Source organism: Schistocerca cancellata, chromosome 2 (assembly GCF_023864275.1).
Source record: "Schistocerca cancellata isolate TAMUIC-IGC-003103 chromosome 2, iqSchCanc2.1, whole genome shotgun sequence".
Classification (NCBI taxonomy): domain Eukaryota; kingdom Metazoa; phylum Arthropoda; class Insecta; order Orthoptera; family Acrididae; genus Schistocerca; species Schistocerca cancellata.
Window position 1 is genome coordinate 5,522,250 of NC_064627.1, and position 1,024,636 is coordinate 6,546,885.

A 1,024,636-nucleotide genomic window follows, 5' to 3' on the forward strand; every position below is an offset into this window, starting at 1 on the left:
GTGAGACCAGGTTTACATTCCGATGCTTCACTTCAGGTTTACTGTATCCCTTGGACCCGCACAGTGACGATGGAACACAGAAATTGAATCGGAATTAAATACAAATGGCACAACGCCGACTTAAGTACAAAAAGACTGAGTCTTATTACTGTCTATGTTCTGAGCCTTTCCTGTGAGACCTGGTTTACATTCCGATTCTTCACTTCAGGTTTACTGTATCCCTTATACCCGCGCAGAGACGATGAAACACAGAAATTGAATCGGAATTAAATACAAGTGGCAGAACGCCGCCTTAAGTACAAAAAGACTAAGTCTTATTACTGTCTATGTTTTGAGCCTTTCCTGTGAGACCAGGTTTACATTCCGATGCTTCACTTCAGGTTTGCTGTATCCCTAGGACCAGCACAGTGAAGATGAAACACAGAAATTGGATCAGAATTAAATACAAATAGCACAAAGCCGACTTAAGTACAAAAAGACTGAGTCTTATTACTGTCTATGTTTTGAGCCTTTCCTGTGTGACCAGGTTTACATTCCGATGCTTCACTTCAGGTTTACTGTATCGCTTGGACCCGCACAATGACGATGAAACACAGAAATTGAATCGGAATTAAATACAAATGGCTCAACGCTGACTTAAGTACAAAAAGACTGAGGCTTATTAGTGTCTATGTTTTGAGCATTTCCTGAGAGAGCAGGTTTACATTCCGATGCTTCACTTCATGTTTACTGTATCCCTTGGACCCGCACAGTGACGATGGAACACAGAAATTGAATCGGAATTAAATACAAATGGCACAAAGCCGACTTAGTACAAAAAGAATGAGTCTTATTACTGCCTATGTTTTTAGCCTTTCCTGTGAGACCAGGTTTACATTCCGATGCTTAACTTCAGGTTTACTGTATCCCTTGGACCCGCACAGTGACGATGAAACACAGAAATTGAATCGGAATTAAATACAAATGGCACAACGCCGACTTAAGTACAAAAAGACTGAGTCTTCTTAGTGTCTACGTTTTGAGCCTTTCCTGTGAGACCAGGTTTACATTCCGATGCTTCAATTCATTTTACTGTATCCTTTGGACCCGCACTGTGACGATGAAACTCAAAAAATGAATCGGAATTAAATACAAATGGCACAACCCCGACTTAAGTACAAAAAGGCTGAGTCTTATTAATGTCTATGTTTTGAGCCTTTCCTGTGAGACCAAGTTTACATTCAATGCTTGACTTCAGGTTTACTGTATCCCTTGGACCCGCACAGTGACGATGAAACACAGAAATTGAATCGGAATTAAATACAAATGGCACAACGCCGACTTAAGTACAAAAAGACTGAGTCTTATTACTGTCTACGTTTTTAAGCCTTTCCTGTGAGACCAAGTTTACATTCCGATGCTTCACTTCAGGTTTACTGTATCCCTTGGACCCGCACAGTGATGATGAAACACAGAAATTGAATCGGAATTAAATACAAATGGCACAACGCCGACATAAGTACAAAATGACTGAGTCTTATTACTGTCTATGTTTTGAGCCTTACCTGTGAGACCAGGTTTACATTCCGATGCTTCACTTCAGGTTTACTGTATCCCTTGGACCCGCACAGTGACGATGAAAGACAGAAAATGAATTAGAATTACATACAAATGGCACAACGCCGACTTAAGTACAAATAGACTGAGTCTTATTACTGTCTATGTTTTGAGACTTTCCTGTGAGACCAGGTTTAGATTCCAATGCTTCACTTCAGGTTTACTGCATCCCTTGGACCCGCACAGTGAGGACAAAACACAGAAATGGAATCGGAATTAAATACAAATGGCACAACGCCGACATAAGTACAAAATGACTCAGTCTTATTACTGTCTATGTTTTGAGCCTTTCCTGTGAGACCTGGTTTACATTCCGATGCTTCACTTCAGGTTTACTGTATCCCTTATACCCGCACAGAGACGATGATACACAGAAATTGAATCGGAATTAAATACGAATGGCAGAACGCCGACTTAAGTACAAAAAGACTGAGTCTTATTAATGTCTATGTTATGAGCCTTTCCTGTGAGACCAGGTTTACATTCCGATGCTTCACTTCAGGTTTACTGTATCCCATGGACCAGCACAGTGACGATGAATCACAGAAATTGAATCAGAATTAAATACAAATGGCACAACGCCGACTTAAGTACAAAAAGACTGAGTCTTATTACTGTCTTTGTTTGGGCCTTTCCTGTGAGACCAGGTTTTTATTCCGATGCTTCACTTCAGGTTTACTGTATCCCTTGGACCAGCACAGTGACGATGAAACACAGAAATTGAATCACAACTAAATACAAATGGCACAACGCTGACTTAAGTACAAAAAGACTGAGTCTTATTACTGTCTATGTTTTGAGCATTTCCTGTGAGTTCAGGTTTACATTCTGATGTTCCACTTCAGGTTTACTGTATCCCTTGGACCAGCACAGTGACGATGAAACACAGAAATTGAATCAGAATTAAATACAAATGGCACAACGCCGACTTAAGTACAAAAAGACTGAGTCTTATTACTGTCTATGTTTTGAGCCTTTCCTGTGAGACCAGGTTTACATTCCGATGCTTCACTTCAGGTTTACTGTATCCCTTGGACCCGCACAGTGACGATGGAACACAGAAATTGAATCGGAATTAAATACAAATGGCACAACGCCGACTTAGTAAAAAAAGAATGAGTCTTATTACTGTCTATGCTTTGAGCCTTTCCTGTGAGACCAGGTTTACATTCTGATGCTTCACTTTAGGTTTACTGTATCACTTGGACCCGCACAGTGACGATGAAACACAGAAATTGAATCGGAATTAAATACAAATGGCACAACGCCGACTTAAGTACAAAACGACTGAGTCTTATTACTGTCTATGTTTTGAGCCTTTCCTGTGAGACCAGGTTTACATTGCGATGCTTCACTTCAGGTTTACTGTATCCCTTAGACCCACACAGTGACGATGAAACACAGAAATTGAATCGGAATTAAATACAAATGGCTCAACGCTGACTTAAGTACAAAAGGACTGAGTCTTATTACTGTCTATGCTTTGAGCATTTCCTGTGAGACCAGGTTTACATTCTGATGCTCCACTTCAGGTTTACTGTATCCCTTGGACCCGCACAGTGACGATGAAACACAGAAATTGAATCGGAATTAAATACAAATCGCACAACGACGACTTAAGTAAAAAACGACTGAGTCTTATTACTGTCTATGTTTCGAGCCTTTCCTGTGAGACCAGGTTTACATTCCGATGCTTCACCTCAGGTTTACTGTATCCCTTAGACCCATACAGTGACGATGAAACACAGAAATTGAATCGGAATTAAATACAAATGGCACAACGACGACATAAGTACAAAATGACTGAGTCTTATTACTGTCTATGTTTTGAGCCTTTCCCTTGAGACCAGGTTTACATTCCGATGCTTCACTTCAGGTTTACTGTATCCCTTGGACCCGCACAGTGACCATGAAACACAGAAATTGAATCGGAATTAAATACAAATGGCACAACGCGGACTTAAGTACAAAAAGACTGAGTCTTATTTCTGTCTATGTTTTGAGCCTTTCCTGTGAGACCAGGTTTACATTCCGATGCTTCCCTTCAGGTTTGCTGTATCCCTAGGACCAGCACAGTGAAGATGAAACACAGAAATTGAATCGGAATTAAATACAAGTGGCAGAACGCCGCCTTAAGTACAAAAAGACTGAGTCTTATTACTGTCTATGTTTTGAGCCTTTCCTGTGAGACCAGGTTTACATTCCGATGCTTCACTTCAGGTTTACTGTATCCCTTAGACCCACACAGTGACGATGAAACACAGAAATTGAATCGGAATGAAATACAAATGGCACAACGCCGACTTAGTACAAAAAGAATGAGTCTTATTACTGCCTATGTTTTGAGCCTTTCCTGTGAGACCAGGTTTACATTCTGATGCTTAACATCAGGTTTACTGTATCACTTGGACCCGCACAGTGACGATGAAACACAGAAATTGAATCGGAATTAAATACAAATGGCACAACGACGACTTAAGTACAAAACGACTTAGTCATATTACTGTCTATGTTTTGAGCCTTTCCTGTGAGACCAGGTTTACATTCTGATGTTTCACTTCAGGTTTACTGTATCCCTTAGACCCACACAGTGACGATGAAACACAGAAATTGAATCGGAATCAAATACAAATGGCTCAACGCTGACTTAAGTACAAAAAGACTGAGTCTTATTACTGTCTATGTTTTGAGCATTGCCTGAGAGAGCAGGATTACATTCCGATGCTTCACTTCAGGTTTACTGTATCCCTTGGACCCGCACAGTGACGATGGAACACAGAAATTGAATCGGAATTAAATACAAATGGCACAACGCCGACTTAGTACAAAAAGAATGAGTCTTATTACTGCCTATGTTTTGAGCCATTCCTGTGAGACCAGGTTTACATTCTGATGCTTAACTTCAGGTTTACTGTATCACTTGGACCCGCACAGTGACGATGAAACACAGAAATTGAATCGGAATTAAATACAAATGGCACAACGCCGACTTAAGTACAAAACGACTGAGTCTTATTACTGTCTATGTTTTGAGCCTTTCCTGTGAGACCAGGTTTACATTCTGATGTTTCACTTCAGGTTTACTGTATCCCTTAGACCCACACAGTGACGATGAAACACAGAAATTGAATCGGAATTAAATACAAATGGCACAACGCCGACTTAAGTACAAAAAGACTGACTCTTATTACTGTCTATGTTTTGAGCCTTTCCTGTGAGACCAGGTTTACATTCCGATGCTTCACTTCAGGTTTACTGTATCCCTTGGACCCGCACAGTGACGATGAAACACAGAAATTGAATCGGAATTAAATACAAATGGCACAACGCCGACATAAGTACAAAATGACTGAGTCTTATTACTGTCTATGTTTTGAGCCTTTCCCTTGAGACCAGGTTTACATTCCGATGCTTCACTTCAGGTTTACTGTATCCCTTGGACCAGCACAGTGACCATGAAACACAGAAATTGAATCGGAATTAAATACAAATGGCACAACGCGGACTTAAGTACAAAAAGACTGAGTCTTATTACTGTCTATGTTTTGAGCCTTTCCTGTGAGACCTGGTTTACATTCCGATGCTTCACTTCAGGTTTACTGTATCCCTTATACCCGCACAGAGACGATGATACACAGAAATTGAATCAGAATTAAATACGAATGGCAGAACGCCGACTTAAGTACAAAAAGACTGAGTCTTATTAATGTCTATGTTATGAGCCTTTCCTGTGAGACCAGGTTTACATTCCGATGCTTCACTTCAGGTTTACTGTATCCCATGGACCAACACAGTGACGATGAAACACAGAAATTGAATCAGAATTAAATACAAATGGCACAACGCCGACTTAAGTACAAAAAGACTGAGTCTTATTACTGTCTTTGTTTGGGCCTTTCCTGTGAGACCAGGTCTTTATTCCGATGCTTCACTTCAGGTTTACTGTATCCCTTGGACCCGCACAGTGACGATGGAACACAGAAATTGAATCGGAATTAAATACAAATGGCACAACGCCGACTTAGTAAAAAAAGAATGAGTCTTATTACTGTCTATGTTTTGAGCCTTTCCTGTGAGACCAGGTTAACATTCTGATGCTTCACTTTAGGTTTACTGTATCACTTGGACCCGCACAGTGACGATGAAACACAGAAATTGAATCGGAATTAAATACAAATGGCACAACGCCGACTTAAGTACAAAACGACTGAGTCTTATTACTGTCTATGTTTTGAGCCTTTCCTGTGAGACCAGGTTTACATTGCGATGCTTCACTTCAGGTTTACTGTATCCCTTAGACCCACACAGTGACGATGAAACACAGAAATTGAATCGGAATTAAATACAAATGGCTCAACGCTGACTTAAGTACAAAAGGACTGAGTCTTATTACTGTCTATGCTTTGAGCATTTCCTGTGAGACCAGGTTTACATTCTGATGCTCCACTTCAGGTTTACTGTATCCCTTGGACCCGCACAGTGACGATGAAACACAGAAATTGAATCGGAATTAAATACAAATCGCACAACGACGACTTAAGTAAAAAACGACTGAGTCTTATTACTGTCTATGTTTTGAGCCTTTCCTGTGAGACCAGGTTTACATTCCGATGCTTCACCTCAGGTTTACTGTATCCCTTAGACCCACACAGTGACGATGAAACACAGAAATTGAATCGGAATTAAATAAAAATGGCACAACGCCGACTTATGTACAAAAAGACTGAGTCTTATTACTGTCTATGTTTTGAGCCTTTCATGAGAGACCACGTTTAGATTCCGATGCTTCACTTCAGGTTTAGTATATCCCTTGGACCCGCACAGTGACGATAAATTACAGAAATTGAATCGGAATTAAATACAAATGGCACAACGCCGACTTAAGTACAAAAAGACTGAGTCTTATTACTGTCTATGTTTTGAGCTTTTCCTGTGAGACCTGGTTTACATTCCGATGCTTCACTTCAGGTTTACTGTATCCCTTATACCCGCGCAGAGACGATGAAACACAGAAATTGAATCGGAATTAAATACAAGTGGCAGAACGCCGCCTTAAGTACAAAAAGACTGAGTCTTATTACTGTCTATGTTTTGAGCCTTTCCTGTGAGACCAGGTTTACATTCCGATGCTTCACTTCAGGTTTACTGTATCCCTTAGACCCACACAGTGACGATGAAACACAGAAATTGAATCGGAATGAAATACAAATGGCACAACGCCGACTTAGTACAAAAAGAATGAGTCTTATTACTGCCTATGTTTTGAGCCTTTCCTGTGAGACCAGGTTTACATTCTGATGCTTAACATCAGGTTTACTGTATCACTTGGACCCGCACAGTGACGATGAAACACAGAAATTGAATCGGAATCAAATACAAATGGCACAACGACGACTTAAGTACAAAACGACTTAGTCATATTACTGTCTATGTTTTGAGCCTTTCCTGTGAGACCAGGTTTACATTCCGATGCTTCACTTCAGGTTTACTGTATCCCTTATACCCGCACAGAGACGATGAAACACAGAAATTGAATCGCAATTAAATACAAGTGGCAGAACGCCGCCTTAAGTACAAAAAGACTGAGTCTTATTACTGTCTATGTTTTGAGCCTTTCCTGTGAGACCAGGTTTACATTCCGATGCTTCCCTTCAGGTTTGCTGTATCCCTAGGACCAGCACAGTGAAGATGAAACACAGAAATGGAATCTGAATTAAATACAATTGGCACAACGCCGACTTAAGCACAAAAAGACTGAGTCTTATTACTGTCTATGTTTTGAGCCTTTCCTGTGAGACTAGGTTTACATTCCGATGCTTCACTTCAGGTTTACTGTATCCCTTGGACCCGCACAATGACGATGGAACACAGAAATTGAATCGGAATTAAATACAAATGGCACAACGCCGACTTAGTACAAAAAGAATGAGTCTTATTACTGCCTATGTTTTGAGCCATTCCTGTGAGACCAGGTTTACATTCTGATGCTTAACTTCAGGTTTACTGTATCACTTGGACCCGCACAGTGACGATGAAACACAGAAATTGAATCGGAATTAAATACAAATGGCACAACGCCGACTTAAGTACAAAACGACTGAGTCTTATTACTGTCTATGTTTTGAGCCTTTCCTGTGAGACCAGGTTTACATTCTGATGTTTCACTTCAGGTTTACTGTATCCCTTAGACCCACACAGTGACGATGAAACACAGAAATTGAATCGGATTAAAATACAAATGGCACAACGCCGACTTAAGTACAAAAAGACTGACTCTTATTACTGTCTATGTTTTGAGCCTTTCCTGTGAGACCAGGTTTACATTCCGATGCTTCACTTCAGGTTTACTGTATCCCTAGGACCCGCACAGTGACGATGAAACACAGAAATTGAATCGGAATTAAATACAAATGGCACAACGCCGACTTAAGTACAAAAAGACTGAGTCTTATTACTGTCTATGTTTTGAGCCTTTCCTGTGAGACCTGGTTTACATTCCGATGCTTCACTTCAGGTTTACTGTATCCCTTATACCCGCACAGAGACGATGAAACACAGAAATTGAATCGGAATTAAATACAAATGGCACAACGCCGACTTAGTACAAAAAGAATGAGTCTTATTACTGTCTATGTTTTGAGCCTTTCCTGTGAGACCAGGTTTACATTCTGATGCTTAACTTCAGGTTTACTGTATCCCTTGGACCCGCACAGTGACGATGAATTACAGAAATTGAATCGGAATTAAATACAAATGGCACAACGCCGACTTAAGTACAAAAAGACTGAGTCTTATTACTGTCTATGTTTTGAGCCTTTTATGTGAGACCAGGTTTACATTCTGATGCTTCACTTCAGGTTTACTGTATCCCTTGGACCCGCACAGTGACGATGAATTACAGAAATTGAATCGGAATTAAATACAAATGGCACAACGCCGACTTAAGTACAAAAAGACTGAATCTTATTACTGTCTATGTTTTGAGCCTTTCCTGTGAGACCTGGTTTACATTCCGATGCTTCACTTCAGGTTTGCTGTATCCCTTATACCCGCACAGAGACGATGAAACACAGAAATTGAATCGGAATTAAATACAAGTGGCGGAACGCCGCCTTAAGTACAAAAAGACTGAGTCTTATTACTGTCTATGTTTTGAGCCTTTCCTGTGAGACCAGGTTTACATTCCGATGCTTCACTTCAGGTTTGCTGTATCCCTAGGACCAGCACAGTGAAGATGAAACACAGAAATTGAATCTGAATTAAATACAATTGGCACAACGCCGACTTAAGTACAAAAAGACTGAGTCTTATTACTGTCTATGTTTTGAGCCTTTCTTGTGAGACCAGGTTTACATTCCGATGCTTCACTTCAGGTTTACTGTATCCCTTGGACCCGCACAATGACGATGAAACACAGAAATTGAATCGGAATTAAATACAAATGGCTCAACGCTGACTTAAGTACAAAATGACTGAGTCTTATTACTGTCTATGTTTTGAGCATTTCCTGAGAGAGCAGGATTACATTCCGATGCTTCACTTCAGGTTTACTGTATCCCTTGGACCCGCACAGTGACGATGAAACACAGAAATTGAATCGCAATTAAATACAAATGGCACAACGCCGACTTAGTACAAAAAGAATGAGTCTTATTACTGCCTATGTTTTGAGCCTTTCCTGTGAGACCAGGTTTACATTCTGATGCTTAACTTCAGGTTTACTGTATCACTTGGACCCGCACAGTGACGATGAAACACAGAAATTGAATATGAATTAAATACAAATGGCACAACGCCGACTTAAGTACAAAACGACTGAGTCTTATTACTATCTATGTTTTGAGCCTTTCCTGTGAGACCAGGTTTACATTCCGATGCTTCACTTCAGGTTTACTGTATCCCTTGGACCCGCACAATGACGATGAAACACAGAAATTGAATCGGAATTAAATACAAATGGCTCAACGCTGACTTAAGTACAAAAAGACTGAGTCTTATTACTGTCTATGTTTGAGCATTTCCTGAGAGAGCAGGTTTACATTCCGATGCTTCACTTCAGGTTTACTGTATCCCTTGGACCCGCACAATGACGATGAATTACAGAAATTGCATCGGAATTAAATACAAATGGCACAACGCCGACTTAAGTACAAAAAGACTGAGTCTTATTACTGTCTATGTTTTGAGCCTTTCCTGTGAGACCTGGTTTACATTCCAATGCTTCACTTCAGGTTTACTGTATCCCTTATACCCGCACAGAGACGATGAAACACAGAAATTGAATCGGAATTAAATACAAGTGGCAGAACGCCGCCTTAAGTACAAAAAGACTGCGTCTTATTACTGTCTATGTTTTGAGCCTTTCCTGTGAGACCAGGTTTACATTCCGATGCTTCACTTCAGGTTTGCTGTATCCCTAGGACCAGCACAGTGAAGATGAAACACAGAAATTGAATCTGAATTAAATACAATTGGCACAACGCCGACTTAGTACAAAAAGAATGAGTCTTATTACTGCCTATGTTTTGAGCCTTTCCTGTGAGACCAGGTTTACATTCTGATGCTTAACTTCAGGTTTACTGTATCACTTGGACCCGCACAGTGACGATGAAACACAGAAATTGAATCGGAATTAAATACAAATGGCACAACGCCGACTTAAGTACAAAACGACTGAGTCTTATTACTGTCTATGTTTTGAGCCTTTCCTGTGAGACCAGGTTTACATTCTGATGCTTCACTTCAGGTTTACTGTATCCCTTAGACCCACACAGTGACGATGAAACACAGAAATTGAATCGGAATAAAATACAAATGGCACAACGCTGACTTAAGTACAAAAAGACTGACTCTTATTACTGTCTATGTTTTGAGCCTTTCCTGTGAGACCAGGTTTACATTCCGATGCTTCACTTCAGGTTTACTGTATCCCTTGGACCCGCACAGTGACGATGAAACACAGAAATTGAATCGGAATTAAATACAAATGGCACAACGCCGACTTAAGTACAAAAAGACTGAATCTTATTACTGTCTATGTTTTGAGCCTTTCCTGTGAGACCAGGTTTACATTCCGATGCTTCACTTCAGCTTTACTGTATCCCTTGGACCCGCACAGTGACGATGGAACACAGAAATTGAATCGGAATTAAATACAAATGGCACAACGCCGTCTTAGTACAAAAAGAATGAGTCTTATTACTGTCTATGTTTTGAGCCTTTCCTGCGAGACCAGGTTTACATTCTGATGCTTCACTTCAGGTTTACTGTATCACTTGGACCCGCACAGTGACGATGAAACACAGAAATTTAATCGGAATTAAATACAAATAGCACGACACCGACTTAAGTACAAAACGACTGAGTCTTATTACTGTCTATGTTTTGAGCTTTTCCTGTGAGACCAGGTTTACATTGCGATGCTTCACTTCAGGTTTACTGTATCCCTTAGACCCACACAGTAACGATGAAACACAGAAATTGAATCGGAATTAAATACAAATGGCACAACGCCGACATAGTACAAAAAGAATGAGTCTTATTACTGCCTATGTTTTGAGCCTTTCCTGTGAGACCAGGTTTACATTCTGATGCTTAACTTCAGGTTTACTGTATCACTTGGACCCGCACAGTGACGATGAAACACAGAAATTGAATCGGAATTAAATACAAATGGCACAACGCCGACTTAAGTACAAAACGACTGAGTCTTAATACTGTCTATGTTTTGAGCCTTTCCTGTGAGACCAGGTTAACATTCTGATGCTTCACTTCAGGTTTACTGTATCTCTTGGACCCGCACAGTGACGATGAAACACAGAAATTGTATCGGAATTAAATACAAATGGCACAACGCCGACTTAAGTACGAAAAGACTGAGTCTTATTACTGTCTATGTTTTGAGCCTTTCCTGTGAGACCAGGTTTACATTCCGATGCTTCACTTCAGGTTTACTGTATCCCTTATACCCGCACAGAGACGATGAAACACAGAAATTGAATAGGAATTAAATACATATGGCACAACGCCGACTTAAGTACAAAAAGACTGAGTCTTATTACTGTATATGTTTTGAGCCTTTCCTGTGAGACCAGGTTTACATTCCGATGCTTCACTTCAGGTTTACTGTATCCCTTGGACCAGCACAGTGACGATGAAACACAGAAATTGAATCAGAATTAAATACAAATGGCACATCGCCGACTTAAGTACGAAAAGACTGAGTCTTAATACTGTCTATGTTTTGAGCCTTTCCTGTGAGACCAGGTTTACATTCCGATGCTTCACTTCAGGTTTACTGTATCCCTTGGACCCCGACTGTAACGATGAAACACAGAAATTGAATCGGAATTAAATACAAATGGCTCAACGCTGACTTAAGTACAAAGATACTGAGTCTTATTACTGCCTATGTTTTGAGCATTTCCTGTGAGACCAGGTTTACATTCTGATGTTCCACTTCAGGTTTACTGTATCCCTTGGACCAGCACAGTGACGATGAAACACAGAAATTCAATCAGAATTAAATACAAATGGCACAACGCCGACTTAAGTACAAAAAGACTGAATCTTATTACTGTCTATGTTTTGAGCCTTTCCTGTGAGGCCAGGTTTACATTCCGATGCTTCACTTCAGCTTTACTGTATCTCTTGGACCCGCAATTTGACGATGGAACACAGAAATTGAATCGGAATTAAATACAAATGGCACAACGCCGTCTTAGTACAAAAAGAATGAGTCTTATTACTGTCTATGTTTTGAGCCATTCCTGTGAGACCAGGTTTACATTCTGATACTTCACTTCAGGTTTACTGTATCACTTGGACCCGCACAGTGACGATGAAACACAGAAATTTAATCGGAATTAAATACAAATAGCACAACACCGACTTAAGTACAAAACGACTGAGTCTTATTACTGTCTATGTTTTGAGCCTTTCCTGTGAGACCAGGTTTACATTGCGATGCTTCACTTCAGGTTTACTGTATCCCTTAGACCCACACAGTAACGATGAAACACAGAAATTGAATCGGAATTAAATACAAATGGCTCAACGCTGACTTAAGTACAAAAAGACTGAGTCTTATTACTGTCTATGTTTCGAGCCTTTCCTGTGAGACCTGGTTTTCATTCCGATGCTTCACTTCAGGTTTACTGTATCCCTTGGACCCGCACAGTGACGATGAAACACAGAAATTGAATCGGAATTAAATACAAATGGCACAACGCCGACTTAAGTACAAAAAGACTGAGTCTTATTACTGTCTATGTTTTGAACCTTTCCTGTGAGACCAGGTTTACATTCTGATGCTTCACTTCAGGTTTACTGTATCCCTTGGACCCGCACAGTGACGATGAAACACAGAAATTGAATCGGAATTAAATACAAATGGCACAACGACGACTTAAGTACAAAAAGACTGAGTCTTATTACTGTCTATGTTTTGAGCCTTTCCTGTGAGACCAGGTTTACATTGCGATGCTTCACTTCAGGTTTTCTGTATCCCTTAGACCCACACAGTAACGATGAAACACAGAATTTGAATCGGAATTAAATACAAATGGCTCAACGCTGACTTAAGTACAAAAAGACTGAGTCTTATTACTGTCTATGTTTTGAGCATTTCCTGTGAGACCAGGTTTACATTCTGATGCTCCACTTCAGGTTTACTGTATCCCTTGGACCCGCACAGTGACGATGAAACACAGAAATTGAATCGGAATTAAATACAAATGGCACAACGACGACTTAAGTACAAAACGACTGAGTCTTATTACTGTCTATGTTTTGAGCCTTTCCTGTGAGACCAGGTTTACATTCCGATGCTTCACCTCAGGTTTACTGTATCCCTTAGACCCACACAGTGACGATGAAACACAGAAATTGAATCGGAATTAAATACAAATGGCACAACGCCGACTTAAGTACAAAAAGACTGAGTCTTATTACTGTCTATGTTTTGAGCCTTTCATGTGAGACCACGTTTAGATTCCGATGCTTCACTTCAGGTTTACTGTATCCCTTGGACCCGCACAGTGACGATGAAACACAGAAATTGAATCGGAATTAAATACAAATGGCACAACGCCGACTTAAGTACAAAAAGACTGAGTCTTATTACTGTCTATGATTTGAGCCTTTCCTGTGAGACCTGGTTTACATTCCGATGCTTCACTTCAGGTTTACTGTATCCCTTGGACCCGCACAGTGACGATGAAACACAGAAATTGAATCGGAATTAAATACAAATAGCACAACGCCGACTTAAGTACAAAACGACTGAGTCTTAATACTGTCTATGTTTTGAGCCTTTCCTGTGAGACCAGGTTAACATTCTGATGCTTCACTTCAGGTTTACTGTATCACTTGGACCCGCACAGTGACGATGAAACACAGAAATTGAATCGGAATTAAATACAAATGGCTCAACGCTGACTTAAGTACAAAGATACTGAGTCTTATTACTGCCTATGTTTTGAACATTTCCTGTGAGACCAGGTTTACATTCTGATGTTCCACTTCAGGTTTACTGTATCCCTTGGACCAGCACAGTGACGATGAAACACAGAAATTCAATCAGAATTAAATACAAATGGCACAACGCCGACTTAAGTACAAAAAGACTGAATCTTATTACTGTCTATGTTTTGAGCCTTTCCTGTGAGGCCAGGTTTACATTCCGATGCTTCACTTCAGCTTTACTGTATCTCTTGGACCCGCACAGTGACGATGGAACACAGAAATTGAATCGGAATTAAATACAAATGGCACAACGCCGTCTTAGTACAAAAAGACTGAGTCTTATTACTGTCTATGTTTTGAGCCTTTCCTGTGAGACCAGGTTTACATTCCGATGCTTCACTTCAGGTTTACTGTATCCCTTGGATCCGCACTGTAACGATGAAACACAGAAATTGAATCGGAATTAAATACAAATGGCTCAACGCTGACTTAAGTACAAAAATACTGAGTCTTATTACTGTCTATGTTTTGAGCATTTCCTGTGAGACCAGGTCTACATTCTGATGTTCCACTTCAGGTTTACTGTATCCCTTGGACCCGCACAGTGACGATGGAACACAGAAATTGAATCGGAATTAAATACAAATGGCACAACGCCGACTTAGTACAAAAAGAATGAGTCTTATTACTGTCTATGATTTGAGCCTTTCCTGTGAGACCAGGTTTACATTCCGATGCTTCACTTCAGGTTTACTGTATCCCTTGGACCCGCACAGTGACGATGAAACACAGAAATTGAATCGGAATTAAATACAAATGGCACACCGCACACTTAAGTACAAAAACACTGAGTCTTATTACTGTCTATGTTTTGAGCCTTTCCTGTGAGACCAGGTTTACATTCTGATGCTTCACTTCCGGTTTACTGTATCCCTTGGACCCGCACAGTGACGATAAAACACAGAAATTGAATCGGAATTAAATACAAATGGAACAACGCCGCCATAAGTACAAAAAGACTGAGTCTTATTACTGTCTATGTTTTGAGCCTTTCCTGTGAGACCGGTTTAGATTCCGATGCTTCACTTCAGGTTTACTGTATCCCTTGTACCCGCACAGTGTCGATGAAACACAGAAATTGAATGGGAATTAAATACAAATGGCACAACGCCGACTTAAGTACAAAAAGACTGAGTCTTATTACTGTCTATGTTTGAGCGTTTTGTGTGAGACCAGGTTTACATTCCGATGCTTCACTTCAGGTTTACTGTATCCCTTGACCCGCACAGTGACGATGAAACACAGAAATTGAATCGGAATTAAATACAAATGGCACACCGCACACTTAAGTACAAACAGACTGAGTCTTATTACTGTCTAGGTATTGAGGCTTTTGTGTGAGACCAGGTTTACATTCCGATGCTTCACTTCAGGTTTACTGTATCCCTTAGACCCGCACAGTGACGATGAAACACAGAAATTGAATCGCAATTCAATACAAATGGCACAACGTCGACTTAAGTACAAAAAGACTGACTCTTATTACTGTCTATGTTTTGAGCCTTTCCTGTGAGACCAGGTTTACATTCCGATGCTTCACTTCAGGTTTACTGTATCCCTCGGACCAGCACAGTGACGATGAAACACAGAAATTCAATCAGAATTAAATACAAATGGCACAACGCCGACTTAAGTACAAATATACTGAATCTTATTACTGTCTATGTTTTGAGCCTTTCCTGTGAGACCAGGTTTACATTCCGATGCTTCACTTCAGGTTTACTGTATCCCTTGGACCCGCACTGTAACGATGAAACACAGAAATTGAATCGGAATTAAATACAAATGGCTCAACGCTGACTTAAGTACAAAAATACTGAGTCTCATTACTGTCTATGTTTTGAGCATTTCCTGTGAGACCAGGTTTACATTCTGATGTTCCACTTCAGGTTTACTGTATCCCTCGGACCAGCACAGTGACGATGAAACACAGAAATTCAATCAGAATTAAATACAAATGGCACAACGCCGACTTAAGTACAAATATACTGAATCTTATTACTGTCTATGTTTTGAGCCTTTCCTGTGAGACCAGGTTTACATTCCGATGCTTCACTTCAGGTTTACTGTATCCCTTGGACCCGCACAGTGACGATGGAACACAGAAATTGAATCGGAATTAAATACAAATGGCACAACGCCGACTTAGTACAAAAAGAATGAGTCTTATTACTGTCTATGTTTTGAACCTTTCCTGTGAGACCAGGTTTACATTCTGATGCTTCACTTCAGGTTTACTGTATCACTTGGACCCGCACAGTGACGATGAAACACAGAAATTTAATCGGAATTAAATACAAATAGCACAACGCCGACTTAAGTACAAAACAACTGAGTCTTATTACTGTTTATGTTTTGAGCCTTTCCTGTGAGACCAGGTTTACATTGCGATGCTTCACTTCAGGTTTACTGTATCCCTTAGACGCACACAGTAACGACGAAACACAGAATTTGAATCGGAATTATATACAAATGGCTCAACGCTGACTTAAGTACAAAAAGACTGAGTCTTATTACTGTCTATGTTTTGAGCATTTCCTGTGAGACCAGGTTTACATTCTGATGCTCCACTTCAGGTTTACTGTATCCCTTGGCCCCGCACAGTGACGATGAAACACAGAAAATGAATCGGAATTAAATACAAATGGCACAACGACGACTTAAGTACAAAACGACTGAGTCTTATTACTGTCTATGTTTTGAGCCTATCCTGTGAGACCAGGTTTACATTCCGATGCTTCACCTCAGGTTTACTGTATCCCTTAGACCCACACAGTGACGATTAAACACTGAAATTGAATCGGAATTAAATACAAATGGCACAACGCCGACTTAAGTACAAAAAGACTGAGTCTTATTACTGTCTATGTTTTGAGCCTTTCCTGTGAGACCTGGTTTACATTCTGATGCTTCACTTCAGGTTTACTGTATCCCTTGGACCCGCACAGTGACGATGAAACACAGAAATTGATTCGGAATTAAATACAAATGGCACAACGCCGACTTAAGTACAAAAAGACTGAGTCTTATTACTGTCTATGATTTGAGCCTTTCCTGTGAGACCAGGTTTACATTCCGATGCTTCACTTCAGGTTTACTGTATCCCTTGGACCCGCACAGTGACGATGAAACACAGAAATTGAATCGGAATTAAATACAAATGGCACACCGCACACTTAAGTACAAAAACACTGAGTCTTATTACTGTCTATGTTTTGAGCCTTTCCTGTGAGACCAGGTTTACATTCTGATGCTTCACTTCAGGTTTACTGTATCCCTTGGACCCGCACAGTGACGATGAATTACAGAAATTGAATCGGAATTAAATACAAATGGCACAACGTCGACTTAAGTACAAAAAGACTGACTCTTATTACTGTCTATGTTTTGAGCCTTTCCTGTGAGACCAGGTTTACATTCCGATGCTTCACTTCAGGTTTACTGTATCCCTTGGACCCGCACAGTGACGATGAATTACAGAAATTGAATCGGAATTAAATACAAATGGCACAACGCCGACTTAAGTACAAAAAGACTGGGTCTTATTACTGTCTATGTTTTGAGCATTTCCTGTGAGACCAGCTTTACATTCTGATGCATCACTTCTGGTTTACTGTATCCCTCGGACCCGCACATGGTCGATGAAACACAGAAATTGAATCGGAATAAAATACAAATGGCTCAACGCTGACTTCAGTACAAAAAGACTCAGTCTTATTACTGTCTATGTTTTGAGCCTTTCCTGTGAGACCAGGTTTACATTCCGATGCTTCACTTCAGGTTTACTGTATCCCTTGGACCCGCACAGTGGCGATGAAACACATCAATTGAATCGGAATTAAATACAAATGGCACAACGCAGACTTAAGTACAAAAAGACTGAGTCTTATTACTGTCTATGTTTTGAGCCTTTCCTGTGAGACCTGGTTTACATTCCGATGCTTCACTTCAGGTTTACTGTATCCCTTATACCCGCACAGAGACGATGAAACACAGTAATTGAATCGGAATTAAATACAAATGGCACAACGCCGACTTAGTACAAAAAGAATGAGTCTTATTACTGTCTATGTTTTGAGCCTTTCCTGTGAGACCAGGTTTACATTCTGATGCTTCACTTCAGGTTTACTGTATCCCTTGGACCCGCACAGTGACGATGAATTACAGAAATTGAATCGGAATTAAATACAAATGGCACAACGCCGACTTAAGTACAAAAAGACTGAGTCTTATTACTGTCTATATTTTGAGCCCTTCCTGTGAGACCAGGTTTACATTCTGATGCTTCACTTCAGGTTTACTGTATCCCTTGGACACGCACAGTGACGATGAAACACAGAAATTGAATCGGAATTAAATACAAATGGCACAACGCCGACATAAGTACAAAATGACTGAGTCTTATTACTGTCTATGTTTTGAGCCTCTCCTGTGAGACCAGGTTTAGATTCCGATGCTTCACTTCAGGTTTACTGTATCCCTTATACCCGCACAGAGACGATGAAACACAGAAATTGAATCGGAATTAAATACAAATGGCAGAACGCCGCCTTAAGTACAAAAAGACTGAGTCTTATTACTGTCTATGTTTTGAGCCTTTCCTGTGAGACCAGGTTTACATTCCGATGCTTCACTTCAGGTTTACTGTATCCCTTGGACCCGCATAGTGACGATAAAACACAGAAATTGAATCGGAATTAAATACAAATGGCACAACGCCGCCTTAAGTACAAAAAGACTGAGTCTTATTACTGTCTATGTTTTGAGCCTTTCCTGTGAGACCAGGTTTACATTCTGATGCTTCACTTCAGGTTTACTGTATCCCTTGGACCCGCACAGTGACGATGGAACACAGAAATTGAATCGGAATTAAATACAAATGGCACAACGCCGACTTAAGTACAAAAAGACTGAGTCTTATTACTGTCTATGATTTGAGCCTTTCCTGTGAGACCAGGTTTACATTCCGATGCTTCACTTCAGGTTTACTGTATCCCTTGGACCCGCACAGTGACGATGAAACACAGAAATTGAATCGGAATTAAATACAAATGGCACACCGCACACTTAAGTACAAAAACACTGAGTCTTATTACTGTCTATGTTTTGAGCCTTTCCTGTGAGACCAGGTTTACATTCTGATGCTTCACTTCAGGTTTACTGTATCCCTTGGACCCGCACAGTGACGATGAATTACAGAAATTGAATCGGAATTAAATACAAATGGCACAACGTCGACTTAAGTACAAAAAGACTGACTCTTATTACTGTCTATGTTTTGAGCCTTTCCTGTGAGACCAGGTTTACATTCCGATGCTTCACTTCAGGTTTACTGTATCCCTTGGACCCGCACAGTGACGATGAATTACAGAAATTGAATCGGAATTAAATACAAATGGCACAACGCCGACTTAAGTACAAAAAGACTGAGTCTTATTACTGTCTATGTTTTGAGCATTTCCTGTGAGACCAGCTTTACATTCTGATGCATCACTTCTGGTTTACTGTATCCCTCGGACCCGCACATGGTCGATGAAACACAGAAATTGAATCGGAATAAAATACAAATGGCACAACGCCGACTTAAGTACAAAAAGACTGAGTCTTATTACTGTCTATGTTTTGAGCCGTTCCTGTGAGACCAGGTTTACATTCCGATGCTTCACTTCACGTTTACTGTATCCCTTGGACCCGCACAGTGACGATGAAACACAGAAATTGAATCGGAATTAAATACAAATGGCACACCGCACACTTAAGTACAAACAGACTGAGTCTTATTACTGTCTAGGTATTGAGGCTTTTGTGTGAGACCAGGTTTACATTCCGATGCTTCACTTCAGGTTTACTGTATCCCTTAGACCCGCACAGTGACGATGAAACACAGAAATTGAATCGGAATTAAATACAAATGGCTCAACGCTGACTTCAGTACAAAAAGACTCAGTCTTATTACTGTCTATGTTTTGAGCCTTTCCTGTGAGACCAGGTTTACATTCCGATGCTTCACTTCAGGTTTACTGTATCCCTTGGACCCGCACAGTGGCGATGAAACACATAAATTGAATCGGAATTAAATACAAATGGCACAACGCAGACTTAAGTACAAAAAGACTGAGTCTTATTACTGTCTATGTTTTTAGCCTTTGCTGTGAGACCTGGTTTACATTCCGATGCTTCACTTCAGGTTTACTGTATCCCTTATACCCGCACAGAGACGATGAAACACAGAAATTGAATCGGAATTAAATACAAATGGCACAACGCCGACTTAGTACAAAAAGAATGAGTCTTATTACTGTCTATGTTTTGAGCCTTTCCTGTGAGAGCAGGTTTACATTCTGATGCTTCACTTCAGGTTTACTGTATCCCTTGGACCCGCACAGTGACGATGAATTACAGAAATTGAATCGGAATTAAATACAAATGGCACAACGCCGACTTAAGTACAAAAAGACTGAGTCTTATTACTGTCTATGATTTGAGCCCTTCCTGTGAGACCAGGTTTACATTCTGATGCTTCACTTCAGGTTTACTGTATCCCTTGGACACGCACAGTGACGATGAAACACAGAAATTGAATCGGAATTAAATACAAATGGCACAACGCCGACATAAGTACAAAATGACTGAGTCTTATTACTGTCTATGTTTTGAGCCTCTCCTGTGAGACCAGGTTTAGATTCCGATGCTTCACTTCAGGTTTACTGTATCCCTTATACCCGCACAGAGACGATGAAACACAGAAATTGAATCGGAATTAAATACAAATGGCAGAACGCCGCCTTAAGTACAAAAAGACTGAGTCTTATTACTGTCTATGTTTTGAGCCTTTCCTGTGAGACCAGGTTTACATTCCGATGCTTCACTTCAGGTTTACTGTATCCCTTGGACCCGCATAGTGACGATAAAACACAGAAATTGAATCGGAATTAAATGCAAATGGCACAACGCCGCCTTAAGTACAAAAAGACTGAGTCTTATTACTGTCTATGTTTTGAGCATTTCCTGTGAGACCAGCTTTACATTCTGATGCTTCACATCTGGTTTACTGTATCCCTCGGACCCGCACAGTGTCAATGAAACACAGAAATTGAATCGGAATAAAATACAAATGGCACAACGCCGACTTAAGTACAAAAAGACTGAGTCTTATTACTGTCTATGTTTTGAGCCTTTCCTGTGAGACCAGGTTTACATTCCGATGCTTCACTTCAGGTTTACTGTATCCCTTGGACCCGCACAGTGACGATGAAACACTGATATTGAATCGGAATTAAATACAAATGGCACACCGCACACTTAAGTACAAAGAGACAGAGTCTTATTACTGTCAATGTTTGGAGCCTTTTGTGTGAGACCAGGTTTACATTCCGATGCTTCACTTCAGGTATACTGTATCACTTAGACCCGCACAGTGACGATGAAACACAGATATTGAATCGCAATTAAATACAAATGGCACAACGTCGACTTAAGTACAAAAAGACTGAGTCTTATTACTGTCTATGTTTGAGCCTTTCCTGTGAGACCAGGTTTACATTCCGATGCTTCACTTCAGGTTTACTGTATCCCTTGGACCCGCACAGTGACGATGAAATACAGAAATTGAATCGGAATTAAATATGAATGGCTCAACGCTGACTTAAGTACAAAAAGACTGAGTCTTATTACTGTCTATGCTTTAAGCCTTTCTAGTGAGACCAGGATTACATTGCGATGCTTCACTTCAGGTTTACTGTATCCCTTGGACCCGCACAGTGACGATCAAGCACAGAAAATGAATCGGAATTAAATACAAATGGCACAACGCCGACTTAAGTACAAAAAGACTGCGTCTTATTACTGTCTATGTTTTGAGCCTTTCCTGTGAGACCAGTTTTACATTCCGATGCTTCACATCAGGTTTACTGTATCTCTTGGACCCGCACAGTGACGATGAAGCACAGAAATTGAATCGGAATTAAATACAAATGGCTCAACGCTGACTTAAGTACAAAAAGACTGAGTCTTATTACTGTCTATGTTTTGAGCCTTTCCTGTGAGACCAGGGTTACACTCCGATGCTTCACTTCAGGTTTACTGTGTCCCTTGGACCCGCACAGTGACGATGAAACACAGAAATTGAATCGGAATTAAACACAAATGGCAGAACGCCGACTTAAGTACAAAAAGACTGAGTCTTATTACTGTCTATGATTTGAGCCTTTCCTGTGAGACCAGGTTTACATTCCGATGCTTCACTTGAGGTTTACTGTATCCCTTGGACCCGTACAGTGACGATGAAACACAGAAATTGAATCGGAATTAAATACAAATGGCACACCGCACACTTAAGTACAAAAAGACTGAGTCTTATTACTGTCTATCTTTTGAGCCTTTCCTGTGGGACCAGGTTTACATTCCGATGCTTCACTTCAGGTTTACTGTATCCCTTGGACCCGCACAGTGACGATGAAACACTGATATTGAATCGGAATCAAATACAAATGGCACACCGCACACTTAAGTAAAAAAAGACTGAGTCTTATTACTGTCAATGTTTTGAGCCTTTTGTGTGAGACCAGGTTTACATTCCGATGCTTCACTTCAGGTTTACTGTATCCCTTAGACCCGCACAGTGACGATGAAACACAGAAATTGAATCGCAATTAAATACAAATGGCACAACGTCGACTTAAGAACAAAAAGACTGAGTCTTATTACTGTCTATGTTTTGAGCCTTTCCTGTGAGACCAGGTTTACAGGTACTTCAGGTTTATTGTATCCCTTGGACCCGCACAGTGACGATGAAACACAGAAATTGAATCGGAATTAAATATAAATGGCTCAACGCTGACTTAAGTACAAAAAGACTCAGTCTTATTACTGTCTATGTTCAAGCCATTCTTGTGAGACCAGGTTTACATTCCGATGCTTCACTTCAGGTTTACTGTATCCCTTTGACCCGCACAGTGACGATGAAACACAGAAATTGAATCGGAATTAAATACAAATGGCTCAACGCTGACTTAATTACAAAGAGACTGAGTCTTATTACTGTCTATGTTTTGAGCCTTTCCTGTGAGACCAGGTTTACATTCCGATGCTTCACTTCAGGTTTACTGTATCCCTTGGACCCGCACAGTGACGATCAAGCACAGAAAATGAATCGGAATTAAATACAAATGGCACAACGCCGACTTAAGTACAAAAAGACTGCGTCTTATTACTGTCTATGTTTTGAGCCTTTCCTGTGAGACCAGGTTTACATTCCGATGCTTCACTTCAGGTTTACTGTATCCCTTGGACCCGCACAGTGACGATGAAACACAGAAATTGAATCGGAATTAAATACAAATGGCTCAACGCTGACTTAAGTACAAAGAGACTGAGTCTTATTACTGTCTATGTTTTGAGCCTTTCCTGTGAGACCAGGTTTACATTCCGATGCTTCACTTCAGGTTTACTGTATCCCTTTGACCCGCACAGTGACGATGAAACACTGATATTGAATCGGAATTAAATACAAATGGCACACCGCACACTTAAGTACAAAAAGTCTAATTACTGTCAATGTTTTGAGCCTTTTGTGTGAGACCAGGTTTACATTCCGATTCTTCACTTCAGGTTTACTGTATCCCTTAGACCCGCACAGTGACGATGAAACACAGAAATTGAATCGCAATTAAATGCAAATGGCACAACGTCGACTTAAGTACAAAAAGACTGAGTCTTATTACTGTCTATGTTTCGAGCCTTTCCTGTGAGACCAGGTTTACATTCCGATGCTTCACTTCAGGTTTACTGTATCCCTTGGACCCGCACAGTGACGATGGAACACAGAAATTGAATCGGAATTAAATACAAATGACACAACGCCGACTTAAGTACAAAAAGACTGAGTCTTATTACTGTCTATGATTTGAGCATTTCCTGTGAGACCAGGTTTACATTCTGATGCTTCACTTCAGGTTTACTGTATCCCTTGGACCCGCACAGTGTCTATGAAACACAGAAATTGAATCGGAATAAAATACAAATGGCACAACGCCGACTTAAGTACATAAAGACTGAGTCTTATTACTGTCTATGTTTTGAGCCTTTTGTGTGAGACCAGGTTTACATTCCGATGCTTCACTTCAGGTTTACTGTATCCCTTGGACCCGCACAGTGACGATGAAACACTGATATTGAATCGGAATTAAATACAAATGGCACACCGCACACTTAAGTACAAAAAGACTGAGTCTTATTACTGTCAATGTTTTGAGCCTTTTGTGTGAGACCAGGTTTACATTCCGATGCTTCACTTCAGGTTTACTGTATCCCTTAGACCCGCACAGTGACGATGAAACACAGAAATTGAATCGCAATTAAATACAAATGGCACAACGTCGACTTCAGTACAAAAAGACTGAGTGTTATTACTGTCTATGTTTTAAGCCTTTCTTGTGAGACCAGGTTTACATTCCGATGCTTCACTTCAGGTTTACTGTATCCCTTTGACCCGCACAGTGACGATCAAGCACAGAAAATGAATCGGAATTAAATACAAATGGCACAACGCCGACTTAAGTACAAAAAGACTGCGTCTAATTACTGTCTATGTTTTGAGCCTTTCCTGTGAGACCAGGTTTACATTCCGATGCTTCACTTCAGGTTTACTGTATCCCTTGGACCCGCACAGTGACGATGGAACACAGAAATTGAATCGGAATTAAATACAAATGGCACAACGCCGACTTAAGTACAAAAAGACTGAATCTTATTACTGTCTATGTTTTGAGCATTTCCTGTGAGACCAGGTTTACATTCTGATGCTTCACTTCAGGTTTACTGTATCCCTTGGACCCGCACAGTGTCTATGAAACACAGAAATTGAATCGGAATAAAATACAAATGGCACAACGCCGACTTAAGTACAAAAAGACTGAGTCTTATTACTGTCTATGTTTTGTGCCTTTTGTGTGAGACCAGGTTTACATTCCGATGCTTCACTTCAGGTTTACTGTATCCCTTGGACCCGCACAGTGACGATGAAACACTGATATTGAATCGGAATTAAATACAAATGGCACACCGCACACTTAAGTACAAAAAGACTGAGTCTTATTACTGTCAATGTTTTGAGCCTTTTGTGTGAGACCAGGTTTACATTCCGATGCTTCACTTCAGGTTTACTGTGTCCCTTAGACCCGCACAGTGACGATGAAACACAGAAATTGAATCGCAATTAAATACAAATGGCACAACGTCGACTTAAGTACAAAAAGACTGAGTCTTATTACTGTCTATGCTTTAAGCCTTTCTTGTGAGACCAGGTTTACATTCCGATGCTTCACTTCAGGTTTACTGTATCCCTTGGACCCGCACAGTGACGATGAAACACAGAAATTGAATCGGAATTAAATATAAATGGCTCAACGCTGACTTAAGTACAAAAAGACTGAGTCTTATTACTGTCTATGTTTTAAGCCTTTCTTGTGAGACCAGGTTTACATTCCGATGCTTCACTTCAGGTTTACTGTATCCCTTTGACCCACACAGTGACGATCAAGCCTAGAAAATGAATCGGAATTAAATACAAATGGCACAACGCCGACTTAAGTACAAAAAGACTGCGTCTTATTACTGTCTATGTTTTGAGCCTTTCCTGTGAGACCAGGTTTACATTCCGATGCTTCACTTCTGGTTTACTGTATCCCTTGGACCCGCACAGTGACGATGAAACACAGAAATTGAATCGGAATTAAATACAAATGGCTCAACGCTGACTTAAGTACAAAGAGACTGAGTCTTATTACTGTCTATGTTTTGAGCCTTTCCTGTGAGACCAGGTTTACATTCCGATGCTTCACTTCAGGTTTATTGTATCCCTTGGACCCGCACAGTGAGGATGAAACACTGATATTGAATCGGAATTAAATACAAATGGCACACCGCACACTTAAGTACAAAAAGACTGAGTCTTATTACTGTCAATGTTTTGAGCCTTTTGTGTGAGACCAGGTTTACATTCCGATGCTTCACTTCAGGTTTACTGTATCCCTTGGACCCGCACAGTGACGATGAAACACTGATATTGAATCGGAATTAAATACAAATGGCACACCGCACACTTAAGTACAAAAAGACTGAGTCTTATTACTGTCAATGTTTTGAGCCTTTTGTGTGAGACCAGGTTTACATTCCGATGCTTCACTTCAGGTTTACTGTATCCCTTAGACCCGCACAGTGACGATGAAACACAGAAATTGAATCGCAATTAAATACAAATGGCACAACGTCGACTTAAGTACAAAAAGACTGAGTCTTATTACTGTCTATCTTTTAAGCCTTTCTTGTGAGACCAGGTTTACATTCCGATGCTTCACTTCAGGTTTACTGTATCCCTTGGACCCGCACAGTGACGATGAAACACAGAAATTGAATCGGAATTAAATATAAATGGCTCAACGCTGACTTAAGTACAAAAAGACTGAGTCTTATTACTGTCTATGTTTTAAGCCTTTCTTGTGAGACCAGGTTTACATTCCGATGCTTCACTTCAGGTTTACTGTATCCCTTTGACCCACACAGTGACGATCAAGCCTAGAAAATGAATCGGAATTAAATACAAATGGCACAACGCCGACTTAAGTACAAAAAGACTGTGTCTTATTACTGTCTATGTTTTGAGCCTTTCCTGTGAGACCAGGTTTACATTCCGATGCTTCACTTCAGGTTTACTGTATCCCTTGGACCCGCACAGTGACGATGAAACACAGAAATTGAATCGGAATTAAATACAAATGGCTCAACGCTGACTTAAGTACAAAACGACTGAGTCTTATTACTGTCTATGTTTTGAGCCTTTCCTGTGAGACCAGGTTTACATTCCGATGCTTCACTTCAGGTTTATTGTATCCCTTGGACCCGCACAGTGACGATCAAGCACAGCAAATGAATCGGAATTAAATACAAATGGCACAACGCCGACTTAAGTAGAAAAAGACTGCGTCTTATTACTGTCTATGTTTTGAGCCTTTTGTGTGAGACCAGGTTTACATTCCGATGCTTCGCTTCAGATTTACTATATCCCTTAGACCCGCACAGTGACGATGAAACACAGAAATTGAATCGGAATTAAATACAAATGGCTCAACGCTGACTTAAGTACAAAAAGACTGAGTCTTATTACTGTCTATGTTTTGAGCCTTTCCTGTGAGACCAGGTTTACATTCCGATGCTTCACTTGAGGTTTACTGTATCCCTTGGACACGCACAGTGACGATGGAACAAAGAAATTGAATCGGAATTAAATACAAATGGCACAACGCCGACTTAAGTACAAAAAGACTGAGTCTTATTACTATGTTTTGAGCCTTTCCTGTGAGACCAGGTTTACATTTTGATGCTTCACTTCAGGTTAACTGTATCCCTTGGACCCGCACAGTGACGATGAAACACAGAAATTGAATCGGAATTTAATACAAAGGGCACAACGCCGACTTAAGTACAAAACGACTGAGTCTTATTACTGTTTATCTTTTGAGCCTTTCCTCTGAGACCAAATTTACATTCCGATGCTTCACTTCAGGTTTACTGTATCCCTTAGACCAACACAGTGACGATGAAACACAGAAATTGAATCGGAATTAAATACAATGGCACAACGCCAACTTAAGTACAAAAAGACTGAGTCTTATTACTGTCTATGTTTTGAGCCTTTCATGTGAGACCACGTTTAGATTCCGATGCTTCACTTCAGGTTTACTGTATCCCTTGGACCCGAACAGTGACGTTGAAACACAGAAATTGAATCGGAATTAAATACAAATGGCACAACGCCGACTTAAGTACAAAAAGACTGAGTCTTATTACTGTCTATGTTTTGAGCCTTTTGTGTGAGACCAGGTTTACATTCCGATGCTTCACTTCAGGTTTACTGTATCCCTTAGGGCCGCACAGTGACGATGAAACACTGAAGTTGAATCGCAATTAAATACAAATGGCACAACGTCGACTTAAGTACAAAAAGACTGAGTCTTGTTACTGTCTATGTTTTGAGCCTTTCCTGTGAGACCAGGTTTACATTCCAATGTTTCACTTCAGGCTTACTGTATCCGTTGGACCAGCACAGTGACGATGAAACACAGAAATTGAATCGGAATTAAATACAAATGGCACAACGCCGACTTAAGTATAAAAAGACTGAGTCATATTACAGTCTATGTTTTGAGCCTTTTGTGTGAGACCACGTTTACATTCCGATGCTTCACTTCAGGTTTACTGTATCCCTTGGACCAGCACAGTGACGATGAAACACAGAAATTGAATCGGAATTAAATACAAATGGCACAACGCCGACTTAAGTATAAAAAAACTGAGTCATATTACTGTCTATGTTTTGAGCCTTTTGTGTGAGACCAGGTTTACATTCCGATGCTTCACTTCAGGTTTACTGTATCCCTTAGACCCGCACAGTGACGATGAAACACAGAGATTGAATGGCAATTAAATACAAATGGCACTACGCCGACTTAAGTTCAGAAAGACTGAGTCTTATTACTGTCTATGTTTTGAGCCTTTCCTGTGAGACCAGGTTTACATTCCGATGCTTCACTTCAGGTTTACTGTATCCCTTGGACCCGCACAGTGACGATGAAACACAGAAATTGAATCGGAATTAAATACAAGAGGCACAACGCCGATTTAAGTACAAAAAGACTGAGTCTTATTACTGTCTATGTTTTGAGCCTTTCCTGTGAGACCAGGTTTAGATTCCGATGCTTCAGTTCACGGTTACTGTATCCCTTGGACCAGCAGAGTGACGATGGAACACAGAAATTGAATCTGATTGAAACACAAATGGCACAACGCCGACTTAAGTATAAAAAGACTGAGTCTTATAACTGACTATGTTTTGAGCCTTTCCTGTGAGACCAGGTTTACATTCCGATGCTTCACTTCAGGTTTACTGTATCCCTTGGACCCGCACAGTGACGATGAAACACAGAAATTGTATCGGAATTAAACACAAATGGCACAACGCCGACTTAAGTACAAAAAGACTGAGTCTTATTACTGTCTATGTTTTGAGCCTTTCATGCGAGACCACGTTTAGATTCCGATGCTTCACTTCAGGTTTACTGTATCCCTTGGACCCGCACAGTGACGATGAAACACAGAAATTGTATCGGAATTAAACACAAATGGCACAACGCCGACTTAAGTACAAAAAGACTGAGTCTTATTACTGTCTATGTTTTGAGCCTTTCCTGTGAGACCAGGTTTACATTCCGATGCTTCACTTCAGGTTTACTGTATCCCTTGGACCCGCACAGTGACGATGAAACACAGATATTGCATCGGAATTAAATACAAATGGCACAACGCCGACTTAAGTACAAAAAGACTGAGTCTTATTACTGTCTATGTTTTTAGCTTTCCCTGTGAGACCAGGTTTACATTCCGATGCTTCACTTCAGGTTTACTGTATCCCGTGGACCCACATAGTGACGATGAAACACAGAAATTGAATCGGATTTAATCCCAAATGGAAGAACGCCGACTTAAGTACAAAAAGACTGAGTCTTATTACTGTCTATGTTTTGAGCCTTTCCTGTGAGACCAGGTTTACATTCCGATGCTTCACTTCAGGTTTACTGTATCCCTTAGACTCGCACAGTGACGATGAAACACAGAAATTGAATCGGAATTAAATACAATGGCACAACGCCGACTTAAGTACAAAAAGACTGAGTCTTATTACTGTCTATGTTTTGAGCCTTTCATGTGAGACCACGTTTAGATTCCGATGCTTCACTTCAGGTTTACTGTATCCCTTGGACCCGCACAGTGACGATGGAACAAAGAAATTGAATCGGAATTAAATACAAATGGCACAACGCCGACTTAAGTACAAAAAGACTGAGTCTTATTACTATGTTTTGAGCCTTTCCTGTGAGACCAGGTTTACATTTTGATGCTTCACTTCAGGTTTACTGTATCCCTTGGACCCGCACAGTGACGATGAAACACAGAAATTGAATCGGAATTTAATACAAATGGCACAACGCCGACTTAAGTACAAAACGACTGAGTCTTTTTACTGTTTATCTTTTGAGCCTTTCCTCTGAGACCAAATTTACATTCCGATGCTTCACTTCAGGTTTACTGTATCCCTTAGACCAACACAGTGACGATGAAACACAGAAATTGAATCGGAATTAAATACAATGGCACAACGCCGACTTAAGTACAAAAAGACTGAGTCTTATTACTGTCTATGTTTTGAGCCTTTCATGTGAGACCACGTTTAGATTCCGATGCTTCACTTCAGGTTTACTGTATCCCTTAGACCCGCACAGTGACGATGAAACACAGAAGTTGAATCGCAATTAAATACAAATGGCACAACGTCGACTTAAGTACAAAAAGACTGAGTCTTGTTACTGTCTATGTTTTGAGCCTTTCCTGTGAGACCAGGTTTACATTCCAATGTTTCACTTCAGGCTTACTGTATCCGTTGGACCAGCACAGTGACGATGAAACACAGAAATTGAATCGGAATTAAATACAAATGGCACAACGCCGACTTAAGTATAAAAAGACTGAGTCATATTACAGTCTATGTTTTGAGCCTTTTGTGTGAGACCAGGTTTACATTCCGATGCTTCACTTCAGGTTTACTGTATCCCTTGGACCAGCACAGTGACGATGAAACACAGAAATTGAATCGGAATTAAATACAAATGGCACAACGCCGACTTAAGTATAAAAAAACTGAGTCATATTACTGTCTATGTTTTGAGCCTTTTGTGTGAGACCAGGTTTACATTCCGATGCTTCACTTCAGGTTTACTGTATCCCTTAGACCCGCACAGTGACGATGAAACACAGAGATTGAATGGCAATTAAATACAAATGGCACCACGCCGACTTAAGTTCAAAAAGACTGAGTCTTATTACTGTCTATGTTTTGAGCCATTCCTGTGTGACCAGGTTTACATTCCGATGCTTCACTTCAGGTTTACTGTATCCCTTGGACCCGCACAGTGACGATGAAACACAGAAATTGAATCGGAATTAAATACAAATGGCACAACGCTGACTTAAGTACAAAAAGACTGAGTCTTATTACTGTCTATGTTTTGAGCCTTTCCTGTGAGACCAGGTTTACATTCCGATGCTTTACTTCAGGTTTACTGTATCCCTTGGACCCGCACGGTGACGATGAAACACAGAAATTGAATCGGAATTAAATACAAGAGGCACAACGCCGATTTAAGTACAAAAAGACTGAGTCTTATTACTGTCTATGTTTTGAGCCTTTCCTGTGAGACCAGGTTTAGATTCCGATGCTTCAGTTCACGGTTACTGTATCCCTTGGACCAGCAGAGTGACGATGGAACACAGAAATTGAATCTGATTGAAACACAAATGGCACAACGTCGACTTAAGTATAAAAAGACTGAGTCTTATAACTGACTACGTTTTGAGCCTTTCCTGTGAGACCAGGTTTACATTCCGATGCTTCACTTCAGGTTTACTGTATCCCTTGGACCCGCACAGTGACGATGAAGCACAGAAATTGTATCGGAATTAAACACAAATGGCACAACGCCGACTTAAGTACAAAAAGACTGAGTCTTATTACTGTCTATGTTTTGAGCCTTTCATGTGAGACCACGTTTAGATTCCGATGCTTCACTTCAGGTTTACTGTATCCCTTGGACCCGCACAGTGACGATGAAACACAGAAATTGTATCGGATTTAAACACAAATGGCACAACGCCGACTTAAGTACAAAAAGACTGAGTCTTATTACTGTCTATGTTTTGAGCCTTTCCTGTGAGACCAGGTTTACATTCCGATGCTTCACTTCAGGTTTACTGTATCCCTTGGACCCGCACAGTGACGATGAAACACAGATATTGCATCGGAATTAAATACAAATGGCACAACGCCGACTTAAGTACAAAAAGACTGAGTCTTATTACTGTCTATGTTTTTAGCTTTCCCTGTGAGACCAGGTTTACATTCCGATGCTTCACTTCAGGTTTACTGTATCCCTTAGACTCGCACAGTGACGATGAAACACAGAAATTGAATCGGAATTAAATACAATGGCACAACGCCGACTTAAGTACAAAAAGACTGAGTCTTATTACTGTCTATGTTTTGAGCCTTTCATGTGAGACCACGTTTGGATTCCGATGCTTCACTTCAGGTTTACTGTATCCCTTGGACCCGCACAGTGACGATTAAACACAGAAATTGAATCGTAATTAAATACAAATGGCACAGCGCCGACTTAAGTACAAAAAGACTGAGTCCTATTACTGTCTATGTTTTGAGCCTTTTCTGTGAGACCAGGTTTACATTCCGATGCTTCACTTCAGGTTTACTGTATCCCTTGGACCCGCACAGTGATGATGGAACACAAAAATTGAATCGGAATTAAATACAAATGGCACAACGCCGACTTAAGTACAAACAGACTGAGTCTTATTACTGTCTATGTTTTGAGCCTTTCCTGTGAGACCAGGTTTAGATTCCGATGCTTCAGTTCACGGTTACTGTATCCCTTGGACCAGCGGAGTGACGATGGAACACAGAAATTGAATCTGATTTAAATACAAATGGCACAACGCCGACTTAAGTACAAAAAGACTGAGTCTTATTACTGTCTATGTTTTGAGCCTTTCCTGTGAGACCAGGTTTACATTCCGATGCTTCACTTCAGGTTTACTGTATCCCTTGGACCCGCACAGTGACGATGAAACACAGAAATTGCATCGGAATTAAATGCAAATGGCACAACGCCGACTTAAGTATAAAAAGACTGAGTCTTATAACTGACTACGTTTTGAGCCTTTCCTGTGAGACCAGGTTTACATTCAGATGCTTCACTTCAGGTTTACTGTATCCCTTGGACCCGCACAGTGACGATGAAACACAGAAATTGTATCGGAATTAAACACAAATGGCACAACGCCGACTTAAGTACAAAAAGACTAAGTCTTATTACTGTCTATGTTTTGAGCCTTTCCTGTGAGACCAGGATTACATTCCGATGCTTCACTTCAGGTTTACTGTATCCCTTGGACCCGCACAGTGACGATGAAACACAGAAATTGCATCGGAATTAAATACAAATGGCACAACGCCGACTTAAGTACAAAAAGACTGAGTCTTATAACTGACTACGTTTTGAGCCTTCCCTGTGAGACCAGGTTTACATTCCGATGCTTCACTTCAGGTTTACTGTATCCCTTGGACCCACATAGTGACGATGCAACACAGAAATTGAATCGGAATTAATCACAAATGGCAGAACGCCGACTTAAGTACAAAAAGACTGAGTCTTATTACTGTCTATGTTTTGAGCCTTTCCTGTGAGACCAGGTTTACATTCCGATGCTTCACTTCAGGTTTACTGTATCCCTTAGACTCGCACAGTGACGATGAAACACAGAAATTGAATCGGATTAAATACAATGGCACAACGCCGACATAAGTACAAAAAGACTGAGTCTTATTACTGTCTATGTTTTGAGCCTTTCATGTGAGACCACGTTTAGATTCCGATGCTTCACTTCTGGTTTACTGTATCCCTTGGACCCGCACAGTGACGATGAAACACAGAAATTGAATCGGAATTAATTACAAATGGCACAACGCCGACTTAAGTGCAAAAAGGCTGTGTCTTATTACTGTCTATGTTTTGAGCCTTTCCTGTGAGACCAGGTTTACATTCCGATGCTTCACTTCAGGTTTACTGTATCCCTTGGACCCGCACAGTGGCGATGAAACACAGAAATTGAATCGGAATTGAATAGAAATGGCATAACGCCGCCTTAAGTACAAAAAGACTGAGTCTTAGAGCCTTTCCTGTGAGACCAGGTTTACATCAGATGCTGCACTTCAGGTTTACTGTTTCTCTTGGACCCGCACAGTGACGATGGAACACAGAAATTGAATCGGAATTAAATACAAATGCCACAACGCCGACTTAAGTACAAAAAGACTGAGTCTTATTACTGTCTATGTTTTGAGCCTTTCCTGTGAGACCAGGTTTACATTCCGATGCTTCACTTCAGGTTTACTGTATCCCTAGGACCCGCACAGTGACGATGGAACACAGAAATTGAATCGGAATTAAATACAAATGGCAAAACGCAGACTTAAGTACAAAAAGACTGAGTCTAATTACTGTCTATGTTTTGAGCCTTTCCTGTGAGACCAGGTTTACATTCCGATGCTTTACTTCAGGTTTACTGTATCCCTTGGACCCGCACAGTGACGATGAAACACTGAAATTAAATCGGAATTAAATACAAATGGCACAACGCCGAATTAAGTACAAAAAGAATGTGTCTTATTGCTGTCTATGTTTAGAGCCTTTCCTGTGAGACCAGGTTTTCATTCCGATGCTTCACTTCAGGTTTACTGTACCCCTTGGACACGCACAGTGACGATGGAACACAGAAATTGAATCGGAATTAAATAGAAATGCCACAACGCCGACTTAAGTACAAAAAGGCTGAGTCTTATTACTGTCTATGTTTTGAGCCTTTCCTGTGAGACCCGGTTTAGATTCACGGTTACTGTATCCCTTGGACCAGCAGAGTGACGATGGAACACAGAAATTGAATCTGATTTAAATACAAAAGGCACAACGCCGACTTAAGTACAAAAAGACTGAGTCTTCTTACTGTCTATGTTTTGAGCCTTTCCTGTGAGACCAGGTTTACATTCCGATGCTGCACTTCAGGTTTACTCTATACCTTGGACCCGCACAGTGACGATGGAACACAGAAATTGAATCGGAATTAAATACAAATGCCACAACGTCGACTTAAGTACAAAAAGACTGAGTCTTATTACTGTCTATGTTTTGAGCCTTTCCTGTGAGACCAGGTTTACATTCCGATGCTTCACTTCAGGTTTACTGTATCCCTTGGACCCGCTCAGTGATGATGGAACACAGAAATTGAATCGGAATTAAATACAAATGGCATTACGCCGACTTAAGTACATAAAGACTGAGTCTTATTACTGTCTATGTTTTGAGCCTTTCCTGTGAGACCAGGTTTACATTCCGATGCTTCACTTCTGGTTTACTGTATCCCTAGGACCCTCACAGTGACGATGAAACACAGAAATTGAATCGGAATTAAATACAAATGGCACAACGCCGACTTAAGTAGAAAAAGACTGAGTCTTATTACTGTCTATGTTTTGAGCCTGTCCTGTGAGACCAGGTTTACATTCCGATGCTTCACTTCAGGTTTACTCTATCCCTTGGACCCGCACAGTACGATGAAACACAGAAATTGAATCGGAATTAAATACAAATGGCACATCGCCGACATAAGTACAAAAGGACTGAGTCTTATTACTGTCTATGTTTTGAGCCTTTCCTGTGAGACCAGTTTACGTTCCGATGCTTCACTTCAGGTTTACTGTATCCCTTGGACCCGCACAGTGACGATGAAACACAGAAATTGAATCGGAATTAAATACAAATGGCAAAACGCCGACTTAAGTACAAAAAGTCTGAGTCTTATTACTGTCTATGTTTTGAGCTTTTCCTGTGAGACCAGGTTTACATTCCGATGCTTCACTTCAGGTTTACTGTATCCCTTGGACCCGCACAGTGATGATAAAACACAGAAATTGAATTGGAATTAATTACAAATGGCACAACGCCGACTTAAGTACAAAAAGACTGAGTCTTATTACTGTCTATGTTTTGAGCCATTCCAGTGAGACCAGGTTTACATTCCGATCCTTCACTTCAGGTTTACTGTATCCCTTGGACCCGCACAGTGATGATGAAACACAGAAATTGAATCGGAATTAATTACAAATGGAATAACGCCGACTTAAGTACAAAAAGACTGAGTCTTATTACTGTCTATGTTTTGAGCCTTTTCTGTGAGACCAGGTTTACATTCCGATGCTTCACTTCATGTTTACTGTATCCCTTGGACCCGCACAGTGATGATGGAACACAAAAATTGAATCGGAATTAAATACAAATGGCACAACGCCGACTTAAGTACAAAAAGACTTAGTCTTATTACTGTCTATGTTTTGAGCCTTTCCTGTGAGACCAGGTTTAGATTCCGATGCTTCAGTTCACGGTTACTGTATCCCTTGGACCAGCAGAGTGACGATGAAACACAGTAATTGCATCGGAATTAAATGCAAATGGCACAATGCCGACTTAAGAACAAAAAGGCTGAGTCTTATTACTGTCTATGATTTGAGCCTTTCCTGTGAGACCAGGTTTACATTCCGATGCTTCACTTCAGCTTTGCTGTATCCCTTGGACCCGCACAGTGACGATGAAACAAAGAAATTGAATCGGAATTAAATACAAATGGCACATCGCCGACTTAAGTACAAAAGGACTGAGTCTTATTACTGTCTATGTTATGAGCCTTTCCTGTGAGACCAGGTTTACATTCCGATGCTTCACTTCAGGTTTACTGTGTCCCTCAGACCCGCACAGTGACGATGAAACACAGAAATTAATCGGAATTAAATACAAATGGCACAACGCTGACTTAAGTACAAAAGACTGAGTCTTATTACTGTCTATGCTTTGAGCCTCTCCTGTGAGACCAGGTTTACATTCCGATGCTTTACTTCAGGTTCACTGTATCCCTTGGACCCGCACAGCGACGATGAAACACAGAAATTGAATCGGAATTAAATACAAATGGCACAACGCCGATTTAAGTACAAAAAGACTGAGTCTTATTACTGTCTATGTTTAGAGCCTTTCCTGTGAAACCAGGTTTACATTCCGATGCTTCACTTCAGTTTTACTGTATCCCTTGGACCCGCACAGTGACGATGAAACACAGAAATTGAATCGGAATTAAATACCAATGGCACAACGCCGACTTAAGTACAAAAAGGCTGAGTATTACTACTGTCTATGTTTTGAGCCTTTCCTGTGAGGCCAGGTTAACATTCCGATGCTTCACTTCAGGTTTACTGTATCCCTTGGACCCGCACAGTGACGATGGAACACAGAAATTGAATCGGAATTAAATACAAATTGCAAAACGCCGACTTAAGTACAAAAAGACTGAGTCTTATTACTGTCTATGTTTTGAGCCTTTCCTGTGGGACCAGTTTTACATTCCGATGCTTCACTTCAGGTTTACTGTATCCCTTGGACCCGCACAGTGATGATGAAACACAGAAATTGAATCGGAATTAATTACATATGGCACAACGCCGACTTAAGTGCAAAAAGGCTGAGTCTTATTACTGTCTATGTTTTGAGCCTTTCCTGTGAGACCAGGTTTACTTTCCGATGCTTCACTTCAGGTTTACTGTATCCCTTGGACACGCACAGTGACGATGGAACACAGAAATTGAATCGGAATTAAATACAAATGCCACAACGCCGACTTAAGTACAAAAAGACTGAGTCTTATTACTGTCTATGTTTTGAGCCTTTCCTGTGAGACCAGGTTAACATTCCGATGCTTCACTTCAGGTTTACTGTATCCCTTGGACCCGCTCAGTGACGATGAAACACAGAAATTGAATCTGAATTAAATACAAATGGCACAATGCCGACTTAAGAACAAAAAGGCTGAGTCTTATTACTGTCTATGTTTTGAGCCTTTCCTGTGAGACCAGATTTACATTCCGATGCTTCACTTCAGCTTTGCTGTATCCCTTGGACCCGCACAGTGACGATGAAACAAAGAAATTGAATCGGAATTAAATACAAATGGCACAACGCCGACTTAAGTACAAAAAGACTGAGTCTTATTACTGTCTATGTTTTGAGCCTTTCCTGTGAGACCAGGTTTAGATTCCGATACTTCAGTTCACGGTTACTGTATCCCTTGGACCAGCAGAGTGACGATGGAACACAGAAATTGAATCTGATTTAAATACAAATGGCACAACGCCGACTTAAGTACAAAAAGACTGAGTCTTATTACTGTCTATGTTTTGAGCCTTTCCTGTGAGACCAGGTTCACATTCCGATGCTGCACTTCAGGTTTACTGTTTCCCTTGCTCCCGCACAGTGACGATGGAACACAGAAATTGATTCGGAATTAAATACAAATGCCACAACGCCGACTTAAGTACAAAAAGACTGAGTCTTACTACTGTCTATGTTTTGAGCCTTTCCTGTGAGACCAGGTTTACATTCCCATGCTTCACTTCAGGTTTACTGTATCCCTTGGACCCGCACAGTGACGATGAAACACAGAAATTGCATCGGAATTAAATACAAATGGCACAACGCCGACTTAAGTATAAAAAGACTGAGTCTTATAACTGACTACGTTTTGAGCCTTTCCTGTGAGACCAGGCTTACATTCCGATGCTTCACTTCAGGTTTACTGTATCCCTTGGACCCGCACAGTGACGATGAAACACAGAGATTGAATCGGAATTAAACACAAATGGCACAACGCCGACTTAAGTACAAAAAGACTGAGTCCTATTACTGTCTATGTTTTGAGCCTTTCCTGTGAGACCAGGTTTACATTCCGATGCTTCACTTCAGCTTTGCTGTATCCCTTGGACCCGCACAGTGACGATGAAACAAAGAAATTGAATCGGAATTAAATACAAATGGCACATCGCCGACTTAAGTACAAAAGGACTGAGTCTTATTACTGTCTATGTTTTGAGCCTTTCCTGTGAGACCAGGTTTACATTCCGATGCTTCACTACAGGTTTACTGTGTCCCTCAGACCCGCACAGTGACGATGAAACACAGAAATTGAATCGGAATTAAATACAAATGGCACAACGCTGACTTAAGTACAAAAAGACTGAGTCTTATTACTGTCTATGCTTTGAGCCTTTCTTGTGAGACCAGGTTAACATTCCGATGCTTCACTTCAGGTTTACTGTATCCCTTGGACCCGCACAGTGACGATGGAACACAGAAATTGAATCGGAATTAAATACAAATGGCAAAACGCCGACTTAAGTACAAAAAGACTGAGTCTTATTACTGTCTATGTTTTGAGCCTTTCCTGTGAGACCAGGTTTACATTCCGATGCTTCACTTCAGGTTTACTGTATCCCTTGGACCCGCACAGTGATGATGAAACACAGAAATTGAATCGGAATTAATTACAAATGGCACAACGCCGACTTAAGTGCAAAAAGGCTGAGTCTTATTACTGCCTATGTTTTGAGCCTTTCCTGTGAGACCAGGTTTACATTCCGATGCTTCACTTCAGGTTTTCTGTATCCCTTGGTCACGCACAGTGACGATGGAACACAGAAATTGAATCGGAATTAAATATAAATGCCACAACGCCACTTAAGTACAAAAAGACTGAGTCTTACTACTGTCTATGTTTTGAGCCTTTCCTGTAAGACCAGGTTTAGATTCCGATGCTTCACTTCACGGTTACTGAATCCCTTGGACCAGCACAGTGACGATGGAACACAGAAATTGAATCAGATTTAAATACAAATTGCACAACGCCGACTTAAGTACAAAAAGACTGAGTCTTATTACTGTCTATGTTTTGAGCCTTTCCTGTGAGACCAGGTTTACATCCGATGCTGCACTTCAGGTTTACTGTTTCTCTTAAACCCGCACAGTGACGATGGAACACAGAAATTGAATCGGAATTAAATACAAATGCCACAACGCCGACTTAAGTACAAAAAGACTGAGTCTTATTACTGTCTATGTTTTGAGCCATTCCTGTGAGACCAGGTTTACATTCCGATGCTTCACTTCAGGTTTACTGTATCCCTTGGACCCGCACAGTGACGATTAAACACAGAAATTGAATCGTAATTAAATACAAATGGCACAACGCCGACTTAAGTACAAAAAGACTGACTCCTATTACTGTCTATGTTTTGAGCCTTTTCTGTGAGACCAGGTTTACATTCCGATGCTTCACTTCAGGTTTACTGTATCCCTTGGACCCGCACAGTGATGATGGAACACAAAAATTGAATCGGAATTAAATACAAATGGCACAACGCCGACTTAAGTACAAAAAGACTGAGTCTTATTACTGTCTATGTTTTGAGCCTTTCCTGTGAGACCAGGTTTAGATTCCGATGCTTCAGTTCACGGTTACTGTATCCCTTGGACCAGCGGAGTGACGATGGAACACAGAAATTGAATCTGATTTAAATACAAATGGCACAACGCCGACTTAAGTACAAAAAGACTGAGTCTTATTACTGTCTATGTTTTGAGCCTTTCCTGTGAGACCAGGTTTACATTCCGATGCTTCACTTCAGATTTACTGTATCCCTTGGACCCGCACAGTGACGATGAAACACAGAAATTGCATCGGAATTAAATACAAATGGCACAACGCCGACTTAAGTATAAAAAGACTGAGTCTTATAACTGACTACGTTTTGAGCCTTTCCTGTGAGACCAGGTTTACATTCAGATGCTTCACTTCAGGTTTACTGTATCCCTTGGACCCGTACAGTGACGATGAAACACAGAAATTGTATCGGAATTAAACACAAATGGCACAACGCCGACTTAAGTACAAAAAGACTGAGTCTTATTACTGTCTATGTTTTGAGCCTTTCCTGTGAGACCAGGTTTACATTCCGATGCTTCACTTCAGGTTTACTGTATCCCTTGGACCCGCTCAGTGACGATGAAACACAGAAATTAAATCGGAATTAAATACAAATGGCACAATGCCGACTTAAGAACAAAAGGCTGAGTCTTATTACTGTCTATGTTTTGAGCCTTTCATGTGAGACCAAGTTTACATTCCGATGCTTCACTTCTGCTTTGCTGTATCCCTTGGACCCGCACAGTGACGAAGAAACAAAGAAATTGAATCGGAATTAAATACAAATGGCACATCGCCGACTTAAGTACAAAAGGACTGAGTCTTATTACTGTCTATGTTTTGAGCCTTTCCTGTGAGACCAGGTTTACATTCCGATGCTTCACTTCAGGTTTACTGTGTCCCTCAGACCCGCACAGTGACGATGAAACACAGAAATTGAATCGGAATTAAATACAAATGGCACAACGCTGACTTAAGTACAAAAAGACTGAGTCTTATTACTGTCTATGGTTTGAGCCTTTCCTGTGAGGCCAGGTTTACATTCCGATGCTTTACTTCAGGTTCACTGTATCCCTTGGACCCGCACAGCGACGATGAAACACAGAAATTGAATCGGAATTAAATACAAATGGCACAACGCCGATTTAAGTACAAAAAGACTGAGTCTTATTACTGTCTATGTTTTAAGCCTTTCCTGTGAAACCAGGTTTACATTCCGATGCTTCACTTCAGTTTTACTGTATCCCTTGGACCCGCACAGTGACGATGAAACACAGAAATTGAATCGGAATTAAATACAAATGGCACAATGCCGACTTAAGTACAAAAATGCTGAGTATTATTACTGTCTATGTTTTGAGCCTTTCCTGTGAGGCCAGGTTAACATTCCGATGCTTCACTTCAGGTTTACTGTATCGCTTGGACCCGCACAGTGAGGATGGAACACAGAATTTGAATCGGAAATAAATACAAATGGCAAAACGCCGACTTAAGTACAAAAAGACTGAGTCTTATTACTGTCTATGTTTTGAGCCTTTCCTGTGAGACCAGGTTTACTTTCCGATGCTTCACTTCAGGTTTACTGTATCCCTTGGACACGCACAGTGACGATGGAACACAGAAATTGAATCGGAATTAAATACAAATGCCACAACGCCGACTTAAGTACAAAAAGACTGAGTCTTATTACTGTCTATGTTTTGAGCCTGTCCTGTAAGACCAGGTTTAGATTCCGATGCTTCACTTCACGGTTACTGTATCCCTTTGACCAGCAGAGTTACGATGGAACACAGAAATTGTATCGGAATTAAACACAAATGGCACAACGCCGACTTAAGTACAAAAAGACTGAGTCTTATTACTGTCTATGTTTTTAGCCTTTCCTGTGAGACCAGGTTTACATTCCGATGCTTCACTTCAGGTTTACTGTATCCCTTGGACCCGCTCAGTGACGATGAAACACAGAAATTAAATCGGAATTAAATACAAATGGCACAATGCCGACTTAAAAACAAAAGGCTGAGTCTTATTACTGTCTATGTTTTGAGCCTTTCATGTGAGACCAGGTTTACATTCCGATGCTTCACTTCTGCTTTGCTGTATCCCTTGGACCCGCACAGTGACGATGAAACAAAGAAATTGAATCGGAATTAAATACAAATGGCACATCGCCGACTTAAGTACAAAAGGACTGAGTCTTATTACTGTCTATGTTTTGAGCCTTTCCTGTGAGACCAGGTTTACATTCCGATGCTTCACTTCAGGTTTACTGTGTCCCTCAGACCCGCACAGTGACGATGAAACACAGAAATTGAATCGGAATTAAATACAAATGGCACAACGCTGACTTAAGTACAAAAAGACTGAGTCTTATTACCGTCTATGGTTTGAGCCTTTCCTGTGAGGCCAGGTTTACATTCCGATGCTTTACTTCAGGTTCACTGTATCCCTTGGACCCGCACAGCGACGATGAAACACAGAAATTGAATCGGAATTAAATACAAATGGCACAACGCCGACTTAAGTACAAAAAGACTGAGTCCTATTACTGCCTATGTTTTGAGCCTTTCCTGTGAGACCAGGTTTACATTCCGATGCTTCACTTCAGGTTTACTGTATCCCTTGGTCACGCACAGTGACGATGGAACACAGAAATTGAATCGGAATTAAATATAAATGCCACAACGCCACTTAAGTACAAAAAGACTGAGTCTTACAACTGTCTATGTTTTGAGCCTTTCCTGTAAGACCAGGTTTAGATTCCGATGCTTCACTTCACGGTTACTGAATCCCTTGGACCAGCACAGTGACGATGGAACACAGAAATTGAATCAGATTTAAATACAAATTGCACAACGCCGACTTAAGTACAAAAAGACTGAGTCTTATTACTGTCTATGTTTTGAGCCTTTCCTGTGAGACCAGGTTTACATCCGATGCTGCACTTCAGGTTTACTGTTTCTCTTAAACCCGCACAGTGACGATGGAACACAGAAATTGAATCGGAATTAAATACAAATGCCACAACGCCGACTTAAGTACAAAAAGACTGAGTCTTATTACTGTCTATGTTTTGAGCCATTCCTGTGAGACCAGGTTTACATTCCGATGCTTCACTTCAGGTTTACTGTATCCCTTGGACCCGCACAGTGACGATTAAACACAGAAATTGAATCGTAATTAAATACAAATGGCACAACGCCGACTTAAGTAGAAAAAGACTGAGTCCTATTACTGTCTATGATTTGAGCCTTTTCTGTGAGACCAGGTTTACATTCCGACGCTTCACTTCAGGTTTACTGTATCCCTTGGACCCGCACAGTGATGATGGAACACAAAAATTGAATCGGAATTAAATACAAATTGCACAACGCCGACTTAAGTACAAAAAGACTGAGTCTTATTACTGTCTATGTTTTGAGCCTTTCCTGTGAGACCAGGTTTAGATTCCGATGCTTCAGTTCACGGTTACTGTATCCCTTGGACCAGCGGAGTGACGATGGAACACAGAAATTGAATCTGATTTAAATACAAATGTCACAACGCCGACTTAAGTACAAAAAGACTGAGTCTTATTACTGTCTATGTTTTGAGCCTTTCCTGTGAGACCAGGTTTACATTCCGATGCTTCACTTCAGGTTTACTGTATCCCTTGGACCCGCACAGTGACGATGAAACACAGAAATTGCATCGGAATTAAATACAAATGGCACAACGCCGACTTAAGTATAAAAAGACTGAGTCTTATAACTGACTACGTTTTGAGCCTTTCCTGTGAGACCAGGATTACATTCACATGCTTCACTTCAGGTTTACTGTATCCCTTGGACCCGCACAGTGACGATGAAACACAGAAATTGTATCGGAATTAAACACAAATGGCACAACGCCGACTTAAGTACAAAAAGACTGAGTCTTATTACTGTCTATGTTTTGAGCCTTTCCTGTGAGACCAGGTTTTCATTCCGATGCTTCACTTCAGGTTTACTGTATCCCTTGGACCCACACAGTGACGATGAAACACAGAAATTGCATCGGAATTAAATACAAATGGCACAACGCCGACTTAAGTACAAAAAGACTGAGTCTTATTACTGTCTATGTTTTTAGCCTTTCCTGTGAGACCAGGTTTACATTCCGATGCTTCACTTCAGGTTTACTGTATCCCTTGGACCCGCTCAGTGACGATGAAACACAGAAATTAAATCGGAATTAAATACAAATGGCACAATGCCGACTTAAGAACAAAAGGCTGAGTCTTATTACTGTCTATGTTTTGAGCCTTTCATGTGAGACCAAGTTTACATTCCGATGCTTCACTTCTGCTTTGCTGTATCCCTTGGACCCGCACAGTGACGATGAAACAAAGAAATTGAATCGGAATTAAATACAAATGGCACATCGCCGACATAAGTACAAAAGGACTGAGTCTTATTACTGTCTATGTTTTGAGCCTTTGCTGTGAGACCAGGTTTACATTCCGATGCTTCACTTCAGGTTTACTGTGTCCCTCAGACCCGCACAGTGACGATGAAACACAGAAATTGAATCGGAATTAAATACAAATGGCACAACGCTGACTTAAGTACAAAAAGACTGAGTCTTATTACTGTCTATGGTTTGAGCCTTTCCTGTGAGGCCAGGTTTACATTCCGATGCTTTACTTCAGGTTCACTGTATCCCTTGGACCCGCACAGCGACGATGAAACACAGAAATTGAATCGGAATTAAATACAAATGGCACAACGCCGATTCAAGTACGAAAAGACTGAGTCTTATTACTGTCTATGTTTTGAGCCTTTCCCGTGAAACCAGGTTTACATTCCGATGCTTCACTTCAGTTTTACTGTATCCCTTGGACCCGCACAGTGACGATGAAACACAGAAATTGAATCGGAATTAAATACAAATGGCACAATGCCGACTTAAGTACAAAAAGGCTGAGTATTATTACTGTCTATGTTTTGAGCCTTTCCTGTGAGGCCAGGTTAACATTCCGATGCTTCACTTCAGGTTTACTGTATCCCTTGGACCCGCACAGTGAGGATGGAACACAGAATTTGAATCGGAATTAAATACAAATGGCAAAACGCCGACTTAAGTACAAAAAGACTGAGTCTTATTACTGTCTATGTTTTGAGCCTTTCCTGTGAGACCAGGTTTACTTTCCGATGCTTCACTTCAGGTTTACTGTATCCCTTGGACACGCACAGTGACGATGGAACACAGAAATTGAATCGGAATTAAATACAAATGCCACAACGCCGACTTAAGTACAAAAAGACTGAGTCTTATTACTGTCTATGTTTTGAGCCTGTCCTGTAAGACAAGGTTTAGATTCCGATGCTTCACTTCACGGTTACTGTATCCTTCGACCAGCAGAGTTACGATGGAACACAGAAATTGAATCTGATTTAAATACAAATGGCACAACGCCGACTTAAGTACAAAAAGACTGAGTCTTATTACTGTCTATGTTTTGAGCCTTTCCTGTGAGACCAGGTTTACATCCGATGCTGCACTTCAGGTTTACTGTTTCTCTTGGACCCGCACAGTGACGATGGAACACAGAAATTGAATCGGAATTAAATACAAATGCCACATCGCCGACTTAAGTACAAAAAGACTGAGTCTTATTACTGTCTATGTTTTGAGCATTTCCTGTGAGACCAGGTTTACATTCCCATGCTTCACTTCAGGTTTACTGTATCCCTTGGACCCGCACAGTGACGATGAAACACAGAAATTGAATCGTAATTAAATACAAATGGCACAACGCCGACTTAAGTACAAAAAGACTGAGACTTATAACTGACTACGTTTTGAGCATTTCCTGTGACACCAGGTTTACATTTCGATGCTTCACTTCAGGTTTACTGTATCCCTTGGACCCGCACAGTGACGATGAAACACAGAAATTGCATCGGAATTAAATACAAATGGCACAACGCCGACTTAAGTATAAAAAGACTGAGTCTTATAACTGACTACGTTTTGAGCCTTTCCTGTGAGACCAGGTTTACATTCCGTTGCTTCACTTCAGGTTTACTGTATCCCTTGGACCCGCACAGTGACGATGAAACACAGAAATTGTATCGGAATTAAACACAAATGGCACAACGCCGACTTAAGTACAAAAAGACTGAGTCTTATTACTGTCTATGTTTTGAGCCTTTCCTGTGAGACCAGGTTTACATTCCGATGCTTCACTTCAGGTTTACTGTATCCCTTGGACCCACACAGTGACGATGAAACACAGAAATTGCATCGGAATTAAATACAAATGGCACAACGCCGACTTAAGTACAAAAAGACTGAGTCTTATTACTGTCTATGTTTTTAGCCTTTCCTGTGAGACCAGGTTTACATTCCGATGCTTCACTTCAGGTTTACTGTATCCCTTGGACCCGCTCAGTGACGATGAAACACAGAAATTAAATCGGAATTAAATACAAATGGCACAATGCCGACTTAAGAACAAAAGGCTGAGTCTTATTACTGTCTATGTTTTGAGCCTTTCATGTGAGACCAAGTTTACATTCCGATGCTTCACTTCTGCTTTGCTGTATCCCTTGGACCCGCACAGTGACGATGAAACAAAGAAATTGAATCGGAATTAAATACAAATGGCACATCGCCGACATAAGTACAAAAGGACTGAGTCTTATTACTGTCTATGTTTTGAGCCTTTGCTGTGAGACCAGGTTTACATTCCGATGCTTCACTTCAGGTTTACTGTGTCCCTCAGACCCGCACAGTGACGATGAAACACAGAAATTGAATCGGAATTAAATACAAATGGCACAACGCTGACTTAAGTACAAAAAGACTGAGTCTTATTACTGTCTATGGTTTGAGCCTTTCCTGTGAGGCCAGGTTTACATTCCGATGCTTTACTTCAGGTTCACTGTATCCCTTGGACCCGCACAGCGACGATGAAACACAGAAATTGAATCGGAATTAAATACAAATGGCACAACGCCGATTCAAGTACAAAAAGACTGAGTCTTATTACTGTCTATGTTTTGAGCCTTTCCCGTGAAACCAGGTTTACATTCCGATGCTTCACTTCAGTTTTACTGTATCCCTTGGACCCGCACAGTGACGATGAAACACAGAAATTGAATCGGAATTAAATACAAATGGCACAATGCCGACTTAAGTACAAAAAGGCTGAGTATTATTACTGTCTATGTTTTGAGCCTTTCCTGTGAGGCCAGGTTAACATTCCGATGCTTCACTTCAGGTTTACTGTATCCCTTGGACCCGCACAGTGAGGATGGAACACAGAATTTGAATCGGAATTAAATACAAATGGCAAAACGCCGACTTAAGTACAAAAAGACTGAGTCTTATTACTGTCTATGTTTTGAGCCTTTCCTGTGAGACCAGGTTTACTTTCCGATGCTTCACTTCAGGTTTACTGTATCCCTTGGACACGCACAGTGACGATGGAACACAGAAATTGAATCGGAATTAAATACAAATGCCACAACGCCGACTTAAGTACAAAAAGACTGAGTCTTATTACTGTCTATGTTTTGAGCCTGTCCTGTAAGACAAGGTTTAGATTCCGATGCTTCACTTCACGGTTACTGTATCCTTCGACCAGCAGAGTTACGATGGAACACAGAAATTGAATCTGATTTAAATACAAATGGCACAACGCCGACTTAAGTACAAAAAGACTGAGTCTTATTACTGTCTATGTTTTGAGCCTTTCCTGTGAGACCAGGTTTACATCCGATGCTGCACTTCAGGTTTACTGTTTCTCTTGGACCCGCACAGTGACGATGGAACACAGAAATTGAATCGGAATTAAATACAAATGCCACATCGCCGACTTAAGTACAAAAAGACTGAGTCTTATTACTGTCTATGTTTTGAGCATTTCCTGTGAGACGAGGTTTACATTCCCATGCTTCACTTCAGGTTTACTGTATCCCTTGGACCCGCACAGTGACGATGAAACACAGAAATTGAATCGTAATTAAATACAAATGGCACAACGCCGACTTAAGTACAAAAAGACTGAGACTTATAACTGACTACGTTTTGAGCATTTCCTGTGACACCAGGTTTACATTTCGATGCTTCACTTCAGGTTTACTGTATCCCTTGGACCCGCACAGTGACGATGAAACACAGAAATTGCATCGGAATTAAATACAAATGGCACAACGCCGACTTAAGTATAAAAAGACTGAGTCTTATAACTGACTACGTTTTGAGCCTTTCCTGTGAGACCAGGTTTACATTCCGATGCTTCACTTCAGGTTTACTGTATCCCTTGGACCCGCACAGTGACGATGAAACACAGAAATTCTATCGGAATTAAACACAAATGGCACAACGCCGACTTAAGTACAAAAAGACTGAGTCTTATTACTGTCTATGTTTTGAGCCTTTCCTGTGAGACCAGGTTTACATTCCGATGCTTCACTTCAGGTTTACTGTATCCCTTGGACCCGCACAGTGACGATGAAACACAGAAATTGCATCGGAATTAAATACAAATGGCACAACGCCGACTTAAGTACAAAAAGACTGAGTCTTATTACTGTCTATGTTTTGAGCCTTTCCTGTGAGACCAGGTTTACATTCCGATGCTTCACTTCAGGTTTACTGTATCCCTTGGACCCGCTCAGTGACGATGAAACACAGAAATTAAATCGGAATTAAATACAAATGTCACAATGCCGACTTAAGAACAAAAGGCTGAGTCTTATTACTGTCTATGTTTTGAGCCTTTCATGTGAGACCAGGTTTACATTCCGATGCTTCACTTCTGCTTTGCTGTATCCCTTGGACCCGCACAGTGACGATGAAACATAGAAATTGAATCGGAATTAAATACAAATGGCACATCGCCGACTTAAGTACAAAAAGACTGAGTCTTATTACTGTCTATGGTTTGAGCCTTTCCTGTGAGGCCAGGTTTACATTCCGATGCTTTACTTCAGGTTCACTGTATCCCTTGGACCCGCACAGCGACGATGAAACACAGAAATTGAATCGGAATTAAATACAAATGGCACAACGCCGATTTAAGTACAAAAAGACTGAGTCTTATTACTGTCTATGTTTTGAGCCTTTCCTGTGAAACCAGGTTTACATTCCGATGCTTCACTTCAGTTTTACTGTATCCCTTGGACCCGCACAGTGACGATGAAACACAGAAATTGAATCGGAATTAAATACAAATGGCACAATGCCGACTTAAGTACAAAAAGGCTGAGTATTATTACTGTCTATGTTTTGAGCCTTTCCTGTGAGGCCAGGTTAACATTCCGATGCTTCACTTCAGGTTTACTGTATCCCTTGGACCCGCACAGTGAGGATGGAACACAGAATTTGAATCGGAATTAAATACAAATGGCAAAACGCCGACTTAAGTACAAAAAGACTGAGTCTTATTACTGTCTATGTTTTGAGCCTTTCCTGTGAGACCAGGTTTACATCCGATGTTGCACTTCAGGTTTACTGTTTCTCTTGGACCCGCACAGTGACGATGGAACACAGAAATTGAATCGGAATTAAATACAAATGCCACAACGCCGACTTAAGTACAAAAAGACTGAGTCTTATTACTGTCTATGTTTTCAGCCTTTCCTGTGAGACCAGGTTTACATTCCCATGCTTCACTTCAGGTTTACTGTATCCCTTGGACCCGCACAGTGACGATGAAACACAGAAATTGAATCGTAATTAAATACAAATGGCACAACGCCGACTTAAGTACAAAAAGACTGAGACTTATAACTGACTACGTTTTGAGCCTTTCCTGTGAGACCAGGTTTACATTTCGATGCTTCACTTCAGGTTTACTGTATCCCTTGGACCCGCACAATGACAATGGAACACAGAAATTGAATCGGAATTAAATACAAATGGCACAAGGCCGACTTAAGTACATAAAGACTGAGCCTTATTACTGTCTATGTTTTGAGCCTTTCCTGTGAGACCAAGTTTAAATTCCGATGCTTCACTTCAGGTTTACTGTATCCCTTGGACCCGCACAGTGACGATGAAACACAGAAATTGAATCGGAATTAAATACAAATAGCACAACGCCGACTTAAATACAAAAAGACTGAGTCTTATTACTGTCTATGCTTTGAGCGTTTCCTGTGACACCAGGTTTACATTCCGATGCTTCACTTCACGTTTACTGTTTCCCTCGGACCCGCACATTGACGATGAAACACAGAAATTGTATCGGAATTAAACACAAATGGCACAACGCCGACTTAAGTACAAAAAGACTGAGTCTTATTACTGTCTATGTTTTGAGCCTTTCCTGTGAGACCAGGTTTACATTCCGATGCTTCACTTCAGGTTTACTGTATCCCTTGGACCCGCACAGTGACGATGAAACACAGAAATTGCATCGGAATTAAATACAAATGGCACAACGCCGACTTAAGTACAAAAAGACTGAGTCTTATTACTGTCTATGTTTTTAGCCTTTCCTGTGAGACCAGGTTTACATTCCGATGCTTCACTTCAGGTTTACTGTATCCCTTGGACCCGCTCAGTGACGATGAAACACAGAAATTAAATCGGAATTAAATACAAATGGCACAATGCCGACTTAAGAACAAAAGGCTGAGTCTTATTACTGTCTATGTTTTGAGCCTTTCATGTGAGACCAGGTTTACATTCCGATGCTTCACTTCTGCTTTGCTGTATCCCTTGGACCCGCGCAGTGACGATGAAACAAAGAAATTGAATCGGAATTAAATACAAATGGCACATCGCCGACTTAAGTACAAAAGGACTGAGTCTTATTACTGTCTATGTTTTGAGCCTTTCCTGTGAGACCAGGTTTACATTCCGATGCTTCACTTCAGGTTTACTGTGTCCCTCAGACCCGCACAGTGACGATGAAACACAGAAATTGAATCGGAATTAAATACAAATGGCACAACGCTGACTTAAGTACAAAAAGACTGAGTCTTATTACCGTCTATGGTTTGAGCCTTTCCTGTGAGGCCAGGTTTACATTCCGATGCTTTACTTCAGGTTCACTGTATCCCTTGGACCCGCACAGCGACGATGAAACACAGAAATTGAATCGGAATTAAATACAAATGGCACAACGCCGACTTAAGTACAAAAAGACTGAGTCCTATTACTGCCTATGTTTTGAGCCTTTCCTGTGAGACCAGGTTTACATTCCGATGCTTCACTTCAGGTTTACTGTATCCCTTGGTCACGCACAGTGACGATGGAACACAGAAATTGAATCGGAATTAAATATAAATGCCACAACGCCACTTAAGTACAAAAAGACTGAGTCTTACTACTGTCTATGTTTTGAGCCTTTCCTGTAAGACCAGGTTTAGATTCCGATGCTTCACTTCACGGTTACTGAATCCCTTGGACCAGCACAGTGACGATGGAACACAGAAATTGAATCAGATTTAAATACAAATTGCACAACGCCGACTTAAGTACAAAAAGACTGAGTCTTATTACTGTCTATGTTTTGAGCCTTTCCTGTGAGACCAGGTTTACATCCGATGCTGCACTTCAGGTTTACTGTTTCTCTTAAACCCGCACAGTGACGATGGAACACAGAAATTGAATCGGAATTAAATACAAATGCCACAACGCCGACTTAAGTACAAAAAGACTGAGTCTTATTACTGTCTATGTTTTGAGCCTTTCCTGTGAGACCAGGTTTACATTCCGATGCTTCACTTCAGGTTTACTGTATCCCTTGGACCCACACAGTGACGATGAAACACAGAAATTGCATCGGAATTAAATACAAATGGCACAACGCCGACTTAAGTACAAAAAGACTGAGTCTTATTACTGTCTATGTTTTGAGCCTTTCCTGTGAGACCAGGTTTACATTCCGATGCTTCACTTCAGGTTTACTGTATCCCTTGGACCCGCTCAGTGACGATGAAACACAGAAATTAAATCGGAATTAAATACAAATGGCACAATGCCGACTTAAGAACAAAAGGCTGAGTCTTATTACTGTCTATGTTTTGAGCCTTTCATGTGAGACCAAGTTTACATTCCGATGCTTCACTTCTGCTTTGCTGTATCCCTTGGACCCGCACAGTGACGATGAAACAAAGAAATTGAATCGGAATTAAATACAAATGGCACATCGCCGACATAAGTACAAAAGGACTGAGTCTTATTACTGTCTATGTTTTGAGCCTTTGCTGTGAGACCAGGTTTACATTCCGATGCTTCACTTCAGGTTTACTGTGTCCCTCAGACCCGCACAGTGACGATGAAACACAGAAATTGAATCGGAATTAAATACAAATGGCACAACGCCGATTTAAGTACAAAAAGACTGAGTCTTATTACTGTCTATGTTTTGAGCCTGTCCTGTAAGACAAGGTTTAGATTCCGATGCTTCACTTCACGGTTACTGTATCCTTTGACCAGCAGAGTTACGATGGAACACAGAAATTGAATCTGATTTAAATACAAATGGCACAACGCCGACTTAAGTACAAAAAGACTGAGTCTTATTACTGTCTATGTTTTGAGCCTTTCCTGTGAGACCAGGTTTACATCCGATGCTGCACTTCAGGTTTACTGTTTCTCTTGGACCCGCACAGTGACGATGGAACACAGAAATTGAATCGGAATTAAATACAAATGCCACATCGCCGACTTAAGTACAAAAAGACTGAGTCTTATTACTGTCTATGTTTTGAGCCTTTCCTGTGAGACCAGGTTTACATTCCGATGCTTCACTTCAGGTTTACTGTATCCCTTGGACCCGCACAGTGACGATGAAACACAGAAATTGCATCGGAATTAAATACAAATGGCACAACGCCGACTTAAGTACAAAAAGACTGAGTCTTATTACTGTCTATGTTTTTAGCCTTTCCTGTGAGACCAGGTTTACATTCCGATGCTTCACTTCAGGTTTACTGTATCCCTTGGACCCGCTCAGTGACGATGAAACACAGAAATTAAATCGGAATTAAATACAAATGGCACAATGCCGACTTAAGAACAAAAGGCTGAGTCTTATTACTGTCTATGTTTTGAGCCTTTCATGTGAGACCAGGTTTACATTCCGATGCTTCACTTCTGCTTTGCTGTATCCCTTGGACCCGCACAGTGACGATGAAACATAGAAATTGAATCGGAATTAAATACAAATGGCACATCGCCGACTTAAGTACAAAAAGGCTGAGTCTTATTACTGTCTATGGTTTGAGCCTTTCCTGTGAGGCCAGGTTTACATTCCGATGCTTTACTTCAGGTTCACTGTATCCCTTGGACCCGCACAGCGACGATGAAACACAGTAATTGAATCGGAATTAAATACAAATGGCACAACGCCGATTTAAGTACAAAAAGACTGAGTCTTATTACTGTCTATGTTTTGAGCCTTTCCTGTGAAACCAGGTTTACATTCCGATGCTTCACTTCAGTTTTACTGTATCCCTTGGACCCGCACAGTGACGATGATACACAGAAATTGAATCGGAATTAAATACAAATGGCACAATGCCGACTTAAGTACAAAAAGGCTGAGTATTATTACTGTCTATGTTTTGAGCCTTTCCTGTGAGGCCAGGTTAACATTCCGATGCTTCACTTCAGGTTTACTGTATCCCTTGGACCCGCACAGTGAGGATGGAACACAGAATTTGAATCGGAATTAAATACAAATGGCAAAACGCCGACTTAAGTACAAAAAGACTGAGTCTTATTACTGTCTATGTTTTGAGCCTTTCCTGTGAGACTAGGTTTACATTCCGATGCTTCACTTCTGGTTTACTGTATCCCTTGGACCCGCACAGTGATGATGAAACACAGAAATTGAATCGGAATTAATTACATATGGCACAACGCCGACTTAAGTGCAAAAAGGCTGAGTCTTATTACTGTCTATGTTTTGAGCCTTTCCTGTGAGACCAGGTTTACTTTCCGATGCTTCACTTCAGGTTTACTGTATCCCTTGGACACGCACAGTGACGATGGAACACAGAAATTGAATCGGAATTAAATACAAATGCCACAACGCCGACTTAAGTACAAAAAGACTGAGTCTTATTACTGTCTATGTTTTGAGCCTGTCCTGTAAGACCAGGTTTAGATTCCGATGCTTCACTTCACGGTTACTGTATCCCTTTGACCAGCAGAGTTACGATGGAACACAGAAATTGAATCTGATTTAAATACAAATGGCACAACACTGACTTAAGTACAAAAAGACTGAGTCTTATTACTGTCTATGTTTTGAGCCTTTCCTGTGAGACCAGGTTTACATCCGATGTTGCACTTCAGGTTTACTGTTTCTCTTGGACCCGCACACTGACGATGGAACACAGAAATTGAATCGGAATTAAATACAAATGCCACAACGCCGACTTAAGTACAAAAAGACTGAGTCTTATTACTGTCTATGTTTTCAGCCTTTCCTGTGAGACCAGGTTTACATTCCCATGCTTCACTTCAGGTTTACTGTATCCCTTGGACCCGCACAGTGACGATGAAACACAGAAATTGAATCGTAATTAAATACAAATGGCACAACGCCGACTTAAGTACAAAAAGACTGAGACTTATAACTGACTACGTTTTGAGCCTTTCCTGTGAGACCAGGTTTACATTTCGATGCTTCACTTCAGGTTTACTGTATCCCTTGGACCCGCACAATGACAATGGAACACAGAAATTGAATCGGAATTAAATACAAATGGCACAAGGCCGACTTAAGTACATAAAGACTGAGCCTTATTACTGTCTATGTTTTGAGCCTTTCCTGTGAGACCAAGTTTAAATTCCGATGCTTCACTTCAGGTTTACTGTATCCCTTGGACCCGCACAGTGACGATGAAACACAGAAATTGAATCGGAATTAAGTACAAATGGCACAACGCCGACTTAAGTACAAAAAGACTGAGTCTTATTACTGTCTATGTTTTGAGCCTTTCCTGTGAGACCAGTTTTACATTCCGATGCTTCACTTCAGGTTTACTGTTTCCCTTGGACCCGCACAGTGACGATGGAACACAGAAATTGAATCGCAATTAAATACAAATGGCAAAACGCAGACTTAAGTACAAAAAGACTGTGTCTTATTGCTGTCAATGTTTAGAGCCTTTCCTGTGAGACCAGGTTTACATTCCGATGCTTCACTTCAGGTTTACTGTACCCCTTGGACACGCACAGTGACGATGGAACACAGAAATTGAATCGGAATTAAATACAAATGCCACAACGCCGACTTAAGTACAAAAAGACTGAGTCTTATTTCTGTCTATGTTTTGAGCCTTTCCTGTGAGACCCGGTTTAGATTCACGGTTACTGTATCCCTTGGACCAGCAGAGTGACGATGGAACACAGAAATTGAATCTGAATTAAATACAAAAGGCACAACGCCGACTTAAGTACAAAAAGTCTGAGTCTTATTACTGTCTATGTTTTGAGCCTTACCTGTGAGACCAGGTTTACATTCCGATGCTTCACTTCAGGTTTACTGTATCCCTTGGACCCGCACAGTGACGATGGAACACAGAAATTGAATCGGAATTAAATACAAATGCCACAACGCCGACTTAAGTACAAAAAGACTGTGTCTTATTACTGTCTATGTTTTTAGCCTTTCCTGTGAGACCAGGTTTACATTCCGATGCTTCACTTCAGGTTTACTGTATCCCTTGGACCCGCACAGAGATGATGGAACACAGAAATTGAATCGCAATTAATTACAAATGGCATTACGCCGACTTAAGTACATAAAGACTGAGTCTTATTACTGTCTATGTTTTGAGCCTTTCCTGTGAGACCAGGTTTACATTCCGATGCTTCACTTCAGGTTTACTGTATCCCTTGGACCCTTACAGTGACGATGAAACACAGAAATTGAATCGGAATTAAATACAAATGGCACAACGCCGACTTAAGTACAAAAAGACTGAGTCTTATTACAGTCTATGTTTTGAGCCTTTCCTGTGAGACCAGGTTTACATTCCGATGCTTTACTTCACGTTTACTGTATCCCTTGGACCCGCACATTGACGATGAAACACAGAAATTGAATCGGAATTAAATACAAATGGCAAAACGCAGACTTAAGTGCAAAAAGGCTGAGTCTTATTACTGTCTATGTTTTGAGCCTTTCCTGTGAGACCAGGTTTACTTTCCGATGCTTCACTTCAGGTTTACTGTATCCCTTGGACACGCACAGTGACGATGGAACACAGAAATTAAATCGGAATTAAATACAAATGGCACAACGCCGACTTAAGTACAAAAAGACTGAGTCTTATTACAGTCTATGTTTTGAGCCTTTCCTGTGAGACCAGGTTTACATCCGATGCTGCACTTCAGGTTCACTGTTTCTCTTGGACCCGCACAGTGACGATGGAACACAGAAATTGAATCGGAATTAAATACAAATGCCACAACGCCGACTTAAGTACAAAAAGACTGAGTCTTATTACTGTCTATGTTTTGAGCCTTTCCTGTGAGACCCGGTTTAGATTCATGGTTACTGTATCCCTTGGACCAGCAGAGTGACGATGGAACACAGAAATTGAATCTGATTTAAATACAAAAGGCACAACGTCGACTTAAGTACAAAAAGACTGAGTCTTCTTACTGTCTATGTTTTGAGCCTTTCCTGTGAGACCAGGTTTACATTCCGATGCTGCACTTCAGGTTTACTGTATACCTTGGACCCGCACAGTGACGATGGAACACAGAAATTGAATCGGAATTAAATACAAATGCCACAACGCCGACTTAAGTACAAAAAGACTGAGTCTTATTACTGTCTATGTTTTGAGCCTTTCCTGTGAGACCAGGTTTACATTCCGATGCTTCACTTCAGGTTTACTGTATCCCTTGGACCCGCACAGTGATGATCGAACACAGAAATTGAATCGGAATTAAATACAAATTGCATTACGCCGACTTAAGTACATAAAGACTGAGTCTTATTACTGTCTATGTTTTGAGCCTTTCCTGTGAGACCAGGTTTACATTCCGATGCTTCACTTCAGGTTTACTGTATCCCTAGGACCCTCACTGTGATGATGAAACACAGAAATTATATCGGAATTAAATACAAATGGCACAACGCCGACTTAAGTACAAAAAGACTGAGTCTTATTACTGTCTATGTTTTGAGCCTTTCCTGTGGGACCAGGTTTACATTCCGATGCTTCACTTCACGTTTACTGTATCCCTTGGACCCGCACATTGACGATGAAACACAGAAATTGAATCGGAATTAAATACAAATGGCACAACGCCGACTTAAGTACAGAAAGACTGAGTCTTATTACTGTCTATGATTTGAGCCTTTCCTGTGAGACCAGGTTTACATTACGATGCTTCACTTCAGGTTTACTGTATCCCTTGGACCCGCACAGTGACGATGAAACACAGAAATTGAATCGGTATTAAATACAAATGGCACAACGCCGACTTAAGTACAAAAATACTGAGTGTTATTACTGTCTATGTTTTGAGCCTTTCCTGTGAGACCAGGTTTACATTCCGATGCTTCACTTCAGGTTTACTGTTTCCCTTGGACCCGCACAGTGACGATGGAACACAGAAATTGAATCGGAATTAAATACAAATGGCACAACGCCGACTTAAGTACAAAAAGACTGAGTCTTATTACTGTCTATGTTTTGAGCCTTTCCTGTGAGACCAGGTTTACATACCCATGCTTCACTTCAGGTTTACTGTATCACTTGGACCCGCACAGTGACGATGAAACACAGCAATTGAATCGGAATTAAATACATATGGCACATCGCCGAATTAAGTACAAAAAGACTGTGTCTTATTACTGTCTATGTTTTGAGCCTTTCCTGTGAGACCAGGTTTACATTCTGATGCTTCACTTCAGGTTTACTGTATCCCTTGGACCCGCACAGTGACGATGAAACACAGAAATTGAATCGGAATTAAATACAAATGGCTAAACGCCGACTTAAGTACAAAAAGACTGAGTCTTATTACTGTCTACGGTTTGAGCCTTTCCTGTGAGACCAGGTTTACATTCCGTTCCATCACTTCAGGTTTTCTGTATCCCTTGGACCCGTACAGTGACGATGAAACACAGAAATTGAATCGGAATTGAATACAAATGGAACAACTCCGACTTAAGTACAAAAAGACTGAGTCTTATTACTGTCTATGTTTTGAGCCTTTCCTGTGAGACCAGGTTTAGATTCCGATGCTTCAGTTCACGGTTACTGTATCCCTTGGACCAGCAGAGTGTCGATGGAACACTGAAATTGAATCTGATTTAAATACAAATGGCACAACGCCGACTTAAGTACAAAAAGACTGAGTCTTATTACTGTCTATGTTTTGAGCCTTTCCTGTGAGACCACGTTCACATTCCGATGCTGCACTTCAGGTTTACTGTTTCCCTTGGACCTTCACATTGACGATGAAACACAGAAAATGTATCGGAATTAAATACAAAAGACATAATGCCGACTTAAGTACAAAAAGATTGATTCTTATTACTGTCTGTGTTTTGAGCCTTTCCTGTGAGACCAGGTATACATTCTGATGCTTCACTTCAGGTTTACTGTATCCCTTGGACCTTCACATTGACAATGAAACACAGAAAATGTATCGGAATTAAATGCAAAAGGCACAGCGCCGTCTTAAGTACAAAAAGACTGAGTCTTATTACTGTCTATCTTTGAGCCTTTCCTGTGACACAAGGTTTACATTCCGATGCTACACTTCAGGTTTACTGTATCCCATGGCCCCACACATTGACAATGAAACACAGAAATTGCATCGGAATTAAATACAAAAGGCACAAGGCCGACTTAACTACAAAAAGACTGAGTCTTATTACTGTCTATGTTTTGAGCCTTTCCTGTGAGACCAGGTTTACATTCCCATGATTCACTTCAGGTTTACTGTATCCCTTCGCCCCGCACATTGACGATGAAAAACAGAAATTGCTTCGGAATTAAACACAAAAGGCACAAAGTCGACTTAAGTACAAAAAGACTGAGTCTTATTACTGTCTATGTTTTGAGCCTTTCCTGTGAGACCCGGTTTAGATTCACGGTTACTGTATCCCTTGGACCAGCAGAGTGACGATGGAACACAGAAATTGAATCTGATTTAAATACAAAAGGCACAACGCCGACTTAAGTACAAAAAGACTGAGTCTTCTTACTGTCTATGTTTTGAGCCTTTCCTGTGAGACCAGGTTTACATTCCGATGCTGCACTTCAGGTTTACTGTATACCTTGGACCCGCACAGTGACGATGGAACACAGAAATTGAATCGGAATTAAATACAAATGCCACAACGCCGACTTAAGTACAAAAAGACTGAGTCTTATTACTGTCTATGTTTTGAGCCTTTCCTGTGAGACCAGGTTTACATTCCGATGCTTCACTTCAGGTTTACTGTATCCCTTGGACCCGCACAGTGATGATGGAACACAGAAATTGAATCGGAATTAAATACAAATTGCATTACGCCGACTTAAGTACATAAAGACTGAGTCTTATTACTGTCTATGTTTTGAGCCTTTCCTGTGAGACCAGGTTTACATTCCGATGCTTCACTTCAGATTTACTGTATCCCTAGGACCCTCACTGTGACGATGAAACACAGAATTTGAATCGGAATTAAATACAAATGGCACAACGCCGACTTAAGTACAAAAAGACTGAGTCTTATTACTGTCTATGTTTTGAGCCTTTCCTGTGGGACCAGGTTTACATTCCGATGCTTCACTTCACGTTTACTGTATCCCTTGGACCCGCACATTGACGATGAAACACAGAAATTGAATCGGAATTAAATACAAATGGCACAACGCCGACTTAAGTACAGAAAGACTGAGTCTTATTACTGTCTATGATTTGAGCCTTTCCTGTGAGACCAGGTTTACATTACGATGCTTCACTTCAGGTTTACTGTATCCCTTGGACCCGCACAGTGACGATGAAACACAGAAATTGAATCGGTATTAAATACAAATGGCACAACGCCGACTTAAGTACAAAAATACTGAGTGTTATTACTGTCTATGTTTTGAGCCTTTCCTGTGAGACCAGGTTTACATTCCGATGCTTCACTTCAGGTTTACTGTTTCCCTTGGACCCGCACAGTGACGATGGAACACAGAAATTGAATCGGAATTAAATACAAATGGCACAACGCCGACTTAAGTACAAAAAGACTGAGTCTTATTACTGTCTATGTTTTGAGCCTTTCCTGTGAGACCAGGTTTACATACCCATGCTTCACTTCAGGTTTACTGTATCACTTGGACCCGCACAGTGACGATGAAACACAGCAATTAAATCGGAATTAAATACATATGGCACACCGCCGAATTAGGTACAAAAAGACTGTGTCTTATTACTGTCTATGTTTTGAGCCTTTCCTGTGAGACCAGGTTTACATTCTGATGCTTCACTTCAGGTTTACTGTATCCCTTGGACCCGCACAGTGACGATGAAACACAGAAATTGAATCGGAATTAAATACAAATGGCTAAACGCCGACTTAAGTACAAAAAGACTGGGTCTTAATGCTGTCTATGGTTTGAGCCTTTCCTGTGAGACCAGGTTTACATTCCGTTCCTTCACTTCAGGTTTTCTGTATCCCTTGGACCCGTACAGTGACGATGAAACACAGAAATTGAATCGGAATTGAATACAAATGGAACAACTCCGACTTAAGTACAAAAAGACTGAGTCTTATTACTGTCTATGTTTTGAGCCTTTCCTGTGAGACCAGGTTTAGATTCCGATGCTTCAGTTCACGGTTACTGTATCCCTTGGACCAGCAGAGTGACGATGGAACACTGAAATTGAATCTGATTTAAATACAAATGGCACAACGCCGACTTAAGTACAAAAAGACTGAGTCTTATTACTGTCTATGTTTTGAGCCTTTCCTGTGACACCACGTTCACATTCCGATGCTGCACTTCAGGTTTACTGTTTCCCTTGGACCTTCACATTGACGATGAAACACAGAAAATGTATCGGAATTAAATACAAAAGACATAATGCCGACTTAAGTACAAAAAGATTGATTCTTGTTACTGTCTGTGTTTTGAGCCTTTCCTGTGAGACCAGGTATACATTCTGATGCTTCACTTCAGGTTTACTGTATCCCTTGGACCTTCACATTGACGATGAAACACAGAAAATGTATCGGAATTAAATGCAAAAGGCACAGCGCCGACTTAAGTACAAAAAGACTAAGTCTTATTACTGTCTATGTTTTGAGCCTTTCCTGTGAGACAAGGTTTACATTCCGATGCTACACTTCAGGTTTACTGTATCCCATGGCCCCACACATTGACAATGAAACACAGAAATTGCATCGGAATTAAATACAAAAGGCACAAGGCCGACTTAACTACAAAAAGACTGAGTCTTATTACTGTCTATGTTTTGAGCCTTTCCTGTGAGACCAGGTTTACATTCCGATGCTTCACTTCAGGTTTACTGTATCCCTTGGACCTTCACATTGACTATGAAACACAGAAAATGTAACGGAATTAAATACAAAAGGCACAGCGCCGACTTAAGTACAAAAAGACTGAGTCTTATTACTGTCTATGTTTTGAGGCTTTCCTGTGAGACCAGGTTTACATTCCGATGCTTCACTTCAGGTTTACTGTATCCCTTGGACCTTCACACTGACTATGAAACACAGAAAATGTACCGGAATTAAATACAAAAGGCACAGCGCCGACTTAAGTACAAAAAGACTGAGTCTTATTACTCTCTATGTTTTGAACCTTTCCTGTGAGACCAGGTTTACATTCCGATGCTTCACTTCAGGTTTACTGTATCCCTTGGACCTTCACACTGACTATGAAACACAGAAAATGTAACGGAATTAAATACAAAAGGCACAGCGCCGACTTAAGTACAAAAAGACTGAGTCTTATTACTGTCTATGTTTTGAACCTTTCCTGTGAGACCAGGTTTACATTCCGATGCTACACTTCAGGCTTACTGTATCCCTTGGTCTCGCACATTGACGATGAAACACAGAAATTGCCTCGGAATTAAATACAAAAGGCACAAGGCCGACTTAAGTACAAGAAGTCTGAGTCTTATTACTGTCTATGTTTTGAGCGTTTCCTCTGAGACCAGGTGTAGATTCCGATGCTTCACTTCAGGTTTACTGTATCACTTGGCACCGCACATTGACGATGAAACACAGAAATTGAATCGGAATTAAATACAAAAGGCACATGGCCAACTTAAGTACAAAAAGACTGAGTCTTATTACTGTGTATGTTTCTAGCCTTTCCTGTGAGACCAGGTTTACATTCCGATGCTTCACTTCAGGTTTACTGTACCCTTGGACCTTCACATTGACGATGAAACACAGAAAATGTATTGGAATTAAATACAAAAGGCACAGCGCCGACATAAGTACAAAAAGACTGAGTCTTATTACTGTCTATGTTTTGAGCCTTTCCTGTGAGACCAGGTTTACATTCCGATGCTACACTTCAGGTTTACTGTATCCCTTGGACACGCACATTGACGATGAAACACAGAAATTGCATCGGAATTAAATACAAAAGGCACAAGTCCGACTTAAGTACAAAAAGTCTAAGTCTTATTACTGTCTATGTTTTGAGCCTTTCCTGTGAGACCAGGTTTAGGTTCTGATGCTTCACTTCAGGTTTACTGTATCCCTTGGCCCCGCACATTGACGATGAAACACAGAAATTGCATCGGAATTAAATACAAAAGGCACAAGGCCGACTTAAGTACAAAAAGACTGAGTCTTACTACTGTCTATGTTTTGAGCCTTTCCTGTGAGACCAGGTTTACATTCCGATGATTAACTTCAGGTTTACTGTATCCCTTCGCCCCGCACATTGACGATGAAAAACAGAAATTGCTTCGGAATTAAACACAAAAGGCACAAAGTCGACTTAAGTACAAAAAGACTGAGTATTATAACTGTCTATGTTTTGAGCCTTCCCTGTGAGACCAGGTTTAGTTTCCGATGCTTCACTTCAGGTTTACTGTATCCCTTCGACACGCACATTGACGATGAAACACAGAAATTGCATCGGAATTAAATACAAATGGCACAACGCCGACTTAAGTACAAATAGACTGAGTCTTATTACTGTCTATGCTTTGAGCCTTTCCTGTGAGACCAGGTTTAGATTCCGATGCTTCACTTCAGGTTTACTGTTTCCCTTGGACCTGCACATTGACGATGAAACACAGAAAATGTATCGGAATTAAATACAAAAGGCACAAGAACGACTTAAGTACAAATAGACTGTGTCCTATTACTGTCTGTGTTTTGCGCCTTTCCTGTGAGACCAGGTTTACATTCCGATGCATCACTTCAGGTTTACTGTATCCCTTGGAGCTTCACATTGACGATGAAACACAGAAAATGTATCGGAATTAAATACAAAAGACACTGCGCCGACTTAATTACAAAAAGACTGAGTCTTATTACTGTCTATGTTATGAGCCTTTCCTGTGAGACAAGGTTTAGGTTCTGAAGCTTCACATCAGGTTTACTGTATCATTTGGCCCCGCACATCGACGATGAATCACAGAAATTGCATCGGAATTAAATACAAAAGGCACAATGCCGACTTAAGTACAAAAAGACTGAGTCTTATTACTGTCTTTGTTTTGAGCCTTTCCTGTGAGACCAGGTTTACATTACGATGCTTCACTTCAGGTTTACTGTATACCTTGGCCCCGCACATTGACGATGAAACACAGAAATTGTATCGGAATTAAATACAAAAGGCACAACGCCGACTTAAGTACAAAAAGACTGAGTCTTATTACTGTCTATGTTTTGAACCTTTCCTGTGAGACCAGGTTTAGATTCCGATGCTTCACTTCAGGTTTACTGTATCCCTTCGACACGCACATTGACGATGAAACACAGAAAATGCATCGGAATTAAATACTAAGGCACAACGCCGACTTAAGTACAAAAAGACTGAGTCTTATTACTGTCTATGTTTTGAGGCTTTCCTGTGAGACCAGGTTTACATTCTGATGCTTCACTTCAGGTTTACTGAATCCCTTGGGCCTTCACATTGACGATGAAACACAGAAAATGTATCGGAATTAAATACAAAAGGCACAGCGCCGACTTAAGTACAAAAAGACTAAGTCTTATTACTGTCTATGTTTTGAGCCTTTCCTGTGAGGCCAGGTTTACATTCCGATGCTACACTTCTGGTTTACTGTACCCTTGGCCCCGCACATTGACGATAAAACACAGAAATTGCATCGGAATTAAATACAAAAGGCACAATGCCGACTTTAGTACAAAAAGACTGAGTCTTACTACTGTCTATGTTTTGAGCCTTTCCTGTGAGACCAGGTTTACATTCCGATGAATCACTTCAGGTTTACTGTATCCCTTCGCCCCGCACATGGACGATGAAAAACAGAAATTGCATCGGAATTAAACAGAAAAGGCACAAAATCAACTTAAGTACAAAAAGACTGAGTCTTATAACTGTCTATGTTTTGAGCCTTCCCTGTGAGACCAGGTTTAGTTTCCGATGCTTCACTTCAGGTTTACTGCATCCCTTGGACACGCACATTGACGATGAAACACAGAAATTGCATCGGAATTAAATACAAAAGGCACAACGCCGACTTAAGTACAAAAAGACTGAGTCTTATTACTGTCTTTGTTTTGAGCCTTTCCTGTGAGACCAGGTTTACATTACGATGCTTCACTTCAGGTTTACTGTATCCCTTGGAACTTCACATTGACGATGAAACACAGAAAATGTATCGGAATTAAATACAAAAGGCACAGCGCCGACTTAAGTACAAAAAGACTGAGTCTTATTACTGTCTATGTTTTGAGCCTTTCCTCTGAGAACAGGTTTAGGTTCCGATGCTTCACTTCAGGTTTACTGTATCCCTTGGCCCTGCACATTGACGATGAAAAACAGAAATTGCATCGGAATTAAATACAAAAGGCACAACGTCGACTTAAGTACAAAAAGACTGAGTCTTATTACTGTCTATGTTGTGAGCCTTTCCTGTGAGACCAGGTTTACATTCCGATGCTTCACCTCGGGTTTACTGTATCCCTTGGACACGCACATCGACGATGAAACACAGAAATGGAATCGGAATTAAATACAAAAGGCACAACGCCGACTTAAGTACAAAAAGACTGAGTCTTATTACTGTCTATGTTTTGAGCCTTTCCTGTGAGACCAGGTTTACATTCCGTTCCTTCACTTCAGGTTTTCTGTATCCCTTGGACCCGTACAGTGACGATGAAACACAGAAATTGAATCGGAATTGAATACAAATGGAACAACTCCGACTTAAGTACAAAAAGACTGAGTCTTATTACTGTCTATGTTTTGAGCCTTTCCTGTGAGACCAGGTTTAGATTCCGATGCTTCAGTTCACGGTTACTGTATCCCTTGGACCAGCAGAGTGACGATGGAACACTGAAATTGAATCTGATTTAAATACAAATGGCACAACGCCGACTTAAGTACAAAAAGACTGAGTCTTATTACTGTCTATGTTTTGAGCCTTTCCTGTGACACCACGTTCACATTCCGATGCTGCACTTCAGGTTTACTGTTTCCCTTGGACCTTCACATTGACGATGAAACACAGAAAATGTATCGGAATTAAATACAAAAGACATAATGCCGACTTAAGTACAAAAAGATTGATTCTTGTTACTGTCTGTGTTTTGAGCCTTTCCTGTGAGACCAGGTATACATTCTGATGCTTCACTTCAGGTTTACTGTATCCCTTGGACCTTCACATTGACGATGAAACACAGAAAATGTATCGGAATTAAATGCAAAAGGCGCAGCGCCGACTTAAGTACAAAAAGACTAAGTCTTATTACTGTCTATGTTTTGAGCCTTTCCTGTGAGACAAGGTTTACATTCCGATGCTACACTTCAGGTTTACTGTATCCCATGGCCCCACACATTGACAATGAAACACAGAAATTGCATCGGAATTAAATACAAAAGGCACAAGGCCGACTTAACTACAAAAAGACTGAGTCTTATTACTGTCTATGTTTTGAGCCTTTCCTGTGAGACCAGGTTTACATTCCGATGCTTCACTTCAGGTTTACTGTATCCCTTGGACCTTCACATTGACTATGAAACACAGAAAATGTAACGGAATTAAATACAAAAGGCACAGCGCCGACTTAAGTACAAAAAGACTGAGTCTTATTACTGTCTATGTTTTGAGGCTTTCCTGTGAGACCAGGTTTACATTCCGATGCTTCACTTCAGGTTTACTGTATCCCTTGGACCTTCACACTGACTATGAAACACAGAAAATGTAACGGAATTAAATACAAAAGGCACAGCGCCGACTTAAGTACAAAAAGACTGAGTCTTATTACTCTCTATGTTTTGAACCTTTCCTGTGAGACCAGGTTTACATTCCGATGCTTCACTTCAGGTTTACTGTATCCCTTGGACCTTCACACTGACTATGAAACACAGAAAATGTAACGGAATTAAATACAAAAGGCACAGCGCCGACTTAAGTACAAAATGACTGAGTCTTATTACTGTCTATGTTTTGAACCTTTCCTGTGAGACCAGGTTTACATTCCGATGCTACACTTCAGGCTTACTGTATCCCTTGGTCTCGCACATTGACGATGAAACACAGAAATTGCCTCGGAATTAAATACAAAAGGCACAAGGCCGACTTAAGTACAAGAAGTCTGAGTCTTATTACTGTCTATGTTTTGAGCGTTTCCTCTGAGACCAGGTTTAGATTCCGATGCTTCACTTCAGGTTTACTGTATCACTTGGCACCGCACATTGACGATGAAACACAGAAATTGAATCGGAATTAAATACAAAAGGCACATGGCCAACTTAAGTACAAAAAGACTGAGTCTTATTACTGTGTATGTTTTTAGCCTTTCCTGTGAGACCAGGTTTACATTCCGATGCTTCACTTCAGGTTTACTGTACCCTTGGACCTTCACATTGACGATGAAACACAGAAAATGTATTGGAATTAAATACAAAAGGCACAGCGCCGACATAAGTACAAAAAGACTGAGTCTTATTACTGTCTATGTTTTGAGCCTTTCCTGTGAGACCAGGTTTACATTCCGATGCTACACTTCAGGTTTACTGTATCCCTTGGACACGCACATTGACGATGAAACACAGAAATTGCATCGGAATTAAATACAAAAGGCACAAGTCCGACTTAAGTACAAAAAGTCTAAGTCTTATTACTGTCTATGTTTTGAGCCTTTCCTGTGAGACTAGGTTTAGGTTCTGATGCTTCACTTCAGGTTTACTGTATCCCTTGGCCCCGCACATTGACGATGAAACACAGAAATTGCATCGGAATTAAATACAAAAGGCACAAGGCCGACTTAAGTACAAAAAGACTGAGTCTTACTACTGTCTATGTTTTGAGCCTTTCCTGTGAGACCAGGTTTACATTCCGATGATTCACTTCAGGTTTACTGTATCCCTTCGCCCCGCACATTGACGATGAAAAACAGAAATTGCTTCGGAATTAAACACAAAAGGCACAAAGTCGACTTAAGTACAAAAAGACTGAGTATTATAACTGTCTATGTTTTGAGCCTTCCCTGTGAGACCAGGTTTAGTTTCCGATGCTTCACTTCAGGTTTACTGTTTCCCTTCGACACGCACATTGACGATGAAACACAGAAATTGCATCGGAATTAAATACAAATGGCACAACGCCGACTTAAGTACAAAAAGACTGAGTCTTATTACTGTCTATGCTTTGAGCCTTTCCTGTGAGACCAGGTTTAGATTCCGATGCTTCACTTCAGGTTTACTGTTTCCCTTGGACCTGCACATTGACGATGAAACACAGAAAATGTATCGGAATTAAATACAAAAGGCACAAGAACGACTTAAGTACAAATAGACTGTGTCCTATTACTGTCTGTGTTTTGCGCCTTTCCTGTGAGACCAGGTTTACATTCCGATGCATCACTTCAGGTTTACTGTATCCCTTGGAGCTTCACATTGACGATGAAACACAGAAAATGTATCGGAATTAAATACAAAAGACACTGCGCCGACTTAATTACAAAAAGACTGAGTCTTATTACTGTCTATGTTATGAGCCTTTCCTGTGAGACAAGGTTTAGGTTCTGAAGCTTCACATCAGGTTTACTGTATCATTTGGCCCCGCACATCGACGATGAATCACAGAAATTGCATCGGAATTAAATACAAAAGGCACAATGCCGACTTAAGTACAAAAAGACTGAGTCTTATTACTGTCTTTGTTTTGAGCCTTTCCTGTGAGACCAGGTTTACATTACGATGCTTCACTTCAGGTTTACTGTATACCTTGGCCCCGCACATTGACGATGAAACACAGAAATTGTATCGGAATTAAATACAAAAGGCACAACGCCGACTTAAGTACAAAAAGACTGAGTCTTATTACTGTCTATGTTTTGAACCTTTCCTGTGAGACCAGGTTTAGATTCCGATGCTTCACTTCAGGTTTACTGTATCCCTTCGACACGCACATTGACGATGAAACACAGAAAATGCATCGGAATTAAATACTAAGGCACAACGCCGACTTAAGTACAAAAAGACTGAGTCTTATTACTGTCTATGTTTTGAGGCTTTCCTGTGAGACCAGGTTTACATTCTGATGCTTCACTTCAGGTTTACTGAATCCCTTGGGCCTTCACATTGACGATGAAACACAGAAAATGTATCGGAATTAAATACAAAAGGCACAGCGCCGACTTAAGTACAAAAAGACTAAGTCTTATTACTGTCTATGTTTTGAGCCTTTCCTGTGAGGCCAGGTTTACATTCCGATGCTACACTTCTGGTTTACTGTACCCTTGGCCCCGCACATTGACGATAAAACACAGAAATTGCATCGGAATTAAATACAAAAGGCACAATGTCGACTTTAGTACAAAAAGACTGAGTCTTACTACTGTCTATGTTTTGAGCCTTTCCTGTGAGACCAGGTTTACATTCCGATGAATCACTTCAGGTTTACTGTATCCCTTCGCCCCGCACATGGACGATGAAAAACAGAAATTGCATCGGAATTAAACAGAAAAGGCACAAAATCAACTTAAGTACAAAAAGACTGAGTCTTATAACTGTCTATGTTTTGAGCCTTCCCTGTGAGACCAGGTTTAGTTTCCGATGCTTCACTTCAGGTTTACTGCATCCCTTGGACACGCACATTGACGATGAAACACAGAAATTGCATCGGAATTAAATACAAAAGGCACAACGCCGACTTAAGTACAAAAAGACTGAGTCTTATTACTGTCTTTGTTTTGAGCCTTTCCTGTGAGACCAGGTTTACATTACGATGCTTCACTTCAGGTTTACTGTATCCCTTGGAACTTCACATTGACGATGAAACACAGAAAATGTATCGGAATTAAATACAAAAGGCACAGCGCCGACTTAAGTACAAAAAGACTGAGTCTTATTACTGTCTATGTTTTGAGCCTTTCCTCTGAGAACAGGTTTAGGTTCCGATGCTTCACTTCAGGTTTACTGTATCCCTTGGCCCTGCACATTGACGATGAAAAACAGAAATTGCATCGGAATTAAATACAAAAGGCACAACGTCGACTTAAGTACAAAAAGACTGAGTCTTATTACTGTCCATGTTGTGAGCCTTTCCTGTGAGACCAGGTTTACATTCCGATGCTTCACCTCGGGTTTACTGTATCCCTTGGACACGCACATCGACGATGAATCACAGAAATGGAATCGGAATTAAATACAAAAGGCACAACGCCGACTTAAGTACAAAAAGACTGAGTCTTATTACTGTCTATGTTTTGAGCCTTTCCTGTGAGACCAGGTTTACATTCCGATGCTTCACTTCAGGTTTACTGTATCCCTTGGACACGCACATCGACGATGAAACACAGAAATTGCATCGGAAATCAATACAAATGGCACAACACCGACTTAAGTACAAAAAGACTGAGTCTTATGACTGTCTATATTTTCAGCTTTTCCTGTGAGACCAGGTTTACATTCCGATGCTTCACCTCGGGTTTACTGTATCCCTTGGACACGCACATCGACGATGAAACACAAAAATGGAATCGGAATTAAATACAAAAGGCACAACGCCGACTTAAGTACAAAAAGACTGAGTCTTATTACTGTCTATGTTTTGAGCCTTTCCTGTGTGACCAGGTTTAGATTCCGATGCTTCACTTCAGGTTTACTGTATCCCTTCGACCTGCACAGTGACGATGAAACACACAATTTGCATCGGAATTAAATACAAATGGGACAAGGCCGACTTAAGTACAAAAATACTGACTCTTACTACCGTCTATGATTTGAGCCTTTCCTGTGGGACCAGGTATACATTCTGATGCTTCACTTCAGGTTTACTGTATCCCTTGGCCCCGCACATTGACGATGAAACACGTAAATTGCATCGGAATTAAATACAAATGGCACAACGCCGACTTAAGTACAAAAAGACTGAGTCTTACTACCGTCAATGTTTTGAGCCTTTCCTGTGAGACCAGGTATACATTCTGATGCTTCACTTCAGGTTTGCTGTATCCCTTGGAGCTTCACATTGACGATGAAACACAGAAAATGTATCGGAATTAAATACAAAAGGCACAAGAACGACTTAAGTACAAATAGACTGTGTCCTATTACTGTCTGTGTTTTGCGCCTTTCCTGTGAGACCAGGTTTACATTCCGATGCATCACTTCAGGTTTACTGTATCCCTTGGAGCTTCACATTGATGATGAAACACAGAAAATTTATCGGAATTAAATACAAAAGGCACAAGGCCGACTTAAGTACCAAAAGACCAAGTTTTATTACTGTCTATGTTTTGAGCCTTTCTGTGAGACCAGGTTTACATTCCGATGAATCACTTCAGGTTTACTGTATCCCTTCGCCCCGCACATGGACGATGAAAAACAGAAATTGCATCGGAATTAAACAGAAAAGGCACAAAATCAACTTAAGTACAAAAAGACTGAGTCTTATAACTGTCTATGTTTTGAGCCTTCCCTGTGAGACCAGGTTTAGTTTCCGATGCTTCACTTCAGGTTTACTGCATCCCTTGGACACGCACATTGACGATGAAACACAGAAATTGCATCGGAATTAAATACAAAAGGCACAACGCCGACTTAAGTACAAAAAGACTGAGTCTTATTACTGTCTTTGTTTTGAGCCTTTCCTGTGAGACCAGGTTTACATTACGATGCTTCACTTCAGGTTTACTGTATCCCTTGGAACTTCACATTGACGATGAAACACAGAAAATGAATCGGAATTAAATACAAAAGGCACAGCGCCGACTTAAGTACAAAAAGACTGAGTCTTATTACTGTCTATGTTTTGAGCCTTTCCTCTGAGAACAGGTTTAGGTTCCGATGCTTCACTTCAGGTTTACTGTATCCCTTGGCCCTGCACATTGACGATGAAACACAGAAATTGCCTCGGAATTAAATACAAAAGGCACAATGCTGACTTAAGTACAATGAGACTGAGTCTTATTACTGTCTATGTTTTGAGCCTTTCCTGTGAGACCAGGTTTACATTCCGATGCTTCACTTCAGGTTTCCTGTATCCCTTGGCCCTGCACATTGACGATGAAAAACAGAAATTGCATCGGAATTAAATACAAAAGGCACAACGTCGACTTAAGTACAAAAAGACTGAGTCTTATTACTGTCTATGTTGTGAGCCTTTCCTGTGAGACCAGGTTTACATTCCGATGCTTCACCTCGGGTTTACTGTATCCCTTGGACACGCACATCGACGATGAAACACAGAAATGGAATCGGAATTAAATACAAAAGGCACAACGCCGACTTAAGTACAAAAAGACTGAGTCTTATTACTGTCTAAGTTTTGAGCCTTTCCTGTGAGACCAGGTTTACATTCCGATGCTTCACTTCAGGTTTACTGTATCCCTTGGACACGCACATCGACGATGAAACACAGAAATTGCATCGGAAATCAATACAAATGGCACAACACCGACTTAAGTACAAAAAGACTGAGTCTTATGACTGTCTATATTTTCAGCTTTTCCTGTGAGACCAGGTTTACATTCCGATGCTTCACCTCGGGTTTACTGTATCCCTTGGACACGCACATCGACGATGAAACACAGAAATGGAATCGGAATTAAATACAAAAGTCACAACGCCGACTTAAGTACAAAAAGACTGAGTCTTATTACTGTCTATGTTTTGAGCCTTTCCTGTGTGACCAGGTTTAGATTCCGATGCTTCACTTCAGGTTTACTGTATCCCTTCGACCTGCACAGTGACGATGAAACACACAATTTGCATCGGAATTAAATACAAATGGGACAAGGCCGACTTAAGTACAAAAATACTGACTCTTACTACCGTCTATGATTTGAGCCTTTCCTGTGGGACCAGGTATACATTCTGATGCTTCACTTCAGGTTTACTGTATCCCTTGGCCCCGCACATTGACGATGAAACACGTAAATTGCATCGGAATTAAATACAAATGGCACAACGCCGACTTAAGTACAAAAAGACTGAGTCTTACTACCGTCAATGTTTTGAGCCTTTCCTGTGAGACCAGGTATACATTCTGATGCTTCACTTCAGGTTTACTGTATCCCTTGGAGCTTCACATTGACGATGAAACACAGAAAATGTATCGGAATTAAATACAAAAGGCACAAGAACGACTTAAGTACAAATAGACTGTGTCCTATTACTGTCTGTGTTTTGCGCCTTTCCTGTGAGACCAGGTTTACATTCCGATGCATCACTTCAGGTTTACTGTATCCCTTGGAGCTTCACATTGATGATGAAACACAGAAAATTTATCGGAATTAAATACAAAAGGCACAAGGCCGACTTAAGTACCAAAAGACCAAGTGTTATTACTGTCTATGTTTTGAGCCGTTCTGTGAGACCAGGTTTACATTCCGATGCTACACTTCAGGTTTACTGTATCCCTTGGCCCCGCACATTGACGATGAAACACAGAAATTGCATCGGAATTAAATACAAATGGCACAACGCCGACTCAAGTACAAAAAGACTGAGTCTTATTACTGTCTATGTTTTGAGCCTTTCCTGTGAGACCAGGTTTACATTCCGTTGCTTCACTTCAGGTTTACTGTTTCCCTTGGACCTGCACATTGACGATGAAACACAGAAATTGCATCGGAATTAAATACAAAAGGCACAAGACTGACGTAAGAAGAAAAAGAATGTGTCTTATTACTGTCTATGTTTTGCGCCTTTCCTGTGAGACCAGGTTTAGTTTCCGATGCTTCACTTCAGGTTTACTGTATCCCTTGGACCTTCACATTGACGATGAAACACGTAAATTGCATCGGAATTAAATACAAATGGCACAACGCCGACTTAAGTACAAAAAGACTGAGTCTTACTACCGTCTATGTTTTGAGCCTTTCCTGTGAGACCAGGTATACATTCTGATGCTTCACTTCAGGTTTACTGTATCCCTTGGCCCCGCACATTGACGATGAAACACGTAAATTGCATCGGAATTAAATACAAAAATCACAACGCCGACTTAAGTACAAAAAGTCTGAGTCTTCTTACTGTCTATGTTTTGAGTCTTTCCTGTGAGACCAGGTTTAGATTCCGATGCTTCACTTCAGGTTTCCTGTATCCCTTGGCCCCGCACATTGACGATGAAACACAGAAATTGCATCGGAATTAAATACAAAAGCCACAAGGCCGACTTAAGTACAAAAATACTGAGCCTTATTACTGTCTATGTTTTGAGCCTTTCCTGTGAGACCAGGTTTACATTCCGATGCTTCACTTCAGGTTTACTGTATCCCTTGGACCCGCACAGTGACGATGAAACACAGAAATTGCATCGGAATTAAATACAAAAGGCACAACGCCGACTTAAGTACAAAAAGACTGAGTCTTATTACTGTCTATGTTTTGAGCCTTTCCTGTGTGACCAGGTTTAGATTCCGATGCTTCACTTCAGGTTTACTGTATCCCTTCGACCTGCACAGTGACGATGAAACACACAATTTGCATCGGAATTAAATACAAATGGCACAACGCCGACTTAAGTTCCTAAAAGACTGAGTCTTACTACTGTCTATGTTTTGAGCCTTTCCTGTGAGACCAGGTTTACATTCCGATGCTTCACTTCAGGTTTACTGTTTCCCTTGGACCCGCACATTGACGATGAAACACAGAAATTGCATCGGAATTAAATACAAATGGCACAACACCGACTTAAGCACAAAAAGACTGTGTCTTATTACTGTCAACGCTTTGCGCCTTTCCTGTGAGACCAGGTTTACATACCGATGGTTCACTTCAGGTTTACTGTATCCCTTGGAGCTTCACATTGACGATGAAACACAGAAAATTTATCGGAATTAAATACAAAAGGCACAAGGCTCACTTAAGTACAAAAAGACTGAGCCTTATTACTGTCTATGTTTTGAGCCTTTCCTGTGAGACGAGGTTTACATTCCGATACTTTACTTCAGGTTTACTGTATCCCTTGGACCGTCACATTGACGATGAAACACAGAAAATGTATCGGAGAAAAATACAAAAGGCACAGCGCCGACTTAAGTACAAAAAGACTGAGTCTTATTACTGTCTATGTTTTGAGACTTTCCTGTGAGACCAGGTTTACATTCCGATGCTACACTTCAGGTTTACTGTATCCCTTGGCCCCCACATTGACGATGAAACACAGAAATTGCATCGGAATTAAATACAAAAGGCACAACGACGACTTAAGTACAAAAAGACTGTGTCTTATTACTGTCAACGCTTTGCGCCTTTCCTGTGAGACCAGGTTTACATACCGATGGTTCACTTCAGGTTTACTGTAGCCCTTGGAGCTTCACATTGACGATGAAACACAGAAAATATATCAGAATTAAATACAAAAGGCACAAGGCTCACTTAAGTACAAAAAGACTGAGCCTTATTACTGTCTATGTTTTGAGCCTTTCCTGTGAGACGAGGTTTACATTCCGATACTTTACTTCAGGTTTACTGTACCCCTTGGACCCGCACAGTGACGATGAAACACAGAAATTGCATTGGAATTAAATACAAATGGCACAACGCCGACTTAAGTACAAAAAGACTAAGTCTTATTCCTGTCTATGTTTTGAGCCTTTCCTGTGAGACCAGGTTCACATTCCGATGCTTCACTTCAGGTTTACTGTATCCCTTGGCCCCGCACATTGACGATGAAACACAGAAATTGCATCGGAAATAAATACAAATGGCACAACGCCGACTTAAGTACAAAAAGGCTGAGTCTTCTTACTGTCTATGTTTTGAGCCTTTCCTGTGAGACCAGGTTTACATTCCGATGCTTCACTATAGGTTTACTGTATCCCTTGGACCCGCAAAGTGACGATGAAACACAGAAATTGCATCGGAATTAATTACAAATCTCAGAATGCCGCTTTAAGTACAAAAAGACTGAGTCTTCTTACCGTCTATGCTTTGAGCCTTTCCTGTGAGACCAGTTTTAGATTCCGATGCTTCACTTCAGGTATACTGTATACCTTGGACCCGTACATTGACGATGAAACACAGAAATTCCATCGGATTTAAATACAAAGGCACAATGCCGACTTAAGTACAAGAAGACTGAGTCTTCTTACAGTCTATGTTTGGGCCTTTCCTGTGAGACCAGTTTTAGATTCCGATGCTTCACTTCAGGGATACTGTATCCCTTGGACCCGCACATTGACGATGAAACACAGAAATTCCATCGGATTTTAATACAAAAGGCACAATGCCGACTTATGTACAAGAAGACTGAGTCTTCTTCGTGTCTATGTGTGGGCGTCACCTGTGAGACCAGTTTTAGATTCCGATGCTTCACTTCAGGTATACTGTATCCCTTGGACCCGCACAATGACGATGAAACACAGAAATTGCATCGGAATTTAATACAAATGGCACAACGCCGACTTAAGTACAAAAAGACAGTCTTAGTACTGTCTATGTTTGGGCCTTTCCTGTGAGACCAGGTTTACATTCCGATGCTTCACTTCAGGTTTACTGTATCCCTTGGACCTTCACATTGTCGATAAAACACAGAAAATGCATCGGAATTAAATACAACAGGCACAAGGCCGACTTAAGTACAAGAAGACTGAGTCCTCGTACTGTCTATGTTTTGAGCCTTTCCTGTGAGACCAGTTTTAGATTCTGATGCTTCACTTCAGGTTTACTGTATCCCTTGGACCTTCACATTGACGATGAAACACAGAAATTGCATCGGAATTAAATATAAAAATCACAATGCCGACTTATGTACAAGAAGACTGAGTCTTCTTACTGTCTATGTTTTGATCAATTCCTGTGAGACCAGTTTTTAATAACGATGCTTCACTTCATGTTTGGTGTATCTCAGGGACCTTCTAGTTGACGATGAAACACAGAAACAGCATTGGAATTAAGTACAAAGGGCACAGTGCTGACTTAAGTACAACAAAAGCGAGTCTTCTTACTGTCTATGTTTTGAGCCATTCCTGTGAGACCAGTTTTAGCTTCCGATACTTCACTTCAGGTTTAATCCATCCCTTGGACCAGCACATTGACGATGAAACACAGACATTGCATCGGAATTAAATACAAAATGCACAATGCCGACTTAATTACTAGAAGACTGAGTCCTCTTACTGTCCATGTTTGGGCCTTTCCTGTGAGACCAGATTTATATTCCGATGGTTCAATTCAGGTTTACTGTAGCCCTTGTACCCGAACATTGACGATGAAACACAGAAATTGCATCGGAAAGGCACAATGCCGACTTATGTACAAGAAGACTGAGTCTTCTTACTGTCTATGATTTGCGCTTTTCCTGTGAGACTAGTTTTCAATTTCGATGCTTCACTTAAGGTTTTCTGTATCCCATGGACCTTGTCATTGACGATCAAACACCGATACAGCATCGGAATTAAATACAAAAGGCACAATGCAGACTTAATTACAGGAAGACTGAGTCTTCCTACTGTCTATGTTTGGGCCTTTCCTGTGAGCCCAGTTTTAGATTCCGATGCTTCAATTCAGATTTACTGTAGCCCTTGTACCCGCACATTGACGATGAAACACAGAAATTGCATCGGATTTAAATACAAAAGGCACAACGCCGACTTAAGTACAAGAAGACTGAGTCTTCTTACTGTCTATGTTTGGGAGTCCCCTGTGAGTCCAGTTTTAGATTCCGATGCTTCACTTCAGGTTTACTGTATCCCTTGGATCTTCACATTGGCGATGAAACACAGAAATTGCATCGGAATTAATTACAAAATGCTCAATGCTAATTTAAGTACAAAGAGACTGAGTCTTCTTACCGTCTATGATTTGATCTTTTCCTGTGAGACCAGTTTTAGATTCCGATGCTTCAGTTCAGATTTACTTTATCCCTTGGACCTTCACATTGACGATGAAACACAGAAATTGCAGCGGAATTAAATAAAAAAGGCACAATGCCGATTTAAGTACAAGAAGACTGAGTCTTCTTTCAGTCTATGTTTTGAGCCTTTCCTGTGAGCCCAGTTTTAGATTCCAATGCTTCACTTCAGGTTTGCTGTATCCCATGGACCTTCACATTGACGATGAAACACAGAAATTGCATAGGAATTAAGTACAAAAGGCACAATGTTTGGGAGTCCCCTGTGAGTCCAGTTTTAGATTCCGATGCTTCACTTCAGGTTTACTGTATCCCTTGGATCTTCACATTGGCGATGAAACACAGAAATTGCATCGGAATTAATTACAAAATGCACAATGCTGATTGAAGTACAAAAAGACTGAGTCTTCTTACCGTCTATGATTTGATCCTTTCCTGTGAGACCAGTTTTAGATTCCGATGCTTCAGTTCAGATTTACTTTATCCCTTGGACCTTCACATTGACGATGAAACACAGAAATTGGAGCGGAATTAAATAAAAAAGGCACAATGCCGATTTAAGTACAAGAAGACTGAGTCTTCTTACAGTCTATGTTTTGAGGCTTTCCTGTGAGACCAGTTTTAGATTTCGATGCTTCACTTCAGGTTTGCTGTATCCCATGGACCTTCACATTGACGATGAAACACAGAAATTGCATCGGAATTAAGTACAAAAGGCACAATGCCGACTTAAGTACAAGAAAACCGAGCCTTCTTACTCTCTATGTTTTGAGCCTTTAATGTGAGACCAGTTTTAGATTGCGATGCTTCACTTCAGGGTTACAATATCCCTTGGACCTTCACATTGACGATGAAACACAGAAATTGCATCGGAATTAAAAACAAAAGGCACAATTCCGACTTAAGTACATGAAGACTGAGACTTCTTACTGTCTATGATTTGAGGCTTTCCTGTGAGACCAGTTTTAGATTCCGATGCTTCACTTCGGATTTGCTGTATCCCATGGACCTTCTCAATGACGATGAAACTCAGAAACCGCACTGGAATTAAATACAAGGGGCACAATGCCCACTTACGTACAAGAAAACCGAGTCTTCTTACCCTCTACGTTTTGAGCCTTTAATGTGAGACCAGTATCTGTATACTGTATCCCTTGGACCAGCACATTGCCGATCAAACACACAAATTGCATCGGATTTAAATACAAAAGGCACTATGCCGACTTAAGTACAAGAAGTCTGAGTCTTCTTACTGTCTATGTTTTGAGCCTTTCCTGTGAGACCAGGTTTGGATTCAGGTACTTCACTTCAGGTGTACTGTATCCCTTGGACCTTCACATTGACAATGAAACACAGAAATTGCATCGGAATTAAATACAAAAGGCACAATGCCGACTTAAGTACACGAAGACTGAGTCTTCTTACTGTCTATGTTTTGAGGCTTTCCTGTGAGACCAGTTTTAGATTTCGATGCTTCACTTCAGGTTTACTGTATCCCTTGGACCTTCACATTGACGATGAAACACAGAAAATTGCATCAGGATTAAATACAAAAGGCACAATGCCGACTTAAGTACAAGAAGACTGAGTCTTCTTACCGTCTATGTTTTGAGCCTTTCCTGTGAGACCAGGTTTGGATTCCGATGCTTCACTTCAGGTTTACAGTATCCCTTGGACTTTCACATTGACAATGAAACACAGAAATTGCATCGGAATTAAATACAAAAGGCATAATGCCGACTTAAGTACACGAAGACTGAGTCTTCTTACAGTCTATGTTTTGAGGCTTTCCTGTGAGACCAGTTTAAGATTTCGATGCTTCACTTCAGGTTTGCTGTATCCCATGGACCTTCTCATTGACGATCAAACACCGAAACAGAATCGGAATTCAATACAAAGGGCACAATGCCGACTTAAGTACGAGAAAACTGAGACTTTTTACTCTGTATGTTTTGAGCCTTTAATGTGAGACCAGTTTTAGATTGCGATGCTTTACTTCAGCTTTACTGTAACCCTTATACCTTCAGATTGACGATGAAACACAGAAATTGCATCGGAATTAAATAAAAAAAGGCACAATGCCGATTTAAGTACAAGGAGACTGATTCTTCTTACCATCTACGTTTTGAGCCTTTCCTTTGAGACCAGTTTTAGATTTCGATGCTTCACTTCAGGTTTGCTGTATCCCATGGACCTTCTCATTGACGATCAAACACCGAAACAGCATCGGAATTAAATACAAAGGGCACAATGCCGACTTAAGTACAAGAAAACTGAGACTTTTTACTCTCTATGTCTTGAGCCTTTAATGTGAGACCAGTTTTAGATACCGATGCTTCACTTCAGGTGTACTGTATCCCTTGGACCTTCACATTGACAATGAAACACAGAAATTGCATCGAAATTAAATACAAAAGGCACAATGCCGACTTATGTACAAGAACACTGAGTCTTCTTACTGTCTATGATTTGCGCTTTTCCTCTGAGACTAGTTTTAAATTTCGATGCTTCACTTAAGGTTTGCTGTATCCCATGGACCTTCTCATTGACGATCAAACACCGAAACAGCATCGGAATTAAATACAAAAGGCACAACGCCGACTTAATTACAAGAAGACTGAGTCTTCTTACTGTCTATGTTTGAGAGTTTCCTGTGAGACCAGTTTTAGATACCGATGCTTCACTTCAGGTTTACTGTATCCCTTGGACCTTCACATTGACGATGAAACACAGAAAATGCATCGTAATTAAATACATCAGGCACAAGGCTGACTTAAGTACAAGAAGACTGAGTCTTCTTACTGTCTATATTTTGAGCCATTCCTGTGAGACCAGATATAGATTCCGATTTTTCACTTCAGGTTTACTGTATCCCTTGGACCTTCACATTGACGATGAAACACAGAAATTGCATCAGAATTAAATACAAAAGGCACAATGCCAACTTAAGTACAAGAAGACTGAGTCCTCGTACTGTCTATGTTTTGAGCCTTTCCTGTGAGACCAGTTTTAGATTCCGATGCTTCACTTCAGGTTTACTGTATCCCTTGGACCTTCACATTGACGATGAAACACAGAAATTGCATCGGAATTAAATACAAAAGGCACAATGCCGACTTATGTACAAGAAGACTGAGTCTTCTTACTGTCTATGATTTGCGCGCCTCCTGAGAGACCAGTTTTAAATTTCGATGCTTCACTTAAGGTTTGCTGTATCCCATGGACCTTCTCATTGACGATCAAACACCGAAACAGCATCGGAATTAAATACAAAGGGCACAATGCCGGCTTAAGTACAAGAAAACCGAGACTTTTTACTCTCTATGTTTTGAGCCTTTAATGTGAGACCAGTTTTAGATACCGATGCTTCACTTCAGGTTTACTGTATCCCTTGGACCCGCACATTGACGATGAAACACAGAAATTGCATCGGATTTAAATACAAAAGGCACAATGCCGACTTAAGTACAATAAGACTGAGTCTTCTTACTGTCTATGTTTGGGAGTTTACTGTGAGACCAGTTTTAGATTCCGATGCTTCACTTCAGGTTTACTGTATCCCTTGGACCTTCACATTGACGATGAAACACAGAAAATGCATCGTAATTAAATACAACAGGCACAAGGCTGACTTAAGTACAAGAAGACTGAGTCATCTATGTTTTGAGCCTTTTCTGTGAGACCTGTTTTAGACTCCGATGCTTCACTTCAGATTTACTATATCCGTTGGACTTTCACATTGACGATGAAACACAGAAATTGCAGCGGAATTAAATACAAAAGGCACAACACCACTCTTAAGTACAAGAAGACTGATTCTTCTTTCCATCTATGTTTTGAGCTTTTCCTTTGAGACCGGTTTTAGATTCCGATGGTTCACTTCAGGTATACTGTATCCCTTGGACCTTTACATTGACGATGGAACACAGAAATTGCATCGGAATTAAATAAATAAGGCACAATGCCGGTTTAAGTACAAGAAGACTGAGTCTTCTTACCATCTATGTTTTGAGCCTTTCCTTTGAGGCCAGTTTTTGATTCCGATGCTTCACTTCAGGGTTACAATATCCCTTGGACCTTCACATTGACGAGAAACACAGAAATTGCATCGGAATTAAGTACAAAAGGTACAATTCTGACTTAAGCACAAGTAAACCGAGTCTTCTTACCCTCTATGTTTTGAGCCTTTAATGTGAGACCAGTTTTAGTTTCCGATGCTTCACTTCATGTATATTGTATCCCTTGGACCCGCACATTGCCGATCAAACACACAAATTGCATCGGATTTAAATACAAAAAGCACTATGCCGACTTACGTACAAGAAGACTGAGTCTTCTTACTGTCTATGTTCGAGCCTTTCCTGTGAGACCAGTTTTAGATTCCGATGCTTCACTTCAGTTTTACTGTATCCCTTGGACCTTACATTGACGATGAAACACAGTAGATGCATCGGAATTAAATACAAAAGGCTCAAGGCCGACTTAAGTACTAGAAGACTGAGTCCTCTTACTGTCTATGTTTGGGCATTTCCTGTGAGCCCAGTTTTAGATTCCGATGCTTCACTTCAGATTTATTGTATCCCTTGGACCTTCACATTGACGATGAAACAGAGAAATTGCAGCGGAATTAAATACAAAAGGCACAATGCCACTCTTAAGTACAAGAAGACTGTGTCTTATTACCGTCTATGTTTTGAGCCTTTCCTTTGAGACCGGTTTTAGATTCCGATGGTTCACTTTAGGTCTACTGTATCCCTTGGACCTTTACATTGACGATGAAACACAGAAATTGCATCGGAATTAAATAAAAAAAGACACAATGCCGGTTTAAGTGAGTGTAGCCTGTGCGGGGAGTGGCAGTGTCGTGCTGGAGGGCGCCACTGCTAGAGATGTGAGCTTCTTTGCCTCATTTCTATCACCGTCTCGTCTCGGCCCTGTCTTCGATCGACTGTCACTCGCTGCCGCTCGGGTCGTGGTCCGTATTACAGCGCAAGCACGAGAAACATCTACGTGAGGAGACGAGAAGACGAAAGATAAAATTTACGATTACAAATCAAATTTTCAATTGTACACTGCTACAGAACAATAGGCGCTGTCGTATTTCAGAATATATCTGTCGGTTCGTACCGTTTCGTCGTTTTCAGAGACTTCCGGCAAACTTTGTTCGCACATTCTTCTCCAAACTGAGTTAATTACTGCAATTTCGTACCTTACGGTCATTATAGTAGTTTAAAATGCATAAGGTAACATCTTTGTCACAACAGAAATGTAGTATAAAAAGAGGGCTGGCAGGTGTAGTGACGTAAAAAGGAGAAAATGAAAGGGAGTCAACAGCACCCCAGCACCTGGTGTTCCCAGGCAGTTACCCGATGTTTCTTAACTTCGGTGACCAGACGAGAACCGTTGTATCTTTTATTTTTTTTTTTCTGGTGTATTTTTTCCTGATACTCTCCCTTTGGCTCGCAGTCGGGAGGACGACGGTTCAATCCCGTCTCCAGCCATCCTGATTTAGGTTTTCCGTGATTTCCCTAAATCGTTTCAGGAAAATGCCGGGATGGTTCCTTTGAAAGGGCACGGCCGTTTTCCTTCCCAATCCTTCCCTAACCCGAGCTTGCGCTCCGTCTCTAATGACCTCGTTGTCGACGGGACGTTAAACACTGACCACCACCACCACCACCACTCTCCATTTGGAACCGCATCCTGTTATTCAGTAGTCTCTTTCTGACTTTCCCTCTTTTTTTTAATATATATTATTTTTTAATTTTTTTGTCGATATATACACATACATGTGGCTGATTCCATTTCACCACCTGACGTTAACTATATGTCAAGGATTATATCTGCTGGAACAACATGTAGCACACAAGAATGAGATTACATTGCGAATCATCGAATCTCTATTGCGAGACTAAAAGGACAACTGCAGGAAACAAGAGGAGCTCGCACACATCTTCACAGGAAAACTTAACAGTTGAGTAGTTCCTCATAAGCATGATGCAATGCAGCTGATAAGAAATTTGCAAAATGTTCATGATGTTTCTCACTGTTTTTGGTCTTAAAATATTGTTCCCAAACGTAGGTCAGATAAAAGAGCCCATCATGAATTTGCTAATCGATGAGGGCGTAGACAGTATGGCCCAACAACCACCCAGCAATATTGTGTTTTGCACGTGGAAACTATTTAAAGTCTGATACAACGACACTGTCAAAAAAGAGGTGGGCCGGTGTAGTTTGAGTGACGAGAGCTGTCATCGACTGGCAAGTCCTCCACACGTCAGAAACAGCATGACATTTCAGGCGGTGTTCTCTGGTGTCAGGCACGCCACACCTGCACAGTTGGGGGAGGCGAGAAGATGGATATCGGCTAATCGCTGATTGGTGGGTAGTGTATTATTGACAACTTCGTACCACAGTGCAGACACATCGGACGAAAAAACACTGTTATTGATATTTGACTACATTTGCTTCCAGTTTACAGTAGGTAGGCGAACTTCCAATTTATTAATCGGAGGTTGTTCCATCAATTCCATATAGAGTTGCCGTGCTGTCCTGCGTGGATCCGTGGTTGTACGGAGGACATAACTTCTATTCAGCATATATTCTCGTACAAGGGATGTTCGCCACCGACACTGGGACGATAGGTTTCCAGCAGGGCTGCCGTCAGTCCATCCGGGAAGCCGTGTGGCAGTGCGGTTCGTGAGCAACGCTGCACATTTGCGGTTGAAATCTACTAGTCCAGGTCCTCCCCGTGAAGTGTCCAAGCCACAGACTGTTGCTTGCAGTTTAAAAATTTTCTGGCGCCAGAGTAGCCAGTAAACTGCTTGAGATATAACGCATCTCATTAGTTTCGGCACACTAAGGAACTGCGCCATATACCGTGCCTTACAGAGGATAAAGGAACTGATGAGCTTCCCTTTGTGGTGCAAGTTAAGCTGCTGGGTTGAACGGCTTCTGTAAATGCCCTTAATGGATTTCAGAAGTCTTCTCCAATTTCGTGCTTGCATATGCTGCGGACACGCAGTTACGTCTAGGCCCATCACCTTGTGGTCTCTCACGACTGTGTACCATGGACGGACAACATCGGTGGCTTGCAGACCCAGTGGAAGTAGCACAGATTTACGAGTACTGATCGCTGCTCCCAACGCACGTTCGTACTGGCGAAGGGAGGACCGAATCGAGTCCAAGTCGGTTGTTCGGTCAATGAAAGTACTTACATAGTCTGCGTATGCCACACATTTAATGGAAGCATTGTATATTTGTACAACTTTTGATGTCCGGCCTATTGTTCTGAGAAACGGGTCTGTGGCAATAACGAATAGGAACAGCGACAGCGGACATCCTTGTCTGACACAGCGGCAGATAGGGATCTGTTTAGTTTGCCATCAATTTATTGTGACTACTGATTTTCTTCTCGTGAGAATATTTTGAATAATTTTGATGAATCCTCCGTCTTTCCCTGTTTTTGCCATGACTTGTAGCAGGTACTTATGGCTTATGCGATCGAATACGTTCGCGAAGTCTACGGATAGAATGGCTGCTGTGTGCCCTACTATGTCTCGGTGTACAGACGCTGTGTGCAAAATATTGCGGTGTGTGACTCCACATGTCTGGTAGGAGCTGATAGCTTTGTTCCTAAGTGGCATCATCTTCGCTGCAATGCACTTTGCAGCGATTTTGTAATCCGTGTTGAGTAGCGTGATGGGTCGAAATTCTTGGAAACGGCATGTGTGTCGCGTTTTGGGGACGAGCACAGCTCGACCTTCCAGATAATTAGTGGGAATTTTGGTGCCACGAACTACTTCTTTAACTATATCGGTGAGTTTTTCTCCAAATATGTCCCAGAAGACCTTACAGAATTCGGTTGGGAGTCCATCGGATCCCAGAGAATTTCCTTTAGAGCATGATTGTATAACAGATTTTGTGTCTCGTATTGTCACCTCCGCTCTCAACTGTTCACAGTCCGCGTCTGAAACGTCAGACTGCACGTCATACTTTAATGCTACGTCATCTACCCAACGTCTCGAAATAAGACACTGTAGTGGGCTGTAATATGTTGGAGAATCTCTGCTTTCTGTGTAAGACGCTCGCCAGTCGCCGTTGTTACCGCTGTCACATGATTACATCTTGCCCGTGTTTTAACACGCGCCAGGTGATAGGACGACAGTTCTTCGTCGTCCAGAGCGCACAAGGCGCGACTACGGACCAAGATTCCTTTTGCGTTTTCAGTATGTATGCGGAGAATCTTTGGGTTGATACGGTTTAAGCGGAGGTGGAGATTGTCATTTGGTCCGACGGGGGAGTTTAAGGCATCTTTGAGACATTACTGGTTGGTCCGACGGGGGAGTTTAAGGCATCTTTGAGACATTACTGGTAAAATTCAGATGTGCGCTGCGTCCAGAAGGATATCTCCTAGCTACAACATTGTGAAACCATTCTAATTTGTGGATTTGCGTAGGAAGTCCACTACTCGAGTGTTGTGGCGGTGTCGTGCTGGAGGGCACTACTGCTAGCGAAATGAGCGCCTTCGCCTCAACCGGGATATTTGCGTAATTTGCGTGCGCCCCATTCCTAACCCCGTCCCGGCTTGTCCCGACTTTGCTCGTCTGTCGCTCGCTGGCATTCGGGTCGTGGTCCATATTACAGCGCAAGCACAAGAATCGTCTGCGGGAGGAGACGAGACAAGACGACTAATGAATCAGTTTATGATTACAAATCAAATTTGGAACTGTACACTGCTACAGAACAATAGGCGCTGACGTATTTTAAAACATATCTGTCGATTCGTACTGTTTTGTCGTTTTCAAAGACTTCCTGGCTAACTTTGTTCCGACATTCTTCCTCAAACTGAGTTAATTACTGCAATTTCGTATCTTACGGTCATTACAGTAGTTTAAAATGCTTAAGTAAGCATATATGTCACAACAGAAAGGTAGTGTGAAAAAAGGGCTGGCAGACATAGCGACATAAAAAGGAAAAAATGAAAGGGGGCAATCTGTATTTTATAATTTGTGCAAAATAGTCCGTAAATGTGCTAATTGTCTTCTCAATCAGAAAACACAGATTTATGTAATTAATTACGAACAGGCACCATCAAGAGGACATTAAACTCAAGTATTGTCTGTGATGTGCAAATATTTTGTTAATACGCACCAGCTATTGTAACTGTAATGTAAAAAGGTACGTAGCATTAAAAAACGTGTGTTATACATGAAGTGTGCTTATTTAGGCAAATTATACTTAAGTATCTCCGTCTCCTCATTACTTGAGTGTTAATCATTTTGTATCAGTTTATCTCCAGAAATTACGATCACGCTGATGGAACAAACGCAGCATTGAGGCAGAAGGAACAGTATCGTTTTCCTATCATTTCTGAAACAATCCTTTCCAGTTGTGTAGTGTTGATTTTTTTTAAAGTCAGTAAATATTTTGGTCCCTTAGTGTCGATCCGAGTATGACTGCATCGCGGTCATGAAAACGCGTGGAAATGATAATGTTGCTTCCTACTAAACTCAAATAAATTAATCTGCTGCTTCCTGTCCAAAGAATGCCAGGTATTTAGTGACTTGTTACTATAAGATAATTCAATCACTCTCTGATTCTGTCGTCAAGTTACACACAAAACATCATTGTATCTTGAATAACACAACACTTGGCGCCCGAACAGGGACATGATCAAAAATCATTTCGTGAATGTGTTTAAAAAATTTCAGTGCTTTTTCTAATTACTGTTTCATTTTTTCATGTGGATATGTGGTAGCCCACAACAAATTTTATGCTATTTTCCTATATTGACAGATCTATCCTCCTTCCTCAGAACATTTGCATCCTATTACAATTGGTTTGTGCATATAATTAGCACATATTCTACAACCAATGGATGTTTGTTGAGTAGTTAATTGTTTTTTAAGTCCTATATTTTAAAATGTGGATTTAAAACATTACTGATTCCACCTTACTACTTGGAACAAAGATAGTGTACACTAAGTTCTCAGATTGGCAACTGATTTACATCACTGATAGAAATAGTTCCTTTTACCATTTTACCAGCCTGAGTTTGAAATAATAAGTCTTTTGACTTTCATGGGTTGGATCACAAATACAAAAACATTAATTTTAATTTTTGGAGAACAATATTTCCACTCCCACAAGCAATACCAGCATGGTATTATTACAGTTTTCTTCTAAATTTACATGTATCAAATTAAGTGAAAATGAAAGACATGTCTCAAGGCAGTTTCCCTTTACTATTACTACTACTCATTTACTTTTAGTGCACTGCCTAATAGATATTAAACAAAATATTGTGCACAACAGGAAAGAAAACTAGCTCATTTTCTAAAATTATATCACCTAATTACTCATTAAGTACAAGCCAAAGTTAAAAAAACCTATTATTACAATACAGTGTGTCAGTTGCCAGAGATCATTGTATCATTGGAAAGCCACAGTTTTTCTCTGCATATGTTACGCCTGCACAGTGTATACACCGTCGCCACAGAAAAGAAAGCACCCAGAACCAAGAAGTAGCCTCCATAAACAAGGAACTGAAACAGAATAATCTCAAATGAATATCCTGCAATAGTTAAACTCATATTACACAACAAGTTTGTAATATTATAGCGATAACAATCAGAATAACAAGAGAGAAATAACAGTGTTTTTACTTATGTTTTTTCAATGTACACATTTTTGACAATAATTCACATTTGGTCAAAAGAGATCACCATTATGTTGTCTTTAACAGCTGCTTATTTGCCTTCACACATGATGTCAATAGTAAAAAATGTGGCATTAACATGGACATAACAGAAAAAAAGAAATACTGTGTTTCATTTAATTTCTACTGCCTCAATGAAAAACTTGTAATATAATAAGAATGAGCATAGAGACTGTAGAATGTAGTGTGATTAAATTAGGAGAATCTTGTTACAAAAGACTAAGTTTAAAAATAAAGCAGTTACTCTCTGTATGTAACAAAGGTTTTGTGAAAAATATAGTACTACATTAAAAAAATAAAAACACTGAAAATGTGATAAGGGAACTAAAATCAGTATACTGAACATGAGGGATCCCACTTTTTTTCTACACATTGTACAATGTATACTAAATATCAACTGCGCAACCAATTCCAAAAATGTTAACAATATCTAATATAGACCACAGAGTATTATGATGTGGTGTTTTTCAGAACTGAATATAATAAGAATACTGACTCTTATAATTGAAGATAGATCTACATAAGCTGACTAAAGAAAGAAAATATACACAAACCTCAAAGAAGTCTGCAAAAGTAAAATTAAATGAGATGAGTATGAAGTGAATGATAACTACATTTTAATCTGATCAGGTTAAATAAATAAATAAAGAAAACCCAAGAATAGTTGTGAAGCAGCTTGGAATCTCATAAAAAGAGAAACAAGCCAATGCATATTCATCCGCTCATTGTGTTACCACATATGCTACCCAGAAGGAAAACATTCCAGGGATGTGGAAAGAATCAAGATATATATTAACATGAGACAAAGGCATCATACAAATATAATCTGTACTGTGTTCATTATTAACTATCACTCCAACACTTAATGCTATTCAAGCTTAAGAGATCCAAGGTGTTACTTTGAAAAACACAGCTAATCCCTCACTTACCTGTTGCCCCACAGACTTGTTAAAGAAAACACAAATGCCGGACTTTTATATTCATTACAAAATCATTTCGTACCAAATCTAAATTGTGTGTCGATGAATGTATAAATTCAGCATTTGGGCCCTGAGCTATAATTATTGATGGCAGACGTGAGTATTTGACATTCATAGAAGCAGAACTTTCCAGGGATGGCTCTGGTACAGGTCAGCAAGTTTGCACTACCCACCAATAATTTAGTTCAACCGTGTTTGCTATTTGAACTTCCTAAACAAGTGGGGGCGTAAGTAGTGGGGCAATGTTCGTATGAGGGCACGTGTTGTTGCTAAATTTATTCAAGATGTCGACGATGACGTCATCCAAGATGGCGGCATGTAGACTTGGCAACAGCCCATGACGTCATCCAAGATGGCGGCTTTCGGCCAGAAAATAGGTCAAATGGGCTATGTCCACTAACCTAACCTCAGGAAAAAATGGCAGGAAGTTTGAATTTTGGCAGGAAAATACACCAAATGTGCTATGTCCACTAACACAAGCCTCCAGAAGAAAAAATGGCGGGAAGTTTGAATTCCAACAGGATAATGCATGCATAACCCTACTTATCTTTATTATTATTCATTATTATTGATTATAATTTATTAACATTATTGACCTGCGACCACTAGAAAATTCCCTTAAAATTCAAATTCCAACACGATAATAGCTGCAAACTGTACTTTTGTTTATTATTCATTATCATTTATTAATATTCATTATCATTGTCATTTATTATTATTTATTATTATTGACCTGCCTCCACTAGAAAATTCTCTTAAAATTCAAATTCCAACACGATAATGGCTGCAAAACCGTACTTTTGTTTATTATTCATTATCATTTATTAACATTCATTATGATTCAGCCGGCAGAAGTGGCCGTGCGGTTAAAGGCGCTGCAGTCTGGAACTGCAAGACCGCTACGGTCGCAGGTTAGAATCCTGCCTCGGGCATGGATGTTTGTGATGTCCTTAGGTTAGTTGGGTTTAACTAGTTCTAAGTTCTAGGGGACTAATGACCTCAGCAGTTGAGTCCCATAGTGCTCAGAGCCATTTGAACCATTATGATTCATTGTCATTTATTATCATTCATTATCATTTATTATTCTAGGCCTACCTCCACTACAGAACTGCGCCAAATTCCAACACGATAATGTCTCGAAAGCTGTGCTTCTATTTATTATTATCATTTATTATTTATTCAAGATGTCCGATTTTCTCGGCGAGAAAGCCATTTTCCTTACATCCATAACAAAAATCTATCACAAGTTCAAATCCCAACACCATAATCGATCACATGTACGAACTTTCTCCATCACTTATCTTTTTTCACTGGTAGCCTATCAGAATCGCGCCAAATAATAAACTGCTCTTATAGTAACGAAAGTCACATCCCTGAAGACTTTATTTCAAGCAGTACGGTCAACACTTGTTCTCCAACACAAGCAGCACACATCTTTGATATCGCAGTGCAGTCACCACGACGTCTGCACTCCCACTGAATTAGTTCAAATCCTCGCCAGCCCCTGGCCAGCGCGCGGAGACACTGCCGATGCCTGTCACGGGAGGCGGCCGGCCGCGTGCGCTGCACTGCCGGTACGCTGGGGGCGAGCCCAGCGATCGCTCCCACGTCGTAAACACGTTTTCGCTGGACAGGCTGGAACTTGCCGAGTTTGACGTCACAGCGGTCCCTTGTCCGCTCACCACATGTATTCGTCGCCTCCGCACGTTTCCTGCCCAAACTGTTTGCGTCGGAGGTGAATCACACAACGGTCGGCCGATCCCTGCCACACTTTTGGCGCCAAAGTTGTTTTCCTGGGCACGTTCAAACCTGTCGATGCCGACCACTCACCATCCACCACGTGTCCTTGTGCAAGCGAAAACGCAGTGCTACACTTTTGGCGGCAAAGTCTGCTCGATAGTGGAATCCGCCATGACTGTATAACAGCACGTTTGGTTGGCCCTAGAACGCTCGTTAATTTACTCTCTCTCGCATGCGCATTATAAGTGTACAATCGTTGCACTCCCGCCCCGCTTACGTCCCACACACTCCATACACGCGACTGACATAGTATTCTGTTCAAATGGTTCAAATGGCTCTGAGCACTATGGGACTTAACATCTATCGTCATCAGTCCCCTAGAACTTAGAACTACTTAAACCTAACTAACCTAAGGACATCACACAACACCCAGTCATCACGAGGCAGAGAAAATCCCTGACCCTGCCGGGAATCGAACCCGGGAACCCGGGCGTGGGAAGCGAGAACGCTACCGCACGACCACGAGCTGCGGACAAGTCTTCTGTAAATATGCTAACTCCCACATCGCTAATCTAACCTATCAATTACCTAATTACTTAATTCCATTTCAGTTTTAATCATATTAAATAATTCAATTTACAATTTCATATACACAGGTAAAGGTGTTCAACTACCTAATTTCAACTACTTTTCGAGGACCAGACAGCCACATCTTCCTAGGAACCAGCGCCGAGTTTGAATTCTGTCAGTAAAGGAAGGTCACTTCCTCTTTCTCTACCAACCTAACAAAATTGTTGGAAAGAAAGGGCACTTATACTAACCTCAGCCACCCGACCGCCACTTCCTGCTAGGAACCAGTGCCAAGTTTGAAATCTGCCATTAAACAAAGCTCACTGGCGCTTCCGCCACCAGCCCAAGAAAATTGTTGTAAACCAAGCTCATCACCACTAAACTAAGCCACCAGCACTCAACCTCTTCCTACACGTTTCGGGTAAAAGGACTCACCCTGCACTAGGCCCATGGATAGAGGAACCGATGTACTTTATTTAGGAATGGAGTATACGTATCACACCGAAATGTCCCACACCATACAAACCTGAAAAACACCCCTACATAACTCATTTATAATGCTCTAGACACACACTTGCTAATTGTAAACAGTTAAAAATAACGCATAGCACAGCCTTCAGACATGCGAACCGCTCGTAAATAATGCAAAATATTTACGTCCAAACAGCCAAACAACTGCTAATTTTCGGAAATATATTCAGTGCATAGGCTAATGGAAGGAGGAACGAGTGTCCTTTATTTATTTGGAACATTATCTTCTTGAAACTTTTGCTTCTCATAGGTTTCGATATGTAAGGCTGACCTAAGGCATGTTCTGAACTCCAGTAGTGCACTACACTTGGCAACACGACACCCATCAAGATATTCATTCCAATCCAGACCTGTAACTCCTCTACAGATAAATTTGTCCAGTTATTTGTCGACTCACTCACAGTCTGAGCGGATTGCTGTTATCGCGCAAAAACCGCTCGGACTGCGCCGTGCTGCCCAGGGAAGTAAGGAAGGACTGCACTGTATTTATTTCAAGCCCTTTTATTTAGTCGTGGAGTGTATTTGTCACAAAACACCTGCACTGATCCACCTGTGGTCATCTGACACAGGCCACAAACACGTAAACAAGTGCTAATTTCACCACACAATAGCAAACAGCTCTTAAATAATGCAGTACAAAATATCAGCAGACGAGCTCTGTACTCTTAAACTCTCCAAATAAAGCACAGCACAGTGCACAGACATGCTCGCAAAATAGTGCAACAGACGCGCACAAACACCCACAGCTGCCAAACCGACCAAAAGTCTCTGGTCGGCCACCCCCCAAACATGAAATTAAATCCACATCCAAATCATCTATTTCTTTCTCCAACGAGTAATTTGACAAATACAGAGAAGGTATATTCTCGAATTCTAATACATATCTAATTTTCTTCCTCTAAAATACTTGTTTTATGGCTTTAACTATTAGCTCTGTTCCTTCCTACAGCTTTTCTAGGCGAGAGCATTCGGGGATTTTAATTTTTCCTCGTTATCTCTACCTTGACGGTAGAGTTAAAGCGTTCCACGTCTTCCTGTGTGTATGTCGGCAACTCTTCTGCTCCACATTCTTGCGGGATTTCTGTGTACAACATTAAGTTTACAACTTTTGCAAACGAGTGTTCATTAAATGTAGTTATTCGATCAGTTTTAAACTCGGCAAATGGCTGTTCTGTTGCTAGGTGGACAACATCTAGTTCGCCACACTTAGATATAATATAACCATCCTTTTTAAGCCGATCCAAATGGGAACAGAGCTTAATAAACACATTTTTCGTCTATCCCTTGATATAGTAAACGTTCTCGACTCCACTGATTTCGGCCAGTACTCCAACAGGTGACCAGTTTCCATGGCTGTTTACTGTAAATGCCAATATTTTGTATTCCCCCTTCGTAGAGAGATTTTTCCATACACTGTGTTTACCTGGCCTGCACATCCGCAATAGCCCACTCCCTTTCCATTTGCAGCTTATATTCTTCCTTTATGGCAGCTGTCTTAACTGTATACTTTAGTTTTCTTTTCTTTAGCTCAATGTCATCCATATCCAGTTTCCTTTTTAGTGCACATAAAACATTAACTGCACTTGAAAGAGTTATTTCTTTAATGAGGAATGGTTTAAGTCTGTGTGATACATTTACTCTTTTTCTTAAGACTTGGGGTATAACCAGCCCCAATTCGGCGATACCTATATCGTACGGTATTGTGGAGAACAGGGTTCTAGATTGAGAAAAATAAGTTTCTCCTGTTTTAACATAACACTTCTGCGTAATACTAATATTGTCTTTGTTGGAGTCTGTGTTAAGAACCTCTACATAGTTTACAGGTAGGTAATTAAAACTGTTAGCAGACACAGCATATCTTATAAGCTTTTCTCGGTCCTGAGAGTCCGGCAGACTTACGTGCACACCAGTCAATTTTCGAGTGTTCTTATTACCCCAGTAGACAAATTGCAGAACGTTGTTAAACACCACACAGCAACTGTTCTGTAAATTATTAGTTAGCCGACACCACACAGACGCAATTGGCACAGAGTAAAGTGGAGCCCATTGTAAATACCGCTGTTAGTGCCTAATACACGTAAACAGCTCTGGGTCGAGCACACGATCCATTCTGTAGTTGTATATAGTAACCTCACCTGTCCCTAACCTGCATGCTACAGCAAAATTCCGACTTCGCTTTAGTCACACCCTACACATCGTTCAGCTAACCCCTTTTCCAGATCTTTGCGCATCTGATATCTGCAATTTATGTCCGAGAAAGACATATCCATTACCTTCTGCAGCCTTTTTAGAAACAAGACGACCTCATTTACTGCAACAGGGCCTTGTCTTGACCATTCGCCGGAAATGCGAGCGCCGTCGGCAACATTTCAAAGCCACGTATCTGTCCATCTAATCAGCCGTCCACTCAGCCCCAGGACCAGCATGACGAAATGGGCTCTCTCTACACCTGCTCTCCAGCTATTGTCTAACGACATACACTGCACAAATGGATTCCAGAATAGTGCAGATCTCTATCCTCCCCTGCATCACTGTCTCTCCTCTAGCCAGCGAACCTGACGTCAATAATGCTGCGCTGACAATTTCCTCTCACAACTCTTAAACACTCTCATATATAAAGGCCTATTCACTCCTGCCAAAACTCACTTGTAATAAAAAACATTCTCCCTTTCTAAGCATATATTATTATACATTTAGAACAAATAGACAAACATAATTCCAAGCAGAAGTCATACATACGATTAAACAGAAAAAAAGACCTTAATTTAGGTTGTTGTTGTTGTGGTCTTCAGTCCCGCGACTGGTTTCATGCAGGTCTCCACGCTACTCTATCCTGTGCAAGCTTCTTCATCTCCCAGTACGTAGTGCAGCCTACATCCCTCTGAATCTGCTTAGTGTATTCATCTCTTGGCTCCCTCTACGATTTTTACCCTCCACGCTGCCCTCCAATACTAAATTGGTGATCCCTTGATGCCTCAGAACATGTCCTACCAACCGGTCCCTTCTTCTAGTCAAGTTGTGCCACAAACTTTCCTCCCCAATCCTATTCACTACCTCCTCATTAGTTACGTGATCTACCCATCTAATCTTCAACAATCTTCTGTAGCACCACATTTCGAATGCTTCTATTCTCTTCTTGTCCAAACTATTTATTGTCCGTCTTTCACTTCCATACATGGCTACACTCCATACAAATACTTTCAGAAACGACTTCCTGACATTTAAATCTATACTCGATGTTAACAAACTTCTCTTCTCCAGAAACGCTTTCCCTGCCATTGCCAGTCTACATTTTATATCCTCTCTACTTCGACCATCATCAGTTATTTTGCTCCCAAAATAGCAAAACTCCTTTACTACTTTAAGTGTCTCATTTCCTAATCTAATTCCCTCAGTATCACTCGATTTAATTGGACTACAGTCCATTATCCTCGTTTCGCTTCTGTTGATGTTCACTTTATATCCTCCTTTCAACACACTGTCCATTCCGTTCAACTGCTCTTCCAAGTCATTTGCTGTCTCTGACAGAATTACAATGTCATTGGCGAACCTCAACGTTTTTATTTCTTCTCCATGGACTTTAATACCTACTCCGAATTTTTCTTTTGTCTATTGTCCTCAAGTACATCGTCCTTGTACAAACCCTCTATATACTCCTTCCACCTCACAATGATACTTGCAAAGTAGACGAAGTATGGTTTAGCTATGATACTGAAATTAGGAAAACATTCTGTCACATGATTGTCCATTGTTGGACTTACTGTAAAATTTTTTGCGATATCAGCTGTGATGGATAATATTAACGTAGATCGGTGGTATCTTATCCATACCATCCGTGCATTGGGTACCACATAATGATTCAGTGGCAATCCTTGTTTGAGTTGGGGAAGAAATTTTGGTTGATGAACCGCAACTTCTTGGGTTGCTAGCACTGAAAACGGTGATCTCGTACTTGAGCGCAAAATGAATCACTAGAGATGGAAGGCAGAGCTATCAACTATTGGGTCATTGCGACATATGTAGGGGCCGTCAGTCACTTTCGGGGGAGGGGGGGGGGTAGTTTGGAAAGTCGCCACAACGCCACCAGGCTCTTCTAGTTTCCTTGTGTTGTGGCTGTCCTTTATTTAAAATCGTTCAATGTTATGCGCTAACCTCGGTGGGAGGGTTGTGTATGCAGGTAAAAGTATTTGCTTATTTGACTACATGTATGCGTAATTTAGTACATTTAATTGTTCACTGATTAAGAATATCTGTGGAAAAAGTAATTATTATGTTCTATTGAGCTGGGTTGTATGTGGGGAGCGTAAATGCTTGTAAAAATTATTGTAACGGGATTGGGGGGGGGATATATAAGTAGAGCAAGTTCTGTGAGTGGATGACGCGACTCATCTACGACTGTATCATTAGGACATGTAAATAAATGTCGGATAACCTAAATTGCCCCCCCCCCCCCCACCCATGACCCATAGACCTTGCCGTTGGTGGGGAGGCTTGCGTGCCTCAGCGATACAGATTGCCGTACCATAGGTGCAACCACAACGGAGGGGTATCTGTTGAGAGGCCAGACAAACATGTGGTTCCTGAAGAGGGCAGCAGCCTTTTCAGTAGTTGCAGGGGCAACAGTCTGGATGATTGACTGATCTGGCCTTGTAACACTAATCAAAACGGCCTTGCTTTGCTGCTACTGAGAACGGCTGAAAGCAAGGGGAAACTACGGCCGTAATTTTTCCTGAGGACATGCAGCTTTACTCTATGGATAAATGATGATGGCGTCCTCTTGGGTAAAATATTCCGGAGGTAAAATAGTCCCCCAGTCGAACCTCCGGGCGGGGACTACTCACAAGGACGTCGTTATCAGGAGAAGGAAAACTGGCGTTCTACAGATCGGAGCGTGGAATGTCAGATCCCTTAATCGGGCAGGTAGGTTAGAAAATTTAAAAAGGGAAATGGATAGGAAAACTGGCGTTCTACAGATCGGAGCGTGGAATGTCAGATCCCTTAATCGGGCAGGTAGGTTAGAAAATTTAAAAAGGGAAATGGATAGGTTAAAGTTAGATATAGTGGGAATTAGTGATGTTCGATGGCAGGAGGAACAAGACATCTGGTCAGGTGACTACAGGGTTATAACACAAAATCAAATAGGGGTAATACAAGAGTAGCTTTAATAATGAATGAAACAATAGGAATGCGGGTAAGCTATTACAAACAGCACAGCGAACGCATTGTTGTGGCCAAGATAAGACACAAAGCCCACTCCTACTACAGTAGTACAAGTCTATATGCCAACTAGCTCTGCAGAGGATGAAAAAATTGAAGAAATGTATGATGAAATAAAAGAAATTATTCAGATAGTGAAGGGAGATGAAAATTTAATAGTCACGGGAGACTGGAATTCGGTAGTAGGAAAAGGGAGAGAAGGAAACGTAGTAGGTGACTATGGATTGGGGATAAAAAATGAAAGAGGAAGCCGCCTGGTGGAATTTTGCACAGAGCACAACTTAATCATAGCTAACACTAGTTCAAGAATGATAAAAGGAGGTTGTACACATGGAAGAAACCTGGAGATACTGACAGGTTTCAGATAGATTATATAATGGTAAGACAGAGATTTAGGAACCAGGTTTTAAATTGTAAGACATTTCCAGGGTCAGATGTGGACTCTGACCACAATCTATTGGTTATTAACTGTAGATTAAAACTGAAGAAACTGCAAAAAGGTGGGAATTTAAGGAGATGGGACCTGGATAAACTGAGTAAACCAGAAGTTGTACAGAGTTTCAGGGAGAGCATAAGGGAACAATTGACGGGAATGGGGGAAAGAAATACAGTAGAAGAAGAATGGGTAGCTCTGAGAGATGAATTAGTGAAGGCAGCAGAGGATCAAGTAGGTAAAAAGACGAGAGCTAGTAGAAATACTTGCGTGACAGAAGAAATATTGAATTTAATTGATTAAAGAAGAAAATATAAAAATGCAGTAAATGAACCAGGCAAGAAGGAATACAAACGTTTCAAAAATGAGATCAACAGGAAGTCGAAACAAGGCCCCGGTAGTAGACAACATTCCATTAAAACTACTGACAGCCTTGGGAGAGCCATTCCAGACAAAACTCTACCATAATGTGAGCAAAATGTATGAGACAGGCGAAATACCCCCAGACTTCAAGAAGAATATAAGAATTCCAATCCCAAAGAAAGCAGGCGTTTTACAGATGTGAAAATTACCGAACTATCAGTTTAATAAGTCACGGCTGCAAAATACTAACGCGAATTCTTTACAGACGAATGGAAAAACTGGTAGAAGCTGACCTCGGGGAAGATCAGTTTGGATTCCGTAGAAATATTGGAACACGTGAGGCAATACTGACCCTACGACTTATTTTAGAAGCTAGATTAAGAAAAGGCAAACCTACGTTTCTAGCATTTGTAAACATTTTTTTTTTTTTTTTTTTTTTTTTTTTTTTTTTTTTTTTTTTTTTTTTTTTTTTTGTCATGAGTCTACTGACTGGTTTGATGCGACCCGCCACGAATTCCTTTCCTGTGCTAACCTCTTCATCTCAGAGTAGCACTTGCAACCTACGTCCTCAATTATTTGCTTGACGTATTCCAATCTCTGTCTTCCTCTACAGTTTTTGCCCTCTACAGCTCCCTCTAGTACCATGGAAGTCATTCCCTCATGTCTTAGCAGATGTCTTATCATCTTCTCCCTTCTCCTTATCAGTGTTTTCCACATATTCCTTTCCTCTCCGATTCTGCGTAGAACCTCCTCATTCCTTACCTTATCAGTCCACCTAATTTTCAACATTCGTCTATAGCACCACATCTCAAATGCTTCGATTCTCTTATGTTCCGGTTTTCCCACCGTCCATGTTTCACTACCATACAATGCTGTACTCCAGACGTACATCCTCAGAAATTTCTTCCTTAAATTAAGGCCGGTATTTGATATCAGTAGACTTCTCTTGGCCAGAAATGCCTTTTTTGCCATAGCGAGTCTGCTTTTGATGTCCTCCTTGCTCCGTCCGTCATTGGTTATTTTACTGCCTAGGTAGCAGAATTCCGTAACTTCATTGACTTCGTGACCATCAATCCTGATGTTAAGTTTCTAGCTGTTCTCATTTCTACTACTTCTCATTACCTTCGTCTTTCTCCGATTTACTATCAAATCATACTGTGTACTCATTAGACTGTTCATTCCGTTCAGCAGATCATTTAATTCTTCTTCAGTTTCACTCAGGATAGCAATGTCATCAGCGAATCGTATCATTGATATCCTTTCACCTTGTATTTTAATTCCACTCCTGAACCTTTCTTTTATTTCCATCATTGCTTCCTCGATGTACAGATTGAAGAGTAGGGGCGGAAGGCTACAGCCTTGTCTTACACCCTTCTTAATACGAGCACTGCGTTCTTGATCGTCCACACTTATTATTCCCTCTTGGTTGTTGTACATATTGTATATGACCCGCCTCTCCCTATAGCTTACCCCTACTTTTTTCAGAATCTCGAACAGCTTGCACCATTTTATATTGTCGAACGCTTTTTTCAGGTCGACAAATCCTATGAAAGTGTCTTGATTTTTCTTTAGCCTTGCTTCCATTATTAGCCGTAACGTCAGAATTGCCTCTCTCGTCCCTTTACTTTTCCTAAAGCCAAACTGATCGTCACCTAGCGCATTCTCAATTTTCTTTTCCATTCTTTTGTATATTATTCTTGTAAGCAGCTTCGATGCATGAGCTGTTAAGCTGATTGTGCGATAATTCTCGCACTTGTCAGCCCTTGCCGTCTTCGGAATTGTGTGGATGATGCTTTTCCGAAAGTTAGATGGTATATCGCCAGACTAATATATTCTACACACCAACGCGAATAGTCGTTTTGTTGCCACTTCCCCCAATGATTTTAGAAATTCTGATGGAATGTTATCTATCCCTTCTGCCTTATTTGACCGTAAGTCCTCCAAAACTCTTTTAAATTCCGATTCTAATACTGGATCCCCTGTCTCTTCTAAATCGACTCCTGTTTCTTCTTCTATCACATCAGACAAATCTTCACCCTCATAGAGGCTTTCAATGTATTCTTTCCATCTATCTGCTCTCTCCTCTGCATTTAACAGTGGAATTCCCGTTGCACTCTTAATGTTACCACCGTTGCTTTCAATGTCACCAAAGGTTGTTTTGACTTTCCTGTATGCTGAGTCTGTCCTTCCGACAATCATATCTTTTTCGATATCTTCACATTTTTCCTGCAGCCATTTCGTCTTAGCTTCCCTGCACTTCCTATTTATTTCATTCCTCAGCGACTTGTATTTCTGTATTCCTGATTTTCCCGGAACATGTTTGTACTTCCTCCTTTCATCAATCCACTGAAGTATTTCTTCTGTTACCCATGGTTTCTTCGCAGCTACCTTCTTTGTACCTATGTTTTCCTTCCCAGCTTCTGTGATGGCCCTTTTTAGAGATGTCCATTCCTCTTCAACTGTACTGCCTACTGTGCTATTCCTTATTGCTGTATCTATAGCGTTAGAGAACTTCAAACGTATCTCGTCATTCCTTAGTACTTCCGTATCCCACTTCTTTTCGTATTGATTCTTCCTGACTAATGTCTTGAACTTCAGCCTACTCTTCATCACTACTATATTGTGATCTGAGTCTATATCTGCTCCTGGGTACGCCTTACAATCCAGTATCTGATTTCGGAATCTCTGTCTGACCATGATGTAATCTAATTGAAATCTTCCCGTATCTCCTGGCCTTTTCCAAGTATAGCTCCTCCTCTTGTGATTCTTGAACAGGGTATTCGCTATTACTAGCTGAAACTTGTTACAGAACTCAATTAGTCTTTCTTATCTTTCATTCCTTGTCCCAAGCCCTAATTCTCCTGTAACCTTTTCTTCTACTCCTTCCCGTACAACTGCATTCCAGTCGCCCATGACTATTAGATTTTCGTCCCCCTTTACATACTGCATTACCCTTTCAATATCTTCATACACTTTCCCTATCTGTTCATCTTCAGCTTGCGACGTCGGCATGTATACCTGAACTATCGTTGTCGGTGTTGGTCTGCTGTCGATTCTGATTAGAACAACCCGGTCACTGAACTGTTCACAGTAACACACCCTCTGCCCTACATTCCTATTCATAACGAATCCTACACCTGTTATACCATTTTCTGGTGCTGTTGATATTACCCGATACTCATCTGACCAGAAATCCTTGTCTTCCTTCCACTTCACTTCACTGACCCCTACTATATCTAGATTGCGCCTTTGCATTTCACTTTTCAGATTTTCTAGTTTCTCTACCACGTTCAAGCTTCTGACATTCCACGCCCCGACTCGTAGAACGTTATCCTTTCGTAGATTATTCAACCTTTTTCTCATGGTAACTTCCCCCTTGGCAGTCCCCTCCCGGAGACCCGAATGGGGGACTATTCCGGAATGTTTTGTCAATGGAGAGATCATCATGACACTTCTTCAATTACAGGCCACATGTCCTGTGGATGCACGTTACGTGTCTTTAATGCAGTGGTTTCCATTGCCTTCTGCATCCTCATGTCGTTGATCATTGCTGATTCTTCCGCCTTTAGGGGCAATTTCCCACCCGTAGGACAAGAGACTGCCCTGAACCTCTATCCGCTCCTTCGCCCTCTCTGACAAGGCCGTTGGTGGAATGAGGCTGACTTCTTATGCCGGACGTCTTCGGCCGCCAATGCTGATTATTTATCAAAATTTTAGGCAGTGGCGGGGATCGAACCCGGGACCGAAGACGTTTTTGATTATGAATCAAAGACGCTACCCCTAGACCACGGGGAACCGACTTAGAGAAAGATTTTGACAATGTTGACTGGAATACTCTCTTTCAAATTCTGAAGGTGGCAGAGGAAAAATACAGGGAGCGAAAGGCTATTTACAATTTGTACAGAAACCAGATGCCAATTATAAGAGTCGAGGGACATGAAAGGGAAGCAGTGGTTGGAAACTGAGTGAGAGAGGGTTGTAGTAGCCTCTCCCCGATGTTGTTCAGTCTGTATATTGAGCAAGCAGTAAAGGAAATAAAAGTAAAATTCGGAGTAGGTATTACAATCCATGGAGAAGAAATAAAAACTTTAAGGTTCGCCGATGACATTGTAATTCTGTCAGAGACAGCAAAGGACTTGGAGGAGCAGCTGAACGGCATGGACAAATGGTTCAAATGGCTCCGAGCACTATGGGACTTAACATCTGTGGTCATCGGTCCCCTAGAACTTAGAACTACTTAAACCTAACTAACCTAAGGACATTACACACATCCATGTCCGAGGCAGGATTCGAACCTGCGACCGTAGCGGCGCCGAGAACCGCACGGCCACACTGGCCGGCTGCATGGACAGTGTCTTGAAAGGAGGATATAAGATGAACATCAACTAAAGCAAAACGAGGATAATGGAATGTAGTCAAATTAAGTCGGGTGATGCTGCGGGAATTAGATTAGGAAATCAGACACTTAAAGTAGTAAAGGAGTTTTGCTGTTTGGGGAGCAAAATAACTGACGATGGTCGAAGTAGAGAGGATATAAAATGTAGACTAGCAATAGCAAGGAAAGCGTTTCTGAAGAAGAGAAATTTGTTAACATCGAGTACAGATTTAAGTGTCGGGAAGTCGTTTCTGAAAGTATACGTATCTTCATACGTAGCCATGTATGGAAGTGAAACATGGACAATAAATAGTTTCGACAAGAAGAGAATAGAAGTTTTCGAAATGTGGTGCTACGGAAGAATGCTGAAGATTAGATGGGTAGATCACATAACTAATGCAGAAGGTATTGGATATGTCTTTCTCGGACTTAAATTGCAGATATCAGATGCGCAAAGATCTGGAAAAGGGGTTAGCTGAACGATGTGTAGGGTGTGACTAAAGCGAAGTCGGAATTTTGCTGTAGCATGCAGGTTAGGGACAGGTGAGGTTACTATATACAACTACAGAATGGATCGTGTGCTCGACCCAGAGCTGTTTACGTGTATTAGGCACTAACAAGCGGTATTTACAATGGGCTCCACTTTACTCTGTGCCAATTGCGTCTGTGTGGTGTCGGCTAACTAATAATTTACAGAACAGTTGCTGTGTGGTGTTTAACAACGTTCTGCAATTTGTCTACTGGGGTAATAAGAACACTCGAAAATTGACTGGTGTGCACGTAAGTCTGCCGGACTCTCAGGACCGAGAAAAGCTTATAAGATATGCTGTGTCTGCTAACAGTTTTAATTACCTACCTGTAAACTATGTAGAGGTTCTTAACACAGACTCCAACAAAGACAATATTAGCATTACGCAGAAGTGTTATGTTAAAACAGGAGAAACTTATTTTTCTCAATCTAGAACCCTGTTCTCCACAATACCGTACGATATAGGTATCGCCGAATTGGGGCTGGTTATACCCCAAGTCTTAAGAAAAAGAGTAAATGTATCACACAGACTTAAACCATTCCTCATTAAAGAAATAACTCTTTCAAGTGCAGTTAATGTTTTATGTGCACTAAAAAGGAAACTGGATATGGATGACATTGAGCTAAAGAAAAGAAAACTAAAGTATACAGTTAAGACAGCTGCCATAAAGGAAGAATATAAGCTGCAAATGGAAAGGGAGTGGGCTATTGCGGATGTGCAGGCCAGGTAAACACAGTGTATGGAAAAATCTCTCTACGAAGGGGGAATACAAAATATTGGCATTTACAGTAAACAGCCATGGAAACTGGTCACCTGTTGGAGTACTGGCCGAAATCAGTGGAGTCGAGAACGTTTACTATATCAAGGGATAGACGAAAAATGTGTTTATTAAGCTCTGTTCCCATTTGGATCGGCTTAAAAAGGATGGTTATATTATATCTAAGTGTGGCGAACTAGATGTTGTCCACCTAGCAACAGAACAGCCATTTGCCGAGTTTAAAACTGATCGAATAACTACATTTAATGAACACTCGTTTGCAAAAGTTGTAAACTTAATGTTGTACACAGAAATCCCGCAAGAATGTGGAGCAGAAGAGTTGCCGACATACACACAGGAAGACGTGGAACGCTTTAACTCTACCGTCAAGGTAGAGATAACGAGGAAAAATTAAAATCCCCGAATGCTCTCGCCTAGAAAAGCTGTAGGAAGGAACAGAGCTAATAGTTAAAGCCATAAAACAAGTATTTTAGAGGAAGAAAATTAGATATGTATTAGAATTCGAGAATATACCTTCTCTGTATTTGTCAAATTACTCGTTGGAGAAAGAAATAGATGATTTGGATGTGGATTTAATTTCATGTTTGGGGGGTGGCCGACCAGAGACTTTTGGTCGGTTTGGCAGCTGTGGGTGTTTGTGCGCGTCTGTTGCACTATTTTGCGAGCATGTCTGTGCACTGTGCTGTGCTTTATTTGGAGAGTTTAAGAGTACAGAGCTCGTCTGCTGATATTTTGTACTGCATTATTTAAGAGCTGTTTGCTATTGTGTGGTGAAATTAGCACTTGTTTACGTGTTTGTGGCCTGTGTCAGATGACCACAGGTGGATCAGTGCAGGTGTTTTGTGACAAATACACTCCACGACTAAATAAAAGGGCTTGAAATAAATACAGTGCAGTCCTTCCTTACTTCCCTGGGCAGCACGGCGCAGTCCGAGCGGTTTTTGCGCGATAACAGCAATCCGCTCAGACTGTGAGTGAGTCGACAAATAACTGGACAAATTTATCTGTAGAGGAGTTACAGGTCTGGATTGGAATGAATATCTTGATGGGTGTCGTGTTGCCAAGTGTAGTGCACTACTGGAGTTCAGAACATGCCTTAGGTCAGCCTTACATATCGAAACCTATGAGAAGCAAAAGTTTCAAGAAGATAATGTTCCAAATAAATAAAGGACACTCGTTCCTCCTTCCATTAGCCTATGCACTGAATATATTTCCGAAAATTAGCAGTTGTTTGGCTGTTTGGACGTAAATATTTTGCATTATTTACGAGCGGTTCGCATGTCTGAAGGCTGTGCTATGCGTTATTTTTAACTGTTTACAATTAGCAAGTGTGTGTCTAGAGCATTATAAATGAGTTATGTAGGGGTGTTTTTCAGGTTTGTATGGTGTGGGACATTTCGGTGTGATACGTATACTCCATTCCTAAATAAAGTACATCGGTTCCTCTATCCATGGGCCTAGTGCAGGGTGAGTCCTTTTACCCGAAACGTGTAGGAAGAGGTTGAGTGCTGGTGGCTTAGTTTAGTGGTGATGAGCTTGGTTTACAACAATTTTCTTGGGCTGGTGGCGGAAGCGCCAGTGAGCTTTGTTTAATGGCAGATTTCAAACTTGGCACTGGTTCCTAGCAGGAAGTGGCGGTCGGGTGGCTGAGGTTAGTATAAGTGCCCTTTCTTTCCAACAATTTTGTTAGGTTGGTAGAGAAAGAGGAAGTGACCTTCCTTTACTGACAGAATTCAAACTCGGCGCTGGTTCCTAGGAAGATGTGGCTGTCTGGTCCTCGAAAAGTAGTTGAAATTAGGTAGTTGAACACCTTTACCTGTGTATATGAAGTTGTAAATTGAATTATTTAATATGATTAAAACTGAAATGGAATTAAGTAATTAGGTAATTGATAGGTTAGATTAGCGATGTGGGAGTTAGCATATTTACAGAAGACTTGTCCGCAGCTCGTGGTCGTGCGGTAGCGTTCTCGCTTCCCACGCCCGGGTTCCCGGGTTCGATTCCCGGCAGGGTCAGGGATTTTCTCTGCCTCGTAATGACTGGGTGTTGTGTGATGTCCTTAGGTTAGTTAGGTTTAAGTAGTTCTAAGTTCTAGGGGACTGATGACGATAGATGTTAAGTCCCATAGTGCTCAGAGCCATTTGAACCATTTGAACAGAATACTATGTCAGTCGCGTGTATGGAGTGTGTGGGACGTAAGCGGGGCGGGAGTGCAACGATTGTACACTTATAATGCGCATGCGAGAGAGAGTAAATTAACGAGCGTTCTAGGGCCAACCAAACGTGCTGTTATACAGTCATGGCGGACTCCACTATCGAGCAGACTTTGCCGCCAAAAGTGTAGCACTGCGTTTTCGCTTGCACAAGGACACGTGGTGGATGGTGAGTGGTCGGCATCGACAGGTTTGAACGTGCCCAGGAAAACAACTTTGGCGCCAAAAGTGTGGCAGGGATCGGCCGACCGTTGTGTGATTCACCTCCGACGCAAACAGTTTGGGCAGGAAACGTGCGGAGGCGACGAATACATGTGGTGAGCGGACAAGGGACCGCTGTGACGTCAAACTCGGCAAGTTCCAGCCTGTCCAGCGAAAACGTGTTTACGACGTGGGAGCGATCGCTGGGCTCGCCCCCAGCGTACCGGCAGTGCAGCGCACGCGGCCGGCCGCCTCCCGTGACAGGCATCGGCAGTGTCTCCGCGCGCTGGCCAGGGGCTGGCGAGGATTTGAACTAATTCAGTGGGAGTGCAGACGTCGTGGTGACTGCACTGCGATATCAAAGATGTGTGCTGCTTGTGTTGGAGAACAAGTGTTGACCGTACTGCTTGAAATAAAGTCTTCAGGGATGTGACTTTCGTTACTATAAGAGCAGTTTATTATTTGGCGCGATTCTGATAGGCTACCAGTGAAAAAAGATAAGTGATGGAGAAAGTTCGTACATGTGATCGATTATGGTGTTGGGATTTGAACTTGTGATAGATTTTTGTTATGGATGTAAGGAAAATGGCTTTCTCGCCGAGAAAATCGGACATCTTGAATAAATAATAAATGACAATAATAAATAGAAGCACAGCTTTCGAGACATTATCGTGTTGGAATTTGGCGCAGTTCTGTAGTGGAGGTAGGCCTAGAATAATAAATGATAATGAATGATAATAAATGACAATGAATCATAATGAATGTTAATAAATGATAATGAATAATAAACAAAAGTACGGTTTTGCAGCCATCATCGTGTTGGAATTTGAATTTTAAGGGAATTTTCTAGTGGAGGCAGGTCAATAATAATAAATAATAATAAATGACAATGATAATGAATATTAATAAATGATAATGAATAATAAACAAAAGTACAGTTTGCAGCTATTATCGTGTTGGAATTTGAATTTTAAGGGAATTTTCTAGTGGTGGCAGGTCAATAATAACAAATAATAATAAATGATAATAAATAATAATTAATGATAATGAATGTTAATAAATTATAATCAATAATAATGAATAATAATAAAGATAAGTAGGGTTATGCATGCATTATCCTGTTGGAATTCAAACTTCCCGCCATTTTTTCTTCTGGAGGCTTAGGTTAGTGGACATAGCACAATTGACCTATTTACCCGCCTAAAGCCGCCATCTTGGATGACGTCATGCGCTGTTGCCAAGTCTACATGCTGCCATCTCGGATGACGTTATCGCTGCCATCTTGAATAAATTTGGCAACAAAGCAGCGTGTCCTCCTACGAACCTTGCCCCACTAGTGACTTAGTGTGCTATTTATCTCATGAAATGCTTCGAATCTTCTTCAAGTGGCGAAAGCATCCAGGTGGTATGAAAATGTGCCGACGGTGACTTGGGGTTGCATTCTGCTTGCAAACGTGGACATGGGTGTCTCAGTGGGGTTTGGGGTGGAGGAGGGGGTATGGAAGCAACATTGTACTCATATATGGGCCTCAAGTGTATAAACATTGTATAAACATTTCACATGAGGCAACCCTGCCAGCTCCAGAAGCAGGGTCATGACACTCCAAAGCAAACTGGAACTCAGATCTTTGAACAAGGCGGGATTCTCCAATATCCTTACCAGTTTACATCTAGCTGCGAGCGAAATAACTATTTCCTGTGCGTTGCCTCCGTTATTTTAGTGTGTGCTGTAGTGAATTTTGAGGTTCAAGTAATAACAAGTGAATATGTGAAATAACATCTTTGCTCCCTGAACCCTTCAGTTTAACCAAGTCTGAAGAAAAAATCAGAACTCCTGAGGCTGAGTACACTGACTTTAACAATTTCGCAGACAGCTGAATGAAAAAGGTCTTTAGTTTGATAGAGAACTTAACTCTGAACTGTACAACAAACCTGAATAGCTGTGTGGTACTGATTTGAAAAACGCCTTTATTGCTACCCAACTAGCCAGCAGGTACAGGAGTTCCACAGCGTTAGACAATCCAAAAATTAGGGATAATAGCTATATACTAAAAAACGGCGACTCGTAAGTGTACATTCCGGGTGTTCACAAATTTTTAGATTCAGATAAATCTGAGAATCTGAAATTAATAGCAACTGCTGTATAACAGTTACGCTTTTCAGTAAGTTTATACAACTATAGCCACTGCCAAAAATAATAATAATAATAATAATAATAATATGCGTAGCTTATCTGACAAAAGAATGAATTGTTATTCTGTACATAATGAAGTACTGTTTAGATCAATAACGAAATAATGTGTAAAATTCCACAGGTCTCAACTTCGCATTTTTCTGTAAGTGGAAGTTTTAGTGCTTTCCCATTTTTCGTATAAATGTACATGATACCTAACAGATGCATTAGTTCACGAATTTACTACAACGCTGAACATCAGATATTCTTACGCTGCACCCACACAGCAACTTGTGTTAATTGTACACTTCCTTGTTAAATGTTCGCTTGCAGTCATGCTTATTTCATTTTGTCACCCTCTCAATCAAATGATCTGTTCTCGGAGGCCCTAGTTTCTTTGCGGTTAACTCTTCCTTGTAATTTACTTTTCCCTTACCAGAACGACATTTTCACTCTGCAGTGGAGTATGCACTGATATGAAATTTCCTGGCAGTTGAATGTTGTGTGCCGGACCGAGACTCGAACACGGCACCTTTGCCTTTCGCGGGCAGGTGTTCTACCGACTGAGCTACACAAGCACAACTCATGACCTGTCTTCACAGCTTTATTTTTGCGTTAGTATTTAAAATATATTCAGCATACTTCATGTTTACATTGCACACGAAAGCCGATACCCGCACAGTAAATAACCAACGCCAAACACAAAATGCCGTTGGCGGAAATGAGTAAATTCAAGTAGTGATGTCTATCAATATGGTCATTTGACTAGAGCATAAATGAGGCGCTGAGATCCATAAGGGCCTAAAGCACATTGCCATTGATCCCACTTTTAAGTGATACAGATTTTCGTGAATTTTCACACATACAATGTGGGCACAGATAAACCTCACTCACCATAACATCATCAGGTTTCAGAAGCACGTATAAATGCTACAATCTCACAATCGACGCTGATGTCCTTTAGGTGCTTATGATTTATGCCGACCGAACAGGCATAAAAATCTGCCGCAGTGTGCTACCACCTAGTGGCACTGATGTAAACTAGTTGAGTAGCACTGTGAACTGTGCACCTTATTTTATCAAATCCATATGCACTTGGCCCTTAAGGAAATTGCATCACGCAACGTGCGCATGCGCAAAAGCTCCGTAAAACGTGCACAACTGAAGGTGTGCTCGGGACCCTGTTGCCAAGTTTCATGGTGTCTGGAGGAGCAGCTGCGCTGTAGATTTAAGTCCTATACCTTTCAGGTTGCAGCATCTACTACATTTAACAACATTCAAAGAAAAATAACCAATAAATCCACAAGATGTCGAAAGTTAGGGTGTCCACAGCCACTTATGCTCTTACACAGGAGCCGCCACTGATACTAAAGCTAATTATTAACTGTATACATTTCTGTGGACGTAACGAGACTGAATCATCTCCGAAATCTTGTGTTTTTCGTTCTTGATTAATTTTGGTCCAGAATTAGACTCTGTTTTAAGATCTCATTTAGGTGAAGCAATAGTTTTCAAATGCATCTCTAAAACCAACCAGAATGATTCCTCAAATACACGCTTCAAGTCTGCTAAAATGAAATTAAGGATGTGGAGTTTTAGGCTGTAACAGCTGACAAGACCACTTATGTATCTTGGGTTATACGTATAGATGCTATATTATATAGATACATCATTAATGGATGAATAATTGACAGATTTTGGGACTTCACAGCACCAGAAAAGTATGTTGTTCAGTCTTTGGCAATGTGTATTATAGAGCAGACAAATTAGCATAGGAATGCTTCAAGCAACGCGAAACTGCAATTAAAGACTATTCACATTTCATAATGCAGTATTTTATTACAATGGTCAATCCATGATTCTTACGCCAATTGTGATTGATAAAACAGTAAACGAAATCTCAAATTCCAATTTTTCCTTTGAATAACAACATCACTTTTATTTTGTTACATCACAGCTTTCATGTCTTAAAATGCTGGGTGCAGTTCACCACGAGGGCATTAGGTTGTCGACAGGGGCCTATCGCACGAGTCTTGTTGTTAGTTTATGTGCGGCGGCTGGTGACCCTCCGCTGTCCATTCGACATCTTCTTCTCGTGGTACACCAAGCATATAGGGTATTGTCCGTTCCTACATCGCCAGCTTCCAGTTGCGTCGTTCAGCCGCCACTGGAACGGCTGTTCGATCACTGACCACACGCAACATGGCCATTTGGAATCCGTGCAGGGGAGAGCCTTGAGTTATTACAGGCGGGGGGCATTAAGGTCCTAAGCCAGGTGTGGAGTAGGGCCTCCCCCCCCCCCCCCCCACCCAGCTACTACCAAGGCCCAGATTGCTTTTAGAACTGACTACTTACAAGAAGCATTGTACTCTAGATTATATTTTTTAAAATTAAATTTAATGAAATTTTACATAGCCACCCAGATTTTATTACCGTCTACACGGATGGTTCTAAGCAGGGAGATGATTTCGGTTGTTCTGTCGTGTTCCCCGGCATTGTCCTCAAGGTAGGGCTCCTAGAGCAGTTTTCAGTTTATTACGCGGAACTTTTTCTATCTCGCCGGCCGAGGTGGCCGCGCGGTTAAAGGCGCTACAGTCTGGAACCGCAGGACCGCTGCGGTCGCAGGTTCGAATCCTGCCTCGGGCATGGATGTGTGTGACGTCCTTAGGTTAGTTAGGTTTAAGTAGTTCTAAGTTCTAGGGTACTTATGACCACAGCAGTTGAGTCCCATAGTACTCAGAGCCATTTGAACCATTTTTTCTATCTCGAGGGCAATGGAGCAGATGAGAAGGCGTCGTGACAAAAAATTTATCATCTTCTCTTAATCTCAAAGTGCCCTTCTCGTTGTTGGACAGATGTACCCAGCAGAACGGATGGTGCAAGAAGTACGAGATGCTCTCTTTCTCTTGCACAGGCGAAACAAGGAAATCATTTTTTGCTGGGTTCCAGGGCACACAGGCATCAGGGAGACGAGCTCGCTGCTTGTTAGGAGGCTTGCTCCCTTCCTCCTCGTGCCCGCTGTCAGTCCCTCTGCGGGCTGTCACTTCATTTGTGACCAGGAAGGCCACATGTTGGTTGGAATCCCAGTGGCTAGAAGTGAGAAACAATAAACTAAGTTCCATCAAAACTTGAGTGCGACCTCCTTCAGCCCGCGACAGTAGCCCTTACTCGGCTCCCACTCCATTGACACACGGCTTTCTCTTACGTCGGGAGAAGCCCTCAGCATGTCAGAGACGCGGAACACAGCTGTCAGTACGACATCTTGTAACTGAGGGTGTTTCATACGGCGATCTGAGGGTTGAACTGGGTCTCCCACAGGATTTTCCCTCTATTTTAACTGATAACGAGGCGAGTGTTGTTCGTGTCTTAAAATTTTGTGCGGTGTCTGGAATTCTTCCCAAAATACTTGGTGTGTAATCTTAATGTGTCACTGAGTGGCTGGGTCACATATTATTTCTAAGTCGTCATCCAGCCACTCTTATTTGTCCCTTTCTTAACAGCGTCATTACAGGTATTTTCTCCACGATTTCGTTTAGTTATCCCGCTGTGTTTCGCTGTGATTTTATTATGAGCTTTTCTGAACTTTACCTTCTCGGTGTTGCTTTACGTTTCCTGTGGTGGCATCAAACGTAGTTTTCCAGTTTATTGATCTCCTTCCATAGATTATGAAAATCTTCTTCGGTATGACATTAATGCAAGGGCGCTGATGACCTAGCTATTTAGTGCCCTCCACCATAAATCCTCATCATCATCTTCTTCCTTCTCAACTTCAGGATAATCCGCAAAATGCATCCTTTAGCACTGATAGGGGCTTATTCTAAGGTAATCTGAGTGAAGAGACTAATCAAAAAAATTAAAAATTGCAGGCCATGCCAGCCCTAGGGTCATTTCCATGTAGACAGTAAGACCAAAAGATAGTTTAGCTGTTATTATTATTACAATTATACTAACACAGATCAGAAGATTTTACTTTAAATGCGGTATATCGTGTGGCATGCAGATTATTTCGAAATGGAGAGAGTACATGGTGTGGTGGACAAATTAATAACTGGCATGGTCTAAACAAGAAAATAAAAGTACATGAAGTGTTCACTACATATTTAAATGTGTGTATTAAATATAGCATGTGGAAACATGGCAAAACCAGTGAAACGTTTTTCAATGAAAGGCATGACAACTTAACGCTATAATTTCTAGAACACCGGATGTAACACTGACACTAGCTCAATGTCAAACTGCTTTACACAGCCATCGTGGATCAGAAACAAGGTGAACACAGTGACAGTTTCGTAAATATGGTAGACTTCCTCTACATATACGACCCCTCTTCTGATGTCACATATTTAAAATGAAAAATCCAAAACTAAATTTTTAAGCCCACGAATTCAAAACGAGATGACACAACTGCTAAATCATTGTATTCTAGAGCACATCATTGGTGGAATTGAACGGGGGTCGTTCCTTTCTCCTATTGTAGACACACACCCCAACGTGGCAATAAAGACTAACTCATAGTTGTGAGATATTTGCACTTCGATTTAAGCATCTAGACAGATAGCAGTTTGAAATAAAGGAATCGTTTTTTAGTATTTCGTGAGGTAAGTGGCCATTGGTGCTGAGAGTTTCGAAAAAGAAATGAGAACTGATTTAGAGAAGATGAACATACAACAGGGTAGGTACAGAGGTCAAGAATACGATGGTGCCAGTGGCAGCTAGTAATCAAAAAGATGACGGTGCACTTTGCTCACCAAAAAATACATTAATAAAGAAGAGAAAGTCAGCGCACTGCTCGTGTTTTTGTAATGCATGATGTAAACAGATCTCTCGCTCGTGTCCCTGCAGAATCTACTCGTAATAACACAGAAATGTGTAGGCAGAATAAGGAATTAATTTACAGGGTAAAATAGTTGGGTCAAATTACAACTCTATGTTCGCAAAAAGTAGTAGGCCTGCCTTATTAAACCCTTTCAGAAGGACCGATGTTAACGTTATTTTACTGTATCTGTGCATTTTGATGTGGTGGTGGTGACTTGTGCCGGAAGTCCATTCTTCTTTCCTTCATATTTGAAAATTTTTCAGTCACTCTTTGATTGAAGTCAGAAATTCCTAAACCGAGGTCTCATTCAGTTGAGACCACTGCGAGTGCTGGTAGTCTTTCTTGGCCCACAGGTTTTCGTAAGCAGGTATTGAAAGGTATTGATGCGTTTCAGTGATGAAAAACAAAATGCTACTCTTGATGTGCTCATTGGAATTGAAATTACCAGTTTCAAGAGTTTCTAAGATTCGGTCAGTGTATCACAGAGGTTTTTATCAGGCTTGTAACCCACCTAACTCAAGCTCCACACACAATTTTCAACTCTTATCGTCAAAATTAACAGAGTTTCTTTGCTTCCAAAAAAAGAATAACCTTCAGTACCAGCTCCGAAAGAAGTTTCTCGAAAACTGGAAGAGTAAGTGGTGCATATCTTTTGTGGGAAAACAGAGGTTGAAACAAGATGTCCATTGAACTGGAATCTTTCTTTCGCCACGTAACGTATCGCATACTCTTTTGCCTCTCATGGTGGATTACATATTGCTCCTCCATATTGAGTTCTCCCTCTTTTATGACACTCGTGCAAATCTGTTCAAGTTATGTTCACTCATTCCCTAATTTTTGTAACTTCGCGCTCAAAAGCTGTCAGGTGATTTTCGGAGATGGGTCAATATTCATTTCTGTAGCCGATTCTGCACAAATCCAGACGGATCATAATTTTATGAAAGAACGAGAGCCATAAATTTAAAAAATGAGACCTATGAATTAACCATTCATCCTTTAAAATCGTTACTAAGCCATTGGTTTGTAGGATGGTGTTTTCATTACACAGTTTTACCCCGTTACTCGTATTATTGATGCACTTCCCTATATTTGGAAACACTATTGACACTCCTTGACAAGCAGTTACATCGAGTAGACACTAACTAAACTTGACAGTCCTTTTTCTACAACGCCGTCGAGGTCTGCTGCTGTGTATTGGGTTGCTGAAAAAAGCTGCAAAGCCCCTGAATATTAGCGCACATCTGTTGATCCAAGCAGCTCTAAGTATGAGATTCAACTAGTGGACATAACAGTGAATCTATGAGGCATTGGAAAACTTTTCCTTAACAATAGTCTGCACCCAACATGACGAGACACTCATGACTGCTGCATCATTGTATGTTTGTGCCGTCAGTTTGAGCTGACTGTTATCCAAGTGCTAATTTGTCTGCTCTATTGCCAAAGACTGAACAACATACTTTTCTGGTGCTGTGAAGTCCCAAAATCTGTCAATTATTCATCCATTAATGATGCATCTATATAATATAGCATCTATATAACCCAAGATACATAAGTGGTCTTGTCAGCTGTTACAGCCTAAAACTCCACATCCTTAATTTCATTTTAGCAGACTTGAAGCGTGTATTTGAGGAATCATTCTGGTTGGTTTTAGAGATGCATTTGAAAACTATTGCTTCACCTAAATGAGATCTTAAAACAGAGTCTAATTCTGGACCAAAATTAATCAAGAACGAAAAACACAAGATTTCGGAGATGATTCAGTCTCGTTACGTCCACAGAAATGTATACAGTTAATAATTAGCTTTAGTATCAGTGGCGGCTCCTGTGTAAGAGCATAAGTGGCTGTGGACACCCTAACTTTCGACATCTTGTGGATTTATTGGTTATTTTTCTTTGAATGTTGTTAAATGTAGTAGATGCTGCAACCTGAAAGGTATAGGACTTAAATCTACAGCGCAGCTGCTCCTCCAGACACCATGAAACTTGGCAACAGGGTCCCGAGCACACCTTCAGTTGTGCACGTTTTACGGAGCTTTTGCGCATGCGCACGTTGCGTGATGCAATTTCCTTAAGGGCCAAGTGCATATGGATTTGATAAAATAAGGTGCACAGTTCACAGTGCTACTCAACTAGTTTACATCAGTGCCACTAGGTGGTAGCACACTGCGGCAGATTTTTATGCCTGTTCGGTCGGCATAAATCATAAGCACCTAAAGGACATCAGCGTCGATTGTGAGATTGTAGCATTTATACGTGCTTCTGAAACCTGATGATGTTATGGTGAGTGAGGTTTATCTGTGCCCACATTGTATGTGTGAAAATTCACGAAAATCTGTATCACTTAAAAGTGGGATCAATGGCAATGTGCTTTAGGCCCTTATGGATCTCAGCGCCTCATTTATGCTCTAGTCAAATGACCATATTGATAGACATCACTACTTGAATTTACTCATTTCCGCCAACGGCATTTTGTGTTTGGCGTTGGTTATTTACTGTGCGGGTATCGGCTTTCGTGTGCAATGTAAACATGAAGTATGCTGAATATATTTTAAATACTAACACAAAAATAAAGCTGTGAAGACAGGTCATGAGTTGTGCTTGTGTAGCTCAGTCGGAAGAACACCTGCCCGCGAAAGGCAAAGGTGCTATTGATTAATAAATTGCATTATCGTCTTTTTAATTACTTAATGATCGTGGATATGATCATACCAGTTCGTGAAGTTATTGTTATGACTAAACAATTTCCTAAGGGACCAGAAAGTTCTTCATGGTGCAACTGTAACATGACAAAAAAGGGAAATTCAATATTAAAGCTGATGCAAGAAGACGATAAAACAGTTTTCTTTTTATCAATGTCACACGCACATTGGACTGCTGATCTTGGTGTCTGTAATATTAGCAAAATGCATAATTAAAATGAAAATAATACTGAGGAGATAATAGGAATGAGCACTGCTAAATGATTCAGTATTACCAGAACAAATATTTATTATAACTAAAACCTATATCGTACCTTAAGCTTAGTACTACAATGACGGTAGATTTTTATGTCCGTATCATGTCCATTGAGCGCTCTTTTATATAGCCATTGTCTTCTTTGAGTCGCTCGTGCGTCGTCACGGTAAGTTATAACAGTTCTTTACACTTCACTCAAACTTAGACATAACACGTTTTTATACATTTAGTAAAAATTAGATCAGACTGCCACAAACCTGCATCCGTCTTACTTGAGAAAAACAGTACAAGTCTTTAGCGCTCAAGGCTTCATTTGTTCTCCAGCGAACAAATTTGTGAAGGATCGCATATCTATCCGTATTTTTCTGTTTATATTGCCGCCCAAAGACGACGAATTACATTATTTAGAAAATTCCGCCGTCGCCATGCAACGCCTCATTATACATTAATCATTATTTATAAACAAGTATTTGCCTTCTGGCTGAAAGTATTAACTACTCGTATTTGCTGTTTTAATGAAGTCAAAAATAGCGAATATCACATTGCCTCCCACGAGGAGAGGCCATTAATACCGGCACTCCTGAACACTGCTAAAATTAATCAAAATCCTGTCCCTTGATGGACAAAGAAAATGAATGTGCACTATAGGAAGACAGAACTCCACACCAGTCCCGATCCTTAACCAATGTATCCAATAGATTGTAAGTTATACTAATAATTTTTCACTTCTTCTGTTTCATATTGTAAATAAAAAACCCGGGAAGCCACTTGAACTCCTGGCACCACAGTGGAAAGGACAGATGTACTGCATGATAAACGCCGTAGACAGCTAGCACAGAAAGTGAAAGCATCACGAAGTGTAGTGCTACGTTATTAAACTGTAATTGAACCACAGTCAGTCAACAGAAGCTCGAACATTGTCCACTCCAGTTTAGTGAAAATAAACGCTCACTGTACTCAGGTATTAGTTGTTAAGCTCAAGGGAATGAAAATTCTGAATTCTATTCCCTGAAGTGAGAAATGAACGTTCACTTATTGTTATAAGCAAATATGGACCAAACTTAAGTATGCACATAAATGTTAATCTTGGTATTATGGAATGAAGTGACCGATGAACAAAGAATGAAAAACTTTATTTTGAAAAATGATAAATATCTGATATATGTTTAAAAATGTAATTTCAATTTATGTACATAGTACGCCAGTAACATTATGTAAATGTCACACCAAAAATCACAAATATCTCATGAGGACATGAGGATCGAGGTAATCCTTCGGCATTCCCTCTCTCCTCATGGGAGGCAATGTGATATTCGCTATTTTTGACTTCATTAAAACAGCAAATACGAGTAGTTAATACTTTCAGCCAGAAAGCAAATACTTGTTTATACACTCCTGGAAATTGAAATAAGAACACCGTGAATTCATTGTCCCAAGAAGGGGAAACTTTATTGACACATTCCTGGGGTCAGATACATCACATGATCACACTGACAGAACCACAGGCACATATACACAGGCAACAGAGCATGCACAATGTCGGCACTAGTACAATGTATATCCACCTTTCGCACCAATGCAGGCTGCTATTCTCCCATGGAGACGATCGTAGAGATGCTGGATGTAGTCCTGTGGAACGGCTTGCCATGCCATTTCCACCTGGCGCCTCAGTTGGACCAGCGTTCGTGCTGGACATGCAGACCGCGTGAGACGACGCTTCATCCAGTCCCAAACATGCTCAATGGGGGACAGATCCGGAGATCTTGCTGGCCAGGGTAGGTGACTTACACCTTCTAGAGCACGTTGGGTGGCACGGGATACATGCGGACGTGCATTGTCCTGTTGGAACAGCAAGTTCCCTTGCCGGTCTAGGAATGGTAGAACGATGGGTTCGATGACGGTTTGGATGTACCGTGCACTATTCAGTGTCCCCTCGACGATCACCAGTAGTGTACGGCCAGTGTAGGAGATCGCTCCCCACACCATGATGCCGGATGTTGGCCCTGTGTGCCTCGGTCGTATGTAGTCCTGATTGTGGCGCTCACCTGCACGGCGCCAAACACGCATACGACCATCATTGGCACCAAGGCAGAAGCGACTATCATCGCTGAAGACGACACGTCTCCATTCGTCCCTCCATTCACGCCTGTCGCGACACCACTGGAGGCGGGCTGCACGATGTTGGGGCGTGAGCGGAAGACGGCCTAACGGTGTGCGGGACCGTAGCCCAGCTTCATGGAGACGGTTGCGAATGGTCCTCGCCGATACCCCAGGAGCAACAGTGTCCCTAATTTGCTGGGAAGTGGCGGTGCGGTCCCCTACGGCACTGCGTAGGATCCTACGGTCTTGGCGTGCATCCGTGCGTCGCTGCGGTCCGGTCCCAGGTCGACGGGCACGTGCACCTTCCGCCGACCACTGGCGACAACATCGATGTACTGTGGAGACCTCACGCCCCACGTGTTGAGCAATTCGGCGGTACGTCCACCCGGCCTCCCGCATGCCCACTATACGCCCTCGCTCAAAGTCCGTCAACTGCACATACGGTTCACGTCCACGCTGTCGCGGCATGCTACCAGTGTTAAAGACTGCGATGGAGCTCCGCAGCTAGCGCCATTCGACGGCCAACACCGCGGTTCCTGGTGTGTCCGCTGTGCCGTGCGTGTGATCATTGCTTGTACAGCCCTCTCGCAGTGTCCGGAGCAAGTATGGTGGGTCTGACACACCGGTGTCAATGTGTTCTTTTTTCCATTTCCAGGAGTGTAAATAATGATTAATGTATAATGAGGCGTTGCATGGCGACGGTGGAATTTTCTAAATAATGTAATTCGTCGTCTTTGGGCGGCAATATAAACAGAAAAATACGGATAGATATGCGATCCTTCACAAATTTGTTCGCTGGAGAACAAATGAAGCCTTGAGCGCTAAAGACTTGTACTGTTTTTCTCAAGTAAGACGGACGCAGATTTGTGGCAGTCTGATCTAATTTTTACTAAATGTATAAAAACGTGTTATGTCTAAGTTTGACTGAAGTGTAAGAGGAAGAACTGTTATAACTTATCGTGACGACGCACGAGCGACTCAAGAGGACAATGGCTATATAAAAGAGCGCTCAATGGACATGAAACGGACATGTAGTACTAAGCTTAAGGTACGATATATGTTTTAGTTATAATAAATATTTGTTCTGGAAATATTGAATCATTTAGCAGTGCTCATTCCTATCGTCTCCTCAGTATTATTTTCATTTTAATTATGCATTTTGCTAATATTACAGACACCAAGATCAGCAGTCCAATGTGCGTGTTACATTGACAAAAAGGAAACTATTTTATCGTCTTCTTACATCGGCTTTAATATTGAATTTCCCTTTTGTGTGATGTTACAGTTGTTTTTGCGCCCTTAAGAACTTTCTGGTCCCTTAGGAAATTGTTTTGTCATAACAATACCTTCACGACCGGGTATGGTCATATCTACGATCATGAAGTAATTAGAAAGACGATAATGCAATTTCTTAATCAATAGCACGCTAGGTGTGACTGCTTCAAGCAACGCGAAACTGCAAGTAAAGACTATTCACATTTCATAATGCAATATTTTATGACAATGGTCAATCTATAATTCCTACGCCAATTGTGATTGATAAAACAGTAAACGAAATCTCAATTTCCAACTTTTCCATTGAATAACAACATCACTTTTATTTTGTTACATCACAAGGCCTTGCTGACCCATAAATCTGGCATCCGTATTCAAGCTGTGATCACACAGAGGCCCTGTAAAGTCGAGGCAGACGCACTCTGTCGGCTCCCCAAGACCGCTGACTGACACATTTAAGCATGTTTAAGGCCTTAAGACATCTCAGTTTCAGTTCTTTAAAGTGTGGAAACCATGTTAACTTTTCGTCAAAGATAAGGTCCAGATACTTTACCTTTTCCTTAAAAGTGAGAACAGTGTCCCCCAGTTTTAAAACGGGCAAATTAAACAGATAGCGGAAATGATTAAAACCAACACAAGCTGTTTTCTCTAATGAGAATCTCAAACCTGTGGTGCAAGACCATTCCTCCAACCTCCTGATCGTCAGTTGCAATTGCCGAGTATCTGTGGTGAGGCTGGAGGATGCACAGAAGATGGAGAAGTCGTCCACAAACAAGGAACATAGTACTGAACGTCGCACTGAGGTTGTAATACTATTGATTGCAATGAGAAGGCCGTGACACTTATAACACTCCCTTGAGGGACACCATTCTCCTGCTTAAAACGGTCAGACAGAGCATTCCCAACCCTGTATCTAAAACATCTGTCCAAGAGAAAGGACCATATGAAGGTCGGAACACGTCCGCGGAATCCCCACTGCGACAAAATATTATGCCTGCAGGTAGTACCGTAGGCCTTTTCCAAATCAAAGAAACCACCGATAAGGTGTTGATTATGAAGGTTAGCTCGCTGAATTGCAGCTTCAAGCAGGATCAGGTTATCGAGAGTGGAGCGATACCTCCTGAACTCACACTGGGAGTGACTTGAGTAGGGACCTGGTTTCAAGAACCCACACTAGGCGTTGATTGACCATATGCTGCAGTGTCTTTCCCACGCAGCTTGTCAGGCAAATACTACGATCACTACCAGGGTCTGTCCGATCCTTTCCTGGTTTTAAAATTGGGATTAAAATAGATACCTTCTACGAGTTGGGAAAGTCGTCAATTATCCAAATTTTATTGAAGAGCTTAAGGAGGACTTCCTTTGACCGTCGATCCAACTGTTATCAGGTCGTTTCCAGGGGTCGTATCACAAGCAACAAGCAACTGACAATGCAGACTCCAGCTCCAACAGAGAAAAAGGCTGGTTGTATTCTTCCATGTTATTGGAAAGGAAAACAAGATCAGCCTTCTCCTGGACCTCCCGATTTCGATGGAATGTGGAATTCTGGCTGGAATAAGCTGTAATGGAATTATATGATTCAGCCATTGTCTGAGCTATATCCCTCATCTATGTTACAAGAGACCCCTGTATTCGTACAGCTGCTATTGGCGGTCGAGAGTTGTGCCTTGAGATTCTCATGATGGCTTCCCATACTTTACTTGTGGATGTGGACTTATTGATGGAGTGCAGGAACTCTTGCCAAGACCTCTGCTTACTCTCCCGAATTATTCTCCTCGCGTTTGTGCGCGCTACTCGAAAATTTGCAAGATTTACATCTGTAGGACATCGACTGAATCCGCGCATAGCTGCCCTCCTGTGCCTGATTGCATAACGACACTCACCGTTCCACCAAGGGACAGGTCACCTCCTAGGCACTTCCACAGACTTTGGGATGGATGCATCGGCAGCATGGTGTATCACAACTGTAATGTGATCCACCCAGTCCTGGACGCCATCACATTGCTCTAAAACAGGTAGCCTTCTTGAGTAACCACTTCAGTGGCTTTCTTTCAGGATCTGCTCCATGAGGCAGATGGATCCAGATTGGGAAATGGTCACTACCATGAAGGTCATTGTCCACTGCCCACTGAGCAGTGTCCCCAAGAGCAGGCGAGCAGAAGGAGAGGTCTATGACTGTAGACGAATCTGTAGCAGTGCTAAAATGTGTGGCTTGAACCATGTTCAACGGTATAAGAATGTTGTGTGTAGCATATCCTCGAGTACCCAACCATTGGGGCAAGTGGTGTTAGAGCCCCATAGTGCACTGTATGCACTGAAGTCCCCCAAAAGGATAAAGGGTTGGGGTAGTTCATCAAGAAGTTGAGTGAGGGCCCCACTGTTAAGAGGCTCATGGGGTGATAAGCACACAGAGCACACTGTGATGTCAACATGGGCCACTATCCGAACAGCAACCACTTGTAGTGTTGTTGTTAAGGAAATAGGTGAGGAGTGAAAAGTGTCATTTACGAACACTGCAACCCCGTCTTCTGTCCAGTCGCCAGTAAGGTGACAACCTCCAAGTACAGGTGTGTCAGTCTATTTAAAATGAGTCTCGTGAAGGCAGAGGCAAAAGGTTCTATCCTGTACAAGGAGTCTCAGTACCGCCAGATGAGTCCTGTATCTATTTATATTCCATTGAAGTACGGGAGTCATTTCGTCACTGTAGTCTTGATTTACCCCTGTCTTTGTGCCAAGCTGGTGAGGCGCTTGTAGAGTGAGGCGGGATTTTGGGGCTGACTGGGTCTGGTGATGAGGCATCCAAATCTATGATGTCCTCATCATCAATCAGACATGCCAGAATGACACCTGATGGCACCTGGGTCAGCTTTCAACCCGAATGTTGGGATCCTTTCCCTGCTCTGTTTCCAGCAAGGATGAGGGGGAAAGGGGGTGGTGAGAGCCACTTTTCTTCAAAGAAACTTGGCGTTGAGGGACACTCTGCTTTTGGGGTATCTTCAGGCTGTCACTGTGGAAGCATTACTGGTCCCTTCCATCGTATCTGTTTGAATCGCTATGTGTTTCAGTTTACTTTGGCACATACAGGTACAAGTATAGGCGCTAGAGGTGAATAATGGAACACTGGACATCGTCTGAGTCGAAGCGTCGACCTTAGTAACAGGTTTCTGCACCTACGAAGCATAAGAAGTGGCAAAGACAGGGGGTTTCATCGCCTGATAGTCCTTTTTGGCTTCTGCATACGGGATCTGTTACGTCACTTTGATTTCCTGAATTTTGTGTTCCTCTACAAAAACAGGGGAGGCTCGGCTCCAGACTGGGTGGCTTCCAGAGCAGTTAATACATACTGTTGAAGATGGACAGTCCATCCCAGTTTCACGGGCTACCTTTCCACACTTCCCACAAGTCGTTTCACCTCTACAACGCAGTGTTGTATGGCCAAAACGCTGGTATTTGAAGCATCACATAAGGTTAGGTACACGGCGCCAAACCCTAAGTCAGAGGAAACCTGTCATAATGTGTTCAGGTAGCATTCGAGAATTGAAGGTCACAATTAAAGTGGCAGTCTTCTCAGTCTCTCCATTGTTCTTTCATGTCCTTTGTTTGACATCTATGATCCCCTGTGGTGCCCATTCTTGTTTGAGTTCAGCAACGTCGATATCCATAATACCACGGTGGGTTACCAGACCTTTGCTGAAGATAAGGGAGTAATGTAACTCAACAATGATGTCGTACTCACCCAATTTCTATGACTTCTTAAGGAGTAAGGGTACCACCGGCTTTGCCCAGTCAGTTTCAACAACCAAGGACCCATTGTGCAACCACTTAATAGACTTTAGGGTATTAGCCAGCCCTTCTAAGCCTTTATAGATATAGAAGGGGGCACTTTTTCAAACGTCCCCTGCTTCCTCTTGATCACTACAAAGACAACGTGATTCATGACTCCTTGAGCCCCATTACTGACAAGAAGCTGCTTATAAGGACTATCCCCCTTCATTCTTTTTCATGAATGGGTGTGAGAACTCCCAGGTGTTACACCCTCCGCACTGGGAGGAGAAGAAGAATATTTCAAGAGTTCCATCTCGGTTCCACGAGCAGCTAGGGAAATAAGGGTCCACTCAGACAGAGCCTGAGTAACATGCATTATACAAATGAGGTGTGGCGAGGTTGCCCCCTAACAACTGTTTCACCTCAAAAACCATGCATCTCATCAGCGCGCAGTACACTTTGAGATTGAGGTTTTTTATAGAGGTTTATTCCATCCTTGCGATCCAGGTAGTCAAGCCAAGATCCTCATTCACTGTGACACACAACATTCCACCGTCGCCACGGTGGTCGCTGAAGCATGCCCAGGGGACTGGCGGCGGCGCTTACCAGCTCCCAGCTCAGGAACCCCACGGTCGCCAAGCCCGTCTCTAGCAAATGAATGCCGAGCCCCTGGGGGCAGTTGAGAAGGACTCTCTGTTGGTGGTGAATCAGTGTCAATTGCTGGTGATCGATTTTGAAACCATGCATCAATAGAATTTAACCCCAGTTCATTTTCACAGCTGATAGCATGCCTTCTATAAACTTACAAACTATCACAATCTTCCCACGTTTTATTTATGCATACATTACAATCAAGTGCCCACCAAAATGGTATAATAACACTAAAGCAATAATAGTATAGCACTGACTACAGCATGTAAGTTCAAATTTTCATATTTCTTAATAAGAGCCGCTTATAATGTTGCTGATGACATGCTGTATGCCAAAAAAGACAAAAATCACATAAAATACGCCAAAGAACGAGATTACTATTATGTAAGAACTAGAATCTTCTGTCTTAATCATGATGATAATTTGATGTTAATGGCAGTGATGGGATGAATAGCTGAAGTGGGGGGGGGGGGGGGGATGAATATTAAATCACAGAAAGTACAGCAATCCACGTGGTAACAGAGCTTTGCTGTAAGAAGAATCAACTGTCATGCAATCAAACAGATAATGCCAAATGATGGATAAAAAGAGGAGTAGGAACAATTTTTGCAATAAAATGTTTATGCAACACTAGTTGGGTTTTTGTTGTATAGATCAGTTATTTTTGCCATGATGCTTCCTTGACTCTCTCCCCTCCCCCACCCGTCCCACCCTCATGCCCCTCTCACTCTCTCCCTCTGCCCCTTCCCCCTCCCTCCACCCTCTCCCACTCTCTCTGTATGGCTGAAAACATACAGTACCAAATTACCTAACATTTGTCCGTATGACTAATCATTCTACTGCTATATAGTGCAATATACATTTTAATTCTCAAAATTATATATTTTGTAAACAGCAAATAACTTACCTGGTCTTTTACATTCAGTTCAAGGCCTCCATTCCCAACAACAACAGCAGTGAGTACGGATTGTAGAATGAGGGCAAAGAATGTGTTAATCCCAAATACGAGTCCATAGCTGTCTTCACTGATGTGCTTCGCTACCTCTGAGCTGTTAAAAGGCAAGCATAAGTTGATTTTAACAAAAGTTAATGAGTAAAAAGGTCATATGGACCAATTTTGTTCAAAGAGTTACAACGATGGCAATGAAAATTTGTGCCACACAGGGGCTTGAACTTGGATTTCTCACTTGACGTGAGCGGTCGCCTTAACCACTTCGGCTATCCAAGCACAAATCCTTGTGATACAATCTGCACTCGTACATTACGTATTTCCCCATCCAAGAAGGACAAATTTATTGAGAGTCGACGGTCTGGGATTTGCGAATAAATACGAAATAGTAGAGACTGTCCCATTAAGAAGAACGATGCAATGTGACTTCAGTTTATCGTTCAAATCTCGTCAGGAGATGCTCTGATTATGCCTTCAACTTTGGCCGCATAGTGGTGGTCGAGCTGACTGACCAATGGAGCAAACTTTACAGAATCTATGGTTATTCCTGCAAAATGAAAATTTGCTTCTACCTGCGCAAATCAAAGAGCTGATCTGTGAAGCCAAAATGACAGCAATCGCACCACAAGTGGTGACACTGTCAGACCTTCAGCGCTTACAGAGTCTTGCATTTTAGTAGTTAAAATACAGGGCTACTATAAATGATTAATTTATTTTCAGGGCTACTATAAATGATTAATTTATTTTCAAGTTCTATATTTTCCAAAGTATTACGTGAATAAGTATGACTGATGCTTGAATTGGACCATAAACTCACAGAGTTTGCATTGAGCCCACCAGTTAGCGTTTTGAGTGCAGTGGCTTGACAAAAAGGCAACAAAGCAGGCGAAGAGTTTTTGTGTGTTGGAATATGCGAGATGTTATCTATTACAACAGCGCAACGTGCATTCAGAAGAAAATATGGAAAATAACAACCGTGTGAAGAGAGGCTTCCGCGTTGGTATCAACGATTTAAAGACACTGGTTGTCTCTGTGAAAAGAAAAGTACCATTCGACCAACCATGCTAGATGTCACTGTGGGCTGTGTGAGGGAAAGTATTACATGCAGTCCGAAGAAATCAACAGCCCGCGCAAGTTAGGGACTTGGAATACCACAACAAACTGTGTGGAAGATTTTGCGTTGGCGATTACATTTCAAATTGTACAATTAACTGGTGCCATCAATTTTGCACCACAACGCAGGAAGCAACTACTTGAGAATGAACATTTTTGCCTCCAACTTGATATTTAGTGATAAAGTGATCTTTCATTCATCTGGCAAGCTTAATCGCCACATTGTGAGTGCGTAGGACACTTAAAATCCTCATGAAATTGTAGTTCATGAACGAGATTCACCATAGGTTAAAATTTTCTGTCTGAAGACACAGATGAAGGTGTCTGAGTTGTTATTCATCTATGAGAAAACTATGACAAGTACTACTAACCTTGATGTGTAGCAGTTGTGGTTGTTTCTATAACTGAGTGCTGATTCCAAGAATTTCGTCTTCGAATAAGACAGGGCACCACGCCACTCGTGCATTGATGTTTGTCGCTTCCTACATGATGATTTTTCCACATCGCTGGATTGAGTGTAGATGTGAAGCTGATGTGGTTCTGTTCCCTTGCTTTTGGTTGCAGAAGCGAAGCTGACGCGGTTCCGTTCCCTTGCTCCCTGTCCCCCATCCCCCCCACCCACCCATGTTGTCTGTATTTATTAATTTTGAGATGTGATTTTAAATCCCGCGAGTGCGCATTCCGACATAGAGTGCTCATGTTGTAGCACCATTACACATGCGCCTGTGCGTCATTAGGGCTCGTGTACTGGGCTGCTAAAGGCGAGTGTGGCGATCATGTTCAACGCATCTTTCACGCTACGTGCACGTAGTCTGAACAACAGACTTTGCCACACTGGCACACCTTGTGACCTTTTCCTCTGGGATACATTAAGGATCGTACTCCACCTGCCAAGAACACCAAGAACACATGAACAGCCCAGAGAACCCATCAATGCTGCTGTGGTGATGTTGCTATATAACGCAAGGAACAAACTTGACTACCACTTGGACGTGTCTCTTGTGAACAGAACAGCACTCACAAAACATTTGTAGAGTGCAAAATGCAAAGTTGGCGAGTTCGTGGCTGTATTCATACATCAACCATATTTGTACATGTAATACTTTGAACAGTATAGAGCTTATTAAGTGAATGAACATTTACAGAAACCTTGTACTGTGGTAAATCACGAAAAGTTGTACTTCTTTTTCTTGCGTGTAGGCTTATTATGTCGGTGTCGTTAGTGTCACTACAACAACGGTAATAACCATTCGAACTATTTATGTATGTGTTCAGGTAAATCAGCCTTGATAGCACACAAACTACTGGGTGATACATGTTGAGGATCAACAAGATCTTCAGACTTATAAACTGCAATAGATTAAAACAATGGACTACGCGTGATGTCTCCATTACCATTGCTAAAGAACTTCTCACAGTCTACTCCCATACAGCATGGATGAAACAAAACAACCGCCGATTCCAAAACACAAGTGCTTCCGGTGGCTGGCCCTTGACGGTTACGAAACACAGTAGTTGACATATACTTGCCGCAGACTTACCATTACAGGCATACAAATGACAATAAAATTACATAAGTCCTACCATTCCCTTTCATGGCAGAATGGGAATGGTTGCATACTGTGAAATAATGGGTCTGATCTGCCAGATAATTATAAACAGATAACCAGTTCTCAGTTTAGAAATTTTCCCGGTCTAAAGAGTATTCAATGAATTTTCGGGACAGCAGCCGCATATTCGCCACTATATTTCGGATGAGACACCCATTCATCCGCTTTTAGGTGAGTGTTCTGCACTGCAACTTTTATTACTGTTTCGTTTATTCTTGTTCATCTGGAGGGTTTGGATGCACGTGTCTGTATCCAGTGGAGATATTCATTCAGATTTGAGGGTAGATAATTTTCATTCTTTGTTGACCATAGTCATTGTACGAGTGTCCTAATACGAAGAGGGGGACTACCAGTGTTGTTCCAACTCTGGCTGTATTGCGAAGCATGAAGATGCCAGTTCCCAGTGCTAACTTTTTACCAAATATCCCCGTGAAGATGCATGCGCAAAGGCAGCCACTGCATGAGCGACCTCTGTCGAGTTTCGTGCCCTCTTTGAATACCGCTCCATCTAATGACACGCAGGCGCATGTGTAATGGTGCTACAACATGACTACTCTATGTCGGAATGCGCACTCGCGGGATTTAAAATCACATCTCAAAATTAATAAAGGTAACCGTCACTAGACGTGTCACTGGTCTGAAGAAATTAAAGAAATAGCCGGGTCCCCCGCCCATCACGATTAACAAGTATTCTGCTAGACGTATTTCCACTGATTCCATAGTAACAGAATCCCAGAAGGATCTCGCCAAGGCCAAGATTTCCATGGCAGAATAATCCACTGGATGTCCTGTGGAGCCGGCCGTAGTGGTCGAGCGGTTCTAGGCGCTTGTCTGGAACCGCGCGACTGCTACGGTCGCAGGTTCGAATCCTACCTCGGGCATGGACGTTTGTGATGTCCCTTGGTTACTTAGGTTTAAGTAGTTCTAAGTTCTAGGGGCTGATGACCTCAGATGTTAACCCCCATAGTGCTCAGAGCCATTTGAGCCATTTGTCCTGTGGAGATGCAGGACTCGTGTACTGGGCTGCTAAAGGCGAGTGTGTGGCGATCATGTTCAACGCATCTTTCACGCAATGTGCACGTAGTCTGAACACTGTAGACTTTGCCGCACTGGCAATGTATTCCGTAGATTACAGCTCTCCGCAATCGCAAATGCGACAAAATATTTCCGATATACGGGAGAGACTCCCTGGACTCGAATCACTCCTTCTCCTCTCGATATTATGGTGGTCACGTTCCTTTTTCCTCAAAGCTGCTCTGATTTGATGTGAGGAGTATCCATTACCTTTGAACCCTGATTGTAGGTGTTCGATCTCCTTTGCGAGGTTGTTTCCATCAGACACAACATGTACCCAGTGCACGAACATTCGAAGGACACTCATAGTTTGTGACGGGTGGTGGCAACTAGAGGCCAGAAAGTGGATCGACCATTGGAACATTCCGTTTACCGTAAGTCCACATATACAGACCTGTATTTGCAGGCGTCTATCCATCACAAATTATGAACTTCCTTCGAATGTTGGTGCATTGATTCGTTGTATCTGATGAAGACAGCCATGCAAAGGACCTGGAACACCTACAATCAGAGTTCAAAGATAATGGATATTTTCCACATCAGGTCAGCATAGCTTCAAGGAAGAGAAACTTGATCACCCACAATATCAGGAGGAGAGGGAGTGCTTCAAGTCCAGGGCGCTCCTCCTAAACTTGCAGTGAGATTTGGTCGAAATTAGGGCAATGCTAAGAAAACATTATGCCAAAGTAATGTTCCGTCCAGCTACAAAGTCTTGTGGTCTTCTCGGTTTGGCAAGGCCCGTCTGGAATCCACAGAATACGATGCCATTGTGCAAAGTCTACATTGGTCAGACAACGCGCACAGTGCGTGAAAGATGCGTTGAACATGATCGCCACATTCATCTTTAGCAGTCCAGTAAGTTAGCCACAGCCGAGCATTGCATCGCCACAGGACATTCCATGGATTATTCTGCCATGGAAATCTTGGCCTTGATTACATCCTTCTGGGATTCAGTAATAAGGAATCAATCGAAATACGTTTAGCGGAAGACCTTATTGATCGTGATGGCAGCTTTGAACTAGATAAGGCGTGGGACTTGGTGATTTGCGTAATTTCTTCAGAAAGATAGCATTTTCTGACCAATGACACATCTAACGACAGCTAATTTTATAATATACTTTGACATTTGAACTTTAAAATAACTCCATGACTGTGCATTACGAAAGAGAGCGAGTATCTACTATCACCATTATGAATGCCCCAGCGTGATGGAACAATATTCGACGAGGGCACGGAACTCAACACAGGTCGTTCATTGAGTGACTGCCTTTTCGCATGCATCTCCGCACCAATTTTTGGTATGAAGTTAGAGACAGCAGGGTAGAGGACGGGTACGAGCCCAAGGCGAGGAGGATAGGCAACCCGCATGTACGACCATACATCTACATCTACATCACTACCCTGCAATTCACATTTAAGTGCTTGGCAGAGGGTTCATCGAACCACAATCATACTATCTCTCTACAATTCCACGCCCGAACAGCGCGCGGGAAAAACGAACACCTAAACCTTTCTGTTTGAGCTCTGATTTCTCTTATTTTATATTGATGATCATTCCTACCTATGTATGTTGGGCTCAACAAAATATTTTCGCATTCGGAAGAGAAAGTTGGTGACTGAGATTTCGTAAACAGATCTCGCCGCGACGAAAAACGTCTTTGCTTTAATGACTTCCATCCCAAATCGCGTATCATATCTGCCACACTCTCTCCCCTATTACGTGATAATACAAAACGAGCGGCCCTTTTTTGCACCCTTTCGATGTCCTCCGTCAATCCCACCTGGTAAGGATCCCACACCGCGCAGCAATATTCTAACAGAGGACGAACGAGTGTAGTGTAAGCTGTCTCTTTAGTGGACTTGTTGCATCTTCTAAGTGTCCTGCCAATGGAACGCAACCTTTGGCTCGCCTTCCCCACAATATTATCTATGTGGTCTTTCCAACTGAAGTTGTTCGTAATTTTAACACCCAGGTACTTAGTTGAATTGACAGCCTTGAGAATTGTACTACTTATCGAGTAATCGAATTCCAACGGATTTCTTTTGGAACTCATCTGGATCACCTCACACTTTTCGTTATTTAGCGTCAACTGCCACCTGCCACACCATACATCAATCTTTTCTAAATCGCTTTGCAAGTGATACTGGTCTTCGGATGACCTTACTAGACGGTAAATTACAGCATCACCTGCGAACAACCTAAGAGAACTGCTCAGATTGTCACCCAGGTCATTTATACAGATCAGGGACAGCAGAGGTCCCAGGGCGCTTCCCTGGGGAACACCTGATATCACTTCAGTTTTACTCGATGATTTGCCGTCTATTATTACGAACTGCGACCATCCTGACAGGAAATCACGAATCCAGTCGCACAACTGAGACGATACCCCATAGGCCCGCAGCTTGATTAGAAGTCGCTTGTGAGGAACGGTGTCAAAAGCTTTCCGGAAATATAGAAATACGGAATCAATTTTGAGTCCCCTGTCGATAGCGGCCATTACTTCGCGCGAATAAAGAGCTACCTGCGTTGCACAAGAACGATGTTTTCTGAAACCATGCTGATTACGTATCAATAGATCGTTCCCTTCGAGGTGATTAATAATGCGCAATTTTCCAATCTGTAGGTACAGACCTATCGGTGAGCGTGCGGTTGTATATGATTGCTAAGTAGGGAGTTATTGTATCAGCGTAATCTGAAAGGAATCTAATCGGTATACAATCTGGACCTGAAGACTTGCCTGTATCAAGCGATTTGAGTTGCTTCGCAACCCCTAAGGTATCTACTTCTAAGAAACTCATGCTAGCAGCTGTTTGTGTTTCAAATTATGGAATATTCCATTCGTCTCCCCTGGTCAAGGAATTTCGGAAAACTGCGTTCAATAACTCCGCTTTAGCGGCACAGTTGTCGGTAACAGTACCATCGGCACTGCGCAGCGGAGGTATTGACAGCGTCTTGCCGCTTGTGTACTTTACGTATGACCAGAATTTCTTCGAGACAGTGTTTCGTTGTGGAACCTATTAAAGGCATCTCACATTGAAGTCCGTGCCAAATTTCGCGCATCTTTAAATTTTAGCCAATCTTCGGGATTTCGCGTTCTTCTGAACTTCGCTTTTTCCGTTGCCTCTGCAACAGCGTTCGGACTTGTTTTGTGTACCATGGGGATCAGTTCCATCTCTTACCAATTTATGAGGTATGAATCTCTCAATTGCTGTTGCTACTATATCTTTGAATTTGAGCCACATCTCGTCTACATTTGCATAGTCAGTTCGGAAGGAATGGAGATTGTCTCTTAGGAAGGCTTCTAGTGACACTTTATCCGTTTTTTTTTGTTTAAATAAAATTATTTTGCGTTTGTTTCTGGTGGATTTGGAAGAAACGGTATTGAGCCTAGCTACAACGACCTTGTGATTACTAATCCCTGTATCAGTCATGATGCTCTCTATTAGCTCTGGATTGTTTGTGGCTAAGAGGTCAAGTGTGTTTTCGCAACCATTTACAATTCGCGTGGGTACGTGGACTAACTGCTCGAAATAATTTTCGGAGAAAGCATTTAGGACAATCTCGGAAGATGTTTTCTGCCTACCACCGGTTTCGAACAAGTATTTTTGCCCACATATCGAGGGAAGGTTGAAGTCCCCACCAACTATAACCGTATGTGTGGGGTATTTATTTGTTACGAGACTCAAATTTTCTCTGAACTGTTCAGCAACTATATCATCGGAGTCTGGGGGTCGGTAGAAGGAGCCAATTATTAACTTAGTTCGGCTGTTAAGTATAACCTCCACCCATACCAATTCGTACGGAGTATCTACTTCGACTTCACTACAAGATAAACCACTACTGACAGACACAAACACTCTACCACCAATTCTGCCTAATCTATCTTCCCTGAACACCGTCTTAGACTTCGTAAAAATTTCTGCAGAACTTATTTCAGGCTTTAGCCAGCTTTCTGTACCTATAACGATTTAAGCTTCTGTGCTTTCTATTAGAGCTTGAAGCTCAGGGACTTTCCCAGCACAACTACAACAATTTACAACTACAATTCCGACTGTTCCTTGATCCAAGCACGTCCTGTATTTGCCATGCACCCTTTGAGATTGCAGCCCACCCCATACTTTCCCGAGGCCTTCTAACCTAAAAAACCGCCCAGTCCACGCCACACAGCCTCCGCTACCCGTGTAGCCGCCAGCTGAGTGTAGTGAACTCCTGACCTATTCAGCGGAACCCGAAACCCCACCACCCTATGGCGCAAGTCAAGGAATCTGCAGCCAACACGGTCGCAAAACCGTCTGAGCCTCTGATTCAGACCCTCCACCCGGCTCTGCACCAAAGGTCCGCAGTCGGTTCTGTCAACGATGCTGCAGATGGTAAGCTCTGCCTTCATCTCGTAAGCAAGACTGACAGCCTTCACCAAATCAGATAGCCGCTGGAATCCAGAGAGAATTTCCTCAGATCCAAAGCGACACACGTCATTAGTGCCGACATGTGCCACCACCTGCAGCTGGCTGCACCCTGTGCTCTTCATGGCATCCGGAAGGACCCTTTCCACATCAGGAATGAGTCCACCCGGAATGCACACGGAGTGCACAGTGTATTTCTTCCCCTCCTTAGCCGCCATATCCCTAAGGGGCCCCATTATGCGCCTAACATTGGAGCTCCCAACTACCAATAAGCCCACCCTCTGCGATTGCCCGGACCTTGAAGGCTGAGAATCATCCTCTGAAACAGGGCAGGCAGCTGCATCTGACTCAGCCAGAGACAGTACCTGAAACCTCTTTGTCAGACGCACCGGGGACGCTTTCTGATCAGCCTCCGGGGACGTCTTTCGCTGCCTGCTATGCCTTGGAACGACCTCCCAGTCAACCACAGGCGAGGGCTCAGCCCCGCTGCGGGCAGCAACCGGGGCAACCACAGCGGCAGACCGATCTGGGGACAGACGGGACGAGGTTGACATCGCCGTGATACCCAAGTCCGGCCCCCCACAGTGGTGCCCATTGGTAACAGCTTCAAGCTGCGCGACCGAAGTCAGCGCCGCTTGCGGCTGTGAGCGAAGGGATGCCAACTCAGCCCTCATCCGAACACAGCAATAACAGTCCCTGTCCATTCTAATCGATGTTGAACAACAGTTACTGAAACACGAGTCCGTGCCTAGATAACGCAAGGGAAACACGCAAATAATGTACGAACTAACCTGTACAAATGCCTAACGACTGCGCTACAATCTGCCTGAATTTACGATTACAGTAACTAAAACTCGAAATTACACCTCCTATACGAAACTCACACGCTATTTAAGTAATAATCTACGGAGTAAACACTAAATCGCGATGCTATAACTCTCAAATACTATAATACGCCCGAAATTTATGAGTTAAACAATGCAAGTACCCAAAAACACGCAAAGAAATTAAGAATTAAACTATGTAACAAATAAGTAAGCTAGGAGTATACCACTTGCTGCTGGCAGCTGCTTATCCAACGGCGGCAGGGAGCACGATACAATGCTGTGCGCTATGATAAGCAGTAGGATACCAGTGAGAGTTCTGCCCATACCTTAGGTGAGGTAAGAGAGCATCATGTCACACATCTGGTGTCAGGTTACCCACTTGGGCTTGTTGGTTCCCCACTTCCTCTCCCCTGGAAAACCACCGGGAATTGATCAAGATTACACAGGGGCATCACCCAGGCAGCAGTGCGACGTCATGACATAGCGCTATAGTCGTAATGTGTCATAAAAATGATGGCAATCCCGTCTTACCCTCCCTCCCCTCCCCTCCCCACCCCTGTGGACCAATTGGCATTAACAACACCCTCCACATCTTCATCTTTTATGGCCGGGACGCTTGAGTGGCAGGGGTTGCTATGCAGCTGGGCACCATAGGGAAGGGACGTATCTATTTGTTGTAACAAATTACGTGGCGCCAACAAACAACACGCAAGTAGACAAGCAACTACACTGATTTTTACATATTTTTCAACGTTTTTCTCAATTTTATGTATTTTCTCAAATTTTCTATTTTGTAAGTGGAGAAACACTGGATCACAGGGAGAGTTTGTAAGCTGTATCCAATTGTTAAGAACAAATTACATTAAGACGAGTCAGTTCGGTCATATGACAAGAATGGCAGGAAACCTAAGAGGACCAATGAGCAGCCCTTCTTTCTCCCCCTTATTATCCTTTATAACTAGCTCAACTGCATAGGTTTCTTAATTCAATGTCTGTGCATCATGAGAAAAGGTTCAGGTCTGTTATAAACAATAATACCATAAGGGCTTACTGTGGGAATAATAACAATGATAGGAAAACAGATTATGGTTTATTCGCAATTTTTTGTTAACAATTTGTTCTTTTATTTGGAATATTTTCTGATGACATATCAGACAGTGTTTTTTATGCAACACTATTTAAGCCTATAATTTGGTATGCTATTTTTTTTACAATTTTTGATGTGTTTACGCAGCTGTTTTTTCTTATTTGCAATAGTTTTACTTACAAATGTGTTTTCTCCTTCTTGTGACTATCAGAAACAAGAACTTAAATTCTACGTCTCCCATTTTTGTTTCTATATATGCTTTCATGCAACATTTACATTTGCCTTCTAATAGATTTTTTTCTATATTTTACACCGGTTTTCTCTCTGATCATTCTATTTACATTTCTTAATCAATTATTTCAGTATATCAAGTATCTAATCAATGATTTCTGTTTTATACAGATGCGAAGCAGAACTTAGCAGCAGAAAGTGAAGAAAAAAGAACGCACGCACACACACTCGCGCACGCACACACACACACAATTTTTTTTTTACAAGCACACAAACTGTGGCAACGCCTTCGTGAAGGCACCTCTTGTAATCATCAATCATTAGAGCCTTTGAGACCGCACGAAGCACACCTTCAGCTAGCCTCTAGGTGGCATTTGCACCTTTACAGTGGGTGTACATACACACCACAATTTGTGAAACCATTTGCCTCGTACTTTATCACAGCATGTGTTTTGAGGTGATATCCCAAAAGGACTATCAGCCGAATAATCATACGTGTCGAATTCTTTGTGACTGTACCTAATTACTTCACATGGATCTCAGCCTTTCACCCAGTAGATGAACGTATCGTACGCACACAAAGTCACTTGGCGTCATCACAGTCTGGCTTTGCGAACTTGTAGTAAAAACTGTATATGTTAAGTTTGGAGATGTAGAAAGGTTTCGCGAACTGCACTTTAATCTTATTCATCTCCACAGCAACTAGCACTTCACTGAACATGGTGACCCGTTTGAAAGTTGGTGTAACATGTCGCGCCAAAACGCCGTTTGCGGTACTAACATTCGCTATGGTTTTTTCGCAAACTGATTTATTCATTAATTTGTAAAAGTGCTTTTGGCAGTCCGCAGCTCGTGGTCGTGCGGTAGCGTTCTCGCTTCCCACGCCCGGGTTCCCGGGTTCGATTCCCGGCGGGGTCAGGGATTTTCTCTGCCTCGTGATGACTGGGTGTCGTGTGCTGTCCTTAGGTTAGTTAGGTTTAAGTAGTTCTAAGTTCTAGGGAACTGATGACCCTAGATGTTAAGTCCCATAGTGCTCAGAGCCATTTGAATCATTTGCTTTTGGCAATCACAAGTCACGAGAGCTCTCTGTTCGCTATTCAAATCAATGTACTCCTTCAACCAAGGATCCTGCTTGAAGGAGATTCGGTGGGTGATACTAACAATTTTCATTTCCAACCTAAGACATTTCTGGTGGTTTCTGTAGTGAATTATATAAATTTGTTTTTTTTTTCCCCAAAGTTGTCAACAGCTTCAGGACAGGACCATATCGCAGGGTTAGACGCTCCAGACATAAAGGCAAGTCACGGTGCTCATCGTGCAGAAGGGTTGGACATTCCAGCTCTACATCCAGAACATATGCATCATCTGCATCCGCAGCCACATGTTTGAACTTCTTCCTCAGTCTGTCGCTTTCTCCTTTGGAAATCCATCGGAACCTCCAAATGGCAGGCTTTGTTGCATGCCTTGCCTATAGAGGTAGTTTACATCCAGGTAAAGATACTAACTTAAATCATCAGATGGCCTGTACTCCCCCTCACTCATTCGCAGGTTATTCGCCTTGGCTCACCTGCGCACACACTGGCAAAGACCACAGCGGATCCCGCGTTCGAAGAATAGGAGCTATCAACATCGGTCAAAAGTTCAATGTTGACACATTTCTTCCTAAGCACTGCGTCCCAGAAAAGCCCAGGCACGGTTAAATAGAAGGCAGAATCCAGAGAGTATGTGCCCAGACATACATTTTGGAACTAACCAAAAATGTCTGTGCGCAGGTGAACGTCAGTGTCCATGTACATTTGGCACATTTGCCTAAATTAGTGACACAGTGACGTAAGTACTATATCAGAATGTCTGGCGAGAAGTATTGGATGCATTCTTAGAATAAGAGCACCAGGTGCCTCTGAATTAATAGAGAACTGCACTAAAGGTTGGTTATGTGTGTGTGAGAGGAGAGAGAGAGAGAGAGAGAGAGAGAGAGAGAGAGAGAGAGAGAGAGTGCTCATTGTAGACCGCTTGGGGAAAAAAATACAGATTTAGTTATTTATACAGAGGGATGGGTAGACATGATGTCGAAGGTACACTCAAGGAAACAAACTATACATGAGGCATTCGGTACAGTGAAGCTGAAGCGAGTACATACACTATGTGATCAACAGTATCCGGACACCTTGGTGAAAATTACTTACAAGTTCGTGGCGCCCTCCATCGGTAATGCTGGAATTCAATATGGTATCGGCTAACCCTTAGCCTTTACAACAGCTTCCACTCTCGCAAGCATACGTTCAGTCAGGTGCGGGAAGGTTTCTTGGGGAATGGCAGCCCATTCTTCACGGAGAGCTGCTCTGAGGAGAGGTAACGATGTCGGTCGGTGAGGCCTGGCAGGAAGTTGGCATTCAAAATCATCCCAAAGGTGCTCTATAGGATTCAGGTCAGGACTCTGTACAGGCCAGTCCATTACAGGGATGTTATTGTCATGTAACCACTCCGCCACAGACCGTTCATTATGAACAGATGTTCGATGCTGTTGAAAGATGCAATCGACACCCCCAAATTGCTCTTCTACAGTGGGAAGCAAGAAGGTGCTTAAAACATCAGTGTAAGTCTGATCAGTGATATTGCCACGCAAAACAACAAGGAGTTCAAGCCCCCTCCATGAAAAACACAACCACACCATAACACCACCGCTTTCGAATTTTACTGTTGGCACTACAAGCGCTGGCAGATCACGTTCACCGGGCCTTCCCAGTAACCACACACTGCCATCGGATCGCCACATTGTGTACCGTGATTCGTCACTCCACACAACGTTTTTCCTCTGTTCAATCGTTCAATGTTTACGCTCCTTACACCAAGCGAGGCGTCGTTTGTCATTTACTGGCGAGATGTGTGGCTTATGAGCAGCCGATCGACCGTGAAATCCAAGTTTTCTCGCCTCCCGCCTAAATGTCATAGTACTTGCATTGGATTCTGATGCAGTTTGGAAGTCCTGTGTGACAGCCTGGGTAGATGTATGCCTACTGTACACATTACGACCCTCTTCAAGTGTCAGTGGTCTCTGTCAGTCAACAGACGAGGTCGGCCTGTATGCTTTTGTGTTGTACGTGTCCCTTCACGTTTCCACTCCACTATCACATCAGAAACGGTGGACGTAGGGATGTTTAGGACTGTGGAGATCTCACGTACAGACATATGACACAAGTGACACCCAATTAACTGAGCACATTCGAAGTCCGTGAGTTCTGCGGAGCGCCCCATTCTGCTCTCTCACGATGTTTAATGACTACTGAAGTCGCTGATATGGAGTACCTGGCAGTAGGTGGCAGCACAATGCACCTAATATGAAAAACGTATGTTTTGGGGGTGACCGGATACTTTTGATCACATAGTGTATGAGAAGGATAGCAACAGCGCTTTTGCCTTCTGCAGAACAATGGTGCATTCTAGAGAGACAAGACGAATCTGTCGTACTCCTATTAGTTCTGTGTGTGTGTGTGTGTGTGTGTGTGTGTGTGTGTGTGTGCGTGTGTGCGTGTGTGCGTGCGTGCGTGCGCGCGCTCGATGAACCAATAAGGTTCTTTTATTCTGAATGCTGTGGCATTCTCCAAAGCAATAGTTACTAGCTGCATGTGATACGTATATGGACTCGTAAAAAATATTTTGATGAAGTGTAAATTTCAGAATCGAAAAATATTGAACACACACTAACGTTCCTGTAGATGTAATCATGCGAAGTTCCCTGACAAAGGATAAAAACTGGCTCTCTGGATAGCACGGACAGCACAATTTTTGATCTACATGACTTAGATTAGCTCCTAATACAGTTGCTTAGGGTTTGTCTATTTATTTAACCTCATCTTTGGCACATTTAACCATTTTTTCGACTGTTCTCTCCTGTTGTATCAATTATGGCAAATTTACTGTTTTTCACACATATACAATGGAGTTTTTTGGTGGAGAGAAAGCGTGTTGACGTAGGATGGTCTTAGGCACTGTCAGCATTGACACAGCTCCATGTGTCGCAGCTGCAGCGCTGTGCGCCAGACAGCTAGATCTGTCCGCTTGTGACCACCTGCACTTTGTCGCCATAGGTTATTATAATTTAAATAAACAATTACTGTCCTGCTGTAAAGCGGTCTGCGTGTCTTTAAAGTAAACTTCCTTCGTTAGTAGACGTTTCGTGTGATATCGTGCATACAGAAAAATCACATCCTGCTGGCCATGGAGCATTCACGTTGCAGCACACGCATAAATTAGTGTCATTACGACAACAGGTATAACGTATGACCGAAAAGTGTGATTATGAGCCTTTACATGGATGTTTTATACAAATCATCAACTAAACTGCGTTTGACGTGTGCAAAATATCAGCTGTCTGTCTACAGTTTTAGTTATTTAATGTGGAAATCGATTACGTAAACTAGTGATGGTAGAAATCCACGTCGCAGAGTGCTAAACACTACTCGGGCTGGTAGCGTTCCGATACATACTCGCTTCTGTATCACTCGATAACGGTAGCTGACTCACAGGTCATAGAGACCGCCCGGAACTGTTACATGGTGTTGTGTAGGGCCCTCGCTACGTTCCGTAATTATTGTTAATATTATTGCACAAGCGGTGTGTGGAGGACTCTGAACAACATCTGATGCTTACATCGATTGCTTCTGTGCTGGTGGATGTTGCAAAGGTGCGTTACTAAAAGAACATGCACAGTACTCTTTGACAGGGTATGTCTAATGCGTTGGATACTGAGCTGCAGATGTTGGCTGCAGTGCGCAAGGGCCAAGGGCCTCAGAGAGTCGATCGGGAAGGGGTGCAACGTGATGGAACAGTATGCCAACCTGATCAGCAGGCTGAGCGATATGAGCGCTTACGCAAGGCCGCAAGCAGTCTCCATCGTGACATCTTGGGTTGTCGGGTGTTCTGCCGGATATCAGCGTCGTACTTGCACGATATTTCGGTCACGTAGCTCGTGGCCTTCATCAGGTGCGACCTGAGACTACTCCTCGAGTGGATCTGGTCCAGTATTTATGCCTATGGCCTTCCCCCTCCACCAACGGCTGCAGGCGCTTCCTCTGTGGTCCGCGCCCATTCCCTGCGACCTGCTGGAGCGTTGCTGCTCCGTTTTCCGTCCGCTGCGGTTCCAGGTGTTCCCTCTGCGGTCCGCGCCCACCAAACCCGCTCCTGGGGGTTTCATCTACGGTCTGGGGTACCAAGCGTTCCCCCTGCGGTCCGCGCCCGCTCACCACAGCCTGTTGGAGCGTTGCCGCTCCGTTTTTCGTCCGCTGCGGCTCTGGATGTTCCCTCTGCGGTCCGCGCCCACCAGTCCCACTTCTGGGTGTTTCATCTTCGGTCTGGTGGGCCTGGCCATCCGTCAGGGGCTCGTTTTCCATCTCCATGTCTCTGGTTCTTCTGTTTGTGTAGTGTTGCAGCTGGCCCCGTTGCTCCTTTAACAATTCCAGAGCCGGATCCCAGGCTCTGCTTAGCTGGTACCCTGTGTCACGGTTCATAAGATCGTCAGCCATTTTAATTTCTATCGATTCTCTTATAACACTGTCCCAAAATCTGGGTGTTTGTGCTAGAATCTTGGTATCCTCATACTTCATGGCATGGTCTAGTTCTAGACAGTGTTCAGCAATGGCTGACTTAGTCACCTGTCTTAATCTAGTGTGCCTCTGATGTTCTTTGCACCTGATCTCCACAGTTCTTGTCGTCTGGCCAATGTAGGACATGCCACATTGACAAGGTATATGGTAAATCCCTGGTTTTCGTAACCCCAGGTCGTCTTTGACACTCCCCAGCAGTCCCCCAATCTTGTTGGATGGACAGAAAACACACTTGATATTGTGTTTACGGAGGATCCTACTGATTCTGGCAGAAATAGAGCCAGCATAGGGCAGATACGCCACCTTCTTTGCTTCATCTTGGTCTTCTTCAGGAACCTGTGGTATATTGGCTGGTTGGAGTGCCCTCCCAATTTGTCTGTCCGTGTATCCATTCTTGGAGAAAACTGTTTTGAGACGTTCTATCTCTATAGGTAGATTCTCTTGGTCTGACAGGGCACGTGCTCTGTGGACCAAAGTCTTCAGAACTCCATTCTTCTGTGCAGGGTGGTGACAGCTGCTGGCCTGCAGATATAAATCAGTGTGTGTTGGTTTTCGGTACACACTGTGGCCAATTGATCCATCTGCTTTCCTCTGGACTAGTACATCCAGAAATGGCAGCTGGCCATTCTTCTCCAGTTCCATGGTGAACTTGATATTAGGGTGGCATGAGTTAAGATGTTCAAGAAACTCATTGAGCCTGTCCATCCCATGTGGCCAGATCACAAAGGTGTCATCCACATACCTAAAGAAGCATGTTGGTTTAAATGTGGCTGTCTCCAATGCCCTCTCCTCAAAACTCTCCATAAACATGTTGGCAACCACAGGGGACAGTGGGCTGCCCATAGCTACACCTTCAGTTTGCTCGTAATATTGGTTTCTGTACAGGAAATACGTGGATGTCAGTGTATGACTGAACAGGTCCAACAGAGCACCGTCAAATTTCTCTGCAATCAGTTCTAGTGAGTCCTTCAGTGGGACCCTGGTGAACAGCGATACCACATCAAAACTAACCATGATGTCCGAATCTGTGATGTGCAGTTGCTTGAGGCGTTGCAGGAATTCTTCTGAGTTGCGGATGTGGTGAATACATTTCCCCACATATGGAGACAGAAGACCTTTCAAGTACTTGGCTGTTGTGTACGTAGGTGCCCCAATATTACTGACAATAGGCCGTAGGGGCACGCCCTCCTTGTGTATTTTAGGTAGACCATACAGTCTAGGTGGCACTGGCGCTTTTTCCCGTAGTTGTCTGATGATCTTATCGGGCATCCCTGTTTCCTTCAAGAGAGCACTAGTCTTCTTGGCCACCTTGTCCGTGGGGTCACACTCCAGAATTCTGTATGCAGGGACCTCCAGAAGTTTGCGTACTTTCTCATCATAATCCACCCGCTGCAAGATGACAGTGGAGTTCCCTTTGTCTGCTGGCAGTACCACAATGCTGTTGTCTTCCCGTAGTTTCTTGAGTGCATGCCTCTCCTCGGTTGTGATGTTCGATTTCGGCGGCCTGGCCTTGGTGAGGGCCCTGAAAGTCTCTCGGCGGACTTCCTCTGCCACATTAGGTGGAAGTGTGGCTGCAACTTGCTCTACTGCACTGACGAAACCTGAAATGGGTACGTTTCTAGGGGTCGTAGCAAAGTTGAGACCCTTCCTGAGTACCTTTAAGGTTGTATCATCAAACTGTATGCCACTCAGATTTGTCACAGTGCGTGTCTCTTCCATCTGCTGTGCTTTCTTACTCATGCGGTCAAACTTTGCAGATTGGCAAGATGAGGCATTCCTTCTAGCACACTCAGCTAAAGACCAGGAGGCACGGTCTACCCAATCCCAATCTTCTCTTGTTAAGGAGGCTGCCATGTACAGATGAATGTGTAACAGCTCCCTGGCCACAACATCTAACCTGTGGCGCATATCTCGAATCCTCTCTCTCACCAGTGCCATGCTGGCTCTGCGTTTTATCTTGTTCGCCGCTCTGGAGTTGAGGTGATGTTTAATTCTGGCAAATACTGGTACCACTTCTCCATCTCGACACCTCAGCAAAAAACTGAGAGAACTCAGCATCTTCCCTTTCTTCTGCCGTAGCTTGTCCAGCTTCTTGATATTCTGATACATCTCCTCCCCGTAGAGACTTTTGATGTAACTCTTCAGGCTTTCCCGGCGATCTAATGACAATGTCATTAGATCGCCGGGAAAGCCTGAAGAGCTACATCAAAAGTCTCCATCGTGCCTGAAATCACGTGACTAGAGATCAGGAGTGCGGCCGCACGGGGAGGCACATATGCGGGACAGAATCGCACTAGCAGCTTTTCCGCCCCTGTGGAACAGGGCGAGGGAGAACTCATTTCTTCCTTATTTTGTTTTCAGAGTATCGATTGTTGTGTTCATGTACCCGCTGAGTATGACTACTATTTTTGTCAATTGTTGTCTTTATTGTTAGAAGAACCACTGTAGCTACTGTTGCAGTCTTTACGACTTAAAATACAGAATTGATTTTGGCAGTTGGCCGAGGGAACCTGACTGATCAGATGCCCTTTTATTGCTTTCCCCGCGGAAAAAGTGGCACGTCGATATTTGTTGTAATCTGGGATTACATAATTTACACTTATGTAACAGGTGTTTTTCATGCATAGCATAATTGTTATTGTGCATGCACGTTTCTGATGAGTTAGACTTATTTTTGTTCGAGGCTGCAGAAAGGAAAATTTGTTTTCTTATGACACATTACTTGAAAAATTGGCAGGGCGGCAAATAAATCCTCTCCTCATCTCTGTGGATGCTACTACGAGTCGCATACTCTCCACTACGCGCTACATCGGAAACAGCAAGTTCAGAAGAAAGTGATGAAAATTTACGAAATAGAGCCATTGAGTCTTATTGAAGCATGAAGTCGGACCCTCTCAGTAGGCTGCGCTTCTCTGTAACGCTTCCTTCGCTGTTGTATGAAAAGTTAAACCCACAGGAACGGTTAGGGAAAGACTACATTTCAAAGAGTGGGCAGAAGCGCAACTATGTTAATCATAAGACTGAACCTGATATAAACAATACGCCATGTACTCTTCTGTGTTTGCTCGAATCTCACTGGATTTCGTTTCATGTGAGAGGAAGCCAAGTTGTGTCCTGTACAGTCAAGTTCGAAAGTAAGGATACGCGCACAGACTGAGTGACAATGCGGGACAACAGTTTTACCGGCGCACTGAACTTGGACTGCACTGGTCCAACTAACCTGCAATGATGTGAGCAGTTTCAGTTCAGACGCAAAAAGAGAAGAGCAAAGAAAGAATATAGCTTCGAATATCACTGAATTTTTAAAGTTAATGAAATAACATGCGGCAAAACTACAGCACAACCACACGCTGCTTAGGTGACCTGACGAAAAGCATAAAATGCTGTCGTTCTCACCTAACATAGTGTTCTAATTACGAACAAGAGTGATGAAATTTCAGCACAGGGCAATTTTTCTGAGCGAGCTATGTGTGATCAATAGCATACTGAGTCAGTCGTCTGGTAATATCTTAGCTCCTTCCTTATTCGAATCCGAGTCTGGCAATTTAATAGTCTTGTTATTTCTAGGGCCAAGTCTATTTAATTGATTCCAGATCAGTTCTGTTGTGTGCATATTGCAATGGTACAGTGGCAAATGTAAAAATGCACAGCTTGATGTGGTATCGATAGCTACGATGCCACAGCGTAGGTGCAAGTTCATAGGTTGGCACTACTACACCGACGACAGCGCCCTCTAGCAGGCGCTGCAGATGCTACCCATTTGATCGAGAGGAGGCGGCCGGGACACTTTGCTCAAGTTTCGCTGCGTATAGAGACTTCACACTACTTCAGACAGGTCTAAGGCTTCGCACCTACGTGCTCCTCAGTGCAAAGTTAAGTATTCACGTTATTATGTATTCAGCAATTATTGTGATATAGTAAAATCATTTCTAAGGGCAGTACCGAGAGATTTTCATCTTTTCCTGCTCCTACTCACTTCCTACATTCATCCTACCCTTCAGTTTACAGGAGCACACCCATGTGCCGCCTTCCAGGCGGGATACAAAACTTGATATTGTGAAAATGATTTTCATATTTCTGTGACACTTATCACCCTGATTCGTGTGTGACGACATCTGAAGTATAAAACAATGAACAATCCAAATAAAGACAATATGGTTCTTCATTTTTGCCCAAAAATGTTAACTCACGTTTTCTTAATTTAAGCAGCTTTTGTTACCAACCTTTCATAAAATATTGATAATTAAGAATTTCTATTTGAAATGAAACAGGAATTTCGCTTGCAGTATGTAATTAGAAATAAGGCGACGAGCGTTATTCATAAAAAGATGATGAATTTTACAATAACGATATATAAGTATTTCAAATTGAACGAAGAAAAGACCAACTCGAGACTGATTACAGCAACTCGTGAATTGCATTAGGTTGTCAATCTACTACGCTACTGACTCCGCTCTGCATCCAATGTGTACTTGTGTCGATCCTGTATCACAGTCCCTCGGAAAACTTCGAAGCTGATTTTTCTCTTAAATTTACGAAACACATTAGGACCAACCTATTTTCCAGGACTTTTTAACCGTGTTCCACATGTGTGTTTCACTACAGAACAGAAAAAGCCTCGGCCATTTTCATACTGCGTATTAACTGCGTGACAATCAGCACAAGAGTACCACGACCGTAACTGTACATGATTTTTAAATAAAATAAATTCACAACTAAAACGCCATCACGAAAAACTTGATAGTTGTTAGTACATTATAATAACTACGTTCCATTTAACGTAACTTAGTAATAAATAATAATATCTCTAATACATAAGTAGGACCTACTTCGAACGTAACATCACAGTGAACGTGTGCCGCGGCTTCTGACCAATCATCGTGTTTGTGTTTGTTTACATCAGGTTTATTCTTACACTGAACAGAGTATAGAGACAGGAATTTAAGACTATTTTGACATTATAATATTAGATACTTTGGTCTGCATAAAGCAAATTTTATTTCATGTACAGTCAATTAACCTTGAACTGTGGACTTCGCCAGTAGTGTGGAGGCTTGCGTGCCTCAGCGATACAGATGGCCGTACCGTATCTGCAACCACAACGGAGGGGTATCTGTTGAGAGGCCAGACAAACGTGTGGTTCCTGAAGAGGTTCCTTTCCAGTAGTTTCAGGGACGACAGTATGGAGGATTTACTGATCTGGCCTTGTAACATTAACCAAAACAGCCTTGCTGTGCTGGTACAGCGAACGGCTGAAAGCAAGGTGGGGACTACAGCCGCAATATTTCCTGAGGGCATGCAGCTTTACTGTACGGTAAACTGATGGCGTCCTCTTGGGGAAAATATTCCAGAGGTAAAACAGTCAGCCATTCGGATCTCCGGACGGGGACTCCGCAGGACGATGTTGTTACCAAGAGAAACAAAACTTGTGTTCTACAGTTCGGAGCGTGGAATGTCAGATCCCTCAATCGGAAAAAAAGGTTAGAAAATTTAAAAAAGGGAAATGGATAGGTTGAAGTTAGATACAGTGGGAATTAGTGAAGTTCAATGGCAGCAGGAACAAGACTTTTGGTCTGGTGAATACAGGGTTATAAATACAAAATCAAATAGGGGTAACGCAGGAGTAGACTTAATAATGAATAAAAAAATAGGAGCGCGGGTAAGCTACTACGAACAGCATAATGAACGCATTATGGTAGCCAAAACAGACACGAAGTTCACACCTACCACAGTAGCACACGTTTATATGCCACCTAGCCTCGCAGATGACGAAGATACTGAAGAAATGTATGATGAGATAAAAGAAATTATTCAGATAGTGAAGGGGGACGAAAATTTAATAGCCATGGGAGACTACAATTCGATAGTAGGAAAAGGAAGAGAAGGAAACGTAGTAGGGGAATATGGAAGGGGATAAGGAATGAAAGAGGAAGCCTCCTGTTAGAATTTTGCACAGAGCATAACTTAATCGTAGCTAACACTTGGTCTGAGAGTCATGAAAGAAGGTTGTGTACATGGAAGAAGCCTGGAGATAGTGAAAGGTTTCAGGTTTAAAATTGTAAGACATTTCCAGGGGCAGATGTCGATTCTGACCACAATTTATTGGTTATGAACTGTAGACTAAAACTGGAGACACTGCAAAAACGTAGGAATTTAAGGGGGTGGGACCTGGATAAACTGAAAGAACCAGAAGTTTTGGAGTGTTTCAGAGGGAGTATTAGGGAACGACTGACAAGAACAGGAGAAAGAAATCAGTAGAAGAAGAATGGGTAACTTTCAGAGATGAAATAGGGAAGGCAAGAGAGGATCAAGTAGGTAAGAAGCGAGGGCTAGTAGAAATCCTTGGGTAACAGAAGAGATATTGAATTTAATTGATGAAAGGAGAAAGTATAAAAATGCAGTAAATGAAGCAGGCAAAAAGGAATACAAACGTCTCTAAAAAGAGATCGGCAGGAAATGCAAAATGGCTAAGCAGTGTAGGCTAGACGACAAATGTAACAATGTAGAGGCAAATATCACTAGGGTTAAGATAGATACTGCCTACAAGAAAATTAAAGAGACATTCGGAGAAAAGAGAACCACTTGTATGAATGTCAAGAGCTCAGATGGAAAACCAGTTCCAAGCAAAGAAGGGAAAGCACAAAGGTGGAAGGAGTATATAGACAGTCTATACAAGGGCAATGTACTTCAGGAAAATATTACGGAAATGGAAAAGGACGTAGATGAAGATGATATGGGAGATATGATACTGCGTGACGAGTTCGACAGAGCGCTGAAAGACCTAAGTCGAAACAAGGGCCCCGGAGTAGACAATATTCCATTAGAACTACTGATAGCTGTGGGAGAGGCAGCCATGACAAATTTTTTCCATCCGGTGAGCAAGATGTATGAGACAGGCAAAATATCCTCAGACTTCAAGAAGAATATAATAATATCAATCCCAAAGAAAGCAAGTGGTGGCAGATGTGAAAATTACTGAACTATCGGTTTAATAAGTCACGGCTGCAAAATGCTAACATGAATTCTTTAGAGATTAATGGAAAAACTGGTAGAAACCGACCTTGGGGAAGATCAGTTTGGATTCTGTAGAAGTGTTGGAACACGTGATGTAATACTGACGCTACGACTTATAAGATAGATTAAGGAAAGGTAAACATATGTTTCTAGCGTTTGTAGACTTCGAAAAAGCTTTTGACAATGTTAACTGGAATACTCTCTTTCAAATTCTTAAGGTGGCATGGGTCAAATATAGGGAGCGAAAGGCTATTTACAATTTGTACAGAAACCAGATGACAGTTATAAGGGTTCAGGGGCATGAAAGGGAAGCAGTGGTTGGGAAGGGAGTGAAATAGGGTTGTAGCCTACCCCCGATGTTATTCAATTGTATACTGAGCAAGCAGTAAAGGAAACTAAAGGAAAATTTGGAGTAGGAATTAAAATCCACGGAAATGGAATAAACACTCTGAGGTTTGCAGATGACATGGTAATTTTGTCAGACAGCAAAGGTCCTGGAAGAGCAGCTGAACGGAACGGATAGTGTCTGCAAAGGAGGATGTAGGATGAACATAAACAAAAGCTAAACGAAGATAATGGAATGTAGTTGAATTAAATCAGGTTATGCTGAGGCAATTAGATTAAAAATGAGACTTAAGGTAGTAGATGGGTTTTGATATTTGGGGAGCAAAATAACTGATCATGGTCGAAGTAGAGAGGATATAAAATGTAGACAAGCAATGGCAAGAAAATTTGTTAACATCGAGAATAGATTTAAGTGTCCGGAAGTCTTTTCTGAAAGTATTTGTATGGAGTGTAGCCATGTGTGGAAGTGAAAAATGGACGATAAATAGTTTAGACAAGAAGAGAATAGAGGCTTTCGAAATATGGTGGTACAGAAGAATGCTGAATATTAGATGGATAGGTCACGTAACTAATGAGGAGGTCTTGAATAGAATTGGGGAGAAGATGAATTTGTAGCACAACTTGACTAGAAGAAGGGATCGGTTGGACATGTTCTGAGGCGTCAAGGGATCACCAGTTTAGTAATGGAGGGCAGCGAGGAGGGTAAAAGTCGTAGAGGGAGACCAAAAGAGGAATACACTACGCAGATTCAGAAGTATGTGGGTTGCAGTAGATACTTGGAGATGAAGAAGCATGCACAGGATAGGGTAGCATGTAGAGTTGTATCAAACCAGTCTCTGGACTGAAGACCACCACCAGCACCACCACCACCAACAACAACAACAACAAAAACAACAACTACCTTCGATCGGTTATTCCTCCAAATGTATTTGATTGAGGAACACGTAATTTTGTATATTTATAGAAATTACTTGTGAAAAAGGCAGTGCTTCGCAGTTGCTCAGTATTTAAGGAAACTTCATGTAGAAGGAGGAGATTAGTGTTTAACGCCCCGTCGACAACGAGGTCATTAGAGACGGTGCACAAGCTCGGGTTAGGGAAGGATTAGGAAGGAAATCGGCTGTGCCCTTTCAAAGGAACCATGCCGGCATTTGCCTGAAACGATTTAAGGAAATGATGAAAACCTAAATCAGGATGGCCGGAGATGGGTTTGAACCGTTGTCCTCCCGAATGCGAGTTCAGTGTGCTGACCACTGCGCCACCCGCCCGATGAACTTCATAAAGGTCCTAAATTCCTTGGCTCTCTCTCTCTGCCCTTCTTCTCATTTCCCCCCTCTCTCTGCCCATCTCCTCCTTCAGTAACTCCGTACATCCACTCCTCCCCCCTCCTCTTCCCTCATCTCTATGGCCATTTATGTCTGAATGTTCAGTGGCGTGTCGTTTAAAAATCTGAAGTAAATCCATCACGATTTCTCGATATTTTTGGTAACAACGTAGAGCTTTCATACACGTGGCAACTGATCTTTATTAATGTATATTATGATAAATTAGCGCGCTGTGAACGATGCTGAATGATCCAGCTGTTTTTGAGGAATGACGTTTAAAACCTTCTCAACAGTAAATTCTTTCTTAGGTTCGTATATGTCCAATCAACCAAGGGCGTTAATATTTTTCTTTTAAAGTGTTCGATTGAAGTACATGCATGTGCGTGTATTTTTTTTTTCAACAAAAATATGCTGAAGTTACACTGAACAACTTAGTTGCTTGACTAGAATTTTAAATTTTAACTGTTGTAACAACACGTTATTTATTTTGTTGACTGTACGTCACCTCGCTCCTTTTATAAATTTTAATTTGTTGCGTCATTAATAATTCACAATATAAAGTCTATAATATTCCGATGTGATATTTATTAATGTACGAGTTCAAGGAATTTTAATCCATAAAAATTAATTTCAAGAAAAATAACAAAAACCCAATCTACACAAGATTCCGAAGTCCTAACTAGTAACTCGGAAAAAAAATTCTATGGGTTCGGTGAAATGTGAAATAATCTCAGTAAATTGCAGAACAAGAAAAGGATTCCTCAGCTCCATGAAACCAGTGCCGGAATCACTCCTACAGTTCGACAGGGCCGCTTGCTCCCCCATATTTAGTTTGAGAAATGGGCAAAGCGAAGAAGAAGAAGCGCAATGAAGATGTTGCTGTTGTGGTCTTCAGTCCTGAGACTGGTTTGATGCAGCTCTCCATGCTACTCTATCCTGTGCAAGCTTCTTCATCTCCCAGTACCTACTGCAACCTACATCCTTCTGAATCTGCTTAGTGTATTCATCTCTTGGTCTCAATGAAGATAAATATATAAATAACAACGATATCAACAGTTAGTTCTTTACAGGCCGGATTGAGACATGTCCTAGGCGCTACGGTCTGGAACCGCGCGACCGCTACGGTCGCAGGTTCGAATCCTGCCTCGGGCATGGATGTGTGTGATGTCCCTAGGTTAGTTAGGGTTAAGTAGTTCTAAGTTCTAGGGGACTGATGACCTCATAAGTTATGTCCCATAGCTTCTCCTTCCCAACTGGCTCTCTCCGCATTCCCGTGGTACCAGACGTCAAGCTCGGCATTTCTGCCTTCCGACAAAAGGGAGAGCTGCGACCCAACCCGATGCGAAAGAGAAAGGGTGCGTGGCACAGGGGGAGCTGTGTCGAGGGACCGAACATCAGTCCCATTCTGTTCGCAGGGCACAGACCAGCAGGTGCTCTGCATGCCGCCGACTTCGTTTGTCGGCTTGGGATCGCGGCGCGAATAGGCAAGGGTGCTTCGCCGCGCCCCTGGGTAACCGGGGCATGTTCTGCCAAATGGCTCAAATGGCTCTGAGCACTATGGGACTTAACTTCTGAGGTCATCAGTCCCCTAGAGCTTAGAACTACTTAAACCTAACTAACCTAAGGACATCACACACATCCATGCCCGAGGCAGGATTCAAACCTGCTTTGTAGCGGTCGCGCGGTTCTGGACTGCAGCGCCTAGAACCTCTCGGCCACTGCGGCCGGCATGTTCTGCCAAACTAAGGAGGTGGTGACATCGCCTGGGCCAGGTTAGCTGGGTCCAGACCGCCGAACGTCTGGGGGACCGGCCCGCCACCTGAGTAGAAGTGGGTCCCTGGCCAAGAGGTGGAAGCTCGGGCAAGCAGGCGGGGAAGGACGAGAGGTGCATCCGCCTCTCCGGAGTGAGGGGTGCAGTTGCCGAGGAGCGTCGCGTGAAATCGTCGATGACAGAGTCACCGAAGGGGACCACTACACTGGCGACGGTGCGTTGAACCCAGCAGCTCGGGAGTGGTTTTGATCTAGGGGCGAGGTCGGTGGGTGAGCTGCAGAAGTCCCCCCCCCCCCCTCGCCGCCCCAGGAGTCGGTCCAGGGCAAGAGACAGGCTCCCACCTTTATATTTATATCACTCGTACTAAAAATGGCCACATCCGAAGCGAGTGATACGAGTGCGCCTTCACAGCTTCTTTGATGCCTGAACCCACTCCACAGGACGAGCTGGGACAGGCAGCTGATGAAAATGTCTTGCAGAGACATGCCAGAATCACGCTGCTCTTGGAGCAGAATATAAAGAATGGCAAGATCAGTCAAGCGGCACTAACAATTATCAAGAATGAGCCGGCAGCATAGGCCATCGCCAATGCCAAGCTCGAGGGCCACGTGGAAGAATTAGAGAAAGAAAATGAGAGGCTGAGAAAGCAACCGAGCAAGACCTGGGCGGGAGTGGACACACAAGCGCCACCCAAACCGCAAACTACAAAAGATACCATCGCACGTGTAGCGAAACGGCCAGACACAACGGTATTTCTAAGGACCCTGCCTGGCCAAGGCACTAGTGTTAGAAAGATTCAGGAATTGCTAACGACTACAATTAACCCAGTTAGGGACAAAATTTAAATAAATAAAGTAAAACCTAGTAGAAACCCAGTAATTGTTGAGGTTGCCTCGGAAGACGATAAAGAGAAACTACTAAACAATACCAAGTTAAACTCATTGGTCAAATGTGAGCCCCCAAGAAAAAGAAACCCCTTAGTGATCTTATATGATGTGCCAACTATTATGACCAATGAGGAATTATGCGAAACTATAAGGGCTCAGAACTTTGAGGACTTAAAAGATGATGAATTTAAAGACAGCTTCAAGTTGAGATTCAAAATGGAGCCTCGGGACCGTGATGTGGTCCATCACGTTCCCGAGGTCTCCGCTCACATGTGGAAAAAAATTACTTCAATTGGCAAACTATATATTGGATTCCACGCGGTCAACACAAGAGACTATCTTGTGGTATCATGTTGCCACAATTGTGGAGACCTTGACCACGTTCTCAGGCACTGTACCAGGGGGTCAGCCTGCTCAAAATGTGGTGAGGACAGTCATGTCAGAAGAGAATGCAAGGCTGCAGCAGTCTGCATCCCTTGCAAAAGACGGGGCTAGAGACCTTGTGGAGCCACTGGACACAACTGCCCTACTCACAGGCTGTTAGAACAGAGACTGATATCAAGAACGGATTATGGCTGACAGTGCTAAGGCTAACAGGATGCCTAAGAGAAAATCCCCAGGCAAAAGGAGGAGGGATGCCATGAGGGCAAGTGCTTTCAAGCAATTCTTGAGGTCGCTTTCAGGCGCCACCAAAATTGAAACCACTGATATGAGCACTCAGACTGACTTACTCACAATGGATAGGGGGACTCAAACTGAGCTCCCTTTCACAGCTGCAACTCCCTCCTCTCCAAGCCGGGAGACAAGGCCGACTAAAGATCAACGGCATCCTGTAGTGGAGGTTGCGCCGGTGGCAATCCCAAAGACAGAGAAGAACAAAGCTCAGCAGAAACCAGTCCAAGAAAACATAGTAACTAGCTCTAGTTAAAAACTCACCACACCAGGTACTCCTGTTGTCAGATCGCCACCAGATGACCCAGTTAGAGTATATCCCAATATTGAATTCACGATGCAATTAGCGAGATTAGAGCAGGCGACTACCCTGACCACTGCCTTAAGACACGTGGTCTGGGTGGGACACTAAAACGGTAGGAAAGTCACCTTCTCGGTAATGGAGGCTGTGGACAGGATACAGCTTAAGTCAGTGAATCTCCCCACCGACTTCGGAGCCCTGTGCGACCTACTTAAGAAAGCCTTTGAAAGACGAGGAGAAAAATTCGACCTTGACAACATCTATGAACAAGCAGTTTTGGCAAATGTGCGTATTACTTTCGACTAGTGCAAGACCTGGCCAAATGACAGAATTCATACGTACTTTCCATAAATGACTAAAATTACCATCAGCCAACTCAACACTCACAACAGCAGACTGGTGATGCAGGAGCTAAGTAAGGAGGTGGGGGAGAGGAGACTGGATGTGCTCTGCCTGCAGGAGCCGTACTCCCAAGCTGGGAAAATGGCTTTCGCAGCTGCGACTTGGCAAGTTGTAAGTAGAGGAGAGGACCCAAGAGCGACAATTGTAATAACCAACAAACTCCTGAGGGCTACAATACTGTCACAATTTACAACTAGCCACTGCAACGTCGTGGAGTTGCAATCTCCAACGGGAGTGATCATAATTATCAACATGTACTTCCAGTATGGGAACGACATCTGGGACATCTGACCACAGTGATCACGGTGTTGCAGTGGCGGAGAGTAATAACAACTGCCGATATTAATGCTAAATCCCGCCTATGGTACAGCAGCACCAGGGACCCAAATGGAGAGAAGGCAGAAGAGGTCATTATGGCTTCGCAACTAATGGTGGCCAACAAGCCAGGCAACCCTCCAACCTATGTGGTGGGAGGTGGTCAAGGAACAAACATTGATCTGACCTTCGTCACGCCCAATGCAGTCAACCACATTCGACAATGGAAGGTAGAAGAGAACGCCACCACTAGTGACCACAGTCTCATAACATTTACCATAGGAGAGCTGCTGCACTATGGAGTGGAGTGGGAGGTGCAATACAATTACAAAAGAGCCGGCTGGGAACGACTAGCAAGGAAGTGCGACATTCCTGCATTGCCAGAGGATGACATACACCAGGACATTGACGTTGACAAAAGAGCTGAGGAACTAGCGAGCGTGATAACTCGAGCGGTGAAAGCTGCTGTACCTACTAGGAGGAAGGCCATGGCGGCCTCTTCGTCACCATGGTCAGCCGAACTGGAGGATATGCGCCGGTCTGTCAGGAGGCTCAGGAGGCATTATCAGCGCAGTGTCGTCTGGGTGGAAAGACAAAGGTGGTTGCAGCTGTACCGGAAAGCTAAAGACAGATTCCAAAAAGAACTGTGTGAAGTGAGATCCAGGAGTTGGGAACACCTATGGGGTGTACCCTACAAGTTAGTCCGAGAAAAAATCTGCTCTCCCATGGAGCTATCGACCGTCAGGCACGGGGGCGGGACGATGGAGTCTTGGCAGGAGACTGCTGAGGTCCTTCTCCAGTCCCTGCTGCCTGATGGCGGCAACAATGAATATGACAATGCAACGGCAGTCTACCTCTTCTCTGAAGAGGAGGTGGCTGCCCATATAAGATCTCTAAAGAGAGGGAAAGCTCCCGGGCCGGACGGCATTGTGGCGGAGGTGGTGCAATTCCTGGCCCCCAGATAGTTGCGCCACTAACTCACCTCTTTAATGAATGCCTTAGGCAGAAAAAGTTCCCACGGATTTGGAAAAGTGGTGATTATCAAGAAGGGACACGATAAAGACCAAGCAGAAACGAAGTCTTACAGACCAATCTGCTTGCTCGACCTGCTGGGGAAGATCTTAGAAAGACTACTGGCTGACAGACGCTGCACACTGAGTGCTGTGCGGGATGAGCAGCAGGCAGTTCGACTTCAGGCCTTGGCGGGTGGCATCTGAAGCATTCGCCCTGGTGGCCGAGGTCTGCGCCTCTACCCCATACAAGTACGTTGTCGGCATCATGGTGGACATAAGTGGCGCCTTTAACAACCTGTGGTGGCCTTCGCTCTTCTCCTGTTTACGGGAGAAAGAGTATCCAGGGCCGTTATATGGGTGTCTGAGGAGCTATTGCAAGGATCAGGAGGTCTGGCTATCATCCCCTAGCGGAAGAGTGGGAAAATCTATTACTAAAGGATGTCCCCAGGGCTCTGTCCAAAGTCCCCTGTTTTGGGACATCCATATGGAGCCATTACTGGACAAATTGCAGCAAAGCGATGTAGTGCTAGAGGTGATAGCCTACGCAGATGACCTCCTCCTACTGGTCGGCAGCCATAGCCGAGAAGATATAGAGCCCAAGATAGAAAGAGCTATAGAGATACTGCAACTTTGGTGCCGAAGTACAAAGACGAAAATTTCACCAGGCAAGTCTACCTACCTTCTTCTGAAAGAACAGTTAATCCATAACCCGACAGTGAGGATTGAGGGCTCACCAGTTCTCCAGCAACGAGAGACTCGCTACCTCGGAATCATCACTGATGAAAGGTGGTCCTTTCGGGAATCACACTGGCACCGTAACCCAGAGAGCCCTTCAAGTACTGAATAACCTCATTTCCATTGGACATAAAAGATTTCATCTCCCACCATATCTCATTAAATTATATCACAATAGCATACTTACATCAATAGTGGGTTATGGCTCGGGAGTCTGGGCACACAGACTCACGAGGGAGGTGCCTGCCATGACAGTGAGAAGAGTCCAGAGGAACACGATAGTGAGATCAGTGGGGGCATACAGGACAACACCGGGAGGAGCCCTGTTAGTCATAATGGGGCTCTGCCCCCTGGACATCAAAATTCGTGAACAGGCTGCATGGTACTGGGCCAAGAAAGGGAACATAGAAAAAACAGAAGAGATTTTAGGCATCAGGGCTCAGGGCTGGGAACAGGGTTGAGATCAGACTAAGAGGAGACCAATTATGGCAAGAATCCTGGGAAGCTGAAGAAACCGGACGTAGAACTTTTGATCTTCTTCCGGATATTAGGGAACGGATGGGCATGAAATACTTCGAACCAATCCGGGGACTATTCCACTTTCTCACTGGTCATGGGCCCTACCCGACATATTTATGTCGATTCGGGAAGAAGGCTACACCCGCGAGTGACTGTGGCATTCCGGAGGGTACTCCTGACCATGTTGTTTACGAGTGCCCCCTTTTCAATGATGTAGCTTCAATGTTACGTGACCAACTGCCACACCATAACACATACAGCTTACTCAGACAACACGACACTTTTCAGACTATCAGCAAATTGGCAAACGTAGTATCACAAAAAGTTTTAAGGGAATATCTGAGAGACCTAAACTAGCAAGAACTTGAGAAATACTTAACACCTACTGAGTCCAGTACCCTATTTCCATACCGCCTAAGCGTGTACAGGCCGACTTCTACAGTCTGGAATCCGCCGCGTTCGGGACTAGGGGGAGTGGGGAGCAACACTACCGATCAAGGACAAGCACCAAACTTGACTTTAGGTTAGAATTACTTGTAGGACTTAGATTTTAGGTACTTCATTTCTAGAAACCTGCAGCGACTAACATCTTGGCCTGCCCAGTGCCAGGGGCACGCTCATTGGGTTTAGCTCAATGAGTAAGGCTCTACAAATAGGTTTATATTTTGACTGACACATATGTAACGCCGTAGGCAGTAGTAACTAGTTAATAGTTAGGTTTATTAAGTAATTCCTATCAAATTAAAATCAACTAGTTTTTGCCCATTGCAGCGTACTTTACTAATTAGTTACTTAAATATAACTTAGGATTTAGCTGCAATTGTAATCATTGTATCATTATCTGGACCCACTAATCATGTAAGGTAGTGGGTTAAAACTGTATAATTATTAAGATTTTGGAAATAAAGATTTAAAAAAAAAGTTCTAGGGGACTGATGACCTCAGAAGTTAAGTCCCATAGTCCTCAGAGCCATTTGATTTTTTTTTTTTTTTTTAGACATGTCCGACGGGAGAAAAAGACTGTCTGGCAGTGAATATAAGAAAAAATGGGCGCTCAAAGATGAAAAAGATAATATGCAAAGGATGCACTTCAACAACATATCAATCCAAAGAGAGAGCGACCTAGCAGCGTCTAGAGTGGAAAGGTGGATGCTGAGCCACAGACTGAAGAAACTAGTAGAACTACTGAAGCTCACTGAAGACAGTCGCAATGCTGATAGAAGATGTTCAACAGGACTCTATTCGCCTGAAGACCTGGTTTGTGAGGGAAGCTCCGAGAACGACACATCACGCAGAACTGAATCTAGGCGACCCGACTCGGAAAATACCGGAGAGAGATCACCTGCGGAAGCCACCATCGCAGATGGGGTTGAAGGTGAACCCAAACTTGACGACACAATTGACTCAGATATCGGATTATGGCAGGAAGTTATTGACGACTGCGTTCGAATGACAATGGTCACGTGAAGTTCTCTCGATAACGTTAAAGGAGCTGGAGAATATCCCAAAAAAGAGGATAACCGGCCCTCCAATCTTGTGCATTACAGCTGTTCTTCCAACAATCTAGAAAAAGCAGATAGACATTGGTTTAGTATGCTCAAAGAGCAAGGACGCAGTCTTCTGCTTTTCTTGCAAACGGTATAAGCGACTGGCGGCACTTTGTTTCTTATCTCGAAGGCCTTGAGAAGTCTACTAGACATTTGAATCCGGATAAAAAATGTATCGTGTTGTCTGAAGGACTGAAAAACTCACGAATTGTTCGCGGCCATCATCGAAGGGTACTGAATATTGAAAGCGAACATCGTACAACTTTTCTGCAACGTTTAACGGCGATAAATAATTTCCTGGGTCAGCAATTGCTTTGGGTCTGTGCAGGTGCTCCACCATCACAGTGGCCAACTTCTAGCGCAATTCAACGAGTTTCAAGAATTTTTCGTTGTTACGCTGAAAGAGTATATCTCACTTCCTCTCAAAGGCAGACATTGCTGAATCAGGAACTTTAATACCTTGGAAAAGACACATAGAAGCAAGAAATTCATTTTATTGGGTCATCTATAACTAACAACATTTTATTAATGACGAAATCTGCAAAGTATTACTGCATCGGTTTAGACTGCACTCCATACATTTCCAAAGTGGAGCAGGTAACAGTAGTGGTACTCTTCAACTAGAAGACACGACCCGAAGGGGTATACAATGTCAGAATTTGCAAGCATTTCCTGGTATTTCTTCCAATGCTCGATTCTTCAAGCTCCTCTTTCACGCAGGTCGAAGTTCTTGGAAGATTTAAATTTTAAAAAAAAGTTGTGTAATACGAGAGGTCAAGGGCACGACAATGGTATGAACAGGAATGGAAAGCATTTTGGTCTTCCGGAAAGAATTTTAGATTTGACCAAGAGAGCATTCTATGTACCATGTAGCAGTTACCCATTGAATCCTGTAAACAATTACACTATGTTTTCCTAACATTATGGTTCTATGTTTTCCACAGTGAAAATTTCTCGTCCTCCGTTCGCCGTTTGGATGTCTTGAAGATGTGTCTGCTTAACCTGATGCTGAAGCGCTGAGTGATACTATGTGGCAAAGCTGCATCGATGCACTTAGTAAGCTGAGGTTTCCAATTGGAGGAGTTTAGGGGGCGCTTGTGCACATATCAGAAGAATTTGGTGATATGACTGCTGACGAAACCACGACATTTGCGAATCAAATAAAATAATACACCTTTCTTACTTCTCCGCCAACATGGTAAGACGTACTGCTTCACATTACTGTAGCCAGTACGACCCTCCAAAGCACTGACGTAAATGTTCGAGGCCGTGGGAAAGTTCAAAATTCGTGAGAATGTTTCGAGAACTGCAGAACAGAAGAAGAGTTCGTCTTTCTTCACGGATTCCAAAGAACTGGCTACAGAATTAGAGTCAGAAGATCCATCGCTACCGTGGATAAGTGTTTCCCGACGACAACGTAAGAAGCCAAGACGCTTTACCTACGAATAAAGGAATGAGACAATAGAGGATACAATGAAACGTGAAACGTTACAAGAATGAATTCTACTATTATCTTTTAGACGAAGTCACCACATCTTTGGACAAGAGATTCATTCAGCTCATTGTGGTCATTTTGATGTTCTGAATGACATCGGCAAGCTGAAGAATACACCTTCTGCTAGTCTCGACGAAATGTGACGAAGCCTCGCAGGACTTGATGAAAGAACTTAAAAGTGCTTTCAGCGTTTATGAAACGCGGAATGGGTCCAACAGAGACTTTAAAGTTTACAGCGCGAAATAATTTTTGCCCCAATGTTTATATTGCTCTAAGACATCGTCTAACACTACCGGTGACGGTTGCGAGCGGAGAGAGAAGTTTCTCAACGCTAAAATTGATAAAAAACATATCTCAAATCATCGATGAGCCAAACTTATTTAAATTAACTTGCAACAATATCTATTCATGCAAAGAACAAAAATTATGCGGATCGAATGAAAGAGCTTGTGCAAGCAAAAGCCATGATTTCTCCAGTTTTTTTAAATGTTCGGATGCTTAGTTCTTTAGTGTGTTATTTTTTTATGTTGTTCAACGGAAAACAATTTGTTATTGTACACTTCATTGTTCAAAGCAAATTAACTTGTAATCATATTTTTTCCGCAAACACATTATCGGTACACGACCGTAAAAATGTTCATTTACAATGACCATAAACTTGCATGGTTTATTAAAATTATATTTAAGAGTTAGATTTGTTTAAATCATACGACTAACTTTTCAAGTCAAGTTTTCACACATATCAAAAAAGACGCAGATTTTAACATTACACAAACTTTTATAAAAAATGGGGGGGGGCAGCGATTTTGCAGCTCGCCTGGGTGGGAGTAGACATACGATTATTCTTTACTCATTGGTTAGAATAAGCAAAGGAATATGGTCGTCGACTACAAATTCTAGTTATTTTGGTGTGAGAGGGCATTTCAGTCTGACAGTTGCTAGCAGCAATATCCAGAGCGCCAACAGAATCAGCAGACATGAAATGTTATGATGGAAATGCTTGCTCGTCAGGGGCTAATAAACGACCACAGGTATGATGATTTTTTTTTCTCCACCACAAGTTAGCATGTGCTCATTATAGCACCATTATGATGATTAATTTCTTCTGTTTCCTCCTCTTCAGTTGCAGATGTGATGGGTGAGTGCAGGCACCCTGCAGCTACTCCACGACCTGACAAGATCAAGATGCATCCGTCGCCACAGCCCGACTCGTCTATGATGTGTTCACCATGTCTACAAATACCACCTTAGATTTGGACTGATGACACATGCTCAGTTGTCAACACAACTGTGCCCTGAACCGTCGGTTCTAAACGCAATGGATGCTAATATTGAGATGAATCGGCATGGTATGATATTACAAGACATCACAGTGAATAATGATGTTACGAGGAGCTTGTGGGATTATTTGGACGCCTCTAATTTAGAAGGTGAGTAAACTACTACAGACATCTATGTATGTTTCATTTCTTTAATTACACATTACTTAATATTTTTGCTCCTGCCAGTTTTGCAGGTGATATGGCTGAGATGGAGACCGTATGCAGATGGGGGATTACACCTGCAGCAGCTGACATTCCTATAGCATGTTCATCACCCCTGCCCTGTTCATCAACGTCTACAGACACCACCAGTGCCGGGTATGTCATTCGTCATCCTCATCGATGCACTACGAGCTGATGACACCAATCCGTGTGCACCTCGGACCATCTGACCGTCGTTGTCGTGGACCTGCACAATATTGGACATTGCTTTGACACCACTCTGGGCCTAGCAGCAGCAGTACCCCTGCCCAATCTTTTATGGATCATCAAATAAGTACTGCAGCCACAGTGGAACACTCAGTGGTTGCTGTATATTTTGTGGACAAGATATCACTTGCTGGAAACAATAATTCAAATGCAGGCTACTGAGTTCCTGCCACTTTTCTACATACCTGTCAAAGGTTTTGGACAGGATACTCCCTGAAATTGACAAAGGCCTCCGCTATCCTGTCATAAAGTGTAACACAGTTCTAAACTTTGAGCACATGCATCCCCAAAAGAGGGCGGTGATGCTTCCGAGGAGAACACCATCATCCAAATTTGGGCAAAAGCTGGCACGGTATCACGAAGATATTCAATCACAGTGTTTTGGAACTTCTTTCGAGAATACCGTACTCTGCCATTTTCCCAACATGCAGGAGAGATGACGAGGTGGGACACGCAGTCATGTACCCCACTTTGATGTTTACTCACATGCCTATGATCCACTTAATGGGGTGACCAGTTTCATCCCTCTTCCAAAAGATATTGCCACTAAACACACATGTGTTAATGTCCTGAGTCTAGATGAGTAGATGTATATTGCTTAGCTTGGTTGTTTCTGGCTAGTGTTAGAAATTACTCAAAATATGCTCAGTGCACAAGTAAATATGAAACATCTGATGTCCGTGAGCATCATAATTTCCAAAGCATCTCATTCCCCATAAAACTGTAGGATATTCCAAAATTTGAGAGGCAGATTATTAAGTTCATGTTTATATCCTCTATGTTGATAAGACAGAAGATGAAGAAGACAATGAGCACACTGTGCAGAACAAAGAATTAATGCATAAAATAGTTGGACCTCTCTTCTTTTCCAAATTAGCCAGTCAGAACCCCAGAGAAACAGACCTGTTGCTGATCTCCAAGGGTGAGGAGCAACACTACGTCTGGGTCAAAAGCACATCGTGCCTACTTTCCACTAGAGATGGGCAATCTGTTCCTGAATTGATTCAAAGAGACAGATCTTTCCAAAGACTAGATGATGGATGATTCAGAAAAAATGAATGGTAGCTCATTTGATTTCAAAATGGGTCACTGGTGGCTGTAATGAGTGGGATAGGCTAATGCAATGGTGTCCCACATTACATCATTAAGAAAACTTTTCCCAAGCTACAAAACATGTACACATCTGGATTTGCATACATTATTAGTACATGAAGCTTTCGCCATGCAGGTAAACAGAAAATACAGAAAGCTCCAGGTTTTTTCCAATTTATTGGCTGTCAGGCAATACCCATTCAGACCTCTCAATAGCCATGCTAATAATGATGATATGAAAGTAAACAGCAAAACTTCCAGTCTCCAAGTGGAAAAAGAAAAATCTTCAACCCAGCCAGGAATCGAACCTGGGACCCTTCTGTTTACAATCTGCAGCACTGACTATGCAGCTATCCAAACAAGCCATAAGTTATTCAGTGCGATGCATTAAGGTAGAAAACACTTCCAGCATCATATTTCTGCTCTTGATTTCAAAAGAATATCTCAAACTCCAGAAGCTCGATAAACATTTACATACTTTTCAGTGAGTTGTTACTTCTTATCCTTTGACTCAGCATCACACTCGGAATGTGTTGCCAACGATCACAAAAGCCACCACCTGGTCAGGGAGTATTGCAAAGCAATCCACACATCACTCCCCTCCCAACAGCTCAGAGCCCCCACCACTCTCATCAATCGGACTCTAGGCCATCTCACTAGCACACTGCTGCCCGCCATCCTCAGGAATCAGATTGCAAAGTAGCTCACCGCTCACTGCCAAAAATATGTGTGTGTGAAGTCTTACGGGACTTAACTGCTAAGGCCATCAGTCCCTAAGCTTACACACTACTTAACCTAAATTATCCTAAGGACAAACACACACACCCATGCCCGAGGGAGGATTCGAACCTCCGCCGGGACTAGCCACACAGTCCGTGACTGCAGCGCCTTAGATCGCTTGGCTAACCCCGCGTGGCGCGCTCACTGCCACACTTATGGATCGGACTGCCAGCTAGCTCACTACTCCCTGCCACTCTTGTGGATGACATCGCACGGAGAAGACTGCACAGTGACTTGAGGTGTCACTCTGTTCTCTGCACTCATGGAACAGTGATACAGCTTGCAGATTGTTTTTCTGACTGAGCACATCTCCATCCAAGTTCTGCTCTTTATTCTTTGTATACTTATTTGATTTGTTTTAGTCATCGTCTTCTTGTGTTGTTGCTATTCTATTTTCTTCTTGTGTGAATTTTTTGTTAGGTGTACTATTATGTTTTCTTATATTTCTGTTGCATTTGTAGTTGCTTTTGTTGGTGTGTTGGTAGCCTTTATGCAACTTGTAATTACTTTGGGTGGATAGGATACTAAATATAATGGTATGCATAATACATAATTATTTTAACATACATAGTAGTCCATGTATCAAGACTATCTCAGAAGGAATGGTCAATATGACAGGAATGCTCATTTGAAGCAAAAAATTAAATATGGACACACAACCTATTCCAGATCGTTTCTGAGATGGGACATATTTACAGTTACTTTTGTATGTTTTTGTTGAATTATGTGAAGTCTGTGGCCTCTAGTGAAAATTTATCACAGTGCAACATTAGACTACATTAAATTTCCATTAAAAAGATGCTATTCATTTTTTTCTCAAGGACTTATAGGTTATGTGGAGAGAGAGAGAGAGAGAGAGAGAGAGAGAGAGAATATGGAAAGCCTTGCACAACATGCATGTGTTGAGGAGTAGGTAAGCCAGTTTTTGGTAGTTACCCAACTTGACAGACCACACATCTTATTTCAGATTATTAGTCTCGACTTCATCTACACTGCTATGGTATACTATAAAAATGAGAATATACTTGTGAGAAAGCAAGATGGGATCTCTTTACTTTCTCCCTTGTTTTGCCATCTGCCTGCTTGAATTCATTTTTAACTAATTGCTATTAACATACATGAATATAATCTGCATTTTCATAAAAGAGAAACGATGGACCTTAGTTTTATAGAATATAGCACCAAATCAAATTTTGTGCTTATTTTTGTGTATGTAATTAACAATATTGTGGCGATGCTGAGTCACGATAGGCACAACAAAAAGATTCACACAATTATAGCTTTCGGCCATTAATGCCTTTTCCATCTCAATATTGTTACATTCCATCCTGGATTTTCCATTGTTAAATTAACTTCGTAATGTATTTTGACTATTCCTAGTTAATATCTTTTCTTGTAGGGTGAAATCAGTAATAGTTCCATGACTTACATTCTATTGTTGACTTATAAACAAATATAAATTCTGTACTAATTATAAACATTTGGAAGACAAATCACTAGCATTCTTTAAGTATTTATTTGGCTCTATTCGAAAACATGTTAGCAAAGCCAGCCCTTGATTCCAAAATAATTACCAGGTTTGTCAAAAGTATTGTTTGTATAACTATATCTTTTAATTTCATCATTTAAAGAATTAATTCAGCCTAATCGTTGTAGTAGAAGAAACTGTTAAAAAGGACTTTTTCTATATATTCAGTTAATTGAATGAGTTATGTTTTAATTGTAATTTCTGTAAATTAAACATCAAACAATGTATAGTTTCAGTACCTATTATTATTATTATGAGGATATATAAAGTCCTGATTTTTGGTTCTGAGACAGTCAGTCCACAGCCGATTTTCAGACAAGGAACCTGTATGGGTTATATCAACAACAATGCATCAACTTAACTGCCAAATATGTGTAACACAAATAGGCCTGGTATTAAAACAATGGTGTCCATTTAATAGTGCCACATGTACCCTATTATTCTGCAAGAACTGTGTGGTTAGGTTTTTACTGCTCATACATGTTGAATGGTAAACTATTGTAGCAGTATGCTGACATTCGCCTGGAAATTATTAATGAGGCTTATGAAATGTTAACCAACAGTTAACTGGCCGTATCAACTGTGTAATATCGGGGGGTTGTGAAAAGTGAAAGTAAAGAACTGTGAAATGCAACTATGGAGCTGTCAACTACCTCATTTCCTGTAGCCAGTGCTGAACTTCCAGCCCCCCACCCCCCCCCCCCCCACCACCACCACCACCAATTTTTCAGCCAGTATAACAATGCAGTACGTCAACACCGAGGACTATCAACAAAGAAATAAAGTAGGCGTACATCACATTTTGTGCCCTGGGTGGATGAGGACTGTTGTATTTCAGCACAATAAACTAGGACTCATGAACTCTGAACAGTGAACTCAATAATGTACAGTACAGTGGTTTAATGAAGGAGGTGCAACAGCCAATCAGCATATGGGTTTCATGGCCAAAGTGTGAGAGCAGCCATTCAGCGAGTGAGTTCTATTGAATGAGCCATTAAGTACAGGAGGAGCCAATCAGCATGCAGGTGGATGCAGCCAACCGGGATAAACAACTCGCCTCATCGAAAAAATTACAGCTTGCAGCAGCCGTGCAGATGACGAATTGAGATGACAGCAGCAGCAGCAGGATATGAGTGAATAAAGATAAGGTAATTCATACCAAAAGTCATTTTATATTAAGTGATACATAATGAGTGGCCTTAACGGACAAAACAGTGTGATGAGGGAAAATGGATAACAAGAGATGGATGTGATTGATAACAAAGCTGTACAGGTTAAGTTTTTAAATGAACAGAAAGACTTAATAGGGACTGGTTCTGTAGATACTAGTGACTACAAATCAGACATGAATGTAACTTTGAATGATGAGAATGAAAGCCCTATTGTAGATGAAATGATAAAAGCATCTTCTACACAGTGTGGTGATGTGAGTGAAATGGACAAAAACAGTACTGAAGTGGAGGAAATTGTTAAGGCTAAGGGGGAGGAACCCAGTAGCGAAAGTCAGAAAGGGCAAAAGTTTATGGCAGACAGAAAATTGTAATGATGTTAAGACAATATAAGAGTAGTTTGAGTAATATAAGTATGAAAGAAGACATTAGTAGGGTGGAAAATAGTATGAAAGAAGACAGTAGTATTAAAACTGACATGACTAGCTTAGAGGATTAACTGAAGAAAGAAATTAAAAAGAAAATTAAGTTAGTCAGCTCTAATCTTTCAAAATTAAATAAGAAGCTTGAGGCAATAGGGAAAGATTGTGATGAGAAGGTAAAGAAAGTACTACAAAATACTAATGAGAAATTAACATTCACGAGTAATAAATGTGCAGAAGAGAAAAAGAAACTTTGTGATGACTATAGTAGGAGGGTGGGGGGCTTCTGAGAAACAGTTTAAAGATGAAGTCAAAGCAGCCAGGAAATTTTGTGCTGGAAATGGGGTTAAACTTAAGAACCAAATTGATCAGATTAAATTTGATGTAGAAACAATGTATACAGTAGTGGTACAGGAAAAACTTGTAAAAGTAAATAAAAATGTAGATTCAAAATGGGCTGAAATGGAGGAAAAGATGGAAGAGATACAAAATCTAAAGAATAGAGTATTTAGTGCCCCAAACAGTCCTTCATTGTAAGAAATTTAATAATTTTGAACCATATGGGGAAGTGCATCCACTGGATTTCATTAGGGAATTTAATGATTTGCCTGAAAAATGGAATGACAAAAGAGAAAATATCATTTGTGAGAGGTTTTTTGAAAATGGATGCTTATGGACGGGCAGCTCAGGTAACTGATAGTTGCACTTCATGACACAGCTTTAAGAAAGCAATTTTTGATGAATATTGGTCCAAAAAGAAGCAGCAGAGAATTTTGAGTGAATTTTGGGGAGGAGAGAGCTTTGACTCTAGGAAGGGTACTGTGGAAACTTCTGTTTGTGTTCTGAGGAACTATGAGCTTGAAATGGTAATACTGGAAAGAAGAACAGTAATATTGCTGATTAATTGATAACTGTGGTGATAGAGTGATGTGAATCTGGCAGATCAACTATTTGGTAACATTTTGTGATTTTGTGAGGATTTAATTTTCTGGTTTAATGACAGTAGTCCTCAGAGTTGAGAGGAGAATTAGGGTAATGATATGGTACAACTTCCATACCCTTAATTTTTGAGTAGTGATTAAGTTATGTGATTGTGACTGTACTCTTTTTTCATAATGTAATGATTAATAAATCCATGCTACTGCACATCTTGAGTTCTTACTATTTTGCAAATAGAAAACAAACACACATCTTTCAAGTTTAACCCATTTCAGACAGAGTTATGACCTAGTGTAATGTTTTGCAGTGTGGTGTGTACTTGATTTTAAAATTTTATACTAGACCCCACCTATCGTACTATAGTCAATTTCTATGCTAATTATTGTGATGTTATGAGCACTATGTAATGTATTTATTTATGAAGTAATAACTATTATTTGCCATTGGTGTGAAACATTTTTCTCTCATACTTACTTAGAAGTAAAAGTGAGTGTACTAAAGTTAGGGTATTTTGTCTAACTTTTATCATGTACTGTGGTGGAGGAGAACCACCTCCAAGGGAAATGGTAGCAGTGAATTTCCTTACTAACTGCCACTTGGACCTGTTGAAGATGTGGACTACATGATGAGAAAATGTGTTTAAACTCATTAAAAGAGTGAAAGTGCTTGTGAAAAATACTAAATATTGAAAACGTGAAATTTTCTGTCTAAAAATGGACTACTATGCACGGTGTAATTTAACTTTTTGCAACCCATGAGATTTATTTTTTTAAGCAAGACAGGACTTGTATAAAGTGATATGTATGTTAGAATTTAATCTTTGTTTCTCCAAAAAGGACATCACTTATGATGAAGATGCCTAATCTGTATTAAAAATATAACTTGTAGATATTTTGTGGCACTGTACAATACACTGTATGTAAATATTTTGTATGGAAATTTTCATATGGCCAGTTCATATACCAGTAAGCACAAATTTTGAAAAACACACTGTACAATAGTTTTTGATAAGATTTCTTATGTAATATGCTTTTGTGTATAGAATGTTAAACCCATTTTCTGGGGTCACTTGTGGTTATTGAATTGCCCAGTTAGCTATTTGCAATATCTATGTGGTCAATCAAATGAAAGGGTGATGTGACAAAGCAAGCTGGGATCTCTTTACTTCCTCTCTTGTTTTACCATCTGCCTCCTTAAATTCATTTTTTTTTTCTCATTTTAGACTAATTACTATTAACATACATCAGTATAATCTGCATTTTCATAAAACTGAATATAGCACCAGATCTAATTTTGTACTTCCTTTTATATCTAAAAAGAAAGATGATGAGACTTACCAAACAAAAGTGCTGGCAGGTCGATAGACACACAAACAAACACAAACATACACACAAAATTCAAGCTTTCGCAACAAACGGTTGCTTCGTCAGGAAAGAGGGAAGGAGAGGGAAAGACGAAAGGATGTGGGTTTTCAGAGAGAGGGTAATGAGTCATTCCAATCCCGGGAGCGGAAAGACTTACCTTAGGGGGAAAAAAAGGACAGGTACACACTCGCACACACACGCATATCCATCCGCATATACTTGTGTCTGTGTATATGCGGATGGATATGTGTGTGTGTGCGAGTGTATACCTGTCCTTTTTTCCCCCTAAGGTAAGTCTTTCCACTCCCGGGATTGGTATGACTCCTTACCCTCTCCCTTAAAACCCACATCCTTTCGTCTTTCCCTCTCCTTCCCTCTTTCCTGACGAAGCAACCGTTTGTTGCGAAAGCTTCAATTTTGTGTGTATGTTTGTGTTTGTTTGTGTGTCTATCGACCTGTCAGCACTTTTGTTTGGTAAGTCTCATCATCTTTCTTTTTAGATATATTTGTGCTTACTTTTGTGTATGTAATTAACTTCCTAATTTATTTTGACTATTCCTAGTTAATATCTTTTGTTATGAGGTGAAATCAGTAATTGTTCTGTGATTTAGATTCTATTGTTGACTTATAAACAAATATAAATTCTGTACTAATTGTAAACATTTGGAAGATGAACCTCTAGCATTCTTTAAGTACTTATTTGGATCTATTTTGAAAACATGTTAACCATGAAATAAGTGTAACGCAAATAGGCCATGTGTTAAATAATGACTGTGTCTGTTCAATAGTATCACACATACCATATTAGTCTGCAAGAACTGTGTGGTTAGGTTTTTACTGCTCATACATGTTCACTGGTAAACTATTGTAGCATTATGCTGACATTTTCCTGTAAACTATTAATGAAGCTGAATGATATTTTCACTCTGCAGCGGAGTGTGCGCTGATATGAAACTTCCTGGCAGATTAAAACTGTGTACCCGACCGAGACTCGAACTCGGGACCTTTGCCTTTCGTGGGCAAGTGCTCTACCATCTGAGCTACCGAAGCACGACTCACGCCCAGTCCTCACAGCTTTACTTCTGCCAGTACCTCGTCTCCTACCTTCCAAACTTAACAGAAGCTCTCCTGCGAACCTTGCAGAACTAGCACTCCTGAAAGAAAGGATATTGCGGAGACATGGCTTAGCCACAGCCAAGGGGATGTTTCCAGAATGATATATATTAATGAGGCTTTTCAAAAGTTAACCAGTAGTGAACTGGCCATATCAATTGTGTAATATTAGGAGGTTGTGAAAACTGAAAGTAAAGAACTGTGAAATGCAATTAAGCAACTGTCGACTACCTCATTTACAGTAGTCAGTGTTGAACTTCCCCCCACCCCCCATTTTGCAGCCAGTATAACAAAACAGTACGTTGACACTGAGGGCTATCAGTCAAGAAATAAAGCAGGCAAAGGTCACATACTGAGGTATAAAAAAAAAAAAGGTAATAATGTGCATGAAATATGATCTATGTCAGAAGCCATTCAGAATAGTGCATACGTCCACATGAAGTTTTTTACTTCAGATGATTGTTCCTGTCATATCCCTGAATACTGACATTCACCCTGGGGCAACTTGTATATTATGTTTAATCTTTTATTTATTGATTTAATCTGAACAGATTAAGACCTTCAGGAGTCCTCTTACATCAGACCAGTGTTTTATATGTAATTGCAAAACTTATTAAAACCACATTTCATTAGAAATCATAACATATAATATTTTTAATGCATTATCTCTTCTTCTCTCTGGATGTATTAGGAGATACCTGTTATGACCTCTTCAACGAAATTGTTCATTTGCCTTGGTCTTCCTAAATATCTTTTCCCCACTGGGTAATAAATATCACCAATTTTGGTAATCTGTCATCTCCCGTTCTTGTGACATAATCCTTCCAGTTGCTACTTTATTCTTCAATCTTGTCATTTAAGTTTTTCACTCTCAATTCTTTTCTGACGTCTACATTCACTCTCCTGTCAGACAAAACATATACAGGTACTCTTCTTAGTAATCAGATCTCTACTGTTTGTATTCTGATGGGGGAACGAGTGTTCTGCTGTGCTTTCCAGACAAGAGCTTCAAGGTATAGGGAGCAATACTTATTATGGGCAGTATTGGATCAACAATAGGCTTATCATTTGGACTGCGATGCCATCTTGTACAGTAAATGCTGAGAAGAAAGGATTTTTCGACAGGTACGTCATCTCAAGAAAATTTTTGAGTATTACTGTCATTTATCTCGAAATAACCAATAAATCTATGTTTTGTTTATGGGTCAATAAAGGTTACCACTAAAGTCAAGTGCTGGTTTAATTCCTTGGTTGAGACAATGGGATCTGTTGCAGCTTCCACTTTGGTTCATGGTGCTGTAATTTATTCATCTTCCCTACATCACAGAAGCTTTTCCACAGAGCTCTTCATGTTTTAGATTAATATATTGACATGTCTTAGTTACAATTTCTCTCAGATTGATTGATTCTGTTTGCTCTCTGCTTGTAATCAATTTTATTTTCATGGGTAGGAGATCATTTGTGAGTCTGATGTGCAGTGTCTCCGAAATTCATGAAATGTTTTAGCTCTTCCGTTAGTCAAGGCGCAGATTTTCCCTTCAGGTTTCCAGTCTTTGGAGGAACATACTTATAGTGTAATAGAATTAGTTTGCGAGTAAATCTAAGGAGCTGGTCTTTCATGTCCATGACTGATATGGAAGTCATCTCCCAAATTATCTCTTGTGCCTCCGCTGCAAGTTCAGGTACACTGATACACTTAATTTACCTGTAGATGGTCACAGTTTATTCCTTGTATATTTTAGAGAGTAAGTCATGGTGTTGTGAACTGATTCTCTAGGTATGAATTTCTTTGCTTGTGGATTTTGTGGCAAATACATATATGGGGTCTGACTATAGGCTGCATTATGGTTAGGTGCAAGCTGAAATACTGTTACATTTGAAGTAGAAACTACACGCTGCAATTTCACAGTGAATAGGTAGTCTTCCTAGCTTTATTTATATGCTCCTAAGTTGAGTCTCCCCCCCCCCCCATGAACCATGGACCTTGCCATTGGTGGGGAGGCTTGCGTGCATCAACAATACAGATAGCCGTACTGTAGGTGCAGCCACAACGGAGGGGTATCTGTTGAGTGGCCAGACAAACATGTGGTTCCTGAAGAGGGGCAGCAGCCTTTTCAGTAGTTGCAGGGGCAACAGTCTGGATTATTGACTGATCTGGGCATGTAACACTAACCAAAACGGCCTTAACTTGTGGTACTGCGAACGGCTGAAAGCAAGAGGAAACTACAGCCATAATTTTTCCTGATGGAATGCAGCTTTACTGTATGGTTAAATGATGATGGCGTCCTCTTGGGTAAAATATTCCGGAGGTAAAATAGTCCCCCATTTGGATCTCCGGGCGGGGACTACTCAAGAGGACGTCGTTATCAGGAGAAAGAAAACTGGCGTTCTACGGATCAGAGTGTGGAATGTCATATCCCTAAATTGGGCAGGTAGGTTAGAAAATTTAAAAAGGGAAATAGATAGGTTAAAGTTAGATATAGTGGGAATTAGTGAAGCTTGGTGGCAGGAGGAACAAGACTTTTGGTCAGGTGAATACAGGGTTATAAATACAAAATCAAACAGGGGTAATGCAGGAGTAGGTTTAATCATGAACAAAAAAGTAGGAGTGCGGGTAAGCTACTACAAACAGCATAGTGAACGCATTATTGTGGCCAAGATAGACACGAAGCCCACGCCTACTACAGTAGTAAAAGTTTATATGCCAAGTAGCTCTGCAGGTGATGAAGAAATTGAAGAAACGTGTGATGAAATAAAAGAAATTATTCAGGTAGTGAAGGGAGACGAAAATTTAATAGTCACGGGTGACAGGAATTAGAACTACTGACAGCCTTGGGAGAGCCAGTCCTGACAAAACTCTAACATCTGATGAGCAAGATGTATGAGATAAGTGAAATTCCCTCAGACTTCAAGAACAATATAATAATTCCAATCCCAAAGAAATCAGGTGTTGACACATGTGAAAATTACTGAACTATTGGTTTAATAAGTCACAGCTGCAAAATACTAATGCAAATTCTTCACAGACGAATGGAAAAACTGGTAGAAGCTGACCTCGGGGAAGATCAGTTTCGATTCCATAGAAATGTTGGAACACGTGAGGCAATTCTGACCTTGCGACTTATCTTAGAAGAAAGATTAAGGAAAGGCAAACCTATGTTTCTAGTATAAAGAAAGCTTTTGACAATGTTGACTCAAATACTCTCTTTCAAATTCTGAAGGAGTCAGGAGTAAAATACAGGAAGCAAAAGGCTATTTACAATTTGTACAGAAAGCAGATGGCAGTTATAAGAGTCGAGGGACATGAAAGGGAAGCAGTGGTAAGCAAGGGAGTGAGACAGGGTTGTAGCCTCTCCCCGATGCTATTCAATCTGTATATTGAGCAAGCAGTAAAGGAAACAAAAGAAAAGTTCTGAGTAGGTATTAAAATCCATGGAGAAGAAATATAAACTTTGAGGTTCACCAATGACACTGTAATTCTGTCAGAGACAGCAAAGGACTTGGAAGAGCAGTTGAACGGAATGGACAGTGTCTTGAAAGAAGGATATAAGATAAACATCAACAAAAGCAAAACCAGGATAATGGAATGTAGTCGAATTAAGTCAGGTGATGCTGAGGGAATTAGATTAAAAAATGAGACACTTAAAGTAGTAGATGAGTTTTTCTATTTGGGGAGCAAAATAACTGATGATGGTTGAAGTAGAGAGGATATAAAATGTAGACTGGCAATGGCAAGGAAAGTGTTTCTGAAGAAGAGAAATTTGTTACCATCGAGTATAGATTTAAGTGTCAGGAAGTCATTTCTGAAAGTATTTGTATGGAGTGAAGCCATGTATGGAAGTGAAACATGGATGATAAATAGTTTAGACAAGAAGAGAATAGAAGCTTTCAAGATGTGGTGCTACAGAAGAATGCTGAAGATTAGATGGGTAGATCACGTAACTAATGAGGAGATATTGAATAGAATTGGGGAGAAGAGGAGTTTGTGGCACAACTTGACTAGAAGAAGGGATTGGTTGGTAGGACATGTTCTGAGGCATCAAGAGATCACCAATTTAGTACTGAAGGGCGGTGTGGAGGGTAAAAATCATAGAGGGAGACCAAGAGATGAATACACTAAGCAGATTCAGAAGGATGTAGGCTGCAGTAGGTACTGGGAGATGAAGAAGCTTGCACAGGATAGAGTAGCATGGAGAGCTGCATCAAATTTTCTGGACCTCACCATACCAAAAACAAGAGCCACCCAAGATTTCATAATATTCTGGAAACCGACAACCACAAGTACCACCATTGAAAATCTGTCAAAGCACCTAGTGACACACAAGCAAGCAACTTCAGATTCATGCTCTACAGATTGAACAGAACACCCATAAACAAACAGAATAACACACAGGAGCTAAACACCATAAAACAGATAGGAGAGGAAAGGAGAGGAAAATGGGAGAAGTCCCACATGAAAGAAAAATTAAACCAAAAAATTTGTAAACAGAAAAGGAACAAAAGCACAAAACACACACACACACAGAGAGAGAGAGAGCAAAGTAAACAAAATTTGAATTTGGCACCAAACTCTCTTAGGAACAAATGAACACCAACAAGATTAAGAAACGCTATATATATATATATATATATATATATATATATATATATATATATATATATATATATATATATATATATATATATATATATATAGAAGGAAACATTCCATGAAGGAAAAATATACCTAAAAACAAAGATGATGTGACTTACCAAATGAAAGTGCTGGCAGGTCGACAGACACACAAACGAACACAAACATACACACAAAATTCAAGCTTTCGCAACAAACTGTTGCCTCATCAGGAAAGAGGGAAGGAGAGGGAAAGACGAAAGGATGTGGGTTTTAAGGGAGAGGGTAAGGAGTCATTCCAGTCCCGGGAGCGGAAAGACTTACCTTATGGGGAAAAAAGGACGGGTATACACTCGCACACACACACACACATATCCCATATATATATATATATGCTGTGCCCAAATTATAATTAACCAAGTTGAAAAACATTGCCAAACTTTCTACAGCTCAGTTTGCCCCATGAGCTATTCAATAAAATCGAAAATGATTTCGCCACCACAAAGGGAGTCTACTTTACGTCTGATGCACGGGTGACTGTAAATAACATTAGCTTCTACTGCTATTTTACCTCCGGAATATTTTACCCAAGAGGACGCCATCATCATTTAACCATACAGTAAAGCTGCATTCCATCGGGAAAAATTATGGCTGTAGTTTCCTCTTGCTTTCAGCCGTTCGCAGTACCACAAGTTAAGGCCGTTTTGGTTAGTGTTACATGCACATTTTATAGAAGAAAAGAGTCAGCTAAACTAATATCTCTTAGAATTGCTCACAATTCGAAAATAGACACACTGCAGAAAATATCTCGAACTGGGTAGTCTGTTATCACAGATACAATATCACTTTTAAAATCACTTCCATAATAACAAAAGATGGTTCAAATATGAAATTAACTGCCATGCTTATCAAACTTCCACACATCCCATGCTTTGCATATATTTTTTAACCTCACTGTGTGACACACAATTCAGAAATCCATACAGAACCCATTGACGACATTAAACAAGTTGTTATGTTTCTCAAGGAGATATCCTTTGCCTTATGCAGACATGCTGACCTTTAAAAAAGACTGACTGAAACTGGAACAAGATGTCACAACCAAATGGAACCTACTTGCAAAATGTTGCAAAAATTTATTTTAAATAAAGGTCCCATAATTTCTTCCTTACTATTTTAGGTAGCAAATCAAGCACATTAAACATAAAAGATACAGACTGGAAGATAATGCAACAGGCTTTACACGTTTTGAAAGTTTTAGATGAGATAACCAAAGAGTTGTCCTTACAGAAAACAGTCTCACTTTCAAAAATTAAAATCTTTCCAGGATTAATAGAACAGCAACTAAAATCTTTAAAGACAAAAATAAAGAATGTCCTCACAAAACAGTCATTGGCTTATAATTTGCTTAAAGGGTTATCTCCAGTAACAAATTGATTAATCAGGCAATGTTACTGGACCCCCAATTTACAGCAAAGGATTTTCAGACAACAGAACATTTCAGGACTGCCACGTGAAGGCTATTGCAGAAGTGAAAGAATTGGCTGCTCAACAAGAAAAAACAGAGCTCATTTCTCAGCCTGTCACAACACTGACACATGAGACTTCTTCAGTCTGGGAGGATTTCAATGGAACTATCAATCTCTGAAGTGAAAAACTTTGCCCATCTCTACTTTCCACCAAACTGTACAAGAAAATGTGCAAAGTATTTTTGTTGCAGATCTTGTAACAACAACAATGCTGTACTATTGTACATATAAGTAATTTTTTTTCTTCTGATTTTTCGATAAATTAGTGTAATCTATGTTCTGATTTCATTTCTTTTTTGTTTCATGTCATTGGTTTAAGAAAACTGTAAACAAATTTCAATGTGAATATTAATGTCTATGTCAAATGTCAAACAACATTGTAACAGAATTGAAGTGTAAGAAACGTTGAAACTATTGTAAGATGGTTAAAATTGCAACTGTGTGTCTGGTCCATACGTAGGCAATGTGTTAGGATATGTAGAATGCAAAACCTCTGGTGAATACCCTGTCTGTAAGGGAGTGGTAAAAGGTGGATGGCAGGCGAGCGTGGGAAAATGCGCACGGGCACTGCACGGCATAACGGGCTCAGCAGTAGTAGTCGGAGTTGGGCATTGGTCTGAGCAACACGTTCTGGAGCGAGGAGGCTCTCCTGGAAGACGCAGTTTCATTGAGCCTCGGATATGCCGTTCCTACGCCAATACAGCGTGGCAAAATTCCATAGGCACTAAATGGAAATCATTGCGACGCTAAGAAGAATTAAAGTACTGATACATCAAGAGCCATAGCTGTGGTTGTATGTGTGCTCTGTGCCTCACCATCTCGCTGCCTACCAACCGCCGCATCAATACGAACAGGTTGAAACTTTTAGTACTGTATTCGTATGGACCAGTGTTACTTTTGTTCCATATTGTTCAATAACAACTTAAATTTTACCAGAACTGTCCTATCATTTAATTATCCTCACAACTAACCTAGACAGGGTCCTTTCCTACATGCAGACCTAGCTATGTTAGAATGAAGTTTAAAGAACTGTTTTGTTAATGACTTAGTTGATGAATAACGAAGGTCTGACAAAGTTGGAAGATAATTTTGAGATTGATTTAGTAATGAAGTTTAATTATTTCGAGATAGATATAATGGTATTTAAATGAGCAGGAAATAAGATAAAAAGAGTAGTAACTCATATATTGGAAATCTTGAGCACATAATGATTTCAGTAATCAAATTTTTTAATACAGTGATCATAACAGTTTCAGGGTCCCCCCCCTTTTTTATTCATTTGAATTCTGAAGTGTTCTAAACTGATTTGACCAGCAAAGTTAAAGTCAATATAAAGACCAAAATTTATCAGTGTTTTACCTTTATCAAAATTGACATTGTGTGTATGATTCGAAAGTGCTGTTTCTAGGGTAGCCTATGCCCGATTTTAATCAGATCAATAGACAGTATGAAGTTTTGTAGTAAACATTATAGTGTAGTGTTATGTATTTATGGTTTATCCATATCAGTACAGAAAGTGAAATTATCAGTTCAGTAGATTTTCTGGTTCTAAAATTTACGATATTATGCAGTGTTACTACGTGTTGTTTTGCATGAACATACATCAACTTGTACAGGGAAGAAACTCAGTTAATACCTAATTAGGCTGGCGACCGTATTATTAACAAATTGGTAGCATCTGCTGTGTTGTTTTTTGTCTGTACTGACGTGTAGTTGGATTTCGAACTTGCTTGACGTATAATTGTTATTACAGAGTGGGTGTAAGTCTGATTTGCCTCCATTCAGGTATATGTGGTCAATATCTACACAAAAATCCTTTCTCATAAGGTGAAGACCGTCAACTTACCATAGTACAGGCTTTAAATAGTATCGTGTGCCGCGCGCACGTTACAAGTGGCTCCCGGTGACAGGACATCCAGTTGTTGTCGGTCACAAATTAATGTGAATACCGAACAGTGGATGTTCAGTGGCACGAATTGCAATATTATTCAGTAAAATAAATAGCAGTGAACGTCAAGTACGGTAGTGTGGTGTAATTTGCATTCAGTATGGACAGGAACGTAGACATGGTAGATGTGCCGAGCGTAATGGAAAATGCGGTTGGCAATGACAGGAGTGTACACGGCCAGATAACAGATGGCGTTAGCGGTAGACAATTGGCGCACACACAATATCACGAACACGTTAACGAACAGATTGAAATGTCATGATTGCCTCGAACACAGCAAGTAATAAAACAGGAAGTAGAGGATGACTTTGTAGATGATAGTGTGTACGTGAACGAATCCACTGAGATGTTTGATTCACCACAGATAAAGAAAGAACCGAAAGAAAATTTGGATGTAGGGTCAGAACACTCCGATTTCGTAGAACAAAACAGCGTGAAAATTTTAAGCATGAACGACGAACAATTAACCAAACAAATTGCAGGACAGAATGATCAGCTTAAAACACATGTTGATCGGCAGCTCAAAACTCAAAGTAACCAGCTCAAAACTCAGAATGATCAGCTTAAAACACATGTTGATCAGCAGCTCAAAACTCAGAATGATCAGCTTAAAACACACGTTGACGAGCAGTTTAAAACACAAGTTGGTCAGCTTAAAGCACAGGTCGAAGAACAAGGAATTAAAATTAGTAAACAAATAGAACAGGTAGAACAAAAAGTGGGTAAATTAAGTTCTGTAGTAAATACCATGAAATTTGAAATTGACACAATTAATAAAAATATGAATACTATGCAGGGGGAAATTGACAACATTAACAGTAGGTTTGATGTTGAAATTCTCAACATCCAAGAGAAAGTAGAGCCTCTGGTTGAAACAAAAGTAGACGAAAAAGTTTTCGGTCTTAAAAGTGAGATCGTAAACGAATGTCAACACGGAATCTCACAGTTGAAAAAGGCAGTTTCAGACACTGAAAGAGATTTAGGCGAGAAAGTTACCGGATGTGTGCAAAAGTGTGAACAAAATTCATTGAAAATTCAAGGCAAAATTTTCAATCTCGAGAGTAAAATCAAAGATAGGCCTGGTGTTGTCTGTAATGGCACGCCACTTACGAAACTGTTGGAAGGTGAGGAGCGATTCGATCCCGCCAAGAAACATAATGGATGGCATTCGTTGGATTTCATCAAAAATTGCGAGACAACGTTTCCTGAACACTTGTCTGATCAGGAAAAGATAAATGTAGTAATTAGTGCCTTAGCAGGTGACACTAAGTGCTGGGGAATTAACTTGAATACCGAACTAATGACGTTCGAAGAATTTAAAGCAAAAGTTTACGGAAGAATATTGGTCCGAACAAAAACAGTATCATTTGTGGCGCGAGTTTATCATGGCCAAACTTCATGATAACAGGGGCAGGAATTCTTTGAAAGATTTCTGCGAATATTGGTACCGAAGGTTGACGCATTTAAGAGGAAGAAGATCCGATTCAGAAATCATATGAGAACTATATAAAAAGCTTCCAGAAGATTCAAGGAGATATGTGGGAAGCAATCATTGTAGCTTCCAAGCATTTATCGAAAGGGTCGAAGACGAAGGCCACTGGCGCGAAAGTCGTGCCAATTATCAAAATTTTGGTAACAGGAATAACCGTAATAATGATGAGAGAAATGACGGCGATGGGTTTCACGTCAACGTGATACAGAGAGGAAGAGGCAGAGGCAGAGGAAGAGGGAGTTATCTAGGTCGCGGTAGAGGGTACACGCGCAAAATAATAACAACGCGGGAAACTGATTTCCACGAACGTTGCGGGCCAAACAGAAGCGGACAGTACATACCGGCCCCGATTTAAGAAACATTGCCAGACTGACAGTAAAGTTATGAGACAGCTTAGAGACAGGCGTGGAACGACGCAACGTGTTGTTGCGAAACAAGCGTCAGGTGCGAGCACAGATGAGTCATCTTCGCCGCGCAGAACGATACATGTTAACAGGCAAGTGGAGCATCAGAAGGCAACGGCCCAGCCTAGCAGGACAGCTGTTCAGAGAGAAGCCGCTAGCAATGCAGCAGCATTAGGTACGAACATTGCCGTAAGAGCTGGTGAAGACATTACGAGTGGTAATTCCGTGGCGAAGGAAATAGTAGATGAAATAGTGGATAAACAGAGAGGTGCGGTTAGCAGTGTTAGCAATGAAGTAAATGGCGAGAATGAATTAGCAGAAGTAACTGATTGGCGTGTGCAGATCGACGATCTGTACAAGGGCCTCAAGCAATGTGAGTGGGAGGATTTTAAGAAGGAGTATGAGGCAAGGAGGTTAATTAGTGAAAAAGGAAATAGTAGGGACATCGATAAGCTGACGTGGCCTGAATTTAAAGAGGAGAGAGTAAATAGTGCCATGCAAAGTACGTGTGCTGCCGATAGGACGAAGGTTAAAGATAGGAAGGAATTGGAGGATAAAATTCTAAGCATTGACGAGGAAGTAACTTCTGTTAACGATCCGCCAACAGTACAAGCTGTTAACGAAAGGCACCATGGGGAAGGGGCAGGTAATTACCTAAGAGTAATTGAAGTCCACGAGGATTACACTAAATATGAAGTAACAGTGGATGTGAGTAAAGCTGATAATGAGGCCATTTTGCCGAAAGAGGATACTGAGTTAAAATCAAAGCCTGACGAAAATGCGGAGGAAGAACTTAGTGCCTGTCTCAGAAAAGCTTTTATGTTAGAACATGAAAGCGATCCAGAATGGTCAGATTCTGACGATGGTTCAGATGACGAGTATTTCGGTGCTAGTGAAAATAATGGGAATAGAGCTAATTGCGATATTGTACCTACTGATGATGAAGTTTCAAAACAAAACCCAGATGTTGAGACTGAACACAGAAAGAAAGAGCCACCTGACGACTCAGTGTTTATTTTGCAAAGAGTTCAAGTAAGCAAAGACTTTGAACTCTAGAAACCGAGAAAGCCACCAGATATAAATGGTTCACAGGTCAGGAACGTATCTTGGGACGATGTCACAGTCGACCAAGGTGCGTTGCGGAAAAAACAGGAAGGGGCATGAATTAGAGTCCGGGGCAAATTTATATTGGACTTTGAGAATGTCATGAACTACTGGGTTCCCACTGGAAGAAATTTTGTTAGGCAGCAGAAGTAAAAGTTTAATTGAGGAAAAACTAGAGTTTCCACCTTGTACAAGCTTGGGGTTGAGTCAAAAGAAAGAATTGGTCAGAAAAAGGGCAAAGCAAAAAGCTGAATCTAGATCTAAAAGACATGATAAAAACCTGAAAGTTTCAAAATTAAAATAGGGGATTATGTTCTTTTAAAAACCCAAGAAAAATCTAGTGAACTGAACCATGAATTTTCCAAATTTAAATACATTTATAATGGACCGTATATAATACAGAACATTCCACACGATAATGCTTACTACCTGATATACCCAAAATCCAAGAGACCTTTAGGTGTAAGAAACGTTGTGGGCCTGAAACTGTATGTTCCTAGGAGTGAGTGACCTAAGTACAATCAGAAAGCAATTTGCAGTAAATGTGCTGTATCTTATGCTGAAACTAATTTATTCCAAATGTAACAAATCTTTGTAAATATATGTATACCAATACCAGTGTGCTAATGTACTTATGTGAGTTTCAGATTACCAAATGTACTATAAATGTAAAGATGTATGGAGAAAAGGGCTGAAAAGAAAAAGCAAATGCTGTAAGCCAGATAAAAGATGGGACTGCCAAAAACCAAAGTGGGCAGTAAATGAGTCATAATATAAAGGACTGCCAAAAATCAAAGAGGGCAAATAAATAGTCAAAGGAGAATTGTACGTGTGGTACAGGTGATGTGGTAAAATGATGCGAAATGGACTGTCCACATCTGAATAATAGGCAGCAAATATATGTAGTGATTTTTCTAAATATTATTGTGTGTTTATTACTAAATAAGGAAATGGACTGCCATTCAATGCAAGCAGCAACAAATTGTCTTATAGTGTATATAGGTATTTGTATATGCTTTGTAGTTAAGTGTTTGTGTTTCAGCGTTTGAATTTATTTCTCTGAGAAATTTAATAATAATGAGTAATTTGCTACTCAAATCATGTTGTAATAGGAGGTTGGACTGTGCCAAAGGCACTTAAGTAAATGATAGGTAAATGTTCTCGATATATTAAAGAGTGTAGACCCATATGATGTGAGTGAAAGGACATTTTGTGATATAAAATTTTATGATGGCACATTCACGCAAAGATTCAGAACCCCTGTATAAATATAAAGTTTAGTGTTCCCATAAAATTTGCACTTAGTGAAATTTACTGGAAACAGGGGCATGTGTAACAACAACAACGCTGTACTATTGTACATATAAGTAATTTTTTTTCTTCTGATTTTTCGATAAATTAGTGTAATCGATGTTCTGATTTCATTTCTTTTTTGTTTCATGTCATTGTGTTAAGAAAACTGTAAACAAATTCCAATGTGAATATTAATGTTTATGTCAAATGTCAAACAACATTGTAACAGAATTGAAGTGTAAGAAACGTTGAAACTATTGTAAGATGGTTAAAATTGTAACTGTGTGTCTGGTCCATACGTAGGCAATGTGTTAGGATATGTAGAATGCAAAACCTCTGGTGAATACCCTATCTGTAACGGAGTGGTAACAGATGGATGGCAGGCGAGCGCGGGAAAATGCGCACGGGCGCTGCACGGCATAACGGGCTCAGCAGTAGTAGTATGAGTTGGGCATTAGTCTGAGCAACACGTTCTGGAGTGAGGAGGCTCTCCTGGAAGACGCAGTTTCATTGAGCCTCGGATATGCCGTTCCTATCCCAATACAGCATGGCAAAATTCCATAGGCACTAAATGGAAATCATTGCGATGCTAAGAAGAATTAAAGTGCTGATACATCAAGAGCCATAGCTGTGGTTGTATGTGTGCTCTGTGCCTCGCCATCTCGCTGCCTACCAACCGCCGCATCGATACGAGCAGGTTGAAACTTTTAGTACTGTATTCGTATGGACCAGTGTTACTTTTGTTCCATACTGTTCAATAACAACTTAAATTTTACCAGAACTGTCCTATCATTTAATTATCCTCACAACTAACCTAGACAGGGTCCTTTCCAAATGTTGTGCAATCCGAGTGTCCCGAAATGAAAAATTAAAATTTGTGTTAATAATAATTACCTGCAGACCTAGCTATGTTAGAATGAAGTTTAAAGAACTGTTCTGTTAATGACTTAGTTGATGAATAACGAAAGTCTGACAAAGTTGGAAGATAATTTTGAGATTGATTAAGTAATGAAGTTTAATTATTTCAAGATAGATATAATGGTATTTAAATGAGCAGGAAATAAGATGAAAAGAGTAGTAACTCATATATTGGAAATCTTGAGCACACAATGATTTCAGTAATCAAATTTTTTAATACAGTGATCATAACAGTTTCAGGGTCCCCCCCCCTTTTTTATTCATTTGAATTCTTAAGTGTTCTAAACTGATTTGACCAGCAAAGTTAAAGTCAATATAAAGACCAAAATTTATCAGTGTTTTACCTTTATCAAAATTGACATTGTGTGTGTGATTCGAATGTGCTATTTCTAGGGTAACCTATGCCCGATTTTAATCAGATCAATAGGCAGTATGAAGTTTTGTAGTAAACATTATAGTGTAGTGTTATGTATTTATGGTTTATCCATATCAGTACAGAAAGTGAAATTATCAGTTCAGTAGATTTTCTGGTTCTAAAATTTACGATATTATGCAGTGTTACTACGTGTTGTTTTGCATGAACATACATCAACTTGTACAGGGAAGAAACTCAGTTAATGCCTAATTAGGCTGGCAACCGTATTATTAACAAATTGGTAGCATCTGCTGTGTTGCTTTTTGTCCGTACTGATGTGTAGTTGCATTTCGAACTTGCTTGATGTATAATTGTTATTACAGAGTGGGTGTAAGTCTGATTTGCCTCCATTCAGGTACACGCGGTCAATATCTACACAAAAATCCTTACTCATAAGGTGAAGCCCATCAACTTACCATAGTACAGGCTTTAAAGAGTATCGTGTGCCGCGCGCACGTTACAATCTCTCAGTTCATTTACCACAAGTGATGCTCTAAATTTCTTGAACCAGGAACTGGTATATGTGGAAATGCCTACAGAGAATAAAAAGTTCTTAAATATTAAGAATGTTTGCAACCAAGAGTGATGTCCATTCATAATTTATGCCAATTTTGGGTGCCTGTGGCATGTTGTGCCTTCCATACCACCTTCAGTGAAAGGTATGCATTGTATGCATCATCATATCAAGTTGTATGCAATTATGACTCTACTCACAACCAATATGAATCTTACATCAGGGATAATCCTCCAAGGTGCTACTCACTGAGCTCAAAAAATGCTAAGGGAGACATTCTCCTGCGCCTGCATGAGACCTGTGGTAGTAATCAAAGACATGCTGACAGGCACAAACCGCCTGCATTCATTCATGCTCTATGGCTATGTCATATTTCAACAGTATAATTGTCTGCATCTCGGAGCCAGAATATGCTACAGTGGTCTAAGGAGAATTATAGTGAACTCATGTTGATGGCTTGGTGACCAAATTCGCCTGATGTAAATCCCGTGGAACCCATCTGGGTAGCTATCAGGTGCCATCATCGCATATGTAAATCAGCGGCCCATTATCTATGCAAATTAAATGATTTGTACAGAGACATCTAATGCCACAAACATCCACAAACCTGCCAGTGAACTGCTGGATCCCTGATATGCAGGCTCAGCGATGTGTTTTGCTCCAAAGACAGACAGACAAGCTATTAAGTAGGTAGTCATAATATTTTGACTCATCAGTGTATACAGTCACTCCATTTTATAATCCTTCAAATTCTTCACCCAGTTATTTGTATGTGATGACTGAGTCCTGTGACTCACTCATATTGTAGTCACAGAATCCCACTTTTTTTGTGTCATCTGAAGGACACAATTTTACATATCTGAACTTTTAAGTCACACAGACTATCTTTGCACCACTCTGCAATCTTATCAAGATTGAATGAATATTTGTGCAACTCTTTCCAGATAGTACTTATAGATAACTGTATCATCTCCAAAAGTCTGAGGCTACTATTAATATATTTCCCAGTTCACTAATATACAACATCGACATCTGCGGTGCCAACAACGTTACCTGGACCACATCTAAAGTTACTTTTAGTTCTGTAAATTACACTCCGTTGAAAATGTATCTTCCCTACCAGTAAATCCTAAATCTATTCATAAATTCTATTCAGTACCCCACATGATTGCAGTTTCATTAATAAATATGGAATCTACCTAATTACTTTGATCTGAAGCTTTCAGGATGTCATGTGACAAAAGAGCAGGTTGGATACCACATGACCGATGGGTTTGGAATCTTGCTGGTTGGCACAAATAAGGCATTGTGAATAGGATACTATGCTATCAACAGTGTATAATGACTGGAACATCAGGTGTCCCACAAGGATCAGTATTAAACCCATTACTTCCTCATTATATGTTAATGATGCATCAATTATTCTGTCTCACTGCAAATATCATTTACATGCTGATAACTTTCAGTTATAGTATGTGCAACTCCAACAGCCTGAGCACATCCATCCAGTATGTAAATGCTGGCTTACTCACTTATTGCTCACAAAAGACTGTTCCACTTTTAATCCTAAATGACACATAAAAAAGCTTTTCTTCTTATTCAAAGAACATGGGGATAATTCTGGACCACCACATAGACTGGACTGAGCACAAACCTGCAGTCCATGAAAAAGATATCAGCATCACTTCATTCACTACAGAAACATAAAAAAGGTATTTTCTCTCCAGCTTAAAAAGAAACTCATAGAGGCACTAATACTTCAAAATTCTTCATTGCAATGGTCCTATTCACCGAGGACTTTCATCACCATTCTATTATGGCAAACGTCAACTACAATCAGTTAAGGAAATGATGCCAATGGACAAGGAGCTTCTAAGGCATGATTTTACTGAAGATGCCCAAATTCTCCTTACCTTAATGCCTTTTCAATGAGAAAATTTCACTTCCTGCAGAAGATTTGTTGCAACCCATTTGGTAAAGCAGAACACACAACCAAGAAGACTTTAACACCAGTAACCATTGCAATGTCTGATAGGTTGACTACTGAAGTTTTTAAACCTGGTCAGAAAATTTGTACCAGATGTAAACTTGAAGTGGCCCAAAAAGTCAAGAAATAATAAATTTAGGAAGATCTGCCATGCTTTTAAGCGTGCAACTTTTGTGGATGCAAACTGCTCAGAGAGTAATCATTTCATGAGGCATGGACAGCACAGGAACTACTATGGAAAAAAGATGACGGGTGAAAAAATACTAGAAGAAATAAGCTGTATATCAATAGAAAAGTGCCCTAAAATCCCACTCGAAATGAGGGCAGGAGCAGAAGAAATGAAAGCACTAAAAACATCAACATCTGCTATAGTTAATATTAAAATGTCATCAGCTGCCACAGCTAGTATAAACAATCAATCAGCATCATCCACTTCAAGTAGGAAAAGAAACAGAAACAAGAAACCTGTGGTACAACAAGATTTTTGGTATTTAGCCTTAATGAAAACTCCAAGTTAACAATTTTAAATGAAAGGAGAAATGCCATCAGTGCTCACTGCCCTGTTCTAAAGATTATGACTCTAAATGTGCAGTGCTTCAAGAACAAATATTGTGAACTCGAAATAGCAGTAAATAACACCCAACCTGATGTTTTGTGTATTACTGAACACTGGAGTAAGGACCATGCATTTAGTAGTATCCATATTAATCCATTTAAACTGGCAAATCATTATAGTAGGAAAATTGCAAAAGGGGGTGGAGTCGGTATTTACCTAAGACAAGAGGTGGAATTTAAAAAGAGATGTGAAGCAGAGAACTTAAGGATTGAAAAGTTTTTTGAAGCAGGTGCTGTCCAGCTATATGGACTGATGAAAAAAGTCATAGTCACAACACTGTATAGATCAGCATGTGGAAACATAGAAGTCTTTTTTGATAAATTAGAATTGTTGCTTAATACTTTTTTACAAAAAATAAACTGATTATTCTTTGCACTGATTTCAATATTAATCTTCTAGCTGAAAGTCAACAAAAAAGGCAATTTTTGGACATATTAAAGAGTTTCAACATGTCACCATACATAAACAATTCAACTAGAATAACAAACACCTCCAATAGCCTCATAGATAACATTTTCTCTATTATATGTCAGCAACTGACATAGAGGTAACAAACATAGATTTAGGATTGTCTGACCACAATGCTCTCACTATTTAAATCCCTTTAAGGTCAAAGGAAGATAAAGGTGTAAATAATATTTACAAAAGAAACTTCTCTGTGGCCAGCTGTCATCATTTCATAAGTATCTTAGAAAATGAAAACTGGTTAGATGTTATGAACCAAACAAGTACAGATGAGGCACATAGTGCATTTGCATCGATTTATATGATGAACTTTGATATGTGTTTTCCAAAGAAACTGACCAGAATCAAGTCTACTGGACACATAAAGTCAAGTTCTTGGATGACTTTTTATTTATTTATTTAAGATACATATTCTTAAGATCCAGTATGGCGTGATTACGCTTGAGTGTGGAATGAGTCAAAGCAGATACAACATAGATATCATACAATACAAAACATACTGATATATTACACATGGTAGATGAATGATTCAGAATTGGTACAATACAATAATATAATCAAGATAATAAACAATACAATACAAAAATACAATAGTGATAAAATACAAATACAGATAACAATGACAAAGGAAATAATCTGAATTACTACTCAAATTACTGATCTCTATTGAAGAATTCATCTAAAGAGTAGAAACTTTTTCCAATAGTAATTCCTTTAGCTTTTTTTTGAATAGAATTTTATTTTCTTTAAGACACTTTATATAACTCGGGAGTGCGTTAAAGATTTTATTACTTGTGTACTTTACCCCTTTTTGCACCAGAGAGATGGCTCTGAGCACTATGGGACTTAACATCTATGGTCATCAGTCCCCTAGAACTTAGAACTACTTAAACCTAACTAACCTAAGGACATCACACACATCCATGCCCGAGGCAGGATTAGAACCTGCGACTGTAGCAATCGCGCGGCTCCGGACTGAGCGCCTAGAACCGCTAGACCACCGCGGCCGGCTGCACCAGAAAGAGATTTTTCCGTTCACAGTGCATATCACCTTTCCGACTTGTGTTATAATGATGGTATGCCTCATTTGTTTCATATTCAGAGGAATTGAGAAGAGTGAAAGCCATGAGTGAGAGGAGATATTGTGAGGTAGTGGTTAATATACCTAACTGTTTAAAGAGATTTCGACATGAGGTTCTTGGAGGGACACTACAAATAATTCGGACTACTTTTTTCTGGCTTACAAAAATTTTTTTTGAAAGTGGTGAGTTGCCCCAAAAGATTATTCCATAGCACATCACTGAATGAAAGTAGCCAAAATATGCAGACTTTGATACGTTGATGTCTCCAATTTTGGAGATTATTCGGATGGCAAATGTTGCTGAGCTAAGCTGTTTTAGTGTTTGCTGTATGTGGAATTCCCAATTGAGCTGGTTATCTATGTGAATGCCTAGGAACTTTGTGCACTGAACGCTCTGCAACTGTTGGCTCTCGTGTGCAATGTTAATCTCTTCTGAGCTTATGTAACTGGATTGGAACTGCATGTAATTTGTTTTGCTGAGGTTTATTGCTAGAAAATTTATCGTGAACCAGTTCAGAGCATTTGCAAGTGCTTAGTTGGCATTTAACTCTACGTCAGTGGAGGTTTTGCTGGCTGTCACTATACTTGCGTCATCGGCAAACATTGTGATGTTGCTAGCACTATTTGACGTCAGGGGTAGGTCATTAATATATATAATAAATAGGAGGGGACCAAGGACTGACCCTTGTGGAACTCCATGATGTACTGTTCCCCAGTCAGACTCTACCTCTCCTACTTGTAGATTGTTAACACCTAATACTATTTTCTGCTGTCTGTCTCCTAGATATGATCTGAGCCAGTTACCTATTTGTCTACGGATTCCATATTGGGCTGCTTTTCCTAAAAGTATTGTGTGATCGATGCAGTCGAAAGCCTTAGTCAGGTCACAGAATATGCCAACGGGTAATTTTTTTTTGTCAAGCCATTCTAAAACATTATTTGTAAGTGTGTAAATTGCTTCAGTTGTAGATATGCCTGATCTGAAACCAAATTGTTGTTTACTAATTAGTGCAAATTTTTCAAGGTATCTGACGATCCTGATGTATATTAATTTTTCAAAGACTTTAGAAAATGCTGTTACAAGAGAGATAGGATGATAGCTGGAAAAGTCTGTGGGATCACCTTTTTTGTAGAGGGGCTTCACAGTAACATACTTCATTCTGTCAGGGAAGATACCTTGATTTAGAGAGGAATTGAATATATGAGCTAGAACTTTAGAGAGTTGATTACAGCTGGCTTTTAGCAGTTTGCTGGAAATATTGTCTACACCCGACAAATTTTTACTTTTTAGAGACATTATGGTTTTTTTTTTACTTCTTGCACAGTTATGGGGGTCATACCTATCATGTCTATAGAGTTAGGGAAAAATTCTTTCAGAGTTTTTATTGTCTTTGCATGCTGTTTTCTTAGCAACAGTTAAAAAGTGCTCATTAAAGATTTTAGCTACAATATCTTGATTTTGAACTAGCTTACCTTCATTGTTAAGAGCAATATTTTGGGTCTTGTTGGGGTAATTTGCACCAGTCTCATTTTGTATCACTTCCCATATAGTTTTGGTTTTATTAGTGGAGTTATTAATTTTTGAGCACAGATACATACTTTTTGATTTCAGAATGACTTTGTTCAATATTTTACAGTATTTTTTATAGTTATTTAAAAGGTTAGGGTCATCTGATTTTTTTTAGGCAATGCACAACTCTCTCTTTCTTTTGCAAGAAATCCTAATTCCAGTGGTAATCCAAGGCTTGTTGGTGGATTTTTTAGTATGGGTTTTATATATTCTTTTTGGGGAGGTACTTTCAAATATTAGAGCCACTTCATTACTGAAAAGGTTGTATTTGGAATTGGCATTTTCTACATTATATACTGGACTCCAGTCTAAGTTTTGGAGACATGATTTAAAGATCTCAATCGTTTCATCAGTAGATTTCCTAGTCATTTTCCAGTTGGGACCACTATTTATCTCACAAATACTTGAATTGTTAATGGTGAGTCTTTGACTCATTAAGAAATCATGTGAAAACATGAAAAAACTTAATTCAGCGTTGAGGGAGTGTGCAGATACTGATTGTATAGAATATGTAAAAAGATATAGGAACATATATGCAGAGTAATTGCAAATGCAAAGTTACTAAGTAATGATATGGAAATAAACCAGTCCAGAAATAAAACTAAAATAGCATGGGAAATTGTGAGAAAAGAAACCAGGGTACCTATCAAAGATAAGGAAATTATTCTAAAAGATGACGAGAATAAAATGGTAGATAAATATGCCATGCCTAATTATGTAAATAATTACTTTTTAAATGTACCCCAGACATTAAGCAGGAATTTTGGGGAGCAGATTAAGATGGAAGCACCCAAGGCAGCCAGTTGTATGATGGTAGTCCCAACAAACAAAAAGGAAGTTTTAAAAATGATTAAAAGTCTCAAGTCCAAGATGTCAGCTGGAGTAGATGAGGTGCCAATAATACTAGTAAAGAAAACAGCTATTCAAATAGTGAAACCATTGGCACACATAGCAAACTTGTCAATGGCTGAGGGCGTGTTTCCACAGAAACTGAAAATTTCTAAAGTCGTTACCCCATTGAAAAAGGGTGATAAGCTTAAAACAGAAAACTACAGACCTGTCTCACTTCTCCCAACTTTCTCTAAGGTTTTAGAGATACTAATGAAATATAAAGTCACACATTATCTTAATATCCACAATCTGATAAACAGTAATCAGCATGGATTTCAAGCTGGGAGAAATATTGAAACAGCTGTACTGGAATACACAAAAGAAATAATCAGTAAATTGGAAGAGGGAAAAAGTGTAGTCAGGATAAATCTAGATTTGTCAAAAGCGTTTGACACTGTTGACCACAGCATACTTTTGGAAAAGCTTGAAGTTATAGGTATCAGAGGACCGGTAAAAAAGTGGTTTGAGTCATATCTGGAAAAGAGGATGCAGGTGGTTGAAATTACAGCACCAAATATTAACTAAAAAATTAAACTGAGATCAGACCCAACTGTTCCTCATTTACATTAATGATATTCAGGGGTCAGAGAGGAAATCTAGAATCATGTTATTTGCTGATGATACTAGTTTAATAGTTAGTGATATGAAGCAGTCATTGTACAGTACCGTGGCAAAAAAAAAAAAAAAAAAAAAAAAACCTAATTATGTGCAATATGGAAAAATAAGTGAACATGACGACCTAAATCCCACCATGGAGGGCAAACAACTTGAAAGAGTACAGTGTGCAAAAATCCTGGGTATGCACATCGATGAGAAGATAAACTGGAAGGACCATGTGGTGAGCTTAGCACTAAAACTAAATTCAGCATGTTTTGTACTTATAATAATTTCAAGAGTTTGTAGTAATGACTGTACCAGATTAGTATATTTTGGTTATTTTCAGTCCATTGCATCCTATGGGATAGTATTCTGGGAAAAACAAATTGTCATCTAAATGAGATTTTCGAATTACAAAAATGCACTATTCGGATAATGACCCAGAGCCCACCTCAAACACATTGTAGGCCCCTTTTTAAAGCATTGAAAATTTTAACAATTCCATCAGTATACATTCTGAAATGTCTATTGGTGATCAAAAGAAATCATGACAAAATGAAAACCAACACAGACTACCATAATTACGATACATGGCAATGTAAAGATCTCCACTTACAACCTGTAACAAGGACCTGAAGTCAGAAACATGTATGTAATCAAGGCATCCAACTTTTTAATGCACTACCAAAACATATCAATGAGCTGGAAAATGAGGCTAAATTTAAAACTGTTATAAAGAATCACATGCTTGACAAATGTTATTACAGTGTAACTGAATTTCTATGCTCAACTGTATTAGAATATAAAGAACCACATGCTTGACAAATGTCACTACAATATAAGTGAATAGCTCTGCTCAACTGTATAAGAATATATGATATCATAAATGTGACAAATGAAATCACAACATCAAGGAATAGGTCACATAAGAAATTATGTTATAAAAACACTTATTAGTTGTATATTGTATTAAACATAAGATAGATTCATATGAATTCAGTATAGAAAAAATTGTTGTAAATATATTATATAGTTGTTAAAATGTATTCTGACAAATCCTATATCACAAATGTGATCACTGGGATGATAATAAATAAATAAATAAATAAATAAATAAAGACTCATCCCACCAAGATGAGCAAGAATCACTATCCACTGAAGACATGGATGTTGTTGATGCTTCAACAGACCAGCAGAAGGGATTCAATGGAATAGATGAAGCACAAAGTTCTGAAAGCCCCAGGCAGCATCACTAAGGTAATTGCCACAGCTGCTGGTGTGACCCAAATAGATATTGCTCAAATACAAATGAAAGAATGCCAAACATGTAAAGATATGGACATCTTTAAAGAACTTAAGGTTAAGCTTCAAACTTCAAGAAATTGCACTTTAATTCAAATTTGGACACTGGCCCTGAACAGTTGGACTATTGAAAAAGTGGTTCAAGAATTTGCTCTTTCAGTTAAAATGGTGAAGGCGGCTAGGAAACTAAAGATGGATGACAGGGTTTTGGCAACACTTGCAAACCAAAAATGAAAAAAATCTCAATGATGAAGTAAAGAAGATGTCCTAATTTTTTTTTGAAGATGATGAGTTTTCTTGTTTTTAGGCAAAAAGGGTTGTGTTGCAATAAGAATAAATGGGGAAAAGATTCACAAGTAGAAATGCCTACTCCTCTGTGACCGGAAAGAAATGTTCATTGATTATTGTAAGCATATGGAAATCAACTGAGCTTCTCAAAATTTTGTGAACTCAAACTGAAATGGTGTACTGCAGTTGGTGCTTCTGGAATCACATTCAGTATGTGTATGTGCAGTTCAACAAAATGCCAAATTAATGTTGGCTTCAGCAATATCCATCCAAGCTGGCTATAAAGATTTGATGCAAAAAACAGTATGCAGTTCAGAATCAAAAGACTGTATGATGCAACATTGTGAGGAATGTCCAGGAAAAATGCAACTAGAGGCTTTTCTTTAAGATGCTTTTAAACACTTTTAAACATCACATTGTGCAAGGAGACTAGGAGCCTGTGCTAGTCTGCAGAGGCCCTTACATAACCAAATATTGTCTCCATATGATTTGTTCAAATGCTGTGATGATAGTATTCCAGGCATAAACTCTTTATGTACCAGAAGAAGAAATCGAAAAAATTCAGCCTGATCGAGAAACAAGATTTGCCATGCAACATAAAATATCTGGAACATGAGTAAACCATCAATTTAAGATAATTAATTGCAATCACCTCAGAGTACGCAGAGTTTTCAATGATGCTACAGCATTCACATTTAATGCCTTCAAAGCAGATGAAGAAATTCCAGCAATCTGAATTGCATGTTTACAATCAGGATAGTATGTTGCATGTATGTATGACAATTGCTGGTGGCTTGGAAACGAGTGTGAAGTTTCACATGAACAACAAGATGTCCTCATCAGCTTTATGCACCCACATGATTCTGTTCATTCCTTTCACTGGCCAACTGCTAAAGACACCTGCTGGATTTCTGATCAACATATTTTCATGACTTTAGATACACCATCAACATCATCACCAGGAAGACAATACAGTTATCCACAATCTGTCCTTGACAAAACTGTAGAACTGTTTAACCAGAAATGGAGCTGACTCTTTAGAATTTTTCTTTTACAAATTTGCTGTCTTGTGTACTACACTTAATTTTATGGCATGTGTTAAATTAATGTTAGAAACTAATTTACATATTTTAGTAGAAAATTAATCTCTTTTTTCATTCTTCTCCAAGTGCTAAAATAATAACTTTTGAAATATATTCTTACTCATCAAAATGCAAGATCCAGAAGTTAAATAATACAGTTTTCAAAGCCTAAAGCATGCTCTCTTCATCTGTGGCAAGAATAAAATGATTGATCAAGACACAGTTGAGATATATTGCCCACCAAAAATACCCTAAAATTTGCACATAAAAAATTTTGGCCAACTTTTCAGATGCATATCTTTTAATCCAGACATGCAATGTTAATTAAATTGGATCCATATGTAGACATGATAGGTAGGAATAACCCCCTGAAAGTTTGGTGTGAATGGTTCATATGAAAAGTAGCAATGGTCGGTCAAATTTTGGCTCTCCGAATGGCGCGACAAATTTTTTAGCCACTTAGAGGCTTATATCTACATTTAGGTGTGGCTAAATATGCAGTTTTTGCCAAGATACGATTCAGAATAAAAAGTTGTCTACGTATACTAAAGCAAATGACAAAATGCCTTCTAGAACTTTCAAAAAGCCTAGAAAACTTGGCACATTTGCACCTTCATATGTGATACAAAGATGAGCAGCGTCTCTTTAAAAGCCTCTAAAAATTCAGCCATTGAAGATACTAGTCTAAAATTTGGTATATAACCGTCAAAGACTACATAGAACCTTCACACAAAATTTCATTAGATTTGCAGGTGGTTGAGTGGTGACCCCTGGTACCCTTGATGTGGAATGACCCATTTCTGATGTTCACTATTTCAATCTTATTACTACAGCCTATAAACAGTTATCATGGCTATGTCCCAAAAAACATAGGGATTATTGTATCTCGTGTTTGCTCTATTGTCTTCTCAATCATTGCACTCATTTTCACTTATCTTCAAGCCTTATACTTCTAGCTGAACAGTACATCAGAAATATTTGTTCTCAACAAAGTAAAATCCTTTCTGTACCACTACATACCACTTACATGTTCTCTAAATCATTTTCTGTATCAGGAATCTGACTTTGGAACAAACTTTCTCAAACTATCAGAGAAATCTGAAATCTTTGGAGCTTCAAAAGGCATCTAATGTACACTTTTTATCACAATAGCTATCTCTTCCATATTCTTGTTTGCAGTGCTCACTATAGTCAATCCTTCCTCGATCACTACTTTTCCCTCCCCCTTGTCTACAATGTTCTCTATTTCTTAACAGCCACTCACTATTTCATTTCAGTCTTCTCCTCTTTCATTATCTATTCCACTTCTGATAATACAGAAATGTGCTAAACTAATCAATATCATTCCTAATGCCCTCTACTACTATTATTATTATTATTATTATTATTATTATTATTATTATTATTATTAATGCAGATTATTATTATTGTGATTGTTATGTCATTTTTAGGTATGTTTTGTTCTTACTCAAATGTAAGTCCCTAATCTGGTCAGTCTGCAACTCGTGGTCGTGCGGTAGCATTCTCGCTTCCCACGCCCGGGTCCAGGGTTCGATTCCCAGCGGGGTCAGGGATTTTCTCTGCCTCGTGATGACTGGGTGTTGTGTGCTGTCCTTAGGTTAGTTAGGTTTAAGTAGTTCTAAGTTCTAGGGGACTGATGACCAAAGATGTTAAGTCCCATAGTGCACAGAGCCATTTGAACCTAATCTGGTCAGACTAAATAAACAAATAAAATCTGAGCAATAAATTACATTTGAGTTATAAATATGTTCCAACAGCAACTTGACATCAGTGATACAGCAACTGTATAAAAAGTAATGAATCCAAATTCAGAGGGGAAAAAAGGGTATAGGGGGAAATCATTACACACAATTAAAATTCTTTAAAACAGGAACCACAGCTATCAGTACACTTCTGCAAACGAGTTTTTCATTGTTAGAAGGCACCCTGAAAGTTATTTTCTCAAATGTTAGATCAGTATACCAAAGCCACTTCAAACTTCCACACAATCTCATGGCTTTGAGAGTGGTCTTCACTCAATTGAACAGGAAAATGTCCATCAGAGCTACATGAGGGCTATAGGAAGGCTGGGGAAGAGTATCAGTACTATTTCAGGCCAGGTAATTATTTATCACAAATATGCCATGTGGTCTGGCACATTTTCATGATGCACGTTCCAGTTTAAAGCATTGATTGGCCCCATTCTGCTGACTGTTACCTTCAGTCTTCTCTGCTTTCGCAAGGAAAATACCCCTTACTGGCTGTCCCTCAGGTAAAAATCTGTGACAAACCACACAGTTATCACAAAAAAGAAGATTAGGAAGATTAGTATGGCTTTGACCTTTGACCTGCTCCTTTGTACCTTTTATTTTATTAGTGAGGAAATATCAGTACCATTTGGCACTTTGGCATTTTGTCTCAGGGTCATATGCAGAAACCTATGTTTTGTTGCCAGTTATCACACTGCCCAAAAACTTATGGTCTATTTGAATGTGGTGCAAAAGATCTTCACAAACAGTCTCACAGCTTTGCCTTTGATCTTTCGTCAAAACTTTTAGGATGAACTTGACAATGATTTTTCTCACCTGCAAGTCCTGAGTAATGATGATGTACACAGTCATTTCATTAGTTTCTATGTGGTCTCCAATCATTCAAAAACCTAGCTGCCAGTCTGACTTGTACATATCATGCATATGCTGTAGTTTATCCTTGTTTCAGTTCATGGACATGAATTCTGCACAGGGTTTGTCTCTCTCGACCATCAGTGAAGCACCTGTGCCATCTTGAAACAACAATTCTTCATAGGTTTTGACTTCTGCATATTTTCTGGATCATGACCAATATCCCATAGCCAATTGTCCAAGTTCCTGACAGATTTTGAGGTTGCAGCTACATAACAGTAAGCTTCGTTCAAGCCTACAACAGGGGTACATAAAAGTGGCAATATAAACCCCACAGAAGTTTGCAGGTGAACGAAGCCAGGTCCTTTTGAAGATGACTTCTCCCTATGTTGAACCTAGCTGAAATAATTTCACTTGATGTACAGTTGTGTAGGATGAAAATTGGACTAATTATTTGTACTTCAATGCCTGTATTGGATGATAGTTCTAGAGATAGGTGTGATGTGTGCTTCATAGCAATTACTGGGCACAGTATTTTGTCAGGGGTCATGATATATTCTGGCTAAAAAAGCAGCTAGCTCAGCTGCAAATTATGTGTAGAATCTGATAGGGACACCATTGGAGCCTACAACCTTGTTCAATTTTAGAGATTTAAGTTGTTTATCCACACCACTGTCACTAGTATCTATATCACTCATCTTTGCAGTGATGCTAGAATTAAACTGGGACATAGTCTTGGATAATTATTTCTGAAGTAACATTCGAAAATGGAATTACACTTTTGCAATGGTTCCCTCAATTTCAGTTTCTGTATCATCCATGAGTATCTGGACACTAACTTGTGTGTCACCCATGTTCTTTGCATATGAATATAATTTCTTTGCATTTTGTAAGAGATTTTTTGATAATAATCAGCTACAGTAGTGCACGAAGGCTTCCCCCACCGACTTTCTAATAGCCAAATTAGTTAAAATAAGCATCTCTCTATTTGTAGCCTTATGCTTTGTATTACACCTATTGTACAATAGCCACTGTATTTTTAGAAGTATTTTTTAGAGTGGGTGTATACCATGAAAGTCCTTCCCATCATAAACTCTTCTAAAAGGTACATACCTATCCAGTGCTTGGTCAGCTGCTCTGGTAAATTTGTACCACAGTTCATCTACACATCCACACTAAGAGACAAAGGTTTCAAGTCATTTCTTGAGATATGACACTACTGCCTCATAATTTACTTTGATGACTATTTTTCTACTTGTTTTAGTTGCTCTTTGTACTTTGTTAACCACTGGTGCTACAACTGCTTCATGATCACTGACATCGTTTTCAATGTGGAAATCCTTGTTGACGTCACGTTTATTTGTTGACATTATATTTAATAGATTTCCACCATGAATGTGGTTAGAAACTATACATTGTTAACTGTAAGCAGCCTTCGGAGCAAGCATTTAGAACTATTTTACAGAATGCCTTGTCTTGCCTGATCTTTGTAAACCTTAACAGTCTGAATCAATTTTTTGATAGTTTAAGTCTCATCCACTGATGACTGTACTATTGTGAAGCATATACTACACGATGTAAGGCTCCATGATTATCCTCTATGTGAATCTTGCCCAGACATGCTCACATGCAGCTTCAAGTTCTATCTCCTGTCTACTGCAATGAAAACATCATCTCTGTTTCCCATTGCCCTATCTTTATGATAAATAATTAGTTTTTCTCCAGAAATCTCAGTGCTTTCAATTTCATGTCTTAGCGCATTTTCTGTAACTACATTGCACTGGTACCTGATCACTAGAATTTTAATAGTCTCATCTGTAAGGTGCATTTCTTTGCATCTTACACTGATACTTCAGAGTTTTTTATAGCTATCATTATCTGGACTACATGAAGAGTTGTCTAACCAAAAAAAAAAAAAAAATCCACAAACAGCCTGTTTAGAGAAACCATGAAGTTTTCAGTTCTTTGGCACAAGTCAAAATAGTCACAGCCTTGCTTGGCATGGAAGCTTAAAAGTCTTTGGTTAGAGAGGCACGATAGGTTCTGGGGACAATGCTTCTGATTGTAAGCTTTGTGGAAATTCTGTTAGCAATGCTGCCCTTCTCAACTTTTCCTGCTATGTGCTGGAATGATCCAAGTATGACCCTCAAGACCAGATGATAGACATCATTCACTGGCAACGAGTGTGTGGCTGGTAATACCTTGCTCTCTAAGTGGCTGCCATCTTTTGCTCCCATTTCCACGAATGGTACAATTATTCACCATATGTCTGAATTGCCAACACTTACAGTCCCCTGCCCTTTTCCACACACTTCCTCATGATCTGACCTAGGATGTAGTACACTTCACTTCAGGTGAAGAGTGTCATCTGGCTTGGTTTCAATTTCAGTTGGAAACAGCACCTTGAACATTGGTTACAGTGACACATATGGATATAGTACCTTAAGATCACCCTTGCCCATGCCTACCCTGTATAGAGCTCCTAGATCTACCACCGTCATTTCACTCACAGTCTGGTAGGTAAATTATGATTGCTCTTGTATTTCCTGGAGAGGAGACCATATCCACAGGAAATGGCAGTTCTCTCAGTACCTTTAATATCTCTTGGTATGTGACTCTCAGTATTTCATACAGCATATCCACTCACAGCAGTCAGAGTGATTTCCGGCTGATTATGAAAGCTGACTAACTTGTCCCACTCCTGAGAACAAAATTCACAGTTTTGTTGCAGTCTGATTGATGGAATGTATTTTTCTAAAGAAAGACCTAACTTGAAATGAAACTCACTGTGATTCTTTTTTCCATAGGATCTGTTATAACGTTAACTGAAAAAGATTCTCTGGTTATATGTACGAGAGCATTTGAAGGCTAGGTTTAGTAAATGTGGAAATAAAAGTAATAAATATTAGCATATAAATAAATGATATTTACATACCTGGTGAATGAGACAGCCAACTGGTTGTAATAAATTCAGTTAACCTTTACCATAGTTTCAGCAGATTTAAACCCATCTTCTTTAGATGGACAAGAAACCTGCGTATAGTGCGATAACATAAATTACAATCAAAACATCATGGGCCAATAAATAATATGGGTCATACAGAGACTGCTAACTACAAAAAGTGTAGGCACATCACAAAGAACATGACATGTACCAACATAGGAAAGTAGTACTTACAAACTTTAGATTAGTGAACAGTCAGTCATTGAAGCAATCTAACATCTCTGCATGAAATGTGTCAGCCATGTTTTGTACATGCATGTGTAGAAGTTCAGGTCCCTAAAATCAAGAGCTTGTCACATCAGTAAAAGCAATCACATAAAATGCGAGACCATATTAAGAGCTACATGTCGACTGAGGGAGAGAGGAGATCATGGATACCATGGAAACAAATCGTACGGTGCATGCACCAATAAACATGTATTCTTGGTGGCATAAACAGGCAATAAGCATGGACACTTTGAAATTACTAACTAAATTACAGAAATATTCCCTGCGAATAAACAAGTATAGCATTAAAGGCTGAAAGAGACTAATGCAAAATAAAATATATACATTTGGACCCTAATGGGACCATCAGTAAATTATTGTTTCAAAATAATGATGTCTGTGTACCAGTACATTATTACAAGCATATTGTCAGTAAACAGACTAATATGACCTCCAGTGCATCATAATACAAAAAGTAATTATGAGAGTGCACACACACGCTATTAAACATAGTGAAAGTAAAGAGCAAATATTCATAGGTCCCTGTACAGTAAGCAAGTGTAACAAAAGTGCAACATAAACTAACAGATGAAACTGTATGTGCAAAAATTGTACAATAGAATTTTCAGGAAATTAACTGCTCGCAAAGGCTACCAGCAGTCGCATGAAGATTTTTTCATTAACAGAATGGGTTTGAAGCCATCAAAAAATTGTCTACAGGCAAGCTGCAGCTGGTCATTTAGTAAATTTCCATCTTTGCACTTCTACATTTTGACAGATCTCTAATTGTTCCTGAAGGTCCATCCTATAGCTTTTGACTTCTCTGTGGAGAATAGCTGTATCTTCCAAATTTACTGTCACTATGTTTAATAGCATGTGTGTGCACTGTCATTTTCACTTTTCATATGATGATGTACTGGTGGTCATATTAATATGTTTACTGTCATTATGTTTCTAATAATGTACTTATACCAAGCCAGCATTATTTTTGTATGATAATATACATATGGTCCTATAAGGGTCCTAATATATGGTAGCATATTTCATTTTGTATTAGTCTTTTTCAACATTTTATTGAATATTAGTTTATTCACATGGTGTATTTCAGTAATTTTGTTAGTAATTTCAATGTGCTCACTGTAGTAACACTGTTCACACACTGCACTTTCTGTGGATCGGGACTGTATCCTGGGCAGGCCCGATGATCACTGACTGGGCCGGCCCATGCTGCTCGATGGTTTGGTTTGTGGGGCGCTCAACAGCGTGGTTATCAGCGCATGCTGCTCGAGTTGTTGTTGTTGTTGTTGTTGTTGTTCAGCCGGCAGAGGTCGCGTCCGAATTCTTGCGTGCCCTCTGGTGGACGGGACTCTACTTGCGGCAACTACCGTCCGTGACGTGCCGTGCCATTGTGTGCCTCCCGCAATCTGTTTGGTGGCTACTGCACTCCTCCTCCTTCGGGGGGGGTGACGCCACTGTGAGCCACGGCGGCAGAAGGTGGAGCGGCGGGCAGGAGCGATGACCTCCACATCCATTGGATGGCCGGAGTCAAGGGGATCTGCCAACCCTCGAGCTGGAACCTTCGAATACGGCTGGAAGTGACCCACACGAAGAGGCCCCCGACATCCCACAACCGGAGCCCGGGACAGAACAGGCGACAGGTCGTCGAACCCCTGATCCTGTTCCACCTCGGAAGGGGCAAGACCCAGTGGCGGGGACGAAGGGGAAGGGACGACCACAGGGGAACCAGCCTCCTGAGAAACCGGGCCTGCTAGGGGGGCCGGCTCTCGCTGGGGCATCTCCAACGATGGCGATGCCAGTACTGGAGCCACTGGAGACCGCTAAGGTGGAGAACCAATGCAGTGCGGCCGAGTCACAGCGTGGAGAGGAGGTAACGTCCCCTGTGAATCCAACACAGGTGCCGGCAATGGGGAAGTCGGTGTCCAAGAGGTCGGAGGGTGGGTGCCTGAATGTGGACGGAGCTGATTTTGGTGACGACGTAACACCCGGTCCCCCGCCTGCAAGGTATAGAGCCGGCAGCCATTTCGGTGCAGGACCAACGCCAGTATCCAACGTGGATTGCGACCAAAACCACGGGCCCAGACCGACATACCCAGTGGAAAACAAGGGACGCCGTTTTGTGAAGACTGGCGAGGACCAGGCCGGAGGAGGTGCAGCAGAGTCCTAGGTTGACGCCCATGGAGGAGCTCCGCTGGGCTGCGTTCTCCCATTGGTGTGGTCCAGTATGCCGTCAAGAAAAACGTCAATGCTTCCTCCGCAGGAAATTCGTGCACATACTTCTTCATCTGTGTCTTAAATGTGCGCACCATGCACTCGGCTTCCCCACTTGATTGTGGATGGAAGGGGGGAGAGCAAACGTGCCGAATACCGAAGCGCATACAAAAATCCTGGAAGGTCTGCGAAATAAACTGCGGTCCATTGTCCAAGACCAGGGTGATTGGCAGACCTTCCACAGAAAAGATTTTTGCTAGTGCCTGGATTGCAACTTCTGAAGTGGTCGAGGAGCAGCGAACCACATGTGGGAATCAGGAATAAGCATCAATGACAATGAGCCAAAAGCCATTGAGAAACAGGCCCGCAAAATCGATGTGAACACGTTCCCATGCGTGGGTTGCCGGCGGCAATGAAGAGAACGCTGCCCTGGCAGAGGCTTGTTGGCTCGCACACTGGGAACAGGCTGCCACGAAGTGCTCAATTTCTCTGTCAATACCGGGCCAGTACACATGTCTGCGAGCCAAGGTTTTAGTATGGGAAACACCCCAGTGTCCCGCATGTAATAACGTGAGGACCTCCTTCCGTAAACTGGCAGGAACAACCACGCGAGGTGCAGCATCATCGGTAGCCAGAAGGAGAACTCCTTCCAAGACGGAGAGGCGGTCTCGTAGTAGAAAATAATTACCAACGGCTTATGGGGATCAAAAGTAGCCAAACAAGGGGCTGATGTGAAGAGGCCCTTCAACGAGGTGAACGCCCGCTCGCATGCAGGTGACCAATCAAAAGGAACACCCTTGTGCAGAAGGCAGTGCAGGGGGTGGGCGATAGTGGAAGCCCTGGGAATGATCCGGTGGTAATAGGCTATCTTGCCTAAAAAAGCTTGCAACTCTTTCAGTGAAGCGGGCCGAGGAAGGTTGACGATACCTTGGACCAAACTTCCTAGGGGCTGGATGCCGCGCCGAGAGATGGTGTAGCCCACATACTCAATGGATGGTTGGAAAAAGATTGACTTATGCAGGTTGCAACGCGGGCCCACAGACCTAAATTTGAGAAAGAGGGTGCGAAGGTTGTGCAAGTGTTCCTTCGCGCTGCGGCCTGTGACAATTATGTCATTCAGGTAATTAATACAATGAGGGATCGTCGACGTGACATGCTCAAGATAACGCTGGAATATCGCCGGGGCACTGGATATTCCAAAAGCCAACCGCTGGTATTGGTAAAGGCCGAAAGGGGTGTTGACGACTGCCAGCCTTTTGGAGTCCTCATCAAGTGGTATCTGATGATAAGCCTCCGACAGATCGATTTTCGAAAAATATTGGCCTCCCACCACGGCGGAGAACAATTCATCAGCCCGAGGCAAAGGATAGGTGTCCACCACCAATTGGGAATTAACGGTGGCCTTGAAATCGCCACAAAGACGTAATTTTCCCGAGGGCTTCCTGACAATAACGAGGGGCGAAGCCCACTCACTGGAAGAAATGGGAAGAACGACCCCTAGGGCTGTCAGCCGGTCTAGCTCTTCCTTTACCGGAGGGCGGAGAGCCAAGGTGATCTGCCTCGCGCGTAGAAAACGCGGGCGAGCCGACGCCTTCAACGTTAAGTGAGCTTCAAAATCGGAAAGACGCCCCAGACCCTCCTCAAAGATATCTGGAAAGTCTGAGATCAAAGATTCCAATGATTGATAGGGAACATCTTCGGAAACCAACTGTATTGTGTCAGTGATAGAAAAACCGAAAGCTTGAAAGGCGTCCAGGCCAAAAAGGTTAGCGGAGCCCGCATCACAGACAACAATAAAAGTAAGAGGCCGAGTGACTGATTTGTAAGTTACATCGGTAGTGAATTGACCCAGTAGGGGAATGAACTGTTTACCATAACCGCCAAGACGCCAGTAAACCGGCGCCAATGGGGGCGATCCAAGGTCGGAATAAGTTTGGGCATTCAACAACGAAACTGCCACGCCCGTATCGACTTGCAATTGTAATCGGCGCGACCGAACCGACACCTCGATGAAGAGTTTGCGTGCCGATTCGTCGGGAGCCTGGCCCGATGAAACTTCCTGAATGTCAACGTCCATGTCCCCAGAGCCTGCTTCCTTCGATTCGGTTGAGGCTGAGCAGCAAACTTCAGCAACGTGACCTTTCTTATTACATTTGCGACAAACGGCCCAACGCTGGGGGCACTCCGACCGATCATGACGTATATAGCACAATGCACAGGACGGCAACAGGGGCCGGCGGTCGGAGTTCTGTTTACGCGCCGTGCGGGATCGGCCGTAACGGCCGGATTGTACCACTCTCACGTCGTCCACCCCGGACACAGTCGACGCGGCCGCGCCGCCCTGAACCTCCCCGACGTCGCACCACGCTTCCAGCTGTTGACCCGCTGCGTGAGAGACTTCATATGATTGAGCAGTGGACAGGACTTCCTCGAGGGAAGGGTCTTCTAACTGCAGGGCCTGTTGCCGGACCTCCCTATCAGGGGCCGAACGAACAATGGCATCGCGTACCATAACGTGGGCATACGACTCTCGCGACTGCTCCGTGACAAAGTGACACTTGCGACTAAGACCGTGCAGGGTAGCGGCCCACGCCCGGAAAGACTGATGGGGCTGTTTCTTGCATTGATAGAACTCGACCCTAGCCTCACAACATGCGTGCGGCAGTGATAGTATGAAGACAGCAATGAACACAATGCGTCAAAAGACAAGGACGAGGGTTCCTGCAACGGCACGAGCTGGCGCAAAACGTGATACAGCGAGGGAGGTATCCAAGACAAGAAGAGAGCACGACATACCTCGGCATCGGCAACATGAAATGCCTGAAAATGCTGCCGAAGGCGATGTTCATACGCGTCCCAACCCGCCGCCGTCTCGTCATACGCGGGAAAGGGAGGAGGGAACTGTGCCGGAGCAGATGGCGTGGAGAGCAATGCCGGAAGCACTTGTTTCATGGTGGCCAAGAGCTCCGTCTGCTGCGCAACCAAAACTCGCACCAAATCCTCCATGCCGAGGAGAAGATGCGAAACCAGAACAACGACGCAACACACGAAAGAACGACCTTACTCGTCGCCAATTGTGTAGTAACACTGTTCACGCACTGCACTTTCTGTGGATCGGGACTGTATCCTGGGCAGGCCCGATGATCACTGACTGGGCCGGCCCGTGCTGCTCGAGTTGTTGTTGTTGTTGTTGTTGTTGTTGTTCAGCCGGCAGAGGTCGCGTCCAAATTCTCGCGTGCCCTCTGGTGGACGGGACTCTACTTGCGGCAACTACCGTCCGTGACGCACCGTGCCATTGTGTGCCTCCCGCAATCTGTTTGGTGGCTACTGCACTCACACTTATTGGCTGTTTATACCACCAAGCATACATGTCTATTGGTGCATGCACCTCAGGATTTGTTTCCCCAGTATCCACGCTCTTCACTCTTCCTCAGTCGGCATGTAGCTTTTAATATGGTCTGGAATTTTATGTGATTGAATTTTATTGATGTGACAAGCCCTTGATTTTAGGGGTCTTTACTTTTACACATGGATGTACAGATCATTGCTGACACATTTCATGTGGAGATCTTAGATCGCTTCACTAACTTAATGTTTGCTATGTGAAGTTTGTAAGTACTACTTCCTATGTTAGTATATATTTTGTTGTTTGTGACATGCCTACGCTTTTTGTAGTTAGCAGTTTCTGCATGACACATTATTGGCCCAAGATGTTTTGATTGTAATTTATGTTGTCACATTGTATGCCAGTTTCTTGTCCTTCTGAATAACTGAATACCACCATACTGTTTGTCTCTTTCATTCACTTGCTATTCTATAACTGCCACTAAAGTGCAGCCATGTTTAAAATATTTATATACCACTGCTTTAGTCACCAATGACAAAACTTTATTTGCAACAATGAAGGTCTATTTACAATGAATATAGCAGCTTATCATGTGGTTAACACCATATTTACTTCATTTTTAGCTGTAAGGAAAGCAAGGAAGTTTATGGTTTAATGTGCCATTGATGACATCATTTGAAACTGAGCACAAGCTCTGGAGAAGTATGTGGAGGGAAATTGGCCCCACATTTTTCAGAAAAACGGTCCAAATAACTGCCTTAAGTGGGTTAGAGACGACATGGTAAAAACCAACACTTTTTAAGTTATGATTTTGGCACTTATAACTTCAGCCATTTTGTGAATTACAGCAATTTTTGAATGAAAACACAAAAAACCTAAATTTAGATTTCCTGGTGAGGATTTGAACTTTCATCCTCCCATCTCACTCATCTAAAACTGTAAATCTTTTATAGTGTTTCAGTGAGCCAGTTCCAGGCTGTGAGTCTAAAGGTCTAGGATTCCAGCCTCAAACAGTTCCAGGATTTTTATCTGTCACTTATTTCATTTCTTTCAACACTGCTAGTATGTGTTAATGTGAAAACTGCCCACAATAAACTGTAAGTTCCCCTAAAACTGGTTGGGTAATTTAGTTCAAGGGTCAGCAGAAGACAACAGCGATGTCTAGTAAAGTACTGGGCTTTTCAGACTGATCTGCAGAGTAATAATGGCTTCACTCAGTGTCCATGTACATTAAAATGTTATATGTTTAACAAAATGAATCAGTCATGCTTAACTACTCATATTTGCAGAATACTTGTAAGCAGATATCACTTCTGATTCATACATGTTGCTTTAAATAATCTCAATAGCTTCTCATTGTATTGTTTGGTCTCTATTGTGTTTTCTAGACTGCAGTAATATTTCTAAGTTCATTCTGTTTTGTTTTACCCATTTTTGCAAAGTATATGGTATGACTAACTGTCAGGTGACAAACTCAGTGGCCCAGAGTTCATTTCCCACTCAATTGTAGGATTTTTCTCTGTTATTTGTCACTTCTTTCACTGCTCTCTGTGATTTTTATGGAAATAATGCCAAAGATGAACTGTTGTTCAGATTCTGAGTCTAGCTGTGGGTCCCTCCTTTGACTGGCACAGTTCTAAGGTCAGAGTGAGGCACAGTCTTTCCGTCTCCAACAGGTCTATGCTTAATAAACCAGCATGGTGTAAAAGGTAAAGGAAAATGAGATGCTACTCATTGTTTGAAGATGACTAGAGAAAGAATTGTGGAAAGGAACAAGGGAGAGCATATCGTTTTATTGACTGGAAGAAGGCATTTGATAGATTCAACTGAAGCATATTGCTGGCAGTTTTAAAATATAGACTGGACAGATGGAAGTTAAATAATGTAAATCTACAGAAAGCAAAAATTGACAGTAGGAGTGGGGGGGGGGGGGGGGGGGACAGGAAAGAGTTGAGAAGTGAAGGGTGTAAGTCATGGATGCTAACTGTCAACAAACCTGTTCAACACAATCAGACAAGAACTGATAGATAAGACCGTAGAGGGTTCAAGAGGCACTGTAATCAAATTGGGAAGGATGAAGACTATAAAATAAATAGATGAAAATGCAGTATTGGTGAAACCAGAAGAGGATTTGTTGGTTGGTCGATTTGGGGGAAGCGGACCAAACACTGAGGTTACTGGTCCTATCTGATCAGGAAAGGAAGTCAGCCATGCCTTTCCAAAGGAACCATCCCAGCATTTGCCTGAAATGGTTTAGGAAAATCACAGAAAACCTAAATGAGGATGGGAGGACATGGGTTTGAACCACAGTCCTCTCAAATATGAGTCCAGTATGCTAACCACTTGTAAGTTTTGTATGCTTACAACATCTAATTCTTAAATTCACTGTGTATTTTTGTGTTTGAGACGTATAGTTGCATGTTTTACTAAAAGTAATGTGTACATTCGCACAGTCTGTACCACAGTAATAATTTGTTTGTTAGATTCAGATGGACTGTACCTTCTCATCCCGTCTGGTAAGTCTCTCCTGATCAAGGGTTCTGGGTGACTTTTCCAAACACTACCCCTTTTCCTAAACCTCTCTAGTCCTTTTCCTTCACCCCTCTTCCTTTCTCTTGTATCTGTCTGCCAGAAGAAGGAGCTACTGGCTCCAAAAGCTTGAATAGCTTTTTCTATATGTGTTCTCCTGTTGCCACTTGTTCAGAAGATTTTTTTATCTAGCCAAGCAATGTTTTTAGCTTTATCTGTTTTTTGTCCCCTCACAGATTAATTCCCATGTTAGTAGTAGTTGCATCAACAATGTGTGAGCTTGCTGTGTGTGGACATAGGAGGAACTGGCCACTGTTTGGGAACAGCTGCTGACTCTTATGACCACAGTCAACTTTCCGCAGGATGCTCCATCAGGGTGTGAGGATAACAGACAAATCGGAATGTCACATGCAACACCTTAGGTGTCGCTCATTTCACCCACATGCATGCTGTCAAGATACCTTCCAGCATATCCAACGTGGTGGCTCCACACTCACTGCAGCATGAGTGGCAGGCTGTTATACAGTTGCATTGCTCAAAATGGAGAATCAGTGTGGGGTCAGAAGGCTGGCCATCATACCTTGACCATTTCTTTTGTGAGTGGACAGGTGGCCCTTAGGGAAATTGTGTCCAGGATTGGAAGCAACTGCAATGTGCACTTATGTGTCTGCAAGGGGACTCATCTGAGATGTGAAGGAGGCTCTGCCTCTGGCTGTTGAGCATGTAGGGTGCATCAATCTGCAAGTAGTTCTTCATGTTAGCACAAATGATGGTGACGCTTGGGCTCTGAGGACATCCTTAGTTCCTACAGGCAGCTGGCCGAAATGGTGAAGACTGCTGGCCTCGCTCATGGGGTGCAAGCATTGCTCACAATTTGCAGCATCACACCGAGAGTCAATCGAGGTCTTTTGGTTTGGAGCAGAGAGGAGGGTCTCAACCGGAAGTTCCGTCAGCTCTGTGATGGTCACGGCTGGAGATTTCTGGATCTGCATTATAGGGCAGAGCGTTATATGACTCCCGCTAATATGTCAGGGATGCACTATACAAATAAAGCAACTACTTGGGTAGTGGAGTACCTGTGGTGTGAGTTTAGGGGCTTTTTAGGCTAGGTGGCAGTCTGAGGTCCTCTGACAAATGTTCACCAGTCAATACACATAGAATGAAATCAGTTCGTGCACAAAGTAGAGATACCTTGACTGCCAAAACTGCAACAGTAAATTGTCAAAATATTCATAACAAAGTTCCTGAGATTACTGCCCTCCAAAAATGTTATCACACCCAAATTATTCTTGGCAACAAGTGCTGGCTGAAATGTGAAGTAGAAAGCTCTGAAATATCAAGTGAGGCCTGCAACATACATCAAAAAAAGATTAGGTGCCATTGCTGTAGACAAAAATATTGTGTCTAGTGTGGTCAAAATTGAGTCTTACTGTGAAGCTATCGTGAGAAGAGTAGCAAGTGTAGGTGAACTCAAATTGTGAGACCATAACTTTTCCTGGCATTCAAATAACTTATGGGTTTGCTGCCAAGTGATGTCATCAACCACTGCCAATATTTCGACAGGAGCACACCCTGCCATTCTCAAGGCACAACTGCAAGGAGGAAGCAATGTGTAAGGAAATTTAATACCTTGGTTCACAGAGGAGAAACAAGGAAGATACCACACACAGAACAAGTAACCGCAGAGTCAACACACAACCAAAGAAACCAACATCAGTAATATCGATGTGACTATTAACCAGCAGGTGAGGGAGCATTAATTCTGTCCCTCTGTTTTTGCTGAGAGACAGAGCCAGATTCCAAGCAGCATTTAAACAAAATCCACCATCTCTGTTTATAAGGTTGCTTAATAGTTTGGTTTCAACAGCTGTTGATACAACATTTTCAGTATGTCATGTGAAAAAAGTGTGAGTTAGGTTTCACATCAGCAATGGTTTTGGAATCCATGCTGGTTGGCACAGAGGAGGTCATTCTGTTCGAGGTACCTCACTGTGTTTGAGCTCAGAATATATTCAAAGCTTCTACAACAAATTGATTTCAAGGATATTGGATGGTAATTTTGTGGATCACTTCTAATACCCTTCTAGTAGATGGGTGTGACCAGCACTTTTTTCTAGGAACTGGGCATGGTTTTCTGTTCAAGTGATCTACAGTAGTTTATAGTAAGAAGAGGGGCTAACTCAGCTACAAATTCAGTACAGAATCTGGCAGGGAATCCATCAGGCCCTGGAGCTTTGTTCAATTTTAATGATTTTAAATGTTTCTTAACATAATGATTTCAAATGTTTCTCAACACCACTGATACTGATACTTATTTCACCCATCTCTTTTGCGGTGAGACAAATAAACTGAGGCAATTCTCCTGGGCTTTCTTTTCCAAATGGACATTTAAAAATGCAGTTAAGCACTTCAGCTTTTGTTTTACTACCCTCAATTTAAATTCCTGTCTTATTCACTATGGACTCGACACTAATGTTGGTGTCACAAACAGCCTTTACATATGACCACAATTTCTTTGGGTTCAAAAAATGGTTCAAATGGCTCTGAGCACTATGGGACTCAACTGCTGTGGTCATAAGTCCCCTAGAACTTAGAACTACTTAAACCTAACTAACCTAAGGACAGCACACAACACCCAGCCATCAGGAGGCAGAGAAAATCCCTGACCCCACCGGGAATCGAACCCGGGAACCCGGGCGTGGGAAGCGAGAACGCTACCGCACGACCACGAGATGCGGGCTCTTTGGGTTCTGTGAAAGATCATTTAACAATAGACTCCTATGGTAGTTGCTGAAGGCATCATATATCACTCTCTTGAAAGCCAAATGTGTTTCATTCGGCATCTCTTTATCTATAGCCTTATGCTTTGTTTTACGCCTACTATCCAGTAATCTCCATTTCCTTAGAAGTTTCTTTACAGTGACTCTATACCGTGGAGAGTGCCTCCCATTACGAACTGTTCTATTGGGTAAATATCAGTCCAGTGCATAGTCATCTATTCTTTTAGACTTGAGACATAGCTCCTCTACACACTCCTGCCCTATGCTGAAAGTTTCAAGTTCTCACTGGGGTATGACGCTAATAATTTTTTATCTAATTTACTGAACATATTTCTGCTGTTTTAGTCATGCTTTTCCCTTTGGTAATCACTGTTGCCGCAGTCATGTCATTGTCACTGATACCAGTTTCAATGTGGACATTTTCAAAGAGGTCAGTCTATTTGTTGCTGTTAGATCCGATATAGCTCTGTCATAAATGGAGTTCTCAACTAACTGTTCTAGGTAGTTTTAGGTAGTTTTCAGAGAAGGCACTCAGTAAGACTTCACAGGATGTCTCAAGCCCTCCACTAAAAATAATGTAATTTTCCCAACTTATTCTTGGACGATTAAAGTCTCCACCGATGACTGCGGTATGATTTGGGAATGTACATACAAATGAACCAATGTTTTTTTCTAAAGTGTTCATTTACATCAGGAGATGTATGTGGTGGGCAATAGAAGGATTCAATCATTATTTTATGCCTACCCCTGTTAATGAGTCATGTCCAAACAATCTCACATGCAGCTTCAATTTCTATGTTAGTGGATTTGAGTATCTTGTCTACTGTGACAAATACACCACCTCCATTTACTGTTTGCCTATCCTTTTGGTGTCCACTTGAATTTTCCCAAAAACCTCACTGCTGTCTTTTTCTGGTTTCACCAAGCTTTTTGTACCTAATATTATGTGAGCTTCACTGCTTTTCATGAGCCTTTCAAACTCTGGCACTTTGTTGCAAATGCTTTGGCAATTAACCATTAGGATTTTAATACTCTCACCTGTGGGAGGCATATCTTTCAATATTACACTGATACTTCTGGATTTCCTACAGATATTGTTATTTGGATTGGATGATGAGTCTCCTAATCTCAGGAACCCTTGTGTGCACCCCACACACAGTCAGTATCTGAGTAGTAGCCTCTGGTGTGTAAGAGCACACCTGACCCATTTAGGGGGACCCTGCAGTTGTCAATCCTACAGCGCAAGTCCAGGAAGTCAAAGCCTAGCTTGTCACAGGACCTTCAATGTCTCCGGTTCAGTCCTTCCACTCGACTCAGAACCGAAGGGCCACGATCAGGTCTGTGGATGATGCTGCACATTGTGAGCTTCATTTCAACTCCATGCACAAGGCTGGTTTTCTTAACAATCACTGCAGGTTGCTTGAATGATCCAAGTATGAATTCAGAGCCCAGATGACAAGCATAATTTGTTCCAGTATTCACCACATTCTGCACTTGGTTGTGCCCTGTTCCCTCAGTGGCTGCTGGAATGGCCTCTTTCAACACGGTGAAGGAGGCCACCAGGCATACCTACTGAGTGTACCTGGTGACCTACCTTATTCCTTGCTACCATTTCCCTACGGGGTACCACCATTTGCCATATGTTTGAACTGCCCGTGATTAATAGACCCATAATCTTTTGCATTTGCCTCTTCTTGACACCAGACAAAACAGGTTTCTCCAAACAGGTTAAGTGAGTCCCGCTGGCTCAGTTCCGATGAAACTTGCTGGTTAGGTGAATTTGTACAATACCTTGTGTCCTTCCTGGACCTTGTCCACCTTGTACAGGATGCCTAGATCAAACATTGACACACCACTCACAGTACAGTGGATGAGTAATTATGGATCCTGTACTTTCTGTAGAGAAGACAGGATCCACAAGAGGGATAGCACTTGGGCTACCTCTAGTACTGGTATCACAGGTACACTACTCTTGAGATCTCATCCAACACAGCAATTCAGAGCAGCTTCCTATCATTTGACAGTAGTTGGAGGGACTTCCAGCTGTTTATGAACATAAACCAGTTCCAGAACAGCATTCACAGTGGGGCTGCATTTTGGCTGTTGCAATGTATTATAAGACAGTGAGCAAATGACTTTAAATTTATGCCTGCTAATTAGCTTTTAATCTGTTGAGCTAAGAACTGAAGTGAATACATAAAACGAGATTTGTATTAAGGCAACACAAAAACCTGTGGGAAAAATTACTAGTTCTCAAAAATCTTTTGAGGTTAATTATAGTTGTGAGAAAACTCAAAAACAGAGTAATTTATGATAAATGTAAATAATACATAGGGGCACTCATCTTTAAGGGAAAACTAGATGTAACACAAGATATTTGTTGGAATATCTGCTACAGTATAAAAATCACAAATTCCGACTTACTACAAATTACTCAGATTATGCACAGGACAATGGTAGCTTTTGAAAATTTTCAAAAACACAATTTTATTTACACTGATATACAATGAAATTCAGAGATGATATATTCGTTGGCAGTAACTGAGAGTGACAAATGCTGATTTGCTATGCAATACGTCACATATCCAAAACACTCGTACTGGTAAGTTATGAAAATATATGTTTGTAAGCATCCAAAAATTCTCAAAAATAAGCTGTTTCTCATGTAATTATACAATGAAATCAGAAAATGACTCTTTTGAATGAGGATAGGCCTACTGTTCTCAAAAACATTAAAAGAGTACTGTAGTGCCCCCAGTATTTTACAAAAGTCTGGAGACACTTGTGTTCCAGCCATTTTGAACATGCATTATTTTAAAGTAGGGCATAAGGATGAGCATGGGATACTGCACCCATTTATTGTTTGTGCAGGGGAAAATAGGAGGGAGATAATTCGATAGCGCTGGCATGTGTTCAGCGTGACCCGCCAAGAATAAGCAAATACGCCCCAGAACCTCCATGGCTGGCTACAAAGAGTAATGTAGCATTGTATTGTTAAAAAACAAATGGAGAGATTCGAAATAGTGACTGTTTATTAGACACTGAACTGCTGTTAAGAGTACGTGGACTGGACGTGGATAGTCACCCACAATAAAAGCTTATGAATTAATTGTGTTCAAAAATGTGTAATTAACTGATTCTGGGTGCCCGGTAATGTGTGGGCTTATGTCATAAAGTTTCGTTGTTTTTTTGTACAAATTGGAAATAAATATGTTCTGGTGAATTGAATGATATTCCAATAGTAGTGTATTTTTTACATAAGATGAGAGAGAGCAAGAGAGTGAAAATTTCCCCTTCCTAGCAGTGAAATCTTTGGATAAACGTCCGGTGCTAGCAGAAGACATCGGCGCTGCAAGAAAGCAGAACCAGTATTCTTCAACAAGTAAATCAATGAAAATGCTTAAGCTGTATAGAGAGAGCTTCACATTACCCCTGGGCCACCGCAAGACCGTGGTGACCATAAAGAAAGGACCCTAGAAAGAAGGGGAAATATTAAAGGATATATATATATTAAAAAAGATGCTGTGACTTATCAAATGGGAAAGCACTGGTAGATAGACACAATAAAAAACACACAAACACACACACAAATATCAAGCCTTCGCAACCCATGGTTGCTTCATCAGGAAAGAGGGAAGGAGAGGGAAAGACAAAAGGCTGTGGGTTTTAAGGGAGAGGGTAAGGAGTCATTCCAATCCTGGGAGTGGAAAGACTTACCTTAGGGGGAAAAAGGAACAGGTATACACTCGCACGCGCACACACACACACACACACACACACACACACACACACACACACACACACATCCATCCACACATATACAGACACAAGCAGACATATGTGAAGGCCTTAAAATGGATTAACCAAGCCATACCTAAGAGTTGCGAGGATGCTAAGAAAATGGTGTTTACAATAGGTTATTTGGAGGGTGAAGCTTCAGAATGGGGCACAGTAAATATTGAAAACTTCACATCCTGGGAAGATTTCCAGAGATAGTTTAAGGAAAAATATTGGTCTTCAAGTGCACAAGAGAAGTTGATCTCAGATTTGTGGAATCCTAAATACTAGAGTAATGCCTGGGGTACAATGTGCAAGTATTTTGACTGGCATTTGACAAGGGCAAAATATTTAGATAGACCAATGGAAGAAGAGGCATTAGTTAGAATTTTAATAAGACGACTACCTACTTATGCTAGAAAAGATATTCTATGCAGTGGGTGTAGAGGAATTGTTATCCTTCGTAGATGCACTCGATGCAATCAATAAATACTGGAATGAGAACTTGCATGTGCAAGAAAATTTGAATTTTAGGAGGAATAATATGAATCATAATAATCAGTCAAAGCATTACGAATCCAATCTTGCCCGAGTCCACCGACCTAGCAGGAATGTAAATAGAGGGGGTTGCTCACGAGGACCATTAACGTCCAACCTCGGTCCGGTAACTACGCAGGAATTTGTGCCCAGCAACAGCTGTGGAACAGGGGGTAACACAGTAACAACGTTTCAAAATTGTCCCATAATTGCTACCCATGAGGAAAACGTGGAGCGATCTGGACCCAGGGCCAGGGCCCAGGACCTCGAAATATATTGAGAGGCCTAAATAAGAGGGTACAGGTTTCCTTTATGCATAAAGTACCTACCAAGGAGTGGCTACTGCTGGAGGAAACTAACAAAATAACTACGCCACCACCACCTATTATAACAAGAGAGATAGAAAACCACAAAGTAGACATATTCATCGATTCTGGTAGTGAAGTATCACTTATTTCTAAAGAATACTTTAATACACTAAAAACTAAAAGTAATTTACCTGTTTTACCAGTAACTGGGGTATACATAGTGAGTATAACTGGAAAGAAGAGTAGGGTTGTTAAATACGGAACATTGGCACACTGCCGTATAAGTGATATGACGTTTAGACAATCTTTGCTAGTAGTGGAAGACATAAGTAGAGACGTATTGTTTGTTTTAGACTGGTTAACCGATTTTAATGTTATACTAAATTTCGACGAGAACTGTATTTATGTGGGGGAACCAGAGAATAAACATTGCATTAAGTTTGTGATGGACAGCGATGTGTATAAACAAATATCTGAACACCAAAGTTTACAATTAACCGTGTCAGCTCAGTTGTCTCCAGAGATAGAGTTAACTAATACTGCATGTCCACAAGACGACTCTCACAAAAAGGTAAGTGTATCTGAAGTGTTAAATATTGAACAGCAAATGGATTTAGTGAAAATATTGTCTAAATACCATTCAGTATTTTCAGAGAATCCGGGTACCGTTAGCGATTATGTTTACAAATTTAAGATTAAGGATGAGACTCCGTTTTTTGCAAACCATACCCTATACCTATAAGTCTTAAAGAAGCAGTTAGGGAGGAGATTAATAAAATGATTGGTCAAGATATAACAGAAAGGAGTATGAGTGTCTATAATAATCCCTTAGTAGTAGTGAAAAAAGCTACAGGTGGAGTGAGATTGGTGCTAGATGCATGCACTCTCAACCATCATATTGAAACCGAAAGAGATCATCTGGTTAATATAGATGAATTAGTAACTAACTTTAAAGATGCCCAGTATTTTACCTCCGTTGATCTGATGGCTGGGTACTGGCAAATCCGGTTACATCCCGATTCAAAAAAGTATACTGATTTTTTGTTCAACGAAAATCTTACCACTTTAATGTACCACCTTTTGGACTAAATATATCAGTATCAGCACTTGATAAGGCCATTTGATGAGAGTTATTGAAAGAACTAGTTATTTACGTGGATGACATCTTGATCATTTCACCTACTTGGGAAGAACATCGTAGGACATTGAAAAAAACTTTGGAGCTATTTAAGGAAAAGGGTATCACCTTAAAGTTAAGCAAATCAACTTTGCAAGGTAGGAATTTAAAGTTTTTAGGACACATCGTGAGAGTAAAAGGCATTAAACCAGATCCCGAGAGAATCAAGGCTATTAAAAACTGTCCATCGCCTCAAAACGTTAAACAACTAAAAGGTTGAAACTTCCTGGCAGATTAAAACTGTGTGCCCGACCGAGACTCGAAATCGGGACCTTTGCCTTTCGCCGGCAAGTGCTCTACCATCTGAGCTACCGAAGCACTCCTCACGCCCGGTCTCACAGCTTTACTTCTGCCAGTATCTCATCTCCTACCTTCCAAACTTTACAGAAGCTCTCCTGGAAGGTAAAGGTCCCGAGTTCGAGTCTCGGTCGGGCACACAGTTTTAATCTGCCAGGAAGTTTCATATCAGCGCACACTCCACTGCAGAGTGAAAATCTCATTCTGGAAACATCCCCCAGACTGTGGCTAAGCCATGTCTCCGCAATATCCTTTCTTTCAGGAGTGCTAGTTCTGCTAGGTTCGCAGGAGAGCTTCTGTAAAGTTTGGAAGGTAGGAGACGAGATACTGGCGGAAGTAAAGCTGTGAGACCGGGCGTGAGTCGTGCTTCGGTAGCTCAGATGGTAGAGCGCTTGCCCGCGAAAGGCAAAGGTCCCGAGTTCGAGTCTCGGTCGGGCACACAGTTTTAATCTGCCAGGAAGTTTCATATCAGTGCACACTCTGCTGCAGAGTGAAAATCTCATTCTGGAAACATCCCCCAGGCTGTGGCTAAGCCATGTCTCCGCAATATCCATTCTTTCAGGAGTGCTAGTTCTGCTAGGTTCGCAGGAGAGCTTCTGTAAAGTTTGGAAGGTAGGAGACGAGATACTGGCGGAAGTAAAGCTGTGAGACCGGGCGTGAGTCGTGCTTCGGTAGCTCAGATGGTAGAGCGCTTGCCCGCGAAAGGCAAAGGTCCCGAGTTCGAGTCTCGGTCGGGCACACAGTTTTAATCTGCCAGGAAGTTTCATATCAGTGCACACTCCGCTGCAGAGTGAAATTCTCATTCTGGAAACTAAAAGGGTTTCTGGAAATGGCAGGTTATTATCGATGCTATGTGCAAAGCCAAGAAATGAATGTCCCTAGACTATTAAGATTATTATGTAAAGGTATATCGTGGAATTGGGACCACGAGGCAAGAAGCCTTTGACAAACTAAAACAAGCTTTAGTAAATGCGCCTATCTTACAACATCCCGTAATGAATGAACCTTTTAAGATAGCAACTGATGACTCAGATTATGGTATTGCAGCAGAATTATTCCAAGGGGAATGGGGGATAGTAACCTATGATCACAGATCTATTGCATTTATTAGTCGAAGCTTAAATAAGCATGAACAAAATTATACTGCTACAGAGAAAGAATTGCTAGCGATAGTGTGGAGCATAAAATCTACATTTATACTGACCACCAGGCTTTGTCATTCCTAATGAGTAGTAGAATATTACACAGTAGACTAATGAGGTGGATGTTGTTTTTACAAGAATATAATATTAAAATAGAATGTATAAAAGGATCAGAGAATATAGAACCCGATGCTTTGTCGCGACTACCTCAAAACATGAAAGATCTATAACGTACAGAAGGACCGGGGGTAGTTTTTGCGATCAATTTTATAACAACAGAATATCCAACAACGAAAGTACATGAGTTAGCCCAAACGATAACAAAAAATATTAAACATGACACTTATTTTACAGAGATCTATGCCACGTGTATAAGAGAGTCATTACCGGTAAAGAAAAGGGAACAGTCGAAGGTAACAAATCACAACTTGTTCTGGAGAAACAGCAAAGAGTCAAGCTATTGGCGGCTGTGTATACCACAAATAGCAGAGTCTAAATTAATACAGAACATTCATAATGGATATGGCCACTTTGGAGTGAAAAAGTGCATAGGTCACATGAATAAGTTTTATTATTTTAAGCGATTAGGACATAAGGTGAAACTTCCTGGCAGATTAAAACTGTGTGCCCGACCGAGACTCGAACTCGGGACCTTTGCCTTTCGCGGGCAAGTGCTCTACCATCTGAGCTACCGAAGCACGACTCACGCCCAGTCCTCACAGCCTTACTTCTGCCAGTACCTCGCCAGTGCCGCGAAAGGCAAAGGTCCCGAGTTCGAGTCTCGGTCGGGCACACAGTTTTAATCTGCCAGGAAGTGTCATATCAGCGCACACTCCGCTGCAGAGTGAAAATCTCATTCTGGAAACATCCCCCAGGCTGTGGCTAAGCCATGTCTCCGCAATATCCTTTCTTTCAGGAGTGCTAGTTCTGCAAGGTTCGCAGGAGAGCTTCTGTAAAGTTTGGAAGGTACGAGACGAGGTACTGGCAGAAGTAAGGCTGTGAGGACTGGGCGTGAGTCGTGCTTCGGTAGCTCAGATGGTAGAGCACTTGCCCGCGAAAGGCAAAGGTCCCGAGTTCGAGTCTCGGTCGGGCACACAGTTTTAATCGGCCAGGAAGTTTCATATCAGCGCACACTCCGCTGCAGAGTGAAAATCTCATTCAGGACATAAGGCAACTGCTTCTATTAAAACGTGTGACATCTGTCAGAAAGCTAAGGAGAATAATACCCATGTAAAGTATAAGATGTATCCGAATATTCCTAAAGCATTACATGACCTCACAGCTGCCGATTTTTTTTGGACCTGTACCCAAAGGGAATGGAGGTGTGGTTTATATATTAGTACTTATAGAATGTTGGTCGAAATATGTAAGACTGTATCCTATTAAGAAGGCTAATGTGCAAACCGTGATCAAGTGTTTGCAAGAATATTTTATAACTACAAGTAAACCGAGGCGTTTTCTTTCTGATAATGGACCTCAGTTTACCAGCAATGAAGTTAAGGAATTATTAGCCTGGGAAAATATACAACACATTTTAATATCCAACTATAATCCATCTTCGAACCCTTGTGAAAGAGTAATGAAAGAGATTGGTAGGTGGTGCCGCACATATTGCCACGACACTCATACCTCATGGGCGGAAATAATGAAAGATTTTGAGCTTATTCTAAACGAACTACTGCATTTGTCTACAGGAATGACGCCCGTAGAAGCCATTGGCAAGCCATTTATAGGAGAACCTCTAATTGAGTGTTTTACGTGGCCGGAGCAATTCAGGAAAGAAATGGTAGAAACTAACATAGGAGCGCCCAACGAAGGGTAGATAAATACAATGCAACTGCAACTGACCCAGAATACCACGTAATGAAACACCACCTTCATATTTCAGCACTGAAAAAAGAAACACACAAATTTTTTTCTGAAATACGTAGGACCGTATCATATTCAGTCAACATTACACCAAAAAACCCTATATTTAGTAGATCCTGTGACGGGAGAGGTAAAGGGAATGTATAATGTTAAGGATATGTACAAACCCCCCGGGACGTTGACGTTCTGTGTCAACGGGAGCTGTAGTAACACTGTTCACGTTTACGTCGCACTTCACTTAGCATAGACTGGGACTGTGTCCTATGCGTACCCGATGTTAACTGACTGGGCACGGCCTGTGCTGCTCGAGTTGTTGTTGTTGTTGTTGTTGTTGTTCAGCCGGCAGAGGTCGCGTCCGAATTCTCGCGTGCCCTCTGGTGGACGGGACTCTACTTGCGGCAACTACCGTTCGTGACGCGCCGTGCCATTGTGCGCCTCCCGCAATCTGTTTGGTGGCTACTGCACTCCTCCTCCTTCGGGGGGTGACGCCACTGTGAGCCACGGCGGCGGAAGGTGGAGCGGCGGGCAGGAGCGATGACCTTCACATCCATTGGATGGCCGGAGTCGAGGGGATCTGCCAACCCTCGAGCTGGAACCTTCGAATACGGCTGGAAGTGACCCACACGAAGAGGCCCCCGACATCCCACAACCAGAGCCCGGGACAGAACAGGCGACAGGTCGTCGAACCCCTGATCCTGTACCACCTCGGAAGGGGCAAGACCCAGTGGCGGGGACGAAGGGGAAGGGACGACCAAAGGTGAACCAGCCTCCTGAGAAACCGGGCCTGCGAGGGGGGCCGGCTCTCGCTCGGGCATCTCGCACGATGGCGATACCGGTGCTGGAGCTACTGGAGGCTGCCAAGTCTGAGAACCATCACAGTGCAGCAGAGTCACAGCGGGGAGAGGCAGTAACGTCCCCTAGGAAACCCACACAGGTGCCGGCAATGGGGAAGCCGGTGTCCGAGAGGTCGGAGGGTGGGTGCCCAAATGTGGACATAGCTGATTTTGGTAACGACGCACCACCCGGTCCCCCACCTGCAAGGTATAGAGCCGGCGGCCATTTCGGCGCAGGACCACCGCCGGTATCCAACGTGGATTGCGACCAAACCCACGTGCCCAGACCGACATATCCAGTGGAAAACCAGACACACAGTCTGTGTATGTGTGGATGGATATGTGTGTGTGTGCGAGAGTATACCTGTCCTTTTTTCCCCCTAAGGTAAGTCTTTCCGCTCCCGGGATTGGAATGACTCCTTACCCTCTCCCTTAAAACCCATATCCTTTTGTCTTTCCTTCTCCTTCCCTCTTTCCTGACGAGGCAACCGTTGGTTGTGAAAGCTAGAATTTTGTGTGTATATTTGTATGTTTGTGTTTGTTTGTGTGTCTATCGACCTGCCAGCGCTTTTGTTTGGTAAGTCTCATCATCTTTCTTTTTAGATAAATAACTATTTGATTATAGTGTATATAATTTCTATTTTTATAGAATGTTTTATATTTTTTGTAAAGTGTGATTTGATTGGGAAGGGTTTATATCAAATTTTGAAAGGGATGGGTAGCATAGGCACAGACATGACCTACACACCACGCCCTTCATACAACCCTCACAAACAAGTGTGACTGGTTCTTCATCATTTGCCATTCCATAGGAGTTGCTATAATCTTTTCTTCGGGGACTTCAAAGGTGACAGTGAGAATGTCCATTCTGCAGGAGACACTGAACATCATACCTCCTCCTGCTTCTCACTTAAGTACCGGCAAAGTGGGGATCCTGGGGAAGGGGGGTGCGAAGGGTTTCCTGTCTTTGGGGCTGTCTTCTTTCTTTCTTTGATCTTAGCAACCAATTCTTTTATTTCCTTTCTTACTTCTCTTAAAAGAGTACCAATCTATCTTTCCCTCTGTCCACATTCCTATACTTTTGGCGTTGAAGTCCTCCTCTTTTCCGTGATTTCTATAAATCTGCAACTAGGAACCTTAGTGGGCCGAAGAATCAGGACGCACGATCACACTTCCACACTCAAACAATTAAATTCAAAGACACAGACAAGTAATACACAGGGAGATGTAACAACTGTCACAGATAAGGGGAGAAGTAGTGCTCAGGAAGGGCTCGAGCACATGTGCTAAGTAATTATGGTTGCACATCTCAAGTGAAATGGTATAGTAAGCTTAAGCTAAAGGAACAAGAGGGGACGAAGTGTATATCCACCTGTGTTCATAACTATAGTAGTACAAAGTAATATGAATGGAGATAAAAAGAAAGATATTAAGCCAGAGGTATCGAGTCAAATAAGTTTCTGATGAATAATAGGATTGTCCAGACTGAATAGCCCGAAGAAAAGAAATAAATTTGCAACCATGGACGAAACATATTTAGTTATTAAGGCTATATAAGTGAGCTGTAAGCAGTGAACAACCAAAGAATTTAAGCAGGTAGGCTGAAGGACTCAGGAGGAGGAAAGGAGAGGTACATAGAAATTTTACCTGGAAATTTTAAATAAAATAGTGTGCAGAGGAGTACAAAAGAGACAAGACTAGGAATCATTGTTAGAGAAGATAGGGAGGGCGCATCCAATATAGATGAAATGAGAGAAGAGAGGCAGGAAGGCAGCCCCAGAGGAGGCTGACCTATACTGTGCGGGCAGGGGCACCAAAAAGGGGAATGACCTGTACCATAGCTTAGTATAAATGGAAGGGACGTACCTACCCAAGGATGAGGAAGAAGATGTTTTCATAGTATGAAACCTTACGTCAATTGGAACCCAAAGGGAAAGGGTGGTATAGTGACCTGAGATTGTAGTGGAAAGTTTCTCCTGGTAAATTTGAATTCTAAAATTTAAATTTTTTAAATGGAAAAGATGAGTACTGCGCGAGGAAATTGAAAAAGGAGAAAACCCCCAGTACAACTAATTTTTTTCAGACCCGGAAAACCAGTGGTTATCATTGCAACAGCTTCTAAAAAAAGACTCGACTCGGAATAACACCTGAACTTTGAAACTGGCTAAGGGGAGGGATTTATTTTGGCTCAATCCTGGAAGCAAGAGTAGATAAATCTATTGGAAATAGCTAATACTTGTTGTACTATTAATTTATCATACTACTATGTCTACGAAAGATATTACCAACAGCTTAATGAAATACCGAAGATGGAAGAGAGTTTTTGTACCTAATGTTTTTATGTAGTACAAAGTAACAAGGTAAGTGTTAAGGAAAAAAATTATTAAAATACATGTTGTGTGCAAAATAACGAGTGTTCAAGCTAAGGGGAGGGATATGTAGCATCCCCAGAATTTTACAAAAGTCTGGAGACACTTGTGTTCCAGCCATTTCAAATATACGTTATTTTAAAGCAGGGCATAAGGAAGAGCACGGAATACTGCACCCATTTGTGCAGGCGAAACTGGAAGGGAGATAATTCGTCGGCACTGGCAAGTGTTCAGCGTGACCTGCCAAGAATAAAATACGGCCCGGAAGCTCTGTGGCCAGCTGCAAAGAGTAATGTAGCTTTGTACTGTTGAAAAACAAATGGAGTGACTCGAGATAGTGACTGTTTAGTAGATGTCGAACTGTTTAGTAGATGTCGACCGTGGACTGGACGTGGATAATCAGCCATGATAAAAGCTTATGTATTAATTGTGTTCAAAAACGTGTAATTAACTGATCTTGTGTGGCCTGTAATGTGTGGGCTTATGTCATAAAGTTTCATTTTTTTTTTTTTTTTTTTGTACAAAGTGGAAATAAATATGTTCTGGTGCAGTGAATGATATTCCAAGAGTAGTGTATTATTTAAATAAGAAGAGAGAGAGCGAGAGAGTGAAAATTTCCCCTTCCTAGCAGTGAAATCTTTGGAGAAGCGTCCGGTGCTAGTAGAAGCCATCGGCGCTGCAAGAAAGCAGAACCGGCATTCTTCAACAAATAAGTCCACGAAAACGCTTAAGCTGTGTAGACAGAGCTTAATATTACACTGGGCCACCGCAGTACAAATAAGTTTAAGCCTACAACTGACGATTACTGCAGGTCTGTGCCAGTGTGGGACGAGAGTCCAGCCACGGTGCTCAATGATCAGCAACAATGGCCACTGTCACAGCCCCCATTACGATTTGCTAGTGGTTCAGAAGTCCGGGCTCAGGGTTTCGGCTGCCGACCGAAGTAGAGTCTACTGACGGTCGACAGCCGCCTGGGCCACTGTCGCTGTACAGTGTGCACCGCGACCTGCTACATCCTCGTGCCGTGGTGGCAGCTGCCAGTGAGCCACCAGCTCCAGCTCCTCCCTCCGTGCCTGTCCCAGGTTCGTGGAGCATCAGTGCTGTAGGACCAGACCTGCTCTCCTTGTGGTTATCACTGCGCCTCTCCTTCAGGGTCCCGCCCCCTGATTTCTGCTGCCGGATCTCCTCACTTTATTTGCTGCCACCGGCAATTCCACTGCCTTTGGGTCCTTCGACACTGGTGCCCCCAGTTCCTCAGACCGAGCAGTTGACACATTCACCATTAGCACAGTTCTATCGTGTTGAGATTCTACCGGTGCCCTTAACATTGCACCTGGGGGAGTGGCAGCCGTGTCTGTTCGTGACTACACCATTTGTCACCTACTCTCCGGTTCTGGCCGGGAATCTCTATCTGCTGCCACTGTCATTGCCTGCCATTACTACTGCAGAGGGCACGGATGTTTCACCAGTTGTCCTGATGCCGACATCAGTGGAGGACCCTTTCCCCAAAAGGGCAGGGGTACTATAACCGTTCGTGTGATGCTCGAATATGCACCGTGGCACCTTGCTGCTGGTGTGCTATATTTTGAATATCCCATCAATGACATTTGCATTGGCCGACCACCTGAGGCCACCTGTGGTAGGCCGTATGACTTGTGCCTGTAACACAGTATCCACTGTGCCATCTACTGGAAACCTCCTCCTCGTAAGTGCAGTGCAGCGGGCACTTACTCTCATATTAAGTTATACTTATTGTCAGAAACTACTTGCATTACTATATGGATCATTTATATGTTTGCGTCTATGTTGTCAACTGTTGTTTGCTTGTATGTGGAAGGAGAACAAACTTAGGTGCATTGTGGCTGCACTGTTGTTCATACGATAAACTGATTCTGCCATAACAGTTGTAGAATCATTCGTGGAAGCTCTGTGCCCAGTAGTGCGGATATGCCCAGAACATCGAGTGTCAGTTGGGGGGGGGGACTTTCATCTACTGAGCGTAGACTGGGACATCTATGGATTCACTGCAGGTGGTACGGATAAGCAGTCTCGTGACGATCGTACAATGTAGGCTTCCACGGCCAGTGTCATCTTCAGTTGAAACTTCCAGGCCGAGAGGCTGTGGTCGACGTTTAAAATTTCCACCTGACGTTTCGTCTCCATCTGCGGGAGACATCATCTGAGGTCGTCCGACTACTGGGCAGTAGCCGGACGACCTCAGAAGATGTCTCCCGTAGACGGAGACGAAACGTTAGGTGGAAATTTTATACGTCGACCACGGCCTCTCGGCCTGGAAGTTTCAACTGAAGAGTCTTGTGATGTCTGAACAAGGTTTTCAAAAACTGCCTTGAACAACTAGTTAGAAAACTCACATGCAATGGAAATATTTCAGATCTTGTAGTCACGGACAGGCTTGACCTTATCTACAGTGTCGTATAGAGACAGGCAGTAGTGGTTACTGAAGTTAATACACTTGTCCGAGAGGCTAGGAGAGAATTTGTCCTAGAAAAAGCAGATAAGCATTGTTAGCATCTCACCGTCCGCCCCAGTAGCTGAGTGGTCAGCGTGACGGATTGCCGTCCTCCGGGCCCGGGTTCGATTCCCGGCTGCGTCGGAGATTTTCTCCGCTCAGGGACTGGGTGTTGTGTTGTGTTCATCATCATTTCATCCCCATCCGGCGTGCAGGTCGCCCAATGTGGCGCCGAATGTAATAAGACCTGCGCCAAGGCGGCCGGACCTGCCCCGCGAGGGGCCTCCCGGCCAATGACGCCAAACGCTCATTTCCATTTCCAGCATCTCACTTAGGCAATAAATGGGCATCATTTAGCTCCAATATGATAGACATAGAGGAATTACAGGGATAGTTTAAAATGACTGTAAATTGCGCTCTCGTCATGTGTGTGCCAAGTAAGTCAATTAGGGATGGAAAGGATCCTCCGTGGTTTACTAGTCAAATTGGGTAAATATTGAGGAAATGGAGATTGTTGTACTCTCAGTTCAAAAACAAATGCACAAATGTTGACAGGTAATAGTTAGTAGAAATTTGTGTGTCCTTACAAAGGTCAGTGTATAAAGCACAAAACTTCCTCCATCATATCTTAGCACCACGTCTTGCCTAGAGCCTGAGAAAATCCTGGACATACGCTGAAGTGCCAAAGAAACTGGTACAGGCAGGCAAATTCAAATATAGAGATATGGGGGTGTAAAGCTAGTTCGCGTCCGTAGTGTAACACTACACGTGCACCCTGGGTAACGCTAAATGAACTAGCACATACTGGCAGTCAGATAATCTGAGGATCTCCTCACTATAAGACACTTTCAGTAAGAGTTATGTCACCAGACAGACCAAACAGCACTTCTCAGGTCCCTCTGACCAGAAAACTCGGACCCGTGGTTTGACTTTGTCACATAAACATAGAAGGCATAAGCTATGCTAAGTGCCAGTTTCTATCAAAACTATTAAAAAAAGACAACATTGACTTGGTTGCTATACAGGAAACTCATAGTGATACAGTGCAACAACTAAATAAAAGGGGCAAAATACCAGGCTAGGAACTGTTGAGAGTGACCTATCATGTCTTATGGAGTAGCCACATATGTCAAACAAGATATTGAAAACGCTTTCATAATTTCTGCATCCACCAACGAAGACATTCATAACGTTGTTACAAAAATCGGAAGCATTACCATCTCCAATATTTATAAGCCACCTGCTACACCTTGGCCAGCCCACGTTCTTCAAACTCAGCCACATCCTGCTGCATACGTTGGGGATTTCAATAGTCATCATGAACAGTGGAAGTATAAAGACAATGATGCAAATGGAGAAGCACTAGCAAAATGGGCAGAAGACGAATACTTATACCATGTACTCGATGCTAAGGATTGATTTACGTTTATATCAGCTGCCTGGAGACAGGAATAGAACCCTGACCTGTGTTTCATCTCGTCCAACAACAGAGACCAACCTCTCATGGCCTCGCGTAGAGTTCCGCCCGACTTTCCGCACAGTCAACACCGTCCAATCATAATAGAGGTAGGAACTCAAATTCCCCTAATTACCTCTATTCCTTGCCCATGATGGAATTTATAAAAAGCCAATTGGACAGGGTTCTCCACAGATCTGGACAAATGTTTGGGATGGATACCACCTACTAGCAAAAATTACCAAAGATTTGTTGGTGCCATGATAAGCATGGTCAAGAAGCACACACCAAGAGCGTATCGCAAAGAATACATCCCTGGATGGTCCCAAACCAGCGTAGAACTATACCAGAGCTTCCTTGAATCCAGAGATCAAGAAATAGCAGATGAACTGCTTCACAGCTTGGATGCTGCCAGAAGACAAAAGTGGACGGAAACTGTAGAAAGCCTCAATTTCCAAACATCTAGCAGGCAAGCATGGTCACTGCTGAGAAAACTAGGTAGCAGCCCACCAGCACAATGACAAAAAACAGCTGTAAGACCAAACGCCATAGCTGCACATCTAGTTAACACGTCTAGGACGCCAATGGATGAAATGCATACAATCCAAGTGAAGCGAAAACTCAAAATCTTAAAACATGAAGCCACAGAAACTGAACACTCTCGCCCTTTCTCTAGCGAAGACATAGAAAAAGCTCTGAAAGATGCAAACCAACAAAAGGACCAGGTTTCGACAACGTTCACCCTGAATTCAAAATAAACTGTGGCAAGTATACAAAAGTATGGCTGGCTCAACTTTTCACAAACATACTGCAAACTGGCAATATCCCACAAGAACTCAAACGATCTAAGGTAATAGCTATTCTAAAGCCTGGGAAGCCAGCTGACAACCCAAAACGCTACAGACCAATTGCCCTGCTGTCTGTAATTTACAAATTACTAGAGAGGCTTATATATAACAGAATTAGCCCAGAATTGTGCAGGGCGATCCAAGTTGAACAGGCAGGCTTTTGGCCAGGAAGAAGTTGTACTGACCAGGTGTTGTCACTCACTACTTACATTGAGGCTGGATTCCAGAGAAAATTGAAAACATCAGTCGCCTTTATTGACCTCTCAGCAGCTTACGACACTGTGTGGAGAGAAGGCACATGTACAAAATTCTTTGAGTAATTCCTTGCAAATCTATAGCACGCTTAATAGACAGCATGCTCAGTGATAAGGTGTTCCAAATAAATATGGACACTGACTACAGCTCCATCAAAAAACTAAAGAATGGCTTACCACAAGGATCAGTGCTTGCACCACTGCTGTTTAGCCTCTATATTGCAGACCTGCAGGAAACACAATCGAGAAAGTTCGGGTATGCTGACGATTGGGCCCTTGCTACAAGATGTAGCACAATTGAAGCATCTGAGGATATCCTAAGTGGACACTTCAACCAAATGCTTCCAAAACAGAGGTTAGTTGCTTCCATCTCAACAACAAACTCGCTGGAAAGGAACTCAACATTCGATTTCAAAACACCGTTCTCAGGCATAATAAAACTCTGAAGTACTTGGGCATGACGCAGGACAGAACACTATCTCTTAAAGAACACCTAACAAAGACTGCCGAAAAATTAAAGACAAGAAACAACATTATTCAAAAGCTCTGTGGTACTACCTGGGGAGCAACGGCCTCCACTCTCTGCACCTCTGCTTTAGCAATTGTATTCTCAGCTGCCAAATACTGTGCTCCGATTTGGCTAAACAGCCAACATATAAAAAATGTGGATGTCCAGTTGCATAACACTCTAAGGATGATTTCTGGAGTAATTAAACCCACTCCAACGCAATGGCTCCCAACATTAAGCCACATCCCACCGCCACATCTGTGACGTACTGACGCCATTGTACGTGAATACAAAAACATCATGGGAAATCGAAGCCTGCCAATCCACCAAGACATTGAGGCTGCAGACACTAATAGGCTTCGATCTAGGTACCCGCCAACAAGAACAGCAAGGAACTGTGTACAAGAAGGTTTCAGTATCACAAATGCATGGTCTGAAAAATGGAACGCATGGCAAAATCATAACATGCCTTTCATCACACAAAAGCCACCTGGTTTTGACCTACCATTCAAAACGTGGTCCACTCTAAATAGAATTAGAACTCGTCATGGCAGATGTGCTTACTCCATGTATAAATGGGGTAAAATACCATCCCCTCAGTGTGACTGCAGAGAAAGTCAGACCATCAGCCACATTGTTGAAGAGTGTTCCAGAAGAACATATAATGGGAGCCCCGATGACTTCCTGCTCGCAATTCAAGAGTCAATAGATTATATTAATAGACTTGATGTCCGTTTGTAATCCGTAAACTTTGTTATATTAGTAATGTTGGTTTGCAATTATTAACATTTGTTATATTAGTGATTTGTCTGTTTGTTTCTTATGTGTCTGTATTGCCATATGATAAATAAATAAAACAGAGATATGAAAACAGGCATAGTTGTTAGATCGATTACTGCTGCTGCAATGGCAGGTTATCAAGATTTAAGTAAGTTTGAACGTGGTGATATAGTCAGCGCACGAGAGATGGGACACAGCATCTCCGAGGTAGTGATGAAGTGGGGATTTTCCAATATGACCGTTTCATGAGTGTACCATGAATATCACAAATCTGGCAAAACATTAAATTTCCAACATTGCTGTGGCTGGAAAAGGATCCTGCAAGAATGGGAATGATGATAATTGAAGAGAATTGTTCAACGTGAGACAAGTGCAACCCTTACCCAAATTGCTGCAGATTTCAGTTCTGAGCAATCAATAAGTGTCAGTGAGTGAACCATTCACTGAAACATTATTAATATGGGCTTTTGGAGCTGAAGGCTAACTCGTGAACACTTGATGACTGCACAACACAAAGCTCTATGCCTCGCCTGGGCCTGTCAACACTGATATTGGACTGTTGATGACTGGAAACACGTTGTCTGGTCAGATGAGTCTCATTTCAAGTTGTATTGAGTGGATAGAGACAACCTCATGAATCCATGGACCCTGCTTGTCTCCAGGGGACTGTCAAGCTGGTGGAGGCTCTGTAATGGTGTGGGACATGTGCAATTGGATATGAGAACCCTGATATATCCAGATATGACCCTGACAGGTGACACATATGTAGGGATACTGTCTGTTCACCTGCATCCATTCATTTGCATTATGCATTCTGACAGACTTGGGAAATTCCATAAGGACATTGCTACACCCCACACATCCAGTATTGCAACAGAATGACTCCAGGAACACTCTTCTGAGTTTAAACACTTCTGTTGAGCACCAAATTCCTCAGACATGAACATTACTGAGTATATCTGGAATGCCTTGCACCCTGGAGTTCAGAAGAGATCTCCACCTCCTCGACCTTTAACGTATTTATGAACAGCCCTACAGGATTCATGGTCTCAGTTTCCTTTAAGAACCACTTGAGATATTTAGAATTATATTAATATCCTCAGCTGCTGATGGGCGTTGATATATATCAACAGGGACAGGTGAAATGTGTGCCCCGACCATGACTCGAACCCGGAATCTCCTGCTTACATGGCAGACGCCCTATCCATCTGAGCCAAAGAGAGCACAGAGGATAGTGTGACCGCAGGGACTATCTCGCACACACTTTTCACGAGAACCACATTCTCACCTTGTATGTCCACACACTACATTCATAGTGTCCCACCCCAGCACACTCATTACTCGTAGAAGACATTCTTAACAAGTCCCATAAGAGTTCGGGGAATATGTGTGCATCCACACAAAAGAAGAAGGTCATGGCCGGTATTTCCAGAACTATATACTTACATGTATATGGTGTCTGTTCTTTCAGACAAGTAGGAAAGAACAGACACCACTGATGACCTGCAGCCATCTAGAACGAAATCACTTACTGTGCTACTTGGCTCTCCAGCCCTTGAAGGGCCTTGGCCTGCATCACAATATTCTGCCATTCTATCCAATCCATGGCTTTCCATCTCCATCATCTGACACCCAGCTTTTTCATGTCTTCTTCAACTCCATCCACCCATCTCTTTCTGAGGCATCCACTCCACCGTCTGCCTCCAGCCTTGCCATCAAAAATCCTCTTACATGCTCTGTCTCCTTCCATTCTGACCACGTGCCCTGCCAACCACAGTTTTCTTATTTTAATGGTAGTAACAATGTCTGGCTCTTCAAAAAGGTGTTGTAGTTGTGCATTTGTACGAATGCGCCAATCTTCTTGCTCATATACTGGGACGTATATTTTATGTAGCACCTTTCTCTCCCATATGCTAAGGATCCGTTCCTCATTTACAGTCATGGTCCACATTTCGGCACCATACATAACAACTGGTCTTATAATTGTTTTGTAAATGAGGATTTTGGATTTTCGTGATAGAAGCGAACTCCTAAGCATGGGTAATGTGGCAAGGATTTCACCTCACTGCCAATGTCATTTATCTCAGTGATAGTTGACCAAAGGTACTTGAAGTCTCTCACCCTTCCAAACTCCCTGTCGGCTATCCTGAAATTTGGTAGGTTTTGTTGGTTGGTCATTGCCATATACTTGGTCTTTTTGATGTTAACTGTCAGGCCAAGTTCCCTTGCACCTTTCTCCAGTTGTTGATAGGCTTCACCTAGCACAGCAGTGTTTCGTGTGAGTAATGCCATATTGTCAGTGTAGGCTAGGTACTGTATTGAACGATTTAAGAAGGTTCCCCCTTTATTTAACTCTATCTGACTTATGATTTTTTTCTAGGCAAAGGTTGAATAGTAATGAGGAGATATTGTCTCCCTGTCTAAGTCCCTTCCACACTTCCACTTCTCTGGAGATTTCGCCCTGTATTTTTACTTTACAGTTGGTTTCGCTGAGGGTCATCATAGAAAGTTTAATGAGCTTCTTAGCAATGCCACTCTTGAGATGCTATCATAGGCTTGTTTAAAGTTGATATAAAATTGGTGTATGTTAATTTGAGGTTCGAAACATTTTTCAAGTAGTATGCGCAATGTGAATATCTGGTCAGTTGTTGACCTATTTCTTCTAAAGCCACTCTGATAGTCTCCAACTCTCTCTTCCACATATGTAGTAAGCCTGCTGGTTAGAATCTTGGAGAATACTTTATGTGTAATATTTATTAGGGAGATTCCTTGATAGTTCTGGGACTTTAATTTATCTCCTTTTTTATGTATGGGGCACATTATAACTTTTTTCCACTCCTTTGGCATGATCTCCTCTTGCCAGATATTCAGTATTATTTTATGAATTGTTTTCCACAGCGTTTCCCCACCATACTTGAGAAGTTCAGCCTGGATCTGATCTTCTCCAGGTGCCTTATTGTTTTTTAAGGTCTTAATGGCTTGCATCACTCCCCCCAGTGTAGGTTCTGGTGTTAAAACCTCTGGTCCATAGTAAGTTAGTTCCAGCTGTTCTTCTCATTCTAACCCTTCTACTTCTGGGTTCAGTAACTCTTTGAAGTGTTCTGCCCACCTGTCAAGTATTTTATTACTCTCCCCTATCAAATCCCCTTCTTTGTTCCTACACATATTTGTTCTGGCTTGGAACCCTGTCTTTCTTTCTTTAATCTTTTGGTACATTTCACGACTTTGCTTCTCTTCTCCTAGCTGTTCAATTTCTTCCAGTTTTTTCTTTTCTAGTGGTCTTTTTTTCTGCCTGCAGACCCTCTTCGCTATACAGCGCTTTTCATTATATTCGCTCAGATTTGCTCAAGTTTTTATCTGCAATAATTTCATTCATGCTATATTACGTTCCTCACTTCTTCTCATACATTCTTCATCAAACCAATCTTCCTTTCTTAGAGCCCGTTCATGTCCTAAAACCTCTCCAGCTGCCTCAAGGATTGCAGTCTTACATCGTTTCCACATTACTTCTATATGTTCATTTGATGTGTTGGTCTCATTCTTAATCCTCTCTTCTATTTTCATCTGATATGTTCTCTGTATTTCTTCTAACTTCAGTTTCTTAACGTCAGACCTCTTTTGTTTGGGGCCTTTTTGTTTACTCAATACTGAGATTGTTTGTCTATGTTTAATTCTCACTAGATGGTGGTCTGAATTGCAGTCAGCTCCACATTGGCTCCTGTAATTTCTCTTTATATTCTACTAATTATCTCTGCACAATTCTATGAGTGAATTACGTTTCCTACTTGACCATCTATATACTCGCAGAATCGATGTGCAAAGTAGTACAGCACTATTACTATTCTATAAGTGCATAATTACTCTTTGTAATATTATCTCTGGTGTGTTGAGAAGACTTCTAGGATCTTCTCCGTGCCAAATAGATGCATTGAATAACTGTAATTTTGTTATCAAGATTACCGGAAGAAACAGATTGAAAATATATTGCATGCTACTCAAGAAAATATATACTGAGCATTTACATCAAGGGTGTAAGGAATTTCATTATATATGTATTCTCTAATTGGAAATTTGGACGGAGGCTGTCGTTTCGTTGGTAATCAGAAGCAAACTTCCAATGAATTGGAAACGAACCTGCAATTATTAGATCCAAGAGCTCCATTATTTCATCGTATAATTAAACTCTATCAAAGCTAATTTTCTGCTTGATCTGTGGTTTTCTGACTGACTACACAATGCAAGAAAACCAAGACATTTTATTTACACAGGATTGCAGATCGCTTCAAATCATCGAGACTGCGGACAAGGAGAGTCATCATCCGATTCTGATTAAACAAGTAAAGCTTAATTATAACTTTCTTGAGTGACTGTGATGACTGTGATATGGCTGCTTATGAATGAGATAATTAATAAAATACTAATAACTAACTTTCCTCCTCAACAGGAACCAGTATAAACACAATATTAATTAAAATTATACTCCTAACATCCATTATGTCAGATCCGTGTCTCCGATCAAGCAATATACGGTCTATCTGATTTCTGGTTTGTCTATCTGGTGAAATCCATGTTTCTTGGTGTATTTTTTTTATGTGGGAAACATGTACTGCTGACAGTCATGCTTTTGCTTATAGCAAATCCAACAGCCCTAAATCCATTGTCATTTGATATTTCATGTAGGCTATGTCTTCTTCTGGTTGGCTGAAAGGCCTTTTCTTTTCCTATTTTTGCATTCAGGTCTCCTATTAATATCTTGACATCGTGTTTGGGAGCCTGATCATACAGTTGTTCTACCTTACTGTAAAACTCGTTCTTTTGTTGTTCATCTGCCTCCTCTGTGGGTGAATGTACATTTATCAATGTAATGTTGAAAAATTTTCCCCTTAATCTTATTATGGACATCCGTTCATTGATTGGTTGGAAGCACATCACCACATGTTTCAGTTCCTTAGCGACCACAAAACCTGTTCCAAAGGTATTCAGCCTCCCACCACTATAGAAGATAGTGAAATTTCCTGCATCGATTGTGTCACTCCCCTTCCACCTAATTTCCTGAAGAGCCGATATTTTTATACTGTAGTTGTTTACTTCTGTTAGCAGCTGACGTAGGGCTCCAGCTTGGTATAGGCTCTGCACATTCCATCTTCCTGTGTACATATCTCTTATCCTTTTTTTGTTTGCTGGGGTCGTCATCGAAATATCTGTCTGGCTTATTCCTTTGCTAGCATTCGCAACAATTGATATTTTACAGGGGGAGAGTGTTAATCTTCTGCCCAACCATTTGGGGGGTTGCCCCTTACAGCTCGCAGGGTAGCATCCTTGTGCATCCTTAGCCTTTGTAGATCTCTCTATCAACTGCAAGGCAGCAGGTGATTTGTATTGGGTGTACTCCCTTAGGGAGACTAGCTTCACCACACCTCTAGAGCCCTCCCTGCCCTATTAAAATTAGAATTATATTAATATCCTCAGCTGCTGAAGGGCATTGATATAGATCAATGGGGACAAGTGAAAATGTGTCCCAACCAAGACTCAAACCCAGGATCTCCTGCTCAGATGGCAGACGCTCTACTATGCATCTGAGCCACCGAGGGCAAAGAGGATAGTGCAACTGCAGGGACTATTTCGCGCACGCTTCCCGCGAGACCCACATTCTCACCTCGTACGTCCACACACTACATTCGTAGTGTTTGCGGAACCTGTGCATCTGCACAAAAGGGGAAGGTCGTGGCTGGTATATCCAGAACTATATACTTATATGGAACAGACACCATATCCATGTAAGTATATATTTCTGGCAATACCGACCACGACCTTCTTCTTCTGGCAGATACACACATATTACCTGAACTCTTACGGGACTTGGTAAGAATGTCTTCCACGAGTAATGAGTGTATTGGAGTGCAACACACAAGGTGAGACTGTGGGTCTCGCAGGAAGCGTGCATGAAATAGTCCCTGCAGTCGCACTATCCTCTGTGCCCTCGGTGGCTCAGATGGATAGAGCATCTGCCATGCAAGCGGGAGATCCTGGGTTCAAGTCCCAGTCAGGTCACACATTTTCACCTGTCCCCGTTGATATATATCAACACCCGTCAGCAGCTGAGGATATTCGTACACTACTGGCCATTAAAATTGCTACCCCAAGAAGAAATGCAGATGATAAACGGGTATTCACTGGACAAATATGTTATACTATAACTGACGTGTGATTACATTTTCATGCAATTTGGGTGCATAGATCCTGAGAAATCAGTACCCAGAACAACCACCTCTGGCCGTAATAACAGCCTTGATATGCCTGGGCATTGAGTCAAACAGAGCTTGGATGGCATGTACAGGTACAGCTGCCCATACAGCTTCAACAAGATACCACAGTTCATCAAGAGTAGTGACTGGCATATTGTGACGAGCCAGTTGCTCGGCCACCATTGTCCAGACGATTTCAATTGGTGAGAGATCTGGAGAATGTGCTGGCCAGGGCAGCAGTCGAACATTTTCTGTATCCAGAAAGGCCCGTACAGGACCTGCAACATGCCATCATGCATTATCGTGCAGAAATGTAGGGTTTCGCAGGGATTGAATGAAGGGTACAGCCACAAGTTGTAACACATCTTAAATGTAGCATCCACTGTTCAAAGTTCCGCCAATGCAAACGAGAGGTGACCGAGACGTATAACCAATGGCACCCCATACCATCACACCAGGCCGGGCAATACGCCAGTATGGCGATGACTAATATACGCTTCCACTGTGCGTTCACCGCAATGTCGCCAAACACAGATGCGACCATCACGATGCTGTAAACAGAACCTGGATTCATCCAAAGAAATGACGTTTTGCCATTCATCCACCCAGGTTCGTCATTGAGTACACTGTCACAGGGGATCCTGTCTGTGATGCAGCGTCAATGGTAACTGCAGCCACGGTCTCCGAGCTGATAGTCTGTGCTGCAGCAAACGCTGTCGAACTGTTTGTGCAGATGGTTGTTGTATTGCAAATGTCCCCATCTGTTGACTCAGGGATAGAGACGTGGCTGCAAGATCCATTACAGCCATGCGAATAAGATGCCTGTCATCTTGACTGCTAGTGATACGAGGCCATTGGGATCCAGCACGGCATTTCATATTACCCTCCTGAACCCACCGATTCCATATTCTGCTAACAGTCATTGGATCTCAACCAACGCGAGCAGCAATGTCATGATACGATAAACCACAACCGTGACAGGTTACAATCCGACCTTTATCAAAGTCAGAAACGTGATGGTACGCATTTCTCCCCCTTACATGAGGCATCACAACAACACTTCACCAGGCAACGCCGGTCAACTGCTGTTTGTGTATGAGTAATCGGTTGGAAACTTTCCTCATGTCAGCATGTTGTAGGTGTCACCACTGGCGCCAACCTTGTGTGAATGCTCTGAAAAGCTAATCATTTGCATATCACAGCATCTTCTTCCTGTTGGTTAAATTTCACGTCTGTAGCACATCATCTCCACGGTGTAGCAATTTTAACGGCCAGTAGTGTATAGTTCTAATTTTGTTCTAGACGGCTGCAGGTTATCAATGGTGTCTGTTCTTTTGGACATGTCTGAAAGAACAGACACCATATCCGTTTAAGTACTTAAGATATTAGTCGAGTCCATGTCATGTCATGCTGCAGCACTTCTGCATGCTAGTGGGGGCCCTACATGATATTAATCAGGTTTACCAGTTTCTTTCGCTCTTCAGTGCATGTGATATCATTGAGCAGAATGAAAGCTTCTATCCAGTCACTCACTGGCCAGTCTGAGCTGGCAACAGGAGACAGCAAAAGGAAATCTTAAGTTTGATAGTCAAAGTTTAAGAAATCATTCATGCTGGATGATCATACAAACATACCGTCGAATGACTATCATATGGACTCCCGTATGGATGACACAGAGAAGCAACTAAAAGAGGTGAAAGCAAATAAGCTGCCACGTCCAGACAGAATCTCGATTCGGTTTTACAAAGCGTACTCTGCAGTATTGGGCCCTTACTTAGCAGAGTGCTAAGTGACTGGAAGTAAGTGCTGGCGACTCTTGTACACAAAAATGGTAAAAGAATGGGCCACTCACAGATGAATATTTGTAACATCCGTATTCCACAAATTCTGAAGTGCATTCTGAGTTCAAATGTAATAAATTTTCTTGAGATAGAAAATCTTCTGTCCACAAATCAGCATGGACTTAGAAAGCATCACTTGCATGAAACTCAGCTTGCCCTTTCTCCCACGATATCCAACAAAACTTGGATCGAGTGAAAGAGGCAGGTTTCATATTCCTGCATCCCATATTCCTACATTTACAAACATTCAGCATTGTTCAGACATAGAGTTTATACTCAGATTAGTGCACGAATTTTCATGATTCCTGGATGATCCTCTACTGGAATTACTTGTTTTTATCACTGAAAGATTTTTCTTGTTGTGTTCCACGTATAATAGGTAGGACGTTGATATATAGTAATGTTTTTGCGAATGGATCAGTTTGGTACAGTTGGCAAAAAGCTGTTAATGTTCTGTTCTTGGAGGTCTTTTGTGAAGTAAACTCTCTCTCCATTCTCTAAATGTACTGCTAGATGTCGCACAATTGGTTCACATTTGCTCATCATTTCTGTTTTGTTGCTTGCTGTCTTTGGCTTTTTGAAATACTGTTATGTCACTGCCTTCATTCACATACTTACAGACATATTTGTTGGCTTTTGCTGGATTGCAAGATTCTACATTTATGTGTGCTTGGCACATTTTGGAAAGTAGTGTGTTATATGGTACTAGCACATATGTGGCATCTACAGTGACCCACTGCAGACTGTTGATGAAGGTATGAGCATATGGTTTAGGATCCCCGATATGTGAGTGGCTTGAAGACTAAGTAATAGAGCCCAGTACCCAGGACATTGTTCTTTAAAGTGAATATTCATCAGAGACAACGGTATTGTCAAGAGTTCCCCTGGGAAATGTGATAAGACTGCTCTTGGTCTCTATGTATATAAATGATCTAATGGGCAGAGTGGACAGCAGTTTATGGCTTTTGCTGATGATGCTGTTGTGTATGGGAAAGTGTTGTCCTTGAGTGACTGTGGGGTGGATACAAGGTGACATAGACAAATTTCAAGTTGGTGTAATGAATGGAAGAGTGCTCCAAATGTAGACAAATGTAAGTTAATGCAGATGAGTGCAAAACCCAATCTGTAATGTCCAAATACAAAATTAGTAGGCTGCTGCCTGACACAATCACATCAGTCAAATATAACCCATTACTGAGTATTGTTTGAGTGTTTGGAATTCCCACTACATCTAATTAAAGGAAGACATCGAAGCAATAGCAATTCAGAGGTGTGCTGCTAGATTTGTTACCAGTAGGTTTGATCAGTATGCATATAGTACAGAGATTCTTTGAAGCTCAAATGGGAATTCCTGGAGGCAAGTCAAAGCTCTTTTCATGAAGCACTATTGCAGAAATTTAGAGAATTGACATTTGATGTTGACTGCAAAATGATACTACTGCTGCCAATGCCCAATTCATGTAAGGACCACGAAAATCATCACCATAAACTAAAGGCTATGCCTTGTCGATTTAGCCGTGTCCCTCTCTCCACTGTCATCCTCTTCAATTCTTCATATGATTTTATCCCCATATCTCCTTTGATGTTATTAAAATACATTGCTCTTGGCCTGCCTCTTGGTTTTTTCCCGAAAACTTTTCCTTCAAATACATTCTTTAGGAATTGGTTGTGTCTCATTATGTGCCCAATCATTTTTGATTTTCATCTTCCTATATAATTTAGCAGCGTTCTGTTCTCATTCACTTCTATTAAGATCTGTTCATTACTTTTTCTATCTACCCAACTTGTTTTTGTCATTCTTCTCCATATCCACATTTCCATTGCTTCCAGTCTCTTTTTCTCTGCCTTTCTGAGAGTCCACACTTCACATCCGTATGTTAAGACACTCCAGACAAAAGTTTTGGCAAACTTTTTCTTACTTTCTAGGCTCATATGATTGTCTGTCAGTAAATTCCTTTTATTTTGGAAAGCTCACTTTGCCGCGAAAATAAGATGCAAAAAATTGTGGCTTTTAGACAGTCATTTTCCCGTCACTATATTTGGAAGTGGAACAGGAAAGGAAACAACCAGTACTAGTACACTTACCCTCCACTACGCATAATATGGTGGCTTGTGGTGTGTTTATGTATGGAGATGTAGAAGAATCCTAAAGGAGCTGAGAAAAGATTTACTGAATGTTGTGTATGGAGTGTACAGTTTTAAAGAAGTGAGTCAAGGATGAAATATGGCTATGGCTATTGAGGAAACACTTAAGTTTGAAGACAAACACACTTCTTATGCTGTGATCGCACAATCGCAGTGTAGACATTTTTATTGTTTCAAGATGACTGCTTTCAACAGTCTTAAGCTGCCATCATCTGATGTTATAAAACTTATCATAAAATGGTCTTGTTACATTTCATGAAACAAAGCATAAAAGTCATTTGCCATATACACATGCCTTGACTTTATGTAATGTTACATTACAATTGAGAGAAGTTGGGAAGCAGAATTAGGACAAATTACACGGGAAGAAATGGAAAAAGCTGTGAAGAAGATGAATGGGGGGAAGTCCCCAGGACCTGATGAAGTATCAGTATACATGATAAGAGCAGCAGGTCCAGTGGGAATGCAGTGGCTGTATAGAGTACTATCAAGCGTGTGGAGAAATAGTAAAATACCTGACGACTGGAGAACAGGAGACATTGTTCCCATCTTCAAGAAAGGCAATAAAAGACTTTGTAAAAACTACAGAGGAGTAACCCTCATGAGTCATACAGCTAAGATTTTTGAAAGAATTTTACTAAATCGAATAAGTGAAAAGATAGAAAAGGAGCTGAGTGAAGAACAGCATGGGTTTAGGAAAGGAAGGAGCATGATCGACCTGATATTTTCTATCCGTCAACTGATGGAAAAAAGTTGGGAGTATAACAAAAGGGTGATAATATATCTAAAAACAAAGATTTTGAGACTTACCAAACAAAAGCGCTGGCAGGTCGATAGACACATAAACAAACACAAACACACACAAAAAATTCTAGCTTTCGCAACCAACGGCTGCTTCGTCAGGAAATAGGGAAGGAGAGGGAAAGACGAAAGGATGTGGGTTTTAAGGGAGAGGGTAAGGAGTCATTCCAATCCCGGGAGCAAAAAGACTTACTTCAAGGGGAAAAAAGGACAGGTATACACTCGCACACACACACATATCCATCCACACATACACAGACACAAGCAGACATGGTTTTTATAGACACAGAAAAGGCATATGACTCAGTTGACAGGGAAAGACTCTGGGAAGAACTGAAAAAGATAGGTATAGAAGATGGATACATTAATGTTATAAAGACAATGTACAGAGGTCACAATTGTAGAATTAGAACACCACTGGGGAACTCTGAATACTTCGAAATAAGACAAGGACTTAAGCAAGGAAGTATTCTATCTCCTGCGCTTTTTAATGTTGTGATGGAGGGAATGAATAGGGCAGTTAAAGATATAGTAAAAGAAAAAGACTAAAAGATGATTTTTGCAGATGATATGGTAATATGGGGTGATAAAGAGGTAGATGTACAGTTACAGCTTGATGCATGGAAGGAAATAATGAAAAGGTATGGATTAAAAATAAATAAAGATAAGAGTGAAGTAATGGTATTTGGAAGGGAGAAAGGAATCAACGGAAATATTACCTTGAATGGAGAACCCCTCAAAGTGGTAGAAAGTTTCACTTATTTAGAGAGTGAAATATCTAGGGATGGAAGAATAACTAACGAAATTAATAGGAGGTTACAGAAGGGAGGCAATTTCTACCAAACAATAAAACATCTGATTTGGAACAATGAAGTTTCAGAAAGAGCAAAACTCCTTATGTATAAGAATTATTACATCCCTATTGTCACCTATGGTAGAGAAACATGGACAATGACAGAAAGGGACTGGAGCAGACTGCAAGCAGGGGAAATGAAATTTCTCAGAGCAGTTAAGGGAAAAACAAGAATGGACAGAGTAAGGAATGTAGAGATTAGAAAGGACCTCAAACAAAAAGTGTGAGAGAAGAAATTGAAAGAAAGAGATTAAGATGGTATGGGCATGTTAAGAGGATGCATGGGCAGAGACTCCCCAAAATTATGGAAGAACAACAGATGGATGGGAAAAGACCTAGAGGGTGCCCAAGAACATGGTGGAAAATGGGAGTGAGAATATCTGTTGAAAGGAGAGGTGTGACATGGCAGCAAGTGGAGGAAGAAAAGTGGTGGGAGGACCGAGCCAAATGGAGAGGACTCATCAGCACCCAGACCCGGCAGTAGCTGGAGCGGGATTCGGATATAGATAGATAGACAATTTTATAACAAGTTCCATAAGATCAGATGATGACTGCTGAAATCAGTTATCTTGGAACAATAAGGCTCTGCTCTGTGATCACAGTGCACAAAGTGTGTTCATTTTTGATCCTACCATTTGCCCCAAAGCACAGCATGTCTACCTTACAAAGTCCTTAAGTTGAAGTGGGCTGACAGACTTAACTCTTGAGTGGGCACACTGCTTTTTATAACATGAGTGGGCATGTGGTGTACTTTGTACACGTGTACAGAATAGGTGTCTTTATATTACCAAGGTAAACATGGATGAGCAAAATCACAATTTAATCTTAGTTTAAATAAATGACTGTAAAATAAACTTACATTACAAAAGCTAAATCTCTGTTTCATTATACAATAATAAAATAACATTCATTACAAACTCTGTGGTGGCCTACAAATGTTACCCTACAGTTGAAACTCACTCAAAGCATTAAACAATGCAGTTGCATCAGATCTGAGTCAATTTGTTCAATTGCTAATTATATTGGAGACAACTACCTCATTGTGGTATTGTGGTGCTAGCTTGGAATCTGGGTCATTTTCTTGCGTGGATCATAATTTTTTTTCTCAGCTAGCTTACTATTTATTTTATATTACTGCTACTGTCAAGAAGTGATGAAGAAAATAGAAGAGGAAGAAGATTATTGGGAGTGAACAGGAAGAAAAAATATCTCGATTGGGACACTGCTGCATATGAATTTTCTGCAACAGAGAACTGTACAAGAACTGGAAGCAATGAGACGAAAAGGCAGCAAGAGAATTTGAATGGAGGATGACATTAGAAGATGATGCACATTCAGATGGATGGGTGGGTGTGAGGGCATACATGCGGCAGGTGTGGGAAGGCAAGCTACCTTGAATTTGCCTATATGTAAGATGTTAGGTTAGTTAGGTTATATTGGTGCTAAACAAACAACACAAATTTCTGACACTTACTTTCACAACTGTGTTACATACGTTTTTTTAAGTCAAAGATTATGACAGGTAGGTGTCACATGTATGCTATACAAAATAACAAAATGAGAACAATGTACACAATATGTTTACTTACTTTGTGATTGTCATCACTGTATGATACAGTATTCCAAAAACAATGTAAAGTGTGTATGAAACCCATAATGAATTAGTCAGAGCCGAAATTAAAAGTGCACTTCCTTGCAGCAGTGAACAAATTGTAAGAAATAATTCTCCAATCAGTTGCCAATTGAACCTTAACCAGCCACAGGCAAGAGATGAAATTGCTCCTAAAAAGAAAATAAATGCTGCATTAGCTTCTTATTACACATGCATGTCAAAATTGTATTTAAATAACAGATAGTTAGTGTTTATAAGTATGAATAAAATATTTGAAAAGGTATTTATAATTTTTTAATATCAGTCTATTAACACAAATCTTAAAAGTCAGCCATAATGTGTAAACAATAATGATGGAAGTTCATAAGTTTCCTACTACTGTCATTATTTACAAAGTATGAAAAATTTCCCATTGGCCATTATAACTTCATTTTATCACAGTCACAAAAACTCATTTTTCCTATTTCTTATTTTACTTCCAAAATCAGCATTGACAAGTGTATCAGCCTTCACACTTCACTTTAACATACTTAGATAATTAAACATTTTCCAATTTCTTATTTCATTTCCAAAATTAGCATAGTTATTGTTCTTTGGGGAAAAATGCTAGACATGATTTATAATTCACTCACACATCATCATATGTTCCTTTTGTGCATGTCTCACAGAAACATATTCGTTTCATCATTAGTAATGTAGATTCACTTAGATGTGATTATAAATTTCTACAACCACTATTTTTGGTTTAACAGCAGTTCCCATCCATTATTCACATCATGTGATGAGCACCACTGTGAAATGTCTCAGTGTAACTGCTTGAGGGGACTTATGACCTAAGATGTTGAGTCCCATAGTGCTCAGAGCCATTTTTTTGTAACTGCTTGAGGTGGGTGTAATTGAACCTCATCTTTGCACAGAGACTATCAGGTGAACAGTGTTTCCACATGAAGGCCAAATGAATGTCTCACAATGAATGAAGACACTCTTCACAAAACCTACCAGCTTCTGAAAGTGTAACACAGACGTTTCATCCTAAGCAGAATTCTCATACACTTTTATGAATATGGGGTGAGTCCAAGGTGAATAACTTAATGGGAACAGGATACAAATAGCAGTATATGGAATAAACTGCCCCCACTAATATCTGCACATACATATATTTTGACAATTATCATACACGTGCACACAGTACAAGGTATCAGAACAGACTGAATTAACATGGCAGCTCAGATGAGTGACCTGAGTCCCAAAGATTAATGTTGTCTATGGTCCATATGACCTATCAACGCCACTACTTTTTTTTATCTATCATTAGTTTCCAATGACATACATTTCTGATTGTGTCTTGCACAACTACACTGCTCTTGCATGATTGTGACACAACTGTTTCCAAATCACAAGATTTGTATGAATTGTTGTTTCTCTTTATTGTGCCTGTGACTGTATAATAATTCTTCACAGCTATTGGAAAGAGAGTGCCTGTTGAGGTATTTCCTGACACACATTACACATTTTCCTAAAATCTGAATATTAATGAAAATGGTTATCATGTAGTGCTGTAGGTAAACTTCACTTGAACTTAAACATCTATGGTCAAGTTGTTTGGAGATAAACTGTTCCTCTATTAAGTCACCACAATGAAACATTTACAAATATGTATCTTAAAAAATAGCTACCTAATTTTGTTTTTGCAGCCAATTAATTCACTTCAAATAATGCTGTTGGAGGAACATCTGCAACTGAGCATTATACCAGAGCTTTGTGTTTGCTGTTAATACACTGCATTCTATGCTTGTCCATTGTGGTGCTCATGGTCACTGCACACCTGAAGATGTGTATAAGAGCCCAATACCAGTCTTGTTTTAAATAAAAGAATCTTACAACTGCAGCAGTATTTTCAACCTCTGGTAATTCACTTCAGTATCTCCTTCACAGATTACTATTATTTTTCTCCAATTTGAATTTCGTTATCGGAGACAGCTCACTGATACTGGATACAGTTATACTAGGAACTGGTATCCTGGTGACTGTACTGGTTATTTGTAACTATTTTAGGTATAATGGGAAGTATTTCATTTTCTCCATGAACAAAAACCTTGTGAGGTTACAAGTTTCAGAGCCAACATACAATGAAGAGGGATAGAAACCTTTGCAAAACAGTGCCAAAACTGAATCTTAAACATATCTCTGCTTCACTTCTGTTCACAAGCTTACTGAGCTTTGGAAAATGACAGGTCCAACATCTGGTGCACAGAGTCAGTTCCCAACTCCCAGGAGATCCCTCTCCTCTGTCAGCAGCACAACATAACATGGCCATCATCAGCCAAAAATTCTCAGAGGGATGTGGCTGAGACCATTTCCCAGTGCAATGTATTTTGTAATCTCACAAGGTTTCATCCATAAAGTGAATGAAGTAATGCACACTATAACTAAAGTAATTAGGAACAAGCAATATTGTCGTCTGGTTACCAGTTGCTAATATAACTAAATAAAATTTCTGTGAGCTGTCTCCAATTATAAATTCAAACTAAAGATAAATAATAATCTGTGAAGCAGATCACAATGCAAGACACAAAAATAACAGACCTTGCCCTACCTAGGGTTCAGAGGGGAGGTATGTAATCTGCTACAAATGTATTCAACAACTTCCCGTCTAATATAAGGCAAGAAGTAGATAATTCCAACTACTTCAAAAGAAATTTAAACACAATTCTCATTGTTCTACAAATTGACAAGTTCTCTTAGCTATGTGATAAGTGGCAGTGGTCGTTGTGGAGTTGTGTGACGAGTAGTAATGTATTGCATATCTGCAGATGCACATGAATTGAGTGATATAGTCTATCTTCCTATTTACTTTTCATGCAAGCTTTTCACTGGTATCATCAAATTTATTTAATTGTTTAAGGAATGGAAGTACAAACGGTAACATTACTCTAAGTGAAACATTGACACTGATGATATTCGTGGTACCTGAACAACCAACACATAGAATAAAATTGTAAACTTATGAAAATGTGCCATATTTTTCACTCCTACTTACCAATAATTGTGTAAATTGCTTCAACTGCAGCATTATAAAGGAGCTGTTGGTCTTCCTTTTTGTTCTCATTCAGAATAGAGTCCCACAAAAGTTGAATGTATGTCAATACCTGTAACAAGATGTATACTAGTCATCCTAATGGAGTAGTGGCACAGAATATTTTCAAGCTAATGCAACAAATGTTCAGAAATGATGATGATGATGATGATGATGATGATGATGATGATGATAATGAAGATGTCAGGTTTAATCTCACTTCCTATGTAGAATGCCTTCGTATGAGTATTTAGAGATCAAATTATAATGTTAATGAATGTATGGAGGAAAGTTATACTGAATAGGTGTCCATACTTGTTCCCCATTTCGAAAATTTTTTATATGGACGCAACACGATAAGGCTACTATAATGAAAGTTTTATGATCGCAGGAGCATCAGGAACCAATCCCTTTGAAAGAGAAATGTTTGATTCAGTGACTCAAAAGCTTCATGAATATCTGAACTAGTGACATGTGAAATCTCTCCTAGGTGCCAAACACAAAGCCATTTGGAGGAAATGTCTGGATCATATGTTCCACTTCAGGCTGTTGCAGGATGATGAAGCCCTCTGACTTGCTAGTGTAGGAATGTGATGGGTTACTATCCTGAAATCAAACACTTCCACTTTATATTTCAATATAGATGTATATTTAAGTAAAGGCATATACACGTGTATATACAACAAGTCACATAATCATCTCAAACTTTTCATCCAAAGAACTCGTGAGTGGAGAGAGAGTCCTCATTTGCAGGTCGATGTTTATACTGATGCCACACTGGTCTTGCACCTCATGTTTTATTCAGTCAACTTTTGTTTTAGTGCTAAATGACTGCCCTTTAGTTCCTTCATATATATGTTTTGCTAGTTAATCCCTTTACTAGTAATGGTATGCTTAATAGCCAGACTATACATTCATTAGCTTTTGAGAATAACTACATTACAACAGTGGACATCAAAACAATAAAATACGCCTTAGCTATAGAAGAAGGCACACAGTCATTGATTACTTATAAATACAAAGGCTACTGCTTTGATGCATCTTGTAATACTAAGATTACCATGTCTTTGGAGCCTTTTGGATAATATTTGGAGTTTGGTAAAGCTAGCACTGTGAATGGAGTATTGTTTTATTGTTCTGCAGTGACAAAAGTGGCCAGAGCATTAAGTAAGCGGAAGAAGAAAAGCAGGTGTATTTATTAATCATTTATCATCAGAAATAACTGTTCCTGTGAAACAAAAATTTTTGATCTAACTGTCATCTTTTAAAATTTTAATGGTTCAAATTTTTAAGGTAGTAATATATGAGATAGCACACAATGGCTCAGATTCTGCATCCCGGCATCAATATCTTAGAATCCATACCTCCATACCAAAATTACGGAGGAGGAGGAGATAAGTGTTTAACGTCTTATTGACAATGAGATCATTAAAGGTGGAGCACAAGCTCAGTTAGGAAAGGATGGGGAAGGAAAGTGACCATGCTGTTTTGTAGGAATCAGCCTAACATTTCCCTTAAGTGATTTGGTGAAATCATGGAAAACCTAAATGAGGATGGCCAGACAGAGGTTTGAAGCAATATCCTTCTGAATGTGAGTCCAGTGTGCTAACTACTTCAATACCCCACATGGTACCAAAATCACAGGCTCTCATTCATTTGTCATGTGGTACTTAATTTAATTTTCCTGAAAATTGATTAAGGGATACTTACTCTGTCAAAAGTCACACACTCCAGCTCACCATATTCCACTTTTTTAGGAGAATTCAAAAAATCATTGCTAGATTACAGTAGATAATAAATAAGACTTTATCATAATAATGTTAGATGCCTCAACCTTCGTTAGTCACTGTCCTCACCCATCCAGTCCCCCCCCCCCCCCTCCCCTGTTCCCATTCCAGCACTACACAGCTGTCATTTCACCGCCACACCCAGTCTTTTAATTTCTTTTTATTTCTCGCCTTTCAGCTACTTAACCCTTCCCCCCCCCCCCCCCTCCGCACCTTCACTCCTGCCCTCCGTCTAAACTGCAACACTTCACTGCCCACCACTCCCACCATACTATCCCTCCCCCTCCCCACCCCAGCCTCCTCCTTAGCCCCACCCAGTCGCCACTCCCATCATGCACTGGTGCTGCTGCTCACAGTGTAGTTTCAGCTCTCTGAGACTGCAGACATGTGTGCAAGTTGCTTTTGCTTGAGCGTGTGTGTGCGTGTGTGTATGTGTGTCTACTGCTGACAAAGGCCTTAATGGCCAAAAGCTACGATTGTGTGAATCTTTTTATTGTGCCTATGGTGACTCAGCATCTCTGCTATATGGTGAGTAGCAACTTTCCTTCTCTGATGTTGTTAGATGCATGTAGCATTTATACAAGGCTTCCTGAGATGCCTGACTGAGATATGTCAAAGTTTGATGTGATGTTTTTATGTCTTTATCAAATCCGAGAAAACTCAGCTTGAACAAGTCAGGTTGTTGCAAGTCAGATTGTTGCAAGTCAGGTTATAATATTTTCTTTTAAACTGTTTATTTATTTAAAATAAAATACATCAGCTCCTTCATAAATCCTGTTCACACACTAAATATCTACATGTTAGATTTCATCTTTTTTTCTTCTTCTCATCCCCAAAAATAAATAAAATATTCACAAAATTTCATTTTACATGCACACAGAATCAAACTGATGACACATGAGAGAATAATTTCTAAATTTCATGTTATTTTCACTAGTCTGCAGACATATAAAACTGTATGAAAATAAGCAAACTATTGAGATACTTCAACACAAAATTTCTATCAAGTATAACCATCTTACATAATAGTGAACTGTAATATTGTTTGGCTTACTCAAATTGCTCCAGTGTAGAATGGAAGTTCACACTAAATTTCAGCTCAATGTAACAAAAGCAGTTTTTTCCAGATTATTTACTTGAGAAATCTGGATCATTACAAGATGAGAGAATAACTAAACACTACTCCCCCTCAGTACAGCTGATACACATTAGAAACCATTGTTAACTTTTAAGACTTCAGTTCTCCTCATTTTTACAGTGATTATGGAGGGGGGGGATCTGGTCACCCATAATCTGGGGTCTGACTGACCTAGTTCGCTCCACAATCTTCTCAGACCTACCCCACTTTCCTTCTTGACAAAAGTAACTGACAGCTCCTAATGTGGATCTCTGTAGTCAGTTATGTAACTGAGATGCTATAGATCATGATCACAGTGATGTGATGGGTGGATACCAGATGGCTGTCATAAAAACAGCAATGTCAGATACTCATTTTGTGCCCAAACGCAATAGTCGTAGATGTACTAGACAGCAGCCAATGATGTGTGTGCGCACTGTGGTGGCCCTTCCTGATGGCTAACACAGTGTGTTCCCCTAGATGACAGGCAGCGTGTAAGTGTGGCTACATGGTCGGCAATACGGGCTGGTGTCAAATCGAGTATGGGAGAGGTCTGTTGAATTGCTGTTGGCAAAGGTAACCACACAGGCGAGCAGGAAAAAGTGGCCATGTGAGGGACACTCTAGAGTGTGGAGAACCTCACCGTGGACCCCGACACGCAGTCACTTATTACTCAAAAGGTGGTCCGCCATTTGGTAGCAGCATTCAGACTCAGAGCAGACAGCGAGTTCACTGCTAGTGAAGACAGAGTCGGGCAACAGAAGTTCACTGATCCATTTCGACTTGGGCATTGGTGTAGACTTCCCCTTGTAACTGGGTACTGGTGGCGACTGCACAATCCCTGTCTAAAATTGGCAATATATACACCGTCCTGGCCTGCTATCATTTCTGAGATGGCGGTGCTTTTGTCTCTAAGCCACAACAGCATTGAGGAGCAAGGTGTGACCAGTGGGTGACCACACTACTGTTGCCCCGACTTTCCTTCATGTTGGCAACTGTATAGTGATTTAGCCTTCAACAAGCAGTTTCCATAGTGTCAGCATAATCAGCTTTACACAAGATCACCTAACTGTCCCCATAATGTGGCTTCTTGTGTCACTTTAGTGTGGTGTCTCCTGTTTAGTCAGTTATAGGACTTTTCTGCTGTAACAGGCAGAGCTGTGGCACAACATGCCTCCCCTCTTCGGAATTTCTGGGCCACCGGATCAGGGACCACCTATATCTCTGGAAAAAGTCTTGGCAAAACATCTCATAATTTGCGATACATATGCAACACATGTTGATTTCTCTTATAAAATCTAGAATGAAGCACAACATTTAGTGACTACTTACGTACCATTCATTATTTCCTAAGGTTGACCCAATTCACTGGCAACTGATGCACTGGGACTTCACATGGGTGGGCAGTTTTCCATCTAAAATGGATACAGTCTACACAAACCAGAGTCAGAACCATGATGATGCTAGAAATTCAATTGCTCATCATTAAGACTTTCGGCATCAATCATTACAGTAATGTTGAACATGCTGGAGCATTTTTTCCACAGTAATGAATCCTTTTGTGGTTGCTATTGATCAAGTGAACTTCCCTAAATTTTCACACATACCCATTACTTCATTAAACCATAATGCAATAAATACAGAACAAACTAATTAAATAATATGCACAGTTCTTTCTTTTTAACAAATTCCCTTAACAAATCATCTTTTAAAAGCATAAATCTTACTAATTTGATATTTTTTCCTTCTTACCCCCTCCCCCCCCCCCCCTCCAATAACCATGGACCTTGCCATTGGCGGGGAGGCTTGCGTGCCTCAGCGATACAGATAGCCGTACCGTAGGTGCAACCACAATGGAGGGGTATCTATTGAGAGGCCAGACAAACGCATGGTTCCTGAAGAGGGGCAGCAGCCTTTTCAGTAGTTGCTGGGGCAACAGTCTGGAGGATTGACTGATCTGGCCTTGTAACACTAACCAAAACGGCCTTGCTGTGCTGGTACTGCTAACGGCTGAAAGTAAGGGGAAACTACAGCCGTAATTTTTCCCGAGGACATGCAGCTTCACTGGATGGTTAACTGATGATGGCGTCCTCTTGGGTAAAATATTCCAGAGGTAAAATAGTCCCCCATTCGGATCTCCGGGCAGGGACTACTCAGGAGGATGTCGTTACCAGGAGAAAGAAAACTGGTGTTCTAAGGATCAGAGCGTGGAATGTCAGATCCCTTAATCGAGCAGATAGGTTAGAAAATTTAAAAAGGAAAATAGATAGGTTAAAGTTAGATATAGTAGGAATTAGTGAAGTTCGGTGGCAGGAGGAACAAGACTTTTGGTCAGGCGAATACAGGGTTATAAATACAAAATCAAATAGGGGTAATGCAGGAGTCAGTTTAATAATGAATAAAAAAGTAGGAGTGCGGGTAAGCTACTACAAACAGCATAGTGAACAGATTATTGTGGCCAAGATAGACACGAAGCCCACGCCTACTACAGTAGTACTAGTTTATATGCCAAGTAGCTCTGCAGGTGATGAAGAAATTGAAGAAACGTGTGATGAAATAAAAGAAATTATTCACATAGTGAAGGGAGATGAAAATTTAATAGTCATGGGTGACTGGAATTCGGTAGTAGGAAAAGGGAGAGAAGGAAACGTAGTAGGTGAATATGGATTGGGGGTAAGAAATGAAAGAGGAAGCCGCCTGATAGAATTTTGCACAAAGCACAACTTAATCATAGCTAACACTTGGTTCAAGAATCATAAAAGAAGGTTGTATACGTGGGAGAACCCTGGAGATACCGACAGGTTTCAGATAGATTTTATAATGGTAAGACAGAGATTTAGGAACCAGATTTTAAATTGTAAGACATTTCCAGGGGCAGATGTGAACTCTCACCACAATCTATTGGTTATGAAGTGTAGATTAAAGCTGAAGAAACTGCAAAAAGGTGGGAATTTAAGGAGATGGTACCTGGATAAACTGAAAGAACCAGACGTTGTACAGAGTTTCAGGGAGAGCATAAGGGAACACTTGACAGGAATGGGGGAAATAAATATAGTAGAAGAAGAATGGGTAGCTTTGAGAGATGAAGTAGTGAAGGCAGCAGAGGATCAAGTAGGTAAAAAGACGAGGGCTAGTAGAAATCCTTGGGTAACAGAAGAAATATTGAATTTAATTGATGAAAGGAGAAAATATAAAAATGCAGTTAATGTAGCAGGCCAAAAGGAATACAAACATCTCAAAAATGAGATCAACAGGAAGTGCAAAATGGCTAAGCAGGGATGGCTAGAGGACAAATGTAAGGATGTAGAGGTAAGATAGATACTGCCTACAGGAAAATAAAAGAGACCTTTGGAGAAAAGAGAACCACTTGTATGAATATCAAGAGCTCAGATGGAAACCCAGTTCTAAGCAAAGAAGGGAAAGCAGAAAGGTGGAAGGAGTATATAGAGGGTCTATGCAAGGGCAGTGTACTTGAGGACAATATTATGGAAATGGAAGAGGATGTAAATGAAGATGAAATGGGAGATACGATACTGCGTGAAGAGTTTGACAGAGCAATGCAAGACCTGAGTCGAAACAAGGCCCTGGGAGTAGACAACATTCCATTAGAACTACTGACAGCCTTGGGAGAGCCAGTCCTAAGAAAACTCTACCATCTGGTGAGCAAGATGTATGAGACAGGGGAAATACCCTCAGACTTCAAGAAGAATATCATAATTGCAATCCCAAAGAAAGCAGGTGCTGACAGATGTGAAAATTACCGAGCAATCAATTTAATAAATAACGGATGCAAAATACTAATGTGAATTCTTTACAGATTAATGGCAAAACTGGTAGAAGCTGACCTCGGGAAAGATCAGTTTGGGTTCCGTAAAAATATTGGAACACGTGAGGCAATACTGACCCTACGACTTATCTTAGAAGCTAGATTAAGGAAAGGCAAACCTACGTATCTAGCATTTGTAGACTTAGAGAAAGCTTTTGACAATGTTGACTGGAACACTCTCTTTCAAATTCTGAAGTTGGCAGGGGTAAAATACAGGGAGCGAAAGGCTATTTACAATTTGTACAGAAACCAGATGGCAGTTATAAGAGCCGAGAGGCATGAAAGGGAAGCAGTGGTTGGGAAGGGAGTGAAACAGGCTTGTAGCCTATCCCCGATGTTATTCAATCTGTATATTGAGCAAGCAGTGAAGGAAACAAAAGAAAAATTCGGAGTAGGTATTAAAATCCACGGAGAAGAAATAAAAACTTTGAGGTTTGCCGATGACATTGTAATTCTGTCAGAGACAGCAAAGGACTTGGAAGAGCAGTTGAATGGAATGGACAGTGTCATGAAAGGAGGGTATAAGATGAACATCAATAAAAGCAAAACAAGGATAATGGAATGTAGTCGAATTAAGTTGGGTGATGCTGAGGGAATTAGATTAGGAAATGAAACACTTAAAGTAGTAAAGGAGTTTTGCTGTTTGGGGAGCAAAATAACTGATGATGGTCGAAGTAGAGAGGATATAAAATGTAGACTGGCAATGGCAAGGAAAGCGTTTCTGAAGAAGAGAAATTTGTTAACATCGAGTATAGATTTAATTGTCAGGAAGTCGTTTCTGAAAGTTTTTGTATGGAGTGTACCCATGTATGGAAGTGAAACATGGACAATAAATAGTTTGGACAAGAAGAGAATAGAAGCATTCGAAATGTGGTGTTACAGAAGGTTGTTGAAGATTAGATGGGTAGATCATGTAACTAATGAGTAGGTATTGAATAGGATTGGAGAGAAGAGGAGATTGTGGCACAACTTGACAAGAAGAAGGGACCGGTTGGTAGGACATGTTCTGAGGCATCAAAGGATCACAAATTTAGCATTGGAGGGCAGCGTGAAGGGTAAAAATCGTAGAGGGAGACCAAGAGATGAATACACTAAACAGATTCAGAAGGATGTAGGTTGCAGTAGGTACTGGGAGATGAAGAAGCTTGCACAGGATAGAGTAGCATGGAGAGCTGCATCAAACCAGTCTCAGGACTGAAGACCACAACAACAACAACAACAACACTTCTTTTCCTTTTAGTTTACCTGGTGTTTTCTTACTCCACTGTTTTGGTATGTCCTTTGGTACTTTCACTTTGGAATAAAAGTTTGCAATGATATATATCAAGAAATTTATCTCTAAAACTATTCTGACACATAACCCATATATTGTACTAGCATATCCACTACAGTAGTCTCATTTATTCCCCTTACTTCAATGTTAATTACAAGTTAACTCCATTTTGTAGTGCTACATTTGTTTGTTGCCTACAGTATCATATCATACAAATTCAGTCTTAATGATTTGCATGCAATTTATTCAGTCAAAAATTTTGTAGGCACTTGTCATAGCATAGCACAAGTTTTTGTATGCCTTCTTGATAGAAAGTTTCCACCTGTGTATTCAATCATGTGGTAACATGTTCTTTCAGGTCATATCATCACTGAAGTTTTGACCACCAAGAACAGATTTTAGGTGTAAGGAGAGATTAAAGTCGCTAGGAGTGAGGGCTGGGCAGTACGGAGGATGATCAAAGGTGTCACAGTGAAATTCCCGTAAGAGTTGTTTGGTCACATTCGCCGTGTGAGGTCGGGCATTATTGTGGAAAAAACACCACCTTTTGACAGTAATCCTTGGCGGTTGTTCTGTATTGGGTGGTGCAATTCCTTAATGGTCTAGCAGTAACCATGTGCATTGATTGTTTGGCCTCGTGGTAAGAAATCAATCAGCAAACTGTCTTTTCTCTCCCAAAAAATGGTGCACATGACTTTTTGAGATGTCAATATTTGCTTAGGCGTAACCTCCATTGGGCATAAAGCGTGCCTCCATTCCATTGATTGCCTTTTTTTTTTTTTTTTTTTTTTTTTTTTCCAGAAAAGTCATTATACCCAAACACAATACATGTTCCAAAATTCTACAACTGATCGACGTTAGAGATATAGGTCTATAGTTCTGCACATCTGTTCGACGTCACTTCTTGAAAACGGGGATGACCTGTGCCCTTTTCCAATCCTTTGGAATGCTACGCTCTTCTAGAGTGCTACAGTACACCACTCCAAGAAGGGGAGCAAGTTCCTTCATATACTATGTGTGAAATTGAACTGATATCCCATCAGGTCCAGCAGCGTTTCCTCTTTTGAGCAATTTTAATTGTTTCTCTATCTCTGTGTTGTCTATTTTGATATCTACCATTTTGTCATCTGTGCGACAATCTAGAGAAGGCACTACAGTGCAATCTTTCTCTGTGAAACAACTTTGGAAAAAGACATTTAGTATTTCGGCCTTTAGTCTGTCATCCTCTGTTTCAGTACCATTTTGGTCACAGAGTGTCTGGACATTTTGTTTTGATCCACCTACCGCTTTGACATAAGACCAAAATTTCTTAGGATTTTCTGCCAAGTCAGTACATAGAACTTTACTTTCGAATTCATCCAACGGAGAGCAGCGCACTTCATTACAGGATCATTTAGTAATCGCGAAAGCGTTACGGAGATGATAGATAAACTCCAGTGGAAGACTCTGCAGGAGAGATGCTCAGTAGCTCAGTATGGGCTTTTGTTGAAGTTTCGTGAACATACCTTCACCGAGGAGTCAAGCAGTATATTGCTCCCTTCTGCGTATATCTCACGAAGACACCATGAGGATAAAATCAGAGAGATTAGAGCCCACACAGAGGCATACTGACAATCTTTCTTTCCACGAACAGTATGAGACTGGAATAGAAGGGAGACCCAATAGAGGTACTCGAAGTACTCTCCGCCACACACAGTCAGGTGGCTTGTGGAGTATGGATGTAGATGTAGATATAGGCTTGTCGGTCGGATCAGTAGTATTAAAAGCACTTCCTTCCGTCACCCTCTCCCACTTCTGAAGGAACACTGCCACAACTGGTCGCTACAAACCTAGTGCACTAGTTATGACTAAATGCATCTGCATCACCTAATTATCCACAACATTTCCAACATAATTAATATATCAATAGCTTCCTGTGCATCCTTTGCAGTACCTACAGCAAAATTACCATCTCAGCTACACTCTATAAGACACAAAAATCATTAGCACTTGTATTGCCCAACACATGCCTATTCAGGATTACACCTGACCCAGATTCTGCAGCCAGTACACGACACCAATTAATCACCAATGGTGTAGACACCACTGCACTTAAATCACTACCAACCATGTTGCTATTCACTCACTCAGTCATCTTGGTGCAGCACACAGGCATTCACTTCATTTGGCACTACAATTCAATCACTTTCTCAAATTTCTCAAGATATTGTAGCTGGTAATTTCACTCTAGTTTTCTTAATTTCCACAATACCACCACCTTCTGTATCACTTAAACTGTCAATATTAACTTCTTTCTCCTAACTATCCATTTTCAAGCAAGTGCTACTCTTACACCATCTCTCCACCATATCCTTAAGCCTAACATATTTTACTCATTGATCAACAATCTCCTCCCTTTGTCTAGTCCACATTTCTTTCTGTCTTCTTTGTGTCTCCTACATAAAATTGTCCATATGTTTAGCTAGGCCATCCACGGTTAAATCTAATGCAGGAGCAGGTAAACTAGACACAGCCCTGATACCTCTCATAGCTTTCAATTGCTTAAGTACATAACTGCATTATTTGCTCTCACTTGAGCTATCTTGACTGCCAAAGCACACAGTATTTCCTTGAGGATAGCAGCAGCCCCCCCCCCCCCCCCCCGCCCCCCTCAGCAGATCACAACTCAGACATTGTGGAACCTCTATCCAACAAGTTACAAATTCAAGAGAAAACAAAACAGAAGAGACAAAAGGAGAAACAAAATCAAATGATGAGAAGGACACTTACATGTAACACCATCCTAACACTTCTTGCTCAAACTGAACCTTTCTACCTGAGTATTTAATTGTGATACTCAATTCAAAACAGTGAGCCCTCCCTGTTGGTTACAGTATGATGTATTGCATATAAGAACCAGATGCAAACTAATGTACATTTTTACTCATCCTCAGAACATTCTCTGAATTTATTTATCACAATTCACATATGAAAACAAAATTAAATACCTGGTAGAAGATCCAGTGTCACACCACGATACTGCAAGGGGAGTAAAAAAAATCTGCTCTCAGTCTACAGTGTTTTGATGGTGCATCGTGCAGCTGGAGATGTGGTCCCTGATGCAGCTTTCATGGCAGCAACAAACACTCTACCATGAACTTCACATTGGTTTGCTGAGTGTAGAAGAAGCTGTAGATTGCAGATGCAGACTCCTGACACTACTTGTAAAGTTGTCAGAAATCACTTCAGTTGCCACTTATAGATGTTAAATGTACTTCTAATGCCACTTGTAGAGGAAGGTGGTGTGTGGTTGCAGTGTCATGGTGGGTAAATACCAGGTGCCCATCCAAGGATGCGCCATAAAAAGGGCAATATTTCTTAATTATTTATTTCACATGCATGGGCAGTTTTCCACCTAAAAGTGATAGTGTCTACACAAAACAGAGTCAGAACCACAATGGTACCAGAAATTGAGATGCTCATCATTACGAATTTGCAACATCAATCATTACTGTAATGTTGCACAAGCTGGAGGATCTGCTCCACAGCAGCCAATGCCCCCAAGATGTGCAACGGACTTTTCCGGTGACATGCACTTAGCTCAGCAATGGCCTGTCATCATGGTTGGCATGTGGCATCTCTCTGGGGACTGGGCAGTGGTCATGTGAGGCGACGTGGTCAGCTCTGCTCGGCGGCACTGAGTCAGGCCTGAGCCAGGATGGGGATCAGCAGCCAGCGTAGCAGCTGTGCAAACTGGCCTGAAATAATAGCTACACTATGTGATCAAAAGTATCCGGACACTACCAAAAACTGACATTTTTCATATCAGGTCAATTGTGCTGCCACCTACTGCCAGGTACTCCATATCAGTGACCTAAGTAGTCATTAGACATGTGAGAGAGGAGAATGAGGTGCTCCACAAAACTCGTGGACTTCGAATATGGTCTGGTGATTAGGTGTCACTTGTGTCATACATTTATACACGACTTTCTACAATCCTAAACATCACTAGGTCCACTGTTTTCAATTTGATAGTGAAGTGGAAATGTGAAGGGACACATACAGCACAAAAGCGTACAGGACGACCTCGTCTGTTGACTGACAGAGACCGCCGACAGTTGAAGAGGGTCATAATGTGTAGTAGGCAGATGTCTCTCCACACCATCACACAGGAATTCCAAACTGCATAAGAATCCACTGCAAGTACTGTGACAGTTAGGCAGTAGGTAGGAAAACTTGGATTTCATGGTCGAGCGGCTGCTCATAAGCCACACATCACGCCAGTAAATGCCAAACGATGCCTCGCTTGGTGGAAAGGGCATAAACAGTGGATTATTGGACAGTGGAAAAACACTGTGTGGAGTGACGAAGTGTGGTACACAATGTGGTGATCCGATGACAGGGTGTGGATATGGCGAACGCCCGGCGAATGTCATCAGCCAGCACGTATAGTGACAACAGTAAAATTCAGATGCAGTGGTGTTATGGTGTGGTCCTGTTTTTCATGGAGAGCGATTACACCTCTTGTTGTTTTGTATGGCACTATTGCAGCACAGACCTAAATTGATGTTTCAACCACCTTTTTGCTTCCCACTATTGAAGAGTAATTTGGCGAAGGCGACTGCACCTTTCAACACAATCGAGCAACTGTTCATAATGGATGGCATGTGGCGGAGCGATTACACAACAATAACATCCCTGTAATGGACTGGCCTGCACAGAGTCCTGACCTGAATCCTATAGAATACTTTTGGGATGTTTCGGAATGCCAACTTCGTGCCAGGCCTTACCAACCGAAATCGATACCTTTCCTCAGTACGGCATTTCATGAAGAATGGGCTGCCATTCCCCAAGAAACCTTCCAGCATCTGACTGAACATATGCCTGCAAGAGTGGAAGTTGTCATCAAGGCTAAAGGTGGGCCAACACCGTACTGAATTCCTGCATTACCAATGGAGGGTGCCACTATTTGTCATGTTATGGTGTGGTTGTACGAGGTGGAATCCAAAATTTTCAGCGCTGCCATCTGGAAAGTAGAAGTAGCCGATCTTTGTACCACTAGGTGGCGAGAGCTGCATATCTGATGAGTCAGTGTGCGGTGTGGTATTGAGATGGGTGGACGTGTTGCGTGACCACAGTGATTTACATAATACTCTGTTTTTGGAGTGTGGTGATTTTACCATAGATCTGTGAACAGAACAGCACGTGTGTATCAAATTCTGTGTGAATCTTGGAAAAAATGCTACAGAGACCCTTGCAATGATTCAACAAGTGTTTGGGGGACAGAGAATGAGCCGTCCCAGTGGAATAGCCCGGGCTCTCCAAGACCCAAAAGAGCAAGACAGGTGAAGAGCAAAGTGAAGAGCAAGATCATCGTTTTCTTTGATACCGAGGGAATTGTGCACAAAGAATTTATCCCACCCAACCAAACAGTGAATTCCGTGTACTACTGTGGTGTTTTGCGATGCCCTCGTGAAAATGTGTGGTGATGACAGCCTGAACTTTGGCATCAAGGGAACTGGCTGCTGCATCACGACAACACACCCTGTCACACATCCTTGCTCACCAGGACCTTTTTGGCAAAAAACATGGCAATTGTACCCCACCCACCATACTCGCCAGATTTGGCATCTTACGGCTTTGCACTATGCCCAAAACTGAAACTCATGTTGAAAGGTCATCGGTTCGACACTCTAGAGATGATTCAGGAAGCATTGCTGGCAATGATAAATGCCCTCAAAGAACAGTACTTCCAGAAAATGTTTGATCAGTGGCAGAAGTGCTGGGACCGGTGTGTATATGCAGATGGGAACTACTTGGAGGGTGGTGGTGACCATTAGTCCAAAGTTAAGGTTTTCAACAGATGGCAGCATCAGACCCGAAAATTTTGGATAGCACCTCGTATTTTTCATGGAGAGGATTTGCATCCCTTGTTGTGTTGTGTGGCACTATCACATCACAGGCCTACATTGATGTGTTAAGTACCTTCTTGCTTCCCACTATTGAAGAGTAATTCAGGGATGGCGATAGCATCTTTCAGCACAATCGAGCACCTGTTCGTAATGCACAGCCTGTGGCAGAGTGGTTACACGACAACAACATCCCTGTAATGGACTGGCTTGCATAGATTCCTGACCTGAATCCTCTGAATCCTATAGAACATCTTTGGGATGTTTTGGAATGCCAACTTTGTGCCAAGCCTTACCGACCGACATTGATGCCTCTCCTCAGTGCAGCATTCTATGAATAATGGACTGTCATTCCCCAAGAAACCTTCCAGCACCTGACCTGCGAGAGTGCAAGCTGTCATCAAGGCTAAGGGTGGCCCAACACCATACTGAATTCCTGCATTACAGATGGAGGGCACCATGTACTTGTAAGTCATTTTCAGCTAGGTGTCAGGATGCTTTTGATCATATAGTGTAAGCGTGGGAAGCACTGGACCATGCAGAATCAAACTGTGAACCCTGGCATGGACAACTGCAGCTCACAATGGTGATGTGTGCCTGCACAAGTGATTGCAGATGGCAACAGAACCTGCCTGTGAAGGCAACAATGGCTGGGCAGCTAGATGGGCCAGGCTTGAACCATGGGACCCAAGAGCAGGCAGTCAGCAGTGATCAGAAGGTAGCTAGCAGGTGGCCCACAAGTTGGTAGCCACTGAGTCAGCAGACTTAGCACAGATGGATGGGCCCTCACACGAATCTTGGCCACCAAAGGCTGTGATGGGGAAGAAGAAGAATAAGAAGAAGAAGAAGAAGAAGAATCAGGACAAGGATACCCTGGTGACCCCAGAGATGCCAGATCCCCCTATGCCAGTGGATTTTGAACCAATGTTCATTCATGGGGTTGCACCCCTTTCAGTGACAGGTAGTGATCCTGGGGTGTGAACGGTCCTCCTCCGCACCTGGCCCAGACAACCAAGAGGGTAACTGATATTACTATCACCTGCTGAAACTACAACACCTTACTTATCTCCACTTCCTCTACAAGAAATGCACTTCACTGATGACCATTCCAGAATACTCCATTGTTTTTGTGCATATGTTCAAACCATGCTAGCCCTGAGAGGGCATCTGGAGGGATATGCACATTGTTTTACACAGATGTGGTCAGTTGGTGATTTCCTCTCTGTACAACATTGGAAGCAATAGCAGTGCAAGTATAAATTTGCCAATATTTACATACCTCCAGGTAAGCTACTTACTTACATTGAGTTGACCACATTAATCCAACACCATTCGGCCTTACCTTTTCTCCTACTTGGGGATTTCAATGCATACCATCCCTTGTGGGGGAGTAACACTTCGTCAGGTAGAGGCCATCCACTTCATATTGACCATGAGCTGTGTCTCACCAGTGATGCTACTGGTACCCATTTCATTGTCACCCATATCACCTTTCCAGCTATGATTCTAACAATCTCTTCCTCCAGTCTTGTAGATTCACTGTATTGGTCATTACATGGTGATCTTTGTGACAGTGGCCACTTTCTGATGTTACTTTTGCTCCCTCTCTGTCAGATTTCATTGACGAGGTTGTGCAAGATGCCTGACACGATTACCCATCTCGCAGGAACTACTGTTCCCCTCTCCACAGGTCCCCTCCACCACAAGCCAGTGTCACAGTGGACCTAAGAATTGCAATAGCCACTGAGGATCACTGAAGAGCCATGCAACATCCAAGCAATGCAGACCAAGCTTATCACTTTTAATTGACATTGTGTTAAGGCTCGCTGTCTATGTAAATGCATTAAGAAGGAATGCTGGGAGTGCTACATCTACTCCCTGGGAATATATCCCTCTTCATCCCATGTGTGGGCCACGGTCCACAGTCTTCTGGGCCACCAACAATCAACAACTGTTTCTCAGGTATTTTCCTACAGGGTTGTCTTTGTACAAAGGTGTCAGTTCTTGCTGAACACCTTGCGACCCACTTTGTGACAACATTGGCACCCTCTTCTTGTCTAGCTATCTGCTACTGCAGAAATGACAGGTTTAACAGTCCTCCTATGTCCCCTAGCCCCACCAAGCTGAATCATGTAATGAAACTTTCACAGACTGGGGATTCCTTCAGGCTCTTGCCTCATCTCTGCCATTCCTAAAGAAACCTTCCAGCACCTGACTGAACATACGCCTGTTAGTTTGTAAGCTGTCATCAAGGCTAAGGGTGGGCCAACACCATATTGAATTCCAGCATTACCGATGGAGGGTGCCACGAACTTGTAAGTCATTTTCAGCCAGGTGTCCAGATACTTTTGATCGCATAGTGTATCATGGTAAAAGATCTACATGCAGAACCAGTTCCATACATCCTCGCATTAGCACCTATTCCAGTCCTGTCACAGGCATTCCCTATCATGCTAAAGGCAGGGTCACGTGTGCAAGCAGCCATGTGATCTACCACTTTAGCTGAAACCCACGTGTGGTGTTCTATGTGAGCATGACCATAAAAACAAATTATGGTGGATAAGGACTGTGCCTACTGTATGTAGACAAATGAGGAGCTGGCCACAATTCGCAAACAGCTTAAGGTGCAGCTGTCCAAAGTCAGCCACGTGCAGGCTGCCGTCGAGGTGGAGGAACTGGTATGTCGCAGAGGGCACAGCAAGTGTTGCTTGTTTTATCCTTGGAGTGAGTTGTTGAGGCACCTTCCATGGCACCCAATGTGGAGGAACTGTAAGTGCATCACTTAAGATGGAAGGTGGATGTGCGTACTGGCCATCTGGCCACATCCATTCACCCAGTGATGGACATGTGGCTGCTTCATTAGCAGAGTCCCGGCAGGCACGGGGAGAGAGGTTTGTTACTTACCAGGAGCTACGGTATTAGGTACATTATGGAAGTCCTTAGGGAAATAGCGTCCAGAGTTGGAAAGAAATCAAGTGTGCGCTAAGAGCATCTACAAGGAGGCCTCATTCCAGATGTGATGGACACCTTGCTTGCAGCTATCAAGAGTGCAGAGTGCAGTTACCTTCAAGTTGCAGCTCATCTCATTACCAAAATGGTGAAAACTGCTGCCCTCATTCTTCACAGGGTGCACACAGAGCCTGCAATTTGTAGTACCATTCCCTGAGTTTACCAGGTGCTTTTTGGTTTGGAATAGACGGAGGGCCTCAAGCAGAGACTGTCTATTCTGTGATGGTCTTAACTGCAGATTTCTGGACCTGCACTATGGAGTGGAGAATTGTAGAATTTCCCTAGATCAGTCAGGAATGCACTGCACAAAATAAGCAGCTATCTGAGTACAGTACATGTAGTGTGCACACAGATGCTTTTAGGCTAGGTGTCAATTTGTGTTCCTCTGATGAACACTTACTAGTCAAAATGCAGAAAATAAGGCACTTTTGCATACAAGGTAGAGGCACTTCAAATGTCTGTTAGACTGTTAAAATCTAACAGTAAATTGCCAAAACATTTATAACAAAATGAGACTTTCACTCTGCAGTGAAGTGTGCGCTTCCTGACAGATTAAAGCTGTGTGCTGGGCTTAGACTCAAATTCGGGACCTTTGCCTTTCGCAGGCAAGTGCTCTACCATCTGCCAGGAAGTTTCATATCAGCACACACTCCATTGCAGAGTGAAAATCTCATTCTGGAAACATCCCCCAGGCTGTGGCTAAGCCATGTCTCCGCAATATCTTTTCTTTCAGGAGTGCTAGTTCTGCAAGGTTCACAGAAGAGCTTCTGCAAAGTTAGGAAGGTAGGAAATAAAGTACTGGCAGTAGTAAAGCTGTGAGGATGGGGTGTGAGTCATGCTTGGGTAGCTCAGGTGATAGAGCACTTACCCGCGAAAGGCAAAGGTCCCAAGTTCAAGTCTCGATCTAGCACACAGTTATAATCTGCCAGGAAGTTTCATTTATAACAAAGTCCTATAGTTAACCACCATCCAAGAAAGCTATCACACTCACATTATATTCTGAACTATGAGCTGTATCAAATCTGAAGTAATTAGAAATGTCGAAAGTATTTAATGAGGCACAGAATGTATACTGAAAAGACAAGTTAAGACATCATAGAAAGGGGAGCATTCACTGCATTTGGGAAAAATACTGTGTCCACTGAGATAGAAATTGTACCTGATTGGAATGTTATCTGGACACAGGCATTTGGCCTAGATAAACTCATATTAAGCACTGGATGTATTCACTGGCCATTCAATTCTGCTGTGATAGTTGTAGGATCATGAAAAAGAAAGTCTACATTCGGTTTCCTGATTGTGTCATATTAGTTAGAGATTACTTTAACCTACCAGGCAAAGATTGGGTCATCAATAGGATAACTGCAGGTCAGTCTTGTGATGTTCTCAATGATTTCATAAAAAATCTCTCAAATTACTAGTACAAGCAACGGAAATATTTTAGACCTCATAGCAATAAACGTGGCCTGACATTATCAACAGTGTCAGTATAGAGACAGGGATTAGCGATCATAATTTCATAAAAGTCACAATAGTTATCATTGTTAATAAGTTCAGTAAGACGAAAAGGAGAATTTTTATGCTGGAAAGAGCAGATAAGCAGATGTTAGCATCCTACTTAGATAATGAATGCAAATCAGTTCGAGTATGATGGATGTAGAGAAATTAAGCACAATGTTGAAACCAACTGTAAATCACTCTGGAGAAGTATGTGCCACATAAGTGGACTAATGACAGAAATGATTCACTGTTTTTTAAAAATAAAATTCAGAAAATCCTGGGAAACATAGATTATCACCCACTCAATTTTAAAAAAATGCAAATCTTGGTAGGCAAAAGTTGTTAGCAATTCGTGCATCTAAAATACCCATGAAAAGCTTAATAATAATTGTTGTCTAGTGAAAGAAGCAATTAGTAAAATAAATAAAACCAAAAACAGTTATTTGATGCATCTGAATGTAAGTGGATTAATGGAAGGAGGTACAAAAATTGAAGAATTTCAAATTATACTTGCAGAAGCCAAATATATTCAAGTTCTTTGCTTAAATGAACATTGGCTGTCAGATAATTTTATAAATATTTTAAATAAAATAGAGAAATTTCATGCAGCTAGCAGCTTTTTTAGAAAAAATAGAACTCATGGAGACTCATGCATACTTGTGAATGCTTGCTTGAGGTATGATCTAAAAAGAAATTATGAATATTTAAATGAGGAATGCACTTTTGAGAGCTGCTGCATAGAACTGACAGACCTAAATACATTAGTCATCTCTATTTATAGAATTCCAGGGTATCCAACAACAAAAATTTTCCTATCTAAAGTACACAGTCTTTTAGAAAAGATCAAGAGAGAAAATAAGAATAATGTTGTTACTGCAGGTGCTTTCAACTTAAATGTGCTAACTCAAGACAGTAACATTGCAAAATTTACAAACATAATCCAAAACTCTGGTTTTAAATTAATTTTTTTAGAATCCGCTAGAACACATGCCTGTTCAGCCACTTGTATAGATAATATACGAACAAAGTATGTGTTTGTCTGTGAATGGTAGTTTAGTTTTGACTTGGGAATCTCTGACCACACTGCTTTGTTTATCCAGCTACCTTCTCAAATAAATAAACAAAGTGATAGCATAATGTATATAAAAAGAAACTTCAACAAAAACAATATGGATATGTTTTATATTAATCTAAATGAAATAAATTGGTCCATAGATTATAACATTTCATGTAGGCCTACCTAAAACTTTAGAAGATTTCTAGAAACATTTTTAGAAATATTCAATGAGGTATTTCCACCTAGCATTGGGCATAAAAAAACTATAAATAAACTAAGATGGATTAATGTAAATATCTAGTATAAGAAAAAGAAACTTGCATAATGAACTGAAATTCAATATAAATCCAGACTGTGTTGAATATGTGAAATTATATAAAGCTGTGTTCCAAAAGGTTGCAAAGGCTGCCAAAAGAATGTCTAACAGTAAGTTCATCAGAGGTCATAAGAACAAGTCAAAATCTGTCTGGTCCATTATCAGTTCTGAATTAGGTACATCAACAAACAGCCAGGAAATTTCAAAAATCAAATACCAGGATTTTACCACTGTAAACCCTGTTCAAATATCTGATTGCTTCAATAATTTTCTTATAAATGTAGCTAAATCTAATGTAAATGTGTCTACTTATAATTCAGAATAGCTTCCTGCATTTACAAATGTTACACCGAAAGATGTATCCCTGAAAAACAAAAATTCTGCAATATGGGATGGTATACCAAATAAAGTAATTAAAATGGTGTTTAAAATAATGTCTCATCCTCTGACAGAAATAATTAACCAATCGTTTTGAGCACAGTTGCTTCCCAGAGTTAATAAGTATGCCAAAGTAAGACCAGTACACAAAAAAGTCCCAAAAGAAGAAATGGGAAATTACAGACATGTCTCTAACCTGTCAGTTTTCCGTAAGTTATTTGAAAAGATATTAAATTTTGTCTCAAAATTTAATATCATTGACAAAAATCATTTTTGGTTCCAAAAAGGAAAAAGTAGCTCAGATGCAATAAACACATTTGTTGAAAGAATTAGCTCCTCATTGGATAACAGCAGCAAAGTTGCAGGAATCTTCTGTAATCTAAGCAAAGCATTCAATTCAGTGAATCACTCCATGCTGCTCATTTGAGAGAGAAGTGGGATCAACAGGAGTGCCCTCCAATGGCTGACCTCATATTTGACAAACAGGAAGCGAAGAGTTATAATAACATCTAACTCTGCAAATTACTCATATAAATGGCAAACTATCTCACTAGGTGTTCCCCAGGGCTTGTTTTTGGGATCAATCCTCTTCCTGTTTTATATAAATGATTTACCCTTGAACATCATTGTAAAGTCTGTCCTATTTGCAGATGACACTTTAGTGATGATTGAAAACAATTGCTCTGCAGAAATCACTGACTATGTTGTAAACACTTTGGATTCTCTGGAAGCCTGGTTTCAATTAAATGGTCTGAAACTAAACATTACTAAAACATGACTCACACAGTTCAAAACAAAACAATCCAAACTGAGTGAGATCTATGTTCTACATAAAAATGAGAAGATAGAACCAGCAAGCACAGTGAAATTCTTACCACTACACTTGGACAAAAACTTAAGCTGGCAGGCATATTCAGAATATTTAGTTAACAAACTATGTAGCCTTTCTTTTGCAATGGGAATGTTACATGAAGTAATAGGCATGACAGCCAAAAAATTGTGTATCATAGTTACTTCGAATCTGTCAATAGATATGGCATAATTTTTTGGGGTAATTCAGGTTATCTGGTATGTATATTAAAAATTCGAAAAAGAATCATTAGGAAGATGTGTGCCACATGTCCAAGAACCCCATGTCGCCCATTGTTTGAAAAACTACATATTATCTGTCCCATCATTATACATTTTTAAAATTCTAATTTTCCTCTACAGTAAACCTGAACTTTTCAAAGAATTTCACATCAAACATACTTACACAACTAGGCAAAAACAAAATTTTATGCTTCTTCCACACCAATTAAAGCTATATTCTATGGTTCCTCAATACATTAACATGAAAATATACAATCAATTAAAGGGCTGTGATATTCTGAGCGTGGAAATTAGTCATCTAAAGAAAAAAATTACATGAACTCTTAGTGGAAAAATAGTATTATTCAGTGATGGAGTGTATAAACGATGAGGTGATAATTTAAACAGGGTAAGTAAGTGAAGGAGTTTATAGATGACGAATTGATAATTTAAACAGGGTAAGTAACATCTCTATAAAAAAAAGTATTGTACTGCTAAAAAATTGTGCATGCCTGAGGGTCTCATTCAACATGTTGAAGATGTTACATTTTCTTAAGGAATCACGTTCACCAGGACCTCTTAAAATCTTTTTACTGGTTTCAACAGATCTGTGCTGTCATCATTGAAACTTGTAACATATTAACACAAGTTCTTTACAAACTTGCTAGCTATCTAGATCTGTGTAAACTGGTTATCAATAACAAGATTTACAAGTGATGTTGGTGAACCTGATTCTTTAAGAACAATATAGGAATTGAGATTGTGCCCAATAGTTGACACAATGTCAAAGCTATGTAATGTTGAAGAGGCTATTCCTACAGCCCTTGTGGGAAGAGGACATAAGCAACTGTAGATTTTGCATTTTGAAACAAACAAAGCTTGTCATATGGTTTCTGAGGTCATACTTGGATCATTTCAGTAACTGTCAGAGAAAGTTCAGAAGAACACCCGTGCCCATGAAGTTTCAACCAAATACACAATGTGCAGTATTGTCTCCAGAACTGATCATGGCCTCCTGCTTCTGAGTAAGTGAGAGGACTGAACTACAGACTTTGTAGGTTCTACAAAAACTTAAGCTAAAACTTCCTGGCATTACACCACGAGGCTGAGAACTGTAGTGTTCGCCTACAAGGGTTGGTGCACACTACACATCATAGGCTGTTACCCAGGTAGGTGTGTGTATGGCGCACACATGGGTTATTAGATTCGGTGACTCTTTATCCAGTCTCTATGATGATAGATACAATGAGACCCAGAAGTTCTGTAAGGGGTGTGTGTTGCAAGATACCCTTGACACATTACTAAATGCCTATTCTGAAAACACTTAGTACACATAGTTTGGAAGCCTAATTATGATAAAAATATATTGGATCCCTTGACAACTAACAGACTTGAACTTTTTTTAGCTGTCCACAGTTAAAATGGTATCAGTGTGCATGTGACAGTTATACCAGTAATGATTACCAAAGTTTAAAGGCCAAATAAAACAAATAGAATTATTTATATGTTCAACAAACTACAGAAATATCTTATATGTTGTACCTCAATAACAAATTTGAAACATTTAGCTCTGAAAATGAGCAATGTAGAAAACTTGTTACTCAGGTTTAAAAGGAAAGTTGACCATGGAATGGATAGAAAGGTACATAGTTCAACAGTTCATGATGGAACAGATCATCTCCATAGTAGACAGCTACCACAAAGAAATTTTCTAAAGGGACAGAGACTAGTGCAAAACTGGTGTAAAACAATGCATCGTGTTATACATATGAAACTCATCTAGCTGTCAGGAGGGCAATGTATGAAGCCTTCAGTGACTACCACAGCTGAATATTATTGACAGATCTGTTGCAAAACTTGAAGAAATTCTGATCATGTGTAAAGGCTCTTAGTGGTACCAATGTTATTGTCCACACAATCATGGATGAGACTGGAACTGAAATTGAGGGTAGCAAAGCAAAAGCACAAAAACTCCATTATCAAATGTTCCATTACAAAACAAAATCAAAAATTATTGACCCAATTTAATCCTTGGCTCACTGCAAAGATGAGTGATGCAGGTATTACTGGCAGTGAGAAACAGAAGGTACTGCTTAAATTGAAGAAATTTCCACAAATTTGTGGAATCCTTGTCATCCTGTAGTGGATTTGAGTCTGAGTTACTCCCCTTTCAACAATAATTTATCATATATCCCTCAAACAAAAAACTGTGTCCAGTAATTGGAAGAACGCATGGATTGTAAGAAGTGTAGCAGAAGTGATCACAAAACTCGTGTCCAGTATCCTTCACATTCATTTATTGTAGGAACTTCAAACATATACTGAGCTCAAACACATGAGGTCTCCCAAACAAAATGACTTCACACACACCACCCAGCACAGACTCTGAAAGCAATGATCATGTTAAATTCAACTCAAACTCATTTCACATGAAATCCTGAAAGACAGATGCGATATCTCTTGATTTTCAAAACACATTTAACTCAGTATTACAACCACACTTATTACTGAAGTACAGTAGTATGGTACATCAAGTGAAATTAGTAACTGTGTAGAGTATTCCTTTGTAGGGAGGTCACAGCAAGTTGTCTTGGATTGAGAGTGTCCAACAGATGTATAAGGAACTTCAGGTGTGCCACAGGAAAATGTGTTGGACCCTTGCTGTCATGTTGTACATTAACGAACTAGTAGACAATACTAACAATATCCACAGACAGTCTGCAGATGATGCAGTTATCTACAATGAAGCAGTGTCTGGAAAAAGCTCACAAATATCAAATAGTCAGTGCAGTCTTGATAAGGTGTCAAAGTGCTGCAAAGATTGGCAACTGGCAACTTGCTTCAAATGTTCATAAACTTAAAACATTCCTCTTCACAAGACAAAAAACACAATACCTTATGACTACAATATCAGTGAGTTACAACTGGAGTCAGTCAACCCATACTAATACCTGAGTGTAATAATTTGTAAGTATATTAAATGGAACAGGAAGATGTTGTCATCAGGAAAAACAAACTGGCATTCTACAGGTCAGGGCATGGAATGTTAGATCCCTTAATTGAATAGCTAGGCTAGAGAATTTATAAAAGGAAATATAGAAGCTGAAGATAGATAAAGTGGCAATTAGTGAAGTGGAGTGGCAGGCAGAACAAGACTTTTGGTCATGTCAGTGCAACACAAAATCCAATAAGGGCAAAGCAGAAATATGCCTATGAACAGTACAGTGAATACACCATTATAGCCAAGATAGACATGAAGCTAACACCAACAACATACAACAACAAAAATAAACAATTTTTGACAATATAATGTCAGTGGACAGATAAAAATATCTACTCACCAAGCTGCAATATGATAATGACACACAAAAATGTTTAACTTATGCAAGCTTTCAGATCCAGTGGCTCCTTCCAGCAGCAGAGTTGAAGGGGAAGGAAAAGAACTGCAGAGGTTTAGGAAAATGGGTACAGTTCAGAAAAGTCACCCTGAACCCAGGGTCAGGGGGGACTTAATGGATGGGATGAGAAATACTGTCTCCCAATTAAATTTCACATGGTCCAAATCCCATTCCACTTTCCTCGATGTTGGCCTCCTCCTCACCAAAGTCCAGCTACATATTTCTGTCCACAGCAAAGCTACTAAAAAACAACAGTACTTACATTTTGACAGTTGCCATCCTTTCCAGCTCAAAAATTCCCTACCGTACAGCCTTGGCATTAGAGGCAAACGTATTTGTTCAGTTGCTGACTCTTTACAGCAACACATCACCATTGTCATCTCAGCCTTCACTGGATGTAATTACCCCACCAGCCTAGTCCAAAAACAGATATCCTCAGCCACCACATTTAATCCTGGTACTGCTGATCCCTCCAAACATTTACTTCAGAGCACACCACTTGTCAATAAGTATTATCCTGGCCTTGAATATATTAATTAGCTACTTTGAGAAGGCCATGACTTCCTGAAACTGTGCACTGCAATGAGATCCATTCTGTCTGAGATTTTGCCCATCACACCTAGAATACTTTTCATTAGCCTTTCAATCTCTGCAATATCCTCATCAGACCATAAGCTCCTTCTACACCCATCTCCCTACCCTATGGCTCCCTTATGCAACACCTGCCCTGTGCATCCTTCTACCACATGTAGCAGCCCTATAACTGGAAAAACAAATACTATCAAATGCACAGCCACCTGTTAAACAACATGTCATAAACCAGCTGTTATGTAAACATTGTTCAGCATTTTTACACTGAAAATGACTACCAACATGTTATCAGTTAGGGCGAATGGGCATGGGTGGAGGATGTATACCGGCAACACACAATATCCTGTTGCAGAGCATGTTCAATGACATGGCAGTCGTGACCTCGATGACTGTTTCACCACACATGCCATCTGGATTCTTTCGCCAGACACTAGTTTCTCCAAACTCGTGCAGCATTACAGCACGTCCTTGGCTCTTGCCACCCATGTGGGTCTAATTTACATTAATTCCTTCCATCTCAGGATTTCTTTACAGTAACTACTCCTTTCTTCACTCCATTTTAGTTTTATATATCTTTCATTTTCTGAAAAAAAGGGTCTTTCCTTCTCATCCCATCCATTAAGTCTCCCTTGGCTGGGTGACTTTTCCCAACTCTACCGCTTTTCCTAAAGTTCTCCAGTCCTTTTCCTTCACCCCTCTTCCTTCCCCTTCAACTCTTCTGCTGGAAGAAGGAGCCACTGGCTCCTGAAGCTTGCATAAGTGAAACCTGTGTGTGTGTGTGTGTGTGTGTGTGTGTGTTATCCTGCCGCTGCTTGGTGAGTAGATTTTTTTTTATCTATCCAATCTCATTATAACACCAAGAACAGTAGTATAAGTTCATATTCCACGTAGCTCTGCAAATAAAGATATAGAAATAATGTATGATGATATAAAAGAAATTGTTCAGATATTTAGACAAAAAAAAAGTCTAATTATTATGAGTGACTGGAATTCAACTGTGGGAAAAGGAAAAATAGAAGGAGAACATGGGCTGAAGGAAAGAAATCAAAGATACAGCTGTGTTGTAGAATTTTACACAGAATATAATTTAATAATTGCAAACACTTGGTTTTAGGGGTCATGGTAGATGATTGTATCTGTGGAGGAAACTAGGGAGTAGAGAAGGTTTCAGATTGTTCAAATAACTTACGGGTTTGCTGCTGGGTGACGTCATTGACCAGATTGATTATACTGTGGTACAAAAGAGATTTCAAAACCAGATTTTAATTTCTAAGACCTTTTCCAGGGACACATGTGAACTCTAACCATAATTTAATAGTTATGAATTGCAGATTAAGACTAGAGAAGGGTTTAGAAGGTACGAAATGAAGGTGTTAGGACCTGGCTAAATTGAAGAAACCAGAGATTGTTGAACATTTCAGAGGAAGTATTAGGCAATATTGGACTGAGAGAGGGAAAAAGAATACAATAAAAGACAAGCTGGTTGTTTTGAGAGAGAAAACTACAGAAGAAAGTAAGAGGATCAAAATGAAATAAAAGAAGACTCGAAGTGGGAATGTTTGAGTATTGTTAGTTACATATCTATTGTGCAGTGAGACAACCTTAATGTCACACCAACACATGCCAGTGGCTGCGGGACACGTGGGTCTTCACAGAGTCAAATTTGCTGGTGCAGCAATGGCACTGTAGGCTGCCATGACTGCACCATTGGGCACCATTGCCAGCGCGTCATGCAACCGATATGCCAAGCCCAAGACAGCATCCAGCTGCATATCTGTTTGCACAGCAGTGACCGCTTGCAGTTGCACTGGAAGGCTGTGCTTCCAGATGGCACGCAACAGTGAGTCAGGGACAATGTTGAACTGTGTGAGGATCCGCAGATGGCGTGGGAACTGAGATGGCCTCCAGTCACCATACTCCTCTTGGCACAACAACTTATGCACACGTTGCTCTTGTGATGATGAAATTAACCAGATTAACTCATCTCTTAGTTGCTTATATGAAGACAGGATTGGCAGGGCTGTGAGTATGTTCTGCACTTCAGTTACATAGTCTTGATATAGCTGGCTCACAACATGTCAGAATTTGGTGATATTGCATGTTATGTTGTTGCTCAGGAAAACCGCCTGCTCTTGGCTAATCCACACACTTGGGTCCAGAGGCCAAAAGGCCAGCAACTTACCCAAAAGTCCTGCACTTGCCACCACTCCCATAACAGTGGGAGGTGTAGGTATGACCTTCCCTTGCACATGGAAGTTTTCCTCAGCTGGCTCCAGGTGGGCAGGGAACACGCATGCGGAGAGTGCCTGTAGATCGATCTCCAGGCTCATGACATGTCAGAATTTGGTGATTTTGCATGTGAAGTTTTTGCTCAGGAAAACTGCCTCCACTTGGCTGATCCACACACTTGGGTCCAGAGGACAAAAGTGCAGCAATTTAACCAAAACACGTCCTGCACTTGCCGCCACTCCCATAACAGTGGGAGGTGTTGGTTTCGCCTATCCTTGCACATGGAAGTTTTCCTCAGCTGGTTCCAGGAGGGCAGAGAACATGCATGTGGAGAGTGCCTGTAGTTCGATCTCCAGTCTCTGCATACTAGCAGCCCATCTATTGTCTTTTGTCTACTGTCTACTGTCTATTGTCTCTTGCAGTTCTTCAAAAGTCGTCATCTTGCTTTAGCACCAAGTTCAGGATCGTTTGTTCACAAACTCATTCATTGTTTGTGGGGCGTAAACGATAGAGCACAAGCATTTTCACATCACTCACACTGATGAAAGTTCGTTACCATGTATTTAGCCTAGCCATCACATACGGGTCACCAATGAAGGGGGAACATGTGGGTATCACTGCTTACATGTCAGTCATGCAGTGGGCCAACATTACTGTCGCACCTACGCAGTTTGATCAGGATATTGGCTACGGTGATCGCGTGGTAACGAGAATTGATAAGTACACCTGAAAATGTACTGATTCTGCCAAATGGGTAAATGAACAGGTGACAAAAATGAAATCAGTTCACAATTTTTACTGCTGAGAAATTGTGATAATTGTGTTTGTGCAACAGTTCCATACGAAGACCATTCCTGGAGAGTGTACACTCCTCAGTGACGAGCGGCGCGTCATCCGATCGTGTGACCACGGGAGAACAGGGAATGCGTGTCTGTTACGAAACAAACCTTTTTCTCACAATCACAGTGTACCACGTATATCGTGGACATGATGAAGCAAATGCAGAAACAAATGGAGAGTGCCAAACAAACTTCCGTACATGTCTGTTGGGAACTCGTATTAAGCTGAACAGAATGAAGTTACAGACCCTCAAGATAGGCATCTGCACTGTACGGCAGCTCAGTTTGCACGGCTGATGTTCTTTACTGAACCACATCTGTGTGCACTGCACGTTTCCAAAATTTTGTCTGTCACAAGGTATTCGTGATGACGGATATCTGATGCAGCTGACTTGGGCCAGCTGTGAGTGGTTCTGGTCTGTTCGTGCATTTTTGCAGCATAGTTGCCACACAGATCCTCTCTTGGAGAGGAGAGCTCAGAAGCTGTGAGAAAGTGCAGGCATCAAGCTTGTGTGACAGATGTTTGGTTTCACGCACTTCATTGTTCATTAACATGAGCACAATGGAGGCAGCAAAGTCAGCTGTGATTCGGCGATGGTGCACGGTGTCAGGATGCAGTGCACAGTGTGTGTGGCCTCGTGCAGCTGGCTAGTGACAGTAGCGGCAAGCAGTGCAGGCTGTGAGTTACGTGAAAAGATGATGTCTCAAAACGAACACTGCTAACAATACGTTTATGAATTTAACTGTTAAGAGTTCACAGACATACTCTGTCATGGGAGCACAATGAGTGGTTCAGTCTGGACTTGACATTTCAGCACTGTGGAGGTGTGGAGATTGTGCCAAGCACCTACACTCACATGAGAACGGTGTTGCCACACGAACGTGGTTCCCCAAACTGCAACATATAAGCCTGGTGGGAGATGTCTGGAGCTCGACGGAATAGGACACAAAATCCCACCCTAAGTTAATCGGGCCTCAATGCCTGATACGATACAGGTGCAGGGGCATGAACACGACAGACGAGCAGCCAGTTACGTGGGTGTTAGTTTCTGAAGTTTGACTGGTAACAATGTGTTGATGACACAGCTCACTGGAGACAGGGTGTCTACAGTAGGTGCAAGCTGGGGCATTGTTATGATGCAGCACGGGCATTTGAATCAGACTTGGCGGCTGGACTGCACGACATAATTAGGTGGTGGCTGTGGTGGGGGTGGGCAGAGTGTTTTAATGAGCAGTAGCCAGCTGGCTCGGCAAGGTGAGGCACGGCTACAGCACACGTGGCAGCGCAATGACAGCTGGCTGAATGTGTGCATCGTTGGAAGTCGTGGGTGCAGGCTCTGTTTGACTGGTAGCGGAAGAAGTGTCATCCATCAACAGGTCTCTTACTGGGTTGAAGAAATGAATGGTGTCAGGAGCAGTCAGGACATAATCCAGCTCGAATCTGTCGACAGATGCTTTGGTCGGCTTTCTCTTGATGTGGGTGATGACACGGTGTGGACCCAAGTACAGTGGCCGAAATGATGGCTCTACTTTGTCAGTAGACAGCATGACATGTGTAAGGCACTGTAGGTCACTTTGCTAGTGCCGTGCTGCATTGGTGTTTGAAGCTGTAGGTGGGCCACGTGAGCACGCAGGCATTCTGCCAGTGGCAGGACTGATGCATCACACAGTATTGGTACCTCCTCCATAAAATCACCATGAAGCTGAGACTGTCCGCACACACGGTCAGCAGATGAAGTGCCCTCTTCTTTCAATGCTACTCTTAGGCCGTGCAGTACCAGGAGGAGTGCTTCCATCTAAGCCATGTCGTGCCAAGTTAGGACGGCTTTTAGTGTTCAAAGGAGCCACTCGACCGTGCCTTTGATGCTGGGTGGTACCTGGTAGTTGTGTGTGACTGCACACCACACAGTCAGGTGACTTTTGTGAACAGCTCACAGTTAAACTGGCAGCTGCAATCTGTCCTGAGGTGACTGGGGCAAATGAAGCACGATACCCAAGTGTCGACGAGGGCTGTTGTGATGATCACGGCAGTGATATCCACTATGGACGTTGCCTGCAGCAAGTGTGTGAAGCGATCTACCATCACCAGAAGATAATGCTTGGCTTAGGACAGATGGAGTGGACTCACAATATTAACATGAACATATACAACATTGCATGTTGCATCGGGAAAGGTGCTGATGGGTGCACGGGTATTCTTTCTGACTTTGGCATGCTGGCATGCCCATTGATGGCAGTCTTTCCATAATCCTGGCCATATGAAATGCTTGGCCATTACTAACACAATGGTGTTGATACTGTGGTGTGACAGTCCATGGATTAATTCAAAAGCACTGTGCTTGAATTTCTCTGGGAGAAACGAGTGATGTGCCCCTCTTGAAACATTCGACCACATTTTGTGGGCGGAGCCAGTAACTGGAATTAGCTTGAGCTGTAGGGCTTGGAGCATTGCAGAGGACCACATGTTGCATGATACCTGAACAATACCCTGTCACAACTCAGCCTTTGCTCTATAGTGATTTGCTAAGTGCAAGTCCATGTGGACAGCACAAGAAGGGCAGACTGTACATAGTCACTATATAGTGGAGTGTTGAATGGTGGACATCCCTCAGTGTAACGGGTGGGTGAGTGAATTCTCGAAATTTGTCCTGTACGTCTGCACACATTGTGAGGGAAGAAGGTGGCCAGCCACTGCTGTCCCACTATTTTCAAATTTGTTGTCAAATCAATTAGCATGTTGCTAAATATGTCAGCTAATAAGTTGTAGTGGTTGAGGAAATCTGCATCCAGGATTGGGTCATTGACATTAGCCACAGTAAATATCCATAGGAATGTACGACACTGTCCAAGGTCCCAATTTCAGTGACAAATGCCATGCAATTGTATTGTAAACTGTTGCCACTGTAAAAGACAGTGCCTTGGCCTTCTGGCAGTCTCTTAGCATAGATCGAGAGAAAACAAACAGATCTGTAACAGCAAATAAACAATGTTTTCAGCCTTCAGTTGCAAGGTAATTTTACTCGTTTACCTAGGTTTCGATTCCAGTAATGGAATCTTCTTCAGAACAACAATGAAATTATTTTGTGAGCCAAACACTGGCCATGTCACAGATTAAAAATTAAAACATTAAAGACGCATAATCATAAGATTATGTCAGTCAAAATTAAAACCATTAGGGCGAACGTAGACGGAGCTGCGCCAGCCATAAATCAGGACCACACGTAAGGCTTACGTGTGGTCCTGATTTATGGCTGGCGCAGCTCCGTCTACGTTCGCCCTAATGGTTTTAATTTTGACTGACATAATCTTATGATTATGCGTCTTTAATGTTTTAATTTTTAATCTGTGACATGGCCAGTGTTTGGCTCACAAAATAATTTCATTGTTGTTCTGAAGAAGATTCCATTACTGGAATCGAAACCTAGGTAAACGAGTAAAATTACCTTGCAACTGAAGGCTGAAAACATTGTTTATTTGCTGTACATTTCACAGTTGCTGACACGCTGCAATATGTTAAAGATTTGTAGATCTGTAACAGTGCCAACAATTTACTTCATACTACCAGCTCTTTCCATTAAAAAGAGACACCTGAATAATGGACCACAGCAAGGTGCATCTAGGCACAGTTGCAGCTGGCATTTGGGTGCAAGCAGAGAGGCCAACGCTTTGTCACTTCCTTGCAAAAGCTGGCATGATACCAGAAAAACCCACTCGGCAGCTGCTCTAATGCCATCGGAGTACCTGCAAAACTGCTGATACCACACTGCCGGTTGACCGCATGCACTTGTGTTGGAACACTGTGTTTCCGGATAGCATGAGGACCTGCAGATGGAGCAGAAACTGCAATGGCTTCCTGTCACCTTACTCTCCCACTGGATTAACTCCTCTCTTAGGCACTTACACTACTGGCCAATAAAATTGCTACGCCAGAAAGATGATGTGCTACAGACGCCAAATTTAACTGACAGGAAGAAGATGCAGTGATGTGCAAATGATTAGCTTTTCACAGCATTCACATAAGGTTGGCACCAGTGGCGACACCCACAACATCCTGACATGAGGAAAGTTTCCAACCGATTTCTCATACACAAACAGCAGTTGACCAGCATTGCCTGGTGAAACGTCGTTGTGATGCCTCGTGTAAGGAGGAGAAATGCATACCATCATGTTTCCGACTTTGATAAAGGTTGGATGTAGCCCAGCACGATAGTGTCATAAAGGTCGGATTGTAGCTCAGCACGAATGTGGTTTATTGTATCACGACATTGCTGCTCGCGTTGGTCGAGATCCAATGATTGTTAGCAGAATATGGAATCGGTGGGTTCAGGAGGGTAATACGGAACGCCGTGCTGGATCCCAATGGCCTCATATCACTAGCAGTCAAGATGACAGGTATCTTATCTGCATGGCTGTAACGGATCCTGCAGCCATGTCTCAATCCCTGAGTCAACAGATGGGGACATTTGCAAGACAACAACCATCTGCACGAACAGTTTGATGACGTTTGCAGCAGCATGGACTATCAGCTCAGAGACCATGGCTGCGAATACCCTTGACGCTCCATCACAGACAGGAGCCCCTGCGATGGTGTACTCAACGACAAACCTGGGTGCACGAATGGCAAAACGTCATTTTTTTTTTTTTTTCAGATGAATCCAGGTTCTGTTTACAGCATCATGATGGTCGCATCAATGTTGGCGACATGGTGGTGAACGCACATTGGAAGCATATATTAGTCATCACCATACTGGTGTATCACCCGGCGTGATGGTATTGGTTACACGTCTCAGTCACCTCTTGTTCACATTGACGGCAGTTTGAACTGTAGACGTTACATTTCAGATGTGTTATGAACCGTGGCTCTACCCTTCATTCGAGCCCTGCTAAACCCTACATTTCAGCAGGATAATGCACGACCGCATGTTGCAGGTCCTGTACGGGCCTTTCTGGATACAGAAAATGTTCAAATGCTGCCCTGGCCAGCACATTCTCCAGATCTCTCACCAATTGAAAATGTCTAGTCGATGGTGGCCAAGCAACTGGCTCGTCACAATACGCCAGCCACTACTCTTGATGAACTGTGGTATCGTGTTGAAGCTTCATGGGCAGCTGTACCTGTACACGCCACATAAGCTCTGTTTGACTCAACGCCCAGGCGTATCAAGGCCGTTATTACGGCCAGAGGTGCTTGTTCTGGGTACTGATTCCTCAGCACCTATGCAGCCAAATTGCGTGAAAATGTAATCACATGTCACTTCTAGTATGATGTATTTGTCCAATGAATACCCGTTCATCATCTGTATTTCTTCTTGGTGAAGCAATTTTGAACGCCAGTAGTGTATATGAAGACAGGATTGGCAGGGCGGTGACTATGTTCTGCATTTCAGTTGCATAGTCTTGATCTAGCTGGCTCACGACATGTCGGAATTTGGTGATTTTGCAAGTGATGTTGTCGCTCAGGAAAACTGTCTCAACTTGGCTGAACCACACACTTGGGTCCAGAGGAAAGAAGGACAGCAACTTATCCAAAACATATTCTGCACTGGCCGCCACTCCCATAACAGTGGAGAGTGCATACGGAGAGTGCCTGTAGCTCGATCTCCAGTCCCTGCATACTAGCAGCTCATTTATTGTCTTTTGTCTGCTATCTATTGTCTCTTGAAGTTCTTCCAAAGTCATCATTCTGCTTTAGCACCAAGTTCAGGATGGTTTGTTCACAAATGCACTCATGGTATGTGAGGGTGTAAGTGGTAGAGCACTTGCAGTTCCACATAACTCACACTGATCAAACTTCGTCACCATGTATTTGGCCTAGCCATCACATATGGGTCACAAATGAAGGGGGAACATGTGACCGCGTACATGTCAGTCACGCAGTGAGCCAACATTACTGTCGCACCCATGCACTTTGTTCGAGATGTAGGCTATGGTGATTGTGTGGTAACGAAAACTGATAAGAACACTTGCCAAAAATGTTTTTATTCTGTCAAATGGGTAAATGAATGAGTGATAAAAATCAGATCACACCACAATGTCCATTAAACGGTGATGACGATAAATGTGTTTGCACAAAAGTTCCAATCAAACACCAATGTTGGAGGGTATACACTCCTCGGTGATGAGCGCGTCATCTGATCTTGTGAGCATGGGAGAACAATGGCCCAAATACTGAATGAAATGAACCTTTTTCTCATGACCCAGGGGCACCATATGTTTTACAGATGGGATGACGACGGAAATGAATGGAGAGTACCAAACAACCCTCTGTACGCATCTGTGGGACGCTAGCATTAAGTTCAACTCATGTGGTCTGCAGATTGGAGTTATAGACTCTGGAAATATGCATATGTACTGTACAGCAGCTCAGTTTGCACTGCCATTGCTTTTTTCTTGGCTCACATTCATGTGCGACAAACGTTGCTGCAATTTTGTCTATCGGCTGATACGCACATTAACGGATGCAGGTGACTTGGGACGGTCATGAGCAATTCTGGGTCTATTCAAAAATATATCGGGCTTGCAGCCAGTTGTCGTGAACTTCATTGCACGATATTTTGGCTGGGAAACTGCCAGCCATCTTCATGTGAGCCGAACGGGGACAGACGAAGATGTTCTCTGCTCCAGCTTATATAGTGCGCTGATAGTACTGCCACGCATGCATTGCAATTGTGGGAACAGAGGGGCCACACCACCCAGCGGCAGTGCCCTCACTGGTGGAACTGCAGTACTCAGCTGCCGTCAGTACTGTCGCTGGCCGCAGCTGTCAAAGTCTTCGAGCAAATTTTGGAGATGACGGGATTCCATGCGTTATTCAATTGGTAACCATTGTCATGGTTCATCAGATTTCCCGCAATGCGTATTTCAACTGATTCTTTGATAATGGAGTCCCAAAAAGTTGTTGCAGTGGCCAAAATCGAAGTTTTGTCCTACTTCATTGAATGTCCGCTAGAAATACAATGTTCCGCAACTGTAGACTTACTGGGTTGCAGTAGGCAAGTGCAACGTTGATGTTCTGTACAACCCTCTACTGCAGAAGACAGGAATTTAGAAAATACCATGCCAATGTGGTATGGCCTATATAGGACAGACAACGCTTACAGCCTGAAATCTTTTTGAACAGCTGATTTGCCGTGAAAATTTCAAATTTTACAACTCTGGGTCTGTTCATACATTTTTGCAGTACAGCTGCCACAGACATAGCAAAAGTGCTCAAATAGCATAGGAGATGTTCAGTGTAGTTGAAGAAAGGATAAAATATAAATATGCTGAAAATGGAGCAGGCAAAAGGGAATACGTAACTCTAGAAAGACATACTGACAGAGAATGGAACATGGCTCAGCAGGAATGGTTAGAGGACAAGAACAAGGATGTAGAAAGAATAGATGCCACCTACAAGAAAATTAATGAGCCCTTTGGAGAAAAGAGAAGTAGCGCTATGAATATTAACACCTCACACCGTAGGCAAGTGCAGAACAAGGAACGGAAAATGAGAAGGTTGAGGGAGGGTCTGTAAAAGGAAAACAAACTTGACGACAATATTATAGAAAGCAAAGAGGAAGTAGGCTAAGATGAGATGGGAGATACGATGTTGTTGTTGTTGTTGTTGATGTGGTCTTCAGTCCTGAGACAGGTTTGATGCAGCTTTCCATGCTCCCCTATCCTGCGCAAGCTCCTTCATCTCCCAGTACCTACTGCAACCTACATCATTACGAATCTGCTTAGTGTATTCATCTCTTGGTCTCCTTCTACGATTTTTACCCTCCACGCTGCCCTCCAATATTAAATTGGTGATCCCTTGATGCCTCAGAAATTGTCCTACCAACCGATCCCTACTTCTAGTCAAGTTGAGCCACAAATTCCTCTTCTCCCCAATTGTATTCAATGCCTCCTCATTAGTTATGTGTTCTACCCATCTAATCTTCAGCATTCTTCTGTAGCACCACATCTTGAAAGCTTCTATTCTCTTCTTGTCTAAACTATTTATCGTCAATGTTTCACTTCCATACATGGCTACACTCCACACAAATACTTTCAGAAATGACTTCCCGACATTTAAATCTATACTCAATGTTAAAAAATTTTTCTTCTTCAGAAATGCTTTCCTTGCCATTGCCAGTCTACATTTTATATCCTCTCTACTTTGAACATCATCAGTTATTTTGCTCCCCAAATAGCAAAACTCCTTTCCTACTTTAAGTGTCTCATTTCGTAATCTAATTCCCTCAGCATCACCCGATTTAATTAGACTACATTCTATTATCCTGGTTTTGCTTTTGTTGATGTTCATCTTATACCCTTCTTTCAAGATACTGTCCATTCCGTTCAACTGCTCTTCCAAGTCCTTTGCTGTCTCTGACAGAATTACAATGTCATCGGCCAACCTCAAAGTTTTTATTTCTTCTCCATGGATTTTAATACCTATTCCGAACTTTTCTTTTGTTTCCTTTACTGCCTGCTCAATATACAGATTGAATAGCATCGGGGAGAGGCTACAACCCTGTCTCACTCCCTTCCCTACCACTGCTTCCCTTTCAAGTCCCTCGACTCTTATAACTGCCATCTGCTTTCTGTACAAATTGTAAATAGCCTTTCGCTCCCTGAATTTTACCCCTGCCACCTTCAGAATTTGAAATAGAGTATTCCAGTCAACATTGACAAAAGTTTTCTCTAAGTCTACAAATGCTGGAAATGTAGATTTGCCTTTCCTTAAATCTTTCGTCTAAGATAAGTCGTAGGGTCAGTTTTGCCTCACGTGTTCCAACATTTCTATGGAATCCAAACTGATCTTCCCCGAGGTTGGCTTCTACCAGTTTTTCCATTTGTCTGTAAAGGATTCGAGTTAGTATTTTGCAGCTGTGACTTATTAAACTGATAGTTCGGTAATTTTCACATCTGTCAACACCAGCTTTCTTTGGTATTGCAATTATTACATTTTTCTTGAAGTCTGAGGGAATTTCACCTGTCTCATACATCTTGCTCACCAGATGGTATAGTTTTGTTAGGACTGGCTCTCCCAAGGCTGTCAGTAGTTCTAATGGAATGTTGTCTACTCCTGGGGCCTTGTTTCGACTTAGGTCCTTCAGTGCTCTGTCAAACTCTTCACGCAGTATCATATCTCCCATTTCATCTTCATCTACCTCTTCTTCTATTTTCATAATATTGTCCTCAAGAACATCGCCCCTGTATAGACCCTCTACATACTCCTTCCACCTTTCTGCTTTCCCTTCTTTGCTTAGAACTGGGTTTCCATCTGAGTTCTTGATATTCATGCAAGTGGTTCTCTTTTCTCCAAACGTCTCTTTGATTTTCCTGTAGGCAGTATCTATAAGCCTCTACATCCTTACATTTGTCCTCTAGCCATCCCTGCTTAGCCATTTTGCACTTCCTGTCGATCTCATTTTTGAGACGTTTGTATTCCTTTTTTCCTGCTTCACTTACTGCATTTTTGTATTTTCTCCTTTCATCAATTAAATTCAGTATCTCTTCTGTTACCCAAGGATTTCTACTATCCCTCGTCTTTTTACCTACTTGATCCTCTGCTGCCTTCACCATTTCATTCCTCAAAGCTACCCATTCTTTTTCTACTGTATTTCTTTCCCCCATTCCTGTCAATTGTTTCCCTATGCTCTCCCTGAAACTCTCTACAACCTATGGTTTAGTCAGTTTATCAAGGTCCCATCTCCTTAAATTCCCACCTTTTTGCAGTTTCTTCAGTTTTAATCTACAGTTCATAACCAATAGATTGTGGTCAGAGTCCACATCTGCCCCTGGAAACGTCTTAAAATTGAAAATCTGGTTCCTAAATCTCTGTCTTACCATTATAAAATCTATCTGAAACCTTTTAGTCTCTCCAGGGTTCTTCCATATATACAACCTTCTTTCATGATTTTTGAATCAAGTGTTAGCTATAATTTAGTTATGCTCTGGGCAAAATTCTACCAGGCGGCTTCCTCTTTCATTTCTTAGCTCCAATCCATATTCACTGTCGAATTCCAGTCACCCATGACTATTAAATTTTCGTCTCCCTTCACTACCTGAATAATTTCTTTTATCTCATCATACATTTCATCAATTTCTTCATCATCTGCAGAGCTAGTTGGCATATAAACTTGTACTACTGTAGTAGGCATGGGCTCCGTGTCTATCTTGGCCACAATAATGCGTTCACTATGCTCTTTGTAGTAGCTTACCTGCACTCCTACTTTTTTATTGATTATTAAACATACTCCTGCATTACCCCTATTTGATTTTTTATTTATAACCCTGTATTCACCTGACCAAAAGTCTTGTTCCTCCTGCCACCGAACTTCACTAATTCCCACTATATCTAACTTTAACCTATCCATTTCCCTTTCTAAATTTTCTAACTTACCTGCCCAATTAAGGGATCTGACATTCCACACTCTGATCCGTAAAATGGCAGTTTTCTTCCTCCTGATAACGACGTGCTCTTGAGTAGTCCCCGCCCGGAGAACCGAATGGGGGACTATTTTACCTCCGGAATATTTTACCCAAGAGGACGCCATCATCATTTAATCATACAGTAAATCTGCATGCCCTCGGGAAAAATTATGGCTGTTGTTTCCCCTTGCTTTCAGCCGTTCGCAGTACCACAAATTAAGGCCATTTTGGTTAGTGTTAAAGGGCCTGATCAGTCAATCATCCAGACTGTTGCCCTTGCAACTACTGAAAAGGCTGCTGCCCCTCTTCAGGAACCACACGTTTGTCTGGCCTCTCAACAGATACCCCTCGGTTGTGGTTGCACCTACAGTACAGCTATCTGTATCATTGAGGCACGCAAGCCTCCCCACCAACGGCAAGGTCCATGGTTCATGGGGGGGGCGGGGTGGGGGGGGGGGGTGGGGGGGGGGAGATATGATACCGCCAGAAAAATTGACAGAGCATTAAAAGATCTATGTGGAAACAAAGCCCTGAAATATGTAACATTGCCTGAGATTTAGCAAGGCTGCCATGGCAAAACTACTGTGAAAGGAAAGAAGTACTATCAGACTTCATTATGAATGTAATAATTTCTGTTACAAATAATGCAAGCATTGACAGGTCTGACTACTACTGTACCATCAGCTTAATAAGGCATGGCTGCAAAATGCTGACACAAATTATTGACAGAAGAACTCAAAACTGGTAAAGGCTGACTTCAGTTTGGGTAGGTGAGAGATGTTTAAACATGCAAGCCAATATTGCCCCTATGGCTTATCTTAGAAGCTAGGTTAAAAAAAGACAAACTAGTATTCACAGGATCTATTCATTCAGAGAAAGCTTTCCACAATGTTGACTGGAACTCTCTATTTGAAATTGTGATGATAGTAGAGATAAAATACAAGGGGTAATTGGTCATTTACAACTTGTATAGCCACCATACAGTAGTTATAAGAATCAAAGAGCATGAAAAGGAAGCAGTGGTCGACGAAGTAGTGAAACAGGGATGCAGCATATTTCTGATGTTACTCAATCTATACATTCAGCAGACAGTGTTGCAAACCAAGGAGAAATCTGAAAACTGAATTAAAGTTGAGGGAGAAATAGAGCCATGAAAAGAGATTATGCGATGAATATCAACAAAACTAAAAGAATGGTAAAAGAATACAGCTGAAATGAATCAGGTGATGCTGAGGGAATCAGACAGTAAATGTAGTGCAGGATTTTTGCTATATGGGCACCAAAATAATTGATGACAGCCAAAGTTACAGGCTTACAAAATGCAGACTAGCAACAACTAGAAAAGCATTTCTGAAAATGAGGAATTTGTTAACATCTGCTATGAATTTAAATATTAGGAAGTCCTTTGTAGATGTATTTGTCTGGAGTGTACTAGTGTACAGAAGTGAAATGGTGAAGATGAGCAGTTGTGAGTAGAAGATAACAGAAACTTTTAAAATGTGATGCTATAAAATAATGATGAAGATTAGATGGGTACATCACATAACTAATGAAGTGAAAGAAGATATTTATGGCACAACTTGACTAAAAAAAGGGATCGGTTGTCAGGACATACCGTAAGACACCAGAGACTAGCCAGTTTGGGAATGGAGGGAGGGGTGGTGGTAGGGGAGGTAAAAATTGTAGAGTTAGGACTCGATATGAACACAATAAGCAAGTTCGAAGAGTATACATTGCAGTAATTATTCACAGATGAAAAAGCTTGCACAGGATAGACTAGTATGGTGAGCTGCTTCAAACCTGTCTTTCGACTGAAAACAACAACAACAACAGAGAAGGACTGCAAGGATGATCCCAAATTTGTTTGGACCACGAGACAGAGGCATGAAGATGCTGAAGAAACAGAACTGGGAGAGAGTCTACTTATTGAGTTACATTTTAAATTATAAATCTAGAAATAAACTGCAACCCTCCAACATATTACTGCCATACAGATTGTGAGGGCAAGATTAAACTAATTACAGCATGCACAGAGGTGTTTAAACAATCATTCTTGTCTCGCCCCATGCACGAATGGAATGTGAAGAAGTCTTTAATAACTGGTACAACAGGTAGTACTCTCTTTCATGTACTTCACAGTGGTTTGCAGAGTATGGATGTTCACTGAAGTGCATGGGAAAGTGTCTTCTTTAAGTGAGTGCAGGTAGACTTACTGACTTGGATAAAATTTTTATTTGCTGTGATGAATGGCAGTGTGTGCCAATTGTGGGAAAATGCAATGTAATCCAAGGCAGTATAAAATTTATCCTGTAATATAAGAATACTGTATTAGTAATGTGCTGTTTCACACAGTCATAGTGATTAACACCTATGAGTAATGCTGCAAAGTGATGGAGCAAGCAATAGGACCATCAACAGGTAATGTGAATGGTCAGCACTGCAATATTGTGAAAATTCTAGGACCATGTAGGTCATTTGTACAGAAGGCAGCTTAATGAACACTTGTACAACCCATTCTTGAGAATTGCACAGGCGTCTGGGATCACCACCATGGATATTAAAGGAAGACATCAAAGAAATTCTGGAGCATACTGCTACATTTGGTAGCAGCAGTTTCAATCAACATGTGTTACAGAGGCTTTATGAACTAAAATTGGAACTGCTGGAGGAAAGATTATGTTCTTTTCATGGAATGCTATTCAGAATGTTTAGAGAACTGGAATGATCCTATGGTCATCAACACACTTTTTGCACAGAGACCACAAAGGCAAGGTAATAGAAATAAGGGGCCTTACAAATGTATACAGTCAGTCAGTTTTCACTCCTTCTATCTGTGAGTAGAACAAGAAAATGAACAACCAGCAGTGGTGTCAGGTTCACTCTACCATGCAGTGAATGTTGGCTTGTGAAGCATGCAGCGTATGGTGGCTTCTGAAGCATGCATGAAATGCCACCACCAAAATTTGGCCAAGAGATAGCTGAACCAACCAGTTGGCTAGCATGTAGCACAACATAGTGTGCTCAACTTCAACAGGCTGTGCCATCTATTTTTTTTTTTCTCCGCAAACACCACTTTTTCTAAACTGCAGTGGTGGGAAGTCTCCCTGAAACAAACCTTCATGCCCATAATGTCCCCTGGCCTCAACTATCACTAGTCTCTGTCCTCTATCTGCCTCTATGCCCTTCCCTGCTCCGTGCTCCGAGCCTCACACACACCTTCCGTCCCCCCCCCCCCCCCCTTCCCCACCCCACCCAGTCCATCTACATAGTTCTTTCCTGTTCTCTGTTCTTTCTTTTTGCCCCAAAGCACAGCCTCCAGATGATACAGATCTTCCTCCATTCCTAACAGTGGCTCTGTGTGTGTGTGTGTGTGTGTGTGTGTGTGTGTGTGTGTGTGTTGGTTGGTGGGCATGTGGGTGGCTGGGCACATGCATGTGAATATACATCTGGTGAAGGACTTAATATGACACCTTAACTAACTGCCTATTTTTTAATGTGTCTGTCTGCTAGTCAACACCTCTTCTACGAGGTGAGTGGTAATCTACATTACCATATGGCTAACCCGGTTCATCATTTATGGTTCATGATTCACAATGCTGCATTTCTAATGGGTCCCAGCGGCAAAAAAATTTCAGTTCAGTATTTCATATAATTACCATCCAAAATTAAAAATTTTAAATACTGCCATTATTTATTAATTAAAATGTATAATATTATGTGTGTGTGTGTGTGTCCCCCCCCCCCCCAATGAAAAATGGACTTCGCCATTGGTGGGGAAACTTGCATCCCTCAGCGATACAGATAGCCATACCATAGGTGAAACCACAATGGAGAGGTATCTGTTGAGAGGCCAGACAAATGTGTGGTTCCTGAAGAGGGGCAGCTGTCTTACCAGTAGTTGCAGGGGCAACATCCTGGATGATTGACTGATCTGTTCTTGTAATATCGTCCAAAACAGCCTTGCTCTGCTGATACTGTGTATGAGTGGAAGCAAGGGAAACTACAGCCAAAATTTTTCCTAAGGGCATTCAGTTTTACTATATGGTTAAATGATGATGGCATCATCTTGGGTAAAGTATTCCAGCGGTAAAATAGTACCCCATTCAGATCTCCAGGTGGGAAATACTCAGGAGGACGTCATTATCAGGAGAAACGAAACCAGTGTTCTATGGATCAGAGCATGGAATGTCACACCTCTTAATTAGGCAGGTAGGTTAGAAAATTTAAAAATGGAAATGGATAGGATAAAGTTAGATATAGTGGCAATTAGTGAGGTTTGGTGGCAGGAGGAACAAGGCTTCTGGTTGGGTGAATACAGGGTTATAAATACAAAATCAAATAATGATAATGCAGGAGTGGGTTTAATAATGAATAAAAATAAAAAAGAGGAATGTGGATAAGCTACAGTGAACAGCATAGTGAATGCATTATTGTAGCCAAGACAGACACGAAGCCCACACCTACCACAGCAGTACAAATTTAAAAGCCAACGAGCTTCACAGACGATGAAGAGATTGAAAAAATGTATGATGCGACAGAAGAAGTTATTAAGATGGTTAAGGGAGATGAAAATTTAGTAGTCACAGGGGATTGGAATGTGACTGTAGGAAAAGGAAGGGAAAGAAAAGTAGTAGATTGAAAGGGGAAGCTGCCTGGTACGCTTTTGCACAAAGCATTACGTAATCATCACTGAAACATGGTTTAAGAATCATGAAAGGAGATTGTATACGTGGAAGACACCTGGAGGCACCAGAAGGTTTCAGTTTGGTTATATAATGGTCAGACAGAGGCTTCAGAGCCAGCTTTGAAATTGTAAGACATTTCCAGAAGCAGATGTGGACTCTCACTATAATTTATTGGTTGTGAACAGTAGACTAGAACTGAAGAAACTGCAAAAAGGTAGGAATTTAAGGAGCTGGGACCTGGATAAACTGAAAGAACCAGAAGTTGTAGAGAGTTTCAGAGAGGGAATTAGTGAACGACTGACAAGAACAGGGAAAAGAAATACAGTAGAAGAAGAATGAGTGGCTTTGAAAGATTAAATAGTGAAGGCAGCACAGGATCAATTAGGTAAAAAGATGAGGGCTAGTAGAAATCCTTGGATAACAGAAGAGATACTGAATTTAATTGACAAAAGGAAAAAATATAAAAGTGCAGCAAATGAAACAGGCAAAAAAGAATAGAAACGTCACAAAAATGAAATCGACAGGAAGTGCAAAATGGCTAAGCAGGGATGGCTAGAGGACAAATGTAAGGATGTAGAATCATGTATCACTAGGGGTAAGATAGATACTGCCTACAGGAAAATTAAAGAGATCTTTGGAGAAAAGAGAATCACATGCATGATTATCAAGAGTTCAGATGGAAAACCCATCCTTAGTAATGAAAGGAAAGCAGAAATGTGGAAGGAATATATAGAGGGTCTATACAAAGGCAAAGTACTTCAGGGCAATATTATGGAAATGGAAGAGGACGTAGATGAAGATGACATGGGAGATATGGTACAGCATGGAGAATTTGACAGAGAATTGAAAGACCTAAATCAAAACAAGGTCCTGGAGGTAGAAAACATTCCATTAGAACTACTGATATCTATGAGGGAGCCAGCCACAACAAAACTCTTCCATCTGGTGAGCAAGATGTATGACACAGGCAAAATACCCTCAGACTTCAAGAAGAATAAAATAATACCAATCGCAAGGAAAGCAGGTGTTAACAGGTGTGAAAATTATTGAACCAAGTCATGGCTGCAAAATACTAACATGAACTCTTCACAGACAAATTGAAAAACTGGCAGGAGCTGACCCTTGGGAAAGATCAGTTTGGATTCCATAGAAATGTTGGAACCCGCGAGGCAATACTGACCCTAACACTTACATTATAAGGTAGGTTAAGGAAAGGTAAACCTATGTTTATAGCATTGGTAGACTTACAGAAAGCTTTCGCAATGCTGACTGGAATACTCTGTTTCAAATTCTGAAGGTGGGAGGTGTAAAATACAGGAGCGAAATGCTATTTACAATTTCTACAGAAACCAGATGGCAGTTATAAGAGTAGGAATTAAAATCCATGGAGGAGAAATAAAAACTTTGAGGTATACCGACAACATTGTAGTTCTGTCAGAGACATCAAAGAACCTGGAAGAGCATTTGAATGGAATGGACAGTGTCCTGAAAGGAGAATATAATAAGTACATCAACAAAAGCAAAACAAGGATAATGGAATGTAGTCAAGTTAGATCAGGTGATGCTGGGGGTACTAGATTAGAAAATGAGACACTTAAAGTAGTAAATGAGATTTTTGCTGTTTGGGGAGTAAAATAACTGATGATGGTCAAAGTAGAGAGGATATAAAGTGTAGACTGGGTATGGCAAGGAAATGGTTTCTGAAGGAGAGGAATTGTTAAGCATGGAGTAGGGATTGAAGTGTCAGAAAGTCTTTTCAGAAAGTATTTGTATGGAGTGTAGCCATGTATGGAAGTGAAACATTCTAATATTGTGTCCTGCCCACAACGTAATAATGTACTATTTTCCTTTCCTATCGAAATATCAAAAGTTAAAGATATAATTTAATCTTTGTGCCAATTAACTGCGCTGCAAGTCAGTGTATACGTACACCCAGGATAAAGAGAATGGCGTAGCATTATCATCTGTATTTTGTCCAATATAAGAATGCGCGCTAGTCTTTTCTTTCTCTCTCTTTAGTCACGCGCCTTTCCAACAGCACCTTATGCTATCACACTCCTATATTCTTCCATTTTGTTTCAAATAAACTGAAATTGTATTCCTGTTAGGAATTTGTTTAGTTGTGTCATTATTATCGGCAACTGCAATTACCAAAATGACTTTACTATGAATATTTTTGTTTTGCTCCAGAATCAAGCTGAGATTTCTGTAATTTCGAGGTGTTTCACCAAAATATGGCACAATTCTTTATTTTGTTCAGAACTGTGTGATTAGTGTTTGAGATGTCAGATGTCCATATAAACAACTTACTTTGTGAAATAATAATTGATTAATTTGGCATTTCCACTTTCATTTCATAGTAATGGTTACCAATCCCCAATTTATACAATGTTACAGATTTTGCTCTACTACATTTTTTCTTATATTGTCAACGTTGAAATTAATTTAGAACTGATCTGAATTTTCTTGGGAGGCGAGAAGATAATTTTCCATTCTGCTGAGATTTTAAGATTGCAAACAAAATGTTTTTCCAGCATGTTAAGAGTCTAAAGATTTTCACTTCAAACAACAAAAAAGGTAAAAAAGATTAAGAAAGTGATTTGTGTGTGTTAATGAGATATTTAAATTCATTTTACTATTCAATTATTAGCTTTCCTCCTGACTAATCAATTATTGATTACACATTCCAAAAAAAAATAACTAACTTATTAATTATATATGATTATTATTATTATTATTATTATAACATAGACAATAAACAGCTTAGACAAGAAGAGAATAGAAGCTTTCAAAATGTTGTGCTACAGAAGAATATTGAATATTAGATGGGCAGATCACATAACTAATGAGGAGGTACTGTATAGATTTGGGGAGAAGAAGAATTCGTGGCACAACTTGACTAGAGGGGATTGGTTGGTAGGACATATTGTGTGGCATCAAGGGATCACCAATTTAGTACTGGAGGGAAGCGTGGAGGACAAAAATCATAGGGGGAGGTCCAGAGAAGAATACAGTGAACAGATTCAGAAGGGTGAAAGTTGCAGTAGTTATTCAGAGATGAAGAGGCTTTCACAGGATAGAGTAACATGGAGAGTTGCATCAAACAGTCTCTGGACTGAAGACCAGAACAATATTATGTTAAAGGTAAGATAAATATTACATTTAAATTTGTGTATATATCTTGAGGCAGCATAACTCATACTGAGCAAATATACAGATTATTCAACCAGCATTTGAGAATGGGAGCACTTAAAGACCTGCAACAAATTTTATGCATAATTTCAAACCTTTGCCAAACTTTTTCTTACTGACACCCTGCGCAAAATGATGGAAGGAAAAAAGTTTATCACTTACATTTTCACTGTTCCTGCAGACAAACTTCAACATCAGGCATAATGTTTCAATTTATTATTTAACTACTATTCTATTACAAGTTCTCTTCATGACACATTTTGCTGATAGTATCTACATATACCACTGAATGTACCTGTAAAATTATATCATTGCATGACACACAGTTCAGGAGATACAATCTCATGAACACTGAGATGAGGGGAAAATCTAATGTTTGCTTCAGATGGAGCACAAATTACCCTAACTGTACTCTTCCAGTGTTTGATAGTGATAGCACTTAGTGCCCTCCAACAAACATTAAAAACAGTTTCAAATCTTTCCTCAGGTTTCTCTCCCTTATATGCTTATCATCAAATATTCAACACAGTTACTCATTTGTAAAATGAAATTTGATGATGTTTTATACATGTGGGTTTGATTCTTTCTTGTCTATCCTAATTCACTTTGTTATTCTATCCCAGATTTTTCCATTGTTTAATTTACTCAATTAAATTTATATGGCATAAGCATGAATAGCATTAACAAGTAGAGTGTCAGATTATTGTTAAAATAATATAAAAATTAATCTTTTATAATTTACTGGTCTTTTGTTAGTATATAGTTTGACTTTTTCCAAATTCCCAAAGGTTCTTTTCCTCGACGATGTCGATGGAACTAGTAGAATGAATGAAGAAATTAAAATGTCATTAATATAGAGCCTGCAAGACAGAATTCCTTTCATATTTCCCTAATAAATACATGAAATTATCTTAGAGTCTGCTGACAACCTCCTAGTCTAGAAAATAAGCTGTATCACACAAGCGGAAGACTCTGACATTCGATGACAATACCACTGTAGCAATGGAATTTTGAAATTCATTTTACCCTTGTCGATCACTTTACCCTAACACGCATTAAGAACATGAGTATCATTTATGTCTACAGCTATAGTCGTACTTCACAAGCCACCTTACAGTGTTTGGCAGAAAGCACTTCACAAAGCAGTATCATATCAAATCCCCCTGTTCTGTTTGTAAAGTGTGTGGGGCACAAACAGCTTGGTAAACCTTTATATGAGATCAAAATTCCTCTTATTTTAAAACTGTGGTTCCTTTATAAGATACACAAAGGAGGGAGTAATATCTTGCTTCACTCTTCATAGCAATTTTTAGCCACTGCATAATCAATAATGTAATGAATATATAGATTGCTGATTACCCTAAAGGTGACACATTAAGTAGCAGACAGGCACAACTAGAAGACACTTACACATTGGCTTTTGGCCATAGCCTTCATCAGAAATGGGAACACACACATTCATTCACACAAGCTCGCACACCTCATCCACACACGACCGCAATCTCGGACAGCTCAGATCGTGCGCAATGACATTATCGTAGCAACTGCCGTGGGCGACGGATGAGGAATTGCACGACACTCCTACACTCACTAAACTAATTCGTAACAAAACACACTGTTTGTCTTTAAATATTCCTACCCATTTAGGTTCTGACACTGAAAAGCAGTACAAAGGAATCAGTCAAATGAGGGTTTATAAGCTATTCCTTTCATGGATGGATTACTTTTCAGAGGCTTATTCCAATGACTTTACATATTCTCTCACTCACAATTCCCACAAAAAGCAAACAATGAATGCAGTAGAATTGTTAAGCAGCCTTCCTCAAACATTGTTTTCCTAACATTACCCAACAGGGTTTTGTGAAACAATGTTGTCATTTTCCCACATATCACTACTTAAGTTGAAATATTGATCATAATCGATAAGCTTTTCTTGATCTCATATTTTATAGAATTTAAGACATAGCAGCTCACACTACACCAAGGCAGTCTACGGAAATATACACAACAGTAAAAAACCTCTGCCATACTTCAAAGCACCCGAAGGTCGCTTAAAGTCTGGCAATGATACTAATTAAACCTGTTACGGTAAAAATATACTCACCTGCAGAAAGCCACATGTTGCAACACACCACCAAAGTGACCACTTCAAAACATATATATTTGTGTAAGCAAGTTTAAAATCTTTCCAGAGATGTACGTATGCTCGTAGCAGCATATCCACAAATCTTTCTTTTTTTATTTCGTGTACTGGTGCATCGCCACTTACAGGAAGATCTGCTGTCGATACGGATTGACTCTCAACACTTTTCAAGTGCTGATTAAGATTGTTATTCATCTCCGGATGAAAATATATGCTTCGTGGCACAGTTGGCAGACAAAATGCAATCACTGTTGCTACAACCATTGCTGAAAAACATATTTCACAAAAAATAAATACAAATGATTATGAAGCATGTTTGACAAAAAAGATTATTGTAACATTTCTGCAATGTCTCATAAATGTTTTGTAGAAACGGTATACATGTAATTTAGTAATGCAAAAACAATGGGTTGAAATGCTGCATATAGTTTGATTTAATTTTGTGTAATGTAGTATTAATTACTAATAGTAATAACTGATCAAGAGGCAGGATGATGCACCATATAAAAATGTAGTGTGGAGTTGTTCTTGAGGCCTGTGGGTAATGGGTATTTGATTATTTTTATGACGGTTCACCTAAACCAAACCTGATTCAGATTCACATTCTATTATATGTGATAGACTAAAATCAAGGCCAAAGCAATTCCAACCAGGTTCAGGCTCAGCTTCAGTGCACCATCACTAATGACTGCCATGTGAGCCCCTCATTCTGTCTAACTAGTAGAAAAACAATTAAACCCCCACCAGCTAAAGAATATCAAGCAGCAGCACATCAAGAAGTGGCCAAAAAACATCACTGTTTTGTATGATGAAGAGGGAAAATAAAACTTCCAGGTCAAAACAGACAAGATATAAAAAAGTTACACACAGTGTAAAAAAACTGTAGCGTGTGAGCAAATGAGTAACCAGATGGAAAGAATAATAATTGAGAGAATGAAGAAACATCTATAAAGAGAGTACCAGCTGATGAACAGCAGGCAAACAAGGTAAGCAATAAGAGGCAGAAAAAAAATGGATATTAGTTTAAAAGTGCTCAAAGCACTGAGTTTCTTAAACTCAGAATCTCAGGAAGGACAACACACTCTTAAAGAAACAGGAGAAAGTGAAATATTATCAAAGCATGACACAAAATTAAAAAGTTCTACCAAAGTTGAATGAGTGAAGGATTTGTGTGTTGTTTGGAATTAATTTACAAATTTTGAGTTTATAGTTTCTCTCTCTCTCTCTCTCTCTCTCTCTCTCTGTGCGTGTGTGTGTGTGTGTGTGTGTGTGTGTGTGTGTGTGTGTCAGTGAGTGAGTGAGTGAGTGTGAGAGAGAGAGAGAGAGAGAGCAGCACTCAACAAGAAAAACACAAGTGACATTATGTAGGACTGTGTAAAATTCGAAGCTTCAAAATGTTAGTAGTATATTAGTGATCCCTGCAGCGACTTTTGCATTATAAATATAGTTGATAAAACTAACTGTACTATGAACAGAATACATGGTACTGAGATGAAAGATGAAAACTGTCTTAATTTTTGCAATTTACTATCAGAAAATCCCCATTCTGATGCTGACACATTAATTTTAAACCAAATATCAGAAAGCAAGTCCCAGCCAATGAGACACATACCCAACTCATAGAAAGTGAAGGTGATATGAAATCAAGAAGAGAGGAAATCAACTCTTTTGGATTCTACATTGGCTTGGATATTCTGTTCAGAATATGTGTTAAGGGGTTTGTCCATTTATGATGCTTAGCAACACTCACCTTAAATACAGATTGCATGACAGACATGAACAACACTTTCAGTGACTGGTTTAACATCCTAGTGAGAAAGGAACGGAATGAGGTTGCAAACAAACTGGTTTTGCATTTTGACAAAATTGTTTTCAAGAATTCTGTAGGTCTCAAATAAACAATGCAAGTCTCAAATAAACAATATTGACCCTCGATTACTTTTCTAGACTGTAGTTCTGTAATGACACTTGCGAATCACCCATTCAAACAAAAGGTGTAATCAAAAGGAAACATATTCCATTTTTAATAATGGAATATCCAGGATGGAATATTACAATATTATGAACAGGACAGTTACTACTCACATACACACATGTACACACTTGTACAGAAAATTGGAATAGAGATTAAGATAAAAATCATCTCCACCCTTTTTATTGCTCATGAAAACCACACATTGCATATTGTAGCACCATGCAGTGAGACCTTCAGAGATGGTGGTCCAGATTGTTGTACACTACGGTACCTCTAATACCCAGTAGCATGTCCTCTTGCATTGATGCATGCCTGTATTTGTCATGGCATATTATCCATAAGTTCATCAAGGTACTGTTGGTCCAGACTGACCCACTACTCAATGGCAATTTGGTGTACATCCCTCAGAGAGGTTGATGGGTTACACTGTCCATAAACAGCCCTTCTCAATCTATCCCAGGCAGGTTCGATAGGGTTCATGTCTGGCGAACATGCCGGCCACTCGAGCCGAGCGCTATCGTTGTCTTGAAGGAAGTCATTCACAAGATGTGCATGATGGGGGTGCAAATTGTCATCCATGAAGATCAATGCCTTGCTAATATGCTTCCGATGTCGTTGCACTACCAGGTGGAGGATACATTCACGTATCATACAGCTGTTACCGGCGCCTCCTGTGACCACCAGTGGTGTACGTCGGCCCCACATAATGTCACCCTAAAACAGCAGGGAACCTCCGCCTTGCTGCACTCGCTGGACAGTGTGTCTACTCTAAAGCATCCAGCCTGACCGGGTTGCCTCCAAACATCTCTCCAAAGATTGGTTGAAGGCATATGCGGCACTCAGCGGTGAAGAGAATGTGATGCCAATCCTGAGCGATCCATTCGGCATGTTGTTGGGCCCATCTACACCAAGCTGCAAGGTGTTGTGGTTGCAAAGATGGACCTTGCCATTGATGTTGGGAGTGAAGTTGCACATCATGCAACCTATTGCGCACAGTTTGAGTCATAACACTACGTCCTGTGGCTGCACAAAAAGCATTATCCAACATGGTGCCGTTGCTGTCAGGGTTCCTCTGAGCCATAATTTGTAGTTAGTGGTCATCCACTGCAGTAGTAGCCCTTGGGCAGCCTGAGCGAGGCATGTCATTGACAGTTCTTCTCTCTCTGTATCTCCTCCATGTCCGAACACCTCCTTGGTTCATTTCAAGATGCCTGGACACTTCCCTTGTTGGGAGCCCTTCCTAGCACAAAGTAACAATGCTGATGCCATCGAACCACAGTATTGACCATCTAGGCATGGCTGAACTAAAGACAATATGAGCCGCGTACTTCCTTCCTGGTGGAATGACTGGAACTGATAGGCCGTCGGACACCCTCCGTCTAATAGGCGCTGCTCATGCATGGTTGTTTACATCTTTGGGCAGGTTTAGTGGCATCTCTGAACAGTCAAAGGGAGTGTGTCTGTGTTGCAATATCCACAGTCATTGTCTATCTTCAGGAGTTCTAGGAATCGGGGTGATGCAAAACTTTTTTTGATGTGTGTATGACGGAGATGCTGAGTTGCAGAGAGGTACAACAATAAGACTGTCAGGAAATGAGCTTTTGGTCAACAAAGTCTCCAATGTACACAGGAAATGCACGCACACACTCATGCAAACGCAATTCATACACACATGAACACAGTCTCAGGCTGCTAGGGTCTCAGCAGCCTCTAAGACTGTGTGTGAGTTGCATTTGCATGAGTGTATGTGTGCATCTTCTATCTCCAAAGAAGGCCTTGTTGACCAAAAGCTCATTGCCTGACAGTCTTTTGGTTGTGCCTATCTGCAACTCACCTTCTATGCTATATGGTGAATAGCGACTATTCTTTTCATAATATTGTTAAGTTCCATTTTTAATTTGAAATGATTGTGTATTGATTCACCAAAGGAATTTAATAATTTTACCATACTATCAAAGGTAGGAAAGTAGGAAGGAAACAGACTGATATGATCTCTTTACTGATAACAAAGATAGGCATCACAGTGTAGGTAGATATAAATGTTTCCATAAAAATACAATAACACTGAAAAAGAGTACCTTCTTGGCAATCAACAAACATGAATAAGAAAATAACACTCAGCTTTCACCACCAACTACTCCTTTGTTAACGTGAGCTATGTAGATAGTAGGTATGGAAAGAAATATATCTATGGAAATAGCGGGACCGGAAATTAATTCAGAATCTAGGATGAGAAGGGTTCCATGGTGCATATGATAGGAATGTGAAATAATAATAGTACATAGCAACCAATACTTAGACCTAGATTACAAATGGGGTGGAGAAGGGGGAAGGGGCTCTGCAGGCCTACTGGCTCAGTACTTATATGTCACATCCTTTGATATATGAAGTTGAAGTCAAAGCTAATTGTTCATTACTGCATTTGCATCTGAGTGACTATAGAATTTGTTAATTAAAATTAATTTATTTGATTTATTGAAGAATCAAGGAATATTTTCTGAAAAACTGAAGTATGGAGTAGTAATGCCAGTATTCAAAACAGAAATAAGCAATTGACTTCTAGTTGTAGACCAATCTCACTCCTTCCAGTGTACTCAAATCTTTTTCAGAAAGTAACTTATGACAGAGTACTGAATCATGATTTTGAAAACAAGCTTTTAAAAGCAGGCCAGTTTGGTTTATGTAAAGGATTCTCTACTGAGAATGCAACATATGATCTCCAAAAATCAATTGTAATAGAACAAAATAATGAAAATTACCCTGTTGGCCTTTTCTGTGATTTTATTACAGCCTTTGACTGTGTAGATCATACAATTCTACCGGGTAAGAAATGGCATGGATTGAGTGATAACTTCTTCTTCTTCTGTTTCTTCTCCTCCTCTTCCTCCTCCTATCTCTCTCTCTCTCTCTCTCTCTCTCTCTCTCTCTCTCTCTCTCTATCTATCTATCTCTTTTTGAATGATCAATCAGTCTTCAGCTGTAATTTGCAATGTTTTTCTGTCACACAATATCTCAATTGCTTTGATTCTCTTCAGTTCCCGTTTTCCAACAAATTCCACTTCTCTCTTTATCTCACAGTATCTCTTGCACCCAGTGTCCTCAATTATTTTTTTGATGTATTCCAACCTCCTTTCTTCCTCTACAGTTTTTACCCTCTACAGCTCCCTCTAGTACCATAGATAATATTCACTGATGTCTTAACACAGAATGAGAATTCATTGTCTCATAACATACTTGTTAAATCACTGATTTAGCATACTGGAGACTTCTCACACTTATAACTATGACAGATTGTACATGGAACACAACATCTACTAGAACTATAAATTATTTGTATGTATATACTACTAATTTTTGTGCTGCTCAAATGGTCAGGCCATCATTAAAAAATTCATCAATAGAGTAACAGCATTTTTGCACCAGAGTGATACACAACTTCCATTCTACCAGATCAGTTTCAGTCTTTCCAGAATTTGTCTTTTTTAACTTCTTGTGTATTTTCATCCCCATACATTGTGGGGTCTGTGTGAAAAGATTGAATCTAGATTGAGTCTATGCGTAAGAAGCATGAAACTTCCTTTGTTTCTAGCTTCATATCCATGCCAGAAGTTATTTGGAGCAGATAATTCTGGATTATTATTTGTGAAAAGAATTATTTCATATAAATACAGTGAGGGAACACTTAGTAGGTGGCCAAAAAGATTCTCTTGGCTTTGCACTACACATGTTCCTTATAATTTTTTTCCTTAAAGTTAATATTCTTTATTCCTGTCAAATTGCTAGCATTTCCCCACAAGACAATGCCGTATTTCACTGTTGCCTCAAAGAAGCTATGATACACTTTTTTTTCGTGTCTAATGGCAGTGACATTGGCTAAGATTGACATAGCAAATGACCTACCATTCTGCCCCTTTTTCTTGGCAGTGTTTTCCATATATACCTTTCTTCGCCAATTCTGTGGAGAACGTCCTCATTCCATACCTTATTCCACCTAATTTGTAATGTTTTTCTGTCACACCATATCTCAATTGCTTTGATTCTCTTCTCTTCCGGTTTTCCAACAATACATAATTTGCTAACACACAATGCCATTCTCCAAACATTCATTCTCAGAAATTTCTTTCTCCAATTGAGTCCCATATTTCATATTAATAGAACTGTTTTGGCCAGGAACACGCTCTCTGCCTGTGATAGTCTGCTTTCTGTCTCCTCTTTGCTTCATCTTTCATGAGTTATTTTTCTTCCAAGAAAGCGGAAATCCTTAACCTACTTTGAGATCATCAGCTTAGATGTTAAGCTTCTTGCTGTTCTCATTTCTGCTACGTCTCATTACTTTCATCTTTCTTTGGTTTACTGTCAATCCACATTCTGTACACATAAGACCATTCATTCTGCTCAAAACATTCTGTAATTTTTCTTCACTTTCAGCAAGGATACCAAAGTCATCAGTGATCACTGACATACTTCACCCTGAATTTTAAACTCACTCTTGAAATTTTCATTTATTTTTGTCATTGATTCTTCTATGTACAGAGTGCACAGCAGGGGCAAAAGACTGCATCCCTGCCTTACACCAAGCACTTCATTCTTGGTTTCCCAATCTTATTGTCCCCTCTTGGTTCTTGTACATTTTTACTACTACATACAGACAAGTCATCATTTAAAGTTCCTGCCAAAAACCTCAAAAAGTTCTTGACCGATTTATTACAAATTTTTACATACTACTTTAATGAATGGTTGTAGAGACACAAGCTACATTTTATTACATATATTTACGCACACAGATATATACAGGGTGAAGAAAAATCAAATTTGCATACTGACTTCACAGCGAAATTCCTCACGCACTACCAATACAAAAATGTCAGTCATAAAATTTTGTTGTACTCTGAGTAGAACATGGACATTAAAGATTGGCACTCTAGCAACACTGTAATCACATGTATGATAACTTCCTTTGTCAGCAGCCAAAGCACTGCTGTGCAATTTGTGCAGTGGATTGCCTTCTGCATTAGCATGCTGGAGATCCTCCTGTTTTCTGTGTACCCTCCCACAATGGTCCCATCAAAATTATTTGTAATGCTTGTTGCTAGCACTACTGATGACAAAGGTCATAACTAAATGTAATGGGCCTGAACATAGCAAGAATAACAATTGGTATTAATCGATGGGACCATTGGGGGAGGGTACACACAAAACAAGTTGGAATCTAGTAGATGCAGTGGTGTGAAACAATTTGAGTCCATGACAAAAGGTTTCTTTAAAAGCTGACCAACGAAAGCGATTGTGTTCCATTTCTGTATTCATAGTACTAACTTTAAATGTTATATAGAAGACCCACTGTAATTGCTGTGTGGTGATTAAGACTCCAGATAGTGTACCACACAGACTACTTTAGCAAATAAAAACAAATAAGCCTTAATCAAGAATCGAACCCTCAACCTATGGCAAGTGCTCAAGTGTCTCCCACTTGAGTTGTAGTAACTCCTGCATTATGACATTTGCAATATGGGGATGTGCGTTATCATAAAGCAGCACTACTATCCCATAACAGTGGTTTTTGACAGACATGTTGCCCCATACACTTTTCATTCTCTGATGGATGTTTGCCAGTTTTTGCTCTTTGGCAGCCCACAAAAGAAAAACAACGCAGGGGTCCTGTTTGGATGGATTAGGTAATAATGTCATCCTAGTCCACATTTCTGCATTTACCACACACACATCAGAAAGACATGAATGCCACACTTAACTCCATGTCACAGTTGTGCAAAGTTGCATATACACTGCTGCAACAGCCCTCAAATAGTAGACACTGCAACAACAACCCTCAAATAGTAGTAACTTTATGATTGCACCTTATAGTTAGCAGAAATCTTAAAAAGACCTCAACCAATTTCTTTCCAATATTTACACAATGCTCTAATAAATATTTGGACAGTCATAAGCTACATATACTTTTAATACACACATCAAAAAAAGGTTTGCATCAGCCCGGTTCCCAGAACTCCTGTAGATAGATGTTGAATGTATCACAGGCACAGTCTCTTTGACTGTTCAGAGATGCCACTAAACCCACCCAAAGATGTATACAACTGTGCATGAGCAGTGCCTATTAGATGGAGTGGGTCTGATAGCCAATCAGATCCAGTCATTCCAACAGGAAGGATGTACACAGCTCATGTTGCCTGTAGTTCAATCATGCCTAGACGATCAATACCGTGGTTTGATCATGACCGCATTGTTACTTTGTGCCAGGAAGGGCTCTCAACAAGGGAAGTGTCCAGGCCTCTCGGAGTGAGGGTTGGGGGTTGGGTTGTTTTGGGGAGGTCATCGGTCTCATCAGATCAGAAAAGGATGAGGAAGGAAGTCAGCAATCCCCTTTTCAAAGGAACCATCCCAGCATTTGCTGAAGAGATTTAGGGAAATCATGGAAAACCTAAATCAGGATGGCCAGATGCGGAACTGAACCATCATCCTCCTGAATGCGAGTTGAGTGTGCTAATCACTGCGCCACCTCGCTTGGTCTCAGAGTGATTGATTTAATATGGTTAGGTAGATTATTGAAAATCTTTATCCCAGTATGTAGTGTGCCTTTTTGGCATAATGATGTTCTCACCTGTTTCATATGAAGGTCAGATTCTTTCCTTGTATTGTGTGCATGTATATCTTCATTTTTAATAAGATATCTGGGTGTCTATTGATATATTGTTTGATGAAAACTGATGTTTCATAGATAAAAATGCAAGGAACAAGAAGAACTGACAGTTTTTTGAATATGGGTCTGCATGATTTCGTATTGCTTACCCCTTCAATAATTCTTAGTATTCTCTTTTGCATCCTGAAAAGTTTAATATTTGTTGTTGTATTGCCCCAGAAGATTATGCCATATATAATTACAGAATGCACATAGGAGTAGTGTACATTTAACAGGCTGGCTTTGCTGCAACAACATTTTAAGATCCGTATCATGTAACAGGTTTTGCTTAGTTTTCTTTGGAAATATTCAATGTGTACCTCCCATTTTGTGTTGTTCTGGAGCCAGAGTCCCAGAAATTTAGTGCTGTCAACACTTTCAAGAACTCTGTCCCTAAGTTCTATTTCTAAGTTTGGGTGGTGTCCTCCTTTTACATTATAGAAGTTCAGTGCCACTGTCTTTTCTTTTTTTATAATTAGCTTGTAGCTGGACCACGGTTCTACACTGTTCATTGTTTGGATAGTGGAGTCTTTAAGTTTTTCTTCAGTTTTACCACTAATAAGGAAGCTTGTATCATCTGCAAATTGGAGGGTAGTTTGGCAATACTTGTTGTACATAAGATCATTGACATAGAGGAGAAACAGAATGGGTCCTAATACTGATCCTTGAGGGACACCATATTTCACATTTTCATATCCTGAAGAGTAGTAGCTGATTTTGTTATGGTCAGTATATTGTATTTCAACCACCTGTTTGCGACCACATAGGTATGTCTTGAGCCACACATTGGATATCTCTAATTCCTAATTGGTCAAGCTTCTGCAGTAGGGCATTATGGTCAATGACGTCAAAAGCTTTGGATAAATCAAGACATATGCCTGTCACAAACTCACTTGCATCCAGTTTAGTATAGATTTCATTAAGAAATTCAAATATTGCACTTTCAGTTGAATATCCTTTCCTGAAGCCATGCTGTGAAGGAGAGAGACTTTTATATTTATTTAGGAAATCAGACAATCTCTTATAAAAAACTTTTTCTAAAATTTTTGAAAATACAGGCAGTAGGGCAATTGGTCTATAATTTGAAACACATTCTGGATTTCCTTTTTTGAAGTAGTTTCAGTTTTGCTGTTTTTAAGCATGAAGGGAAGGTCCCTGATGCCAGTGAGCTGTTGCACAAGTGTGTCAAGGGTTCAGCTAAAGCAAGACAGCATTTTTTAATGATTGCATCTGGTATCCCATCAATTCCACATGAGTACCCTGTTTTCAAGGTTTTTATAACTGATAAAATTTCTTCAGTATTTGTGGGTGAAAGGAACAAAGATGTAGACACATTTGTCACACTATTGCATGATGGAGGTGATATTTTGTTGTGTTCTTCCAGTCCACTCACCAACTGTTCACTTATGTTTGCAAAATATTTGTTGAAGGTCCCCACAATTTCTTTTGGGCAAGAAATCATTTGTCCTTCATAACATAAGTTTATATTTTTATATTGTTTACTTTCACTTGTTTGATTTTTTGTAACTGCCCATATAGCTTTCGATTTCTTTTTTGAATTTTCAATGTATTTGTCATCTGCCACTGTTTTAGCTTTCCTTAAAACATTTTTGAGGATCCTCTTGTAATTCTTTAGGTACAAATGAAATTCAGGAGGCATGTTCGCTGTCTTTGCTATATCGTGTAATCTTCGTTTCTCTGCACAAGAGATTCTAATACCTGTTGTAATCCGTTTGTTCTTTTTGTAGTTAGGTTGACATTTTTGTTTTTTAATGGAAATGCAGCTTCAAAGTATGACATGAAGATTTCCATGAATTTTTCAAACTTTTTGTTAGAATTTTCACAAGTATACACTTCATACCAAATTTCTTCACTTAGTCTCTGTACAAAAAGGTTTATTTGTATGTATGTGAATTTCATTGCTTCTTTTACAAGTTCCTCTTTCTCAGTTGTTTCACTTGGGGGTGTGCAAAGCAATAAACTGTGCATAGTGATCACTGAAGCCAGTATTAAGATTTCCGGCACAGAAATTGTGATTTACATTTGTGTTTATTGGTATCTGATCAATTGTTGAGCTAGTTGTTGGAGAGTCTATGGTGGCTTTTATGTTATTTATTTCCAGTAGGGTCATCAAGCTTTGCTGGTCTTTTTAATATTGATTTTCAAGAAATCTCAAATCTCCACATAAGATCACTGTTTTGTTGAAGTTTTTTATAGTATTTAAAGCTGCTTCTAGTTGATGACAGAAATTATTTAAGCTCCCATCAGGGCTCCTATATACACAGATGATTATTAATTTTAATGCAGAGAGTTCAACTGTGGATACTTCAAAAACTCTCTCTTCAGCTAACAGTTCAATGGGTTTTATGTACAATAATCAATGCCACTTTTAACAAATGTACATGACCCTCCATGACTGGATGTAATTCTAGAAAATGATGATGAAAGATTGAAGTCTGCAAGTTTTGTGACTGACATTGCATCTTTAGGTAGCCAGTGTTCAGTTATACACATTAAAGAAGCGTTTTTTAGCTCATCAGTACATAAAATTTCAACATCACTTAATTTGTTTAGCAATGATTGGACATTTTGATGAATCAGCATGAAGTTAAAGGATTTGTTAGGCTTTGGCATATTGTTAGACTTTGGCATATGTAATTGATCACTTACCTTTACCTTGTCAATAAAAAATCATTCAGGTGTGCTGGAAGTACTGTTTTCTTTTCCCGACTGCACCTAATCTTCTATTATCATCTGCAGCAGAATTTTCTTCTGTGTCTGGCTCCCCTGGTAGTTGTTCAGCTGCTGATCCTACTGTTGATAATATTGCTGCTGGTATTAGAGCTGGGTCTGCAATTGGTAGAGCTGTTACTGCATTCATGGTTGTTGCTGTGCCTGAATACTGGAGGCACCTAGTTCCTTCTTTTGTTGTCGATGTTGGTGAGTGAGGTTTCCTTCGAATATTTAGGGGTCCAATCCAGGATGATTTTACTTTTGAGTGTTTGATGCCTCTCGATGATAATTTTTTCAATTTTTCCGACGAGCAGTTTTTTCACCATGTTGTTAACATACAATCCATGTAATGTGTGGAATCTGCACCCAATATTGTTAACATTTACGAGTTCTACATTTCTGAAATGTTTGCAAAGTAATGAAATTTGTTGGTTGGGATTGATTATTTCTTTATTTATGCATGACCAAGACGGTAAGTCATGCCGATGTGGGATGTTCAGCACTAAAACATTTGTGTGTGTCAACTGTCCTAAGCACCTTTTTAGTTCTTGTTTTGCTTTGTGTGTTTCATTTTTATATACATCATTTGACCCACCAATTAGCACAACAAAGTCTTCAGAGGATAAGTCAGCAACGTCTGTGGATCGTACATGATTGCAAACTTCCGACATAGACGCACCAGGCTTTATGTAAGTGATTGTTTGTACACTGGACTGACCGTTCAGAAGGCGAGCAAATCCACGACCATGACTGTCTGCCATCACAACTACTTTTCTTCATTTTGATTTCTCTGCATGTTTAGAAGGCCCACCGGCGTTATGACCAAACAATTTAGTATCAGCGCTGGACAAATACTTGATATTTAGGTCACGCAAGTGTTCAGGTCTTTCAGTTTCATTTCCTTTCTTAACAGTAGTTGAGTTGTTAGGCATTCTTTTGGATGTATCGCTCCGCGTATTTGTAGTTTTATATTCAGCTTGGAAGTTAGTTTTATCACATGCACAATGTTTCTTATCTTGCACAGTTGATTGCACACTGAACCTGCTTGTAAACATGATATTAGGCTCATACAATAAGCTTCGTTGAGAATGAGGCACTTCGTTTTTCTCTTTGCCTGGAATTTTGTGGTTACTGTGAGGCAAGTTTGATGTAGGTTCACACTTTCTGGTCGTAAGTTTTTTTAGTTTGCTCATCAGAGTATTAATGGTTAGTTGCAGACTACTTACACGATCATTTAACTTTCTGATTTCATTACTACAATAAGTGCACACGCTGTTTTTATCGGTGTAATTTTCACTTTTTTCGCATGAACACTATGCATATCAACACTAGCCGTGATCATTCCGAAATCAGCTTAGAATGTGTTCAAAAACCAAAAGGGATGCGTTTCAAAATCATATGAGTACCAAAGTGCGATGGATGCTAGGCGCTTTGTGAAACAAGGTTTTTTTCCTCCGGTGTGTACAACAATCTGGACCACCAACTCTGGATACATCACTGTATGGTGGTACAACATGCAATGTGTGGTTTTCATAAACAATAAAAATGGCGGAAAGAATGTTTATGTTGATCTCTATTCTAATTTTCTGTAGAGGTTCTGGACCTCTGAACCGAGGTGACGCAAAACTTTTTTTCATGTGTACACACACACACACACACACACACACACACACACACACACACACACACACACACGCGCGCGCGCATGCGGCAAACATTGCTAGCAAAAAAACTCAAGAATTATTGAGTGATTTACTTTACATATTTAGACAATTTTCTAATAAACACTTGGACAGACATAAGCTATACATTTCTTTAGTCTATCTTACATTCTCATCCCCTCCAGAAAGCTTCACTGACCCAGGGTCCTTGGCGATTTTTTCTGACTCACCCCACTTCCTAAACCCCAGCAGTCTTTTTCCTTCATCCCTCCTCCTTCACTATCAAGCCTTCGACCACAAGAAGGGAGCACTGGTTGGGAAAGTTTGCAAATTTTAATACCCTTATAGTGTGTCACCCTGCTGCCACTCGATGAAAAAAATTTTATCCCTCCAATTGCATTTTATTTCTTCAATACATGTAATGTATAAATATACATAACGCATAATAGGGAAACATTGTTAGCAAAAATCTGAAAAAGTTATTAACCAACTTATTTAAAATTTTTCACAGTACTCTAACAAGCATTCAGACAGACATAGGCAAAACTGTTTTAAACAACAATGTACAGGTTTTCTGTTAAAACAAATTGTAAGAAAGAAAGTACAAACTGCAAGAAAGACAAGAAAGAAAATACAAACTGCATGAAAGAAAGTACTGCCCTGTGCTGTGAAAATATGCTATTTCGATTTCTTTCTCGCAGTAACATTTAACTACTTTAGACAGGCGTTTAAACCATTAGACAAACTGTACCACCCATATGCATTATTTTTCCTTATATACAATTTTAAACAAAAATTGTATACACAAATATGTGCTGTTTTGTTTTCTTCCTCTCATTTGGTTTTGAGAGGTAACAGGAAAGTAGTATTTATGGCTTATCAGCTGATGGTTCAAATAATACTATGGAATGTGAATTGAACATTGTAATCCTATCCATTTGCTGATTAAAACTATGTGAAACATTGTCACTGAAGCTACTATCCTCATAGATCCAGCAGCCAGACAATCTCTCTCATATCATTTATACCAATTTTCCCAATTTACCCATTCATTTTGAGCAATTTCAATTCCCAGTCATGGTTTCATTGGCAATAACTATAAACAGGGATCAAGGTCACAGGGTACATATGAAAAACATTTTAAAAGGATAATACAATTGCATTATTAGAAATGTTCTGTGCTTGTATGAATTTTTAGGCTATCAGACTAATTCTCTTACATTTCAATTTTAGATGCAAGCAGCAGGCTCCAAGTACAACAGAGCATGTCATAATTATGAAATTCTGCCTTACTTGGTTTCCATTAAATTGAATATAAAAAAACTTAACACAGGTATCAATTTTTTTCTTATTTAGTAACATGTATAATACCAAACGCTTGTAGCCCGTCATATTTCCGAAACAGCATTTCTTAACAACTTCTACATACTAGAGAAAGTGATAAATAAAATCATGTACTGAAAATTGAATGATGGTTTTTTTTTTTTTTTTTTTTTCAATTGTCTGCATATTACCGCGCATTCATAGTTAATATCTTCGCCAACGCTTATAGTCAATCAGGGTTTCATTGTTTATTTTTAATAAATTTTAATGTTACAATATCCTGGGGATCTTTCATCATGTACCTACACAATTGCCCCCACACTGTACGTTGACATGGTATAGAGATGTACAGTGTTTTCTGCTTGTACATGTTTACATCTGCTGATAGGGGTCGATGCCCTTTATTTGTCGGCTTCTCTTTTATTTAATGGAATGGATATCTCACCTATTCCTATGTATGTTAGAGCTCTACAGGAATTTAAAAGATTATATACGTAGTATGATAACCCATTACATATTTTAATTTAGCACCCTAACAATACTGTTCAGTTTGCTTCATTCTTGCTGCCAGGTTACGCGCTTGCGCACCTGCCGATTTCGCGGCAACGAACTAGTCACCAACGGTCAACATGTCAGCTGCTACAATCACCTGTGCGTGCTCTCATATTCTTAGTATTGATTTCACATTGACTGTCACATACTGAAGAATTGCCGTGGTGTTTGTCATCATTCTGGGTGCAATGGGTGTGTGCTTATTGTTCAAAATTTGACACTGTGGCAGAAAAATCTCCATTTTTACAGCCTGGGCATCATTATTACCTGTCATACTCGCATTTGCAGTGGAGAGAACTCCAACCAACAGCATCCATCAATGAGGTAAGTACTGGCTCGACCAACTATAGTTCACTTGTAAATGTGTCAAGCATTGTGAGTCATGATACTCAGGAATTATTTTGTTGCACACGCATGTTCATGTCATCCCACTTGACCATCTAGTTGTTGAAAGACACATATATCTACCCAAAACATAGTATAAATTGCTTATTTTTAAAGTTCATTTCCTCATATGGAGTTTAGTTTCCAATGAAAACTCATACAAGTACTGATTTACAACAATACACATAACATGATAGCTTATACGTATGGCTGACATTCCATCCATAGCTTATACTATGAATATAAATTTCCTAAAATTTAAAATGTCATAAAATTTTCATTAACTGGGTTCTGTTACTACAGTTTGTATGTTAGCTTCAACTTACCTTTGTTCACATCACATATACAAATTAATTACATACTCATTATCATGATACAATATATGATACATTTATGCTTCATTTTATAGCCAGGCTTTTCTCACTTATGGGAGCTCATTTCTTCCTTAGGTAGAGGAGGAAGGTAAACATTGGGAAGAGGATTAAACATTACGCATTACTGGCCTAACTATGCTTGGTGCCACCTCCTTTGTTTGGGAGGGAAGAGAGGAAATACTCATCTACTGGTTCAAGGGCTTATGAGGAAATGCTACTCGTACAATCACGGACTAGTTGCCAAGGAACTTTTGTTTCATGAAAATGTGTACTGCCTAATCATTCATGCAGTGTCATGTTGTTTCTTCATGGGCTACTGCTATTTACTTCAATTCACATGTAGCGTGAAATATGAAGTTTTAACCATCATAGACTTATCTTTCTTGAATACCTGGAAATGTCATTATCCAAGCTTTCCTGTGACACGAGGCAAAATTAATTTCTTTGATAAAATTTCATACTTAAATATTTATGTGTACTCTGCAGGGAATGGGTGCTGATAACTGTAATGGAGATACACTGCAACAACACATATTCCATTTTTCATTTTCTTTGTGACCTTTGTATTAATATCCTTATAACTAAATTGTTTACTCAAGGTGCAGCCCATTTCTTCATTTGGTACCTGCTACTCTTTACTTAATTCTCTTCTTCTACACCATGATAATGCACTGGTCACTGAAATAAAAAAAAAAAAAAATAAAATAAAACTAACTTAAAGCAAATTGCAGACATGCCAACTTTCAAAAGCGAAAAATCAGGAAAATTTTATCCGTGTACTATTGTGAATTACAACACATCCCTGACGATTAAAGTTGCAATAGTTCAATAACTGTAACAATTCAATTCCATTTGCTTTATTATTTACATGTAAATACTAAATAATGGACATACCTGAGCCTTCGGACTGTATAATTTATCATTCAACATGCTGAACAATATGAATGATGAGCTCTGCAGGTTTCTTTGGGTTCACACACATTCAAATGAAGCACTCTCGAGAGAACTACATTTAGAAATTATGATCAGAGGAAACAAATTAACGTATATTAGATTTCTGTTTTGACATTAGCACAGTTTTTGTATGAAGAAGTCACTGTTAAATGATCACGCATTTTCATTTCATAATGCAACCCATATTTGCATGGCATCTTATATCCTTAAGACATCTTTCCCACATTTAAATTAATTTTATACAGGACGTACATAATTAGCAAATAATCTGAATAGTTTATCAGTCTGAATTTGTCCGATTACAATAGTTACTTATTCAGCACACCCATAGCTGACTTAGTCTTCTTCAAAAACTCTGAACTAAATTTCTGCTCAAAGCACTTGCCTTTTTGAACTGATTTTAAAATCAAAAATTTCTCCAAATGTATTTCTGAAAGCATGGACCTGAACTGAGTTTTGGTGCTATAAATTCTCTCACATTCTGCATTACTATGTGGAATTGACAAAATAGCCAGCATCACCTTTGTAAGTTTATCATATTGAAGAACCCCATCAGCCAATTTCTTCTGACCTACCAACGCCCACTGAACATCAATTCTCTCTGCTGCCAAGTTGGTTTCTTCCAGCTGAAAGTCACAGAACTGAGAGTGAAGAATATCAACTTCTGTATCTAAGTGTTCACTTTCGCTAGTCAGAATATTATGAAATCTGTTTATGAAAAATCTAAGTCTGGAAAACGATGCTTTGCCAATTATAGAAATATTTGCAACTTCTGCATGCATTAAAACTTCATCTTTGAATGGAAATTTGTGTCATGTAATCACATGATAAGAAACATTTTCTTACAGACTTAAAGAATATAGACTTTTCCTCAGGCTTCAAAGTAGTCACCAAAGCAAATGTAGAATTTCCTATCATCAGATCACAATCATCCTTTTGATTTGCTGAAGTGTGATAATCTACATCAATAAGAGAGCTGGAGGTTTTAATACTGAGTGGTCTCACAAATCTTGCCATCACATTCTTCAATAGTTCCTCCAAAATTGACCTCAATAAGTGGATATGTGGGGCACTTGACTGAAGAGCTACAATTGGGCTCACAAAGACAGGCATAAAACTTGAAAGCAAAAGGCATAAAGATTTATGTAAATTTGATGACAGAAACATGAACAGTTGTTCCTCACATGATAAAGCATGGTCCACAGTGTCAATGGTTTTCTGTAAAACTGATGATTGGGTTTATCTTTTAAGCGGGGAGTGTGGTGAAATCTTATCACAGTGCTTGGACTTGTGATATGAAGTAGACACATCTACATTTTGAGTATCTTTTGGAATTGTATAATTCTTCAAAGTTTCCACTTCAGAATCCTTACTTACAATTTCACTCTTGAACAAACTAACCAAAGGGTCCCACTGCTCCAAAATCCTATCCAAAATCCTATCCAAACATCTTTTCAACGATAACCATCGTGTAGGCACATATTTCAGAATTTTCCTCATTTCTGTGTCAATTAAAGTTTGAAACTTTCTACATTTTTCTTTCCTCTTTGCACTCCTTTCCAAATAATAAAATATGTCATTAATATTTTCTTCAACGTTTAAAGGCAAACATGCCGCCCCCTTCTCAGCAGCAAGATTAATTAGGTGACAAGAACAGCCTATAATGATAAAGTTAGCAATTTCTTGCTTCAAACATCCTGCCACACCCTTTTTAGCCATACAATTGCAGAAGCATTATCGGTGCCAAAAGCCAGACAGTTTTTTAATGGAATACGGAATTCCCGTAAAGTTGAAAGCAGAAGATAAGCAATATTAGCTCCAGTGGCATCCCCTTTTAAATTAGGCACAGAGAGTAGGCAATTTTGAATTTCACAGAGTTCAGGGCTGAAGAAAGATACAATAATAGGATATAACTTAAAGTCTTGTTTATTACTACCATCGGTAGCAAAAGCGAATGGATTTGACTGCAAGTGTGTAATAACTTTCGCTTTTTCTTCCATGCACATTTCCATAAGGATAGCAGTCATATTTGTTCTGGTGCACCCATAAAGTTTCGCAATTTCAGAATCGGGAAACATTTTGCGAAATGAAGGTCCAGCATGGTCGGCACAGTTTATAGGCAAGTTATTTTCTGCAATAAATGCGGTAAATAAAGCCTCGCTATTCATCACAGAATCTACATTTTAGGATTTACATGAGAAGTTAAATTTCTGGTTCCATTCTACAAAGTAGACACACTCCTGGTGTTTTTAGTTTGCACGTTTCAGAATGTCGCATTTCCTGCCATGAGCTACTGAAAAGTCACATCTACATACACTACAAAATGCATAAGTTTGTCTCTTCCTCGATTCACTTAAACATGGAAACTCTTCCTTATACACATTTCTGAACACTGCATCATATTTCTTCGCTATTCTGCATGAAAAATAATCAACACCTCCAAGAAATGCAGCCAACAACCACTACTGAGTACACAAGTCACGCAACAGAACTGAGAACACAATGATCCCACATTCCAGACAATGCTCTTGTAGCAGTGATGTCAACCCTCGTGCACCATTTCCCCCTATATTGCACTTCGAATTCCCCTAAATAATTTATCACACCGTCAGGTAAGCAAGTAGGGTAGTGGGGCAGTAAAAGGGAGTCAAGAATGAAATTGTCGAGTGGAGGGGCAGGGATGGGAGGGTAGTAACCCTAAATATTTTTCCCCTGAAACATTTATCTCTCTAGCTTCCCCCTAGGCAGCTTAATTCCCCCTAAATTTAGGAGGAAATCCCCAAACTTAGCAACACTGCCTTTTAGACACAACAATGCTAAACACTTCGCTTGGAACAACTATCGACTACTCCTTGTCCACGATAATTTTAAGATTGTACTGGTGCTACCAGAAGTGGAGGAAATTGGCACTGGTTGAAATATATTCATTTGTCTCCGAACGATGCCAACGATAAGTTCCTTACTTCCTTGTAGATACGAAGCATGAGCTACGCCTACTGCCGCTCCCGACAGCCACTGCACCAATCTACCAAGTTAACATAGACAAGTAGCAGCCACACCTTGTCATCCACCAATATATTGAAGGTGCAGGATTTTCAGATAGTAAGGAAAGTATTGAAACTGCCCTGAAAATCGGGAGATCGGTCTTCATTGTTGGGAATGTTTCCATTCTTTGTTTAAATTCATAGACATTCATTTACTTTGGTACCGTTTATGAACATTTACTCTGCAAAGAAAATTATTTGACATTTCTTAACAGTATTTTGTCATTTGTCCTTAGATAACACATCTCATACAATTTTTCATAATGCTTCCTTTTGCTCGTAAATATGTTTTATATAGATTAATATTTAATTTAATCTCTGTGTATATGTCAATATGTTCCTTAATTCTAAGACAACAGATGTAATTGTGTAGTATTTCTGTTTACTTTGTATTCAAGTTAAGTACTTGTCCATATTGCATTCCTATTTGGTTGCACCTTCTGCCAGTCTGCCGTGCATGTGCAATAGGTCAATGCCTCCTCTCCTACTACTGACATCAGCGTGTATTATTAAGCATGGGTAGCTAAGCCATAAGCTAATTTTGTTTACACCTTCACTTTGCATGAAACAGTGTAGTACTTGTTATTGCTATCAATTTTATGCCTATGTGTACAAATCAAGAGAATTACTTATGCCTATACACATTACATTATCTTATAATACACTCCAGAAGAAAAATCACACTTAAAGTTATGTATACTATGTACAATTATACTGTGATAGAAAGAAAAAATGTTACCTAGCTTCATCATTCTATATTAGCTTTTATATCTTTGTGAGGGTGGAGACCCTTGTCTCTCTCTGTTTTCTCATAGACTAATATGTACATCTCAGGGTATGGTATTTTGGAAAATATGGTCCTGAATAGAGGAATTGCCACTTTTAATTCAGTTTGCCAAATTTTGTTAATTTAGGGTGCGTACTTAAGAGGACTTGTTGCCCTTCAAAAAATGGTGTAACGCATTTCAGTTTCTTATTATAAACTTTCTTTCTATACTCGGCCCCATTTTCTAGTGTAACCATGGCTTGTTTGATTTTGTCTTGTAGTGTTATTTCTGTAGTGGGTACCTTTGTATGGGCGACTCCCACTCATTCGTTTGTTTTGTCTGGAACATCAATTTGTTAGGTTTGAAACCTGTTGAAGAATGTGGAAGGTTATTGACAACTTGCATGAAAGGAGTTGCGTATTCTACCCATTGACTATGTTTGTGAGGGGTGTATGCCCTAATAAACCAGTTAATTCTTTAAAGACTCGTTCAATTGGGCTTGCTTCTGGGTGAGGTCATAAATTGTTTTCACTTTTGCCCAATTAAATATGAAGCATTATCAGTTAGTAGTACCTTTGGTTTACCTACTCTTCCCAAATAGTCTCCCTGAATTCTTTTCCTGAAATTTGTGGCTGTTGCATTTTTAATGGCATACATTTTGATATGTTTCAAGAAAATATCATATAGTGATACTACATATCTTCCTCCTCCTCTACATCTTGGATATGGATCATCTATGTCCAGGGATACTAAATCCAGATGGGTTTTTGTGAGTATTGGGTGTAGCTCAGTATATTTTGAAACAGTGGACTGTTTTGATTTTTGACATATTGTACGTTTTCTTAAATTTGTAGGACTTGCATTCTAAAATTTGGAAAATAACCAAGTGTTGCAATTTTTTCAGTACATTTGCTTACTCCATAATGTCCCCATATTTCATGTGTGTGCCTTATAAATTCGCTGACATAATCTTCAGGAATACACACACATCATTAATCAGATGTTTCACGTTTTCTATGAAACAAACCATCCTTGTACTCCTGATACCATTTACTTACCTTTCCATCTTCATCCTCCTTAAGCTTTTGCATGACTTTACTCCAACTGCGATCTTGCTGTTGTATAATTTTCATTTGCTTACAAAACTTATGGTAATCAGACTGCTGTGTTGTACCTTGTATCAATAACATTCTGAGTTCTGTATCTTGCTCTGTTAACTCACCAAATTCCTCTAAACCCTGTAGTAACCTATACAAGGCATCTGCAGTAACATTCTTACTTCCTTTAATACAAATTATCTCAAAACTGAATTCTTTACCTTATTCTTCCCATATCTGGAACAAGCAAGTCCCCCAGCCTTTGAGAAGAGGTCAATAGCCTGGGGCCTAACTATGACCAGTTGGTGTTTTCCAACAGTGTAGTGTGACTTAATTCATTACCTGGAGTAATTTCAGTTAGTTGCACTGTGTGGGTACTTCACCATTTTGTGTCATCAGCTGCTGTGCCATTATTTTGCTGCCCAAAGGTTGACTGCAGTATAATGTAAGGCATGGCATTATTGCTGCGTGTTCGCCACTGTTACGGCTGACTGTTTCTGTTCATGTTCGGCACATGGCCTTGTGATGGTGGATCGTAATTCACTCGTGCATTGAAATTACAGCTGATGTTTTGAAAATGTCTTTTAAATATTTTGATTTCCCCGTTCCTGTTATCGTACTTGTTACCTCTGGGTATGTAACTTTGCTGTTGTGTGTACCATCATTGCTGTGTGTTTAGATCACGTTTTACTGACTGACTTACATAACTATGTTGTTGTTGTGTCTGTTTTTCTGTTGCTCAATTGGGTACAGGTGTTTCCTCACAGATTAAATGGACAGAATCAAGCAATGACAGAAAATATTCAGGGTCGTGCTCTGGCACTGTGACTAATTTTTCTGTGTGATGGCAAACAACTTTTCAAACATTTTAACACATCTACCTGTGATATTGAGTTTGTCCAGTAGTGTGTCTCGTTCATGTATTTTCCAAAGTATCCACATAGGCTACCGTATTTGCCATTGAGTGGTGCGGAGTTGAAAACCGTGCATCTGAGTCTATCTTGCACTGCCTCAGACCAGTATTTGTCAAGGAAAACTCATTCAAATTGGATATAAGTATTGCACGTTCGGCTACATCAGTTGCCCATAAAAGAACATAACCTTGCATATATCCCATGACAAATCTGATTTTCTGTGCTTCCGTCCTGTTGGGTGGAAATACATGATCAAAAGCACTAATAAATACTACCGGATTCATTCTTTTACCTTCGGTAGTTACAGTAGGAAACTGTCGATGTCTCAGCAAACCTTCATCCGCAAAAACAGTTGACAGACATGTGGCATATTCGGTCATATTTATGATGATATTGTAGTAACCTCTAATTCTGGTTGGTAATTGTTCAGGTATTGGAGTTGTGGGTATGTTTACATTTTACACTCTACAACTGTCACTGGTACCTGCTGTGGGTCTCATGACAATTTGTGGATAAATACCGACAGGTTGTGATTTGTTCACTGCAGCCTGTGTATTACTTACATGCATATTTCAAGTTCTGGTAATATTTTCTTCTAAAAGAGTGCGGATCCTATTTTCCATGGCTTGTAGGTTAATGTTTACCTTGTCCACTGTTTCATTTTCTTTTTTCTGAACAGCCATTTCTACTACATCCGTGTATAACTTACAATCAGTTACTAACTTCTTTGCAATGGTATTACCCTTATCTGACATACCTGCTGTAGTGATTCGAGAATTTTGGTGTAAATTCTAGAACCACTCGGCCTTCTACCGTCTCGAAAACACGATATTTTAGATGTGAGTGTGGGATGATAGAATCCTACCTACTGCACGTCGCATGTTTGTGTGTGCAGGTTTGAAATTCAGTTGCGAGAAGCATGTAGATGCAGCGGTCGAACGGCACCAACAAGTATCTGTCGGGGAATCCATGGAAGTTTTAGTGGAAGTGGGTACGAGAGGACCATGGATTCTTTATGTAATTCTGTGATAATAGTGTCAGTGGCTATTGTAGTGAAAAAAGAACAGTGGAGAGAGAATTCTCAAAAAAACTATTATTCCAGCCTTGCTAGAGGCAAGACATATTTTATGAATCCTGTGATAGAGTCATGGTTCTTAAGCCAACTCATTTGCAAATGTAATTAACTTTGTTTCTGATGTGAGATAATACGAGTGACTTACAAGAAGTCAGATGTTTACGTGAGAAGTGAGAATTCTGTTCTGTATGAAATTGTAATATAGCATTAGTTGATGAAAAGTAATCTTCGAGTATCTACTTATTTCACAATTAGAGGGAGAATTTTCGATATTCCTGTCATCACTCTTTGGAGAAGAAGTTTAAAGAGATTCCAGAAGCCAGTGAAGAAGATCAGCTGTGGATAACAAGTAAGTCATCTCGTAAAAGGAGTGGAAGTTTGCATACATACACTTTAAGTCATCCAAACTGTTAAAACATGGCAACCAGTGAGGAAGGACAGAAATAACAGGAAAAAATGAGGAAAGAAGCTGTTGTATGTTGCCATAGTAATTAAACCAAATACGACAGAGAATTTACTCTGAGACAATGGAACGTGCTAAAGTATTTAAAGGAGCATAATTTTGAATTGAGAAATAGAGAAGAAGATCCCAGTGTGTTTCTCTAAGAAGAAATATGACTATAACACTTCAATTAAGAAGAACCGGTGTGGGGAGTTGTAGTGCCTCAATAATTTCAGTGTATATTCTAGAAAAACTCGGCCTTCCACCATCTCGAACACCCAATATTTTAGGTATGAGCATGAGAGAGTGAGATCGCTTCTACCAATCCATTTGTTTCTATGTGCAGGTTGGCAGTTTGTTGTTAGAAGACTGTAAAAGGGGCGAGTCACTGACAATGATAAGTGTTTGCCACCAGCACCACAGAAGATGTAATGAAAACACAGGGAATAATTATGCAATATTCTTTGACATTTGACATTTAGTGTCTGTGGTGATTGCAAAAAAAAAAACTAATGAACAATTGAATACCAATTTCTATGCACATTCATGTACTGGACTCACTTGAGACTAGAGACTTTTATCTTAATTCATTTCTTGGACTTGGAGAAGTCAAGATGCATGTTCATATTTTCATATGGTTTTTAAACCAACTCTTATGTCTCAATGTACTTAATTATTTCTAAAGCTCAAGATACGAGTTAGATGACAAAGATATTTATATGTCTAAGAAGAGAATTATGTTCTGCATGGCAGTTCTAGTACATCATTAAACAACATGTATGTTGACACTAAAGTTCATATAAGTGATCAATAGATTACAGAAATAATAAGATATTATTGTCTGTTGTCTAAAAAACGATAGAACGTGGCAACCCAAGTGACAGGACTCAAACAAAACAGGAATTTCAAGGCAGAAATGGAAAGAAGATATTATGTGTTGCCATATCAACCAGGCCTAGCAAGTTACAAGAACTGTTTCCAGTAACCGTATTGAGTCCAACAAACCAATGGAAGAAAGTTGCAAGTGCAACGCCGTAAATGACGTGAGAAAATAATAGCGGAGAAAACTGGAGAGAAGACCTCAACTTTTTGACTAAGAAGATTGGGTGTGGAGAGTAAGCAGTCGTCACACACGTACCTCACGCTGACACTGACGCAGTAACCAGCCACTTCACTAGCCGACTGCAACAGATGCTGCTCACAGGTGTCGACTCTGCGTCTGCTTGCTGATGCGATGCTGAAACCAACATTCAACACTGCTGGAGCCAGTGCTGTCCACCGGTGCTGATTACACATTCGCTCACCAACACAGCTAGAATTCTATGCTGGGTGAGCAAAAAGCAGTAATTATTTGGTAAAAAGAGGGGAAGGTTGAATGATATATAACAGTTATTGTACTCAGGGGTGAATTTTCTCTTAGATGATTACTAGGTCTAAGATCAATAAAATTATGGATCAAGAACAGCAATAAACTTCAGAACCAACCATGGCCATTAAGGCGAATAGGGAAAGGCCATAATTGTCTGAAATAGTGAATTTAATCAAAGCCCAGCATGCAGATTCAGCAGCTGTAAACACTCAAATTGCTTCCTTAAGGACAGAAAATGTTCAAATGTGTGTGATATCTTATGGGACTTAACTGCTAACGTCACCAGTCCCTAAACTTACACACTAATTAACCTAAATTATCCTAAGGACAAACACACACACCCATGCCCGAGGGAGGACTCGAACCTCTGCCGGGACCTTAAGAACAGAGTCATATGCTCAAAATGCTTCCTTGAGAGATGAACTGAATGTGAATTAAAGTGAAAAACTAAAAGCACAATGTGTAACTTTAAGTGAAACATTAAATGCTTAGAATGAAGCTCTAAGGAGACAAATAGGTTTAGTACATTCTAGTTTAAATGGTCAGAATGAAACCTTGAACAATGAAGCGGCAAATATAGTTTTATTAAAGACTGCATTTGACTCTTTAAATGATAAGGTAGAAAATCTGAAGTTAGATTTAAAGAGTGAACTCAGTAGTTCTTTGAATACTCACATTAATCAACTATTTACTGAATTTAACCAGAGACAGGATGAGCAATTTCAAGATTTAACTAAAAAATTAGAATATGTCATTGAAGATAAATGTAACATTGTAGAAACGGAACTTGTCAAAAAATTAGGATCATTCCAAAGCATATGCAGTGTTACCTTCGATGTTGTAAATCAGAGGTTGCACACCCTGAAGGAGAGTATTGAAAACCAGGATAAGTTAATTCCTTTTGTCCAATCGCAAACTGTAGGTGCCAACAGTCGGGTTGATACTGTGGAAAGGGGTTTTAAAGGAAACTAGCAACATCAGATACCTTAAACATAAGCAATCTGGAGGAACAAGTAGAAGAAATAATAGACAAAAATTGGCTGAGAGTGTAACCCCTATCAATGTTTCCTCATATTAGCTTTGGAAGAAAGGCATAGGTAGTTTATGGAAAGTATTCAAACTTATCCAGGATAAGATAGACAAAAAAGTGACTTCTTCTAACATTGTGTTAACCAGTGAGGCGATAACTGACCTACAATGGGGAGCAAATTCTGGACTATCCAGGCAGTTTCCAAAATTTAAGCCAGATGGCGAAATACACCCAACTCATTTTCTGAATCGGTTTAACCAAGCCTTCCCGAAAAACTGGGATGACTCAAAAAAGATACAATTCATGGTAAGATTCCTTTTAGGAGAAGTTTCAGAATGGGGCATCGTGAACATTAAGAATTTTTCGTGTTGGGCTGACTTCCAGAAAAAGTTAAGGAGAAGTATATCGGTCAGCGAGTGCCCAACAAAAATTATTATCTGATTTGTGGGACCCAAAGTATTACAACAGTATGTGGGGAATGGTTAGAAGGTATTTTAACTGGCATCTGACATGGGAAAAGTACTTAGATAAACCTATGGAGGAAGAGGGGTAAGTTAGTAAGGATATGTAGTGGGTGGAAGACCATAGAAGAATTGTTATCATTTGTAGATGCACTTGATGCCCTAAACAAAGACAGGAATGAGAATATACATCAAAGTGAAAGTCAGAATTTCCGAAGAAGTAACAATAGTACTAATAGTAATTTTAAGAGACATGAGGCTAATCTAGCTACAGTACACTGGTGTAGTCTGAATAGCAGTAACGAAAAGTTATCAAAAGAAACATCCACCTTCGAAAATAAGCCCAGTAACGTCCCAGGAATTTGTACCTAGTAGCAATAGAGTACAAAGTGGAAATGTAATATCCTGTCATAGAAATACATTAGGAGGCCTAGCTTGTAATAAATATGTTAGCTTTATGCATAAAGTGCTGACCAAAGAATGATTGTTGCTAGAAGAAGCTAGTTTAACTACTGTTAATCCACAACCAATTATAGTTGGAAAGGTAGAAGATTTTGAAGTTAACATATTTATTGATTCTGGTAGTGAAGTGTCACTTATTTCATGTGGTTTTTTTAATACATTACGAACTAAACATAACTTACCGCTATTACTGGTAACAGGAGTGTACGTAGTAGGCATTACTGGAACCAAAAGTAATGTTGTTAAACACGAGACCCAGGTGAACTGAATCATGGGGAATGTCTCATTTCATCAGACACTTTTAGTAGTGGAAAATATCAATAGAGACGTATTATTTGGCATAGATTGGCTATCAAAATTTATCATCATATTCAATTTTGAGGAGTATTTTCTTTATTTTGGAATAGGTGGTGACAGATATTGTGTAAAGTTTGTGATGGATGACTATAATGGCAAACAAATAACTGAGAATCAGCATTTATGATTAACAGCGACAGAGCAATTGTCACCAGAGATTGACATTTTAAGTCATGCATCACACTGAGCTAACATACAAAACAAAGTAAATGAATCCCCAGTATTAACCAATGACCAAAAATTGGATTTATCTAAAATTCTATTGGAATATGAAATGGTATTTTCTGATAGTCTAGGTAGTATTAGTGACTATGTTGTAAATTTAAGATCAAAGATAATACTCCATTTTTTTGTAGACCCCATCCGATACCAGTAAGCCTGAAGAAAGTTGTTAATGAAGAAAGAGATGAGATGATCAACAATAAAATAGTAGAATGTAGTACAAGAGTTATGAATAACCCTTTAGTAGTGGCAAAAAAGGCTACAGGAGATGTGCGGTTAGTGCTGGATGCATGCACTTTGAATAAGCATATAGAGACGGAACAAGGCAGACCAATTAACATCAGTGAATTACTGTCCAAATTTGAGAAAGCACAGTATTTCAGAAGGATGGACCTGACTACCAGGTATTGGCAGATTCAGTTACATTCTGATTCAAAGAAGTATACAGCATTTCTATTTGATGGGAAATCATATCATTTTAATGTGTTACTGTTTGGACTAAATATCTCGGTATCCGTGTTTATACACACACTGGACAAGGTGTTAGGAAGGGAATTGTTAAGGGATTTAATAATATATATGGATGATATTCTTATAATCTCTGCTACATGGGAAGAACATTGTAAAACCTTAAGTAAAACCCAGAAAAAATTTAAAGAAAAGGAAACATTATCTAAATCACATTTTGTGAGGCAAGAGCTTAAGTTTTTATGGCACATTGTACGAGTAGCCCGATCCGGAACAGATAAAGACCAACAAGAAGTGTCTACCCCCTAGAAACATAAGACAATTGAAAGGATTTATTGGAATGGCCAGCTGAATGACCAAAGACTCTTACGTTTATAAAGGAAGGGAATACCATGGGTTTGGGACCAAGAGGCTAATGATGCATTTGAAAATGTGAAAAAAACACTGCTAGAATCCCCTATACTAAACCATCCAGTTATGGGTGAGCCATTAAAAATTTCTACAGATGCATCTGACTATGGTATAACAACGGTACTTTTTCAAGGAGAGTGGGGTCTAGAAAGTTCAAATCACAGATCTATAGCTTTTGCTTGCCGAAGTCTTAACAAACATGAATTAAACTATACAGGCACAGAGATAGAACTGTTACCAGTAGTATGGAGTATCCAAAAATTACAAAAGTTAGTATGGGGGTCAGAGATCCATGTATATGTGGATCATCAAGCTCTACCTTTTTTTAATGAGTAGTCGCTTATTCCATAGTAGATTAATGTGGTGGATGTTGTTCCTACAGGAATACAACATTAAAATACATTATGTAAAAGGTTCTGAAAATATTGTACCTGACACTTTGTCTAGATTACCTGTAGATATGAAAGACTTAAAACGTACAGAAGGACGTGGCGTAATTTTTGTGATTAATTTTATGACAATAGAATATCCGCACAACAGGGCACAAGAAATGGCTCACAGAGTAACTGACACTAACCATCATGATTCCTACTTTACTGAAATACATGCTACGTCTAATAAAAAATCTTTACCTCCTAATCAAGCAGAGAAATGGAAAAATATAAGGCAAAATTTATTTTGGAGAGACAGTATAAAATCTCAATGGTGGTGTTTATGCATCCCAAAGTTGATGGAGGACGAAATTGTGTGGTATGTCCATACAGGGTATGGACACTTTGTAATAAAAAAGCGCTTACCCCACATGAACAAGTTCTATTATTTTAAAAAGTTGGGACATAAGATAGCATCTTCAATTAGAACTTGTGAAACCTGTCAGAAAGTAAAAGGGAGTAACACTCATGTTAGATACAAAATGTATCCAATCATTCCTAAGCCATTACATGATCTTACAACAATGGATTTCTTCCAACCAGTTCCAAAAGGAAAGGGGGGAGTGTCATACATTTTTGTCCTCATAGAGTGTTGGTCTAAGTATGTTAAGTTGTATCCTATTAATAAAGCAAATACACCAACAGTGATACACTGTCTGCAACAATACTTTCTCGAGGTGGGCAAACCAAAATTATTCTTCTCCAATAATGGAGCACAATTTGTTAGCAATGACTTTAAAGAATTCTTAGCATTGGAAAGATATTAGTCAGGTATTAACCTCCAACTATAATCCGTCTTCTAACCCATGTGAAAGGCTTATGAAAGAAAGTGGGAAATTATGTCGTACATACTGAAATGAAAAACATACTTCATGGGCAATGAAAGTTAATGACTTTGACCTTATTTTAAATGAATTGCCACATTTATCAACTGGATTAAGACCTGTGGAAGTAATATGTATTAAATTGTTTACTTGGCCTGGACAACCTACTGTTGATTACTAACTTAATCAAACAATAGTTTCTAAGAACTTGATTGAAAAAGCACAACAACCAGTGAGTAAATATAACAAGAAGGCTGTTGAACCTAAGTATAAAGTTAATGACCTAGTCCTAGTAAAATAGCACCTTCAGAGCTCTGCCCTGAAGAAAGAAACACACAATTTTTTCCAAAAGTATGAGGGACCTTTCTGAGTGCAAACAGTGGTACATCCAAAAGCCTTAGTTGAAGTAGATCCTATAACAGGATCAGAAAAAGGAAAATGCAATGTAAAAGACAATCTCCCAGAGATGTTAATGGGTGGAGTGACGACCATTGGATCCCTAGTTCTTTTCGGTGTTTCTTCAAACTTAGTTTTCCTGCACCAAATTCCCTTCAATTCTTCAACTACTCTCACATCTGTTCTTGAATTCTTAAACTATCCTATAATGTTAGTAAGTAGGAAACTGGATATGACTACAAGATGGAGACCTCTTTACGAGAATCAAGGATAAACAGTGATCTCTAAACATGGAATGAAACAAATAGGATATAGTACTAGTATAAAGATAATATCATGATACTATTCAAGCAGAGTGACATCTAGAAGACATAAATTGAACAAAATATTTTGTGTGTGTATAAAATATAGTGTAAAGTGATTGGCTAAACAACTATTTGATTGTAGTGTATAATTTTATATTTTTATAGAATATTTTATACCTTCTGTGAGATGTAATGTAAATGGGTGGGTTTGTATCAGTTTTGGAAGGGGTGGGTAGTGTAAGTACAAGCATGACTAACACTAATCACACAACCCACCTTTCAGACAACCCTCGCAGACAAGTGTAACTGATTCTTCACCATTTGCCGTTCCATAGGTGCTAAGATTTTTCTTCAGGGGAGTCAAAGGTGATGGTGAGAATGTCCGTTCTGTAGGAGACGTTTAACATCATACCTCTTCCGGCGAAGTAGGGATCCTGGGGAAGGGAGGTGGGAAGGGTTTTCCTGTCTTTGGGGCTATCTTCTTTCACTTCTTCGCTCTTAGCAACCAGTTCTACTTTTTCCTTTCTTACTTCTCATTTGAGTACCGGTCTATCTTTCCCTCTTTCCATATGAATATACTTCTTCTATCGCTGAAGTCCTCCTTATTTTCCGTGGCTTCCAATAACCTTCAATTTATTTCACAGAAGTAGTCCAAAGAATGAGGATACACAAACACACATATACATACACACAAAGACACACTTAAACACAAACAGGAGAATTACGAATTAGAAAGCTGAAGTGATGTCAGAACTGCCAAGGGATGTAGGGGAATACAGATATATCCACATCTGAGTAGATGCACATATTATATTGTTGATATGTGAAGGTTCTGCATCGTTATTTTTTGTCACTCTCGTATATATATTTACATGTATATAAAGACAGGAGAATAACAATCAATGCACGTGCTGTGCTAGTTCCTTGAGAAAAGGCACAGTATCTTCTGGGAGTTGGTAAATACAGGTAGACATAGCATCTACCACATGTGGGCATGATATCTGTCTATATAGTAGAAGTGAGGAGTGAAAGAGGACTCTAGGGTATTAGATGGAGTATTGGAAAGTGGAGTTAAGGTGTAAAGTAGATTTGTAATTTTACCAGATAATATTTAAGAGTATTATTCATAAAGATGTATGCAGGGGAAATTAACCAGGAGGCCTGCTCAAGAAGGATACAGAGGGTGCACTCGACATCTATTGGATGAGAAAAAGGGCGGATAGGCAGACCTATGAAAGGCTGACCTATACTGCGTGGACAGGGGCGCCAAGAAGGGGATTGATCTGTACCATAGGAGGATAGGAATAAAAAAGGGGCGTACCTACCAAAACAGAAGGAGAAAGGGTACTCCTAGGATCAACCCATGTAAGATATAGGTACTTTTACTAAAAGGGAAAAGGGACAGTATCATAACAGAAGTCACATGTTTAAAGGAAATAGTCTGGTAAGCTTCAATTCTATGCATCAATAGCCTTATTATGTTTTAGATTTACAAGTGTCAGAAGAAGGGAACACTTTTATTCTATCCAGAGTTCCTCCATATTACAATAAGTAACAAATAAGTACATACTTAGGAAAAGTAGTACAAGAAGTAAGAACAAAGCAGCAGAGTATTCATGAGTTATGTATACCTGGAATTTACAACTGGAAGAGGCATAAAAAAAAAAAAAAAAAAAAAAAAAAAAAAAAAAAAAAAAAATTGGTACTCACAAATTTTTGGAGAGTGAACACAGCTAACTCCAACATAGATTGAAAGGTTCAAGTTTTATAATTGTGGTAAAATATGGGCAGTTATTAGTAGAAAGAGATGTACTGTTAAAAGATAAAGAATTATCTTGTGAGTGATTATTGTACATAATGAATATGTATAAAATATCGCGTGTTTGAGCTAACGGGAATTTCCGTGTAAATTCTAGACACACTCAGCCTCCCATCGGCTCGAATGCCCAATATTTTAGGTATGAGTGCGGGAGAGTGAGAACGTTTCTACCAATCCACCTGTTTCTATGTGCAGGTTGGAGGTTTGTTATTAGAAGACTGTAAGAGGGGTGAGTCACTGACAACAGCAAGTGTTTGCCGCCAGCACCACAGAAGATGTGATGAAAACTCAGGGAATAATTATGTAGTATTTTTTGACATGTTAGTGTCTGTGGTGATTGTAAAAAAGACTAATGAGCAATTGAATAGAGATTTCTATGCACATTCACACATTGGACACACTTGAAATTAGAGACTTTTAACTTACTTCACAGCTTAGCTCTGCATGAGACAGGACACATGTGATGTTCATAAATTATTGGATTGCTACAACATATGATATTGTACTAGTGTTTATTGAGTCTGATGTTTAAAGACAGCAGTTGACTTGTATGAGTTTACTTAATTATGTGAAAAGGAGTAAATGTTACTATGTGTTGACAGTTGAAAATATACCATGAATGATCTGAAAGTGTTCCACAAGTACACAAATTATTTCAAGAATAGAGAAGTAGCTTAATAAATTCCTGTAACCCGCTATAGTCTTTGGAGAAGAAGCTTTTGGAAGATTGACGTAGCTGATTACCCAAAGAAGAAGTTTGGCTGCACACAATATGTAAGTCAACTGCAAGAGACGTGTGAGTCTTGCACCTCAGTACCACACTGTCCCTTGTCACCCAAAAAACATTAGAGACTGTAGAACTCTCACACACATGGCGAGGATGCAGACACAGAAACCAACATGTGACCTGCCGGCACCAGTTGCTGTTCACCAGTGCTGACCTGCCTCCACATCTGCTCACGAATGCAGCACAAATTCTTTGCCAGGTGAGCATAAAACAGAACTTTATTCTTTTAGTACAAAGTGGTAAAAACTGTTCAGTGATCTTTTTAGTGTAGTTATCATACTTAAAGTTAGTTAAATGCTCACAAGATCTAAAGCTTGCAAGAAAATGAATAACATTCAACAAGTCGAGGAAACCCAAGAACCAGCCATGGCTATCAAAGTCGGCAAAGAAATGCCTGACTGGTCAGAGTTAGTAAATCTAATCAAAGCCCAAAGTGCACCTTCAGCCACTCACAATGAGACTCTCTGGAAAGAATTAGGCTAAATGAGTTCTCAGTTATATGCCCAGAGTGATGCATTAAGTACTCAATTAAATGCTCAATTGAAGGCTCAGAGTGAAACTTTAGGTTTGTTAAATGCCAAGTTCGATTCACAAAGTAAAGAATTTAGTAATCTATGCGAAGGAATGGGTGCTGTGAAGAATGAATTTGATGCCTTAAATAATAAAGTAGATAATTTTAAAAAAAGATTTAAAGAATGAATTGACTAGTTCCTTGACCAGTCATGCAAATCAAATGTTTACTGACCTTAGTCAGAAACAAAATGGCAATTTCCTAGATCTAACAAAAAAGTCAGAATTTAACATTGAAGACAGATGTAATACTGTAGAATCCAAAATCAATGAAAAGTTAGGATCCTTTGAAAATATATGTAATGTTAAGTTTAATGCTGTAAAGCAGGGATTAAATACTTTAAAAGAGAATGCAGGTAAGCTGAACAAATTAATGCCTGTCATTCAATTGCAAATTACAGGTGTAAGTACATGAGTAGACAATGTAGAAAGGAGCTAATTTGGGGTTATCCAGACAAGTCCCTAAATTCAAGTCCAATGGAGATGTACATCTGACACATTTCTTGAAAAGGTATAACTGAGCTTTACCAAAAAATTGGGAAGATTCTAAAAAGATAGAATTTGCTGTGGGTTACCTTTTAGGGGAAGCCACAGAATGGGGGACTGTAAATATTGAGAACTTTTCTTCTTGGGCAGATTTCCAAAAGAGAAGTATCGGTCTGCAAGTACCCAGGAAAAATTAATATCTGATCTGTAGGACCCAGAAAATTACAATAACACATAGGGTACTATGAGGAAGTATTTTGATTGGCATCTAACACAGTCAAAGTATTTAGATAAGCTGATGGAAGAGGAAGGATTAGTGGGAATTTTAATTAGACAATTACCGAGCTATGCGAGGAAAGATATTTTATGTAGTGGTTGGAAAACAGTAGAGAAGTTGTTATCTTTTGTTGATGCCCTTGGTGCATTAAATAAGGACCACAATGAAAACTTACACAAAAGTGAAAGTCCGAACTACAAAAGAAGTAGTGGGAATAATTTTAAGAAACATCAGACTAACTTAGCAAGAGACACCAATGCAATAAGAAAAAGTATGATGACAATTATCAGAAAACGCATCCACCTTCAAATTTAGGTCCACTGACTGCTCAGGAATTTGTACCAAGTAACAATAGAACACAAAATGGTGATGTGATATCTCATTTCAGTAACCAGACTGTAATTAGTAGTAATGAGGAAAATGTAGTTTGATTTGGATCCAGGGCCGGGGCCCAGGTCGTGGAGATACATTAGGAGGCCTTGTTCCATATAAGTATGTTAACTTTACCCACAAAATACCCACAAAGGAATGGTTGCTGCTTGAAGAATAAAGCTTAGCTACTTATAAACCACAAATTATAATAGCAGGAACCGTAGAAAATTCCGAGTAAACATATCTATAGATAAGGGAGTGCGGTATCACTCATCTCCAACGCATTCTTTAATTCATTAAAGACTAAGCAGCACTTACTGCTATTGCCAGTAACTGGAGTTTACATAGTCAGAATAACAAGAACAAAAAGTAAAATTGTGAAATACGAAACCCAAGTGAACTGTAGTATTGGAAATATGTTCTTCCGTCAAATGCTGTTTATAATAGAAAAATTTTTAATAGACACTTATTATTGGGATGAGATTGGTCATTAGAGTTTAAAGTTATCTTAAACATTGATGAAAATCTGCATTGTTTTGGTAAAGGGGACAGTAGATGTTGGATACCATTTGTGACAGATAACTACATTGGAAAAGAAACAACTGAGTGTCAGTGCTTGCGATTAAGGGCTAATGCACAATTGCCACCAAAGATCAATAACGTAATCATGTATCACACTGAACTGATAGACAAGACAAAGTTAACGAGTCCCTAACATTACCCAATCAACAATGACAAGATTTATATAAAATTCTAATGGAGTATGAAGTAGTATTTTCCAATCTTCCAGGTAACATCAGTGACTACATCTGTAAATTTAAAATCAAAGATGACACCCCATTCTTTTGCAAACCATATCCAATATCTGTAAGTTTGAAAGAAGCAGTTAGGAATGAAATCAATAAATGATTGATAGCAATATTATAGATTGAAGTTCCAGCATAATAAACAATCCTCTGGTCGTGGTTAAAAAAGCTACAGGTGGGGTATGATTAGTGTTAGACGTTCGTACATTGAATAGACATATAGAGACCAAGAGAGACCAACCGATTAATACTGATGAATTGTTATCCAGATTAGAAAAGGCAAGGTTCTTTATCATGATGGATTTGACTGTGGGATATTGGCAAATTAAGTTACATCCTGAATCCAAAAAGTATACAGCATTTTTGTCTTATGGTAAATCATACCATTTTAATGTATTGTCATTTGGACTTAATATCTCTGTGTCCATATTTATACATGTGTTATATGAGGCACTAAGGAGAGTTATTAAAGGACTTGCTAATATATGTAGTATATATCCTAATAATATCAGCTACTTTGGAAGAAAATTGTTTAATTTTGTGCAAGACTGAAAAAATTTAAAGAGAAAGGTATTACAATGAAATTGTCTAAATCATACTTTCAGCACCAAGAACTTAAGTTCTTAGGTCACATTGTAAGGGCAGAGGGAATTAGACCAGACCCGGAATGTGTAAAAGCTATCAAAGAATATCCACACCCCAAAAACGTAAGACAATTAAAAGGATTTATAGGTACGGCCGGATACTATAGATGGTACGTACAAGGGCAAGAACTAAATGACCCAAGAATTTTATGTTTACTAAGAAATGGAGTACCGTGGATTTGGCATCAAGGTGAAAATGATGTGTTTGAAAACATTAAAAGAGCGCTTGTTGGATCACCCATATTACATCATCCTGTGGTGGGCAAATTGTTTAAAATCTTGACAGATGTATCTGATTACAGTATTGCTGCCAAACTTTTCCAAGGAGAGTGGGATCCAAATAATGTAAAACACAGAACCATAGCTTTTGCAAGTCGTAGCCCTAAATAAGCATGAACTAAATTATACAGCTACTGAAAAAGAGCTATTGGCAATTGTATGGAGTATTCAATAATTTCAAACACTAGTAGGAGGAACAGAAGTCCACATTTATACACATCATCAAGACTTATCCTTTCTAAAACTAGTCAATTACTGCACAGTAGGTTAATGAGATGGATGCTCTTCTTACAGGAATATGATATTAGAATACAATACGTAAAAGGTTCTGAGAATATTGTAACCAATGCTTTATCAAGGTTACCCATAGGAATGGAAGAATTAAAATGTATGGAAGGAACTGGCATTTTTTTGCCATTAATTTTATGTCAGCAGAATATCCCAACATCAGAGTAAAGGAAATGGCGCAAAGAATAACAGAAAATATCCATCATGATCCCTATTTTACAAGAAATATTCTCTATGCGTATTTGGAACCCATTACCTCCTAATAAAGTAGGAAAATGGAAAATTATAGGTCATACCTTGTTTTGGAGAGACATTGTAACATCACGGCGTCGGCGTTTGTGTATTGCGAAGGTAATGGAAGATGCACTTGTGTGATATGTTCATAAAGGATATGGACACTTCCGAATCAAAAAGTGTATAGCCCATAAGAATAAATTTTATTATTTTATGAAGCTAGGGCATAGAATAGCATGTCTGATAAGAACTTGTGAAATTTGCCAGAAAGTGAAAGAGAATAATACTCATGTGAAATAGAAAATGTATCTTATTATTCCTAAGTCATTGCACAATCTCACAGCGACATTTTTTTTTTTTTTTGACCAATTCTAAAAGGAAAGGGAGGAGTATCATACATTTTGGTCATCATAGAATGCTCGTCAAAATAGGTTACAACTATATCTCATTAAAAAAGCAAATACCCAAACAGTTATACACTGTTTACAGCAATACTTTCTGGAAGTACGTAAACCAAAATGATTACTTACGGATAATGGACCACAATTCGTGAGTAATGAAATTAAGGAATTCCTAACATGGGAAGGTATTTGTCAGGTTACTGTCATGAGAAACATACTTTGTGGGCAACAAAAATTAATGACTTTGAACTCATACTAAATGAATTACCACACCTACTGATTGGGTTGACACCTTTAGAAGTTGTAGGTAAATCATTTATAGGAGAACCTCTAATTATATTTAAAAAGAAAGATGATGAGACTTACCAAACAAAAGCACTGGCAGGTCGATAAACACACAAACAAACACAAACATACACACAAAATTCTAGCTTTCGCAACCAACGGTTGCCTCGTCAGGAAAGAGGGAAGGAGAGGGAAAGACAAAAGGATATGGGTTTTAAGGGAGAGGGTAAGGAGTCATTCCAATCCCGGGAGTGGAAAGACTTACCTTAGGGGGAAAAAAGGACAGGTATACACTCGCACACACACACATATCCATCCGCATATACACAGACACAAGCAGACAGAGAAAAATGTCTGCTTGTGTCTGTGTATATGCGGATGGATATGTGTGTGTGTGCGAGTGTATACCTGTCCTTTTTTCCCCCTAAGGTAAGTCTTTCCGCTCCCGGGATTGGAATGACTCCTTACCCTCTCCCTTAAAACCCATATCCTTTTGTCTTTCCCTCTCCTTCCCTCTTTCCTGACGAGGCAACCGTTGGTTGCGAAAGCTAGAATTTTGTGTGTATGTTTGTGTTTGTTTGTGTGTCTATCGACCTGCCAGCGCTTTTGTTTGGTAAGTCTCATCATCTTTCTTTTTAAATATATTTTTCCCACGTGGAATGTTTCCCTCTATTATATTCAGAACCTCTAATTAAATTTTTTAACTGGCCTGAACAACCGAGTACTGATTATGAAATAAATCAAAAAATAGTTTCTAAAAAATTAATTGAAAAATCATAAGAAAGAGTAAGTAAGCATAATGAAAAGGCTATAGAACCTCAGTACCATGTCAATGACCTGGTCCTTATAAAACTACATCTTCAAAGCTCGACTCTGAAAAAAGAGACCCATAAGTTTTTTCCAAAAATATGAAGGACCATACCAAGTACAAACGGTGATCTGTACTAAGACTCTTTTTTTAGTAGATCCTACAACTCGATCAGAGAAAGGAAAGTACAATGTGAAAGACGTAAAGTTGTATATCCCCCAGGGATGTTAATGTTTGGGGTTAACGGGTGAAGTGACGACTGTCGGATCACGAGTTGTTTTTGGTGTTTCTTCCAAAATAGTTTTCCTGCACTGAATTCCCTTAAAATCTTTAACTATTCTGTCATCTATTCCTAACATCTTAAACTATCCTGTAATTTTAGTGCTTGAAAAACTGAATATGACTACAAGACACAGAAATCTTAAGAGAATCTCAGAATAAGAAAGAAAGTGATATTGACAAAAAAAAAAAAAAGAATAGATTATTATATTTATGGATAATATAATATTAGGTGACTAATTGAACAACTGTGATACCATAGTGTATAGATTTTCAATTTTGTATAGAGTATTTTATACCTTTCATGAGATGTGATACAGATGGGAGGGTTTGTATAAATTTTGAAAGGGAGTGGGTATCGTAGACAAGAGCATGATTTACACGAACAGAAAAATTATGACTAACACGAAACACACTTTTCAAACAACCCTCACAAACAAGTGTGCCTGATTCTTCATCATTTTCCTTTTCCATAGGGTTGCTAGGTTGCTAGGATTTCCTTTGGGGACCTTGACGGTGAAAGTGGGACAAGTCTGTGCCATAGCAGACGATTTACACCAAACCTACTGCATCCGGTATCTCACTCAAGTACCTGAGAAGTAGAGATCCGGAGGGGGGGAGGAGGGGGGCTGTGTGGGAAGGGTTTCCTGTATTTGAGGCTATCTTCTTTCTCTTCTTTGATTTTAGCAAGCACATCTATTTATTTTCTTCTTTCCATATTCATAAACTTCTATCGCTGAAGTCCTTCCTTATTTCTGTAGTTTCTAATAACCTACATCTTATCTTTAGATAAGCACGCTGAAGAATCAGACTACATGAACACACATCTGCATATACACAAATATACACTTAGACACAAACATACAATTACAGACTAGAAAGCCTGTCACGAAGTGAGAACTGCCAAGTGTTGTAGGGGAAAATATGGGTACATCTAGAAATATGCACATGTATATAGGAAGCTATGATGGTTCTACATTGAATATACATAAGAAAAGGTGTATATAAACTAAGAAAGAGACATGAGCAAGCAAGAGAGAATGTTAATCATGATGATCAATAAGAAATGTCAGTATAATAAATACTCTAATGAATTGAAGGGTAGTGGGACATGAATAGTGTATGTTGACATAGTATCTATTGAGAGTATAGAAGTTGATAAGTGGGAGGAGAACGCTAGGGAGTAAATGCTGCATTAAAGAATAAATGTGAAGCATAAGATATAAATCTATCTTTACCACAAAATACTTAATTATGTTTTACATAGAAATGTATACTAGGGTAATGAACCATGAGGCCTACTCAGATAGGATATGGGGGGCGTACCCAGCATTCACTAAGTATATAGAGCAGGCATACCTACGTGGAGATAGGACAACCTGTGGCCTAAAAAATAGGGATGTTTTATAAGGGACGTACCTACCAGAATGGAAAGAGGAAGTCCTCTCATAAGGTCAACCCACAAGCAAGGTATAGGTACTGATCCAAGGAGAAGGGGACAGTATCATGACAAAAGTCACAAATTTTATAGGAATTATTCTGGAAATTATAAATTCTATGAATGAATAGCATTATTGTGTTTTGTAGAAATAAATGAGTGTCAAAAGAACACTTTTATTTTGGCCAAAGTTCCTCCAAACTACAACTAATGAAAATAGTACATACTAGGGAAAAGGTAGTACAAAAACATAAGAATAGAAAATAGATTTGTAAATAATATATTTCAGCTACCAGTCGTCCTTTGGAATTTTTATTGACAGATCTAGATTTCAGCTAGCAACTAGCCATTCTCAATGCTAAGAATACAACAGGTACATATTTAAATGATGTCATAAAAAAGTTGCAATTAAGGGATTAACTCATATGGTTTGTATATTACATACCACTATCCTTTTTTTGGTCAATGCACGTAATACCAGTTGGTCTGGCTTTGTACACAGTTCACTGAATACTAATATTTGAGGAAGGCGGGCTGTGTGGAGAACACATTGGTTGGTTATATGGCTCCATCTATGTGAACTACATATAAACCTCAATGGAAGTAAACCACTTCAAATTTAATTACATGAAATGGAACATCAGTAAAATTCTTACATTGTCATCCGACTTATTTTGTCTTTATCATCAAGTAATAAAATTTCCATGTTCACTCCTTGTGAGTCCGTTATTATTATTAAAACATTTAAATTACGTCAGGTGGGTAAAACTTTTTTAATGTTTTAAATATATAAAACACTGGAGGACATGTGCTGTATACATCTATTGATTGATATGGCTTAGATACATTTATTTTTATATTATATCTCCCTGTATTAAAACCTAATAAATATATTGTTCGTCATATTTACTAAATAGTTCATATATGGTGTTGAACATCAGTCAGATGCATGGTTATTGCAATGTGGCTATTCCACTATACATATAGAGGGTGCTAACCTATCTCGTCCCTAAAGACAATTTTCGTTTTAAATTTAAAACAACCAATATATGGAATTGCTGTTAATAATACTGTTTATGCATGTGACCTAACATATCATGGAAGAAGTTCTATTGGTTCAGAATTATGCTCATCGTACTCATATAGTACACAGCAAATGGTTGCTACATATTGGTAAGATGGTAGGTGTTACCTCGTTTCCCCTGGGTCAAACCCTACACCGGTTCCCAGAAACAAGTCCTCAAACAACTCCCAGAACCATGCATTTTTCACAACAACCTGATCGTTAATGAGGTTCCTGCTGGTATCTTTGTGATGGTAGGAGATTTTGAGCTCTTCCAGAAGGTTGAGGAACCCGCCCTTCTCACACTTATGCAGCAACCTCACATTGGATGTCAAAGTCAGCACCTTATGTTTTGTCGTAAGCAAATGTGCCGTCATACTCGATTTTTCCATGGTATCTTTTCTTCCCAATACAATGTGTTACCCAAACCTGATTTCCAGCCTCCTTCCTGTTTGGCCAACATAACAGGCCTTACAGTCTGGGCAATCAATTTTATGAACTCCAGATGCATGAAATATTTTTTTTCTTTTTTTTTTTTTACATCTACAGAGTGTTGCAAAATACTTCCTGAGTTATTTTTGGTACCAAAAGACAGTCATATTGTATTTTATAAGGATAGTTGCAATCCTAAAGCTCATTTTTCCATAGTAAGGTAAGCTGACAAACATACTATGTTCTTTAGAAGCTGTATTATTATTGTAAGGCGTCATCCTATTTTTGCATTTATTAGTTATGTTCTTATACATAGCACAAAGTCCCATGGATAGTTATTTACTTTTGCAATGTGCCTTATTGCTGCCATTTCCTCATTGTGTTCGTTTTTTGAAAGAGGAATTTTAAACAAACGGTTGATAGCAAAATTGAAAAACGCCTTCTTATGTTGAACTGGGTGGTTTGAAGTAAAATCCACAATCCCATCGGTACAAGTCTCTTTACGAAATATACCAAATGTATGCCTACCATTTTCATTTCGAATTGATAGGTCTAGAAAAGTAATAGACTTATTTATTTCGGTCTCACAAGTAAATTTAATTGTCTGAAGCAAATTATTAAATAAGGTTACTATGGTATTGGCAGTACACTATACGAGTATGATGAGCATAATTCTGAACCAATAGAACTTCGTACATGATATGTTAGGTCAGATGCATAAACAGTATTATTAAGGGGAGTTGGAATGCCGGAAAATGGAAAAAATTCACATTTTCAGTTTTTAACCTTATAACTTAATTTGAAATTTTCTGCTTAAAATGGTGCAAAATTTGTTAAGAAATTCCAATTGGAAGTATTTTTATTTAATTTTTCAAAATTACATGTGCGCCCAGCAAAGTTACCCATCTTGTGATTTGTACACATTTAAATCTTCGCATTTCCGAAAACATTACATATAGAAGGCTGTGGATTTCACTCTTCAGTTGTAGAATCTTTGATCCTTCCATAGGTACCATTGTTTTTACGACTAGCTGTGTTTATTGTTCAGTTTTTGATCTGTGAGTGTTTGTTTTGAGCCTCGAGTTTAGTTTGTCGCTCATTTGGAGTTTGTTATCTGTCTTGTTTTGACTTTCAGTGGTGAGTGCGTAGTTTCTACGATGCCTAGGAGTGCATCATTATTTAAAAAGCGAAAGTTTCGCGGTAATAGATTTACAAATAACGTTTGTTCAAGTGATTCTGCTTCAGCACCTGTTGATGCTGGTGAAAGTTCTGACGTTTGTACAGCTGAGATGTGTGAAGGAGACACGCCCACCAGTGCATCAAAAAAGAAGTTATCAAACTGTGCAAGTGAAATTACAGATGAAGCTTCTAATGAACAATATGTTTTAGTCGACTTTCCTGTTTTTACTGAGTTTATGAAGAAATGTTTGTGTTGTAATCTTTGTGGAGGTTCTTTTGATATGAACATAACAAAATCTATAGGACTTTCCTGCAAAATTGCTATAGTTTGTGCCAGTTGTGAAAATGAGACCTGTTTTTGGAGCTCTAAAACATGCAGTAGCAATTTGTTTGAGAGTAATATCAGGCTAATGTATGCAATGAGAGCAATTGGTAAAGGACATACTGCTGCTCAAACATTTTGTGCCATAATGAATCTTCCACCTCCACCTGCTAAAATTGACAATTACACTGAAGTGATAGGAGATGCTGTTCAGTCTGTAGCAGATTTATCAATGAAAGCTGCTGCCAGTGAAGCAAAATATATAAATGAAGGAAACCCAGATATCCCTGTTGCTTTTGATGGAACCTGGCAGAAAAGGGGTCACACATCCAAAAATGCTGTTGCTACTGTTACTAGTGTGGACAGCGGTAAAGTTTTGGACTATGAAGTGCTCACTAAACATTGTTACCATTGTGCATCTGGTAAGATAGAAGCAGCTCACATATGTAGCAAGAATTATGAAGGTACGAGTGGAGGCATGGAGGCTGCCGCTGCTGTGAAAATGTTTAGCAGATCAGAAAAAGAACGGGGAGTATTTTACACAAAATTCCTTGGAGATGGGGACTCCAAGGCATACAAAAGTGTTACAGAATCCATGCCATATGTCAATAAGACAATAACTAAACTAGAATGTGTCGGTCATGTTCAGAAACGAATGGGCACTCGTCTAAGGAAACTGAAACAGAATCTGAAGGACAAAATTTTGTCAGATGGTAAAACCATTAGAGGTCGCCTGTCAGATAAAATTATAAATGAATTACAACAATACTATGGTATGGCAATAAGAAATAATGCAAATAATTTGCAGGAAATGAGACAAGCTGTATGGGCCACATATTTACATCGATCATCAACTGATGATAATCCTCAACATTTTGCTTGTCCAGATGGTCCTCAGTCATGGTGCAATTATAGAAAATCTCAAGCTACTGGGGATCCTTATCACCATAAAAATTATATTCCATTGGCTGTTATGGAAGTAATTAAACCAATATATAGAGACTTGGGGCATCCTGATCTTCTGCGAAAATGTCTTCATGGTTGTACCCAGAATCAAAACGAGTCGTTCAACAACCTCATTTGGACTCGTGTACCTAAGAATGTATTTGTTGGGATAAAAACATTGAAATGGGGAGTCAGTGATGCTGTTATTTCATTCAATGATGGTCATATGGGTAGGCTAAAGGTCATGGCAAGGCTCGGCATTGCTCCTGGTATCAACACCATCAGAGGTCTTCAGCTTCTGGACAGCGTGCGAGTAAGGAAGGCTCAGTATGCAGCTGAATTTAATACAAAAAAAGCAAGGGCAGCAAGGAGAAGAAAGCTTCTAGGTGAAGAAGAAGAACTAGAAGATGACCCTGATTACTCTGCTGGACACTTTTGATAATAGAATAAAAGGTATTTGTGAATTTTCATAATAAATTACTTTAATCGCATTTTCTGGCATTTGACATTTTTAGTGTTACATGTACCTTTATCTCATAAACCACTCAACCAACAACATTCAAATTTTCAGAAATGCTGCAAAACAGTTCAAAGAGGCCACTGAACTAGAATCATGACAAGAACTGGCTTATTCTCTGAACTAGGGAAGTTTATGTTATACTTTTTCCAATAAAAAATGGCTTAATGGTAAAAAATTCATAAATACTATACCAACAAAAAGAAAACATTGGTTCTAGTTCAGTGGGCTCACAATATATGCTGAAAACCTCTGCCAGAATTTCAAAGTTCTGAAGATAATAGTTCCAAAGAAAAAGGTACACAAAGTTAGCAAATTTAACATTGGCGAGATAGGGCATTCCAACTCCCCTTAACAGCAATTCCATATATTGGTTGTTTTACATTTAGAACGAAAATCGGCTTTAAGGAATATGTATAGTGGAATAGCCACATTGCAATAACCATGCATCTGACTGATGTTTGGCACCATCTATGAACTATTTAGTAAATATGATGAACAATATACTTATTAGGTTTTAATAAAGGGAGATATAATATATAAATAAATATATCTAAGCCATATCAACCAATAGATGTATACAGCATGTGTCCTCCAGTGTTTTTATAAATTTAAAAAGTGTTTTTTTTTAATTAAAAAAGTTTTACCCACCTGACATAATTTAAATGTTTTAATAATAATAATGGACTCACAAGGAGTGAACATGGAAATTTTATTACTTGACGATAAAGATGAAATAAGTCGGACGACAACTTAAGAATTTTACTTATGTTCCATTTCATGTAATTAAATTAAAAGTGTCCCGAGTTCGAGTCTTGGTCTGGCACACAGTTTTAATCTGCCAGGAAGTTTCAAATTAAAAGTGGTTTACTTCCATTGAGGTTTATATGTACTTCACAAAGATGGCACCATAAAACCAACCAGTGTGTTCTCCACACAGTCCGCCTTCCACAAACATTAGTATTCAATGAACTTTGTACAAAGCCAGACCAACAGGCATTACATGCATTGACCAAAAAAAGGATAGTGGTATGTAATATACAAACCATATGAGTTAAGCCACTAATTGCAACTTTTTTATGACATCATCTAACTATGTACCTGTTGTATTCTTAGCATTGAGAATGGCTAGTTGCTAGCTAAAATCTAGATCTGCCAATAAAAATTCCAAAGGACGACTGATAGCTGAACTCTATTAGTTACAAATCAAAATAATGGTAGCTGCATGCAACAGCCTCTGAATGGAGGGTAACCTGAAGAAAATAGATTACTCATGTGTCATAAACACGTGAAGTTTTCAATTTAAAAAGAAAATAAAGAAAAAAAAGTCCTCACAATTCCTAAATATTAGTAAAGCTGACTGAAATCTCAAGTATATGCTCATGTCGCACGAAAAATTGTTCAAGGAAGAACAAAGAATTGTTTCTGAAACAAGAGATATGTATATAAACTTATGTAAAAAAATGTATATTGTTAAGATATGAAATGTTATTATGAATGATATTACTTGCGTAATGATTATGTATAAAATATCGTGTGTTCAATCTGAGGGGGGGGAGTCAGATGTTTATGTGAGCAGTGAGAGTTATGTTCTGTATGAAGTTTTAATATAGCGTTAGTTGATGAAAAGTAACTTTCGAGTATCTACTTATTTCACAAGTAGAGGAAGAATTTTCAAAATATCTGTACCTACCATCACTCTTTGGAGAAGAAGTTTTAAGAGATTCCAGAAGCCACCGAAGAAGATCGGCTGCGTAAAAGGAGTGAAAGTTTGCATACATACTTCAATGCTTTAAGTGGTCTGACTCCTTCAGCTTGATTAATGATATCACTCAGATTTTCATTGATCTTCTCTCTCTCTCTCTCTCTCTCTCTCTCTCTCTCTCTCTCTCTCTCTCTCTATCCTTCTTAGCACATGCTCCAAGCCAGGAGTCAACTTCTAATGTTGCTACCCTTAAAGTAAGCTCTTTTACAGCTAAAGATACACCTTCATAGTCTTTATTTAGTTTGTTAATGACTGTGAGTGCCATTTTTACTGTCGAAACCAGCTGGTTTTGTGTGGCTTCAATGTTTGTATTTGCTGCTGTGATTTTCTTTATCTGTTGCTCTATTTGATCATGATGGTCATTGAAAGAATCTACCTTCTGTCTTAATTCCATCATATTACTGTTAAATTCATAAAGTACTTTATGCTTTAGTTGTTTTTTCCATATCATTCAATTTTTTATTGATTTCAGTGCGAAAATTTTTGTCTAAGTCATCAAACTTCTGTGAGACCATGTCTTGAAAATTCTTGAATACTTGTTCTTGTTCTTGTTCCATTTATTTAGATCTTGTGTAACAGCATTTTGTTGCTGTTTTACCATGTTCATATCTTGTTTCATATCACTGAAATTTGTATTGATACTATCTAATTTCGTGTTTATATTAGATATAACTGCCATAGCAGTGTATCAGTTCTACTACTGTGCTTGCTGTCACCTATACATGTCAAGTTAATGTTTGTGTTGTGACCAACTGGTGTTTGTAACGTGTTGTCAAAATTCTTATTAGAATCGCTCTCCAATGTTTCATTCATGAGTGGTATGTCACTCTGGGAGATGCGTGACATTGTCGCATCAATTTTAAACATAGTGTAGCCAAGGTTATTCTGCTGAGGAGCATCACTATCATTTGTCACACCTGTGACACTCATTTCTGATCTACTTAAACTTTCTGCAGTAGGCATGCATGGAGCCTGAACTTCAATTGTTTGATCACACAATTCTACGTCATCTTGGCTGATTGCATTTTTGCTACCCCTATCAAAAATGGCCATATACTTCTCATCCATGTTATGTGAATATGCAAAAAATAAAATTTTCACGAAAATGTTAATATTTAATATGCTAATTACTACACTTGATAATCGTAATTTCTCTGAAGTCAAAGCCTGCTTCACATCTAGTATGATGCGCAAACTATTGTATTGCAATTCCTCATGTTTTACTGACAATATGTATCACACTGAAAAATTCTTGTAAATTTTTCACAAATAAAGTTCAAGGAAAGGAATAATGATGGAAAGAGGCCTTACCAAGTGTAACCATCGAAGCAACTTGCGTAGCTGTCCTACCTTTGCTGCGCCAAATAAAACTGCTTACTATGGAAAATTTTATGTAACCTACTTCCAATTCTTATTACTTTCCAAAATTTCCCCTCAAATTTTGCCTTTTTGCTTTACTTGCTCCCTGTCATGATTCATAAAAATAGAAAATTCAGACGATTAGTTTCTATGATTCATAACAATGTCTTAGAAATTTCATACCATAATAATAGTTAACATACCCTACTCACAACTGGTGCCATGAAGTCCTGGCACACAAGTCAACAATTGTGTTGTAAATAAAAAAAACTAAAAATAAATATACATATGAAGAACATTTTAAAAGGATAATACAACTGCATTATTAGAAATGTTCTGTGCTTGTATGAATTTTTAGGTTATCGGACTACTACTCTTGCATTTCAGTTGCAGTTGCAGGCAGTGGACTCCATGTACACGAGTGCATGTCAAAATTAAGAAAATCCTCCTCACTTGGTTTCCCTTCATTTGAATAACAAATACTTAATACTGGTATCAAAGTTTTTCTTATTTTGAAACACGTAATATACAAAACACTTGTAGCCATTGATATTTCCAAAATGGCACTTCTTAAGCACTTCTACGTACTAGAGAGAGAGAGAGAGAGAGAGAGAGAGAGAGAGAGAGAGAATCATGAACCAAAAACTGAATGATGGTCTGCGCCTTACCATGCATTCATATTAACGTCTATGCCAACACTTATGGTCGATCAGTGTTTCACTTTTTGTTTTTAATAAATTTTAACTTTACGATATCCTTGGGGTCTTTCATCATGTACCTACACAATGGACATAGGGAGAGAGGAAGGGGAGATGGTACAGAGAGAGGGGGGAGAGGGGAGGAGAAGGTGGTCAGAGTAATGGGGGAGGAGGTAATGGACAGATGTAGGTGGAAGGAGTTGATGGTCAGAGAGAGGGAGAGGAGGAGATGGCAGAGAGAAGGGAAAGAAGAAGGTTAGTATGTCTATCTAATTCTCATATATATACTTAGCTAGTACAACACCCAACATTCCATACTTCTCAGGATTTTGAACATCTTCCACCATTTTAAATTGATGACAAATTCTATAAATGTGTCTTGAATTTTCTTTACCAAGTGCAAAAGGATCCACAATTTTCTTTTTTCTCGGATGGTCGATCTATTAAGCTAATTGTGGGATATTTCTCGTACTTATCTGCTCTTACTATCTTCGTACTTGTGTGGATGGCATTTTCCAAATTTCTGATGGTATGTCACCTGTCTATAGATTCTACACACCAACTTGAATAGTTGTTTGGTTGCCATTTTCTCCAGTGATTTTTGAAATTCCCATGAAGTGTCCCTTCTACTTACTTAGCTGTCAGGTCTTCCATTTATCTTTTAAATATTGACTCTAATACTGAAGCCCCTATCTCTTCCATATCAACTCCACAGTTCTGGATTTTAATACCTGTGTAATGCATATTTACATCATTTGTATTTCATTTGTACAGCCAGTTAACTTGTAGAACTCATTAGCTTGGCTGCAGCTCCCGCTTCTGAAGCAGTGATGTGTTTGTACACTTTCAATACATTTCAATAGCTGTTTATTCAATAGTTCCACCACCTTCAGTATGGATAGAGCAAATGATTGCTGCATTCAGATTCAATTCAATTCCATTCAATTTTTATTATCACATAACATGTCTTATACAATCAAAGATTGACATAGGTGACTTGTCAGTTTTACACTATATGTAACAATACTAAAAATAGACAATAAACTAATAATATATATGGTGTAACATCTTCAAAGAGGTATTTTAATTACAATTATAATGCATTGTTGCCATTCATGAAATCTTCTACACTATAGTAACATTTATCTTTCACATATTTTTCCAGGTCTCTTTTGGTACCTTTTACATTTGGGTCATCCATATCTTTCCACATTTTATTTACAAATTTCATGCCCATATAGTATGGGGTTTTTTCATATGATTTTAAACAGTGGGTAGGTAACATGTAGCAAGAAGAAGTTGCCCTCAAAAAGTTAAGGGTTTCTTTTCGTGAAAGTGAGAGTTTCATAGATGTATATGCTTGGAATGCACACTAGATCCAGTTCTACAAATAAAGGTTTGCAATGTTGCTTTGGTTTTGCTCCCACCATTGCTCGGATGATTCTTTTTTGTAGTCTAAAAGCTCTAAGTACATTTGTTTTCTCAGACCCCCAAAAAATTATACTATACCTAATGACTGAAACAAAATATGTATTTGAGCTCAGTTGGTGACCCTTCAGGCAAAAGACTTACGGGGGCCCGTTTGGAAGGCCTCCTCAGTTCACCCGATAAGTAAGTTTCAGATGCTGACTCTGGCTGATAAAGGTGCTGAATCAGATGTTACACAGGAGTCATTCCAGGCATTCACAGAGGGTGAGATTACAGGTAATTGGGAGCTCCAATGTTAGGCATATAGTGGGGACCCTTAGGGATGTGCCTGTCAAGGAAAGGAAGGAATCTAATTTGCATAGTGTGTGGACACTGGGTGGCAGTCATTCCAGGTGCTTCTTGATGCCATGATGAGAGCAGGGTGCAAGTGCAGCCAACTGCCAGTGTGGTTCTAGTCAGTACTAACGGTGTGTCACTTTGTCTCAGAAGAGAATCTCTCTGGATTTGTGTGGCTAGCTGAAGTGATGAAGATTCCCAGCCTTGCTTGCATCATGAAGGCAGAGCTCACCATCTGCAGAATCATTGAAAGTAGCAATTATGACCCTTTGGTACAAAGCTGATTGGATGGCTCAAGCAGTTATGCACCAGTGTAATTTGCAGATATTTCTCAAATTGCACCACAGGGTGGCTCGTGTTTCAGGTTTCACATAGGCCTGTAGTCCACTACAAACAGGAGGTGGCCACACAGGTAGCAGAGACTGTGTGGAATGAATTGGGCAGTTTTAAGGACAGGCCTTGTGGAAAGTAGAGAACATGCTTCAGTTTTAAAAAATACACATCAAACAGAAGAAGAGGGTAGACATAATCAATAATTAATATACCTTTGTTGAGAAACAACCAGAGCACCAAGTGCTAAATAGAAAGTACTGAAGCTCAAATTGTTATAAGCACCAAAAGTTGGATGAAGCCAAAGACAAGTACAGCTGAAATTTTTATAAAGTGTATAATGGTGTTCAGAAAGCATAGATTAAATACAGTTGGTGTCAATGTGTTTGTTGCTGTTAGAAATAGATCGTTTTGTGGTGACACTGAGATAGGTAATCAAATGGTTCAAATGGCTCTGAGCACTATGGGACTTAACATCTGAGGTCATCAGTCCCCTAGAACTTAGAACTACTTAAACCTAACTAACCTAAGGACAACACACACATCCATGCCCGAGGCAGGATTCAAGCCTGCGACCATAGCGGTCTCGCGGTTCCAGACTGCAGCGCCTAGAACTTCTCAGCCACTTCGGCAAGTAGGTAATCAGTTAATATGGGCAGAGGTTATACTTGACAACCAGATTAATTTGTAATTAGTTCTATACTATTTGCAGTGTCTGCATTTAATGGTCTACTGTGCAAAACCCTTAAGACATGCATGCATGGAAATCTGGGTTCAAGCCCCAGTCCAGCACAGTTTTCATACATCACTAATAAATTATGCAGCTTCAGGCTCATTACATTCACAACTACAAATACGTTTCTTGTATTTGATATGCTGTAGATGGCAGCAGCATCTTTTCCTTCAGATATGCATCCATGTCTGAAGGGCATTGCATAGGATTGTTAAAACACAGACACAGCAAATAGTACTTGCATGCCCAGGTAAATGCCACAACAGTGATAAGTAAGTCTCTTCCTGTGCAGGAACCACAGTGGTTGTGCAAGTGCATGACATGGATACATGGTGAGATGTGGACATTTTTGTCAGTCCTGAAAGCATGCTAGGACAACTGAAGTGGTTAAGGCAAATGCTTGCCTAAAGCAGGAAATCTGGGTTTGAGTCCTGATCTGGCATAAATTTTCACACGTCACCAATAAATTGCACAGATGATGTCTCATTGTATTTTCAATAGTGACTACACTTCTTGTAATTATTGGTTCCTTTTATTGACCCTCCAACTCGGATGAAACAGATGCTAAACAGTGCAAACAATACTCGAATCTCACATCCTATAGGTACCCCTGTCATGCAATAATAGTTGATGTTGATTTCAATCTACCTTCAATATGATGGCAAAAATACATGTTCAAAGTCAGTGGTAGGTATTAAACACTGTCAGAAATTGAATTCAATCCTTTCTCCCAAAGTTATTTTCAGCAATTAGTTCAGCAGCCTGTTCAAAGTGTAAGTGGTTGCAGAAACATACTTGAAATTTTAGCAAAAACTAAAACTAGTACATAGGGAGCATCATGATGCACCAAGGTGGTTGTAACAAAACTTATCACCACAACATCCAAATCCACCCAAATTTAATGCACACTATATGTATATAAGATGCAAATAAAAATCTGCATTACACCTTCCTAAGAGACAGTCTCCATTCCTTCCCAACTAAGTACCTAAGTGTACACCAGATGTGGCTTAAATTCAAATAAATGGTACCAGCAGCTGTTGTGAGATTTATACCAAATAAATTAATTAAAGATTGTACTGATCTCCTATGATACACAAAATAGGTCAGAACTGTTGCAGAAGCACCAAAAAAAGCATGATAAATTTAAAAGAAGATTGGATATGTTTTATCATGCTTGAAGCTTTGCATGAACTTCAATTCAAGATGCAAAACTCCATTTCAAACACTGTCAGGAAATCTAAAAAGACCCTGGTTGTATGTAAAGTACACCAGTGATCAGACACAATCAAAACCTTCACTGCATGATACTGACTGCAATATTGCTGATGACAGCACCACTTAAGTGGAGTTAACAAACACAAACAGTGGATAATCCAGGATGGAATGTAACAATATAATGAAAAAGAAAGTAGCCACTCACCATACAGCAGAGATGCTGAGTCACAGATAGGCACAACCAAAAGGTTGGCTGCAAGCTTTTTATTGTACCTATCTACAACTCAGCATCTCTGCCATATGGTGAGCTACTAAACACAGTTTTCTGAAATTACTTCACTAAAGACAATGAAGTGAATGTTCCAGAATTTGAATCAAGGACAGCTGCCAACATCAATAACTTGGAAGTAAATGTCCTTGGTGTATTGGCGCAGCTTAAATTGATTAATAAATGCAAGACTCCTGATGCAATTAGTATACCAATTAGGTTCCTTTCAGAGTAGTTCGCAGTTATACAGAACCCCTTGCATGATGGAAGATCCATACCAAAAGACTGGAAAGTTGAACAGGTTACACCAACACTCAAGAAAGAAAATAAAAGTAATCCAATGAATTGTGACCCTTATCACTGACATCTATTTGCATTAGGATTTTGGAACATATACTGTGTTCAAACATTTATCTCAATGATCTATTGACGCATAGTCAGCACAAATTCAGGAAATATCATTCTTGTGAAACACAACTAGCTCTTTATGAATGTGAAGAAATAAGTACTATTGACAGGGGATCTAAAACTGAATCCATATTTTTATATTTGAAGAAGGCTTTTGACACCGTTCTTCAAACGAGAATTCTAATCAAATTGCATGTCTATGGAATATCACTTCAGTTGTGTGACTGGATACATGATTTCCTGTCAGAAACATCACAGTACATAGAAACTGATGGAAAATCATTGAGCAAAACAAGTTATATCTGGTGTTCTCCAAGGAAGTGTTATAGGCCTTCTGCTGTTCCTAATGTCTATAAATGGTTTAGAAGACAATCTGAACAGCCATCTTCTACATTTACATCCATACTCCACCATCCGGCAGTGTGTGGAGGAGGGTACCTTGAGTATCTCCCTTCTATTCCAGTCTCGTTCGTGGAAAGAAAGATTGTCAGTATGCCTCTGTGTGGGCTCTAATCTGTCTGATCTTACCCTCATGGTCTCTTCACGAGATATACATAGGAGGGAGCAGCACACTGCTTGACTCCTCGGTGAAGGTATGTTCTCAAAACTTCAACAAAAGCCCGTACTGAGCTACTGAGCATCTCTCTTGCAGAGTCTTCCACTGGAGTGTATCTGTCATCTCCGTAATGCTTTCGTGATTACTAAATGATCCTGTAATGAAGCTCACTGCTCTCCATTGGATTTTCTCTCTCTCTTCTATCAACCCTATCTGGTACAGATCCCACACCGGTGAACAATATTCAAACAGTGGGTGAAAAAGTGTACTGTAACCTACTTCCTTTGTTTTTGGACTGCATTTCCTTAGGATTCTTCCAATGAATCTCAGTCTGGCATCTGCTTTACAGACAATTAATTTTATATGGTCATTCCATTTTAAATCACTCCTAATGCCTACTCCCAGATAATTTATGGAATTAACTGCTTCCAGTTGCTGACCTGCTATATTGTAGCTAAATGATAAAGGATCTTTCTTTCTATGTATTTGCAGCACATTACACTTGTTTGCAACTGATGCTGTCATTTACTGTCTAGTAAAGTCACTGGAAGAACAAAACCAACTGCAAAATGACTCAGACACGATATCCGTATAGTGCGAAAAGTGGCAGTTGTCATTGAATAAGAAAAAAGTGTGAGGTTATCAACTTGAGTATTAAAAGAAATCCATTACATATTGGTTTCACTATAAACCACAAGATCTAATGGTGGTCAAGTCAACTAAATGTCTAGGAACTACAGTTATAAAAAACTTAAATTGGAATGATCACACAGAAGACATTCTGGGTGAGGCAAATCAAAGACTGTGATTCCTTACCAGAATGCAGATGCAACTGGTCTACTAAATAAACTGCCTACAATATACTTGTTCACCTCTGCTATAGTATTGCTGTGTGGTATGGGATCCTTACTGGCAAAGTACCTCGAAGATGTCCATTTTGTATCATCGCAAAATATGAGAGAAAGTGTCACAGATATGATAAGCGAATAGAGTGGTAATAATTAAAACAGAAAGGTTTCCCATTGTGATGAGATCTTTTCATGAAATTTCAATCACTAACTTTTTCCTCTGAATGTGAAAATATGTATATTATTGTCACCAACCTACGTAGGGAGAAATGATCCTCATAATAAAATAAGAGAAATCAGAGATGAAACGAAAAGATTTAAGTGTTCATTTTTCCCATATACTGTACGAGAGTGGAAAGTTAGAGAAATAGTCTGAAGGTGGTTTGAAGAACCCTCTAGCAGGCACTTAAGTAATTGTGGAGTAGTCATGTAGATGTAGATTTTCTTCTCTTATCACTTATCAGACAATTCCTTCCCCTCATATAGCCTTCAATATACTCTTCCCACCTATCCTCTCTCACCTCTGTCTTTAACAGTTGGACTTCCATTGCACTCTTAATGTTGCCACTGCTGCTTTTTATTTCACTGATGATTGTTTTGATTTTTCTATATGGTGAATCAATCCTTCTAACAATCATTTCTTTTTCAGTTTCTTCACATTTCCTATTTATTTCATTCCAAAGTGTTTTGTATTTCTGTATTCCTGTCTTTTGCTGAAAATTTTTTAACCTCCCCCCTTTTTTAAATTGATTGCGTGATTTCTCCAGTTATCCAAGGTTTCGTTGCAGTTACCATTCTTTGTCTGTCCACCATCTGTGATTGCCCTCTTTAGAGATATCAACTCCTCTTCAATTGAACTGCTTATTGTGGTATTCCTTATCACAGTATCAACATCCTTAGAGAATTTTAAACTCGTCTGATCATTCCTCTGTACTTCAGTGTCACACTTGCTTCCACACTGTTCTACTGGATGATTCTCTCAAACTAAAATTTGCTCTTCATTATTAAATTGTGATGTGAGTCTATATCTTTTCTTGAGCATTCATCATAGATGTTGGAATTCTGTCTGATCATTGGGTAATCCAGCTGGAATCATCTAGTATCTCTGGAAGTTTTCCAAGCATAGCTCTTCCTCTTGTGATTACTGAACAGAGTATTCTCTACTACTAGTTGAAATTTATTGTAGAACTCAGTTAGTCTTCCTCCCTTCTCATTCCTACTACCAAGCCCTTATTCTCCCATTACTATTTCTTCTATTCCTTCTCCTACAACTTTGTTCCAATCCTCTATGATTACTAGATTTTCATCTGCCTTTACCACATGAATTACCTATTCAGTATCCTCATATACTTTCTCTATATCTCCATCCCCTGCCGGCACATTAGCATGTATACCAGAAATATTGTTTGCTGTCAAATCTGATGAGAACAATCCATTACTGTACTGTTAACAGTAACTTGCTCTCTGTCCTACTTTCCTACTGTATAGGTACACGGTGAAAGACCCCAGGATATCGTAATGTTAAAATTTATTTAAATCAAAAAGTGAAACACCAATCAACCATAAATCTTGGCAAATACACGGTAATGTGCAGTCAAATGAAGAAAAAAAAACATTATTCATTTTTCCTTGTACATAATATTGTTTCTGACTCTCTCATATGCAGAAGCTTCTGTTAAGAAGTGCGGCTCAGAGTATGACGGGCTACGTGTGTTTTGTATCATATATGTTGCGAAATAAGAGAATATTTGATATCGGTATTAAGTATTTTCTACTGAAGTGAGGTGGAACTAAGTAAGGAGGATTTTCTTATTTTTGACATGCACTGGCGTACCTGAAGTCTGCTGAATGCATCTACAATTGAAATGTTAGAGAGGAAGTCCGATTTGCCAAAAATCGTACAAGCACAGCATTTCTAATAATGCAATTGTAATATACTTTAAATTAATTTTTCTTTCCATTTATATACATATCAATATTAGTATTATAGTGTAAATTTTTATTATTATTATTACAACACAACTGCCAGGACTTCAGGGCACCACCAGTGAGTAGGGTTTGTTAACTATTGTTATAGTAAAAAATTTCCATGACATTGTTATTGATCATAAAAACTAATTGTCGGTATTTTCTGTTTGCATGAATCACACCACTGAGTAAGTAAAGCAAAAAAAGGCAAAAACTAGGAGAAAATTTTGGAAAGCAATAAGAATTGGACCCAAGTGACATAAAATTTTCCATAGTAAGCTGTTTTCTTCAGTGCAGCAAAGGTAGGACAGCTACGCAATTTGCTTGCTTGGTAGAACCTCTTTTGAAGTAGATAGAAACCTTTTCTCCATTATTCCCTTCCTTGAATTTTATTTTGAAAAATTTACAGGGATTTTTCAGTGGGATACACATTATTAGTAAAACATAAAGAATTGCAATACAATAGTTTGCACATCATACTAAATGCAAAACGGGCTTTCACATCACTTTAAATTACAATTATCAAGTGTAATAATTAGCATATGAAATTTTAACATTTTTGTGAAATTTTTATTTTTGCGTATTCATACGGCATGGCATGATTGATAGCAATAGCATAAACACAAGGTGGTGTAGAATTGCGATACCGAACAATTTAAGTTCAGGCGTCATGCATGCCTACTACAGAAGGTTTAAGTAAGTCAGAGATGAGTGTCGTAGGTGTGACAAATGATAGCGACGCTCCACAGCATAATAACCTTGATGACACAATGTATATAATTGATGAGACAATGTCACGCATCACCCAGACTGATATACTACTCATGAATGAAACATTGGAGAGCCATTCCAATATTAATTTTGACAACACATTACAAACACCACTTAGGCACAACACAAACATTAACTTGGAAAGTACAGCTGACAGCAACCACAGCAGAACAACTGACACAATGCTATGGCAGTTACTATCTAATATAACCATGAAATTAGATAGTATCAATACAAATTGCAGGAATATGAAACAAGATACGAACATGATAAAACCACAACAAAAAACTGTTACACAAGACCTAAATACAATACAACAAGAACAAAACCAAATATTCAAGGATTTGCAAGACGTGGTCTTACAGAATTTTTGCACTGAAAGTGATGAAGAGTTGAATAATATGAAAAAACAACTAAAGCATGAAGTACTTTCCGAACTTAAAAGTAATATTATGGAGTTAAGACAGAAGGTAGATTCTTTTAATGGTCAGCATGATCTAGTAGAGCAACAGATAAAGAAAATCACGCATTCAAACACAAATACTAAGGTAAACATTAATCTACAAGCCACAGATAATAGAATCCATACATTTTTAGAAGAAAATATTACTGGATCTCGAAATATGCATGTAAGTAATGCACAGGCCGCAGTGAACAAATAACAATCTATCGGCATTTATCCACAAATTGTCGCAAGTCCCACAGCAGGTATCAGTGACAGTTGTAGAGTGCAAAATGTAAACATACCCACAACACCAATATCTGAACAATTACCAGACAGAATTACAGGTAACAACATAAATACGACCAAAACAGCCATGTGTCTTATCAACTATTTTTGCAGATGAAGGTTTGCTGAGACATCGACAGTTTCCTACATTCAATACAGAAGGCAAAAGAATGAATCCGGTAGTATTTATCAGTGCTTTTAGTCATTTTTTTCCACATAACTGGATGCACACACAGAAAATCAGATTTGTCGTGGGATATGTGCAAGGTGACGTTCTCCTATGGGCAACTGATGTGGCTGAACATTGTAGCATTTATATCCAATTTGAATGAGTTTTCCTTGACAAATACTGGTCTGAGGCAGTGCAAGAAAGACTCAGATGCGAGGTTTTCAACCCCGCACTATTCAATGGCAAATATGGTAGTCTACGTAGATATTTTGAAAAATACCTGAACAAGACATGCTACTGGGTGAACCCAATATCACAGGTAGATGTGTTAAAAATTTTGAAAAGTCATTTACCATCGCACATTAGAGAAAAATTAGTCACAATGGCAGAGCACAACACTGAATGTTTTCTGACAGTGCTTGATTCTATGGACTTAATCTATGAGAAAAGGCCTGAACCCAATAGAGCAACAGAAAATCAGCCACAACAACAACATAGTTATGTAAATCAGACAGTAAAACATGATCAAACACACAGCAATAATGGTACACACAACAGCAAAGTTACATACTCAGAGGTAACAAGTAAAGTAACAGGAATGGAAAAAAAACAAACAATTTAAAAGAAATTTTCAAAACATCTGGAGTAATTTCAATGTATGAGTGAATTACAATCCACCATCACAAGGCCCTATACCAAATATGTACAGAAAAGTCAGCTGCATCAGTGCCCGATGTATGGCAACAATGCCACGCCTTACGTTATGCTGAGGCTGACCTTCAGGCAACAAAATAATGGCACAGCAGCTAACAACACAAATTGGCGATCACAAATTGGCGATCACAAACTGGCGAAATACCCACACAGTGCAACTAACTGAAATCACTCCAGGTAATGAATTCAGTCACACTATGCCATCAGAAAACACTAACTGCCCGTAGTTCAGTCCCAGGCTATTGATCTCTCAGGGAGTGGGGGCAAAGTAAAATTACAAACAAGTTTCATTAGGTTTCACAAACAAAGTGACATCAAGGATGATCTGTATCAGCTTGAGTTAGATACAACACAGGCAATCATTAAGTTGAACACATATAACATTGACACACAGTTAATTTTAGATACAGGTTCAAGCATCAACCTAATGTCAAATGCATTTTTCTATGAATTGAAGAAGTGAGGTAAATTCCAAATATTGTCTGTCCAAAATTGGAAGGTGCAAACTGCTACAAGCAGTAAGACTAAATTTGTTAAAAATCAGGCATTTATTCCATTACAAATTGAACATTCTACAGTGAAATGCAATTTTCTTATAATTGAAAAACTTATAGTTCATTGTCTCATTGGTATGGACACGTTTTGAACATACAAAACACAGATTGATGTAGGTAATGGTAAATGCCACTTTTATGTAAAGGTTCAGATTTTTTCTATTGATTTAGTCAAAACACCTAATGAAAGTAACAAAAACAAACAAGAGTCAAATGTAATACTACAATATTCCTTTCCAGCTGTATATTTCACAAACAAATTTGATACTGAACAAGAAGCAAACACTGAGGTTAGTTATGAAATGGTAGAGCAGAAACTATGTGAATCACAGATACTAAATGATATACAATGACAAGAACTTTCTAACTACTTATTTAAGTACGCAAATTTTTCAGAAAGGAGCCAGGAGTAATCAAAGACTATGAATATAAATTTGAAGTCTATCCATATGAAACATTTTGTGTAATGTCATATCCTATTCCATGGGCAAAACAAGAGGCAGTAAGGGAAGAGATCAACCATATGATTAAGGGGCATTATACAGCCTTCATTTTCATCCTATTGTAGTCCTACATTATAAGTAAGGAAAACGAACAGTTCTGTAAGATTATTTCTTGATGCTAGATGTATCAATAAAATTATAGTACCAGTATGCATAAGACAAGACAAATTGGATGAACAGCTTCTAGAGTTTTACAATATAAATTATTTCAGTATACTCGATCTCATGTCGTCCTACTGGCAAATTAAGCTCCACAAAGAAAGTTGAAAATATGTAGTGGTGGCAGAATTTATGAATTCCATGTCCTATCTTTTCGACTGAAATTAGTGCAAGCGTGTTTATATCTGCATTGGATATGGTTTTAGGACCAGAATTGCTTAGCAAAGTCCTGTTTCTGTAGACAACATGCTAATAGCCACACCCACATATCAGGCTCATTGAACAGGTGCTTCAACGATATGCAGATTATGGAGTAACAGCCAATTTGAAAAAATGTCTAGTTTTGGTAGGGAGCAAGTCAAATTTTTAGGACATGTTGTGTCAGAACACGGTATATTACCTGATCCAAAAAAACTTGATACCTTACACAATTGTCCAGCTCCAAGAAATAATAAACAACTAAAAGCCTTTTTAGGACTAGCATCTTTTTTTTCTTAAATTTGTACCACAGCAATTGATGAACAGTGATGCATTACTCAATTTGTTATGAAAAAATAAGCTTTGGTTATGGGATGATAAGTGTCAGGAGGACTTGAATAACATTAAGCAGCCATTAGTCAATGCAAATATTCTTAGCCACCCTGATATGTAGAAGGATTTTTGTCTATTCACAGATGCCTGATCTCAAAGGCTGGGGACATGCCTGTTTACGATGCAAGAAGGAGAAGGTAAAAAAAATACCCAAGGCCATCAGTTTTGCTAGTCGCATATTATCAGGAGAAGAAAACTCTTACTTTGTGTCAGAATTGGAAAATGTAGCTGTAATATGGGCATTCAAAAAGTTAGAAATTTTTTTGTGGTGCTAGAATACCAAAGTTTACTGTCACCATGAGACAATGTCATTTCTTTTAACCAGTAAACTATTGCATCCTAGATTAGCTAATTTGTGTCTATACTTACAAGAATTCAATTTTGAGATCTTTTATATCAAAGCAAGTAAGAAGGTTATTGCGGATGCCTTGTCTAGGTTACCACAAGGTTTAAAGGAATTTGGTGAATCAACAGAGAAAGATGCAGAAATCAAAACATTATTCATGCAAGGTACAATGCAACAGTCTGATTACATAAGTTTAATAAGAAAATTAAAATTATACAACAGCAAGATCACAGATGGAATAAAGTCATGCAAAACCTTAGGCAGGATGAAGGTGGAAGGGTAAGTAAATGGTATCAGGAGTACAATGACATTTTGTTTCATAGGAAACATGAAAAATCACATCAATGGTGTGTGTGTATTCCTGAAGATTATGTCGACAAATTTATAAGTCACACACATGAAGTATGGGGACATTATGGAGTAGGCAAATATATTGAAAAAATTGCAGCATTTTGTTATTTTCCAAATTTTAGGAGGTGAGTCCTACACATATTAATAAAGTGTGCAATATGTAAAAAATCAAAACAGTCCAATGTGTCAAAATATAATGAGCTTTACCCAATACCCACAAAAAACCATCTAAATATAGTATCCCTGGACATAGCTGGTACATATCCAAAATGTAAAGGAGGAGTAAGATACATAGTAGCACTATACAATATTTTCTCAAAACATATCAAAATGTATGCCACTAAAAATGCAACAGCCACAAATTACAGCAAAAGAATTGAGGGAGACTATTTGGGAAGAGTAGGTAAACCAAAGATACTGCTAACTGATAATGCTTCATATTCCATTGGGCAAAATAGGAAACAATTTATGACCACACAGGGCACAAAGCACATATTAGTAACATTTTTTCACCCAGAAGCAAGCCCAGTAGAACGAGTCTTTAAGGAACTTAACTGGTTTATTAGGACATACACCCATCACAAACACACCCCATCGATAGGATATGTAACGCCTTTCATGCAAGTTGTCAACAACTTTCCACATTCTTCAACAGGTTTCACACCTAACAAATTGATGTTTCGGACAAAACAAACAAATGAGTGGGAGTCGCCCATACCAAAGGTACCCACTATGAGACAAAATCAAACAAGCCATGGTTACACTAGAAAACAGGGATGAGTATAGAAAGAAAGTTTATAATAAGAAACTGAAATGTGTTACACAATTTTTTGAAGGGCAACAAGTCCTCTTAAGTACGCACCCTAAATTGACAAATTTTGGCAAACTGAATAAGAAGTGGCAATTTCTCTATTCAGGACCATATATAATTTGCAAAATACCATACCCTGGGATGTACAGATGTATGAGAAAACAGGGAGAGACAAGGGTCTCCACCCTCACAAAGATATAAAAGAATAGAATGACGAAGCTAGGTAACATTTTTTCTTTCTATCACAAGACAATTGTACATAGTGTACATAACTTTAAGTGTGATTTTTCTTATGGAGTGTATTTTAAGGTAAAGTAATATGTGAAGGCATAAGTAATTCTTTTGATTTGTACACATAGGCATAAAATTAACAGCAATAAGAAGTAATACACCGCTACATGCAAAGTGAAGATGTAAGCAAAATTAGCTTATGGATCAGCTGTCTGTGCTCAGCAATACGCACTGACGTCAGTAGTAGGAGAGGAGGCATTGACCTATTGCACATGTACAACAGACTGGCAGAAGGTGTAACCAAATAGGAATGCAATATGTACAAGTACTTAAATACAAAGTAAACAGAAAGAATACACAATTACATCTGTTGTCTAAGAACTAAGGAACATATTGATATATACACAGAGATTAAATTAAATACTAAGCTATATACCACATATTTACATGCTAAAGGAAGCAATATGAAAAATTATACAAGACGGTATCAAATAATTTTCTTTGCAAGGTAAGTAATCATAAAGGGTTACAGAATAAAGGAATATCTATGAATTTAAACAAAGTATGGAAATATCTGCACATGGATGTAATGACCAAATGTATCAGTGGCCACCGAACTACATAATGCAATTAGTTGTGAGTTAGTTTTAAGTTTTTTTCTTTCAGCAACCAGTGCATCATCACACCACAGAAGTAAAGAATTACATCAGGAGTAGCAGGTACCAAATGAAGAAATGGGCCACACCTTGAGTAAACAGTTTAGTTATAAGGATATTTATACAAAGGTCATAAGGCAATGGAAAATAAAATCATGCATCGTCACAGTATATCTCCGTGACATTTATCAGTACCTATTCATTGCAGAGTACACATAAACATTTAAGCATGTGATTTTGCAAAAACCAATTACTTTTTATTGTGTCACATGAAATCTTGACATTTCCAGGTATTCAAGAAAGATAAGTCTACAATGTTTAAAACTTCATATTTGACACTAAGTTACACCTGAATTGAAGTAAACAGCACTAGCACATGAAGAAACAATATGACACTATGTGAATGATTAGTCAGTACACATTATTTCCATGAAACAAAAGTTCCTTGGCAACTAATCCATGACTGTATGAGTAACATCTTCTCATATATCCTTGAACCAGTTGACGAGTATTTCCTTCTTTCCTCCCAAACAAAGGAGGTGGTGCCAAGCATAGTTAGGCTAGCAATGCGTAATGTTTTAGTCCTATTTCCAATGTTTATCTTCCTCCTCTACCTAAGGAAGAAATGAGCTCCCATATGTGACAAAAGCCTATTTATAAAATGAAGTATAAATGTATCATATAGTGGTATTGTATCATAATAATGTGTTATATAATTAATTACTATATGTGATATGAACAAGGCTAAGTTGAAACTAACAAACTGTAGTAACAGAACCCAGTTAATGAAAATTTTATTACGTTTTGAAACTTAAGGGGCTCCAGAAAGGCTCAAAATCATGAAAAGTTCAAATTTTACTTTTTTGCGTTTTCTGAATCTGCAGACTATTACCTTTTAATAGATATATAATTTATTCAATTCCGAAGACTACAACTATTTTTAAATTTTTTTTGAAATGTGTTCTACATGGGCGTGACCCACTGTAGCGCTGTTAAACTGCTGTCAAATGGTGTTATTATTAACGTCCGTGTTCATCAGGTACATTTTAGTGATGTGAGATAAAGTATGTGTTGTGGCTAACCTGTGATGGTTCAATATATATCGCTGGTGTGATTGTCGATTGTTTCATGTTTATTTACTCTGTCGTTATCTCGAAAATATTCGTAATTAATTCTGTTTCTTGAGTCTCTGTTTTGTTGAAGTATAATAATGAGTAAAAGTAAAGTTATCAGAAATCCTCTGAAGGCTTTTAAGAAGAGGAGAAATGTTGGAAAGCCAAAGGTATGTGTTATTACTGTAAACAATAAAGATGATAACCAAGTGAGTGAACCTAACCTCTCAAGTACACCTGCCCATAGCAGTCAAAGTGGGAAAGAAAATACTTCACAGAAGAAGCTTGGTTCAATGAGTGAAAACTATGAATGTTTTATGGACGAATCGGATGTGAATGAAATATTTGATATGTCGGTTCTCAAAGGAATTTTTTCAAACTCTGTAAGATGTATTCATTGTAGTGAAGTTGGTCTGGAACTCTCCATAATAAAGCACGTAGGACTTGCTAGTGAAATACAACTGAAATGTGATAAGTGTTCATACATGACCACCTTTTGGAACAGTGTTGCAGTAACTGCAACTGAAGAAAATGGTAGCAAAATCTACGAACACAACATTTGATTTGTTTATTCCTTGCGTTCAGTTGGTAAGGGTGCTACTGCAGGTGCAATTTTCTGTGGCATCATGAATCTTCCAAATCCCCCAACCAAATTTACGACCTATAATAAATTAATAGGGTCTAAAGTAGAAGATGTCTGTATAGAATCTATGAAGAACGCTGTGGAAGAGGCAGTAATGGAAAATAATGGTAACAGAGATTTGACTGCAGCGTTCGATGGTACCTGGCATAAACGGGGACACACACCTCTTCATGGTGTAGTATCTGCCACCAGTACGTATACAGGGAAAGTTTTAGATGTAGCAGTAATATCAAAGTATTGTAGATGTCCACAAAAATATAAAGGTACACATGAAAATAATTGCAAAGCTAACTATAGTGGCAGTAGTGGAGGAATGGACGTGGCTGGTGTTGCCAGTATATTCCAGCATTCTGAGGCATGTGATAAAGTGTGATATGTTAATTACCTTGGTGACGGTGATTCTAAAAGTTTCAAACATGTTCAAGGACTGAAGCCCTATGGTGATGATGTTGTAGTGCAGAAATTTGAGTGTATTGGACACGTACAGAAGTGAATGGGAACAAGACTTCGGCGACTGAAAGCTTCGTACAAAAAACAAAAACTCAGTGATGGTAAAGGGTTGGATGGGAAGGGAAGGTTAACTGACAGTGTAATTGACAAAATACAGAACTATTATGGAATGGCTATTAGGCAAAATACACAAAGTGTCGACGAAATGAAGAAGGCTGTTTGGGCTATTTTTTTTTCATACTTCTTCAACCGATGAAAATCCCCAACATAGCTTGTGTCCCAAAGAAGAAGACAGTTGGTGTAAATATAACAAAGGATTGCTAACTGGTGAAGTGTACACTCATAAGCATAGTCTGCCTCATGCAATAATGGAGGTGATAAAACCTATTTTCAGAGACTTAGCAGCACCTGAACTGTTGAAAAAGTGTATTCACGGAAAAACTCAAAACCCCAATGAAAGTGTAAATAGTGTTATATGGTCGAGAATCCCCAAGACTGTATTTGTTGGAATAGAAACACTTCACTTTGGTGTGTATGATGCTGTTGCGACTTTCAATGATGGCAACATTGTAAGGTGCAAGGTATTTAGAAATATGGGAGTGAAGATAGGTTCTAACATGGTACGAGCGATGCTTGCTTTAGACAAGGAATGCTTTCAGGCTGCAGACAGGGCTGTAAAGAGTCTAGAAATACAAGCAAGAGTAAACAGGAGGAGGAACAAGAGGAAGCTGGAGGAGGAGTTTGCAGAGGATGAAGATAATCCATCCTATGGACCTGGAATGCACTAAAAAGTTAATCCAATCTTTGTCGCTCGATTCCCAAAACTTTTATTTTCTCATACTAATTACATGTTTTCTAAGGATCTTCCAAACATATTTGTTTCAAACTTTCAGTAAATGTTACACAGTACCTTCTGCATAATTTAACACAGCCTTTTTCCAAAAAACTGTATATTTTTGAATATATAAATAAAAAATTGCAAAAAAATGTTGTGAATTTTCATTACAATTGAAAAAAAATCATCTTTAATAACTGAACTAAAATTTTGTAAAATCCCTGTGTTAAGTTGTAGCCCATATTCCAATAAATAATCTGTAAAAAGTTCAACTTCCTACCTCAAATACTTTGTGAGGAAAGATGTAATTTATAAGCGTTATTTTAACATTGCAAGTATAGGGCGTTCCGGAGCCCCTTAAGAAATTTATGTTTGTAGTATAAGCCATGGATGGAATGTCAGCCATAGGTATAAGCTATAAGCTATCATGTTATGTACATTGTTGTAACTCAGTACATGTACGAGTTTTCTTTGGGGGGGGGGGGGGGGGGGGGGGGGGGAAGAAAGAACACCTGTATATCTCCATACCATGTCAGTGTACAGTGTGGGGGCAATTGCGTAGGTACATGGTGAAAGACATCGTAAAGCTAAAATTTATTAAAAACAAAAAGTGAAAAACTGATCGATCACAAGCACTGGCAAAGATGTTAACTATGAATGTGCAGTAAGGTGCAGACAAATGAAGAAAAAAAATTATTCATTTTTCCTTGTACATAATTTTGTTTCTGACACTCTTGTATGTAGAAGCTTCTGTTAAGAAGTGCAGCTCAGAGTATGATGCGCTACAAGTGTTTTGTATCACATAAGTTGTGAAATAAGAGAAGATTTGATATCGCTATTAAGTATTTTTTATGGAAGTGAAGTGGAACTAAGTAAGGAGGATTTTCCTATTTTTGACACGCACTAAAGAAGCTGAAGTCCACTGCCTGCATCTACAGTTGACATGTAAGAGAGGAAATCCAATTTGCCAAAAATTGTAGAAGTACAACATTTCTAATAATGAAATTGTAATATACTTTAAATTAATTTTTCTTTCCATTCATATAAGTATAGTGTATTTTTTTATTATTACAACACACTATTAATAACAAAAATGTTCAAATGTGTGTGAAATCTTATGGGACTTAACTGCTGTGGTCATCAGTCACTAAGCTTACACACTACTTAACCTAAATTATCCTAAGGACAAACACACACACCCATGCCCGAGGGAGGACTCGAACCTCCGCCGGGACCAGCCGTATTCATAACAAATCCTAATCTTGTTAAACCATTTTCTGCTGCTGTTAATGTTACCCTTTATTCTTCTGACAAGAAATCCTTATCCTCTTTCCATTTTACTTAACTAATCCCAACTGTATGCGAATTTAGCCTCTGCATTTCCCTTTTCAAATTTTCTGGCATCCCTACCACATTCAAACTTGCGACATCCCTTGTACACTGTTATCCTTTTGTTGCTTAGTCCATCTTTTTCTCATGGTCATCTCCGCCTTGGTAATCCCCTCCCAGAGTTCTGTATGGGGCACTAATTCAGAGACTTTTGACAATGGAGAGTTCATTGTGATACTTTTCAATTACAGACCATATGTCCTGTGGATATACTGTATGTATCTTTAATCCAGTGGTTTCCATTACCTTTTGCATCTTCTCATGACACTGATTACTCCTGAGTCTTCTGTCTTTTGGGGGCAATTTCCCACTGTGATGAAGCAAGCTGAGATATTTTTACTTCTTGTTTTGCCATCTGCCTCCTTAAAATTCATTTTTTCATTTCTAACTAACTACCATTATACATGAGTATAATCTGCATTTCCGTAAAAGAGAAAAGTTGGCCCACGGTCTTAAAGAATATAACACTAGAACTAATTTTGTGCTTAGTTTTATGTATGTAATTGATTTTCTAATTTATTTTGACTATTTCTAGTTAATATCTTTCATTATAAGGGTGAAATCAGTAATTGTTCCACGACTTAGATTCTATTGTTGATTTCAAAAATGGCTCTGAGCACTATGGGACTTAACATCTATGGTCATCAGTCCCCTAGAACTTAGAACTACTTAAACCTAACTAACCTAAGGACATCACACAACACCCAGTCATCACGAGGCTATTGTTGATTTATAACAAATATAAATTCTATACTAAGTATAAACATTTAGAGGAATTACCTGGGTCTATTTGAAAACATGTTAGCAAAGCTAGGGCTTAATTAATTCCAAAGTAATTACCACTTTTGTCAGAAGTATTGTTTGTATAACTATATATGTTAATTTCATGTTTTAAACAAATAATACAGCTTAACCCATGTAGTAGAAGAAACTGTTAAAAAGATGGAATTTTTCTATTTATGCAGTTAATTGAATGAGTTAAGTTTCAATAGTAATTTCTGTAAATTAAACATCGAACAATGTATAGTTTCTGTGTTTCAGTACCTATTATTGTGAGGATATATAAGGACCCAATTTTTGGTCTCAAGACAGTCAGTCCATGACCAAGTTTCAGACAAGGAATCTGTATTGGTTAGATCAACAACAATGCGTCCACTTAGCTGTGAGATAAGTGAAGTAGGCCAAGTGCTAAAACAATGACACTGTCTGTTCAACAAGTACTGTATTACATGGCAAGAACTGTGTGGTTAGGTTTTTACTGCTCATAGACCTTCAACAGTAAACTATTGTAGCAATATGTTGATGTTCACTATCAATCTATTAATGAGACTTACCGAAAGTCAAACAATAGTGCACTGGTCTTATACCTGTGTATTATTGGGTGTTTGAGAACAGTGAAAGTAAAGAACTGTGAAATAGAAATGGGCACCTGTCGGCTGCATCATTTAAAGTAGTCAGTGTTGGACTTAAGCCCCAACCCCCATTTTTCAGCAAGTGTATCAATGCAGTATGTTGACACTTAGGTCAATCAATGAGGAAATAAAGCAAGCAAATGCCACACCACCCCGAGGGCAACAGAGTGCCCTTACCCTCTGTCCTCTCCTCTGTCCTCTTTGACAAGGCTGTTGGGAGACTGAGTGTGACTTATTATGCCAAGAGTCTTTGGCCACAGTTCCTGATGATTTCTATTCAGAATTAAAGCAGCAGGTGAGTTATTATTTAAAGAAACTACCCCTATACTTAGTCATTCCTTATCGATAGAAAACAGAGGTTCACATTAGCAAATTAAGCAACAGAAATGAGATTAAGTTCAGAGTGAAGTGACATTAAATATGGTGTATTGCAAGAATTGGTGATTGGATGGCTTCTGTTCTTGGTCTACATAAATGGTTTACTGCAGAAATCAGGGTACTCCACACAAATTGTTACATTTGTTGCTAACACAAGTATTTTGGTAAAGGACTCAAACACATCTGTACCATACAGAGTGAGGATAATAATGGAACAGGCTTACAATTGGTCCATAGCCAACAATGGAACCCTTAAGATTATGAATAAACCTTAGTTACAGGTACCACAAGGGCACACACTGGATGGGCACACACTGAATGATGATCTATATGTAAAGTTTCTCAGCATCCAGATAGACAATAAGATGAGGTGGCTCCAGAATGTGGATAACTCAACCAAAAAGCTCAGTTCTATCTCAGAAACCTCCCTCACTGTGTTGACCAGTAGACTAGATTGATGCAGCATATTTAAAGCCAATTCTGTCTTGTGGCATGACCTGTGGCATTGCAGCTAAGGTGAAAAAGTGTTTTTTGTGCAGAAGTATGCAACAAGAATAGTGTGTACAGCTGATATGTGAACATCTAGCAGAAGCCCCTTCAGGGATGCAGGGATTCTCACAAGCCAATACAAGTAATTCATAAGGGTACATGTAGTAATAAGAGTGGATTTAGGATGAACTCAGCAGATCACAACTGCAAAACATCTTCTTCTTCTTCCTTCTTTCACGCAGAGGGCCGCGCGCCACCACAGTTAGAGCTCTCCATCCGTCTCTGCCTTCTGCTATTTGTCTCCAGTTTTCCGTGACTCCCAGCTGCAACAGGTCTTCTCTCAGTCCGTCAATCCACCTCTTTCTAGGTCTTCCCACTGGTCTGCTGCCTGACGGGATCCAGTCCACTGTGATTTTGGGCCATCTTGTTGCCTCCATTCTAACAACATGTCCAGCCCATTGCAGTCTTTTGCTTCTCATCACTCCCAAGATGTTAGGCTCCTTGTACAGCTCTTCTAATTCAGTGTTATGGCCTCTTCTCCATTCTCCAGTAGTCTGATCTCTGACCGGTCCAAATATTTTCCCGAGGACTTTCCTTTCGAATGTTAGCAGTCGCTCAAGGTCTCGTTTTCGAGTGCTCCAGGTTTGAGAGCCGTAAAGTACTACTGGCATTATTAATGTCTTATACAACCGTAGCTTTAGTTGTTGCGAGACACTTCTACATTTTAATATAGGGCCTGCAACTGCAAAACTAGAAGTAGAAATAATTTCTATACAGATTATGTATCACTCCCTAGGGTTCAGAACTGTGTTTTATATTCACCTAATAGTAAGCTGTCTGTGTAAACTTAAAATGCTTTCTTTGAAGTGTTAGGTAAATAACTGTAGCACAGTTAGGAGTACATAGGAAGGAACAGTGGCTTCTTTCAAAATAGCTGTTTGTCTCTAACACATATAAAGTAATTTAGAGATAGTTACCATAATATCAGTTAGACTATATTAACCCTAGTCATAATTTTCTGCCAATACTCTTAATAGAAGCAGCTCTCAGTGGCTGCTCCCGTCTGTTTCTGTATAACTCAGCTCTTCCACATTCCTCGTGCCTCCACTTTCATGATGGAACTGACAGAACACAATGAACATGCTGTCTCAACTCCTAAATTTTAAGGACAATCTGGACAACAACTAGTACATCTGGGACATTTGAGAACTGAGGTGCTGCCACTCCCCCATCCATTTTTCAGACACGTCTGCAGGCCATATTTCAGCAGGAAAATGTTCTCTCACATATGGGGAGTTATTGCAGCCCTCTCTGAAGAACAATAAAAACTGTGGCTTCCATGGCCTGCATGTCTGCTCACTGAATGTGCATGTTATATGACTCATTTGTTACACTCTCCAGAAAACCAGTGTACTATAGATGCTTCATATGAACCGCATAGAGGAAGATTTCCTGGCACCACATCCAAGTCCACTTTTGTTCAATTCCACAATGTTTACAGACTCCAATTTAACCACACTATGTTTTCACATTGTACGGAATTCTCAAAGGTACAGCTAAAGTACAATTGTTTGACCAAATTCTCTATAATTGCCACATACCTAATCTGTGGTCAAAACCTCAACATCGTCCTTCTAAAACATTCTTAGTGAGCATAGTTTCATAGATGTTACCTTCAGAAGAAAGGTATGGGAAGAAAGTTAAGAAGAGGGAAGAGCAAAATAGTCTAGCTTAAAAGTTAGATACAAGAGAATGTGAAAGAAACACTTCTTGTACATTAAACAGAATCTCTCATAAACATATGTTTGCAGTTTCACAGTCTATCTCTGATCTCTACTCTTGATGATACTTAAGTGGAAATATCATAGCACAAAATTCTGACCTGAAATTGCATGTTAGCTGAGGCATAATATGAAGACTCTAGCAGTACTATGGGGCTCTCATTTGGCTACTACATAAAACTTTTACTTTCAATCACTTAACTTGTGCATCTGTCTTAGGTCACAGATTTATGTCTTTCTTGTCCGACACATGTCAGAATTTGATAGTTGTACGATTAAGATCAACAGAGACTGCCGTTTGTCATTCTACTCTTGGTGGATTTAAGAGGACTAAATTTGATGTCATGCAGGGTCTTGATGGCCCTATTGGAACAGCACCCGAGAGGACAGACGTATTGTTCGCTCGCTTGACTGGGATCATTTGGCCACATCATACCTTGAGCATGGAAATGGGTTTGTTTGCAACAAATGGAACACTGCAGACAGTCAGCACAGCTGACACAGGCACGACACAAGTGGTGCATGCGATTACAACAATGGACAAGGAGTGGCACCCTGAATCTTTGCACACGAGTCTTTGTTATTTGTACATCACAATGCTGAGGAAGCAGATGCTGTTCCAGGAACACACAAAAGATGAGAAGCAAAGGTTAGTAGAGAATCATGCATCTGTAAAAAGATCTGCAAGCAAACCATACCCCAACGGCCACTGTCAACATTAGCAGATGATCTGGCAGAGAAACCAAGAAAATTATTGTCTTACATAAAAAAGCTAAGCAGATCTAACTCCCAGGAGAACATCCATCCAGAGACCGTGACTGCGGTAGACCCTTGGAGACAAGCCGGCTGGAGACTGATGTATTGAATCACGACGCAATTTGTGTGTTCCATTCTCATTACGAGGGTGTGAGGGTTACAATTAAATGTCAGTTTTTCATCGGAAACAACAAACTTGACTCCCAGGAGAATGTCCATCAGCTGACCTTGGCAACGTTAGACAGTTGAAGTAAGCAAAACAAAAGCCAGAGTTATAAATTTCACATTCAAGAAATTGTTCACACAAGAGAACTGTACAAACATAACACCATTTTACCATTGGACAGACTTACATATGGACAACATAGTTATAAGCGTCTCTGGAATAGAGAAACAATTGTAAGATTTAAAAGCAAATAAATCACTAGGTCCAGGTGGAACACTAGTTCAATTTTACAAAGAGTACTCAACAGCAATGACCCCTTACCTGGCTTGCATTTATTGCGAATCCCTCACCCAGCACAAAGTTCCGAGCAAGTGGAAAAAAATGTAGGTGACTCCAGTATATAAGAAGGGTAAAAGAACAGACCCACAAAATTACAGACCAATACTCCTAACTTTGGTTTGCTGCAGAACCCTTGAAAATATTCTCGTTTCAAATATATTATATTATATTATATTATATTATATTATATTATATTATATTATATTGCCGTTCCTTTCTAGTTCATACCCGATCATTAATGTTTTAAAGAATCAGCTCCTGGTCGGAAATATAGTCGAACAATTGTACCAAGGCACAGGTTGCCGTTAAACCAACAGGGGTCTTGTCGTTAGATTTAGATGTTAACCACTTCAATTCCTTGATTGTAATTGTATTTGAGACAATCAGAACTACCTGTTGTACTAAGCTGTGCATTCCTGTCTTTGAAAGACCAAACCATTACTGATGTATTTTTAACTGGATCCTGTGGTTCTGCCGAGTGAGTTCTCTTGTAATAAGTGCTCATACATAATGTTTTAAAATATTCTTTCAGAGCGGCCTTTATAACCGATAAGCAATTTAACTTTTGACATATTAACAGCCAACTGTCACCAGGGCCTTAGTCAGAAAAGATTGTCAAAAGGGACAGGTTGGGATCCAGTCACACCTTGTTGCTGATTGAAATGAAAAGGTTGCTCGCTTTGAAGCATGCCTTATCATTCTCATAATTGTTTCCTAATTTGTTTAACCTCTAAGCATAGGTGTGCATCTTAACCCCGAACCTCTCAACATACAGTTTCCAAATAAAATAAAAATTTTACATCATTTGGTTGAATAACTGAAACACTCTTGTCATCAATATTACTTACATGTTTTCATGTGTCACAGAAGAGCATTTAATGAGAGAAACTGTGTTCAATGTGGTAGTAAACATCACTGTTTCACTTGATAATGGGCATGCTACAGGTCCAGGCCCTTGTAACTATTGTCATGTTGTTCTTGTTTTGATTTCTCTTGTAAAAGCTTACTCATTTCACAAATTTGTTAACTTGTAAAGAAAACAAATTTATGATTATATATTGTTAAATAAATAGGTTGTGTGAAAAGAAAGTTACATTGGTGGGGGCAGGTCCTCCCTTCCATGTTTTCCTTAATACCAGTAAATACCACCGGCTGGTGTGGCCGAGCGGTTGTAGGTGCTTCAGTCTGGAACTGCGTGACCGCTATGGTCACAGGTTCAAATCCTTCCTCGGGCATGGGTGTGTGTGATGTCCTTAGGTTAGTTCGGTTTAAGTAGTTCTAAGTTCTAGAGGACTGATGACCCCAGATGGTAGGTCCCATAGTGCTCAGAACCATTTGAACCAGTAAATACCATGTCTCACCAAGCTTGACATTAACCAGGCCTACAATCAGATATCACTGTCTGAAGGTTCCAAGTAAGAAACAACTTGTGTTACTGACTGGAAGTTATTCAAGTTTAATCAAATCTTGTTTGTTCTAGGAGCATGGGTGGTTGTACGTTCCAAATTAATGGATGTGGTATTTTCAGATATCAGAAACGAATACATCCAGATATGGACGTGAAGTATCTGAACAGATGGGAATGGCTGGGTTAATGGTCAGTCCTACAAAGGCAGTATTTGCTTGATTGTCTATGAAGTTCTTGGGACATAATGTAACAGGACAAGGTTTACGTATTGATCCTGAAAGGGTAAGAGCAATTGAGGAGTTCCCAGCACCACATTGTTTATCGGAAGTATCTCAAACCATTGGGACATTGATCATTTTTTAGGAAATTCATTGGTGGATTTGCTGAAAGCTACCCCATTGAATTAGCTTCATAAAAAGGGATGTAAATGTTACTGAGGGTACTCACAGCATGCAACATTTGCCAGTTTGTAGGAAGCCTTCAAAATGTCACCAATGCTTGATTTACACAGTTTTAACATCGACTTCATATTACAAACGGATGGATCAGCTTCCGGGCTTGAGAGAGTTTTGTTGCAAAAGTGTGAATGGGGTAAAAAGATGACTGCCTATGCCTCCCAAGCATTGAACAAACCGGAGAAGAGATATTCAGTCTACAACCTGGGGCACTGACTGTTCTATTTGGAATTGAAAGGTTTAAGTACTATCTTGAATACTGTAAATTTTCTCAGTTGGGTATTAGGCAGGCTACAGAAAAATGGACGCATTGCAAGGTGGGCCACTAGAATTCTGAGTTTTAAATTTGAGGGGCATAACATTAAGGGGTCAGCAAATACGATCACCGATGGCGTGAGCCCAGTGTCTGCAGAAGAAGAGGAACAACATGCGAATGAACACTGTTCAGTGGATGGGAATGATGAGCATATTCCAGCATCTATTTTGACTCGTACTCTGTCTCGTCTTCAGAGTATTTGAGTCTTTTATGATCAGGACCACCATCTGTGCATGACCAAAGAAAGGCTGAAATGGTATGAAATGGTAAAACCATACATGGTGAAGGACAGTGTCATATGTTGCAGAACACAGCTCAAAACAATTGGAGGTTGTCACACACCAGGGGGCTGTGCCCACTGTTGTTATGTTATTTTCATAACTCGCCTTTGTGGGTAGGGGTGGGGGTGGGGGGTGGGGGATTGGAATCTCGAAAACCAGGGAAAAGATCAGGCAGCTGTTCATTTGGAAAGGAACGGACAAGGAGATCTGTGCATTTATTCAGCCAGCATGGAGCAGTAAGGTGGGATTCTTGGTGTTGAAGGTAGGGGAGAAACCTTTTCAATGAACATATATTGACTTTGTCAGTTCTGTACCTCAATAAGTTAGTGGTAGTAAAGTTATTCTCATGTGTATAGACATGTTTGCGTGATTTGTTTAGTTGTTAACATCCCGAGCTTTTTAACATCCAGGTAGTTATTCAGAATTTACAAGGCATTTTCCTTTAAATCTTTTTCCTGCCCCAATGTTTGGTGATGGATAATGCTACCATGTTTACATCTATCAAGTTCAAATAATTTTCCATTGCTATAGGAATCCATCACCATACAACAGCATCCCATTATCCTAATCCTTCACATGTGGGGAGAATTAATCACAATTTGAAATCTGTATTAACAGCATAACGTAGTAGCCATCAAACTTGATGGGACTGTTAATTGCTACGGTTCATAATGGCCTTCAACATTGCTTTGCACGAGAGTGATAAGTGTGCCCTGGCCGATCTCATGTCGGGTTATACATAGGCCACCCTTGTTTGCAATTTGTGGTCCATTGAGGACTTGTTACCATAAAATATGGGTTCTTACCAGGTGATTGCAAAGAAGCTGTTGTCAAAACAAAATAGTGGTGAACCTACAAAAGAGAAAATAAATGCTATAATCAAGGGAGGCAGCTGAACACTTGCCAGATTGGGGACTGGGTGCTCATTAAGAACTACAAAGGAGTAGTTAAGGCATCAGACACAATCAATAAAAAGTTGCTGCCCTTGGAGGACACTGAAATTTTTATACTAGTTATGGTGAACTTAAGGGACCTTGGACTGGCAAACAAATTAGAGGTCACATCTTCCAGATAAAACTAGGTCCTCAAGGCAAGTATGTGTTTCCCCAATGGTCAAAATATAAGGGGAGTATGTGCCATGCTAGCAGTGATTAATAGTTAGTCTGTGAAGCTCCATTCTCTCTCTCATGCAGTGGTTGGCTAGAGAGGAAGGAGGTTGTTGACTGGAGTGGGGCAAGCTGGAAACATGGCAGATGAGGTGTAGTGGTGGGCTGAGGGAATTGGCCAGAAACAAGTGGTGTGTTTGGTGCCCTGCACAAGCAGTGTTGTTGTAGAAGTGTCAGGGCTTGATCAGAAAATGTGGTAACTGCTTATTGTGGTGATATAAGCACATACAAAGGCAATTTTTGTATTAAAGTACAACCGTACTGTGCCTCTGCTGAGAGTTTACTAAAAATGGCTCTAGGAACTTTTCACCACTGTTCATCATGGTCAATCTCTTGTGAAATACCAAGTACTATTTGTGAGTCAGAGGCAAGGTTAATGAAACCATTGCCAAAGTTATATGCATTTAAGGGCACAATCTGTGCCAATAAACTCCATGTAATGTTGTTTCTGTAACAGAATAACACATCATATACACTTTCTAGGCTCCATGAACCATGAACCTTGCCACTGGAGGGGTGGCTTGCATGCCTGATTGATACAGATAGCCATACTGCAGGTGCAACCACAAAGAGGGTTATCTGTTGAGAGGGCAGGAAAATGTATGGTTTCTGAAGAGAGGCAGCAGCCTTTTCAATCTGAAAGACAGACTGACCTAGCCTTGTAACATCAACTAAAATGGCCTTGCCATGCTGATAGTGGGAATAGGCTGAAAGCAGGGGAAACTACAGCTATAATTTTGCTTGAGGGCATCCAGCTCTACTGTTTGGTTACTGTTTGGGTGAAACATTCTGGAGGTAAATTAGTCTCCCATTTAGATCTCTGGGCAGGGACTTCTCTTCTCAAGCCTTCCGGTAAGTCTCCCCTGACCAGGGGAGTGTGACTTTTCTGAACTGTACCCTTTCCCTAAACCTCTCCAGTCCTTTTCCTTCACCACTCTCCCTTCAACTCTTCTGCCAGAAGAATGAGCCACTGGCTCCAAAAGCTTGTAAAAGTTACACAATTTTGTGTGTGTGTGTGTGTGTGTGTGTGTGTGTGTGTGTGTGTGTGTGTGTGTGTGTGTGTGTGTGTGTGTTCTCCTTCCACTTCTTATTTACTTTATATTATCAATAATTTATTATTTTCATTGTTATATTAACAGATATATCTCATCAGTCGAGAGCTGTTGGGTAGAGATATCAGACTGGAAACAAATATGCTTGGCCTGTCACCTGCTTGGCCTGTCACCTATAATCAGGAATCATCAGTTGTTGTTGTTGTTGTTGTATTATCAAGTTTCCACTTCCTTTGTACCCATTGTAGGTGTGGCATTAACCTTCAGCTTTGGCCAATTATGTAGTGAACATGCGACAGATGTCACAAACATGGCAGCTATACACATCAAATCATTGGTGTTATGTTGAAAGATAAAAAGTCTAGATAGTTTTAACTATGGGAATTTCCTACAACAGGAAAAAGTAGTTCAAACTGCAACTATTATGATCATTATGATGTATCATGCAGCGTAACTTGCTGTGACAGTGCGAGAGAGAGAGACAAAGATATTGTTTATTAATCTGTGGCGGTCAGCGCTCACATAATTATTCTTAGGATATAGTTTTTTGTTCTTCTTGTTAAGAGTAATTTTAGGAGATGAGAGACATTCTTGTGATGTAAAAAATCGACGCCATTGCGAGTTTTTTATTCACATTGTAAAATATAAGTGCATATGGAAGGAAATCAGTTAATAGAACAATAAAATATTGTTCATTTCAAGAAGGTACGTCTTATTATACACCCAGCGATATACTGCTATTGTGATCTACTAATAAACACCAGCTGAGAACAGTTCCGACGGGAGCGTTCAGTTCTAGTGAAATAGTTCAATGTTTTCTTCGGAAAAGAAGTCACTTCATGGATCATTCAAATCCACAATAGTAACTGGACATTTCTCAGAACTGAAAGCAATCTGATTGCTATGCAACAGAGCCCCGAAGAATATTTCTCTGTACTTTGGTTACCACTTTCAGTTCAACATGGTATCTGCAGCATCTGGAGCAGATTTCTACAACAGCGGAAGAGTGTAATCGCTATCAGTTTCACACAACGCCCTGTGTACGCTGTATGTATTCACCCACAACAGTGAACAAACAGTTACTCACACACATAGAAAGACAATACTAGGTGGTGTGGAGAACCATTTCAGTATAAAGGCCCTGTAGAGCTAAATAGTAAACAGCACTAGTAATAACAGGAGTCATTATAAATGTCTACCGTTAGACAGGACACGATCCTGATGCAACACTCATAGTAAACATGAAATATAATCATGTTGGTAATTCAGTAATTAATGTTTCATTGTGTGTATATATGTCTAGTTTTATAGAGTAACTACATTATGGTCCTTTGTATGTTTCATGCTAACTGAACGTGCGGGAGTATCCTGTCAAGAGAACGAGTACGCCATCCCAACAGCCGAGCAGAAACTTCAAAAAGGCCAGAACATTTGAATTACTAGCTTTCTTGAGCATTTATGTATTTTGTGACCTTTCATGTGTTAATTTTCTAAGTTTAAATAGTGTTGCTATATTACTTTTACTAGAATTCCTGTATTTCAGTAGATATAGTAAGACAATATTTTATGTGTTTCTATGTACTGTGTTTGTGTCACATTGTAAAGTGTACATTGACAGCATTAGGACATTAATGTTTTTTGCGTGTGTAAAAGTTCAATAGTCACTTTTGTAGGACTTATTTAGAGGAGAAACTGTCAATTGCTCATTTACATGGTGATAACTAGATCTATGTTCAAAGCCAATAAACAAGCACGCATCACAATGCCACAAAATGAATTAAATAGTGTGAATGCATCGTCAACTAGTGCCACAGAATTTAATACCGCCGTAGTTAGCGATATGTCGATTACGGCTGAGCAACCAGCAATAATTAATGCACTCACGCCGTCGACACAAACGGTTGCTAGTTCCGACATTCATTTGTCGAAAGAAGTCCAGAGAAATATGCAGCAACCAACAAACAACATGAATTTCATCTCTGACACAGACGCGTGCGAAAACGAAATGACTGTACCGAAAATTGTGTCGGTACAATCCTCATTAAGCCCAGTGCAATCGCCAATTGCTGAGAATACCGATTTGTTATCCCAGCTGATGTCAAGTTTGACTGTCATAACACAAGGGATTAAGGCATTGGAAACATCGCAATCTAATCTTGCAACGGCACAATCCACGTTTGCAAACGACATGAATCGTAGATTCCAAGTATTGGAGAGCGCGCAATTTAATTTGGCTCAGGAGCAATCTAATAAACTAAAAGAAATAAATGATAAGATTACTGAAAAATTCCAGAGTTTGGAAACAAAGCAGAGTCACTTGATTACCAGTCAGGCACAACTCATAGTTACACAAGAACAACAGTATCAGGAATTAACAAACAAATACAAAGACATCTTATGTCGTCAAGATGCACTAAATCGTCAAGTGCAGGAAGTTATTCATGTACAGAACACTATTGCGCAAGAGTGAATACAATTAAGCACGATAACGAGCAAGCTGTCATTGAGCTTACTCGGAGGATAGACACTCTCAGTCTCGAAGGCGAGAAACACATAGAGAAACTTTTCAATGAACATAAGATCGCATTCTCTAAGGACATTGAAGATTGGGCGAAAGAGCAAACCGAGACAGTGCGAAATTATGTTGACAAAACCTTGAAAGAAATGGTTTCTAATGTGCAAGTTAACAACGAAGCTGCACAAGAACAACTTAAGGCAGAAGTTAAGGAGATTAAGGAGAATATAGGAGATGAATTTCCTGCTTGGAAAGCAAAGATAGAAAATACATTAAAAGCATGCCAGCAAGGTCTAGTTAATACTAGAGGGGCACATACTACTTGCAGTTTATCAAAGGCAGACATTATTCCTGATGAAACCAGTGAAACCGAATCCATGCAACAATATCCATGTATTGGTGCATATTTACGTAATCAACCAGAAACAAATTATCGAGATTATCATTTGCCGCGAAGTAGCCACCAGAATACACCTGTGACCATGAATGAAGAAAAAATGCTTAAATATCGTCAATTCCAGATATTTATTCCCGAAAGGAAGTCAATCAATCCCGTGGTATTTATCAAGCAATTTAAAGGGATATTGCCGCGAATGTGGACTGAGCAACAAAAAATTATGTACGTTGCAGATTATGTACATGGAGATGGATCAATGTGGTCGTCAGAAGCATCCGATTGGTGTCAAGATTATGACCAATTTGAACGCGCTTTCTTGCACAAATACTGGAATAAGGGAGTACAAGAAAGACTACGTAAGGATGTTTTTGACCCACAACCTTTTTCTTTCAAAAATGGATCTTTAAGAAAGTATTTCGAGAAGTATATAAATAAAAGTAAATACTGGAATGAACCAATCCCGACGCAGGATATCATTCGAATATTAAAGAGCAAACTTCCACTTGAAGTTAAGGAAAAACTTCTACATGTGCCTGAACAACATGTGGAAGATTTTCTAGCCACATTGGATTCAATAGACATTCTGTTCGAAGAATCACGTGTGCGCTATAACCAGCCAAGTTACCAACCTAACAAATACAATAGTAACAACAAACAGTATGGAAACAAACCTTTTGCACACAATTCACCAAACCCACAGATGAATTATTTCCTGAAAAACGTGAAATTTGGTAACGAGAATCCCGACCAGTGTAATCATTACCAACAATGTGAACAAACATATAAACGGAAATGGAGGAAGAATAATAAGAAGAGGAAAGGATAGTATCAATAAGGGAATTATCAGCAAAAATGCCGATATCAGCAACCAACCCAAGAATATCACAACCAACCACAAACTTCAGGTTGGATACCAAATGATAATGCAAATGAATGGAGAAATCAACCACCAATAATAACCGACGTAATGGAGCAGACATCTACTAATAATGGACAATCGTCAAACTAAACTCGACTGTTAGAAGCCCCGACGGTGCAGTCGAGGAAGTTTTCAGGGGTGAAAATTCAAGCGTCAATTTCTTTCGGTACAATGATGGCAAATTATTAATAGAAGAACTTCAGCAGGATATGATGCCTTGTGAAGAGAAACATATCACTGAACTTGTTGTGAAAATTCAGGCGGCAATTGAAGGCATTACTGTGGAAGTTACTTTAGATACAGGAGCAGCAGTAAATGTCGTTTCTGAGAAGTTATTTCAAAGAATACTTCAGAAAGCAAATCCACCGATTTTTCCTGTTCAATGTTGTAGAATTGTAGGTCCTACTGGTCATAAGTCTTCTCAGGTTAAAGTGCAGACTCAACTCCAGTTAGATATAGGAGATTTAGCTATAAATTGCACGTTCCTTGTAATAGAAAAATTGGTTGAGGACTGTATCCTGGGTATAGATGAATTTAGAGAGAGAAATTGGCATATCGATTTTTCTCTAGGCCGTGCCAGTTTTACAATTATGGATCAGAAACATCAAGTGAATCTTCTCAGGGAATATAGTACCCATGGAAAGTATTGTCAGGGACGAAAGCTGCAAATAAAGTGGATGCATAGCAAACCTGTACGGTATTACCAAATTAATTACTTGCAACCAGTTTTAAACCCTGAAGATATGGTATATGAAAAGGTACAAGAACCTGAATATTTGCAACAACACCAAAGAAAGCAATTATATGATCTTCTACAGGAATATCATGAAGTCTTTCAAGAAAGACCTGGTGTAATCAAGGGATACACATGCCATTTAGATGTGATACCACACCAAGTTTTCTGCCGTATTTTTTATCCAGTACCGTGGCACCAATGAAAGGCAGTTGATGCGAAAATCCACCAGATGCTTGAATGGGATCTGATCGAACCTTCGACGCGTCCATACTGTAGTCCACTTCATGTTGTCTCGAAAAAGGGAGGAAAAGTTCGTCTCGTGCTAGACGCACGGCAGATAAATAAGATTATCGTGCCCGTGCGAACTCATCCGGAAAATATCGATGAGCTAATTCAAAAGTTCGAGGGGATGAAATACTTAACAAATATTGATTTGAGAAGTTCATTTTGGCAGGTGGCTCTAGACGAACCATCAAAAAAGTACACCGCATTTGTACATGCAGGTAGAAGCTATCAATTTAAGGTTTTACCTTTCGGGTTAAACGTGAGCTCAGGAGTTTTTATAAATGCTCTAGATTATGCATTGGGACCTGCACTTTGAAGCAATTTAACTTTGTTTGTGGACGACATGCTCATAGCTACGACCACATGGGAGGAGCACGTTGATTTATTGAGAAGAGTGTTAGAACGTTTCAAGGAAGCAGGCATAACCGCAAATCTGCAAAAGTCCCACTTTGCTCGAGATAAAATCAAATTTTTGGGTCATCTTATAAATGGAAAAGGCATCTTACCAGACTCCGAGAAACTAAAGGCAATCAAAAACTTTCCACTTCCAACAACAAAAAGGCAGTTAAAGGGCTTTCTCGGAGTTGTCTCTTTCTTCAGGAGTTTCATTCACGACCACTCTATTAATGCAGAACCGTTGTACAGTACAGCTTGTTGCGCAAAAATACTCCGTGGGTGTGGACGCAACAATGTCAGAATGCATTTGAAGCAATAAAACATGCCTTAGTCAATTCACAAATATTATATCATCCAGATATGAGCCAAGAATTCGGTTTAATGGCAGATGCTTTGGAAATTGGAATAGGTTCATGCCTCTTCCAAGTAAAGATGATAGACAGAAAATCAACTTTCTGTCCAATAGCCTTTGCTAGCCGACTCTTAACTGCTTGTGAAAGAACATATACGACTACCGAAAGGGAAGCATTGGCCGTAGTCTGGTCATTTAAGAAATTTTACTATTACTTATATGGAGCAAAGACAACAGTATACTGTGACCACAAAGCGTTAAGTTTTTTGCAAACATGTAAATTATTACATCCAAGATTGGCAAGATGGACGCTCTCACTCCAAGAGTTTCAATTTGAAATTAAATACCTAAGCAGACAGGATAATTTCATCGCTGATGCACTGTCTAGAATGCCAGATGGAGATTTGTCAACTATCAACATCACGGACAATCCGTCCGAATTCAATGTTCTTATAATGACTGATAGAATATATAGGAAACATTTTCTTGACATGTGTAAGAACATGGAAAAACTTCAGAATGAAGATCCTCGTTGGCATTCAATAAAGGAAACTTTAGCAAAGCCTGGAAACGATGATCTGAAGAGACTGTACAAAGTTGAGGACGACGTCTTATTTTTCAAAGGGCATCTTGATTCAGATAATTGGAAGGTGTGTATTCCCGAGAAGAATGAGAATGACTTAATTTTGCACACGCACATCACTTGGGGACATTTTGGAGTATTAAAGTGTGCTCAGAAGATTCAAGCATATTGCTACTTCCCAAACATTCGCAGGAAAGTGCACAGACAGTTAAGGAAATGTAAAATTTGTCAGCTAGCCAAACCAGGAAATTTTTGTGTGAAAGATTTCCTACATCCTATTATACCCACTAAACCGCTGTCAATCATTTCGGTCAACGTCTGTGGTCATCTACCATCATCAAAGGGAGGATGCAAATATATTGTAGCTTTTCTTGATATATTTACTAAGTATGTCAAACTTTATCCATTAAAATCAGCTACTGCTGCATCCATAGCCAAGAAGCTGGTCAAGGATTATATAGTCAAGGTTGGCAAACCAGAGGCGATTCTTTCTGACAATGGGTCAATGTTCACTGGATTTCGTTGGAGGCAAACATTAGCCAGTTGTGGTATAAAACAAATTCTAACATCAGTGTACCACCCTTTGGCGAATCCCGTGGAACGAATTTTTCGTGAATTAAACCGGTTCATGAGAACATATTGCCACAACCAGCAACCCAAATGGATCGATTATCTTCACGATTTTCAGGAAATTGTAAACAATATGCCACATACTACGACAGAATACACCCCATACGAACTGATGTTTGGAAAACAGGAACAGAATGACTGGATTCGACGAATTCCTAAAGTAGCTATTAACAAAATAGACCTACAAAATAAAGTACGACAATCCTTACTTAATATAATGGACAAGGCAAGAAAAAGGAAAATATATTTTGACAATCGACTTGGAAAAATAAAAACATATAAAGTGAAAGACCAAGTTTTAGTAAAAACTCATCCTAAGGCTTCACTTATACAGAGGAAGAACACAAAATGGCAATTATTGTATCAAGGACCATTTGTGATTACCAAAATACCCCATCCAGGAACTTATGTTTTGAAGGATGTGAAGAATGGAAAGGTGAAAGGAATGTATCCTCATCACTTGTTAAAGCAATTTCATGATGACTGAAGATTTTGAAGATTGAAAATACTATTCTTATCAAATAATATTGATTAGAAAATTTTCATTAAACCTATGAATCATACTTAGGATAGTTTCTTTCTTTTTGCAATTTAGTAGTTAGTTTTTCTTTTCAGGCATAATGTACGAGAGATATGCAGACATTATGTATTTGTTTTCCACTGTAAAGATAAGTTTTCTTTTCAGTATGCAGAGAATTTAGCTATAGTATGAATGATTTCTTTTAAAAATTTTTTATTTTAGTTGATAGTAACTTCAATCAGGTTTCACAATGCATAATGACCATGGGTTAGTGACTCAAATGAATCTGGTCTATGGCAAGATTTTTTTTTCTTATGTCAATTTAACAATCTCAATGTATGTTTGTATTTGCCTTTTTACTCGCTGAGCTGAAGTCATGCTGTTCGGAAGGGGTAACCCGTTCTCAGTTTTAAAAGGACGCATATCACTTTGTTTCAATCTTTTGTGATGAACATTGTCTTTAGAATTGTACTATTGTTGTATCATACCTGTGTATGTAAATTATGTTATATCAATTGTTGCTCGCGAAGTTACCAACTGAGCGAATGCCTTTCAGTTACAAGCACATCAACAAGTGTTAAAGTCCATCTGAAAGATGACGAGCATAAGTTGACACGGCAGCTCCAGTTGGATTTGTGTATAGTGCATTCTAGGGTTGTTGATAGAAATGAAGAACACCTTACAACTTCCGAATATTTCGAATTCAGGACAGAGAATTAGAAAGAACTTTAGATTAGCTCAGCATAGATCAAACACCTTTTCCACGAAACTTACACTGACTCTTATTTTCATGTTAACCATATGCGGAAAACCATAATACCCACGAGGAGATGGTGAAATGGGAATAGAATTCAATCAGTTACCCGGAGATGACTGATAGAAGGGAATCGTAGATGGACGTAAACCAACGCGTCGACGGTTCACCTCAAGACACAGAAGACTAACAGTGTTGTGTTTCTTTTGTGAACAGTGTTTAAATTCATTCAACAAAAAAATCCATATTGTAAATATTTTTTTTTTATTTTCCATTGTAATTCAATTAATTATCTTTGCAAATGAGAAATACGAGGATGGTAAATCTACCCCGAGGTTTTCCTTGGTTTTCCTTTGTGGGGCTTGGCCGAATGGCTAGATTATCCGTTTGAGACATCCCAAGGCGAGTGACAGAAGCTTTGAGTGATGATAAAAAAGGTTTCTGATCACATCTCATGCCATCCTCGACAAATGAATAAAAGCAAGCATGTAAGCTATGCATATATGCTGCATCAGGAATTCAGCACAGCCTGTGTCAGCAGTATATGCACCCAAATCTATAATTTACATTTAGATAGTCATTCACTAATACCAAAATATCATAAGAAATACAGTGGACATTAATACTCTAGTGGACTTTAATACAGTGTCATAAACAATCACCGATTGTGTGAACGCTCGTGTTTGTTTTTGCCCAAAAACGTCCGTCCACAAGAGGGGCATATATGATGTATCATGCAGCGTAACTTGCTGTGACAGTGCGAGAGAGAGACAAAGATATTGTTTATTAATCTGTGGCAGTCAGCGCTCACATAATTATTCTTAGGATATAGTTTTTTGTTCTTCTTGTTAAGAGTAATTTTAGGAGATGAGAGCCATTCTTGTGATGTAAAAAATCGACGCCATTGCGAGTTTTTTATTCACATTGTAAAATATAAGTGCATATGGAAAGAAATCAGTTAATAGAACAATAAAATATTGTTCATTTCAAGAAGGTACATCTTATTATACACCCAGCGATATACTGCTATTGTGATCTACTAATAAACACCAGCTGAGAACAGTTCCGACGGGAGCGTTCAGTTCTAGTGAAATAGTTCGATGTTTTCTTCAGAAAAGAAGTCACTTCATGGATCATTCAAATCCACAATAGTAACTGGACATTTCTCAGAACTGAAAGCAATCTGATTGCTATGCAACAAAGCCCCGAAGAATATTTCTCCGTACTTTGGTTACCACTTTCAGCTCAACACGGTATCTGCAGCATCTGGAGCAGATTTCTACAACAGCGGAAGAGTGTAATCGCTATCAGTTTCACACAACGCCCTGTGTACGGTGTATGTATTTACCCACAACAGTGAACAAACAGTTACTCACACACATAGAAAGACAATACTAGGTGGTGTGGAGAACCATTTCAGTATAAAGGCCCTGTAGAGCTAAATAGTAAATAGCACTAGTAATAACAGGAGTCATTATATCATTCATATAAAAAAGAAGAGAAACAAATAAAATTAATCTTGTAGCATAAAATATGTAACAGCTGTAATGGAAATCATGATACAGTATGACCTAAAAAATTACACAGACCAATGAAAAATTTTTTTTTTTAAACTTTTTTTACTTTGATAGCTGATGTTGCTGAAACCAAATCTAGCCTTAGTTTTTTGTATCACCCATAGTTTTTGAGCAATATGCTCTTTATTATATAGTATAAAAATCCTATGCTATGCGGTAAATGGGGAAATTAATGAAACGCATTGTTACAACATAAGCATGGTCTGTATTTACAGTAAGCTGCTTACAACTATGATATGAGTTAATAGAGGTTTCACTTGTCAGCTGGAATTGGTTTGTATTTTCTTTCTCTTTTTTCTCTGAAGTTCTTGTGTAGCTTTTTCTACGATGAGTCGCTTGCTGAACTTCTCAGTGAAGTGACCAACAAGTTGGTGTTCCAGCAGCCTTGGTAGCGTTTTTCCATCACATTAATGTCCTGGTGAAAATGCTCTCCTTGCTCCTCACTAACATCTCCCATATTTAAATATCTTCAACATTTTGCAGCCCTGTCAGCAACTATATAAATATTAATTTTAATAATGAACAGCCTCAGTTGCATCATTTACCTAGAATTTACCTAGGTTTCAGTCGGGATAACCCAACCTTCTTCAGGATAACAGTGACTACCATTTGTCCATAGTGGACAACTAAAACTACAAATCCATAAATTATCGTTGCACTATAAAAACTTATCTGAAACTGCCTCGGCCCCACTTCGCCACCGCAATGCGGCAGCCTCGAGTGCTATACTGGAACTAACCATAGTGTCATCAGACCCATCTAGGTGGACACAATACCTTGCGCTCGCACGTTAACTGTATGATAGTTACTTGTTGGGACAAGATGCGAACTTAAATCCTGAGCTTGAATTTACTAGTAAAGTGAAATAAAAGGTATAGCTGAGGAAAAGGGCATATATGTTATCCTGTGCAGAATGTACTTAGATCGACTGTCTTAACATTTATGAAGTATTCACTGGTCATGATATGAGGAAGACATCATGTGCTTACACCTATCTAGGAAAATTTTTGTGCTTAAGCACAAAGTTTGGTCACCTAAAAAGAACTTAGGAGTGGGAAAGATAATATAAAGCCAACATCATCATCATTATTATTATGACTAGGTCTAGAAATTTTTAAGACATAACTGTTAAGCACTTGCTTAGGTATGGCTACACATTGACCTATTGACCCATGTCAGTCAATTATTTTAAGTCTGTTGACCGGAGTGATGTTTGCCAAGTCACACTTGGGAGTAGTGCTGCTGAACAGAGTTGAGCATTTTTTGATGTATGAGGTACTGGATGTTCGGAAACATCCTCATATTGATGTGTGAAGAACAGCCCCGAGACCACACTGAGAGACATCCATAGCCAAAACTGGGTGATGGCCAGGCTGGAGAATAGCCAAACAAAGAGCACAATGTAATTTAGATTTCGAAAGCATGAATGCACTGTCACAGGCCAGCATCCACTGGAAAGGAATGTTCTTGTGGATCAACTCATGGTGTGAATTGGCCAATGTGGGCACACCAAAAATAAATTTGTGATAGTAAGCAATTCTACCTAAAGTGTTTGGAGTTCTCTGACAATTGTAGGGTGAGGCAGAGCTGTGTCTGTGATATGATGATGTAAGGACCCAACACTATCCTCAGAAACCTTGAACCTCAAATACACAACTGATGGTTGAAAAAAGTGTGACTTGATTTAAGTTCAGTTTCAACCCTGCAATATGTTAAGACTACGAACAACGTGCATAAGTTATGTAAATGATTTTCTGTAGATACACCCATAATAATAATGTCACTGAGATAGTTGATGCACGTTGCAATGGACATAGTCAGTTATTCGAAGAAATGCTGCAGAATTTCTGGGTGCTAGCCACACTGAGTGGGAGGTGCTAATATTGGTACAATCCAAGGGATTTGTTAATCATACGGAACCGTTTGGTGAGTTTAGCTAACAAATTGTCTGGAGGGGACATAGGGTAGGTTCAATGACAGACTAAGCATTAATTGAAACTTAAAAGTTGCTGTAGAGGTGAAACTGATTGTTCGAGATTTTGACAATCATGAGGGGGGTAGACTATTCTCTCAGTGTCACATGACACGATGTATGAATCCCAATGACATAAACCTGTCGAACACTGATTTCACTCGATCAAACAAAGCCAATGGAACAGGTTGCACACAGAAAAAGTGTGCCTGTGCGTAGGTTTCATGATAATGTGGACCACAAAATTAGTAGATTAATCTAACCCCTCCAAGAAAAGAGATCAGAACTCTGAACACCAAGAGTTTAACTCCTGGTAATGGTCATCATTGGTAAAAGAGGTGCCATGTGTTGAAAATGGAAAAACCAAAAGCATTGAAAGCATCCAAACTGAACAAACTTGGGGTGCCAGCATAATCCATAATCAAAAACTCAAGGAACAAACCACAGATTTATACGTAGCGAAAGCTGTAAAGTGCCCCAAAATTGGAGTATTCTGCTTGCTGTAACTCACCAAATGTCAAATAACCAGAGACAATGCTGGAGATCCCATATCTGCATATGTTTGAGTTATGGCTGCACTGCTGTCCTCTTGCCTGGGCACTTTGTCCATCACTCACACCTCAATAAACACTTTTTTAATGATTCGTGAACACTGCAGGCATACAATTAACATCCATATCCGTGTTCACAGGAAGAGACAAGAAATGACACCTGATTCTATTTGTCCTATTTTCCTATAGTAGTAGTAAATCACCCAGTGGTTAGGTCAGGTGGGCCTGTCATGTTGCACAAAACAGTATGGGTCAGCCAGGAGTGTAGACTGCTTCTGTTGTTGTTGTTGTTGTTGTTGTTGTTTGGCGCATTGCTTCCAGTGCAGTGTGGAGGCTGCGATTGTATGGCTGCCATGTTGTACTTTCCCCCGAGAACTAACTGACACCTAATGACCAAGAATGGAAGCCACTGCAGTGATGTCACACCAAGCCTCAAGCACAAGATGCCTCGAAAGATTGAGCAATATTTAACACTTCAGCCAATGACGAATTCTCACACTGTAGTGCACGGTGATGCCCCTCCTCGTCTGGAGTATCATGGACCACAGAATCAGCATAGGAGTCATCATGAGTACTGGTAACAAACTGACAATTGTGACTGAGGATGCGGAGTTTGGCTGCCTAAGTCTGGTAGGACTTGTGGGGCTGTTTATGACAACAATATAACTCTACATGCACTGTGAAGACTGCATATGTTTATGGTGATAATTTGACAACTTACACACTTCATTGATCAAAAGTGAAACAGGTTCCTGGAATGGGGCTGCCTGTCATAGCAACTGGCAGATCTGAGGAGAAATCCAAGAAAGTAAAAAACCCTTACACTTGTTTGCATCAGTGACACCAAAAGCAAGGAAGTATTGCCAAAGCTACTTCTCATAAGCCTCCCAGCCTTGGGGTACATTTTAATATAGGGCTAAGAGTGGTGGATACACTGATGGTGTGGAAGCCTGTGTAGTCAAGGTGGTCGACACATTCGTGACACCAACAGTAAGAGTCTGATGCTGCTCAAGGAGAGCCAGCACAGCCATAATGACTAAACGTTCATTCTTCTTCCGCATACAACTGAACAACAGTTGAGAACATAGAGTCAAACATAAAAATAATTCGTGTACTGATACAACCAGTTGCTGACAGTAAATATAAACTCAATACGAGTGTGAGTGCTGGCTGCACTGCATTTATAAAGAGGAAGGCTCCAGTAGATGATGCGGCAGATGCCATGCCGAGTGCACAAGTCATTTGGCCCTCCACAGGTGGCCGGCCTCTGGTGGCCGGCCTGCACAGAACCTTTGGAGGAATATTCAAAGTGTAGCACACCAGTGGCCTAGTGCCACAGCGCATATCCAAGTATTACTTGTAGGGTTCTAGAAGCAGCTGACAATTTCAATGCTTGCTACAAATATTGTCTGTGAACAGAATTTTATTTGTCTCGTCGTTTTTATTTCTTATCTAGTAAACCTGCACAGTTGTTGCTTACTGCGTGGGACATTTCATTGAATGTACACAGTTGATGTATTTTGCCTTTTCATAACAGTTAAGAGGAATTTACAATGCAGTTCTCAAGGTAAACAGAGCTCTCCTCCCATTTAGCAGCCTCAATGCCAATATCAATCCGGACTTTAAAGTAGACAAATTATGCGTGTCCAAACCAGCATTTTAGTATTCCATCAATCCAAAGCATTAGCAGAGAGTATAGTGGGTGCGACCTGCATTGAGCCAGTACATTCCACTGTCTGGCATAGAAGTGTAGTGCATCAGGTTTCTAGTAATATATGCTACTAGACCTGTCTCTTATTTGATACATGCTGTGGAGTTTCGGTCAGGTTCTATGAACTTCAGCTCATAATGACATGGGTTGTTTTTTGTTGGTTTTTTGTTTGTTTTTTGGTTTTTTGTTGGTCTGCCAATTCAGCCTGATACTGTCCTTGCTGGCTTGGTGCCCAATGTTGGTGGCTACAGCAATGTCATCACCTCAGCACTCCTACAGTTACACCATTTTCAAGAGATACTATGCTGTGTTCTGCTTGTACGTCTTCTTGAACTAATCTGACAGAGCTGTTTGCTATGATTGTGTTGAACAGTATGTTCCTATTATAATTTTGACTTAACTGATGAGCCAACTTCATTATTAATATTTTATCATCACAGGCCCCCACAAACCATAGACCTAGGTTATGTGGGGTAGACTGCATGCTTGGGGGCAATGACATTGAAGGGGTATGTGTGTAGAGGGCAGACAACATGTGGCTTTACAGGTTGCATTTGACTCCAACTTAAATTTTATGAATGAAAATGTGCAGCCACATTGAACTGCACACATGGAGCACCTCTTGGAATGAGAGGGCATTTGGTCCAACTTGAAGCACACTGGGATGCATTGGGGAGACATATTGCAGAATATCCAAATGCACCAGTAACCATGCAGCAGTTATCAAGCATGCTGTTGGAAGAATGGAATGCCTTACCACAAGAACGCCTTACCAACCTTGCAGTCAGCATGGGAGCACGGTGCAGAACATGCATTATTAACTGTCATGATCAGACATCATATTACAAGCCATGCCTTGCCTTTAGAAATGTCCTGGGGAGGAGAGAAAGGAACCTTTCTGAACCTAGGAGGGTGTATCACTACCATGGTAGCAGAAGAAAAGAAGGCATCTATGAGCACTTGAACCTGAGTATGGTAGACATGGGAGGGAAGGAGGGCAATTTCAGTGCATGTAAGATATTTAATGATCTTCCTTCACAAATAATTTATTTAGTGGATGAAAAAGTACGTAAGACAGTTCCTATTGTAAGTTCCATTTTACACAATAAGAGTTCCTGAAGCATGTATCGTATCTGCAACAATCAGATACATTCTCAGATCATTATTTGTGTACACGTCTGTATATAATTGTAAGCATATTTAAATACTTCTGAGTTTCTGAATTGTAGGTACTTTAATATACAATTTATTCGAACTATGTACAAAATAATATACAACATCACTACAAAAAACTTGTAAACTGACTCATTCCATATCATTTCATATATATTCACGATACAAATCACCAGAACACAAAATAAATAAATAATGAAATAAATACAGAAATGGATAATAAGAAGTTCAGACAAGAACAGAATAGAAACTTTTGAACTGTGGTGCTACAGAAGTGTGCTGAAAATTAGATGGGCAGATCGAATAGCTAATAAGGAGTACTCCATCAAATTGGGGAGAAGAAATATGCAGCACAAACTGACTAAAACTGATCAAACTCATTCTGAGCCATCAAACAATGGTCAATCTAGTACTGGAGGAAAGTGTGCAGAGTAAAACTTGCAGACAAAGACCAAGTCTTGCTTACTGCAATAAGATTCAAATGGATATATAGAGTAGAGTGGAGAGCTGCATCAAACCAGTTAATGGGCCGAAAACCACCAGCACCACAACAAGAACAAAGAGAGCAGCAGCAGCAGCAGCAGCAGCAGCAGAAACAACAAACATTAAATCATTGTAGTCAGTTGGGTCTAAGTTTATGCTGAGGACAGCAGTTGTTCTACACCCTTCAAATTGAAAAACTCTGAAAAGATTGACACCTATACAGCGTGTCTGATTACTATTATGAGTGGTCCAGACTATACATATAGGCAAAATTAAGGATAATACAGAATCAAAGAAAATGTTAAAACCCCCAAAATACAAGCAGAAACATATGTAATTGGAATATGTGATTTAAAATCATAATTATCTCCAATACATTGTATAACATTGGTACAAGTGAAGGAAATTAAGCCGGCCGGTGTGGCCGTGCGGTAAAAGGCGCTTCAGTCTGGAACCGCGTGACCGCTACGGTCGCAGGTTCGAATCCTGCCTCAGGCATGGATGTGTGTGATGTCCTTAGGTTAGTTAGGTTTAATTAGTTCTAAGTTCTAGGCGACTGATGACCTCAGAAGTTAAGTCGCATAGTGCTCAGAGCCATTTAAAGGAAATGAAATGTACAGTGCAATGTTTATACAATAATTTGTGGTAACAAATTTCAGCAGTACTCAAGGAATCATTGATGTATAATAACAATCCTATCAAGAACTTGAAATTGCTATCTGGGTACAACGTCATGCATTTTTGATAGTTCTGTTCTTTGTGCTTATTTAGGAAAAAGCAAAAATATATAAACATGATGAATTAAACCAAAAACTGTGACATGCAGTGACAGGCATCAGAATCTAACATGAGGTTGTGTGTTTTCCTTCGGTAGCCAATGCCATTGCAGCAAACTCAGGTGACACGAACACAGTGACCTCTAGTGTATTGCTTGTAAAATTTTCCTTGTTCATTGAGGTGAACAGTTGAATTGGAGCATTTTCCAGTATTGCCAACATGCACCATTTGCACTTCAAACTCATTGCTTGCTGTAGTGTAAACTGCACATTTCGTGAAAGCATGTACATACACACAAGTTTTCCTACTCACGTGGTACTTGCACTGAAGTGCCAAAGAAAGAGGTATAGGGATGTGTATTCAAATACAAAGATATGTAAATAGGCAGAAATGCCACTGCACTCGGTTATGCCAATATAAGACAACAAGTGTCCGGTGCAGTTGTTGAATCAATTATTGCTGCTACAATGGCAGGTTATCAAGATTTAAGTGAGTTTGAACGTGGTGTCATAGTCGGCGCATGAATGATGGGACACAACATCTCTCAGGTAGTGATGAAGTGGGTATTTTCCCATATGACCATTTCACAGGTGTACCGTGAATATCAGAACTCTGGTAAAATATCAATCGCCAACATCACCACAGGTGGAAAAATATCCTGCAAGAATGGGACCAATGATGACCGACGGGAATCATTCAACGTGACAGAATTGCAACTCTTCTGCAAATTGCTGAAGATTTCAATGCTGGGCCATCAAAAAGTGTCAGTGTGCAAACCATTCAATGAAACTTCATTGATATGGGCTTTCAGAACTGAAGTCCCATTCGTGTACCCTTGATGACTGCACGACACAAAGCTTTATGCCTTGCCTGGGCCTGTCGACACTGAGAATAGACTGTTGATGACTGGAAACATGAGGCCTGGTCGGATGAATCTCATTTCAAATTATATTGAGTGGATGGATGTGTACAGGTTTGGAGACAGCCCCACGAATCAATGGACCCTGCATGTAAGCAGGGGACTGTTCAATCTGGTGGAGGGTCTGTAACACTGTGGGGCATGTGTAGTTGGAATGATATGGGACCCCTGATACGTCTAGATAAGACACGTCACATGTACTTCGGCATCCTCTCTGATCACCTGCATCCATTCATGTCCACGTGCAATCCAATGTACTTCGGCAATTTCAGCAGGACAATGTGACACTCCACATGCCCAGAATTTCTACAGAATGGCTCCAGGAACACACTTCTGAGTTTAAACACTACTATCGCTAGCCACAAACTCCCCAGACATGAACATTATTCAGCATATATGGGATGCCTTGCAACGTGCTGTTCAGAAGAGATCTCCACCCATTCATGCTCTTATGGATTTATGGACAGCCCTGTACGATTCATGGTGTCAGTTCCCTCCATCACTACTTCAGACATTAGTTGAGTCCACACCATGTCATTTTGCTACATTTCTGCATGCTCCAAGGGTCTACACCATATTAGGCAAGTGTACTAGTTTCTTTGACTCTTCACTGTATTTATACCAATGAATATGAAATAAAGTTAAGCCTGCTGTGATTTGAGTGTTTCTCTGTTCCACCAATCTGTTACATTTATAACAATCTGTCTGCCAACACAGTGCATTACAGACCATTGAGAACTGCAACAAAGAGGAACAAGCCATTGAACAACTCTTCACCGACCATGTCCTGTTGAGCGTGGTGCTGAATATCGCAGACGGAGTACCCTACATTGGCTGCAGTTTGTAGAGGCAGGATATGTTCCGTATTCTGTTGACAGGCCCTGAGGAGAACTAATGAAAGTAAAATTAATGCATGGCAGTGAAGGGTGTAGGAGGTGTAACTATTAAAATTAAACCAAAGTGGAAGCCACAGTAACTCCATTTGTTATCTATGTCTACATCTATATGGATACTCTTAAAATCGCACACCTTCAAAATAATTCTATATTACTTTAAACTTGAACAGCTTGTGGAAAAAATGAACACCTATATTTTCCGTGCGCGTTCCGATTTCCCTTATTTCATTATAATGATCATTTCTCCCTATGTAGGTTGGGGTCAACAAAAGATTTTTGCAAACGGTTAAAAAAGCTTTTGATTGAAGTTTCACAACAAGATTCCCCCACTGCTATGAAAACCACCTTTGTTTTAATGATGCCCACCCCAAATTCTGTATCATATCAGTGACACTCTCTTCCCTGTTTTGCAATAATACAAATCATGCTGCTCTTCTTTGAACTTTCTCAATGTACTCTGTTAACCACATCTGGTAAGGATCCCAGACCATGCAGCAGTACTCCACAAGAGTATGGACAAGTGTAGAGTAGGGTGTCTCTTTTCTAGGTGACCTGCCAATAAAACACTGTCTTTGGTTTGCCTTCCCCACAACATTTTGTTTGCGTTCTTTGCAATTTCAGTTGTTCATAATCATAATTGCTAGGTATTCAGTTCAATTTATAGCCTTTGGATTTGACTGATTTATCATGTAACCGAAGCTCAATGAATTCATTTTGGCACTCATGTGGAAGACGTCACAAGTTTCATTATTTAGGGTCAAGTGTCAATTTTTGCACCACATAGATATCTTTTCTAAATCGTTTTGCAATATACAGTGATCACATCAGTCATATTTTTGAACAAGCCACCAATTAAGTTTCCTGCTATCACTCTATATGCTAGAAGCCATTGCATACGTGACATCATCATGCTAGACAGCTGGTGGCTGCTGGTAGAAAACAAACATCTAAGTGTTGCAAACATCTGAGACATTGTAATCCAGCAGTTTTCACCATATTTCATAGTTCTCAATTTATTTCCCCATGTAGCCTATAATTTTTTGCTACTTTTGAGATGAACGTAAAAGGAAAGAACCCTCAAAACTGTGTGTTGGGAAATGGCTCAATTAGCTCATACACCAGCAGCAAAAGTGATAGCATTTTCAATTATGTACCCCCCTCCCTCCCATGAACCATGGACCTTGCCGTTGGTGGGGAGGCTTGTGTGCCTCAGCAATAAAGATAGCCGTACCGTAGTTGCAACCACAACAGAGGGGTAACTGTTGAGAGGCCAAACATGTGGTTCCTGAAGAGGGGCAGCAGCCTTTTCAGTAGTTGCAGGGGCAACAATCTGGATGATTGACTGATCTGGCCTTGTAACATTAAACAAAACGGTCTTGCTGTGCTGGTACTGCGAACAGCTGAAAGCAAGGGGGAAACTACAGCCGTAATTTTTCCCAGGGGCAAGCAGCTTTACTGTATGGTTAAATTATGATGGCATCCTCATGGGTAAAATATTCCAGAGGTAAAATAGTCCCCCATTTGGATCTTCGGGCAGGGACTACTCAGGAGGACGTCGTTGTCAGGAGAAAGGAAACTGGCGTTCTATGGATTGGAGTGTGGCATGTCACATACCTTAATTGGGCAGGTACGTTAGAAATTTAAAAAGGGAAATGGATAGGTTAAAGTTGGATTAATGGGAATTAGTGAAGTTCGGTGGCAGGAGGAGCAAGACTTCTGGTCGGGTGAATACACAGTTATAAATACAAAATCAAATAGGGGTAATGCAGGAGTAGGTTTAATAATGAATAAAAAAATAGGAATGCGGGTAAGTTACTACAAACAGCATACTGAATGCATTATTGTAGCCAAGATAGATATGAAGCCCACGCCTACCACAGTAGTACAAGTTTATATGCCAACTAGCTGTGCAGATGACGAAGAGATTGATGAAATGTACGATGAGATAAACGAAATTATTCAGATAGTGAAGGGAGACAAAAATTTAATAGTCATTGGTGACTGGAATTTAGTAGTAGGAAAAGGAAGAGAAGGAAATGTAGTAGGTGAATATGGATTGGGGCTAAGGAATCAAAGAGAAAGCCGCCTGGTAGAATTTTGCACAGAGCATAACGTTAATCATAGCTAACACTTGGTTCAAGAATCATGAAAGAAGGTTGTATAATGGAAGAAGCCTTGAGATACTAGAAGGTTTCAAATAGATTATATAATGGTAAGACAGAGATTTAGGAACCAGGTTTTAAATTGTAAGACATTTCCAGGGGCAGATGTGGACTCTGATCACAATCTATTGGTTATGAACTGTAGATTAAAACTGAAGAAACTGCAAAAAGGTGGGAATTTAAGGAGATGGGACCTGGACAAACTGACTAAACCAGAGGTTGCACAGAGTTTCAGCGAGATCATAAGGGAACAATTGACAGGAATGGGGGAAAGAAATGCAGTGGAAGAAGAATGGGTAGCTTTGAGGGATGAAGTAGTGAAGGAAGCAGAGGATCAAGTAGGTAAAAAGACAAGGGCTAGTAGAAATCCTTGGGTAACAGAAGATATATTGAATTTAATTGGTGAAAGGAGAAAATATAAAAATGCAGTAAATGAAGCAGACAAATAGGAATACAAACGTCTCAAAAATGAGATCAACAGGAAGTACAAAATGACTAAGCAGGGATGGCTAGAGGACAAATTTAAGGATGTAGAGGCATATATCACTAAGGGTAAGATAGATACTGCCTACAGGAAAATTAAAGAGACCTTTGGAGAAAAAGAGAACCACTTGTATGAATATGAAGAGCGCAGATGGAAATCCAGTTCTAAGCAAAGAAGGGAAAGCAGAAAGGTGGAAGGTGTATATAGAGGATCTATACAAGGAAGATGTATTTCAGGACAATATTATGGAAAAATGGAAGAGAATTTAGACGATAATGAAATGGGAGATATGATACTGCGTGACGAGTTTGACAGAGCACTGAAAGATCTAAATCGTAACAAGGCCCCGGGAGTAGACAACATTCCATTAGAACTACTGATAGTCTCGGGAGAGCCAGCCCTGACGTAACTTTTCCATCTGGTGAGAAAGATATATGAGACCAGAGAAATACCCTCAGACTTCAAGAAGAATATAATAATTCCAATCCCAAAGAAAGCAGGTGTTGACAGATGTGAAAATTACTGAACTATCAGTTTAATAAGTCACAGCTGCAAAATACTAACACGAATTCTTTAGAGATGAATGGAAAAACTGGTAGAAGCCGACCTCAGAGAAGATCAGTTTCGATTCCGTAGATGTGTTGGAACAAGTGAGGCAATACTGATCCTACGATCTATCTTAGAAAATAGATTAATGAAAGGCAAACCTATGTTTCTAAAATTTGTAGACTTAGAGGAAGCTTTTGACAATGTTGACTTGATTACCCTCTTTCAAATTCTGAAGGTGGCAGGGGTAAAATACCGGGAGCGAAAGGCTATTTACAGTTTGTACAGAAACCAGATGGCAATTATAAGAGTCAACGGGCAAGAAGGGGAAGCAGTGGTAGGGAAGGGAGTGAGACAAGGTTGTAGCCTCTCTCCAATGTTATTCAATCTGTATATTAAGCAAGCAGTAAAGGAACCACAAGAAAAATTTGGAGTAGGAATTAAAATCCATGGAGAAGAAATAAAAACTTTGAGGTTCGCTGATGACATTCTAATTCTGTCAGAGACAGCAAAGGACCTGGAAGAGCACTTGCATGGAATGGACAGTGTCTTGAAAGGAGGGTATAAGATGAGCATCAACAAAAGCAAAACGAGGATAATGGAATGTAGTCGAATTAAGTCGGGTGATGCTGAGGGAATTAGATTAGGAAATGAGACACTTAAAGTAGTAAATGAGTTTTTCTATTTGGGGAGCAAAATACTAATGATGGTCGAAGTAGAGAGGGTGTTAAATGTAGACTGGCAATGGCAAGAAAAGCGTTTCTGAAGAAGAGAAATTTGTTAACATCGAGTATAGATTTAAGTGTCAGGAAGTCATTTCTGATAGTATTTGAATGGAGTGTAGCCTTGTATGGAAGTGAAACATGGATGATAAATAGTTTCGACAAGAAGAGAATAGAAGCTTTTGAAATGTGGTGCTACAGAAGAATGCTGAAGATTGGATGGGTAGATCACATTACTAATGAGGAGGTATGGAGTAGAATTGGGGAGAAGAGAAATTTGTGGCACAACTTGACTAGAAGAAGGGATTGGTTGGTAGGACATGTTCTGAGGCATCAAGGGATCACCAATTTAGAGTTGGAGGGCAGCGTGGAGGGTAAAAATTGTAGAGGGAGACCAAGAGATGAATACACTAAGCAGATTCAGAATTATGTATGTTGCAGTAGGTACTGGGAGATGACAAAGCTTGCACAGGATAGAGTAGCATGGAGAGCTGCATCAAACCAGTCTCAGGACTGAAGACCACAACCACAAGAAACATACAGTATTACTAGTTGCAAAAACCCATTTTTTAAATAGGTCTATTATTTGACATAAAATTTTGAAATTTCTTTGTTTGTCTATCAATTTGCAATTATGTTATGTCAGTTGACATTATGAGTGTTGGTAAAACTGCTACCTAGGAGGATAAGAAATAAATTCTCATTCTGACTTTGATTTATTACTACTGTGCCTGTTTATATTTTAAGATTTTCAAATGTTTTGTAGGGTAAGGTTGGTAAATTTATTGCATATGTTAGTCTGGTGTGATGGTTGCATTGGCTACTGGGTGATGTAACAAGACACCAACGAATAAGAGCTCACTAGTCAGAAATAGCTGATGTTTCCTCTGTTCTGACTGAGCATATAATTCGAGACTCAATGTTTGTATTTAAAAGGTTAATGATCATTACTGTTGCTGAACACAGTACATCAGAAATGCATGCAAAAAGACGAGACTGAGTTATAAGTGGCACAAGAAAAGATGGGGGCTGGGCCTCTTTGTCATGTATTGGCTTGGTCCGGAACACTTCACGTCAACTATCCTGTTTTTCCATTGCTGATGCCACCTACCAGTAGTTGCAACCATAATTGCATGGTGAAGCTAAACATTGTGAGATGCTGACCGTGGCTTACACCATCATTTCCTTCTCGCATCTCCCCTCTTTGCACTGGCCTAAAATATTCCCTTAACTCCTCCACCACCCGCAGTGGAAACCATTGGTTTGTGCCACTTATAACTCTTTCAGTCACATCAATGTCAGTAGGAAGAAAATGGGAGGAAGTGAAGAGAAACTCTGAACTCTGATAAGAATATAGAATCAAAGTGAACCATACTCTGAAGAAATGTAAAATCAGGAAACCTTTTGCTTTGGTCTTATGGGTTTTTCGCAGGGGCTACAAGATTATGGTATAAAATTGTGAAAAACATAAAATCAAAGAATCTAAAACTGAAGTGCTACTGTATCTACAATGAATCTTCACTAAATTTTGCATAATCTCATTACTACTCAATGTTTCTATTTGGCAAAACTGAAAATATTGGATGCCCTTTACACTATCGACATCACTAGTTCATGTGGTTACATATTGACCACAGAAACTGTATCACAGCACTTAAAGATCTGTTTAACACAATATTCCCTTTCCAATGTTTAGTTATGATATATATTTCACCTGCATTAATTAATCTGCATGTGTCTTCTGGAAAAATTTAATCTACACACAATACACACATAACCAGTTTCAGGGTAACTTTTGAGAGCACAAAGTGATCTGAAAGCCATGTTACACTTTTTCTTCTTAGCAAGACCACAAATAAATTAATAATGGACTGGGGAGAAATGAAAAAGGACTAGCCCGCATCTCGTGGTCGTGCGGTAGCATTCTCGCTTCCCACGCCCGGGTTCCCGGGTTCGATTCCAGGCGGGGTCAGGGATTTTCCCTGCCTTGTGATGGCTGGGTGTTGTGTGCTGTCCTTAGGTTAGTTAGGTTTAAGTAGTTCTAAGTTCTAGGGGACTGATGACCATAGATGTTAAATCCCATAGTGCTTAGAGCCATTTGAACCATTTTTGAAAAAGGACTGTCAACATTCAACATTCTGCTGTTACACAGTGATCAGATACCTGTCACCAATTGTGAAAGATGGTTTTCTCCTGACGACACTAATGTTTCCAAACTGGGAGTGAGAATTCATTTTTAGCCTTTACAATCTATTTGGTATTACACAAGAACCATTGTGTAAGAGTTGCACAATGAATTGGCTGCAAAAATTAACTTACCCAAAAGGATATGAACTTAAAGCTCCATTACACTATGGAGCAATTTATGCCCCTTCAGTTGCCATGAACAAGGCAAATGCGGAGGGGGAGAGAACAGATTGTGGTACAACCAGAAGTACCCTCCACCACACATGCACAGTCAGTTTGAGGGGAGATAAGCAGTTATACATAGATGTGAACTGCCAACTCAAAGTGCTTACAGGCAGCATACCACTTCTAATAGTATGAGTTAGTTAGTTACAAACATGTTCCATAGATCATTTGAAAATTATTTTATGACAACAATGTGGACAAGTCAGTTTACAGGAGATTATAAACATTTGGTTAGTATTAACATTAATAAAAATACTGAACATAAATCAAACAAAGGAAAATCCAGGATGAACTGTAACAATGAAAAGGAAAGTTGGTACTCGCCACATAGCAGAGATGCTGAGTTGCAGGTAGGTACAACAAAAAGACTGTCACAAATAAAGCTTTTGGTCAACAATAGACTACACGTACGCGCACACGCACACACAACTGAAACCACACTGTGAACAGCAGCACCAGTGCATGATGGGAGTGATGAATAGGTGGGGGTAAGGAGGAGGCTGGATGGGAAGGGGGTGGGACAGTAGAGTAGGGGTGACAGACAGTGAAGTGCTGCAGGTTAGACAGAGGGCAGGGGAGAGGTGAGGGAGACAGGGGTAGCAGAAAAGGAAAAAAGTAAAAAGACTGGGTGCAATTGTGGAATAAGGGCTGTGTAGTTCTGGAATGGGAACAGGGAGAGAGCAGGCTGGATGGGTGAGGGCAGTGACTAATGAAGGCTGAGGCCAGGAGGGTTATGGGAATGTAGGATTTATTGGAAGGAAAGTTCCTACCTGCATGGCCATTTATGGAGACAGACAGCTTGTTGGTTGTCATGCCCACATATAATGCAGCACAGTGGGTGCTTGTAGATCACATGACTGGTTTCACAGGTAGCCCTGCCTTTGATGGGATAGGTGATGTTAGTGACCGGACTGGAGTAGATGGTGGTGGGAGGATGTGTAGGACAGGTCTAAAACAGGGGCATGAGCCTTGAGGTAAGGGAGGTTGGGAGCATATGGATTGATGAGTATATTTTGAAGATTCGGTGGACAGTGGAATACCACTGTGGGAGAGGTGAGAAAGATAGTCACCAGGACATTTCTCATTTCAGGGCATGACAAGAGTTAGTCAAAACCCTGGTGGACAATGTAATTCAGTTGCTCCAGTCCTGGATAATACTGAGCTAAGAGAGGAATGCTCCTCTGTGGCCAGATGGTGGGACTTTGGAAGATGGTGGAAGACTGGAAAGATAAGGCACAGATCTGCTTTTGTACCAGGTTGGGACGATAATTAAATACTGTTAATTTGTGAAATGCACATGCAAGTTTACACTAAATTACACTAAATTAATTTGGATCTAGGCATTTACTGATTGTTACTTCAAAGCCTCTATGTTTTCACTCCCCATTCTTCAAGTAACTTTCCCATTTCATCTGCAGATTGCTCCCATATTTCAAACTAAATGATGGAATTTTAGAAAATTCTAAAAGCTCAAAATTTAGCCATATTTTTAAATTATTCTGTGTATCAGCCATACTTTGTGATGCATAATTGGTAAGTAGGTTTGTTCTTTAATTAGTAGTGCTGATTTCCATACTGGAACAACACATGGCATCCTGTAGGTGGATAATCTATGAACAGGGTAAGACATATTCACATTTTGACTTTGACACAAATGATGATATTCAATATGATAAGGTGGCTACATAAACCTCTTCATTTATCTAAAATGCAACTGCCGGTTGAAATATCAACAATTATGGAAAGGATAGATTGCTACTCACCCTAAAGATGACATGTTGAGTTGCAGACAGGCACAATGAAAAGACTGTTACACATTAAGCTTTTGGCCAAAGCCTTAATCAGGAAATGAATAGAAAAGCATGCATGCATTCATACAAGCAAGCACACCTCACACACATATGACTGCTGTCTCTGGCTACTGTAGCCTAAGCAGCACTTGACCACTATCTCTGAAAGTGGTCGTGTGTGTGTGTGTGTGTGTGTGTGTGTGTGTGTGTGTGTGTGTGTGTGTAACAGACTCTTCACTGCGCCTGCTGCAGCTCTACAAGTCACCTTTAGGGTGAGTAGCAATCTATCATTCCCATAATTATGTATTGAAAATTCATAAGATACTTGAGTTGCTGTTTGATTACTCATTCTTTATCATTGAATGCTGCATGTATTAAACAACAGATCATGATACTAGTAAACTTACTCATCTACAATGTTTTATTGTACATTAGAAACAATGTCTAATTTTGTGTTGAGAAGTGATATTCATCGCCATATTACTAGAAACAGAACATCTGTAGACGTGCCATATCATAGATTATCAAAATTGCAGAACTCCTACCTAGTTCTTGGACTAAGGATGTTTAATAGACTAAGTGCTGACTTTAAGGAACTGCCTTTAAATATTTCTAAAGCTAAATTATACAAGCTACTAGTGAACAATCCGTTTTACACCATTGATGAATTTTTTGAAGATGAAAATACTGTATTCTAATGTGTACCTATTTTATGTAAACCAATTTACAACAAAACAGTAGTTTATGTAGAAATATATGCTCTTGACTTTGTCTATTGCTGTAATCAGCTGAATGACAAACTTTTATTATTATTATTATTATTATTATTATTATTATGTGTGTTCAAAATAGAATGTCTATCTTACCACCAACAGTGAGATGATTGAGTTCAAAATAATTCATTGTGCCAGTAGAGACCAATATCTGGCTGACTACTGATGAAGTAAATCTCCCTGTGAGGTAGGCGCTTCTTGTGTGGCTAGTGACCTTCTGGTAATGGACACGATCAACCTTAGCATAAATGTATGTGTAATAAGCAACTTCAGATGCCATGAAAATACCGTAGAGTACCTCCACCAGCTGAAACAGAATGTGGATATACATTAAATAAAATATTCTGAAATATGATCTATTGTAATTGTGACGATATCAAATGTAATAACAATTACTCCATGCTGAAGGCCCAAATAATTAAGAAAAGTAGTAAGAAATGTTCTTAACCATTAAATTATCTAAAAGACAAGGATAATTTCCTCTACGTACCAAACAAAAACCTGTGAACATTTTCAAGATAAAGAGTTTCCAAGTGCAGAGTCACTTATTTAACTCTGCTGGAGTAATAGTGGCAGTAATGTTAACAATTACAAAGATTCAACTGGACAACTCTATTGTGGATTTTGCGCAAGTCACCCAAGGGGCATCCAATGAAATACTTGCACCAGGCTGCCATGCCATATGACATTTTTCATTTTGTTTATGCAAACAGTTTTCCAGATGGCCTCCTGTTAACCTATTGTACACTGCTCTCTGCTAAGCTATGTATATAGAGCTGGATGTGGCACTGATTACTGCTGACCAGGTACACTTAGCCCTGGTGCCTTGGGGACTATCAGGAGATGCGGCTATATGAGGCATGGTCTACATGTCAACATGACTGGAATGGGAGTGGTAATTAATGAGGCAGAACAGGTGTGTGTGGAGACACAAATGGTAAAATGCCTGTCATCATAGGTAGGAGAACTAGGTCTTTTTAGGATAAATCATGAGAATAGGTTCCACTCCATTAAAAAGTGTCTCAATCAGTATAGAAATTTCTTCAACATGTACACTGAACATAATGTCTAACACTGGGGCGCACACCCACCAGTTGCCAGAGGGGGAAAAATCATGAGAACCAACACTAAAGAAATTTGCTCAGAATTTTTTATGCTCCACCAAAATATGCAAATAAAGTGCATCAGCTTGAAGTTAAGTAACAGTCTTTGGATAGCGCAGTGGTACGCATCACAGATCACCAGAGCAGCGAGAGCGAAATCCAGCATATTGTGCTATCATATGAGTGTGCAAATTGCTACTGCAGAGCTACATTAAAAAAGTGTGGGGATTTACTACTTCTATCAGAAGTGGCATACAGATTAAACTTAGATAAGATCTACACACAATTATTGTAGATAAATATTTTGGATTGGCTGCCATTAAATGAACAAAGTTAGATATCCATGAAAAGTTAATTACTCTGTTTGTTTACCTATTGGTAATCTGAACTCTTTCTCCAACAAATTAACTGAAGTCCTAGAAAGAGTCACAGCCCCCAAATTAAATAACAACATCTGAAGGCTACAGGTCTTGATGGTGAAATCAGTATTAACTTCCTAAACATTCAGGTTTGGAATATCTGTATTCTGCACTGTCTGAATAGTGCTACACGATGTCCTTCAGACACTGCTGATGATCTACAGCCAATTAAATTGAAAAACTGTATTCACAAATTGTGAACATAATTATAGATGAGCTGTACAAATGGTTACCGACCCGAAAATTGTACAGTGAACAGCTCATTGGGGTCTGAAAATTACAGAATAGTTCTGGTAAGGAGCAAGCAAATGCTGTTTAAAATGCATTAACATACTGGGGTATTGACAAAAATGTACAGAATCTCTGCAGTGGCACAACTGTCTCAAACACTGTCTATCCTAATGGGGTATGCATCTTATGTCATCAAATATATAAACTTATTTCCAAAAGTGTATTTGAATGTAAAGTGCCAGGATGTAACAAGCAGTCCTGATGCACCAGTTTTTCTATATTTGAGAGAAAACTGGAAAAGTATCAATGTCGGTAATTTTCACACTGGGAAAAAGATTGTAGATTTGTTCTTAACGAGGCAAAAATTAAGGAGATGTTAGACTTTTTGGAAGTGAATTAGATTAACCGGCAGTGAGAGGTGATATCGTGAACTCATAGAGATCTGTGTAATGTTTTTCGGGAAGATACTCGGTGGAGAGGGTGGGGGGGGGGGGGGGGAACGTAAATTTCACCCTCCTGGAGCAACACATCGAACAAGACATGTTGCAAGGACACTTTATTGCTTAAAAAAGTTTCTTCTCAGAACACAAATTGAATATTTATTGAAAATCAGAATGTACTGAGAGATGTGTCTTGTTTCATTGTAATTGTTTATACCAATCTGTGGCTTCACTACAGTGGAGCTGTGAAAGCTACTCATCTGGATCTCTGCTTCATAAAAGATCTGAAATCATATGAAAAGGTAGATCCATGATTCAAAAGTCACCAATTGTAGTATTTATTTGAACAGTTCTCTCTGTTATTGCTCTTTGATGAGAAGTAGATTTACAGACCAGAGTCAAAATGGTAGCAAATTTGGACAAAGAGAATCTACAAATTTAAAGCAGATAATTCCTTTTTTGTGGAGAATTGGATGGTCCATTAAATGGTAAGTTTAACATTATTCTGATCATCATTAATTATTGATTTTTATTTGTTAATTTCCATCCCCTAACACAATTTCATATCAGAGAAAAGAGTCAACTTCATGCCAAGCAAGAGCAATGATCTGTTGGCTTGCCTGAAGATTATAGACACTGGTTTTATTCAAGAATGCCCTTTGATATGGACAACAAGCACTTCATATTTAGACACAAAAGGATAGTGAAGGAGTTAAAAGCTCTTAATGACTCTGTTGAAACGTGTGTTAAATTGACACAAGATTATCATGGCCTACTGGCTAGGTGAGGATCAAATGGAATTTATATTGTGTTGTGTTCAAGATCATCATAAACTGTACCATTATTGCAAGAAACTGAAAACATCCTTGAGAATATAAACAGCCGTCTAGAAATTGAATGCTATTTAATTTTGATTTTATACAGACCTCGATAACTTTTACAATGGCTAAAAACTAAAAAAAAAAAAATTCTCAAAATTAATTTTTTTCCTCTAGTTGGCAGGGGTTAATGTAATCCTACTGAGATGAAATTTTTTTCAAGAGTAAATCTAACCAAATAGCAAATGTTAAGATGGTGAACACAAAATTTTTGGAAAAAAAAATTTTAAGGCAAAATAAGCAACACTTCAGCTATTTAATTTCATTACATTTTATTGACAAGCCTTCTACCATTTTCAGACGACTCCTGAATGAATAAATAAATGAAACCAAAATAAATAAATCATTTCTGCTTAATAGAAATTAAACAACATGCTATATTCACAAATTGTAGTGTGTGAATGTGATTTGATCTTTGATTTGGAGATAATTTCACAATCATGTGGTTGTTTTTTTATCATATTAAATGCAGTAATACCTGAAACTATCAGAAAATTGCAAAAAAGTTAGCCTATGGTAGGATATATATATATATATATATATATATATATATATATATATATATATATATATTTAAAAACAAAGATGATGTGACTTACCAAATGAAAGTGCTGGCAGGTCGACAGACACACAAACAAACAAAAACATACACACAAAATCCAAGCTTTCGCAACCAACGGTTGCCTCGTCAGGAAAGAGGGAAGGAGAAGAAAAGACAAAAGGATATGGGTTTTAAGGGAGAGGGTAAGGAGTCATTCCAATCCCGGGAGCAGAAAGACTTACCTTAGGGGGAAAAAAGGACAGGTATACACTCGCACACACACACACATATCCATCCACACATACACAGACACAAGCAGACATATATATATATATATATATATATATATATATATATATATATATATATATACCTAAAAACAAAGATGATGTGACTTACCAAATGAAAGTGCTGGCAGGTCGACAGACACACAAACATACACACAAAATTCAAGCTTTCGCAACAAACTGTTGCCTCATCAGGAAAGAGGGAAGGAGAGGGAAAGACGAAAGGATGTGGGTTTTAAGGAAGAGGGTAAGGAGTCATTCCAGTCCCGGGAGCGGAAAGACTTACCTTAGGGGGAAAAAAGGACGCGTATACACTCGCACACACACACATATCCATCCACACATATAGAGACACAAGCAGACATATTTAAAGACAAAGACTTTGGGCAGAGATGTCAGTCGAGGCAGAAGTGCAGAGGCAAAGATGTTGTTGAATGACAGGTGAGGTATGAGTGGCGGCAACTTGAACTTAGCGGAGATTGAGGCCTGGTGGATAACGGGAAGAGAGGATATATTGAAGAGTAAGTTCCCATCTCCGGAGTTCGGATAGGTTGGTGTTAGTAGGAAGTATCCAGATAACCCGGACGGTGTAACACTGTGCCAAGATGTGCTGGTCGTGCACCAAGGCATGTTTGGCCACAGGGTGATCCTCATTACCAACAAACACTGTCTGCCTGTGTCCATTCATGCGAATGGACAGTTTGTTGCTGGTCATTCCCACATAGAATGCATCACAGTGTAGGCAGGTCAGTTGGTAGATCACGTGGGTGCTTTCACACGTGGCTCTGCCTTTGATTGTGTACACCTTCCGGGTTACAGGACTGGAGTAGGTGGTGGTGGGAGGGTGCATGGGACAGGTTTTACACCGGGGGCGGTTACAAGGGTAGGAGCCAGAGGGTAGGGAAGGTGGTTTGGGGATTTCATAGGGCTACCCTCTGGCTATTCAGAGCATCCTCCTACAGGCCAACCGCCAATTAGAACAGCATGCCACCCTTCACCTCAAAAAAATATCCAATCTCCTGGTTTCCCACCTCCGGAAAGGCAACTCACTCACCCTTCACAACCTTTCCAGCAAACCTCAACCACCTCTCATCGCACACAAACCCAGTCTCTCCCATCTACTCAATCTCCCACTTCCAGCTCCACTCCCTCCAAAACCTCAAAATTCCGATCAACACAATCTGGCACCACAACACCCTAATTCAGTAGTTAACCTTTCCTCCAAACCTCTCTCCCAATCCGAAACCTCTGTCCTATCCAAAGGCCTCACCTTCAGCCCCACTCCCAGATTCAACCAAACAGCCCTCGTCAAAGATTTACTGTCCTACACTCGTACTCTCTGCTGGAAGTATCACTTTGCCACGAAGAAAAATGATCCTAATCCTACCCCTAATGATCCAACTCCCCGAGACACTATCCAAATTGAACCCTGCCTGGAACAGTTCCGTCCTCCGTCACAGCGGGACCCACCTCCTCTTCCTCAAAATCACCCTCTCCAAACTTCCCGGAATTTCTGACTTCCAGCCTTGCCTCTCAATCCTTCTTAAAAAACCTTAATCCTACTCCCAACATCACCACTGCTGAAGCCCAGGCTATCCGTGATCTGAAGGCTGACCGGTCCATCGTCATTCTTCCGGCGGACAAGGGTTCCACGACCGTGGTACTTGATCGTCGGGAGTACGTGGCTGAGGGACTGCGTCAGCTTTCAGACAACACCACATACAAAGTTTGCCAAGGTAATCCCATTCCTGAGGTCCAGGCAGAGCTTCAAGGAATCCTCAGATCCTTAGGCCCCCTACAAAACCTTTCACCTGACTCCATCAACCTCCTGACCCCACCGACACCCCGCACCCCTTCCTTCTACCTTCTCCCTAAAATTCACAAACCCAATCATCCCGGCCGCCCCATTGTAGCTGGTTACCAAGCCCCCACAGAACGTATCTCTGCCTACGTGGATCAACACCTTCAACCCATTACATGCAGTCTCCCATCCTTCATCAAAGACACCAACCACTTTCTCGAACGCCTGGAATCCTTACCCAGTCCGTTACCCCCAGAAACCATCCTTGTAACCATTGATGCCACTTCCTTATACACAAATATCCCGCACGTCCAGGGCCTCGCTGCGATGGAGCACTTCCTTTCACGCCGATCGCCTGCCACCCTACCTAAAACCTCTTTCCTCATTACCTTAGCCAGCTTCATCCTGACCCACAACTTCTTCACTTTTGAAAACCAGACATACCAACAATTAAAGGGAACAGCCATGGGTACCAGGATGGCCCCCTCGTACGCCAACCTATTCATGGGTCGCTTAGAGGAAGCCTTCTGGGTTACCCAGGCCTGCCAACCCAAAGTTTGGTACAGATTTATTGATGACATCTTCATGATCTGGACTCACAGTGAAGAAGAACTCCAGAATTTCCTCTCCAACCTCAACTCCTTTGGTTCCATCAGATTCACCTGGTCCTACTCCAAATCCCATGCCACTTTCCTTGATGTTGACCTTCACCTGTCCAATGGGCAGCTTCACACGTCCGTCCACATCAAACCCACCAACAAGCAACAGTACCTCCATTACGACAGCTGCCACCCATTCCACATCAAACGGTCCCTTCCCTACAGCCTAGGTCTTCGTGGCAAACGAATCTGCTCCAGTCCGGAATCCCTGAGGCATTACACCAACAACCTGACAACAGCTTTCGCATCCCGCAACTACCCTCCCGACCTGGTACAGAAGCAAATAACCAGAGCCACTTCCTCATCCTCTCAAACCCAGAACCTCCCACAGAAGAACCACAAAAGTGCCCCACTTGTGACAGGATACTTTCCGGGACTGGATCAGATTCTGAATGTGGCTCTCCAGCAGGGATACAACTTCCTCAAATCCTGCCCTGAAATGAGATCCATCCTTCATGAAATCCTCCCCACTCCACCAAGAGTGTCTTTCCGCCGTCCACCTAACCTTCGTAACCTCTTGGTTCATCCCTATGAAATCCCCAAACCACCTTCCCTACCCTCTGGCTCCTACCCTTGTAACCGCCCCCGGTGTAAAACCTGTCCCATGCACCCTCCCACCACCACCTACTCCAGTCCTGTAACCCGGAAGGTGTACACAATCAAAGGCAGAGCCACGTGTGAAAGCACCCACGTGATCTACCAACTGACCTGCCTACACTGTGATGCATTCTATGTGGGAATGACCAGCAACAAACTGTCCATTCGCATGAATGGACACAGGCAGACAGTGTTTGTTGGTAATGAGGATCACCCTGTGGCTAAACATGCCTTGGTGCACGGCCAGCACATCTTGGCACAGTGTTACACCGTCCGGGTTATCTGGATACTTCCCACTAACACCAACCTGTCAGAACTCCGGAGATGGGAACTTGCCCTTCAGCATATCCTCTCTTCTCGCTATCCGCCAGGCCTCAATCTCCGCTAATTTCTAATTTCAATCTGCCGCCGCTCATACCTCACCTGTCTTTCAACATCATCTTTGCCTCTGTACTTCCGTCCCGACTGACCTCTCTGCCCAAACTCTTTGCCTTTACAAATGTCTGCTTGTGTCTGTGTATGTGTGGATGGATATGTGTGTGTGTGCGAGTGTATACCTGTCTTTTTTTCCCCCTAAGGTAAGTCTTTCCGCTCCCGGGATTGGAATGACTCCTTACCCTCTCCCTTAAAACCCATATCCTTTTGTCTTTCCTTCTCCTTCCCTCTTTCCTGACGAGGCAACCGTTGGTTGCGAAAGCTTGGATTTTGTGTGTATGTTTGTGTTTGTTTGTGTGTCTGTCGACCTGCCAGCACTTTCATTTGGTAAGTCACATCATCTTTGTTTTTAAATATATTTTTCCTTCGTGGAATGTTTCCTTCTATTATAACTATATATATATATATATATATATATATATATATAATAGAGGGAAACATTCCACGTGGGAAAAAAAAAAATATATATACAAATGTCTGCTTGTGTCTGTGTATATGCGGATGGATATGTGTGTGTGTGCGAGTGTATACCTGTTCTTTTTTCCCCCCTAAGGTAAGTCTTTCCGCTCCCGGGATTGGAATGACTCCTTACCCTCTCCCTTAAAACCCATATCCTTTTGTCTTTCCTTCTCCTTCCCTCTTTCCTGACGAGGCAACCGTTGGTTGCGAAAGCTAGAATTTTGTGTGTATGTTTGTGTTTAATTGTGTGTCTATCGACCTGCCAGCGCTTTTGTTTGGTAAGTCTCATCATCTTTCTTTTTAAATATATTTTTCCCACGTGGAATGTTTCCCTCTATTTTATATATATATATATATATATATATATATATATATATATATATATAGTTATAATAGAAGGAAACATTCATGAAGGAAAAATATTTTTCCTTCATGGAATGTTTCCTTCTGTTATAACCATATCATTAATTTGAACCCAACAATTACGTTTGTTATTGTCGCCTTTGCATTTCGAAATCTTTCCTGTCGTCTTATTTCTCTTTTTTCTCTTTATTTTCTCTTTCTGTTTTTACCAGTAGTTTCACTTTGTATTCACCTTCCCCTTTTACCGTAATCTACTATACAATTTTATCCCGCCTATATGTGCTCAACAATACGTAACCCACTTCTCAACCATAACCAAAAAAAATTTTATTTTCCGCTTTCAACACTACCGCTGCTATAAAATCCACCGTTTCTAGTTCAATAACAGCTGCTTTCACGTATTTAACAACCATTTCGGCTAGTTCTGATAACATTAACTTTATTTCCACTTCCGTTTTTCGCACATCACTGATCATTTTAGCCGCTCTCCACAGGTTTTAACGTCATTATTTCTACAATTGTTAGCCCCATTTTCGCAATCTTTCACCACAACACCACTCCTTTAATACGTTTTTTCGAAATTTTCTCGAAATTTTCCCGAATTTCTCCGTCCTTTAACGTGATTTAGCGGCAACACAACCACCTAACCTTTTTGCACATCGCTGTCTACCAACACAAGTTCACCACAGGATCAACTTAACCAACACTTTTTCGCCTTTTTCCATACCAGATCTCCAATTGCTTTCTAGTTCACCTTCATCTCCCCCCATATATTTCTATCTTTCTTTTTCATTCCAACCTCATGTTAAACTTTCCACCTTCTAATACCATGTCACCCTCACAACACCCCCACAACGACCCCATTAAGTTTTATTTACATTCCCTCCGCAAACATGCCTTCACCCTAGCCAGATTACGCTCACATATTTTATTTTCTCAGGCTTGTCTGACATTTGGCATAACCCCCAAAGGCCTCACACTTAAAGTTCCCATCTCTGGCTGCAACCCTTCTTTCCATCACTCCCTATACCAGTTTCCCTCTTTCCTGATGAGGCAACAGTTTGTTGCGAAAGCTTGAATTTTGTGTGTATGTTTGTGTTCGTTTGTGTGTCTATCGACCTGCCAGCACTTTCATTTGGTAAGTCACATCATCTTTGTTTTTAGGTGTGTATATATATATATATATATATATATATATATATATATAAAGCTTTTGACATTATCAACCACGCTTTTGAGAAAACGGCTGTTAGATATGGCGTACCACAAGGCTCAGTACTGGGATCCATACTGTTTCTGTTATTTTTGATGACATAAACATGAAGCTTACTTCAGGGCATACTACACGATTTGCAGGTGACTCAAGTATTCTGGTAACAGGCACAGACAAAGCTGACCATGATCAAAAGTTTAAACCACTTATGTCATCACTGAGCATATGGTTCAGTAAGAATAATCTCACAAAAAATGTGCAAAAACAATGTACATAAGTTTCAGCCTCTCATCTCAAAAGTGAGAAATCTCTGACTTGCTCCTAAAGAACCAAGTTATATACCAAGAGCTCACGATGAAATGGTGCATTGGTTTGGGGACCTAAGAATGCACACTTAGGGGAAGGAAACCTGCCTCACCATGCTCAGGATGTCTCGTACTGTTGAATGTCAGGAGAAAGGTGTCAGATTTTACAAGACCTCCAGCCACCCTCTTGATGATGTTTTGCACATCGACTATGCCTTCTGGAGCCCACTCACTTTCAATTCCTACTCACCAATATATGCCAGATGCCTGCATGTCACAACACCTTCGCTGTAATTCAAGATGGTATGTAGCTCAGTTTTGAGGCAGATTCTCCTAGGCTTTCAGCTTTCTGGAGGTTCTTAACTTGTTGGGGACTAGAAGTTTCTAACAATGGTGTCCCATTATGCAACTGCTTAACTGATTTTTAAGTGCCAGCAATCCCTCAAAGACTTCTTGATTATAGAAAGTTGAATCTTTCTTGAACTTTTCCTCTTTCCTTTTCACTACTAAAAACACATTCTGATTACTATCATGAGTTCTGTTACAAGACCCAAAACTTTTAAAATTAACTCCTGTGTCAGGAGAACAGGCTACTTGATCTTGTTTGGATTATTGTACATATTAGTGGCCTACCCTTACTGCTGGGAGGAGGAGGAGGAGATAATTTCAAGGATTTCATCATGGTCCCACGAGCAGCCAGGAAAATAAAAGTCTACCTAGACAGAGCCTGACATGTCCAGATAAGCCTTATACAACTGAGGTGCAGCAGGTTCCCCTGAGTTTGCCCAATAATGACTGTTCCACCTTAACAGCCATGTATCTCATTGGCACACAGCACATCTTGAGATTTAGGATTTTCTTTTACAGAGGCTTTTACCATCCTTGTGATCCAGGCAGTAAGCCAAGATCCCTGTTTCCTGTGACAGCATCGCACTGCTGCACTGCACAGTAGTTGCTGAAGCACATGAAGAGCTTACAGTGACAGAAGACTGTCAATACTTACTGGCCCCAGCTCAGGAACCATGGGGTTGCCAAACCTCTACCCAACAAATGAGTGTGTGTAGTTTTTAGACCAATGATGATAATGTATAATTAGTTTTTGATGGCACAATTCCTTTGATGAAATGTTCTAAATTTATAATTCCCTAAAACTGTGTACTTTTTAAAGTTCAAGCCTACTAGAAATTATTTGTTTTAGGATTAAAGTGTGTTATTTGAAAGGCCTCCTCCTCTTCTTCTGGATATGAAGTAGTATGTTCTGACCTAGCCAAATTTTAAAGTGTTATGTGGTGTTCAAAATAACAGTTTATTCATATGCGCCTCTTTATAAGGCCAACCATTACTGTGAAGGATGCATTCTACAGTGAGTCTGTAGTGGAGTAACACCTATGTCTGCCTATATGGAAAATTCATCACTGTCAGGCTGGTTGATACATTAAACCAAAATGTGTACAGTGTTCATGACATGTTTCATGTCCTGCTTCCTGCTGCTTATTAATCTGTGATTCAGTGAATAATAAATAATTAATTTGGGTGTGAACTTGTAGTTATTCTCATTGCCAGTGTTAATCTTCAATAATAAACTGTGGCAATAGTGTTAGTTCATGAATAATGTTGCTGATGAAAACTGATACTTACTGTGCACGTTGTGCTATATGTTCACTAGCACAGAAGGCTAGTGTATTGAGTGACCTATTAAGTGACTGTTTTGACTCATAATTTACCACAGGAAGACATTTATGATTAATTGTCAGTGGTAAGTTACTGCACTCTAGCTATTTTGTAGAATATCAGTCATGTGTAGTATTTAGCTATCTGTTTATCTGTTCTGAGCTGAACTGAAGTGTAAGAGACCCAAACTGGCCATAAGAAATAGCTTCGATCACACTGAAGTGTCATAAAAGAGTATGAAAAACAAGTTCTGTTGTGGACTACTTTATTGACAATACCCTACTTTCAATACCAATTTTCAGCCAGTTTTCAAAGGAGGCCCAGCTTGTTGTGACTCGCCGATCTTTCAAAGTGCCGCCGTGCAGTTACGCGCATCCTCTACATGCGGCGCTGTCTGCCAGCCGAGCAGCAGCACCACCTAAGCGGCCAGCCAGCGAGCGCCCGCTAGACTTGGACTCAGTTATGATTTGACTGTTAAAGTGTACACACGTCTTAATCTGTTTACTTGATCTGTGACTTTCATGTATTGCGTCTTCCTTGAAATATATTTGTTCAGATTGAAGTTATAACAATTGGCGATGAGGTAGTGATTTTTCTTTTCCATCGTTGACCCACGTGTTTCCATGGCTACTTTAGAGCAACTATTGCAAGGTCTCATAGAACAGCAAATGCCTCTCACAAATGTGATTCATGATTTCGTCACGGTGTCAAACACGGGGCATCTCTCATCGTTCTCTCTACCTCCTTTTCCTCCTTACGACAAGACGGTGAAACACTGGTCTGATTACGAAAAACGTCTTCGACAGCACTTCTTGGCATTTCATGTCGCGGACGAACAAACATGTAAGTCTCTGTTCCTTTCATGGATTTCACCTCAAATGTATCGGTTGTTGTCACAATTGGCTCCTTTGGAAGATCCTGCGTCTTTGTCCTTTGCTGAAATGTGCTCACTTCTGTCTGTCTATTTTCAAAAGCAAACGCATGTGGTAGCCTCTCGTGTTGCCTTTTATCATTGTAAAAAACAACCGAATCAATCCTATCATGCTTGGGCTGCTGAACTTCACGGCCTCAGTAGAAAGTGTCAGTTTGTTACTGAAGTTCACAAAGAATCCTATGCCGATTCCATGGTACAGGATGCTATTATCCGATCAGCGCCCAACAAAGAAGTTAGGCAATGTGCCCTTCAGTTGGCAAATTCAACTCTAGATGAAGTCCTATCCATCGCTCAGTCTTTTGAAATTTCTCGCGCCACTGGAGTGCAAATAGAGGCATGGGGCGACGTCGGGGAAATACAACCTCTGTGCGATGGTGACGAAGCGGGTGGCGTGTCCCCACCGGCCGATGTGGCCGCAGTAGACTCCCAAGCGCAGCCTCGGCCGAACCATAAACAAACCTCTAAGAAGCTGCAGCAAAACCCATGGCAACTTCCTTCATGTTCGCAGTGTTTTATGAAACATTCATAAGAAGATTGTCCACACCATTGGGCCGTGTGTCACAAATACAAAAAAAGGGTCATGTGTCATCCCTTTGCAAATTTGACCACATACATGATGTTCATGCACATGACGCAGATTCTGATTCTGTGTTGTCTGTCAATTGTACTTCTTACCTTTCAGGGAAGTTATTCGTTGTTGTTGTGGTCTTCAGTTCTGAGACTGGTTTGATGCAGCTCTCCATGCTAATCTATCCTGTGCAAGCTCCTTCATCTCCTAGTACCTATTGCAACCTACATCCTTCTGAATCTGCTTAGTGTATTCATCTCTTGGTCTCCCTCTACGATTTTTACCCTCCACACTGCCCTCCAATGCTAAATTTGTGATCCCTTGATGCCACAGGACATGTCCTACTAACCGATCCCTTCTTCTAGTCAAGTTGTCCCACAAATGTCTCTTCTCCCCAATCCTATTCAATACCTCCTCATTAGTTACGTGAACTACCCACCTAAGCTTCAACATACTTCTGTAGCACCACATTTCGAAAGCTTCTATTCTCTTCTTGTTCAAACTATTTACCGTCCAGGTTTCACTTCCATACATGGCTACACTCCATACAAATACTTTCAGAAATGACTTCCTGACACTTAAATCTATACTCGATGTCAACAAATTTCTCTTCTTCAGAAACGCTTTCCTTGCCATTGCCAGTCTACATTTGATATCCTCTCTACTTCGACCATCATCAGTTATTTTGCTCCCCAAATAGCAAAACTCCTTTACTACTTCAAGTGTTTCATTTCCTAATCTAATTCCCTCAGTATCACCCCGACTTAATTTGACTACATTCCACTATCCTCGTTTTGCTTTTGTTGATGTTCATCTTATATCCTCCTTTCAAGATACTGTCCATTCCATTCAACTGCTCTTCCAAGTCCTTTGCTGTCTCTGACAGAATTACAATGTCATCGGCGGACCTCAAAGTTTTTATGTCTTCTTCACGGATTTTAATACCTACTCCGAATTTTTCTTTTGTTTCCTTTACTGATTGCTCAATATGCAGATTGAATAACATTGGGGAGAGGCTACAACACTGTCTCACTCCCTTCCCAACCACTGCTTCCCTTTCATGCCCCTCGACTCTTATACTGCCATCTGGGTTCTGTGCAAATTGTAAATAGCCTTTCGAACCCTGCATTTTACCCCTGCCACCTTTAGAATTTGAAAGAGAGTATTCCAGTCAACATTGTCAAATGCTTTCTCTAAGTCTACAAATGCTAGAAACATAGATTTGCCTTTCCTTAACCTTCCTTCTAAGATAAGTCATGAGGTCAGTATTGCCGCACGTGTTCCAACATTTCTACGGAATCCAAACTTACCTTCCCCGAGGTCTGCTTCTAGCAGTTTTTCCATTCATCTGTAAATAATTTGCGTTAGTATTTTGCAGCTGTGACTTATTAAACTGATTGTTCAGTAATTTTCACATCTGTCAACACCTGCTTTTTTTTGGGATTGGAATTATTATATTCTTCTTGAAGTCTGAGGGCATATTGCCTGTCTCGTACATCTTGCTCACCAGATGGTAGACTTTTGTCAGGACTGGCTCTCCCAAGGCCATCAGTAGTTCTAATGGAATGTTGTCTACTCCCGGGGCCTTGTTTCGACTCCGGTCTTTCAGTGTTCTGTCAAACTCTTCACGCAGTATCCTATCTCCCATTTCATCTTCATCTACATCCTCTTCCATTTCCATAATATTGTCCTCAAGTACATCATCCATATATAGACCCTCTATGTACTCCTTCCACCTTTCTGCTTTCCCCTCTTTGCTTAGAACTGGATTTCCATCTGAGCTCTTGATATTCATATAAGTGGCTCTCTTTTCTCCAAAGGTATCTTTAATTTTCCTGTAGGCAGTATCTATCTTACCCCTAGTGAGATAAGCCTCTACATCCTTACATTTGTCCTCTAGCCATGCCTGCTTAGGATTTTGCACTTCCTGTCGATCTCATTTTTGAGACGTTTGTATTCCTTTTTGCCTGCTTCATTTACTGCATTTTTATATTTTCTCCTTTCATCAATTAAATTCAATATTTCTTCTGTTACCCAAGGATTTCTACTAGCCCTTGTCTTTTTACCTACTTGATCCTCTGCTGCCTTCACTACTTCATCCCTCAGAGCTACCAATTCTTCTTTTACTGTATTTCTTTCCCCCATTCCTGTCAATTGTTCCCTTATGCTCTCCCTGAAACTCTGCACAACCTCTGGTTTAGTCAGTTTATCCAGGTCCTATCTCCTTAAATTCCCACCTTTTCCCAGTTTCTTCAGTTTTAATCTACAGTTTATAACCAATAGATTATGGTCAGAGTCCACATCTGCCCCTGGAAATGCCCTACAATTTAAAACCTGGTTCCTAAATCTCTGTCTTACCATTATATAATCTATCTGATACCTTTTAGTATCTCCAGGATTCTTCCATTATACAAGCTTCTTTTATGATTCTTGAACCAAGTGTTAGCTATGATTAAGTTATGCTCTGTGCAAAATTCTCCCAGGTGGCCTCCTCTTTCATTTCTTATGCCCAATCCATATTCACCTACTACGTTTCCTTCTCTCCCTTTTCCTACTGTCGAATTCCAGTCACCCATGACTATTACATTTTTGTCTCCCTTCAGTACCTGAATAATTTCTTTTATCTCATCATAAATTTCTTCAATTTCTTCGTCATCTGCAGAGCTAGTTGGCATATAAACTTGTACTACTGTAGTAAGCATGGGCTTCATGTCTATCTTGGCCACTATAACACGTTCACTATGCTGTTTGTAGTAGCTTACCCACACTCCTATTTTTTTATTCATTATTAAACCTACTCCTGCATTACCCCTATTTGATTTTGTATTTATAACCCTGTATTCACCTGACCAGAAGTCTCGGTCCTCCTGCCACCAAACTTCACTAATTCCCACTATATCTAACTTTAACCTATCCATTTCCATTTTTAAATTTTATAACCTACCTGCCCGATTAAGGGATCTGACATTCCACACTCCGATCCATAGAATGCCAGTTTTCTTTCTCCTGAATACGACGTCCTCCTGAGTAGTCCCTGCCTGGAGATCCAAATGGGGGACTATTTTACCTCAGGAATATTTTACCCAAGAGGACGCCATCATCATTTAACCATACAGTAAAGCTGCTTGCCCTCGGGAAAAATTACAGCTGTAGTTTCCCCTTGCTTTCAGCCGTTCGCAGTACCACAACAGCAAGGCCGTTTTGGTTAGTGTTACAAGGCCAGATCAGTCAATCATCCAGACTGTTGCCCCTGCAACTACTGAAAAGGCTGCTGCCCCTCTTCAGGAACCACACGTTTGTCTGGCCTCTCAACAGATACCCCTCCGTTGTGGTTGCACCTACGGTAAACGCAAGCCTCCCCACCAATGGCAAGGTTCATGGTTCATGGGGGGTGGGGGGGTGGGTGGTGGGGGGGTGGGGTGGGGGGGCAGTAATTCCTCACTGACCAAATACATTACATGGTCAAGATGTTCACATGCAGGTGGATACTGGTTCTGCTGCCACTACCATCTATTCTCAGACGTATCTTGAGCTGGGTTCTCCAATCCTGTCACCTATCACTAGGCAATTACGGACTTACAATAAACAGAAGATTTCTCTCTTGGGACAATTCGATGCTGAGGTATCTTACAAATCTGTCATTCACACTGTTCCCATATTTCTGGTCGACCATAGTAACATGGAGAATCTTTTTGGTTTCGATATCTTTTGCATTTTTGGGTTCTCCATAGATGACTCTGTCAATATCGTCTCTGATGCTATTCCTTATGCTAAACTGGATTCCTTGTCGATGACATTTTCATCCCTTTTTTCACCTGGGTTAGGCCATGCACACGAGTTTGAAGCTCATATCATGCTCAAACCCACTGCTCGGCTTAAGTATTTTCGGGCTCGGCCCATTCCTGTGGCCCTTCGTGATCAAGTCAAATGGGAGCTGGATTGTCTCACTGCTTCAGGGGTCTTGCTTCCTGTCACTTCCAGTGAGTGGTCCTCTCTTATCATTGTCATTGCTAAGCCAAATGGTGATATTCATCTTTGTGGCAATTTCAAAGCCACTGTAAATGCTCAATGCCTTATCGACACTTACCCTATGCCTCGACCTGAAGAATTGTTCACTAAACTTGCTGGAGGCCAGTATTTTTCTAAACTTGACCTGTCAGAAGCTTATCATTAACTTCCTCTTGACGCTGCTTCCCGGCAGTTTCTGGTCCTTAACACACCTTTCGGCCTCTATCAATACCAAAGATTACCATTCGGGGTTGCCAGCGCCCACACTCTCTTTCAGTGATTCTTGAACAATTATTGTTCACTATCCCTGGGTGTATAAATTACCAGGATGACATTGTTGTCACTGGCTCCACCACTGACGAAAATCTTCAAAATGGCCCCACACTTTTTCATGTCTTACAGACTGCAGGTCTTCAGAGTAATCTTCAGAAATCCAAATTTCTTCAGGCATCTATCACATATAAGCAGCATAAACATTGAATGACTGAACAGTGGAAAAATGTTGTGTGGAGTGACAAATCATGATACCCAATGTGGCAATCTGGTGGCAGGGTGTAGGTATGGTGAATGCCCAGTGAACATCATCTGCCGGAGTGTGTAGTGCCAACAGTAAGATTTGGAGACAATAGTGCTATGATGTGGTCATAATTCGCATGGCACTACCACAGCACAGGCCTACACTGATGTTTCAAGCACCTTCTTGCTTCCCATTGTTGAAGAGCAATTCGGGGATGGTGATTGCATCTTTCAACAGCCTTGAGCACTTGTTCATAATGCACTGGCTGTAGAGGAGAAGTTACATGACAATAACATCCCTGTAATGGACTACCCTGTACAGATTCCTGGCCTGAATCCTACAGACACCTTTGGGATGATTTGGAATGCTGAATTTGTGCCAGGTCTCACCGACTGACGTTGATACCTCTACTCAGTGCAGCACTCTGTGAAGAATGGGCTGCCATCCCCTAGAAAACTTCCAGTGCCTGACTGAATGTATGCTTGCAACAAGAGTGGAAGCTGTCACCAAGGCTAAGTGTGGGCCAACACCATATTGAATTCCAGCATTACCTATCGAGGGCGCCACGAACTTTTAGGTTGTTTCTAGCCAGGTGCCCGGATAATTTTGATCACATAACTTTTGATCACATAGTGTATGTGCCTAGCAAGAGGATAGAGGGTGTAAAAGACCTACCATGGTTTAACAACAAAATTTGGTGAATGCTGAAGAAGCAGAGGCTGTTGCACTCTCTGTTCAAAAGAGAATGCATAAATGACAACAAGGGAAGGTTAGCAGCAATTTGTGCATCTGTGTAAGGATCTTTGCACAAAGCATACAACTACCACCATCACACCTTAGCAAAAGATCTGGCACAGAACCCAAGAAAATTCTGGTTATATGTAAAATCACCATGCAGGTCTAAGACTTCCATTCAGTCCCTTGTTGACCAGTCTGATGTGGCAGTTGAAGACAGCAAAACAAAAGCTGAAGATTTAAATTTCACATTCAAGAAATCTTACACACAGGAGAATTGTACAAACATACCATCATTTGACCATTGGACTGACTCCCATATGGATGACATACAGGCACAGAGAAACAGCTGAAAGATTTGAAAGCATACAAATCATCATGTCCAGATTGAATCCCAGTTCAATTGTATGACGAGTACTCTACAGCACTGGATGCCTACTTAGCTTGCATATATTATGAATCTCTTGCCCAGCACAAAGTCCCAAGCGACTGGAAAAAGGGGGCATGAACTCCAGTATATAAGAAAGGTAAATGAATAGACATACAAAATTACAGACAAATATCCCTAACTTCTGTTTGCTGCAGAATCCTTGAACATATTCTCAGTTCAGTCATAGTAAATATTTTTGAGACAGACAAACTTTTGTCCACGAATCAGCATTGTTTTAGAAAGCATCATTCATGTAAAACTCAACTTACCCTTTTCTCACAAAATATACTGAGAACAATTAAACAATGGAAAATCCAGGATGGAATGTAACAATATTATGAGAAAGAAAGTTGCTACTCACCATATAGCAGAGATGCTGAGTCGCAGATAGGCACAACGAAATTATAGCTTTCGGCCCTTAAGGCCTTCGTCAACAATTGACACACACACACACACACACACACATACGTGAGAGAGAGAGAGAGAGAGAGAGAGAGAGAGAGAGAGAGAGAGAGTGTGTGTGTCAATTGTTGACGAAGACCTTAAGGGCCGAAAGCTATAATTGTGAGTGTCATCATTGTGCCTATCTGCGACTCAGTATCTCTGCTATATGGTGAGTAGCAACTTTCCTTCTCATAAAAATATACTTAGAACTATGGATGAAGGGCAACAGGAAGATTCCATACTTCTAGATTTCTGGAAAGCATTTGACACAGTGCCCCATTGCAGGCAGTTAAAAAAGGTACAAGAAAATGGAATAAGTTCACAGATACGTGAGTGGCTCAAAAACTTCTTAAGTAATAGAACCCAGTATGTTGTCCTTGATGGCAATTGTTCATCTGAGACATGGCTATCATCAGGAGTGCCCCCAGGGAAGTGTGATAGGATCGCTGTTGTTCTCTTGGTACGTAAATGATTTGGGGGACAGCCAGGGCAGCAATCTGCAGTTGCTTGATGTTGATGCTGGGGTGTATGGTAAGAAACCAAAGTTGAGTGACTTTAGGAAGATAAAGATTACTTAGACAAAATTTCTTTGATGTATGGCAGCTAGCCCTAAATGTGGAAAAATGTAAGTTAATGTGGATGAGTAGGAAGATAAATCCTGTAATGTTCGGATACAGTATTACTACTGTCCTGCATGACACAGGCTAGTGGTTTAAATACCTGGGCACAATGTTGCAAAGCAATATGAGGTTGAACGAGCCTGTGAGAACTGTGGCAAGGAAAGTGAATGGCTGACTCCAGTTTATTGGGAGAATTTTAGGAAAGACTGATTCACCTTTAAAGGTGATTACATATAGGACACTGGTGTGACCAATACTCGAGTAGTGCTCGAGTGTTTGGGAACCGTACCAAGCTGCATTAAAGAAAGACGTCGAAGCCATTCAGAGGCTGGCTGCTAGATGTGTTACCAGAGGTTGGAACAACACTTAAGTGTTATGGAGATGCTTCAGGAACTCAGATGAGAATCCCTGGAGGGAAAGTGACATTCTTTTCAAGAAACACTGTTGAGAAAATTTAGAGAACTGGCACTTGAAGCTGACTGCCAAACGATTCTACTGCTGCCAATATACAATGCGTGTAAGGACCATAAAGATAAGATATGAGAAATTAGGACTCATATGGAAGAATATAGACTGTCGTTTTTTCCTGGCTATATTTATGAGTGGAACAGGAAAGGAAATTTCTAGTTGTTGTTGTTGTTGTTGTTGTTGTTGTTGTTGTTGTGGTCTTCAGTCCTGAGACTGGTTTGATGCAGCTCTCCATGCTACCCTATCCTGTGCAAGTTTCTTCATCTCCCAGTACATACTGCAACATACATCATTCTGAATCTGCTTAGTGTATTCATCTCTTGGTCTCCCTCTACAATTTTTACCCTCCACGCTGCCCTCCAATGCTAAATTTGTGGTCCCTTGATGCCTCAGAACATGTCCTACCAACCGGTCCCTTCTTCTCGTAAAGTTGTGCCACAAACTCCTCTTCTCCCCAATTCTATTCAATACCTCCTCATTATTTATGTGATCTACCCATCTAATCTTCAGCATTCTTCTGTAGCACCACATTTCGAAAGCTTCTATTCTCTTCCTGTCTACACTGTTTATCATCCATGTTACACTTCCATACATGGCTACACTCCATACAAATACTTTCAGAAATGACTTCCTGGGACTTAAATCTATACTCGATGTTAACAAATTTCTCTTCTTCAGAAACTCTTTCCTTGCCATTGCCAGTCTACATTTTATATCCTCTCTACTTCGACCGCCATCAGTTATTTTGCTCCCCAAATAGCAAAACTCCTTTACTACTTTAAGTGTCTCATTTCCTAACCTAATTCCCTCAGCATCACCCGACTTAATTTGACTACATTCCATTATCCTCGTTTTGCTTTTGTTGATGTTCATCTTATATCCTCCTTTCAAGATACTTCCCATTTCGTTCAACTGCCCTTCCAAGTCCTTTGCTGTCTCTGACAGAATTACAATGCCATCAGCGAACCTCAAAGTTTTTATTTCTTCTTCGCGGATTTTAATACCTACTCCAAATTTTTCCTTTGTTTCCTTTACTGCTTGCTCAATATGCAGATTGAATAACATTGGGGAGAGGCTACAAAACTGCCTCACTCCCTTCCCAACCACTGCTTCCCTATCGTGCCCCTCGACTCGTATAACTGCCATCTGGTTTCTGTACAAATTGTAAATAGCCTTTTGCTCCCTGTATTTTACCCCTGCCACCTTTAGAATTTGAAAGAGAGTATTCCAGTCAACATTGTCAAAAGCTTTCTCTAAGTCTACAAATGCTAGAAACATAGGTTTGCCTTTCCTTAATCTTTCTTCTAAGATAAGTCGTAAGGTCAGTATTGCCTCCCATGTTCCAGTATTTCTACGGAATCCAAACTGATCTTCCCCGAGGTCGGCTTCTACCAGTTTTTCCATTCGTCTGTAAAGAATTCTTGTTAGTATTTTGCAGCTGTGACTTATTAAGCTGATAAATTTCTAGTAGTGATACAGGATACCCTCTGCAATGCACCATACAGTGGCTTGTAGAGTATCTATCTGGATGTAGATCATGAAACATACCAAGTGTGATGCTCTGCTATCCCAGTGGAGTGATCCAGTTCCAGCAGGACCATTCCCTGGTTCACACGAGTTGAATTGTGGAGCAATAATTTTTGTAATGGACTAGCTTGGAACCGGTGGACTGCCCCATTTGAGAGCCAAATGTAAAACCCATTGAAAATTTGTGGGCCAAAATGAAGCATCACATGAACTTACAGTAGCCGACACTAGCACCACAGTCACCAACCGTGGATCTAGTGCTGGATACATGGGAGAGTTTTGCAATTGATGAGACATATTACCTTAGGATAACTGCTTCCATGGCTTGTCAGATGAGGCTGGTAATTGGTGCCAATTGTGGATGGACCTCAGACTAGCCTCATCCCTGATGTGAATCTTTCCTTGTCTCGCGTATCTCCTCTTTATATTAGAGTATTTGATATAATTGTATGTTTGTTATAGGAAATCTATGTGAAATGTTTGCACTTGAAATTTTTTATTGAATTTGTGCTACTTAACACTTAAAACATGTAAATTTTAAATAAGTCAATTTGAATTGAAATATAAATGATGTCCTATTATGAGGCAGCCAGAGGAAACACTTAATATCAAGCAATATAAGAACAGGAAAACTATAAAATAATAATATTCTCTTCCTTACTCTAACTTTTTCTGCATTTACTGTGGAAAAGAACTGCAGTAAAGCACATCAAACTCTTTTTCAAGTCAACATTCTTTGACAGCAGAAGAACAGCAATCCTTGCATTGTATTCATTTCTGTGTTAGTCTTCACAGAAATAACCACTGCAGAATATGCATCCTTTATCTTCAGAATTCACATCTAAAGCATTGTACTCAATTAAATTTTTATCCAGATCAAATGATTGGAAGACTTTTCTTTTTTTCTTCTTTTTTTTCCTTTTTCAAGATTGTAACTTTCAAATCCGTCTCCTTTGATTCCAAACAAGTTTTTTCTCTTGGAATTATACCAAATGGCCCCTGTATGAAGATGTTAGCTACCTAACAAATTGATTTTGCTATAATTGATGGCTCTTTATGTGGCTTGGCGATGTTGCGAGCTTTGCAGATATCATTTGTACTTACATTTACTCCATTTTATGCAACTTTTAAGTCAAACTTCTGGTAAATTGCAATGTCTATGCCTCTAAGTATAAGCCTGTTACACAGGAAGAGTCCCATTTTCCAGAAGCTGCTTATAGGATTTTCCAATGTTACTGCTCTCAAATAGGACTCTTCAAATGACTTCACCTGTATTATTTGCTCACCAGGTTTCTATTTCTTGGGAATAAAGTGATTTAAACAGTCCCATGAATTCTGAAAAAGAGGCTATATTTTATATGTGGAACATTGGGGTTAACACATGATGCTGAACGGTTTTATTTTGGGTCATCTACCACACAAAACTGATATGACGAGGTAAACACATGATGCTGACATGGTTTTATTTTGCTTCTTCTACCACACAAACCTGATATGACGACCATCTGGTATTAGCACACCAGGATCATCACCAGATGTCTTCACAAAGTTAACAAAATTGTCAAACCACTCACTAAAACTATGAGTCTACAGTGGCAAACTGAAGTTACCCTAATATGAGACGGCATATCCTAACATGCTATACTGTCACATTTTAGGACAGCCATGGTACTGCAGTTATAAACAATCCATCGATAACATGTTATTTAGACCCATTATGTTCAATAGTTGAACTTATTTTTCCCAGAATATTTGTAATTTTATTTCAAGACCAAAATTTATGAGCTCACTGTTAAATATTTACTTACTCAATTTCATTTCAATGATTTTGTCTACTGCATCTGCTATCCCATTCTGACTGCTACTTCTGTCTGTGAATAATTTTATGCATACAGATAAAACGTTCTCTGCAGAAACTTAATTTGGACCTGATTGGTTTCTAAATTGAAAGTAACAGTGAATTTAGTGTTCCCAAATGATGGGACAGAACAATTGCTGTTGAGCTTGTGCTTACATTTGAGTGCGTAGTTTGAAAAAAAAATTACCAGTTTCATTTCTGTGAAAGAATTGGATAATTATTTGATTAGTTACTATCTGCTGCATTTCAAATATGACTTTCATAAAAGGTAAGATTTTGTTAGAAGTCTGTCTGATCTAAAATCACTTACTCATCAAAGTAACAACACTCTCTCATCCTTATAGAATGAATGGCTTTGAAAAAACTTGAATGAACTTTGCTTAAAATTTTGTAATACTGTTTTTGATAGCTCATACTCTATTAACTCTCTTAAAGACTACATGCTGTAGGTATGAAGAAAAGAGAACCTACCAAGAAATGCTATTGGCACTTTCCACAATGTGGACATAGGAAAAAAGTCCAGATGGTGAAACCAGTATATGATTCAATGACCAGGTAGTTTGACTACAAGCTACTTGTGCAGAGATGCCAACACCTACTTCCGACTGCATCTAGCACTGTTTGAAAATTCCCATTACAGAGTTCTAGGACTTGTAGAGGGGTGGGGGTACATAATATTTTGAATAGGAACCCATATCCAGAAATGTAACATTTCCATTCTATGATGGTTTCAATTCAGCTGCGTAACGTGTTCGTGTCTGGTGAGAGCAAGAGAAAAGTCTCAGAACAGCTTGTCCTGGTATGTAATAGGGTTGACAGGATAACATGTATTATACCCATTCTTGGAAGCTGTGCCACTAAACGGCCATCAGGAAATGTGGTTTCAGCATGATGGTGCACAACACCTCATTTCTCATGTACAGTTTAGAGATATCTCCACACACAATGTGGTGAAAGATGGATAGGTCAAGGTGGTACAACCATGTTGCAGCCATGACTGCCACATTTACTTCCTGTAGGATTTTTCGCAAAGTTTAATTTATTAGACTACTGTAGAGATAGAGGAAGATTTGCTGGCATGTGTTCTGGCTGCTATGCTAGAAACTGAAGAGACACTAGGTTTGAGGGAGAATGTACACCAAATATGCCTCAAAGGTACAATGTTTATAGCAACGTTGGTGGTTTCCACATCATGTCAGTGGTATAACGCAGCAGAACTGTTCTGCACATACAGTACGCTGGGTTCTTTATTGTTTTAGAGTAATGTATGCACATAATGTTTAACTGACAATACAAATAAATGTGCTTCAATGATAAATGGATGTTTCATTACACTTCCTTTTGAATTTTTTCCTAATATTGTAGTTTGTAACAGCTAAATCAGTTCCTCAAGCAGAAGAGGACAATTTTAACATATGAATTGAAACTGTCATAGAATGGAAATTGTAATTTCTTGACATGGGTTCCTATTCAAAATATTATGTACTCTCATTCCCCTCTACAAGTCTACAAGTTAGTAATGGGAATTCCCGAACACACTGTATAGTATGTCTTGCTTATATGATAATACATTGCCGCTATAATCCAAAATGTGCATTAATGGGGAAAAAGTGTTGCCACAATTTGTAACTTCTACTTGTCATGACTGGTTTCTTTCAAATTTGCGGTATAAACGGGGCTTGGCCAGAAATTAAAGGGAAATAAATGTAAGCTCCAGGTGGCCAAGTGTTTAGGGAAAAAACAGGCAGCGCGAGACATGAGCCACTTATGTTAGAATAGTTTCTAAGCAGTGCTTGGTCCAGTGCAAAGGTTTCAGAGCAGTAATGCAAGGCTCATGAGGTTGAGATCCCATGCAGAAACTTTTTTTTAACTTTTATGCTACTTGTACTGCAAATAAACTGAAATAATGCTCAATATACTGCATTTACTGATATTTCCATTAAAGGTATGAAAAGAAGAGGCATAGGAAAATTTGGGATTGCTAAAAAATTTCCAGGAAGGGATTGTAACACATACACGAGAACTTCTTATATAGAATTAGATACTTTTCTTATTTTACAGTTGATGATTTACATGTACTGGGATGATATTGATCATAAAAAAGGGGGCGTTATCATTTGTGTGCATGTGCCAAGGGCTGCTCAAAGGTCAAAATGAGACTAACAGAATATGAAGTCCTGTATGCCACAATTACTACTCCTTCTCAAAAAATTTTTTGCATAGTTCTTGTGCATGATATAAGTGCAGTCCTTTCTGGGAAATTATTTGCAATTCCAAATTCTATTTTGCCTACACTAATAAATACAATATATTGAGCATTATTTCGATTTATTGCAGTGTAAGTAATGCAAAAATTAAAAAGGAAAAAAAAGTTTACCCAAAGGGTCTCAATCGTCCCCTCCCCCCGCTCTCCTGGTCCTTAGATTTTCATTCTATACACTTCCTGTTTGCTATCTGCTGCCTAAAACTATGCTAACTGAAATGGCCCATGTCTCACCTGACCTACGTTGAAAATGCTATTTTTCCTAAACTCTTGGTCCTCAGCAGCTCCTACTTCTGTCACCTTCATTTCTGAATAAGCCCTGCAAATACCAAAAATTAGGACAAAATCAGTGACGGTGAACAGGCACGCTCCTCTTGTTGGTTATTTTTTATGTGAACAGTTTTGTTTTGCCGACTGTACACATGTTCAGTTGTCTCTGTACAATTTAGTATCCCTGTCACGAAGCATTCTTAACTAGTAAAATTCATAAAGCTCAAAAGGATGAGATTAACCTTACGACATATTTCTTAAATGAAATGTGAAGCCAAGATTTTACATCAAAACTTTAGCATTTAAGTCTCCTCCAATATGTTCAGCAGCTGAATAAAGTACCTTCAGATTTACCATTTTGTTAAATTGTATTGAATTGCATACCCTCCTGTCTCTTCACACAACTGAAACATTCGCTGGTATTTGTGCTTATCAGTTAAATAAACTCCATACTATAAAATTTTAAAAAATATGTATGTTAACTCTTTTGTTAGCTTACTATTAAGGGAGATAAAGAAGACTATCTAAGTAAAATCATACACAACTTCCTAAAAATAATGAAAAATATTGTTAATGTTGATTAACCGAACATGGAGACAGTATTCAAGCAGACAAGTACCCGAGTGATCCAGGCGAAACTATACATGCTACGAGGTACGTCCACAAAGTAAGTCCTGTTTGGTTACATAAAACAAATGTGTACAGATACAGGAAAAATATTTATTGTACAAAAATCTACAACTGTTAAACTACTTTTCTACATAGCTTCCTAAATTTTGTAGGCGCTTGTCATAGTGTGGCACAAGTTTTTGTATGCCTTCTTCATTGAAGGTTGTCTCCTGTGTATTCAACCATGTGGTAACAAGTTCTTTCAGGTTGTCATCATTGTTGAAGTGTTGACCGCCAAGGACAGATTTTAAGTGTAAGAAGAGATGAAGGTCACTAGGAGCGAGGTCCGGGCTGTACGGAGGATGATCGAACACGTCCCAGTGAAATTCCCATAAGAGTTGGGCATTATTGTGGAAAAAAACAAAACATTTTGACAGTAATCCTTGGCCCTAGTTTTGTATTGCGCGATGCAATTTCTTAACAGTCTCGCAGTAACCGTGTGCATTGATTGATTGGCCTTGTGGTAAGAAATCAACCAGGTAAATGCCTTTTCTGTCCCAAAAAATGGTGCACATGACTTTTTGAGGTGTCAAGATTTGCTTAGGCTCAACATTCATTTGGGATGAAGTGTGCCTCTACTCCCCTGACTAAGATTTTGTTTCAGTGGTGTCATACAATACCTAAGTTTCATCCCCCGTGACTATCCGAAAAGAAAACCATCGCCTTCATCATTGCTGCGTGTCAAAAACTGAAGTGCACTGCCCATCTGTTGTTTTCTGTGTTGTTCAGTAAGAACTTTGTGTACCCAATGTGAGCAAAGTTCTCGAAATTTCAGTTTTTCAGTAACAATTTCACGAATTAGTGATCGTGAGATTTGCGGAACTTCCATAGCAAGGGCACTAAGTGTAAACTTATGGTTGTGCTTAATCTTCTCTTCAATTGTGTGAACCAGTTTATCAGTAACCACAGATGGGCGTCCACTTCATTCTTCATTGTGCACTTGATCACATCCTCCATTGAACAGTCTGACCCATCTTCTAACCATTGAATCACTCATAGCATTGTGTCTGTAAACCTCACAGATTTGTGAATGACTTTCCTTTGGTTTAACTTTCTTTGCATTTAGAAAACAAATCACATATCTGATTTCACACATGGCAACATTTTCAATTATGGCTGACATTATAAATAAGCACTACAAAGCATTAGTCAGCAGCAGTGATCTGAAACTTGTGTACATGTCTTCTCCTCGAGTCAGAGTAACTTCCGTGCATGCTCGGAACTGCAATCGTAGTGCTGCCGCAGATAGAAATAGAAATGGAACTTACTTTGTGGATGACCCTCATATTATCAACTGTTCCAGTGTTCATTTCAATACTGAGCAAGGTGGCATAGTGGTTAGCCAAACGCACTCACACTTCAGAGGACAATGGTTCAAGTTTGCATCTAGCCATGCAGATTCAGGTTTTCCATGCTTTCTGTAAATCTTTCAAGGCAAATGTCATGATGATTCCTTTGAAAATGGCACTGCCAATTTCCTTCCCCTTCCTTACCTAATCCAGGCTTGTACTGTGTCTCTATAACCTCGTCTAGGCTACATTAAACTCTAATCTTTGTTTCTCATTTTTGTCCATTGCATTAATCTGTATATGCACACAGAATGATCTGTAAGTTTAACGCTTATTACAGCATTAGAATTTTTTTTAAAAAAAGAAAAAAGTCCACAAAATCATGAGCCTTGATATAACTGACACACATCAAAGAATATTCACAGCTCTTATACATTATATATATATATATAAATGTAAACAGTGAGGTTAACCTGCATCAATGGGATGGTCTTTCCCCATGTCAGGACACTCCATGTGGCAATTCCCGTCAACCCAGTTAAAATTATCACTGGTTTGTATCTCAGTCCATCTGTCACAAGGAAGATCACAATTAAAACTGCCAAATAAGAATATGTGCCTACAGCATATATTTCTTGATTGACCTGGAAAAAAAAAAAAAAAGAAATCACTGATAATCGAATGTTAAGCTCATTTATATGCTACATGTTTTAAAATAGAAAAGAGATTAAGGAAATGAAAATGACGGAGAAGGCAGTGGTTGTGCAACTGTCACTCAGTCTACAACACTATTTACCATATTTAAACACATCAGCTTCATACTTTCATCTCAATAACAATATCTGGTAGGGTACCGACGTAAAAAAAAAAAAAAAAAAAAAATCTTGTTCATGAATTCTCAGATATAAACGCACAAAAACTGACATACAGAATGGTAATTATTATTAGTATTCTCATGTCAGAAACAAAAGTTTTGCAGTTAACAAACATCACATTACATAAAATTTGAACACAACTTTGCCACTTCTAGTGCATTCTCCAAGGCCCATCTATGCATGAACTTGGACACATATGACACCATTGAAGCAAATGTTCAACTGCCTAATCATCTCCACAGCTGCACTTGACATTATCTTCATTGTCATAGCCTTATCTTGCCATTATAACCCTGGATTCCTTGTCATAAACAGGTGGTAGAGTTTCAGATACTTACCAGAAAATGGGTCTCTTAGCTTTCCACAAATGGATATTACATCTGTGCCAAAGATTATGTCTGATGTGCTGAGAAAGCTCTTCCTGGATTTCAGTCTTTGCCCAAGCATTTCATATTCATGTAATGGATAAGTTACCTCCTGCTTCATTTTCTTCTTTTCCTTAATCAAAGCTATTTCTCTTCAAACATAAGATGGAGCTATTCCTGCCAGATGGTAAGGCTGCAAGGTTGGAGTAGATCATAAATTGCCTGTTATACAGTAAGTCTACTTGTGTCATTGAGGGCAACATCCACCTGCCTAGTGTGACTTTAGTTAAATAAAACAGGACAGGTGCTCAGTGCAATAGAATAACACAGTGTCACTGCAGAAATTCAAATTGTTTTGGCCTGATTACTCCATTGTGAGCCAGCCTGTTTTTTTAAAGAGATTGTTCCTGGTGGAAACTTTCAACTTAGTATTCATGCAATGCTTCTTGTAAGTAAGAGAGCCCTGACAATCAGTCCTAAGTACTTTGCGTACCACATTGTTACACTTCAACTCACACTCACACTACCTTTAATTTCTGACTGACTTCCGAGTTTCTTAAATGGAAAGTACATACTTATGTCTTACAGGATTTTGTATCAAGCTGGTTTGCACTGTAGTATCTTCAATGGATTCAAAGTGAGATAAGAGTGAGATGATCAGCACACAAGAAACTCCTGACATTGGGAGATATAGGTTGGTCACTGAAGAGGCCTGAGACCAATTCATTTCCCTGAGGAAGACAATTCTTCCCTAACCTTGCAGTGAGAAACCTGTTTAAGTTAAAGTGCAAATAAAAAACAAATGGATCAGAATAAAAAAGCTGCATTAGCTTGAATGATATCTACACAGTATGAATTTTTCACTGTTTAAACAACCCATCACTCAAGTTGTGTCCCTCAATGTACTGTTGAATTCAGCTTCAGAAGTTCTGTATCACTCTGATGAGTATTTCTTGGGGACTATGATCAGTTTCTTCCCATATGCCATTTTTTTAGACTAGCAAAGTCACAAGCTGGTATTGGAACACCTCAGCCTTAAGATGCGCCCAAAGAAAAAAAAAATCACAGGGTGTAAAGTCCAGTGATCTTACTGGCCAGGCAACGTTGCCACATAGAGAAATTAAGCATTTGGGAAACACCTATCCCAGCACTTGAAGGAAATTTGAGATGTATGAGTACTGAATCCATCCTGCTGCAACCATTCAATCTGCAGCACATTGAGTCTTGGTGCAAAAAAGTGTCGATCATGTGAATGTATTGTTGAGATTTTACTTTCAGAGTAGTACCATCAACTTCAAAACAGTAAGAAACAATTATCTCAATTTTTCCAATGACACTCAATACAACAGCATAGTTATAATATAGTGGTATTTATTTCTATGTGTAAATTGATGGTGGAGGAGGGGGGGGGGGGGGAGAGAGAAAAGGAAGGGGAAGGGGCTGTTGATGTCAGCTGTATTGATCAAGACTTGTGCAGAATCAGCAGAATCAGATAGCCTATGCATTTGTGGTAAACACTGTGTCTTGGTGCCACAAGGGGTTAATGCAACTGCCTAGTAAGCAGGAGACACCAGGTTCAAATTCCAGTTCAGTTCATATTTTCAATCATCACCGCTGACTCCAAGAAAGGACCCCAACACAGTTCACATCAATAATCCCCTTCCCCCACATCCACCTCCAATTTACAGGTAATGTATCACAGCTGCAGATTCTGCATGCTGTCTGTTCTTTTGAACATGTCAGAAAGAACAAATACCATGCATTCATATTTAATAGTAGTTTTGTAGTGCCCCCAGAATTTTACGAAAGTCTGAAGACACTTGTGTTCCAGCCGTTTCGAACACTTGTTATTTTAAAGCAGGGTGTAAGGATGAGCATGGGATACTGCACCCATTTATTGTTTGTGCAGGCCAAACTGGAAGGGAGATAATTCGTCGTCGCTGGCAAGTGTTCTGCACAACCAACTAAGAATAAAAAAATACGGCCCGGAAGTTCCGTGGCTGGCTGCAAAGAGTAATTTAGCATTGTGTTGTTAAAAAACAAATGGAGAGACTCGAAATAGGGACTGTTTATTAGATGCTGAACAGCTGTTGAGAGTATGTGGACTGGATGTGGATCTTCAGCCACGATAAAAGCTTATATATTAATTGTGTTCAAAAATGTGTAATTAAATGATTCTGGGTGCCCGGTAATGTGTGGGCTTACATCATAAAGTCTAGTTGTTTTTTTATACAAAGTGGAAATAAATATGTTCTGGTGCATTGAATGATATTCTGAGAGTAGCATATTTTTTAAATAAGGGGGGAGCGAGAGAGAGAGAGAGAGAGAGAGAGAGAGAGAGAGAGTGAAAATTTCCCCTTCCTTCGGAGAAGTGTCTGGTGCTAGCAGAAGACATCGGCGCTGCAAGAAAGCAGAACCAGCATTCTTCACCAAGTAAGTCCACGAAAACGCTTGAGCTGTATAGACAGAGCTTAATATTACACCGGGCCACCACAAGAATGGGGGTACCGTAAAGAAAGGACCTGAGAAAGAAGGGGAAATATTAAAGGAGTTATAAGAAAAAGAAAAAAAAAGCAGTTGGGAGTTGCCTTAGAAACCCATAACAGCGAGGCTGAAGAGCAATTCCATGAATCTTATCCAGAAATATCATGTTGATAAATGGTGAAATGGTAAAGGGAATTAAGAAAATCACATAACGCTGCAGTTAGTCTCAAAACGCCGACGTCGCGGCACACCCACGCCGACGCCGCGGCACACCGACGCCGACGCCGCGGCACACCCACGCCGACGCCGCGGCACACCCACGCCGACGCCGCGGCACACCCACCCCGACGCCGCGGCACACCCACCCCGACGCCGCGGCACACCAACACCCACGCCGCGGCACACCAACGCCAACGCCGCGGCACACCAAAAGCAGCGCAGACAAAAACCGCCGCCGCCGTCTACCTATGCTGACGCTGCCATCCAGCAATGCCGATGCTACCGTACACCAACGCTAAAGTCACATCACACCAACGCCGCCGTACACCAACGCAGACATTGCATCACACCAACACTGGCGCAGCCGTCCACAAAAGCTGCCACCGTCATCGACCTACGCTGGCGCCACCATCCACCTATGCCGACACCGCCGTCCATCGACGCTGACGCCGCCCTACACCGGTGCCGGTGCCACCTTCCATCGATGCCGGGTGAGCTACTACTGACCTTTGATTGTTTGTGAAGTGTGGGGGGGGTTGTGGAAATAAGTGAGTGTACTTTTAATGATAACTAGATTAAAGGCAGAACAAAACACAATAGAAAAGGAACATCAATCCGTAGAGTCTGTTGGGGCTATGGGAATAAAAAGACAGGGGCCAAATTTAGGCAAATTAATGAGGTTTATCAAAGCGCAGTTTGAATCACAGAACACAAAACAGGACGAACTGAAGGCAGAATTAAACTCTAAGTTAGATTTGCAAAACACAAAACTAGAGGCTCAAGTTAATATCGTAAGTAATCAGATGCGAGAATGGAAAAAAGAATTGATAAAAGAATTGTCCGATTCCCTGAGTGAACAGACAAATATTTTATTTAAGGATTTAGAACAAAGAAATGAAGCTAATCTAACAGGTTTAGTTCAAAAATTAGAATATGATGTAGAGTGTAAATGTAGTAATTTGGAAACACAATTTAATGAAAAATACGACTCTGAAAAATGTACGTAACATTACATTTGAGGTGGTCGAACAAGAATTAACTACACTAAAAACCAATGTCCAGAAACAATATAAGTTGCTCCCTCTAGGTATATCGAATTGGGACCAAGGGACCCAAGAAGCCTTCAACAAACTAAAACAAGCTTTAGTAAATGTGCCTATCTTACAACATCCCATAATGAATGAACCTTTTAAGATAGCAACTGATGCCTCAGATTACAGCATTGCAGCAGAATTATTCCAAGAAGAATGGGGGATAGAAACCTATGATCATAGATCTATAGCGTTTATTAGTCGAAGCTTAAATAAGCATGAACAAAATTATACTGCTACCGAGAAAGAACTGCTAGTGACAGTGTGGAGTATAGAAAAGTTCCAAACTTTGATATGGGGTTCGGAAATCTACATTTATACCGGCCACCAGGCTTTTTCATTCCTAATGAGTAGTAGATTATTATTCAGTAGACTAATAAGGTGGATGTTGTTTTTACAAGAATATGATATTAAAATACAATATATAAAAGGATCAGAGAATACAGAACCCGATGCTTTGTCGTGACTACCTCAAAACATGAAAGATCTACAACATACAGAAGGACTGGGGGTAGTTTTTGTGATCAATTTTATAACAACAGAATACCCAACAAGGAAAGTACAGGAGTTAGCCCAAACGATAACGGAAAATATTAAACATGACCCGTATTTTACAGATATCTATGCCATGTGTATAAGAGAGTCATTACCTGTAAACAAAAGGGAACAGTCGAAGGTAACAAATCACAACTTGTTCTGGAGAAACAGCAAAGAGTCAAGCTATTGGCGGCTGTGTATACCACAAATAGCAGAGTCTTAATTAATACAGAACATTCATAGTGGATATGGCCACTTTCGAGTGAAAAAGTGCATAGGTCACATGAATAAGTTTTATTATTTTAAGCGATTAGGACATAAGGTAACTACTACTATTAAAACATGTGACATCTGTCAGAGACCTAAGGCGAATAATACCCACTTAAAAAATAAGATGTATCCGATTATTCCTAAGACATTACATGACCTTACAGCTGCCGATTTTTTTGGACACATACCCAAAGGGAAGGGAGGCATGGCTTATATATTAGTACTTATAGAATGTTGGTCGAAATATGTAAGACTGTATCCTATTAAGAAGGCTAATAAGCAAACCGTGATCAAATGTTTGCAAGAATATTTTATAGCTACAAGTAAACTGAGGCATTTTCTTTCTGATAATGGACCTCAGTTTACCAGCCATGAAGTTAAGGAATTTTTAGCCTGGGGAAATATAAGACACATTTTAATATCCAACTATAATCAATCTTCGAACCCTTGTGAAAGAGTAATGAAAGAGATTGGTAGGTTGTGCCGCACATATTGCCACGACACTCATACCTCATGGGCAGAAAGAATGAAAGATTTTGAGCTTATTCTAAACGAACTACCGCATTTGTCTACAGGAATGATGCCTGTAGAAGCCACTGGCAAGCCATTTATAGGAGAACCTCTAATTAAGTGTTTCACGAGGCCGGAGCAAAAAGCTACTGATCACCAAGCAATTCAGGAAAGAGTTGGTAGAAACTTACACAGGAGCGCACAACAAAGGGTAGATAAATACAATGCAACCGCAACTGACCCAGAATACCATGTAGATGACTTAGTGTTAGTAAAACAACACCTTCGAAGTTCAGCACTGAAAAAAGAAACAAACAAATTTTTTTTCTGAAATATGTAGAATCTTATCATATTCAATCAATAGTACACCAAAAAACCCTATATTTAGTAGATCCTGTGACAGGAGAGGAAAAGGGAATGTATAATGTTAAGGATATGTACAAAATCCCCCAGGACGTTGACGTTCTGTGTCAACGGGCACAGTGACATCCACCGGTTCCTGAGTTGGGTTCAGTGTTACTTCCACATTAGTTTTCCTACACTGAACTCCCTTCAAATCTTCGACTATCCTGTAATCTATGTATAGCCCTTAAGCTATCCTTTCATATTAGTATTAAAAGAGACCAATTATGACTACACGACTGTGACTAATTTAAGGAGTCACAATAAACAGTAACCTCTAAGCATGAGGTAAAACGAACAGGGTAACATTCTAACAGGAAATATAATATGATGGTACTGTTTAGGAAGAATGATACCTAGATGACATAAACTGAACATGTGTATGAAATATAGATTGAAGTGACTAACTGAATAATTATTTGATTATAGTGTATATAATTTCTATTTTTATAGAATGTTTTATATTTTTTTGTAAAGTGTGAAGTGATTGGGGAGGGTTTATATCTAATTTTGAAAGGGGCGGGTAGCATAGGCACAGACACGACCTACACACCACGCCCTTCATACAACCCTCGCAAACAAATGTGACTGGTTCTTCATCATTTGCCGTTCCATATGAGTTGCTAAGATCATTTCTTCGGGGACTTCAAAGGTGACGGAGAGAATGTCCGTTCTGCAGGAGACGCCGAACATCATACCTCCTCTGGTTTTTCACTTAAGTACCGGTGAAGTGGGGATCCTGGGGAAGGGGGGTGGGAAGGGTTTTCTGTCTTTGGAGCTGTCCTCTTTCTTTCTTCGATCTTAGCAACCAATTCTTTTATTTCCTTTCTTACTTCTCTTAAGAGTACCAATCTATCTTTCCCTCTGTCCACATTCCTATACTTCTAGTGCTGAAGTCCTTCTCTTTTCCGTGATTTCTATAAATCTGCAACTAGGAACCTTAGTGGGCTGAAGAATCAGGACGCATGATCACACTTCCACACTCAAACAATTAAATACAAAGACACAGACAAGTAATACACAGGGAGATGTAACAACCATCACAGATAAGGCGGGAAGTAGTGCTCGGGAAGGGCTCCAGCACATGTGCTAAGTAATGATGGTTGCACATCTCAAGTGAAATGGTATAGTAAGCTTAAGCTAAAGGAACAAGGGGGGACAAAGTGTATATCCACATTTGTTCATAGCTATAGTAGTACAAGGTAATATGAATGGACATAAAAAGAAATAGATATTAAGCCAGAGGTATCAAGTCAAATAAGCTAAAGGAACAAGGGGGGATGAAGTGTATATCCACCTGTGATCATAGCTATAGTAGTACAAAATAATATGAATGGCAATAAAAAGAAACAGATATTAAGCCAGAGGTATCGAGTCAAATAAATTTCTGATGAATAATAGGATTGTGCAGACCGAATAGCCCGATGAAAAGAAATAAAGTTACAACCACAGATGAAACACATTTAGTTATTAGGGCTATATAAGTGATCTGTAAACAATGAACAAGCAAAGAATTTAAGCAGGTAGGCTGAAGGACTCAGGAGGAGGAAATGAGAGGTGGATAGAAATTTTACCAGGAAATTTTAAATAAAACAGTGTGCAGAGGAGTATGAAAGAGGCAAGACTAGGAATCATTGTTAGAGAAGATAGGGAGGGCACATCTGATATGGATGAAATGAGAGAAAGAGAGGCAAGTAGGCACACCCAGAGGAGGCTGACCTATACTGTGCGGGCAGGGGCACCAAAAAGGGGATTGACTTGTACCATAGTTTAGTATAAATGGATGGGGCATACCTACCCAAGGATGAGGAAGAAGATGTTTTCATAGTATCAACCATTAGGTAGATTGGAACCCAAAGGGAAAGGGTGGCATAGTGACCAGAGATTGTGGTGGAAAGTTTCTCCTGGTAAATATGAATTCTAAAATTTTTAAAAAAAGACTCGAGTCAGAATAACGACCGAACTTTGAAACTGGCTAAGGGGAGGGATTTATTTTTGCTCAATCCTGGAAGCAAGAGTAGATAAATCTATTGGAAATAGCTACTACTTGTTGTACTATTAGTTTATCATAGTACTATATCTATGAAAGATATTACCAACAGCTTAATGAAATACCGGAGATGGAAGAGAGTTTTTGTACCTAATGTTTTTATGTAGTACAAAGTAACAAGATAAGTGTTAAGAAAAAAAATTATTGAAATATATGTTGCGTGCAAAATAACGAGTGTTCGAGCTAAGGGGAGGGATATGTAGTGCCCCCAGAATTTTACGAAAGTCTGGAGACACTTGAGTTCCAGCCATTTCAAACATGCGTTATTTTAAAGCAGGGCGTAAGTATGAGCCTGGGATACAGCACTCATTTATTGTTTGCGCAGGCAAAACTGGAAGGGAGATAATTAGTCGGCACTGGCGAGTGTTCAGCGCGACCTGCCAAGAATAAACAAATACAGCCCGGAAGCTCCTTGGTCAGCTGTTAGTAATGTAGCATTGTATTGTTAAAAAACAAAGGGAGAGACTCGTAATAGGGACTGTTTATTAGACATTGAACTGCTGTTGAGAGTACGTGGACTGGACATTGATAGTCAGCCACGATAAAAGCTTATGTATTAATTGTGTTCAAAAATGTGTAATTAAATGATTCTGGGTGCCCGGTAATGTGTTGTGTTTCGTCATAAAATTTAGTTGTTTTTTGTACGAAGTGGCAATAAATATGTTCTGGTGCATTGAATGATATTCCAAGAGTAGCGTATTTTTTAAATAAGAAGAGAGAGGGAGAGTGAAAATTTCCTCTTCCTAGCAGCGAAATCTTTGGAGTAGCAACCGGTGCTAGCAGAAGACATCAACACTGCAAGAAAGCAGAACCATCATTCCTCAACAACTAAGTCAACGAAAACGCTTAAGCTGTATAGAGAGAGCTAAACATTACACCGGGCCACTGCAGTTTTCCATTAAGTTCACATGCATTCCATCAGTTCTAATATCAAGAGACAATTAACATATCCTGATGAGTGAAAATGTTAATCACTGCCAAGAACCACAGCATTGTCAAGCACATTTTCAAGGATGTTTGCACACAACTGTAGTCCTGTCTTCAAAAATCATTCAAATGGCTCTAAGCACTATGGGACTTATCTGAGGTCATCAGTCCCCTAGTCTTAGAACTACTTAATCCTAACTAACCTAAGGACATTACACACATCCATGCCCGAGGCAGTAGTGCGGTTCTGGACTGAAGCACCGAGAACTGCTCGACCAAGCAGCTGGCAGTCCTGTCTTCCTCAGTTACATACAATATTATAATATGTTGATAATTTTTACTTTTGGACCATCTAATTACACCTGAATGAAACACAACATTCATGCTATATGCATTTCCCTTTATTCTTTCCAAGAAATCTTCAATAGCCTGGAATATGTGCACAATTCTGTTTATGTTTTTTAGTTTACATTTTCGGATGATGTAAAACACATGCATTTTAAGTTGAGAAGTATGGAAGAGTTTATGAAATACAATGAAAAACTGCCTTAAAACCTCATAAAATCTGTAAGGTGTATTATCACATAAATTGAGCATTAAGTTGTACATTCAAATAACACATGTAATTCTTGCAGTGTTGTTCTGCTAATATTTGGCTTTCTGAGTTATATGTCATTCTATACTTAATTTTCTACGTTTTTCTTGGGCATCTATAAGGTTCTCATTTTTGTGATCTTGTATTATGAAACAGTTTACTAGTTATGTAACTCTCTCAGTGTTGTCATATTTGTATTTAGGTCTCTGGACGATAAGGCTACGTCTCGTGCAGTTTTCTATATTATACACAATCTAATCTTTACTTGTAAACATAGTTATAAGTACTTGTCATTGACACACTAAAAATTGGACACTCACTACATCCGTGTGCATGCAGACTGGCAGCTCTACATCCACGTAGAGCGGAGCACAATGTATGTGCTTAGCATGAAGATCACATAACTGGTTTCACATGTAGCCCTGCCTTTGACGGGATAGGTGATGTTTGTGACTGGACTGGACTGGACTGGAGTGGACTAGGATGTATGGGACAGGTCTATTACAGGGATATGAGAGATGAGGCACGGTGTTGGGAGCAGGGGTTGTGTAGGGATGGACGAGGATATGGTGTAGGTTCAGTGGGTGGTGGAAAACTGCTGTGGGAGGGCTGGCACATATAGTGGGTAGGACATTTCTCCTTTCAGGGAATGATGAGAGTTAGTCGAAACGCTGGCAGAGAATGTAACACAGTTGCTCCAGTTGAGGGCGGTACTGAGCCACGAGAGGAAGGTGGCTTATTGGATTGAGCAGGACCGGGTGAAACGAATGGGGGAGAAGGTGTTCAGGTTCTGGAGGAATGTGGATAGGGTGTCCTCATCATTAATCCAGAACACAAAGATGACATCTTCCTCATGTTGACCTCCACCTCAAAGGTGGCTACAACAGTGCCTCTGTCCACATCAGATCTACTGACCAACAGCAATACCTCCACTTTGACAGCTGACACCAATGCCATACCAAGAAGTCCCTTGCATACAGCCTAGCCACCCATGTTCGTCACATCTGCAGTAGTGAGCAGCCCCTCTCAAAATATGCTGAGGGTCTCACTGAGGCCTTCACAAACAATACTTACCCACCCAACCTTGAACAAAATGAGATCTCCTGAGCCTTATCTTTCTAATCACCCATCACCTCCTAAAGACCCACCATCTGGCCACTGAGGAGCCTAGTGATTCAGTACCACTCAGGACTGGAGCAATTGAATTACATTCTCAGCCAAGGTTTCAACTACCTCCCGCCCTGAAATGAGAAATTTCCCACCCACTATCCTTCCCAACCCTGCCACAGTGGTATTCTAACACCCACTGAACCTACACAATATCATCATCCATCCCTACACAACCCCTGCTCCCAAATCCTTGCCTCACGGCTCATATCCCTCTAACAGACCTAGATGCAAGATCTGTCCCACACATCCTCATGTCACCAGCTACTTCAGTCTAGTCACAAACATCACCTATACCATCAAAGGCAGGGCTACCCATAAAACCAGCCACATGATCTACAAACTAAGCTGCAACCACTGTGTTGCACTCTATGTGGGCACAACAAAAATCAAGCTGTCTGTCCGCATGAAGGGCCACAGACAAACTGTGGCCAAGAAAGAACTGGACAACCGCCCAATACTATGATTTTTGTTTCAATGACTGCTTCACAGCCTGTGCCATCAGGATCCTCCCCACCAACACAGCTTTTCTGAATTGCACAGGTGGGAACCCTCCCTGCAATATATCCTATGTTTCTGTAATCCTCCTGGCTTCAACCTTCATTAGTCATTGCCCTCACCCATCTAGCCCTTTACCTGTTCCCATTCCAGCACTACACATTCCACCAATGCACGCAGTCTTTTTACTTCTCTCCTAACTGCTACCCCCTCCCCCACCCTCTGACTAACCTCCTGACAGCATATAGCTGCCCTACCTTCTCTGCACCTCATTACTGCATGCTCCTACTAGCTGAGGATGGGCTATCCTGCTATCCGTCCACCTCCCCACCCCACCTCCTCCTTACCCCACCGACCAGTTGCCTCCACGATCATACTCTACTCCTCGCAGTCTAGCTTCAGCTGCCAGAGACTTGTGGTTGTGTGTGTGAGCTATGTTTGTTTGTGCGCACGTGTGAGTGTGTGTGTGTGTGTGTGTGTGTGTGTGTGTGTGTGTTATGACAAAGGCAAGTTGCCCAAAATCTCACTTTCTGACAGTCTTTTTGTTATGCCTATCTGTGACTCAGCTTCTATTCTGACTTGTGAGTAGCAAACCTTTTTTTTTCACAGTATTGTTAAATTCCATTCTGGATTTTCCACTGTTCAAGTAACTTTATAAATACAGATGATGGTTTTTGTTTAAATTCTGGATGAAATTCTGCTCACTCGCTTGTCAAAAAAACAGAGGCTCAGAGTTAGTGCTACTTCATCAATTGATTATTAAATTCACTATCGATAAATTCTGAGTTTGGGCATCTTTGGTTTGTGGTGTCGTCGGTGTTTACAGTGTGAGTCAGTGTTACAATTCCAGAGTTTTCTCTGAATACTGAGGTTTTACATTCCCTTGCTCAGTGATTACTTGCTGCAGTTATGCCTTGAAAACAGCAGGGCATGCTCGTGTCAAAAAATTGGTGGTTGTCAATGATGCCAACCAGATACATTCCTGCAAGTTATTTGAAAATTCATACACTGGAAGAAACTCGGGTCTCAACTGTTTACTTCTATGGGGGGAGATGTATCATTGCTTGCACTGGATAAACTTTGCCTCCAGTAGAGTAGGATTTCAGTGTGTGGTGTCATTTTTTCTTAGTACAAATGATCAAAATATTTTCCCAACATTTGCCAAAAGTGTGCTTCATATTAATTTTCCTGCCACCAACCACAACGAGCAATGTGCTGGCCGAGCTCTTGTTCGTTAATGGATCCATTACACTCATCGACAGTTGGATACTGTTTTCAAGGAATTGTTTTGGCTTCACTTAATGATTGTCTCAAAAATTTTGGCCTTTTCTTGGGATATGATAGATGGTGCTTCTTGATCACAGTCTGACGGGGAATTTCATTCTGTAACTGCCAAGCATTTGGTGAAGTTTGAATACTTCCATGACTCAGAGACTACTATTATATCTTGACGATCTATGATTAACCTCACAGAGATACTTTTGATGACACAGCTTGATCTGTGCTAGGGCAAGGTTCAAATAGCATTACTCAGAAACTGATTTAATTAGTTCTGTTGAATAAGCTGTTCTTAACTACCTCCTGATGCTGCAGAGGATGCTGGGAGGGAGGCATGTCATGTGCTGAGTGGGGCATGTCCACCCAAGACCATCCACGAGTAAAACCACACCAGATGAGAAGCTGCCTTACATTCAATTAAAGTTGATCCAGATGATGTTATTTTACCTGTGGACGAAGGCAGTGCAACCATTGTTTTGGGTAAGCAGGACTACTTTCAAGAGATGCAGAATTTACTGTCTGATTCAGCAGGTTGCAGGATCAGAGCTGAACCCGCAAAATGTGTTGAGAGAAAGACTAGCAGTGTCCTGAAGAAAAGTTCCTAATTGCAGAAGACTATCAAGAGTCTTCATTCTTATTGTATTGTTCCCATAGGTTATAGGGCTTTCCTAAGGTCCACAAGGAAGTGGTAATCTTCATCCAATTGTAACATTATGCTCTGACATATAGTGTAGCAAAACACCTTGCTACTCCATTGAGCCCTACAGTAGGTTGATGTGAGCACCATGCTAAGAACTCAGCAGATTACTTACAATGATCAGAGGGAATGCATTTGAATGACTTTGATGTGGTCTCTCTCTCCACTAGTGTTACTCTGTCTGATCTGTACAGTTGATTAAGGTTAGGTTTGGTGCTGAATTAACAAACATGTGTTGACTTCCAGTTACTTTTTACTCAACGACCAATACTAAGAGTAGACAGGTGGAGTTGTGATAGTACAGCTATTGCCACCTATTATTGCCAGTTTGTTTAAGGAAGAGTTTGAGGAACGGGCCTTAGAGTCAGTGGCTTTGAAACCTGCCTTCTTTTTTCTTTGTTTCCCCTGCTCATTGTTTGGCCTCATGGCAGTGTGAATTTGAACAATTTTTTAGGACACTTGAATTGAACCCACCCTAATATCTGTTGGCCAACGTCCTTGCCACAATGATAACAGTGGTTCCCATCAGATCACCGAAGTTAAGTGCTGTCCGGCTGGGCTAGCACTCAGATGGGTGGCCGTACAGTCTACCGAGCTCTGTTGGCAAGCTGAGTACACTCAGCCCTTGTGAGGCAAACTGAGGAGCTACTTTGACTGGGAAGTTGTGCCTTCAGTCACGAAAACTGACAATGGCTGGGAAAGCGGCATGCTGACCACGTGCTCCTCCATATCCACATCCAGTGACGCCCCTGGGCTGAGAGGATGACACGGCAGCTAATTGGTACCCCTGGGCCTTTCACAGTCTCTTCGGACAGAGTGTAGAATGTTTAGAGTGATGGTAGAGAGGAAGGTTGATGACACATTGGGACGTTCCATTTATAGGAAGCCTACTCACACTGACTTGATTCTGAAGGCTAACAGTTGCCACCATTCGGCTCAATCACATACTTTGGTTCACAGGGCCCATATCATCTCAGACTCAGAGTTTGTCAGCTGAGTTAGCCCATGTTGAAGTCACCTTTCATCAGACTGGTTATAGTGAAAGACAGATCAGAAATGCAGTGTGCTATAGACCAACTGTGCCATGAGTGAGTGATGATAATACTGAGTTGACATCAAAGTCTATGGCCTTTTTGCCTTATGCAGGGAGCATTTTAAATAACAAACAGGTTGCATTTTGCAGAAATATACTATAAAGTGTGTTTCTTCACTGCAACCTACAATCAGGGTCCTTTTAGGTTCTGTAAAGGATGATCTCAGTTTGCGTAAGATTGGTATCTAATATATTCCTTGCAGTTGTGGCATGTCATATACAGGACAGATTATCAAAACTGTGGAAGATCAGTGTATTGAGCATAAGTAACACACACAGTTACAACAGCCAAGCAAATCCACTGTTGCGGAATGTAGTCTTCACTCTGGTCATTCTATGGAATATGACACAGAGATTATGGTATGCACTTCCAGCTAGTGGGATACTGCTATTAAGGAAGCTGTTGAAATTACATTAGCAAGTCACATTAAAAAGAGAGATGGTGGTTTTTGTTTGAATTTTGCAAGGAATGCTGCTCTCTCCTTCGTCAAAAGACAGAGGGACAGAGTTAAAGCTACCTCACCTGTTGATTATTAACTTCATTGTCGATAACTTTGGTTTGTGACGGTGCTAGTGTTTACAGTGTGTGTGAGTTTCACCTTCCAGAGTTTCTCAGAAAACTTAATTCCCTTGCACAATAGTTACTTGCTGTAGTGATGCATTGAAAATGGGAGGGTGTGCTCCTGTTGAAATATCAGCAGTTGTTGATGACGTCACCCTGCTGTATTCTCTGAGTTATTTGAACATCTACAATATTGTGTGTAACAATTTTGTTTAGAATGAAAATCAGTCTATTCCTGATTTTTGTTCCTGCTCTGTTCCCCTGTAACAAAACATACACACTAATTTTAATTATTCTGCACTTCTTTTCTTTTTTTCCACTCTCCTGATCATCCTATTATACCACATTTGATCTAAGGGATAGCAGGGAATGGCTGGGGGGAGAGAGGAGTGCTGTCTGCTGGAGAAAGCAGGGACTGGATGGAAGGATGAAGACTACCAGGCACAGCATCATGTAGATGGGGGAGGGATGGAGGAAGTACAAAAAGAGAGGAGCAGGGAAGAGGAAAGACAGGTGGGTGAAATGGCAGAGGCGGCACACAATGAGGGACATGTACTGGAAGATGGTGGCACATAATATTGTGTGGAATGTGTGGGGACAGTAGGTTACTGCAGGTTGTGGCCAGGATAATTTTGGGAATGGAGAATGTGTTGTAATATAACTCCCACTTGTGCTGTTCAGAAAAGCTTGTGGTGGAGGGGAATCCAGATGGCACGGAATGTGAAGCACCCAATGAAATCAACCCAAGTCATCTGGATCCACTCCTGCAGCACCAGCTTTTCTGAACTGCTGAACTGTGAGTCCTTCCACATTCCTGAGACTGGAATTACCATTTTCATTCTAACCATGTGCCAGCAGGGATCTCAAGTCTCCAGGAAATATTTTCATTCCATAGAGAGGTAGCCTGTGTATCACCAGTAATACATTTATTATGGAACACAGCCAAACTGAATCACTGAGTTGTCTGCAGCACAGATTCTTGAGCAGAAAGTCCATATTTGAGGTAATATCCTATGATTAACTGTGAATGATTGATACTGTAGTCAATCAACTCAAACAAATACTGAAGTCTAACACTTCGTAAGAGTATGAAATTAAATGACACATTCTCAGTCACAGGTAAGGCCTGTGGCAGATTTAGATTCATTGGCAGGGTACAGGAAAACATAGTCAGACCACAGAGCAGACTGCTTACAAATCAATTTTGTGCCCCATCTTAAACTATTGCTCATATGTGTAGGACAGATACCAAATACAGCTCATAAGAGATACAGAATGTATACAAATAATGACAGAAGAAATTGTCACAGGATTGTTTTATTCACAGGAGTGTGTCAGATAAATGTTGAAAACACTAAACTGACAGCCTCTTGAAGATGAGGAAAACGATCCTGCAATAGGGTATTCACAAACTAATTACAGCACAGAGAAACATTTAATGAGTCATTCATCCCACATTCCATACTGACAAGTGGTACTGTGCTAGGTACAGGTGTGTGTGTGTGTGTGTGTGTGTGTGTGTGTGTGTGTGTGTCTGATGGGCATGCAACAGCAAGGTCATGAAAACAAATGATGTGGAGATAAACAAAAAGTGTTGTACACACATGCACTCTAAACGACACACAGTTACTCTGTATCACATGCACTAAAACCAATTAGGAGGGAAGAGAGCTAATCAAGAAATTAAAACACAAAGAAAACCAAACACAGAAGAACTAAAAGAAAAACTCAGGGACATGTGACTGGCTGACAACTTACAAAAAACTAAGGTGAGCCAGCCACCCTTTGACACATTAAGAACATCTCCCTAAAATCTTGTTAAAAACGTTGGACAATTCACAAAACTTTAAAACCATAACCATATTTGCTTGATCAGTACATAAAATAGACGGCAGATAAAATGCAGTCCATTAAAATGTGGATTACCTTGATCCACATGCCACAAGCACCACACATTGGAGGGTCCTTTTGCCAGAGTAAGAATCCATGTGTCACAGGGCTGTGACCTACGTGAAGCCGAGTAAGAATGACCTCAGCTCGTCGATGTGGCTGGAAGGAAGTACTCCACGGCCAAGTTGTGACAACACAGAGCTCGTTACCAGTCACTGTCAGCCACTCGTCTTCCCATCGACACGTGACTTTGTACCTCAACAGCGAGGTGATAGCGTGCAAGGGGATAGCACACCAAAATACCAGACAATCACGACACACCTCCTTGGCTGCTCGATCCACCCTTTCGTTCCCCACAATTCCATTGTGCCCAGGCATCCAGCAGAAAGACACCTCCTTCCCCAATCATAGTTGTAGGAGGGCATCCTGGATATTCTGGGTTACTGTATCGGCTGGGTACAAACGTTGGAGAGAGTAAAGGGCACTCAGAGAATCTGAGCAGATGAGAAATTAACACTGGGAGAATGACTCAGATGCTCCAGTGCTCACAAGATCACATATAACTCTGTGTCAAAGACAGTGAGTTTTGAAGGCAGCCTGAGCCTGAGTACATGATCCAGGAAAATGATAAAGCAACCAACAGAGTCCCCCTGCTTGGACCCATCTGTAAAGACAGCTACATGGTTGTCGTATTCAGATAAAATATCAGAAAATATGGCATTAAAAATGGAAGCAGGAGTGCTCTCTCTCCTGTACCGCACCAAACCTAAAATCACTCTGGGCCTCTCCAGTAACCAGGGCAGCAGACAGTTAAAACCCTGGATCTGGGGTCATACTGGCTCCACATCAAGTGACTCCAGCACACACTGCACACAGATCCCAAACGGCATCATGGCTGATGGAGAGTTGGAAAAAGGAGTTCCAGAGGTGGATGAGCAACAGTACAGTGTGCACCTGAAGTTGGAGCTGCACAGAATTTACACACCTGATGCACTATCAAAAGCTGGCACCAGATGGTAAGTGGTGGTTCCCCCATCTCACCACAGATGCTAGATATGGGACTGGTCCAATAAGCACCCATGGCCAGCCAAATCTCCTTATGATGGACAGCATCAATGATCCACAATTAAGAAGGCCTAACTGACCCATACATGTGCAACCATAGTCCAGCCACGAAGACACAAAAGCCTGATAAAACTGAAGGAGACACATCCTGTTTGCTCCCAAGACCTGTGGATAAGACAGTTGATGATGTTCAGTGCCTTCAGGGTTGAGGCCCAGAAAGTGCACTGTCTCTGAAACGTAGAATGGTGTCCGCTATATTCAAGGCAGGTAATTAAAAAGATGACAAGAAAGATTAAAGTGAACACACACACACACACACACACACACAATCACACACACACACACACACACACACACACACACACACACACTTCTGTAGAAAACTGGAAACCTATATTTGTAGCCCATTCCTCTAACCTCTGCACTGTAAGTTGCAACTGATGGCTCACCATTGCAACACTGGAGGAGGTACAGAAAAGGAGTAAAATCATCTTCAAATAAAGAGCATTGTACAGGACTCCTTACCACAGATGTGATACTGTTGATGGCTATGGCGAAGAGGGTTACACTTAAAACATTGCCGTGATGAACATCATTCTCCTGCTCAAATCAGTCATAGAGCCTGTCACCAACTCAGGTCCTAAAAAACTGTGGAGACAGGAAAGACTCTATAAAGATAAGGAGGTGGCCATGAAAGCCCCATCAATGCAGTTGTGTGAGTATACAGTGTCTCGAAGTAGTATCGTATGCCTTAATATCGAAGAATGTGCCAATACTGTGATGTTTACAGAAGGAAGCCTGTTGAATAACCACCTCTAGGAGCAACAGACTGTTGACAGTAACTGAAATCTTTGGAATCCATACTGAGAGCAGCGAAGGAGTTGCCTGGTCTCTAACAACCAGACCAGACAATGGTTTCCCACACAGCTTGTTAAGGCAATACTCTGATAACTACTGGGACATGCACAGTCCTTTCCTGGTTTGAGGAGAGGGATCAGAATTGCCTCCCTCCATGAGTTGGGGAAGTTGTGTGTCTGCCATATTAGATTAAAACAATTGAGGAGGATTTCTTTTGATGCCACTGGCAAATGTCTAAGCATGCAGTACCAGATTTGGTTGTGACCGGGTGCAGTGTCACAATTCTGGGTCAGTGCTGATTTGAGCTCCCACATGGAGAAAGGGGAGTTGTAGGCCTCAGAACTTTTGGACATGAAGTCCAACTTTTCCCTCTCTAGTCACACGATAGTGACAAAACACTGGATCTTGGCTCACATTGGCAGTAATTTGTGCAAAATGTTCGGCCAGCATCTGAGAAATATCTCTGGGTGGTGTCTGGAGACATCACTGTTTCAGTACTGCTGCTATCGGTAAATGGCTGTGTTTATAGCAAATCCTCTGGATGTCTTCCCATACTTTTATAGAAGAAGTGGAATGAATGATGGAGTCCAGGAATGCTTGCCATGACCTTTTCTTACTCTAACTAACGATGTGTCAAGCCTTGGCCCTTACGACTCTAAAGGCCCTAAGGTTGTCTGATGTTGGTCAACATTTAAAATGTCCGGATCGCAGAACAGCACTCGTCTGTCCACCAAGGTACTGGTCGCCGCCTGAGATGATGTGAGGACTGTGGGACGGAGAGGTGAGTGGCACGATGGATCACTCGTGTGATGTGCTTCACCCATCCTTGGATGCTGTCACAGTGTTCGAACACAACCAGCTGGTTGAAACGCATCCATTTGACCCTGCTGTCATCCATTTTGGGAGATTAACTTCAGGTGGTGAGCCATTTATTAGGTCATGGCGGATAGGGAAGTGGTCACTGGAATGAAAGTCATCAATGACCTCCCACTGAACAGAGTCAGTGAGGGTGGGAGAACTGAAGAAAGGTTTATGGCTGAGAATGAGCCAGTAGTAGTAGAGAAATGTGTGAGTACCTGTGTTGAGGATGCACAGCTCATGAGATGTCATGAGGCCCTCCATTATCTGACGCCTTTGGCAACTATTGGTCGATCCCCACAGGACATGATGGGCATTGAAGTCTCCCAGGAGGAGGAATGGTCATGGAAGTTGTATGATAATATCCGTGACAGCCTCAGAGTCTAGTGCGTCTTGCAGAGAGAAATACAGTCAGCAAACAATGATTCTTCAACACACATGAATTTGAACTGCAACTGCTTGCAGATCAGTAGCCAAGGAGAGAGCAGAGGATAGTGCGTGTTAGTGACAAACACTACGACACCTCCCTTGGCCCTTTCCCCCGACAGGTCATCCTTTTGGTATAGTGTATATCCCTGTATTTGTATAGGTATAGCGTGTATTTCTTGTAAATAATAGCACAAGGGACGTGCCTGTGCTGGGAGTTTCAGTTCCTCCATGTGAGTCCTGAACCCATTCATGTTCCACTGTAAAGTGGAAACCAAGTCATCGATGCAGTTTTAATTTACCCCTGTCTTTGCACCGGGGAGGTGAAGCACTTGAAGAGTGAGGGAGAGTGGAGGGGTTGCCTGGATCCAAGGCATCTAACTCCATGATATCCTCCTCATCAGTTAGATGGAAAAGAATGATGTCTGACGGCACTCACGACAGCTTGTCCCGGACGTCTTGAGTCTTTCACTGCACCCTGTCCCTTCAAGGATGAGGCACTCTTCTTTTCTTGTACCTTCTGGATGCTTGCCGTGGAGCCGTTGTCAGTCTTTCCTGGTGCAGTTGCCTGGATTGCTTTGTCCTTACTATTTTTTCATTGACATGTACCCATGGAAGTACAGGTGCTTGTGGTGGTTACAGGCACACTAGGTGTTGTCTGTGTCCAACAGTCCTCCTTGAGAATAGGTTTCTGCACCATGGAAGAATATGAGGTGGCAAACACAGGGGATTCCGTTGCCTTATATTCTTTTTTGGCTTTAGCATAGGGGATCTGCTAGGTCACTTATCTCCTGTATTTTGTGTTCTTCAGCAATAACAGGGCAGCCTCATCTCCAAACTGGATGATTCCCAGAACAGCTGATGCAGATCATCAGAGACAGGCAGTCAGTCAGTCCCAGCACCATGACTGCTTTTCCACGGTTCCCGCAGATTGCTTCACCCTCACAACTCATGGTTGTATGGCCAAAATGCTGGCATTTATAGCACGCATAGGGTTTGGAATGTAAGGCCAAAAATTAAGTCGAAGGAATCCCGCATTAGATGTTCAGACAGTGTCAGAGAATTGAATGTGACAATGAAAGTGGCAGTCTTTTTAGTTGCTCCATTATTCCTGTGCATTCATTGCTCCACGTCAACATTTCCCTTGGATGCCCATTGTTGCTTCAGTTCTGCTATGTCCATGTCCATGATATCTCGGCATGTGACCAAGCTCTTACTGGCGTTGAGAGAGGTGCATCTCAACAATGATATCATAGTCACCCAGTTTCTATGATTTCTTAAGAAGGTCTACCTGCTTTGATCTGTTAGTTTCAACAAACAATGAGCCATTACACAACCATTTTATAGATTTAATTGTTCCAGGAGGGCCTTCCAAATACTTATGGATATAAAGGGAGGACACTTTATCAATTGTCCCCTCCTTCCTCTTTATCACCAGAAACACATTATTATCCACAACTCCATGAGCACTGTTACTGCAAACTAGCCTCTCTCAATCTTTTGGATGAATGGATGTGAATACTCTCAGGCAGTATACACTTCCCTCTGGGAGGAGAAGAAGATGATTTCAAGGATTCCATCTCAGTCCCATGAGCAGCTAGGAAACTAAGGGTCCACTCATACAGCCCCATGTGCCTGAGTAAGCCTTATAAAACTGAAATGTGGCAGCATCAGTGCATGGCACACCTTGAGATTGAGGGATATATATATTATTGCCAGTTCTCTGAGACACACAACATTGTACTGCCATGCTGCGTGACGGTCGTTGAAGCACCCCAGGGTCACCAAACCCGTACTCGACAAATCAATGCTGAGCCCCTGATGGCATGCTAGGTGCCCTCTACCTCAAAGTTCACAGTGGCTTGCAGAGTGTGTATATTAAATGTTAAATGTAGATTGGCTCCCTTAGGGAGATGTCAACAAGGGATGGGATGGAGCACTTTGCACACTCAGTGAATGTGCCTGGGATCCTAATCTGAGACATCAAAGAACCTGTTACAGCACACATTGATGGAATACATTGTAACCTGTTGCAGCCTGTGGTGTGTGTTGGAAAAAGAATGCCCACATTCAAGATTAAGAAGTCATACTTCAATTATTCCAGTGACTAGCTGAGAAAGTGGAGAAGACTAGCCTTGTTCTACAAAGCTCAGAATCTGCAGTATGGTCTCTGCAGCATGACCTCAGAAATGATCATGGCAGTCTGACTCTGAATCAAGTAGAAGGATTGAACCATAGACATTGAGGGTTCTGTGACTTCCCATCCTTACATATTGTGTTGAGGGTGGTAGTGTCCACTTAAGTGGTTTAGGGGTACACTGTAAACTACACAACAGAGGCTGCTACCCAGATAGCTTACACTGACTTTGGTGTACACAAGAAGTCTCTCTCTCTCTCTCTCTCTCTCTCTCTCTCTCTCTCTCTCTCTCTCTTCCCCCCCCCCCCTCCTTCTCCCCCTTTTTTATATGAGGCAAATCCCTGCCCAGTCATGGTAATGTACGAGACCCCATAGTATTAAAATAATATTCAAAACCACCCAAAGATGAGACTATTAAAATCCAAATGGTCAACTACTGAAGTATTTGCAACAAGTCCAATTGTAACTTGGCTTACATCCAAAATTGACAGAGATGAAATTTTTTGGTGTATATCAAAAGGACAGGCTAATGAGAAGTGCAGGTGGTTTATTTGTCATTACAGACAAGAAACTCAAATCCAAAGTCATTGAAATTGCAGCAGCATAAGAGATTGTTTGGGCAAGACTCAGAACAAAGAGTGGGTAAAATTTACAACCAAATCCATTGTTGACCACCAATGTGTCCTTAGAGGTAACCAAAAGAATTAGAGAGACAGCTCACTAATACACATGATCATCAACTATACTGTATCACTTGAGGAAAGTTTAATCAATATGGATTATTACAGCTTTGTAAGTAGCAAGTGTGACAAGACAACCTGCAAAATAATATTAAATGCTTTCTCTGAAAAGTTCTGAATAGTATGCGTGTCCAGTCATTACAGAAAAATATTATATGTAATGGCAACTAGTAGACCTGACCTTTTTGAGAATGTCAACAGTGAGACTGCTATCAGTAACCATGAGAGTTATAGCAACAATTATTGCCAACCTACTGAGGGCAACTAAAATAAGAAAGAAGATTTATGTTTCCAGTAAACTAGTCACAGAGACAGCAGTGTCATATGCCATGGTGGAGGCCAAAATAATTAACACAGTGTATGAACCTGTCGAGGAACTATTTCTCAAGGTGAGATGAATAGTCGACCAAGATCTGAATATATATGTATGTGATGGACCTTCCACAGCATACATTACTATAAACACACTGCTAAACAAACAGTGATTACTGCATAATAGGCATAAAACAGAGCAAAAAATTATACACAGATAAATGTTGAGTGACTGCTTTTGGCTGTAAAAGGGCAGTGTGTGAAATCCTCAACAACTACCACTGCAGAATCATGTCCAAAGATCTCCCCCAAAAACCCAGAGAAATTCCAATAATATGAAAAGGCTCTCTGTCTCACTGGTTTGGAGACACTTATTGACGACATAAGAATCAAAATCCAGAGTACAAAAATAAAAGTAGATATGCTAAAGCCCTGTTTAAAATGTTCCTTTATAAAGAAGGATGCAGGAGCACTTCCCCAGTTTAATTTTTATACCACTGCAAAGATTGGTGACATATCCATTAGTGTGAGCAGAGTTGAGAAACACTCACTTTCAGATTATAAACAGAATTTGCAGTTGACTTAGCTCCATTTTTACTATATCACACCATGACTTCCTCAACCTAAAAACTGTGCCCAGTAGTTGGAAGGACACACAGATCATATTCAACAACAAGAAAGGTAGAAGAATTGATCTGCAAAACTGCTGTCCAGTATCACAGAGCAACACTTATTTTTTTATGACTTCAGTTCCCATTGGCTTCAGCTGTAAATTACGCCAAATTCTGTATGAATGTAATGTTAAATATATTGGTCAGACCATCTGAACTGTAGCTGTATATTGTGTGGAACCCAACTGTCACTTAAAACACAGAGAATTAGATATATTGGCAGTGGCAGAGCACAGCTTGGAAAACGGTTGCAAAATAAGGTTCCAAAAGACAATCATCCAGACTCAGACGAGAATGTATTAGGATTCAGTTATAAAGGAAGCATTGGAAGTTCACCTCAATGGCCCTGAGTTTCACAAAACCAGGTTACTTGCTGAGTTTAGGGTGGAAGTGTGTGCTGCACACAAAACAAGGAAGGAAGATTCGAGTTTAATGACCCACAGATGTTTAGGTCTTTGGAGTTGGGGCAAAAGTTCAGATTTTTTCAAGGTTGGGAAGGAAATTGGCTGTGCTCTCTAAAAGGCACCATTCTGCCATTTGCTGGAAATGGTTTAGGGAAATCACAGGAAACCTAGATCTGAGTGGCCAGACGAGAATCTAAACTATCGTACTCCCATATGCAAGACCTGCATGCTAACCATTACCCCACCTCTCTCGGTGCTGTACATGGAGAAGAGTAATAGTTTGAAATGGTTGTAAACAAACAGTGACAATAGATACATGTACGATGAAGGCCAGTACCCGTATCACTGTTGCTCCTGTTTGATTAGACTATTAATAAGTATGGCATTGTTTCCTGCCCATTGGTATCTACACTACTGGCCATTAAAATTGCTACACCAAGAAGAAATGCAGATGATAAACGGGTATTCATTGGACAAATATATTATACTAGAACTGACATCTGATTACATTGTCACGCAATTTGGGTGCATAGATCCTGAGAAATCAATACACAGAACAACCACCTCTGGCCGTAATAACGGCCTTGATACGCCTAGGCATTGAGTCAAACAGAGCTTGGAGGGCATGTACGGGGTACAGCTGCCCATGCAGCTTCAACATGATACCACAGTTCATCAAGAGTAGTGACTGGCGTATTATGATGAGCCAGTTGCTCGGCCACCACTGACCAGACGTTTTCAATTGGTGAGAGATCTGGAGAGTGTGCTGGCCAGGACAGCAGTCGAACATTTTCTGTATGCAGAAAGGCCCATACAGGATCTGCAACATGCGGTCGTGCATTATCCTGCCAAAATGTAGGGTTTCGCCGAAATCGAATGAAGGGTAGAGCCATGGGTCTTAACACATCTGAAATGTAACATCCACTGTTCAAAGTGCCGTCAACGCGAACAAGAGGTGACCATGACATGTATCCAATGGCACCCCATACCATCACACCAGGTGATTCGCCAGTATGGCGATGATGAACACACACTTCCAATGTGCGTTCACCGCAATGTCATAAACAGGGATGCGACCATTATGATGCTGTAAACAGAACCTGGATTCATCTGAAATAATGACGTTTTGCCATTCATGCACCCAAGTTCGTCGTTGAGTACACCATCGCAGGCGCTCCTCTCTGTTATGCAGCGTCAAGGGTAACGCATCCATGGTCTCTGAGCTGATAGTCCATGCTGCTGCAAACGTCATCGAACTGTTCGTGCAGATGGTTGTCGTCTTGCAAACGTCCCCATCTGTTGACTCAGGGATCGAGACATGGCTGCACGGTCCGTTACAGCCATGCGGATAAGATGCCTGTCATCTCAACTGCTAGTGATATGAGGCCATTGGGATCCAGCACAGCGTTCCATATTACCCTCCTGAACCCACCGATTCCATATTCTGCTAACAGTCATTGGATCTCAACCAACGCGAGCAGCAATGTTGCGATACAATAAACTGTAATCACGATAGGCTACAATCCAACGTTTATCAAAGTTGGAAACATGATGGTACGCATTTCTCCTCCTTACATGAGGCAGCACAACACCGTTTAACCAAGCAACACCGGTCAACTGCTGTTTGTGTATGAGAAATCAGTTGGGAACTTTCCTCATGTCAGCACGTTGTAGGTGTCACCACTGGCGTCAACTTGTGTAAATGCTCTGAAAAGCTAATGATTTGCATATCATAGCATCTTCCTGTTGGTTAAATTTCGCGTCTGTAGCACATCATCTTCGTGATGTAGCAATTTTATTGGCCAGTAGTGTACATTGGGAACAGTGACACATCTTGGTAATCAGCTTTTCTAGTCCTGATGTAGTGATCCATGTCATTCAGGGAAGCACATGTATCACATATGTCAAATATAGAACTCAAAGTAAAGATGTGTGTTATTGCAATTAGTTTGTAAACATTGAGCCACATACTGTGGGAAAGTATTAATCGATAGGTGCAGAGCTACCTGCTGGATAGTATTCATAATATCCATGGAGCAAAGAGGAATGAAGGAGCTCTGGTACCATAGAAGATCTCCAGCACCAAGGAAGATGAATACAATGTATGTAGGTGATTGTTGTTATATATTATCCAGAGAACGTTAACGAGAGATCTTTGAGACAGTAATATTGGTTGGTTCCCATGTAAGGTTAGGTTAGTGTTGTTTAACGTCCCGTCGACAACGAGGTCATTAGAGACGGAGCGCAAGCTCGGATTAGGGAAGGATGGGGAAGGAAATCGGCCGTGCCCTTTCAAAGGAACCATCCCGGCATTTGCCTGAAACGATTTAGGGAAATCACGGAAAACCTAAATCAGGATGGCTGGAGACGGGATTGAACCGTCGTCCTCCCGAATGCGAGTCCAGTGTGCTAACCACTGCGCTACCTCGCTCGGCGGTTCCCATGTAACTTAACAGTTTGTGACAATATACAGAGTTAATTAGAACCAGTTTGCACTTTATTTAAGTAGAGAAGCAGTGTCTACTTTTATAGCCAGTTTACATATATAAATCTGCACAGAAGAAAAAAGTCTGATGCCAAGAAAGAACAGGGCACAGAATAGCTGAACCCTGAGGTACATCACAAGAGTTTCAGTCTAATAAGATGGCAGTGTTAGGTGTAGCTGCATAGAGTAATAGTCTAGAACACATGTTGCTCAAACAGTCAAAACATCACCACACTAGCTAAATACAGCTGTAATCAGCCACTGAAATACACTCCACTGACCACAATTGGAATGTAAGTCACTGAAATTTTATAATCAACCCCCAACTGACACCTAATTAAGCAAGAAATTTTTACTAGAGACATCACCTGTAAACAATTACAAAGTTATGTCATGTTCCTATATTGGGAGAAAGCAACATGCAGAGTTCAATAGATAGAGTAACCACAGTTAGAATGACTGGATCCATCATGTTCATTAGCTGCTGGGACAAAGATTTTATGTCATTTTATGTGCACAATTAATATACATCATGAACAGTAAGGATCCCAATACAATTCCCTGGGGCAAGACTGGAACAATTTCTACTACTATTGATGACTGTCCATCAAAATAACATTCAGCATCCTCCCTACCAAGAAAACCTTAATTCAGTAACAAAGTTAATTTAATAGTTGATATGATCACACATTCGCTAGTAAACTATAGGGTAGTTATTCTTTTAGGAAGTCAAGAAACACTGCATCTACATAATCACCTCGATCCACGACTTTCAGAATGTCATGTAAGATAAGTGCAAGTTGGGTTTCAAATGATCAGTGTTTTTGGGATCCATGTTGGTAATTTTGCACACATTATGTTTGAGCTTAGAATATGTTCTAAGATTCTACAACAAACTGATGTCAGGAGTAATGGACAGTAGTTTTGTGGATTACTCCTACTAGCCTTCTCGTAAACAGGTCTGAGCTATGCTTATTTCAACTACTGGGCACAATTATTTTGTTCAAATGATCTACAATAGTTAAAAGAGGGGTAACTCAACCCAAATTCAATATAGAATCTGCCAGGAATTCAGGCAGGCCCTGGAGTCATGTTAATCAACACCACTGATACTAACACTTAATTTCACTCATCTTTTCAGTGGGATGAGGATTAAATTCGAACAACTCTCCTTAGTTTTCCTTTGTAATGGAACAGAGTTAAGCATTTCTTTTCTAGCTTTGCTACCCTGAATTTCAGCCCTGTCTCATTCACGAGTGACTGGACACTAGCTTAGATGCCACTAATAGCACATACATACGATCAGAATTTCTTTCTATTTTGGGAAGGATCATTTGACAATATTCTGTTAAAGCAGTCATTGCATCTTCACACTTTGCTCTCTTAACAGGTAAATTCATTTCATTCAGCATCTCTCTATCTATAGCCGCATGCTTTGCTTCTTACCTATTATGCAGTAGCTTATGTAGCTTTAAAAGTTTCTTTACAGTGACTGTATGCCAAGAAGGGTCCCTCCCATTATTATCTATTCTACTGGGTACATACCTATGCAGTGCATGGTCAACTGTTGTTGTAAACTTGAGCCATGATTTCTTTACATGCTCCTGTTCTGTGCTAAAGGATTCAAGCACCTCACTGAGATATGACATACTGCTTTTCCTCTAGTTTACACAAAATATCTATCTTTTTCCTTGTGTTAGCTGGCCTTTGTACTATGGTAATCATTCTTGCCACAACAGCATCATAGTCACTGACACTAATTTGATGGGAACATCCTCAAAAAGGTCCAGTCTAGTTGTTGCACTTCAATCTAACATACTTTCATCATTAGTAGGCTTCTGAACTACCTGTTCTATGAAATTTCCAGAGAAGGCATTTAATAATGTTTCCCAGGATGCCCACCATTAACGAAGCTGTAATTTTCCCAACTGATTGTTGGATTATTAAAGTCTTCATTGATAATTACAGAATGACTGTTCAAACTGTATTAAAAAAAAAAAAAAAAGTGTCAGTGATAATTTAAACACACACACACACACACACACACACACACACACACACACACACACACACACGAGTCCCAAACTTGTGTATTAATCTAGTGGGTGAAGGTGAAAGTAAACAAACTGTTCAGTGTAACAACAGTGAAATCTGTGAAAAAAAGGACAGTGAAATCCTTGAAAATGTATGCAAGGCGCTGTCACAAAACAACAGTAAGAAACGCCAAAAGAACAAGAAGGACCAGATTCTTACACACAGAGACAGTCATGGATGCAAAATAGCTCAAAACATCATGAGTATCCAAGACGACTTTATACCTGTGGCTCACATTCAGTCTGGTGCACCTCTTGCTGCTGTGGTGAAGCTGTGTATGCAAAATAGTACATCTTTCTCAGCAAATGATTGTGTCATTTGCATGGGGGGTACAGATTATGTGGAAAAAAATCAAGCAAATGCATATGAAAGTAAGAGTCGATAAGTTGACTGGCTCTAAAGTAATTGTCATTAACATTCCACAGAGACAAGATCTTATGGAACTATCTATTGTGAACATGGAAGTGCATAAAACAAATGATAGGCTTAAAGCAATATGTAATAAATTTCGCAATGTATCTTTGGTAAATGTTAGTAATCTAAAAAGAGACCTGCACACAGCTCATGGTATGCACATCAATAAGAGAGGTAAAAAGATTGAGAGTAAATTAATTATCATTTAAATTGGACGAAACATTACGCAGCACAGTGTAAATAAGTGCATTGCCATGGAATGGCACAGCCCACAGAAAAAGGACCTGCCCCACAAACAGCCACTGCTGACGAGCCGCAGAAAGTTGTAAACCCTGCTGGGCAGCCTGGCACCTCTAAATCACCCTATATGGTACAGCAGGAGAAACTCAGCCATAATATCATACAGTGCAACTTCTGTAGTCTTACAGACAATGCCCTGGTAGGGTGACACCTCGAACTAGCATTCAACAATCCAAACTCACATTCAAATCAATTTTGCAGGGCTTTGAAAGTCTTAGCAATAAGTACAATGAGGTGGATACCATTGCAGCAATTGATAACCCTGATGTTCTAGTTACATGTGAACATTGGTACACAGATGAGCTAATTAAGTGTATGTATGCTACTCTCCGTGATCTTTTGCTCTGCAGTGAGTGGTAGTAACTATAATGTAATAGATATAAGTGCTTCCAGCATTGAGGGTGCTATAGAATTAGCAGCAATGAATTACAAGTGGGGGAAAGAGAACTTAATTATTATAGCCCTTTTCTTAATGTTGTCCAATGACTCCAGCTCTAAAAAAACTAATGCTAGTATAGCACAATTTAACTTCAACATTTCAAAGAAACAAGCCCACTAGAGAGATAAATAGTATAAAATAATCCACTGACAACATTGTAACTAACATGTACTACTTTACATACAATGCATCAGTTCTGAAGCTTGCCGTTGCTATTTCTGATCACCGTGCTGTACAGGTACTGACAGAAGCAGCAAATCTTCATGTCAACAGCAAAAAGAAACAATATGTGGTAAAAGAACTACCCATGATGACAATGTTAAAGATCTCAACAGTTTGTTGAAAAGCTTACAATGGGATGAAAAAACACCATTACTTTCAGTGGATTTGCATCAGATTTGTATTATTGCTTCACTATCTCAGGCCCAGAAATTACCTTTCCAGTAAATGACTGCAAAAAAAAAAAACACCCTTGATAAATCATGAAGTAAAAACAGCAAGAAAAGAGCTTAGACTTTTCCAATATGCAATGATAAACAATAACAATAATAATAGACTAATAGACTACAGATAAAATTTAAGAGCTGTCATGATTATTATGAAGATCTGCTGCTATAAACTAAAAGGAAATTCGTAGCTGCAATGTTACGAACCTATACTAACACTGGCTTAGCCATCTGGAAAGTAAGAGGCTTTAGCAAGATGGCAACGAGTGTGGAAGTCGGAAATTTTAACACGAGAAATAGTTATAGTTGTGTAGTTAAAAAGAAAACCTATGAAAATTGTAAAACTGAAATTACAACCCTAAACAAACGAATTTCAAGCCTACAATTCATAGTCAATAATTTAAAAAGGGAAGTAGCTGCACTGAAGAAAGAAATTGGCGAAGTACGAACAGTGGAAAACTCGTGTGAAGTGAAACAAGATACACGTGATAAATCATCCGAGTGGATAGCAGTGTCGCAAAAAGTTCGGTCTCAAATCACGAAAACTCTTGAAAGTGTTACTGTCTTAGATAAAAACAAATATGATGTCTTGTGTCATAACGAGTGTACAACTGATCATGACATTGTAAAAACCTGTAATTCGGACACCAACAGTAAACTTGGAAACAGTGGTAAGGGCAAACACGTATCACTAAGGAAAAAGTGTGGTATTCTCTTGCTTGCCGACAGCCACGGCAGAAAGCTATCAAGCATGCCCCGAGAGAAAAATCGAGAAACGGCAGTGACTAGCATAGTGAAACCTGGAGCGGGAACACACCATGTCATAGACACTGATCTTCAGATGAACACAATACAGGATAATGACTTTATAGTATGTATAGCGAGTTCAAATAACATAGCTAAAAATGAAGCCGATGCTTGCATTAAAACGCTACAGAACTTTCTAGAAGTGAATAAATCTAGGAACACAATAGTAGCCACTGTGCCTCATAGACACGACCTAATTTACAGATCTTGTGTTAATAAAGAAATTAGGAAAACTAACATCAAAATTAAGAAACTGTGTGCAGAATATGCAAAGTGCGATGTACTGGGCGTAAGTAAACTACATCGAAACCTACACACCAAACACGGAATGCACCTTAATTACAACGGAAAAAGTGTTATGTGCAATCACATCAGTGAAATAATTAAAGAAAGACTATTACAAAATAGATCTATCTATCAGCTTCCTGAAAGACTTGCAGGCAAAAATGAGGAAAGCAAATTCGACAAGAACAAAGAAAGCAGGAAAGAGGAGACATCAGAAGATCCACAAAGGACTGCAGCAGCTACACCTGTAAGAGTTACATCTACATCTACATCTACATCTACATCCATACTCCGCAAGCCACCTGACGGTGTGTGGCGGAGGGTACCTTCAGTACCTCTATCGGTTCTCCCTTCTATTCCAGTCTCGTATTGTTCGTGGAAAGAAGGATTGTCGGTATGCCTCTGTGTGGGCTCTAATCTCTCTGATTTTATCCTCATGGTCTCTTCGCGAGATATACGTAGGAGGGAGCAATATACTGCTTGACTCTTCGGTGAAGGTATGTTCTCGAAACTTTGACAAAAGCCCGTACCGAGCTACTGAGCAAAGATCAAGGCGGAATATACCCAAGAAGGAGGATTTTTTCTATCCCCCTCTGAGAAAAGAAAAAACTTAGCATCACCAAACAAGTTAAAGATAGCATCATCAAACAAGTTAAAGATAGCATCATCAAACAAGTTAAAGATACACCATAAAACTTGCAAAGGACTCCATCAGCAAATTGTAGTAAATAAGGTAAAGTCTGAACCTCCTCACCAATGTATAAAAAAATTTAACAAAAAAATTCTTGATCTTAAAGTATACATCCATAATGTACAAGGGCTCCAAACCAAACTTAATGAATTAGAAATTTTGTTATCGAGTGCAAGTGAACTGTTAGATACACAGATATTATGTATTAATGAACATTTCATGAGGTCTTTTGAAATAGAAAGTGTTGTGATACCAAATTTTAAACTCGTAGCTCACTTCTCAAGAACATCTTACAAAGCTGGAGGTAGCTGCATATTTGTAAAAGACAACATTACTGCTACACTTCTTGACATTTGCAATTCGTATAGTACTGTCAGGTGCAGAGCTTACAGATCTAAATGTTTATATAATAGCACTTTACAGGTCACCCTCTGGTAACATAGGGACTTTCTACAAAAATGTAGCACCAGTAATAGAAAATCTAAGTAAAAGAAAATCATATAGTGTTCTAATATGTGGTGACTATAATATAGATTTTCTCTCAGAAAACTCTAGCCATCTAAGCATTAAAAATTTTATGAACAGCTACAACCTAGACCTAATGGTTAACACTCCAAACAGGATAACAAATCACAGTAGCACTGGTCTGAATCAAGTAGCAAGCAATATAAATTGTACTGTATCCTCCGTCAAACTAGGATTTTCAGACCACAATGCATTAATTATGCAGGTCTGGTTGCAAAATAACAGTCACGAACACAATAAAATCACTGTACAGAGGAGAAACTTCAATAAAACCCACATGCATACTTTCCTCTTTGATATACAAAATGAAAACTGGCAAAATGTATATGAGGCTCAAACAGTAGACAGCAAATATGAAGCATTCTTGGATATTTTCTGTTATTATTTTAATTGCCACTTTCCCTTACAAACAAAATGTATCAACAAAGATAGAAAACTCTCCAGCTGGATCACCCCAGGAATCATTAGATCATCACAAAGAAAAAGAGAACTTTTTAAAATTAGCAAATCCAAACTAGGCAGAAGTGAAGCATTTAAGTCATACTTTACTCTATATAAAAAGATATTAAGGAACATAGTAAATGCAGCCAAAAAGCTACAGAATGATAACTACCTCAAATTGTCATCAAATAAGAGCAAAAGCATGTGGCAACTTATTAATATGAATACCAATAGAGGAAAACAACTACAAAGTGATATTAGCTTAAAAATAAATGGAAAATTAGTCTCAAGTGGGAAAGAAACAGCAGAGGAATTCAATAACTACTTTACAGAAACAGTGGAAAACCTGGCTAACCATCTTAAAAATAGCTGTCCCTTACAACTAGAACCAAACTTATTCTTTGAGACTATTTTTAAGGCCTACATCTGAAATTGAAATAGAAAAGACACTTCATAGCAAAATTTAAAAAAAAAAATCATCTGCTGGACAAGATCAAATTCCATGCTTCCTCCTTCATAATTGCAGTAACTCCCACATAATAAACTTCTCATTCCTGAATGGTGAATTTCCTTGTATGCTCAAAATTGCAAAAATTATACCTGTCCACAAAAAAGGAAGCGAAGAGGATCCCAGTAATTATCGACCCATTGCACTGCTTTCAACTTTTAGTAAAGTATTTGAATATATAATGGCCACCAGAATCATGTCCTTTCTAGACAAAGAAAATATCCTGTCACCTGCTCAGTTCAGCTTCCAAAGTAAGAAAGCTACAACTGATGCAATACAAGAATTTCTAGATCATGCACTGGAGCTTGTGGACAAAAAACTCCCAGCCATAGGTATCTTCCTAGATCTAACAAAGGCCTTCGACATGGTTAATCATTGTATACTTTTGCAAAAGATGCATTCCTATGGAATAAGAGGAAATGCCTATGACTGGTTTAAAAGCTATCTGGAAGATCGACAGCAGTATGTCGAATTAAATGAAACTAAGCTCTCAGGTACAGCTAGCACTGTACGTTCCTCCATACATACCATAAAGCAAGGCGTTCCCCAAGGCTCCGTCCTGGGCCCGTTGCTGTTCTTACTTTACATAAGTGACCTTCCTCACAGCCTACCAGTCACAAAAACCCTTTTGTTTGCTGATGACACCTCTGTACTCATATCTGCGCCCGAACAAATTCTCCAATCTAATATAGATAGGACCATAGATCAATTAAGTCAATGGCTTCAAAGTAACAGGCTGCTTCTTAATGCAAGAAAGACAACTGGAATAACCTTCCACACTGCCCAAAACAAAAAACCATTACTACCAACTATATCACTGGAAATAAATAATGTTAAACTTGAAAATGAAATAAAATTCTTGGGGGTCACTATTACTGATACGCTCACATGGAAAAGGCACATTGACGTTACCAGCACAAAACTTAATAAAGTATGCTTCATGATTAGATCAATAAGGAACGTCACTAACACAAGTACCCTAACCACAATGTACCATGCACTCTTTCACTCTGTACTTAACTACGGAATCATCTTCTGGGGCCAAAATTCCGAATCAATTAAGATATTCAAACTGCAAAAGAAGATAGTCACAACAATGATGTTCAAAAAACAAAGAGACACTTGTAAACCATTATTTAAGAAACTAAATATTTTGCCCCTCCCATGCCAATACATACTAGAATTATAATTCTTTACCAAAAAAAGTATCGACAAAATTAGCAAAAATATGGATTACCGCGATTATGACAAGATCAAAAACCTCTCTAAGAATACTTCCCCACTCAACAAAACTGTACAGTGATGGTGTCAAGTGCATGGGAATAAAATTACATAACCATCTTCCAACTTTTATACAAGAAATCCAAGAAATAAATAAATTCAAACAAACAGTGAAATCTCTTTTAATAAAAGACTGCTTTTATACCATCCAGGAATATTTGGAATCAAAATTGTCTTAGTGCATGATAATGTATCAATGCTGAATGTTGTTAAGTCAATTTTGTCACATCATGTAACAATTCTCTGTAAACCTGTAACTTTAAGTAACATAATTTGTAGGTAATGTAAAATAATCATTCTTCTGTGTTCTTGTTTACTGTTTTAGACTCCTGTAAACTGTATATTTGTATTGACTTATCCCATATCAGTTGTACAAGCCATTGTACTGATTTGATCTACGGGACAAATAAATAATAAATAAATAAATAGCTTTAGGGATTGTAAGGTTATATGAACTAGTGATCTTACTATAAACCATAAAGGTTGTATCATGAAATGCCGATATCAGATCGCAAATGATTTTAATGAGTACTTTCATTCTGTTGGAAAATCCATCAATAACCATTTCATCAATCTTCAGTATAAGTATAAGAGCATTCCAATCAAACAAAGCATGTACTTGGACCCAACTAATAGCAAGGAAATGAGAAACATAGTAAGGTAATTAAAAAATACAAGCTCACCAGGCTATTATGGATTGTCTATCAACACACTGAAAAGATGGATAGACAACGTATCTCATGCCATGGCCACAGCAATAAATGATGTAATTGCATCAGGTTGTTCCCCAGATAGTCTAAGGATAGCACAAGTAACCACAGCTCACAAGAAAGATAATAAATGTAAAATTTTAAACTATTGCCCCACATCAATCTTACCTGCATTTTCTAAGGTAGTTGAGAAAGTTATTTATACTAGATTAATGACATTCTTGAGCCAACAGTACTTAATATTTGAAAATCAGAATGGCTTTATGAAAAAGAAGCCAAATTCTGTGGCCACAGCACAATTAATAGTAGAAATAATAACCACCATAGATAACAAGAAGCATGTTACTGGAGTGTGCCTTGAACTAGAAAAAGCTTTTGATTGTGTCAACATCACCATATTACTTGACAAGCTGTAGAACCTTGGTATTAGAGGAACTGGCTTTCAGTTAATAAAATAATATATCAGCAATATAAAACAATTTGTCCTCCTCAAAACAAAGAGTGGGTCTTTCAAATCCAAAATTACTCATATCTAGTATGGAGTGCCCCATGGTTCTGTCTTTTGACTCCTTCTTTTCTTGATTTATGTTAATGATATACAGTATTGTCCTACTGTAAAAAAATATTGTATGCAGACGATACATCAATTGTGCGCAAACACAAAGCCTATGACAGACTGGAGGTGCTGTGCAACAGTGTAACCAATAAAATAGTCAAGTGTTTCAATGTAAGCCTTCAAAATGTAAGGCTTCAATGACTGCAATTATGGAATTTAACACAGAAACAAACAGAATTTGGCATCAGATTATCCATGGGAAATGACATTGTAAGAAAAGGAAAAATAGATAACATTCTTGGGAATCACAACCTCAAATGGAACATGCACATAGATTCCTTAGCCTGTAAGCTGTCAAAGAATGTATTTGCCATAAACCTCATTACCAAATGTTGTAAGGATGTGTGTGTACTAAAAGCTGCTTATCACGCACTTTTCTCATCAAATTTACACTACGCTGTAGAAATATGGGACACAACAACTGAAGCCCACACAAGCACACTATTAATAGTACAGAAAAAAGTTTTCAGAATTATTTGTGGTGCCAAACATAGAGAATCATGTCGGAACCTTTCCCCAAAATTTGGTGTGCTTATCATTATAGGTGTATACATGTTGAAAAGTTACATTGCTTGTGAAAACAATATTCAGATTTCATCTGTGACCTGCACCACAATCATACAAGACAAAAATTAGATACTATGTAAATAACCACAGAACAGCTTTATATGAAAAAATACACTTCATATTAGGCTGAAGCTAGACAATGCCCCACCAAAAAGTTTTACAGCCCTTTCTACTAACAAAATAAAAGACCAGCTAAAAAGAATTCTAATTGAAAACACTTTTTATTCCCTAGACGAGTACATTATCTTTATGAAACATGCTTTGTAATTAAGTCAAGCTCAGTTCCAAGCAACCCACAGATTATCTAATGTTGCTAACAATAGTGTTTGTTATTTGTATATTACCAAATGTAAAATGCAGCAAAATGTAAAATTTATTAATACAAACAAACCTTTAGTTTGTAACTTATAAACTGATCTATTCAGAACAATAATCTGTATGATGTCCTGAAATCATATTATTTCTCAGGATTGTGTTTGATTATTCAATGTGGAATAAATATCATCATCATCATCATTATTATTATTTCTATTTTTCTCAGACCTTAGGTCTGGTTAAAAATGGAAAGTGACGTGGACCTTCATCAAGTGTGACTTCCTTTTAACTGTACGGTATATGTTACATTGTATTTAGGAACTTTCGGATTATTGAACACGTATCAATAATTACGGATTTCTGTAGTTATATATATACGTTTGGATGTAGCTGTATTGCATTGATGTACTGGTGGATATTGTGTGGTATGACTCCTGTAGTTGATAGTATAATCGGTATAATGTCAACTTTATCCTGATGCCACATGTCCTTGACTTCCTCAGCCAGTTGGATGTATTTTTCAATTTTTTCTCCTGTTTTCTTCTGTATATTTGTTGTATTGGGTATGGATATTTCAATTAATTGTGTTAATTTCTTCTTTTTATTGGTGAGTATGATGTCAGGTTTGTTATGTGGTGTTGTTTTATCTGTTATAATCGTTCTGTTCCAGTATAATTTGTATTCATCATTCTCCAGTACATTTTGTGGTGCATACTTGTATGTGGGAAGGTGGTGTTTTATTAGTTTATGTTGTATGGCAAGTTGTTGATGTATTATTTTTGCTACATTGTCATGTCTTCTGGGGTATTCTGTATTTGCTAGTATTGTACATCCATTTGTGATGTGATCTACTGTTTCTATTTGTTGTTTGCAAAGTATGCATTTATCTGTTGTGGTATTGGGATCTTTAATAATTTGCTTGCTGTAATATCTGGTGTTTATTGTTTGATCCTGTATTGCAATCATGAATCCTTCTGTCTCACTGTATATATTGCCCTTTCTTAGCCATGTGTCGGATGCATCTTGATCGATGTGTGGCTGTGTTAGATGATACGGGTGCTTACCATGTGGTGTTTTCTTTTTCCAATTTACTTTCTTCATATCTGTTGATGTTATGCGATCTAAAGGGTTGTAGAAGTGGTTATGCAATTGCAGTGGTGTAGCCGATGTACACTCCTGGAAATTGAAATAAGAACACCGTGAATTCATTGTCCCAGGAAGGGGAAACTTTATTGACACATTCCTGGGGTCAGATACATCACATGATCACACTGACAGAACCACAGGCACATAGACACAGGCAACAGAGCATGCACAATGTCGGCACTAGTACAGTGTATATCCACCTTTCGCAGCAATGCAGGCTGCTATTCTCCCATGGAGACAATCTTAGAGATGCTGGATGTAGTCCTGTGGAACAGCTTGCCATGCCATTTCCACCTGGCGCCTCAGTTGGACCAGCGTTCGTGCTGGATGTGCAGACCGCGTGAGACGACGCTTCATCCAGTCCCAAACATGCTCAATGGGGGACAGATCCGGAGATCTTGCTGGCCAGGGTAGTTGACTTACACCTTCTAGAGCACGTTGGGTGGCACGGGATACATGCGGACGTGCATTGTCCTGTTGGAACAGCAAGTTCCCTTGCCGGTCTAGGAATGGTAGAACGATGGGTTCGATGACGGTTTGGATGTACCGTACACTATTCAGTGTCCCCTCGACGATCACCAGTGGTGTACGGCCAGTGTAGGAGATCGCTCCCCACACCATGATGCCGGGTGTTGGCCCTGTGTGCCTCGGTCGTATGCAGTCCTGATTGTGGCGCTCACCTGCACGGCGCCAAACACGCATACGACCATCATTGGCACCAAGGCAGAAGCGACTCTCATCGCTGAAGACGACACGTCTCCATTCGTCCCTCCATTCACGCCTGTCGCGACACCACTGGAGGCGGGCTGCACGATGTTGGGGCGTGAGCAGAAGACGGCCTAACGGTGTGCGGGACCGTAGCCCAGCTTCATGGAGACGGTTGCGAAGGGTCCTCGCCGATACCCCAGGAGCAACAGTGTCCCTAATTTGCTGGGAAGTGGCGGTGCGGTCCCCTACGGCACTGCTACGGTCTTGGCGTGCATCTGTGCGTCACTGCGGTCCGGTCCCAGGTCGACGGGCACGTGCACCTTCCGCCGACCACTGGCGACAACATCGATGTACTGTGGAGACCTCACGCCCCACGTGTTGAGCAATTCGGCGGTACGTCCACCCGGCCTCCCGCATGCCCACTATACGCCCTCGCTCAAAGTCTGTCAACTGCACATACGGTTCACGTCCACGCTGTCGCGGCATGCTACCAGTGTTAAAGACTGCGATGGAGCTCCGTATGCCATGGCAAACTGGCTGACACTGACGGCGGCGGTGCACAAATGCTGCACAGCTAGCGCCATTCGACGGCCAACACCGCGGTTCCTGGTGTGTCCGCTGTGCCGTGCGTGTGATCATTGCTTGTACAGCCCTCTCGCAGTGTCCGGAGCAAGTATAGTGGGTCTGACACACCGGTGTCAATGTGTTCTTTTTTCCATTTCCAGGAGTGTATTTATATGAGTGATTGCTTTGTGTATTTTGCTAGTTTCTGCTCGTTCTAGAAAGAATTTTCTTAAATTGTCTACCTGTCCATAATGTAGGTTTTTTATGTCGATGAATCCCCTTCCTCCTTCCTTTCTGCTTAATGTGAATCTTTCTGTTGCTGAATGTATGTGATGAACATAAATGTTATTATTATTATTATTATTATTATTATTATTATTATTATTATTATTATTAACTTACATATAAGCGAACTGAGAGTTTTTTAAAACTTTCAGTTACATCATGAGGTGAGTCTGGTGGTTGACGCAAGGCCCCAATTACAATTTTAAGACTGATACAGAGTCTTTCCCAAACCATCTCGCATGCAGCTTCAATTTCTATCTCAATGGATTTGAGGGTTTTGTCCAGTGCAACAAATGTACCACCTTTATTTCCCATTAGGCTATCCTTTCAATGTACACTTAACTTTTTCCCCAAATATCTCACTGCTGTCAACTTCAAATATTAACCAATTCTCTGTACCTAGTATTATGTGAGTTTCACTACTTCTCAGGAGTGCTTCAAAATCTGGCACTTTGTTGTGAATGCATCTGCAGTTAACTACTAAGATTTTAATACTCTCGACTGTGGGGCACATTCTTTTGTATCTTGCATCTGCAGTTAACTACTAGGATTTTAATACTCTTGACTGTGGGTATATTCCTTTGTATCTTACACTAATACTCTAAAGTCTCCTAGAGCAGTCGTTATCTGAACTGGATGGTGAGTTTCCTAATCAAAAAATACCTTGTGTGGAGGTCACATTCAGCCAGCTGCCTGAGTAGCAGACTCTGATGTGTAGTGAACATCTGACCCATTTTTGGGGATCCTACATTTCTGGGTTCTATGGTGGAAGTCCAGGAAGTCGCAGCCTAGCTTGTCACTAGCTTGTTACTACCAACTCAGGGCCAGAGGGCCACAGTAAGTTCTGGAGACTTATTCCATATGCTCATACCTTTGTTAACAGCCTGCAAAGCGGCATCATGACAAATACATCCTGGACATCTAGAAATAGGGAATCTGGCTGCTGCCCTCATCCATAGTTCTCACATAGAGAGTAGAAGAAAAATGTGCCGTCTCTGCTAGTTACAGGTTCCGCTGTGAGATGTCAGTTGCTCCACTTGTGACCCACGAAAATACATGTTATTACGCCAAATGCTGCACACAAACTCACTTATTCATAAAATTTATGTAATCATATGAAAAGTAGATGGATTTAATTAACTTACCTCAGTAGACATCAGTTGTCAGCTAGTTTGGATGTAGGGCAAGATGGGGCCTAGTGTGGTTGTTCATGGAGGTCAAGCGAAAAGAAGTTACAGTTTTGCCATAAAAAAAGGAAATTGTGGGAAGTGTGACAGTGAAATAGCGAAATTAAACAAACAATTTCAAGTACAGTATACAAAAAAATCGTGGAAGTCCTAAGACGTGAAATTTCACAACTAAGAAATGAAAATACCAAGCTGCAGAAGGTGTGTCATGTTCCTAACGATAAAACTGTAAGTAAATTGCAAACTGGAGCTGTAGAGAATCTTGAGAAGCGGAAAGGCTGTGAAAAACATGTATCTAACTTTGTAAATGATACTGTGTTCGCTGAAAAATAAAAAAGACTAACAGTAGTGTCGACAAATAGTGATGAACACACTAAGGACAATGAGCTACATAAACAGCGAGTGAGTACCGAAACAAACCAGGTCACAAAAGAAAATTGCTACATAAATCGAAGCCCTGTAACTAAAGGTAGTGAAACAGTCCTGACAAGTGGAAAGAAGACAGTTAACAAGATAAACAAGCCCAATAAACTGCGTGATGACAACTGTAAATTCACTCCGAAATCCAATATTCTCTTGCTTGCTGACAGCCACGGAAGAAAGTTAGCGGAAACCCTGAAAAGTGTAAACAATAAAATCCAAGTAAGCAGTGTGGTGCAGCCAGGAGCAAGAACCAAAAACATTGTAGCAAATGTAGACTTAGAACGCAAAATGTTGCTGGGCAACGATTTTATCGTATGTATAGCAGGCGCAAATAACATGGCGTTTAATGAAGCTGAGACATGTGTCGAAGGCTTGTCCACGTTTCTAGAACAAAACAAATCTAAAAATACTGTTGTTGCTACCATTCCACATCGGCATGATTTACCATACCATTCGTGTGTTAACAAAGAGACCAGAAAAACAAATGCAAGGATTAAACTGCTTTGTTCAAGATATGAAAAATGTTTGATTTTGAATATAGGGACATGAGATAAATGCATGTTTACTGTACATGGATTACATTTGAACTATGAGGGGAAGAGATTTTTGTGTGAAAGATTAAACGAACTGATTACAAAAAAGATCGAACTAAGTACCCTAATTTACGAAAACAGTTCGTTCTCAACTGATTTGCCAACTCACTCAAATACAGTATCCTGTGCCAGCAACATACAGAGTGTTCAACACACCAGCCAGACAGAACCATTGGAATCTCCAGCAGCGACCATAAAAGTGGTGAAGCATCACGAAGAAAGATAACTTCCAGGCTCCAGGAGGATTTTTGGTATCCTTCAATGCAGTAGAAGAGGATATAGCATAAGTTCCGAAGCTCAAACCAACAGTATGCCTACATGTTCACAGTGAAAGTACCCTGATACCAAGTAAGTCTAATCGTAAAAATGGTGCTGATTTAATAAAGACTAAGCCACTCACAATTTTCTATCAGAACATTGGCCTAAGAGGACTTAAAAATTCACTAGACCAGCTACTAATAAACATAAATGATATTGAAAGAGAAAAGCAACCAGATATACTATGCTTCACTGAACATCATGTCACTTGTTATATTCAGATGTTGTGCTTAGACAGATTCAGTTCAGCATCTCAATATTGCAGATCCAACATGGAGAGGGGTGGAACAGTGCTTTATGTTAGAAATAATGTAGTATTTAGAACTCTTGATGTAAGCAAATTTTGTATTGAGCAGCACTTTGAAGTGTGTGGTATAGAACTGGTAACAAATAGTGTATCACTAGTCATAATATCAATTTATAGAGCACCTGCAGAGAATCTTGGAATCTTTCTCAAACAGACTGAAGCAATGTTTAAAAAAAAAAAAAACACACACACACATTTCAGTCATAATACTAGGCGAGTAAATTTCCTGAATGAAAGTAAGTCCTAAATGGGCTGTCAGACCATTATGATATAGTGTTTGTTGACAAGTCTAGGCACAGTAGCTTGACAGTCGGTCAAGTCCTAAATGGGCTGTCAGACCGCAAGTCCTAAATGGGCTGTCAGACCATTATGGTATACTTCTGACAATCCCCCATTTAAATCTTAACAGAAAACAAAAGCTATCTGGAAAAAATGTGACACCAATAAATAGACAAACAATGCAGAGATACAGGCAGAAGCTACAGTTATTAGACTGGTCGGAAGTATTGAACTCAGCAGATGTCAACACAAAATTTAATGTATTTATTAATTTAACATCAAATCTTTTTGAGGAGGTGTTTCCAAATAGAAGAGTCAGAGAAAATCAATGTAACCCTGCATTTAAGTCATGGATTACCCAGGGCATCAAAATTTCATGTAAAACAAAAAGATAATTCTATGCCTCAGCCAGACAGTCTAACAATCCTGAGGTGATGGGGCAATATAAAGTGTACTCTAAGATATTAAGGAAGGTGATCCAGTAATCTAAAAGTATGTATCTAAAAAACGAAATTGACAAATCAAATAACAAAATGAAAACCATATGGAAATATGTTAAAAGCGAGACGGGGAAAAGCCTATCTGCCAAAGAAGTGATTAGCTTAAGAAGTGGGATCCTTTCAGTGGATGCTCCCAAAATGGTGGCTAATATCTTTAACAATCATTTCCTAACAGTCACCAACCAAATGGGTTGCCAGGGTTCTGTAAAGAAAGCTACAGAATACTTGCATAACACCTTAACTAACAAAATAAATTAGATGCATCTTCGAAAAACTACAGTGATAGAATTAGAAAGAAATAATTATGTCTTTAAAATGTTAAAATTCTGCTGGAGTTGACAACATTTCCAGCAAGTTACTGAAATGCTATTGTAAAGAAATAAGTAATTAAATTAGTAATACGTCATTGGAAGAATGTGTTTTTCCCGACAGGCTAAAATATGGGCTTATATGACCAATTTATAAAAATTAAAAAAACAATCGACCAATTTCATTACTCTCAGTTTTATCCAAGGTACTAGAGAAATTGATGCACAGCAGAATGGTTGAGCATCTTAGTAAATATAACATCCTCAGCAGTAGCCAGTTTGGCTTTCGGAAAGGGGTATCAACTGTGGATGCAATACATGTCTTTGTTGACAATGTTATGGAAGCCATAAATAATAATATGATGACGGTTGGAATATTTTGTGACCTGTCAAAAGCTTTTGACAGTGTAAGTCACCATATTCTCTTGAGTAAAGCCAAGATGCTAGGAATGGGTGGAACCGTAGGCATGTGGCTTGAATTCTATCTGTGTGGTAGAAAGCAGAAAGTAATTGTGGAAAGACTGCATGGTGGCCAGGTATCTTCAGAATGGGGCTCCATTACTGCAGGAGTACCTCAAGGCTTAGTATTGGGCCCACTGCTCTTTCTAATATTTATAAATGACTTAGCACTATGAACAGAATATGGGCAAATACTCTTGTTTGCTGACGACACCACTTTATCAGTTAATAATCTCTCAGGGAATGTGTCAAATGAGGCTGCAAATCAAGCTTTTGCAGATTTGACAAACTGGTTTTTAACCAATGGCCTTAAAGTCAACATAAAAAAAGACTAATTACATTCATTTCTCTTCTAACACAAATGTTACTAATGAAATGAACCTAAAGATGGGTGAGCATGAGATTTTGAAGGTTGAGTCCTCCAAATTCTTGGGTCTGTATATAGATAGCAAAATGAAGTGGCACCACCATATTCAAGATCTGTGCAAAAGGCTAAGCTCTGCAACGTTAGCCTTAAGAATAATTTCAGACACTAGGGAAATAAGCACAATAAAAACTGCTTTGTAAACTGTACTGACACATCAATGAAAATTATGCAGAAGTGACACGAATAGCAAAATATTACTGTCTATAATTCTGAATAGATTTTTTTGTTCTGCAGCTTACTCCAATGAGAATAACTTTGTGGAACAGAATCAGATAGCTAGTAAGAAAGGTATGAGACAAGGTGACTGCACGTCTCCAGGACAGTTCAATATTCATTCATTCATTCATTCACCATGTTCCTCAGACCTCTTCAAGCAGGAGAATCTTCATGGATGTGGAATGAGTCAACATATTTATTAAGAAAAGACAAGCAAATCGTAGAATTAATCTGAATACTGTTTTGCAACAATTAGTTGTCATTATACTCCTTAATAGTATTCACAGTACCCACCTAAGTAAACTAAATGACAAAGAAACTGCTTCTTGAAGAAAGGCTGCTGCCTCAAACATAATATTAACTGACAACTATTTATTGCCTATCATAGCTTAAACTTTATTTCATAAGACTTATTTTTCGAAGAAAATAGTTACCGACATCTGTAAATGATGAGCTCTGTTTAAAATATATTTGTGGAACTCCGGTATATAGTGATAGCAAATGATTGACAACACAATGCTACAGAGTATACAACACACTTTACTTGATAGAAATTCAATATCTATAAGATTACACAACATAACACACTCGAGTCACAGAGCGAACTGAAGTGCCACTGTGATTGGTGGTTGGTTTGTGGGGGTTGAAGGTACCAGACTGCAGAGGTCATCGGTCCCTTTCTCCACAACCATGAAGCACCCACAAGGGAGTGGAGGGGAGGGGGGGGGCAAAAAACAAGCAACAGAGATGACAAGGGACAACATAGAACAAGAAAGACACAGGCAAAGATCAGACAAAAGGAATTAAAAGCACACATAGTGTGACAGTGGTTGGCCAATCATGGAAACAAAAAAGGAAAAGCCAACCACCAAGAGACACACTAAAAACCCCAATTTAAAACCATAGGCCAAAGGCCAGACTCAACACAAAAAAAAGACAAACGCTTAGATTGAGCGATAAAAGCCCCTTGCACAAATAAAACTTGAAACTAAGTCTCCCACTGCTGCGTCACCTATTAAAAGTGCAGGGAGCGTATCAGGCAGTGCAAATGTCTGCCTGAGCACAGTTAAAAGCAGACAGGCCAACAAGATGTGGACGACTGTCAACACTGATCCACAGCAACAGAGAGGTGGGTCCTTGCAGCACAAGAGATGACCTTGCATCAGCCAGGTGTGGCCAATGTGCAGATGGCAGAGAACAACGAATTCCTTGTGGGAGGCTCATAAGGAGGAGCGCCACACACCTGTAGTCCCCTTGACGACCCGAAGTTTGCTGGGTGAAGGCAGGGTGCGTCATTCATCACCCCAGGTGCCAAGGACCTTCTGCCACAAAACTGATTGGAGAACACAGTCCGAAAGGCCAGCGCACAGACAGCCTGTTTGGCCAGCGTGTCAACACATTCATTACCCGGGGTGCCGACGTGACACGGGGTCCACACAAAGACCATAGAACAGCTGCAAAGGGAAAGAGTATGGAGGGACTCCTGGATAGCCATCACCAGACGAGAGCGAGGGAAACACTGGTCGATAGCTCATAAATAGCTCTGGGAGTCACTAAAGATACCGAAGGACTCATATGAGCAGGAGCGGACATACTCTAGGGTGCGAGAGATGGTGACAAGCTCTGCAGTGAAAACACTGCAGCCAGTCGGCAATGAGTGTTGTTCAGAATTATACCCAAGAGTAACAGCACAACCAACGCTACCAGCAAACATCGAACAGTTGGTATAGACCACATCAAAGCTGTGAAATGCGGCAAGGACGGAAAGAAAGCGGCGGTGGAGGGCCAAAGGAGGGACCGAGTCCTTCGGGCCCTGTGCCAAATCCAGCCAAAGGCATGGGCAGGGCACACACCACGAGGGTATATGTATATGGGCCCGGAAAAGAGATGGGAGAGGGAAAAACTGGAGCCCAGAGAGAAGAGCCCGGATGCAAACTACGATCGTACACCCTGACCTGGCTCTGGAAGATGGACGACCAAGTTGGGGAACAGGAGACAGTAATTTGGATGCCCGGGCAACCTACAAACAAGTGCAGCATAAGCGGCCAGTAGAGGTAGGCGCCAGATCTGCAATGGTGCGACACCAGCCTCCAAGTATGCTCTCTACAGGGCTTGTGCCGAAAGCTCCAGTTGCAAGTCAGATCCCACAGTGAAGTATGGTGTCAAGCAACCACAACACGGAAGGTGATTCCAAACCATAAGCCAGGCTCCCATAATGGAGATGGGACTGAATCAACACCTGATACATCTACATCTACATCTACATCCATACTCCGCAAGCCACCTGACTGTGTGTGGCGGAGGGTACCTTGAGTACCTCTATCGGTTCTCCCTTCTATTCCAGTCTCGTATTGTTCGTGGAAAGAAGGATTGTCGGTATGCCTCTGTGTGGGCTCTAATCTCTCCGATTTTATCCTCATGGTCTCTTCGCGAGATATACGTAGGAGGGAGCAATATACTGCTTGACTCTTCGGTGAAGGTATGTTCTCGAAACTTTAACAAAAGCCCATACCGAGCTACTGAGTGTCTCTCCTGCAGAGTCTTCCACTGGAGTTTATCTATCATCTATCATACAGTCGTAGAAGGGTAGACCAATCGGCACCCCCGCTGGTGTGACTCAAGCAATGAAGAGTGTTAAGATGGCACCAGCACGTTTCTTTAAGCTGCCGAATATGAGAGAGCCAAGTCAAAAAACAGTTCATCTCCACCACAGCAAGAGGTTCACTGTCAAGATAAAGCCGTGGCTCAGGGTAAACTGTGTGACACCAGCAAAAAAGCATGACGCAGGTCTTGGCGACTGAGAACTGGAAGCAGTGCATGACTGCCCAAGACCGCGCCCTGCGGATAGCGCCCTGTAGCTGCAATGCTAGTGGAGCTATAGTACAGGCGAAAGTCATCAGCATATAAAGAAGCCAATATGGATGTTCCTACAGCTGCAGCTAGCCCATTGATAGCAACTAAAAAGAGCCAGACACTCAAGACAGAGCCTTGCAGGACCCCATTCTCCTGGGCTCGGGAGTAACTATGGGAGGAGCCAACTTGCACGCAGAAGGAACGAAGCTACAGAAAATTTTGAATAAAAACTGGGAGCGGGCCCCTAATTGACCCCACCCATGAAGCACGGTGAGGATGTGATGTCGCCACGTGACATCGTATGCTTTCCACATGTCAAAAAAGATGGCAACCAGATGCTGATGGCGGGCAAATGTCGTACGAATGGCAGACTCCAGGTAGACCAGATTCTCGGTGGCAGAGCGGCCCTTACAGAATCCACTCTGAGAGGGAGCCAGAAGGCACCGAGACTCAAGCAGCCAACTCAACCTCAGGCTCACCATGTGTTCGAGCGTCTTGCACAGAATGTTAGTGAGGCTAATGGGGTGGTAGCTGTCCACCTCCAGTGGGTTCTTGCCAGGCTTCAATACTGGGATGATATTGCTTTCCCACCATTGAGATGGCTACTCACCCTCAACCCAGATACGGTTGGAAAGGTCTAGGAGGCATTGCTGGCAGTTCACTGAGAAGTGTTTGAGCATCTGATAGTGGATGCGATCTGGCCTGGGAGCTGTATCAGGACAAACACTTTGGAATTCCCACTCACTGAATGGAGCATTGCACAATTCAGAGTGGCACGTGTGGAATGAAAGGCTCCAACATTCCAACCGCTCTTTCAGGGAGCGGAAGGCTAGCAGGTAACTCATAGAAGCGGAACTCTGAGCATAATGCTCTGCTAACAGTTTTGCTATTGTGTCAGGGTCAGTACAGACTGCCCCATTCAGGGAAAGCCCAGATACGCTGACGGGGGTCCGATAGCCATAGAGTCACTTAATCTTGGCTGAAACCTGTGATGGAGAGGTACTGAGGCCAATGACTCGGGCACGGAGCCACTTAAGGGAGATAAGGTGTTCCAATGATGGGTGCCACTTATGACGTTGGAGGGCCTGCCTGCGACTCTAATCACCTCAGTGATCTCAGGTGACCACCACGGCACAGTCCTCCACCAAGGGGACCTGGAAGAACAGAGAACTGTAGATTCCACGGCAGAAACGATGCTCGTGGTGATCGTATTAACCACCACATCAATGGTGTCATTAGAAAGAGGCTCAATAGTGGCAATGGAGGTGAAAAAGTCCCAGTCAGCCTTATTCATAGCCCATCCGGAGGGGTGCCCAGAAGAGTGACGCTGTGGCACTGACAGAAAGATCAGGAAGTGGTCACTACCACGCAAGTCATCATGCACACTGCATTGGACAAATGGTAGAAGGCCAGGGCTGCAGACCGAAATGTCGATGGCCGAGTATGTGCCATGTGCCACACTGAAATGTGTGGAGGCACCATTATTTAAGAGAGAAAGGTCAAGCTGTGCCAATACCTGCTCAACGACAGTGCCTCGGCCTGTTACCACCAAGCCACCCCACAAAGGGTTATGGGCGCTGAAGTCGCCAAGTAACAGAAAAGGGGGCGGCAGTTGGGCTATTAGCACAGCCAATACATGCTGTGGGACATCACCACCCAATGGAAGACGGATACTGCAGACAGTAACAGCCTGAGGTGTCCACACCCAAACAGCAACAGCCTTTGAAGGTGTTTGGAGAGGTACACACACACTCACTGTAAAGAGAGTTAAGGACATAGATGCAGATGCCACCAGATACCCTCTCATAAGATGCCCAATTCTTATAATATCCCCGATAGCCATGGAGGGCGGGGGTTCGCATCGCCGGAAACCAAGTTTCCTGGAGAGCAATGCACAAGAAGGGTGAAGGCTGAGAAGTTGTCAGAGCTCAGCGAGATGGTGGAAAAAACCGCTGCAATTCCACTGGAGAATGACTTTGCCCGTGGCCGAAAAAGGCGTGAAAGGACCGAGGAGGTAGATTACACCGCCGGATCACCTGCTGCCACCGACTGAGGACGTGGGTGATTGACATCCATTGTGTCTGAGAGTCTGGCAAGATCTAGGTCCTCAGTGGACACCAGAATCTCCACCCCATCCTCAGATGCAGAGCATGTTGGGAGAAGTGGGGTGGGTGCCACTGCAAGTTATTTGGTCTTAGAGGTCTTCTTCTTGGTCTTTTCTCGTGGGCACTTCAGCCACTGGCGGGCGTAATCTTTCCCACTGGTGGAAACCTAGGAAGGGAAGGACCCAAGGGCCCCTTGTGAGAGAGAGAAGCCAAAGAAGTTGGACGCTTCTCTGGCTTAGAAGTGGGGATGGATGTCCGGGATGGGTGGGGGGTGTTGCTCTCCTGAAGTAGGTGGTGCAGGAGGAACAGGGAGGGTAGTGCCCCCCCACAAGCAAGGGGGGCTCTGAGAGGTGAAAGTTGTAGGTGGAGCTGATGGGACTAGAACAATGGTAGCAGCAGCGTAAGAGGAGGCCATACGAACAGGATGGAGTCTCAGTGTAAATCAGTTAGTCCAGGGTCTTATATTCCATGATTTTCCACTCTTTCTGTAAAATCCTGCAGTCTGGTGAGCAAGGTGAATGATGTTCTCTGCAGTTGACACAGATGGGAGGTGGGGCACATGAGTATTGGGATGTGATGGGCATCCGCAATCTCGACAGGGCTTCCGCAATCTCGACATGGAAGTACAGCAAGAAGACATAGCCAAATTTCCAGCAATTAAAGCACCGGATCAGGGGGTGGATACAGGGCTTGGCATCACAGCGGTAGACCATCACCTTGACCTTCTCAGGCAATGTATCACCCTCGAAGGCCAAGATGAAGGCTCCAGTGGCAACCTGATTATCCCTTGGAACCCAATTAATGCGCCAGCAAAATGAACCCCTCGCCACTACAAATTGGCACGAAGCTCGTCATCAGACTGCAAAAGAAGGTCCCTGTGGAATATAATACCCTGTACCATATTTAAACTCTTATGGGGTGTGATGGTAACAGAACCATCTCCCATCTTGCTACAGGCGAGTAGTGCCTGTAACTTGGCAGGCGATGCTGTTTTTATTAAGACTGATCCAGAGCGCATTTTGGACAAGCGCTTCACCTACCCAAACCTCTCCTCTAAATGCTCGACAACGAACTCAGGCTTTATCGTCGTGAAAGATCCCTCCCTCCCCCCCCCCCCCCCCCCCCCCCCACCAACCCCCTGTCAGCCCTCATACATACTAGGTACCGGGACGAATAAGCTTCACTGCCAACCTTAGCTTTTTGTTCCTCCCATGGTGTGGGCAGGGAGGGAAATGATTTGGGGTCATATGTGTTTGCATTAAATTGAGCCCCCGAACACTTAAGAGACTGCTGGTTGCAAGAGATGATGTACCACGTTTCATTGCGTGTCATCCGTCCTGATGCCACCCACTCTGAACAAGGGCCCTCCCCACGGGCATCACCCAGCCGCAGCAAGGGCCACCTGGCAGGATGGCCATTGCCAGGAGTCCTGATACCCCAGGGAGATAGGCATCTACTCCTTGGCAGACATGGGGAGTTAACACCGCAGGCATCAGCAGAGCTATCCCTGTGTTGTCAGGGGGCTACAACCAAAAGGGTACATGGTGGCCCCACCACAATGGACTGGCTACCGTGCTGGATATCAGGCACAAAGAAGTCCCTGGTTGTCGTCAGCACAGAAAGCGACACTCCATAGTGGACGGCTTATCCTCGCCCAAGGGATGGAGAATGGGCGGGACTGCAATGTGACAACGAGAAACTGGTTAAAGATCTCAATGCACGATGGACTTAATTCCCCAAGTAAGGCACCCTTCCCCAATTGGCTCACTCTTCAGAATAATTTTTAAATATGAGGTCAAACCCAAGAGGTGACAATCACATAATGGCCGAGACATATGAGACTCCTTTTGCTCACCTCTTGTGACAGGCAGGAATACTGTGGGCCTACTCTAACCCTCAGACCTACTGGTGGTGGTGGTGGTGGTGGGGGGGGGGGGGGGGGGGGGGGGGAGATGTGCCACTGTCAACCATCAGAGACAGTGAGTTGTTCCCATGTATTATTACTTACTGGGCATCTATGATGCCAGGTTACAAGCTGAAGTCCTGAATAATGTAGGCAAAATAACAGTAGTAGGACAAAGAGTGGAAGTGCAGCTGATCATAGTCCTTACATAAATTGAAGATCTTCAGGAAATGAGGGAGGCATAAGAAAAACAAGGAAGAATTGTAATGAGTATCACCATACAAGAGTAAGTATCATCATACTCAAGACAAAATTAACAGCAATGAGACACTGGACAGTTAATTTGAAAATACAGGGAAGTTTGAACAAGTTACATACATTTGCCAATCATACAGTCATCAGCAGAGGAGACTTTAAATATACAATAATTGAGTAGTACAATTACAGTGTTGTATGTGATGGGCATAAAAAGTGCAACCAAAATAAGTAGGAAGATTTATGTGTTGTAATGAAACTGGTCAAGATAAACTCTCATTCTCTGCTGAAGAACATGATACAATGGATTAGTATACAACATGATGCACATATTTATCAATGCAAAATACACCTGTAAATAGTATTTATACTCAAATGATATTAATGCAAAACTTTATGTCCTTTTATAATTACCTCTTTTTGAGTTATTTGTTGTGGGCTGCAATCTCAAAGGGTGCATGGCAAATACAGGACGTGCTTGGATCAAGGAACAGTTCGAATTGTAGTTTTAAATTGTTGTAGTTGTGCTGGGAAAGTCCCTGAGCTTCAAGCGCTAATAGAAAGCACAGAAGCTGAAATCGTTATAGGTACAGAAAGCTGGCTAAAGCCTGAAATAAGTTCTGCAGAAATTTTTACGAAGTCTCAGACGGTGTTCAGGAAAGATAGATTAGGCAGATTTGGTGGTGGAGTGTGTGTGTCTGTCAGTAGTGGTTTATCTTGTAGTGAAGTTGAAGTAGATACTCTGTGCGAATTGGTATGGGTGGAGGTTATACTTAACAGCCGAACTAAGTTAATAATTGGCTCCTTCTACCGACCCCCAAACTCCGATGATACAGTTGCTGAACAGTTCAGAGAAAATTTGAGTCTCGTAACAAATAAATACCCCACTCATACGGTTATACAGGGTGTATACGGGGACAAGGAAAAAAAATTCCCGGATTATTCCCGGATTTCTCCCGGATATCCCGTTTAAAAAATATGCTTTTTCCCGGGCGAATATACATTTTTTCCGTGTTAAGTGACAGTAGGTTTTCAGTAGATTTTCCCTCGGAACTGCAAAACTTATCAGTCCTTTGAATGGTTAACGTTTTATACAATCGCGTAGAACTTCCGGGAAAAAAAGAAATGACGGGGGAGAGAAGTATGGAGAGACTTTTAATTAAAAAATGAGAGAAGTTCTGGAAGGACCTTTGATTTGCAGCAACATATACGCTGCATATTTTCGCATTACGAAAGTATAAATTCGAATTGCACCAAACACAGCGCGTTAGTTCCCAGAGCGTTGAAACCGAGGTTGCGATGTCCTTTTGTAAGCGAGTCATATCTCAAGCCACGAGGTCTCGCCAGCCGATGACAGCAGCTATTCAGAGCATAGGACACGTGTTATAGTCAGCCAATAGCAAGATCACTGGTTACATAGCGCGAACACACAAGAGGAAAAGTTAACGGTTTACATTAATGTACACAATACCGTATATCTACAAGAGAAGCTAAGCTTTCACATATTATATTGGTCTCTAAGATTAACACGCTACAACAGAAGTTAAGCTTTCACATGTAATATTGATCTCTTTTGCGTGTGTTATACTTTAAGATACATCACACAACTGTGCCAGTAAATTTAAAATTATGACATAAATGTCTCGGCTCGAAATTCTTGTAAGTGGCTGGTTCTCAAACTGTTCAGTTTCGAACGCTCTATGATTTAGATATCCATCCCACTTTCTCACACGTAACTTATTTCATCTTGCGTAAAAAGAAATTTACTTTGAAAGTAACGCTTTTCTAACCACCGTTCGCAGTACTATCCGGAGACTGTTAGAAATAGGTTCAATATACCCGTTGCCAGAGAGCGCCAGAAAACAGGCATTATTGTGCGTGTGCAACTGCAGTGGTGTAGGAAGCCCGCATGTTCGTGTGTATATAGCACTAAGAGAGCTTACATTACACCATAAAAGAAACAGGGCATCAGAGGATACTCCAAAGAGCATTGGAATTTCGTGAACCATACTAAAATGCATAGTTCGGCTTGAAGTGCAAATTGGCTTTTTTCCAGATTCACAATGAAGTAGGTCCCATCTGATATTAAGCTTTTCAGTGTGGTTTTTGGGATTTAAATTTTCTTGGAGTACCAGTACTCTACGATCTCATTTTTGGTTCTTTATTATGGCATAATGCCATACATGGCAGAAGATGATAACGTGCACTTGAAATTGCACTTGAAATTCAGCGAACAGTTAGCCAATACTGTAGAATGAAACACTTCGTTTCAAATAAAATGATTTCTTCAGCGGAAAGATTAATAAAGCCAAATTTGTTTAGTAAACTTGCAAAAATAACTTCATTCTTCTGCAAGGCGATTAATGCTTGACTGCTCCTAACTTGGAAATAAAATAAAATCAGAAAATTGAAATTAATAATATATTTTTGCCCTCCGTAATTATGTGAATGTATTTTAATGTTGATAGCTCCCGGCCACAGAAATCCGTTTTGTTTTCATTTGACGTGAGAGCTGTACACGAAGATAAGCAGCGAAATCACTTAACGTAAACACGGGTCACGTGGAGACTAACCCCTTCACCACTACAACTCTGTGAAAGCGCGAATCTGGCAGCTATGGCACGCGAGAAAAATTTTTCTCGTTTGCATCTGGCTGCTTGCTGCTACTACCGATACAGGTAACAGCCAAACTTCAAGTAGCGGGAGACGGGAGAAGGTACTGCTTATACGCGATCAAATGCGCATGCGCAACAGACTGGTCAAATGAACCTAATGTGAACAGTTGTGACGTCATGCTCATAGCAAGCAGTTTATTGTTACGAAGAATTACAGTCTGCGCTCTACGGCCTTTGACATATTTTTGCTATTTGCACACGCTTGTGCGTGCACGGTGTTTTGTTGTTGTAAATTGCACGTTTCCTTTGCCACTAAAGATTTATTTTTTTCCTTCTCGTTCATATTTTATTGCTGCAGTATCGTTCTCCAGCAGCAGGAAACAATAACATTCTTTGCTAGAGAATCAATTCTGCAGTCAAAATTACAAAAATTTAACTGAAAGCTAAAGCAATGAAAAATTCCCGGAATTCCGAAAAATTCCCGGGTTTTTCCCGGTTTTCTCCCGGATGAAAAAATTCCCGGGTTTTTCCCGGTTTTCCCGGTTGTCCCGGGTCGTATACACCCTGTTATAGTTGGTGGAGACTTCAACCTTCCCTCGATATGTTGGCAAAAATACTTGTTCAAAACCGGTGGTAGGCAGAAAACATCTTCCGAGGTTGTCCTAAATGCTTTCTCCGAAAATTATTTCGAGCAGTTAGTCCACGAACCCACGCAAATTGTAAACGGTTGCGAATACACACTTGACCTCTTAGCCACAAACAATCCAGAGCTAATAGAGAGCATCATGACTGATACAGGGATTAGTGATCACAAGGTCGTTGTAGCTAGGCTCAATACCATTTCCTCCAAATCCACCAGAAACAAACACAAAATAATTTTATTTAAAAAAGCGGATAAAGTGTCACTAGAAGTCTTCCTAAGAGACAATCTCCATTCCTTCCGAACTGACTGTGCAAATGTAGACAAGATGTGGCTCAAATTCAAAGATATAGTAGCAACAGCAATTGAGAGATTCATACCTCAAGTTGGTAAGAGATGGAACTAATCCCCCATGGTACACAAAACAGGTCCGAATGCTGTTGCAGAGGCAATGGAGAAAGCATGCGAAGTTCAGAAGATCGCAAAATCCCAAAGATTGGCTAAAATTTACAGACGCGCGAAATTTGGCACGGACTTCAATGCGAGATGCCTTTCATAGGTTCCACAACGAAACATTGTCTCGAAATTTGGTAGAAAATCCGAAGAAATTCTGGTCGTATGTAAAGTACACAAGCGGCAAGACACAGTCAATACCTTCGCTGCACAGTGCCAATGGTACTGTTACCGACGACTGTGCTGCTAAAGCAGAGTTATTGAACGCAGTTTTCCAGAATTTGAAACACGAACAGCTGCTAGCATTAGTTTCTTAGAAGTAGATACCTTACGGGTTGCGAAGCAACTCAAATCGTTTGATACGGGCAAGTCTTCAGGTCCAGATTGTATACCAATTAGGTTCCTTTCAGATTACGCTGATACAATAGCTCCCTACTTAGCAATCATATACAACTGCGCGCTCACTGATAGATCTGTATCTACAGATTGGAAAATTGCGCAGGTCGCACCAGTGATTAAGAAGGATAGTAGGAGTAATCCATTGAACTACAGACCTATATCATTGACGTCGGTTTGCAGTAGGTACTGTATTCAAACAGTGTGAATCACCTCGAAGGGAACGATCTATTGATACGTAATCAGCATGGTTTCAGAAAACATCATTCTTGTGCAATGCAGCTAGCTCTTTGCACGAAGTAATGGCCGCTATCGACAGGGGATCTCAAGCTGATTCCGTATTTCTAGATTTTCGGAAAGCTTTTGACATCGTTCCTCACAAGCGACTTCTAATCAAGCTGCGGGCTTATGGGGTATTGTCTCAGTTGTGCGACTGGATTCGTGATTTCCTGTGAGGAAGGTTGCAGTTCGTAGTAATAGACGGCAAATCAATGAGTAAAACTGAAGTGATATCAGGTGTTCCCCCGGGAAGCGTCTAGGGACCTCTGCTGCTCCTGATCTATATAAATGACCTGCGTGACAATCTGAGCAGTTGTCTTCGGTTGTTCGCAGATGATGCTGTAATTTGCCGTCTAGTAAGGTCAACCGAAGACCAGTATCAGTTGCAAAGCGATTTAGAAAAGATTGCTATATGGTGTGGCAGGTGGCAGTTGACGCTAAATAACGAAAAGTGTGAGGTGATCCACATGAGTTCCAAAAGAAACCCGATGGAATTTGATTACTCGATAAATAGTACAATTCTCAAGGCTGTCGATTCAACTAAGTACCTGGGTGTTAAAATTACGAACAACTTCAGTTGGAAAGACCACATAGATAATATTGTGGGGAAGGCGAGCCAAATGTTGTGTTTCATTGGCAGGACACTTAGAAGATGTAACAAGTCCACTAAAGAGACAGCTTACACTACACTCATTCGCCCTCTGTTAGAATATTGCTGCGCGGTGTGGGATCCTTACCAGGTGGGATTGATGGAGGACATCGAAAGGGTGCAAAAAAGGGCAGTTCATTTTGTATTATCACGTAATAGGGGAGAGAGTGTGTCAGATATGATAGGAGAGTTGGGATGGAAGTCATTAAAGCAAAGACGTTTTTCGTCGCGGCGAGATCTATTTACGAAATTTCAGTCACCAACTTTCTCTTCCGAACGTGAAAATATTTTATTGAGCCCAACCTACATAGGTAGGAATGATCATCAAAATAAAATAAGAGAAATCAGAGCTCGAACAGAAAGGTTTAGGCGTTCTTTTTTCCCTCGCGCTGTTCGGGAGTGGAATGGTAGGGAGATAGTAGGATTGTAGTTCGATGAACCCTCTGCCAAGCACTTAAATGTGAATTGCAGAGTAATCATGTAGATGTAGATGTAAAATTGCTTTTTCACTTACTATTAACATCATTGTAAAGAAATTCTAACTCATTTGGGAACTAGAAATATGTTTTTCAAGAATAAGTCATTCTCTTACTTCACACACACTTCCTGATAGTAAATAGGTATCCAAAATTATCAGATAATTAATTCATAAATGTAAAGAATCAGTTACTGAAAGTAAATGTTAATACTTGTCAGATCCACTGTAAAAACACATTATCCTGGCAGCAACTGATGCCCTATACAAAGTTTTAGAACCGTCAATGTAAATGGCAGTTGCACCCTGATACTGCTGAGGAACAGAGATACAGATGCTAGTAGGTCATGGAAGGGACTGAAGTATTAGGTTCTCAAAATAGATTGATCCTAAATTGTGGTCTGGATACTAACTGAGGGGCATGTGTGGAAAACCAAGGAGGGGGTGGGAAGGGGGCAGGCTGCACATTCTAAGGGGGTTACGTGGACAAACCGGCAGAGGGCATTGATATACTTTCCGAATGGTAATCACACATAAGGTATCAAGTGAACAATGCCCCTTGTATCCGAAAACAGAATTTGGTAAGTTGAATGAGTAGGAAATTGTCAGATTGCAGTTATATAAGAGAACAATAGTGGAGAGTGTTGGAACTGAATAGGGAAGTTTCCCATTTTGATAGGAATACTGTCTACAGGACTACTCCAGAAAGCAGCAGCAGGCAGTCTTAGTCCATGGGCATGGACTGGATCAAACAATTCCAAAGCTGACATTGCCACTGAGACATAAACCTGGCAATCATAGTCCAAGAAAGATGAGACCAGGGCCTGGTAAATAGGGAGAAGAGTAGTCCTATCCGCCCCCCTCCCCCCCCTCCAGAGAGATGTGGGTAAGAAAGCAGAACATGCAGCTAATTCTCAGTTGACAAATATGGGGCAGACATGTCAGATTTTCATTAAAGAGGAGTGCCAAAAATCACGATTTTGCTACAGCGTGCAAGTGCTGGATACCTAAGTAGAGTTACGGGTCACAGTGACAGAAATGCAAGACTCACATTTTCATGGGATAGAATTGGAAGTAATGCGAAAGAATAAAAATGGAGGTCCTTAGGTTGATATCTAGAGCTGGCATTCAACTGAGGCTACTGAGAGGGAGCTATACCACATGCAAAATTCTTGACATAAACACTCAGCACAGAGCCCTGTGGGGCAGAATTCTCTAAGACTGTGTGGGGACTGTGCAAACTCCAACTCGACACAACTGGTGGGATAAAAAGTAATGAATAAAAATTGGTAGGCAACCTCAAAAGCCCCAGTCATGAAGGGTGAGTAAAATGTGATGGCACCAAGCAGTTTATGTAGATCAAAAAATACAGTAATGATATGCTGGAGTTTAGAAAAACCCTTTCTGATTGCTGTTTCCAATCTAATCACTTGACCTGTCATGACTGCCCTCCCAGAAACCACAGTTATATGGGGACAAAATGCACCATGGCAACAATTTGACCAAGGCCACACAAATGTTGGTGATGCTGACTGGGAAGGAAGGCTGTTGACATCGACAACAGATGACAATGTCCAGGTAATCAACAAATTGATTTGCAGCAATCACAGCAGTCTCCAAATGATTCTGTGACCAAGGGGCAGATTTCTACTGTAGAGAAACTGAACAACTAATAAAATGTTCCAACCACTGCTTACAGAGACCTGGTGACCATGTTGAAAAATAGTGTCATTTATGTGTGTCACTTTGAAGTTTAGTGCAGCATATAATGAACTTGGCCTACCATAATAACAAATAACATACTTTCTAAACTCCGCTCAGAGGGTGAGTCTTTGAGTAACATTCAGATGTTGGATCATCTGATTGTGAATCAAATCAGGGCCTGGAGCCATATCATGAGACGAGTCAAGAATCTGAAGTAGCTCCCAGTCAGTGAATGGTTAATTACATAATTTGGAGCGATGTTGTGTGAAGGATAGGTACATATTTTCAGCTTGTCATTTATGCATTTTAAAGGTAGCTGGGTAACAAGAGGACACCAATGCTATTGTAAAGTGAGTTGCAAGGTGTTCAGCAAGACCAAGGCATCGGTAAAAATACCACACTAGGAAGAAATTTGGAACTGTTCTTGATCTTGGCAGCCCAGAAGATTACAGAAGCTGGCCCATACTTGAGGAGGCATATGTTCCCAAGGAGGAGACGCGGCACTTTAGATAGTGAGCAGCTGTACTTATGAAACTGCTTAAAAGTGTGGAAGTTTGTCTGTGAAGAGTCACTTTAGATGTTACAGGGTCCTGGGATAATCCACCAACACACTGGATGGTGGCAGAGGGGGCTTGCAGAAGGGGGAACAGCACTCCCAGTGGTGTGGCTCATCAAATCAGAGATGTCTCTCACAACCTCATTAATGCAGTCTGACAGAGAAAGGGCAAAGATGACAGTACAGTTATAAAACTGCAAATGGCTCTCCATAGAGCTAAAGTGTGACGGGAAACCAACACAATCATTTTAAACTGGTTACTAGCACAAATATCATCATGTAGCGACCACTGTTGTGAAGCCGTGAGATTGGGGGGAATAGATTATAAGCTCGGCAGCTAAAGAGGTGAGATGGGCAACACAAAAGTGACTAGGAGTATTTCATTGAGGACATACAGATCAAGAGCAGAAAAAAGCTGGTTAAAAAGAAGGCCCTTACCAGAGAAAGTGATACTTCTCCACAGAGGGTGGTAAATAAATGTTACAAATGGTGATTGCTGGGCTTGCTTGCACCCCCAAATGCTGTCACTTCAAACATGGTATGGAGGGTATCCAATCACTGAGACATCTGAGTGAACCAATGTACGAACTCACTTCAGATGCTCGTTCTGGACAAGTTCAGTTCGACCAAGATGCCTGGAAAAAAATTTTTTTTTCTTTTTCTTTTTTTGAGCCTTAAAATGTTGTTGTTGTTGTTGTTGTTGTGGTCTTCAGTCCTGAGACTGGTTTGATGCAGCTCTCCATGCTACTCTATCCTGTGCAAGCTTCTTCATCTCCCAGTATCTACTGCAACCTACATCCTTCTGAATCTGCTTAGTGTATTCATCTCTTGGTCTCCCTCTACGATTTTTACCCTCCACACTGCCCTCCAATGCTAAATTTGTGATCCCTTGATGCCTCAAAACATGTCCTACCAACCGATCCCTTCTTCTAGTCAAGTTGTGCCACAAACTTCTCTTCTCCCCAATCCTATTCAATACCTCCTCATTAGTTACGTGATCTACCCACCTTATCTTCAGCATTCTTCTGTAGCACCACATTTCAAAAGCTTCTATTCTCTTCTTGTCCAAACTAGTTATCGTCCATGTTTCACTTCCATACATGGCTACACTCCATACAAATACTTTCAGAAACGACTTCCTGACACTTAAATCTATACTCGATGTTAACAAATTCCTCTTCTTGAGAAACGCTTTCCTTGCCATTGCCAGTCTACATTTTATATCCTCTCTACTTCGACCATCATCGGTTATTTTACTCCCTAAATAGCAAAACTCCTTTACTACTTTAAGTGTCTCATTTCCTAATCTAATTCCCTCAGCATCACCCGACTTAATTTGACTACATTCCATTATCCTCGTTTTGCTTTTGTTGATGTTCATCTTATATCCTCCTTTCAAGACACTGTCCATTCCGTTCAACTGCTCCTCCATGTCCTTTCCTGTCTCTGACAGAATTACAATGTCATCGGCAAACCTCAAAGTTTTTATTTCTTCTCCGTGGATTTTAATACCTACTCCGAATTTTTCTTTTGTTTCCTTTACTGCTTGCTCAATATACAGATTGAATAACATCGGGGAGAGGCTACAACCCTGTCTCAGTCCCTTCCCAACCACTGCTTCCCTTTCATGCCCCTCGACTCTTATAACTGCCATCTGGTTTCTGTACAAATTGTAAATAGCCTTTCGCTCCCTGTATTTTACCCCTGCCACCTTCAGAATTTGAAAGAGAGTATTCCAGTTAACATTGTCAAAAGCTTTCTCTAAGTCTACAAATGCTAGAAACGTAGGTTTGCCTTTTCTTAATCTTTCTTCTAAGATAAGTCGTAAGGTCAGTATTGCCTCACGTGTTCCAACATTTCTACGGAATCCAAACTGATCTTCCCCGAGGTCGGCTTCTACCAGTTTTTCCATTTGTCTGTAAAGAATTCTCGTAAGTATTTTGCAGCTGTGACTTATTAAACTGATAGTGCGGTAATTTTCATATCTGTCAACACCTGCTTTCTTTGGGATTGGAATTATTATATTCTTCTTGAAGTCTGAGGGTATTTCACCTGTCTCATACATCTTGCTCACGAGATGGTAGAGTTTTGTCATGACTGGCTCTCCGGAGGCCATCAGTAGTTCAAATGGAATGTTGTCTACTCCCGGGGCCTTGTTTCGACTCAGGTCTTTCTGTGCTCTGTCAAAATCTTCACGCAGTATCTTATCTCCCATTTCGTCTTTATCTACATCCTCTTCCATTTCCATAATATTGTCCTCAAGTACATCGCCCTTGTATAAACCCTTTATATACTCCTTCCACCTTTCTGCCTTCCCTTCTTTGCTTAGAACTGGGTTGCCATCTGAGCTCTTGATATTCATACAAGTGGTTCTCTTCTCTCCAAAGGTCTCTAATTTTCCTGTAGGCAGTATCTATCTTACCCCTAGTGAGACAAGCCTCTACATCCTTACATTTGTCCTCTAGCCATCCCTGCTTAGCCATTTTGCACTTCCTGTCGATATCATTTTTGAGACGTTTGTATTCCTTTTTGCCTGCTTCATTAACTGCATTTTTATATTTTCTCCTTTCATCAATTAAATTCAGTATTTCTTCTGTTACCCAAGGATTTCTATTAGCCCTCATCTTTTTACCTACTTGATCCTCTGCTGCCTTCACTACTTCATCCCTCAGAGCTACCCATTCTTCTTCTACTGTATTTCTTTCCCCCATTCCTGTCAATTGTTCCCTTATGCTCTCCCTGAAACTCTCTACAACCTCTGGTTCTTTCAGTTTATCCAGGTCCCATCTCCTTAAATTCCCACCTTTTTGCAGTTTCTTCAGTTTCAATCTGCAGTTCATAACCAATAGATTGTGGTCAGAATCCACATCTGCCCCAGGAAATGTCTTACAATTTAAAACCTGGTTCCTAAATCTCTGTCTTACCATTATATAATCTATCTGATACCTTTTAGTATCTCCAGGATTCTTCCAGGTATACAACCTTCTTTTATGATTCTTGAACCAAGTGTTGGCTATGATTAAGTTATGCTCTGTGCAAAATTCTACAAGGCGGCTTCCTCTTTCATTCCTTCCCCCCAATCCATATTCACCTACTATGTTTCCTTCTCTCCCTTTTCCTACTGACGAATTCCAGTCACCCATGACTATTAAATTTTCGTCTCCCTTCACTACCTGAATAATTTCTTTTATCTCGTCATACATTTCATCTATTTCTTCATCATCTGCAGAGCTAGTTGGCATATAAACTTGTACTACTGTAGTAGGCATGGGCTTTGTGTCTATCTTGGCCACAATAATGCGTTCACTATGCTGTTTGTAGTAGCTAAACGGCACTCCTATTTTTTTATTCATTATTAAACCTACTCCTGCATTACCCCTATTTGATTTTGTATTTCTAACCCTGTAATCACCTGACCAAAAGTCTTGTTCCTCCTGCCACCGAACTTCACTAATTCCCACTATATCTAACTTTAACCTATCCATTTCCCTTTTTAAATTTTCTAACCTACCTGCCCGATTAAGGGATCTGACATTCCACGCTCCGATCCGTAGAACGCCAGTTTTCTTTCTCCTGATAACGACGTCCTCCTGAGTAGTCCCCGCCCGGAGATCCGAATGGGGGACTATTTTACCTCTGGAATATTTTACCTAAGAGGACGCCATCATCATTTAATCATACAGTAGAGCTGCACGTCCTCGGGAAAAATTACGGCTGTAGTTTCCCCTTGCTTTCAGCCGTTCGCAGTACCAGCACAGCACGGCCGTTTTGGTTAATGTTACAAGGCCAGATCAGTCAATCATCCAGACTGTTGCCCCTGCAACTACTGAAAAGGCTGCTGCCTCTCTTCAGCAACCACATGTTTGTCTGGCCTCTCAACAGATACCCCTCCGTTGTGGTTGCACCTACGGTACGGACATCTGTATCGCTGAGGCACGCAAGCCCCCCCACCAACGGCAAGGTCCATGGTTCATGGGGGGAGCCTTAAAATATGAGAGATAAATTGTGAAATTTAGTGCCTGGATTTTGCATTCTTCGTGTAGGTTAGCACAATTCAGGACTCAGGAACCATGGTTGTTCCTGCAGTTGATACAAAGATGTGGCAGTGTGTGGGTGCAGCCCTTGTTGCCAGGAAGCTGCAACCTCAGGGCAACGCACATGGAGGAGGCAGCCAACGGGATGTAGACACCTACGCAGCAGGTGATGATGGTCTCGAGGGGTGGGTGGCAGGGTGGGGCAGGGCGGGCTGCAGTGATGGGGGCCGCACCCATAAACCAGCAGCTTCTAACGGCGAGCAAGGGTGCAACTGATTATAGTGGCACACCACTAGCCCATCAGCTGTAATGAAGTCACAATGGTGGTGTCCCAAGCAGCGGACAACAATAGCTGATACCCAGTTGTGCCAGTGACCAAACCCTTATGCCTAACCCGGCAATCCTGGCACAAAGCAGATGGACAAATCCGACTGCAGCAGGTGCAGCGCAGGCCACAGAAGTTGGAGGAGCATATGTGACTATCAGCCATGGAACAATTCAACTTCATAGGTGTGAAGTGCTAGGTGCTCAGAAAACAGAGAAGGGCGTCATCTGGCAAAGAATCTACAACAAATTTTTTCATTTGGGACTCGAACCTACACCTAGTCATTCCATCTCCCCACTTGACTGAGGGTGGAGTGGTGGAGCCATAACATGAGGAATGTCGTGACTGGAATTGAAAGTTGTGACACATGAACTGGGGACCACTATTGGAAACTTAAGTACAAGGCAACATCTCAATAGAAAAATCCCTCAGAAGTGTGCAAATCGTGACCTCAGCCGATGTTGACACAGAAAATGTAAGGAAACTGGGAAAATGTATTCACATCCAAGAGCCAATAGGAATTCGAGAAGTGATCGGGAAAGTCCACATGAATGCATTCCTATGGAGTGGGCCAGTGGGACAGAGCTGTTCTGGGAGCTAACTGTTGTTGGATGCACTGCTCAGATCCTCTGACAAAATGGACAATTTTGCCATCAATCCCTGGCCAAGAAACATGTCTTCTAACTAATAGTTTAGTGCAGGAAACCCTCCAATGACCTGCTGGAGAATGCAGCCATAACACGGTGGGAACGACTACTCTGGGAGAGAGGTCTTCCGTGCACAACAACAAAATGACATGAAAAACAGAGAGGCCATACAGTAAGGAAAAATAGTTGCACAGGGGTCCAAAGCCCAACTCGGTGGTTTATCTGACCGGCCCTGTTGAAAATCTGAACCAGCTGGTGGGGAACTGGGTCAAAGGCAACATCAGCTGCTATTGCAAGCTCATAATTGGGAAACCCCTGACTTCAGCCTGCATTTCAGTATCAAGATGGAAACAATGCAATTCTTCATGATCAAAGTCAGGATCAGGATCCATGTGAAGATGTGACAAGGCATCCGCACTAGCATATTTAAACATAGGTCAAAAATGGATTTCACAATTATAGCGAGACAAGAACAGTGCCCAGTGCTGTAAGTGGTGTGCTGCATTGTCAGGCAAGAAGGAAACCAAGTTATGCAAAACAGTCTGTTTTCTTGCCACATCAATTCACGATAAAATCTTGAGCTTTTGACAATAGCCTCCATTGTCGTCATCAAGAGCAACTGACTGTTGTCACTGGTGCTGTGGTGACCTTATATATCTCACGGACTGCGTCTAATTGGTTGAAGATTACGTGCTGCTGTCGCAGACAGTGTCTATGTTTGCGTGCGTGGCACCACTGCTTCTGTTGGAACATAAACCCTGCAAGGAATCTCTCTTCTGCTTCTCTGCATCGAGTGCTTGTTTCCACGCACTGCTCAGATAATATCCACAATCACCATTAAAGTTCTTCTAGCTCATTTGTATTTCAACAGCCTCCTTAATAACAGAATCCAAGTATGTGGAGGCATGGAACAAAATTTTTGTTTCAACAAACAGTATTTTATGCTTGTTAGTGAGGCTGTGCTTCGCAATTGCCAGTTTCTCTAGATCTCTATTTTTAATATGCCACTGGTGTTCTGCACTGTAGTTGGAAACAGTAGAAATGGTCCGACCTATATAATTGCTTCCACACTCACAGGGGATATTATAAATTCCAGGAACCCTGTCCTTGACAGGGCACATCATCTCCTTAACTGCTAAGTTGTTCTGGCATGTGACAATGACCACCTACTTCTTGTAAGGCAGTAAATTTTATGCAATAACAGACGGTGCTGCGATGGGCTCTCCGTTGTCTCCATCATTGGCTAACTTTTTTACGGAGAGTTTGAGGAATGCGCTTTAAATTTGGCTCTCCTCTGCTCATCCTAATTTTATCATAATGTTAACAATATGTTTACAGTCTGGCCACAAAACACAGAAGCTCTCTAACAATTCGTGGAACACACGAACAGCATACATCCGAACATACGGCTCACTGTCGAGATGGAGAAGGAAGGAAGGTTGCCGTTCTTAGACGTTTTAGTACAACAACAGGCAGACGGGCGTCTCGGGCACTCTGTGTACCACCTACCGATTTATATCTTAATGCAAAGAGTTTCCATCATCCTGTTCAGAAGAGCCATTTTGAACAACATTGGTATATAAAGCAAAAACTGCTTCTAACAAGAACCACTTGAAGTCTGAAATTAACCATCTGGAGTATGTGTTCTGAAAGAATGGCTATGGTGCACACAATATAAAGGCAGTGTTCCCCAAGAATAGGAAATGTGAAAATGCTGCACATTCACTGAATGAACCACCAATTGCAGTTCTTCCTCTTTGTGGTGCTACATCCAGTAAAACATGAAGGGTTCTGGGTAGAAGGGGTATAAGACTGATTTTTTGTCGTCTTAGAAAAATTAAGGAGATGATGAGTCCTGTTTAGGACAGTCTCGGCCTCAGGGTCTCTGGAATTGATTTATATCCCCTGTAAGTGTGGAAGTAATTATATAGGTCAGATAATTTGTACCATTTCCCGACAGCTGTGCAGAACACTAATAGCATATTAAAAATATACAACTAAATAAATTGGCAATTGTGAAGCACAGCCTCACTAACAAACAAAATACTGTTTGATGAAACAAAAATTTTGCCCCTTGCTTCCCCTTACTGTGATTCTGTCATTAAGGAGGCTGTTGGAACAAGAATGAGCTAAAAGAACTTTAACCACGATAGCAGACGTTATCTGAGAAGTGCATGGAAACGAGCGCTTGATGCAGAGAACCAGCAGAGACATTCCTTCAAGTGTATAAGTTCCCACAGAAGCGGTGGTGCCACCCCTGCAGACACTGATACCATCTGCAACAGCAGTACGTAATCGCCAACCAATCACAAGCCAACAAATCAGAAGCCGTCCATGGACAACATAGGGCCACTGCAGCAGTAATGAAGACAGACAGTTGCTCCTGACAATGACGATGGAGGCTATAGTTGAATGCTCGAAATTTTATCCCAAACTGATGCGACAAGAAAACCAAGAACGTTGTACATTATCAGTTTTACATATCAGTGGCATCGCAAAAGACTTTGTTCTCATGTAAACCAAGTGTTTATGGTCAGCAATAATGGGAAACTTGGAGCCATACAAAAAAATTGAAATTTTCAGAGAGCATACACTATGGCAAGAGCTGCTTTTTCCACCTGAGAGTGACATTGCTGGACCAGAGTGAGAGCTTTAGAGGCAAAAACGACAAAGTTTGTTTTAGAGACATTTGCATAGCCGTACAGTACGACCATGCCAAAGCTGTACCGTGAGGTGTCAGTTGTGAAAACAATGTTCTGGTCTGGAGAGAATGTAGTTAAACAAGGAGTGGAGAGTAGTTTAGATTTCAAAATTTAAAAAGCACTTTCACAATTCAGTCTCCAGCAACAAGGTACATTCTCGCATAACAAGATACGCGATGGGTGGACCAATGTGACTGCCCCGACAGGAATTTATCGTAGTGGGCTATCTTCCCTAGGTCTGAAGTTCCTTCGTGGATGAGGGGCGAAGCATATACATAACAGTGGATATGTGGTCTAGCAGAAGGCAAACCCTATCCCACAAGACCTCAAACCTCAAACAAACAGTACAAGGTTGTGAAAACTGAAATTTTGTGAGGTTACAGCATAAGCCTGCAGACTGTAACACAGAAAATGAAGTGCGCAGATAGTTCAAGTGATCGGACATGGAGGAGCCTGTGACAACAATATCATCCAGATAATCAATGCAACCCAGTACAGGCACCGTCAATTACTCTAAAATATCATTGGAAAATAGCAGGAACACTAGCCACACAAAAAGGAAGGTGCAAATATTGATAGAGAATTGACACGGACTCTTCATCCCTAGGAATCTGCAGATACGCTTCAGAAAATCAATATTAGAAATGTAATGGCCACCCAATATTTTTGCCAACATTTTCCCTGAGTGCAGTAGAGAATATGTATCCACAATCAACTGTGTGTTGACAGTACTACTGATGTTGACTCAGAGAAAAAGTTTCCCCGACGGCTTCTGAACTACAACCAGCGGAGACTACCATTCACTAGCCATAAGAGGCTGCATCACCCCTAGAGATTGAAGTCTAGCCAATTAGCCAATTCTGCTTTCGCTTGATCTTTCAAGGTGACAGGAACAGGGCATCCACAACAAAAATGAGGCCGAAGAGTGGATTTCAAAAAAAATATGGGCAGAAAAATTCAAGCATACACTATACCTTCTCAAAAAAAGTCAAAAACTCCTCACACAGTTTTTCCTATTGAGAATACGGTACCTAATCAGTCACAAGGTGGACTGCGATGGTGATAGAAAGTCCAAATGAAATGTCTCCATTCCAAACAAGTTCTCACCACCAGCATCAGCAACCACCAAAAATTTAATGGAATGAACCACTGACCAGCTGTAAACTGTCCCAAAGGGCAATGTTCTGCTTGTTATAAGTGACCACCTTCCCCATGCATGGTATCAGTGGAGGCAAGCCTAAATAGCAGCCTTTGGCAAACAACATGCGGAGGTGATGTGGCCTTTCTTCTGGCAAGCATTGCAAGTGGCCCAGTGGTTAGGGCATGCCATATGTTCATGCTGGACAAAACAAAGGACAAGATGGAAACAGAGAACACTGATGCCAGTGCCATGGCAGTTATAGCTGCTTGCGGTGGCATGTGTCTGCTCAGCACTGGGCCTGCATGTTTACCACTGCCACTCCCACTTCCTCGTGTAAGCTACCTGTCATCTTAGATGGTACCTCTTGTGACACTGCTGCCATATCACACCACCCTTCAATTTGGTCACCCGCTGCCCGAGAAACTTCAAAAGACTGTGCTATTTGCAAAATTTTTGCCAATGGGGATTTTTCACAGAATAAATCATTCTGTCACGCTTCCTAAACAGAATAATTGCATCATGTGCCATAGAATCTGCATAAGAGTCATTACATTCATCAGTAACAAATTTACACTTACACCTAAGGCCACGAAGCTCGGCTGCCAAGGCCTTGCTGACTTTTTCGGTGTGTTGGGGCAGTGGAAGAATTCTACTCACCTCAATGCATTCATTTGCGATGGTAGTTGGACAATAAACAGCGCATGTTATCAAAAGTAAAAGTTGCCATTCTTGTAAAGGGACAAACTGACATAGCAATTGATTGATACACCATGGGTGGAATCCACAAGAGGACTAAGGCTTTGTACAAATTCAAGTCTGTCACACTGAAAGTAAAAAAAAAATGCTGTCTGGGTCTTTTTTCGTACGCTTTCAAATCCTCAGCTGAATCATCATCCAGAAGAAAAGTGGGTGGATAGACCGGTGGAATAGTAACGTGTCTGTTAATGGAAACCAATAAAGTGGTCACTATCAAAGTAGCACGACATCTACAATAACTAAACCTGGAAAAACTGCTCATGCGGAAACCATTTCAAACTCATTGCCAGTCGCAAAGTAACCAAGTAATACATGAAACTGATCCATGTAACAAAAACATAGCTTTATTCATAAACCTTTGAACAATAACAGAAATAAGCCTCTCCTGACTCCATACGTAACAAGACAAAAAGACTTGTACAGAAGGCTTAACATAAGTGATACATATAACAACTGATGTGCGTGGTACAAGCTAAAAAAACTTAGTGAGCTTGACTCAGTGCTGCTCTGCATGTATATAGGTGAGAGTAGATGGCAACAGTACAACAACGCATTTTCAGCTTAGAGTGACGTAAACACCTATAACAAAGAGAACAGCACTTATCAGATCAAAGAAAAATAAGCAATCGATTCAAAAAAGACGAAGCACGTGAAAAAGGAAGGGTACCCATATAAATATGGGCCTGATGCATAGCAATGGCTACCTGGTAAAGATTAACTGCTATGCTTATGACTCGAACCACCCTACTGTAGCTGTATTGTCATTCATTCGACCTAAATTGTGTCTCATATTACAATGGACCAACTTTGTTTCGATTTGGAGGTGCAGCCTAAAACTTTTCTCTCCCTTGAATTTCGAGTCTCAAATTTCAGGTGCGGCTTAGATTCGGGAAAAATTTTTTTCCTTGATTTTGAGTCTAATTTTTCATGTGTGGCTTAGATTCGAGTGCGGCTTAGATTCAAGTAAATACGGTACCTAGTCGTTTCATTCCCTCGGTATCCAGTCCACTGGGACTTGGGCTACCCTTGGTTCCCTCTTGGAATTAGCTCTCCGCCTGATCAGAAAGAAAAAAAAAAACCACGAAAAAGTTAAGGCCGCGATGACACTTGGCACAGAGGTGCCTTTCCCTATACTGAGCAACGTGTTGAACAAGCTGTTTGGCTGATATGTGCCCCTCTTGCCCTAAAATGAACTGGTTTACAGATCTCAACACACCTGGCTCCAGAGTTTGATTTAACATGGTCAGATTCTGCCTTGGCAAAAACTCGAAAGTGGTTTCTGGCCAGTACAGCTGTGGCTGTGTAACATTCAATTGCTTGACTCCTGAAATTAACGCTGGCAGGTGGGAGGTTGGTCCTATTATGTTACACTTAGTTCCACTGATTAAAATTCCGCTTCCTTCGAGCTCTACACATTTCGCTTCCGTAAACACTCCTTGCTCAAAACAACTTCCTACTACTACCAAATTCTCGTAGGTGGAGAAGATCCAATGAATTCCGACCCGTTGCAAGCTCAATTTTGGATCCATGATGTCACTTGGACAGTCTATTCCTTTCCCCCGGCTAAAAATAACTGCACTGTGCATGTGTTCCATATTTGTAGCTTCACAGATTTTCCTCCAACATTCATACTGTTTGATCCAAACTCAACACCAACTGTGTGACTACTTTCATCTTTAAATTTACATTATATGAACTGGTGCAATAAACACGACTTTCCTGACTCAGCACTGTCGACAACTAAAAATTTAAACAAGAAATCTTATGACTCTGACATCATTCAACACATATTTACTACAGCTTTGCCACAAAATTTACTCCAACACACTTATTTCTCCAGGACTGCGTTCGACTTCTCCTCCAACAACACTCCACATACGTCAGACGCTACACTTCCCTTTTCAGTGACCTGAGGAGAGGTATCACCATCACTCTTCCTCCCTCTTCAAAAAGGCTGCTGCCCCTAGCAGGCTAACAATACCCTAAAACACATATAAAATACAATGCCTAATTAATCTATACAAACCCAATGATACATGGCACAAAAAAAAAAAAATTACAAGTACTCTACTACTTTCTAGATCGCAAAGCATATGGTACTTCATGCTGTACTCGATCTTCCTGGTTTTCTCCGTGCTTAGCACCTCACTTCACTCTCTTTTACTTCCTCTTTACTTCCTGTGACATGCCTGGAATCACATCCGGGCAACCCTTTAATGGCCATAACTGCCCAATGTGTACTATCGTTATCCTCGTTGGCAGCTGAAGCTTAACATTAGCGGGGGATGTGGTTTCAACAGCTTGGTATGACCCTTGATACCTCGTGAGGAACTTCTTCGTTTTCCCTTTTTGCGTATAGGACCCGAACAGCATTACCCATTGCCCTACTTTATACTGCAGTAAACTTCATTTCTGCTTTATTGCATCTTCCTGCCTTTCCAGAGCCTTTGTATTCGCCTTTTGTACCCATTTCCAAACATCCCGAATTGTTCTCGCGAATTGACATACAGATTCAGCAGTCTTTCCTTTCTGTAGCTTCACTAAAACAAACGGTAATGGCATTTTCGCCCGTACACTATCTCATATGGAGACAAACCAGTATTTGTATGGACTTTTGCATTGTATGCGCATACAATATGCTTCAAATACTCGTCCCACTGATGGTGATGTGAATCCACATAAAAACTCACAATCTTCCCAATTGTTCTGTGTACCCATTCTGTCCTTCTGCAATGTGCTCGTCCTCAACTTCTTTACGTTCAACAATTTACATAGTTCCTTCATTAAATCCGACATGAAGTTGGTCCCTTGCTCAGTAATTATTGTCTCCAGTACACCAAACTTCAAAATCCAGTTATTTACTAACATTTGCGCAGCCATTGCTGCCTGTTGATTTGGCATAGCCACTATCTCCACATAACTCGAAAAATGGTCTATTATTGTCAGAACTAATCTGTTCCCCAATGGTGTTCGCCTAAAAGGTCCTAAGATATTGATCCCCAGCAAAGATAATGGACATGTTGCTTCTGGTAATCATTGTAGCTGTATCTGTTTCCGGCTCAAATCTGCTCTCTGCACACATGGTACACAATTTTTGACATACTGATGCACATCTCCTTTCCTACCTCTCCACCAATACCTCTCTGCCACTCTCCTATTTGTCGCTCTACATCCTCCATGTCCAGATAACACGTGATCATGTGCTTCCTTTAAAACCTCAGCCCTCAGCTTCACTGGCACTACTACCCTTGGCCCTTACTTCGTTTCCCTGCATAGAAGACTGTCGTACACATTAAACTGTGACTGTGTCTGATATAATTTACAATCATTGTCCACGTCCTGTAATTTTTGCCATACTGCTAGGTCATAACCTATGACTTTCGCCACCTTCCTACTTAGTGCATCCGCATTACCGTGCCTCTTCCCAGGCTTGTGCACCACCACGTAGTTGAATTCACTAAGCCTCACAGCCCAGCAAGCGAGTCTGGTGGACGGATCCTTCAACCCCAACAACCACTTCAACGCAGCATGATCTGTCACTACCCGAAATCTTCTCCCATATAAATAACATTTAAATATGTGATTCCATAGATTATGCTAAGCATCTCTCTCTCTCTGTTGTTGAGTAATTCTTCTCTGCTGCATTCAACTGCCTAGACGCATAGGCTACAGGATGTTCTTTCCCGTCAATTTCCTGACTAAGAACACACCCCAATGCTTGATTCAATGCATTGCCTGCCAGTATAAACTCCTTTTCAAAATCTGGAAACACAAGAACCAGACTTGAGGTTTACACTTCTTTCAGTTTGTCAAACGCTTTCTGACACTCTTCTGTCCACTCAAATTTCACACTGCTCCATAACAATCACATCAATGGCTGTGCTAAATCTGCAAAACCCTTTACGAACTTTCGATAGAAATTGCAGATTCCAATGAATGACTGCACTTCCTTAACTGTTTTCGGTTCCCGAAAATCCCTTACAGCCTGTGCCAACCTCAGATCTGTTCGCACTCCGTCCTTACTGATAATATGACCCAAATATTTTTCTTCTTCTAATGCGAAATGACACTTCTCCAGGCTCAATGTCAAATGGGCTGCTCTTAACCTCATAAAGACATCGCTTAACTGCCGTCTTTGTTGCTCCATACTACCTGAAAACACTATAATGTCATCCAAATAGACAAGACACTGTCATGGTTTCAAACGCCGCAAGACACTGTCTCGCAAACTCTGAAATGTTGCTGGAGCATTTTTCAAACCGAATGGCATTCTAATGTACTAGTAATGACCTCCAGGTACAGAAAAGCAGTTTTCGGATGATCCTCTGGAGCCATATGTTTGGAATGGGGTATGCATCCATTACTGTCTTATTATTGAAGTATCGGTAGTCACAACAGAACCTGTATTACTTAATTCCATCTGCAGATTTTTTAGGCACAACAACAATGCCCGCTCCCCAGCAACTATTACTACACTCTATAACACCATGCCCAAGATGCTGATCAATGAAATCCTCCACAATTGGCTTCAAATACCTTGGTATTCTGTATGGTTTATGGTACACAGGTGCTTCATTCCCTGTTGGTATCTTATGTTGAACTAATGAAGTTGCTGGCAATAGCCTTTGTGGAAAAAACAAATCCTTAAATTTCCACAATAATTCTTCCGTATGCTCTCTTTCTCCTCCTTTCAAACCATTAATTTTGTCACACAATGCAATTCTATTGGCAGTTAGTGGCTGATCGCTTTGCCTACCTCCCGAACACCAGTCTTCGTATCTGGCACATCTACAACTCCTTTCCTCAAATTCGCGTCTACAGCGCTAAAATTATCCACGTCCACAGGAATTACTCACCTGTCGTTCCTCTCCTGTATGCGTACAACACTAAGTTTCACAAAACAACCCAATGAATCCAAATCTTCATTGTCCTCCAATGATTCAATAACACATACTGTACCCACAGGTAGATTCGACTCAACACTTATCCAAAGTGACTTCCCAGTGCCACTCGACACACACTCATGTGAATTAAGCCTTAATGCTAATGTACGTGGTTCAATTGGCTTGTCCATTACGTTGACCGCCCCTCACGACAGAATGATTGACGAAAGTTTCCCCCAGTGGAAATAACATTCCTCCAAGTTCCACAGTTCATTGTCCAAGGTCAATTTTGGCATGGTGTTGATGCAATAAATCTACTCCTAGGATCATGTCACAGCCCTCACTCACCCATGGTACTACCTCCATGCATACATTAAATTGGACTTTCCCTATGCGAAAATCAACTGTCACCGACCCCAAGGGTGTGACCTCCTTATCCCCCACTCCATGCAACCTATAACATGGTGGGTGTAACTCCCTTCGTCCCATTATATTCTTAGTAGCCACTGACAATTGCCCCCCGTGTCCAACAAAATTTTTAACTTTTTAGTTTCTCTGGATCCTACCACTGAACATTCCACCTCTGCATATACATTCGTAGTACTGAAATTAAACGGGAGCTCCCTCTGCCATTTAACGATTGTCCATCTCTCCTATCTCCACTTCTTCATCCTACACACTGCTGATTTCCACCCCTTCCTCTATCCCTCGGTGACTGGGTAAATTGCCTCTCCACATGTCCCGTACGACCACACTTATAACATTTTATACCCGCTGCAAACACTGTTTGCCACTCACATGCCCCTGTAGCCATGTCTACTTCCTCACATTGAATTGCTAGCTGAATAGCTGAATACAAATCTTTCAGAGTGCCTTCACACACTTTCCATGACATATGCGCCGGTAACCCTCTCAAAAATACATCAGCTCAGCCTCCTGCAACAGAACACTATTCGCCTCATCGCTCCGACCCAACTCTTAAGTATACTCACTAATTTCCCTTATCCTGTCCGCAACTTTCTCCACCGTCTCCCCCTCTCTCTTTGTCATTGTACTTAACCTCTCCCTACAGTACCAAGCACTATTCTCTTTCTTGTACCTTTGTAAAAGCCCTTCCTTTAAATGCTTAAACAGTTCTGCCCTCCTTAAGGTCTCAGAACACCTTACATATGTTTTTGCTTCACCCATTAATCTAATCTTGGCTATATGTAACAAATGCTCATCACACCAACCATTCATCACCGCTGAAGTCTCCAAGTCCTCCACAAACAAACGCACTTCCTCAGATGCCTTGCCAGAAAATGGAATAATCAAACTTGTGGCAGCTGGATCAATCTCCTGCACCCTAGGCAACAACAACTGATCAGATGAGGTTTCCAGCTCACTTCTATGTGTTAATTCATTTCTCAACTGTGTATTGTCCACTATCAATTGTGATCTTTCCCATCAAAATCCGCACCACTTCTGGTTCCGACACACCTTGTGTCCTCGACTCTGGCATTGTGTTGCTTTCATTCCCAGCTGTGGCCTCTCTATGACTTCGCAATTGCTGGTACGTGTAACTTACAGCAATCTGGCCCACACCTGGCTGTAACTCATGTTCCGAATATCGCACAAAATTCCCTGTACCACACGGTGGTGCGACTACATAGCATCTTCAGCAAACAACTGCAGATTGCTGTCCACCCCATCCACCAGAACACTTTTGTATATAGAAAATAACAGTCCTATCATACTTCCTAGGGCACTCCTGATAATGAACTTTTCTTTATGAACACTTATCTTCAAAGCCGACACATCGAGTTCTATTACATAAGAAGTTTCTGACCCACTCACATATCTGGGAACCTTTTCCATATGCTCATACCTTCATTTACAGTCTGCAGTGGGGCACCAAGTCAAATACTTTTGGAAAAAGGTGTTTAGTATTTCAGCTTTATGCGTGTCATCCTCTGTTTCAATGCCATTATCATCCCAGAGTGTCTGGATATGCTGTTTCGGTCCACTTACTGATTTAACGTACGACAGAACTTCCTCGGATTTTCTGTCAGGTCGGTATATAGACTTTTACTTTCAAATTCACTGAACGCTTCACGTATAGCCCTCCTTACACTAGCTTTGGCATCGTTTAGCTTCTGTTTGTCTGAGAGGTTTTGGCCGGATTTAAATTTGCAGTGAAGCTCTCTTTGCTTTCACAGTAGTTTCCTAACTTTGTTGTTGGACCACAGTGGGTTTTTCCCGTCCCTCACAGATTTACTCGGCACGTATCTATCTAAAAAGGATTTTACAATTGCCTTGAAATTTTTTCCATAAACACTCAGCATAGTCAGTGTCAGAACAGAAATCTTCATTTCGATCTGTTAGGTAGTCTGAAATCTGCCTCCTATTACTCTTGCTAAACAAATAAACCTTCCTCCTTTTTTTTATATTCCTATTTACTTCCATTTTCAGGGATGCTGCAACGGCCTTATGATCACTGATACCCTGTTCTGCGCTTACAGAGTCGAAAAGTTCGGGTCTGTTTGTTATCAGTAGGTCCAAGATGCTATCTCCATGAGTCGGTTCTCTGTTCAATTGCTAGAGGTAATTTTCGGATAGTGCACTCAGTATAATGTCACTCGATGCAATCAATAAAAAGTAAAATACAACTATCAGAAGTTGAGCTACAATCTTTGAACTGCACAGTAGTTTGTATTACTCCGCACTGGTGCAGAGACACAGAAATCCAATATGTAGTATTATCATTGTATGAAAAGGCAAACTCTTACTGCAGAAATACTTCAAGGGAGTGTATAAATATCCCAGTGGTAGTGTTGACACTTTTTTCAAAGTTCTACATAAAGTCTCAAATACAAAGGTCAACATATTTCTGTGTGGGGACATTAACATCAACACTGTTTGTTGTTGTTGTTGTTGTTGTTGTTGTTGTTGTTGTCTTCAGTCCTGAGACTGGTTAAATGCAGCTCTCCATGCTACTCTACCCTGTGCAAGCTTCATCATCTCCCAGTACCTACCGCAACCAACATCCTTCTGAATCTGTTTAGTGTATTCATCTCTTGGTCTTCCTCTACGAGTTTTACCCTCCACGCAGCCCTCCAAAGCTAAATTTGTGATCCCTTGATGCCTCAGACTATGCTCTACCAACCGATCCCTTCTTCTGGTCAAGTTGTGCCACAAACTTTTCTTCTCACCAATTCTATTCAATACCTCCTCATTGCTAATCTTCAGCATTCTTTTGTAGCACCACATTTTGAAAGCTTCTATTCGATTCTTGTCAAAACTATTTATTGTCCATGTTTCAATTCCATACATGGCTACACTCCATACAAATACTTTCAGAAACGACTTCCAGACACTTAAATCTAAACTCGATGTTAACAAATTTCTCTTCTTCAGAAACGCTTTCCTCGCCATTGCCAGTCTATATTTTATATCCTCTCTACTTTGACCATCATCAGCTATTTTGCTCCCCAAATAGCTGAACTCATTTAATACTTTAAGTGCCTCATTTCCTAATCCAATTCCCTCAGCACCACTTGACTTAATTTGACTACATTCCATTATCCTCATGTTGCTTTTCTTGATGTTTGTCTTATATCCTGCTTTCAAGACACTGTCCATTCCATTCAACTGCTCTTCCAAGTCCTTTGCTGTCTCTGACAGAATTACAATGTCATCGGCGAACCTCAAATTTTTATTTCTTCTCCATACCTACTCCGAATTTTTCTTTTGTTTCCCAAACTGCTTGCTCAATATACAGATTGAATAACATCGAGGAGAGGCTACAATCCGTTCTCACTCCCTTCCCAACCACCGCTTCCCTTTCATGTCCCTCGACTCATAACTGCCATCTGGTGTCTGCACAAATTGTAAATAGTCTTTCACTCCCTGTATTTTACCCCTGCCACCTACAGAATTTGAAAGAGATTATTCGAGTCAACATTGTCAAAAGTTTTCTCTAAGTCTACAAACGCTAGAAACATAGGTTTGCCTTTCCTTAATCTATTTTCTAAGATAAGTCGTAGGGTCAGTATTGCCTCAAGTGTTCCAATATTTCTATGGAATCCAAACTGATCTTCCCAGAGGTCGGCTTCTACCAGCTTTTCCATTCATCTGTAAAGATTTAATGTTAGTATTTTGCGCCTGTGACTTATTAAACTGATAGTTCGGTCATTTTCACATCTGTCAACACCTGCTTTCTTTGGGATCGGAATTATTATATTCTTCTTGAAGTCTGAGGGTATTTCGCCTGTCTCATACATCTTGCTTACCAGATGGTAGCGTTTTGTCAGGACTGGCTCTCCCAAGGCTGTCTGTAGTTCTAATGGAATGTTGTCTACTCCCGGGGCCTTGTGTCAACTTAGGTCCTTCAGTGCTCTGTCAAACTCGTCATGCAGTATCATACCTCCCATTTCATCTTCATCTACATCCTCTTCCATTTCCATAATATTGTCCTCAAGTACATCATCCATATATAGACCCTCTATATACTCCTTTCACCTTTCTGCTTTCCCCTCTTTGCTTAGAACTGGATTTCCATCTGAGCTCTTGATATTCATGTAAGTGGCTCTCTTTTCTCCAAAGGTATCTTTAATTTTCCTGTAGGCAGTATCTATCTTACCCCCCAGTGAGATAAGCCTCTACATCCTTACATTTGTCCTCTATCCATGCCTGCTTAGCCATTTTGCACTTCCTGTCGATCTCATTTTTGAGACGTTTGTATTCCTTTTTGCCTGCTTCATTTACTGCATTTTTATATTTTCTCCTTTCATCAATTAAATTCAATATTTCTTCTGTTACCGAAGGATTTCTACTAGCCCTCGTCTTTTTACCTACTTGATCCTCTGCTTCCTTCACTACTTCATCCCTCAGAGCTACCCATTCTTTTTATACTGTATTTCTTTCCCCCATTCCTGTCAATTGTTTCCCTATGCTCTCCCTGAAACTCTCTACAACCTATGGTTTAGTCAGTTTATCAAGGTCCCATTTCCTTAAATTCCCACCTTTTTGCAGTTTCTTCAATTTTAATCTACAGTTCATAACCAATAGATTGCGGTCAGAGTCCACATCTGCCCCTGGAAATGTCTTACAATTTAAAACCTGGTTCCTAAATCTCTGTCTTACCATTATATAATCTATTTGATACCTTTTAGTATCTCCAGGGTTCTTCCTTGTATACAACCTTCTTTCAGCTGTTCACAGTACTGGCACAGCAAGGCCGTTTTGGTTAGTGTTACAAGGCCAGGTCGGTCTATCATCCAGACTGTTGCCACTGCAACCACTAAAAAGGCAACTATGATTAAGTTGTGCTCTGTGCAAAATTCTACCAGGCGGCCTCCTCTTTCATTTCTTATGCTCAATCCATATTCATCTACTACGTTTTCTTCTCTTCCTTTTCCTACTATCGAATTACAGTCACCCATAACTATTACATTTTCATCTCCCATCACTATCTGAATAATTTCTTTTGTCTCATCATACATTTCATCAATCTCTTCGTCATCTGCAAAGCTAGTTGTCATATAAACTTGTACTACTGTAGCAGGTGTGGGCTTCGTTTCTATCTTGGCCACAATAATGCGTTCACTATGCTGTTTGTAGTAGCTTACCTGCACTCATATATATATAAGCCTACTCCTGCATTACTCCTATTTGATTTTGTATTAATAACCCTGTATTCACGTGACCAAAAGTCTTGTTCCTCTTGCCACCGTACTTCACTAATTCACACTATATCTAACTTTAACCTATCCATTTCCCTTCTTAAATTTTCTAACCTACCTGCTTGATTAAGTGATCTGACATTCCATGCTCCGACCCATATAACACCAGTTTTCTTTCTCCTGATAACAATGTCCTCTTGAGTAGTCCTCGCCCGGAGATCCGAATGGGGGACTAGGGAAGAATTACGGCTGTAGTTTCCCCTTGCTTTCAGCTGTTCACAGTACTGGCACAGCAAGGCCGTTTTGGTTAGTGTTACAAGGCCAGGTTGGTCTATCATCCAGACTGTTGCCACTGCAACTACTAAAAAGGCAGCTGCTCCTCTTCAGGAACCATGTGTTTGTCTGGCCTCTCAACAGATACCCCCTGTTGTGGTTGCACCTACGGTACCGCTATTTGTATCGCTGAGGCACACAAGCCTCCCCACCAACGGCAAGGTTCATGGGGGGAGGACATCAACACTAACATCATAAATGAATCCAGCAGCACCTTCATAAATATCCTTCCAAGTTTTGGCATATCCCTATTGGTCAATAGTGCAGCAAGGGTTACCACAATGACTTCATCAGTAATTGACCACGTGGTCACAAATATGGACAGGGAAAAATGTGATGTAGCTGTAAAAGATCTCGGACTATTAGACCATCTCTGTCAAATAACAACAGTAAAGTCAGGCATCGAATCATTTCCTCAACTACAAGCCTACAAATGACAACTAACAGAAATCAAAATAAAAGATTTTTCAAAGGAACTAGAAAAACAAAGCTGGGATGAAGTGTATAAGGAAACCAATGTGAATATGAAATTCTCTCAATTCTCCATGTTGTTTAAATTGAACTTTGAAAAGGCATTTCCAAAAGTATGCATGTCTGTCTCAACATCCCACAAAAACAGATGGATAACAACATGTGATAAGAAGTCCTCCCAAACACTTCAACACCTCAGTTCCACAAAAAAGATTTGCAATGATCCAGAATTCTTAAATTTCTATCATAAATACAAAAAGATCTAAAGGAAGGTGCTGATGACTGCAAAAAAAGTCATTTAATGACAAAATAATACATAATGTAGAGAATAAAAGTCTGGTATGTTATAGAAAGGGAAACGAAGAGGGGCAAACAAACACAGAATAACATACTTCTAAAGGAGGGGGATAAAGTAATAAATGGTCCACAGCACTTAAACTATGTAACGAGCATTTTTGAAGTATTGCATAGAAGTTACAGCAAACATTCCCCCAAACAAATGTAACACTTGTAAATAATGTTGCACTAAATACAATGATGTTACTTCCAACCACAGACAATGAAGTCAGTAAAACAACTCAAAAACTAAAAAATAAAAAGTCAGTAGGCTTAGATGAAGTACCAATGTGTGTACTGAAACAATGCATAGGGCTTATACAAGGCCCCTTAACAAATATAATAAATGAATCCTTCACATCAGGGACATTTCCAGCACAGTTAAAACAGGCAAGATTGTACCTTTGCTTAAGAAAGGTAATGCAGAAGATCATTTCCCTGCTGACAGCATTCTCAAAAATAATAGAAGCAATAATGAAATACAGATTAATGAATTGCCTGAATAAATACAATCTTTTAAGCGAATCACAGTTTGGTTTCCGAAGTGGCAAAAATACGGAGTCAGCCATAGTAGGATTCACAAAATTTGTACTTGATGCTCTTGATAAAGATGAGTGTGTCACAGGCATATTTTTGGATCTTTCTAAGGCATTTTATACAGTCAACCACAAGACTCTATTAAACAAATTAGAAGCATTAGGAATAAGAGGGGTAGCTAATGACTGGTTTCTATCATTAACCTAACAGATAGGGTACGAAGAGTAGAGATAACACATACTTCAAATATATTTTAACATTTAGTAAAACACTTATCAGAACCAAAATACACTAATATAGGGGTTCCGCAAGGTAGCATATTAGGACCAATACTGTTCCTGATATACATCAATGACTTTCCCAGTAGTGTTACTCATGGTGAAAAAATCCTCTTCGCTGATGACAGCAATATTATAGTCACTGAGAAAACAAGAGAACTCCTTGCTGAGAAAGCAAATGAAACTCTCAAGGAAGTTTATGATTGGTCAATAAGTAAGAAAGTGACATTGAACATAAAGAAAACTAATGCCATGAATTTCAGTTTGAAGAGGAAAAATTACAACGTTAAATTAAATGTATATGGCTCCTCTATAGACTGTGTAACAAATGCAAAAGTTCTAGGAATGAATATTGATTCTCAGTTGAAGTGGTGTGAACACACTAAGGTACTTGTACACAGAATGTCATCGGCATGTTGTGCCCTTAGAATCCTCTCATAAGTGTATAACATGCAATGTCTTTTAGTTACATATTATTCATATGTACACTCAATTCTTAGCTATGGCATTATTTTTAGGGGAACAAATGCACAAAATATGAACACAATTTTCAAACTCCAGAAAAGAGTCATAAGTTGTTGTTGTTGTCTTCAGTCCTGAGACTGGTTTGATGCAGCTCTCCATGCTACTCTATCCTGTGCAAGCTTCTTCATCTCCCAGTACCTACTGCAACCTACATCCTTCTGAATCTGCTTAGTGTATTCATCTCTTGGTCTCCCCCTACGATTTTTACCCTCCACGCTGCCTTCCAATACTAAATTGGTGATCCCTTGATGCCTCAGAACATGTCCTACCAACCGATCCCTTCTTCTGGTCAAGTTGTGCCACAAACTTCTCTTCTCCCCAACCCTATTCAATACTTCCTCATTAGTTATGTGATCTACCCATCTAATCTTCAGCATTCTTCTGTAGCACCACATTTCAAAAGCTTCTATTCTCTTCTTGTCCAAACTATTTACCGTCCATGTTTCACTTCCATACATGGCTACACTCCATACAAATACTTTCAGAAATGACTTCCTGACACTTAAATCTATACTCTATGTTAACAAATTTCTCTTCTTCAGAAACGCTTTCCTTGCCATTGCCAGTCTACATTTTATATCCTCTCTACTTCGACCATCATCAGTTATTTTGCTCCCCAAATAGCAAAACTCCTTTACTACTTTAAGTGTCTCATTTCCTAATGTAATACCCTCAGCATCACCCGACTTAATTATACTACATTCCATTATCCTCGTTTTGCTTTTGTTGATGTTCATCTTATATCTTCCCTTCAGGACAGCATCTATTCCGTTCAACTGCTCTTCCAAGTCCTTTGCTGTCTCTGACAGAATTACAATGTCATCGGCGAACCTCAAAGTTTTTACTTCTTCTCCATGGATTTTAATACCTACTCCTAATTTTTCTTTTGTTTCCTTTACTGCTTGCTCAATATACAGATTGAATAACATTGGGGAGAGGCTACAACACTGTCTCACTCCCTTCCCCACCGCTGCTTCCCTCTCATGCCCCTCGACTCTTATAACTGCCATCTGGTTTCTGTACAAATTGTAAATAGCCTTTCGCTCCCTGTATTTTACCCCTGCCACCTTTAGAATTTGAAAGAGAGTATTCCAGTCAACATTGTCAAAGTCATAAGAAAAATAACTAAAGATAGTAGTCGAGCTCATTGTAAAGATCTGTTCAGAACACTCGGGATTTTAACTGCTCCATGTGAATACATCTGCCAGTCAGTTGTACTCATCAAAAATAACATTGGTCATTACTGCACAAACAGCTCTGTCCATGACCATGTAACAAGAGAGAGACTCAACCAAGAAAAAATAAACATAAAACTCAAAACAGCATTTTCTACCAAGGAATAAAACTGTACAATAAATTACCAAAAGAGATGAAAGAAATTGCAAAAATACACTTATTTAAAAAGGCAGCTAAAAAGTACCCGTTATGCAATACATTTTATACATTGAAGGATTACTTAGCTAAAACAGAGTAGGGGTTTGATAAAAAAATGTTATAGAAATAAATAGTAATAATAATCATTATAAAATATCCAACATTCCACATAATACCTTCACTTTATGTTTTTTTCCTTATTTTTTTTCCTTTATAGAAATACTTATCCACCCCAAAGCTATGCATGGCACAATACTAACACCCCTTCCTCTTTCTGAGCTCAACATCTCACTCATTATGGAGGGATGCTGACTCAGTTTTTCAGGAAGGAAAATGGGAAGTTGCGGTACAGAAAATGACCCAGAGATCACCAGTGTGTGTGTGTGTGTGTGTGTGTGTGTGTGTGTGTGTGTGTGTGTGTGTGTGGTGAGCCAAGTGTTATGAAACAATGTGTGTATAGTGTGTGCAGTAACTGATAGTGAGATATGACTGAACGATGTGGCATTACATTATTAAATAAGTTATTTGTAAAAAAACGTATTGGATATTAGGAGTAAACCTAATGACTGTGTCTAACTAGAAGCCTGTAAATATATGTGTATATGAATTAGCTTATTTTAAATTGAGCTAAATTTGTAAATACTTTGACATGTCCTATATCCTTGTAAAAAGAGATCTATGCCTTTCCCTCACTTTTTTCATCCAGCAATTTCCTTTATTGTTAAATAATGTGCGGAAAATGTAGATTGCTACTTACAATAAAAATGACACGTTAGGTTGGAGACAGGCACAATTGAAAGGCATTTACACATTAGCTTTCAGCCACAGACTTCGTCAGAAAAAGAAAGAGAGACATATACTACTCACTCACACAAGCAAGCACACCCTCATGCACACTGACCTCCAACTCTGGGAGCTCGAAACAGAATGCAACTGTAACATGGAATTAAAGCAGAAATCTGGAGGGTGTTGGGAAGGTGAAGAGATGGAAGAGTACAGCGGGGAGGGGGGGGGGGGGGGGGGGGAAGAACACTGCCTGGTATAGTGTGCAGGGTTAGAGTGCCAATAGATGCAGTGTTGGGAAGTTGTGGGGCACGGAGGTGGGGGAAAAAAAAGGAATAAAAAAGGAAAGAAGTGGGGAAAGGTGGATGGATGCACTGGCAGAGGTAGGCACACAAAGAGGCTGGGAAATGAAAATAGACAGGATGTGATCATACAGAGGGAATGGAAAATACTGGATGGAGGGTGTGGAGACAGTACGTTACTGTAGATTGAGACCAGGATAATTTCGAGAGCAGAGAATGTGCTGTGAGGATCATTCCGATCTGCATGGTTCAGAAAATCTGATGGTAAAGGGGAGGATTCAGAATAGTCTGGTAATGAAGCAGCCACTTAAGTCAAGCACGTTATGTTCAGCTGCTTGTTGTGCCACAGTGTGGTCGACATTGCTGTTGGCCACAGTTTGGCGGTGGCTGTTCACCAGGGTGGACAGCTTGTTGGTAGTAATATCAAGCTGTGGAATGATTGCAGCAGAGCTGGTATATGACATGGCTGCTTTCACAGACACCTGGCTTCCTGTGACAGGACTGGAAGAGAAAGTGCCGGGTGGATGGACAGGCCACATCTTGCACCTGGGTCTCCCACCGGGATATGATCCTTGTGGCAAGGGATTGGGAGTGGCATAGGGATGGACTAGGATGATGATGATGATGATGATGATGAGGTTGGGTGGACAACAGAAAACCACTTTAGAAGGGGTGTGAAGTATCTTGGGTAGGATGTCCCTCATCTCAAGAAATGATGATAGGTAATTAAAGCCATTGTGAAGGATGTTGTTCAGTTGTCCAAGTCCAGGGTGGTATTTGTTGATGAAGGGCATCCCTTATGGTTGATTCTTGGGGTGGTGGGATAATTGGGGGTGTGATAGGAAATGGCACAGGAGATCTGTTGGTGGACTAGGACTGAGAGACAGTGTCTGTCTGTGAAGGCCTTGGTGAGACCCTCAGCTTGCAGATATGCCATCCCTGGGTGGCCAGGCTGTACCAGAGGGATTTTTTTGTGTGAAAGAGATGACAGCTGTCATACTGCAGGTACTGTTTAAAGGATTGAAGATACAGTGACTTGGCCATGAGTACACATCATGATCATCAGTGAACCTGAACCAGACTGGGGTTTGAGATTTCAGGAGGCTATGAAAGTCTTCTCCAGATGGCCCCTAAACAGGTTGGCATAGGAGAGTGCCATGTGTTTGCAGATGGCTGTGCTGTGGATATGTCTGTATACCTTACCTTCACAGAAGTAGTAGTTGTGAGTTAGGATTAAGTTAGTAAGATGTCTGAGGTAGTGGAGTTGGAGTCTGAAAGATGTAGTGAAAGTCAGTGTGTAATAGTGGAAAGACCATGGGCATGAATGATGTTGATGCATGGAGAGGTGGCATCAACAGTGATGAGTATGAATCCAGGAGGCAAAGGGGATGCTGGAGGGTTAGTGAAGGAAGTGGTTGGTATCCTTGACGTGGCAGGCTAGATTACAGGCAATTGCTGCAAGTGTTGATCAATGAGGGCCGAAATTCTTTTAGAGGGGGCATAACAACCAGCCACAATGGAGAATCCAGGATTGTTGGGTTTGTGGATTTTGGGGAGCATGTAGAAGGTGGCTGTGCAGAGTGTCACAGGGGCGAGCAGGGAAATGGATTCAGGGGAGAGGTTCCGGGAAGGGGCTAAGACTTTTCAGCAAGGATACGAAGTTGTATAGGACTTCTGGGACGAGATCACTCTGCCATAGTTTACAGGTGCAGTCAGATAATTGGCAAAAGCCTTCTGCCAAGTAGTCACTGCCATTCATAACGACAGTGGTGGAAACTTTGTCTGCGGGTAGGATTATCAGGTCAGGATTTGTTTTGTAAGGCTATTCTTTCTTCTGCTGAAGGGTTGGTGTTCTGAGGAAGGGACCTGGGAAAGGATGGTGAGGCCAAGAGGTAAGGAATTCCTGCAAGTGAATAGCATGTGGTTAGGTGGGAGGATGGGAAGGATCATGACTGGATAGTGGTATGAACTGGAATAGGTTGGCTTTGGTTGAGCAGGCTCCTGAGAAGTCCAGCTCAGTTAAATTTGGGTGTAGGGCTCAAAAGTGAGGACATAGGATAGGACTGAAACTTCCATGGTGCTGAGGGTTCTGGTGGAAAGGTTAACAACAGTATTACGGGTATGTTTTGGCTCTTTATTTGGTGGAGAGGCCAGGGCTTCCTTTCCCTATTACCATGCCTTGAAATTGGGTACATCCAACTGAAGATGTTCCATTGCCCACCCAACCTTCACAACATTCTAGTCCATCCTTATACGACTCTCAATCTCAACCTCATGCAAGAGGATCACACTCCTATGGAAGATCCAGGTGCAAGACGTGGCCAATCCATCCACCCAGCACTTCCTATTCCAGTCTTGTGACAGGCTTACCCTACCCCATCAGAGGCCAGGGTACCTGTGAAAGCAGCCATGTCACATACCCACTCTACTGCAATCATTGCACAGCTTTTTATATTTGTATGACTACCAATCAGCAGTCCACCAGGATAAATGGCCACCGCCAAACTATGGCCACCGCCAAACTATGGCCACGAGCAAAGTAGACCACCCTGTGACACAACATGCAGCTGAACATAACATGCTCGATTTCAATGTCTGCTTCACTACCCAAGTTATCCAGATCATCCCCTCCACCACCAGCTTTTCTGAATTGCACAGATGGGAGTTATCCTTGCATCCTCCGCTCCGAAAATCATCCTGACCTCGAACATACTGTGCCAACACATTCCACCCAACAGTTTCCACCTCCCTCTGTCCTACCACTTCCTCCCTATTTTTGTTTCCCACCCTCTTTATGCTTCTCTCTGCCAACACCACTGCCCAACTTTCGCCACTCCTCTACTTTTTCCCACCTCATGATGCACAACCTCGTAATTCTGCACCTGTTGGCCCTACACACTTCAGCAGACAGCGCTCCCCTCTCGCCCCAACCATATAGTGCCATTCTTTCACCTTACCCAACTCCTCCACATTGCTGGTTCCATTCCATGTGAAAGCTGCATTTTAGTCCAAGCTGCGGGAGTTGGCAGTTGTGTGCATGATGTGTGCCTGCTTGAGTAAACGAATGGTGTGTGTTTCTCTTTCTCTTTCTTTTTCTTTTTCTGGTGAATATGTGCCCAAAAGCTAGGGTTTAAGTGTCTTTTAAATGTGCCTGTCTGCAACTTAATGCGTCATCTTTATGGTAAGTAGCAATCTATCCTTTTCCTTACATTATTGATATTCCAACCTGGAGATTCCATTGTTTCATTACTGTGAAAAATAGATCTTGCAAACATTATGGAAGTGTTGGACCTGCTAGAATTCACATTCTCACACAATTCTACTTAAATTCATCAATAAATTCTACAAGCAAAAACATGGCTTGGCTGAAATATTCATAAAGAACTTAGAAGATAAGAGCCTTAATTCTCACCACCAATTCCTCAAAAAACAGTATTTGCTTCTGTAATTATGCAGATGATGCTGTAATTTTAATGAATGGCACTAAAGGTGATGTTGTTGTTGTGGTCTTCAGTCCTGAGACTGGTTTGATGCAGCTCTCCATGCTACTCTATCCTGTGCAAGCTTCTTCATCTCCCAGTACCTACTGCAACCTACATCCTTCTGAATCTGCTTAGTGTATTCATCTCTTGGTCTCCCCCTACAATTTTTACCCTCCACGCTGCCCTCCAATACTAAATTGGTGATCCCTTGATGCCTCAGAACATGTCCTACCAACCGATCCCTTCTTCTGGTCAAGTTGTGCCACAAACTTCTCTTCTCCCCAACCCTATTCAATACTTCCTCATTAGTTATGTGATCTACCCATCTAATCTTCAGCATTCTTCTGTAGCACCACATTTCAAAAGCTTCTATTCTCTTCTTGTCCAAACTATTTACCGTCCATGTTTCACTTCCATACATGGCTACACTCCATACAAATACTTTCAGAAATGACTTCCTGACACTTAAATCTATACTCTATGTTAACAAATTTCTCTTCTTCAGAAATGCTTTCCTTGCCATTGCCAGTCTACATTTTATATCCTCTCTACTTCGACCATCATCAGTTATTTTGCTCCCCAAATAGCAAAACTCTTTTACTACTTTAAGTGTCTCATTTCCTAATGTAATACCCTCAACATCACCCGACTTAATTCGACTACATTCCATTATCCTGGTTTTGCTTTTGTTGATGTTCATCTTATATCCTCCCTTCAAGACAGCATCCATTCCGTTCAACTGCTCTTCCAAGTCCTTTGCTGTCACTGAAAGAATTACAATGTCATTGGTGAACCTCAAAGTTTTTATTTCTTCTCCATGGATTTTAATACCTACTCCCAATTTTTCTTTTGTTTCCTTTACTGCTTGCTCAATATGCAGATTGAATAACATTGGGGAGAGACTACAAAACTGCCTCACTCCCTTCCCAACCACTGCTTCCCTATCGTGCCCCTCGACTCTTATAACTGCCATCTGGTTTCTGTACAAATTGTAAATAGCCTTTCGCTCCCTGTATTTTACCCCTGCCACCTTTAGAATTTGAAAGAGAGTATTCGAGTCAACATTGTTAAAGCGTTCTCTAAGTCTACAAATGCTAGAAACGTAGGTTTGCCTTTCCTTAATCTTTCTTCTAAGATAAGTCGTAAGGTCAGTATTGCCTCACGTGTTCCAGTATTTCTACAGAATCCAAACTGATCTTCCCCGATGTCGGCTTCTACTAGTTTTTCCATTCGTCTGTAAAGAATTCGTGTTAGTATTTTGCAGCTGTGGCTTATTAAACTGATTGTTCGGTAATTTTCACATCTGTCAACACCTGCTTTCTTTGGGATTGGAATTATTATATTCTTCTTGAAGTCTGAGGGTATTTCGCCTGTTTCATACATCTTGCTCACCAGATGGTAGAGTTTTGTCAGGACTGGCTCTCCAAAGGCCGTCAGTAGTTCCAATGGAATGTTGTCTACTCCGGGGGCCTTGTTTCGACAGAGGTCTTTCAGCGCTCTGTCAAACTCTTCACGCAGTATCGTATCTCCCATTTCACCTCCATCTACATCTTCTTCCATTTCCATAATATTGTCCTCAAGTGCATCACCCTTGTATAGACCCTCTATATACCCCTTCCACCTTTCTGCTTTCCCTTCTGTGCTTAGAACTGGGTTTCCATCTGAACTCTTGATGTTCATACAAGTGGTTCTCTTTTCTCCAATGGTCTCTCTAATTTTCCTGTAGGCACTATCTATCTTACCACTAGTGAGATAAGCTTCTACATCCTTACATTTGTCCTCTAGCCATCCCTGCTTAGCCATTTTGCACGTCCTGTTGATCTCATTTTTGAGACATTTGTATTCCTTTTTGCCTGCTTCATTTACTGCATTTTTATATTTTCTCCTTTCATCAATTAAATTCAATATATCTTCTGTTAAAGGATTTCTACTAGGCCTCGTCTTTTTACCTACTTGATCCTCTGCTGCCTTCACAACTTCATCCCTCAAAGCTACCCATTCTTCTTCTACTGTATTTCTTTCCCCCATTCCTGTCAATTGTTCCCTTATGCTCTCCCTGAAACACTGTACAACCCCTGGTTCTTTCAGTTTATCCAGGTCCCATCTCCTTTTTGCAGTTTCTTCAGTTTTAATCTACAGGTCATCACCAATAGATTGTGGTCAGAGTCCACATCTGCCCCTGGAAATGTCTTACAATTTAAAACCTGGTTCCTAAATCTCTGTCTTACCATTATATAATCTATCTGATACCTTTTAGTATCTCCAGGGTTCTTCCATGTATACAACCTTCTATCATGATTCTTAAACCAAGTGTTAGCTATGATTAAGTTGTGCTCTGTGCAAAATTCTACCAGGCGGCTTCCTCTTTCATTTCTTAGCCCCAATCCATATTCACCTACTACGTTTCCTTCTATCCCTTTTCCTACACTCGAATTCCAGTCACCCATGACTATTAAATTTTCGTCTCCCTTCACTACCTGAATAATTTCTTTTATCTCGTCATACATTTCATCTATTTCTTCATCATCTGCAGAGCTAGTTGGCATATAAACTTGTACTACTGTAGCAGGTCTGGGCTTCGTATCTATCTTGGCCACAATAATACGTTCACTATGCTGTTTGTAGTAACTTACCGGCATTCCTATTTTTCTATTAATTATTAAACCTACTCCTGCATTACTCCTATTTGACTTTGTGTTTATAACCCTGTATTCACCTGACCAGAAGTCTTGTTCCTCCTGCCACCATCATCATCATCTTGGACAGTTTCCAGCCACTGGCTGGGTCTGTCGGGAACACAAGCCTCTCCATCGTGTTCTGTCTTTCCACCATTCCCCCTCTTCCACCTTCGTCCAGTTCTCTCCTCTTCTCGTCACACATTCCTTCACTCCCTTCACCCATCTATCTCTTGGTCTTCCTCTGGGCCTCTTCCCCTCCAGTTGCAGATCAAACATCCTCTTAGGAATTCTTCCCTCATCCATTCTCTTCATGTGTCCATACCACTGCAGTCTTGATTTTTCTATCCTGTCCTGTACTGGTTCCTCCTTTAGTCTTTCCCTCACATACTCATTTCGCAATCTGTCTCGTCTTGTTACACCCAACCTGCTCCTCTGGAACTTCATTTCGCTAGCCTGTATTCTACTTTTGTCGCTTTTGTGCATTACCCATGTCTCACTTCCGTATGCCAATATGGGGACAAAGTAGGTTCGGTATATAATTCCCTTGGATTTCTGTGGCACCTCCTTGCTCCAAATAAGCCCCCTAATGCATTTGTAGAACTGCCCTGCTTTTCTGCACCTTTCATTTATTTCCATTGCGTTTCCCCCCTTACTTTCAATCACGCTTCCCACGCTGCCACCGAACTTCACTAATTCCCACAATATCTAACTTTAACCTATCCATTTCCCATTCTAAATTTTCTAACCTACCTGCCCGATTAAGGGATCTGACATTCCACGCTCCGATCCGTAGAACGCCAGTTTTCTTTCTCCTGATAATGACATCCTCTTGAGTAGTCCCCGCCCGGAGATCCGAATGGGGGACTATTTTACCTCCGGAATATTTTACCCAAGAGAACGCCATCATCATTTAATCATACAGTAAAGCTGCATGCCCTCAGGAAAAATTACGGCCGTAGTTTCCCCTTGCTTTCAGCCGTTTGCAGTACCAGCACAGCAAGGCCGTGTTGGTTATTGTTACAAGGCCAGATCATTTTTTTTTTTTTTTATGGTTTTAGGGCGCAAAACTGCTATGGTCATTAGCGCCCAGCCCGTGACTTAAGACAGTAAAAAACCGAAATCGAAAACCAGCAGCAATGGGAACAAGGTCATAAAATTGGAGAAACTAAAAATAGAAAGAATGCTTAAAAATCCACTACAGAAAGGGGGTGGTTGTCCCCAAAAAAAAGCTTCAAATGACTGACGCCATTTCACTGTCAGTAACAAACTGGAGAACGCGGTCGGCTGAGCGCGAGTCATCTGCTAAAATCGACGATAGATCAGGCGATAGCTGTAGACGGGAGCGTAACGGATTAAAATAGGGGCATTCAATTAAAAGGTGTCTTACCGTCCACAGCTGAAAGCAGTGGGGACAGAGTGGGGGAGGATCGCCGCTTAAAAGATGTCAATGGCTAAAAAAAACAGTGCCCTATTCGGAGTCTAGCTAAAATTACCTCCTCCCAAAGACGCGTTCAGGAGGAAGAGGTCCAAACGCAAGGAAGGGCTTTCACTTCCCGCAATTTATTACGGGGAAGTGTTGACCAATGCGCATGCCATAAATGAGCAACTTTGCGACATAAACTGCTCCGTAGATCGGTGAAGGGAAGCGACTGAATAGCTGGCCGAGGAAGAGAGACTGCAGCCTTGGCCACTATATCGGCCGCCTCATTCCCACAGATACCAGCGTGTCCCGAGAGCCAGAGGAACGCCACCGAGACGCCCCCCAGGTGGAGCAAGCGCAGACAGTCCTGAATCCGGTGGACCAGAGGGTGCACAGGGTAAAGAGCTTGGAGACTGAGGAGAGAGCTGAGAGAATCGGAGCAGATAACGTACTGTATCCGCTGATGGTGGCGGATGTAGTGGACAGCCCGGAGAACAGCGTAAAGCTCCGCAGTATAGACCGAACACTGGTCGGGAAGCCGAAAGTGATTTCGGGTGTCGCCAACAACATACGCACTCCCTACACCTAACGATGTTTTCAAGCCGTCGGTGTAAATAAATGTGGCGTCCGTCATTTGTGCACACAGAGCAGCAAATGCCCGACGATAAACAAGTGAAGGGGTACCATCCTTGGGAAATCGACAAAGGTCACGGAGCAGGCAGATCCAGGGATGGAGCCAAGGCGGTGCTGTACCCCAAGTTGTCAAGAAAGTTTTAGGAAAGCGGAAGGAAAGAGAATGGAGCAGTTGACGGAAGCGGACTCCCGGGGGTAGGAGGGAGGAGGAGCGGCCTGCATACCCTATATCAAAGGAGGCGTCGAAAAAAAGGTCATGGGCTGGATTAGCAGGCATGGAAGACAGATGGCTAGGATAACGACTCAGGAGGACTGCTCGCCGATTGGACAGCGGAGGTTCAGCAGTCTCAGCATAAAGGCTTTCCACAGGGCTAGTGTAAAAATCTCCAGACACTAAACGTCCGCATTGGGCTGGTGTTAAAAAGACTGCGGGGTTCCAGCCACCAAGCTAAACGGTAATTCACCATACGCTCCAAAACCTTACAGACACTACTCGTGAGAGAAATGGGGCGATAGCTAGAGGGGAGATGTTTGTCCTTTCCAGGTTTCGGAACGGCAACGACAACAGCTTCCCGCCACCGTCTGGGAAAGGTACTGTCGGTCCAAATTCGATTATAAAGGCGAAGGAGGTAACGCAGAATATGGGTTGATAAATGCATCAACATTTGGACATGGATACCATCCAGTCCTGGAGCGGAGGAGCGAGAAGAAGAGAGGGCATGTTGGAGTTCCCGCATGGAGAAAACAGTATTGTAGCTTTCGTGATTTTGAGAGGAGAAAGCAAGATGTCGCACTTCTGCTGCACGTTTCTTCGGGAGAAACGCTGGCGGGTAATTTGAAGAGCTCGAAATCTCAGCAAAGTGCTGACCCAATGAGTTAGAAATTGCGACGGGGTCCACTAAGGTATCATGCGCGACAGTGAGCCCAGAGACCGGGGAGAAACTAGGCGCGCCTGAGAACCGTCGAAGCCGACTCCAAACTTCCGAGGAGGGAGTGAAGGTGTTAAAGGAGCTAATAAAGAATTTCCAGCTTGCCTTCTTGCTATCGCGGATGACGCGACGGCATCGCGCACGGAGCTGCTTATAGCGGATACAGTTGGCCAAAGTAGGATGGTGACGGAAAATGCAAAGAGCACGTCGCCGCTCACGTATTGCGTCATGGCATGCCTCGTTCCACCAAGGAACTGGGGGGCGCCGGGGCAATTCGGAGGTGCGTGGTATTGAATGTTCCGCAGCTGTAAGAATAGCGTTGGTAATATGTGTGACCTCATCGTCGACGCTGGGAAAGCGACGGTCATCGAATGTCGCTAGAGACGAAAAAAGTGTCCAATCGGCTTGGGCAAATTTCCAGCGTCACAAGCGCATATATGGCAGTGGAGGCTGCAGTCTAAGGACACATGGAAAGTGGTCACTTGAGTGTGTATCATCAAGGGCGAACCATTCGAAGCGCCGAGCTAGCGGAACAGTACCGACCGCAAGGTTCAAATGAGATAAATTTGTCGTGGAGGCAGACAAAAATGTGGGGACCCCAGTGTTGAGGCAAACTAGATCCGCTTGGTGGAAGACCTCTAGCAATAGAGAGCCACGTCGACAAGGATGTGGAGATCCCCAATCCCCAATGGTGGGCATTGAAGTCCCCAACCAGCAAATAGGGGGGTGGAAGCGGACCAAGAAGATGAAGGAGATCAGCTCGTGCCATTGGTGTGGACGATGGAATGTATACAGTACAAAGAGAGAACGTGTATCCAGAAAGGGAAAGACGGACGGCGACAGCTTGGAAGGAACTGTTTAAGGGGATTGGGTGATAATGGAGAGTATCATGGAGAAGAATCATGAGTCCTCCATGGGCTGGAGTGCCTTCAACAGAGGGGAGGTCATATCGGACGGACTGAAAATGAGGGAGAACAAAGCGGTCATGGGGACGCAGCTTTGTTTCCTGAAGACAGAAGATGACCGGCGAGTAGGATCGTAAGAGGACCGACAATTCATCCCGATTGGCTCGAATGCCGCAGATATTCCAGTGGATAATGGACATAGGGGGAACAGAAATTTGAGGAATGTGACTCAACGACTGCTCTGAGCTTGCGACCGACAGCAGGGAATGGCATTCAGCCGAAGGCAGAAGATACTGATCCATAGGTTGGTCAGGAGCAGCCCCTGCCACCAGCGATCGGCCGGTTGACCGGCCACCAGCAGTGCGCCTCGGCGACACAGAAGACAGCCGAGGGCGATTTCCGCCAGGTGGTGCTGTAGATGGGACACGCCTTGGCGGAGGAGGAGAGGAGCTGGGTTTCTTTGTAGCCTTCTTGGAAGTATGATGTTTAGATGAAGGAGGAACCGATGGTTGTGAAGTTGAGGTACGTAAAAACTCTTCACGAGTATGCTCTTTTTTCGAAGACTTGGCGTCTGACTTTTGGGCTCGAGATTTAGCAGAACCCGACGAAGGGTGAGCCATAGAGTGGGCAGGCGAAAGTGGTGAGGTTGAACGGGCGATCTTTGCGCTGGCCGATCTGACGACCGTGGCACTAAAGGTGAGGTCGCAAGTCTGTGTGGCCGCCCCCTTTGTTGGCCGAGGAGAAGCAAGGACAGTGCTGTATTTTCCTGCCTGAGGCACGGTGGGCTGTCGACTGGCGAATAATTTTCGAGCAGCAAAGGTCGACACCTTTTCCTTCACTCTTATTTCCTGGATGAGCTTTTCGTCCTTAAAAACGGGGCAATCTCGAGAGGAAGCAGCGTGGTCACCCATACAGTTGATGCAGCGAGGGGATGGAGGTGGACAAGCACCCTCATGGGCATCCTTGCTACACGTAACACATTTGGCTGGATTGGAACAGGACTGGCTGGTGTGATTGAACCGCTGACATCGATAGCAACGCGTAGGGTTTGAGACGTAAGGGCGAACGGAAATTATCTCATAGCCTGCTTTGGTTTTCGATGGGAGTTGAACTTTGTCAAATGTCAAGAAGACAGTGTGGGTTGGAATGATGTTCGTATCAACCCGTTTCATAACTCTATGAACAGCCGTTACGCCCTGGTCAGACAGATAGTGCTGAATTTCTTCGTCAGACAATCCATCGAGGGAGCGTGTATAAACGACTCCACGCGAGGAATTTAAGGTACGGTGCGTTTCCACCCGGACAGGGAAGGTGTGGAGCAGAGAAGTACGCAGCAATTTTTGTGCCTGGAGGGCACTGTGTGTTTCTAACAACAGGGTGCCATTCCGTAATCTGGAACAAGACTTTACAGGACCTGCAATTGCGTCGACACCTTTCTGAATAATGAAAGGGTTGACCGTGGAGAAGTCGTGACCTTCGTCAGACCGAGAAACAACAAGGAACTGTGGCAACGATGGAAGAATCGTCTGTGGCTGAGACTCAGTATACTTACGTTTGTGAGCAGACATAGTGGAAGGTGAGGAAACCATTGCGGAAGAATCCCCCATGATTACCGGCGTCTCCGATGGCGCGCTCCTCCCTTGTGGGGGCCCTCTCTGAGGGCACTCCCGCCTTAGGTGATTGTTCACACCTCAGGTCACACCTCCCGACAAACGGACGGAGGGACCAATCGGCACTTTCGGAAGGTATCAGCTCGGGTAATCACCCCTCCCTGGGCCTGGCCGTTACCAGGGGGTACGTACGTGTCTACCTGTCTACCCGGGGCGGGGAATTACGCGTTACCCCGTCACCGGCTACGCAAAAAAGGTGTGTGTCGGACTTCAGACACGCACAGGGAGGAAGAAAGAGAAAGGGAAAGGAAAGAAGAGAGGTCTCAAACGCCGCAGCGGAGAAAAGGGTAAAGAGAAGAGGTAAGGAAAAGAGAAGGACAAAGGAAGGAAGAAGACATAAAAGCAAGGAAGGCGAAGAATGCAGTACATTTACGAGCGTCCGTCTCCGGACATAGGCACAAACCATACTCCCAGATGGGGAGAAAGGGAAGAAAGGGAAGAAAAGAGCCAGTGGTGAGGGGAGGAGGGGCGAAGATAGGGATGGGGAAGGATGCCGAAAGGGAAGGTATGCAGCCCGGAAAGGAAGGAAGGCCCCATTAGCTCGGGGTCCCGTGCTCGCTACGCACGTATCCACAAAAGAGTTGTGGACCCCCTGGGGGGGAGGCCAGATCAGTCAATCATCCAGACTGTTGCCCTTGCAACTACTGAAAAGGCTGCTGCCCCTCTTCAGGAACCACACGTTTGTCTGGCCTCTCAACAGATACCCCTCCATTGTGGTTGTACCTACGGTACGGCTATCTGTATCGCTGAGGCACGCAAGCCTCCCCACCAACGGCAAGGTCCATGGTTCATGGGGGGACTAAAGGTGATATCAGTGAATAAACCAACTGTCAAACAATTTTCACTGTAGAGCTACAAATAGATGACTTGCTATATATTACCGTTAGAATAATGAATAATAAACAACAATTTGCAGTTATTAGGAAACCTACAACACACATTACCCACCAAAACTCTTCTTTAGGAAGAGCTGGCACTGCACGCAGGGGGAACTCCAGTTAAACCCAAGTTTTAAAACAGCCACAAGTCATGTCTTTTATTGAACAATTTTGCTCATCAAATGAACAAGAAAATCATCCAAGTATACAGTTTAAAGTTGGTTGACAGCTCTAATTATTACACTGGTTGTACTAAGGTACCTAGACTTACGTTTAAAGGACGTTTAAAGTACTTTAAATGTAAGTTTAGGTACTGTAGTACAGTAGCTTTAATCTTTAGAGCCATCAGCCAATTTTAAACACAACTTTTAATGCTCTCAGCCAACGTTAATCTGTATGTACTGGTGATGTTCTTGTTCATTTGAAGAGCAAAACTGGTCAATAAAAAATACAAAGCATGATTTGTGGCTGTTTTCAAAAACTTACAGCTCTTCTTGTCACCCCACAGCCCAAAGACGGCAGCATTCTAGTATATGGTAAAAAGTGCTGTGCAAATACCACTTCACAAACTTACGTTTACACAAGAAATAAAAAGGGAAACAAACAGCCAATGCAAATGGTTATAGTAGCTCTACAATACACACAATAAAACAATCAATAATGCTGAGGCATCCACACCACGAAAAACTCAATGAGAATAAAACCATCCACACAGCTCCTTTCCGGGTGATATTTCATATTAAATTGTCAGTGTCTTTAAACACAAAGGTGTTAACATATCTTTCATGACTGATAACAACATTGTGTGGACATTACTTCACACTAGCAATATATGAAAACCCGCACACTATACAGGTGCACACAAGATTAAAGTTTGAGCCACATCATGTTGTGATTCTACACAAGTTCGGCAGGATGATCAGTTGACACGAGATTCAAGGAAAACACTAAAACACTAACGTACATAAAATACCACACATCACATCAGCACAAGCCCTTGTCTGCTTGAAACATCACCTCATTTAAACAACAATAGCATCCAACTCAAAAGCAAAAACTACTCATTCTTGGAACACTCCAAATCTGAGTCCATCCTAAATGATACAAATTTGCAACATTATCATCTCTGTTTCTAACAGCAGCCTAAATTATTACATATAACAGTGCCACCACACACACACACACACACACACACACACACACACACACACACTCTCTCTCTCTCTCTCTCTCTCTCTCTCTCACTCTCTCACTCTCCACCTCAGTAGTGACTGGATGGTTGGTTGTCAGCATGTTCCTTCATGGTTTATACACGAAAGTTATCTGGTGTAGCTCAACAAACTCATTCACACACGACCAGTTCGTTTGCAGCTCATGACCCTGTAAGCTTGAGTGCATATTGCAATGCTCCTGCTTTTGTTGAATTTATACACAATTTATCTGTAACCAAAACAACAAGTTTGTTGCAACATATTTAAAATTATTCAAGAGCAGGAAGTGAAACATATTTTGTACTACTCGTATTGAATTGATGCTCTCAACAATTGTTGACTATAGTCATTATGTAAACAGCTTGGATTTTTATCGTTTTGCAAACGTGCGTGGCTCATGTTCAAGCCGTTTAATGTTGTCATCTTCTCTTTACAGTACTGCCACCTCATTTTCTTATTCGATTTACTGGCGTCACTGAGTTCCTGTCTTACCTGCCCCTGAGAGGCGGCAGCAGCAGCAGGGCTTATCAATAAGAGCACTGTTGCATTATCTTTGAAGCGAATGCTAGTATTTCCGGTTCGTTGTGTTTCGCAAGTTCAGTTGAGGACGGAGTGCCAGTGATGCACAGACAGCCAGTACTTGCCAACCACTGGCCACACACGTGAACTGTCCGACGGAAGGTGATTGGAGCGGGAACGACCGCCGGTTGGTCGTCTCATTGAGCGACGTGTATTCGGTCTTTTAACCGTTTCTGGGTCTCGTCAGTTGGTCATCTTGCCAGACGTGGGTCGGTTCCTTCCTCGTGCAGAGATGTCATCACCGATGGGCAAGTTTAGGTCCGAGCCAGTGTGCCCGGGTCGCCGTGTCTTCGAGTTCTGAATGAACATCAAGTTGAGTCGGGTTGGAGCTGCAGCGAGCTCCGGCCAGCCAAGACTCACCCGACCGTTGCCGACACTCATAATTTGAGTGGGGATGACCTCGGTTGGTCATTCGGTCGTCGTCTCACCAGATGATGGGTATTTGGTCACCGTCTGCGTAGGAAACACTCTGTATCTCTGCCCAAACTCTTTGTCTTTAAATATGTCTGCTTGTGTCTGTATATGTGTGGATGGATATGTGTGTGTGTGCGAGTGTGTACCCGTCCTTTTTTCCCCCTAAGGTAAGTCTTTCCGCTCCCGGGACTGGAATGACTCCTTACCCTCTCCCTTAAAACCCACATCCTTTCGTCTTTCCCTCTCCTTCCCTCTTTCCTGATGAGGCAACAGTTTGTTGCGAAAGCTTGAATTTTGTGTGTATGTTTGTGTGTCTGTCGACCTGCCAGCACTTTGATTTGGTAAGTCACATCATCTTTGTTTTTAGATATATTTTTCCTTCGTGGAATGTTTCCTTCTATTATATATATATATATATATATAAAGATGATGTGACTTACCAAATGAAAGTGCTGGCAGGTCGACAGACACACAAACGAACACAAACATACACACAAAATTCAAGCTTTCGCAACAAACTGTTGCCTCATCAGGAAAGAGGGAAGGAGAGGGAAAGACGAAAGGATGTGGGTTTTAAGGGAGAGGGTAAGGAGTCATTCCAGTCCCGGGAGTGGAAAGACTTACCTTAGGGGGAAAAAAGGACGGGTATACACTCGCGCACACACACACACACACACACACACATATCCATCCACACATATACAGACACAAGCAGACATATTTAATATTTATTTATATATTTATATATATATGAATATAATAGAGGGAAACATTCCACGTGGAAAAATATATCTAAAAAGAAAGATGTAGAGACTTACCAAACAAAAGCACTGGCAGGTTGATAGACACACAAACAAACACAAACATACACACAAAATTCAAGCTTTCGCAACAAACTGTTGCTTCGTCAGGAAAGAGGGAAGGAGAGGGAAAGACCAAAGGATGTGGGTTTTAAGGGAGAGGGTAAGGAGTCATTCCAATCCCGGGAGCGGAAAGACAGGTATACACTCGCACACACACATATATCCTATATATATGCGGATGGATATATGTGTGTGTGTGCGCGCGAGTGTATACCTGGTAAGGTAAGTCTTACTAAGGTACTAAGGTAAGTCTTTCCGCTGCTTGTGTCTGTATATGTGAGGATGGATATGTGTGTGTGTGTGTGTGTGTGTGTGTGTGTGTGTGTGTGTGTGTGTGTGTGTGCGCGCGAGTTTATACCCGTCCCTTTTTCCCCCCTAAGGTAAGTCTTTCCGCTCCCGGGACTGGAATGACTCCTTACCCTCTCCCTTTAAACCCACATCCTTTCGTCTTTCCCTCTCCTTCCCTCTTTCCTGATGAGGCAACAGTTTGTTGCGAAAGCTTGAATTTTGTGTATATGTTTGTGTTCGTTTGTGTGTCTGTCGACCTGCCAGCACCTTCATTTGGTAAGTCACATCATCTTTGTTTTTAGGTATATTTTTCCTACGTGGAATGTTTTCTTCTATTATAACCATATCATTAATTTGAACCCAACAGTTACGTTTGTTATTGTTGCTGTTGCATTTAGAAATATTTCCTGTCGTCTTATTTTCTCTTTCTGTTTTTACCAGTAGTCTCACTTCGTATTCACCTTCCCCTTTTACCGTAATCTACTATACAATTTTGTCCCGCCTATATATGCTCAATAATACGTAACCCACTTCCAAACCATAACCAAAAAATTTTTTATTTTCCGCTTTCAACACTACTGCTGCTACAAAATCCACCGTTTCTAGTTCAATTACAGCTGCTTTCACGTATTAAACAACCATTTCGGCCAGTTCTAATAACTTTCACTTTATTTCCACTTCCGTTTTTCGCAAATCACTGATCATTTTAGCCGCTCCCCACAGGTTTTAACGTCATTATTTCTTCGTCAGACAATTGTTAGCCCCATTTTCGTAATCTTTCACCACAACACCACTCCTTTTAATACGTTTTTTCGAAATTTTCCCGAATTTCTCCGTCCTCTAACGTGATTTAGCGGCAACACAACCACCTAACCTTTATGCACATCGCTGTCTACCAACCCAAGTTCACCACAGGATCAACTTAACCAACACTTTTTCGCCTTTTTTCATACCAGATCTCCAGTTGCTTTCTAGTTCACCTTTATCTCTCCCCGTATATTTCTATCTTTCATTTTCATTTCAACCTCATGTTAAACTTTCCACCTTCTAATGCCATGTCACCCTAACAACACCCCCACAACGACCCCATTAAGTTTTATTTACATTTCTTCCGCAAACATGCCTTCACCCTAGCCAGATTACGCTCGCATATTTTATTTTCTCAGGCTTGTCTGACATTTGGCATAACCCCCAAAGGCCTCACACTTAAAGTTTTCATCTCTGGCTGCAACCCTATACCAGTTCCAAACTAAACAATCCATTGCCCTCACCCACCTAATCCTTCACCTACACATCAACTCAGCCAATGAACACACCCGTCAACTCCTATCCTTAATAAAAGTCCTCAATCTTTCCTCTCCCACATCCACACCGGTTGCTCAGAGCATCCTCCTACAGGCCAACCGCAAATTAGAACACCATGCCACCCTTCACCTCAAAAAACTATCCAATCTCCTGGTTTCCCACCTCCGGAAAGGCAACTCACTCACCCTTCACAACCTTTCCAGCAAACCTCAACCACCTCTCATTGCAAACAAACCCAGTCTCTCCCATCTACTCAACCTCCCACTTCCAGCTCCACTCACTCCAAAACCTCAAAATTCCAATCAGCACAATCTGGTACCACAACACCCTAATTCAGTAGTTAACCTTTCCTCCAAACCCCAAACCTCTCTCCCAATCCGAAACCTCTGTCCTATCCAAAGGCCTCACCTTCAGCCCTACTCCCCGATTCAACCAAATAGCCCTCGTCAAAGATTTACTGTCCTACACTCGTACTCTCTGCTGGAAGTATCACTTTGCCACGAAGAAAAATGATCCTAATCCTACCCCTAATGATCCAACTCCCCAAGACACTATCCAAATTGAACCCTTCCTGGAACAGTTCCGTCCTCCGTCACAGCGGGACCCACCTCCTCTTCCTCAAAATCACCCTCTCCAAACCTTCCAGGAATTTCCGACTTCCAGCCTTGCCCCTCAATCCTTCTTAAAAAACCTTAATCCTACTCCCAACATCACCACTGCTGAAGCCCAGGCTATCCGTGATCTGAAGGCTGACCGGTCCATCGTCATTCTTCCGGCGGACAGGGGTTCCACGACCGTGGTACTTGATCGTCGGGAGTATGTGGCTGAGGGACTGCGTCAGCTTTCAGACAACACCACATACAAAGTTTGCCAGGGTAATCCCATTCCTGATGTCCAGGCAGAGCTTCAAGGAATCCTCAGAACCTTAGGCCCCCTACAAAACCTTTCACCTGACTCCATCAACCTCCTGACCCCACCGACACCCCGCACCCCTACCTTCTACCTTCTTCCTAAAATTCACAAACCCAATCATCCCGGCCGCCCCATTGTAGCTGGTTACCAAGCCCCCACAGAACGTATCTCTGCCTATGTAGAGCAACATCTTCAACCCATTACATGCAGTCTCCCATCCTTCATCAAAGACACCAACCACTTTCTCGAACGCCTGGAATCCTTACCCAATCCGTTACCCCCCGAAACCATCCTTGTAACCATTGATGCCACTTCCTTATACACAAATATCCCGCACGTCCAGGGCCTCGCTGCGATGGAGCACTTCCTTTCACGCCGATCACCTGCCACCCTACCTAAAACCTCTTTCCTCATTAACTTAGCCAGCTTCATCCTGACCCACAACTTCTTCACTTTTGAAGACCAGACATACCAACAATTAAAGGGAACAGCCATGGGTACCAGGATGGCCCCCTCGTACGCCAACCTATTCATGGGTCGCTTAGAGGAAGACTTCTTGGTTACCCAGGCCTGCCAACCCAAAGTTTGGTACAGATTTATTGATGACATCTTCATGAACTGGACTCACAGTGAAGAAGAACTCCAGAATTTCCTCTCCAACCTCAACTCCTTTGGTTCCATCAGATTCACCTGGTCCTACTCCAAATCCCATGCCACTTTCCTTGATGTTGACCTACACCTGTCAAATGACCAGCTTCACATGTCCGTCCACATCAAACCCACCAACAAGCAACAGTACCTCCATTACGACAGTTGCCACCCATTCCACATCAAACGGTCCCTTCCCTACAGCCTAGGTCTTCGTGGCAAACGAATCTGCTCCTGTCCGGAATCCCTGAAGCATTACACCAACAACCTGACAACAGCTTTCGCATCCCGCAACTACCCTCCCGACCTGGTACAGAAGCAAATACCCAGAGCCACTTCCTCAACCTCTCAAACCCAGAACCTCCCACAGAAGAACCACAAAAGTGCCCCACTTGTGACATGATACTTTCCGGGACTGGATCAGATTCTGAATGTGGCTCTCCAGCAGGGATACGACTTCCTCAAATCCTGCACTGAAATGAGATCCATCCTTCATGAAATCCTCCCCACTCCACCAAGAGTGGTTTTCCGCCGTCCACCTAACCTTCGTAACCTCTTAGTTCATCCCTATGAAATCCCCAAACCACCTTCCCTACCCTCTAGCTCCTACCCTTGTAACCGCCCCCGGTGTAAAACCTGTCCCATGCACCCTCCCACCACCACCTACTCCAGTCCTGTAACCCGGAAGGTGTACACAATCAAAGGCAGAGCCACGTGTGAAAGCACCCACGTGATCTACCAACTGACCTGCCTACACTGTGATGCATTCTATGTGGGAATGACCAGCAACAAACTGTCCATTCGCATGAATGGACACAGGCAGACAGTGTTTGTTGGTAATGAGGATCACCCTGTGGCTAAACATGCCTTGGTGCACGGCCAGCACATCTTGGCACAGTGTTACACCGTCCGGGTTATCTGGATACTTCCTACTAACACCAACCTATCCGAACTCCGGAGATGGGAACTTGCTCTTCAATATATCCTCTCTTCCCGTTATCCACCAGGCCTCAATCTCCGCTAATTTCAAGTTGCCGCCACTCATACCTCACCTGTCATTCAACAACATCTTTGCCTCTGCACTTCTGCCTCGACTGACAGCTCTGCCCAAACTCTTGTCTTTAAATATGTCTGCTTGTGTCTGTATATGTGTGGATGGATATGTGTGTGTGTGCGAGTGTATACCCGTCCTTTTTTCCCCCTAAGGTAAGTCTTTCCGCTCCCGGGACTGGAATGACTCCTTACCCTCTCCCTTAAAATCCACATCCTTTCGTCTTTCCCTCTCCTTCCCTCTTTCCTTATGAGGCAACAGTTTGTTGCGAAAGCTTGAATTTTGTGTGTATGTTTCGTGTTCGTTTGTGTGTCTGTCGACCTGCAAGCACTTTCATTTGGTAAGTCGCATCATCTTTGTTATATATATATATATTCCCACGTGGAATGTTTCCCTCTATTATATTCATACATATATATACACACACACACACACACACACACACACACACACACACACACACACACACACACACACAAAAGCTTGTAGTACCCGTGGACCTCCTGTGCAAGGTGTGTTAAATTTCATAAAGCAGAGAGTTTTAGTAAGATTATGAAGACTTCACAAGAGAATCACTGTTTGTGAAGACCTTCATGCTGAATTTCTAGTTAATGGCACCTGAAGTTCTTGATGTCTGGCTTTGGATTATTTGCCACAGTAAACAGTAAAATTCCATTCAGAGATTGAGGAGCACAGTGTAAAGCCTTGAAAATTTGTTTGTACACCCAACAATTTTCAACAATTCACTTATAAAAACAATAGTTGATGGTTTGTATTGTCATGATGGTCAAATGTTAATACAATGTACTGATTGGTTATGTACATATTCCAAGGGGGAAAAAATACTATACCAAAGAAGTAATACAATTACCATGTTAAGAGAGAAATTATGGGAAGATGGCTAAGCCCCAGAAAATAGCTCACGTGAAAATAGTGGCACATTCAAATCACTGGGCACAAAATTCAATGAATACTTCTTCACAGAGGCAGCATACAATACACCCTGTTATAACCAAATTCAGAAGTGATTCAATTACCATGTTAAGAGAGAAATTATGGGAAGATGGCTAAACCCCAGAAAATAGCTCATGTGAAAATAGTGCCACATTCAAATCACTGGGCACAAAATTCAATGAATACTTCTTCACAGAGGCAGCATACAATACACCCTGTTATAACCAAATTCAGATGCATTACATTTACTCGTACAGATATTGCACGGAACACCAGCAAACACTGTTTTCCAAAATTCTACCCCTAGCAGCAGATTATGAACAGAGGGTTTCTAGGATGGTTTGGTGTGGGCAGTGATTCTCTAGTGGAAGAGAAGAAGGCAGATTGCTGTTAGAAGACCCACTTTATTGTTGTTTATTTACATCCATTCAGTCTTTGATGCAACAAGCGTGAATCCTTGGTGAGTACAGCACATACATCAACATGGCTTCCCATGGTGCATCAACCTCCCAGTGTCAGCCTCATCAGCTGTAGCAGGCACCTACTGTGCTTGCCCCGACGTGTCAGTGTACGTCTAGAGTTTCCAGTGGTAACAGGATGGGACGGCTGCAGCAATGGTTGCTGTCACTCGGCATACAGCAGGCTGCAGTTTGTCACGTAGCACGGGGTGAAAAAAATCACCAGTTTGAGTCTCAGAACGTGTAAAGTTGGCCAGGCACTGGTATCATAAACCTGTGGAGTGGCAGAGAGCAGAGCTGTCCAAAGCCCAGGTGCTCAGGTGCCAGTCGGAGGTTTGAAGCCTCGTGGCAGCAGTTGAAGGTTATAGGCCAGTGGCAGTAGTAGCAGCTGCGTAATCAGTACGGCACACTCTAGCACAGACTGGACGTGATAGCGCAGCTGTTTGATAATGACAGACTGGCTTTGACAGATTTAAATATAAATATCTGGGACTAACCGTGCACAATAAATCACATTTCTGTCACGCAGAAGCATCTCTAACAGGAGCCAGTGACCTAGGCCCGGCTGTTGCCGGATAGCAGTAGGTCAAACCGGGAAGCTTCCCACTCCGACTGTGTGCCGTGTTGGCATATCGCCCACTGCAGCTGCTGGTGGAGCATGCTAAGGTTCTAGATACAACACTCTGCTGTTGCCACAGCCTCTGTCATTACAATTACAAAATTCACTAACTCACTGAAAAGTAGCAACTTTCCTGGTTGTGGTGTTGCTTCTAGAAGAATATTACCATTTTGAACCAAGTTGATGGAACTAGTATTAAATTATCTTTACAATCAGATGATAGCTGAAAAGGCTAACAACTGGTTTCCAGAAAACAGTTTAAGTCTTAATTTCATAAGAAATCATACTTCATGATTTAATGCAAACAAAAATGAGCTGCTAGTACCAGAGGTAGATTTTAATGGTAGATAAGTGAAACACACTGTATAAAATTCAATGGGGTGAAATCAAAGTACAGATAAACTAATAAGGAGCTCAATGCAGCATTTTTTGTCACTGGAAGCACCTCTCATTGTGTTGACATAAAGACAGAAGTATCAGCTTATTCTGCATCTTTTCACTCCTTGTTCTCTTATGCAATACTCTTCTGGAATAGTGCAGCTACAGTACCTGTAAATAAAGTATTTATTCTGCAGAATCAAGTAATAAGAATACTGTGTAAAGTAGATAATCACACATTGTGCAGAAGTCTTTATAAATGTGGTGGAATTCTCACAATAACTTCCCAATATATTCACTCCTTAATGATTTATGGTTTTGACAATTAAATTAGTTTTACTAAATTCAAAGTACAAAACACAAAGGTAATTATTATGTTGATTTTCCTCTTTGTGTAGGGTTTAGAATGGAGTTATGCACCATGATGCATAAGCTATTCAGCATAGTCCCTTGCAACATGAAGCAATCAATTGGGAATTTCCATCATTTTATGCAAATATTAAAAACATATCTCATTTATCACTCTTTCTGTAAATTATATGAATATCTAGATTCAAGGATTGAAATTTTCTGTTCTCCAATAAATACCAATGTAATGAGTTAATATGCTACTCAGTAGGCATTCATTGTAACTGAGGAGGCACCAGCTTTCTTTGTAATTTAGCTGATATGAACATTAACAGTATCATGCACTACAGTGACACTTTAATGTTACCAAAGTGTACAGACTAAGTTTTTATGATTTGGTTGCCTTTTGTTAATATATGAGTATACCTTGACTCATTCAACATAACTGAAGGTTCTCCTCCTTAATAGCACCTATGGAACAATATGAGTGGATGAATAATCGACTCATTTCCCCAAACTAATGGCACTGGGTAGAATTTTGTTGCTCATAGTCTCTTCCTTGCTACTCTGAGACTACTTTAGGAAGTAGACTGTCATCCTATGAAGCTCATTAAAAGCACCACGCAACACTATATTTGCTAGCATTAATTTCCCTAAGAGCTTATAGACACTATCATTAACAATATTACACATCACTATATTTGGTGCATCATTGGATTCAATGTATTTGCACCACTTTTGTTACAACTGATAATGGTTCCAGCAATTATAAGTGGTCCACTATTTTTTATTGCAAACATTGCTGCTTGTATGTTGCTTAGTTTATAATGCAAAAGCACAAAGATACTTTTCATTCAAATGCAAATTAACATCCAACAATATGACATAAAAGATGTATCTATGTCGTGTATGACAATTTTTGTGTCAGAGAGAAAAGTGCACCAACTTCCAATGCCTAACTTGTACATTTCATAATCATCACGAATTCACTGTCTTTCCAAGTTAAATTACAATCGCTTCATCCTTCAATGCTTGTCACGATCCTCTTTATGGAAAATGTATCTGCTGACGATAGGACAGGTTTCTGAAGGAAATCTCTGAAAGGGATCTTCCACACGAAATATCTCGCTATACGATCAACTTTAATTTTTCAGAGTCAACTGCAACACAATTGTGAAACTACCAATTTAAAAACTTAAACAAAAAATTAATGTTTGAAAATATAATAAGATTGGATAGATTAAAAAAAAACTATTCACCAAGAGCTGGCAGAAGGAACCACACATAAAAGATACGGAAATGGGCAAGCTTTCGGGTCAGTGGCTGCTCCTTTTGGCAGAAGGGTCGAAGGAGAAGGAAGAGGGATGACAGAAAAGAACTGGCAAGATTTAGAAAATGGGGAGTAATAGAGAATTTGCCCAAAATGCTGGGTCAGGGGAGACTCACCAGGTGTAATGGGAAGGAAAGACTGATTGCTGGAGTCTGCACCAGATACGATTCCAGAACCTAAGAACTTGAAAGTGGGAGATAGGATATTAATCAAGACAGAGATCCCAGGAAAAATATCATGCAAGAGTCAATAAGAGTGGAAAGCTCAGTGCATTATAAATGTCAGGCAGCTGCTGGTGATGGAGGAGGGGGGAAGAGGGGTAATAGACAGGTAGGAAAATAAAGGCTGTAGAAAAATAAAAAGGAATGAAGAAAAGGAATAATTACTGAAAAGAAATACTGATATGACAGAAGTTAACATAAATGTCAGTAAGAAGACGACGTGTGGTGAAACAGGCATCACGATCATGATTGTCATGCTACAGCATGTGCTCTGCAACAGGATACTGTGTGTTGCTGGTGTACACTCTCTGTCTATGTCCACTTATCCTAACTGATAAGTTGGTGGTAGTCATGCAAGAATTATTTTTTAGTAATTTCTGTTGTCATTAATAGCCTGTCTTCCATGTTTAAGTTCTCAGATTTCCATATGCTGTCCGGTGCAAGCACCAAACATCAGTCTTTCCTTCTCATCCCACTCAGTAAGTCTTCCCTGACCTCTGGGCAATTTTTCCATAACTCTCCCCATTTCCTAAGGCTCATCAGTCATTTATCTTCATCTGTTTTCCTTTCCCTTCAATCCTTCTGCCAGAAGAAGGAGCCACTGAATCCAAAAGCTTGCCTTTTTCCATATCTTTTATGTGTTTTCTCCTGTCACCACTCGATGAGTAGATATTTATCTTCCCAATCAAATTACAAAGTTCAGCAACACCATATTTTGCTTCATTTCTAACATAAATTAGTGCATTAGGAACAAGGCCCTGTTGTCAGTGTTGTTAGTGTTAGTGAAGTGTTATCCAATCCAGAAAGTCCATCTCATGGTGGTAACTTTTTTTTTTATCTCCAGTCACAAAGTTTCCCACTGCGATGTAACCACCTTGATGAGGATGAATGTTGTCAATAGAAACTAATTCAAAGTAAACATCTTTATGAAATATTAATTTTGTCAGTGGTAGCTGTGGTGGGTGTGATTCCATTTGTTCAAACTAATAAAAGTTGACCAGAACATATCTTCATTCCATTACTTCACCACAGTTGATGTTTCCTGTAAGTTTCTTTAGTGAAAACATGGCAGAAAACACCATGGTTCTCAAAACATGTGAAAAGTCTGTTATTGTTTCAGGTGCAGAATTTATTATGCACAGAGTGCTGCTCATGATATTATCATCATACTGGGCTTCCCCACATGATTTCGCATGGGTCTTATATACTCTTGCTAACAGCTGATGTATTGTTGCATATAGTAAAATCACTAATTACAAATACAGAAGTTGCTGTTAATTTTAAAAACGGTGTCATCGTCTGGTGGTTACATTTGAAATGCACGGAATATGATATAAAATTGGTGACATAGCTCTTGTTTTCAAGGAAAAATAAGTAACAACACTAATTACATTTTCGTTAATTATACTGAAACTACACTATCCCAAATATTCCTACAATGTTTCCTATTTCAAATATGAGTACATTACTTTTTAGTGTGAACAAAATTTCAATATACACACCTCAAAAAAAGATTTGCATCACCCCGGTTCCCAAAACTCCTGAAAATAGACACTGACTGTGGATATTATACCACGGACACAGACCCTTTGATTGTTCAGAGATATCACTAAAACCGCTCAAAGATGTAAACAACCATGCACGAGCAGCACCTATTGGATGGAGGGGGTCCAACAGTTGAACAGTTCCAATCATTCCACCAGGAAGGAGGTACACGGCTCGTGTTTTCTGTCATTCAACTGTGCCTAGATGGTCAATACCGCAGTTCGATCACGTCCGCATTGTTACTTTGCGCTAGGAAGGGCTCTCAACAAGGGAAATGTCCAGGCGTCTCTGAGTGAACCAAAACAATGTCGTTCAGATGTGGAGGAGATACAGAGAGACAGGAACTGTCAAAGACATGCCTTGCTCACACCATCAAAGGGCTACTACTGTAGTGAATGACCACTTCCTGCAGATTATGGCTCAGAGGAACCCCGACAGCAATGTCACCATGTCGATTAACGCTTTTCATAGAGCCACTGAACGTCGTGTTACAACTCAAACTGTGCGCAACTTCACTCCTGATGTCCACGGCGAGGTCCATCTTTGCAATCCTGACACCACGTACCGCGGTACAGATGGGCCCAACAACATGCGGAATGGACCGCCAGGATTGGCATCGTGCTCTCTTACTGGTGAGTGTCGCATATGCCTTCAACCACACATCCGCGGGAGGTGTGTTTGGTGGTAACCTTCAGGCTGAATGCCTTAGACACACCATCCAGCATGTGCAGAAAGGTGGAGATTCCCTGCTGTTTTGGGTTTTTTTTTTTTTTTTTTTTTTGTGGTTTTAGGGCGCACAACTTCAATGGTCATTAGCGCCCTGACTACTCTAAAAATGCACCGCGAGGCACAAGTTGACAACAACAACTAAAAGGGAAAACACAATAAAAGACAGACGGACAGGCAGAGGATTAAAAAACATCATCAAATGTCCTTAGCGAGGTTTGTCAAATTGATAAAACAAAGAACACGAGCAGCTGCTCGTGGGTCATCCGCTAAAATGGCATCGAAAGTATTAGGCAGGTTAAGATCGAGGCGCAGTGTGGTAAGATCTGGACAGGACATTAAAATGTGCCTAACCGTCAGCAAGTGCCCACATGGGCAGAACGGCGCCGGCGCAGCCGTCAGCAGATGGCGATGGCTGAACCGGCAGTGTCCAATTCTTAACCTTGCTAAAACGACCTCCTCCCGCCGAGAAGGGCGTGAGGAGGACGTCCAAGCCACGGGAAGAGGTTTTAAGGCCCGAAGCTTGTTGTCGGTAAGTGCAGCCCAATCGGCATGCCACAGCGACACGACGCGCCGACAAATGACCCTGCTAAAATCGGACGAAGGGACACAACAAGAAGCTGTCCGAGGCTGGAGGACCGCAGCCTTGGCCGCGGCATCTGCAGCTTCGTTCCCAGGGATACCGACATGGCCAGGAACCCACATAAAGCTAACCGGCGTACCGACGTCCACCAGCTGCTGGAGAGAGCGTTGGATCCGGTGTACGAAAGGGTGAACCGGGTACGGATCACTGAGGCTCTGGATGGCGCTCAGGGAATCTGAGCATATGACATAAGCAGAATGTCGGTGGCGGCAGATGTAAAGAACAGCCTGGTAGAGGGCAAAGAGCTCAGCTGTGAAGACCGAACAATGGCCATGGAGCCGGTATTGGAAACTTTGTGCCCCGACAATAAAGGAACACCCGACCCCGTCATTGGTCTTAGAGCCATCTGTATAAATGAAAGTCATGTTGATGAACTTCGAACGAAGTTCCAAAAAACGGGAGTGGTAGACCGAACCGGGGGTGACCTCTTTTGGGAGCGAGCTGAGGTCGAGGTGAACGCGGACCTGAGCCTGGAGCCAAGGTGGCGTGCGGCTCTCGCCCACTCGAAAGGTTGCAGGGAGTGAAAAATTAAGGTGTTGAAGGAGGCGACGAAAGCGAACTCCAGGGGGTAGCAAGGCAGAGACATACAACCCGTATTGAAGGTCAAGAGAGTCGTCAAAAAAGGAACGATAAGACGGATGGTCGGGCATTGACAGTAGCCGACAGGCATACCGAGAAAGCAGTATATCGCGCCGGTAGGTGAGTGGCAATTCGCCAGCGTCAGCATGAAGACTCTCTACGGGACTGGTATAAAATGCTCCGATCGCAAGTCGTAAACCCCGATGTTGTATGGAGTTGAGGCGGCGTAAGATGGATGGCCGTGCAGAGGAGTATACGAAGCTCCCATAATCCAGCTTGGAGCGGACGATCGACCGATATAGACGAAGTAGGACGGTTCGATCCGCTCCCCACGACATACCACTGAGAACACGGAGGACATTTAAAGAACGGGTACAACGGGCGGCCAAATATGACACATGTGGAGACCAGCTAAGTTTCCTGTCAAAGGTAAGGCCTAAAAATTTGGTTGTCTCCACGATTGGGAGAGCAACGGGACCGAGTCGTAAGGACGGTGGGAGAAACTCTTTGTAGCGCCAGAAGTTAATACAGACCGTCTTCTCGGCAGAAAATCGGAAGCCATTGGCGACACTCCAGGAGTAAAGACGGTCAAGAGAACGCTGAAGACAGCGCTCAAGGACACGTGGACACTGCGCGCTGCAATAGATGGTAAAATCGTCCACGAAAAGGGAGCCTGATACATCAGCTGGGAGGCAATCCATTATTGGATTGATCGCGATGGCGAAGAGAGCGACGCTCAAAACTGAGCCCTGTGGCACCCCATTCTCCTGGCGAAAGGTGTCGGACAGGACAGAACCCACACGTACCCTGAACTGTCGATCCAATAAAAAGGAACAAATAAAAAGAGGGAGGCGACCGCGAAAGCCCCATGTATGCATGGTGCGGAGAATGCCTGCCCTCCAACAGGTGTCGTAAGCCTTCTCTAAATCAAAGAACACAGCCGCGGTCGGGCGCTTCCGCAAGAAGTTATTCATAATGAAGGTCGACAAGGTAACCAGATGGTCAACAGCAGAGCGGCGCCTTCGAAATCCACATTGTACATTGGTAAGTAGGCGTCGAGACTCGAGCAGCCAAACCAATCGAGAGTTTACCATTCGCTCCATCACTTTACAGACACAGCTGGTAAGCGAGATAGGTCGATAACTGGAAGGCAAGTGCTTGTCCTTCCCCGGCTTAGGAATCGGGACAACAATAGACTCGCGCCAGCATGCGGGAACATGTCCCTCAATCCAGATGCGATTGTATGTACGAAGAAGAAAACCTTTACCCGCAGGAGAAAGGTTCTTCAGCATCTGAATATGAATAGAATCAGGCCCTGGAGCGGAGGACCGTGATCGGCCAAGTGCGGTTTCGAGTTCCCGCATGGTGAATGGTGCATTATAACTTTCACAATTCGAGGAGCGGAAGTCAGGTGGCCTAGCCTCCTCTGCCTGTTTGCGGGGGAGGAAGGCAGGGTGGTAATGAGCGGAGCTCGAAACCTCGGCGAAAAAGCGGCCGAAGGCATTGGAGACAGCCTCAGGGGCCACAAGGACTTCATTCGCGACCTTCAAGCCAGAAACTGGGGAGTGGACCTTAGTGCCAGATAGCCGGCGCAGGCTACCCCAGACAACAGAAGAAGGAGTAAAACTGTTGAAGGTGCTTGTGAAAGCAGCCCAGCTGGCTTTCTTGCTTTCTTTAATAATACGACGACACTGAGCACGTAATCGTTTATAATTAATACAATTCGCCACTGTAGGGTGGCGTTTAAAGGTGCGTAAAGCACGTCGACGAGCACGTAAAGCGTCTCTACATGCTGCGGTCCACCAGGGGACCGGTACGCGACGTGGAGAAGAAGTAGGGTGAGGGATGGAATATTCAGCAGCAGCGAGAATGACTTCCGTGAGGTGTGCGACCTGACGATCGCAGCTTGTGAAGGTTTGATCCTGAAAGGTCGCCCTGGAAGAGAAGAGCCCCCAGTCTGCCTTGGAGATGGTCCAACTAGAGGAGCACGGAGAGGGAGTATGCTGCAGGAGATGGATAACACACGGGAAGTGGTCGCTCGAATATGTATCAGCAAGTGCATACCACTCAAACCGGCGTGCAAGTTGGGGAGTACAGATAGAGAGGTCTAAATGGGAATAGGTATGAGATGTGTCCGAAAGAAAAGTAGGGGCGCCAGTATTGAGGCAGACAAGATTGAGCTGGTTGAAAAGGTCTGCTAACAAGGAGCCCCTCGGGCAGGATGCTGGAGAGCCCCAAAGGGGATGGTGGGCATTGAAGTCTCCAGTTAACAAAAATGGTGCAGGTAGCTGAGCAATAAGTTGCATCATGTCTGCCCTGGTAACGGCAGATGACGATGGAGTGTAAACGGTACAAAAGGAAAACGTAAAGGTGGGGAGAGTAATGCGGATGGCAACTGCCTGCAGGCCGGTGTGCAACGTGATGGGATCGTAGTAAATATCATCCCGGACCACCAACATAACCCCTCCATGAGCTGGGATACCTACCACAGGGGGTAGGTCAAAACGCACAGAGGTGTAGTGTGCCAAGGCAATTTGATCGCATGGGCGTAGCTTCGTTTCCTGGAGGGCTACAACGAGCGGACGATGCAAGTGGAGCAGCAACTTCAAGTCCTCTCGGTTGGAGCGAATGCTGCGAATATTCCAGTGAATAAGTGCCATCGTAAGAAAAGGAAGATGAGAGAAGGGGTCACCTCGAAGGCCGCTTAGGGCCTGGCTTCGAGCGAGCACTGCCGCCGCTATCAGTAGGCGGACAGTCATCGTCCATGGGGCCTATAGGGTCATCAGCCATCTCGGGAGGATGGCCGGGAGGGGGAGCTTCCTCCGCCGGTGAACGGCCAGATGTTCGGCTACCAGCGGTGCGGCCAGGCGAAACGGATGACGGCCTGGGACGACAACCGCTGGGTGGCGCGGGAGAAGAAAGGCGCCGTGGCGGAGAAGGAGAACTGTGCTTCCTATGCGCCTTTTTAGAAGGACGTTTGGTGGAAGTACCGGTCAAAGGCTGGGAGGTCGAGGGACGGAGGAAGTCTGCACGGGATGGTTCCTTCTTGAAGGCCCGTGCATCTGACTTCGGGGTCTGCGACTTAGCAGAAGCTGAGGAAGTGGCTGGTGTCTGTGGGGTGATGGGAGGAAGAGGAGACGTCGACCGCGCGATCTTAGCACTGGCCGAACGGACGACCGTGGTGCTGAAGGTCAGATCGCATGTCTGGGTTGCTACCTCCCGGGTAGTCCGAGGAGAGGCGAGGACAGTGCTGTATTTCCCCGCTGGGAGCAGCGTGGGCTTCCTACTAGCCAATAGCTTGCGAGCAGCCGAGGTGGACACTTTCTCTTTGACCCGAATTTCTTGGATACAGCGTTCTTCCTTATAGACAGGACAGTCGCTGGAGGATGCGGCATGGTCACCCTGACAGTTCACACAACGAGGAGACGGAGGTGGACAGTCACCCTCATGGGCATCCCTGCCACAAGTGACACATTTAGCCGCATTGGAGCAAGACTGTCGAGTGTGATTGAAACGCTGACACTGGTAGCAGCGCGTAGGTGTCGGGACATAGGGGCGAACAGAAATAACCTCGTAGCCCGCCTTGATGCGCGATGGCAGCTTAACACTATCGAAGGTCAAGAAAAGTGTCCGGGTCGGTACAAGGTTATTGTTGACCTTTTTCATGACCCTATGGACAGCCGTCACGCCCTGCTCAGCGAGGAAAGATTGAAGCTCCTCGTCAGTCAATCCGTCGAGGGAGCTACTATAGACTACACCACGAGACGAATTCAAAGTTCGGTGGGCCTCCACCCGGACAGGGAACGTGTACAAGAGTGTGGCCCGAAGCAGTTTTTGTGCCTGAAAGGCATTCTAAGTTTCTAGTAATAAGGTACCGTTACGCAACCTGGTACAAGATTTGACAGATCCGGCTATGGCATCTACGCCCTTCTGAATAACGAAAGGGTTGACAGAGGAAAAATCCTTTCCGTCCTCAGATCGAGAAACTACGAGGAACTGTGGGGCAGGCGGTAGTACTTTTGTCACTGTTGGCTGGTCACGTTTCCGTTTTTGGGTCGAAGTCGAAAGCGATGGAGTAGAATCCATTGCGGAGGAATCCCCCATGATTGCCAGCGTCTCCGATGGCGCGCTCCTTCCTTGTGGGGACCCTCTCAGAGGGCACTCCCGCCTTAGGTGAATGTTTACACCTCAGGTCACACCTCCCGAGAAACAGACGGAGGGACCAATCGGCATGGTCAGAAGGTATCAGCTCAGGCAATCACCCCTCCCCGGGCCTGGCCTTTACCAGGGGGTACGCACGTGCCTTACATGTCTACCCAGGGCGGGGACTTACGCGTTACCCCGTCACCGGCTACGCGTGCAAACGCGTGGGTCGGCCTTCAGACACGCACAGGGAGGAAGGAAGAAGAGGAAAAGGAAGAGAGAGAGGGAGAAAGAGGACAGACTGTCTCAAACGCCGAGGCGGAGACCAGAGAAGGCAAGGAGAAGAAGGCAATGAGGAAGCAAGGAGAAGAAGGCAATGAGAAGGCAAGGAGAAAAAGGCAATGAGAAGGCAAGGAGAAAAAGGCAATGAGAAGGCAAGGAGAAAAAGGCAATGAGAAGGCAAGGAGAAGAAGGCAAGGAGAAGTCAAGGGAAAGAGTAAGGAAGACAGTGAGGTGGAGAAGAGCAAAGAAAGGAACCAACAAAAGGAAGGAAGAAACGAGAAGTGAAAAAACCAAAAAGACCACGATTATAGGTCGTGAAACCGTCCGTCTCCGGACGCAGGCGCTAACTACCCCCGTGAGGGGGATGGACTCCTTTTAGTCGCCTCTTACGACAGGCAGGAATACCTCGGGCCTATTCTAATCCCCGGACCCGCAGGGGGATGTTTTGGGGTGGCACTATGTGGGGCCAACATAGGCCACTGATGGCCAGGGAAGGCGCCGTAACAGTTGTACGATTTTGTTTCATCAAAATCGGACGGAAGCTGCATACAGCTAAATATTTTCTCTGCATCTTATTCTACTGGTATATGCATGATAAACTTCAGTCCCTTAGGAAATTCAGGTTGAGCTATCTAAAAACAATTATATTTTCAATAGTCATTTACCCTCCTCTGCAAAGCAACTTCAGGCTGATCAGATGATTCAAAAAGAAACAGGTGCACACATTCGGTGTAAAATTCCTGACCAGTGAAGACATTCAATATATATATATATATATATATATATATATATATATATATATATATATATATATATATATATATATATAAAGATGATGTGACTTACCAAATGAAAGTGCTGGCAGGTCGACAGACACACAAACGAACACAAACATACACACAAAATTCAAGCTTTCGCAACAAACTGTTGCCTCATCAGGAAAGAGGGAAGGAGAGGGAAAGACGAAAGGATGTGGGTTTTAAGGGAGAGGGTAAGGAGTCATTCCAGTCCCGGGAGCGGAAAGACTTACCTTAGGGGGAAAAAAGGACGGGTATACACTCGCACACACACACACAAATCCCATATGTGTGTGTGTGCGCGCGAGTATATACCCGTCCTTTTTTCCCCCCTAAGGTAAGTCTTTCCGCTCCCGGGATTGGAATGACTCCTTACCCTCTCCCTTAAAACCCATATCCTTTTGTCTTTCCTTCTCCTTGCCCCTTTCCTGACGAGGCAACCGTTGGTTGCGAAAGCTAGAATTTTGTGTGTATGTTTGTGTGTCTATCGACCTGCCAGCGCTTTTGTTTGGTAAGTCTCATCATCTTTCTTTTTAAATATATTTTTCCCACGTGGAATGTTTCCCTCTATTATATATATATATATATATATATATATATATATATATATATATATATATATATATATATATATATATATATCTGTGTGTGTGTGTGTGTGTGTGTGTGTGTGTGTGCGCTTTTCTCTGCAAATACATTTCCACTGCCAATTATAGCTGTATGTTAATGCACAAAAGTAAACATATTGTTATAACTGGCACCTCTGAAGAGGGATACGAATTAAAAAACTTTTTGTTATAACTTCAAGTTGAACAAATATATTTCAAGGAAGACGCAATACATGAAAGTCACAGATCAAGTAAAACACAGTAAGACATGTGTACACTTTGACAGTCAAATCATAATCGAGTCTGCTTAGGTGGCGCTGCTGCTGCACGGCTGGCATACAGCGCCGCATGTAGAGGACACACGTAACTGTGCGGCGGCACTTTGAGAGATCGGCGAGTCACAACACTTTTCCCCCCTTTGACGTTTTTGCACAGGTCTTGATGGAGGTGGCCTGTAGATTGCTAACATCCATAGGTGCTGTTTGACTGGCTGTAAAGTCTCGAGGAGGAGGCTTCCCGTACGGACGGAAGTGTCCCCGATGATAACGGGTAGAGATGACAGGAGACGTGGGGGTCGAATCTGCTGGGGCCCCGTGCACCAATCTGCCCGTTGCGGCAAGTCCGGTTGTTATAACAGGAGACACGGACGATATGTCCGCGTCCGTAGGAGAAGGAGGCAAGTAGAGTTGCTCCGACAGATGATGGTCATCTGGTTTCTGCATGGGGACATCTCCTGGTGGCGTCAGTTCTTGTGCTGGCACCGATATGATAGTGAGAGGACTGCATTGTGAGTAATGAGAGATTCTAGTATCCCGAGCGTCAGGTAGAGCTGAAGGTGGTGTAGCGGCATCCGGAACAGGCGTTGCCAACACACGAGGCCGAAGCTGGTCCGAATGACGCACTGCAACACGGTGTCATCGTATGATGTGGCCAGACTCCATTTTGGCCGCCTGCCATATCCCTTTGCCCATACAAGATTGTTGGCGGTGAACCGGCCAAGCGAAGGCACCCGCGGCCGTGAGGTGGAAGGCCACAGAAGACGAAGTAGCGTGTGGGGTTGTCGGCCATGTAAGAGCTCAGCCAGACTGAGGTCGCCGATGGGGGTGAAACGGTAAGAAGCCAGAAATTGGAGAAGTGCATCACCAGCAGCAGAAGAAGTCAGGAGTTTCCTCATCTGAGCCTTAAATGGGCGGACCAGTCATTCAGCCTCACAGTTTGACTGTGGATGGAACGGAGGGGCCGTGACATGCAAGATGCCGTGACGGGCACAAAAATCTGCAAAATTGGAAGAGGCAAATTGCGGACCATTATCAGTAACAAGAGTAGAGGAAAGGCCTTCCAAAGAGAAAATGCGAGCCAGAGCATTGGTTGTTGCCGCGGTGGTAGGCGACGTGCAACGGACAATGAAAGGAAAGTTAGAGTAGCCGTCAATAACGAGAAACCAATAAGTACCTAAAAAAGGTCCCGCGAAGTCAGCATGAATATGCTCCCAGGGCTTCTCACGCAAAGGTCACAGTGACAACGATGACTTCAGGGCGGTGGCCTGTGATGCACGAGGGCCGCAGGCAGCGACCATGTGTGCGATTTCAGAGTCGATGCCGGGCCAGTACACATGACAGCACACTAGAGATTTTGTGCGAGAGACACCCCAGTGCCCTTGGTGAAGGAGGCGCAAGACCGAAGCACGCAAAGACGCAGGTACCACAACACGCGGCGAAGCAGTTTCGGTGGAAAGGAGGATAACACCATCCCTAGCCGTGAGGCGGTAACGCAAAGCGTAGTAGTTCCGCAACGGATCAGAAGTCTTAGTGGACGGACGATCTGGCCGCCCCTTCTGAATACAGTGTAAAACCCGGGAGAGGGTAGGGTCAGAACCCGTAGCAGCCGCCAGCCGGTCCCCAGTGATGGGGAACCCGTCCACAACCCGCTGCTTGGCAACATCCAGGTGGAAACACAAAAGTTTGTCCCTATCGAATGCCAGATCAGGAACCAAGGGAAGGCGAGACAGTGCATCAGCATTATCATGTTGAGCCGTCGGCCGGAAATGAATCTCATAATTGAAACGAGAGAAGTAAAGAGCCCAACACTGGAGGCGATGTGCAGCTTTGTTTGAAAGTGACATTGATGGATGAAACAAGGAAACAAGTGGTTTGTGATCCGTAACAAGACAAAATTTGGATCCACAGAGAAAAACACCAAACTTATGAAGAGCATAAATAATGGCAAAAGCTTCTTTTTCAAATTGAGAATACTTTCGTTGGGCGTCCATGAGCATTTTGGAGGCATAAGCAATGGGATTGTTCACAACCGTCAGAAAAACGGTGCCCAAGAACTGCACCGACCCCACATTGAGAGGCGCCCGTGGCAAGAACAAAATGTTGGCCAGGTCGATAAGTAGCCAGGCACGGGGCCTGTTTCAGCATAGTCTTCAATTTCTGTAAAGCCGCATCGCATGACGCGGACCAGTGAAAAGGCACGTTTCTATGCAACAGGCGATGCAACAGCTGAGCCACCGAAGCAGCAGACGGTAAAAACTTGTGATAGTATGCTATTTTCCCCAAGAAGGCCTGCAGTTTCTTAACAGATGTAGGGCGAGGAAGGGCATCAATCGCAGCGACAGTTTGTTGAAGCGGACAAATACCATCCCGAGAGAGTTGAAACCACAAGTATGTGATAGATGCCCGAAAAAATTTGGATTTCTGAAGATTACACTTATGACCGGCAGTCTGTAAGACATGAAAAAGTGTGCAGAGATTTTGAAGATGTTCATCAGTGGTGGAACCAGTGACAACAATGTCGTCCTGGTAATTTATACACCCAGGGACAGAGAGCAATAATTGTTCCAAGAACCGCTGAAAGAGAGCAGGGGCACTGGCAACCCTGAATGGCAATGGTTGGTATTGATAGAGGCCAAAAGGCGTGTTAAGGGCCAGAAACTGCCGGGAAGCAGCGTCAAGAAGAAGTTAATGATAAGCTTCTGACAGGTCAAGTTTAGAAAAATACTGGCCTCCAGCAAGTTTAGTGAACAATTCTTCAGGTCGAGGCATAGGGTAAGTGTTGATAAGGCATTGAGCATTTACAGTGGCTTTGAAATCGCCACAAAGATGAATATCACCATTTGGCTTAGCAACGACAATGACAGGACAGGACCACTCACTGCAAGTGACAGGAAGCAAGACCCCTCAAGCAGTGAGACGATCCAGCTCCCGTTTGACCTGATCACGAAGGGCCACAGGAATGGGCCGAGCCCGAAAAAACAGGCCGAGCAGTGGGTTTGAGCGTGATATGAGTTTCAAAGTCGTTTGCACGGCCTAACCCAGGAGAAAAAAGGGACAAAAATGTTGTCGACAAGGAATCCAATTGAGCATAAGGAATAGCATCAGAGACGATATTGACAGAGTCATCTATGGAGAACCCAAAAACGCAAAAGGCATCGAAACTAGAAAGATTCTCCGTGTTACTATGGTCGACCACAAATATGGGAACAGTGCGAACGACAGATTTGTAAGATACCTCAGCATCAAATTGTCCCAAGAGAGAAATCTTCTGTTTATTGTAAGTCTGTAATTGCCTAGTGACAGGTGACAGGATTGGAGAACCCAACTGAAGATACGTCTGGGAATTTATGATAGTGGCAGCAGAACCAGTATCCACCTGCATGCGAACATTTCGACCAAGTATTTGGACAGTGAGGAATAACTTCCCTGAAAGGGAGGAAGTACAATTGACAGACAACACAGAATCAGAATCAGCGTCATGTTCATGAACATCATGTATGTGGTCAGATTTGCAAATGGATGACACATGACCCCCCCTCCCTTTTTTTTTTTTTTTTTTTTTTTTTTTTTTTGCATTTGTGACACACGGGCCAACGTTGTGGACAATCTTCTCGTGAATGTTTCGTAAAACACCGCGGACATGAAGGAAGTTGCTGTGGGTTTTACTGCAGTTTCTTAGAGGTTTGTTTACGGTTAGGCCGAGGCTGCGCTTGGGAGCATACTGCGGCCACGTTGGCCGGTCGGGACACGCCACACGCCTCATCAACATCACACAGAAGTTTTATTTCCCCGACGTCGCCCCATGCCTCTATTTGCGCTCCAGCAGCATGAGAAATTTCAATAGACTGAGTGATGGATAGGATTTCATCTAGAGCCATATTTGCCAACTGAAGGGCACATTGCCTAACTTCTTTGTCGGGCGTCGATCGGATAATAGCATCCCGTACCGTGGAATCGGCGTAGGATTCTTTGTGAATTTCAGTAACAAATTGACACTTTCTACTGAGGCCGCGAAGTTCAGCAGCCCAAGTGCGATAGGATTGATTTGGTTCTTTTTGACAATGATAAAAGGCAACACGAGAGGCTACCACATGCGTTTGCTTTTGAAAATAGACGGACAGAAGTGAGCACATTTCAGCAAAGGACAAAGACGCAGGATCTTCCAAAGGAGCGAACTGAGACAACAACTGTACACTTGAGGTGAAATCCATGAAAGGAACAGAGACTTACATGTTTGTTCATCCACGACATGAAATGCCAAGAAGTGCTGTCGAAGACTTTTTTCGTAATCAGACCAATCTTCCACCGTCTTGTCGTAAGGAGGAAAAGGAGGTAGAGAGAACGACGAGAGACGCCCCGCATTTGATGCCGCGACGAAATCATGAATCACATTTGCGAGAGGTGTTTGCTGTTCTATGAGACCTTGCAATAGTTGCTCTAAAGTAGCCATGGAAACACGTGGGTCAACGATGGAAAAGAAAAATCAGTACCTCACCGCCAATTGTTATAACTTCAAGCTGAACAAATATATATCAAGGAAGTCGCAATACATGAAAGTCACAGATCAAGTAAACAGAGTAAGAAGTGTGTACACTTTAACAGTCAAATCATAACTGAGTCCAAGTCTAGCGGCCGCTGGCTGGCTGGCCGCTTAGGTGGCGCTGCTGCTGCATGGCTGGCAGACAGCGCAGCATGTAGAGGACGCGCGTAACTGTGCGGCGGCACTTTGAAAGATCGGCAAGTCACAACACTTGTGTACTGCTCAAAGGAATTAAAATTTTTTAGTAAGATACACATTGTGGAAATTTTCATAAAGAATTGTAGCTAATCTTGTGCTTTTGATTTGTTACATGCATCAAACACCATCCAATACAATTTACATCAAGCGAACAAACGAGATACGGCAATCAGAAAAAGTTATGGAAAAGACATTTTTTGGAACAGAATTTGTGCAAAAATCTTGTTGCATCACTGGAGGCAGCCATCAGCAATGCAAGTTAAAATTTTGTCAGCCGTAGCAAAGTTTCCTTAGTTTCAGCCATCATTAATCAATTTGTGATTATCTTTAGTAGTTGCAAAAGAAAATTTGCTTCAAATCAAGTAGGTTGCATTTAGTAGATTGGCCATTTCTTTAACTATTGCTTAAATTCCATTGTTTTGTATTGTATATCAACTGTTTTTAAACGTCCGCTGCCTGTTAGTGGAGCTGACCAGCATTAGTTTTCATTTATTTTGATCCGTGTGCAGCCATACTTTCTTTACGGTCCAGAATAGTCACTTGTTCTCGTGACGTGCAACTCCCAACATTCCGATCTTGTGACGTAGCAGGTGACAACTGACTCGCTACCAGTAAATTACATCTCTGTTGACAGCTGATGGCTGTAGCTCAAATGAACTTCTTTGACATCTCTAGATTCAAATGAACAGAATGAAATGAGTGAAGTGTCATGTCACTTACAGTCCCACAGGATAATTTAGTAGGGCTGAGACACCAATCACAACAACTGTAGAAAGTGAAGTAGGAAATATTATGAACTTCGGTACCTCACACTGTAATGTTACTAGGTCTCGCTGTATGGTAGTACAACATTCAATGTGTGGTTTTCATGAGCAATAAAAAGGGCAGAACTGATGTTTATGTTTATCTCCATTCCAATTTTCTGTACAGGTTCTGGAACTCTCAGAACCAAGGTGATGCACAACTTTTTTTATGTGTGTATAATACAGCAGACCAAATGAACTCCTTGTTTACATCATCAATCCAGTTTCATTTTGCGGATTAAAGTAATCACGGGGTAATTGCTTGTCATTATGTTAGCCATATGATGTCATTGAAAATTATGTTACCGGACTCAAAAGGCAAAATTACTTATATGGGACCAGCCTAAAGAGCAAACAGTTAATTTTGCAATCCACATTAGCTACAAAATCATATGAAAAATGAGCTGTTACAGTTCAGCACTCATGCACGACTTTTCTTCTCAAAAGCAAAGTAGTTGCATATTTTGCTGCATCTACCCCTTCACAGGCCTATTTGGCAACTGTGACACCTTTTTCATTCCCCTTTACTCCCCTGATTCCTTCAAATAGCCAGCCACCAAAAAGTGACTTTCTTACTGTCCATTGTAAGAGGAAAAGACCTTTCCGATGGCCACACAATTTTGCTGCAGAGAACATTTATTTAATAGTTTACACAGCATTCATTCATATAACTGAAGCAGATACAATTATTATTTATTTGGTCACAGCAATGAAAAATAATTGAAATCTAGAGATATCCCATTAACTTAGGTAGAACTCTGGTGATCATTATAAAAACAGTAAACATCTGTCTATTAGGGTAATATTATGAGTGCAATTCTTCTTGAACTCCATTAATTGTGCAGTCATCCAGAGCCTCACTGATAAATGTATTGGAAACTTTCTCAAACCTTGGGATAAAAGATTCAAATTAGCCACATCTAGACTGCTGAAGTGTTCCTCTGGTCAGACTGAAAATTGCTTGCTCATTTTTCTCTTAGTTACAATCCAAATGGCAATTGAGTAATTGCGCTGTACATAGTAGAGTGCAGCATTGACTCAGCTTTGAGCAAATTTTGCAGTATGATGAATTATCTTCTAATGGGAAGAGACAGGTCATTATTATCCACATGACTGCTGAAGAGGAAGCAACAAACAGTACCTATAGATTCACACGCCCTACCCTTGTGACATTTACTGAGAATGTTACAGGCCCTTCATATTTGTCAAGAGAGGCTATCAATTAAGTTTGTAATCACAGCAGACTCCAAGAAAAGTCACTAACATTGTTTTAAAGCCAAGAACAGCGCCATCTCTCACACCTAGGTGAACTGCTGCAAGGTAACAAGTTTCATGTACCATACTGACTTCTCCAATCCTCAAAGAATCAATTGCAACTGATGTTCTATAGTTATCAGGCTGGAGCATGGGAAAGTCATCTTTGAATAACTTCATTCTCTAGTCTGAATTTGTCTGGTTAAGAATTCCCAACTTTGTTTCAGAGGGTTTGAAAAGACAAGAAAGAAGTTAAAAATACTTAAAGCAACGTATGAGTAAAAAGAACATGAAGCTGTCACAGGATATTATAGGTCCAACCTGTATCATAAATTTTCTCAGTATCAAGAAAGTTGCCTACAACATGTTACTCCAATACAAAAGGCTTCTCTATTACTTCCTCTTGATGGGCCATGTTATCAAGAACCTATTTTGGAAGTAGACAAGTGTCTCCCTCTTCCAAAATCACACGATGGCACCCTATTCATTCTGAACTCAGCTTTCATAGCCCTTCATAGCAGGTCATAGATGTAAGACAGTTTCCAGTTTCAAGTGATGAATCATAATGCGAGCTCGTAAGAAGACTGCTTAACTTTCCTGTGGCCAAATTGTGTTAAACAGATCACAGAGGATAAGAGTCAAATATTTACATACTGCAACACACTACACACTTGTATCTCCATTTGTGTTTCAAAATCTACAACGCAGTGTGTGGCAGATGGTGCATAGTGTAGATGAGCCATTTGGGCCCTACTTTTACATTTGTATATGGTGTGAAAGAAGAAAGACTGTTAGTAACTCTCTGTATGGGAAAAAAATTTTCTCTTAATCTTCCTTGTGGTCATTACACAAGACAAAATTTGAAGGAAATTAAATGTGTCTTTAAATATGGACTTTTGAAATTTTAAGAATAAGTCTCTTCATGAAGCACATTGCCTTCATATTAGTAACTTTCACTGAAGATTGTTTCGTGTTTCTGTGAAGTGTAACTTCTGTTACATATGACAATACACAGAGATCGAGTTGCACCAAATTGATGGAACATAATAGGTGTTGTAAATTGCAGGGAATGGATTCAACCTTTGCACAGCACTGTTTAGAAAACAATGCCATCGAAGAAAAAATACTGCACTCACTGCATCAACTCTTCCTATATTCTTTAAATACATCATGGGTTTTTCTCTTCTACATAAAAGACTGAGATGTTTCTTGTTAATTGTTTCCATTTGAACCTTTGAAAACTTACCTGCCTATCGGTTATTGCAAAGTGGCATTCCTTGCTCCACCATGGACGGACTACATTTGCACTTGGATAACAAACAACAAATTGTTGTTTACTATTTAATAAACAACAGTTTTACCAGTTTTCTTCCTAACATCATTCCGTACAGCACTTAGGGGTATTTGAAGTAATGTGTAATTTATTTGTACACCTAGCAATAGATAATTTACTTTTACCTTTTACTTAGTTTCCTCTTACTATTTTTAAATCTTTATCAGTTCTCTGTTGAATATGTAATGACCAGTCCCATGACTATGTGGCTTAAAAACTCTTACGAACAAGAGAGAGAGAGAGAGAGAGAGAGAGAGAGAGAGAGAGAGAGAGAGAGAGAGAGAGAGAGAGAGTCATCTGATGAATATGCTGATAACTTCTGCAGATTAGTAAATCACACTGGTAATGAAATCTGTTACATACCAGAGCTACTGTAGCTCTGAAACACTAAGTTGTCTGTACAGCATCCAGTTTTCTCTGCTGAGAATCCATCTAGGATTTCCTTTCAGGTGCTGTGAATCTGGCTAAGTCAAACTGTATTTGGAAGTAGTCACTATATGGCAAATCATTACCAGCTTACCACCAAGTAGTATCTCCAATAGCAAGTGAACATAATGAGAGGCCAATATATGAGTAAAACACTACTGCAATGCTGACGAATGACAGTAGCCCTCTGTTCTAAAGATGAATGTACTTTGTGAGAATGAAGTTCTGTACAGTTCAACACTGGACTATAGCTCATTATATGTCAACGTCTGTAAAAGGAGCAATAGATGGGGAAATCTCCGATGTTTGTTATTAGAGTCATGCACAGACAACTATAAAAAGCAAATTGTTATCATCAGTGACCCCCACATTAATTTTTTTTTTTTTTTTTTTTTTTTTGTGGTTTTAGGGCGCACAACTTCAATGGTCATTAGCGCCCTGACTACTCTAAAAATGCACCGCGAGCCACAAGTGGACAACAACAACTAAAAGGAAAAACACAATAAAAGACAGACTGACAGGCATAGGATTAAAAAACTTCATCAAATGTCCTTAGCGAGGTGTGTCAAATTGATAAAACAAAGAACACGAGCAGCTGCTCGTGGGTCATCCGCTAAAATGTCATCGAAAGTATTAGGCAGGTTAAGATCGAGGCGCAGTTGGTTAAAATCGGGACAGGACATTAAAATGTGTCTAACCGTCAGCAAGTGCCCACATGGGCAGAACGGCGCCGGCGCAGCCGTCAGCAGATGGCGATGGCTGAACCGGCAGTGTCCAATCCTTAACCTTGCTAAAACGACCTCCTCCCGCCGAGAAGGGCGTGAGGAGGACGTCCAAGTCACGGGAAGAGGTTTTAAGGCCCGAAGCGTGTTGTCGGTAAGTGCAGCCCAATCGGCATGCCACAGCGACACAACGCGCCGACAAATGACCCTGCTAAAATCGGACGAAGGGACACAACAAGAAGCTGTCCGAGGCTGGAGGACCGCAGCCTTGGCCGCGGCATCTGCAGCTTCGTTCCCAGGGATACCGACATGGCCAGGAACCCACATAAAGCTAACTGGCGGACTGACGTCCACCAGCCTCTGAAGAGAGCGTTGGATCCGGTGTACGAAAGGGTGAACCGGGTACGGATCACTGAGGCTCTGGATGGCGCTCAGGGAGTCGGAGCAGATGACATAAGCAGAATGTCGGTGGCGGCAGATGTAAAGAACAGCCTGGTAGAGGGCAAAGAGCTCAGCTGTGAAGACCGAACAATGATCATGGAGCCGGTATTGGAAACTTTGTGCCCCGACTATAAAGGAACACCCGACCCCGTCATTGGTCTTAGAGCCATCTGTATAAATGAAAGTCATGTTGATGAACTTCGAACGAAGTTCCAAAAAACGGGAGTGGTAGACTGAACTGGGGGTGACCTCTTTTGGGAGCGAGCTGAGGTCAAGGTGAACGCGGACCTGAGCCTGTAGCCAAGGTGGCGTGTGGCTCTCGCCCACTCGAAAGGTTGCAGGGAGTGAAAAATGAAGGTGTTGAAGGAGGCGACGAAAGCGAACTCCAGGGGGTAGCAGGGCAGAGACATACAACCCGTATTGACGGTCGAGAGAGTCGTCAAAAAAGGAAGGATAAGACGGATGGTCGGGCATTGACAGTAGCCGACAGGCATACCGACAAAGCAGTATATCGCGCCGGTAAGTGAGCGGCAATTCGCCAGCGTCAGCATGAAGACTCTCTACGGGACTGGTATAAAATGCTCCGATCGCAAGTCGTAAACCCCGATGTTGTATGGAGTTGAGGCGGCGTAAGATGGATGGCCGTGCAGAGGAGTATACGAAGCTCCCATAATCCAGCTTGGAGCGGACGATCGACCGATATAGACGAAGTAGGACGGTTCGATCCGCTCCCCACGACATACCACTGAGAACACGGAGGACATTTAAAGAACGGGTACAACGGGCGGCCAAATATGACACATGTGGAGACCAGCTAAGTTTCCTGTCAAAGGTAAGGCCTAAAAATTTGGTTGTCTCCACGATTGGGAGAGCAACGGGCCCAAGTCGTAAGGACGGTGGGAGAAACTCTTTGTAGCGCCAGAAGTTAATACAGACCGTCTTCTCGGCAGAAAAACGGAAGCCATTGGCGACACTCCAGGAGTAAAGACGGTCAAGAGAACGCTGAAGACAGCGCTCCAGGACACGTGTACGCTGCGCGCTGCAATAGATGGTAAAATCGTCCACAAAAAGGGAGCCTGATACATCAGCTGGGAGGCAATCCATTATTGGATTGATCGCGATGGCGAACAGAGCGACGCTCAAAACTGAGCCCTGTGGCACCCCATTCTCCTGGCGAAAGGTGTCGGACAGGACAGAACCCACACGTACCCTGAACTGTCGATCCATCAAAAAGGAACGAATAAAAAGAGGGAGGCGACCGCGAAGGCCCCATGTATGCATGGTGCGGAGAATGCCCGCCCTCCAACAGGTGTCGTAAGCCTTCTCCAAATCAAAGAACACAGCCGCGGTCGGGCGCTTCCGCAAGAAGTTATTCATAATGAAGGTCGACAAGGTAACCAGATGGTCAACAGCAGAGCGGCGCCTACGAAATCCACATTGTACATTTGTAAGTAGGCGTCGAGACTCAAGCAGCCAAACCAATCGAGAGTTAACCATTCGCTCCATCACTTTACAGACACAGCTGGTAAGCGAGATAGGTCGATAACTGGAAGGCAAGTGCTTGTCCTTCCCCGGCTTAGGAATCGGGACAACAATAGACTCGCGCCAACATGCGGGAACATGTCCCTCAATCCAGATGCGATTGTATGTACGAAGAAGAAAACCTTTACCCGCAGGAGAAAGGTTCTTCAGCATCTGAATATGAATAGAATCAGGCCCTGGAGCGGAGGACCGTGATCGGCCAAGTGCGGTTTCGAGTTCCCGCATGGTGAATGGGGCATTATAACTTTCACAATTCGAGGAGCAAAAGTCGGGTGGCCTAGCCTCCTCTGCCTGTTTGCGGGGGAGGAAGGCAGGGTGGGAATGAGCGGAGCTCGAAACCTCGGCGAAAAAGCGGCCGAAGGCATTGGAGACAGCCTCAGGGGCCACAAGGACTTCATTCGCGACCTTCAAGCCAGAAACTGGGGAGTGGACCTTAGTGCCAGATAGCCGGCGCAGGCTACCCCAGACAACAGAAGAAGGAGTAAAACTGTTGAAGGTGCTTGTGAAAGCAGCCCAGCTGGCTTTCTTGCTTTCGTTAATAATACGACGACACTGAGCACGTAATCGTTTATAATTAATACAATTCGCCACTGTAGGGTGGCGTTTAAAGGTGCGTAAAGCACGTCGACGAGCACGTAAAGCGTCTCTACATGCTGCGGTCCACCAGGGGACCGGTACGCGACGTGGAGAAGAAGTAGGGTGAGGGATGGAATATTCAGCAGCAGCGAGAATGACTTCCGTGAGGTGTGCGACCTGACGATCGCAGCTTGTGAAGGTTTGATCCTGAAATGTCGCCCTGGAAGAAAAGAGCCCCCAGTCTGCCTTGGAGATGGTCCAACTAGAGGAGCACGGAGAGGGAGTATGCTGCAGGAGATGGATAACACACGGGAAGTGGTCGCTCGAATATGTATCAGCAAGTGCATACCACTCAAACCGGCGTGCAAGTTGGGGAGTACATATAGAGAGGTCTAAATGGGAATAGGTATGAGATGTGTCCGAAAGAAAAGTAGGGGCGCCAGTATTAAGGCAGACAAGATTGAGCTGGTTGAAAAGGTCTGCTAACAAGGAGCCCCTCGGGCAGGAGGCTGGAGAACCCCAAAGGGGATGGTGGGCATTGAAGTCTCCAGTTAACAAAAACGGTGCAGGTAGCTGAGCAATAAGTTGCATCATGTCTGCCCTGGTAACGGCAGATGACGAGGGAGTGTAAACGGTACAAAAGGAAAACGTAAAAGTGGGGAGAGTAATGCGGATGGCGACTGCCTGCAGGCCGGTGGTTAATGTGATGGGATCGTAGTAAATATCATCCCGGACCAGCAACATAACCCCTCCATGAGCTGGGATTCCTACCATAGGGGGTAGGTCAAAACGCACAGAGGTGTAGTGTGCCAAGGCAATGTGATCGCATGGGCGCAGCTTCGTTTCCTGGAGGGCTATGACGAGCGGACGATGCAAGCGGAGCAGCAACTTCAAGTCCTCTCGGTTGGAGCGAATGCTGCGAATATTCCAGTGAATAAGTGCCATCGTAAGAAAAGGAAGATGAGAGAAGGGGTCACCTCGAAGGCCGCTTAGGGCCTGGCTTCGAGCGAGCACTGCCGCCGCTATCAGTAGGCGGACAGTCATCGTCCATGGGGTCTATAGGGTCATCGGCCATCTCGGGAGGATGGCCGGGAGGGGGAGCTTCCTCCGCCGGTGAACGGCCAGATGTACGGCTACCGGCGGTGCGGCCAGGCGAAACGGATGACGGCCTGGGGCGGCAACCGCTGGGTGGCGCAGGAGAAGAGATGCGCCGTGGCGGAGAAGGAGAACTGTGCTTCCTATGCGCCTTTTTGGAAGGACGTTTGGTGGAAGTATCGGTCGAAGGCTGGGAGGTCGAGGGACGGAGGAAGTCTGCACGGGATGGTTCCTTCTTGAAGGACCGTGCATCTGACTTCGGTGTCTTCGACTTAGCAGAAGCTGAGGAAGTGGCTGGTGTCTGTGGTGTGATGGGAGGAAGAGGAGACGTCGACCGCGCGATCTTAGCACTGGCCGAACGGACGACCGTGGTGCTGAAGGTCAGATCGCATGTCTGGGTTGCGACCTCCCGGGTAGTCCGAGGAGAGGCGAGGACAGTACTATATTTCCCCGCTGGGAGCAGCGTGGGCTTCCTACTAGCCAATAGCTTGCGAGCAGCCGAGGTGGACACTTTCTCTTTGACACGAATTTCTTGGATGCAACGTTCGTCCTTATAGACAGGACAGTCGCGGGAGGATGCGGCATGGTCACCCTGACAGTTCACACAATGAGGAGACGGAGGTGGACAGTCACCCTCATGGGCATCCCTGCCACAAGTGACACATTTAGCCGCATTGGAACAAGACTGTCGAGTGTGATTGAAACGCTGACACTGGTAGCAGCGCGTAGGTGTCGGGACATAGGGGCGAACAGAAATAACCTCGTAGCCCGCCTTGATGCGCGATGGCAGCTTAACACTATCGAAGGTCAAGAAGAGAGTCCGGGTCGGTACAAGGTCGTTGTTGACCTTTTTCATGACCCGATGGACAGCCGTCACGCCCTGCTCAGCGAGGAAAGATTGAAGCTCCTCGTCAGTCAATCCGTCGAGGGAGCTAGTATACACTACACCACGAGACGAATTCAAAGTTCGGTGGGCCTCCACCCGGACAGGGAACGTGTACAGGAGGGTGGCCCGAAGTAGTTTTTGTGCCTGAAAGGCATTCTCAGTTTCTAGTAATAAGGTGCCGTTACGCAACCTGGTACACGATTTGACAGCTCCGGCTATGGCATCAACGCCCTTCTGAATAACAAAAGGGTTGACAGAGGAAAAATCCTTTCCGTCCTCAGTGCGAGAAACTACGAGGAACTGTGGGGCAGGCGGTAGTACTTTTGTCACTGTTGGCTGGTCACGTTTCCGTTTTTGGGTCGAAGTCGAAAGCGATGGAGTAGAATCCATTGCGGAGGAATCCCCCATGATTGCCAGCGTCTCCGATGGCGCGCTCCTTCCTTGTGGGGACCCTCTCAGAGGGCACTCCCGCCTTAGGTGAATGTTTACACCTCAGGTCACACCTCCCGAGAAACAGACGGAGGGACCAATCGGCATGGTCAGAAGGTATCAGCTCAGGCAATCACCCCTCCCCGGGCCTGGCCTTTACCAGGGGGTACGCGCGTGCCTTACATGTCTACCCAGGGCGGGGACTTACGCGTTACCCCGTCACCGGCTACGCGTGCGAACGCGTGGGTCGGCCTTCAGACACGCACAGGGAGGAAGGAAGAAGAGGAAAAAGAAGAGAGAGGGAGAAAGAGGACAGACTGTCTCAAACGCCGAGGCGGAGACCAGAGAAGGCAAGGAGAAGAAGGCAATGAGAAGGCAAGGAGAAAAAGGCAATGAGAAGGCAAGGAGAAAAAGGCAATGAGAAGGCAAGGAGAAAAAGGCAATGAGAAGGCAAGGAGAAAAAGGCAATGAGAAGGCAAGGAGAAAAAGGCAATGAGAAGGCAAGGAGAAGTCAAGGGAAAGAGTAAGGAAGACAGTGAGGTGGAGAAGAGCAAAGAAAGGGACCAACAAAAGGAAGGAAGAAACGAGAAGTTTAAAACCAAAAAGACCACGATTATAGGTCGTGAAACCGTCCGTCTCCGGACGCAGGCGCTAACTACCCCCGTGAGGGGGATGGACTCCTTTTAGTCGCCTCTTACGACAGGCAGGAATACCTCGGGCCTATTCTAATCCCCGGACCCGCAGGGGGGACCCCCACATTAAGACAGTAGCTGCTTGTAATTTGATGATAAGAAGTACTCATTAGGACTGTCAGATAGTATTAAGAAAAACAGTTATCCCAACTTTGGCCCCGTCACTATCTAGGTACCCTCATTTGTTTGCCACTGATTTTGGTTTCATTGTTGGCACTCTCCAAATTTATCACTGGTTCCTGCCTACATTACCTTGCAATCCCAAACTCCTGGATCCCATAACACACGTTGAAACTCTTGCCCTTCAGGAACATGCACAATGCCACCTCAAAAAGTCTCCACCTTGTTCACTTCCTACTACCAACATGTGAGTACCACCACCCCTACAACAACCTCCAAACCTCCCCCCATCCCCTGATAGCTGACAAACCCCATCTCACAGACCTACTACATTTACCCCACCCTCCAAAACTCACTCCCACCACCACACAGAATCCAAAACCTAAACAGGCCCGAAACACAGTCATGAACCTTTCCTCCAAAAGCTTTAGCCCTGCAGAAATATCAGACCTTTCCAAAAGCTTCACCATTTGCCTCAGTCCCAAATTCCACCACGCACAACTTGCTGAAGATCTTCTATCCTTTTTATAGTCCCTACAGTGGAACCACTTTTTCGCCATCAACCCTATCAATCAGATTCAACCAAAGGCCAATCTACTAATGTTCAGCTACACTATTGATGACAAACAAATAGAGACAGCGTCTGCCATAAAATATCTAAGCGTAACCATCCAAAACGATCTTAAGTGGAATGACCACATCAACAGATAGTGGGAAAAGCAGGTGCCAGACAGATTCATTGGAAGAATCTTAAGGAAATGTAACTCATCCACAAAAGAAGTGACTTACAAGGCACTTGTTCACCAGATTCTTGAGTACTGTTCATCTATCTGGGGTCAGGTAGGACTGATAGAGGAGATACAGAAAAACCAACAAAGAAAGGCGTGTTTTGTCACAGGATCGTTGAGCTGATGAGAGAGTGTTACGAAGATGCTGCACAAACTCTACTGTCAGATGTTACAAGAGGGCGTTGTGCATCTCAGAGAGATTTACCATTGAAGTTTTGGAACAGTACTTTTCAGGACAAGTCGGACAACATATTACTTCCCCTGACATACATCTCACATTTGAGCACGAGGAGAAAATTCGAGAAATTAGAGCCAATACAGAGGCCTACCGACAATCATTCATTCCATGCACTATTCATGAGTGGAACAGGGTTGGAGGGATTAGATAGTGGTACCCCGGAGTAGACAACATTCCATTAGAACTACTGACAGCCTTGGGAGAGCCAGTCCTGACAAAACTCTACCACCTGGTGAGCAAGATGTATGAGACAGGCGAAATACCCTCAGACTTCAAGAAGAATATAATAATTCCAATCCCAAAGAAGCAGGTGTCGACAGATGTTAAAATTACCGAACTATCAGTTTAATAAGCCACAGTTGCAAAATACTAACGCGAATTCTTTACAGGCGAATGGAAAAACTAGTAGAAGCCGACCTCGGGGAAGATCAGTTTGGATTCTGTAGAAATGTTGGAACACGTGAGGCAATACTGACCTTACGACTTATCTTGGAAGAAAGACTAAGGAAAGGCAAACCTATGTTTCTAGCATTTGTAGACTTAGAGAAAGCTTTTGACAATGTTGATTGGAATACTCTCTTTCAAATTCTGAAGGTGGCAGGGGTAAAATACAGGGAGCAAAAGGCTATTTACTATTTGTACAGAAACCAGATGGCAGTCATACGAGTCGAGGGGTATGAAAGGGAAGTAGTGGTTGGGAAGGGAGTGAGACAGGGTTGTAGCCTATCCCCAATGTTATTCAATCTGTATATTGAGCAAGCAATATAGGAAACAAAGGAAAAGTTTGGAGTACGTATTAAAATCCATGGAGAAGAAATAAAAACTTTGAGGTTCGCCGATGACATTGTAATTCTGCCAGAGACAGCAAAGGAGCAGTTGAACGGAATGGACAGTGTCTTGAAAGGAGGGTATAAGAAGAACATCAACAAGAGCAAAACGAGGATAATCGAATGTAGTCGAATTAAGTTGGGTGATGCTGAGGGAATTAGATTAGGAAATGAGACACTTAAAGTAGTAAAGGAGTTTTGCTATTTGGGGAGCAAAATAACTGATAATGGTCGAAGTAGAGAGGATATAAAATGTAGACTGACAATGGCAAGGAAATCGTTTCTGAAGAAGAGAAATTTGTTAACATCGAGTATAGATTTAAGTGTCAGGAAGTCGTTTCTGAAAGTATTTGTATGGAGTGTAGCCATGTATGGAAGCGAAATGTGGACGATAAATAGTTTAGACAAGAAGAGAATAAAAGCTTTCGAAATGTGGTGCTACAGAAGAATGTTGAAGATTAGATGGGTAGATCACATAACTAATGAAGAGGTATTGAATAGAATTGGGGAGAAGAGGAGCTTGTGGCACAACTTGACTAGAAGAAGGGGTCGGTTGGTAGGACATGTTCCGAGACATCAAGGGATCACCAATTTAGTATTGGAGGGCAGCGTGGAGGGTAAAAATCGTAGAGGGAGACCAAGACATGAATACATTAAGCAGATTCAGAAGGATGTAGGCTGCAGTAGGTACTGGGAGATGAAGGAGCTTGCACAGGATAGAGTAGCATGGAGAGCTGCATCAAACCAGTCTCAGGACTGAAGACCACAACAACAACAACAACAACAACAACAACCACCCTGTTAACCCCCCTTGTTCAAATTTCCAGAATTTCTTAACCTCAAACCCTGCCTCACCATCATTCCCGAAATCCCTCAACATGCAAACTTGTTTTGAACCACAAGGATTATCTGGCAGAAGGACTCTGCCAGCTGTCAGATACATCTAACTACAAACCTTGCCACAGTCACCCCATTCCAGAAATCCAGCAGGCTCTCCAGTCTCTCCTCAAATCCTTAGGCCCATCCAGAACCTCTCCCCAGAATCCATCTCTCTCCTCACCCCTACCACTTCCCACACTCCTACCATCTACATGCTTCCTAAAGTCCATAAACCCAACCACACAGGACACACCATTGTGGCCAGTTACTGCGCTCCCACAGGGAGAATTTCTGCTCTTGTAGACCAAGACCTTCAGCATATTACATGTAACCTACTCTCCCATATAAAAGATACCAACCATTTCCTCCACCGACTCTCCACAGTTCCTGTCCCTTTCCCACACAGTGCTCTGATCATCACTATTGATGCCACATCCCTTTACACTAACATCCCTAATTCCCATGGCTGTACTGTTATTGAACACTACCTTTCCCAATGCCCAACAGATACCAAATGAACAACCTCCTTCCTGGTCACCATGACCAAGTATATCCTCAACCACAATTACTTCTCCTTTGAAGACATTACTTACAAACAAATCTGGGGTAAGGCTATGCGCAACCACATGGCACCATCCTATGCCAATCTATTCGTGGGCCATCTAGAGAACTCCTACCCAAACATTCTAAATCCTAAACCCTTCACTTGGTTTAGATTCATTAATGACATCATTGGGATCTGAATCGAGGATGAGGACACCCTATCCACATTCCTCCAGAACCTCAACAGGTTCTCACCCATTTACTTCACCTGGTCCTACTCAACCCAACAACCCACCTTCCTAGATATTGACCTCCACCTCAAAGATGGCTACCTATGTCCATATTGAACTTACCTCCACTTTGACAGCTGCCAACCATTCCATACAAAGAAGTCCCTTCCATACAGCCTACCCACCCGTGGTCATCACATCTACATCTACATTTATACTCCGCAAGCCAACCAACGGTGTGTGGCGGAGGGCACTTTACGTGCCACTGTCATTACCTCCCTTTCCTGTTCCCGTCGCGTATGGTTCGCGGGAGGAACGACAGTCTGAAAGCCTCCGTGCGCGCTCTAATCTCTCTAATTTTACATTCGTGATCTCCTCGGGAGGTATAAGTAAGGGGAAGCAATATATTCGCTACCTCATCCAGAAACGCACCATTTCGAAACCTGGCGAGCAAGCTACACCGCGATGCAGAGTGCCTCTCTTGCAGAGTCTGCCACTTGAGTTTGTTAAACATCTCCGTAACGCTATCACGGTTACCAAATAACCCTGTGACGAAACGCACCACTCTTCTTTGGATCTTCTCTATCTCCTCCGTCAACCCGATCTGGTACAGATCCCACACTGATGCACAATACTCAAGTATAGGTCGAACGAGTGTTTTATAAGCCACCTCCTTTGTTGATGGACTACATTTTCTAAGGACTCTCCCAATGAATCTCAACCTGGTACCCGCTTTACCAACAATTAATTTTATATGATCATTCCACTTCAAATCGCTCCGCACACATACTCCCAGATATTTTACAGAAGTAACTGCTACCAGTGTTTGTTCTGCTATCATATACTCATACAACAAAGGATCCTTCTTTCTATGTATTCGCAATACATTACATTTGTCTATGTTAAGGGTCAGTTGCCACTCCCTGCACCAAGTGCCTATCTGCTGCAGATCTTCCTGCATTTTGCTACAATTTTCTAATGCTGCAACTTCTCTGTATATTACAGCATCATCCGCGAAAAGTCGCGTGGAACTTCCGACACTATCTACTAGGTCATTTATATATATTGTGAAAAGCAATGGTCCCATAACACTCCCCTGTGGCACGCCAAAGGTTACTTTAACGTCTGTAGATGTCTCTCCATTGATAACAACATGCTGTGTTCTGTTTGCTAAAAACTCTTCAATCCAGCCACACAGCTGGTCTGATATTCCGTAGGCTCTTACTTTGTTTATCAGGCGACAGTGCGGAACTGTATCGAACGCCTTCTGGAAGTCAAGGAAAATAGCATCTACCTGGGAGCCTGTATCTAATATTTTCTGGGTCTCATGAACAAATAAAGCGAGTTGGGTCTCAAACGATCGCTGTTTCGGGAATGCATGTTGATTCCTACAGAGTAGATTCTGGGTTTCCAAAAACGACATGATACTCGAGCAAAAAACATGTTCTAAAATTCTACAACAGAATTCTACAACAGATTGACGTCAGAGATATAGGTCTATAGTTTTGCACATCTGCTCGACGACCCTTCTTGAAGACTGGGACTACCTGTGCTCTTTTCCAATCATTTGGAACCTTCCGTTCCTCTAGAGACTTGCAGTACACAGCTGTTAGAAGGGGGACAAGTTCTTTCACGTACTCTGTGTAGAATCGAATTGGTATCCCGTCAGGTCCAGTGGACTTTCCTCTGTCGAGTGATTCCAGTTGCTTCTCTATTCCATGGACACTTATTTCGATGTCAGCCATTTTTTCGTTTGTGCGAGGATTTAGAGAAGGAACTGCAGTGCGGTCTTCCTCTGTGAAACAGCTTTGGAAAAAGGTGTTTAGTATTTCAGCTTTACGGGTGTCATCCTCTGTTTCAATGCCTTCATCATCCCAGAGTGTTTGGATATGCTGTTTCGATTCACTTACTGATGTAACGTAAGACCAGAACATCTGCAATGAAAAACAGTCCCTCTCTGAACATACCAAGGGTCTCACTGAGGCCTTTACAGGCCGTAATTATCCTCCCATTGGGGTACAAAAACAAATCTTCCACACTTTAACTTTCCAGTCACCCACCACCTCCCAAAGTCTCACTGTCCAGCCACAGAGGAGCATTCCCCTCGTAACTCAGTACCACCCAGGACTGTTGTTGTTGTGGTCTTCAGTCCTGAGACTGGTTTGATACAGCTCTCCATGCTACTCTATCCTGTGAAAGCTTCTTCATCTCCCAGTACCTACTGCAACGTACATCCTTCTGAATCTGCTTAGTGTATTCATCTCTTGGTCTCCCTCTACGATTTTTACCCTCCACGCTGCCCTCCAATGCTAAATTTGTGATCCCTTGATGCCTCAAAACATGTCCTACCAACCGATCCCTTCTTCTAGTCAAGTTGTGGCACAAACTTCTCTTCTCCCCAATCCTATTCAATACCTCCTCATTAGTTACATGATCTACCCACCTTATCTTCAGCATTCTTCTGTAGCACCACATTTCGAAAGCTCCTATTCTCTTCTTGTCCATACTAGTTATCGTACATGTTTCACTTCCATACATGGCTACACTCCATACAAATACTTTCAGAAACGACTTCTATACATCTATACTCGATGTTAACAAATTTCTCTTCTTCAGAAACGATTTCTTTGCCATTGCCAGTCTACATTTTATATCCTCTCTACTTCGACCATCATCAGTTATTTTACTCCCCAAATAGCAAAACTCCTTTACTACTTTAAATGTCTCATTTCCTAATCTAATTCCCTCAGCATCACCCGACTTAATTCGACTACATTCCATTATCCTTGTTTTACTTTTGTTGATGTTCATCTTATATCCTCCTTTCAAGACACTGTCCATTCCATTCAACTGTTCTACCAAGTCCTTTGCTGTCTCTGACAGAATTACAATGTCATCGGCGAACCTCAAAGTTTTTACTTCTTCTCCATGAATTTTAATACCTACTCCGAATTTTTCTTTTGTTTCCTTTACTGCTTGCTCAATATACAGATTGAATAACATCGGGGATAGGCTACAACCCTGTCTCACTCCCTTCCCAACCACTGCTTCCCTTTCATGCCCCTCGACTCTTATAACTGACATCTGTTTTCTGTACAAATTGTAAATAGCCTTTCGCTCCCTGTGTTTTACCCTTGCCACCTTTAGAATGTGGAAGAGAGTATTCCAGTCAACATTGTCAAAAGCTTTCTCTAAGTCTACAAATGCTAAAAACGTAGGTTTGCCTTTTCTTAATCTTTCTTCTAAGATAAGTCGTAAGGTTAGTATTGCCTCACGTGTTCCAACATTTCTACGGAATCCAAACTGATCTTCCCCGAAGTCCGCTTCTACTAGTTTTTCCATTTGTCTGTAAAGAATTCGCGTTAGTATTTTGCAGCTGTGACTTATTAAACTGATAGTTCAGTAATTTTCACATCTGTCAACACCTGCTATCTTTGGGATTGGAATTATTATATTCTTCTTGAAGTCTGAGGGTATTTCACCTGTCTCATACATCTTGCTCACGAGATGGTAGAGTTTTGTCAGGACTGGCTCTCCCAAGGCCGTCAGTAGTTCTAATGGAATGTTGTCTACTCCCGGGGCCTTGTTTCGACTCAGGTCTTTCAGTGCTCTGTCAAACTCTTCACGCAGTATCGTATCTCCCATTTCATCTTCATCTACATCCTCTTCCATTTCCATAATATTGTCCTTAAGTACATCGCCCTTGTATAAACCCTCTATATACTCCTTCCACCTTTCTGCCTTCCCTTCTTTGCTTAGAACTGGGATGCCATCTGAGCTCTTGATATTCATACAAGTGGTTCTCTTCTCTCCAAAGGTCTCTTTAATTTTCCTGTAGGCACTATCTATCTTACCCCTAGTGAGATAAGCCTCTACATCCTTACATTTGTCCTCTAGCCATCCCTGCTCAGCCATTTTGCACTTCCTGTCGATCTCATTTTTGAGACGTTTTTATTCCTTTTTGCCTGCTTCATTTACTGCATTTTTATATTTTCTCCTTTCATCAATTAAATTCATTATTTCTTCTGTTACCCAAGGATTTCTATTAGCCCTCGTCTTTTTACCTACTTGATCGTCTGCTGCTTTCACTACTTCATCCCTCAGAGCTACCCATTCTTCTTCTACTGTATTTCTTTCCCCCATTCCTGTAAATTGTTCCCTTATGCTCTCCCTGAAACTCTCTACAACCTCTCGTTCTTTCAGTTTATCCAGGTCCCATCTCCTTAAATTCCCACCTTTTTGCAGTTTCTTCAGTTTCAATCTGCAGTTCATAACCAAGAGATTGTGGTCAGCGTCCACATCTGCCCCTGGAAATGTCTTACAATTTAAAACCTGGTTCCTAAATCTCTGTCTTACCATTATATAATCTATCTGATACCTTTTAGTATCTCCAGGATTCTTCCAGGTATACAACCTTCTTTTATGATTCTTGAACCAAGTGTTAGCTATGATTAAGTTATGCTCTGTGCAAAATTCTACAAGGCGGCTTCCTCTTTCTTTTCTTCCCCCCAATCCATATTCACCTACTATGTTTCCTTCTCTCCCTTTTCCTACTGACGAATTCCAGTCACCCATGACTATTAAATTTTTGTCTCCCTTCACTACCTGAATAATTTCTTTTATCTCATCATACATTTCATCACAACTTAATTATAGCTAACACTTGGTTTAAGAATCATGATAGAAGGTTGTATACATGGAAGAACCCTGGAGATACTAAAAGGTATCGGATAGATTATATAATGGTAAGACAGAGATTTAGGAACCAGGTTTTAAATTGTAAGACATTTCCAGGGGCAGATGTGGACTCTGACCACAATCTATTGGTTATGACCTGTAGACTAAAACTGAAGAAACTGCAAAAAGGTGGGAATTTAAGGAGATGGGACCTGGATAAACTGAAAGAACGAGAGGTTGTAGAGAGTTTCAGGGAGAGCATAAGGGAACAACTGACAGGAATGGGGGAAAGAAATACAGTAGAAGAAGAATGGGTAGCTTTGAGGGATGAAGTAGTGAAGGCAGCAGAGGATCAAGTAGGTAAAAAGACCAGAGCTCTTAGAAATCCTTGGGTAACAGAAGAAATATTGAATTTAATTGATGAAAGGAGAAAATATAAAAATGCAGTTAATGAAGCAGGCAAAAAGGAATACAAACGTCTCAAAAATGAGATCGACAGGAAGTGCAAAATGGCTAAGCAGTGATGGCTAGAGGACAAATGTAAGGATGTAGAGGCTTATCTCACTAGGGGTAAGATAGATACTGCCTACAGGAAAATTAAAGAGACCTTTGGAGATAAGAGAACCACTTGTATGAACATCAAGAGCTCAGATGGAAACCCAGTTCTAAGCAAAGAAGGGAAAGCAGAAAGGTGGAAGGAGTATATAGAGGGTCTAACAAGGGCGATGTACTTAAGGACAATATTATGGAAATGGAAGAGGATGTAGATGAAGATGAAATGGGAGATACGATACTGCATGAAGAGTTTGACATAGCACTGAAAGACCTCAGTCGAAACAAGGCCCCCGGAGTAGACAACATTCCATTGGAACTACTGACGGCCTTGGCAGAGCCAGTCCTGACAAAACTCTACCATCTGGTGAGCAAGATGTATGAAACAGGCGAAATACCCTCAGACTTCAAGAAGAATATAATAATTCCAATCCCAAAGAAAGCAGGTGTTGACAGATGTGAAAATTACCGAACAATCAGTTTAATAAGCCACAGCTGCAAAATACTAACTCGAATTCTTTACAGACGAATGGAAAAACTAGTAGAAGCCGACCTCGGGGAAGATCAGTTTGGATTCCGTAGAATGTTGGAACACGTGAGGCAATACTGACCTTACGACTTATCTTAGAAGAAAGATTAAGGAAAGGCAAACCTACGTTTCTAGCATTTGTAGACTTAGAGAACGCTTTAACAATGTTGACTCGAATACTCTCTTTCAAATTCTAAAGGTGGCAGGGGTAAAATACAGGGAGCGAAAGGCTATTTACAATTTGTACAGAAACCAGATGGCAGTTATAAGAGTCGAGGGACATGAAAGGGAAGCAGTGGTTGGGAAAGGAGTAAGACAGGGTTGTAGCCTCTCCCCGATATTATTCAATCTGTATATTGAGCAAGCAGTAAAGGACACAAAAGAAAAATTCGGAGTAGGTATTAAAATCCATGGAGAAGAAATAAAAACCTTGAGGTTTGCCGATGACATTGTAATTCTGTCAGAGACAGCAAAGGACCTGGAAGAGCAGTTGAACGGAATGGACAGTGTCTTGAAAGGAGGATATAAGATGAACATCAACAAAAGCAAAACGAGGATAATGGAATGTAGTCGAATTAAGTTGGGTGATGCTGAGGGAATTAGATTAGGAAATGAGACACTTAAAGTAGTAAAGGAGTTTTGCTATTTGGGGAGCAAAATAACTGATGATGGTCGAAGTAGAGAGGATATAAAATGTAGACTGGCAATAGCAAGGAAATCGTTTCTGAAGAAGAGAAATTTGTTAACATCGAGTATAGATTTAAGTGTCAGGAAGTCATTTCTGAAAGTATTTGTATGGAGTGTAGCCATGTATGGAAGTGAAACATGGACGGTAAATAGTTTGGACAAGAAGAGAATAGAAGCTTTCGAAATGTGGTGCTACAGAAGAATGCTGAAGATTAGATGGGTAGATCACATAACTAATGAGGAAGTATTGAATAGGATTGGGGAGAAGAGAAGTTTGTGGCACAACTTGACCAGAAGAAGGGATCAGTTGGTAGGACATGTTCTGAGGCATCAAGGGATCACCAATTTAATATTGGAGGGCAGCATGGAGGGTAAAAATCGTAGGGGGAGACCAAGAGATGAATACACTAAGCAGATTCAGAAGGATGTAGGTTGCAGTAGGTACTGGGAGATGAAGAAGCTTGCACAGGATAGAGTAGCATGGAGAGCTGCATCAAACCAGTCTCAGGACTGAAGACCACAACAACAACAACAACATTTCATCAATTTCTTCATCATCTGCAGAGCTAGTTGGCATATAAACTTTTACTACTGTAGTAGGCATGGGTTTTGTGTCTATCTTGGCCACAATAATGCGTTCACTATGCTGTTTGTAGTAGCTTACCCGCACTCCTATTTTTTTATTCATTATTAAACTTACTCCTGCATTACCTCTATTTGATTTTGTATTCATAACCCTGTAATCACCTGACCAAAATTCTTGTTCCTCCAGCCACCAAACTTCATTAATTCCCATTATATCTAACTTTAACCTATCCATTTCCCTTTTTAAATTTTCTAACCTACCTGCTCGATTAAGGGATCTGACATTCCACGCTCCGATCCGTAGAACGCCAGTTTTCTTTCTCCTGATAGCGACGTCCTCTTGAGTAGTCCCCACCCGGAGATCCGAATGGGGGACTATTTTACCTCCGGAATATTTTACCTAAGAGGACGCCATCATCATTTATAATCATACAGGACTGGAGCAACTGAATTACATTCTCCACCAGGGTTTTGACTACCTATTGTCATGCCCTGAAATGAGAAATTTCCTGCCCACTATCCTTCCCACCCCTCCCACAGTGGTATTCCACCATGCACCAAACCTACATACTATACTTATCCATTCCTACACAACCCATCCTCCCACCCACTTACCTCATGGCTCAAATCGCTGTAATGGACCTAGATCCAAGACTTATACCATACATCCTCCCACCACCACCTACTCCAGTCCAGTCACAGACACCACCTATCCCATCAAAGGCAGAGCTACCCATGAAAGCAGCCATTTGATCTACAAGCTAAGTTGCAACCACAGTCCTACAATCTATGTGGGCATGACAACCACCAAGTTGTCTTTCCGTATGAATGGTCAATGACAAACTGTGGCCAAGAAACAACTGGACCACCCAGTTGCTGAGCACGCCACCCAACACAACATTCTTCATTTCAATGACTGCTTCACTGCCTGTATCATATGGTCATATGGCTCCCTTCCACCAACACCAGCTTTTCTGAATTGCGCAGGTGGGAACTCTCCCTGCAATGTATCCTATGTTAATGTATCCTATGTTCATGTATCCCTCCTGGCCTCAACCTTCGTCAGTCGTCGTTCTCACCCATAGCCCCCTCCCTTTTCCCATTCCAGCACTACACAGCTCTCTATTCCACCCATGCACTTTTTACTTCTCTCCTTTTGCACTAACCTCCCCCCCCCCCCACACCCCCCCATCCACAACCCTCCATCCACTCTCCATCTAAGCTCTCAACTGCCCTAACTGCCCTACCCTCTCTCCACATCATCCCTGCACACTCCCTATTCCCCACTCCTACCCTGCTATCCCTTTCCCTCCCCACCCTAACCACCTCCTTATCCCCACCCAGCTGCCTCTCCCATCATGCACTGCTGCTGCTCATAGTGTGGCTTAAGCTGCAACAGACTGTGGTCATGTGTGTGTGAGATGCACTTGCATCACTTTGTGTGTGTGTGTGTGGGGGGGGGGGGGGGGGCTATTTTTGACAAAGGCCTTGTTGGCTGATACCTTATTTTGTACCTTGCAAATAGATTTTCATACGTAAGTGTTATCTGCTATTGCATCACCATGTATCTGTGTGGAACTATATTCCTTAATGATTTTTTTTTCAGGGTTATCAAAAATTTAACAGCAAACAGTGGTACATTATTGATTAACTGCCTTGCTTGGCTCACCACACAATGTTTGTTTTGTAACTAAATGCTGAGCTTTTATGCACTTTGGCAAACACAGAGCAACTCTTACTCAAAGATTGGCAGTTGGAGCAAGTGAGGGACACTGGAATGGAGAAGCATGGGGTCTCCAATTAAATTCAAGTACATCTGATGCATGCTTTCTGCTTCTTTCTTTGCCTCTAAACAAATCCAAACTTCTGACATTCATAATAATAAATGAGATCCAGAACATAGGGCTGTATCTTGTGATGTGTAAATCTTGCTTTAGTGTGTTCAGACAACTTTAAAGTCTCAAAGACCAGAATGAAACTCATTGTTTCTTCCCGATCTCCATTTACTATCTTGATGATGTTACATACACTTAAACTCCCTTATTCTTTGCATTCCTCCTACTATTCTGATAGTGGGATCTTTGCATATTACAACATCCTTGCAGTTATTCTACAATGGGGTGTTCTCCTGACAAATTTTTAAGGAAAGTAACCAGCTGAGATACAGATGATTCATTTAAGAGTCTAGTCAAGAAGTTGAGGTTTCAGCAAGTCACTCTAGACATTTCTAGATATAAAAGTTAACCTTTTTTCCAAATTACTTGTATCTCTCTATAAAGAGAAATAATTTCTAAGACACTTGTAGTGCACTGTTATAATTGGCATGAATTTGTAAACATGATCACCATACATAACAGTTTCCCAAACATGGTTGTGTGTTAGTTTTTACCAACAGTGCATCTTCTTCACTAGGACTACCAGGAACAGCAAGGAAGGATGCAATGAAGGGTAAACAATTAGGGCTATATTCCTTTAATGATTAGGTCATTAGTTACAGAAGACATGCTTTGATTGGTAAGGTTGAGGAAGGGATGTGACCACAAACATTTCAAAGGAATTGGCCCAGCATTTGCCTTAAGGAATTTAAAGAAACCAGATGGCCAGACATGGAATTCAACCGCAGTCTTCCTGAATACAAGTGCAGCACTTTAATGACTGCACTGCCTCATGTGAGGAGCAATGGAAACACATGTTAACACAAACAGAACCTGACATGTCCCCATTCGACACTTTACAATTACACTCTCCTGGCGGAAACCACTTAACATCTAAGCACTAGCAAATTAGTCCATTATACAGAGAAACACACTAGTAGAATTAATTCAAGTTACTTGTCAATGCACACATTAGCATTTACAGCACTATATACATTTATTGAACCTCAAATGGCAATAAATGGACACAATCAGACAAGGTACTAAAAGTATACAGTACACTTCGACACACAAACTCCTGCAGTAGGAAGAGTAAACTTCATCTGTACCTCACTCCAATCCTCCTCTCAGTACCACATGACAAGCTTTCAGCAAATGACGTGCTGCCCAGCATGTACTGGACTCTTATTCCCTTCTTTCTATTTTTGTACATTCTTCTCCTCCTCAACCAACTCCTCAGAGAACAACCTTTTGTCTCCCCCTCCTTTCTGTTTCTCCCCGTTACTTCCTGCCCTTTGTCCTTCTCATTCTAACCCCAACTCATTTTCCTTTATTCCTTTTTATTTCCCTTTTCTCCTCCCCAATCAATGGTCAGTGTGTGTACAACTGCCCCAAAATCTCTCTTCTCTATTTATTCCTGCATGTAGGTTCTTCTACACAACATTTTTTTCTCAAAATTTCAGTCCCACTGCAGCTATAAATTTCTGTTTAACCTCAATCTACCTCAAATTGTGACAAAAATTAAAGATTTAATCCACTGTTTGTCCCTTATGCATGTTTCCCTTTGTCCCTTCTAGCACTCATAATCTGGTATTAAAAGCTCATATTTCACTAACATATCCTCCTGTCGTACCCAGAAATCCTAAGACAATTAATTAGTTTTATTTGTTCTCTTCCTTACATTATTTATGGATTTTTTTTTCAGAAGCAAATTGATTGACTTAACACATTGTATTTATTCCACTATCATCACATATAATACACTCCTGGAAATTGAAATAAGAACACCGTGAATTCATTGTCCCAGGAAGGGGAAACTTTATTGACACATTCCTGGGGTCAGATACATCACATGATCACACTGACAGAACCACAGGCACATAGACACAGGCAACAGAGCATGCACAATGTCGGCACTAGTACAGTGTATATCCACCTTTCACAGCAATGCAGGCTGCTATTCTCCCATGGAGACGATCGTAGAGATGCTGGATGTAGTCCTGTGGAACGGCTTGCCATGCCATTTCCACCTGGCGCCTCAGTTGGACCAGCGTTCGTGCTGGATGTGCAGACCGCGTGAGACGACGCTTCATCCAGTCCCAAGCATGCTCAATGGGGGACAGATCCGGAGATCTTGCTGGCCAGGGTAGTTGACTTACACCTTCTAGAGCACGTTGGGTGGCACGGGATACATGCGGACGTGCATTGTCCTGTTGGAACAGCAAGTTCCCTTGCCGGTCTAGGAATGGTAGAACGATGGGTTTGATGACGGTTTGGATGTACCGTGCACTATTCAGTGTCCCCTCGACGATCACCAGTGGTGTACGGCCAGTGTAGGAGATCGCTCCCCACACCATGATGCCGGGTGTTGGCCCTGTGTGCCTCGGTCGTATGCAGTCCTGATTGTGGCGCTCACCTGCACGGCGCCAAACACGCATACGACCATCATTGGCACCGAGGCAGAAGCGACTCTCATCGCTGAAGACGACACGTCTCCATTCGTCCCTCCATTCACGCCTGTCGCGACACCACTGGAGGCGGGCTGCACAATGTTGGGGCGTGAGCAGAAGACGGCCTAACGGTGTGCGGGACCGTAGCCCAGCTTCATGGAGACGGTTGCGAATGGTTCTCGCCAATACCCCAGGAGCAACAGTGCCCCTAATTTGCTGGGAAGTGGCGGTGCGGTCCCCTACGGCACTGTGTAGGATCCTACGGTCTTGGCGTGCATCCGTGCGTCGCTGCGGTCCGGTCCCAGGTCGACGGGCACGTGCACCTTCCGCCGACCACTGGCGACAACATCGATGTACTGTGGAGACCTCACGCCCCACGTGTTGAGCAATTCGGCGGTACGTCCACCCGGCCTCCCGCATGCCCACTATACGCCCTCGCTCAAAATCCGTCAACTGCACATACGGTTCACGTCCACGCTGTCGCGGCATGCTACCAGTGTTAAAGACTGCGATGGAGCTCCGTATGCCACGGCAAACTGGCTGACACTGACGGCGGCGGTGCACAAATGCTGCGCAGCTAGCGCCATTCGACGGCCAACACCGCGGTTCCTGGTGTGTCCGCTGTGCCGTGCGTGTGATCATTGCTTGTACAGCCCTCTCGCAGTGTCCGGAGCAAGTATGGTGGGTCTGACACACCGGTGTCAATGTGTTCTTTTTTCCATTTCCAGGAGTGTATTACACGCCTCATTCAAAAAGTCTTAAGAAATGTACATATGCAGACTGAAGCAACAAATGATAATTTGTACCAAGGCTGGAATTTGAACCTGGGGCTCGTGCTCATTAGGCTGATACACTAGCGACTATGCTACCCTGGCATAATGGGTTTGCACAACTGCACAGACTACCTTAGCATGCTTCTTTCCTCAATCCGAATTCCCATTCACACCTCAGCCCACCTGGTACCCCCCCCCCCCCTAAACTTGAACACCATTGCAGAAAATCTCCAACTGTACTGAAATAGAACCTCAACATTGAAGAAAATGAGGAATCCTATCTGAAACCCAGACATACACTCTTTTAATCAAATGAAACTATGTACAATTCCAAAGACCTTTTCAAATCTCAAATGTCTATGATGTGTATATGCAGACAAACGCCAAACGAAAATTTGTACCAAGGCCGGAATTCAAACTCAGGTCACCTGCTCACTTGGCAAATGCACTAACCATTACACCACCCTGGAACAGAGCCTTTGCATAACTGCGTGGACTACCCTAGCATGCCTCCTTCCTCAATACAAATTCTGATCTACACCTAAGCTGAGGTGTTCTTCCAATGTAGTTGACGAGCCCTTGCAATGCTGTTTGAGTTTAGGGGGAATACCAAATGGGGCGAGGCATGAACAGGAATTTGGACTGAGGAGGGAGTCATGCCAGGGTACTCCATACAGCTGTGCAAAGACACTGTGCCAGGGTGGCATAGTGGTTAGCAAATCTGGCTAGTGAGGAGGAGACTCGGGTTTGAATCCCGGCTTTGCCACAAATTTTCCATTCACTGCTTCAGTCACCGTATACAAACTGTAGATGTTGGAGACTGGAAAAGCTCTCTGGAACCATATAAAGTTTCATTTATTTTACAACGGTAATGCAAAGCTCATTAAAAAAAAAAAACACACACATAGTCTCAAAATACCAATCATGCACTGTACATGCACTAAAGGTATTCAGTGAAAATTGCACACTGTGAACCCCAAGTAATATCCATGAATAGGTGATTTTGCTCCTGTGAATAAGATGAAATCATAGAAAGTTGGTCAAAATAAAATTGGCACAGAAAGTATTTTTAGGATTTCTTGACAATATCTTTAGGAAACTGTCTGAAATGAATCCAACAACTAGAAAGCGCTGTCCACGCAAAGGACAGTCTGCAGAAAGGTCAGGCAAAATTACAATGCTGATTAGGGGTGTGTGTGTGTGTGTGTGTGTGTGTGTGTGTGTGCGACAGAGAGAGAGAGAGAGAGAGAGAGTTAAAAGATTGCTGTAATAGAATGTTCTCATATGGGATTTGCTGCTTTATCTTTACACATTTTCTGCTGAGCATGAGTCGTAACTGCCGTCTGCTTCACGTCTGCTGTGCAGCGAGCTACCTTAATTTAAGTATTAACTGTATTTTTCTTACTTGTCACTTCTTCTTCCGTGTGTATTTGCTTTTAGGAAGCTTTAATTGTCAAGTGCTATTAATAGTTCCATAGATTTCATGTTTGTTTTGAATACAGTCAGAGAGAGTCCCTTTACTCAACCATAGTGCCAGTAGTGCTAGTGTTTGTTTTCAGTACAGTCCAGAGACAGGTAGTGATATTTTCATTGTTTTCTACAAGAAGTGGCTAGCAACCACAGTTTAGTGAATAAACAGCCGCCTTTAGTAAATTAGCAGTCTAGTTAAAGGTTGATTAACTCTCTTCAGTAAATTGATTCCTTAGGATGGATAGGATGTGTGACTGCTGTGTACGGACGCAGGAGGAGCTGGCCACTGTTCGCGAACAGCTGAGCGTGTTGATGGCCGCGGTCAGCCGCCTCCAGGCTGCTGCCTCGGAGTGTAGCGGCAGTGGGGAGTCTGGTGCGTCGCAAGGTACACCCCAGGTGTTACATGCTTCACCCACTGTCCCTGCTGTCGAGACATCTTAGCGTGTACTGGGCGTGGTCGGGCCACCCTCTCCCCAAGGGGAGTGGCGGGTTCAGCGGCGTTTGCGGCACACGAGGCGGAGGGTCAATGTGGAGGCTGGCCGTGTGGCATCGCCCGCACTGCCTGCGAGTGGACATGTGGCTGCTCCTTCAGCAAGGTCCGAGCACGCACATGGGGGGAGGGGTTTATTAGTTATTGGGAGCTCCAATGTTAGGCGGGTGATGGAGCCCCTTAGGGAAATAGCGGGAAGGTCGGGGAAGAAGGCCAGTGTTCACTCTGTCTGCTTGCCAGGGGGGTCTCATCCGAGATGTGGAGGAGGCCCTACCAGCGGCGATAGAGAGCACTGGGTGCACCCGACTGCAAATTGTTGCTCATGTTGGCACCAATGACTCCTGCCGTCTGGGTTCAGAGGTCATCCTCAGTTCGTACAGGCGGTTGGCGAAATTGGTGAACGCGGAAAGCCTCGCTCGCGGGGTGAAATCAGAGCTAACTATTTGTAATATCGTTCCCAGAACCGATCGCAGTCCTCTGGTTTGGAGCCGAGTGGAAGGCTTAAACCAGAGGATCAGACGATTCTGCGGAGATCTGGGGTGCAAATTTCTCGACCTCCACTATCGGGTGGAGAAATGTAGGGTCACCCTGAATAGGTCAGGCGTGCACTACACACCGGAAGCGGCTACAAGGGTAGCGGAGTACGTGTGGAGTGCACATGGGGGTTTTTTAGGTTAGAGAATCCCCTCCCTAGGCCCGACAAGACGCCTCCTGAGACGCGGCAAGGTAGGAGTAGGCAAAATGCAACAGGGAATAACAATATTAATGTGCTAATAGTAAACTGCAGGAGCGTCTACAGAAAGGTCCCAGAACCACTCTCATTAATAAACGGTCACAACGCTCATATAGTACTAGGGACAGAAAGTTAGCTGAAACCAGACGTAAACAGTAATGAAATCCTAAACTCAGATTGGAATGTATAGCGCAGAGACAGGCTGGACAGTGAAGGGGGAGGCGTGTTTATAGCGATAAGAAGTGCAATAGTATCGAAGGAAATTGACGGAGATCCGAAATGTGAAATGATTTGGGTGAAGGTCACGGTTAAAGCAGGCTCAGCAGCTGTTGTGGCTGAGCACCTGAAGGATAATTTGGAAAATATTTCGAGTAGTTATAGTTCTGGGTGGAGATTTTAATTTGCCGGATATAGACTGGGAGACTCAGACGTTCATAACGGGTGGCAGGGACAAAGAATCCAGTGAAATTTTTTTAAGTGCTTTATCTGAAAACTACCTTGAGCAGTTAAACAGAGAACCGACTCGTGGCGATAACATATTAGACCTTCTGGTGACAAACAGACACGAACTATTTGAAAAAGTTAACGCAGAACAGGGAATCAGTGATCATAAAGCGGTTACGGCATCGATGATTTCAGCCGTAAATAGGAATATTAAAAAGGGTAGGAAGATTTTTCTGTTTAGAAAAAGTGACAAAAAGCAGATTTCAGAGTACCTGTTGGCTCAACACAACAGTTTTGTCTCAAGTACAGATAGTGTTGAGGATCAGCGGACAAAGTTCAAAACCGTCGTACATAATGCATTAGATGAGTATGTGCCAAGCAAGATCGTAAGAGATGGAAAAGAGCCACCGTGGTACAACAACCGAGTTAGAAAACTGCTGCGGAAGCAAAGGGAACTTCACAGCAAACATAAACATAGCCAAAGCCTTGCAGACAAACAAAAATTACGCGAAGCGAAATGTAGTGTGAGGAGGGCTATGCGAGAGGCGTTCAATGAATTCGAAAGTAAAGTTCTATGTACTGACTTGGCAGAAAATCCTAAGAAATTTTGGTCTTATGTCAAAGCGGTAGGTGGATCAAAACAAAATGTCCAGACACTCTGTGACCAAAATGGTACTGAAACAGAGTTTGACAGACTAAAGTCCGAAATACTAAATGTCTTTTTCCAAAGCTGTTTCACAGAGGAAGACTGCACTGTAGTTCCTACTCTAGATTGTCGCACAGATGACAAAATGGTAGATATCGAAATAGACGATAGAGGGATAGAGAAACAATTAAAATCGCTCAAACGAGGAAAGGCCTCTGGACCTGATGGGATACCAGTTCAATTTTACACAGAGTACGCGAAGGAACTTGCCCCCCTTCTTGCAGCGGTGTACCGTAGGTCTCTAGAAGAGCGTAGCGTTCCAAAGGATTGGAAAAGGGCACAGGTCATCCCCGTTTTCAAGAAGAGACGTCGAACAGATGTGCAGAACTATAGACCTATATCTCTAACGTTGATCAGTTGTAGAATTTTGGAACACGTATTGTGTTCAAGTATAATAACTTTTCTGGAGACTAGAAATCTACTCTGTAGGAATCAGCATGGGTTTCGTAAAAGACGGTCATGTGAAACCCAGCTCGCGCTATTCGTCCACGAGACCCATAGGGCCATAGACACGGGTTCACAGGTAGATGCCGTGTTTCTTGACTTCCGCAAGGCATTCGATACAGTTCCCCACAGTCGTTTAATGAACAAAGTAAGAGCATATGGACTATCAGACCTATTGTGTGGTTGGATTGAGGAGTTCCTAGATAACAGGACACAGCATGTCATTCTCAATGGAGAGAACTCTTCCGAAGTAAGAGTGATTTCAGGTGTGCCGCAGGGGAGTGTCATAGGACCGTTGCTATTCACAATATACATAAATGACCTTGTGGATGACATCGGAAGTTCACTAAGGCTTTTTGCAGATGATGCTGTGGTGTATTGAGAGGTTGTAACAATGGAAAATTGGACTGAGATGCAGGAGGATCTGCAGCGAATTGACGCATGGTGCAGGGAATGGCAATTGAATCTCAATGTAGACAAGTGTAATGTGCTGCGAATACACAGAAAGATAGATCCTTTATCATTTAGCACAAAATAGCAGGTCAGCAACTGGAAGCAGTTAATTCCATAAATTATCTGGGAGTACGCATTAGGAGTGATTTAAAATGGAATGATCATATAATGTTGATCATCGGTAAAGCAGATGCCAGACTGAGATTCATTGGAAGAATCCAAAGGAAATGCAATCCGAAAACAAAGGAAGTAGGTTACAGTACGCTTGTTCGCCCACTGCTTGAATACTGCTCAGCAGTGTGGGATCCGTACCAGATAGGGTTGATAGAAGATATAGAGAAGATCCAATGGAGAGCAGCGCGCTTCGTTACAGGATCATTTAGTAATCGCGAAAGCGTTACGGAGATGATAGATAAACTCCAGTGGAAGACTCTGCAGGAGAGACGCTCGGTACGGGCTTTTGTCAAAGTTTCGAGAACATACCTTCACCGAAGAGTCAAGCAGTATATTGCTCCCTCCTACGTATATCTCGCGAAGAGACCATGAGGATAAAATCAGAGAGATTAGAGCCCACACAGAGGCATACCGACAATTCTTCTTTCCACGAACAATACGAGACTGGAATAGAAGGGAGAACCGATACAGGTACTCAAGGTACCCTCCGCCACACACCGTCAGGTGGCTTGTGGAGTATGGATGTAGATGTAGATGTAGATGTTACAGCTTTCACACCAATCTCTTCATATCCAAGTCTGCTGGTAGTTTCTGGATGGAATGGACTCAAGACATCTGGATACTCTACTTTTCACTTATTCAGATTCAGCCTGTCTATATGCCATTATCAAGAAAATTCTGACTTGTATGCTGAAAAGGCACTGCATAATGAAAAGATTGGTATCTGGTGTGCAAATGCCTAGACCACTTCTATTTTGGCCAACCCGTAGATGCACAAAATTCTGGGTTAGGAACTCATCAAGAAAAAGAGAGTTCTGTGAATAGGTGCACAGCCATGGCTAAACTGGATTCCATGTAGATCCACTTGTGGCCACATGGATCTCAGATATAAAGAAGACAATTATAATGAGTCCAGATCTATCTGGTAAAACATACTAATAAAGGAATTAGAGATTTTTTTTAGGGTGCAAAAACAACTAGGGTCACATACATCCAGGTCAAAACTGTAGAAGACTAATACAAAGAGAGGAGTTGAAAACAACTACACGTCAATCCCAAACAATGGAAGAGAAGGCAGCTCAAAACAGGGACGAGGGGAAAAGTCTATAAAATACACCACAGACAAATTGAGGTCCAGAAATAAAAACTAAATGGCCTTTGTCATATTGCTACGACGTGTAAAAAGTAAAACGCAGTCAAAAGCCCACACTTCGTTTGCTAAAACAGCTGATAACTCATACGGCAAATACAAACAAGAACATTAATGGTTGAAAAAAGGGCATTCCGTCAGGAAATGGTGAGCCGTAAAAACTTGAGTGCAATGTGCACAAAGTGGTGGGGGAGCACCACTTAACAAATGGATAAAAAGACAGTGCTCAACACAAAACCTAATTAAAATTGTCTCCTCGTGGCAAGAAGGGCAAGAGAGCCAAGAGGAGGTTGTCCGAGCCGCTGGGAGAGGCTCAATAACCCACAGCACATTCCGACGAAGGGAGGACCAGCAGTGACGGCAAAGTGACACCACTCGCTGACAGATGGCAACACAGACATCATCGGACGGAATGTAAGCACTAGTGGGCTACGGTACGAGGGCTGCAGCGTCGGCAGCAACATCGACAGCCTCTTTTTCTACCAGACCGAAGCGGCCAGGATCCCCACAAAGATCACAGTGGCTCCATTAAGAGTGAGCAGGTGACAGCTTTACTAGACCTGTCACATTAAGGGACGGACGGTGTACAGCACACGGAGCCTCCGAAGGGCACTACAAGAGTCTGAGCATATTACGCAACCAAAAAGTCTACGTCGCCGCACGTGCCGTGTGGTTCGATATAGGGCGAAGAGATCTGCTGTAAATACTGAGCACTATTCCGGAAGCCGATACCGAAAAATGTCGGTGACAACGAGGAAGGCACACCCTACGGTCAGTCCGAGAGCCGTCAGTGCACACAAAGGTACTATCACAAAGTTGCGTGCAAAGTTTGTGAAACTGAAGACGATAGAGCGAGGCTGCAGTAGTGTCCTTAGGAAGCAAATGAAGGGCAAGGTTAACACGGGCTGCCACACGAAGCCAAGGTGGTGAAGGGTTCACACCCACCGGGAAAGTTGCAGCTAGCTGTTGGAGCAGGAGCTGAAAGTGAACTCCAGGAGATAACAGGAGAGGGACGTGTCCCATACTGGTGATCAAAGTAGTCATCAAAGGAGGAGGCATAGGATGGGTGGCTGTGCATAGCAGACAAATAGCACGTGTATCTGTTGAGAAGAAAGTCGTGGCAGTAGGACAGCAGTAGTTGGCAGCTTCTGCATACAGTGCCAGTGCCAGTGACCAAACAGATGCCACGACGGTGGAGGATAGTACTAAGATGGTATAAGAGGTGTGGAAATGCAGATGCATAAGCAAAACACCCACAGTCTAGATCTGAATAGACAAAGGACCAGTACAAATGGAGGAGTGAGGGTGGTTCGACCTGTTCCCCAGAAAGTACCGTCGAGGACACACAGGACATTGAGGGACCGCATAAGGTGGGCTGCCACGTAAGACGAGGGACAGCCCGGGAAGTTTTCTATCGAGCAGGAGCCCCGGGAACTTCGTAGTTCCGATGAACTGAGGAGCGACTGGCCAAAGATGTAAATATAGTGGAAGAAAACAATTGCACCATCAGAAATTCAAATAAATGGTTTTGTCAGCAGAAAAACGAAAGCCACTGTCGATGCTCCACGAGTAAAGACGATCGAGACATCGCTGAAGACGCTGCTCGGTGAGACGAGTCGACACGAAGAGAGTGAAGATGCCCGGCAGGAGACAGGCCATTATAGGATTAATAGCAATACTAAAAAGGACCACGCTCGTGACTGAACCCTGAGGCCCACCGTCTTCCTGGGTAAAGGTGTCCGACGATGCAGAATCCACGTGTACCTCGAAAACTGGGTCTTTTAAAAATTTCTGAAAGAAACGAGGCACGCAGCCTGGAAAGCCCCACATATAGCGAGTACGGAAGGTACCAGTCCTCTTGTAGGTGTCTTAAGCTCTCTCCGAATCAAAAAAACACAGACACAGTCTGCGATTTCTGCAGAAAACCATTCGTGGCAAGGGGGGGCAAAGTGACGAGGCGATCAACCGTATAATGGCATGCTCGAAAGCCACACAGTTCGATGCTTAATAAATTGCATAAATAAGATGCAAACACAGCTGAAGAGAGAAATCGGGCAGTAGCTAGAAGGAAGTTTTTTGTCCTTACCAAGTTTAGGTGTAGTTATGACAGTGGCTTTTTTGACAGTGGCTTCACACCAGCGTGCACTCTGCACAGACGCAGTTGTATGTATGAAGCAGAAAGTGTTTGCACGCAGGAGAAAGGTGCTGTAATACCTGAATGTGAATGCTGTCTGGCCCTTTCACAATTGATCGGGATGAAGTGAGAAGACGATATAGCTCTCACATAGTAAAGGTGGCATTGCAGCACTACCGATTCTCAGAAGAGAAGGGAATCACACAAGCTTTCTTTGTTCATTTCTGATGAAGGAAGGCTGGGTGTCTGCGAAATGATGGCCCAAGGTGTTGGAGATAGCAATAGGTTCCACTATGACATTGTTGGCTACTGTCAGTCTGGAAATTGAGGAACGGATCTTGGGCCCAGAGAGCTGTCAGAGGTTAGCTCACATGATGGAAGACGAAGTGTAACTGTTAAAAGAACCAGTGAATGAAATCCAGCTAGTTTTTTCACTATCCCAAAGAACACTACAACACTGTGCATGCAACTGTTCAAAATGAATGCAGTTTTCCATTGTAGGATGATGGATAAAAATACAGAGAGCATGTCTCCGTGCACAAGTTGCGTTGCAGCACACTTCGGTCCATCAAGGGATTGGGACACAGCGTGGTAAAGAGGAAGTGCGAGGAATGGAATGTTCTGTGGTGGTAAGGATAACGTTCCTAAAATATTCTATCTGGTCATCAAAACCAGGAAAATGTTGTTTGTCAAAGGTCACCAGGGAGGAATAAAGCCTCCAGTCAGCCTTAGTAAGCTGTCATTTGAGTGTGCACGCAGGTGGGGTATGTGTCAGCAAACGGACAGCACATGGGAAATGGTTGCTCACGTATGTATCAGAGAGACCTGAGCACTCGAGACAATGGGCAAGCTGGGCAGTGCAAAAGGATAGGTTCAGATGAGAATGAGTGAGTGAGTGTGGAGTCTGAAAGGAATGTGGGTGCTCCTGTGTTAAGGCAGAGAGAATTAAGTTAATTGAGAATGTGTCAGCCAAGAGGGCACCTCTCTGACAGGTTCTGGGAGAACCCCAAAGGGAATGGTGTGCTTTAAAGTCACTGAGCAACAGAAAGTAGTGAGGTAGAAGCCCAATAAGCTGGGGGAAGTCTGCCCTGGTGACTTCAAATGACAGAGGCATGTAAATGGTACAAAGGGTAAAGGTCACATGAGGAAGGAAAAGGTGAACTGCAACAGCTTAAGGTAAGTAGTCAGGGAAATGGGTTTACTACGAATGTCATCCCGTACGAGTAGCATGGCTCCCCCATGAGATGGAATGCCATCCACGAGGGGAAGGTCAAAATGGACCAGAAAGCAATGCAAGAGCTCAAAGTGGTCGCGGTCAATTTTGTTTCCTGGAGGCAGAGAACAAGCAAACGTTGTGATTCTAAGAGCAACCATAGATCCTCTTTGTTTGATCGAAGTCCACAAATGTTCCATTGAAGGAGAGTCATAACAAAGAAAGGGGACGAGGAGAAAAAATGAAGGGGTGTCACCTCGGTGGCTGCAGAGTGCCAGCCTTCAAAGACTCGCTGTTACAGGGTGCAGAGGCTGGAGGATCCTGCTCCATCCAATCCACAGAAGCATTGGCATTCTCCCTCTACCGATCTGCAGAAAAAGAATCGTGGTGTGCACAGGTAACACTAGATTGGCCACGTAAAGTTATCATGTGGTGACACCATCGAAGAGGACCTCCAAGTGGATGAAGAAGAAGACGATCTGCCTTCGATTCTTGGAGCCTTTCCAGTTGCCATAGAAAGACTCAGATGTTTGTTGGCTGGAGGCATGTAGGAAGTCTTCGTAGGAGTATTCCTTCTGTCCTTTCCGGCCTGCCAGTTGTGTAGCACGTAACTTTGCCATGGCAGGTGACTGTCTGGTGGCTTGTTGCACAGCTAGATGAGGAGACAGAGATGCTACCACGACACTGGGCAATTTTGCAGCCTCAGAGCTGCATTTGAGGTTGCATGTCTGCTTGGCCATGTCCTTCATGGAGCAAGATGTAGCAAGAGCAGTACGTTAAGTGCCAGACGGTAGAACGCAGGATTTGCGACTAGCCAGTAACTCGTGAGTGACTGGATAAGCACTTTTTCCTTCACCCAGATCTCCTGGACAGCCCGCTCGTGAGATACATAAGACAATTTTGAGAGGAGGCAGTATTGTCGCCATTCCAGCTGATACGTGGGAGACGAGGAGGTGGACAATCGTTCTCATGTGCATCCCTACCACAGGTTACACATTTGGCCGGGTGTCAAGACATTCGAGTGTGGTCGAAATGATGGCACTGGTGGCAGCGCATTGGGTTCAGAATGTACAGTGGTAACTTCATAGCCTGCTTTGATCTTGAATGGAAGCACCCATCTATCAAAGGTGAGAAAAAGTGTGTGTGTGGGCATTAAGGATGTATCTACCTTTTTCGTAAACCGATCGACGGCAATGACACCCTGATCAGAGAGGTATGTTTGGATTTCTGCCTCGGTCAAACCATCAAGCAGCCTAGTGTAAATAACACCACAGGAAGAATTCAGAGTTCTATGGGCCTCAACACAAACAGGATAGTCACGGAGAAGCAAAGTGGCAAGCAATTGTAGTGCTTGAGAATCAGAAATAGTCTCCAAAAGTTAAGTACCTTTGCATAAACGAGAGCAGAATTTCATAGGGCTGGCAACTGCATAAACACCTTTCCAAATAAGAAACAGATTTACTGTTACAAAGGACTGACTGTCTTCAGAACGTCAAACGACGAGGAACCATGGTGCACCTGGGAGAGTCTGAATCGTCAGCCTCAGTACGTTTATGTTTCATAGCCATTGGCTGTGAGAACGATTGGCTAGAAAATCCCCCACGACTGCTAGCTTCTCTGACGGTGCACTCCTTCCAACCCCCCCCCCCCCCCCGCCTTCCTCAGAGGGGTGGGGATGGGGAGTGGGCGGGGGGGGGGGGGTCTAAACACCTGGCAGAGGGACCAATCAGCAATTTGGGAAGGTAACAGCTCAGGCAATCTCCCCTCCTTTGGCCTGGCCTGTACCAGGGGATGTGTGTGGACCCTACCAGTCAACCCAGGGCTCTGAATTACGCGTTACGCTGTCAGTCACCTGTTACACGTCAGATGCATGGGCCAGCTTCAGGAGCACATAAGGAGGAGGAGGAGGAGGAAGAAGAAGAGAAGCTCAAGCACTGAAGTGGAGGGGAAAAGAGGACAGACATACAGCGCACAAGTGAAAGATGATGCAAAGGCTGGGGCCCCGTGGTAACCGAGCACTTCAGCACCAAAGAGCCGCGAGATCTCTGGGGGGAGAAGTTGAACTCCTATATCTACATCTACATCAACTCTCTGTGCACCACCGTATGGCACATGGCAGAGGGTGTCCTGTACCACTACTAGTCATTTCCTTTCCTGTTCTCCTTGCAAATGGAGCAAGAGGAAAGGGGCTCTCTGTAGACAAGTTGACTAGTAAAATCAAAAAAAGGATACTGTCTAACTGTCTTGTTTGGACATGAATTAATATCGAGAGAAATAGCACCAGTGCAGTTAATAGTAGACATTTGAATCGATACCACAAAACAATTGAGCATAGCAATCAGCTGAACTGCAATGAAAGGAACAATAATTTACAGTGAAGAAAAAGATCCAAAAATCTGTAAACAGGTAACTCTCTAAAATCAGGCACAACCTTTGAACATATTATAAGTGCAGTATCAAAGCCAAACCATACAAAGGAGTGAGGAAGACCAAGAAAGCAACAAATTAAGGAAGTGGGGAAAATCCCATACGGTAGCAGAATATCTATGTCTGTGAGATGGATCGATCTGAGGTTCGGTTACCCACCAATTTGTTTCTTATAACGTTTTGAGTGACACTTGAAAGTATTCATTACACTGCCACTGGGGCTGCAACAGAGTATAATAAAGGTACCACAGATGCTCCAGAGCTCATCAAGTGACTAATACTGTAGATAAACTGAACAGTTCTCTTCCACACAATTTAATCATGCAAATGATATATTTTACAAGTCCCTACTTTCTCAAGTGCATATAAAAATAACACTGAAGCACGAAGATAAACATTGCTTAAACTTTAAATCAAAGAATAAAATAGGATTAGCAGTGACCTGACACTAGAAGATACCTCGAAACAACAAATAACCACACAAGTGATAAAAAAACTGGCAGTATATATCAGAAAGAGAAAAAAAGTGCAAACTGCACATACCATGATTTGTTGAATATTTATATACCACAAAACACAATAAATTTGATAAACTCTGTATCAGAAATACAACTATGTACTCATTAGTTAGAATTCTCTTTCCATTTATCTCATAAACTTTATCTACACTAACACATTCAAAACATTAATCTTTGTTGTAAATGATATCCCACCATCCAAAAAGCTTCAAACCTGGATTAACAAAAAATATCGAAAAGTTAAGATGGCGGTTTAAATGCTTCAGGTGTTCTACATAGTCTTCACCCACTTGAGTATATGGCACCGAATGTTCACACAACCATGTAAAATTGTCACTCTTCAACTTGCACATCATGTTGATTAGAATGTCAGTTACTTTGTCTGAACATTGACCCTTTATGTGGATTTCTACACTTTGTCATTTTGTGGTAGGTTTGTATTGATAACACCAAATCTCACCACCAGTGATAATTGTTCCTAAAAACAATTGTCTGCAGTTCATGTTTCACTCAAGTGACAGGAGTTGTTCATGCATCGTGTTTGTTTGGGAGTCAAGGTGTACAGGACAAACTATACACACACTTTTCTCTTCTTTAAAACATTGTGGAGAATATCTTTCAACACTTGATTTAGAAATGTTGCTCGACAGCAATTTGTGACACGGCCATGCTGACACATTACAGCTGCATACCCACTACCTAACATTGCCTGGTCAAAAACACATCTATTGTTTACTGTTGTCAGTTAAAGCTGCCAAATAGTTAGTTCACTGATGTCACTTCATGCCAAGAATAAAACCAGTTTCGGAACTTTTTGGACTGATGGTGTATATCTTATATCTACACAGATATTTACCTGTTCTTCAGTAAAATTTTTCCATGGCCCTAATAAGAAGCTGGTTATGAAAGGTTCAGATGGCCTGAACTCTTTCAGGAATCCAAAGGAACACAGCAAAAGTGATGTCTTTGCCCACAGTTCCATATCTCCATACACAGGATAACAGCTGTTAAAAATTACAGTGAAATTAGTTAACAAGAAGAGATTAGAAGTTTTTGCTTCCATGACAAAAAACTACAGAATAAGTTCCTTCAATGATACAACAGGCAAAGGCAACAGTGGCAGACTACTTCTATAAAGTACATTAAAAACCAATTATGGCTACTGCTAATCTAATCAATCACATTGATAATTATTTGAATTACTTCTACATTGTGGCTACAAAGCCTTTGGTGACTGAATCCTCCAATAAAAAGTTATTAGCCAATTTACTGTGTCAAGTTAACCGAGAATGTTTTACCCATCTCTAGATTACATTTAATACAAATATCATTGTCAACCATAATTTATATCCTTTAGTCCAATTACTTCGACAAATTACAGGAGTGGCTAGTAAGGTACTTCTGAGAAAAGTAGAAAATTACAGATAGAATAAAGTACCACGACCAAAATCCCAGAAATGTGGCCTTGTCCTCATCATTCTCATCCTGACCTCTAAATCCATGCCCATCCTTTCCCACCTCACCTTCTTTGTCCTTGATGAAGGAACTAATAGTTCTAAAAGCTAGAAACAGTTTCTTTTCCACTTTTAAATTACAAAGGTTGCAAAAAAACAGAAGTTCATGCTTGAACATAAATGTAGATGATAGCCAAGCCTGCAGGTTGCACTTTTGTATTTGTCTGTGAATGACACTCGTATAGTGTCCTCCATACATTGCTAGTGTCAGTCATCATTGGAACACTGTTCTGGGTAGCTGTCAGTGCATTATGTCACAGTCATGTGAATCTCAATGTGGGTCATTTGTTGGAGACCGTATGGTGGGTGCTTCCATAACCAAGGTAGCTGAAGTGTTTGGTGTTTTTACATAGATTTTTCTCGCGTTGTAAATTTTTATGCTCTTCAAGGGTATACAGTGAGATTTCATCATCCTGACAACACGATATTACTGTGGTCCAACTGGCCACCACGTTCAGGTGAATTGCACTATCACTTGAAGATGGCGGCCTGTTGGACCATAGAAATATCATGTTGTCAGGATGGTGAAATCTGGCTGCTTACCCATGAAGAACACGAAGTGTTTGGCGTGTCAAGAGACATTGTATTGAAGATTTATACTGCATAAATGGTCATCATCTGGACAAAAATGTGTGTTAAGTGATTGTGAAATATGGTCACTGAAGAGGACTGTGATGAAAAGTACGACGACAACTGCAAAATTCACTGCGGAACTGAATGTTGCAACAGAAACCATCTCAGTTCTGAAACAAAACAAAGGGAGCGCATATGCAGGGAATCGGAGAGCAAGCTGGAATCCCAGAACCTCATCAATGGTGCATATGCCCATAAAAGGAAAATGTTGTGCCACATTTGTACAAAATTAGAGGTCATTGATGAAGATGATAAACTGTAAAAATCCCTAAATGGAGCCTTATGGCACTGCACATTTTAATGTGTCCCAGTCAGATAGCCACTATGCTTTATCAAAGAGTCAAAATAGATTATAAGCGGCCAAAAGGGATCAAAAACATAAAAGAACCATACAAACTTAAAACATATATTAAAGAGTAGGCTAATCACAAAAATATAGTTTTTATTCCATTAAAGAGTTCATGCAACATGAAATTATTACAAATAAATAAGCAGGTTGCCCGATTACAAAGGAGACAAAGACGATGGATAAGCTTGTAAGCAACAAAATACATTGCAGTTTGTAATTTACTCCATGCAATAGAAAACCAAGGTGTTTTATCGGAGACATCTTATGATTCATTCCTCTAGTTTGTAGCAGGCTCTTCTGTTTTATGTAATGCAGTGATAAATTGTGCATATAAATATTTGTAAAATGAATTTATTTTGCATAACCTGTTTTCATCATCATCTTATGTACCTCTATTATAAATGATGCATACAGGTGTGTGAAATGATGACAGCCATACAAAGAAATTTATCTATGAATGAATGAATAAAAATAACGAAACAAATAAACAAACGAGACCTTCAAAACAAACCCACACTTTCTGTCACATGTTTATCCAGCGCTCGGAAAAAGTTATTTTAGAAAAATCATAACTTTTCTTTGCGTGATTGAAAAATTCTGTAACTTGTGATTTTCCACTACCAATATATGTGCCTGTAATGTATTAAAATTTCATTAATATCGGACATCTACATTCCAAGCTATATAGTTTCAAAGTGAGCAGTTCACAGTGAAGATGCCGAAAATCAGACAATCCTTACTACAATCTACAATAAAAAATATATATTGAACTTTAAAACCAAGACTGCTCCATATAGCTTAATCCAGAATAACCCAAGAAAAATACTGGTGCAACTCACTTTGCGATAGGTCTATTGGTTTGCTTCTAATTAAAGCTTACACTTGAGTCTCCATAATAATAATAATAATAATAATAATAATAATAATAATAAATTTTTAAAAAATCTGATAGTTGTTCAACAATCGCCACACATCCCAAGTCATGATGTCCTTGGAGCTAAGAACACACTCCAGGCAGCTGTTAATGTTTCATCCACAATCACTGAGGGATATAATCTGCATGTATCTTCAAAGAAAAAAGACATTATGGCTTTCAGGGAGCTAGGAGCCAATCCCTGTCAAAGTAATAACAAAGCATCTCATTCATGATAGAAATGGATGCACAAAAGAAAGCAGAAAGATTATTGATTGGCGACTCCATGTTGTCTTGTGCACTACGACCAGGTAACAGGTATACTTGAAAAAAGAGACAGCATTGGTCATATATTTTTCTATTGCAAAATCGATTTTCTGTCACTGAGTGACCATCTTCAGTGCTATATTGTATAACAAATTGGGATGCACTGTTGTTACTAGGCTTACGGCAATCACATAGACTGAGCTCAGTCTATGTGATTGCCGTAAGCCTAGTAACAACAGTGCATCCCAATTTGTTATACAATATAGCACTGAAGATGGTCACTCAGTGACAGAAAATCGATTTTGCAATAGAAAAATATACGACCAATGCTGTCTCTTTTTTCAAGCAGAAAGATTTCATTATGTTACAGAACAGTATATAGAACCTCAGGAACTAAAGTAAGAAAGGTTGTTGATATACTTTCCGGGATGTGAGATCATGGTCCAAGAACTTTTCTGCTCCTTACATTTCGTCCAGAACTGCGCTGGACTTCCTCAGAGGCACTGCTCCGCTGAGTCTTGCAGACTGACTGGCCGGGCGACTGAGAGTGACTTATATATTGTGAGAAAGGGGGGTGTGGTTCAGGTGACACGTGATGAGCAGTGATAATCCATAGCAAAGATAAGGTTGACTATCGATTACCACCTTGTCAAAGATAAAAATTGTTAGTAATTTTGTAGAGCCACTGTCCATATATCGTTAAGTTTCATAGCCTCCTCTTTCCTATTAAAATTATCGTGATGTTTATAAATTTCGATAGCTTCTCTATATAGTCGTGGATAGTAATTTAATGTTGTAGATAAAACTTTGGTATCCGAAAACTTCACTTGGTGGTTGCCTGGTTGAAGAGCATGTTCCGCTACAGCTGACTTTTCTATTTTTCCAAGTCGACAAAGACTTTTATGCTCTTTCAGTCACGTGTTTACGCTTCTTTTGGTAGTACCAAAGTAAACTTTACCACAGGTACATGGAATTTTATACACACCACATGTCGACAGGGGAGGGCGTTTATCCTTCACAGATCGTAGTACTTGACTTATTTTCTTTGTTGGTTTAAAGATCGGTTTTATGTCATGTTTTCGTAAAATCTTACCGATCCGATCTGTTACTTTTTTAATAAAAGGGAGAACTACTGTATTTTTCTGTCGTCGTGGTTCATTCTTATCTTTTGGGTTTCTGTTCCTTGGACGCAAAATTCTATTTACCTCTTTTCTTGAGTAGCCGTTTTTTTCAAAAGCCTGCTTCAGATGTTTCACTTCAGCATCCAAATGTTCAGGTGTACATATCCGTTCCGCTCGATCGACAAGACTTTTTATGACCTCTTTTTTGTTGAGGATGATGATTAGAATTTTTATGTAAATATCTGTCCGTATGTGTTGCCTTCCGAAAAACTTTATATTCCAAGCTCCTATCGGACCGTCTCATAACTAAGACATCCAAGAAAGATATTCTGTTAGCCTTTTCTATTTCCATGGTAAACTGTATTTTTGGGTGAATTTTATTTAGATAATCAAAGAAATCGTCCAAGGCCTTTCTGCCATGGGACCAAACCACAAATGTGTCATCTACATATCGATACCAACGAGATGGTTTGTTATTAGCTTTGTCTAGGGCTGATTGTTCAAATTTCTCCATATAAAGATTGGTAATCGCAGGGCCTAATGGATTACCCATTGCTACTCCATCAAGTTGTTCGTAAAATTCATTATCCCACTGGAACTGACTTGATGTAAGAATGTCTGAAAAGAACAGTCAAATCTTCTGGAAAAATATCCGCTATGAAAATCATAACTTCGTTAACAGGAATCATTGTGAATAAGGACACAATGTCAAAACTTACAAGAATATCTTCAGGGGCCAGAGTTAGTCCCTTTAGTTTTTCAATAAAATGACGCGAGTCTTTTATATATGAGTCTGTTTTTCCAATGAATGGTTGTACACAAGTTGTTAAATATCTTGCTATTTCGTGAGTGGGAGAATTGATGGCACTGACTATGGGTCTTAAAGGAAAATCTATTTTATGAATTTTAGGTGCACCATACAATCGAGGACACATAGCTTTACTTTTCAATAAAGTTCTTTTATCTTCTTTTTGGATAGAGGTAGATGACTTAATCAAATTATTTGTTTTCCTAAGTACACTGGCTGTAGGACCCCTCGCAAGTTTTTTATACTGTCCTGACGTTAAAATGTCCAAAATTTTCCTTCGGTAATCTTCTGTATTCATAACAACAGTAGCGTTCCCTTTATCTGCGGGAAGAACCACTATTTCTTCATCTGCATTCAAATCCTTAAGAGCCTTCCTCTCACCTTTTGTTAAATTACTTTCTAGAGGTCTGCTGTGGCTTAAAACTCTAGTGGCTTCAATTCGAATTGCATTCGCGGTTGCCTTAGGGATATTTCGTATACCTGCTTCTATATTCGCGATAATATCTTCAAGTGGTACTTTTACAGGTGTTATAGCGTAATTTCCTCCTTTTGCAAGGACAGAAATCTTGTCTTGAGATAACACTTTCTTTGACTTGTTTATAACAGTATCAGTCATCATCGTATTACTTGTAGTTGTTACATTATCCTAAAAAAAAAAAAGGTGTCATAAAAAGTCTTGTCAATCGAGCGGAACGGATATGTACACCTGAACATTTGGATGCTGAAGTGAAACATCTGAAGCAGGCTTTTGAAACAAAAACTGCTGCTCAAGAAAAGAGGTAAAAAAAAGAGGTAAATAGAATTTTGCGTCCAAGGAACAGAAACCCAAAAGATAAGAATGAACCACAACGACAGAAAAATACAGTAGTTCTCTCTTTTATTAAAAAAGTAACAGATCGGATCGGTAAGATTTTACGAAAACATGACATAAAACTGATCTTTAAACCAACAAAGAAAATAAGTCAAGTACTACGATCTGTGAAGGATAAACGCCCTCCCCTGTCGACATGTGGTGTGTATAAAAATCCATGTACCTGTGGTAAAGTTTACATTGGTACTACCAAAAGAAGCGTAAACACGCGACTGAAAGAGCATAAAAGTCTTTGTCGACTTGGAAAAATAGAAAAGTCAGCTGTAGCGGAACATGCTCTTCAACCAGGCAACCACCAAGTGAAGTTTTCGGATACCAAAGTTTTATCTACAACGTTAAATTACTATCCACGACTATATAGAGAAGCTATCGAAATTTATAAACATCACGATAATTTTAATAGGAAAGAGGAGGCTATGAAACTTAACGATATATGGACAGTGGCTCTACAAAATTGCTAACAATTTTTATCTTTGACAAGGTGGTAATCGATAGTCAACCTTATCTTTGCTATGGATTATCACTGCTCATCACGTGTCACCTGAACCACACCCCCCTTTCTCACAATATACACTCCGTGAAATTAAAATAAGAACACCGTGAATTCATTGGCCCAGGAAGGGGAAACTTTATTGACACATTCCTGGGGTCAGATACATCACATGATCACACTGACAGAACCACAGGCACATAGACACAGGCAACAGAGCATGCACAATGTCGGCACTAGTACAGTGTATATCCACCTTTCGCAGCAATGCAGGCTGCTATTCTCCCATGGAGATGATCGTAGAGATGCTGGATGTAGTCCTGTGGAACGGCTTGCCATGCCATTTCCACCTGGCGCCTCAGTTGGACCAGCGTTCGTGCTGGACGTGCAGACCGCGTGAGACGACGCTTCATCCAGTCCCAAACATGCTCAATGGGGGACAGATCCGGAGATCTTGCTGGCCAGGGTAGTTGACTTACACCTTCTAGAGCACGTTGGGTGGCACGGGATACATGCGGACGTGCATTGTCCTGTTGGAACAGCAAGTTCCCTTGCCGGTCTAGGAATGGTAGAACGATGGGTTCGATGACGGTTTGGATGTACCGTGCACTATTCAGTGTCCCCTCGACGATCACCAGTGGTGTACGGCCAGTGTAGGAGATCGCTCCCCACACCATGATGCCGGGTGTTGGCCCTGTGTGCCTCGGTCGTATGCAGTCCTGATTGTGGCGCTCACCTGCACGGCACCAAACACGCATACGACCATCATTGGCACCAAGGCAGAAGCGACTCTCATCGCTGAAGACGACACGTCTCCATTCGTCCCTCCATTCATGCCTGTCGCGACACCACTGGAGACAGGCTGCACGATGTTGGGGCGTGAGCGTAAGACGGCCTAACGGTGTGCGGGACCGTAGCCCAGCTTCATGGAGACGGTTGCGAATGGTCCTCGCCGATACCCCAGGAGCAACAGTGTCCCTAATTTGCTGGGAAGTGGCGGTGCGGTCCCCTACGGCACTGCGTAGGATCCTACGGTCTTGGCGTGCATCCGTACGTCGCTGCGGTCCGGTCCCAGGTCGACGGGCAAGTGCACCTTCCGCCGACCACTGGCGACAACATCGATGTACTGTGGAGACCTCACGCCCCACGTGTTGAGCAATTCGGCGGTACGTCCACCCGGCCTCCCGCATGCCCACTATATGCCCTCGCTCAAAGTCCGTCAACTGCACATACGGTTCACGTCCACGCTGTCGCGGAATGCTACCAGTGTTAAAGACTGCGATGGAGCTCCGTATGCCATGGCAAACTGGCTGACACTGACGGCGGCGGTGCACAAATGCTGCGCAGCTAGCGCCATTCGACGGCCAACACCGCAGTTCCTGGTGTGTCCGCTGTGCCGTGCGTGTGATCATTGCTTGTACAGCCCTCTCGCAGTGTCTGGAGCAAGTATGGTGGGTCTGACACACCGGTGTCAATGTGTTCTTTTTTCCATTTCCAGGAGTGTATAAGTCACTCTCAGACGCCCGGCCAGTCAGTCGGCAAGACTCAGCGGAGCAGTGCCTCTGAGGAAGTCCAGCGCAGTTCTGGACGAAACGTAAGGAGCAGAAAAGTTCTTGGACCACGACCTCACATCCCGGAAAGTATATCAACAGCAATGCCACCCGGTCGTGAAAGCCTTCATTCTACAATAAAATAAGAAAGAAAATTCTGTCTAAGTTCTACAAAACATTTGGAAGTCAATAATTGCTTGTAACAAAAAGAAATGAATAAAAAATACAAGCATTGGAGATGTTATTTCTAAGAAGTGTAGCTTGGTACACACTAACAGGAGGACGACTGCTGACATCAAAGAAGACAGGGAATGAAAAGCTTAAATGAGTAGATTAAGGAATGCAGGAACAACTGAATGGACAATGTCACAAGAATGGAAGATGACAGAATACATGAAATAATGATGAATTATTACCCAGTGGGCATAATGCCTTTAAGAAGACCGAGGAAAAGGTGTAAAGATCAATAATTTCAATCAAGAGAATGTAACGCGCAAATACCTGATACATCCAGGCAAAAGATATGATTTTTTTTAAGTTACTGTGATGTAATAAGTTTTGAAGTTACATATAAAACCTGCAGATTTCTGAGCCTTCCATTTGGGGTGGAGAATTTAGGACTTCCCTTGATGGATCAGGGGTGCACTACACAAGTGAAGTAACTGAAGCGGGTACTAGGTAGCTGAGAACCTGTGGAGTGCACATGGGTCTGTTTTAGGCTAGATGATAGTTTGAGATCCTCTGATGGATGCTCGCCAGTCAGTATGCAAAGAGCAAAATCAGACTGTGCAATAAGCAAAGACAAACTGATTGCCAAAATTTTAACTGTATGTTGTCAAAGTATTCATAATAAACTTGTTGTCCTCCAAGAAAGTTGTCATGCTAAAATTATTCTTGAAACCAAGAGTTGACTCACACCCAAAGTAGGGACCTCCAAAATATGTAATGTACATAGAAAAGACAGGCTACACACTGTATGAGGGAACAGTGTTCATTGCAATTGACAAAACTGTTGCCTCTATCGAGGTTATCATTGAGTCTAACTGTGAAGCTATCTGGATGTAATTGGACTAGCCGAACCCACATCAATTATCGGATGCGCGAAACTGCAGTGGGAGAAGACAGTAGCCACGTGTGTACGAGTCGTGCTTGAGCAAAAGTGTGTGTGCTTTTTCTGTCTCAAAGCTTGAATGTTGGCAGTCTTTTCATTGTGCCTGTCTGACCCAATGTCTCCTCTGTATAGTGACTCATGACCCTTTGATACCATTCCACATAAAAGGCAACAAAGCAATACAAATAACTACAGAGGTTCATATCTCTAGGACTGGATGTACAAGATGTTCTCCAGAATATTAAATGGTAGGTTTAAACAGTCACTACAGTTAGAAGTTGGTGAGAGTATAGATCCTGGGGTAGCTGCACAGAACAAACCATCACTTTAAAATTAGTTGTGGCATATAGCAGGAAACAAGCTTCTCACAATGATCTTTGCAATTTTAACACTGCATATGACTATGTCCATGAAACTTCACTGTTGAAAATCCTAAGAAATTTCAGACTACACCCAAAATTATTCAAAATGATGGAACTCACATTAACCACCAAAAAGAGTACATTTTAGAAAATAATTTTCAGATCTATTTTCCATAAAAACAGGTTTAAGACATGGAGACTACTTGTAACCACCACTCTTCAACTGTGCACTGGAATATACTCTGCCATGCTGAAAAGTAATGCCACCATATATTTAGATGAAACTCGGAAAGCTTTTCAAATATGGTCAACATTATTAACATTCTACATCTTCTCATATTTGCAGCTCTCTACTGCCAAAGGGTTCCAAATTTTAGCATGCAATATGGTGGTGTGTAATGTAACTATGTTGGTGCATGAGAAACATCATGCTGTAATTGATGTTTCTTACCACATAAAACGTTCATCCACACATGGAGCATCCTCTCCTTTAGCTTGACAATGTCGGACACAAATGAGTGCTCTGACATCTGCAACAATCTGATACCTTGAGTTCACTGACATCTATCATCCTCCATACAGTACTGATTTGGCTCCATCCAGTCTTCATCTGTTTCCAAAACTTCAAGAACACCCTTGAGGACTTCACTTTGATAGTGATGAAGCAGTGCAAGCAGAGATGAGGTTGTGGCTCAGTATACATAGTCAAACATTCTATAGCGACAGTATCAACAAACAGGTCACTCGGTGGGAGCTATGCGTTCATCTGGCTGACTGTGTTGAGAAATTAGTATGCGGACATGAAGAACAAAGATGTAGAATGTTAAGAACTCTTGCTTTACTGAAAATGCTTTATGAGCTTCCACATAAAAAATTCAGAGGCATTAATTTTCAGCATGTCCTCGGACAATGAGAGAGAGAGAATGGTGCAAGGTTAACCAAAAGCACATCAAAATTTGTAGACCATATGAGGACACAAATTTTAAACTGCTCACGATTCGCGAAGTGTCTGTGTCATTAAGAAGAATCGTGCAATATTTCTTCAGACATACAGGCACGTCTCAAGGAACAGGCACTGAAGTGAATACAGCCGTTATGAAATATACGAAAGGTATTTGCAGTTGCAAATACTAACAACAATTAGAAGTACGAGGAAAAGATGATATGGAAAATCTGTGTCAGTCCAGGACTTAAAACAGATTTCCTGCTTTACACACTTTCGCCATCCACGCACGACTCAATGCGAGACCCGAACTTCCGTATGTCATTGTTCCTGCAGGACTGTTTGAACTCTTAGACGCATTATGTAATTCCCGTACAGAGGAGGACATTTTAATTGGAAGTCACTGCCCAGTATCAGTGGATAGATACAATATTGTATTGTCTGTATTGTTAAGAACAATGCAATATTCCTGCGGACATGTATGCATGTCTGAAGGAAAAAGCATTGCGGCGACTACAGCTGTTATGAAATACGTGAACTGTATTTCAGCAGCATCCACAACAGTCAACCGCTTATTTGTTTTGTTTTAAGGCGCAAAAACAACTAGGGTCAAACAAGCCCAAGTCAAAACTATAGAACATGAAGACAGAGAGGAGTTAAAAAACAACTATATGCCGATCCCAACTGACATAAGAGAGGAGACAGCTAAAAACAGGGATGTGGAGAAAGGGCTACAAAACACACCATACAGAAACAGAGATCCAATACTAAAAATTAAATGGCCTTCGCCATACTGCTTTGATGGATAAAACACAAAACGCGGTCGACAGCCCGTGCGTCATTTGCCAAAACAGCCAATAACTCAGACGGCAAACCCATGCAAGAATGCAAAAGGTTAAAAAAAATGGGCAATCCGTCAGGAAGTGGTGGACCAGGACAGTTAAGACTTTGGCACAATGTGTACAAAGTGGTGGGGGGGCACCACTTATCAAATTATGATGGGCAAAAAGGCAGAGCCCAATTCGCAACCTAGTTAAAATGACCTCCTCCCTGCGGGAGGGCCGAGAGGATGTCATCCAAGCCACTGGGAGAGGCTTAATAATCCAGAGCTTATTCCCATGAAGGGAGGACAAATGGTGATGCCAGAGAGACACCACCTCCTGACAGATGGCAACACGGAGCAGGAAATACAGGAAACTAGTGGGCTGCGGTATGAAGACTGAAGCCTTGGCAGCAGTATCACCAGCCTCATTTCCTGGTTCCTGGCAGACCCACATGACCAGGAACCCACAAACATCACAGTGGCTCCACGAAGAGTGAGCAAGTGACAGTTTTCTGGAACCTTTGCACTAAGGGATGGGTGGGGTACAGTGCACATAGGCTTTGAAGGGCATTGAGAAAGTCTGAGCGGAGGACACAACTGAAAAGTCTATGTCGCCAGATGTACTCTGTGGCCTGATACCGGGCGAACAGCACAGCTTTAAATAGTGAGCAGTGCGCTGGAAGCTGATATCAAAAGACACGGGCGCCAATGACGAAGGCACACCCGACAACACGGTCATTCAGAGACATCAGTGTACACAAAGGTACTACCGTGAAGTTCAGTGTGATGTTCGTGAAACTAAAGGCGATACAGTGAGACTGGAGTAGTGTCCTTAGGAAGCAAATGAAGGCCAAGGTTAACACAGGCTGTTTCACGAAGCCAAAATGGTGAAGGGTTCACACTCTCTGGGAAAGTTGCAGGTAGTGTGAAGTTAAGCCACCGGAGCAAATGCTTTTTTTTTTGTTATGATTTTAGGGTACAAAACTGCTACGGTCATTAGTGCCCGGTCTGTGACTTAGGAAAAGCTAAAAAACGAAACTGGAAACCAGCAGCAATGGGAGCAAAACTCAAAAAAGTGGGGAAACCAAAAACAGAAGGAAAGCTTAAAAAACCACTACAGAAAGGGGGTTGTTTGTCCCCAAAAAGAGCTTCAAATGACTGACATCATCTCACTGGCACTAATGAACTCGAGAACACGATCGGCTCATCGCATGTCATCTGCTAAAATGAAAGATATATCAGGCAACAGCTGTAGACGGGCGTGTAATGGAGTATAATAGGGACATTCAAGTAAAAGGTGTCTCACCATCCACAGTTGAGAACAGTGGGGACAGAGAGAGGGAGGATCGCCGCTTAAAAGATGTCGATGGCTAAAAAGACAGTGCCCTATCCGGGGTCTAGTTAAAATTACCTCCTCCCGATGACGAGTTCGGGAGGAAGAGGCCCAAGCACAGGGAAGCTTTCACATCCCGCAATTTATTACTGGGAAGTGTCGACCAATGTGCGTGCCATAAAAGAGCAACACGACAACATAAAACACTCCGTAGATCGGCGAAGGGAATCGTGCGAATAGCTGGCCGAAGAAGAGAGACTGCAGCCTTGGCCGCTATATCCGTCGCCTCATTTCCACAGATACCAACATGTCCTGGGATCAAGAGGAACGCCACAGAGACGCCCCCCAAGTGGAGCAAGTGGAGGCAATCCTGAATCCTGTGAACCAGAGGGTGGACAGGGTAGAGAGCTTGGAGACTGAGGAGAGAGCTGAGAGAGTCTGAGCAGATAACATACTGTATCCGCTGATAGCGACGGATGTATTAGACAGCCTGGAGAACAGCGTAAAGCTCCGCAGTATAAACTGAACACTGGTCGGGAAGCCGAAATCGATTTGGGGTGTCGCCAACAATGTAGGCACTCCCAACACCAAACGATGTTTTTGAGCCATCAGTGTAAATAAATGTGGCATCCTTCATTTGTGCACAGAGAGCAGCAAATGCCCGATGATAAACAAGAGAAGGGGTACCATCCTTGGGAAACTGACAAAGGTCATGGAGCAGGCAGGTCCGGGGCCAGAGCTAAGGCGGTGCTGTACCCCCCAAGTTGTCAAGAAAGTTTTAGGAAAGTGGAAGGAAAGAGAATGGAGCAGTTGACGGAAGCGGAGTCCCGGTGGTATTAGGGAGGAATGGCGGCCAGCATACCCTAAATCCAAGGAGGCGTCAAAAAAAATGTCATGGGCCAGATTTGCAGGCATGGAAGACAGATGGCTAGCATAATGACTAAGAAGGACAGCTCACCGATTGGACAGTGGAGGTTCAGCACTCTCAGCATAAAGGCTTTCCACAGGGCTGGTGTAAAAAGCTCCAGACACTAAACGTAATCCACGGTGGTGGATAGAGTCGAGACGCCGAAGAATAGACGGTCGAGCAGAGGAGTAAACTATGCTACCATAGTCCAATTTCGAGTGCACTAAGGCGCGATAGAGGCAGAGAAGGACCACACTGTCCACTCCCCAGGACACGGAGGGTGTTAAGGGATCACAGACTGCGAGCCAAAAGCTAGGAAACGTAGGAGGACCAGCACAGTTTTCTGTCAAACATAAGACCCAAGAATTTAGCGACATCCATGAACGGAAGGTTGATAGGGCCTAGATGTAAGGAAGGCGGAAGAAACTCTGTACGATGCCAAAAATTAACACAAACGGTCTTACAGGGAGAAAAGCCGGTTTCGATGCTCCAAGAGTGGAGGCGATCGAAACATCCTTGAAGATGACGTTCAAGAAGGCTGGTCCGTTGAGAGCTGTAGCAGATCATAAAATCGTCCAGAAAGTGGGAGCCCGAGACATTAGGAAGGAGACACTCCATAATTGGATTTATGGCAATGGCAAACAGTACAACACTTAGCACGGAGCCCTCGGGTATGCCGTTTTCTTGGGAGAAGGTACGGGAGAGAGTAGTGTTCACCCGCACTTTAAATGTGCGCTCTGCCATAAATTCACGAAGAAAAAGGGGCAGCCGACCTTGAAAGCCCCAAGAGAACAGTGTACGGAGGATGCCTGTCCTCCAACAGGTATCGTATGCTCTCTCCAGATCAAAAAATATCGCTAATGTTTGGCGTTTCTGGAGAAAATTGTTCATGATATAAGTGGAGAGGGCAACTGCAGAACGATGCTTTCAGAAACCGCATTGGGCAGGTGTTAAAAGACTGCGGGACTCCAGCCTCCAGGCTAAACGGCAATTCACAATACGCTCCAAAACCTTATACACACTACTCGTGAGAGAAATGGGGCGATAGCTAGAGGGGAGATGTTTGTCCTCTCCAGGTTTTGGAACAGGAACAACGATAGCTTCCCACCATCGTCTGGGAAAACTGTTGGTTCAAATTCGATTATAAAGGCGAAGGAGGTAACGCAGACTATGGTATGATAAATGCAGCAACATTTGTATGTGGATACCATCCGGTCCTGGGGTGGAATAGCGAGAAGAAGAGAGTGCATGTTGGAGTTCCCGCATGGAGAAAACAGTATTGTGGCTTTCGCAATTTTGAGAGAAGGCAAGAGGTTGCACTTCTGCTGCACGTTTCTTCGGGAGAAACGCTGGCTGGTAATTTGAAGAGCTTGAAATCTCAGCAAAGTGTTGACCCAATGAGTTAGAAATTGCGACAGGGTCCACTAATTTATCATGCGTGACAGTGAGCCCCGAGACCAGGAAGAAACTAGGCGCTCCAGATAACTGCCGAATCCGACTCCAAACTTCTGAGGAGGGAGTGAAAGTGTTAAATGAGCTAGTAAAGAATTCCCAGCTTGCCTTCTTGCTATCGCAGATGACGCAACGGCATCGCGCATGGAACTGCTTATAGCAGATACAGTTGGCCAAACTAGGATGGTGTCTGAAAACGCGAAGAACACATCGCCGCTCACGTATTGCGTCACGGCATGCCTCGTTCCACCAAGGAACTGGGGGGCACCGGGGCAATTCAGAGGTGCGAGGTATTGAACGTTTCGCGGCTGTAAGAATAACTTCTGTAATATGAGTGACCTCATCGTCGATGCTAAGAAAGTGACAGTCATCGAATGTCGCTAGAGACGAGAAAAGTGTCCAATTGGCTTGGGCAAACTTCCAGCGTCTCGGGCGCATATATGGCAGTTGTGGCTGCAATTGAAGGACACATGGAAAGTGGTCACTCGAGTGTGTATCAGCAAGAGCAAACCATTCGAAGTGCCGAGCTAGCGGAACAGTACTGACCGAAAGGTCCAAATGAGAGAAATTTGTCATGGAAGCAGACAAAAACGTAGGGTCCCCAGTGTTGAGGCAAACAAGATCCGCTTGGTGGAAGACGTCTATCAATAGTGAGCCACGCGAACAAGGATGCGGAGATCCACAAAGCGGGTGGTGGGCATTGAAGTCCCCAACCAGCAAATAGGGGGGCGGAAGCTGACCAAGAAGATGAAGATCAGCTCGTGCCATTGGTGTGGACGATGGAATGTATACAGTACAAAGAGAGAACGTGTATCCGGAAAGGAAAAAACAGACAGCGACAGCTTGGAAGGAAGTGTTTAAGGGGATTGGGTGATAATGGAGCAAGTGCTGAAAGCGGACTCCAGGAAGTAACAGACAAGAGGGATGCAACCAACACTGGTGATCCAAAGAATCGTCAAAGCAGGAAGCATGAGATGGGTAGCCATGCATACCTGCTAAGGAAAAAGTCACAGCGGTAGGACAGTGGTAGTTCAGCAGGTTCAGCATACAGACTCTCAAATGAGCTAGCGTAAAAGGTGCCAGTGGCCAAATGGGTGCCACTATGGTGGATGGGGTTGAGACAGCGTAAGAGGGATGGACGTGCAGAGGCATAAAGAAAGCACCCATAGTCTAGTTGTGAAAGAACAAGGTTGGTTAGTTGGTTTAAAAGAGAGGGAAAGGGACCAAACTACAAGGTCATCGGTCCCTTGTTCCTCATAAAACCATGCCACAAGTGTGAGGATGAAACATACCAGACATATAACACAAAACGGAAAGAAAGGAAAAGCCACAAGAACGAAGGAAAGGCAACAAACACTAAAAGGAACAAAAGAGGACAAGAAAACAACAGAGAGATGCTAGAAACAGAAGAGAGTAAAACAAGAAAGCAGATTACAGTGGCTGGCGGACCACAAGAATAAAAAGGAAAAGCCAGCCACTCTGCAACACATTAAAACCTCCACCCTAAAAGCATTAGGGTGGAGGGCACAGAGGGACGAAGGATATGCGCTAAAACCTACGTAGAAGTACACAACCCACTCTCACAGATAAAACGTAAAACTAAAGCTGCTGCTGAGGCATTGTCTCCCAACACTGAAGGTAGGGTGCTGAGAAAGTTTAAGTCTGCAGCAGAGCGGCTAAAAGTGGACGGTCCAGCAAGAGATGGACGATTGTCATTTGGGAGCCAGGCGACAATGAGGTGGGTCCTCAGGATGGAGTACGTAACCATGCATTAGCCATGTATGGCCACTGCGGAGCTGACAGAGGACAATTGATTCCCTACGAGAGGACCGCATGGAAGACTTCCACACAATCATAGTCTCCTTAATGGCACACAGTTTGTTGTGCGTACTGTTATGCCATTCCGTCTCCAAAAGCCTGAAAACCCTGCAGCATAAGACATTACACAGGTCAGCTTCAGAGATGCCCATCTCCTGAAACGGTTTCCACGTCACCTGTTTGGCCAGCCTGTCGGCAAGTTCGTTGCCAGGGATTCCGACTTGTCCTAGGGTCACACAAACATCACTGAACAGCAGGACCATTCCAAGGCATAGATGGCGGGGGTAGTACTGGTCGATAACTTGCAGGCTGCTCAATGAGTCAGTGCACAGGAGAAATGACGTGCCAGGGCATGAGCGGATGTGCTCAAGAGCATGAGATATGGCCACCAGCTCTGCAATGAAAACACTGCAACCATCTGACAAGGTTGGTTGGTTTTGGGGTTTGATGGGGGCTAAACATCGAGGTCATCAGTCCCCAGTTCCAAACAGACATAATAGTAAAAGGCCTATACAATAAAAGCGTAACCTCTGCATCCAGAGGGAGGGAACACCAAGGGGTACAGAGATAAAATGAACACCGCAGTAACACAAAATAGAGGACACTTAAAAGGAGCAGAGCAAATAGTTGACTAGAGTAAAACAGACTACAGTGGTTGATGGATCAGGTAAAAGGTCAACCTCTCAACTACAAATGAAGAACCTCCAGCTGGAAAGCGTTGATAGAGGTACCAACACAACTTGTTACCATAAAAGACACTATTTTGATATCCACATCACAATTAAAAGTCGCTGGAGTGGGTGTAGCCTGAGAAATCATGCGAGAGTGCCCACACTAGAGTGAGTGATAAAACCCAGCTGCACGGATGAAACGTAAAACTGAGTCAGCTGTAGAGGCATCGTCACCTAGAATTAAAGGAAGTGCAGCTGGTAAATTAAAGGACTGCTGCAAGGGGGCTAAAAGGGGGCAGTCCATCAGAAGATGGACTACTGTCAGTCCTGCATCACAGCGACACTTGGGCAGGTTCTCACGACGAAGGAGATAGCTGTGGGTAAACCGCGTGTGTCCAATTCGGAGACGGCAGGGAACAACTGAGTCCATACACGTGCCCCTCAAGGATGAGTTCCATATGGCTGTGGATGACTTGACCATGCGGAGCTTATTTGGCGTGTTCAAGACAGACCATTCAGAGCTTCAGAGCTTCAGAGCTCCAGACATCGCAGACCTTGCAATGTAGGGCTGACCAGAGGTCTCTTTCCATGAGACCAAGCTCCAGGGATGGCGAAGTGGTGGCCTGCTTGGCCAACCAATCGACACGTTCGTTTCCTGGAATGCCGATGTGGCCCGGGGTCCACACAAACGTCGCTGAACGCCCACACTCAGCGAGAGCAAAAACAGCATCTTGAATACTGTCCACCAAAGGGTCCCGAGAAAAACACTGGTCGAGTGCTTGCAATCCACTCAGGGAGTCACTGCATATGACAAATGACTCCCCAGGGCAGAAGGAAAGGTGAGCGAGTGCACGACAAAGAGCAACCAGCTCTGCAGTGAAAACACTGCTCCCACAAGGCAGGGAATGCTGCTCAACATAGTCGCTGTGGATGAAAGCAAACTCAGTGCGTCCATCGACCACAGAACCATCAGGGTAGACTACATCTGCATCGCAAAACAAGGCAAGAGGAGCCAGGAATTGTTGACGAAGACTGGCAGGTGGAACGGAGGACTTTTAGTCGCAAGACAAACCCAAGCAAAACCGCAAGTGAGGGAGGGACCAAGGAGGGGTAGAAGAAGGGGGCCAGAAGGATGGAGGAAGGGGAAAGGACTCAAGTGATGAGAGAAGGGAATGAACACGGACCGCAATCGGGAGACCCGACCTAGGCCGCCGTAATGGGGAGGGGAGTGCAGAAGATGGAAAAAGGAGCCTGCGGTTTGGGTGGTCGGGCAAGGCATAGACGCGGGCGATGTATGACACAAGCAGCTGTTGTCGGCGGAATCGTAGGGGAGGGATTCCAGCTTCTACAAGAAGGCTAGTCACCGGACTAGTGCGGAAGGCACCTGTCGCCAGTCTGACGCCACAATGGAGAATCGGGTCGAGGATCTGCAACGTTGAAGGAGTTGCTGAGTCGTACACCATGCTCCCGTAGTCGAGACGGGACTGGACTAAGGCCTTATAGAGCTGTAGGAGGGTTTTTCGTGCAGCCCCCAAAACGGTGTGACTGAGGCAGTGAAGGATGTTGAGGTGCCGCCGGCACCGTTGTTTAAGCTCGCGAAGATGAGGTGTCCAAGTGAGCTGAGCATTAAACAGCATGCCAAGGAAGCAATGCGTCTCCTCAATACGAAGGAGTTCATTGGCAAGGTAGAGGTCCGGATGGAGATGGACCGTGCCACGACGACAGAAATGCATCACTCATGTCTTGGAGGCTGTGAACTGAAAACCATGGTTGGATGCACAAAAATGTGCCTTACGGATAGCTCCCTGCAGCCGCCGTTCAGTGACACTGATGCTTGGGGAACTGTAATAAAGACAAAAGTCATTGGCATAAAGAGAGGAACAGACCGATAGGCCCACCGCAGTTGCAAGACCATTAATCGCCACCAAAAAGAGGGGAACACTGAGAACCGAGCCCTGTGGGACACCGTTCTCCTGAATATGAGCAGAGCTAAAATATGTGCCAACTCGAACCCGAAAGGAGCGATTGGAGAGGAAATTCCATAGAAAAATTGGAAGTGGACCCCGTAAGCCCCATTCATACAGCGTAGCAAGAATACAATGGCGCCAGGTGGTATCGTAAGCCTTCCAAAGATCAAAGAAAACAGCAACTAGATGTTCTCGCCGAGTAAAAGCAGTATGAATAGCCAACTCTAGCAAGACTAAATTGTCGATCGCTGAGCGGCCCTGACGGAAGCCCCCCTGTTGCTGGGCTAGGAGGGCCCGAGCTTCGAGGATCCACATGGGCTGCCGACTCGCCATCCGTTCCAGGAGTTTGCACATAACGTTGGTAAGGCTGATAGGGCGATAGCTATCAACCACCAGCAGATCTGCACCAGGTTTCAGCACTGGGATGGTAATGCTATCCTGCCAATGAGTTGGGAAAACGCCCTCCGTCCAGATGCGGTTAAACAGGGCGAGTAATTCACCCTGACAGTCCCGCCGAGAGATGGCGAAGAAACTGGTTGTGAATTCAGTCTGGACCTGGAGAGGTATCGGGGCAAGCTGTAAGGGCACTTTGGAACTCCCATTCACTAAACGGGGTGTTGTATCATTCCCAACGGTGCGTGCGAAACGACAACTGTGTACGCTCAGCCTGCTATTTAATGGTGCAGAATTCTGCTTTGTCGCAGAAATACGAGCGAAGTACTCTGCCAGATGTTCGGCGATGGCGATTGGGTCAGTACCAAGTGTACCACGAAGAGAAAGGCAAGGGACACAGGTTTGAGGGCGAAGGGCAAAAATGCGCCAAACCCGCGACCACACCTGAGATGGGGAGATGCAAGAACCTATGGTGGCAACATATCGTTCACAGCAGTCTTGTTTATTCCGCCGGATTAACCGCCGAGCCCGTGCCCGCAACCAGATTCTCTAGGGAAGGATGACGCCGGTGCTGCTGGGCTCGCCGGCGGTCCTGGATAGTTTCTGCAATCTCTGGTGTCCACCAAGGGAATTGAAGCGAGGGGACAGTTGCCTCAGCAGCAGAAACAATGGCCACTGCCAAATCAGTGTCACCACGAAGCGGAGCAATAGCCACAGTAGCTGAGGTGTAGGCTGCCCAATCAGCTCCACGAAGAGACCATCGTGGCAGCTGGTCAGGGGGTTGGGATTGAAGAAGAGAAACCAGGATAGGAAATTGGTCGCTACCACAGAGGTCGTCATCGACCCTCCAACTGAGGTATGGAAGATTACCTGGGCTACTAAGAGAGAGGTCAATGGCTGAGTATGTGCCATGAGTCAAGTTAAAAAATGTGGGAGCACCAGTGTTATGAAGTCGAATGTCCTGTTGTGTCAAGAGAGCCTCAACATTCCTACCCTGGCCCGAGATCTGGGCCCTACCCCATAAAGGGTGGTGGGCATTAAAGTCCCCCAAAAGGAGGAAGGGCGGGGGGAGCTGGGCAAACAAGGCAACTAGGGCAGCAAGAGGGACAACCTCGTCTGGGGGAAGGTAGAGGGAACAGATGGTAACTTCCATTCCTGCCTGGATTCTAACAGCCACAGCCTCGAGAGCCGTATGAAGTGGCACTGGGGCACTAGGAACAGTGGCAAGAACATCAACACAGACACCGCCAGACACCCTGTCGTATTCTACACGGTTCTTATAGTAATCCCGGTAGCCACAGAGGGAGGGGGTCCGCCGAACAGGAAACCAGGTTTCCTGTAGGGCCAGACAAGTCAGACAAGTGGCAGGGAAGCGGCACAAAAGCTGTTTCAACTCACCAAGGTGGTGGAAAAAACCATGGCAATTCCATTGAAGGATAATGGTATCTGACTTTAAAGACATGAAAGAACCTGGTGGGGGGAGGGGGGGCATAGGTTACGCCTTAGAAATGCTCGCCGCCACCGAATGTGAAGTAGCCTGATCCACTTCCATAGGAGCTACGGGTCGAGCAACATCTAGCTCCTGAGGGGACGCTAGATGCTGCACATCATCTTCAGGTGCAGTGGTGAACTCCTTTTCTGTCTATGTCCTTCTTTTGCTTTTTCTTCTTTTGGTAGGGTCCCGTTTGTCCTTCGGTTTATCAGGCTGGGTGGGCTTTTCCGACCCAGTCTCATGGAGCGAGGAAGACCTGGAAGCCCTACGGCCCTCAGGTGGTGGCTTTTTCAGCCACTGGCTGACATCTGGAGGGGCACTGGAGGGGCAGTAACCGCGGAAGGGAGGGCACCAAGCGATCCATTCCACACGAGGGAAGCCGGAGGAGGTGGGCACTTCTCCGGTGCAGAGGTGGGGACTTAAGTCCCCAAAGAAGGAGGGGTTGTTACTCCCGATGTTGATAACAGGGGAGCAACGGAAGAGGTTCCCCCAACTACCTGGGGGGCAGGAATAGATGGCCGGGCTGGAGAGCCCACAAAAAGCGGCCGAGCTGGGGGGCTCGTCGCCAGGGACGGCGACATTGAAGCTGCTGCAGCAAACGTCGATGAAATGCGCACAGGGAGAAGTCAGTCGTACTTGCGTTTAGCCTCTGTGTAAGTGAGGCCATCCTAGGTCTTATACTCCATAATCTTCCATTCTTTTTGATAAACCGCGCAGTCTGACGAGCAAGGTGAATGTTTCTGTCCGCAGTTGACACAAACATGGGGCAGCGAACACTGAACATTGGGGTGGGAGGCACGTCCACAATCCCAAGAGGTAGGGTTGGCGTCACATCTCGATGACATATGCCCAAACCTCCAGCACTTAAAGCAGCACATGGGATGGACGTAAGGCTTAACATCACATCGATATATCATCACATTGACCTTCTCAGGCAGGGTGTCTCCCTCGAAAGCCAAGACCAAGATTAAGGTGCCTACTATCTTTAGGTCCCCTGAAGACATGTCGTACAAAGTGGACACCATGGCATTCCAGATTTGCACGAAGCTCGTTGTCAGACTGCAACAACAGGTCACGATGAAAAATAAGTTCCCGAACCATATTGAGGCTCTTATGAGGCATAATGGAGACTGCAACATCACCTAGCTTGTCACAAGCAAGCAATCCCCGTGACTGTGCTGGGGATGCTGTCTGTATGAGGACTGCTCCAGACCTCATTTTAGACAGGTCCTCAACTTCTCTGAACTTGTCCTCTAAATTTTCCACAAAAAATTGAGGCTTTGTGGTCAGAAATGAGTCCCCATGTGTTCAGCTGCAAACCAGAAATCAAGGAGAATACGTCTCACCAGTTTAATTTAGACCGCCGTTCCTCCCCTGGTGTGGACAGGGAAGGGAACGATTTGGGGTCAAGATATGACATTTCTGTCTCTTTATATACTGTAATTGTTTTACTGTTTGTATATATATGCATTTATGTTGGTTTATTTTGTGAATATTACTTGTATTTATACGCTGGGTCTGGCCTAGGGAAAACTATGCTATCAAATGAATACATCGATAGGTCGTGTCGAGAACCAAAGTGTGTAGGATCTTTGGTAGTGTGAACTCTGTCGCGTGGAGTGCGGGCAGAGGGGAGTCTGGCTGGGGTAGTGCAGTGGAGCAGGTGTGTTGTGTGAAGCTCCCGCGAGTTGCCGTGCTTTCGGGGTTTGGCAGCATGTAATTGCGCTCGACTTGCGATGATAGTTTCTGACATGGTGTCGCGGACGGGAAGCATTAGCTGGCGCACATCAAGAGCCAGTTTCGTCTGGTGACCGTGTCGAGAAGAAGGCGCGCCAACATCCAGCTTCTGCAACAGCGACGGCCGACAATGAGCGACTGTCGCCACCTCTTCGAACGACAGCTTCAAACCTTCAATCAACCAACAAGGAAGACTGGAAGCATGTAAAGTTTTAGAACTGTATGGCAGACCCCAGATTGTCAAACTTTTAAAATTGTTGCATCACAAAATTTAAGCAACTTAGCATGAACCTTTATTGCTCATTGTCCCAATTGCATTACCAAGCAGGGTCCCTTCCTTTTCCGGAATGAACCCGAGTGTCGTTGAAATTCAAATGCCAGCATCATTCGATTTCACTGCTTTAATTTCAAAGTTCAGTTAAGGTATTCATAGCTGGCTACAATATTTAGATTACACAAGCACAAATTGAGAGTGCGAGTTTTGTTACCGTATTTTAGCTTACCTGTGACTGCAGCTCAGCTTGGTACGTACTAAATTTTACTATTGTTAATTGTTCAGAATCATTTAATTCAAGTTCAAAGTCAAATCTCTTATTTCTAAATTGCGTAGATTCAAGTAGCTTTTGAAATTATTGTTGAGGTAGTCCAAGACTAACCGTATTTTACTGAATTTCGATGTGCTTCAGAAAGAAAGCTCACTATTAACTTCAGTCACTAAATTAACTTTCGATTTTCCGGTTTTATTAATTCTTTTGCTAAATTAAGTCAGAGTGTAGCGAAATTGATTACTTCTGACAGACTTTCAGTTTTCACACTACACGTGTCAACCTTCAGTTGCCACGCTTCTAGTGCTAATTATATGTGTAATAGCCTTTCTTTTCCAGTTACTATAGTAATTGTCCTTAGGACTGGCGACCGTAATTTCCCCCAAATCTCAAATATCTAATTGCCGCTAGTTAATTGTTAACGTAACGGCCGCACATTTACTTTCTTTATTAACTTTACCCCTTTTCAAAATTAATTTCCACCAGTTTCATTAGCATTTTTCCTTTCATTTAGATGTAACCCTTTCCTCCCTGTTTACCGACAGATTAACTTCGGTGACGATTGCTTTTCCCAAATTTCCATTAGGTACACGCAGTTTAATTTTTCACTGTCATTAAGGTCGATAAGTGAGGGGGAGGTTACAGTCTCACCAGGTAATTTAGACCGCCGTTCCTCCCCTGGTGTGGATAGGGAAGGGAACGATTGGGGGTCATACTGTAAATCATTGAACTTTCCTTTCTTAGACACTTGTGCTTGCGCACTATTCATATTTTGTTTCATGGTGGTCCCACGAGCAGCTAGGGGAAGGAATGTCCACCCAGACAGAGCCCCACTTGCCTGGGTAAGCCTAATACAACCGGGTGGGTGGCAGGTTCCCCAGAGGTCACTCGCTAGTAACTGTTCTACCTCAACAGCCATACGTTTCTTCGGTGCACAGCACACCTTGAGATTGAGGTTTTTTTAATAGAGGTTTATACCATCCTCGCAACCCAGGCAGTTAAGCCAAGTTCCCTGGGCTCTGTACCATACAACGTTCCACTGTCGCGCCTTATTGAGGTCGTTGAAGCATGCTCAGAGCTTTCAGTATTGAGGACTGGTGGCGCTTCCCAGTCCCCAGCTCAGGGACCCCAGGGTCGCCAAGCCTGTACCCAGCAACTAAATGCTGAGCCCCTTGAGGGGCATCTGACAAGGAGTGCTGTTCAATGAACAGTTCCATGAACAAACACAAAGCCTACGTGACCATCAGCCATCGAGCCATTGGTGTAAACCACATCAGAGCCCCAGAACACGTCAAGAATCAAGAGGAAGTGACAGTGGAGAGTTGTGGGGTTAACAAAGTCTTTAGGGCCATGCAGAAGGTCCAGACAAAGTTGCAGCCGAGGCGTACACCATGAAGGCGTACATGAACAGACCGCAAGTAGAGGTGGTAAAGGGAAGGACTCCAGTTTGGAGAGAACCTGGGCTGCTGGTGTGGGAGATGGACTGCCGCAGGTGGGAAAAGGAGACGGTAATTCGGATGTTCAAGAGAGCTATGAATGTGTGCAACGTAACTACGAACAGTTGTGCACGCCTGATCTTCAGTGGAGGGACTTCAGCTCCAAGCAGTACACTTGCCACCGGACTCGTTCTAAAAGCTCCTGTCGCTAGCCGAACTCCGCAATGGTGCAATGGGTCGAGCAAACACAGCTCTGAGGGCGCCGCCGCACCATCAATCACACTCCCATAGTTGTGATGGGATCGAACAATGGCTCTTTACAGCTGCAGCAGCATGGAGCAATCTGCACCCCAGTTGATGTTGCTCAGGCAGCGGAGGGCACTGAGGTGCTGCCAACACTTCTGTTTAAGCTGACTAAGATGAGAAAACCAAGTCGAACAAGAATCGAAAACCAGACCTAAGAATCGATATGTCTCCACTACAGTGAGTGGATCGTCATTAAGGTAAAGTGCTGCCAACAGAAATGCATGACACACGTCTTCATGGTGAAAAACTGGAAGCCATGGGCTACAGCCCATGACTGCACCTTGTGGATGGCTCCCTGTAAGCAACGCTCAGCAACACCATTACTGGATCTGCAGTACGAAATGCAGAAGTCGCCTGCATACATAAAAGGTGAGATGGAGGGCCTGACAGCTGCTGCTAGATCGTTAATGGCCACTAAAAATAGAGAGACAATACAGAGGCCTGCGGGACTCCATTCTATATATATACTAAGATGGTATCTGTTCTTTCAGACATGTCCGAAAGAACAGATACCATCGGTGACCATGCAGCTCACTAGAATGAAATTACAATGAAACGAACACCCTTAGCTGCTTACGGGCGTTGACATACATCAACGGGGACATATGAAACTTTGTGCCCTCACCGGGACTAGAACCCAGGATCTCCTGCTTACACGACAGACGCTCTATCCATCTGAGCCACCGAGGACACAGAGGATAGTGCGACTGCAGGGCTGTATCTCTGGCACACCTCCCGCAAAATGCACATTCTCAACGTACTGTCCCGCCCATTATACTCATTACTCTCAGCGCTTTGCCGATTCCCGTAAGAGTTCAGGCACTGATTGTGCATTCGCACGTGTGTGTGTGTGTGTGTATATATATATATATATATATATATATACCTAAAAACAAAGATGATGTGACTTACCAAATGAAAGTGCTGGCAGGTCGACAGACACACAAACGAACACAAACATACACACAAAATTCAAGCTTTCGCAACAAACTGTTGCCTCATCAGGAAAGAGGGAAGGAGAGGGAAAGATGAAAGGATGTGGGTTTTAAGGGAGAGGGTAAGGAGTCATTCCAGTCCCGGGAGCGGAAAGACTTGCCTTATGGGGAAAAAAGGACGGGTATACACTCGCACACACACACATATCCATCCACACATATACAGACACAAGTCTTTAAATATGTCTGCTTGTGTCTGTATATGTGTGGATGGATATGTGTGTGTGTGCGAGTGTATACCCGTCCTTTTTTCCCCATAAGGCAAGTCTTTCCGCTCCCGGGACTGGAATGACTCCTTACCCTCTCCCTTAAAACCCACATCCTTTCGTCTTTCCCTCTCCTTCCCTCTTTCCTGATGAGGCAACAGTTTGTTGCGAAAGCTTGAATTTTGTGTGTATGTTTGTGTTCGTTTGTGTGTCTGTCGACCTGCCAGCACTTTCATTTGGTAAGTCACATCATCTTTGTTTTTAGGTATATTTTTCCTTCATGGAATGTTTCCTTCTATTATATATATATATATATATATATATATATATATATATATATATATATATATATATATATATATATATATATATATATATATATATATATACACACACACATGCGAATGCACAATAAGTGCCTGATATAGACACACACACACACACTGTTCTTTCGGACATGTAAGCAGCTAAGGGTGTTCATTTCATTGTAATTTCAGTCTAACAAGCTGCAAGGTCACCAATGGTATCTGTTCTTTCGGACATGTCTGAAAGAACAGATACATCTTAGTATATACATAGTTAAGGCTCACCGGCCACTTGACCATGTTTTTCTTCTGTGCGAATGCACAAACAGTGCCTGAACTCTTATAGGAATCGGCAATGCGCCATGAGTAATGAGTATAATGGGTGGGGCACTACGAATGTAGTGCGGGACAGTACGTTGAGAATGTGGGTTTCGCGGGAGGCGTGCCAGAGATACATCCCTGCAGTCGCACTATCCTCTGTGTCCTCTGTGGCTCAGATGGATAGAGTGTCCACCATGTAAACAGGAGATCCCAGGATCGAGTCCCGGTCGGGGCACACATTTTCATCTGTCCCCGTTGACATATGTCAACGCCTGTAAGCAGCTAAGGGTGTTCATTTCACTGTAATTGGACACTATTCTCACAGGAAGTTTTGGATAAAAATCGGGAGTGGGCCCCGGAGACCCCATTCATACAATGTGGCAAGGATATGATGTCGCCAGGTCGTGTCGTATGCTTTACGTAATTCAAAAAAGATGGCAACCGGGTGTTGGCGTCTGGAAAAGTCTGTTCGGATGGCAGACTCAAGGAACACGAGATTATCAGTGGTAGAGTTAGCCTGGTGGAAGCCGCCCTGACATGGAACCAGTAGGCCACGTAACTCCAGGACCCAACCCAACTGCCGACACACCATATGTTCTAGCAGTTTACAAAGAATGTTGGTGAGGCTGATGGGCCGATAGCTATCCACATCAAGCGAGTTTTTACAGGGTTTGAACACTGGAATGATGGTGTTCTCCCGCCATTGTGATGGAAGGACACCATCACACCAGATCCGGTTGAAGATGACGAGGATACGTCGCTTGTAATCAGATGAGAGATGTTTTATCATCTGGCTGTGGATCCAATCAAGCCCAGAAGCTGTATCGGGGCAATGCGCAAGGGCACTGAGGAGCTCCGACTCTGTAAATGGAGCGTTATAGGATTCACTGTGGCGTGTATTGAATAAGAGGACTTTCCCTTCCAGCCACCGTTTGAGAGTGCGAAAGGCTGGGGGGTAAATCTCTGATGCAGAGGCTCGAGCATAGTGGTCCGCAAAGTGCTTGGCAATCAGGTTTGTGTCGGTAGATAACACACCATTTATGGTAACACTGGGAACACCTGTTGGGGTCTGGTAACCAGAAACACATTTTATCTTTGCCCAGACTTGGGAAGGTGATGTATGGCACCCAATGGTCGAGACATATCTCTCCCAACACTCCTGTTTCTGTCGTCTGGTAAGTTGGCAAACGCGGGCACATAGCCATTTAAAGTGTATGAGGAGCTCCAGTGAAGGGTGCCACTTATGCGTCTGCAGAGCTCGCCGACGCTCCTTAATTGCTTCAGCGACATGCGGCGACTACCAAGGGACTTCCTTACGCTGGAGGCACCCTAAAGAGCGAGGGATCGCATTTTCTGCCACAGAAACAATTGTTTTTGTCACCTCCTCAACCATCGTATGGATGTTACCATGTAGGGGAGATTCAACGGGACAGAAGAGGTGAAAGTTTCCCAGTCTGTCTTGTTTAGAACCCACCTGGGCAGGTGTCCGTGGGCCTGAGGCCGGGGCAGTGACAGGAAGATGGTGAAGTGATCACTACCTCACAGGTCGTCATGTGCTCTCCACTGGATAGATGGGAGAAGTCCTGGGCTGCAAATTGATAAATCAATGGCCGAGTAACTACCATGAGCCACACTGAAATGTGTGGTGGCCTCAGTATTTAAGAGGAAGAGGTTGAACCGAGACAGTAAAGATTCGACATCTCTGTCTCTGCCAGTAAGCACGGTGCCATCCCACAAGGGGTTATGGGCATTAAAGTCTCCCAAAGGTAAGAAAGGTTTAGGGAGTTGATCAATCAGTGCAGCTAATACATCCAGGGGTACTGCACCATTGGAGGAAGATATACATTGCAGACAGTTATTTCCTGTGTCATACTTATTCTGACAGCCACAACTTCAAGAGGGGTTTGAAGGGCCACAGTGACACTACAGACCGAGTCTAGGACATAAACACAAACTCCACCTGACACTCGATTATAGTCACTATTGTTCCTGTAATATCCCTTATAGCCGCAGAGGGCAGGGGTCCACATTGCCGGGAACCAGGATTCCTGGAGGGCAATGCAGGAAGCATGCGTAAAGCTTAACAATTGCCGTAGCTCAGCCAGTTGGTGGAAAAAATCACCGAAATTCCACTGGATGATGACATTGTGAGACTGGGAATGCATGGAACATTCCATGAGGCAGTTTACACCTCAGAGTCACCTGCTACCACCAACTCATTGCCTGAGCAGTCTATATCCACTGTGTCTGAGGGTCTGGCGAGATCTAGGTCCTCAGCGGATGCCAGAATCTCCAACCCATCCTTGGACACAGAGCTTGTAGGTACTGGTGGTGTGGGTGCCACCGCAATTTCCTTGGTCTTAGGGGTCTTCTTTCTGGATTTCTCTCACTGCTCCTTGGGTTTCCCTGATGGGAGGACATCACTGACTCAGTCTCCGGGACTGAGGACGAGTGTGAAGCCCTGCAACCGGATGCTTTTGAGCTCTTCAGCCACTGGCAGGTGTCATCTTTTCCACTAGCAGAAACCTGGGAACGGAGTGATCCAAGGGACCCCTTCCTAATGAGAGGAGCCAAAGGCTGACACTTGTCCAGCTCCCGGCTTAGAAGTGGGGACAGAGGTCCCTGATGGTTGGGGGGGGGGGGGGGGGGGGCGGTGTTGCTCCCGAAATAGGTGGTGCAGGAGCAACAGGGAGAACGGGGTGGGAAATGTCCCCCACCATCAAGGGGGCAGGTGTATTCTTCCTGTTGTGAGAGGTGATGACAGGGGCCGGTGGAGCTGATGGTATCAGAACTGTTGTAGCGGCGGCGTAAGACAATGTCATAAGTACAGGGTGCAGGCGTTCAAATTTTCTCTTAGCCTCAGCATTGGCATTTACTCCATGATTTTCCTTTCTTTCCGGAGAATCATGCAGTCTGGCGAGCAAGGCAAATGGCACTCTCCACAGTTGACACAAATGGGAGGTGGGGCACATGGAGTATCGGGATGTAATGGGCGTCCACAATCTTGACATGTGACACTGGAAGTACAGCGGGTAGGCATATGGCTGAACTTCCAGCACTTAAAGCACCGCACTGGGGGAGATCTAGGCTTTACATCACAGCAGTAGACTATCACCTTGACCTTCCCAGGCAATGTATCACCCTTGAAGGTCAAGATGAAGGCACCGGTGGCAATCTGATTATCCCTCGGATCCCGGTGGACATGCTGGACGAAATGTACACCTCGCCTCTCTAAATTGACGCACAGCTCATCCTCAGACTGCAAAACAAAGTTCCTGTGAAATATGATACCCTGGACCATATTTAAGCTCTTGTGGGGTGTTATGGTTACAGAAACATCCCCCAGCTTGCCACAAGCAAGTAACTCCCATGACTGGGCAGAGGATGCCGTTTTGATCAAGACTGACCGAGATCTCATTTTGGACAATCCCTCCACCTCCCCAAACTTGTCCTCTAAATGCTCAACAAAAAAACTGAGGCTTCATCGCCATTTAAAGATTCCCCCATCAGCTCTCTAACATACAAGGTACCGAGGTGAATAAGATCTGCTGCCATCCTTAGCCTGACGTTCCTCCCATGGTGTGGCCAGGGAGGGTAACAATTTGAGGTCATACTTCTGTGCACTGAATTGAGCTTGTGAATGCTTAGAGACTGCTGGTGTTTCACCACCAGCAAGAGACGATGGACTACGCTTCATCACGTGTCATCTGTCGTGATGCCACCCACTCCGACCAGGGGTCCTCCCCACAGACGCCACCCAGCCACAGCAAAAGCCACCTGGCAGGATGGCCATTGCTGGGAGTCCCGAATCCCCAGGGGATGGGCATCAACCCCTTGGCATACGTGGGGAGTTAAGAGTGCAGGCATTATCAGAGCGATCCCTGTCTGGTCAGGGGGCAACAACCAACAAGGTACATGGAGGCCCCACCACAACGGACTGGCTAACGTGTTGGTTATCAGGTGCAACCAAGCTAAAAAGCCGAGAATCAGCATCAGTGTAGAAAACAATACTGCAAAGTTGATTGAAAAATACGCACCCAGGAGGGTGACCCACCCACCACCTGGAGAATGAGGAGAAGTGCAGATCCTCATCGACAACGGATGCGATAGGTCTCGGCACATGATAGTCACGATGCACTATGTAAACGTCCTTCCCCAATCGATTCGCTCATTGGGAAAATTTTGGAATATGGAGGTCAAACCCTACAGGTGACCATCACAAAGGCTGAAACATGTGAGACTCCTTTTAGTTGCCTCTTATGACAGGCAGGAATACCTCAGACTTATTCTAACCCCTGGGCCCACAGGGAAGAAAGGACAAGAGACCGATAGAAATGGAGAAGGGTGGTTTGGTCTGCACCCCAGGAAGTACCATTGAGAACACACATGACATTAAGGCACAGCGTACAGCAGGCTGTCAGGTAAGACACATGGGAGGACCAAGACAGTTTCCTATCGAGCGTGAGGCACAGGATTTTCGTAGTTTCAAAGAGCGGAGAGCAAAAGGCCCAAGATGTAAATATGGTGGGAAAAACCAACTGCACTACCAGAAATTCATACAGATGGTTTTGTCAGTTGGAAAACAAAAGCCACTGCCGATGCTCCAGGAGTAAAGATAATCAAGATATTGCTGAAGATGCTGCTCAGTGAGACAGATCCATGGAGACCTGCAATAGATGGCAAAATCGTCAACAAGAAGAGACAGGCCATTATAGGGTTAATGGTGATATCAAAGAAGACAATGCTCAGACGGAACCCTGAGGCACGCTGTTTTCCTGTATAAAGGTGTCCAACAAGGCAGAACCCACGCGTACCTTGAAAACTCAGTCTTTTAAAAAATCCTGAAGGAAACATGGCAGGCGGCCACGGAATCTCTATGTGTAAAGAGTACAGAGGATACAAGCTCTCCAGCAGTGTCATAGGCCTTCTCCAAATCAAAAAAACATGTCCACAGTCTGGGGTTGCCACAGAAAACCATTCATGACATGGGTGGACAAACTAACGAGATGGTCAACTGCAGAACAGCATGCTCAAAATCCACACTGTGCAGTCGTTAGTAAACTGCAAGACTCGGGCCACCATACCTGCTGGGCATGAATCATATGTTCCATTGCCTTGCAGCTGGTGAGAGAGATGGGGCAGTAGCTAGAAGGAAGGTTTTTGTCCTTACCGGGCTGAAATATGAGTGTGATGGTGGCTTCATGCCAACGTATCGGAAATGTGCCTGCTGCTCAGATCAGTTGTACATATTAAGCAGAAAGTGCTTGCCTGCAAGAGAAAGGTGCTGCAACATCTGAATTTGGACATTGTCTGGCCCTAAGGCGGAGGATTGGGATGAACTGAGAGCACGATCTAGCTCCCTCATAGTAGAGGCAGCATTGTACCACTCTCAATTTTGAGAAGAACAGGGTATCGCCTGAGCCGCCTCTGCTTGTTTCCAATGGAGGGAGGCAGGGTGATAGTGAGAAGAGCTCGAAATTTCCACAGAATGGTGACCCAAGGTGTTGGCTATATCAATAGGGTCCACAATGACATTGCCTGCTACTGTCAGGCTGGAAACTGGGGAATGGATCTTGGTCCCAGAAAGCCATCAGAGGTTGGTCCACATGACAGAGGAAGGGATGGAACTGTTAAAAGAACTAGTTAATGAAATCCAGCTAGCTTTTTTGCTATCCCGAAGAAGGCAACAACACTTTTCATGCATCTGTTTATAATGAATGCAGTCTGCCATCATAGGATGACGATTAAAAACACAGAGCATGTCTCCGCGCGTGAATTGTGTCACAGCATGCCTCAGTCCACCAAGGGACTGGGACAAGGCACGGTAAAGAGAAAGTGCGAGGAATGGAACATTCTGCAGCAGTAAGGATAATGTTTGGAAGGTATTCCACCTGATCATCACAACTGGGGTAATCTATTTCCTTGAAGGTCGCCAGGGAGGAGTAAAGCCACCACTCAGCCTTAGCAAGCTGCCATTTGGGTGTACACACAGGTGGGGTAGGAGTCAGCAAATGGATAGTACATGCAAAATGGTCATTCAAGTAGGTGTCTGAAAGAGTGGACCACCCAAGACAATGGGCAAGATGGACAGTGTAGAAGCACAGGTTGAAACCTGAATAGGTGTGCGAGGAGTCTGAAAGGAATGTGGGTGCTCCAGTGTTAAGGCAGAAAACATTGAGTTGATTAACATCAGCCATGAGGATACCTCTCTGGCACGTTCTGGAAGAACCCCAAAGGGAATGATGCACATTAAAGTCACCAAGTAGCAAAAATGGGCGTGGGGGGCCCAATAAGCTGAAGGAAATCTGCCCTGGTGACATGGAATGACAGAGGGACACAAATGGTACATAGGAAAAAGTCAGACGAGGAAGGAAAAGACAAACTGCTACAGCTTCAAGACAAGTAGTCAGGGAGATGGCTTGACTATGAACGTCAGCCCATATGGGCAGCATGACGCCCCCATGAGATGGTATGCCGACCTCAGGGGGAAGGTCAAAACGAACCGGGGAGAAACGCGGAAGTTCAAAGCGGTTGTGAAGATGCAATTTTGTTTCCTGAAGGCAGAGTACAGGAGGATGCTGCAATGCTAAAAGCAGCCATAAATACTCTTTGTGGGACCGAAGACCACAAATGTTCCACTGGAGGAGAGTCGTGATCAGGAACAAATGAAATGCCTAGTGGCAGTCTGCAAAGTCTCGCTGCTTCAAGGCACAGAAGGAGGATGATCCTGCTCCACAAGGTCCACAGAAGCATCGGCCTGCTTGTGCTGTTGGTCTGTGGAGTCCAACGCAGAAAAACCGTCTAAGAGGATCTTTGAGTCAGCGAAGCAAAGGAGAAGACCATTTGCCTTTGTTGGATTTCTTCAAGCCTTTCCGGTTAGCAGAGGAAGACTCAGGTGTTGTTTGGCTGGAGGGACATAGGAAGTCTTCACAGGAGTACTCCTGTCCTTTCATCCTACCAGTAGTGTAGCTGATGGCTTCGCCTCCTGAGGCGAGAGTTTGATGGCTAGTTGTACAGCTGGACAGGGAAGGTGATGCTATCTCGACACTGGGCGATTTCACAGCCTCAGAGCTGAATTTGAGGTCATATGTCTGCAGGGCCACGTCCTTCATGGAGCAAGAGGTAACAAGAACAGAACTATAAGTGCCAGATGGGAGAACGCAGCTTGTGGCTAGCCAATAACTTGTGAGGGCTCAGTGAGGTACTTTTTCCTTGAACCCGGATCTCCTGGACAGCCTGCTCATCAAGATACACAGAACAATCCCGAGAGGAGGCAGTACGTACACCATTGCAGTTGATACAGCAGAGAGGAGGAGGCGAACAATTGCCCTCATGTGCATCCCTACCACAGGTTATACATTTGGCTGGGTGTTGACAGAACAATCTAGTGTGGTTGAAACAATGACACTGATAGCAACATACCAGGTTCAGAATGCACGGTCAGACTGATAATTTCATAGCCTGCTTTGATCTTGAACAGAAGCACCACTCTATCAAAGGTGAGAAAAAGAGTGTGGGTGGGCACTAAGGATGCATCTACCTTTTTCATCACCCGATGGACAGCAACCCTTCTCAGAGAGGTAAGATCGGATTTTGGCCTCGGTCAGACCATTGAGCAGCCTAGTGTTCATAACAAAATGGGAAGAATTCAGAGTTCTACAGGCATCAACACCAACAGGACAGCCATGGAGAAGCAAGGTGGCAAGCAGTTGTTGTGTTTGAGAATCAGAAGTAGTCTCCAAAAGCAAAGCGCCATCCTGTAAACAAGAGCACGATTTCACAAGACTGGCAATAGCATCAACACCTTTCTGAATAATAACTGGTTTTACCACTACAAAGGACTGACCGTCTTCAATATGTGAAACCATGAGAAATAGTGGTGCAGTTGGAAGGGTCTTTGAATTGTTAGCCTCATTTTACATTTCATGTATTTTGATGTGTAGATGATTGGCTCATTGTGAGAAAAACTCCCACGATTGCCAGCATCTCTGATGTCCCCCTCCTTCCAACTCGGGTCCCCCTTCACAAAAGCGTGTATACCCGCCTTAGTTGTTTATTCACACCTCCTGAACACCTGACAGAGGGACCAATCGGAAATCTGGGAAGGTAGCAGCTCAGGCAATCACACCTCCCTAGGCCAGGCCTGTACCAGCGGGCACATGCGAACCCTACCTGTCGACCCGGGGCAGGGAATTACATGTTACCTAGTAAACTGTTACGCGTCAGATGCATGGGCCGGCCATTGCGAGCGCACAGGTGGGAGAGGAAAAAGAAGAACCTCAAATGCTGATGCAGAGGAACAAGAGGAGAAGGGAAACAAAGAAAGGAATGGGAACAAAAAACTGTGGTGAGACTTCTTATGTCAGCCAGAGACAATGGGGAACATTCCCAATAACCCCCCGAGACATGTGCCCCATAGGAGGGGGAAAAGAAGTTGAAGGTGGTGTACAGGGTGGTATTGCAGTTTTAGTTTGATGACACGGAGGCCTTTCCTAAGTTGCCAGGTACACGTGTGTACGAGTACCTGTGTTACATGGGAACGACGACTTATGGAAGATTGGTTCTGCCCATGAGTTGTTCATGGATACCGAGAATGGGTAAGGCAACTGCTCATGTAAAGTGGGAAATCCAGCAAGAGGATAGACATGCAGCATGCAAGAGATGCTGCAAAGGGCTGAGGCCCAATAGTAACCAAGGACAAACCCACTGAAGAGTGGTGAGGCCCCTGGGGGACAGTGAACCAGTTGACAGTGGCAGACGAGATCTCTGGCGAAAGCTCATGGGCAGTTAACTACTTGACGTGCTTGAAACCCAAGAATATTTTATTACTGGATATGACTGTGAAAGCATGAATTCGTACATAATATAGCTCTATAGAGAAGAGACGTGGTACAACATCACACGCCTGGGGAAGCTGCATGTTAAGAAGGCCAATTTATAAAGCTAGCCTTCCTACTATGCCATAGTGATGAGAAAATGATGAGAAAATGTTCCCACAATTTTCCAGCATTAATTATCCCACCAACTCTACAGTAACCACAAAAATATTTTGCCATCCCAGTTTCACCTAGCTGCAGGAGAGGATACACTTCACCAGAAAACAGCTGGACACAAGCGACTTTGAGCTTTTGCTTGTTCAGCTCCTACTGACAGTCATTTTCAGCTTTAGACTGGGGATGGATCGACGCAGCAATGGTGACAAGTATCATCATCAAGGCAGAGAGCCATGGAGAAGGAAAGGGAAATTCAGTCAGCTTTCACAACAGCATGCGGCAGAATAAAAAACTGCAGGTGTACTGCGATCGACATGACAGCAAGTAACCTTGATGTGGGTCCCATCTCAGCACATGTTAAGGGACTTAACTTTGTCCCTTCACCACCATGTACCCAGCACTGACATAGCAAGTGGTGTTGAACAAGCAGTTCATACGTTTCCCAGTGACATGGAACAAGAAATTAGCAAAGAAACAAGCTGCATTATTTTAAAATCCAAACCGCCAGCATGAAACACGACTAGAGCTGAACACGATGGCCTCTGTGCTCTCTGCAACAGTCGTCCTGCCACATGCAAGTTTTGAATACGAACAACCATCAGTCATATAAGGGGAAGATGACAGTGAAAATCTGTTCCAGACCCGGATTTCCCACTTTACGTAATTGGTTGCCTTAACCGCCTTGGCTATTTGTACATGACTCTTGACCAGACCCAAAACTCCATTTGTCATTGTTCCTCCATCACAACCTGTACTTGCATACATATTATGTAAATCCCGTACAGGGCAGACATTTTAATTGACAGTCAATGGTCGGTTTCAGCAGTTAATTATGATATTGCAGCACCTCTGTTACGAAGAATGATGCAATATTCCTGCAGATATGCATACATGTCTGAAGGAACGTCCACTGTGGTGGGTATAGCCTTTACAAAATACATGAACTTTATTGGAAGTTGTGAATACATACAACTATTAGTCGTATAAGAGAAATATAACAGTAAAAATCTGTACCGGACTGGGCCTTGAAGCTGGATTTCCCACTTTACATGAGCAGTTGCCTTACCCATTCTGGGTATCCATGAACAACTCATGGGCAGAACCAATCTTCCATAAGTCGTCCTTCCCATGTAACACAGGTACTCGAACACACGTGTACCTGGCAACTTAGGAAAGGCCTCCGTGTCATCAAACTAAAACTGCAATACCACCCTGTACACCACCTTCAACTAAAAGGTACACATTTTTTCTTACTGTACACTAATATGTAAATTAGAATGAATCTTGCATTTATTCTGAATATTTGTATTTTTCCTTTCTTGTTGCGAAGGACCAACCTCCTGTGCATTTGTACCTTCACAACTACACATAGAAAATATTATGTGCAATATTTACGACTGCTTGTTTGTGAGTGAGTATGAGGGATGTTTTATCCCTTGACAATCCTACCTTCATCGTAATATTTCACATTCGTGTACACATATTTCAAGCTGTATAACTGCCTTATTGGGGCAATAACATATACATGTTTACCTGCATAACGTGTGACCAGCAACATTACTGTATTTTTGTCATGTGTAATTTCACTCATAATTAATTCCCACTAAAGAAGGTGCTTATGTTAAATGTACTGCTTTCGCTTCTGCATGTGTCAAGAACTCAGTTTAGAAAATATTGTTTCAGTTCATTTTGTGTTCATCCCACATACAAATTGTATATTATATTTTCATTTATATTCACCTTATGGTTGCTCAATCTGTAACAGTAGCTAAGGAAATAGTTTCCACACTAAGTTCTTTTTCATTCTGATGTATGTGTAGGAAATTCCTGTACTGTGGTGCACGTTAAATGTACCATGTACATTTGTGCTACTGACTTCACTGCCTCTTCTTTACTCTTCACTGCTGCTTGAAGATGTTCGTTTTCACAATCATTTACCATACATGTATCATCATACTTCGTTTTCCACTTCCCTACGATCATTCAGTCTAAGACTTAAAAGTATATAATCTATTCTTTCTTACGTCACTTTCATGGCACTTTCCTAGGTACCACTGTAATATTCATCTTCATATTCATCACCAATTAAAAATCTTCTGCACATAAATCTCCATTCATATCCTGTGGGGTCTTCACACTGGCACCACCACTCTATTTATTTCTTCCCACAAATACAGGGTGTACATAAAGTCCGGGAACACTTTCAATTATTTATTGTGCACGAACCAAACATTGTACAGATATCATACACATGTCATTTTGAAGAGAAACCCTGAAAGTTTTTTTTTTTCCATGTATACTGCCACAGCGTAGTTTGGAAATTTGCCGATATTCAGTGCTAGTCACAAACATAGCGAGTTCAGCTGCTTGTCTTTGTCGTCATCATTGAGCTTCTGTACTAGCTCCAATTTGAATGGTTTCATAGACAGCTTCTGTTGTAGGACTTTCCACACTGTCATTGGAGCCATTTCGAGTTCACGGGATACACGACACACCGATTTCTTAGGACTCCTTATGAATGTTTCTCTTAAATGCTACATATTCACTTCACCCACACTGGGACGTCTGCTTCTCTTTGCCAGGAACAAGCAACCCGTCATTATGAATTTGTTGTGCCAATGGTAAATGGCCTTCCTTGTTGGTGGCTTCTTACCATACTTGGTTCTAAACATTCATTGAACAACTCTATCACACTTGTTTGTGCCAAGCTCCAACACACAGAAAGCTCACTCTGCACCTGATCTCACCATGTTTGCAACTAGTGCTGACTATCAGCAAATTACTAAACTATGCTGTAGCGGCATACATGGAGAAAAAAAAAAAAAAAAAAAAAAACCTTTCAAGGTTTCTCTTCAAAATGACATATGTATGATATCTGTACAATGTTTAGTTCTTGTGCAATAAAAAACTGAAAGTGTTCCTGGACTTTATGTACACCCCTGTATAAATAAACTTCTATTACTTTAATACACTTTCATTCTCTTCTTACTTTCACTCCTTGTATGGTATGTCACCACAAAAACAGATTAACTAATTAATACCTCCAGTTGAATCTAAAACCTTTTACATTCTCTCTGCTTCCAAGTATTATTCAGCAGTGAAATTTCATTTACTTCTCCATATTGCTTTTAAAACATACAGTACTGTATACTGCCGGTAATAAGTCTCTTCATTTAGGGAGACAGTATGGTAACTCGTTCACATTAGTGCTAGAATTCCCCCACATGCAAAGCTTTAAAAACAATTCTCTTCCCTTCATTAAAAAAAAGAAAGTTCCTCTGTGTTAGCTCTTGTGCCATGCCAGTATTTTCCATACCTGTAAGTTGTCTCTGTTTCCTCCTCTCCGTCAAACCTTGCAAAATAAATATTGCTATTTAGTTATCATTTTTGCTACACTTCTTAACTCGTTGTTAAACCATAACAATGTCTGATGTTGCACACACTAATTATATACAATGTTTATGAAATCAGGTTACAAGACAGAGAACCATGTCTCCTATCGCCGACATGTTAATCATTCCAGAATGAGATTTTCACTCTGCAGCGGAGTGTGCACTGATATGAAACTTCCTGACAGATTAAAACTGTGTGCCCGACCGAGACTCAAACTCGGGACCTTTGCCTTTCACGGGAAACTGCTCTACCATCTGAGCTACCGAAGCACGACTCACGGCCGGTACTCACAGCTTTACTTCTGCCAGTATCTCGTCTCCTACCTTCCAAACTTTACAGAAGCTCTCCTGCGAACCTTGCAGAACTAGCACTCCTGAAAGAAAGGATTTTTTTTTTTTTTTTGTGGTTTTAGGGCGCAAAACTGCTACGGTCATTAGCGCCAAGCCCGTGACTTAAGACAGTAAAAAACCAAAATTTAAAACCAGCAGCAATGGGAACAAAGTCATAAAATTGGAGAAACTAAAAATAAAAGGAATGCTTAAAAATCCACTACAGAAAGGGGGTGGTTGTCCCCAAAAAAGCTTCAAATGACTGACGTCATTTCACTGTCACTAATAAACTGGAGAACGCGGTCGGCTGAGCGCGTTTCATCTGCTAAAATCGACGATAGATCAGGCGAGAGCTGTAGACGGGAGTGTAACGGATTAAAATAGGGGCACTCAATTAAAAGGTGTCTAACCGTCCACAGCTGAGAGCAGTGGGGACAGAGTGGGGGAGGATCGCCGCTTAAAAGATGTCGATGGCTAAAAAGACAGTGCCCTATCCGGAGTCTAGCTAAAATTACCTCCTCCCGACGACGCGTTCGGGAGGAAGAGGTCCAAGCGCAAGGAAGGGCTTTCACTTCCCGCAATTTATTACGGGGAAGTGCCGACCAATGCGCATGCCATAAATGAGCAACTTTGCGACATAAACCGCTCCGTAGATCGGTGAAGGGAAGCGACTGAATAACTGGCCGAGGAAGAGAGACTGCAGCCTTGGCCGCTATATCGGCCGCCTCATTCCCACAGATACCAGCGTGTCCCGGGAGCCAGAGGAACGCCACCGAGACGCCCCCCAGGTGGAGCAAGCGCAGACAGTCCTGAATCCGGTGGACCAGAGGGTGCACAGGGTAAAGAGCTTGGAGACTGAGGAGAGAGCTGAGAGAATCTGAGCAGATAACGTACTGTATCCGCTGATGGCGGCGGATGTAGTGGACAGCCTGGAGAACAGCGTAAAGCTCCACAGTATAAACTGAACACTGGTCGGGAAGCCGGAAGCGATTTGGGGTGTCGCCAACAATATAGGCTCTCCCTACACCTAACGATGTTTTCGAGCCGTCGCTGTAAATAAATGTGGCGTCCGTCATTTGTGCACATAGAGCAGCAAATGCCAGACGATAAACAAGTGTAGGGGTACCATCCTTGGGAAATTGACAAAGGTCACGGAGCAGGCAGATCCGGGGACGGAGCCAAGGCGGTGCTGTACCCCAAGTTGTCAAAAAGGTTTTAGGAAAGCGGAAGGAAAGAGAATGGAGCAGTTGACGGAAGCGGACTCCAGGGGGTAGTAGGGAGGAGGAGCGGCCTGCATACCCTACATCAAAGGAGGCGTCGAAAAATATGTCATGGGCTGGATTAGCAGGCATGGAAGACAGATGGCTAGCATAATGACTCAGGAGGACTGCTCGCCGATTGGACAGCGGAGGTTCAGCAGTCTCAGCATAAAGGCTTTCCACAGGGCTAGTGTAAAAAGCTCCAGACACTAAACGTAATTCAAGGTGGTGGATAGAGTCGAGACGCCGAAGAATAGACGGCCGAGCAGAGGAGTAGACTATGCTTCCATAATCCAATTTCGAGCGCACTAAGGCGCGATAGAGGCGGAGAAGGACAACTTGGTCCGCTCCCCAGGAGGTACCATTCAGGACACGGAGGGTGTTAAGCGATCGCAGACAGCGAGCCGAAAGATAGGAAACGTGGGAGGACCAGCACAGTTTTCTGTCAAACATAAGACCTAAGAATTTAGCGACGTCTGAAAACGGAAGGTTGACAGGACCTAGATGTAAGGAGGGTGGAAGAAACTCCTTACGTCGCCAAAAATTAACACAAACGGTCTTACTGGGTGAGAAACGGAAGCCGGTTTCGATGTTCCACGAGTGGAGGCGATCGAGACATCCTTGAAGACACCGTTCAAGAAGGCTGGTCCGTTGAGAGCTGTAGTAGATCGCAAAATCGTCCACAAAGAGGGAGCCCGAGACATCAGGAAGGAGACAATCCATAATTGGATTGATGGCGATGGCAAACAGTACAACACTCAGCAAGGATCCCTGGGGTACCCCGTTTTCTTGGGAGAAAGTACGGGAGAGAGTAGTGTTCACCCGCAACCTAAAAGTGCGCTCTGCCATAAATTCGCGAAGAAAAAGGGGCAGCCGGCCGCGAAAGCCCCAAGAGAACAGTGTGCGGAGGATGCCTGTCCTCCAACACGTATCGTATGCTCGCTCCAGATCGAAAAATATTGCTACCGTTTGGTGTTTCCGGAGAAAATTGTTCATGATATAAGTGGAGAGAGCAACAAGATGGTCAACTGCGGAACGATGCTTCCGAAATCCGCATTGGGCTGGTGTTAAAAAAGACTGCGGGATTCCAGCCACCAAGCTAAACGGTAATTCACCATACGCTCCAAAACCTTACAGACACTACTCGTGAGAGAAATGGGGTGATAGCTAGAGGGGAGATGTTTGTCCTTTCCAGGTTTCGGAACGGCAACGACAACAGCTTCCCGCCACCGTCTGGGAAAGGTACTGTCGGTCCAAATTCGATTATAAAGGCGAAGGAGGTAACACAGACTATGGGTTGATAAATGCAGCAACATTTGGACATGGATACCATCCGGTCCTGGGGCGGAGGAGCGAGAAGAAGAGAGGGCATGTTGGAGTTCCCGCATGGAGAAAACAGTATTGTAGCTTTCGTGATTTTGAGAGGAGAAAGCAAGATGTCGCTCTTCCGCTGCACGTTTCTTCGGGAGAAACGCTGGCGGGTAATTTGAAGGGCTCAAAATCTCAGCAAAGTGCTGACCCAACGAGTTAGAAATTGCGACAGGGTCCACTAAGGTATCATGCGCGACAGTAAGCCCAGAGACCGGGGAGAAACTTGGCGCGCCTGAGAACCGTCGAAGCTGACTCCAAACTTCCGAGGAGGGAGTGAAGGTGTTAAATGAGCTAATAAAGAATTTCCAGCTTGCCTTCTTGCTATCGCGGATGAAGCGACGGCATCGCGCACGGAGCTGCTTATAGCGGATACAGTTGGCCAAAGTAGGATGGTGACGGAAAATGCGAAGAGCACGTCGCCGCTCACGTATTGCGTCACGGCATGCCTCGTTCCACCAAGGAACTGGAGGGCGCCGAGGCAATTCAGAGGTACGTGGTATTGAACGTTCCGCAGCTGTAAGAATAACGTCGGTAATATGTGTAACCTCAGCGTCGACGCTGGGAAAGCGACGGTCATCGAATGTCGCTAGAGACGAAAAAAGTGTCCAATCGGCTTGGGCAAACTTCCAGCGTCGCGGGCACATATATGGCAGTTGAGGCTGCAGTCTGAGGACACATGGAAAGTGGTCACTCGAGTGTGTATCATCAAGGGCGAACCATTCGAAGCGCCGAGCTAGCGGAACAGTACCGACCGCAAGGTCCAAATGAGATAAATGTGTCGTGGAGGCAGACAAAAATGTGGGGACCCCAGTGTTGAGGCAAACTAGATCCGCTTGGTGGAAGACGTCTAGCAATAGAGAGCCACGTGGACAAGGATGTGGAGATCCCCAATCCCCAATGGTGGGCATAGAAGTCCCCAACCAGCAAATAGGGGGGTGGAAGCTGACCAAGAAGATGAAGGAGATCAGCTCGTGCCATTGGTGTGGACGATGGAATGTATACAGTACAAAGAGAGAATGTGTAACCGGAAAGGGAAAGACGGACGGCGACAGCTTGGAAGGAAGTGTGTAAGGGGATTGGGTGATAATGGAGAGTATCATGGAGAAGAATCACGAGTCCTCCATGGGCTGGAGAGCCTTCAACAGAGGGGAGATCATATCGGACCGACTGAAAATGAGGGAGAACAAAGCGGTCATGGGGACGCAGCTTTGTTTCCTGAAGACAGAAGATGACTGGCGAGTAGGATCGTAAGAGGATCGACAATTCATCCCGATTGGCTCAAATGCCGCGGATATTCCAGTGGATAATGGACATGGGGTGAACAGAAAATGGAGGAATGTGACAAAAGTTGCTGTCAACTCAAAGACTGCTCAGAGCTAGCGACCGACAGCATGGAATGGCATTCAGTCGAAGGCAGAAGATCCTGATCCATAGGTTGGTCAGGAGCAGCTCCTGCCACCAGCGATCGGCCGGTTGACCGGCCACCAGCAGTGCGCCTCGGCGACACAGAAGACGGCCGAGGGCGATTTCCGCCAGGTGGTGCTGTAGATGGGACACGTCTTGGCGGAGAAGGAGAGGAACTGGGTTTCTTTGTAGCCTTCTTGGAAGTATGATGTTTAGATGAAGGAGGAACCGATGGTTGTGAAGTTACGGTACGTAAAAACTCTTCACGAGTATGCTCTTTTTTCGAAGACTTGGCGTCTGACTTTTGGGCTCGATATTTAGCAGAACCCGACGAAGGGTGAGCCATAGAGTGGGCAGGCGAAAGTGGTGAGGTTGAACGGGCGATCTTGGCGCTGGCCGATCGGACGACCGTGGTACTGAAGGTGAGGTCGCAAGTCTGTGTGACCGCCTCCTTTGTTGGCCGAGGAGAAGCCAGGACAGTGGTGTATTTTCCTGTCTGAGGCACGGTGGGCTGTCGACTGGCGAATAATTTTCGAGCAGCAAAGGTCGACACCTGTTCCTTCACTCTTATTTCCTGGATGAGCTTTTCGTCCTTAAAAACGGGGCAATCTCGAGAGGAAGCAGCGTGGTCACCCATACAGTTGATGCAGCGAGGGGATGTAGGTGGACAAGCACCCTCGTGGGCATCCTTGCTACACGTAACACATTTGGCCGGATTGGAACAGGACTGGCTGGTGTGATTGAACCGCTGACATCGATAGCAACGCGTAGGGTTGGGGACGTAAGGGCGAACGGAAATTATCTCATAGCCCGCTTTGATTTTCGATGGGAGTTGAACTTTGTCAAATGTCAAGAAGACAGTGCGGGTTGGAATGGTGTTCGTGTCAACCCGTTTCATAACTCTATGAACAGCTGTTACGCCCTGGTCAGACAGGTAGTGCTGAATTTCTTCGTCAGACAATCCATCGAGGGAGCGTGTATAAACGACTCCACGCGAGGAATTTAAGGTACGGTGCGGTTCCACCCGGACAGGGAAGGTGTGGAGCAGAGAAGTACGAAGCAATTTTTGTGCCTGGAGGGCACTGTGTGTTTCTAACAACAGGGTGCCATTCCGTAATCTGGAACAAGACTTTACAGGACCTGCAATTGCGTCGACACCTTTCTGAATAATGAAAGGGTTGGCCGTGGAGAAGTCGTGACCTTCGTCAGACCGAGACACAACAAGGAACTGTGGCAACGGTGGAAGAACCGTCTGTGGCTGAGACTCAGTATACTTACGTTTGTGAGCAGACATAGTGGGAGGTGAGGAAACCATTGCGGAAGAATCCCCCATGATTACCGGCGTCTCCGATGGCGCGCTCCTCCCTTGTGGGGGCCCTCATTGAGGGCACTCCCGCCTTAGGTGATTGTTCACTCCTCAGGTCACACCTCCCGACAAACGGACGAAGGGACCAATCGGCACTTTCGGAAGGTATCAGCTCGGGTAATCACCCCTCCCTGGGCCTGGCCGTTACCAGGGGGTACGTACGTGTCCTACCTGTCTACCCGGGGCGGGGAATTACGCGTTACCCCGTCACCGGCTACGCACAAAGGGCGTGGGTCGGCCTTCAGACACGCACAGGGAGGAAGAAAGAGAAAGGGAAAGGAAATAAGAGAGGTCTCAAACGCCGCAGCAGAGAAAAGGGTAAAGAGAAGAGGTAAGGAAAGGAGAAGGACAAAGGAAGGAAGAAGACAGAAAAGCAAGGAAGGAAGAAGAATGCAGTACATTTACGAGCTTCCGTCTCCGGACGTAGGCACAAACCATACTCCCAGATGGGGAGAAAGGGAAGGAAAGAGCCAGAGGTGAGGGGAGGAGGGGCGAAGAGAGGGATGGGGAAGGATGCGGAAAGGGAAGGTATGCAGCCCGGAAAGGAAGGAAGGCTACATTAGCTCGGGGTCCCGTGCTCGCTACGCACGTATCCACAAAAGAGTTGTGGACCCCCTGGGGGGAGAAAGGATATTGCGGAGACATGGCTTAGCCACAGCGTGGGGGAGGTTTCCAGAATGAGATTTTCACTCTGCAGCGGAGTGTGCGCTGATATGAAACTTCCTGACAGATTAAAACTGTGTGCCCGACCGAGACTCGAACTCGGGACCTTTGCCTTTCAAGGGCAACTGCTCTACCATCTGAGCTACCGAAGCACAACTCACGGTAGGAGACGAGATACTGGCAGAAGTAAAGCTGTGAGTACCGGCCGTGAGTCGTGCTTCGGTAGCTCAGATGGTAGAGCAGTTGCCCGCGAAAGGCAAAGGTCCCGAGTTCGAGTCTCGGTCGGGCACACAGTTTTAATCTGTCAGGAAGTTTCATATCAGCGCACACTCCGCTGCAGAGTGAAAATCTCATTCTGGAAACCTCCCCCACGCTGTGGCTAAGCCATGTCTCCGCAATATCCTTTCTTTCAGGAGTGCTAGTACTGCAAGGTTCGCAGGAGAGCTTCTGTAAAGTTTGGAAGGTAGGAGACGAGAGACGAGATACTGGCAGAAGTAAAGCTGTGAGTACCGGGCGTGAGTCGTGCTTCGGTAGCTCAGATGGTAGAGCAGTTGCCCGCAAAAGGCAAAGGTCCCGAGTTTGAGCCTTGGTCAAGCACACAGTTTTTTTTTTTTTTTTTTTTTTTTTTCTGTTTTAGGGCGCGCAACTTCAATGGTCATTAGCGCCCTGACAACGTTAAGAATGCACCACGAGGCACAAGTTTAAAACAACAACTAAAAGGGAAAACACGATAAAAGACAGACTGACAGGAATAGGATTAAAAAACAGCATCATCAAATGCCCTTAGAGAGGTTGGTCAAATTGATAAAACGAAGAACACGAGCAACTGCTCGTGGGTCATCCGCTAAAAGGGCATCGAAAGTACTTGGCAGGTTAAGATCTAGACGCAGTGTGTTAAAATCTGGACAGGACATTAAAATGTGTCGAACCGTCAGCAAGTGCCCACATGGGCAGAACGGCGCCGGCGCAGCCGTCAGCAGATGGCGATGGCTGAACCGGCAGTGTCCAATTCTTAACCGGGCCAAAACTACCTCCTCCCGCCGAGAAGGGCGTGAGGAGGAAGTTTTAATCTGCCAGGAAGTTTCATGTTAATCATTGTTCTCACACCCTCACTTCCTTCCTATGGTAGTCTGGCTGTCTGTAATAGTTAATCTGGTCATTTTGCTGCTTTCTAACATAAAGCTTGCCTATTTGTATTTTGTAGTAAAGTATCTAACCTAGTGTACAACATAATTTTTCACTTACAATCTACCAGTCACTTATGATGGTATCTAAGCATAATCAACTTTCTTTCTTTATTTGTAACAGTCCTTTGCTAATTCAGTCACTGTTCTTCATGAGGAACACTGCATCCACAATGATTTTATGTGCCCTCCATATGAATTAACACATCCACTGCCTGGGTTTGGGAAACAGATGCACCTTAAGAAATGTATGTAATGGACATCCCCTTCAGGTTTATACTTTGGAAAATGTTTAGATAAATTAATACTATTTCCTATATTCAGTTCTTCAATAGTTTGTGGCGAGAGGCAATTACTTTCACAGAATTTGCTCTTAGCTCATCTTTGGTTTTCACTATGTTATCCCAGAGGATGCTTAAGCTTGTGACAATAAGGAGGAGAATGTGGAGGTCTCATTTGCCTCAATCCCAGGAAGTGGAAAGACTGTTCAGTTAACGTAACGGGTGTTAATGTTTATCGGCAGAAGTGTAATACGAGAAGGGTTTCCTGCTATCTTATTCAGTTAGAATGTAACATTTCTTATTTTGTGGATTAGACAGATAGTTTGGACTTAACATTTTCAGCTTCAAGATTTCAGACGATGGAAATGAAATCAGTGAAAAGTATAAGCTCAGTACACAAGCACAACAAAGAAAAAGGCTATCTCAAGTGATCGTACTATTGTTCCTGTACCCTTTCAGTCTTCATTTTTTAGGAATAAGGGGAATACAAAAAGAAATGAGCCGCAGTGTGGAATATGCAAACCTGTGACATGCGCAAACCGGTGACAGGAGGGTAAGATCATGGCATGTGTAACGAGATGTGGTTCTGACCAGAGCGTGGAAGTTCACAGCCCATTGGGCATGCATGCATGTCATGTGACTATATAGAGCTACCAGCAGCATGCATCAATCACCCAACACTCCAGTCACATTGCAAACAGTGACATGGAGGTAGGGTGACCAGACGTCTGGATTAATCCAGACATGTCCTCCTTTTTAGCCCTTGGTCCAGGCGGATTTTTACAGTGTCCGACTGTACCAATTTAATTTTTTGAAGAAGCTTGCATAACCATTGGTGATAAAAATCAAGTCAACAACTGTCACATACCCTGTGAACTTTGTACATCCTTCACTGTATTTTGGGTGTAGCAGAAACAAGAGCAAAAATCGTAGAACAATTTAAACATGCAAAACTTGCCCCAACTGTGACAAAAAAAAAGACGCCTTATGAAACTTCCTGATAAATTAAAACTGTGTGCCAGACCGAGATTCGAACTCGGGACCTTTGCCTTTCACGGGCAAATGCTCTATCACTTGAGCTACCCAAGCACGACTCACGCCCCCATCCTCACAGCTTTACTTCTGCCAGTACCTCTTCACCAAATTTCCAAACTAAACAGAAGCTCTCCTGCGAACCTTGCAGAACTAGCACTCCTGAAAGAAAGGATATTGCGGAGACATGGCTTAGCCACAGACTGCGGGATGTTTCCAGAATGAGATTTTCACTCTGCTGATATGAATCAGCACACACTCTGCTGCAGAGTGAAAATCTCATTCTGAAGAGACTTTATATTTGCCATTGTTGCAAGAAGCCAATCTAACTTGAATTCTCTACAAACATTTCCAGTGAGTGCAAAGAAAGCCTCTGAGAAGGAAACAAAAACTTTACAAAGTAATAGCGTAATTTTCATTTTTAAAACTTTTTATAGGAGTTTTAATGTTTTCACCATTACAAGTACATTAAACAATACAACATAAAAAAAGTAAACTTTAGACTGCAGGGTATTTGAGTTTTCATAGCGTTGATATTATCATGTATTATTATGTTCATTTTGTGCAGCTTTCTGTTGAAATGCATTTTTTTATGTAAAAATAAACTTTAAAATTTATTTCAATATATATTTTTCAGGTGGTTTTAATGTAACCTTTTTGGCTATTTAAATCTAACAGTCTGTCAGACCTGGGACAGTATGTGACAAAAAATGACGTGGAAGCTAAGGGTTACCTACAGAGTTACATATACATGTAATACAACAATGTGATTTGGTTCAGAATGAAGTTAAGGAGAAATTCCAAGAAACCAGTGAAACAAATTAAGGGTTTTACTGAAACTGAATTCAGTGAAATAAGCGAACAAATCTCAGATACACAACCAAGAACAAATATTTTAGAGATTTGTCAAATAAACTGGTATGTACCGATAACTGCTTTTACTGATTCGAATTTGACAACATTCGACGAACAAGTTAATTGATGGAACAGAAGTTTCATAAGCTGGTCAGTTTATCCGCCAGTACATTTCAAATCCTCAGTAGGTTTAGAAAGAACTGAAGTGGGCACATCTCCACGGAGCAACTTTCACCCAAGCAAATGATGAATGGCGGTAATCTTGTCTTGTCTTGTAGAAATGCAGCGTACAAACTCCCAATTTCATGCACATACAAACAAATTTGTGGACAATATGCACATTCACATTTATTATACACTTAACTGTTAGCGCAATTTCTATGTGCAAATGATGTTAATCATTCATCGGTAAGAGATACAGGTACCAGGAGTAACTTATCACATTCATGAAGTGATACTTTATACTTCAATACAACAAAAAGTTTTCTCAATAGCCACAAAAATAATTCACTGGAAAATATGTACACAACCAGAAACAGTATATGCAAGTGGAACCATTTTCAGAATAACTAATGCTACACAAATAGTCTATATACAATGAAGAATAATAAGAATGTATATAAACAAAAAAATACCCAAAAATGGACAATGGAGACTAGTTTACAGTGAAAAAGTCTACAAGGAAATGGAAGTGGTGATGAGCACGAACAGGAAGAAATGCATTTTGCTCTTTGGACTTCTAATCAGTTAACCAGAAAACAAAATCATAAAATGAACAACAGAGAAATTGTGGAACAGTATGAGCAATGTCAGATGGTTATTGAAGTTAAAGAAGATATGAGGAAACTTCAAATTACAACAGAATATTTAAAAACAAAATGGACAAAACCACAAAGAGAAACACACCAGTCTGCAAACCAAAAACAACAAACGAACAATGGGACAAAGGTAGAAAGCCGAGATCCAAGATAAAGAATAACTATTGGGGCACAAGGAAACTGAAAAATGATTTTTATAAAACTGCCCCTCTACAATTAGCAGAATCTAGCTAACTTTGTGGAGCCAGCTATGGAATGTTTTCGGTTGCTGCCAAAATTAGCTATTTAACAGTATCGTGTGCAATAACAATAATCAGCATCTGTGTATATAGTTTTGATTCCTATGCAGTGTTGAGCGTATTGATTGTTAATACCATTTACAAAAATGTGCGAAGAGGCTGTACCGGTCCTTGTAGCAACTCCCCATAAACTTTCACGTTACATCCGTAATGCATTAACCTGCAACATGTTTGTTTCTTATACAATCTATAAACCGGCCGCTCTGGGAGGAGCTGGGGCTTGTCTCAGCAACAAATGTGCCATGAACCAATCGCAATCTTCCACTCCCAGTATACTCAGCTTAAGGGTCAAGTATAAGTACCCAGTCAATTTGTTTAGCAGCCTACTTCTCAGTGAGATGAGAAAACCTCAGTTACCGTTTGAATGGTTCTTGCAGCTAAAGTCCATACCTCACTGTCATAAGTCAACCTTGTGATATGTACTGATTGTAAATTTTCTACTCCAGACACACTGGAACCTTAGATTTGGAACCCTATTTCGCTAACCAAAAGTTCACCTGACCATTTTTCCTCTTCTGTTTACTTATTCAGCACCTTCTAGTGAATTCCTTCAACTGCCCTAACACAAAAACTCATTAATTGGTTCTGTCACTCCATTGTTTTCTACTATTATTTTTTTCTCAATGTGTTGGTAATACTTTATACCTGTCTCATTGTATGGGACAGTGTTGATTATCGGAACTGGGGGACATGGTTATTCAGATAATCTAACTGTACACCTTTATTCACCAATAAAAACTATACCAGTATACATTTATAACAGCATTATATATTATGTCTAAGCAAGCCTAGCCACATATGAATAGTCATGCATTCCCCCCTCCAGGAAAGATACCTGGTCACTTAATTTTGAGCTTGAAACCTTTACAAGGCATTATCAAAACCTGTAAATGCTTCAGAAGCAGACAATATATTTTCATCTCAATTTTCTGGACCGCTAGTTGACAAGGTGCTGGCAGCGTCAGCTTTATCAGTTCGAGGTTTACAATCGCACTATCCTGCATTTGGTCCTGTGGAGCTACATCGTTGAGACACATTCCTTTTAGAACATTTTCTTCATCACATTTGGGTCAACCAAGTTCTTTAAGCATATTGAGCATTTTGGACACACTGTTTGGATTAGAATTTTTGCCATTCTTTGCTTTTCTCAAAACCTTTACTATTACACTAGCCCACACTGCTTCGATCATGTAGGACACATCTTTAAAATCAATATTTTTATGATTTCTTAACACACATTTTTCTCCCTCCTCTTCTCTTTCTAACAATAACTTTAACAACTGTTTTCTATAATACCATTTGACAGTTTCATTAACGCCTTGACCTATGGGCTGTAACAAGATTACATCAGGTGGAAGAAACAGCATTTTTATGAATTTGTCCTTTTCGTTTAAGATACTAACTGATGGAAGAGTTGGTGCCTTGCCAAGCAGCAGTAATGTTTTCTCCCTTTTGTCATTCTTTAACAGATAGTTTATACAGAGTGTACAAAAACTCTCTTAAACCATTCCATGAAAATTGTACTATCCTTCCCAGCACTCTTGTCATGTGTAAACAATACCTCACAGCAGGCACATCATTATATCTGAAACAACATGGTTTCTCACTTTCACCAATGACTTACCATAGCAGTTGGTGGACTACAGTAGCAGTGACACAAACTAAAACAGCAATAAGAGCATTGTTTATCTTGGAAGCAGGCGAATAATTCACAACATGAAACAACAGATTTTTCCAATTGAACCCAGTTTCATCCGCATTGTAAACATTTTTGAAACTATAATCTTCTTTCCTTAATATGATCCTTAGTTTGATTTTGCAAGAATCAACAAGCAGTTTTTTCCCATATATTTGAAGTCACAAATGCAGTGTCTTGACTTTAAGCATTTTAACCAGCACATACTTGTTTTCAAATTCACTGGTCCTCCAAGAGTTTCATTTAATTGATTTGCCGCTTTACACAGAATGGGGTCAGAGACAGGTTCTCCCTCTGATTATTTTTTTTAACAGCACCATCTACATTCATGTTTGCAGTGAACTTCATAGTTTTATGGTTTATCCATCAATCAATAGAACCAAGCTTTGATATAAAATTTGTGATACTTGTCTTTTGTTTTTTGATATCCTTGGTCATCAACTTATCAACCTTGTACTCATTAGATAGCTTGGTTGCATATTCACCTTCCTCTAGCTATCTATTACTCTTGTATTTACCTCTCACAGAAAGGGCAGCACATTTATGTTTAGACATTTTATATCGCAAGTTTACATTATGCAGAAAGTTGACATAAGAGATCATTACAGAACGCAAATGGTTAAAATTGTCAGTTACTCGGCATTGGTGTGGGGTGTTAAACGGGGCCAGAGAAGATTGTACTTGGGAGAGTGCAGCACACATAACAAATCAGTTGACCGAAATTTAGATACGCGATGCTCTACTGTAGTTGATTTTCAGGCTGCCTCCTAAACTTGCAGCATTATGTTGTTCTGTTTGTCATCGAATTTCATCTTTAGTAGAAATAAACAAAGCAATGTTGTCATAATAGCAAAGGTGGTTTGAAAATGTTCCATTAACACGTTCCTTTAATTTTCCTGTTTCCTAATGATCTGAAAAGATCTTGTAAAGCTGTTGAGAAGAGTATTCGTTGTATGGATACTCATTTCTTTACTCCTCTTTAAATTCCTAATTTCTCATTACCAGATGACATCTAAATTGAAGCCTTAGCATCACTGATCAATGACTTGTTTCCAGATGACATCTAAATTGAAGCTTTAGCATCAATGATCAATGACTTGTTGAATCTGTTAATTAATACAGGCTGATTCCATTGTATCCGAGTGAACAGCATTCTGAAAACCATAGATAATGGCATAATTCATACTTATTTTTATGTTTTGGCTGTCTCCTTTGATATGAAGTGGAATCATTACACCACTACTACAGTTTTGGGGGATTTTTGTCCCACACCACATTCTATAACAATAGCTTCAACCATTTTTATTAAAACACCATCATATCCAAATGACATTGTTCTCATTATACTTCGAATTACTGTGTGCACCCCATTTGGCCGTTATGAATAAAATGTTAATATTTTTGTTATAACCCATCTTCTTTTTTAAAAAATTCATCTCTTGACCTATATGAACATTTACACAAAACTTGGAATACTTATAAAATTTTCTTTGTTATTAAAGTGATATCCGGCAACGTAACCGATGAAACATAGTGCCCACCCAACATGTTTCCATTTAGTCTCCCTCATACTTTCATTGTTTTCAATTGTTGATACTTTCATGGCACTTTCTCACATTGTCTTGAAAGCATTTGAAGATAGTTGTTTAATATATCATACGGCATCATGTTCCTATTTTTGTCTGCCTGAAATTCTTACCTTATGTTACCTTATCTTGCTTTGTCCTATACACGATTTCCTTCTCTTTTGCTTTCATCACACTGAACCTTCAACATCTTTTCCTGTCTGCGTTACTACTTTTCTTAAATAACTGTTCTTTTGTTTGTTTTTATAACCTTCATTTTCTAAGATTATTTACTTGTTGCTTACATATTCTAATATACATTCCTATTTTGGAATAAGTTATCAATCTATATTTCTGACTTTTACTTGATGAGTCTTTTTCTTTCTAGCTTTGATATACTTTTACTCACTATCTCACGAGTCTATCACCACTTGTAATTGAAAAGGGATTTAGGATTGCCCGACCGGTACAATTTTTTTGTCGTATGTTAAAGTATAGTCAGATGTGTGTGCGAGTTGCATTTGCGTGAGTGTGTTTGTGTGTGCATCACCTATTTTTGACAAAGGTCTTGCTGGCTGAAAGCTTCATTTGTGAAAATCTTTTTGTCGTGCCTATCTGTGAACAGCATCTCCACAATATGGTAATTAGCAGCTTTGCTTTTCATAATATTGTTACATTCCATCTCGGATTTTCCATTGTTTGAAAATATAATCAGTTTCATTTTTCTCATTCCGAGCCAATTTTATATTTGTTTTGTTCTGGAAGAACACATCAAGCTAAATTTGAATAATACATAGAGCATATCTTGTAATCCAAGCTGTTCTCTGATCAGTTGACCCCAAGATGTCACTGCACACGGCCAGCATACTCTTACAGACCTAGAAAATACGATAAGACAATGCTGTACAAGAAACGGTGTCATGTAAAATTTTTTATTATTATTTTTCATAACTGTATGGCTAACATTTTTAATCCAACTGAAATCGAGTTTAATTTTACTGAACCCTACAAGCTTTTTTTCATCATTGTCACCTTTAAGGCAACAAAGATTCCATTATCAACACCTTACTGATTTGAACAAGGTCACATAATAGGGCTACGAGAAGCCGAACGTTCCTTCCGTGATCTTACAGAGAAGATACTTGGCAGCAATGTGGCCACTGTACACGACTGCTGGCAGCTGTCGTCACGAGTACGTACGGTCGCAAGAAGACCGGGCCCCAGATGGCCACACGGCACCAGTTGGCATCATAGTGACACGACAAACTGTTACAAATCGGTTACTTCGAGAACAGCTCCGAGCCAGATACCCTGTAATGAGCATTCCACTTACCCCATACCACCCCCATTTGACTTCGAGGGTGTCAAGTGAGAGCTTATTGGAGGGCAGAGTGGACGTCTGTTCTGATTTCTGATGAAAGTTGGTTCTGCCTCGGTGCCAGTGGTGGCTGCATGTTGGTTAGGAGAAGGCCAGCTGATGGCCTGCAACCAACCTGTTCTGCATTCTGGACACTCTGGACCTATACCTAGACTCATGGTCTGGAGTGTAATATCATATGACAGCACTCTCGTGGTTATACCATATGTGCTGACTGCAAATTTGTACATCAATCTTGTGATTTGACATGCTGTGATGCCATTTTTTTTTAATTTTTTTTATTTATTTTTTTCCCCCCCAACAGGATCATGTTCGTCAATGTACCGTTGTTGTAACCCGAAAACTCTACAGAGTGTCGACATTGTGCCTTCACCTGCTCAATCACCAGATCAGATCGAGCACATGTGGGACATCATTGGACGACAACTCTAGTGTCTCCACAAGCGACATAAACTATCTCTACATTTACCGTACAAGTGCAACAGCGTGGAACTCCATCCCACAAACTGGCGTCTGGCACCTGTGCTATACAATGCATGCACATTAGTATGCTTGCATTCAACATGCTGGTGGTTACAACAGTTATTAATATACCACTATTTTACATTTGCAATGGCTTATATCACACATACACCAGCCTGTGATCTTTCAATGTTAAATCACTTAAATATATTACACAGACAAATGTATTACCGAAATTTAATTATTCTACATTAATTACTTCAGGGTGTTGTGATTTTTTCCACCAGTGTATTTTATGGGCATAACTTAGACAATTATCTGACTCACATTTCATCTTCCAATGCTGGAGACATCATCAGAGGCCTCAATGACTCAGAAAGCTGTTACAGTCCGAAACAAGCTCAGCAAGCCGAATTGTATATGTATTCCCACAACGGTCATTAAAATCTCATATAAATGTCCCCAGCATTGGAAGACTAAATGTTAGGCAGAGAATTATGCCTTGAACCACTGAGTTATGCCCATAAAATAAATATAGACAATAACACTACTATCAGCTGGGAAAGCCTACAGTCATTGCTTACATATTATAATCAATTCTGAAGGTTCTTTGTTCATCATAAACTAATTTTTTTGTATAATAAAAATTGGTTCTGGTATAACAGAAACTTTTGGCTACAGCGTTCATCTTTATGGTCTGGATTCAGAGTGAAGGAGGACATTTCGACTTCCTGCAACAGCTTACCGCTTTCCCAACCAAAATTCACTTGATTGTTTTCATGTCTTTGATGATGAGCTCCATCTCACTAAGCCTACATCCAAACCTCAGTCCATATATCAACCACTAACAAGGGAACCTCCCCATCGCATCCCCCCCCCCCCTCAGATTTAGTTATAAGTTGGCACAGTGGATAGGCCTTGAAAAACTGAACACAGATCAATCGAGAAAACAGGAAGAAGTTGTGTGGAACTATAAACAAAATAAGCAAAATGTACAAACTGAGTAGTCGATTGCAAGATAGGCAACCTCAAGATCAGGAGCGTCGTGGTTCCGTGGTTAGTGTGAGCAGCTGCGGAATGAGAGGTCCTCGGTTGAAGTCTTCCCTCGAGTGGAAAGTTTACTTTCTTCATTTTCACAAAGTTATGATCTGTCCGTTCGTTCACTGACGTCTCTGTAATAAGTTTAGTGTCTGTGTTTTGCGACTGCACCGCAAAACAGTGCGATTAGTAGACAAAAGGACGTGCTTCTAAAATGGGAACTGAAAGAACATTTGATCGCAAGGTCAGTGGTCAACCGATTCCTCCACAGGAAAACACATCTGATATATTCTATACGACACCGGTGACGGCATGTGCGTCACATGACAGGAATATGTTGTCGACCCACCTAACTTGTACACTTGCTGGGTAAAAAGATTCTTCTACCTTGCCCGATTTAGGTTTTCTTGTGGATGTGATAATCACTCCCATAAAAGTGATGAAAACATAAGAGTTTGTCACATAAATTGCAACAAATGAATGTAACAGTTTCACAGTTGCACAGTTTTCCCTTTGTCAAAGCAAATGTTTTTAACGTTTTCAACACATCTAACGGTTGCACAAGAGGTGTACAACTCCATAACCTATATTTGCGTCTTTTAATTGGTTTGGACAGTAACCTGTATTGGAGCATTTCCTTCATGTAACCCAAAGAAATACCATCAGATTGAAGTCGCAGTATTTCCTCTTCATGTTCTTCATACGGATCATCAACAATCTCATCATCTAGTACATACAGCTCTGTACCAATCAGCAAGGTATCGTCATCACCAAACATACTGTTTATCAACAAATGTAGGAAATAATCATACAAATGTTCGACGATCGTTCGATCCTTTAAGGAACTTTCCGATTCCTCACAGTTCGGAAAATATTCATTGACCTTGTTATTGAAGTCGCGAGCTATATTTGCTGGATTCATATTGCCCACGGAACACATCTCACGTATTTAATGCACTCTCATCCATAGTAGCGAACAGTCAACTGCCAGCCAGGGAACCTCGTTAGCAGGAATACTCTCTTTTCCCTGCGCTTTAGTCAACTGACGTCGTGTGTTTCGATGTTTGTTTAGGTGTAGCGTCCCCATACTACAGCGCAGTTACTTCGCATCAGACGGACAGATAATAATTGCCTGAAAATAAAAAATTAAACTTTTCAGCCGAGGGAAGACTTGAACCAAGGACCTCTCGTTCCGCAGTTGCTCACGCTAACCATGGGACCACAGCGCTCCTGAGCTCACATTATCCATGACGTTGCCTATCTTGCACATGGACTACTCAGTTTGTATATTTTGCTTATTTTTTTCATAGTTCCACACAACTTCTTCCTGTTTTCTCGATTGATCTGTGTTCAGTTTTTCAAGGCCTATCCACTGTGCCAACTTATAACGAAATCTGAGGGGGGTGCAATGGGGAGGTTCCCTTGTAAGCAAACAATACCTACACTTTGACAGCTTCAACCTCTCCACATAGAATATTCTCCTCCCTACAGCAAAGCCATTCACAACACAAGTGTGTGTGCACCACAAATGTATCCCCAAACATCTATGCCCACATCGTTTCCCAGGCTTTCTTGTCCCATAACTATTCCACAGGTGTTATTCACAAATAAATCTCCTGGGCACTATCCTCCTCAACTTCTAATACAGCTCAAATTTTCAAAAACTAAGCAGCAGTCCCCTTGTCACTCTGTACCACCCTGGGCCCAATACAGCATTCCACTGAGACTATGACTTTCTCATGACAAGCCCTGAAATGAGACCCTCCACACACCAAGCTGGTCAAGCTCCTAACTTCCATTACATTTTTGTCAAACTGTATGACATTCCCAAACCATTATTGCTACCCAACCAGGGTTCCTGCCCCTGCAATATTTTCAGCTGTAAAACCTATGCTAAGCACTCAACCACTGGTAAATCCAACAATATCAAAGATAAAGTAACTTTTGGTACAGTGCATACTGCATATCATTCCCTGCGTAACTTTTGTCCGCCGATGTCCAGGACCAAATTGAAGAACATGATCTACAACATGATCTGGGTGCCAGATGATGTTTGATAATAATAATAATAATAATAATAATAATAATATTTTCGGTGAGGGGTGCTCAACATCATAATCATCAGCAGCCTGACAAAAAGTCAGCATGTCAATCTCATGGGTGGGGACAAAGGCTGTCCCATATATGGAGCAGATTAAATGCATTAAAGCCTGCCTGCCTCCCTCCGCCACCAATTCAGGGATGTGCGTGTCAGCTAAACCACACATTCTATTTGAATAATTCATCCAGTTTCTTTGTACTCTAGAGACTGAAATGAGTCTTCCAACGTATCCTCACATCCCACATCCTTCTGAACTTAAACCTCCATTACTACAAAATCCTTCCTCCTCTCTTTTCATTATTATTATTATTATTATTATTATTATTATTATTTCATTTCAACAAGTAGATATGTTTATTATTTATTTACTCTACTTTCGTCATTCATTTTTACCTTTTCATCTCCATTCTCCTTCCCTGATCCCCTACCCCACTTTGATATTTTCCTCCTCTATTATCATCATAATCTCTGGACAGAAGCTGGCACAGTGTAGCATTTTTTACATTCTTCTCTCACTAATACTTTCCCTTTCATCTTTGTCCTTACTACAGATTTGTTTCTCTGATCCTGGGGTCTGAGGGACAAGCCCTTCTGTTTAACGTTTCACACGTTACTGCTATCTCCTCGAAAGGATGGCACCAATATTTCCAAAAGCAGCCTATCAGCTGTGCTAGGTTGATTGACTGATTAATTGAGAGGGCTTATGGGACCAAACAGCGAGGTCATCAGTCCCGCGATTCCAAGAAGAAAGAGGATCTGCTAAAAGTGGATGGATCCAGTAAGGGAAGTCAAATTATAAAATAATAAACATTAAACACACACAGTAAAGGCATAAAAGGTGATACCAAATCTAGTGGGGAAAAAAGGGGGTGGCAGTCATCTGGTCACAGACCGAGAAGACTGTAAAAGAAGTCCCAACCACAACCAACCTGGCCCTGCTCCAAGACTAAAGGAAAACCTTATATCTGGAAATAAAAACCACTTTCACAGAGGAAACTGAGGACCAGTTCAACCATCTGTGGATGGTCTGCTAATATTAAATTTAAGGAATCGGGAAGAGTATACATACCACGAAGGGCCAAAAAATGGGGACATTCCACAAATATGTGAGAGATCGTCAGTCTGGCACCATAACCACATTGTGGGGGTGGGTCATTATGGGGGAGGAAACAATTGATGGGCCAGGTATGACCAATGTGTAAACGGCATAAAACAGTGGACTCCTTATGTGAGGAGCGGAAGGACGAGCGCTAAACTGCAGTAAACTCCTTGATTGTGCGGAGTTTATTACTATGAGCAGTAGTGCTCCAGATGGCATTCCACTTTTAGGCAAAGAGAGATTCGATGCAGATCCGCATAGCTGCAGCTGGAATCATGAAAGGAAAGGGGGTAAGTATCCTGCTTCTCCACCCAAATGGTCAACCAGTTCATTCCCTGAGATGCCCACATGACTTTGGACCCAGAGCAGACACCAAAGGGTGACAAGAGTAGCACTGGTAGATAGCCTGCAGGCTGCTCGTGGATTCTGAACAAATTAAAACACTGTGGAGGGAGGCCAGAGAAACATAAAAGGAGGGCCCTGTGAATGGCTACAAGCTCTGCTGTGAACACACTACATGATCTTTGTAATAAATGGTGTTCATAGCCAGGTGTGAGAGCATATCCCATCTTATTGATTGTCTTAGAACCATCAGTGTAAAAGATGGTGGCACCCTGGAACTCTGCAAGGATGACACATACAAGACACCGGAAAACCATAGGAGCGACAGAGACCTTAGGACCCTGGGATGGATTGGTCCTAATCCATGGTCTAGGAACCATCCAAGGAGGAGGGGGAGGCAGGAGGGTTAGGGAGGAAAGACACGGGGTGCAGTCCAGTGAGTGGACATAGAGATCCCAACGGGGGAGTGAAACGCATGCCAACCAGCAATCCTACCAGTGGGCAGGTGTTAGGAGGGAGACATGAGACACCCCTCATTGGCAAAGAGCACAGGGTACATAGGATGGTCAGGGAATTGGTGAATGATGATTGCATAAGAAACAAGAAGTTGGCTCTGTTGGATGTGTAGAGGGGGAATTCCCACTTCTGTGAGGAGACCATCAACAGGACTATTGCGAAAGGCACCAATAGCCAAACGCACCCCACAATGATGGGCAGGGTCAAAGAGCTGCTGAGCCATAAACCAGACCACCATAATCCAGTCTGGACAAGACCAGAGCACAGTAAAGATGGAGAAGAGTGGAATGGTCTGCACCCCAAGATGTGTTGGCCAAGAGGCGGAGATATTAAGCTTCTGCATACATGTAGTATTTAGGTGGAGAATGTGGGGCAGCCATTAAAAAATTAGGCCCAAGATACGCGACTGTGCTACAACATCAAGGAGCTGGTTTTCTAAATAAAGTTCTGGATTGGGAGTGTAATGTGGGTTGACAACAAAAATGCACAATCCACGTTTTGGAGGGAGAAAACTGGGAGCCATGGGCAGTGGCCCACGCAGAGTACTGTCGGATGGCACCTTGGAGCTGGCACTCCGCAGATGCTACCAAGTGGGAGCTGCATCAGATGCAAAAATCGTCAATGTACAACGCGATGGTAACCAGAGGTCCAACAGAGGTCACAATCCCATTGACAGCAATTAGGAACAGTGTGACAATTAACACAGAACCATTCTCTTGAATCTGAGGGGCACTGAGTAGAGATGGGTAGTTCGCAAACTAACGGGTGCAAAGGAACGGTTCACCAAGATCAACAAAAGGACCGAGGAACGAATTCCAAGGAACGATCAGTTCATAGTTCACTTCAGTCATGGCAGTCTACTTACAGTTCCCGGGAACGAGGAACGATCGGTTCATAGTTCACTATTTTACTTCGTTCGCGGCGGTCACTTCGGCAGTTCTCGTTCCAGCCTCAGTCGCGTGCTCGTCTCAGTCTCGGCCTTCCTCAGCCGTACTCGTCATTCTTCACATGACCACCTGTCGCAGTTCCACTGCCGACTGCTCCTAGTTAGTTCAGTATCCAGTTGTTCGTTTCGTTCACTGCGCTCGCCTATTTTTCGTGTGTTCCAAACTGTTCTTGCACTTGGTTCTGGCTATTCAGCGTCCACGACCGGTAATCAAAAAGTATTTTATAGTTACGTAAATTACATTGTATGTAATAGGTACGTCTTTTCAGGTAATAAAAGGGCATATCAGTTCATTATATCGATGAACAGCAGAAGACATACTTATAATAAGGCAAGTCTCTTTTTGTTATTCATAAATTTTTTGGTTTCATCGACTTGATTTAGCAGCTAACTTTCAATAATTTGCTTAATTTTTAGAGTAAGAAAACTCATATAAAATGATTTTCGTGTATCTTTCATATACAAAACATTCCATTTAGGAAGGCTCTAATTATTTTTAAGTTTGGGTGTTTCCAATTTGCATTACCTGCTAATTTGATATTTTTGAAAAAAATTTAAAAAAATGGTTTGTGGGCCATTTTGGCTCAGTAGGAAAAGCGGTGCCTCTGCATTTGAACAGACATAGATTGCCATAAAATCGTACTTACTTATTATCACAAAAACATTTGTTCAGAAGGAGCTTTCAAACCAAAAACTTTATTACTGCGAATTTAATTATTATTATTATTATTGCTGCATTAACTTTAATAATGCAACATAAAAACCTAATTTTTACTAAGAGTGTGACGCAAGCATGAGAAAACCACATTTTATTTTATGCTTCCATAAAGTCTCTACTTCGCCTACGAACTCGAGAGACAACGTGAAGTATATATAGGGTGTAAATGATTATTGTTTACAATGTAGCATAGCTATGTAGTGGAAGCCGAAACGAAGAATTTTATACAAGACACTTGTTTTCTATTAAGTTGGGAAACAGCCACCAACAGGTTTACAAGACTACATGAGCTATAGCCCATGCGCGTTGCGTGAGATTTTCATGTTCTCTTCTCCAGCTCTCTACACATCGTCATCGATTGTTTCACAATTGTTGCTGGCATCAGCTTGTTATTTCTTCACTGCCTAATTATTACATGTTTGTCTGTTTGTTTTATCTGCTCGTAATGGGCAACACATCGTCCGTAATTGGCAAGCAGTCTGTACTCGGGGCAGGTTTTCCGTGCGCCACCCTATATTATTTCCCTGCGATCAGCCACACTACGGTTGGTTAAACGAGAGGTTCTGCACAATCACAGAAATTACATCTAAAAGTGTATAAGAATTCTGTAATGAATATAAACTCTATACTCCAGGGGGGGGAGGCAAATGCCCCCTGTTGGTGCCCTCCATCCTTCAGTCACTTACACTACTAGTTTTCAGTTTTTCATAAGAACCATATACCAAGCAAAAATGAACGGTGAACGAGTAAAAATGAACGGTTCCCAAAAAAGAACGATCAGCAGTGAACTAGTTCCCAAGGATGAACGAGTTTGCCATCTCTAGCACTGAGTGAAGTGCCAACTCGAACCTGGAATAGCTGGTGAGATAAAAACTCACGGATAAAAATTTGAAGGGGACCACGGAAGCCCCAGTCATGGAGGGTAACTAAAATGTGATGGCACCAAGCCATGTCATACACCTTATGGAAGTCAAAGAAGATTGCAACAAGGTGCCGGCAGTTAGTAAAAGCCTGTCGCATGGCTGATTCCAATCGGAGTAAATGGTGAGTCGGAGTTCGCCCTACCTAGAAGCCACACTGATACAGGGAAAAAAGGCCCCGAGAGTCGAATACCCAAAATAATCTTAAGCTGACCATCCTTTCCAGCAGTTTACAAAATACATTCTCATCAGGCTAATTGGGCATCTAGAGACATTGGGTTTTTCCCGGGTTCAATGATGGGGATGACTATACTGTCTCACCATTGTGACGGAAAAGCACCCATGAGCCAAATGCGGTTGAAGACTCTGAGGAGCTGCTGCCTCTGGGGAACGTCCAAGTGTTGGATCATCTGGTTGTGGATGGAATCTTGGCCTGGAGCCATGTTTCTTGAAGACTTGAGAGCCTGCACCAACTCCCATTCAGTGAAGGGTGCATCATAGGGCTCAATGTCGTGCGGGATGAAACAGAGGGTTTCTGCTGGAAAAAGGTAGGAGGATAGGAAGAGGATAACAATGCTATCGCAAAGTGTGTTGCAATGTGTTCTGGAAGGACCAATGGATCAGTGCACAGAGCACCATGGATGTTCAAACCCTGGACAGTTGACTGTCACTGGTGGCCCAGAAAGCTACAAAGCTTGGACAAAACCTGCAATGGAGAGGCATACATCCCCAGGGAGAAAACAGAGTGCTCACAGTATTCCTTTTTACTCCGCTTAATATGTTAACGAGCCTTAGCATGGAGACGCTCAAAGGTGAGGAGGTTGGTCTGTGCAGGGTGTCGCTTAAATCGCTGTCGGTGGTCCTGGACGGCAACTGCGACATCCTCGGTCCACCACGGTAGGGGGACAGCAGTGTCAGCGGCATGAAGAATAGTAGCAGAGGTGCCTTGCAAGACTACGTCAATGGAATATGAGAGGGAGATGTCGAAGTGCACAGCAGACGTATATAAAGGCCAACTGGCCCTGCGGAATGCCTAAAGTGTGGGCCTGTCTGCCTGGTAGTAGCAGGGAAACAATACAATCACCAGAAAATAGTCACTGTCACAAAGGTCAAATGGGATTACCAGTGTAGTTGGTCAATTGAATACCCTACCCAACCACAGTGGATGGTGGGCATTGAAGTCAGTGGCAGGAGTTGCTAGATTAAAATAGGCAGTGCAACGTAAGGTAGTGACCTACCTGGAGGGAGGTAGACTTGCAAATGGTGATTGCCAAAATCGTTTGCTCGTTTTAGGGCGCACAACTTCAATGGTCATTAGCGCCCTGACTACTCTAAGAATGCACCGCGAGGCACAAGTTGGCAACAACAACTAAAAGGGAAAACACGATAAAAGACAGACTGACAGGCATAGGATTAAAAAACAGCACCATCAAATGTCTTTAGAGAGGTTTGTCAAATTGATAAAACGAAGAACACGAGCAGCTGCTCGTGGGTCATCCGCTAAAATGGCATCGAAAGTACTTGGCAGGTTAAGATCTAGACGCAGTGTGTTAAAATCTGGACAGGACAGTAAAATGTGTCGAACCGTCAGCAAGTGCCCACATGGGCAGAACGGCGCTGGCGCAGCCGTCAGCAGATGGCGATGGCTGAACTGGCAGTGTCCAATTCTTAACCGGGCCAAAACTACCTCCTCCCGCCGAGAAGGGCGTGAGGAGGACGTCCAAGCCACGGGAAGAGGTTTTAAGGCACGAAGCTTGTTGTCTGTAAGTGCAGCCCAATCGGCATGCCACAGCGATAAAATGCGCCGACAAATGACCCTGCTAAAATTGGACGAAGGGACACAACAAGAAGCTGTCCGAGGCTGGAGGACCACAGCCTTGGCCGCGGCATCTGCAGCTTCGTTCCCAGGGATACCGACATGGCCAGGAACCCACATAAAGCTAACCGGAGAACCGACGTCCACCAGCTGCTGAAGAGAGCGTTGGATCCGGTGTACGAAAGGGTGAACCGGGTACGGATCACTGAGGCTCTGGATGGCGCTCAGGGAGTCGGAGCAGATGACATAAGCAGAATGTCGGTGCCGGCAGATGTAAAGAACAGACTGGTAGAGGGCAAAGAGCTCAGCTGTGAAGACCGAACAATGGCCATGGAGCCGGTATTGGAAACTTTGTGCCCCGACAATAAAGGAACACCCGACCCCGTCATTGGTCTTAGAGCCATCTGTATAAATGAAAGTCATGTTGATGAACTTCGAACGAAGTTCCAAAAAACGGGAGTGGTAGACCGAAGCGGGGGTAACCTCTTTTGGGAGCGAGCTGAGGTCAAGGTGAACGCGGACCTGAGCCTGGAGCCAAGGTGGCGTGAGGCTCTCGCCCACTCGAAAGGTTGCAGGGAGTGAAAAATTAAGGTGTTGAAGGAGGCGACAAAAGCGAACTCCAGGGGGTAGCAGGGCAGAGACATACAACCCGTATTGACGGTCGAGAGAGTCGTCAAAAAAGGAACGATAAGACGGATGGTCGGGCATTGACAGTAGCCGACAGGCATACCGACAAAGCAGTATATCGCGCCGGTAGGTGAGTGGCAATTCGCCAGCGTCAGCATGAAGACTCTCTACGGGACTAGTATAAAATGCTCTGATCGCAAGTCGTAAACCCCGATGTTGTATGGAGTTGAGGCGGCGTAAGATGGATGGCCGTGCAGAGGAGTATACAAAGCTCCCATAATCCAGCTTGGAGCGGACGATCGACTGATATAGACGAAGTAGGACAGTTCGATCCGCTCCCCACGACATACCACTGAGAACACGGAGGACATTTAAAGAACGGGTACAACGGGCGGCCAAATATGACACATGTGGAGACCAGCTAAGTTTCCTGTCAAATGTAAGGCCTAAAAATTTGGTTGTCTCCACGATTGGGAGAGCAACGGGACCGAGTCGTAAGGACGGTGGGAGAAACTCTTTGTAGCGCCAGAAGTTAATACAGACCGTCTTCTCGGCAGAAAAACGGAAGCCATTGGCGACACTCGAGGAGGAAAGACGGTCAAGAGAACGCTGAAGACAGCGCTCCAGGACACGTGTACACTGCGCGCTGCAATAGATGGTAAAATCGTTCACGAAAAGGGAGCCTGATACATCAGCTGGGAGGCAATCCATTATTGGATTGATCGCGATGGCGAAGAGAGCGACGCTCAAAACTGAGCCCTGTGGCACCCCATTCTCCTGGCGAAAGGTGTCGGACAGGACAGAACCCACAGGTACCCTGAACTGTCGATCCATTAAAAAGGAACGAATAAAAAGAGGGAGGTGACCGCGAAGGCCCCATGTATGCATGGTGCGGAGAATGCCCGCCCTCCAACAGGTGTCGTAAGCCTTCTCCAAATCAAAGAACACAGCCGCGGTCGGGCGCTTCCGCAAGAAGTTATTCATAATGAAGGTCGACAAGGTAACCAGATGGTCAACAGCAGAGCGGCGCCTACGAAATCCACATTGTACATTGGTAAGTAGGCGTCGAGACTCGAGCAGCCAAACCAATCGAGAGTTAACCATTCGCTCCATCACTTTACAGACACAGCTGGTAAGCGAGATAGGTCGATAACTGGAAGGCAAGTGCTTGTCCTTCCCCAGCTTAGGAATCGGGACAACAATAGACTCGCGCCAGCATGCGGGAACATGTCCCTCAATCCAGATGCGATTGTATGTACGAAGAAGAAAACCTTTACCCGCAGGAGAAAGGTTCTTCAGCATCTGAACATGAATAGAATCAGGCCCTGGAGCGGAGGACCGTGATCGGCCAAGTGCGTTTTCGAGTTCCCGCATGGTGAATGGGGCATTATAACTTTCACAATTCGAGGAGCGGAAGTTAGGTGGCCTAGCCTCCTCTGCCTGTTTGCGGTGGAGGAAGGCAGAGTGGTAATGAGCGGAGCTCGAAACCTCTGCGAAAAAGCGGCCGAAGGCATTGGAGACAGCCTCAGAGGCCACAAGGACGTCATTCGCGTCCTTCAAGCCAGAAACTGGTGAGTGGACCTTAGTGCCAGATAGCCGGCGCAGGCTACCCCAGACAACAGAAGAAGGAGTAAAACTGGTGAAGGTGCTTGTGAAAGCAGCCCAGCTGGCTTTCTTGCTTTCTTTGATAATACGACGACACTGAGCACGTAATCGTTTATAATTGATACAATTCGCCACTGTAGGGTGGCGTTTAAATGTGCGTAAAGCACGTCGACGAGCACGTAAAGCGTCTCTACATGCTGCGGTCCACCAGGGGACCGGTACGCGACGTGGAGAAGAAGTAGGGTGAGGGATGGAATATTCAGCAGCAGCGAGAATGACTTCCGTGAGGTGTGCGACCTGACGATCGCAGCTTGTGAAGGTTTGATCCTGAAAGGTCGCCCTGGAAGAGAAGAGCCCCCAGTCTGCTTTGGAGATGGTCCAACTAGATGAGCACAGAGAGGGGGTATGTTGCAGGAGATGGATAACACACGGGAAGTGGTCGCTCGAATATGTATCAGAAAGTGCATACCACTCAAACCAGCGTGCAAGTTGGGGAGTACATATAGAGAGGTCTAAATGGGAATAGGTGTGAGATGTGTCCGAAAGAAAAGTAGGGGCGCCAGTATTGAGGCAGACAAGATTGAGCTGGTTGAAAAGGTCTGCTAACAAGGAGCCCCTCGGGCAGGATGCTGGAGAGCCCCAAAGAGGATGGTGGGCATTGAAGTCTCCAGTTAACAAAAGTGGTGCAGGTAGCTGAGCAATAAGTTCCAACATGTCTGCCCTGGTAACGGCAGATGACGATGGAGTGTAAACGGTACAAAAGGAAAACGTAAAAGTGGGGAGAGTAATGAGGATGGCAACTGCCTGTAGGCCGGTGTGCAACGTGATGGGATCGTAGTAAATATCATCCCGGACCAGCAACATAACCCCTCCATGAGCTGGGATACCTACCACAGGGGGTAGGTGAAAACGCACAGAGGTGTAGTGTGCCAAGGCAATTTGATCGCATGGGCGTAGCTTCGTTTCCTGGAGGGCTACGACGAGCGGACGGTGCAAGAGGAGCAGCAACTTCAAGGCCTCTCGATTGGAGCGAATGCTGCGAATATTCCAGTGAATAAGTGCCATCGTAAGAAAAGGAAGATGAAAGAAGGGGTCACCTCGAAGGCCGCTGAGGGCCTGGCTTCGAGCGAGCACTGCCGCCGCTATCAGTAGGCAGACAGTCATCGTCCATTGGGTCTATAGGTTCATCGGCCATCTCGGGAGGATGGCCGGGAGGGGGAGCTTCCTCCGCCGGTGAACGGCCAGATGTACGGCTACCAGCGGTGCGGCCAGGCGAAACGGATGACGGCCTGGGGCGGCAACCGCTGGGTGGCGCAGGAGAAGAAATGCGCCGAGGCGGAGAAGGAGAACTGTGCTTCCTATGAGCTTTTTTGGAAGGACGTTTGGTGGAAGTACCGGTCGAAGGCTGGGAGGTCGAGGTACGTAGGAAGTCTGCATGGGATGGTTCCTTCTTGAAGGCCCGTGCATCTGACTTCGGGGTCTTCATCTTAGCAGAAGCTGATGAAGGGGCTGGTGTCTGTGGGGTGATGGGAGGAAGAGGAGACGTCGACCGCGCGATCTTAGCACTGGCCGAACGGACGACCGTGGTGCTGAAGGTCAGATCGCATGTCTGCGTTGCTACCTCCCTGGTAGTCCGAGAAGAGGCGAGGACAGTACTGTATTTCCCCGCTGGGAGCAGTGCGGGCTTCCGACTAGCCAATAGCTTGCGAGCAGCCGAGGTGGACACTTTCTCTTTGACCCGAATTTCTTGGATACAGCGTTCTTCCTTATAGACAGGACAGTCGCGGGAGGATGCGGCATGGTCACCCTGACAGTTCACACAACGAGGGGACGGAGGTGGACAGTCACCCTCATGGGCATCCCTGCCACAAGTGACACATTTAGCCGCATTGGAACAAGACTGTCGAGTGTGATTGAAACGCTGACACTGGTAGCAGCGCGTAGGTGTCGGGACATAGGGGCGAACAGAAATAACCTCGTAGCCCGCCTTGATGCACGATGGCAGCTTAACACTATCGAAGGTCAAGAAAAGTGTCCGGATCGGTACAAGGTCATTGTTGACCTTTTTCATGACCCTATGGACAGCCGTCACGCCCTGCTCAGCGAGGAAAGATTGAATCTCCTCGTCAGTCAATCCGTCGAGGGAGCTAGTATAGACTACACCACGAGACGAATTCAAAGTTCGGTGGGCCTCCACCCGGACAGGGAACGTGTACAGGAGTGTGGCCCGAAGCAGTTTTTGTGCCTGAAAGGCACTCTCAGTTTCTAGTAATAAGGTACCGTTACGCAACCTGGTACAAGATTTGACAGATCCGCGATGGCATCTACGCCCTTCTGGATAACGAAAGGGTTGACAGAGGAAAAATCCTTTCCGTCCTCAGATCGAGAAACGACGAGGAACTGTGGGGGCAGGCGGTAGTACTTTTGTCACTGGTGGCTGGTCACGTTTCCATTTTTGGGCAGAAGTCGAGAGAGATGGAGTAGAATCCATTGCGGAGAAATCCCCCATGATTGCCAGCGTCTCCGATGGTGCGCTCCTTCCTTGTGGGGACCCTCTCACAGGGCACTCCCGCCTTAGGTGAATGTTTACACCTCAGGTCACACCTTCCGAGAAACAGACGGAGGGACCAATCGGCATGGTCAGAAGGTATCAGCTCAGGCAATCACCCCTCCCGGGGCCTGGCCTTTACCAGGGGGTAAGCGCGTGCCTTACATGTCTACCCAGGGCGGGGAATTACGCGTTACCCCGTCACCGGCTACGCGTGCGAACGCGTGGGTCAGCCTTCAGGCACGCACAGGGAGGAAGGAAGAAGAGGAAAAAGAAGAGAGAGAGGGAGAAAGAGGACAGACTGTCTCAAACGCCGAGGCGGATACCAGAGAAGGCAAGGAGAAGAAGGCAATGAGAAGGCAAGGAGAAGAAGGCAATGAGAAGGCAAGGAGAAGAAGGCAAGGAGAAGTCAAGGGAAAGAGTAAGGAAGACAGTGAGGTGGAGAAGAGCAAAGAAAGGAACCAACAAAAGGAAGGAAGAAACGAGAAGTGAAAAACCAAAAAGACCACAATTATAGGTCGTGGAACCGTCCGTCTCCGGACGCAGGCGCTAACTACCCCCGTGAGGGGGATGGACTCCTTTTAGTCGCCTCTTATGACAGGCAGGAATACCTCAGGCCTATTCTAATTCCCGGACCCGCAGGGGGGATTCCACTGGGTGATCGTGTGGTGAGAGTCCAAGGTAGATACGAAGAAGCCGAGGAGGAGGTCAGGTCACTTGGTCAGTAGTCGTCACCGACAAGGATACGGTGACATCAATAAATAAGATATCAGACTCCAGCTGCGATGGGTAAGATGGCACCTCTGGGGCTCCCTTGTCTTGGGATTTACGTTTCTTCTTCTTCTTCTTCTCTTTCTGAGGTGGAGGAGGACAGGGCACAGGTGGAGTAAAGGCTTCTGGAAGATCTTGAACCAAAAGAGAGCAGGCGACCTTGTGGCACACAGATGGTGCGCCTCATGACCAAGTGGTGGTAAGAGTCTCCTGGCCTGATGGATGCCAGGGAGATGGGTCCCGGGAGGTAACGCAATCAGCACCAGATGTCGAAGAAAGGGGGGCACTTCTTTATCTGTGGAGGGGGTGCGGCTCCCTGACAGGAGGTCGTGGGAACTGCAGGGCAGGGGGAGGGGAGATTTATTTATTTATTTATTTACTTAGTGGGGTTTTAGGGCACAAAACAATAGGGTCATAAGTGCCCAGTATAGGGACCGCAAGGGTAAAAAACCATTGAGAGGTCCAATACAAAAAGGAAGAAAATACAAATCTAAAACATCAAGACATCACAGAAGAGTATCTAAAAGACATCGACAAGACACAAGTCACCAGGCAGAAATCAAATCTCTTTTGTCATATTACTGTTTTTTTAAAAAACTTAAAACACAAGCCACAGCTTGCACGTTATCCACTAAAATGTCTGGCAAAGCAGATGGCAGTCCGACCCTCAGTGGCTAAAATGGGGGCAAAGGATCAGGAAATGCCTGACTATTAATGGCTGGCTACAGAAAGGACAACTGGGTGCACAATCGCCACTCAGCAAGTGGCGGTGACTAAAGCAGCAGTGCCCTATTTGCAACCGAGCTAACATTACTTCCTGATGGCGAGATAGCTGGAGGAAGTCGACCAGGTTGTTGGGAGAGGTTTGACTTCTCTGAGTTTGTTCCCATGAAGGGAGCACCAATGGTCATGCCAAAGTGATGTGATACGCTTTTTCTTTTTCCCTCTCTCTCTCTCTCTCTCTCTCTCTCTCTCTCTCTCTCTCTCTTTGTGGTTTTAGGGCGCACAACTACAGTGGTCATTAGCACCCAGACTAAATTATGAATGCACTGCGAGTCACAATGTTAAAACAGCAACTAAAAAGTACAACACTATAAAAGGCACATTAACAGGCAAGGGATTAAAAGAAAACAGCATAATCAAATGTCCTTAGACAGGTTTATGAAGTGGATAAAACGAAGTACATGAGCAGCTGCTCCTGAGTCATCCACTAAAATTTCATCCAGAGTACACGGCAGGCCAAGATCAGTGTGCAGTGTATTAAAATTCGGACAGGACATTAAAATGTGGCGTACCGTCAGCACTTGCCCACATGGGCAGAACGGCGCCGGCGCAGCCGTCAGCAGATGGCGGTGGCTGAACCGGCAGTGTCCAATCCGTAACCAGGCCAAAACGACCTCCTCCCACCGAGAAGGGCGTGAAGAGGTCGTCCAAGCTGTAGGGAGAGATTTCAAGGCCTGAAGCTTGTTTTCAGTAAGTGTAGACCAATCGGCATGCCACAGTGATAAAATGCGCTGACAAATGACCCTGCTAAAATCAGATGAAGGCATACAACAAGAAGCCGTCCGAGGCTGGAGGACCGCAGCCTTGGCTGCAGCATCTGCAGCTTCATTCCCAGGAATACCGACATGGCCAGGAACCCACATAAAGGTAACCGGAGCGGAGAACCGTCGTCTACCAGCTGCTGAAGAAAGCGTTGGATCTAGTGCACGAACAGGTGAACTGGATACAGATCACTGAGGCTCTGGATGGCACTCAGGGAATCAGAGCAGATGACATAACCAGAATGTCAGTGGCGGCGGATGTAAAGAACAGCCTGATAGAGGGCAAACAGCTCAGCTGTGAAGACCGAACAATGGCCATGGAGCCGGTATTTGAAACTGTGTGCCCTGACAATAAAAGAACACCCGACACCGTCATTGGTCTTAGAGCCATCTGTATCCCAAAGCTGGGGTAACCTCGTTTGGGAGCGAGCTGAGGTCAAGGTGAACGCGAACCTGAGCCTGGAGTGAAGTTGGCTTTTGGCTCTCGCCCACTTTAAAGGATGCAGGGAGTGGAAAATCAAGTTGCTGAAGGAGGCAACGAAAGCCAACTCCAGGGGATAGCAGGGCAGATACATACAACCCATATTGACGGTCGAGAGAGTTGTCAAAAAAGGAACGATAAGACGGGTAGTCGGGCATTGGTAATAGCCGACAGGCATACAGACAAAGCAGTATATCGTGCCGGTAGGTTAGCGGCAATTCACTGGCTTCAGCATGAAGACTCTCGACGGAACTAGTATAGAACGCTCTGATCACAAGAAGTAACCCCTGATGTTGTATAGAGTTGAGGCGGCGTAAGATGAACGGCCGTGCAGAGGAGTATACAAAGCTCCCATAATCTAGTTTTGAGCAGACAATCGAGCGATATAGGCGAAGTAGGACGGTTCGACCTGCTCCCCACGAGGTACTGCTGCGCTGAGAAAACGGAGGACATTTAGGGAACGGGTACAATGGGCAGCGAAATATGACACATGTGGAGACCAGTTAAGTTTCCTGTCAAATGTAAGACCTAAAAATTTTGTTATCTCCGCGAATTGGAGAGCAATGGGACCGAGATGTAAGGACAGTGGAAGAAACTCTTTGTAGCGCCAGACCATCTTCTTGGCAGAAAAATGGAAGCCACTGGCGACACTCCAGGAGTAAAGACGGTCAAGACAACACTGAAGACAGCGCTCCAGGGAACATGTACACTGCATGCTGCTTGGGAGGCAATCCATTATTGGATTGATCACTATGGCAAAGAGAGCAATGCTCAAAACTGAGCCCTGTGGCACCCTATTCTCCTGGCGAATGGTATCTGACAGGACAGAACCCACACGTACCCTGAACTTACGATCCATTAAAAATGCACGAATAAAAAGAAGGAGGTGACCGCAAAGGCCCCCATGTATGCATGGTGCGGAGAATGCCTGCCCTCCAACAGGTGTCTTAAGCCTTCTCCAAATCAAAGAACACAGCCACTGCCTGATGCTTCCGCAAGAAATTATTCATAATGAAGGTCGACAAAGTAACCAGATGGTCAACAGCAGAGCGGCGCCCACAAAATCCACATTGGGCATTGGTAAGTAGGCGTTGAGATTCAAGCAGCCAAACCAAACGAGAGTTAACCATTCGTTCCATCACCTCACAGACACAGCTGGTAAGGGAAATGGGTCGATAACTGGAAGGCAAGTGCTTGTCCTTCCCCGGCTTAGAAATCGGGACAGCAATAGATTTGTGCCAGCATGTGGGAACATGACCCTCAATCCAGATGTGATTATAAGTACGAAGAAGAAAACCTTTACCGGCAGGAGAGAGGTTCTTCAGCATCTGAATATGAATAAAATCAGGCCCCAGAGCAGAGGGCTGTGACCGGGCAAGTGCACTTTCGAGTTCCCGCATGGTGAATGAGGCATTATAACTTTCATGATTCGAGGAGCGGAAGTTAGGAGGCCTTGCCTCCTCTGCCTGTTTTCGGGGGAGAAGGCAGGGTGGTAATGAGCAGAGCTCGAAGCCTCTTCGAAAAGTCGGCCGAAGGCATTGGAGACACAAGGAAGTCATTCGCGACCGTCAAGCCAGAAACTGGTGAGAGGACCTTAGTGCCAGATAGCCGGCGCAGGCTACCCCAGACAACAGAAGAAGGAGTAAAACTGTTGAAGGAGCTTGTGAAAGCAGCCCCGCTGGTTTCTTGCTTTCTTTAATAACACGACGACATTGCGCACGTAATCATTTATAACTAATACAATTCGCCATCATAGTGTGGCGTTTAAAGGTGTGTAAAGCATGTCGACGAGCACGCTGCGGTCCACCAGGGGACCGGTACGCGACGTGGAGAAGAAGTAGTATGAGGGATGGAATATTCAGCAGCAGGGAGAATGACTTCCGTGAGGTGTGCGACCTGACTATCGCAGCTTGCGAAGTTTTGATCCTGAAATGTCGCCCTGGAAGAGAAGAGCCCCCAGTCTGCTTGGGAGATGTTCCAACTAGTTGAGCATGGAGTATGATGCAGGAGATGGATAACACGAGGGAAGTGGTCGCTCGAATACATATCAGAAAGAGCGTACCACTCAAACCGACGTGCAAGTTGGGTAGTACATATAGAGAGGTCTAAATGGAAATAGGTGTGAGTTGTGTCCAAAAGAAAAGTAGGGGCGCCAGTATTGAGGCAGACAAGATTGAGGTGGTTGAAAAAGTCTGCTAACAGGGAGCCTCTCGGGCAGGATGCTGGAGAGCCCCAAAGGGGATGGTGGGCATTGCAGTCTCCAGTCAACAAAAATGGTGCAGGTAGCTGAGCAATAATTTGCATCATGTCTGCCCTAGTAATGGCAGACGACGATGGAGTGTAAACAGAGCAAATGGAAACTGTGAAAGTGGGGAGAGTAATTTGGACAGCAACTGCCTGCAGATCGGTGTGTAATGTGATGGGATCATAGTAGATATCATCCCGGACCAGCAACATAACCCCTCCATGAGCCGGAATACCTGCTACAGGGGGTAGGTCAAAACGCACAGAGTTATAGTGTGCCAAGTCAATACGGTCGCATAGGCATAGCTTAGTTTCCTGGAGAGCTACTATGAGCTGACAGTGCAAGCATAGCAGCAACTTTAAGTCCTCTCGGTTGGAGCGAATACCGTGAATATTCCAATGAAGAAGTGGCATCGTGAGAAGAAAAGGAAGATGAAAGAAGGGGTCACCTCGAAGGCCGCTGAGGGCCTGGCTTCGAGCGAGCACTGCCGCCGCTATCAGTAGGCGGACAGTCATCATCCATTGGTTCTATAGGTTCATCGGCCATCTTGTTAAGATGGCCAGCAGGGGGAGCTTCCTCTGCAGGTGAATGGCCAGATGTTCGGCTACCAGCGGTGCGGCCAGGCGAAACGGATGACGGCCTGGAGCGGCAACCGCTGGGTGGCGCAGGAGAAGAAATGCGCCGAGGCGGAGAAGGAGAACTGTGCTTCCTATGAGCCTTCTTGGAAGGTCGTTTAGTGGAAGTATTGGTAGACGGCTGGGAGTTCGAGGTACGTAGGAAGTCTGCACGGGACGGTTCCTTCTTGAAGACCCGTGCATCTGACTTCTGGGTCTTCGTCTTGGCAGAAGCTGATGAAGGTGCTTGCGTCTGAGGTGTGACGGGAGGAAGAGGAGACGTCGACCGCGCGATCTTAGCACTGGCCGAACGGACGACCGTGGTGCTGAAGGTCAGATCGCATTTCTGTGTCGCCACCTCCCTGGTAGTCTGAGGAGAGACGAGGACAGTACTGTATTTTCCCGCTGGGAGCAGCGTGGGCTTCCTACTAGCAAATAGCTTGCAAGCAGCCGAGGTGGACACTTTCTCTTTGACCCGAATTTCTTGGATACAGCGTTCTTCCTTGTAGATGGGACAGTTGCAGGAGGACACTGCATGGTCACCCTGACAGTTCACACAACGAGGAGACGGAGGTGGACAGTCACCCTCATGGGTATCCCTGCCACAAGTGACACATTTAGCCGCATTGGAACAAGACTGTCGAGTGTGATTAAAATGCTGACAATGGTCGCAGCACGTAGGTGTCGGGACATAGGGGCGAACAGAAATAACCTCGTAGCCCGCTTTGATACGCGACGGCAGCTGAACACTATCAAAGGTCAAGAAAAGTGTCCGGGTCGGTACAAGGTCATTGTTGACCTTTTTCGTGACCCTATGGACAGCCGTCACGCCCCGCTCAGCGAGGAAAGACTGAATCTCCTCGTCAGTCAATCCGTCGAGTGATCGAGTATAGCCGGCCGAAGTGGCCGCGCGGTTCTGGCGCTGCAGTCTGGAACCGCGAGACTGGTACGGTCGCAGGTTCGAATCCTGCCTCGGACATGGATGTGTGTGAAGTCCTTAGGTTAGTTAGGTTTAACTAGTTCTAAGTTCTAGGGGACTGATGACCTCAGCAGTTGAGTCCCATAGTGCTCAGAGCCATTTGAACCATTTTTTTGATCGAGTATATACCACACCACGAGATGAATTCAAAGTGCGGTGAGCCTCCACTCGGACAGGGAATGTATACAGGAGTGTGGCCCGAAGCAGTTTTTGTGCCTGAAAGGCGCTCTCAGTTTCTAGTAACAAGGTACCATTACGCAACCTGGTACACAACTTGACAGATCCGGCTATGGCATCTACGCCCTTCCGGATAACTAAAGAGTTGACAGAGAAATTACGAGGAACTGTGGCGCAGGCGGTAGTACTTTTGTCACTGGTGGCTGGTCAAGTTTCGTTTATGGGCAGAAGTCGAGAGAGAAGAAGAAGAGAAATCCATTGCGGAGGAATTCCCCATGATTGCCAGCGTCTCCGATGGTGCGCTCCTTCCTTGTGGGGACCCTCTCAGAGGGCACTCCCGCCTTAGGTGAATGTTTACACCTCAGGTCACACCTCCCGAGAAACAGATGGAGGGATCAATCGGCATGGTCAGAAGGTATGAGCTCAGGAAATCATCCCTCCCTGGGCCTGGCCTTTACCAGGGGGTACGTGCGTGCCTTACTTGTCTACCCAGGGCGGGGAATTACGTGTTACCCCATCACTGGCTACGCATGCGAACGCGTGGGTCGGCATTCAGGTGCACACAGGGAGGAAGGAAGAAGAGGAAAAAGAAGAGAGAGAGGGAGAGAGAGAGGACAGACTGTCTCAAACACCAAGGCGGAGGCCAGAGAAGGCAAGGAGAAGAAGGCAAGGAGAAGGCAAGGGAAAGAGTAAGGAAGACAGTGAGATGGAGAAGAACAAAGAAAGGAACCAACCAAAGGAAGGAAGAAAAGAGATGAAGTGAAAAACCAAAATGACCGCAAATATAGGTCGTGGAACCGTCCGTCTCCGGACGCAGGCGCTAACTACCCCCTTGAGGGGGAGGGACTCCTTTTAGTCGCCTCTTACGACAGGCAGGAATACCTCGGGCCTATTCTAATCCCCGGACCTGCAGGGGGGTCCCCACATGTAGGTGGCAGCAGATGATTTTCCGTTCCAACAGAGGACGTGAAGGCATACCCCACATGAGCAGCAGATTTAGAGCCATCAGTGTAAAACACAACAGCATCCCGAAACTCCCATAAAATTTGGCGGAAAAAGGAACGGAACACCACCGGGGGGATGGAATCTTTCGGACCTAGGCGGAGATCCATCCGAAGTCGAGGCCGAGAAACTAACCAAGAGGGGGTGGAGGGGAGGGAGCGAGGAAGACAGGAGAAAGAAGGAAGCTGAAAATCACGGCAAAGAGATGCAAGGGGGAGCCCAACCGGTAAACACGCCCGTGGGCGGGAGTCGGGTGGTCGATGTCCATGGACTGGGAACAGGATAGAATAAGAAGGATGAGTGGGAAAGGAACGGATAGCGAGTGCATAAGACACCAGTAGCTGGGACCGCCGAACAGAAAGGGGGGGGGATCCCAGCTTCAGCTTCAACCAGCAGACTATCAACAGGACTAGTAGGAAAGGCACTGGTGGCCAAACGGATGCCACGATGGTGGACTGGATCCAGCACGTGCAGTGTGGAAGGAGCAGCTGAACCATAAACTTGACAACCATAGTCCAAGCGAGACACAACTAGAGCACGATAAAGACGGAGAATGAGGGAATGGTCCGCACCCCAAGAGGAGTGGGCAAGGAAGCGAAGGACATTGAGTTTACGGAAACATCCTACCTTCAGGAGTCTGATATGGGGCACCCAAGTGAGCTTGTTGTCAAGAAGAAGGCCCAGGAAACGAAACTGTGGGACCACAGGCAATCGTAGTGCATCGAGATAGAGCTCTGGATCAGGGTGGATCGTAGTACGGCGACAGAAGTGGACCACCCGCGATTTTGAAGGAGAGAATTGAAACCCGTGTGAGAGGGTCCATGCAGAGGCACGCCGTATAGCTCCCTGGGGCTGCCGTTCTGCAGATGCCATCGAGGAGGAACTTACCCAAATGCAGAAATCATCCACATACAGGGCAGGGGCAACCAAGGGACTGACAGAGGCCACAAGTCCATAGATAGCAATGAGGAAAAGAAGGACACTCAAGACAGAACCTTGTGGGATGCCCGTCTCCTGGGTTCGTGGAGAACTAAAAACAGTACCAACTTGAGCTCTGAATGACCGATGGAACAGGAACTGGAGGATAAAAATCGGGAGTGGGCCCCAAAGACCCCACTGATGAAGGGTAAGAAAGATATGACGGCGCCAGGCCGTGTCATAGGCCTTGCGAAGGTCAAAAAAACACTGCAACCAAATGGTGGTGCTGGGAAAAAGCCTGCCAAACTGCGGATTCCAAGTGAAGTAAATAATCGATTGGAGACCGTCCCTCTCGAAAGCCACACTGGTAAGGGGACAATAGATCACGAGATTCGAGGACCCAATTGAGCCGACAGGCTACCATCCGTTCAAGTAACTTACAAACAACATTTGTCAAACTAATTGGCCGATAGCTCTCAACAGATAGGGGGTTCTTACCAGGCTTAAGGACAGGAACCACGATGCTATCCCTCCACTGAGAAGGGAAGTCACCCTGAAGCCAGATACGGTTAAACACCCGAAGGAGGTGTTGCCGTTGTGGAGCACTGAGATGTTGAAGCAGTTGGTTATGAATGTAATCTGGGCCAGGGGCCATATCATGAGAAGAAGATAGAGCAGAAAGAAATTCTTATTCAGTAAAAGGTTCGTTGTAAGAATCTGACTCACAAGGGGTGAAACATAAGGTGGAAGCTTCAGCCCGCTGTTTTTGGTGAAGGAAAGCAGCTGGATAGGAGGCTGATGCTGATGCCATTGCAAAATGGGTCGCAAGATGTTCTGCAAGAACTTATGGGTCCGTACAAAGGCCATCTGGGAGGTGAAGGCCTGGGAGGGAGGACTGCCGATGGCAACCTTGGAGAGTGCGAAGTGTAGCCCATACCCGTGACAGAGGGACAGTAGAACCAAGGAACAAACGAATCGTTCCCAACATATCCGCTTGCTCTGTTTGATTAAATAACGGGCTTTAGCGCGGAGGCGTTTAAAGGTAGTAAGGCTGGCTACGGATGGGTGCCTCTTAAAGTGTTGCAAAGCTCGACGGCGATCACGGATGGCAATGGCAATGGCCGTACTCCACCATGGGACTTGCCGGTGACGAAATGGCCCAGATGAGCGCGGTACAGCAAGGCTAGCAGTGCGAACAATTGCGTCAGACACATCACATAGGACGTCATCAATCCAACCCGACAAAGAGGGAGAAAACACGACCTGTGCAGTGTATAGAGGCCAATCGGCATGTTGGAAAGACCAACGAGGTAACCTGTCCATCGGGGAGCGGGAAGGGAGCGATAATCAACGGGAAATGGTCACTATCACAAAGGTCATCGTGTGGCGACCAGTGTAATTAAGGGAGGAGAGAGGGAGAAGAAAGAGAAAGGCCAGGATAAAGGCACCAGTATCAATGCGACTGTCTTTAGGACCCTTCTGAACACGCCGAACAAAGTGAACACCCCGCCGTCCGAGATTGTCCCGAAGTTCCTCATCAGTTTGAAGGATGAGGTCCCTGTGAAAAATCCCACCTTGTACCATATTTAGAGAATGGTGGGGGTAATGGACACAGGAATTGTGCCAAGATGGGTACAGGCACGAAGGGCCGCAGATTGGGCAGGCAAAGCAGTTTTGATCAGCAACGAACCCGACCGCATCTTGCTCAGGGAGTACACTTCGCCAAACTTGTCTTCAATATGTTCCACAAAGAATAAAGGTTTGGTATTGGTGAAAGTATCTCCATCAGTCCTGGTGCAAACTAGACAACGGGGGAAAGGTTTCGCCCCTAGCCGACGGGCCTGACCCTCTTCCCAGGGGGTAGCCATGGAAGGGAAGGCCGATGGGGCAAGAGAAGCAGCACTTGAGGAATCAGTTCCACGCAGAGAGACGGCCGCAGAAGTACGGCCAGAGTTCTGGACTCGTATGCGTTTCATTTGCATAGTGTCCGCCCTGATACCACCCACTCCGATCAGGGGCTCTCCTCATGGGCGCCACCCAGCCACAGCAAGGGCCGTCTGGCACGGCGGCTATTGCCGGGAGTTTCGATGCTCCAGGATGACGAGCAACCACTCCAAGGCATGCATGAGGAGGTCACAGCTCAGGTATCAGAAGTGTGATCCCTATGTGTGTTCAGGGGGCTCAACGAAAAGGGTACATAGCGACCCCACCACACGGGCTGGCTACCGTGCTGGCTACGCACCCTAGCATCAGACAACGACGTGAAAGAAAAGGTGAAATGTACTAGGAGGGCGCACATCGGAGACACTAGGTAAGGTGCTCTTCCCCAAATGGCTCACACTACGGAGGAGAAATTCTGTAATGGAGGTCAAACCCCAGAGTGGGATTAAGGAATGCCAAAAGGAGGAGATGATTACGCAACAAAGCCGAATTGTAAAACCAACAGAAGCAGGAGGATAGCGGGGGCCAACATAAGCAAGGAGACCAAGAGAGGGAGAGGAGAGGGCGACGGGAAAGGAGCAAGGAGGGGAAGGGGAAGGAAATGCAGCCCTGGAGAGAAAGAAGGCTGCAATAGCTCGGGGCCCCGTGCTCGCCACGCACATATCCACAAAAGAGTTGTGGACCCCCTGGGGGGGAGAAGGCAAGGAGAAGAAGGCAAGGTAAAAAGTAAGGAAGACAGTGAGAGAGGGAGAAGGACAAATAAAGGAAACAAACAAAGGAAGGAATAAATCAGAATAAGGGAAAAACCAAAATGACCACAAATGTAAGTCGGTGAACCGTCCGTCTTCGGACGCAGGCGCAAACTACCCCCTTGAGAGGGAGGGACTCCTTTTAGTCGTCTCTTACGACGCCTTGGCTGCAGCATCAGCGGCATCATTCCCAGGCACACCAACATGGCCAGAAACCCACATGAACATCACTTGGGCCCCACCATCTGGAAACAAATGGAGGCAGTCCTGGATCCGTCGAACGATGGGTGGACTGGACCGGGATCGTGTAGACTCTGAAGGGCACTAAGGGAGTCAGAGCAGATCACACAGGAAGTTAGCTGGTGCCTCCGGACATAGTGAACAGCCTGATAGAGGGCAAAATGCTCTGCTATAAAAATTGTGCACTGGTCGAGAAGCCGGTATTGAAACTTATCAGCCCCGACGACAAAAGCACAGCCAACACCTTGGGCGGACATGGAAACATCAGTGTACAAAAATATGCTATCAGCAAGTTGTGAGCAAAGTTCGAGAAATTTGCAGTGATAGGTCAGCTTGAGAGTCGAATCCTTTGGGAACAAGCTGAGGTCTAAACAAACAGAAGGTGGTGAAGTGCTCTCTCCCATTCAGAAAGTGGCAGAAAGTGTGAACTGCAGCTGCTGAAGCAGGTGACGAAAGCGGACACCGGGAGGCCGCAGAGACGAAACGTACATCTCGTACTGAGGGTAAAAAAAAAAAAAAAAAAAAAAAAAAAAAAAAAAAAAAAAAGGGTCAATGGTTGGGTGGGATGGCATGGAAGACAGCCTACTCACATACCTATTGAGTACAATGTCACACCAGTATGAGAGTGGTAGTTCACCGGCTTCTGCGTAGAGACTCTCAACAGGGCTAGTACGGAAGGCACCAGTGGCAAAACGCATCCCCAAATGATGTACTGAATTGACGGCGTAAGAGAAACGGCCATGAAGAGGAGTAGACAATGCATCCATAATCCAACTTGGAGTGGACAAGAGAGCGATAGAGGCAGAGGAGGACAATCTGGTCAGCTCCCCAAGAGGTACCACTCGATACACGAAGGACATTTAGGGACCGGGTGCAGCGTGCAGCCAAGTAGGACATGTGGGGAGACCAACTGAGTTTCCTATCAAACGTAAGCCCTAAGAACTTCGTTGCATCCACGAATAGGAGTGTATTTTGGCCCAGTTGCAAAAACGGTGGAAGAAACGCCTTGTACCGCCAGAAGTTGACGCTTACACATTTGGTAGCAGAAAAACGGAAATCATTTGTGACACTCCACGAACAGAGACAGTCCAGACAATGCTGTAGACAGCATTGCAGGAGACACGTATGCTGGAAGCTGCAATAAATAGCAGTCGTCAACAAAAAGAGAACCGGAAATGCCAGCTGGAAGGCAGTCCATAATGGACTGGTTGTTTTGGGGAAGGAGACCAGACAGCGAGGTCATCGGTCTCATCGGATTAGGGAAGGACAGGGAAGGAAGTCAGCCCTGCCCTTTGAAAGGAACCATCTCGGCATTTGCCAGGAGCGATTTAGGAAAATCACGGAAAACCTAAATCAGGATGGCCAGACGCGGGATTGAACCGTCGTCCTCCCGAATGCGAGTCCAGTCCATAATGGGGTTGATGGCTATGACGAAGAGGACGTCACTCGGTACAGAGCTCTGAGACACCCTGCTCTCCTGTGAAAAGGTGTGGGATAAAGAGGAACCCACATGTACCCGGAAAACTCGGTCTGTTAAAAATTCCCAGATGAAAGTGGGAAGACAACTGCAAAGACTCCATGTATGCATAGTACGCTGAATGCCTTGTCGCCAACAGGTATCAGACATTCTCCACATCAAAGAAAATGGCCACTGTTTGTCACTTCTGCAGAAAATTATTCATGATGAATCTCAACTGGGTGACGAGATGATCAACTGCCGAGCGGCGCTTTTAGAACCCACACTGAGCATTAGTGAGAAGATGGTGCGACTCCAGCCACCACACCAATCGACCATTGATCATGTGTTCCATCACCTTACAAACACTGCTGGTAACAGAAATTGGACTGGAAGGAAGAGATTTATCTTTACCAGGACTGGGTTGTTGTTGTTGTGGTCTTCAGTCCTGAGACTGGTTAGATGCAGCTCTCCATGCTACTCTATCCTGCACAAGCTTCTTCATCTCCCAGTATCTACTGCAACCTACATCCTTCTGAATCTGCTTCGTGTATTCATCTCTTGGTCTCCCTCTACGATTTTTACCCTCCACGCTGTCCTCCAATACTAAACTGGTGATTCCTTGATGCCTCAGAACATGTCCTACCAACCGATCCCTTCTTCTAGTCAAGTTGTGCCACAAACTTCTCTTCTCCCCAATCCTATTCAACACCTCCTCATTAGTTATGTCATCTACCCATCTAATTTTCAGCATTCTTCTGTAGCCCCACATTTCGAAAGCTTCTATTCTCTTCTTGTCCAAACTATTTATCATCCATGTTTCACTTCCATACATGGCTACACTCCATACAAATCCTTTCAGAAATGACTTCCTGACACTTAAATCTGTACTCGATGTTAACAAATTTCTCTTCTTGAGAAACGCTTTCCTTGCCATTGCCAGTCTACCTTTTATATCCTCTCTACTTCAACCATCATCAGTTATTTTGCTCCCCAAATAGCAAAACTCCTTTACTTCTTTAAGTGTCTCATTTCCTAATCTAATACCCTCAACATCACCCGACTTAATTCGACTACATTCCATTATCCTCGTTTTGCTTTTGTTGATGTTCATCTTATATCCTCCCTTCAAGACACTATCCATTCCGTTCAACTGCTCTTCCAAGTCCTTTGCTGTCTCTGACAGAATTACAATGTCATCAGCGAACCTAAAAGTTTTTATTTCTTCTTCATGGATTTTAATACCTACTCCAAATTTTACTTTTGTTTCCTTCACTGCTTTCTCAATATACAGATTGAATAACATCAGGGAGAGGCTACAACCCTGTCTCACTCCCTTCCCAACCACTGCTTCCCTTTCATGCCCCTCAACTCTTATAGCTGCCATTTGGTTTCTATACAAATTGTAAATAGCCTTTCGCTCCCTATATTTTCCCCTGCCACCTTCAGAATTTGAAAGAGAGTATTCCAGTCAAAAGCTTTCTCTAAGTCTACAAATGCTAGAAACGTAGGTTTGCCTTTCCTTAATCTTTCTTCTAAGATAAGTCGTAGGGTCAGTATTGCCTCAAGTGTTCCAACATTTCTACAGAATCCAAACTGATCTTCCCCGAGGTCGGCATCTACCAGTTTTTCCATTTGTCTGTCAAGAATTCGTGTTAGTATTTTGCAGCCGTGACTTATTAAACTGATAGTTCGGTAATTTTCACATCTGTCAACACTTGCTTTCTTTGGGATTGGAATTATTATATTCTTCTTGAAGTCTGAGGGTATTTCGCCTGTCTCATACATCTTGCTCACCAGATGGTATGAGTTTTGTCAGGACTGGCTCTCTCAAGGCCGTCAGTAGTTCCAATGGAATGTTGTCTACTCCTGGGGCCTTGTTTCGACTCAGGTCTTTCAGTGCTCTGTCAAACTCTTCACGCAGTATCATATCTCCCATTTCATCTTCGTCTACATCCTCTTCCATTTCCATAATATTGTCCTTAAGTACATCGCCCTTGTATAGACCCTCTATATACTCCTTCCACCTTTCTGCCTTCCCTTCTTTGCTTAGAACTGGGTTTCCATCTGAGCTCTTGATATTCATGCAAGTGGTTCTCTTTTCTCCAAACGTCTCTTTGATTTTCCTGTAGGCAGTATCTATCTTACCTCTAGTGAGATAAGCCTCTACATCCTTACATTTGTCCTCTAGCCATCCCTGCTTAGCCATTTCGCATTTCCTGTTGATCTCATTTTTGAGACGTTTGTATTCCTTTTTGTCTGCTTTATTTACTGCATTTTTATATTTTCTCCTTTCATCAATTAAATTCAATATTTCTTCTGTTACCCAAGGATTTCTACTAGCCCTCGTCTTTTTACCTACTTGATCCTCTGCTGCCTTCACTGCTTCATCCCTCAAAGCTACCCATTCTTCTTCCACTGTATTTCTTTCTCCCATTCCTGCCATTTGTTCCCTTACGCTGTCCCTGAAACTCTGTACAACCTCTGGATTAGTCAGTTTATCCAGGTCCCATCTCCTTAAATTCCTACGTTTTTCCAGTTTCTTCAGTTTTAATCTACAGTTCGTAACCAATAGATTGTGGTCAGAGTCCACATCTGCTCCTGGAAATGTCTTACAATTTAAAACCTGGTTCCTAAATCTCTGTCTTACCATTATATAATCTATCTGAAATCTGTCAGTATCTCCAGGCTTCTTCCATGTATACAACCTCCTTTTATGATTCTTGAACCAAGTGTTAACTATGATTAAGTTGTGCTCTGTGCAAAATTCTACCAGGCAGCTTCCTCTTTCATTTCTTAGCCCCAATCCATATTCACCTACTACGTTTCCCTCTCTCCCTTTTCCTACTACCGAATTCCAGTCACCCACGACTATTAAATTTTCGTCTCCCTTCACTATCTGAATAATTTCTTTTATTTCATCATAAATTTCTTAAATTTCTTCGTCATCTGCAGAGCTAGTTGGCATATAAACTTGTACTACTGTAGTAGGTGTGGGCTTCGTATCTATCTTGGCCACAATAATGCATTCACTATGCTGTTTGTAGTAGCTTACCCGCACTCCTATTTTTTTTTTATTCATTATTAAACCTACTCCTGCATTACCCCTATTTGACTTTGTATTTATAACCCTGTATTCGCCTGACCAAAAGTCTTGTTCCTCCTGCCACCGAACTTCACTAATTCCCACTATATCTAACTTTAACCTATCCATTTCCCTATTTAAATTTTCTAAGGATTGGGTAGGGGAACAATAATAGCTTCACGCCAAAGTGTGGGAAATACACTGTCAGTCCAAATACAGTTGTAGGTATTGAAGAGAAAGCGTTTTCCTGCAGGAGGAAGACTCTGCAGCCTGAGGATGTGGATTGTATTGGGCCCAGGAGCAGAAGACCTGGATGAGAAAAGAACACATTCGAGCTGCCTCATAGTAAAAGGAGTATTGTAGTATTCTCAATTCAAAGAGAGAGAAAAGAGATTGCACGAGCCTCCTCCGCCTGTTTCTGAGGAAGGAAGGCAGGATGGTAGTGGGTGGAGCTTGAAACCTCCACAAAGTACTGGCCCAAAGCATTGGAAACATCTACATGCTTCACTATGACGTTTCCTGCCACAGTCAGACCATGGATCGGGGAGTGGGCGATAGTCCCAGAAAGCCAGCGCATGCCACCTCAAACAAGAGAGGACAGAGTAAAACTGTTGAACAAGCTGGTGAAAGAAACCCAGTACGCTTTCTTGCTTTCCTTAATAGTGCGGCAGCACTGCACACATAGTTGCTTTTAGCGGATGCAGTTCGTTAACATAGGATGACGGTGAAAGACACGAAGTGCACATCGTTGGGCACGAATTGCATTGCCACACTCCACAGTCCACCAAGGGACCGGGACCCAACAGGGAGAAGTAGTAGTACAAGGGATAGAGGATTCGGCAGCCAAGAGAATAACATCCACAAAGTGCTCGACTTGATCATCACAGCTGGGAAATGGCCGTTCGTCAAAGACTGCCAAGGAGAAATATAGCCTCCAGTCAGCAAGAGAGAATTTCCAATGAGCAGGCCACTGTGGTGGGGAATGAATGTACAGGCGAGTCACACAAGGGAAGTGGTCACTCGAGTAAGTATTGGAAAGAGCACACTACTCGAGACGTCGAGCGAGCTGGGCAGAGCAGATCGAGAGGTCTAAGTGGGAGTAAGTGTGTGTGGAATCAGAGAGAAACATGGCTTCGCCGGTGTTAATGCATACAAGATTAAGACGATTAAGAAGATCTGCCAAAAGAGAACCTCTCGGGCTGGCAACAGGTGAGCACCAAAGAGGATGATGGGCATTGGTGTCACCGAGGAGTAGAAATGGTGGAGGAAGCTGAGCAACAAGCTGCATCAAGTCTGCCCAAGTGACAGCAGAAGATGAAGGGATATAAATGGTGCAAAGCGAAAATGTAAATTCGGGAAGGAAAACACGGGCAGCAACGGCTTGCAGGTGGGTGTGCAAGGGGACAGGACTATGACAAACATGATCTCGTAGAAGCAGCACGACCCCACCACGAGCAGGAATCTCCGCCGTAAGGGGAAGCTCCATCCGGAGTGAAGTAAAATGGAAGAGAGCCAAATGGTCTTGAGGACACAGCTCGGTTTCTTGGAGACAAACGACAAGCGGACATTGCGATTGCAGGAACAGCTGGAGGTCCACCCCGTTAGACCGAAGGCCACAGATATTCCATTGTAAAGGGCCATAAAATTTATGAACACCGGAGAATGAAGAAGAAACTCACCTCGACGGCCGCTTAGGGTGAGCTGTCAAGGGAGGACAGACGGTCAGTTGAAAAGGACCGAAGAGTTGAAGAGGGCCGACGAGTCGGAGAGGGGGAAGACTGTTTGCCTTTGGATGATTGTTTTGGATTTTGGCGATTGGCTACAAACCCGAGGCACACAAGAAATCTTCCCAGGAATAAACCTTTTTGAATCGACGGTTCGCTGGCTAAGTAGCAACCACCTTCACCGGTGAGGGCGAAGAACGGGTAGCGGATTCTACTGCCCAGGAAGAGGGAGACAAAGTGTCAGCTTGAAGGAGAAGCGGCGAGGGGGAGAGGGACAGGGCTTGAGTAAGGACGAGGGAGGAGGAGAAAATTAAATAACAGAGGCAAAAGTTGAAAATAGTGACACTGGATGGAGAGTCTCATACTCTCAGCATAAGACAGGTGATCCAGGGACTTGTATTCTCGGGTCTTCTTTTTTCTCTTGTAAGTTGAGCAATCCTGCGAGCGAGGGGAGTGGCGGTCAGCATAATTGACATACACAGGTAGCGGAACACAGGGGATTCCCTCATGGAGTGGGTGGCCACAGTCACCGCATAAAGGGCCTGCTGTACAGCGGGAAGACATATGCACAAAACGCAAGCACCAAAAGCACTGTGAAGGTGGAAGGTTGCATGGCTTCACATCACATCTGTAGCACCTAACCTTGACCTTCTCTGGGAGGGTAACCCCTTGAAAGCCAGAATGAAGACACCAGTATCGATGCGGTTGTCTTTGTGACCCTTCTGTGCATGTCAAACAAAATGAACTCCGTGCCACTCCAGATTAGCCCCGAGTTCCTCATCAGTTTGCAGGATGAGGTCCCTATGAAAAATTACTCTCTGGACCATATTCAGAGATTGGCGAGGAGTAATAGACACCGGGACATTGCCAAGATGATCACAGGCATGAAGAGCTGCGGATTGTGTGGCAGAAGCAGCTTTGATCAACAAGGAGCCTGACCACATCTTACTTCACCAAATGTGTCCTCAATATTTTCCAAGAAAAACAATGGTTTTGTGGTGGTGAATGTGTCCCCATGCATCCTAATACAGGTGAGGTGTAGCCAGGACAGGGAAAGTTGCCAGGTCATACGAAGCAGCATTCAATGATCCTTCGTCATTTGAAGAGACGGCTGTTTGAGAACAGCCAGATTTATGCAGCTTGATACGCTTCACGTGCCAAGCATCTGCCCCAATACGACCCACTCCGACCAGGGGCTCTCCCCACGGGCACCACCCAGCCACAGCAAGGGCCGTCTGGCACGGCGGCCATTGCAGGGAATTCCAATGCTCCAAGAAGATAAGCAACCACTCCTTGGCATACCTGGGGAGGGAACACCTCAGGTACCATTAGTGTGATTCCTGTGGTGTCAGAGGGCTCAGCCATGTGGGTACATAACAGCCCGATCACATGGACTGACTACACGTGCTGGTGACCTAGCAGGGTGATGATGATGATGAGCGTTTGGCGTCATTGGCCGGGAGGCCCCTCGCGGGGCAGGTCCGGCCGCCTCGGCGCAGGTCTTATTACATTCGGCGCCACAGTGGGCGACCTGCACGCCGGATGGGGATGAAATGATGATGAACACAACACAACACCCAGTCCCTGAGCGGAGAAAATCTCCGACCCAGCCGGGAATCGAACCCGGGCCCGGAGGACGGCAATCCGTCACGCTGACCACTCAGCTACTGGGGCGGACACCTAGCAGGGTGGAAGGGGGCTACAGGTGAGCAGGGTGAGAGGAAGGAAGGGGGGAGAGGAATCCACACTGCAGACACTAGGGAGGGAGTTCTTTCCCAAATGTCTCAAACTAAAAAACTGGAATTTTTCAAGTGGAGGTCAAACCTCAAGTGGGGACCAAAATGCCAAAAAGGATAAAAGAACAGGCAAAAGGACCGAGGATAGGGAGGGAGGGCAGGGTGAAGGAAATGCAGCCAGGAAAGGAAGAATTGGCTGCAATAGCTCAGGGGCCCATGTGTGCCACACACGAAAGAACTGTGAGCCCCCCTGGGCAGAGCTGTGCTAGGTATTTTAACTTCTGAAGGTAAATTTTGGTGAGTAGTTTTCTTTGGTATAATGTAACAGTTTACTCAACTGAATTTTCCTTTCATACAAAGGTCCTTATTATACAGTCTCAGGTACACAAAAGAGCTGCATGCACCAGAAGCAAATGTCAATGGTCATACACTAAATGAAACGCAGTATGCACAATTCCTTGAGATCCTGTTGAATAACAAAATAAAATGGATCCAACACATAAATAAACCAAACAAAACACTCAGTTCAGCAGTTTGGTCCTCGGAAGCATCTCCGATTGTGTTGACCTAAGGACAAGTGCACTGGCTTATTTTGCATTCACTAATTGTCGTCTTACGAAATTATCTGCTGTGGTGGTGCACCTGAGGTAAACAAAGTATTTATTCAGCAAATCCAAACACTGAGAACACTGTGTAAAGTAGATAACTGTACATTTTGCAGAAGCCTTTTAAAGAATTTGGAATTCTTATATTTAGTTCCAATACATTTAGTCCTCAATGAAGATGTTGACAGTGGAAATCAGTATCAGCTGAAATGTGATAAACACAAAAAGTACATGAGACACGAAAGTGATTTCCATGTGTACTTTTGTGTCTTATTTTGGGCTCGCAGAGGAGTTACAGAACCTCTAACAAAGCAGAAAAATGGGAATCCTAATTTAAGAAATAGCTCATAAGATACTATCTACAAAATATCTGAAAATGTTTTTTCAACAATTACACAGTTCTGTCAGCTACAATGCACATCAGAGTTCTTGTGAAGATGCACAACAAATAGTAATGTACAGTAGACATGACTTTGTGTTTGCAGATATAGGTAACTGATTTCTTTGAAAAATACTCATGTAATCAAGCAATTGACTAGATATAAATGACAGTTATTTATTATAACTGAGAAGACAGTAGTTTCTTTCAAGCACAGCTATCTTTCTAATTTGCTTGATTAAATGTATCTGGCATAAGCATTAATAACATTAACCAGTATAGTGATACTCTGTTTTGTTAATAGATATTTTGGGTCACTCCATATGCCTATAGGTTCTTCTTTTTCAAGGAATCTACAGAACATGGTGGATGAATGGATGGATGAAACAATCACAAAGGTGGTGGCTCTTGATGGGATCGTGGAACACATCCAACATACACAATGTGTTTAAAGAAGTGTGTCCAGTGTTCTTACAGGATACACTGCTGGTCAAATCAAGTAGTAGTCCTATAACATGTCTACCTGTTGAGATGTGGGCCACATTACTTGTCTCAAGAACGATTAGTTGACATGTATTGCTCACTTCTTACTGTTCTCTGATCTTACTGCTCTGGGTGTTATGCTGTTGTTAGATGTAGCATTTACAACTAACTCCAACAAAAGCAGCCACTATTGTGATAATATCATTATGAGGTTGTGGTGGATTAAAGTAAGATAAGTTGTTAAATGCAGTGTGAACAACACAAGCAGTGGAATGGAAACCTATTATTTTGTGTAGGGAATGGGTGACATGGCATTCTGCTATAGTCTAGCCAATAGCACAAGATACGTGTACCTAAAACATAATGATTGGCATAGTGGTCGAGAATGTCTAATAAGGTGGTCACCCTGTCCACTTCACATTAGCCCCTTAGATTTTTGGATCCCACACACACACATTCACACATTAACAGAGTGTGGCCCCCAAGGGATGAGACCAAATCTGTGGGTAGTCAGGTGTGTTTGTACCAGTTCACCATTCTTTGAGGAATAGGGCTGAAGAATGTGCAAGAATGAATATAAACCACACTGAGCACCTTTAGTAGTGCCAGCATACAGATGGCCATCATATCGCAGAATGACATGCATCTCAACAAGTACCTGTTTCCAGGCATATGTTTATAGGACTTATCTTTAACACTACCATAAGCAGCAAGGGTATGGGACACTTCAAAAAGTACCCTGTATTGAGCCAATAGTCATTGAAAACAAAAAGGATGCCAGCAAAGCTAAATTTCATAGGCTGTGCAAGTTATTTAACAAGCTCACATCCAACACAAGAAATACACTTTTCAGCAAAATTACTATACAGTCTCCACTGCACATTTAGAATGCTCTGGCAAAAGTATGATCTAGTAAGGATAAGAACTATGTAAATTGACCATCTGTTGTTATTTCTTTTGGTTTTTCTACCACAGGTTAAAACTATTTGACATGCAGAAATGGGTTGTGAAGACATCGTGAAAATGCCACCATATACAGCAACTGACACAGTTTTCAAATATAAGATTCTGCATCTATCTGAAGTTAATAACATTGTGCACAAGCACTCCACCTGTCCTAAAGACACTATTCATCTGAGAAACCAACAGCTGAGTACATGCCATGACTGTGTGAGGAATAAAGCCAGCACATTAAGTAGTAAATTCCCATGATCATCAGTATACTTAACTGGCATTATTCATCAATCCTCAATGTGCCTTGGATACCTTCGAGAACTTCAAGGATGTGGAGCAAGTCACGGTATACCTTTACAAAAGACAACCAACACCTAGCAACTTATTTTTTTTTTTTTTTTAGGGCGCAAAACTGCTACGGTCATTAGCGCCCAGCCCGTGACTTAGGAAACAGTAAAAAACCGAAATTTAAAACCAGCAGCAATGGGAACAAAGTCATAAAATTGGAGAAACTAAAAGCAGAAGGACTGCTTAAAAATCCACTACAGAATGGGGTTGGTTGTCCCAAAAAAAAGCTTCAAATGACTGACGTCATTTCACTGTCACTAATAAACTGGAGAACGCGGTCGGCTGAGCGCGTGTCATCTGCTAAAATCGACGATAGATCAGGCGATAGCTGTAGACGGGAGCGTAACGGATTAAAATAGGGGCATTCAATTAAAAGGTGTCTTACCGTCCACAGCTGAGAGCAGTGGGGACAGAGTGGGGGAGGATCGCCGCTTAAAAGATGTCTATGGCTAAAAAGACAGTGCCCTATCCGGAGTCTAGCTAAAATTACCTCCTCCCGACGACGCGTTCGGGAGGAAGAGGTCCAAGCGCAAGGAAGGGCTTCCACTTCCCACAATTTATTATGGGGAAGTGTTGACCAATGCGCATGCCATAATTGAGCAACTTTGCGACATAAACCGCTCCGTAGATCGGTGAAGGGAAGCGACTGAATAGCTGGCCGAGGAAGAGAGACTGCAGCCTTGGCCGCTATATCGGCCGCCTCATTCCCACAGATACCAGCGTGTCCCGGGAGCCAGAGGAACGCCACCGAGACGCCCCCCAGGTGGAGCAAGCGCAGACAGTCCTGAATCCGGTGGACCAGAGGGTGCACAGGGTAAAGAGCTTGGAGACTGAGGAGAGAGCTGAGAGAATCGGAGCAGATAACGTACTGTATCCGCTGATGGCGGCGGATGTAGTGGACAGCCCAGAGAACAGCGTAAAGCTCCGCAGTATAGACCGAACACTGGTCGGGAAGCCGAAAGTGATTTGTGGTGTCACCAACAACATAGGCACTCCCTACACCTAACGATGTTTTCGAGCCATCGGTGTAAATAAATGTGGCTTCCGTCATTTGTGCACATAGAGCAGCAAATGCCCGACGATAAACAAGTGAAGGGGTACCATCCTTGGGAAATCGACAAAGGTCACGGAGCAGGCAGATCCGGGGACGGAGCCAAGGCAGTGCTGTACCCCAAGTTGTCAAGAAGGTTTTAGGAAAGCGGAAGGAAAGAGAATGGAGCAGTTGACGGAAGAGGACTCCCGGTGGTACTAGGGAGGAGGGGCGGCCTGCATACCCTACATCAAAGGAGGCGTCGGAAAATATGTCATGGGCTGGATTAGCAGGCATGGAAGACAGAAGGCTGGCATAACGGCTCAGAAGGACTGCTCGCCGATTGGACAGCGGAGGTTCGGCAGTCTCAGCATAAAGGCTTTCCACAGGGCTGGTGTAAAAAGCTCCAGACACTAAACGTAATCCACGGTGGTGGATAGAGTCGAGACACCGAAGAATAGACGGCCAAGCAGAGGAGTAGACTATGCTTCCATAGTCCAATTTCGAGCGCACTAAGGCACGATAGAGGCGGAGAAGGACCACTCGGTCCGCTCCCCAGGAGGTACCATTCAGGACACGGAGGGTGTTGAGGGATCGCAGACAGCGAACCGAAAGATACGAAACGTGGGAGGACCAGCATAGTTTTCTGTCAAACATAAGACCCAAGAATTTAGTGACCTCTGAAAACGGAAGGTTGACAGGTCCTAGATGTAAGGAGGGTGGAAGAAACTCCTTACGTCGCCAAAAATTAACACAAACGGTCTTACTGGGAGAAAAACGGAAGCCGGTTTCGATGCTCCAAGAGTGGAGGCGATCGAGACATCCTTGAAGACGTTGTTCAAGAAGGCTGGTCCGTTGAGAACTGTAGTAGATCGCAAAATCATCCACAAAGAGGGAGCCCGAGACATCAGGAAGGAGACAATCCATAATTGGATTGATGGCAATGGCAAACAGTACAACACTCAGCACGGAGCCCTGGGGTACCCCGTTTTCTTGGGAGAAAGTAAGGGAGAGAGTAGTGTTCACCCGCACCCAAAATGTGCGCTCTGCCATGAATTTGCGAAGAAAAAGGGGCAGCCGACCTCGAAAGCCCCAAGAGAACAGTGTGCGGTGGATACCTGTCCTCCAACAGGTATCGTATGCTCTCTCTAGATCAAAAAATATTGCTACTGTTTGGCGTTTCCGGAGAAAATTATTCATGATATAAGTGGAGAGAGCAACTAGATGGTCAACTGCAGAACGATGCTTTCGGAATCCGCATTGGGCAGGTGTTAAAAGACTGCGGGATTCCAGCCACCAAGCTAAATGGTAATTCACCATACGCTCCAAAACCTTACAAACACTACTCGTGAGAGAAATGGGGCGATAGCTAGAGGGGAGATGTTTGTCCTTTCCAGGTTTCGGAACAGGAACGACGACAGCTTCCCGCCATCGTCGGGGAAAAGTACTGTCGGTCCAAATTCGATTATAAAGACAAAGGAGGTAACGCAGACTATGGGTTGATAAATGCAGCAACATTTGGACGTGGATACCATCCGGTCCTGGGGCGGAGGAGCGAGAAGAAGAGAGTGCATGTTGGAGTTCCCGCATGGAGATTTTGAGAGGAGAAAGCAAGAGGTCGCACTTCCGCTGCATGTTTCTTCGGGAGAAACGGTGGCGGGTAATTGGAAGAGCTCGAAATCTCAGCAAAGTGCTGGCCCAACGAGTTAGAAATTGCGACGGGGTCCACTAATGTATCATGCGCAACAGTGAGCCCAGAGACCGGGGAGAAACTAGGCGCGCCTGAGAACCGTCGAAGCCGACTCTAAACTGCCGAGGAGGGAGTGAAGGTGTTAAATGAGCTAATAAAGAATTTCCAGCTTGCCTTCTTGCTATCGCGGATGACGCGACGGCATCGCGCACGGAGCTGCTTATAGCGGATACAGTTGGCCAAAGTAGGAAGGTGACGGAAAATGGGAAGAGCACGTCGCCGCTCACGTATTGCGTCACCAAGGAACTGGGGGGTGCCGAGGCAATTCGGAGGTGCGTGGTATTGAACGTTCCGCAGCTGTAAGAATAACGTCGGTAATATGTGTGACCTCATCGTCGACGCTGGGAAAGCGACGGTCATCGAATGTCGCTAGAGACGAAAAAAGTGTCCAATCGGCTTGGGCAAACTTCCAGCGTCGTGGGCACATATATGGCAGTTGAGGCTGCAGTCTGAGGACATATGGAAAGTGGTCACTCGAGTGTGTATCATCAAGGGCGAACCATTCGAAGCGCCGAGCTAGCGGAACAGTACCGACCGCAAGGTCCAAACGAGATAAAGTTGTCGTGGAGGCAGACAAAAATGTGGGGACCCCAGTGTTGAGGCAAACTAGATCCGCTTGGTGGAAGACGTCTAGCAATATGGAGCCACGTGGACAAGGATGTGGAGATCCCCAAAGCGGGTGGTGGGCATTGAAGTCTCCAACCAGCAAATAGGGGGGTGGAAGCTGACCAAGAAGATGAAGGAGATCAGCTCGTGCCATTGGTGTGGACGATGGAATGTATACAGTACAAAGAGAGAACGTGTATCCGGAAAGGTAAAGACGGACGGCGACAGCTTGGAAGGAACTGTTTAAGGGGATTGGGTGATAATGGAGAGTATCATGGAGAAGAATCACGAGTCCTCCATGGGCTGGAGAGCCTTCAACAGAGGGGAGATCATATCGGACCGACTGAAAATGAGGGAGAACAAAGCGGTCATGGGGACGCAGCTTTGTTTCCTGAAGACAGAAGATGACCGGCGAGTACGATCGTAAGAGGATCGACAATTCATCCCTATTGGCTCGAATGCCGCGGATATTCTAGTGGATAATGGACATGGGGTGAACAGAAAATGGAGGAATATGACCAAAGTTGCTGTCAACTCAAAGACTGCTCGGAGCTGGCGACCGACAGCATGGAATGGCAGTCAGCCGAAGGCAGAAGATCCTGATCCATAGGTTGGTCAGGAGCAGCTCCTGCCACCAGCGATCGGCCGGTTGACCGGCCACCAGCAGTGCGCCTCGGCGACACAGAAGACGGCCGAGGGCGATTTCCGCCAGGTGGTGCTGTAGATGGGACACGCCTTGGCGGAGAAGGAGAGGAACTGGGTTTCTTTGTAGCCTTCTTAGAAGTATGATGTTTAGATGAAGGAGGAACCGATGGTTGGGAAGTTGCAGTACGTAAAAACTCTTCACGAGTATGCTCTTTTTTGGAAGGCTTGGTGTCCGACTTTTGGGCTCGAGATTTAGCAGAACCCGATGAAGGGTGAGCCATAGAGTGGGTAGGCAAAAGTGGTGAGGTTGAACGGGCGATCTTTGCGCTGGCCGATCTGACGACCGTGGCACTAAAGGTGAGGTCGCAAGTCTGCGTGGCCGCCTCCTTTGTTGGCCGAGGAGAAGCAAGGACAGTACTGTATTTTCCTGTCTGAGGCACGGTGGGCTGTCGACTGGCGAATAATTTTCGAGCAGCAAAGGTCGACACCTTTTCCTTCACTCTTATTTCCTGGATGAGCTTTTTGTCCTTAAAAACAGGGCAATCTCGAGAGGAAGCAGCGTGGTCACCCATACAGTTGATGCAGCGAGGGGATGGAGGTGGACAAGCACCCTCATGGGCATCCTTGCTACACGTAACACATTTGGCCGGATTGGAACAGGACTGGCTGGTGTGATTGAACCGCTGACAGCGATAGCAACGCGTAGGGTTTGGGACGTAAGGGCGAACGGAAATTATCTCATAGCCCGCTTTGATTTTCGATGGGAGTTGAACTTTGTCAAACGTCAGACAGGTAGTGCTGAATTTCTTCGTCAGACAATCCATCGAGGGATCGTGTATAAACGACTCCACGCGAGGAATTTAAGGTACGGTGTGGTTCCACCCGGACAGGGAAGGTGTGGAGCAGAGAAGTACGCAGCAATTTTTGTGCCTGGAGGGCACTGTGTGTTTCTAACAACAGGGTGCCATTCCGTAATCTGGAACAAGACTTTACAGGACCTGCAATTGCGTCGACACCTTTCTGAATAATGAAAGGGTTGACCGTGGAGAAGTCGTGACCTTCGTCAGACCGAGAAACAACAAGGAACTGTGGCAATGATGGAAGAACCGTCTGTGGCTCAGACTCAGTATACTTACGTTTGTGAGCAGACATAGTGGAAGGTGAGGAAACCATTGCGGAAGAATCCCCCATGATTACCGGCGTCTCCGATGGCGCGCTCCTCCCTTGTGGGGGCCCTCACTGAGGGCACTCCCGCCTTAGGTGATTGTTCACACCTCAGGTCACACCTCCCGACAAACGGACGGAGGGACCAATCGGCACTTTCGGAAGGTATCAGCTCGGGTAATCACCCCTCCCTGGGACTGGCCGTTACCAGGGGGTACGTACGTGTCCTACCTGTCTACCCGGGGCGGGGAATTACGCGTTACCCCGTCACCGGCTACGCATGGAGGTGCGTGGGTCGGCCTTCAGACACGCACAGGGAGGAAAAAAGAGAAGAGGAAAGGAAAGAAGAGGGGTCTCAAACGCCGCAGCGGAGAAAAGGGCAAAGGGAAGAGGAAAGGAAAAGAAAGGGACAGAGGAAGGACAAAGACTTGCAAGTGAGGAAAGCAAGGAAGTTGGAACAGTTACGAGGGTCCGTCTCCGGACGTAGGCACAAACCATACTCCCAGATGGGGAGAAAGGGAAGCAAAGAGCCAGAGGTGAAGGGAGGAGGGGCGAAGATGCGGGATGGGGAAGGATGCGGAAAGGGAAGGTATGCAGCCCGGAAAGGAAGGAAGGCCACATTAGCTCGGGGTCCTGTGCTCGCTACGCACGTATCCACAAAAGAGTTGTGGACCCCCTGGGGGGGGGGGCGCAACTTAATCTCTACACTGTATTGTGTAAACAGTTAACCATTTCTACAATGCTTAATACTATTTGTATTTGAGTCAGGTAAGTCACTACGTAATTTAAGAGGAAAGCAAAAAAACCACTACTTTGGGGGAAAGAGAGAGCTTGTTGCGTTATATTAAATAGCTGCTGTTTACCTTCTACTGATAGCTTTATATTTACTTGATCAAATCAGTGTTTTTCAAAGAAAAATGATATCTACATCTCTAACTACAGATGGCTGTTTACAGCATAAGGCTGCTCATCATGCAGCTTTGCAGTCAACACTGCTGTTTGTTATGTAGCTAAAAGCAGTGTTTAGTCCATTACTTTAGACCATCAGATAATATTTACAAGAAATGGCTAATAGCATATTTTTTTAAAATTTCTTTGCACTGACAATGTGCAAATCACACTCACCTACGACCGGTCTTTACTATCAGCAACAAAAAACATAATGTACCAATTTATTCATATGGGGATCATTTCACAATGCCATAGGATTTGTCAGCTTAATACAAGGAAAAGGTAATACATTCTGACATATAAGGCTACAGAAAGAACAAAACACCTAAATAGAGATGGGTGGACAGAACATTAGCCTCCCTCCTCCCAAATATGACGCCAGGACCTTAAAAGCACCAATCCACACAATTTACACTCTGATATTTATAAACACTCACAAGAATTTAGTCCGATAAGAATGGAAAATAGATATAGGCCTACACAGTTCATGTCCCTCAAAATGTATTTATAGTTACATTACGCTCCCTAACTCCTTGGCTGGGCTTCCACGCCTGTTACATCTTCGTGCCTTCCCATCTTCCCAATAGATAAACTGAGGCAGAATTCCGTGGGAAGTGAGAGTAAGATTTTCAGAGCCATCTATCCAACACATACTTGAGAAGATATTGTTGAATAAATATTTTAATTTTTATAGGTGTACTTTCCCAAAAGATAATCTGAAAAATAAGCCGACAGCCTCACCTTTAGGTCAGTGCGACTCAAAATTTGTCAAACTGAGCTTCTCAATCACTCAGTCAATGTGTTGACCCCATCTTAACTCATTACCCAGCCAGATAATGGAATTTTACACTCAGTGTTTCATTTAGTGAGTGGCTATTAGCGTCTGCTTGTGGTGTTGGCAGACTACTTTTGCTTGCTTAAAACTGCACAATGCTTGTGTTTGTCAGATTGAAATATTTGGTGTGCACCATTATACTCATTAAGCTTTCATTTGGATTCTGTCCGGTCAGCTTTGTTTCCAACAAGAGCGCAAAGTTTGGATAACAAAATATAGCATACGTCACATTAATAATCTGGTTGCAAACTTTCTTACGAAATTGATTTTCATATCCATAATTATGCTCATAATATGCAATTTTTACTGTTATAGTACACATATATGTAAAAACTCTTAAGATAAATCCTTTTGATCACTTTTACAATAACATGTACATCATAAAAATGAAACAATGGACAATTTAAAAAAGTGGAACAACTTGTGTTAATTGCGTCAAAAGGAAAATCCACTCGAGAAAACTAAGAAACTATCACACACTTGCTGGCCAATACTTTTTTTTTTCAGGAGACAAAATTTCAGTACCATAGATACATCTATATCCACATACGTACTCCGTGAGCCACTATACAGTGCATGGTGGAGTGTACCTTGTACCACTACGAGTCATTGACACACAAAAGTACACGATACTACCCTAGTGTTAGGAGCTAATAGTTCCTCCCTCAGGAAGGGGAGAGGGGTAGCAGGAGGAGGTTACAGAAGAAGGGCAGGTCACCAGGATCCAAGTGTCACGTGCCCTTGTCCTCAATGCAAGTGTGTGTCTCCTTTGGGTGAGCGGCCCTTCCCCTGTAACCTCTCCCTCCCTATCCCTCTCTCTTTCCAAAGGCACGAACTATTAGCTTCTAATACCAGGATAGTGCCATGTAGTTTTGTGTGTGCAAAACTGAAATTTTGCTCCTGAAGTGAAGTATTGCCGAGTAATGAAGTCTGATAATTTTAAAACTTGTGATTGTGACGATATTCTCCCTCTCACTGTCTGCTCACAATTTCAAATAATGAAAATATTAAAAGAATAACGATTTGGATGGGTTGGTGAATGTTGTAGTACAAAATAGGCACACAATTGTTTTCAATCTTCTCCTTTTTCCTACCTGAAACATTTCTGCTTGTGCAGGTCACTCGCCTTCTTTTTCCCATTATTTTAACGTGACTGAATCATTTTGGCCTTTTTCTGTTTGCACGTTTACGGGATCACTCTAAAGCACGTTTCGTTTCTATCCTTGTGCTTTATTGTTCCACCCAGAATCCCTCATAGAAAGCACATCTCTGTCACTCGTATTGTACTCTGATCCTTCTCCGACCCCAACATTCTGATCCCAACATAATACATTTTATATATCATTCTCTTTACTTTCACTACTATCTTCCAGTTCCTAATTGTGTCCGATAGCCTACTTTCTTGAGATGTGCAAATCGTTCAGTGCTGAATAAACAGATCTCTCTCCTGATGACAGAAATATACTGATAAAAGACACCAGACAAGCTAAAGACGATAACTATACAACAGCATAAGGTTCCATTTCAAAGCTTACCAAAAGGCACAAAGTGTAATTTCAAACAAATATTAATGATCCATCCGTGCAAAAAATAGTAAATAATAATTGGTTGCTAAATGTAAACTAGTATGCAAATGTTTTGTGTCCACTGTAAGCTAATTAAAAAATTTAACTTTATGAGTTTTGGCATCTGTAAGTGTCACCTGTTAAATAATTTGCTAGTGTCATTCAGTTTGTTTCCATTTTTTGTATGGGTAACAGGAACTGTGATACTGTAGTAATGACTAATAGAAAATTTTGACTTTAAATAATGAAGTCAGAATGCAGTATAGCATACTAACTGGCACATCATGCAGAGACCTGATTCACATTCTTCCATTGTATCCCTGCACTTTTTGTCTTTAATTTGCATTTCCTGCTCAGAATAAATTCAGTTACAGAGAGGATACGATGCACATAACAGCAAGAGATATGGAAATAAATTACACACATTCTTTGTATCAATATCTGACATTTTGAATGCAATGCTGTAGCCAGTTAAAAGAGCACACAGAAATAAGGCAAATAAGTTCAAATACCAAGACCTCAAAACACGTTATTGGATAGTACAATAAATTACACGTCTTTTCTTGGACCTGGATATGCATTATTATTATTGCAAAAAGTAAAGTTTGGAGCAAATTGAACAGGAGAAAGATTACTTTTGATGATCCCAAAGTTCAGATTGGGAAGGAAATTTTTAGGTTGTCTTTCATGGGCCCATCCTAGCATCCACTTTAAGAAAAATCGGAGAACTATGGAAATTCCAACTTCAGATGGCCATGATAGGATCTGAATTCCAGTCCTCTTCAATGAGAGTCTCTTGAGTTAACAAGCACACAATCTTAGTGTGTAGCAAGCTGAGGCTTCTACCTTCACTACATAAATTTTTTGTTGACATTCATCCAACCAAGGAAGAGAACTTCCAAGAATGTGGAACCAACCAAAGTGAACATTAACAATAGAAACGCAAATCATGAGGGCTTAATCTGTCGACTGCATTAAGAATAAACCATCAATACACTGTTCAACTTTTTCAGATTACACCAGCTAAACATTACCTAAGAAAATGGTGGGAAAGCTGCTATTCGCAAATAGCTACTGGTTTCTCAAACAGTATAAACGCTAGCGGTTTCTCTCTTATTATTTGCTTAACATTTATACATGTATTTTCGAGGAAAATAGACACGTGCACTTTTAACAAGACAGGTCTGTTTACAAAACACTGCTGTTTGTCATGCAAATTTACAATGAACAACGCTACTTGCTATGTAGCTAAGACGAATTTTTAAACTCTTAATCTAGAATATCGAATTGCATGTAATTCTAGAAAAGTAAGCTTGTGCGACTTTTCGTCACCTAACTATAAAGAAAGTGATAGTAATTGTACAGCACCTCAATGATGAAACACGACGGTCTTTTTTCCTCAACCCCAGAATGATGTACTTCCCTTGTTAAACTTTTTAAGTAGAAAGGGTTCAAATAAGTCGCAAACATGTAACTGGTGGTCAATATAGCACAGATAATAGCTGGATGTGGGTTCCGATGTATCCCACACAAAGTACGACTGAATGTTAAAAACGAAACTATGTATCAAGTCTTACACTGCATAAAATGCGTATATCTTGGTAGGTCTTAGAATAATAACGCAATCGTAACGAAGTATTAGAACACACTCCGGTTAAAGCAGATTCATGAAATGCGATCGTACATAGTGTACTTTATGGATATATCGCTCAAATCTGCAGAGATTACAACAAAAGATCATTCTGATAGACTGGCACTGCACTTACTACATCAAGAAATACGAAAGTACTCACTAGCGTTTTGTATACGATCCAGAAGCCACCGACACATAACCTTGTACTTATGCAGTGTTCTTCGATAAAAGAATAGTTCTCCTTTGGCACAAACAGTTCACTTTAAAACACTGCATTACATTATCTATAAAGGCGCAAGTGAATTAACCTATTTGGCATACTAGTTACTAAGATAAGTCACTGGACTGTACAAGCAGTCGACGCACAGCTTCCAACTAAACTACATAAGATAAAGTAAAACCTGAATAAATACTTCATTTATAGAACTGAAATAATGTATATATTATTTAACTACGGTACGAGTGGAAAAACGATCCATTTTATCACATCCAGGATGGTATTCTTTAAAACTTCATACGACGGTTGAATCATGAATTATTATGTGGCTAAGGTTTCTGATCTCAAAGTTTGACTTCTTGTGATATTCTTTGATATTTAATTTAACACGAAATAAACTCTAGTGTTATGGTTACCGACAAAGAGATACATAATTTTTAAGTTATTTTATTTGGCATTTGGGTTACAATACAGCCATAGGGTCTACAGTACATTGCAAACAGTTATAACAAATACGAATATGATTTTAAACATTGATTTCCGGAGCATCTAAGATTCCGACATTCAAATATTTGCTGTGAAGGCGTAACCAACGATGTGTCTGCGCACATATCACTGCGAACTAAGTAATCGTCGTTGGTGCTCTTCGACATTTCAATATGGATTTGCTGTGAAGGCGTAACCAACGATGTGTCTGCGCACATATCACCGTGAACAGATCGTCGCTTGTGCTCAGGATATTTGCGCAGATTTCAGTTGTGCAGAAAGTCAGATGCTGGAGATAATTTTCTAACTCTTTGGTGGAAATATGGAAGTTGGAGTTGCAGGTTTGAGTAACATTGCTCGAATCTGTGTGCCAAGTCGCATCTATGTTGAAAAGTTGTAACGTGTGGACAGGAGATTGCCAAAAAAATGGTACGCGTGAAAGTTACCAGCTCTGTTCAGGCTAGTGTTTCTCGTCTGTGTGTACATAGTGAATTTTAAAATAGCAGGCACACGTTAGTGTTGTAGAGAGTTAATTGATGAATTTATATAAATGAGTAGGAAAATTTAAGAGCAATGAATACAGCAACCGAGATCAGAGGGCAGCAGCTTATAGTTATTAAACAGAAAAATCACGAGCAGTTCACCCTACGACAAACAGTGAAACGGTAATGTATAAAAATAAAAAATCTCTGTAGACAGTTTACCGGAAAGAGCTAAGCAAATAACGAAATCTGTTCGATCTGGCGCCAGGGATGACGAAATACAGGGTGAACTCTTAAAAACAGACAAAATGTAGGAAAAAAGGTCTTATGAACATGGTCAAGAAACCCATCGTTGCCACCGTAGACGGCGCCGACAAACGACAGTTCATCTGACCATGTGTTCCTTGTGTTCCAGACTGTGTGATAGAGACACCGTGGTGTAAGGAGCAAATGATCCGGTATTCATCTCGGGAACAAGTCGAGATGGTGTTTTTGTATGGCCAAAGAGAGGAGACAGTCGAGAGGCAGCACGGCTACACTAAAACAAATGCCCTCACCTACACCAACCACGTCACACAACTTTTCAAGCCCGTTTTGTGATCATGAGTCCTTTTAGACAGACGAACATGCATGGAGGTAGTGGATTGTGTGTAGACTAGATTTGGAGGACCGAGTTCTATAGGGTATTGAGACGACCCCTAATACAAGCTCCAGGCAAGTGGCCCGCCAACATTGTGTTAACCAAAGTACGATTATGTGTATCCTGCATGATAACAGCTGCCATGGAGGCCACTTTGAACATTTGTTGTGATGTGGATGCGAAGCAGCTCTGTGCTGTGTTCCAGGACGATTTGTTGTCGTTGCATGTACACTGTCCATTTCTGAACACATGTTCATAGACCTGTTTTCCTCCATTTCCAGTTAGGAATCTGTCCCTGCAGAGTGTCGGATTTATTAAGGTTAGCCCTGTATACAAAGAAGGATTCTTGTATTTTATGAGCAACCAATAAATATGAGGCTCAGCATGATTACAATTGAGGATAAAATTGGAGAGACAATGCCAGAGGAGATGGACTACAAGATACTTTAAACGAATACACCGTAAAGTGGGATTACTTTGCTCCCTTTTAAAAACGAAGTTAGACTGTTCTAAGGCAATGTAAAAGCCATTTAGTAACATACACAGATATTAAAGATTTATTTCTGGAATTTTATAATGTTTTAAAAATTGGAGCAAAGTTGCCCCTGGAGCAGGCTCCATGTGATGTAAATACAGGTTAATAGCTAGCAGCAAAGTTACCTTCTTTAATATTAATTGTGTTACCTTATAGTAAACCAACATTTAACACTTTTTTGTATCAAAAGGACAAAAATAATGAAAGTTCAGGACAGTGTTAATCTCTTTATTCAAAATGTAAAAAAAGTAACAAATGTGAATAAAATTTATCATCAAAGAAAAGTACAATGTTTGATTAGGCATGCTGGTGTGTCAAAATGTCAGTGACTATACTAGGAAAATATTTTGCACAAATTCATCACCTTCGACCAACTCTGTCACTGAGAAAATGCTGTTTTCATTTGACTAGTTTATTTCTGAGAAAGTACATCTTTATTTACAGGCCATTTCCAGTTGTGAAGAAATGGCAGATGGTGTTTATTGTTGCACAATTTTCGATAAATCTTTCAATAACATCAAAGTAATGGTTATTTTCATGCTGTGTAGCCACTAACACACTATCTGTTCGCTGGTTGGTTTCAGTTTTTCCTGTGGTTTTTATAGGCTCTCTTCATCCTCTGTTGATGCTGCTAACACTTTCATTTGATTTCTTCAGTAAGATTCCCAACCTTCGTTTGAACATTGAATTTGTTGTTCTAATAGGCCTTCATCACTAGAATAATCAAGCACTGACAGGATTTTTCTGTCCTTAACCTCTTTACTAGTACCTAGCAGTGGTTTAGACATGCTCTTTAACAGTCCCAAGCAAGTGTTCCTTTTATCGTAGGTTCCAGGCATTCTTTAATATTATCAGTGCTGTAAACTGTATAATGGCGAACTTATAGCACATGTTTGCACTAGTACCATACTACAACACATTAATCTCGTAGCAGCAATCACTTTTAACATAATATTTCTCCCAAGCTGAATCAGGTCTAAAACAAATTAATGAAAATACTGTGGACCTATTCTGTTTCTTTTTCGTCAGTGGTGCAAAGTTTCCCTCTGTTTTCCCAGAAAACAACCTTTATGGCTGCTTTCGACTGTACAGTGGTGAATAAAGTGTTGATTACTATTTTGTGGGTATGATTTAGGCAATAACTAATTTCTTCAGATAAAAGAATGTCATTCGCCCACTTGCTAAGTGGTTTTCTGGTAGCAAAAAGTTTTCTTGACAAAAATTACCTCAAAAATACAGTAGTACAGATTTTATTAGCATAAAAAATCTAAGATAGCGAGTGGCAGAGTAGCTCACACATATGAGCTAGTAAAAACTGTCATCTGTTGGACAGAATCAAAACTGTTCCGAAATGTTTATTAGAATGTGTGCTAGGCAGAAATGAATCTCTTTTCAGAGTTGGATCAAAGTTTAGTGTATTTCATATACGTTTATCAGAAGTTTAATTATAGTCATGTATTTGTGTGCACACATGATTTGATAAGCTGAAAGTAACTGTATGAATTTAATTACTGTGACAAAAAGAACCTAACGAGATTTGTTCACGTTTTACAGTTATTGGTCCAATGTTTGAGTGTCATGAAAACATGACTTGCTATAAATTACGCAATGGATTTTTTGCCGAATTTTCGTTGCTGAACAAAGAGTGGCTAATGTAGAAGCGGTGTATCACAGTGACTAGCATGAGATTTAGTTCTGTGCACTGCTACAATGAATTAATCACACCCCTGAGGAGCGAGTGTAACAGGGTATCTATGATGAGGAACTAACCGAAGTATCTCCTTCCCAATTATGGCACAGTTTACTTTCACTAATGGATTGCATGTCAATACTGGACCTGACCCTTTGGACATTGTGGACTGTAAAACTTCTGCCTCCGCTACAATTCACAATGACTGCACATGAACCATTAGATAAAAAAAAACTTGACCTAGTGGACAAATTACATTTGGTTGTAAAGCACAGGCAGTACATCAACTTAGGCACCTCTGTCACCACTATCCAACTGTCCAGCACGCAATCTGAACAGCCTCGACTCTGTCCAGCCTTGCACGAAGTGGACGTCACGCTCCCTTCTACAAGTGCCGACTGTGAACAGTACCCAATCACATCACCTCCCCCCCCCCCCCCCCCCCCAGCAACTTTTGGCAACTTTGCTTGTACCCAAACACCTATTACAGGCAGTGATAGGTGTATCGGTTTGTGTCAAAACACCAAGTCAGCTCTCTTCTACCACAGGGACTTTTCGCAAAGGATGTCTGTATAGCCGAGACCATTCCACAGACATGCACTTACTGATATTCACAGGGTCAGACGTGTGCACACTATTTTGTCTAGTGTTTGAAGTGCATGCTGCAAGCCAAGGACTGCAATGACACATGGCTAAAGATGACAGAATCTGCATGCATGGCACTGTGGAGCCAGCTGTACAACTTATGGATGAGCTATGTTGCACTCGGACCTTTTACACAGTTGTCATCACCAAACCTGTGATAGACGTCGACTTCCTTTGAAAATTCGGTCTCTCACATGATCTCTATTATGGCGCTTTGTTCCATCATGCCATACAACAATCCATCTGAGGTCTTTTTGCCCTAACCTCACTGTGGGAAGTGAAACAATGTTCACACCCATCTGCAACCTACGTCTCGACCTTGGCCAACAGCTACCCTGTTTTGTATGAGTGTGTTATGACCATACAAAACATCAACACAAATCAAGAATGACTCCAAGAGACCTACGTTGATTCACAATGGCTACATAGTGCCATGAAGACCTGTGTCAGCAGATACATGAGACATCCTCACACCCACACATGCACGTGACCAGCTTTAACAAATGTCACACATTGCAGCAGCACCAACACATGTGGCCATGCCCCCACTGAATGGCCACATACCACAGCTACAGCTGGTCCACACGTGTTGTGCTGAAAACTAAACAGGTCACTACAGCACTATCTGCCTTGCTATCTTCACTTCGACAATTGTGTTCTGACCCCTCACTTGACATACCATGTGCTATACTTTATTAATGGGCTGTTAGAAATGTCACATCAACATGAGCCCAGATCCACTCATTCTCCACAAGGCACAGTGCCTTGCACCAGCTCTTCTTCTGGAAGCTAAGACAGCAATCGTTGCCAGGGGGATCGTCCACCCCTAGAACAGTACTTGTTTGTTGCCTGTAAAATTAGTACAAAAAAAGATGGTTCCTTGAGACCATGCATGGACTACAGGTCTCTAAATTCTCAAACAATTCGTGACATTTACTCTTCCAAAATTTCAACATTTCACAAATTCGCTCATGGGAGCTATGATCTTTTGTGTGATTGACTGCTGCAGAGCTTATTATCAAATCTGCATCTACCTCTACATAGATACTGCGCAAGCCACCATACAGTCCGTGGTGGGGGGTACCGTGTACCATGCATCCAGATGACATGGTTGGTAAAACAGGCTTTATTATGCCCTTTAGCCAATTTGAGTTCTTGGTAATGCCATATTGTCTGAAAAACGCTGCACAGACATGACCGATTCTATTTAAGGAGTGCTTCTCAAGATGAATTACTGTTTCGTGTAGCATGACAACAATTTAATTTTTTCTAGCGACTCCCACAGTCATGAAAAACACCTAAAATTCTTTCTCACTGCCCTTCATGATACAGGCGTGACAATCAACAAAGACAAATTGTAATTGCGGAAAAATGAAGCTGTATTCCAAATTTCTTGTGCTGGCGATTCCTCGAATACACTCTGAACACAGAGCGAATCAGATCAATTTCATTCTGAGTTGGTTTCATCCAACAACTGCCATCACCACCATCTTACAATGGTCTCCGCCGGTTTCTGGGTATCCTAAACTTCTACCGACAACACTTACCTCATGCAGCAGAAATTCAGGCCTCTGACTGAAACCCTGATGGGCTCTCCTACACAAGGGAAACGAAAACATGCATGGTTCAAAATGGTTCAAACGGCTCTGAGCACTATAGGACTTAACATCTGAGGTCATCAGTCCCCTAGAACTTAGAACTACTTAAACCTAAATAACCTAAGGACATCACACACATCCATGCCCAAGGCAGGGGATCGAACGTGCGACAGTAGCAGTCGTGCGGTTCCAGACTGAAGCGCCTAGAACCACTCGGTCACTACGGCCAGCAAAAACGTACATGGATTGCAGGCATGCAAACAGCCCTTAACTGTTCTAAGTAATACCTTGTGACAGCAGTCTCACTGGAACTACCTACACCAGCTGCTCAAAAATAACTGTCACAACTGACGCTAGCTTCTTCACTGTCAGAGTGGTCCTCCAGCAAGAAAGGCCAGGCGATTCAAGGTCATTCAGATTCTTCTCCAGGCAACTAACAGAAGCCTAAACAAAAGGATCAGTGTTCGACTGTGAATTACTGTTGATATACAAGGCTGTATGATACTTTTGGAATATATCAGGGACCTCATTTTATTTACATTGACCACAAACCTCTAGTAGATGCTGTCTGACACCTAACAGCAATGGTCAACTCAGGCCGTTCCATGATCTTGACTTAAAGGGAGCTGGAATGCTCTATTCCGACAATGTTAAATTTAGTGACTTGGCTTCCCTGTATTTCAGGAACCACGGTAGCCATTGACATGAAACTTTTACAGGACATTAAACTGTATGTTCTGAGTCTACTGAACTACAATGGCATTTCAGCCACTGCTTTCAGAAATACAATTTTCCACATGGTTAAAATTTTGTGTACTTTTTTTGTACGTTATCCTAAATAATTTTCATTGTACATAACATTATGTTCTTCTTTTACTTCAGTAGACTCAGGATTGGTATGTTATTACTCCCTGAAAATTTGAATACTCTCCTCGAAGTGGTTTCTCAGATTTAGGGAAAAATGCAAAAGAAAATGTAAATTTTCAGGAACGGCTTCTAAAGTTTGAAACGACTGTAACTCAATTAATATAACCTTATTTTTTTATTTTTAGTCACTCAGAAGCACCCTGCACCATATTGTATATCATCCTCTTGATCTTATTCTAGTTTTTTTCTTCTTTCTGGGTTCCCTAGTGGCCAACTGTGCTACATACTCTGGTTTATCAATGCAAACCTTGTCCATCCACTCAAGTTCTCTGATGCAGTTTGTTCCAGAATTAATTCACATATGCTGTAGCACTTTCACTCTACCAATTTTGCCACCATTAAAAGCAATAAATCACTGACCCTTCCCACCCCCCCACCCCCCACTTTAGTATCTTCATTCCAACAATAGCATATTTTTGTGAGTCCATATAAGATTATTGAATGACTCTGAGATTTTGAGTCTGATCATGCAGACACTTCTTCAGTAATTCAGGATTTGCCAGGTATCTGTAAATAGGCGTTATGATATCGATGACTGGCGCTGGGATGGAATGTTTATGACTGTATGAACTGTTTGAGCACTGGTCATTGCGGTAATATCACCATGAATCAGGTCCAGGAGGGCAAATGTGGTGTACTGGCTTTTCATCAGTTGACAGTCTGTGGAAGAATGTAGCCCATTACTACCTGCTGCATTATCATCAAATCCTCAGTATTATTTCTAATGGCCATCCCATAATACTGCTGTAGTTCATCAATCATTTTGTGTGTCAACCTGCCTCTTATGGTTTTATGATCAGAAAGTTTCTTGTCACTCAAACTTTGTTTCAACTTCCTCAACCTGGTGCCCATCCTCTTCTCGACATGATGAACACATTCCAGCTTTGTGATAATCTTCTCATCATAAGACTTAGAGGCTATTAAACTATTATATGCTTTTGAGTCTCGATTACTTAAGAACTTAGTGCAACACACTCCCCTTTCATTCCCAGATCGACTAAAAATTTCAATAGCTGCAGAGGTCTCCATACCACCACTTGTTCCTTCATAATTTCTGTTACAGATATGCCCTGCTCATTCCCTGATTTACACTTACAACAATGATTGGTTAAAATCTGGAAATCTATTACCTTAAATTTCAGCATTTCGGTTCCAGGTCAGCCACATACGTGAAGTTGATAACCAGATCGTGGACGCTCTCATCCGTGTGTTTAATCAAATTGAAAATTTTATAATGAGATAAAAATCTGAAAATGTGAAAAAAATATTTCCATTCTAATTCCTCTGAACTGTACAATATTCAACTGGCGCCTGGCACATGTGTAGGGCATCATGGCTGGCTACCTTTCTCGAGTGCAGATGATCTCTGCCATTTTGGATTAAACCAGGGGACCCAAGAGTTCAAGCTTTACTCATGGACAATTCTTCCAACCTCAAAATCGAACGACATTCGGCCACTGTGTTTGGAGGTCATTGTCCTATGCTATGTTTCACAACTCAAGATCTGACAGATCCTACCGAAATCTATGCAGTTAGCAATCTTCAATTGCTACACAATCTTGTGCACCCAGTTGTTTGACTTTGTTTGGCCGGATGTCAGATGTGACTGCCATATTTTGATGTGCATGTGCCTTGTTGTCAGTGAAATAAAGTGGAACAACACGCCCAGACGCTCCTTAGAAGTTTCGAAATACCATGCAGGCATTTCCATCATTTACATTTAGACCTTGTAGAACCTCTTCGAGAGTCAGAAGATTACAAATACCTTCTCTGTGTGGTTGACTGTAGGGCAGAAGGGATTCCCCTGACTGATGTCAACATGGAATCCATGGCCAAGACTTTCATAACAGCTTGGATATCGTGCATTAGTGACGTACTCTTTCTACGGGGTCAAACTACTCTCCCAACTAATCTTTTCATTTCCAACACAAGACTATTCATATTCAACACAAAAACTTTACTACCCCGTACGCTTCCACGCCAAAAGTCACAAACCTGCCTCAGACATAACAATAAGTACAAAGATATTCACACTAGATATTATATCGATTTCAACATCTCAAAATTTCGACATATATACTTATAAAAAAAGAAACCAAATTTGAATAGTGTGAAAAATATGAGACATTACGTAGAAAAATATTCTTTAACCTACGGTATCGAAAAATAGGGTTGGCGGGTGGTAATGGTTTCGCAAATAAAGTACCATTACAGATGTACATTAAATGTTACATCATTAAGGATGATCACTCATTAAGAATTATAAGCACAAATTAAAGAAGATTCATTTAAAGCAATTAAAATAATAGCAAAAAATTAAGTCATGTCTCAGCAAATTTATCAAAACCAAATCTTTCACTTCTACAACAATGTTGGATCGTGTAATACGCCGGATTACCGACACAGAAGGCTAAAGTTTACCAAACAGCAATTTCTCCAAGCCTAGAACTATCTTAATAGTGTACAATAATTAGATTATCCAGAACTGCTCTAATTCGCCTTTCTTGGGCATAACTGTGGAATAGATAATTAACCTCTTATTTCATTCTCCTGGAACACTGAGCAGCAATAGACACTCGGCCAATTCTTACCCCAGTGTGGCTCGGGAAAGAGGATGGCTCCACCAGGAGGAGGAAACATTTACCCGAACTGGAAAGGGAACTCGTCTAACACGAGCCACTAGGTTGGACGAAGACCAGTTGGCGATTTTTAATCATTAAGCGAAGCTTGCTGGCCAGCGGACGAAAATTACAGAGGCAAGGGTAGCTTTATTTGTGCTCACAAGAATTGATAACTTCTGCAAATGAGATTCCAGCAGAACTACCGACGTAGTATCAATACGGGACTTCGGAGCTGAGGAGAGCAAGTCAAGAATGGTCTCTACCCAATAGGCCCAACATTTCAGACAGACCGAGCAACTGACATCAGTCATGGCTAGGCGGATTACCAAATAGAAACTCTAGCACTACCTTAAATATAATTAAATAGAGCACTGAAATGCCATGGAACTAAACTCCTTAACACAAGAATATATACACAATAACGGCTAAAGTTAAATATGCCTACTTACTAAACACAACAGATATTGGCGAACATTAACATAATCTCGCATATCAGACATCCATAAAATTAATTGGCTAAATCTCTCCGCCAGACAGTACAAGGCTATTTAACATTTTACAACATGCCTATCCAAACAGTGACCTACGCCGTCCATGGGAAAACAATGGTTTGCAGAAGGTCCACGGCCAAAAAATGTTTCTTTTTTGTTTCTTTACAATGCGCGCCTTAAGTCAGTATGGTGGTCAAATGCATGATCGTTTAAGGGGGCAGTAACACACATGCAAGGCAATTTCCGATCACAAACTCAAAGCAGAGAAATGTTGCCACACAGTTATTAACAGCTCCCACAACACAGGGAGATTAGCCCCGCCAGACGACGGCCATTGCACTAACTGGATGAAAAATCTTACTTTCAGTGACGACACCACCTTCCAGAGGTTACTGGCAGCTGCAGACGGACTTCATATCTTCCTCCTCCCACGAACAGAAACCAAACGTTGTCCAAAGATTTACGGCCTCTTGTGTCCTCACGCCCCAGGTTTTTGGGCCCATCCACACTTAGTATAGAGGGGCCGGGCGTCCCGCTGCAGAACGGTCGTCGAGGGCCAAACACTCGTCTGCCCCGGGCGCGGCACACAGCTCCTCCTCCCAGCGGGCGCGCTAGCAGCGCTTTGCAGAGGTTCCACAACGCCCTCTAGGAAAGTGCGGAAACTCCAAACAGGAATAAACCGAGGGAAAAACAGAAACCGTGGTAAATGACACGGTTCAGTTAGTAGCCCAGATACCACCACCATTGATCAGGAGCATCAGTTCGAATTGGTACTTTTCACTGTACTCTGCAACTTTGGTTGCATCTCCTACTATCATTTGATGGCGTACTGTTCCAGAGTAACGATCTCACCGAACAATGACACTGCACGACGAACAACTCTCACGTGCCAGAAAGATGCGTGGAACGCGGCCATTCTGCGGGTGCTTCTCGGCGTCTGCATAAATTAGAACTTCCCAGGTTGGTGCATTGGATCAAAAACCACATTCGCAATTCACTGATTCCTCTCCGTCAGCATTCTTGGCTACAAAACCATCCACACATAAAAGACTTGTGTGATGCACATATTTGATTTTCTGTGGTGGCACTGTGTGGCCAACATTATAGCCTGCCTACAGCTGATCATTCTGAGTGATAGGACACGGCAGTCACACAATCGTTAGCGATGTGAACGGAAACCCTATAACATTATCCAATAGCTGACTAAAACCAGTGTGAACCCTCATAATTGAAGAAGATATGAACAATTTACAGGACGACAGTAATCCAGACGCTCCTCATATGCCAGATCGTGATCCTCTGAACTAGCAATGCTCACAGTCGATATAGGCGACTTTCAACCAGATGAAGTTGCGGCCACACTGATCGACAACGACCTTTGAATGGAAGCAACACATACAGACTCGGATGTTACGACCAAGACGATTGTCACTAGCTGTATTAGGACCTTCTGCCTACCGACATCAACGGAGTTGGTGGTGGTTTCTTCACAACTCCCCCTGGCAGGTCAACTGACGATCACTCTGCCTGTTGCCGTTATGACGAGAGAAGGAACAGGAGTTTGTATTCAAACATCTGCATACAGACCCATCTAATATATCTAACCAGGCCTGCTATGGTGTGTGACTGTGTTTCTCTTGGTTTGTACACAACAGCACTTGCAGACCAGGAGGAGGGACAGGGGAAGGTTAACACACGAGGAAATCAGTCACCTCAGCAAGTTGTTGACGTATTTAATATACATGTGTTAGTACTGTCATATATATACAGCAAAAATGAACGAAACCATTTATGTTTGGAACGTTTTAAATATCGTTGTATCCAAATGAAGAAGGCATTATCCAACGAGGGACGGTGTTAAGACAGAAGGATGACACTTTCGCAGTGTTTTTGTTGGACCTCATTAATCAGCGACATGAGTATTCGTTTGACTGAAGTTACACTGGATAGGATAGCGTATGAAGAAACGGTTTCGTAGACAACAACGTGATCAGTTGTGTTCAATATTGCAGTGCTATTGGCAGTGGCGGAAATAGTAATCCTCAAAGAGAAGCTAAAATTCTGGTGAATGTGAAACCTCACTAGAAAAGAAATCGAACAATATTTTGTTTTACAAAACGTTTTTGTTTTACGAAATTTTCGGAAGAACGTCTTGAACCTATTTATGATGATTATCATATACCTCCATGTAAAGTTGCGACCTGCAGTTAATGACTGAAAAGACATTCATGTAAAAAGCCCATCGAACATCAAAATAATAGTTGAACAGGCGGAGAAAAAAACGTAATGAACATCCATTTAGGTCAAACAAGGCAGTCAAAGAACTGGAGATAAAACAACACATTCTATCCCAGTTTGACACAGCAATTAATCAAGGAAAATGTGCCCATTACTTGCACTGTAAATTCTGGGCAATGCAGAAAGTAAGAGAAATTGGGCACACATAGTTTAAATGTTCTATGGCTTTCGTAGCACGTTTCAAGCAGGAATGCAGAACATGTCATAAACATATCACTGCTATCATGTCAGCCACAGAGGTCCAGTAACACCCAAATTTTTGCCAATCTGGGGCCTGGTTTGTCGAAGTAGTCCAGCAAACTGCAAGTTCACAGACACAGCCACACTGCATTAGGAATATTAATGAAAGTGGATTTAAGTAACTTCTTATGCGACAATATTTAAAAAAGGGGTGAAAATCAAGAGTTGACTTTGTCCAGTCTGCAAACAATACAACTCATAATTCTACAATAGATGTTGGACTTTCAGTGAGCGGACACAAAATAAAAATCGGTATGTTTGTCTTAAGGAAAAAGCTTTCTGCACAAAAGTTAAAAAAAATATTTTGAAGGCAATCTTCCATCAAATATACATTTGCATGCTATCACTGGTGAGAAAATGTCAAAGGACCATTTAAAATACTTTTTCGTGACTGTTGTTAATGCGAGTGTCGCAAAAAACCAGAATTGCATACTACTTTGTATTTCTTGGAGTGTTCACAAGGACACAACAATAGTAAATGATTCAATTGTGAGTAAAGACAGTGAATGCATGATCATTCTGCCAAAAACATCAAAATACATACAGCCTATGGGTGTGTATTTCTTCTGGTAATATAAAATATATGCCAAAAGTATAACAGACTCTGTAAGGACCCTCTGAAATGACTTTGACTCTACATCAGGAAATAAAAGTTTCATACTGAAAATGCATTCTATTATTCATAAATAGCTGTCTGCTCCAGTGTATCAGCCTATGCTTCAATATACCTGGCTTTCAGATGGGTACTATAGTCCAACACTTGTTGCTGAACACAAGAATGGGGTTGAAGTGACATTTAATTTTATAGCTCAAGGCTGTGGTTCTGAGGATTCTCTAGATATTGATCATCTGTCCACTGGTATGCTGATGACTAACACCACTCGTTTGAGATGGAGAGTCTCGGTGGGACGGTCAGCATGGGCACAATACGAGGAATCAATGCGCGTGGTTCTTCGAAACTGAACACCTAGACATTTGCTACCGTGTCACTTTGAAAGATAAGATTAAATGTAAAGGCAGCTGTTTGGAAATCCTTCACAACATTGAAAACTCTTCTACATATGTTGCGATGTCTTCCACGTTTTTTTCAGTAAGAAATACTGCCTCTGTCTTTTATCTCAAACATCCTGTGTGCTCTGGGAGCAGCACAGTTTAATGTGCAATGTCCACCTTTCTGTGAGAGCCAATGGATTGAAACACATTAATGTCAGTTTAGCACCTGACACAGGCCTCAAAGTCATGGCAGAAAAACAAAATGTACGGAGGTGTACAAAGCTGCAGTCGTACACTGCTTGGATGTGTTACAGTAGAAAAACAATATATCAAATTGCTTATGAAAGACTAATATAGGGGACCTTCTCTTGAGGATGATGGTCTGTGGGATACGGACTCCCTACAGTACAGGCGAAGAAACTTTGTGTTGGTCAGTGCAAGTGACCTCGACCACTGCCTGCCTACTCCAGTAGACCAGTACTGTACCTGCATATTTAATAGTATTCGCTACGTATGCTCATTGTCAGCATGCAGACGGTATTTGTTTTCGATATATCAGAAGTGAGGGACGCGGTGATGTCTTATTGAGTTCTCTACCAGGTGACGTTAGTGAAGCTTTTATAATTCGTAGTTTCTCTTCGTTGGATGTGCACAAAATAACGAGGATAGAGAAAATTTTTATGTGACAGACATGAACGCGCCCTGAGGGATGCAGATCTCCTTCAGACTCCTGTACATGTATATAGTTCGGAAACGCACTGCAATACATAAGCAAAATCCTCGCCCTTGTTCCAGTTCCTGTATGATGTGGGGTCTTCTTATAAGAAACACTACCATAACTGGCTGCACTGTGTTTCCTACTAACTCATGTTGCACGAGAAAGCTTCGTTCGGCACTAGTCCTACATACTGTACACGGTTGGCATAGCTGTGATAACATGTTGCCATTCCCACCAAGTGATTAAAACACAGTCCTATCACGTTAGCTCAGCTCACCCTGTTTCTCCGAGAGATGCACAAGATGGCAGACATAGCACTATCCGACTTCTGGTCAGTTCCGACTTACATTGGAAGGATTACATGGACAAAACTGCAGGGAGAGCAGGGCAGAGACTGAGGAACTTGCAGAGGGACTCTCTAACACGACGTTGGAGTTCTGCCATATGGGGTTCTTAGCAGATAGGTTCGAAGAGGCGATTCATTTTGCGATATGAGAGTGCCACGAATATTATTAGCCAGTGGCTGTATTCATTTAAAGATATCTGCAAAGCCAGTTTCGGTCTGTTAACACACACTCTGTGACCACCCTTTTATATTCGATGTCGTGGGTATTTGTGTGGAAGAGCACTTCATTCAGAAGCAATACCATACCTTGATTTATAAAGCATGTATAGTTTTTAACATGACTTGTGTGTGCCTGTGGAACCGAGAATACTTGTATGCAGCATGATGCTAACATGGTCGTTGTGATCGCGTTTTTAATAGCTGCTCGCTTATAACACGATTACGTCTCTCTTCCTAAGAGACACTGGTACCACTAGCAAGAAAACAAATGGAGAATGTCCATCAATCGCTGATTTTCTCTCGGTATTGTTTCATGTCAGCGGCATTCAGTTATTGGCAGAGTATTATACTTAGTAGGGGACATTTGATACATTCACTGTGATCAGCAGGCTTATAAAGTATGTCTTGGGATGTAAAGATTCTGTTGTCCGTGTTCCAACATTTGCACAGAAATGACTATAATTGGCCGTACGGGAGGTATGGATTTGATGTGGCAAATTGCGATTTCATTGCATGGATAGCAGTAAGGGGGATGAAAGATTTTATGTACAAAATTATGTTGAGTCATAAGGAGGACACAGATATTTATATTTCAATGTGAGATTCGTCCCAGAGCCACACTGTCAGGAGGATGTATTTCCGATACTTTGCCCAGTGTCGAATGTCACCAGATTGGGCCTGCAATCGTAATGCTTATTTTTAATTATAAGTGGCTGGTTTCTTAGGACAACTCTTCCGGCTGTTCAGGTGAATGGCACGGGGTAGCCAGTCACCGGAAGTCACGGATTAGCTTAGCCTGTGATGAGCAGTTAGATTCAAAGAAAAGTTCTGGCCAGCCAGCTAGTTAGCTCTCGTCCATTGCAGTGTAATGCTCTCGGGATAGCTGAATAGTAAATTAATACTCAGTATGTGTTGGGATGTCTCTCCAATCAATTGTGTCGCATGTATTCTCCGTTGAAAACTGAGCAATTCACTTTCGATCACTGCCAAGTGTTGGCATTGGACATATTGATAACATCTAAATTCCTACCACCACTCATACCTGGATGCCCTCCATGGCCAGAGTGTTGCACTCCAGCATGCATCATGTGCGTCTGTGACTATGGCTGTAGTCATGGTGGTAGGTTTCTCCAACCTCCCTCTGAGCATTGGCACTGGTGGTTTTTGAGGGCGTGGCCGCCCTGTGTGTTGACATTTGGGTGGGGTGAGGGGGGGGGGGTTCAGGGCGCCGTATGGATGAGTGTTTTAAGTGATCTCAGGCATCTAGCTGCGACAATTGCTAGGATTGTGGTTTAGTGATTCTCAATACGTTGCAGTGCACTCTGTCTTGTAGCGGTATTTGTTGTTGTTACTAGACCCTTTCCTCCTCCTTTTTCGACTTGGTGTGGTTGAGAGAACAAACTTAGGAATTCTAAAGTGCTCTATAAAATGAATTTAGCAGACTTAATGGTCGGGAAATCCATCACCATGACGACATAAATTTATGCCAAAATGTGAAATTCCAACGAGTATTTTACACAGCACCGCTTCCAACTAAGACATGAAATGCCTGATTGGTCAGCTTATTGTTCCCAGTAGTGGTACTGAGATTTCCGAGGTATCGATAACAAAGAGTTGCTGCCTCCTGTATTAAAGAGCTGCCATAACCTGACACTTTGTCTCAGTGTTGGTAAGGGGAGGGGCGAGGGGGAGGAGAGGAGGGAGTTGGAGGGATTATAAGGGTTTTGTTGCTTCTTCTAGCGTCCTCTGCCAGTGGTATTGTGGACCAGCTCAGTCAGTATCTGCTCAGCAGGGTAAGTACATACAACAGCTGCTTCCACTGACCTGGTATGGAAGGTGGGAGCAGATTGTCCAGGTGATGCAGTGAGAAGTAGCCTCTTTAGATGGTAAAGGAAACAGCCACAACCCACGGTTGTGGGGGTGACCTGCTTCCGGATGGTCAGAAAAAAATGAGTGCGGTATTCTGAGACACTATTGTCTGCTGTTTTGGACAGGTTGGTTGGAATTCTCCCAAGCAGTGGTACATGACAGGATGGGGCCACCTGAGAGAGCTAGGGAGAGGGAGACCATGTGTTTTGTTAGGAATTTCTCAGGTATCAAATATGAAAGGGTTGCTCCCACCTGACACTTTGTTGTGGGATTAGTGCAACTTACAGTCCGCGCGCCACACAGCACTGTGTGGAGGGCTGTCTCCCAGCATGCAAGAATATGAGAGGCAGCTGTGTACGGCGAAGCCCAGAAGATGGCGGACGGCGCTTGCATCACAATCGAAAGATTTTTAGCAGTGTATTTACATGCAGTGGTACTCCTTGTGCGATCGGAAAAAAGGCGATCGATTTAGTTACTTCTTTCGACGTATTTTACATCCTCCAAAAACAGTAGAGAATGATGAGCAAGAGATTTCCAACCCCTGCAAATGGAATTTTATACATAAATATATCCTCTGCTAGGCAATTGAATCTTGTATCGTGAGATTCTTCCTTTGCAGCGCAGACTCGCCAATTTCCAGGAGGGGAGTGGAGGGAAGGGCTCACAGATTTACCAGAGGAGGGAAGATTTAATTAATTTACCGATTTAATTAACTAATCAATCAAACTTACAGAGCGAGAGGACAGATTATCCACAGGGACTTATAAATCAACCTCCAGGAGGTCGTAAACCACTCAGCGGAACAGTAGGTTAGGAGGATAGGGAGTGGGTCATAAATCAATCAAGTTTGCTCTCAAATGTATGTAACCTCCATTAACAAAACGCCAGTACCCCTGTTACCCAATACTGGCGTGTACAAGTGCAATACACACACCCCCATCACTCACTGCATCGGCATCGCGATAAGTCAGAGCCGGGACCACTGCGATTGGTGAACCACCAGTGCGGCAGCCGGCCAGAACGATGTGTGCAGTGTCCTCTACCGTCAGTGGGCTGAAGGCTGCTTACAATGCGATTCCTCAGTGAGACGATGCCAACTATATGCCTGAATTTTCATGGAAATTAACTAATTCAGAATCTTCTTTCGCTGAGCCTATCAGCGACCACAGGTCGCTACCATCCTTCTGAGGAAAACTGGCAAGGAGCGAACTGGGAGAGTGCCTCCTGACACAGAAACAGCTCTACTTACGCTGTGCCAGTAGTCGCCTCTTACTAAATTTGTGTCAGGAAATGGTTGTACTTCTGACACTGGCAACATCTACATCAGAAGACTGTATGACGCTTTTCGTACAGAGCTACACCAGCAGTTACAACAATTGTGGGGCGAGTTACTGGAAAGCTTTGTTTCTCACACAAGTATGTTTTGGTGGTGACCATGTCCAGAATAAGGTGAAGTGAGTTTAGAGTTATTTCTTGCAAAGCCTGGTGTCTGAATTTAAGGGGAATAATAGTAATTTTGTACCGGTAGATTGTAAAATTTGTAATTTGTGTAGGCACAGAGCGCTTTGTGATAGGTTTATTCCTGTAATATATTCCCCGTGCGATACGCAAACGAGAGCTTTGTTAAGTGTCACTGGGTGTTGGTGAGACGAAGTAATAATTAAAGTTTGATATTCATTATAATGTATATATCAGCAAAAGCCACTCGACTGCTGCTCTGAGACGTCAGTAGGATACTGCTGACTTGGCTCACGCAACCAGCAGTGCACTACCAGGAATTCCGGCAATATCGTGCCAACGTCAGAGCAGCAGAAGAGAAAAGCGGCTTTTCCTGGTATCATTCCCGCTTCAGCAACAAAGTGATGGAGTGTCAGTAACAGGACAAAGTTCGTACCACCTCACGTTGCATTGTTGCCAAATTTATTCAAGATGGCATATCCAAGATGGCGGCGATAGATGTGGCAACATCGCAATGACGTCATGGCATGATATTCAAATTTTGGTGGGAGAATAGGTCAATTGGGTTAGCTCCACTAACCTAACCCCTCCCACTCCACTGACCTCTCGCATGCCCCAGAAAATGGCGGGAAGTTCAAATTTTTTTTTGGGGGGGGGGGGGGGGGGAAGGGCACTTGGGCTACCTCCACTATCCTCACTATCCTAAGAGAATGGTGGGAAAATATTTCACTTGGGCTACCTCCACTAACCTGTCATCCAGCCACCATGTCTTCCTTGGAATTAGCGGGAAAAGGACTCAGCCTGTGTTGGGGTGCTGGATAGTATGGACGTAAATCTTTATTTTGCAGGCGGTCTTTATTCAAACAATTTGAGTTGTTATAGGCAGTAGCTCCACATAGTACGTTCACCGTGAGGTTCGCAGTCCAACTGACCTAGTACACAGTACTGAAACCAGAGAGCGCTGTCGTTCCCATGGCGGTCTGGGGCAAAAATGCCGGGAAAGGGACTCAGTCTGTCTCCACCTGCTGGGAAGAGGAAGGAGTTTACTTTATTTATTTTGAAACAATTTATTTAGGGATGGATTTCACATAGTTCATTTATTACACTGGTAAAAACACTCACTCTGTCGTGCTTGGGGTCAGACTACATAGCCTACAGACATGCAAACTGCTCGTAAATCACCGAAATAATGCAGTACAGACATGCAAACAACTCGCAGATTGTCTAAATAAAGCATATTTAACACTCTGTCAACACGCTCACTAATTGTAAACTATCGAAATAATGCATTGCACAGCCTACAGACCTGTTCACAAAATAATGCAACCATCCACTACTTGTAAAATTGTCAAAAATAATGCATATTTAACGCTCTGCCAACATGCTCACAACGTTTAAACAGCTGAAAATAATGCACTGCACAAACACTCATTGCACGTAAAAAACACTTTCGAACTATCAATATGAAACCCGACTGCGGCGTGTCAGCGAAGTGTTCCAGTGCGGGCCAGCTGGACGCGGGCTGGCGCCGGACACTGCACAGGTGGACGCCAGGCTGCGAGCCGTCGCTCCGGCGCTGCTGCCGCCTGCTGTCAGCGAGTGACAAGTTGCGTCTGTTTTCGGGTATACAGTTACAATTCTTTGAGTGTTGTACTGAAGTCATGTGTCTATATAAATAACAGCCAAGTCTTTCTCTGAATGCACTATAGAAATCTGTTGCAATGCGTCCCAGAATAGTGAGCCTAATTGAACAACCTGTCCCATGTGTGAGACATGCCTAACCGCGTATATGTGCTTACCTGCCCAGTGTGACTGACACATCGCCACAAAATGTTCCCGTAGCGGCTCACCATCGCAGGTGCAGCTAGAAGGTTCTCAATGTAATACTGATATCACACGGCTATGTAAATAAGAGCCAAGTCTACCTCTCGGAAATAGTAAAGTGCCGCAGAAATAGTAAACGGTCGGTTTTATAGGAGCTTTTGTGATGTCTCGACGTGTCTGCGTGGAAATTCTTCCTCTAACAGGACCCATTTACGAAAATCGCTCGGAATAACACCGAATGCATTCTTCCTGATGGTGCTAACGGAACACCCCGTCCATCAGTGTTACCCTTCCTGGAAATCGTGAAGTCCTGCTTTCGACAAACATCTCTGAAACGGCAAACGTTCTCACCACTATGTGGAGCCTCCTATGTCCCATCACAGATGATGTCTTGTGAATGGATGGAGCATTGTGATTGGCTCTTACTGAATTTACCTGCCAAATTACTGATGCTGCCAGTGTGGAAGCAGTGTCCGCTTTTTTTTCTTTCAGCGGCAAAACTATTTTGTACAGATCCCCATATTGCATGGACAGTTAAACACTGCACAAGTGGTCTACAGATCGTCAAATATGGAAATACACTTTCTCAATTACACTGCTTTGCCACTGAGGATGGAAGTTTGAATATCAAAGCGTGAAACCGATCTCCAACTCGGCAATATATCATCACGTACCATGTCGATGTAGTAAACATACGACTCGTATCCTGTGCCATACAAAATCACCTCTTTTGCATCATGCATATAGCTGTCGACTGCCAGACACTCGTACATATACTGTGAAGAACATGCACCATACATCTACATCTGCATGTTTACTCTGCAATTCACACTTAAGTACCTGGCAAGGGGTTCATCGAACCATTTTCATATTACTTCTCTACCATTCCACTCTCGAATGGCACATGGGAAAAAGGAACACCTAAATCCTTCTGTTCGAGCTCTGATTTTCTTATTTTATTATGATGATCATTTCTCCCTTTCATAGGTGGGTGTAAACAAAATATTTTCGCATTCGGAAGAGAAAGTTGGCGATTGAAATTTCGTAAATAGATCTCGCTGCAAAGAAAACCGCCTTTGTTTCAGTGACTGCCACCCCAACTTGCATATGATATCAGTGACACTATAAAACCTATTGCACGATAACATGAAATGAGCTGCCCTTCTCTGCACTTTTTCTATGTCCTCCGTCAATCCTACAATATTCCACCAGAGGACAGACAAGTGTAATGAAGGTTGTCTCTTTAGTGGGTTTGTCGCATCTTCTAAGTGTTCTGCCAACAAAGCGCAGTCTTTCTTTCACCTTCTCCACTATATTATCTATGTGGTCTTTCCAATTTAAGTTGCTCGTAATTGTAATTCCTAGCCATGTAGTCGAATTGACAGCCCTTCGATTTGTGCGATTTATTGTATACCCTAAATTTATCGGATTTCTTTTAGTACCCATGTGGATGGCCTCGCACTTTTCTTTGTTTAGTGCCAATGGCCACTTTTCGCACCATACAGAAATTCTCTCTAAATCATTTTGTAATTGGAGTTGATTGTCTGATGATTTTACTAGTTGGTAAATTACAGTGTCATCTGCAAACAGGCTAAGGGGGCTGCTGAGATTATCACCTAGATCATTTATGTAAATCAGGAACAGCAGAGGGCCTACGACACTACCTTGTGGAATGCCAGATATCATTCCTGTTCTACTAAATGATTTACTGTCTACCACTACAAAATGTGACCTCTCTGAGAGGAAATGATGAATCCAGTCACACAACTGAGACGATACTCCATTTGCACACAATGTGATTAATAGTTGCTTGTGAGGAACGGTATCAAAAGCCTTCTGCAAATCTAGCAATATGTAATCGATCTGAGATCCCTTGTCGACAGCAATCATTACTTCACGGGAATAAAGAGCTAGTTGTGTTGCACAAGAACGATATTTTCTGAATCTGTGTTGGTTATGTATCAATAATTCATTTTTCTGAAGGTGATTCTCACAGCACTAGATACTTCCCGCGAGGTCGGCGGTCATCCACTGTAGCCGATGGTCACAAGTAATCTGCCCCCGATGCGTGACCAGAGTGCCCACAATGGACCAAAGTCACTCTCTGAACTGTTGTACAAAGTCAGGTTCGGTTCCCCTCGGCACAAAGGTGTTTTTGTTTCTGGCTCCGACCTGTTTCCTTGCTTGCCTTCTACACTTATCTCCAGACTCTGGGATTACAAGAACACATGTAATTTCACATGGTTTGTCAGAATATAATACCATTTTCACGATACTTCTCGATATCAAGCACATAGCAATATCGTTTGCTTAGCAGTATCGCTTGCGCAGTATAATTTCGAATATATACACTCCTGGAAATGGAAAAAAGAACACATTGACACCGGTGTGTCAGACCCACCATACTTGCTCCGGACACTGCGAGAGGGCTGTACAAGCAATGATCACACGCACGGCACAGCGGACTCACCAGGAACCGCGGTGTTGGCCGTCGAATGGCGCTAGCTGCGCAGCATTTGTGCACCGCCGCCATCAGTGTCAGCCAGTTTGCCGTGGCATACGGAGCTCCATCGCAGTCTTTAACACTGGTAGCATGCCGCGACAGCGTGGACGTGAACCGTATGTGCAGTTGACGGACTTTGAGCGAGGGCGTATAGTGGGCATGCGGGAGGCCGGGTGGACGTACCGCCGAATTGCTCAACACGTGGGGCGTGAGGTCTCCACAGTACATCGATGTTGTCGCCAGTGGTCGGCGGAAGGTACACGTGCCCGGCGACCTGGGACCGGACCGCAGCGACGCACAGATGCACGCCAAGACCGTAGGATCCTACGCAGTGCCGTAGGGGACCGCACCGCCACTTGCCAGCAAATTAGGGACACTGTTGCTTCTGGGGTATCGGCGAGGACCCTTCGCAACCGTCTCCATGAAGCTGGGCTACGGTCCCGCACACCGTTAGGCCGTCTTCCGCTCACGCCCCAACATCGTGCAGCCCGCCTCCAGTGGTGTCGCGACAGGCGTGAATGGAGGGACGAATGGAGACGTGTCGTCTTCAGCGATGAGAGTCGCTTCTGCCTTGGTGCCAATGATGGTCGTATGCGTGTTTGGCGCCGTGCAGGTGAGCGCCACAATCAGGACTGCATACGACCGAGGCACACAGGGCCAACACCCGGCATCATGGTGTGGGGAGCGATCTCCTACACTGGCCGTACACCACTGGTGATCGTCGAGGGGACACTGAATAGTGCACAGTACATCCAAACCGTCATCGAACCCATCGTTCTACCATTCCTAGACCGGCAAGGGAACTTGCTGTTCCAACAGGACAATGCACGTCCGCATGTATCCCGTGCCACCCAACGTGCTCTAGAAGGTGTAAGTCAACTACCCTGGCCAGCAAGATCTCCGGATCTGTCCCCCATTGAGCATGTTTGGGACTGGATGAAGCGTCGTCTCACGCGGTCTGCACGTCCAGCACGACCGCTGGTCCAACTGAGGCGCCAGGTGGAAATGGCATGGCAAGCCGTTCCACAGGACTACATCCAGCATCTCTACGATCGTCTCCATGGGAGAATAGCAGCCTGCATTGCTGCGAAAGGTGGATATACACTGTACTAGTGCCGACATTGTGCCTGCTCTGTTGCCTGTGTCTATGTGCCTGTGGTTCTGTCAGTGTGATCATGTGATGTATCTGACCCCAGGAATGTGTCAATAAAGTTTCCCTTCCTGGGACAATGAATTCACGGTGTTCTTATTTCAATTTCCAGGAGTGTATATCGGAAATTATTTTTCTAGAAACTCGAAACTTTAACAAGGTGGAGCGTGCTGTAAACCACTGAGTAACTAGAAACTGATCTCACCTGCGAAGATGTTTACGTGAAACCTCGAAAAATAGAGGAAACTGATATTTCCACTCGCTAATATCAATGGCAGTAATATAAAAGATTCCAAATCATCCTTATAATTCACAAAGTAAGCTAATTTGTTTCTCATATCTAGAGAACCAGCAAACGTGTCTTCCACCCGTCTATCACCTGCTGGATGCGCACGCCGCAATCGATGTTCTCTCAACCAAATAAAGATGGGAATGTGGAAAAGCAGTCAACTGGACAATTGATATTGGAGAGAATAATGGTCTAGCGATTTGCAAATAGAAATATCTGCACCATTCTTATGACTTGACATACTTTTCCCTTTGGCATCACAGCATTCCACGTCAAATCCATACCTTCATTATGACTGGACATAGTCATTTCCATTGCACATTTCAGAAAACACACACACATTCTTTATAAGCCTGATGCTCAAGGTGAATCTGTCACATCCCTTACCACTAAGTATAATACTCCACCAATAACTGATTACTGGCGATATGAAATAATTCTGACCGCAAATCAGCGATGGGTGGACATGGGTGGTAAGTTTTTCTTGTGAGTGTCTTAGTAAGCACTGTGTCTTACAAAGAGAGGTGTAAACATCTTACAAACTGCCAGATGCTAAAAAAACACGATTGTAACAACAACTGCATGTTATTGTCACAAGCAGTCTTGGTTCTACAGGTGCACACAAGTATCCATATTAAAAGATATATTGGCTTTATAAATCGAGGTATGGCATTATCTCCAAGTGAGTGATTTTTCCAAGCAAATACCGCGACACTGGATATAGACAGTGATCGCCGGAGTTTATATTATCAGACCAGCAGTGTAGTTACACGTGGGGAATGATGCAATCTCACAACAAAATTACCGAATTTAGAAAGTGATTCAGCTAAGGAACGTGGTATGAAACCGATATTTGACTCCCTCATGCCGCCGCTAGATATTTCTCCAGTATTTGTAACGCATTCTGTCTCGATGCCACATCAGAGGTTCGACGATATATCCACTGAGTTGTAGGTAATGGTTGACTGAGAAGGATCACAAACAGTAGATGGCGTGCCAATTGAGGTTATAAGAAATGTACACTAGCTGTTCAGATCTCTAGTGCTACGCTTTCCAGTAGAAACTGTGTCTATGATTTGGAATCAAGTCTTTCCACTCAACCACATACCTGCATTGTATCGTATTGAGAAGTCTTTTAATGATTACAGCCACTAGTGAATCATATTTCTTGCACTCTCGTATCTGGAAACGAGTCACCTTTTTCGAACCTGTCTTCCACAGTAAAATTCCAACGTGGCTTTTTAGGCAGTCCCTATGCCTCTTGCAACTGCTGCCATTTTTTGCAGCTTTGTGCATGTGATCGTTCCAATTTAAGTCGGAACTGAGCAGAAGTCGGAGTAACCTGTGAAGAAACAGAGGGACCTGTGTTAGACTGACAGGACCATGTTTTGACCATTCGGTGGGAGTGGGAACATGCTGTTGTAGCTCCCCTAACAATGTATGATGTGGAAGACCAGCGCCAAACAAAGACTGCTCCTGCAACACAAGGTAGTATAATAGGCAGTCTGGGAACTGGGAGAAGGGCGAAACTATTGCTAGTGCATTGTGGTGCGTCCCCAAACTACATACAGGTACTGCAGTCTGAAGCACATCCACGTCCCTCAGTGCCTATTCATGTCTGTCACCCCAACATGCTATCATCGTTGTTCTGTACCATCGAACAGAGAAAATTAGGAACTATTAAAGTTCCAATAACTTCATCCGATAGAGAACTCGATAAGATTTTTACCAAGTCTCTTTCCTCCTATTTATCAAAAAGAAATACCTTCTGCGTGCCGGCATCAAGCACATATGATGATCATATTAAATATACAGGTATTGATCCATTGCAGAGACCAGTGTAAAGTTGCATTGCCTGTACTGTAGGAGGATGACCGTATCCCATAAACTACACTGTAAGTGTAACATTGTTTTTTTTTCTGCTGTAACACGCTTTGTACACTGCCATATATTTTGTTTTTTTCTGCCACGACTTTGAGGTCTCAATCAGGTTTCTCACAGAAAACTAAACATCGCACAGTGTAAATCATGTTGTCACTGCTGCCACCATAACACACCACACACTGGATGTTTTGACATAAAAGACAGGTACAACATAAGGAAACTGGAAGAGTTTGGTGTCGTTGTGGTGCGTTTCAAAACTGCTGTCCGCAGGTGATTGACGACCTCTGCATTTAAACTCATCTAGCACAGTGACGGAATAGCTGATGGCTCTGCAATCCGTATCGACTGATTCCCCATATTGCAGTCATGTACACGATCACTGTATCGGTGCTAGCCATGTCCAGAAGGTGTTGCCCCTGCACCAGAACACTGTACCAGTGGACAGATTGGATGGAAAAGACACCGTCGATGTACTGTAATAATAAGCATCGCAGGTGACACTGTGAACAATTTTAGAAATTTTACATTAATTTCAGCACCGACTACTGATGCAGCAGCATACAAAAACATATAGAAAACAGAGAAAATGCACTGCAAATGTGGAATATGTGGATGGAGGAGACTGGATGCAACCATGTACAGCACTTTACTAAGCGATCCGATCAGAAGAAAATAATGCGTTCGTGCTAGGTGTTGGCAGCTGAACTACAGTTACAATCAATTTTCGAACACGGAACGAGAGGTTATGTCATGTTCTCATGGGTAGAAGTGACATAAAAAATTCGATTGAATTGCGAAAGATGACGGTAAATACGTAAAAATTGAGGGAAAAATACATTGAAATGCGGGGAATTTGAGGAAGTGTCTTCTGGTTCCATTCTACTGTATGTCTATTGAGGTAACAGTGATACATGCGAGTTGACTACCGTATTTGACACTTTTCAGGAAAACAGTGAACTATCTGCCTCTAAACTTATATGTACATGCGTTAAAGGATAACAGAGAGTGGACGGGGTGATCAGTTTAGATGGACCTGTAGCGAGGTACGATTTAATGGCAGACTGATGGTGCGTTCTAGGGAGGGAGGGAGCTGGTGCTACACGCCAGACCGTTTTTCTGCTTCCTGTTAGGATGCGTCACTCGCGTGACGTAGCCTGCATTCAACCCGTATACAACCAAGTGTTCTGTCTGTGACTTAGAGCACTGTCACCTTGCGATCTATAACAGCGAACCTCTAAACGAATGAACGAATGAAGATTTATGCATCGCATACTCCATTCCTGTGTCGCATCTTGGGTATAAAATCGAGACTTCAGGTTCATAACTAAGACGATTCTAAGTTAGCGATAGGTGTTTGTGAGACACTGCAATCCCCCTGCATACATCTGCTTGACAGATGTGTTGTTTACAGAGTTAGTCGCGGCATGATGTATAATTTCACGTGTCGGATGCCGATGCTGCGCATTTATCTGCTTTCTTGTAAGAGGTATTCTATGTTACTAACGATCATTTTATATAGGACTGATGCAGGCATAGTATAATTTCTGAACTGTGATCTGATGTGAACGGTGGAAGCTATACATCTCTAGAAAACTATATTGCGCCTATATCATGCAGAGCCGATGTTTTAAGGAAGTAGTTTTTTCATTTTACAGTTTTTCACCATAGTTTATCGTAGAGAAATCTGCAAGAAGGATGTATGTCATGCCTTGGAAATATATTTCTTACATTGGAATATTGACAGCTCTGCGTTCCACATGACTGATAGGTCAGAAGCTGAAGCGATATAACTTTATAGCCTGCTTTAAGTGCAGAACCCTCTAGCCTTAGGAGTGCGTGTGTTTATGTTCTCTTTTACCAGTACCCTCCTGGTACTGATCCCAGAAACTAGAACAATATCTTAAAATTGATAGCTTAGTTGATTTACGTAAATTGTTTGGAACTCCATCCATCTGGAGCTCCACCATGCTCAAAAATCACAATTTTCTTGTTCTTATTAACCGTCTCCTATTACAACACTTTCAAATCTGTTACTATACACGAATAAGGGGTGCTAACCTCCCCGACATGGGTGCATCTGGAAAAATCTTGATCACTTGGATGGGCGAGTACTCGACAAGCTCCATTCATTCACGAGACATGGAATGTAGCGGTCTACTTCTCGACAGCTGCAGATTAAATCGGTAAGGTGCTGCAGGATGGGTTGGTCAAAGACAATTCGAGGGGGCTCTTCCAGTCTCTGATTTTATCCTAAGACTGGGAGAATGCTCTGTGAATCCCATCCACATAGAGGCGGATCGTAAATTATGCACTATGCTTAAGGTGTTAGAAATATGTAGAGGACAATCTTGTGTACGTTTATGATGTATATGTTCGAGAATTAACAATGGATGGATGTACAGCACAGTTGTCTATCTACATTTGTAACGATACTCGCGAAATAGAGAACGGGTGGTTTAGCGATGACACTGAAATTCGGAAACATGCTGTCACATCAGTGGTCGGTGCAGAAATTACTGTAAAATTTCTAAAATTGTTCACAGTATCACCTGCGATGCTTATTATTACAGTACATCGATAAATGGGAGGAAAGAGACTTGGTAAAAATCTTATCGAGTTCTCTATCGGATGAAGTTATTGGAACTTTAATAGTTCCTAATTTTCTCTGTTCGATGGTACAGAACAACGATGATAGCATGTTGGGGTGACAGACATGAATAGGCACTGAGGGACGTGGATGTGCTTCAGACTGCAGTACCTGTATGTAGTTTGGGGACGCACCACAATGCACTAGCAATAGTTTCGCCCTTCTCCCAGTTCCCAGACTGCCTATTATACTACCTTGTGTTGCAGGAGCAGTCTTTGTTTGGCGCTGGTCTTCCACATCATACATTGTTAGGGGAGCTACAACAGCATGTTCCCACTCCCACCGAATGGTCAAAACATGGTCCTGTCAGTCTAACACAGGTCCCTCTGTTTCTTCACAGGTTACTCCGACTTCTGCTCAGTTCCGACTTAAATTGGAACGATCACATGCACAAAGCTGCAAAAAATGGCAGCAGTTGCAAGAGGCATAGGGACTGCCTAAAAAGCCACGTTGGAATTTTACTGTGGAAGACAGGTTCGAAAAAGGTGACTCGTTTCCAGATACGAGAGTGCAAGAAATATGATTCACTAGTGGCTGTAATCATTAAAAGACTTCTCAATACGATACAATGCAGGTATGTGGTTGAGTGGAAAGACTTGATTCCAAATCATAGACACAGTTTCTACTGGAAAGCGTAGCACTAGAGATCTGAACAGCTAGTGTACATTTCTTATAACCTCAATTGGCACGCCATCTACTGTTTGTGATCCTTCTCAGTCAACCATTACCTACAACTCAGTGGATATATCGTCGAACCTCTGATGTGGCATCGAGACAGAATGCGTTACAAATACTGGAGAAATATCTAGCGGCGGCATGAGGGAGTCAAATATCGGTTTCATACCACGTTCCTTAGCTGAATCACTTTCTAAATTCGGTAATTTTGTTGTGAGATTGCATCATTCCCCACGTGTAACTACACTGCTGGTCTGATAATATAAACTCCGGCGATCACTGTCTATATCCAGTGTCGCGGTATTTGCTTGGAAAAATCACTCACTTGGAGATAATGCCATACCTCGATTTATAAAGCCAATATATCTTTTAATATGGATACTTGTGTGCACCTGTAGAACTAAGACCGCTTGTGATAGTAACATACAGTTGTTGTTGCGATCGTGTTTTTTAACATCTGGCAGTTTGTAAGATGTTTACACCTCTCTTTGTAAGACACAGTGCTTACTACGACACTCACAAGAAAAACGTACGACACATTTCCACCCATCGCTGATTTGCGGTCAGAATTAAATGGTTCAAATGGCTCTGAGCACTATGCGACTTAACTTCTGAGGTCATCAGTCGCCTAGAACTTACAACTAATTAAACCTAGCTAACCTAAGGACATCACACACATCCATGCCCGAGGCAGGATTCGAACCTACGACCGTAGCGGTCTCTCGGTTCCAGACTGTAGCGCCTAGAACCGCACAGCCACTTCGGCCGGCGGTCAGAATTATTTCATATCGCCAGTAATCAGTTATTGGCGGAGTATTATACTTAGTAGTAGGGGATGTGATAGATTCACCTTGAGCATCAGGCTTATAAAGAATGTGTGCGTGTGTTCTGAAATGTGCAAAGGAAATGACTATGTCCAGTCATAATGAAGGTATGGATTTGACGTGGAATGCTGTGATACCAAAGGAAAAAGTATGTCAAGTCATAAGAATGGTACAGATATTTCTATTTCCAGTGCCAACTCTCTAAAGTACTGGAGGGGACTAGGAAATGCCGTTAACGTTCTAGACCTGATGAATGTAAGCTCCTGATCTACACCTCCAAGCGGTAGAAAGTAGGCAACATCACTTCATGTGATGGTTAACGTCGACAGGGACCGAGGGATGACCGGGATAAGTCATCACCCCAACATTTGCTGGACTGGGCACCCTCTTGCCCTGCAAATGAGAAATCATTTCCAAAGGCAGAAGAACCAGCTGATGGTCAACGGCATAGGATGTGCAAGGCAATGGGAAGCCACCACATTAAAGAACTACGGTTATCGCATGCTTCAGCAGTAAACCGTGTCAGTATCTTCTGTAAAATTTTCCGGAGATAAAATAGTCCCCCAATCGTATCTCCAGGTGCGGACTGCAAAAGATACAGACAACGTGAAGGAAAAGAATCCCAGTTTTAACATAGCCACTTGGAATGTGAGAACAGTGCTTCAGTGTAGCAAGCTAGAAAATGTAAAACTTGAAATGGAACGACTGGAAGTCGATATCTTAGGCATATCGGAGATGAGATGGCCCCAACCAGGTGATTTCTGGTCTGGAGAATACAGAGTTATTCACACCGGAACTGACCAAGGTAGACCAGGAATGGAAGGAGTTGGAATAATTTTGAGGAAAAACCATGGCTCACGTGTCAAGGGGTATGTGCAATATAGCTCTCGAATAATACAAGTCAAACTTGAAACTAAACCAAAGGACACTGTGATAATACAAATATACGTGCCAACATCCAAAGAAGAAGATGTAGTCATTGACGAAATATACGAAGAAATAAGTAATGCGACGAGAAATGTTAAGGGAGATGAAAACCAGATTGCCATGGGGGACTGGAACGCAATTGTGGGTGAAGAACCGGAGGAAGGAATTGTTGGCAAATATGGATTGGAAGAAGAAATGAATGAGGAAATCCACTTATCGAGTTCTGCTCGAGGAACCAATTAGTTGTTGTAAACACATTTTACCAACATCACAAAAGAAGAAGATACACTTGGAAGGCCCCTGGAGACCTGAGGAGACATCATATTGATTACATTCTAGTGAAAGCACGTTTTAGGAACCAGATAAAAGATTGCAGGAGCTATCCATCTGCAGGCATAGACAGTGATCATAACCTCGTCCTGATGAAAAGTGCACTGAGATTCAAACGTTTGAAGAAGAAGCCAGTAAAACTTAAATGGGAACTAGAAAAACTGAAAACCGAGGGACTGGCAAAGCGCTATGCTCATGAGACAGACAACCTAGTTAATAACTTTTAACATGGTGGAGTAAATGAAGACTGGGAACAAATTAAATCTCTTATATACAAAGCAGCAGAAAAGGTATTTGGAAGAACTCAACCCAAAAACAAGAGGAAATGGATTACAGCAGATATTATTGAGCTTATAGAAAACAGGAGATTATACAAAAACGCAACTGATGAACAAGGAAAAGCTGAATACAGAAGACTAAGGAATTGAGTTAATTGAGAAGCTAGGAAAGCAAAAGAAAATTTTCTTGAAGAAATGTGCAGAGAAGTGGAAGAAAGTATGCAAAACGGAAGAACTGATTTAGCCTACAGAACAGCAAATCAGTTTTTAACAAACGTAAAACAACACTCTCAGGCACAATAGAAAATAAAGAGGGGAAAATGCTATTTGGTGAAGACATGATGAAGAGATGGAAAGAATACATAGAGGAGTTGTATGCCGGAACACCTCTTACGGAGGAAGTAATAGGAGGAGAAGTAGACGAAGATGACAAGGGAGATGACATTCTGCAAGAAGAATTTGACAGAGCACTGAAAGAACTACGGGACAACAAAGCAACAGGTATTGATGACATCCCTGCAGAACCAATATAGAATGCTGGTGACAGCATGAAAATGGTGCTGCTTAAACTTATTAGGTCCATCTATAACACAGAAGAGATACCGACAGACTTCCAGAAATGTATCATTGTTCCTATACCAAAGAAGGGAACAGCTACAAAATGCGAACAGTACCGAACTCTAAGCCTAATATCACATGGATCAAAAATTCTCATAAAAATAGTTCTGAAGAGAATTGAAGAGAAGGTGGAGGATATGCCGAGTGAAGATCAGTTTGGTTTGAGAAGGGGACTGGGAACAAGAGAGACGATTCTGGCACTGAGACTCGTTATCGAAAAGCAATTACAGAAAAATAAACCAACTTATGCCTTTGTAGACATGGAAAAGGCATTTGATAATGTTATCTGGCAAGAGATGTTCAGAGTGCTGAGGAAAAGTGTGATAAAGTACAAAGACATCCGTGTGATACTCAGTTTCTATAAGAATGAGGTGGCAGTGATTAGGAGCTGTCACCAGGAACAAGAAGCAAATATTAGAAAAGGGGTAAGGCAAGGATGTGCTCTCTCTCTCCTCTTATATTCAGTGCTTACATCCAGGAAGCTGTAGACCAAGCTCGAGAAACTACTGAGGTGGGGATGGAAAAAATTCTATGAAATCAGTATGGAATGAGAATAAACAAGAAAAAGACTAAAGTAATGGTATGCAGTACACAAGCAGAATATGAACCTCTGAGAATGAGAATTGGAAGAGAGGAGCTGGAAGTGATAGAGGAATTTACTTACCTGGGAAGCAAAATCACAAGAGATGGTAGAAGCCAGAAAGAAATTGCGACCAGAATACAAAAGGCCAAAATTGCATTTAATCGGAGAAGGAACTTACTCACCAGCAACAACATCAGTCTGAAAATAAGGAAACGTATCACGAAAGGTTTCATTTGGAGTGTGGCCCTATACGGATGTGAAACTTGGACAATTGGAAGAGAAGAGAGAAGACGGCTAGAGGCCGTGGAGATGTGGTGCTATAGAAAGATGATGAAGATCAGCTGGAGAGACAAAGTAACAAATGAAGAGGTGCTTAGAAGAGTACAGGAAACCGGATCTCTGTGGAGGCACATCCAAACAAGAAGAGACAAACTTGTAGGGCACATATTACGACACAACAACATCATTGGAACAATAGCAGAAGGAGCTGTTGAGGGAAGGAATCGGAGGGGGCGACCAAGGATATCATACATGCAACAGTTCATGAGTGACGCTGGATGTAACACATACGTGGAAATGAAGAAGAAGGCACACAGGAGAGAGGAATGGCGCTCTGCTGCAAACCGACCTCAGGGTTGAACACTAGAAGAAAGAAGAAATGCCACATGCGTCAGTAGGGTGCATTTCAAACACTTCGCTCATTGTCGAATGTCATCCAATTTAGACCGCGATCGTAATATTCAATGGTAAGTGCAGTGTCAGGCAGTTTCCTAGGACGATTCTGCCTGCGAGTGCGTGGCGCGCGGCGGAGGTGGCCTGTGGCGGGAAAGATGCATGTTTCTGGCTAGCAGAAGGAGTCTTATAGCACTGCTGCGGACTAAACCTGCACAGTACAGGGAGGAATTTTGAATTTGAGCGTGTGTTACCAAACAGAAAGACGGTATCGAACATGTGATTCGTAAGGGGCAATTGGCAGACAACAGAAACACTAAAATTTGGTAAGAAATTACAGAAACAGATTTAACATATATGAAATAATAAATGGTCGCCAGCCTAACTAGGCATAATACTGAGAAACATTATTTTCTATGGATTTGTATATACTCTTGCAAAAGTGACTTTCATAGATTCTTTCTCATAAAAGTGCAATGAACACCTAAAATAACCAGACGTAACGACACAGTGGGTAGCAGTAATACTCAATTTCATAGACTCGCATTCCCAGAAAGAAAATATAGACTTTATCCCTGCTCACTACAATCAGTACTTCAGTCTCTAAATAATTCAGCTAACTCGAGACTAAATAGCATCTGACCAGACTTAAATTTAGGTTAACACAGATATCACAAATGCAATAAAATTCACAATACTCACAATTCATATGCATTCCACTTTGTCAATGTTTTAGGTTCATTACCAGAAACTTACTTTCAGTATGACTTTTTGTGTTATTAAATATCATAGTGGAAGTCTACAAACTGACCACTCCTTTATCCACAAATAAGCACACTTTACAGAAAATCCCTGCATTATAATGAATGCCGAACTACAAGATCATTTAGCCCTCAAAGCTTGAAAACAATATACACTAGCAATATTTTTATATAGGTTGGTAAGAAAGTTCAAAGTGAAGCGGATATTCAAAAGGTTTCAAAATTTTCTGTCTCTTTCATCACTTGTGAAACAAGTGATTTTAATCAGTCACATTAAAATTCATTAATACTAACCATTTGGCACTTTCCTATTTAAGTATTTCACAGCAAATTAAAAACTTTTCATCAGATAAATATTATGTGCCTGCTATATTACTCGTGAAGTAAGTAGGTTTCACTGACGATCTTAACGTTCCTACACATTAAGCACTGAGACTGATAAATTAGAAGCTATTCAAAGTAAGTTGGAGCTTCTCATAAATTCAACGTAAAATAAAATAGATTAATTTCAGTCTTTACTGAAATACTCAGTAAAAAAAATACTTTACAGGATACTCAGACTTACGTATTATGAGGAAAAGACCCTGCTTGGTTGATTGGAAAGAAAAATGTCATGGTACAAATACCAATTTTTGCATCACTTGGATTATTATTGCAAAATTAAACTCACACACTGGTTCATACTGACATACAGTTCTAACCTCCTGAAGTTGATGGAGCAGTGGTGCAATAGCGGTGGCGAGCACGTGGTCGTTACCTGGTCTCTCATCTGGCTGATAATTGCTCTATTTCATTTTCTCTTCTACATCTACATCTACATCATTACTCTGCAATTCATATTTAAGTGCTTGTCAGAGTGTTCATCGAACCACAATCATATTGTCTGTCTACCATTTCACTCCCAAACAGCGCGCGGGAAAAACGAACACCTAAACCTTTCTGTTCGAGCTCTTATTTTATTTTGATGATCATTCCTTTCTATGTAGGGTGGGCTCAACAAAATATTTTCGCATTCGGAAGAGAAAGTTGGTGATTGAAATTTCGTAAATAAATCTCGCCGCGACGAAAAACGTCTTTGCTTTAATGACTTCCATCCCAACTCGCGTATCATATCTACCACACTCTCTCCCCTATTACGTGATAATGCAAAACGAGCTGCCTTTTTTTTTGCACCCTTTCGATGTCCTCCGTCAATCCCACCTGGTAAGGATCCCACACCGCGCAGCAATGTTCTAACAGAGGACGAACGAGTGTAGTTTAAGCTGTCTCTTTAGTGGACTTGTTGCATCTTCTAAGTGTCCTGCCAATGAAACGCAACCTTTGGCTCGCCTTCCCCACAATATTATCTATGTGGTCTTTCCAACTGAAGTTGTTCGTAATTTTAACATCCAGGTACTTAGTTGAATTGACAGCCTTGAGAATTGTACTATTTATCGAGTAATCGAATTCCAACGGATTTCTTTTAGAACTCGTGTGGATCACCTCACTGCCACACCATACAGCAATCTTTTCTAAATCGCTTTGCAACTGATACTGGTCTTCGGATGACCTTACTACACGGTAAATTACAGCATCATCTGCGAACACTCTAAGAGATTGTCACCCAGGTCATTTATAACTATCAGGAACAGCAGAGATCCCAGGACGCTTCCCTGGGGAACACCTGATATCACTTCAGTTTTACTCGATGATTTGCCGTCTATTACTACGAACTGCGACCTTCCTGACAGGAATTCACGAATCCAGTCGCACAACTGAGACGATACCCCATAGGCTCGCAGCTTGATTAGAAGTCGCTTGTGAGGAACGGTGTCAAAAGCTTTCCGGAAATCTAGAAATACGGAATCAACTTGAGATCCCCTGTCGATAGCGGCCATTACTTCGTGCGAATAAAGAGCTAGCTGCGTTGCACAAGAACGATGTTTTCTGAAACCATGCTGATTACGTATCAATAGATCGTTCCCTTCGAGGTGATTCATAATGTTTGAATACAGTGTATGCTCCAAAACGCTACTGCAAACCGACGACAATGATATAAGTCTGTAGTTAGATGGATTACTCCTACTACCCTTCTTAAACACTGGTGCGACCTGCGCAATTTTCCAATCTGTAGGTACAGATCTATCGGTGAGCGAGCGGTTGTATATGATTGCTAAGTAGGGAGCTATTGTATCAGCGTAATCTGAAAGGAACCTAATCGGTATACAATCTGGACCTGAAGACTTGCCCGTATCAAGCGATTTGAGTTGCTTCGCAACCCCTGAGGTATCTACTTCTAATAAACTCATGCTAGCAGCTTTTCGTGTCTCAAATTCTGGAATATTCCATTCGTCTTCCCTGGTGAAGGAATTTCGGAAAACTGCGTTTAATAGCTCCGCTTTAGCGGCACAGTCGTCGGTAACAGTACCATCGGCACTGCGCAGCGAAGGTATTGACTGCGTCTTGCCGCTTGTGTACTTTACATACGACCATAATTTTTTCGGATTTTCTACCAAATTTCGAGACAATGTTTCGTTGTAGAACCTATTAAAGGCATCTCGCATTGAAATCCGTGCCAAATTTCGCGCGTCTGTAAATTTTAGCCTATCTTCGGGATTTCGCGTTCTTCTGAACTTCGCATGATTTTTCCGTTGCCTCTGCAACAGCGTTCGGACCTGTTTTGTGTACCATGGGGGATCAGTTCCATCTCTTACCATTTTATGAGGTATGAGTCTCTCAATTACTGTTGCTACTATATCTTTGAATTGGAGCCACATCTCTTCTACATTTGCATAGTCAGTTCGGAAGGAATTGAGATTGTCCCTTAGGAAGGCTTCTAGTGACACTTTATCCGCTTTTTTAAATAAAATTATTTTGCGTTTGAAACTCCCTGGCAGATTAAAACTTTGTGCCGGACCGAGACTCGAACTCGGGACCTTTGCCTTTCGCGGGCAAGCGCTCTACCAACTTTCTTTTTTTTTTTTAATATTATAACCTGCGACCGTAGCAGTCCCGCATTTCCAGACTGAAGCGCCTTATTTTTTTTTTATTTACTGTTCTTAATTTGGTTTTACTTTATACCACAACAAAAATAAATGTATCTAGCACCGCATCGTGCTCTGAGTAAAGAAAACAATATCTCAGCACGTTCCTACACCGAGGGAATGTATATGGGGAAACGAAAAAAAAAAGTGCTGCATACATGATGCAGAAGGGTGTGTCGCTACTCTCCTTACGCTTCATCATCCAGGTACGTCTTCACGTATGTCATGTTATTCCACCGAGAATCGAACTTGGTCTTGTCAGCTTACTCAATGGGTGCCTTTTCCTACCTGTTGATGATCCAGCTGCGTGGAGAGTCGCGTAGGGCACTCCCTAAGTAATTAGAAAAATACTGTCTGTATTTTGGGTTCCGTACGATCTTGCAGTGACGTTCTCGTAGGTAGTTCCAAAAGTTGAATACATCTTTAGGTCCATCGTGAAATAAGTAGTGTACCGCATGCGCACGGATCCAAGTGACAGCGTTGGTCTTGGCGCGCGGGAAATACTGTTGATCCGGAAATAGTAGAAACCGAGGTGTAATGTGTTCAGGAGTCACTCGTAGAAAATACGACAAAATTTGTCGCACCACGCACCATACGTCTTCTGCTGCGCCACATGTGAGACGGTGTTCGTCCGTGTCTGGTATCCCGCAGTCTACGCATAGAGGCGATTCCGCCATGTTTATCTTGTGGAGGCGTGATGGGGTGATCTGTTTACCATTGACTGTGATGTACCATGTGGATCGGACGGCTGTGTCCAGTGTAACCGCGTGAATCGTCTTCCACACCACCTTCCAATTAACCTGAGGGCTTTTGGTCTCCACGATGTTCGGTGGGCGCCTCTGCTGTAGGATATGGTATATACCCCGCGCCGACGCCTGTTTCGTTGGTGGTACGGACATAACTGTGTTCAATGCAAAAGTTGCCGAAGTAGTAGAAGGGTCTTGCGTCGTCAGTGGGGGCATAAGGGAGGGTGGAGCTAAGGACTCCAACAGCAAACCTGTCAAACTTTCCGGGTGGTGGTGCCACAGCTTGATGTGTGAGCTGACATACAGGGCCACAGCTCTGTCGTGGACATGGACTAGACCAAGACCTCCCCTGTCTGGGGGAAGGGCCAGTGACTCATAACTGACTTTGAAGAGCATACCTGTGCTGACGTAGGCTCCGAATGCCGCTAATAGACGTCGAGCCATCAGTAACGGTATTGGAAGAACACGCGCTATGTGTGGGAGGCGCGATGCTAGGTAAACATTGACAAAGTGTGTCCTTTGGAGAATGTCGAGGGTCCGCAGACGAAGGTTGAAGATCTGGACCCGAATTTGTTGTAATAAGCGGCGGTAGTTAAGAGCCGCGGTGCGCCGTATGTCGTCGTGAAACTCTATTCCGAGACATTTGATAGTGCCACGAAGCTGTAGGGGTTCGACACACGCTGGGGTCAACCCGTCTCCTATGGCCATGGCGACCGATTTGGCGACGTTGAGACAGCTGCCGGAAGCCACACCGTACGTGATAATCCATTCTAGTGCTCTGATGACATCGTCGCGATTGCGGAACACGAGAACCAGGTCGTCTGCATATGCTGTACAGCGAAATGTGACGTCACGTAGGGTAAGACCGGTGAGGCGTTGACGGAGGCCACAGAGGAGCGGTTCCAGTGCCAGAGCATATAGTAACGTCGACAAGGGGCAGCCTTGACGCACGGAGCGGAAAATCGGGAGGGACTGCGAGAGACGCCCGTTAACGAGCACTTTGGAAGTCACCCCTCGGAGGAGGCGCATCACGACGTCTATGAATTGCTGTGGGTACTGCATGTGCTGGAGAACGGACGTTAGGTACGCGTGATCCACTCGATCAAAAGCTTGGCTAAAATCTAGTGATGCCAGCGCTCCCGGGATGCGGCGTGCCCTGGCTAGGGCTATTAAGTCACGGTATCGACACAGTGCTGTGTGGATGTTGTTGATACCCCTAGGGAAGTCTGATCTGGTGAGATGACGTAAATAGAAATATTAGGAAGATTTTTCTGTTTAGCAAAAGTGACAAAAAGCAGATTACAGAGTACCTGACGGCTCAACACAAAAGTTTTGTCTCAAGTACAGATAGTGTTGAGGATCAGTGGACAAAGTTCAAAACCATCGTACAATATGCGTTAGATGAGTATGTGCCAAGCAAGATCGTAAGAGACGGAAAAGAGCCACCGTGGTACAACAACCGAGTTAGAAAACTGCTGCGGAAGCAAAGGGAACTTCACAACAAACATAAACATAGCCAAAGCCCTGCAGACAAACAAAAACTACGCGAAGCGAAATGTAGTGTGAGGAGGGCTATGCGAGATGCCTTCAATGAATTCGAAAGTAAAGTTCTATGTACTGACTTGGCAGAAAATCCTAAGAAATTTTGGTCTTATGTCAAAACAGTACGTGGATCAAAACAAAATGTCCAGACACTCTGTGACCAAAATGGTACTGAAACAGAGGATGACAGACTAAAGGCCGAAATACTAAATGTTTTCTTCCAAAGCTGTTTCACTGAGGAAGACTGCACTGTAGTTCCTTCTCTAGATTGTCGTACAGATGACAAAATGGTAGATATCGAAATAGACGACAGAGGGCAGAGATACAATTAAAATCGCTCAAAAGAGGAAAGGCCGCTGGACCTGATGGGATACCAGTTGAATTTTACCCAGAGTACGCGAAGGAACTTGCCCCCCTTCTTGCAGCGGTGTACCGTAGGTCTCTAGAAGAGCGTAGCGTTCCAAAGGATTGGAAAAGGGCACAGGTCATCCCCGTTTTCAAGAAGGGACGTCGAACAGATGTGCAGATCTATAGACCTATATCTCTAACGTCGATCAGTTGTAGAATCCTGGAACACGTGTTATGTTCGAATATAATGACTTTTCTGGAGACTAGAAATCTACTCTGTAGGAATCAGCATGGGTTTCGAAAAAGACGGTCGTGTGAAACCCAGCTCGCGCTATTCGTCCACGAGACCCATAGGACCATAGACACGGGTTCCCAGGTAGATGCCGTGTTTCTTGACTTCCGCAAGGCGTTCGATACAGTTCCCCACAGTCGTTTAATGAACAAAGTAAGAGCATATGGACTATTAGACCAATTGTGTGATTGGTTTGAAGAGTTCCTAGATAACAGAACGCAGCATGTCATTCTCAATGGAGAGAAGTCATCCGAAGTAAGAGTAATTTCAGGTGTGCAGCAGGGGAGTGTCATAAGACCGTTGCTATTCACAATATACATAAATAACCTTGTGGATGACATCGGAAGTTCACTGAGGCTTTTTGCAGATGATGCTGTGGTGTATCGAGAGGTTGTAACAATGGAAAATTGGACTGAAATGCAGGAGGATCTGCAGCGAATTGACGCATGGTGCAGGGATTGGCAATTCAATCTCAATGTAGACAAGTGTAATGTGCTGCGAATACATAGAAAGATAGATCACTTATCATTTAGCTACAAAATAGCAGGTCAGCAACTGGAAGCAGTTAATTCCATAAGTTATCTGGGAGTACGCATTAGGAGTGATTTAAAATGGAATGATCATATAAAGTTGACCGTCGGTAAAGCAGATGCCAGACTGAGATTCATTGGAAGAATCCTAAGGAAATGCAATCCAAAAACAAAGGAAGTAGGTTACACTACGCTTGTTCGCCCACTGCTTGAATACTGCTCAGCAGTGTGGGATCCGTACCAGATAGGGTTGATAGAAGAGATAGAGAAGATCCAACGGAGAGCAGCGCACTTCGTTACAGGATCATTTAGTAATCGCGAAAGCGTTACGGAGATGATAGATAAACTCCAGTGGAAGACTGCAGGAGAGACGCTCAGTAGCTCGGTACGGGCTTTTGTTAAAGTTTCGAGAACATACCTTCACCGAAGAGCCAAGCAGTATATTGCTCCCTCCTACGTATATCTCGCGAAGAGACCATGAGGATAAAATCAGAGAGATTAGAGCCCACACAGAAGCATACGAACAATCCTTCTTTCCACGAACAATACGAGACTGGAATAAAAGGGAGAACCGATAGAGGTACTCAAGGTACCCTCCGCCACACACCGTCAGGTGGCTTGCGGAGTATGGTTGTAGATGTAGATGTAGATAGGGTCGGTCGCAGATGGTTTGTTAATAGTCTGGTGAATATCTTCATGTCGCAGTTGACGAGTGTTAGCGGGCGGAAATCTTGTATTCGAGCCCCACCTTTAAGTTTGTGAACCGGTACAATTATTCCTTCCACGAAGGTCTCAGGGAGCGGTACCGTGGGGGACATAAGCTCCCGACAGATGTCTGTCAACTTGGGAATCAGTAAATACTGGAAAGTTCTATGAAACTCCACAAGGAGCCCGTCGGGGCCAGGAGACTTATTCGCCGCTTCTTTACCGATTGCGTCGACAACTTCGTCTTCTGTAACGTCGTTCAATAATTCAGTTTGTAAATCGTGTGGGACAATGCCGTAAACCAGTTGTGAGACTGCTGTCACCGTCGTCGGGTCGGAACATTGAGCAGAATAAAGTCGTGCGTAATGGTCGAAGAAGGCTGCAGCAATATCGCGTTGTGTGGTGTGATGACGGCCGTCCTCAGTGGTGATGGCATGTATCAGCGCCCGTCTTCGCAGTGTACGTTCTCGGATGACGTACATGGTGGGTCATTCCGTTGCAAGTCTGTCTTGTGTTCGCGCTCGGACGATCGTCCCTTCGAGGTGTCGGCGCATATGGGCTACGATCTCTGCTTTCGCACGCTAAACTGTCAACTGTCGTTCCGGTGTGGGTGGCAAGGAGGCGCATTCGCGAAGGACGGTGAAATAAAAATCGAGGGTCTGCCGCCTCCAAGCAGCAGTCTCACGACCATATGTAATAAAGGTTCTCCGTAGGGCCGGCTTGTCGCAGGTTAACCACCAACTAATCGACGTTGGATACGTTGGGAGGCGGCGGACGCACAAACTCCACGTGTCTTCGATGGCGCGTCGACAATCCGGAGAAGCGAGATGAGCAAGGTTTAATTTCCAGGGATGTCGGCTGCGCCACACCCGTTGGCGACGAAGGGTGACGGCACATATATAGGCCTCGTGATCAGAAGAGGCTACTGGCCACACCTCCGCGTCGTTCACCGTTGCCGCGAGAGAACGGGAGACGTAAATCCTGTCGATGCGACTAGACGAGTGACTCGTGAAATGGGTGTGTCCCGGTCTATTTCCTCGGACATGTTCCCATGTATCTACCAGCTGGAGATCGCCGATGAGGGTCCCAAGTTCGGAGCACGGTGAATGGCGTGGCAGCTGATCTATAGGTGCTTGGGTGCAATTGAAATAGCCCCCTAATATCAAGTCATCGTGCCTGCCCTAAAAAGCGGTGCTATCCCTTCTGTGAAGAAGAGCGATCGGTCACGACGGCGATTCGTTCCGGAAGAGGCGTACACATTGATCAACCGGACGCCTTGTACCGTTACGGCCATTCTTCTAGCGTCGCGGAGATATCGGACTTCGTCCGCCTCGAGGCCTTCTCTGAGGAGAACTGCGACTCCACTGTTAGTTGGCGAGGCTTGGGACACATGAGCCGTATAACCATACATACCCGGGAAATCGGCGACGAAGACTTCTCGGAGAAAGACAATGTCAACGTCTGCTGCATTGAGCATGTCTTGGAGCAGCGACAACTTCGAACGTGACCGAATGGTGTTAATGTTGATGGTCGTTAAGCGATATGTCTGTAGATCGTCTCCTGCGGTGGGGGCCGCCGTCAGTGTCGCCGTAAAAGGTGGGGCCTGTGATCTGCTGGCCGCGTCCGCGCCGTCATCTGTTGCTACTCGGGAGGGGCCGAGGTGTGGGAGGAGAAACCCCTCTCCTCATCCACCACAGCGGCCGTAGAATCGTCTTCAATGTCATCCGCCCAAGGTCCGTAAGTTAACGGTGGCTGCGGTAGAACACTTGTGGGCTGAGTGACTAAGGGTGAATCCGCAGTTGTTTCCGGTTGTGTACCAACGGCGGGCGCTGTGCTGGCCATCTGTTTGCCCGAGAGAGCGGAATCGGGTTTGTCAAAATCAGACAAAGTGACAGGTGAGGGCGATCTCGTTTCATCCATTTTCCTCGTCTTTTCGTCGGCCGTCCGGTCGTCAACTGGAGAAGACGTCCGCTGCAGGCAATCGTCTGAGGGTGTGCGACGTCGCTTTTTATGTTTTCTCGGTGACCTTTGTTTGCAGACGGGGGTTTCTGTGTCCGAAAGAGTTTGAGGTTCCCGTATCGCATCCCCCTCAGGGAGAAAGGCAGAGGTCGGTACAACCCTAGCGTCGAGTTCCATTCTCTCGTCCGAATCTTCATGTGGAGTCGATGGGCGGTGTTCTTCAATCTCTGCAGACACCGTAATGGTGTTGGTCAATCCAGGACTGGCGACAGGTGTGCATTCTAACGCTTCCTGTCTTCCAAGGGGTTTGTCGTCTGTCATGACGGTCGATCGTGTCACCTCTGAGTAATTGAGGGGGAGGGCCGTGAGCGTAGGAGATGTTGTCGTGTCATGTAATGGAAGTTGTGTAACCTGACGTTGAATACACGCCGAGCGCACATGACCCGCCTGGCCACAAGCAGAACAAGTACGAGGTTGCTCGACAGCCACCTATGGCTAAGTAGGATGGCACATGTTTCTTTAATTCAATTTTCACTTGTCGGACGCCGTTGAGGATCTGGTACGTCTCGAAGGTGTTCCATTGTTCGGCCACGTGGCTAATTACCGTCCCATAAGGGCGGAAAGCTGAGGTAACGACGTCCGGTGGTACTTCGAAAGGGAGTTCGAAGACTCTTAGTGCGCGTAATCCTAGTCCAGCATGGTCAACAGTAACCTCTCCGATGTGACCATCGGAGTGTTTGAACTTGAGAGGGTTCGCGCATCTGTTCACAACTGCGTGACATAACTCTTCATCGACCATCTTGACGTAAACGACGGTACTTGTGATGGATAGGTGGATACCGATGATGTGCTGCGGTGGTATTTGAACTTCGTCACGGATGAATCGTTCGACTTCAAAGGCTCGTGGTCGCGCGAAGTCGGGCTGGAAGCTGATCTTGATGCTAGCTTTTCTGTATGAATGAGCCATGGCGACTCACTGTTAAACGGACGCGAGTATCAGCTGCGGCGAGGAAGTAAACAAACTACGCGCGCTCGCGACTCTGCGGACGGGACGTAAACAAGACGTCCTCGCCGCTCACCGGCCGAAAGCAGACTGAGGCCTTTGCCTTACACGGGCAAGTGCTCTACCAACTGAGCTACCCAAGCACGACTCCTTTCTTTCACGAGTGCTAGTTCTGCAAGGTTCGCAGAAGAGCTTCTGTTAAATTTGGAACGTAGGAGACGTGATACTGGCAGAAGTAAAGCTGTGAGGACGGGGTGTGAGTCGTACTTGGGTAGCTCAGTTGGTGCCGGCTGTTGTGGCCGAGCGGTTCTAGGCGCTTCAGTTCGGAACCACGCTGCTGCTACGGTCGCAGGTTCGAATCCAGCCTCGGGCATGGATGTGTGTGATGTCCTTAGATTAGTTAGGGTTAAGTAGTTCTAAGTCTAGGGGATTGATGACTCAGATGTTGAGTCCCATAGTGCTCAAAGCCATTAAAACCATTTACGCCGGCACAGTAGCTCAGCGTGTTCGGTCAGAGAGTTTAGCTACCCTCTGTAATAAAAAAAACTGAGTGAAACGATCAACGAACAACCTGAACCGGTGTCATCGGACGTCCGCCACGAACAAATTCAACGAACAATGTGGAATAAAATGAGATTTAAAAAAATTGGTAGAGCACTTGCCCGCGAAAGGCAAAGGTCCCGAGTTCGAGTCTCGGTCCGGCCCACAGTTTTAATCTGCCAGGAAGTTTCATATCAGCGCACACTACACTGCAGAGTGAAAATCTCATTCTGTATTTTGCGTTTGTTTCTGGTGGATTTGGAAGAAACGGTATTGAGCCTAGCTACAACGATCTTGTGATCACTAATCCCTGTATCAGTCATGATGCTCTCTATTAGCTCTGGATTGTTTGTGGCTAAGAGGTAAAGTGTATTTTCGCAACCACTTACAATTGGCGTGGGTTCGTGGACTAACTGCTCGAAATAATTTTCGGAGAAAGCATTTAGGACAATCCTCGAAGATGTTTTCTGCCTACCACCGGTTTTGAACAAATGTTTTTGCCAACATATCGAGGGAAGGTTGAAGTCCCCTCCGACTATAACCGTATGAGTGGGGTATTTATATGTTACGAGACTCAAATTTTCTTTGAAATGTCCAGAAACTATATCATCGGAGTCTGGGGGTCGGTAGAAGGTGCCAATTATTAACTTAGTTTGGCTGTTAAGTATAACCTCCACCCATACCAATTCGCACGAAGTATCTACTTCGACTTCACTACAAGATAAACCACTGCTGACAGACACAAACACTCCACCACCAATTCTGCCTAATCTATCTTTCCTGAACACCGTCCGGTACTTCGTAAAAATTTCTGCAGAACTTATTTCAGGCTTTAGCCAGCTTTCTGTACCTATAACGATTTCAGCTCCTGTGCTTTCTATTAGAGCTTGAAGCTCAGGGACTTTCCCAGCACAACTACAACAATTTACAACTACAATTCCGACTGTTCCTTGATCCAAGCACGTCCTGTATTTGCCATGCACCCTTTGAGATTGCAGCCCATCCCGTAATTTCCCGAGGCCCTCTAACGTAAAAAACCGCCCAGTCCACGCCATACAGCCTCCGCTACCAGTGTAGCCGCCAGTTGATTGTAGTGAACTCCTGACCTATTCAGCGGAACCCGAAACCCCACCACCCTATGGCGCAAGTCAAGGAATCTGCAACCAACACGGTCGCAAAACCGTCTGAGCCTTTGATTCAGACCCTCCACTCAGCTCTGCACCAAGGGTCCGCAGTCGGTTCTGTCAATGATGCTGCAGATGGTGAGCTCTGCCTTCATCTCGTAAGCAAGTACGGCAGCCTTCACCAAATCAGATAGCCGCTGGAATCCAGAGAGAATTTCCTCAGAACCAAAGCGACACATGTCATTAGTCCCGACATGTGCCACCACCTGCAGCTGGCTGCACCCTGTGCTCTTCATGGCATCCGGAAGGACCCTTTCCACATCAGGAATGACTCCACCCGGAATGCACACGGAGTGCACACTGGATATCTTCCCCTCCTTAGCCGCCATATCCCTAAGGGGCCCCATTATGCGCCTAACATTGGAGCTCCCAACTACCGATAAGCCCACCCTCTGCGATTGCCCGGACCTTGAAGGCTGAGAATCACCCTCTGAAACAGGGCAGGCAGCTGCATCTGGCTCAGCCAGAGACAGTACCTGAAACCTGTTTGTCAGACGCACGGGGGAGGCTTTCTGATCAGCCTCCGGGGACGTCTTTCGCTGCCTGCTATGCCTTGGAACGACCTCCCAGTCAACCACAGGCGAGGGCTCAGCCCCGCTGCGGGCAGCAACTGGGGCAACCACAGCGGCAGACCGATCTGGGGACAGTTTGACATCCCCGTGATACCCAAGTCCGGCTCCCCACAGTGGTGCCCATTGGCAACAGCTTCAAGCTGCGCGACCGAAGTCAGCGCCGCTTGCGGCTGTGAGCGAAGGGATGCCAACTCAGCCCTCATCCGAACACAGCAATCACAGTCCCTGTCCATTCTAATCGATGTTGAACAACAATTACTGAAACACGAGTCCGTTCCTAGATAACGCAAGGGAAACACGCAAAGAATGTACGAACTAACCTGTACAAATGCCTAACGACTGCGCTACAATCTGCCTGAATTTACGATTACAGTAACTAAAACTCGAAATTATACCTCTTATGCGAAACTCACACGCAATTTAAGTAAGAATCTACGAAGTAAACACAGAAAAGAAGCTATATACGTATCTTTCTGTGCTGTCGATGTGTACCAGCTGGGAGCTCAGGCCACACACGGCGTAAATATTAATTTTAGATCCATTCACAATGCGAGAGAATCTTTTTTTTAGCAGTAACCACATCCGAGGCCATTCCATCATAGATGAGGATACCGAATGCCTCACTCGGCACTTGCAGTGTTTAGTCCACAACTGCTGCCCACTGACTTGTGCTCTCTGGCATCCCGCTCAGCCTGACCGCCACTTCCACCTTTTCTTTGCTTGCCAAACCACTTCCGTAGTGGAGGGGAATCACTATGTCTTTTATATTATACAATACAAAATCCCTAAGTATGAACCAATTTTTTACATTTCAGTTTCTCGTATATAAAAAACATATTTAATAAAGTTTCATTATTTAAACACACAGTTATAATTCTGCACCACATATTTCGCTATACTCCACTTCCTTACATTAATGCAAAGACATTAAACAGATAAGAGTAAACATAATAAGCTACTCATTATCGATTATAGTGTTACACAAGACCCATCTTTCATTGAGGTTTCCCATCAGGGATACATCTATGAAACATCAATAACACCTATGCAGTTGATCAATCCAACTAAAGTTGGGCATAAAAAATTATCACAACATACAATAAACGCCCTAAGAAACAATGCATTTTATCCACATCATTTTCAAAATAAGACATATACAGTAAAATTCAATAAGTCCATTGTTAAACAATACATCATCAAACATACTCATTTCATGCATGTGTACCACAATTCATTCTTATTCTATAAAACAATAAGCAAACAGTACACAGTATGTTCTACATAACTTGAGAAAATGGTTTAGCATCCAAGAGAAAAATAAGTATGCATGCAAAGAACATACATAACAAAAGCACAAAACATTTTACACTGTACACTTCAAATTCCAAAACACATTTTCAAATTTATCAAAAAAGGGATTTTTCAATACTTTGGCAGTCCAGGCTAATATATGCATTTTTGCCCCATATTGGCAAGTCATTTTCACTGCCCTCAAAGTATTCCAGACAGTCCCCTTTCATTTTTGACATTCTTACTTAGCTGCCCAGTGTTACATTTTTACCATACTGCAGTATTTTATTATTCCAGTCTTCATTTTGTCACATCCAGGAACACATATACACAAAGTACATTTGGATTTTTACATAGAATCTGAAACTTACAGACAGGTATTAAAAATTTGATAACAATATTCTTTTCACAGGATAACACTTGGTAAAAAAATGTCAAGGTAATTGCATGAATAATAACATACAAATTCGGAAACCAAAATGAAGCCTCCATCAGTCAATAAAGGTACATTTGGTATTAGAACAATTATATTGACCAATTACTTTACACTTGGGATTCACTGATTAGGGATTTGCCAATGTCCTGTAGTGAGGTCAAGGCTAGTTAAATACTTAACATTATGGAATTTTTGTAGTAGATCGTCTAAGTTTTCTGGTTGGTCTACTTTTTTCCTGACAATCTTGTTCAGAGTTCAGAGTTTGTACGTCAATTACAATTCGCACACCTCTGTCCTTCTTGTTTACAATAATAAGTGGGCTGTTGTATTTGCTGTTACTTCTTTTGATCACTCCCCATTCGATCATTTTGTCAATTTCAGCTTGCACTGCTTCTTTCTTTGCTATCAGTACTGGATTAGGTCTTACAAAAAACGGTTCATGTTCTATTGCCTCAATATGGTATTCAAAGTTTTTAACCATACCTGGTTTATCAGAGAACACTTCCTGGTTAACAGTTAAAAAGCTCAACAATTAAGTTTTTTGTTCATATGTAAGTTCTTGAATCTCATCAACATTTGGTCTAAAAGTTTCAGTTTTCGCTTCACTATTCATTAAGTTCTCTACATGACAAATTTAACGAAGGTTGGACAAACTGTCATTTCCTGGATCCAATTCTAACACTAGTGATTCAACATTCGCCTCACATAAAACTTCATTTTCTGCAAATTTAATTTCCAAAATACTTGATTCAATATTAATTTTAATAATTCCGTTCCCAAAATCTAAAAATACCTTTTCTTTGTCCAGCCAATCAATACCCAGGATCATTTCGACACTTAACTCAGGTACGACTAAGAAGTCATGTTCAAACTTTTGCCCTTTTATCTCAAAATCAATCAGTACATGTTTACAAATAGGCTTACTCGACTTGCCAGTCGCTCCTGTAATCTTTACCCCATTCACAGATATCACAACCGATCTTGGTTTATTCGAAATATGCTCGAAAAACGATTCTGAAATGTCACTGATTTGGGAACCTGTATCCAAAAGTACTTGTAATTCAGTACCATAAATTTTAATTGGGACAATGGTTTGTTTAATTATCCTGTGTCCTGTATCTTCCTGTTCTCCCCATAACAAATCTTGTTTGACCATTAGATTGTTCTGAGAGTGTTATCAACTGACCGTTCCTGTATATCTGGGGGTTTTTTCGGTTTTTTTTCCTCCACTTCTTTAGCGATCCTCTACTGTCCCGCTATCATCTCATCTGCTGGCTCTTCTAGTTTTGGAATTTCAAATTCTTTCATGACTGTGATCAAGGCTTGCCCCAGTATCATATCATCTGGAGGCTCCCTCAATTCGTGCCCTAGCATCGAATTATCTGATGGCTCTTTATTTTTCGGATCAGTTTCAATTTACGGGTTTTGTTCTGAAAAAAAATCGTATATTCTTTCATATCGATTTTCGGTAAAAATGTATTCATTCTAGTCTACTTCTTTATATTCCCCCTCGTCTGAACTATCACTGAGTTCTTCTTCACTATCTGATTCACGTAAGGATGCAACTTTTATGCAATGAGTTAATCCATTAGTTGATGTTTCATCGACTTTGGTGTTTTTATTATGTTCTCCATAATGCACTTTTTCGATATCACTTTGAATAACATAGTGTCTACTTCAAAATTCAGATCCCTGATTGCATTACTTATAATGCCTACTTTTGCGTCTAGCTTTTCGATCTGATTACTGATCTTAATCCCGTGTTTTTCAATTTGATAGTTTATACTGCTATTTTGTGCTTTAATTTGCTGACCCTGTACTGCAAGTTGATTACTAATTGGTTTACCTTGTGCTACAATCTGTGCGGCCAACATTTTAAACAGTTTTGTCATATCTAGTGATTTTTCGCTTTCTCGTCCTGATGCGTTTACATATGCGTTTACATATTCAAATACATATTCAAATCCTACTTCTCGTGACTCACTTACTTCACTTTTAACCTTTGGCAAATCAAACATATCCCTTGATTCGTTGATATATCGCCTGTCTTTGCTCACTTCCTCTTCCTAGCCTTGTTTCATTTGTGATACGTTCATCGTACGAATCTGATCATTTACATGTGTGTGATATTCTATGTAAGCCTGCTGTCGTCTTGTAGCGTCATCTACTGCCACCTAATACATTCTCTACTCTCCCATCCTGTCCATCTTGGTCTACTTTCGTTCTTATGTCCATTTCTTATATTCTGTTACTATTTTGTATCTTTAGCTTTCTACTCCAGGAAAAGATCTACCAACAATTTTGCCTAATATGTTACAGGTTTGCGCCGCTGGACGTCTATTGGTCGTTGTACTTTTGTTTTTCACTAGATTTTTCTGTTCTGAATTATTTCTGACAGAAAAACTGAATTGCATCCTGTCACGCGGCGCCACGTATAACACTACTGCGGATTAATAATTACCAAAAATGGTTTAAACCTGCACAGTATGGTGTTGCCCTCTGGGAGGAATTTTGAATTTGTCCGTGTGTTACCAAACAGAAAGAGGGTATCGAACATAAGATGCATAAGGGGCAGTTGGTAGACAACAGAAACACTAAAATTTGGTAAGAAATTACAGAAACAGATTTAACATAAATGAAATAATAAATGGTCGCTAGCCTAACTAGGCATAATACTGAGAAACATTATGTTCTATGGATTTGTATATACTCCTGCAAAAGTGACTTTCATACATTCTTTCTCACAAAAGTGCAATGAACCAGACCTAACTACACAGTGGGTAGCAGTAATACTCGCATTCCCAGAAACAAAATATAGACTTTATCCCTGCTCACTACAATCAGTACTTCAGTCTCTAAATAATTCAGCTATATATATATATATATATATATATATATATATACTCAAAGACTAACTCGAGACTAAATAGCATCTGACAGAGTTAAATTTAGGTTAACACAGATATCACAAATGCAATAAAATTCACAATACTCACAATTCATATGCATTCCACTTTGTCAATGTTTTAGGTTCATTACCAGAAACTTGCTTTCAGTATGACTTTTTGTGTTATTAAATATCATAGTGGAAGTCTACAAACTGACCACTCCTTTATCCACAAATAAGCACACTTTACAGAAAATCCTTGCATTATAATGAATGCCAAACTACAAGATCATTTAGTCCTCAAAGCTTGAAAACAATATACACTAGCAATATTTTTATATAGGTTGGTAAGAAAGTTCAAAGTGAAGCGGATATTCAAAAGGTTTTAAAATTTTCTGTCTCTTTCATCACTTGTGAAACAAGTGATTTTAATCAATCACATTAAAATTCATTAATACTAACCATTTGGCACTTTCCTATTTAAGTATTTCACAGCAAATTAAAAACTTTTCATCAGATAAATATTATGTGCCCGCTATATTACTCGTGAAGTAAGTAGGTTTCACTGACGATCTTAACGTTCCTACACATTAAGCACTGAGACTGATAAATTAGAAGCTATTCAAAGTAAGTTGGAGCTTCTCATAAATTCAACGTAAAATAAAATAGATTAATTTCAGTCTTTCACATACAGGATACCCGGATTTAAGTATTTTGAGGAAAGAACCTTGCTTGGTTGATTGAAGGGGAAAATTTCACGGTTCAAATACCAGTTTTTGCAACACTTGGAATATTATTGCTAAATTTGTGGTAACGATAGCAACGATGCCACGGCGTAAATACAAGTTCTAAAGTTGGCACTGCAACAGACATCGACGACAGCGCGCTCTAGCCGGAGCGGGAGAGATCTACGAGCTCCGCTCCTGGTTATGTCCGTTTGATCGAGAGCAGACGGCTGGGACAGTGCTGATGCTTTGTCTCGTCTGCCTATCGCTCCTAACAAAGGCTTTGATTCTTCCGAACTGTCCCGCATGTTTATTGATTCGCAAGATAAGGAATTAGCTGACGGTTTTCCGGTGGATTTTCGTCGCATAGCCTCCGCGACAGCCGCCAACGTTGCTTTGCAGATTTTTTGCAGTACATTCTTACTCAATGGCCTCCATCTGTTACCCAGATTAGTGATCTCCTTGTACAGCGTTACTCTGCGCAACGTCACAACTCGTCTGTACACGGCGGTGTTATCTCGTTACAAGCTGACAATGATCAGTCTCGTGTGGTTGTACCTCGTTCGTTGCAGTCCAATTACTGCACACTGGTCATTGGGGTATATTGCGGACGAAGCAATTAGCGCACCGTCACTGCACTCGGGTCAGCATTGATAAACATATTGAGAATTTGCTTGCTAACTGTAGCTCTCTTGCGGAGCACCAGTCTGCTCCCCGCCAGCGCTTCTTTGCGTGGCCGACTCCTACTGCGCCTCGGCAGCGCGTTCGTATCGATTTTCCAGATCCGTTCTGCGACACCCGCCGGTTGATAGTTATTGATGCGTACAGCAACTTTCCTTATGTTGTACTTATGTCTTCTACATCTGCCAGTACTATTCGGGCTTTGACGTATATTTTTTGCATCGAGGGTGTTTCTGAAGTTATCGTCTCCAACAATGGCCGCCAATCCGTGTCCTCAGAGTTTGAAGCGTTCTGTGCCGCTAATGGCATTCGCCATCTGACCTCAGCCCCGTTCCACCCCCAGTCGAAGGGCGAGGCCGAACGCTTTGTGCGTACGTTCACAGACGAGCGAGTTACGCACCACGCACTCTCGAGAGCGTGCGCTCTGGACTTTCCTCGCTCCGTATCGCTCTCAGCTGCGCAGCACCCGTTCCCCAGCGGAGTTGCTACGCGGCCGCGCCCGTCGGTCGCTCCTGCAGCATTTGCACCCGCCGCCGCTCGCTCCCGCTGCTTCGCCTCGTTCTGGCTCGCCACCGCACGGTTTGGTGTCCTATCGCGTTTTCTCCGGCAGGCAGCGCTGGGGGCAGGCGCCCATTCTTCGCCAGCTCGCCCACACCTTATTTCTGGTCCCTCCGTCACTGTCGAGCGACACCGGAACCGGACCCGTTTATGCTGTCCACTGGTTGTTTTCAGGCAGAACTGGAGGCTCCGCGGCCTCCGCGGGCGCTCCTGCCGTCGCCGCCGCTGCCGGCCTGGTCAGCTGCACCGGCCGCCGCCGAGGCATCACCTCCGGCCCCCGCCCCCGCCGCCGCCGCCGTGTTCCTCCGCGGTGGCAGAACCGACGGACGCTGAGGCTGACGTCACTCCACCGCCGCCACCGCCGCCGCCGCCTCCTTATCCGAGCATTCCCAGTGGCGGTGCGCGGCTTACCACGAGGCGTTTTCCTGGCTGCCTCGCGAGCAATTCGGGGTCGCAGGTGGACAGCGCGCTCCGGCAGTTCCTTTCAGGGGGGAGGGCTGTGGTATCGATAGCTACGATGCCACGGCCTAAATACGAGTTCTACAGTGGGCGCTACGACAGACAGCGCACTCTAGCCGGAGCGGGAGAGATCTACGAGCTCCGCTCCTGGTTATGTCCGTTTGATCGAGAGCAGACGGCTGGGACACTTTGCTTCGGCTTCGCACCTCAGGGCAAAGTTACGGATTACTCTTGCTGCTAAAGTAAAGGTGATTTTAATTCACACGGCGGTACTGAGAAATTTTCACCTTTTCCTGCGCCACCATCCAGGCGGGACACAAAAAAGTTAAACACACACACTGCTTGATATACAGTTCTAACCTCCTGAAGGTGTCGGAGCAGTGGCGCAATAGCGGTGGAGAGCACGTGGCGGTTACTTAGTCTCTCATCTGGCCGATTATTGCTCTTTCATATTCTCTTGGCGACGTAAATATTATTTTTAGACCCATTCACAATGCGAGAGAACCTTTTTTTTTTCAGCAGTAACCACATCGGAGGCCATTCCATCGTAGATGAGGATACCGAATGCCTCACTCGGCACTAGCGGTGTCGACTCCACAACTGCTGGCCATTGACTGACACTTGTGCTCTCTCATATCCCACTCAGTCTGACCGCCACTTCCACCTTTTCTTTGCATGCCAAACCACTTTCGTAGTGGATGGGAATCACTATGTCTTTTATATTATACAATACAAAATCCGTAAATATGAACCAGTTTTTACATTGCAGTTTCTAGTACATAAACGAACAGATTCAATGAAGTTTCACACAGTTATAATTCCACAAAACATATTTCGCTAAACTCCACTTCCTTACACTAATGCAAAGACATTAAGCAGAAAAGATTAAACACTTTATACTTCACATAATAAACTACTCACTATCGATTGTGCTGTTACAAGCCGTCTGAATAGAAAGGGCTCTTGGGATGCAGGAATTTAACTGACTTAACCGTGTCGTCCTCTAATGGCTGAATAGCGAACTAATTCTCACTGTGTTGGACAGTTTTTGTGATCATGTGGAAAGTTCAGAACACAGTATCGATGTGTGTTTGCGCTGAACTATTATTCCCTTCAATATAAATTGTCCGGTTGACTGCATTTGCATATTTCCCATCTTTATTTGTTTGTGAGAATATCGATGTGGCGTGCGCATCCAGCAGGTGAAAGACGGGTGGAAGACACGAATGTTGGTTCTCTAGACATGAGAAACACCTTAGTTGACTTTGTAAATTATAAGAATCATTTGGAATCTTTTATATCACCGACATCGGTTTTTGCAACTGGAAATATGTTTCCTTTATTTTTCCGAGGTTTCACGTTAAAGGTCTTTGCAGACGAGATCCTTGTGTAGTCACTCAGTGGCTTACAGCATGCTCGATCTCTCTAAATTTTCGAGTTTCTAAACATACTGCGCAAGCGGTACTGCTAAGCAAACGATATTGCTGTGTTCTTGATATCGAGAGGTATCGCGAAAATGGTATGATATCCTGGCAACCATGTGAAATAACTTGTTGTTGTTGTTGTTGTTGTTGTCGTGGACTTCAGTCCTGAGACTGGTTTGATGCAGCTCTCCATGCTACTCTATCCTGTGGAAGCTTCTTCATCTCCCAGTACCTACTGCAGCCTACATCTTTCTGTATCTGTTTAGTGTATTCATTTCTTGGTCTCCCTCTACGATTTTTATCCTCCACGCCGCCCTCCAATAATAAATTAGTGATCCCTTGATGCCTCAGAACATGTCCTACTACCCGAGCCCTTCTTCTAGTCTAGTTGTGCCACAAACTCCTCTTCTCCCCAAATCTATTCAACACCTCCTCATTAGTTATGTCATCTACCCATCTAATCTTCAGCATTCTTCTGTAGCACCACATTTCGAAAGCTTCTATTCTCTTCTCGTCTAAACTATTTATCGTCCATGTTTCACTTCCATACATGGCTACACTCCATACAAATACTTTCAGCAACGACATCCTGACATTTAAATCTATACTCGATGTTAACAAATTTTTCTTCTTCAGAAACGCTTTCCTTGCCACTTTCAGTCTACATTTTATATCATCTCTACTTCGACCATCATCAATTATTTTGCTCCCCAAATAGCAAAACTCCTTTACTACTTTAAGTGTATTATCTCATAATCTAATTCCCTCAGCATCACCCGACTTAATTCGACTGCATTTCATTATCCTTGTTTTGCTTTTGTTGATGTTCATCTTATAACCTCCTTTCAAGACACTGCCCATTCGGTTCAACTGCTCTTCCAAGTCCTTTGCTGTCTCTGGCAGAATTACAATGTCATCGGCGAACCTCAAAGTTTTTATTTCTTCTCCATGGATTTTAATACCTACTCCGAATTTTTCTTTCGTTTCCTTTACTGCTTGGTCAATATAGAGATTGAATAACATCAGGGAGAGGCTACAACCCTATCTCAGTCCCTTCCCAACCACTGCTTCCCTTTCAAGCCCCTTAACTCTTATAACTGCCATCTGGTTCCTGTACTAATTGTAAATAGCCTTTCGCTCCCTGTATTTTACCCCTACCACTTTTAGAATTTGAAAGAGAGTATGCCAGCTAACATTGCCAAAAGCTTTCTGTAAGTCTAAAATGCTAGAAACGTAGGTTTGCCTTTCCTTAATCTTTCTTCTAGGATAAGTCGTAAGGTCAGTATTGCCTCACGTGTCCCAACATTGAAAAGGCATGTGTTCTTGTAATCCCAGAGTCTGGAGATAAGTGCAGAAGGCAAGCAAGGAAACAGGTCGGAGCCAGAAACAAAAACACCTTTGTGCCGAGGGGAACCGAACCTGACTTTGTACAACAGTTCAGAGAGTGACTTTGGTCCATTGTGGGCACTCTGGTCACGCATCGGGGGCAGATTACTTGTGACCATCGGCTACAGTGGATGACCGCCGACCTCGCGGGAAGTATCTAGTGCTGTGAGAATCACCTTCAGAAAAATGAATTATTGATACATAACCAACACAGATTCAGAAAATATCGTTCTTGTGCAACACAACTAGCTCTTTATTCCCATGAAGTAATGATTGCTGTCGACAAGGGATCTCAGATCGATTACATATTGCTAGATTTGCAGAAGGCTTTTGATACCGTTCCTCGCAAGCAACTATTAATCACATTGTGTGCAAATGGAGTATCGTCTCAGTTGTGTGACTGGATTCATGATTTCCCCTCAGAGAGGTCACGGTTTGTAGTGATAAACAGAAATCATTTGGTAGAACAGGAATGATATCTGGCATTCCACAAGGTAGTGTTGTAGGCCCTCTGCTGTTCCTGATTTACATAATTGATCTAGGTGATAATCTCAGCAGCCCCCTTAGACTGTTTGCAGATGACACTGTAATTTACCAACTAGTAAAATCATCAGACAATCAACTCCAATTACAAAATGATTTAGAGAGAATTTCTGTATGGTGCGAAAAGTGGCCATTGGCACTAAACAAAGAAAAGTGCGAGGCCATCCACATGGGTGCTAAAAGAAATCCGATAAATTTAGGGTATACAATAAATCGCACAAATCGAAGGGCTGTCAATTCGACTACATGGCTAGGAATTACAATTACGAGCAACTTAAATTGGAAAGACCACATAGATAATATAGTGGAGAAGGTGAAAGAAAGACTGCGCTTTGTTGGCAGAACACTTAGAAGATACGACAAACCCACTAAAGAGACAACCTTCATTACACTTGTCTGTCCTCTGGTGGAATATTGCTGTGCAGTATGGGATCCTTACCAGGTAGGATTGACGGAGGACATAGAAAAAGTGCAGAAAAGGGCAGCTCATTTCATGTTATCGTGCAATAGGGTTTATAGTGTCACTGATATCATACGCAAGTTGGGGTGGCAGTCACTGAAACAAAGGCGGTTTTCTTTGCAGCGAGATCTGTTTACGAAATTTCAATCGCCAACTTTCTCTTCCGAATGCGAAAATATTTTGTTTACACCCACCCATGTAAGGGAGAAATGATCATCATAATAAAATAAGAAAATCAGAGCTCGAACGGAAAGATTTAGGTGTTCCTTTTTCCCATGTGCCATTCGAGAGTGGAATGGTAGAGAAGTAATATGAAAATGGTTCAATGAACCCCCTGCCAGGTACTTAAGTGTGAATTGCAGAGTAAACATGTAGATGTAGATGTATGGTGCATGTTCTTCGCAGTATATGTACGAGTGTCTGGCAGTCGACAGCTATATGCATGATGCAAAAGAGGTGATTTTGTATGGCACAGGATACGAGTCGTATGTCTACTACATTGACATGGTACGTGGTGATATATTGCCGAGTTGGAGATCGGTTTCACGCTTTGATATTCAAACTTCCGTCCTCAGTGGCAGAGTAGTGTATTTGAGAAAGTGTCTTTCCATATTTGACGATCTGTAGACCACTTTTGCAGGGTTTAACTTCGAGTAGTTCATTTATTACACTGATAAAAACACTCGCCCTGAACAGAAGTTTTGCCACTGAAAGAAAAACTTCTGCAGAAAAAAAGCAGACAGTGCTTCCACACTGGCAGCATCAGTAATTTGGCAGGTAAATTCAGTAAGAGCCAATCAGAATGCTCCATTCGTTTACAAGAGATCCTTTGTGATGCTACATAGGAGCCACTACATAGAGGTGAGAAAGTTTGCCGTTTCAGAGATATTTGTTGAAAGCAGGACTTCACGATTTCCAGGAAGGGTAACACTGATGGATGGGGTGCCTCGTTAGCACCATCAGGAAGAATGCATTCGGTGTTATTCCGAGCTATTTTCGTAAACAGGTCCTGTTAAAACAAGAATTTTTATGCAGACAAGCTGAGAGATCACGAAAGAGCCTACAAAAGTGACCGTTTACTATTTCTGCGGCACTTTTCTATTTCCGATAGGTAGACTTCGACTCTTATTTACATAGCCATGTGATATCAGTATAACATTGAGAACCTTCTAGCTGCACCTGTGACAGTGAGTTGCTATGTGAACATTTTGCGGCAATGCGTCTGTCACACTGGGCAGGTAAGCAGATACACACAGTTAGACACGTCTCGCATGTGGGACGGGTTGTGCCATTATGATCGCTTGGGAGAATGCACCCTGTGCTATTCTGGGAAGCAGTGCAACAGATTTCTGTAGCGCATTCAGAGAAAGACTTGGCTGATATTAACTCATGACGTCAGTATAAGACTCAAAGAATTGTAGCTGTATACCCTGAAAAAGACGCGTCAGGGTGACGGCTGCCGCCCCGGCGTTCACCTCTCCGGCGCTGGCCTGCATCCGGCTGGCGTCGGCGTGCGCGCGCGTTGGAACAGTTTCATGGTAAGCCACAGTCGAATTTCATAACGATATCCGAAAGCTTTTTTTACATGCAATAAGTGTTTTCGGCTGTTCAAGCTTTGTGAACATGTCAGCAGGGTGTCAAATATGCATTATTTTTGACAATTTCTCAAGTAGTGGATGGTTGCATATGTGAATAGGTCTGTAGGCTGTGCAATGAACTACTTCGACAGTTTACAATTAGTAAGCATGTTGTCAGAGCGTTAAATATGTTTTATTTTGACAATTTGCGAGTTGTTTGCATGTCTCTACTGCGTTAGTTTGGTGTTTTATGAGTAGTTTGCAGGTCTATAGGCTATGTTGTGTGACCCCAAACACGACAGAGCGAGTGCTTTTATCAGTGTAATAAATGAACTACGGGAAATCCACCCCTAAATAAATTGTTCCAACATAAATAAAGTACACTCCTTCCTCTCCCAGCAGCTAGACACAGACTGAGTCCTTTTCCTGCCATTTTTGCCCCAGACTGCCATCGGATGACAGTGCCCTCTGGTCAGCGACGACTGTGAACTAGGTCAGTTGGACAGTGGACCTCATGGTGAAGACACTGAATGGAGCTACTGCCTATGACAACTCAGATTGTTTGAATAAAGACTGCTTGCAAAATAAAGACTTACATCCATTCTATTCAGCAGCCGAGCACAGGCTGAGTCCTTGTTCCACCAATTCCAAGGATGGCATGGTGGTTGGATGACTAAGGAAGTAGTCCAAGTGACCTATTTTCCCCCCTTTTTCTTAGGTTGTTGGAGGTAGCTCAAGTGCCCTTATCTCTCTGCCAAAATTTGAACATCCCACCATGACATCATTGCGAGGTTGCCATATCTATTGCCGCCTTCTTGGATCTGCTGTCTTCTCTTCCAAATTTAAAGCTGTCAAAAGAAAGACACTAAATGCTGTTCATTATATTTTTGAAAACAAACTCCAAAAACAGATGAATATGCATATGAAAACTAAAGCAAAATAAATAATGCAATAAAATCACTCCTTTACAGTGAATGCACACATGCTAAATACTTGACTGCAGCTTCTTAATTCAGGTAAATTCGTGCGTTTTCATCAGTGTGACTCACATTTCAGATCCTGCTTCCACCAGCGTCGATGCACATTTCACTACTAACGTCTCCTCTTGCCCCTCCCTGATGAGGGAACACCCATAGACATACTCACAGGCATTCAGAAGAGAAACTGAACGTGCCTGGGCAATGCTTTGGCATTTCGCACATTCCCAACACACACTAATTTTTCACTGCCTTGAATAAATTTGGCAACAATGCAGTGTGGGGTGGTATGAACTTTGTCCCATTGTTAGTGTCAGCCTCCTATTTCTAATCGTTCGAGGTGATCTGTTTTTTTCTGAACGTGAGTGTACTATGAAAACGCACATAAAATCATTTAATATGAGAAAGAAGCAGCTAATGATTGTTTAAATATATGCACAATTTACAAAGGTGTATACTGAACCACTGAACACACAGGATGGCTGTAACTGTGACTGAGTGACCAGGGCCCCAAGTCAAAGAAGAGATGATTCCTTTGTGCCGCCATGTGAAAATTTCTTTTGTATATATGTTCATATTGAAGTTTCATTTTGGACTTTCAGTAGACTGAATAACACTTTTGGAATCTGGTATAACTGCTGTGTTGTGATGTCCTGTTTGCCTGTAATATACTTGGGCCTCTTTTATGACTATGCTTGTGTCATTATGAAACAGGAGTGCGGTGGGAGAATATATTGTTTGAATTGTAAAAGTTGTGGGCATAATAAAGAACAGCAAAGTGATCCCTTAGGTCCTATTTTTGAACCATCTACGAATATTAATAATAGAGTAGACGAATAATCAAAATTATGTCCGCCCCAGTAGCTGAGTGGTCAGCGTGACGGATTGCCGTCCTCCGGGCCCGGGTTCGATTCCCGGCTGGGTCGGAGATTTTCTCCGCTCAGGGACTGGGTGTTGTGTTGTGTTCATCATCATTTCATCCCCATCCGGCGTGCGGGTCGCCCAATGTGGCGCCGAATGTAATAAGACCTGCGCCAAGGCGGCCGGACCTGCCCCGCGAGGGGCCTCCCGGCCAATGACGCCAAACGCTCATTTCCATTTCCATCAAAATTATAAATCGTTGGTCATGGCGTTTTACTACTGCCAGGAACTGCATATTCAGCTGGTCATTTAGTGTCCATTAATTATTTAATACTGTAGTTGATACCGCAGATCAATTCAATCTCTTAATGTTTAAATCGAACTATCAGTTTAATAAGTCACAGCTGCAAAATACTAACGCGAATTCTTTACAGACAAATGGAAAAAACTGATAGATGCCGACCTCAGGGAAGATCAATCTGGATTCCATAGAAACGTTAGAACACGTGAGGCAGTACTGACCTTACGACTTGTCTTAGAAGAAAGATTAAGGAAAGGCAAACCTACATTTCTAGCATTTGTAGACTTAGAGAAAGCTTTTGACAATGTTGACTGGAATACTCTCTTTCAAATTCTAAAGGTGGCAGGGGTAAAATACAGGGAGCGAAAGGCTATTTACAATTTGTACAGAAACCAGATGGTAGTTATAAGAGTCGATGGATATGAAAGGGAAGCAGTGGTTGGGAAGGGAGTGAGACAGGGTTGTAGCCTCTCCCCAATGTTATTCAATCTGTATATTGAGCAAGCAATAAAGGAAACAAAAGAAAAGTTTGGAGTAGGTATTAAAATCCATGGAGAAGAAATAAAAACTTTGAGGTTCGCTGATGACATTGTAATTCTGTCAGAGACAGCAAAGGACTTGGAAGAGCAGTTGAACGGAATGGATAGTGTCTTGAAGGAAGGATATAAGATGAACATCAACAAAAGCAATATGAGGATAATGGAATGTAGTCGCATTAAGTTGGGTGATGCTGAGGGAATTAGATTATGAAATAATACACTTAAAGTAGTAAAAGAGTTTTGCTATTTAGGGAGCAAAATAACTGATGATGGTGGAAGTAGAGAGGATATAAAATGTAGACTGGCAGTGGCAAGGAAAGCGTTTCTGAAGAAGAGAAATTTGTTAACCTCGAGTATAGATTTAAATGTCAGGAAGTCGTTTCTGAAAGTATTTGTATGGAGTGTAGGCATGTATGGATATGATAGGTGGACAATAAATAGCTTAGACAAGAAGAGAATAGAAGCGCTCGAAATGTGGTGCTACAGAAGAATGCTGAAGATTAGATGGGTAGATCACATAACTAATGAGGAGGTATTGAACAGAATTGGGGAGAAGAGGAGCTTGTGGCACAACTTGACTAGAAGAAGGGATCGGTTGGTAGGACATGTTCTGAGACATCGAGGGATCGCCAATTTAGTATTGGAGGGCAGTGTGGAGGGTAAAAATCGTAGAGGGAGACCAAGAGATGAATACACTAAGCAGATTCAGAAGGATGTAGGCTGCAGTAGGTACTGGGAGATGAAGAAGCTTGCACAGTATAGAGTAGCATGGAGAGCTGCATCAAACCAGTCTCAGGACTGTTTAAATATTTCATACTGCTTAACTAAAAAACCATGTTTCTTGTGGAAACAATGTAATAAAAATGTAGGCTGCAGTAGGTACTGGGAGATGAAGAAGCTTGCACAGTATAGAGTAGCATGGAGAGCTGCATCAAACCAGTCTCAGGACTGTTTAAATATTTCATACTGCTTAACTAAAAAACCATGTTTCTTGTGGAAACAATGTAATAAAAATGACACATCTATGCCACATAAGACCAACTCACACTAAGCTTTAACGAAATACAATAACAGGCAACATTGCAGTCATATGGTTCACACAAATCAGAACATCAGCACAACATCACTTTGCGTAGCTCAGTACCAAATGGTGATGGTGAGATTATGACATACCATCTGCGATTAAAAAAGTCAGAATATAGTATACAAATTATAGAACCAGGTCTGATAAAGTTTATTAATGATCAAAGTAAACTTAATAATGGATATTCTTGATAAATTTGGTATGATAAACAGCCCAGAAGTAGAATGGCAGGGAAATTGTCTTCCAAACATTTCAAAGTATCAATATTTACTCACTAGTCGAAATACAGACACAAAGAAACATATTAGCCAATATTTATGGGGCAACCCATAGAACCTGATTACCTTATTCATTGTGTTTATCTCCTTATGAGTGCAAAAAGTTGTCCAAAACAACCATTTTTGTCCTTCAGTTTGGTTGACTTTTTCACTTCAAGAAAAGTGACAGTTGCTTCATGAACTAACGATCTTATCTGTATGCAATGTAGGCTTTTCTCTCTGTCCAGGAATGTTAAAAACTAATTTTTTTTTCTTTGAGATATCTGATATCTTATGTCTAAGAACACTAAAGGGAAAAAATCCAAATTGCCACAAATCATTTGCAATGTGTCACAAAAACAAACGAAAAAGAAAATATCTTCATCTGCAGTGACTTCACTACAGAAATATCAAACTCTGACAAGCATGAATCAAGATCTTTTTTCAGTCTCTTTATGCCATTAAATTTAGTCTGTACAAACAGAAGTGCTACTCATAAATAAACCTACTTAATAATACTATTGTTAACTTCTCTAATGAGACTTTTACTGTTATCCACACAGACAGATGTTTCTCTGATGATGAACCAGTAATCTATAGCAAACTGTCATGTCACACCAGTAACACCTATCACGAATAAAATGTAGTGACATGGGTCAGAGTTCTATAATATGAGTTTTTGAATGTACTTGTTCGTAGACTACATTACATAAAATGGGATTTTTTGTATGAAACACAGATTGGGCAAACTAATGTTGAAAATATGTTTGATAGATTCCTTGACAAATATATTGATGTATGTTACCCTTATTCACCTCAAAGGAAGACTAATTTCAATAGTAAGCCTAAAACAAACTTGCCAAGCTGGTATACTATAGAACTTGAAAAATATATATTGATGTATGTTACCCTTATTCACCTCAAAGGAAGACTAATTTCAATAGTAAGCCTAAAACAAACTTGCCAAGCTGGTATACTATAGAACTTGAAAGTATGTTGATACTGTGAAGTGTATATAGATATAATTGTAAGAGAGACACTTAACATGCTGCTATAGATTATACAACATATCTGAAATATATTTTTTATAGAACTCAGCTTCTTCATACGAAAAAATTAACCTATGAAAGGTTTACAGAAATGGCTCCAAATAAGTGCAAAGTGGCATGGCAAATTATCACACAAGTATACACTCCTAATCACAAACAAGAAGTGTCAATTGAACATCACCAACTGAAGGAGTTCTTCGAGTCTTCAGTGAAAGACATTCGAAACAGAATCAATTTGATTGACATGTCTGCAAGTTAACCACTTGGCTAGCAGCTGGCAGTAATACAGTCTTTTAAATAGAAAATTATCACATCCACTGATGTCATAACAGCAGTAAAAAAATTCTTTAACTCTAAAACCATAGTTTAGTATGGGCCATCCAAGAACACTATTCATCTGATCTACAGTTTTGTAGTTTCCTTAACCATAAAAATATTCGAAATTTACAGCTGTTCTTTTTTAAGAGGCAAAAGTCTTTTCGAAGCTTATAGACCTGTCTCAGTACCTCCTATAATTTCCAAAATATTTGACTCTTATATACAATCACCTCAGTGATTATTTTGAATAAAAAAAAAACTGCTTCCGACAATCGGTTTGGCTGCAGACAGGGACAAAATACCACTTCAGCAGTTCTAACATTGTAAACTAGATTAAAATAAGAATACTGCCTCACTTGTTTTCTGTTATGTAAGTAAAGTATTTGATTGTATTCCTTATGAAATATTGCTTGAGTAGCTTTACTTTGTGGAGTACAGAATACGTTATTAAAAAAAGTAGCTTCATACTGAAATAGCAGAAAACTATGTCTCAATGAGACATTCTCTGAAGAAAACCGTTGAGACAGATGTATCACAGGTACGAGTTCTTGGACCATTCTACTCCTTAATTTCAGTCAATGATTAGCCACATCATGTTCACCAACGTGTGATCTGCTTTGCTGAAGACACAACAATAATTGCAACTCATGAAGACAGCTCAGTAATACATATGTGTCAATGGAATCATTGGGTGTAGAAGGGAAATGGTTCTCTGCTAACAAACTTCTGTGCAGCATTAACAACAGCCCTTGTCTTCTGTTAGGACTATCTAACGATATAGAAAATGCAATGGTCGAAAGTTTAGGATTCCATATTGACTCCAAGTTGACCTGGGGGAAACACATCCATATATCTGTAAAAAAAAAAAATGTCAACAATAACATACCCGATATAGAAACTGAGAGATTTGTTTACTTCAGAATATTTAAGATTTGCTCATTTTGGACTGTTCCAGTCTCACATTTCTTATGGACTGCTGGTATGGGGACACTCTACACATATAACGTAGATACTGAAGATACAAAAAAAGTCATAAATGAAAGCATATGGCTATACCAAGATATCACTGTCGATCTCTGTTTAGTAAATTTAATATACTTAATTTTTTCATTGTATATCTTCGCCTACATGTCTCATTACTATATATTTAACAAAATGCAAAAGAGTTTCAAATAAGAGGAGATACGCACCTGCACAGTATGAGGGGAGAAATTAAAATGGGTATTCCAAGCCTAGGACTGGTAAAGGCATCCAGTTCTACCAGTGTCAACTGACTAAAAATCTTTAACAAACTACGGCCCTTAGCGTGGTCCATGCCGTGTAAATTATTTAACTGAAAGTTGTATAAGTGGTTAATTGAAGTTCCATTTTATATGGAAAAGAAATTTTTTATGTACAGGTTGTGAAGAAATGTTACAATTTAAAATTTGAGATAAATGTCTGTAAATATGTAGATAAGTAATCACACTGATAATATGTATGAGAGATTAAGCCTCTTCCGTGATGTAATAGTCAATACCGAATAAAATTGAAAGTATAATAATGTCTAAGAAGACGATAAGGCACAATGTCCACTAATGTAATAGGTATGAGTGTGGCGAAAAAAGGTTTACACAAATGTGAACCTCAAAATTCTTTTCTCGAGAAACTTTCGCCTTGACGCCTCATTCCACACTGTTCACTGCCATTATTTGAATTGCGTTGTGGGATGTTTTAATGATCTGTTCCGTCCTGTCAAGTATGAATAGATATTTACATAGAGAAAAATAATATATAAAATCTTTTGCTTTGCACCAAAGGACTTGTTGATCATATACCTTTTTGTTTTCGACAAAGAAGTACAGAATGCATATTATTCAGCACTCCCTGCAGAGCCATGCCATACAACTGTATTAATAACGATGCTTTGTGTAAGCATTCTCCATATGTTCTGAAAGCAAAGTGTAAGGTTTTGTTAAGTTACACAATTGCTGAATTTCTTTTTGGAATAGTGAATCACGGTATAAATGCATGTACATATCACAGAAAAAGATGAGTGATGGTATACATTTTTACTTATGTTCTGCAACTATGCTGTGTTTTGTGTACATTGATGTATTTGCTTATTTATTTAATCCTTGTTTCAATCATGTTCTCCTTGGCATATAGCTTAACGCATATGATATTCCAAGAATCTTGTGGTAATGGACAATCCTCACAAAGGCTTGCATCATACTCTGTAACACTTCTGAAAAAACAAGAGCATATGATCACAATTTTTTGTTGTGACTGAAAACTTAGTTGCTGCATGGGAGGTATGGTGAATTACGTCTTTTTTATAAGAGTATTACAAAGTAAGTTGTCCAGCTTTCGACAGCTGCAATACTCTATTGTTTTAGTTCCTTTCTGGAAATGTTATGTGGAATATGGTTTCACTTTAGACAATGCGTATTACAGACAAAAAGGCCTGTAATTTCCTGTACCAGATAGTTACTTTTAAGTTATAACTTCAAACTATGTTAGGTCCAATTTGTATTTGAAGTACGAAGTATAAAGGCCTCTGTGAAACCATGTTGATATCCTTCTGTAAGTGGGTAGTCATTCTGCAAAGACTGGATCTGTCTAATAAGCTGATGATAAACTAATTCAGGAGAAAGCTATTTTAGCAATATCATGCCTTGAGTATTAATTTTATAAATGTACAATTATCAAGTGACTTAATGATATGCAATATTCAATCCAATTGATCCATGTAACCCACAGATTATTTCACTTATCTGAAATCCAGATTTAGCCATACAACCATATAAAAGCAAAGTTATACTGGAATGTTTTTCTATTAACTATGTTCTGCAAAACTTCAGGATTACATATATTTCCAACCGATCTGGGACTTTTCTGTGTTGGATGTATCTTACAAGGGTATATTAAATCACATAGTTTTCCTTAAGAAAGCTTTTTATATGCCAAGACTGCAAGGAAGGATATCGATTATTAGTCTTTTCATAACAACATGGGAATTTTCAGATCTGAAAGTATGCTATCTAATAGTTTTGACGACACGAGAAGCAGCACGAAACTGGATTGTATTCGCAACTCACACCTCACTCTTATCAGTTGACTTACGTGATGTGACTAGCCGATTCTCTTCTCTGAATATTCAGCTATGTCGATCTCCCAAAAGCTTCTTCTCTGAAGATTTTCGCTGGTTATAGGAATTAATTAGAGTCTTTCTCTATTCTTGAAATAATTGGGTACTCATAGAATACTTTAAGTTCAATCATAATATATTTTCAACTTTCACAGACAACAACTTCTGCAAGTCGACTTAGTCATGAAACATCAGACTCTATTAAACATATTTATAATAAGATTGGTCTAACAACCAGATGATTTATGGATATCACATTTGTCTTGCCTCATACAGGGCTAAGACATGAAATAAGATAAAAGTCTGTAATCAATTGTTAGTTTGTCTTTTTACAATAATCACATTTACTCACACAGTAAAGAATAGCCTATAATTACTCCATGTTCGTTCAGACAGTGCTAGCGGCAAACACGTGTCGTCGTCAGTGGACCGCCACTCTTCCAGTCTTTTCATAACAAACTTCCAAGGTGCACACAGAAACAGGTGGCGCAGTAGATATGCTTCCACCCTCCCACTTATATTTAAGACATCGTGTGTTCGAGACAGTAGATGGACGAGTGGTTCTAGAATTTATGCAGAAATTCTCAAAGCATTACATATCCCTACCCTTGGCTCGAACACGTTATATTTTATACATAATCACCATGTACATTAATGTCACATAGGATAACACTTTATTTTTCAACAATACTTCTTTTTCTATTAATAACCGTAAATACTCTTGTTCTTATTACCTAGTCATACCTCTTTTCCATTTTACTGCAATTATAAAATGTGAACTTTTCAATCCATGTTGGAGTTAGTTCTTTCAATATCTAAAAATCGAGAGGACCAAAATTTTTCTATTTTCTGCTTTTTCTCCAATCGTAAATTCCAGATGTGCATGACCCATCTACAGTTTTTTTCCAACTTTCCATTCTACCTTTCCTAAGTATGTACATATTCATTACTTATTGTTGTTTGGAAGAACTCTATGTAAAATAAAAGTGTGCCTTTTTTTGTCACTTGTAAACATAAAACGTAATAACGCTGGTGATGCATAGAATTCAAACTTACCAGACTAATTCCTATAAAACGTGTGATTTCTGTCAAGATACTGTACTTTTCCCCTCTAGCAACAGTGCCTATACCTAAGAGTTGACCCTATGAGTGCACTCCCTCCTCCGTTTCGGTAGGTACGCCCCTCTTGATTCCAATTCTCCTATGGTACAGATCAATCCCCTTCTTGGTGCCACTGTCCGTGCAGTACAAGTCAGCCTTTCTTAGGTCTGCCTATCTGCCTTTTATATTCAATAAATGCCGGGTGTGCCCTCCTTATCCTTTCTGGGTAGGCGTCATGGTTCATTGCCCTAGTATACATATTTATGTACACTATATATAAATATTCTCTGGTAAAGCTACACATCTATTTTACAGCTCAACTCCTCTTTCTAATACTCCATCTAATAACCTAGAGTCCTGTTCTGCTCCTCACTTCTATCATATAAACAGATAGTATGCCTATACATATTGTTCACCTCATAGTAGACGCTATGTCTACCTGTATTTACCAGCTCTTAGTAGATATGCAACTCATCATATATACTATGTCTCCACATACTGATCAAGCCCCACTACTCTATAACTCACCAGAATATTAGCTACCCTGATTTTTCTCAAACGGTTATCATGATTAACTCCAATTAGGCTTATCACTGTTTTATAATTACTACACCAGGTCTCCTTCTCCTGTCTCTTTAGATGCATGGGTTGATTGCCACCCTTCTTTCTTTATATACCTGTATGTATATATAAGAAGAGACAAAGAAAAAAGAAATGATGTAGAACCGTGACTTATAAAAACAGTGTAATGTGTGCATCTACCCATATGTGCATATATTCCTATTCCCCTACATCCTTTGGCGGTTGTGAAATCGCTTCAGGTTTCTAATTTGTAATTGTCGTGTTTGTGTTTAAGTGTATCTTTGTGTGTTTGTTGATGTGAGTTTGTGCAGCCTGATTCTTTGGCCTACTTATATGAAATAAGTTGTAGGTTATTGGAAACCACAGTAAATAAGGACATCTGCGATAGAAGTAGTTGAATATGGAAAGAGGGAAAGATAGATAGGAACTCAAATGAGAAGTAAGAAAGGAAAAAGTAGAAATGGTTGCCAAGATCGAATAAGTGAAACAAGATAGCCCCAAAGTCAGGAAACCCTTCCCATCCCCCTTCCGTAGCATCCCTACCTCGCTAGTACTTGAGTGAGAAGCCGGAGGAGGTAAGGTGTTAAATCATCTCCTCATCAGAACAGATATTCTCACCTTCACCCATGAGGTCCCTGAAGAAAACCTTAGCAACCCGTATGGAATGGCAAATGGTGAAGAATCAGTGGCACTTGTTTGCGAGGGTCGTTTGAAAGGTGTGGTGTGTGTTCTGAGTCAGCACTGATTTATTTATTGGTGTAAATCATGCTGTAATCTACAATACCCACCCCTTACAATACTAATACAAACCCTCCCCTTTACATCACATCTCATAAAAGGTATAAAATATTCTATAAAAATAGAAAATTATACACTATGATCAAATAGTTGTTTAGTTATTCAGTTTATACTACACTAAGCAGGGATGGCTAGAGGACAAATGTAAGGATGTAGAGGCTTGTCTCACTAGGGGTAAGATTGATACTGCCTACAGGAAAATTAAAGAGACCTTTGGAGAGAAGAGAACCACTTGTATGAATATCAAGAGCTCAGATGGCAACCCAGTTCTAAGCAAAGAAGGGAAGGCAGAAAGGTGGAAGGAGTATATAGAGGGTTTATACAAGGGCGATGTACTTGAGGACAATATTATGGAAATGGAAGAGGATGTAGATGAAGACGAAATGGGAGATAAGATACTGCGTGAAGAGTTTGACAGAGCACTGAAAGACCTGAGTCGAAACAAGGCCCCGGGAGTAGACAACATTCCATTTGAACTACTGATGGCCTCGGGAGAGCCAGTCATGAAAAAACTCTACCATCTGGTGAGCACGATGTATGAGACAGGCGAAATACCCTCAGACTTCAAGAAGAATATAATAATTCCAATCCAAAAGAAAACAGGTGTTGACAGATGTGAAAATTACCGAATTATCAGTTTAATAAGTCACAGCTGCAAAATACTAACGCGAATTCTTTACAGACGAATGGAAAAACTGGTAGAAGCCGACCTCGGGGAAGATCAGTTTGGATTCCGTAGAAATGTTGGAACACGTGAGGCAATACTGACCTTACGACTTATTTTAGAAGAAAGATTAAGAAAAGGCAAACCTACGTTTCTAGCATTTGTAGACTTAGAGAAAGCTTTTGACAATGTTAACTGGAATACTCTCTTTCAAATTCTTAAGGTGGCAGGGGTAAAATACAGGGAGCGAAAGGCTATTTACAGTTTGTACAGGAACCAGATGGCAGTTATAAGAGTCGAGGGGCATGAAAGGGAAGCAGTGGTTGGGAAAGGAGTAAGACAGGGTTGCAGCCAATCCCCGATGTTATTCAATCTGTATATTGAGCAAGCAGTAAAGGAAACGAAAGAAAAATTCGGAGTAGGTATTAAAATTCATGGAGAAGAAATAAAAACTTTGAGGTTCGCCGATGACATTGTAATTCTGTCAGAGACAGCAAAGGACTTGGAAGAGCAGTTGAACGGAATGGACAGTGTCTTGAAAGGAGGATATAATATGAACATCAACAAAAGCAAAACGAGGATAATGGAATGTAGTCAAATTAAGTCGGGCGATGCTGAGGGAATTAGATTAGGAAATGAGACACTTAAAGTAGTAAAGGATTTTGCTATTTAGGGAGTAAAATAACCGATGATGGTCGAAGTAGAGAGGATATAAAATGTAGACTGGCAATGGCAAGGAAAGCGTTTCTCAAGAAGAGGAATTTGTTAACATCGAGTATAGATTTAAGTGTCAGGAAGTCGTTTCTGAAAGTATTTGTATGGAGTGTAGCCATGTATGGAAGTAAAACATGGACGATAACTAGTTTGGACAAGAAGAGAATAGAAGCTTTCGAAATGTGGTGCTACAGAAGAATGATGAAGATAAGGTGGGTAGATCACGTAACTAATGAGGAGGTATTGAATAGGATTGGGGAGAAGAGAAGTTTGTGGCACAACTTGACTAGAAGAAGGGATCGGTTGGTAGGACATGTTTTGAGGCATCAAGGGATCACGAATTTAGCATTGGAGGGCAGTGTGGAGGGTAAAAATCGTAGAGGGAGACCAAGAGATGAATACACTAAGCAGATTCAGAAGGATGTAGGTTGCAGTAGATACTGGGAGATGAAGAAGCTTGCACAGGATAGAGTGGCATGGAGAGCTGCATCAGACCAGTCTCAGGACTGAAGACGACAACAACAACAACTACACTTTTATACACACATAAAAGATTCTGTTCAGTTCATGTCGTCTAGATATCACACTGTTTGAATAGTACCATTACATTATTTTTTCCACTAATAGAATATTCTATTCATTTCATTTCATGTTTAGGGATCACTGTTTATCCGTGATTCTCTTAAGTATATTATTTTTCTGTCATATCCGGTTTTCTATACGCTAAAATTGTAGGATAGTTTAAGAATTCAAGAATAGATTAAAGAATAGTTTAAGATTTGATGGGAATTCAGTGTAGGAAAAATAGTATAGAAGAAACACCGAAAACAACTTGGGATCTGATGGTCGTCACTCCTCCCATTAACTCAGAACATTAACGTCCCTGGGAGGATCTACAAAAAATAAGGCTTTGGGATGTATTAGCGCATGTACTCGGTAAGGTCCTCCATACCTTTGGAAAAATTTATATGTCTCCTTCTTCAGGGCAGAGCTCTGAAGATGCTGTTTTATGAGAACTACGTCATCGACCTTGTACTGAGGTTCGATAGCCTTCTCATTATGTCTACTCACTCGTTGTTGTGCCTTGTCAATTAGATTTTTAGAGACTATTGCCTGTTTAAGTTGGCAATCGTCAGTAGGTTGTTCAGTCCAAATGAAATATTTAATAAGAGGTTCTCTTATAAAAGGTTTGCCTGTTACTTCTAAAGGTGTTAATCCGATTGATAAATGTGGTAGATCATTTAAAATAAGTTCAAAGTCTTTCATCTTCGTTGCCTATAACGTATGTTTTTCATGGCAGAAGGTGCGGCATAATTTCTCCTTCATTACTCATTCACATGGATTTGAAGATGGGTTATAGTTGGATATTAATACTTGACGAATATCTTCCCACGCTAAAAATTCTTTAACTTTGTGACTGGCAAAATGTGGCCCATTGTCTGTAAGAAATCGTTTTGGTTTGCCTACCTCGAGAAAGTATTGTTTAGACAGTGAATCACGGTTTGTGTATTTGCTTTCTTTATAGGATACAACTTAACATACTTCGACCAACACTCTATGAGGACAAAAATGTACGATACTCCTCCGTTTCCTTTCGGAATTGGTCAAAAGAAATCCGCTGCTGTAAGATAGTGTAATACATTAGGAAGGATTGGATACATTTTGCATTTAACATGAGTGCAACTCTGTTTTACCTTCTGACAAATTTCACAAGTCCTAATTAAAGATGCTACCGTGTGTCCTAGCTTCTTAAAACAAAAGAACTTATTCATATGAGCTATACATTTGTTTCTTCTAAAGTGTCCATATCCAGTATGAACATACCACACAATCTCGTCCTCCATTAACTTTGGGATGCATAAACGCCAACGTTGCGATGTTATACTGTCTCTCCAAAACAAATTATTCCCTATAACCTTCCATTTCCCTGCTTGATTAGGAGGTAAAGAGTTCCTAATACACACAGCAAATATTTCCATAAACTAGGAATCATGATGGATGTTTTCGGTTATTCTTTGAGCCATCTCTTGTACCCTAGTGTGCGGATATTCTACTGTCATAAAATTAATTGCAAAAATTACGCCAGGTCCTTCCATACGTTTTAATTCGTCCATGCCCACAGGTAACCTAGACAAAGCGTCAGGTACAATATTCTCAGAACCTTTCACATACTGTATCGTAATATCATATTCCTGTAGGAATAACATCCATCACATTAATCTACTATGCACAACCGACTACTCATTAAAAAGGATAGTGCTTGATGATCCGTATATACATGGATTTCTAACCCCAGTACTAGTGTTTGGAACTTTTGGATATTTCATACTATTGCCAATAGCTCCTTTTCAGTGGCTGTGTAGTTTAATTAGTGTTTATTAAGACTACGGCTAGCAAAAGCTATATATCTGTGATTTACATTATCTATACACCACTCTCCTTGGTATAGTTCTGACACGATACCAAATTAGATGCGTCGATTGCAATCTTAAATGGTTGGCCCATACTCGGATGATGCAATATGGGTGCTTCTACTAGTGCTCTTTTTACGTTTTCAAATGCCTCATTTGCCTCTTGGTCCCAAATCCACGGCACTCCCTTTCTTAACAAACGCAAAATTATTGGGTCGTTCAGTTCTTCACTTCGTATATATCGTCTACAGTATCCGGCCACCCCAATAAATCCGGTGTGGCCGAGCGGTTCTAGGCGCTACAGTCTGGAACCGCGCGACCACTACGGCCGCAAGTTCGAATTCTGCCTCGGGCGTGGATGTGTGTGCTGTCCTTAGGTTAGTTAGGTTTAAGTAGTTCTAAGTTGTAGGTGACTGATAACCTCAGAAGTTAACTCCCATAGTGCTCAGAGACATTTGAACCATCTTATGTTTTTAGGTGTTGGACACACCTTAATAGCTTTTATGCATTCTGGATCTGGTCTAATCCCTTGCACTCCTACAATATGCCCCAAAAACTTAAGCTCTTCCCTCGCAAAGTGCGGTCTAGACAACTTCACTGTAATGCCCTTTTCTTTAAATTTTTCAGTGTTTTACTCAGAGTTATACAATTTTTTTCCAGGTAGTGGAGATTATAAGGATATCATCCACATATATTATTAAATCCTTCAATAATTCTCTTCCTAATGCCTCGTCCAGCGCATGTATAAACACGGATGCCAAAATATTTAGTCCAGACGGTAACACATTGAAATGATACGAATTTCCATCAAACAGAAACGCTGTATACTTCTTTGAATCAGGATGTAACCTAATTTGCCAATATCCAGCAGTCATGTCCTTCGTGGTAAAAAACTTTGCTTTCTCAAATTTGGACAACAATTCATCGATGTTAATTGGCCTGTCTCGTTCTGTCTCTATATGCTTATTCAAAGTGCGCGCATCTAGTGCTAATCGCACACCTCCTGTAACATTTTTTACTACCACTAAAGGGTTTGTCATGACACTCGTACTGCGTTCTATTATTTTGTTGTCAATCATTTCATCTATTTCCTCTTTAATTGCTTCTATCAAGCTTGACGGTATTGGATATGGCTTACAGAAAAATGGAGTATTATCTATGATTTTAAATTTACATGTATAGTCACTAATACTACCCGGACGATCGGAAAATACCATTTCACATTCCAATAGAATTTTAGATAAATCTAATTTTTGGTCATTGGTTAGTATTGGATATTCGTTTACAGTGCAGTGTGATACGTGACTTATGTTGTCGGTCGCGGGTAACAATCTAGCTGTAGCAGTTAATCTAGACATCGACTCTCAGTTGTTTGTTTACCAGAACAGTTATGTGTCACAAAAGAAATCCAATATCTACTATCCCCCTTTTCAAAAAATAGAAGAGTTTCCTGAAAGTTTAAAATGACTTTATATTCTAACAGCCAATCTGTTAATATTTTCTACTACTAAAAGTGTCTGACGAAATGAGTTATCCCCAATGTTACAGTTTACTTGGGTTTCGTATTTGACCACTTTACTTTTCGTTCCAGTTATACCGACTATGTACACTAGTTATTGGCCACAGCGGTAAGTGTTGTTTAGTCTGTAATGTTTTAAAGAACGCTCTAGAAATCAGTGACATCTCACTCCCGGAGTCCATAAATATGTTAACTTCAACATTCTCCACTTTTCCTACAATTATTGGTTGTGGATTACTGGTAGTCAAGCTTGAGTCTTCTAGTAACAAGCATTCTTTTGTTGGTATTTTATGCATGAAATTAACACACCTATTATAAACCAGGCATCCCACTGTATTTCTATGGCCTGGGTTCTGGCCCTGGATCCAGTTCGCACTATGTTTTCCTCATTATTGGTAATCACTGGTTGGTTACCAAATCGGAGTATTATGTTACCATTTTGTACTCTATTACTCCTTGGTACAAATTTTTACGAAATTACTGCACCTAAATTCGAAGGTGGATGCTTCTTCTGGTAATTTTCGTTACCATTATTCCAGTTACACCAGTGTCCTCTAGCTGAGTTTGCCCCATGTCTTTTAAAATTACTATTATCACTAACTCTTCTGTAACTCTGATTTTTCCTTTGATGCACGTTATCGTTGCGGTCTTTGTTTAAGGCATCAAGTGCGTCTACAAAGGATCATAATTCTTCTATGGTTTTCCACCCACTACATAATATATTTTTCCTAGCGTAGACGGCTAAGCGTCTTATTAAAATTCGGACCAACCCTTCTTCCTCCATCGGTTTATGTAAGTACTTCGCTCTCGTTAAATGCCAGTCGAAATACTTTTCGCATCGTACCCCATGTACTGTTGTAATACTTCGGGTCCCGCATATCGGACATTAGTTTTTCCTGGGCGCTCGCTGAACAATACTTCTACTGAAACTTCTTCTGGAAGTCTGCCAAGACGAAAAATTTTCGATGTTTACTGTACCCCACTCTGAGGCTTCTCCTAAAAGATACCCCACCGCAAATTCAGTCTTTTTTTGAAAGTTCCCAAGTCTTGGGCAAGGCTTGATGGAAGCTTTTCAAAAAATGAGTAGGCTGTACTTCCCCATCAAGCTTAAACTTAGGGAACTGCCTAGATAACCCTGAATTTTCTCCCCATTGTAAATCTGTTATTACTTCACTAGTTAGCACTACGTTAGGAGAAGTCACCCTATTTTCTAGTTTGTCCTGCATAAGTTTGAATTCTTTCCATAGTTCATCTACATTTCTCTTAGTATTACTAAGTTCAGAAGATAAAATTGGAGACACGTTGTCGGATGTTACTCTCACAGCAACCTTTCTGTCTATCCGCTCTTCTACCTGTTCCTCCAGACTGCTTATTTCTATTGTGTCTGACGTTGCCAGTTTCTCTTTAAAACTCCTTTCCACATTATCAACCCGAGTGTTAACGTCTGCAATTTGCGATTGGACTATAGGAATTAGCTTGTCCTGCTTCTCAACACTTTCCTTTAAAGTGTGTAATCTTTGCTCTACAGCATCAAATGTAATATTACATACACTCTGAAATGATCCTAATTTTTCACTTAATTCAGATTCTACATTTTTTTTTTTTTTTTTTTTTTTTTTTTTTTTTTTTTTTTTTTTGTCATCTGTCTACTGACTGGTTTGATGCGGCCCGCCACGAATTCCTTTCCTGTGCTAACCTCTTCATCTCAGACTAGCACTTGCAACCTACGTTCTCAATTATTTTTATTTGCTTGACGTATTCCAATCTCTGTCTTCCTCTACAGTTTTTGCCCTCTACAGCTCCCTCTAGTACCATGGAAGTCATTCCCTCATGTCTTAGCAGATGTCCTATCATCCTGTCCCTTCTCCTTATCAGTGTTTTCCACATATTCCTTTCCTCTCCGATTCTGCGTAGAACCTCCTCATTCCTTACCTTATCAGTCCACCTAATTTTCAACATTCGTCTATAGCACCACATCTCAAATGCTTCGATTCTCTTCTGTTCCAGTTTTCCCACAGTCCATGTTTCACTGCCATACAATGCTGTACTCCAGACGTACATCCTCAGAAATTTCTTCCTCAAATTAAGGCCGGTATTTGATATTAGTAGACTTCTCTTGGCCAGAAGCGCCTTTTTTGCCATAGCGAGTCTGCTTTTGATGTCCTCCTTGCTCCGTCCGTCATTGGTTATTTTACTGCCTAGGTAGCAGAATTCCTTAACTTCATTGACTTCGTGACCATCAATCCTGATGTTAAGTTTCTCGCTGTTCTCATTTCTACTACTTCTCATTACCTTCGTCTTTCTCCGATTTACTCTCAAACCATACTGTGTACTCATTAGACTGTTCATTCCGTTCAGCAGATCATTTAATTCTTCTTCACTTTCACTCAGGATAGCAATGTCATCAGCGAATCGTATCATTGATATCCTTTCACCTTGTATTTTAATTCCACTCCTGAACCTTTCTTTTATTTCCATCATTGCTTCCTCGATGTACAGATTGAAGAGTAGGGGCGAAAGGCTACAGCCTTGTCTTACACCCTTCTTAATACGAGCACTGCGTTCTTGATCGTCCACTCTTATTATTCCCTCTTGGTTGTTGTACATATTGTATATGACCCGTCTCTCCCTATAGCTTACCCGTACTTTTTTCAGAATCTCGAACAGCTTGCACCATTTTATATTGTCGAACGCTTTTTCCAGGTCGACAAATCCTATGAAAGTGTCTTGATTTTTCTTTAGCCTTGCTTCCATTATTAGCCGTAACGTCAGAATTGCCTCTCTCGTCCCTTTACTTTTCCTAAAGCCAAACTGATCGTCACCTAGCGCATTCTCAATTTTCTTTTCCATTCTTCTGTATATTATTCTTGTAAGCAGGTTCGATGCATGAGCTGTTAAGCTGATTGTGCGATAATTCTCGCACTTGTCAGCCAATGCCGTCTTCGGAATTGTGTGGATGATGCTTTTCCGAAAGTCAGGTAGTATATCGCCAGACTCATATATTCTACACACCAACGCGAATAGTCGTTTTGTTGCCACTTCCCACAATGATTTTAGAAATTCTGATGGAATGTTATCTATCCCTTCTGCCTTATTTGACCGTAAGTCCTCCAAAGCTCTTTTAAATTCCGATTCTAATACTGGATCCCCTATCTCTTCTAAATCGACTCCTGTTTCTTCTTCTATCACATCAGACAAATCTTCACCCTCATAGAGGCTTTCAATGTATTCTTTCCACCTATCTGCTCTCTCCTCTGCATTTAACAGCGGAATTCCCGTTGCACTCTTAATGTTACCACCGTTGCTTTTAATGTCACCAAAGGTTGTTTTGACTTTCCTGTATGCTGAGTCTGTCCTCCCGACAATCATATCTTCTTCGATATCGTCACATTTTTCCTGCAGCCATTTCGTCTTAGCTTCCCTGCACTTCCTATTTATTTCATTCCTCAGCGACTTGTATTTCTGTATTCCTGATTTTCCCGGAAAATGTTTGTACTTCCTCCTTTCATCAATCCACTGAAGTATTTCTTCTGTTACCCATGGTTTCTTCGCAGCTACCTTCTTTGTACCTATGTTTTCCTTCCCAACTTCTGTGATGGCCATTTTTAGAGATGTCCATTCCTCTTCAACTGTATTGCCTACTGTGCTATTCCTTATTGCTGTATCTATAGCGTTAGAGAACTTCAAACGTATCTCGTCATTCCTTAGTACTTCCGTATCCCACTTCTTTTCGTATTGATTCTTCCTGACTAATGTCTTGAACTTCAGCCTACTCTTCATCACTACTATATTGTGATCTGAGTCTATATCTGCTCCTGGGTACGCCTTACAATCCAGTATCTGATTTCGGAATCTCTGTCTGACCATGATGTAATCTAATTGAAATCTTCCTGTATCTCCCGGCCTTTTCCAAGTATAGCTCCTCGTCTTGTGATTCTTGAACAGGGTATTCGCTATTACTAGGAAACTTGTTACAGAACTCAATTAGTCTTTCTCCTCTTTCATTCCTTGTCCCAAGCCCTAATTCTCCTGTAACCTTTTCTTCTACTCCTTCCCCCACAACTGCATTCCAGTCGCCCATGGCTATTAGATTTTCGTCCCCCTTTACATACTGCATTACCCTTTCAATATCCTCATACACTTTCTCTATCTGTTTATCTTCAGTTTGCGACGTCGGCATGTATACCTGAACTATCGTTGTCGGTGTTGGTCTGCTGTCGATTCTGATTAGAACAACCCGGTCACTGAACTGTTCACAGTAACACACCCTCTGCCCTACCTTCCTATTCATAACGAATCCTACACCTGTTATACCATTTTCTGCTGCTGTTGATATTACCCGATACTCATCTGACCAGAAATCCTTGTCTTCCTTCCACTTCACTTCACTGACCCCTACTATATCTAGATTGCGCCTTTGCATTCCCCTTTTCAGATTTTCTAGTTTCCCTACCACGTTCAAGCTTCTGACATTCCACGCCCCGACTCGTAGAACGTTATCCTTTCGTAGATTATTCAATCTTTTTCTCATGGTAACCTCCCCCTTGGCAGTCCCCTCCCGGAGATCCGAATGGGGGACTATTCCGGAATCTTTTGCCAATGGAGAGATCATCATGACACTTCTTCGATTACAGGCCACATGTCCTGTGGATACACGTTACGTGTCTTTAATGCAGTGGTTTCCATTGCCTTCTGCATCCTCATGTCGTTGATCATTACTGATTTGTCTTCAATATCAAATTCTAGCTTCAATTCTGAAATTGCTCATTCTGTCTCTGGTCAAAGTCAGTAAACAGCTGATTTACGTGAGTATTTGAAGAACTAGTTAGGTCTAACTTCATATTTTCGAGTTTCTTATTTAAAGTGTCAAATTCAGTCTTGAATAAAACTATATTTGTTTCTTGATTGTTCAAGGTTTCACTCTGGTTACTTAAAACCTCACTCTGAGCATCTAATTTAATATTTAATTGGATATTCACTGTGTCTATTTCTCTACTTAAATTAGCACTCTGTGTATCGAGCTTTCCACTTAAAGTAAAATCTACCTTCTGTTCATCCAACTTAGCATTCAACTGAGTATTTACTAAATCTAATCTAGAATGTACTGAGCCTATCTCAATTCTTAAAGCTGCACTTTTGGCTTTAATTAAATTTTCTAACAGTCTAGTCTGACATTTCCCTACTCACTTTGATAGCCACGATTGGTTCTGAAGCTAGTTGCTGTTCTTGATCGTAGTCTGCTTTATACTCAAACAATTATTGTATTATGCTCACCTGGCGTAGAGTTGTAGCTGCGACGGTGAGCAGTTGTGTACTGTGCACCGGTGAACAGCACTCTGGTACCGGCGGCGTCGAACGTTGGTGTCAGCGTCGACGTCAGCGAGTGGATGTGGGGTCAGCACTGGTGAACAGCAGCTGGCACCGTCGGGAGTCGGTTGCCATGTGTAAGACAGCTGTGTACTCTCCACTTTCAATCTTCTTAGTCGAAGTATTCTCAGCGTAACTCTTCTTAATCTAAAATGTTGAGGTTTACTCTCCATTCCTTTGATGTTATTACTTTCTTAAGTCTTTTATTGTGTTGCACTCTCCACATTCTTCCATTTGGTTCCTTGGACTCAATCCAATTACTCGAAACAGTTCTATTATCTTGTTATGCCTGGTTGCTATGGCAACTCAAAATATCTTTTACCCGTTTCCGTCTTAAAATTCCCACTTTCTTTGAGTCCTGTCACGGTCGCCACGATCTACTAGTTTTGACGACACGAGAAGCGGCGCGAAACTGGATTGCATTCACAATTCACACCTCACTCTCATCAGCTGACTTACGTGATGTGACTAGCCGATCCTCTTCTCTGAACATTCAGCTACGTCGGTCTCCCAAAAGCTTCTTCTCTGAAGATTTTCGCTGGTTATAGGAATTAATTAGAGTCTTTCTCTATTCTTGAAATAATTGGGTACTCATAGAATACTTTCAGTTCATTCTTAATGTATTTTGAACTTTCACAGACAACAACTTCTGCAAATCGACCTAGTCATGAAACATCAGACTCTATTAAACGTATTTATAATAAGATGGTCTAACAACTAGATGATTTATGGACATCACATACGTCTTGCGTCATACAGGGCTAAGACAAGAAGTAAGATAAAAGTCTGTAATCAATTGTTCGTTTGTCTTTTTACAATAATCACATTCACTAACACAGCAAAGAATAGCCTATAACTACTCCACGTTCTTTCCTGATGGCGCTAGCGGCAAACACGTGTCGTCGTCAGCGGACCGCCACTCTTCCACTCTTTTCGCAACAAACTTCCAAGGTGCACACGGAAACAGGTGGCGCAGTAGATACGCTTCCACTCTCCCACTTATATTTAAAATATCGTGTGTACGAGACGGTAGAAGGGCGAGTGGTTCTACTCGTAGAATTTACACGGAAATTCTCGAAGTACTACAGCTACAGGCCATTATTTATAACACAAAGATTAGGTGAAATTAATGGTGTAATAGTTGTAAGAGTACGTCTACATCTACATCTATGCTTTGCAAACCACTATAGAGTGTCTGGCAGAGGCGATGCCCGACTGTACCAGTTATAAGGATTTTTTTACCATTCCATTCACGTATTTAATGCGGAATGAATGATTTTTTAAATGGCTCTGTGCATGCTGTAAACAATCTGATCTTGTCCTCAAGATCTCCATGGAAGTGGTACATAGGGGAGTGTAGCATACTCCTAGACATAATGTAAAACAGTTCTTGAAGGTCTTTGAGTAAGCATTCCTAGATTAGTTTACTCCGTTTTCAAGAGTCTGGCAGTTCAGTGCTTCAGCATCTTTGTGACACTCTTCCATGGATGCTGCCCTTCTTTGTATACTTGTATGTTCAATATATCCTGTTAGTACTACGCGTTACAGGTCCAACACATAAAGCAGTATTCCAGACTGGGTGACATAAATGAATTGTGGACAATCTGCTTTCTAGACTGATTGTATTTACCCAGTCTTCTACCAATAAACTGAAGTCTATGACCTGCTTTGCCCAAGACTGAGCCTACATGATCATTCAACTTCGTACCCCTACAAAGTGTTACACCCAAGTATTTGCATGGGTTGAATGAGTTCAATTGCGACTCATTGATATTATCGTCATAGTAAACTACGTTTCTTCATTTTGTGAAGTATACAGTTTTACATTTTTGAACATTTACTGCAAGTTACCAACCTTTGCACCACTTTGAAATCTTATCGAGATCGGATTGAATATGTATGAAGCTTTTTCGAGATAGTATCCGCATCTAATCACAGATAATTGCGTCATCTACAAAAGGAATGAAGCTGCTATTAATATTATCTGCATTAATGTACAACAAGAACAGCAAAGTTCCAACACAAGTGCCTGGAGCACACCCAAAGATATTTTTACATTAGTCAATAACTCTATCCAAGACAATTTTGCTGCATTGTACCTGCCAAAACATCCTCAATCTAGTCGAAAATTTCGTTTGATGCCTCATCCCATGGTATTTGATGAGTCAAATGCTTTTCGGAAATTAAGAAATACTGCGTGTGTCATGTGTGTCTTGATCCGAAGCTTTTGTACATTAGAGAAGTGTGAGTTTGGTTTCACAAGATCGATGTTTTTGGAATCTCTTCTGGCTGGCGCCGAGTAAGTCGTCCTGTTTGTCATATCTCACTACGTTTAAACTCGGAATATGTTCTAAGATTCTGTGACAAACACATGTCAAGGATATCAGCTGGTAGTTTTGCGGATCACTTCCACCACCCATCTTGTAAAGGCATATAACCTGTGCTTTCTTCCAATTATTGGGCATGGTTTTTGTTCAAGAGATCTACAATATATTATAGTTAAAAGAGGGGCTAATTCAGCCGCAAATTAAGTAAAGCATCTGATAGAGTTTCTATGAGGCCCTAGAGATGTGTTCAATTTTAACGATTCAACTGTTTCTCATCATCACTGACACTACTATTTAGTTCACTCATCTTTTGGGCGTCACTAGGATTAAGTTGGGGTCATTTGCCTGGGTTTTCCTGTCTAAAGGTGCATTTTAAAACAGCGCTGAGCATTTCTACTTTTGCTTTGCTACCCTCAGTTTCATTTCCTGTCCCACCCACGAGTAAATGGACATAAACTTCGGTGCCACTACCAGCCTTTACATACGACCAGAATTTCTTTGGGGCTTGTGAAAGATCATCTTACAAATTCTGCAACAGTAGTCATTGAAGACTTCGTGCATTAGACTCTTGACAGTCAAAGGGTTAAATTCAGTATCTCTTCATCTGGAGCGCTATGCTTTATTTTACACACGTGAGGGGGTGCTGAAAACTAAGTTATCCGAAATTTACAAACTGCAAATGTACAGACTCTTAAAGCTTTTTAAATGAAACAGACGTTATTGGCAGTCTACATCTTCAGTCTTCATGTCTATATATTTTTTCTCAGCATAGTAACAATGGCGATGAACCCATTTCTCCCTATGAGAGACAAGTTTCTTAATAGTCACTGTGGAATGTTTTACTGGTGGTGGAGAAACAACCTCACTTCTGCTTGAAACGCTTCATTACTATCAAAGTCGTCGAAGGAATGAATGAATATATTCAATTTTAATAACATTTGTTTTATTCGAAAAACCTTGAAGAGCGAAAATTTCGGAGAAATTACTTTTCAGCATGCCCTCATATTTACTTCAGATACAATATTCCTCAATTCTGAGATCTTTGTCTCAGTTTGTGCGCATATTTTTTTTTTCTAATGGACAACAGACTTTCCTGTATTCTAGTGACAGAAGACATGACGGATGAATATGTAGACTGTTAATAACATTTGTTTTATTCGAAAAGCTTGAAGAGTTTTCACATAAAAAACTCGGAGATAATACTTTTCATCACGCTCTCATATTTACTTTAGATGCAAGATTCCTCAATTCTGAGATCTTCGTCTTAGTTCGTGCTTATACTTTTTTCCTAATAGACAATATACATTCCTACACTCTGGCTTTTATCAGAGGCTTGACACTGTTTTCTATTCTGCTAATTTCGGAAGAAAATTTTCCATTGATGTCATCTATTTGGTGATGAACAGTTAGTTTTCCACTGACTGAGCTTACATGAACATTAAGTTCTTTAATCAGTTCACTTTTTTTTCCTATTATCTCACCAAGATTACATTTCAAAGCAACCATGTCATTTTTTAATTCAGTAATACCACCAAGAAGATCACATTTCATTCAGGATTTTTTTTCTAATTTATTTCAGAGACAAGGTAAGTTTGCACATCTTTTATATTACCTGTAAATTACTATTTTGTTTCTTTTATAGCAATAGCTCGTGTATTCAACAAGTTGACTGGATCCAGTCTTTACAACACTGTAGTCCTTCAGAATAGTATTTTTCACCCAATACCTATAAAGATTGACGTGAGATGTATCAAAGGAAAAGAACTGTTCATTAAGGAAATAACATCCACTATTGCAGTACTGGAAACAAACAACATGTACGAAATTACTCGGAATGCACCTGCAAAGCCTGGAATAACTTGCAAGACTGCACTTCAAAAATGTTTAGAGAAAGAAAGGACAATCCCTCAAGCATCTGCCACGGCTTCAGTACCCAGAAAAAATCTGATAATAGGCTCTGGGGACGAGCGAGGAGTGCTACGTGGAGAAGAAAACGGCATGGTTCCATTTAGGAAAAGTCAGAAGTGATGCAACAACTAAAAATGCAAACAGGTTTCTAGACAAAATCTGTCTGGGTTATAGCAAATTTCAAGTAGAGAAACTAGGAACTAAGGGTGCAAACAATAGTTTCTGTATTGGTGTCATGTCGCATGAGCCATAAATTTTTCGTTCTAGAAGTATTTATATTTCATGAGCAAAATATGGGTAACTTTTTACTAATTAATGGTACATGTTTTTCCTTCTATTGTTAGTAGGTTACTGTCTACAGCTTACTTTTCTTCAAATAGTATTCTGAGACATCCCAAAACATTTTAGCTGTGACGCAACTCTTTTGCCCGTAATGCATTCCAGTTGCATGTTCGTCTTGTTATATATTTTTCATCTTCTCCCTTTCTTTTCTAGTTTCTCCTTGTTGTTCTGGCGTCCTTATTTGCCTCGAGAATGCACTTGTCAGCTCGGGCTGCTCTCAAGGACTCAAAGTGATTGTTTCGTATCAGATCCAGGAAATATTCCTAGAATTCGGAAACTTCGTAGTGACATGCTGCCCTGTCATTAAAACACAATACACATTTAATCTCAATGTGCTGAAACCGACAAACACTGTTTTTGGCACGCGTTCTCATATCAGTTGGCTGAAACATTTGTTCATGTTTTGTGTGTGTCCATTTAAGCACCGTGACATTATTTTTTTGCTGATTATCCTCCTGTAGATGGGCTTAAATGGTTCCACTTTAAAGTGGCAGAGAGTGCAAGTGCTTTTCTGCATCCCCAACACGAGTTTACACCACTGTCACAAAGATCGTGTGGATTGTCGTCAACAGAAGCTTTATGGAAGAAAGTAGCTCAAACTTCTTTCCTCACGGCTTCTATAGTATATTATCAGGATTCCTTCTTATTTCTAAACCACAGTAAAGCTGCAGCTCGTCTACTGTTTCCTCAGTGAGACTACCACGACCACCTATAGGTTCGTATCACTAATCACTTTACATAAACACGTGTCTGACAAAAAGTCACAAAAAGTCGCACATTCCCAACACACACTAATTTCTCACTGTCTTGTAATACATTTTGTAGCCCTATTGAGTCTCACTCTCAGAGGTAGTTCACATATCATACGTCATAACTCTCTTCTGATAACATTTGACATGTGATACAAACAGAGAAATGGGGACAGTGCCAGAGGCCCTTTAAACTGGTGTTTAAAAAACTTTCGATGCAAAATTCAATTTTAGATTGTATTTAGAAAACTCATAATGTTGATTAATGATGGGAAACAAAAAAAAATGATTTTTTAATGTAGGTTCACAAGCAAACACCCTCAGTCACGGAACAAAATCCAATCGGCTGAGGACTGAATCCACGGTCCCTCGCTCACGGCGCGGCCAGCGGCCGCTCCCAGACACGCCGGGGTTTCGTGTGAGGGCAGGGCGGCCGGCGCAGCACCCTGGCCAGTGCCAGCTGCTGTTGCCTCAACACGAGACCTGCTTGAGGCACACACACCACTGTAGGCTGGCTGTTTGTAGACAGAGGTTGGCCACAATTTGTTACTGGAAGCTACCACTAGTTGCTGACACCTGAACTCGGCCTGCTGAGTCCAGATCCACTCCAAGTTTTACCCGGATAAATGTCTCCTCACATCTACTCCACGTGGAATGTGGAATCCTCCCAACTGCATCGTGATGTTCCCAAGCCATTGTGTGAATTTTACCATTTTCTGTTTTTGTTTTGCAAAACCCTCCATTAAGAAAAGCGTGCTCCGAGGGTCGCCAGAATGATTCACTCACACGGCACGCGCTCCAGTATTTCTTCAGTATTCCTCTCCTCACGCACAGTCAGCACTGACATCGGTCGTCAGGGAAAGTTGACTTTTGGTGAGTTACATACGATTCGTGCAGAAAACGCTAATGGTTCAAATGGCTCTGAGCACTATGGGACTTAATATCGATGGTCATCAGTCCCCTAGAACTTAGTACTACTTAAACCTAACTAACCTAAGGACATCACACAACACCCAGTCATCACGAGGCAGAGAAAATCCCTGACCCCGCCGGGAATCGAACCCGGGAACCCGCGCGCGGGAAGCGAGAACGCTACCGCACGACCACGAGCTGCGGACAAAACGCTAATCCAGAACATTTAAAATTTTGGTAATCTCTGAACAAAGACAGAAGAATCTTTCTCGAGCGTTTCTGTTTGTAATTTATAGGCGTATAACATCGACCATTCTATTTCAGGTAGCATTCACATTTCACAGGCGACGTCCATTACTGACTTCCAGTCTTGTGCATAGGCAACTGCTAATAAGCTTTTACATCTGCAGGCACTAAATTTGCCATTCGTGTTGCCGCTTGTAGATTTTTATTGACTCACACAGAAATAACTTCACATACAATGGCTGGATACTCCACGATTAAAAGAAATTATCCCGGCCGTTATATCAACACAGATTGCGCACTGCCGTGCAGTCCTCGCCACGGCTCGTCTTTTTGTGTGAGATACGAGACTGACAATGGAAGTGTCTCACACTCCAGCTCGAGAGGAACTTTGAAACTGTGATAACAAAACCGTTGTGCTATGAAAGATACACAAAAAGAGATTAGACAACTCTTTCGTAATTGGAGTCCCAAGATTACGGCGCGAAAAGCAAATAATTTAATTGCCCTGCCAGAAAGCGTCTTGCACTACTGAAGCATTAAAGCATATGCAAAGTTGCACGACTCTTCCACCTCGTGGCAGCTGCACGTATTACTTTAGTCAAAACAGTCGCCTACGAAGAGGAGTCTGGCCTTGCATTTTTCGGTCAGCTCGTTTACTGTTTATATGTTTCTGAAGAAACAAATGAACAGTTTACAAACTTTTACATTTATTCCACATTAAAAATAGAAGGAGTATAGATAGATACGTACATCTACACAGGTACTCCACAAGGCATCGTACCGTGCGTGACGGAGGGCACCATCTACCACTACTGGTCATTCCCTTACCTGTTCCACCCGCAAATAGAGCGAAGGAAAAATAATTTGCTATATCCCTCCACATGAGGCCTAATTTCCCGTATCTTATCTTCGTGGTCCTTACGTGCAGTGGTTTTAGAGGCAACAGAATCGTTGCCGGTTCTCCAAATTTTCTCAATAGTATTCACCGAAAAAACGTCGCCTTCTGTCCAGCGATTCTCATTTGAGTTACCAAAGCATCTCCGTAACACTTATGTGATGTTCGAACCTACCAGTGACAAATCATTCGTTGTCTTGTTTTAATCAGGCCCGGTAGGATCCCAAACATTTGAGCAGTACTTAGATTCTCCCAATAAACCGAGACCGACCATTCGCCTTTTCTATCACAACCCTCTCACGCTCGTTTCATTTCACATCACTTTGCAACATTACACCCAGATATTTAAACGACGTGACTGTGTCAAGCAGGACATTACTAATGCTGTATCCGAACATTTCGGGCTCGTTTTCCCTACTCATCCAGATTAAATCATATTTTTGTACATTTTTCTGCCCACCCTGTCCGATAAATCATTTATGTATGTAGAGAACAAAGAGCAGTGGCAGCGCTGTCACACTCCTCGAGATGCACTTGTCTGTGATGAACACTCGCCGTCCAGGACAACGACTGGCTTCTACAACTTGACAGGCCACTGACATACCTGTGAACCCGCTCCACGCGCTCGTACCTCGATTACAGCCTGCAATAGGGCACCTTGTCGAACGCTTTCCGGAAATCAAGAAATACAGAATCTGCCTGTATCCGTAGTTCAAACCGATGCTAGGGAAATTGATCTCCAAGTCTCCGAGACAATTCTTATGCCTTCTTATACAGAGAAGTCACCTTCGTTTTTCCCCAGTATTTGTGCCGGACTAGAGAGTCACAATAAATGCAAACTAAGTAGGGGCTTACGGCGTAGAGTACTCTTTGGAAAACGGGATAGGGATTCCATCCGGACCTGGTGACTTATTTTTCTTCAACTCTTTCAATTGCTTCTGTACGCCGAGGATGCTTATTGCTATGTCATCCATATGAGAGTCTGTTCGATCGTCAAACGACGGTACGTTTGCACGATTCTTCTGCGTGAACGATTTCTTGAACATCAAATTTAAAACTTGGGCTTAGCAATTTTACATAAGACCAGAATTTTCTCGGGTTCTCTACCACGTGTTTTGCTACGGTATGTCGGTGGTACCGGTATTAGATTTATGTTTCGTACATAGAACATTTCACAGGCGCACGAATCTCTACTAAGTTTTCCTCGTCATTTGTGCGTTCTCTTTTGAACCGAGACTGCAACAGCCTCTGCTTCCTCAGCATTTTCCGAATCTCGTTATTAAACCGTGGTGGATCTTTTCCGTTCTTAATTCTCTTACTATGCGCATAATTCTCCGGACCACGGTTTACAATCTGCTCAAACTTTGCCCACAATTCCTCTACGTCCATTTACTGGAACTACTCTTACTATGCGCATCATTCTCCGGACCACGGTTTACAATCTGCTCCAACTTTGCCCACAATTCCTCTATGTCCATTTACTGGAACTACTGCCAGATCACTGTCTAAGTGAGATGCTAACAACTGCTTATCTATTCTTTCTAGCGGGAACACTCTCCTAGCCTTCTTAACTGATTTATTAACTTTCGTAACCATAGTTGCTATAATGTTATTATGAATGCTAATCTCCATTTCTATAATGACGGTTTCGATAAGGACCGGTCTATTTGCAGCTATTTGCAGGTCTGAGATATTTCCACTGCGGGTGGCCTACTAAACGAGCTGCTCGGGGCAGTTTTCAGAAAACGTTACAAAAGTACTTTGCATGACTGTCTGTCTGTAGCTCCTGCAATAATCCATAGATATCCCACTCTATACTCCAGTTAGTATTTACGCGCTACTGAGTATAGACATTCTCTGAATGACTCTAGAACTGTGACAGCAGAATCGGGTAGCAGTAAAAACACCCAGTATTAAACCAGTTACATGCAATCAGGTAAATTCACTGTCAAGCTCAACTTCGACCTCAATAGAGACAATTTTTTTGACAAATGAAATGAACACTCCCTCTCCTATGGCCTCTGTCTTTCCTACATACGTTCCACTACTCGCTAAACATCTCAGGACTTCCCACTTCCAGTTTCAGCCAGCTGTCGGTCCCAAGAATAATTTGAGCGCGAGAGCTTTTCTGGAAGGCAGTAAATTCGCGAACTTCGTTGGGACTTCTTCGACAGTTTACTGATAAATTCTGACAGTGGAAGTGTTTATACTCAAACTGCCACTTAGCCTAAGAAAGCCTCATGTGCACTCCACAAGTACTCTGCTATGTACTGAGTGTGCAGGTTGGTAGATGGAGGCCACCCCTCCAGAACAGTGGTTTGGACTCGGGACGAGAACGAGTTTCTGTTCACAGGTCACCTTATTTTGTGGGAGCTCTAACAACTGTCCCTTGTAGTTACACATTACTCACAAGTACATTCAGTTCTTTGTGGGAAACAAATGCACATGCAGTAAATACGAGTAAAGTTTTCAGAGGAGGTTCATAAGAATAATAACCAAAAAGTAGTAACTGCACTAACTATAAATATAAAGATCAGTTGAAAACATAGGGGATTTTAACTGCACCGTGTGTATACTCTACATTTATCAATTACAGATGGACAACTAATGCTGATAATTAATGGACAATCAGCTCTGTCCAAAACCATAGAATACGTATAGAATGAAGTTATTTTTACCAAGGAAGAGTAAACATAAAATAAAAATAGCGTTCTTTACAGACGGAAAAAATGTACAATTAATTGACCAATGTGGATAAATAGACTACTAAAATGAAATTTGAAAAGGTAGTTAAAAATAACTCAAAATAGTATTACCTATGAAGGAATTAAACTGTTCAACATATCACCTCACGCGACAAAAACAAATACTGAAGAAGCCAATTAAAGAAAACTGTTTAGTAATAGATATCCTGCTATAGAGGATACTTAGATAAAGTCGATTTTGGGTTTGGTGAAAGATGTAACACAAGTAAATTATAATAAAAGGTGCGAAAAGCCAAGTGAGCCCTCATTGCATTTCTCTCTAAAATATATTGGATCTGCTTCAGCTTGGCTTCTCAGTGGCCGTTTGCACTCTTATAAATTCAGCACCACTAAATTAATAACTGTTGCGCAATGGGTTTATCGATATGAAAAGGCTGGGCCTGGTAGGTGAGTCATGAGTGTTGCAATTCACAAAATCATTGAAGTGTACTGTGTGGATAAGTGATTTACTAACTACTAAATTAAAATTTTGGCACAAATACATCCAAAATTTCTTCCAATCATATTCCATGTGCGCAGGACAATCAGTGACATAACGTAAGATTTAATTCAACACATGATGAAAGAAACATATATGAATAACATGTTACTGAGATCCACTGGAATCAATTAACTTGGCAAAGATCTAAAAAATGGAGATGAGGATAGAGAGCAATCAACATCCTACATTATTAATTGTGTGAAGCGTAGCTGCGGTAGACATGCAGTGATAATAAGATTGTGCTCGGTCTTTGATGAGCCTTTATCAATTCAACTAAGTATCAGAATATGCCTGACTTCACGTCTTCCTAACCAGTCAATTCGCTCGATACTCTCGCCATAACTCGAGATGGTGTAGGTGGCTGCTATTGGAACGTGTAAGACAAAACTCAGGCCGTCTTACAAAGTTGGAATTCTGCTTGCTGCTGCATTGAGTCCTTCTGTGTCTCCTCTCCAAGAGAAAACTGTGCTCTAAGTCTAGAATCGAAGTGTACTGCTCTAAACTGAGAAAGGCGTCCACTGCACCAAGCCTGAGAAAGAAGTGATAAGCTGCTGGTCGCCATATTCCTAGCTATGGATCTCAGATCCTATGATATGCAAAAAAGACAAGAAAACTTGCTTACAAAAACTTATATTTCAGTGCATTCCTTGCTCCCTAACACAAATATAAAAAATGTCCCCAAGTATCTATAACATAGGCCCTAGACCTGTCGATGAACATCGCTAATTTTCTCAATTCCACTATCCTCTCTACACACTATGGTCCAGAAGCTCATTTAGCATAGACATAAATAACTCTTCCTCCTATTCTTTGCTCTCAACATGGTACATATGGTTGCTCATCTGGCGAGCACATTAATACCTATCGCCTAACCACACAACTCTTTCCTCAAACCAAGGATAATTTAACACAAAAAAATTCCGGTACCCGACACCACGTTAGACTCAGAAAAAATCTTTTCGTGTTTCCAATGACTGCAAAGTACATTTTGACTCCCCATTTAATTCCCTCATGGAACTTAATCTCTCTTGTGAAATCCATCAAATATCTCATATTGCCATCAAAACAAGGCACACGTCTGGTACCGGATATTTCTGATGTCTGCTTTACAACTTTGTCGACTTTGCGGACTCCAGTTGCATCTAAAATCTTTCGAATTTCGAGTGGCCCGTTGTATACTGAGAAGAATTTATGAAATAGTGTTTTTTTTTTCTTTATTCAAGAGCCTGTGGGTTTTCATTAAGACCTTCTGACCAACATGGGACTTGTTTTCCTATCGGCAAGCCCGTGCCTTTTCCTAGTGGACAATTTGACATTTTGCAGGGCCAGATTTACTGCCATAATCTCGTCTGTGGTGGAAATCTTTTAATTCTCTGATACTATCCCGTGGTTGTCAGTCCCTCGGTATGTAATTAACTCTTGTGCAGACAAACTATATCTTCCCGCAGCAGAGATGCCGAGCATTGAACCTACACTGCTTGTTGTCCGACACATCAGCTGTTTGATTTCACTCTTTCTGCGAAAATCTCGTCTAAGTTTAACTGCGCAGTGTGATCTTTCCTTTCGCTTCTTTGTCTTGGCATGTTTATGTGACCATTTGCGGTTCGATCCTCTCCTTGCTTAATCAACAAGTCTGCCCCACACACAGAATTCATTTTGCGACATTAGGAAACCAAACATTCTCGGAATTTGCGTATGAACAAGCCGCTTTGGATTGGCATACTCACCTGAATCGCGCAAATCGCTAGCACGAATTACTGTCGTGCCTGGAGTTTTACAATCTCCACAGGAAAGACTTCAACTACTTCTGTTACCATACTTGCAGCTGCTTTACATTGTCCCATATTACTCGTGCCATGCCCCACGGTCACGTCAGAACGTACGTCATGTTCAACATTTATCTTGAATGAATCGACACGAACGAAAAAATGGCTGACATCGAAATAAGTGTCCAAGGAATAGAAAAGCAACTGGAATCACTCAACAGAGGAAAGTCCACTGGACCTGACGGGATACCAATTCGATTCTACACAGAGTACGCGAAAGGACTTTCCCCCCCTTCTAACAGCCGTATACCGCAAGTCTCTAGAGGAACGGAAGGTTCCAAATGATTGGAAAAGAGCACAGGTAGTCCCAGTTTTCAAGAAGGGTCGCCGAACAGATGCGCAAAACTATATGACATTGTTGTAGAATTTTAGAACATGTTTTTTGCTCGCGTATCATGTCTTTTCTGGAAACCCAGAATCTACTCTGTAGGAATCAACATGGATTCCGGAAACAGCGATCGTTTGAGACCCAACTCGCTTTATTTGTTCATGATACCCAGAAAATATTAGATACAGGCTCCCAGGTATATGCCATTTTCCTTGACTTCCGGAAGGCGTTCGATACAGTTCCGCACTGTCGCCTGATAAACAAAGTAAGAGCCTACGGAATATCAGACCAGCTGTGTGGCTGGATTGAAGAGTTTTTAGCAAACAGGACACAGCATGTTGTTCTCAATGGAGAGACGTCTACAGACGTTAAAGTAACCTCTGGCGCGCCACAGGGGAGTGTTATGGGATCATTGCTTTTCACAATATATATAAATGACCTAGTAGATAGTGTCGGAAGTTCCATGCGGCTTTTCGCGGATGACGCTGTAGTATACAGAGAAGTTGCAGCATTAGAAAATTGCAGCGAAATGCAGGAAGATCTGCAGCGGATAGGCACTTGGTGCAAGGAGTGGCAACTTACCCTTAACATAGACAAATGTAATGTATTGCGAATACATATAAGAAGTATCCTTTATTGTATGATTATATGATAGCGAAACAAACACTGGTAGCAGTTACTTCTGTAAAATATCTGGGAGTATGCTTGTGGAACGATTTGAAGTGGAATGATCATATAAAATTAATTGTTGGTAAGGCGGGTGCCAGGTTGAGATTCATTGGGAGAGTCCTTAGAAAATGTAGTCCATCAACAAAGGAGGTGGCTTACAAAACACTCGTTCGACCTATACTTGAGTATTGCTCATCAGTGTGGGATCCGTACCAGATCGGGTTGACGGAGGAGATAGAAAAGATCCAAAGAAGAGCGGCGCATTTCGTCACAGGGTTATTTGGTAACCGTGATAGCGTTACGGAGATGTTTAACAAACTCAAGTGGCAGACTCTGCAAGAGAGGCGCTCTGCATCGCGGTGTAGCTTGCTGTCCAGGTTTCGAGAGGGTAGGTTTCTGGATGAGGTATCGAATATATTGCTTCCCCCTACTTATACCTCCCGAGGAGACCACGACTGTAAAATTAGAGACATTCGACGCGCACGGAGGCTTTCCGGCAGTCGTTCTTCCCGCGAACCATACGCGACTGGAACAGGAAAGGGAGGCAGTGACAGTGGCACGTAAAGTGCCCTCCGCCACGCACCGATGGGTGGCTTGCGGAGTATAAATGTAGATGTAGATGTAGAAACTTGAGTAATGAATCGACATTTGATCCAACATCCAAATCTGTTTCAACACGCAAGATTTGGTCAGTAGATACAAACGTGATCTTCCCTCGAACAGCGGTAACACCACTCGACTCACGCACACTAACTGGTAATGTACAGCCCGACATATCCTCACTTATAAGCGCCAGACAGGTTGTAGTTACATCAAGTTAAAGTTCCATTCCAGCTTCCTGTACAAGCGGCTTCAGTGACTCTTTTCCCTGTATACCTCATCCTCTATTGTTATCCTAACATTCTCACTTTTAACTGTACAGGCTGGCAACAAATTTTCTGTTGTTACATGACAGCTGTGACTAGTGCTTTGAGAATTGATTTGTTCGGTTAGCACCGTTTCTTTGCTTTCTAGACTTTCCTCATTATGCACGCTCTCGTCAACACGCCCTTTCCACCGCTCTACATCGCTCATCTCTCGGTTCGGGATCGGAATCTGCTTCAACTTGTCATCAAAGTAGCTCAAGCGGCCCTCGTTTCACCTCTCCACTCATCTTTCTTACAGCCTCGAGTTGTGAGATCTCATTCATTTCACAGCAGGTTTTACTGACGATGTACTGGGCTGGCTCTACTGTGCATTACCGAGTGTGGCGCAGACTTACTGCAACTAACTCGGACTACAGTTCTTTGCTAGTTGTTTTATTCTACCCTACTCGCTTTTCCACCTTATTTCGACCACTTTCACGCTCAGCAACTCATATATGCAATGTTTTCTTCATTACTTGATAACATCTATATGCAATGGTTCCCAAAACTCAATGGATAACGAGGTTCCTCTGTCCAGTACCCTCACTGGTAAACATCTCGATGGAAGCAGATGTGCTGGCGCGGGCAGCACCGCGGAATAGTGCGGAAACCTGGCACGTAGGGTGCGCGTCGAGCCTCCTGCTGCTGGAGGTGTTCCGCTGCTGGCTGCTGTGAGCCTGGCGGAGGCGGAGCAGTGCTTGCGCTGAACGCAGATACCTCGGCTCGGACTTCGCCTCGGGCATCGTGCTGAATGGTTTCGCCAAGTGCTCAGTCGACAGCTGTCTGCGCCACGTATGTCTGGAGGAAGAGACACTACTGACGATCGACAGCTGTGTTAACTTATGAACTGTATTCGCAAACTGCAAATACAGTCATACATCAGCTATACGATTTATTAGTAACGTACTCGTATGAAAATGTGTGCCGGACCGGGACACGAACCCGGCTTTGCCGCTTCTCGCAGGCGGTCACTTTAACCACTTTGGCTCTCTGAGCATACTACACGTGCACGTTTGAATCACTATTGCATCGAGCTGTACATACACTTTAAATACAATCACCGTACTATTGTATTTCGTGCCAAAGCGAGAGAAGCTGAGGAGAAAAACGATGTCTCTCCCTATGTAGGAATCACAGTATCTCTGTGTGGCCATTATGGGACGTAGACACCAGGTTTGAGTCGGTCCTGGAGGAGTGTTCAGATAAGGTGGCTGCGCGTGACAAACAGGAAATCCAGGTTCGATTGCCAGTCCGGCACAAACTTTCGTGTGTGGCGTGTAAATCGTGTAGCTGATGTAGATATTTGCAATTTGCGAACACATTTCATAAGTGAATGATGTCATCGATGATATAGGCTGAGGTGGTCAGGAAAATCTGAGGTGGACAGGAAAATCTGGCAACGATGCAGCCTGTGCCAATATCCAGTCAGCTGTACTGCTAGCTATGTGCCACGAATTTCTTGGTTCTGCAGGTATTTCAGAAATTACTACTAGCACGAGAGTGGCAATCAAAAGAGTTAGTATGTTCTATCCAGTTATAAATGCTGAGGGAGGAATTTTTGTTCAGCATTGGTAGGCCTATTTTGCATTGTTTTTGTGAAATAATACGACGAACTGTGAGAAAACAGCTACAATCGTAAAACAGGGACACCAAAATTTTCAGCAGCAGATATATTTGATTCTCTTTCAGTGTAAATAGATGACGCTCAGTTTATCTGCTAAATAAAGCTTTCTCAGTTCTCAAAAAAAGTAATGAGATGAAATTTTGTATTACCTGTTAAGAAAAACATATGGCCATTTAACACCACATGTTGCAGATACAGTTAACAATGGTCAGAAAAAACTGCAGATTCACTTTCATTGTCAGACATGTTTTCCAGTTTCTCATTTCGAGACCGAACAGACTGACGACAGACGAAATCTAGTTAAAAGCTCTGGGTCGAAGGATTCTTCTAAACAATTGGGCCACCGTCCCACCCCCGTGTCTGCTTTCGTCCTGACAGGGGCCGCGCCAGCACAAACCGCGCCGGGCCGGGCCGCACTTCCTAGGGCCGGGCGCGGTGGTTTTTCACCGTAAACGTGGATGGCGAAAAACTGCCAGTTCGACTGTTTCAACATCTACTTGACACACCTCCACGGGTCAAACTAACCTGTGACCATTTGTGCTGTTCATCTTTGTACATTTTTATTAGTCCTATTCGATACGAGTCCCACACAGTTCACAAATATTCTAGAATTGGTTGCACGAGTGTTTTGTAACCGAGCTCCTTTTTAGACTGACTGCGATTTCCCAGAATCCTACTAATGAACCGAAATCTACTTTAACTACCATTGACCCTATGCGGTCATTGTGTTTCCTTTCATTTCCCCAAAATTGTTATAACTCGGTGTTAATGTTGTAGTCATAGGATATGACAGTTCTGTATGAAATGAATAATTATACATTCTGAACATTTGCAGAGAGTTGCTAATCTTTGTCACACTTTGCAATCTTATCAGTATCTTACTGAGATACAACTTCGTTATAGATAACTGCACACCTGCGATCCGTGTGAGGTTGCCGCTAATACAGTCTGCGAGGTCGTTAACGTTAACAGCAAGTGTCGCAACACATTTCCCTACGAAATAAAATGCGTGTGAATTCCTAAGGGACCAAACTGCTGAGGTCATCTATTCCTAGACTTACACGCTACTTAAACTAAATTACGCAAAGGACAACACACATACCCGTGCCCGAGGGAGGACTCGAACTCCCGACGGTAGGGGCCGCGCAATCCGTGACATGGCGCCTCATACCGCGTGGCCCCTGAGGGGAATACCTGAACGTACTCATACATCTCTCGATGATTCTCGATCCGAGGTAACTTTCTGCGTTCTCGTTACCAAAGATCCTCAATCCCGTCACAAGTTTTATTTGAAACTCCATATGATAGCACTTGCGTTAATAAGTGTTGGTCGTGTGACTAGGGCCTCCCGTCGGGTAGACCGCTCGCCGGGTGCAAGTCTTTCGATTTCACGCCACTTCGGCGACTTGCGCGTCGAAATAAATGTCGGTGTAATACCGAGTCAAATGCTTCTCGGATATGAAGAAATACTCCATCTATCTGACTACCTCAGTGCATGCCCTGGATGTCATGAGAAAAAAGTGCTAGGCTAGCTGACTGACGTTTCCGGAATCCTTGCTGGTGGGCACGGAGACTGTCATTACCTCATCATGTTAGGACTGAGATTACGTTCTTAGATTCTACAACCGATGCATGTCGATGACGTGTGACGGCGGTTTTATGAATCACTTTTTCTACCGTGTATGTCGGTGGATGTGACCTGTGCTTTCTTCCAACTTGTGGACATAGTTCGATAGATGTAACGTTCGGCACATTACGGTTATACGATGATTAATGAGTCGGTACAAAGGAAATGGAAGGAAACTCTGGAAAGGATGGATCTGACCCACAGCAGCAAAGTGGCCTGGAACCTAGAAAATAAACTTAACGGTGACCCTAGGATAGTTAAACAACTTTCTATAGTAACATGCAATCAAATTGCCCACCAACTCCTACTAAATAGAAAAATTCAACAAGAAAAGTCAGGAAATAAAAATTATCGGAAGTCAGAGCCAAGAACCAAATGTACTCTGCGTAACTGACCGAAGGTGGAAAACAGGCTTGTGTCAGCTAATGTAAGAAAATGCTGCGAGACTGGGGTCGAGCAGATGAAAAATCCTTTAACGGCATTGTGAAAGGCGTTGAAATGTGGATACATTCGTAAGAGCCGGAAACTAAGCAGCAGTCAGCAAACTTTTGGTTGTTCTGAGAGGGACCGAAACCAGCCAAAGCGCTTCGTTCACCAAAGATTTCCAGCAGTAGCTCGTTACTTTGGTTACTGTTAACATGTAGTGGCCGTTCCCTAACAGGAACGAAGAACAGTCATGTCCGAATGGTCGCTAACATTTTGTTTGCACGTGTCATCGGTGAAATCAGAGAAACCAATCGAAAATCGTGGCTCACAGCACATCAAACAGTTGATTAGCTGACTGAAAAAGACATGGAATTATACAGGGTGAGGCAGCTAAGACACGCTACCCCGAATTTATCCAGAATGACTAAATACAGGGTGGGCGGGAAGTAACTAGGGATCACTAAATGGCTGTTAAGGTTGTAATATTCGTGGAATAATATTTGAAATAACGCAAACATTAAATACGGTAACGATTTCTCGTGTCGCGTATTACCGACGGTGGCCACGAGAGGCAGTACACTCAGCAGCAATAAAAATGGTCGATCGAGCACAGATGTCTTCACGCTACGTGGTGTGGAATTCGATCGTTCTTGTGCAGAGAAGGTGGCTTAGGATGAAGGGAAGTAATGCCACAATTTGTCCGGAGGCAACAGAGAATTGTCACACGAAGCTACTGACCACAGGTTCGGTAAAGGATGAAACAAAAGCAGGTCGTCCATCCACGTCTCGGTGACTTGAGAATGTGGCGGTTGTAAAGAACTGTTCAATCGTAGCCCAGGGAAATCGACACGCCAGGCAGCTCGTGAGAGCGGCCTCACAAGGCACGCTGTGCGTCAGGTGCTGCACAAAGAAGGATGGAAACCCCATCACACGTTGTTCCACAACATCCTCTAGGGTGACGAGGCCATATTCCGTGTCAGAGGTTTCGTCAGTCGGCACACTTGCCGTTACTGGGCCGAGCAGTATCCTGGAGTTAGGGGTGGACAAGATGCACTCTCATCGAAAAGTGACAATGTGCTGCGGAATAACCGCTACAAATGTCATCGGCCAATATCTCCTGCGTGACACAATGCAGGGGGCAGCTACCTTCAGATGCTTCAGGATTACGTTTGACCCCTGGTATCTGTATGGGAAAATACTGACAAGCTGACACACGCCTCAATTCGCAAGCGTCGTACGGAACTGGTTGGATAAGAAATTTCTGTGACATTGACTGGGTAGACGTGGACCTCACGAATGGCCTGCAAGAAGTCCAGACCCGACACCCTGCATCTGGTCAAAAGAGGAGGTGTACTGGACGAAACATGGAGCACTGGCTGAATTGGAAGCACGGAGTTGGGATGTTCTCACCGACATCCCACACGACATCAATATTGGGGCAAAGTTCGTTCTGAGCCACTCTGCATTGTTGCCACACGTATCCGAGATTGTGGCGATGATGTTATCCGAGATGGCGGGATGTAGACGTAACAAAAATGCATGACATCATCCAAGATGGCGGCCGTGACATCATCCGAGATGGCTGATTTTGGCGGGGAGATAGGCCAATTGGGCAGCCTCCACTAACCTAACACCCCTCCCCTCCCTCAGAAAAATGGCATTGAGTTCCAATTCCAACAGGATAATCCATCACACCACGATTATCTTACTAACCTAAGAAAATCGCAAGAATATAGGTCACTTGGGCTACCTCCACTAACCTAAGTCATCTGACCGCCACCTCCTCCTAGGAACTGGCGCCAAGTTTGAATTTTGGTGGTAAAGGAAGGTCAATTGGGCTATTTCTACTAACCAAAGAAAATGGCAGGAATGAAAGGTCACCTCTACTAACTTAACTCACCTGACCGCTACCTCTTCCTAGGGATTGGTGGCGAGAGGAATCGACCTGTGCTTGACAGAAGTCTTTATTAATTTGCGCGCATTATTTTATTTAAACAATTAGAGGCACTGTCACTATCCAGTAAGGTCGCCAAGGGGTCCAGACTCCAACTGACCTAGTACACAGTACCTTCACCAGAGGGTGTTTTCATCCATTGTGTGACGTAATCCAAGATGGCCGCCATGATGTCAGCTCATGACGCAAGTATTGTTATCCAAGATGGCGGGAAACAGTGTGTAAGCCACGAGGTCTGGGTCTAAAACATAGTACCACCATCAGAGAGCGCTGTCATCCATCCTGTGATGTAATCCAAGATGGTGGTGTGGTGTGGGGGAAAAGGGCGGGAAAAGGAATCTGCTTGTGCTGCAAGTAAGTCTTTATTTTGCAGGCAGTGTCTCCACCATGAGATCTAGAGTCCAACTGACCTAATACACAGTACTGCCATCAGAGGGTGCTGTCATCCATTCTGTGACATAATCCAAGATGGTAGTCTGGAGGGGGAAATGGCGCGAAAATGACTCAGCCTGTGCTGGGCGGCTGGAGAGAGTAAGGAAGAAGTGTACTTTATTTATTTTGGAACAATTTATTTAGGGGTGGTGAATATTTATCACATTGATACAGAACTCTCGCTCTGACATGCTTCAGGTCACACCACACAGACCACAGACCTGTAAGGTACTCCTAAATAACACTCTGCAGACACGCAAACAACTCCTAAATACCGACATAATTTCAGTACAGACATGCAATCTCCTCCGAAATAATGCAGTACACAGATGTGTAGACACAAAATCAACTAGTAAACTGTCCAAATAGCGCATACCACAGCCTACAGACCTACTTGCAAAATAACGCAACAGACACGCAATCAATGCGCGCAAGCACCGCCTGCCACCCCCTGTCCACTGGACCTCACAGGAGGCTAATAGAAGACCCTGCAAAGTGAAGCAGTCGTCAGCTGTCAATCCACGCAAAGGTGCCCGGTTGGGTCCCGCAAGCATGAGGCGGCGACATCCCTTTCACACTTGGTACCTGAGAAACTCGTCTCGAAATACGTGTTCACCTAGGCACTGTTGCTGACCCGACCTGATTGGAACGACCGTCGGATGCAAGCCAGTGCAAGCCATCACTCTCACACCACTGCTACCTACAGCGACTGGGTGAAAGTTGCTTCTCAACTGTTATACTAATGTCACAGAACTCCAATGTGTGCTCAGGCCAGTCCCATATGCGAGACACCTCTGGGCAGCACGTCTGTTTTACCATTGCTGATGCAATACCTAGGGAAACTGTCATCACTGAATAGCACAGGGTGCATTGTTCCTAGTGCAACATGCGTGACACCTGTAACCTTGCTTAACTGCCCAGTGTGACAGACACAATGCCTCGAATTGCATGCACGTAGCTACAAACCATCGCAACTGCATCAAACGAGGTTCTCAATCTTATATTGATGTCACGTGGCTATGAAAAATCTGAACCGAGGAGACCTCTCAGTAATTGAATAGTGTGCCAGAAATAGTTAACGCTCGCTTTCATGACGTCTCAGCTTGTATAAACGGAAATCCTTGCCCTAACTGAACCTATTTACGAAAATAGCGCAGAATAACATCCTAGCGGTCCTAACGTGGCATCCCGACCACCACGTCTTATCCTCCTGCTTTCAACACATACACAAACGTTCCCACCACTGTGTAGAGACTCCTATATCCCAGCACAAAAGAATGTCTTGTGAATAAATCGAGCATTATGATTCGCTCTTATCGACTTTACCCGCCGAATTACTGATGCCACCAGTTTTGAAACGCCATCCGCCTTTTTCTCCTTCAGACGAGACTTTCAGCAGCAAAAAACTATTTTACACTGGTCGTTATATTACACCGACAACCAAACCCTGCAAAATGCCCTACATAGTGTCAAATATGGAAAGACTCATACTCAAATACACTGCTCTCCCACCGAGTACAGGAGCTCGAATATTAGAACGTGAAACCGATCTCTGACCCATCACTATATCACCGTGTACTATGTCGATGTAGTAAGCATACAGTTTGTATCCTGCGCCATACGAAGTCAGCCCTTTTACATCATTCGTACATATACTGCCAAGACAGACAGCACGGTATATATAATCGCAGCACTAGATATTTACCGCAAGGTCGGGAGAGCATCCACCCCTAACACGTGACCAGAGCACCCTCAGCAGTTCGATGTCATGCTCAGAACTGTTCTGCAAATTCGGTTTCGCTTCCCATCGGTCCAAATGTGTTACTGTATATGGTCCGGACCTGCTTGCTTGCTTACTTTTCTACATCCATTTCCAGACTCTGGGATTACAAGCACACATGTATTTTCGCACGGTTTGCAGACACTAATAGCCTACTGATCGCTCGCACAACATAATGCCGAAGATATACACTGGAAATTATTTCTCTACATACCTGAAACTTTAGCGCTTAGCCCATCTGCGAAGACACAAGCAAACTCTAAAAAAGTTAAAGAAAACTCATATTTCCACTCGCGAATACTGATGTCAGTGATGTAGCAGATTCCAAATCACCCCTATAATTTACAAGCTCAACTAAGATGTTTCTCATGCCTAGAGAACCGGCAAACTTGTTTTCCACACGCTAGATGCCCTCACTACAATCGAGCTTCTCTCAACTAAATAAAGGCGCGAAACGTGCGAAAGTAGTCATCTGAACAATTTACATGGGAGGGGATAACGGTCCAGCGCAAAGGCACCTCCATATTCAATCTCATCAGGTTTCCACGTGATCACGAAAGCTTTCCAACACGTACTAGGTATTAGTACGCTGTTTGGTCGTTTAGAGGACAACACAGTTATTTCATCTACATTCCTACACTCCAACAGGCCTCTTCATTCTGACAGCTCCTACAGTTAATGGGAAATGTGAATCATTCCCGTCATCTGCGCTGCATACCGAGCACACACAGGTAGAATCATCATCCTAAGAAATCGGTCACACACGCACACACACACACTCCTCGGTGGCCGTTTAGAGAAAATTGCAGTGTACAGGTCTCCGCAGCAGGCGCCCGGTTCGTGCACCCGCGAAGGCCGGAGTTTCCACGCCAGTACCAAAGCTGGAGACAGGTGGTCGTTTCAGACGAATCGAGTCTTACGTTACATCAGACAGACGGACGCCGGGGAGTTGTGCGTGAAGCACACTGCGTGCTCCACGGTCTGGGGAACGATTTCGTGGCACTGCCCGGGTGACGTCGTCAATCTGGGACCGTGTCTACTCCCCGACGCCACTCGTTTTTGCTCGACACGTGTCACACAGATCGCTGTGCACGTTCGTGGTTCGAAGGGGAGCAGGACGAGTTTACCGTGCCCCCCTGACCGCCAAACTCCCCCGATATAAACACAGTCGAGGGTCTGTGGGACGAGCACAATCGGACTCTCGGTGGCAGTGGAGTGGGCAGGGTCGCACGTCCCTGTCGCTGCTTTCCGGAACCTGCACGCCTCACAGCAGTCCGCGGTTGCTCGGGCTTCTTACACGTGCTCACGTCACTGTGAGTGGAAGCCTATTTGATGAAGTTCCGTACATGTTATGTCGTCGAAACTCCCTCAGAAGCTTCTTTCAAATGCCACAGAAAAAGTATATAATTCTGCTAAAAAATAAAAAAAGGGGGAGAAATGAAGTCGGCGTCGTATTTCGGCGACTACGAACGATAAAAATTACTTGCGAATGCCAGGAAATTCGCTTATACTGTCCGCTTTATTCATTCCGGATACGTGTCGGGTAGCGAGTCAGCCCGTGTAGTGTGTCTGTCTGACAGCGCTGCCTGCACGATTGGCCTCACTCACCACCTGACGACTTCTCGTTCCTTCTTTCTGTCAAACCGAAGAACGCTTCAATAGCGAGTTTCGTGAGGAGCTTCGGAGTCCTTCTGTAATAACTTTTCTCGTGTAACAGCTAGGTCTACCAGCGCCACAGTGAAGAAAATATGTCACGGATTGGTTCCGACGCGTGTAAAAGTGTCGATGTTTTCCAGGGGAATATTTCTAACAACAATAAACGAGTAGTACGAAAAATCCGATAGGTACGCCTCGTAAAGACGTAACAGTCGCACTTACTGGATGTGGCGCGCTCGTAGCGTCGACGTCGGCGTGGAGGCGGAGCGAGGTGCGTGTGGCGGCGTGCGCGGCGCGGCCGGGACTCGTGGCCGAGGCCGGAGGCCGGAGGCCGGCGCGGGCGCGGCGTACAGCGACGTCGACGTGTGAAGGGGGTGGGGGGGGGGGGGGGAGGCGCCCGCAGCGGCGGCCCCCCGTTGCGTCAGCAGCCAGCCAGCCAGCCAGCCAGCCAGCCGCGCCGTGCCTTCCGACGCCGACGTAGAGCGCGCCGAGTTTCTGACGTCGTGCCGAGGAAAGAAAACGAAGGGCAGTCATTCCGATCGTGCACAGCGACACCGAGCACCGTACGAGTTCGGAACGTGCGTCGGAACGTAGACCGATGAAACAGAAGAAAGCCACTTTTAAGTACAAAGTCGGGAGACGCCGCAGCCGTATTGGCACTTACGTGGGACCCATATTTGCTGCGTTTTATATTCTAACTTACTTCCTACGAATATATACCGTTTCAGGGCGCCAACAAATAGATCTCTCGAAAACTTGTCATTTATTGGTACGATTTGTTGTGATGAAATGTCATATTCGTGAACAAGGAATTTTTGATTAGTAGCTCGCTGTTCTCAAAGTATACCGTTTCGAGTCAAAGACGTATTGAAGATCTGTCAAAAAACACTTTTCTTAGTACGATTTGTTGCAGTTAAATGTCATACGACAACATAACTGCGATTAAAGCGTCCAGAAGATAGTAACGTACGAGACGAGGTCACCTGCTTCACAAGTTCGGCGTCGCAAAATCGTGGGTGATGTCGAGGAAGTATCCAGGATTGAGTGAAAGGGAGGGTCCAATTGGTTAAAGAGGACACTAAAGTGGCTCACGTTTCTCATTTATTCTGAAAATGCATTTATTTCGTTTCTAATTTTTGGTTTTGAGAGGCCTCCTTACAAGTAGTACTCGTATTTTGTCTAACAGTAGGCAAGGAAGCTTTTCTCGAAAAAGTATAGCATTTATTCTTAAGAATATGTGCAGTATCCAAATGCAAAATCAAATATTTCGTTATTCGACAGTATTATAACTTCACTTTATTGCCAAACGAATTAAAACTCTAATCTAACGTATTGCATCTTTGTTAACAAAACACAGCTCAGAGTTGTAGCATTAGGTTCACAATCGCAGAGCAGGAAAACTTAATGTCGGGTCGAATAACTTATAAAGTTAAACAGGTTCAAACCTCTTTTGACAACACCTAACTTTCTCCTACTACAATCTTTTATCTAAATTTACAATTTACCCGAAACCGAGTCACGATTTCTTCAGCTCGACTAAGTTCCTCACTTCAGCCTAAAAATTTATTAAACTATTTTTCATTTCATTAAAATTCTTCAATTTCCTTACGTGATCGACAACTTCTTTTTAAACTATCAGTTCGACAACCGTTCTCAGAGGTCGCAGACGCGAGCTTGTGCGTTGACGCTGGGCACGTGGGTACGTCGGTACGATTCCTTTGGCGTAAAAAGTTTTCACTGCCAGTATTTGGCCGGCGAGGTGTCGGTGTGAATTTCCCGATCACCAGATTCTGCGCCGATATCGCGGGTTAAACAGCAAACCTGTCCGCAGTGTGTGTGACGGTGTGAAGGCTCGTGAGAGCGCCGGCTGGGCGGCTGGGCGGCAGGGCCTACACGGCGGCGCCGGCTGGCGGCACCCGTCGCTCGGAACGGCTCGCTCGTAAGCGGTCTCTAGAACCGCCGCCACCGGCGTACACTTCACTTCCGTCGTTTGTGACTCCAATACATTCTTGTCTAAACTCTTTGGCAGCTCCGCGAGTTATGGAGTAGTTGATGCTTCTTTGTGTGAAATCGCTGCATAAGGAAGAAAAAAAATTAAGAAACGTGATTGGGTTCGTAAGTGGATTAAGATCGGTTGCCCAGTGATCTTGCCGAAAGAAATTGTAGTGAAAGCTTGTGGTATTCGCTATTTTTGACTTCATTAAAACAGCAAATACGAGTAGTTAATACTTTCAGCCAGAAGGCAAATACTTGTTTATAAATAATGATTAATGTATAATGAGGCGTTGAATGGCGACGGTGGAATTTTCTAAATAATGTAATTCGTCGTCTTTGGGCGGCAATATAAACAGAAAAATACCGATAGATATGCGATCCTTCACAAATTTGTTCGCTGGAGAACAAATGAAGCCTTGAGCGCTAAAGACTTGTACTGTTTTTCTCAAGTAAGACGGACGCAGATTTGTGGCAGTCTGATCTAATTTTTACTAAATGTATAAAAACGTGTTATGTCTAAGTTTGAGTGAAGTGTAAAGAACTGTTATAACTTACCGTGACGACGCACGAGCGACTCAAAGAAGACAATGGCTATATAAAAGAGCGCTCAATGGACATGATACGGACATAAAAATCTACCGTCATTGTAGTACTAAGCTTAAGGTACGATATAGGTTTTAGTTATAATAAATATTTGTTCTGGGAATACTGAATCATTTAGCAGTGCTCATTCCTACTATCTCCTCAGTATTATTTTCATTTTAATTATGCATTTTGCTAATATTACAGACACCAAGATCAGCAGTCCAATGTGCGTGTTACATTGATAAAAAGAAAACTGTTTTATCGTCTTCTTGCATCAGCTTTAATATTGAATTTCCCTTTTGTGTGATGTTACAGTTGTTTTTGCGCTCTTAAGAACTTTCTGGTCCTTTAGGAAATTGTTTTGTCATAACAATAACTTCACAACCGGGTATGATCGTATCTACGATCATGAAGTGATTAGAAAGACGATAACGCAATTTCTTAATCAATAGCACGCTAGTTGTGACTGCCTCAAGCCACGCGAAACTGCAAGTAAAAACTATTCACATCTCATAATGCAATATTTTATGACAATGGTCAATCCATGATTCTTACGCCAATTGTGATTGATAAAACAGTAAGCTAAATCTCAATTTCCAACTTTCCATTGAATAACAACATCACTTTTATTTTGTAACATCACACTTGGCGCCCGAACAGGGACTTGACCAAAAATTAGTTCAAATTCTTGGAAAATTTTCTATGGGCTTGTGTTAATAAATGTTCTGTCGTCTCATGTACACATTATCTCTCTGAGAATGACGGAAAATATGCTGGTCAATAACGCAGTTTAATTGTCGAGAGAAAGGAAAAGAAAAGAGACGCGAATTTGCTGAGACAACATAGTGCTAACCAAGCCATCAAAAATTAAGTCAGAATTTTGCATACGCAGTGTAGTGCTTCAGTAGCAACGTTGCTTTTCCAAGTCGATCCACATCCTTTCTATCTCCTTCCCGCTATAGAAAATCTGCTTTATTTTATCTTTCAAAGTAAAATTCTTCGTAGTCTGATAATAGGAATTATTTCTCTCCATTGTTAGTATAGCTGTATTACATTTTCAACATGGTGGATAGTGTGTGCAATTTGCAGTCAAGAGCATCTTCATTCATTTGTCTGAAACGTTTAGGTTCCATCTTGCCTTCTCGCCAGATAGAATTTCATTTGTTGCTCACGCGAGAGCGGTGCTCTTAGCGAACTCACCATGTCACTGACAAACGACGAAAGCCTTGCGTAGCACGTGATTTACTGACGAAAATGGCAGATAGTAAACAGAGACAGGTGACAATAGGAGACGGGAGTGAAGACGTTAATAGTATTCCATACCCTTTACGATCGCGAACGGTAGGTTCCCGTGTGGAAACTGAACTAACCATGTCTGTAACAGGGGAAAGTGACCCTAAAGTCCAAACTCTTCCCGCTGCAGCTACAAATGACCTCGGTGCGTTAATGGAAATGCTGAAACAACAGTTAGACGCAGTAAATGAGACTATAAAAACACAAAATGAGACTGTTAACGCCCGATTAGATGCTGTAAGCGAATCAGTAAAAACACAAAATGAGACTGTTAACGCCCGACTCGATGCTGTAAGCGAATCAGTAAAAACACAAATTGAGGCTGTTAACGTCCGATTAAATGCTGTAAGCGAATCATTAAAACACAGCTAGGCACAATCAAAACAGATCTGCATAAAGAAATTACGGCTGAATTAAATACCCATTTGGGTGAGGTGCAAACTAAGATCAGTGATCAAATTCAGAAAATGCAGCAACAGGTGAAAAGTGAAATAGCTGAAGTATCTGGAACATTAAACACAAAAATTCAGGCAGCTACCAAAGAAATAAACTCAGTTAGAAATGCAGTATCTGACATTGAAGGTGTAGTGGAGGATCTGTCGAGGCAGATAGACTCAATCAATATTGAAGAACAGGTTAAGAGCACCGTGAAAGCACACGCGGAGGCATTGTCGGAACACTACGGTGAATGGATAAAGGGTAAAGATATTTTTATCGAAAAGAAGGTCAGGGAAGAGCTTAGGGAGACTGTCAAGGATGTAACTTATGAAATCTTAGCTGCTCCTGGTAAGTCGGGAGACAGTGGTTTCTGAATTGGGACAGATTCGGAGGACACTTACACGGGATCTTCCCGAGTGGAAGCAGCAAGTAGTGGACGAAGTCAGAATGCTGAGAAACTGGGTAGAAAATCTGCACACGCATACGCAAACTATAGGGAACAACTCTTTAGACGGTGACGAATGTCAGTCAACTCCTTATCGTTCACCACCTGATTACATGCAAAACAACAGTCCTGTTGAGTCCCGAGTAGGGAAAATAAATGATCCGCCCACAATTGTGAGTTTAATGCAAGAGGAAAGTGTGATTAGGCATCGCACTTTTCCTGTTTTTCATCCGCAAAAGCGAGAAATACACCCCATCGTGTTCCTAAAGAATTTTTCCGGCATATTTCCCAGGAGCTGGACAGACAGACAGCGTATTCAGTTCGTCACTGGCTTTATTTCTGGTGATGCAGCATTATGGGGAACGGAAATGGTAGACACGTGTAGGAATTATGAAGAGTTTGAGAAAATGTTCTTGGCAAAATTTTGGAGTAATGGGGTACAGCAAAGATTAAGGAAGGAGGTGTATGGTGCGGAAATTTTCAATGAGAAGCATGGAAGTCTCCGGCGATACTTCGAGAAGTATCTAGCAAAAATTAAATTCTGGGATTCTCCGATTTCTCCAAGGACGTAATTATGATTCTCAAAAGCAAACTCCCTGTGTCTATTAGAGAGAAACTAGTAAATGTGTCCGAAGAAGACACGGATGTATTCCTTTCTGTGCTGGATTCCTTAGATTTAATTAGCGAGGATGTGCGCTCCAAGGTTGGCAGCGGCAAATTCTTCCCTGGCAGCCAGCAGAATGCATCGCACGCGGACAACAATGCGCCGAAGGAGAGAATGCGCTACTGTGATCGCGGGTACCAACCTGCCAGCCGTTACGAAAACGCAAACGGCAATAACTTTAAACGGAAGCAGAAAACCAATTACAGTAATCAGCAGAGATACCACCCAATTTACAACCACCAGGTACAACATCAGTACGGAAACCCACCCTTTAATTCTGCGCCTGAGCAGTATGGAAATTCTCCACAAACGATTGGTAATTTTTCAAATGGGCCAGTGTACAATCAAAGTTATAGGTCGAAAAATAGCAAGTGGCATGGGCAAGGCGGAGGCCACCCAGCACAACATCACTTTTATTTTGTAACATCACACTTGGCGCCCGAACAGGGACATCGATTGCTGAGTACATGAAGCGAAGAGGGAGACCTATTGTTATCCAGTCTGTCCTCAAACATAAAAAAAAAAAAAAAATTGGCAAGCACAAAGGAAAGCACAAAAAAAAAGTTAAATGCGTACTCGTTAAGTAGTAGATATGCTGCGTGGCAGTAGAAAATTATCTTAGGTGCACTAAAGAATAAATGCAACGAGTGTTGCGAAACCTGTAGTTTTCATAATGAGGAGATGAGCCCTTAAAAGAAAGTTTGAAAGAATATTTTTAGGTTCACTAGTGAAAGTAAACCTTGAGATATAAAGAGTCCATTCATAAAGCAGTTGTTCACTGGACTTAACAAAAGGAGTGACCTTTAATTGTAAATATTAGCTCGTAAGTGATCTTTTGTAAATAGTAGTCTTTCTGTACCAATGGAGGAAACCTGCAAAATTGATTGTTTTGTAAATGAACTCTATTGGCGAAGGAACTAAGCACGAATGCTGTGTGAAGATGCACACTAAAGTGCGACGTGCATAATAAAAATAACTGTTCACTGTATATTAGTGGTAGTGTTGTACTGCAAGTGTAAAAAGAAGTCAAGGCTACGACAACAGGTGCAACGCAAAGTTGAGTGTTGTTCTAAGTGCAGCGACAGCTAAAACATTCGTCGTCACTAGAGATGGGCAAACTGAAACACGTAATTGTTTCGAAACAAATGAAACAGTACAATGCAGTGTTCCGATACGTTGTTTCGAAACAGTGAAACAGTTTGTGTTTTGTATTCTAATAAACCTACACATTTTATCATCTTGAATGTCTACTCGTATTACCTGCAGCAAATGCGCTGCTTTCGTGTCGCGTGACTTTCATACTTTTCAATTGGCTGAGGACAGCCATATCTGAAGACAGAAGAACCACCATGAACGGAACTGGAGGTGGGAGCAAACTGCAGAAACACACATTCCGTTAGTATGTATAATATACCCATCTTGCTAATTTCCATCTACACAAAGGGAATCATTGTGGATAATAGGCACAGTGACTATAGACTCACAAATAACGCCAAATAATTCGAATAAATAACAAAATATAACAGAATTTTTTTTTGTATTTCAAGGTGTTTCGAACCGTTACTATAAATTCACCATGCTTCCCAGCCCTTCCCGTAGACCATTACACTATCAGTGATTTGTCAAACAAATTGCTTGCAATTATACCTACATCAAATTCATGTATATGTCTAATAACTGTCACTCTACGCCTTTTTTATTCAAAATGTTGTAGGCTTACTTGCGTTTCTTAATATGATTACTGTACATGAACAGAGAAGCGTATGTTATAAAAAAAGTGTAATTTAACTGAATGATTTTCATATATTTATTATTTTGAATGTGTTTTATTGTTTGGTTAGTGTTTATAAAGCAGATGTTACGCCATTTCGAAACAGGACAGTCAGCTAGAAACGAAGCTTTATTTTCGGATATCTTAAGCTTCATGCTATTGCTTGTCAAAAAGATTTCGACACTCTTGAAAGAGTTTCATGAAGTGGTATGTTGTGTTTCAGTACTTGTGCCGAGCCCGAATCTCGTCCGACACAGAGTGGAATGAAACATCACTGTTTCGATACAATTAGTCCGTTCCAGGCACAGGTGGACTGAACAGCCTTATTTTGAAACAACGATACAGTTTCTGTGTCTGGCTCGAGATCGAATCTGGTCCGAGACAGGGGCGGAATGAAACACCACTGCTTCGAAACAGTGAACCACAACCGTTCCGAAACACTGAAACAGTTCCACGTATCGATACACTGTATCGAAACAGAAACAGTGGCCAAGTCTAGTCGTCACTTACCTGTGAGCCTCATGGGAGGCAGTTGACAGAGAAGTATGGAGGTAGCTTCAGTGTCCGGCTCCTCCGATGGAAAACGCGCGCGAGGTGTTTGTATCGATGCACTCGTGTGATACGAAGTTCACAAAAAAAAAGGAGCAATCGACGACCAGCAGCTCTGTTACAGCCTGAGCGCGAACGGATACTGAGTATTGGAGCTCACGCAACACTGTGCAGCCGCTGAGAGTGGCTGACGTGTGGGTGACGAAACAATCCAAACTTTAAACTGCTAACCGCCATGACTTCCATCGTACATACTGGAGGAAAGACATTTGTACACTTGTGTGACTACATTTTCATACGTAAATTAAGCAATTTTCTTGAGTTGAAGTTAAGATGAGTGAGAAGTAGATTGTTAGATTACTCAGGCCTTAAAGCCATTAATACCGGCACTCCTGAACACTGCTAAAATGAATTATAATCCTGTCTCTTGATGGACAAAGAAAATGAATGTGCACTATAGGAAGACCCTAAACTCCAGACCAGTCCCGATCCTTAACAAATGTATCCAATAGGTTGTAAGTTACACTAATAATTTTCCACTTCTTCTGTTTCATATTGTAAATAAAAACCCGGGAAGCCACTTGAATTCCTGGCAGCACAGTGGAAAGGACAGATGTACCGCATGATGAACGCCGTAGACAGCTAACACAGAAAGTGAAAGCATCACGCTGTAGTGCTACGTTATTAAACTGTAATTGAACCATAATGAGTCAACAGATGCCCGAACATTGTACACTCTAGTTTAGTGAAAATAAGCACTCACTGTACTCATGTATTAGTTGTTAAGCTCAAGAGAAAGTAATTTCTGAATTCTATCCCCTGAAGTGCGAAATGAACGTTCATTTATTGTTATAAGCAAATATGGACCAAACTTAAATATGCACATAAATGTTAATCTTGGTATTATGGAATAAAGTGACTGATGAACAAAGAATGAAAAACTTTATTTTGAAAAATGATAAATATCTGATGTATGTTTATAAATGTAATTTCAATTTATGTACATAGTACGCCAGTAACATTATGTAAATGTCACACCAAAAATCACGAATATCTCATGAGGACATGAGGATCGAGGTAATCCTTCGGCATTCCCTCTCTCCTCGTGGGAGGCAATGTGATATTCGCTATTTTTGACTTCATTAAAACAGCAAATACGAGTAGTTAATACTTTCAGCCAGAAGGCAAATACTTGTTTATAAATAATGATTAATGTATAATGAGGCGTTGAATGGCGACGGTGGAATTTTCTAAATAATGTAATTCGTCGTCTTTGGGCGACAATATAAACAGAAAAATACCGATAGATATGCGATCCTTCACAAATTTGTTCGCTGGAGAATAAATGAAGCCTGAGCGCTAAAGACTTGTACTGTTTTTCTCAAGTAAGACGGACGCAGATTTGTGGCAGTCTGATCTAATTTTTACTAAATGTATAAAAACGTGTTATGTCTAAGTTTGAGTGAAGTGTAAAGAACTGTTATAACTTACCGTGACGACGCACGAGCGACTCAAAGAAGACAATGGCTATATAAAAGAGCGCTCAATGGACATGATACGGACATAAAAATCTACCGTCATTGTAGTACTAAGCTTAAGGTACGATATAGGTTTTAGTTATAATAAATATTTGTTCTGGGAATACTGAATCATTTAGCAGTGCTCATTCCTACTATCTCCTCAGTATTATTTTCATTTTAATTATGCATTTTGCTAATATTACAGACACCAAGATCAGCAGTCCAATGTGCGTGTTACATTGATAAAAAGAAAACTGTTTTATCGTCTTCTTGCATCAGCTTTAATATTGAATTTCCCTTTTGTGTGATGTTACAGTTGTTTTTGCGCTCTTAAGAACTTTCTGGTCCTTTAGGAAATTGTTTTGTCATAACAATAACTTCACAACCGGGTATGATCGTATCTACGATCATGAAGTGATTAGAAAGACGATAACGCAATTTCTTAATCAATAGCACGCTAGTTGTGACTGCCTCAAGCCACGCGAAACTGCAAGTAAAAACTATTCACATCTCATAATGCAATATTTTATGACAATGGTCAATCCATGATTCTTACGCCAATTGTGATTGATAAAACAGTAAGCTAAATCTCAATTTCCAACTTTCCATTGAATAACAACATCACTCTTATTTTGTAACATCACAAGCTCCAAAACCTTATTTCAATTACTTTCGAATGTCACCAAACCAGTACAAGTATCTTTTAAATACAGTGAAGAATGCAAGAAGAAAAAAAGACACTGTAATGCGTGAAGCGTCGTCACCAAAGCTAAAATTACAAATCACATTACGTTTCTTGGCAAGTGACGATTCATATTCTTCAGTACAGTACCTGTGTCGGGTTCCTTAATCAACAGTTGCCAAATTTGTGTCAGTTGTTTGTGATGCCGTCTACGTGAGACTTTCAGAATACACGAAGGTAAAGCATAACACTGTTTCATTAGTTTTGTAATATTATTATTAAAAATAAAAAAATACATTTGCAGTAAGACCGCACCATTACAATTTTACTTAATTCATTGTCGCATCACAGTATAAGGTAGTTTCTGACTGTGACGGCCTCGCCCTTCCACGTCAACCCTGTATTTCCTCGGCAGCAACTGACTATTCTGAGTGGACCTGAGTAGGGGACCGAGGCCAGCATCACACAATTTCGTCAGTGTGTGTGCTTATATCAGGGGCAAGTATGCACTCAGAGGCAAACCTATTGTTCACTTTTGATTCACAGGTTATGAGCCACTGGGGACAATCCGTCCTTTTGATTGACAGGTCCTAAGCCTATTGTTCCCCCACCTCTCACCCTCCTCCACCCGAGCCCTCAGGAGACCTCCCCCTCCCCCTCGCTGATACAGGCACACTTTCAGATCTGAATTATTCGAATAGCCCCCTTTCACTCTTATCAATTTGATTGACTACTTAATTAAATTGATAAACTAATTAGCCCCTCCCCCTGTTGTAAACATCCCCTCCCTCCCCTTCTGCTCCTCCCCTCCCCCCCCCCCCCCATACCTGGAAAATGGCGGCTCTGTGGTGGAGAGGAAGGATCTCGTGACAGGGAATTCAATGGTATATTGTTTATTTATAAAAAATTCTGTTTGCAGATGTTGGATTTCTCTTGCTCATCATTCCCCACTATTTGGGAAGACGCAGGCCTTGTAAGAAGTAATTACATAGATAGCTTTTTTTTAAATTCCAGACGCACAAGGAGTACTGCCACGAAACACCCGTCGTACGAAATGAAGCTGTTGAAAATCGTTCGATCGCAATGCACGTGCCGTCCAGCGCCGACCCCAGGGCTCCCTGCCGGCCAGCAAGCGCGCCGCGCCGCGCCGCCTCACGCCACCTGAAGGTTAAGCCCTCCCTTCTCATCCCCTGCGCACGGACGGTCTTTACCGTTGAACACGAACTGCCTCAGGAATTATTACATATGGGGTTGCGGAATATTGTTACATACGTAACTTGAAGATATCACACGATCTGAATGTACCACTGCCCAAACAGAGAGAGAGAGTTTTGCAGATGACGTGAAAATATTTAAACAATTACATGTTTCATTCCAATGAATACCGCCACCGTCACGCTTTTGTGGGAAGCACCAACTGCTTCGGGAATTATCGGGAATTACTGAATCCAACTGAATAAGTCTGTAAATACACTTCCAAAAAGGTCGATGCACAGTAGCTTGCTTCAGTTTTGTGGTGTCTACCGCTACACTCGAATATGGACTCTAAAAAGATCGCAGCACACTTGTGAGACCTCTCTGAGACGCGTCGCACGCTTTTGTGGGAAACACATCCCGAAATCGGCTTCAGCTGCAACATCTGACTCTACACATGAATACGACGCTATCGGGAACTCGAAATAAGTATCCCTCTAACTCTAAAAACAGGACGCTCACCACTTTTAGATTTTTAGCTGCTCGTTTGAAGGCACTGCCAGAGTCCTACAGCTGCTGAGATGTTCATCACTTTACTGAAATGCTGAGTGGGTTTAGTTCATATTTGCTAATGCTGGAGTCAGGAACATTATTTTTTCCTCACTTCTCGAAGCACTGTCTAAACACAGACTGGAAAATCAGAACAATAACGCAAACAAAATTCGAAGCACTGTCCTACAGGCGAGGAAAATGACTGGAATTTTCCGCGAATTTTCGGTGTCCTACAGCTGCTGGTCTGAAATGCTCTAAAGCCGCAATGGCGCATAAGGGACAGCACTCCACCAGTGGACGATGGTCTGCCTGAACTTGTCCTCGAACACTCGAACAAAGAAGACATCACGTTACTCTCTGAACTTTTCCTAGATACCTTGCCCCATCTGGTTCTAACCTGTCTCTAGAGGCTCCTATATCCTGCACAAAGAATGTCTTGTGAATGAATAGAGCATTCTAATTGGCTCCTACTGAATTTAGCTGCAAAACTACTGCCACTACCGATGTGGGAGCACTGTCTGTCATTTTCTGCAGACGAGACTTTCAGCAGCAAAACTATTTTGTACAGAAGGCCATATTGCAATGACAGTAAAGCCCTGCAGAAGTGGCCTACAGATAATTAAATACAGAAAGACACTTCCTCAATTACATGTGAAACCCACTAAACTACTGCTACTGCCTACTGCTATGGGAGCACTGTCCACCATTTTTTCTCCAGACGAGACTTTTAGTGGTTGGTTGGTTGGTTTGGGGAAGGAGACCAGACAGCGTGGTCATCGGTCTCATCGGACTAGGGAAGGATTGGGAAGGAAGTCGGCCGTGCCCTGTCAGAGGAACCATCCTGGCATTTGCCTGGAGTGATTTAGGGAAATCACGGAAAACCTAAATCAGGATGGCCGGGCGCGGGATTGAACCGTCGTCCTTCCGAACGCGAGTCCAGTGTCTAACCACTGCGCCACCTCGCTCGGTACTTTTAGTGGCAAAAGTACTTTGTACAGATCGAAAAAGAAATATGCATCAATCATATTGCACTGACAGTTAAACTCTGCAAAAGTGATCTACAGATCATCAAATATGGAAAGACTGTTCCTCAGATACACTGCTCTGCTACTGACGAAGCATGCTTGAATTTTTCACTGTGAAACTGGTCTCGAACCGGGCTATATCACATACCATATTGATGTAGTAAACATACAATTCACATACGTCACTATACAAAAAGCACTTGTGCATTCTGCGTATAGCTATCGACCACCAGACACTAATATATATACCGCGAAGACACACAGATCCCCCCCCCCCCCAAAAAAAAGAAACATAATCACGTGCACCACATATAGCCCTCGCAGCATTAGATATTTTCCGCGAGGTCAGTCATCCACCACAGCCACAAGACATCTGCCCCCCCCCCCCCCCACACACACACACTGGCCCGACGTGTGATCAGAGCGCCCTCAGCAGATCGCGGTCACTCTCTGAACTGTTGGACAAAGGCTAGGCTGGCTTCTGTCTGGAAACAAAGACGTTACTGTTTCCGGCTCTGACCTGTTTGCTTGCTTGTTTGCTTGCTTGCTGCCACGCATTTTACATTATATCTCTAGAAACCCGAAACTTTAGCAAGGTGCAGCGAGGTGGAGTGTGAAGCAAACCACTGAGTAACTAGAAACTTATCTCATCTGCGAAGAACTTCGCGTGAAAAATCGAAAAAATATAGGAAAGTGATAGCTCCACTTGCAAATACCAATGTCAATTATATAACACGCTACGGTCGCAGGTTCGAATCCTGCCTCGGGCATGGATGTGTGTGATGTCCTTAGGTTAGTTAGGCTTAAGTAGTTCTAAGTTCTAGGGGACTAATGACCTCAGATGTTGAGTCCCATAGTGCTCAGAGCCATTTGAACCATTTTGATATAACAGATTCCAAATCACCCTTGTACTTTGCAAAGTTAACTAAGGTGTTCCCCATGTCTAGACAATCAGCAAACCTGTCTTCCACCCGTCTTTCACCATCTAGATGCACACAACGTACACCACAACCGATGTTCTCTCAACCAAATAAAGACAGGAAATGCGCAGAAGCAGTCAACTGGACAATTTACACGGGAGAGAGTACTGTTCCAGTGCAAACATACGTCCATATTGAATTTTCTCAGATTTTCACGGAAAACACACGTGATCACGAAGGCTGCCCAACACACACTGAGTACACTCCTGGAAATTGAAATAAGAACACCGTGAATTCATTGTCCCAGGAAGGGGAAACTTTATTGACACATTCCTGGGGTCAGATACATCACATGATCACACTGACAGAACCACAGGCACATAGACACAGGCAACAGAGCATGCACAATGTCGGCACTAGTACAGTGTATATCCACCTTTCGCAGCAATGCAGGCTGCTATTCTCCCATGGAGACGATCGTAGAGATGCTGGATGTAGTCCTGTGGAACGACTTGCCATGCCATTTCCACCTGGCGCCTCAGTTGGACCAGCGTTCGTGCTGGACGTGCAGACCGCGTGAGACGACGCTTCATCCAGTCCCAAACATGCTCAATGGGGGACAGATCCGGAGATCTTGCTGGCCAGGGTAGTTGACTTACACCTTCTAGAGCACGTTGGGTGGCACGGGATACATGCGGACGTGCATTGTCCTGTTGGAACTGCAAGTTCCCTTGCCGGTCTAGGAATGGTAGAACGATGGGTTCGATGACGGTTTGGATGTACCGTGCACTATTCAGTGTCCCCTCGACGATCACCAGTGGTGTACGGCCAGTGTAGGAGATCGCTCCCCACACCATGATGCCGGGTGTTGGCCCTGTGTGCCTCGGTCGTATGCAGTCCTGATTGTGGCGCTCACCTGCACGGCGCCAAACACGCATACGACCATCATTGGCACCAAGGCAGAAGCGACTCTCATCTCTGAAGATGACACGTCTCCATTCGTCCCTCCATTCACGCCTGTCGCGACACCACTGGAGGCGGGCTGCACGATGTTGGGGCGTGAGCGGAAGACGGCCTAACGGTGTGCGGGACCGTAGCCCAGCTTCATGGAGACGGTTGCGAATGGTCCTCGCCGATACCCCAGGAGCAACAGTGTCCCTAATTTGCTGGGAAGTGGCGGTGCGGTCCCCTACGGCACTGCGTAGGATCCTACGGTCTTGGCGTGCATCCGTGCGTCGCTGCGGTCCGGTCCCAGGTCGACGGGCACGTGCACCTTCCGCCGACCACTGGCGACAACATCGATGTACTGTGGAGACCTCACGCCCCACGTGTTGAGCAATTCGGCGGTACGTCCACCCGGCCTCCCGCATGCCCACTATACGCCCTCGCTCAAAGTCCGTCAACTGCACATACGGTTCACGTCCACGCTGTCGCGGCATGCTAGCAGTGTTAAAGACTGCGATGGAGCTCCGTATGCCACGGCAAACTGGCTGACACTGACGGCGGCGGTGCACAAATGCTGCGCAGCTAGCGCCATTCGACGGCCAACACCGCGGTTCCTGGTGTGTCCGCTGTGCCGTGCGTGTGATCATTGCTTGTACAGCCCTCTCGCAGTGTCCGGAGCAAGTATGGTGGGTCTGACACACCGGTGTCAATGTGTTCTTTTTTCCATTTCCAGGAGTGTATTACTTCACTATTCAGCCGACTAGGGCGACACGGTCAGGTCAGCTACATTCCTGTTCCCCAGCCGGCCTCTCCATTCGGACGGCTGCTGCCGTCAGCTGGGAACTTCAACCATTCCCGCCACAGGCCACTGCCACCACCTACTCCCTACACACCACACAGAATCGTCCTAGGAAACCAGCCACATATATTTTATCACTGTATTTAAATATTTCGACTGCAGCCCAATTGGAAGACATTCGACAGTGAGCAAAGTATCAGAAATACCCCGTCCTGACAACTGTGGCTCTGGAAATAGTAATGTCTATACCATTCTTATGACCAGACATAATTCTCCAACTAAAAAGAAATATTTCATTCCATTTGCGGATATCGCAGTTTTCCATATCAGATCCATACCTTCCTTACGACAGGATATAGTCATTTTCTTTTCACATGTCGAATCACATACATAACGTGTAAGTCTGCTGCTCATGGAGAATCTGTCAAGCATCCCCTCCACTAAGTAAAATACTTCACCAGTAACTGAATGCTGGCGATATGAAACAATACTGAGCGAAAATCTGCGATGGATAGAAATGTCTCATTTTCTTTTCTTGTGAGTGGTACCAGTGTGTGTTAGAAAGAGCCATGTAATCGCTGTACAAGGCACCAGATGTTAAAAACACGATCGCAACTACTACATTACTGTCTCAAGTGGATCTTGGTTCTACAGGCGCACATAGGTATCGCTAACGATACCCATCTTAAAAACTACACAAGCTTTATAACTCGAGGTACGGTATTGCATCCAAATGAAGTGGTTTCCCACACAAATACCGCGCCATTGAATATATACTGTGGTCACAGGGTGTCTATTAACAGACCGACAGGGCAGGTACACACCGCCTGCTGTGTAAGCTCGTAATAAAATCACCGAATTTAAAAAGTGATGCAGCTGAGAAACATGGTTTGAAACCAGTATTTGCAACTCCTTCACTTCGCTGCTAGATATTTCTCCAGTATTTGTAATGCATTCTATCCTGATGCCATGTCGCAAGTTGTGCGATATATCCTCCGGTTTAAGGCGACGGTTGATTGAGAATGACCATATAGAGTAGATAGTGTGCTATCACTTTCAAAATATGCAACACTAAATTGAGATCGTAAGAAATGCACACTAGCTTTACAGATATATACCGTTACGCTTTCTGGTAGAAATGCTGTCTGCGATTTGGAATCAAGTTTTTCCATTCAGCCACATACCTACGTTGGATTCTATGGTGATGTCTTTTAATGATTACAGCCACTGGTCAATCATATTCATGGCATTCTCATATCTTGAAACGATTCACCCTCTGCGACCCTATCTGTTACAGTAAAATTCCAACGTTGTTTTAGACAGTCCCTATGCATCTTTTAACTGTTCCTCAGACTCTTCCCCGCCATCCCTGCAGCTTTGTGTATCTGATTGTTCCAATTTGAATCGGAACTGAAGTCAGAGAGCGCTATATTCACTACTTCTGCAACCCGTGCAGAAACAGACTGAGCTAACACATCAGCACCGTGTTTTGACCACTCGCTCGAAATGGGAACATGTTGTCGTAGCTCTGCCAACTGTGAACGATGTGTGTAGCCTGCGCCAAACGAAACCTGCTCCTGCAACACAAGGGCCGGCCGCAGTGGACCAGCGGTTCTAGGCGCTTTAGTCCGGAACCGCGCGACTGCTACGGTCGCAGGTTCGAATCCTGCCTCGAGCATAGATGTGTGTGATGTCCTTAGGTTATGAAACTTCTGGTCCTTAGGTTAGTTAGGTTTAAGTAGTTCTAAGTTCTAGGGGACTGATGACCTCATATGTTAAGTCCCATAGTGTTCAGAGCCATGTTTTTGCAACACAAGTCAGTATAAAAGATAGTGCAAGCAGTTATTGGAACTGGGAGCAGGACGAGGATTTTGCTACTGCATTGCGATGTGTCTCCAACTACATACAGGTCAGGTACTGCAGTCCGAAGGAGATCTGTCTGTCAGGGTGGATCCACATCTGTCACCGAAACATTCTACCATGTACCACCCAACAGAGAATAAAAAACAAGGAACTATAAAAGTTTCGCCAACTTCACCTGACAGAGAAATATATATATATATATATATATATATATATATATATATATATATATATATATATGTGTGTGTGTGTGTGTGTGTGTGTGTGTGTGTGTGTGTGTGTGTGTGTGTGTGTCAGTAGGAACCAAAATCCAAAATTACTAATGTTGTGTAGGTCGACAACAAACAATCTTTAAACTACGGAAACTTGGCGACACGTGCTCCGATTGGCTGCAAGATTGCCCTGTTTCCGGATGCTCTGGACAATACATGAATGCGAATGCTTTGCCTGCCAGAGATCGCAATGTATCCAAAGTGGTAGCGAACCAGTCTTCCACTCTGGGGGTCTGCGGGCGAATCCTCCAGGGTCCCGACATTGTAGTTTCATGATAAGATACACCGGGAACAAACCCATCAACAGCTGTTAGTTCGCATAGAGAAAGTCTTTTACAAATTGTGTCGGCCCTGAAAAGGGCCTTTTCTGTGGCTAGGACATCGTTTACTTAAAACAGGTGCTTGAACTGGCGATCCTCTGATACGACACAAGCTTGGTAACATCGAATGGTGTTTTGGCGAAGTCTTTCAAAGAATTCTGGCAATGCCCTGATGTGATTGACGGCATGTTGAATGCGATCCATTAATTCCTCTTCGTTTCTAGATGGTTCGCGTGCGTGACATAGAACCTTGAGCAATCCCCATAGAAATAAGTCCAGTGGCGTAAGGTGTGGCGATTGCGGGTCCGTGTCCCACGAGCACCTCTGCCAATTACCCGGCCGTCGAAGAGTTCATTTAAATATCTGTGTACAGCACGACTGTTATGTGGGGGTGCCTCATCATGCTGCAACACGTGCGTAGCCGTATGTCCAGGGGAACATCTTCCAGCGGGCTGGGTAGAGTTTCTTGCAAAAAATTAAGGTAATTTTCCCCGGTAAGTCAAGGAGGTAGACGGACTGGCCCAATCATATGGTCACCCATAATGCCTGCCGAAATTTTGAGCGAAAATCGTTTCTGGTGTCCGTGGACGTACGTGACGTGAGGATTTACCCTTGCCAAGTAATGAGAATTTCGAGAGTTGTAAAGGCCATCCTGATGGAAGGTGCATTCGTTGGTAAACATCACCATGTTGGGATCTCATGCAACATTTCGCAGAAACCACAGGCAAAACCCTAGCCTGTGTTCATAGTCTGCCTCAGGATTTAGGTCTTGGACGGGGTGGAAACTAAATGGATGCTGGCCATCATCGCTCAAAACCTCCCAGACTAACCGATGAGTGACACCCCCCCCCCCCCCCCGTGTTGTGTCCAACCACTTCAGTACTTGTTGTAGGTGCTTCCTCGAAGCACTCGAGAACGGTCTCTTCAAAAGCGGTGTACCATCATGTTCGAGGTCTTCCAGCATCGCCACGATATCCCGCTAACAAGCCTGTTTCGGCAAACCATGGTGAATTGCTCTAAACGTTTGCGGGTGTGGGTGGCGTCTTGCTGGGTACGGTTCCTCATACAACCATCGACATTCATGTGCATTACCATTGGCTAATCCATTAACAAAAGCCATATCTCGTTGTTCTTCAAACAAATACTGTGTGACTACACTTACTGTATGACAAAATCTCTGGTGACGTGTGCATGCTCCGAAGCGAAGCTTACGTGTGATGCATCTAATGTAAAGTAGAGACTAACAGGAAGACCTATTCGATATTTGTGCATATCACATAATGGCAGTGACGGGGCGAGGGACGTTTGTATGTGTGACCCGACAGCCATAGCTCTGCCCATCAACCGACGAACGGCAAATGGCAATCCCGCGGCCAATCGGAGCTCGTGGCGCCAAGTCTCTGTGGTTTAAAAATGGTGCGTTGTCGACCTACACAACATCAGTAATCTGGGTTCCTACTGGCGCCAGCTACCCAGGTGACACAATTTTTCTCCACTCCAAATATAAGGAGAACAAATACCGTCTATGGGCTGGCATCGAGCGTATGCACCGACTCCCATTAAATATACTGGTACCGATCCACTCAGTCGCCTATACAGTGTCAACCTGTACTGCAGTGGGAGGGTCGTATCCCAGAGACCATACTATCAGTCGCAAGAGAGGCTCACTGTTTTGTTGCCTGATACATTGTTCTTTTCTGCTGTAACACGCTTTGGACACCGGCATACATTTTCTTTCTTTCTTTCTTTCTTTTTTTTTCCCCACCACGACTTTGAGGTCTGTGTGAGGTTCTAAACTGACATTAACGCGTAATGAGCCACTGGTTCTCACAAAAAACTAGACATTGCACGGTGTAAATTATGTTGTTGCTGATGCTTTCACAACACACACAGTGCTGTCCGAAAGTGACTGACGTCCTCTACGTTCATATCCATGCCACTAGAGGACGCTGTAGTGACGCAAGTACCATAATCTGAGATGGCGCCACCTAGTGTGTTCACCACGAGCTCCAGACCCCAACTGTCTTAGTAGATTTCCTCGCCGTCGGAGGACGCCACAGTGACACCAGCTAATGACGGAAGTACAGTTATCCACGGTGGCAGTAAACAGTGTGTCCTGCACAAGGTCTACGACACTGTCGACCACTTCGTGACGTAAATCGAGATCGTGAAGGAAGACGACTCAGCCTGCTCTGGGCTGCTGGGGGGCGTAAAGCACGAGTTCACTCTATTTAGTTTCAAACATTCTCTTTAGAGATCGAATATATCCATCACACTGATAGAACATATGCACCCTAATGTGCTTGGCGTTACAATACGCAGTCTGCAGACACGCACACGACTCCTAATTTCAGTACACAATAGCAAACTGCTCCTAAATAATGCAGTACACGTATCTGCAAACACACTCAGTACTCGTAAACTGTCCAAATAACGCATGGCACAGACTACAGGGCCGCTCGGAAAATGACGCAACAGACGCGCACAAGCACCCACCAGCACACCCTCTCCGTCGCGAAGTCACTCGCCTGACAGCCCTCGAGCGGCACACGGGTCCCTGCTCGGCTTCCGCAAACATCACGTGGCGACAACAGTATTCATACTCCACGGCCGTGAAGTCCCTATCCAGATACGTGTCCACCTAGACACGACAGGCCAGGGGCGCGAGCTCCACTGCACCCGCCAGCCGCCGCCACCGAACGTCACGTGAAAGTTGCATTCCTCTATACACTCAACGTTATACTGCCATAGCACACCAAAGCGCGTTCATGCTCGTCTCATATTCGAGGCATCTCTAGGCGCCGCTTTTCTCTGCTGTTGAATGCAAGGCGTATTGACACACGAGCTCAACCGCACGTACCGCCCCCTCTCCCCCCCCCCCCTCCAAGTATGACCGACGCAACACTGCCAAGTGCACGCGCATAAATACAAACTCATCTAACAACGTTCCCAATCTTATTCTTACGTCACATCTCTTTGTAAAAAATAAGAGCCGAGTCGACCTCTCGGGAATTGTGTAGCGTCCCAGAAATAGTTAACGCCCGCTTTCTGCTATTAAATGTATGTGTAGGAATGTATGATAGTTAACTTTACCATGTTCTAGACGACAGAATAGCGAACTAAGTATGTCCTGGGCTGTTTTCGTGATGAAGTGTAACTTTGAGAAGATGGCGCGTTCGCGGTGTAGCGTTATTCAAATTCAAATGGCTCTGAGCACTATGGGACTTAACTTCTAAGGTGATCAGTCCCCTAGAACTTAGAACTACTTAAACCTAACTAACCTAAGGACATCACACACATCCATGCCCCAGGCAGGGTTCGAAAGAGCGACCGTCGCGGTCGCGCGGTTCCAAACTGTAGCGCCATGTAAATTGTTCGGTCGACTGCTTCTGCACATTTGATGACTTTATTTAGTTGAGGGAATATGGATTGTGGTGTGTTGGACACACGTTTGCCTGTTCTCTAGACGTGGGAACGACCATACTTCGTTTGTAGAGAACAACGATCATCTCGGATCTGTTAGATGACCGACTTCGGTATTCGAGAGTGCGATTATCAGTTTACTCTACTTGTTTCTAGTTAGTCAATAGTTTACAGCACGCTGCAATTTGTTTTTTGTGGAGAAATAATTTACAGTGTATGTGTTATGCATTATGTCACGTTAGTGATCGGGAGGCTAGTGCGGTGTTCTTGATATCGAGAAGTACAGCGAAAATTGACAGTACTCGGTGATATATTCCCTGGTTGGAGATCGGTTTGACGGTCCAATATTCTTGAGGGTATCGTTTGTATTTGATGACCTGTATACAACTTTGCGATGTTTAGTTGTCTGTGAAAAATGGTGATCAGTGTAAAATTACGAATGAGTGTAGCGTCTCTACAAAGAAAGAACAGGTTGGTGGTGTATAGATTGAGGGAACTGTGTGTGCAATTTAGCAATCTTTGCAAAATAACGAGAGAGAGCCCCTGAAAGAAAAGGTGGATGGTGCTTCGATAGCGACGGCGCTAGTAATTCGACTGGTAAATTCGATAACAGCTAATGAGAATGCTCGATTGATTGTGATGTGATATAGGAGCAGTGAGAACATTTGCTGTGAGCAGGATAGCTATCACGTTATGTCCGGGAGGAAGACTGGATTAGGCGATAATTTGGTAAACGGATTCTGTTAGGGTGAGAATTTCCGTGCATACAAGCTGAGGCATGAAGAAAGCTTAAGCCGGCCGTAGTGGCCGAGCGGTTCTAGGCGCTACAGTTTGGAACCGCGCGACCGCGACGGTCGCTCGTTCGAATCCTGCCTCGGGCATGGATGTGTGTGATGTCCTTAGGTTAGTTAGGTTTAAGTAGTTCTAAGTTCTAGGGGACTGATCACCTTAGAAGTTAAGTCGTGTATGCACGATCCGTTACAGCTATGCGGATAAGATGCCTGTCATCTCGACTGCTAGTGATACGAGGCCATTGGGATCCAGTATGGCGTTCCATATTACCCTCCTGAACCCACAGGTTCCATATTCTGCTAACAGTCATTGGATCTCGACCAACGAGAGCAGCAATGTCGCGATACGATAAACCGCAATCGCGATAGGCTACGATCTCGACCAACGAGAGCAGCAAGTCCCATAGTGCTCAGAGCCATTTGAATTTGAATAACGCTACACCGCGAACGCGCCATCTTCTCAAAGTTACACTTCATCACGAAAACAGCCCAGAACATACTTAGTTCGCTATTCTGTCGTCTAGAACATGGTAAAGTTAACTATCATACATTCCTACACATACATTTAATAGCAGCAAGCGGGCGTTAACTATTTCTGGGACACTACACAATTCCCGAGAGGTCGACTCGGCTCTTATTTTTTACAAAGAGATGTGACGTAAGGATAAGATTGGGAACGTTGTTAGATGAGTTTGTAATTATGCGCGTGCACTTGGCAGTGTTGCGTCGGTCATACTTGGAGGGGGGGGGGGGGGGAGAGGGGGCGGTACGTGCGGTTGAGCTCGTATGTCAATACGCCTTGCATTCAACAGCAGAGAAAAGCGGCGCCTAGAGATGCCTCGAATATGAGACGAGCATGAACGCGCTTTGGTGTGCTATGGCAGTATAACGTTGAGTGTATAGAGGAATGCAACTTTCACGTGACGTTCGGTGGCGGCGGCTGGCGGATGCAGTGGAGCTCGCGCCCCTGGCCTGTCGTGTCTAGGTGGACACGTATCTGGATAGGGACTTCACGGCCGTGGAGTATGAATACTGTTGTCGCCACGTGATGTTTGCGGAAGCCGAGCAGGGACCCGTGTGCCGCTCGAGGGCTGTCAGGCGAGTGACTTCGCGACGGAGAGGGTGTGCTGGTGGGTGCTTGTGCGCGTCTGTTGCGTCATTTTCCGAGCGGCCCTGTAGTCTGTGCCATGCGTTATTTGGACAGTTTACGAGTACTGAGTGTGTTTGCAGATACGTGTACTGCATTATTTAGGAGCAGTTTGCTATTGTGTACTGAAATTAGGAGTCGTGTGCGTGTCTGCAGACTGCGTATTGTAACGCCAAGCACATTAGGGTGCATATGTTCTATCAGTGTGATGGATATATTCGATCTCTAAAGAGAATGTTTGAAACTAAATAGAGTGAACTCGTGCTTTACGCCCCCCAGCAGCCCAGAGCAGGCTGAATCGTCTTCCTTCACGATCTCGATTTACGTCACGAAGTGGTCGACAGTGTCGTAGACCTTGTGCAGGACACACTGTTTACTGCCACCGTGGATAACTGTACTTCCGTCATTAGCTGGTGTCACTGTGGCGTCCTCCGACGGCGAGGAAATCTACTAAGACAGTTGGGGTCTGGAGCTCGTGGTGAACACACTAGGTGGCGCCATCTCAGATTATGGTACTTGCGTCACTACAGCGTCCTCTAGTGGCATCGATGTGAACTAAGTCAGCTGGGCTATGGACTGAGTGGCGAATACACTTGGTGGTGGTGTTGCCTCTAAATCTTTAAATAAAGGCTGGTGTATGATTTCGACAGTTGACGATTAGCAAGCAGAGTGTATTACATGGATTATTATTTTGACAATTTAGCAGTTGTTTGGCTATATGGACGTAAATGCTGTGCATTGTTTGTGAGTGGTTCACCTGTTTGTAGGCTGTGCAACATGTTATTTTTGACGGTTTACAATTAGGAAGAGTGTGTGTAGAGCATTATACATGAGTTATGTAGGAGTGGTTTGCAGGTCTGTAAGCTGTGGAGCATGTCAGAGCGTGTGTTCTGTGATAGATATACTCCATCCCTAAGTAAATTGCTCCCTAATAAATAAAGTCCACTCCTTCCTTCCTCCATCAGCCTAGTGCGGGCTGAGTCCTTTTACCACCTGCCCCCTGGGAAGTGGTGGTAGTGCTACGCTTCATTTGCAGCAATTTTCTTACGTTGGTAGCGAAAACGCAAGCGAGCTTTGTTTACTGGCAGATTTCACACTTGCCGCCTGATCCTAGGAGGAAGTGGCGTTCGGGTGGCTGAGATAAGTACAAGTGTCCTTTCTTTACGCGCAATTTCCTTAGGATGGTTGCGATAGTGCAAGTGACCTGCCAGAGTTGAAACTTGGCGCCTGATCCTAGGAGGAAGTGGCCGAGGTCAGTACAAAAGCTGTTTCTTTAGGCGCAATTTCTTAGGTCGGTAGCGAAAGCACGAGTGACCTCTCTTTACTGACAGAATTCAAACTCGGCGAGGGTTCTTAGGAAGAGGTGGCGGCCTGGTCCTTGAAAAGTAGTTGCAAGCAGGTAGTTGAGCACCTTTGCATATGTATATGAAATTGTAAATTGAATTATTTAATACGATTAAAATTGAAATGCAGTTAAGTACTTAGATAATTGATTGGTTAGATGCGCGATGTGGGTGTTAGCATATTTACAGAAGACTGTGTCAATCGCGTGTATGGAGGGGGCGATCGAGGGTGTGTGACGTAAGCGGTCGGACGTCCGCGATTCGGCGGCACTGCGCGTGTCCGGTTATAACGCGCGCGCGCGCGCGCGAGAGAGAGAGAGAGAGAGAGAGAGAGAGAGAGCAGACCATTTTCAATCAATTAACAAAGCGAGGGGTCTCGTGGCCACCAAACATGCTGTTGTACAGTTACGGAGAATTCCAGTCTCGAGCAAACTATGGCGCCAAATGTGTAGTAGGGTGTTCTCGGTCGCACAAAGACACGTGGTGGATGGCGAACGGTCGGCATCGACAGGTACGAACGTGTCCAGGAAAACAACTTTCGCGCCAAAAGTGTGGCAGGGCGTTCTTTGCCCATCACGTGCTGGGCCAAACCGCCGACCGTTGTGCGATGTGGGGGAATATTCCACTCCCAGGCAAACAATTTTGGCAGGAAACGATGGAGGCGACGAATACGTGTGGTGAACAGACAACGGGCCGTCGTGACGTCAACATCGGCAACTTCCAGGGTGTCGGGCGAAGACACGTTTACGGCGTGGGAGCGATCAGTGGTCCGGCGGCTGGAGCAGGCCAGGGCCGGCGCCGAGCGCGCGACTGGCCGCCTCACGTGACAGGCGACGGCAGCAGTCCGCGCTCTGGCCACGCGGTGGCGGTGGCGACCGTCTCAACTAGCTCAGCTGGAGCACGGGCGTCGTGGCGACGGCACTGCGTGTTGCTGCCATCTCCAAGACGTGTACCGATTGTGTTGGAGAACAAGTGACGACCGTACTGCTCGAAATAAAGACTTCAGTCCCTTTCCCCCTGCAAAATCAAAGGATGTGACCATCCGACTGGCTGAGGAAGTCGAGGACATGTGGCATCAGGATAAAGTTAACATTATACCGATTATACTATCAACTACAGGAGTCATACCACACAATATACACCAGTACATCAATGCAATACAGCTACATCCAAACTTATACATACAACTACTGCAATCTGTAATGATTGATAGATGTTCAATTACCCGAAAGTTCCTAAATGCAATGTAACATATACCGTACAGTTAAAAGGAAGTCACGCTTGATCGAGGTCCTCGTCACTGTCCATTTTTGACCAGAAATAACGTCTGAGAAAAGAAATAATGATAATAATGATAATAAATGATAATGAATGATAATAAAGACAAGTACATTTTTGCAGCCATTATCGTGTTGGAATTTGAATTTGGACGAATTTTCTAGTGGAGGTGGGCCAGTAATAATAATAAATAATAATAATAATAAATGATGATAAATGATAAAGAATAATAATGAATGGATGCAAGTATGTTTAGAGGCAAATGGTTCTCTTTTTTCCAGGAAAGCGTCATAGGCAGGTCAACTCACGTGTATCACCATTACCCCAATAGACATAGAGCAGATTACTGCTTTGACGAACAAAAAAGACTGTTCCTCTGGTTCCGGCGCTTCCACGTCAACGTTTCCTCGGGTTCCTCTTCCTGTCGCATACTCGTTCCCATGCACAAGATTTGTTCTGCACCAACCAGAAGACATGCAAGTACGCCCTCAATTTCGCCGCATTTCGGTGTATTTTCCCTCAATTTATACGTATTATCGGTCATTTTTCGTAATTTTACCGATTTTATGTCACTTCTACCCACGAAATCATGACATCACCTCTCGTTCCGTATTCTAAAATGCTTGTAAACGTTGTAGACCTGCCAACACCTTAGCGCAAATGCATTACTTTTTTTGGTCGGGAGGCGTAGTATAGCACTGTCCTCTAATGCATCCAGTCACCTCCAACCACATATTCTACAGTTGCAGTGCGTTTACTCCGATTTCTGTATGTCTGTCTCTGTGCATGTGTCGTGGATGGCGCCCATGACCCAGACTAGACTCGAGTTAGTGTTCGAGTGTGGATCTGCAGAGCGTTACAAATGGTTCAAATGGCTCTGAGCACAATGGGACTTAACATCTGAGGTCATCAGTACCCTAGACTTAGAACTACTTAAACTTAACTAACCTAAGGACATCACACACATCCATGCCCGAGGCAGGATTCGAGCCTGCGACCGCAGCAGCAGCGCGGTTCCGGACTGTAACGCCTAGAACCACTCGGCCACAGCGGCCGGCCGTGCATTACATGCAGAGCGATTTTGGCAAGCGAATTCACAATATGCCACATCCGGGTAGTCTATGAGTGTGAATCTGTCGGGCATGATACCCAGAGCGATGTTCAGAGTCGGTTTCACCAAACGCCACATCAGGAGATAGGGCTCGAGGTTGTAATGCGTTACACCGGGAGATGTCTTCTATGTCTAAAGTTGGGTCCACCAGTGGGAAGACCTGACGATGATGAATGCAGCTACATAATAGGGTGTACCACAGGAACATGACATGCACTATAGGAGACACATTATATGATACAGTTGTCTTCTCAACAAACTTCCGCTTAATTGTACATTCCGAGGTTTAACTACTGCAGACCTGATACAAAGCTTGAAAAACGATTGGCTCATAGTGATAATCGGATTAAAGTTCATGTTCTTCATTGCTGGTGTCTTCTTCCTCTTCTTCAGTGCATAACGTGCGACGTTCGTAACCTGCTTGAAATTCTTACCCCAGCCCAACTTAATTTTATCACACATGGTTTTATCCACTACAAATGCTGCAATGCGCATCTCTATAGCAATATCCTTCCTCACGAGTATTGCCTTGGGTTTATAAGCTAAAATTCGATCTGCAGCGTGACGTCCTGAGAAATCTTTATGTTTTGCATATGCAATGTTGTGTCGCAAACATGCCTTGTCAAGGAGATTAATTCCCTTATTACTCCCCTTATCATCACGAACCAAACCTTCCTGAAGCTTTGTACCAGCTCTGCAGTAATTATACCGAGGAGTGTGCAACTGAACTGGAAGTTTGTCTCCTGTGGCGCATGCAACGCCATTGTAGTGGTTGTGATCTGTGCACCCCATTATACGTACAACCAATCGTCAGCATCAGTCCAACTGTTTTGTGTTGCAGGAAAACTGATCCATTTAACTAGTGCTCTATTCTTTCGAGTCTTATGACGAGCTCTATAAGAAACACATGTGGTTCTGAGCTCTTCTGCAATGCCACTGATATTCCAGTGCCACAGCTGTCCTTTAAGATCCTTTCTGGTATTTGTTCTCTGCACTCTGAATATCTCAGTCGAGTCGTTTGGAAGGGATGAATTCCGAAATGCTGTTTTGTGATTTGAGATACGTTCCAAAGCACCTACACTCAATTTTTGTTTTCCTGAATCCAGCATTTTAATACGGTAGTATACTATATCACGAGTCCATTGTCACGAACGTCGACTGCTCAAATTTTTATTGTGCGAAGTGTAGTTTCATTATACTTTGCAATTATTTCTGGGGGGATTCCGTTCATTTGTATGAACCACATAGGTTAAAATGCATTCTCATTTGACTATGTTCAGACGTTACACGTAGACACCTTCAGGTGGGCGAATGTTGAAATTGATGCATTCCATACCACCGCATTACAGGCTTGAAATATCTGTTGTAAAACTCTCCACCATGATCGGTTTGCAGCTGTCTGGGCATCGATTCGTCCCTGTCTACAATAAACGCTCAAACACCCCTGTGACGTCTCCTAGGTTTTTGTTTTAACAGGTAATACTCAACTGCAAACGTTGATGGAATTGAAAAGAGAGTGCATGACTTAACTATAAAGACTGATAGAATTGGACGAAATCTATGCAAGGTGCAACTTGTGACGCAGCCCGCTTAGTATATAAGAAGAAGTTGAATAAGCATTACATCATCTCTGCACAGAATGCCGTTCGAGTATCTTATGGCTCTTAAGGCTAGGATATTTGGACGGAGAGTAGACACTGAGACAAACATTTAAACCAGTGTCTGAATTTTACGATGAACTCTCAGTGACATCACACAATCGTGACGAACTTACTGATTTCATTAAGCACCATACTGGTAACTGCGCAGATAAAATATTCGGTGCCAATGGTGAAAAAGCATACATGTTAGGTATGATGTCTATAAGTTTAAAAGAAAAAACAATAGAGGTAGGTGAGAGGGATTTTCAAAGAACAAGTGGTCTAAAGAACCTAATTGTTCTAAACCCTCAAAAGTTGTACATTATTCTCCCAAAGATATGGAGATGTGTGGTGAAATACTGCAGCTGACCAGTATACATAGGAAAGCAGGAAACTGCCAAAGTGTGAAATACAAAATCATTATAAAACGTATATCAGATGCTCGATATAGCATTGGTGATGACATTGACATCCAGTATAAAAAAGTCGGCAGTCAGCCCCTCAAGTATATACACTGCCACGATCCCACTCAGCTAATAGATAGACTATGATTGATGGTAATACTGCTTATTCGAATGAGGTTGTTTCAATAATTTCCGAACTTAGAGAATAAGGTATAATCGAAGAAGTATAGAGACAGCAGTTCCAGAACTGCACAAACCAGCACGCAAAATGTACCCCTGTAGGCATATTATGATTAAAGATATGGATCATTTATGGCAGGCTGATCTTGTAAATACACTCCTGGAAATTGAAATAAGAACACCATGAATTCATTGTCCCAGGAAGGGGAAACTTTATTGACACATTCCTGGGGTCAGATACATCACATGATCACACTGACAGAACCACAGGCACATAGACACAGGCAACAGAGCATGCACAATGTCGGCACTAGTACAGTGTATATCCACCTTTCGCAGCAATGCAGGCTGCTATTCTCCCATGGAGACGATCGTAGAGATGCTGCTTGTAGTCCTGTGGAACGGCTTGCCATGCCATTTCCACCTGGCGCCTCAGTTGGACCAGCGTTCGTGCTGGACGTGCAGACCGCGTGAGACGACGCTTCATCCAGTCCCAAACATGCTCAATGGGGGACAGATCCGGAGATCTTGCTGGCCAGGGTAGTTGACTTACACCTTCTAGAGCACGTTGGGTGGCACGGGATACATGAGGACGTGCATTGTCCTGTTGGAACAGCAAGTTCCCTTGCCGGTCTAGGAATGGTAGAACGATGGGTTCGATGACGGTTTGGATGTACCGTGCACTATTCAGTGTCCCCTCGACGATCACCAGTGGTGTACGGCCAGTGTAGGAGATCGCCCCCCACACCATGATGCCGGGTGTTGGCCCTGTGTGCCTCGGTCGTATGCAGTCCTGATTGTGGCGCTCACCTGCACGGCGCCAAACACGCATACGACCATCATTGGCACCAAGGCAGAAGCGACTCTCATCGCTGAAGACGACACGTCTCCATTCGTCCCTCCATTCACGCCTGTCGCGACACCACTGGAGGCGGGCTGCACGATGTTGGGGCGTGAGCGGAAGACGGCCTAACGGTGCGCGGGACCGTAGCCCAGCTTCATGGAGACGGTTGCGAATGGTCCTCGCCGATACCCCAGGAGCAACAGTGTCCCTAATTTGCTGGGAAGTGGCGGTGCGGTCCCCTACGGCACTGCGTAGGATCCTACGGTCTTGGCGTGCATCCGTGCGTCGCTGCGGTCCGGTCCCAGGTCGACGGGCACGTGCACCTTCCGCCGACCACTGGCGACAACATCGATGTACTGTGGAGACCTCACGCCCCACGTGTTGAGCAATTCGGCGGTACGTCCACCCGGCCTCCCGCATGCCCACTATACGCCCTCGCTCAAAGTCCGTCAACTGCACATACGGTTCACGTCCACGCTGTCGCGGCATGCTACCAGTGTTAAAGACTGCGTTGGAGCTCCGTATGCCACGGCAAACTGGCTGACACTGACGGCGGCGGTGCACAAATGCTGCGCAGCTAGCGCCATTCGACGGCCAACACCGCGGTTCCTGGTGTGTCCACTGTGCCGTGCGTGTGATCATTGCTTGTACAGCCCTCTCGCAGTGTCCGGAGGAAGTATGGTGGGTCTGACACACCGGTGTCAATGTGTTCTTTTTTCCATTTCCAGGAGTGTATGAGGGTGCATACACATGCGAATAATGGATTAAATTATATTTTAATGGCTACTGATATATACTACAAATTCGAATGGGTATTACCTGTTAGGGTCCGCAGCTCGTGGTCGTGCGGTAGCGTTCTCGCTTCCCACGTCCGGGTTCCCGGGTTCGATTCCCGGCGGGGTCAGGGATTTTCTCTGCCTCCTGATGACTGGGTATTGTGTGCTGTCCTTAGGTTAGTTAGGTTTAAGTAGTTCTGAGTTCTAGGGGACTGATGACCATAGATGTTAAGTCCCATAGTGCTCAGAGCCATTTGAACCATTACCTGTTAAAACAAAAACAGGGAAAGATGCTGCAGGGGTGTTTGAGCGTTTGTTACAGACAGGGAAAAATTGATGTCCACACAACTTCAAGACAGCTAGTGGGTTTCACAAAAGAACAGGTTTTGAAGATTGACCCTATAAATTTTTACTCCTGTCAGTAGGGTCTGTGTCGAGTGTAACATCGCAGTGAGCTCTTATCTCAGCAATACATTGCTTCATATAGTTTACAGGTTCTTTTCATCAGATGGAACAGGGCGCTGAGGTCCCTAACAACGCTACTTACCTCCCAGTAACAGTTGAGGTATTGGACTATCTGGAGCAACGTATTGTGGATCAAAATAATCCACTTGGCGACTTTCGTGGTGAGGAAATCATTGTAGGACTATATCTAAAATGACCTGAAATGTTTAGAGACGACTCAGTGGGGCCAGCGGCCTCCAGTCAGTCAGGACCGGAAGTGGCGGTGACCTTCGAGCTGGACTGGAAGCGGCGGTGACCTTCAGTCAGCTGGAGTCTGATGGGACCTGAAGCGGCCGTGATCTTCAGCCTCCAACTTCTCAGCAACTGCGTGCTGTCAGCAGGAACAGGGTTGGGCGTAAGGTATAAAACTAACACACACAACTCACAGAATGACACTTCACAGCAGAACACGTGAACTACGAGTTTCTTAAATCAGTAGGCCTATGTCCATTTCTCGCAATGACGTTGCTTGATAATATGAACCCAGTAGAATATCACGAGCCTGTTATACATCAGGAATACTTCTCACATTAACCTTATGCATCAACCACACTTAACAAGAACGATGAAACTAGGATTGTTATCCAACACCAAGGCGCATTAACCCTCCCATGCAGTAGTTATATGTATCTTGATGGATGATTAAAAAGGGATGGTACAGCCACAGTGGCTTCAAACTTACACATAATGCTTTAGCATTCCTGTTTAATGAGGTACGGTATGAACCTAACAGGGTCGCCACTGACTGTGCACGCAAGGTAGGCATATCAGCAACTCTTAAAACATATGTCCTCTGCTTCCCCTCAGATCTGTACGATTCAGAAAATGCTGGAAGGTTCATAGACTATCAGTGGGTATAACAGTGGAAGAATACAGGAGATTTATTGCTTGCGTACCTCTAAAACTGCTTATGGGACACTTTGAAGACATGCAGCGGATTACTATGAAAGAGGAACTTATTCTGGTGTGGAGTGTAACAGCTAACAATTTACACATTCATGGAATTCAAGAGGAAAACAATTCGCCATCGATAAAATAATATGGAAAACGGCACATGTCACTGTTTTACATCAGCAGCATTTGAAGCTGTTAAAAGTTCTAAATGCCAGTGTATTTCTGCCATTAACTTTCTGTTCATGGGAGATTTTATAGTCCCAGTGCTGCCACTGCAAGGATAAAAGCATGGTCTATTAAAACCTCTGTTGGACTGGAGACACTCGGATTCATCATATTTGCTTTTCAGACCAATAGAAGAGGCAGTATAGCAAATGATTCCACCATATCTGACAGTTGCTGGTTAACTAATGCCAGAGTCCAGTTGAACTCCGAATTCTATGCGTATTAAAATTTGCACCTGCAGTTGAATGAAAATGTATAGAGCCTAGTATTTGACATGTATGTCAGGTTCCATGCTTCTTACTATGAAGAGGAAGAATTCTACTAACCCCACGGAAATTCAAGGAGCTAACAGCAATCATCGTAATAGACTGCTTAAAACAGAACGAGGTAATTAAATCTGGACCTATAGCTGAATGAATTGAATTTGAATCTTCGGTAATTTTCCCAGAACGCACTGCAACATATGCTCTAGTTTTACATGACTGTGTGTTTAACTGTTACTTCGTCACTGGTGTTGTGCAACGGGTTATATAAATGAGCAAGTGCTGAGCCATACGTAGAGCATTTCAGAATGGTATAGCAAGGTGTGAACGTCGTTGCAGACGCTCGGGGTTTCTATGATGATGGCCATAGACAGTTCATATCTAAAGACGTTGCATTCATAGCATTCACAGAAGATGCCAGTGTAAATGAGACATTCCAGCAAGCATTGCATTCCTGAGGTCTTTCAACGATGTGAAGTGTGCTACAACACGGAGGAGTGCAAAGTGGTTAACACGTTTCTAGTGTGGAATTCACTGGGATGATCCTGGTATACGCTATAAAGAAATGGTGATTTCGCTTTGATTATTCAGTAGCACAGGTACCATCATCTAAGTCGGAAGCAAGGAGAAGACCACATGGATACGTCGAATCTTCATGTTTACTTCTATTCAAGACTTGAATTCTACTAGTATCCTGCTCTCCATCGACTCAACAAGAAGAAGATGTGTGAAAGTAGTGTTGTGTCTGTTTATGAAAATGTAATCTCTGAAAGCGGACGCGATCCTGTGTTTCCTTCTCCCATAACAAAACACGAGCTGCACGATAAGACATAATCCCATGCAATCATTACATACGTTTTGTCGTTCTCCATCTTAAAGTGCACCTTCTTAATAACAGTCATGTTTAAAACTATGGTCATTTGTGTCTTGCACATCCTTTATATACATACAGCTGGGATGGGTTTTCTGTAAATAACAAGAAAGACATATGGGAACGAGTTTTTCGTTTATTCAAATTCTCGCAGGTATCAAGTGATTCTTCAGGTATACTTTGCTTCTAGAGATATAGCTTAGTTCATGAGGTACAATTTAGTTATAGTGATACAATTTTGTTTTAATACTTTTGTGCAGAGACACTAACAACTATGACTCAATGAAATTTGTTCTAACATTTTCAGTTACTGTTCCTAATACGACTAGAAAAGAAGCCTTTTGCAGTCCACCTCACAATAGCAGTAGTAAATAAATTCTCAATATCACTGGTTGAGAATATTTTTTACTGTTTTCTGGGGCACAGTAGCACTGGTTGAGAACATTTTTACAATTTTGCAGAGAGTAGTAGCACAGTTTTTGAATTTTTTTTCTACATGGACTGGAATCTGTCTACACTAACAGCTACTCCACATGATGTAGAAAATGTGCAAATATTTACAGATGCATATTCACAAAATCGACACATGGTGTGGGTGTATATTTTATTTACACAAACACACATGTACACCAAAAACTGTGACCAATGAGTCATACAAGGCCCCATACATATATACACACTCTCACATTTACATCAAAAACATTTAAACTGTGACCAATGAGCCATACTAGGCCCCATACATATGTACACACTCTTACTCTCTCTCTTTCACGCACCACTCTCATCAAGTAAGTAGTGCGATTATGGGCAAAGCTTATCCACCTCCAATGAAAGTTTCTCGAGTACAGTGAGCAACCAAATCATGGGATTATCTCTGACATATGATTTGGGATGGATAAGACTCGAATCATACATAAATATGACCTGGTATGGTGCCGCACATGGTACAAGTTTTTTTGTGAACGTTGTATGTGAGGCTGAAGGGTCGCTTTCACAGCGTGTCACAGGAGTGAGGAGGTATTCTAAATCAGCATAAACTAAAAAGGGGCATCGATCTTGGTGGTGGGCCTTCTTCGGTAGGCATCATAACACATACCAGTTCCCTTGCAGAGTGATCAAGTTGATGTTCTGTGGAGAAGGCATTCAGACACCTTACGCAAATATGCCGTCTATGTCAGTGTTTACTCAATTAGGAGAGGAAGTTGAACATGTCCTTGATCCAACAGTAATGACAATTATCTTTCTTCTTATTTTCCTTCCATGAGGATTACAGCATGTTTACATGAAGCTTTTGCTGAACTGCAAATTCTGAAAAATGAATGGGACCAACGACTCTGTTCGAAACTTTACCGTCATCTGACTTGCATTCACCCAGGCTATAAAAATGAATCGATTCTGTGCCTTATATTGAGATATGTCCTGCAGTTTAAGGGGGAAGTTGATACTGTCAAAGTTATAAAACCCACGAATGTCAATACCTCTACCATATTCAGGAGTACACTGTGGATCTTCCTTGCAATTTCTTTCGCAAACAGGGACTGCAATACTGATCGTCATTTTTTATATTATACTCTTGTTAGCTATACCGTCAGGAAGCTTGAACTACGTAGATCCCTGATTGATTGGATCATGGACATGTGTATGGATGTCAGGGTGTATTACTCAGCTGAGTCTCTAACACGCACCTCAGAAAACTTGGCCTTTGAAATCTTCAGACACGTAGTGATTGACATGCTCTGTGCCACCACTCAATTTGTCCCCCAGATGTACATGATGCTGGTCTCCTATGTAGCGCCGCCTTGTTTGGCCTTCAGGGCGAGGCATGCTGGATGATAACGCGATTTTGACAGTGTTACTGCTTGCCTTTGCATCTACGCCACAGCGTACTGTGAAGGTGTAGCTGTGAAGAGAGAACCAATACGTAAGGATACCCACATGCTGCTACTAATGCCGACACTACTGCAAAAAACGCTTATTATATATATAGTATACATATATAGTATAATATAGCATACATAATAATAATTAGCATCTTTTAATGCAAATTCACCTTTGAAAGTGGGGAAACTTAAGACTCTAACGGACACATTAAATGAACATAGAATGATCATTATGGCTGTGCAAGACACTAGGTTCTTGGATGAGGACAGCTCTGAATTGGGAGGATTCAGGATACTTAAGGGGAAGACGGGGACAAGAATTATGAAACATGTTCCCCACCCTGGGACAGGTTTCGTAATTGACAAGAAAGTATTAGGCTCCATTATAAGCTTTGCCTCTGAAAAGCTATCCGTACTCACGTTTAAGTCGAAAAACATAACGTCATCCTTCTATGGGATTTTAACGCCCAAGTGGGGAGAGAGAAAAGGTTCAGGCATATAGTGGGGAGATACCTGGCACATAACAGGACGAATCAAAATTGTATCAGGCTCATCGAATTATGACAGGCGCACAGTTTGGTCCTGAAGCCAACTAGCTTTAAGAAATTACCAAGAAAGCAGAAGACGTGGATTTCACCTAACCCTCTTCTGGGAGAGTTCCAGTTAGATCATGTTGCGATAAAGCGGAAATTTCATAAGGAAATCCAAAATGTTAGGGTTGTCAGAGGGGCCAATCTCGACTCTGACCACTACTTATCTAAAGTGAAAGGTCATCCCCAAGAGTAACTTTCATAGGAAAAACCTTACACGAAGGAGATATGATCTAGGGAAAATAAAGGAGAAGAAGGAGGAATGGGGCAAGTTAACCAGCGACCTAGAAGATCAGGACTGGAAACAGATGGAGAAGAGACTTATAACCAAGGCAGAGCAGCTTGGTCCTGTTACCAGGATGAAGAAGCACAGGTGGTGGAACAATGAGTGTGATAGACTGCTTGATCTGAGGAAGAAGGCGTGGCATATCTGGCAAACCAAAAAGGACGAGACTGCATGGCAGCACTTTGTGAAAACTAGAAAGATGATGTCCAAGTAGATCAAGAAAGTTAGGAAGGTGCAAGAAGACCAACTGCTCAGGAAGATAAATGACGACTTTACTAAGAACAACATAAAAACACAATTACTGGATCTTCAGGGAGAAGCTAAACAGATATGACCCGCCAACTCACCAAGTTCAGGACACAAAAGGGAACATGACCTATAGTAATAGGGGCACCTGTAAGATAGTCACACAATACTTCAAGGAACTTCTAAACTGCAAGAAACCATACCAAAAGATGACGTTCAATGGTGGACCGAAATCATTCCCCAACCCAGACTCTAAACCCCCATATGTATGTGAGATCCAGGCAATACTAAATCATATGGAAAATTTTAAGGCATTAGTGGAAAACCAGATAACCGCCGATTTATGGAAGTATGCTAGCAAAAATGCAATTATCTTACTCCAGAAACTTTTTAAGGAGATATGGAAGAAAGGAATCATTTCAGAGGAATAGAAAGTGGCCCTGATACACCCTCTTCACAAAAAAGGTCCTAAATCTGATTCCAATAACTATAGAGGGATTTCCCTGGTGGATCTGACCTACAAGATATTGTCCAGAGCTTTACTAAAAAGAGCAGAATCCCAGTTCGATTGCCAGGTTGTGGAGTATCAAGCAGGGTTTAGGAAAGAAAGATCCTGCCCTGAACAGATCTTAAACCTCAGAAACATTTTAGCGTATTAGAAGCAGAGGGCGAAATCGTATATAGTGACTTTTGTAGACTTCTAAAAAGCTTACGATTGCATAGGCAGAGAGTCGTTGTTCTATATTTTGGAGGAGTTCAGCTTGGATGGGAAAACTCTGAACATCACCAAGAAGACGCTACCGAATACATTCTCTAAAGTCAGATTCATGGGTGAACTATCAGAACCTTTTGAGATCAGAACAGGGGTCCAACAAGAGGATGGTGTCTCACCCCTGCTGTTTGACTGTGCAGTCGAAAAGGTTGTGAGGGAATGGATTGCAGGAACGAGAGGGGCAATAAGACTTGGAACAAAAAACAAAGAAATCATGATGAAGTGTTTGGCATTTGCTGACGACATGGCACTGCTCGCGGAAACGTGGGAATAGGCTAAACAACAAATCATCGAGTTAGAAGAGCAGACAGGGAAGATAGGACTTAAGATTTCTTACGGAAAAACGAAGATTATGACGAATATACAAGATAATCCTAAGAGAATTAAAGTAGGAGCTCCAAAAATAGAGGTGGTTAGTAGTTTCAAGTACCTAGGGGAATGGATTGAATAGAACAACCTTGAAGGGGAAGCAATGGAAGCAAGAAGGAGCAAAATGGAACTAGCTTTCCAGAAAACTAAAAACACATACAATAAGAAAGCCCTCTCTTGGAACACCAAAAATAAGGCATTACAACATAGTAACTAAGCCGGAAGCACTTTATGCAGCAGAGACACTAGTCATGGGGAGGAAAGGGCAAATGGAGAAATTGGACTGTGCGGCTGGTCCCGGCGGAGATCCGAGTCCTCCCTCGGGCATAGGTGTGTGTGTTTGTCCTTAGGATAATTTAGGTTAAGTAGTGTGTAAGCTTAGGGACTGATGACCTCAACAGACAAGTCCCACATTTGAGCATTAGAGAAATTGGAAATCAAGGAGGGGAAAATTTTGAGGAAGATCATGAGGCCCAAATTTCAAAATATCAAACAAGTTTTCTATAGAAACGAAGTCCTCTATGCAAAGTCGGAGAGACTCTCGGAAACCACGAGGAAAAGGAGGATTGATTTCTATGGACACATACTCTGAATAAATCCGACAGACTAACTAAACAAATCTTTGACTTCTTTTACAAAAGAAAGACTAAACCCAATTAGTTTAAGGAAGTGGAAAAGGATTTGAGAGAACTCCAGATTTCTGAAGTCATGTTAAAGAATGGTACAGCCAAGACCGCGACCAAAGGTCAAACTAAGAGGTTCCAAGTTAAGATCAACACAAGGAAACCAATTCAGATATCAGAGGAGGAAAGAAAGAAGAGATCACGTAGAATGAAGAACTATTGGGAGAAAAAGAGAGCACAAGCATCTAAGAAGTGATTGATCTGATGTACCCCAAAGATGCGTGATTCGAAGTGAAAGAAAAAAAAATCACCTAATTCCTAGTCTCCCCAAGATAATATCTCGTCCCAGATGCCTGTATTGTTTGGGACTTGGTGCGCGCAGTCAGGCATTGGAGGGGACTGCAGTTCTCAATATTCCTGCTTATGCACCATTTCAACCACGCAATTTTGCATGGGAAGCTGGGGTGCTGTTCATACAGGTACCTCTCGACTAGTCTGTCAGTCTCATTGATATCATGTACTGCAACAAGAAAAAAGAATTGTAAACTTCCAAACTAAAGATATACTACAAAATTTGAACACTAAGTTACGTGCTTATGCGGCTATTGTGCTGGTGAAATTGCAGCTGGAGGATACTCTATGATATAAGTAGGCTGCATTGCCACCAGGACTCTGGCTGCATAATTAGCTCATCCAATTTTTCATTAGTGAATTCTGTAACAACAAAGAAACTTCTTTTAACGAAAATATACTACGAGATCTGAACATACACCTGGTATGAACGGATAGGACAGGAAACTATCACTGAAGTGTAGGAAGAGTTGCCTCGTACTAGCCCACAAAACAAATAGCTGCTGAGAAACTTTTACACAGACACACAGATACATGGTATGAACGGATAGGACAGCAAACTATCAGTGAAGCGTAGGAAGAGTTGTATCCTACCGATCTACAAGTGTATAGCTGCTGAGGATCTTGTACATAGATAGATGATAAGAACGGATAGGTCAGTAAATTGTCACTGAAGTGTAGGAAGAGTTCCGTCCTACCGATCTACAAGTGTACAGCTGCTGAGTAACTTGTATACAAACATACAGGTACATAGATGCACGGTTCTAACGAAATCTGAATTGTTGAAAACGAAAATATGTACTTACAAGACAATTATTCTTCTTCCAGTCTCAGGCGTTTGTTGTAACTGGCGCTGCTGCTGCTTGATGTTGCTGAACGTTTCACAATGAGTTTTCAGAGAAAAACTGACGAGGACGACGACACTGCCACAATGAAGTGACCATGGACGATAGTAGAATGAGAATGGAGTGGAGGGGTAGGGTTCATATAACGTCAAACTCCTTCCTCTGTTTCCTCTATTTTGGTGGCAGCCAATAGGATTGATGGAACTCTGACCAGCAAGTTGGAGCACGTCTGTACGTGTCAGCACATTAGGCCAAGAGCCTTTGCCCTGTAGGTAGGAACCTGCCGACATGTGGGTGTTCCTATTGTCTTTGATAGGCAAAGCCCTGCTGGCTTCTACTGAGTGGTCTGCTTTTTAAAAGAAGCCAGTTCATGACCAGCCAGATAAATTGCCACATTTCAGACCCAACTGGAAAATTACCACAGAGGAAGTAACTGCCTATTTCTTCTCCTGGGGTGAGAGGAAAAATATGCATGGTCATTCCTGGAAGGACTCGGTAGCGCCTTTGACAGTGAAATACATTATTCTGTGTCTGACAAAGTTATGGACCTCAGTTTTCCTGGTATACTCGAAAACATGCCTGGAAGGAACGCCATTGGCGAGTCATGTATTGTTAAGGTTCCCCAGTCGTTCTGGGAGGGAAGCTTGTTTACAACTAGAACAGATAGAGTCCACACAGGTCATTAAGAGACACGAGGCATTTGCTGGACAATTTCTAACAGGCAGTCGGCTATGGCAGTGGTGGCAAGGGATGCATACAGACAAACACTTCCGAACCACGAGCAAGTAGTAGCGCACCCGTGAGCAGGGAGTGGTGTGCCGACGTGCAGGTATCTTGTTGCAGACTGCTAGTTCAGGTCGCGGCCGTGAGAGCCCGCCACAGGCGGCACGCCACCCACCTCGCCTCAGCTGTCGGTTGAATGACAGACACGATGGCGGCAGGACTGCGGGGACACCAGCAGCAATGCATGGTTTTTTTTTTTTTTGGCTTCTTTGTGTATTGCATCAGAGAGATCTCGCCAACGTTATTTATCTATTGTTTTTTCACAGTGCAACAAACAATTTACGAACAGTGAACTTTTTTTTCCACAACATACTCTTTTATGTGTAGACCAGTTTAAAGCACTGTGTCATTTACAATAGGTGTTTTTTCATCTAATTTTTTCTCGTGTTTTTTTATATGTAGTTGATCAATGTTTTTCTCATGATATCTGATTTTGCTGTGAGGCCATTTAATCGATATGTGTGGTTTTATACCAGTACAGACAAAGTTCTTATTACTGTAACAAGCAGTGTGTTATTAAAACAAGCGTTTTCTCATCGAAGTTTTTCTGATGTTTTTCTATGCGTAGTTCGAAGTTTTTCGCAATAAGCAGTGAATTACAAAGAGTTTTTAGATATGTAGGTGAGATTATTGTTTTGTTTCAGCTATCGATCTTTGAACGTTTTTCTTTGTATGGACGATTGTTTTTTCATGGGAGTGTTTTGCTGCCGTCCTGCCAATTGAATTTCCAGTACAAAGGCTATAGGGTAATTGTCGGCTCAGTTTCCCCTCCAAAATTTAGGGAATTATTTCAGCAAGATAATACACATACAAAAAATTGCAGATAGTACCCTCCATCCTTCCTTTCCAATAGCTCAGTGCAGACAGTCTTTTTCCCACAAATTCACAAGTAAGGTGGGGAGGGGACAGGTATGCAGGGGAGATGAGGGGGAGGAGTGAGGATGGTGACATCATCAGGGGGACATAGCCTCCCATTAACAGGAGGTGGGGGACACCAAGGGAGAGGCAGCATCTTGACTAAGCAACCTGCACCAGCTGCAGCTTTATCCTGTAAAATACACTATTGACATTCTGATTTACCCTACTTTTAGTCTGTTAATGCCAATAGAATTTGTTCCATTTAAAAAGTGTGTGTTTGCACAAAAAAATACACTTTCTAAGTATTATTGCAATCTATTTACTGGCTAACAAAACGAGCCTGTGACTACCAATCCGTACTTTGAAAACCACATATCAATATCACTTTCCATTTCCGCAATATTTGCAGCGCAGGTTGTAGGTGATTCACCTAGTATAATCCAGAGGTACTGTGTCGAATCTTTTATGTTTCTCCTGTGCCGCTGTCATCTGATAAAGCAGTTCAATAATATTCCTGTATTTATTACTTTTCAAGTTTTCTACTCATTCCTTTGATGTGTTGTTTTTCCATGTGCATTAGTTATAAATAATATTTCACAATATGATTGTATGTCTGTCAGTGAATACATGTAATTTTTGAGAATATTAGCTCTAACATACCTGAAGTTCTCTTAAATTTCGTATCCCTGACCTGCATGTCCTCCTTGGTTAAATGTATAATGTGTTTGCCATGCCCACATAATTTATTCCAACTGACCCCATATGTGGTGTCTAACTCACCATCACTGTGAAGCTTAATCCAGTGAGTAATGCCATATCCTTCTTCCCCTCCTCCTCTTACTCCTCCTGCTCATTTTTTTCTTATTCTACTTCTTCTCTTTTGTCTCCATCCATAGTTTGCTAGAGCCTTTTCAAATTTTCTGTTACTGGTTTAAACGTTTCTGTGAGAGATAGCAGCCTAATTTTAGCAATTGTAATTTCTGTCCGATAGCTATCGGTGTGTCAATAACTTGACACTTTGCTTGTCGACATGCTGTTGTGTACTACACCAGTCGTGTGATGGCATAGACACTGAAACTACTTCGTATCTCTTACCTGATAAAACTAAGCATGTCCATTAGTATTGCGTTGACTTCTGCAGTTCTGTCATTCAGTATCTCACCTTTTCTAGCTACTGCCTCAGTGAGAAATTTCAGTTCCATTAAGTTTGCAATGATTGTCTCACTACTTCTGTCAACATATAAACATGTATGCTCCATGCTCTCAGAACAAGTAAATGGCACACATGCAAATTTGTCCACAGTCTACAGTATACTGATATAGTTGCATAATGATACACTTTTAAGCAAAAAATCTTGCATTTCACCTATAATGACCATATTGAAGTTCCTCATTGTATCATTCACTAGAAATCCATATTGCATATGAAGCAATCAGCATATATATGAAACAAAATTTGTCATCTCAGCTCCTACATATGTTGGTAATTATTTTTCCAATTTATGTTTCCCTGTTTCAGTGTGACAATAAGATCAACATTATCATTTACTCTGGAATCCTACAACATGTCTGGCTCAAATCGGACATAAGCTTCAATATGATGGCTAAAGCAAAAATATTTGCGTATCAGACTGTGTTTTTCCACTATGACATCATCAAGAATGATTACTCTGTTTTGTTTTACATTCTCAGGTGATTTTGAAAATATGTATACTTGAAACTTCCTGGCAGATTAAAGCTGTGTGCTGAACGAAGACACAAACTTGCCTTTCTACATCTACATCTACATCCATACTCCGCAAGCCACCTGACGGTGCGTGGCGGAGGGTACCTTCAGTACCTCTATCGGTTCTCCCTTCTATTCCAGTCTCGTATTGTTCGTGGAAAGAAGGATTGTCGGTATGCCTCTGTGTGGGCTCTAATCTCTCTGATTTTATACTCATGGTCTCTTCGCGAGATATACGTAGGAGGGAGCAATATACTGCTTGACTCTTCGGTGAAGGTATGTTCTCGAAACTTTGACAAAAGCCCGTACCGAGCTACTGAGCGTCTCTCCTGCAGAGTCTTCCACTGGAGTTTATCTATCATCTCCATAACGCTTTCGCGATTACTAAATGATCCTGTAACGAAGCGCGCTGCTCTCCGTTGGATCTTCTCTATGTCTTGTATCAACCCTATCTGGTACGGATCCCACACTGCTGAGCAGTATTCAAGCAGTGGGCGAACAAGCGTACTGTAACCTACTTCCTTTGTTTTCGGATTGCATTTCCTTAGGATTCTTCCAATGAATCTCAGTCTGGCATCTGCTTTACCGACAATCAACATTATATGATCATTCCATTTTAAATCACTCCTAATGTGTACTCCCAGATAATTTATGGTATTAACTGCTTCCAGTTGCTGACCTGCTATTTTGTAGCTAAATGATAAAGGATCTATCTTTCTGTGTATTCGCAGCACATTACACTTGTCTACATTGAGATTCAATTGCCATTCCCTGCACCATGCGTCAATTCGCTGCAGATCCTCCTGCATTTCAGTACAATTTTCCATTGTTACAACCTCTCGATACACCACAGCATCATCTGCAAAAAGCCTCAGTGAACTTCCGATGTCATCCACCAGGTCATTTATGTATATTGTGAATAGCAACGGTCCTATGACACTCCCCTGCGGCACACCTGAAATCACTCTTACTTCGGAAGACTTCTCTCCATTGAGAATAACATGCTGCGTCCTGTTATCTAGGAACTCTTCAATCCAATCACACAATTGGTCTGATAGTCCATATGCTCTTACTTTGTTCATTAAACGACTGTGGGGAACTGTATCGAACGCCTTGCGGAAGTCAAGAAACACGGCATCTACCTGGGAACCCGTGTCTATGGCCCTCTGAGTCTCGTGGACGAATAGCGCGAGCTGGGTTTCACATGACCGTCTTTTTCGAAACCCATGCTGATTCCTACAGAGTAGATTTCTCGTCTCCAGAAAAGTCATTATACTCGAACACAATACGTGTTCCAAAATTCTACAACTGATCGACGTTAGAGATATAGGTCTATAGTTCTGCACATCTGTTCGACGTCCCTTCTTGAAAACGGGGATGACCTGTGCCCTTTTCCAATCTTTTGGAACGCTACGCTCTTCTAGAGACCTACGGTACACCGCTGCAAGAAGGGGGGCAAGTTCCTTCGCGTACTCCGTGTAAAATTGAACTGGTATCCCATCAGGTCCAGAGGCCTTTCCTCTTTTGAGCGATTTTAATTGTTTCTCTATCCATCTGTCGTCTATTTCGATATCTACCATTTTGTCATTTGTGCGACAATCTAGAGAAGGAACTACAGTGCAATCTTCCTCTGTGAAACAACTTTGGAAAAAGACATTTAGTATTTCGGCCTTTAGTCTGTTTCAGTACCATTTTGGTCACAGAGTGTCTGGACATTTTGTTTTGCTCCACCTACCGCTTTGACATAAGACCAAAATTTCTTAGGATTTTCTGCCAAGTCAGTACATAGAACTTTACTTTCGAATTCATTGAACGCCTCTCGCATAGCCCTCCTCACACTACATTTCGCTTCGCGTAATTTTTGTTTGTCTGCAAGGCTTTGGCTATGTTTATGTTTGCTGTGAAGTTCCCTTTGCTTCCGCAGCAGTTTTCTAACTCGGTTGTTGTACCACGGTGGCTCTTTTCCATCTCTTACGATCTTGCTTGGCACTTACTCATCTAATGCATTATGTACGACGGTTTTGAACTTTGTCCACTGATCCTCAACACTATCTGTACTTGAGACAAAACTTTTGTGTTGAGCCAACAGGTACTCTGAAATCTGCTTTTTGTCACTTTTTCTAGACAGAAAAATCTTCCTACCCTTTTTAATATTCCTATTTACGGCTGAAATCATCGATGCCGTAACCGCTTTATGATCGCTGATTCCCTGTTCTGCGTTAACTTTTTCAAATAGTTCGGGTCTGTTTGTCACCAGAAGGTCTAATATGTTATCGCCACGAGGCGGTTCTCTGTTTAACTGCTCAAGGTAGTTTTCAGATAAAGCACTTAAAAAAATTTCAATGGATTCTTTGTCCCTGCCACCCGTTATGAACGTTTGTGTCTCCCAGTCTATATCCGGCAAATTAAAATCTCCACCCAGAACTATAACATGGTGGGGAAATATACTCGAAATATTTTCCAAATTATCCTTCAGGTGCTCAGCCACAACAGCTGCTGAGCCAGGGGGCCTATAGAGACATCCAATTACCATGTCTGAGCCTGCTTTAACCGCGACCTTCACCCAAATCATTTCACATTTCGGATCTCCGTCAATTTCCTTTCGTGGGCAAGAGCTCTTAGATCTGAGTCACCCAAGCTTATAACGAATCTCATCAGTTCTTCTTAACAGCGACAGAATAAGATTAGTGTTCCAATAGTGATTGTCCAATAATCGAAGTATGCACATTATTAGGAAGTAGCGAATCATACCTCTCCTTCTGCTGGTTTCCAGTATCACTGCAGAACCACTCGTTTACTACAAGACCCCTGTGACGATGTTGTTTCATCCACTCGGTTATACACTCCTGGAAATGGAAAAAAGAACACATTGACACCGGTGTGTCAGACCCACCATACTTGCTCCGGACACTGCGAGAGGGCTGTACAAGCAATGATCACACGCACGGCACAGCGGACACACCAGGAACCGCGGTGTTGGCCGTCGAATGGCGCTAGCTGCGCAGCATTTGTGCACCGCCGCCGTCAGTGTCAGCCAGTTTGCCGTGGCATACGGAGCTCCATCGCAGTCTTTAACACTGCTAGCATGCCGCGACAGCGTGGACGTGAACCGTATGTGCAGTTGACGGACTTTGAGCGAGGGCGTATAGTGGGCATGCGGGAGGCCGGGTGGACGTACCGCCGAATTGCTCAACACGTGGGGCGTGAGGTCTCCACAGTACATCGATGTTGTCGCCAGTGGTCGGCGGAAGGTGCACGTGCCCGTCGACCTGGGACCGGACCGCAGCGACGCACGGATGCACGCCAAGACCGTAGGATCCTACGCAGTGCCGTAGGGGACCGCACCGCCACTTCCCAGCAAATTAGGGACACTGTTGCTCCTGGGGTATCGGCGAGGACCATTCGCAACCGTCTCCATGAAGCTGGGCTACGGTCCCGCGCACCGTTAGGCCGTCTTCCGCTCACGCCCCAACATCGTGCAGCCCGCCTCCAGTGGTGTCGCGACAGGCGTGAATGGAGGGACGAATGGAGACGTGTCGTCTTCAGCGATGAGAGTCGCTTCTGCCTTGGTGCCAATGATGGTCGTATGCGTGTTTGGCGCCGTGCAGGTGAGCGCCACAATCAGGACTGCATACGACCGAGGCACACAGGGCCAACACCTGGCATCATGGTGTGGGGGGCGATCTCCTACACTGGCCGTACACCACTGGTGATCGTCGAGGGGACACTGAATAGTGCACGGTACATCCAAACCGTCATCGAACCCATCGTTCTACCATTCCTAGACCGGCAAGGGAACTTGCTGTTCCAACAGGACAATGCACGTCCTCATGTATCCCGTGCCACCCAACGTGCTCTAGAAGGTGTAAGTCAACTACCCTGGCCAGCAAGATCTCCGGATCTGTCCCCCATTGAGCATGTTTGGGACTGGATGAAGCGTCGTCTCACGCGGTCTGCACGTCCAGCACGAACGCTGGTCCAACTGAGGCGCCAGGTGGAAATGGCATGGCAAGCCGTTCCACAGGACTACAAGCAGCATCTCTACGATCGTCTCCATGGGAGAATAGCAGCCTGCATTGCTGCGAAAGGTGGATATACACTGTACTAGTGCCGACATTGTGCATGCTCTGTTGCCTGTGTCTATGTGCCTGTGGTTCTGTCAGTGTGATCATGTGATGTATCTGACCCCAGGAATGTGTCAATGAAGTTTCCCCTTCCTGGGACAATGAATTCACGGTGTTCTTATTTCAATTTCCAGGAGTGTATATTGAATTTAATTGATGAAAGGAGAAAATACAAAAATGCAGTAAACGAAGCAGGCAAAAAGGAATACAAACGTCTCAAAAATGAGATCAACAGGAAGTGCAAAATAGCTAAGCAGGGATGCCTAGAGGACACATGTAAGAATGTAGAGGCTTGTCTCACTAGGGGTAAGATAGATACTGCCTACAGGAAAATTAAAGAGACCTTTGGAGAAAAGAGAACCACTTGTATGAATATCAAGAGCTCAGATGGAAACCCAGTTCTAAGCAAAGAAGGGAAAGCAGAAAGATGGAAGGAGTATATACAGGGTCTATACAAGGGCGATGTACTTGAGAACAATATTATGGAAATGGAAGAGGATGTAGATGAAGATGAAATTGGAGATACGATACTGCATGAAGAGTTTGACAGAGCACTGAAAGACCTAAGTCGAAACAAGGCCCTGGGAGTAGACAACATTCCATTAGAACTACTGACAACCTTGGGAGAGCCAGTCCTGACAAAACTATACCATCTGATGAGCAGGCGAAATACCCTCAGACTTGAAGAAGAATATAATAATTCCTATCCCAAAGAAAGCAGGTGTTGACAGATGTGAAAATTACCAAACTATCAGTTTAATAAGTCACAGCTGCAAAATACTAACGCGATTTCTTTGCAGACAAATGGAAAAACTGGTAGAAGCCGACCTCGGGGAGGATCAGTTTGGATTCCGTAGAAATGTTGGAACACGTGAGGCAATACTGATCCAGCAGCTTATCTTAGAACCCAGATTAATAAAAGGCAAACATACGTTTTTAGCATTTGTAGACTTAGAGAAAGCTTTCGACAATGTTGAATGGAATACTCTCTTTCAAATTATGATGGTGGCAGGTGTAAAATACAATGAGCGAAAGGCTATTTACAATTTGTTGGGAAGGGAGTGAGACAGGGTTATTCAATCTGTATATTGAGCAAGCAGTAAAGGAAAAAAAAGAAAAATTCGGAGTAGGTATTCAAATCCATGGAGAAGAAATAGAAGCTTTAAGATTCGCCGATGACATTATAATTCTGTCAGAGACAGCAAAGGACTTGGAAGAGCAGTTGAACAGAATGGACAGTCTTGAAAGGAGGACGTAAGATGAACATTAACAAAAGCAAAACGAGGATAATGGAATGTAGTTGAGTTGACTCAGGTGATGCTTAGGGAATTAGATTAGGAAATGGGACACTTAAAGTAGTAACGGAGTTTTGCTATTTGGGGAGCAAAATAACTGATGATGGTCGAAGTAGAGAGGATATAAAATGTAGACTGGCAATGGCACGGGAAGTGTTTCTGAAGAAGAGAAATTTGTTAACATCGAGTATAGATTTAAGTGTCAGGAAGTCGTTTCTGATAGTATTTGTATGGAGTGTAGCCATGTATGGAAGTGAAACATGAATGGTAAATAGTTTGGACAGGAAGAGAATAGAAGCTTTCGAAATGTGGTGCTACAGAAGAATGCTGAGGATTAGACGGGTAGATCACATAACTAATGAGGAGGTATTGAACAGAATTCGGGAGAAGAGGAGTTTGTGGCACAACTTGACTAGAAGAAGGGATCCGTTGGTAGGACATGTTCTGAGGCATCAAGGGATCACCAATTTAGAGTTGGAGGGCAGCGTGGAGGGTAAAAATTACAAAGGGAGACCCAGAGATGAATACACTAAACACATTCAGAAGGATGTAGGCTGGAGTACGTACTGGGAGATGAAGCAGCTTGCACAGGATAGAGTAGCATGGAGAGCTGCATCGAACCAGTCTCAGGACTGAAGACCACAACAACAACAACAACAATTGTTATTTTATAAAATACTCTTAATAAAGACTATTTAAATCAAAAAATTACAGATTTATTAATAACCATTTGTAAAATATCATAATTAAGAATTCGTATCTACAATGAAAACTGGAATTTTGTGTGCAGTATACAAGGATTCTCAAATTGAAGCAGACGATGGCTGCTCTACAACCGATTATATTGAGGCAGGGAACCAATCGTCGGAAATATATATTTACTGAGTTACTGACATACGCAGTGTACACTGCATATGAATGATGTACCTTACAGTAAATGTTCAAAGCGACGACCGCAAGTCTCACAGCATGGATTGCAATTTCACATGCAGTTCTGCCACACTCTCATAAAGAACCGTGGTGTCTGTTGTACACTAGAACAAGCAGCAGATACCAAACTGTGTACAACCCTGGCCACTGAACACTACTGGCCACCAAGCAGAAAATTCCGCTGGTGCACTTGAATTTCAAATCGAAAAATACAGTTAATTCCATCACATGGCGGCTAAATCTTCACCAACTCGAACACTCACTGTTGCTCGCAAGAATGCCACTAACAGCGAGCTGCCAACCAACGGGACATTGTGAACACACGTGGCTTCGGTAATTACACTACTGGCCATGAAAATTGCTACACAAAGAAGAAATGCAGACGATGAATGGGTATTCATTGGACAAATATATTATACTAGAACTGACATCTGATTACTTTTTCACGCAATTTGGGTGCATAGATCCTGAGAAATCAATACCCAGAACAACCACCATTGGCCGTAATAATGACTTTGATACGCCTGGGCATTGAGTCAAACAGAGCTTGGATGGCGTGTACGGGTACAGCTGCCCATGCAGCTTCAACACGATACCACAGTTCATCAAGAGTAGTGACTGGCGTATTGTGACGAGCGAGTTGCTCGGTCACCATTGACCAGACGTTTTCAATTGGTGAGAGATGTGGAGAATGTGCTGGCCAGGGCAGCAGTCGAACATTTTCTGTGTCCAGAAAGTCCCGTACAGGACCTGCAACATGCGGTCGTGCATTATCGTACTGAAATGTAGGGTTTGGCAAGGATCGAATGAAGGGTAGAGCCAAGGGTCGTAGTATATCTGAAATGTAACGTCCACTGTTCGAAGTGCCGTCAATGCGAACAAGAGGTGACCGAGACGTGTAGCCAATGGCATTCCATACCATTACGCCGGGTGTTACGCCAGTATGGCGATGACGAACACACGCTTCCAATGTGCGCTCACCGCGATGACGCCAAACACGGATGTGACCATCATGATGCTGTAAACAGAACCTGGATTCATCCGAAAAAATTACGTTTTGCCATTCGTGCACCCAGGTTCGCCGTTGAGTACACCATCGGAGGCAATCCTGTCTGCGATGCAGCGTCAACTGTAACTGCAGCCACGGTCTCCGAGCTGATAGTCCATGCTACACGACAAAGCGATGGAGACGTGGCTGCACGATCCGTTACAGCCATGCGGATAAAATGCCTGTCATCTCCACTTCTAATGATAAGAGGCTGTTGGGATCCAGCACGGCGTTCCGTATTACCCTCCTGAGCCCGCCGATTCCATATTCTGCTAACAGTCATTGCATCTCGACAACGCGAGCAGCAGTGTCGCTATACAATAAACCGCAATGGCGATAGGCTACAATCCGACCTTTATCAAAGTCGTAAACGTGATGGTACGCATCTCTCCTCCTTACACGAGGCATCACAACGACGTTTCACCAGGCAACGCTGGTCAACTGCTGTTTGTGTATGAGAAATCGCTTGGAAACCTACCTCATGTCCGCATGTTGTAGGTGTCGCCACCGGCGCCAACCTTGTGTGAATGCTCTGAGAAGCTGATCATTTGCATGTCACAGCGTCTTCTTCCTGTCGGTTAAATTTTGCGTCTGTAGCACGTCATCTTTGTCGTGTAGCAATTTTAATGGCCAGTAGTGTAAATCGCCGCTCAACTTTCACGTCCTGGGTCGGTGAGCCACGGCCGACAGACCGACTGGCTGCACACTGCCAAGTCGGAACAATAAGCACCAGATCAAAGATGGTATACGGTGCGATTATCGATACACACTACTGCTGCCACAGGTAGAAAGAGGAGGAACCACGGCATAATCGCAATAACCGTAGGAAGCCAGGCAAGTTTTAAAGCAACACATAAGCCGGGGTCAGCAGGGTTCAACCTACCCCTCTCAAACTTAATCCAGGGATGGGGTAATCCAAACCCTGAACTACTTGAACTTAACCTGACTAAGGTGAATGCGTTATTTGCTTACCTGAGCTGTTCTCCTTATCCAAAAGATTTACTGGGCCTAATATACGCCTGGTAGTGCAAGGCCCCAAAAGACGTGGAGTAAATTTACTAAGCTTCCCACTGCACACCTGCCTCGCTTGGAAACTGCAGACATAAACCTGGTCCCACGGCCTGCCCTTAAAGGTTTCTCAATAACGATTATAACGCTCCGCTTGCTTATTATGAGCTCTGAGTATATTACCAGTACTGGCCGAGTTCCAGTTTTCCTTGATAACACGCGGATTAACGTGGGCTGGAATAAGATCTTGAATTCCCCACAAGTTCGAAAGAGGGGAATTAACTGGGTAGGAAAAGACCAAGGATGCAGGCGTAGCTCTCAAGGCTTCATGACTGGCGGTATTAAAGGCAAAACTAAGCCAAGGAGGACTGGAGTCTTATTTACTGGAGGTTTTCTGATAATAAATAATCAGAGCGGGCTTAATATTCCGATTAACTCTCTCCACAAAGGACCCCTGGAGATAATACGGGGTGGTGGTGACATGCCTGACACCGCTCTGAAAACGAGGCCTCGAAAGGGTCCAAAAGAAAGGCATGAGCGTTATCGCTAACTAACTGCTTGGGTGGCCTGAAAACACTGAGGATACTAGTTAAATGATTAATGGTGATGGTAGCAGTAAGGTTACGGCTCGTAAGTCGCCAAGTAAATCTAGAGATCGCATCGATTACAACTAGTACATATCAATGCCCTCTTTTAGTACCAGGCAAAGGCCCCAAATAATCAATACAGAGCTTGTGCATGGGAGAGGACTCTCGTTCAGAACTCAACCGACCTTGTTGAAGAGCATTGCTGGTTTTGGCTACATTACACAAGCAGCATTGGGATACCATTTTTCTCACATCCTGGTCCATGGAGGGCCAAGTTAAATGCTTCTTGATTTTTTGGAGAGTTATAAGTCCCTAAATGGCCACCTACCAAAGAATCATGAAAATAACGAAAGACCGTACACACTGAGGTTACAGGCAAACAGATCTTAGACTGCTTAGCATTGCCGACCTTCCTGCAAAGAATACCCATCTTGACCGACAGCTCTCCTGCCAACACACGTTGCTTAATACCGGCCCAAACATTGTCCTGATCCCGATGCTGAGCAACGTCTTCGAAGAGAAGGAGAATTTCACCCAACACCACGCAGTTAAGACTGTCGCGTTCCACCTGCGCCCTTCTCCCACTAACCGTAGCTTTGCTAACACCCGGCTGAGAACATCCGCGAGGACATTTCCAGAGCCCTTCACATGTTTGACTTCAAACTGAAATGGTGAAATATGCACTGCCCACCTACCAATACAGCCAGTTTTACCCGGCCTAGCCAATACCCAGCTCAACACATGATTGTCGGTTTCCAATTAGAAAACCCGATGTTCGAGGCAGAAGCGGTACTTCTCTAAGACGATTACAATGGTCGAGGCCTCACACTCGTAGACAGAGGACTTAAGCTCGGCATCAGTTAACCGACGTGACACGTAAGCTAATAATGGCTGTCTCTGCCCCTCAAACTCCTAGATGAGAACAGCTGAAATCCCTGCATTAGAAGCGCCAGTCTGCACAATAAACTCTTTATTAAAATCGGGTACCCCAAGAACCAGCGAGTTAGCCGTCACTGTCTTAATGTGCTCAAAGGCAGCCTACTGGGCAGGTGCCCATTCAAAACTGATTCGAGGGTGCCGGCAACTGAGCAAAATTAGGAACAAAGCGCCTAAAGTAATTTGCGATGCCTATAAATTTAGCAATTCCCCACTTATCAGTAGGAGGAGGCAATTCTCGCTCTTGGTCAATGCAAATACTCTGACCCAACACTATATCGCCTAAGAAAGACACTTCCTGCTTAGCTACCGCGATTTTACTAGGCTTAACAGTTAGACCGGCTCCCTGTAACCTCAAGATAACTTGCCAGATATGCTCCAAATGATCCTCAAACGAACGACTATAGATAACCGAGTCGTCCGAATAATTATAGACACAGACTAACCTCAAGTCACCAAGGATATTATCCAACAAACGAATAACCACCGCCCCTCCAGTAGCTAGTCCAAAAGGAACTCTGTTAAACTCGAACAAGTTCCAGTCAGTACAAAAGGCAGTAACATGTTTACATTCCTCAGCCAAAGAAATTTGATAATAGGCCTGATTCAAATCGAGGACCATAAACCAGTTAGCGCCGGAAAACCAAGTAAAAGAATTATGCAGATCTGGCAGGGGTAGTGATTCAAGTACAACCTTAGCGTTCAAACGTCGGTAGTCAACCACAGGTCTGTAATCGCGCCCCTGATCTTTAGGTACCAAAAATACTGGAGACGCAAAAGCCGAAGTAGAAGGCCTAAACACTCATTGTTGGAGCATCTAAGAGATCTCAGCCCTGAGTATCTTCACCTTCGGGGATGAGAGGCGATATGGAGATTGCCTAAGCAGAATATCATCGGAGAGCGGGCTTGATATTCGAGAACCCTAGTGACGCCGAGGAGTTGGAGAAAACTATGCAACAGCTCGCGCAACTGAGAGGCCTCACTGGGCAAGAGATGGGCCAAATCAAATTCATTAGCTGCAGCCTCCACGGCGAAGGCCCCGGCAGTCTGTTGTACACTAGGTTTAGCGCACTCGCAAAGACCAAACTTCTCGCTAGGAGAAAACTTAAAGGAAAAGGTGCGTCTGGAATAATCCAGGATCAATCCAGTTCTTATGGATGAAATCGCACCCCAATATTAGATTAACAGGCAGTTCTTTAACCAGGGCTAAAGATATAGGCCAGGAAAAATCGGCGACCGATGTACTCCCCTGACTGCCATGTTAACACGCACCTCAAACAAGTCACACGAAGAGCAATACGGTACCCCCAAATACAAACATAGACGAGAGGAAAACTGACAGCAACTTGAACGACAAGCACAAGCGCGACCGTGCTCTGCCAGCAGTGAGACGCCCTGCTAAACCCACACGACAGGACAGGACAAGTAGCAGGAATTGTGGAAGGGGGCCTGAATGAGCGGCTGTCAGTTGCACTCCAAACAAACACTTTATTTAGTTGTCCAAACATTACAGCGCAACTTCGAAGCTTGACTATCGACAGAAAACGCCTTTAATTCTAAAACTGCTGAAGGCCCATGAATTAAATACAACTGCTATATTTTTTTATTATTATTTTTTTGAGACAGAAGTCTCTAGGCTGTAACCTTAAATAGTATTTAAGGCCAAGCGATGTAATGCTTAACTAGTCAGATACATTAAGTTTTTTGAAAGCGACTGAATGCTGATAAATTTAAAACAACATAACTACAATAACCTTTCAATAGGCAGAAGGCCCAAGCTATATGACCAATGAGAAACCTTACTCCAAAACGACTGAAGGCCTTTGTTTTAAAAAAACTGCAACCAAATTTCCGAGGCAGAAGCCCCAAAGCTTTTAACCTTAAATGGTATTTAAGCCCAAGTGATGTAAGACTTGATAAGTAAGAATCCAAAATTTTAAAGCCGTTTAAGGCCCATCATTTTAAGATGATAAATTTTCAACAGGCAGAAGGCCCACAGCTTTATCTCGAAAGAATGTAATACTTGATAAGTAAGAACCTTAAAACTTAAAGCGGCTGAGAGACCATGCTTTTAAAAAACAATACCACTACAATAAATTTTTAACAGGTAGAAAGCCCACAACTTTATCTTCCAAAAGGTAATACTTGAAAAGTAAGACCCTTAAAACTTAAAGCGGCTGGAGCCCAATGCTTTTAAAAACAATACACTACAATAAATTTCCAACAGGCAGAAAGCCCACAGCTTTATCTTCCAAAAGGTAATACATGATAAGTAAGATCCTTAAAACTTAAAGTGGCTGAAGCCCAATGCTTTAAAACAATACAACAAATTTTCAACAGGTAGAAGGTCCAAGATTTGTCTTCAGAGCATGTAAGACTTGCCCAACTTAGAAAAACTTACTTTTAAAACGGCTGAAGGCGTTTGATTTTAAAAACACAATTACAAGCACACAAATTCCAACCATCGGCTATGAGCCATTAAAAATACACAATTAAACGCCAACAAGAAAGATACTATAGGCAACGGCGCTCAGAAGTTTCCTGGGGGCTCGGTCTGCCCTTGAAATCTTAACGTTCCCTTAGCTGAGACAAGAAGTCGGCCCAACTATACTCGATCAGCCGGCAACACAACCCAGAGACAGTCAGGGACCCACCGACAAGACGACCATTATACGAGAATTCCAAAGCCAAAACATTACAGACATAGCCGCCCACAACCAAAAATACATTAAGCTGTCAAAAACTACACACCATGTTGGACAACGACCACAGGTGAGGAAACGACACTACCTGAATTTACGTCAGCGACCAGGGCAGGTAACCGGAACACTAATGGCCACAAGGCAGAAAATTCCGCTGGTGCAATTGAATTTGAAATCGACAAATATACTCGTAGTTAATACCATCACACGGCGGCTAAATCTTCACCAACTCGAGCACTTGCTATTGCTCCCAGGAATACCACCAACAGCGAACCGTCAACCGACGGGACAACGTGAACAGACACGGCTTCGGTAATTAAATCACCACTCAACTTTCGTGTCGTGGGTGGGTGCGCGGCTCTCGGAACAGCCCAGCCCCCACACGCTGTGACTGCCAGCGGGCCTGGCCTACCGCGCCGTGCGGCCACTGGCTTGCTGATCCGCTCCAGCGGGCCTGCTGGCTACACACCGCCGAGCCGAAACTATAAGCTCCAGACCAAATATGTATACGGTGCAAATATCGATACACACCGCTGCTGCCACAGGTAGAAGGACGAGCAACCACGGCATAACCGCGGGAAACCAAACCCAGAGTAACAGCCAAGTGTTAAAGCAACACATCAGCACGGCTCACACCGCATACGAGCGATGTACCTCACAGTAACTGTTCAAAGCGACAACCGCCAGTCTCACTGCACGTACTGCAATTTCACATGCAGTTCTGCCACACTCTAGCAAAGAACCCTGGTGTCTGTTGTACACTGAAACAGGCAGCAGATAGCAAACAGTATACAACCCTGGCCACTGTACACAACTTGGCTGCCTTGCGACAACCGCATGCACCACACTGACACTTCATCCTGTGCCGCAAGCACATCACTATCCTGGGTATCAGTTGTCAATTGCATCAGACAACTTGTGAAGTGACTATGGTGGGGCATGTTACGTGTACAGTGGGTGGCATATAGTCGAAAATGGAACCTTACACGTCACGAGAGTTGGCAGGTATGCATTTAACGTATGGTGCAGCAAGATATACAGCTCGTAAATCGGCACGAATGTACAGAGAATGCTTTTTCAACAGGTGTCATCCGAAATGGAAGAAGTTTATCTCAGTGGATTCCATCTTGCGAGAGACGGAGTCGTTCACGACATGGAGAGTTGGTCAACGTTCCCTCCAAAGACACCTCCGAGCACCAGACTCTGAGGAAATGACCACGCAGCAAGAATCACCCACCGACATTCCCTCTAAATGCACAGTTCGAAGGACACAGTGTCGAGAGTACTAGTGGCATAGGTATTACGCACTGCCAATCATAAAGAAGCATTGGGGCCAACGGAGTTTGAGCCTAGCGTTTATTTCTATCAATGGATTATCCACCGCAGTGCTGTAGTGTCAAACTTCATACAGTTTGTATGTTCACGGATGAGGTCTCACTCACTTGTGATATGAGGTGAGCTCTTTCAGGCTACATCAGCTGGACACCTAACGATATTACACGTTGAATAGTTTCGCTGACACGTGTCAGGTTTCTGAAAGTGAGTGAACTGTACGGTGTTCTCGTTGTTGATGTACATTTTTCACTGTTCGTGTGTGGTTCTTACATGCTGTCAGCGCCTGAGAGTTGTAACACTGCAGTTATTTCTGCTGAATCCTAATATAATTGAGATCAATCATAATCTGACAGCACTATGTTCGTGTCAGGTAATCATGAATTTTCGTGAACTACCACTATTGAGGACATTAGATATATTTTTTTATTTCACCTGTCTCAGTTGCATTGATATAAAATTCAGCTGTGATGGTTACTGGTTTTAGGCTGACACACCCATTCTCAAACCACACACCTCGCTATTAACCCTAATTACTCGTGCAATATGGTGCCGAAAGGCATGAATAGCTTCTGTATACCAAGTATAGGGTGCGCAACAAGTACCCTCATTAAACTTAGCCTGTGTGTCTGTTACAGCTGACTGTCACAACCAGACTCAGTCAGTTAAAAGAGACTGACACAAACAAATTCAGTCAGATTCAACAGACTGCCACAACCAAACTCAGTCATTTGCAACACATACATAGGCTGAGAACAATGACGGTACTTATTTCCACTGTATAATTTACTGTCCAGAAGCTGTTAGTGCCTTTTGGCACCACATTGTATGAATAATTACAGTTATTAGCAAGATGTGGGTTTGAGAATGAGCGTGTCAGCCTGAAGTCAGTAACCACAACAGCTTAATTCTTTTATCAGTGCAACTGAGACGAACAAAATAAAAAATTATCCAATTTCCTTGGTACTGAATAGTTGCAGACCTACCATTTCGTGGCAGCATGCCTCAAATAAGTAGATTACGCTGATTTCTCGATCTGATGACAATTCTATAACAACACATTCAGATTTGCAGAGAGTAGCATCATATTCATTGGTGCACTATACGGTGCTAGTTTTGGAGATGTTGGAGATAGTGGAAAAGCTGCCTGGAATCAGTTGTGTGTATCATGGATCTTGTCAGGAAACTGTTCAGCATGCTCCTCTAATATATTCTTAATGACTGGTAAGTATGAACACTACATGTGAATGGTGGGTGAAAATCTGGTGGAAATGTTAGATATCCTATATACAACGAAAATACTTATAATTTGTGTGAGGGATCACTTAAAAATGCAGTGTAAGCCCAGACATTAAATCACTTTCTGTTTATATTAAGGATGGTTGGAGTTTAACATTTCGTCTAGATCAGTATCAAATTTCCGTCACACCAAGGCATACCTACAGCGAACATTGGAGTTCGTTAAAAAATAATACTGTCACCCATGAAAATAGCTTGTGGGTGACTGAGAATCCTTAGTTCCGAATCTACTGCTACATTACTAAATTCGCCATGGGAGCTATCGTCATATCTGTTGAATCTGCTGCTACTGCTATTACTACTACAACCAGTAGTACTCTACCAACTCAGCCACAGCAATCACACATCTGTATGAACGTTTTCCTGTACCAGCACAACTAATCTGCACGTCTCGCACGCTGACCAGCGGCTTTGGAAAAGTAAAGGGTCCAACGACTATGTATCAACACCGTCATCTCATGTACATTCCCCTAGGTCATATACATGAATAGATATATGGAGGCTCTGCACCCAAAATTTACAGATATTCTGAGAATTCATAAGGGAATGTGATACCATCGTGCTTATAACTCCCACTTAGTATTTTCTGGACCGTATCTGCGCTTTTTAAATTTCTTTCGCAAGCAGAAGTGACTATGAAAAGTAGTACTAGTCTTTATTTTGCAAATTGATAGCAGCCTTTTTATCAGCTATATCCCTTAACTGCATTGGTTTCAAAATTATTTTTTTTTTGCTACGTAGTGGTTAACTTCTACATCTACATCTACATTTATACTCCGCAAGCCACCCAACGGTGTGTGGCGGAAGGCACTTTACGTGCCACTGTCATTACCTCCCTTTCCTGTTCCAGTCGCGTATGGTTCGCGGGAAGAACGACTGTCTGAAAGCCTCCGTGCGCGCTCTAATCTCTCTAATTTTACATTCGTGATCTCCTCGGGAGGTATAAGTAGGGGGAAGCAATATATTCGATACCTCATCCAGAAACGCACCCTCTCGAAACCTGACGAGCGAGCTACACCGCGATGCAGAGCGCCTCTCTTGCAGAGTCTGCCACTTGAGTTTGTTAAACATCTCCGTAACGCTATCACGGTTACCAAATAACCCTGTGACGAAACGCGCCGCTCTTCTTTGGATCTTCTCTATCGCCTCCGTCAACCCGATCTGGTACGGATCCCACACTGATGAGCAATACTCAAGTATAGGTCGAACGGGGTGTAAGCCACCTCCTTTGTTGATGGACTACATTTTCTAAGGACTCTCCCAATGAATCTCAACCTGGTACCCGCCTTACCAACAATTAATTTTATATGATCATTCCACTTCAAATCGTTCCGCACTTCCGACACTATCTACTAGGTCATTTATATATATTGTGAAAAGCAATGATCCCATAACACTCCCCTGTGGCACGCCAGAGGTTACTTTAACGTCTGTAGACGTCTCTCCATTGATAACAACATGCTGTGTTCTGTTTGCTAAAAACTCTTCAATCCATCCACACAGCTGGTCTGATATTCCGCAGGCTCTTATTTTGTTTATCAGGTGACAGTGCGGAACTGTATCGAATGCCTTCCGGAAGTCAAGAAAAATAGCATCTACCTGGGAGCCTGTATCTAATGTTTTCTGGGTCTCATGAACAAATAAAGCGAGTTGGGTCTCACACGATCGCTGTTTCCGGAATCCATGTTGATTCCTACATAGTAGATTCTGGGTTTCCAAAAACGACATGATACTCGAGCAAAAAACATGTTCTAAAATTCTACAACAGATTGACGTCAGAGATATAGGTCTATAGTTTTGCGCATCTGCTCGACGACCCTTCTTGAAGACTGGGACTACCTGTGCTCTTTTCCAATCATTTGGAACCTTCCGTTCCTCTAGAGACTTGCGGTACACGGCTGTTAGAAGGGGGGCAAGTTCTTTCACGTACTCTGTGTAGAATCGAACTGATATCCCGTCAGATCCAGTGGACTTTCCTCTGTTGAGTGATTCCAGTTGCTTTTCTATTCCTTGGACACTTATTTCGATGTCAGCCATTTTTTCGTTTGTGCGAGGATTTAGAGAAGGAACTGCAGTGCAGTCTTCCTCTGTGAAACAGCTTTGGAAAAAGGTGTTTAGTATTTCAGCTTTACGCGTGTCATCCTCTGTTTTAATGCCTTCATCATCCCGGAGTGTCTGGATATGCTGTTTCGAGCCACTTACTAATTTAACGTAAGACCAGAACTTCCTAGGATTTTCTGTCAAGTCGGTACATAGAATTTTACTTTCGAAGTCACTGAACGCTTCACGCATAGCCCTCCTTACGCTAACTTTGACATCGTTTAGCTTCTGTTTGTCTGAGAGGTTTTGGCTGCGTTTAAACTTGGAGTGAAGCTCTCTTTGCTTTCGCAGTAGTTTCCTAACTTTGTTGTTGTACCACGGTGGGTTTTTCCCGTCCCTCAGAGTTTTACTCGGCACGTACCTGTCTAAAACGCATTTTACGATTGCCTTGAACTTTTTCCATAAACACTCAACATTGTCAGTGTCGGAACAGAAATTTTCGCTTTGATCTGTTAGGTAGTCTGAAATCTGCCTTCTATTACTCTTGCTAAACAGATAAACCTTTCTCCCTTTTTTTATATTCCTATTAACTTCCATATTCAGGGATGCTGCAACGGCCTTATGATCACTGATTCCCTGTTCTCCACATACAGAGTCGAAAAGTTCGGGTCTGTTTGTTATCAGTAGGTCCAAGATGTTATCTCCACGAGTCGGTTCTCTGTTTAATTGCTCGAGGTAATTTTCGGATAGTGCACTCAGTATAATGTCACTCGATGCTCTGTCCCTACCACCCGTCCTAAACATCTGAGTGTCCCAGTCTATATCTGGGAAATTGAAATCTCCATCTAAGACTATAACATGCTGAGAAAATTTATGTGAAATGTATTCCAAATTTTCTCTCAGTTGTTCTGCCACTAATGCTGCTGAGTCGGGAGGTCGGTAAAAGGAGCCAATTATTAACCTAGCTCGGTTGTTGAGTGTAACCTCCACACATAATAATTCACAGGAACTATCCACTTCTACTTCACTACAGGATAAACTACTACTAACAGCGACGAACACTCCACCACCGGTTGCATGCAATCTATCCTTTCTAAACACCGTCTGTACCTTTGTAAAAATTTCGGCAGAATTTATCTCTGGCTTCAGCCAGCTTTCTGTACCTATAACGATTTCGGCTTCGGTGCTTTCTATCAGCGCTTGAAGTTCCGGTACTTTACCAACGCAGCTTCGACAGTTTACAATTACAATACCGATTGCTGCTTGGTCCCTGCATGTCCTGACTTTGCCCCGCACCCGTTGAGGCTGTTGCCCTTTCTGTACTTGCCCAAGGCCATCTAACCTAAAAAACCGCCCAGCCCACGCCACACCCCTGCTACCCGTGTAGCCGCTTGTTGCGTGTAGTGGACTCCTGACCTATCCAGCGGAACCCGAAACCCCACCACCCGATGGCGCAAGTCGAGGAATCTTCAGCCCACACCGTCGCAGAACCGTCTCAACCTCTGATTCAGACCCTCCACTCGGCTCTGTACCAAAGGTCCGCAGTCAGTCCTGTCGACGATGCTGCAGATGGTGAGCTCTGCTTTCATCCCGCTAGCGAGACTGGCAGTCTTCACCAAATCAGATAGCCGCGGGAAGCCAGAGAGGATTTCCTCCGATCCATAGCGACACACATCATTGGTGCCGACATGAGCGACCACCTGCAGATGGGTGAATTGTTCTTTGACTTTGAAAAGTATAGGACAAGTGGGTGAAAACTTTGATTTTCTGCAAGGGTTCTGAAACGTAGTGTAAGGGAAAAATGGCATAGAGGACATCTGTTCGATCAATCCCAGAGCGCTTGCCAACAGATAACGAACGAAATCAGAGACACTGTGCTAGAGTCGTCAAGGCACTGGAACTAAACCACATCATCCCACACGTTTGTATGAACTATTACAGCACATTTTCCTGTAGAAGGTCCATTACAATCACCAGAAATCATAGAAATATCTTGGAAACCTTTTATGCATATGTCACTCGATTTCGTATATTGAGATGCAGGACATTGTTTTGCAAGACTTGTAAGCACATAACTTTCAACGCTAATTCTGCAGAGCTGGAAAGTGACAGATGACTGAAGTTTTGTGCATCCTACAGAAAAATGCAGTACTGCTGTAATGAGTTTACCTTAACACATAGACCTCAAGATTGTTGCGAGGCGTTAAATCATCAGTAACACGTTTGCACTCAGAAGACAGTACCATATGAATATTTTGAATGTCCTATGCCCAATGTAAAACACTTACAGTTTTGTGAAGTTCTGTATGATCTATGCATGTGTTTCAATAGTCATTTACTTGGCCATTATTTCGCTACGTTATTCGTTGATTTCACCATAAAATTGACTTGAAAATTCCATGATGGGCTGGTAGGTGTGTCGCCTGTCGCCATTTAGAAATCCTATGGAGACATCTAATATTAACTATGCACAGTAAAAGATAATTTCTGTGACACGTCAGAAAATTCACTTACGATCACGTTTCATGCGTGGTGTGGGTCGGTAAATGGCTGCACAGTGTCTTCACAGCGCGATCATCGCATAACTGCAATATATCTGTGCACGCTGCATTCTCCGCAGCTGATAGCGCAAAGGTCTCCATTACATTGTTGGTGCTGTGGGCGATAGACAGCACCTCACATCCAACAAATGATGATAGGTTCTGCTGCTGATGTCAATTCAGTTTTTTCGTCTTGAAATGTGGCGTCCAAGTAGTGTGTTGGCCACTACTCTCCCATCGTATGTATTTCGCAGGTTCCTGATGGCTATGATTCGACTTGTAAATAAGTATAAATGTGTTTCATTCTCAAATATTTTTGCTACACACCTGGTAAGTTCACTGTTTGACGGTTCTGTGGTGGCTGGCTATGTCACAGCTGATAAAATGGCCTCTGTCTATTCCACACACCAATTTTCTGGTGCATTTTACAAACAGTACATGAGCCTTTTTTCTTCTTTTTTTGCGCCTCAGAGCTGCCACACAAAATCCACCTCAGGGGGAGGAATGTGCATTTCTTGATTTTTCATGTTTTCTGTCATTTTTACCCAGGTCATGTGGGCTGTGGCTTCAGCACTATCATAAACAGCAGGTCAGAACTACTACTCTCCTCCATAGGCAGCTGAATCGATAGTATAGGTCTGGAACATGTGTTGCAGAGTTGTCACCGGCAGCTGGTGGTCTTTCTCAGGGCTGCTGGTCTCGTATGTCTTACGCATAGTGGCAGATACACACGGGGAGCGCCCCTCCGCCTCCCCCCCCCCCCCGTGCGGAGCCGCAGGCATTGCCACCAGCGCCGCCCCCACCAGTCAGCCTGCACGCTATTCGTTCGTTTCTTTCGTCAGTCGAATTGACTGAATCGAGTTATCGAGTAGCTGTACTTTCTTATGTAGCATCCTCGTCCGCGTCATTGCATTTTATACGTTTCTGTCTGGCACATACGAGAAAAGTTACGGCCATTCTAGCGATCTCAATACGTTATTCTGTCTGGCATTTGTTCGAGAAAAGTCACTGATATTCTACTGTTTTCTTGTACAGAGAACCTTTGATACGTAGCGTTATAAATACGGACTACTCACCGAATAGGAAGCTAGTTTACATTCAGAAGCAGAAATATTAAGACTGAAGAATGAATAAGTAAAAAGTCCTAATTGTAGCAAGTGCAAGTGTGCAGATTAGTCACGAGTGAGAGTGATTAATTGAATGTGAAGTATTAATAATAGTAATTCATAGAAATTTCTCAGTAAAAATATTGGTGAGGCTCGAAACAATATTTTTACTACTAACATAACAATAGTTTCCCATACTTAACTCGTATTACAAGTTATGTATGGGAAACTATTGATGCATAATAGTGACATGGCCTCTCCCCCCCCCCCCCCCCCCATGAACCATTGACCTTGCCGTTGGTGGGGAGGCCGGCGTGCCTCAGCGATACATATAGCCGTACCGTAGGTGCAAACACAACGGAGGAGTATCTGTTGAGAGGCCAGACAAACGTGTGGTTCCTGAAGAGGGGCAGCAGCCTTTTCAGTAGTTGCAAGGGCAACAGTCTGGATGATTGACTGATATGGCCTTGTAACAATAACCAAAACGGCCTTGCTGTGCTGGTACTGCGAACGGCTGAAAGCAAGGGGAAACTACGGCCGTAATGTTTCCCGAGGGCATGCAGCTTTACTGTATGATTAAATGATGATGGTGTCCTCTTGGGTAAAATATCCCGGAGGTAAAATAGTCCCCCATTCGGATCTCCGGCGGGCACTACTCGAGAGGATGTCAATATCAGGAGAAAGAAAACTGTCGTTCTACGGATCGGAGCATGGAATGTCAGATCCCTTAATCGGGCAGGTAAGTTAGAAAATTTAAAAAGGGAAATGGATAGGTTAAAGTTAGATATAGTTGGAATTAGTGAAGTTCGGTGGCAGGAGGAACAAAACTTCTGGTCAGGTGACTACAGGGTTATAAACAAAATCAAATAGGGGTAATGCAGGAGTAACTTTAGTATGAATAGGAAAATAGGAATGCGGGTAAGCTACTAAAAACAGCATAGTGAATGCATTATTGTGGCCAATATAGATACGAAGCCCACGCCTACCACAGTAGTATAAATTTCTATGCCGACTAGCTCTGCAGATGACGAAGAAATTGATGAAATGTATGATGAGATAAAAGAAATTATTCAGATAGTGAAGGGAGACGAAAATTTAATAGTCATGGGTGTTTGGAATTCGTCAAAGAAGGAAACGTAGTAGGTGAATACGGATTCGGGCTAAGAAATGAAAGAGGAAACCGTCTGCTAGAATTTGCACAGAGCAGAACTTAATCATAGCTAACACTTGGTTCAAGAATCATAAAAGAATGTTGTATACATGGAAGAAGCCTGAAGATACTGACATGTTTCACATAGATTATAAAATGGTAAGACAGAGATTTAGGAACCAGGTTTTAAATTGTAAGACATTTCCAGGGGCAGATGTGGATTCTGACCACAATCTATTGGTTATGAACTGTAGATTAAAACTGAAGAAACTACGAAAAGGTGGTAATTTAAGGAGATGGGACCTGGATAAACTGACTAAACCAGAGGTTGTACAGAGTTTCAGGGAGAGCATAAGGGAACAATTGACAAAGAGGGGGAAAATAAATACAGTAGTAGAAGAATGGGTAGCTTTGAAAGATGAAATAGTGAAGGCAGCAGAGGATCAAGTAAGTAAAAAGACGAGGGCTAGTAGAAATCCTTGGGTAACAGAAGAAATATTGAATTTAATTGATGAAAGGAGATAATATAAAAATGCAGTAAATGAAGCGGGCAAAAAGGAATACAAACGCCTCAAAAATGAGATGAACAGTAAGTGCAAAATGGCTAAGCAAGGATGCCTAGAGGACAAATGTAAGGATGTAGAGGCTTATCTCACTAGGGGTAAGATAGATACTGCCTACAGGAAAATTAAAGAGACCTTTGGAGAAAAGAGAACCACTTGTATGAATATCAAGAGCTCAGATGGAAACTCAGTTCTAAGCAAAGAAGAGAAAGCAGAAAGGGCGATGTACTTGAGGACAATATTATGGAAATGGAAGAGGATGTAGATGAAGATGAATTGGGAGATATGATACTGCGTGAAGAGTTTGACAGAGCACTGAAAGACCTGAGTCGAGACAAGGCCCCGGGAGTAGACAACATTCCATTAGAACTACTGACTGCCTTGGGAGAGCCAGTCCTGACAAAACTCTACCATCTGGTGAGGAAGATGTATCAGACAGGCGAAATACCCTCAGACTTCAAGAAGAATATAATAATTACAATCCAAAAGAAAGCAGGTGTTGACAGATGTGAAAATTACTGAACTATCAGTTTAATCAGTCACGGCTGCAAAATACTAACGCGAATTCTTTACAGACAAATGGAAAAACTAGTAAAAGCCGACCTCGGGGAAGATCAGTTTGGATTCCGCAGAAATGTTGGAATACGTGAGGCAGTACTGACCCTACGACTTATCTTAGAAGGTAGATTAAGGAAAGGCAAACCTACGTTTCTAGCATTTGTAGACTTAGAGAAAGCTTTTGACAATGTTGACGGGAATACTCTCTTTCAAATTCTGAAGGTGGCAGGGGTAAAATACAGGGAGCGAAAAGCTATTTACAATTTGTACAGAAACCAGATGGCAGTTATAAGAGTCGAGGGACATGAAAGGGAAGCAGTGGTTGGGAAGGGAGTGAGACAGGGTTGTAGCCTCTCCCCGATGTTATTCAATCTGTATATTGAGCAAGCAGTAAAGGAAACAAAAGAAAAATTCGGAGTAGGTATTAAAATCTATGCAGAAGAAATAAAAACTTTAAGGTTCGCCGATGACATTGTAATTCTGTCAGAGACAGCAAAGGACTTGGAAGAGCAGTTGAACGTAATGGACAGTGTCTTGAAAGGTGGATATAAGATGAACATCAACAAAAGCAAAACGAGGATAATGGAATGTAGTCGAATTAAGTCGGGTGATGCTGAGGGAATTAGATTAGGAAATGAGACACTTAAAGTAGTGAAGGAGTATTGCTATTTGTGGAGCAAAATAACTGATGATGGTCGAAGTAGAGAGGATATAAAATGTAGACTGGCAATGGCAACGAAAGCGTTTCTGAAAAAGAGAAATTTGTTAACATCGAGTATAGATTTAAGTGTCAGGAAGTCGTTTCTGAAAGTATTTGTATGGAGTGTATGGAAGTGAAACATGGACGATAAATAGGTTGGACAAGAAGAGAATAGAAGCTTTTGAAATGTGATGCTACAGAAGAATGCTTAAGATTAGATGGGTAGATCGCATAATTAATGAGGAAGTACTGAAGAGGATTGGGGAGCAGAGAAGTTTGTGGCACAACTTGACTAGAAGAAGGGATCGGTTGGTAGGACATGTTCTGAGGCATCAAGGGATCACCAATTTAGTATTGGAGGGCTGCGTGGAAGGTAAAAATTGTAGAGGGAGACCAAGAGATGAATACACTAAGCAGATTCAGAAGGTTGTAGGTTGCAGTAGGTACTGGGAGATGATGAAGCTTGCACAGGATAGAGTAGCATGGAGGGCTGCATCAAACCAGTCTCAGGACTGAAGACCACAACAACAACAGAGACATGGCTGAGGTAGACATTGAAGGAGGATCGACTTAATGGCTTAGCTCTGTTGAACACTCACCCTGACACTGATTGTCTTATTGACGATCTAATTAACCAATTTGCCAGGAAGAATAGGCACATAGAATTCATCATTCAAGGAACAGAACCACAATTGTAATTTTATTATATCATAAGATGGCATTGTCATAAATCTTTCTTAAATTTTGCATTTGACTTGATTATTTTTCATTACGGTAAAAGTAAAGGTAGCTCAAGATATCTTTAGCGGCCACTCCTTGAGGTTTTTCTGTATCGGCCACTGCTTATGCAGCACAGCGTACCGAGTGTCCCTGCCAAACCTTCCTGTGGCGGCAGTGGTGTGCGGTCACTCGTCTTTGTGCAGATTATCGCAGAAGGTGTGATAGCTGACTTCTCACCTCGTCTGATGATCATCAACTTTGTGGGTTTGTTGTAGTGTGGTATTTGTTTAAACAAAGATGCAGTTGTTCCTATCCTATTCCCAGCTGTTGTTTAAGCATGCACAGGTGGACATATACTTAGAACAAGTCAGATCCAAACACCGGACGACAACTGTTCGAGCTGCAATCTCAGAGGAACGGGGGGAGGGGCAGCTGGACTTCAACTTTGAGCAGGCATTAAGTGATGGTAGGAGAGAACCTGGTAGCCATCTTGAATTCTATACCTATAATAAATGAACGAGCGAATAATCATCATCATCTTCCGTGTTCAGTTCTAGGGCAGGTCTTCACATGAAGCTCTCTATGCAGTCCTGTCGTTTGCTACGCTCTTCGTTTTCTCATAATTGATTCCTTTCCTTATAATATCCACTGTCTTGTATCTTCCGCACCTTCTTCTTCTTTGCTTCACTGTTCCTTCCATAGCATCCAACAGTAAATCATCTCTTTCCATCCAGTGCCAAGTCAATTATGTTTCCTCTTCCTGATTATCTTTAAAATTTCTCTGTCTCCCCCCCCCCCCCCTTTTCAACATCTCCTCATTTCTCACTTAGTCTATTTTATTCCTTCCATCCTCCTCCAAATCCCCATCTCAAATGCTTCTCTTCTTCTTCCTTCCTCTTTCCTTGTTGTCCATGTCTCAGCTCCTTACAGTGCCATGCACCAGATAAAGCACTTCGCCAGTCTCTCCCTCAGGTCACTTTCCATGCACCCACACAGATGCCTTCTTGGTAACTGCTATACATGTCTCACCTCCTTATTGTATCTCATGTCTTCTGTAATTATGCGTACCAGATATTTGAAAGCACTAAATTGTTCTATATCTCCCTACCGTAACTTTGTAATTGTTGTTTCTCGTCTTGCACTTATCACTATACATTTTGTCCTTTTCTTAATAATTAATATTCCATTTTCCTCGCAGGTTTTATTTAATTCTATTAACATTCCAAATATAGTTCTTTCACTCTCTGTCAATAACACTATAGATTCCACAAATCGAACATGTTCTATCCTTCTACCACCAACACTCACTCCTCATTTTCGTTTCAAACATTTCTGAACAATATGCTTCAAATATACGTTAAACTCTTGCCTCACTCCCCCACCGGATGTAGTTTTCCATGTCATTTATTACCAATCTGTATTCAAATTTTCTGTTGTAGGTATAGAGTTTTAGTCAGCCTTCTGACCATCCAGTCTACTTCATTCTTCCTTAGAATCACAGTTAATTGTACTCTATCAATGGCTTTTCTCACACATAATTCTCAAGATGTCAGTTGCATCTCTTGGACCTTTCCATCTTCTAACTCCATACAATTCCTTTGCAATACTGTTTTTCTAGACTTCCATGAAGTCTTCTGTTCATCACCCCTACTAGAACTTTTGCTGCAATAGAAGTGAATATTATGGTTCTATAGTCCTCACGTTTCTTGGCATTGTTTTCCTTCTCGGCTGGTATCATCACTGCTGAGAGGAAGTCATCCACACAGCCACCTTTTTTGTATATCTTATTATATAGATAACTCTTTCACATTACTATTCTCAAGGTTCTTAAACAACTCTATTGATAATCCATAAGTTGCAGTTGCTTTATGATTCTTCATTCCCTTAAAGCCCTTTCTACTTCTGATTCCATGATGCACCATCCCTTGTCCTCATTCTATTCTAATTCAATTTCATTTAGTTTTTGATTAGCCTCATATAGGATCTCTGCATATTGTTGGCACATTCCGAATGCTTCCTCCAGTTTATGAACCATTGTATCATTACTTCCATCCATTCCCATACTTGTCTTTCTTTCCTTTGCCTCAGAAAAACTAGATCAGTAGCTAATCTATACATCATTTCATACTTTCCTTCATTTCCTATTTTCTCTATTTCTAAACATTTCTTTTTCATCCATGTCTTCTTTGCCTGTTCTGTTCCTCTCCTTAATTCATTATTCAGATTTCTGTATATGCTTTTAACTTTCTCAGTTTCTACCGTTTTCCATTTCCTTCTTTCTTCCATGTTAGCCATCATTGTCTTTGTTACCCATTTTTCGTTACTCTTTCGAACTTCCTCACCCCTACGACTTCTCTCAATTCCTTCAGGGATTGGCTCATCCTCTGCCATTTTGCGTTTCCATTCTTTTCATTGGGCTTTTTATCCCATTTTCACATAAATGTGTTTTTCAGCTGAGCATCCTTGCCTTCTACCTTTAGTCTTTCTAGCTCAAATTTCTCTCCTGGTTTTCTTCCTCTCATCCTGCCACCAGCAGGTTGTGGTCCAAATCTGTGTCTGCTCCAGGGTATGTGCTGGAAATTTTTAGGTAGTTTTTGTACCTGTTCTGATTTTTATGATGCAATCAATTTGGTATCTGTCGTCATTCAACTTACATATCGGTGTATATGTTCGTCTTTTTGTGGTGTTCAAAAACCATGTTAGTAGTGGGCTAATAGGGGTATCAGCACATTTTGTTAGTGCATGTTACATATTCAGGGGAAGGATTTACAACCTCCTCCCCTTATACTACTAAGTGTTTTATGATCCCCTGGGAATAATCTGTCCTTCCAAGAAACACCTCATTCCTCCCCCTCCCACTCCTCTTCTCCCTCCCCCTCATCATCCCTACCTCTCATCCCCTTGTAACACCAGAAAAGCATATCCTCCTATTTCCATCTATTGTACTATAATTCTTTTTCCTTGTTTTGTTACCTCAAGATATGACATTTCTGTGTCTTTATATATTGTAATTGTTTTACTATTTGTATATACATATTTATGCATTTATGTCGATGTATAATTGGTTGTTTTGTAAATATTATTTGTATTTTTACGCTGGGTCTTGCCTAGGGAAAACTATGCTATCGAACGAATACGTCGATAGGTCGTGTGGAGAACCAAAGTGTTTAGGATCTTTGGAAGTGTTAACTCTGTTGCGTAGAGCGCGGGCTGAGCAGGGAGAGTCTGGCTGGGGTGGTGCAGTGGAGCAGGTGTGTTGTGTGAAGCTCCCACGAGTTGCCGCACTTTCGGGGTTTGGCAGATTGTAATTGCGCTCGACTTGCGATGATAGTTTCTGACATAGTGTCGCAGACGGGAAGCATTAGCTGGCGCACATCAAGAGCCCGTTTCGTCTGGTGACCGTGTCGAGAAGAAGGCGTGCCATCATCCAGCTTCTGCAACAGCGACGGCCGACAATGAGTTACTGTCGCCACCTGCTCGATCGACGGCTTCAAACCTTCAATCAACCAACAAGGAAGACTGGAAGCACGTAAAGTTTTAGACCTGTATGGCAGACCTCAGCTTTTCAAACTTTTAAAATTGTTGCATCACAAAATTACAGCAACTTAGCTTGAACCTTTGTTACTCATTGTCCCAATTGCATTACCAAGCAGGGTCCCTTCCTTTTCCAGAATGAACCCGAGTGTCATTGAAATTCAAACGCCAGCATCATTGATTTCACTGCTTTAATTTCAAAGTTCAGTTAAGGTATTCATGGCTGGCTACAATATTTAGATTACACAAGCACAAATTAAGAGTGCGAGTTTTGTTACCATATTTTAGCTTACCTGTGACTGCAGCTCAGCTTGGTATGTACTAAATTTTACTATTGTTAATTGTTCAGAATCATTTAATTCAAGTTCAAAGTTAAATCTCTTATTTCTAAATTGCGTAGATTCAAGTAGCTTTTGAAATTATTGTTGAGGTAGTCCAAGACTAACCGTATTTTACTGAATTTCGATGTGCTTCAGAAAGAAAGCTCACTATTAACTTCAGTCACTAAATTAACTTTCGATTTTCCGGTTTTATTAATTCTTTTGCTAAATTAAGTCAGAGTGTAGCGAAATTTATTACTTCTGACAAACTTTCAGTTTTCACACTGCATGTGTCAACCTTCAGTTTCCACACTTCTAGTGCTAATTATATGTGTAATAACCTTTCTTTTTCAGTTACTATAGTAATTGTCCTTAGGACTGGCGACCGAAATTTCCCCCAAATCTCAAATATCTAATTACCGCTAGTTAATTGTTAACGTAACGGCCGCACATTTACTTTCTTTATTAACTTTACCCCTTTTCAAAATTAATTTCCACCTGTTTCATTAGCATTTTTCCTTTCATTTAGATGTAACCCTTTCCTCCCTCTTTACCGACAGATTAACTTCGGTGACGATTGTTTTTCCCAAATTTCCACTAGGTACACACGGTTTAATTTTTCGCTGTCATTATGGTCGATAAGTGAGGGGGAGGTTACAACCTCAACCTCGATGATACAACCACACTTTCAGACCTGAGTTATTGGAATGGTTCCCTCACACTCTATCAGTTTGGTTAACTAATTAATTGAGTCGATAAATTAATTAACTCCACTCCCTTTTAGAAATTCCCCACCTCTCCAACTGGAAACTGGCTGGTCTGTGCTGTACAGGAAGTATCTCAACAAACGAAATTCAGTTACACAGCGGAGGGTATATTGTTTATTTACAAAATTTAATTCACAGAAGTTGGATTTCTCTGTCTCATCATTCTCCACTATATTGGACGATGCAGGTCTTATAAACTACATAGAAAATAAGTAATTAATTCGATCCCTTTTGTTGTAATGGCGACCAGAACAGTCACGGAGTTCAAGTGACGGAAACACGACGGGATCCACGGAGCGGCCCGCGAACAACAACACAACGGGAGGGGATGACATGTGACTGTCGGCTGCAGGAAAATATCTAGTGCTGCGAGGAGTTTATACGGTGCTGTCTGCCTTTGCAGTTTATGTACGAGTGTCTGATGATAGATAGCTATGGGAATGATGTAAAAGGGGCGATTTTTGTATGGTGCAGGATACGTATTGTGTGTTTACTACATCGACATGGTATGTGATGGAATGTTGCTGGGCTGGAGATCTGTTTCACGCTCTAATAATCAAGCTCCTGTCCTCAGTGGCAGAGCAGTGTAATTGACGTATTTGACGATCTGTGGGCCACTTTGCAACATTTAATTGTCAGTGCAATATGGTGATCTGTACAAAATAGTTCTTCGCTGCTGAAAGTCTCGTCTGCAGAAAGAAAAAAAAAGGAAGGCAGATGGTGCTTCCACACCCACAACACCAGTAGTTCGGCGGGTAAATTCGATAAGAGCAATTCATAATGCTCCATTCATTTCGCAAGACATCCTTTGTGCTGGGATGTAGGAGCCTCCACACAGTGGTGAGAACGTTTGCGTTTCAGAGATGTTTGTTGAAGGTGGGACTTAATGATTTGCAAGAAGGGTAACACATGATGGGTGGGGTGCCACGTTAGGACCATCAGGAGGAATGCATTCGACCTTATTCTGGACTACTTTCGTAAACAGGTTCTGTTAAGACAAAAATTTCCATGCAGACAAGCTGAGACATCGTAAAAGCTCCTAGAAAAGCGACTGTTAACTATTTCTGGGACACTATACAATTTCCTAGAGGTCGAGTTGGCTCTTATTTCACATAACCATGTGATGTCAGTATAGCATTGAGAACCTTGTAGATGGTGAGCCGCCACACGGACATTTGCAGCAATGCATCAGCCATGCTGGGAGAGGTAGGCATGTGTGCATGGCTAGACACAGCTTTATGTCCCATTAGGATCGCTAGGGAGAAAGCAGCCTGTTCTATTCTGGAACAGATTTCTATAGCGTGATCTGTGATGTCAGTATCCAGAGGTATCATGCCAACAACAGTAAATAGATGTGCCCAGAGGCGTTTCGCGTATGGGACCGGCATGAGTGCGCCTTGGAGTTCTGTGACATCAGTATAACACTGGAAAAACTGTAACTGCATACCCAAAAATAGACGCAACTGTACCTGCTTGCTGTAGGCGGCAGTGGCTTGAGAGCGCTGGCTCGCGCTGGCTTGCCTCTGGCGGTGGCTCGCGGCGGCGTCGACGCATGTGTCCTTGGAGCTTCTGATACATTGACAATAGTTTGAAAGTGTTTTTACGTGCAATGAGTGTTTGTACACTACTTTATTACTGGCTGTTTAAGCATCGTGAGCGTGTTGGCAGAGCGTTATATATGCATTATTTAAGTGGTCTATGAGCAGTTTGCAGGTCTACACATCAGTGTACCACATTATTTCGGTGATTTAAGAGTAGTTTGCAGGTCTGTATGCTGTGTGCTGCATTATTTTGACAATTTACGATTTGATTTTGTGTCTGCACATCAATGTACTGCATTATTTACGAATAGTTTTCTTGTCTGTGTGCTGTGTAATGCATTATTTCGGTAATTTACGAGTAGTTTGCAGATCTGTAGATTGTGTGGCGTGACCCCCAAGCATTTCAGAATGTGTGTTTTGTATCAGTGTAATAAATAAACTAAGTGAAATCCGTCCCTAAATAAATTGCTCGAAAATAAATAAAGTACACTCCTTCCTCTCTCCAGCATTTTCCCCCCTCGAAACCGCCATCTTGGATTACATCACAGGAGTGGCAACAGCGCCCTCTAAAAAAAATGGCTCTGAGCACTATGGGACTTAACATCTATGGTCATCAGTCCCCTAGAACTTAGAACCACTTAAACCCAACTAACCTAAGGACATCACACAACACCCAGTCATCACGAACAGCACCCTCTGGTGGCACTACTGTGTACTAGATCAGTTGGACTCTGGACCTTGGGGTGAACACACTTGATATCAGCACTGCCTCTAGTTGTTTAAATAAAGACTGAAAATAAAGACTTATGTCCATCCTATCCAACACAGGCTGAGTCCTTTTCCAGCCAATTCCTAGCAAGATGTGGCGTTAGGATGACAGGTTAGTGGAGGTAGCCAAAGTGCCCCTTCTTTCCTGCCATTTTCTTAGGTTAGTGGAGGTAGACATGGTGTGTTGCAATGTCCTGATGGAATTTGAACCTCCCGCCATTTTCTGGGGAGGAGAGGGTGGGTGAGAGGTTAATTAATTGATAAATTTAATTAAGTAGTCAGTCAACTTGATAAGAGTGAGAGGGGCCAATCCAACAGGTTAAGTGCCTGTCAATCAAAAGGAAGGATCCTTTTAGCAGAACAATAGGTTAAGTACCTGACAATCAAAGGAGAACAATAGGTTAAGGACCTGCCAATCAAAGAGGAACAATAGGTTTGCCCCTGAGTGCATACCTGCCCCTGATGTATGCAAACCACACTACCAAAACAGACTGGTGCCCGCCTTGTCCCCCTACTACTCCCCCTCTCACACCTACATTATTGGCAGATTTTTCAAACTTTGGTGGGAATGTCATTGTCTCAGGTTTGTGCTGACGTCCAGCACCAACACCCACGTGGGAACTGAGGGAAAATAATAATGGTGGTGCCCTTTCTGAGACTCGAACCTGGTCCTTAGCACAGAAAGCCCAAGCACATGGAAGCTGTCTAGATGCAGGAGAGGAAGGTTAAATTAGTGTACTTTGTTTATTTTGGTTGTGAAAGTGCAGTAAAGCTAGGTGATAATTACGTAATTAATCATATATATATATATATATATATATCTGTCCTAATTACACCATTATACGTATAGCGCTACACATGGAGTGCCTAAAATCGCAATACAGCTCAAGAATTGACGATACACTAGTGTTATCCAGACGGTAAAAAATTCCACAGTACTACTCGAAAATAGTGGCAGATGTACTCAAATTCTACTCTTCATCTACAAGCAGGTGGAAAAAAAGCTGGAGTAGAAGGTGCTATCTTTTTTTTGTGGGAATTCTGTTGAACAAACGAGATGCTGGTGCTGGACAGAGGGAAGTTTGATAAGTGTATTACATGCAAGCATACAGCCTTGGACCGCATCTGCCACTGTTTGGCTTCAGAGTTCGCTACAGATGGCTTCTGGTGTATTGATCGACAATCACCCTCCAGCCTAGGTAATCAAATCCAATACAAGCTACAGTAACTAATGGAAATGCTTCACTGTTCTAATGACACATCAAAATTGTCGTGAAAAAAAAAGAGCACTTGCAATCAACAGGTTATAATGCAACGCATGTACTAGGGAAAATCGTTGGCCCAAATGATTACATCAAGAGAGAGATGGTAATGTTCTAGAAGGGCGACCACGAACCAACTGTCTTAGAGGCAGTCTTACCCTCCCCACTATTACCACTCTACCACTACTACCACTCTTCTCACCGTATGTAGGGATAGAAACTTGTTTTACCTTGCCAATGATGGTCCACGAAGAAATCCTTCTTGTAGCATTGATACACTGCCTCCAGTCTGCGGATATCAGTCATAGATAGAAAAAAAAAGACAAGAACAGGGCGCTTAATGCAATCTGTTGAACGTATTTCTCAGAATGACTGGACTTCCCTGGAACAACAACGAAATTCCGGAGAACTCTCCAGATCGCTTTTTATAAAGTCTGCTGCTTGGAGAACAGGCAGCTGCTACTGTGTGCAGCGCGGCTTCCCTGTAGCATACCGCCCTTCCACTGCAGACGAGCGGGTGGAGCAAGTGCGGCAGTGGTCCAGGCACCAGGCCTTCGCCAACAGAGAAAGGACGTAAAGACAACTACAACAATATGACATTAATAACGGACACCCCAAGTGCAGCTTTCTTGTTCTTCTAAAATGTAGTGGCGGCGCACCAGCCCCCCACACGCAGCCCCCTTGTCTGACCGCAGCGCAGAAGGCGCGGCCCAACGCCTCCAGGAGGTCTACCGTTCTGTGAGGAAGACACTTCACTGTAACAATCGTATTTAACGTCAATGCACCTCTTTAATAAGTCACGACTGCAAAATACTAACATGAACTTTGCAGAAGAACGGAAAAACTGGTAGAAGCCGACCTTGTGGGAGATAAGTGTGGATTCTACAGAAATGTAGGAACACGCGAGGCAATACTGACCATACGACTTCTCATAGAAGACAGGTTATACAATAGCATTCGTAGACTTAGAGAAAGCTTTTGACAGTGTTGACTGGAATACTCTCTAGCAAATTCTAAAGGTGTCAGGGGCAAAAGGCTATTTACAATTTGTACAGAAACCAGATGGCAGTTATAAGAGTCGAGAGCATGATGGGGAAGCTATGCTTGAGAAGGGAGTACAACAGGGTTATTCAATCTGTATACTGAGCAAGCAGTAAACGAAACAAATGAAAAATTTGGAGTAGGGATTAAAGTCCAGGGAGGAGAAATAAAAACTTTCAGGTTTGCCAGTAAGACTGGAATTCTGGAAGAGCAGATAAATCGAATGGACAGGATCTTGAAAGCAGGATATAAGATGAACATCAACAAAAGCAAAATAAGGTCAATGGAATGTAGTCGAATTAAATCAGGTGATGCTGAGGGGATTAAATTAGGAAATGAGACACTTAAAGTAGTAAATGAGTTTTGTGATTTGGAAAGCAAAATAAATGGTGATGTTTGAAGTAGGGAGGATATAAAATGTAGACTTACAATGGTAAGAAAAGCGTTTCTGGAAATAGAAACTTGTTAACATCGAGTGTAGATTAAGTGTCACGAAGTCCTTTCTGAAAGTATTTATATGGGGTGTAACCACGTATGGAAGTGAAACATGTACGATAAATAGTGTAGACAAGAAGAGAATAAAAGCTTTTGAAATTTAGTACTACAGAAGAACGATAAAAATTGAATGGATAGATCACATAACTAATGAGGAAGTTCTGAATAGAAATCTGTGGTACAATCTGACTAGAAAGGAGGCATCGGTAGGTATGACACGCTCTGAGGCATCAAGGGATCACCAATTTGGTACTGGCGGGAATCATGGAAGGGGGGGGGGGGGAACCGAAGAGGGAGACCAATAGATGAATACACTAAGTAGATTCAGAAGGATGTGGGTTGCAGTAGGTACTCGGAGATGAAAAGGCTTGCGCAGGATAGCGTAGCATGAAGAGCTGCATCACACCAGTCATTGGACTGAAGACCACAACAACAACATCTCTTATAAGTGAGCATCTATTAAAAAGCAATACACAATCGCGACGATAACAAAAGTCCACTTTACACGAAAATAGGTGCAGTCCATTTTCTTATAGTTTTATGAGCAAGATTGGTATAGTTTTTACGTTCGATCCCAGGATACTATTTGCATCTCATTACTTTGCGACATCCAACGAAGTGAAAAAACGAAGTGAAAAGACCTCCGCCGATAACAGATGACTGGACTGCAGATGTTGGGCTATACACTCCCTATACATGTCCACCCTGTGTAAAATTGGGAAAAGAAACTTCCACTATTTTACTCCAAAAACTGCTGATCACTGCAAAATGTTCTGGTTATTTTGAAACCGTCATCGAAGTAAAAAAAAAGGCGAGAACTTCAACTCCGAAGAAAAAACTTTTAAGTTAAACAATTTGTTTAGCTGTACATTGTCATGCACATGTGTATTACAGGCATATCAGACACATGAAATACCGTACAGCGGGGTGGCAGAACGGCGAGGCGACTTTGAACAGCAATTTAGCGATTTTTAAAATAAATGCTGAACTCTAGTGTGTAAATATGGAAATAAGGTCAGAGTCGTTAAATATTGTAAATAATCAATACTTTCAGATGATATGACAGTCGATATGAAATAACATTGTATATCAACGCCAGAAAATAAAATAATTTTCTGGAAATGTAAGTTCCTTCACAGCTGCAAAAATATTTGCCTATTATTAGAAGCATTTTTGAGGTTGTAATTTGAACCGAGTTTTTATGGGCAACGTTTACACGTGAATGAACATTTACAGAAAGCATAAATTGTTAATTTTATTATTTGGTGATCTAAAAAAGTAAAATATGAAGGCTTGTCTTTCAAGGAGTGACTTTGAACAGTGCCTTCCCTATTCTTTGACACATCAGCTCCACAAAGAAAAGTGTAAAATAGTGTTACATGTTATCACTGATGATGAAATTACACTTCTGAGGGAGTAGCATTCCACAGTGGAATCAGATGAAGTATTTTTGTGTGGCCTAATGTTCCCAATGTGTCAGATTTTTAGAAAGATGACATTTGTAGGATTCTACCTGATTCTACGGTAGATAGAAGGGGAAGGCTTCATTTTGAGCTTAAATCTTATATCTATGACATCTGCTAGAGTGGACACTGTTTCGTGGTAACTTCCTTTCCTGTAGAGTGTTTACAAATGTAATTCGTTAAAATGTGATAACTTTTTTTTTCACTCCCTTTATTAAAGTCATACAGACTAATTTGAAAAGATCTGCTTTTAAATAATTTTCTTATTTCATAACTAGCTCAGTACCCATTTCCATTATTACCAAAATTAAGCCGTAATCATATGAACAGTTTCAGGTGATTAAAGAAAACTCATAAAAAATACTCAAATATTTCTAAATAAGTTACTTTCAAAACTATATTTATATACATAATATCATGCTGTTTATATGGTAGGAGTGTCTTTTGTAATTGACATGACTCCCACAGAATAGGCAAATGTTTCCATGTTCAAAGTGATCCCGACCCATGGGGTGAATATGAACAGTGAAAAATTAAAAAAAAATGAACTAGGCGTGGGGGATAAAAATGTATAATCTGCTTTATCGTATTCAGCAACACCTCTTGGAACTTCCCAAAAAGTTTCATGTCAATATCTTCAGAAGTTTCTGTTTTATTTAAAAAAAGGAATTTAAAATGTTCAAAGTCACCCCGCTTTACGGTAACATTACAGAGTACAGCCTTTCGCGCCATTTGCTCACATGTCAGAAAAAAATACACCCACTTGCCATTAAACAACAATAACCTATAATTCAATGGGACGTTGATATTTGTACACTATGTCAGGTCGCGTTTTACCAATGTGATGCGTGTACAAAACAAATCGTGAGACCCTGCCTTGTAAATGATCATCCTATAAGATTTTACCATATCTCTCTCTCTTCCGATATATCGAGAACAAATACTGACCGTGTCCCTACATTTTACATTTTTGCTTCATAACTCTCCTCAAACAAACTGTCTGTAAAGTATACATCATACAGCAGACAAGCCTTCGCAATAGCAGCAAATTCTTACATTCTAGTTTTCTAAGCAATTTGATTATCACTCGCCCTCCTTTTCCTTCTTCTACTAGTACACTCAAATACCACATTCAGATGACATAGGCATTTCTTTCTTCTTTGTCTTTAATATCTTCAATTTTTTTCGTAATACTGCTCTATTTCCTCATCAGTCCACTGACTTGCTGGCACGTACATTTGTATTAAAAAGACATACTTGTTGTCACATTATCATCAGTCTTTCATCTACATATTCCACTTTCAATATATTTTTCATTAGCCATTTTCAGTATTTAATTACTACGCCATAGCTACCATTCTTCTCCCTGTCTGAGTACAACAATTTGTACTCTCTACTATCTAATTGTCTCACTTCATGCATGCCTAATACATCCAGTCTTCTCATCATCATTTCTTGTTTAGAACTTGTCAGCTTCCAACATTCTGTAGTTGATCTCAGTGTAATCCCTCCCAGAGATCCAATCAAGGGGAAGTTTTGTTACTGCACTTTTTTTTTTTTGCACTGGAAGCCATAAAATGTGCTTTCTGGGAAAAATAATTGGTAGTATTCTGTTCCTTTCCACATAGGCAGATATTTGCCCAGCCGAATTCAGCTACTCAACATGTGTCAGTTTCTATTTGTAGCTACCTAATATAATAGCGAATGGTAAACATGTTAAGTAGGTCAGCAGACAGCTGTCTAACAAACAGGTCTGGGTCTGCAGGGAAACGATTACCTGTTGCCTAGAATTGTTCAGGGGAGAGGGAGGGGGGCGGCCTTGCCCTTTGACTATTGCGATCCAATATGCTCACAAGCGGTCAAAGATATTTTTCAAGCCCGACCGCGGTGAAACAAAATATGAGATACAATGTGAAAACAAAATTTGTACTAAATCCTATGCCACTTATGTTTTGTCTATCTGTATGTGTAGACGCGCCTTACTACAGTTAATTGTAATTTGTAATTAAAAATACGTAATGTGAATAGTTTCGATGTGAAACATCTCAATATATCAAGAAGTACGACATAGAAAACAGCAATGGATATTTTCCGGTTCCTGAGGAATTGTAATTATTAGCACAAAAGCTGGTTTATGTGGCATTATCAGCCACGATAATGTGTGAAAAAATGTTCCAAGTAAGTTTCTCTTATGCTGTTATTTGACTTATTATTTAAATAGCAATCACCAGTCAATTTCTCATGCCCTATGTTCATAAATGTTTAATTGTCATTTTAGTACAAATGTTCACAGAAATCATCGACGGTTCCAAAGGACGAAGGAACGTGAAAGAAGTTGTCGCAATCATCAAACTGAATGGTAATTCGCTGTACTTTATTTCCAAATGTAGGTCCCTTCGGTAATCTTGTTTAGATCCAGGCTCAGAAGCTATCCGGCGAAAATTTGATTACAATTCCCGTTTTTGTTTCCCAGAAAAGTGTATCAAAATTATTGATCGCTCCTTTCAAGTATCCGACACGTCATCGCACGGAACAAGATGCGCTTATGTCGAAGTCCGGCGTACTCGCCCGAGACTAAAAAACGACATCTTCTAAAACATGAGGTGCCATGGTTAACAGCAAAATACTCTCTCCACCCCCCCCCACCCCCCAATTCATAATATTTATAATAGTATGAGTTACAAGTACTGCGCAGTCACATTCGTTCTCGAACTACAGAAAGAGTGGTTGACATAATAAAATCCGTGTGCATTCTGCATAATTTCATACGAAAATATGAAGGTATATAGCACGGTTGCGGTGAGGAAGAATGCAACAACACGGAAACGCCAACAGTCAGAATACAGGCAGGGAGAGACATTGAACACCATCCTCACTCTCCTGCTTTTGAAATAAGGAATTATTTAGCCAACTGCTTTCTAACACTTGCTGCTTCCCTCCCATAGCAGTGCAAGTACTGCACCTACAATAATCAAGATCTACTATAATTATCTTCGTTTAAATTTTTTTTTATTTGTAGTGTTTATTTCTGTAAGACTTATAAATGAATTTCTGTACATTTTATGTACAAATTATTACATGGTTAGAAACGTTTCAGTTACATGTTTGTCACACGTTTTGTATAGTAGTGCTTACAAATCTTTGATTAATTTTTTAATAAAATGGATTTAATAGCATTGTGAGCCTGGCACATTTATTTTATGTTAAAATTTTAGTTACTGATAATGAAATTACCTGATAGATTAACATCCTTAGGAAATCTGTGCCACGCTCTCTCTGTCACCTCATTCCTTGAATACCCCTTCAATTGGTAGTTGTAAAGTTCCAGATATTTCTCCGCTTTGCCACTAATTCCAAATTAAACATTCGTCCTCACTTTGCGCAACCCAATGTTACGAATGCAGCGGAGAGACGCCGCTACTCAAGTATCCCTGTCTGAATGACCCCACCTAATTACACACGCCGGGTGTCCCGGTTGCAGAGTGTGTCATTCGCTCGGAGACTTCAGTATCCCCTTGCGAATAGGGCCTCAGGATTTGCGCGGCAGGCCGAGCCCTCGCAGACAGGGCAGCAGCTAATGGGCGATTTTTCCCAAGAAACAGGAATCGACTGTCCGAGAGCGACCCTGGTCTAATGTGTGTGACTTGTACAATGGCAGAATTCGCAACATTTCTTAATACTGTAATAATTCGTTGTTCAATCGTAGCGCAAATCCAATCATATAAATGTACCCACCGCACAGGTGTTCACTTATTAAGACTTCAATATTAAAATTCTGACAGAAACTACAGAATTTGGTTAGCACAGTAAATGAACAAACTAAGTGTCGGATGATAGCGTAGCACTACAGCTATCATCACAGTTGTACATACTTTATTTATTCCATAATTATGTGTTTTAAATATTTTTAATTCTGTAAATATGTCAGATTATCACATTCTCCACTGTCACACAACAAATGAACGACAGTTCTCTTATCTCTCTATACGTAACCGTATTACATTTCACTAGGTCATTAATTGTTCTCTGATTTATTTAACTATAATTCGGCCAGTACTAACAACAGGTCACGTCATATCACGCGACTTTTACAATTTCACTCGATCTTTTATTCTCTGGAGAACTTATTCAGTTAAATTCGGTCGATGGACACACATGATGTTACATCGCCCCCCAATGCAAATCGTCAGGTCGAGAGATCTGTCAAGAGGCATTTCCATTCGTAACATTATGTGTTCCACCATTTACAGATTCTTACATAGAAGAACATTTACATTGGACAGGGATATCAACTGAAATCAATTATTGGAATAAACAAATAAAATTTTGCAAGTTTGACAAAATTTGACGCTTATAGCAAAGAGTATTCAAGTGAAAAGTATTAACATATGTTCACAGTACATACACGAATACATCAATTTACATGCATAAAATACTTATAGCTAAGAATGAGGAAATATTCACTCAAGTCCTCACTGCACTGACACAGATGGGTGGCATTAGTAGGACATAAGTCTTCTTTTAAGCAGCTCGTCGATTGATGACTGAGCGCTCGTGATAAAAAGCTGGGTCAGGAATGATGGCATTTAATCCAGGAAGTCAATGGCATCACATGGTTTACATGTAACAAAAAATATATACACTTATATTAGAATAAATCTGCTACTTAATTTTAATATTTACAGGTTTTGTGGAGAAAGATCATAGGATCTGTGATGTATGATCACTACCGTGCTTTTCTTTACATTCGTGGTGTCTTTCTTATTTTAATAATTAGTTCACATCAGGTGGCCACTGTGCATCACACTTGGTATACTTTGCATTTTTGATGCCGTCATTCGTTGCGTCAAAATGTTGTGCTACAATAGCGTCTGTATATTGTCGTTTCTCCCGATTGTTGCGGGGCAGGCAAGCGTTCCACGTGACCCGGGCGCGCTGCAGAGTGCGAGCGCACGTGCTCCAACGGTTGGGCGCTCAACACTGTGCCGAATAACGTTGTTTAATGTGTGGAGCCGAGTCGGCGATGGCGACGTGATGACTCGATAGGAATCACATCACTTCCTACACATCTGGCCGTGGGTGCATCACAGCCGTAAATTGGCTGCTTCAACAACATGCCACTTTGTGCTCGGAGAATTTCACCTTTGGTGTTGTTGTTGTGGTCTTCAGTCCTGAGACTGGTTTGATGCAGCTCTCCATGCTACTCTATCCTCTGCAAGCTTCTTCATCTCCCAGTATATACTGCAACCTACATCCTTCTGAATCTGCTTAGTGTATTCATCTCTTGGTCTCCCTCTACTATTTTTACCCTCCACACTGCCCTCCAATGCTAAATTTGTGATCCCTTGATGCCTCAAAACATGTCCTACCAACCGATCCCTTCTTCTAGTCAAGTTGTGCCACAAACTTCTCTTCTCCCCAATCCTATTCAATACCTCCTCATTAGTTACGTGATCTACCCACCTTATCTTCAGCATTCTTCTGTAGCACCACATTTCGAAAGCTTCTATTCTCTTCTTGTCCAAACTAGTTATCGTCCATGTTTCACTTCCATACATGGCTACACTCCATACAAATACTTTCAGAAACGACTTCCTGACACTTAAATCTATACTCGATGTTAACAAATTCCTCTTCTTGAGAAACGCTTTCCTTGCCATTGCCAGTCTACATTTTATATCCTCTCTACTTCGACCATCATCGGTTATTTTACTCCCTAAATAGCAAAACTCCTTTACTACTTTAAGTGTCTCATTTCCTAATCTAATTCCCTCAGCATCACCCGACTTAATTTGACTACATTCCATTATCCTCGTTTTGCTTTTGTTGATGTTCATCTTATATCCTCCTTTCAAGACACTGTCCATTCCGTTCAACTGCTCTTCCAAGTCCTTTGCTGTCTCTGACAGAATTACAATATCATCGGCGAACCTCAAAGTTTTTACTTCTTCTCCATGAATTTTAATACCAACTCCGAATTTTTCTTTTGTTTCCTTTACTGCTTGCTCAATATACAGATTGAATAACATCGGGGAGAGGCTACAACCCTGTCTTACTCCTTTCCCAACCACTGCTTCCCTTTCATGCCCCTCGACTCTTATAACTGCCATCTGGTTTCTGTACAAACTGTAAATAGCCTTTCGCTCCCTGCATTTTACCCCTGCCACCTTCAGAATTTGAAAGAGAGTATTCCAGTTAACATTGTCAAAAGCTTTCTCTAAGTCTACAAATGCTAGAAACGTAGGTTTGCCTTTTCTTAATCTTTCTTCTAAAATAAGTCGTAAGGTCAGTATTGCCTCACGTGTTCCAACATTTCTACGGAATCCAAACTGATCTTCCCCGAGGTCGGCTTCTACCAGTTTTTCCATTCGTCTGTAAAGAATTCGCGTTAGTATTTTGCAGCTGTGACTTATTAAACTGATAGTTTGGTAATTTTCACATCTGTCAACACCTGCTTTCTTTGGGATTGGAATTAGTATATTCTTCTTGAACTCTGAGGGTATTTCGCCTGTCTCATACATCGTGCTCACCAGATGTTAGAGTTTTGTCATGACTGGCTCTCCCGAGGCCATCAGTAGTTCAAATGGAATGTTGTCAACTCCCGGGGCCTTGTTTCGACTCAGGTCTTTCAGTGCTCTGTCAAACTCTTCACGCAGTATGTTATCTCCCATTTCGTCTTCATCTACATCCTCTTCCATTTCCATAATATTGTCCTCAAGTACATCGCCCTTGAATAAACCCTCTATATACTCCTTCCACCTTTCTGCCTTCCCTTCTTTGCTTAGAACTGGGTTGCCATCTGAGCTCTTGATATTCATACAAGTGGTTCTCTTCTCTCCAAAGGTCTCTTTAATTTTCCTGTAGGCCGTATCTATCTTACCCCTAGTGAGACAAGCCTCTACATCCTTACATTTGTCCTCTAGCTATCCCTGCTTAGGATTTTGCACTTCCTGTCGATATCATTTTTGAGACGTTTGTATTCCTTTTTGCCTGCTTCATTTACTGCATTTTTATATTTTCTCCTTTCATCAATTAAATTCAATATTTCTTCTGTTACCAATGGATTTCTATTAGCCCTGGTCTTTTTACCTACTTGATCCTCTGCTGCCTTCACTACTTCATCCCTCAGAGCTACCCATTCTTCTTCTACTGTATTTCTTTCCCCCATTCCTGTCAATTGTTCCCTTATGCTCTCCCTGAAACTCTCTACAACCTCTGGTTCTTTCAGTTTATCCAGGTCCCATCTCCTTAAATTCCCACCTTTTTGCAATTTCTTCAGTTTCAATCTGCGGTTCATAACCAATAGATTGTGGTCAGAATCCACATCTGCCCCAGGAAATGTCTTACAATTTAAAACCTGGTTCCTAAATCTCTGTCTTACCATTATATAATCTATCTGATACCTTTTAGTACCTCCAGGATTCTTCCAGGTATATAACCTTCTTTCATGATTCTTGAACCAAGTGTTGGCTATGATTAAGTTATGCTCTGTGCAAAATTCTACAAGGCGGCTTCCTCTTTCATTCCTTCCCCCCAATCCATATTCACCTACTATGTTTCCTTCTCTCCCTTTTCCTACTGACGAATTCCAGTCACCCATGACTATTAAATTTTCGTCTCCTTTCGCTACCTGAATAATTTCTTTTATCTCGTCATACATTTCATCTATTTCTTCAACATCTGCAGAGGTAGTTGGCATATACACTTGTACTACTGTAGTAGGCATGGGCTTTGTGTCTATCTTGGCCACAATAATGCGTTCACTATGCTGTTTGTAGTAGCTAACCCGCACTCCTATTTTTTTATTCATTATTAAACCTACTCCTGCATTACCCCTATTTGATTTTGTATTTGTAACCCTGTAATCACCTGACCAAAAGTCTTGTTCCTCCTGCCACCGAACTTCACTAATTCCCACTATATCTAACTTTAACCTATCCATTTCCCTTTTTAAATTTTCTAACCTACCTGCCCGATTAAGGGATCTGACATTCCATGCTCCGATCTGTTGAACGCCAGTTTTCTTTCTCCTGATAACGACGTCCTCCTGAGTAGTCCCCGCCCGGAGATCCGAATGGGGGACTATTTTACCTCCGGAATATTTTATCCAAGAGGACGCCATCATCATTTAATCATACAGTAGAGCTGCATGTCCTCGGGAAAAATTACGGCTGTAGTTTCCCCTTGCTTTCAGCCGTTCGCAGTACCAGCACAGCAAGGCCATTTTGGTTAATGTTACAAGGCCAGATCAGTCAATCATCCAGACTGTTGCCCCTGCAACTACTGAAAAGGCTGCTGCCCCTCTTCAGGAACCACATGTTTGTCTGGCCTCTCAACAGATACCCCTCCGTTGTGGTTGCACCTACGGTACGGCCATCTGTATCGCTGAGGCACGCAAGCCTCCCCATCAGCGGCAAGGTCCATGGTTCATGGGGGGGGTCACCTTTGGTAGCACAATGAAAACGAAGCACAAGTACATTTTCCTCTAAACACACGAGGTCATGGACGATTTCTATGTGCACTTATGCAATTACAGATCGATTATCGTCAGCTTTCTTGAAGACTAACATTTTATTAAAGTGATACAGGCACTTTGCATCCACAAGATGCTATTCATAGCATTACACACGTTGTAAGAACAATTATTGTTGGTAGTCACTGACTGTTCAGCGTGACAGAATGTCAATCCTAAGTGCCTGAGTTCGATTCCCAGGTGGGTCGGAGATTTTCTCCGCACAGGGCCTGGGTGTTGTGTTGTCCTAATCATCATCATTTCATCCCCATCGACGCGCAAGTCGCCGAAGTGGCGTCAAATCGAAAGACTTGCACCCGGCGAACGATCTACCCGACGGGAGGCCCTAGTCACACAACATTTACATTTTACCATACTTTCAGAGCATCGGCATTGTAATAGCTTTGCGCTACGCCCTACACTTGCTCAAGCTTCGTTCATTTCCATCTTTTCAATCTTGTTGTTGTGGTCTACAGTCCTGAGACTGGTTTGATGCAGCTCTCCATGCTACTCTATCCTATGCAAGCTTCTTCATCTCCTAGAACCTACTACAACCTACATCCTTCTGAATCTGTTTAGTGTATTCATCTTTTGGTCTCCCTCTGACCCTCCACGCTGCCCTACAATACTAAATTAGTGATCCCTTGATGCCTCAGAACATGTCCTACCAACCGATCCCTTCTTCTAGTCAAGTTGTGCCACAAACTTCTCTTCTCCCCAATCCTATTCAATACCTCCTCATTAGTTACGTGATCTACCCACCTAATCTTCAACATTCTTCTGTAGCACCACATTTCAAAAGCTTCTATTCTCTTCTTGTCCAAACTATTTATTGTCCATGTTTCACTTCCATACATGGCTACACTCTATACAAATACTTTCAGAAACGACTTCCTGACACTTAAATCTATACTTGATGTTAACAAATTTCTCTTCTTCAGAAACGCTTTCGTTGCCATTGCCAGTCTACATTTTATATCCTCTCTACTTCGACCATCATCAGTTATTTTGCTCCACAAATAGCAATACTCCTTCACTACTTTAAGTGTCTCATTTCCTAATCTAATTCCCTCAGCATCACCCGACTTAATTCGACTACATTCCATTATCCTCGTTTTGCTTTTGTTGATGTTCATCTTATATCCACCTTTCAAGACACTGTCCATTCCGTTCAACTGCTCTTCCAAGTCCTTTGCTGTCTCTGACAGAATTACAATGTCATCAGCGAACCTCAAAGTTTTTATTTCTTCACCCTGGATTTTAATACCTACTCCGAATTTTTCTTTTGTTTCCTTTACTGCTTGCTCAATATACAGGTTGAATAACATCGGGGAGAGGCTACAACCCTGTCTCACTCCCTTCCCAATCACTGCTTTCCTTTCATGCCCCTCGACTCTTATAACTGCCATCTGGTTTCTGTACAAATTGTAAATAGCCTTTCGCTCCCCGTATTTTACCCCTGCCACCTTCAGAATTTGAAAGGGAGTATTCCAGTCAACATTGTCAAAAGCTTTCTCTAAGTCTACAAATGCTAGAAACGTAGGTTTGCCTTTCCTTAATCTTCCTTCTAAGATACGTTGTAGGGTCAGTATTGCCTCACGTGTTCCAACATTTCTACGGAATCCAAACCGATCTTCTCCGAGGTCGGCTTCTGTCAATTTTTCCATTCGTCTGTAAAGAATTCGTGTTAGTATTTTGCAGCTGAGACTTATTAAACTGATAGTTCGGTAATTTTCACATCTGTCAACACCTGCTTTCTTTGGGATTGGAATTATTATATTCTTCTTGAAGTCTGATGGTATTTCGCCTGTCTCGTACATCTTGCTCACCAGGTGGCAGAGTTTTGTCAGGACTGGCTCTCCCAAGGCCGTCAGTAGTTCTAATGGAATGTTGTCTACTCCCAGGGCCTTGTTTCGACTCAGGTCTTTCAGTGCTCTGTCAAACTCTTCACGCAGTATCGTATCTCCCATTTCACCTCCATCTACATCCTCTTCCATTTCCATAATATTGTCCTCAAGTACATCGCCCTTGTATAGACCCTCTATATACTCCTTCCACCTTTCTGCTTTCCCTTCTTTGCTTAGAACCGGGTTTCCATCTGAGCTCTTGATATTCATACAAGTGGTTCTCTTTTCTCCAAAGGTCTCTTTAATTTTTCTGTAGACAGTATCTATCTTACCCCTAGTGAGATAAGTCTCTGCCTCCTTACATTTGTCCTCTAGGCATCCCTACTTAGCCATTTTGCACTTCCTGTCGATCTCATTTTTGAGGCGTTTGTTTTCCTTTTTGCCCGCTTCATTTACTGCCTTTTTATATTTTCTCCTTTCATCAATTAAATTCAATATTTCTTCTGTTACCCAAGGATTTCTACTAGCCCTCGTATTTTTACTTACTAGATCCTCTGCTTCCTTCACTACTTCATCTCTCAAACCTACCCATTCTTCTTCTACTGTATTTCTTTCCCCCATTCCTGTCAATTGTTCCCTTATGCTCTTCCTGAAACTTTGTACAACCTCTGGTTTAGTCAGTTTATCCAGGTCCCATCTCCTTAAATTCCCACCTTTTTGCAGTTTCTTCAGTTTTAATCTACAGTTCATAACCAATAGATTGTGGTCAGAGTCCACATCTGCCCCTAGAAATGTCTTACAATTTAAAACCTGGTTCCTAAATCTCTGTCTTACCATTTTATAATCTATCTGAAACCTGTCAGTATCTCCAGGCTTCTTCCATGCATACAACCTTCTTTTATGGTTCTTGAACCAAGTGTTAGCTATGATTAAGTTATGCTCTGTGCAAAATTCTATCATGCGGCCATCTCTTTCATTTCTTAGCCCCAATCCATATTCACCTACTATGTTTCCTTCTCTCCCTTTACCTACTACCGAATTCCAGTCACCCATGACTATGAAATTTTCGTCTCTCTTCACTATCTGAATAATTTCTTTTATTTCATCATACATTTCTTCAATTCCTTCGTCATCTGCAGAGCTAGTTGGCACATAAGCTTGTACTACTGTATTAGCCGTGGGCTTCGTGTCTATCTTGGCCACAATAATGCGTTCACTATGCTGTTTGTAGTAGCTTACCATCACTCCTATTTTTTTATTCGTTATTAAACCAACTCCAGCGTTACCCCTATTTGATTTTGTATTTATAACCCTGTATTCGCCTGACCAAAAGTCTTGTTCCTCCTGCCAGCAAACTTCACTAATTCCTACTATATCTAACTTTAACCTATCCATTTCCCTTTTTAAATTTTCTAACCTACCTGCTCGATTAAAGGATTTGACATTCCACGGTCCGATCCGTAGAACGGCAGTTTTCTTTATCCTGATAACGACGTCCTCCTGAGTAGTCCCCGCCCAGAGATCTGAATAGGGGACTATTTTACCTCCGGAATATTTTACCCAAGAGGACGCCATTATCATTTAACCATATAGTGAAGCTGCATGCCCTCGGGAAAAATTACAACTTTGAGCCGTCCGCAGTACCAGCACAGCAAGGCCGTTTTGGTTAGTGTTACAAGGCCAGATCAGTCAATCATCCAGACTGTTGCCCCTGCAACTACTGAAAAGGCTGCTGCCCCTCTTCAGGAACCACACGTTTTTCTGGCCTCTCAACAGATACCCCTCCGTTGTGGTTGTACCTACGGTTCGGCTATCTGTATCGCTGAGCACGCAAGCCTCCCCACCAACGGCAAGGTCCATGGTTCCTGGGGGGGGGGGGGGGGAGGGGATCTTTTCATTATTACACATTAAATAGCAAGTTTTGGTCAATTTCTCTTTTTAGCAAATTTTATATTCTGTTCACAGGCGCCTAAAGTTCTGAATCTGTCTTTTAAGTTATCAAGTTTTTCTGACAAATGGTCTCGTTATTGGCAACATTGTCTCTTTTTAATGATCCGTATTTCTCATACGCTGATAATAGATTTTAGACAGGGGATCTATCCTCGGAAAATCATTAGACTTCAATACTGCATAAGTCGTCTACAGACTTCATCAAAAATTTAAATAGCTTCGCGATTTATTATTAACAAATTTATTAAAAACATGTGGCAAAAACGAAATCATCGTGACAACTTTCTTCAAATCTGCGTCTCAAAAGACATTAGCATCGCAATAAGACGCACGATCTGTGATCAAATTTGGGAATGGAATCACAGGTATAGATAGGTAACACATTAGGGTTATACACAGTCATTCAGTTCCGCCTATAAATAAATTTGTCAGTTAGTATAAGCAAACAAAGTCATTGTGTACTTGTACTGTACGCTAAACAAACTATTAGCCATTCCTTTCAGAGTTGTGGACGCACTTCTCTTAGGAATGCATACATACTGTATTTCACTGTAGCTTAAAAGGTATACTTCCACTGTGTGAAATATTTTATATATATAGATTTATAGAAATTATAGATAATAACAAAGATCTTCTTTGTGCTGTCGCTCTCGTAGGACTTGTAATCTATTTATAAATCGTTATCATCACCCGCGTTTTTATATATCTTTCTGCTTTTATAGCGACTAGCCCTACTTTGCTGTAACCGTGACAACTACCACCTCTTATAATTAACGACTTGGCTGCTAATCAAGTTTTGCGATGTATACGGAGATTGTCTATCCGTACCGTTTATAAAAAAAAAATCTTTTAGCAGCTCACTCAGGTGTGTGACATATTTCTTCGTCTCGCTGAAACAGTGTTAGTGACGTGTAATGGTGACGTCGTGTTTTTGTTCTTTTTGCCGAAGAATCTTGACTGGGAGTTCTACATTACATAACCTTCTTTATCTGAATAGCTTCGCTTATTTGTGACATAACAACCTTAAAACTAAAAGTAAATGCTTATTCACTTCTTCTTAATTACTTCATTTCATCAGAGGAAGTCGGCGTTTACAGCTCGTCCTTCGCTTATTTGCCATAAATTATACTTAAATCTAAAACTTAAAACTACGTGGTTGTATGGCGCGAGCTTCTCTTCACGATTCGATGATCTCTATTCTTTTCATCATTACATTATCCATTACTACTGTGAGTTGAGATTGATGTTTTCATTCATCAAGAGATGTCATGTTTATGTCACAAGTTCATGTTTTAGGTTGTTCTTAGATAACAGATTGGACTTTAGTGATTATATGTGAGCGCTGTTGTTGACATACATAAATCGTGTCGTTGTTGTTACACTAGTTAGCTACTTCTCCGTCATAAGCAATGTTGTTAACTTTGCCGTTGGTAATTGGTGGTGCGTTTGATTACTCACTTCTTGCAATAATGCCTTCTTCAAATCAGCGTGGTAATACAAGCCTTTAATTCTGCCACTTACCAGGCCTGCTATTAAGTAGCATCCGACGTGGGGCTTCCTTAATACTATATACGGTCTCTGAATAAGCGACTGCCATTTGCGGTTCTTCTTAAGATTAAGTGATAAAGAGTACCTTCTCACCTTGTTTATATTCCAAAAATTCATGTACGTTGGCGTCCAAAGCTTTCTTGCGGATTTGAGCGTGGGTAGTGAGTGAAATTAACGCTTGTCGGATTTTTGCATCAAGATTTGGGCTAGCATTTTGTGAATTAGGAATGGGGTTAATCCATTCACTTTCTTCTCTTCGCTGAGAAATCAACACGTCTGGAGTAAAACAAGTGGAGAAGTGTGGCAAGTTATTTACGATTTCCTCAAAAGGTGTTACATATTCAACCCATTTTGTCCGTTGATTTGGTATGTACGTCCTAATGAAGCGATTGAATTCTTTAAACACACGTTCAATCGGATTGCTCTGTGGTCTAAATTTTGATATAAGAATCTGTTTGATGTGGTTATTGCCGAAAAAGTGTCTCCATTGCCTGGAAACGAAATTATAGCCATTATCGGAAAGTATCGATTCGGGAATTACGAATCGGGGGAAGTAGTCTTGTTCAAGTCGCCTGATTATTGGTTTAGTGTTGGCGGATCACATCGCACACATTGTAACATGTTTTGTAAATTGGTCAGTGTGGCAAACAATGTATTTCTGGCCTCCATGTTCATGTGGATATGGACCTGTGAGGTCAATTCCTATTATCTGGTTAGGTTTTGCTCGTAAGATGGGGTTTAGAGGAAGAGCGTTTGATAGATTGAAGGGCTTTGCTTTTCGACATATCAGACAACTTTGGAGAGTTTGTGAATTTTCGTGTGTAAGTTTGGAACGTAATAGAAGGTAGCTATCCTTCGCTTACATTTTTTCGGAGCCAAAATGTCCCCAAGAGATATGAGTGTGCCATAAGAGATCTTCTTCAAATTCCTCAGGAATACAGACAAGCCAGTTGTCGCTTGTAAGAGATGCCCGATGAAATAAAACATTGTTGTGCGTCTTGAATCGTTTGCATAGAGGATAGTCAGTGTTGTTGGTGATCAGATGCTTGATTTTGTTCCACCTTGGATCCGAGATTTGTAACTGTTCAATATGATTGCACAATTGAAGAAAATATCTTGGATGTAAAGGGTCTTTAATTAATAGTATTTGATAGTTGGACATTTGTTCCAGAAAATCATTGGAATCTAAAGATCCTTCCGGCATTCGGGACAATGCGTCAGCCAAAACGTTATATTTACCTTTTATATAAATAATTTCAAAATAATATTCTTTAAAGAATAAGCACCATCGGGTCAAACGAGAGTGTAGCAATTTGCAGGAGAGGAGAAAGCTTAGTGCTTGGTGGTCGGAAAATACTTCTACTTTATGGCTTGAGATGTAATAGTTGAAGCGTTTAAATGTCCAAACCACTGCGAGTGCTTCAAGCTCGGTTACTGAACAGGACCTTTCTGCTTCAGAAAACACTCGACTTGGGAAACTGATAATCTTAATTTCCTGAGCATTGCTGGTTTTGACTATTTGGAAGAGAATGGCGCCAAGCCCTTGAAACGAAGCATCAGATGAGATGCAAAACTCTTGTGTCATGTCGGGATGGTGCAAGATACGGATATTGACAAGAACTTGTTTTATAGAATCGAAAGCTTGTTGGTATTCTGGAGTCCAATTCCAATGTTTGCTTTTCTTGAACAACTTTGACAATGAAAACTGTTTAATTACCTGGTTGGAAGAAATTTTCTGAAGAAAGTGCAAGGCCAAGAAAGCTTTTCAATTGGCACTTAGTGGTTGGTGTAGGAAAAGTTTTGACTGTACTGATTTTCCCCCAGTCGGGTTTGATTCCATCTGGGGAAATGATATGACCCATGAATTTGATTTGAGAACCGGCAAATTTTGACTTGGTAACGTTAGCTGCGACACCATATTCAAGAGATTTCTGTAATACCTTTTGGATGAGTTCAATATGCTTTTCCCAAGTGTTAGTAGTGATCAATAGACCGTCTATATAAACGGTAACTTCATCTAATAAACTCTCTCCAAGTATATGGTCGAGGGCAGAAATAAATACGCCTGAGCTAACATTCAGACCGAAAGGCATCATTCTGAATTGGTAGGAACGTCCACTAAAAATAAAGGCTGTGTACTTTCGTGTTTCTTCGTGAAGTTTCACTTGCCAGTATGACATTTTGGATCGATACTAGACAAATAGCGTACACCATGAAATCCTTATAAATGTTCATCGAGAGCTTCAGGACGAGTTCTGACAGGGAGAATAATTTTATTTATGTTCTGGGTATCGAGTACCAGACGTACTGTATTATCAGATTTGAGAATGGTTAGCAAGGGACTGCTATATGGTGAATCTGAGGTCTCAATCACTTTCCATTTTAACATCTTTTTCATTTCTTCTCGTACTGCTTCTTGGTGAGAAAAGGGAATTGGGTATGTTGTTCTGCAAAAGGTGGAGTGGGGAATTACTTCTATTTGATATTAAAAGCCCTTTATTGTTCCAGGTCTAGTAGAAAAAATGTGGATAAAAGCGTTTAGAATTCGGTGAAGCTCTTGCGGCTGCTGGTCATTTAAGTCGGTGGATTCCTGAGTTTTAGCATCAATTTCAGTTCTGTCTGGAAGATATCTTTCGTCATTGCTATCATAATGTTTGTTGACAGGTACATCCCAAGAGTGTGCATACCACAACACAGAACTCAGTTCAAAAAGGAAAGCAAACTAAGGGTGCAGCAATGAAAATGTAAACCTTTGCTCCTGAGAGGGATTCAGTGAGTAGGAGACCCAAAATATTCGTTGCCTCTGATAGCCATGGCAGAGACTGTACAAGAAACATTTTAAACTTAGCTTCAAATAAATATGATGTTTAAGGGAAGGTGATACCAGTTGTCCCTACTAGTGTAATATTTAAGAAATGCAATGACCTGCATAAGCTGACAAATGAAGATTTTGCAGTTATTTGGGCAAGGACTAATGACGCAGCAAAGAATGAAGTCAACTCGGCAATTCTTTCACTACATAAAGCCTTGTCAGCATTACAAAATACAAATGTAATTGTAGCTGGTGTACCACACAGGCATGACCTGCTTGAATGGTCTTGTGTAAACCAAGAAATTCAACCCGCAAACCGAAAACTAAAAAAAAAACTAGTGAAAGGCTTCCATAACACTTGTTTTGTTAATACTCCTAGTAGCAAGGAGCACATGGACAGCACCTAAATGCACCTGGTAAAGAACTAATTGCCACAACGATTTACGAATCAGTGGAAACAAACAGGGAAGTATACAAAACAGCAATAGAACTCAAATCGAAGTAGAATGCAATCTCTAATAAGGAATCAGTGAGAATTGTTACTGACACAACTGCAGCACAAATAACAGCAGAATCCTTAAAAGTGAATTCTGTATGTGTGGAGAGGACAATTACTCAAGAAATAAATATACTCAAGAGATCAGTGCAAAAGTTAGAAGAAACAGAAAATAATGTGGCAGGAAAGAAGACACCATATAAGAAGAGAGAACTACTTGCAAAAAGAAGAATAGCAACTCAAACTCAAGGAATGAGAATACCAACAGGTGGTATACAGCAGTCAACCCGAAGAAAGAAACCAGAACCAAGGGACCAGGATGTTTGGTGGGATCAGCAGTAGTTTCACAGATGAAAGCAGTTAACGAAGTGAGACATCAAGTGGATGAACAGGTGTGTGACTATCATAAGACAGATGATCACAGTGCATCAACATTAAAGACATTAACTGAATCTACAACTTCAAATATAGAGTCAAATTTCTCTCAGAGGAATACAGACAGAGACAAACTACTTACTTTTCTACAATTTAACATACATTGTATTAGAAATAAGATTTTAGAATTAGAACGTTTATGTAACACTGAGCATGTAGATGTTGTACGTGTATCTGAGCACTGGTTAACCCAAGAACAAGTAAATATGTTTGTTCCCTAAGGGTTTGTCGTAGGAGATGTGATATGTAGAAAACAGAGAAAGAATGGTGGTGCTGGAATTTTTGTCAAAGAAGGAATAAAGTTTTCCAGAATTGATGTATCTATGTACTCCTCATAACCAGATGGGGAGTTTAGTTGTGTAAAACTAATGAATGAAAATATAGTGGTAGTTAGTCTATATAGGTTGCCAGATGGTGATCTAAATTTATTTATTGAAAAATGTGAATTAATAGTTAAAAAGATATTGAAGAGTAAAACAAGAAGTGCTACATGCGATAATTTCAACATAGAAATAGTAAACACACACAGGGCAGTCGCTAGGACATTTTTGAATATGCTAATATGATAAGACTTCTATTGTACAAATAAATGAGCCACATACAAGAATGCCTGCATAGACAATATTGTTGTGAATTTCCATAGGGAAGATTTTACTATCAGACTTGCACGAAGTGGACTTGCAGATCATGGGCCACTACTCCTTACACTCTGTAAGCGTCAGCCAGTTAAAACTGAAGAACCTAAAGTAGTAATGTTACGAGGACAAAAGGAATAATACGTAAGTATGTTTGTTAATGGATTAGGAAGTGCAGATTGGAACTTTATATATAATTGTCAATTCTCTGAAATTAAGGAATTCTTTGAGATGTCTGAGGAGGATCTTAGTAATCAAAAGTTATCCTTAGTTAAACATATTATTGTGTACTGTGGTTAATCATGTGTAATTTCTTAGTGTATACAATAAACAATGCAATAGTATATTATATTAGATTATAGTATAGCTTATTGCATTAACTTTTAGAAGCTATCCTGATGTAATTTGGTACACTGCCATGCTTGAAATGTATTCTATAATGTACTGACACTTGTTTATTTTATTATTCTGGATGTACTAGTACTTCGTGTATGAAGAAGCCAATATCATTGTAAAATGATCTATGGTGAATAAAATCCTTGATTCTTGATTCTTGATGTAATTTCAATCGCTGACCTAAAGGATAATACCGAACTTTCTCTTTAATTAATTGCAAAACAATTTCTTCGTCGTTAACATTCAAAGTATTGGAGGGCACCGTGGAGGGTAAAAATCGCAGGGGAGACCGAGAGATGAATACACTAAACAGATTCAGAAGGATGTAGGTTGCAGTAGGTACTGCAAGATGAAGAACCTTGCACAGGATAGAGTAGCATGGAGAGCTGCATCAAACCAGTCTCTGGACTGAAGATCACATCAACAACAACAACAACAACAACAACATTCAAAGTAGAGATCCCATGATTAATGTCGATTTTAGCTTTCGTTTGGCGCAGGAATTACATGTCAAGCAAACATGAGACAGATAAATTTTTTACTACAAAGAAAATGCTTTGTACAACAGCGGACTGAAACTGAATTGTTATTAAAGTTTCCATGTTAACTTTCTGGACCTGCGAGCTTATAGCTCCGGTTATAGTGCAATTTTGAACAGGGAGAGTGGGTATCTTTACAGTATTTGACGATTGTTTAAACAAACAGAGGGAAACGGCATTTTCATTTGCTCCTGTGTCAATAATAGCGGTCGTCCTAGTTTCTTCTAAACATACATATGTTACTGCCTGTACTTGATCGTCGTACGAGTCGTCTGTTTCAGTAATTACGTTTTCATGTAGCAGTTCGTCTCATATATCCTGTTTGTCATTATACCGTAAAACAAGTATGTTATTAGTACGTCGGTGGATTAATTACCCCCTTGCTGCATGTCAGCATCGCTGAAGCAGTCGTCAGATGCTGAAACTAGTTTTCCGTTATCTCCTGGCTATTTGAAGTACTGATGTTGTTTGTCAAATTCAGGGCTTGTTCATCTCCATTATTTGTCGGCGAATAGAATTGGCTGTTATGAACGAAACGAGATTCAAGTTGAGGCTCATTACGGTACATTATCATCTTGGGTGAAAAGGACAGGAGGATTGTAGGTTTTACCTAGTACTTAGTTATTGCTGTTCTTATTCGGTTGATTGAATGATGGCTGAAAATTATTATTAGGCTGTGTACCATAGTTCTGCTGAGAGGTGTGGTAATTTTGACGAATAAATTTCAATTTTCTTTGTGTCTTATTGTTTTGAATGTGTTGGTAATAGACTTGGCCACCGTGTCTATGTTTCGATACAGGGTATCGATACGTGGAACTGTTTCAGTGTTTCGAAACGGCTATGTTTCACTGTTTCGAGACAGCGGTGTTTCATTCCGCTCTGTGTCGGATAACGGGACCAGATTCGATCTCGAGCCAGGCACACAAACGGTACCGTCGTTTCAAAACAACGCTGTTTCAGTCCACTTGTGCTTGGAAGGGACTAATTGTTACGAAACAGTGATGTTTCATTTCGCTTTGTCTCGCACGAGATTCGGGCACGGCACAGATACTGAAATACGTTTAATATACTACTTCATAAAACACTTTCAAGAGTCTTTTTTTTTTGACACACAACAGCATGAAGCTTAAGATTTTCGAAAATAAAGCTTCGTTTCTAACTGACTGCTCTATTCCGAAATAGCGCAATATATGCTTTACAAACATTAAAACACAATAAAATAAAGCACACTATTCGCATTCATAATAATAAAAGTGTGAAAAACGTTCAGTTAAAGTACACATCTCCTGTAACATACGCTTCTCTATTCATGTACAGTAATCATATTAAAAAAACGCAAGTAAAGCTACTACATTCTGAATTTAAAAAAGGCGTAGAGTGGCAGTTTTTAGACATACACGTAAATTGGATGTACTTTCAAGCAATGTGATTGACGGATCATTGATGATGTAATGGTGAACGGGAAGGGCTGGGAAGTATTTTGGATTTATAGTAATGGTTCGAAACACCTTGGGGGCCAAAATTTTTTTTCTCTTATATTTTGTTATTTATTAAACTAACCTAACCTAACCTAACCTAACTATTATGTGGCTTTATTTGTGAGTCTATTTTCCGTATTGATTTATTTTGTGTGGATGGAAATTAGCAGGACGAGTATATATATATTACCCATACTAACGAAATGTGGGAATCGCAGTAGCGTATTCGTTGTTTCTGCAGTTTGCTCCGGCCTCCAGTTCCGTTCGTGTCGGTTCTTCTGTCTTCAGCTATGGCGTTACGAAGCCCGGTGTGGGATTATTTTATGAAGATAAATCCTGAGAAAATTAAATGTAACTTGTGCTCGGCAGTGTTGTCGTTTAAAAGAAGTTCAACTTCTTGCTTGAACAGACATTTCCGACAAAGCATTAGTTTTAATGAATCTGGGCAGTGGCGAAGCCAATTCAGTTTCCACAGCAACTGTTCAGGAACCTGCCATTTCAGTGCCTGTGCGTCAAGATGAACAACCTGTGTAAGAAATACCCAGCACTTCCACCGGTTCAGTTCTGGGTAGGTGTGGCAGACAAACAAAGATTACTGGATTTGCATCATGACCAGTGCTTTCATCCGAACGAGCTAAAATAGGCGAACAACTTTTAAGATTTGTTGTTAAAGAATACTTTCCATTTAATGTGGTTGAGAGCGTAGAGCTTAGAAAAATGACTTATTTATTAAATGAAAGCTATGTACCTCCCAGTAGAAAAACACTCTCCCGCAGATTACTCTCTCAAGTGTTCGACAGCACACTAGTGCGAGCAAGATCTGCAGTGCAGGCTGCATCCTACATCTGCATTAAGATTGATGGATGGACATCAGTTAATAGTAAGAATCATACTGCAGTGACTGCTCACTTCATTGATGAAGTCATATTTGTTATCTAGTTTTAAATTCCATGACAAGCATACAGCAGAAAAACATTTCCAGTGAATTACAGTACATGACTTCAGCTTGGGATATTACCAATAAAATTGTAGCTTGCACTACAGATAATGCACCTAATATGGTGAAGGCAGTGATGATGTGCAAATGGTGGCGTGTATCTTGTTTTGCACATTCACTGAATTTAATTGTGAAAGCAAGCCTTGAACCAATTACAGACACAAGGGAAAAAGTGAAGTCAATAGCGGAATTTTTCAAAAGAACTCCTCAAGCACTTGAGAAATTACACGATATTCAGAAGCAAATGGGCTTCCGTATTTTAACACTGAAACAAGATTGCCCTACGAGATGGAATTCTGCGTATGAAATGTTTGACAGGCTGATGAAAATCAAAGAGCCTTTGCAAAGCACCCTCACCATCCTCAGAGTAGATTCACAAACAAAGCTGTCCCATGAAGACTGGTCAGTTACTGAAAAATGTTGTGACATACTATCTTATTTTGAGCAAGTCACGACAGAAATTAGCAGTGAAAGAAACGTAACGTTGTTAAAAGTTGTCTTATTAAGAAAGGTTTACAAAGTCAGTGTCTGAGATTGGAAAACTCAGATCACAGCAATGAAGCCAGAAATACAATAATTGCTAAACTTGAGGACGGAATCTGTACACGCCTCGTTCAAAAGTTTGCAGATAAAGCAATTGCTTGTGAAGCAACTTTATTGGATCCTCGCTTCAGGGAGCATGTATTTCCAAAAACTGGACATCGATTAAAACAAACAAAAGATGCCATAATTAACAAATGTTGTACAATACGACAGAAACACACTCGGTGTTCTACAGAAAATCCACCACCAGCCAAACCAGTTGTGGTGAGCACATTCACTTCCAGTAGTGGCAACATTTGGCAAGATTTTGACCAAGCTGTAGGTGGATTGATCCAAAATGTAGACAATCCACATGTTGCAAGTATAGTCGAGCTTGATAAATATATGAAGATGCCGCTGATACACAGATCACATGATTCATTGCTGTGGTGGAAAGAAAATCATGTGCTGTTTCCTACACTGTTTGAAATAATGAAACGACGTCTTTGTATTGTGTCCACCTCTGTTCCATGTGAGCGCATATTTTCAAAGCAGGGGCAAACAATAACAGACGGACGATCCTGTCTTTCAAGAGAAAAAGTACCGAAAATGATATTTCTAAACTACAACTTAGAATAGGTACAGCAGATCTACTCAGAAATGAAACAGTAAAATTTCAATTGATTTTGTTCTTCTCTGGACAGTGTGCACTGAATTTATATTTGATTGTATTTTGTTTAGTCCACTAGTGCATGTAGCTACCTTACAAGAACATTTTTCTCAAATTTGTTGCACGCAGAAGACACTTTTTTGCTCACCATTCAGTGAGTTTAATTTTTTGAGTATGTTATTTATTAATCTATGTGTTTGAGAACAATTATCTGATTAGTGTATTTATTTTTGTAAGTGTGCTATGTTTGGTTATTACACTATAGGCATCTTGATACTTGTGTATCATAAATAATTCTGAGGCAAATCAACAATGGCACTTCGATACTTTTGTTTTTGGCGTTCAGATACTGTGATAAAAATTGCATATCAACTCTGATTTTCCGGGGAAGTGTATTATAAAATGGTGATACATCCGCTTGCTGTGAGTACTTGAGGGAACTCCATGTACCTATACCTCAAACAAACTTCTTTAGCAAGAACTATAAGTGGTGTAGAGGCAGATCTGCCATCATATTGGTATCACAAAGGCATTACACTGTATGAATTGTTTTAAAGTTTAGTCTGGATTTTATGCTTCAAAGAAATATACCTCTCTCTGCATTTCAGTTACCTTGAAATGTTTTCTAGTTCTATCAAGTGTACTTATTATGAGATGTATCCAGCTAACTTGTGAATGTTTGATGAAACACTGCCATACTTGACCATTGTGCTATATGCTCCAGTCTGTTACGGTAATTTTTTGATCTGTGCGCTTCACGCACTTTGCATCCTGCTCTGTGTGACAAACAATTGAAAATTTAACTGAGTAGTAAAAGTGTGAGTGGCACACTCATAAATGTTAATTCAGTGCCTCGCTTCCCAGAATGTTATCTCAATAAATTATATCTCATGATAAGCCTTTTCAAGAGCACATACAGATTATCACTCATAAAACCTATCAAAATTATGCTCTAGAATACAGGGAAACGAGTTGGCAAACTCTGTTATTTCAAACATATTTAGTCTGACTTCGGCCAATTGGAAAGTATGAAAGTCACATGACACGAAAGCAGCGTATTTGCTACAGGAAATGCGGAACTGCAAAGACGCCTACGTGAAAGTTTCATACTTTCTGCGATATGATTGGTGCTCTCGCACTTCATTTGTCTTTTTATGACAATATTTACACAGTAAACACTCAAGATGATATATTGTGAAGGCCTATACTATTACAAAACACAAACTGTTTCGAAACATTACATTGCACTATTTCATTTGTTTCGAAACAGTTATGTGTTTCAGTTTGCCCATCTCTAGTTAGTAATACAACGGGCGATTGTTGTTGACTTGAATTCAACGGCTGCACTGTTTGTTGATAGCCGCGCTGCCAACTACAGTTATTTGGATTATTGCCATACGAATGGTACGGAGCCCGATTTCCGTACTGCCTTTGATTAGTGGCATTCATAGGGTTATAACGATTCCGATTATTTTTCTGGTTTCCCTTGCAGGGGTAGTTATTGTCTGTTTTCCACTGAGAATTACCGCTATAGCTATGTAACATTACGAGTCAAGATAGCTGTAACGGAACTTGAATAGCGTAAAGTTATCGTTAAAGACGCATGCCGCGCGATTTGGTCGGTCATAATTATAGTAACATGCTTTTGAATACCATTAAAATATAACGGCGATACCTGTTTAGTGTTATTGGAAATAATATGTAGTAAATTAATGAGTAAGGTAGCCGATCCTATAAGAAGATGTAAAATTGGGCATATTAAGGTGTTTTGCTTTATATCGACTAAGCCGATGATACGGCGTCTTTTTTTCCGTTTACTCTTAGAAAAAAAGAAGTAAAGAAGTGCTAGTTGTGCGTTGTGAAAAATATAGGGGCGAATTGTAAATAGCTACAGTGTATAATCAGACTAACAAATGGACATTCAGTTACGCGAAATAGCGGATAGCGAAGTGTGGTCATTAAACTGAGTACACCTACAGGGCGGTCAATTCCGGGATAAGTCTATTCGCATCTCACGAGGGACGCGGTATCGAGACCGTTTTTTTTTTTTTTTTTTTTTTTAATTATATCGCGGAGAGCGGGCTTCAATTTATAAACAGGACAAAAGCTGTATCATTATCATTGACTGTTGGTGTCAAGCAACCAAAACTGTTCATCAAAGGGTTTCGGTGAATGAGTGGTGAATGCGAAATGAAACTGTGAACGAAGTTATGTTAAATAAAGCAGAAGAGACAAGACAGTTTGGTCGTATCTGTTATTATTCCATAAACTGTAACATTTCTTCCCGTTGTACGAAGCCTTTATAGACGATCGTTATGATAATTTGCTTTGAAGGGATCTCGTTACGAGTTAAGTTTTGGGGACCTGGTCAAGAGGGGATAAGCCATTGACAACACACAACGGTCACAGTAGCACCTGATTCCAGAATAGCTGCAGTAGTTAGGATCTATGCTCGAAGATCGACGCGCCTTTCCTCTTGGTATAACGCTGTCTCACTGTAACAACGACAACGCCGACGGCGAAGGACGATACGGTAGAGGTACCGTTGTTGACGCTGTTGTGGTGCTTGCGTTTTCTGTTGTCCGACTGAGAAGAATTACTTTTATTGTAATTCGAGGATTGCAAACTGTCGTTTTTCGAACTGTATTTCTTATTGGCAAGAGTCTCCTCACGAATAAGATCTAATGAGGCTAATATAGACAGGAAACCCTCCTGATCATCTCCGATACGTTAACTAATTTCTCTTGTATGGATGCTGTTAACTTCGACTTCAATATCAGTATGACATCTTTGCTCGAAACCGGGGTATCCCAATACCTTATCTTACTTAGATACTTCCTTAGACCTTCATTCTTTGGATTGAAGGGTTCAGCGTGATAAAACTTCTTTCCTTAGACGCTTCTGTACTCCCTCGCTCCAAAAGTTGGCTAAAAATGCTTGTTCGATGTCCCTATAAGTAAAGCATCGATCGTGCATCTCGATGCCCATATTGCGGATTCACCGGTAATAAGTCCTATGACACACTGTCCGTCCAGCTATTCTGAAAAATACCAGAGAAAGATTTGAGAAATACAATAGGGTGAAGACTCCTTTGTCTGGATTAAAGGATTGGAAGTTTATGTACTTAAGAAGACTCTCTTCTTTCATTAGTTGGACAAATGATGCAGATTCATTTATTGGTTGAGGCTGTGTGTTTTCATACGTTAACTAATTTCTCTTGTATGGATGCTGTTAACTTCGACTTCAATATCAGTATGACATCTTTGCTCGAAACCGGGGTATCCCAATACCTTATCTTACTTAGATACTTCCTTAGACCTTCATTCTTTGGATTGAAGGGTTCAGCGTGATAAACTTCTTTCCTTAGACGCTTCTGTACTCCCTCGCTCCAAAAGTTGGCTAAAAATGCTTGTTCGATGTCCCTATAAGTAAAGCATCGATCGTGCATCTCGATGCCCATATTGCGGATTCACCGGTAATAAGTCCTATGACACACTGTCCGTCCAGCTATTCTGAAAAATACCAGAGAAAGATTTGAGAAATACAATAGGGTGAAGACTCCTTTGTCTGGATTAAAGGATTGGAAGTTTATGTACTTAAGAAGACTCTCTTCTTTCATTAGTTGGACAAATGATGCAGATTCATTTATTGGTTGAGGCTGTGTGTTTTCATTTGTGTTTACATGATCGTGTCTATTATCTGTGGGGTGCTGGTGGTATTCTGATGCCTCATCTATGTCGCTTACTGACAGTAAAGAGTGTGGATAGCGCTGAGATTGTTCTCTGTCTTTCGATCGAGTTTGCTGTTCTAGGTTTTGCAATCGTTGCGTTATTTCGTCCTTCCATGTTGGCAGTTCGTTAGTCACGTTCGTTAATTAGCTCACAATGGTGTCTCCTGACGATCCAGGTGTATTTAAGACATTCAGTGTGGCTGTTTGGACTGATTCCGGTAAATCAGTTCGTAATTTATTTGCGATATCTTCATCCTTAGATGACAACCAATTTTGGTATTTTTCATCTATACTTTTTACTTTCTCACAGATTTGTTCGGCTATTTTTTCGGTATGCAATAATAACTGTTTAATTTCATCTGTCAGGGGGTCTACTTGTTCCTTGACAGTACCAACGTCGTTGTTGATTCTGTGTAAGTGTCGGTCAAGTATTTGGACACGCGAGTTTGTGTCAGTAATATCGCGGTTTATTTTACTAAAATTGTCGGAAGTTCGTTTGCCTAATTCCGTACAAGCTGTCTGAAGCAGAGTATCTATTTTAGCTTCACTTTGCTGATGTATTTGGTCGAGTTTACGCTCGATGATTACTGATAGTTCTTGTTTTAATGTTTTAACTTATCGATCAAATTTAGCATCTAACTCGGTTTTAAATGAGTCAAGACTAGTCTGAATTTCTTGACGTGTTGCTAAATTACTAATTTCATCTTTTGTTACAAGATTAAATAGGTCTGCCTTTGTCACTCGATTTTCAGCTAATTTAGCCATCTCTGATTTGGTTTCATTTGCCTTTGCGTTCAAATCAGTGGCTAATTTAGCTAATTTGTGGGGGGCTATGGAATTTACTGGAGTTTGACTCGGTTATAATTTTAGATAGCAATGTGACTTGAGTATAAAATTGATAACATTGCTAGATGCTTTTGCGACGGTATGTAGCTACGCGCTGTGAAGCATCAGTCAAACGTTACGTACGGTCCGTTAGAATCGCTAAGGAGAAAGCAGGTTCTGCTATTGTGGAATGGAACTTTGCAGCGTCTGTGCCGGACTGCAGTTAGTGTGTGAGTAGCGAGCAACGCCCCACTGTTCGGAGGGCGCGGCGCGCTCTGTAAACAGTCTCCGGTCGCTGCAGCTGGCACCTGTGTGTAGGTGAACACTTACCTGGGTAGGAAGTACGTATGAGATGTGGCCGCTTGCAGGACCCTGCCTGGGGCCCTGTGTGTGGTCTGACAGCTGACCGCCTTGGGGTCGCCTGTGTGCTGTACTGGACAGGGGTTGGTGGAGGGTGCTTGCGGGCGTCCACTGAATTATCTTGCAAGCAGGTGTGTATGCTGTGCTATGAGTTACTCGGACAGTTTACGACTACTAGGTTCTGTGAAGTCGAATCACATGACTAATGCAGTAGCCAATAGAAGTGCAGCTTTCTATGGGTGGAGTGTGCTAGGTCACGAATGAACACTGCGCTGATAGTGGGAAAATGTGGAACTTTTCATTTGATCATTGAATATTGAACTTGTAAATTGACTTACTGAATATGATTAAAATTGAAATGGAATTAAGCACTTAGGTAATTGATAGGTTAGATAAGCGATGTTGGTGTCACTTGTGTGCAGTTAAATTGGTTAGCATATTTACAGAAGATTATGTCCGGCGCAAGATTAAAGGTGCAGCCTCGAGGCTGTGATGTAAGCGGTCGCTCGCGAACCGCTGAAGCCGCTCGTGTCCGGTTATAACACGCACGCGAGAAAGAGCAGGTGGTCTTGTGTGTCATCACCCGACTTCACGATAGCGCCCTCTGGTGGCGACGATATGAACTAATCCAGTTGGAGTCCAGATCCAGTGGAGAACACATCTGCTTGAAATTGGTTAAATAATAAAGACAAGTCCTTGTTTCCCGCCGTTTTCTTTGCATAACAAAGGTAAGCGTGGTGTGATGCATTACCGTGCTGGAGTTTCAGCTTTCTACATCTACATCTACATATATACTCCGCTAGCCACCAAGCGGTGTGTGGCAGATGGCACAATTCGCGCCAAAGTCATATTTGCCCCCCTCTGTTCCACTCGCAGATCACGCGAAGGAAAAACGGACGTCTGAATGCCTCAGTACGAGCTCTTATTTCCCTTATCTTTGAATGGTGATCATTGCGCGATTTGAAAGTTGGTGGTAATAATATGTTCTACATCCTCGGTGAAGATCTGATTTCGCAATTTAGTAAGCAGCCCCTTCTGTTTAGTGCGCCATCTATCTGCAAGTGTGTCCCACTTCAAATTTTCTATGAGATTGTAATGCTCTCACGATGGCTAAATGTACCAGTCACGAATCTCGCCACTCTTCTTTGGACCTTCTCAATCTTGAATCACACTCAACTGGTAAGGGTCCCATACAGACGAACAGTACTCCAAGAATTGACGAACTAACGTATTTTAAGCTATTTCTTTTGTTCGAGGACTGCATCGCTTCAGGATTCCACCAATAAACTGCAATGTAGAGTTCACCTTACCCGTTACTTGTGTAATCTGCACATTCCATTTGAGATCATTTCGAATAGTCACACCCAGATACTTGACAGACATTACCGCTTCCAAAAACTGGGCATTTATTTTGTACTCGTACATTAATGGGGATTTTCGCCTTATTATCCACAGTAGGTTACACTTACTAATATTTAGAGATAGCTGCCAGTCGTTACACCAAGCATTTATTTTCTGCAAATTCTCACTGATTCATTCACAACTTTCGTGTGATACTACTTTCCTGTAGACTACAGCATCATCGACAAACAGTCTCAGGCCATTGTCGATACCATCAAACAAATCGTTTATGTAAATCATAAAAAGCAGAGGACCTATTATGCTGCCCTAGGGCACACCCAAAGTTACACTTGCTTCTGTTGCAGTCACCCAGTTCAGGACAACATACTGCTCCCTGTCTGTTAGAAAACTTTCTATCCAACCGCATATGTCATCAGATAAACCGTAAGCGCGCACTTTTTGTAGCAAGCGACAGTGCGGAACCGAGTCGAATGCCTTTCGAAAGTCGAAAAAAAGTTATCAACTGGGGAACCACTATCTAGAGCCTGTTGTATATCATGCACAAAGTGGGCCAGCTGTGTGTCGCACGACCACTGTTGTGCCAGTTTTCTGGGCGAGTGGGGCATGTCACTTTCCTGCCAAAATTCAAACTTTCCGCCAAAATCCGCCATCTTGATTGACGTCATCGGCGCCATCTTGGACGTCGTCATCGCCACCATCTTGGATAACGGTACTTTGGACTTGTGCCGTATAACGATATGTTTACGTAATGAGTATACATAAACATACAGTTATAAACGTCCCCGTTCGTAGTCGCTAATTATAACAATATGTTTACTTTTGTGCTGTAACATATAGCTATAATCAGCGGTGGAAACATATTTGCGAACGCCGACCGTGTGCGGCTGATTCTTCTTTGATCGTCTGATCAGTCGGAAGTTGCATTGCAGAGGAGAGTAAATGCCTATTCAAAATATAATTATTTTGGATAGCTCAACATGAATTTCCTAAGGGACCGTAGTTTATCATGCATTTATCAGTAGAGTATGGCGCGGAGAAAATATTTCGCCGCATGCAACTTCCGTCCGAACTCGACGAAAGAATTCGTGACTGTGAACTCTCTATTTGGCAGAAACATAAAGAAAATTAAATAACTTCATGAAGGAGTGAGACATAGATTCTATATTAAATAAATAGTCCATACACCAGTTCCATGAAACTCTGAATTTATGGCAATTAATAGACGAACTTACACTGCAATGAAGGATTTAACATGGATGACGTTTTGACTGGCACTTCTCTTAATGAAAACAACTCCTTCGACGTTTTCACATACACGTCGCACAATAAATCTACTGCTAGGCACTTTTAGTATTACACATTTACACTAGAACAATATTAATTTCAACAATAATAATACGGCGGCAAGACATGCGCGTCCGACACAAGTTACAGGAGACAAGAGAATATCTCGTACCTCAAAAAAAAAATGTGTAAAAGTGTTCTTCTTCTGTCTGTTTTTCGCGCCGCGGTTTTCAAAGTCAATAACTCACTGCATCTCTGACGGCGCTTCGACAATAAACAAGTTACGTCACAGGTCGTTCACCTTTTACATTCTCGCAACATTATTTGCTAACTGTAGCTGTTGCCGAGCGACTGCTCGATTAGTGAATGATTTAAAATGATAAGACAATCACATAATGTTACATTGCCTTCCATGGGAATCTTGGAAATCAAGGAGATTACCAAGATTCACATGTCGCCGTTAACATTATGGGATTGAGTACTTTACAGATTTACTTTGATCAAACACAGTATTCCTGTCATTTGATTATTAGGATTACACAAATATGGTGATCTCTCATTCATAGACAAAGACAGTTCTTAAGGTAAAGATACACAAAAAAATTAAAAAACTAAGACAGTAAATCTACGAAGTTTACAATGGACATTATACATTATACTCATTACAGTCTTGTTTTTTTTTTTTACAGAGTTCATACCGACCATCTTTGTGGCCTCAAGTTATTGTCCAGAGCTCGTAGGCTCTTTGCTCCTGAAAGAAAACACATAGGATTCATCTTTTTATGCACATAATTCTCACACATGGAATTTCTCACACGTGTCCATTTTTATACACATATAATTCTCACACATGGAATTTCTCACACGTGTCCATTTTCCATTGCTCACTAGTTGTCATGATTTTTACGCTTTCACTGTTTGTGTATTGACAGGTAAGTTAAAATTTGATTCTTCTCCAGGTGAAGCCTTGCCTTGCCTTGCCTTGCCTTGCCTTGAGAAGTTGGATCGCTACTTTGCGGTCTCCGAGTAGAAAACTTTTCATCAGCTCTGGCGGGCGAGTCTCACTCGCACGTTACGTACACACGTTACATGTAACAAAAGAAATATAAATACCCATTAGTCTAAAAACTAAGCTTAAATCTATTTTAGGACTTGGGATTCATAGGAATTTGACTTTGTCACTATTCGCGTGTGGTTTGGCTGTTCACATTTCATCCACGGGATATAACATTAGCATTGTATGTGATATGTTGTGAACTCATATAAAAGTCTTTTATTTTGGGAGCGGCTTTCATGGAAAGTCCGTTTCGTCGAACTGCAGCGGGAGTGCTGTGCTAGTACATCACTTTAAATTTAACGCGTTTGTTGCGTCGATGTACGTTGACACAGGCTGATTGTTAGAGCTGAATCGCAACTCGAGGCGCTCACTAGCCTCCACGCGGTACTTCAGCTTTTACGCGCACGGTTCAGTGAACACGTTGCGTCGATGGTGTTGTGGTATTTTGTGGTTTGCTGAGGCTGGTGAGGAGGGACGAGGATTACCAGGGACAGAGGCTCCATTGAAACCATCCCTGTCTCCACATTTTCCAGCCGATTTTGAAGATTTTAAGGTAGGCTAGCGCTCGCACTTTGCAAAGCAGCTAACACACTTGGTTTCCGATGCACTGCACGTAATCACATCACCGCCTTCGGTTACACAACCGGACTATCATTGTCCGTCGGCCTATCTGCACGTTTAACACTTTTTTCTCTTCACCGTGAATGAAATTATCACTTACTTATAACAACGATGCATTGCTTTGTGTCTGTGGCAGACTTCCACACCATTTTAAGCCTTCACTTATACACTACTACGTACACAATTTTTTTTTACAGTTTATAATCAAATAGTTTGTCTCACTTTGAAGCTTGTTAATTCAGAGCTTTGATCATCATGTCCATTTCAATTTCTGTTGCTTTGTTGCTAACTACCTTAACATTTCGCTTTACATTGTTCCTCATCTTTCTCTAAGACTAAGTATGCTTTTAGTTCACAGTCACAATACATTAGTTTCTCCGATCTGTTAGCAATTATTATTATTATTATTTTAATTCATTTGAATCGTTCTTTCTGTTTATTAGATTCATTAAGGTTATCAATGTCATTTCAACAAAAATTCTCTTTTTACTAGATGTGAGGATCAATCAGTCACATTTGATTGCCCTCTCACATGAGAACAGAACACCATTCAAGAAAATTTCAAATTCCTTATCGCGATCTCGGTTTGCGTCTCGGATTGACTTTAAAAGGAAAAATAAAGACATTTCAAAACTAGCTTTTCTCGATTTCGTTCACGCGCTTCCTTTTGAAAATCGTATGCCAAACCAGCCTTCCACGTCAACCGCATTTCTCAATCTGTGACGTCAAGTCTACGGGACGGGTTTAGGCGGGTTAGGATATTTACACAAATTCAGAAGAAAGACATAGATATAATAGTACATAGAAGAAGAAATCTAGCAAACAACTCCTTGTTCCTTATGACTCAGAAATTAATTTTCCTTTGCGCCGTACGTCTGCGTACACGCTCCAATTACAAACTAGCTACTTTGTTTTGCCGGCGGTTTCATTGTCATTTTATTCTCGCCTTGACGCCTGCTTGCACTACACTGCATTGGCCTCTATATATGACCTTAAGTCATAATTGCTTTGTCCTTGCCACTTACACTCTTATACTTGGTATTTATTTCACTTATGGCTTTGAATGTATCTGTCCTGCGTATTGCAATTACAATTAATGCTACTTTGTTTATCTAGCTGAAGGATAGCGCTTTCGTGGTCATGTTGGTACTTACAAGTAACTCACATGCTTCGTAAACATTACGTTATTTTAATGCAGAGATGAACCTGTTCCAGATTTCTATGTACATTGGAACTTAATCTAGACATAGCTGACTTAGAAACTAGTTACTTGTTTTCCTTTTTAGTGGGATCAGGAACCAATAATTGTCAAGCGACCCTTGTCCTTGACGAAAATAAATTTCGTTTCTGTATCATTGCTCCTTGAACTTAAAAAAAAATTCTTACATACTATGTTTTATTTTCACTTCTTTAGCATTTCATATCGCAGAAGCCGGCTTGTTAGGCACATCCTTCGCTTTATATTTCATTTCTCTCTCTTAAATATTATCTCCTTAAAACTAAATCTTAAAACTAGAGTTCTTGGAGTTGATCACTTTCTTTGTTAAACAAGATTTTTTTTTATCAGCTTGTCTGTAATTAAATTATGGCTCAAGATAACATATTTTATAAATTCTCTGCTGTATAGCAAGATAGACTCACTGTCGTGTAATATATTCTAAGCATTTTTTTTTAACGAAGTCAAATCAGTTGTCACTAAGTCACTAGCGGCTAACCTTCTCTTGTCATTATAAAGCTTTCCTTTTGACTTATTCTGTAGCATGATATTTTTTAAGATCAGAGTGATGGTATAATCCTTTTATTTTTCCATTTGCGGGATCAGAAATCAGATAACAACCTGTATGCGGTATACGAAGGATCTCGTAAGGTCCCTCAAAAAGACTTTGCCATTTTCGATTTTTGTGTAAGAGCAACGATGGTTTAAAGTGTGTTTTTAGCAAGACCTTTTCGCCTACTTTATAAGTTAACACCTTATCTCAGTACAAGTACGTCATGGTTAGTCTCTCCGTCGAAGTGGTAGCCCCCATTCTGTCTCACAGCATCACTTAGGGAGCTTTCAGATGCTGGACTTAGTTTTCCTGCTTGTGTGGTTTTGATTGGCCTTCATCATTAGAAAGTTCGACCAATCTGACATTGTGAGAACACTGAGGAACAAAATTACTGTTATGCACAAACCTCGTGTCAAAATGTTGCTGGGTTTGTTCTGGTGTCCAATACGTGTTACTGTCTTCCGCGTTTGCGAAAAATACAGGGGGATTGTAATGCCTTCGCGGGGTCTGATGATTTTTATTACTATTATGATTTCCGGAATTGTTACTGTGAAATCCACCTTCACACTGTGGGTTGCCGTTAAACTGTGTGTTTCTGTACATTCCCTGCGCTTGATTTTTACTAGGCGCGGAGTTGTATTGGTATGAGTGGGCGTTATCAGCTGTTTGTTGCTGCCCGTAATTTGAGTGTTGGCTGCGCGAGTACGGTGCATTCCATTGCGATCCGCTCTGCTGTTGCCAACCTTTTTGACTGAAACCGTTTCCAAACTTCTGCTTGCACGATTGATTGCCGTACTGGTTACCAGTCGTGTTATACACGGGATTGAATCGGTTGTGTTGATTATGTCTATTCCTTTTGTGCGGATACCCACTGCCTTTATTTCCGTTTTGCCAATCGTTACTATTTTTGGAACCGTTCCCTGGCTTTTCATAGCCGTTACTGTCGTAATGTTGTGGCCAAGAATTGTGCGGAGTATTCCGCGGTTTGTTAGCTCTCATGTCCTCATAGATCAGGTCTAGGGAATCTAATACCGACAGAAAGGTATCTGGATCATCATCTGGTATGGCTATCAGCTTTTCACGAATCGAAATGGGTAATTTAGACTTGAGAATCATAATTACATCTTTACTATTGATAGGGTTATCCCAATACCTAATTTTGCCAAGATATTTTTCGAAGTACATTCTCAGGTTACTATTCCTGGGGTCAAATTGATCTACATTATAGACTTCTTTACGAAGGCGCTTCTGAACACCTTCGCTCCAAAATTTGCTGAGGAAACAGTGCTCAAACTCCTCATATGTTCGACACTTATCAACCATTTCTGTTCCCCATATTGCCGATTCGCCACCTATATATCCGGTAACAAATTGGATACGCTGTCTATCAGTCCACGAATTTGGAAAAATGCCGGAGAATCCACGAAGAAGGACAATTGGGTGGATATTTCGTTTTCCTGGGTTAAAGGTTTGAAAAACTCGATGCTTTATCATGCTTTCTTCCTTCATCATTTTTACTACTGAGTCAGATTCTTGATTTCGGTGACTAACTGGAATATGTGGTGGTGAAGTGTGTTCATTAGATACAACAGGTATTCGGAATTGCCGAAATAATTCATCTTCTTCCTCTGAGGCTAAAGAGTTAGGATAATTCGGTCTCTGTATTCGGGAACTACTACTCACTTGTGCCTTCAGGTTATTTAGCTGTTCCGTTACCTCTTGCTTCCAATTTGGTAATTCTTGCTGAAGGGTACGCCTAATGCTACCGAGTTCAGACATTATGGTATCTCCGGAGCTTCCAGGAGCTGACAAGATACCAAGAGTGGTTGCTTTCACAGTCTCTACTAGGTCTTTGTTAATTTTATCTTCGACAAATTTGTCCTTTCCAGCAATCCAGTTCTCATACTTTTCTCTAAATTCTCTCTCATGACTATCTAGCCTCTCCTTTACTTTCGTTTCCGTTTCCAGAGTCAAATTTGACATTCCCTCAGTTAGTTTTTCTACCTGCGTAGTTACTCTGTCTAATCTGTGATTAACCGTGGTTACGGTGGAGTCAAGATTCTTGGTTGCGTTTCGGATGTCAGCTGTCTCGCTTTGCATGGTAGCTAAAGTGTCATTCAGTTCGAAAATTATTCCACTTCGCATTTGAGAAACAGCATCCTTAACTTGCTTTGCTACTTCTTTGGCTACGTTTTCTCTAACAGTTTTTATTTCTTTGCTTACTGTAGAAAGTTTATCTTCAATTGAGGCTAACATTTGTCTGTTTTCGTCTTTCAAATCATTTTTAATGGAATTCACCATTTGGCGATTTTCCTCTTTCAATTGGCGATTTCCGTCCTGCATCATTTGACTTATTTGACTCAGTAGCTGTTTGAATACATCGTCTGTCACTACCCCTGAATTGCTTTCACCTGCCTCCCTTGCAACCGGTATATGGCTATGACTACTAGTGGCAGAAACTATGCTGGCATTGTCTAGTTCAGTACCAGTAACATTATGGTGTGAGGCACTAAAGTCCGTAAGATTTCCCACTTCACTTTCTACAATTGTTTCAATTGGTGTCTCAGCCCTACTAATTACCGTGCGGGACCGTAAGCGACGCGACACTTCACTCGTTTCATTCCGTTCATTTGAATCTAGTGATGACATTTTATCGTCTGCCATAGCTCACTTATTTACAAACAGTAAGTCAATGAAGTTCGTTTGAGCTACGGCCGTCAGCTGTCGACAGAGATGTAATTTATCGGTTGCGAGTCGGTTGTCACTACTACGTCACAAGATCGGAATGTCGGGAGATGCACGTCAGGAGAACAAGAGACTATTCTGGACCGTAAAGAAAGTATGGCTGCACACTGTTCAAAATAAATGAAAACTAAGGCTGGTCAGCTCCGTGAACAGGCAGCGGACATTTAAAAACAAATGATATGCAATACACAACAATGGAATTTAAACAATACTTGAAGAAATTACTAATCTACTAAATGCAATCTACTGAATTCAAAGCAAATTTTACTGCAACTAATAAATATCGTCACAAATTGATTAATGTCGGCTGAAATTAAGGAAGCTTGGCTACGGCTAACGAAATTTTAACTTACGTTACTGATGACTGCCTTGGGCGTTGCAACTAGATTTTCGCACAAATTCTGTTCCAAAAAAAAAATCTCTCTTCCGTAATTTTCTCTGAATATCTCGTTTCTTTCGCTCAATGGAAATTTTATTGGATGGCGGTTGATGTCATGTAACAAATAAAAAGCACAAGATTAGCTACAATTATTTATGAATATTCCCACAATGCCTATCTTACATAAATTTTTATTCCTTTAAGTTTTTTTTTTTTTTTTTTTTATTCGGGTCCCTGTTCGGGCGCCAATTATAACGATATGTTTACGTAATGAGTATACATAAACATACAGTTATAAACGTCCCCGTTCGTAGTCACTAATTATAACAATATGTTTACTTTTGTGCTGTAACATATAGCTATAATCAGCGGTGGAAACATATTTGCGAACGCCGACCGTGTGCGGCTGATTCTTCTTTGATCGTCTGATCATTCGGAAGTTGCATTGCAGAGGAGAGTAAATGCCTATTCAAAATATAATTATTTTGGATAGCTCAACATGAATTTCCTAAGGGACCGTAGTTTATCATGCATTTATCAGTAGAGTATGGCGCGGAGAAAATATTTCGCCGCATGCAACTTCCGTCCGAACTCGACGAAAGAATTCGTGACTGTGAACTCTCTATTTGGCAGAAACATAAAGAAAATTAAATAACTTCATGAAGGAGTGAGACATAGATTCTATATTAAATAAATAGTCCATACACCAGTTCCATGAAACTCTGAATTTATGGCAATTAATAGACGAACTTACACTGCAATGAAGGATTTAACATGGATGACGTTTTGACTGGCACTTCTCTTAATGAAAACAACTCCTTCGACGTTTTCACATACACGTCGCACAATAAATCTACTGCTAGGCACTTTTAGTATTACACATTTACACTAGAACAATATTAATTTTAACAATAATAATACGGCGGCAAGACATGCGCGTCCGACACAAGTTACAGGAGACAAGAGAATATCTCGTACCTCAAAAAAAAAAAAAAAATGTGTAAAAGTGTTCTTCTTCTGTCTGTTTTTCGCGCCGCGGTTTTCAAAGTCAATAACTCACTGCATCTCTGACGGCGCTTCGACAATAAACAAGTTACGTCACAGGTCGTTCACCTTTTACATTCTCGCAACATTATTTGCTAACTGTAGCTGTTGCCGAGCGACTGCTCGATTAGTGAATGATTTAAAATGATAAGACAATCACATAATGTTACAGCCGCCCTTGTTCCAATACTCATGCATGCGCCAGAAATAAAACAAAGAAATTCCAACGTCGTTTAGAACTGCGTGAACAAATATGGATGATTACAATTGAACATGAAAATTTTACAAATATTATCGCAATGCAGCCAATGCTTCTACAATGACAATTTCTACTGAAAGCAGATTTTAGGCAGGAAACTACGTGAAAGAGGATGGGATTTGATGGGATTCACAGATGTTATTGGATAACAATGAGGTTCGACTGCAAGAATTGAAAATAGTACTCACCGCTGCAGTTTTCTTTGTCGATCGGCTAACTTGGTTAACATTTTTCCCCGTTTTCATCCGTCTTATTTGGTTTCTGCTTTTATGACACCGTGCAGTATTGTCATCGGTGTTGATGTTATGCATGAAATAAAAAGACAAAACTAGAGCCACAGAACTTGGAAATTTTTCATTAGTCACTATTAGAATAAATTATATATGTGGCATTTCAGAACAAGTTCGCAAGCTAAAATTTCGATTGCGTTCCCGTTCGGGCGCCAGTATATTATTATAAATATTATGAATGGGGATAATGGAGAGAGTATTTTGCTGTTAACTATGCTACCTGATGTTTTAGAAGATGTCGTTTTTTAGCCTCATGCGAGTACGCCGGATTTCAACATAAGCGCACCTTGTTCCATGCAATGACGTGTCGGATACTTGAAAGAAGCGATCAGTAACTTTGATACACGTTTTTGAGAAACAAAAACGGGGATTGTAAACAAATCTTCGCCTGATAGGTTCTGAGCCTGGATCTCAACAAGATTACCGAAGGGACCTACATTTGGAAATTTATTTACTCGTTCGGCATCACAGAGGCATAATTTGCAATCTTCTTATCACTATATACTAAAAAGAAAACAATATAATTCTACACTATATTAGATATGTTTTTGAGCCACTCTATGGCTGAGTCACTGAGTCTATGTATGTCCACGAGTTCACCACCATAGCCATACACTTTGCACACGAGTAGATGGTCCATTGTATTTTACCGCGCTCACATACAGCGCTGTCTGCCAGGCCCCACTTGTTCATCAGGTGTTTACATCTCCCAACACTCGTTCTGACCCGGTTTAGAGCTGTCCACACTCTTCTTGGCAGGTTGAAGCCATCAGTCTTCTTGTTCGGATCGTGTACTAAGTTTTTGTTCTTAAATTCACTTGCCGACCATACTTCGTTCCAGGCCGTTCTCGGCTCAAAGGCTTGTAGTTCTTCACCGATTTTCCAAAAAGGTGATCTGCATGTAAGCCTGTTTGTCGGTATCAGATCTTGGTGGATAGGGAGGTCCGGGTTGTCTATAATTTTCCTGTAGGTTTTTAGGGCTAGCTGTGATCGCCTGATTTCTGGAGGCTCTATGTTCGCTAGTACAGGAAGCCATGCACAGGGGGTGGCCCTGACTGTTCCCGAGATTATTCGCATTGTCTCCCTCAGCTAGACATCCACTTTAGATACGTGTGCACTTCTCCTCCAGACTGGTGAACAGTATTGCGCTACACTGTAGACAATTGCTGAAGATCTCAAAGTGCTCGCTCCACATCCCCATGTTGATCCAGCCAGGATAGCATTGCGGGATTTTAGTTTTTGCTTTGTGTCTTCGAGGTGTGAGCTGTACGTTAGGGTCCAGTCTAGTTTCACTCCCAAATATTTAGGCTTATCCTCATGTCTTATGCTTTGGCCATTCGAAAAGATCTGTAATTTTCTGTGTGTCTCTCTGTTGTTGAGATGCATTATAGTGCTGGTTGTTTTGTTGGGGTTGGGAAGTAGGTGCCACTTGGAGTAATAGGTGTTCAGGACTTCAAAGTCTGCATTCAGTGTTTCGTCGAGATCGTTGTAGTTTTTACTCTGATATGCGATGGCCAGGTCATCTGCATATGCAAATTTGCGTGATTTAGTTTCTGGCAAGTCAGCTATATATAGATTGAAGAGAGCGGGTGCTAGTGCCGAACCCTGTGGCAGACCATTATTCAGAACCATGCTCTTACTGTTCGTACCATGGAGTGAGACCTTGATTTTCCTGTTCGTTAGTATGTTCTTGAGTAGTTTGTAAGTCTGCTTGCAATTTATGATTCTGGTTAGCTTAAGCAGTAACCCTTCAATCCATACTGTGTCGTAAGCTGATGTGAGGTCTATGAGGACCAGGCCAGTTTTCATCTTGTTCCGGAAGCCTTTCTCAATATAGGTTGTGAGGGACAGCACTTGATCGCAGCAGTTTCTACCTGCTCGGAAACCCACTTGGTATGTTGGGAGGTTGGCTTCGATGTATGGAGTTAATCTAGTCAGCAATGTTCTCTCGAATAATTTATAGGAGGTACATAGCAGGGATATTGGTCTGTAATTCCTAGGATTATCTCCAGTCTTTCCGGGTTTCAGCACTGCGTTGACTTTTGCTTCTTTCCATTCCTTAGGCACAACCCCCTTGCTTATGCATTCCGTACAAAGTTTGGCCAGCCACCTTCTTCCTAAAGTTCCCAATTCCTTTAAGAATTCTGGTAGGATGTTGTCGGGTCTGGCTGCTAGATTTTCCATCGCCTCCTTCCATCTACTCCTACGTTCCTCATTCATGGCGTTGATCAGTTGGTCTGCAGTCTCCTCGTCCCCAGTCTTCTCATATTCCTCCAGTAGTGTTTCACACTCTTTCGTCCAGCAGGGGGTGTATTCCTTTCGCGATCCTCGTGGAATTGCATTTAGGGCCGCTTTTTGTACTAAGTTTACGAATCTTTTGTAGTTCTCAGGTTTTGGTGGTATCCGATTTATCGTTTTCTCAACATAGGATCGGTATTTATTCCAGTCAGCTTTCCTCAGGTTCCACCGGGGGATTGGGGGGCTTTTTATGACTGGGATTGATAGTCCGATCTCCACTATTACTGGATTGTGCTGGCTCCGGGGGAACGCCTCGAGGACCCTTCTTATAGCTCGCACGGGTGTACCTGTTGCTCCACGTGTGACGAAGGTCAGGTCAGGTGTTTACGTTGTGCCCCACGCCTTTGATTTGAAGGTCGCTGTGTCCTTGGGGTCGAAAAGGAGGTGTAGGTCCCGGTTGTCTGCCCATTCACTTAGTCCAGTCCCTTCAGCTGTGGATCTCGGGTATCCCCACCTGGTGTGCTGAGAGTTAAAATCGCCAGCGTAAACTGCTGGGTGGTTAGCCTCGGGTAGGATACCTGTGGGCCATTTCTGTGATGGAGGTTTGTAGACATTATACAGTGTCATCTCTCCCAGTTTTATGCCTATCGCATGCTCTGCTGGTACCACTTTGGTGTCCAAATTCCTTAGGAGTTCGTTCTTCACTAGGGTGGCTGTGGCATGTTTGTCGTGTCCAGTGTAGCTCACAGCTGTAAATCCTGGTATTTTGAGTCGGTTGATGGTTTCATCTGTGAGGTGGGTCTCTTGTAGGAGTACGACACTTACTCGTTCTCTCGTTAAGATCTTTCCGAGGATTTCTCCCTTGGTCCTCGTGTAGCCTTCTATGTTGAATTGGCATACGTTCAGCTTCTTCATGCTAAGACTCTGCTCTATTTGCCTCTGTGTGGGCCGGAGGCATTGTCGCGTCCGGCCGCCGTGGATGTGTAGACTTTTCGCCGCTGTACCATGTTACAGCGTTGCCCGGGGTACACCATCTAGGAGGTTGTCTACACTTCGTACCCCATTTGGAAATAAAGTACAGCGAATTACCATTCAGTGACGAATAGTAGTTAGCTGATTGCGACAACTTCTTTCAAGTTCCTTCGTCCTGTGGAACTGTCGATGATTAATTAAATAATTATGAATTTAGGGCATGAGAAATTGACTGGTGATTGCTATTTAAATAACAAGTCAAATAACGGCATTCAGTTTAGAATTAATTTTTAATAAGCTAAAGAGAAACTTTGTTGAAACATTTTTTCGCTCATTATCGTGGTTGACAATGCCACATAAACCAGCTTTAGTGCTAATAATTACAGTTCCTCAGAAACAGGCAAATATCCATTGCTTTTTTTATATGTCGTACTTCTTGATATATTGAGTCGTTTCACATCGAAACTATTCACATTACATATTTTAAATTATACATTACAATGAACTGTAATAAGGTGCGTCTACACATACAGACAGACATATAAAACATAAGTGGTACAGGATTCACATTGTATCTCATAATTTGTTTCACCGCAGACGGGTTCGAAAAATGTCTTTGACCGCTTATGAGTATATTAGATCGCAATAGTAATCTTTGGCGCACTGCGACAGAACAGGTCACGTCATATCACGCGACTTTTACAATTTCACCCAGTCTTTTGTTCTCTGGAGAACTTATTCAGTTAAATTCGGTCGATGGACACACATAATGTTACAAACTTCCAAATGCACATTCCACAGATTTTCCTCCTCTTCTTAATCTGTAATTATAAATTCTCATCACATTATCGAGTGTCCTTTGTGTGTACGGTCACATCAGGTAGCTCGATAATGGAAATACTTCGTCTCTTACAAAGTAATAAGGGAACTCAGATTCATTTTCATCATCTGGTAATCTGATAGTCAATGGCAAGTTTAATCTTCCACATCTAATCCCGTGTTTGGTTACTGAAGCGCGAAATTTCCCTCCATCACTGTTTCTACCTGAATAACCAGTTTCAATGATAATGAAGAAACCATCAGCATTACTGCATCCCAACAATACTATGGAGTGGTACTGTTTATGATTGAAATTAGTTGATCCCAGGTAATAGTTCAATGCAGTTATACTTCCTGTGCAATGCACACAAGCAGTTAGGCAAATTCCATAGCGAACTATCATTTTCCATTGCCTTTCGTTTGAAATAGGCATGTAGATTTGATTCGACGCTTCCCAAATGATTCAGGTAGTTTCACAGACGCTGCATGTAACTGCACCATGTCCCCCAGCAAAGCACAGTGGCAGCAGTTGGAGAGTTCATCCCATCGCTGCTGCTGCTGTTGCAGCATGACGTGCTCCGGCCCGCAATTGCTCAAAGAAAGCAATGACGCACGCACAGATGAGACTTTTTTTTTAGAACCACCAGCAATTTTTTTTGTTTTCTTTAATATGAATATACAACTGCATTGTTATTTTGTGTAAACACATCTGGAAAAAATAAAATTCAAAATATTGGTACAATGTAATTTGAGACTTACCTCAGTGTTACTAGACAGGGCTCACACATTCTCTCATGTTTGTGTCAGTATAATGAAAGTATGGAGTAATCTTCCACGTTAGTTCTAGGGAAGTCTCCTTTCTCACGAGGCATTATACGTAGCTATTTCAACCGGCACCGATATCTCATTGGTTGGCGGTAAGAGCCAATGAGACGTAACTACTTGTAGGTAGATCTTTGAACGCTTTGTATGATTTTCCCGGGACCTGTCTTGGTGTGTGTATGTGTTGTGCTTTTCTTAATTCGTCATCGTACGGTACACCGTGGCTGATGTTGAACGGACTAGTGGTGTGGCAGGCTTGTGTGACGTGTGTGGAACAAATTTTAATACAAGAAAAAGCTTGTACCGACATATGAAGGTGACACATCGCAAGAATATATACGTACAGCCTAGGAAAGAAATATGTAATATTTGCGACAAGTTGGTAACCGACGTAAAGAAACACATGAAAAGACACAGTTTCGCTTCTGGAAAGGTAGGAGACAACTTGGTTACCTGTCTGTCACCATATAAATGCTGCGTGAATCTTAATGTAACACAATTTGCCGTAATCAGACGGCTGGTTTATAGTCAAGTGTGCTATATTGACGAAAATGTTGTAGAGATATCACCAGTGTGATATCCTCAGTTTGAACATTTGTAGTAGCCTCTGTGCACAGCAGATTGAGCAGAAACGTTCAGGTAACACAAAAAGCACACGAACAGGTGCATGGTAAGGCTATAAAGGAAACGGTTCAGGAGGTTAATTACTAGGTAACAGTCAGAACTGGTATAAAACTCTTTGAATGACGATTAACGGGTAACTAGTATATTTAAGCAAAGTACAGTGTCAATTGTGATGTAGCCACTCTGGATAGACAGTTTACGAATAGTCGGGGGTAGTTTCATGAAGCACAAATAACTTATTTTAGATATTTAAGTAATGCAAGCGCTAGTTTCTCACTGCGGCTTCACTGTGTTGTTCCACATCCCTGAGGATTCTCCTTCATAATTGGCAGTATGAAACATGATGAATGAATAAGTGCATTAATTCCGCATGCACGTTCTTTTTCCGTTGCAGTACGCTATTAAGATATTAAGCAAAAACCTGTTTTCTTTGTTATTTAGATGACATGTACCGAGTGCAATACATTTAGATGCTCTCGGAGGCAAGAACCGATACACCATTTGGAGTGTCTTCATCAACAGAAAACTGAGTGCAAAGAAATGACATTTAATTCTGTGGAAGGTGAAGAAACAAAAGTATAGTGTATTGTTTGTATTTGCCAGATAACTGATGTTGTACATTGTTTGTATATGTAGGACTTTCCAATGAGTTAATGATATGATGTAGTAATTATTAGTGATCATGTTGAGTATCATTAATGTAAATATAGATAAGAAAGTTAAACAACTGTACCCTGTTGGACTTATTAAGTTGTTAATCTGGATTTGCCCCAGCATGCTACGTGTTTCTAAATCTTGGTGGTGGTGATAGGCTGATCTGTAGTGTAGCCTTAGGCTTTGGTTAGGTTGGCATGTTGGCCTAAAGCATTCTGACTTTGATTGTATATACATACCACAACCATTTTCAGAGTCTATGACACATGAGTATTTATTTCTCAGGCACCTTCCTTATAATAATTATTAGAGAGCTGCTAATATGTTACGACCTTAGTCATTGTTATCTTGTGTATTTCAACTAAATTATTTTCTCAGAATAACACATAAATGCTAACTTAAGTTTGTATTTCTTATGCATTGAAATTTTATTTTCACAGTTCTTTCTGTAGAAGGAACAGATGGATGCTGAAGAGAAGGTTTCCTTCATAAGACCAAGGGGAAAACACAAATGTGATTATTTTGTTTACCACCGTTCTTGATGTGTTGACAAAACAGCTTCAGGCAGAAGATTAAGGGTACCTTCAATCAAAACTGGCGGCACTTGCCCTGCCTGTTTGGTAGTAAAAAATGTGTCATATAACGTGGTTAATGTCAAGTTCTGCATGTCACACGTAGAACAAAGTCTCTCTGTGGGTAGCCTACATCTGACCACAGCTGACAGGGTAATGGTTGCTGAATTAATTGCACAAGGTGTGACTGATACCACAATTTTGAAGAAAGTGAGAGAGAACATTCGAGTTGGACTGTTCAGAAGAGTTCATCTTTTAAGCAAACAAGATATTAGAAATATTAGGAATGAATGCAAGCTGGACGATAGTAGTGCACATCGAGACGATGCAACCAGTGTTGAGCTGTGGGTGAGACAACAAGGGCGCCTAGGGAAAGATTCCCTGGTGATTTATTACAAAGCCCTAGGCACTGAGGATAATGGAAACAAATTATCAGAAAGTGACTTTGCGATAGTGCTTATGACAGTATCAGCGGAAAATGGCAACAAAATTCTGTGCAGAAAAAGCTTCGATAGACACCACACATGGCACTAACAGATATAAATTTTATCTGACCACACTGTTGACCGTGGATGAATTTGGTGCCGAATGCCCAGTTGCTTATTCCCTCAGTACACATATTGACAGAAGATCCGTGCAAGTTTTCTTTGAGCAGATTAAAAAATGTACAGGAAACATCAAAACAAAGGTAAGAAGACAGTTTCATTAGAAAATGTTTGATCCACTGCTTGCTGAAAGTAACTATAGCATTTGCATATTTGTTTTATTTTTATTTTTATAGGTATTCGTGTCTGACGACTGTGACAGCTACTACAGTGCCCGGAGTGTAGTTGTGGGCCACAGTGAACGTAGGGTATCGCGTCCCTGGCACGTCGATCGGGCACGGAGAGGGAATATATGTGCAAAAGTAAATGGGAATGCTATGCTGAAGAGTACTGCGTACAGATATATGCACTTACAGACAGATAGAGAGACGTTCTCAGAGCTGCCGGATGGCTTTCTCGCTCGGTGTGCGGAGGAGGAAGGAACTGGGGAGTTTGGCAAGTACTTTGCACGGGGGGCACATATGTGGGCGTACAGCTACAGAATTGGACTTGGCCTTAATACAGATATGTTCTTAGAAGCAAACCACAAAACTCTTAAATACTCATACTTATTAAGGAAAGTAAGTAACAGGGTAGATAAACGTATCCGGGCCCTGCCCTGCTGCACAGCGCGAGGGACTCGCTTTCTCAGAGGTTAATGAGGCTCTGCAAGGGGACACGGAGAACTGCACGCAGCGGCGGAATAACTAAGAGGTCGTGGTGTCAATAGGGCACTGACGCACGCACATGGCATGTATACACCCTTTCTGATCGGCCCCCATATACTGTCATTATGCAGAGAACTCTTGCGCTGCGTGCCCATTGTCCTGTCCTGAGTGCGAGGTATGTACACTTATTTTCGACAGTTAAATTCCTAGGTGTAACAACCATTTGTGCCAATTTGAGAGATGTTCATCCACACGTGCGTATAATGTATTATTTGTATTTATTTTCAGATCTGTGTGCACAGTTATGTGTGTTCTTGCACAGAAAGTTTGATCGAGGGTATAACCTCTGTGAACACACTCGTGCAGTGGAAATCAGCAAAGGAACTGTAAAGCTCCCTATGCGAGACAGGTTCTGCAGGGAGTCGTCTGTGCAGGAGTCGACACGAGTAGTTGCTCAGAAGACTTCAGCTGCTCGCAGCACTGTCGACTACCGAGCTGCTTTGGAAGACTGGCTGACTATTGTGCAACAGTTAGCGAGGAGTGCTAACAGCGAAACTGCTGGCTCTCTCCTCGCATCATTTGATAAATTAATTAATCGAAGGATGGCAGGCATTGCATCGCAAAAAGAACTCGTTGGCCCGCATTTTCCAGTAACTTCAGCCCCACCAAATGAGACATGTAGGATTCAGAGACAGTAGTTCCAATCAGTAAGGAAGGCTTGTGAAAAGAAGGAAATTCATTTGCAGCACCATCGTGTGCAGAAATTGAGACCATTATAAAAGACCTCTCGGTAAGTGGAAACAGTATTTACTAAATACAAGTAAGGAAACCATCCAATAGCTCTGAGAATTTTTCTTTTTCTGCCGATATAAAATAAATAAATAAAACAATAAAATAAAATATTAATTATTGTATATGTATGATAGCGATTAGTTGTAATTAATATTTGCTTTTCTGGAACGTGGACGTTTAATTATTTGGTGTCAGACGCTTGACAATGGCTTTTTCATAAATGCAATGTCATTCGTATTTTCAGCACTGTATACACATTACTCTTCAGCACTGACTTGCCATTTACGTTTTGCGCACGCCCTCTGTCTCCACTCCTGGCCGGCATGCGAGGCACACAACTTGTGGTCACTACACTCTCTTGGCAATGTAGTAGCTGTCACAAGCCCCACACTGTACTGATAAAAGCTTTATTGATTAAACTGACTGTCGTCTTGCGTTTGGTGTTTCTAGTAAACTTTTGTATCTGATCTAAGAAAAACCTGCATAGGCCAAGCTTACTGTGTGTACTGAGACAGTAAGCAACAGGGGATCTTGCACCAGATTCATCCACAGTCAACAGTCAAGGTGTATGCGACCCGTGACAACCGGGAGATCCGGGAAAAACTCGGGAATTTTTTCATCCGGGAGAAAACTGAGAAAAACCCGGGAATTCTTTTAGAATTACGGGAATTTTTCATTGTTGTAGTTTTCAGTTAAATTTTTGTGATTTTGGCCGGTAAGAACCGATACTCTAACGAAGGATATTACTGTATCTCGCTACTGCAGAATAATTCTGCAGCAACAGAACATGAACGAGAGAGAAAAAGAAAACGGAATGAAATTGTAAGTTGTAAAGGAAATGCGCCATATACAACAACAAAACACAGTGCTCAGACGAGCATATGCCAACAGCAAAGTGTGTCAAAGGCTTTAGAAAGACAATGCTTCATAATAACAAATTGCCTCCGATGAGCGTGACGTGACAACTGTTTAAATTAGATTCGTTTGAGCAGTTACGGGTGGGCTCTTAGGCTTTCACAGTTGCTTCTGCTTACAGAAGTGTGGCTAGGAGCCACTATCTAGTATTTTCCAGGTTCAGAAATATCGTAGATCCAGAGCTGATGCACAGAGCAGTCTGAGTTGTGATGGGGAGGTGGGTCGTCTCCAAGTGGCCTGTGTTTACGTTCAGTCACTTTGCTGTTTTCTCTTCGTTTATTGCTATTACGTTAAATGAAAACAAAACGTATTTTTGTGGCCGGGAGCTAGCAAATGAATTGAAATACGTTCGCATACTTACGGAAGGCTAAAATATGTTATTTGTTTCAGATTTTATTTCCACCTTTCTGACAGTCCAGCGTTAATCGCCTTGCAGAACAATGAAGTTCATTTTGTCGGTTTGCTAAAGAGATGTGGGTTTTGTTAAATCTTTTCCGCTGAGGTAGTCAATTTATTTGAAACAAAGTGTTTAATTTCACACTGTTGGCTAGTTTCAACTGTTCGCTGAATTTCAAGTGCACGCATGGCATTATGCCATAATAAAGAACCAAACATGAGATAATACAGTACTGGTACACCAAGAAAATTTGCATCCGAATCTGGACATACGAATGTGCACTTTAAGCCGAATTATGCATTTTAGTATTGTTCACAAAATTCCGATGCTCTTGAAGTATCCTCCGATGTCTAGTTTCTTTTATGTCATAATGTAAGATCTTTTAATGTTTTTACACGTAGGAATATCGGGTTTCCTGTGTCATCGTAACTGCGCAAGCGCGGTGACGACTGTTCTCTGGCGCTCTCAGGCAACTGCTGTAACAAACCTATTTCTGACAGGTCGTGGGGAAACGTTAAGATTGGTGATTTGAAAAGCGTTACATTCCAAGTAAATTTCGGTTTACGCAAGATTAACTACGTGCGAGAATGTACAATGAATTTCTTAAATCACAAAGCATTTGACTCTCATTTAAAAATCAACTCTTTGAGGACGACCATTTAGAAGAATTTCGAGCCCAGAAGATAAGACATTTACATCGTTATTAAAAACTTACTGGCACATTTGTGTGCTATATCTTAAAGTGTAACAAGTGCAAAAAAGATCAACATTACATGCAAAAGCTTAGCTTCTCTTGTAGCTTATTAACCTTAGAGACCAACAGACCAATATTATATGTGAACGATTTGCTTTTATTGTAGGAACACTATGCATATTAATTTAAAGTATTAACTTCCCGTGTTTGTATGTTCGTGCTTCTTAACAGTGATGTTGCTGTTGGCTGACTACATCACGTGTCCTATGCTCTGAATATCCGCTGTCATCGGCTGGCGAGATCACGTGACATGAGCTATGACTGGCTTACAAAAGCGCATCGCAATCTCGATTTCAATGCTTCGGAAAGTGACATGCGGTGTTTGTTGGAATTCTGATTTATACCTTCGTAATACGAAAATATGCAGCGTACATGTTGCTGCACATCAAAGGTCTTTCAAAATGTGTTTTCCCCCCCTGAGTTTCGTTTTCTACAGAGCCAGGAAATTCTACGTCGGTTTATAAAACCATAAACATTCAAAGGATTGATTAGTTTTCAGTGCTGAGGAAAAGTATACTGTCACTTAACACAAAAAAAGAGTATTTTCACCCAGGAGAAAGTGTATTTTTAATCGGGAAATTCGGGAAAAATCTGGGAATTTGTTTTTCCTTGTCCTCGTATACACCCTGACAGTGGTGTTACACAGCACATTTGCACTAATAGGTATAATTTCTTCTCAAGATTCTAGCATTGGAACACCATATGCAATTCAGTCGGCAACATGTAGCTGTAGGCTAGCAACAGAGAGATTGTGCTGTGTGTATGTTTATAGAACTTTACACTAACCATGCCATATTACATCCTGTGTGACTATGAAAGAGACATCACAGCGGCGACCAAATTCTGAATGAGATTGCCCTTTACATTTTGACTGAGCTGCTCATTACGTTACATTAAATTAATACTTATTCCATAGTTCATGAATACTACATTTGATAGTGATGTGAAATGTTTTTGTTACACAGTTTTTTACAGTTACTACTTCATATCTAAAAATTCAAATGTTTGTTGGCTACCTGTCAGACTTTTAATGCTATTAGGCAAATGATCAAAGATTTTTGTGGCAGCATAATTCACCCCTTTTCATGCCAAAGTCAGATATAACCCAGAATAGTGAAGATCATACTTCCTTCTACTATTATAGCTATTCATCTTGCTGTTATTTTTGAACTGGGTTGCGTTATTAACAACAAATTTCATAAGTGAATATTTGTATTGTGAAGGTTCTGTGAATACCATGAGCTCCTTAAATAAATGTGTGCAAGGTGATCTTAGATTGTCTGCAGGCATTATTCTGATTTGCACTTATGTGGAATGAATACTTTCTCTCTTAGTGATGAATCACCCCAAAATGTGATAGCATATGAAAACAGTGAATGAAAATAGTCATAGTAAGCTAATTTACTGATACGTTTATCACCAAAATTTGCAATAACCATAATAGCATAAGTTCTTAGCCTAAAAACGAGTTACTCCTGCGAGTTTGTGCCTGCCCCCTGCAACCTAAAGATTTTGCTGTCATCCTAGCCAATTTAACGTTCCCTTTCCTATTCAGATGCTGGCCATGGCTGGTGAAGTCCAACCTACCAACGCATCAACAGGAATCAAACCTATGCCTGACAAAGTAGCTGCCTGAAGCAGCTGATCTAGCTGCATATTGACCCTCCTGATGGAGCTGTTCAGTTGGGCCATCATACTGCTTAAAAGCAGGAACCAAGTCAACATTGCTATGGTTCATTGCAGATGGTATTTTTACCAGGTAGCCCTGATCCCTATCAGTACTGTTTCCTGCCCCACTTACGATCATAACATGATGCTACTTTGTAAAACCCTTGCACAATGATCCCACATCCTCAATCACTTGGCTACAACATGCACTGGGCTTGAAAGACTTCTGACCTGGTACCTGTCATCTAATTTTTCCACAAGATCTGGCCTATGCCTCGTACATGGCTGCTAGTTAACAGGACTTTCCTCCTACTTTCTACTATTTTTATTTATTTGATTATTTTTGAAACAGTTGGCTTCCTGGTGAAAGTCTGTTGATATCTCTTCTGACCAGATTTAATTGTAAGAATTTCTATTAACTATGTAATTTTAATATGAAATATTTAAAAAAAAAACAGTTTCTTAACTGATCATTCTTGTTGTATTGGGATCAGCTGACAGTAAAGCTTTTGTTTCTCATAATGAGTTACAGAGAAAGAATGATGATGTATATCATCTCATAAGATAAATCGCCAAATAATGCTGTCACATAAGTAGAATAGTGTTTAACTTAAGGAATGTAAATGTCACCTAGAAGCATTATCATATCCTGTCTTTCCAGGTTGGATTCTTTCTCTTATTGTATGTATAAAGATAAATTACCCAGTTGTTCAAAATGTTACACATCTTTTTATAGAATTGTACATATGTCCTTGTCTTGTTGTATATGTCTGTTCAAGCTTTTTCCTTTTGCTTGTGTCTGTCTATAATAATGTGGTTTCCTGTACAACATGATGGTTGTTGTATATTTATACTCTTTTTGATTTTGGGAATGACTGGTGTAATGTTTTCAGATATTTCCCTCTGCTTCTTAAGAAATGTTTTCTTTTGTTTATGAATGATTTCAAGCATTTTTGTTACTTTTGTATGTAATAGAAATGTGTCCTGAAGAGACTTAATTATTAAATAAAATGTTTTTCATATCATTTAATGCGTTTCACTGATCCTTGGATGATAAGATTGTTACCTTAGTGGTAACAGCATAGTTGCAGATAGGTGATGTGAACCAAGTAGACTATAATCTCAATGTTGGTATAAACTATCTTTGGAGCCAGTAAGTGAATTCTTTGAATTTAATTTAATACAGGTGTTAATTGTCCAACTTCCACTAATATGTTTCAAACCTTACACACCTTGGAAGTTAACTGACTGTGCCAATGTTTATTTCATTCATCTGCCACATCAACACAAAAAGGAAGCATGTAAGATAATCTGTTAAGAACCGAGCAACTGAAATGTAACGGAGTTTTGTTAAGTGGTGATTTACAGCTATTAAGAACTTTCTGAACAACATTTCTTGCAGACAGCTGTATCGATTTTGGTCACTACAGACCACCTTCAAGATGATGATACATTATGTACATCTGATCATGTTATTCAGAATGAATTCAAATGAAACTGTGACATTCATTGACAGAAAATGGAATCAACTGCAATTAGTTACACGTGGAGATTAACTGGACATTAAAGTTGCTTTTGAATATATTCTGAATAACATGATGCACATTTCATCATATGTTATAACCTTAACAATCGTCTGTAACAAACAAAATTAATTGTAATGAATAAATTGATATAGCTGTGGCCAAGAAATGTTGTTTACAATGTAATGTAACAGTTAATGTATGTCACGAACCCAGGCTAACGCTACTGCAATTGTAAATGTCAAATACATGTAATAATTAAAATTTGATTTAGTTAAATGGTTGAATTCTTGAGGGTGGTGTTCCTTAGTAATTTGCTGACACTGCAATTCTACTACAGAATGTTTAGAACAATGTCAGGAAGAACATAATTTTTCCCCACAGAGCACGTGACAATTATTGTCTTAAGTTCTTGTTATCTTCCTTCTTATAATTGACTGATTGAAAGCAAAATTTATCGATCTTGAAAATAACTACAATTATAAAGGTCTACAATGTTTGAGGCACCAAGGACAATGGAAGATAACAACATAGGTTTGTGAACTTATCTTAAATTATGATCTTTCAAAGTAGAGAATATGTTAGCTCGAAAAACGTGTTGATCATTACATACTCCTTGAAAGAATCTACTACTAAAATCTGTGACCTAGTTCTCTGAACACATGCCTTCTTGCAGCTACAGCATGCACAGTTTGTTTGAACAAGTGATTATCCAAAGAAGCTAATTGCTTTGAATAGTACTTTTTGCATAATCAAAACCAACTCCTGTGCATGACATTACAAATATTTGACCAAAATGTGCCATGAGCATCACTTAAAAAAATTTAAAAGAAATGCCTGCACCTGTTTCATTACAGGTAAAAGCATTTTGTGAATTTCAAGGGTGTATGCAAATCCTCCTGTCACTACCAATTCATCTTCACTCACCCAAAGTTATAATGGTTACAGAGAAAATGGAAAATTTATTTTTTGTAGGTGCTCTACTGTTCCCTTTGTCAATATCAAAGTTGTGCAGTTTCACCAAATGAGTTCATCAACACACCAATAACTGTATATATCACAACCACAATCAAATTTCAAGAGCAATACATTGTAGGTGTGCACTATAATGAGATGTCCCACAGGTTATAACAAACACTGTACCTGCAGACTTCCTTTCATTTTGTAATATGAGTGACACCTTTAAAACTGTATTTACTGTGAATTTCCAGACTGTACTCATTGTAAGATCATAGTGAGCAGCAGGTAATTCTTTGGTGTTAGCTGTTTCCACGTTGCTTCCAAAAATTGTACAAGTATGCTGCAATACTGATCTCCCTGTTACTATACAGGGCATCCAACTTCGCTTTTAACAGGTTGCTTTGTCCAGTAAGAAAAGCAGTTGGATGCAATATGCACAGGTCTTACCTGTACGGACTAAAAACAATGCAAGTTACATTCGCCTTCGTTGTTCACAGCAAAAAATTACTGTTTTTGCGAAAAGAGAAAAGTGATTAATTCAAGGAGGAGAGCCTTTCAAAATGTTTCCGCTGTCACATCCTAACTTACTTTGTATGACAATAAGCATGAGTACATACTTTTGCACTGTTCACATAGTGAATATCAGATCCATCCTGCTTCCATATTGGGCTACTTTGTTCTCAGGTGCTGACATGTTGATTAGATTACAAATGAATATCATATCAGTAGTATGTATTGTTATGACTTAAGCAAGTAGTGGAAAATATTAAAATATTAAAATTTTGTCAAGAAAGGGCTTATCACTTACTGCACCACTCTTTCCAATTACTTCCTGGGATCAGGTAGGCAGATGTAATGTATCCAAACTAGTTCGTTATGTATGCAGCATTCTTAAAAAATTTTCATTGAAAGCAGATTTTTATCTTTTTTCCTCATGGCGAAGTGTATTTGAGGACATTTCTCCGTTGGTTAACACTTTTTTTCAGTATCAGTTAGAAGGGAATAGAAAGTGTCCACCTCTCGCACAAATTTTCATACCTCTATAATGTGCTTATCATGAAACAGTGCTCTTGTTTAAGAAAAGAGACTGAGAAAATGGTCTAGCACTCTAAATGTGCTGTTTTGGTACAAAGTGGCAAAACCCATTAGCAGCCATAGTAAGAAAAAAATACATGTTTCCAGATGTAATAAGTGAAGTGAGCAACATATAAATATTATTTTACAAATGTCCACAATTATCGTCTTAGCAGAAAGCAACCCTTTTCAGTAAATTTGCAAACTGTAGACACGTGCTGTGGCTCTGTCAATGATGACATAGTTATCACAGCAATAATTTTTAGGCCCTTTCGATACTGGGAATACACAGACCTGGCAAGTTGAGTACTCTCAACACAAAATTTTCAACAAATTTCAGTTTTTTGACTCATTGTCTTCACTACTTGGAAAGTTAGAGTCTTCGAATATTTAAAACTGGAAATCAGGTGAGATAACATGGTATCCTGAGACGCTACTATGCAGGAGTATATCACCTTTGTGTTTTGTGGGATTCACCTCAAAAGTGCAGTTTTTTGGCTTAAAGTTTACAGTGGGCCACCCATGTGCAGATTTTGGCAACACCCATGCATGTATGATTAAGAGCGAATGTGGCAATAAAATCTGATCACTTATCTTCCACCACTCACGTTTTAATTTGAAAAAAATCGTATGAAACATTGATTCACAAATCAGTTGTTCCGCAATCTTAAATTTCCCTGACGACCCTTTGTAAAGTTATACTGTTTTTTTAGTTATCCCTCTGCACACTATTAACACCTCTAACTTTCAAATGACAGTCTCAGAAAAAAAACTTATTGCTTTTCAGTTTTGCACTTCTGAAGGAAGAGTGTCACCAGTTTCATGTGAAGGCCTAATTTATAATTTATAAAACATATATGGATCTGAATTTAATGGATTATGAAGAACCCTTATGCAGAAAAATGTCCAATTCCTGTACAGATTTAAAGTTGTGGAGACGTAATTGAGCTAAATTGCTGTTGACAGTTTCAATGTTAAGCTTTCTGGATGGCAACACACATAATTTGAGCAGATGACAGTTGGCCACTGAAGAAATCAGTCTAAAAGTCATTTACAACCTGCAAATTAATCATTAGGCCGAGCCTGATTAAGTCTCAACGAACTGAAACAGTTCCGAATTGCATCACCTACTTGAGAAGCACGCAATAAATGCTAGCCTATATACTTTTCCACTCTTCACTGCCTACTCTGCAGCTGGACAATTACACAACACAACCAATTTCAACTGACCAATGGTGGCAGTATCACCTACAGCAACTCTTGTCTTATTATGACTCTACGAAACCAATCACTAATCATTTAAAATAATAATTATCTGTGATTTTAGCATGTAGGACTACTTTTGAAGCGTTAAAACGGGTTGCAGAGGGGCAGCTACTTAGGGAAGAAAATGCTTAACGCTACGTATTACGTCTTCTGAAACAGCAAGTGGAAGTTCCCTGAACGTTGAGATACATTTTGTCGAGAATGTTGCCCCAGGAAAATTTAAACCACAAAATTGACCTAATCTTTCCCCAGGTGCTAAAAAAACATTCTTTCACGTTTCAAAATGAATGAATTTTTCTAAGGTCATTATCCATTCACAAAAACTGCACATCGGAAACAACTGCTATAAACCTAAAAGACGATGACATGACGTATAAATCTGTTGGGAAATTACACGACGCTGAAATCAGATGATCCAAAATTAGTATACACAACATTTTTATTTCATTCCACATTCTAATATCGTAAAATATGCAAAAAACAAAATGTGACATCTTACGACAGTAAAGATGGGAGGGATATTCACTGACCCATGTTTTGAAATCTAGTGTCGCTTCACTTCGTAAGTCTTTGATATACGTCCATTCAACGCTCTCAATTACGAAAGGCACAACAAATGCATACTTCAAGATGGCTCCCCCCTCGCCCCAGAAAACATAAGCAAAAAGAATTTCGAATCTGATTCCTGCAGTTCTTCCGCAGCTGTTTGCATCTGCAATTTATATTATTCTCAATTTAAGGATGAGCCCACAACTTTCTCACGTTTCTCCTTCTGTGCCGGCGGTAATAATAATAATAGTGTATTATATCATCATCATCACTAGACATTGTGTTACTCGCTACATACGTTCTTCGTCCACAACCAGTGAAACTGATGTAATTGTCCATTCGCAACGCAAGTGATTTGTCAATACTGGAGACTAGCGTCATCGTGCAGTTTCCTAGTCTCCTGGTTGTCAGACGGCAGGAGACCTGACCTGAGTACGCCCGTGTGAGTCAGGCCTAACAGGCATCTCTCCCCTCGGCCCGCCTAAGCCAAACTAACTCTTACATTCTGCGCCGTCAAACGTCCATCTGGGTGGCTGATATCTCGCCAAAATATCAGTTAAGCTGTTTTTCCATAGGCATCGATTACTTACATTTGGATCCCCCTGCCACCACTCGCGTCAATCAACTTACATGTGGAAACACCCAACTTGCACACTGTTTTGCCAATTTACACGTAAGTTATGAAAGTTAAAACGCATGTAAGTTTCTTGCACGACGTCGCTTCCAGCACCATTGTCTACGAGCTTCACCATCTGGCGTCAGCTGCATCTGTTCTAATTTTCTCTGCTTCGTTCGAGAACAAAGAACTTCCTGTGTTTTTTTATGTATGTGAAAAGTTAGCGTCACGCCAAAATATAGGCTCAGTGCTTTGTGAAGTGGGAAATTTCCAATATCGTGTGATAGGAACCTGATTCTAACTTCGAACAATTCCTAATCATGAGTAATTTGTAACGAAATAACACCTCATCCTTTGAAGTGAGAAAACACATTTTAAACGGGTTGTAACTTGTTGATATTCGTATTACTGCAGAAGCACCAAAGCTGTAAAGGTATTTTTTATTTCAGTACAATGATATTAATTTTTTTGTTTTCGTCGTTCAGTGTAAATATTATGGTGAAACTTAAAGTTATTTGTGGCATTAGAGGTTATTAGCTTCTCTTGACCTCTGTAAATACAGCAGTGTTCGTATTGGTATTGTTATTGAGTAGTAATTGTTCTGCATAGTAGTACAAAGTTCTGTTACAAAATTAACTAGCGTGCTGTAGATAGACTGCAGTATTTTACTTAAAAATGTAGAAATGTTGCTCTTTGGAATGAGATACGTGTATTGTGGGGTCTCAAATGGCCACATATTGCGATGTTGCTTCTAATTTAATGGTAAATGGCACCGCATCTCTCGCGTAGACCTTCAAGTATTAGACATTTGTATGCAGCGAGAAATGTGGCCTCCGAAATATCGATTTCATTGACCAACATTTGTGGGTCTGTTTTCTCCAGGGAACTATCCACTATTGAGAGACTTGAGTAAATTTTTCATCGCGCTATAAATTTTTCTCAGCATCTGTCATTTCGATGTTCGTGTATTCCGCAATGAAATAACTACGAGAGATTGTATTCAGTATTGGGACCTCTCCCTGTCAGCTCCCGTTCAGTGGTGACAGTGACTGAGTCGATGATTTTTATCCGCATGCTGACTTTACGGAATTGCATAACTTTTTAGGATCAACTATCAGAGCGGTTGGCAGAGCTATAATTTCGATTCAAGTGACTACTTCCTGTATTGTTCTCCTCACATTCATTTCGGCTTCGTTCAGCATGTGTGTGAACAAATCTTCGACTTAGCTTTTGTCTGTAACTAAACACTTTTTTGGTGGCATTGCAACAGATATATGACTATTGAATCCCTTTGGAACTTTCGTGTTCCTTGTGCCTCTAGATGGAACATTTTTACAGTGAACTATTCTACGTAAACTGGGAATCTGTAAATGCAGCTTACTGAATACAAAAAAGAAAATAATTTTTTGTAGGTGACGCAGGCGCCATCTTCGTTGACCAAGGGCACTAGAAGCAAACCGTGAGAGTGAGTCCGGCACGCCGGGCGGACTACGTGGCTGCGGAGGTCTGCAAGCAATTGAGGGGTTAATCGCACGGGTGATGCTCGTGTCAGTCTGGTCAATACAAATATACGGGCACGTACCTGCCGCTGCAGAGCTATTGACGCGCGGAATAATAAAATATTTTCCAACGGACAAACTCTTAAGACAGTCGTAATGTAGCAAAATTAACAACTGCACAGCATTGCAAGCATAGGTGCACACCTTCCAAAGGAAACTTAGCTTCTCTATTTCGTGAACCTGCGATTCAGTCTTAACTCTTTTTGATAACTCGAACGGTTTTGGTTCCTGGTTTCGTTCTATGCTTACAACACCGAAAACAATAAGTTATTACTTCACATAATTGAATCTGACGACACAATCCATACTAACAATAAAACTGTAAAACTGTCATGTCTCTCTGTCTGTCTGTTTACAATTACAAGACGAACTTATTATAGTCGTCACAGATAACTATAACATAGCTCGGAGCCGCGTATAAGCTTTATTTCATCAACATCGGAAAACGGAAAAGAAGATAACGTAATTTAAAGTTATGTTGTCTACTCAGTTTAATAGTTTAGAAGTTTAATCGTGACAGTACGGTACACGAAAGTTGTACATCAAAGAACCTATGTATAGTGCTGTTCGTATCTTCGACCATAGATACTAGCAGACTGGCCTTGCTGTGCAGAAGCTATAGGGCTGGTGTGGCTCCAACATAAACCACGTGACTGTTGGCAAAACGTGGCGGGATATCAAATCAGCGGTCTGCCATCCTATGTTTGTATCGTATTTTACCCACATTTCTCAATTGACTGTCAAACGCTTCCTTTTTTATTTGCGAAAAATTATGGCAGAACTACATTTGACCTGGATTTGCCCACAGTATCATTTATAAAATCTAACAAATACATCGAACGCCCCTCTGGTGGGCAGCGGGACGAAATTACTATAAACTATCAATTAAAGTAAAATTTCGTAAAAATTCTTTTAAACACTAAGAGTGGGCTCGTGTCAAAACTTTAAATGTTGGATTAGCCGCGTTTTGAGCTCTAGTCACTTTATAAAAGAAAATGGGATATGGTAATTATGTCAACTATAGGTGCCAAAATTGTCGACTTTAGGAGCAGGTCCATTTTAGAGTATCAATTTTAGGTGCACTTCAAAGGTTCAGTTCCTACTATTTTTACAAAAGTTTAAACTATCAGTTTAAAAAAAATGATATTTTAGATGAAAGGTGGGACTTTGAAGTTTCAGAAAATAATTTTGGAGCCTACATTTATTTGATAGTATTAGAAGGTAGAAAAAACTTCTCTTCAGGTGTCGACTATAGGTGTTTTTACCTTATTATAATCTCACTTGTATATACAAAAAGGCGATGCCGATGGCTTAAAGTTTTTCCGTTTCAGGGCCTGTATCCAAAGCTGCCTTCGGTTTTCATCCTTAGGGAACCTATGAGTAGGAACGAGAAACAGTTATATTTACTTCTGTAACCGAATTATCACAGATAGTTTCCAAAATGTAATATGAGTCTGACTTTACAGGCATCACTTTCAACACTTTAATTTACGTGATACTCTATTTCAAGTGTAAAAAACATATAAAAGTCACTTCAGCAGATTTCAATAAACGCATCTGCACTGTCATAGAAACACACGTGAAATGTAATGCCATTTTCCCCGACAAAACGCTGAGTTCAGCCATAAGCGCAACACGAAACAACCATGTTTTGCCAACATTCACGTGACTTTAGCCCAGAGATGTTGGAGCCACGAAAATGACGTCAGGGCCAGTCTATTATATTTATGGTCGAAGGTTCGTATGCCGATTCTGGCGGAAAGAGAATATTTTTTAAAAATTCTCAGATTTAAAACCTAGATTTTAGTTTCGCTGTTTCCCCCATTTAAAAATTTATCTATATACGTGAATGAAACTTTCATTTAATTGCTGCATTAGTACTGGTCTTAGTCATAGGAAAATGGAATTCTGTTAGAATTCAGTAAAGGCGCGGTTGGACGACGCTAGCAGTCGGCAGCTAGTAGGCCAGCAAGAGTAAACGTGGCGTCGAGCTGCAGCGGCGTACTGCACGTACGAGTTGTTTTGAGTGGTGCAACAACGAGGCAGGAAAACCGTATCGTTCCTCGAAGTTACTGTGACGTATGACGCGGGGCACTACGCTAGAGCTAGGAGGACGATGTGGCTGACGTAATGGCAATTTACCCTTGCATAATTTCTGTCTCTCTGTGACACTACGTCAGGAACGAGGGGAAAAGCAGTATAAATAGTCAGGCACTTGAAGCTCGAGGGGGGTGTGCCAGGTCAGTCGAGAGTAGGGTCGGACCTGTACTGGTCTACGCTTATAGGGGCCAGTCTGGCAGCGATGTTGTAAATATTCTGTGTAACCTGATCTTTATTTCTGTGTACTCGATCGGGCTGTATTCCGCCTCCGGGGACGCAGCCGGGTACTTGGAGACTGCACGGTCTGCCTGAACGAGGCAGTGATAGCAATCTGCAGCGGGTCCAGGGAGGGGAGGGGGGGGGGGCACGTTCGCTTCCCATCTGGCGTACCGGGGTCCGCTGCAGGAGGTGCGGCCATCCGGCGAGCACCACTGGTGGCAAGTTGCGGCACGGCGTCCGGCAGGGCGCGGGTTCGAGTCCGGTCCTGTCCCGGGAACAGCGGCGGCTCGAGGGCCACGCGTGACCAGTACGTCCACCTTCGTGCCACGGTCGGACAGAGCAGGCCAGACAGGGCGGAGTGCGGCGAGGACGGGGCACTGTGACAGTCTCCAGAACAGCGGGCGGCTGCGTGGCGCAAGAAGCGGCGCTTGGGCGGGCGGCGACCGGCCAGAGCGCATCCGACTCCCAGCCGAGTGGCCTCGATGACGGAGCATGCCAGGGGTTGTCGAGCCGGCTGGACTCGCGGGACACTGCTGCGGCTGGCATGCCGACACTACGCTGCACCCGACGGGGTACTGTAGGTTATGCGAATAAAGCAATACTACCGAATACCGCTTCATTACTCCGCACTGCCGCTCGACGCTACTGAACTTGCTCGGCCTCCCGATGAGAAGAGGCGCGGTGGGTCCCGGCTTCAGCTCAGCTTCAGCGGAGTCTCGGGTTCGACCACTGACATCCCGCAACAGCTGTGTCAGAAGTGGTGCCGGTTATAACGCTGGTACCGGATTTCCACTCCCACATCTTATGTCGAGCAAGTAGGCTTCAGGTGTGCCTGCGTAGAGGGGTAGTTGAGGTGTTCGGTTGCGTTCGTGACGGCTGGTCGTACACTTCTCGTTACGTCTTGCCGTTCGGGAAGTGTTCGCCCGTACCAGTATAGGTAGGAAAGCAGGACCGTCACCTGCGCACGAGCACGACGGGGATGGGTGAGTGACGTTTGATTTACTGTTACGTGTCAATCTTTTGTGTCTTAAGGAGTTAAGTGTCAATTAGGCTGGACTTTTTGAAGATGTCTTTTGTAAGGCCAGAGGAGCCTGTAGATTTATCTGAATTCAGGGGAAATGGGGGACATGACGACATAGCGCCTAAACGAGGTAATTTTTGTAACCTGTCAGGTCACGGATTACCGTGTACAAAGTGAGTGCCAAATAGTTGTTTTATTTGTAACAGGTTTGGACATTTGGCCCGCAGTTGTTCAGAATGTAGATGGACGATGATTCGCCTCAAGAACAAAGTGGAATTAGTACTAACAGTAGAACTATAAGCAAAAATGGTGGAAGCACGGCAAGCAGCCGAGGCCGCGGCAGTGACTGCAGTGGAAGCTGTAGCCCCTCTAACTGAGCGAATTCGGGTATTGTCGAAGGCAAGGATAAGGGACAGAGAAAAATATGAATTATTAGCGGAGAGATTTGAGGCATTGCAAGTAGAGAAAGGAACGTTGGGTGGAAGTAAATTGCAGGTCGGGGAGTGTTATAGACCGTTTGACCCAGCAATCGTAATATTGATTAACCAAATTTCGGGTAAAACAACGGAGGATGTGTAGATATTCCTTTAAGACATTATCACAATGGCTGAGGCCGGTGGGTGGTCGGATGTTGTAATGTTGACAGTGGCGAAGTTACGCCTGATAGGGGATGCCAAGTCATATGTACTGTACCATGATATGTTGAACAATGCGGGGGCGTTTGCAGAGCTTGAGGCTGGGTTACGCCAGACATACCAAAAACAGAATAGTACCACGTTTTTTTGGGAAAAATTAAGTGCATTAGTTATGAGAAGAAATGAGACTGTGGTTTTCTCAGACAGGATTCGAAAGCTGAATGCACTAACGTTCGAGCTGTCACCGAATGGGGAGACGAATAGAGTGCTGAGAACAGGGCATTAGATGTGTTTTTGTGGGGGGTGCCGAATCTTGCGGCGGCTCTAAGGATTGCCACATACTTAGAGGAGGTAGATTATGCGACGAAGCAAAGGGTCGACCATAAAGTTCTGTCAGTGGGAAGTAAGTGTTTTCGTTGTGACCAGGTAGGGCATTTTAGGAGGCGGTTTTACTCATGTGGGAAAATGGGTGACCGGGCAGAGAACTGCAGGAGTAAAAGTAAGGGGCAACCTCGGCGACAGCAGACGTTAAACGAGAACGGGACTGCTTCGACCGTCGGAAGGTGGCCCCAGTGGAATTATTAGGTAATGCGACGGTAGGTGCACAGACGGGATGCTGCTCATTAGGCTCGGTGAACGGGAGGGAACAGAGGTTTCTGGTTGACACTGGAGCACACGTGTCTGATATTAGTCTAGGCATGGTTAGCAGGAGAAGGCTCGAGCCAGCACGTTATAGGTTACGTGGGGTAGGGGATAATAAAGTGGAGTGATCGGGTACGTCGGTACTTCAATTTGTGATCGCAGGAACTAAGTTTAGTGAGCAGGCAGAGGTGTGGGTGAGGGGTATTCGGTGATTCTCGGACTGGACTTCCTTGAAAAACATCGTGCGAAGGTAGATTTTTGGCGACAAACAGTGGAACTCAGTGGAACAAAGTTTTGCATGGGCTAAACAGTTGCAAATGGACGAATGTTTCAAGGCGCACTTAACGCAAAGGTGACTCCAGCTAAACTGCGAACGGATTCATTGAAGTTCGATCAGCAGGATAACATACCGGCAGGTACAGGGAAGGTAGTTTGGGTTTCGAGAAATACGGACTTACCAAAGGAGACGTTGTACATGGTGGAGCCACTCTCGGGTAATGAGGATAATGCGTACTGATTTGTGCGGAGGAGTTTAGCTACGCAAGTTATGTGGGATTATAGGGTTCCTGTAAGTATAGATAACTTCGGTAGAGTGGATTTTAGCTTGTCGGAAGGGTTGTTATTGGCCACATTGGTTTTTTTTTTTTATAAAGATGACCTCAATAGGGAGGATTTAGAGGCGAGCCATAAGCAAAACGTCGATGCAACGCAACTGAGGGGAAAATTACAGCATTTGCAGGGGGACGACAGGGCCTCGTTGGACGAATTGTTGCTGACATTCGGCGATTTACTCGGAACGGAGGGTAAGTTATCGGCAACGCCGATTATGAACCATCACGTACCAACGGAGAAAAATACACCAGTGTTTAGGAAACCATATAGGGTAGCACGTCATATGCAACCGCTACTAGAAGAGCTTATAGAACAACAACTGCGGGATGGAATGATAGAGCACAGCGATAGTTTGTATAGAAGCAATGTAGTTCTCGTACCTAAGAAGTCGCTGGATGGTACAAGGAAATATAGGTTTTGTTGTGATTATAGGTTTCTGAATGCGAAAACCATTTTGGACGCATATCCGATACCGAATATCACGGACACATTGGATAATCTGGGACAAAGTAAGTATTTTACGACGATGGATTTAAGGAGTGGATACCACCGGTTGGAAGTAGCGCCAGAGGATAGGGCAAAGACAGCTTTTACTGTTCCTGGGGGACACTATCAGTATATATGTAAGCCGTTCGGGTTGAAGAATGAACCGGCCACTTTTCAGCGGCTATTAGATGGTATTTTAAGGGGACTAAAACCAAAGACATGTATGGTTTACCTAGATGACATTATAGTATTTTAGAAGGATATACCAGAACATGTACCGGGCTTAAGAGAAGTTCTTAGAAGATTGCGGTCGGCACGGTTAACATTAAGTTTAGAAAAATGTAATTTTACGCAGACGCAGCTCAAATATTTAGGTAATGTAATCAGTGAACAAGGGGTTCAAACCGATCCTCGGTTAACACAGGCAGTGCAAAATTTTCCGACACCACGTACAATGAAGCAATTACAATCGTATTTTGGGTTAAGTTCATATTATCGTAAATTTGTAAAGGATTTTGCTAAAATAGCCGAGCCGTTAACAGAGCTTTTAAAGAAAGAGGTTAAATTTCAATGGACAGAGGAATGCCAGCAACCTCTCGATGAATTAAAAATTAGATTGCTTTCTGGTCCAGTGTTGGTTTTTCCGAATTTTGAAGATTTCATCTTATCATGTGACGCTTCAAACGACGCAGTAGGATGTGTTCTGGGGCAAAGGGACAGGGGCATCTGGTGACGTATGCTTCCAGACAGTTAAATAGGGCAGAGCGGAATTATTCCACAACGGGAAAGGAGATGTTGGCTCTAATATATGGAGTAACGTATTTTCGTTGTTACCTTTATGGTAGGAAGTTTAAGGTCGTGACAGATCGTGCAGTGTTGAGATAGTTACTGGAACTCAAGGATCCTTCTAGTTGGTTAACACGGTGGACCCTACAATTAAGTGAAGTGAATTTGAAGTAGTTCAAAGGCCAGGGAAGAAACACGAGAATGCAGATGCATTAAGCCGCAAGTCAGACACTTTTGAAGTAATAGGTAAGAATGTCGCCGAATGGCAAAAGGCACAAGTAGTGGATGAGGAGTGCCAGGGTTTAGAGCTCAACCACATTTCGTTGTGGAGGGAAATTTGTTGTGCGGAGTTACCAGGTGTGGATCACTGGTAGTGGTACCAAAGAGTTTGAGAGAGGAAGTCTAATAATGTTCAAATGTGTATAGATCTCCTGTTCTTGAAAGTGTGCTACCCAAATTAGGCAACACAAATGTAGCTGTTGTAAATCAACCACACAGATACGACCTTCCTCCTTGGTCATGTGTAAATAAATTAATAGAAAGAGTAAACAAAGAGATAGATACTGTATGCAAAATGTTTCTGTATTTGAACTTAATAAATGTAAGCACGTTAGACAGGTCCATGCACACCAGCCATGGCCTTCACAGTGGGAAACAATTTTTGGTTGAAGAAATCTGTCGTCTAGCAAATTGGAATCACAATAGGCCTAATATAGAAGCAGTCCAAAGTACTTTGGACAAATGGGTCATAAAGAAAGTTGCAATCTCTTATAAAAAGGGTGGAAGACATTTTTTAGGGAAGTAAACTGTATAAAAAAAATGTAATGCAGAATTAAATTGCAAATATAGACTGAAGATTGTACACCAGAATGTACAGTCCTTAACAAACAAAGTTGATGAAATAAATATACTCCTCAATAGTGAATGGAAAGATGTTTCAGTGTTATGTTTTTGTGAGCATTGGTTATAAAATGAGTATTTTCAGTACTTAAAAATATTACATTTTAACCTTGCAAACTGTTTTTGTAGAATGGAATCAAAACATGGGGGAACTTGTATATATGTAAAAGAAAATGTAGATTATAAGAGTATAACATCTGTTTGCAAACTTGGTTGTGAAAGAGACTTTGAAATCTCAGCTGTAGAGTTAATGTCTGAAAATACTATTAATTTATGTGTGTATAGATCTCCTGTTATCAACATAAGTGTTTTTTTCAAAAAATTTGACCTTGCTTTAGGCAAACTAAGACAACTGGGAAAACAGTGGTACTATGTGGTGATTTTAATATTGACTTTCTGAGCCATAGCCCTCACAGGGAAACGTTTTTAAATATTATAAAAGCCTACAATCTTTGTCTTACTGTTAGCTCCCAACACATGTAACTAAAACTAGTGTCACTCTCCTTGATCAGGTATGTGTAAACATGGACAAGTGTACATCAGAAAACTTTGATACCGGCTATAGTGACCACCTTTCGCAATTACTGACCATACCTGTAAATCACATTTCGACCAGTATAGAAAATGTTATCCATAAAAGGATTTATAGTGGGAAAAATATTGAATGCTTCCAATACCTAATCAGTGAACAATCTTGGAGAGAAGTATATGATACCTCTAATACTAACGAAAAGATGGAACATTTTTTTGAACATTTTCAAGCATAATTTTGACATAGCTTTTCCACAGAGGAAAGTTATTTCCAAGAGCACAGACAGATTCAGAAACTAGATTACACCAGGCATCAGAGTATCTTGTAAAAGGAAGCGGGAACTTTTTCTGCAGTCAAAAACTAACAGCATTCCAGAATTTATTAATTATTTCAAAAAATACAAGCTAGTTTCGAAACGCATCATAAAGGAGGCAAAAATTAAGGAAAATGACAAATATATTATGAAGTCATCCAATAAAACTAAGTCCATGTGGAAAGCTGTGCAGGATCTTACTGGGAAGAAGACAACTCACAAAAATATTGTGATATCACATGATGGCAAGAATGTCACTGACCCTAGGGAAGTTGCAAATAGTTTTAATTCTTACTATGCAACTGTTGCTGGGAAATTAGTGAAGGAAAAACTTGGAAATCTACCTAATACAACGTGGAAAGAACTTTCATCTATTGAAATAAATAATATATCCATGTTCCTCAGTCCAGTAAGCCCAACAGAGCTCCTAAATACCATTAATTCACTGAAGAGTAAGTATTCAACTGGTATTGATGATATTCCAGATTATATTATAAAAATAACAGCAAGACAAATACTTTCACCTTTATTGGACATATGCAATTCATCCTTATCATGTGGTGTCTTCCTCAGCAACTGAAAATGGCAAAAGTAATACCCCTATATAAAAAAGGTGATCATCAATGTATGGGTAACTATAGGCCTGTGTCTCTATTGTCAGGGTTTTCGAAAATTATTGAAAAAGTGTTCCTTTCAAAACTACTTACATTCTTCAACAAGTATAATATTATTTCTGGATGTCAACATGGCTTCAGACCACAGAGATCAATTGAAACTGCCACTTTCAATCTGATAAACCATGTCTTAAATGCGGTGGACAACCACAGAAATATCTCAGGTTTATTCTTGGACCTAACAAAAGCTTTTGATGTAATTGATCATTCTAAACTCCTGAGGAAGCTTGAATGGTATGGTGTAAGAGGTGTGCCAAATCAGTGGATCAAATCATATTTGGAATATCATTCTCAGGTAACTGAAATTAAGTACACAGAAGGAAATGAACTCCAGGTACACGTTTCAGAACCATGTGGACTAACTCATGGTGTTCCTCAGGGCTCCATTTTAGGTCCCTTTCTTTTTTTGGTCTACATTAATGATTTCCCATCACACGTTAGGGATTCCGAACCAGTACTGTTTGCGGATGACACCAGTCTATTGATTGAAGGGAATAATGAAGAAAATCTTACTGCATCTGCAAAAGATATTACAAAAGGAGTGTCTGAATGGTTTACCAGAAACAGGAACAACCTGTAATACATAACAGCGCGAAAAGCCTGAGCAACAAGAAATATAAAACCATTATGAAACCAATACTTGAAGGCGAAAACAACAACAGCAGCAGTGGTGATGGTATTGACATTGATTATAAAGCAGTGAACAATCGAATCCCGCAGTATATATATTATGATGACCCCAACGAAACTAATAGATCGCCTACGGCTGCTCATGGTATGAGCTGCTGCAGGTAATACAGCTCATTCGAATGAAGGTTTTTTTCAATATTCTCTGACCTTAGAGAGAGAGATACCATCGAATAAGTATGGAGACAGTAGTTCGAGAAGTGCACAAACAAGCACGCAAAACATACCCTCGTAGGCATGTTATGATTAAAGGTTTGGATGATTTATGGCAAGCTGATCTTGTAGATATGAGGGAATATTCACATGAGAATAATGGATTATAATATATTTTAATGGTTATTGATAAATACCCCAAATTTGCTCGCGCATTACCTGTTAAAACAAAAACGGCTAGAAATGTCGTAGATTTTTTTGAGCGTTTGTTACAGACAGGGACGAATCGATGCCCAGAGAATCTCCAAACCGAACACGGTGGGGAGTTCTACAACAGTTATTTCAAGACCGTGATGCAGCGGTGTGGAATACATCACTACTCAACATTCACACTCCTGAAGGCAAGTATCGTGGAGTGTCTGAACATAACAATAAAAGGTCGAATGTGGATGCATTTAAACCTTCGCGTCGCATACAAATGGACAGATATCATACTCGAAATTGCTCAGTATAATCGAACCAAACATACCACAATAAAAATGAGACCAATCGATGTTCGTGATAATGGACTCATGGATATGGTGTACTATCACATTAAAATGCTGGATCCACGCAAACAGAAATTTAATGTAGGCGATTTGGTACGTATCTCAAAACACAAGACGGCATTTGAGGAATTGTACCTACCGAACTGGTCAACAGAGATATTTATAGTTTCAAAGGTGCAAAGAACGAATCCTAGAACGTATATATTGAAGGATAGTAAAGGTGAAGAAACTGCAGGCTGCTTCTACACCGAGGAGTTGCAGAAAAGCTAAGAACCGTATGTTTTTCTCGTGGCGAGAGTCATAAGGCGTCGTGGAAATAAAGCACTAGTCAAGTGGCTTGGTTTTCCTGCTACATAAAACAATTGGATTGATGACAACGATCTGCTAAATAATGGAGGCGCATAGTTCACAACCACCACAGTAGCATAACATGTGTGCTAGGAGACGCATTAGACGAGGTGGTGGTGTTCTAGAGAAACTGCCTGTGGAATTATACATCCCTGGGTATAACTACTGTGGAGCTGGGACATAGCTTCAGAAACGCTCGGCACAGGGTGATAAGGGGGTTAATCTGCTCGACGAAGCTTGTATGGAACATGACATTGCATACGCCGCAAATAAAGATCTATCAAGTCGTCACATTGCAAATAGGATTTTAGCAGATAAGGCTAAGGCGATATGGGGAAGAAAGGATTTAGGTATAGGTCAAGGCTTCACAGCATTTGCAGTTGATAAAACCATGCGAGGAAAAATTAAGTTGGGTTTAGGAGTGATGAATTTCAAGCGAGTTAATTCTGCATGTTGTGCACGAAACGGGAAGAAGGACAAGGGTGGGAAGCAGAGCTGTTTGAAGAAATGTATCCTGACAGCGATGTATGCAGCTAAAAGCGCCCTGAAGTATAAAGATATTGGTAGAGGAAGAGGATTGGTTAAGGCACCTCGTGTTCTACCAGTACCCAAGACATCCGGCGGTTTCATTCCTTTTCTCACCCCGGCCCTCTCCGCGCTGTCGGCGGTAGGTTCCCTCGCCAGTGGTGCTGCAGCTCTCGCTCCAACAGTCAAGAATGCGCAAAGCACCCAAGCGCAGTTATAAGAGGCAAGAAGACATAACCGCATGATGGAGGCCGCAGCCATTCGAAAAGGACTATACTTGAAATCACACAGGAAACGGCTTGGTCTATTCATAAATAAAAAAAAAAGCCCATTAGCGATCCTACCAGATCGACCACTCACAAATACTGATCTTCTTAAGTTTGTTAGAAACCATTTCAACATACCAAGATTCCGTGGTGTGTTTATGCGGGATACAGTACCGAAGACGGTGTGGAAAACTGGTGAATGTGGCATTGTGAATTTAGAGTTTGCTGGAAGTGGGTACTGGTATCATATGTTATGAAAAATTTGGATACCGTCTACTATTTCGACTCATTTGGTGACCTACAACCGCCAGAAGAATTGCAACGATACTTCACTCACAGAAGACGTGTTTTTACAATTATCAACACTATCATGACTTAAATACACCTCTGTGGGCACCTATGCATCATGTTTGTCTTGACGTTTTCAAAGAAGAAGAAGCATGCTATATAAGGAGGAGCTTTAAACATTCCTTCATCAGTTGAGGTTCAGATGCAATGTTGTACACTTTGACATTAAAAGAACGATCATCTGTATTGCGTGCAAATTACTTCCCACCAATTGATTTGAGCATTGATGAATGGAGTATTACATTGATTGGACTGGAGACGTACAACAGCATCCCAAATATCACTGAGACTAACAATAAACGGCATCTGGATATTATGGTGAAAAAGATATTGTGGAAATAGAACCGGGTGCATATGATATCGACGATTTAAACAAAGTCTTCGAACAGTCTGGAAAAGGTATTGAACTTAGTGCAAACATCAGTACAGTTAAATCCGAAATAAGGACTGTAAATGCAACGATTGACTTTCACCAGAAAGGTTCAATAGGGCGCCTGTTGGGTTTCACAAAAGGGCACGTTTTGAAGAAGGATCCAAGTAAATTTTACAGGTCAGATCAGACTGTGAACATACTTCCCGTCAGCACAATCCGAGTCGAGTGTAGCATTGCAACGAACTCCTGTCTCAATGGCAGTCTGATTCATACTACTTACGGATTCTTCCCCTCAGTTGCAACGGGGTATAATATTGTTGAGACCCATGCCAATGCAATATACCTTCCAGTGACAGCTCAGACATTGGACTAGTTGGAGCTGCGTATTGTGGACCAGAATAACCAACTTGTTGATCTTCATGGTGAGGAAATCATTGTACAATTACATCTAGGGCAGGATGGGCATACAGTATAAAACAAGTGCACGCAATCCACAGCACGCCACTTCGCTACTGAATAGCAAAGTGCGAACTACGAGTTTCTTAAATCAGTTGACTTGACACCGCGCAATGACGTACTCACTCAATATAACCAGTCCGGTAAAGTATGATGAGAGAATTATACGTCAGAAATACTTCTCTCATAAACCTTACACTTCAATCACATTTAACAAGAATGATGAAATTAGGATTGTCATCCAGCACCAAGACGCACTCACGCTTCCGTGCAAGAGTTTCCATATCTCTAGAGGGGTCATTCAAGAAAACAGACAGCAGCAGTACAGTGGGATCCAAGCTTACACATAACGCTGTAGCATTCCTGTCCCAAGAGATTCGCTATGCACTCGATGGGTCTGAGATCGACTATACACAAAATGTCGGCATAACACCAACCCTTAAAACATAAATCTCTGCATCACTTGCAGATTTGCATAGTTTACAAAAAGTGGGATGGCTCATAGACGATCCGGAGGATAGAACAGTTGCAGATTACAAGCGATTTACTGCATGCATACCTCTAAATATGAGAGATTATTATGAATGCTAAACAGGAACTCATTCTGGCACGGAGGGCGCCGGACAATAACTCGTACATTCAGGGAGCTCATGAGGAGAATGTGATCACAATCAGCAAGATAATATGGAAAATGCCTCACATCAGTTTATCCAACGAGGAGCGTTTGAAGCTTTTAAAAGTCCTGAATTCCGGTACATTTCTGTCACTGACATTTCGTTTCCGAGTACCCAGTGTTACTGACTGCGAGCAGACAAACATGGGTTATTAAAACCTCATCACGGCTAGAGACACCTAGAATCATAATACTTGTGTGTTAGACTGATAGAAGAGCTAATATAGCAAATGATTCCACCATGTTCGCCAACTATAAGATAACTAATGCCAAAGTCTACCTCAATTCAGAATTCTACCCATATGACAATTTACATCTGCAGTGGAATCACAATGTATACAATCTAGCTTATGACGTGACTGCTTAAGTTCAAGGAGCTTTCAACGATTATCGTAATAGACTGCTCGAAACAGAACGAGATAATTAAGTCTGGAATCATCGACAAATTTCCCAGAACACACTGCCGTGTATGCTCTAGTTCTACATGACTGTGTGATCAACTACTGCCCGCTCACCGGTGTTGTGCAACGAGCTGTATAAATGAATAAGTGCTGCACGATACCTTGAGCATTTCACAATGGCGTCTCAAGGTGTGAACATCATTGCGAACGCTCAGGGTTTCTATGATGGTGAGCGTAGGCAGTTCATATTTAAAGATGTTGCGTTTGTAGCGTACACACGAGATGCTGGAATAATAGAGACATTCTCAGCAAACTTTGCATCACCAAGGCCTTTCAGGTATGAGAGGTGTGCTAAGACACGGAAGAGTACAAAGTGATTAACACGTTTCTACCATGGAATTCATTGGGATGATCCTGGCAAACACTGTAAAGATATGGTTACTGTGCTTAAATTATTCGATCACATAGATACAATCCTCTACGTGAAGGGGAAGTAGAAGATCTCATGGATGCGTCAAATCTTTAAGTTTGCTGCTATTCAAGACCTGGAATCTATGGGTGTGCTTCTCTCTATCGACTCAAGAACATGCGTAAAAAGTGATGCTGTATCTGCTTATGAAAATGTAAAATTACTTTTAATTTGGATGAAAAATAAATCAATTTTTGCCTCACAACCTCTGTATTCTTCTTTTCTAGGCATGTTCCTGCTGTGACAATTTACAGTTTTTTAACCACATGCTATGCCTGTGCATTTTTTCAAGCACAGGAGATATGATTTTAGAGATGTCTGCTATATATCTTTGGAAGCCTCCTGCTCCCATAACACAATCTGTGTTGCATGATAGGCGTAATTCCATGTAACCATTCTATATATTTTGTCATCTTCTATGTTAAACTTCACCTCCTTAATAGCACTCATCTTCAGCAAAACTAATGTCATTTGAGACATGCACAGCCTTTATATAATGCAATGGGGATAAGGTTTATTTTTGTAAATAACAACAAAGATGTATGGTAACTAATTTTTTTCTTGTTTTATTCAGTTCACACAAATACTACAATACAGTATTGTTGATGTACAATTTAGTATTCTTGAGGTACAATATAGTATACTTGAGGTACAAATTGACTCTGCTGTTCCAATGCAGAAATATTTTTATCTTACACGCTACAACAGTGACACTGGTAGAATTTTTTCTTTTTACAAATCTATGCTAAAAACTAAAGCAGGGATACTTTCTTTACTACTATAGCTAAATTCGACAGCCCCAGTAGCATAGCTTTTACAATTATTCTGATGGACTCCGCTCACTTAGAATCTAATTTCAAGAGTCCACAATAGGAAAGGTTTATACAATAACAATTCTGATGGACTGTGAGCTATGTACAGAGGAGTCCAGAAAAATGTATCCACTCTTTAAAAGTCCATAACTGGCAAACTAATTGACAGAGTAGTCTCATCTTTGGCAGTGTAATAGTTTGTAGTTCTGACAATCGCCACACAAGCGTTGTGTTGCGTTGTTTTGTTTTGTCAGATGACAGTCGCCAGATAGTCAGTGCTTTGTTTTTAGCTGCACCTAGTTGCTAGAGTAAACATGGCTGGCGCAAGGCTTACATTCGATGAAAGGAAGTCAGTTTTCAAGTGGTATTTTAAGTACGAAAACATTAATGAAGTTCAATGGCAATGGCGAAATGAGTATCAAACAGAGCCACCGACACATTTAATGATTCGTCGCATTTGAGACAAATTTGAAGCCGAAGGCTGTGTTAAAGATTTACACAAACAACGATCTGGACGACCTGTAACAGTAACAAGTCCAGCTAACTCCCGTCATGTGTTACAACAATTCACTCGCTCATCACAGACGTCTGTGAGACAGTGCGCCCGTGGAACTGGAGTGAGTCGCTCAAGTGTTCGGCGAATTTTGAAGACAGCAAAGTGGGAGTGCTACATCCCACGATTGCTACAAGCAATGAATGAGGACGACCCAGATCGTAAAATGGAGTACAGCGAGTGGTTTACTAACATGGAGCGAAACGATGAAGGGTTTGCAGAGATGATTATGTGGTCTGATGAGGCACAGTTTAAACTCAACGGTACAGTAAACCGCCACAATTGCACTTACTGGGTCGCCGAAAATCCGAATGTCCATGTAGGCAAAGCCACGAATTTGCCACGCTTGTTTGGGCCATTCTTCGTTGACGGCACAGTTACCAGTGAGTTGTACCTTCTTTTTTTTTAATTTTGTTCATTATTGATCGTTGTGTTTGGTCGTTGCAGACGTTGCAAGACATCCTGTTCAAGTTCGGTAATTGATCCTTCCCCTCAGTTTTTTATTACAGAGGACAACCGGTTCTCTGACCGAACACGCTGAGCTACCGTGCCAGCTACCTTCAGAAGCTTCAGACATGCATTTTACCTGCCATCCGAGACTTGTATGGAGACGGAAGAGTTTACTTACAACAAGACGGTGCCCCAGCCCACTACCAAAATCGTGTTAAGGCGTATCTCGACAAAAATCTACCAGGAAGATGGATAGGCTGTAGAGGTGCTGTGGAGTATCCATCACGTTCCCCAGACCTAACTCCTCTGGACTTTTACCTGTGGGGAACACTAAAGGACGTCGGTTATCGACAAAAGCCACGCACATTGGATGAACTTCGAGAATCCATCGTACGATCATGCCCAAATATCCAACTGAACACGTTGCAGTCAGTAGTTCGTGCTGCAGTTCGGCGGCATCGTTTGTGTGTGGATGTTAATGGTGACCATTTCGAACACCTACACCCCTCTGTATATGTGTAAAAACTATTCTGACTGACTTGGATGGCTAGCGACTGGTAAAAAACTTAAAAGCTTATAACACTCCCCGTCTGCTACCACTGTACCATAACCTCAATGCCATAAGCAGGTTTTAACATAAAACAATTTTGTAAAGGCAACTATGGCACAAAGCAACAGAGCAGTGTTACCCTCTGAGAGGAATTTTGTTAAGTTGACCGTATTGTTCCTAATGGAAGTGGCTTATCGAAAATGAAAGTCAGAATTACGTTAATATTGGAATAGTGACAATCAAAATTTTGTTTAGCTATACTGTTTATAGAATAAGGGAAACGGTCGCCAGCCTAATTAGGCAAAAGAAAGATTAACGTTCTCGTTTAAGAAAGCAGGTATAAGTAACTGAAACGGACAAACACAACCTAGACAGCCACACCCGAGTGCAATGAACTCTGACACGCATATGTTTTAAGATTGAAGCTAACAGTTAGAGCAGTAGGAACTATTTTCAAAATTATAACTGATACCGAAAAACACTATCACTTTCAGGGTTTACACAAACTGAGTGGTCTTTATACTGTTAATATGCACACAAGAGATATAAACACTTGGCATACATGAGAATGTAACGTTTCACAACTGCAGCTTTCTCACTTTTACTACAACGAAACACAATGTTGACAAAATTGCAAGAAACTGACTCTCCTTTTTAGAATTTACTACAGACAACAACGTGATTATTTACTTTATAAGACTCAGCCTAAAGTTTGAAGTTGGTAACAGCACTTTAAATAACAGTTTCAATAGGAAAATTATTATTGGACAAATAACATTTGCTTTAACTCACTCTGTTACCACATTAGCTTTAACTATCTTTTTAATAAGTTCAAAAGGCATTATTTAACAAAGCTCTAGGCTTCAACGTACTTTCAGTAAGGACACTCGGTAATCACTTTACTTCAAACGGAGAGTACCCTGAGAGGTGTTATGATGAGGAGTAAATCAAGGTAGGTAAATAAATTCCAATATGAATTACCTTATATTTCAGCACACTAACACATCCATTAGGCTGATCCTTCACTGTACATCAATATAGTATTACGTTACAGTGATTGCGCAATGTGGTGGCAACTGCATGTTGGTAGGTGGATTCGTAGACAGAATTGCTGGACTCTGTCATTTCTTCGTGGCGATGATTCATACAAATTCCAGAATAGTTCCAGCCATTTATCCACCCATCCGAGGCATTGGAAAGAAGCAGGAAAAGCCTCTCTCTGAATCAGCACGATATGCACCTTTACAATGACAGTGCACAGACTCGTAGCTCCTTTCCGACTGGTGGTTCGTCTCCGACTGACTGCTCGTCTCCGACTGACTATCAGTTCCACCTTTTCCACCTATGCCAACCACAATTTGCGCGCTCTGCACATTTCCGTTCCCAAGGGGAACCACTACACCTTTTACATACGGAATAACTAAGAGCCCTAAGTGAGGATCAGCAATTTACATAACAGCAAACAAATACATTAAATAGAACAGAACATTTTCACATATTAACACTTCAACAAAAAATTATTCACACAAAATTACAATTACCTACAATAAGTTCTGTTCCCTCCAAATGGGACAAAGAATATAAATTGCAGATACACTACTTTGCATAGAATCAAATCACATCAAAGGTTTGACAAAAGAATACACAATTTTATGTTATCGATTTAAACACATTTACAGAAGATCAACAATGTGACCTTAAATAAAGCAAAAGGAAAATAAATTCATACAGCATTAAGAGCTGTGGTGTTACACATGCCCCATGTTTCGTTGAAGTTTCCTGTAAGGGATACTTCAAGGAAACATCTATAACACCAAAGTGGTGTTGGCTATGAAAAAAAATTATTCCATCCAACTTCAGTTGGGAAAAAAAACACACACACATTACAAACATACAGTATATGCACTAAGAAACTTCATATCATTCTTCCAAAAGATTTTCAAAATAAGGCATCTAAAGCAATTTTCAATTTCACACTGGTTTAAGGAAACTAATTTTGCATCATTACACAAGATATCTTTAAGCATGTTCATTTCATACACACACAGTTCAAATAATTGACAAACGGTACACAAACTAATCTACATATTAGTAGAAAAGGTATAGCCTTCAAAATAAAATAAAAGAATAAACACATATACCACAACACAGAACATTCTAAGTTAGCAAAACAGAAGTTTGTCTCTCAATAATTTTAGAGGAATGTAAAATTTCACAGACACACAAGCATATTAATTATCACAGTACATTTTACAAGGTTCAGCAATTAATGAAATATTGAAAATTTCAGTTTGCATCCGGATATGCACAATTATTTATACAAACAACTATGAGAACCTTTTTCCAACTGACTCTTTAAATACCAAAGTAACTTTGCAAGGATGTTTCAAAATAAAGCTGCTCTTCATTAATAGCAGTCCAAAATATTTGTTATACATAAACACACTAACATATTCAGAGCCTATCTTTAATCATCACTGCTGTGTTTTAAAACAAGGCAGTCGAAAACTTTACGTTATTTCAAAAAACCTAGTATCAAAACATCTACATCCATTTAAATAAGAATGCATATATATTTTATAACTTTTCACTGACTTCAATAAGAATAGTCAGTTCATAACATATTGCTCAAAAAACCTAACTTAATTCACTGCTTGCCTCAGCACTAGCAGTCCATGTTACACATTCTGCCCATTATTGGTTTAGCAGTCTTTTTTTTACATACACATTTAGGCACAAATACACAATTTAGATAAAGAACACTAAAAAAAAAACACATTTTTAAATTGACACACTGCCCCATCCTCTAGGTTTGGCAGTTCATGGCCACTTATCAGCTCCTTGCCCCACAATGGCAAGTCCTTTTGCTACTGCTCACATAGTATATTTTGTAGTCCTCAACTTCAGGACCACAGCATTTTTATTATTTTGTCTTGTTTTACTGCCCATCAACACATTTTTGAGCAGTTTATTGTCATCATTTCCAAGTTTTTCATCATTCTGTCACATCTTTGGTAAAATTTGCATTAATGGTATAATACATTAAAACCTGCAACTTTGAAACAGTAATTATACACTGGCAACAAAACCATTTCTTTTCAAATGACACAATCAGGTAACATATACATTAATTGAGAAAGAATTAAATGTCATATTCAGGATCAAGTTAGGATAAAGTATTTCTTACTACTCCTTTATCATTGCTTTTCCACACACAGTTAGGTCATTACATACATCAAGATCAGGACAATAATTTCATATCCTATTGCAAGTGATTTCTGCCAACTCTTTTGCTGACACTAGACACATACCTCACACACTTATTTCCCATACCTTAGTCAGGTTCATCTCCTCAGTTTTAAACACATATACAGTTTTTCAATACCATATTTGCCCCTTTCTTTTTCAAAAACATTCACATTTAATTATATTATAATATTAATTTACCTTGTTTTCAGTAGTCTTACCTTTTCTCATCTATTCGTCCCTTTACTTTTTCATTACATTTTCTCTTTTACAATACCCACTATACTTTCATTATTCTTAGTCATTTTCTAGTGTACCCACAGTATTCTACATTATTTCCACACTATTCAATACACTCTGATAGAGAAGAAGGAAAGAAGATAGTAAAAGTTCTGAATGATGAAGAGGAAGGTTGGCAGCACGAAAAGAAATGGAAGTAGTGCTGACAACAACTCGGGTTCCTGGTGCTCATCAGGCACCTGACAATGCCAAGAGTGCATGTCCCCTGAGGGTTGTACATTTCATTCATTATTGGTTTCTGTGGACATACATTTTTAGGTCAACTATATTTCTAACTCCTAAAGGCTTCCTTGACCTAGGGTACACAAGAAAATAAGCATTTGCATGTGGAGTTCCTTGCACTTCAAAAGGTCCATTGTAAATATATTTGAATTTAGAAATTTCATTATTAATTTCGCTAGATTTTTCATGGGTCTTCACTAAAACGTAATCCCCAAGTTTAAATTTAGTTGTTTTGAGGTTATTGTCATGCCTTTTAGATCTAGCGGCCGCTTTCTCTTTCATTCTTTTCTTAACTAACTCTTTTTTCTCATGCAGGTTAATTCCTACAATAGGGGGGAATTGCAAGATCTCTTCAATAATACTTTTACTTTTACGGTCCAACAGAATTTCTTCAGGGGTAAAACCGGTGGTTTCATGGTATAAGGTGTTCATGGTCTTTTCAAAGTCATTTACAAATCTGCCCCAAGCCTTATGGTTATGGTGACAGTAGGTTCTACCTAGCCTTCCTAATTCACGCATATATCTTTCGACAGGGTTACTAGCCGGGCGGTAAGCTGAAATATATTTAACTTGAACACCATGTTGCTTCATACCGTCCTTCCAGATTTTTGAGGTAAACTGTGGTCCATTATCAGATAAAACTGCTTTAGGTTTACCAATAGCGTTAAAATACTCAGTCATCTTGTTAAAGACTGCTTTAGCAGTGGCTTTTCTGATTGGAAATAATTTAATAAATTTGGAGAACACTTCCAATACTACAACAATGTAAGACCAATTACCTAAGGTTTTAGGTAAAGGACCATACAAATCCACTGACAATAATTCTAATGTGTCCTCTGGTACTGTATTCTGCATGAAACCTTGATTTATTTTATTTGTTACTTTTGCCCTCTGACATACATCACAAGATCTTATTCTCTCAGTAATTTTCTTAGTAGCACCTACATTAATCACAACCACATCAGTTAATTTTTCGATACACTTCTTGGGACCACAATGCCCTAAGGCAAGATGAAAATAATCAATTACTTCAGTCTCAAATTGCCTAGGCCAACACACCTTCCATTCTTCAGTGCTGGTATTCTTTCTCCTGTATAAAATTCCATTAAATATCTTGTAAAATCTACAGATTTGTGGGTAATTCGGGTTACTAAAATTAACTTTCACTGATTTCCAAATTTCATCCTCATTCTGGTGGAACCTCATACTTTTACAAATTTGCTCAATTCTTTTCCTACCTGGAACCTCCGTAATATATCTTACATGGAATTGGCCATCTTCATTATATTCCCTTGGTAAGTTGTTCATACCCTCAGGCAACCGTGATAAAGCATCAGCTACATAATTGTCACTACCTTTAATGTACACTCCTGGAAATTGAAATAAGAACACCGTGAATTCATTGTCCCAGGAAGGGGAAACTTTATTGACACATTCCGGGGGTCAGATACATCACATGATCACACTGACAGAACCACAGGCACATAGACACAGGCAACAGAGCATGCACAATGTCGGCACTAGTACAGTGTATATCCACCTTTCGCAGCAATGCAGGCTGCTATTCGCCCATGGAGACGATCGTAGAGATGCTGGATGTAGTCCTGTGGAACGACTTGCCATGCCATTTCCACCTGGTGCCTCAGTTGGACCAGCGTTCGTGCTGGACGTGCAGACCGCGTGAGACGACGCTTCATCCAGTCCCAAACATGCTCAATGGGGGACAGACCCGGAGATCTTGCTGGCCAGGGTAGTTGACTTACACCTTCTAGAGCACGTTGGGTGGCACGGGATACATGCGGACGTGCATTGTCCTGTTGGAACAGCAAGTTCCCTTGCCGGTCTAGGAATGGTAGAACGATGGGTTCGATGACGGTTTGGATGTACCGTGCACTATTCAGTGTCCCCTCGACGATCACCAGTGGTGTACGGTCAGTGTAGGAGATCGCTCCCCACACCATGTTGCCGGGTGTTGGCCCTGTGTGCCTCGGTCGTATGCAGTCCTGATTGTGGCGCTCACCTGCACGGCGCCAAACACGCATACCACCATCATTGGCACCAAGGCAGAAGCGACTCTCATCGCTGAAGACGACACGTCTCCATTCGTCCCTCCATTCACGCCTGTCGCGGCACCACTGGAGGCGGGCTGCACGATGTTGGGGCGTGAGCGGAAGACAGCCTAACGGTGTGCGGGACCATAGCCCAGCTTCATGGAGACGGTTGCGAATGGTCCTCGCCGATACCCCAGGAGCAACAGTGTCCCTAATTTGCTGGGAAGTGGCGGTGCGGTCCCCTACGGCACTGCGTAGGATCCTACGGTCTTGGCGTGCATCCGTGCGTCGCTGCGGTCCGGTCCCAGGTCGACGGGCACGTGCGCCTTCCGCCGACCACTGGCGACAACATCGATGTACTGTGGAGACCTCACGCCCCACGTGTTGAGCAATTCGGCGGTACGTCCACCCGGCCTCCCACATGCCCACTATACACCCTCGCTCAAAGTCCGTCAACTGCACATACGGTTCACGTCCACGCTGTCGCGGCATGCTACCAGTGTTAAAGACTGCGATGGAGCTCCGTATGCCACGGCAAACTGGCTGACACTGACGGCGGCGGTGCACAAATGCTGCGCAGCTAGCGCCATTCGACGGCCAACACCGCGGTTCCTGGTGTGTCCGCTGTGCCGTGCGTGTGATCATTGCTTGTACAGCCCTCTCGCAGTGTCCGGAGCAAGTATGGTGGGTCTGACACACCGGTGTCAATGTGTTCTTTTTTCCATTTCCAGGAGTGTATAATATCTCATAATCAAACTGTTGTAAGTACAAGGCCCATCGATTCAACCTGCCGGTAAACAGTCGACAGTTTTTTAAAAAGGTTAATGCCTTGTGGTCTGTATGAATTATAGTTTTATGTCCCCATAAATAATTCCTAAATTTCTTTAATCCCCAAATGATTGCTAAAGCCTCCTTCTCTGAAATAGTATAGTTTTTCTCATATTTAGTTAAAGTTCTACTAGCAAAAGCAATGGTATTATGTTCAGTTTCCCCAGATTCTGTGTTTTCCTGAAATATTTCAACACCAATACCATAAGCACTACTGTCCGTAATCATGTGGAATGGCTCACTTAAAACTGGATGATGCAAAATGTTTTCCCTTACTAACTCAGTTTTCAAATTTTCAAAATCTTCCTGACATTCAGATGTCCAAATATATACACTATTTTTCTTTAACAAGCTATTCAAATGTGGGCTGTTAAAAGCTTGCCCTTTCACAAATTTGCGGTAAAACCCACAAAGACCTAAAAACGCTTTCAACTGTTTCCTGTTCTTTGGAGGAGGGCACTTTTCAATAGCATTAAGCTTTTCTGGGTCCTTGCTAATCCCAGATGTGGTTATTATGTGTCCTAAAAACTTAATTTCTTGTCTCACAAATTCACACTTTTTTAACTTTAACGTCATGCCCCCTGCTTGAAGAGCAATAAGGGTTTTGTTTAACAGGTCACAATGTTCTTCCCAGTTATCAGTAGCAATCAATAGGTCATCCACATATACAGTCAATCTGGCACAAAGTTCTTTTCCTAATACAGAATCCAAAGCCCTAATGAAAACAGAAACAGAAGTATTCAAACCAAATGGTACAACTTTGTATTGGTAACATTTTCCTGCAAACAAAAAAGCTGTATATTTCCTAGAATCTTCGTGTAATGGGATCTGCCAATAGCCAGCAGTAAGGTCTAAACTGGTTAGATATTTCACATTATGAAACTTTTGTAATAAATCATCTAAATTTTCAGGCCTATCTACTTCTCTCCTGACAATTTTATTCAATGTCCGTGCATCGATGACTACTCTTACACCTCCATCCTTTTTGTTGACTATAATAAGTGGACTATTGTATTCACTATTGCTTCTTTCTATTACCCCCCATTCCAACATTTTATCAATTTCAGCTTGTACTGCCTCTTTCTTAGCTATAGGTATTGGATATGGTCTGACAAAGAATGGTTCATGTTCCAGGATATCCATACGGTATTCAAAATTATTTACGAGACCCGGTTTATCAGAGAACACTTTCTTATTACTATTCAAGATATTAAATAAATCATCTTTCTGTTTACATGATATTTCTTGGATAACATCAACAATTTCCCTAAAACTGTCAGTTTTTTGATCATCCTGCAATAAACCTCTCACATGGTATATTTCATATAGTTGGGATAAACCATCATTTTCAGATTCTATTTTTAATAAAATGGGTTCTACATTCACAGCTTGGACCTGGTTGTCACCTTCAAACCTAATTTCTATTGTTTCGGTTTCCCTATTAATCTTAACAGTTCCACTACCACAATCTAAAATTACTTTTTCCTTGTCTAGCCAATCAATACCTAGGATCATTTCAGCACTTAGTTCAGGGACCACTAAAAAATCTTGTTCAAATTTTTGGCTTCCTATTTCAAAGTCCATTAATACTTGTTTTTGAATGGGCTTGCTGGACCTACCAGTAGCTCCTATAATTTTCACTCCACTAACAGACATTATTACTAACCCTGGATTACATGAAATATGATTAAAGAAAGATTCTGATATGGCACTGATTTGGGATCCTGTGTCTAAAAGTACTTGCAGTTCAGTGTTACAAACATTTACAGGTATTATAGTTTGTTTAATAATTTTCTGTTCCTTTTCCTCCTGTTCTTCCCATAATAAATCCTGCTCAACCATAATGTCTTTCCAGGAAATATTACCTACTAATTTCAGTTGTATGTCAGGTGGCTTTTTGGGTTTGTGGACCTCTACTTCTTTACAGATCTTTAACAGTTCATGGTCTACTATATTTATCTCTGAACATTCTTTAGGTTTCTGTAAATCTATTTCTGTCATTTCATTTAGTAAAGCTCGCCCTAATATAGTGTCATCCGGCGGCTCTTTCGATTTGTTTCAGTTACACATTCCGGATTTTGTTTCGAAAAGATGTCGTTAATTTTTTCGTAACCTCTTTCTGTAAAGGTATAATTATGTTTGTCGACCTCCGAAAACTCATCTGTATCTGAATCTGTCGTCTCTCCTTCGTCTGAGCTATCACTAGGTTCTATTTCGTTATCAGATTCGAGCAGGAAAGCAACTTTTAGACAGTGAGGCAGATTATCACTAGATGTTTCAGTCACTTCATTTTCCGACTCACTTTCTACACAATGCACATCGTTTGGACAGTCAGGCACTTCTGTTATATCACTTTGAACGATTTCAGCCTTAACTTCATACTTAGTATAATCGTCACATACTTCAATAATTTTCATTTCATTTTCTTCCATGCTGTCATTTTCAGGTAATCGTGCGAAATTCTTACTAGACCCTTCTGCATCAAAACTATTAAACACCTTTCCATCAACAATAATTTCATCTGCACTGCTCATAATGTCATGATTACTAACGTCCTCCTCTACCTCATTTTTACCTATTATTAATTGTGCACACGTCTTTTGCGTGGCATATTCTACCTCCCTTTCCTCTTTATTCATCACAATTTCCCCCACCTCTACGTCTTTTACCTCATACACATCATTAACAGTACAAACGTTCTCCTTTTCATTCGCCTTTTCTGGTTCCCTTTTATTTTTTAATAAAGTCTTTTCGCGCGATTCCGATACCGAGTTATCTTTATCATATGACATATTAACTTTATTTTCATTTCTACATTCATCTACTACTGAAACCGGCCATCGGAAGTGTCCGATCCCGCCACTTCTGTCTCTCTCTACGGCAGCCATCTTGTTCTGACGTCTGCCATTTGTGTCTGCTGCCAAGTGCAATGTACGCTGCTTCGGCAACGGCTGGCCCGAGCACGAACGGTCACGTGACTTCGCACTGGGAACGCCACTATGTATCACTCCGCGCCCGTCTGCTATAGGCGCGCCCTTAACCTTCCTGCCCCGTATTTTACATCTTTCCTTCTCGAATCTAATATTTGGCATCTTTTCTTTGGGCCCAAAACCGGTTTCCGCGTGAATCCGGCCCGTAACACACGCGGTTTTTAGTTTTCCATTTCGTTTCTGGTTTGGGAATTACGTGCTATGTATCCTCCGCCGCGCGTCGTATAATTTCCCCTGCCTCTCGCACGACCTCTTTGAATCGCGTTTACACGATATCGATCGTTTTCAGGTCGTTCATTTTGGTCATTACTTTCTCGTAAATAATTGTTGTTATTGTGGGGACGAGATTCGCGATTTCTTCGCCAGTGATCTTCATCCTCGACCCTTTCCAAAAAATCAGAAAAACTTCTATGGGTACTCCCAACATATCGTTTCGAATCCTCAGGCAGTTTCTGCCAAAGAACCCAAACGATCTCGGCTTCAGTCCTTCTTGCTTTTAAGTGTATTAGTTTTCTGTACCATGATTCGCAAAATTCTTTCATGGTTTGCCTACCTCTGACATCATACAGTCTGGCCATTAGAAATTCACGCCACAACTGGTCTTGTTTTTGTTCTGACCAGTATTCGTCAATAAATTTTTGTTTAAAGGTTTCAAAAGACATCTGGTTAGTATCAAGATTCAACCCCCACCTTTTTGCTTCTCCCGTTAATGCACTGATTACAACATTAATTTTTTCCTGGTCAGACAAATATTCAGGAAAATTTCTTTCGCAATTCTTTACAAAATCAAGGGGGTGCCAGCCGTTATGTCTCTTTGCCGGGTCGAATTTTTCCTCGCTCTCTAATATTTTACTGAAGGGAATTTTTTCAGTAAAAAGTTTAGGTACTGATTGTATTTTTCTTTCCAAGTCATACACTTTGCCTTGGATTTGTGAAGCGTTGTGTTCACACTTCTTTTCGCAAGTAACAATCTGTTTGGTTAATTCTTTACTTGTTTCTGTTACAGATTGTTTGATCTGTGCAAATTCCACGTTACATTCTGTTTGTATTTCGGATTTAATACCGAATACCTTTTCGTCTACTTTAGTGATGACTAAGGGTTCAATTTGATCTTGAATTTTAATTACTTCAGAGTCAAATCTTTCGTTAATGTCATCAATTTGTCCTTGTACATTGGCAATATTGCCATTGATGACAGTAATTTCGCTTTTAATACTTTTGATTTCATTACTCACTGTTCCTACCCTTGAGTTGACTTCTTCAATTTGTTTACTAAGTCTGGTACCCTGCTCTTGCATTTGTTTACTAATATCACTACCCTGTGTTGTAATTAACTGCCCCTGTGCTGCAATTAGCTGTCTTTGTTCTACATTTTGTTGCCCTAGTGCTGCGATTTGTGCATTAATATTGTCACTGTGTGCTGTAATTTGTGCCTTAATATTGTCATTTTGCGTTGCAAATTGCGCAGACAGTATTCTAAGTAAATCAGTCAGATCTGGTGTCTTTTCACTTTTTGATTCTACTGCCTTTTCGTGTTCCGATCCTACACCCCTTTCTGGTTTTGGTGATTCAAACATATCCCTCGATACATCAGCATAGCCACTGTCTTCGACAACATCGCTTACATTGTCTTGCTTAGTACGCGCTACACACATAGCTTCGATCTGTTTATTAACGTCTGCGTGATAACGTACGTAATTTAACTCGCGCGTCATGCCATCTGTTGGTGTGCTGCCTGAACTGCTCTCGGTTGCATTCTGCTCTCGTGTGTCTATATTTAATTCTAATTTCTTGTCCATTTTAGCTATTATTAAGTACTGATACCTTTTATTTTTAATTTAAACTGAACTTTCACTACCAGTTCTGTCAAGTTATGTACAGGTTCGTGCCGCTGGACGTTTTATGTTCACTCTATGTTTGTAAAATGCTAACTACTTGTAATTTTTTCCGTCTGTAGGTGCAAACTGAACAACGTCCTGTCACGCGGCGCCACGTATAACACTCCCCGTCTGCTACCACTGTACCATAACCTCAATGCCAGAGGCAGGTTGTAACATAAAACAATTTTGTAAAGGCAACTATGGCACAAAGCAACAGAGCAGTGTTACCCTCTGAGAGGAATTTTGTTAAGTTGACCGTATTGTTCCTAATGGAAGTGGCTTATCGGAAATGAAAGTCAGAATTACGTTAATATTGGAATAGTGACAATCAAAATTTTGTTTAGCTATACTGTTTATAGAATAAGGGAAACGGTCGCCAGCCTAATTAGGCAAAAGAAAGATTAACGTTCTCGTTTAAGAAAGCAGGTATAAGTAACTGAAACGGACAAACACAACCTAGACAGCCACACCCGAGTGCAATGAACTCTGACACGCATATGTTTTAAGATTGAAGCTAACAGTTAGAGCAGTAGGAACTATTTTCAAAATTATAACTGATACCGAAAAACACTATCACTTTCAGGGTTTACACAAACTGAGTGGTCTTTATACTGTTAATATGCACACAAGAGATATAAACACTTGGCATACATGAGAATGTAACGTTTCACAACTGCAGCTTTCTCACTTTTACTACAACGAAACACAATGTTGACAAAATTGCAAGAAACTGACTCTCCTTTTTAGAATTTACTACAGACAACAACGTGATTATTTACTTTATAAGACTCAGCCTAAAGTTTGAAGTTGGTAACAGCACTTTAAATAACAGTTTCAATAGGAAAATTATTATTGGACAAATAACATTTGCTTTAACTCACTCTGTTACCACATTAGCTTTAACTATCTTTTTAATAAGTTCAAAAGGCATTATTTAACAAAGCTCTAGGCTTCAACGTACTTTCAGTAAGGACACTCGGTAATCACTTTACTTCAAACGGAGAGGACCCTGAGAGGTGTTATGATGAGGAGTAAATCAAGGTAGGTAAATAAATTCCAATATGAATTACCTTATATTTCAGCACACTAACACATCCATTAGGCTGATCCTTCACTGTACATCAACATAGTATTACGTTACAGTGATTGCGCAATGTGGTGGCAACTGCATGTTGGTAGGTGGATTCGTAGACAGAATTGCTGGACTCTGTCATTTCTTCGTGGCGATGATTCATACAAATTCCAGAATAGTTCCAGCCATTTATCCACCCATCCGAGGCATTGGAAAGAAGCAGGAAAAGCCTCTCTCTGAATCAGCACGATATGCACCTTTACAATGACAGTGCACAGACTCGTAGCTCCTTTCCGACTGGTGGCTCGTCTCCGACTGACTGCTCGTCTCTGACTGACTATCAGTTCCACCTTTTCCACCTATGCCAACCACAATTTGCGCGCTCTGCACATTTCCGTTCCCAAGGGGAACCACTACACCTTTTACATACAGAATAACTAAGAGCCCTAAGTGAGGATCAGCAATTTACATAACAGCAAACAAATACATTAAATAGAACAGAACATTTTCACATATTAACACTTCAACAAAAAATTATTCACACAAAATTACAATTACCTACAATAAGTTCTGTTCCCTCCAAATGGGACAAAGAATATAAATTGCAGATACACTACTTTGCATAGAATCAAATCACATCAAAGGTTTGACAAAAGAATACACAATTTTATGTTATCGATTTAAACACATTTACAGAAGATCAACAATGTGACCTTAAATAAAGCAAAAGGAAAATAAATTCATACAGCATTAAGAGCTGTGGTGTTACAAGCTATTCTATTTAAAACACTCTCACGGTGCGTATATATATATATATATATATATATATATATATATATATATATATATATATATATATATGTTTCTTATTAATTTTTTTTGTTTATGCTTTTTTCTATCTTTCATACACATGATGTGCATATATAAACATCAATTTTGTTATTTTTTTCGTTTTATCCTTTCTTTTCCACACATTCTCTCCCTCTATATACATATACACATGTACATAATACATAAATATATTTACACAACACACACACAAAAACAAAAAATTAATTACACTATGATAAAAGGGTCATACTACTACTCTGCAGACTCGCTCTCTCTCTCTCTCTCTCTCTCTCTCAGTCACTCACTATCACTCAGAGTCCCCCACCCTTTCTCTCGCTACAAGTGAGCAGTATGAGGATGGGCGAGTTTCAATCCTGTCATCACAAATGACCCTTTTATCGTCATGAGGTGACAGACCGATTTTAGACTGCAGCACAGTGTACACCTCTTGTCCTCTCGATCGAATACTGGTCTGCCGTACCATAAGTGGTGGTTACAGTACAGCACTGTGAACACCACTGTACAGGCACTGCAAATAGTTTTCGATAGAGAGGGCTCTCGATGCCATATGATGCACACCCTTAGCCCGCATCTGATGGCACCATCCAATGTGCGATATGCATACAGTTTTGAACATAGACCTACAAACTCCACAATCAGCCATCCATTTGACTCGTCCTTCATAAGACCAATAACCTTCTTGTTCTGCAGAGTTATAGCATAATGATTATCAGCTGTGTATGAGGACATGTCGAATTCATTACCGTGGCACCTTTACTTCATATGGATTTGCAGTTCTTCACCCAATAGCTGAAGCTATCTGTATCCACATAAAGTAATTTAGTATCTGCGAAATGAGTTTTCGCAAACTCATAATGAAAGCAGTACACGTGAGGTTTGGATAGCTCTAGTATGCACATCCCCACATAAATAGGTTTCATAAACTCTACTGCAGTCTTCCCCATCTCCACAGCAACGAAGTTCTAATTGAATATGGTGACCTGCTTAAAATTTGGTCTGGAAATGCCCTTTCTTACCCCATTACCCCCATTCCATTCAGTTCTAATCAAAACTTCATGCCATTCCCCCAAATTCTCCATTGTTTTACCGAAAATTGAATTATTCATTAATTTATAAAAATCTTTCACATGTCGCAGAAGCTCTCTACCTCGTATTCAAATCAATATACTCCTTCAACCACGGGTACTGCTTGAAGGAGATAGCCCGGGTAATTCTAACCAGCTCCATACTCAAGCTGAGGCATTGCTGGATGTTACAATAATGAATAATCTATCTCCACTTATCCCCCAGCGTTGTCACCAGTTTTGGCGTGGAGCCTCCTTGCAGAACTAGTTGCTCTGGACACAGCAGCAAATCGGTATGCGCATCATGCAAACTAATAGGGTATGCGAGTTCTGCCTCTACCACATACCCTACTTTAGAATCAGCTGCAAAACCCCACATGATTTTTCCACCTAATCTCTTGCATTCGTCTTTGGACACCCATCGAAACTCGCCAATCGGCGGTGATTGCTGCATGGCGTGCCTGTATAAGTTATTCACACTGAGGTTCATTATATAACTTGGATCAAGGGATGCGTTGAACCTGTCACCAATCTGTGGGTTATTTGTCTTTGCAAACCTATGGACATGTTGGCAAAGTCCCCTATGGATCCCTCGCTCAAAGAAAAGATGCGTGCCAGCATCAGTCAATAATTCGATGCTGCACTTCGTTTTCTTGAGCATTACGTCCCAAGACAACCCCGATGACAGACTCTGAAGTTTCTCATAAACGTCCACAAAGAAGCGCACATCTGTGTCTATGTGAAGCCATGCATACTCTCCTAAAGTGGAAATATTGAATTCCCGCCATACATTCATGACATGCTCATACTCTGCATTCGGTATGACATCGCCTGTAAGCTTGCTGGAGAATGCAGTTACGTCGGATAGCCTGGCTTCGTTGAGTTTTGCCACACTATTCACATACTCATATGGGAAAGCCCCTTCCTAGTCACAAGTTGAAACTTTTTCTCGTCGGGAAATGCAGCTCAAGTGATACGCATATCCCCCGAGGTAGAGTTTCAATGAGTGGTGCCTGCTTCAAACGTAGCATATCAAGGAAGCAGACCATAATTCTCGGTGTCATTCATGTGGAGAATGAAATATACTTCTCCACGCTCTCAGCATTACTAACCTGATCTTTCTCCAAACCGAAATCAGCCAAGTGCTCAACTAGAAAGTGAGCGTCATACCCACTTACATTGTGGAAGAAGACAGGTATGTGTCTAGGTAGCTGGTACTTCAAATTGCAATTGCGGAATTTACCCGTAAGATGACAGTGGTCCCTATTAGGAGTTTCCGCTTTTCTATCTAAAAGCAGCCAATTAATATGGTAATCAATCGCATTACGATACAAATATTCATTCTCCTTCGATTTGATAATGGGAACGTTGCCACTGTAAAGTCTATCAACCCCCCCATGAAAGTTTTTCAAGCTCAGTGTGCAACCAAACTGCAGGGCTGTCCCCGACATAAGATTTGTAGTGGTTAAGACTGGAATCATATGAGGATACAATTTGGTATGCTGCCGCATATAGTACATGTTTTTCTGTAAAGGTGGTCACCTTTACAGCGGGTCATAGGAGCGAGGAGGCATTCAAAGTTGGTGTATGCTACAAACGGGCATCGCTGCTGGTGATGAGCATTCTTAAACTTTATGAATTTGTTTTCCTCATTAGGCATAATAACACATACCGGATCCTTGGGGGTGCAGTCTACTAGATGTGCAGCTAATAACTTGTCTGAGGAGAAATATGGAGACACCTTAAGCAAATATGCTTTTTATGTTCTTTTTTTTGACAACTGATTGAAAAGGAGTCGGGACATGTCTTTGATCCAAACATTGTGATAATTATCACCTTGAGAGAAAGTAACATATTTACATGCAGCTCACGCTCACCTGTAAGTTTTGAGAAATGGAGAGGGCCCATGATGATATGCTTGTCCTGCTCATCTGCTTGCTTTTCTTCTCCAGGCCATAAACGTGAACTGATTTGCCAGTATTCCGCGCCTCAAATTTAGGTATGTCCTAGATCTTGACTGGGAACTCTATAACATCAAAGTTATAACACGAATGTATATTTCCACCTACATGGTGTGTACTGGGACGCTCAGGATGATCTCTGTAATTGTACTCTCTTTCGCAAGCCGGGATTGACCATGCATAACAAGCCCGATCCTTTCTATTTTCGACATTAATACATTCCCTCTTGTTAGCTATATCTTTAGGGAGCATGATATAGTTAGATCATCCATTTACCGGATCTTAGACATGTGTTTGGATGTCCAAGTGTAGAATTCTGCTCAGTGCCTTAGCTGAGCCTTTCACTTCCATCTCAGAAAACCGGCCCAATACAACATTTAGGGTGGATTTGTGAAACCACTCAGCGATTGATGTACTCCGCGTTATCACGCCATTTTCCCCCCAGAGATAATGAATACTCGTCTCTTCAACACCAGACTCAACTATGGGGGGTGCGATAATTCAATGCAAACCACAGTACTGGATTTAATGGCGGGATACTGCGGACCATTGACTACCTTGAGGAGTTCTGTTTCCGTGACAAGAAGGCATGCGGCTAGAAATCCAATAGGCTCGCTGTACCCTCCTGCCAGGTTGTTGATCCTGGTGACTGAGATTCGCTCCTCAAAGGCGTCGGCAATCATTGAGTACTCTAACTGCAGTATGGTATCACTGACCTGATGACCTTCACTAAAGGGACGGGGGAGGGAACTGCAACTAGCCACATAATCTTCTCTATTACTAATACTGCAACTAGAACTATTCGATGGAGTTGGCGGGGTGGATAGGGATGCGTACTGTACCTCACATGACGGCGCAGGAGAAGATGCTGCTGAATCGGGCTGCTGTGAGAGGGTGGCCCGTGGATGCCAGAGCGATGATGTGGCTGGGTTCAGCCGCCACCAGTACGCGCGCCACGCTGTAGAAGAACAAGTAGAGATAAAATAAATAATAGTTAAGTACACTGTTTACCACTGCTGGTGCGGTGGAAGAATGAATTCTGACGATCACATGGTTATAAGCAGAGCGAGTAATTAGTTTTTTTAGCTCTGGCTGCAAGGCATAAACAATTCATCAGGTGCTCCCACAGCACCCTCAAAAAATCATCATAATTATCGTGAAGGAGAGAGAGGTATGATCGATTTTGTTGGTCCTCACCTAGAACAAAAAAAATAAACAATATATATATATATATATATCCGATTTGTTAGAGAAAAAAACTTTCTATACTACTACTACTACTACTACTACTAGCACTACTATTAGAGATAGATAATCTTTTTTTTTTAACTTACTAGTATGCTGCTTGGCCATCTAATTATTTGCTAGAGGCTGTTCCTGCATCTGTTGATGAACAGACTCCAGCTGCCTGTTCAGCAAATCCAAGTCGTGTAGAGCTGTTCCTGTAACAGGATGAGACATAATTTTATTTATTATGAATGCCGAGTTACTTTGGAGGATCACACATGAATATTTTTCTCCATACTTATGTTGGTACTGTTGTCGGTTATCTACAGCTGGGGGCTGAAAACAATTATCTACTGCAGCAGCAATGCTACGTGGAACAGTGCCTAGTTCTGCCTCCAACTGAATTTGAATTTACTTTAAGTCATCTAGAAAAAAAAGAAGCATCAAATAAGAAAAAATTTTGAATGGCTAATATAGAAGAAGAAGAAATTGTAATGAAAGTTATACTCACAAGGCAATTCCAACTGTGCGCCGAAAGCAGGAGGCTGGACTTCCAGAGCCAGTTGCGGTCCAGCCCGCTCCTCTCTCTCCTCACACTCGAGGACAAATCCGAGAGTTGTAGTATAGCAAGGAGACAGAATTAATAAGCCGAATTTAACATAAATACGAAAATTCATACTAAAAATAGAAATTATTTACTCACTTGGCAATCCCGTATCCTAGATTCTAATTCTCTTCACACTACACTCTAAAGTGTTGCTGGAGTTAACTCTCTTCATCTTGTGGCGAAAACGAACTAGTTAACACAGAGACACACACAGGTACAAACACTGAGACGAGGTAAGACTGTTGGAGAGCGATTCCTTATATATATGTGATGACGTAGCATTACGTGATTCAGCGTGAACCAATGGGTGTTGAACATTTTGGGGGGTGGGGGTGGGCTCACTAGCAGTCCTAGTGACTGAAAGCAGAACTAGCCACAGTCTGTGAGCTTAGTGATTTTCGAAAGTGAATGCTATATACAGGTATATCTCAGTTGCTGGTATTAAGACTACTGTTTCTTACATTTAGTTTAGCTTTGTAAAAGCTGAAGCAAATCATTTAGAAAGTATTGAGATGATAAAATAGATAATTTTTTTAGTATTTAGGAATGGTGTACAGCAGAAAATATGAAATTCTGGGCTATTTTGGTAAACAGATCGTGTTATGGCAGGAATTTTTGTATGCAGACAAGCTGAGACATCAAGAAAGCGATTGTTAAGTATCTGTGGGACAGTATACAATTTCCAAGAGTTCGACTTGGTTCTTATTTCTACATAACGATTTGACTTTAGTATAACATTGAGATCTTGTTAGATGCGCGCTTTTCGTGGCGATGTGTCAGCTACACGTCACGCATGTCACGTTAGAATCGCGAGCAGTGGGACAGATTTCTCTTGCACAATCTATGACATCAGTATGCATGTGCAGGCAAGACACTGTGATGTCAGTATGCGCACGTGTGGGCTAGACACATCATGCATGTACTGTTCGAATCGTGAGTGGGCTGCACGGTATTAGCTGAGTGGTCTAAGGCCCTAAAGTCATGGACTGTGTGGCTGGTCCTGGCAGAATTTCGAGTCCTCCCTTGGGCAGGAGTGTGTGTGTTTGTCCTTAGGATAGTTTAGGTTAAGTAATGTGTAAGCTTAGGGACTGATGACCTTAGCAGTTAAGTCGCATAAAAAAAGTCGTGAGAGGTGGAACAGATTTCTAGAGCACGATCTGTGTTGTCACTATGCGCACATGCGAGCTAGACATGTCACGCATGTCCTGTTAGGATCGTGAGAGAGAAAGCGGTCAAACAGATGAGAGGGATGACAACGCTCTCTGGTCGCAGTACTGTATACTAGGTGCAGACCTCGTGGTGAATACACTGTTTCCCTCCATTTCCTCCCTCCATCCTGGATTACGTCACAGAACTGAGTGGATGAAAGCACCCTCTGGTGGTGGTACTGTGTACTAGGTCAGCTGGACTCTGGACCTCGTGCTGGATATCGATAGTACATCAAATTGTTTAAATAAAGACTGGTGTATGATTTTGACAGTTGATGATTAGCAATCCTGTTAGCAGAATCTCTTAGATGGTTTATTATTTTGACAATTTACGAGTTGTTTGGGTCTCTAGATATAAATATTTTGCATTATTTACAAGTGGTTTGCAGGTCTGTAGGCTGTGCAATGTATTATTTTGACAGTTTACAATTAGCAAGTGTGTCTGCAGAGCATTATACATGAGTTATTGCGGTAATTTAGGTCTGTAGGCTGTGTGGCGTGACCCCAAGCAGGTCAGAATGTGTGTTATCTATCACTGTGATAAATATACTATCTCTCAAAATCCATCCATAAATAAATAGTCCCAAAATAAATAAAGTACACTCCTTCCTCTCTCCAGCAGCCCAGCGCAGGCTGAGTCATTTTCCCCCCAATCCCTAGGAAGAGGTGGCGGTCGGATGGCTTTGATTAATGGAGGTAACCCAAGTGACCTTTCTTTCACACCATTTTCTTAGGTTAGTAGATATAGCCCAAGTGGCCTTTCTCTACCGCCAAAATTCAAATATCCGTCCAGTGCCTAAGAAGAGGTTGAGGTCGGGTGACTTGGGTTAGTGGAGATAGCCCAAGTGAGCTATTTTCCCGCCACTTTCTTAAGTTATTAGAAGTGTGTTGCATTTTCCTGATGGAATCTGAACTTTCTGCCAGTTCCTAGGAAGAGGTGGTGGTCAGATGACTTAGGTTAGTGGAGGTAGCCCAATTGACCTATCTTCCGGCCAAAATCCGCCATCTTGAATGACTTCACGGCCGCCATATTGAATGAAGTCTTGCGCTGTTGCCAAGTCTAAAGTGCGCCATCTTGGATGATGTCATCGCAGCCATCTTGGATACATACAATGGAAACAGTGGTGCTGTTGGGGTTGGTGGGTTTAATGTGGACAGAGGTGCAGATGGAGTCATCAGGCAGGAGGAGGTCAACATCTACAAAGGTGGTACACTGAGTTGAGGAGGACCACGTGAAGGAATGAAGGTGGGGTGTCTTGGCAGTAAGTCCAGACTAGGAGTTTGGTGTTGGAGGTTAAGAAGGTCTCCTCTATCTAGATGACCCATAAAAAGGTTGGCATAGGATGGTGCCATGTATGTGTCCATGGCTGTGCCATGGATTTGTTTATGTACCTTCCCTTTAAAACTTTATCCTACACCCAGCTACACCCAAATCTAACCATGTTGGGCTTGTCAAAGACCTACTCTCCTTCTTCTGACCCCTGCAACGTAAGAAGTTCTTTGCCACCAATACACCAATTACCTGACTCCTCCACTCCGCCAGAGTGATCCCATCCTAGCATAAATTCCAATCCTTGCTTAAAAGCTTAGGCCCTTCACAGAACCATTTCCCTCCTCATCCCTATGACACCCTGCATACTCACCTGCTATGTGCTCCCCAAAATCCACAAAACCAACAATCCTGGATGGCCCATTGTGGCTGGCTATTGTGCGCTCACTGAAACAATTTCAGCCCTTATTGACCAACTCCTCCAACGAGGCCCATAATCTAGCCTCCCACATCAAAGACATCAACAACTTCCTTCACTGACTCTCGGCAACACCCACCCTTGACCTCCTGGTTCACTATTCATCACTTTTGACACTACCTCCCTATACACCAACATCTATCATGCCCATGGTCTTACCACTATTGAGCACTTCCTTTCCCAATGTTCCTCAGACTCTAAACCCACTACGTCATTCCTCACACACCATACTAACTTTATCCTAACTCACAACTACTTTCCTTTTGAAGGGAAGGTATTTAACAAATCTATGACACAGCCATGGGCACATGCATTGCACCCTGATTTGCCAACCGCTTGTGGGGCATCTAGAGGAGACCTTCCTAGCCTCCCAAAACAGCAAACCCCTAGTCTAGTTCAGGTTAATTGATGATAGCTTCATGATTTGGACTCTACCTTCATTCCTTGACAACCTCAAAAACTTCTCTATCTGCTTAACATAGTCCTCCTCAACCCAGTGTACCACCTTCCTAGATGTTGACCTCCTCCGCCTAATGGCTCCATCCACATCTCTGTTCACATTAAACTAACCATCTCCAACAGTGCCAGCATTCTGAAAGCTACCATCCCTTTCCAACCAAAAAATCCCTCCCCCATAATGTGGCTACCAGAGGACAGCATATCTGCAGTGGCAAAAACTCCCTCGCTCAGTATGCTGAGGCTCTCACCAAGGGCTTCAAAGACAGGCACTATCCCACAGACCTAGTTCACAAACAGATCTCCTGTCCCATTTCCCCTCACACCCACAATCTTTCCACCACCCCCCAAGAAGAAGCCCCAAAGGAGCGTCCCCTTCATCACCCAGTACCACCCTGGACTGGAGCAACTGAACCACATCCTTCTGCAGGGCTTTGATTACCTATCATCATGCCCTGAAATGTGAGACATCCTACCCGAGATACTTCACACCCCTTCTAAAGCCCCAGACACAAATAGCTCCAGACTGCAGTGCCTAGAACCGCACGGCCACTCCGGCTGGCAGACCCAGGCACAAAACCTGCCCAATCCACCCACCCAGCACATCCTATTCCAGTCCTGTCACAGGTTTATCCTATCGTATCAGGGACCTATGAAAGCAGACATGTATTTTACCAGCTCTACTGCAATCACTGCAAAGCTTTTTATATTGTAATGACTACCAACAAGTTGTCCACCAGGTTGAATGGACAGCGCAAACTGTGGCCAAGAGCAAAGTAGATCACCCTGTCGCATAACATGCAGGTGAACATAACACACTTGATTTCAGTGGCTGGTTCACTACCCTAGCCATCTGGATCCTTCCCCCCACCACCAGCCTTTCTGAATAGTGCCCATGGGAGTTATCCTTAAGACACATTCTCTGCTCCTGTAATTATCCCAGACTTAACCTACAGTAACTCCTTATCTCCTCCCCATTTTTCTCACCTCCCACCCTGTTTATTTACAGCCCTCTGCTAACACGTCACCCCACTTTTCCCTGCTCCTCTCCGTTTTTCCCTACTTCCCTGACCTACAACCTCTTGATGCTGCATGTGTTGGCAGTTTAGTCCCTCCACACTCCACCAGACAGCATTCATCTCTCATCCCATTTGTACACTACTATCCCTTCCTCTTTCCCTTCCCCATGCCCTCTGCACTCAACCATCTGCTGAAAAAGTCATGCTCATTCTCTTTTGGGATGCAAATGAAGTAATTCTGGCGCATTACATGGATAGGGGAGTTACAGTACCCAGTACTTCTTATTCAGATGTGCTGAAAATTCAGCTTCATCCTGGAATCACGAGTAAACAACGAGGACTTCAGCAGTATTGCTAAGCATAACAAAGCCTGACCGCATACTGCCCTTAAGACAGTTGAGACTACACAGGAAATTAAATTGAATGTCTAATACCAGACCTCACTCCTGATGACTTTCACCTATTTCTTGCACTCAAGGAAGCAATGGGAGACAGGCATTTCAGAAGTGACAGACAGGTGAAAACCATGGTGCATGACTGGCTACACACATGACCAAAACAATTCTTTCATCATGGTATCTATGTACTCAGAAAATGGTGGAATACATGCATTCAGCTTCAGGAAAGCTATGTCAAAAATGAGATGTAAGGTTTTTTGTTCATTGTTGCAATTAAAAATATTATAGCACTTTTCAGGTTTCCATTTGAATCACCCTCGTATTAAGCATTGGAATGTAAATGGTTTATATACTGATGCTTCAAATAGCAAAAGCTCTAAAATAGATAAATTGGAAATTGTTCAATCAGAATGTGCAAATATTAGAGCAAGGACATAGCCAATGAGGTACCCCTCCACCCCCCCCCCCCCCCCAAAAAAAATCACTTAAATGAAATTACACATGAGCTAATTGTCATGTAGTGAAATTTGAAAGATATTTTGATTTTCAGACATATGACAGAAATGGGTACGCACTTCAACAGTCAGCAAAGCCAATGATAGATTTAAACTACATATATATGGCTATTTCCCATCCCTATTTTAGCCATGACCAATTGTCAGCCTTGCTTGAACTTAGTAGTTGCTCTGTAATCAGCTCAGTTCTTACTTGCAGTTGAATTTAATGCAAGTGCTACTGTTTATTGATTTTGTGCTGTGGGCTGTTGTGGCATCTTCTTATTATGACTAAGTTTGTAACAAGACAAAAGAGAAAAACCAATTTAAATTTGTTAAGCAAGTAAAAATTATATTTACGCTACTATAATAGACTAATTACCTATTTATAGCAGTTTAATGCCGACACTGGAGTCGTTATTTAGAGGGTGGTAGAATTTTGGAGTTGCTATATTTCAGTATTTCAAAAGGCAGCAGAGCGGTAATAGCATTAAAATTAACATTAAATTAAAATCAGTACATAAACACACAATTGGCATTGCCAAAATCTCTTTGAGCGCTAAAAGTATTGCCAAAATGGCGATGGTGGTATCTCTTTAAAAAAATTTGTTCAATATTCCTTCATAAGTATCCCAAAAGCCAAACTATCAATATGGTCACCTATGCAGTATTCAATTATAAAAACCAGTTCTGATACAGAATGGTAGGTAGGGGTTTGTAGAGAGTGGGAGGGGTATGTTATGAAAGCATGTTCTATACTTCATTTGTTTCTGAAAGATTTTTTCAGCAGGCTATTTGAATTTGTCCGAACCAACTGCGCCTTTCATCACTCCCTCCTCCTTTCATCCAAAGTATATTTATCCTCTTTTAATGCTATAATAACTGAAGCCAGCAGTTCCACTCACAATTATATCTTAAAATATCAAAAAATGTTCAAATGTGTGTGAAATCTTATGGGACATACCTGCTAAAGTCATCAAGGCGTAAGCTTACACGCTACTTAACCTAAATTATCCTAAGGACACACACCCATGCCTGAGGGAGGACTCAAACCTCCGCCGGGACCAGCCACACAGTCCATGACTGTAGCACCTTAGACTGCTCGGCTAATCCCACACGGCATGCATACATTCGTGCACTATCAAATTATTGAAGATGCACAATTAAAAAGAAACATGCACTGTCAGAATTCAATACTTCCTTATTTCATTTTAAAACAATGTACAACGAACAGTTTTCCAAACTTTTCCACTGACATGGGGTAGCCTCATGTTGAGCCACTGAGCTAGCAATCCCTGGATTTGGGATATGAGGTAGTTTCACTCCATCTGCCAACAACCTGAAAATGATTCTCTGTAGTTTCCCATTTTCAATTTAGGACCATGCCGAGGCTGCTCTCTTAGTACAGGCCACAGCCTATTCCTTCCATATGCTTTTCTTTCCTGACAGATTCCAATTCCCTAAAACATGCAGTCCTTTGCTTAAACGAAAAGAGCTGCATCGAAAGCAAGCGGAGCTTACCTTCAGAGACTTCTGGCACTATAAGTCATATGATAAATAAATAAATAAATAAATCTACCCATTTAGGTTTATGAATTTGTCTGCCAAGGCATTCTTTAATGCAGATAATGGACTTTCTTACATTACAAAAAGTAACAGACGCATACTTACAGGCCGCACAGGGTAGCAGCACGGTCTGAGGCGCCTTGTCACGGTCCGTGCGGCTCCCCCCGTTGGAGGTTCGAGTCCTCCCTCAGGCATGGGCGTGCGTGTCGTCCTTAGCGTAAGTTAGATTAAGTAATGTGTAAGCTTAGGGACCGATGACCTCAGCAGTTTGGTCCCATAAGACCTTACCACAAATTTGCATACTTAAATAAGGAAATTATAACGCTGAATAATCAAATATCTTTTGCATTTTTGGCACCAAAAATTATTCTATCTTCTCTATCAAACAGAGATCTGTTTAGTCCAAAAACCCTGTCAGTAATAACACTGGGGCACTGTTGTTACAGTGCCCCAAAACGTTGTACATTCCTGATCATTTCCTCAGCTCAGATCAAAATGGTTCAAATGGCTCTGAGCACTATGGGACTCAACATCTTAGGTCATAAGTCCCCTAGAACTTAGAACTACTTAAACCTAACTAACCTAAGGACATCACACACACCCATGCCCGAGGCAGGATTCGAACCTGCGACCGTAGCAGTCCCGTGGTTCCGGACTGCAGCGCCAGAACCGCTAGAGCACCGCGGCCGGCAGCTCAGATCCAACCTGAAAGAAGAAGAGTGTAAAATGACCTTGGAGGGTGCAGGGAGTTGGAGCATGACTGCTTCTTAGTGGTTTGCCAGAATACAGCACTCCTAAGTAAGGAGATTATATACCTGCTTGGTGAAAATTCTGAGATCATTTTTGAATAAAATGGTTTATTGTTCTTCATGGAAATTGTCAGAATAAATGGAAAACACATTCTCTGTAAGGTCCTGTTTAACAAATCAGACCTCCCACACCCTCTTTGGACAAAATCCTGACTATGTTCTTGATTAGCGCTTGTTGCGTAAATGGGCACTGGTTTATTTAGAAAACAACTAAAATCTAAGATTATTGTGCAGTGTTCATTGTGCTGTCACAGGCAGACGAACATTGCAGGTACGAAAACCCTCATGAAAAGGAAATTCGACAAAGAAAACTAGTTCATGCTGAGAAATAAACTAAAATAGGGTACATTGCCTTTTTATTATTGCACTCAAGTAATGTAAATATTCACAAATTCCTAAACAATTTTCTAGAGGTCATGAGTCAAACATTTCTGGCTGGAAACTGGAGCAATAAAGTGTCAAATAGACTAAAATGGTACACTCAGGGCACAAAAATTTCAACTTCTTTGGTTTTCGTGAATGTCTTACAAAATTTTGAAAAATTTTTGTGAAGGGAATAGAAAATGCAATATAAGCATTAAGAAACAAAAATTCTGCAGTTTGGGATGGAATACCCACTGAAGTTATTAAAGCAGTACACAACATCATTGCACACCCACTAGCTCAATCAGTTAACCAATGTTCTGAAGATGGGCCCTTCCCAGAGTAATACAGTACACTTCACTTTAAGCAACTTTTCAGAAAGGGATAAAGAGAGTTCATGAGAAATTGTCATCCTATCACAATCCTCCCAGTCATATCCAAAATGTCTGAGAAATTAGCTGATACTCAAATCCAGAACTTTGCTGCAGTCAGTTTTGTTTTCAACGGGGGGAAAAAAACACCATAATGTAGTAAACATACTTTTTGATAAAACTCATTGCTTTTGTAGATTTGGAGGCTAGGACCAAACAGAGTAGTCCTTGGTCCCAAGATCTAAGATGGCAAAATTCAAGGGAGGAACAACATAAAGAACACAGTCTACTCAAGGGGAAGGGATAACATGTAAACAAAGACAGAAAAGGGACATTGGGGCAGCATAAAGAGGAAAGAACAGGACAGGGCTGGGTGGAACCGGGGAGAGCAGGGGTGCCACAGAAACACTACATGTGGTGGGGCACCAGCACCTCCACTGACCCATCCCAACACCCACACCATATCGTTATCATGATATGATGGGGACGACATCAGGAAAAGAAGATACAAGAAAAGAGGAAACAAAACAGCACAGCAGACCAAACAACATGTACAGTAAAGGTGGGGAGAACCTGGCTGGTGTGGAGGCAAGATCAAGGCCTCCATAACCAAGGCCTGCGCTAGCTGAGGGACTCGAATTCCAGAGGAAAATTCAAGGAGGAGTGTACCTGAGAGAACAAAACACTTTGATGAAGAAAAACGAGGGGAGACGTAATTGTGTGATAGTCATCTGCTACCTGATACAAGGAAGGTGGGAGGGTACATTTACTGTGAACGGCTAAAAGTCCAGCAAATATGGATCACTATGATGGGAGCCACGCAACTACAAAGAGCAGGGGGTGGCATTGGCGGCTCATTGCGGAGTAGAAGACCATGGGTCAACCTAGTATGGTCAATACGAGAACGGTGCATTCTTGCCAGGAGAAGTACAGGGAAGAATGCCACATGGTGGGAGTCTCCTTGATGGCGCAAAGTTAATTACACTGGGGGGATAGGCCCCCAAGAGTTGCCCCAGAACTGAGCAAAATGGGCTTTGATGTCAAGCCACAGATCTGCCCCCACCCCAGAGGGGTCTCAGAGGATGGAGGAGGGGGGGGGGGTTAGATGCCCCCCCCCCTCAGCTAGATGATCAGCAAGTTCATTACAGCGAAAAGTCTGTGGACAACAGAGGCCAATGGGTTGCATGAAAAACTCCGAGAGATAGCCTAAGGGCTACTCATTGAGTACACACACAACAAAACTCAGGTAAGAGAGGACTGTTTAACAAAGCAGAGGGTTTGATAGATGGCCACCAATTCCCCAGTAAACACTCCACGCATGGCAGGCAAGAGATGGTGTTCCATGCCAAAAGGAGATTTGAAGGAATATCTCACATGATTGGAAGATTTGCAATGGCATTGTGAAACTCTCACAAGAGTGTTTGGAACAAACAGTAGAGCACCATTGGAGCAATGGAGGCTTTTGAACCCGGAAAACATTCATCTGAATCTGGGGCCGAGGATCTAACCAAAGGGGATGGTCGAGAAAAAACATGGGAAGAGGACAAGGAGGGGAGGTGGAAGTCACGGCAGAGAGAAGCGAAGTGGAGCCCAAAGGGTAAACCTGTCTGAGGGCGAGTAGTGGGTGGGCGATAGCCCAAAGCCACGAAAAGAATAGAATAGGAGCTGTGAGCAGGGAAAGAGCAGATAGTGATGCCATAGGAAACCAGGAGCTGGGACTGCCGAACTGAATTGGGAGGGATCCCAGTATCAACCAGAAGACTATCCACATGGCTAGCATGAAAGATACCAGTGACTAAATGGAAAACATGATGGTGAACTGGGCCCACACAAAGCAGTGTGGAAGGGGCAGGTGATCCATAAACTTGACAAACATAGGCCACATTAGACACAGCTAATGCCTGGTAAAGGCATAGAAGGGCCAAATGATTCGCACCCTCAGAGGTGTGAGGAAGGAAGTGAAGAACATTGAATTTAGGAAAACAGCCAACCTGATACTGATATAGGTCAACCAAGTAAGCTTGTTGTCAAAAAGAGGACCCAAGAAATTGAACTGGGGGACCACGGTCAGGTGTTGGGTGTCAAGGCAGAGTTCCGAATGGACCGTAGTATGTCAACAGAAATGGACCACCGAGACTTCAGGAGAAAGAATTGAAAAATGTGTGAGAGGGGCCTTGTGGAAGCGTGCCAGATGGCACTCTGGAGCTGTCACTTCGGAGAGGCCAACAAATGGGAGCTAGCCCAAATACAGAAATCATTTACATACAGAGCAGGGGTGACCAATGGTCCAGCAGAGGCTACAATTCCATTAATTGTGATGAGAAAAAGAAAGACACTGTATTCAGAGCACTGGGGAACGCTATTATCCTGGGTCCCCAGATAGCTAAGAACAGTGCTAACTAGACTCTGAACGACTTATGGACAGGAACTGGCGAACAAAAATCGGGAGGTGGCCTTGAAGACCCAGTCGTGGTGCTTAAGGATGATGTGATGGCACCAAACGATGTCATAGGCCTAACAAAGATCGAAGAAAACTTTGACCAGATGGTAACGCTGAGAGAAGTCCTGCAGAACTGCGGTTTCCAATCAAAGCAGATGATCGGTTGGAGTTCATCCCTCCCAAAAGCTCTACTGGCAGGGAGATAAAAGGTCCCAAGATTCAAGGACCCAATTCAGCCAACAAGCCACCATTCATTCTAGTAACTTGCAGGACGTTTGTCAGAGTGAGTGGCTGTTAACTATCAAGGGACGACGGATCCTTACCACTTTTAAGGACAGGAACCACAGTGCTGTCTCTCCACTGAAAAGGAAAACTGCCTTGGAGCCAAATATGGTTAAACACCTGGATGAGATATTGTCATTGGTTAGCATTGAGGTGATGATGCAATTGCTTATGGATGGAATAAGGCAGGAGCTAACTGTGGGAAGAAGAGAGTACCAGAAGAAGTTCCCAGTCAGTAAAAGGTTCATTGTAGGATTCTGCCTGACAAGGGGTAAAACATTAGTGGGAAGCTTCAGCCCACTTTTTCTAGAGGTGGAAGGAAGCTGGATAGGAGGCCAACACTGATGCTGTCACAAAATGGGTGGTGAGGTGTTCTGTGCTGTAATATAAAGTAAACGGAAATACTGCATAAATACATCTACTGTCTACGAAACTAAGGAACCTATTGAAATATGTACACACAGATTTAATTAAATACTAAGCCACATACAACGTATTTACAACCGAGAGGAAGCATTATGAGAAAAGTATATGAGACGTGTAAGCTAAGGACTAACGACAAAATACAGTGAGAGATGTCAAATAATTTTCTTTGCAGAGTAAATGATCATAAAGGGTAACAAACAAATGTCTATGAATTTAAACAAAATATCGAAATATCCGCGGACGTTGCAAGGACCAAATGTATCAGTGGCCATCGAGCTACCAAATTCGATTAGTTTGAAGTTAGTTTTAAGTGGTTTTTCTTTCAGAGACCAGTGCATCGTCACGGTGCAGAAGAAGAGAATTACGTCGAGAGTAGCAGGTACCAAATGAAGAAACGGGCCGCACCTCGAGTAAACAATTTAGTTATAAGGATATTTACAATAAGGGTTATAAGGCAAATGAGAAAAATGATATATGCATCGTCGCAGTGTGCCTACGTGACAATTATCACTACCTATTCGCTGCAGAGTACTCATAAACATCTAAGTATAAGATTTTACAAACCCAATTAATTTTTTTATCGTCACACATGAAAGCTTGAATACTGACATTTTCAGGTATTTGAGAAAGATAAGTATACGATGGTTAGAATATTAGATTTCACACTAAGTTACACGTGATTTGAAGTAAACAGCAATAGTACGTAAAGAAACAACCTGACACTTCGTCAATGATTTGTCGGTACACATTATTACAGTGAAGCAAAGGTTTCTTGGCAACTAGACCATGATTGTACGAGTAACATTTCCACATAAATCCTTGAACCAGTAGATGAGTATTTCCTTTCTTCCTTTCCAAAAAAAGGAGGAGGCGCCAAGCGTAGTTAGGCGAGCAGTGCGCGATGTTATAGTCCTATTTCCAATGTTTTTTTCTCCCTCCTCTACCTAAGAAACAGATGAGCTCCCATAAGTGATAAAAGCCTATCTATAAAATGAAGCAAAAATGTATCACATGTTCGTACTGTGTCATTAAAATGTGATATGTGATTAATGATTATAATGATTAATTGATTATGTGATGTGAATGAAGATAAACTGAAGCTAAAAAGTGAACTGTAGTAACAGAACACAATTCATGAACATTTTTATGACGTTTTAAAACTTAAGAAATTTATGTTCGTAATATAACCAACCCCCCCTATGAACCATAGACCTTGCCGTTGGTGGGGAGGCTTGCGTGCCTCAGCGATACAGATAGCCGTACCGTAGGTACAACCACAACGGAGGGGTATCTGCTGAGAGGCCAGACAAACGTGTGGTTCCTGAAGAGGGGCAGTAGCCTTTTCAGTAGTTGCAAGGGCAACAGTCTGGATGATTGACTGATCTGGCCATGTAACAATAACCAAATCGGCCTTGCTGTGCTGGTACTGCGAACGGCTGAAAGCAAGGGGAATCTACGGCCGTTATTTTTCCCGAGGGCATGCAGCTTTACTGTATGATTAAATGATGATGGCGTCCTCTTGGGTAAAATATTCCGGAGGTATAATGGTTCCCCATTCGGATCTCCGGGTGGGGACTACTCAAGAGGATGTCGTTATCAGGAGAAAGAAAACTGGCGTTCTACGGATCGGAGCGTGGAATGTCAGATCCCTTAATCGGGCAGGTAAGTTAGAAAATTTAAAAAGGGAAATGGATAGGTTAAAGTTAGATATAGTGGGAATTAGTGAAGTTCGGTGGCAGGAGGAACAAGACTTCTGGTCAGGTGACTACAGGGTTATAAACACAAAATCAAATAGGGGTAATGCAGGAGTAGGTTTAATAATGAATAAAAAAATAGGAGTGCGGGTTAGCTACTACAAACAGCATAGTGAACGCATTATTGTGGCCAAGATAGATACGAAGCCCACACCTACTACATTAGTACAAGTTTATATGACAACTAGCTCTGCAGATGATGAAGAAATTGAAGAAATGTATGATGAAATAAAAGAAATTATTCAGATAGTGAAGGGAGACGAAAATTTAATAGTCATGGGTGACTGGAATTCGAGTGTAGGAAAAGGGAGAGAAGGAAACGTAGTAGGTGACTATGGATTGGGGGTAAGAAATGAAAGAGGAAGCCGGCTGGTAGAATTTTGCACAGAGCACAACTTAATCATAGCTAACACTTTGTTTAAGAATCATGATAGAAGGTTGTATACATGGAAGAACCCTGGAGATACTAAAAGGTAAGACAGAGATTTAGGAACCAGGTTTTAAATTGTAAGACATTTCCAGGGGCAGATGTGGACTCTGACCACAATCTATTGGTTAAGACCTGTAGATTAAAAATGAAGAAACTGCAAAAAGGTGGGAATTTAAGGAGATGGGACCTGGATAAACTGAAAGAACCAGAGGTTGTACACAGTTTCAGGGAGAGCATAAGGGAACAATTGACAGGAATGGGGGAAAGAAATACAGTAGAAGAAGAATGGGTAGCTCTGAGGGATGAAGTAGTGAAGGCAGCAGAGGATCAAGTAGGTAAAAAGACGAGGGCTAGTAGAAATCCTTGGGTAACAGAAGAAATATTGAATTTAATTGATGAAAGGAGAAAATATAAAAATGCAGTAAATGAAGCAGGCAAAAAGGAATACAAACGTCTCAAAAATGAGATAGACAGGAAGTGCAAAATGGCTAAGCAGGGATGGCTAGAGGACAAATGTAAGGATGTGGAGGCTTATCTCACTAGGGGTAAGATAGATACTGCCTACAGGAAAATTAAAGAGACCTTTGGAGATAAGAGAACCACTTGTATGAACATCAAGAGCTCAGATGGAAACCCAGTTCTAAGCAAAGAAGGGAAAGCAGGAAGGTGGAAGGAGTATATAGAGGGTCTATACAAGGGTGATGTACTTGAGGACAATATTATGGAAATGGAAGAAGATGTAGATGAAGATGAAAGGGGAGATACGATACTGCGTGAAGAGTTTGACAGAGCACTGAAAGACCTGAGTCGAAACAAGGCCCCCGGAGTAGACAACATTCCATTGGAACTACTGACGGCCTTGGGAGAGCCAGTCCTGACAAAACTCTACCATCTGGTGAGCAAGATGTATGAAACAGGAGAAATACCCTCAGACTTCAAGAAGAATATAATAATTCCAATCCCAAAGAAAGCAGGTGTTGACAGATGTGAAAATTACCGAACAATCAGTTTAATAAGCCACAGCTGCAAAATACTAACACGAATACTTTGCAGACGAATGGAAAAACTAGTAGAAGCCGACCTCAGGGAAGATCAGTTTGGATTCCGTAGAAATACTGGAACACGTGAGGCAATACTGACCTTACGACTTATCTTAGAAGAAAGATTAAGGAAAGGCAAATCTACGTTTCTAGCATTTGTAGACTTAGAGAAAGCTTTTGACAATGTTGACTGGAATACTCTCTTTCAAATTCTAAAGGTGGCAGGGGTAAAATACAGGGAGCGAAAGGCTATTTACAATTTGTACAGAAACCAGATGGCAGTTATAAGAGTCGAGGGACATGAAAGGGAAGCAGTGGTTGGGAAGGGAGTAAGACAGGGTTGTAGCCTCTCCCCGATGTTATTCAATCTGTGTATTGAGCAAGCAGTAAAGGAAACAAAAGAAAAATTCGAAGTAGGTATTAAAATCCATGGAGAAGAAATAAAAACTTTGAGGTTCGCTGATGACATTTTAATTCTGTCAGAGACAGCAAAGGACTTGGAAGAGCAGTTGAACGGAATGGACAGTGTCCTGAAAGAAGGATATAAGATGAACATCAACAAAAGCAAAACGAGGATAATGGAATGTAGTCGAATTAAGTCGGGTGATGTTGAGGGTATTAGATTAGGAAATGAGACACTTAAAGTAGTAAAGGAATTTTGCTATTTGGGGAGCAAAATAACTGATGATGGTCGAAGTAGAGAGGATATCAAATGTAGACTGGCAATGGCAAGGAAAGCGTTTCTGAAGAAGAGAAATTTGTTGACATCGAGTATAGATTTAAGTGTCAGGAAGTCATTTCTGAAAGTATTTGTATGGAGTGTAGCCATGTATGGAAGTGAAACCTGGACGGTAAATAGTTTGAACAAGAAGAGAATAGAAGCTTTCGAAATGTGGTGCTACAGAAGAATGCTGAAGATTAGATGGGTAGATCACATAACTAATGAGGAAGTATTGAATAGGATTGGGGAGAAGAGAAGTTTGTGGCACAACTTGACCAGAAGAAGGGATCGGTTGGTAGGACATGTTCTGAGGCATCAAGGGATCACCAATTTAGTATTGGAGGGCAGTGTGGAGGGTAAAAATCGTAGGGGGAGACCAAGAGATGAATACACTAAGCAGATTCAGAAGGATGTAGGTTGCAGCAGGTACTGGGAGATGAAGAAGCTTGCAGAGGATAGAGTAGCATGGAGAGCTGCATCAAACCAGTCTCAGGACTGAAGACCACAACAACAACAAAAATATAACCAATGGATGGAATGTCAGCCATAGGTGTAAGTTATCATGTTATGTATATTGTTGTAACTCAATACTTGTATGAATTTTCACAGAAAACCAAACTATATGAAGAAATGAACTTCAAAGACAAGCAATTTATACATTGTTTTGGACGGCTATATGTTTCTTTCAACAAGTGCACGATCAAATGTGGTGACATAAACATGCGTGTGCAACGAAATAATTTACGAATATTGTGGCTCACAACTCTTGATATATGGACAAGTGAACTATAAAGCTAAAAAGTGAACTGTAGTAACAGAACCCAGTTCATGAAAATTTTTATGACGTTTTAATACTTAAGAAATTTATGTTCGTAATGTAACCAATGGATGGAATGTCAGCCATAGGTGTAAGTTATCATGTTATGTATATTGTTGTAACTCAATACTTGTATGAATTTTCACAGAAAACCAAACTATATGAAGAAATGAACTTCAAAGACAAGCAATTTATACATTGTTTTGGACGGCTATATGTTTCTTTCAATAAGTGCACGGTCAAGTGTGGTGACATGAACATGCGTGTGCAACGAAATAACTTACGAATATTGTGGCTCACAACGCTTGATACATGGACAAGTGAACTATAATTGTTCGAGCAGGTACTCATCTCATCGACAGATGCTGTTGGTCAGGGTTCTCTCTCCTGAAAATGCTAGTACGATGGGTAGTAATGACGTCCGGGTGTAAACATGGAGGTTCGTAGTTGAACCTGTATCTAAAATTAACTGTATGTCAATGTTAAATATTTTCGCCTTAATGATTGCTTGTACTTGTTCTACCTTGGCTGTATGTACTATATCTAACTCATGCTGATACAAATCATCCTTGATGTCACCCCGTTTGTCAAATCTTATGAAACGTGTTTGCAGTTCTGCCTTGCCCCCACTCACTGAGAGATCAATAGCCTGGGGCTATTGTTGTTTTCCGACGGCGTAGCGTGACTTAGTTCATTACCTGGAGAAATTTCAATGAGTCGCACTGTGTGTGTACTTCGGCAATATGTGTCGTTAGCTTCTGTGCAGTTATTTTGCTGCCCAGAGGTTGGCTGCGATACAGCATTAAGGCATGGCATTGTTGCCGCGCGTCGGCCACTACTGTGGCTGACTGTTTCTATTCATATTCGCCATAGGGCCTTGTGATAGTGAGTTGTAATTCGCCCTTGCGTTGAAATTACCCCTGTTGTTTTGGAAATTTCTTTTAAATCGTTTGTTTTTCCCTTTCTTTTTACCGAACTCATTACCTCTTGGTATGTAATTTTGCTGTGGCCGAGCGGTTCTAGACGCTACAGTCTGGAACCGCACGACCGCTACGGCCACAGGTTCGAATCCTGCCTCGGGCATGGATGTGTGTGATGTCCTTAGGTTAGTTAGGTTTATGTAGTTCTAAGTTCTAGGGGACTGGTGACCTCAGAAGTTAAGTCCCATAGTGCTCAGAGCCATTTGAACCATTTGTAATTTTGCTGTTGTGTGTACCAACCTTGCTGTATGTTTAAATCACGCTTTACTGACTGATTTACATAATTATGTTGTTGTTGTGTACAGGTCTCTCCTCATAGATTAAGTCAATGTAATCGAGCACTGACAGAAAATATTCAGTGTCATGCTCCGGCGTTGTGACTAATTTTTCTCTAATGTGCGATTGTAAACGACTTTTCAAAATTTTCAATACGTCTATCAGTGATTTTGTGTTCGCCCAGTAGCGTGTCTTGTTCAGGTATTTTTCAAAGTATCCACGTAGACTACCGTATACGCAATTGTATGACGCACGTCTGTGTCTATCTTGTACTGCCTCAGACCCGTATTTGTCGAGGAAAGCTCGTTCAAATTGGGTATAAGTACTGCAACGTTCGGCCACTTCAGTTCCGAGCACATCGCCTGGTTTTCTGTGCTTCCATCCAGTTGCGTGGAAATACATGACGAAAAGCACTAATGAATACTACGTGATTCATTCTTTTACGTTCGGTAGTAAATGCAGGAAACTGTCGATGTCTCAGCAAACTTTCGTCTGCAAAAATAGACTCGTGGCATTTTCGATCATATTTATGTTGTTATTGTACTTACCAGTAATTCCGGCTGGTAATTCTTCAGGTATTGGAGTTGTGGGGATGTTTACATTTTGCAGTCTACAGCTGTCGCTGGTACCTGCTATGGGACTCGTGATAATTTATGAATAGATATCTACAGGTTGTGGTCTGTTCACTGTAGCTTGTGTATTATTTACATTCATATTTCGAGATCCTGTAATATTTTCTTCTAAAAGATTGTGGATCCTATTTTCCGCGGCTTGTAGGTTAATGTTTACCTCTTTCACGATTTCATTTCCCTTTTTCTGAATAGCCTTTTCTACTAGATCTGTGCATAACTTACAATCGGTTATTAAGTTCTCTGCAATGGTGTTACCCTTATCTAGCTTACCTGCTTCAGCTTGACTAATGATATCACTCAGATTTTCATTAATCTTCTCTGTCTCCTTCTTAGCACATGCTGAGCAACTTCTAATGTTGCTACCCTTAAAGTAAGCTCTCCTACAGGTAGAGGTACGTCTTCATAGTCTTTATAGTTTGTTAACGACAGTGGCTACCTTTTTTACTGTCGACACCAACTGGTTTTTTGTGTCTTCAGTGTTTGAGTTTGCATCTGTGATTTTCTTTATCTGTTCTACTAGATCGCGATGGTCATTAAAACCTTCCGTTTTACCTCCGTAATGTTACAGTTAACTTCAGAAAGTACCTCATGCTTTACCTGTGTTTTCATATCATTCGATTTTTCCTTGATTTCAGTGTGAAACATTTTGGCTAAGTCATCGAATTTCTGTGAGAACGGGCCTTGCAAATCCTTGAATACTTGTTTTTGTTCTTGCTTCCTTGTATTTAGATCTAGTGTTTTGTTGCTGTTTTACCATGTTCATATCTCGTCTCAAATTACTGAAATTGGTGTTTATATTGTGTTTCATATCATCAAATTTCGCATTAATGTTAGATAGTAGCTGCCATAGCAGAGCTTCAGTTGTACTACTGCGGTTGCTGTCAGCTATTATTTCCCAAGTTAATGTTCGTGTTGTGACCAAGTGGTGTTTGTAACGTGTTGTGAAGCTTCATATTTAGATCGCTCTCCGACGTTTCATTCATGAGCATATGTCGCTCTGGGAGATGCATTACATGGTCTCGTCAATTGTAAACATTGTGTCGTCAAGGTTATTCTGCTGTGGACATAGACTTACTAAATAGCTATCATTTGTCACTCCTGCGACACTCATCGCTCAATTACTTAAATCTTCTGCAGTAGGCATGCATGGCGCCTGAACTTCAATTGTTCGATCTCCCAGTTCTACGCAATCTTGACTGATTGCATTTTCGCTATCGCTATCAACAATGGACATATATTTTTCAGCCATGTTTTACCATTTTACCAATTCGCAAAAAGTAGAAATTTCACAAAAATGTAAAACTTTTCATACACTAATTATTACACTTAATAAATGTCAATTACATAATGTCAACGCCTGTTTTACGTCTATTATGATGCTCAAGCTACTGTGTCACAAATCTTTGTTTTACTGACAATGTATATCACACTGAAAAATTTCTGTAAATTTTTCGCCAGTAAAACTCAAGGAAGGAAATAATGAGGAAATGGTTTGTATCTACATCGAAAGAGGCACTACCAAGAGTAACCATTCAAGCCACTTGCCTAGCCGTTCTACCTTTGCTGCGCCGAATAAAACAGCTTACTATGGAAATGTTATACGTAATCTGCGTCCAATTCTTGTTCCTTTCAAAATTTTTCTCCTAAATTTTGAGTTTTTGCATTACTTGCTCACCTTTTGATTCATGTGAACAGAAAATACAGACAATTAGTTTTTATGACTAATAAACAATGACATAGAAATTTCTTACGATAACAATATTTAACAAACCCTACTCAAAACTGGTGTCCTGAAGTCGTGCCACTTAGGTCGCCAGTTGTAATATAATAACAAAATAATTTAATAAATTTAAAAGGAAGGAATGAAAGAAATTGATCGGTAATTGTCCTTTCACTCGCAATGAAGAGAGAATACTAGTACAAATATATATCGTCTTCTGAAAGCTTCTCCTTCTGTCAATTTTAAGAAAATATGACCGTGGACTTCTTTTCCTCCATTTCAATTGTAGATGCAGGATGCGGACTGCAGGGAACACCAGTGACTCCCAAGATGATGCAAAATATGAAGGAATTTTTCTTGACTTGATTCTATTTCAATTTAATGAAAATGCTTAACACTGTCATTAAGGCTTCTCTTATTTGGAAAACACATATGATACAAAAAACTCATAGCCCTTCATATTCCAAGCAGTACAGCGTAACAAAAACTTCTGCATACAAGAGAGCCTGTCTAAAAATCGAAATCATATAGCCTACAAATAATTGAATGAAAGCCCCTTCGTTTGTCTGCACCCCACCGCGCATTGACAATTAACGTCTTTGCCAATGCTTATGATCGATCGATTTTTCATTTTTTTTTTTTTTTTAACAGACATTAACTTTACGGGATACAGAGGGTCCTTCATCATGTACCTACACGGCTTCCGGCGTAGAGACACAGGGGGGAGGGGTCGTGGGAAGGAGCCCCATCACCACTGGGCTCCAAAGAAAGAGCGCACTTCTTCAGCCGCGTATGGGGAGGGGGGGGGGGCATGGGAACCACAGGGAGTGGGGGGGGGGGGGAGGGCATTGGGGTAAAGAAGAGGGAGAAGGTGGGAATGATGTAACAGAGGTAAAAGTAGAAGTCATTGACACAGAATGAAGTCAGCCAAATTTTTCACGATAAACAATCCACTTTCTTATAATCAGGGCAAGCTGGTGCATATGGGAGCGACTGTCACGACAATTACCAAACACAAATGGCAGAACATAGGGATACTCTAATGGAGCGGGTGTCCACAGTCACCACACAGATGGTCCATCATACATCGGGAAGACGTGCTCGAAACAAAAGCACCAGAAGCACTTCACGGGTGGCGGGATGTAAAGCTTCACATCACACTGATAACACATAACCGTGACCATTTCTGCTCAGAAGCTAGAATAAAGGCACTGGTATTGGTGTAATTGTTCTTATGACCTTTGTGTACACACTAAACACTAATCTATAACTTCAACATATATAAACACTTTATGTAATTACTGTGACGATTATGGACTCCTTCAAAAGATAAGCAACGATAAACAATTATTTGTACTTTATTTTTGTAGTGTATTTTTCAAAGATAATTTTGCGTGAACAGACAGATAGATAATTTTGCATGAATAGATTGATATTTTTTTCTTTGCTACATGTTGTTACACATAAATCTTTGTTCTAGTACAGTACAAGTTTGGTGTGCAAATATGGAGTACAAATAATCTGTGGTGTGTTAGTGTTGTAGTTGATGTTAATTTGTATTGTGAAGCGAGATGATTAAAAATATATCCATTCGACAACATAAAATCCGCCAGTGTTCGTGTTATTTAAGAAAATGAATCTGAGCATCCACTACACTAGTATAAAACATTGCATTTCAGAATGGACTATGAGCCTACAACTTTTAACAGTGAAGAACAATATCAGATGAGTACTATACTGTTTATCGAAATTCTACCATTGTTACCTCTCTGTGCAGTGTCACTGTTTCAGCGTACCAAGTGCTGTGAAAATGTGAGCAGCCACCCAAATTTAAACCTACTTCAAAATTAATAAATCGATTTTGGGTTATAAGACGGCAGTCATGGATTTTCTAAAACTGAAATGTGAATTCTGTGTTGGACTATCTTCTTGTTGCAGATTAAATATGTGTATACTATGAACATTTTATATGAACAATCAGCCAAGTATGAATTACAGTTACAAAACAGCAAGAATAACAGCAAAAGATGTTTCCAATCATCAAAAAGAAAGGGATGAAAAATAAAAAGTGAGATGAACAATTAACAAAATCGACATCCAACAACAAAGCTAAGTACTGGAAACATTATCTTTATTTTTTTGCTTTTCATTTAGTGGTGAAGTGTCTTGCTACACAACCATTAAAAATGACAGTTACTGAACAGGTATCATAAACAGTGGGGGTGGGGGGTAATACAGGTAAGGGAGACTTAAATAGTGAAACAACAGGAAAGCTTTATTGATGAAGCAGTAGAGCACGAAAAAGACACTGATGAATCATGTACAATATTAAAACAAGAGAATAATAATGACATAAGTACCATGTTGGGATTGTTAATAAAAATGAGTAATCAACATACTAAATATAACAATGACCAATTTGCAAAAATTAATGAGCAACATGAAAATCACAAACAAGATAGTAAGAACCAGTTCATAGAATTTGGCCATTCAATAAGAGAGTTATTTGATTGTATTGGTAAAAATACAGCTCAACTAAATGATATAAACAAAAAATTGAGAGGTTAGATGTTCGAGTGGGGTCATGTTGAATGACATGAAAGACCAGTTTTTGAAATATGTAGATAAATTAAATAGAGTTTTGGAAAAAAAACAGGGAAATACAACCACAATAGGCACACAAATTTTGAAAGAGGTAGTAATCAAAATTGGCACTGTAATAATCACAAAAGGAGGGAACATAGTAACCACAATGCTAACACTTATCATCAGAAGGAACACAACATAGCAAATATTGAAAATTTTCTTTCTGGAGAGCAACATGGCAATAGCTGGAACCTAAGTTTGAATCGACATGATGATAAAAACAGTAGGAAACAGGATGGGGTGTTAATTCAGGAAACAAAAAAAATAGCTTGGCCCCTGATGTTGGTCCACAGGTTATTGTCTCATAATACAAATAACAAATGGACCAGAAGTTACACCATTATTTACACTTAAGAAAAACAATCTAGAGAAGCAATCAGTAGCTATCTTAAAGATGCATACTATCCTGTTAATAACACATCATAAAAAAAAAAAACAGACACGTCTGTGTGGCAGCCACCGGTACTCTGGTCAGCGTCTGTTGGCTCTGTGAGCTCGGCTCGAAATTATGTGAGATCCTTTGTGTCTTCACCACCAATACCTCAACACAAACCAATAATCATGACAGAACAACGGGAAAGAATCCACTACCCTGAGCCCCAGTCAGTAAGACTGGGTAATAGACCTGATCATCGGATTCCAGGGGATCAGGCATGTCATGAAGAGAAGAATCGGAGCCTCTCAAAAACCCTCAAGATGAAGAAAGTATTTTACATGGGAACACTCAACACCAACACACTATTGAGGCCAGGTAAACTGAAACAATTAACAAACGCCATGGATAAATACAACATCAAAGTTATGGCAATACAGGAAACACGATTTGCAGATGAGAACCACTTTGATTCTGAAAATTACAGGATATATAAGGGGGAACCAGCCGTAACCATCCCAGGAAGAAATCTCAAACTCTTCAGAACTGGTTTTGTAGTACATAAATCGATACTGGACTCCGTAATAGATTTCACCTCAAAATCTGAAAAAATGTCGACACTCACGATAAGATCTGGAAACAAAGCCTATACATTAATCAATGGACATGACCCCACAAACAATTATAACAAGAAGAACCCAGAGATGATAGAGGAATTCTGGGAAGATCTGGAAGAAACTACCAGCAAAATCCCCAAGAATCACATAAAAGTGTTACTAGGAGACTTCAATGCCCAGTTAGGCAAGGAAAGAAAATTCCGAGACGCGACAGGGAAACACGCGGCCCACATGAGAACAAACAAAAATGGAGAGAACTTGATAAACTTCTGCAGAAATTTTGATCTGAAAATCATGTCGACGCAATTCCAGAAACCACACAGAAAACTTGTAACTTGGAAATCCCTCAACCGTGCTCTAGGAGAATTTCAGATAGACCACGTAGCAATATCCACAAAAAACACCAGAGAAATAATCAGTGTAAGAACAAGGAAAGGAGTTTTCGAATCTGATCATCACCTTCTCCAAATTAAAGTAAAATTTATACCCAATAGACAAATCAAGAGAACCAACAGACCTTTCAGAACAGATCCAGAGTACCTACAAATAAACATGAAAGAAATAATAGAAGAAATTACGAAAATCAATAGCAACAACCGGACGGAACTGTCAGAAAAAATAAAAGAACTGATAAAATTGGGGCAGTCACCGAGAAAAAGGAAACACCGATGGTGGAACATGACATGCGACAGGGCCATAGAAGACAGAATACAAGCCTGGAAAAAATTTAACAGCCATAAAACACAAGAAAAATGGGAGGACTTCAACAGAATACAGAAAAACACTTCAAAAATAATCCGAAGAGAAAAAAAGAGGTTACGAAAACAGCAGGTTGAAGGAAATAGAAGAAGACTTCACCAGAAACAACACACGAAATTTTTACAGAGTATTCCGAGAAAATATGACAGGATATCAGCCACCAAGATTATGCTTCAAAAGACAAGATGGAACACTGGAGACAAAAACGAAGAAAAACTGTGAAATATTAGCCAGATACTTTGACACGTTACTTAACTGTGATCATTGAAAAATAATGGAGCACCAGATGAAGATGGACTGATTGCAGAAATCTGGAAATTAGACCATGAAAACATTACACCCAAAGTTCATAGTATAATCAAAAACATCTGGGAAACAGAAAAGATACCAGAAGAATGGAAGTCAGCCCTAATACACCCTTCCACAAGAAAGGAGACAAAACAGACCCTAATAACTATAGAGGAATTTTGTTACTGCCGGTGGCATACAAAATTCTATCAAAAGCTCTGTTAAATCACCTAGAACCTCAGATAGATCCACAGATCGGAGAATACCAAGAAGGGTTCAGGAAGGGAAGATCATGCAGTGAGCAGATCTGGTGTCTGAGAACATTATTAACAACGAGAAAGTCCAGGAACACCACAGTAACATTTGTTGATTTCAAGAAGGCTTATGATTCCATAGACAGAGAAACACTTTTTAATACACTAGAAGAAATGAAGGTAGACAATAAGACCAGAAAACTAATTCAGGAAACATTAACAAATACAAAGTCAAAAGTGAAGTTCATGGGCGAGATCCCAGAATCTTTCGAAATCAAGACAGGAGTGAGACAGGGAGATGGCCTGTCACCCATTTTATTTAACGCTGTTTTAGAGAAAATAATCAAGACATGGGACAAAGGAGTCAATGGGGTAAAGATGGGGAGAGAGAAAAATAGAACCGTCAACATAAAATGTCTGGCCTTTGCCGACGATATAGCCATCATTACAAATGACAGAAAAGAAGCCAGAGAAGTCCTACAGATATTGCATGAAATCGCAGCCAGAACAGGACTACAAATATCATATGAAAAAACCCAGTACATGGACACAAAATCTACAGACAGAAGCCCATTGATAACAAAGTACGGAAAGATAACACAAGTAGAAAGTTTCAAATACCTGGGAGGGATTATACAGAAAACAGGACTGAATTCAACAGCCAGTGAAGAAAGGGTTACAAAACTACAAAAAGCATACAGACTTGCATGGAACCATTACAATAAAAGAAATATTTCCGTCAATGCCAAATTAAGACGTTACGAAACAGTAGTCTTACCTGAGGCCTTGTATGCCTCAGAAACAACAGTAATCAGAGGAAGAACTAAAATCACGGAAATGGAAAAGCAAGAGAGGAAAATTCTGAGAAAGATCTATGGGCCAGTTCAGAGACAGGAGATCTGGATAAAGAGACCAACAAAGGAATTGTACAAACAGGAAGAGACAATTACAGACAATATCAGAAAAAGAAGGGCAAAATTCTATGGGCACATTCCTAGGATGAATGAAAATAGGCTGACCAAGAAGATTTTTAACATAGTGGTGACGAATAAGGTGAAAAGTAATTGGGTAAAGGAAACCATGGAAGACCTCAAAAATCTAAACACCTCCACAGAAGAAATATCAAACAGAGGAAAATACAGAGAAAAAAATCAACAAACAGCAATTCGAAGAAACACCAAAAGAGAAGAAATAAGGAAAGAAGTGGACAGAAGAGAGGAAGAAGAAACACAGTGAATTTATGAGAGGTTTTTGAGAAGAGAAAAGAAAGAGACAGAAAAAAGTGCCATGAATTTGAAATGTACCATAGTGTCATTGTGAATATTGATTGTGTTTTAACGCTCTCCTTAATGGGGAATTAATGATAATAATAATAAATATGTGTTGAGAAAGAAGTATATTCATAAGGTAAGGTAAAACATGCAAATAAAGTAAGTGAGCATACAGAAACTGAAAAAGAGGAGAGACAATAAATTAATTTATCAAAATTCTATAACTGCGTAGAGACTTGTCATTCGTCAAATGCTGAAGTGATTGGTTTCTGTGATGATTCTGGAATTCAGAAACTAATGGAAGAACCACGTAAGAAAAAAGTTAATACTGTATTAATTAACAGCAGCTTAAGTGAAATGGATATTTAAACACTAATGAAGTGGGGAATGATGATGTTGGTAATATGTGTGGTGATATTGATGGGAATTGAAGGTAGGTGGTGATGGACATAGTAATGAAGAAGAAAAGTATTTTGTTTGTTTTAAAGAAGAATTGGAAGCACTAGGTATTAGCAGGGAAATGTGTAGTAGTGGCTACAATGTTAAAAGATTAAAGGATGTTAATGACAGTATCACAGCAAACAAAAGTCTTGGTTCAATTACTAACATGAATGCATGTAGAGATAATCATACTAATTGAATTACCAAATATGATGGGGCACTTCTTAATGTTATGAATGAAAGTGAATTTTTTTATGTAGTATGTAATTAAATAGTTATGCTACTGAAAAAGATAAAAGCTGTGCTCTACTCTGTATCCAGACTGGTGGCATGAAATTAAATATGTTATTGTAAAATAACTTTTAGATAAGTAGCACAGTGCTGATCTTTCTGAAATAAGCAAGTGTACATGGATTGATGAAATTTTCAGTGACAGTGATAATCATGTCTGTTAATTTGATAAAAGTGTACCAAAGCAATAAGAATGGTAGGAACAACAGTAGTTTTGGAGGCTTTAGTTTTGAAAAGATAGAAGATGACCTGTTATATCAGGATATTAAGACTGATATTTTTTGTCCATTCATAAAAGTTGGAATAGTCTTGTTCACACAGGTAGCCAAATTTCAGGAGTGTCTGAATCCTGAACTAAAAATTTAAAACATACATTCCTGGAAATTGAAATAAGAACACCGTGAATTCATTGTCCCAGGAAGGGGAAACTTTATTGACACATTCCTGGGGTCAGATACATCACATGATCACACTGACAGAACCACAGGCACATACAGGGTGTTTCAAAAATGACCGGTATATTTGAAACAGCAATACAAACTAAACGAGCAGCGATAGAAATACACCGTTTGTTGCAATATGCTTGGGACAACAGTACATTTTCAGGCAGACAAACTTTCGAAATTACAGTAGTTACAATTGTCAACAACAGATGGCGATGCGATCTGGGAAACTCTATAGTACGATATTTTCCACATATCCGCCATGCGTAGCAATAATGTGGCGTAGTCTCTGAACGAAATTACCCGAAACCTTTGACAACGTGTCTGGCGGAATGGCTTCACATGCAGATGAGATGTACTGCTTCAGCTGTTCAATTGTTTCTGGATTCTGGCGGTACACCTGGTGTTTCAAGTGTCCCCACAGAAAGAAGTCACAGGGGTTCATGTCTGGCGAATAGGGAGGCCAATCCACGCCGCCTCCTGTATGTTTCGGATAGCCCAAAGCAATCACACGATCATCGAAATATTCATTCAGGAAATCAAAGACGTCGGCCGCGCGATGTGGCCGGGCGCCATCTTGCATAAACCACGAGGTGTTCGCAGTGTCGTCTAAGGCAGTTTGTACCGCCACAAATTCACGAAGAATGTCCAGATAGCATGATGCAGTAATCGTTTCGGATCTGAAAAATGGGCCAATGATTCCTTTGGAAGAAATGGCGGCCCAGACCAGTACTTTTTGAGGATGCAGGGACGATGGGACTGCAACATGGGGTTTTTCGGTTCCCCATATGCGCCAGTTCTGTTTATTGACAAAGCCGTCCAGGTAAAAATAAGCTTCGTCAGTAAACCAAATGCTGCCCACATGCATATCGCCGTCATCTATCCTGTGCACTATATCGTTAGCGAATGTCTCTCGTGCAGCAATGGTAGCGGCGCTGAGGGGTTGCCGCGTTTGAATTTTGTATGGATAGAGGTGTAAACTCTGGCGCATGAGACGATACGTGGACGTTGGCGTCATTTGGACCGCAGCTGCAACACGGCGAACGGAAACCCGAGGCCGCTGTTGGATCACCTCCTGCACTAGCTGCGCGTTGCCCTCTGTGGTTGCCGTACGCGGTCGCCCTACCTTTCCAGCACGTTCATCCGTCTCGTTCCCAGTCCGTTGAAATTTTTCAAACAGATCCTTTATTGTATCGCTTTTCGGTCCTTTGGTTACATTAAACCTCCGTTGAAAACTTCGTCTTGTTGCAACAACACTGCGTTCTAGGCGGTGGAATTCCAACACCAGAAAAATCCTCTGTTCTAAGGAATAAACCATGTTGTCTACAGCACACTTGCACGTTGTGAACAGCACACGCTTACAGCAGAAAGACGATGTACAGAATGGTGCACCCACAGACTGCGTTGTCTTCTATATCTTTCACATCACTTGCAGCACCATCTGTTGTTGAAAATTGTAACTACTGTAATTTCAAAAGTTTGTCCGCCTGAAAATGTACTGTTGTCCCAAGCATATTGCAACAAACGGTGTATTTCTATCGCTGCTCGTTTAGTTTTTATTGCCATTTCAAATATACCGGTCATTTTTGAAACACCCTGTATCTATGACATGCCGAGGATAAGATCATCACTGAAATCATGAATTATTGAAAACCATGTGTAAAAGTTACTTCCTCAATTGCAAAAGTTATTAAAGCCTGACTTTTAACCACTTTACTGTGTTTCCTAGTTGCACCTTTAATCCGTACTCCAATTACAGGTAATTCCACATTATCCTAATTACACTCCTGGAAATGGAAAAAAGAACACATTGACACCGGTGTGTCAGACCCACCATACTTGCTCCGGACACTGCGAGAGGGCTGTACAAGCAATGATCACACGCACGGCACAGCGGACACACCAGGAACCGCAGTGTTGGCCGTCGAATGGCGCTAGCTGCGCAGCATTTGTGCACCGCCGCCGTCAGTGTCAGCCAGTTTGCCGTGGCATACGGAGCTCCATCACAGTCTTTAACACTGGTAGCATGCCGCGACAACGTGGATGTGAACTGTATGTGCAGTTGACGGACTTTGAGCGAGGGCGTATAGTGGGCATGCGGGAGGCCGGGTGGACGTACCGCCGAATTGCTCAACACGTGGGGCGTGAGGTCTCCACAGTACATCGATGTTGTCGCCAGTGGTCGGCGGAAGGTGCACGTGCCCGTCGACCTGGGACCGGACCGCAGCGACGCACGGATGCATGCCAACACCGTAGGATCCTACGCAGTGCCGTAGGGGACCGCACCGCCACTTCCCAGCAAATTAGGGACACTGTTGCTCCTGGGGTATCAGCGAGGACCATTCGCAACCGTCTCCATGAAGCTGGGCTACAGTCCCACACACCGTTAGGCCGTCTTCCGCTCATGCCCCAACATCGTGCAGCCCGCCTCCAGTGGTGTCGCGACAGGCGTGAATGGAGGGACGAATGGAGACGTGTCGTCTTCAGCGATGAGAGTCGCTTCTGCCTTGGTGCCAATGATGGTCGTATGCGTGTTTGGCGCCGTGCAGGTGAGCGCCACAATCAGGACTGCATACGACCGAGGCACACAGGGCCAACACCCGGCATCATGGTGTGGGGAGCAATCTCCTACACTGGCCGTACACCACTGGTGATCGTCGAGGGGACACTGAATAGTGCACGGTACATCCAAACCGTCATCGAACCCATCGTTCTACCATTCCTAGACCGGCAAGGGAACTTGCTGTTCCAACAGGACAATGCACGTCCGCATGTATCCCGTGCCACCCAACATGCTCTAGAAGGTGTAAGTCAACTACCCTGGCCAGCAAGATCTCCGGATCTGTCCCCCATTGAGCATGTTTGGGGCTGGATGAAGCGTCGTCTCACGCGGTCTGCACGTCCAGCACGAACGCTGGTCCAACTGAGGCACCAGGTGGAAATGGCATGGCAAGCCGTTCCACAGGACTACAAGCAGCATCTCTACGATCGTCTCCATGGGAGAATAGCAGCCTGCATTGCTGCGAAAGGTGGATATACACTGTACTAGTGCCGACATTGTGCATGCTCTGTTGCCTGTGTCTACAGGGTGTTTCAAAAATGACCGGTATATTTGAAACGGCAATAAAAACTAAATGAGCAGCGATAGAAATACACCGTTTGTTGCAATATGCTTGGGACAACAGTACATTTTCAGGCAGACAAACTTTCGAAATTACAGTAGTTACAATTTTCAACAACAGATGGCGCTGCGGTCTGGGAAACGCTATAGTACGATATTTTCCACATATCCACCATGCGTAGCAATAATATGGCGTAGCCTCTGAATGAAATTACCCGAAACCTTTGACAACGTGTCTGGTGGAATGGCTTCACATGCAGATGAGATGTACTGCTTCAGCTGTTCAATTGTTTCTGGATTCTGGCGGTACACCCGGTGTTTCAAGTGTCCCCACAGAAAGAAGTCACAGGGGTTCATGTCTGGCGAATAGGGAAGCCAATCCACGCCGCCTCCTGTGTTTCGGATAGCCCAAATCAATCACACGATCATCGAAATATTCATTCAGGAAATTAAAGACGTCGGCCGTGCGATGTGGCCGGGCACCATCTTGCATAAACCACGAGGTGTTCGCAGTGTCGTCTAAGGCAGTTTGTACCGCCACAAATTCACGAAGAATGTCCAGATAGCGTGATGTAGTAATCATTTCGGATCTGAAAAACGGGCCAATGATTCCTTTGGAAGAAATGGCGGCCCAGACCAGTACCTTTTGAGGATGCAGGGACGATGGGACTGCAACATGGGGCTTTTCGGTTCCCCATATGCGCCAGTTCTGTTTATTGACGAAGCCGTCCAGGTAAAAATAAGCTTCGTCAGTAAACCAAATGCTGCCCACATGCATATCGCCGTCATCAATCCTGTGCACTATATCGTTAGCGAATGTCTCTCGTGCAGCAATGGTAGCGGCGCTGAGGGGTTGCCGCGTTTGAATTTTGTACGGATTGAGGTGTAAACTCTGGCGCACGAGACGATACGTGGACGTTGGCATCATTTGGACCGCAGCTGCAACACGGCGAACGGAAACCCGAGGCCGCTGTCGGATCACCTCCTGCACTAGCTGCGCGTTGCCCTCTGTGGTTGCCGTACGCGGTCGCTCTACCTTTCCAGCACGTTCATCCGTCACGTTCCCAGTCCGTTGAAATTTTTTAAACAGATCCTTTATTGTATCGCTTTTCAGTCCTTTGATTACATTAAACCTCCGTTGAAAACTTCGTCTTGTTGCAACAACACTGTGTTCTAGGCGGTGGAATTCCAACACCAGAAAAATCCTCTGTTCTAAGGAATAAACCATGTTGTCTACAGCACACTTACACGTTGTGAACAGCACACGCTTACAGCAGAAAGACGACGTACAGAATGGCGCACCCACAGACTGCGTTGTCGTCTATATCTTTCACATCACTTGCAGCGCCATCTGTTGTTGAAAATTGTAATTACTGTAATTTCGAAAGTTTGTCCGCCTGAAAATGTACTGTTGTCCCAAGCATATTGCAACAAACGGTGTGTTTCTATCGCTGCTCGTTTAGTTTTTATTGCCGTTTCAAATATACCGGTCATTTTTGAAACACCCTGTATATACTGCCTTTCTTTGCAGTGGTAGATGTTACCAATACTGTGTAGTAGCTTTTGGTAATCATCTGCAGCCAAATTTATAAGAGCATTAGGTTATGTACTTGGCCAGGGTCCTAACTTACTGTTTAAGAAGATGGCATTTTGGTAACTGAACAAAGTTGGGAAGAGAATTATTAAAACAAGTACATGAAAAACTTAGGCAAAGAGGTATGACTCTAAAACTCAAGAAATGTAAAACTTTTGTAGTTCAGTCTTCCTCAGTTGCGTGTCATATTACAGTATATTGATAATTTTTACTTATGGACTGTCTGACAGCTACTGAATAAAACACAATTTTAGTGCCATACGCATTTCGCCTTTATTTTCTGCAAGGCATCATCAGTGGCCTGAAATATGTACATATGTTAGCTATTTAATTTACATTTTTGTCACTGTGCCTATAGGTTATAAACAGTTCTGGTGACTAGTATTTCTTATTAAGTAGTTTTGAACTGTACTTACAGGTTGCGTGGACAATTTCTTACATATTACACTCCTGTTGCATTTTTGGTGCTGTCCTTCTTCTTATGAATGCAAATTTTCAGTTTTTTTCCCACATTCCACAGCACTATGAACTCAACGCTTGTTTCAATGCAATGTTTTGGTTCCTGGTGCTGACAGTCAAATGTTTTTGCCAAAGTTCGAATGTTATTGCCAAACTTTCGAGTGTAATTATTGAAGTATCTGTGATCTGTTCAGGTATGTGTGTGTGTGTGTGTGTGTGTGTGTGTGTGTGTGTGTGTGTGTTTTGTTATATTTTTATTTTTTCTTTGTGGGCTCTCTCTCTCTCTGTGTGTGTGTGTGTGTGTGTCCAGATAATGTGGTGAAGAGTTTTTATGTTTTATGTTATCATTTCCTTTATTAAGTGTAGTAGGGAGTCTGTGCTGATGTGTGTTTGTCCATTTATCATATGTTTGTTTTCTGCTATGGCTTTCTGGATGTGGAAGTTTTCTTGTGTTTGTATAAGATGTTTGTCATGGTTGCTTATTCTCATTATTTTCATTTCTTGTTCCATGTTTGTAGGATGATGGTTATGGTGTTTTAAACGCTCTGCAAATGTGGAATGGTTTGTTTCATACTTCCAATATCTGATATGTTCTTTGTATCGTGTTTCAAAATTCCTGCATGTCATGCCTATGTATACTGCATCACAACTTTGACATTCAAGTTTATATATTCCTGATTGTTGGAATTTGTCCCTTTTGGTAGCTGGCTGGCTTAGGTGTGAAAGTGAACAATCAACACATACAAAATCTCATAGTAGAAACTGAACACAACCTTACACGTGAACAACAAATTAATTGTGAAATAAACATAGGACTGACAAGAGAACTAGTAAAAGAAGAAATAAAAGGCATAATAAAACAAACACAGCAGACACACAATAAGAACAACCAAACAGAAGCAGCCACTATGAAAGTTTCAAAATCATATATTGGTACAGATACGTGGATGACATTATTTGTCTGGTAGATGAGCCAAGTGAAAAAATAGATGAACTCCATTCGGAAATAAACAAAGCTCATCAGAACATAAAATTCACACTTGAAAAGGAAAAAGAAAATCAAATAAATTTTCTTGACATTACAATAAAAAAAGAAAATGGCAAACATACATTAAACATCTTTAGAAAACCTACAGCCACAGACACATTAATACATTCCACATCCAACCACCCCCACAGCCAGAAACTTGCAGCTCTAAGACACATGTTACACAGATTAAACAGAAGCCCACTTGGCAAAAGAAACTATGAACAAGAAATGAGTACAATCATACAAATATCTAGGAACAACGGGTATGACACACATGTGGTACACAGGCTCAATCAAAAAATAAAAACACAAATACAAAATGAACACAACATTTCCAGAATACAAAAGAACTCACAAGCTGAAAACTTACAAACACACTCAACAAACACACACAATGACAACACCACACAGGAAAGAACCAGATGGTACACCATGACCTACACACATAAACTAACACACAGAGTTGCAAACATCCTAAAGAGACAGGGCTTCAAAATAGCATATAAGCCTGGGCAAACGCTCCAATCACACCTAAGCCAGCCAGCTACCAAGAGGGACAAATTCCAACAATCAGGAATATATAAACTTGAATGTCAAAGTTGCGATGCAGTATACATAGGCGTGACATACAGGAATTTTGAAGCACACGAACAGATCACAGATACTTCAATAATTACACTCGAAAGTTTGGCAATAACATTCGATCTTTGGAAAAACATTTGACTGTCAGCACCAGGAACCAAAACATTGCATTGAAACAAGCGTTGAGTTCATAGTGCTGTGGAATGTGGGAAAAAAACTGAAAATTTGCATTCATAAGAAGAAGGACAGCACCAAAAATGCAACAGGAGTGTAATATGTAAGAAATTGTCCACGCAACCTGTAAGTACAGTTCAAAACTACTTAATAAGAAATACTAGTCACCAGAACTGTTTATAACCTATAGGCACAGTGACAAAAATGTAAATTAAATTGCTAACATATGTACATATTTCAGGCCACTGATGATGCCTTGCAGAAAATAAAGGCAAAACGCGTATGGCACTAAAATTGTGTTTTATTCAGTTGCTGTCAGATGGTCCATAAGTAAAAATTATCAATATACCGTAATCAAAAAATGTAAATTTGCTGTTCCTGACCTAAACCTTGACACATACAGATAAAATTAAAGGAATTTCAGATTTTCCAGCACCATGCAGTAGGAAACAATTAAATTCATTTTACAGTTTCTGTGGATTTTATAGAAAACTTATGAGTGGATGAAGTTTGAAGGCACCCTGTTTAAGCAATTTACTTAAAAAGAACACTAATTGGGTTTGGACCCACCAATGCCAGGACGCATTTGAAAATATTGAGAAAGAGTTGAACAATCAAAATTTGTTACACAGACCAGATTTCAGCCAACCATTCTGTTTACATGCAGACAGTAGTGAATATGGTGTGGGAGCTGAACTATGTCAGGAAAAAGAAACTAAGGGGGAAATCAAACATTACACACAATTGATTTTGCAAGTAGAATGAGAAATCTTACAGAGTTATATAAAAAGAATTATTAGCTGTTTACTGGGAAGATGCTCACTTCTGAACCTGTTTGTTGGGACACAATGTAATTGTATATTCAGACCATAATGCATTAAGCTACCTACAGGAATGTAGATTACCTCACAACAGACTTACCGGATGGGGAATATATTTGCAACAATTTGATTATGAAATTAAATATATTAAAGATTCAGACAATATTGTTGCAGATGCTTTGTCAAGGATGCCACTGGGTGAGTGTGAAGAAAATTTTGATCAAAATCAGGAAAAAGAGTTTAAAATCAGACATATGATGGATATTCATGATGAGAAAATTATTAGGGCAATGTGTAACAAAATTAGAAGGAACCAAAATAATGATTCCAAATGGAGATTAGTACAGAGTTATTTAAGCAAGAATGGCTATGAAAAATTAGACAGGTATTCTAAAGTATATAAAGAAACAATTTTCACTAGAACAAACATGAATTCTGATGGCTGGAAGTAGTGTTAACCAGAGGAGGAAGCTGGGAAGTCAATTAAGTATATAAATGAGAGTTATGGATACCATTACATTAAAAATGTAAAAAATTTTTATTTTTATAATATGGTTAAGAAGGCTAATAAGGGACTGTCTACTTGTTAGAGGTGTCAGTGAGTCAAGGTAAGTAACAGAACTTGTCAAGACGAGATGCAAAATATAATACCTCAGAAACCAAACAATGGAAAATCCAGGATGCAATGTAACAATATTATGAAACGGAAAGTGGCTACTCACCATACAGTGGAGATGCTAAGTTATTGATGGGCACAACAATAAGACTGTCACAAATTAGTTTTTGGCCAGTATGGCCTTCATCAAAAATAGACGACACACACACATGCACACTCACGCGCGTGCACTAGGAACTGTAGCCTTGGGCAACTGAAGCCACATGAGGTGTTCCTTTAGTCGCCTGTAACTGCTGTCAGGTGTGTGCGAGTTGTGTTCGCGTGTGCGTGTCCGCGAGTGTGTGGGTGTGTGTGTGTGTGTGTGTGTGTGTGTGTGTGTGTGTGTGTGTGTGTGTTTACGGATTTAGTTGCTGTCAATTTTTATGGTAGTTTACCAAAAAGTAAAAATGGTTATTGTTATATTTTTGTTATGGCTGATGTTTTCTCCAAATATATAAAATTATTCTGTGTCAGAAAAGTTACAAGTAAGGAAATTATTGCTAAAATTGAAAAACAGTACACCAGAGTCCCACTAATCCGAACACCAGTAATCCGAACGTTCGGTTCATCCGAACATGAAAAATGTTAGTCCAAGTATGGAAAACTGCAGTAAACTGCTGTACATACAAACTATTTTAATTTACACAGTACAGTAAACAAGTATAAGAAAAATTGGCAAGAAAACATTAACTTTAAACAATGCATAACAATGAAAGTAAAGCTGTAAAATTTACTAAAATACAGCAGTTCGGTGGCAGGAGGAACAAGACTTTTGGTCAGGCGAATACAGGGTTATAAATACAAAATCAAATAGGGGTAATGCAGGAGTCGGTTTAATAATCAATAAAAAAATAGGAGTGCGGGTAAGCTACTACAAACAGCATAGTGAACGCATTATTGTGGCCAAGATAGACACGAAGCCCATGCCTACTACAGTAGTACAAGTTTATATGCCAACTAGCTCTGCAGATGATAAAGAAATTGATGAAATGTATGATGAAATAAAAGAAATTATTCAGATAGTGAAGGGAGACGAAAATTTAATAGTCATGGGTGACTGGAATTCGGTGTAGGAAAAGGAAGAGAAGGAAACGTAGTAGGTGAATATGGATTGGGGTTAAGAAATGAAAGAGGAAGCCGCCTGGTAGAATTTTGCACAGAGCACAACTTAATCATTGCTAACACTTGGTTCAAGAATAATAAAAGAAGGTTGTATACATGGAAGAAGCCTGGAGATACTGACAGATTTCAGTTAGATTATATAATGGTAAGACAGAGATTTAGGAACCAGGATTTAAATTGTAAGGCATTTCCAGGGGCAGATGTGGACTCTGACCACAATCTATTGGTTATGAACTGTAGATTAAAACTGAAGAAACTACAAAAAGGTGGGAATTTAAGGAGATGGGACCTGGATAAACTGACTAAACCTTGTACAGACTTTCAGGGAGAGCATAAGGGAACAATTGACAGGAATGAGGGAAAGAAATACAGTAGAAGAAGAATGGGTAGCTTTGAGATATGAAGTAGTGAAGGCAGCAGAGGATCAAGTAGGTAAAAAGACGAGGGCTAGTAGAAATCCGTGGGTAACAGGAGAAATACTGAATTTAATTGATGAAAGGAGAAAATATAAAAATGCAGTAAATGAAGCAGGCAAAAAGGAATACAAACGTCTCAAAAATGAGATCTGCAGGAAGTGCAAATTGGCTAAGCAGGGATGGTTAGAGGACAAATGTAAGGATGTAGAGGCTTACCTCACTAGGGGTAAGATAGATACTGCCTGCAGCAATATTAAAGAGACCTTTGGAGAAAAGAGAAGCACTTGCATGAATATCAAGAGCTGAGATGGGAACACAGTTCTAGGCAAAGAAAGGAAAGTAGAAAGGTGGAAGGAGTATATAGTGGGTCTATACAAGGTCGATGTAGTTGACAATATTATGGAAATGGAAGAGGATGTAGATGAAGATGAAATGGGAGATACGATACCGCGGGAAGAATTTGATAGAGCACTGAAATACCTGAGTCGAAACAAGGCCCCAGGAGTAGACAACATTCCATTAGAACTACTGACAGCCTTGGGAGAGCCAGTCCTGACAAAACTCTACTATTTGGTAAGCAAGATGTATGAGACAGGCAAAATACCCTTAGACTTCAAGAAGAATATTATAATTCCAATCCCAAAGAAAGCAGGTGCTGACAGATGTGAAAATTACCGAACAATCAGTTTAATAACTCACAGCTGCAAAATACTAATGCAAATTCTGTACAGACGAATGGAAAAACTGGTAGAAGCTGACCTGGGAAGATCAGTTTGGATTCCGTAGAAATGTTGGATCATGTGAGGCAATACTGACCCTATGACTTATCTTAGAAGCTAGATTAAGGAAAGGCAAACCTACATTTCTAGCATTTGTAGACTTAGAGAAAGCTTTTGACAATGGTGACTGCAATACTCTCTTTCAAATTCTGAAGGTGGCAGGGGTAAAATACAGGGAGTGAAAGGCTATTTACAATTTGTACAGAAACCAGATGGCTGTTATAAGAGTCGAGGGGCACAAAAGGGAAGCAATGGTTGGGAAGGGAGCGAAACAGGGTTGTAGCCTGTCCTCGATGTTATTCAATCTGTATATTGAGCAAGCAGTGAAGGAAACAAAAGAAAATTCGGAGTAGGTATTAAAATCCATGGAGAAGAAATAAAAACTTTGAGGTTCACCAAAGACATTATAATTCTGGCAGAGACAGCAAAGGACTTAGAAGAGCAGTTGAACGGAATGGATAGTGTCTTGAAAGGAGGATATAAGATGAACATCAGCAAAAGCAAAACGAGGATAATGGAATGTAGTCGAATTAAGTCAGGTGATGCTGAGGGAATTAGATTAGGAAATGAGACACTTAAAGAAGTAAAGGAGTTTTGCTATTTGGGGAGCAAAATAACTGATGATGGTTGAAGTAGAGAGGATATAAAAGGTAGACTGGCAATGGCAAGGAAAGTGTTTCTGAAGAAGAGAAATTTGTTAACATTGATATAGATTTAAGTGTCAGGAAATTGTTTCTGAAAGTATTTGTATGGAGTGTAGCCATGTATGGAAGTGAAACATGGACGATAACTAGTTTGGACAAGAAGAGAATAGAAGCTTTTGAAATGTGGTGCTACAGAAGAATGTTGAAGATTAGGTGGGTAGATCACGTAACTAATGAGGAGGTATTGAATAGGACTGGGGAGAAGAGAAGTTTGTGGCACAACTTGACTAGAAGAAGGGATCGGTTGGTAGGACATGTTCTGAGGCATCAAGGGATCACTAATTTATTATTGGAGGGCGGCGTGGAGGGTAAAAATCGTAGAGGGAGACCAAGAAATGAATACACTAAACAGATACAGAAAGATGTATGTTGCAGTAGGTACTGGGAGATGAAGAAGCTTGCACAGGATAGAGTAGCATGGAGAGCTGCATCCAATCAGTCTCAGGACTGATGATCACAACAACAGCAGACATTTTATTCCAACTTTTTAGATGACAAAAACTCAGTCATTGTTTTCTTGGCATAATGAAGACAGTCTGTTATATGAAGCACAGTTGCACCATCGTCTCATAAACATCAAATCAGGAGGTGTAGCAGTGGGCTGTTGCTCCAAATAACATAGCGCGAGGTCAAGGGCTTCTGCTGCTTGTCGCTTTCAAGCTTATCGTCACTTCTGTTACAGCAGTCCACTTCTTCCTAGCCTTGAGTCACAGCAGCAACTAAATCAGCGTCAGTAAGGTTCTCCACACATGCCCCATCCGCTGCCATCCACTCATCAATGTCTTCTTCACATAAAAGGATTGTCTGGAGCATTTGTAGTAGATTTTTCTCTTCATTTTCAACTAGGTTGTCCTGAAATTCAAGAGATGTCCACAGAGATCTCCACGATTTTCTCAGAGTATTTTCTGAAATATTCTGCCATGCCTCCGTGGCCCAATAAAAAACATCCTTCACATTGGTCTTTTTTTTATTTTGTCCACTAAAGGAATGCTATCATCTTGGACCAGCATTCTTAAATATTGTTTTCTGTAAATCAGTTTTAATGTTTGCAGCACGCCCTGGTCCATCAGCTGTAGAAGTGGAGTAACATTCGGTAGCAAAAACTTCACAATTTCTCCATCACATAATTCCTCAGTGCTGGGGTGAGATGACGCATTGTCAATCAAAAGGATTGCATGGGAAGACAAATGATTTTCCTTAGAAAACCGTCGAACAGAGAGCACAAACTCGCCGTGAAACCATTCATTGAACAGCTTACTATCCATCCGTGCTTTTTTCTGGTTGCGATAATATACAGGAAGGGACTTCATGTTGCTATTTTTAAAAGCTCTGGGCCTAGCAGATCTGCCGATCGGCATTAAAGGCAGCTTGTGATTACCAGCAGTGTTGCTGCACACTAATAAAGTCAGAACATCTTTGCACATTTTAAAACCAGGAGCACGGTCTTCTGCTTTTGACGCTAGGCTTTTTGTTGGCAATGCCCAAAAATTAAGGCCAGTCTCATCGGGATTATAAATTTGTTGAGGAGAATACTTTCCCTCTCTTATCATTTTTTCAAACTCACCAAAGTATTACTTTGCTGTACTGCGGTCAGAAAAAAGCTTCTCTCCTGTAATTGATAGCTGACTGAGTCCATGACATTTTCTGAATCTGTCCAACCAACTCTTACTCACACTAAAAGACTCATCACTATTCATTAACTTGTTCAGGTAAACAGCCTTCTCCTGAACCAGTGCTCCACTCGAAGTAGTTCCCCATTCTCTTTCCTGTGTAAACCAAAGGAGGAGAGCTTCATCCACTTTATCGTACTGGGACTGCCTCAAATTCTGCCGAATTTTGGGTGTTTTTCCCAAAGACGTTACACAGGACTGTTCAAGCTTCACTCGGTTCTTCTTCCAGTCACAAATGGTTGCTTTACCAGTTCCGTTGTCAGTTAAGATACATTCTCACCATTGTCTATCCACTTCAAAACATTCAGGTTTTCTTTGACAGTTAACGTTTTATGTTTCTGTTTACTCACAACGAAAATACGTACATCACTACACCTGAATGAATACAATACAACTGCTACACGTGCCAGCTATCAATAACTAACATAACCAAGCGCTTTGCGAGCCAACTGGCACTGCACTGACCTCAGACACTACAAAGGTCTCAACAATGTACAACAACAAGGGCAGGGAGTGAGAGTGAGCCATTGTTCGCACACTTATTCCCATTTGTTACCATGGTGTACCTACTTATCTGCTTGGTATCTCTAGAAACTCGTCACCGTAATTCCGGCTGTTGTTGTTGTTGTGGTCTTCAGTCCTGAGACTGGTTTGATGCAGCTCTCCATGCTACTCTATCCTGTGCAAGCTTCTTCATCTCCCAGTATCTACTGCAACCTACATCCTTCTGAATCTGCTTAGTGTATTCATCTCTTGGTCTCCCTCTACGATTTTTACCCTCCACACTGCCCTCCAATGCTAAATTTGTGATCCCTTGATGCCTCAAAACATGTCCTACCAACCGATCCCTTCTTCTAGTCAAGTTGTGCCACAAACTTCTCTTCTCCCCAATCCTATTCAATACCTCCTCATTAGTTACGTGATCTACCCACCTTATCTTCAGCATTCTTCTGTAGCACCACATTTCGAAAGCTTCTATTCTCTTCTTGTCCAAACTAGTTATCGTCCATGTTTCACTTCCATACATGGCTACACTCCATACAAATACTTTCAGAAACGACTTTCTGACACTTAAATCTATACTCGATGTTAACAAATTCCTCTTCTTGAGAAACGCTTTCCTTGCCACTGCCAGTCTACATTTTATATCCTCTCTACTTCGACCATCATCGGTTATTTTACTCCCTAAATAGCAAAACTCCTTTACTACTTTAAGTGTCTCATTTCCTAATCTAATTCCCTCAGCATCACCCGACTTAATTTGACTACATTCCATTATCCTCGTTTTGCTTTTGTTGATGTTCATCTTATATCCTCCTTTCAAGACACTGTCCATTCCGTTCAATTGCTCTTCCAAGTCCTTTGCTGTCTCTGACAGAATTACAATGTCATCGGCGAACCTCAAAGTTTTTACTTCTTCTCCATGAATTTTAATACCTACTCCGAATTTTTCTTTTGTTTCCTTTACTGCTTGCTCAATATACAGATTGAATAACATTGGGGAGAGGCTACAACCCTGTCTTACTCCTTTCCCAACCACTGCTTCCCTTTCATGCCCCTCGACTCTTATAACTGCCATCTGGTTTCTGTACAAACTGTAAATAACCTTTCGCTCCCTGTATTTTACCCCTGCCACCTTCAGAATTTGAAAGAGAGTATTCCAGTTAACATTGTCAAAAGCTTTCTCTAAGTCTACAAATGCTAGAAACGTAGGTTTGCCTTTTCTTAATCTTTCTTCTAAGATAAGTCGTAAGGTCAGTATTGCCTCACGTGTTCCAACATTTCTACGGAATCCAAACTGATCTTCCCCGAGGTCGGCTTCTACCAGTTTTTCCACTCGTCTGTAAAGAATTCGCGTTAGTATTTTGCAGCTGTGACTTATTAAACTGATAGTTTGGTAATTTTCACATCTGTCAACACCTGCTTTCTTTGGGATTGGAATTATTATATTCTTCTTGAAGTCTGAGGGTATTTCGCCTGTCTCATACATCGTGCTCACCAGATGGTAGAGTTTTGTCATGACTGGCTCTCCCGAGGCCATCAGTAGTTCAAATGGAATGTTGTCTACTCCCGGGGCCTTGTTTCGACTCAGGTCTTTCAGTGCTCTATCAAACTCTTCACGCAGTATCTTATCTCCCATTTCGTCTTCATCTACATCCTCTTCCATTTCCATAATATTGTCCTCAAGTACATCGCCCTTGTATAGACCCTCTATATACTCCTTCCACCTTTCTGCCTTCCCTTCTTTGCTTAGAACTGGGTTTCCATCTGAGCTCTTGATATTCATACAAGTGGTTCTCTTATCTCCAAAGGTCTCTTTAATTTTCCTGTAGGCAGTATCTATCTTACCCCTAGTGAGACAAGCCTCTACATCCTTACATTTGTCCTCTAGCCATCCCTGCTTAGCCATTTTGCACTTCCTGTCGATCTCATTTTTGAGACGTTTGTATTCCTTTTTGCCTGCTTCATTTACTGCATTTTTATATTTTCTCCTTTCATCAATTAAATTCAATATTTCTTCTGTTACCCAAGGATTTCTATTAGCCCTCGTCTTTTTACCTACTTGATCCTCTGCTGCCTTCACTACTTCATCCCTCAGAGCTACCCATTCTTCTTCTACTGTATTTCTTCCCCCCATTCCTGTCAATTGTTCCCTTATGCTCTCCCTGAAACTCTCTACAACCTCTGGTTCTTTCAGTTTATCCAGGTCCCATCTCCTTAAATTCCCACCTTTTTGCAGTTTCTTCAGTTTCAATCTGCAGTTCATAACCAATAGATTGTGGTCAGAATCCACATCTGCCCCAGGAAATGTCTTACAATTTAAAACCTGGTTCCTAAATCTCTGTCTCTGTCTCCTAAATCTCTGTCTTCCGGCTAAGCCAAACAAATCGATAATCCTAACAAGGTCCGGTCCCAATTAATTCACATTAATGGGACTCTACTGTACTTTAAAAATGTAGCAAAACCTAATATAATACTGTCAGAAGATGGATCCCAGTTTGTATCAAAAATCTTGTATCAAACACATTTTAATTTCAGTTTACAATCCTTCATCCAGTCCAGCATGAAATTGTGTCTACATAGCATGTATTGTAGCCACAAGCATTGTACAGGGTGTGAACACATTTGTGATTTTGAAGATATAATGAATAGGCTGCAACACAGTTCCACAGGAATTCACTATTTAAAGTCATGTATCATAATAAATCAACAAATCTTATTTCTGAATCACTAGATTTTCCACCATGTACTGTCATGTCTGCTCAAGAAGATGAAGTAATTGTGAGAGCAACCGTGAAAAAGCAGGAGGAGATACAAAAGAAAAGACACGATAGTAAGGTCAAAATAACTTAGTTCAACACTGGAGACTATGTTCTTGTTAAATCACATGAGAAATCTAAAATGTTAACATCTGAGTTAAAGTTCTTCGACGTCTGTATCAGTCCATCTGAGGTCACTGAGAACCCCAAACCCAGTGCTTACCAGTTGATTCATCCTAAGTCTTAAAAGCTTCTTGGGCAAAGAAATGTTATCTCATTGAAGCCATACAAGCAAAAAAAAGTAAAGATAACTAATGAAAAGGATCCTCATTGGAATGTTGTAGGAACAAAATGTTTTCCACCATATGTTACACTTGAGGAAGATTACCGGGTTGCTTGCACCAATAATCACATCCATTTAGCAATAGTTCATTTATTAACATTGGTGTCGATTTCATCGGCGCCACACACTATATGGTTACATTTTTTTGTGCAGACAGTTTAAATATGGTAACTGGGCCTGATCACGTAATAGTAGTAGTAACTATTATTTTTGCTTGTCGTATGTCCCTTTCTACAGGTTGTAAATAATTTATGATTTGTATTTTATTATGTTCTTTCATGAAAAGCATTTAGTTTCCTGTAGTGTTACTTGTTAATGTTGTTGGCTGAAACTTTAAGTACAAGTCTTTAAGTGTGCGTCATTTATGTTGGTGGCCGAGTTTAGATTCATTCTGCGCATCTGACGTCACAAAACACAGTCAGCCAATGAACAGAGAATGACGTTGCCACATCTCTACTGCAGTGCAGAGCATGGATGAGTGTCTTCAGTTTTAGAAACGTTCAGTCATAAAGTAATAGAACAAAAGCAATGTCTTGATAGCAGACATTCTTTTATAGAAAGTTTGGAAAAAGCATTCTTTATACCAATTGCTTCTTATTCTATTAATTAATTAAACCAAACAAGCAATAAGACTCCTAATTCAGGCGATAGCAAGGAAAGGTGTTTGTATCACTCCCACGAACCGCTTTTTCGCAATAAAGAACAGCGGTAATTGTTTATTTCCTATTGTACTTCGACGAAGTGTGAGTAATTCATAGTCATACCAACAGTGTTTGTCAGTATTTTGCGTGACGTCTTATACTCCTCATGGCATCATGTATTCAGTGCATTAGCGTAACGGTTAAGGTGTTGGGCTGCTACGTGAAGGGTTATGAGTTCGAACCTTGTGCAGTGCTGCCAACTGATCTGCCAACACAAACGTTGAATATTGTGTTACCGCAGCACAAAACTACGAAAGGTGACTTGGCAATGGAGGAGACAAAATACTGTCCACTGAAGATGCTTCAAAAGACAGAAACACGTCTGGTCTAAATAAGTCCCTTATTACAGTTGCAGAAGAGGAAATTTCAGTACCATTGGTAAAACTGCGACTGTGGAACAAAAAACAAGAAAGAGAACATGAGTACCATTGTGTATGTGCCATACCTTTCCTTGATTGAAGTGCTTTAAAATAAAGCCAAACGTGCTCAGTGTAAATAAAACTTTTGTTACAGTCGCGAAAGACGGAATATTTCTCAATATTACATACGATACCTATGTGGTACTTAAATGAGCTATTGTTATACAGTAAATTTTATACGAAATTTAGGTATCTCGTCCACATTTCATTCTCAACATTGTGGCAATTAAAATCGACCATACAGAAAGTATACTCTATGGACTTTTACCTCTGCAAACTCTTCAAAATTTCGTGCAATGGTTTACTATATTTAATGCTGCATAATAACTGCGTTGAACATCGAAACAAAATTAAGTCATTTATGGGGGGAAGGTATCAGTCAAGATGTGTAAAAATCTAATTTTTGGGCCATATAGTTTTTGTGGAATCAATTGATAAGAGTGTCAAAGCAGTCGGAACACTATGTGTCTGCACAGGCGAGCAGTGCAGTGACAAAATCGCGCACAGCGCGGAATGCAGGAAGCACGTCTTTGTAGCAGCGAAAGGGTTAATGCGGCCGTGGTGGCTTTACTTCATGAACTGCGCGCTCCCCCCTACACGTAAGCTTGCGAACTATGCTATACTATGGCGCTGCTTCTATTGGCGCGTGCGTCGTGTGCAACTGGCAACGCAGCAATCTCCCGCGTCTGGGCGGGCATGCACGAGTCGCCAAGATGAAAGAATTGAACTATAGTTGATTCCTGAGCATTTATTCAATTCTTTTCTTTGTGGTATATAATGAGTTGATACTTGTGACACTTCCATGTTATATTTTTGTCATTATATCTGTGTAACAAGTCTCTGGAATTTGAAAAATGCCTAGTACAACATATCTTTTTGCTGTCTAGAATAAGTGTCATCCAATGAAACTTAGATATTTCTTGTATACTAGTTTTGGGAATTTGTCTGGGGAGCATAACACCATTTCTCACAAAATAACTGCAGTTCCTTGTGCTGTACACAATTCTCTTGGGTTTACTAAGATAGATATTTTTTTCTGACATGTAATATTGTGTTTGTATATATACTGAATTTTCATGTTTGCCCTTTGAATGAGTATAGATGTAAAAGAAGAATATGGCAGTGACAAATAGTTAATGAACAAGCCAGTTGTCAGAAATAAGCATGTAAGAACGAGCAAGTTGTCTCATCCAGTAACATGATGTGAAAGACTTAAAAAACAAATTTTCATAAGTTGCTGTATTACCCATTATGTGACATGAGAACTAACAAGCACAAAATGCTTGTAACAATCTGAGACCAAAGGACATATGAGCAACAAAAATGATGCACTAACACAGGGAATAAATGGGCCAAAAATATGATGAATATTAGTTTCCAAAGTAGTATACCTGGTGATGTGAGGTATCATTATGACATGAAGTGAAAATGTAAAATTCATTGTAAAATATTGTCACAGAAACATTTCATTTGTGTTCTAAGCAAAAGGAGCGAATTCATAACTAAGTAAATTAAGTTTGTTGTGGGATCTAAAGTACTTTGCTACATTTTCTTTAAAGCTCTTTAAATAACTCTACATGGACTAAGATGTTTACTTTTGATCATAAATAATATTTTGCTATTTGAAGTCAGATTTACACACATTAGTACATGAAGGAGTGTAAAGAAAATGATTTTATGTAGTGATTATTTACAGGCATTTGTTGATCACAGTACTTTTAATTTTCTCACAATACTTGAAGACATTTTCACAAAATACCAAGTTCTACAAAATGGCATGCCACTGTGATAAAATCAATGAATATAGTTTTATGTCAAGGAATAGAGTTACAAATAGGAATATTTGTTATGTGTACCATCTTTTGCTTATCCCATGTATGTTATACGTCATTTGGTTACAATTTGAGAGCTAAAAGTCAAGACTTCGTAATTGTCTTGAAAATTTGTAAGTAAAGAACTTGGCGAAGTGAAATTTTACCCTTCTCCTCATTTGAATGAAGTAATGATGCTAAGGCAGTGAAAATGTTTTATATCCTGTCATGAAGAACCTATGAATATTGGGTCCAAATCATGTTGATAACCAGTTTAATTATTTTCTATCAAAATCTTTCTCGTATTTTATGATTTCAAAATTTCTGGTGGTTAATTGTAATAAAACTACTTATTGTGAGGTAAATGTACGAACCCATCTTGGGCCATATGAAATGGCTGATTCCCAAAATCCAGAAAAACACTGCCATATAGCTGTATGAAAATCTATTAACTTCAACATTTATAAACACTTCAAATAATTCCTATGACTGTTATGAACTCCTTAAAAAGATAAGCAAGGATAAACAATTATTTGGACTTTATTTTTGTAATGTATGTTTCAAATATGATTTTGCATGGATAGAGCAATATGTTTTCTTTGCTACATGTTTTGCCTGTAAATCTTTGTTCTAGTTCAGTACAAGGTGGGAGCACAAATATGGAGTACTAATAATTTGTGTGTTGTGTTAGCATGGTGGATGATGTTAATTCGTATCATTAAGAGAAATGCTTAAAAATTCAACAACAAAAAATCTGCCAGTCTTCATACACTCCTGGAAATGGAAAAAAGAACACATTGACACCGGTGTGTCAGACCCACCATACTTGCTCCGGACACTGCGAGAGGGCTGTACAAGCAATGATCACATGCACGGCACAGCGGACACACCAGGAACCGCGGTGTTGGCCGTCGAATGGCGCTAGCTGCGCAGCATTTGTGCACCGCCGCCGTCAGTGTCAGCCAGTTTGCCGTGGCATACGGAGCTCCGTCGCAGTCTTTAACACTGCTAGCATGCCGCGACAGCGTGGACGTGAACCGCATGTGCAGTTGACGGACTTTGAGCGAGGGCATATAGTGGGCATGCGGGAGGCCGGGTGGACGTACCGCCGAATTGCTCAACACGTGGGGCGTGAGGTCTCCACAGTACATCGATGTTGTCGCCAGTGGTCGGCGGAAGGTGCACGTGCCCGTCGACCTGGGACCGGACCGCAGCGACGCACGGATACACGCCAACACCGTAGGATCCTACGCAGTGCCGTAGGGGACCGCACCGCCACTTCCCAGCAAATTAGGGACACTGTTGCTCCTGGGGTATCGGCGAGGACCATTCGCAACCGTCTCCATGAAGCTGGGCTACGGTCCCGCGCACCGTTAGGCCGTCTTCCGCTCACGCCCCAACATCGTGCAGCCCGCCTCCAGTGGTGTCGCGACAGGTGTGAATGGAGGGACGAATGGAGATGTGTCGTCTTCAGCGATGAGAGTCGCTTCTGCCTTGGTGCCAATGATGGTCGTATGCGTGTTTGGCGCCGTGCAGGTGAGCGCCACAATCAGGCCTGCATACGACCGAGGCACACAGGGCCAACACCCGGCATCATGGTGTGGGGAGCCATCTCCTACACTGGCCGTACACCACTGGTGATCGTTGAGGGGACACTGAATAGTGCACGGTACATCCAAACCGTCATCGAACCCATCGTTCTACCATTCCTAGACCGGCAAGGGAACTTGCTGTTCCAACAGAACAATGCACGTCCGCATGTATCCCGTGCCACCCAACGTGCTCTAGAAGGTGTAAGTCAACTACCCTGGCCAGCAAGATCTCCGGATCTGTCCCCCATTGAGCATGTTTGGGACTGGATGAAGCGTCGTCTCACGCGGTCTGCACGTCCAGCACGAACGCTGGTCCAACTGAGGCGCCAGGTGGAAATGGCATGGCAAGCCGTTCCACAGGACTACATCCAGCATCTCTACGATCGTCTCCATGGGAGAATAGCAGCCTGCATTGCTGCGAAAGGTGGATATACACTGTACTAGTGCCGACATTGTGCATGCTCTGTTGCCTTGTCTATGTGCCTGTGGTTCTGTCAGTGTGATCATGTGATGTATCTGACCCCAGGAATGTGTCAATAAAGTTTCCCCTTCCTGGGACAATGAATTCACGGTGTTCTTATTTCAATTTCCAGGAGTGTATTATGTAAGAACATAAAAAGCCGAGCTTCCTCTACACCAGTATAAGTTGCTTTTCAGAATGGACAATGGCCAACAACTTTCAACAATGAAGAATAATATCAGATGAGTACTATAAAACAGTTTATTTAAATTCTACATTGCTACCCCTCTCTGCAGTGCATCACTATTTTAGCATGCCAAGTGCTGCGAAAAAGTGACCAGATGCCCAAATTTAACCTAACTACAAAATTAATAAATCAATTTTGGGTTATAAGAGGGTGGTGATGGTCAGAGGCGACAGAAGATCTTTTAATCAACAGGGAACCTGACCGCATCTGAAAAAACAAACAGGGTGTAGCCAGAGAAGGGAAGGGCGCAGGGTCATCAGAAGCAGCGTTCAATTGATCCATCACCAATGAAGAAGAATGGCCAGATGTTTTGGAGCTCAATATGTTTCAAACACAAAGCATCCACCCTGAGGAGCCACAACAAATGCTGTCTGGCATGGCAGCGGTTACCAGGAGTCATGATGCCCCTGAATGACAAGCAACCACTCCAATACGTACATGGGGGAGACAAAAGTTCTGGTATCACAAGTGTGATCCCTGTGTTGTCAGGAGGCACAAAACAGCCCCACCATACAGACTGGCTGCACGTAGTGGCGCCTAGTGGGGCGGAGGGATGCTATGGTGGGGAAGGAAAGGGAGAAAGCAATCCACACCACAGATGCTAGGGTGGGATTTCTTCCGCAAATGCCTCACACTATGGACAGAAAATATAGGGGTGAAGGTCAGACCCCAAAAGGGGACCAAAAACCCCAAAAAGGAAGAATGAAAACGGAAAGGCAAGTGGAACAAAACCACAAGGAATACAGAAATCCCGATTGATAGCCAAGTCGACATAAGTAAGAAGACTGAGAGAAGGAAGGAGGGGGCAGCAGGGTAGGAACAGCACAAGAAATAAATGCTGCCCAGGAAGGAAGAATGGGCTGCAATAGCTCAAGGGCCCTGTAGTTGCCATACATGAACTCACGAAAGAGTCACACCATTAGATAAGAGCAGTAAGGTAGCAAGAATCTTCTGCACCTTCACAGAAGCCTCTAATTCCGTAAACCATGCCTGGCTTGCTTGCAAACTTGACAAATATTGTATTAGAGGCAGTGCCCTACTAAGGTTTAAATCCCACTCATGGAAAAGAAATTGAAGGGTTGATATTACTTTAAATGGGGCAGTTATTATTTAGACTGGAAAATATCAGCTCACAGTGTCCTGGCTCAATACTAGGATCAGTCTTATTTCTGTTATATGTGAATGGTTTACCATTAAATATCAGCTCCCATCAGTTCTGTTTGCAGACAATACCTCTGTGTCTGTTAAACTTCAGGATACAGAAAAAATTCCCAAATCATTGTTCATTATTTTCAGTAACTTAGAAACATTGGTTGAGAAGCCAATAAGTGAATATTCAAGCAGATTTAACGTTGTTCACTGTGACAACGATATAGAAGAAAGTGACTCATGCAAATTATTAGGACACAGTTTGTGTAAAAATTTGAGCGTGCAAGCATACATCGAGTAACAAGCTAACAAACTTAGTAGCTGGAAACAAAGGAACAATTGATGGCAGCTGCATCAGGATATAATGCTGAATCAGTGGCACAAGTGAATGTCCATAAGAAGAGACACCATGGATTCACATATCATGTATGTGGTACTTTCAGTCTGTTGGTATTGGTATTGATTTTTGGGGGAATCTCGGCTAATGGGATGGTTACTAAAGGTACATCATAAAGCACCGAGTCACATATTATTTAGCAACTTACGAATATTGATAATCCCATCATTAAATATTAATGAAAGTATGTTTTATATAAAAAACAAAGATGCCATTAACTTACCCAACCAGAAAGCAAAGAGGTTGGGCAGAGATGTCAGTTGAGGCGGAAGTACAGAGGCAAAGATGTTGAATGACAGGTGAGGTACGAGGGGTGGCAACTTGAAATTAGCAGAGGTTGAAGGGCAAGTTCCCATCTCCGGAGTTCTGATAGGTTAGTGTCAGTGGGAAGTATCCAGATAACCCAGACGGTGTAACACTGTGCCAAGATGTGCTGGCCATGCACCAAGGCATGTTTAGCCACAGGGTGATCCTCATTACCAACAAACACGTTGTCCGTTCATGCGAATGGACAGTTTGTTGCTGGTTATTCCCACATAGAAAGCTTAAATACCATGTTTTCGTGTACAAAAAAGAAATGATTAGAGGGAAACCATTTTGTTCACATACGACATAAGAAACAAAGATACTGCTGGGCTTCTCACCCCCACCTCCTTACTGAAATTCTCGTACGCACCATTCCTGTTCCTTTTGTGCAACTACTGCTTGGTGTTGTTCACCATCTTCATTGGTTTGTATTTCAGACCTTTTTGCAGTATGGGCTTTTATCCTGCACCAGTTTTTGTGTCAAGACCCAAGAAAATGTCAACAGGGTAACTTTTATTGTTTAGTTCTACTATAACTAAGTTTGAGAGATCATATACTGCCATCTCACTAGAAAAGCCTTTCCAGAAGCCAAATTTAGCTGTTGTTAAACGGTTATTTTCAGAGAGAGAGCTTATTTTAAACAAGGCATTCAGTGAATAAGAGTTATTCTTGTGCAATGAACCAAAGAATATGTTGTTGTTGCTGTTGTTGTGGTCTTTAGTCCTGAGACTGGTTTGATGCAGCTCTCCATGCTACTCTATCCTGTGCAACCTTCTTCATCTCCCAGTACCTACTGCAACCTACATCCTTCTGAATTTGCTTAGTGTATTCATCTCTTGGTCTCCCTCTACGATTTTTACCCTCCACGCTGCCCTCCAATACTAAATTGGTAATCCCTTGATGAGTCATTCCATCTCAAATCAACACACTTTAAATAAAAAATTTTACCTCACCCTCTTAGATTTTGCTGAAAGTTGGTATACTTATAGTGGGTACTGAAACTAAGAAAAATACCAAATTCCAATTTGTATCTCAAACCATTCCTGAAATATGGTCATGTAAACTTTTCAAAAACCGGCCAAAAATGTGTGAACGGACTTTTTTTAAATTGCCCGAGGAGCTGCCCTAATTGAGCTAGAGAACTGGGAAAGGTGTCATTTTGCAGCATTTTTGATGCTCTTTCCAGAGATAGACAAAAAACATAGCTTCTAATTAATAACCTTTTTCAAAATGGTAATATTTTGATTTAATTTTTTTACAAAAAGTACATAATTGAAAATTTTCAAAATATTTCCATAACTACTTCATACTGTTGTAAATCACATGGCAAAATTTAAATGTAGGATGATGATGGGTTCATTGTTAAAAAAAAAATTATTCCGGACTCTTGTTTTTCACTAACGGCCCTAGTTTGACCAAACTGACCTTTAAGGTAGTACGTCAGTAGAGGACCGTATACATAGGGCTTTATGTCTGTACAATAATTCAGAGACTGGAGCCATTGTTGAGATGATGTAGTCTGCATTGTTACCTTCTAAGGCTTTGTGTGCCTACAGCATTATTGTGCACTGTGGTTTTAGTGCAAATCAATTGTTACCTCTGTGTTGACCAGTCGGTATCTATTATATTTAATAGTTCATTTTCAAGTAAATCTATACATTGAAGGACAGTTTATAAGTAGTTTTTGCATAAATATGGAACCAAGTAAAAAGTGCAGTGCTGTAACAGTGCAGTGTTGTAATCCATTGAAGAAGTCAAATCATTTTATTAGACAGAAAAAAACTGAGAAATGTCACAACATGGATGCCCAAATTATTTCCTCCAATACCAAGTGGTGCCAAGATTTATGTTAAATGTAGGAAACATCTAACCAAATTGAAAAATACACCAGAGCCCATCAATGATGAAAGTGTTGAAGAAGAATCTTCTGGATCAAAGATAATCATCGAGACCAAGACCCTGACTTCACTCCAACTTCAGTAGCTGTTAAAGCATTTAACACAACATTTCAAGAACTAGGTGAGTCCCCAATTGACAAGAGAAAACTAACATCTAGGCATTACGCCAAATCGAAAGTGAAGAAAATCTCATCAATGACATGTAAACTTTTTGTTGCTCCTGAAACTTCTTCGTCAGATACTGATACTGATGAATCCGTTCTTGAAAATCTCATAAGAAACTTTAAAAATTCTATAAGCAGAGCAAAAAACCTAATGATTCTTACAAGTTTACCTGAAAAGTGGAGTGTCAGGAAAATAATTAGGGAATTTAATGCTCCTAATTACATTGTTTGGCAGTCCAAAAAAATTTTGAAAGAGAAAGGATTCATGGAAGGTCCAAACCCAAAACCAGGGAACTGTTTACCAACAGAAACTGTCAAAACTGTACATTCATTTTATGAAAATGATGAAGTTAGCAGGGCAATGCCAGGTATTAAAGATTGTGTGACAATTACAGAAACGATTGGAAATAAAACAAAAATATCAAAAAGACTTATTTTGTGTAACCTTAAAGAAGCTTACAAGCATTTTAAAGACAAGTTTCCTAACATAAAAATAGGTTTCTCTAAATTTGCTGAGTTGAGAGCAAAACATTGTGGCCGGAGTGGCACACACACTGTCTGTGTCTGCACAACTCACCAAAACATAAAATTAATGATCCAAAATGCCAAACTAAATACAGTAACAAACAGCAGCTTAAACAATTATAAGCAGTGCATTGCAAAAATGCTTTGCAACCCATCATCAGTTGATTGCAACATGGAAAACTATGAATACTGCCCAGGAGAACTGTCATACGTAAAATTTTAAAAGACTCTTTTCATGAAAACTTAATTGAACAAGTTCAGTTCCGACAGTGGATGTCAGTTGACCGACGTAATCTAGAAATTGTTCAAAAACTTCTGAAGAATTCATAGATTTATTTTGTAGTAAGATGTCGACTTTTATTCAGCATGACTTCATTGCCAAGAAATAACGAACATTCCTTAACTCCACAAAAGAAAACCTTATGGAATCTGAATTTTTTGTCATGTGTGATTTTTCAGAAAATTATAGTATAGTTCTACAGGATGAAGCTCAGAGTTTCCACTGGACAAGACAACAGATTACCATTCATCCTTTTGTTATATATTACAAACAGGAAGACAAAATTGAGCATATGAGCTTTGTCATTGTTACTGATTGCCTGGAGCACAATACAACTGTGGTTTACACCTTTCAAAAGAAGTTAATTTTATATCTAACAAATAAATTTCAAAAGATTCCAAAAAAGATATACTATTATTCTGACGATTCTGCCGCTCAGTATAAAAATAAGAAAAACTTCCTGAACCTTTGCCTTCATGAGGAAACTTCAACATAAAAGCTGAGTGGCACTTTTCAGCCACAGCACATGGGAAAGGGCCTTGTGATGGAGTAGGGGGTTCAGTAAAGAGACTGGCAGCTCGTGCAAGTTTGCAAAGGCCATACCAAAATGTTGATTTGACATGGAATGACTCTGATGCCTCAGAACATGTCCTACCAACCGATCTTCTAGTCCAGTTGTGCCACAAACTTCTCTTCTCCCCAATCCTATTCAATACCTCCTCATTAGTTATGTGATCTACCCATCTAATCTTCAGCATTCTTCTGTAGCACCACATTTCAAAAGCTTCTACTCTCCTCTTGTCCAAAATAGTTATCGTCCATGTTTCACTTCCATACATGGCTACACTCCATACAAATACTTTCAGAAACGACTTCCTGACACTTAAATCTATACTCGATGTAGCAAATGTCTCTTCTTCAGAAACTCTTTCCTTGCCATTGCATCTACATTTTATATCCCCTCTACTTCGACCATCATCAGTTATTTTGCTCCCCAAATATCAAAACTCCTTTACTACTTTGTGTCTCATTTCCTAATCTAATTCCTTCAGCATCACCCGACTTAATTCGACTACATTTCATTATCCTCATATTGCTTTTGCTGATGTTCATCTTATATCCTCCTTTCAAGACACTATCCATTCCGTTCAACTGCTCTGCCAAGTCCTTTGCTGTCTCTGACAGAATTACAACGTCACTGGCAAACCTCAAAGTTTTTTTCCTTTACTGCTTGCTCAATATACAGATTGAATAACAGTTGGGAGAGGCTATAACCCTGTCTCACTCCCTTCCCAAGCACTGCTTTCCTTTCATGCCCCTTGAGTCTTATAACTGCCATTTGGTTTCTGTACAAATTGTAAATAGCCTTTCACTCTCT

At 41.8% G+C, this 1,024,636-nt stretch overlaps 1 protein-coding gene and 1 non-coding gene across 2 annotated transcripts; both read right to left on the reverse strand.

The window, feature by feature from the left end:
• Positions 1-87,490: 87,490 nt before the first annotated feature.
• LOC126161293 (thiamine transporter 1-like) lies at positions 87,491-797,437 on the reverse strand. Its single transcript, XM_049917032.1, has 9 exons — positions 797,365-797,437; positions 590,294-590,441; positions 427,493-427,663; positions 399,111-399,324; positions 294,059-294,363; positions 245,362-245,470; positions 242,299-242,491; positions 124,886-125,027; positions 87,491-88,139 (listed from the first exon to the last, which is right to left on the reverse strand). Exons 2-9 carry the CDS (start codon positions 590,417-590,419, stop codon positions 88,005-88,007), a joined length of 1,395 nt encoding a protein of 464 aa, XP_049772989.1. The 5' UTR covers positions 590,420-590,441; positions 797,365-797,437; the 3' UTR covers positions 87,491-88,004.
• Positions 635,933-636,007, reverse strand: Trnas-uga (transfer RNA serine (anticodon UGA)). The gene has a single exon. It is a non-coding gene; the product is annotated as a tRNA-Ser (tRNA).
• Positions 797,438-1,024,636: the final 227,199 nt, after the last annotated feature.

Coding starts and splice junctions, on each gene's coding strand:
- LOC126161293 (XM_049917032.1), bottom strand. CDS start 590,419: ATGGAACTGTGGGCAAAGACATCACTTTTGCTGTGTTCCTTTGGATTC. Junction 245,471..294,058: donor CAACATGTGGCTTTCTGCAG/GTGAGTATATTT, acceptor ATCTTGTTACAG/GTATTGACATACATTCAACT. Junction 88,140..124,885: donor AACTGAATGTAAAAGACCAG/GTAAGTTATTTG, acceptor ATTCTGTTTCAG/TTCCTTGTTTATGGAGGCTA.